Genomic DNA, 1,153,433 nt, shown 5'->3' with positions numbered 1-1,153,433 from the left:
ATCACAAGTCTATGAATATATATAGAGTACATGGGTTTATCATATAAAGTATAGAAATATCCAAAAGGGACCAAGATCTGTCAAGTGCAATGGAAAACCAAAATATCTGTCCCCAGGCTGGGAAACTCATCCAACAATACTGATTCTTGCCTGGATGTTTCACTTCTGGCTTTCCAGTAGCCCATGTTCTCTAATGAATCATAGAATCACAGAATTGCTTAGGCTGGAAAAGACCTTCAAGATCATTGCGTCCAACCTTGTCCTAAACCTATTACCCCATTTCCGGTGACCCACCATGAAACCATGTCCCCCAGCACCACATACAGGAAAATTTTACATACATACAGAAAATTTTAAAGACATTCAGGGATGGAGACTCAACCATCTCCCTGGGGAGCCTATTTCAGTGGTAACAACTGTTCCTATAAAGAAGTTTCTCCTGATATCCAACCTTTATCGCCCCTGATGCAACTTGAGGCCATTTCCCCTGGTCCCATCATCTGTTACCAGAGAGAAGAGACCAACCCCTCACTCACCATAACCTACTTTCAGGTATTTGTTAAGGTCTCCCCCTTCAGCCTCTGCTTCCCCAGACTATGCAGCCCCCACATCCTCAGTTGCTCCTCATAAAGGATGTTTCCAAACCCTTCTCTAACTTTTGTTGCCCTTCTTTGGACTTGCTCCAACACCTCTGTGTCCCTTTTGTATTGAGGCGCCCAAAACTGAACACAGTACTTGAGGTGGGGCCTCACCAGTGCCGAGTACAGGGTCAGGATCACTTCCCTGGTCCTGCTGGTGACACAGTTTCTAATAAAAACCAGGATGCCATTGGCCTTCTTGGCCACCTGGGCACATTGCTGGCTCATATTCAGCAGACTGTCAATCAATACACCAAGGTCCTTTTCTGCCAGGCAGCTTTCCAGCCACTCTCCTCCAAGCCTGTTGTGTTGTCTGGGGTTGTTGTGACCAAAATGCAGGACCCAACACTTGGCTTTATTGAATTTCATACAGTTGGTCTCAGCCCAATGATCCAGTCTGTCCAGGTCCCTCTGTAAAGCCTTTCTACCATCCAGCAGATCAACACTCCCTCCCAACTTGGTGTCATCTGCAAATTAAGTGAGGATGCATTCAATCCCCTCATCAAGATCATTAATAAAGATGTTAAACATGTGAGTCTTTTAGTTTTGGGGAGGTATTAGGTTTTTAGTACAGCTATTTGACACAATTTCTGAAGTTTGTTTTCCATCAGCATTATTATCCTGTTTCATTTTTTGATTATAAAAATCTTGGCTCTCTTGATATTGTATAGCTCTAACCCAAGCAGGAGACTAACAGTATTATAGATTGTGTCCCTCAGATATTTATTTTGGCAAATGACTTTTAAACCTTTCTCAAAACAAGGGGAATTTTATCATAAATGACGTAAATTTCCAGTCTTAGCCACAGATGATAAATGCAATAAAAACAGCAGAAAAAAAATATTGAAACCATAAAGCAATAGTGCTGGTAAACAATAAACAATATTAAATTAGTTCTACTCTAGGAGAATAGAGAGCGAATTAAGATAAAGTGAAAGAATCTAACTGCTAAAAGACTAAAACCATAAAAATCAAAGTTAATGTAGTTTGTCTTGCAGCTATAGAGTAGCCCAGTAGTCACTGAAAAAGGTCATTAATTTTCATGCAATTAAATATAATTAATAAGACTCCCCAGGAGTGTGTGTTCCTGAGAGATAATGTCAGCCCTTGGGTGTGACCTACCCTGTGATGTTATCTCAGCATGGCTCAAATTCCATACTCCTTCTGAGCTAATAGAATTAAGTTTTCCTTCTAAAGACTACTATGGTAACTTTGGGGTTTGACTTTTATTGCCCTGGTCTGCAACATTAATTACACAATCAGTACAAATATGAAAAAACAACATGTACAACAAACAGTTCAAAAAATAAATTGGCAGCAGAGGGAGAAGACTTAACAGTCAAAACATGAAGAGCTTGTAAGGCACTACCAGTGACCCAAAGAATCACCTGAAAACAAAACAAAGAAAAAGGAGACTTAGTAAGGTAGTTAGCAAAACTATATGTTACAGTTAACTGTGATAACTATATCAGAACTACACAAAGACTGGAGCAAGTATCATCTGAAATAATTGTTGTCCTGGCTATACAGGAGTGCCTAATTATACCTTAATACAATGCAAATCCTCTCTGAGAATTTGGGGCTTACAGACAGCATGCTGCTGAGCATGCCCTTCAGAGCCCTCTGTAGTTAAACATAATTTAAGTTCTACCTAACAGGCTCAAAGGAAATGGTGAAGTGGACGGAGATTGTAAAGGATGAGCTGGGTGCTGGTTTGTGTACTAAGGGTGAAGGAAAGGGGAGAATGAGGCTAGGAATTGCTAAAATGACAAAGGAAGGTCCTCTGGGCAAGCTGGTGAAGGATGCAAGGTATCGTGGAAATTATTGCTGTTTCACTGGCAAGTTTCAAAGTGCTGATGGAGTATCTGGAGCAACAATCACATCATTTTCATGGTTGGAAAAGACCTCTAAGAACACTGTGTCCAACCATCAACATTCTGCCCCACCCACACACACAGTAACACAAAATAAATAAAATAAAACATATATATCTATATCACCATGACCACTAAAGCATGTCCTGAAGTGCCTTGCCTACACAGTTTTTAAATACCTCCAGGGATGGTGACTCCACCACCTCCCTGGGCAACTCTTTCCAGTGCCTGACGACTCCCTCGGTAAAGAAATTCTTCCTACTGTGTAGTCTAACAAATCCAAACTGATCATTTGAGAAGTTCAGTAACTTTTGTGGTCATCTGAATCTGAGGTGACCTCACTAAATAGAAATTAAAAAGGTTGGGCCACAGACCCAACATTAGGGGCCTTTTTGTACAGTTGTGCCACTTGGTGTTAATGTAGCGAAACAATGTTATGTGGACCACCAGTCAAGCATTTGATGATGAACAGATGAGGGATTACATCTGATGACAAGGAAAATGCTTAATGATTATCTAAATTTTGTATCTTCCCAGCAGTAATAAAACCAGTTCAAAGTAAATTAATTATAATGGCAAATTGCTTTCTCCAAATACATGTTCCAATTTTTTTCAACATTTAGAATGTAAAAGAATCTTCTCTTCCTGTGCACTTAAATCCAGAAAGCATTCAGATTCCAGAATTATATTTCAGACATCTGTAGCACTTGTGAATCTTGTTCACTGTGATCAATTTGGTTGTAATGACATTCTCCTTCAGAGTTTATATGGTTATGTTTTATATTCTATGTGTTTTATTATGTATGGCCGATCCAAATTATTTCCTCTCTGCTTGTGAATCATTCCATTCCAGAAGACTACAAAGTAAACCTCTTTGAAGGATATGGAACAGGTTCAAAGAAGTTACATAGTTAGCTGGGAAGGAGATCCAGTTAATTTTGAGGAGATTCAATGTAACTGTGTTTATTATAGTGGTAGTGATATGAATAATTTTACAGTCTTAGGCATCGGAATGTCTTATCACTGCAAAGTTAATAGGTAAAATCATTATTTCTTTTTTAAAAATTCAAAATTTCTTAACTGTGTCGTGGGATTAAATTCAACTTGTAACTAACAGAATTTTTGTTTTCCTCTCATTGTCAAGAAATCATTGGAAAGAATTAAGTCCCAGTATCTATAGACATCATACACATATAAAGATATTATTTTGGTCAGGAATGAGGTGACAAGATGTCCTAGTTTTTCTAGCAGAGATGCAGTGTCCCTGTTTCTTTCTTTCTTTCTATATGGGTCACCTTAGCCCAGGTTTCAAATTCCTATCAAAGATCACAGAAATGGCAACTCAACCACCTTATCCTTCAAAGCTGCAAGAAAAGAAATGTACCTTGTAAATACAGGTTTGGGTTTTCAAATCTTTATAACAGCTTTTGGCTTCATACAAACTAAGTCTATTGAAAAAAAAAAAACAGCAATTAAAAAAAAAAAAAAAAAAAAAAAAAAAAAAAGAAAAAGAAAAAAAAAAAGACAAAAACCAAAACCAAAACAACACATAACACAAAGGAAGATTTAAGAAAGCAAATTAAATTAGATGTCTGCTGCAGCCTCCACTGCATATGTCCGCTCAGGCCGTCTGCCAAGAGTATTTTAATGTAATAGTCATTCATCCATAGACCCATAACTGGTAGATGCAATTACATAATGCTTCTAATGACTCTGTTTGTTGCTTATCTAATCCCTGAAGCTTGCAGTAGAGAAAAGAAGGTATTCCCTCTTGACAGCTGATGTTGAACAAGGGGAAGAATGTTCCAGAACTTCATTAAAACCCCAGATAAACAAAGGTGAGGAAGATTTCTGACAGCACTGGACTCAAATAGGGGATCATATTAATGGGGAGAGAAAAGACCAAAAGGGTCAGGTCTTGTTTGTGTTTCTGATATTTTAAAACTTTGCTTCTTTGTTAAAAGTTAGGCTTGTAGTTAAACAAATGTTCTCTCTTTTGCCAAGATAAAGCAACTGCAAATGGCATGCTTACAAAAAACCATCTGATTGGAAGCCAGTAGATTTCTAACAAACTTTAGCTTATGGGCCACCTTCCCATTCACCTCATATTCTGAGGGACCTTCAAGACCACCTAATTCCAACTCCTCAGCATGGACAGGAACACCTCCCACCAGCCCAGGCTGCTTGAAGCCCCATCCAACCTGGCCTTGAACATTCCAGGGAGAGGGAAGCCACAGTTTCCTTGGGCAACCTGTGCCAGTGTGTCACCACCCTCACAGGAAATAATTTATTCCTAATATCTAAGATAACCTATATGGTAGCAGCTTAAAACTTTCACCTCATCAGATTGCTACATACCCATGTAAAAAGTCCCCCTCCAGCTTTCTTAGATTTATATATTACAGCCCTTATCCAAAGATCACAGTGTATCCATAGGTCAAGCAACCCTTCTAGCAGCAGAAGCTAAATGTCCTATTTCAATTATTAACACAGTTTTAGGAACTCTATGCCTCTTTTTGACTTTTCTAGAGCTAAATACAGTTTGACTGTAGAGCCATTAATTTGACAATAGCACACTTTGATACCACAACTATAGGCAGACTGAGGCAAAGAGTCAAAGAAAAAAAATCAGTATCTGATTCACTTCTTTGCTTGTGTCTGCTCAACAGAGTTCATTCATCTTCTATAAAACAATATTACTATTTCATGGAGAAGCAGCACGCTGATAAAAAAGAGATCTTGGAAAGGTAAGATTAATGTGCATCTTACATTTGAGAGATAAACACACAATGAGGAATCAAACACAAGGCTGTCTGCCTGAATCTTGACTGCCCACCAGCTGCCAGGGATGAAAAGACCAACTTCCACCGCTGAAGAAGAAGAGGTAGGATCCCACATCCTCTCCCCACTCCCCAAATGGCCAGGAATCTCCTTCTGGCTGAATGGCTACAAAATGCTCTGGAGCTGAGTGAACAGGGAAGACAGGGTAAAATTTTCTTTGTTTTTAAGGAGACTGCCATTGTTTCCCTGCAGGGACATGTACAAAAGGAATGAGTGATGCTTAGTTCATTCCAAGAGGAGTTGTATATTCCAAAGAAAATGGCAGTACAGGCCTTTTCCTCTGCCAGGGAACTTGTTTGGTTTTTGAGGTTTTCAGAATTTCGGGTTTTAGGCCGACCCAAGAGGTACATTGGTTCTCAAAACCAAACCATGTTTCGCAAAGTAACACTTCTGACTGAATCTCTCGTAACAAATAACACACCGGGGTGACTCCTGTAGCATAAATGAGTTTATCGAAGCTTTGTCTTGGACCAAGCACTTACTTGTGCTAACACTTATTTAAAATACAAACCAGACCTTTTATTTAAGCTGTTTTTTAGGATGGCGCTATATTTTCTGGAAGAAAAGAGTGCCAGGTTCTTGTTCTACCTCCAGAAAACTATTTAAAGTCTCTTTCTCAGTGACAACAGCCCCTGGTACTCTCAATATGCTTCCACAGCTGGGTAATCACCAAGATGAAACCACTGTCTGGTGAGTGAACCGTGGCTGTCTCAGGGTTTACCTGTCCTTCTCCATCTGTTTCTATTCACCAGCTGTGCTCCAGCCCCTCAAGGCAGGGGCAGAAGAGATTGATGCACATGAAGGACCTCTTCAGTGTGCTATTTGTTGTGTTGGGGTTCTCTAGAAGACAGAGAAGAAGACGTGCATTCTTCAGCTATCCCCCATCAAGGTCCCTGTCCATGGGAAGAATGGAAATGATCCTTGGATCCAGAGGAAGGAAGAGGTAGAAGCCCATACCCTGGGTCCTTCATTTCCTCCCACAATACTCTACTAGAAGACAAAGAGGTCTGACAATGATGGTTCCCTCTTCTGGGCTCCTGTCAAACTCTGCAGAACTGTATTTCACAGTCTTTGGCACAGACAAACATCAGGCCTATCCTTTATTGCAACAGCTACCAAATGGGTTTGAATGCACTTTTCCCTCAGCATGCCTTCCTCTCAGCCTCAAACATGGAGCTGCTGCAAAGTACATTACATTCGAGATTGCTATATATGGTGAGAAAGGGTGGAATTTGTCACAGATAATCATATTCATTTTGCAAAAATAAGTTTATCATACTTGGCATAGCAATAAGAAAGCTTGGCTAGCTGGCCAGTCAGCCCTAAGAAAAAGAGAGCAGCATCTGTTTAAGTCTCTGAAGTAACACAATCCATGCATGGCATTAGGTTATGTTGCATCATTTAACACAACATAAACCTCACTCACCTTTTCCTCCCTTCTCCTACTGCTTTTCTCTAGTTTGTTCTCAGTCTAAATGGCTGCAAAAATGCTTAAGTGTCTTTGCTGCTTTAAAATTCCTGGGTATTTTCTTTCTAACTTTTTCATCTTGTGATATTTTTATTATGCTGCCTTTCTGGGAACCACTGAACCCACATCCAAGAAGTGTTATCTCTCCCTTCTGCATTTCATTGTGAGACATTTTGTGGGTTTTTTTGCTTTTTTGTTTTGTTTGTTTGGTTTTTACTGAAAAAACCCTGAAGTGCTACACAAAACTAAATTGTATTGTTATGCCTTAAACATTCTTATACAGAAACACAAATCATATTTAATCAAATTTAATGAAAGATTGCCATCAGGTGTCTATATGTCTCACTTGCCTGTTTAGTTGAGTTATGACAAACAATGGTACCCAGAAACTTAATGTAGGTAATAATTCAACGTTTTTTTATTCTGCAGACCTATTTGTGCCAGCTCTATTGAACTAATTTACAGTAATGGGACTGAGAACACCCTAATTCAAATACAAAATGGAAAGAAATATTTCTTCATTTTTCTTGTTCCAGAATGATTGTTTCATTTAGAAATATTAATAAGATGATAACTGAGTCTCTTCATTATAATGTAATGCTCAGTTGCATAGGGAGCTATTCTTTATTCAGAGGGTTGCACTCTAGTGTATCATGAGGAGAGGAGATGTATTAGCCTGTATTCAGAGTTTGTATAAAAAACATGAAGCTGCAGGATAATAGAATCACATTTTTTATACTAGTGCTGCTATTTGAAAACAGAAGGGCAAGTATCTGCTAGAAAAGCCACATCTGCATGTGCCCATGTGCCTGCCTGTCTGGCTACACAGTTGGAATGTGTCAGCCAAGCATTTCCTAACACAGCCCAGAAAGGGCATTAAAAATTGGGCTTGTCTGTGCTGTTCTATGGCTGTCACTTGACTCTGACACCCCCAATATTTTTTTTACTTCACTTAATATAAGAAACCCTGCTGCTTAACTCTTATCAGTAATACAGTATGCATGCTGAACAAAAGCAGAGCGAAAACAGTGAAAGGAGATGAACCAAAAAAGGATCAACCACAAGATTCCTGGAGTTAAGCCCATTCACATCTTGTGTTTCCAGAGCACTGGGTAGGTCTGCTCTGAGGAATGCTGCATCCAAGATATTGCAGAGTACAGAAGGAACAGTAGCTGCATATGAGAAGCAGCCACTTACTGCTCTTCCAGAGGTAATTAGCTCTTCTCTTCAAATGAGCTAATTAGCCAGAGCACAGCCCTGCAATGACACAACCATACCAGTCCTGGAGCTGACTCATTAGCTGGCTTGATATCCTCTTCATTCAGTAATGTGGATCCTCACACATCTCTGTAGAAAAGTGTGTTAGGTGATAGCTTCTGCACTAATTAGTATCTGAACTTTTTATACAATGTGGAACAATTTCAAGAGGTAAAAAAAAAAAATAAATGTCCCAGAGTTTAGCAGTTAGAGTTCATCTAGAAAGAGGAAGGAATGCGGGTCAAATTCTTGCTTTCAGAAATAGGTACAGGTAATACTCCCTTACAAGTTTGTTTTTCCACAGTTATCAAGAATGCTCTCAAAAGGTATCTTTTACTGAACCTAAAATAGAGTGGTGGAAAGTGGGTTTTTTTGTTCTTTAACATTCTGGTTCTTTCACTAAACCGAAATTCAATTACCAGCAGAGCCCTAATAGCAAATACAGATTATTGACTGCACTTGAGGCCAACCACAATGAACTACTGCCTGAGGGTTAAAGCCATTCTTAGGATTAGGTAATATTGCCTGAAGCCAATTGAAAGGAGCACTTTAATACCTTTGGGCAGTAGTTTACTGCAATTTCCCTCAGACCCAGTGAGTGATTAATTAACCTTTTAGAAACTTATGAGTTAATGGAAAGTTTGTGCTGGGAAGCTCCACAGATTGAAACACGAACTGAGATCAGCAGCAGCAGCAACAGTAGAGCAGACACAGGATCTGGGCAGACAAACCACTGTTTACAATGGTTGTTCTGCTGTTGCTTCAGCCTGCGGGCAGTACCATGCCCTATTTATACTTGAATGAGCTTATATGAAGTTATCTGAGCTACTAAGAAAGGGCTCTGCATTTATAAAATAACCACTCTTTATCTTGTAACTGATAACTATCTAAAACTGACTCAGTTCAAATTCCACGTGGGTAAAAAAGGGTTAGGAAATTGCCACAGATTGACAATAAGGAGCCCAAATCCATATGATGAAATGATGATCCATATTTCTACTCATCTCAAACCTTGTGAATGTTTAGATGGGGATTTCAGCTCTGTCCAAGATAAAGAAGAGCATTTGTGAGTTTTATTCAGTTATTGGCATACCTGGATTTGTCTGGGTAAATAAGGTCTCAGGGTAAGACCAAACCCCAAGCATGTATTGCAAAAGTAAATGAACTACTTAATAAAAGCATCTTTAAAAGATTATCAGCTCAACAAGTGCCAAGAACAAGTAAAATAACACAATCCTACAAGATGCCTTCTGCCTGTCAGAGACATGCTTATTGAAGATTTCAGGATCCTTGAGTTCTGAAACTGCTACAAGTTAAGAGACTGTATTAAATGCAGGTCACTTCCAAATCCCTAAAGCCAGCACTGCAGCAAGACATTTAAATGATGACACAATGAGTTACAGTCTGCCAGCCTGGCATGGATTCAAAGTGGCAGCAGCTGAGGTGTGCTTTTAAAATAGGGATTTTAAAAATTGGATTAAAAATCAATTAAAATCCCATTAGAAACATAATTGTAGTGATACAAATCATAAAATAGTATCTTTTACAATAAACTATAAAACTGAGGAAGCTTACATAATTAATACTAACTATTGCACATATAGACCCACACCTTTCAACAGTGTTCAACCTACATGTCAAAATAATGCCTTTGAAAAGTAGAATGCAATTTCAATAGGAGGTCAACATGGACAGTGTAGGATTCAGAGGGTGTTTCTTTAGATAGATTTGATTTCCTTCTTCTCATATATTGCTTTTAGAGATTAAATGCCAGAAAATCTAGATTGTAAAACAACGAGAAATGTGACGTGATGGTGGGTGTCAACCCACTAAAGCAGCTAGTGGACATCTATCAGATTTTTTGTCCTGGGAAGAGAAAATAATCTGCCAATTTTCTGATGATATAGTCTGTGCTTGACTTAGGCAATAAAATTTTGTCCCTTTATGTGGAGAACGAATATGCTTTAATTGCTTTTTGATGGTAAAATCATAGAATTATAGGATAGCTAAGGTTGGAAAGGACCTTAAAGATCACCTATTTTCAAAACCCCTGGAGGAGTTGGGGCACCTCCCACCAGACCAGGTTGCTCAAGGCACCATCCAACCTGGCCTTGAACACTTCCAGGGAGGAAGCAGCCACAAGTTCCCTGGGCAACCTGTGCCAGTGTTTCACCACCTAGGAAAGAATTTCTTCCTAATATCTAACTTAAATCTCCCCCCTTCCAGTTTTAAACCATTTCCCCTTGTCCTCTCACTATAGACCCATGCTAAAAGCCCTACCCCAGCTTTCCTGTAGGCACCTTTCAGGTATTAGAAAATAGGGACACAGCTAAAAAAAATGGCAGTATCACATGACAAATACAAAGACTAAATTTTTAGTTTATTTTGTCATAAATTCCAATTGTCTTGAGCTGTCAGCCTTGCTTGACAGCTTCTAGTGAAGCCACTCCCATATTTCCAAGTGCTAGCATCCAATTCTTACTCAAGGCGAGTCTGGGTAATAATCTATTTATTCTTATGGGCTTGTAATGCTTTCTGCTGCTGTTTGTATTATGGTGAGTAAAGTGACGATCCAACCATTTTCTAAAGAGGTAAAATGAGAAAGACACCTTTAAAAACAGCTCTTCAGGTTTATAGTAAACTTAGCTTTTCAGTTTCCTTCTCACTAATTGCTTTATACAGCATTTTTAAACAATATCGCATTAGTAAAAGCTGCCAGTCATAATAAATTATCAAGTCTTCCTTTGTGTTATTTTGCAATGATGCTTTAAATATATATTACTGTAAAGATTAAGTGTATAATTTAATTGTCCTTGTATCAGATGAAAAAACCATGATTCCCCACAGCAGCCTATTGACTCTTTCAACCTTGCCTCTTGAAACCTTACTGAATGCAGAAGCTGATACTGCAGGTTTTATATTTATAATGATTAATTAATTCTGCACTAAGCAATGTTCCTGACTGCAAGAACAAAATCCACTTTAGAAAACATAAATGACAGCTTGCCTAAAATAATTAACACCAGTGCTGATAGAATTGGGATGTTCTCCCTCTGCTTTACACTAGCATATTTGAGAGAATTTAATTACTAATATTTCTGAGTAGCAGAAGAATTGCATTGAAAGAGCACTTGATGTGGCAGGTTTGAAAACTCATATAAAACATGTTACAGAAATATAATGTCTATGGAACAAACCCTGGTTAAAAATGAAGATATAATTAAACCACAGTTAAGCATACAAGAATATTTGTTGGTGGTGTTATTTTTAGAGGAAAACAGACCACGTTCAAAATAACCTTCATGAAAATAGCATCCCATCCCTCTGCCCATCAAACAGCCAGGATTTGTCTGTGCAACTCTGAACTCTTGCACCTCTGTGTAGGACCAGTCCAATGGGGTCTGTCCTGGTAACAGGAAGGTCTCACCAGTGAATGAATTCCGGGGGTTTCATAGCCTGGAACAAACCTTCCTTCATCCCTAGCTACAGCTGGAACTCTCTGCTGGCTGTTCATTAAGGATGGATTTTGGCTCTCAGTATGCTGAATAATATAAACCTACATGTTGATTTACACGAGGCCTTAAAACAGGACAGCTATTCCCTGGAAGAGGATAGTGGGTATTTTCTGTAGGCAGGATAGCTTTATCTGCCAATTCTTGCATTGTGTAACTGCTTACAGAATTTATTAACTTCCAATTGAAAGTTTAGGTGACTGGTTCCTGTGATATAAACAAATGTGGCAGGAGCACAGAAGAGTCTGCTGAATTTTCCTTTGATTTGCCAGGAAGATTACATAAAATTATGGTAAAAAATGCAGACTCTTAGACAGAGAAAACAACATAGCCTTACTGTCTCTCTGCCTCTAAAAATCTGAAGACTTCTGTGAATAAAATTATATGATAGAACCATCATGGCTTTCTCCCTGTTAATCCCTATCACCCTGCAGCCTCCTTATTTTAAATAATAATAGTTTAAAAATCTAAGTATTGGCAATGAAATGCCTGTGGGTCAATCTGTGCCCTGTATGTCAGCAAAACAAAAATACATCTCCACACTACCTGCAACAGGCACTTGTTGTTCCCTGGGTTGTGGTTCAGGAGCACCACGATCAGTTGGATGTGGAAGATTACAAACATGTAAATACTTACAGCACACCCAGATCTTTTTTGTTAGGTTTCTTTCTTTCACATTACCTGAAGGACCTGAGAGCTGAGTAGGTCAGATACTGTAGTGTGTCCATCCCATCACTGGCAGATTTTCAGCACAAATGCCATCCTTTCTTCTTTTATTGGTCAGGGCTTTCACAGCAAATCTCAGCATTATCAAGGGCAGCATTATCTGGAAGGGAGAAAGTCCATAAAAAGAGAGTGAAGAGCCATCTGGTCTATTTTCCAACATGTTCCATCTTCTCTAGTGGTTTATAGGTATATGTTTTGCTTACACATAGCTTTGCTTAAAGGTATAATTTTGCATTGTCTGTAAACCTGGTCCTCTCACTTGTGAGGGGGAAAAGAGAGAACCAAAAGGCTTGATTTACAGAAAGAAATGGAGACAGATGTAAATTGTCTTCCTAAGGCAGAGCATTCTCTGCACCCCAGGTGGGATTCCTCCTAATAAGTAGCAAGGATTGGAAAGGGCATGAGAAAACAATCTGTAACCTCTCTTTAGGTATTCCTGCTTAGTAGCAATTATTACTTAATAATGCGTAGCATTTATATTTCCTTGTAAATGTTAAAAGTGCTGTAAAAGCATTAACTGGTTAATTCTCAGGACACCCTTGAGAGGTGGGCACTTGAGTATTATCTTCATTCCATACTTCTTTCTATAATAAGGGAACAATTAAAATTAAATTGATCAGCTAACTTTATAGAGACCCTAATTCCTACAAATAGGAAATAATAGGCCTAAATGAGTATACTTCTGGGTGTTTAAAAGCAGTATTCATCAGCTGGATTACAGCTGATTTTTCAATGTAATTAACTTTGTATCCAAAAATCAACTTTATTGGTTCACTTCTAGTATATTAAGCACAATAGGAGGGATGCCCCATTTTCTCTGGCAATAATCAGGTTCTCTTCAGCCTTGTAATTGATTTAAGCAGGAACCATATTATTGTCTAGTAAAACAGAGCATACCTCCCATTATGCCTTAAGTAGCAGTCAGTTTGGGAAGAAAATAGTTACAATGATATATGAAGTTGAGACAGATGCCAACTAAATAGATATCTGAGTAAGCTAGAAAGAAAGAATCAAATAGTTTGAGGAATCAATAAAGGTACTACTTCAACCAACCATTTTGCAACTCATCAACTCATCTTTCATTATTATTGTTCATATCCTGAGTGCCCCGATACTATTACACTCTGCACAGACACATGGCAAGCCCAAGAGGCCTCAGAATGTAATTTCTCAGCTTTCACTTCTTTTCCACATTTCTTTTTTTCAGTCCTCTCCCCTGTAGCATTCCAGGTCCCTGCATTTTGATGTCTCCACTCTATTACACCTGATCACTGCCAGAGGATCCGAGGACTGAGAAGGACTGATCCAAATGCACCCTGTGTTTCAGAGGGTCAGGCATGGTGTTCTTGGGCAAACCCAGCTCAATCAGCATAACTTACATTTATTTGGGGTTTTTATTCAAATTTTCAGTGCAGCATGATGGTGGAAAAATGCTGTAGTTCAGGTGGGAAGTCAGGATAAGGAAAGCAGTATTTTTTCTGCCAGGTGAAGGGATGTCTGAAGGAAGCTAGGTAATGGAGTTTGGGCATAGAAAGAAGAAAGAGGGAAATATGTCTCTCCTTGGCAGAGAAGTAAGAATCTGAGAAGTGTTTTTCTTTTCTTGTGTGAAGTTTGTGATAACTGGATCCATAGGACTGAGTGACTCCTACAAGGCCTGCCAGGACTATTCCAGGATAGCATGGACAGTGGAAAATAGGATTCTGACAAACAATATTTTAGCCACAATGTGAAGATGCCTGTTTGTGCTTTTGGATTCCGATCTGCTCAGATTTGAATAGGAGAATGAGAGCAGGTAAGTGGCCTGGCAAAGCAGCTCTGAGGAGGAACCATGACACTGGTTAGCAAAAAACATCTGCATACTCTGGGGCTTGAATTTATCACATCTTCACAGAATGGAAGTCATGAGTCTGTGGTTTGCGTGTCAAGGTTTCTGTAGCTGGGAGGGGTGGGCTACAGGAGTGGCTCACAGAAGCCACAGAAGCTGTGTAACCTTCTCCTGTGTCTGATAGAGCCAGCCCTAGCTGGCTCCAAGATGGACCCATCACTGACCAAGACTGGGCCCACCAGTGACAGTGGCAGCACTTCTGGGATAACATAGTTAAGAAGGGGAAAAGAGCAGGAGAGAGGAGTGGGAATATGTAAGAGCAGCAATGCTGCAAACAGCGATGCCAGTGAAGAAGGGAGGGTGGGAGGAGTGGCCCAGGTGCTGGAGCAGAGTCTGTGGTGATGACCATGGGGAGGTGACCACATGGAAAACCTTTGGACCTGTGAAGAGAAGCCCATGCTGAGCAGGTTTCCTGGTAGGATTTGTCACCCTCCATGCTGGAGCAGTCTGTTCCTGAAGGTCTGTATTCCATGGAAAGAACTCACGTTGGAGCAGTTTGCGAAGAACTGTATCCCACGGGAAGGAATCACATTGGAGAAAGTTGTGAAAGGATGTCGCCTGTGGGAGGGACCCCATGCTGGAGCAGGGGAAGGGTGTAAAGAGTCCTCCTGGAGTGTCAGTTGTCCCACTCCAGACTGTGTTGGAGAAACAGGGAAAGGCTCAGAGGGCAGGCACTGCTCTTGGCTGGGAAGCAGCAGCTTCTCTCATCAAGCTGAGGGGTGTGAATCCCTCAGTCCTGATTTGGATACAGCAGGAGACTCCTGGAACCAGAGCCCATGGCTCAGCCCCAGCCACAAGCAAGGTGCAGACATCCTTAACTGCAGCATCCAGTGAGGGGGAGGCAGGAAACTGGTCCCCTTTCTGTAGATTTGGCAATGCTGTAGTTACCCTTATTTTGATCTGTTCCTAAATGGCTTTTATGCTCTTCTTTCTTTGGCTCTCAGAAAACCCTAATTGAAAGGAAAAAAAAATCTGTTCATTCTCAAAACAGACTTAAAAGACACTATTGGTGGGAACGAGATGTTAATGGTGACAGGGCAGCTATTTTATTTTGCCAGGTCTTAAGAGTATGACATGTAATGGGGGGGAGGAAGGAGGTTTCCTGTTATTTTCTTGTAACTAGATGTGTTGCACTTGGCCTTTGTAGCTGCCATCAGTATTTGGCAGAGTTGCATATCTAGGAGGACATTTGAAATATTTACAGACTTCCCCTTCACTCCTTCCAGGCCATCATTTTAGCAGCAAATAATCAAAGGGAGGAATTATAAGGCAATTGAATAATAACAGTGCAGTTCAACGCAGATCCGCAGTTTGTGTAATTCAGTCACATCCAACTACCTTAATTTTCTTAACTCAATCCCTGGTGTTGTCTTTTCTCCTTTCAGTCATTCAGCCTTCCCACTTCTCTCACTTGCATGTTCAAACAGGGGTATCTGGTTCATTCCATTTGTCAAAAAGCTCTATTTAGGATAATTTGGCCCAAGAAGTTCAGATCAGACAGATGCAGATAGCAGGAGGATTGCAAGCCTCAAGCTAAAAGACTATTCTTGAAAGAACATAAGACATTATTATGGTTACTACAGCTCAAATTTCCTTGTTCCTTGACATTATTAAGCATAACAAATGCTGCCCAGAAGGTTCATTGAATGGGGTGGAACATCAAGAACATATCTTACTTTTGCACTGCAATTTATGAATAATCTCTGTAAAAGAGAAGGCAAATATCTTTCACATTTCAATTCAGAAGAAGGAAGTCGTTTCCTCCCCTTAGTCTGAGATGCTTCTTAAGACTTTGATTAAGATTCTAAGTCATTCTAAGTTTTAAATCATTGTCATACTGATTGTATGAAATCGTTGCATGGATTCTGCTCTTGGAAGGTTTGGAGACATGTTATTACCCTAATAAAGATGGATGTAAATAAAAATAAAACAAATATAAATAATCCCTCTTTTCTTTTTTTTCCAGTACTAGAAAGTTGCATTTCCTACATTTCTTCCTCCAGTTCTGCATTACCTTCATTTTTCTGTTTCTGTATAAGCTAAATTATACTTAGTGAAAAATGTTAATTCAAGGATAGAGAAACTATTATTCACAAGTACCAGTGAACAGATACTTGGTTAACATCATGCAGGTTGAATCCCTTGCACCAAACTGTGCACATCTCCTGGTCTCACCTGTGAAGTTTCTAGTCCTGTAGGGATTGTTATGAGAAGTGTAAGAACTGTGCTGTTTATTCATTTTACCTGTAGAAATGGTCAAGACAATAAATCAGAGCAGAAATGCAGTCAGAGATGTCAATGAGACATCTACTTGCCAGAAGACTGACAGTTTTCCCTGTCAAGGGGATTTGGGTAAGTTAAACATCATTACCCATATCTCCCAAAGCCTTTAGGTGTAGAAAACCAGAAAGCTTTCCTGTACTTTGTTTCCCACATTATTTTCTGGATCTCACTTTCATTTAAAATACCAAAATTATTTAGGAGCTCTTTCCTTAGTGTTCAGAAGTCAATGTTACATCTCACCATGCTTGTAGTTTACCATATTTTAAAAGACTTAAGCTAATAATTTCAGGTATTCAGATGCTCTTTTAGTCTGAAGACCTGAGGATGCCAGATCAGGTGAGAACACCTACTGAATACCACTGATTGATTTCTTTTTTTTCCTGCCATGCTTAGAATTTTCCTTTGTAAGGAAGTTATCTGAATTTTTTTACTTTTTTTTAATCTGTTTTTTTCAGCTTTAGTGCATGACAAAAAGAATACTACTTTGTCAGCAAGTCACAATAAATCAAAACACCTTTTCCCCACATATTTCATCTTTGCTATTTTCAGTTGTGACCTCACCAATGACTGCCCTCCTACCCAAGAAGGAAGCAATCACCTAGATTTATAGACAAAGTTGTTGGACTAGCAACCCAAAGAGGTGGACATCCAAATAGCACAAACAAATCTGCAAGGGTCTGTCCTGGAAGCAAAGGAAGAGAACTGTAAATTATGTTTAGCTATGGCAAGTAAAAACCAAAGACAAAAAAGTTGTGAGTTGGAAGAAAGAAACTGAGACTTTCATTGGGTACAAAGGGATGGGAAGTCACAGGTTTCTGGTCAAGAAAACTGCTTGTGGTTCCTGCCCATTCTGTTGTCAGATGGAATGTGTTTTGTTTTGGGTTTTGTTTTGTTTTTTGTTTTGTTTTTTGTTGTTGTTGGGTTTTTTTGTTTTGTTTTTTTTTTTTGGAGAGTAAGAGGGCTAATTAAACCAGATTATGTTAAGAATAACATAATCAGTTCAGCACTGATTTTCTAGCCCACTAAAAACAAACCAGAAAACTACAAAACCACAAGACCCTGGAAACTGGTAGAGGAGAGCAAAAATATTAGAAAGATTGGTTTTATTGTGAACATTAATACTGTCTGCCATCTTTTCACTGATGTATACAGCACCTACCAAACCTCAAACTCGGTTTTACTTAAAGCCTCCATAGAGATGACATATAGTACAATTAAATGGAATACAGAACACAATTCAGTAAAGGGAGGCTGGTTTTTGTTTGCCATTGGTATAAATTGATTTTAATACAAACACCTGAAGTTTTGCAAGAGTTAGGAGAATACGTGGATTTGTACCAGGGGATACCCCTCCTCTCCTTTCCTCTGACTCTCATTCAGAATTAATGGTGAAGGTGGTTAAATGCAGAGGAGCTCATTAATCTGTCTGTGTCTGGAGCATTTTACACAGATCCCATGCAAATCAATGCCTGCAAGGTAGTTTGCATTGTGCTTATGTCAGCAGCACTGTACAGGCACAAAATCTACTGTTCTTCTTTAGATGCCCCATGTTTGAACTAATATTTATTTAATTTTGTTTAACAGTGTCAGTAGGCAGTCTGAAATTGTTTGCCTTTTTCTGAAAGAGGTGAGTGAATTGGAATTATAAAAAAAAAAAAAGCACTGTTGAAGACATTTTTTCCTTTGCAATTTTCTCAGTCTGACTGGAGTTTCAAGTCTGAAAAACATGCATGCTGAAAATAAATACTGCACTTTTCCTCTGTTTCTCTGTGTCTACTGGAAACACATGGGCAGGACACAAAGTCTTATAGTCACCCTTAATGTGATTAAATGTTTTCTACCCTTCCAGTTTACAAGGCAGAAAACAATCAGTGCATTTTCTGTGGTATCAGATAAATGCTGTACCTCTTTATTAGCAATGTATATCAGTGTTGAGGCTAATTCAGACATAAATAAAAGCTATGAATGCTCTTACACTGTCAGCATAAAGCAGAGCAGAGATGCAAAGATTAATAAACAAAGGAAATCAAAAAGTTTCTGCAGAGTGCCACAAAGAGATACACTGAGAACAGCTGGTCTTTCTCTGAGGCATTAAGCTCAAAGCATTACAAACATGTCAAAAAATGAAAGACTTTTATACAGGAGTAAGTACTGTTCAGTGATAAAAATAGCTTTCTTTATTCTTGGTTAAAGGAAGAAAAGTACCCAAAGGGTTGTAGAGGGCCTTATCAGCAGAGAACAATAAAAAACTGATGGAGAGAAGTAATCTCTCTCATCTCAGAGGGACTACTATAGTTGTTACATTACACTTGTTTCAATTTATCTATATGCAAGGCTCTATAGTATCTTTCAGGTAATTTAGCATCTTAGCAATCTTTATACCTTTTGGGAAAGCGATTCAGTTTGGAGATTCCTAGTGGGTGTAAAGGAAGGCAGTAGCTTTTATTTCAGAAGAGCCTGCACACTGTAAACATTTGAGTGATGTGATGCAGTTGTGAGGCTTTTAAAAAAATTCGACAGCAGCCCTTGCACAAACCTAATTTTGATTAAAAAATAATATTAAAACCATAGGGTGTTGAATTTCGTATTTGGGGAAGGGAAGGACTGAGAATATTTCTCTGTTCTGGAATATTTCTCTGTTCACTCTGTTCACTGTTCATGGCTCCTGTCACCACAGGGAGCCCACTTTGCACCAGTCCCATCACCTTTCCAACCTGTAGTGCAGGCTGCACCAGTCACATTAAATCGCATATGAATTCATTTCTCACGTGGCTTCCATCACTTCCAATGTTCAATCCAGAAGAAGTCTTATCACGGCATGGTGTGATGCTTTGGATTGCTTATCTAACTCCATAGTTCAGCTGAAGGAAAGAATCCCAGCTCTTTATACCTCTCTATAAGAATCTCTCAAGATTAACTTTTCTATGTTTGCTTTTATCTCAAAGTTTACAGAAAACCCATCCATCAGGTGCGAGATCAGTGATGGTAAAAATAACATATCTATGTAGGCACTTTAGGACACCTTTGCCTTATATACTTCAAAATGAAAAGAATGTGGCATTTACAAATGTAATCTCTCCCAGAAGACAAATCTCACTGGGGAACAAATCTAAACTCTAGACTAACTCTTCTATAATGATAATTAAGACAAATAATCAGAATGATTATGAGATGGGGAGTTAGTTTGAGTATGAATTTTCTGTCAGGTTAAGGTTTTTAGGGAAAGAGGGAAGTACCTAAGGAGGTAATACAAATGCTTTAATTGCATAGTGTAGTATTTTGCCTGAGGTTCAGCCCCATGGTCAGATATACGACTGATTGGTAAAATTTAAATACCAAATACTACTATAGCTGCTTAGAAAAATATCCTGAATCAAGAGAAGAGAAGCATTCTGGGAGTCACTGGAAGAGCCAAAGCTATCAGTCATAAAAAGGCAGGCAAACTATGGCCCTTCCCTGGCAATAATAAAAGCACTTACCTTGGTTTCAACTACATGGACTTCTCTTTGCTTCAGACCCATGCATACTCTCAGGACAAGTTAAATTCATATGTAATGTATCACTGGTTTTCAGTTTCATTGTGATGAACCCACAGGGTGGATTACATAGTCCACCCAATGTTTCACAGAACAGCTAAATCACACCATGCCCTCTATGTGGTCCAGGGGATATTGATTACATGCTTCAGAGTTCGAAGAAGAAAAAAGAATGTATTCTGAGTTTTCTCATCTACATATTTTCCTTTCATCTTCCCTTTTTCAGGCAGTAATTAGTTTGCAGAAGTCAACAAGACTTATTTATTTTTCTTGCTTGAAATACCACACTTGCATTTTTATAAGAGATCTCCATCTGGGAGCATATTCTTTACATAGAAACTTAACAAAAAGTCTTTAGGAACTCTGGTTCCTTACTCTTTTGTTATCTTGAAGGACAGACATCATCTAATGCCTGTTTATTTGCAACTTGTACACACACACAGTTATGTGAAAGAAGACCACAGAGACATTCCAATATAACAGGACAAGCTAGAGGAAGAAATACTTAACACCAATCCAGAGATTCACTGGCAAAAAGCTGGAAATGAAAATTATTACAATGAGTATTAAATTATTATAAAACTGTCACACTTCTAATATTTCATATCACTTCTGACCATAAGCTCTACAGCTATAAAAGCAATATCTTGTAATTTTCAGTGTGCACACACGATGGTTTGTATCCTTCAGGTGTTATCATGTTAAAATGCCTTTAATTATATCCCAGGTAGCTGCTCAGAACACAACTTTAGAAGCTCTTCAAGGTCAAAACCTTCTGTCTTGCTGATTCTCAGATCATCAGTCTATGATTTTTGTTTCCTTGACATAATATCTCTGTTATTCCTGGAAATCACTATTCTGCTGTGTAGACCACACCAACATATGATTACAGCTGTCCCTAAAGGTTCAGATGCTGTTTGCTGATGGCTCTTCCTCCTTTATTAATCTTAAAGGGTCAGAAAGATTGCAAAATAATATATGTACTTACTTCATATTTCCTAAAGGTCATAATATTGCTAAGTTACTTTTTTTGTTTGTTTGTTTTTTATTTTTTTTGTTTTTTGTTTTTTTTTCCCCCAGGAGGCTGGGGATAGGAATATCAAACATATGATAAACAGAAGAAGCATCATACACACTTCTGTTTCTGATGACATATTGTAATGAAAATGAGAAAGAAATGACTGGTTGCCAATCACAACCATAACTAGGCACCTTTAAAACCCCAGCCTGTGTGCACTTAGTGTGGAATTTAAATGATTGGTAGCTATGTAGCAAACAGTAATAGACTCGACTCCCAAACCATTAATTTAAACTCGGACTCAAAAACTCAAAGAATCTTCTTCATGGATCACTGCCCTTGTTAACAAGTATCAAATAGGATAAACTGTATATTATAGCACTGTCCACTAGCTCTGCTATATTTAAATCTTTCAGTGTTTCTAGTACTATAACACTAATTTCTAAGGAAATGATAACACAGACCAATGTAAAAAAAAAAAAAAAAAAGGAAAAACTGATATAAATTTTGCCTTTCAGTATATAGACTCTTCATAAAATATTCTGGACAGTGTATGTGCTAGGAACATTAAAGAAGCAAAATTCCAGCAAGCTAAAGCAATTCCAAACTTCCCTAATCTTTATGATGTCTCATGCAGAGTTCTTCTCAAATACACACAAACACAAGAGGACCATTGTGAATAAATTACTGCAAATATGTTTCAGTTCATTAAATTAATCCATAAAACAATGAACTTCTTCAAAAGTGCAACCTAGCATAGACTGTAAGATAAACAAATATATTAACACTATTAAATATAAACACTATTAAATATAAAATTAAGGTCTATTTTCAAAATCAATCTGAAGATATGTCTATATTTCATTCAGATAACTGTGAGTCAGAAAAGTCCTTTTGAAATGAATAAAAAATAGAGTAACAATGAAATGTAATGCAGTTTTAAGAAAAAATTACTTAAACTTCCATTTAAGATAACATCTAAGTTTAGAAAATTTCCCAGTTCAAACAAAAATTCCAGTAATTATATCTTGCTCAAATAAATGAACAGTCATGTCTTATTAAGTCCATATCATAGTCTTTATATCATTATTCAAAAAGAAAATAAGTGCTTTATTCTTCAGGATAGTTTTGCTTACCAGGATTTCAAACAGTCCAGCAAAACTTGGTTAGAAATTGGGAGGAGATAATAATATATTTTTGCAAGTTTTAGTAAATGGAATTTAGAGCATCCTTTTTTTGGTAATGGAGTTACACACTTAATTTTCTGACCATTTTTCTAAAAAGTGAGTGTACCATAAAATACAATGTCAATTCAAGTGTTACCTTCAGCAGACAGATCTTGTCCAAAAAGAAAAATATAAACAGTTTGCAAGATGCAACATCAAGAAGAAAGCATAATGGGGGACACTGGACAGTGCAATAAATCAATACTGAATTGGTATATATGGATGGATACAAAAAACATGACTTGCAAACCACTCTCTCCCTGACTTGACTATGACTTACCTTGACTATATCTTATATTTTCATAGGTATTCCTTTGAAATCTTCATGGTCATTGTGAATCACTGGTCCCCCTTCTATTAATCAATTCTAGACATAAATCAACAAAATGAATGAGGAAGACTTTTTAAAAACTCTGATCACATGCATTTTGTTCCTTTGCAGCTCTGGGGTGCCAAGTTGAAAGGGACAGAGTTTTACATAGAAATTGTGCCGTTGATTACATGGAATTAAGTAGTCTATTTTTATGAGAATTCATCCTCCTCTTTCTGACCTGCAGTAATATTAACTAATTAGATTTTAAATGTCCTTTGTGCCATATATTTCAGTGTGATATGGTGCCCTTTAAAACCAATATTATTTATAGCACTAAAAGCACAAGGATTCCTGACCCAGAACTACATCATTAGAGGAGCCTGAAAGAAGCTAATCCATCGTGGTATAGGATATTAACCCTGTTTGTTTGTCTAGAAAATGCATAATCAGCCCTTCAAACTTTTTTTTTTTGTGCTACCTGTAATTAATAATAATTAAGGCTGAGGCTCTCAAATATGAAATGGTTGAGAAAATCTGCAGTGTTTGGTTTCCTATTTGTCAACTTTTATTTGAAAACAGCAGGTTAAATCCTGATCTGAACAAAATTTAGCCTCAAACCATCACACATATTGTTTTTTATCTATGTAATTGCCAAAGACTGCTTTGGTCAAAACTCCTGAACACTTTTTATTGCTAATTTTGGCAATAAACCTGTTAATTAGTTAATTCTAATGCATTAGTGAATCAAGTAAAAAAGGATCCATCTGTTTATAAAAGATTTCTTCTGGGCATCATAGTTACAAACCACAGTGGTGGGTACCATACCACCTATTTATTGACACAGTCTCACTCCTTTTGGAGCTAAAATGTGACTTTGAAGGAGCTTTGCAATACGTCATGCACAGTTAATACCATCACAGGTTTAATATCAGCAGGCAGGCCTGGGAGAGCAGCAAAGAGCTTGTAACCTCTCTCTCCTCTGTGTCACTGATGTGGAATCTGGCACCAACCAACTCCAACCAGAGATGTGGCCATATGAAAGGCATTCAGTTCTTAGGACAAATTAACAGTATCTCCAGCTGGAGAAGAATTTTAAGAACATCTACCACTGCCTTAAGGATGATATCGATGGGCAGACTCAGAAGCCAAAAGAAGTACCAGGTTTGAGGGAATTTTACCATCGACTTGAATGGGAGCAGGATCATAGATTTTTCCAGGTGAATGCATAAGCAGTCTGGGAAGCTTACACTGCTGCTACTTATCTTTTCCATGGCCAATTAAATAGGCTTCTTTTCTCAGAGCTGTCAATGTGGCAGCTTTCATGAGCACTAAATTCATCCTTTAAGGAGAAAACATGTTAAAAAAAAATGTAATGTCTTTTCTGATTTAAAGATACTGTAAAAAAAGACCTCTTTGCAATACATAAACCAAATCTCTTTTATATTCATGTGTATTACAGAGTATTTTTCATACCAAAATATTACTTTTCTTTTATCAGAGCAAAGTAAAGATGATACAATATTCTTGTCTGAGATTAAAAAATATATAAGAATGGAATACTGATAACACACAATATAAAGCAAAGGAGGATTGGATGATGTACTATGGGATCTGATAAGAATTATATGGCTTCTAGCAGGGGAGTAAAACAACATGAAAAGATAGAGACTGATGGCAATGGGGAATGCATCTATAAAGGGCATCACAGGGGTAAACAAGGAATAAATTTGGATAACAGCAGACAGGCATTTAAGGAATAATGCTAATTGAATTATGCAGTGTAGCCCAGGCAGGGCAGACTGTTTCTGAATGCTGAAGGAAAGCTGGGACATCTTGACCTGCACTAGGAGCCTTCATTCCCCCTGTCTTTCCCCAAGAGTTAAAAATTTGCATAAAATACATAAATGACATTTGGATCCTGGAACAAGATCCTTGGCTTACCTTACACAAGAGCCATGGAAAGAGGGAAATCTGAAAGAGGGGAGCTCATTCAGGAAGGGAGGCTACTGGGAGCCTCAAGAAGGTAGTCAGAGAGCTCGAAGCTTGCCTCCACCTGTAGCAGATCCTACAGCAGGAATTAGACCTCTGCCTGGTGTCTGAAGGACATATTTCCCCCTGCTGAGAAGAAGGCTTTAGTGGTATATTTCTGCAGACCACTGTCCTGGATTGGGCCAGGATAAAGGTGGTTTTCTTGTCTTGTACTTTCAGCTGAGTCTCTTGTAAGTAGCTGCACTTGCTGGAATTAACAGCAAATTTCTCAGTCAGTGTCTGCTTCTGGGACTGATAAACTTGATGTTATAGCTACAGCCAGAGACTGGTGTGCAGAACCAAGGACATTGCTCTGAGGAACATTTTGCCCTCTGAAGGAGAAAAGGAGCAAAGATGTCCCACCTGCAGCCCTCCTTTGGGGAGGAACATACAATATATATGCCAAAATTGACCAGAGTATTCCATCCCATACACCTCATACTCAGTATAAATTTGAGGGATCATGAGAGTCAAACCCCTTCCTGCTTCCCCTTCTTTGCCTTACCCTGTTTGCTTAAGCATCCTGGGAGGATTCTGTCTGTTCCTCTGCCAAGGATGGTTGAGGGAGTTCAGGGCGTGGACACATCTCCTGGAAGCGTAAGTGGCATGATGAAACTGAGAGGCTCACTTTGAAAATCCTAACTCTGAGGATGAATAGTCAGGATTATGTTTCACTGGTTTTGTAGGAAGGGGGTACAATATGCTGCTTATCGCAACTACCTGGAAAAAAACCAAAAACAAACCTGATCTCACCCAAAACACAAACAAAAAAATGCCACTACATGACAGACATTGCAGACTGGAAGACCAAACCACAGTGGCATCCATTCAGAAGAAGAGATTTCAGGTGATTTTGGAAGTCACATTAGGCATCTCAACTTTGAAGAACAGTGAGTAATATTTCTCAAAGTATGGCTATTTTTGCAGGCTTGAAATGCAAATGTTTTACTAGCTAACAAATCACTTTACTTCTTTTTTCCTTTTTTTCCCCCCACTGCTGTATTAATATATATTTATCTATTATATAATACAATTGCATAATATATAAAAATATTATATAAAACATGAACTATATAACGTAGGATATACAAAATAATTGATTAACATATTATTGTGTTGGTCACTGAGAATCATAATATTTAATATAAATATAATTCAGAACATTGAGTATATATTTTAATTATATTTTTAAACAAGATAGCAATATCTTAGAACAGGTTAGGAATGCTGCATCCTTCATAGGACTAATTTAACACCGTTCATAAATGGTGACATCGTGAAAAAGAATGAAATTCCAGGAAAAAATCCACCAATGAGAGCTTTAGCTTACTGAGAACAATATCTGCTATAATAGAACTGAACAAATCAGTTCTATAAAATTGTAAAGTACAGGTACAAGGTCCTCATGCATCAGCTAGAATTTAAGTGAGGTCTTGTACAGACCCTGCAAACAGGAGTGAATTTCATCCTCAACAGTTTGAAAAACCACCTTTCTTCTGATTGCATCAGGAGATTAATTTTCTCCATGCTCCAACAAAACTGAAACTGGTTCAGCCATCAACACAGTATCTGAATGCCACAGTTAATATTATATTCACAAATAATGTGGTTTCAGGCTAAATAAAAGATTTTTTACTGTTCCGCTGGTTTGTTCACTTAGTTTAAAAATCGGTTTTGTAAATATTGACATGTAAAGTGTATCAAGTGATGTAAGTAGGAGTTATAATGAAATAAGACCTTGACAATAATATTGTTGAGGCACAGGAAGATAGAATAGTACAGAAGAAAATGAAGAAAAATGTCAGGAAGATTACTGAAACCAAGAAAGCAGAGCTTTTAGGTGAAAAGGCTAAGGAATAGTGAGGGAGACTGAATGACAATGACAAATACAGCATGTTTGGGGATTTTTGGGTAGGAACTGGAAGAAAAACATCTTGTACAAGATATTTAGGCTCAACTTGTACAAAGATATTTAGGCCTATAGAAAAAGTGCATCAGATTACTGAAAAGAAAAAAAAAAAAAAAAAAAGAGAAAAATAAGAGCATAGAAGAAGTGCTAGAGCACTGAGTTTGAACAGGGCTTTTGAAGAGTATTGCGTACTATATCCTTAGCAAGCCTGCTCCTCCTGGGGTGCCATGTCCCATTCTTTTCTTGAAGTAAGGTCCCACAAAGGTCCTGTGTGCTCCAGCCTTCCTGCAGGAGGGTTGATCTCTCTCATTATGCATATTGCATCCTCCTAATTATCCATCTTTTTGTATTAATGATGAAAAAATACAATCTTCTATTTTCTCTAATCAAGTTAATTATGAAGGCATTTTATGTGCCTATTTTTGAAAATGAAATTTCATTAAAAGTTCACTGTATCAGATCTATTAATTCTATTACATTACTACATGAAACATTTCATCAGGAAAAAAAAAAGACTGGAATCAAAACCAAGCCTACACTTTGATAATACAGATAAAAAAAATCCAATGCATTCACTTTTTCAATCTCATTTTAAACACTGGCAAACTTTCCTCATGTGAAGTTTTTAAATCAATAGAGAATGACTTATCACATTCTCCTACAAAACATATTTTTGTCTACTTTGCTAGGGGGTGTTTTGGCCCCTGAAAGCCCTATGAAATGCCAATGCATCTCACTAAGCCATTTTTTTCTTCTTTTTGTAATTAGGAAAACTAGATAAATAAATTTGATACCAATTACCTTTGGTGTGAAAACAGGTTGGACTAAAAGACCTTTCAATAATGGGAATGGCAAGTGCACTTTGGATCTGTCATGCTCAGTGACAATTGCTACAAGACAATTGATACATGGTGACGTTTCTTTGTCATGCTGACAGTAGGGACTTTAGTGCCAACGATTTCTGCCATCATCTGAAAGTGATAGAGGCCTATGAATGGTCACAGCAAGATAAAGATCCCTTGATATCCCATAGAGGAATTGCATGTTTTGCTGCTCTACCAACATGTTCCATGGCCGTGACTTCGGGGCACACACAGCTGAATGGTTTTGCTGAGTTTGGAGTCTTCTGCCTCTGGTGAAGCTGCTGCTGAGCATCACTGCTTTATTAAGGGGCAGAATCACAGGGGGTGCCAGACAGCAGGAGAAATACTGGGCTGAATGGGACTGAGGGATTCTTATTTACTGTCTTTAGAAAAGAAAGTCATACACATTTTATCCGTGTAGCAGAATATATAGACTGTGTCGGGAGAAGGAAAATTTCACTTGTAAAACACACACAGTAGAATGATTTGTAGCACATACCAATTGACTCAAATTGCTTATTTTGTTTTCTGTAAACCGCAAATTTATGTCATATAATTTCATCTTTCCTTGGCAGCAGTTTGTCATTCCAGAAGGAAGCACAGTCTCTGAAATTATTTATTGGAAAAACTTCTTCAGCCTTATTTTTTGTGCTGGAGTGACTGCAATACAGTTTAAAGGTTTGGAGAGAATAAAAGACTTCTTTTGACCAAAATTCATCCTGCCTACCATTAATTTTCAAACTTTTAATCACTTGGGGGGGCTGCAGGCCCCATTTATTCTCCTAGGGCAATATAGCTTGCCCAAAGTTTAATCTCAAAGCTCTTCTCTCTAGTAGGCATCTCTGTGCTGTGGACAGGCAGATTGGCATTACCAGAAGTTTGTTCAGTAGCATCTCATTCACCATGCCTCCTCTATTTGAAGTGGGAGATGAGGAGAGAGCAGTGGATCTTAGGCACACACAAGTGTCTAATGTTACACATGTCTCTTAGTCACTTTTCTTAAAAATCTATGGGCCAGATGGGATCCACCCAAGGGTACTGAGGGAGCTGGTTCACCAAGCCACTTTCCATCTTTGATGAGCAGTCCTGGCTAACTGGGGAGGTCCCAGTTGACTGTAGGTTAGCAAATGTGATGCCCATTTACAAAAAGGAATCTCTGGGCAACTACAGGCCCATCAACCTGACCTCAGTGCCAGTGAAGGTTCTGAAGCAGATCATCTTGAACACCATCATGCAGCACATGGAGGCCAACAAAGTGATCAGACCCTATTAGCATGGGTTCAGTCTGATAATGCTTGACAAACCTGATCTCCTTCTATGACAAGGTGCCCCACTAAGTGAGGGAAAAGTTGTGGATGTTGTCTGCCTTGACTTCAGTATAACCTTTGACACAGTTTCCCACAGCACACTCCTGGAGAAACTGGATGCACGTGGCATGGACACTGGGTAAAAAACTGGATGGATGGCAAGGCCCAAAGAGTTGTGGTGAATGGAGTTAAATCCAGTAGGTGGCTGATCACAAGTGGTGTTTTCCCAGGGATAAGTACTGGGGCCAGTTCTCTTTAATGATGATCTGTATAAGGGAAATTAAGTCCACTCTTAGTAAGTTTGCGGATTACCCTAAAATGAGTGGTAGTGTTCATCTGCCTAAGGATAAGAAGGTTCTATAGAGGGGTTTGTATAGGCTGGATCAACGGGCCAATGCCAACTCTATGAAGTTCAAGAAGGCTCAGTGCCAAGTCATGCGTGCACTTGAGTCAGCACAACCCCATACAACACTACAGGCTTGGGGAAGAATGGCTGGAAAGCCACCCAGCTGAAAAAGACGTAGGGATTTTGGCTGAAAATCAGCTGGAAATGGGCCAGCAGTGTGCCCAGGTGGCCAAGAAGCCCAACAGCATCCTGGCTTGTATCCTGAAGTGTGGCCAGCAGGAAAAAGATGAAAAGGTCTAGAGCTATACCTGGCATTTGTTAGTGTGACTTGGATTAGGCTCAAAGGCCTGTCCTCTCCCCAAGCTGACCTTTGGAAGAAATCAATCCATTTTGGCACCTGCCCTCCCACCTTTCCAAAGTACATAGCAATAAGGAAAAATATGGGCAAGAGACTAGCAGCATGCCAAAAAGAAAAGCAGGCCTGGCTAGTAGGTGGATATTTTCAGCAGCATTGTACAAATAAATGAAAAAGTAAAAAATAGCAATATTCAGGGGAAAGGAAACCCAGCACAGGCAACCATTAAATTGTTCCTTTGCCCTGCCAGATCCACTGGGGATGCTGCATTGATGACCGCAGTCATGCTCACAATACTGGCAAAAAAGCATGTATGTCTTATAGACACTCCTGCCTGTAAAAGATTCATACAGATATTTCCATCTGCTTGCTGTTAAAAGATCAGTTCAGCAAATAATTCAGCAAGTGAAAAAAAAAAACAGCCCTGTGTCCCAAATAATATAGATCCAGGCTAGTGGATAGGGCACTAGACTAGAACCAAATTTAAGCCTGTATGTATCTGAGTGTGTTGGTTTGTCTGAGATTTCACTATCCATGTGTACGTTACCCTCACAGCCAGCCCATAGGTTGTATATATTTGATTTTGTGGAAGGCAACATCAAAATAATTTTAAGGCTCTTATTTGGCAATAAGCTCTTCTCTAAAGCTGATGGTGACCAAGAAGTATCTCCAAAATGATGAAGAAATACAGGGGGACACCCGAGCTAGGTGCAATGTGCAGTAAGCGTATGGTTACACAGCCTCAACTAAAGGCATGATTAAAGACAGCACTCTATGCCCTTCCTGAAGTTAATCAGTTGCTTTGGTCACATTTTGTTCCAGAAGGCTGTGAAAACTGCTCTTAAAAGGCAGCCTTTGGATGGGCAAAGACCTCTCACTCTGCTCCTGGGCACATAGACTCTTTCAGCTCTATTCTCTCTTCCAAGCTTTACTTTTTTCAGATGGAAACCAAGGCTGAAGCAAGGGCTGTGCTGAGTTCTGGATTGCTTAAATTCAAGGATTCAAGGACCTGTCTCACTTGAAACATACAGGCACAGGAACACTGCCCCATATAAGACAAGGTTCAAGTCCCTGATTCTCTGGCTGAAGGTCACGCTCCATCTTTTTGCTTTCTTCATTACTGCATTCTCCTTTAAACTACTTAGACACAGAATAAAGCCCAGAAAGACTCCCAGGGAAAATCAACAGCCTTACCACAGTGCCACTGAGATGATCTGGAATGTTCCATCATGTCCGTGGGACCAGTGAAACATGATAGAGGATCTGTGGAAGCCTTTCTAGAGTGACAGCTGGTGGGCTGGTGGGATACCCCATAGCATTTAAAATACCCCTGAGCATCTCTATTCATACATCTGAATTGTCCCTTCTAGTTGGAGGGACAGAATCCAAACTTATGCAACAAATGATAGTTATGTTGCTTGACTGATAACTATTCACGTCATCCAAATAATGCCACGGTATGAGATACTCAAAATTTAATTTTTTCAGTTCTTAGGACTTCACACACAATTTGGTGAGGGATAGCTTAAGAATTCCAGTAGAATTTTTAGTTTGGCCCTTTCAACTCAAGCTACAATGAGTTGCTGCATATGATCCAATTTCTATTTTATTTTTTTACTAGGAAAATTTTACTATTTTTTTTCACTCTTTTAAAAAAGCTTTCAGTATTATTTACACCGATGAAACCAGAATTAAGTGTCTGCTATCTTAAAGGCTGATAATAGTAAAAAAATTACTAACTGCAATTTCAATAGAGTTGCCTTGCCTGCTTGAGAAGTGGCCTCTTCAACTACTAGAGGGAATCCAACCATTTCACTTATTTCATAATACCAGTAATGAAAGAATTGCTCTTCCATTATAACACCACTTTGTGTTTAAAGCACAAAGCAGATCCTCTGTTTCATTATTGCTTAATTCCAGAACAAATGTTATCTCTTCCTTCAGAGAATTATAAACTGTGTCTTTATTTACTTGCAGGGCACAATTTTCACACATTTGACAGACCCATTGCTCATGTTCTTCATTGTCATGGTATTAGTGAAAATGTAGCATAAGCTTTAAATTTGCAATGCTGTCCAATCAATAAGAAGATCACAACCATCCGAATAATGCTATGAATGTGACATTATCTATTCAACTGTTCTATTGCTTGGGACTTGTGAATACTGTCACACTGAAAATGAACACCATTTGTGCTGACAGCATTTTGCCTCTGTTCAACACTTTTAATGAATATATTTCAAAATGAGGCACCAGATTAAATAAATTTCATGTCATATCAAAACAGAGTTATTAACATTATTTGTAGCAGCAAAGTTCCAAGTAAATTACACTGAACTTACATATGGCAATGCATTTAGCAAGAATGGGTTTTTCAAATAGCATAAATCTTGGTGGATGTTCAACTTGCCACAGCAGTGATATGTAAGACCTTATTCTCCATATTTTCATGACAAGAACAAAAGTGCACCTTAGCATAGTTTTCTAATGCATCAAATTAGTGTCCAAACCAAAATGTACGACTAACACAAAATTTTACTGAAGCAGCTCTGTAAAATTCAGCAAAAGATTCGTTGCAGAAAACACCAGTACTGCCAGCCAGGTGCCACACAGCAGGATAATGTAGCAAACTTCTTGTGTGAAAAAGTTTAAAAATGGATTCGTATTTTGCTGAGTATGATGTCTTGGTGTGTGAAGGCTTTCAGTGTTTTCAGATAAGTGCAGCTTTGTCTTGCAATAAAGACAGTCCTAACAGGGTTAAATGAAATGTATGGACAATAAAGTAAAGATTGACATTAGGAAGGATTATAGGAGAATGGTCTCTCAAAACTTATAATTTTCAGAGTGTTTTAGTTAATCTATTGTATTGTAAAAAATGAAATTTCAAGAAAGATGTCATTCTCAGAGCTGTGCTCTTGCTGTTTCTATATGTGCAAGCAAATCAATTCCACATTCCCTTATAGTAATAAGAACTGTAAATATTATAAAAATACACTTACAAGAAAACTGGAAATATATAGAGAGTTCCCATCACAGATTGCATTTATTTCTCACGTAGTGGTAAAAAACCATGTTTTCAGTCCTCTCTGACACTAGTTTAATATAGCAAAGGCATGTTAAAACCTGCGCCATGAAAGACCTGAAGCTGGGTTCCTAGAATGAGCTCATAGCTCCTAAGATAATTCAGCAGACATATTCCTCCTATCTGACTCTCTGTATGTAAAGCACAACCTGTGAGATGGTCAATCTTCATAACAGCATTCTTTTAGTTGTTTCATACTTCCAGAGAGGAGGGGGTAAGATGCTGCTCCTTAGTTTGCTGTCACTCCTTCCTGGAAAAGGACCCCATATAGCTGTGTTGGCATGGCTGTACTAAGTGGGGCAGCTACCAAAGAGAAAAACACCTCTTACTTAATGGCCAAAAATGAAATCAGCTGTCTGCAAAAATTAAGGCTGTACACATATCACATTTTCAGTGAACAGAAAGCTAAATCACATCCTTAACTGCTGGACCATCTCTCCCTAACACAGCAATGCTTTTAGAAAGCCCTTTAGAAATTAATCTCTAAGGTCTGGGCCTGAGGAAGTATTTTTATGTTCTTTATTTAATGAAGTGAATGCAGAAAATGTTTAGCGTTATAACTAATATCCTTTTCTCTCAATTTGTCCACTTGTAAAACAATAAATTGGTACTTAAGGATTAAGTGAAAGCCGTAGAGAAATAACTTGATCACACGTATAAGTAGGTTAGATATTTTCTCATTGTATAAACAGAAAAGAAAGACATAGATGTTGAGTGGACTCTCCTCATTGACACAGTAAGTAAGGAACCAACTTATCAAGCCCTCAACGTGTCCACTCTGAGAAAAAATATTCAAAACTAAGTAACGTGCATTTTGGAATGTCTTCAGGACCGGTGGTGTCTCCAACTCTAAGACTTCAGGTACAATGTACCAATTATCCAGCATTTGGAAATGTCCATTTGCATATTTGTAAGAACTCCTCAACATCAGATTGCTCTAAGCTGATTTAAAAGACAGGTTAGGAAGGAAAATTTTGTGTACACATAGAAAAGTTTTAAATGAAAGGCAAGCTGTTTAATATTTCTTCTTTAAAGCCAAAAATCATGCCACACGCAATATTACAAAACACAGTAAGGTAAAAATGCCATAGGTATAAGTATTATTTTAAAAAAGAAATTAATTCTCCAAGAAGACTTAGTACCATACCCCAGAAACTCACAGCCCTGTAGAGAAGAAATATTAAAATATCTGAGGCTACTTTTGCTTTTCACAGTTCAACAGTATGTGTTTATACCAGGCACAAAATTCATTGTCTTAGGACTTATTAAAAATGGCCAAGTACAATGGTTTCGTTGAACTTCAAGATTTTTAATTCAAATATTAAAAATAAAGAACTGATTTTAATTCTCTCTCTTGTTAATGCTTTTCTCTGAGGTTTATTGTACTTCAGGTTCTGTATTATAAGCCACGAAGGACAATTATAATACTCTAGTATGGTGATCACTACTGAAGTATGATACTCCAGGTAAAGTATATAACTAGTAATTAGGCACCTTTTAATTCTATTTAATTTTGATTTATCATCTTGTTTCTTCAGAAATTCAAATATAGTTCTATTTGACATGTGTATTGCAGTCAGGAATTCAACAGTATCTTAGAAGAGATTGGTATGATAAGCCCTTGTTGGTCACTAACATAGATTTTTTTTTAAAGTATGAACTGTGAGCGAACTCTTTGCCCACTTATACATATATAAATATTAATAACTGAAACTTTTGACCTTTGACAAACTCTGATCACTACTACTTGAGCTATCTTGAATCACTCATTTGCGATATTCTCATTAGATAGTCAAATTAGCTCTAAAATATACCTTTCTAATTGCCACTAAAAAATCCTGGTCCTCTGATGAGTTGACATACTGTTTTGACACATGCAGCTAAAATTTTTTTATTTGAAAAATTTTAGGATTAAAACATTCTTTTCCAAAATGAAAATGCTCAGATTATTTTTTAAATTAAATGTGTGTGTGGGTTGTTGTTGTTTGTTTGTTTTCCCTAACAGTGAAAAATGTAAGATTTCATTTTTATTTATCTTATCTCATTTTAAAATTTAATATTCTGTTATGTCAAGCACCTTTTTTTTTTTTTTTTTGTCCCTCACGTTTTTTCTATTATCTAGTTAGAAGATGTAAAGCAGTAAGAAGCCAGGAAAACAGTTGGCTCACATGACAAATTATTGTAGAAATTGCTAGTATATTATTACTTATAATATGCCAGGAATATTTTTCTGTGAGTGTATGAGATGAAGAGTGAGTTAGTAAGGGCATGTGAATCAAATGGTGAGGAGAGAGAGATTATGAAAGTAAGGACAACATTGTCAGCTAGCCCTGGTCTGTGCAGCCAAGGTAGTATCTGTATTCTTTGCTTCTCTAGTGGTCTCCCATGTGTTATTTTGAATAAATATACCAAAAGGGACTTTGAAAGACCGGAAGTACCATCCAGCCTTCAAGTGTGCTCCTAGGCTGCTATCTAAGCTAGAGACATGAACTTTCTGAGCACTACAATTTCTGATCATCATCTTTTTCATTGACAGCTGTACTTTGTTGTGTATTCTGGTGTGCTCCACTTCTCTGGTTCCTGCTCTGTGCTCAAAGCCAATGAGAATCTAAAGTCTGATGTTCTTCCAGCAAACTTATCTGAGAGCCTTAGTGCAAGGGACCAAGGTCAGAGAACCAAGTTGTGCTGCTTTTCAAAGCAGAAGATGAAGGTATGCCTGTTATATCCAGTTTGAAGATTATAATCCTCTATTCATGATAATAACGGGGCTGGAATAAAATAAAATAAAAAATTTCTTAGCCACATTAGTTCCAGAATCCTATTCAACAAGGTATGTGCATGAGGAGTCAAGTAAATGATGGGAACAAGGCACTGAGGACAGAGCACTGAGAGCTATCTGCTCAGTTACTGACAAAAGCAAATGGGGAACTGCAGGCTTCAGTCCACTTGTGATCTGGACTGAAGGTTCCAGTTCAGCAAAGCACTTAACAACTCATCCCAGAGTCATTAAGGAAGCAGATCTTCACCAAGTAGACACAGAAGTCTAACCCTGTATTCTGCCCAACATCATACTATGTTGTACAGACATTGTACTTAGGGATATGGTTCAGTTAAGGGTTTGTCAGTGTTCTGTTAACAGTTGGACTCAATGATCTTGAAGGTAACCATGGTAATCCTGGTATTAACCACAGGGAACTTAAACCAGTGTTTGAGGGATACAGACAAAAGTGATACACTTTGAAAAGACACCTTTCTTCATCCCAAATCCAGCTGGGACTCAGGAGCTACAGAACTAAATAAGGCTAAATATTTAGGCTTAATGGATCATTCATGTTTCACTGCAGAACAGCACAGCTTCTGTGACCTAGTTAGAATAAAAAACTTTTGTCTTTCCCTCCATTGCCTCTCCTTAGTGTTCTGGTTGTTAATGCATATATCTGTGAGCTGGGTGATGTATTTAAATCCTTTCAAGCTGAGGATGGACACAAATTCAGGTGTTCTACTTCTCAGATTTCTGCTCCACCAGGGGTCTATTAAATAATGAAGAAAACACTGAGAGTGGTTATTTCTTTGGTACAAAGACTACAGCTGAGATTATCAGCCTCAGGATCATTATTAGCTTGCTGCAGGAAGATCTCTGCTGTGCTTACTGGCTTTTCTCTGTCCCATCTGGAGGTCTCTATATCTACCTCAGGTAGGGCCTTGACCAGGGGGATGAAGGAGCACAAGTCCTGTCTCAGAGCCAGACTTTGAGTCCCTGCAAAGAGCTGCTCTTTGTTGAATGGGAGTCTACAGAGGAAAACTCATGACAGCATTAGGAGAAATTTCAGGTCTTGCCACTTAAATCACAAATTGAGGATTAACTAATCACTTTAAAGTTAAACAACTTCTAAAATTACTTTCTATAAACAGATGCACTATTAAAGCTGTTTTGTTTTTAGAGTGATTTTGGAGATGTTAATTTGTGTGATCAATTAGTAGAGAGCATGAGAAATACATGTGGCTCTGTGCAAACATTTTTAATTTTTATTTAAACAGAACAAAAATGAAACCATACCCTCTTTAGTACTCAGATGACCTTCCAGGTTTCCATGTACAGTATCTATGGATTTTTTAAGTATAATTAACAACTTCCATTTCAGTATTTAAGAGCTTCAAGTTCTGTTTCTTTGGACAGTCAAAAGCTAATCAATCTTGTTCTCAAATGCTAATTACAGGCAATTAAAAATAACATTAATTGAAATACTGCAGGGGCTGTTAGGCTTTTTTTTTTTAACCTCATGGCAACACTAATTTACAGTACTAATTAGTGAATTGCCCTTTGTATTATAAATCTTTAGAAGGGCAGAACTGGCCTTTAAAGCCCAACAGAGAGATACAGATGGTCATTGTACTTTCAGTAAGCTTTCATGCTAACTATCAGGATATTCACTTCACCACGTAGACCCTACATGATGGATTATATTGTTTACAATGAAGAATATTAATTTCTGCAAAGAAAAATGCATTGCCCATTTGTCCTGTTGTAAACATGCAAATATCCTTTATAGGATAGATGGGATCCAGCCCAGTTGTCCTTATTAGAAGAAAGAGTATAACTACCTCATATCAGACACAGGAGGGAAAGGTAAATGCACAATATGTTATAAAACTGAACAAGATAAAAATATATAACATAATGTTTTTAAACAACCCCAACTAAATTATTTTTTTTGCTGTGCAATAGAAAAATAAAAAACCCAAAAAGTAAAATTCAGACCCATCATAGAATTCTTAAATCAACATAACTATTTACCATAACCATTTTTTCCACAAGATCCAGTTTAACATATTGGCCATTTTTAGTCTTTAAACAAAGACTACTTAGTTTCTTTGACAGAAAGTTACCAAAGGCTCAAGATGACTTTCATTTAAAGGCAAGGTTGGGATCTTTAGTGAACACACCATAATCTACACAAACAATAACCCCAATTCTCCTTCATAATACCTTTCTAGTATCATTCTCCTTCATATCTCTCTAGTATCATTATAGCATGTAAACATCAAAGTACACTGAGCTCCCTCTAGTCATGAAGGCTGATTTTTCATGCAATATTACTGCTGTGGCCTTTGGAAAGCTGAGAAGGACTTTTAGCTTTTCAATGACAGGGGAGTGGAAGTCCATCCCACAGCATTTTCGAGGGAAGTCATCAAATGTGCAAGCAGAATACCTGTTAGCATCCTGGGCAGTGACAGTGGGAGGGCAAGAAAAGTTACTGTCTGAAACAGTAAGGTAAGAGGTGAAGGTAGCTGGGTACAGTGAGGTTTCATTCATGTAGTAAATGTAGTCAGGTCCTGATGGTTTGTGTTTGATATTCAGGGGTTGCTGCAGAAAGATCTGACTTTCCAGAAGTTCAAATACACCTCTCACAATAGAAAACCATGTTGGGGCTTAATTTGCGACAGAAATAGTTGATTTGGCTTCCTGCCAGTTATGCCACCCCTCACAAGCACAAAATCTACATGTGGGGGAGACAAGCATTTAAAACCACGTAGAGCTCTGGAAGTGAAATCACAACAAAAACATGCAGCCTATTCAGAAAGATTCTGAAAGTAAATTTTTAGGCTGTTACTTGGATTTCACTGCTTAAGCAGTAGGAAGATGGAATTGTAAAGACAGATAAGGTAACAATTATATTACATTACATTTATATTACATTATACCAATCACAGTAATAAGCATTGGTGCAGGTAATTTTTTATTTAATTGTTTCTAACCTGTTTCTGTAGAAAAGTATTTCTGAGGATACCCTCCTGCCCAGCTTTGTTCAAGATAAACTTGTCTGTAAATAACACTGTGAAAAACTAATGCTGGCTGGAAGTTTGTCATCTGTTTTTTTAGCTGAAGCTGAATGAATTGGAGCTTCTCTGAGGTGCAGGATGGTAGCGGTCTTCAGGGGTTCATATAGCTGCACATTAGTGATTCTGGTATATTCCACATCACCAGGAACTGTGCTTCCCTCACACACTCAGCCTCCTGTACACAGAGGCAATAAGGACCATAAAGGGCAATAGGGACCATAAGTATCAGCATAGGCTAGGTGTCCACTGTAGATCTCCTAATGCTGAAATCATGAGGAAAGCCAAACTTAAAACAATAGCACAGAATTCCACAGAAAAAGTTGTAGTGTTGATGACATTCTTGGAAGTGATGTTCCTTAAAAAGGGGGGTGGGGCTGTGGTAGAGCAAAGAATAGGAGAGAAATATAGGGGAGAAAAGAGAAGATTTTACAATGAGATGACAAAACCAGTTTTGTAGTCTAACCTTGATCCCAGCACCACTCTAAAGTAATTGCTGCTGCTGAACCTCAAGATGTAGATGGTAAAATCAACTTTGCCATCAGCTCCTCAAAGGTCAGGAAGCAAACAATATGACAGAGGCCAGCCAAATATTGAAATAGTGTTGCTGCTCATAGCTCATTTGATTCTTATATCCTATGAAACTGAACTGCACTGACATGTGCCAGCTACTGGAAAAGAAAGAGCAATTGTAAGATTAACCATCAGTGTGATCTGGATGTAAAGCTCTTATTTTTCATCTAGCTCCCATCTGTAAAATGCAGGATACTCAGAACTCTGAGTCTTAGAAAAAGCACTTTACAGATGGAGCATGGAAGATTATTCTCAAAGACCAAAATATTACTGTTTTTTCATTTTCCTTTCCCTCCAAATGCCAAAAGGAGAAAAATAAAGTCTTGATTCAAGGACAGCACCCTGATGTAACACTGGAACAGGTAAACTACACAAGTAAACAAATCCAACAGCCTTTCTTGCTTATACATTAAGTCTTCTGGTCTTTTGAGAACAGCTGAAGATCGCAAACATTATGTAAAAGGGTAAACCAGCTTGGTTTTAATCAAAGCACCAGGGCTATGTGATTTTTTTTTTTCTAGGAAGTTAAAGTCTTCTCACATTGATTTTGTTATTGTAAACTCTTTGTCTTAAAAAGAAAAAAAGGCTCAACTTTTCACTCCACGTTGTCAGAAGGCAGCAGCTGCTTAGGGCAATGAACCTCTTACTGTAAGAGGGTGCTAAAGGGTCACTAACAGAAATTTTAAATCTATTAATATATTTTACAGGGGTTTTCCACATTGCTCCTTCTGCCTTCTCCATCTTAGATTGTGCCTTTCTAAACTGGGCTTAATTTCGGCTGGCCCTAAGCCATGCTGGTGGTATATTAAATTAAATGCTCCTAGGATGCTCATCTGAGAGAGAATTCCCTTGTTTCTTCCCTATTCTTCAAAGAAAGGGGGAAGCCAGGGCAGTGACTTGGTGCTGGTGTCATGAGTCCCCAGGTCAGTACCACACTGGCGTTTCACAGAGGTATGGTTTCGTTCCACTTTTCTCCTGCAGTTTGTCAGAGTTTTCTGAGGAAGGCAAAGCATATTGTTTTCCAAGTCCTCAGATGGATCACACAAAACACACTATAAATTGGAGAGCTTTGAAAGAAATGGCTGGAATTAAAATACAATGCAACACTGAATGTGGAGTGTATATCAGTTTGGTTTTATATTTAAATTTTAAATTAGTCAATGCTCAAAAATACAACATTTGCTATTTATAACACATTTGTTTTTAAATGTAATCCACAGGATTAGACTTTGTCTACTGTTCATAAAGAATCCTTGGCTGGAAGGTTGGCAGACCTGAACATAACTTTGGTTTACTCATGGAGGTTGTTTAACTCCCCTTCTCTACACCTACACAAGCTCACAAGCTCTGGTGTAGGGAGGGTTGGAGGACATTAAACTGGGTAGAGATTAAATTTCTCTCCTTTTCTTTCACCTTTGTATATTACAACCAATTTATATACTATCCCTCTACTTCCATCCTGTAAACTATGTGAGTACAAGACAGTGTCTCCTCCTCCTCCCAGCTACATTTTTCCAAGGCGGGATGGAATTGGAAGGCTAATTTGGGCAATGGTTTAGAGTGGTGAAATTCAAGTTCAGCAAAGCACATCATTTCAGATTTTTTAAATTTAATCTTTTGCAGCTTCCTCTCAACACAACTTTTGTGGAATCCCCACCTGAAGTGCAGAGTGTATTTTAAAGGCAAGGGTGCACACGAATTCCTGGTTTCATCCTGCAGCACAGTGGGCAAGCAGCATGCATGATCAAACCTCCATACAACCTCCTGAAGCTGTAGTTTAAGTAATACACATATGGCATGCAGAAAAATCACTATACCCACACCACTGCTTGATTTTTCTATGCCTACGTATGTTTTGGTGTAGATTTTACATAATTAAGGCTGTGTAGAAAGAGCTTCCAGCAACCTTCCATACCTTTGTTCTTTCATTAATGTATTGCACTCCTCCGTACTATATGTCAGAGGCTTGGCCAGATCTGTGCTGTCTGTTTACATAAAGATGAGGGGAGATGAGACAAGGCTAACAAATATGATTAAATAACAGTCGTCTGGCTCACTGTTTAGCAACTGCTTGGAAAAAGTGTTGAGGGAAATTGCGCGAAATTTTACAATCACCACATAGCTTGCATAATCAAAATCAGGCAAAAACTAAGTGAAAACAACCTGGATTCCTTTGACTGGTTTAATAAAGAAGATAAAACAAGCCTCGTATGGTTCTCTCTTCCATATTCGTAGAAACATAATCATGCGTGTAACCAATTATCTATCTGCCTAATTGTTTAACAGAATGTGACACAAAAAATCAATCTCTCAAGAACAATGGATAGTCTTCTACCATAAGGGAAACAGAAAAAAAAATTAGTCCTTAAAAACACCACTAGGTCCATGGCTGCTACATTTACACTGCTACAGTGGTTGAAAGGTGGCTCTGTTTTTGTGACAGGAAAATACTGATAGGTAAGACTCATGAAAAGCCTGCTCTATTATGTGAGTTGCCTCGTCCTATGTTTTTGTTAGAAAAAAAGCTGCTGAGGAAGCTACAGAACATGCCTGTCTGCATCGAGTAGACTAAATAGGGAAAGTAGTCCCATCACATGACTTGTCTGTTTGATTTATGATGTGCCTAAATCTTCAGGGAAAAAAAAAAATTGTGAATCAAACCTCTGTCCAAAACAGTGTTGCATGGAAAGATAACTGAGACTGACAGGGATGTCTGTTGGTCCAAGGAAGCTGGAACAGACGTGAGAAGCACTACTCCTGTCTTGGTTCTACAGCTTTTGACTTAAAAATTATTGAAAGGGAAGGACAAAAGCAAATCTAATTCAGAGATGAGACACAAAAATAATATCCACAGTGAACTTTAGATACACTGCTACCTTGGTAATAGGATGGCCTCCAAATACAGGGAATTTCATGCTGATACTTTGATTAGAAAAACACATTAGGAGCTCATTATTTCTAAGCCCTAAGCAGGATTTTCTAACACTGTTGGTTAAATTGTGCACCAGCTCTTGTCTGCATAAGATAGTCAAGACTTTTAAAAATTTGTCTTTAGGAAGACAGTCACCATTACAAAATCCTATAAAAAATGTTTTTATTTTAGTTTCAAAGCCTGAGTATTTCTTATTCCAAAAGGTGAATAGTACATCACTGTAGAGAGGTCTTCCCTGCTTCTGTCATGCTTGACAAGGTTTTGCTTATATGGGATATCTTTTTATACCAAACACATCTAACCAAAAATGAAGAAAAATATTCCACTACTGGATAGCAACTATCTTGATTTAACTGGCTGCTGTGGTAGCTGGATACTACAATGGCAGGCACTTTATAAATAGGACTGGATCTCCCTGCCCCTATCACACTATTTATCACTGTGCTTGGAAGATCTTCTAATTACTCTGCCAATGTAGGTGGTCGAAGTAGCTGAAGGAGTCACTTTAGGTATACTGCCAAGTATCTAATTTGTCTTGTCATCCTTCACATTAAGTGCCTATTTCTTGTAGGGTCATTTCTGTGTGCTCATTCTTCTTGATAGCTTGGTTACCTTTGACACCATAGGCCACTTATTGCTCCACAAGAAACTCCCACCCTTAGGTTTATGTGACACCAACTTATTGTTTCTTCATCTGCCTGACAGCTTTAGGGAGAGTGCTGATGGATCCTCTATTTCTCTGCTGTCTCTGCTGGCACTTCTCAAGGTTCTGTCATCTTTCCCTTTTCCCTCATCCCAGGCACTGCCTTGGTGTCTTTGCCAGCTGTCCTGGACCCACATATTTTCCAGCATTAATGACTCTTAAATCTGTTTCTCTGCCTGTCCAGCCTTGCTTCTGTGGTCTCTTGTGCAGGACTCCCTGAGGCTTCCTTAGAGGCTGCATGAATGAGGTTGTGTGCTAAAGTCTTGTGAGACTAAATCTGAAAAATGTTTACATCTTTTAAGAGTTAATTTGTTCAGAATATAGTCTATTTTAAAACCATTATGGTAAACACATTTGACACAATGAATACTTGTAACTCCATCAAAAAAATTTTAGCTTATAGAATGGTGGCAAACTGTGTGAGAGCATTGTACATATCTTCATGAATATTAGTTTTTCTACTGCAATGTGCTGTATTGTAATTTCTAATGTTTTTCATCTGGAACCTACAGCTCTAGCAACCAGTAGCTTGGGAGTGTCCTCCAGCCTGAAGTTTCAGCACCTCTTATCTAGTCCCCTAATACTTGTGAGACAGCAGAGGTGAATTTTGAACCCCAGTTCAAATATCGTATACAAATATTCTCACAGACCGCATCCAACTGCTTTTCCAGCCTCTGCAATGGCAGATACAGGGAGACATTTTAATTTGGAAATGACAAGAGTTATAGATCTCTTACACAATTATGTACCTGTATGGGAATGGAAAGAGTTGATTCAATCACTTACCTGACAGACAGCAAGGGCATTCAGGCACAGAGCAGGGAGTTTTGTAATTTTTGATGCTGAGTAAATCTTAGGTCATTTTAAGCACACTGAGTCAGATTTGAATCATCATCTCAGTAGTTCACTCGGCCATCAGCTGGCCTGCTTTGCAGGTATGAAATACTGGAAGTCTACTGGTGACTGCTCAGAGATTTTAAACAGCAGCACTGCTGAGTATTTCCCACTTTCCTCTAGTTTTCTGTTCATATTACAACCTGCTCTGCAAAGTTGAACACCAAAGACCAGTCAAGAAGGGTAATGAGAAACAGTGAAAAATTCCTGAGAACAGCATTCTCAAAGCATTGTGGTGAGAGTGACAACTTTATAGCATCTGATGTCTGCAGGACAAGCAGATTTCTAAGTTTCAAAGCAAACATCATCACTAAACCACTTGGCATATTAAAAAGGGAAAGAACAGGGAGAAACAGTCCTGGATGTAATGTAATAAATCCATTTATTACAACTCTGCAGCTTTTATCCTCTTGGAGACTTAACCAGAAAGTGCTCTAGATATGGCCATGGGTGGCCAGGGCCATGAATATTCAGAACAGATGAGCAGGAGCCCTTTTTCCAGATAGGGATAAAGAGACTCACCTCAAGCTCTGACTGTGCAGGAAGATGTAGTAGAACTTACTAGTGTGGAAAAAAAATGCAAAATAAACCCTTGAAATGCTTGTCAATGAGTACCAGCATGGAAGTTTAATGTATAGAGTAGGGTGCTGAACTAGGAGTGAATGGTTATTCCTCACCAATAGGGCTGGCAAAACTGGATTCTTTCACCCAAATTTGTGACAACTAGAAACCGACAGACAGTGCCCCAAACTTAAAATGACAATGTCAAATCTTGGTTTTCTTACTGATTTTACACAAGTCATTGCACACCAACATTTGTGCTTCTCTAATTTTCTAGCGAGTACAGTTATTGGCTTGCTGGTGTCAAGGTGTTTTTCCTATGGGATTGCCAGGAATGCTCTTGTTCATCATCAAGCCAGCTCATTCTTTCTGAATAAAAGGAAGGTTTGTACATTTGCACCATGCAATCAATACTTATTCAAAAAATAAGATTCCTCATAAACCACAAAGTGAAAACTATGAAATACACTTCTCTTATAACATCTGGAACAGGCATATTATGGTATACAGAATCTGTCTCACTACCAAAAAGCATTCAATCATGCAAATGAAATGTACAGCTAAATTATATGTATACATAGATTTTAAATAGGTGTTTAATAACCAAGATAATAAAAAAGAACATGAATTTGATACCATGTATATTACTATGCCTCGCACCCGGACAGAGTTAGCAAATTTGACAGAAACACAAAGGGGAAAAAATTGACCTGAACAATGGAATAAGATTAGACTGAGGCTTAGAGTTTAAAAAACCTAAAAAAGTACGAGAGAAAGACCAAAAAAGGAAATAAAAATTGCAGTAACACAAATGACAATCTGGGTTGCTAACACAGAAGCATGACATAGAGACATCCATGCAGCATATCAATTGTCACACTTCACAAAATATTTGACTTATGTTTCTCTGTACGGGAATATGCAGAAAGAAACAGGAAATACTGTCAAAAAACACCAAAAGAAGATTTCAAAACCTGTACATCCCCTGATAGTCAAAAGATTTCCATTCCTTTTTGTGAATGAAGAAAGGACTCAGGACCTCCTACTAAATGGAGTGAATATTCCTGTATGATTACATTTTGGTCACACTGTAGTTAACAGAAAATCTCCCACTGACTCTCGAATCCTTAATCTCACCTACAATGTGACAATTCATGCCTAACAATACCACTCACACAAATAATCAATACACACTCAGATAAATTAGCAAATTTTGTCTCAGCTATACTGATACCATCCTGATGGAGATTTCAAGGTTGTATTGGTGTAACTGGGCAGATTTATTGTATCTCAACACACCTAACACCCACCACACTAACCACACTTTAATCAGAGAAGTCTCAACTGACATAAAGGCTGGGTTTAAGTTCTGATTTTCAATTTCTTATTGTAAAAGAAACAATTTGAATTTCAGTGTGATTTTTCACCATCACCAATCAAGTGTATGTTTTGGGTTTTTTTTCCTCAAGGTGGGAGCAGGAAGAGGAGGAGCAGCATTAGCAGTCCAACAACATACATTGGCTTCCCCAAAATAGATGGAGACAAGAAGAAAAACATTTTTGGTAAAGAAGCAGATTTGTGTTTAAAGCCTCTAAGGAATTATTAAATCCCTAATGAATGTTTTTAATTAACATTCACAGTGTCCTTTTAAGTGAAATCATTTAGGAGTTGCAGTGGAAACCTGTTAAACAAATTGCTAGTTGAGAAAAAAATCCAGCTCTGCCCGTTAATAGCTCTCCTGTTCCAAATGGCTCCATGCAATACATTTGGCATATCCGGGAACCAATAGTGAAAGATCAAACCAGTATTTTGGTATTTTTAAAGAGGATACATGGGCTAAATTTACACTCAGATGGTGCAAACTGGTGGCTGCAGTGAAGATATGCCAAGCTACATGTCGCCCTGCCACGTGGACTAGTAAAGAGAATAGATACTTCAAATAGATATTTTTCTTTAGTAGATCAATATTCTATTGTTTTACAGATTCAGGAACACTCAGTGGTTTTGCTGGTAAAAAAAAAATAAAAAATCAATAGACAGACACAGTCTCATTTTTGCAGCTGGGACCAGCCCAGGGGAACAGGCTGCAGGATCAGGGTCTCTCCTTCAGCTCATCCCCAGCCAGTCCTCCCCTCATCCCAAACCTCCCACAACTTGGCAGAATCTGCAGGTCCAGCAAAGTGTTCTGCACCACAATGTGAACTGCTTCTCACCCCTGGAAAGAAAAAGAGGTCACCTCCAGAGCAGGGCTGTGGTTATTAGTAGAGGGCTAAAAAAAGGGTTTGGTTTTACAATGTACAGCTTGCTTTTTTATTTATTTTTTTTTATTATTATTTTTTATTTTTTTAATCTTTTTTCCTCCCCAGGATCTTTTGCATAACTATAGCAACCACACAGCATATTCATACTTCCAGCTCCCCATGACAAAGAGGGATATCTCCTGTGTTAGCACGTGGTTTGCTTTTGTTGCAGACAGAACTGATGCTGTCCTGCAGTATATTTTGTATGTAATTTATAAACATTGCTTATAAATTAATAAAACTAAGGTTCTGGAAAACCTTTTTGTTTAAGACATTTTTCATATCACATTAATCTTCTCTATTACAATTTTGAAACAGGTGCAGAGGCTTTGCTTATTTAAAAGCAATAGATTAAGACTGAGAGAATTAAAATGGACTTTCCATGACTAAAACTGACTATGGGAAGGATGTAGCAGAACACTGCCACCTCCAGTTACAGATCATGCACGGAATATATGGTGAATATTATTCAGACACTTACTCAGAATAAATAAAAAAAAGCACAAACTCTGGCAACAGACTTAGACTGACTGCCAGTAAAGAGGCACATGCACATTTGAGTGTTTGATCGCTGCTGACTTTTAAAAAAATAATAACAAAAATGAATGCCATGGAAATTAATAAACCATCACTGTCTATATACTACTAACAGCATGTTGCCATGTTGGCAAAATCCTTATGACTAGGGACTGCTCAGTTAAGGACTCTTATTTCTCACTTCAATACTTTACCCACTTAGCTTACAGTAGGCATAAGGAAAGAGAATCTATTTTTCCATTTTCCATACATCCTTGCTGTCTAGTTGTCTAGGATGAACTACTTCTTGAATATTTATAAAATTCTGGACCACTGCCAATGACATGGGAAAATGCAGAGGGAAAGAACATCCAGGCTGCATCCTGAGGGGCTGTGAGCTACCAACTACAGCAAAGGCCTCTTTCAACCTCATGAAGTTCAGCAAGGCCAAGTCTTGCACAAGGGTTGGGACAATCCTAAGCAGAAATGCAGGATGGGTGGAGAATGGATGTGGAACGTCCCTGAGGAAAAGGACTTGGGGGTGCTGGTTGATGAGAAGCTCAACATGAGTCAGAAATGTGAATCTGAAGCCCAGAAACCAACCACATCCTATGGGCAGCAGATCAAGGGAGGTGATTCTGCCCCTCTACTGCACTCTGATGAGACCTGCACGTGGAGTAGTGTCCAGTTCTGGAGTCCCCAGCATGAGAGGACATGGAGATGATGGAACAAGTCCAGAGGGCTGGAGCAGCTCTTGTATGAAGACAGCCTGAGAGAGTGGAGAAGGTTCTGGGGCAGCTTTCCAGTACCTGAAGAAGCTACAGGAAAGGTGGTGAGGGACTTTTCACATGGGTGTGTAGTGATAGGATGAGAGGCTTTATAGTGGAAAAGAGCCAATTTTGGCTAGACATGAGGAAGAAATTATTTTCTGTGAGAGTGGTGAGAAACTGGAACGGGTTGTCCAGAGAAATTCGACAACTTCCCCTCCCTGGAAGTGTTCAAGGCCAGGTAGGATGGGGCTTCAAACAACCTGTTCTGGTGGGAGGTGTCCCTGCACATGCAGGGGGTTAGGAACTTGATGTACTTTAAGATCGCTTCCAACCCAAACCATTCTATGATTCTATGGTTTGTTTGAAGAGACTGTGAGAAACAGAATAAAGTTGAAAGAAAAACACGAGTAGTCAGGTAATTTAAAAAATTAATTTTGAGGTAAAATCAAGAGAAAAGATAAATATGCATGGCCTGGCTAACTATGTCCATGGTTGGAGAAGGGGAAAAATGGTTACTGCCAGCTGTATGAATAAACACAAAAGAAAGACAGACATTATTTAGCCCAGAACTTGGAAACTAACAATAATGGGAAGAAAAGGAAGCATTTTGGGAGTAAATGTCATATATTAGGGCAATTGCTCTCCAAATCTGAGTCTAACAATAATATTAACATTCTACTTTTAAAACAATTTGTGGAATATAATTAACCTTTTAAAAATCTTTATCTTTAAAGACGAACCCATTACCATTTCATACCTATATATGATTACATCACTTAAAAACCTATCAGTGCCTGCACAAATGATAATGATCTTCAGAAAGGAGAGCAAGTGAGAACAACCAATGAGTATTAGTACAGAATGTGTTTGCCTGTTGTCTGGACCAATTTTGGGTGGTTTTCTTGTTGAAAACAAGAATACTGTAAATGCTATTAGGGTGTGAAACAGGCAGAATTCTTTCAGCCAAAAAAAAGCAATGCAAAAAGGTGTGGGGAAAGTGTAAACATGAAATTTAAAATATCATAAAAGAAATAAGTTGACTTTTCTTTACAAAATGAAGTATAGATTTTCAAATTGCCCTGACTTAAAACAGTATAATTGAAAATAATATGAATATTGAAGGTATATATATATATGGACCACTCCACTCCTTTTTGTTTGTTTTGTCTTGTATTAGAATTCTCTAGGTCAATAAAATAATTATTTATGCAGATCTACTTCCATAAAACCTCTGTCTAATACTCCAAGTGTACACCTCAGACCAGATGCTTTTCCTGGTATATAGACATTCACTGCATTCAGAATTTTAAATTTACAGAATTAAAAACTGAGAGATCATGAGACCATCTCATTTGGCCCTCGGTGAATCACTGGCTCTTATATTTCCCCAGTTTCCCTGGAATGTATCTGAAACTTCTGTTTGGCTAAGGCTTATCTTCCAAACTACACTCAGCACTGATGTGCAGGTAACTGATGTAGAATACAGTCCTGATCGTTTGTGCCAAAATTTAATCACTTCCACTGTTAAAAACGTGTCTGATTTCTTACTTGGATTCTCCTGGCGATCAGCCATCACCTCTTTTTATGCTTTTCTCTACCAGATTAAAGAGCCCTTTAGTACCTAGTATATTTTCCCCATGAAGGTACCTGTACACTGTAATCAAATCACCTCTCAATCTTCTTTTTGATAAACTAGACAGACTGAACTCTTTTAGCATCCCACAGTAAGGCATTTTCTCCACCCCTCAAATAATTTTCAAAGCTCCTTCCTGAACTCTCACCTGTTTTTCACTATCCTTTTAAAAAAGGTGGACACTAGCACTGATGAAACATTCCAGTAGCTGTCTAACCAGTTCCTTACGCTCTTCACTGTATTTATTCATCCTCTGAAGGAAAGCAGAGCTAGTCAGAAGGCACCATCTGGTGAGGAAGCCTGACTGGTAGGGGGCAGATTTAAATACTTAAAGAGTAGCAGAGGGGAGGGTGGAATGGGCAAAAGACATTTAAAGACTGACTTGCTAGACTATGATCACTTTTAGTTTCCCCAGGAGGTGAGTGAATTCTTCTCATTTGGGCTCCTATTGCCTGTGTTTAGGAAGGTGAATAGCAGCAGACTACAAAATATGAAAAATGAAAATTTCATTTGGATTACACATGGATGAGGAGAATCAGCATCTGCCTGCTGGAAAACACAGGACTAACGAGGGTAAGGCAAGCTGGGAGTAAAAAAAAGAAATGCCATGACTGTCATATAGGAGAAGAAATTCACAGCAGTCAAAAGAATATTAAAGGAGAGGGAATTTCATGACCCTAATTGATGTCATAACCTATATTTAAAAAAAAAACAAACATTGAATAATTGAAGTCTCAGGGTTCAGGTCCAGTTTTCAGCCCAATGCCCACCCTGCAGAGCCAGCACCTGAGGCAAGAGACTGATGATTTTGCCCCACTCTGGCTCCGCAAATTGTATTTTTTACTGAAAGATCCTTTTCAGAAGCTTAGAAAGATGTTGAGGGAAGGGCAGGATGCAGAACTTGGAAATTGTTTACTTATGCACCCAGATGATCATAAATGCTGGGGTAGCTCATGAGAAAAAGACTGCCAGACAAGCATAAAGCTGGTTGCTGAGATCAGAGGCAACAGTCTGAGTTCCAGATATAAGAGGCATGCAAGTCCAAGAGAGCTTTCAAATGACTGTTTCAGAAGCTGCAGAAGCCAAAAGCACTCTCTTCCCCCCCCTTCTGCACGGACTAAAGCATTTATCTCTGGCTCTGCATTCAGTCATGCTTATTCATTCCTTTATGATCTTTAGATTGGATTTCTACAATGCACAGTGACTGAGGAATAAACTTGAAAAGTGCATGGCAGCCTCAGTGCCTGCAGCAGGAGGCTACTGACTGCTGGGAAGGTGGGAGCCCAGGCAGAAAAGATCCTGCAGGAGCTCCTCACTGGAGGTGCTGACCCTGTATTCACAATAGCACAAGCATTGTTTGGTTTTGTGTTTGGTTTTTTATTTTCTTTCTTTTTTCTTTTTTCTTTTTTTTTGTAAATCACCCAAGTAACCAACAAGAATTCATTACCAAGGACAGGCAGTTTTTGAAAACCTGTAATTTTGAACACTTTTTGCAAACTTTACGCTTCATGTAATTTCATACACTTCCAAGAAAGGAGAGTAAAAAATACTGCAGTTGGGTTTTGACCATTTGACTTGTTTTTTAGAAACATCCAAGTACCTATGGCACGTCTGGCCTACAGTTAATCATTTCTGAAAAATCAGAGCTTTTCTTTTGTGCTTAAACCCTTTACTAAAGCTCACATAGCTCCTGCTCATATCTATGTAAAAGGTATCATTCCACCCCAACATTGCTTGAATTCCAATAAATCAGACAATACAAAGAACACTAACAGCAAAATCTACACATTAGATGAGAAGACTGTTTCTAGGAATTCAAAAGTTTGCTATGCTTAACCTATTGGTGTCACCAAGGGAATACAAACCAAAGACTAACATGGAGGTATCTCAAGGGCTTCTTAGTAACTGAAACACAGATAGTTTATGGTGTGGTACGCAGGAGAAGGAACCTTCCCAGACATCCTTCCCTTGTTTTGCAAGCAGGCATTGCACTGGATTTTCTTCTTTCTTTTAAATGGTGACCAACCCCTCAAGCTCAATGGTAACAAATACTTGTCATGCGAGACCAATTCACCCCAGATTTTGTCTCATATATAAGATGGTAAAAAAAGCACTATATTATGATGCTTCCAAGTGACTTACACTCAGTAAATGTGCCAGGAAGCACAAACTGAGACTAGAACACATAGTGGCTATAAATATTAGGAAGGTCTCTATTTTCACATTACTTTTCCAAAATAAAATAAAATAGTGACACGAATGGAAGGTTCCTTCTCTCAGAATAATAAGGAAAATTAAATGTAAGCGCAAATTCTTTTCAAGCATTTATGATCAGGATAAAATTAATTCTTTTGAGAAGTGCATTTCTTACAGTTACCTCGTTCTGAAGGTAAATTGTTAGGGAGGTCTAGAAAATTTCATGTAGCTGGTCTTTTGTTATTCTAGCATGAAGAAGTAAAAGACATGGGGTTTTTTTCCAATTTATATATTCTAAATTGTGTTGTATTATAATAGATGCAACATTCTTACAGACAAATAATGTCCTGTATTTATTTTACTATTTAATGGTTTGCTTTTTCATTTCCCAGAATTATAATCACCCACCTTTTTCCTGGGCAAATTATTCCACTGTACAACAGAATTATTAACTCCTCAAAAATCTTCTGTCCAAACATCAGATTTGCCTCACTAAGGATAAGTGTCTTTAATATATTTGAAATAGTGACATTTTGTATTTAATTTCCAGCTACTAAATGAGTTTAGTAGGTGAATTTCCCATTAGTGTTTCTGGTAGATATATATTGTGCATTCATGTAAATCTTCATGTGCTCTGATACGAATGTTTATTTCAGAATGTGTTTGTTAGCAGCAGGAATGTGACATTGCACACACAGAATCAGAACAGGAGAACAGAAAAATCCAGGTACTATTCTTAATATTGCCTATTTGCTTTTTGACCTTAGTAACATCACACTGAACTTCTGCTCCCTCAATTTCCCTGGTTTAAAATTGAGATCAAGATCCTTCACTCCCTGTGTAATGAAGCTAAGTATTTCTTTTTATAAAAATTGGAGATCCTTTAGCAAAATTGATTCAATGCAAATAAACTAAAGCAATTCTATGGTTGAGAATCTGAACAGAGAGCTATCAAAAAATGCAAAGGCAAACTCCCACAGCAATTATAAAGTAGGTCATATTGAAAGTATGGGTTAAGGCACTGAAGGAACATATACTTGCTCAGTGAAAATTGCAGTAGCTTTAAACACCCAGGCATATGTGAGCTCTAATTCAATGTACTGCTATAGCCTGAAAGTTGTATTTTCATTAATAAAACTTTATAACAGATAATGCATTGTTTGCATTTTATCCAGTCACTTCTGATACCTCACTCTCTTGATCAATATGGTTTCTTTCCTTTTATCTTGACATTGAAGCAGCACATACGTAGAGCTGCAATGACATTGCTTCATTTGACATTGCAATATTCCCCGTACAGCTGCATTTACATCATTTTCAGCCCTTCAGAATGACAATAACTCCCATGAAATCAAATGATGAGCTATTATTATCACAGAAACATCATGAAAAATAACTAGTTTGAAAGCTGGATAGCAATATATAAGCTATTCAAGCACTTCGAAACACAGTTGTTGTTTTTAATACAGTAGACCCTAACTTAAGGTTTTACTTCTCATTCATTCTTCTGTTTTCACTGCTAAACATGAGTCTCAGAAAAGATCCATTCTTCAGTAACTGTCAGATGAATATAAGGACAATCATATCACAAGTCCAACTACTTAAATGGTCAACAGTAGATATTTAGACAGGAGAAATGGAGCACGAATACTTCCCATGGAAAATACTCAGAAATCATCATTTAGGAACATTTTGAGACAAAAGATGTACCAGCACTACTACACTTAATAGCTTTCTCACTAATCCTTTCAGAACTTTTCTACCAATTTTCATAATGTTTTGGAAATGAGTTCTGCCCTATAAAGAAATGTTTCCTGTTGTATATTAAAATGCAAAACCTCGTTTTCTGTGTGGGTACCTAAAAAGAGATGCTTATTCTAATAAATTGGACTTAGGTCTCAACTCCAGGGAAGTCTATAGGGAAAAGCTTAGCCAAATGGTATGATGTACTAACTTAGTAGTGATCCCATACATAATGCTAGGAAAGGCAATTAGAATGCACATAATGGGACTGAGTTATTTAAAACTGAATTACCTTGAAAAAGGAGAGATCTAAATGAAAAAATATCTCGAAGAAAAAACACTAGCACAGTATTTTTTTACGATGTGCCTTTGTGGATTCAGTACATTTTCTCCTGAAAGGTAACTCCAAATGAAGCATGTGGCTTAGAACTGACATCAAACCCAACGATGTTCTGTGCAATCCACATCTGACGAATTTAAACTCTCGATTTTCATAAAAGTCTGTTTATCCACCACAAAGGCCCAAATCCTTCCTTTTTATTGTTAAGTTTCTTTCCAGTGGAGTTGCCATTATCTTTCATCTTGTACAGTAAAAAAAAGCAGAATCAAAAATTCTGTAGGTACTTCTGATGTGGGGATTATGTTTTATATGTAGAAATCATTTCCTAAGGGAAGTCTTTAATTTGCAGGTAAGTAATAGTTGCCTCTAACTTTCTGGCCATGTAGTTGTAGAGATTAGAGACTGGTTAGTTGTTGAGATCCCCAATCTCTGCCTGCACAACTGAGGCAAGAAACAGCAAAGCTGAAGACTTCTGAATTTTTCTTCAGCTATTCAGGAGTAATTCTATATCTAAGCAAAGCAAATCCTCTGCCTACAACAAAAGTAATACCCCACAGGGTATTCTATCTGGGACATAATTATGAGCTATCCAGCAGCAATACAACATCCACACTGTCTAAATATTTAGGTTCCCCTCTTTGAGGTAACCAGCAGTCACCAAACCTCCTACCTAGGATCTCTTCTCTACAAAGCAGGAGCTATTCCCCTGCTGCAGTCACTGATGCTTTTGAAAAGCCAGCAGTTCCTGGAGGCTGGGGTACAGTTATATTTGAATCAAAGCATATCTGAGGTACCGTGTGAGGCTCTGAAACAGTGGTTACATCCACATTTCCTACAGCTGGAACAAACTGCTGTACAACTCAGTCTAAGCTGCACTCTTTCTAACACTGCACACAAAGCTCCTGTGTCTTCTGCAGCCCTTTCCCCAGGGACCATCTGGTTGCCCCATAGATGTCTATCAGCTATTGCATAATCTTGCTTTTAATTTAGTCTTTTCAATCAAAATCAGGATGCTGGCAGGGAAGAAATCCACTCACATATTGTTGTTGCAGAGACAGGATCCTCTTCTGGTGGTGTACTGACCAGGCTCCTATTACCCTATTCCCAGGAGAATTTTTCCAACACCATCACACAGCTGTGTTTTCTTCACTGAAGATACTTTTGAAGACATGCTACAGAGCATTTTGGAGAAAGAAAAGAATCCTTTATAATTTTGCATTGGAAAACTGCTGGTTAAGAGTTGGGGAAAAAAAGACAAAGGGTCACTCTTGCAGATTAAAACATTCAGATTAAAGGATTAATGTGGAAAAAAATAGGTATAAACTTTCAGTAATAAGAAAATAGTGTTACAGGGTACTGATTTCTATTGTCTAGAGTTGGTCTCAGACTAAACAATTATGTGTGGCTCTTCTTGTCACAATGTGAAATATAAAACTGGCATTTAACTGGAATTCTGTGGAATCACGCTTAAGTATTCTGGACCTTTAAAAACTATATTAAAAATATGATAAATACATTGTTGTATTCTAGATACATCTTCATTATTTTAGAGGTTTGTTATTCCTTTTTTTTTCCTTTGGGTGTTGTTTTGTTTTTTTTTTAAAGCTTTGAGTCTTTCATAATATTCACAACAATTTTAGCTTGACTTTAACCTTCTGCAGTGACGACTGCAAAGCTTCTCAACTTTTGCTCTATAATGCAGTCAATGTATTTATAGTTCTTGAAAATGTCACATGGCAACATTATGCCAGGGACAGCACATCTCAGAGACTACTTAAGATGTCTGCATTGTTGTATTCTATTTGTAGAGGCAGTTTTTGTCAGCAGCAATGAAGAAACAGAGCTGCTGCTGCAGCTCTTTCAATAACATTCAGGCTTATAGTTGACCCAAGGGGCTCACATTATGACATCCATCTTTAATTTAGCAATAAATCATATTTTCATGGACTACAGTATTGCATTATAACCTCACTGCTTTATGTGCATGGGAATGCAGCAGGAGCTGGCGAGTATGGATCCACAACCCAGGCTAAATGTTTAGTTCATGAGAGCAAGGTCAAAGTGTAGATTGATGACAATGATAATATAAAAGGTTTTATAACAACTCTTAGAAGTCTGAAAGGGAAAAAAAAAAAAAAAGGACAAAAAACTATCCAGAAGGGACTGCATTTAATTTAAAATGCATTTTTAAAAAATTCTCTTAACTGCACCCACCTTGCTTACTGTTTTAGTTCTGCTCTGCACTTCCCATTGCAGTCAGCAATCTCTGTATCTCATTTTCACTTCTGTTTCATTCAAGCATATTTAGGGAGAAAATTAACACCATCTGAATCTTAAGCTTGACCCATTCTTTTCTCCTTGCAATAATTTCTCCTATTTCACCTGCATTTTTTACTGTCAGCTTTCTAGCTGACTCCAAATTAAATGTTCATATGTTTTCTATTTACTCCCAAATCTAGCCCTGCTTCTTCACATTTATTCTTGTTCATCTCCCTTTTATTTGCCTCTGTCCATTTCACAACACATCATCCTCAACTTCTTTACTTACCATTGCTTCTGCTCAACCCTTTTTCCCATGTCTACTTCTTTCAGTCCTCTGCTGAAATTCATTTAATTAATTCTTTCTTCCCTTCTTCAGCATTATTAATAATCCTCTACCAACCAGATTACAGAATAACTTTTTTGCTCTTCTCCATTAGCTGCCTCCGGCAACAGTTTACCCACTATTTTCACTGCTCTTCTCTATAATCTCTATGAAACCTATTACCTCTTTTAGAAGGTTCCACTTTTCAAAACTAAGTACTTTCAATTACCTTTTTATTGGCAGCCTTGATCTTTAGTCTAGATGTCATCCTTAACATACATTACATAAAATTAAGGAAGAGCAAATGTAGCAAGAAGCATTTCACTACTCTGATCCATGTTCTCTTTATACTTTTCATCCAGCATTCTGTTCATCACCTCTTTATGCACTGTATCTAAATTAGATTTTCAGTTACTTGGGGTAAGAAGACATAATTTTCATTTATCTGTAAAGGACCATGCATGCTTATGGTTCTGTAGAGCTGCTAAGTATCTACATCCACATATATTAAAATATTGGTGCTTTTATCTATTCATACAGTGCAGAGGCAACATGGCAGCAGTTTTATCCATCTAAATACTATTTTCCATCTATAATTTTCAGAATTTGATATATTTATTGCAACTGCATATTATTCACTTTATTTCCTAGTTCATACTTATGTTGCTCTTTCTGGTTTTCTTAACCAAGACTGCCCATTTTTCTCTGACAGAAACAAAATCTTTTTACTAAAAATAAAGCATGGAGCTGACATATAGTGGTTTTATTAGCCATCCATACCATGTGATCATGGTCTTAATGGGTGAGGGCTGCTGTACCAACTCAAAACTTCTCCTGCCTTCCAAAATCTTGAGATTTAAATAGTCTTGGTAATAGTAAAAATTTGGGGAATTCTGGACACCAACATTCTTGCTATCTGGCTTCAGAGGCATTGAAGTGTCTGATTTTCAGGCTACTGGTGCATACAACTTTCCAAAACACAAGGTTCTGAAAAGGGAAGATCCTAATAATTTTGAAAAATTTGGGAGAGGGAATTATCATAATTAGTGCAAGCACGTGTTCCAAAAGCTAGGAGGGGTTTTAATAAAAATGAGAAGACATTTAAGATAAAATGAGAATACTATCAATTCCGTTTTAACATATTAAATATTTCTTCTAACAAGTGTAGAAGCAAGCTGTAGATATGCTGTCCTTTGTAGTCAAACATATTTATTTCTTAGTTAGACAAAAAACTAAGTAGGCATTTCCAAATCCCACAGCAAAATCCACACAGGCCCCTGTCATGACCCAAGGCTCACTGCATGAATAAGCCTGTACTAATAATTTCAAAAGTTAGCTAAAAGATAAAGAATTATTGTAGGCATTGAATGCAGAGCAATTAACTGTTCTGCTTCACACAAAACTTAATAAATGGTTAAGCATGGAATAAACTGTTTTGGAGGATATCTGAGCTGAAAACTTGAAATATGTTGCTCATTTGTGGGTCAGCACATAGGGAGTGGCCTTAACAAACTGTTTGAGTAGAAGGAGATAGTTATATGAGGGTAATGCTACTGGCATTTCTTCATAAAGTGCCTTACAAGTGATGGATTTAATATTTGTATTATCTTTGCATACATGCTTTGCATCATGCTTTTTACTGGATTAATGATAGAAATCGATCCAATATAACGTCAAACAGCATATATAAGTGATTACAGTCAGACCACACACACACATTGAAAAGCTTGTTGAACTGAACAAAAGGCAAAGATTTATTTTACCCAACTTTTGATGCCTCTCTTATAAGTACCTACCTCAGAGCCTCGCAGCAAGTCCCCTTAATTCCCTTCCTAGGCATGGAGAGAACTGTGTCAATGTATGCACTCCAGTGTGATTCATCACACCTCCTCTAAATGTTTACTTCAGGATAAGCCATTGTACATTGTAAAACAACTAGATTTGGTAAATGAATCCCATTTCATTAAAGACTGAAAATCGACTGTTTGTTCATTTCTTTGCATCTTCAGAGAAAGTCAATTCCAGATATTCTGTCTACAGCTTCATAAGCAAACAAAACAGGGCCAATGGCCTGACTCAAATACCATCCCTCAACTGTCTGTGGACCTTAATTTTCACTCCTTAACAAAACTGCTGTCCTGTGCCAGCTATTACTCTCCAGACGTGGCTCGGGGCAAGATATGGCACAGCCCAAGAAGTGCTGCCCAAAGGCAGATAGATGATGGTCTGCCTGCCTCAGATAGAAGTAGGTCCTACCAGCTGGTTTCAATCCCAGAAAATGGTCCTTTGCACCTTCTGATTGAAAAAGAGCAGCTCATTGGCATGGCTGGCCACTCTTCATTGTAATTTAACTGGAAAGGAAGTAGATAGAAATGTAGCTTTTAAATGAACATTGTAATGAAAGTAGGGATAAAATAAAGAATACAATCATAGCAAAAGTAAAGAAGCACAAAGATAAAATGGCTACAAAAAACTATTAAACTATGATATGACATTCATTACTGTGATCTCTTTGGACAAATATAACAGGGAGAGTAGCTATTATGTAAAGGAACTGGTATTTTAAAATGCAGTTCACTTGATACATAAAAATAAGATCTGCTCTCTGTAAAATACCTCAGTGAATACTACCAAGAGAAAAAAGGTAGGGAACAGATTTCCAGAAGACTGAAAATTGGACCAACATTGTTTCTATGAAAACTGATGGTCAAAGATCTGAAAAAAAAGAACTTTCCTATTACTGGACCCTTGGGGCCATCCTGACATTGCAGCAGAAGCTGAGTTTTAATGCCTTAATGAACCTCTACAGAAATGAATTATTACATAGACCTCATTGTGTATGGGAGGTGGTGTTCTGTAAGAATATTGTAAGATGTAATGGTGAAGGTTTCAGGTGCACTCAACTCCACATCCTTTGATGAGCACTTCTGAAGATCAATGTGGTTGCTTTGCTCAATGAAGAACCATGGGCCTACAAAACTAAGTTTAGAAATTATCTATGGAGCACCTTCTCATCTCTGTAGGGGGAGCTGGATTAAAACTACTTGCTTTCCTTTCAGCTAAGCATATTTCTTTCTATCACATTGCTTTACTCCAATTTACATGCATTTTAACTTAAAGAATCATTGGTCACTGCTGAATGCAAATAAGCATGAAGTAAAATTATATTAAGTTTGCACAATTGATCTTTCATAATTTTAAATGGTACCTTTTAAAATTTCCTGTAAAATCAACCTGAAATACTCCCCTCGTTGACTGTCATCAAGCAGAGCAGGGTCACTTTGGGAAAACCCATTCTCAGTGATGTAAATTACAGAGTTATTATACGTATCCTAGAACAAGAGAGCAGAAGTTTTATTCAGAACAGATGTAAGAAAGGCCATAAAATCAGATGCATTACCCTCTATCTTTTCTAAGCTACAAACTAAAACTAGTTTTCTTCAAATTGCACTGACCCTATTAACTTAATTTTCCATGAGCTGACCTTTTATGACTAACAATGGAAAAGCAAAACTGTGCAAATACCCATGAAGACAGTGAAATGACTTATTTTAATGAGAAGACTAAAATATCTTTCCTGCATTAGCATCTGCTTATTGTCACTGCTCCTTAACCCCTTGGTACTGGCACTCACCACACATCCCATTGCCAGCAGTAGATGCATGCCAGGAAAACCTTACTGCTGGCATCAGAAAGATAATTTCTGGAGTTCAAAAGATGATATAACACTGGTGTGTCATTTCAAACTGTAAAATAACTATCAAGTATAGAGGCAATAGGAAAATACTAAGGATTCCACTCTTTATAGCCACCGTGCAAAAATTAAACTAAGAATCCCAAGGTGACTTTATTTGTATCATGTACAATATTTTATGCCATCCAGATGGGCTCCTTTAAAAATAAAAATAAAAATTAAAAAATCACAGTATTATTCATTGTATTCTCAGATCTGCTCATTTACCAGCTTACAGTGGTAAAATGTTCCTGTGGGTTTTAGGTCTTCCCTTGATTTAACATAAAACCCAATGCAAACCCCATGGTGCTACAGCCAGGCATAAGCTCCCGGTTGCAGCAGGCCAAGAAGGATCCACTATTTGCTCAGCTTCACAGTTCACTGAACCACTTAACCTCTGCTCTGCATTTTCTTGGTCTTAAGTTAAACAGTTCAAGTCAAAGAAGTCAGAAATACCCACAATCATCATTATTTCCTCTTTACTTTATTCCAGAAGTCTTATCAGTAACCCTGCTTTGCACTGCAGAAATCCAGGACTCCAAGATGAATGATATTCACCATCAGCACTCTCCTGACAAGCCCATCTTAAGGCAAAGTAGAGGAACTCTTTAGTTGCATTTTGATCCACAGATTTTGCAGAGGTTATACCAATCTGAGTTCAGAGCTATAGACACAAATCCACCCAGTTTTCTTCCAATATCACAACTGTGTCAGGCTCGGTATTAGCTTTTATCACATCATCAGCTGCCTTCTGAGCTCTGATACCAATGCTGGGGATACAAGCTTTTCACCACCTATAGAAACAATATAGGGATTGTTAACAATGAAAACTCAGTCTCCAAATATTCTGAAGCAATATTTTGCATCAGTCTAGAAGGTCTCAATGATCTTTTCAGATCTCCAGCCACCTTCATCTTCTAACAAGTGAGGTAAGCCAAAATGACAGTTCCCAGGTTAGTAATGATTTTGCTGTAATAATTGACTCCTGAAAATACTAAAAGAAAGAAAAAACCAGAAAAATTAATAAATTTATTACCTTAAACCCACTGCACATTTTTTCCATTAAGGGATGCAAATATTCCCCCCCTCAACTTCATGCTGAGTACATTTGTAAAGACCTCAGAGTTGGGAAAAATGTTCAGCACACAAAATCTTCCAACCAGGCACATAGAATGATGTGAGGAGGCAGATTTTCAAAATTGATCAGTGGACAGCAACTCCCCAGGAGAAACACAATTCTGATGGGTGCTGGTCACATGAAAACATAATCCTTTCATTTGAATGCCTGAATGGCAGCCTGGCTGCACGTACAAGATGAAAGTGTGTTGGAAAAATCCTGACACTTGAGAGCCTGACAGGTAGATTTGTTCTAATGAAAGCATTTGTCACCTTGAGAACTGTGTCTTTTAAAGTGTGCAGTGCTACACTCAGCAAGGTAACTAAGCTGATCTTTTATGATTTGAACTTGGTTAGCTGGGTGAGCTGTTTTCTTGAGACTTTTCCATTCTCCATCCCTGGCTGTGCCAGCAGCAGGACAAAAATTCTTTCAGTGCCTTCAGTGTTTTGCAGCAGTGTGAATTCAATGGTTCCCTCACCAGTTAGGGTGTCTTCCCAGACCTATATAACATTTAAGGCGTTTCACTGGGCTTTAATAGATTTTAGATGGAGTTTAGGGGACTGGTCTCTTTAGCCACCAACCTGAAAGGCCTGGCAATAGTTTATCCAAGAAACCAACTCTCTTCCTTTTGCTCTGCCATTGCTGCAGACAGCTCAGTCCTCTCCGTGCAAGAGGGAATTAGTTCACCTCTCTGAAAGCTCATGACTTCCAACCTTTCTTGTCCCCCCTTGATAAGACAGAGATCAACTTTAATTTCCTGGATGTGTTAGCCAGTACTGGGGATGAATTTCCAGAGGCTTAAAAGGAATTCACCTTCTGTTCAGATTTAGCAGTGGCTGACATGAATACATTTCCTAAAGGAGTACTTTTATGCTGCTGAGAGGTCACTGGAAGTTTAAATATGGGGATACCTTAAGCTCTTATATAGCCATTTATAATTTTGCTTACATCCAAACATAACCACATTGCTTTTAAGCCTTCTAAAAACAGTAGATATTGAAAAACACATCATAAAGTCTGGTTTCAGTTAGCCTGCTCTTTTACTTGAGCTGTCTGGTTTAGTGAGTTAATTGGAAAAGGCCAACAGGGGTCTTGAATTAGTACTTGTTAAGCTAAGAGGCTCCAGCCAGGAACAGGTCTCTATCATGCTGATGGAATGTAGAAAGCAGTCAGCATTTGCTTCAGACACTTGGGCTAAATATACCAAAGAGTTTAAGAACCTTAGAAACTGAAAATTCATAAAAATTTTGTGGGTCTTAGACTATGACATATCTTAATGAATGCTTGTGAAAGATCTATCTGAAGGCCTTGTTGTAATGTAACCCAGAAGTGAGAGAGGTCTAAAGTTGAGAACACAGCAGAAAGGAGGAGGAAGCCTAAATGGTGGTCAAGGAAATACATGCTTAGGAGGTTGTGTATGGGTTCGATTACTCTCTTAGCAGTTTCTGAATCAGAGATTTTATTTAAGCAAAAGAAGGAAACTTATTCCTTAGTAAATATTTCTTCTGTACTGTATTATAACTTCCCTGGTATTTTCAGGTTCAGCATGCTGTGTATTGATATTTAAAAATGCCAACGCTAAGCCCTGTACCACCTTCTTCTTAAAAGGACAGTATTAGACTTCAAATTATCCTAACTTCAAATGACTGATTGTAAGGATTTCTCTTGAATGGCTTTTTTAAGGCAACATTTACTGCAGCAATCAATTATGAACCCAAGATTTAGATAGTGCCTTCTCATAAACAAGCAGGTGCATACACATCCTTTAGCACAGCAAGACTCAATAAGTTTGTTTACAAAGTAATTCACAATAAATCTCACAGATAGTTTGCTTTTCCTTCCAAATTCAACACCAGAAAAATACATTAAATTCTGAGGACATACTGTACATATGAATTTTAAATTTTTAAAATAAAATCCTTGCAATTTGCAAGAGCTATTAGATGTAAATACCGTTTGTTACTGTTGCTTTTGGGCAGGGACCTATTTGAACTCAGTGGGGTTGGCTGTGTGTTAACTGTTTGGTGGTGAGACTGCAAGGTTTGCTACATAAGCTTAAGTTGGGAAAAAAGAAATCCTTTGCTGGTACAGGATCCTCTTCTGCCATATTGAGAGTAATACTTGCCTAGAATACAATAGCATTTCCCATTCTTATTTTCAGATGATAAATTACTTAGTACAATTCCTAACATTTAAGTGCAACTACCTATCATTCATTTTTTACATCTCAATTAAACACTCATGTTGGAAAAGATTTATACTTTGTGTTAGTGAATTGCAAGAAATAGAACTGCATCCCTGAAAAATGTAGATGTCAAGTCAGATTTTCACATTGTCTAATATATTCCAGAATAGCCTCATACAGCTTCTATGGGTGTATCTGAGGGCCAGCTAGAAGTCCAAATACAGACTAAAACATGCCCCTGACAGAATGACTTTGTAAGGGTTTTGTAGAGACAGCCCAAAGATTTTGGGATTACAGACATTAAAGAGTATTTGCCACTGGAAACCGAAGGATTATTTTCTTCCCCTTTCTGGCATTTTTCTCCCCATCCTGATGCCCTGATGCCTCTCCCAGATTCAACAACCCCATGCCTAACCCTTTCGTCTCCCTCCACACGGACACTGTTTAGCAGCTAACTTGTTCTGCTCAGGGAACCTTCCAGGGTAAAAATAACTGTATAAAAATACTTGATAAACTTGATGTAAGTTTCAGCCTTAAACCTGAAAGGTCTTAAGAACAACACACCCACGGCATCACTGCTTTAAAAGACCCTCCCTGAGTCAGAAACTGAATGGTTTTAAAGGTTTTCAAATGTCCTATGTCTTAGGTGTGAAATTTCTAGTGAATCGGTTGGTGTGAATGATTTTATTTGAAAGGACATTGCTTTAAGCTTTCTAATTCTTCCCATGCTCTTTGTAAAAATGTTTATACAGAAGATGATGGCCTTTCCATGCTATGCAGTTACAATTGCTTCAACAGATCACTGCACAAGAGAAGTGAACTCCTGCCTAATGAAAGCTGGCCTACTTGGAGTTCCTCCAATGCCCTTTCACTAAATGTAAAGTTCATAATATTAATCAGGCAACTGCTTATACTGGGGATCAAGTGAACATTTTCTGAAATTACAGCTGGGTTTTGTCAAAATGTTAGCTCTCCCTACCAAGTGCATTCAGAATGTCTGCTTGCTCTCTCTCACAAACCCCTTTCAGGAGGCAGCTCTGGGGGTGCTGTACATGACCTGTAGCCCCGTGCAGAAGGAATACCAACACAGGAAAGAAACCACAAGCACTCAGCCAAATTTAAATTCAAGACACCACAAAATAGTGTTCTGAGGTAAGGGGAGGCTGTGCCAGTGAAAGTGGGCCACATATTGTACATTTTGGTGGCAAAGGAAAGGCTTCCATTCAAGCCTCTCCAGGATGCTGGCACAGCTTTTACAGTCATGCTCTGCAGGAGAAAATGGGTGGTTGGTCTGTTTACAGCTGATTCACCAGCCCTCCCCTTCTGAATTCTTGAAACAAAGGCTCCTCCACTCTCTGGTGCAATCCATAATCTGCAGGATGCAGAGGACAGGCTGCTTACTACTGAACAGACAAACTCTACATGACCAAAATTCTGTAGAAAAATATTGCTTCTGTTCTTATCCCATTGGTAGAGATCAGGATAACCTGAAGAATATTTTCTAAGAAATCCTTTCCCTTTGTAGCCTTCCATCTTTGCAATCTTCAACCCACTGGAAGCACAGAATTTCCAAGGCAAACACTGCCCCAGAAGTACAAAGATTGATATCTTCTTCATTGAATTGAGATTCAGAAGGGTAGGAGTCAGAATTGAGATTCAGAAGTTCATCCAAATCTACTTTGCTTTTTCCTCCTCAGAACATTATACTTCCAATACATAAGAGACTTCAGACAAGTACTTTGATTCTCCCATCCTTCCTGGTTTAGCTTCAGTTGCTTTTCTTCACAATTCTCTTTATTTCTTTTTTCTTTCATTCCACACATTCTGCAGGCAAAGCTGCCATTTCCTATCTTTTCCTAGCAAGTCACCTTCATTTTTCCCCCAGTCCATACCAATGTAGTTAAAATAAATCAGAAGTATAACAAATTTTATATCTGATTTCCAACAATCTGACCAGCTTGTTTATGGTCTGTATCCCTTTTCACTTTTGCACTGCCTGCTAAGATTGTGAAAACTCTTCTCAGAGCAGGGACTGTCTTTTCTTTGTTGGAGAACTAAGCACACTTCCCAGCTGAATGACAGAAATGTTTATTAATTTGCTAAAAAAAATCTGGCTAAACTAAACTATGTCCCTTATAGTGTAAAATAGTGGATGTGAAGTTTGGCATTTTAGAGTATACTGATAAACGATCTAAATGCATTTGCCAAGTAAGATATTTTGTCTGTTGTAAGCCATCCAAAAATATCCTCATGCCTAGGATCCCTGTAAGTACAAACATTCTGATGAAGCAAAATGATCTAGAGTTACAATTTAAAAAAATGGAGTAAGCAAAAAGATAGAGAGGAAACATAATACTCATCCTATCCCAAAAGATTGTGCTATCCAAGGGGATCTGGAATATTAATTAGTAAGTTGTTGCAAACCTATAAAAATCACCCTATAATTACTCTGAAAAAAAGTTGCAATTTCAAAGCTACACTGCAGAATAGCATACTGGATTAATTATGCCAGACTGCAGCAATAACCTTGAATTAAAGCTGCAACCTTCTATTTTTAAGAAACAATTGCCTTTCTGGTTGATGAAACCTGTCGTCCCATCAGGTAACAGACGTGACCAGGAAAGAGAAAAGCGATAATGAGTCAATCCAAGCTGTTTGATACATTTCAAATCTTCCTCCCACAGAGTGGAGCTGCCACAAGCTACATCACCAGTCTGGTTCTTGAAAACTCGATCTCCTCCCTGATGGGTGAATGTGTCCCAGACATTAGGGTCCTTTCCATCTGCATTCCAGCCTTCTGCTTGAAAAACAAAACTTGGTCGTTAGACTTTTGACATCAAAAGACATATGTTGAATGCAAATATTTATCACAAAGTCGGCACAAACCCCTCAAAATCATATGAGCAAAAAGAGAAGTGTTCCTCCCTCTTCCCCCCCCTTGTATCATTTAAAGTAACTGGAAACTTTCCAGCATTAGTATATATTTGCATTAGGTTTTGTATTTATTCATATTTTTGCATGCAGCTAATTATTTGAAATTCCTGTTTTAACAAGCATTCAAAGTTCTGACACTTTTCATACTTCCTTAGCCAAAAATCAGATGTTTGTGACTCCTGAGATATTGCAGGTTTCCACATAGGGGATTTTCTAATGCAACTTCCATCCATAAATATAAAAGATCAGTCCATATCAAAGAAAGCCTTTAGGGTATGAGAAATACATTCAATAAATAGGCACTTATGGCTTTCTGGATGTCCTTTGAAAATCCTGACAGTCTGCTAAAAAGAAAGGAATGCCATTATGAGCCATGGCCCTAGGCATATACAAGCTGAATTAATAACACAGCTCTGCAAAACTTCTGCTTTTTACTTAGCAGAACATTAACAGAAATGAATTCTGAATGCTCAAAATCCCTGCACCATTCTCTTTTGCTTTCACAGTTTTGGAAAATGTCTTTGCAATCCAAAATTAAGATAGACAGATTACCTCTAAAATATTCAAAATGTAACTGTTTTGGGGTTTTTTGTTTGTTTTTTTTTAAATTAGAAGTACTAACATTAGACAGTATTTAAACCAAATAAATGCCCCTTTCTTCATGACAGGCTTCTTTGTCTTCCTAGGAAAATTCCTGAGTCAAACATATAATTTTTAATATGAAGAACTTTGTAAACTTACACCCCTGCAAAGTGTGATTTTATCATAAAATTTCAAATAACCCCAAAATGGTCAACCTCATTTACCAGCAAGATGTTTCAAAGCCCCAGTGAACACACTGTTTCAGGGCTACTCTTCAAAAACTAGAATGACATTGTGTGTTGAAATCATGTATAAATTAAAGATCAGTTGGGTTGTAAGATTAATAACTACATAATAGCTACATATCAATCCTCAATAAAAGTGTTTTAATAATCAATTAGTATCATAGAAATTAGAGATGGAGGACAACTATTAGGAGGTCATTGAGTCCATCCCCTGCCAACTCAAGATTGCTCCCTTAAGTATTTTCAGTACTTAATACACATCTGTCTTATTAAATCTAAGTTTAATGCAAGGTTAAGCATATTGAAGACACTTAATTTAAAGCATTACTAAAATTTGTAATATCACTTCTATAACCTAGGTTTTCAAAGATCATTGTCACATTTCATGTTCTTTACAGAATTTTATTGCAGCACATGAACACCGAGACATCTACATTTGGTTGGTCAGTAAATTAAACTCTTATAAGGTACAACCTTCAAAGTAGGTCGAATTTTAGATCCAGAGAGTTGGAGTTCCTCTTCATCTCAGCCTTTATCACAGCCTTTGTTCTCTGTCTGTATACTCTTCAGAAAACTGCAGTACTAAAAGTTTTCTACATCCTGCTCCTGATTTCAAGTCTGTCTGCTGAAATAAACAGTAATTTTAGAGGTGTGCAGGAAATAACAAATAACAGTCATTCTTTGGTGGTACCTGGAATTTCGAAGCCCTTAAGAGCAGGCTACCTGCACCATATTGATATGGCACAGATCCATTTCACTATGGGGGGAGCAAAGGGAAGGCAAAAGCTGCCACAATAGGCAACTAACGCACCTTCATTTCACAAGCAGCAGCTGGAGCAGATGCCAAACAGTTTCTTTTTTGTCTGCCTTCTTCCAGCAAAGGCAGTGGGGGGCGAAGAGGGAAAGCATTTGATTTTCAGCAGAGGATGCCAGTACTGCTCCAGTGGTCATTAGCCACTACACTGGGGCTACCAGCCCCATTTTCAAGCATCCTTCATGCTATTCAGAGAGCCTCTGTGCAGTGCAGAGTATCTGAGCTGGGTAAATAGAGTGTAGGAAGCAATCTAGCCAAGGGAACAGAAAGCTACACACACACACACACTGATGTATCCTGCTGAGCCACAATTAGCCTGCATAGAGCTCTTCTCTGCTTCAATGAACCGAGCTTGCACCTCTAAGCTTGCTCAGAAGCTTCCACCCTATGCAGCAGTTTCCAGTCTACAACCTGAGTTTTAACCAGCTTCAGGGCCAGGAAAGAAAAGTGAGGAGCACCTGTCTGCACATTTCAAAACCGTAGGTAACACTTAGCTACCAAATCTTCACATGAGGTCGCCAAGGGATTAATGTAAAATATCGTGAGACATGATGGGTGCTCCCCATTCTCTGCAGTTACTGCCAAGGAGTAAGACAGAATGTTTTTCCTTTCAGGTAAAACCAGTGAAGCAGGAATATCATGGATCAGGGCATTTAAGTTTTCATATACTTCTCCAAGAGAAGCTTTGCTTCTAATTAGGTTGTGTTTTCACCTTTCAGAGTGAAGTTTTCTTGGCCTGGTCTCTACCCAAAAGGTGAAATTTTGTTTGAATTAATGCAGTTCAGCTATTTGGAATGTGAAAAAAGTGAAGAAAACCACTGTTGCCATTAAAAGAATTTTTTTTTCAATTTTCACTCTCTCCAAAAAAAAATAATAATAAAAAAAAAAATCAAGCAGAGAGTTGAAATTTAGCATAGAAATGGCCTTCAGTAAGAAGAAGTGCTTTTGAGTGTTCTGGTGCAAATTGATTTTGATTTGACTGAGTCATGAACCTTTGAAATCTGCACTTTGAGCATGCAGAGTACAATTGGTCTGATTTTTTAGCACTTTGAAATATACAGAGTGGAGAAGGTTGTGCTGTGCATAAATGCATAGCTGACAGAGGGAAAAAAAAAACGTAGCCTGTCAGCCCTTGCCTTATCCACTGTGTAACTTGTGGTATGTGCAGAAACTGAGTCTGGACTCTACAAGAATCACTGCTTCAACCATGATGCCTGTATGTTGGAAGCTGCACAGCTTCCAAAGCTTCCAGGATGAGGAATTCCCTGTTGAGTTTCTTCTGTGGGAAAAAGGTCATTTCAGTAGTGTCCAGACCACATTATAGATTTTTTTTTTAATATTTCTCCCACTCAGAAGCCTTAGGAAAGCTCATTAAAAACGCATTAAGAGAACATTAAAGTTGCAGATCTAGCCACTAAAAAGGCAGGAAATTATAATGTCCTTCTATATGCACACACAGTTCACATTTTAAAAATTAGTTAGTAGAGCTACGTGCATTGCAGGACTGGAGTTAGAATCTGGCCCAGAATATTGATTCCTTGGGAACACTGAGCTGTTTGGTCTATTAAGTGAAGCTAACTGAGCTCTTTAAAAGGTACCAAGCACGGGCAAGTACACTTGCTTTTTGCAATAACCAAGAACTAAAGGCTACATCCTCAAAGACAATTTTAGATCTACAACTCCCATTTAGGTCCTGAAATCAATGGGAGCTAAGTGTCTGTTTGCTGCAGGGCTTAATAGGAGAAAATCAGATCTATATGTATTTTAAAAGTCTCTAAACACACAATTATGAAGTGATAAAGTTTGGGAGGGTTATGGATGTGGATGTCCCTCTAACTTATGGGTTTACATTCCCTAATCTACCAAGTATTTTCATATCTTACTAGGCAAATCATTTTAGCTGCACCTCCATTCAGTTGGGAACACAATGCATGCCCCTGGGGAAGGCCCTCCCCCAATTGTTGACTTCTCAGTTCACCATTTTTTCATACACTTTGGAGATAAACTCCTGAATGAGGACTCCCTGTGAATAGCAATGTCTAATGTAGTTATCCCATCTAGTTTCGGAATAGCCAATAGTCATCTACTTACATTAGTTCTAGAGAGAGGAAATACTCAAGAACTAGGTGGAAAATGACTTCTCTCTGCTTTCCTCCCCTAACAATTCTCAATAGTTAGTGAAACTCACTTTTTACACTTCCCACTCCAGGCCAGAACTGTTTAAACAGAAGTGCTACCCAGATTTGCATCAGATGTAGTCTCTACATAAAAAGGCAAAGATCAAACACTCTCCTTCCTGGATCCAGACTTTTCATCCACTTAAAAGTTCCTTAACACTTCGGTAGCTGAAAATTTGACACCTTCAATTTGATATCCCTCAGTAGCTGCACCCCAAGCAAGTCCAACTGGAAAAGCAATAGCCTCTGACACCAGCTGCAGAGGACAGGCAAATACACCACATTATGCATTGCTATGGAGATGGGGGCTTTGTTTGCAGGCAACCATTTCTGCCTCTATCACTCACGCCTTAAAAGTTGATTCCAAACTGAAGACAAAAATAAACCCTGTGCAGAGTCACAGTCTGAAGGGCAATCCATGCACTCTGCACATTGCAGGATTAAAGCAGAGAGAGAGAGGTTCAGTCAGATAACAGTGAAAGTGGAAAAGGCAGGAGTGGAAAAGCCCAGGCTGGTCATGCTAAAAGCGTAAAACTTCTGTATAAAAGTGTAAAACCTTCTATAAAGCATTAGTGCACATAGCAGGACTCTGCTCCCCTTTACGTCTCCCCAGCCAACAGCCAAAGGACTTTGTGGTCCCTCTGTTCAACATAAAACCTTGAGCCAGCAGGCAAAAAGACATTTCTGCTCCTCTCAGTAAGCTTAGAAAACAAGACTCTTCTTTTCTAGAAGGAAAATTTATACCAAATTATACCAATTTGTACCAAAACAACCGGCCTGCAGTAGGTGAGAAAGGAATATTTAGCCATTGCATATTTAGCAGTTGGAAACCAAGGAGTACAAGAGGAATATTTGTATGGGAGTACAGACAGACATCTTTCTCCTTTTTTAAAATCTTATAGATGCTCTTTTTTTTTTCCTACAGCAGCAATGACAACCTTATGGCATGTTTGCCAGAATCAGCATCTGCAGAATATCCCTCAGGTCTCTTCCTCTCCCTTCTGTCAGTGTAGTTCCTGCTCTCCTGTCATGAGCAGGGAGCAACAGCAGGAGGAGGACAGACAGGATACGACTAACAAGTGGGGTGGGCTGAAAGTAGTTTACTGTCCCTTCCCAGAAGACTGAGACACCTGGCACACTAGATGGCACTACTGCCATTTTTAATTATTTTTTTTTTCCTTACAGAATTTTTTCCCCATTTCTTATAATACTATATTCACATTGTTTTTGTCAAGGTCAGCATCTCCACTTACTGGACTGCTTGGCAATAATGCATGATCACCACTATTTTTACTTTTTGCTTACTTTTCTTGCACCTTTTTAATTTTGAAACCTCTCTGGGCGAGGACCTATTCCTGCAAAACATTATACACCTAAGTGATATTTTCATTGATAATGAAGACAAAAAATACACAGAAAAGCCACTAATATGGTTAATATACTGTTATACATGACACATATAATAATGCAGTATTTATGACACATTGTTTTGTTACAAACCCCCACAATGGAAGAGATGATTCATTAGGGGGGAAAAAAAATCCTTTGTAGAGATGCAGAGAAGGTGATTTAATTCCACAGTGCCCATTTCAGAACAAGACAGTGCAGATGCAATGCTAAATAAATCAGGCTTTCACAGCAGGTATGCTTTCCCTCAAGTGGCTTTCAAAGGAAGGTAACAGCCCCTTGAATACTAAGGGGCAAATGAGGCTCAACATCCCAACTTGTCCCCAAAACAACTGCAAGGTGTCTAGGCAAACATACATATCTGTTGCCTCTTTTATACATGACCAAAAATGGATTCAATGAACTACTTAATGTTCTCTGGTTGAAGAAGCTTCCTCAGGCTCTCATTTGTTAGAAGGTAAGCACTGGGCAGTTAACAGTAAAACTCATCAGGGACACATTAAAATCATGATTAAGAAGTATTAATGAACCAGAGTAATAATTTGTATTTTTTACATCATTAAATATTATCCATAGGTACCCTTGAAAATGTGACAATAAATCGTTTCCCAGAAAATCATACAATTCACTTTCACAAGAGATGTAATAAATATGTAACTCAATAACAGGGGGAGAGCAACAGACAGGAGGCAGTAGCAATAAAAACCCAATAAAAATTTTTATAAAAATGCTTAACCATAAAAACAAGGCTAATATGTGTCACTGCTGATTCCCTGGAAGGAATCAACAGAGAAAGAGATGGGTTTGAGAAGAGATTGAGTGGGAGGAAAATACTCCATAAGCAGTCTGGGGAAGAGTGAACAAAATTGGCCTCAGAGGTTAAGACAGATCCACAGTAATGAGATAGCAGGCTATGTCAGACAAGTAGGCAGATACTGGAAGATGCAAAGCCTCAAAGTTCAGAGAAGCTGCATTTATAGCAGCTAATCTCAAATTCTTCTGGCAACCCAATTTCTAGATTTGTGATCTCACTTCTGGTTGTATTTCTGGACTCATGAACCCATTCCTTTTGGCAGTATCAGGACTTCCAATTTTATTTCCATTAGACCCACTGCATGTCACAGCTCTGAAAATTTTCAACACATTTAACAAATAACCTGATCCCCACCTGAATTTCAGTACTGCACATTGTTTGTTGAGTACAAACTGTAAGAGATCTCAGTTCTGCCTAGAGGCAATTTTTTTCTAGACTAGATTTAGGGTCTTTTCATCTGGAGTGAGGCAGACTATACATAATAACTAAATAAGCTCACACTGAGTATTCCTAGGAAAAATTGAGAAGTTCTTGGGTATCCAAATGTATCTGGGTAAAAAAATTTTTGGCAAGTGAATAAAGACAATTTGGCAAGTGAATAAAGACCAAGAACAGTTGGCTCTAAGGCTAAGGGTTGGCAAGCTAAATTTATAAAACGTTAAGTATTATATTAAGGTGCAGGATGGACAGACTTTGGTTTTGGGCCCAGAAGTCATATGGGATTGTTATCAGAGGAATTGTATCTTGTCAAAACAACTGAATCAATGTTTCATATTGACATATTGTAAATATTTTTATTGTTATTTCCTATGGAATTTAGAAATTAAACTTTGAAGGGCTTGTGAAAATTAAAACATCTGTCCTGAAATATTGCACTTTGTAGGAGAAGAAGGATATAGCTGCTCTGGAAGCAGGACTGTACATCTCTGTAACTGCCAGAGATAGGAGTTTGCATATTCTCTGACTTGCCTTTGAAATTGCTACTCATAAATTTAGCTTCCCTCCCTGGCAACATAATAGAACAGCTATTGAGAAAACAAATTTGTTAAAACACTTTGAAGTCTGCCAGGCAAACTTGATTTTTTAATAGTAATACAAAATTAATGAATAGAGAGCAGAAACTACACTGTCACATGTCTGAACTTTAGCAGTATACTGTTTTCTTTAGGATATTTTAGCACTGAGCTTAAGGTGTTCTCAAGTTATGAAGAGAGTTTCTGCCTTACACTGTGGCTGCAGTAGAGGACTCATAACTTTGATCTTCTAAATTGAGCCTTAATTAGAAGCCTCTGCTGGATTGTTGATTAGCCTTTCTTCTTCCATCTTCAATGTGTCAAAATTCTGTTCCCAAACTTAAATCAAATTGGAAATTAACTATCATGTTGACTGAAATGAAGGGTGATGACAAACAATGAAGGGCAATGATAAACAATAACTTTGAAGGGAGGCATTTAGTGCAGTACACAAAGATTAGTATTACTTCTGATCTCATTTAATAGCTTCAATAATGAGCTAGAAGAGGGAGTAAATGGTACATTAATGAAATCTGCAGATCTATTAAACTAGGAGGAGCTGAGCACACAGCTGAAAATGGAGAAATAATATAAGGGGTCATGGGAAGATTAGAAACACAGGAAGAATATTGCCACAAATTTCAGTTTAGACCACAGAGGAATAGTATCTGAGTGGAAAAATAAACAGACAGTAACAGGTACAAATCTGGATAGCTGTAATGCTGGAAGAGATTTAAAATTAAGAACATCATGAAAACTAAGCAAGAATCTGTAACTGAGCAGCAGAGAAAAGCAGTGAAATTTGGGCAAAACTATTAAAGAATAAGCAAAGAAGTAATGACTCATCTTAGAGCATCTCTACAATCATCAGCTCTTTTCTGCATTTGGTTTGGGCACTGGAAAAACAGACTATCAGTCAGATGTTTAGATATTTTTTCAGCTACAGATTTTTTTTTCAGGAACAAAACTTGAACGCAAGCCATCCATTTAACAGAGTGTTGTCCTTCCTGAAGTGAATATGAGTCATTGGCTAAAAGTCCATAGAAGAGCATGAGACTGAAGAAATAAAATATTCTCCTACTGCTTCTGGTAATTGCATCATGCAGTTTGAATTTTTTGATATTGCTGAGAAAACTGCCAATGTAATGCCAGCTGCTATGAACTTTCCAATACCAGATATATGTGCACAATATCCTGGAGAGCTAAAGCCACTTGTGAACAAGCTAATTCCAGTTAAGGAGCACACACAAATTAATCTTGCTGGTAATAACTCCACAAAAGCTACAGTGGAGAGTCAAACTACTGTTACAGCAGTCCCTGGACCAGAGATAGTTGCAGCAGTTCTGCACAGAGCAGCATTAGGATGTATAGTACCTATGTAAAGTGATATTCCATATTGGTCATCACTCTTCAAAAGTCCTTGGTAGCTTTTGGCTGTTGTAGGCATTGTCCTTTACTGCTGAGTGCCTCCATGCAATAATTTTAAGTGGGCTTGGCCGCTCAGAAGTTTGTCACTGTCACCACATTGTGACCCAGCACTGAGTGTGCAGAGAGCAGGGCGCTGATCCACAGCTTTACATTCCCTCACTTCAGTAGAAAGCCTGGCAAAAGCCCTCTCATGTAAAACCATGCTCTGTTCATTTATATCTTGGCACAGCCTGCTGTTCCACCATTCTGGATTTTTCACCTTTTAAGTGAACAAGCTTAAAAGCAATGAGCTGTCAGGCAAAAATTCAAGACAAAAAAGAGTGTGTGTGTGTGTAGATATATATATATATATATATATGAAAACCAACACCAAATATCAGAATCATACCTATATCTCTAGGCCCTTGTGGATGCAACTTATCTGCTGAGACAGTGCCTCTTCACAGATGTTTCAGGGAGAGCTGGCTACATCTCCAGAAACTTAGAGTGTCAAGACATTTGTAGAAACTACCTACTGGCAAACTTGCTCGATATCATTTTGCCAGGAAAATATCTATTGTACCTAATCATACTGGCTGCAACTGGTCTGAATGACACACCTGAATTATTTTAAACTAAACTTTGGAGTATTTCCAAAATAGAAGGTGAAGAACACGTGTGAAAGCAGTATATTTCCCCATTTATATCATGAATCTTAAGGCTATTTCACAATACAGCTCTATTTTCAAAATCAGGTACATATATAATCTTCACTGCCCATATAAAATTCTACTTTAAAATCAGAATGCCCAGCACCTTAACTAAGGGCTATCCCACTCTGCAACATCATTTAGGTGTCCATATGAATGAGAACCTAATGGTGAAATTTGACTCTTTTGAATATGTGGGCCCAGTATCTTGATGCTTCTGAAAATTCCCTCTTCACAGAATCACATAATTCACAGAATTATCATGGTTAGAAAAGACCTCTAAGAGCACCATGTCCAACTGTCAATATTTACCCTTAGAAACCTGTCGTACCACTTGGGTTTTATTCCTGAGAGATTATATATGTGATGTCTATATTACTGCCCCTGTGAAGTGGGTGTTGACTTCTCCCAAGTAAGTAACAATACGATTAGAGGAAATGGCCTCAAGTTTCTCCAGGAGCAAGTTTAGACTAGATCCTAGGAAGAATTTTTCTACTGAAGACGTAGTCAGGCACTGGAAGGGGTATGGATAGCATACTGGAAGCAGTATGTATAAAAAAAACCACAAAAAAGTTAAAAATCAAAACTATCACATGAACCTGTTTTTAAAACTGAATGAACAGAGAAGCACCTTTTTCTTTTAGGTTTTATTTTTATTTCTATGCAGGTTTTCTACCAAAATACTAATAACCTTGAAAATTCTTAACACTTTCTGCTGGTTCTTTCCCCTATGAAGTTATTATTAAACACGTACATAGGATAAACTAGGAAAGGATTCTGCTCAGGACAATTTTATACTGAGGATATATTGACTAAACCAAATTATTCCATCATTTATGATATGCATTAAGTTCTTTAAAGTTTCATATTTTGTTTTCAGAATCAGCTAGAAATAGTGTGACTTGTTTTTACAGCAGTGAAACTGGATCTTTCATTTTCTTTTCTTACAGAAGTGCTGTTTCTAATGTCACTGACTATGACTAATGACATTGACTATGACTTTAGCAAATATGCTTGAAAAGCTTCTTCCACCAGTCAAGATTAAGAAATCCCATTATATTAGTGCATTTACATAAAATTCACTTCCCTATATCAGCAGTATGGAACTATCTACTATTAAGCAGCAGCACACTATGAGAGACAGTAGCTGATATTACTTTTCAAAAGATTTGTGCCATGCTATTATGCCGTAAATATTTTTCCCTTTTGCAAGAAATACTATCAATTGTACTCTCCATTTTTATCCTGCAAAATATTAGTGAACACTACTGCTTGCACCTGGAAAGGCAGATAAGTAGTACAGCAGTACTTTAATTTGACAAAGTAATCCAAATAGCTATTTGGAATCTGGTAAGTACAGGTTATTTTTCAAATAGCTTGTGCTTTATATATATGTTTTTTTGGTCTTCCAACAGTATTACAGATGTGCAGTGATGTCTCAGGACTATGTTATTCTAGGAATAGTACAAACCATGTACCTGACCCTGAAGCTAAACTAATAGGATCAAAAGGAAAAAAAAATCAATACAACTGTTTAACATAGCCCTCTCTTGCTTGATTTAAACATATAAATAAATAAAAAAAGATTAAAGGATACAGTAGGCATAATGGTGCACCACTGACCTTTTTATCATCACAGAGGTTACCTACTTAACAAAGAAGTCACAGGGATGAATACAGGATATCTAATTCAATTTCAGCTCTTTAGATCTTTACTCGTGTTTTAGCTTGGCACAGAGAAAACGGGAACAGTTGCACGGTGCAGATGAAAGCACACACATTTTCCCCTTCTAATGAAATGAAGAATTTTATAAGCACCACAACAACAAAAAAAAAGTGGAGTTCATGGGTAAGCAAGTCTATTTTTGTATCCAACTCCTCTGTATCCCTCTGAATACACCTAACCATGGTTGTACTGAAGCTTTTGGCTGTTGAGCAATGAGAATCCAGTGGGCGGCAGCAGCTACAGATGTGAGGATGTGAAGGCTCCATCAACACAAATACTGAGCTCTCAGAAATGCTTCTGGGTCCTTACATTCTCAGGGAGGCCTGTAGAAAAATAGTGGGTTTTTTGTAATTAAAACACTACATCATTATCTGTGATACAAACTAGGATGGGGGACACAAGGCAACTTCTTTTTTTCTAGCCTTTGGAAAGCAGATTTAGTAAATTACCATCAGTTTAGCAGAATGCACATAGCAGCTCCTTAAATATATTTAAAAACTGTCTGCTGGTGGTGCTGCTACCCACATAATGTTCCTCTCAATCTGAGCCAAGGTAAGAAGTTGTAGCAACAGAAAGTCATTACCTTTTATGTGGACTACTACTACAGCTTGTCATTGGTTTCAGTTATTTGCTTCTTTGCCAAAGATTGAGTAACTTTATGTTGAGTTCCAAGTTCCACAGTGGTGTGTGCTCTACTGATGATAAATTATTTTTATACTCTGCTTCTGGCCTGCATTCCTGATCTTAGCGCCTGCTTTTTTGTGTTTTTTAAGTTCTGTTTGGCCTCTAGCAGAGAACCTGCCCAGTCTCTGCAAGAATGGCACAGTTTAGGTAATGCAAAGAAGCTGAAAGGTGCAGAAATGTTCTCAAAGTAAACTCAATCTTTAGCAGATTACACAACTGAAGTCTAACAAGTCCCCCACTGAGCTCATGTGAAGTATATTTCTTCTATATTTCTAGGTCCAAATCTTAACTTGTGGCAAGATGCATGTGGCATTGGTGTCCCAATTTTAATTCACTCTTTTGGCATCCGAAAGTATGTCACAGTTTACCAGTTAGGGCAAACCAAAACCCAGAAGACAGAATTATTCTCTATTATCCCCCCACCCTCTCTTTACCCTCACAAAGAGAGGATTAAAAAGGGCATAAAGGACAAGAGGCTTAAAGCTGGAAAATTTTAAAAAATAGTATTTTTTTATGGATTTACTAGAACAGGTGAGAGCCAGTAACATATGGGATAAGGAGCAAGACCACAAATGTATACAAGTATATATATATATATACAAGTATATATATACACACACACATATATATGTACAAGCCGATCTCGATGCTGGCAGGAATAGGTGCCAGAGGGCCCCATGAGGTAGGGCCGACTCAGGAGAGAACTCCCCGGCTCTTCCCAGCACCGATGGATGCGGATTCTGACCGCAGGAGCTGAGCAGCAGGAGAAGGAGCGCAGAGGAACCGCAGCGCAGCACGGAGCGGGCGAAAAAAAAAAAACAAAACCAGAGGAGGGGGCAGCAGCCTGCATTACTTTGATAGGGTATGGGCAGGGAAGGGGAAGGAAGAAACCCCTCTCTCAGAGGCTGAAAGCCCTCTAGTTCCTTGTACTCAAACACTATGACAAGATGCGAAAAGTATCTTTTTTTTTTTCCTGAAAAAAAAACAAAAAAATCTTTTCTATCTGATGTTTCTGTCTGACATGTCAGACACTTGATGCACCAATATCAAATTGAGCCTGGAAAGACAGAGGCAGGCAGATTCATGGCCCAAAACAATGAGGAACAGATGCAATAGTTTAGGTGTTAGCTTAAGTATTAGCAAAAGAGTCTTATTTTTTACTTCGCCCCAGCCAGGTTAGAATATGAATTTCTCACTTACCAGAAGAGTATCCTAAGCAGCACATACTGGTTGTCCTGTACTGAACTTAAAAATTCCACTCTCCTTTTTGGCATCCTGGATATCTTACTGGTAAAAATTGTATCACAACATTGCCAGCTGACAAAATATCATGGTTCTAATGGGTCTGTCATTTTTTAACACTGAAAAAAAGATATAACAAGGATTCATAATAATAGTAATACCTGCTTTTTAAATACCACTTTTCCATATCCATATGTTGTCTTCAATGTATTAGTGTGGAATTCCTCAAAGTGCACTGGAAAAACACAAATTTCATCAGATATCTGGCAATTAGATTACAAAAAGGCTCCCATTTTGGACTCTATCTGGACACAGCCTCTATGAAAAAAATCGACTCAAGACTTCCATTAAAATCATTGGAATTGGTTCAGGTCTCAGCTTTCACCAAAATAAATCATTTAACCAAGATGACTAACAGGACAAGAAAATACAAGACATGAATGGTACCCAATTTTTTTCCCTGTAACAAAATGTCTTTTTTCATGTAACTACAGCAGTTCAAAATCTGTTTCTTTAGTCTTCTTTCAACATGACTGAGCTTCCACTGCAGCAATGGGATGTTAAATGGGTATTGCAAAGGGTATTGGGATTTTTTTTTCTTTCACCCTTTCTCTCCCAATCAAGATAAGCCAACTCCTCATTCCCATATGCTATATAGAAAATTTCTAAGAGTTTTCTAAAGGCTGCAGGTTCTGTATTTTTCTTACAGCACAAGAGTCTTGGATTGATGCCTAGAACACACCCAAGATGTGTATCTCTCAGCATGCTCTGTCATGTGCTGTTGGTTATAAAGGTTGCAATTGTTACACAGCTAGAGTAGATCCTTAAAAATACCTTTGCCATTCAAGGAGAAGGTTTAAAAAAAACCCAAAACCTTTGTTCTCCCAGGAAAGTTCGATGAGAATGTCAGCATGATAAAGCAAGCTGGAAAAAATTCTTAAAATCTTGTGATCAGTCTAACTTTTGTGACTTGCAGTATCTGGTTATTTGCATGGAAAACCTTACAGTCATTAATTTGTCTAGGTGTTGGCTTATTCTCTCCCCTATTAAATTAAAAGGTGATACTAATTTTTATAAGTTTTGTTTTTTGTTTTTTGTTTTTTTTCTTGAGTGTGCTGAGTTTTCAAATAGGGAGGGTCCACAGCTGGAACGATGGAAAGACAACACAGTAAGTAGGAAATAACACTGTCGAAAGACAAAAAATCCTTAAAAAAAGCAACGGATACCAATTGTTTCCTGCCACAGTACAACAAGCATTCCAGTGCAAGAATGTGCCAGTGCTGTTATGCACAGATCTTCTGTCACTGTCCCTGAAAAGACTATACAGCAGAACAGAGTCCCTAGAGAAAAGAGAAATGATTTCTCAAAAGCCATACAAAAGATCAATATCAGGATTAACATTAAGATCTTTCATCAGGCAAATGTCCTTTCAAGGGACATTACCTATCTTCTCCTTCTCACATCTGCTGCAGAATTATCTGGCACTAAGCACATTTCTGAAGAGTTAGGTAAGCACACAGGTAGAAGTTTTGCTTTCCAATATACAATTAGAAAAACTGAAAGCTAGAAAGTTTTTTGTTAACTTTGTCTTTTATATTTATATACACACCAAAAGTGAAGTTCTCGTGCTACTCTGTTCTAGAAAGCTTGACTGTAAAAAGCTCAACAGAATACATTCCTTCGTACATTCCTTCAAAACCTGACATTAACAGAGCTTTATAACTCCAATGTTAAAATGTCAGAAAGAAGACCTGAAACTCAAAATCATGTATCCCAGCTTTGCCCTTCATAACATTTTGCATGCAGTAACCTGTGTGCACTGCTGAGTGGGTGCTGAAACATATCTTTTCATCCATAACTTTGCTATGGCAAGTTTCCTGTACTAAATTTACTTAATATTTTAAAAGTTTAAAAGTTGAATTATTTCCTATTTAAGTCAATACTACAAAATCTCAGCTTCTGTGGAGAAAGAAAACTTAAAGGCTTGTGTTCAGTATACAACCTGTTCAAACACGAACGTTGTAATGACATTAGAGATTGCCTTTTTATTATTTAAATTTCTTCTTTGAATCTGTAAGGGAAATTGGGGGTTTCATAAAAGACATAATTATAACTGCTTTTGAAGTGAGTTGTGATCACAATCTTCTAAGAGGGTGGATAAGTATTTGACTGTAGGACTAAAATTTTAACAGACGTGGCAAATCTATGTGCAAACAATAGCTTTTATATTGGACAGCATCAGAAAACTGCTATGCCTTTCCATTGTGGTTTATCTCTGGCGTTGCCCACCTAGCACTTTAAAATTTATCCTCTTAACGACCATTAAAATTTGAATACAACCCCCTTTCAAAGTCTTATCTGTGTATATATATATTGTAGTTATTCATCACTGTGATAAATGAAGGAAAGTTTATTTGAAAGCTGGAAATAGCAAAAGACTTTTGGTTATTTGAGCCTAATTCAAGCAAACCATTATCCCACTCACAGCATCACCTGCAGCCTCCCAGGAGTTCACTCGTGAGTTCACTTCTTCAGGCAATGTCTCTTTATAATGCGTTGACCATTGTGGAGTCTCTCCTAGGTGCTAGTTTCCTTCTCCATCAGCTTGTGAGCTGAATTTCTGCTTGTACTTATTCTGAGACGGGAACCTCATCAAGAGGAGAGGAAATAATTAAAATGTCAGAACATCAGCAATCATCTAATTCTATTTGTTTCTTAAAGTTTCCACACATGGCCCATATAATTTAAAAAGAAACACAGCCTGGATTATCTGTAGAAACACCAAATAGGAATAGACTGGTAATAAAGCACTGGAAAGAACGTGTCTATACTAGAGTGTTCTCTGAGTTAATTTCAGTCTTCAGTTATGAGTGTTGTTTAAAGCTCTGTAAAATCCACTGCCCTTCATGTAAGAAAAAGCAACTGTTACAAGACTGAAGATCACAAAGCTGGATAAAATATTGGGGGGTTTTATGGGATTTTTTTTTCTAAAACTTACTACATGACCTAGGATAAAATTGACTTTTGGTCAGTGATCATATCTGACAACTTTCAGCTATGAAGGTGACAGTTTGACAAGGTCATAAATAACTGAAAATGACAGAAGGAAAACATCAAGAAAACCCAGATTGTCACCATGGTCTCCATCTGGAATGTCATTGCTAGTACTTGTACATTGCAGTACAGACAGCAGACCAAGGTGATCTATGGAACAACAACCTATCATTAATAAGGAGGAAAAATATCATAAAGACTGGAGGTAAGATCATGGATCATCCAGAAGACCACCTACTGAAGAAAAAGACAAAGAGGAAAAGAAAGTCTGTTTTAGCCAGCTTCAGTTTCCTGCTGGACTGACCCTTGAACCACTAAGTCATCAGTTTCCAACTATCCAGTTTTACTGGCCAATTACTCAGCAGAACATGACATGATCAATGATCTAAAAAATTTCAGCTGGTGGTATTGATCAAAGATATAAACAAAACACAACTGTCAGCTGCTCTGAGTTTACTGCTGATGAAGTGATGTTTAAAACAATTAATGAATTAATGCTTGAACACAGAAGAAAAAAGCCTAACTGATATAAAAGAGTAAACATGTTCAGTGATCAATTAATAAATAATTTGCCTTATAATTGATTTTTTAAGTTGTTTGGGAAAACAGAGGTGTGAACTATAATTGACAGTTACCTAGGATAGCTAATTTTTTTTTATTTATCTTAACTATTTCAAAAGTGAAGGAAAGAGGGTCAGTGAGGCTGCCAAATTCTGAATTATTTGTGCTAAAAATAAATATCAGAAAATGATGATTATTAAAAACAGTGGAAGCTGATTATTTTTGTGAAAGAAAAAGGCAGATGAGCAAATGCTATGTAACACCAAGGCAGGGGTGGGGCACACAAAGGAATTACAGTAAACTAATGAGCTTCCAGGTGTTGGCTGATCTTGAGTAACTAATAATATTTGCACTCTTAGCCTCAAGCAAATCTGAAGCAAATCATGCCAGGTAAATCTTCAGGGAGAGCACCCTCTGTTAGCAGGATCAGTCCTAATCAAGAGCCAAGTTTGCAATGATGCAGCACTTCACAGAGAACAAGACATCTTATTCCTCTTTGTCCTTATCTGAGAATAAGAACAATTTCAGCTGTTAAGTGCAGCAATGTAAGTTCCCTCTGACAGCAACAGAGTGATCCCAGGTTCAGCCTTTTCAGAGGAATTATCTATAAAACAGTGGTGCTTTCAAAAAGAGGCTTGGAGTCAAATTCCATATTGTTCTAACTGGAAAATGTCCTTTATGCCTTGTTTAGCCAGGTAATATGGGAGGCAATCTAGCTGTTAGAAAATAAGGACCTGAGTTAAAGAAAAAAGGAAGAGGAGAGAATTAAGCATGAAAAGAACACTATTTAAAGAAAGGGTGAACACTGAGAGATTAATTTACTGTTAGTTCCATTTTATCTCTTGTAAGTACATTTTTTTAATTCTTTAAATCAAAGTTCTTCTGCTCTGTGTGTGTTGCCATTATTTCCCTGGAATTTAAAATGTCTGTTTTGTTCAGCGAGTGCATGTTAGAAATCTTGGGCTATTAAAAGATGGTGCCAATGTTAACTATTATAGAGAGGATTAAATCTTAACTAAGTAGTATTAAAACATGACTCTATAAACCTTTAGATTACTGGTACTTCAAGATTTTTTCAAAGAAAAGAAGGCCAATATGAAGGATTAATAGTTAAGGTTATGCAAAATCCACTTAATCAGCATGGCTAATTTTAGCTTTAACTAAAGCTGCTGGCAACTACATGCATTTTGCTTTGGGGCTTTACTTTTGAGGAGAGTGATGAATACATTTTTGAGGTAAATTTATCTTAACCGAGAGTCTACCTAATGCTCTTTAATTGCTGAAAAAGTGATTTTAGTAGCATTTGCATTTAGGAGAAGAAGGAGGTCTTCAGCTGTGCATCTTTAAGACCCTAAAATAAGCATTTTATTTTAGCATTTATATAATATACTGCTCAGCTATAAGACTGGTGAGTTTTAGAAACAATAAAGTCATCAACATAGGCATTGTTTATAAAGAAAGAATTGTTCTCCTGACACTACACATCCTGTTCAGAAAAGAGCCCAGCAAAACTGGAGCATACTCTGAAGATGTGTGTACAATGAAGGTACAAATGCTGAGCAGGAGGGTCCTTCCCTGACAAATATTACCTGATCAAGGCAGATGTAGAGTGTCAGCTGAAGCACCCAAGGCACTTGAAGCCAGAAATATAAAGTTGCTGCTGGATACTTTCAGCTTTTTTACCCAGCTCCAAAATCATGAAGGGTTAGATCATTGCATAGGAGGTGGATTAGATATGGTTATGGTTTTAGTTAAAACAACATTATATAAATACTAAGCCTCCTGTCCAGTGAGAGTCGGGTGGAATCTGAATGCATCTCAGATTGGTGGGGCAAGGTGTGGAGAAAGTGAGGGGTGGGCATTGGGTAAACTCAGCTTTCTGGAGACTGTGAAAATATTGTGGGAGGAACTCCCTTTATATTACAAAAATTAAGGGCCGTGGTTGCCATTTCATTGTGAATTGCAAAGGGATTTTTATAGTGGGAAAACTGGGGAAGCCTGGCAAAATGAGATCCCTGATATGCAGTGATGTTATTGCAGTTGCAGACCTGGGTGAAATTCAGATGAATATACCTACATTAGCACACTGCTGGTATTTATACAAGAAAGGTACTGCTGTGTTAAAATATTTATCTAGATCCTAGCACACTAATACTAGACCATTTAAGTTTTCATAAACTGAATTCAGGAACTTTCAGTACTAATTTTTACCTGTGTCATGAATAAATTAATTATAATTCATGCAGCTTCACCTCCCTATGCCTGCTGTTGTGGCCTGAGAAGGTCATCCCAACTTCCCCTTTCTCTTAGAATTTTCACTGTTTTACTTTCTTAGTGGAGTCTATTCATGAGCTAGGATGGTAAGGGGTGACCTAATGGACTGGATCCAGTGCATCCTCCTATCTGAGTATTCAGTGATCACCACAAGATGCTTCAGAAGATGGCATACAAACCCCCTGTGAGCAAAAGAACTTTCTCTCAGTCTATACTAATAGTTGAAGAAGGCTTAGGCTCTGTGGAACAAAGCTGAAAATTGCATGGAATTAAGTGTGTTCACTCGATGCAAAATGAGGCAAAGCCAGTAGCTGAACAAGAAGCCACTTCCAGGAAACAGGGAATCTCAGCAGCAATTCAGGAGTGATGCTCTTCCTTCTGTCAGTAGAGTTATGCTGCAATGAAGGTTGTGATTAGCTCTATGCGTGTACAGGAGTTAGAGTTCCAAGTAACTTGTTTAAGTGCTGTCAGCAGTGCTCCTGTTCTGGCAGCTGTGCTTAGCAACCTACTAAAGATTCACATAAAAACTTGGGTGTCATCCCTGCACTTCTTTATTTCTTATGGCTAAATGTATTCCAGTAACACTGTTCTGCCTGTTGAAAATCTCCCTGTTCTGTCACCAAGTCATACTCAGATATTGTCTGTGATTCTTGCTTTAGACCATTTGGTAGATTTAGATTTAGACCACTGTCTGGGACTCTTTACTAAACCTCAGAAGAAGCTGCATCTCTTATATAAAAATTCCTGGTAGAGCTTTTTGGGATGCATATCTCTGAAAATAAATTATTCTCATTGTTCAATTTTAAATCTCTGAAGTTTTGGCATTTCTGTTTCTCATCGTAGACTGACACTTGGAGAACAGTAATTATGAACACCAAGCATCTGAGCCTAAAATTTCATATGCTTCTCTAGTTCAAATTTCTTCATTTTCAGGGTATCACACAACCCTCATCAGCTTATGCAGTTGCTTTTTTTTCTTTTCTTTTCTTTTACCAGGAGGCATTCAGAAAGGACAGGATTTTTAAATCTTGTTTTCTATTCTTATGTCCATGTGCCCAAATGCATTTCTATGGCATAGATCTGTAAAACACTTTAAAACTCTCAGAGAAAAATTTGTTGGTGTGTGTTTGTACCCACATGCTTATACTTCTACTTCTCAATTAAAAAAGGAAAACAGTATCCCTTTACATCTTCTAGGAAACATTCCTTAAAATTGATTTTGAACTATCAGCTCTGACCAGACCTCTGTAAAACAGATCGTGTAGGGCATTTTGGGGGAAAAATGATGAATAATAATAAATAAATCTGTTTAGGTATGCTATAACAAATGGGTTTCTTTCTAGAGTAGAAAGTTAAGTATTTAAATACATTATCATTTACAAGGAAGAACAGTAAGCCTCAAAGCCTATGTAACTGTCTGTGTCCTTCACTGTGTTTCTGGCTTCAAAACACCATTCCTTCTGCTGGTGGTCTCAGGTGAGGCCAATCAATCAGCTGATAAGGGGGCAGCACCCAGCACTGCCCAGAGGGATATAAAGGGCTGTGAGGAGCACCAGTGACCCAGAGTGCATCGAACAGGAGCAGGCAAACAGGAACATGGGATGTCAGATAGCAAGGCAGTTTGTGCAGGCAGGGCAAGCAGGAGGGGCACAGCCACCTCCCAGCTCTCTTGAAGGAGCAATGGTCTCCAAAAAAGCAAAACCTGGTGCTGTTAAGACGCAGGGTGTGTCCACACAGATGGAACCCCTGAAGAGGGACAGCAAGAGGGATGTAGCTGTCCCTCTGTCTTGCTGTGCCCTTTCTAACCCAAAAGAAGCCCAGGAGACGGTGAAGAAAGGGTGTGACTCCACCAGTCGATTTCCCTTTCACTGTCCCTAATACTTCTAAGTCTTTCTACCTCCTCCTTGAGCTCTGCCACCAGGCACAGCAAGTCATTCACCTGCTCGCATCGCACACAGGCCCCACTCACACCATCCGCTGGTGCTAACACGAGGCTCAGACACTCTACACAGCCAGAGGTCCCTTCCAACCCAACAATTCTATGACTGTCTCAAACAGGCTGCCAGTTAGCTGGAATGTAAAAACTGGGACATTAGATGGGGTGAACTCTTCTCAATAACATTTGTAAGAAGTGCCTGGCATATCGCTTCCTTACAAAGAGGCATTAGTGCATGGAGGCTTCCTAGCTGGAAGAGTATTAAAAAAATTGTACTAGCTTCTGAGCTGGAAGCTGAAATTTTTTACTGTCCTTACTGCCTGGTGAGATTAGTTTGATGTATTTCATACCTTCTGTTTTGACACTGCAGCATCAGCTGCAGCCATGTGGGTCTCCAGTAAGAGCGGCTCTTGCTAACTGTCTGGTCTGCTCATTGTAAACAACTTTTCACCTTTGTAATTTGCCTGTATTCTTTATTTTGTTCTCAGCAAACAGTAATTGCAATCTAATATATATTTGTATTTCCAGGCTATTAAACGTTTTCATTTTTTTTATGAAGTTAACATTGCTTATCTATAAACTGAGTTATAGAGGGAAAAATCTAAATCCATTAATTTTTATTATATGTTTTGAACTCTAAAATTTATCTTAAGATAACACTGTGATTGTGCTAGTATGCACATTTGAAATAATATTCATTAAGGAGAAGAACAGAGTTACCTTATTGTTTTCATCTTTACATGTGATACTTCCACTGAAAAAACTCAATGCAGTATTTTTCTACTATTTTAAATGCAAGCTCCCATTTTTTTAACCCAAATCTATCTAATGTTACCTTATTCTTGCCCTTGTTAAAATTAATCATTCAAGTCATGCAGTACTTTGCTGAAATTAGAAGGCACACTGTTTAAGAGTGCAAAGCCATTCCTGGTAAAGTCAGAAGCAATTTTACATTTCAACTTTAATGCAATTTGGACTATGTTAAATGTACAGAAATGACTGTGGCAGAAGTTTTACTGACTAGGTTTTTATTTACCTCCTATACGATATTGGTGCAGTTTATTGTACTTTAAACCTTCCTGCAGTCTGTATGGGCAGACAAAATCAGCTGTTTTAACAATGGTATCTGCTTTTTATTGTGTAAAACACTGTTAATTCCGCCTACTTCTTTACTGCAACTGGTACCTCCTTTCAACACCTTTTTTAATATAATATCTAAAATAGTTTTATTTTGTTTTATAGTCAGATTTGCTTAGCTTCCTCTGTTCAGGTGGGTGCTGCCCATCTTATTTGGGAAAGTTGGCTTGTACGAATCTGCAAATCTAACCTGATAATCCACCTTTGAGACACTAAAAATATTCCATTTCCTTCATAGATATTAAAAACAACTTGACAACTATGAGGCAGCTGATGGTTTTGTCACAATTGCTGTCTATAAGGTTTACAAAAACCTGGTTTACAAAAACCTCTCTGATATTTTGGTCTCTCACTTCTCCCATCAGCTGTTGTCTCTTGTCGTTTCAGCTTTTAGGACAAGAACAAGGATTTGTTCTGTAGATGTCAAAACACATGGGTGGCCATAACTGCCAATAGCACATCTATTTGCTGTGGTAAAACACATGAATAATTATAAGAATCTTTATTAGCTTTTATAAAGGAAATAGAACAAAAGTTTCCAGAGGCATGTGATGCCACTAGACATCTTTTCTTGCTCAGTCACAACAAAAAGCCATAAACATTTCATGAATTGTGTGATTTTTAGATGAATGGACAGAAATATTGGTCAACAGAAGCAACGTCAATAAATAAATTTGAGATAAACCTGCAGTAATCAAAGCTCTATTTATATATGCTTTGGAGTATTAAGTATGTCTAAATAAAGAAACTCAGCTGTGCAGCAGAAAAATGATGCTGATGTAAGCTATTCTGGTGCTGGCATAGAACCAAAATGGTTGTCATTTTTGCTGGTCTGCTCAGTTTCTTTATTTAGGTATTTCTTACGCTAGATGCTGTTTTATGGGATTTTTATTTTTTTTTTAAAGAAAACCTTATCACCTCTAATTGAGATATGTAGCATGTTTGATCATCTAAAGTGTCTGATCATCTGATCATCTGATCTTCTCCCAGCTTGCAGCTCAACTGCTCATAAAGTTCAGCAGTGTTTGAATTACTGACCTGTGTATTCATTTTAATCCTGGTTTATTCTAACCCAACTTTATTTAGCTTGTTTCTGAGAATGCCACGTGCAAACTGTATCAGTGTACTACTAGTATTAAGACATTCTCAGTGAACCACTTTACACATTCCTTATTTCATCAAAGAAACCCATTAGTTTGGTTTTACTTGGTTTGGGCTTTTTACAAACGTGTTCCTGATTTACCACTGCATTTTCTTCAAGCTGTTTATACACTGATTGCTCTTTACTAATTGTTCTAGTTATTTCTCTGGTATTGAAGTTAAATTTAGTCTCTTATGATTCTTCTTGATCTTTCCTCAACCCCAGGTGAAGATTACTCTTCTTTTAAACTGTAATATAACTGTAACATCCTCTTGGTTTCCAAGGGTTTCCAAATGGAGGCTCATATTAAACTAAGGAGTAAAGAGTAACACTTGATGAATAAAATCTGGTTCAATCAACAAGTTCTTTTAGTGGACAAAGGAGAAAATTCTGCTTAAACTGGAGTAGAGAAATGGCCTTCATCTTTGACTCACAGCACCATTCCTTCTCTTGCTGCCTGTGCTACTTTTTTTCCATTGAGCATTTCTTCAGGGTGAGAGTGACAGTAAAGTAAAACATTTCTAAGGTTGTTTGCTTAGTATTTTTGTTTCATGAATCAGCTGAGTTTGAAGATCACTGCTCCAGCCAAACTAGAGCTAGGGCTAAAACAGTGTGATGAGTACAGTTGTGTCTTAGTACACTAAGAAATAGATAGCAAGATTGAGAAAGGATGTAATCTCTGCCTTTATATGAGAAAAAATGGAGTCCTATCAAGACAAAGGAAATGGGCACTGTTTGAAAAGTGCAGAGAAACATAAAATATCTAGTTCTTAAGTAACTAAGAATTAATCCACAAAGGCATTGCTTAAATCTCATAAACCTTAAGGAAGTACTGGACAGTATTAACAGGTCTGCATTGGAGCAGAAAAAAATACAGCTGAAAATGAAGTATTTCCTATTTCAAAGTCCTGTGTCTTGTAAAAATAACTCATTTGATTTTGTCTTTGCTGTGGCCATGGACAATATCATACAACATCTATAAGGATACTATTAAGCTTTTTGTTTTCAGTGCTCAATTAGCTTGTGGCTGAGACTTCAAGGAGAGTCTGGTAAGCATCTCTCTTACTCAGAGATGTTCAGTTTAATATGTCTTGTAAAGCTGAATGAATTCCAGAGAACAGAAGCAGCTTTACTGTTGTGCCACTATTCCACGATTCAAAGCATAATAACCTGTGTGAATTTTGAATCTGAAAAAGTATAGTGAAAGTCAATAAAGGATTGAATTGATCAGCAGAGAAAAAAAAAATCTCTACACCTCAAATATATTTCAGATCATTCTTTCTTGACACAAAGTTGAACAGCGAAGGTAACTTCATAGATAGGATTTCTCTGAGTGCTGTAACACCGTACAAAATGGCACTCTGGTTACAAAGAGATCAGTGCTACATGTTAATAATACATGTTCTTCAGGTAAAGAGTACATAGTAGTAATAAGTAGTACATTTAATAATATAGTAGTAATAAATAGTATATAGTAATAAATAGTACATAGTAATAAGCAGTAATAAATATAATACTATAGAAATATAGTACATTATAGTATATTACAATAGTACTACTACTTTAAATAGTACATTTAAAGATTCCTTACACTGAGATGTTTCTACAGTGTGTTGTGAGAGAATCATTTCTGGTACTATCCAAACTTTTAATTTAAATTCTGGAGTTAAACAATGCCACATGGCAGTGAAGGATGATAAGGGATAATAATACTGATCCCTTAGGACTGTAGCATAGGAACTCCCATGGAATTTGGATGAGAACTTGTACATAACAAGCTTGTAAGGCCCAGAGCAACCTGATCTAACACAGAAGCTGGCACTGCTCAGAGCTGGAGGTGAACCAGATGAAGTAAAGAGATCCTTTCCAATCTAAAATACACTGATTCTAATTTGAAAATTGCAGGTTTCAGTGGGAATGATTTGGGGAAGAAGAGCCAGAACACAGTTCTGCTGTGCTTGTGGTTCGGATATTATATGTTATTATAGCATCAATGTAATAGGTCTATCTAGGTAGAAAAGCAAAAGTTTGATTTCAGAAACATGGAATTTTCATGCAAAACTAACATGTAAGACGTGGAGCAGTCTGCTATACTGCAGGAACAAAGAAGTTGTGTGACATTGATGAGTCTAATATTGGAATATTGCACACAGTTCTGTCAACTGTGGCTTGTAAGGGTGTTGAAAAAGTGGAAAGAGTGAAGTAAAGATCCTCAGGAGTGCTGAGAAGAGTTCTGTATGAGAGATAGTTTGGGTGATGAGGGGTGATATGATTAGGGTGTATTGATACAATCATGAGAATTAGATATAGGATGCTAAATAATGCCTTTATACTACCTTTTAAGAATAGCATAACTGAAAACAGAAAAGTTCAAACTGGTGAGTTTAGCTTTAAAACTGAAGGTGAAGAGTCACTGGGAAGAGATTACAAAATGAAGCAGTGAATTTTCTAGCTCTGGATGTTCTCAGAATTTCTTAGAAATTCTCAGCTTGAATCAGATTCAATTTACTGAGGTCAATGCAGGCTTTTGATGGCTTCTTACAGTGTATGTTAGACTGTACAATTCACCAGTTTCTTCTGGAATCAATTTGTAGGAGTCTTGTTCCTTTCTTCAATGAAAGATATCAGTTCTCAGATCCAAACACTCTGATGCCAGTTATTGCTCACTGTTTTGCATTCTTCATCAAACAATGGAATCCAAAGTCTAAATCCAGCATTATTGCAGCTTCTCATATTTGTTATGCAGAGCACTGCAAGGGATACAGACACTTTTAATAATTTCTGTGCTGATACTGATTAATTTAATGAAGAAAAGTATTTCAAAGATTTTCCAGTTTTACATCCTTGCCTGAAAGTTGGTCATGTTCTAAACTCAAAATATGCAAATCCCACAGCCAAATTTTGACTCACAGATTTTAATGAACTGATGAATGACAGTTCTTTCAGTCAATAGGGGTTACTTTTCCTTAACAAACATTTTATTATCTCCAGGTAGGGCTAATTACCCTGGAAGAAAATGGGAGAGAATCTTTAATACTGCTATTAGCCAGGAAGCTTGGCAGAACATGATTCGCAGGTATGCAGAGCACCTAGAAACTAAACTCTAAATGAAACAAATTTACTCTGTCTTTAACACTAATTTTAATGGAAAAATATGAAACAAAGATCAGATCTGCTGGGAAAATAGTTAACCTTTTAAATTAATGTTCCCTTAGCCACAATTAATTTCAATTTAATTGGACAGTTAATGTATGTTATTTGAATACTGATTATTACACATTCACCAAAGATTAAAAGTTAGGAAAGAGATTCATAACTGTGAAATTGATATGGACCTATTGCATAGCCATAATACTCTGCAAATATGGTTTAGTATGTAGTTGCTATTTGTTTAATATATAATAACTGTTTAATGAAGTCTAAATTAAATACTTAAATCTCAATTAAAAATATGGCAGGGTAGTACAAGGCACAATGTGGAATATCTTTTCCATGCTGTGTATATGAAGATAAAATCATGTTGTTTTGGAAACAACAAAAACAACAAAAAGAAGTCTAGTCTGTTGGGTCTGCTTTAACAAAAAGTTTTCCCTGGATAGTTTCACTGCTGAAACTCCCATGAAAGTACCTTGATGTCAGGATGATTAAGTACCCAAAAAGCAGGATGCAGAAATTTAGCTGATGTTGACATCAAAATGCATAGTGTTCCTTATTTCCTTTCACTTTGAGAAGTAAACCTATAATGATACATTAATTGCTATTTATTATTATGTTTCCTATTGCTTCATTTTTTTTATGGTTTGTGGTTGCTTACCAGAACTAAAAGTTATCTTATGGATAAAATATACTGGGAGAAAAATCTGGTATGAGTCTCACTGCAGATTTTTTGGACCGTGTTTTTATTGAGTAATCAAGGGTGCCACGAAGATCATTTCTCTAATGAGAGAAGTGTTAGCTCTGCAGCCAGACCTGCATGCTATAACCTACTGCTGTGGCTCCACCTGCTGAAAGGTATGGGTTCGAATTCAGGAGTACCACAGTCAGGCACATTGCTTCTCCTATCCATTTACTGCTTTTTTGTTCTTTTTTGCATCTTTGCATAGTACTGACTGTGCCACGTGTCTTTATGCCACATAGGGTGTAGGTACATCTTGGTTACTTGACAGCAAGGACCCCAGCCTCTGTCTCAAGGGCAGCGTGTTATTTGTTGTCATCAACACATCTTTAATTCCTGCTGTGGGCTGCAGGTACAGCTCTGAGCCCAGATGTGCTTCTTATCTTCTGCCTCTTCTGCTTTTTTGACTATCATCCAGGCCTGACTCAGTCCTGTAGGATATCGTCTGTGGTAAAGTGTAGTGGCAGTGAGGGACCCAGGTCTCGTTTGCCTCTGGCCAGTGTAGCCTTTTCCATTTTCTTTAATGGTCACATTAACCTTTTCCCTTCAGCTTTTCCTTCTGAGTTTTCTTCCAGAGTTTGAGGTACTGATCAGGGAAGAGAAAGAGAATCTTGTGCTTCAGGCGCCATTACACAGCCAAGAATATTGGGACTTTTCTAGAGTTAATGTTCTGTAAAATCTAAGGTGATAGAAGATTTGGAAGTGAAGGTAATTCTTCAAAGTATTCGCGTTAAGGAAGTTTAACTTCTGAACCATTTGAATTGCTTAAGCATCAGATAGCTTTTCTTTCATATATGTTGTTCACACAAGAGCGCAGGTCCCCATCTATCCAGCCAGACATAATCATTTCCATCTGGGAATGCCATCACCTTCTTTTCAGCACTGATGTCTTACTGATGAAGGAGTTCACCTTTTTTTTCCCCTACTAATTTTTCCCCACAACTGTGTGTGTTTTGATTATAACATCTATTAAAGTATTTAACAAAATATAACAAGGAGTAGAGGGAAAATGACTTTATTTTCATTTCTATTACTAGGTGATCGCTCAGAAGCCTGTAAACTGGTTAATGCTGAGTAACTGATGACAATTTTTTCAAAAGAACAGTTACATATTTTAGCAAAAATTTTAATGAAAGCCAGTATGAATACTGTATTTCTCTTCTGCTTCCATGCAAATGCCTATTTATATTGATTTATTTTTATTCTATTGAAAATTCACATCAGATATGTAGGTAGCCGAGAAGTTTCAAAATTATATGAAAGAATTATCTGGAGGCCAGACATGGAAAAGTGGATATACAATTGCCTGTCAAAAAGAAATCTTGCACAACATATTATATGTATCTTCTAGCTGTATACATTTCTTTCTAGAATTTAGCAATAGGACTATATTTCAAAGTCTGTGTTCCATGTACAACTGCAGACTAGAAGAGCAGAAGAGGAGTGAGATCCCTGTATGAATCTGCTGAATCCACAGGTTATTGTGTTTTTTTCCCTCAAGGCAAAGAAAATAATGAAAATCAAGTATGGAAAACTTCTAGGCCTGATTTTTTTTTCTGTAGAATCATATCTGGTGATATTTCAGTTTATAATACACAAAATTTCAGTGTCTAATTCAGTGTCTAATAATTTGGGATTTGTTGATAACCAAATCCAGAGACTTCTAAATAAATAGCTTTGAGAACATTCTCCTTTAAGCATTTTCAAAACATTGTCCAGAAGAAGTATACAAACTAAGCCAAATAATGTCTGGAATTCTTGAAATGTTTGTTTAGAGGAGCAACCAGGTAAAAGGAAATAGTGTTTCTATTCAGACTCCCAACTAAAAAGCTGTATTTTCCCCAGCTACACTGCTGACATTGAAGATATCTGCCCCTTGACTGCAGATGGGGGTTTGCAGAGAACATCCTTGTGTCTCAGGATGAATGAAGGACTTCCAGCATCAGCCAGGCACCTGGGAATATCTATGTTACTTGTTAGTCACAAGCAACAGCACAGCTTGGGGTAGGTAACAGTGAACTCTCTGACAGAGGCAGAGATCCAATACTGCAACCAGGAGCTGCATGAGAAGGAGCTGCAGTAGAAAGGTGACTCCCAGGCTGCTTGGGTGTAGTGGCTACCACTGGCAAGCCAGCATGTGCCAGTAGTTATCATCACCTCATGTTGTACTTGGAATAGCAAATAACCACAGTATTGCAGACTTAGCTGAGGGCAACCAAATGCTTCCTCTTCCTCAACAATTGCTTCAGCAAATGAAACATAACTGATGGTGTCCCAATCCATTAAGGGACGAGAGAAAATGGGGAAGGTAGAAGACTCCATTGCAGTGAGAAAAAAAGGACAAGAAGTCAGTAGCAGCGTGGGAATCCCTTGAGAGGAGAAACAGAGAGCAATCCTTTCAGTGAAGGTGATGATAGCTCAGAAAAACCTGCAGGGTTGTGAAACCTGAACTGATAAAAGCAAAGGACAAGAAAGAAAGAAGAAAAAAAAAAAAAGCAAGCAGAATGAAAGACGGGGGAAAAAATTACTTTAAAAACCTCCTGTTTATCTGAAATGCTACAAAAGCTTTGCTTACACATAAAAACTGATAAGAATGTTGTTGTCTTCCTCTCTTTCCCACACTCTTCTTAGTATCTTGGACACAGAAAGTGGCACTAGTGTACTTTTATGAAGAGAAACAACAGAAAAAGACAAAGTATACTTGTTAGCAATCTGGAAGCAAAACGCATTCAAATAAAGTTCAAGTTGCATGCCTCAGCTGAAGTAAAGCATTACCAGCACCAGCAAGATTACCAGCCCTGATGGAAAATGAGAAGACTGTGGGAAAGAACATTTGGCCTTTTTCAATTCAAAGAAGCAAGAACTGCAGAAAAGAGGTAATATTTTAGAGGAGCTGCTACCCCAGCTATAGCCAGGGAGTTTGCTTCCTTTTTTCTGCACCTGAATCAGATGCTATAATAGGAGATACTGCCTCCCTCCACAAACCTTGTCTTTCTTGAAGTTCTATACCATGGCAAACTTTGCTGCCGAGGTGGGAGGTTCTACTCCCTTTGCTAATGCCCTCACCTTCCTCTAGTTCTGGCACTCTTTTAAGTCTTCTCTGAGTTGATTTCAACTCAATAACCTGGCAGAAAACTGAACTCCAAAAACTTTTATCGTAGGGATTGATTCAGTTTACTGAGCACTCAGATGACTGCCACAGTTGGAGGTAAAGCATGAGCATCTAACCTAAAAGTAGAGGGGTTGTTGGAAAGGTAGAAGGGACAGGACTTTCTCTTTTTTCCAAGCAAATGTAACTTTATATCCTTAGACCACTACAACTACCATAAAAGCAGTGATCTAAAGAACTTGACAAAGGTGTATAGCAAAAAAACCACACGAAATTTGTTCAGTGACTCCTGTGGGACATACGTTTTGGATTAAGAGCTTTCCTGAGTCAATGTAAGAAAACACATTTTCAAATCTGTGGCACACAATGGAAGTTGCTGTAATTTGCATGAAAGAGGAAAGATGAGGGTAAAAGCACAAACCTTCAACCAAAGCCTTCTGCCTGAATGCTTCATGCTTTTTGAAAAAATGTGAGGAACAATACACCCTGGAATTAGATTCACTGCAGAAGAAGGCAAACTAAGAGAATATATAACAGAGAACAACACTTCAAGGTTTCAGTAGTGGAAGATTAAGCTGAAGCATCATTTAACATTGTAGAAGCTTTGCAACTGGGATCCATAGCTAGAGATCTTAGTAGGGGTGGTCCCAGTAGAATGGAAAGAACAGAGCAGATGGCTCAGAAACATCAGGGGTAAATAAGAAACTGGAATCTATCAGCTAGAAGGAAAGGAGTTGGACACAATATCAAAAGTAGCAGCAAGAAATCTGTCTCCCCATGATTATGGGAAAATTGGGAGTGAAGACAGTCTATCATCAGAGTCACCAGAAGCAGCACTTCACTAATTTCATCATCATCTTTAGAATATGTGACCATGTGGATCACCTCACTGATGCAACTGGAGACCAATGGGAAAAAACATTCATTACCACAAACACAAGACAAGGGAGAAGAGCAAGTAGCCTCAGGCAAACATGGCAGTGTTCCCTTGAGTAGCACGTAAGTGCAATCTTGATCAACCATGAAGAAACTGGTGAAGCCGAGCCAAAATTCTGGCAGTATTGATGTTTAAACTGGCTTTACTGCCAGAGGAGGCAGCTGTATGTATTGTCTCCATGTGATCCTTAACCCAAAGCAAACTTTTTATGCAGTTCTGCAGTGAACTGGATCATGTTATTGACATAATAGAAGGTTATGGGAAGAAAGTAGCAAGTGGGAAGAACTTTTTAATCCAGCACTACTTATGAGAGGAGAAGTATCTTGGTCTGTGGTTTTCTACAGTCAATACAGGTTTAAAACTCCCAGTGCCAGATCAAGAATAAAGGAGCTCTATGGTACGAAGGGCTTATCCAATAAAAATTCACTGTGTAGTTTGAACTGGTTTAAAATGAAGTCCAAAACAGAATTACGTACATTGGTTACATTAATGCTAATTAGATGTTTCCTCTTTCACTTGGTGCAACAGCAGCTGAGAGCACAAAGAGATTGTCAGCTTTGTATTTTGTGTCCTGACCTAATTTAGATTAAGTGTAATAGTGGCCTCAATCTCACCCAGATCAGGTTGGTCCTGCTGAGTGACTCAGTGGCTTGCAGACCTAGTATTAAAGTTCAAGGGCTTGTGTCCTCTTTGCATTGTTGTCAACAGTTTCAGTACATGGAACAGGTTCCAGCTTCATTTGTATGAGGACATACAACCAAAGACAGAAAACATGTTGGTGGATAAAAGGGTATCTACAACATGCCCAGGAAATTGTGATATTGTTACTGTAACCTTTTTGCCCCAACCCACAACTCCTATTGTTTGCATCTGTCTTTTGTGAGGTTACATTTAAAAATGGGTTCCAACCTGAGTGCCCAACACTATTCAAAACCAACTTAGGTTAAAGTCTTTGCAAGTCTCATTTTCGCAATGCCTAAAACTGCACTTCTGTGTAATGATAAGGATTTTGCATGGTGTTATTTGTCTCTGTTCTTCTGTAAGGATGGGACATCATGAGTTCTTGGTTAGGGACCAGAAATTCCTATGAGCTCTGCAAAGTCTCTCAAAATTTTTGAAGGAGGTGCTGTTCGTTCTTGCAATTTGCTTGCAAGTTAAGTAACAGTTACTTTATTATTCTCACACCTACTGGAGGCATAGAACACATTGAGAATTTCAGCTGTCATTGGCACAACAGCATTTGTGCCTGGCAGTCCTGGCTGCAGAGAATGTGAGAACGTGGCCTAACTGCACCCTGAAAAGCAGCCCCAAGTGTGCAATGAAAAGACACATTGTTTGAGAGAGTCCAGCACAGAGCCACAGAGATGAGTAAGGGAGTGGAGCATCTCCCTTATGAGGGAAGGCTGAGGGAGCTGGGTCTCTTCAGCTTGGAGGAGACTGTGGGGTGACCTCATGAATGTTTACAAATATGTAAAGAGTGAGTGTCAGGAGGATGGAGCCAGGCTCTTTTAGTGATGACCAGTGATAGGACAAGGGCTAATGGATGCAGGTTGGAGCACAGGAGGTTCTGTGTAAACATAAGAAAAAGCTTTTTCACTGTGAGGTTGACAGAACATTGGAACAGGCTGCCCAGTGAAGTTGTGGACCCTCTTTTGGAGACTTTTAAAACCCATCTGTCTATGTTTCTCTGTGACTTGCACTAGGAGGTCCTGCTCTGTCAGGGGGGTTGGACTCAATGATCTCATGAGGTCCCTTCCATCCCCTAACACTGTGATTTGTGTGATTGTAGGTAGGTGCTTTGGTTTGAGATTAATGAAATTGAAATAACTTTCACCATCCTTTGGCTTTTTGGCTCTCAACCAGAATAACAGGATTACCACATTTTATAGGGATGATTCGAAAGCAAAGACTACTGAAGACGCTGCAAAGAGTACTGAAACCCATTCAGCACCTGGGCAGGGGATTTATCTTTTCTCCGTGAAGACTGAAAGGCAACAATCTACTCTTTGCAAGACCAAGAATTTAGAGCTGGGGCAAGAGGCGAGGCACGGAAGCAGAAAAGAGAGAAACCAAACTGCTCCACCCTGATCCTGCGAGAGGGACAGAGCCCACGGGGCCTCAAAGGGACCCTCGGCTCCACAGAATGCTGAGGGGTCCCGGGGGTGGGTGGGGCAACAACTCGGGCTAAGATCGTCCGCGGGAGGAAGGCCTCGACAGCTCTCGGTGAGCAGCGGGACTACGGGCAGACCGAGCGCTTGCCGACGGCGGCAGGAACGGGCTGGAGGCTCCCGACTCGGAGGGATTTTTTTCCCCCCCCCTTCCCCTCCGCGGCCCCCTCACACTGCACCGCGCAGACGCCTTGGCGGCTGCCGCCACCCCGGCGCTTGCGCGGTGGAGCCGAGGCCCCGGGGGCTCTCTGGCTGCCGCCGGGCTCCGGCGGAAGGCGGCGCTGGTGCCGCTGCGCCCTGCCCGCCCGGCCCCGACACAAAGGCGAGGGCGGCTGTGGCGACCGCTGCTCCCGCCCGCCTGCAACTCGCCGCCTCCGCGGCACCACATGGCGGCAGCGCCGCGGGCGCGCCTGGCGCCGCCCCCGCGGAGCTAGGCCAGGGGGAACGGCGGGCTACCCCCGCTCGCTCCTCACCCGCCCTCCCGACCCGCTCTATCGGCGCCGCTTGAGGGAAGAGCGGAGCGGGGCCCTGCGCAGCCCCGCCATGCTGTCCCGGAGCCGCCGCGCTTTTTGCCGCCCACCGCGCCGCCGCCGCTGCCGTCGCCTCTCGGGGCTCCTGCCCGCGCTCCTGCTCCTGCCGGCGCTGGTGGGCGGCGGCGCCGCGCTGCCCCCGGGCTGCAAGTACGACGGTCGCCCCAAGAGCGCCGGCAAAGCGGCGGCCGGCGGCCCGGTGGAGGTGAAGGTAGTTTGCAGCAACCTGGAGCTCGCTCAGGTTCTGCCTCCTGAGGCGCTGCCGAACCGGACGGTCACCCTGTGAGTACCGTCCTCGGGTGTGTGTGGAGGGGGGGGGTGTCTCAGCGACGTGTAGGCGGGAAGCGGGGTGCGGAGCTCCCGGCCCAAGGTAAAATGGGGTCAGGCAGCGTGGGGGTCGCGTCTGACCCTCTCTGCTAAAAGGGGAAAGCCCCGGGAGCGGATTTTTGTTTCGCTGTGGTTTTCAAGTTTACTCTTACTTTCCCGAGATGGTGATTTTAAGGGGAGGGGGCATAAAGCGTCCCGTTACTCGCTGGCCGAGCTGTGGTAGTGTAGAGCAGCATCCCCCCCACCCCCTTTTGCTCTTTCTTCCCTCTTGGGACTCCTCTCCATCACAGTTCAGGCTGTTTAGAATGCTAAGGTGTTCCTTTATTAAAAGTAATTCTACAATTGTGTTTATTAAAGAAAAAAAAAAAGAAAACCCCAATAACTTCCAGAAATTGATTTATTATTTTAGTCTCAGGAGAAACTCGGCTTTGGAGTCCCCTGCTTTGAGGTAGTTTTTAAAACCGAGCGCTCATAGAGAGCGTGAGCCAAGTGCGGTAGATGGGGTGGGCCTGAAGTTTCGAGGTAGCGAACAGCAACTTGTTTGTTGCAGCTGCTACTAAAACCAGCTGAAGGGAATTATTTTGTTTCTTCTTTGGGGGGGAAAAAGGTCAGTTTGCTTCCACGTAGCAGGAGGCGTTCTCTTTTTATGTGGAGGGCAATCCTAGCGCATCCATTTGAATAACAAGTTTCAAACAGGCTGTGCAACTTATTCCGAAGTAAGAAATACGTTGCTCTTTACTTAGACCTGAGTGTGCACATGTAAAAAAAATAATTTGCAAGTTGTTTTTCTTCCTGAGACGTTAATTGGTTACTCTACCAAAGGAGTTCATAGAATTATAGATATTCTAGGTTGGAAGGGACCTTTGGAGATCATTGGGTCTGATCTCCCAGCCATTGGCAGGGACATTAGCAGTCCTGGATTTCATTAGTGAATGGCCCTAAAAAGTGGAACCCTGTCCCCTTCTTTAGAGCACTTACAGATGTGGGAAGACTCAAGTGCAACCAAGTAGTAAGCAAGAAAAAAAAATTCAATGAAAAGAAAATTGTATTATGGGATCTCGTTTAATATACTTCTTTGCGTACCTGGAAATCACAGTTTTGAAAGATCCACCAATAATTCAAGTGCAATAAGCACAGAATGTGTTTAGTTCTCAGAGCAGCAGTCTGGCTGCTGCTTTTGTGAGCTTTGACAGCACTGAAATGCCATGGAGGGAATTTCTTCATGAAGTCTTAGTGAAGTGTGGATCCAGTCAGCATGGATCTGGACCTGTGAGAAAAGGAAAAGCCAAAAAAGGGGAGGTCATTAAGGCTAAAGTGTTTGTTCTTACTTGGCAGTCTGTAAGGGCTTAGAGAGTTTTTCTAAATGACCTGTGAGAAGTGACCAGATATATTCATATGTGAAATTTCTGAAGTATAAATATAGCAAAATATAGAAAGTGATGACTCTGATTAACAAATTAATTTTAGTCTTTGTAATCTTCTGTTCAACAGTTAAAAATATTGTAGGAACCCTTAAAATTATGACAGAAGTAGATGTTAGTATGGTGGATAAGCTGAAGTTGATTGTGGGATACTTTTGGTTCAGAAAACTCGGATTCCCAGCCCTGATTTCTTTGAAAGACAAACAGATACTAAACACAGCAGCTTTGCTATGCATGGATGTTTATTATTGCAGTGGCAGAAGAGTTAGGAAGAATGGTTCATCTCTCATCTTGATGTCCATACCCTGTTATCTAGGCCATATACACTAAATCAGTTGCTTTCAGTTTTAACTGACAGGTCTCTGAAGTTCATGCTAACTCCAGAAACATTTATTTTTCCCTTTTAAATTTTTACTTGATGTAGCAAGAAACAATGTGATTTTTTTTTTTTTTTTTAGTTGTTATTTGTACATAGTACAAATAGTATGATAACTGTTAGTATGAACACATTGAAATTTACCTAAGTATGAGGCAAAGATTGTGAAACCAACATTCCTGCTTTTTCTAAGAGAGTGAACGGAACAACTGATGTGGTTTGGAATCTTTTTGACTTTGTTGACTCTTGAGGAATGACTTCCCATATATCTGAGAGACTTTTTTTTTTTTTTTACTGCGTTCATGTTAACCTGGTTAGAAAGTTTGGGTGATTTATGGGGTGTTTTGCCAGGTGCCATTTCATAAACATGTTGATTAGTAGTGACTGGAGTAATCATTATCTTTTGCCAAAAATTACTTTTTTTTTTTTTTTTTTTTCTCCAAGCTGATACTTAAAATTGCAGCCCTTGGTGGATAGTGCAAGCTTGTCCGATTAGAGTCAGACTGCCCTGAGTTATCTTGAATCTTGATTCTTGTGGGATTCTTCTATTAAGATAAGTGCTAGTTCTATTATAGCTTTTTGGATTAGTGGATCACTGCAGAGATAAGTAGCTGAAAATAGCTGTGTAGATCAGCTGCATTTTGATTCAGTCAATTTCCTTTTGTGTTGACTTATTTCGCACAAAGCAATTTTAAATATGAGAACTTGTATAATTTTATATGTTTTGGGTTTTTTTGAATGACCTAGGGATGACCCAAGTGAAGTCATTATATCATTTTTGGAAATCTTAATTCCATTCTTATACTGTTCCAGCTCTTAGATTTTCACTTTTTAGCATTTACAGGTTTTATTTTCCTCAGTGAAATATTTTTGAGGATAAAAATCTCTAAAAAGTGTGGAAATAAGAGAAGCAGTGGAAATTAGGATGAATGAGTAGAAGCTGAGGATGCTGGCCAGGTTCTCTCATTCTTACATGCCATTGTAGTTACTGCTTTACAATGATATTGATAAGTTGAGCAAGGTCATTAATTTCTGAAATGCCTTGACATTTGGTTTCCACAGAATGTTTTATTGTTGTAGTAATGTAAGTCAGGAATCTTTAAGCTAGAATCTTTAGTTACAATTTAAAAAAAATCTTAATTTTATTTAAATTTCAAATCCTACAGATTAAGATTGTTTAATGATTGAGGAAGGGAAGCAACACTGGAAGAAGAGTATTAAAGTACAGAGAGATGTCTGTGGGAGGATAAGTAATGTTTAGGATTTTTGGCAGTGCTGTAAGTTGAAATTTCTTCAGAATCCAAAGAGAAGTAGTTGGTCCTTTCTTGAGCAGTTAGGTCAAATTCCAAGGTGAATTCAAGTTTAGTTCTAGCTAAGGGAGGGACTGTTTCTTAGCCTTGTATAAAGAAAACCGATTGGGATGCAAATGAAGGGTGTATCTACCTGAACACCCTAGATGGCTTTGACCTTTGTAGTTTAACCAGCTGGATGAGATGCTTTTGGTGTGAAGATAATATAACTGGGTGACTGTAACTGGATGCTTTGTCTGACATGCTCTGTATTTCAGTAGATACTGAGGCTGTTGTCATGATTCACATTTAAGTAAGGAATGTTCTATACTCTTGTAATGGAAGTCTAAGATAAGACATCCATTGCTGTTTGATACAAGTCCAAATGATGATGATATGACTTGTTGGATACTAGCCCATACTTCATAGAATCATAGAATGGTTTGGGTTGGAAGGGACCTTAAAGATCATCAAGTTCCAACACTGATGCATGGGCAGGGACACCTCCCACAAGACCAAGTTGCTCAAGGCCCCATCCAACCTGTCCTTGAACACTTCCAGGGAGGGAGCAGCCACAACTTCTTGGGAAGCCTGTTGCAGTGTCTCACCACCCTTACAGGAAAGAATTTCTTAATGTCTAACCTATGTCTTTGCTCTTCAAGTTTTTAACCATTTCCCCTTCCTCTCACTACACACCTGTGTAAAAAGCCCTCCCCCAGCTTTCTTGTAGCCCCCTTCAGATATTGGAAGGTTGCTATAAGGTCACCTTGGAGCTTCATTTTCTCCAGGCTAAACAACCCCAACTTCTTTAGCCTGTCTTCATTCATCCTCTGATCATTTTAGTGGCTCTCTGGACACATTCCAGGATCTCTGTCCTTATGTTGGGGACTCCAGAACTGGACACAGTACACAAAATACTTCGTTCTTTGGAAGAGAATGTGTAATCTCACTGAAGACAAGCTTGTTAAGTTGTAATCCTTGTTATTTGTCAGGAATTTTATTTACCTGTTACCCATGGATTATTCTGTAGGAATAGGAACCTAAATTAACAGAGTAAAAGCATGTACATTCAGTGAAGAGTAGTGTTTCTGAAACTTACTGGCTTGCAAACAACTTTGCTTACCCACATGTCCTGATGGGAGCATGTTAGTATCAGTGTTTGTGCTTACAAGTGCTGGAGTTCACAAGCCAAAGCATTAGCCTGGATTTATGTTCAGAACTGTTCCAAGATATGCTTAGCTAGATTGCTGCTGAGAAACTTCTGAAATTGTCTCAGTTTTTGTCCAGCTCATAAATGTAATTTTAATCATATAATTGTACATACATTAAGGCATACCTATTTGGCCTCCTAGATATCTGCACAGCCTTTTAATTTGTGGCACAAATTCCTAATTTCCAGAAATTTCAAAACAAAAGGCCACTCCTATTGCAAGGAGTCAACTGTATCACCATGCTTGATTACACTTTCTTACTTAGTTGGGCCTTGCTGTGTTTTTGAAAAAATGTGTTCTCTACCAATAAAAACGTTGGCAAACAGGAAGTGTAGGCATAGGAAATGTCTTCTGTGGAAGTTTGCCTTGTCTTTTGAAGTAATTTCTATTATTAAGTTGAAGGTACTCTTGGCAGTAAGTGCTCAATACTAATCATTTGGGCAGCGATAACATTTTTTGAAGCCACAGAGCTAACAACTCTCATTAAAACTTATCTTAAAATTTTCTTTGGTCAGTGGGTACAGAGACTGCAAAATACATTTTACTCATGAGCATGTAACCTTACAAAGACTGTACTTGAGAACTGTTGTATCCCTAATCTAGTAATTTGCAAGTATTTACATGATGTCTTTTTACCAGTAGCATCCAACTCGTAAAAATCATTAGTGATGTTTTATTTTCTCTTAGGCTTGTGTTCTAGTAGACTCCTTCAGTATACATCTGTCAGATTTTATGTATGCTTTTTACCTTGTTGAGAAGATTTATAATCAGATTAATGCTTTGCTGTATGCCTTATTCCAACACCAATTCATTCTTGTGGGATTATTGTTATAGGTTATTAGATACCCACATTATTCTTTTTATGATTTATATGTGTATACTTGAGTATTGCAAGACATTTCTGAGGTCACAATTTTAATAGCTTTTTCTTCTCAGTTGCAGTATGTTGTTCTACCTTTATAATGACTGAGCTACAGAAGACATGTTATGTTGTTAATGTGTTCACTGGGGTACCCAGCCAAGTTTGAGTAGTGTTCTCTTGCCTCTCTTGGTGCTGAGTAGTGGCTTTAACATCCAAGGTGGGTTGTAATTGGTAACAATCTTTAACCAGTAATGATTGCATCAGTGCATGCTGATTTTTTAAAAAAAGATTATTCTTCTATACAAAGATTTAAAAATTATTTTAGGTGCCTTTCACAATGAAGTTATTGTCTTGTGATTAAATATGTGAAGTAATTAGATATACAGTTTCTATTCCATTAATTAGTGTAAGGAGTGTGTGACTCCTCATTCCATGATGACACAGGGCATGGCAGCGCTGCAGTACAGGACTGTCCTATAGGTGTCCAAGCTGCCCCAGAGGAAAGTGCACTTCAGAGGTGCTTGGTCCCAAAGTAGCATATTTGGTCTCTTTGTGAGTGTGTAATTCAAGTGATTCAGCTGGAGGTCTACAAAAATGATCTGAGTGGAACACCTCTCGTATGAGGACAGGCTGAGGGAGTTGGGGTTGTTCAGCCTGGAAAAGAGAGGGCTCCAGGAACACCTTACAGCAATGTTTCAGTAAGAAAGATAAGGACAAACATTTTGGCAAGGCTTGTAGTTACAGGACAAAGGATAATGGTTTTAAATTGACTGGAGGTAGATTTAGACTAGATATAAAGAAAGAAATTTTTTTATAGTGAGGGTAGTGAAACACTGGAATGGTGGATTGCCCAGAGGGGTGATAGATGTCCAGTCCCTGGAAATATTCAAGGCCAGGTTGCTCTTAAAATTTTCTTTGGTCAGTGGGTGCACGGACTGCAAAATATATTTTACTCATGAGCATGTGACCTTACAAAGATGGTATTTGAGAACTGTTGTATCCCTAATTTAGTAATTTGCAAGTATTTACATGATGACCTGCAAAGGTCCTTTCCAACCCAGATTATTCCATAATTCTATGAACTGAGAAGAATTCTTGGAAATGCAATAGCTTCCAACAAAATCAGTAAAGGCAGGATTAGTAACTGGATGGATGCCAGTAGGAGAAGATGGTTCATTAAAGAAAATGGTGGTGTTATAACAGTCTAGAGAACTCTTCTAGTATCGTCCCTGTGATGAACTATTTCCATCTGAGGAGATGAATATAAAGGCTTTTTTTCTGTCAAATACAAGAGCCTGGTATTATTAGTTAACCCATGCTGATGTAGAACAGGTTATACCTTGAAATTTAGGATCAGGCAAAGTTTGCAAGTTATGCTCAGATGTGTAAAAGCATCCTATAAGACATCCCAACAACTTATCCTAATATCTCAGTGTTGTTTTAGGGTAACACCCTCTGGTGTCAACAGGAATTTAAGCCAAGTGTCACAATTGTGTTTTGATGAGTTTCCATGGTTTGCAGCTGAGCTGACCTTAATACTCTGTGCTGGAGAAGGAAGCTTCCCTTCCACCCTGCTTCTGAGGATGATGAGGAGCAGTGGCAGGGGAAAGATGTCCCCGTTTGAGTGGGAAAAGTTTTATCCACATTCTGCTGCCTCTAAAACTGGAGCCTGAACCAGAGCTCCCATGTTTGTACCTCACCTCACAGTTTCTGAGCTGAGTGTGTTTTATTTTCCCCTCCCTTGCTGCTGTACGAGCATTTGTCTGGCTCCATGCCTAGTCAGTTCAGGGAGTTAAGCTATCCAAAAACTCTTGACTTCTGTAGGATTAGGATATAAATGTTTGTAAAAATGTCTCTTGGTGTGGCAGCAATTGTCAGGAAGCCCTTGCTAACGTGTCTAGACAATGAACTTTCTAGAGAGTGCATGTACCTGATAGGAAATGTAAGTACATGTGAGACAGGGTGTTACAGCATGTGCTATAATTAATTCTGCTGTGGTTGGACACATTGAATGCATTGGCAGTAACAAGTTAGGAGTCTGGATAGGAGGCTGTGTGTGTGGTATTTCCTGGTGGAGTGTGTGTGTGTGTAGTTTGGAGGGGCCGGGTAAACTGGCACCAACTTCAGTCAGTTAATAGTATGCAGAAAATAGTAAAAACTGTAAATCTGGTGGATACCAACTGAGCAACTTTTCTAACTCTCCTGCCTCCTGAGTTTTTCTCTCTTAAGGTAATGCAGATGCTACAGATAAGAAGGGAGGATGGGTGGAGAGAGAGCTTGGAGGAAATTTCCCAGAATGTAATGGTTAACTTTAGAAATGACTGTTCAGCCACTGGAAGAAACCAGATATTGCTGTGTCCCCTTAGTTTTCTCTTAGGTAGGCTTTCCAGCCTGGGATAAGTACTAGGCAGAGATGATTGGTTGTAATTTCACAGTGTCTTTTGGTAGTAGTCTCGTTTGCAGCAACATTGCTACTCATTCTTCCGTTCTTTTTTGCCTTTCAGTTCTTTCCTTTTTCTAAGATTATTTAGTACTTTTGCATAAAGAATTCACTGAGGTACTTCAGTGGTTGCCACTGTGTCACTAGAAATAAAGAATTTTTAGCAATAAATAAAGTATGTGGCCATGTGCTGACTATCAGTTAAAAATATCTTTAATTGCAGTGTACAAAGTGAGTGTAATTTCTTGAATGATGCAGGGATTGTCTAGGGGGGGAAAAAAAGTCTTATCATTGTATCATAAAATTAGCACATTCCCAGTTAAAAATGGAGTTATATTAGTAGACACAGTTTTAATTCTGTAATTTAAATTACTTCTGAAGGTTTTAGTTTACAGTCTTAATATTGTTTATTATGCATAATAATGAAATAGCACAGGAAATCTTTTATCTGTTGCGAACTATTTTGTAAGTGTTTCATTTCTAAGCTTCCTCAGTTCTAATGTTCTTGTTGAATAAGAAAATACTGTCTCTTTTTGTTTGGGGCTGTGGAAAGTTTTACCATATTCTGTATACACCTTGTGGAATGTTTTCATTTCAAGATTACTTTTAAGCAAGTACCGTTCATGTTCTGCTGAGTACATTACTGCTTTCCCTTTGACACCACTAATTCACTGGAAGGCAAAATACTAACTTGAAAAATAGTGGTTTTGTATCCTTAAATCACAGCTTCTACAAGATAAACTTCAAAAAATGTATTTCTTTTTGCCTGTTCATAGCTTTCAGTATAAAATATTTTTCTTGGTTGTACAGATGGTTGTTTTAGCCCAATTTTTGCTGGTGGCTGCTTTCCCAGTCCTTTGAGTATACAGCCATCATCATGAAATGATCTGATTTATTTTGTATTTCCTGGCTCTCTATTTGAGTCTCTTGAAATGTGTTCTGGAAGCTACTTCAGCTTTCAGCTAAAAGTTGTTATTCCTACAGGCTTCTTGGAGGCCATTTTGATCATTTTGTATAGTGTGAATGTAGTTTAATAGTCTCCTATGAGAGAATTAATTTATGAAGTTTGGAGATAGGTTCTAAATTCCTGTCTAGTTGACTGCTCTTTTTTTTTATAGCTGACAAACCAAAATTGTTTCGTTTAACATTATTTTTTTCCCCATTTTTTTCACCTATTCTAATGGTGAAAACAAACCAAGCCTTGAATTATTTTTTTTTCTATGCTATATCAAAAAAGAAAAGGATGGTTGTATAACCTTTAGTCTCTGTTGCTAAAAGGACAGATGTTGGGTCTGACTGTGTAGTTACATTCTACATGCTAGCATTTGGGTATCTATTTCAAAGGTCTCTCCAGGAAGCCACAGCCTGAGTTGAATTTTTTTGCAGAGTTTTGCCACTTTCTGGAGCAAAATGGAAACAGCTTTCAGATCTAAGCTGTATACAGAAGAGGAACATTTCAGCAGCCTCCTTGGAATAGGTGAAAAGCTGAGGTTTTTCTTGGTGTTTTTTTTTTTGTTTGTTTGTTTGTTTTTGGATTTTTTTTGTTTTTGTTATTTTGAGGAGGCTGGGGGTGATATTTTATTTCTTGATGTGCATTGTTCCAGATTACCTTTTTGTCTGTATGACCATTCTGCTCAGTCAGAGGAGAGGGAAATGTGTTGCTTTAAGATGGTGTGAGATGTCATCTGCAATGCTTTCTAGAACCTACTTGTCAGCTGCCTTTTCTTCCAGGTTTTTCATGGTAATTCCTGTGTCTGTATGTTTGCATTTTTTCACATTTTATTTCCTGAATGCAAGATGCATTTGTTCCAAGCAGATATTTTTGATCATTTTAAAGAAAAAATATAATACAAAATCTAAGATTAAGTTTCTAAGATATACAGAGCAACAGTGACATTTGGCTGTGGAAACCAGTCCCTTCTAGTTGGACTAGATGACCTTTAGAGGTTCTTTCCAACTCAAATTATTCAGTGACTCTAGGAAATCTACACGTACATCACTTAGGTTGCAAAGTCACTTATTAAAGAAGAGTTGAAAAAGATGGGGATGAGAACTCTCTGCTATTTCCATTTGAACTTCTTAAGGATGGAAAAGTTAGTGTATTTTCAGGATTACTTGCCTCTTAGGAAAAATTGTGGTCTTAAGCTAGTAACTTAGAATTATTATTGATCAAAAATAATTTTCTGAGTCTAAGTGGTACATAATAGTCCATAATTTCACTCCACATTAATGCAGAGAAATTGTGAAAATGACTGTAAAACATCTACTTTGAGGTGAATGCTTTATCTTCTTTTGGCTTCTTATGCCATATCCCTTAATACTTCAGATAATGTATAGACTAAATATATTAATCGTAAGTTTTAAACTGCATTTTTTTAAAAATTACACTTACAACATTTTTCTGTGATGAAATGTCTTGGGTTATATGGAGTGTTGTAAAATCTATCATTTATTGTACTAAACCTTTATAGTTGAGAAACTAACACCCTCTGCAGAGAAAATACTAAATCAGGCTGACTATAATTTGTACATCACACTCCAGAGAGAAATTTACCTAGTGCACAGATAGTCAAAGGCTTCTACTTTAGGCCTATTATTTTATAGGCAGTGTCAGAAAACTAATTTTTTAATTTTTTTTTTAACAGAATTGTGGTGTTTGGTTTGATTTTTTTTTTCAGTTAGTTTAAATTTAGTTGAGTCAGTTATAGCTACTTCTGAAGTCATTTCTGCTCTACTTTGAATAGCTTCTTTTTCTGGAGAGAGTAAAGGTAAAATCAGCAGATCTTAAGATGAAGTTAGTTATAACTCAAACTGGTTTTGTGCTACCAAAGATTGTAGTTCGCTTGCATTTGGGTATTGATTTGGATGTTTTTGAACTTTTTTTTTTTTTAACATTTTTTCCTTATTGTTTTTTCTGGAATTCTGAAATTGGTCTGGTTTTGTCTTGCTGCTTCTGTCAAATGATCAGTTTGCATTAACTATTTATGAGGGTTTTTTAAGGAGCTCCTTTATTAATTTCTTTATATACTATTAGTTTGATTCCCACATGCATTTCTGAAACCAGAAAGGATGTTGAAATAAAGGAGAATAATTTTGATTAGATCTGGTTTGCAGGAGGAATCGTGTACCTCCCATCCCTACAAATAATACTATTTATGTTGAAAGCTTTTTCTCTTTGAGTAGAAGTGAAAGTTTTAGGTTGTGCAATTTTAATGCTTCAGTCCCATTTTACTAGTTTTGCAGGCATTCCAAATTTTAGATTATTATTACTCCTATTACTGTTGTATTTATCAAGCTTGCAGTAGTGCCAATGTGTGTTCCGGTTTTCTGTTTCATCTTGGGCCTTCCATGGTGCAAAGATTCCTTGAAATAGACTGACAATATTTCATTTGACCAACTTAATTTGGTCAAATATTCATTTGATACTTAAATGTATTTTTGTCAAGAGCAGGTTTTCTTAGCTGACACATCAGTGAATGTTACAGACATTATAGGAACATACAACAGCAAAATCCCAGTATATTTCTAAGTATTTATTTCTCATCCTTTCCACCATTCCTTTGATAAGTCCTCATCTGGTACTAGCTGCTGTGTAGTGTACTCTGATTGTACTTTTCCAGTTGACACCTAAACCTCTTGAAAGACTGGAAGACAGTAAATGTATAATTTAATGTTAGCTGCTGGTGGAGCAATGGCTGCAGAAATACATGGGATGACTAAGGGAAAGAGAAGGAATGGGATCTTCTCTTAGCATCAGAACTATAATTTTAGTTGAATGATTTAATCTAACTCCAAGAATGTTTAAACTTTCCATCTGTCACACTGGAAATGAAAAGATTTTTCAAAGAATTTGTTTAGCTGTCTTGATACTATGTATGTGAGATTGAGAGAGAAGGATTGACTTGAAGCCAAAGCTTTCAGACAAAAAACTGCCTGCCCTGTGCTTCTTGTAACCACAGAGGCTTGAGGCAATCTTGGAGAAACCTGGAGAAGAAAATTATTTATCATAATATATGGTTGTGTCAAAATGATGTTTTCATAGACTGGTATTTCTATATTTTTAAAATCTTGTTCATGATCTCATCCTCATCATTAGATAATAAATTTTATGCATATGTGGGAAGAGGGGGGTGTGTATTTGGTTCATGGCTGTTGTAAAGGATATCAGGAAGGTGTAGTAGAATGGAAAGAAATCTCCTTAGTGGCATTTTAAGTAAGGAAGCTGTTATCCAGCCTGAGGATGTAACTGGTGTAAGTGGATGTGTTGGGTCTGCACTTGACAGAGGACGTGTCAGAAGTTGCAGTAACTGTAGCAAAAGCTGTGGAACAAACTGACAGAGTGAAAAAACTTCCAAGAGAAGGTGGTATGCACTGGAGAGATTTGGGAAGAACTCAGGGTTGAAAAAGTCAAATGATGAATATCTGAAGTCTTGCTTAGAATGAACTTGATTTTTGGGGAGTGAAGGCATGGCAAATGCTGATTTCTATAAGTTCATTGGGACTTTCGGGGAACTTGATGGTTCTAAGCCTGATGCTTGTGTTGAATAAATCAGTAGAGTTTATAATAAATAGATACCTGGATAAAGAGACAGAGCTGTATACTCTGTCAAATTTACATCTCTTCCCCATAAATCTTTGGAGCTCTTCAGAACGAGCAAAACATTTACTGGATCATGGATGATCCACTTGATACACTGAGATATAAGTGCCTCATGGTCCCTCACCAAAAGCATGTGATGAAAATTGTATGTCAGATGGAAATTGAAACTTTTCCTATGAGGAGTTAACTTGCTGAAACATAAGAAATGGATGTGGAAATAAATGGTTAGCTTTCTCAGTAGAGTGGAGTCTTGGAGGCTTGCAATGCACAGCGTATTTCTTAATGACTTGTAAAACTGGGAGTAAGGGATTGACAGATTTTGGTGAGCTGCATAATGTAATAAGGTTGAGACTAAAGTGAAGAAATTTGGAAGAAGTTTATGAAACTAATAATTGGGCAATAAAATGGCAGAAGTAGAATATTATAGAAAAATGATAATTTTATTGGAAGCAATGACAGTTGTATCTTTGTATATTAGATAATGGGCACGGAGCTGGCCAGAAATCTTCAAGTTGTAATACAAGTGGTAAATGCAGATTGGATGTTATGAAATTGCTAGGAAAGCAGCAGGAAACAAAACAAAGCATAATAATCCCGTTATCTAAATTTGTGACTTTTCTGTGTGTTTACTGCTATTTCAGTTTTGTCCCAGAATTTTTTGAGTGAAAGCTGGAGAATATTCAGAAATGATTAAGGCAGTACAAAACTGCTTTTTAGTGTGGAAAGTATTTATGTAAAATATGAATCTTCCATCTGGCAGGAGACCATCTAGGTTTCTTCACGTTGTAAAGAGAGGGTAGGTAGGGATTGGTTACTGCTTGTTTCAGCATAAGAAGTGGGGAGCATGAGGCTTGCAGGAGCTGTGTTCAGAACAAATGCGATGAGGTGTTTTTATTGAATGGAGCTTTGTACTCTGAACCCTTTCATAAGGAGTGTTGTGGATGTATAGGAGTCCTAAGTAAGAGATCATCCAGTTATAGAAGGGATTTCCTAACTTGAGGATAATTTGCATCTGCAGATAGCTGGGACAGGAGAGCAGGGTATTGGGCTAGATGAGCTTGATCCAGTTATTCATATGGAAGAGGGACCTTGCAGTTGTGTGGTCCTTTTAAGAGAGGAGAAGATACAAGTACAGGAGTGCTTGCTGAGCTGATTTGTAGATGTTTTCTAAAGATTGCATTGAGAGGAAGAATGAATGTGAGAAGGATGGCTGGGAAAGGGAGCACTAAGTGGGAGATCTGAGTGTTTGTTTGTGAGTGGCTGTGGGTGGCAACTGAAGAAAAGGGAAACTGATGATATGCTGCCTGGTTTTGAAAACAATGTTGAATGTGTAGATTGCTTGCTTAATACTTCGTTTCCTATTACACCAATTCTGATGCTTTGTTATGATAATCCCAGATGGGTGTACTTTCTTTCATATGTTAATTATGTAAACTTGCTTGATACTTAGGGCACATAACATAGAACATCCTCTTTCTTCTTCATGATATTTAAGCAGTGCTGCTATATGCATCTCAGTGAGACAGACATTGCAGTTGGACATAAAAGCTATTAAGCAAAAATATTTACATGAGAAGTGTGAGCTGCAGCAAATTATTTTGTTACCAATCTTGTAATATATTGTTCTTGTCTGGTTTTGTTTTACAGGATTTTGAGTAACAATAAAATAACAGTGCTGAAGAATGGTTCCTTCTCTGGATTACACCTTCTTGAGAGATTGTAAGCAATTCTTAAAAAACTATTTCCACCTTTAAAATTAAGTGATACACGGTTTATGATGCGTTAATGGTTCTGAGAACAAAATGTCTTATTTGAGATGTGTTGTTTATTTTTATGTTGGTTTTATTTTGTGATTGAAGTGTTAACAAAGTCAAATGCTCTTTTCATTAGTATGAGTGTCAAGACACAACATAAGGGGATAAGATCACCTGCAGGTGTGATTGGGGCAGTTTCAGTGGAAATTTTCACTGGGCATAAGTGTTTGCTTAAGTGTTGTTACTCTCATAATATGAGAATTTAGGTTGTAAAGAAAATCTTTAATTTCTTGTTGAAGTGTCACACCCTTTGTGAAACACTTGTAAAGCATGTTTGCAGAGGAAGCAGATGTGTTTGAGCCTCTAAAAGAGGCTACATTCATTTTAAGTTTGTTGACACTTATGTTAATGGTTTTACTTCTTACTTTACAACTTCATTATATACTGAATGGATTGGGGGCAGGAAATGGGAGTGAGTCTGAGTAACTGGGAGTAACTTCTTGGACACCTTGTGCTTCCTGTTTTCACTTTTGCTTTCAGATGATATCATGCCTATGGGATAAGAAAAAGCTTTGTAGGTTTTGTTACAGTCAGCTTTTTTTTCCAGGTCAGGATTGGCAGGTTGATCTACCTGGGAGCAAGCAGAAACTTCAGAGATAAGGGTTTTTCTAGGCCATTTGACTGGGAAAGTAGCCAGTTTCATAATAATCTCACAACATTCAGGAAGAGTTCCAAATGACTTTTGGCTTCAGGGGATTAAAAGTATTTTATTCTCTCTCTAAAATCTGAAGGTTGCAATCCTGGTCACCTGGCCTAAATAAATTCAAACATTCCCACACGCCAGAAGAAAGATTTGTCGTCTTCACTGGCAGATGAACTTTACTGTAGAGATAAACCATTGTGCCAAGGAAGCAAGGTTATCAGCAGTGATAGCATTCTAGATCTTCACACGTTATTTAGGCATCCTTGCTTACGTAATAAAGGCATCTGCTGACAGTTGTTATTTGTTGGAACTTCTTACAATTTTCAGACAGGAAATACTTGAAACTCCAATTTTGAGCTGGTGATTTACGTTTGCTCTGTGACTTCAAATCTCAGTTTTCTTTGAAATTATAAGAACCCAGTTTTCTTCCATTTAACTGCTGTAAGGATTTTTATGTTATTTTAATATCTTATTTCATGAAAAGGAAAAGAAAGCAGTAAGGCAGACATCATTGCTATTTATTGAACTGTAAATGATGACAATGTATCTTTAGAATATACTGATATATCTTTCAAAAGGGAAAATATGCAGTGTATTAAGCTAACAATATTTATTTTCCCCATCCTCACCCCCTTCTCAGGTAATTTCCAAAAGATGAGTGGAAAAGATAAGAGGGATGTGTGCTTATAGTCTGTGTTGGAAAATCTGTGTTGTGAAATTCAATGCTTTGGAGTATTCTGAATTGTTGAAAAAAAAGAAATTACTTAAAGAAAAAAGATATTCTGGTCTGGGTTCCAGCTTTTGTTTAGCTCATGGCAGTGTTGTTATCTCATTATCTTTCACTGAACTTTTTTGCATTACATTTGCAAGAAATTTTGAATATTTTAGTTCTTCAGTACATGTTACAGGTGGTGTGATGGGGTAAGAAGAACAGCAAAATAAAGTGTTTTAAGTTGCGTTTGATCTCTTTAGAGGCCAGGGGATATCAAGAGCTTATGTAAGAACTTTTCAAAAAGTCAATAAGTGATTGCAACTTCTAAATTACCATCTGTAACTTATCCAAGTCTCATAACCAGCTTTTGTCCCCTTCCATGGTTCCTTATGAGCCTTGGTTTGCTTAAAAAACCATCACTTTTAATAGAAATTACTGCTTTTCTTTTCAAGTGCAGAATGTTCACATATTACCAAGCAAGGAACCATTTTTCTTTTAGTAATAAGTGCCCATGAAGTTTCAGATAATAGTATAGTGAAAATCCTGAGTGAATAAGGAGGCAGAAATAATTGTAGCATTCAAGCAGAGATAAAGTTTGTTCCAAACTGTAGATGCTGGCAGATCTTTCTGTGACCTTTCAAATAAAGCTGTATCTGCAGAATATGTATATAAAACACCTATACCACTTGTACATTAGTAAAGCAGTTTAATGACTTAGTTACATTACATTTCTCTGTACAATCTACTATTCTGGTAATTTAGGTTTAAAAATCTGAGCTCTGTTTCTTCACCAGTTTTATTTGGAATTCTCAGCCAGGGCTCTGGGACTTTGCTTTTGTGCTGGTGACATTGGTGGAGATTTTCAATGTTGCTTCTGTCATTTATTTTTAGGAACTTGTTTTCCTTCTTTTTTAGATGTTGAGCACTACTGAGGTATTGAAACTGGGTAGGCTGAAGAAGACTGCACTGTGCTAAACAGTATTGTACTGTGCAGTGAGCAGATGTTACACCCTGAGCAGCTGTAATCTCTTCTGATGCTGTGGCAAAGTATCTTTGACTCCATACCCTTTCATGTGATAGGAACTGGTAGAATATACAAAGGGATACACATGCTGTTTATATTCCTTTCTTTTTTTCTCTTTTTCTCCACAGGGACCTTAAGAACAACCTGATTAGTACGATAGATCCAGGAGCTTTTCTGGGGCTTTCATCTTTGAAAAGACTGTAAGTAATGTATCTATCTAGGCAGTTTAAATGAAAAAAAAAACAACCCTGGAAGTGGAGTAAGTCTTAGGTTCTGGAAATTTAGACAGTGAAGCTATTACATACATTAAAAGTTGAACATATGCTGTCTAAACTTATACCCACACACATGTGTATGTATGCAACAAAGTCTGCTTTCAGTCTTCCGACTGAAGAACATCTGCTGCTTGTGGCTTGGCAGTCTCACTTCTTCATACTGACAGTCTCCTGTGTTCTTCCTCCTTTTTTTGTATTTTGTTGACTTGAAATGTCACTGGGTAAACATTCGGTTTTGATGCCATCAAGTCTTGCTTTATTAAATGTTAAACTCCATGTTTTGTTGTGTTTCATTTTGTGGGTTTTTTTTCCAAAGGTCATAGTGGAACAGAGAGTCCCTTGCTACTAATACTATGCTGAAGTTACAAAGTTACAGAGCTGCTAATGCCGCTTTATTGAAGGCTGTGCCAAGATCCCTCTTAGCACATTTTTGGGGGATCTATACCTGGTCTGTAAAAGCTCTGTCCCAGATTTATTTTTTGTTATGTTTTGGTTTGGGTTTTGGTTTGGTTTTTTGTTGTTTTCTTTTTTTCTTTTTTTAAAACAACAGATTTTCAGAATATCTGGGGCAGCGTTTAGGTCAGGAATTTCTCTGCATTCTCCCCCAGTCTTTGGTCAGCATACAGCTTTCCTTCTTCAATTTTTTAAATATATCTATTAATTTGTCACTGATTAGATGATCCAGCTCATTTAAAAGGAAATTGTGTTGGTACTTACACTTTTGAAAATGTTAAAAATAAACCCAAAGGACCAATTCTGGACCATTAATACTTGCAAGCTTAATTTTAACTCCTTCTAGAATTTGTGGCAATTTCATTTGAGAACTACATTGTCAAATATGTAGTATTTAAATAATGTAAATACAGAATTATTAATGTAAATACAGAAATGGTTATTTTAATGTACAATAAATGCCCTAGCACAGGTCTATCTGGCACGTCAAAAATTTAAGTGATGTAATGCATGTGTTGAATACATGGTACAAATGAAAATTCATAGTAATGTAAGCCAAGCCTGTTCTAAGGGTATTTACTGGTAAGTTCAGGCTCATTTGATTGTACATGGGCAAACCATTTTTACTTGAGAAATGGAATAAGGATTCTGTGTGCATGTGTGTGCACTTACATAGTTTTACCTTTTGGGTTTTGCTGAAGAAGACTAAATGTATGTCTGATGCAATCTGGAATTTTAGTTGTAATACTCTGTTTGCAAACTGTATGTCATTTGGAAATAAAACGGTTTATCCTAATTTTTGCTTTCTTCCAATTTACAGAGACTTAACCAATAACAGAATAGGCTGCTTGAATGCAGATATATTCAAAGGACTTGTAAATCTTATTAGATTGTAAGTATAACTTGTTGAATTTAGCTTTTTAAGTTTTAGTCTTATGAAAGTTGATGTTCTTTGCTTCGGTGGGAGTAGATTAAGTGTACACTTGACAGGCATGCAGTGTATCAAGACTGCAAGATAGTATTGTCTTGAGATTTTTCTTATTTAAATTGTCAGTTGCTTGAGCATGAGTTTAAGTCATGATGCTTTTATTTCTTAGGAATCTTTCTGGAAATCTGTTTTCTACTCTTACACAGGGAACATTTGATCATCTTAGTTCACTAAAGTCTCTGTAAGTATTTCTTGCTTCTAATCTTAATTTGCATAATAATTTGTGTTCTTACAAAAAAAATTATATGCTTGCATGTGCTACATTTTTGTACTACATTTGTTTTTACTCTTAAACCTCATAACAGTAGTTTCTTTATCTAGGCAAGCTCATATGAAATGTATGTACAGATATTTGGGTGCTCAAATGAGTTCCTTCAAACAATGCTTGGTATTTGTTACGTAGTTCTGAGAGAGCAAAAACTCCACCAGTATCTGAGCTTCTGTAAGTTTTACTTTGTATCCATCATTTATTACTTTATAATAAATAAAAAGCATTGTACATCTTTTTAAACAAAGGGAACAAATAGGTTTAAGGAAGATCTTGGTCCTTGAAGAACAGTAGAGTTTTGTTACACAGAACAGCAGTTCTCAACCTCATGTTATTTTTCTCTCCTTTAATTTCAGTAGGGTTGTAATCTTCTATATTGAAGTAAGTTAATGAAAAAAAAGTGTCAGTGCTGATAATTAGCTTGCATTTTTCCCTGGTATCTCTGACAGTTGGCTCACTCTACTGGGACATTTGAGAAAGCTCTGACTTCTGGCTTTGACATTGAGTTAATTTCTTGCTTATAAAAGCAAATACTTCTTTGCCTCATCCAGTTTCTTTTAATTGTTCATAAGTTGTTGTTCCTGGTATTTTAATTGTGTGCATAAAGGTTTCTGTCCAAGAACATCACAAGTCAGACAAAAGAACCTGGTTTTAACCATCACTATTAAAAATGTGTGTCTGGAGGAATTCCTGTGAACAAACACCAAGTGGCATTTAACAGGAATGTTGATTTATTGTTTGAAGTGCCTGTGATGTTTTGTTACCCTCTAGAGGTTTGCAAAACGAAGAATAAATTATGCTTTCACTAGAGGCAAAAAACCAGTGTAGACATAGCAATATGTTTTGATAGATTTTGATACATATTCTGTTATCTTTTCATTTAGCTGATGACAATAGAGACCAATGGGGGGATTTGATGTGTCTTTTTAGTAGCAGGTATTACATTATACAGAGAAGGCTTTATGCATCAATGAAAAGCATTATGATGTTCATATTAAGCAGTATAAAACTATCATTAAAATTGAGTGAATAGTGGTTCTGAAAAGAGAGATAGGTGGGAGGCTATTTTATTTCTGTTGATTTTACTGTTAAAGCATATGATTGCTAAAGTGAAGCAGTGAAACATGTTCTTCAGTTATGGTGATGCATAATAAAAAATCCTTGTTATTGCTCACTTAAATAACAGAAACTCCCTCCCTGAAAGAAATTACTAGAAATCAGGATTCCTTTTCTTGGGGAGTGTGTACTTCTGCTCTCAGACCATGACTTACAGAGCATTAGAGGATCTTCCAGTATTTACTGATTGTCAGCTCTGCTGTGTTGTGAGGTTTGGCTGCTTGCTGTCTGGGACAATGAGAGGCATTGCACAGCTGTTGATGTCAAGCTTTCAGACCTTGTAGGGTTTGCACTTTTATCACTGTGAGGACCTGTTTTGTGTTGCAGAGAATTTCAGACTGATTATCTTCTCTGTGATTGCAACATCCTGTGGATGCATCAGTGGATAAAAGAAAGAAACATAACTGTACGTGAAACTAAGTGTGCCTATCCCAAGTCACTCCAGTCACAGATGGTGACTGGTGTTAAGCAGGAGCTTCTGACCTGTGGTAAGCACTCACAGCAGCTGATAATTCATTTTCTAATGCATTCCATATTATGTTAATCCTAGTGAACAGACTTTTTCTGCTTTGTTTTGTTTCCCTGAAGTTTAGTGCTTCTGTGAGAGTGTTAATAGATTCCTTTTCAAATGTTGATGCTCCCTCATTTTTCAATGTTGTTTGCTTTTGGAAATAAATCATTGGTTATGGAGGCTACTCTGTAGAAACTAAGGATGAGTAAAACTCTCTGGAGATAAACTCCTTTATCCTCCTAATCCATATTTTTCAGAGATATTTACCCAAACTTCACAATGGGAATCAAACTGGTAATTCTTTGCCCTGGTCTAGCTCTCTGACTTCAGATATGCAAATTACTCCAAACCCAAATTTCTGAAGTTAAAAGGTCTATTTTATGACTTATTTTCCTGCTTAGTAATTGTGTTGTTGACTGGCTTTCTCCCTGTGATGAAATCATGACCACTTTGCTTAACTATTTTAATATATCGTAGTGATACTGTTTGTCAAAATATTGAAACATGTATTTGTGATTTTTCTAAATATTAAGAAACTATGCAGAAAAATATATTTATGCATTTTATTTCTTCAAGTTTGTATTGGTCACTCTTTTGAATATGGACCAGCAAAATATTTTTAAAACATAATACATTAAAGGAATACACATTTTGAAAAAAAAATAGTTTGTATTTTTCAGTATCCAATGGATCAAATACGGTTTTTGTGTAAATCTTGCAAGATGCACCTTGTTGTTTATGGAGGTTATATATGGATAGCTGATACTTGGCTTAGGGTATTTTTCAAAATACCCTAAAATAATGTATAAAACAGAATGTAAATATGAAAATAACTGAAAATAATGTATAAAACAGATTCTCAATATTAATGGTGCTTTTATGTCTTGATTTCTAGAACCACCACTTGAATTACCATCTTTCTATATGACACCATCTCACCGTCAGGTTGTCTTTGAAGGAGATAGTCTACCCTTCCAATGTATGGCTTCATATATTGATCAAGACATGCAAGTCTTGTGGTATCAGGATGGAAAGATAGTGGAAACTGATGAGTCCCAGGGTATTTTTGTTGAAAAAAACATGATTCACAACTGCTCACTGATCGCCAGGTGAATATATAAAGAGAAAATGTGTTTCCTACTCCCACAGCCCTCTTTATCCTCACTGAGTGGATGGATGTAGACAGAAATATCCCAAATAGGGAAGTAGCCTGTGAAATCTCTTAAAGTACCAGGGTTTGGTCACTGTTGCTAACTATCAAGTTTGAGGAGAAAGATCTAGGGATTTGATTAGTTATGTCCCAGCTGCTTAAAACAGGGTTAGCTAGAGCAGGTTGCCTGGGACTGTGGCAGTTGGGTTTCAGTCATCTCCAAGGATTACCCAATGTGGTGCATGTAAAATGTTTGTGGTAGGATACATTTGTTCTCTTGGAACATTAAAATTATGAAAACAAGGCATTTAAGTGAACAACTAATGGGTTCTTCATTCTTCCTTTTGAGTACACCACAGTTGGTAATGTTGAAATTCTCCAGCAGAGATCTATAATTTATTCTGCCTGCAGCAGATTTTTAACTCATTCAGCATGTGCAGTGGTTATATATCCTGTAATTACTTGTATTAGTAAATTAGGGCTTCTAACTGTATCACAAATTATGCATTTTGGATGTTATTTTAGTTTGGTTTTTCTGAAATAACTAAAAATTTGATGCTGAAGAGCAGTGATATCACTTGGGGAATTTGGACGTCTCATCTTTTCTTTCTGAAGTGTAGGAACTTTTCCCCAAGGCTGTTCTTTTTCCTTCATACTTTGGCAAAATCAAAAGCTAGAAGAATAGTAAATATTTATCTTAATTACAGTACATTGATCATAGATAGCTCTGGTTTGGTAAGATCACTCACAGTTGTATGTGATTTGTTGTTTCTTCCATTGTCTTTCCATACTTTATTCATGTATTGGTACTAGCTTACATTTTTGTTTTGATTTTTGAAGACCCTTGGGTTTTATTTGTTTGGTTTTTTTTTTATCTTCCCAGTGCACTGACAATCTCAAACATCCAGGCTGGCTCCACAGGAAATTGGGGTTGCCATGTACAAACCAGACGTGGGAATAATACAAGGACAGTTGACATCGTGGTGTTGGAAAGTTCCGCTCAGTACTGCCCTCCAGAGAGGGTTGTAAACAATAAAGGGGATTTCAGGTTGGTAATGTTTTTTTGGGGGGGTTATTTTTTAAATTTTTTTAGGTAAAAAGAAGTCTGCTTAATTTTTATTTTAACTAAGGTATTATGCTTTAAAGGCATGTATGTGGGTGTCCATTTGTAAATGGTGTATAATAGATTTTTAACTCTTCTAAATTAATTAACATATGTTAAAAGAAGTACACAGAACTATATGACAAAAATATTAAACTTTAAGCCTGTTAACTCACATCTTTGGAAGAGGTGAAAGGTAAAATATGATATTTGAAATATATAAATGAAATTATTGCAGTAAAAGTTTTTATATAATCTTAACTTACAAGTTCAGAGTTGGGCCACTTACTGACAAGGAGGGTTTCCACTAGGTTATCACTGTTTTTAAAACCCTCCTGCTCCTGTATGACAAAATGACTATAGAAGAATCATGTCATATCGGATTTTTTCCCTGTATTAGAGTAAATAATATGAATGATGCTTCCTTTTAATGGTTGTTGGGCCTGTAATGGTAGATCTGTTCCATTGTGTTGGGTGTTACAGAGTATTTTATTTTTTGTTCTTACCTCTTCACCTATTTTCCCTTTTCTGATCTTTCTGCTGCTGGTCACTCTAACAACACGTTACTCCTGGAGGTGCCAGCTGTAACAGATAGCTTCTCTATAGATTCTCTATATGTAAGGTAATTCCCTTTATAACTACTCTGTTTTACCTCCCTGCAGTAGCTTCTACTGAGAATTAGTGTATTTCATAGCATGTGTTCCCAGTACGGGTTGTAGGGTTTCTTAATGTAATAACTTGCTTTTACCCTCGTTTATTTTGACTTTTCTTATGCTGCTTGGATATGTCTTCTGCTTGATCTTTCATTTACATTTATAAACTTTTCTTTGCCTGTGTACATTAGAGGTCTTTGAAGTTGTCTTCTATGCATCTAATCCAAGACCAGTAATCTTTTCTTTTAAGAACTGAAAAGTAAGTTAAAGCATGTTGCTGGGACATATTTTCTGGGGCAGAGAAGGCAAGCTTTCATGTGCAGAAGGCCGCCTTCAGTAGTAGGAAAAATTCAGGTAAAGCTCTGCCTGAGAGCATTTGTTTTGAGTTTGTCTTTATCAGCTGGACAATTTGAGATCAGGATAGCTTGTGTCTTGATTATCCCAGAATCACAGAATGTTTAGGTTGGAAGAGACCTCCAAGATCATCCAGTCCAACCTTTGACTAACACCATAGTCAAATAATAAACCATGTCCTTGAGGACCAGGTCCAAATGCCTTTTAAATGCCTCCAGGGATGGTTACTCCACCACTGTTCTGATCCATTCCAATGCCTGACAACCCTCTCAGTGAAAAAACATTTCCTAAAATCCAGCTTAAACCTCCCCTGGCACAGCTTCCATCCATTTCCTCTGCTCCTATCACAGTTACTAAGGAGAAGAGGATGTTTCCCTCCTCACTCCAACCTCCCTTGAGGTAGTTGAAGAGAGCTATATATAGGGTCTCCTCTCAGCCTCCTCCAGACCAAACCATCTCAGCTGCCTCTCATAGGACTTGTGCTCCAGGCCCTTTATGAGCTTTGTTGCCTTTCTCTGGACGCTCTCCAGCACATCTGTCCCTCTTATAGTGAGGTACCCAGAACTGAACACAGTATTCAAGATGTGGCCTCACCAGAGCTGAGTACAGAGGGATGATCACCTCCCTTTTCCTGCTGGCCACTGAGTTCCTAATACAAGCCAGGATGCCATTGGCCTTCTTGGCCACCTGCACACACTGCTGGCTCATATTAAGTCGACTGTCAACCAATACCCCCAGGTCCCTTCCCAACTCACAGCTCTCCAACCACACTTCCCCAGGTCTGTAGCTCCCCATGGGGATGTTATGACCCAGGTGCAAGACCTGGCATATGGCCTTCTTAAACCTCACACAATTAACCTTGGCCCATTGGTCCAACCTAAGTCCTGCTGTAAGGCTTCCCTACCCTTCAGCAGATTGACACAGCCACCTACTTTGGTGCCATCTGCAAATTTATTGAGGGTGCACTCAATCCCCTCATCCAAATCATAATAAAGATATTAGAAGAGGCTCCAGAACTGAACCCTGGGGAACACCACTTGTGACCAGTTGCCAGCCAGATTTAGTTCCATTCATGACTACTCTTTCAGCCCGACCATCCAGCCGATTTTTTTATCCAATGCAGGGTATAATTATCCAAGCCAAGTGCCATAAGTTTCTGAAGAAGAATGCTTTGAGAGTGTCAAAAGCTTTACTGAAGTACAGATAGACAATGTCCACAGCTCACCCCTCACTCATCCCGAGTCATCTTGTTCTAGAAGATCAGGTTAGTCAGCCAGGACCTGCCTTTCATACAACCATGAAGACTGGAACTATATGAGGAACTATTAGTAAGGGAAATAGTGTTAAGGTCACTTGCTGCACAGAGGCAATTCGGAAGTACTGAAGAGCTTTAATACTGTAAGGAATTTTTAATGTAAGAACCTTTGTGTATAGCTACTTTTAATACTATGATGGTTTCAGCTTCAGGGATGAAGTCACATTAGAAAATGAGAACATAAGATGAAGGAAGGTGAAGGAAGTCAAACATGCATGGTGTATCCATCAAAGAACACATCTAAATCACTTAGGCATTTTTTTATGATTCTAGTGTGAATTGTTCTTCTTTGATTTGCCATTAGAGGTGAAAACAGATGGTAAAGGCTTATTTCAAAGTGTTTTCCATTAAATTAACCTGTGCTGTTCAGTGTAATAGGATTTACCCCCCCCTGGAATTCAGTAAAAGAAATAAGATTTCAGGAAATGTTTGGCTTATCAAAAAGTTCATGATGTCAAGGTTTACTATAACAGACTTGTAGTTTAGGTAGAGTAATAATGAAGAGTAATATTTCACCTTTGAGACCATATGGAAATAAGGTTTTGACTAGTGAGAAAATGGTTCTGAGCAGATGGCTGTAAATGATCCTAGGTGAATTTGATTTTAATAGCTTTTTTAGTTGGAACTGGTTAGTCATTTTAGCTTGGAAGCTTTTTCAAAACTAGCATCTAGATTTTTATCCCTTCACAGAGGGGAGAGCAAAATGTAGCAAAAGAGGACTTTTGTCTTCAGTATTTTTTGGCTCAGTAATAATAGTTTAACATGACTTTAATGATTAGGCAGAAGCAGTTTTCCTCGTGGAATCTATAAAGATTTAAATTTCTTTTAATTCTTACTCAGATAATACCCCTCAATATTCTTGAATTGGAAAGTACGTTTGCATGATAAGATGTAACCTAATGTGTCTGCTTCAGTAAATCCTTCAACTGTTGTGTTAGAATAATTTTATGCTGGTAGTTGACAAAATTCTTTCCAAATATAATAATTATCCTTTTGAAAACAGTTAATCATTGGGTGTAATTAATCAAAACTGTAATTCTCATGCTGAATTTAGAGAATTTCTGAGATGTAACAAGAAAAAGAATGTTTGAATACCTGTAAGCTATTGAAATTATGATATAAAGAAATAATTGTAACTGAAAGTTATTGTTTTAAAGAAATTAATACTTTCAAACTATAATAAATATGCATGAAGGGAAGGATTCTTTTGTAATCTCATAGTCTGGCTTTTTTTCCCCAAATGAAATTACAGTACTTAAATGTAAATGAACCATCTTTTCCCCCACAGCTGTCTACTCTCATGTATATGTGATAAATTTTGAGCACCTAATTATAAACAGTGATGAAATAAGAGTGTTAATGGAGTCCAAATTTGCAATTCTTTTGGCAGCTGGGTAAACTTACAGATATTCAAGCTTAGGCTCACACAGAAATTCAGAATTCAGACAGACTTCTGTAGCCTTTATTTGCATGAGGAGAATTTTCATATCTCTTTTTGACCCCTGTCATGGCCTCTCTGGCTTCACTGAAAGTGGAGAGCTCATCAGCTCAGCTCCTACAGGTATAGGGAGGAAGGAGCTACTGGTCCAGGTTAACATGAACTTACAGAAAATTAGGGATTAAGGGAGGTGTTGTTACATCTGGAATCGGTTCCCCCTCTCTCATTTATCACTTGCCTGTAAAGTACCCACACAAGGGGGATAATGAATGGGGGAAAAAGGTAAGGATTTTCTGGGGAACAGTGTCCCTTCCCAGACATTGCATTAGTGGTGCTTCATGGCAGAAAGCTGGGAGAAAAATGGCCCACCTTTTACATCCTGTTTAGTAGAAAGCTTTCTAAAACATTAGATGATTAATAAGTTTAGGTATCCACAGAAATATTTTACTAATTAAATTTGTTAGAAAGATAGCATAGACTCCATGACTGTCCTGCATTGCTAGTAAGTATTCTTTTGAGAATCATGATAAAAGATGATAAAATGCTGTACAGGAAGATTAATGAAATGTAAATGCAGTAGGAATAAGGGGACAGCAACAAAAATGAAAGAAATGGCTAAAAAGTAGGTGAAGTAGAGAGAAGAACAGGAAGAGAAGGCAAATAATCTTGTGATAATGTAATAACTTTTGAAGTAGACACTGAATGTGTTTTTTTGGTTTTTTGTTTTTTTTTTTTTCATTTGATGGCTATAGAAATTCCAGAAGATATATATATATAGAACTAGGAAGTTAAAAATATAGTAATTAAATCTCTTCTAAAAATCTTGTTTTTCATTTGAGTTGTAGTGTTTCACTCTGTCTTTTTCTAAGTCTTTACCAGTAAGCATAGAAGGGCACATGCCATTTTTTCTGTGAAAATATTTGTTTTGGAGGTTGTGTTGTACAACATCAGAACTGCAGAGATTAAATTATCATAAAGCCATGTGGCACTCAGTCTGTAAAATGATACATTCAGTCAAAACTGAGCCAGCCACACTTTAACTTAAAATGCTTTGGAAAGAATACAGATTTTAGAAAACTGTCTGTAAAGACTGACACAGAAATCCCTTTCAAAGTGACATCTTTCATGTAAAAACTGTATACAGAAATTTCAATATTGATAAAATTGTTTTGGAAATTATGTTTTGGCAGTCCAGTGTCAGTGTTTCTGGAAACCTGACTGCATTCTGGAAGCTGAGGTTTGGGTGTATTATGCAAGGTATTTGTGAGCCTGCATGTCTTGTAACAGCTGTGCCAGCTGATTTATTGGTTGTCCTCATCTGCTTGTTTTGGCTTTATTCTCTGAAGGCTCATTATGTATCCTTAAGAAGTAGAAATATACAAGTAGCTCATTGTTGTACTTGGTTTTCCTCAGTTTGTGTTGTTCAGACTTCATTTTAATTTGTCCACATAGAAATTTTGGAGCCTTCATAAGAATTTACATGTCTTGTATCCCCTGATCCCCTTCCTCCCTTCCCAGCAGATCCATAACTTGCTCTGTCTATGATCAGAGTTGACCAGACATGATCCAAAGTGATAATTTTGTTAGCTTGTTAGGGTACATGTTGTGTTGCATAAAGGTCACACCTGGGATTGCAGCAAGTCACAAAGGTGGATGTGATTTATTTTTTTTTTTATTTTTTTTTCCTAAGGAAGATCTTTACTCTTTCAGGACAGTAAGCAAAATTCTACTTTCTTAACATAAGTTTTCCCATCAATTTCATTTGCTATTATGTTTGATTGCAAACTTGTTCAATGTTGTACTTCTACTATTGCTTAGGTTCTGTCCATGTAGTCTTCTGTTCTTAGCTGCAATTTAGTAGAGATACTAATGCAGGCATTTGAAAGCTACATTGATGCATGTGAACAGGACAAATAGAAAGCTTTCAGGCATTGCTACTATGTGTTTAATGACTGCTTTTATGGGGTTAATACAGACTTTTTGATGAGGTGGGCCAACTTTCAGTATAAAAATTGTGAACTATTTTTAGCAACTTTATAAGTACCTTTTCTCTCTACCTGCAACCTCATGAAAGAATTTCAAAAAGCGTTCTAGCCTTAGAACTCATTTTGTTAATAGCACACAAATATGAACAGCTTGAAAATACTGAATGTGAGCCAAGGTGGTCCTTTAAGTAGTTTAGAGATGCTTAGTTTTGAGTGTCTCTTTATTTCATGTTGTAGTGCTTAATCCTTTTATTTACTTGCCATGTAAATTTGTCTGCTCTTTTTAACTTTTTTTTTTTTTTTTAAATTTTTATTTTATTTCATGCTTTTGACTCCCCAGGTGGCCTAGAACATTGGCAGGCATCACAGCATACCTGCTGTGTACACGTTATTCTGCTGGCAGTGGGATATATCCTGGCAACTCACAGGATGAGAGAAGAGCCTGGCGCAGATGTGACAGGGGAGGGTACTGGGCAGAAGAGGACTACTCCAGGTGCCAGTATGCAAATGATGTGACTCGAGTTCTGTATATGTTCAATCAGGTAATTTGTGCATTTCTGTAAAATCAAATTTCTTCAGTGAAAACAAACTCAAAGGTCTCTCAGTTTAAGATAAGTTTACCGGTTTAAGCTGGTAATACTTGTGGTCTAGACAGATTATGATAAACACATGCCTCTGAGATCAACACTGGAACCCAATGTTTATGTTAAGAGTTTGATTTAATATGTATTTCTAGTGCCCCCACATTGACAGGGCAAGAAGAACTTGGTGTACTTGTGTAAAGAATAAGAAAATGGTACTTGTCATGACTGTTTTTGTCATCTGAATGCTCTTTCCTGTCCACTTGCTATGAAGAAACAAGGCTGGTTAAAGTAATGGAGAACAGCTATTATTAGAATAATAGAGAACAACCAAACTCTGCCTCTGATGTAAAATTCCAACAAAGTCAGCGTGGCCAATGAGAGTTAACTAAGGAAAGTAGCAAGTATTAACTCAGCTTCCTAATCTGGTAGTACATGCCAGGATACAAGAGAGTATTCAAGATTGTAAATGTAGCTATGAAACCAAGTGTTTCAGCTCCAAACTGCTTTTGAGGTTTATCTCTTGTTAATGCACACTTGCACAAGCACTGCTTTGCAGGGATATACCTAGACTTGTAAACATAGGTGCCATATTTTAAAATACTCCATAAACTTTAGAACTTGTGATTTAAGATTGTTGTTTTTCAATGGGTGCTGTCAGATCACTGGCATCGATGCAACAGGAGAAACTATGAAGATATGAGGTGGGAGGGTTTGGTGGATTGTTTTGGGGTGTTTTTTTTTTGTTTTTTGGGGTTTTTTTCATTAAATAAAGCTATGCCACTTGAGCTGATAATGTTGGTAGCACCACTTATGTTTAACTGGTGCCATGGTGCTTCGCTGACCTCAGAGTGGGATAGCTGCATGTCACGTGTGTTCGCAATGTTCCAGTGTGTGAGCTTTCTCTTGAGGGAAAACTTCACTGTGTGTCAGCACCACCACAGGCTCTAGCTCCAGGCAGTCAGGATCTAAGCTGATACTTGCTCTTTGGATATCTTGGATTTAAATGAATGGAGTCTTGATGTCCAGTTCTTGGGCTAAATCTCGTTTAAAGTCAAAGCATTGAGCTGCATGTTGCAGTTAAACTGCACATAGTGCACATGAGTTGTTGCTGAATTGTGCCCTCTGTGTTCAGTTACTAATGCAGATACTGCTTTTTTTCTTCCTGATCTGGTTCCCTGAGGACCAATGGGTATGCATAAGAGAGATGGTGAGGGAGATAAAGGGAAAAGACTGCTTGTTTTGGCCCAAGATAAACTTGGGGGTTCATATAACTATTTGTGCTTTACTGCTTTACATTCCTATCACTAGGTCTGTGTGACATGGCTTGGGCATATGAAACATGTTTGAGGGCTGAAATTAAGGGGGGGGATGTTGCTAAATGACAGGTGGGAGATGATTCTGGGGCTCCCTTTGTGGGAGAGGTTGGTTGGGCATGATTCATTGGTTATTGAGGGTTTTGCTGTTGGTTTGCTTTTTCATGTCCTGATAATTCACATTTCTTGCAAGGCCTTGTTGCATTTCAGCACTGCTTCTGCCTATGTACTGTAACCTGAGAGTCCCAGGTGCTCCAGAACCTAGATTACTTCAGCCTGTTAGAACTGCTCTTGGTTAGCCAGCATTTATCATTTTGTAAAGAATGTTGCAAGCAGTGTTAAGTCTGAAATGTGAAGGTTAAATTGCTAGTTTCAGAAAAGTGGAAGTATAATTTCCATGTGTCAAGTAGGTAAGTTGCTATTACTTGCTAAGAACACACACACACACACACACACAGGTATGCTACACAAACATACTGTTTCAGATTACTACAGGGAGTAGTGGCAAATTTTGGTTTTTGGAGATGTTTTTATGTGTTAGAGCCTTCCTTTCCTGGAAGGCCTGGATTTTTTAGCAGTTTTCTGCACAGAAATGTATTATCTCTTTTGAGACTAATAGTAGATAATAAGCATCTTTAGAGCCTTTGAACACAAAGGTAGTTGAGCTGTTTTGAATGTCAGAGCTCTGCCAAGCAATTTAAATCGGATGTCTTAAGTTTAAAAGGGAGTCAAACCTTTGTAACAGTTATACAAGAACATTTATGTACTTGTGTTGTTTTAGGTGAAAAGAAATTAATGTTTAAGGAATGTTCAAAGATATTTTACAGAATATCTGAATTTGAAAGCTGACTTTGATCAGCATGTTCTATGCTTTAAATGCATGACTTTTAGTGCTTTGGAAAAAAATAATCTTCCATTAATGGCATTCAAATCTATGCACAAGTTCTAAGACCAACAGGGACAAATACATAGTTGTGCTTATGTGGCATATTGCAAATTCAGAAGGGCAGACTTGATATGTGTACACCAAAAAGCAGAGCAGGAGGATATCTCTAGTTTGGATTACCATGGATAAACAGCTTCTGAACAGCAGCTGATAACATTTGCACAGCTTTCCATGGAATGACGTGTTGATGTTGTGTACTACTTAGTGAAGAATTTTCCAGCATGGTGCTTATTGCAGGAATGAAAACACAACCTTTGTCATTGAGAGTGGTTTTTTGTGTGTGTCCCACTCCAAATGCTTTCTGTAATTACAGAATCAAGAGTGAGTTCTACAGCAGTGGTGTGTTGGAATTTCCTTGGGTTTCTTTTTCTATAGAATGCAGTATTTTAGGAGCTTTGGATTGTCATGCCTAGACTGGTGCACTGCTTTGTCTTTTTTAGTTTGGGGGTTGTTTTTTTTTTTCTTCTTGACCTTTCTCCTTTCTAGAACAACAGGACAAGACTCAGTTTCTGGATGTAGGTGTATAAATGCTGTTTTTTTCATCTTTTAGTACCATGATTACCTAAAAAGTACCACAAACACTTGAAACACTGATCACCTGGATTGCTGTCCTCTATGGGAAAATGCTTATTAATTGCTGAAGTGTTATCTCTGTACTTCATTTTTACTTCTTCAAAATGCTTATGTTTGTTCTCCACCTAGATGCCGCTCAACCTTACTAATGCAGTGGCAACAGCAAGACAGCTCTTGGCTTACACTGTTGAAGCAGCAAATTTTTCAGATAAGATGGATGTTATTTTTGTGGCTGAAATGATAGAGAAATTTGGAAGATTTGCTGAAAAATATAAAGAGGTAACTGGATAATTTGCCATCACTTTAGAGATAATCCAACGTGTTTGCCCTTAAGTATTCTGAGCAGTGAAACCTTCTCAGCATTAGATGCAGGCACTGAGTTAGTGGATTATCAGATTCTCTTCCATGTTTTTGTTTGTTTAGTAGGTCCCTGAAGTTGCTGACCCATGGTCACAGCCTTTGCATTCGCGCTGAGATGATCCAGCATTCACTGGACCTGTAATGTGAGTAACACCTCTGGTCAGCACTGGAGCAGGGAGATAGGTACAGTAAGTCTGTTTTTATTTAATATGGAGTGGGTCACACAGGTTTTCATTGATATGTTCTTCTCTCTAAAAATACAAATAATGAAAGCCTCAGAGATCCTCTCAATAATGAATAAAACAAGACTTACCTTCTCCCCTCTCACCATGGCAGGCTGTCTTTATTCAGTATTGAGCTGTATCTCTAAGGTTTTCACTATTCTTCTATCTTGCAGGATACAAGATAAGACATTAAAACAAAATCTTAGAGAACGCTCATTTTTGGGGAGAAAAATATGCAAGTGGTTGAATAGTCCCACCAGTGGGTAGGAACTCTCTGTTTCACTGCTGAACAGAGGTTATATTGATCTCACTGTACAGTGCATGTTGGGAAATTGGAGACCACAATGCCTCAATTTTAAACTTGCACAAAAAAAAGCCAAATTTCCCTGTCCACCCTCAGCAAACCATAAATACTGGTTATAAATTCTTTGCAGAACTCCTTGGAGAGTTTTCAGGCTAAATCTTCATTTTTTTCAATAATAACTTGGGTTTTTGTTTTGTTTTGGTTTGGTTTTTTTGGTGTATTTTGGAATTACACAAACACTTCATTAAATAGCAGGATTTGTATGCTGTCGAAAACAGGATTGTGTTTTAGGTTGCTGCTTGATTTGTTGCATTTCTAAGGATATACTTTTTCCAGCTGTGAGTTATTGTTTGTAGAGTGACACAACCTGGCATTACTTTGCCACATTTGAAGGTAATAAGATATATTAAAAAAAATAACAATGTTAAATTTATAGATAGTTTTGGTCTTAGATGATGTATTTTTTTTTGAGTTAACTGGTATGGCTTGAAGTCAGCCTTTTATTTGTTGATGTATTCAAGGAAAATGACTGAAATTTCATTTAATTTCTAGGAGCTATTGGTAAGAGAGCTATTTCTTACTAGGATATTACTCTACAGACTTTCTTGACACTATATTCACTTTCCCCATTATCAGTTCCATAGGTAGCGTTAAAATTGCAATTCTGAAAGGAAAGTACTATAAATTATAAAGAGGTTCATTTAGTAGCTTTTTCATGTCAGAAGAAGAATCTAACTTCAGAAAGTTCTTAGCAGGTTGTCTTATTAGAATGCAGCTGGAAAAACTTAAAAACTTGTACTTACTTTGATAGCCAGGAGAAAGAATAACGTGTAATATTTTTAAAAAGTATGAAACAGCTTGAGTCCTGTGACTTCAGGATCTAAGTACTGATAATTCATTGTAAAACCTCTATTTGCTACTGTGTTAAACATATTACCAATTTTCAATTAGTAGTAAGTCATAAGCATCTTCTATTAATTTAACTTTTATTTCTTCTAGAGCCTGCAAAAGCTGCTTGAGGCTCTGTTAGCTGTTCAGAGTATTTACTAATTGTAGCTTCTGTCCCTAAAGAGACAGTTCTTAAAACAGCAAATATTTTTGTATTCCCATTCTTGCCTTGCCTTTATTTTTTTTAATAAGAACAAATTGCTGTGTTCTTCCCTCATTATTAATATTCTGAAAAGAAACTGGGAAGTCTGGATGGTGAAGATGTCTTCTCCACCCTGTTTCTCTTTATGCAGAAAATTCCAATCCCTGATTGCAGTCACCTTTGCTTTTGTTCCAGTATTTGTCACTATTTTTTAAATGTTGTGAAAATCTGGTAGAGGTCAATTTCAGCAGAGTTGTGACATAAATAAATGAATTCCTCTTATAACTTATATTTGTCTGTCATACAGAAGCAGGGTAAGGAGTGTGAACATACACTTAAAAAAGGTTTAATTGGTCATGTGAAAGCAGTACCTGTGTGTATTTGCTTCTCTCATGTATAACCTGCAACCTAAACCAACTCATGCAAAACTCAAGGCAAGCAAGGAAAGAATTAAAGACAAGTCAGGCATGGCAAAAGGAAGAGAAGGGTTGCATGCTAAATTTTGCCTGTTACTCTTATTATCTTCCCAAATAATTTGCTTCCCAAAGCAAATTATATTATTGTTGACATATTATTTTAGTTTTATTTATATTATGCTTAAAGTTGATTTTAAATAGTCCTTTTAAAAATAATTAGTAGAATGTGGAAAATCACACTCCCTGCTTTTAGTGAAATACCTGTGTTTCTCATGGTTTTGTTTTCAAAGTACCGTGGAAACAGACAAATTGCATTGGCATAACAGTTGTGTTGGATGGAGGTAAATGTTTCAAATCAAAGTATTTCAGTATCTTAGAGTCACAGAGGTGACTGAAACAGGAGCAACCAATTTCCTTTTGCTTTTTGTACTGACAAGTCACTTTGTATTTTCTGCTAACAATCCCACTTGATGAATTCTTTCAAAGATGTAAAATAATCTTACTTCTCTTCCCTGCCAGCTTGGTGACGTGATGGTGGACATAGCAAGTAACATTATGTTAGCTGATGAGCGTGTTCTGTGGATGGCCCAGAGAGAAGCCAAGGCTTGCACTAGAATTGTCCAGTGTCTGCAGAAAATTGCTATGTATCGCCTTGCAAATGGAGCTCAAGTTTATTCTACTGTAAGTACAAATTATTTAATTAGAAGGCATTTTGCTGGCTCTTGAGCGTCAATAGATTTTTATTTTTAATAGATGTTGGAATTACCTGGAAATGCCTCCTGTTTCTGTCAGAAGAGAAATACTCCAAAGGATTTATTCCTGTCAGATTAACAGAAACAGTTTTCTGGGTGTTTTTCTTCTATTATGGCAGAAAATACTTTAAAGTTTATTCTTTCTGTGATGGTACAGTTTTATTGTTTGACTTTTGTTGTCACAGTATTCTCCAAATATTGCTCTTGAGGCTTATGTGATAAAGGCTGCTGCCTTCACTGGGATGACATGCACCGTATTTCAGAAAGTGGCTACATCAGACCGTTCAGGACTCAGTGATTATGGGAGAAGAGATCCAGATGGAAATCTAGATAAACAATTAAGTTTTAAGTGCAACGTTTCAAATACTCTGTCAAGTCTGGCTTTAAAGGTTGGATACTCATTCTTTCCCTACTGACTTTGTAATAATGGCTTGCATATGAACTATTTGAATTTCTTAATGGATGTAATTTTAATAAGTAGGTGTGGTTTTCTTCATTAAAACATCTAAAGTTGGAAAGGTGCTTCCAGACATCGCATAAGTATGGAAATTGAAATGCTTTCTATTTCATAATAATACTTGGCTTTATTTTACTATATTGTCACTTTCATTATGTGTGAGTGTCTGCAGCTTAGAAAGCTTTCAACAATATGGTACATCATGTTAAATCAGGTATTACTGGCTCTTTAAATATCTGAAATATTCTGCTCAGGGTGATGCTGTAATTAAGTATGAAGTAGAAAATGAACTTGGAAGTTTCATTTTATTTGTCTGTGTGTCTACATACCCAGACTCATGTGCATGTGGGTGTCCATAGAGTGGAAGCACATCCTCATGTTCTGTAAAAGTATTTTTTCAGTTACAGTCCCCAACATACCAGATTGCTTTTAGCACTTAATGTGCTAAGGTGTGTGTGTGTGTGTATATTGAAATTATATTTATGCTGTTCTGTGGAATTGATTGCATACTTCCCTTTAATTTGTATGAAGTTATTTAAAGTTATTTAATTTGTATGAAGTTAACAAAAGTCTGTTGGTGTACAGTGTTTCATTTTGAATAGTACCGATGCACAATTACAGAATTTCTTTGTCTGCTTGTCTTGGTTGCTGCTTTTAGTTGCCAGAAGTCTAATCTGGAACACTCTTGAAATAGTTTACGGATAATCAGCTTTACTATGACTCTCTATGACAAGATAACTGAAAAATCTTTACAGTCTTTTTAGTTTTAAAAAAGTGTTAATTTAATGACCTAATTCAGCTAATCTATTGTGTCTTACTTAGGAATATTGTCAAATAGGTTTGTTACAACACATAATTTGCTAAATGTGTTCATCTCTGGTAGCATTCAGCTGGAGGTGCTGCTAATTTAATCTCAGTATAGAATTTAATTTCCTCTTCTAAAATCTTGATTTTTAGAACACCATTGTAGAGGCTTCTATCCAGTTGCCCGCTTCCCTTTTCACCCAAAAGCAAAAAAGAGAAGTCAGACCATCAGATGAATCTGTCTACAAGCTTCAGCTCATTGCATTCCGTAATGGGAAGCTTTTTCCAGCAACAGGAAACTCAACAAATCTGGCTGATGATGGCAAACGCCGAACAGTTGTAACGCCGGTGATCCTTACCAAGATAGGTTTGTTTTTTATCATTACTTTATGACTTTTAAGAAACAATTTCGCCTCCTGTTTCAACCAGGGTCCACCTAATAAAATTTTTAGCATCCTAATGTGCTGCACGTTGAGAAACTGACGTGGAGGTGCATTTTTGTTTTGTAACAGATGGCTTGAACCTCCCCAGTCACCACGTCCCGATAAACGTGACGCTGCGGCGCATTGCGCACGGAGCTGACGCCGTCGCAGCTCAGTGGGACTTTGAGCTCCTGAATGGACAAGGGGGGTGGAAATCTGATGGCTGCCGTATTCTTCTGTCTGATGAAAACATCACTACCATTCAGTGCTACTCCCTCAGCAACTATGCAGTTTTAATGGTATGGCACTTAGAGTTTTGCGTCTCCTTTCTGGAGCTTAGAAATGCTAAAAGCATAATCCCGTTGCGTTGGGTTTTTTTGACTTGCATTAAAGAAAATGAGCATTCCATTTTGCATAAAACTCAACGTGAGAAATAAAACTTCATTTCTTACTTATGTTGACATAAATGTTGGTGCAAGCTGTGGTTAAAGTGGAAATCTGTCAAGGTGGAATTAATAACTGAACATAGGAGGCACAAAAGAATTTCCAGATGAAAAGTACTATATTATAGAAAGTCATTTTAATGAACTACTTAAACTACTGGGCTTTTATGACTTTTAGTATAATAATGACAGTTTAAAATAAAGGTAAGTCTTCTCTTAGAATTAAATTTGTTGCTTTGTCTGTTGACAGGAGTTTTCCTAGGTATTATTTTTCTGGCTGTGATCCGTAACCAAAGACAGCTATTTCACTGCAGATTAGCTGTTCATTCACTAGTGTCTAGGTCTGTTACCAGCAGACATTGTGATTGAAAAGGGAAAAAAAAAATCACTTAGTTTTAGTATCCCAAATAGTTTTGAAATATTGCTTAAAAATAGTATCTGAACTCTAGTCTTAGCATATAGGCATCAATAATATGGCTACCCAGTTCTAAAATATAGTGATAGTTGAAGAAGGGAATGAGAAACTTTCTTTTAGTGCACTTCTGTTATGAAGCAAGATTTCTTCTTTGTCTGTTCCCAGGGCTCTTCATTTCAGAATTTGGCCAGGGACTCTTCCCTTTTTACAGATGGTGACTGTTTCCCTGTTCATCAGTCATCACCACTTGCTAAATGATAAAATCTGATAAGTAAAAATGGTAGGTTGGTAGGAAGCTGAGTGATATAATAAGAGCTCTAGGAAATATTGCTAACTGAAGTGTAAACTTGTTATGGGTTTTATTGTAGTTAATGTGCTCTGTGTGCAATTAAATCCATATTTTTATGTAATTGTACAAGGAAGAAAGAGGTTTCCTTTGTGAAGATCAGTGCACGAGAAGTTGATGCTTTTGCTTTACAACTCATTTTTTAAAAAATCTCCCTCTTAGAATTAAATAATAGAATACTTAAATGCTAAATGTAAATAAAATTAGGATTTATGTTCCAAGCTTTTTAAAAGAGGTCAGAGAGAGTAACTTTTCACTTTACCTGTGAGGGAACAGTTTTAAATTCTTGAAACTGTTATAATCCTGTAGCTGCCTTGATATTTTTAAATATATAATCCTTTGCTAAAACACACTTGTGCTTTAATATGGAATTAAACTTCATTTGTTTGTGTAGTATGCATGTAAAGAGAGATTGGGCTTTAAATTGGTCACATTTCTGCCATCTGGAGGAAGAAAAATAAAGAGCATATTCAGTCTGCTGTAGTGACTATTTCCAAATTGATACATGAAAAGATAATATAAATATTGTGAATTATATAATAAGCTGTTGATATTCAGATACCAAAAGAGTTAGAGGAAGAGGCAGCTTTCTGCCTGTTCTGCCAGTGGCTCTCATTTTGTGCTTGCTCAAAACTGGTATTCCTTAAATATATTTGGCTACTTCTGAAAATGTAAGGCTGTAGGGACTGGAGAGGGGATAGGTGGAGGAGGACACATGAATGCTCCTCTGATAGGTGTTCCTGGCACACAGTTAATAAAAAATAAAGCTCTGGATAGTGAAATAGCTGCTGAAAATAGGTTTTCATAATGCCTATCCATACATTAATTAAAAAAGTTAAAATGGCCTATTTCATTTGTATACTCCCATAGTGTTGTGAAAGTCTGGGTTCTGGTCCCAGGCTCACAGGAAGGTTTTTTTGGGTTTTAGAAGTCTGGCCTTTCATTCAGCTGTTAACATCAAAACCATGAGGAGTAGTGGTATGAAAGACCTGAATCCAGGATTTCATCATCTTGGTGGGGTGGTGAATGATTTAACCAGAGTTATCTCACTTTTAGTCTACTTTACTTTAGTACCTGAGTGTAGAAGAAAGCAGGTTGTAATGTATAGACCCATTTTTAATTTTTTTTGCATGTTTCAGAGCATAATGTGTATAGTTCTCTTGATAACTGAGTGCCTGGTTTTCTAATCTAGTGATTTAGGAAAGTACAGTTGTAAATTTTGTATTTATTTGGAGGTAATTTTAACCACTGTTTAATAACTGAAGGGAGAATGAGGAGGCTCGGCTGAAATCACATCATTACAGACCTGCAGCAGAAGAAAAAGCTACTGATGGTAGTTAAGAAGAGAGTTCTGCTGGTTGACTACAAATGCACTGAGCTTTCTTTTAATGTCATCTCTACCGCTATTTTACTGTCATTCTTTACAATAAAATTATTGTGTAGCATCAGGTTAGCTCAGAAATAACACTGTTAGCTCTCCTGTCTCCTTCTAGTGGGTTGGATTAAAAATGTCAGTGCAGTTGGTAAGAATGATGTTGACTTAGCTAGGCTAGCCTTGCTGAGCTTTCTCAGATCTTGGAAATTTGTAGCTCTTGCTTTTGAAGTTCACAAGAATTACATGCATAATAACTTCTCACCTGTCACCAATCTGGAAGCAGTAACTGCAATTTTTCTACAGTTCCTTTCTTGGATACTCACTGGCTGCATGTGACAATGCATTTGCTCATGCTTGTAGCAGCAATAGGTTCCAGCTGGATATCAACCAGGCCATGGGCAGTGTTGAAATCAGATGACACTGGCTGCCCGAGGCAATAATATCTCATGATCTGTCCCAAAGTACTTTCTCCAGGTGCCAAAGAAAACCAAATGCATAAAAATCAAACTGACAATCTGATTAACTTAGTTTGAAATGAGGTTGGTGAGTTAGTTAGGAATAACAAGTTTATATTCTGATGGAAGAACAATGGAAGGAGTGGGGAAGAGACTGCTGACTCTTAATTCTAAGCCTCGATTCAAGAATTTGTCTTGTCAAGAAGTCTCTTGCCCATGACATCAGATTATTTATCTTAACCTTAAAAACAGATTGTGTAGCACTGACTTTTCTCACAACAAACTGATGCTTCCTCCTAATATTCTGCTGTTCTTTGCAAATGCCAAATTTATTCTCCTTTTCCCCAGCACACTTTGGAACTTGCATGTTTTAGTGAGCTAGCTCTAGAGGTTTGAGTGACTCACTGAGAATTATAGGTGAGAGAAGCTTCTATATCCTGTCCATTCTGTAAAATTACGTTTAAGATTTTTTTGATAAGATGAACTAATGTTAATTTTGTTTTTTGTTGCCAGGACTTGACAGGAGCTGAATTATACATGCAGCCAGCTGATCTTTTGCATCCAGTAATTTATGCCACTGCTATGGTTCTGTTAATGTGCCTGTTGGTGATCATAGTCAGTTACATATACCATCACAGGTATGGATAAAAATTACTAGATTAAAAAAATTAGTTTCATGGTACTTAGCACTGCTTTTTGAATGGAACAAATTACAGTAATCTGCATTTATTGCTGCTTTTTTTTTCCTGTAAAATTTGTTGATGCAAACTAACAGTTAAGCAAGTAGCTGTTTCATCTGTTTTTGAGTATGTATCTCTTTAATTATTCACTTTTGCTTCATGATGAAAGAAGAGACCACTCAAGAATGATAGAATTTGACAAACTATTCAGTCTTTCATATTTTTGTTGATGTGAAAGCTTAAAGCCTAAAATTTTTGAATCAGGCCCCAAATAGTTGTATAAAGCTAGTTAATAAGAGGGTGTTTTAATTTCTTATAATGAAGACCAGAGATTATATTTGATTACAAAGTATGTAGTAATCAAACAATCATTAACAGTAATTATATCTCATTTATTGCAAGTGAGTCTTGCTAGTTTCTGAAAGACAATAATGCAGCTGTGTCTCATATTGTCTAATTTGTTTCTTTTAACAGTGTCATCAGGATCAGTGTAAAAAGCTGGCATATGCTAGTTAACCTGAGCTTTCACATTTTCCTGACATGTGTTATGTTTATTGGAGGTATAACTCAGACCAGGAATGCCAGCATTTGCCAAGCAGTAAGTAAAGCAAGCACTTGAAGGAATTAATGACCAGTTTCATACTCCTATGTATGTATATACACCCTTTGCCTCCTCCAGAACAGTGGTACTGTCCAGGCATTTTCATCAGGGTGTAAGATTTAGCCAAAAAGTCAGCCTTGTTTTGGTTTTTTTTTCCTTAAAGATTTCTCTTGTATCCAGCCATGAAGATAAAACTTCAAAACTGCAAAAGTATTTCAGAAGTGCAACAGAAAACTTTTTTTTGTTTTCTCAAAATGCTCTTAAATAATTTTTACCTTAGTTTTAGTTTGGGACTTACTTGCAATTAAACTGTTCTGTAGGCCTCTTTGTGACCTTTACAGACCATAAGAAAAGTGACTTTCACAGGTATTAAAATACGTGTTTCCATTGTGTTCAATATAACCTAAAGGGACAGACAGGTTTTTCAAGTGTAAGACCCATGCTTTTGCTAAAGAAACACCACACGCTTTAATGAGAATTCTTGTCTAATGATTTGGTGTTCTAAGATTTGGCCATCACCTCTTATTGAGTTGCAGTGTTTCAGTGTACCAGCAGTTGCTGCTTTGGAATGGTACCAGTGAATTTTTTTTATTGTTTTCTTTCTTCTGTCCAGTGAATCATAAGTTTCTAATCTCTTACCATAATACTCCACATTGCTTTTTGTTTGAACTTACAGTAATTATTAGGCTTGTGGTTCAAAGTGTTGCAATAAAATATGCCCTTGATCTTTCTTCTAAAAATACAAACAAAATGCTAGTCTGTGTGCACACACGTGCTCATGTATATATGAGAGGAGGAAATAGTTTAACAAACTGATCTTTGTTCTTTTCTCACTTTCTTGGAGACAGTAATCCTTCATGAGATATTCTCTGATCCAGATGGGTTGTTTAAAAGTTGTTCTTACTGATTGAAGGGTGCAAAAAACCCCCACCTGCAGTCATCTTAAGAGAAACTGATGTGTCACCTCTTCCATGCATGGGTTGTCAATTGAAGGGATAGATGAAACCTACTTCTTTCAGTCACTATCTCAATGTAGACTTGAGTAAGGAAATAGAGGGCAGCCAGACTGTGACTTTTCTCAAAAAAAACTGAATTCCCTGAATAATGCAGATGCAAAAGAATCTGCCAGACAACCATTTTCTTAACAGTAGGCTGTGAGGCTGACTGTGCATTAATATTTAGGCTGGTTAAATATCTAAAGAATGACACTTTATTTTTCTTTTGTATCACATTAAGATCAGTTTGTTAGCTGTCTGTATTCTGCCACCTGCTACGTAGTTACCACAATATCATTGGCTTCCTGTTAACTTATTTATTTCAATTTTAATAGTATCTGTAGAACGAGACATGTTAAAGTGAAGTGTTCCATAAAATGGATTCCTAAAGTGTATAATTAATATATAATCTTAAAAATGTTGGCCAGCAAAGTTCTTCCTTCCTACATTGTTTTCCTTCCATTAGAGTCAGCTGCAGCTTATGTAGCCTTCACAGACTCAACTGATACAAAGATAGGTCTGCATAGTACTTTTCTTTTTTTTTTAAACCACATTGACTTGGCGTTTAGAACAGTCATAGTAAAATGTGTTTTCTTCAACTGAGCTTTTAAAAATTTAGTCTTTATTTAAGTTGCATGTTAAATGATTTTTGGTAACTTGAACCACTGAACATTCCCTTCTTACCATTTTTTTTTCCAGGTTGGGATAATTCTCCATTATTCCACTCTTGCGACAGTCCTGTGGCTTGGAGTGACATCTCGTAATATTTACAAGCAGGTAACCAAAAAAGCAAAAAGATCTCAAGATCCTGATGAGCCACCTCCTCCACCCAGACCAATGCTGAGGTGAGCCAATTTGTTTCTGCAACTCATAACTTTTCAGGTTGTTATGCTTATATTATCACCAGAAAATGTAAGAGGTCACTATTGTGTTTGGGTTTTCTTGTTTGAATCATAGAATCATAGAATTGGCTGGGTTGGAAGGGACCTCAGAGATCATCGAGTCCAACCCTTTTACCACTGTTGCGGTTGCTAGACCATGGCACTGAGTGCCACATCCAGTCTTTTTTTAAATATCTCCAGGGACAGAGAATCCACTACTTCCCTGGGCAGCCCATTCCAGTGCCGGATCACTCTCTCCGTAAAGAAATTCTTTCTAATATCTAACCTAAATTTCCCCTGGCACAACTTAAGACCATGCCCTCTTGTCTTGTTGAAAGTCGTCTGGCAAAAGAGACCAATGTCCAGCTGGTTACAACCTCCTTTCAGGTAGTTGTAGACAGCGATGAGGTCTCCCCTGAAGGTCTCCCCTGGTTGGTTTTTGGTTTTGTTTTTGCAAGTGCCTTTCATTGAAAATTCTCCTTCCAGGTCTGTAAAGTCCCTTCCAGATTTTTCTGTTCCTCAGCATTATGTTAAGGAGGATAAGGTGAAGGACAATTACTGAGGATATTACTGTTGCAGTGCTGTGTTCCTGATTTGTAAATTATGAAATTGGTAGTGTTACTGCATCACTACTGAAGCTTTGGTTTAAAGTTCAGTTAGAAACACTTCCTCCTCAGTTATCATAAAAGAAAGTGGAGAACTGTGTTGTCACACAATTCAGAAACGCTGCAATTTAAGTGAATGAAGTTCAATATGTTTTCCAAAGATTGCTTACAAATATTTTCAAGACAAAAATGTATCAGTGATTATCAAATGAACATACTGTTTCTATGGAGTATTTCTCTTGGAATTTTTATTTCCGAAATCACTGAACTGGTAAAACATACCCTTGACATTACATACAGATAGCTCACAGAGCCTCTGGATAGTAATTAAAAACTGCTAAGCTGAAATCCTCCACGAGGTGGCAGAAGTTGATTAACTTTGATTAGTTAGAGGCTACTGCTCGAAAAATTGATTACAGAGATTGCAGAAAATGGGACATGCTTTTCTGAATATTGTCAACTGAAATTTGCAGTACTATGTACAAGCACATAGAAATCTCTAATTTCTTGATGAGAAGGTTGTTATTTTATACTGCTTAAATGCTGCCCTTCTTTCCTTTACCTTTTTCTTTTTCAAAAAGTAAATCTGTTATATTCACTGTAATGTGAAACTGTAACATTCCATTCCCGTTGCCAACTGCCATCTTCCAGGACGGTCCTGAGTAGTCTTCTTTAACATCTGTTGTGATTAAATTTCTTTTTTTCCAACCCTTATTTGCCATGGAGCTTTTGCTTTGGAAAAGGTTACAGTAAAATTAACAGCCACACAGGCTCAGCTCTGCAGCAAACATCTACATGTACTATTTCAGATCTTTTTCAGATCTTCTCAGTGTCAAACTTCTTTCAGCTTCAGGGGCTTCCTCAGCAGATAGCTGTGTGATGTTTATGCATGGAACAGCTATGGAAAAATTTCCTTTTTATTAATTCAGGTGCCTTTTAAACTTGTATTAAAAAAGAAACCACCTATAGTGGCATGGGGCAAAGTTTTGTGGTAGTTTCTTGATTGTTTGGGACAAGTCACCTACCGTTATCATGACCCCAGTTTTTTGAATGTAGAGAGACAAAAGAACTCATTCTCTGCTTCCCCACTGTTTATATTCCTTCTCTGTGTGCCCTTTTAAAATTACAAAGGGTCTTGTGGAACAGAGACGAAAAAAAAAAGAAAAAAACCCAACAAACCCACAATAAATATATGTAGGTACACATATTTCTCCTTATTTGTAAGGAGAAAATTCTGCCATATGTAAATTATTCTCCTTTGGGTTTTGGGGTTTAAATAGCTTTATACCTGTCAAGCCTCCTTCCCCTGTAGCACAGATAAGTTTTATTCTTTATTTTGGGAAATTCATTGCATGCAAGACAGTTTTGTTGATTGTCTTGTTAACAATCTTGTCCTGTTGATTATGATGACATTCATTCAGTGTGTTAATGGGACTTTGTCACAGGTCATGAAAAAGGTGGAAAAAGACTTTGAAGTGGGCCTGATGTTTTTCAGAAAACTGCTGGTAGACATTAGAGGAGCTCACAGTAGCCATGTTGTGTGCAACACTCTGCACACAATATGGAATTTCTAAACTGTGAAAACCTTTATTCCAAATATATCACATTGCTATGCCAGGCAAGAGGGTGTAAAAATAGCTGAGATCTTCAGCTGCCAGTCACAAAAAGGCAAAGGAGTTTGTCATGCAGAAATTATATTTTGCTTTGCAGACTCCAACCAGCACACAAGGAAACAGTGTCATTTTTTCTTCACATAAAAGAACTGTGCAAAGAGCCTTGCTGAAGATCTTAATAATGGGATACTTCATGTAAAGCATGAGATAAAATAAAATTACAAATATTTTTAGTATTATAATACAAATACCGGGTTGGATGTTCTACTTAGAAACACATTTCACTATTTACACTTTTTTCTGTTACCATCCTAACCCTCTTGTGTACTTGTGGCATTAGATGTATTTTCTCTTTTTGATCCAACTTAGGAAAAGGTGTCAGCTTGTAAAGTATCCTCTCCTACGATGTTAATATTGCTGTATTTCCTCTACCATGCCTTGTGTTACTCTGTTACTATTCTGTTCATACAGCTCCTTGCTGCATGACAGTTTTGGGTTTTAATTTGGGCTCTTATGCTGAAGCCTTAGACATAGCAATACACAAGTGGGCTTTATATTTCAAGGCCAGCTGTAACCCTGTTCCTTTAATACAGCAAACACAACCACAGCTGCAAACATTTCAGATTGCTTCAGTCCCCTACCAGTAACAATTTGCCTTGTGTAGAACCAGCTTTGCCTATCTGGCCATGCTGAAGCAGTGGTGTACTTTGCAAGCAGTTATTTAGTAATTTGTAGTGAAAGATAAGTACAGTAAAATGTCCCCCACAGATCTGTGTTATCTGGCCAGGTGCTGATTGCTGCATCAAGATACAGAATAAACCAATGGCAGAACTTGATCTTTGTAGGATTCAGCATGGAGAAATATATTTTTTTGTACATAGACTTCCAAGAAAGACTTAGTTTATTTTAGTCTGTTTTGTGTCTCAGGTGAGACAGCAGCATGGAAAAGTCCAGCACCACTAGGATAGGTGTTTCTTGTTGATTAAATAAATCACCCAGCTGTATGTCACAGTAGTAGTTTTCACTATGTATCCTGATCTGCATTTGGACAGGATTAGCATAAAGTGCAGGACAAAGTGCCATTACTTAGGGTGATCAACTTGCCACTAATTAATTCAATAAGAATTTATGGCAATTGGAATGAAAAGTTAGATACTCCAAAAACATATACCCTTGTCCTTATGAGGATGTACAGTTTTCATTAACACCACAGCAGGCAAGCAGGAGCCTATGTAATATTGAGATTATGGAGTCCATTAAAAACAAATAAAACAACACCAATACCACCCCCAAGCCTCCCTACACAACCCTCCCCCCCCCCACAAAAAATTAACAAGAGTTCTTACAGCTGATCTTGAGAATATAGTGTCTGTAACATTAGGCAAGTTTATCTCCAGAACAAGGGTCATACTGCTTCCTGTTTTCCTTCCAAGTTTCTGTATTCTCTTCCAGAAGTTTGCAACTTTTGACTGCTAACTTTTGCTTTCCTGTAACTGCAGATACATTTATTCAGTGCCTTCAAGGGGGTGAGCAGATGAGAGAGAGGAGATTCACAGCAAAAGGAAAAAAAATATAGTGAGGAAGACATAAAAAAAAGTAATTGATGTTGTCAAAGCACAAAACTGATTCACCCTCTTTGTGTTCTTAAACAACTTGCATATTTCCAGAATCCTGGAAAGCTCTTGTTTCCTTCACGATGACTGAATAAAATCCTTTGCCAATAAGCAGCCACTGATATACTACCTTTTCTTTTTAGGTTCTACCTTATTGGTGGAGGGATCCCTGTCATAGTTTGTGGAATAACAGCAGCAGCAAACATCCGAAATTATGGCAGCAGACCCAATGCTCCTTAGTAAGTATCACATAAGTGATATAAGTACCATAAGATTTCATGAGTTTGCTTTTTGAAGTACTCACTGCAATTAATTCTGAGTCTTCCAGAAAATGTTACTCAACCAAGATGATTTCAAAATACCATTATGAACTGATGAAGCATGTGACTAGGAGTAATTTTTATTCTTTTGTTTGTTTCTTTTCCAGTTGCTGGATGACTTGGGAACCTAGCTTAGGAGCATTTTATGGTCCAGCTAGCTTTATAATCTTCATAAACTGTATGTATTTTCTCAGCATATTCATACAACTAAAACGTCACCCTGAACGTAAATATGAACTGAAGGAACCCATTGAGGAGCAGCAGCGCTTGGCCACCAATGAACACGGGGAACTGGCCCATCAAGATTCCTTGTCAGTATCACTGGTTTCCACATCTGCCTTGGAGAACGAGCACAGTTTCCAAGCACAGCTGCTGGGAGTGGGCCTTACTTTGCTTTTGTATGTCGCTCTGTGGATCTTTGGAGCTCTGTCAGTTTCCCTCTATTATCCCGTGGACCTGATCTTCAGCTGTTTTTTCGGGGCAACGTGTTTATGTCTCAGTGCCTTTCTTATGGTGCACCACTGCGTTAACAGGGAAGATGTCAGGCATGCTTGGATAACAACTTGCTGCCCTGGGAGGAGTACCTATTCAGTGCAAGTCAATGTGCAGCCCTCCAGTTCCAGTGGGACCAACGGAGAGGCCCCTAAGTGCACCAACAGCAGCGCAGAATCTTCTTGCACAAATAAAAGTGCATCGAGCCTAAAAAATTCTTCTCAAGGTTGTAAGCTCACAAACTTACAAGCTGCAGCAGCTCAGTGCCACCCTACTTCTCTACCATTGAATGCAGGTCCTCAACTTGATAACAGTCTCACTGAACACTCGGTGGATAATGATATCAAAATGCACGTGGCTCCCTTAGAGGTCCAGTTCCGGACGAATGGACACCCCAGTCGGCACCATAAGAACAGAAGCAAGGGGCATCGTGCTAGCAGGCTGGCAGTGCTGAGGGAATATGCATATGATGTTCCCACAAGTGTGGAAGGAAGTGTGCAGAATGGTTTGCCTAAAAGTAGGCCAAGCAACAGTGAGGGGCACTCGAGGAGCCGCAGAGCTTATCTGGCGTACAGAGAACGACAGTATAACCAGTCCCAACAGGACAGCAGTGATGCTTGCAGCACACTTCCAAAAAGTAGTGGGAATACAGATAAAACAATAGCTACCAACAACAAAAAAGATATTCTGAGGAAGCCAATAGCAGTTGAACTGGAAAACCAACAGAAATCTTATGGCTTAAATTTAGCCATTCAGAACGGACCCCTTAAAAGCAGTGGGCAGGATGGACCCTTGCTGACTGCAGACAGTACTGGTAATATTAGAACTGGGCTATGGAAACATGAAACTACAGTGTAGCATTGTAATTCATTGCAGGATGAATCCCTGCACACTGTGATTACACATTCCTTAAAGCTATTAACACTTTTAAAGACTGTTTACAAACTCCAGGTACTTGATGCAGGGAGGGAACAAAGATAATCTGCCAGGCAAAAGGTTGCATGCATTATTATCTTTGCTGTTCTTACAAAGATGAACTCTTGGTATTTTGTAAAATCTTTTTCGAAGCATCAATCTTGAGAGATGCAGAACATAGCTTTGTACATTTTTTTATTTTTTACCTGTAAATCCTACAGATGTGTCCACAATACATTTCAAATTTGTATTTAAATGTATAATAAATAGTATTTTCCCCAGCAGCCCAATGTTGCCCTTCCTTGTTTTTAAAGGTTATTGCACAGTGTATGCTCTGTTTTACTACCTTGGCCTCTGAAAATTTCAGTTACTGTGAAGAATTTCAGTCACTAAAGAAAGTTACTAAAGAAAATCTTTTGCTTCTGTAGAACAATGCAAATAGCTTAATTAATTGCATAAAGCCTAGAATATGTTTGACAAGAAGCAGCTACACTTTAAAGAGATTTTAGTATGCAAGCAACTTTTTTTCTCCAAAATCATTGTCTTGTACTTGCTGTTTGATTTAGTTATATTTTTAGGGAGCATATCTTAATGAACCTACATAAAGTTTTAGCTGGCTTGGTAATGTTTTTGGATAATGCTCTGTATTTTGCCTTAATCCCTGACTGGGTATTTTTGTTTATTTTGTTTTGATCCTTTGTAGTTGAGAAGTTACCAGTGTTCACAGACAATAGTTGCTAAAGTGCAAAGGTCATCAGTCCATAAACTGAAAACTCACCCAGTTGTAGTGGTGTGGAAGAATAATAGTGCTGGTGTTATGATAGAGGGTAATGGAATAACCTGATAAGAGTATGATCAATACACAGATTCAGGGTCTTCAGGTTTAGTGTCACTGTACAAACTGGCTCTTCAGAGAGCATTTTGTGTTGCAAGTTCACTTTTACCTACCTATGTGTGACAAATTGTAGAATAATCCTTTCCAAAACTCTCTACAACATCTCTGTCTAAAAAAAGGTTTAATTGGCAGAAATATAGTAATTACCTTACCAGTTTTAAAATGCATGTTAATTCCTGCAGTAGAAATAGCTAAAACATCCAATCTTTTACAATAATGTAGATAGCAAAAAATAAAATACGTAGTGAAACTAATTTAAATTTAATTGCAGTTTAATTGCATTTAATTGCAGAAAAACTGGTTCCTAGATCAAAATATTTTATAGAAAACAAAATATTACAGAATATATTATTTGTCACATTTGGGTATAGTTTCCTATTCTTAATTGCTGACACCTCTGTGAAACCAAGATTATATTTTGTCATCCTGCGTCTGTGACAAATTTGAGGTTGTAGCTGCAGACTGATGCTTGGGTCTTTACCCTTTCCAGTGCTGATACCAGTAAAACCAGGTGTGTTAAACAGCAAAAAATGCTTCTGTGTAATCTACTACTGATACAACTCACCTTTTAAACAAGAAATGTATTTAGATTGTATATACTTGGCTGCCACTTGGTTACCTAATGGAGATGCCACCCTTGGGTGTTTTAGTTAAGTGTATCTGTTTGAATCCAGACACAGGTCTAACATTCTCAGTGCTCAAATGTTGTGTTAAATAATCTGTATTATTTAGTGAGAACTCATTCAGATATGATAATTGTTTGCCAAGTTTACACAGGTTTACACCATCCCCTAATAATTGGTTTGATACAAACCACTCCAGGAGGACATTATTGTTAGGATTTGGGTTGTTTTTTCTTGTGACTAGTTGTCATTTAAGAATTGTTAAAGCAAAATTTTGATAAGGGTGTGACTCAGTTTTGATTGCTGTTCTACTTTACTGGATTCAAGAAAGGTCACTTTTAGCTTGTAAATGACCTTAAATCTACCGAGAACAGGGGCTCAAAGAACGACAGGAATTAATAGGCATTGTAAAAAAGAATAACTGAAGCTACATGTCCAAACATATTTAAAATATTTGCATTTTGAGCTATTTGACATGATGTTTAACCAGCTTTGACAACTCACTGCTTTGTAGTTGCAAAAAACCTGTTAGTGGGTGGTTATGCAGTGAGGGACATTCATCTTAGTGGGGAGAAATACATTTTGGACCTACAAGTCAGAATTGGTGACTTGATCCTAATCCATTCCAGATGCTGCTTTTTTGTCTCTTGATTTCAATGATGGACTGAATGAAAACTGCATTGCAGACAGTCCATGTAATGGTCCATGCTAAGAGCAGCACTGATCTGTGAGCTGAGCTTGTGTTACACAACTAGCAGCAATATAATCATTGGGGTTCCTTACATAATTTGAAGCCCCAGGATAACTCATTCAAGGATAACTGCATGTGGAGTAAATAGTGTCAGCTATTTAAGCAGTATGATTTCCTCTTTCTAGTTTACCTTACCTTTTTATTTAGTGTTCTGGAATTCAAGAAATAAATACTGCTCATGTTTTGATCATTAGTTTTGTAATGAACTCAAGTTATCTCGTATATAAAGGAAAGCTTGGGTAATCTCAGGGGAATTTCCTAATTCTTTCAAATATTTCAGATAAAGATGATGGGAAAAGTTTTGATCCAATGCTTACAAAAACCAAAATAACAAAACCCTAGACAAGAAAACCAAAGAGATTTCTGATGCAAACCCCAAAAGGAAGAAGAGCAAAATTTTAATACTGCTTAATAGGAAAAATATGTTCACTGTAGCAAAACTAAAGCTGTTCCATTGCACTGAGGTGCCCTTAAAATGCCCAGTGTCTAGACATGGTGATAATGCTGGAGTGTAATTGCTGAGATTTGATGGTGCTAATTTAGCCCCTACAAGCCTATTTTTGAAGCTTTTGTCTGAAAACAGGCAGGCAGACCCAGGAGCATCATGAAAAGAATTACTTGGAGTGAGGTTATGTGCTAGAAATACCACAGCAATTAATGGCCAAAGCTATCTGAGGGGTGATCTGTGTTCCCAAAACATCTTGTTTTAGAGCAGTGTAATTACCACAGTCCTAGGGCTGGGGTGAAGTTATTTCCTCCCTGCTGTCAAACAGCTTATAGTTGACTTTAAATGGCACCTGTTTGGGTTTTTTTTCCCCTTCCACCCCATGAAGTTAGTAGGTAACAGCTGTTAAAGCAGCAAGTTGGTAGCTCAGCTTGTCCAACACATATATCAAGGATCTTTTCTCTCCTAACAGGGTCTGATTTTCTTGTTACCCAAAATATTTCTTTCTCCTGAAAATGAGTACTGTAAGAAGCAAAATCCCCAAAAGCCCACCCCATGCCCACTGCACACCCTCCACCTCTCTCTTCCCCAGGAACACTGACTTCTGCTTCAGGGTCACTATTTAATCAGGAAGCATTTTTTTAGAGTTTTATTCAACATTATTGAAATGAAAGTGGAGTTGATTAATTTCTGGAAGGCCACAGCATTTATTTTGTGAGACAAACTGCTCACCTTTCAATAAAGATGATGAGCCCTCTGGCAGCATAGTATTATTAGTCTGGATCAGAAATTTGAAAGATTGCCTGGAGGTGATTCTAAGAGCTTCAGTATTATTCCTATTAATTTCCCTCGGGTTTCTGCTTTTCAACAAGTGTCACCTTAGCCATGTCTTCACAGGAGAATACTAAATTATCATTCTTAATGCACAGGAGAACACTTAATAAAATGCCCAACCCTTTTATTTCTGTAAGCATGTGACAGTTTCTAAATCTATGCCTACTTCCCACTGTAACTTTGAAAAGGCTGTATAATAGAGCTCTACTGAAGGAAAAAAGACACATACAATCCTCCTTGTGGAAATTAGCATTTCTTTTCAAACTGTGCCTGCTGAAAAGGTCCTGGTTACAGTTAGAGTGTATTTTTACATTAAGACAAGTTTTTCAATTATAGAATAGGTGTCCAGAGTACAGAGCTGTAGTGACTGCCTCTTAAAACTCCCTCCATGTCCCGTGTGTTCTACCATTTCCATTGCATCCTCTATAGAGAAAAACTCCAAAGCCAAGGAGCTGCTGGTACCATGTGCCTTGTGATAACGAGGCCCTGAATCCTTCTTTCCGTGGATGTAGAATTTCCATGAATTGATGCTCTCATGCTAACCAGGATCAAATCTGCCTTGGCAGTCAGAGATATCTGCTCACTCTAAGTTATTGCTCAGCCACAGTACCATATTATATAAGAATTCAGCAGGAAGAAAATGCATGCTCCTTTCCAAACCCTGCCCTGCACAATTGACCCCCCTTGTAGCAGCTGCCAGCAACAAGCCTGAGTTTCACTCTGAAGCAGCCCTCCTCTGAAGAGCCATCTCTATAGCTGCTCACTTGGCAGCTCCCAGCCCCCAGACAAGTTAGATAGTCTGCATTTGAAATTATTTGACCTGTGAGCAATAAACAGGGAAAGAGAAACTGCATTTTTTTCTATGTCAATTAAACGACTTGCAGAAAGTGGAAATCTGATACCAAGAACAAAATAGTTGATCTGTTTTTTTATCCTAGGAGCTGAAGATACAGAGGACTGTATCCCATCTGTTTCAACTCCCCTGTTTTCATTCAGCAGTGCAACCTGCAGTGGCTGTGTGCAAAGAGAGCTGCCCATAGCCTGCTGAGAAAGAATGCAGCAACACTTGACTTTTTTCACAAATTTCTGTGGGCCTAGTATGACAGCAGCTGGTCTCTGACCTAGGAGGGCAACTGAAAAATACAGGATGTCAGAAGTGTTTAGAGTACTTTGGAAGAGAAAAAAATTCAACTAAGAGTAGTGGGGAAATGTTAAGTACTTTATGTATGGCCTTTGTTTTAAGAAAGCCTGCTATTAAAACCAGCCTTTAATCATGCAAATATTCCCTTCTTCACTTCAAGGACAAAATTGAAGTTTGTGTGTTTAACATTACAAGTTTCCTTTGGATTTACATAAGGGGTAAGCTTTTCAGCAGCATTGCAAACAAATCTGCTTGATTGGGGAGACAAAAATTCCCCTAGACCTGTGCCCCTCTACTTAAGGCAAAAGTGAGCAGGAAGCAAAGGAATTTAAAAGGGTAGATTAAATGAGAATGGAGAATGAGAATTTTTAATGAAAAAATAAAATGTGAAACCAAAGGCAGTTGACAGGCAGGCGTTAGATTTAGGCCAGGCTAGCAGAGCTGTAGCCCTAAGGGCTGGGCAGTGCCAATAGGCCTGGAGCTTGCCATGGCTTCTGCCTCCCAACATTCCCTACAAAGAGGCTCTGGCTGCAGAAACAACTTCCAGGGGTTGGGAAGGAGCCCAGGAAGACTTGAGAAGGAGGAAGAGAGGAGAGAAAAATATTGAAGCAGAGGTATAAATATGTTGTAATGCTGCTTGTGACGTGCCACATGTAGAAGGGTTTGGGCAAAATAAAGGAATAGGGCCTCATCACAAGTATTTGTCATCATAAATATGTGAAAGCGATGCCCTTAATAATAGTTAATGACCTCAAGTACAAATGTGAGTAACAGCAGATGGGTCAGGTAGCAATGCAAGCCTAGGTAGGAGTCCAAATGAAGGGACAGGGCTACCCAAGTAGTGGTCCTGACACCCCTATCAACTTGTGGTCCCCTAAACAAAGAATTCTTTGCTGAGGAGGCTGTGTCCATGAGAGAATATCTCAAACACTCACTTTTCCCCACAGAGTGAGGGTGACTGAAATACAGGCAAGTTTGGAAAGGAACTTTGAGAGATAATGAAGGAAGCATCATACCAGGAGGTATGAAGACAGCAAAACCTGCAGCAACTGTGGAAAAGGTGAAGCCAACAAGGTGAGATTGCAACCATCCACCCTGTTGAGGACAAAAGAGGCTTTGCCCCTGCACACCTGCCAAGAGAATGTATGCTGATTCACAGAGCAAGCAAGAATAAGTGACCCAATAGCAGATGGTAATTAAGAGAGAAGGTCCCAGCACTGGGAATATATTGGGAATTCTATAATCAAAAAATGCCCTTATGATCCCTCAGTGGGAACATGTATGTATAAATAATGCAAGGCACATTGCACTGCTTACCATCATTCCTTATGTTTTCAGTCTGTTATCCCAAATCCAATTAATACACTCTGGGAAATTAATAGAAGTTTGTGTATGGGCTGAGACTTGTCTCCCTGTTGGCCTCTCCATTGGGGAATTATAAAGCTAAGTCACTTGTCTCCCTCTTCTAAGCAGGATGTGACATCCTGTCACAATAGGCACTTTCAGTCATGGGGACAGTGTTGCCATGGATTTCAATAGGGAGCAAACTTCCAAAGTTGCTTCCAGTGACGTTAAAATGGAACAAGTTACCAAAGGAGAGCACAACTGAGATCACCTCCAGAAATGAAAGTCTACCTCACAGTGCTGGAAGAGAAAACAAACAGCACAGATGGTAAGGAACAGAAAACTGGCAGGCAACATTTATTCATAAATAAATACTTTTATTATTTTTACTCTTTCTAATGTGCATTAGAAACGTATAATTGTTTTCTGGTCCTCACCTTATTATTAGCTCTTCAAAATCCTGCACTCCCCACTTCTGAATGGCTATTCCGAACCTGATGCAACAGAGAGGAAAAAAAACCACTGCAAACAAGCCAATATCTCACACACAACATCAAAATCTTAGATACATACATAAATGTCTTATAGAAATCCTATTAGAACAACAGTATACGCCTATTCCCAAACCAGTAATTGCATTATTTTTAAAGTAATCTAATACATTACCCTGATGCCTTCATTGATTTATGGAGTGAGCAATAAACTCCAAATACTTAAAAGGTCTAGTTATGAAGCCCAGGCACAGAAAACAACCTTGCTGGCCCAGCCCTGGGAATTCAATCATTGCATTAATGAACCTGATTTATGGTAAGTGACATCTGGCTCTTGCATGTGCATCTTATGTGTTAAGAAGTGAGCCAGAGAATTAGATAATGAAGGTGATTCACAATCAATAAAAAACCAGCATTCCCTAAACATGTATGAAAAGACTGAACATCTGGTCTTAGTATTAAAGCTGAAGTTTGGTTCAGTGTTAATACCAGCAAAATGCAGAATTACCCCTCACATACTTTTATTATCAGATAGTAAAAAAAAACCCCAAAGCAAAACACAGTGTGCATAACTTGTATTTTTGGTGTAATGATCCTGTATTGAGGAACTACTCTTAACATTCACTGTATGCAATGAAAGAGCAGCAGTAACATCCACTCAGCAATACAGTTTGATCTCATGGCTAAAGAAATTTGTAAGCTGCAATAGAAAACAAAGCAATCCTGAAGCATTGATGTGGCAATTTACTGTAAGCTGTAAATTGCTTTCAGAGCTGAAAGGCACTCTTCTTTTTTTGTTATTTACTATAAAATGACACTTACTGATTCTAAAATAGTTTCAAAGCTAGAGACGGGAATGTGGTCATTTCAGGGCAGCCCAGGACTCAGGAAAGAGTATAGCTCTGAAATATTCACTTTCCAGTCTCAGAAGAGAATATGTGGATGCAAGAGTAAGATCATTACTGTGATATCCATGACATTAAAAATTTGATATTTTCATGATCATTTTTATATAAATATATCATTCATTAAGACTCTCTCTAAAATAGCAGTGAAATGTTTATCAAGGTACTAAGAAACACCAGGAAATTAGAACTCTTCATAGACAATACCAGGAAGGCAGTGGAATTTAATCTACATGCATACATTTTGCATGAGCTAGAAGAGGCAATTTTAAATTCTGTGTAGCAATCTCCTGGGCTACCTGTAACTAAGAAAATGTTTGCTGCTTTTGTTGTTTGCCAAAATGAAGGCTTTATATAGGCAAAGAACAAAGAACAGAAATTTGGGTCCTGTCTAACAAAGGGTTATGTTTGTTGATGTCAGAATTGAACCCTAATTCTCTAGGTAAATCTGCTCATTCTTAATTTTTTGCTAATTTCCAGGATTTGATACGAATCCAAACAAGAGCTGTATGTTTGCATGTGTGTGGGGGGGTGTGAAAATAAAAAGTACCATCTTCACCCTCTTCCAAATATCCCCTGGTAGTTAATTAGAGAAGATTCAATTTCCAGTGGATATTTTCAGAAGATCCCAGGTGATTTGGGAACTGGTAAATTACTTTCACAGACATCACAGAGATCTCTGCTTCTGCCTCAAAATGCACACTGTAAAATCCCATCTCTCATTCTTGTGTTTCAATGTTTTTAAAAAATTTGTTATGGTTGTATTTGCTGCTGCCTTTTTCCTTTTTTTTTTTTTTTTTTTTTTTTAATAAAATACAATATGCTACATTGGCAAATGCCCATTTTTTCCCCAGAAGGTGGCTCTGAAGGCTATATTGCAAGATGCAGATTTTTCCATGCTGCAGTGTAAAATCCTTTCATGTGTGATACATGGCAAGCATCTGAGGCAAAGGGGGTTGCAGCCAATTTGCAAATATTTCCTGAAGTGCAGTTCTTTGCCACAGTGGCCTTGCTGCAGAAACCAAAGTCAGTGAATCTTGGCATAACTTGTGGGTAACCTCTGTGGCAAGAGAAGTTCTGCTTACCCCAGAATCTCTCACTCAGGCTTCCCATCACTATAACATGGTATAAAGATGAGTTCTATCTCCCAAGTCAGAGCTAATCCTTCCAAATGCTGTACAGCCTCAGATTCATCTTGATGAGAGAAAGGATAAATTGCCTCCCAAATTAGATTCTTTGTTAAATTAAAATCTTTTTATACCTCCTACCCGTAAACAATTAACAAAATGCAAATGCTATTACTTGCCTAAGCAAAAGCAGCAGTAAGAAGAAGAGAAACTTAATTTACCTTGGCAAAACTGAATTTTCTGTCACCTCCAACCACTACCCAGGAAGACAAAATCTCCTGCTGTGATTGTCTTGAATTGACTTGCTCTGAGAAAAGAGCTGGCACTGAGTGAGCTGAACCACAATAGTAGATCAGAGAACACATGAATTAAAATAAACCAGCAACAGTTAAGTAACTCAGATTTTTTTGGTTTCTTAATGGGGCTGGCATTTTTAATTTTAATTTTCCTAAGAACAACAGTGGCAATTCTAGTATTTATTACCATTACCAAAACTCTTTAGAAAGAAACTGCAGTGGATTCATTCATTAAAACTGCTGCAGTTTTACTTTGTGTTGTGGAAGTCAGGGTGGGAATGCTTTGCATTGCAAATGTATAAAATGTCATGATATTCCTTGAATATGAATTTGTACCTCACTGCACTGTAATAATAGAGAAAATAATGAGCATCTTCCATCTAGGCTAATGATTAGACTATCCTCCAAGTAAATTGATACCATGGTCCTTTTGCTTGAGGAAGGACATATAACTCCTCACAGACAAGTTCACCAAAAAGTTGCAGCTCTAAACCCCTCTCTGTTTTCTTAAATGTGGCAAGGGGCTATTAGTTTCAGGAGAGGTTCAGCAGACTGACACAGACCCAGATGCACCTTCAGAGACTTCCCCTGTGTTACAGTGGTACCTTTTCCTGGCACTGTGCCCCTTTGGGTATGATATGGTCCCATCAGAGAGTAGTGACTGAAGCCCTCTCATCAGACTGAGGCTGGGACCTGCTTGCTGGAATAGCCTAAGTACTCCTGTGCTCTGCTGAAATTCAGCAATACTTTTGTATAGTTAATATCACCACCTCATCAAAATCATGTTTTCTCTCCCAAAATTCAGTCTTATTAGCAGCAGAAGGATAATCCATCTTTTTCTCTGTTGTTGATGATCTCACCTGATCTCAGCACCAGGCAGACCTGGTTCACTGGTGGTCTCTGCAGGAAGAACCTCACAAAGTTTGGCACTTTTTCCATGAGTTTCTTGACTGGTTCCCTACGGATCTTTCTCCTTCTGGCAGTACTTAGCACTCTCTGCTAGATAGCAACTTGTAATGATTCGGACTCATTTCCAATGCAGTCTCTGGAACACCAACCAAAAGTCTCTTTAGGAAGAACTGCATATTGCTTACTAATTAACATAGCAAGATTGAGTTTGGTTTGTGGTTTGTTCTGCTGGAAGACACCTCCACAACTCCTTCAAAACAGTGTAAGTCTTATGATGTATCACATTACTAAATGCTCAAAACTAACACTTATTGATACTTTAAGCAGAATATTTTGGTGTTGATCTCATACCTAAATGCAATTTTAACTGATTTGCTATTAAAAAAACCTTAGCTTTTGGTTATATAATCTCCTAATGTAATTACTGAGATATGAAAAAGTCTGGAAGACAGATGTAAAGATGCAGGATCACAATGCTCTCCTGGACAGGGCAATCAAAATGGCAATGCTGAAGAGTTTTATTGTCCAAATGAAAGCATACTTTCATGATAGTGACAAACTGTAACTTTGATAAGATACAAAAGAGAAAGGGAGATAATAAATTCCCAGTAAATATTTAAAATGGGTACTGCCAACCAGAACAGAAGACAGCTGCTTCAAGGAGCAGCATTTGAAAGATGCAGACACAAGGAGTTAAACTTACGGGATACATCCACACCACAAAATGGGATATAGTGGTCAGACTTTGGGTGTAGTTCCAACCACAGCAGTTACACCCCCGAGGTGTGTGCTGGGCAGTACTGTTCAGAGATGCTATCTGGGGCTGCAACACAGCAGGGCTACATCAGCACAATGCTGGGCTTGAGTCCTACCCCTGAGCAAGACCAAAGACTGCCAACACAGCACTGCTTGTTTCACCACAATTCCCAGGGTCCTACCCTGCAGCAATATCACATTACACACCTCACCCTTTTAACTCAAGGACCTGAGTTAGGCTGGCACTTTGCAAGACTGTAACAGAAGAGCGAGCTAATGCCTATTTAAATCAATTTGACGATCTCTAGGTGACTTTCCAAGCTGTCTCAAATTAATAGAACACTTCAAAGTGCTCCATGACAAAAGATCAGCTGTAGTATCCTCAGAGAGGTTACTGGGTCACAGCAGGCACAAAAAGTGTATTTACACCAACCAGACCTTGGGTGTGGATGTGGCAAAATGTTGCTGTCTTCCATCTTTCCTGCTGAAAGTGCCTGGGAAGCCCACAGATGAGCTGGAATTTGTTTAACTAAACATGATGCTAGCAGTAAGCATTTAACATCAGGGGAAGTATTCTCCTTTTCTGGAAGTGTGGATGTAGTTTCAGGAAGATAACCTGTAGATATTCTATAAGCTTTCTTATCAGGGAAATTGCATGTAAGCAATCAAATTCAATTTTTCACTTGAAAGGGGTAAAGAAATTCTGTTTTCATCCTTTCTGCCTTCTAGACTCCCCTTATAATTTTCTGTATCATAAACTTCCCTTCTTTTTAGAAAAGAAAAAAAAAAAAAAAGATCCATTTGGGGCACATTACTTTCAGATAAGTATCTACCATCACCTAGTTCAGTTTGTATGAAACATTATTGACTTAGCCCATTAATTTCAGGCTTTCACACACAAGTGCTTGCGAGACAAGTTTGTCTTCTACTCAGACAAGTTTGTATTCAAAACACCCACACATTTCTACCAGACAATAATTCCCTGAGGTCGCACTAATTAGCTCCTCTTTGCAGTTTGCACCATTATATGAGCCAGTTGAGCAATTCTTCCTTTTGCATCATATAGACAAGTAGGTCAGTGCATTAAATTTAATGACAGTAATTTTTGCTTGCCTGTTTTTTACCTACACATTTACATAAGCAGATAAATGAATGATCACAAATGTAACTTACTGACTTTCAAAAGTTTTGGGGTCTATTTTTATTCTCTTTACACAAGAGGCAAAATGAACTGTGCTGTTGTTTGTGGGAGGGGGAGAGAAAACATTAATTCATGGGATTCAAGTCCGTAAGAGAAAAAAAAGAGATTTTTTATTTCTTTTGTTCTGGCTTGTAAATCTAGTTGTTATATTCCATGATCAGCAAGGCAGATGATCCACAGACTATTGTCTATCAGAAACATTTAATGATAAATTTAAAAAATTGAGGGGAAAAAAAAAAAAGACCAGATTCAAAATGACTTTGAAACGTCCCACATGGCTGTATTAAGTCTACGGAATTTTAGAAATACACAGTGAAGTGCTTTGAGAGAATGGTGCTGCAGTTCTGTAGGAGCAGATTTATGGCAAAGAATGGCAGATGACACTTTAAAGCATTTCCAGAAGAAATTGCACCTGTTAACAAGAGAGAGTTGGGCAAGATACAGCAAGAACTGGAGCAGAAGCTCCTGAAAATATGATAGTTATATATTTGAATAATATATATATATTATAGTTATATATTTCAAGAGTTCAGTGCAAGCTTGGTGAAAATGCTTGTGAGCCTTTCAGGTAAGTCTGACCTCAAGTCAGAATGAAATTTGGGTCGATACCTGTTGTGGTTCAGGGCCGGTACCGACCCGGCCTCTGCTCATTCACCCCTCACCTCCACTATGGGACACAGGGAAGAAAATCCACACAAAGGCTTCTTAATCCAGACCAGAACAGGGAGGATTTCATTCCCCAATTACAGTAACAGGCAAAACAGGCTCAATTTGGGTAGAAAAAAAGTCAATCTATCAGAACATGAGAAAGAGATACAACGGGATCTTCATACCTTCCCCACCATCTTTCCAGGCCCGGATCCTTCCCTCCCGCTTCCCCCTCAGGGCACAGGGGACGGGCAGGGGAGGTTCAGGGTCAGTTCCCCACACGGTGTTTCTGCCGCTCCTTCCTCCTCAGGGGAGGACTCCTCACATTCTTCCCCTGCTCCAGTGTTGGGTCCCTCTCATGGGAGAATCCTTCAGGAACCCCTGGGACATGAGTCCCTCCCAGGAGGTGCAGTCCCTCAAGAACTGCTCCATCCTGGGCTGCACACAGAGTCACGGCTGCTGCGGGAACCATTGCCTCATCTGGCACTGGCTCCTCCATGGCTGCAGATCCACATCTGCCCCACCATGGTGGGGTCCTTCAGAGACTGCTACACCGAGCTCATCCATGGTCTCCAGGGGCACAGCTGCCACCAGGGCTGCAGCGGAATCCCTGTGTGGACACCTCCTGTCCCTCCTTCCTCACCGGCCTTGCTGTCTCTGCTCCAGAATTGCTTGCACTTCCTCTTCCTCCTCCTCTGCTCTGCAGGTCTGTTTTTGCAATTTTCTTTTCCCATTCTTGAATATGTTACTCCCAGAGGCACATCCATCGTCCCATTCCTGCTTGGCCTTGGCCACAGGTGGGGCCAGAACTGAACCAGGGGAGCTTCCAGAAGCTTCTCACAGGAGCCCCCACCTGTGGGCTTCCCCCACCACTACCAAAAAGTTGACTTTATATTATTCTCTACAATGCTTTCAATTGCATTTTCATACATACAGAGAACTAAAATATTCTGTTCCTCTATTCAGTGCATTTTTTAGTCTGTCTTTCCCTAACCTCCATTTTGGAATGTAGAGTTCTAGAAATTTAAACTTCCGGGATACATTTTTAAACAAAAAAGATGTTTCAGTATTGAACTCTCTTTCTCCTAATATAGGCTCTAGATAGATAGGCATCTCAGTCAAGTGCTGTTGTACTCACTTCAAAAGCATTTCTCCTTTAGTCAATTTTGTTGAATTCAGAAACTTTTCACGACGATGAACCACTGAGTAATGGTTATGTCTGCAGTCTCCAGCTGTTAATTTAAAAAAAAAATGCAGAAAATATAATGTCAAAAATACAGAAAAAAATCTGGAATGAGTGCTTGTTCTGTTCATTACTTTCACAAGACTCCCACACAATAAATCCTTGGTTTTTGTGAAGAAGTCATCTTTAGTATATGTCAGTCAGTAGCCCTTAAGCACTGCCTCATAATCAGTAGCTGGGGAGATTGAAAGATAATGCCACCTATTACAGTCCAACAACTTTCTAACAGCCTGACTTATAGTGGGATTCCATAAGGGGATCCAGAGGAACCAGAGAGGACAGCCCAGCCTCACGAGCCACAATTACAGCCAAGGAACAGTGACAGCATTCATCTCACCAGACATGAAACCCTCAGGAGGTATGAAGGCAGCCTTCCAGTGCCAGTCCCTGCAGGGCCATCAGTACAGAGGAAGGCCAATGTAAAATCCATTTAAAAAAAACAAACAACAAACCTGAAGCTGATCCCAAGGAAAGGCAGAGAGAAACAACAGCACTCTTGCACTTTGAATCTGCATGGTGAGTAAGCTGGTGACACTCGGTTGCCAACACCTGGGGGACTTGACTTTTAAGTGTTCTAAATGTTTATGTTAATCTGTTTGTAATATTTTCAAATAGGATAATTTAGTCTTTCTGAATCTTGTTTACTACTAAGATAAAATTGAAGGGATTCTTAAAATAAAAAAATTAGGAAGTTTATGGGAACAAAGGCATGAGAAGGTAAAGGTCCTATAAACCTTGGGAAATCTGAATGACCATTTTACTAAATTGACTTTTACTCAAAAACATAATTTGTTTTCATATGTGTAGAGATTTAGAGGATCAGAAGACCAACACAGGATGAAAAAAAATTGGACTAAGTGCTGTGGAATACAAAAGGCAGAACTTACGTTACTAATGGAGTAGTGGACAGGACTATTTTTCTGCTGAAAAAACCTATTTAGATTTCTTTTTTAACCTGCCAACAGACATTGATTAATCCTCTTGATGACTTGCATAAAGGTATTTAACTTAGTCTCTGAAAAACAGGGCAGAGTCTCAATGAACCTCTTGATAAATAGCTATCAAAAGGAAGTTAAGTGGCAAAGATTGCTGTCCTGGGCCCTGCTCTAATAAAAAATTAGGCTGAGTATTCATTGATGGAATCAATTTCCTTTTCTCTGAGGCTATGAGAGTGTGTGAGTCACTATTAATAATTCCTAAAGTTAATTCTGTTCAGAACATCTTTGATTCTGCAGAGAGTAAACTTGGTAGTCATATACAAGAGGATGAGTCCCAAAGGCCCTATACCTCTGACACAGGGAAAAAGAATCCAAGTTAAAAAGTTAAAATATTTCTAAATCAAACTGTCTGGAGTTATGCACTGGGAAGGAAAAAACAAAACCCAGAAACCTGTAAAAAACTATATATATATAAAATATATGAGCTGTATGGAGTATGATAAAAGTGGATTTTAATTATTTGTAAGCCTCAAACGTCAGCAACTTCTCAACTTATTAAGGAGTCAGGAGGTTAGCAGGTGGCTGGTCTGTTCTCTTCAGTCCATCAGTCCCCTTCCCCCTCTATAGTCCATGGTCTGCCCCTATAATGTCTGAGGGGCTTGGTACACATAAGGACTTGTTCCTTCTGCTTGTCTGATCCTCTTCTTTTCAGATGCTGCTTCAATAAAACATTGCACTACTTGAAAGTTCCTTAAGTGCCTTGCTGTTGTAGCAGGCCATAGCTAACACCCATTAAGATCCAAATAGTAGGGTTTTTATGCTGGGGTATCAAGTTGTATGTGCTCTCAGACTATGCATAATATTTACAGAGCAGGTACAGGTCACACAGGACAAACAGTACCTGTGGTCAGCTGTGAGATAGAGGCTGTGTGACAGAAAAGTGTAAGGAAACAGTGCTACATTCAGCCCCTACTCCTGGGCTGAGGAATTCAAATCCACCCAACTTGGCAGGAGAAACCTCCCACACTCAGAAAAAGAAGAGTTTTCCCTCTCCCTCTGGCCTCTCCTTGTTCCTGAAAAAGGAACCTGAGATAAACTAAGCACAAGGGAGTAGAAGAGCAAATACACAAGAAGGTGCCAGATGCTAGCAAGCATTTGCAATAGCAATGCTGGGCAGAAGAGGAGTCATCCAGGGGTTGCTGCTATCATTGCTTCCAGGACCTCCTTACAGTTCAGGTGCATACACAGCACCAGCTGGGGTGCTCAACCCTGCTCCATGAGCATGTTCTGAGCAGTAAGAGGAGGGGCTCAGAGCTTTATCTTGTACATTCTAACACACCCCATCAGTATAGAAATCCACAGTGACTTAAGAGAGGTGGAAAATGTCCCTCAGTCAAAACCTAGCATTTCCAGCACTTTTCAATGAGAAGGACAAGAGTCTGCTGCCTCAAGGCAGACCTGGAATTAATCTGTGCCTCCCAACCACATGAAGCACTTGAGAAAATTATTAATGAAATAATAAAAGAAGAGAACACTAAGGACAGAGATCTCTTCCAGATCACCTGTATCTAGCACGAGTGCCAAGGAAAAAAAAAAAAAGCGTTTCAGGTATTGCTGTGTTTATGTTTCGTGTTTTGAAAGCTCTAGAAGCTGATTGTTTTGGATCTTCTATCAAGGTGCCTTTCACTTCCTCTGGAAGTCTTTACAAGGGCCAGATGCTCAGATTCAAGTCCTGTAGTGTTATTTGTAGGCATGAACATTACCAGCTCTGGCTGTAGAAACTGCAATGTAGAGGAGGAACTGGGCTGGGTAGCAGGTCTGTATCTACCAAATGCAATACCCTTTATTAGAAAGGGGAAAGAATCATAGAATCATAGAATTGGCCGGGTTGGAAGGGACCTCAGAGATCATCAAGTCCAACCCTTGATTCACTACTGCTGCAGTTACCAGACCATGGCACTGAGTGCCACATCCAGTCTCTTTTTAAATATCTCCAGGGACGGAGAATCCACTACTTCCCTGGGCAGCCCATTCCAATGTCTGATCACCCTCTCCATAAAGAAATTCTTCCTAATATCTAACCTAAACTTCCCCTGGCACAACTTGAGACCGTGCCCTCTTGTCTTGCTGAGAGTTGCCTGGGAAAAGAGACCAACCCCCACCTGGCTACAACCTCCTTTCAGGTAGTTGTAGAGAGTGACAAGGTCTCCCCTGAGCCTCCTCTTCTCCAGGCTGAACACCCCCAGCTCCCTCAGCCTCTCTTCATAGGATCTGTGCTCTAGTCCCTTCACCAGCCTGGTTGCCCTCCTTTGGACCTGCTCCAGGACCTCAATCTCTTTCCTAAACTGAGGGGCCCAGAACTGGACACAGTACTTGAGGTATGGCCTCACCAGAGCTGAGTACAGGGACAGAATCACTTCCTTGGACCTGCTGGCCGTGCTGCTTCTGATACAGGCCAGGATGCCATTGGCCTTCTTGGCTACCTGGGCAAGAGCTGAAGTGTTTTTTTCTTTTATGTTTTTACAAAGTAAGTGGGGGAAAGTGTGTACATGAGCAAGGAGTGTGAAGAAGGGGAAATAGTTTAAGAAATATGTTTGAGCTGGGATATGTCTGAGACACAAGTGGGAGTGAGACTGGCACAGATACCAGCAACAGCAGTTTCTTCTCCCTAATTCAGCTCAGAACACCACTGCTTCTTCCTATCACAGAGCAGAAAGGCAGTTTCAAGAACTCCACTCAAGAGCAGATTTAATATTAAAAAGCAAAATACAAATCCTTAATTTATTGTAAGAAAATTGACAGTAAAAGCAGACCTAGAGAATATTGGCTTACAAACAATGAATCGAGGAAAAGACATCGCAGAGGCATTATCCTGGTGCATGGCCCATTCTTATAGAATTGTTAATGTTGGATTTTCATTAGACAAACACAGTTCACTCCTAGATAACTGGAGCAGTTTACTGACTGGGTTATATATCTTCTAGTTTGTAAGAGAAAAATCTGTCAGAGTTTTATTTTTAGTTGATTTTTACCTTGCCAGAAATCCCCAGATTGCTAACAGGCAAGGTTTGTCCTAGCATGTAAGTTGGATGTAAGCAAAAAAAGTCATCAGATTTATGTAGCTTTCAAAATACCTGCTGTATAATGAACACATTTAAAATGAAACCCATGATTGCCTCAGAAACAGAAATTATTATATGCCCTGATTGTTCCAAGCATTCCAAAGTACACAAGACAATCACATGTAATTGGTATAAACTGAGCATCGTTAACTGCCTGGAGCCTAAATTTAGAAAATGGAAAAGAACAAAGACCTATGAAATGTTAATGTTGTCTTGAATAGAATGCTGAATTTATATTGTATGTTTCAGTTTTAATTCTCAAGCATATAAAATCTTTCTTTTCTGGCTGGCACATACTGTTATCCCAGATCCAGACAGACACAAAATGACCAAAGATTTGCTTTTGAAATTTGGTGGTCTATTCATGCAAGATGAATGGTACCCAGTATTTGTGTGTGTGGTGCTTAAATTTAGGTGTTACTGTTAATATGGTAAGGATGGAGCATAGATGCAATTCATAAATTCAGAATCACTTGTACTGAAGAAAAACTCATTTTCTTGTCAGACAGCAATGGGTCTTCATCTTTATTTCAAACTGTCACTTTTCTGCTGTTATATTGTTATACTGGTATATTTCCCTACAAGAGGAATGAGCCATTGTTATTAATAATGTGGCCTAATGAGCAATATTAGAAAACTTTTATTCAGTAATTGTTGCTCCGGCTATAATTCTACCCATTGTTTCATCTAAGGATTAAAAGGAGTATTTTCCCTGTTATTCTTAATTAACGTTTCTCCAGATGAGTGTATAAAACACAAATCTGACTTAACACAAATCTGGTGGTCAGACGTAGAATTCTGAGGACAGGGGAAAAGGACATAGGATATATGGACGCAGGTCCTAAAGATGTTTCATCTGGTGTAACAAAGTGTTGACTGCTTTAGGGTCACAGAATCACAGAATTTTCATAGTTTGAAAAGACCTCTAAATTCACTGTGTCCAACTGTCACCATCCCCCACCCAATAAAATGCATATATCAGCATCTGGATCACCCACCAGAGCATGTCCTGAACTGCCTCGTTTACATGGTTTTTAATTAATTTCAGGGATGGTGACTCTACCACCTCCCTGAGCTGCCTGTTCCAATGCCTAGTGACTCTTTCAGTAAAGAAATTCTTCCTCAGATTTAAAGTAAACCTCCCTTGGTGAAACTTGAGGCCATTTCCTCTGCTCCTGTCGTTTACTTGGTAGGAGAGAGGAGCACCCACCTCCCTACAATTACTTTCAGGTGGTTGTAGAGAGAAGTAAGGTCTTATCTCAGCCTCCTCCAAACTAATCATTCCCAGCTTTATTGATTTGAGTTTTTCTAAAACTTATCCTCATATAATTTGTTCACTTCATGCCTGGTATGCATGACATGAAGTCAACTCAGATCTGTATTCTGTGAGAGAAGCACTTAAGGTATGATGATGCTTATATGTTTTGATTACAGTAAGTTTTTTTTTTTAATATGTATAGAGTTTGGTTTAAGATGAAGCCTGTTAACACCATCAAAAGTCATTTCTGCCTCACAATATAGTTTTGCTCTATATTAGTAGGCCTTTTACTTTTGCAAAGATGACAGACCTTCCTTTTTGGCCCCCAAGAGCTACCAGATGGGTCTTCACCAGGTTCTTTCCAGCAACCAGATTAGTCTGATAGGGATCTAATATTTCTTTGTTTCATTTTATTTACTTACAAATAATGCACATCATATCTTCATTCCTAGACCAACACCAGATTCTTCCTGTGAAGCTTTCTGATCAGATAAAAAGCTCAGAAGTCACCTGTACTCTGCAGACCATGGAGAACACTTCTTCATGGAGATATTGCAGTCAGTGCTTTATCCATCCCTGCTTTTTCAATTGCCTCCCACAATATCTGTCACTACCATAGAGTTCCACGTGTGAAGATCATTGTTCTTAAAAAATATTCCTTTACCCTTCAGTTTAGTCCTCATTAAGGTCTCTACACAGCTTAGGTTGGGATCACAGTTGCTTATTTTAGCTGTTGTGAAATAGAAGAATTTTTCCCCCTTCAGAAGCTAATTTGCTCAGCATATGCAGTGCACATGAGGAAAAATTTTATTAATAGAGACTGTCATCTGGGAAAAGTAATTGATTTGAGCCAGTAGGAGGAAAGACATAAGGTTCAGAGGGCAGAGACACAACTTAAGCTGGTTATGACACTATCTGGTTCCTATTAATTTCCCAGCTTGCTATTTCCAGAAGAGGACAGGGTAGATAAGAGGATATATGGTGTTAAAATTATTCAAGTAACTTTTGCAATAGGATTTGTCAGCCTTCTTATAAGGGCAGCAATTCTCTTTTGCATTAAGTAGCAGAAACAAAAGACAAAAAAAAAAAAAAGTCAATTTCATTGATACTGGCATTTGCTTTAACCCCAGTAATTTAATGTTAATAATTATTTTCACTTAAGAAGGCCTGAATGCATCATTAGAAACTGATGAAAACCTGATATTTTTCCAAAATTTTTGGATAAGGAAGAGTTACACAAGAGCTACATGGAATTATTACTAATGAATATTCAAAAGAACAGTTTTATACTACATATATAATACAGACATTTAATGAAACAAAGCAAAAGATATAATGTCCTAAAAGAAAGATGCACAAGACAGAAGGTGAGGATTGTTATTTGATTCTGGCAACACCGAGAGTTCTGCATTAGTGGATAATAAGTATCACTTGTGAAACTGTCTGCAATATCAGTAATTAAAGTTAAAAGAAGTTAAAAGAAGCATCTGATACTGGCTTCCCATGGTGAAGCCAGGAGCAAAACCCTGGAGGTGTCTAACTGCACTTTTATCAAGTTTCCTGCTCAGAACTTGAAAGCCTGAAATGTGGAAAGTGAAAAGAAGGGGAAAGAGACAAACACTTTCTGTCTAAAGCTGATTCTTTATTGAAGAATGTAAGTCCTGTAAGTCACAACTGCCAAGGCTGAGGATCATGCAGACATTTCCCAAACTCTTACAGACAAGTTTCTATCAAAAACATCTGAACCAGAGATATGCTTACATTTCAGCTTTCATACATCAGAAGTTACCACAAATTTTTTAATTTGCTTTTGAGAAAAGCCAGTTATTGTGACTTTGAAAAAGGCTCAATGATAAGGAGTTCACACAACAATTATCTGTTCTCGTGTGAGTTTCATTACCTCAATAGTCATCCCTTCTTGACATTTAAGTTTGCCCAGAATGCTCTGTACCTCAGAAACATAATTATTTTATTTGGATGTCCTTACCCATGTTTTTTATATGTGTTAATTTAGGATATGAATAGTCAGAAGGAACTACAAGTTGAGTGTGATAATACACAGGCAGAATACCATATACCTTACCAAACTTTCTGGAACAAACCACAGTAGGAATGGTAAAGCCAGTTCCTGGTAGTACAGAAGTAGCAGGCAGCTCAGAATTTCCTGAGTTAATGTAGGTATCTCTAGTGCCATGGGATGTTTTCAGACTCAGACAGGAGCCTCATTTACCAGATTTCCTTATGACCATTTTTGTCACCCCTCAGAAAAGAGATGGCATCAAGAGCAAGAAGCAGCATTGCATCCTTGGTTTTAGGTAACATAATTCACTTAACTTCCGTTGCACTTACCTGGATCATTGAAAATATGAATTTTTCTTATTTACTTTTTCAATGAAAAAACAGAGAAATAGGTGTTCAGCCCCTAAATTATTCTGGGGAAATCTACAGCTAACTGGGGAATGTTGAACTAGGCCTGTTGTTGAAATAGGCATAGTCAAATAAATGAGGCAGAGCTGAGAGAAATTCTGAATGGCACCGTGTTCTTCACAGAAAAATGTTTAATACATTTCTAAACAAAAAAGAAAAAGCCAAAAATGTAAGTATCCATCTGGTATTTATCTGTAATTGTGCAGAACCCCTTGCCAGAGGAGTAAGTTATCTTCTGCTTGATCAAAATGCATGTAACACCCCAGCAAAGTTTACATCCCACCTTATCCCATCCCATACTCCATTAGACAACTATGGTAACATAGTACATAAAGATAAATAGGCAAAAACAATTTTTGGATAGAAGAGTCAGAGCACACAACTCTCCCAAAGAGAGTTCATAGAATCGTAGAATGGTTTGGGTTGGAAGGGACCTTAAAGAGGGTCAACTTCCAACCCCCCTGCATGGGCAGGGACACCTCCCACCAGACCAGATTGCTCAAGGCCCCATCCGGCCTGGCCTTGAACACTTCCATGGAATGGGCAGCCACAACTTCCTTGGGCATCCTGGTCCAGTGTCTCACCACCCTCACAGGAAAGAATTTCTTCTTAATGTCTAACCTAAATCTCTGCTCTTCAAGTTTTAAACCATTTCCCTTTGTCCTCTCACTGCACACCTGTGTAAAAATCCCTCCCCCAGCTTTCTTGTAGCCCCTTCAGGTATTGGAAGGTTACTATAAGGTCACCTTGGAGCTTCCTTTTCTCCAGGCTGAACAACCCCAACTTCTTTAACCTGTCTTCACAGGGGAGGTGCTCCAGCCCTCTGATCATTTCAGTGTCTCTCCTCTGGACACATTACAGGAGCTCTGTGTCCTTCTTATGCTGGAGACTCCAGAACTGGACACTGAACTGGACTCCAGAACTGGGGTTGAAGGGTTCTCAGTAACAACCAGATCTACCAAAGCAGCTTCCCATCCCTGCCTGCAAAAAATCACATCTTCCAGCACATGAAGTCAGTTGATTGTATCAAATAGGCTGACTGACTGCACTTTGAAGTCTGGGTTTTCATGAGCATTCAGGATGGTTGCTTGATAGCCTCGTTTCTCCCAGTTCACTCTAGAAATCTCTTGTGCTGTGGGACCTTCCTTTTCTCTCCAGAACTCCATCTGCCCTTTCACGTGGGTCTTTGATTTGCCATCAGTTATCACATGCAAGGAGGCTGTACATGCTGCTCTTCACTGAAAGGACTCAGCAGAGGAGAATGTAGCCACCACTGGAGACATTTCAAGGTGTGCTGGTGCTTCTTCTAACCTTCTTCCAGCCAGAATTTTTTCACCCAAATTCTGTTTTGCAGCTGAAGAACCCAAAGTAACCTTGACTGTTCAGTCAACCAGCACATCCCATGCTATTGGCAAACACCTGCTTAGAGTCCCACAGTAATCTCTGTGGCTTTCATTCCTTGATGAATCGATTGAAAATGCGGGTGCAGGTCTCATAAGCTGCTATTCTCTCCTCTTGAACAGTGAACATTTCACTGCACACGAAAAAAACCTGCAGCAGTGAGCAGAACTAGAGTGGGTGGTGTGGGGAGGCATTTCTCACTGTTTCCAAAGCTAATCAAGCTTTTCTAAAGCTCTGAGTGATGCATCTGAGCAGCTTGCTATGTGAGGTGAGTCTCTGGAGTCCAGAGGGAGAGAAACATCTCTCACTGAATCAAGGTATCCAAACCTACAGCCTCATTGTGGAAGTTCACATCTAAGAGTCTTCATCATTCCAGACACGTTACAGAGCCTGTCCCTTAGCACACAACCATTCGTTTATTGTCCTTCAAGCCTAATTCAAGATTTTCATCACTGTATGAAAGTTTGGATTGAGACTTACTGGCCTAAAAAATAAATGCATGGGTGCACAAAGCAATGAAAAAAACCCCAGATTTCAGGATATATTATGTCTCATCTTCAGCACATTTTGCAGAAGTCTGGTTACCTTCTTGTTTTCAAGGATACCAAACCAAAACAGCTACATAAGATGGATAAAAATACAGAAAAAAAAAGAAGATGAAACAGTGTAAGAAAAGAGTTATTGATAGATTAATTAATTCATGTACTTTGAGATTCATAAGCTGGTATGAGGTTTCAAACGTAGCCTTAACTGAAACTGCAATTTAGAACTCATTCAGACATCACAAGGGGGGTAGAACATTGCCTCATATCTGATTTGAAAAATTTTAAGTACCTGAGATCCACTTTGGCAATGAGGTCTAAAAATGCATCTATAGTACATCCTGTACTGTACAGTTACACCCTGTAATTACATGCAAACATTTTAATAATGGAGCCAGAGTACATTTTCAGAGCATTTGTCTCTCTTTCTCTCTGTTTGTCTAATTCGGTTCTCTCCAGGGGTTTTTATATTTAGGGCTTCTCTTCACTCCTATAACAGATCTATAATTTTTTTGTTTGCTCAACAAATATGCAAAGAAATATACCAAGAATTAAGTTGTACATTACCTTTGGTGTGTATTTCTCACTTTCTCATATTTGTCTCTGCATATTTTTCTTTCTCTCTTCTCATATTCAATAATACATTCATTGTCAGAGCTTGCAATAATGATAGAAGGCATACGAAAAGCTTTTTTGACCTTTATTATTAAAAACCCTCCAATGACAGAGAGATTTTGATTAAGTGAAAAACATCATAAAGCTATCAGCTATACATCCAAGGGCATAAAGTTCTCTGCCTTAACAGAAAAATGCCTGCAGATAAGACTCAGACTCAGGAGGCCTTTGCTCAATTTGCAGTTCTAGCACAGTGGTCCTGTTTGATCACTGTATGATGCACCAGGGAGAATTCTCAGAAGTAATTAGCCTTTCCAGTGTCCAGGGTCATGCAGCAGTGTCAAGTTTAGAACTGAGTTTTCATGCTCAATCCACAGCCTAAGATGTCTATGGAAAGGATATTAATGAATAGGGAGTAGTAAAGCACAGAAAGGACATGGGCACTTGCTAGGTCTGACAGTAGGATGTTTTCTCTGTTACCTAAAATGTAGCTGAGCTGCAAAATAAAGCAGAAGATGATGATCATAGAATCATAGAATCATAGAATCATAGAATAGGCTGGGTTGGAAGGGACCTCAGAGATCATCGAGTCCAACCCTTGATCAACTACCGCCACAGTCACTAGACTATGGCACTGAGTGCCATATCAAGTCGCTTTTTAAATGTCTCCAGGGACGAAGAGTCCACCACCTCCCCAGGCAGCCCGTTCCAATGTCTGATCACCCTTTCCGTGAAAAAATTCTTTCTAATATCCAATCTGGACTTCCCCTGGCACAATTTAAGACCATGCCCTCTTGTCTTACTGAGAGTTGCCTGGGAAAAGAGACCAACCCCCGCCTGACTCCATCCTCCTTTCAGGGAGCTGGAGAGAGCAATGAGGTCTCCCCTGAGCCTCCTCTTCTCCAGGCTGAACAGCCCCAGCTCCCTCAGCCTCTCCTCATAGGATCTGTGTTCGAGTCCCTTCACCAGCTTGGTTGCCCCCCTTTGGACCTGTTTGAGGACCTCAATATCCTTCTTGAACTGAGGGGCCCAGAACTGAACACAGTACTCAAGGTGTGGCCTTACCAGGGCTGAGTATAGGGGCAGAATCACCTCCTTGGACCTGCTGGTGACGCTGTTTCTGATACATGCCAGGATGCCATTGGCCTTCTTGGCCACCTGATCAAGCTATCTGGTTAGCTGTGTGATGTTGGAGGCATTTACCTTAAATATGCCCACTCATGACACATTGGTACCTGCAGTTCAAATGACTTTTGAGTTTGAGAAATGAGTAACATGGAAAAATAAGCATGGTTTTCCTCAGGGCTGCTTCAAAACGTTGCAAAGTTAATAAAATGTTTCTATAGACCTCAGGTAACATTTGATCAGAAGCATCACTGTCAAGAGCATCAAGTGCTTTCCTACTTGTTGAAGTAGTACTTCCCAAAGGCTGTTGAGAAAAGTAGAGGGGTTCATATCTGGATACATTCAGCAACTGTAAAAATACCACATGGATCATACTCATTTAATTACAATGAGTGACAAGCAACCGTTGTTTGGACTTAGATGGACAAACAATTGGTGAAGTTGCACTAGTAATGATTTGCATTGTTGCTTGCTCTGATGATCAGTATAATCTTATTCTTGCCCTTTGTTTATAGGATCCAACAAGAAAATTCTGTTAAAAAAATTTAAGGGACAGGGATCCTGGACTTGGAAGTCTTCTTGAGATTGTGGTGAGCTTCAGTGAACTGGCAGGACCAGAAGCAGCAGTAGCATGCCCAAGCTTTTCAGCCCACATTAGAACTTTCCTTAGCACTAAGAAAAATCAACAAACCAGGCTTTTCTGACAAACAAACATGAGTCTCCCTCTCACTATTTAGTATTTGGGGAATTTTGTGGATTATATGACCCTTTGGATATATTCATTCACACATTACCCAAAGAACCACCTGAATTCTAGATAAATGCGTATTTCATGCACTTGTAAGTTGAAATGAAAATGTCACTAATTCCCATACCAGCTGCTACCTTCTTTAACTGCTCAGCTACTTTTTTTTTTTTATAGTAGAAAGAAAATATTTTACCATGCTGCTCATTTAATATGCAAGACTTAGTTATTTTTAAATATTCTGTGTCAAACTGCTTTTCTTTAGAAGTTGTCCTAGCTGCAAGTATTCATTTTAAAGTGACAAATACTTCTGTTCTATATAATTTCCCTTACATTCCTTAGCATTCAATTTAATTCTGAACAGAACATTGTCAAGTTGTACTTTTGTACTCAGCAAGCCTCTACCCTTTGGGGAGTCAATTTTTTTTTCTTTGACATTTTAAGCAACTATTTTTCTTATTCAAGCCATTATAGTCAAAAAAGTGCAAGTTGAGGGCAAGTTCTCTCTTAATAATCAACTTTGCTGAAACACTTTTCAGATCTATTTTTCAAGGTATCCTTGGGGATAGATATTCATAAGGTCAGTTTGCCTTGCAGCAAGTGCTGGCTGATAAGGAGGAAGGGAGGGGAAGAAAAAACAAAATCACAGCATGATTGCCATGTACCAGGCTGACTCTGCAGATAGGAAGTTACAGAACAGCTTACCTCCACCCGGGGGCTGGAAATCATAGAGCAAGAAGTCATCTGGTCAAAAAAATAACTGAACCTATTCCAAATGCTGAATGTTTATTCATTCACAGCATTGATTACTGAAGTACTGAGCTACACTTCAACTATTAAATACGTAGGGATGTAACAGGCAGGGGCAGACTTCTAAAGTCTCCCATGTTGTTGAATAAGTTGAATAAAAGAAGTATTCAAAAATATTTATTCAAATAAAATGGGTAACTTTAACGATGAAAAGCCATTAATTTTAAATATAGATTTTTATTATCTTTTAATATTTATCATAAAAGTGAAGTTAAATAATTTCCTCCCACGCTCCAAACCCATTCAGTACCATTCAGTAAATTTCCAAAAGAAGGGATCAGTCTTGATATTTTGCTGCTACATGGCAAGGGTTCTTCCAAATACTGGAGTCATTGCAGGTGGTTAAGTCAAAAGTCAAGAGGTATTTGCCAAGGATTATTTCAACCTTTAAAAGTTCAGGGCTTTTTAAAAAACATTGAATTACCTTCACAATTAGAACAACTAAGTGACTGTAAAACATATTTTGTCGTTAATGTAATTGCTTTAAGCCATATTTCTAGGACACTCTGTATTTGATAGAAAGAAGGAAGAAATCATGTCAATTTGTTTTATGTAAGGGGTGAACTTGAACTCAGCCAATTACATGAAAGCCTTGATCTGTTTGTACCAGAGAAGAGAATCACAAGTTTTTATCTGGAATTAATTAGCAGAGGACTATGATAAACAGTTGAAATTAATCTTTATCCTGGTAAATAGTGTAGCCATTACTTACTGGTATTATAGAATCATAGCATTGGCTGGGTTGGAAGGGACCTCAGAGATCATCGAGTCCAACCCTTGAGCCACCGTTGCGGTTGCTAGACCATGGCACTGAGTGCCACATCCAGTCTCTTTTTAAATATCTCCAGGGATGGAGAATCCACTACTTCCCTGGGCAGCCCATTCCAATGCCAGACTGTGCTCCAGGTTTTACAGACACATAGTGGGACATTGTTCACTTCAAATGACTTCAAATGGGGGTGTTTTTCATTGTGTAGGGCAGTACCCCATCCAGCAGTAGTTTACCTCAGCACCTCATGGCATATGATGAGTTCCAGACAGATTGCACACAAAATGTGTCTCGTGATTTTCATCATCCTATTCCAACCACCCACAAGCCCTTTGGTGCCTGCTTTTCTCTCTCTCAAGTTCACCACAGCAGTGAAGTAGCACAACTGAGGCTTCACAGCCCACAGAAAATCTATCTAGCTCTTACACACAGCCTTCTTAAAGTCTTTTTCAAAAGTAGGTCAAGTCCTGTAATACGAAAATATATTTTTTTCTTCATTCCTTTCCAGGTGGTTTTCAGCCCCCTCAGCTGCTCCCTTTTTTGGCCTCTGTCTCTCTGAGTTCATCTCCCACATCAGCTAACCAGAAGCAGGGTTTAAAAACATTCACATATCAATACACCCACCTGGCAGAGCAAGACAAATTCCAGCTAGCACTTTATTTTGGGGTATCTCTTTAATTTTCATCTAGAACAGCTAATTCTACTTCATGCCTATTAATTGCAAAACACACCTCTCAAGTATTTCCTGCAGTTAAATGAGTTGGAATCCAGGAAGAGCATCTTTATAGATTTAGAGCTTATTTCATCCCTGCCAATTCCTGACTTACAATTTTTTACATTTCTGCTTTTTCTGTCAAGAATTTTCTGTCACGCTGTACAAGTCTGCTTTCAAAATGAACCTTTTAAATGAAGGGCAAGTTAGCTACCCTTCTTCTCTTCTCTTCTCTTCTCTTCTCTTCTCTTCTCTTCTCTTCTCTTCTCTTCTCTTCTCTTCTCTTCTCTTCTCTTCTCTTCTCTTCTCTTCTCTTCTCTTCTCTTCTCTTCTCTTCTCTTCTCTTCTCTTCTCTTCTCTTCTCTTCTCTTCTCTTCTTCTCTTCTCTTCTCTTTCTCTTCTCTTCTCCTCTTCTCTTCTCTTCTCTTCTCTTCTCTTCTCTTCTCTTCTCTTCTCTTCTCTTCTCTTCTCTTCTCTTCTCTTCTCTTCTCTTCTCTTCTCTTCTCTTCTCTTCTCTTCTCTTCTCTTCTCCTCTCTTCTCCTCTCTTCTCCTCTCTTCTCCTCTCTTCTCTCTTCTCTCTTCTCTCTTCTCTCTTCCTTAAGTGCTTATTTTGTTACCTAACCCTTGGAATTTTAAAAAATCTGCTTAAGTATCAATACATTTTAATTTATTCTTCTATCAGAATATTCCTTGCTGATAGAAATAGGAAATTCCATGCTATCCAGCTATTATGAGTAATACTCCAATAATCTGTTATAAGATCTCTACTGAAGGAAGCAGATCAGATGCAAAACATCAGTTGATAGTAAAAGGACATCTAGCCAGGGATAGCTGAAGAGCATTGATCCCTAACTATGGGGCATATTATGGAAAAAATTCCAGGCTGTGGTTCTTGTACTCACACCAGGAAAGAACACAGATATATATCTTACAACTAATCTTGGGACAGGACCTTCATGGACATTTTTTTTCCCCAGTTTATGTTTTAAAAAGATTTGCTTTGGAAAGGTATTATTCCCAGTAATACAGATGCTCATGTGAACTGAAAGTGTCAAGGATATTGGCCTTCCTACTTGAAAAAAAAAAAGTAAAATTTCCAAATTTAATGTAAGCTGCTTAAAACCAGATTTAATTTTGAGCTCATCCTCTTCTAAGGCACCTCACACTTGCAGAATTTTGGACAAACTGAAAACAGGACAACTTCTTTATACATAAAATGGCTGAGTTAGCTTGAATACCCTGTGTCCTGTTGATGAGGACACCAGAAATCCTGGAATGCAGCAGTACCAACAGTGCAACCCAAAAAGAAAACACGTGAGTAATTATAAAGAAAACTGGCCTTGAGCTTCTACTAAAGCATTAATTAGGTGAAGTATAATGTGATTATAGAATAAAGTAACAGACTCCCCTTTGCAGTTCTTATGTGGAAATTGATAATTAATTTGAGTACCTCTGGTTCATGTTGCTAAGGTCATGTTTCCCCAAGCAACAGTGTCAACATTTGAAAAGTCTGTGCCTTGTGTAGGTAGATGGAAACCACCTCATTCTCCTAATTATTTTGATGGGTGCTAGAGGCAACTCAGCTTTCTTCATGGTGTTCTGTCAGGATTTCTGTAGCAACATTTTTACTTTTTTTTTTTCCTAAACAGAGCACAAGCAGAGGAAAATCTTGCTTATATCTGAGAGTTGTGTATTCTAGGAAAAGATCATCTTTTTAAAGAAGAGTTCCTTTAATAAGATGAAATGTCACTATCCTGGAACTAAATGTGACACCAAGTTTTTAAGATCTTGCAAGATTTATATGTGACCTCTCAAAGAACCAAAGAGTTCAAAAAAATAACTTCCCACAGAGGCAAAACTTTTGGTGTTCTTAGAAATAAAATCATTAGAGCCATTTTTAACTCTGCTTTTATTGCAGGAAAAATGTTTTGTCCCACAGCTTCATTAAAAGAGTCTATCTACTACCAAGTGTAGTACACACAATAATAACTGTAGATTCTGTGCAGTGCTTATAATCACTCCCTTTGAAACACCATATTAAGCAAAGCTGACCTAACTTTAAGATCTTATCAATAGGCTTTTCATACCTACTATGCCCAAGCATCTTCTCTCTATGTCTGTTTTTTTTTTTTCCTTTTCAAAAAAGGCTTAAGTGCTGTACAGCACATTTTTAACCTTTCTGAAGGTCTGCTGGTGCTCTTGCAATAAGCACACAGATTATTTATTCATGTTATAAGAGTATCTTTCTGAGACTGAGAGATCAGTTTGCTACCTGATGATGGATAAAGCCAACAGAACATATCAAAGTTTTTTCATTCTGTGCAGAGGAGATGTACTGTTAAACCTCTACAAATTGCAGTGGAGTTTCTTTATATCTTTCTGTGACTCCTGATATATGCACTGGTGGTCACAACCTCAGCTGATCTAAATCAAAATGTTTCTGTTAGTTCCATGCTTGATCAGTCAAGTGAGCACAGTTTGCTCCATTTGAAGAACTGGTCCTTTTTTAAAAATTTTTCTATTCACACTCATAATATTAAATTTTATTTTAACTAATAGGAGGCAAATAAAAAAATATTTTATACACTGTGCTATTAGTATGTGGACAGAACACTGAGACTGGCCAGCTTTATGTGCTCCCCACCTACAGTCTGTCAGCTGCATTTGTTCCAAAATGTATTGCACAGCCACCATGTGTCAGTCAGAAACTCTGTGGCCAAAGAGAAATGTATGTATTTAGAAACACTGACAAACACAATTGCTCATGAAAATGCTAACGAAGGATATTGGACATGTTGATAAACATTATAAACCAATGTTCATTGGCTTTAACTTGATTGCTTTTTTTTTTTTTTTAATAAGTGAGGGATTCATTGATGGTTCAGCATCTGAACAAGCTTCTACCTTAGTCAATTCACAGCTTTACTCACAGCTTTAATGCTCACAATATTAAAAGCAGAGGTTTGTTTCCTCCAGATCTCTGAATTTAAAAAATATCACTATTTTAATTCAATAAAGAAATGTTCAGTAAAAACCTGTATCTTATTCAGAGTATGGACTCCATCTCACTATTTAGATTACTCTATAACTAACTGGATTATCGTATTACTCAAAGGTGACAAAAATATTAGTGATTCTGGCTTTCATGATACATTTTAAAATAACATTTTATTAATAATATAGAATGAAGAGTACACTATAAATTATATATCATATAATTATATAGTATCAATATAATTTATATACTATACTTATCCTATATAACTACACATTATTTTATGATATTAATACATAATTGCTGATGATATTTAACCTATGATCTTCAATATTCTTTGTGTTACATTTATTATTTTTCATACTCCCTACAGCTGTGATAATGCTTCAGAGCTATTCAGAAACATTTGTAATGAAGCTGTATTTTTGGTAGCACAGCCTTTTCCAGATACGGAAAAGCTGACAACAAATGGTGATAAATTAACAGATTTTAAATTCCCTTTAAATCTGCTTTATTAACACACATATTTATTGTGCTAGCTCTTCAGAGTGCAGAGGCCTCATCCTTCATGTCCAGCAGCATGACTGTACTCCTTTGCAGTGCAAAACACACCAAGATCAGATTTCTTATCAATAAACCAGAGGCACTCTATTATCTGGCAAATGAATGACAGACCTAAAAAATTCTAAGTATAATTTCTTCTACTCAAAAAAGGCATTTAATCTATGTTTCCTGTTTTTCTGTCAATAAATGGGACACTTATTTCATAGAAACAGATACAAAGCTTAAACAATGACTTAAAGTATTCTGCTGGTATTGGTCCTTACTTTAATCAGTAAAGCTTCACCAGTTTTTCCAAACCATGAAATTTAGACTTGTTACTTGAGTCCTAAACTGGTAAGGAAAAATACATTTAAGCTATCCATCTATAACCATGATTTTTATGTTAGATCTTTTTTTAATTTTAGGGAAAGTAGTCTGAGATTTTTTGAAAATAACTTGTTAGAGAATAAGATAATTCTGCATATGCACTAGTATTAACCTCTGCACTGTCAATAACATGGATGGAGGAAGATTAGTTCTTACATTTAATGATCTTTTTATTTCATTGAAGATTTCTTTTTTCTGCTTCTGTACCTCATTAGTCATGATCAAAGTATATTCCTCTTAATAGTGCCTTAATGTGAGGCTTTGATCACATTTTCTGACTAATTTTAAGGTCTGCTAAGTGAATTACAACAGATCCTGGTGTATTTGAAGTTTTTGGAAAAATTTTCCTGAGGTCATTTTACTCAGACAAATTTTAAGTATTTAATTGAGGTTCCCAGGAGCTCAGTTGTTCTGGACTTCTATATTTGACAGAGTAAGACACCTTCAGTGAGAAGTGAAACAGGTGACCCCAGAAGCTCATTGGGCCCTTCTATAGGCCAAATCTTTTTCAGGTGCTTTCAATTGACTAGAAAAGGAAACACTGTCTAAACTTAAGAAACCTATTTAAGATCCTAGAACTGGGAGAACTTTGGTCTGTGTTTTATGAACTTGCCCATGATCCTATCACTGTCTCACTCATGAAAAGCTGTCTTAATGATTCTCTGTTATTGATATTGACAAACAATAAAACATGTGAATCCACAGCCTACAAGAGAGTATCTCTGTGGCTCTAGAATAACCGTCTTAAGCACAAGTAATTTTTTTGTATGCTTGCACTTCCATACACAGCATATCTTACCCATTTCAACTATCTGTATGTTTGTGTTCTTAGAGGCCACCTTAAAGACGTCTTCAAACTTGCTGGCAGAAATCTTTTATCTGAGTGGATGCACTCCAAAATTCATCAAAGATGTATCCAAAGCAAAGTTCCTCCATATAAATAGTCCCACCATCAAGTTGTTTCTGTTTCAATTGGAACAGATAAATCAAGGCCACATGACTGAGTACCACATGTTCAGAAATCAGTAACTTCTTCAGATAATGGAATAAAAAAATGTTGGTTAGTAATCAGGAACCCCCACAAGAAGAATTGTGTCAAACCCCTCATTAGCTAGATGTTGGCTTATATCCTCCCTTTGTGAAAACTCAATGAAAGATAATTCCTAGGAAATTTTATATCATTCTTCACTATTCTGGAGCCATATTTCAAGAGATGTCATTCCTCTGTTCCTTCCTATGTCATTCCTCTCATTGCTATCAATGGTCATGATAGTGGGTATCAGGTGTACTTAGATGCAGTAGTTATTCATTTACAAACTAGGAAATGGAAGACTCTTCCTATTGCATCAGCTTAATTTCTGTGCTACAAAATGTTGAGCAACCAGTCCAAGTGAAATCCTGTGACACTTCTCCAGTCCATTCCATGCACTTCAGCAGAAGCAACACAATCCTTCAGGACAAGCAGTGCATCAGAAGCAGGGAATGTATCATTTCAATCACATTTGAAACACATGTTTTGTGTTCCCAGGCACCAGCTTCTTGGATATTCCCTGCTTATCTCATTTTAGAGGCCTCTGAGGTCGAATCTGTCTAGAATTAGGATTCTGAGCCTTGTTGAGAAGCTGTAGGGCCACACACATTCAGGAGAGGTAAGTAGCTGTCAGCCCTGTGTATCTTCTGACTCAATGAGATCCCTCAAAACAGAATTGAAGATACATCAGGCTGTAAAAGCTTGATCCACACAGTGAGCACTTCTACATAACTATGGACAGTCCTTAAAAAAGTAATGTGTCACAAAAAGAAAAAAAACAGCTCAAATATAGAAGGCTTAAACACAGAAGTTTGGCAGTGACTTTCTGGGGTTCTTCTTTACTGGTGTTTAAACAAGATTTTCCTCTACGTCTTGGAACATGCACCCTAACCTGCAGCTTGGTACTTTGCAGTCAGACTTCATTCTCAAGTCAGGACAGTACTTCTTTCCTAATCAGTGAACACAAATCTGTTCATTTGTGCAGCTGCCCGACACTCACAATTAGCACTTTTGTTTCCCGTCAGTTGTTTAGTCACAACTAATAATTGTGGAAGGCACTGAAAATATTTTTTAAAAATCACTGAGTTTTCAGAAATGTATCTTGACAATTTTATTTTGCTTTATAATTTATTGTGGCCATTTTCCTACCCCTGGCAGTGAATTCCAACGCTCATTACCACAGAAATCCCAGCTGCCCCTTATCCAAAGATTTGTTTTGGTTGCAAAAACCTTTAAGATCATCAGCTGATATATGCTTCATGAAAAGAAACCATTAAGTCTTTAACACTTTTCAAAGGCAAAGGGCAGCATTTTCTAGAGTGTTAGGACGTGGTCTAATTGTGAGTAGAAATAAAAGTCTGTTTGGGTGAAGTCTGCAATCCAAACACTGAGGCTTGCTCCTGAATATAAGTTAGTTAAGTCTAACTCTTAAGTAAAGATCCATCTTGGGTCCAACTGTGTTTTGTTAGCTATTTAGAGTCAAAATTAAATCAGTTTCAAAGTGCCTTAGATTTTTTTAGTTAGTGGGATTTTAATAGGTATCAGAAATAACTGTGGGAAGGGATGACACGGCTTAAAGCACAGGAGGCAAAATAGCCATTTTAGGTATTATTTCACTGCTTTATTTAATTGTATTGAATGAAAGGAAGATTGAATGCTCAAGAAAGCAATTTTAGTAAATCAATTCCCTTTCTGCTGCCCTAGCCAGGATGTACAAGCAGATGTGTTCCCCTTTCTTGGCACACCATCTCTGGCAGGCTGTGCAACCGTACTCTGGGAAGGCAGGAATCAGAGCAAGGGCAAAATGTCAGCAGAAGTTGAAGAAGTTTTACAGCAGAGAAACAGGAGGACTGCTGCAACTGCTTATGACATGCTAGGTGCAGCTGGCTGGAACAGAGTTCAGATTGGGCTATAGAGAAGCTGTGAGCTGCAGGAACCCTGTGGATGGAGGAATTGAGAACTGTTTCCAACATGCTGCAGCTGGATCCTGGCAGATTCACTTTTTATAAAAGGAAGTTGAGATAAGGTAGAGAAAAGCCTCAGAATTTGTGGGACACAGGGCTTGAAGCTAGCCCAGGCTTTCAAAGAATAATAAAATAATGCTTTGGGCAGTGAGTTAGATCAAAAAATGAAATCACTGTCCTATAAGCTTTTATACTTAGATTTGCTGCAGTTCTAATTTTAGGAAGTCCTGCAGCATGAACCGGTGTTTGTGTTTAAGTGCCAGCATGTCAGTGTTTGGGGAGAATGTGTGTGTGGGCCACAAAGAAGACAAAAGAGATGGCAATCCTGACAAACATATCCTTGAAAAAAGCAGACAGGCTCCACTTCCAAACTTTCTCTACCATGTATCGAACTTCTTGCAAAGAACACACAAACAGGGATTTTACTCCAAATTGTCATGAAGCACATGCACCTACCCATTCTACCTTGTATTCAAGTAATCTAGCAGCAACCAGCAGCAATTCAGCTCTTTCCTACTCTACTGAATACCTCAAATATTTTGGGCTCTGCCATGGATAAGCTGTTGTCTGGTTCAGGTTCTTCTGCCAGATTTATGTCTTCTCCAGGATGAACAACCTCATGTTGGAGAGGCTGCTTGGGTAAAATTGTAACTGTATATCAATTAAGCTCTTGAAAATGAGCCTAGAATATAATTTGAATTATACTGATTCTTCAGTAATAACTTTTCTGACTTGGTTTTATTTTGGTTTCGCTTATGCTTATGTCTAACAGAAAGAATAGAATAATTTTCAGTTATCATTACACAAAATTGCTAAATTTTTGCATAGTTTTGATTTAATTGTGCATTGTATCTCCATGTATTTAGAAATAAAAGGAAGTATCAGCTTGATGACCTAGCTCAGGTCCATTTCTATTTGTTAAAATCTTCAGCTGCATAGACAGCAAAAGTGGCATAATGTTTTTTGACAATAATACTCTAAAGAGTAGAGATGTAACAGAACAGGGAATTTATCTCATGCATAAACAAGTCTGAAATTCAGTGAGATAGTACATCAGATCAGCAGGAGAAATGACTGGTTTTCATTAAGAAACTGAAACTGAGGTGCAGTAGTCTGAAAAGTTGGCTAATGAGATGACATAAACACCTGACAAAATTCAGTGGGCTCAGGTGTGCTTTGTATTGAACTTGCTGTTCTTAATAAAGGAAATAGGAACATTTATAAATATATTCCAAGTTTCACCAGCTTACCAAAAGGTAAACAAATAAAAATAGCTCATTGATTTACAGACACGTCAGGGTTTTTGAAAAGTGAAATCTGAGTAGCAAGGTGATAGAACAGACTGTGGTAGCTGCCACATTAAGCATTTCTTTTTCCCCAGTGAGTTTAATTACCTTGTTAAAGAGGCTGTTGGCATATTTTGCAAGAAGGGCTCTTTGAATCCCTCTTGCTTCAGGTGAATTTTTGCAAAAGCTGGAACCTTGGATATAAGAAAATCACTGTCAAGGAGCTAGAACCTCAGTATACACATATCATCAGACAGCAGAATTATTTAATTTAGTGGTGTGTGGTTGATTTATACCAACTAGACCATCATCCATCTTCTTGAAGAATATTTTATACTGGTCAAAAACATTAGGAGGTAAACATATTACACTGACACTTCTGTGATGCCTCAAAGTATACAGTAATTTTCCTCTGTAATTTTTCCTTCTGTAGCGGGGACTACCTGAAGAAAATGCAAATGTTTAGACATGAAATTTAATTATCAATTTAATTTTCTATGAGTTTTCTGAGACCTGAACCTGCACTGAACTGTATATACAGTCTAGCCATCCCACCAGGAACAGCTATGCTTAAGTCTCCAGTCTTAGATCTTCTAAACCCCAGACACCAGATTTTACATAGTCACCATTTTCAATTGGTACATCATTGGGTTCACACATACACATATTTTTTATCTTTTAAATACTGTCCTGTCTGTTACTAACACAGCATTTCAACTGTTGTTTGAGAATTGCTCTAGAGACACAACCAAATATTAGTGTGTAATACACACCCACTGTGGTATGGCAGTGCAGCTAAAGTCTCTTGACTTATTTTTCTATTAAATTAGTTCCCATAGCACCTAGCTGACTGACAGATTTTGCTGCAGTATGGAAATCCAACCAAATATAGTGCCTACAACAAACTCTGTCAGGATTGCCTTGCATTCCTTACCTTTTATCTTACAGAACATATATATATGTATGTATGTATACATATATTTAATATACATTCAAAGTATGCCTAACTCTAGAGATGTTACTACTCCCCAGTCCTTCAGTGCTGACTCTTATCATCCCACTAAAAGGGTAGGGAGAAAATCTGGGAATACAGATGCTCAAATTTCTTTTTTTTTCTGTGGTCACACAAGTCCAAGTTTCAGAATAACGCCATAATAAACACTCTGAATACTTATGCAGAATGAAATATTGGACAATAAAGATAGGAGAAAGTGTTCTCATATACATCTGGAAGCAGGTGATACTGGTTTCAGTGACTGCTCTAGTGTTTATCTTCATTCCCAGTTTTTCCTCCTGGTTAGCTTAGGTGGCATTTGATGCAGCCAAATGTCCATTGTGTTTATTGCATCCCAAACTTGCCCTGTGTTTGAGAGAGAGCTTAATAAAATTCATGGACCTAAGTACAGTCAAATTCCTTATACAATACAGAGTAGTTGTAAGTACTACTGGAGGGATTAGGGAGAGGAAAGGATTAGACACTGTTCTGAGCAGAAAGTTTCCAAAAAACAGCAATTTAAGCATCTTAATCAAACAAAAATGTTTAAGGTATGCTGGCATTTTAAACATCACTACTGTTGGAAGAGCGTGCATTTGATTTCATCTTTTTCTATCTTAAGATATCCAGCTCATTGTTTTCACTCTGTCAGACAAAGAAAAACTTTCTTTGCCTTAGTCACAAATCAAATTAATTTGAACTTACTGAAAGACTTTTACTTTCAAAAAGACAAAATGAAGAGAAACTCTGGACAGATGCAAGAAGGTCTGTAAGTTAGGTTATTGTAGAACAACTTATAGTGCAATCAGGATGCTGAAAAGGAGCTCTACTAATTTAATTTCATAAGTAGTTTCAAGCATTCATCCTTCATTGCAGTCAGAAGAATACTGCCTGGCCATTGATCAATTAACATAAAAAATTAAAGGAAGCAATGCTGTATTTTAATAAAACAGTAACCAGGGAGTATTTGTAGTCTTCTTCCAGCTATATTTAAATATATACTAAGTAAATTGTTTTTTAATTATGTACCTCAATTAATTATTCTAGAAAATTGTGACATCACTGCAGCTCGCATTTTAAAAATATGAAATAAAACAACCATAAATTCATATTAAAATTACTATATATCTGCTAAGGAAGTAGTTCTATAAACCTCTTATATACTAAAAGATTGTTACAGCATCAGCAAATGTGAGGGCCACCTCTGAACTGTTTGCAATTTTTACTGACTTGTATTATGACAGACTCCCAAAGGTAGCTGGTGGCCACAGTGTGTCAGATGCCACAAATGGGGAGACTTTGCCTTACATTAATCCCAAAGTCCTAAAAGCCCCCACTGACCTGCCCTCTAATCCTCAAAATGTCCTTTATTTAATATTTCGAGGGTTAGGGCTGCTTGCTTCAAATTACATAAATTGTTTCTCATCCAGAAACCAGAACTTGAGGATCTATTCTTCAAGGTGAAAACCACTGCAGTTTAATGGTATGAGAAGGTTCTCAACTGTGCTTAATGAATCTTTTGTTTTCCTGCCTTTGGCACAGTTTCAGTTTGAAAAGCACAGAGAAACCCTGAGGTTTGGGAGCCTGGGTGTTCTTCTGGGACACCTGAGACATGGTTTTCAGTCTCCTCAGGCAGAAGGTGGAAACATGAGCTTCCTACTTCCTTTGTGCTTCCTGTATTAGTTTACTGTACAAACAGACATTCAAAAAGTAACTCATTCTTTGCTTTTCCATAGAAAGTGGGCCAGCACACTGCAGGCTGCAGCATCTGGATCTTGACAGGACATATTTCTCTGCAACATTGATTTTACCATGCAGGAGATGGGATTTTAGAGAGATTTTGGCTAATTCTAAGCAATCATCTCGCTAAATAAATTACATTTGTTGGATTTTTTTTTTATTTTGCATGCTGAACACAAGTCCCATTTTCTATTGCTGTGTCTCTCACCCTTGAGGGTATCCTATGGGCAGGTATGGGTGGCCCTCTGTAGTCTTCTTGGTTTTGTTAGAAGTTGAATCCCTCATATTTATGATATATATACCCTATATATTTATGATGCAATATCTTAAGAACTAAAATAATATTTTTATTTAGTTACATTGTTTTTAGAGGAACCACTACTTGATGAAATATTTGTAAAACACCGGGTATCATAAATTAAGGCTCTTTAGCTCACACAAATAACACATTTATCTGTCATTAAAACTAGTGTTATGTTTCTCAAGAATTCTCATGAAATTTAGGACCAAGCCAATGCAGGATAAATTTAATTTCAGCATTCTTTTATGTTTAGAGAGTGTTATGGATATGAAAACAGCAAAACCTGTTTCTAAAATTGAACATACTAAATATAATCATAAAATGGTGTGCACAACCTTTGCTTCACTGCGACTCTGGGATTGGATAAATTTTAATACAACTGCATTTATGGCTTTCACCCTTTTCCCATCCCTTTCTGTCTCTGATCTTTATTTAGGCCCCCGTCAGACACTCCATGTACACAAGAGGATTTTGCCACTGGGATCCCTGTGCTTGACATTTAACTAAATGCGTAACAACTGCACCGGGAAAACTTAATTCTGTTTTCTCTAAAATGCCAAGGAAAAACCCCCCATACTCTGGCACTGTCCTGGTTTGAGAGGAACAGGATTAACATTGCCCACAGCCACCCTGTCCCAGGGGGTCTGTCCGAGGCAGTGGCCATGTTGGGGGCTGTGCCCCTGGGGAGGAGAGGGTGGGTCAGGTCCAATGGACCAATCACAGCGCTCCTGCCCAGGGCATTGGCTATAAAATGGCTCCTCAGGGAGCTCTCTGTGGGTCTCTTTGGTTGGGCTTGGTGCCTCTTTGTCACCTTCTGCTGCTTCCCTGTTTTCTTGCTGGAGAAGAATGTGGTCATTGAGGCAGGACCAGCTTGGCTGCTCCAGGGCTTTTGTGGACTTTGGATTCACCACCATCCCTCCTCTCTGCCCTGTCTCCTGCCGAGTCCATTTTGGGGCCTTTCTGGTGAGGAACCAATTCCCAACTGAGGTATGTGGGTTCCATGTTTCTATATCTGAAGGTGAGGCTTGACAAGGCCATGAGCAACCTGATCTAGTGGGGATGTCCTTGCTTACTGCAGGGCGTGATGACCTTTAGAGGTCCCTTTCAACCCAAATTATTCCATGATAGTTCTATATACATATTTGTATGTTCAACATCATTGTTATTACCCTTTCATTAAAACTATTGTACTTTTTTTCAAGCCTTAAAGTCCCTCTCCATTATTGCTCTTTTAATCTTCCTCTGGGAGGGTAGAGAGCATCTGTTACCTGACTATGGGTTAAAATAGTGACAACAGTCTTGGGGTAAGGAGCCTGGAAACTCTGAACTCTTCCTTTGTCTTGGTTGTTGAGATGCAATGAGTTATTTCAGAAAAATCCGTGCCAGAAAGTTGATGGGGTTTTGGTAAACTTATACTGCTTTCACAAGGCTTTTTTAGTCTTTGAAACAACAGCCTCTGGTAGAAACATCAATCTTATGTGTGTGCTTCTGTTTGTAATCTTGTAAATTCACAACCAAACCCTACATTAATTTTCATTTTCTAACTGTTTGGAAACATACATAATTTATATTAAAAATGGCAGCTATAATTTAATATTTGTGTATGCCAAATATATTTTCTGGATGTTTTAGAAACTTATTTCTTAATGACTTCTTTCCACATAATTTAAAACCCAATTATTTTGTTTTTCAGTAGTGTCAAAATGAACTGGCACACTGGTAAATACTGGTTCCTAACTTCCAAATCAGGTCTATCCTGACATCAGTGGAAGATTTGAAAACAAAGCTAGACAAAAAGCTTGAAAAAAACCCTAAGCTTCAAAGCTTGGCTCTATGTCAAATGTATTAAAAACAGAGCAAAGTATAGTAAAATGTATTTTGTAACTATCTTGGTTGTAAAATGGGAAACCCGAATTAAAAATCAAAGAATGATTTTGTTCAACAAGCCCTAAAAATGTAGGGTCTTTTAAGGATTGTCATGGTCTGTCCCATAAAAACATCATTTCAACTGCTTTGCCAAGTTTACATCAAATTCATTCAGATTATCATCAAAATAATTCAAGCCTTGTGCACAGACTCAGCAGAAGGAGGTGTAATCACATACATTTTCTAACTGACTCACAGGCTTTAGAGTTGGAGATATTAACATTTTTTCAGTTCTGGTTCTGAGTTCAAATGTCCTGAATGCAGATACCAATGGCAATTTTTTAAAATTTAACTATAAATGCTCAAGAGGAGGATCACATTTATAGCCATTACATCAGCAGGGAGATACTCTCATCATAAAAAATAAAAACAGCCTTTTTTTTAAATATATGTATTCCAAACTATCCTTTAGCTTCACCTTGCATGTCTTCATGGCCAAATTTTTAGGGTCATAAATCCATTTTACTACTATCTCTATTCTACCCTAGCTATATTTCTGAATATTACCCTCAGGACAGCTTTGAACAATCTGGTTCCTGCATAACAAAAAGGAAACCCAAGCCCCAAGTGTGTGACAGAAAAATACTTTCTTCACTTGGAATACCTTTGAATAAAACAGGGAAGTGCTATGAACCCTGTTATGCAGAAGTCACTAAAAAATTTATAAAACTTTCTTCTGAGTCTAAGAAGCTATATGAATTTGGAAAGGAAGCAAGAAAAGAAGAAATCTGGCTTTAAATACCATAGTTGCCTTTCTTGCATTGAAATGCATTTGTATTCATGATTTACTGCTGCACTTCACAACTGGACAGGATTTGGCTTGTTAAGGCACCTAGGGGAGTAAGTGGAAAGTAGGAAGACGTAGTAAGAGACAAAAGCCATGCACATGCTTTTGTTATTCAGTGATAGTTCACTGCTATAGTATGTTAGGTAGACAGTCTGCTGGGATTTGAGATTCAAGTTATGCATTCAGTGGGCAGCTTCTGCTGGGATTTTGAAAAATGCTGCATGTCAAATCTATTACAGATATCGCAGGTGAATGATCTCTATCTTGAAAGGTTTAAAATGCTCGAAAATGCAGCAATTTATGGCACACATAAGGATGGACTACCAAGTAAAATTTTTGCTTAACAAAACTGGCACAGCCTTCCTAGCTTAAGATGAACAGCCTGTTTAATTTAACGTGCCTAATAATTTTATATAATAGAATTCTGGAATTGCCACTGTAAATGCTGCTCTTTCTGTGTACTAATGGACTTTGAGACACCACCAGACTTGTATTTAAAAGAATAAAGGTTTGGAGGTTTAGTGTTCATAAAGACAGCAGTAGAAGGGAATAAAATGTTCAACATTATTTTTAAATGTTAGTAAAATTCAGTCCTTAAAGGCTTTGTTTATTAACTTAATAAGATCTTGTATTACTATGAGATATTAATGTTTATGGCCTTACATAAATAAAACATACCAAACAATCAGAACATCACATATATGTAAGGATCCTTTCCCACTCCCTACCTCTAATGTAAAATGTAATAACAGCTGAAGAGCACATCACATTTTATAAGAGATGAACGTTAACTTTTTGAACTATACTGAAAACTTCTTGTATGGAATCTCATTCCTAATAACAGAATTCTGTCGCAGGTCCCACCTAACACCTATCTTTTCAGATCTCAGCTGCCCATCATCTCAGTAGCAGAGATTGGTGAAAATGTATTACCCAACGCTTTGATTCTTTTTTCTGGGTCCTAGGAAAGTACTTGTTGACATTTATAATCTTGATATTTGGCAATAGAGAGGGCCCTGGAAGGGGGGCATGGTACATGGTAGGCTGAGGTGACTATCATGGTCACAAAGTATTTGCCAATCATAACAGCAAACCCCATGCTAAAGAAACAGGCTGCAACTGAAAAAAATGTATAACTTAACTCTCTGAGGACAAGAAGGATCTGTCCTTAAGAAGAGCTGAGCTGATCTGTCCTTTAAGAAGAGCTGAGCTCTGGGTGCTCTGAACTTCCCAGAAATTCCCAGTGTTAAAAGTTTTGGGTCAGACTTCAAACAGCATCACTTTGATCCAGCAGCAGTCTAACAGCTATCCTGGGAGGCTGTAAAAACTTCAGCCTTGTTCAAGACTAGGCTAGACAAAGGGTCCAACTTCTGGTGGAAATTTGGGCTAGAAGTTTCTTCCAGGCAACATCTCTAGGGTTCTTCAAGATGATTGTATCTTTATGCATATTTCATATGCTTAAAACCTCTGTCACCACTGAATTCAATGTCAAGTCTTTCAAGAGCAAGATTTCATTCTGAGAAAAAATCATCTACTACTGCTAATAAGGGCTTCTTGAGTATCTAAAATACATATACTTGTTTTTATATTTGCTTGTCCTGGCTGTGAGTAGAAGTCATAATGGACAAATGGTTTATGCTGATGAAACAAAAATAAATACCTAACAAAATAAAAAGAAAAATATTTGTAATAATTTAATTTGATAATTTAATTTTCATTCCATTTGAGTTCATTGCCTGCTTAATCTTCCCCAGATCTAATGTTGATAGTGGGCAAATTAAATTCTAATAAATCTGCATAAAACCACTGTAGCCAACTGAAGTACAAAATCTGCAGAAATAGGTTTCAGATCAGCTCTGATTTTCTAAATTGCAATGTATCTTCCTTCATTAGTAGAGGGTTATTATTATCTTGGTAGCTGATAAAGTGTTTTAATTGATTTTTAGCATTTTCTCTTAGCATTCATTTCTGGCAGATTCACTCCTGGTTTTTTCGTTACACAAATTGATGTGGAATTAAACCATGCCCTGAGGAGAAAAAGGATGAATCAATAATATTGATATCTTATGCAGAACTTGAAGCTAGGGATTTTAATGGAATTAAAAATATGTTTTCTAAGGTTAGTGTAGAAAATGTGGACAGTATGAATATTAACATCAAAAAGCTGTAAAGGTTGCTGTGAACAGGGTGCATGCTTACAGGATATTTTAATAATTTTTTTCCTAAGCAGATATTTACCTTACTTTATAAGGTAAATGTACACATGCTTTTGCTGAATTACTGCAATGTGGACACAAATTCAGATTTCAAGGCCAGACAGAAGCTTCCTGTATCACACAGCCATCAAAGAATTTAATACTACTGCAACAAATCCAATAGATTACTGCAAAACTGTGGCTGTCTCTCAGAGGAGTATCCTTCTCAGCCTTATTTCCTCTTTAATATTATGGAACAAGGATGCATATTCCAGGTGTGAACATGCAATAGTTTCATACTTACATACAGGTCTGAGCAACAAGAGGGTAGCACACTCTGGAAGAAACTGCTAGGAAGTGAAGTCTCAAGAGGAAGGCATTTGACAGACTTCATATTCTTTGTGTTCATGACCACAAAACAGGATGTTTTTTATCGATCCTTACTGGTGCTCACATGGCTCTGGAAACTTCTGATAAGTGTCTTTAGTGGAGGATGGGGAACATATGGTCTGATTGGTGCTAAGGGGGCACACAACTTTCAGCTTTTATGACCTATGGCCACTTTCTTATTGTCTACTAGTGAAATGAAGAAAATTATAAATTATGTGTGGCACACCAAGGCTATTTGAAAGGCCTATTTGAGTAAGGATAGCCAAGAGTGAAGAACATTCCTTCATCATCTATCCTGCACAACCATGTAGCATGAGTCACATTTTTCACTCCCTTTTGTAACCTTACAGACAGTGCCCTCTGTTTCCTGCAGCAGAATTATAAATCAGCTTTTAGTAGAAAATATCTGAGTATGGAACTGGATTGCCAAGCTGAAGAGAACAATCATATCATTTGATGCAAGAAAAAATTTAAAAGAAATCAGTTTAGTGCTGTATAGTAAGGCTTTCATAGTGTGATTTAGCAGAGTAATTCAACTTTATGAAGCTGACCCTGACACAAAGATCAGCTACGTCTGCTCTGTTTTCAACAGCTTTATAAGCTGTGTTGCACTGTCAGGGGTTGATGTTGGTCAAGTACCCACCCACCTGCTCATGGGCTCCCTCTCCTTTGGCATGGGGGAGAAGCAGGAGAACTCCCAGATTGAGATAGGGACAATTTAATATGAGAAGCAAAAGCTTCATGCTCAAGCTAAGCAAAGTAAGGAATTTATTCACTATTTCACATGCATAGGCACATGACCAGCCTCTCCCTGGCCAGCAGGGCCTCAGCATGCATAATGATTACTTAGGAAGACAAATGTTATAACCACAAATGCTCCCCCTTCCTCTTCCTTTCCCTGAGTTTTTATGACAGAGCACACAGTCTGGAACACACCTGTGTTCAGTTCAGGTCAGCTGTCCCATCCATGTCCACCTCCAGATCCTTGCCCAACCCCATCTCGCTGGGAGCCAGGGTAGAATGTGAAAAAGAGAAAACCTCCAGGCTGTGCAAAACACTGGTATGTTACCACCACTCTTTTAGCTAAAAAATCCATAACACAGCATCATGTTGCTGCTATGAAGAAAATGAATGCCATCCCAGATGCAGTACACCTTTGTATATGAAAAGGAGTGTATATGAAAAAAGTGATATTTAATATCTTTAACTTTATCAATTATTTGGACAAGGGGATTGAATGTACTCTCAGTAAGTTTGTAGATGACACCAAGTTGGATTGTTGATCTGCCTGAGGGTAGGAAAACTCTATAGAGGGATCTGGACAGGGTGGATTGATGAGCCAGGGCCAGTTCCATGAGGTTCAGTAAGTCCAAACACCAGAGTGGTGTTTGGGTCTCAACCCAACCATTTGGGTCTCAACAGCCCCAGGCAATGCCACACACTTGGGAAGAGTGGCTGGAAAGTTGCCCAGCAGAAAAGGCCCTGGATTTATTGGTTGATAGCTGACTGAAAATGAGCCAGTAGCGTGCCCAGGTGGGTGTCCAACAGCATCCTGGCTTGTATCAGAAATAGTGTGGCCAGCAGGAGTGGGGAAGTAATTGTGCCCCTGTGCTCAGCACTGGTGAGACCACACATTGAATACTGTGTTCAGGTTTGGGCACCTTGCTACAGGAAAGACATTGAGTTGCTGGAGCAAGTTCAGAGAAGGGAAACTGAGTTGGTGAAGGGTGTGGAGCATAAGTCTTATGAGAAGCAGCTGAGGAACTGAAGTTGTTTAGTCTGAAGAGTAGGATGCTGAGGGGAGACCTCACTCTCTACAACTACCTGAAAAGAGGTTGTAATGAGAGGAGTGATCTCTTCTCCCAAGTAACAAGTGATAGAACAAGAGGAAATGGCCTCAAGTTGTGTCAGTGAGATTCAGATTGGGTATTAGGAAAAATTTCTTCTCTGAAAGTGTTGTCAGGCACTGGAACAAACTACTCAGGGAGGTTGTAGAGTCACCATCCCTGGAGGTAGGGATCATACTTTGGGAAATGGTTTTGTGGTGGACTTGGCAGTGCTGGGTTAAGCATTGGATTTGATGATCTTAATGATCTTGATAATCTTTGGTTGGTCTTTTCCAACCAAACCAATTTGATTCTCTGATTCCTCTCAGCAAATCTTCACAATAGACTAAACATAAAGAGGCTTTCAGATAGGAAAGACTGTGTCAGGCTGAGAAGGCTCTTAGTGTAGATCTGTCAGCATCATGGCATCTTGCCAGTTGCCAGCCAAACTTCAGACCTTTGAAATCATTACAATTCTGTCCTATTTTCCTGTACTTTGATAGTGCTTTTAAAATAGTTGAGAACTGTTTTAAAAACATATGCAGTTCTACTACTGTTGCCATGCTTTGATGTCTGATCCTTACCCTCACTTCAGCCTGAATTCAATGGCAAATTCAATAGCTGTTGAGTTTAATGATTTCACTGTTTCACTATATTTACAACTTGATATGCTCCATCTGTTTTGTTCCTGTCAAGCCAGTCATGTTATAGGTCTGATAAATATTTATAAAAAAAGTTAATAAGCTGAATTCATTTGGTCATAGATTATGGAATAGTGATATTCAATGCTGCTTTTGTACATGGATATTGTGACACTGAATTTGTGTATTAAATGTCCATAAGATCACAAGAAGAAGGGAAAGGAATTAGCTTTGCACATCTACTTGCTGTCAAATGCAATTTTCTTCCATAATTTTGTTCATCTTCAAATGACTTATGATATTTGCCTATTTAAAGGCAAATCTATGTTTCAGCAGATTGGATAATTTCAGCACCTTCTTACTTACCCTTCAGTTTACAAATGGGTAGATCATACCCCTGTGTTCCTCTGCCAACTTTTTTCCTGACCTCAGCTTTAGCTCCTTCCTTCACATTTTTATCCCCCAAACAGTTTTGTAGACAACACCTCCGACAAGAGCCTTCATCCTGCTCATCCTTCCTCTTTGAAGCTGACCAGAGTGGCAGTTTCCAGTGATCACTTAAACATCTGAACCTTGCATTTTCGTTGTAGTATAACTCTTTTGACACAGTCTCTTGTCATGAGAGTTCATTATCCATGGTAAAATTTTGCACCAATATGCATATTCTTCAGCTCAGTATCGCTGGTTTCCAAATTCTAGTGCCAAATCTGCTTGCTCTAGAGAAATATTTGATTTCTTTTTAACCTTATTTAAACATTGAGCAAACTTGCACACAGCTCCTTTTTGCTTTCTTTATAGTTTCACCAATATTTTTTTTTCTTCTCTTATCCACCGACAAATTCTTATTTTTCTAATACTTACATGTTAAAATGAAGCAGTGTGATAGAATTAATTTTTTTTGACATTTTATCAATTATTGTAGGACAACATTACTGAATTAAAAGCTTGTACAGTAAATAGTCTTCTTGCACTTATTAGGTATGATTGCAGTAGGCAAATTAAAAACAAAAATAAAAAAGATGAGATCTATTTTTTTATTCCATATTTCTGATTTTTTTTATGCCATCTTAACTCAAATTATTCGCTTCTGCCCTGCACTGCAATAAGTAATTTTAACATGGCAGCGTGATGGGACCCAGTTATCTATGATCAAAAATGCAGAAAAAAAAAAAAAAAAGATGCTATATTTCCACAAACTGGCCTTTCTTAAGCTATGCCTATTCTAGAGCAAGGGAACTTCTGTAAGTTCTCTAATACAGTAAAATAGAGGAAAAATAATTTTTCAAGAGTGAAATATCATTCAATAAGCAGAGTAAAATGTTAGTGAGCTTGTGAGAATGCTGGTATGTCTTTCAGCCATTAAATATTATGCAAAGGAAACTTAAAGTCCCTCAGTATCTGAGAGACTCAATTACTGTGGCTCCAGGTATTAAGAAGCACAGTCAATGACAGCTCTCTACCATAGACATGTTCTAAGTGCCTCCTGACATATATTTGTCATTTTAGTAATTCAGAAAATTAAGATTTCATGACTCTGAGGAACAACCACTGAGCATGAAGCCAGACCTCCTCTCTCTCTCTCTCTCTCTCTCTCTCTTTTTTTTTTTTAAATCTCCCTTTATTTCCTGTTCATTCTGGGTTTAAAATCAATCAAACAAAACCTTTGAAACTGTAAATATTTCCATATATATTTTCTCCTTATGTTAAAACTGGACCTGATAAACTTGAATAGATTTACTACATCAGTAATACTCGGGATTGCTTGTTACTGTTTGGTTTTTTTTTTAGGTGTATTACATAAAGTTTCATTTTTTCCTACATGTTTGGTAGTTCTGGAAGGTAACATAATGATAATGAATCATACTGTGTTGCTTTTTTATGGGCTTTCAAGAAGCAGTCACTATATCAGAGAGTGGCTTGTATGTATTTTTCTGATGTCCAAAGAACTAAATCTTGCACATTAGTTCTCTGTCTATCCCTTCTAGAGTCAGAGCATGGTCTAGGTTGAAAGTTACCTTAAAGATCCAGTTTCAACTCCTCTGCATGAGCAGAAACATCTCCCACTTGAGCAGGTTGTACTTCTAAGGAAGTGACATCTACAACTTCTTTGGGAAACCTGTTCCAGTGTCTCGCCACCCTGACAGTGAAGAATTTCTTCCTAATGTCTAGCCTAAATCTCTTTCAGTTTAAAGCTATTACCTCTTGTCCTATCACTCCCTGCCCTTGTAAAAAGCTCCTCCCCAGCTTTCCTTTAGGCGCCCTTCAGGTACTGGAATTTGCTATAAGGTCTCACCAGAGCCTTCTCCAGACTGAACAAGCCAAACTCTCTCTCCTTCACAGGAGAGCTGCTCCAACCCTCTGATTATCTTCCTGGCCTTCCTCTGGTGTCACTCCAACGGCTCCATGTTCTTCCTGTATAAGGGGCCCCAGAACTGGATACAATATTCCAGCTGGGGTGTCAGGAGAGCAGAGTAGAGGGGGAGAATCACCTCCCTCTACCTGCTGGCTACATTTCATTTGATGCAGCCAGGATCTGGTTGGCTTTCTGGGCTGCAAATGCACATTTCTGGTTCATGTTGCATTTCTCATCAGCCAGCACCCCCAAGTCCTTTTCTTCAGGGTTTTTTCCCAATCCATTCTCCACCCAGCCTGGTAACTGTTCTTGAGATTGCCCCAGCCCAGGTGCAGGACTTTGCTCTTAGCCTTATTGAACTTCAAGAGGTTGGTTTGCTTGGCTCCACCTCTCAGGGCTGTCAAGGCCCCTTTGGATGGCATCCCACTGCTTGGTGTCATCAGCAAACTTGCTGAGCTGTTCCCCTTTGTCACTGACAAAGATGTTTAGCAGCACTGTTCCCTGAACTGAATAAAAACTAATGAAAACTTGCAGGCAAAGTGTAGATGTTAGCTGCAGAAAATGTTTTAAGTTAAAATTATTTTTATTGAATAAAATTTTGTTTTCTGACACACTGTAGTCAGTATTATCATAGCACAAGAAAAGAGTGCTTCCAAAAATATATTTTTTCAACTGAAGGGATGAACAGAGTTGATGAACGAGAGACTTGATACCTCTTTGCAAATGTATGAGGGCAGGAAGTAGTAATTGGACCAATTTAACTTCAGGTCTTCAGTTAGCTCATTTGACTTAAATTGATCCAAAAAGAAATGCTTCTGCCTGCTCCCGTTCATTTTTAAAGCATTTGTATCTTATCAAAGTTCTTTGAGAGTCTATATTCTGACATCCACACATTAGGTACTTTTCTATTTGGTTTTGAACAAAGGAAAAATAATTACAGGAATTGCATTAGTTCTTTCATAGGGTCCTGGTACCTTGAGGAGGATGGACAGATCTGCTGAAATATCTCACCTATGAGTATGAGTAGCTCAAGTCATTATTTAACACAGAATATTTCAAAATGTTACACACCTTTATTAATGCCAGAAATAAAACCAATTTTTTGTGACCTATACCTGTATATAATGATATATGTAGCCAGGTTCAGTAAAAATAGCCACTAACCTTTTTTCCTGATTCAAAACTAGTTAGCATACACCACATCATCCCATTTTACTGCACCATTGTAAAGAGTGACCTAGTTCTGTCTTCCTTCCCAGTATTTCCTTTTTGTTATGAGATTAGAACTTATGAGGTTTTGTACTTATATAAATTACATTTTGCTCACTTTGTGCTCTGTGATTGTCAGTATGAAGTTTTCTGTAATGTTTGAAAAAATTGGTAATTACATTTATTAAAAATCCTTATCCTGTTTAAACTGTTCAGAATTACACTGAGGATAGACTGTTCCTTATTTTTATTTTTTTTTTTTTACACCTGCAAAAATTGACTTCTTTAATTTTTGGCTCTTCTAGTATTTCCATTGCCTGTATATCACCTGCTAAACATGGAGTGAATGGAAATTTTCCAACAACTGACCTTGTACAAAATAACACTAAGCCACTGGCCTTTACTTGAGTATATGAGGTATGATCTCATGCAATGCAAACTGGTCGTAAAATATTCAGAGAAAGTCACTGCAAAACTATTATTGTGTAGACATATAAATTCTTCTTGCTTCTTATACAGATGAACGTTTAGATGGAAGCTGAATTTATGGGCCATATCAAAATGGATGTAAAAAGTAGGAAAAACTTTTGTTGTACAAAACATATGGGACAGTAACACTTGTTTCATCTTAGCTCAGTAAGAATTTCCTGAAATGTCTTACAGTTTTGGAGGAAGTCTGGCATTACCTGTAGTATGACATTCACAAAAATTGAGTTGGGTGGCTGTACAACAGGTTTTAAGGCCACTCCTTCCATCCCATACATATGTTTTGAGGATTTTTTTATGAATTATGAAGCAATCTTGTAGGAAATATCCCAATTTAGATTAGAGTTTGGTGTTTGAGATTAAGGGGGAAAAAATTGTTTCAAATCCAATTACACCTACTGAAAATCAAGAGAGAATGAAGCAAGCATTAGCACTGACTGGATATTCTTTTAGATCAAGCCCTACATGAGAGCCTTTGTGTATTTTCCATGTGCCTTAGCATAGTTTCCAGGAGGATCTGCTCCATGATCTTGCCAAGCAAAGAGGTGAGGCTGACTGTCCTGGGTCTTCCTTTATTTCTCTTTCTGAAAATGGGTTCTGTTTCCCCTTTTCCACTCACTGAGAACTTCACCAGTCTGCAAGGACTTTTCAAATAGGATGAATAGTGGTTTATCAGCTTCGTTTGCCAGTTCACTCAGGAGCCTTGGACTCATCAGGTCCCATATCAGGCTTCAGCATATTTTGATTCTTTAGATGGTTTCAGACCTGATCATCTACACTGGTCAGTATTTCATTCTCCCTGACTTTGGATTCTGTGAGTTTATGCACCCAGCAAAGGTAAACTGAGGTTGTAAAGCAGCTTGTTGTCTGCTTCAGTGCTTTATGAGCAAAACTCTGGCAAATGTTATTTTAGCAATGCACAAATTATTTGCTTATCATTAATAGATTTTAATGCCATTTAAAATAGTAACTCAATTTTAAAATGCTGCAATAGGTAGAAAGAAAGTGAAAAGTTGTTTCCTACCACCTATATGCAAATTATTTTCATTCAATTTTACAAACTAATTTGGAAAATTTCCTAAATTGATTCATAGAAATTTATTATCTGAAGGATAATATTGTATACAGCAATTTAGTTTGGAATGGTTGATAACCATTTTAGGAATGATGGAAATAAATACTCTGAAATTAATTGATTTTCTCTGTTACTGTTACTTAGAAATATTGAATTTATGGTTTCCTTCAGAATCTGATGGTTGCTAAGGAAACTACTTGTGTTATACCTGTGGGTATGGCATAGCCCTTAATGATGACAAGAAAATAGGTTAATGTGTTTGTAACTACCTTCTTTCTGTTCAGAAAGAATCATATATTTTAATCAGCTCGTGATCCCCATCCATTTTAATTTCTGTATTTTAACACAACAAAAATTTATATTGCATAGACCTTTCCAGTAAGATTTATGCATAGTTTGTGTTTCCAGGTACATGAAGGTAACCTCACAGTAAGAGTTCAATGTACAATTAAATGAAGGCACAGTTGAGGTTTGGGTGAGAAACCATGTCGGGACATCCATCTGGTGGTGGTTTTAAATATGATCAAATACTGTCATTTTCCTCTTTTCTCTGCCCTGTCTAAGCAGAAGTGTAGAACAATATTTGGTGGAGGCACTGAAGGAATTAAAACTAACGTTCCAAACACTCACATCCATCAAAGACTGTGACATTTCACATAAAGTCACCTCTAAAGACACAGTCAAATAATAGTTTGGATGAGCTGTTTGCTTTATGGAGGGAGCCCAGCTTTGGGAATCTATTCACTAATCTGAATGGCCTTTGGATTAGACACTTGAGCAAATGACAATTTGCCTTGAAGATGGCTGAATTTAGATAGGTTATGATAGGTTATATAGGTTACATTCATATAGGCTTAGGCAGGTTATATAAGAGAGAAGGGGAGATGACTCAGTAGTCTGCAAATGACTTCCAAGTATGAATTGAATAAAGGTAAGATCAAAAATATCACAGTCAAGAATTTTGAAGTTTTGTATTGAGGATGTGAGTGATGTTTAGGAGCTCCCTGCTGCCTGATATTCCCATGGTAAGCATCATGAACCTCTTCCCTTGATCTGGTGTTTAGGTAACTGTGTTCAGACCCTGCCAGCCCTGAGCATCTGTGCCACACCCTTTGGGGTTCCTTCACCCTGCCCAGGATCACATTTCTGCCCTCTTCCTGGGGCCTTCAGCCCCTGCCCCAGTGAAGATGCAGCAGGGTTAGTCCTTTCCACAGCCAGGACCCAGCCATGGGCTCTGCTGAGCTGGGACAACCTCTAGGTTCCCATCACCAGGGAGATGCCCAATGCCCAGGGCTGTATCTGACTTGTGTTCCCCTCACCAGGTCTGATCCTGAATCCCACACTTGGCCCTGTTGTCCCCATGGGGCTTGAGTGATGATCTGGGCTCTTGGTTGGATCCAGCCACAGAGTCAGTGCGTCACAGCCAGGATGCTTCACTCCATCTGCACTCTTCCACTTGAAAACCCTTAAGCTGGGAGCAAAAAGCAAGATTTCCCTTGATGACACAATAAGAGCCCAAATCTAACCTCAGGCACAGCTGTGGACAGGATAGATCCCGGATGCTGCAGTCCCTGAGCAGAGAATGAGGAAGTCTGAGGATGCTGTTCTCAGCAGACATCTTGCTCTGCTTCTCCATGAGGAGGCTGTTTATCTCCACTATAAACTGTTTATCTAAAATTTTATCTACAGGTCATGTACAAAGAGTGCTGAAAAGAAAGTTTGCTGTTGTAAGGCAGCTCAGTGGCAGCAGGACAGCCTTGAGGCCTAAAAGTACAGCTTGAGAAGCCTGAGCACACAGCTGTGGTACCAGGGCTGGTTTTCCTAATCTGACTTAAACACTAGCACCCAAGCCTCTGATAGGGAAGAGATCACAGAGTTTATGGATAAAAACTGAAAACTGCGGAACAGATCAGTGAAAGACATGGATAGGAGGCTGCAGCATCTCTGAGCTCAGCCAACACCCTGTGCTTAAGTAAAAGGCAGAATATCGATCTTTTCCCATTTCAATATCCTCTGATCCCATTTCATTATTAGTCCATCACCCACAGCTGCTCTTGGTTTCCTGGCTGCACTTTTCCTGTTCTCACTTATTCCCCTTGATTAATGGGCTTACCCAAAAAAGCAGGTTTTGAGAGCCACCCCGGTTGTTAAACAATCATTAGCCAAGCAGTAGGTTTCACAAGACTGCTTTCCAAACCTCTACAACATGGTGGGTGCTTTGCTGAAGTATAACCAAGAGTTTCAGAAAGGGTCTGCAAAGCCCCAAGAGGGTTCAGAGTTTAAAGAAGGGTTATTACCAATTATTGTGAACATCTTCTTTTGAGATTTCAGAGCTGAAGGCAGCTTTTTCCTTTTAAAAAATAAGGTTGTGGCTGGAATATGGTTACAGAGATTTGCTTCTGCAGAACTAATGCAGCTTCTAAAGTGAATTTAATTAATTCAGATGGGCTGGAAGATATAATTTGGGAGATGCTACCTGCAGCTGTGACTCACTTCCCATTAATTTTCTAGTAGTCCTGGGTTTCCTACCCATCTGGAAGCTATTACTTAGGTTTATAGTTGGAGTTAAAGTCCTTGGTACTGGGAACGTTGATTCTGATAGGAGTGTAAGGAGGCCAGGCTTATGAAAAGGGAATTGTTAGAGGGTAATAAAAACCCTCTTAGTTTCAAGGTATTCAGAGAATTTTTCCTATGGATCAGTCCAAGGATAGCTTAAGTGTTTTGTTTACAGAGAATGAGGTCCACATAGAAATTCTATTATAAAACTGTCAAGAGGTTAATGGTAGATCAAAGCTGGTATATAATTCTTTTCCCAGGACTTCTGTATATAGAGAACCTTGCCTGTTCAGAAAGCTGGAATTCAGATTGGGGCAAATTTCAAGGATTTGCTCCATTTAAAACTTCAAGACAGAAAGTTAGACTAATAGAATCTGCTCAGATAAATTCAGTGAAAACTCAAAACTGTTTCTCGGAGACTTCCTCTGAATTTTCATCGTCCTTGCATACCTGAAATATTAGGTGTAGAGTTAGGGTAAGGGGTGGATTCCAGGCCAATATATCAAATTGAGTTCATACTTCAAGAAACAACAAACAAAAACCTGTTGCAAACCAATGTAAGAACACTTTCTTCAGTTTTTAGACAGCCATTATTATCTTGCCTATATGGAAAGATATGAAAGCCCATATGGAAGAAGAAATTAATCACTGAGTAGGGTCTAAAGAGTCTATTTACAGGCTGCTGAATATCAGTTCATTCTCTATAAGCAGACAAGAAACTTATTGCTCGGTGGCAGTGATTTTTCCCTCCACTACTGGTACAGTGCTGCTTGCCTGGGTGTAATGCTATTGCTATGTTTAGGATTTGGATTACAGCTGCAGGAAGATGATCTCACTGAAAGTCTCACCTCAGCTGACTCTCCAGGGTGAATGAGGGAGCACACACATGTGCACATGCACACACATAGACACACACACACACATAGGCTGTGACTGTGGAGTATCTATCACAAACCCAGGAAAATGTCTCTGCCAGGTTAAACCCCCAGTCTGCCTCATCTACCTTCCTGTGCCATCTAAGAAGGAGAATTAGAACAGGGTAAGCTAATAGTGACTTTTCCCAGAATACTCTTTCAGCTCCAGAAATTTGTGATTCAGAGGTTTCCTGTGCCAGAAGCATTGCCTTTGGTTTCAAATGTGCCATGCAATATAAATGCTCTTATCTTCACTTAACTAGAAGCCAAGATTCAGCTACAGCACTGGGGAATACTCAGGGAATACTTCCTCACTGGAAGTAAAGCTGGATATTGGGCTAAGTCAGTCTTAAAGAAAATGGGAAGTTAAAGGTGCTTTCCAAAGCAGAATTATAATGCTTCAAATGACTTGAATGTTATGATCCATTGCTGTTGATAATCAGCTTATGAAACAGGAATGAAATACCCTGATACAACTGTTCCTGGAAAAACACATAGCCTTGTAGTAGAAACAATGTTTGGCAGGTAGCTCCATAGTATGTCCTGGAGCAATAGAAGTCACCTTGAGAGCAGATGGAATACAATCAAAGATTAATGGCAAATTTATGATCCTTTTAAGAACAGGAGCCAAATAAAGTTGGATTGAATTTAGAGGCTATATGGGATCAGAATATGTAAAAGTAGACATTATTGGTAAAATCAATTTAGCTACACGAGTAAGAGTGGTGAGGACTCTGAAATGCTGCAGGATGGGTCCTGGGCCAGTTTTTCTAATCTCTCTGAGCAATTGAAAGAGGAGGAGGAGGGGAACTGAAACAGCACAGCAACAGCTGTAGGCTTTATAAGTTTGAAGAAGAAGCTTTTCTATCTATGAGCTTTGGGAATTCCAGACAGGAAAGAGAATAGCAGTTGAACATTCTGTCACAGCAGAATAAGTTTTCATTCCCTGTGTAGCACTAAGTGCATATTTAGCAGCTTATATGAGAGGCACTGTAGAAGTCTAGGTTCTTCTAATAACACAGTGCTTGAAACAAAAAACCATATTCATTTGTTTTTTCAAGTTTTATTGAAAAATGTAAAATAAATTTGTCTATAAAATATTGATGTCTGAGGTGTGATGGTTTTCCATAAATATCTATTATTGAATGCTTATTATAGATTGCACTAGCAATAAAGATACATATACCTTCAACTATTCTAACCAAAATTATGCCCATTTCTTTATGCTATTGAGTTCCTTTATCTTCTAGCTAACATGAGATGTTTCAGACATGAATTATTTTTAACATTACCCTGTTTTAGACAGTGGGTATTCTGTAAATAATATCAACTGGAGAGAAGAAAGTGAAACAGGAAATTAAGCATCAGTGCAGTGCTTCATCAATTTTACCTATGCTTGAGAAATAAAAAATGAAATTAATCCAGCAAATAAATTTTAGTATTGTAGCTGCAGCAAGTAAGCTGAACTGAACAAATGCATTCCTTTTTTCTTTGTAAATAAATCTTGTAGTAGTATAAAATTGAATAAGGGTTTTTTTCAGTCAAATTGTGCAGTAGAATTAGAGCAGCTAAATGGTCTCCAAAGAAGCTTTTGCTCATATTTATCACCCGAGACTCACTCAGATAACAATATTTCTGCTCACTTCTTGAAATTCGTCTCTTCTTGAAAGTGCTGAAATGCACTAGAGCACATATTGTAAAACAAAATGGATCTGTGTATAATTTAAAGTTTTCTTAAAGGTTGCAGATATAATTAAGTTAAAAATATTCTGCATGAACTATCCAAAGATAGCAAAATTATGATGGCCAACAAAGCATAAATTAGAAGTCTTTTAAAACTTCTCTTGAAATTAATGTGGGTACTGAAAGTGATAAGGTAGGTTTCTAACATGGGACTAAGATGGAAAAAAGTATATTCTGCCTGATGAAGAGCACATATATAAGTGAATAAGTAGCTGTAACTTATCCCAAATTAGCTATACCATGGTAAAAGCACTGTAATTTTTTCTAGTTATTCTTTAAACATGAAGATGCATTCTTTTTGCCTAAATATATTTTTTTTTTTCTTGGTCAGAAGTGCAGTAAAGAAGAACAAGTTGAAAAATGGGATTAACTACAGAGCTCTCAAATCTCATTCATTGGTTTTGAGTGCTGCTCTTCTGACTTTGTCACAAATCACGGTTTAGCAGCTTGGTGTTAGCAGCAGAGGTGTCTTCTGCTCTGCTGGGGAAAGCTGCCAGGCATTGCTGGGCTGGAAGTCATGGCAGCCTGGTGCAACAGGAAACAAAAATCTTGCTGTAGCACTTACTCCTGTGACTGACAGGACACAGCATTATTCTGTGTGTGGAAAAGATGTTTCTAACACACATCTTTACCTTGTTAAAGTTATATTGACATTATTGTCTCCATCCATTTTTATGTGATTTCTCTCATTTAATAGCAATGCAGTCCTTTCAATAACTAAAGAAACAGAGAATTAATCAAACTTGCTTGAAAATGGGAGCTTTACTCTCATCTAACATTTGTCTCTGGGAACAGGATAAGGAACAAGGTAGTTAAGCTAAAACTCAGGGAGGAAATTAATAGCATCAAGAAAAACATCATAGGAGGAGCAAGTGCATTTTCATACAGTATTTTAACTGTCAGTCTGAGTTTTGTTTTGTGTGATTAATGCTTTTGTTTCTATTCATGGCAATACTGTCGAGAAACTGCAGCTGTGAATGAGACACTACCCTTTCACTGAACTGAGTTACTTTAGTTTTAGTTACTTTACTCTCAGTTATTTTATTAGGAGGCAACACTCTACAAACTAGACTCCTAATTCTACAAGTGAACATTTTGCTCTCAGTGAGAATCCTGTTGAAACCAAAGCAACAGAACTTAATACAGAAGTGCTGTCTTTGCAAAAAGAGCATCAGGATCAGAGCTGAAGTGATGGCAAGCTGAAACTAGCTGTAATGAGCTGGAAAGAAGGAACATGAAAGAAGTGAGAAGAAAATATGCTACATTAAGCTAATGATATACATACTGAGATGCATTTAAGCATTGTCTTTTTTATTTGAAAACTGTAGGCACAAGAAGGAACATCCCCAACTGTTCCAGGGGAAGATATGCACCAGCACGTAGCTGTGGCTCTGTTTTGCTATAGATTCAATGGGTTCACTACCTCTGAAATCATGCATCTTCCTGTATCTTATAAATATGTCAATATAAATGATTGATATAGCCATAGAAAGTGCCTATCTAATAAATGGTTTAGGATTCTGCAAATGAAGCTAGACTAAAGATTTATAAATAGGCCCCAAGGTAAATTCGAGCCTTGGATCTCTACATTGCTTGTGAAGACAGATCCAGCCAAACAAGAGAAGTACCTGCAATCTTTTCATTGGGATTTGTGTCTACACAGATATCTTTCAGATGCTTGAAACATCTAAGCAGTGTTAACCCTTTGTTTTAAAATGCTGTAGGAGAAGGTGACCTTTTCAATAACTGCATAGCAAGCAGAGCATGCACTCAGGAAGCAGGACTGAGTTCAGTTTTCTCTTTGCCTGAGAGGACTTAAAACCATGTGTTTCCTGTGAGTGTTCTGATCATCAGCCCAGCTCACCAACAGCTTAGAGGTATTCACAAAAATTGTAAGAGCTTTAATCCATGGTCAAGCTTTCAAACAATTAATGTAATGGGAAACTCTCCACTCGGGTCACTGAAGGCAAGGCACACTACAGCTAGAAGCCAAGAGGAGTGGAGTTCAAAGCATGGCTGTCTCTAAACAGCTGCTACAAAAGGAGAGGCCAGGATTTCACTCAGTGCTCTCAGAATTGCTTATATATTTAATGTGTTGAAATATTTTTAATTTATTATTAGAATTATTACACAAGTGTAGAGTCAACTACCATCTCCTGGAAAACAAGGTTAGCATCTACTCCTATTTCAGTCCAAGTATTTCAAGCCACCCGTTTTTACCTTGCCATTCACCTTACTGTTCTACTTAGCAATAAGTAGAACCCTGGTTTATTGGATAAGAGCAGAATAAACAAAGAAAAAAGCAAATCTTTTTGCTGCACACAATAGAACCCTATCCAAAACTGAAGCTACTGAGTTATCAAAGAAAAAATCTGTTTGCAGTATTTTCACTAAATAGTTATTGTAATCTACTTCAAATATTGTCTGTTACTTAATGATCTAATGCATGGTTTTCTAGACACTGATAATAATTTCAGTTTTCAGAACGCAACTCATTGTTCAACATAATGAACAATTATCTAAGGTAAAGGACATTAAATGAGTACCAAAGCATTATTTTATCTAAAAAAAAAATTTCAAAAAAAAAAACTTCCCAAGTGCATGGATTATGGAAGAAGGAAATGAAAAATGGGTACCAAAATTACTGTGGTTCTAACTGTAATTAGATTCTGCCAGATACTCTTTCAACATGTTAAGTGAAGATATTACTCAAGAAAAGTGTCCAAAAATGTCATTTATGACTTTCTACCATAAGGATTCTAATTCCCTAGAATAAGAAAGTGGGCTGCATGTGCAGTTACACTTTAATCCATTACTCCTGCTTTTACAAAGCTATTAGGTGAAAGATCTTGCACTTACTACATTGGTACAGTAATCTCCTTTAATGATGTTTCCAGAGTTGCTCTTTTCTTGTAGATTTTTATTCTGTTTTTAAGTAATACAGGGGAAAAAAGTGTTTTGAGTGAATGGTAATAATATCTGTCAGTGAAAATGTTTCTGTAGTTTGAAAGCAGACAATGCTCATCTTGAATTTTCACATATCAGCAGATCTGTTGCTTTAGCACAAACAAGTATGTTTTGACAGGAAAGATATGTAACCTATTCACATTGACAAAAACTTCTAGCTTCAGTCTGTGGATTCTGGAATTTGGCAAAACTGGTAGATCTCATTGGTGTTGCCACTTCTATCTACAGTACATTGTCATATTAGTGGCTGTGTCACGAGGGATGCCTTCCCAGGTAAATAAGTTAAGAAATTTGACATAAATGCATTTGTTATGATAAACAAAGGCTTAGCTGCACTTTGCCATACTTTAGGAAGTACTATGACTTCAAGAGGTAGCACTTGCAAGCTAATCATACGAAAAAAAAAAAAAAAAAGGAAATTTATTTTTTCCTCCGTCCTGTGTACTGTTTTTCTTCAGTGTTAAGGATAGCTGGAGGCTTTCCCTCTTTGCTTATCATTCTTCAGGAATAACATGATATTTGAAAGAACTAAACTTTGAATTTTCTCTAGGAAGTTAGCACAGTTTCTTACCTTGATGGACAGGATGTAATTATTAGAAATTCTTTTACATGTTCTTTTTCTCCACAATCTTGCCATTAACGCACAACTGGTAAACTATTACAGAATTATGAATATTCAAGAACTTTTATTTTAATAAGTGCATTAATTAAAAAAACAGCTTTATAAATAGTATGAATAAGTAAAAAAGTTATCTTTCATTACAGGTGCTGCTAAGAATTTGTCAAAGAAGTGTTTCAATATAAACAGAACGTCACTGGCCCAATTGCTAAAGGTACAGTTCTGAAGTAGACTTTAGTGTCATAATCTCCAAAAGAGTTATTTAGAACACCTTCAAAATGTGATAAGAAATATAGCTGGAGCTGAATAAGGAGACATACTTGCAGTTAAATTCTGTGGCAACACTAAAGTTATTTATGGAGAAAATAATAACTCTGGGTACTTTGGTAACTTCATTGTTTTCATTAATGGTATCCAGCTTCAGCAAAAATAATGCATTTTCAGTGATTCAGACTATTGTCTTAGTTATAGACCAGGCTGTGTAGATACAAGTCTAAATGAATATTGAATGTTTTCAACTAACATTGTGTATCTCAGTCAACATTATGTAGTGTAATGGAACTGTGTGAAGATGGGCCAGAAACTTGGCAGGTAATAACAAATTGTTCCCTTTTGTGTGAGTAGTGTACTGCTCCATCCAAGACTTCAGAATTGCTTTCTGCCTCTTGCAGGGATGAAAACTGAGCCCCACTGGTCTGGGAGGTGTTCATCTTTGCAGGGTGATTGAAATACTTTGGTAGCAGCTGCTGCAAGCTGGGATTTCATGTCACTAAACCCAGGGATTGTTTGGGTTCTTTCCTGCAGATTTCTTTTAGTATCTTAGGACTCTTAAGTTTTCATTCTTTTGCATTTAATATTTGTACTGAATTTAATATTTTTAGCTTTATTTAGTTTCTACTGAATCAATTAACTTGTCTCTCCTAATATTTTTCATTTACTCAAATGAAATTTTTGCATATTAAAAGAACAGTCTTGGCTGTTCTGTATTTGTATTTCCTGTCAGTGATGCTTTGTCAGCTACTTTAATTCAGAAATTTCTTACATATTGTTTTCTAAGTTCTTTCTATGGCATAGATCTTCTTGCCACTATATTTGATTCTCAATCTGTAGGTCATCCTCTCATCTCATCCACTAATCTGAATTTAGAAAGGGCTGAAACTTATAACCTGTTTGACACTTAGTTGACTGCTTCTCCACAAACAAATATTAATTCAAAACAATTGGAATAACACAGGGATCACTCCAAGAAAAGGTATAAAATGAAAAGGTATAAAATGAACCAAGGCTTTGACTTATAATTGGAGGTGTAGGGTTCAATTTTCCATAAACAAGATATAGGCTGGGATCTGTGACTTACAAGGCAATAGAACCTTTGAAAACTAATAAAAATAAGTAACAACTGTTTGTTCTCTATTCTGGTACAGAAAGGTCACAAGTACCTATTCACATGTGTTTTATTCATTGGCTGATTATCCCTTCCGTATATAGACTGAAATATTTAAAAAATTTGGAGTTGAAGGACAGCCATATTTTGGGTTGGTGTTAAACTGGAGGATAAGGGAGAAGCCTTTGACTAATCAGGTACCAAAGCCTAATATTAGGGAATGTTCCCAGGTTCTGTTTAGTGTTTTGGAGCACTCTGGCATCAGTTTGAAGTGGGTGTGCCTGGCAGACATTTCTGTAGACTGTCTTAAAAGCTAAAGTAAATGAAATTGTCTTTTTGCTCTCAATATCTACAGCTTTTCATTAACTATTCAATCTGGTCAATTATTCTTTTGATTAAAAGAAAACAGTATCAAAACTGCTTCTTCTCTGAACAATAATTCCCCTGCCTAATGGCACAACAGCTTTAAGCATTTGGATTTATTTCATTATTCTCCTTTTTTAATTTGTACTAGATTTTTTTAACCATTATCAGTGACTTCATGTTATATTTATCAATATCTAACAATTGATTCCTTCAAATAACTTACACTGCTAATATTGCTAAAAAATTGAGAAATAATATTCTGTATAGCTATGGATTATGCTGTAGATTCATAGAATCATGGAATGGGTTGGGTTGGGAGGGACATCAAAGATCATGTAGTTGCCACCCCCCTGCATGGGCAGGGACACCTCCCACCAGCCCAGGTTGCTCAAAGCCCCAATCAGCCTGGCCTTGAACACTTCCAGGGAGGGGACAGCCATAACTTTTCTGGACAATCTGTTCCACTATCTCAGCACCCTCACACTGAAGAATTTCTTCCTAATATCTAATCTCCATCCACCTCTTTCCAATTTAAAACTGTTCCCCCTCATCCTGTCACTCCATGGCCTTGTAATAAGTGCTTCAGCTTTTTTGTAGCCCCTTCAGGAACTGAAAGGCTGCAGTGAGTTCTGCCTGGAGCCTTCTTTTCTCCAGGCTGAACAATCCCAGCTCTCTTAGCCTGTCCTCAAAGGAGAGATGCTCCAATCCTCTGATCCATCTTGCTCTCCTCTGAGCTCCCTCCAACACCTCCTTATGTTGGGGACTCCAGAACTGGACACAGAACTCACAAGAGTGGAGCAGAAAGGGAGATATAATTCTAATTAAAACACACTAACGCATAACATCCTAGACTATTATACTAAGAGAATATTCAGTTTGATTTAATTTCACTCCATTCTAAATACTAGTGTACAGCTTAAAGGACTATTTATTTCATTTAAAAGAACAAACTAAGTTCTTAAACAGTGGCATAATGGCAGATTATCTATTTCATGAGCAGAGCTGCAAAGGAAACTGGTATATCTGCACCTGCATTTAAAATTTACCTACATCTTGGCAGATAGTCACACCTGAGAATTCTTGTGATCTTCTAGATACTTGATTCATGAAGAAGGAACTTGGTTATTGCTGCTTTGTGCATGTACAGAAGTCTCTGCTTTTATTCTGATTTTCCCTCACAGAACAATATTCCATTTGTGAGAGAGTTACCAGTCTGTGCTGTTTATCTTTGATCTCCCCCTTGTATACTGATATACAGTAGCACAGTCAATCCAAGCGCAATAAATCACAATTTCCACTCCTCACCACTGTTAAAAAGTTTTTTGCAGGTGGAATTTTTAATTCACACCTTAGACTCCATCTGGAAAATTATTTTTCTTCCCCTGCATAATTTGAGATATAACAAGAATTTAGTATTCCTTTTCTCTACACACAGAATTAATGAATACATAGATGATTTAAACATTATCTTCTTGTTAGTTCAAAAAGCATTCCAACTTTTATTAACTTATGAAAATGCCTTAAAATCTTCTGTATAAGCAGCTGGATCATGGTTTCCACCCAAGATCTGTTTTCCGTCTGACAAGCTGTTTTCATTAATTTTCTTTTTGTTTGGCCTGAGCCAGAGAAATAGAATTAAAAATAATGGCTTCATTTTGGTTTAATTTTTTTCTCAATACTGAGTTAAAACTTACAGACTTTAGGCAAGCCCATTCATCTACTTGAACCAGAAGGACTTCTGCTTCTGTATAAAACAAATAATTGGTTCTTATTGCATGATTTGAATAAGAAACCAGTTTTAAAAGAAATATATTGTCAAGCAGTATGGCTGGCTTTGTCTTGCTTTTGTCACATTATCCTCTGTGCTGCACTTCAGAAACCTAACAACTTGTCTTATGTACCTCTCCATATATTAAAGAATATCCAACAGGAAAGTTCCAGCAAGAACGAATAAATCTTTTTCTGCCTACACTCTTCTTAGCTTTGTTTTACAGATAAGGAAACACAAGAGGTAAGATTTGCCAGGGTTCAGTATGGAAATTGGGAAATGAGTCCAGATTAACACTGTAGATCCTTTAGTAAGTTAGAGGACTTAATTAATAAGGTATGCAAAAAACAAGTAAGGTATCTGTTTGCTTCTGATAGATTAATAAAAGATATTTTGATAGTGAGTAATCCAGGTAGAAATTAATGTTCAGAGGGGAGAAAAAGCAATGATTTTTGTAATTTGGGCATTACTGTTCCAGAGATGTAATTTCCTAATGCATTCAGACCTGAAAATTACTTGTCACTCCAATACTTATTACTGATCTGACAGAAATGGAAATTTTGCTGTGTCCTCTGTTACATGTTACTGTATATGTGACTTCATAGGTTGTGATACTTTTACACCTATTCCAGAATTCAATTTCTTCAAAATTACTTGATAATGCACAGGTATAATGATGCTCTCCCTTTGAATCAGCATGTAACAAACAGGTACAGCAACACGTTGCCTGTCACTGAAGCTGAGCTGAGATTAATATCTAAGCTTCAGTTGCTTATTACTATGTAAATTGCCTAAACCAGCATTTGAACACTGAGACCAAAGGGATTTTTTAGCTACCTTTTCAGAGACACATCTGAACGCATATCTCTTTTTTAAAAAAAAAACCCAAACAGATGTAGTCAGTCTTGGGGTACTTAATATGAAGATAACAAGTTTCACTGTCTTCTGTTCTATGACAACAATAATAACTCTATTAGTTGCATTAGCTGATAGAGAATTTATATATCCCCATAGCAAGAAACTGCTTAAAAGGAAATTTCTCCTTTTATATTGAGCTTAGGGCTTATTTTCCTGTTATTTTCTGACTCTCAGAAGGTAATCAGATATGATGGAAGCGAGGATTTCTCTTGCTGGATCGTGGATGCATGTCCATGAACTTATTTTATGCTATATTTTTCCATTGCACAGAGGCATATCTGAAAGGTACAACTGCTGAATCTGCTCTTAGCATCAAATATGTTTTCAAAGAGTTCAGACTACCTTCTGAACTGACTAGAAAATGTAGCATGGAACTCTGGCAGAGTAATTGATGGACACTATTAGGTCTTCCCCTTAGGAGGCTACATCAAAACTTCCTCCTCAAGCAGTATTTTGACACCTGTGCTTTTATGTTTGAAGATCTTGCTAAACAACAAGTAACAAATTTTATTCTATTTCTTAAGATCTGTTGTCTGTCTCATACATTTTTGAAATAGCAGAAGTCTTTTGGAGATGGAATTACTTTGAGCTAGAGTTCCTTCAGGAATCCAGATACCTGATGTGGGGCAGGGTGCTCCAGAAGGTTGTTTTTGTAGTTACTTGTTTGTCATCAATTCTGTTCAAGAAATATGTTATCACTATATTTCTTTTTGATTAGTGAAATGCAGTCACCATCTGCCACCTAGCATCCAATTGAATTATGAAATATTTGGCTAAAGCTAGGCATTGGAAGAAGGCTGATTAATGTGTGAGTGTCATCAGCTGGTTCAATGCAGCTGAAGGTTTATGAGAAATGTCCTGAGCAAGAAAATGTATTTATTGTCTGCTTCTCAGGTAGAAAGCTTAGAATTTATACTAACTACTTTTGTTTGATGTTCAGGGCATGGTATTAGCAAGCTCAAATTTCAGCTTTTGCATTTTTTTCATTGTGATTTTCATTTTTTCCCTGTGATTTTCAGCTGTGGCTATTTTAATAATGTACTATGGTAAATGGTGCTCCATGTTGTCATGTAATCATGACATGAAAGTCTACTGACAACAGGTCTCCCTGAATGTGAATTAAAAAAATCAAAAAAACCCCAAAACAATCCCAGGCTTCCAGCATATACTATCATTTTCTATTGTCACTGGCAAACCTATCAGTCAGCGATCATAAAAAGCCTAATAATGCCAAGGGTTTTAATTCCATGTGAAGATTGTACGGAGTTAATCATAAGAATTTTAGAATAGCTGTAATACACAACAAAGATTGTGGGATAAAGCATCAGGAGCTCATGATAATGCCAATTTTAAAAATATTGCTTCCATCACACCATATCACATCTGTGAAGTCCATATCACCTCCCTAATATTCATTGTAGAAAGTAACTGGTTTGAATTATAGATCATAACAGAAAATAACTACTGAAATTGTGTTTCTTCTGTGAGGTGTTTAAGTTAATTATATGGCATGAGCCAAGGTAGAAGCAATTTTTTCTAGTAATTTTACTTCTCAGTTAAGTCTTTTCTAAGTAGCTGGACTTGCTGAAGTTAAGGGCAGGTTTCTCAGTCAGTGTCTGCTTTGAGATCTGATAATGCTCAGTGTTTGGTTACTGCTAGAGAATGGTCTGCACACCCAAGGCCATTGCTTGGTTCTGCAAAACATCTCATGCTTTAGAAACAAAAGGCAGTGAAGGTGTCACACTTGTGACCCTCCTTTGGTGGGGAGCAGACCAGACAGTTGACCCAAATTAACCAAATGAAGTATTCTATCCCATATGCTTGGGATAAATTTGAGGTCTCATAAGGGTCAAGTTTTATAAATCCATGGATAGCATTCTGGGAGGAATCCATTTGTTTTTCTGCCTTTGATGCCAATCTGTGTTGTCCTGAATCTGTGTTCCTGCATCCACCTCTTCTTTGCTACTTACCCCAGGAGCCCAGTCTGGGACTGCTCCTGGTCCTGCCCTGCCTTGGTGGGGGATGTCAGTTTACTCAGGGGAAAAAATGATATTGCTATTGTATATATTCATATATATATATATATATATCATTATTTTCCTTTTCATCATTACTGTTTCATTAAAGCTATTTAATTTAGTTTCCAACACATAAGTCTATATCCATTACTCTCTCCCTACAGTGAGCATTACTTTACAGAGGAGCACATTGGGTCAGGAATGGCGTATTTGAGAATTTACCTTTTAATTCTTAAGATTCTAATACTCTCATAAAAGATGTAAAACCAAAATGCATATTTAATCTTTGAAAGCTAGAAATCATAATTTGAATAAGAACTTAATACAATAGGGTAAGAAAAGTGATAGTAACCTGTAATATATATATATGTGTATATATATGTGTGTATATATATATATATATTGGAGGAGTAAAGTGTTTAAAATTGGAAGACTAAGAAGCACAGCTTTGTAAGAGCAATAAGTTATACTTATTTACTGTATATTCCTGTCATGAAAATAGCTTCAATTTTGAAACACATAGATGCACAATCTTAAATCTAATTGCACTGTGTTGATATTTTTTTTTCATTATGGAAACAAAAATAAGTATCTACTACAATTGAACTGATGATCTGCAGCAGTTGGAATTCTACAATAAAGGAACAAAGTAATTAAGAGAGATAATTCTGGCTTTTAGCCTAGTTTAGTGGATCAGATTGGGAGGATGGAAAAGCTTGTGACAGCAGTTAAGAGACCAAAACCTGCTTTATAGATTTAATAACAAATAAAAATATGATCAGCTACACTACTTCATACTCTGCTTCAGTCACTAATTAATCAAGTTATATGCCCATATGGGAGGCTGTTGAAAAAAAATAAACACGCAGGTTCTGTTTCAGTGTGCAGATAACAGAGTTTATAACTGCATTTCCAGCTCCTGATGAAAGAAGATTACATTGTTCTATTTCTGTGGGAGCTGTGGCACACATAAATGTAATTTGGCTGAAAAATCAAGATGACATTGGGTCAGGCAACTGGTTTGCTAGCACAGTAGAGATATTCCTGCATCTTTCTTTGAGGGTATGTACTTGGCCTCAGCTGACTTAGGACATTGACTGTAAGGTTGACCTTAACAGTTTCTTGAATGTTAAGCTAAAAGTGTTCCTTTTGTCTCATGCTCAGAGACTGTTATTTCTTTCTGATATAGACTTTTAATGGCCATATGATGAACTCAGCATAAACCAACTTCTAAAATCCCTTCAGAATCTAAGCTTGTTAGTTTGGTTGCCTGCTTCTTCACACAGCTGGTTTTTTCCAGTAGGCATATAAAGCACCTTGGGTTTTTTCCTGTGAAGGACACTATTTTTCCAAGGTTCCAGTAAAATTTGATGCAATACTGTCACTACTAACCATGAAAGTCCTAACCTGACCTTTGCAAATCTCTTCAACACTCTTCTCTGATCACTGAAGACACCTTAACTTATTTTGGCTCTGAGTGATAAGAAGGAAGAGACTGGTAGGTTTGTTTTATTGTGGAAGGAAAGACCATGTGATTAAATTTTGTCCTTACAGTCTGTACTGAAAGCTGAAATACTTGAGAATCCATCCAACCAATGTAAAAAGACAGGCATAGAGAGGACATTTGTACTCTTTATATTCAAACAATTCTATTTGAATGTCACTGTATCTATAAACTTTTTGCTTGTTTGCTGAGTTGTCAAATGTCTATCAAAAGAATTTAAAAAACTGGAAAATTTTAACCAACAAATTGCTTTCCACTAATCTTAGCATGCTTATTTGAAATGAAGTTTGGATTCTTATGAATAGACAATATAGCATTTTGGCTCAAGAAAGGGTAAGACTTAGATGTGGTAAGACAATATATAGAAAACTTGAAGTAAGAATTAAAATTAGTTGATGCAGAAAATTTGAAATGGAATTGAAGCAATAGAGTTGGTCTTCAAGGGCTTCAGAGAAGAGATTTCCATGACAACAGAATACTTAGGTATGCAAATTAAGAAACAAAGCATCTTAAAAAATAATCAGGAGATACACCTATCACACAGAATAAAACCTGACCAATTTAGGAGCACCAGTTCTGTCAGAGGAATGGAGATGAGGCGATGAGAAAATAGGGCCATTGCTACTCTTATACTCTTAAAACCATAAGGAGAGGTATGGACAGTTGATATCTCAAGACCTCTAGTAGTGCTGTCCTTGTGGCAGGATCAAAAGCTTTGGACTGTCTTCAGGTCATCTGTATAGCAGCTAAAAAAACCTCTTTATTGATGGAGATTCCACTAACCCCATCATAAAAATGTTCTGATATGTGCCTACCTTAGAAATTAGAAGTTTCCCCCTAAATTTTAACAACTACTTTGCTGCAGCAAAAAAGTCCCTTTCTCCTGTGACACTCTTGACATTGGCCATGGAGAGCAATTGATTACTGCCTTCCTTGTAGCAACCATTTAGATCTGAAAGATTTATCATGTCCTGTAAGCTTTCAGTATACTATATAAAGGGATTAGTATTTATTGTACAGACTCTTGTTATTATAGCAATATTGTATTACTGTGTTAAGTAATTGCAGCTCTTTTTCTATGACCCAGGCTGTAATTTGCTATTATTGTTCAAGAGCTTTGTTTGTTAAGGAATACATATAGGTGATTTATGATCATAGAGCTCTCTGTTATCATAGATATCACATAATTTACCCACTTATCAAGCTCTGCCTTAGAACATTTATTTTGCCTTTCCTCAGATGTGTTTTGGAAGGGCATTCTACCACTTGAAGTCTTTAATGTTTAGCAACTTTTGTTTAATATACAACCTAAAACTATAGATTATATGTTGTACCATTTATTGTGCTGCCAGCACTGACTTTTAGCTGAAATAGAGGTGGTGGTGGTGGTTTTTTTTCCCCCTCTGTTTTTTACCTGTCTGATGTATTTATAGAGCAACAATATCCCCTCTTGGACTTTTTCATATGAGGATGAACAAGCTCTTTTAGTCTTCCCATATATTTTGGTCTCCTTCAAAAATTAGTATTGTTGTCATCAAAAGCAAAATTTTGGTCTCATGTCTGTACTTAGATACACTAGTGTAAAATGAGATTACTGTCTCCATATTTCCATTAATGAATCCTTCATGCCATGAATCTAGTAATCTTATTCTCTGCAGGAAATATCAGATGAACCAAAATGCTCTATAACATTCAAAAATTTGTTAACTTCTTATTCTTAATGTTTGATATGCCTTTTGAGTTAGCTAGGACTCCTCAGACTTTTGTTCTTAAACCTTATCATTTGGCAGCTCTGTGGCTGTGGATTTAAAAATGGAAAATATGAGACACTGCATTCAGTTATATTCTGTTGTTGGCTGTTCAGAGCACTCCTGCTCTCTGATCTCCCCTAGCTGAACATAAAAGCCATTATCCTTTCTGCTGTTTTTCAGTTTTTCATGAGAAATGTGCAAGGTAAAAGGAAAGGGAAAAGGAAATGCAGGGAAGGGAGGTGGAGAAGCAGGGTGGGAGAAGGGTTTACTGAAGCAGAGTGCAGAATTACCTGATGAGAATGCAGGACAAAAAGCAATGGGAAGCCAACATACAGCTGGATGTAAAACTGTCAGAAAAAGTGTTGAGAAATCATGCTGCCATAAAGTGGCTCAGTCTGGGCACTGCCCTATACCAGGGTTAGCTCTGGAGCTTTTGTGGCTGTTATTTGTTTAGCTGTTTTTTTGTTCTTTTCTGAGCATAGCATAGATCACTTTGAGGAGGTATTTCATATAAGATCTTAAAGCCTATGCTCTATTATATACAAAAATAAACTATAGATTTTTCCCCTCAAGAACACAGGTTAGTTACTGTGTAATTAGCTAATATTTTTCTTCAAACTACACCCCTGTCTAGTGCACTGTTTCACAGCTGTGTGTCCTCTAAAGTTGGCTACATTTCAGCAGTTGGTGAATTTGTTCCCAATATACCTTTATTTTTAAAATGTTTTGAGATCTGCCAGGCCAAGAATGAGGTGCTTAAAAACTAAAGTGCTGCTATTTACATAAACTTCATGTAAATATGAAACTATATATTGACTCAGGTTTCCTAATGAAATTACTTGACAGTCAAATAATGACAACAAACAATCCCACAGCAATTTAGATTATGTGATACAGATTATGCCAAGAAACTGCTAAGCAGCACATCAAAGTAGTGTTGAATATTACATGTATTTTTTTTAAACATAACCTTGCATTAGCTTGCAATGGCTTTCTTCTAAAATATCTGCAGTTGGCTTTTATAGACCATAAATCAAACTTAAAACAAGACAAACCCAGAAGACTGTCAGATCAAAACTCAAATGTCTAAATAGCCAACCAACAACCAAGCCACTCCAGTTACCTGCAGCATGCTGAAGTGAAGCCAACAGACACAACAGCAGAAAAAAAAAATGCTGGATTTTAGGATCTGAAGAAACCAAGTTTTTATTTCCCACTGATGTGAAGGGTGAACCCCTACTTCCCTGAATTTTGCTTTAAAAGCCCTGGCAAAGAAGTCAGTCCAAATCTTGGCTGATTTACATCTAGACACAGTATTTAAATTAGAAGGTTAATAATTGTTTTCATTTCTTGGTTATCACAGATAAATTCTGACTTGTTACTCATTTATGGTAAGTCAAATTACTTCTGATCCCTGGAGAACTTATTACCAAATTTTTAATTTAAAAAACAAATTGAGTTTCTGGTAAAGTAGGCTCTCTCCCCCTCTTCTTTCACTTTTTTGTAACAACTTATATCAATACTAATGGCAATTTTTTGTCAGGTTCCAGCACTGGCTTTTATTGTTTCTCACAATTTATTTCTGTGCAAGGATTAGGATACACATACACAATATCCTTTTGAAGAAATGTCCTGGTTAAGGTTTAATAGGCACAAAGATAAGAATATTCAAGATTATTCTTTCTGAAAGTGGACATGTAGCTTGTTAGCAGCCTGTAACATCTTCCCTCAGCTGCAGTTTCAGTTTATATTCTGAATATAAATAAATATAAATATTTATAAATAAATATTAAAAAGTCCCATATCCACCCTGTGGTGAGTTGGCTCTACCTGGCAGCCAAGCACCCCACAGGTTTGCTAATCCCCAGGGAGATGGGGGAAAATATGAGGGTGGAAACTTTGAGATCAGAACAAAACAGGGAAGTTGTTGGTTACTCTCATGGGCAAACCAGACTTGTAGAGTTTAACACAATTTATTGACAATCAACACAAATACTTAATTACTGACTTGGGTATTGGGAAATAAAGAAGAAAACCATTTGCACACTTAAGGAAAACACTCTTCCTCCCCCTTTTCTAGGCTCAAATTCACTCCAGCTGCTTCTTTCCCCTCCTTTTTCACACGGCAAATTACTTGCAGTGAGATGATGGGCAGTGCTGGAGGCTGGGATTAGTGCAGAGTGTTTCCTTTCTAGTCCTCCTTGTTTCTCAGTCTTTTTCTTTTCCATGGACTTACCTATGGGCCACAATCCCTTGGGAGTGTATGTCCTCCAGCATTAGTACTCCATGGGCCTCAGTACCTTTGTGTCACTGACACCCAGTGCACACCCTAAAACAGGGTGCCAGAGGACTCTCAGAGGTATAGGAGATTTCTTGTTCGAGTACTTTTGCTGCAGACACTAAATACCTGAGTAAGGCCAAATTACAGGTAATCTTTTGTGATTTAGAGTACAAATAAAATGTTTTGGTAGGATATGTTCTTACACAGTATGGCTTTAAAATAAATACACCCAGAGAACAATAATATTCTTAGAAACTGTTATTCAGGCTACAATACATTTCTTTCTCATGCCTGAATAAAAAATAGTGAAATGGGATTTTATTACTTTTTGGAGGAGGAAAAGTATTTGTCCTAGAAGTAACAGACTGATTTAGCTGTTTGTTTTTGGTTTTTTTCCCCTTGTGCAAAACACTGTAAGTGACATCCAGTACAAGCTTAATGACAAATTCTTCTGGGGATCAAGAAAATTTGCACCTGGAGGGCTATTCTCCAGCAGAGGAAGCATGGCAAAAATAAATGGCTTCTCTGGAGGCCCAGAAAGTAACATAGACATACTGAATCATTTGGGCTTATATTTGTTCTATTCAACTGCTTAATTATAAATTATTCAGTTCCTTAGTGCAAATACAATTCTGGGAGCTGAACTACTGTGTTAGCTCTTTCAGTTGTCCCAAGACCAGTGGGGGAGCAGAAAAGGCTGAAAAGACTGGATCTTTGGGTATTGCTCTACACTTTCTGAGTCTGAGCATTTCTCATCCACACAAATAGGAGGTAGGATAAAAGCAGGTCCTCTCTGATAAGATGTTACATCTAGAAACCATGATAAATATTTTTTATTCACCAAAGATGATTTGATTTTCTCTTTTGGATAAAAATGCCTCCTTGATCATTAGCCTAGCTTAACAATTTTATGCTTAATTTTATATATTACACATTTTAAGCAGCTGTGGAAATCTGAGCTTGATTTGGACACACTGAACCATAATTATGTTAAATCTTTGCAATTAGTTTACGTTGGAGGATAACAGAAATACGCTGATTCAGATTCTAATTAAAGAAATCAGGTGGAAACTACATCAACTATTTCAAGAAGTAGAAATTAAAATTTCATCACAAGTGACTGGAAGAAATCTTCAGCCATACATGAACCTTTTAAATATATGCTCAAACTGTAATTAATTAGTACTTAGCTTCAAAATATGTGTTTGAAATAAATGAGGAAGAAAGGAAGGAGTTATCTATTTTGAAAAGTAGAAACTAAAGCGAAACTCTATATTCATAGAAATACAATTATATGTTGAAATGTAATTATATAGAAGGGATGAAATCACAGTTGATGTCAAAATTTGCTGCAAGTTATATAGAGCAGATGCATGGGCTTGACATGCTAATTGTAGGAAACTGAATCAGGTTTGGTAAACAATAAAGAATTTGCCCTTCATAGCAAATTTGGAAAAAACCAACATACTGATGAATATTTTGCCTTACATAGAGTGTCAGAATTCCAAAATATTAGACATATTTAATATTTATTGTCAATTATTGCCTGTAATTGTTATAATCTAGAGTTCATAAAATTAAACTAGATGCTCAGTGGTTGAGAGTTTGCACAGTTCTATGACTGCTGTAGTTGTCAGGAAGTAAGAATTTTTCTATACATCTGTGTTAACAGGAATTTTCCAGTGATTTTTAAAAAGGCTTTAATTTTATGTACAGAACCATTAATTGGTAATTAAATGGTAAATAGTATTTAGACAGAAGAAAACTTAGAAACTTATCTAAATAAACTTAGATCTCACTGGCAGTGGTGGTGAAAAAGGAAAATAGGCATCTACAAGGCAAAAGAAAACTAAGAGGTCTAAACCTCTAAAACAGAGGTCTTTTAGTCTAAACAGTCTAAAAGTTCAAAGAGGAGTCTGGAAAAACTATGGCTTTACACAAGACAGGTATTTAAATCCTGAGAGAACAAAAAGGAAAGAGTATGCAGAGAGAGTTGGCCAAATTATTTGAAGCAAGGCCCATCAAGAAGAACAGGAGATGAAGAGTAGGTGGATGGAAACAAAGCAAGGAAGCAGAAAGATAGAGAAGGTGAGCTTGAGAGAAATACACAGATTTATGGAGAGAGACCAGTTTGTTTGGATCACTTTCTTTTTATTTTGCCTCACACACAACTGACCATAGAATTGGCACATGCTACCTTATCTGCTCAGACTTGGTAGACACTTCTGGAGCTTATGTTCCACACATATAATGTGTGCAATTCTTTCTAAGACACAAAATGAGTGTCTGGCTTAACTGGCAAGTGCAAAGGTATTTTTTATGTATTCCCATTCTTGCCTTACTTCACTCTGTTATGACCAGCTGCTCACATAGGTTTAGTGTTGTCATAACTCCCAGTGTTATGATACAAAGCATGTACCTTGAGTCCTGTGTCCAGTTCTGAGCCCCTCAGTTCAGGAAGGAGATTGAGGTGCTGGAGCAGGTCCAGAGAAGAGCAAGGAGGCTGTGAAGGGATCCAGCACAAGTCCTGTGAGGAAGGGCTGAAGGACCTGGGAGTGTTCAGTCTGGAGGAGGCTCAGGGGAGATCTCATCACTCTCTACAACTCCCTGAAAGGAGGTTGGAGCCAGGGGGGGTCAGTCTCTTCTCCATCAGTAAGACAAGAGCTTATGGACTTAAGCTCTGCCAGGGGAGGTTTAGGTTGGATATTAGGAAAAAATTCTTTACAGAGAGGGTGATCAGACATTGGAATGGGCTGCCCAGGGAGGTGATGGGCTCTCCGTCCCTGGAAGTTTTAAAAAAGTGACTGGATGTGGCACTCAGTGCCATGGTCTGGGAATGATGGTGGTAGTGGATGAGGGGTTGGACTTTATGATCCCAGAGGTCCTTTCCAACCCAGATGATTCTGTGATTCTGCATGATTCATGCAAAGGGAAGTGGCAGCCATAAATCAGAACTGCTTAACTCTGAAAACAATATATATATGACAATAAGAACCCCTGCAAAATATTGATAAATTAGTTATCTGTAAGGTTAGCTTCTTGGTAATAAGCAAGTTCAAATCCTGATAACAAATCCAAGCCCTGATTTCTCTTCTGACTATTTGAATCCCATCTGATGAGGAAGAGACATAATCTGTCTACCTGAGGATAGAAGGGAAAAATTTTGAGGAAAGGAAAAGAAAGGGGAAAGGAAAGGGGAAAAGAAAGAGGAAAGAGGGAAAGAAAGTAAGGAAGGCAAGGCAAGGCAATGTGGAATGAAGATACCAGGAGAATTTTAGAGGGTCAGGAAAAAACAACAAAAAAGCCCAAAAAACCAAAACAAACAACAACAAAAAAAACCAAAACAAAAAAACAAAAATACAGAAAAAACCCCCAAAAAACCCCAAAAAACACAAAAACCGAGAAAAAACCCAGAAAACCCAAAATAACAAAAAGAAAAAAACCAAAAAAACCCAACAACAACAAAAAAAGAGGAATTGTCATTTTTGTTTTATTTGTGTATACTAGAACATATTACAATTGTCATTGTAATAAATGGGAGTTCTTCACAAACAAAAAAAAAAAAAAAGGGGGGGGGGGAAATGTAGTGAAATGAGGCAACCAGGTGCCACTAATTGCCAGGTAGTGGGCATGAGCTTGTGTTAAGCCCACCTGTGCCTGATGAGGGAGGGCCCCCACTGCGCATGAGCAGGATTAGGGGGCCAGTAAAAGGTAAGGCTTGAAGCACAGGCTCAGCTCACTCCTGAGCATGCTAGCAGAGAGATTGGCTGCTCTTGGAGCAAAGACAAGGCAAGTCAAGGTGAGGCGAGGCAAGGGCAGAATGAAGATACCATGAGAATTTTAGAGGGTCAGGAAAAAACACCATAAAACCCAAAATGTCACGTAGATGCCCACGTACCTTCATATCGAGCTACTGAGGAACATCAAAACAGCCAACGAGCAGATGAGGCTGCTCAAGTGTTCCAAATAGATCTGGACTGGGACCATAGAGGTGAACTGTTTTTAGCCAAATGGGCCCACAATGCTTCAGGTCATCAAGGCAGGGATGGAACATATCGATGGGCTCATGACCGAGGGGTGGATTCATCTTTGGAAGCTATTGCGCAAGTTATCCACGATTGTGACATATGTGCTGCAATTAAGCAAGCTAAAAGGTTGAAACCTCTGTGGTATGAAGGGAGATAGTCAAAATATAGGTTTGGGGAGGCCTGGCAAGTCGACTACATCACACTGCCTCAAACCCGCCAGGGTAAGCGCTATGTGCTTGCAATGGTGAAGGCAAGTACAGGATGGCTGGAAGCATATCCTATGCCTCATGCCACAGCTCGGAACACCCTTCTGGGCCTAGAGAAACAAGTCTTGTGGAGACATGGTACACCAGAAAGAATTGAGTCAGATAATGGAACTCATTTCAAAAATAGTCTCATAAATAACTGGGCCAAAGAACATGGTATTGAGTGGATATACCATATCCCCTATCATGCACCAGCCTCAGGTAAAATTGAAAGGTACAATGGACTGTTAAAAACTACCTTAAAGGCAATGGGTGGTGGAACTTTCAAAAACTGGGACAAGCACTTGGCAAAAGCTACCTGGTAAGTTAAAACCAGGGGTTCCATTGATCGAGCTGGTCCTGCTCAGTTAGATCTTCTACACACAGTAGATGGGGACAAAGTGCCTGTGGTGCATGAAAAGAATCTGCTAGGGAAAACAGTTTGGGTTTATCCTGCCTCGGGCAAAGGCAAACCCATTCGTGGGGTTGCTTTCGCTCAAAGGCCTGGACACACTTGGTGGGTGATGATGAAAGATGGAGAAATACAACGTGTACCACAAGGGAATCTAACACTAGGTGAGAATTCCTAATTTTTGCTTGTCTAGCTTAATCAGTAATGCATACTTGCATCAAGTAATGCAATCAAATAATAAAGAAGATGGGACAGGTAAGCACAGGTACCAGATCAGACATTGGAATGGGCTGCCCAGGGAAGTAGTGGATTCTCTGTGTCTGGAGATATTTAAAAAGAGACTGGATGTGGCACTCAGTGCCATGGGCTGGGAACCGCAGCGGTGGTGGATCAAGGCTTGGACTTGATGATCTCAGAGGTCCCTTCCAACCCAGACGATTCTATGATTCTATGATAGGACAGAACCTCAGTGGTTGGAGTTACACGATGTTGCTCTAGAACTGTCCAAAGTGCCTGACCAAAACAATTTCGGTCTGGTATTATTTCTGTGCTCCTTAGGCTGCTCCTTAGAATTTCATATCCCAATTTCCCGTAAGTTGATCAAAAAAGGAAAGGGGGTTGATACACTGTGGGCTTGTTTTTTCAGAGCTGAGCTGATGGCCGTGTTGGTGCTATTGTTTGCGGCGCTGGCAGACGATTCTAAAAAAACCCCTTGGGCTTCGGGAGCGGTCCCAGCTCCCCAGCCTGTGCCTGAGTGGGACGGAGGTGGCGAGGAGGGCAGCTGAGATGGGAACTCAGCCACGCTCCGTGTCCTGCCGGCTCTTCGGGCAGGGTGCTAACAGGTGATGCCGAAACCACCTGTGTGCAGCAACAGAGCAGAGCGGGGACCACGGAGCTACCCACCCGGGCTCCTGCTCGGCTCTCTCCCCTCGCCATTCCCCGCTTGCCAGGCGGTCCGGGGCGCGGCCGCCGCCGCTTCACCTCACCCCGTGGAGTCAATCTGCCCCACGGGAGCGGCCCTCAGCGCGGCGGGGCAGGGAGCCGGGGCTCAGCACCCCTCGCCCGGCTAGGAAGGGTCCAGCGGTCGCCCCGGAGCCCCTCGGCCCGGTTCCCCCCCCCCCTCCCTGCGCCGCGGCGGGTGTGGGGGGAGGTGCCGCAGCCGCCGCCGAGGCGGGGCCCCGCTCCTTTCGCTCCGCCGTGCCGCGCCCGGCCCCGCACCCTTCGCTCCGCCGCGGCCCCGCTCCGGCTCCCGCCGCGGCGGTGCTGCCCCGCTCCGCTCCCCCGCCGCGGCTCCGGGCGCCTCCTGCCTCCCAGCATGAATGTGAGGAGGGTGGAGAGCATCTCGGCGCAGCTGGAGGAGGCCGGTTCCTCAGGCGGTAGGACCCCGGCGGCGTCAGGGCGCGGGGTTTTTCTTCTTTGGGGGTTCTCTCCCCACCTGTCAACAGCAAGTCTTTAAGTCTTTGCAACTTGGGGTGGTGGGGTGGGGATCGGGGGGTGCTGCCTGGTTGCATGTGGTAAACGCAACTGTGCTGTCTTGGAAAAAATATATGTGTGTGTGTGTTTGTATCTATGCGGGCAGTGAACAGACGCTTAATGCCTGGGATCTCGGGTTAAAAAATGTTAAAGGCTTTGCCGTAAGGTTACTGCTGGGATCTAACTGGTACTTTTGCCTTCGCTGAAATGACCCGGGGCTGGGTATGAACCTAACACAGGCGAACTATGCTCATCCTCTCCAGCTACCAACTCCCAGGAGGTAATTTTGATCAGTCCCACTTCAACCTTTCTGTTTGGTCTCCTGTGTACCTTCCTGATGCCTAAGTAACACCTATTTGATGGAGGCCAGCGTCTTCTGGTGAGCCAATGGCTATCTGGTGCCTTCTCTGTATTGCAAAATGCAGTTGCACATTCACCTGAGAGAGGTTAGAAAACAACTTGGATTTTTGGAAGGACACAAACATGTTTTGCTGTGACTGTTGGGGTGTTAGAGTTTTCTCCCAGCATGGATAAGAAACAGTGATTTAGAAATGAAGCTACTTGTGTGCAGTGTGTGGGTAACATGATGTTGCTGAGGAAGGTGCCCAGTTCAATGTATCTGGTTAAGCAGAGAGACATTTAATGAAAAACTTAGAAAAATAGCCAGCCAAAACTAGGGGAAACTTGTTTCCAGAGAAAAGATGTAAAACTATTCCATGTTTTGGGCTGTGTTGCTAGATTTCTTGCAAAGTACAGGAGCAGCCTTAGCATCAAGTTGCTTGTAAGTAGCGTCTCACTTTTGTCTTGATTTCTGTCTGGTCTTCTGCTAGAGGAGGCTCCTCTGTTGGATTGTAGTTGGCTTTTTCTCTTACCTTAACGTTCCAGCTTTTCTCTTGTGTTAAGGCTTGTTGTAGCTCTTCAGATAGGATACTAGAACATTTACTTTGGGGATAGGGAACTTTTGTAATTTGCAATTAGCTTTAGGCTATCAGCTCACTTGGTAATCCACCTTTGCCTTTCTTCAAAGCTTGTGGAAATGATGCATACTTAGTCATTATGCTTATCCAACAAGGGACTCAGCCACCAAAGTGATATTGGGATATTTCTCACTGCTTTTCAGACCCAACTCCTCCAAGTTATAATTAAGACTTTTCCCGCCACACACCAGCATCAGCCTCACATCTCTGTTTTCTCTGAAATCTCAAAGCCTGTTTTTCCATACCACACACCATCAGCAGAGACAAACACTGGGCAGGCTCTTAGCTACACCTGTGCAGCCACCACACAGGGCTGTTCAGCTGAACAAAACCAAGCTCATAATTCATACACAGTGGATTTGAACAGCTGCTACTGAGGAATAATCTGGTTAATGGATGGTTGTTGCAGGTCTTGAAACATAAGGGAAGTTTGCAGCTTAGTGTTTTAGCTTATAGGTATAGTTAGCAATAACAGGAAAGTGTCTGTATGGGAAGTGAGGAAGTAGGATCTGAATCCCTGTCCTACAAATAATATGAAATCCAAAGATGAAATTTTTACAGGAAATGTTTTTAGTTGAACTATATATTAGATGTGTATTCTGTTTTGAATCTCTTGATATGCATGCCTTGTAGTTTTTAGAGATTAATAAAAGCTTTAATTAATTTTAAGCTTGAAATGGTGAAAGGTAGTAAGATACACTTTTATACTCTTTTAGAATAAAAAGCAAAAGCTATCTGAAACATTAATTGCTGTAGGAAAAACATTTCTCAAAATAAGTTCTTTTGACAGAAGCACAAAATGGAAACATTACAAAGCTAAAAGAAAATACCTACTTTCTTTTGTGGAATGACACGTGAGATCCCCACTCAACTTGTATTTTGTGACTAGCTTGATGTGATGTGGAACTAACAAGTGTCTAGTTTCACTTTAGGCTTCCCCCCTACCTGGCAGAGCACACATACGTTCATCTTCCAAAAAGTTTGGCCTTTTTTAATCTAAAATTCCCTTTCCACCCTTCTTTTTCTCTAGCTGTCTTCCTCCAGGGTCCCTAACTTGCAACTCATTGTCAGCATCATCAGCAGTTCTGAATGTACCTGTCTGGTGGTTACTTGATGTGGAAGCCTTTGGTGGAATTTTTCTCATGATTTCTCCTAAAATACAAGCAATGCTTAAAAATGTTAGTTATTTTCTTTCATTTTATTTTTCAATTAACACATAAGCATCTGAATTATGAAAATTATTAATAACAAAGGAAACATTTTATACTTTTTAATGAGAAATAGCTCCTTTCAGCTGCTCTCCCCCTTACCTTCACTCTATTGTAACTTGCAAAGCATCTTTTACATTCAAGTTAATGCCAGCTGGATCATCATTAAGAGCTGCTGAAGAAATGGAATGCTTCCTCACTTAAATATTGAGCCACTGTAAGCATGAAATGTTTTATCCCTCTGCCCCATGAAACAGTGTTTATCAATGTTTTATCTGTGAGTAAACTGTATTTGTACTACTGGTTGCCAGACCCCATCTGGTACTAGTAAAGGCATGAAGGGTCTTGGAAAAAAGAACAGAGGGAGATGATCAGAAAAAGTTTGTGTGTGTAAGAACAAGCTTAACCACAAGGTGAAGATTTTCATTTACTAGACAGAGCAGTCACAAATTTTGCATGTCAGGAAAGAGGCTGTCATTTTTACATCCAATGCACAAGATGGACTATTAGGAAGTGTGTATCCAACTTTAAGTTTCTACAGAGTTTATTATTCTCTGCCATATCTCTGAGAGATCCTTGTGCAGTAGTGTTCACTTTTGCTTTTAATGAATTTCTTGCTCTTGTTGCTTGAGGCATTCCTAGAAGACAAAGGAAGCAGTGCTAGAAGGACAAGAAGCTACATATGGGAAAAGCTGAAAATAGCAATTTAAGAACAGGGGTGCTAAGAAAAATCATGAAAGTGAGATACAAAATATACTGGAAACCTGTTGGAGGGAAAAAGAAGAGGTTGGAGGAGGGAAATGAGAAAGCAGCTTCTTACACATCTTGAGATCCAATGGGTATTAAACCAAAAAGAGTGGCCTGTTGAGGGATACTGAAATCACATTTTCTGTTGGTGGTGTGTATTGAGCCAATTGCTTTATATCCCAGTTGTGATTCATCTGATATGATGAAGAGGAAGCAGTGACTCCCCAAGTTCTTTCCACCTGTACTTGTATCAGCATGAAAGCTTTGGTTTGGCTGGGAGCTCCATCCATAGGACATGCTGCTAGGAAAGAGTTAATGTCACTTTTTCTAGGAACAAGCTGTTGTCCCTCAACACTGTTTATGTCCTGTTAGATATGAGAGAGCTTTTTATTTTATCTTACCCATTATATCCCACAGATATGTTCTTGAGGAGCCACAGTCAGCTGGAAATGCTGCTTTCAAGTACCAGAGGTTCCTGTGGAAGCTGCAAATATACTGGGGAAGGATTAAGTTAAATGGACTTGTGGTGTATTACAGGGGGTATCTTTATAAGGAACAGGCAAATAGGGGCAAATATTTTAAGGTAAAATATACATCCTGCTTCTGAAGGATGGAGGTAATAACTGAAGTTTAGGGAGAACAGGCTGCAGCATAATCCTCAGTATAAAATTTCGTGTCTGCCTCCATCTCCAATTCCTGTATTTACTGAGCATATGAAGCAGTAATTATATGCAAAAGTCTCAGACTGATAGGAATACTGAAAATACCTTGGCTTTCTATCAATATAACTTTTATATCAATATAAATATGATTTTTGCACAAAATACAGCTTTCTTTTTCATCATTCTCTGCTTCAAAGTTACTGCCCATGCTCAGAGAATTAATACATAAATAAATGAGCATCTGAACAAGTTTCAGGTATATTTGGCTTAGAGAACTGACTTTTCATGTGTTTTTAGGTGTTATGAAGTACCTAGAGGCAGATAGGATATCTAGCAGTTAATGTAGCCAGAAGTAGCTAGGTGTGTCATGGAAAGCTTTTACAGTGTATCAGATAAGCACTTAGGACTCATGCTTTGGTTTGAAACTGAATATTTGATCCGAGCAGCATTCATCTGTAATCTATCCCATCTCAGCCACTCAGTTTGCCATTGTGATTTATTCAGAATCTTTGGCACTTGAAAAAGAAAGTATCTAAAAATACAACAACTCCTGATTGCTTCACTATTTCACAGATACGTGTGTTCTCTTCAGACTGTCCTGCTATCCTCCCCACAGTTCTGCTTGTTCTCTGGTTTTCAAGTACTGTAATAGACTGTATTTTATATCTTGCTTGCCAAATAAATCCTGGCCATTTATTGTCTCCTGTTATTAGAGGCCATTCCTCCCAGTAGAGACAAGAGAGAAAACATCAGCACAAGATTTTGGACTTGCCTAGGAGCCAAATTGGGGTTTTTTTCTGTAATTGTAGCCAATATAACCTGAATGATGTAGGGCTGTCTTATCTATTAGCACACACTTTAATTAACAGGCTTGGGCCTGTTCTGTGACGTAAGAATTATGGGTCTAAAACCCTTTCTTTGGAGCACGGTGGGGTTAAGGAGCTAGTTTGGACATTATGTCTCCATAATGTTTGATGTGAACATTAATGTGTGGCTGTGTCAAATGTCAGTGGACAAAAGGTTGAAAAATTTTGTTTTTTTGTTTTTTAGTTGTCCTTTCAGAATCCTGTTTTCTCTGGCAAGATCTTTGCTTACTATGGTTTGACAGCCAGACAGTCTATGGCCTGGGTTTCTCACTGGCTACACCAGGTGGAACAGGGAAGAGAAGTGTAAATGTATGGAATGTGTATTTTTTTGAGCCTATAGAACTACAGAGAACATGAAATCCAGTGATTTTGTGAAAGTATTTTTTTAATTGTATCATGGAAGTCTTGGAATCCTGTACATCACACTTGGTTGGGTTTTTTTCTTTTCATTTTGCATTCTTACACTCTACTGCAGAGATCATTACTGTATTCCTTCATGCATGCAGCAGCAAAGGAGGTTGGGCTCTGGCCTTGCTGCTATGCATTTGTGAGGTCTAAAGACAATTGCAAACCAGCAGAAGTTTAAAGTATGTGGTTGGCTTGACAGTATATTGAATCCATTCACCTCTAAGACTAAATCTAAACACAGGATAAAAGCTGTAGACCTGAACACACACTGTGTTTTGTTTCTGGCAGCCTAGCAGAGACTTGATATGGTATTAAAAGAAGCTTTCTGTTAGAGGTCTGAAAATAAATATAGTGGTGTTAGTTTATATTCTTTTCACTTATAAAACAAAGCTCTTTAGAGGTGCAGTTTAGTTGTGATCCCTTAGTTTATAAATTTTTTCTGGAGCAGCACAGTATGAAAGTCTGGTGCTTATGTGTCCACGGAAGAACCAAACTGTAGGTGGAAGTCCTGAGAAAAAGTAAATTTTAACTATAAACATCTTGCCCCGTGAAGAACAATGATTCCCATTTTTAAATGTTTGCATTTTATTTTAGGGAAAAATATCTTTATTTCTAGGCCTGATGTTTTAACCAAATAAAGCTTGAATCCAGAAGCTTCCCTGAGCAGAGTGCAATGTCTGGCACTATACACACATGGGGTCAGTTTGCCACAAAATGACTAAATGGTGACAGCATAGACATGGTTACACAAAATCAAAGGCTTTGAATGTCCTGAGACACAGATTACAGGGTGGTTGCTCTCTTTCCTGAAACCATTAAGAACAGGTTTGCAATTGTAGTGATAGGGAAGACCCCACAATTTTACTTTTATGCTGTCTTGTTATCACAGTTTTCAGTTACCTTTCCAACAGAGAGAATTTTTGTGAATATCAATACAGACATTAGGCTTTAGTATAAAAAGCCTTTTTCTCTTTGAATCAAAGTTTACTTTGGTTAATAATACAGAAAGAAACATTCAGGGTCTATTAGAATGGAAAAGAGTAGCCCTAAAATGTGCTGATAGGTTTGATTCTTGACAGTGAAGGTTTTTTTTATTCCTTGCTCAAAGTGGGAACCAGAACATCAATTCATCCCAATAACTCCTTTGGCTGTTGTCTTTATTTCTATAAACCCTTTGATACCTATGGCAATAATTGCAATGAATAAGGATTTTGGCCCTAATATATTTGTGAAAATCAGAAGGAAACTAAACCTGGAACTAAAACATAGATCAAGTCTATGTGATTCTGTGCAAAGGAAGGAAACTGTTGTGCTGGAAATACTTAGTAGTAATTAAAATTTTTATAGCTCTGGTATATCTTGGAATAAAGTCAAGTGATCCTTTTACTTTGTCACAGCACATCTAGGCACCCTTTCTCCAGTCTCTTTAGTATCAGCATAATACAATTACTGGGGGGCTTCCCTAATTTCTGCCACCTGCCTGGTGTAGCCAAAGGTCCACTTGCTCTCTGGGTATTGCAGTTGTGTCCTGTCTGCTGCCTTTTTTTTTTTTTTTTTTTTCTCCTGCTGTGTAAGGAAAGCCATAAAGCCATAGGAAATGCTGAAGCTGGTTGTGTTGGTACTTCTTGAGTCGAATCCCTTACATGTATTTTTGGTAAAAAAGTCTGCTTTCTGTACACTCTCACAGGAATTTTTCTGGTAATCTGTACCAATTGATTTCCAAGTCCTTGAACAGTTTTATTAAATAGAGGAGAGACAATATGATTCAGATTAAATCATTGAGTCACTGCAGACATGGAGTCTGCAATATTTACAAATATGTGTATGGAAAGGAATACTGTTGATTTTTATTTATTTATGTATTGTGTTGGTTGTGCTCTGTAATAGTCTTTAATTACTGAAGTTACTGTGTACCTTCTGTTCTTTGCTGGTGTTACTGCTATAGTTTTTTGCTTTGTGTTTTAATTTAAAGTAACCATTTCTAAACAAAGAAATTACATTGTATTCCACATCACAAGGGTAGGTCAGTCGGGTGTATTTTAATCAGTCAGTGGATAAATTAAAAAAATTAATGTAATTCCCACTTTTAAAATTAAACATAGTTATTTCATTTAGAATTTTTAATGGTTCTGCAGCTGATGTTCTAATAAGAACATACTGAAAGACAACATTTTGCCATACCAAATGTAAACATAATATGATGAAAAGAACTGTCCTAAATGGGGAATATCCTCAATGCATGCAGTGTTTAAATGGAGGAAAAATAAGGTGGTTTGTTTGTGGGGGTTTTGTTTGGGTTTTTTTTTTCTATTTATTTTAATTTTAACATACCCAATGGAATTTGAAATTAAGATCTTATTATTTTCTGAAAATCACACTCTGTGTAACATCTGTCAGATAGAAGCATTATGGCAACTAAACCAGGAGATCTGGAATTTTACAGTATGCAGAACTGTCTGTGTACATGCTAAATACCATAAATTAACATTATATGATACTTTCAAACTGAACCAGTACCACTATAATGTTATTTTCTCTGTGAATGTTATTGCACATATTTTCAAAGAATACCCTAGAAAGGACTGAATTTTGGGAGGGAGCAGAGTGCTTTACATTGTGCCAGACTCTGTTGTACCAACCACTGCCCCCTCCTTGTCCAGAGGCCTGGGGAAGCCCCTGCAAACACACAGCACCTCTGCTGAGGGACATCCTCTGAGCCTTCATGTGGAAGGTGGTGTTGGGACAATGACAAGTGGGATGTGGGATGGCAGCCCTGCCTGAGCAGTTAAGGAGAGGGAAAATACCAAGAAATGCCCTCTCATGCATGTGGCTTTGGTGTCTGAGCCAGTGGACTCTGGGATCTGCTGTTCTATTACCTTTATCTACAGATAGATGAATCTTCCTTATTTTAAAATAAGTAGGAGAAAAATCCTTAAGGAATGCTGGGTTTAAGCTTTACTTTACCAGGGTTCAAAACCCACTGCCTGCTCTTCAAAATGCAAAAGCAAGAATGCTTTGACCTGTTGGGAATTTAATCTAAAGCTATCTGAAAGGTGTCAGTAGATTTCTCACAACTTAAGCAGTGTTTTATCAACAGGCAGTTTAATCAACAGCACTTTAAACTGCTACTAGACTGACACTCTGCTAGGACATTTTCAATTAAAGAACTCAGAAGAGAACGGGTTGGGGTTTTTTTATGTGTGTTTGCTTTTACTTTTAAGAACCCAAAACATTATTAGTGTGTTTTCATCTATGCTGCATCACAAATCACAAGTGCAGAAATGCTGTCAGCTTAGAGACTAATTCCTCACTGAAAACAAACAGGAAAAGTTGATGGCATTATCAAACAGTTGATAGGTGGCAACTTGCAATGCTCATCATGTAAATTGTATATTGTTCATTTTGCAGGTCTAGTGTTCAATGTGTGTTCAATGGTAAATGTACAATTAACAAGATAAACCAGTTCTTATTGCAGTAACACAAAAATGATGATTTGTGTTCCAGGAAGAGGGAGTACTGATTCAGTGTTTGCAACTGAGAATCATCCTGTTGTACCTAAGAAATATACTTGGCCTTAAGTGTTTGAATAGCTGATTTCTGAAAACTTACAAGGAAGGATAGAAATAAAGCTTTTCTCCCTTCCTGCATAGACCATAATTTCATAAACCAAAGAGATAGGCTGTGCTTTAGAGAATACCCAGCTACCTTGGCAAAATGCCTTGTAATGCTGATGTAATCTCATAATGCTAATAATATAATGTAAAAGAATATGAGAAACAAAAAGACATTTCAAAAGAGAATGTGTTTCCCTGTTTGAAATACTGGGGACTATTTCTAATTCAAACCACCAAAGATGCAACTTTTTGAAGAGTCAGTTAATTATTTGCTTTCTGGGAAACAAAATTTCTTCATGGAAGGCTGAGATTTTTTGTTTAATATTGTGATTTCAGAAACTTGTATTTTAAGAAGAAAACCTGAACATACGGACTGAGGCTAAAATAAACAGGCACATAGTCAAGTTTGTAGGTTTATATTCATGTTTGAATGCCAGGCAGACAGTGACTAACCAAGCTGATTACATACAGCTGTATGTAATCCATACAGACTACTCAGGGCAGAAGGCTGATAGAAAATCCAGCTCAAAATTTCTATTACATCAGATCTAATTTGTAGTTTTCAGATAGAAGCAATAAAAAACCTAGAATCACAGAGAAGTAATTTGGAAGAGAAGTTGAGAAGCCTTATTATTTATCCCAATGGCCCAAGGCAGGGTCAAATACTCATATGGTAGTTCAGACAGCTCTTTGTCTAAGGTATTTAAAATCCATCAGTACTGGGTACTTCATAACACCACTAAGTAACCTGCTCCAAAATTGATCTTGCATTTAAAGCCAGTACACAGAATGGATGAAATACATAGCCAAGATTTTACAGTACTGACTAGGACATAACCATTATCTGGTATATCTTACAGACTTGTGTCATGTTTAAAATTTCAAGTACGAGCTGCTGCCTGTTTTGCAAGCAGCCTTCCATCTGTCTTCAGTCTGTGATTTAACACATTCTGCAGTATCAGACTTCCCAGATATACAGGTGATGCCTAAATAGTTTTTCTCCATTATTTTTCTACAAGATAGATTATTTCTCTGGAACTGTACTTCAGGTCATCACTTTATAAATTATAACTAGTGTTTGAATGATGCTTTTTATTTTCTAACTTCCAAAACTATTGGAAGCTGACTGACTACAGTGCTTGAAACTGGAAAAAATAGAAGTAAGGTACAGATTTCATCTTAGCTCCAGAAGTTTCTGCCTTGCACACAGGAGAGATTCCAGCTTCCCTTTGTTGATGGTAATTCTCATCCTACAAGATCTCTGTAGGAGTTATTGCTTCCATGGAGGTGGCATCTGCAGCTCCCAATTCTTTTTGGGTCTAAGGAACAATCACTGTAGAATAAGTTACATCCCCAGAGTACAGCAAATCTTTTGCTTTTGTATGAAGCAGCTCTTAAGAATTTGGGAAGGGGCAGGAATTACTGCCTTACAAGAAATAAAAACCATCAACCTTACCTTATTTCTATGGGAAGCATGAAGAAAGACTTGGGGACCCTCAAGGGCTTCCAGAACTTGTCTCTCATGCTCTGAAGAGATATTCCAAATAAATAAAGTAGGTAAGTACAGATTCAGCTTTCACAGCTTTCCATCTATTGGATTTGGCTCTCCAGAAGGGAATTCCAGACAAGCAAACTTCAGTGACCTTTTTGTGAACGGTGTCTTTTCTGAGGGAGTTTTAGCTCTCGAACCTTTGATATGTAGCATGAACATCCTAGTTCTTTCTTCCATAAATAAAAACTGAAGACAGTTACTTTAAACAATTTTTAACATAAAATGTCAGTGTCACAGGCTATAGTGAAGCTTTTGAAGTTTCAAACACTTCTTATTCAGCTTATTTTTATCAGTGCTGTACCATCTCACCCTTGAAATGATGTGCCTCAACTTTATATTAGTGTCTTTACCAAATGTTATTACAGTGATAAAATAGGTTGTGCTTATTCCTCTCTCATTTTTCAAGGCTGATGTACCTGGAAGGCTTTAATCAAGAGAGTTGTCTTATATTTTCATTTTTTTACCAGCTTAAGCCTTTCTAATGGTAGTTTTTGATGTACATACTCCAAAGGTATTGAACTTTTGTCCTGTGCCTGATTAAAACCACCATTAGAATGGCACTTGTCACAAACAACCATAGAGCATTTATTATAAATTTTTTCTAAATTCATTTGTATTGTTTAATAGTTGAAGCATATGGTTTTATAAACTTGTAGTTGCAGGAGAGTTCTGTGATAGTTTGTCTGCGCTGTTAATAAATTATACCAATTCAAATTCCAATTTGAATTCAGTTGTGAGAGGTGGTGAAGATATTTCAGTGACCCCAGGCAGAGGCTTTTATCAGGCAGTCATCTGGAGGCAGAGGGCTGGCACTTTGACTTTACACCATTCAACATTCCTGGTGTTGGCTGGAAAAATGCTACACTTGATTTTTATTTGTATATTTAATATCAACATCTTTTCTTTATACTTTGGCAACTTCGTGGTGTTCTGAGCAACAATTTTTTGACTTTTATCACAACTGATGTGTTTTATGCATTGTGTGTCTTTGCAGGGTTTTCCTTCAGACTTGCTCTAGTGTAGTTCAGCTGACTAAATGCCTGCTCATAGTTGGAGTGCATTAAGTGAGCTTCTGGAGCACATATTCCCACTTAGCTTCATCTGAAAGAATCCAATTTGTGCATTCCAAGTGCCTTCTGTGATGTGAACCAAAATATGGTACCTGGGGACTACCAGGTGACTTTTGAAAGCAAATTACTGCTCTGAGTGGAAATGCAGATATGTCCACATGTCAGACAGAGCACATGGGAGCTTCCCAGTTCTCCAGGGGCCCAGAAATCATGTGAGTTTTTTGAACTGATTTAATCTCTTTTGCAGAATTCAAATCTGATCAGTCCCAGCTCAGGGAATTTATGGAGCCGTGCTTAGGGACTGTCCTAATACTCCAGGAATATTTGTTAAAGGTTAGGCCTATGTATTTTAGGATTTAGTGGAATACAGTAAAATGTTCTGAGCAGATATTAAATTCACCAAAATTGTGTCTTATTAAATCCAATTCTCTGTCAGAGATTCTCCTAGCATCTAATGACAATCACTAGGCATCTGCATCGTTGAGCAGAAGCTGTTTCTCACTGTTTGATAGCTGCTATCACTTGCCTGGATGACAATTTGCAATTAATTCTCATTGTGTGTATTCAGGCTGCTGATTTAGTTTTGACTGTGGAATGACACATGCAAAACATGCTAGAGAACTCCCATTGGCTAAATGCCTTTTTGACTAGGAAAATGTATAGCTTTGTCAAAAACCAAACAGGTTTTAAAAGTAGAATACATCTCTGCTAGGATTTCAGTGCTGAACTTAGATGGGTTGCAGGCTGTGCTCCCATGTGCACCCTGGGTGTGCACACACCCAGGTAACTTGATGGAATTTTTGTGTTGCAATTACTTGTACATGTCCAAAGTCAGTGAAAACTCAGAGAGAAAATTATATCGACAGCACCGCAGAGAGGATAAATCTGTGTGAGGGTTGGCTAATTTCATAAGTTACATTAGTTTGTTATGGCACTAGAATTACAGTGTGCCAAAGCACAGCTCACTGAATATTTCAAGAATGTTTATAAGTACACTTAGGGGTTGATGAAAGCAATTGGCTTGGGTTTTCCTTACACACTATGATTATGAAGTCTAATATTCCCCCTTCTTGCTATAAAATAAAAATAGCCACAAAGCCAAATTAACTTAATTTCATCTTTGTCTTATTTTCAAGAGCAAAATCTGCACCTTGCCAATGTCTTTCTGTACTAAGGAATCAAATTTATGTTTGGAATTATTTTGCTTCTTTTAAAGATTGCTAATTTGCTTCTAAATCCAATTACTTCAGAGATGATGCAGCTAACAGAATTATTCTTAGCTCATGGTAGTACCATCTCAGCCTCCTATGAAAAACCTTTAAAAATCATAAATACATGAAGACTTCAATTCTTGTCTCCCATATTCAGTTAAGAAAAACTATGTTTGTTTCTCACAGAATGTATAAGCAGGAAGCTCTTCTGTGATGAAAGCTAAAAAGGAAAATTATTAGTGGTAATTTCTTGCATTCTTGAATCAAAAATGCTTGAAAGTGAATGAAAGTTTCTTCTTACTACTGGTGAGGCCACACCTTGAGACAGTACTGTGTCCAGTTCTGGGCTCCCCAGTAAATAGGAGAGACATGGACATATCAAAGAGTCCAGTGAGGGTCTACAAAGGTGATGGATGGACTGGAGCATCCCTCCTGTGATGAAAGTTTGAGGGAGCCGGGACTATTTGGCCTGGAGGAGAGAAGGATCAGAGGGCATCTCATCAATGTAGACCAATAACTGAAGGGAAAGTGCTTTGAAGATGGAACCAGGCTCTTTTCTGTGGTGCCCAGTGACAAGACAGGCACAAACTGAAATGCAAGTGGTACCCTCTGGACATCAGGAAACACATTTTTTAGTGTGAGGGTGACAAAGCACTGGAACAGATTACTCAGGGAGATTGTGCAATATCCTTGTTACTCCAAGGGTGGTCCTCACTGAAGAGAAGAGAAAACTGCAAGAATATTTTTAAGCAAATGGCAGGGAAGACTGTACTTATGTATTAAATTGAAAGAGTGGTTCTGCAATGTAAGATGCCCTGTGTAACTAATAGTTCATGGATTAGAAATGAATGGTTTAGGTGTTCAGTCTTTGGTAGTTCAGTTCTCATTGACACACAAAAAAGGAACAGTTTTCTTTAATATACTCAAGATGTAGGCATTCAAGCATTACATGTTATTTGCAATGATCTCTCTGAAGTTAATTTTGAAAATAAGCTTTTGTGTCAGTGGGATTTCCTTACCTGTTTGGACTCAGTTCTGTACACAGAACCCCTGTAGGATGGGGTCTTTCCTTTATGCCTTTCCTTTCAAGCTCTTGGTCTGCCTTTCAACTGTGCTGGTCTCTTTTTTTTGTGAAGAGCCTTCAATAGCTTAAGTAAGCATCAAAAGCTGGAAATCTGAGCCACAGTGGAGAAATGCTGGATCTGTATTCATACGTATGTGTAGAACACAAGAAGATGAAAATATTTATTTTCCCAGTTTACTGTGAATGGTACTTGCATGATTATGCTGTGCATCTAAAGTGTCTCTTAATGAACCGACTAGGTCAGGTAGAGTAAAATAAACATATCAGTCTATGCTGTGTTTTACAGATGTTTTTCAAACCAGAGTCTGGTGTGCATACGGAGCTGTCATCTTTCCCAGGGAATACATAAACCAGATTAGGAGTTCAGGGGACCTCTCACATTTTTCACTTTAAGTGATTTTGAAAGTTTCTTAGTGTGTCAGAGATCATGGCAGCAGCATCCAAATATCACATAATGACCCACTTAAGAAATGCAGTCAGAAATTACATAATATCATGTATTAACTTGCATAGAAAAGATGTCTCCGGTCAAGTTGAAGGATTTTGCAGGGATTTGCATAGCTGAGCTCAGGTCAATATTAGCTTACTTTTTAAAGGAAAATATTTCATTATTGTATAATAATATTAGCCAGAACCACTACCTTAGAATCATAGTATGCTTTCCTTTTTATCATAAGTTGAAAATACTGGAAATTTTCACCTAAATTGAAGTTCTGCCTCTGCTCAGGCTTTATTTAATGCTAGGAGGGATTATCATGGTTATGGTTTTGTTCTTTTTTTTTTGTGCTGATGAAAAGGGAACTTTTAGTTCTTAAATTTTCTTACTAAAATTATTGTGTTAATAAAAAACACTACAATGTTTGAGAGAAGAGCGAGAGCTGAAATGTTTGCACTTTTCAGAACCCTCTTGTCTTGTTAACACAACCAGTATTGCATAGAGGTTTGTACGTTCTCAAAGCATACTATTGGTTTAACCTTGTTCAAAATCATTTGCTACATGGCTTAAAATTAGGGAACCAAGTCCCAACCCATAAAAAACCCAGCCTTTTAAATATGCCCAGAGAATATAAATTTCAGATTTTGATAATCAGATTATATATTGTGTTGAAAGTACACATAAGGGAATTATCCATTAGGATTTACAAACTTCTGGGAGTTTAAAAAGTACTCTTTAGTACTCTGCTGTGGTCCTCTTAGAGGCACATTGGTTCTCTAACAATTTTGAAGGCAAGACAGATTGTAATAAACGGCTTCAGACCCATACTAAAGAATTCAGTGGGACATTTGTATTTATTATTTCTGTTAGAACTTTTCAATACTATACCATTTACTTTATTAGAGAGGAAATACACATTCAGTCACTTCAATTTACTTAACAGCAGTTTGATTATATAAATATGTCATATATTTTCAAAGTGCAAATAAGATTAAGAGCCTTAATTTCTAAGAAAAGAAAATTAGGATTTCCACATAATAAAACATGGCTACAGCTGGGCCTCAAACCACCTAATATTATAAGAATTAAAACCACGAAGAGGAGATTCAGGAAATATTGCAACTATGCTAAGGTTTTTGGTATATACCACCTACTGTTATGAGATCTGCTAATTAGGTAGTACTTATTTTCGTTAAAAAGATAAACTAAATTGACCACTATAAGTATCCATTCATTTTGTGTAGACAGGAAATATTTTCACATTGCTTCAATCTTCTCCCTGATTTCTTATTTTGATCATGAGAACTGTATAACTGAATTGGGAGTGTTCATGCCCTTTCACAGTAGTAAAGGGAATTGGCATTTATTGGCCAGAAAAGAGAATCAGAAAAAGAGCTTCTCCCCAAGCTGACAAGCCTCAGCTTGTTGGAATATGCTGTATTTTCAATAGAGACCTCTGTGGTGCTGCTTGCTCAGGTGCCAAGAAGCTTATGGTGAGAGATGGAGGAGCTGCTGTTAGGCTTTTGCAAGAATGGAATTACAGAAACCCAGGCTGGGTATAATTATTTGTATCTGGAAAACCCCACCGACTGACACGTCTCAAAGTGGAGAAATAGACTTTTGGAACTCCTTTGCTATTAACACTTTTATTCAAAGATGTAGTATCACCCACTGAAGAGATAAGTCAAACCTGACTGAATTGATGTTTGACAGTAATCAGGAATTAAAGGTATTTTCCATCAGGAAAAAGCCTGCACCCTTCTGTGGCTCTTCAAGCATGATCATCACTACTGAAATCTTTTCTCCAGACTGCATGAAAAAAAGAACATTTAGAAAAGCCTGGTTAGGTTAGTTTGTTCTCTTCTTCCAAATTAGTATAAAGTGCATTCAAGACCACGATTTCTGCATTCATTAAATGAGATGACTGTTAATACTAGCTGGAGGCAATCTGGGGATACATGGAACCTTAATTAAAGCTAGTGCTAAGTGTTGTGCATGGACATCACCTTTAGGAACTAAAACCACTTAAATGCAGCTATAAAGCTCTGAAGTACTGAAATGACAGTGGAATGAGAGAAACTGAACAGAGAGCTATTGATATGATTTATTATTTTTATGTTGTTTCTTCTGTCTTGCAATCAAGTTTAGCCTTTCAGGTTGGGACATAATTTTTATCAAAAGTTGATAGTGTATTTTTTCCTTTCTTTTTTAAAAATAGCTTTTTAATTAAAATTGAAGTATTTTGCTAATGAGACACTAATTACTCTAATGTGGATGGATACTATCCTGTGATTAATTTCCAGCTCAGCTAGGAAAGGATTCTGATAACTACTAATAGTGGAAACACTTATACTTTAAATTGCTTTTACTGAAGAGCCACTTCTTGTGATTTTATGTGATTATTTCATAATAGCTTTTCTATCTTTTGAGCTAGATAAGTAAAAAAATGTTAAAATGAGCGTTATAAATACTTGCTTAAAGTGTATTTGGTATTTTAATCTTTTGAAACAAGGGATAATTTTTATGTCCTTTTCTTTTTTTTTTTCTTTTCCTTCTGTATACTTAATATATCCTCCTTTAAAGACACATTGCATCAGGCCTTACCAGATCTGGATGTAAAAGGGAAAAGAGGAAAAAAAATTGAATGCTGGAGAAGGCAAGAAGGCAGAGAGCCTGTCTTGCTTCCCTTTCTCCTCCACCAGTCTTTTATGATATGCACTTTCTTACATGGTTACAATGACCAGATATTGTTGTGACTTATTTTTAAAATGTTGATCCAGCAGTTTATTTGGGCTGTGCATATTTCTTTCTATAGCCTAGCACATTTTGGGGTACCAGATAGGCAATAAAAACTGTAGTGCATCATGTTAGATGGAATAAACCCAAGAGACATTCCTTTTGTAGAAAAATTATCATTCAACCTGGAACAAAACCAAACAACTATTGATGGTAGGTCCTTCCTTTCCGAATTCTTTGTTCATAGACCTCTTGTGGATTCCTGTAAGAGTTCTGCACCCTTGAAGACTTGTAACAGTAGACTTACTAAAGCTGGATACAGTTCAGGAATCTTTAATGGGTTAACTAGGTAAGACTGACTCACTTTCAATGACATTACGGACTATAATTTCCCTTAATGATTAATTCTATTTTTACTGATATTTTTCTTTCTATTTTTAATGTCAATAGTTAAACAGCAAAAAGAATAGAAAAAAAGTCTGTAGGTGTTAGTTAGGGTGAGTAGTATTCCAAATCTTTTGCTTCTCTCTGTGGAAATCTTCAAGTATAATGACTGCTTTTTGCTGACATCAAATCTCAGGGGTTCTGCAGAGAGTAGCAGTTGTTCTAAAATAAAATTGTATTGCTCAAAAAGTGCACTACTACAGGGTCCTAAATTCTCCTGCGAGTTTTCCCTCTGTAAAAAAAAAGAGTAAATTCTGAGATTATCAACTATTCTGTAAGATGAATTTCAAATAAAGATCATCTTGATAAGAGCAACAAAACAGATTTTATGTTTTGTTTTATAGTTGAGATATTCAGCAATACCTCATACAAGTACATAGGGTTTTGGCAAATGTTTCAGACAATGGTTGCTTCTTTGCCATGAATATTAAGGGTTTGCAGACTGGGTAAAGACTTAGTATAAGGAAGGAATAAATTACCATTTTTTAGTGGTCAGGTCATAGCTCCATGACAAGTTTACTTTACTCTAGGCCCATATGGTTATATTTAAGGGAATGAAAAAATCTACTTACTTTGTCATTTTGCTTCTTAAGAAACACATATGGTCATTTGAAAACCATTAATCATAACATATTGGTTTATCTGTATTGGGTCCAGTGTTATTTTTATAGTCATGGCAAGTGCTTTGACTTTTTTTGAAGATAGAAAATTACCAGGGATGTCAGCCTCTGTTTCTACAGGTACTGTAATTGCTTGGCTTGATTCTTTTGATGATTCAGAAGAAGAATATTAAATATGTGCTTTACAGCAAGAAATGACTATACTGAAATTTCACAGAAGTAAGAAAAGACCATAATTGACATCTTTTTGTGATTAAACTACAATATGCTGGTTTAGCTCAAATATTAATGTGATGCTTTCCCTCTGTTTTGGATGCTTTTTGAACACAGTTCACGGGGAAACACCACAGCTTAAGAAAACTACGAATGTGTTAACAGCCATGACAATGTAAAGTATTTTGAAGTGATGCTAAATATACTAAGAAATTCACTGTTCACAGCAGAATGCTTCTGCACTTTTTTTTTTTTTCTTTTCAGTAAGCAGACACTTTTAAAGTTTATACAAAATTAGGGCTAAGTGCCTGTGGGGAGAAGTGAAAAGCTGCAGCCCAGGGGACCAGGAGCTTAAGTGAGTATCCAGCCATACCTGCAGCCTTTTAATTCCATCTGCTGTGGCCCCTTAAGGGCCCTGGTGATGTACATGGCAATGCTTTTTCACAGGATTGTGCTGCTTATCACATACCTCTCTTATTTCCAAGCCTCACAGCCAGGTTGGGAAGGAAACTGTTGTAAAGCATTTGGGATGCAGCTCGGCTCCTCCTTAGATGACCAAGAAAATGTTGCAGCTCTCAGTTTCAGCTCATTGAGTGCACTGATAAAGATCCTAATCTTCCAAATTTTTAAAAAGGTCATTACATTTTTATCATTAGTGCCTGCCTAGCCTGGTTCCCATCAGATGGATGCCCCAGGGAAACAAAAATACTGAATTCACAAGAAGTTTCTTTTACATTTTTCAAGCCATGCGATAGCTGGGTAGAGCTGGGTAGAGCTGGATGTCTTGCAAAGACTGAAATAACCTCTCCATTGGATTTTTAAGTAATTTCTTTGTATTAAGTGGCTTTTGCACAGTATTCAGCACTTCTGGGACATGCCCATTGTTTAGAAATGTGTGATAACCCTGGTGCAGTCTTTTAGTAATTATTTTTTGAGAGCACCAGCATTTACTGACTTATCTTCCTTTCAATAGACTAAAATGCCTTCATGAGCCCTCATTGGAATCTATTAATGGAGATTTGAGTGGATTTTAAGGCCTTAGAAATTTATTGAATACTTTGGCATATTTTAATCCTGCTTGTTTTTTAAAATAATAAGGTGAATTTTGGGGGGAAGTTCAGAACTGTTTAAAATAGTAACATTCACATTCAGTTTTCCCATATAAAAGATCTGGTGTTGCATATTTTGTGGCTGTTAAATTTAGAATAACTGACATTAGAAAATGCAGTGGTGCTTTTGTTCATTTTTTTCCAACTCTATTTGCTTCATTAACCTAGAAATTAAATTTGACATACAAAAATTTTGCTAATTTTACTATCAAAATATTAAAATACTTCAAAGTCTTTAAAATAATCTGGAGAATCAAAGGCTAATAAATTAGTACATAGTTACTGTACAAGTGTTACTCTTTATTCATTCTAAGAAGTGTTGAGGGCAGTAAATTAGATTTGAAACCTTTAGTATATTCTTTTAAATGTAACAAGTACTTCTACCCAGTTTATTTTTATAGATAGTTAACATAATAAAAGTAGGCACAGCAAATATGAAAATATTGTATATCTTTCCAATATAATTGGATTATTTTCCTAATGTTATTGAAAAAATACTGTTGAATACATAGATATTAGAATCCCTATCTGGGATCATTTCCTGTGCAAGTAAAATCAAACCATGATGATTTTCTCATTCTGCAATGTATGTGGAGTAAAATATCCCTATTCTTTTATATGTAAAAAATCTGAAAAGGTAGTCAAGATGAAGAAGAACAAAAGCTACTAATTTTCTTAGAAAAATGGAAGAGGTGTCCAGCATTGTGGTATGCAAAAAGAAAGGAAAAAAATCTTTTAAATTGAAAGTGAAGACCCTTGGTTCCTAGAGCTCCTTTAGAGACAAAGATCTGATTCTCACAACTATTTGGACAGCAGGAGAACTACTGCAGGCTTGTGATAAAAAATAGGAGAGCCACTTCAGATCACAAATGAAGAGACTTGTGTCTCACTGAATTTGCTGCTTGGTTCTTACATTTTCTTCTGCCATCTGGCTATATTGATGAACTGGATTGTTTTAAAGCATTAGATTTCTATGTACCTACTACCTTTTTATTTTGAGGCCAACACTGTGGTAATTTGAGTGCAAATTAAGTGAGAGAATTCAGTAGCTGTCCAGTTAGCAGTATATGAATAGATTTTCATAATGTGCACTTCTGGACCTTAGAAAAATTATTTTTCTTTGAACTTTTCTTTCTTCTTTTATAAATATTCTAATGCTCTGCAGCATTCAACTCACCTCTCTCCCTTTATCAGTTACTTAAGAGGGGAGAAGTTTTTATCTGCCAACATCAAGTGGCTGGCACAAATTTAGTTGAGTACTAATTATGATTCAGAAATCTTCAGTCCTCAGATCTGATTATACACGAAGCCAAAAAGTGTCCTGCTTGCTTCCCATCTTTGCAGATTTGCTTGGTACCTTAAGACTGCAGTTCCTCAAACATGCAAGTGCATAAAATGGATCCATTTTCAAATATTAACAACTGTTGAAAAGGCATGAAGAGAATGTTCAGTCTTCATTTCATTTTTCCTAAGGCTGCAATTAGAAAAGTGTTTCTGTTAGACTGTCTTCTGGGCAGATAAGTATTTGCTAAATCCTAGAATCAAGGGAGCTTTCTACACACAGGTATTTTATTGAATCAAAGCCATGATAACTGATGGCTGGTGAAGGAGTGGAAGGATTTCCCATGAAGTCTCAGAGGAGAGGAACAGCTAGAGGATCCAGAGGACAGAGAGGATTTTACTAGTGTAAAATAAATAAAATTTACATCTCAAAAGTTGCTGACATCATCAAGGTATAAGCAGTTGCTTAAAAATGGTTGTTTCTGTCCACCCACTAAAATGATGATTGAGTTAAATAAATATTAAGAATTAGAGTCTTAACAGTAGTATAACACATGAATTCAATACTGTCCAAAAGCATTTGTTCTGGAAGTTATGTGTTACTGATATAATCATTAATCTGCACATTGTCAGAACTGATAACATGAAAAGATTGATATATTTTTTCATTAATTGAAGTAATATTTCTTTAATATTTTGCTCTAAGTCCAAAACATGATTACATTTTTTCCTTAATGTATTTTGATTTAAAATTTTGTACTTCAACTTTTTATGTGACCTTATGAGTGCAACAGAATAAACGGTTGGTTTTTTCCTATGCATTAACTTTGTGTTTGACAAGATTATAGCACAGATTGTGCATAAATATCAGTTTATTATGGCTTGCATATCATATCTGGAGTTTACAACTTCAGTAGTAGTAATCATGTATTTGTAAGTGGCTCAGATGTTAAAGCTACCTTGTAGTATAATGAGCTCAGTCCCATATAAATCTTCCAATGTAATTACTTTAATCTAAATTTTTGCCATTTCATTTTCCACTTCCAAGTTCTAGTAATCAACTATATCTGCTGCTGCAACTGATGAACTGTAAAGCTTATCTGCAGATGTTGCATTTCTAGTTATAACTTTCTTAAATCCTGAGTACATTAGAATGTAACTTTATAGGTATTTATGAAAAGAAGAAATGCTCACCCTTCAGCATGGAGATGGAGAGACCTTTTCTTATCAATGAAAAGAAAACTTTGCAATGTGATTAAGACAAAGTTGAGGCTTGTCTAGAAAAATCAAGTCCCTGTGATTTAGAATACTTGAGTTTCACAGTAGAAACAAGTCTAGGTTGATTTGAATGATGCTTTTTAGATGTGCAGAAAATGTTTAATTCTGCATGGTATCATTGAGGTCATGTAGGCTCTCAGATGCTTTAGGCCCATAGGAGACCAGCTGTTTAGCAGAAAACTAATTATGCTCTTCTTAAATGTTTCCAAATATAACATCCAAAACTCTAAGGAAATTTTTTATTTGTTACTGATAACATGCTAAAAAGATCATTTAGATACCTCCAGACTACTTCTGTAGACTCCCTTCCAACCATGTAGGCAGCCTAGAGCTGAAGTTGTTCATTTGCCTTACTGAATACTCAGGTACATCAGGAAACAAATCATCTTTGCAAGCAAGGCAGGAGTGACAATAATAAAAGTTAATCAGGAGTCAGAAATGTTTGTGTTGCTTTCCTTGCACACCAGTGACTGGTGGCTCCTCTCCTTTTCCCTCTAAGGTTGCACAGTTCTTTCTTTCAGTGTTATAAGAAAAAGCCCAACAAACCAGTGAATGATATTCTGCTGGCAATTATTTTTCTACTTATGAGCTACCTAGGCTGGAGATACTTTAATTCGTGGTCAATTACGTTCTGCAAATTGTCTAAAAGTTTGGATAAATATTACTTGCCCCCAGTTATTGCACCAGCATTTCTCTTTATTCAGTCTCTCATTCAAGTGCCCCAGTCTGTTCCATGAGCTAGCTTCAAAATCCATTTTCTGTTTTTATAAGAAATGTCAGAGTGACAAAGCTACAGCTTTGGAATTGACACTTTTTGCCAAAAGGCCTCTGTTGGCTGTGATAAAATTGGAAAGTAGATTATTACTGTTTCCTCATATTTTGTGGATTTTATTCAGTTGCTTCTTTCACACTTTTTTTTCCCAGTATAAATCTGCTCATCATTTGTAGTATATGTGCAAACCCTGTATTTATTATTTTCTTTTCAAAGGGTCTCAATTCCTTTTGCAATGGTAATGATTTGTCTTTCTGTATGGTGTGGATGTCACTCAGGCTCTTCCGAGTGGTGAGGGGCTAATTAACTTGCAGTAAATAGGATCAAATTTTGAGGACTTGCTTATGAAAATCAATAGGTGCATAGGTGATTGTGTAACCTCTATTTTTGCAGCCTCATTTGCCCTGCTTCTTCCATCATTACTTTTTTCAGATGAGAATATAATTTTGCAGTTATCCCAGAAGCAGGGCTTCAGAGTGTACTATGCAATTCCCAAGACTCAGAAAAACAATATTATTCTTAAAACAAACCCCAGCTAAGTCTCATTTTTAGTACATTTCATAATGTTAATTTCTTGTGAATGTTTACATAATGTTAAATCATGAACTGCTCCAGTGTTTCTTTGGAGAGTTTTGTTTCCTCACTCCCCCAGTTCTGTTGATTATTATAAAATGCACGTTTGGCACATAGGTTTTTTTCTAACTTATGTACTGAAAATCTCCCTATCAAAAAAACCCCTCACAGACATGTAATTCACTCCATTGTCTAGACTTAAAACCGAGGAAAGTAATGATTCTCTCAATTCTGAAATTTGGTTATTTATATATATGTTTTTTTCCTTGCAAGAACTGTTAAAGAAATCTCTTGTACAAATATTCTCACCAGCTATCTCATCTAAGAGATTGTTCCTCCTTTATCCATATTTACAGTTTTCATTTCTGACACTTCAGATGTATGTATATGATACATAATCACTCAGTATTGTGACACAAGAGTGAATCTATTGTCTATTTACAGAACTGCACAGATGAGCATTGTTTCAGCTGACGTCAGAAGCATTTCTCATAGTTCAAGTTTATTTTCTCTCCAAGTATTTAATATCTGATTGATGAAAAATCACATTAGTGGCTTAACTGAAATACTGTTTCATGTGCTCTCAAAGGACTTTCTTCCAAAGCTTGAATCAAATTACTGGAGATGGTTTAAAGAACATATGAGCTGAGGGATGAAACTAAAATCAATACTGACTAAAATTTATTATCTGATTGTTGAAGTTCCTGACTCCTGAGTATAATTTTAAGACTATGATGCTATTAAACCTGGGACAAAGCAGTGCTAGATTACTCGCTCAATTCTGACAAAAAAAAAATGCATAAAGAAGCAGATATTAATGAGAGAAGGCACTGGTCTGGAACTCAAGCTGTCTAGGTCAAATTCCTGGCTCTGCTGCATGCAGCCTCAGGCAAATCATTTGATCTCGCTGAGCTTCCATTCCCCATCTGTCAAATGGAGACAATGGATGCATCTTCCTGCCTGGCCTTCATCTTGTCTATCTGTATTGTGATTCAGAGGAAAAAAAACATTTCTTGAAACGTGGTTGTATAGTACATAATATACAGAAGCCATTAGGTACTTCTACAATATAGTAAGTGATGACAGCCTTTAGGCAGGAGCATTTTTAATGCGTGTTCTGTGAAATGAATTTCCAGTCCACTTCAGACCAGTCCTGAAATAACGTAGAACTTTCTCCTTGTCTTTTTGGCAGATTATATATTTTCATGTTTGGTTACCATCCTCTGTTTGCCATAAAGAATTAGCACTGTCAGTGCTTCCCACCCTGAGGTGTTGGAGTTACCCCATTCTGCTTTGCCCTCTCCCCTGGCAAACACCCTTCTAACAGGGCATTGTAAGTAAGTAGCTTCCATCAACTAGTGATAGATAATGGCTTTTTAATGGCTCTTTTGCATTTCATGATCCCACAGTGCCTGTGAGTGCTATGGCTTGATAGAAATTGAATGAACATAGCAAAAAAGCATTCACACATCCTAACTTTAGGCACTTAAGTAAAAAATGTAGTCAGAAGAGGGCAGTTCAAGACAGAAGACACATTCTGCATCACTCTGATGGGACATTTCTCTGCAGGACTTTAAACTGAATTGGAATTTGCCCACTCAATTTAACCAGGGAAGTTGGGTGTCAGAGTCAGATGGCTTCTCTGCTCTTTACTCCCCTCTAACACAGCAATTTTGGAATTTTTTGTCTTATTCAGTTGGGAGTTTCTTTCCAACATAAAATCCTTAATTTGCTACCACTGTGAAAACCAGCAAATTATGGATTCCTGCAGCTGAATTCGGGCACATAGAGTACATTATAGGAAATGCCATGGTACATAACTACCCTAAGTTAACAGAACCCCAGAGGATCCTTAGCTGTGATAACATGGTACAGAATTAGGTCTGGGAGTAGAATCTGGATGCCTCTTATGAGAAGGATGACCTTCTCATCCTTCTGTAGAGTGTTACTTTCTCAAAATATGCACTGAACTTGCAGTATTTTTTTTTCTTAGAGGAACAGCAATAAGAGAAGAAAAGTTTGGGAAGCTGAGGGACAACTGTTGTATTATTTACAAGGGCTGGTATTGTTTACTCTTATGAATTTTTTAATATGGGGAAATTAAATCAGGAATTTGATAATGCCATATCCTGAATATTTAGCTCTCATTCTTGGCATTTATTTTGCATCACAAATTGAATTTTCAATTCAAAAAAAAAAAAAAAAGGTATGATGGGAAGAATCCTAATTGCAACAGCATTTCTTCTCCTTTCCCATTCCTTTCCAGCTTCCTCCCTCCTGTCCCTATTTCAAACTCCCTCATTACAGAATCACAGTTGGAACGTTCATGTCTGTTTCAAGAATATTTTGTGTTGTCATTTAATATATGTTGATTGTACTGCAGTATGTGGCAGAATCAAGATAGTGCCTGGGTATCAATGTGGGACATGTTCTGGTGATGCCTCTCCTGCCCATACCCAGGGAGTACAGCTGAGGTGCTCCATAGCAGGAGCATAGGTGATACCTCACGTGGGATTTTTCTTTGCTTGCTGATATTCCTCCAGTCTGACAATAATTCTAAGCTAGTCAATTAATTTAGTTTCTTAGTTTCATAGCATCTGTGTTATGGTCTGATTACAGTGCTTAACCAGCTCTGTTTAGCTCGCCAAACTCTGGTGCTAGAATTTGCTCAGTTATCACTGTGAAAGATAAAATGGAATTGTTTTGCTTGACCATTATGCCTCGTGTGACAGAAATGGGCTACACCAAACTGTAAAAGTCACAATATTTCAGCTGGTGGACCACAGTTACTAAGAACTAGGAAATGTCATAACAATTAAAAACTAATAAAAAGTCAGAATGAAAAAGGAAGAAAATCAGCACATGAGAAGCAAGTAATGGGGGGAAAAAAAAAGAAAAAAAAAAAAAGGTTATAAATACCTCTTTCTCGTTAACTGGACCTGACTCTACAATCTGAAATGCTGGGTTTTGGAGAGTAAGTTTTTTATAGATCTATATATATTAAATATCAGCATATGGTATACAATCTCATTTGATACAGTTTACATAGAAATCACAATCATTTTTCTTTTATTAGAACAAGAAATACTTATATATATGAAAGGAATATTAATTTATTCTTAACTTTCTTTCCTGTTTTTTAGTCTTTAGAGCTAACACATCCAGTTACAAGATGAAGACAATGACAAAGCTGAAATCTTTTGAGGTTAGCAGCCAAGTCTGCCTCTGTCAGGCACACATCCACACATCCATTTACACAGCACTGGAAGGTCAAAAATCTGATTATCTGCAGTTTATGACTGCCTTGCTAACCAATAGCTTCAAGTACTGAACTGTAGGTGCTGGAAAACCATCTGATCTATGAAATGGTTTATTAATCTGAACCACTTGATACTGCCCAAAGCTATGAAAATAGGGATATGCTAAAGAACATCGTTGTAATTATTCCATTAGGAATCTCTTCAATTATTCAGATGTTTTCATCAGTCGGGCATTTAATATAGTGCTAAGTGATGATCCTCTGATTAAATACAGATTTCTGTGGAGCTTTGACAGTCTTCTTTGCTGAAGGACAACATAAGCAAATGAAGGCAAATGACTTACTCTTGAAAAAATGATTAATCTTTAATTAATTTGCTAGAATTTAGGTGGTGTTAGAGGCATTATTATAACCTCTTGAATTTAGCAGAAAGTTTGATAGAATTGTTACAGAACTATGTTCCAGATTTTCAAATTTATATTCCAGCTTTTAATGACAATGAAATTAACCTTGCAAACAACCTGTGAAGTGAGGGGAGAACAACATAGTCCTCTTTCCTTCCATCTGCAAGAGAATAGCATGGGGTTTTTTTATATTCAGAGATGATCACAGTAGTCTTCTAAGCTGACCTTCTTCAGACAGAGGTCTTTTTTTTTTTAAAAAGAGACTTGATGATAAGGTATCATTTCAAATGATATGACCATTCAAATATGACCATTCTTTTTAATTAAAAAAAAAAATACAATAAAGGGATCAAGAGATCACCAGTAATATTCAATTACTCCAAATTTTCACCTTATTTTCCAGATTTATCTAGCTTCAGTTTTCACCACTGGCATCACACTTGGTCCATGTGCTGCAACATCAATAACTTTCTACACTTGGGTATCTTTTTCATTTATGAGTATCTTCACAGAGAGATGTAGTTGTCCCCTAATTTTCTTTACTTCATATTCATCCTTTGAAGTTACTCCTCTATTTTATCATCTGTTTAGAAGTGTGGACTCCAAACCAAAATGCTGTTCTGATAAAGTCCTAAGGCTTTTTGTTTGTTTTTATTTTTTGTTCACTTGAACAAAGATAGAGTCTCTATCTTATGTTCCTAGAAGCGTTGTTTGACACTTGGCTGAACTGAAAAAAAATATTACTAAATTTATCCTTTAAAACTAAAATGTCCTCCTGATGACTTATTCCATCCATCTTTGCAGTTGTTCATATGAGGAGTTAACAGTATCCTTTAAATCACTGATAAAATCAAATTTGAGTTGGACCAAGAGCCAATCCCTTTTCCATTTATAGATAAATTCTCATTAATGAGTGACCCCTACCTTTCATGTCTAATAGGGTCTTGTCAATGCACTAATAAACTTATTGAGTGGAGACATAGCTGAAAGGCAGACATGAAAGCTGGTGGAGATTATCACTCTGATGACAACCTGTGCAGCTAAGACCTCTTCACATCACCTGAAGAGAAGGGACATCATAATATCCACATCTAAGACAGGTAACAGTTGGATTCATAACATATTTTTTTTGCTGTTTGGCTGTCAAAATGTTCAGTTACTTAACCAAAAGTTTATTATAATTCATCAAGGATGAACAGTCTCCAGATACGGTGTCTTCCTTAGCACCATAAAAGTACATAATATTTTACTTTATTTTCTCTCCTTTATTAGCATAGTCTATCTCCAGTCTAACTCTTTGAGAGTGGTTCTTTGTGTGTGTATATGCCTAAAGAGGAAAATGAGATTATTATTATTATTCATTAACAATAAGAAATAACTGAGTTTTCTCTCATTTAAGTAATTATGGATAAAGCTGAGACTTTTGATTGTCTTTCAAATACATTTTACAAATGTTGTAAATTCTGCTGGGCTACAAAAGTGTGAGACAACTAAATTATAGCTTCTCTGTTCCTTTCCTTCAGTGCTATTGTGCAGTACCAGCAAACTATGGAGATTTCAAAGAGCTTACTAGTTCACTGGGAAGTGACAACTTTGATTTTCCAAAAGGTAGCAGTGGAATAGTTATAATAAGGTGTGGAGTGTTTTCTGTCATTGTGCAGTGTTTGGATAAGGTTTGCTCATGGTGGATTCTGCTTCTGTATTTGCTGAGTACCCTGTAGTCCCTTTGAGAATTTCACAGAAACACTAAATACTCTGCCACTGCTGCCTGGACAGACATTGAACATATGTTGACAGCACATAATCAAGCAGAAAACCACACCTTGAATCCACACTTTATTTTTCAAATAGTGCTGACCTGGTAAACTACTTTTAAAAAGTCTCTTTTTTTTTTTTTTTCTTTTTTTTTTTTTTTCTTTTTTTTTTTTTTTCACCACCCCCCCAAAGTAATACTATAATCAGCTTTTGCTCAACATCATCTCATGCAAATATATCACTAGACTACGGCCCATGCTAATAAAGTTCTTTAGGTAATGAGAAGTCATGTTCTAATATTTTAAGATTATCTTGAGGTAGTAAAGGCTCTCAGGTGTTCCAGTTATGGGAATTCTAGAAAGTGTTGGCAATGGTAGTTTATGCTGTAAAATCTGGTTACACCATGCTATAGGGGGAATTCTAGGGGAACAGAAGTATCAAAACACAGTCTTATGCAAGTGTATAAGTGCACTTATATAAGTGCATAAATGTACTCTTACATAAGGGTATAAAACAGGTTTTTTATACTTTAGTTTAAAGATAATTATTTGTATGTGTGTTTGAATTTGAGATAGAGATTAATAAATGGATGAGACTGCCCTAACTCCTAGGGCAGGCTTTTGTCCACACTTTTAGTACTGCATAATGATCATTACACTATTATAGAAAATCAGTGGCTAGAACATGACTATTAAAGAGGTTTTCTTTAGTTGCTGATATTCTGTGTGCTAATTACTGTAGGGAGCTGTCTCTTTTATTGGTAAAGCTGTAGTTGTTAATTGTTTGGAAACGTATTTTCTGTGCTTTCAGTTACTTTTCTCTGAGAAACTGCAGCCACAAAAGACACCACAGCTATCAATTTGGCTAACTAAATGCCCTATTAGTCTCTCCAATTAGGGCAAGAATTTAGAAGAAGGGAAAAAATGTTGTCACTGGATGTAGCTGTTCCAGTGAAAGACCTACAGGTATTGCTCTTGTACAGGGCTTGTGCTTTCTCCATTCCTTGACAAAACAAATTTCTGTTCCCATTGCAGCCAGGCACGTTCACAACAAACACTAAAGCTTTGTAAAGTAAGCATTTTAAACTCTATGGCTGGCACAGGTGATTAGCTGGGGGGCATTCAGCCTCCTAGATGCTGATACAGCAGAACCTAAATTGCAAGTATTGATCAGCTTGGCCTCTGGATATTTATAAACCGCTTGAACCCTTAATATCTGGGGCACATTCAACTGCTTTTGACTGCTGTGCATACTGTCTGATCTCGTGAAGACTAAACACAACTGGACAACCCTAGAAACGGGGAAAGCTGCTATGTAAGAATACTACACGTCTCTGAATAGACCATTTTAACTCAATTTCTGTTGACATATCTAATAGCTCTGATGAACTTGCATGAGCCAAAAAACTCATGTCAATTATCAGCTGAATTTTCTAAATATGGAATTAAATGCAATTAAATACCATATGTAAAATGAAGTCACTCCAAAGCTGCACCAAAAGGGTCCTCCTATTACCTTTTTAAATAATAAATGGATTTTTTTGCTTGCCAGCTTTGCTTCTGCCTCCTGAGTTCTTCCAAGCTTACCACACTTGGAATAATTTTTGGTCTCACTTCTGGACTGTTAAGGAACAAATCATACATGCAAAAAACCTAAAATAGATTCAAATGATGATTTTTCAGTGTATGATAATAACTGGAGCCTCATCTTGCAAAACACATCCTTCTCTTTTCCACAGCAAGAGCTAGAAGTGCATATCACAGAATCAAGTCTTGATGTGACTGCAGTATAGTGCAATTGATTATATTCTGAATTTATAATCTCTCAAACACTGTTCAGTCTTCAAGGCTGTTCTAAGCTAGGAAAACATAAATTTTCTGAGTAAGATTTTATGACAGCATTTGAAAGCCTGTATTAAAATTCCAAAATATCTACTACTTTTATTTCATCTGCTTTGTACCTTTGTTCACTTTGTGTGTTTATCCAACTAAAGACACAGCTTTACTGTCTTTCTGAAAATGTCTTTCCATTGTCCTTGAAATGTTTATCATCATTTTGCTGAATAAAAGGCAATAGACATGAGGTTTAATGACACAATAACTTTCAACAAGATTTTATTTAGTGCAACATTATATGGCAGCCTAAAAATGTGAGTTTATATCCAGACTGCATAGTTTTCTCGGAAATCTGGAAGATCATTTAAGAGTTCAGCTGCTTCTTCATCAGGGGTCCAAGTGAAAAATGTGTTCATACAGATTTGTATGAACTGTTTCCAAGCAATGTGTATATCCCTGGTAAATGAGTCTTCGATGTCTTTTTGAGGAAATATATGAGTTATGTTCTACTGAAATATGAAATAATAAAAATTCTCATCTACTGGTTCATAATCAATTTTATTTGAAACTGAAATTAAATATGAGACCTGGTTTTTCTCCTTTCCCAAGCTATCATGCAGGAGCTTTCCTCTCTCTCCTCGAGCTCTTTCTTCAGCACCCATATTATGGACAAAAGACTGGTCAAATGAGTTTTAGAAGCTTCTGATTTCAGTTATTCAATTACTTTCTCAGCTGCACCCCCTTTTAATTTCTTTTTTGTTTGCTACTCTTTTTTGACCATTTAAAGGACTGTATTTGTTGACGTGACATTATAGCATCTGAAATAATTCCAAGTTCTTCAGTGAGAGAAAGGAAGCAGTGATGATTGCTTTGAAGCAGTTAGGAACTAATTTTGTAGATAGTCTACTATATTATTTTCTTATTTTAAGCTATTTATGTCTGAAAATGTCTGAAAATACCTTGAATGAAGGAGACCATACCTTAGGAAAAACTATTTCATTTATTAGTAAGAAAATGTTTATAAAAAACAAGCAGGGAGGAAAAGGAGTCCTGCAAATATTTGGTCCTCTTTTGGTTAGCTTCATTTGTTAGTGCTGCCCCATCTGCAGCATCTCTGCTCAGCAGATTCTGCTGGATAAGAGCTGGAGGTTTCAGCCCTTTCTTGTGTCCAGTAGATGCAACCACAACGTGTTCTGCATGGCTGTCAAAAGCTGTCTGAAAGGTGCAACATCCACTAGATGGGAAAGGAGCCTTCAGTTGTGCTGAACACCTAGTTTATTTCTGTTGTATTTTATTTTTCTGTGAAAGCTGTGCAAGCTGCTTTGATTTGCATTTGATTGTTTGTTTACTTAAATGTTACTAAAAAAGTCACTCAATTATGAGGTTTACTAAGTGTGTTCTTAATTCTATGGCATCAAAAGAAATTAATTAAATGGAGATGAACTGAACACCTTTTCTCTGACCAACACTGAGTGATCTGTAAGTATGATGAAAAAAATGCTTTACATGTCCTGGATAAACATATTCTGATGCTTTTTGGAAACTCCACACCAAAAAGTAAGGATAGACAATTTGTTGCATGGTTCTTTCACTTACAAATTATGTGTAGATTATAAGGACTCCCAGTGAAAGAAAATTCCACACAGCTCCTAGGAATATTTAGCAAACACTGGGATACTTAGGAGCCTGAGCAAAACCATAATTTTTCAAAGTAGTGGTGGCCATCTAAGTGGAACTCTGATAGTTATGAGTTCACTGGAAGAGTTTTTTGCCATTTATGTCAATGCTTTTGAGCCCAATAGGTGATGGGCCCATGAGAGAAGTCAAACTCAGTAGCAGGGAGGAATTGTATCTTGTCCATAAAATGAACTCAAGACCAGTATAAAAAATGAATACCTGTTACTGCTTTGAAGCAAAATGCATGATACATGCACTTCCATTATGCAGAACATTGTTAACAACTTCCTGATTACTATGAAGTACAGAATGCTGTTAATAGTGTTACTGATTAGTGAGGTTACTTATAAAAACCTGTAAAAATAATAGATTGAACCAGGAGCTGGATTTTTGTCTTTAGAACTTCATAGAAACAAAGAATATTTTGAGTTGGAAGGAACCTTTAAATGCCATCCATCCAATCTTCATCTAGATCAGTTTTTTTAGAGCCCTGTCCAACCTGGCTTTGAATGTTTCCAGGGATGGGGCATCTACCAGATTTCTGGGCAATGTTTTACACCAGCATCATTGTAAAATATTTCTTCCTTATATCTAGTCTATATCTATTTTAATTTAAAACCATTACCCCTTGCCCTATTGCTACAGGCCCTACTAAAATTCTGTCCTCATCTTTCTTGTAAGCTTTATAACCCTCTTTAAATATTGAAAGGAATTTCTTTGCTGGTCCATGTGTTTACAGAAGTTAATCAAATATTCTACTGATATGCTTATATTAATTTACTCTTTAATCATCCTCCCCAATGTCATACATTCTGTCAATTCTAAAGTAGCAACTTTATCTGCCAGTATTTCTAGCACACTATACGCAAAGCCATCCCACTGTTTGTATACAAAGCTTCATTTTCATGTGTTTGAGTTTTCAGATTTTTTTAAATAGGTCTGTTTCTTCTAAAAGGCATGATGATATACAAATGCACAAAACAGTATCCGTTTGTGCAGAAACATGTAAGAGTTTGGTGTAATTAACCCATGAATACAAAGATAAAAGTTCTTTGTTTAGGAAGTCATCTATCTAATACTACTGAATACTTAAAAAAAAAATAAATTGAGGATCATTGATGTAGTGTCTTTCACAGCAATGGCACATGACTGTTCAGGTTTCCTAATGTAAAGTTAGTTATTTTGGGAATAACTGAAAAGTTCTAAGGGGTTGCATATCCTTCTTTCCTCTTCTCATTAATTCAGTTGTCTTATGTGATTTCGGAAAGCAAAAAGTTGCTCTGTACCTGTACATCCTGTAAGAATTAAACCCTGGCGTATTGACAAGAAGGCTTCTTGGGAGCCATAAAACTGTATTTTTTTCACCAGTAAATAGACTATATTTCTCTTTACTGAGAAATAATTATTATCAATGAACATCTAGAAACTGCTGTCAATTTAATCAGTCAGGTTAGAATATATATACACAGACAAAAGACCAAGAAGGACTGTTTTAATTAACATTAGCAATGGATTAACATTAAAATCCTTTCTTCCCCTATCAGAGTCACTGTCATACCTCTTATTACTATAATCTGACAGGAGGTAAACCATTTCTCTCAATTTAGTTCAACTACTGAATCATCCATGGAGAGCTCATCCCAATATATCTATAGCCCCAAGAGGGCTCATTACGTTATGAAATTCCTCTGGCATAGCGAAAGAGCTCTTTGAAATTCCCACCCACAAATTCTTGCTCTTGCTTATGTTGCTCATTGTTCTTGCTGCAATCAAATCATTGTTGATGGTGTCAGAATGTGTTCCTGTCACCTGCACTGCCCACAGGACTGTGACATAACCTCAGTGAGCACTGATGTTCTCCTTCTAATCCAGGCAGCCTGGATACAGTGTGAAATGACTTATTAACCTGCACGGGCTCACCAAAGGGTCCAGAGTTAAATAAACCAAAAGAATTCAGGGCAGTGAAGCCCCACTGTTCCTATTTCTTTTCTTCTTCTTTTACAATATGGAGATTCACCATTCATGAAGACCCCAGGCCTTTAGACATTTCATATGTCAAGGAAGATGACCTTTTGAGGTCATTTGAAAAAAACCCAGAAACAGCAGTTCTCCCTATATTCATGGAATATTTTCAAATCCTTCCACAGACTTTTCAGAGTGATTGGCACTGCTCAACTTTTCACTGTGTTCAAGTTAAATTAAGATTTGCCCTTTTATTTTCTCTTGGCAAAAGCAGAACCTAAAATTTTAATCAATATTAAAACATGCATAAAGTTTTTGATTCCTACTATTTATCCAGTTGACATTTTTTGCCTATAAATAGGAAAAAAAACGTCTTCCTAAGAAGTTAATGCAGCAGCAAGACCTTAGAGAGCACTATAAAATAGGGATAAGTAAATAGCTGATATATTTTTGCTTTCAATCTTTTCCTGTTTCATCTTTCATTTCACGGAAAGAAAATGAAATTTTCCTTTCCACTCACAAATCCTTTCCTTCGTCTGCCAAAACTAGGTATCATAAAATACTATTAAAAATTGCTTCTGCTGAGAAAAACAAAACCTCTGCTTTTTCTCCGAAGCATCTCATTGTAATATTCTTTGGTATGGCAGCAGTCATGCACACATTCATCCAGGATTGGATTCTGTAACCTTGTTCCATTTTCCACTGTTCCTTTCTTAATGTGCAGTTGTTATCTCTAGTGGCCTGAAGTTTTTATCAGACATGGTTTAACCTAGCTTCATCTTTGATATTAAACAACTTCTTTCTTTAAGACCCTTACAAAACAACATAGTCCTCAGTAAACGTTCTTGAAGCAGTTGTACTACAGTAATCAACTCATCAGTTCTGTAGATTCCCCTCAGAAAACATGTGGATGCCAAGTCAATTTTGACTGTTTCATCTGAGTATTCCTGAGCCATTTCTCACTCTACAAAGAAGCCTCTGGTCTTTCCAGAAGGTCATTTCATTATCAAGTGAAGAATTACTTAGTTGTCAATAAATCCATCCAAAGTTAATTTCTGTACTCTGTATATTCAGATCAAGCAGTAGTAAGAGACAACTTGTATATATGCTATTACTGCAGCCATGCAGTTATACAAATACAAGTACACCCAATTAAAGACATTCTCTTCTAGCGTCAGTAAATACTCCTTAAGATGTCTATAGCTATATGACTTCTCGTAGCACTTATGTGATTCATAAGCTTGTGGCTCTCTGGAGTTTTTAATCGACATTTAGATCACTTATAAAAGCAGCTTTTTAACCATGAATAGGAAATTTACAACTTTTATACAGAAACCAAGCTTTGGTTTTGCCTGTAAGTGATTATAGATGAAATTTGATAACATGAAACAGCAAAACCCTCCTTTCTTTAGGCAGTTCCCATCTCCATGCACTGTTACTGCCACAGTAAAAAGTTTGTCTTCCCTGACTTGGAGGTCAGGATTGGTGCAGGTTCCCAGTTACATCTGCTGTAATAGGTAAGTGAGGGCTCAAACCAAAGGCTTTGCAGGGCTTTTGCAGATTGTTTATCCATGTTTGTCTTGTTGATACTCCCATTAGTACATCGTTACGTTTATTTACATATCTGTTTCACTGCTCACTCTGGAATGGAAGATCTCCCCATCCCCAGATCCTGAGGTTGCTCAGGCTTGAGATGTTCCAGGTACCAGTCCCATGTGGGTGCTCCCTGAACAAGGTGCATTAATTTCAGAAAGTGGCTGCTCATTTGAACACACTGAAGTGTTCAGCCTTCCACTGATCACTCAGAATTAATGGACTCCCAGAGTGTTCTTTGGCTCCCTTTTTCATTTTGCCTAAATTATTCAGTGCGTTTAAGTAAAGGAAGGATCCTGTGCAGGCTGGATTGAAATTCTTTTCCACATGGTATTTTTCTCATGTCACTTGCAACATGGCCAGTTCTTCATATAGTGCATGTAATGATTTTTTTGCAGTCCTTGGGTTTATATATGTGTGATTCAGTAGCAAGCAATTTCCTTTCCTCAGTCAGAACACGTGATTTGCAGAGGACAAGGAGGTAAATCAAGTGTGGTGCTTCAGAATAGTGATGATAAATCCTTTTACAAGTTAAGTATTACAGATGTATGAGGTACAGTATCATTTGCCAGGATAAAAATCAGTGGTTCCTTTAACTTTAATATTCTACAGCTTAAGTTCATTTTAAATGTATTACAATATTGTAGCATCATGGCTACCACAACACAAGGAATTTCTGATCCATGTTCCATTCATTTATTCCAGAATAAAATTTCTAGGGAGTTGATTAAGGTTTGAAGTAGGGAAACAGATAAAATTTAACCTGAACCCATTGACATCTTCTGAATCATTTTTGGAAGAAACACTTCCTTCTATAGTTAAATTTAAAATGTAGTTCTTCACATTGTGACAAGTAAGACACCATTGGCATCTGCACAAAAGCAAATCCTAAAGGTTTAAGCAAGAGTTCTACCTCCCCATATCCTCATGAGTAGTGTCATTCAAATTGTGCTTTCATGTATCCCATCTCTAGCATACCTTCTTTGTATTCTTGTCCTCCTGAAGACTTGAGTCAAATGCTAATAAAGGGAACATCCAGCACCAGCCTCTCACTGTGTGTGCACAGCTGCTCCATGTCTAGGCTAATGTACTCCTGTGGACTACCCTATCATGATAGAATTTTCCCAGATGCTTTTCTCAGCTCCTGGGTCTGCTTCTCCATTCACAGCACCTTTGGATTATGGAATTCCCAAGATGAGGCAGCTCTGAACTGGCACTCTGAGAATTATGACACAATATGTCCTGAGAACTAGCTTTGAATTGGAGGATCAGGGGTTTTGTTGCTGACCTTTACATGGGCAGGCAGCTTCTCTGAAGGTTTATATCAAGAAATCTTGAACTTAAATCATTTTGACAACACTTTCAAGTTTTAGCAATTTGGACCCATACTACAGTATTCCAGTGCTGCTGGGCACAGTATTTGTTTTTTCTGCACTGGGCAAGAGCAATATGGATGTGCCAGCCCAGAGAAGATTGGTGATTTTCTATGGATGCCCAGCACAGACTCTGATCAGAAGCAAAACTCCAGTTTTTTGAGGAATGAACTCTGATTTCTAGAGTACATTAGTTTAATTTGAAGTTGGAATGTAGAAACAGTTGAGAGTACTATAATTTTAAAATGCCTTCTTATTTCTATGCAACAATTAACATTCATGCTTTGCTTTTGCAACTCAAAGATCCAGGAGTCATCTGGAAATCCTGACTGAATCTCTTGTGGTGAAAATGTATTTTTTGTCATGGTAAAACACAAATGTAGAATTAATATTTATTCTCTCAAGTTTATTATTAACTCTGAAAGTTACGATAAAGGAGGTGGAAGAAGTTTCTCTGCTGGCATTTCAGCAACTCTGTTACCAGGTTGGAATTCAGCTCACTTTGGTAGTGATGAGTCTACAGGCATGACTGGAATATTGTGTCATGCTGTGGGACTCAAAGGACTTGACACTATGCAAATTCAAACCTAGCTCAGTTCTAAATAGCGATGGGCCTGAAATGTATTCCTAGATATGAATCTGAATGGATGTGCTCACTTTTACTGTCTGAAACATTATTTGTTAGGTCCCATGCTTCACTGCTGGTATGACCAGAATTCCCCTCTGATTGATAAATTGTTTCCAGAGGTGGAATTAGTGTGCTTTAAAAAACTTCATCCTAGGCTGTGCTGAGAGATTTTAATTGGCATTAAAATTAATTCAGTCAAAGAGAAACGGGGCTGATTTAAAAAACCTTGCTGTTCTAGTGTCTTTTAAAAAAAGGAAATTTCAGGATATGGAAACTTACTCCTTGATTCTTTTGCATTATCTTTAGAAACTTCTACTGCAAATGCATGCATTGAGGTAATCTGTTCCATCGTGGTTTCTTTCTGCAGGAAGGAATACATTTACAGTTGCAAAGTTGGCTTTGTTCCCCAAACTCTGGTGTGTACTCTGACCGATGCCAATTTATTTTTTTTTCCTTTGACTCTTTCCTGCTTTCTTTATTTAGAACTTCCATTGTGTTTAGTGTTGTTAAATGTGGGTGAGAGCACGGTGTGAGGGAAAAGCAGGGGAGTGAAACTGGGGCCACTTTGGCATCCTGGTCCTGGCTGAGAGCAGGGATTGTTTGGAATTAGAGCCTCTCCCCTGGTGCTGTCTGTGGCTCGTTGTCAAGGGGCTGCTGCAGCTTGCTGCTTGGTTCTGTCCTCAGCAGCACTCATGTCCTCGGCATCTCTCTCTTGAAAAGCAAACAGGAAAACTATTTAGGACTACTGCATAACCTTGGAAGAGCAGAAAAGTCCTGGAGCAGTGGGTAGGTGCCTTTTCTTGGGTTTGTGGCCCCTGAGCAGGTGCTAGTTGGTGCTGATTGTTGCTAATGGCCCCTGGCCCCTTCATAGTGGCAATCTATCAAGAAAAATGTCATACAGAAATTTATTGGTCTGCCTGTATGAATCAGAAGGTAGTGCAGAGAAATGGTCCCCTAAGTGTACAACTGGCTTTAAGTGGCTCAGCTGCTTTTCTGCATTTGAGTGACAGTGGCATTAAGGCAGCACAGAAACCCAACTATTCATCTTTTCTGGGTAGAGCAGCTGTCTTTCAATAACAGCTAGAGGAATGCAGCTCTTCTCTATGACACTGATGTAAGGCAAACTAAGATAGCAAGGATAATAGGTTCATGCATAGAGGATTACATTATTTCCTTTACCTAAACAACTGACTAAGGTAAGAGGTAAATATTTCTTTAGCATCTAAATATCTTATGTAATTTAAATCATTTAAGTGAAATCAAAGGTTTTAAAAATTCTAAATAAAATCTTTTTCCCTTATCATTTCTTACCAATACATTAATGTTTCAGATAAATAATTCAAACCAAAAGACTATGAATACTTATAATTCAATTTAAACAAATTAATACTAAGAATGAATGAGCTAAGAATAATGATTAATGAGATCCTAAGGCTTCTCCCTTTATCCCGAGTCTATCTTCTCCCTTCTCTCCCCATCTTCTTTAATCTTAGTCTGCAGATTTAAGTGTTGTATATATCCTTCAGGATAATTAAAGGATAAGTTTTTGTTTAGGATGGAAGTATTAGCCCCTGAGAAGGAAACACATGGAGACAATGAAGATTTGCAACAGTATCATCAGAAGTCTGCAAACTGCAAGAAATTTCTTCGGAACTGCTGCTTGATAAAGCGATTTTTTGCCTGGAAAAGTTTGAGCTCTAAAGGTACCTTTTCTATTGAAATTTTTAGTGTAGGAGCAATTGTTGTCTTTTCATGATTCTGAATTTTTGATACAATAGCATTACTGAATTTAGCATCAGTCAAGTTACAGGTACAGAAAGTCTTTACTGTCTTGACTATTGCAGAGTTTAAAAATGGTACAGCTTTGATTGAAAGTGCTTTATCATGATGTGATATAAATGATTGTACTGCATGAGCATTCATTTTGCAGCACATTAAAATACATTGTCTGCAGAAAAGATCTGCAGAAAAAAACAGTCTTTCAATCAGAAGATAAATTAATAAATGCAAATTCCCAGTAATTAAATTTATGAATTTATCAGGACCCAACCCAAAAACCTGTTTTGATGAGTAAAACTTCCTTTGATCATTGTCAGAGTATATTTACATGGAAATTACATGATCAATTCCTTTGTCTTTGAGAAAATGGAAAAAGGTAGCAACCTGTCACTTTTATGCATAATGATGCTGTGTACTGAAGAAATCCCTCTTTTTAAACTGGAAGTTGGCTCTGAAATATCTCACCCATTGAAAGTGTAACTCTTTTATGAATAATAAATTAAACAGCAACCATCCTGAGGTGATGGTTAATCTGTTTCATATTGTTTTCTTCAGGAACATACATACAGTGAAAGATTTTATTCAGCACTGATTTGTTTTTTCACCATCATACTTGTACTTTGCAACATTATCTAAAAGCAAAACAAAAAACACTGCCCCAAACAACAATTCTGTGTTTTGGCAGTATTTTTTATCCCCTTGCACACATTTTGTGACAATGAAAAACCAGATCCTTGGTGTATTGAATTTGTGTCAAGCGGAATGAAAAAAATGGATTACGTTGTTTTGTTGTGAAAAGCTAAGTCACTCTATCCTGAGTGATCCCTTATTTTATTTACACATTTCCTTTAAAGGTTATGCTCCAGTAGCTTAGTTTCAGCATTTAGAAAAAATGATCTGGTTAAATACAACATACTTCTGGCTTTGAACTGCCCTTATCCCTGTGTTATCCAAGTAAACACGTGTTTGATCTAAACTTAATCATTTAGCTATTCTTGGCCACTCACTTTTAAAGCTTTAGGCTAGAATTTCCAACAAATGGATGCTTTAATCACTACTCATATTATGGTTTCCTAAATACATATTTGGTTTCTGATTACTATATCAGTTTGTAGCTATAATTGTCTGCAAATTTGTTTGGCTTTTTTTACAGTTAGTAGAGCTAATGTAGCAAAAATGAATTTGCTTTAACCCTTTTAATACACTCATCTTTTGTTCATGGGAATTTTGGAATTTTTAAAGTTGAATTATTTATCAGCAATCACAGTATGCCTAAGGAATCAGCTCTCTGAAAATGGGTTGTGAATCTTAGAAAGTTGCACTGAAGTTAATAGGCCAGTTGTTCAGTAGCTTTAAACTGGCTAATGATTTGCACCTCTAAAAAAAGGGTCTTAAAACAGTGGGTAAGTAATGATAGAACTGAGGATTTATTTTGGCTTAGTGAAGTGAATTATCAGATAGATGAATCACTGCAAAATCGGGCTCACTCAGGTTATTTTGGGTTACTCCAGCAGAGACAAAATCAGAATCTGACACAGTTAACTCAAAATGAAACTATTTTTTTTTCTTTATCTAGTACCAAATGATAGAAAGCATATTCCTATAAGGATACCTCTATGAGAACCTTCAAATATTTATCAGGATCGAGAATCTTGATGCCCTGAGGTGCTTTCTCCAACACTATTCTGTTGTCCAAGGTGATCCTGTGGGCCAAATAGGTTTTCTTGGACATTAGTACAAGAGCCCACTGATATCATACTACATGTTGTATATGGCATATCCCAGTGTTCATGATCCCCAAATAAGGAAGATTTCATGGCATATAAATAAGTGGGGCATTTCTGAAACCCCCTAGATGGGCCATGGAGATGCTGCTGATCCATCCTATGGAATGAGTTCAATCAACCAGAGCACCTGACTACCAAGATACTTGGTCGATACCTACTGCTTTCCATTTACAGGATGAAGCTGGGCTTCCAAATGATATTTTGGTGGCTCATTCCCTCTTAGGCGTTCCTTAATGTAGATCAGATTCCCCACTGGTTTTCTTGAGCTACCTTAGACTAGTAAAGTGGCAAAAAAATAGTCATTAGGTAATTGAGTTCTATACTTCAAAAAAACAACTGAAATATTTTTGTTCATATTTTAAAAATATAATGAAAACTGCAAATACTGAATTATTTTGTAATTCACTACCATCAAAACATTCGTAAGTGGAAATACTGTAACTAATATAGGATCTTTTTAAACAGAGGTACTTTTCTCCCCCTTTTTCATATTTTAGTTTATTTGTGTGGCCTTGCAACTGAGTTTGTCAACATATTGTTTTAACTTTAGAATTAATTATACTTTCAGTGAAAATTTCCATTTATGAATTTGAAGCAGGTAAATAAATATTTGATTTACAGAAATATTCAGATGATTAAATTTTATTTTCAGAATTATTAACTTCACTCTTATTATAAAATCTTAGAATGTCCTGGCATCAAGGATGTCTTCCTGACATCCTGCTCTTCCTGATTAATTGTCTCTCACAGGAATAAGAAGAATTTTATAACATACTGGAAAGATAATTACAGTCAACCCCTCTCTGTTCACTAGTTAAACAGCATAATTTAATGCAGCAGTGATGACTCCAAAGGAACAGGGAGAAAACAAAAAAAAGGCTTATTCTGTTCCAAGGAAAAGCAAATGAAATCACATAGGTTTTGATGGGAAACAATTACACCCTGAAGATACTATTTTAGTCAAAGTTCAAGACTCAGCAATTTGACCAGTTCCTTCACAGGGCAGCTTCAGGGAGCAGGTATCTCATAACCAAGAACTGAGGAACAGGTTCTGACCACTGCCAGTGAGCTCCATGCTGCAGTCAACTCTTGGCCCAGGTTTGAAGCACGTGTTGAAAAACTGGAAGGTTTCAGTTTCAAAAACGAGCAGCACTGAAGTATCTCCTCACTAAATTGGCAACCTACTTAGTTAACCTGGGTAGTTGTGAGTCTTTCCTGTTTATCCCATGCCATAAATAGGTGTTCAACTGCAAAGTTTATGAATGAAAGGAGAGACACCAAGAGGACCACAGCGTGTCTCTCACACAGATAGGTTGGCAGGTATTGTACTGCTGACTCTGCATTGCATGCTGTTAAAAATATAGATTATCAACTGTTTATAATTTTTTATATTGTTTGCATTTCCTCAAACCACAGATTTCTGAGTTATGAATAATACAGGAATAATTCCAAGCTGTCGATCAGTGTGTTTATTTTTCCCTGTCAAATAGTATTTGACAAAATATTTAAGAGAAAAAAAAACTCAAGTTATTTGAGAGCTATTTAAGCTCTCCCTAGGGTACTTCACATACTCTCAGCTCTTGGATAACAAAAAAATCCTGCTGGAGACTGTCATTAAAGCTTTTGAAAATATGGACTTCTTTTGAACAGGATAACAGTCCGTCCCCTGTGGTCCTTCTGCCCATTCTTCTCCTATGCAAATATGTTGAGCAGTGTTTGGAAATCCAGTCACGTCTCAGATCACAAAAGAATTTTTCCTCCCAGATCTTCAAAATTAACAAGAATCTTTATTAATGTTGAACAGGGATTCTTTGGACTGAAACATTCTTCCAGTGTGTCTCAGCATTAATTCTTGTGCCCCTGCTTATACCTCTTTTCTGATGAGCAGTGAATCAATGGGCAAAGACAGGCTGAAAGCTACACACTGATGAACACAGAATTACATACAGGGATTAAAGTATGTCTTTTTCAATATCAAAGCCTTCAACTGCCTTAATTAGGAGCTATTATGACTACTAATTAAAGACAAATGTTGTTTCCTAAATTTATTACTGATGGAAAAACATCTTTTTATTTCCTTGGACATGGAGTGATAGCTACAGAAATCTGCCTGGTCACCCTTCCCTGCAGGAAGAATATGAAATAAACAGTGTAAATAAAATGGGAGAAAACAGCAATAAATAATATATATCCAGTGTCAAGAATAGCATTTCCTTCTGAGTTCATTCCCTTTTCCCAGTAGCTGCTTCTCACAGTTCTCTCTTAAAGGACTTCTGATACACTGTTCTGATCTTAACTTGGCCAGTAATTTGCATTGGCTGTCAGATGTGTCACTTTTTACTACCTGTTATGTCAAAATACATCCTGTAGTTTTCCTAGGATTTTCTTTCCCCACTTTTCTCCCAGATGCTTTGAACAATGTTGGGTTTCTGTTGAATTTACAAATTTACATCTTGAGAGGATTTCATAGAACTTCATATTGCCACCAGAAAAAAAATTTGACCTATGTGCCTGTAGAATTGAAGTTCATATAACTTTGATATTTTTCGTCTGAAAGTCTCTAAGAGAAGGAAAAAGAGGCAGAGAAAGAGCTGGAGAATGGGAAGGAGAGGTGGGAAAAAGAGAATGACCAAGAACCACATTCCTTACCAGACCTTCTGCTTTCCATTCTAGATGGTGAATGTGCAAGTGGTTAGAACATACCATAAGAAATCTTTCCTGAATGCTCAATAAGCAGATTTTATTGCCTGTTTCTACAGCTGTTAACCACTGAAGAGATTAACATGCTCTGAAGACAAATATAGAAATCCATTTAAAAATGTAACCTTTTGTGAATTTAAGCAACACAGAAATCTTTACTTTTTAAACACTACAAGTAGAAAAATTTAATTAGGATTTCAAAATAAGGAAAGTTTAACCCATTTTGTCTAATTCAAATATTAATTAAAATGTTTGACAATTTGATGATGATGCTCTAGATGTTAATAAGCTGTTAATAAGATGTTAAATAAGCTAGCTACTAATTCTAGGATGATTGTGATGATTCTAAATCTAGGGAAAGTTACAGGCATTGTGTGTCCTTTAATAGCTTTAATAACTCGTTTTGCTTTAGATAATTCTTCAGCTACAAAGAATGATGCATTGGGGTTGTTTTTTATTCAGCTCAAATAAGTTGAGGTTTTGTGCTCCCTTATACCTTCTGGCTCACTGTGCAAGTGTTCCATTTTATGTAACCAAAATTTTACTTTCTGAACAAATATTGCATAGCTTGCATATACATATCTTTTCAAGTCACTGAATTGGATGGAAAACATATGTAATTTTATTTTAAATTTGTAGCATGGAGTAATCTAATCTCTGTAAGACCAATACTCTCTTCAGAGTATCAGAAATAGTTACTGGCACAAGTTGACAGGAAAGTGTTTCAGGTTGGAATGTTTGTTATCTTTTGGGTCATTAAAAGGGAAATTGGAAAAATATTCATTCTCCCAACTTAGAACCATTCCACAGTGATTATTCCTGAGTGATGAATGTTTTGAAAAGGGGTTTTTCTGGGTATTTGTGAACAGACTTGCCAAACTGGGCTATGTGTGTAGCTAACGAAAATGTGGGATAGGTATAAAATTAAGTAGCATAATTTCAGGTTTATGAAAGTTTAACAATTAGAGTCCTAAATTATCCTAGAAAAAAATGCCAAACATATTTCCTCTGGAATTTTTAATGCCTTTTAATACTTCCTAAAGTTTTAAAATTAATAGAGGCCAAAGTCATGACAAAAGCCTTGCTGCTTTCTACATACATAGATGAAGGTTTTTAAACATTTCCAAATTTAAAAATCAAATTACACAAATCTTGCAATAACCACAGGTTTGCAATTTGGGGAGAATTGATACATGCCTCTTCAGAACTTTTCAATCATTTATTAGTGCCTATAAAAGTCAGTATTACCAATAATGGAGTTTTTTAAGATGCTTAATACAAAAATAGCTAGTTGCAAAATGCAGGTTATGAAGTCGGTTCTCCTTCAAGTGAATGTACTTGTAAGGAGAAAGATATTTCATGGGAATTAGATTTCCTTGGGGTTTGACATTCAAAAGATTATGTATGCTCCACAGTTAACCCATGAAAAACATCCCTCAGAAAAGTGTGAGTGCAGCACTTCATGGAGTGTCTGCTTTATCCTTCCCTTCCTGTACAGATATTACACAGCAAGGTCTGTTTCTTCTTTTCTCTTGGAAGTTTGTTTCCTTCATGTCAGAATGGATTTTTATGCTTTCCTGTAATTGACACCTTTGTAATCCCAACATTGTATTTGCTTGGAGGGACATGAGACTTGAAGATGAAAGCATTAATTCAGCAGATTGCTCCAAATTCTACATTTACAGAGCAGCAATGAACTCCCAGATTTGGGGGGTTTTTGCCCTTTGCTTCTCTTTTTCTTTTCATGCTGACCTGTGTTAGCACCAATCAGTTTGCATAAGCTTCCTAAGAGACAGTGCACATTTTTAAACTAGCCCTAAGTAAGAGCTTCAAACAGACTCTTTTTATTAACTATTTAGGTTTGAATTTATCATAGTGAATGTGTGTTTTATTTTCACATTAAAACCACGAGGAATTATTGAGCTGACTGAAGCCTTTCCAGGGCTGTCACTCTGGACACTGCATTTGAAGTTTTATTTTACATTGAGATCATTAATCCTACTTACCAATGATCACCTTATTCTTAAGTCATTTTACATTGTAAGAAAAAAAAGTCCTGGCATCTTCTTATATATCATATGCTATATAATATAGCTGATTAATTGCACTTTAAGCAGTTAGTTAAACCAGAATTATAATTATTTCTCCAGTTCTTCTTGGTTTTGGAGTAGAATTTGAGTTGCTGCATATATTTAAATATGATCCATTGCAATACAATACAGAAACTGTATACCCTGAACATGTAAGCAAACTAAACTTCTAATCTCTCAATTTGAAAATCTGATGTCTAATTTTGTTTCTTTGTATTTTTCTTCATTGTTATAGAGAGGTCAGTGTCCCATTAAAAAAAAATTGGTTGTTGATCTATTGAAAATTCATTACTTAAAATCAAGTTCTAATAGTCGAAGTTTTGATGTATAATAAATCGAGAGGACTACCACTTCTGGGAAACTAAAATATATCCATTATGAAATCAATATATACTTCTTTTTAGTCTCTCTACTCACAGTATCTTTGATTTCTACTGTGTCTGCCAACTGCTGCTTTTTTTTTTTTTTTTTCCCAAGACATTCTATCAATCAAAAAGTAATAGGCCCAAGAAGTGAATTACATTAAGTGGAAGGACTTTTATATTCATGGCATACTTAGAAAATAGAATCAATCTTTAAATATCTTGCCACTTTCCATCTGGGCATTATTCCAGCAATTTAAATGACTAAATATATTGATAGTATTTCAGATTAAATGGTAGCTCTGAATGTCTTTTTATAAAGGGTACGGCTCATAAACAACTGAATTTGTTGTGGTGCTTAACAATATCTGTATATTGTTTTACTGAAGTGCACTGAATATTAGGGCCGTATAACACAACTTGTTTGTGAGCATCTGTCCCTGGAAAAAATCCTGCAACTAGAAGGAGCACTTCTACTGCCTGTCAGAACCAGCTTATTTAAGTATGCAAAGCCAGTTTTTTTCCCTTTTTTTTTTTGTTTATTTTTAATCTTGGCATGATGAAGCATTATGACTGATTAACTTTTCACAGCATATCAAATTAAAAGGGAAACCAACATCTTAGAAACCTTCAAAGTGGAAAGTTAAGGCAGAAGACTGGAAGGAAAAAAAGTAAGAACAATGTGGTAGAAAACCAAAATTATATATTGTTCTGTTTGCTTTGTTATTTTGTTTCGTGGGGTTTTTTTGTTTGTTTGTTTGGGTTTTTTTTCATTTAATTTATTGCTGCTGTCATCTTTCGCTTGTTTCCATTTGGAGTCTGCAGTGCAGCCCTGACAGTTCTTCTGGCAGGCAGCAAACAGTTCTGGCAGGACAGATCCATCCAAAAAGGGTAAGTGGGAGGACTTGGTGCTCTTCATTGCCACAATAATTCCATCCTGCTGGGACCTCCCTACTGTTCCTTCCCAATAGTATTAACTTCTTGGCAAGGAGATGTGTTCTCAGCTGTTCTTTAATTTTCTTATTCATTCTTTCTGTGAGCAACAGACTAGGAAAAAGCCCACGAGGAGCTGGAGTTCTTCACTGCGCCATCAAAATGTTTCATGGGCACACTGACTGTGTTACTCATATGTGGCAACACTGCAACTGCATTGTGCAGATCACCTCAACCAAATGCCAACAAACCCATACTGTGTAGCAAAGCAGAAGGCATCCTTGATTTCACATATGGCATAGAAAATGGTGCTGAAACTATTGAGTTACCTAAGTACATTTTATACTGTTTTCTGTAGCCCTCTGCCTTTAAGGCTAACCTGATTTCTTTGTTATACAGGCTGGGAGAAGGAGAATTGTAATAGAAAAACTAACTTAAAAATTTTAAAACCTGTAATACTAAAAGTCCTTTCCCAATACATCATTTAATTCATGATATATTTGGCCTTGTGAGTGCAAATGTGAAATACGTGAGTGAGTTCCTGTCATCATTCCCAAAAGCAGAGAAAACCTATTTCTGACTATACAAGAACCCAAGATCCAGGGCAAGAAGAATGGGAAGCTGGTTTCATTACCTGTTCCTGGGCTAAGCAGTTGTTTAGGTTAATGTTGTCTTGAATTTAACAGCAAGAGTGAAGAACACATTTAAACCTCTGTTGATTCACATCATCAAATTCCTCTGAATATAACTAGCATCACTTCATCTAACTTTCTTGTTATACTTCATGTATATAAATATTTAAAGCCATAAAAATACCTAGGGCTGGCTTGAGTGTAGCATCTCTCAGTAGAGCTGTTATCTTTGCACATGTCTGTATTTATCTTTGCTGGTTGAGAAGTAAAATTTTTTAAGTTATGATCATTCAGTTGTCTAAAGGTATCTTCCCAAGCTCTGATAGTTTATCTGCTTTAACCAAGTCACTTCATTGCACTTCTGATGCAATGGAGATCAAAAATGACCAGTGAGAAATATCAAATGTAAATAGAGGAGGGGAAACTTCACATTATGTCCCTACAAGAACTTTGAATTGGTCTACGTGTTTCTGAATCTCAGTAGTCTCTGCTGTGAGAAAGTGTCTCTAAACCTAGAAATGATTCCATCTGCCTTTAGTATTCAATTATACAGGGGTACAGTCATGTACTGCTGCTATCAGTTTCTTTGCTGTTGATTTTGCCTGAAACAGAAAAAAAAAACCAGCTAACTTATTAGTAAATAGAGCACAGAACTCTCCAGGGATGAGAAAAATTCTAGAAATTCTTGTAAGGGACACAACAGTGCAATTCCTTAGTTGTTTCCTGAACAATTTAGAAAGTAATGAACAAAACAGTGTACAGATAAGAGGTCCATATGGTAATTTATACTGGAGAACTGGATTCTGGATTTCTTCTGCCACGGAGTTCCTCAGTGATGTTAGAGGAGCCAAAGGCAAACTTTAGGGAGTAACTTCATGTTTTCTGAGTGAATCACTGGGTGTTGATTTGTAGAATATTGAGCATTTGCAGCATTGCTAACTTGGCTTGGAACATCTATGAAAGGCTGTGTAGTCAGCATTGTGAAAATGAGCTTCCAGGACTTTCCTACCAAGTGCACAAATTAGTCAATACCTTTGATCTTGTGCTCACCGTGCCTCTGTTTTGCATAAAGCAGGTGAAATAATACCCTCTCATCTCACAGGGATGTTGTGAATATAAATGTAGTCATGTTTGTGAAGCACTCAGACACTGTAGTGAAAAACATCATAGAAAATCACATTTTCAGCTCAGACTATAAGTAATATTTGGTAAAGAAATTATGTGAACACAAGATGTTGAAAGTACAAAGTTTTGAATTTGGTACATGAGTAATATCCCGTAATTAAATTAACTTATCAAAGGATACTCCTGTTGAAAACTAAAGCACATGCTTGTGTGCATCATAATGCAGATGTAGGAAAGGGCTGAAGTAATGCTGTTAGTATTTATGATCACAGCACAGTTCTGATGTATGCTTCTTATGTAGAGACAGCAGAAGCATACAGAGACTGGAGACACCAAAATTTCCAAGATTGATAGCATAAAACTCAGATCTTGGCTTGCATTTCTGTTTAGAAGTAGAGGTAATGGGATTGATCAAAGGATCAGGCCCTAAGGTACAAAGTCTGGAAGGGGTGAGGAATCTAGCAGGATGAAGACCTTTCAGTTAATTGTGTAGTGTTAGATCTGGGCTTTCTGAAGTGAGTAAGAATCTTGCCATAAGCTTCATTGTAGCAGAGATTTAATTCATTTTGCTTTACAAGAGTAACTCTATGTTGAGTAAAATAGGCCAATGTAGGAAAAGAAAATATCACTTTTGGCTTAATAAAGTTTTATTTTCATATATGCCTTTTTTTTTTTTTTTTTTTTTTTTTTTTTAGAACGGGAACATGTAGGGGAAAGAGCTCCCTATTTGATTTTCATTAGAAATAGTGTCCCGTGTTGAATGAGGTCCCAATGCCTAGCTCACTCAATTGACATCCCCCTTTAACTCTTTATTAAAGAAATGGAATTTTTTTAAAATTTAAAATGAGAAAAAAAATAACAATTTATTTTTATAATTCAGTGAAGCTAAAATTGATTCTATACTAAAAACTAATCAGTCTACTATAATTGAAAAGATATTTTTGAACCAATGTACCAGCTGGTATCACAGATGGTACAGATGGCATAAGGCTCTTTAATGGGATAAAGATAATGTGTTGGCACAAATAGAGTCGAGTATATGAACATGTGATTTTTCTTTCCCATTTTAAACTGTCTAATCAGTATAGTTTTAATTGATACACAATTGATACATTTACATTCCACAAATCTGGGTGAATACTAAGATCAGTTCTCTGCAGTCATTATACATTAGTATCTATTAGTATAACCTTACTTTGTTCTGGAAAATCTCATATGCTGTAATAGCCAACAAGTCATTAAACCTTGCAGTTTAACAAAAAGAATTGCAAGGCAAGTTCAGTATTATTTAAATGGTCTACCTGACCTTCTAAGGGGGTTAATAGAGAAATTTATGCAGAGTGCTGAATCCCTCAGAAAGGTTTTATTCTCATAAGTTTTGGTACTGGTGAAGATATAGCAAAAAATATGAGAGCAATATTGGTAAGGAACAATCTCGATGATAAGGGATCAGGGAATCTTTGTCATTATTTTCTCTGAAAGTCCACAGTTTGGCTGCATATTTATTGACAGTAGTACAGGGGCCTCACTGGATAGATTGTTTTTTACTGGATTTATTTTATTACATACAATATCCTATAAAGTAGAGTTAAGTTCAAAAGAACTTGTACCCTAGCCACAACTTTATCTTGCCACTTCTCTGTTTTGTGTGAATTGCACAAGGCAGAAAATCTGCCTACAGAAAAGCTACAGATCAGGTCTCTACAGCAGTGCTTTCAGTCACAAAGCTGGCAAGACATTGTTAGATTGTTTTTTCCTGGTGCCTGAAATAAACCTATCTGCCAATCACTAAAGTTGCCAGCGGGCACTTTGCTGAGTATCTAGTTAATTGCATCCAGATTCTGTATTCTCAGTGTTCAAAAGTGGTCTTTTCATCAGAAAGAAAACATCTAAAAGTATCTAACCTCTTGTTTGACACACCTAGACTGCAAAGCACATTTAATAGAATATTATACCCAAAGACTCATTGCTGCACTATTTACAGCCATTTCCAGATGGCTTTAGGCGTTAGGATTTCTTTAGTGATTGAAACCTTGATTTTAAATGAATTTCACACAGATCCTGAGCTTGGTGATTGCTAGGATATATTGGAACAAAGCTAGCAAAATAGTGTTTGGTTGGGATAACAAGTTGCTGCATTCAGTTACCAATCCCAAAGGACAACTGAATAGCTTAATGCCCCAGGAGAAAACTTGTGAAGGAAGACAACACCCCAGGACAGGGCAAATTCTGCTTCTTTTCTGATCAGGAGCTGCAATATTCCTCTGACTGGAGGCATATCCAAAACAACCTCTTCTCACAAGTACCTCTTTCTCAAAAGTTGCAATGGAAAAGTGGAATTTTCTCCCTTTTTTTTTGTTGTTTGTTTTGTGTTTTTTTTTCCCCTAGGAGTGAGGTATTTTATTTTCTTTGCGTGTGACTCTCCTCCCACTTGCAGCTTTATTCCTTAAGGCTGTGGGATTCATATAGTCCTCCTATGAGTCTCAAGGACGTAGGACTGATTGTTGCCCATCTTAATAGCATTGGGTTTTCACCATTGGATATAAATGTATATAAGGACAGTATCTAAACTTTATACTGAATCCTGACTTAGAGATCTCAGAGTTTATGCAGTGCAGTAAACTGTTGAACAGAGGATATTATACTTACTTGGGAATGTTAAACCAGTTTTTTATCAGTTTTTTGTCTACATGTTTGCAGAATCCAGCTAGTGAGCTAATAAGTAAAAAATGTCTTAGGAGAAATCAGTGAATATGTCCCACAGAAGGCAGTGGAAGATGTCTACTGTACAAAAGGTGTCCAGATTTCTTGTATGATTAGGAAATGTAAATCATGCTTCTCAAAATTTTAGGATATCAAATCTTTATTGTTAGTACTGTTTCAGTCACATGTTGATAGTCTATCTGTTCCAGTTCCCTTCATTTTCTGATAAATACCTTTTTCCATATTCAAACATACTATGAAATGAAATATGATTAAATTATCAACCTGGACTAGTTGGTTATCCCTGCCCATGGCAGGCTAGTGGGAACTAAATGATCTTTAAGGACCCTTCCAACCCAAACCATTCTATGATTTGATGATTAAATACTAAGTTGCAAAAACTGCTGTAATTGCTCTGTGTATAGGGTGAGGGATAAATCCCTACTTTCATTTGTATTTCAGAAATGTTCTCTTGGAAACAGCCTGTTTGCAGGTAACCTTCAAAACATGTATTGTGAAACAAAGCCTGGTTTTCCTACCATGTCTTTTTCCACAGTTAAATCTGAGGACTTTGGCCCTGGCAGGGCTTCAGGGGAGTTATCCATTACACCACCATTCTCTAGTGGGTTCCAATGGGTCCCCCCCCACAGGACACATTGCTGTAAGAGCATCAGTGTTTCTAATTTTTTTTTTTTTTTGGAAACAAAATTTTGCTGACTCTACTGTTCTTTATAGGGACTGAAGTGCTTTGATATAGGACAAAACTATACTGGCACTTGTTTCAGAAAGAAACTTTTGTTGAAGTTTGAAGTTCTTGCCTTCTGTGAATTAAAATCCTATTCGTGTGGGGTTTTTTTGGAATTACTAAAAGTAGGGTTTTGTTTAATGTATTAGGAAATAAAACAACACTGTTATTTTCAAAACCAGGGAAGCAGGCATATGGGATAAAAGTAGACACAACATGCAATTATTTTGCCTCTTGTCTTTTCTCTTTCACTGGAATGCTGAGGATTGAAAGTAGGTAAAATGCCTCCATTTCATTCACAGGGAAAGATTAACCTGAACCTTTTATTACACTTCTTATCTTTTCCTGCATTTTTTTTTTAGTCTGTTTTCTTTGTTTGCTCAGAAACTACATGTTATGATCTCCTCTCTGAGAAGAGTTCAGAAGAGCTTTCCTTTGGTTACATAAAGACCATTGATCCATTTTTGAACAGACCTTTGAAGTGCCATCTGGTTTATATTCCAGTCTTGTAAATAACAACATCAACTTCAGCATTGTCAACAACAATAATAACTGTAACTATAGCAACAAGAATAATAATAAATAAAAATCATGGTCATCATTAGCTTAGTAAATATCTCAGAATAAATTACTATAAACTTTCTTGTTTTGTAAAGCTGCTGTTATATGTTTTCAACTTGTATATGAACCTCCTTCACTATAATGAGAGTTGCTACAATTTCTAGTGGTTTTTTTTTTTTCAAGTAAAAAAAGAATTGCAATGAAGATAATGCCTGAGTTCAGGAGGTCCTTTAGTTATAATTATTCCATCTGAGATGGTCACGACTAAAGGAGAAAATGTCCCCTTACGTGGGTAAATTATGAGAAATTTCCCCAGATAATATTTCAGGATCATTATCATGTACTATTTTAGTAAATGAAGTGGTAAAAGCATGTAATTAAGTTTTATTTGAATTAATTACCTAAATTAAAAGTAGCAGATAATTCTATTTTGGAAAGGTTCAGCAATTCCACTTCAGTACTTTTCTATTGTCTTATATAAATATGCTTTCCAGAGGGAGGACTGATCTACAATGCAGTAGTTAGTTTTAAACTATGAAAATATTTTGAAAAAGAACAATTAAAGTTCTGAAACTGTATTAGGTATTTTTTTTTTAATTGAAAAGGATATATTCTGATGTATGTATGGTAAAATATTCAGTGAATGTGTTACCCTGAAACGTGAAATCTAAGGAGAGAATTTCTTTTTTACTCCATCAGTTTAGCAGCAACACTTAAAAAAAATTTTCATTTTTCTTTTAGGAATGTGGGTCACACCACAGAGATATGTGTATTTATTTTAGCTATTTATCTGCTTGATCATCACTATGCAGATGAAGCAGAAATCCAGCTGTTTTCCTGGACAGTGATGTATTATACAGAGACATCACAGCTGAGCTAACTCTGCAGTTGGAAATAATATGCAAGTGCTGGTGCAGGACCTTCTCTGGGCTAATTAGCCAACTAAGCAATGCTAACTATAGCAGGCATTCTGCCACATCACTGGAGCTGTGCTACTTCTGAGCCACAGCTCCTGCCTCTCCAGGATGCTATTTGGGGGAACCATGAACTCCTCACCTCTTACTCAGAGCCAGCTGCATGCATCCAGCTCCTCCCTGGAGCAGGGAGGGAAGAAGGCTGCTTCAAACAGCAGAAAAAAATTAAAAGAGAGATAAATGGCATTGCATTTCTTTCACCTTGGGAACTGGGGCTCCTGGAGGTATCAAGAGTCTCAGGCTCATTGCTGCTGAAATCTGCCTCAGGGGCAGACCTGCCAGGCTGCTGCTTGCTCAGGGAGTATGAGCAAACCATTCCCTCCTTTGGCATCTTTAAAACTGGGCAACTGCTTACAGTCTTGGAAGGAAGATGTCACAAATCTGTCAAAAAAATCTCCTTCTTTTTTCATATAATTAACATTACTGAGACATTCGTAGCGACTTAGATTAGGTTAGATATTAGAAAGAATTTCTTTACGGAAAGAGTGATACGTCATTGGAATGGGCTGCCCACTGAAGTGGTGGATTCTCCGTCCCTGGAGATATTTCAAAAGAGACTGGATGTGGCACTCAGTGCCATGGTCTAGCAACCGCAACGGTGGTTCAAGGGTTGGACTCGATGATCTCTGAGGTCCCTTCCAACCCAGCCAATTCTATGATTCTATGATTCTATGACTTAGCTCCAGTAGAGATCTGCAATAAGGGGGCTATTTGTGTTGATGGATCTTCCAGAACTACTGGAAAAGCACAGTTTGAGATTGAGAGAACTTCTTAATGCACCCCAAAGTGGTTTGGGTGGGTTTTTTTATTTGTGAACTGCTAGGAAAGTGGATGTGCTGTACAAAATATGAGTTACAAGGAAATCAACTTGGATTTATTTCTTCACAGTGAGAAAACTTGACTGATGTCAACACAGAGCTGCAAAATCTTTTGGCTGAACCAAATAATAATTCTTTTGGTGAAAACAGTTCTGGATAAAATTTGTTTTATAGCTGTATGAGTCAATTTTTCAACTAGAGAAAAATGTTCTTAGAGTTGTTTTGGAGCAGTTGCAATGAGTAGGTGGTGGGAGTATCAAAACTGCAGCTATTCAGGGTAAGCCATGCTCAGAAGGTATCATTAAAAGTATTTCTCCTTTGTACTGAAGTCTATCATGGTGTTAATGCCTCCCTTAACAAATTAGGTACATATTGCTTTTTTTACATGCATTTTTTTACTGAGTTGTAGTTCATTTATCATCTTAAGAAAAGCTCTGGCATAATTTCCAGCTGGTCAAAGATTTTGGGAAGAACTTAATGAATGCAAATTATGATTAATAACTTCTTTACTCTGCTTTTCTTTTTGCAAGAGCACCATCACAACACATATATTCAAAGCACCATGAAATCAGCAGATAATAGTATGTGCCATTAGAGAGAAAGTTATTCACTTTGGGAAAAAATCCTTCCAATTAAATACGGAATAAGAACAATTCTGATAATGCATTTTGGGCCTCTCAAGTCATGACAAGAGGTCCTGCTGTCTCAAAGGTTCTCCCTGTCATTTGGGTCAGGCTCCCTGTCTATCCTGGGTAATGTCAGTAAGTGGTGTCATCTGTGGCTCCAATGTCATCAGTTCCCACAAAAAAAAAATGTGTTTATCTCTTACCAACAGTTTTGGGTTGATAAATGGAGGTCTTTCTGGAAATCTTCACATTCTAGTTCTGAGCATCCAGTTACCTGTTTTTTAAAGGGGAGCCTTTTCAGCTCTGAAACTGCAGAAACTGGCTTCTCTGAAATATCTCCCTTCAGGAATAACAACCTCTCACTGTTTGAAACTGAGTCGTTGTCCATTTTCTGGATGAGGAACCCACACACAGACTATTTAGGAGGCACTCTTGATTAACCACTCTTTGTTATCAGTAATAAATATCACCTTCTGCTGTTCATGAAGTGACTGATTTATGAATCCACCAGGTTGTTCCTTTTCAGGGCACTTCATGGGCTAACATAATCTTACTCAGAGACATCAGGTTCATTAACATCCTATATATCTTGGCATCATATAAATGAGGATCTTTGGCTAAAGAGCTTCAGGAAAGGATGAAGACAAAAGCAAACGTGGCTACAAATGAAAAGTGTATTCTTTAGGGCAAAAGGAGACCCATTCCTGGTGTGAAAAGGAAAGGTCTAAATATACCATAAAATTCTAAGTTTTTCATATGAAAGAGAAGAAACAGAGGAACTTATATTTTTCTGCTTCTGAAAGCATCAAGTATGCAGAACAAGCTACAGAGGGTGGGGAAGTGCTCAGATTATACTTATTTAATACAGCCATTTTTTTTCTTTTCTTTTCCAGTTGAGGGAAATGGAAAGAAACGTACAATGGAGAGAGAGGACTGCTCTTACTTGGTTTCTTCTTTTGTGCCATTCTGCAGTCTCATTGGCATGAAAACTCTTGGGCTTCTATGATTGACGTTGGTCATAATAAAGTGAAACTTCTGTTATTTAATCTTTTTAGTCAGGACTGTCTCGAGTGGTTTAAACTTGGTTTGTTTCACAACTAAAAGTTAAAGTAGATATTAAAATATTCAAGTATACCTTTTATTTCATAGCCTTGTCTTTTTTACATGAATTACTGTGGAAAAATGACCTGAGGAAAACATCTATTTGAGAACTTTTCTGCTTCAGAACTGAAATTATGTAATACCTACAAAAATGCTATTTTTAGATTGATACAATTGGACAGCTCAAGCAATGTTCAAAGGCTTAGTATTCTTCTGTTTATTGACAATAGATACCAAACATTCTGTTCCTCAGAATCAGAAGCTTTATTTTAATTCCTTTTATCTAGCTGGAGAAAGGTTAAAGGAAAAGATTAAGGTATTACCATTCGTAAGAATTATGAGATTCTCTAAAGCAATTCCAAAGAAGCTTTATTTTTGGCTCAGCTGCATGATAGCACAAACCAACTTTTGTTCTGCTTTCAGCTGAGCTATATATACCATGTAGTCCACTGGGGACAGTGCCTGAGGTTATTGTTATTATTTTTGCCCTTTCTCTTTTTTTTTTTTTTTTTTTTGGAAATGGCATTTGAGAATATTATTCAAACATTTATTTTATTTTGTGCTTGGAATGTTATAAAATGCCCTCTTTGCCTCCTTGTTGCCACTAAGTGACAGCACTGTGAGTTTAATTCAGTGGAAGAAAATCCCTATCAGACCAATCCAGCAAAGCAGGTGATATTTCTTATAGCCTGAAGGAATGAGCCTCAGTCCCTGCTTCTCTTTCAGAAATGAAATGAGGAAGCATGACAGGTGGTAACAAAAAAGATAGCAACAGAAACTTTCTCCTTGAAACAGGATCCTGTAAAAATGCAGCAGAAACGTGGCCAGTGAAAAGGGTTAGTTATGTGAAAAGCTGGCCTGGGAATCCTGACACAACTGAGTAAGTCTCCTAATTATAGAATCATAGAAAGGCTAGATCATCTATTCCCAACCCCCTGCATGGGCAGGGACACCTCCCACTAGAGCAGGTTGCCATCCAACCTGGCCTTGAACACTTCCAAGAAGGGGCCAACCTCAACTTCCCTGGGAAACGTGGTCTAGTGTCTCACTTCCCTCACAGGGAAGGATTTCTTTGTAATGACTAATCTAAATCTTGTCCTGTTGCTAAATGCCCTCAGAGATACCAGAGACTGAACCAGGTACTGAGTGATGCAGATGTGTGTGGTGAATATTTCTAATTACTCCTCCTGTAGAGAGTTTAACTTTGCCAGCAGTGAGAATTGTTCCATTAACTTCAACAGTTTTTAGATCAATACAAGGCCAAGAAGAAATTCTATGAAGTGAAAAGAAACAGATTAAACAGTGGAAAAGGACTTGGTGAAGTTTTTTTAATACGAGCCTGACTTGTTGAATTTTCTTATGTTGTTTTGTTTTGGTTTTATACAAGCTCTAATTAATCCATGGAATTTCTTGTAGGACATTTGGGCCAAGGTCTTGAGCTGTTGCTAGCTTAGGTCCTTGTCTGTTCCATTTTGGAAACCAGGAGGAAAATCTGAGAGGCTCTACATGTTGTTGCACACCAGTACTGTAGGATTCATACACCACAGATTGTGTCACGGGTGAGGCACCAGTTTAGACCTTAGACTAACGTAGAGCAGGCAGTAAAGTGTTAAGAACTGTCACATGATTTTATGTTACTTGAGAAAGAACAGGCTTTTAGGACATGTAGTTATTTAATCAAGGATTTGCATTTTTTTTCCTCTTTTTAATGAGTGTATCTTCTCTTACATGCTCTTTAAGGTTAGTGTCTAATGCAGACTAGAGAACAGTGTGGGATCTTTTGCAGTCTAGGGAGAAAACCTATCCCTTTTGGAGAATGGTCTGTGCATTTCACTGCTTTGTGACTCTGATTTCCTATTGATTTTTTGTGTTGGATTCCTTGCTGTTTAAGTAGAAGTTTCTCTGCTTCAGTTTGAAACCTATTTAAGTCATGCTGTTAGCTAATATATCTGTTATATCCTTCTTCCCAATATTGTTGACATAAATTATACTTAGCCAGTTAATTCCAAACTGTTTATGTGCACTGAGCTATATATAAACTCCAGGCCTGCAACTGGGTGTGAGTTAAAGAGATCCAACTTTTCTTGAGGTGTTACCTTTCTAGGTAACTTAAATGCAGACATTCAGGTGAAGACTGCTGATACATGAAAGAGATATAAGGACTCACTTAGTCCTTTTTCCTTTTTTTCCCTAGTACATATTTTCTGTAATTTGTTTTGCCTTTACCCTTTCAAATTCTCCCCAGTAGTAAAGTTCTGTAAGAAATTCTACCAAATAGCCTTAGCACTACTCTTTCACTGTCATAAGGCCCTGAGTGTCCTCCCTGGTGCACTAAAGTATGGAGATGCTGAAGGTAAAAAAACTGATTTATATTTTTTAGGGGTTTTTTTGTATTTCTCATTTTCTTTCAATAGATACAGTGTTATATTTAGGAATGTAATTAAACCCAACTGGTTTCAGCTGTTCAGATCGAAGCTTGGTAAGAACCAATTTAACTTGTTTCTACTTATACAAAATGCATAATCATATTTCAGAGGCATCATCTGTTTGGGGTGTAAACATTATGAAAAAAGAAAAAACATGCCTTTTTTAAGCATATTTCCTGCATTTGATAATTTTAGTAGCTGAACTGCATCCAGATGCAGCTCCTAATGCAGTTTAAAAATACCTAAAATTGAGCTAGTATGTTGCTGCCTCATACAGGTGCAGATCCTTAAGGGAAAGAGCCATTTTAGGGGCTATAAGGAGCAGACTGGAACATGGGGCTGCAGCCTCACCACACAGAGGGTGCTGCAGGAACTGTGTACAAACATCACTGGCAATGGATCAGGCAGCAACGTTGACAGCAAAAGCAGCTTCACACAAATGCAATTGTTTTTAATGGATTTTAACACCTAAGAGATGATTTTTAAATTCTAAAAACTGGATAGAAAAACTCTGCAGGTGTTTGCAGGCAGAGTTAGTGCATCCCAGCCCCATACAAGCCAGGGAGATTTTTTACAGCTGGATCCAGGGTGGCTGCCGGGGCCCAGGTGTGCCCAATGTGCTGCTGGGGACAAGATTTGCAAGGGAAGTGATTTCACCTGAACTTTGCTCAGCTACTTCTGGGTAGTGAGACTCAGGATTAAGTTTTGTGGCTGAATGATCAGAGACGAAAGCTGTGACTTGAAGGTTTATTCTGATAAAAAGGAGAGTGATGTGGGTATTCTTTAAAAGCAATGTATTTCAATAGCCCTAAGACTCTCGAGGAGGGTTTGTTACAAAAAGAGAAGGGGTAGTCTCACCTTTGAAGGTTTTAATAGACTTGTGGAAGTAGCCTTCCAAATAGTGCTGTGGAAAGAGGATTTAAAGATAGAGCTGTCATGAATTTTTAGAAGCATCAGCTACAGCAAGACTACAGAGTACACGAGAGCTGTGAGACTCAGCTGGAAACACAGTAAAAAGCTCTTTTGAGTGAATGATGGAGGAAGTTTTTCAAGGCATCTGTGAGTGTTTTTATGGAGAGCCGAGTGAAAAGGAAAGGATGCATCTGAAGCAGGTAATTCTTTGCTATGTCAACTGATACAATTCAAGAGGTTAATCATTTGTGGGTTTAGTGTACAGAGAGCACGTTTAAATATTTATGTATATATATATATTTTTTTTTTTTATTAAATTGCATTGTCCGGTTGTAGTTTACACTTATTTTAACAGACGAGAAGCTGATCTCTTTTGAGCTATCACCACCTAGTGGTAAAACAGAAATTATGAAAATAAGGAAAACTTGGAGGCTCAAGTATTTTTTGCTTGCTGCTGTGCTTTTGTAGGGTTCTGTGAAAAAGGTAGGACCAATAGAACTGATGATCTTTGTTAGAAGCAAAATTATTAAATGAGGTAGTAATTCACAACTAGATTCATCTTTTAATGAAGATCTTCTTTTTTTTCTGTTGTGTGATTTTAAGGAATATCTACTAATTTAATTGTTCTCTTTCAAATATTGCTTCTAGATGTGATTTGCTAGTCCACAGTCTTTCTGTTCTTACTTGTGTGTGGTTGACTGCAAACTGAGCTGTGATTTTTAAGAGTGTGAAATTTCTTGTATTATGTAAGGGTTTAAACAGAGTTATCCATGCTTGAGTGTTCTGACTTGTTTGAATATATAATTATTTTGCCTGTTACATACCTGTTTCATATACTGTTTTTAACAAAGTTTTCTCTTTTTTAAAAAATAAAAATCACTTGAAGTAATAGGGACAGTAAGGAATGTACTAGCTTATCAGTGGGTGTAGGCTTGTGTGGAATCAGTGGTTTTGAATCTGTATGTTTTGCCTGTATATTGAAGTTTCCAATTCTATGTCTTCTTGAGCAATCAGGGTTGATTTTCCCCCTCTTCAGTATTCAGCTGAGGTGGAGACTGTGGCTTATACTTGCATTAAGGCAACTATTCGTGCTTGGCTTTTCTCTATCCATCTGTGTGAGTAGTTACCCTTTTTAATATTGTATAAAATTTTCATTTTCATTACTCCTTGTTTGACATAACTGTAGGGAAAAAATGGAGATCTATCTAGAAGAACTGAAGCTGTTTAGCCTAGAGAAGCTGAGCCATGGGGGAGAGAGAATGTGATGCTGCCCTTGAATGCCTTGTAAGGGTAGCAAGGACAAAGTGGAAAAAGCTATTGAGCTGAAGAGTAAAGTTATCTAAGAATAAGTAAGAATAATTGATTTATCAATAAATCTAGGTTTCTGACCCTTAAAGATAAAAAAATGTTTGAATTATTTGCTTCAGAGCTGAAGCTTGGTAGATCTGTGAAAGAAATAGGACATGATTTTCTGTAGTAGTAGGAAGGTTCTAGAGTCAGTGATGCTGAGTACACATCTCTAAACATCTGTCTTGAAATATGGACAGGATGTGGTGGATTTTTTAAAATATTTGAACGTATGCTCATCCATTATTTTCTGTGCCTCTCATACAGAGACACGTATTAGACACAGGAGGTGGACTTGATGGTCCTGATGGGTCCCTTCCAGTTTGGCATATTCTATACATCACTGATAGCTGTCATGTCTTTGTTTTGATCTGTGTCTACATTGCCTGGGATAAATTAAGGTGTTTCAGAGCCATGTCACTGGGCCACCAACCATTGTATCTGCATGGCTTTACACTGTGCCATATTGAGGTACCTGAGCTCTCAGTAAGACTTTCAAGGTGCTGAGCCAATGCCTAAAAAGCCCAGCAGGATAACCAGCAGTTCCACTTCACAGCTCACGAGTGGTCTTCTTCACTACTCCTTTAGTGAACTGATCCAACCAAATGTGCAACACTGATTGAAAATGTTTCTGTGCTTAAGTCCACCCTGTTTGTCTTCACTGTCCCTCTAGTGGTGTATATTGTGTCTTGGATATTGTGCCTTTTCTGTGGTGCCTGCCAAACCACGAACAACTTATTTTTTCACTTCTCTAATTTGTGGCTGTTTCTGAAAAGAGACTTATGCTTTCTCATACTTCTCATTTGCTTTCTCATCCCAGGAGGGAATGTGTTCATATGATTCATATCTGTTATCTCTCTCAGTTTGGCTTTTTTTTCTATTTGCTATGTAAATATGAAATTGACTAATCAGAAATATGGGGAAGAAGTGTTTTGGGTTTTTTTTTGCCTAGGTGCAAAGACTGAGGACATAAAAATTATGTACTGTACCTCAGAGTGAATAGCAGTTTTATTTTTTGAACTAGAAAAAACTACCTTTTTGGCAAATGTAAACATAAAAATTGTATTTCTCATAGAAGGAACTTTCTTTTTTAAAAAACAAATGGTTCTGTGTTTTAGAAAGTTGTTTAACAACCTTGTTAGAGTTAATAGTTTTTGGCTATGGCATTAAGGCAGGTTTCCTTTGGCATCTTTTCTGACTTTTAGCTCTGAATTTTAGTCATCACTTGTGTGAATAAATCTCTGGCTCCTGGGTTGGACACTTCTTAAGATTTTCTATATAAACCACCTGGGGTTTCTTCTCTAACAAAAAATCTTGTTTGTTTTAATGAGAGAGGCAAATGCTAAAACTTCAATTATTAGTATTTTTCAGGTGATGGTTTTGTCAAATCTAGAAGTGCTTTGGAAAAGTAAAAAAAAAGAATATGAGAGGATGGCCTTTTGTTTCTGTTTAGCATCTAATGAGATTTTTCAACAAAAGTCAAGTTGTATGCTTCTAGCTTAGGCAAAATATGTGGTCTAGCTTTCTCTCTGTCATTCTCAATTTCTTTTTTTTCCTAGTGCTGATTACTAGTGCCTCACCACAAAAATTGTAGTGTTTAACTGATACATTGTTCTTTAATGTCTTAGTGAATTGAATTAATTATAATACACTCAAGATGAGTGTCTGATCTAAGAGTTGTAGCTGCTATCACGTTACAAAGCGGGAATCTGCAGAATTAAAATAATTTTTCTCAGAATTTATTCTGCTGGATTTGTTTCTCACCATGGTTGGTGCTTTTCATGCTCCAGCTACATACCTGACCTTGTATTCTCCCTCTGACTGAACTGGACCAATTGTGCTGACAGTCCAAGTCAGCAAGTAGCAGATGAAGTTAGGACAAACTGGTGTCTGCTTGAGGCATCAGTGGTGGCCTGACATTATATATACAAAAGGCAGGAACAAGGGACTTGGATTTTCCTATTTCTGGAAGAGTTTTCACTGTTATTTGCATCCAGCTACTACTATAATGCTGGATTACAGTTTGGGCAACCTGATCCTACAGGTTGATTTTACTCTTAGCTTTCCTGCCTCAACATTGTCGTGTGCTCTCTGCACATCTGAATTCCACTGTTCTGCTTTGTTCATCTTAGATGCTTTGTTTTGTTTTGTTTTCTATTTTTCCATATGCCTTTAACTGAAGTAACAGAAGAAAATTATTAATTACTAGCATCAGTATTTCACCATGTTTGCCACAACTTCATAGTCTCCTAGTCTCTCTTGCTCTCTCCTGTGATTCTTCTCAAGGCTTTGTGTTTGTAAATCTACCCCAATGACTTCCAACAGAGAGCAAAGTAGGGTGATTTTTCTGTTATCTCCTGGATTCGGTTTGCATGATGGCACTGATAAAAAAAGTACCTGATGGAGTGATAGAAGGATCTGTGAAGTAGAAGCTCACACTGAAATGAATTAATTTGTCCTTCACAAATGTAATATAAATGGTAAACTGTAGGATTTTTAGCAGGCCACAAGTGGTAAGAACCAATACAACTGTAAATTGGACTGGCAGTACCCCATGTTGTTGGTCTAAGCTGTATCAGCTTGCATGCCATCAAACAGGTGACAGTCTGACATCAAACAGGTGACAGAGGGATCTGACCTCTGAATGTTACAGGTTCTGTGGGAGAGAGAGCTTAGCAGTTCTATGTCTGCTTCACTGGAAGTATTCAGTGAAAGGGCTGGTTTAGAGGATGCTACTGAATAAGTGAAACAACATTCCATTATTTAAGTGGTAATTCTCAAATATTTCCTTAATGAATAAATTTCCATGCAGGAATATCCTTTCTCAAAACATTTTTGACCAAGCACATGCTCTGGAAACAGGGCACAAATTTAGGTCAGTATACAATGATTGAAAAGCCCTTTAGGTGACACCTCCTGGCACTGGGTACCATCTGGTAAATTCTGCTTCAAATAGAAGTTGATATAATTTCATCTGATATCTTGATTGAAAATGTGTAAGGGTAATTGTCTGGCCTACTGCTCTCATTTTGATGGTGATTAAATGAGTTCTCACAACAAACACTGGCTATGTGGTGTGTCTACCCAAGGCTGTGTGAGAGGTGAAATCCAAGCTGCTGGAATCTTTGAGGCTGCCTGGAAAACATCTTTTTCTCTCCAATGCTTTTTGTTTCCCCTGTTGCTGAGCTGCTATGATGGAGAGTAAAATCCAACAATTGGTTTGTAACAAAACAAACTTCCAAAGGACTGCAGGCTTTTACTGGCTGAGATGTGATAGCAGAAAGCTGGTGGAGTTAACCTTTGTTGGTTTGATAGGTTTTTCAGTGCAACAGTGCACACGAAGCAGGGTGATTACCTTCTTTTCCAAGAAAAATGAGAAATAAAAATATTGTATAGAGGAAATTGAATCGATAACCATCAAGCTTCTTACTTTACATATCAAAAATTTCTATGTATAGAGTACTTAAAATTTAGGATGGTCTTAATCAGTATTTCTTAAGGAGTTGCCAGCAGGTTCTGCATTTTGTAGAGGAGATATCAGAGCTATTCTCTATAGAAATTCAAGAATCTGTCCACTCCAAGATCAGTGCTGGTCTGTATTGTGCTCGGCCCCAGTCAATCAACTGTGAAAAGTAGATTTATTTGAATGAGAGAGAAGGAATGACTCTCCCAGCCACCTGATGACTTTACAACTAGAGTTTTGCTAGTCTGGAAGAAATGTGGAATTGAATTATTTGTCAAAAAGGAGGCAGAGAAGCGATGCTTTAAACCTACTTTCCATACACCTGTTTGTTTGCTTACCTGTTCTAGAAGAGCTCCTCGATTCTCCCAGAGATCTGTAATTCTTCCTCTGCATGCCTGGATCAAAGCAAAATATCATTAAAAGATTAAGGACAAGCTGGTAAAAAAAGAGCAAAAATTGACAGAATCACATGGCTGCTTTTTAATTTCAAGCATGAAGTTGCCAAACTGCTTGGTTTGGTGCATAAATTCTGGCTTTAGCTGACACCACTACCAGAGGGATGAGGGAGGTGCAAAATGGTCTTTAGCAACATTCAGAACTTACAGACTAATGATGTATAAAACAAAAAAGTGGAAGTGATTAGACTAATAGAAATGTGTTGCAAAGGGGAAGAATAAATGTTACTTTTCTAGAGAAAAATTGCACACTAGGGCATAAATTAGGTTAGACTTTAGGGTAGGCTCTTGGGTAACATTTATATAATTGATTAAATATGATAAGGATTTGAAAGAATTTTAGGTAAGTTTTTTCACCCAATACATTAATGGGATAATAGAAAAGGTGCTCCTCTGAATTAGTAAGAGACTAAATATAAGAACTAAAGCAATAAGAGTTAATGGAATGGGATTTATGCTTTTTCCACGTTAATAAATCTGGGAGAGAAGGTGAGTGGTAAAATTACAAATTCATGGAAGTTTCCCAAGTTAATCAGCATATTTAAATCTAAAACTCAGCAGAGGTGCTGGCAGAAGATTACAAATTTTAATGACTAGGCAGTTAATTTTTTTTTTAATATTAATAAATGTAGATTATAGAAACAGAGACCATGTATTTAGAATTATACTTCTGGAAGCATGCATGGCCTTGTGAACCTTGTTGGAATAAAAGTGTATAACAAAATATCCCTGTCTGCTGGTTTCAGAAAGGAGATGGTAAACCAGAAAGGGTAAGAGAAAGGGCACGTTGACATTGTCCACTTCTGCTATCCACTTCATTTAAAGCTTTAAAAACATTACAAAAGCTGGAATAAGAAGAATGAATTCAATGTTATTTAAAAGTCTTTTGATAAAGCTTCTGTTTACCCCTAAGCTACAGATTACTTCTCCCTGTGTAGCCTTTCATTACCAGTTATCCTGTTTACTTGCCCTGATTTTTCTCTTTTGAAATCTTTGATCAAGTAGATCAGTTGTGTCACTCTCAATATTTTTGTCACAGATGTGCTTGTGCTCTCTCTTGCACATGACCTCTTATTTGTTCTCTGTTTACTTATTAATTCTGAAAAGGGGTCCCAGCTGGAGATCTCAAGCCATACACTTGAATAACTTGGAGTTTCTCGCTTCTCTCTGTGTTATGTGTTTAGGTGTGTCTGGAGATTTGCTCTGAGCTGAAGATCACAGCTCCAAAATGCCATTAGAGCATCAAGACCTCCACAGGTTTAGCTGCAGACTTTAATGTTCTGATCTTACAGCTGTCTGCACAGATGGACTCATCAAGTCCCCAAAAACCTGACACATAAGTGGCTGGCAACTCTGAGGCCTCAAATTTTGTTTTTGCTGACATGGGCTTAAATTAGCACTTTCTGCTGTACTGGCAGCAATATGCAGGAATTACCATTTACTCTGTCAGCTCTTGAAACTCACTGCTCTCAGGTTTCTCAGTTTTGAGTTTTGCATCTGTTGGGAAACGGCGAGGAAAACTCGTGCAACCAATATGGTTGATAAACAAGCTTCTACTTTATTGCACAGTAACGTTTTCTTATATAGTATTTCTGTGACTGCATCCTCCAGCTCTATCTTGCCCTGAATCACCTGAGGGAGAAAGCAGATGCAGTGACTGACTTTGGCTACCCTACAAGAGTTTTATTTCCCATAATTTTCTGGAGCAATGGAATAAATATGGGTGCAACTGTAGCTTGCTAGAAAGTGCATGAATTTGAATATCTGGCTTTAAGCTTTTTTCCTGATGCAGCCAAGCCACTGGCCCATGGCAGGCAGGTGGCAGAGGATACTATTCCAGGCAAGGGGACCCAGCCCCCTCTCCTCCCAGCATCCTCTTTGTTGTGCAACTTCTTTGGTTTTCCATGAAAACAAAATAAAATGCAAATATTGCAGTCTTTTTATCATAAGACTTCAGTGGTTTAAGCTAGAAGATCAGCAGAAGGCCCTTGTGTTTTCAAATGATAATCAGGGGATGAGACCTTGTGATTTTTTTTTTTAATTTTTTTTTTTTAATGCGATGCCCAACTTTTCAGGCTTCGCTGCAGCTGAAAAATAGAATATGAAATGCAATATGAAAAATGAAGCCTTTATTGGCACTCTCAAAATAAGCAGGCCAGTTTATAACAGTTACTCATTGTCACGGTTTAACACTGGCCCGGCAATTAAACCGAGTAACAGACACTCTCTATTAATCTCTCTCTCCTCCCTGATAAAGAAAGGAGAGAGAATAAGGGAGAGAGACTTTTGGGTTGAAACTAAACCACACAACTTTAATGAAACAGTAATGATAAATAGGAAAAATTACTAAATATATACAAATATACAGGAAAATGGATACCACGTTCCTCCTCCTTCTCCCCCCAGTAACTCTCACGTCACCACCGAGGCTGCAGGGCAGCCCTGGGAAAGTCCAGGCTGGAACCCTGGAGTCGGCAGCAGTCGGGAACTGGAGGCAGGAACACACAGATATGGGCTGGGATGGATCAGGACCACAGGCAGACGAACGGATGAAATTCTTCCAGGATGCCAGGTGAAGGAAGGGAAGCAGGAAAGGCAGGAAGGGCAGGCAGCTGGAAGCAGGAAATCTGGCTTGGCCCCTGTGATGCCTCAAATTTATCCTGAGTGTGACGTATATGGGATGGAATACACTGTTTGGTCAATTCTGGCATCTGTCTTGTCTGTTCCTCCCCAAAGGAGAGCTGCAGGTGGGATCTCTTTCTTCCTTCTGGAGGGTAAAAGTTTTCCTCAGAGCTGAGCAGTGTCCTTGGCTCTGCACACCAGTCTCTAGTAGTAACTATAAACATCAAGTGTTATCAGGCCTAGAAGCACACACTGTCTGAGAAACTTGCTGTTAATTTCAGCAAGTGCAGCTACTTACAAGAGACTTAGCTAACAGCAAAAGTACAAGACAGAACATCACCTTTATCCTGGCCCAATCCAGGACACTCATATAGACATTTTATTGCATAAACCTGGAAATTAATTTTAGTTCCTTGATTATAAAGGCTGCTGAGAGAAGACGCATTTTGTTATAGATGCACATATACGAGCTAGCTTTTTGCTGACCTTGAGCAAACCCTGAGCTGACACATGATTTTTGTTCCATTACAAGTTAGATTACCCCCACCCCCAAATTTAGGCTGTACATAAAATGAGCAATGAATACTGGCTCACCTGTGGGTAGTACTAAATGAGATCACTGCAACTCACTGATTTTTTTTTTTTTTTTTTTTCAGAGCTGAACATTTTCATGAGAATATATGAAGGGATGAGACATTAAAAAGGAAAATAGCTACTGTAAAGAGTAGTTTCTCATAGTATAGTCCTTTGCTCGTTATATTTTGCTGTGACTGCAGGAGGGCACACTTAACTGCATGCTGTTTCCAGAGAGAGACAATAATGCTCACATCCTTCCATGCCTAGGTCATTTAATTATGGACAGGCTGTTCTGCAGCAATGCCAGGAGAAAAATTAAAGTAAATGATTCCCATGTTACTTGTGGAGTAGAAAGAGGAAGCCATCCTAATTGCATACATGGTTAATTCAGAAGTATTTTTCAGGTACATCATGTGGAAACCTCGAAGTTTCTCTGGTATAGGCTTATCTAAACATACATAATCCATATAATTATATAATGTGAAATCATTCAAATTGTAGCAAAACAGACTAGTAGACATAATCTGTGTTAATGCCATTAAAAATGTGTGATTAACATGAAAAATACTCATTTACAAAGTTGTGGATTTCAGTCCTTTGAAATACTAGATCTGTCCTGGCAGCTCCTGGCTTTCCTTTCCTTCTTTCCAGTGAGGATATAATTAATATTTTAATTATAATTAATAATTTAATAAAAGTAGACTGTCCTTCATTTCATAATATTTCTCCTGGGTGTAGCCACTAGGGATAAAATTCCTTGTTCCTTTAACAACAAAGTGTGTGTAAGTTTTCTATCTTCCCTTGCCATGATTCAGTGTAGGATAAGTCTATCACCTGCCTTCTATTACGATGGAGAAACTGAGGCAGGAGTCAAACCTATGGAAATAATATTAATTGTTTATGAAGTGCTTTGCTCTGTTTAAAAGATCCAGGAAAGCAGCGAAGATCACCTCCACTTTAATTGCTTATCTGACTTTAGTATAATTGGAGCATGGGAAATGGCATTCAATGTATTGAATCTGCTGGTGTCAAAAAGCTCTATAAAAACCATGCAGTTTTGTGTATCAGGAAAATATAACAAAATTTTAATGGGAATAGAGATGATAAAATTAGGCTACCTAGATTACCTGCTCATTTAACATGAAATTGAATGATGCTTGGAAAAGTACCCCGAAATAAAATTGGTGTAAATCCCTCTCTTTACCCCTTCCCTGAGAAATGCAGCACAGGAGAGAAGCTGTGTGATTTTATTGATTTCCCTGAGTTTTCATAGGGTTTAGAATTAAAACCACTCAGAATGCTCATTATCTGTTAAATGTTTTCCAACTGCTGCCTGCCATAACACTGAAAATAGGAAGCAGGTGCTTGAAGAACAGGAGGGGCAGAAAAAAAGAAGTGCTCTGCATTGCCTAAACTTGTACTCTGGTCCTGCTGGCAGTTGTGTAGAATTTTAATTTAATTCTCTATAAACTTGCTTGGTTGAGTCAGTCCCAACTTCTGTTAGCTGATTTGAATTAGGTAAAGCAAAATAAAATTTTATCAGCATAAGATTACTGTTTTAAAATTAACCACTGAATTCTGGTAACTCTAGGATTGTCAGTATTGTTTTAAATTGCTAAAACTCCTCTCAGTTAAAACCAAACTATGAATTCTAAAGGATTAAAGTATATAGAAACTTTTAAATCTTTCTTGTAGATGGTATTTGCAATTCTGGAATATACCCAGTAAACAGCTGCTCAAAACTGCTATCTAGGGAGTTTGCTCTGCTTGCTCTCTCCCATTATATCTTAAAATTCATTATTCACTCTTTGCTGTTTCTCTTTTACCTTTCTGCCACTGTTTTGTGAAGAATGAAAAGCAGAAAGATGGGCAGACAGGTGCAAAGGACAGAAAAGAACAAAACTGAGAAGAGTCAGGCTAGAGCTTTGTGTACTTGCCAGTCTTTGCATAAAAATGGTTTTGATAATTTAAAAACATACTGCCAATATCCTTTTCCTGGTTTATAATTTGTTCAAATATCAGATTCTTCTGTTTTCTGGTAGATTTATGCACATTCACATTAAATGCAGGCTGTGCATCCATACTCCATATTTCTTATCTGACTCTGTGCTAGCAGCTGCTTAGACGTGTGCTAGAACAAACATATAGGAAACTGTTGTGCAATGTTCTACACTCCATTCCCTCCTGCTTATGCATTCAGGGACCAGCTTTAGGTTTTTTTAGATGTCACATTGCAGTGCAAATGTGTTCTACTGGGTATAATGATGCATTTTAAGTTCTTACATCAGAAAATTACCCTGGTAGAGGTTATGCAGTGCAGTTTCATGTGTCAACACAGCATCATGTGATGCTTGGGCATCGTTCCTCAATGTCAAATGCTAGAGTGGTGAAAAAATACAATTATTATTCAGGTGCCAGAATAACACTGTCCTTCCCACTCTGCCAACTTCTGCAACATATACAGCAGCTGTTGCTGTGGATAACTGTCTGGGGTATGACTTGTGTTGGTTTATGTGGTCAGGGCAGGGAAGGTGTTGAGGAAAAGGAAGAAAAGTGATGGCACAGAGGGGTCTGTGTCTCTTCTCTAAGCTGTGGCATCACTGTTGCAGCTCCCCAAGCCAAGGACCCTCCCCAGGCTCTGAGACCTCTTTGTTCAGAGTTCTCTCTAGAGGGAAAAGAGCCAAAACTCAGAGATTGATTTCAACAGCATTTCTGTTTCCACCACACACAATCCTCCAAGCAAAAGTGCTATTGCCCATTTAATGTGTTCAGTTAAATAAATGTCATTCAATTAAGTGGTGTTTTGTTTGCTGTTTGAACTCAATTGCCAGCTTTTTCTGACCAGGTCTGGAAGCTGAGCACTTCTAAAGGCCTTGGCTACTCTCCCAGATATGGTTCAGAAATGCTGATACAGTTTAGTGAATTTTTAAGTTGCCATGGTGGCAGACTGGCACAGTGTACTTGGAATTGCTTCATTCATAATTGGTAATTAGAGTCCTTTGAAACTGTGCCATAATAAATATTAAAAAAAAAAAGTCATTATGTCATTCTATACCAGTATTTTAATACTTTCTATCCTTAAAATAGTCATTCCCATATCAAAAAGCTTACCGGTTTTGTTGGAATTGTTCCTTTAAATTTATAAAAAAAAATGTAATGACATAAAAAACAGTCCATGGTGACAAATTATGCTTCATTTATTTTGGAAATAATTAACAGTAACTCACCAATACACTTCCTAACACAGAAATTATCATGACTGATATATGAAAATCTATGGCACTGTTTCAACAAACTGCATTTTTCTTGGGTAGTATCTTATTTAGTTTTGGTTTTGAAACCCTTGCAGGTTGAAAGTATACATCTAAAAATCTGGCAACCCACCAGTTTAGTTTAATAATCCAACCATGAAATAACAAAACATTGTCTCACAACATTAGCTCCAATTTTAATTTTCAGTCTGAAATGCTGACTGTAGAGTTTAAAGTCTTACTAAAACTTAAACAAAAAAATTTTTAAAATCTTGTCTGTGTTTGGAGTAACATTGAAATGCTTTATGTTTCTTTTCAATTAAAAAAAAAAAGTGTTAGTAATAGGGAAATGTAATTGTATCTGTATGATAAACCTGTATCCTGCAAGCCAGACCAATCTGATTTACAGCAGTGATTTACAGCAGTTTCTCCAGCTTTGTCCTGTAGGGGACACTGTATATAGCAGCATAAACATGTTTAATGTCCATCTGTTGTTTTTGAATTTAAGGGCCTGTTCCTAATGGCATAGCTTGTAAATCTGTAGGACCCCAATTCCTAACTCTGTGCCAAACAACATTAAATTCATTTATGGTGGTGCAGTTGCGTGCTCTGTTTTATGGCTCCGTGCTCAGCAGAAGGGTTGTCCTTCCTTTCAACTCTGCAGATGCCTTTTTCCTCTCTCACTGGTAAGAGATGTAGCAGAGTGATCCCAGTTCATTTGGATGCTGCAGCTCACTTGATTCTTGCCCATCCTCAAATATGTAGTAGCAAAGAACAAGCCTGTTCAGTATATGAATCGCCATTTTCTGCATACAAAACTTGTAAAAAGCCATTTTTCTTTTTTTTTAGGATGCTTTGGTATCCTTGAGGTCAGGTTGCCTGGGAAATCATGTCTGAAAGCAACTATAGGACTTTGTAGTACAGATCACAGTGCTGGAGATTGTGCATAACCATCAGTTTGGATTGTTGAGCTTGTAGAAGACAAGGCTTTGGTGAGACCTTGTTGCAGCCTTTCAGTACTTAAGGGGGACTTAGAAGAAAAATGGAGTCAAAATTTTTGGCAGGGCCTGTTGTGAATGGAAAAGGGGTGATGGTTTTGAACTAAAAGAGGGTAGATTTAGACTAAATTTTTTTTTATGTCAGCGTTGAAACACTGGAACAGGTTTCCCAGTGAGGTCATAAAAAGCCCCATCCAAAGTCAGGTTGGATGGGGATCTGAGCAACCTGATCCAGTTGAAGATGTCCTTGTTCCCTGCAGGGGGGTTGGACTCAATGCCTCTAAATGGAGTGTGTGTGTGTGTGTGTGTGTGTGTGTGTGGATGATCTGAGCAAACTGATAAAATCTGCAGCAGCTTCTTTGAGAGGTGGGGAAACCATGTATCTGCTCTGGGGAAATTACTCAGGGAAGTCCTTGTATTTCTTCTTCTGAGCTGGCTCCTGGGGTGTGATGTTCATGTCCTAAGTGTGTGACTGTCAGTGGGACATAACAGGGTGTAGACTCATTTCCCAAAGGAAAGGGTAAAAGCCAGGTTATTTGTAAGGCTTAAAATTAGACTTTACAAAACCCTTGGCAAGATACTGAGAAATTGTTGCATTTGCAGAGAGATGAAAGGATGCTAGCTTGTGCTTCCTGGTGTTCCCTGCAGAAGCATCCTGCAAAGATGGATTTATAGGTGTCCAAAGCAGCCACGAGGCAACAATGGCTCCTGTCATTTTGTGTCTGCTGACTGAGATGTTTGGGTCCTGCAAAGGAATTCACCTTCACTGTGCCATGGGATATTTGCTCATCTCTGGAGACAGCCCTGTGGAAGCCAGAATCTTCCACCCTGGCAGCTTTGAGTTGCTGGGGGGTGGATGGTTCAATGGGAATCTTAGTGAACCTTGGCATCCCATGAGTCCTGGGAGGTGCTGAGGTGCTCAGGGAAAACCTGCATTCTGCTGGGAAACACAACCCTGGAAAGAGAGATAAGTTGGAGGGTGAGCTTCTCAGAAGCTGGTGAAACAAGCAGGTAGCTATGCAGGTTTCCATCCACAAGATGGCTGTGTTTAAATGACTTGGAATTTTGTGGAATAAAGTTTTGCAGTTTAAAAAAAAAAAAAGTGTTGCTAATAATCTGCTGGAGCTATGCTATTCCTCTGGGACCTGAACAACCACAGAAAATAAATTTAAGATGCAAAAAAGTTTCCACTTAATGAGTATTTTGGATAATCAGAAGGATTTTGCCTTGAATTCTCTTATAAAATTGTCTATAGAAAGTTTATTTCTTTTAAAGAGAGGGTAAAAACAATTTATTTTACAAGCATTATCTGGAATATTAAACCTCTTCAGAAGTATTCAGTGTTGCCAATGAGGTAATCCCCCACAATTTGGACAGGCAAGTGAGATGGGTTTCCAAAATCTGATTTGCAAGCGTGCAAGGCTTTGGAGACCTGAAATGAAGAGGATTAGGGTTTGTTTACTGTTTTTGCTTATTACTCTCATTTAAGAGACAGATTATGGGTAGGATAATGGGTAACTAAATGGCATTTGTGATATCTGTCACCATTAATTACCAGTGGCTTTTTAGCTTTCCATATTTGCTCTCTGAAATATAGTTGTCTACTTGCATATGAATTGAGTTTAGAATAATTCTATACACAGGTAATTTCAGAGGTTTCCTCAATCAGTGACTTCTTTAAAGAAAGTTTGACAGGAAATAATGGCATCAATTACTTTGTGAAAATGTATTTTTATATTTTTGGAGTGTTTTGGCAGTATTGTTAGGGTTGATTGAAATTTTCCATCTTCTATGTAATTTCAGTAACATTTGGTGAAATCAGAAGAGTCTTACGGCAAAAGTAGTGAATCTTTAATACTTCTGAAGTAAAAAATTAGATCTCCTGCACTGTCTGAAATAAGGCTGACATTTTAGAACGCAAGTTGGCTTTTCTGTCTTGTTTTCTTCCCATTACTTTAATAGCTAAAACCATCAACTGGGTTCCAAGAATATATTTAACTGAGTAATATAACCTAATTTTCTCATTGAGCATGCACTGGAATAAAAAAGCAAATAAATAGAGCTCTTGGGTATCTTTGAGATCATTTCAGTTCCCTGTGTCAGCCTCTCTCTTTTATAAGATGATGAGCAAAGATGGTGAACCTGGGTGAGTAAAGGTCAGTATTTCATAGGTTTTAAATAAAATTTGTTGTTCTTAGGATATTATTATCTCATTGGTCTGGCTTGTTTGTGCAATATATTGCTGCTGCTTCCTTGGTTTAACAGGAAAACATCTCACTATTGCAGATCTGGTATCTTGGCAGACTGTTTCTCAGTCTGTATCAGGCTGGTGCTGCTATCTGGGTTTGTCCTGCTGGCTTGTAGTTTCAGATGCTTATACACAGAACTAATGGCCCCCATTTTCTTCTGTTTTGATATATAGCTTAGTTCTGCTCAGATTTTTGGTAGGTTTCGTTTACTTTTCTGTCAACTACATGAGAAGTTTCTGTTTTAAAGTTGGCAGGCCACATGCATTAGTCTGGCTGCTGTTCCCAATTTGGTTATTTTTGTGCTATGCTCTATGGATTTATCCATGAATATTTCATCTGGATCTCAGCTTCCAGAAAATTCTTCAGATTTTTCAGGTGTACCTTGCTAGAATTTAAGGCATCACTCTCATCCAGCATTGCTTTCTTTAGGATGCTTCCCAAGGATGTTTGTACCATTTTCTCCATGCAGGCAGACGGATGCTCCTGTCTTAACCTCTGCAGAGGCACAACCCTGACAATATCTGCTTTAATCATTGACCATCATATTGCAAGATCTTCCCCAGAGCAGTTTGTGTGCTGGTGTCATGTGAAACTACAGGGATACTATTAAACTACTACGGTGTTGACAAAAGCTGCTTTCTAGTAGGAAGCTGGTTAGCAGAAAGCTGCCACTGCTTCCCATACCCTGGAGCAATAGATTTGTTCCCTTCTCAGCCACCATTGTTTGTGTGGTCCAGAAGGGATGCTTAGGGCACCATCAACTGCAGGATGGGAGATTTGATGCTGATATACTGAATTTATCTAGAACCACAGTAGAATCCATACGGGATTCCTTTATATGTAGTCATCCATGGGATTTGGGTAAATTTAAGGCATGTTGTAACTGAAGAGAGATGGAAAAAAAAAGAACAATGTGTTTAAAGTATTGAATAGAATAAATTCACATGTAAACCAATGTTATTTTGCCTTTAGAAAACTGTTAGTTTTCTAGTTTAACTGCAGGAGATATAAGGAATTTGCTAATGGAAAAAATTCTTGCATGCATTAGGTTGTCAAAAGCAGAGATTTCTGTGAGTGTAGGCACACCAGTTTACAAAAAGTGATGCTCACTGATCTTTGTTTGCAATTTAAAATTGGAAAAGAAGTTAAATTTATAGCTTTCAACAAAGAGACTAAATTCGTCACATTTCAAAATGGAGAAGGATCTTATTTTCATCTGAAGAGACTTATTTCCATATTTTAAAGTGGTTTAAATAGGTTATGACTATCTGCTCTTCTTCATATTCCTGGTGCATAAGATTACTAAGTGCCTGTAAAATGGAAAAGTAGGGGTCCTGGAGGGACCTAAGATATGTTACAGGATATTTAATACTTACAACATCCTCGTGAAGATTGAATTTATAACTATGTGACAGGCAGATAAATTTCAGTAGGAGGTGCTCTTTGGTTTACCTAGTAGGGAAGAACTGTGTCCAGTTCTGGGCCACTCAGTTTAGGAAGGATATCGAGGTCCTGGAGCAGGTCCAAAGAAGGGCAACCAGGCTGGTGAAGGGACTCGAGCACAGACCCTATGAGGAGAGGCTGAGGGAGCTGGGGCTGTTCAGCCTAAAGAAGAGGCGGCTCAGGGGAGACCTCATCGCTCTCTACAACTCCCTGAAAGGAGGTTGGAGCCAGGGGGGGGTTGGTCTCTTTTCCCAGACGACTTTCAACAAGACAAGAGGGCATGTTCTTAAGTTGTGCCAGGGGAAGTTTAGGTTAGATATTAGAAAGAATTTCTTTACAGAGAGGGTGATCAGACATTGGAATGGGCTGCTCAGTGAAGTAGTGGATTCTCCGTCCCTGGAGATATTTCAAAAGAGACTGGATGTGGCACTCAGTGCCATGGTCTAGCAACCGCAATGGTGGTTCAAGGGTTGGACTTGATGATCTCTGAGGTCCCCTCCAACCCAGCCAATTCTATGATTCTATGAAGTGGTTGTGAAGATGTTAAACATTTTTTTCCATCAGCATGTTTGTTGTGTAAAGTGACACAGCTACCTTGTCACTTCCCTGCCAAAATTTGTACAAGGCAGCAGTGAGGCTTGTTTGGCCCTAATTTTGCAATCATTGTAGAAACACCCAACTCTTCAGTCTCTCATCCCCTGGGCTTTCTCTGGCTGAATCAATTCACCCTTTGAGCCCAAGTGTGCAGACAGGTCCTGTCAAACAAAAACCTCTGTGCCCTTCAGCTTAGGAAATGTCCCTCCAGGCACTGTGCTGTAGAAGTCCAAGCAAGCTTTTGAACATATGCATTTCAATAATGGAAAAAAACCTTGAGCAGGAAGTCTTGCTCAGGTTTCCTGCTAATCTTGGCTGAAACTTTCACCTTTAGGTATAAATATGATGAAGCCTGTTTAGTCTTTCATATTTTAGTATTAAATGCCTATTTCTGAAAGCAGTCATATCTTTGTCTGATGTTTTGTCAGTATCTTTTTGACAATACAGTATTTTCCCTTACAAAATCTCTTATTTCTAAATAAGAATGCTAGGAATAACACAGGCAAATACAGAATCTTAGTTCACTAAATTTACTGTTCAGAATCTATTATTAAGTGTAGTTCTTTTGAAGACTGATTATCACTTTGCTACAGTTTCTCCTGATTCCTGAGAATCACTGATAATCTCTTATTTGTGTTGAGAGAAATGCCAGGAAAAAAAAATCCATGAACAAACATCCTACACGAATCAACAGCTTTGTTAAAATTATTTTGACTTAATGCTTTTTCTCCCACACTTGCTCCTGAAAAGAAATGATATACCCAGGATCCCTTGAATTTACATAAAATCAGTTAAAATTTTATGCTTTAACATTCTTTACTTTCAGTGCTTTTATAATACAAGCTTTTGCAAGAGAAAAACTGTTCATTATGCTTATTTTACTGGGAAAGTGATTTCAAGACTTGAAAACTAAACTTGACTATCTTTAGCTTATTTCACCAATAAACTGTCCTCCTTTTGAATATACTCAGTTCTTCAGATTTAGGACTTAGGTTGGGGTTTTTTTCTGTTCATTTAAGAATATGCTTGAATGTGAACATATGAGAACCCTCAATGGAAATAAAGGTCACAGGAAACTGATCTCTTAATTATTGTTTGCATTAACAAAACAGAAAATTAGGAGGAAGCTGCTTGGGCAATTAGCTGATGAAGTTCTCTGTTACTACTTCATCAGCATCCCAAAGCCATCACATAGTTTAGGCTGGAAAGGATGCTTGGTGGGCACCTCCCCACTCAAAAACTGCCCACTCAAGGCATTTTCTTGCCCTTATCTGCTCCCTCTCTGGTGAGAGATGATTGCTGAGCTCAGCCTGCCCAGGGGGGATCCTTGAGGTGCCATAAAAGTATTGAGGGGATTTTGTGTTCTCATAGCTTTTTCTTTTAAAAAGAGATAGTAAAGATGAATGGGATAGAAGAAAAAGGAAATCCTATGCTGCCCTGGATTTCAATGTATTTATTTATTTATTTATTGTTGCCTTTTAGTCCTATCAAGGCATCTCCATATAGAACATATTGAACACTTGTAGGTTTTTGGTTGGTTTTTTTTTCCTCATCTGTTGGCAAGAAATTAGGTGAAGTGCTCTTGAGAACTCAAAGATGAATTTAAATTGTTTCTTTGTATGGGCAGTGCATGAATTTGCTGTGGCCAGATATGCAATGCCTCAATAACCAGACACAGTTATTAAAAAAATGGTTATGAGTGGTTTTGTGAGTGTATATAGAGACAGAAAGCAGTGGGTACAAATATACATAAACAGTGAAAAAATTATTTGTCAATGTATTAGAGAACACCTAATATATAGTATTAATGCAACATGCACTATTCACCCTTAACTTTTTTTTTTTTTTTTTTTCAGTATTTACCTTGGGAAGCACTCTGACAGATACTATAAGATGTATAAAAACTTATCTGTGTCTTTTGTCAGCTACTGTTGTTCTCAGTGTGCATTTAATGGAATTATTTTTTCCAAGGTTAGTGAAGGCTTGCCATTAAAAGTTCAATCCAACTGACAAATTGCAGACAATTTGGGGTACTAGATCACTAGGTTTTGTTATCTAAACTGTTTGCATGTCAGATTTCCTTTGTGGCAGTGAATAATTTGGATAAATGACCCTTCAGTTGGTAATTGAATTTCCTTAACAACAGTTGGACGATTGTACATAAAAAGTAATAAAAGCCTTTAGCAGTGCCCTTTCCTGGAGCTTGTCACAGTCTCTACCCCTGATAGTGGGTGACACTGATTACTCAAGTCATATTTCCTTAAAAGCTGTGCCTTTGCTGAGGTTGTGTCTAAAATTATACTTTTTCTTTGAAGTGAATTGTACAGTGGTGAAATGAAACTGAACTTTTTTTAAGAGAAAATTTTACAGACAACTTATTTTCCTCAAAACATATTCCCAGAAACTAAGGCTCCTGGTATAAATATAGTTTCCTAATAATTATCTACTGAAACTCAGCTACTTTAATTGTCAGTAGTTTAACTTTATTGACATGAGGGAAGTTAATTCTGGATCATTTTTGTAAGAATTGCACAACTGCTGCAGCTATTCCCATGTTGTCTGAAGATCATATGGGACCAAAATCACTTCTGGCAGTAGTGGAATTTTTGCTGACCTAAAATATTGAGATTTGGCATTTAAAATGGAAGTTTTCTGTAGCATAGAAACATGCACATGGCGAGTAAATAGTAATCTATAGCTAATTCATTTCTCTACTTTGCCTGGTTCTCTGACTGGTATAGCTAGAAGTATTAAAAACCATCTTTAAAATATTCCAGTCATACCCATGTCTTGCAGAAGAATATGAAAAATGTTTAGAGAAGATATCACTCAAAGAAATGATGCACACGAATTACTAGAAGTTTAAAACTTTTAACTTACCGAAACATTTTTAAAGCTACTTTTCACATTAACACCTTCTCTTTGCATGTTTGACACAACAACAATACCCTGAGGTCTCATTGTTTGCTTTTATTTCACATCCATCTTATAATGAATCATATAATCTTATATATGTATATATGATTATATCTTTTATATAATTTTATATATATGCAAATATATATCATAGAATCATAGAATTGGCTGGGTTGGAAGGGACCTCAGAGATCATCGAGTCCAACCCTTGAACCACCGTTGCGGTTGCTAGACCATGGCACTGAGTGCCACATCCAGTCTCTTTTGAAATATCTCCAGGGACAGAGAATCCACTACTTCCCTGGGCAGCCCATTCCAATGCCGGATCACTCTCTCCGTAAAGAAATTCTTTCTAATATCTAACCTAAACCTCCCCTGGCACAACTTAAGACCGTGCCCTCTTGTCTTGTTGAAAGTCGTCTGGGAAAAGAGACCAACCCCCCCCTGGCTCCAACCTCCTTTCAGGTAGTTGTAGAGAGTGATGAGGTCTCCCCTGAGCCGCCTCTTCTTTAGGCTGAACAGCCCCAGCTCCCTCAGCCTCTCCTCACAGGGTCTGTGCTCGAGTCCCTTCACCAGCCTGGTTGCCCTCCTTTGGACCTGCTCCAGGACTTCGATATCCTTCCTAAACTGAGGGGCCCAGAACTGGACACAGGACTCGAGGTGTGGCCTCACCAGGGCTGAGTACAATTGTTTAAAAATTGGATTCTATCAGTAGTTCCCTCTTTCTAGTTTACATGTGTGTTTCTGTGTCTTTAAAGTGTTTTCTACCTTGGCTTTATCTCACTTTCTGTAAAATGTGATGCTGAATTTGGGAATACTGGCTGCTTGGTTGTCTGGGGTAGCAAAGGTCTTATGCTTTTACAACACCATCCACATGACCTCATTTTATCACATAAAATATCTATTTTCACTCAGTCTTATTTGCTCATTTGCTTTCTCAGTCAAATTTGTGTTGAGTCCCCAAGAATGTAAGTTCTTCCAACTGGGTAATTCCCTGTTTCTATGTCTGAAAAACACATAAAGCACTAGAATACCTTCAGAAATTGTAATTAATTAGTAAGAGTAATAGATGTTTGCTCAAATCTGCAAAATTTGTTCAGCTCTTTCCATCTACAACCTGAAATGTACTGTTCAATGTCCCTTGGTGATAAACAGGGTTAAATTCTCATTGTAGTTGGCACTGATGAGATTTTCAACATTGTTTTGACTTAATTGGAGAAAAAAACAAACCTAGAAAAAACAAAGCACAATAAAATAAACAGATCTTAATTTCCTCATGCATCTTTGTCTTCATTGTCTGAGTTCTTTTTTTCTTCATTTACGTGAGATTTATTAGGAGACATTATACTTGCAAAGTACTTTGTAGCTCTCAGAAATTCAAAAAGAAAATAATTGTGCTAGATAAGATAAATCAATCATTCCTGTTGCATCAAAGTACCCAGAACACTTAGAGATTTATGACTGCAGAGCTCACAAAATGCTGTTTATCAAAATAAAAACACATTTTATAAAAACTGAAGAAATACTAAGATTTGAATTTAAGAAATTGCTGAAATTCTCCAACACAAAATAAAGACAATAGACCACCTTTCTTTGGGGGCGTTGTAATTTTGATATTGTTGATAAATAAAGGCTATCATTATTAAGAAGACTTGTGATATTTAATGCTAGATTAATTAGATGATGCCCAAGTCTAGGTTGATTTTAAAATAGTGTTGCATTCTGAACTGCAGTAAAGATGGCTATAAATAATTATTCACAAGAGTTCTTTTGAAAAAAGCTTTTATAATATGCGATTTTTAAAAAATTTATTTGATTTAATAAGGTAATTCTGTACTTGGGGAGCAACTGATTGTAGAAGCCTTGGAATGTGTGCTGTTGTAGCAATTTCCCTAGAAATGTCATTGCTGGAAACAGTCTTCTTAGAGTTGGCATTAAAATGTCAGTGCACCAACTGTTCAGAAAGCTGCCGAGTTTCATGATACAAATATTTCCATCTTCCAAGTCAATTAAGCCAAATATGCTCTTTTCATCCCCATTGGCTTCTAAGCTTCACCAGGAATAGTTAGATAAATGTGACTCCTATTTTAGCAATTGATGTATTTATCTTGTTACTCTCTAGGATAATTTTTGTCAAAGCTTTTGAAATGAGTGCTTTGTATTCAACTCTTAAACCCTGATATAGATATCTACAAGTGCACACAAGCATTTGCTTTTTTTGTTTTTGTTTTCCAAAAAAGGCTGAATATTTGAAATGGTTTTCAGAGGCATGGGCACAGTCACACAGATGGAGTTTATATGAGCCTGATTTTTCTGCCCAAACTTCTAATGAGTACAATCTTGCACAGAAAGTTCTTTGAGAAATTATTCTTCTCTGGGAAAAAAGCAAGTACAGTGTGCTACTGCTAACAATGGCAAGAATGGGCTCTGGTTTTTATGGAAAAGTAATTTCCCTCTTTTCTTGAAATCATAACCTATCCCTTTAGTACTAAATATTCACTTGCCTGGGACCAGCAGGTGTGACAAACACCTCCAGTGCTACTCTATCAATACAGGTGGGATTGCAATAAACGTGTGAGAAGAATAAGAGTGAACAAAGTAGAAATTCTGAACACTCCTATCAGATGATCCATCTGGGTTTTGAGGCTTGAGATTCTCCATGCTACTGTGCAATCCCCTCTAAATCAAAATTTTACCTGCTACATTGACAGGTAAGGAACCTTTACAGAATTTAATGTTTTAAAGGGCAGTTTTACCCTGGAGGTGGATGCAAGTGACCCATGTGAATGGCAGCATTTAGAAATCCTCTCAATCAGTGAAATTGCAGATCTTTGCTTTACAAAACCATTAGTCACAGGTTTATGTTGGACAGCACTGAATTCCATCAGAACAAACCCAAGCTTTTTGACCTTTAACTTTTTTTATTTTCCTCCCTAAAAACTCTATAGATCACTTAGTTGATTTGTGAATTAATTTCCTCCCATTTAAACTGTAGGAATATCTTGAACTTTTTGTGGGTTCTCTAGGTGTATTTTGGTGTCAAACTCTGAAACATTGAACACATACGAGAATTTCATTCATGTACTGACATCTTTTAAGCATGTTTGAGTGTTTCTTTTTGGTCTTGCTAGGAGTTAACCTCTGAATAGTTGCAAATGCAAATCTTGACTCTCTTGGTTTTGCTTGACTTCTTGTTCCAGTGTTTTTCTTTGAAGCAGACCTCATAAATATTCTTTAATAGGTGAAAATGTCTTTGAAGAGCAAATGCATTCCTAAAGTGTCTTAAATGTCAAAGGAAGGCTGGAGGGAAAAATTCAGAGATAATTTCGTATTTCTACCAGAAAATTCTATAGAGGGAAAGAAGCTTGCAAAGAGCACTGATAATGCAGACCTCACATCAACATGAGTATCAAGATCTTTTAAGATCTGATGTACATTCAGGTTGGTGGAATTTTATATCTGATTTAAGTTACTCAGAATCTCCTTAAAGTAATGAGTTTCTGTATGGCTTATGAAGGGACTAAAACTCCATTTCCATGGAGCTTTCCTTTCCAGCCTTGGCTGGAAAGTCTCTGATCCCAAACTTGGTTTTATATGAACATGTTTTCTGATCGTTCTCTGTCCCAATGAAGTTTACAGACATACCCTTCTACATCCTCCATCCATATGTTTAAATGATCTACACAATGTAGATATAGGAATGTGCAAGGAGAGTAAAGTTGTTAATTGAGCTCATGTTCTTATGTATATAATATTCTAGCTACTCCACAAATAGTGTGTATTCTTTAGTGTTTTATACAAATTAAAGCAGATTATCAAATTAACAATGTATTTTTGATCAGTACCAAAAAAGGTGCAAGTATCAAAGAGTAATAGACTGGATCAGGATGCTTGTAATCTGTGAATAAAATGTACTAGAAGGGCTTTGGCTATTGCTTGGGGAGCAGTGGTGAAATGGTCAGAGGTCAGGACACAAAAAGCAATGAGGTTCAACATGCTGGAGAGGTCAGAGAAGCTGAGGAAGGTCTGCAGTGCTAAAAGATGGGTGAAGTACTGGATTAAACTGGTGATAAGTGGATCTGGGTGACTGGACAGATTGCCAGATGTCTCTTATTTTAAGTTTTTTGTGTGGCTGTCTTATTACAGAGGCAGAAAGGAATATACAACTTGGAATGATAAATAGTAATGCAATATGTAGCTTGGTTTTTATATTATAATATGGTACTTTGTCAAGTGAAAGTCAAGAGTCTGTTGATACTGATTTTTTTTTTTCTTAGAGTGACAAAAAAAATATATATATATTTGATAAGTTATCAGTATCAAGGGTTTTAACATCCCATGGTAGCTCTGGGAAACAGTAGCATCAAAGACAGGTAGCAAGTCCCTGAGGCTTTACCAAATGGGAATTTCCTTTCTGCTGTTAAATATTTCACTTGAATTTGGAGTTAACTGCATAGTTCAATACTCATGATGTCTTTGAAACCTAATATAATTTTTTAGCTTTATATATTTCCTCTGAGATATTGGGGATATTTGCACAGTTTTTAAGACTTGATGGGCTTTTCAAATTGCAAGAATCACAACAAAAATTTGTCTTGACAATGAGTTTTTGGAAAGCAACTTTTTGTGTGTCTCTGAGATTCAGCAAAAAGTTCTTTTTTTCATGAACAGTGCATCAGATGTAGTTTTGATTTATTTACTTTTTATTTGAAGCATTATTCTTATGTATACTTTCTGTTGCTTTACACAAGTTCCTTAAATTTCTTGGAAAAATATTTTCACCTAATTATTTGTTTGCTTATATTCTGGTTTTCGGTAGCATTTTTGTTACAACTTCCATCATCTACTTTAAAAGAATTTTCACTACCAAAAGGCCTGTGTCATTTAAAATGGATAACATTGCTGATACTCTTCAAACCCAAGGGAGGTGACAGGAGGAATTTTTGCTCTTGCTTTAAGCTAACAAAGGAGGATTGTTAAAATTTGATCACCTTCTCGTTATTTAAAGTGCTGCTGGAAAAAGAAAAAGCAATTGCTCTTGGCCAACCACATTTTTTACTTTAAATATCAGATGGTAATAACTGTGGAAAAGTAAAGGAGCAGATAAGGATGCTTTCTTTTTATCTGCTCTTTTGAAAAGTAAACAAAGCCTGGACATATGAACAGAAGTAAACTGGCTCTATGTCTCAAGGAGTGCGAATGGTTTTGAAAGTCCATGTTCAAGAAGAGAAACTTAAGGACAGGAGGTTCAGGATGAGGTAGAGGAAGGGTCTAGCCCAATAATTTACCTTAAAGAACTAAGGTGTGATATAGAAACTGTGTTTCCCTCATTCAGATACCTAGCTATTTCAGACATAGAAATGTCTTGAATGAATTAAAGGTTAATACTGGTTTACTTTAAGTCTTTGTCTGTGATCAAGTATGTGTTTTCTGACCAGTGTGCACTGCAAATTCAGAGCCGATGCATTTCTGGGAAATTGTTTTCGAACTGCTGAGAAACTTCAGGAACTGGCACTGCCCCAGAACATTGCAAGTGATTGGGCCATAAGGATTCCTTTGTATAAGAAGCCACTGGAAGAGAAACAAAGTGCTAACACCTCCTCTTGCTTTGGGCAAGAAAGGGAGCCTGCCTTATATTTATACCTAATCATTATATTTACAGAGCCTTGAGTGCATTTTTAGCTTATTTAAAATACTGATAGCGTAAACATAATATTAAAAAGTTTTTCCAATTGCAATGATATTAACACTTCATGGTCATCTGAGATCTCTTAGCACAACAGATTCATGACAAGAGCTTCAGGAGGAACTTTGCTTGTGTTATCATCCTTCCCTAGATAGCATTGTAATCTTCCTGAAGCTGTAGGATGTTTTGAAATAAGATGTCCTCCTAATGATACTCTTTTATTTTTATAAATAATTTTCAAGGCATAGAGACACACAAACCAGTCTCGTGTGTTTTGGTGTTCCCTTCCTGTCCCACCCCCCTGCCTTGGTTTGCTTCTCAAAAGATGGAATGTTCCTGGAGAAGCCATAGCAATATTTTATTTAGAAACACTTGTATTTAAAAGATGAGGAAATTAATGGGTGTTTCAGATAAATGTTTTGCTTTCAGAGAAAGCCAACTGGTTAAAATGTCTGTTACCTATTTCTCTGCTCTTTTTTCTGTTTCACTGAGTGGGAATCAAAAGGGGTAAACTGTTAAAGTGTGACCAGCCTGAATTATCTTTGAAGGCACCATATGAGGGCATCTGATTAATGATAATATAGAATCATGTAGGATGAAATGTGATCACTGAATCAAAAGCAACTTGAAGTTAAGGGGAAGGGAATTAACTCATTTAATCAAGAGATGAGAATGAAAACTATATGACATACCATAAATTCTTTATTGACCAACCTTGGTAAGGGCAGCTTTGCAATTAGGATGCTGACAGGAAACTGACAAGTTACTTGTGTATTGGAAATTGCAGAATTTTTTTCCTCCCCGGTTCATAAGATAACTGTAATAGGATTTATTTTTTTTTTTAACTGAAGAGCTTATCTCTTCCATTTTTAACACAGTCTCTTCAGTAGGGGTAGATTTCCTGTTCTGATGGGGAAAAGTTTGAAATCATAAATTATGTAATATAAAGCATGACTTCTACTTGGTGGCTGAATTTCTATATCCAGGCACACAGAGCAGTAGATATGAAGAAATTTCTGCAGGGCTTAAACAGAACTGATATTCATATTCACCCTATACTATATAAGATCCTAAAAATTTATCATCAGTCTTGTAGCATTTAAGAGTTATTTTCTTCTAGTAGTATTTCCTCTCCTCACAATGAGAGAAACAAATAGTGGTTTTCCCCTGCATCTTTATGTTCCTGAGTATCAGTGCTGGTTAAATAATACCTCTGTGTGTGTGTGTGTATGTGTGTTATATGAAAATTATTGATATTTGTACTGATGCATGGAGCAGGGATGGCATTACCAGCCTTGCAGTTAACTTTCTCTTTTAGGATTCAGAGTTGGAAACTTATTTACAGCCAACTAATAAAATTTTCCTTTGCTTGCCAAGACCATACACAGGTTCTTATCGTTATCACTGACTTGCAACTTTATAATAGCCGAGTTCATAATAAAATCTACTTCACTTCCTCAGGCTAGAGAGTTGGAAAATTATATGGATTTATGCATAAGACCTTTATTTGAGCACATCTTTTAGACTCTGTTGTCATTAAGAGACTGCATTGATTTTGTACTCGATTATTACATTTTCCTGATGTCTCAAGCCTACGGGTCCCAAGTATTTGCCCTGCCATTGAGTGGTCCCAGCTGGGAACCAAAAATTCTTTCTGTCACTAATGCCTGTAGTGAGATTGAATTCCCTGGCTGCTCCATTCCCCTGCCTTTAATCTCTTGGCCTTATTGATCTTCAGGAAGTTTCCTTGGGTCCACCTCTCAAGCCTGTCAAGGTTGCTCTGAATGGCCTCCTTTCATAGTTTGGTGCCATAAGCAAACTTGCTGAGGGTGCACTCAGTCCCACTGTCTGTGTCACTGACAAAGATGTTAAACAGCACTGAGGAACCTCAGGGTAATGCCACTTGTCACTGGTTTGGACATCAAGCCATTGACCTCAAGTCTTTGAGTGTGACCATTCAGCCAGTTCCTTATCCATCAAGTGGTCCATCCATCGAGTTTATGTCTTCTCAATTTAGAGACAAGGGTGTCACGTGGGACTGCCAAATTCTTTGATCAAACCCAAGTAGATGACATCCAGTGCTCTTCCCTTATCCACCAAACCTGCAATCCTGGTCATACAAGGTCATCAAATTTGTCAGGCACAACTTGCCCTTAGTAGAGCCAGGTTGGTTGTCAACAGTCAACTCCTTATTTTCTCTGTGCCTTACCAAGTTCTTCAGGAGGATCTGCTTCGTGATCTTGCCAGGCAGAGCTGAGGTTGACTGACCTGTAGATCCCTGTGTCTTCCTTTTTCCCCTCTTTTTAAGAAATCGAAGTTAAGTTTCCCCTTTTCTGATCTGGATTGCTGTGATTTCTCAAATAAGTTGAACAGTGGCTTGATGAGGGTGTTATTCTAAACCTGCAAGTAGTTTGGCCTGTAGTTCTTAGAGAAGTGATCATATGTATGGTTGCAAAAGAATGCATGGTAGGAAGACAAATTATGGTACTGTAAGGCCACCAAAATCTGCCAGCTTCATATAGGATGGAACTTCAGGCCTGCCATGCAAACTCAGGTGTTTCCAGTAGAGGTCCAGCAGTACTAAATGGGTATGCTACTCTCTGATTTATCTTCTTGAGCACTGGTTTCTATGTGAAGTGCACACTGGGTAGCTTCTTCAGGCTTTGTTGCAGTAAACTAAGATGATTTCCACTTGCCTGGAGATGAGAAAGTAATTTCTGAATGTGTTTTTAAATGCCTGCAATGAGCAGAAATTTTGTTATTTAGCTTAGAGTGGTAGAGTTTTGAGCATAGATAAATGCTTCTTATTATCTGTGAGCCAAGGTTCAGCTCAGGCTTATCAGACCAAAGATATGATCAGATCAATTCTAAGTCTATTTAAAATTATTTTCCTATTTGTCAGAATTAAATTTTGCATACTTTGGTGGAGCTCATCACCTGTGCTATGTGGGAGGAATATCTATGGGCTAGTATTACAGTTACAACAGTTCTGTAAAATCTGGAGTAGATAAGCAGCCCTAAAGGGCTTTACTGAAGGGATCCCACAGGAATGCTGACAGCCTCTATTCTCTCTTGAGATCTATGGGATCTTCCCAGGAGGGAAAAGACAGCTACTACAGGCCTAGTAATGGGGTTACTTAAACTTGCTCTCAACACTGGTACTTCATATGAAATATTTAACAGAATGAAATTTTGGATGAGGGACAGATGTGTCAAAATCACTTCAACTGAGATGCAGGCTTTGAAGAACTACAAGGGCTGGGGCATGTGTCTTCTCTTCTTCCTTCTTGATGCAGCATATTTACCCAAGTGCATCATAATTCGTGACAGTTTAAGGATGTGAATGCTTGGGGATTTGCATGTTTAAATCTTAATTTTCAGCTTAATCATGGCATCAGGCAACATAGGCAGTCCTACAGTATGCACAATTGTTTGGGGCTAGCAAAAAGTGTTAGGGGAAAGAAAAACTCCAAAAACTGTAGGGAAGCCCCTGACAGATGAAGTGTCAAGTTTTGAGCACTTATGGGAAATCCCAGGGACAAAAAGGTTCCCACAGATGACAATACATTATTCAAGCTATGAAATATTTTTAAAAATATGTATAATTTATAGAAATATATACATATGCATTGTTACCTATTTCTGTAGCAAAAGCATATGTCTTATTAATAGCTTTGCTTACTGGCTCAAGCTGTACATATGTGTTTATCATGCTCACAGAATTCTTATAGCTCATTTGGTGCAATTCAGTCCCCTTAAGAACTCTGCCCTCCTCATATGTATAAATAAACTATGTTTGCACACCATTTCTTATATACATTTTTCTTCTTTAACTGGCTAATGTAGCTGTTGGGGTCAAAATGCAAGTTTTCCAATATCCTCAATGCATATGAACATGACATGCTTTAGTTATTTCAAATATTGAAAGCTCTACAGAACCTATAGACAATTAAGGCTGTGATTTTTATAGCAGGGAAGCTGATTCCTTCAGATTTATTTTAAGTTCAGCTTTCCCTTCCATTAAATACAGATGGAAATGTGTGCAGAATATAGTACAACTAAATTGAGTTGTAGTAAGTCCAGTATTCTTTACACAGGGGACAGAGAGTTGGAAATGAATAAATTATTTTGTCTTTGAGGCAAATTGCAATTTTTAAATGAAAGGGGGCATGTCAAACTTAAGATAGAGTCAAAATCACACACACAAAAATAATAGCACATACGTGTTGACAGTGGTGTTCCTTAATCTTTATTTATTTGAAAGTACTCAGGTTTTTAAAGTTGGAAGACACGGTCATCTCTACAAAACAAGACCTGTAAATAAGGAAGAAAATACTTTTATGTTCTGCAGGAAGATTATTGATAACTCTGCCCATGCAGGTTTTACAGTTAGTTTTTGCATACAGACATCCAGTTTATATTGAACAGAAGTTAGATAGTACTCCACCTTCTGCAGTGGGAATTTTACAGCCCACGCAACATGAAAAGTGCATTATGCCATTTTATGTTTCAGCAGGAGAGTCCCACTCTTGTTTCTTCTCCAGCACAAACCAAAGGCTGGCTGAGGAAGGTCAGGCTGTAAAGTGGCTCCTGTTTGACACTGCAACATTCTGGAGTGATGAATATTTAATTAAGCAAGTGAGGGCCATGTGGGAGGCTGAGGCAGCTGTAGCTCCAAGTTGCCTGTCTGCAGTATCATCTTAGTGTTATGTGAAAATGAATCCTTAGGGTAAGATTCAAGGAGACTGAGTAGGTAAAAAAGGCATTCTGACAGAGCAGCTAGGTAGAAATCAGACAAATATTTTAAGTGGTTTTGTTACACTGGTCCAAAGTTTATGTTCTGGTGGGCGAAAGCACAGTGTGGTATTAAGGTCCATATTAAGCTCCATAATTGTAATAGAAAATTAAGTTTGAATCTGTAGTCTGGAACTATAAAGCAATGAAAATGATGTATTTATGCAGGTATTAGCTACTACAATAGAACACATAAATTTGTTGATGTGCAAACAACCTGAGGTAGCAGCCAATTCTCTGTAGTTCTATTTTAAGCACAGCAACAGAACTGCTTGGATTTTGAGGATATCAGTCTTAGCAAGCTTTCAGAAGCTAAAAACTAGACAGAAGCAGGAAGGCTGTACTAATTTTCAGTGGCATAGGACAGGATAAATTTTTCCTATTGTGTTCCACACGTGCATGCAGTATGGATAAGTAACAGTTGGGCTACTAGAAAGTTTTTAATCAGGCTATAAAGGGTTTAAAAAAAAATAAATTCTGTCTTCACAACCCAGGGATCTTGGCAATCCTCTCACTATCTTTCCTGGCCTCTGTGGGAGTTAGGATTTCCACACAAGACAGCAAAAGATCAGGTCCACATCCCACATGGACATTTATTTTTATGTGGTGTGGGTGAAGCAGAAATAGTTTTGTTTCTTGTCACTGTTAACATTCAGGACAGACAGAAATGAGCAATAACCATATTAAACTGAGTATATTTCACTAGCATGTGACTACTTGGAAGTTAAGAAAGAAACACACGTGTATCTCTGCTTTCCCAGCTCACATTCCAGCCTATAATCATCTCTGGTTTGTATTAATATGCAAAGCTAAATTTGGGCAAATCAGGAGAATTCACATGGTGAATAATTTGGAATTAGTTTTGTAGTTTCCAGTAACTTCTGTGATGAAATTATCTAATCCTACTACATCCACTTTAGAATAATATTGGCCAACTTCAGACTCCATGGTATACAATACTGTAGAGTTAAGAAATGAAAATTCAGAGAAGATCTATTAAAATAAATACACTGGGGACTGTGATTTAGGAGGACTCATGATAGACAAGGAGCAACTGAAAGGAGATCTGATGATGGTCACCTACTTCTGGCAGCTGTTTATTATACTCATCATAAGTATATGATACCTTGTGTTCACCTATCTGTTTGTTTCTACCCATGTGCTATTTCTTGTTGTGTGCTTAGGTTGTACTTGGGATATCTGTCCTTCAAAATAAGGAGGTTTAAAATCCTCTGATAAAAATAGCTGGTTATAGAATTCAACATTTGCATTAAGAAAAAAACCCTCACTAGTCTCTGTGGTCAGCAGTGGGGAAATGGTACCTGGGTTTTCCTACTCCTGGTTAGCAGTCCCCCTTTTTAATGAGACTGAAGCATCTCTTTGAATTGGTTTTGTTGTTTATAGGATTTGAATTTGCTCTTAGTCAATAGCACAGGCTAGTTCAGGAGGAGGCTTCGCTCTTGGAAGTGAGAAGAATATTTAAATAATGTGTGTAAATGAAAGATGTATTCAAGGCAAAGTCTCCAACAAGCCAATCGACCTGTGTAGTGAAATGCAGCAACCAGGTGCCACTAATTACCAGGTAGTGGGCATGAGCTTGTGTTAAGCCCACCTGTGTCTGATTAGGGCGGGCCCCAACTGCGCATGAGCAGGATTAGGGGGCCAATAAAAGGTGAGGCCTGAGACACAAGCTCAGTTCACTCCTGAGCAAGCCAGCAGAGAGGTCAGTTGAATCCAGAGCAGTATCACCGAGCCAGGCTAACCAGTCCTGAGGGCAACCAACTCAGGGCACTGTCTGTGCACTTCTGCTGGAACATCTGTTGGACCTTGGAGCGCCGTGCCCTAAGAGAGGTTTGTCTTGCAACAGACTTGTGTTCACTATGTCATTTCATCTTATGGTGTTGATTTTTTGTTACCAAACTGGCTAATGTATATCTGGCATACAGTCCATTCTTAATGCAGGGCATGAGTCTTATTAAATATTTTTAGTGGCTTTTTTTTTTCCTCCTTAAACCATCATTTTGGTTTTTGAGTCTTTGCCAGTGTTACTTAATATGACAGAAACAAAATTTTATTTCTTAAGTATTTTAAGAGATCGTTTTGGTTAATTTTGTTATTAAATCTAATCTGTACTCAGTAACTTCTCCTCTAACAGAAACTCTAATGCTACCTAATTCAGCATTATTTATTTTATGACAGGCCAATCACAATGTTCTGTTTTGAGATAGGCAGTGTCTATGGGATTAAGGTTTTTTTGAAGGAAGATTAGGCTAGATTGCTTTACCCATGCAATCTAAACCACAGGGTGCTTTGTTTGGCTTTTTGTTTGGTTTTTTGTGTTTTGTTTTTTTCCTGATTTTAAAATGTTTTCATAGTGCTGTTAATTAATTTCTGGTTGGGTTGTTTTTTGTTTGGTGTTGGGTTTCGTTTGTTTTGAGGGTTTTTTTATTATTTGTGGTTTGGGGTTTTTCTGTCTTGTCAATTACCACCACATGTGCCTGGAGTGTAGACCTGTGATGCTGAGACCCTAATTGAGGTTCTACAGATGTGTATGGCATTGCATCTATGGATTGAGTAGAATTTAGTTTCTTAAATTCGTAATTTTGTGCTTTTTCTTGCTGGCATTACAAAACTTTTGTTACATTTTTCTTGTAGATTTCTTGAGAAATAATCAAAGGCACAAAATATTTTATTATTGTAAATTAATTTGTCTTAACAGCTCATTAGTAAACTAAGTACATTTTGGAAAACTTTTCCGTTTTGCATTTAAATTGGATGGCTCTTGTGGGCACAGAAATCAAATAGGTTTTCTTCCCAGTCATTTCATGCTTTTCAAGTACTTTTATGGACTCTCTCTTATGTAGCCATTACTGGTGTTACTATCTTGAAAAGTACAAGGTTTAGAGAAAAGAGTTAGAATGGATGCAATTTAGTTTTAGGAAGAGGGTGGGGGGAAAACAACAAATCATGGTGTCAGTGATACATGCTTTAGAGAAACAGGATTTAAACTCTTTATTTTCAAGTAACACTGCTAGTAAAAATTGTATAATGCAATTAAAAATGGTACAGGATAAGGTCAAGAACTGTAGCTGAGAGCCATGTGCTTTGGCCTCTTATGTCCTCTTCTAAAGAGAGACCAACTTCTGGTTTCAGTCTCTCTACCAGCTATTTAAGGCCTTTTCAGAAACCAAAGGCATGTAGAAGTTTGTAGGGCAGATTCTGATCTCCAGTGCCTCAGAATTTGTTGAGGTTGGTTTTGGTCAAAGTTTTCTTGGCAGATTTTTTGTCTTTTCAGAGGAGAGCTTAAGCTGAGTGGTAGCATAGAGTGGTATAAACATGACATACTAAAATTTGCCAGGCTAAACACTTCGGGCTAAACTGGGGATTTCTGGGAGTAACATTGTTTGGGTTCTTCCATCACCTCTGTAGCCTCCCAGGAAGGGTAAGACAGCATCATGCCTATGCATTAGGTAGCAGACACAGAAACTGTGTCATCCAACTGCAGCTTTGACAATGCTTTGATGTTTTGTGTCTGTAATGTATTTATCTCTGCTCAGTGCATATTATAAGGAATAGCTTGAAGATGTGCCTTTGTGTTTGTTGTAATTTTTTTTAAAGGCATTCGCCAAAATGCTTTATGGTCAATACAGGTCATGAAAATTAGATCAGACACTGATTTTCTTCTGTTAAGTTTTTCCTTAATGGATTCTTTGTCTTCTTGTAACTGTATTAGGCATTACATACTGCATCAGCATCTAATGCAATAGAGCTGTCGTCTGCCTTTATGTAGTGCAGGGAAGTGCTCCAAGGGAAATGAAAAAATATTTTTGGGATTCTTTGGTCATGGATAAAAACTTCACCACATCATTTTTATTAATAAGAAACACTTTTTTCACAGAAGATGGAGAAGAATGAATTTATAAGGGAGTAGAAAGGAATGCATGTAGCTTCCTAAAGAGACTTTCCTGGAGAGGTCCTAACTACAAAATGTTCACTGTGCAGGAGCCACCTTCCCACCTGTCCCAGGTTAGTGAGCTGGAAAGCAAGGGAGGCTCCTGGCAGAGAATGAGCACTAGATATTAGGGATTTGTTTTGTTTTGTTTTTAAACCGAGAGAGCAGTTGGCATTGGAATGGGTTGCCCAGGGAGGTGGTGGAATCAGCATCACTGGAAGTAATTTAAAAACAGTGCAGGACATGCTCTAGTGGACATGTTGATACAAATATTGATAAATATATTTTATTAGGTGGGGGAGATTGTTGATGGTTGATAGCTGTGATCTTAGAGGTCTTTTCCATCTCTGACAATTCTGTGTCTCTATGGGGTCCTGTTACTTTGCTCCCTCTGTACAGCTGTGCAGTGGCCTGGAGTTTCCATAACCTGCCACAGGTCCTGTGCTGACATCCCCTCCAGCTCACCTCTTGATTTCATTCCCGCAGGTGAGGCACTGCCGGAGCATCCTCTGCTCTGACCTTGAGCAGCGCCATGGCAGTGCCTGCCACTGGGGTTGCTTTCTGACGAGTCAGGTTTTGGGGGTTTTTTTTGCTGCTGGATGAGATTTTTTTTTCCCTTCCTCTCAGCAAAATGGAAATCGAGAAAGCGCTGCGATCCCTCCCAACCTCCCGCCTTGCAGCTTCACCGGACCGCAGATCCGAGGTGGGTAGAGGGAGGCGGTGATCGTTGGGGACTTGCGGGGGGGAATGCGTGTGTGTGTTGTGTGTGCCTGTGCGGGGTGGGCAGGCGGCTCAGCCCCGCCCCTCCCGCCGCGCTGCGCGGCCGCGGAGCCGTGCGCGGGCATCTCCTGCCGGCGGGTCCAGCCGCCGCGGGGTCGTCGGAACCGGTACCGTGTCCGCGGCCGCATCCCGAACCTCCGGCTGCCTGCGGGGGGGTTCCTGTGGCGGGCGGCAGAGGTAAATCGGCGGGAGGTTTGCCTGGCTGTGAGGAGGGGAGGAGTTGTGAGGCTGTGAAGTGCCCCAGAAGTTTGCTGGCAGGAACTGTGTGCTCTTGATTTGGCAAAAGTCTTCTGGCTCTTCTCAGAGGAATACCTTATTGCTTAAGATGAGTGGCTGTAGGAAGCGGTGTAAGCGTGAAATATTGAAATTTGCCCAGTACCTTCTCAGGCTAATCACAGGTTCTCTTCACACAGGTAATGACTGTTTTTCTTTCGAGCCGTGCAGCATGAATTAACGAGAAAATTGCCGTGGGTTAATCTAGCGATGCCATTGTTCTAGGGTAGGAGTCCTTTCGTCCTGTGAATAAGGGAAAAAAAGAATTCTGTGAACTGTGTTGTGGCTGAGCATGATACAACCAGGATGTACAGTCTTAGGTTACAGTGTTTAGACCGTGTGATGTGTTCTCTAAGCAGTTACACACCTGAATCCCAATCAGAATGGGAGTGTGGGAGCTTTCACCTCTGTACGTGAACGGTAATGCAGAGCATCCACCCGGCGGTCAGAAGGGATGAGTCTCATGCTCTTTATTTTCACTGATTCCTGAGCTCATTTACAGACTACATTATTCTTCTCAGAGGCTTTTGTTTTTATTTTGGGTTTTTTTGCTTATCTTAGGATCAATCCTGATGTGTCAAGATGATGTTACAGTAATAGCATTTGTGCTTTTTGCCCTTAAGGAATGTGAAAAACAAATGGTTTTCAACTTTATTTAGGGTTTTTGGTTGGTTTTTTGCTTGTTTGTTTTCCTGTAACCTTGGACAAATTGTCCAGTACCAGATAAGATTTCCAAGCTATCTTGAACAAATGGTATAGGTTTCTTCTTACCACTTTGGTAAATAGACTGTTCTCACAATTCGGTGTTTTTAATGGCTATTCTTAACAGCTTACAAATATGAAAGCTTCTGTGATGTCATACTGTGTTTATAAAATATAGTTTTGCTTCTTCCTAGACTTCCTATCTTTCTTTCCCTTGAAAAAATCAAGCAGATGTGAAAGTCCAGCATCAGCAGATAAGAGCCAATTATACTAACATGATTAGTCAGAATTAAAGAATTAAATTTATTTCGTTCCAACTATTCTGAAAGCTTCTGCTTATTTATTTACTTTCAGCTTAGGCATTAATGGAAAAATTTGGAGACAAAGTTGACTCTTCAGTAATATTTTAAAGTATTGACACATGTAGTTTATCAGTCAGGGCTATAACACTGTAAAGAATATGGCAAAAATATTGGCAACAAGTACTTTACAAGGTGCTGGGAACTTGTGGAAGTCTGATACAGTTTTTAACTAACCTGGAGTGTCTGGTAGCATACAATTTGCCTGACTTTTTTTTCAGTGCTGTTCCTAATCTGTCATGAGTTGTATCAATTCAGATTTCTCAGAAAATGCTGGCTTCTTGCTCCTGTGGCTTGCTGTGTGAGTTAAATAATGTACAAGAAAGCTATGTTAGAAATGAACACCAATACTGTTTCAGAAAGTCATCCAAGCTTTTCCTTTCCTATCTTGCAAATAATGTACACTGAGTTATTTTTCAGTCTCACTTCTGTGCCACAAGCCCTCTAAGCTCACAAATGGAAACCATTTTCCAGAATTCAGGATATTGGTTCTTGTTACTACTAAAAGAAGTTCTTTAATTTAGTTCATTATAATTTACAATCACATTTTCAATGTGGAATTATTGGAAAGTTAAGTAGAAAGGTATGAAACATGTTAACTGAAAGGAAGCAAGCAAGGAAAAACCTCACTCTTAAGATCTGAGACACTTCCTAAAAAATTTCAGTTCATGTCTACTGCAGGCAACAGTATCTTATCACTAATATTAGGTTAATAGACTTTGTCCTGTTCAAATGATGTAGCAAATAAAATCAATATGATGTGATAATAAATGAACCACTAAGAGAGGTAGAGCTTCACTGTTCAATTTTTGCTTAGCCTGGTCTGCTCATTAACCTCAACTGTTGCAATACCAGTTACTGTTCCTCTTGCAAAATCTAATGCATAATTCATTATGTTAATAATGAGTTGATAATGAATGAAGATGAATGAAAGTGTTAGAAAGTTATACTTTAGTTTGTATATTAAAGATACTGCTGTCTCTATCTTGAGCATTCAAAGATATAGAATAGATATCAGAAACAAAAATTGTGCTTTTTTTGGCTTTTTTCAAACAGGCAATGTATTTACTCAAGTGAAAAGTTACTTTTAAAATATAGGTATTTACTCAGGAACACACTGGATAAAACCAGTTAACTTCCTTGCTGATACGATTTGTCCCCTGGTTTCTTTTTCAGATGTTCTTTAGATGATTATCAAAAGTTGGAGCTGCACATTATTGAAAGCATGTGCACTGAATCTGATCCATTCCTCCTTTCTGTATGGGTGGGCTTGTAGAATATGTACTTTATCTCCATCACTACAGCTGGGTACAAGCTCTGCTGCAGTTGGTGGGATTACACTGATCAGGAAACAAGACAGTGAGCTCAGGGGATGACTGTTCACTGGCTGTAGGCCCAGCTAAGAACTCAGACTCCTGGTTTTGCTGCTTATGTTTCATAACCATTTACAACACTACAGAAGTGTTCTGTGGTGAATTTTAAGATTTAAAATAAAACTTCTCATATAACTGTCTGTGATAGTACATAAATTTGGACCTGTGCTTGCCGTTCACCTTGGCTGCAGCCAATATTAATGAAGCTGCCCCCTTGCTTGAAGGCAAATGCTGTGTAATTCTTTACAATGGTTTAGGTGGCAATCTCTGCCTGAACACATCCATCTCTTCCAGTTTTATTGTTGTGGGTTTTTTTACAGCAAGTTACTTTGGCAGAGCAAAGTAGTGACAAGAAAGTCTTCTTAACAAAGCTTTTTATTTTCCATAATTTCTGCTATATATTAAGCTGATGTGGTTCGACAACTGAAACAGGCTCCCTCAAATACTTCATGACAATTTCTCAAATGTCCTGCCCAGTCCTACTCTGTTGCCTGCTGCCTTTTGAGGCATGTTGGAACTTTCTGTTCTTTGAAACATTGTCATAAAGAACTTAGAACTTAAGGTGAGGAGAGCATTTCAGTTTTCAGATGCAACATGAATTTGTATACTATAAATAATGAGATCAATAATGGAGAGATCAATAAACATTGTAAATTATTTTGAAAACAATTTCAGAGCAATGGCAGGAAGTTTTCCTTGGCTGTCACAACTGAGTATAGGGGACTGAAGAGATAACAGAAACAAAATAGTCATTGGCTTCAGTGGTGAATTTCCCCAAGTGTGCCCTTTTCAGACATGTTCATATTAAATGCCAGTCATAAAGGGGGGATAGGTTTTCCAGGACAGATTCAAATTTCCAGTTAGTATTTGTGTTTACAGATAAAGAAGGAAGATGATAACTCTGGCTGTGGCAATGGTACTCTCTCAAAAACTGAAGTAATCTAATTCATCTATGTTTATGCAAATAAACCTACAGATTGACTTTTTATTTTTTAAAAAAATCTATAGATTGATGCCACTGAAAAATAGCACTGATGACAGGCTTGATATTTTTCTCAGTTAAAAATAATAATTAAAAAATCTATGTGAATGTGAGATTTAGATGGCACTTTCTTTGAGAAACCAGTGTACTGGAAGGTAATCTTTAATCTACTGTTTTGCCTGTTCGTGCATAGAAATATTTTCTAAAGCTACTGCCATGAAGACACCATCTGAGCACAAACCCTTTTTCCTTAAAGGTCTGAGGACACAAGCAGAGGCATCCAGGAGCACAGTGCTCCTGTGACTGTTGCAGATCACCTCCCCAGCCTTACCTGAAGTCCAAGTCCATTTGAGACAGCAGTTTATTCTGAATGCTCCCCAAAGCTGCTCTCCTTATTGGTGCAGAGATTTATTAGATATCCCTCTCCTGAACTTTGGAACAGGCTGTGTGTTGGTTAGGCTGTCTGCCAGGGAAGGGGATAATCTGTGTTGCTGACTGCTTAGCCTGGAAAGGACTGAGATGTCTCTTTCATGTGCAAGGAAAAAGTCCACACTTCCAAAATCTGGTAGTATGGACAAAAGCCCTCTCAATTTCTCGATGCATCGTCCAGCAAGCCACGTAACCATCACAGGACAAGGGATCCTCACTCTTTTCTGAGGATTAGGAATTCCTTGATTCCACCCTTAAATTGCTCAAAGAGATCTGTAACTGTCCTGAGAGCAAGCATCATCATCAAACCACTTCTTGTTGTTCATCCTCAGCAGAAAACATGTAAAAATAGGTCACAGCCATGCAGAGATCCCAAATGGCTGGTGTTGGCTCTCTGTCACAGCTGAATTGAACCAAGGTGAAAGAGGTTCCTCATTTCATGACCCTGTTCAGATAGAGTGGGAAATGCTGAGACTGAATGTCTCCTTCCTTCTTCACTTTCCTGCCCCATTCTACAACAACAACAAAAGAATTAAATTCATGAGATGTCTTTCTAGATTTCAGGGTGTGTGCTGTGGATTTCATGGTTGTTATAATAAAAGCTTAAGCTCAGTTCTTCAGATTTAGGTGTGCATGTTGTGGATGCATTGATGGAATAATGCTTAAAAATCAGGGTAATACACTGGGATTTTTACTCTTGGAGTGATGCTTTCCTCTATAAGTTAGTGGGAGATGTGATCTGCCTTTTTTGGCTATGAATATAAAACCCTCAGCCTCACCAGGGTTCTCCCATAATCAACTTTTTAAGGTATGGAAAGTTTAAAAATGAATACTTCAAAACCTAGAGATAAATTTAAATATTTAAGAAGAATGTAATAGACTAGTTAGTGCTAGAAGGTAAATATTTCAGGATAACTTTTTCCTTTACAGTTGAGAGGCTATAGGAAAGGGAAGATTGAGACTAATTAGCTCTTAAATGTAGAAAATTACTTATACTGCATTTTTCCTCTTTTTCTTCTCACACTTAAAATGCAAAGTATAAAAACACTGAGTTTAATCTGTGCAAAATCATCTTACATATTGCAAATGAAATTATTTCAGCAATTAATTAGATAATTTTCCTAATCTTAGGAAGAATTACTAGAGATGAAAAAGTGTTGTACTTTTCATACCAAAGAAATAGTTTCTCCTTTAATAGAACTGATTCTGAATTTTATTTAGTGTACCATTATCTAATCACTTCTGCTTACCTTTATGAATGAGTGATGCTGAAGATCTGCACAGTTTAAAAAAGTAGAGGGAAAAACTGTCACTCTGTCTCCCAGATGGTCTTTTCAGACCTTGATGTCTGAATAACAATGAGGGAAATATTCCTGAATTATTAACATGAATTTTACTACAATTTTTCTAGTAGTATTTGTTTTTTCTGTGTTGTTTTGGTTGCTGAATATGGTGAGTCAAAAGCTATTCAGTGAAGCCCAAAGATGTGGAATTACTGTTAGCTGATTATTAAATATGGATATACTTAAGACATTTTGTGTTTGGTTTCCTAAGCAGAAAGAATATGCTTAAGAATTTGTAAAATAAATCTGTAGAAGTGTTGTTTTTTTCTTTCTTTCTTTCTTTTTTCCTTCCCTATGTAGAATATTCCCATAAAAGCATTTTAAACTGCAGAGCAACCCACATACATGCTGCCAATTCTCATACCTGGTGCTTAATTAAGTAAGTTCAGAGGAACTGAGAGATTTTGGCAGACAAACAGCAGAGTATAAAACATCAGAGAGCTGCAGCAGTGACAGTCCCCAGGCATCTGCCTGTCAGTGCCATAAGTTGGTGCCAAGGACCTCAGAGCTGCTCATTTGTCAAAACCTGCCCTGGGCCAGGTCCTGGCCAGGCACAGGTGGGTCCAGTGCTGCTGCCTCTGCTTTGCTGCGTTGTGCTGGGCTGGAGGCTGCCTGGGCAGGTCAGAGGCTGATTATGGGGTTAATTGAACATCTTTTGGGCCAGGGATACATTTTGGCACTTGGATGAGCACAGGAATGTAAAAGCTCCAGTTCTCTGGTTGCAGTTTGTGTCTTCAGGGAGTGGAGCTTTGGGTTTGCTCAGATGCTGAGTGTGATATGATGTGGAAAAACAGATCCACACGGCCCTTTAGCATCCATCTCCAAACGTATTTCCTGCAGAGATTTTAGGAGTTGCTCTAAAGAAAGACTTCTAATTTCACTCATGCTTCATGGCACAGTTTTTATTGAAAGCGATACAAGGAACTTAAAAGAGTTATCAAAATGGAACTTCCTTATGTCTCCCTCTCAGATGGGATTTCTTGACAGAAAATTTTTCATCATCAGGGCTTTGGCCTCAAAATTTCAGGTAAACTATGCAAGACTGATAACTGAATAAAAAACAAGCTTGCAAAACAGAAATGGGAATGGGAGAAGCACTTGGTTAATGGATTTTATAATAGGATAAAGGTTTACTAGAAAATGGAAAAAAATGCAGATAAAACTAAGTTATTAAAATTCTGGTTCAGTTATGATTTAATCTTTAATTGTATTGATGTAACCTCCTGAAAGACCCACGATGATTTTTCATCTACATAAATTTATTATCTCAACATGTAGCCAAGTAAATGAATGAGAAACTATGCTCACTTGTTAAGACTACCTCTGAGTCACAGGAATATTTTTGTGTTTTCTGAAAGTAAAGATTAAAGGAAATTATGTAAGAACTGCAACTATTCATGAGAGCATGAAAGGGAATAAATAATTCTCAGCTCCTCTCATAAAAGAAACAGAAATGCAAAATCTACCTTGCTGTACTGTATCCAATTGTACAAAGTAAAGTGGGAATTAGCAATCACCTTCACATAAGCAAAATTTTCTGTAAAGGAAGTTGTGCAGTTGTATCTCAACTAAACTGTTGAGCATGCACTGAAGTATTTTGATTGAAACCAGGCCAACAAATGGTGGTAGATGTCTTTTAGCTATGAACCCACAGTAAGACAGTACAATTAATTAATAAAAATTAAGTTTTTTTAATCTTTTCAATAATGTGTGCCTGTTTTAAAAAGAACTCTTTGCCTTCTGAGGTACTAGCAGTGGATTCCTAAAACAAACATCAAAGACTTGATGGTCCCCAAGTCCTTTGCAATGAATTTGATGGTTCCCTAACCTTTTCCATGGATGTCCATGCATCAAATCAAAGACACTCCAGAAGTCAGCTTAGAAAAGCAAGCCTTCTGCTAGTACTCTTTAATTTGCATCTCTCAAGCAAAGGAGATGAAAAATCAAGTGCTGAGAAAAGAGTATAAAGCATTAGAAGATTAACTGTTGTGGTGTGGGTGTTATATCTGTCATTGCCAGGGGTTAGATTTATGTAAGGGTCATTTATAATATGATAGGTTTGAGTTTGTTTGCTGTTTAAAAAAAAGAAAAAAAACCTTTGTCAGGAGTGTGCAGTAGAATGCCAGTTTATAACAGTGAGTAATTAAGGTAATTCAACCACTATGCAATTCAACCCCTGTCTTTCTGCCATCACTGCAGTGCACTTTTAGACCTGGACCTCTGGTTCCCTTTCTTTTCCCAACCTTGTAACAAAGGGAAGTGCAGATGAAGTGGTCCACGACCCCACTGCTGAGCATCCTGCTTCTTGCTGGAGCACCAAGAGCTGCAGCCCTGTGCCTCACTCTTTGCCTTTCCAACCCTTTCTAAACTTCTCAACCCTTCCAGACTTCAGCCCTTTACTAACTTCTGGCTGTGCTGAGCTCCTTCCTCAGCAGCAGACAGTTCTCTGTTCAGGAGGTGATCTGAGTGCTGCGACTGCAAAGCTGTCTCTGCTCTAGGGTGAATGATTAAGTGGAAAAAGGTCTCACAAGCAGGCATTTTAATGATGTTCTTGCTTTGCTGTCACAACGGAGCAGTCACCAGGCTCTTCCCTGCAGGGACACGTTGCTGTGAGTTTAGGGCACACTGGGGCACATCTTGTAGAAAGAATGACTTCAACACTCAGGATATGCTACCAGCTAAATACCCCTGGCTTTGTTCTCTCAGTGCATTTATAAATTCTTGTTTCAAAGCAGCAGTGGACAGAAAGGCAGCACTGGAATATTCGGTGAGGTTTTTTCCCTGGCACTTCTGGGTGAAAGAGAGAAAAAGCTTTTGAGTTGTCCTATTTAAGAAGAGGAATCTTTCTCACCCAAGACTATTATTTGAACCTCCCTGAAAGTGCTTCTGTGTTTCTTCCCACATAAGCAATTTTTAAATGGTGATGTTCTGATGTATGTCCACTGAAATGAATTTTTCTTTCTGAAATCTTTTCTTGTAGCATAAAAAGATTTTAAGAAATAGTAGAGTGGACTATTGAGAGAAATGACTTTACAGCACACTATTCTGCATAAATACATAAAATAATGTGCTGCTTAATTATCCTACAGTGTGTAATGAAGTGAATCAGTGAATAAACTTTAATGAATTCTTAGAACCATTTTCATGACGACATTTTAAAATTTTCCTCATCCCCTTAGTGTAACCATAGAATTTCTACCATCTTCTTCAGCTCTCTACTTTGATTTCATCAGATGAAATTCTGAAATATAGAACCAAACTGGAGTAAAAGGACTTTGCTCAAAATCAAGCATCCAACAATGATGCTCATCTTCAGCCAGAGACAGTAGACGTTAGGTGGCTGTTGGACAAATTTATAGATAGAGGAAAAACAATGATAGGAGAGCTTTATTCAAGGCTGCTTTGCTGCTAGGATGTTAGTGGGGACTCTGGAATAACTGTTTTGAATGCAGGTTAATAATGTTCCATGACCTTCTGCTGAAAATAATGAAATACTTCTATTGTAAAATAAAATGAGAGAAACAATAAATTAAAAGAAAGCAATAATCCAAAGTAATCCTAAACAACATGAGACAGCAAGCAGATTAAAAGGATATTTTCCCTTTTTTTTGCAAATAGAATCTAAACCAAAATTATTTATATTGATGTAATGAAAAAGCTAAAATGTCAACATTAGGCAAAGTAGCTTTTTTTTTTCTTTTTGTGTTGCTGAAAACATCTTTTGATACTGAATCAGTATGGTTCATCTACCTAATAATTTTTTTTTTTCTTTCTTCCTTTTAAAAGAATTCCAGAATTAAGGCCTGCATCTGTTTTTACCTAATGAGGTAATTTGAACATCAGGTATTTTTCATATGCAGAGGTACAGTGTTGTCTCCGTATATGTAGTCACACAAGTTTTGATGTATGAAGGTGAAATCTTTGAAATGTAATTTGAACATCAGGTATTTTTCACATACAGAGGTACAGTGTTGTCTCCATATATGTAATCACACATTTTTTATGTATGAGGGTGAATCTTTGAAATGTCCCATTTAGGGAAAGTAGCCTCATTAATTTCAAATAAACCAATCAAGATTTCATTTGAAGTTCTGAACTTTATGCTTTCTCAGTTTCCTGATTAGCACTTTGATCAGTGCAATCTTGGTATTAGTCTACCTCAGAGGGAAATCACTTCTGTGGATGGGTGTTGTGAATGCAGAAATGTTCCAAAGTTGAATGCTGAGTAGGTTTCATTCTGGTAGTTGGCTGAGACACCTGAATGTCAGATAACAAAAGACTGAGAGAAAAATACTTTAAAAAAACTAGCCAAATAGAAAACTTCCCAAAATTACATTTATTATTTTTAAGACCTCTTGGCAAATATATTACTAGAATTTTGCCCAAGTCATCTTGTAATGGTGGTAGGATTTTTGTTGCATTGCATGTTTGTGTACCTGGCCTTTGAAAATGCCTATTTTTGTTATCCTAAAGAAATAGGACCCCTCCTACAGGCTTTCTGTTTAGAAATTGACTGGACTATATAAAATAATCTGAGACAAAGGACTAAGATGTGTTAAACTTAGCAGCAGTTAGCTGAAAAGAAATTGTGGGAAATTGCCATAATTTAGTGCACTTACACTACATTCTGCTTCAAGCTGGACCAGATTATAGTATTTCTTTTGTTTACCCTAAAAAATCAGTCCTAGGTATGTACCCCTTACACACTGCAACTGCAGGCTTACTGAGGACTTCCAGTGATTTTGTAGCTCACTCAGATTTTAATTAATATAATAAAAAAATGTATTATAATAAACTGCTACTAACCACTCACAAATTATACATTTTCCCCACTTCAGAAGAGTCTAGATAGACTGCCTTTGCTTCCCCCAATTTGCAAACCTCTCTCTTCCTTGAAGCAGTATCTGCAAAATTCAGTGCTGTGCAAAATGTTTCCACTTCAGACTTTATAATCCTGCATATGGCAAACTGTCTGAACATCACAGAAGATTGAAGCAGTAGTAAAAACTTCTGTGAGTAGAAGGGTATCTTGAAGTAGGGGATCTAAAGGCAATACCCTAATCCTTAAACATATTCTTCTGAATATGTTTAAATATTTTGTTCAAGAAACATGTATTTTTAACACATTGATTCCATCATGCAACTTCTTTCAAAAATGTTTTTTTCCAAATTCTTCCAAAAGAGGCATCCTTGGAGTCTTAATATTCCATGTGCCATGTTAATTGGAAAAGGACAGTTTCCATGCTGTACACCACTTCTTTTGAAAAGATTGCATTTTTATTTTCTCATTCCAAATCTGAAGGTTAATTAGAATGAAAGAGATTTCAGCTTTTCTTACAAATGACCCATGGAAAGGCATCCCATAGCCACTTCTAATGATCACCCTTTGGAAGTCCTACGTTCTGTAATGTTCTTAGAGTCTAATCTGCTGGCATAATTTATAAAGATAATAGTAACACTTCAGCCCTATGTAGGACAAAGCACTTGGCATTATGCTTAAAAATACTCTTAAGGGAACTCTTAGAAAGTTACCAAATCATGCATGCAAGATGTTAGGAAATGGTAGCATTAAGACTATCTCAGCTTTAGGTATAGCACAGTGCTTAACTGTGTATGTGCTTGTTCTGGAACCATTGCACAGAATAACTTGGATTATAGAAGCAATAATGAGTGGAGTGCATTTAAGGGAAAAAATTTGGATGCAGGCTGTAATAAATACCACCTTAGAGTACAGAAGAGTATTTTTTGGTTGTCGAGTTCTTGTTTATTTCATAGGGAATTTCTATCATGGACAGATTTTGTGCAACAATTCTTAAAGACAATAAAATGGCAGATAAATTCAGTGTAGATTACTGTGAAGTAGTGCATGTTGGGCAAAGTGATCTTTATGTCCAGATGGATAGGTGGTGAGCTTATTACCAGTCAGGAATGAAAGCCTGGTGTTAATAAATCTGTGAAACTTCTTACTAAGTGGTGTTGTAAGTGCAAAAAGTTCTATGTTAGTTCAGAGGGACAAGCACTTGGAAAATAAATCTCTTGGGAGTCACTAACTAGATTAACTGTGGTATATGTAAAAAGTCCCCTGAGCTGAAAATAGTATGTGTCTAGGAAAGTGGTAGGGGAAAACATGCAATATACTTGTTCTGGTTTCTCTCCTCTGGATATACACTGGTAGCTGCTGCTGAAGACAACATATATTGTGTTATATTGGGCTGTTCCTTAGTCTGAACCAATACAATTATTCTTAAGTTTTAATGTGAGAAGAACTTCTCTTCAGTTAAGGCAATACCACTTCTTCAAAGGATGGTAGAGCATCACAGTTTAACAGTTGTAACCTCTGCATCTTCTGAAAGTGTTCTACACTAAAATCTCCACTTGAGTCTCTTCCTCCAATCACCAGACATTTAGAGTAGGCGGTTTGCATGGAGTTATAAACCAAGCATGAAGTAATCTGAAACATTTTATTCAGTGTCTTAGAGTCTAGTTAGAAGCATCATTGCAAGGGTTTTTTTAATACCTTGGGTTTGTTAGGCTTCACATATGGAATAGCCTTAGAACAAGTTCTAGAACCTAAAATATAGGTTTTTTCACTAGATAATAATGCTCTTGTTCTGTTGTCTTAGTGTTGCCTATGAATGAAAATATGAATGGTTATACTTAAAGGCCCAGTGCAAATCTGCAAGACTAACCTGAAATCTGCTGCATGTTTTGTGGCAGGTAGGATTAGGTGGGTTAGCAACCATGAGTCTGGAATCCAGCACTAAAATCTATTAGAAAATACATATGAAATTACTGCAAATGTCAGTCTCATTATTATATACATTCAGTCATCCAAGCCAAAATATCATGTTTGCTTCCAGGCAGACACCAGTGATGAGCTGCTCTTGAATTGCTGTACTGCAGCCCAACACAACTTCTCTAAACTTCTTCCATTATCAGGTCAGGAAAGGAATAGCAAGATAAGAGAAATCTTAAGAATTTTCTTCATTTGCAAATTTAATTCAAATTCAGTAAAACTGCTACATTTCAGAAGACTGAGAACTTAAGTGACCTTATTCTAATTTAGCATAATTCATTTCTCAAGGAAGTTAAACCAAACAAAGTCTATTTTAATTCTGAATGAGAGGGTCTCAACAGAGACTGAATTAATTTTAACTCTTCTACCTTGCTGATTAATTAATATTTAACTTCCTTGAGCACCCTGTGTGCACAGCTCCTCAGGAGTCCTGAGAAGGTGTCAGGGCCTTTTAGAGAGAACAAGATGATTGTTAATTTTTTCAATCAGCTAATAACTCTTAAAAATGCAACCAAAGGCAATCAGGTGCAAATTGATGCCAAAGAGAAAGGAATACAAGACAAAACTTGATGAAAAACCTACCTGAAGTACAAGTTGCACATGCCCAGGAGAGTGAGGGGAAGAAGATGGAAGGGAAAGAATGCGAGTGACACTAGGCTAGAAAAATATATCTATTCACAGACACTGATACAGAGATATTTCTGTGTACCAGACTCATCCGTGGTACAAAGCCATTGGCAAAGCTGTACAAACAAAGAGCTTGGAGCAAGAGAAATAGGGGACAGCTTGGTGTCATGTCTGCAATCTTTCAGCTTTGAAATGCTGGGAGTTAGGGCAAAATGATCAATCTCATGATTTTACTAAAAAAGCGCTGTAGAAATACTTATTCCTTCCAACCGGGACTGGTTTTAAGTTCACAGAGTTAGAGCAGTAACTAAAATGCATCCTGGGGGAGACTGAGATACTGATAGTGGCCAAGCAGTCACTCTCCTGTATAGTCTGCCTGGTTTGGGAAATTCCATCCCATTTCAGGCTTTCCCCCTCACCATACGGAGGGGAATCTGAGAGCTGCCACTTCCCCAGTCTCCATGCTCGGGACTCTCTGAAACTTTAATACTGAGTGACAGATGTGAATGGCAACAATTCCTGCCCCTGTGAGGAGTTACCTTGAAGCTCCTCAGATAACCTCATTAGGCTTTTGGGAGAAACTAATTGAATTGTATGTATTGCTTACAGGAAGTTCTGGACTGATGTATTAAATTACTTACCTGTTGTCTGTACAGTATCATACTGAGCCAGTAATTGAAATGTCATCAGTTTTAGTGTAGGAATAAGGGCAGTGCTTTCAAGATTAGTCTGCTGAAATGTCTTTATCAATCAAGTCATAGAATAGAGAAAAAAAAATGTTAATTTTCATCAAGGAGACTACTGCCCTCCAAAAAAAGTGATCAAATTCTCCTACCTGTTAATCTTGATAGTGGAAATAAGCAATTGCTATGTGCCCCCTTTTTTATTACTATTTAAAATATTTATCTTCTATCCTACAAGTTGAAATCCATCAGTGAAGAGTTAGGGAAAATACAATGTATAAATAGGAAATAGAATAGATTTTCAGTGCTTTTATGTTGACTGTTTACCTCAATATAAGAAGGATATTTATTTCAATATATATATTTAAAAATATGATTTTAGTCACACTGCTGTTGATCTAAGTGAGAAGATTTAAATTTGAGGGAATTTAGATTTTTAGATTTTTTTGTTTAAATTTTGTTTCTATTACAGCTTATCCAGAAGATAAATACTGTCTCATTGTGTATGAATAGAAATAAATCTGTTCAAGACATTTTGTACAACAGTATTCTTTCCAAGAAATGTGATGTTTTAGTTAATATTCTATGCTACTATTTTTTTTACATTTAGTTAATCTGCCTCCAATCCCAGATATGGAGTCCCAAAGTACTCTTGCAAAGTGTTACAACACAGCTACTTAAAAATATCACCAAGGTGTAGACCTGGAGATGAGGAATTCCACACTGTAACTACCTTTATACCGACCTGGAGGTGCATTGCTCTCCTTTAATGTCTGACAGGGCAAAGGACAAGAAAATGAAATGGCTGTACCCCAGTGAATTACAAACATGAAATACAAGTAACCGAAAGGAAGTTGTAGTGAGTTGGGGATTGGTGCCTTATACCAATTAACAAGCAATAGAACAAGAGGAAATGGTCTCAAGTTGTGCCAGGGGAGGTTTAGATTGGATTTTAGGACACATTTCTTCACTGAAAGGGTTGTTAGGCACTGGAACAGGCTGCCCAGGGAAGCAGTTGAGTCACTGTCTCTGGAAGTATTGGGAAAAGGTGTAGATGTGGTGCTCTGGGACAAGGCTTAGTGGTGGACTTGGCAATGTGCTGGGTTAGTGGTCGGACTTGATGATCTGTACGGTCTTTTTTCCAAAAAAAAAAGGATTCTATATTCATAACTTCTGCCACAATGTCTGACCAGTTATTTCTTCTCCATTTCCTGATTTCATCCTTTTAATTTTTTTTTTCTTATGTATCTGTAAATCCTGCTTAATAGGCCCTATTTTTGTTTTGCTGTTGCCTTGTCAAGTTGTACCTAAGAGAGAGCAGAGTTGAAACTAAGATGTTGAAGACTGGCTGTCTCCTTAAAGTATAAAATCCAAATCAAAAGGTCATACACATACTGAATGGGACTGATGTTGCAAGACTTGTCGCATAAGATCAATGTTCTCCTTACATCCAGTCTGTTGTGTGCTACTCATTTGCTTAGATGGATTTAACATTGTTCTTTTCTTTTGCCTTTCACTGAAACAGTGGTGAGACACTGGAACAGGTGGTCTGGGGAAGCTGTGGATGTCCCCTCCCTGGAAGTGTTCAAGGCCAGGTTGGATGGGAGGGTGGGAGGTGTCCCTGCCCATGCAGGGGGGTTGGAACTGGATGATTTTTAAGGTCCCTTCCAACCCAAAGACATTTTGATTAAAACACGTTATCAAGGCAGAACACATATAAGTCACTGGGAATTTCTTCTAAACTTGAGAAAAATATGAATCTCTTGGTCTGGTGCTTTGGGAGACATGATAATGTGAAGATTATTTCACTGATGTTGCTGTCAGTCATAAATATCTGTCATTCCAAACCAAGGCTTGGTTGACTAGCTAGAAGGAAAAACTATGATCTCAGATTTTTGTTTCACCACCACCTCCCTGACAAGGACAAGTTCTTTCAGCCTGTGGGTAAGTACACTGGTGCCTTCGTTCTGCTGAAGTCCAAGAAAATGTTGCTAAAACTCATGCCTGTGCTTTGATCCTTTGCAGTCCTGCAGCAGAAGGCACTCTGGTAGAATTAAGTAGCTTGGTATCTATCTTATGATGTAGGATTAAAGATTTAGCATCCCAGCACTGGATTCCTGAAAAGTCCAATCAAGAAAAATACGTCAAAGGCATCCAAATGCAGAAGTGCAGTAGCACATGACTCAATACAAAGCAAAGTTACCAGGACAACTGTCTAAGAAATGGGTGCTAAGCTACTTTCAGTGTAATTCTGTAGCTGTCACAGCCTTTCCTCATCCCAGCCAGAGGCTGGAGGTACCTTTTCTCAGAAGGTCACCTTCTACATAGACTCTTCTTTTTACTATGCAGTTTGTTAACCTCTTCCCTCAGGCAGTGCACAGCATCCTGTCTCTGAGTGGCACAAAAACCCCTATACTGAGGCTACTAAAAATTCATGATATGTAATTTCTTGTAGATTTTTTCTTTTTTTCTTCTCATTGCCTTCCCAGGCTGTGAGCAGTAGCTGTTGGAAATTGTGTGCTTAAATTACATGGCAAACTATGATAAATTTCCTTGCATAGAATTGTACCAACTGCTAAACTACACTACTCATTTTCATTTCAGTCTGTTATAAAAATGCAATCAAACATCCTGAATCACAGATGGATGATTATAAAATTCAATTTGTTTCATTATGTCCTATGGGGAAAAAAGGAATTACGTGTCCTAAAAGTGAGCTTTTTAAACTTATGTGTAGATCATCATTTTTAGAGGATAATTTTTACTGGAGTTTGTAATAATATTCTTTTAAAATTGTATATTGAATAATTTCATTATATTACATCCTAATTTGAAAAGTAAATTGCAAGGAAATAAGGTGTGGAGAGTTCTGCCCCTCCCTTAAGGCTTTAACTAGTCAGCTGTAAAAGTGATGGTAAACTACAGGATGTTTTGTTTTCTTTTCTTTTAATTTAACTGTGCTGCTGACAAGTGTATCTACCTCTCACACTAATGCCTGGGAAGGCTTTTTACTCAATTTTAGATGTCCTTCTTGTTACAGCAAGTGTTGTACTACAGACTGGGATTCCAGAAGGCAAAGGTGCTTTAGCACTGTAGTTACAGGGAAAAAGATGTTGAGATCTGCATTTTGATATTTCTTTTTCTATAGATAACCAGTACAAAACTTCAATGGGAAAAATTATATAGTAGATAAGGTATCTTTCTATAGTAGAAAGATAATAATGTTTTACTCCAAAAATACCTTTCCTTAGACTGCTAAGTTTCTGCATTGTTTGTTTGGTTGGTTGGTTTGTTGTTTTTTTTTTGATGTTCAAATAGAAATTGATTCAGTCCTTCACCCTCCTGTCCTTTGCTTCTGAGTGCTTTAGCTTCAGTATCTCTCTTCCATATTCGAGAGCTCTGTTAACCTGAAAAGCTCTTTACATTTCTTATCATTTTGTCCTCTTGCCCCTGCAATGCAAGCACTTACTTGACTGAGTAAAAGGTTTGCTTTGCTGTGTACCAGAGCAAAGGCTATTTAAGGCTATTTTGTTTCTCTTTACAGTTTGTTATTAGTCATAAGTTATTCATGTATTCCTTAACTACTGCCTGCAAAACCATGAGTTTAATCTCCTGACTCTTCACTGCTTTTAACTTTCCTCTTGCTTCTAGGACTTGTAGACCTTTGGCCATGTAAAATAAATGTCTTGTTTAAGGTATAGGCTGATGTACCAAGCAGTATTTATTGTTCAGAAGTATGGGGTGCAATGACAATCATGCCATGACCCTCTCCCTCTTGTTAGAGCCTTGCACAATCATCCTTCTAAACATTTTAGTTTGGACATGTAATGTCCATGTAATTTGGACATAGCTATGTTGGAAAATGGTGTGTATGAAGCATTAGCTAGGTCAAATTATGTTGTTTTATTGTAGAGGGCTGCTAAATTTGCTAATTTTTGTTACTTTTTTGTATATTGCTATTGAAGTTTGGCTTGCAGGCTTTTGACTTAATGGTAAATATGCATTTTTGTTTCAGGACCCATTTTCTCTATTTTCATTTTCAGTAAGAAAAATTTCACTCTGGTTGTAAGCTAAGGGACACTTTCCCTTCACAAAAATTTATTTGGGGTCTTCTACTGATCCTATCATCCTAAATCAGTCATCCAGAATTTGTTTAACTCAGATTTATAAAATTTACTCTGTGCACTTAGAAGAGGCAGAAATGGACAAGTTGGTTATTTATACTCGTTTAATTTTTATACTGTATGGTTTTCTTTTATAAAATTGTATTCCTCTCTCACACTGAGCTAACTTTAAATTATAGGACCCACGTAGTTTTGGACTCAGCTGTTGTGAGTGTGTTGCTTTGTTACCCCTCTGTTTGTCAGGGAAAAAAAGTTTCTAAACACTCTGGAGCTCTCTTCCCTGTCTCTACAGAAATTCCACTTTTTTCTTCCCGTTATGGTTTTGTTTGCTTCATAAATTTTATTCTTGTAACTAAATGCAATTTGAAATTGCTCAAGCCAAGCAGCCTTACAGTAGCCACCTGCATTCTGCCTTTTGAATTATCTGCAGTGGGTAATTGGAATTTTTGTAGAAAGTGCTTCCAGGTGGTTATGTCAAATTTCTCCAAGATTGGTTGCCCCCTTCCTTTTTTCTGTCCCTTAATTTACAAGCCATCCTCATTTACCTTTCAGAAAAGCCTGGTGTAAACAACTGATCTTTTTGTGAAGGCTTTGGAAGTCAGCAAGCTTGGGCTCTTTGCCAGTTTTTAATTGAGGCCAATTACTCCTCTGAGCTTTGGGTAAAGGAACTTGCTTCTCTGCTGATAAAAAGCAAGACAGAGAGAATGCATTAGGGCTTCTAGCAGCTTTCGAAGCAGAAAGGTCATTAAAAGTTCTTTGGCAGTGGCCATCCTGTCATGCAAAGCGTGGAAGGAAACCTACATGAAAGGCATGAAAGCAGAAGAGAATAAAAAGAGTATACTGAATAGGAAACAACTCTGAAGGGTACAGAATGGAATTCAGAATCTCATTCCTATGGCCACCTGAAACAGGAGTTTCTTTTTGCATCATATTCCTGATGGATAATTTCAGAGAAATGTTTTTGTTCTAGAAAACAAAGTGCACTTCTGGCTTCAGAGATTGAGGGTTTCTACTGACTCCTAGGAATAAAGAAACCTATTAACAGCATCTCAGGGGAGGTGTCAGGTTGTCTTCTGAATGTGATAAAACATAAGAGAGTTATTCTTGCCTGTGTCAATAAATTTTCTGTAGCTTTGTTCAGTGACAAGAAAATTCTGGCTCTGCTGTCTTGAGGCCTTCTAGTCTCCTTGCTGTGGAGAGATCCCCACTATTAATCCATTGGTTTTATCAGGAAAAGATAGTTTTCTTACAAAACTAACTACCCCTATGCAGAATCACATAATATCAAGACAAAGGTTATCATATAAATTGAATATGGGACTACTGATACAGTAGTTTAAAAGTCATGTAAGACTGGGGGATTTAAAGGAAAAAAATAAAACTGGGAACAAAATATTTCCAAGTAATTTTCAGTAATAAGAAATCCATAGAAAAAGTTTCAAAGTTCCTGTGGCCTGCTAATGGTAATTACAGTTTAATAATGTTATTATTCAATTAATAGTCTCAGTAACATATTATTACTCGTATATTAATTTTTGCATGGAATTTTCTCTTGAGAGCTGTAATCCAAAAGAATAAACAATCCAAATGTGAAGTCTAGAATAACTATGAAATTGCTGTTTGCTTGTTGTTTAAACAGAATTTCATGGATAAAAGAAATCCCTGGAAAAATCCAGAATAATTTGATTTTTTTTTTACATGTTTCACAATCTCTGCTTAATTAGAACTTTAAGTAGTTCTAATAATGCTAATGTTAATCTAAATTTATATGTTTTAGACAACAGGCACCTTGATTTGTAAAGGTGTCTTCTATACTCCCTGCAAGTCCATAGAGGGTATAGTGGTTAATGAGGGCACCCTTTGAGGCAATCAGTTAATTGGGTAGATGTGCTAATTTCTATATGGTGAACTGTACATCTGTTCCCAGAATGCTAGTAATCTGTCATTGTAAGGATAGCCTAAATTAGCATATCCTTCCACTTGAAGGTTACTGTTGCTTTTTTAGACTTTAGGTTCACTTATATACTTTTTGTCTCCTAGATCTTTGATTCTATTATGTCATTTGCACCTACACTATTCTCCTGCTTAGCCTTCTGAACTAAATTATACATGAATCACCAATGCTGCAAGGGATCTTCATTGTGTCTAGAAGTGTTGACATTGGTTCTATTTGTACAATACAGTTAAAAAATTACTCAAATTTTGACCATGGCAGCTCTAAACCCCATATTTGATACCGCTGTGCTCTGTCTGAGCCATCAAAATACAGCTGTGTAGAAACAAGCACAGGAGAAAGATTAGAGAAAGATACTACTCAGTTCAAGTGCACCTTACTGTTTAGCTAGTACATTAAAAATGCAGCTCTGGGCTATTTTATTTCTTAGAGCTGTGACTATCATTCCTCCCAATTTCCTCAGGAATGCTAAACTACTTGGTAAGGGTTACTATGGTGTCATTATTTAAGAAGTTCAAAGTAGAAAGTAGTTATGAATATTTTTGAAAGTAAGCTTACCTGCTTATTCCCATCATTTTCTTTTTTCCATAAAATCTTTCTAGTGACATTTCCTGATTTCTCACTAGAGATCTAGTGAAAGAGCAAGCTTTGCAGAAAAATGTCTGGAAGCCAGAAGGTAACAATTTCTTACATATTTTAAAGGAAAAAAAGAAAAAAAGACTTTGCTAAATAGACTTTGAGTATCCTAGACAATCGTTTCCAGTTTGAGCATATGTTACAAAATGCATCTCACATTATTTCCATCACAACCTGCAAATACAAGACTAATACAAATAAGTTATAATCGGGCACAAGGTAAAACTTGCAAGTCTGACAAAGGTGATGAAGGGGACATCATAATAAAATAAATGTGAAGGCAGTCCTGAAGCTTAAGGCTTGTAAGAAAATGGTAGTGCTATAGTAATACTATGTTAGTAATCATACATTAGTTAAGTGAAACAATAGGAATCGTATGCCAAGGAGAGCAGATGGCTCTTCAGTGTTGACCTGAAAAATATCAGGGAACTGTGAAAGAAGAATATATGGCTTGTATTGGAGAGATAGAAAAGGACAAGAGATTTTCAGAAGCATGGGAAAGAATGAGGCTAATAAAGTGTGAGAAGAAAGCATAAGCAAGTCAATGATTGAATATTATCTCTGGAAGGATCTCTAAATAGAATGGGCTTGTTGCATTACTTTTTTTAAACAAGGTAGAAGTTGTTCCAGTTATGAATGAACAGATGTCCTATGAATTTTCATTAGACTTCACTGAAGGAAGATCCAGGAGAACAAGGAAAACAGAAAATTTTGTTCCTACCCTGAAGTTATATAGGCAGATCTTATCTGAATAGAAGTCGAGAATTAAGTGAGAAAGTACATGGGAAAACTTTGAGTGCTTATTTTGCAGGCTGGGATGGAATACTAAGTAGGACTTTGGACTGAAGGATGGCCAACCTTGAGTGCTTCACTTTTTGTGAAAGACTGTTGGTTAGCTGCGGCCTATGACTTAGAGTGAGCCCCATCACTTTGTGTCCTGATCTTTGAAGATGGAAAAACCCATGCAAGAACAGATTCTCTGCTGTGTTGTTTTGTTACTGCTACTTCCACTGCTGTGTTTTCAGGTTTCTGTCTGGGTTCTGGCTGCTCAGTGGATGTCATATATTCTGTTAATTAACAAGCAGAATAATTTGCCTTCATTGCTCTTGAGTTAAATATAATCTTGCGTTTTCATGAAATTTCATAAGCTAAGATTTTTCTGTCTGCATCCTCTCCATATTAAATATTGCGTTTTAAAAATAGCTGTTACCATTTAAACTTTCCTATGAATATAAGCTTCCTAATGCCTCCTAGTTGAGGTAGGTAAACAGTTAGTGCCATGACTGTGTGAACAGGAAAAACTTCAGCAAATACTAGCAGAAATTACAAGCAATGGCCAGGTTTCCTGAGGCTAAAAGATTATTTTACCTCCATGTTGAAATTCCATGTCAGTTTTAAAGTAAAGCTTGGTTTTCATGTCAAGAATTGCACAAAATCTTCCTTTTCTCCAGCATCCATAATCTTTGGGTGTGCTCCACATTCTGTTGCTTATTTTTTCCCCTTTAGCAGAGGGAACAGTTATGATGGATGGGAATCCACAGAGTAACCCACCCGAGGGGATCTTAGGGCGTGGGTGCTTGGCTCTGGTTGCCAGCCAGGAGTCTGGGTGAGTTCTGCTGGAAGCTGTAGATAAGAGCAGGTTCAGAGAGGCTCTGCCTCCTCAGAGATGCTTGCTGCTACTGGTTGATCTCCTCAGTGCTGAGTTCAGTTGGATTAAAAAATTCTGCTCCTCAAGTGCTGGGGGAAGAAGTTTCTTCTAGGGGAAGATTGCCTTGACGTGCAGTTTTCTGTCCCCTAATCCCTATCCATGGCTGCTTTGATGAGGGGCAGGGAGAAGATGGTTCACTCTTTCTAATGTTATATAAATACAGTCTTTAATTTTCAGGCTCATCTGATTTTCTCTTAATTAATCTTTAATGGAAAATTAAGTTTAGTTCTGAGATCCCTACGTTCTTCTCTGGAAGCCTTTATTTTAATATATATACCATAAAGCATAGTGAATGAATGGTGCAGTAATATGGGCTAATGCTGTTTTCACTCATTTAAATTTTCCTTTAAGGACTCATTTGTAATATGCAAAATAGGGCAGGGGGACCATATATCATGAAGATTAAACCTGTCAGAGCAGCTCAAAGATATCCTTTTAGGAAAAAAAAATAACACTATTAATGTAATAGATATGCAAAGCCCTGTAAAATGGTTTTACAGAAATTGCTGCAATTCAGTCAGACCAAGTTCATCTGTATTTAGACTATTTCTGCAGAGCTATAGGTTTTTTGTAGGATATTTTTATAATGAAGTGTGATGATTGTTTTTTATTTTCATTCTTTTATCTTCCCCTCTAAGGATTTTTTACTATTTTCACTATATTTACTATTTTCAGCTGGTGAACCAGATCAATAAGAGAGTAGCTGCTCAATTTTCTGTTCTCTCCGACTTTGTTTCGCCCTCTGTTAGTATATGACACAGTACAGCAAGTAATTCCCTTCACTTGTTTATCCTTAAACCAGTGAAATTAAATAAAAGTCAGTAAATATCAGACAGTATGCACGTTTAGGTTTTCTTTTGGAGGGAATTACTTGAAATGTTGTTCTCCTCTTGAATTTAACTGTTTCAAAGTCATGCGCATTAGGCATAGCAGTGCAATAGAGGCAGAATATTCTGACCTGTAAAGCTTTCCTCTTCTTTGCATGCATGGCTGCTGCAAGCCTCAAGGAAAGAAGCAGCAGCTTTGCACTTCATGTGATGGTTCTGTAGGCAGCAACTTCACTTTTCTCTGCTTAAGAAGGAAGAGCAATCAACTTGCAGCCTGTGGATGGCAGATTCCCAGTTTGTGTGGCTGGAGTGATGTGGTTCTGGCAGGTTTGGCAGGTGTTTCATACTGATAACACAAGACCAAAATACACATAGGCAGGAGTATGCACACACACACACACACACTGGCACAAACCTCAGAATATACATTAGCATTTTGTACTCATAAAAGGCAAGCTATTATATTTTTTAATTTTTCTTAGAAAAATTAGAAAGTCAAATAGAAAAAATAGAAAAAGTCAAAAGAATTTCAGCAACTTTTTCCTGAGTTGTGTTGGAAAAGTATTGAAAAATATTATCATGTGCTTTCAATTTTCCATTTTTTTTTTTCTTGAATTGTCTTTAACTGCTAACTGACCACAATATTATTTTTAATAAAATATTCCAGCACATCTCAGAAAAGCAAGAATAATTTCAATTAACTCAAGAAGCATAAAGATAGAATTTTTTTTTTCTTGTTTGAGTTTTTTACTTAAAAAAAAAAAAAAAAAGACTGCAGCCCTTTGTCCATTCGAGACTTTTCCCAGGTAGCATGAGGAGCTATGCCTCTCATTTTCTTCACTAGGAAGTTAGGTCTAATCAATAAGGTAAAAAGAAACCTGGGGATCAACTCAGGCAATATTTTGGGCTTTCTGATATTCTGTAGACAAGTCTTGGAGAATTCATTTCTTGATGCTTTTCTGGTGACATTACTTTGTTTCTTCGAGCAGAAAACTGCTCACAAATGTACAAGCCACTTTTTTTTCCACCCGTGATTTTTAAATTATAAAATTCTGCCTCTAGTATCATTTCTGAATCTCAGTCATGGTGCACTAGGGCATCTGTGTGTGTGTCTATAGCTGTAGAGACAGAAGATTTTATAAATTGAACATTTTACATCTGTATAACTTGCTGGTAAGATAATCAAGCTCAGATGCTATCACAGAAAATATCCTGTGAAATGGCCTCTTGAATTATTTTCTCCCATTTACCAGCTGCTTTGGCAGCAGTACCAATTTCTCCTCGTTAGAACACCCAGAAAGCTCTGTTGAGAGGGATGGAAACAATGTGCAATACCCAATTTAGGATGAGAATCTCTTCATAGGAGTTTAAATGACATCTGCTAGATGAATGCTGCAGAAGACTAAAACTGCAGAACCCCCTTGAGCCAGTTTTGATTGAGAAATGTAGATTATTTTTGCATGAATGGACTTACTTTTTCAAACTACAGAGATATTTTTTGTTTATGGAAGTTGCAAGTGTCACTGAGGATTATCCAAGCCTAGCAAGTCTAAGATAATACCATTATTGATGAAATTTTTTCATCCCCTGATAATTTCAGTTACTTCTCAGAGCACTTAACTTTTCACAGACTTTGGAATACATTCTTCTGAGAAATACTAAAAGCTACATGTGCATGAATGAGAGGGAACTGAGCTGTTTTCATGGGATCATTGGATGGCTAGGGTTGTAAAAGACCTTCAAGATCATTGAGTCCCAATCACCCTGCATGGGCAGGGACACCTCCCACCAGCCCAGGCTGCTCAAGGCCCCATCCAGCCTGGCCTTGAACACTTCCAGGGTGAGACAGCCCCAACTTCCTTGGGCAACCTGGTCCTGTTTCATTGTGGCCAAGTTTTCACCTCTAATAAGAGAGTTGATTTCCACCAATTGGTCACTTGACATCTGTCTTTTCATTATGGGCATAGTAGTTCCCTCAAGATTTCAAAACTGTGCCATCCTTATTCTCTCCACTCATCCCGTGAGACTTATGCAGGAGCAAAATTTACACCTGCTATATAGGAGTCTGGAGATCATAGAATAATAGAGGGATTTGGGTTGGAAGGGACCTTAAAGATCATCTAGGTTGGCTCCCTTACCATGGGCAGGGACACCTCCCTCCAGACCAGGTTGTTCAAAGCTCCATCCAACCTGACCCTGGACACTTCCAGGGAGGGGACAGCCACAGCCTCCCTGAGCAACCTGTTCCAGTGTCTCACCACCCTCACACTAAAGAATTTCTTCCTAACATCTAACCTAAATCTACCCTCTTAAAGTTTAAAAAATCACTCCATGGCCTTGTAAAAAGCCCCTTCAGCTACTGGAAGACCATTTGAAGGTCTCCCCAGAGCCTTCTCCAGGCTGAACAACCCCATCTCTCTCCTCTCTGCTCTCCACTTGACTTTCAGCTTTACTCTTAGTATTTATTTCTTCCTTACTTAGCTCATTTGTTTACAGTCTTCTCTTGGAAGACATTTTTCTTCCTTGTCTGTCTAGTGATAACTGTGAGCTAAAGAAATAAATGTCCTTTTTGCTGCAGTTAGTTATTTCAGGCATGATACCTCCTGCATTTGCTGTGTCATGTCAAGGACTTGTAGGACTCAGGACAACCTGTCAGAGGGGACAGAGAAAGGAGACTTAAATTCCCCTGGTTTCTCCTGTTCTTAGAATCTCCTAAGGATCCTTAGAATACCTTTCTATCTTCATATGTAGCAGCTGGAGCACACACTTCCCAGAGTGAGAAGTATATGTTATGGGTGATTTAACAGAGCTGATTTTTCAGTAATGAAAAAATCTGAGAGTTAGAGAAGAAGTAGATGGAGAGCTTTGGGAGGGTAAAGAAGCTAGGTGTGAGAAAAACAGGGATTAAGTAACAGCAGCTGGAGCAAACAGCACCAGATGCTGAAAGTGGTAAGGACAAAAATATGCAAGAGAAAAAAGTTAGAAATAAAAGTAGAGAAAACACACACTGTAGAAAACTGGATTGAGTCTGATTTTTCAGATAAATTTAAAAATCTCAAACATGCACAGTTTTTGGTGCTGTCTGACTGCTTTTAGAAATTCAGACTTTTAAAGGCTTGGCCTTTTGTACTTTTGTATTTTAATAAGTAGTGCAGCTGAACAGATTAATTTTTTTTTCACTCACCTGGGCTCACAATGTGAAATTTTCATTGGTTTTGACTGTTATGTAAATGCTTATCATAGCAAAAGTTTCTAGACAACTACAGCAGCCTCCTCTATCTAGTAATTCAGGGTGTGCTTTCTGCACCCCCACTAATAACTTTCTGCATATGCTGGAGTTGAGAGTTGAAAGAATTTTTGAAGTTAAAAGCAATGTAGAAATCAGGAAAAAAATTGAAATAACTTTTATCTTCAAACCCCTGTTGCAAATATGGCCTCTTCCTTTCAAGAGGATAATAATGTCTCCTTGGGTTTTCAAGCTAATCATGAGACCTATGTGTGGGTTATATAAGCTTTCTTGAGAGACCTAGTAATCCATGGGAGACAACTGCCTGGTGAGATTAATCCATTTTTATTTTTTTTTAAAGCATAAAAATATGAGCCTTTTCCTTTTAAGCCTTAGAGTTAGATGTAGGGCGCATTGACAAAGCACTTGTATTATTTTTTTTCTCCTGCAAAGTTGAAAAAGACATTTGCAATTATGGTAATGTGCTCTCAATGGGCTTTTTTGGGGGGGTTGAGAGCTGAAATACTAGATTACATACACTTACACCTGCTTGATGAGAGATAAAAATAATTTCTCCTACTGATAAACTGTTTCATCATACAGCAGTGTCTGCTGCTGCACATTTTCAAGCTATTAGAGGTCCAGAAATCCATGAATCTCACTTCAGGGTCAGTTTCATCACTGACATGCACATTATGAATGTAGGTAGACAGAAAACAGCATTTCTACATCCTCCACAGACAAATGCCTCTCATTCATTTTTCCCTTCATGGGCAAGTCTTAATCACACTGAAAATTTTGTTAGCAAAATCATCTGCAACCAAGATTTAGGAACGATTCATCTGTCAGTGTGTATTCTTCTTTCAGTTTTGTGTAATTTTTCTAGGGTCTAATTTTGAATGCATCTGGTTCAGCCCTTTCACTATGGTAAATTAAGCTTTTCTTAATGACATAGCTGGCAGAGTATATGCTGCCATTCAAACGTTTCAAAGAAACGTTACTTTCTGCCTATAGGAATCATGCAGAAGGTGTCATATTTTATATCCAGTGAAACAAATATTTTTCAGTGCCTCATATGTCTAAGAAAGGACAGTGAATATCCTTGAAGGATATGTTTTCAAAACACTGACTGCTTAGAGATTGATACCTTCAGTGATCTTCAATCCTGTGAGTGCTTGCAGAATAAATCTACAGATCGTCCAAGTAATTTTGGTTTAGGTGTCAGTACATTTGGTCAAATGGCATCTTTAAATAAGGTCATCAATTGTTTGATGGTTTGCAGATACCAAAACAGAAAGTAGGGATATTTCCTCATTAGTATCTTGAAGAACAGTATCTTATGTTAGATAATTCTTATTATTTGTTTTTATTCAGTTGGGATTTCTACTAGTGGAGGAACTTACACAGCTACTGAGTGTTTGAGTGCTTTGAATCTTTTTGATTTGTGGGCACACTGAATTATTTGTCCTTCTGGGTTTAGCTCTTAGCACAATACAATCACAATAATCTTTGTTATGGAGGAAAAATCCAGGCTTTCATCTGTAACTTTCCAAGTATATTTGAACTTACTGTAATTATACACCCTTGGGCCACCTAAGACTTAGTATGTGAAATCCTGTTTTGACAGTACAAGGGATTCCATTCTCTGCATTTAATCTGACAGCTGTATTTTAGTATCTTCTTATCACTGTTTGGTTGATATATGTAGCAACTCTCAGTAAAAGCAGAAGAGCTTAAATGAACTGATTGCAGAAAAAACAGAAACTAGTGAGCAGTATCTTCAGCATGATCCTTAACCTAGAGGACAGTTTTGAGGACATATTTACATTTGGAACTTTAAAATGAAATTGGTAATAAGTTTACAAGGTCAGTGAAACTAAATTGAAACTACAATATCAGCTTGCCACAAGGAATTTTTATGATAATATCTAAATGGGAAAGCAAATCTTGCTGTGTTCTGAAATTATTTCATTGCTGTTGTGGCAGGTGAAGGGTGCAGGTTTGGGGAGTATGGTCAGTGGAATAATCTGAATTTCCTAAAGGAAATCCTGAATTTTCCAGTATTTCTCCAGAAGTAAGGGAAAGTGTTTTAGTTGCTTGGACTCCCCATTCACAATGATGCCACCTTAATACTGTATGCTGGCTTCCCAGGGGCAGAACTTTGGTTCCATCTGGGTGTGTTTCACAGGGGTTAGGAGGTTTTATTTGCAGTATTGGTGGTTAAAATTCTGGCATCATATGAAGTGTGAGTAGGGAGTTAGGATCTTCCATATGTTATAGGTGTTGGATTTTAGCTGTCCCTAGAGAATTATTTCTCCCCCACCCCATAAGACTCCTTTTTGTGCAACCCCCTCACAACACACCTCATCCCTTCTTTGGTTTATTTGGTTTGTTTTGGTTTTGTGGGGCGTTTTTTGTTGGTTTTTTTCCAAAATCCAGATTGATATATCAGTTTGAAAGTATTGTGAAATCTTTTTCCATGGGAGAGTCATAATTTACTTAAAGGAAAAAAGAGCAAAGCATATTGAAGTCACTCAACTTTTGCTAGCTAATCCTGTGCTAGCAAGAAATTGCTCAAAAAATTGAGAATTACAAAAACTGATGTAGTATTGCAATCAGCCCTGATCTGGGCAGCTTTTTGGAGGATGTTTGACATTCCAGAATGTATTTTCTCATGCCACAGCAGTCTTTCTCAGCTTTTCCAAGCCAGATGCTATTGTAACAGCAAATCACCCCAAATATAGATGGAAGTGGATGGTTCCCCCAGGGCATGCTTGTTCTATCAAAACAGATGGCAGTAAACTGGAGGATAATGTCCTTCAGGGATATCAAACATCATGCATTCAGGGAAGGACCATCCACTGAGGACCAAAAGCCTGCATCCTGAATATGATCCTGCTTTGGTTTGTATTTACCCACCAGCCAGCTCTTAGTTTTCACATGTTTCAGTTTTCATTATATTTATTTTCCAATCTGCCATACATTCTGTGATTCATACTGACATTGTCAACTTAAAATATCACTTCAGACAAGGTGGATTAGATAATAAGTTACCAAAGAGAAGGAATACAATTTAAGCAAGGTCTGAAATTTAAATCAATGGTAAAGAGAAGAATCCTACCTGTAAAACCAGGCTTTGGATACTGACCTTGCATGTACCTTTCTACAGAGAGAAAAGTGTGTGTGTGAATGTTAGAGAGCAGCTGGATAGACACAATCAGTCCTCCCTCATTTTTTTTTCTCCCCTAGGAGCTTTACCACTTTTATTGAAGTTCAGGTATAGAAAGGAAATACTAAAACCTCTATAATTTATTTTTACTTAGTCTAATGCTGGATACACTCTGCTTTTTTCCTGGTTCTATTTTCTTGCAGATCTTTCAGATTTGCACAGCACCACTGCCAGTTTTGCTTTGTGAAAATGTAAAAGACCTTTAGATGTAAAAATCACCTAAAAAAATCTTTTTTCCCTCAGAAAATATTTTGGTTTATTTCTTAGACTCCCATCCTCATGTATCCTTTAAAGAGTTTTAAAGGGTGCATGCAAAGAAGCAGAAGGAAATTGCCAAACTGAAGCAAATTTTATGCTGAAAGCTGTCTCCAAGTAGTCTTTGAAATTACTTATGCTCTCCTACTTTGTGTTCTCTTCACTACACAGTGACCTGCAGCATTTTCCTATTTTTAGAAAGAGCCGAAGCGTGGTTTTAAAATAACAGTTTTGTTATTTGCACTTTGAAAAATATTAAACCAAACCAAGATTTGCAAGACACCAGCTAGTGCTGGATCTCATCTACAATGCAAAAAAGGAACTGGTGTTAGCAACTGCAGTATGACCATGTTCTTACACCATTTTTTGACAAGTTATTTATAGCTTTGGCATGCCTCTAGTTTTTTGCATGCAAGATAACATATTATGCAACTCCACTGAATGCCATGAAATTAGGTCAGTCCCAAAAATGTAGGAAAGTTTAGCAGTTTGGCATTGTTGTTACCCTGTGATTAGCTGAACAGCATTTCAGTCTGTAAAAGGGACTGAGAGAGGCTGAATAATTGCACTTATGTGAATGCAATAGAATGGATTAAGATCTCCATGTTACAAGGAGACTTCAGAGATGCTTCGAATTATCTAGTATTGCAGGATACCATTTAAATGACTTTATCGACTGAGACTGAAGATTAGTAACAAAGATATATTAATTTACCTGGGGAAAAAATCAGTATACACAATGCAGGTACAAATCCACACCAGTCTGTGATCTGCTACAGATCTGAGGCATTGACTTTGAAAACTGGAAAGAATAATGTCATCATTTCAGTAACATGCATTAAGAAGGTGGATCAGTCATGGCAGACCTGTAAAATTCTTTATTGCTTGATTGACAAGGTGTTAAAGGGATGGAGGGTGTTGATTTTTTTTTTCTCTCTTCATTAGTAATTGGACTGATATCACCAAATAACATTAGGATGGTCCATTAGATACCTAATATCACAACAGTCTTATGTTCCTGTTAAACTGGACTGGTTTTGAGCTGGTGATGATTGATGTACTATGTCATATAAGTCATACAGAAAGAAAAGGATTGTTCAAGGAAAAGGTATGGTTTCAGTCAGGGGAGGTCATGTCTAACTCAGCTTTTGTAATGCTTTGAAGAAATTACTGGCAGGACAAAGAGAAACTCAGTGGGTGGCAGTTGTTTTGATTTTTCAAAAGAATCTGAGAAACTTTCACATTTGGATTACAAACTGAAATAAAGAACTTGAAATACCAAAAAGGATGATATTAAGTTTAATATCAGAAAACCATCTTTTTTATGCTGAAATGAATGTGCCAGGCTTATGACTAAGTTACCATAAGGATGATATGCATGACCTGTTGCTTCACTAAATTACTCATTTGGAATCTGGCATTAGTAGAATGCCAATAAAAGTGTCACTTTGCTGCTTCTGTTGAATCTATACTCAGTGAATTGAAGGTGTTAAGTGTCTGTCCCCACTGGGCCCACTGCTTTTAGTGGTGAGTCTCTTGTGTCTGTTTGACATACTAAATCATCCATCTTCCACATCTCCTTGCTCACAGTATCCTAGCTAAAGGTTGCTTGCTCCCCTAGGTTTATAAATATGAATACAAACGGGTGTGTGCAGTGTAGTTCCATCATTATATTCAGCAGAGAGTGCTGTGCACAGCCTCAGGCACTCTGTTGGACTTTTAACTTGTTAAGGACAAGTCAGTAATGTTCTTGAAACTTTTTTGGTTACAGGGCAGTTATATTTCAGAAGGTTTTTGTAGCATCTTTCATAGCTTTGTGATGCTATCACTGAAACAATTGTGAAGTGGCTCCTACCAGTGAAACATTTCTGCTGGGTGAAGGAAATTCACCTGCCAGAGACCAGGGTTCAGTGCATGGGTTTAGCCCAGGGGAATGATGAGAAATTGTGAGACAGTGGAATAAAAAGACTGCTTCCAAGTATAAGGCTTTATTATTTATTTATTTTTATTATATTTTATTATTTCTGTTACTGTATTAATATATGGAAGATCACCCAGGAATGTCGCAGACACCAGGACTTCATTATCTGTGCTGGTATTGTGCTCCCTGGGAAGCTTCTGGTGTGCAGTAAATTGTTCTCTTCTCAGAAATTCCTGGACATGATTCAGGAGCTAAAGCTTTTTGGAGATCATTCCCAAATGGCAGTTTACACATCTGTGCTTTGATGGAGGATAAGAGCATTTGCTAACAGAGCTGTGGGTTGCTCCATGGTAGCATAGCAGTCCTCAGGGACATTCCCAGGCACTGGTCTCAGTTTTTAGAATAAATGTAGTTCAGAGTGACCCAAATCCATACTTGGAAGTGAATTAACACAGTGTATTAGTAAATGAAAGGTGTCGTATTGTGCTCATGTCTGTGCTACCTTTGTTATCTGCCTGCTGATGGTGCATTGGGTAATGAGAATAACATCTGTCACCTGTTGTTTGTTCTTCCATCCTCTCCAGTGTGCAGTGAAGTGTGATAAATATTGAGAAAAACCTACTGAAACAAATCTATATGTACACCAGAAAAAGCCTACTTTTTTTTTTTTTTTTTTTTTGGCCAGCAGAGTTAAAATTATTGTAAAGTTCACAGTACAAAACTAAGCTTTATGCAGTTAGAACTTTTCCACCACAGCTCTACTAGTACTGCACATGGCTTTTTGCTTATCATAGTTGTATTTGCAAATTTTAAAATGTATATGAAACACCAGAAAGGAAAGACCTTTTTTTCCCTGTTTGGGTCTTTTATGAAGGAAATCAGTCTTAGATGTTTATTCTGTAACCCAAAATCTCTAATGCTATGGATTAGAGGTGACCATTTTGAACAAAGCCAGTAGTAAATGAGGCAGGATAAATCAATGAGTGCATGTAATGTTTTATGAACTCCTATTCACTAACCACTAAATATACTTCTTTAATACTTTAATGGCAAATTTCATTTTTTATTACAATCAAAGAGACTTTCTTCACCTCACTCTGCAAACCAGTCATCACTGCTAATTATGTGTTGGTTGAATGAGACAGCTTAAGCTATATTTAGCCTCATTCTTAATTTCCAATTCAGTATGTCAAGGAAAAATATCCTAATGGCTTAGAATAATGCAAAAGTAGCAAACCTGCAGGATTTTTTCTGTCTTTCACATTCTATTCCTGTAAATGCTTGCTTGGTATTGCAGTTGGTAAGTAGGTTATTTAACAGTACTCACAGCAGAATGATCTAAGAAAAAGTTTCATTGCAACTAAATATCTTTTAACAAGCAGTGTTGGATTTCTCTTCATGGTTTTGGTGTTTGTATGTATAATCTTACCTGGGAAACCTTACCATGTGACAAAAACTCCCCAAAGTAACATGGTGCTCCTGCCCTGTGGGCTTTCTGCCTGGCCAGCCACTCACGTGGAACTCCCTCTGATGGCATTTCAGTCCCTGCACAGCATCTTCTGGGAGTGAATTATTTGTAAAGATGGCACAGAACCCCACTAACAGACACAAGCAGCATTTGTTAAACCCGCAGTGAGCTTTTGCAGCTGACAGGAAAGTAGGGACAGCACAGTTACAGTGAGTACAGCAGAACAAGGATGCTTCGATTGCCCGGTGGTTGCAGTAAACAAGGAATCTCTTACCCCTGCTCGTATCACTTGCTACTTCTTTCAAAACACGGTGTATTTCTATTTCAACAGTGAATTTTCATTTCTCTGTTCAGGGAGCACTGTAGTTCTTTCAGCTGCTTTCCTGTTCCAGTTGTTTACATTATTTTTACCCTGACACCCCCCTGTCTGCTCCACAGGGACAGGCAGCCTGGCTTGTCTTAAGGAGAAGACTGTTTCACTTTCTGAGTCATCTTATCTCACTTGAAGTTGTTTCCTGGGCTTCCTTCCCTAGACTTTACCTAGGGAAATGCAAGATCCACAACTATCATTTCAGAGAAGATGCACGGATTTATCTAATTCTGTGGATGCTTTCTAGTCAAAGTGTACCATGTTTATTGCTTTTTAGTGCCAATATGAGCATTTATAGATGTCTACAATCACTCTGACTAAGAAGTACAATTCAGAGTAAATGCACATGTAGGAGAAAAGGATTTTCCTGTTGTAGGCTAACATCTAGGCAAAGTGTTGAAAGTGTGTATCAAGGCCTAAGGATCATTCCTTGGGTGACTACAGTGTTCTGGAGCCACCCGAGAAGAGAAAATGAATACTCCATTAGGGTACCCCATGAATACACCATTAGATGCTGTGCATATGCTTCTGTACAATGCTCTCTCTTGTGGTAGCTGTTGAGGTCTCTCCACCTAAGTCTGTCAAACCTTCTTCATTAGCCAAAGGATGCTCTCAGTTCAGGAAATCTTTGATGTTCTGACCTACTCTTTGACAGGTGATATCTCTGTTCCCAGGTGCCCAGAGAAGATGTAGGAAGATATGGGTGCTTTCATACCTAAAAACCAGAATGTTGCCCAAATGGCTCCATAGGGAAGTAGAGATTGTGGACAGATAGCACATAATCATATGTTCTGAAAATCTGAGGGAACTGTGTTTGTTGAGGGAGTAGATTCTGATGTGAAGTTTCTCCATAAATTGTTTCCATTTCATTTAGAGGATTCAGTTTTCACATAGAATCCCAGCTTAAAAAAAAAAATCTTTATAAAACTAGATTAATTCCATAGTTTTAGGTTACGTGTCTGCAATCATGCTGAGTGTAATATACTAGCTAAAAAATAAATTGAAAATGTATTGTAGACATAGTACATAAATTCAGCTTGAGAGAATGTCAGCTTTGGTTATTAAACTAATGGCATTGTTCAGTGAATTGAGTCGTTCCCTAAGATGACTGACACTCTTTTAAAAAGGGGTTTATCGTCTTCACTTCATTTAAAATATGAAAACAGAAACATGGATATGTTGCATTTCCCTTATCTGTTCATTCTGTGTTGATCTCACTAGTAAAATGAGAGTCTAGTGTGGAATAAGCAAGGCAATGTTCACTGACAAGCTTGTACTGAAATAGTGAGGGTCTGCTGCCTGTGGACATCAAACTGCTGTGTAAGGATTTAAGGATAAGCATGGGCTGTCCAGAAACAACCTTTACTCTGGAGTTGTCAGGGTACCATATCCTGTTTCAATTGGTCATGATAAATAATGGATGATCCAGTCATGGCCCATTGAATACTGAGGGAGGGACTAAGGGTCTCCATATAAAATTGCTGTTCCATCTTAAGTGTCTAAATACCCCCACTTTCAATTGGTGACCTGCAGACACAAACTGGGAATCAGGAGAGTTTGAGAAATTTTACAAACTTAAGGAAATAATACTGAAATATTTTTGTTTTGAATATACTAAGAAAAGTCATTGTGTTGCCAGCCTGGCAGGAATGAATGCACCCAAAGATCAGATGTTTCTTGGGAAGAAATGAGGACCTTGTACCTGCAGCTGGGGACCAGTTCCACACTAAGAGTGCTCTGGTGCAGACCCCTTCTTTTGTAACCCTAAATCTCTTCTGTCTGAATCTGAATCTGTCACACTGAAGTTGTTTTGTTTCCAGTAGGAAATGGTGCTTAGAGTTCAAGGAGAACAAGTTTTTTATTTGGTTTATTTCTCACCTGTGGTCAGCTAAAGCAGTCTGGAGGTTTACATGGGGAAATTTAGGCTGTTAAAATAAAAGTCATTTTGACAACACGCTTTAAAGTGTCTGCTGCAAACCTTATTAGAGGTTTATTTTGTGATTTTACTCTTTGTATTCTGTTATGAAAAAGATGAGACTGCAAAAGGATGAATTTTCTCACCCTACCTGTTTTCTGAAAGCTTTTGCCAAACAGTTTTAGGAAGTGTGATGTGAATACACAAAGATGTTTTCGCAGTTGTCACGTTGTACAGGAACTGAGTAGCTTGGACTCCAAATAGACATTTAAGCCATAAAATAAATTTGACTTTCTCAACATCTTGTGACACAGCTGTAGGATAGTTTTTTCTTTTGCTCTCATTATAGAGACTTTACAAGAGAAACAAGAAGTAGAGCAATGAGGTGGTGCTTCAAAAAGCTGAGTAGTCTGTATTCCACAATTGCTTGCTTCACAGCCTATTACTTCAACAGACTTATGTTTAAAAAAACTTTTAATGATAAAGTTTATGCCATTGGAAAATTGCTTTTCATTATCTGCTTTGCTTTCCTGATACACATATTTATCTCTTATCCATTATTGGCTTTAATGAATTGGATTTTCTCACACAGAATGCACTTATCTATTCATTAAAACTCATATGAGCATTTTTTAGACCCGCTGAGTCTTTAATTTGATTTCCTTTTAGAAAATTGTTCCTTATTTTAAGGAGCTGTCTGTTTAGTCAGGAAACGTGACAATAACTTTTTTTGGTTTAAATTCTAGCTTCTGCTGCTTTCTGAAAAGTTTATCTAGCAAGTCATGAATATGGTAATTTCTCTTTCTGAGCAGGCTTTTTTTTATGCTATTTTTGTTCCACAATAGTTAGATGTATGGTTCTAAGTCAGTAGGCACTGCGTGAATGTAAAAAGGAGAAATGACTTTCTTATGAAAAAAACTTAGCTGTAAAATGAAAATCATTAAATGATAATAATACAATAATCATGTTTCTAAGTTTTGCACTGTTAATCCAAGCACTTCATTCTAGTGTGAAACAGTATAATGAATAATTTTTAAACAGAGTTAATCTACTAATAGTGGATAGCTGTCACTTACTTTTTGTGGATCAATGATTTTCAGGGAAAGAAGAGTTGTTAGAGAAAAGTGCTCAGTAGAAAAGGAGGACATGCAGTGAGTGGGGCGAAGGTCAGAACAGGATTTTAGATATACTGATTTGTACTCCCTGCAGTTTTGAGATATTCTTGCTTTTTACAGCAGGAAAAAGAAAAATCTGTGTAGCCAGAAGGAGAATATACTAAGGATTTCCAGTACAAAAATGATGTGGCATTGGGGATAAGAATAAAAAAATATTTTAAAAGATAATGGTGATAAAATAATGAAACAAAAACATAACAAGAGCTGTATTGTCAGATTAAGTATTCAATAAAATTCATACTCTGACCAGGAAAGTGTAGGGAGAAATGGAGTGCAAATTTAAATTTAATGTGATCCTCCAAATATTTTCTTGCAATATTATTTCATCATTTTGTCATTCTTAATTGTGAGAATAGCTTGGTCGTGCTATCTCTCCAAACCTGACAGTTGGGTGATGAGTTAGAAGAATCTGATCTATTTTTTTTTTTAACGTTAACAGCCATGAAAGGTTGAGTCAGGTTCCCATTGCAGAAGGAAAGTCCCCAAAAAAGGATTCAACTGTGATCAGGTAGAGATTGTGCATAGTAGAGGTGAATACTGTAACCCCAAGAAAGACCAGGCTACAGTACAAAGATTTTGCCTCGGGTAAAGATTAAATTAAGATTTGTATTTAGCAAACTATTTCAGTGGGATTTTATAAGCAATGTACAATTATGAAGTCAGAATATTGTGACAGGGATTGTTGTACTGCTTTTAAGGTTCTTCTAACAAATCCAGGTAACACTTGGGAATGCTTTTTGAGCCTAAGCTTTCTGAGGAGCTGTTGGCACAGTCAGGCCACAACATCACCAAGAAGTGTTAAGCAAAGACATTCTGCACTAGCAGTAGATAAGGAAATAAGGTTTATAATCTCACCACAACTTATTATTCAATACTATGCAATGCATAAACTCTTTTTACAATCAAGCAACAGCAACCCAATTGTAAACTATACAAGGTATTTTCAGTATCTGAAGAAGGGAAACTAAATTAACCACAATCTCTCAGCCTCTAATTTACTCAGTTTGTAAAAAAGTGTATCTTAGGGGGTGTTTGTTGTTGTTGTTGTTGTTTTTGGTTTTTTTTTATTTACATTAGTTACCTGAAAATGAAGTGACCTACTTCTCTGGCAGGCTGTGTCAAAGTTATTTGTTGGGCTTCACAGTCTACACCGTAACTTATAGAAAATGCCTTGAGACATTGTGAGGTCCTCTTCTCATCTGTTTCCATTTTCATGTTAACAGAGGTTAGCAATATTGTGCAAATACTGAGAACTCATTGTAATGCACGATGCATTATATGTTACATAGGTACTTAAAATTTAACTATAGTAAATGTGTGTAGTCTTGCATGGTACTGACATAGTGAAGGTTGTAAAATTTGATGAATATCTGTAACTTCACCCTACACTAGGGTATGGTTGATTCCAAACTTTCCTGTCAAGTATAATTAGTTTGTAGGGTAATATAGATTTATAGAGCTGTTTATCTGCAAAGAGAATTATTATACCATTTGAACAGTTCATGAGGGTTTACAGACATAAATAAGATTCCAGTTTGGCTTATAAATGGCAATAGAGAACACAAATATCTCTTCTAAGTCAGACTGAAGTTAATTTAGCTCTATGTCTTAGCTTTGTCAGAGATTAACGTGCTTAGAGAAGGTAAAAAATAGGAAATGAATATACTGAGATGTCCTAGGAGTGTTCTCTGACTCCAGCTACTGACAATTTACATGGAAGGCACCTGTTTTCTGTTGCTTATTTCTTTCTTCATTAAGGGAAATGTCATAATGCTATTCAAGGAGATCATCCTACACACTGAGAGCCATGGCTTAAAAAAAAACAGCTGTACAAAATCATCCCAGAGAGAATCTTATCTGTCACTTTAACACACATGGAAATTTTGATTTACCAATGACACAATATGTCCAGTATTATTTTGTCTATATGAAAGAGCTTATCGTTAGCAACTCCAGACATTTTTCATGAAAAACCCCATGAGACAAATTGCTTTGTAAACAAAGGAGAGAGCACTGAAAGTTATAGGATCATTGTTAAAAAGTGGAAAAAAAAAAATCAAAAAAGATTGTTCACCATATATAAGCAACAGAAAGCCTTACAGAGGGTTTACAGAACTAGTAGGTATGTAAGACAGCACACAGATTAAAATTCACAGTTCTGCTTTCATGTGGAGTACAAGGGAAGTGCTTAGGGTATTTCCCCATGCCAGGACACCATTACTATAGTCTGTGTATTAAAAGATATGTTTCAAATTACAGGGTGAGAAGGAGAACAAAATCAATCATATGAATCATAGCAATTTCTGAAGTGGGCAGAGAGTTAGGTCTGCAGGTACATGGATAAGTGGAGTTTACAGAGATGTTCTAAGTGAAAATCATGCCTCAGAAATGACTTGATTTTTCTGAAATAAATATGAAAAAAAATATATATATACACACAGAGAGAATATCCTGACCTGCATCAAAAGAAGCATGGCCAGCAGGTGAAGGGAGGTCATTCCCCTTCTTTTTTCCACTTTTGTGAGACCCCACCTGGAGTCCTGTGTTCATTTCTGGGGCCCCTCAACACAAGAAGCTCCACATGGAACTGTTGGAGCAATTCCAGAGGGCTGGAGCACCTCTGCTATGAGGACAGGCTGAGAGAGTTGAGTTTGTTCATCTTGGAGAAGAGAAGGCTCTGGGGAGACCTTAAGAGCAGCCTTCCAATACCTGAAGGGGCTACAGGAAAGCTGGGGAGGGGCTTTTTACAAGGCCATAGAGTGATAGGACAAGGGGCAATGGCTTGAAACTGGAAAAAGGTAGATTTAGGTTAGATACTGGGGAGATATTCTATAGCATAAGGGAGGTGAGACACTGGCACAGGTTGTCCAGGGAAGCTCTGGCTGTTCCCTCTTGGAAGTGTGCAAGGCCACGTTGGATGGGGCTTTGAGTAACCAGGTCTGGTGGGAAGTGTCCCTGCCATGGTGGGGGGGTTGGAACTGGATTGTCTTTGAGGTGCCTTCCAACCCAAACTGTTCTGTGATTCTATAATAGTACCTACAGGGCAGTCTTCTTGGGACTTACGTTAATGCTTCTTGTGAAGTGAGAAACTGTTTGATTTTATTTTCTTTTTTTTACATTACACACAGTCTTCAAATACCTGACATGGCAACTCTTGGAAAATGTGCTGGGATTAACTAAATGGGAGAGACTATCAAAGCAAATTGCTGCTCATAGCATGACTAGCAGGAGAAATGGTTGGAGGAGGGAGAGGTGCAATGTACAGCTAACAGGCAGGTTGACTCACACAAAGTTAATCTAATGGAGCAAAGGATCTTTAAAGCACTCTACTACCCAGTATGACATAAGTTGATGAAAGTATTCTGCAAGAGTAGAAAACAGATCAAATAGCTACTGAGTCTCCTTAGGAAAAGGCTGTGAAATACTATAGCTTTAGGATATCTCCCTTACCTTGTTTGCCTACCTTTTCAGGTATTTCTCTTTGCCCTTATTAAAAAAATAAAGATTTTTTTTTTTTTTTTAATCCTTAGATCCATATTGCAAATGTTGAAAAATAGGTTATATTATCAGGAAAAAATAAAGTTGTTTCCAAGATTTATATGTAAGGTTTATAACTCTATTTTCTTGCAGAGGCCTCCTTAAGTCTAAATCTCCTCCTTGTTAACACTATCAGGATCCCAGCAAAAGGGGATGGCAGAGGAGGCAGAAGTTCCTCTCAGGGTTGTGCAAAAGGCCAAAGCTGAAGAATTGCAGAAGAATGTTGAATGAACAGATGATAAAATGTCAGTACCAATAAATGTAAAGTCATCTACGTGTTAAAACCAGTCCTCCCACTACATCCACGGTGGTGTGCTGTGTTCTTGGGTTTATTGCTCAAGAATGAGATCTGTGAATTATAATGGGTTGTGCTCTGAAAATGTCACCTCAGTGCTGAGTGCTGCTATCAAAAAAAGCAAATATGACATTAGGAATTATTAGGAAAGGGAAAGAGAACAAAAGCAAATAGCATTATATCACTGTATGAATCTGTTGCCTTTATCTTGAATCCTGTATGCTGTTCTGGTGTCTCAAAAGGGACAAAACAAAGCTAGGAAGGATACTGAGAAAGGCAAACATAGGTGATCAAAGATATGGAAGTAGTTTAGTACAAGGACATGTCTCAGTAGATCAGGGTGCTGCAGCCTTTCAAAAAATGATTAATGAGGGGGAAGACAGGAGATGAGATATAGGAGGTTATAAAAGTGAGTGCCATGAAGGGACAGAAAGAGGTTCATTGTTTCTTGTAATTAAAGATGAGAAGTGAATCCTGTGGCACATTCAAAATGTATGAGGATGTACCTATCACAGGGCACATATTCATCTTGCCAAGTTCTTAACTAACTGGTCCCGATTTCAGCCAAAACATATAGAAGGATCCAAATTGCAGATTTATATATGCATGGAAGAGAAATTCACCAAAACACTTATGCAAGAAATTTGCCTCCTGTCCAGAAAGCTCCAGCTGAAAACTCCAAGGATATCTTGAAGGAAATACCACTTCCTGTTTGCTCTTACTTTACAGTCTTCTCCACACATCCACAAGATCCTAATTTGAGTGTGTATTTGACCAGCCTCAGTTTAAAAAGTCCTAACATTATGGAATTAGCCTGTGCTGGCTTAAAGTCAGGTGAATGAAGGATGAACGCCCTCCTTTGAAACTTTGGATGTAAACCTGATTTTAAGTCCTGCAGTCCATGGTAGGAAGTGAACACAAAGAATTTAATTAATTTTCTGGCTTCTATAAAATACCACTGTACTGAATGCTCCACTTGAAACTATTTTAGAGAACAGGCAGAGCTGACTGTTATCACTGATCATCTCTTTGGTTTTGTATTTTCAGACTATAACTTTTCTAGAATTTTCCCTGTTTTATTTACAAGGAATGCAAATAGCTTGTGTTAATGGTTTGGGCCATATTAAAAGTTCTTACATAGATCAAGGAATATGAGGAGGAATGATTTGATAACATTTAGAAATTTTTTTCACCTTGGCTTATTTCTCTACCAAAATTCATGCATTTTACAGTCAAAAGAGTTTAAAATATAGATAGAAGAATAGACAGAACCTTTGAGACAGCCTAAAAATAGGGACTGGTTTGTTTTGGTTTAGTCATGCACTGTGAACTTTAATACTTCAGCCATATACATGTAAAGGTTACTGTGAATTCAGTCCTTGGCAACTGAACTCATTGGCTCTCAGCAGAATTCGTGTGTGAGAAACTCACCAAGTGGAAATTCTCTTGTTTGAAGCCTTTGCACTGACCCAAGATTTTGCTAGGTGCTTTCTGCACTGTTCTGTCCGAGGGTTGTTTGAGGCATTACAAGAGAGAGACTATTTTTATTTTGTGTTATTTTTACTTTTCTGAACATGAAAAAGAGGAAAAAATAGAATCAGCAGTTTACCTGAGATGGCTTCTCCAATACTAGAGGAACACATGGAACAATAAGGTGATTGAAACTCACACTGATGGTTTAACCAGATGAAATACATTTGTGGAGTTGATAGGTATTTGTGATGTTGGTCCTTTAGCTATAATTACCCTCATGGGAACTTACAGTAGGACAGAAATTGATTTCCCACCTTGTAGCCTGCCAGTAAATATGGGATGGGGAACAAGGTAATCTGTAGAGCCTTTGCAGTCAGGTTTAATAAGATGGGAGGAGGACTCAGCTTTTTCTGTTTCAGGTTCTTTGTACTGTATGAGAGCTGCTTCTCTACTCTATGAAAGAAGACAAGTGCTACAGATACCTGTATCCAGCTTTAGGGTTTTGCAGTACAACAGGGAGGTTGATAAACTGGAACAAGTCCAGCTGAGACCAACCAGATGTTTCAGGAGCTGGATTATACTGAGGAGCAGCTGAGAACTCGCCTTTTTTCAGCCTGAACAAGGAAAAGCTAAAGAGGAACTTGCACTACCTTAGGCTGGTTGTAAATACAATGGAGCCTGACCCAAGCTGTAGAAAGGGAAATTCTGTGTAATCATAAGAAAAGCTTCTCTGAAGGTGATCAAATCTGGAGCAGGTTGCTCAGAGAGACCAAAAATCTCCATCATGGGACATTTTAAGAACTTGGCTGGAGGAGCACCTGGCCTAACTTTGAAGCTGGATGCATCTTGGAGTTTGGTCCTGTTGGCAGTGGGAGGCTGGACCTGATTCCATTCAACCTTTACAGTGTGTGAGTGCATGAGCCTGTGTAATGTAGCCCTATGTGGTGTGCACAGAACAGGCAACTGTCGTATTATTCATGGACTTGAAATCAGTTTACAAAACTTTTATTATTATTGGGTAAACTGCATTATTCTGAAAGTTCTGCCTCTTTGACAATTACAGTTATTCTACTGGGTCAGTTCAAAAAGTGGCTTCCTATATAGTACTAGTACATTGTGGTCATACTCTCTTTAGAAGATTATTGACCCTGTCTACCTGTCTAGACACATAAATGCCATAAATACATGTTTTACTTGTGTATTTTGTGAACTGCCATACCTTCAGTGCTTCATAAAACACTGTACCCTGTCATTTTGGGTTTTTTTCCCCTGGTTTGAAAAACAAACATGGCTTTGGGTATTTTTTTGAGTTTTGTGGTTTGTTTTTTCTTTATGCTTTTTAGGATTACAGTTTGCAAGGAGACTGATCTGTTCTGAAAATTATGTGGGCACTCACAAAGCATTTGTCTAATAGCTTGTTGCAGGATCTTACCAGGAATCAAAGTGCTTTGTCTGTCATTCCATCCTTCCTTTTCTCCTTAGGAAACAAATGCTGTGTTTGCCCTACTGCAGTCCCTGGGACCTCCTCTGTTCTCCAGAAGCTCATAAAGATAATTGTTAATGATTCAGAAATCAGTCACCTTAGAGAAATCTATTTTTTCTAAGGTGAGTTTAATAAGGCCCAGGCAATTTGAACACATCTGTCTTATCTAAATATTCTCTAATGTATTCTTTGCATACCTTGATAATGCAGTCCAATTTTGTTCTGAAAAAAAAAAAGTACAAGATCTCTATTACATTACTTTTTGAAAAAGTTCCTTTTTCACAAAAAATAACACATTTCCCCCTGGCCCCTCCAAAAAAAGGAAAAGTTGTATTCCTTCTCACTTTCTGACTCAGCTTAGTATATCTGTTCTTTGCCTTTCTTTCTTTGCACCCGTTCCCCATGAATTCCAAAAAACCGACTTATCTTTGTCTCTACATGAGACAGTATTTATAGGTGTTCTTGAAACTGTGTTTTTGCAGTTTTATTCCATTGAGGGAGCTTGCTAAACTGGCTTGTTCCACACCAATATCCCAATCCTGTGATTGCCTCACAAAGCTCTACCATGCTGCTTATGCTGTCACTTGTGGATTAACCTCTTGGCATTTTTACTTTCTTCCTGCTGCAGCCGTGGCTTACATAGGTCCCTCTTACATTCACCAGGTTGTCATGCCACTCCTTCTGCATGCCTGAGGAGCTCAGTTATGGTGTTCAAGGCATCTGACCAATTAATTTAAATATTTTCAGTAAGTTGCAACCATCAGGACAGCTCTGTACTAGTCTCTGGTAAACTGATATGAGCATCTCAGCTAAGTTAGAGTTTTTGTTCTGCTGTTCCTGTTGGTAACAGTGCCACCTTAGCTGTTCCTTGGCCATGCCCTGTGAGGTTGAGGTTGCTTTTTCTTTTGAGGACAATATAATATTTATGTGTATTTAGCTCTAACCCAAGAGCTCTGGCTCTCTCCTGATCACAGCCTCTAGTTGTGCCTTTGGGTTTTCCTTTCATGATGAAAAACTCATTTTTGTAGGTCTTTGTACCTTCTCACCCATCAAAAACTTGCAGTTCCGGGCAAATTTGCCAAGTCTGAAAAATGAGTGCATCCTAAATGGTAATCTGAGGAAATCCTCTCCCAAGGGGAACATCAAATGCACACAAACATGTTGTTCATCCAAAGGAAGCTGCCACAATTCTTCATGCATCAAGCACAGTTCTTCAGCTGTCCTGTCAACACGGCTTCCCCTTCTTGGGGGAAGAAATTTCTCACTTCTTATTTGCTTGTTTAAATCTGTTAGGTCTTTACATGACCAGATGGTCAATTAACAACTTGATTTGTTACTTTTTTATTGTTCTTCCTTTCGTCTTCTCTTCTATGTCTTGCAGAACTAACCCTAGCTCTCAAATATTTTTGTTATATTTTAGGGTGGTGGCAATGTTTCTAGGACTGTCAACTGTGAAATGATTGGGTGCCTTTACCTTAGCTTCCTATTTATACTATTTACAGACTCCTTCCAAAGCTATAAGGCACCAACAAATGCTTCCTCAGCTGTATCACCCTTTCCTAATTCATACATGCTTTGGGTAAGGCCAAAGATTAAATGTTAAAAATACCATGAACCCTTGTCTTGCACATACTGAGAAAAATGTGCCAGATACTCAATGAAGATAAAACCTGGACAGCGAGTTCTACGTTTCAAACACTGAGATTTCTTGATTTTATTTTTCTTTCTATGTACTTGTATTTTTCCCCTTATTTTTACTTTCTCCTTTTTTTGTTTTTTTCTCAGTGATACTATTACTGATTTTTATACTACTCTGACCTGTGTCCTTTCTTTCAACTTAAAATTGGCAAGGGCCCATATATTTCAGGGCTCCTGATCCACTCCTCATCCACTATAAGATTGTCTTTGCCCCTTGAAGCACCCATATTGGATAAATACAACTTTGGGCTCTGTTAGGATTAGTAAATGAACAAAAAATGAATTATCCACATTAGTTAAGGACTCTACCCAGCAAGTGAAAAGTGGACAGGAGCATCTGCAATACTGCACAGAGGGGCAGAAGAATCAGGAGCTCTTCTCCATCTCATAGCAGGAAAATTACTCTGAAGAAACTGGAGAAGTGAGAGCAGAGCCCTCTGCCAGGGAATCTCTTCTGCATTTTGGGCTTAGGTTGTGCTACAACATCACAGAAATACTTACAGGTTTCAGTCACAGAAACATATGACACAGAACTGTCTTAATTCAATGCCAATTTTTATTTCAAAACAGAGAAAATAGACTAAGGACAAATCCAAATTCCACACCAAAATGTTTTGAGCAGTGTAGGGCCATACTTGCAGGTCCATTTGCAGTGTAGAAACTGCGTTTACAATACTTGCACTAAAATGAATTCATGTTATTTTGGGAAGAACTGTAATTGTCTTAAACTGTAAAAACTGCCAGAGAATTCCTCTCTGGTATTAACTGTCAAAATGTTTTTTAAAGGTGTTGAAACTGTAATTAAGGTTGTTGGGTTTTTTTACTGTCTGCTTTCTTGTTATATGAGTTGAGAGCTAATTTACAGTCATTAATGTAGATTAGTTTTTGAATTCATAAATCCAGAGAAAGCAAGGTTTTAGCTAGCTCAGATTTTAGAGATGACTTAATGGTTGCAGCATACTAAAAACCCAGGAGAAAAAAATTAGAGCATTCACAAATATTAATTTATAGTTTTTGCTGGATTTTATCCTTCTTCTTGATAGAGAAAGCAATTCATTTTTAATCAAGCTGCCAAAGAACTTCAGGTTTTTGGTAGTGCAGCTGAGTCATGTGATTTATCAGGCTGTCAGATCTGTGAACCTTAGCTTCATTCAAAAGATGTTTAATAATTCAAAAAGAAAGTTTCCTGTACCTTTGCAGCAAAAGATGAAGTCAGTGCTTAATCCCTGATATTAAAGTATTCAGTATGTGAAAGACTGATTTTAAAATATCCAACATTTAAATACTAAAACTGATTTCTTCTATCACTCATAACATGGAATTATTTCTACCTATGTGCTCTGTTTTATGAATGTTGAAAAGTCTTATAGTTTTGCTCTTAATACACAGAGAATTAGAATTAAAACCTGAAACTTTGGGATTGTACATTTATTGTACATTTATATATATCTATAGTCTGCCGTAAGTCCAGTATGTATAGTAGATTTTTTGTTTGTTTGTTTGTTCCATGTTGAAAAAAGTATTAAACTGATTCCAAATGGTAGGATTTTAGGCAATTTTATATATGTATAAGATAACCTTGCCAGCATATTAAGCAGCACATTTCAGCCTTAGATGCTTTTTTGACAACAGAAATTGATAGCTCTTAGCACCTTCCTGTATTCTGCTGTCAGTTCTGCAGACTTCTTTTCCCATAACAAAAGCAGCCACGGAGCACAGTTTGTGAGCCCCTGATAGTTTGAGGCAGGCTCAGCAGCCTGGTTGTGTTGGGTTTGTGTGGCAAGGTTTTGGTAGCAGGGGTGGCTTTTGTGAGAAGCTGCTGGAAGCTTCCCCCATGCCTGACAGAACCAGTACCAGCCAGCTGTGAGATGGACCTGCTGCTGGGCAGCCTATCAGCAATGGTGGAAGAATCTCTGGGATAACCTAGTTAAGAAGGAGAGAAAAAAGTACAAACAAAACCCCAGAACTTGCAGAAGAGTAGCCAGAGAGGGGAATGAGACTATGTGAGAGCAACAACTCTATAAACAGGTGCCAGAGCAGAGGTTCCTCTTCTGCCCATGGTGGAGACCATGTGAAGATGGGTGTTACCCAGGAGATCCACCTGCATCCCATGGAGGACCCCATGCTGGAGCAGGTGGATGCCCAAAAGAGGCTGTGAGCCTTTGGAGAACCCATGCTGGAGCAGGGTCCTGGCAGGATCCTGTGGATCCCTGGAGAGGAGAGTTGTCAGTGGAGCAGATTCTTTGGCAGGACTTTTGACTCCCCTGGGGACCCACACCAGAGCAGCCTGTTCCTGAAGGGTTACACCCTAGGGAAAGGACCCACACTGTGGCACTTAATTGAAGAACTGTATCCCATGGGAAGGACTCATCTTGGAGAAATTTGTAGGGGACTCTTCCATGGGAGGAACCTCACACTGAAGGAGAAGAAGACTGTGAGGAGTCCTCCCCTTGAAGAGCAAGGAGTGGCAGAAACAACATGGGATGAACTGACCATAGCTCCCCTTCCCCATCTCCCTGTTTTAAGATCCTGCCCTTATCTCTACCCATGAGCCTTTCACTTTGGTGGGCACCTGGTGTCCAGCCAGGATCAAGCCACCATGCTGCTATAAATAAATCACTTTATTTGACAGTGGTATATCAGCAGTAAACAGCTGGAAAGCACTGGAATGCTCTGCACTCCTTGCTTCAGATGAAGGAAGCACGAGTGGGTCTGCACCTACAGGACCCATGTCAAATGGTCTTCTGCTCTGAGTGTCAGAAGAGTTTAAGAACAAAGAAAATATGGATTAGCTATAAATTTCTGCATAGAAAAGATGATTTTCCAAGAGTGAAATTTTAAGGGCAATGGTTAGTTATAGGTATTTTTACAAGTACAGCATAGCATTCCTAAAAGAATGCAGGTAGCTGGGAGCTAGACCCTATTACACTGGAATAAAAAGAGAGCAGACGAATCTGCCACTTCTGGTGAAATGTTGGAGCTACAAAAGCTTTAAAAATGTACATCCTCTTTGGTATTTCTTTGTGCAGACTAAAAGCAGCATGCCTGTTGACTTGAAAGGTGGCAGATGGGTCATCTGTCTGTGTCAGGTTAGGTCAGCACTGGAGAAGACAGTGACAAGAGACAGGGCTGGGTGAGTCACCCCAAAGACCTGCAGCTCCCTCCCAGCTGCTCTTTTTCCTAAGGGGACCTTTCTTGATGTGGCTGAAAGCAAATCTGCTGGGGGATGGAAACAGAGGCACTGTCAGCAAGAGGCAGGTGGGCTGCAGAGGAGCTGGGGATGTGCCTGTGGGTGCTTTTGGATGTCACAGCCTGCCTTGGGATGAATACTTGTTTTTTGTAATAGAACCCTGACAGTCTGTAACTACCCTGTAACCTAACATGGGGAAATTGTAGCATCTGCCCTGCCTGGTTCATCCTGGCCACATGGTGCTTTCCTGCCAAAGGGGGAGAAGCACTTGCCTCAGCTGGAGGCAACGCCAGCTGCCAGTTGTCTTCTGCCAACACTGGATGTTTTCCCAAAAATCAGAAGTAGCACACTACTGAATTTATATTTTAGTTGCTTTTTGGAGGTACTAATGCTTGGCCTACTCATTATTTACGGTAATTTTTCCTCTTCCAAATTTGCATAATCCATGCAAATACTTGGCTTCCATGTACGTAGTTGTTCTGTTAATTAAAGATGAGCTTATACGTTAATTTTTTAAAATGTTCATTGTTCACTTGTGGTTACAGAAACAAAGACAGGGCTCATTAAATTTTACTAAGAGGTAAGATACTATAAAATGTGTAAACATAGTAATTTTTCATTTGTGTGTTCTTACAACCTTGTTAAATATGAAGTAATTTAAACATCCATAAGAAAGTGGAAAGTTTTTAACCATGTAAGGGAAAGATGCTGCCATAAATAAACTGATACATTTGAAGATCATGCTCCTATTCTTCAAACAGTAGGATCTCTTATAACTGCAGGGCTACCTGGGGATTTTGGTGTTCAAGAGTAATGGCATTAATTTTGCTAGAGAAATCTAAGTACATTTTTCATCCTGCATTTCTAAATAGACCTCCTAATTTTGAATTACTTTTTTCTGGATATTATTTAGTTGGATAATATTTCAGTGCATAACATTGGAGAAAAATACATTAAAATGATCTGTTTTCATGTCAAGCAATGTCTAGATGTGGATTGCCAGACCTATTTTTTTAAAGTTGCAGGTAGCAGAAGCATCCAGAGCAGGGAGCTGGAGCTAAAAATGTTGAATCTTACAAATTCCTCCACTAGTTCAGTGTTGACATTTTCTTGATTTTCTCCCTAACTCCATATTTCTTTAAAAGATGCTTCTTCAAAACAACTGACTTGCTATGACTATTGGCTGGGAAAGTTAGCCTCCAGAAATACATTTCTTTCTGCACATCTGTTTAGATGCTGGTATTTTTGCTGCAGTAGACTTAGTAGACACAGATTTCCCCAAAACTCCCAAACCTGATTCTAATACTTGTGTGTGTATTTTTAAATTGTTTGTTGAAGATTTGGAAGTGAAGGCAATCTGTAAAGTACTAAGGAAAGCACTGGGGTGTTATTTCCCAGTGTGGCAAGGAAAGACTTAACCAGAGGATGTGGTTGGTTATGATGGGCAGGTTCACTGCTGCTCATTTGAAGCATCATAGGTATTACTTGGTAAAAAACAGTGCAGGAATGTTTTATGGATATTTATCCTGATAGCTGCATTACAGTGTAAAATTGCTGGTTCACCAATAGCAGCATCATGGAGCTCCATGAGGGTAAATAGCTCACTTTCCAGATGTGCTTGTGATGCCCGCTGTTTATTTGCTGTGGTTTATTTGAATGTTAGCTTCAGATTGCCTTGCTGGACACGGACACGAGAAACAGTAGCAAGAAGAAATGCTGTCCCATGGTTTTAAGCCAAAGTCCAATTTTGACTCGAGTCTATTCCAACTTCTCATTAAGTTCAAGCAGTTTCCATTGCAATCATTATGCAGGGTGACTACTTGATAATCAGCCAAGTTACTGAGCTAGTTAACCCAGCTAAATGGTGGCCTCAGGTTTTGGTTTGGTTTGGTTGGTTGGGGTTTTTTTCTGGTGAATATCTTTTGCAGTGGGATAGGCTTCTTCATAGAGAACTTTGGCAATACAGTCATAAATTTTCTCATATAGATTTCCTTTTGCATACTCCTATGAGCACTTGTGTAATCGCCTGGATTTCATAAAAAATTAAAGTCTCCTTTAATTCAGTGAAATGAAGCAGTATTTAATAATATTCAGGAAATAAGCAGGCAATCCAACTTCTGTTTCTAAAATATATGTAATGATCTCACAGGTATTTGAGTGTTTGCATGCACAGAGGTTTGACAGAACAAGTTTAAGAGTGTGATTCTATACATCTATAATGTATGCAGCATTACAACTCCTCAGTAAGCAGTAGGAGCTATCAGTGGTACCCTTGTAAAATATTGGCTCTGTGTTCTTCCTCACTCCTCTTAAATTCAGAGTTTTAATAGAGCAGAGCATTTAACCTACATAAACCTAGAAAGTGTCAGCTAAAAACCTCTTTTTCTGATTATGCCAAATGGCTGTGAACTCCTGACATTTAATAATGGGCCTTTGAGCACAGGTAATACCTTGCTCTAAAAGCAATAGGTCATGTCATAGCTGCAGACAGCTATGCTCTGTTCCTTTAGCAGCTTATATTAAACATTTCTGAAATTAATTTGAAATGTTTTATAAAATGTTGAAGCCAAGAGCTGATTATGGATGACCTTGTAGCAGTAATTTCATAGTAAATGAACTTAGTCATTCATAGCAAAGCATGGATAAATCTGATTTATTGTGGAAAAACAACTGTTATACCATTATCAAAGATAAAGGAAGGTGGCAAGACAGGAAATTAGTATTAATTTCCCAGAATATGATAACTATAGAATAATTTCTAAAATATTTATGCTGTGGGTTGTTTCTGTGTACAGGCATCGCTGAGATTAAAAGTTGAAGAGAATTGCTGTTTTTTTAATTAAAAAAAAAAATCTTCCCCACCTTTCCAAGACTGTTTTGAGCATAGCCAAATTCCAATTTCCTCCCATAGTTTTAAATATTAGAGTGCAATAGCTCCTTCTTTTTGAAACACAGCATTAGACTCTTTCCCAGAAGTAATTTAGCACTGTACATTTAGCTCTTGAATCAGCAAGTTCCAGATGAGGAATGAGCCTCTCTGTCACACATCACGTAGATTTTGGCTTATCTGAATTTCTATAAATCTAAACTTAGCATACTAAAATTTAGATTCACACTTAGGGTGACCAACAGATGCATATAAAAGTACACACATGTGGTCACATTGAGCACATTTTAATCTACTTATTTTATTATCAATTTTCACTGTAGACATAGGTGTAGCCATCTGCCTAAATAATCCATATTCTAGATGTCACATATGATAATTTACATCTAAAATAGTACTTTTAATTAACTGATTAAATGCAGATACTATTATGGTTTAATTTCTTTTCACTTGACGTTATTTTCTAAAATGAAATAATTTTTCTGTTGTATATTGCAGAAAATATGCCAACCATACTGCTTAGCTGTGCTTAGGTGGTTTAGCCATAATTATATCTTTGGTTATTTTAATCACTATACAACATCTTCTCCTTGGTGGATTTCTTTGAAACATACAAAAATAAATGTTTCTCCTAAAAAAAAATAAATCTATCTTTTCCAAAATAGTAACATTTTACTTTTAAGCCTTTAAGAAACTGAGATTAGTATGTCAAAGAAAGAATGTCATCCTGTGACTTCAAGCATGAAAGAAGAAACAGTGTTGTGAGAAGGTAAAAAGCCAACTTAAACATGTTGTATTCAAACCTTTACATCTTTAACCAGATCAGAAGAAAAGTAGTGCCTAGGGGCAGTGAGTGGAAGGAATGAAAAGTGATCAGTTCCCTAATAGTTTTCAAATGAGATGGAAAATAGGGCTGGAACACTGCTGCAGTCAGGGGGGATTTAGCCATAGGTCAGAGAAATGTGATCATGACTTGCTTTTTAAAATAGTGATTCTGAATCTGGAGGATTCAGGGGGACCTTAAAGGTTTTTGTCTCCTATAATGCTCAAAGAATTACATTTCATGATTATTTCATTTGCCTTCTCTCTTCCTTATTTGTACACACACACACATGCAGGCACTGGGAAGTAAAAAATCAACCTAATTTGCTTTTTAATGCTCTGTGCCACTTGTATCTCTGATTCATTTGCTGAGCTGCAGGATGCTTTCTGGCTGCCTGCGTGTTCCCAAGTTCCTCCCATCAGGCATTACAGAACACAACCCTCTTGCATGTTTTTGGATCTGTAGCATGGTTATATAACAGCAAACCATCATTCAACATTTTTGTGTGAACTGATAAGGCTCCAATTATGGAAAAATTGAACATTAAAAATAGCTGTGGGAAGTTAAGAAGGACCCTTCATTGATTTGGAATTCTAGAGCAGAGGATTAGGCTTCCAAACAGGATCCAGTTCACTGGGGTCAAGGAGTTCAGGGACTCTGTCTAGTCAGAATTTTCAACTGACTTAGTAAAAAGTTCTTACTATGAGTCAGTACTTCTTCTTAAAAGGCTTTGCTGCCACACTGTGGAAAAAGATATTTATTCCTTTTAAATGTCTGATATAAATAACACACAAACTCAGTTCCTACCTCACCCCAGCATCAACCCTACCCCTCAAATAGATAGTTAAAGAACTGTAAACTAAAAATATAGTGTTGGGAAAGCTAAGTCTGGTGTCAGTTTCATCTTTGGCTTTAGTTGTATACCCCAAGGAAGAAAAATAATAGCAATAATATGGAGAATGTTATTTTAATAGAGGTCTGATAGAAATCAATTGGCAGATTCCTCCTATTTATAAATTATAAGTTCAAAAAAGCAATTACATAGAAGAGATACCTAAAGGCAGTGTCTTCACAGATATTAAGGAGAGACTGGTTTAAAAAAAGAAACCAACAGGACCAAATGGAGTTTTCAGATGTAACTCTTGAATTCATATTTCCATTTTTTTCAATCTAAGCTGATTTCTGCTTTCAGTGAGCCCAGACACTGCTCTTAGTATAAGAAATGTAAGGTGTGTCCAAAAGGCAGAAATTCACTGTTGTTTTTGTTGGCTTTTTTTTAACTTTTTCTGTTGTTTTAATGCATTTAGTTTTTTCTTTTTTGTTAGCTCTCAAAGCATTAGTTCCATGACCACAGCTCTAGCCTGCTGCATTGCACAGGACAAGAGTGCTCGTTTTATACTTATTTAGAAAAAGCCATTCAGGTTTTCTAAAGTATTGTATAAAAATACCATTTCTTGGTGCTAACAGTGTAAGGGAAAAGAACATAGTGTAGATTTTCTTACACCCTTTCAGACAGACCAACGGGCAAAGCACTGCAAGATTCCACTTGTACTGCTCACATAGGATTTTCCTAGCAGAGAGCAATTCCCTGCACCATTTCTGCTGCCAGGAGGGTGCCCAGTTGAGCACATTCTGCTTCCCATCATGAGCAAGAACCACTCAGAGGTGAAGCAATTGCTGGTGCTAAGTGGGAGCTGCCTGCAGGCTCCCTGGCTGGGCAGTGGCCTCCCCTTAGCACCCCCACACCTGGGAGCTGGGATGTGAGCACTAAATCTTACCAGGCTGGCTTAAGGTGGCTCCCCTATTCCTAATCTAATAGTAATATTTGATTCATGAGATGTTAATGAAGCAAAGGTGTGTGGCAGGACTCACAGGCAGAGCAGCTCTTGCTATGAATAACTCCTGGCTTTTAAATTTAAGAATAAGGATTGTTCTCAATGCGTTTCTCTGGTTACCCTTATCACATCTTTCATTTCATGCATTGTTACATCTTTGTGTTCTACAGACACTATTATTTGTCCTTCTCTTGGTTTCCTGTATAGTTATTTTCTAAACTGAACTCTAAGCTAAAGCAGAAAGGAGAAGTTCACTCCAGGCTGTGTGATGTTCTTCAGTGTGTGGCACAAAAGTGGAAATAAATAAAATGCATCTTTCAGGCTTCAAGCAAGGGCTGGCTCTGTTTGTTATAGGCTGAGTCACAGTAACCAGGTGACACGGAAGCTGAAGACACAGTTGAGGTATATTAATTCATAACACTTTCAAGACAGTGGCATCTACACTGCTCTAAGAGTTCTTAATAAAGGAATTAAAGGCATGAAAACACGGGGGAAAAAACACTGAACTATGGTGTGGGTTTGGATTATGGAAAAAATGAAATCAGTTTCTAGGTTCCCAAACCTGATTAAGTCTACATACATTGCAAACACTTCAGTATAGAAACAAGTAACTATGCAACTGGGATTGCCTGAAGTTAAATAATAATGCAATGTATTTCTAAAAATTAGAAATATTAGAACCAGATTTAACTACTTAAATAACAAAATTTCAGAGTTAATGAAATCTGTGCTTGTAAAAATATTCATCTTACCTAATTTTTCCTTTTTTTTTTTTCTTTTTAATAGAATTTCCCCAGACTCCTTGGTTTCATTGTCTAAAAATGGAATACATTAAAATACTGGTTTATAGAAATGATCTTTAAAAAAATTGTTACACTAAAAAACTTGTCACTGTCACTAAACAAAATCTACATACTCAATTTAGTATTGTGTTAAGTGGTAATGTTAAGGATGGAGGAAAAATTTCATATGAAGGCTTTTCAAATGGAGATTTTGGAAGAGAAAATAAAGACAAAACCTAAGGAAAATATTAGGAATGGCAATTTGCATATCTCAATATGCATGTTCATTAAAATATCAAACAGAAAGGAAAAAAAGTGTTAATTTAGCTACCAAAGGGATTCAACTCTGTCTGTAGTTAAGAGATAAAATAACATTAATCTTGCTTTATCGTGAGCACGTGGGAGGCAGTAGAATGCAGTAAGTGTACTTTCAACATGCTTTACTCAAGGTTAGATGTTTTTTGGAAAGAAGTTTGTAATAGAAGGTATTTGTCAATTAGTTATCTGGTGTTTTGATGAAATTTTCTGTTTCTCTATCTCATCACCAGTTCCTATGATAATCATAGTTGTAAAGTATAGAAAAACAGATTGTCCTGCCTGCAAAGACATAGGTAATATTAGTTTTGGAAACAAGACGAATTTTATATGGAAAAAAGACACCTAGAAATCTAGTGGGATTTTCTGGGAAAACAATCTTCTTCCATGTATTCAAATAATCCTTCCAATACCATGGAAGGGAAAGAAAAATAAATTAAATATTAGTCAACATTACTGCAGTGAATCATGAAAATAAATGGATATGGTTGGAGAAATTGTAACCTTTTAGTTAGAAGATATATTTATTTTGGTTTTTAATTGCTTTTGTAACTCATTTCAGAAATACATACTTACTGTCATGTGGGGGTATAAGGTGATTTCCAAACCCTGAAAATGTATTTTAGTCAATCAGTCTGGAATTCATCTCCAGTATGAGAACAATGCCAATTTTCTTCTTCATTAGACTTCTCCAATGTACACTTTCTGTAATAAAAAATGTTGAATCTCTTCAAAACTTTGGAAAGGAGTGGTAGCAGTCCTGAATCTATATATTTTTCTCTCTACCAAATGACAGACTAGTTAAGGCTGAACTTCAGAAAGTTCTCATGATTTAGAACCAGAATCATCAAACCTTTAAGGTTGGAAGGGACTTTTGCAGTTCACCTTCTTCTGCTGAAATCAGAGTTAACGAAGACAAAAGAAGTTGTGGAGGACCTTGTCCAGTCAAGTTTTGGAAGTCCCTATAAATGGATTTTCAGGGTCTCTGGGAATGCTAGTCCAGTGCTCAACCACTCCTATGGTGAGTTTTAATTTTAAACCATTTATCTAAGGAATTTCCCACCCTTCTTCAGAATTCTCCTTGCACTAGCTTGTTCTTTACCTCTTATCCTGTAACTTTGTATATCCATGAAAAATTTGGCTCTGTGTTCTCTGTGAGCACCTTTAGGCAGTGGAAGGCTGCTCTTGAATCACTACCAAGGGGGACCCTTTATATTCTTTCCTTGAGGATGAAAAATCCCAGATTTCTTAGCAGCTCCTCAATGTCATGTAATCCAGCCCCTTGACATTCTCACTGGCTTTGGGTGGCCTTGTTGAGTTTGCCTATGTCTGTCCTGTGCTGCAAAGCCCCAGACAGGACACAGCCCTTCAGGTGAGGTTCCTCAGGTGCCAAAAATAGGGGAAAAACTGCTTCCCAGATGTTTACTCCTTCCGTGATGCAGCTGAGAATAGAGGAGGCTTTCACTGCCGTGAGACCACAGCACAGATTTATGGTTGGCTTAGTGTACAGCGAGGCCCTGAGTCCTTTCCTGAAAAGCTGCTTTCTGAAATGAGCTGACTCTTGGCCAGTGTTAGTGCTTGGGATGTCCACACACTCTGTAAGCTTTTCCTCTTGGCTGGTAGGATGCTATTGGAGACTGTCTGAAAAACCTTGCCAAGATCATGGTAAATGAGGTCAACTAAGTCTGTCATTTCATGGTTCAAGGTAATCGAGGAGTGGTTGGTAAGTCTTGGAAAATCTCTGCTAGATGATCCTAGTGAACTCATGTGATACTTGGACAGGACTAAAGGACCTTCCCCAGCTGAAGGGGAAAAGATAAAAAGAAGATAAAATTATCTTAAGCTTTCACATACACCTTCATGTGACTTTTTGGTGAAGTCTCAGTTTTTAAGTAAGAAAATGTTCTCCCTAAATAGTGAAAAACTGTGGTGTTTTGTAAATAAACTGTTGTCTGCTGCTGTAAGAATAATCATCCTGGGACTGAGATAGCCATTGTTTCTGTGGTTGTAAAATGATGTTCTGCTGCTCTCTTTTAGCAAGAGGTATTCCCTGGGTTCCTATCCCTTTCCTGGCTTATGCACTTGTTCAGTTTGCTGCACGTAATTTATTTCACTAGAGTTTGATCTTAGCTTCAGGGCCTTCTCAGGTGCTTTGGGATATGAGATAGTATCCTTTCAGTGAAGACAATACCAAGGGATTGTGTAGAAACACCTCCCTGTAGATTTTCCTGCAGTGCTTTAAACACTCCAGTAATCTAAATCACCATCTACTCTTGCTTTCAGTGTTAACTCTTAAATTTTCAAAAATACATGGCCAACATGTGTTGGTTTTTTCCTGATTCAACTTCTGATAATTTGCAATTTCAGATGACAATGCATATCAAGAAAACTTCCCCTAAGTTACAGATGTCTTGTCTGAACATTAAGTTTTTATTTGGAAGTGCATTGGAAACGTGTACTATGCACATAGTGTCCATGCTAGCATCTAAAATCAAATATTTCAATGTTTTTCTAGTTGTGGAAGAAGTGTGAAATTTGCTTAGCCTCTTAGCATCAATCCCACTCAAAGGCCCCATTAGCACTTCATACAATAAACTCTAATTAACATTGGACAAATAAGAACTAAAAGAAGCACAGCAACGCTTTGCCCTTCAGTCCAAACACATGGTTGTAATTTGTCTGAAAATTATTTCAAGAACAGGATTAGTTTACATTTCTTAAAGCCCTCAGTGCTTAGAGCAGCCCAGGTCATCACAGTACTCACCACAAGGTGCCCGGGAGTCATTTTATGTCACATATTCCAGCTTTACATTTTGCTTGGTTCTGACCAGGTTTTTTTATGTTCTTTGATCAATCTCCTCTCGCCCAAATGAACTGTCAAATACATCAACTGTGTCTTTCTCAGGCTGTGCTTGACTGCCTGCAGACTGACTTTCCAGGCATTTCCAGCAGCTGAGATGGAGAATATTGGAGACGTTTGATTTTTGTCTTTCCTGAAGAGGCTTCTGTTTACTTCTAATATGAAGAAATCCTGTAGGCCCACACTCTGTGCATTCATTCTCACCTTCCATAACTGTGTTGCCTTTTTTGGCTCAAATACTATCTCACAACTCTAGTATTTTTTTTAAGAAGAGTGAAAGCACAGATGATAACTAGGGAGAATTTAACACAAACAAGATGCATGGGCAGAAGAGCCTGACTGAAAATATTTGCATCTCAAGTACATCTGGACTGACTTTGAGAGCAAGAAAGATATTAATCACCATCTCTATTAATCATGATGTCTGTTAATCAACATAATCAATACTTTGCTCAATTTTTTATTCCACGTTCTTGAAAACAAGCTGTACAAATTGCTGTTAAAGAGCTGATTAAACCAGATTGTCTATAAGACGGATGAATAAATGCATGCTATACCAAAAATGCTCACTCCTATTCCCTGTACAAAATCTTAACCTTGGTGCACTTTCTGGGCAGAAGTCAGAGGCTGTGAAAAAGATGAGTGGATGAATATTCAATAATGGATAAAAATTTTTCTGAAATCTAAAATAAACAGAATTTCATCCTAAAATTGTATCAGAAAAAGAAAAAGACATTAGTTTGTTTACTTTCCCACTCATAAAAAAATTGTGATAAATATCTTATTTGAATGGTTTATAAAACATACATTCCCTCCCACTGCTTTTCTATCAGTATTACAAACTCATCTTTCCTTGAGTTTATATACTTTGGTACTGGGTGGCTTGATAAGAAAATATTTTCGGGTGGGTTGAGTGGATATTAACAGTTGGAAATGTAGAAAAAATAGACTTGTCACAACAACAAATCATATCCAGAATAATCCATTTTGTGTTCCTTGGCTCTATTTTAATTGGGAAAGATAAAGCTAAGTTAGTTGGGCGTTTGTTTCCCCTAACCAACCTCCAACTGGAAAGCTCCAGCATTCTTCTGAGAAAAATGTTGGAAGATTTCCAACCAGCTGGTTTATTCAAACATTCTACAGTGAATCTCAACATATTTCTGTGTGCTCTCCTGTGGGCTTTAGCAAAGTTATTCAGGCAGATGCTGTGATATAGTAGTGTATCTTGACTTGCTGTTTTGCATAATATCATCATTTCCTATTTCAGGATGAATCTAGAACACTCATTGATTTAAATCAACTGTAAGGTAAATTTGACTTGCTATAGGATTGCTCAGGAATGGATGCTGGGTAGTAAATACCTCTACTGCACACCATAGCTGACTTTCTCAGGTCCTTGTCAGGTTTTTTTGGAGTAGGAAAGCTTCTGTTGCTGAATGAAGCATAAATTAAATTAGTGAAAAAAAGCGCAAGCTGTCAAGCAACAAAATCTCATCAGAATTAAATTTTGGCATAATATGCTTAATGATCTCTTCAGGAAAAAGAAGTTGGTTTTCCTACATTCCTCAACATAGAGTTTTGGGGTTTTTTTCTCCTTTCCTTTTTTTTTTTTTTTTGTTTTTCCTTTAGCTGTAGTGTTGTTTTTACTCTGTCATGAATGCAGATTTTTTTTTTTTTTTGCTTTGCAGTAATTATCAGAGTGTGTCAGTGGTTGCTGATGCAGTTATTACTTCCTTCTGCACAAATTTCCCTAAAGAATTCTCTAGATTGGGAAAACAGCTGTTTCTCCATGCCTCTGTTTGCATTTCATATAATTGCAATGCAGGGCCAGCCTCACACCAGAGTTTTCTTAGCAGAAGGAAGAATTATACAAAGTCTGGTTGTACATCAGCTCTGTGGAGCAAGCATGTTGAGCAGATACTCTGTCTATAAATCAAGATCTTTAAAATCCCTGGGAGCAAGATAAAGGTGCAACCAAAGTCATGAAGTGTAATTACTATCTTTTTTTAAATAGCTGATTTTTCTGTGGTGTTCTGAAGCAGTTAGGCATTGCCAAGCATTTCTCTCTGGTCTATGACTTGAGGGTGAAAATATTTTTCTGCATAGTAGTTGTAACCATGATGTGCATTATACAACAATACTATTAAAGCTTAAAGCAGAAGGGCTTTGACCTTGCCTTGCACTAATGTATTTGAAAATTGTTTCCTGAGGAGGAAATTTTCTTACATTTTTCCTTAATTCGTTTGTTGTGATTCTCACACTCCTGTGAAAAAAGCACACTAAGGAGAGGGAGCTGCAGCAAATTCAGCTGGTTGGAGGTAAACTATTTTTTCCTGGTACAATGATGAGATTTGTGGCTTTTATATCTGTTGGCTTCTTTTATTAAATATATGCTGAATTTTTACTCTTTCTAGTGAGTTTCATTTTTAGAAACCATGAAGTTTGGTTTGTTTTCCTGGGAGTTATGAGTGCTCAGTTCCACTGAGGCTCTAGGCAAAGGAACTGGACACTTGATAATTTTCTTTTTGAGAAGCACCAAGTGACAAGGATTTGATGATCATATCTGGGTAGAATATCAGAAAAATTCAGAAAAAATTCTGAGTATATGTTAGAAAATACTACTTTTTAAAAAATTGTTTTCCTGGAAACTTTTAACAACAAGAAACTGAGTCTACATTTATCCATCCAGCACTGCATCCCAATCTAGTCCTGTTTACCTGATGTCTCGCTCTACCCAGGCCACAATATAAACAACTTTTTGTGTCTTAAAAACACTTGAACTCTAAATATTTAAAGAGGTGGGCATGTAAATAGTGTAATGGTCCAACAGCAGTGAGAAGACCAATTTATACAAAGTATCTTAAGCTCTCCCACTAAAATATCTCTGATTTCTGACTATGCATATCAAGATAGAAAATATGGAAAACCAAGCATATTAATAATTACACTGTAAAAAGATGAAATCTCTTGAGGAGGCAGGTGGTAACAAGTCTTTCAAAGCCCTAGAACATTTCCCATTTTTAGGGGACCTCTAATGCAGCAAATCAATATTGTAAACCAGAGATGTAGGAGAGGTGAAAGCAGGTATTACAGTAATGACTTTTTCCTGTTTATAAAACTGGGGAGATGTAGTGGAGGTATGGATCTGTTTCCATTTTGTATGTGGATTCCTATAATATTGCCTGCAAGTTTTTCATATTATTTTAATATATATATGTATACTTATGTGATTCTAGATAAAGTTAGACTTCGAAACTGTGACATGAGTGAGCCATATTAAGCATTATGTTAAATGGTATTATTGTTCTGATTTTATTGTGGGCTTTTTTGAGAATAGGAAAAAACCCTAAATATCTACAGAGGAAACAGAAATGCCAGCTACTTAGAACTAAAGAGCAAAATACTTCACTCTCTGAAGTCAATTATTCACACACACACAAAAAAAAAAAAAAAAGTTTTATCAGTCAGGCTCCAGAATAGTGAAAGCTGACTTCACGGATGATCTTTGGATTTTGCTTGTGCTATGATTATGGGTTTTGACTTGGCCATTTCTGAAGTCATAACTCATTGGAAATAACAGCAAAACTGACTTCAGCAAGGACACTGTAGCAGAATATTACAGACAGAGTCATGGCTGTCAGGGCTCTGGTTACAGGCACTCAGATGTCCTTGTCACATTCTATTCTTGATGACCAGCAGTTTGGGTTGGACTATTCATCACACCAGCAGCACTAAATGTTACAGTGGTATCACAAAAAGATTATAAAACTTTCATTAATGTAACACATGGTAAAGAAAGGAAGAAAGGAAAACCTTAAAATGAAGTCATTCAAATGTTTTCCAGGCCAGACACTGAAATGTCTCCAAGTGTATCTCAGATATAGATGCCAATGCATGTGTGCATATATGTATGCAGCCAAAGAGGGGGTGATTCAGGAAGAAAGATTTTAGTGTGAGGAGAATATGCAGGATGTTTGTTATTGTTGTGATTTATAAGAGCTCAGTAGCTACCATAGAATTAGAAAATAATTACTGTGTATATCAGGAAAGATTGTTGTGCTTTTGGACTTTCCCCCGAGATGCAGCTGTCCCACAGACCTTATTTTTTTTTTTAAAGAATAAATAATCAAGAAAACTTAGTTTTCAGAAGACATGCGACCACAGCTGCAGTAATTTCATGTTCAGTAGTGTCCTTGCTGTTGAAGGGGGTGCTCAGATGCCTGTAGTGCCTTCTAGTCAAGCTGAGAGCAGGTATCATCTCCCTGCTGCTCTCAAAATCTTTTATCAAAATAGAAAAACTTTAAAGATTTCTGACCTTTTCAGTACTGTTAGTCCTGTATTGTTTCTTCTAACAGTTTTCACGTGTACAATATTTGCTACCATGCAACTGAGTGGATCAAAAACTATTAAAGTGTTTGGAGATGAAAAGGTTGGGATGTGATAAATGAGGTTACAGTAGCATGAGTTTGTGGAAAATTTAGGTTAAATGAAAGACAAACTGTCAGACTGTTCTTTTTTCTTCTCTAAGAAACAGTGATGCCATTTAGACCTTGATGCTTCAGAAATAATCACTAATGAATTGTAAACAGAAAGCTGTCACAGTGACATAAATCATGTCAAAATGGATGGGAATATAAGTTAAGTTTCTTAATAATAATTAGACACAGACAGCTTTGGCTTGAATAATTGAAGTACAGGAGAGCATGTTCACTAAACAGTGGAATGAGCACTGAAGGAATGAATCCAAAAATAGCTGACATTCAGTTCTCTGTAAATGCCACATCTTGTAAATGTGTGGCTTAAAGTAAAAGAAAGGAGGAAAAGGGGAAGAAAATAGCGTTTCCCTGATGTATAATGTATAACAATACAAACTTTTTATTAAAAAATAAGCTTTGCATGTGACTACAGCATTAAGTATAACTTGCTAAGGATTTTGATGTTGAGCTACTGACAGGTGTGGTTCTGTGACAGCAATAGCAGCCCTCCTGTGTTATTCAGCAGTACCAGGATGCTCTTGATCAGATTTGGGTTGATGGTTTTATTGGGTCAGGTTAGCCAGAGAGACAACCTAGAGTTAGGCTGGTGCTGTTTTCTCAGTCCCCTTTGTGCTACGTGAGGGGACCAAGAGCATCAGTGGTGATAAAATGCTAGGGCACATGATCCAACCTTACAGCTGCTCCTGTAAATGCAACCTGCCAGCATTTGGTACTTTAAAAAAATATAATAAAAATGGATTATCATGAAGGACATTCTTCACAATTGGCAAGAGCTGGGGAATATTATACCATATTTTGCATCAGTCTTACATTCAGTAAGCCTCTGAATTGCAGGCAGTACATTCTTACTCAAGTGGATGACAACCATTGAAGCATCTAGGAGGAAAGAAAGTAGTTCACTGAGGAAAAAGATAAGGGGAAGGAGAACAAAAAAAAGAGAGATTGCAGGATTAAAGGATAATGATGCTTCTGCTCAACACTCATTATCTTTGAAATAACTCCTTATGCTTCAGACCTGTTCAAAATTTTCCCTGTATTCCTCCAACTTAAAGGCTCTCGTACAGTGTTCCCAGCCTTATAATCAAAGCTTTCTGCTCTATTCCAAAAAAGACCTTTGTGCCAGGTCTTCAATCTGTTACTTGCACACATATGAATTCATATTGCTTATTACTTATTCATTTTATTACTTGCAGCCCTGTGAGGATGTTCCATTTGGAATAAATGGTGCAGATCTGACCCTCATCAGAGAGACTGCCCCACTGCTTATTATTGTTATTATTTTTATTACTGTGATGCCTGATTCACAATGGATTTAAATACAGTTCTTATATAGCTTTATCAATAGTAGGAAGAATAAAAACAAGCTGCTCATTTTTTATCCTGTATCCAAGTGTCCATCAAGGAGAGTGCCTGATTACAGTTAGGAAATTTTGAAAGGATGTCACGATGGCACAACTTTCATCAGAACCTCTATCTTGTCAGGTGTCTGCCAAAATAGAGTGTACACCCCAAATGTTATTTTTAATGTCATCACAATCTAAAATCCTTCTTTATTTCCTCACAGCTATTAAAAATCTGTGGTGTTTGATTAGTTTATAACTATCATTAAAATTTTAATCAATCAGCAGATTAAATACATTTTTATCTCCATAGTTCTGTCATGCTTTTTGGGTTAATGAATATCTCAGATTAGTCAAAGTATCCCAGAGCCATTATAGCCTCCATTTTTCACTCTCATTTAAATTGTTTCTATCACTGTCCAGAACTGCTGGCTTTTTGAAAAAAAAATAATAAAGTTGCCATGCTTAAGCAAAGATGTAGTAAATTGCCCTACATAAGTGTAGAACTGCAGAAAGGCGAAACTTGAAAAATAGCAATTACCATTCATATCTGACTCTTAGGCTTTCAATAAAAAAGTAGTGGTTAGTTTTGGACTAAAAGGAAGTTTCATAGCTATAACAAAAAAGTAGAATTTTAATATTTTGAAATCTTCAAACAGTGACCAGTATTAATTTCCTGCACTAATATGATAGATACGTTTAAGTAGGAAAAGAGTTTATAAAACCATCAGAATGAAAGGTGACCAGGCTGTCTGTGAAGGACTCTGTGCTCAGTAAACTCAGGGAGCAGTGACATCCAGAGTTTAAAATATCTTTTGGGATCAGCTTTGAACTGCTAAGCTGTGAGCTCTGGTGGGTAAGGGAACACTTTCTAATTAGTACATTGCCTTAATGAGAGAAAGCCTCTGCCTTAAACCTCTGACTGGGTGTCCAGGAGCAAATGAGATGTTCCTCATTCCTGCAGTTCCATAAAATGAGCCACAGTGGGACAGTGCAGATACTTGGCCAAGGCACCCGAAGGACTGCTGCACTTCCAGCATGGAAAATCCACAGAAAGGGGGATGCAAGACACAGGAACTGAAACCTGGAGAGTAGATGGAAAATGCAGGAGTTAACAACCATCAGAATGTTGTATTCTGGAAGTATTCAGGCTCTCTCCAAAAATACTTACCTACTGTTGACAGGTGTCTTAGAAAGGATTTGAAGTATTCAGGTCACCTTTGGATGAGGTCTTGATGAGTGTTTTATGTCTCTGAACCTTTCTGGAGATTAGAAATAGGAAAACCACAGCCTGAGGTGAAATGTAGGTAAATATACCCAGTGGAAAAGAAGGATTCACTTTCTTCTTCATTCATCCAGACTGTGACATGCCTAAGCTGAGCTAATGGAAAAGCAAATTCCTCAACAAAAACAAATGAAAAGAATGAGAAGCATATCTTCTCTTTTCAAAGCTGTTAAAATAGCCTCACGCAGACATTCTGACAGCTTCTCAAGCATTGTACTCACACCACTGAGTCAGGTGAGATTAAAATTAAATAACAGATGAGAAGGAGAAGCAGCCTGGCATGGTCGTTCATCATGCCAGGAGTGCAGCATCTGAAGAAATAACAGGCCTGGAGTGGGCCAGCAAGTAAGACTATCTGCTGGCACTCAGCTGTGCTGCTCACTGTCATTTTTTACTTTTGGTAATGAGTTTCTTTGGTGATTCATTGGCAGGTGATCCATGGAGGGAAATGTGAAAGAATAGTGTACAGGACCCTGGAATCAGGCAGTATCCTCCAGTGACAAGCACTGCTTCAGAACTCTAATAATTGGGTAGGAAACTGGCAGACATACAAACCTTTCCCAGCTCTGAAAGCAGTGAGACATGCCAATTTTTAAGGAACAAGATTTCTTAGGAGCTTTCAAGCCATATGGAGCACCAATATGTTTACCGTCATCCACCCGTCAGTTTAAAGAGAAACAGTAAATTTATAAGGCACAATAATTCAGCAGAGTCTGTGTGGAAATGGAAAGGGAGATGTTCTGGCATACTTAGCACAGCCACAAGGGGAAATTTTAACAGGCCTCATGCTTTAAATTGAAAAAAAAAACAAACCTAAAATAAGGGGTAGATAATTTTGAAGGTTTTAGTTCTCATGTTCCAATGATACCTTGTGGAATGGTTCTCATCAGCTTTGGTCAAGCTTCTAAGTGAAAGCCAGTTAACTTTGTTTCCTATGGAAGTGTGGGGTATTACTGTGTGTTTAATTAGATGCACACATGCGTTGCCTGGGGCCTGTCTTGAACTTGAAAACGTTTGAAAAACAATGTGATTGCATTCAAATTTGGTGGATTGTAGATTCCACCAAGGTGTAAATGTTTCCACCTGCTTTATGAATATTCATGAGGGGGTGTGAAGAGGCTTGTTAGTAGTCATTCAAAGGGAAAGCCACCAGAAAGAGGATCTATAAATTATTAGCTGGGAGCATCCAGACAGCTGCAAGTTGCAACTCCATCAAGAGTCTGATATCTGTTAATATTTTGCTACATAAAGCTGTATTTATCTTGGTTAGTACACATTTAAGTTCCTTTAACACTGTGGGGTTCATTGAGACAGACCTGTTTGTTCGTAAGAAGAAACCCAGGGAATCTTGGCATTTATACTTAAATTGCACATCCTGTGTGTGGGATACACCACATGGCTGTGTTTGCCTACACCAGACCATGTGTTCTGTTACACTTCTCAGCTTTTAAAGGATGGTGTGAATTACTGAGCACTAGAGTTTGATAACAGAGACTACATGCAGCCAACACTCAGCATGGCTTAAACACTAAAAAATCATGCCTGTGCTTGTGGTCACTTATTTAGTAAAGTTATCATAGAATCGTAGAATTGGCTGGGTTGGAAGGGACCTCAGAGATCATCAAGTCCAACCCTTGAACCACTGTTGTGGTTGCTAGACCATGGCACTGAGTGCCACATCCAGTCTCTTTTGAAATATCTCCAGGGACGGAGAATCCACTACTTCCCTGGGCAGCCCATTCCAGTGTCTGATCACCCTCTCGGTAAAGAAATTCTTTCTAATATCTAACCTAAACTTCCCCTGGCACAACTTAGGACCATGCCCTCTTGTCTTGTTGAAAGTCGTCTGGGAAAAGAGACCAATGCCCACCTTATTAAAGGCTTTGGAATCTCATTAATATACAGACTTTGAAAGGCCAAAGATAAAATGTCTGCAGATAAAATGGCTACACTGCAGTGAAGTCTGGTTACACTTGTTAATGTTTGGATATTCAAAGGCAAAATGAGGAGCAGAGGCTATTCCATAGAGCAGAGGGGGAGCAGAGCTTGTGCCTCTCCATGGGGAGGATTGTGAAGCAGGCTCAGGTGCTTTGGGAAACAAAGCACTCCCAGTCTGGGCTGTCCCCTCACTTTTCCAGAACAGCAGTTTATATTTTAAGCTTGATCAGTTCACAGCCTGGTTTACTGCATCTCTCAAGCAGTTGTTGCATAAATGAGAGAGCTGTAGTGATGGGCAGACACAATTGAGTGGGCCAGAGATGGGGGGTTGGCACTCAGATGACATCTGTGGGCACACAATCTCATCATCGTGTTACATTGTCTTCACGAATATGGAGAAAAAAAAGGGGCATTTATATCTAATATTTAGGGTGCCTGTGTGGAGAACAAAGCAAAGCAATGTGGCCAAATGCCAGTCATAAATATATCAGGACCTTGGTAACTGGCAGCATGGACACAGCTATGGATGCTTCAGTGCTGCTGATCTGTTCACACATCTGCACAGAAGTAGCATGCAAGCATTTGCTTTGTAGACCTCTTATTCAAGGCTACAAACTATGTAATTAACAAAATCTATTGAATGCCAATGCATCCCTGAGAATTGGCACTTTGTCCCCATGGTGAGCTCTCACACTCCCACTACTGTCATTAATTTATGGATTTAGGCATATATGTATGTGACACATCAACTGCAGTCCATTGCACTGCTTGGCAAATGACAGAACAGGATATGGGTAAGACTATTCTGGTAAAAAAATCATATAAAGAGGAATGGGTATTTTAAGAGTCCTTTGATGATAATGAAAGTTATTACTCAGAGAAGGTGTTTCAGAGTGAGATTTGCAGAAATTAAAACTCTAGGTGGTACAGCAGTCTGATTTAATTTATAGTCTTTTCATCACAGTGAACATTAAATTTCCAATTCAGCAGCAGTAATATAATATGCTGTGATGTTGGCTAATGATTTCTCAGTTATTCCATATTCACCAAAGCTTTTCTCTTTACATCTGCTCTATAGATAAATTTGCATTTTAATTAAAAGTCTTTAAATGAGTGATATTAAAGTCTGGAAGGGGGAACATAATTTTCGCATTCTCTCTAATGTGATTTTAAAACACTGGTTTTAATTGATTGTAAAGCATTAAAGATATAATTAATTTTTATTATTTTCCAATTCATTTAATAGCTGCTCTATTTTAATTAAGAACCTTAAACTTCAATTTATTTACTTTAAATGAATACCATATAAACTACATTGTTATAGCATAGCTACTATACGTTCTGAAATGTAGAACTTCCTGAATCTTTCTAACTAAGCATCAAAAGTTGCACTGAGTTTAATAAAAATTAGTAACTGATACATTAAATACTTGTCCCTTCAAAAGCTTTTGTTCCATAGCTTTCTGGAGTTTTTGACTGAACAGCAAAAGCATAAAGTCATAACATTGATTATAGAATAGCAGAGGAAGATAGTCAATTACCATTTATATTTAAATATGTAACTGACCTATATTTTCAAGGTTTCTGGATGGCTCTAAAGGAGTGCTTTTGAGGTTGCCACTTTCAGTTTCCCTCATTTAGGAAAGCTCTAATGAGGATGTCTAAAATTTAGAAAGAACTCCAGGAAGATGGCCTCATCACGCTCACTCTCCTACTGTTTTCACCTAAAAAGCTTTAATTCCATACATCTTTTCTGTGAAGGACTTTTTCTTTTTTCCTGTCAGTGTGGCACTGATCCCTTCTGTTCCAGTGGAAAATTCTGTCTACAAAGATAGGGGATAAAAATCACTCTCCGAGTAATTGTTCAAATAATGAAAGAAGGCAGTAGCACTTAAGTCAACTCACCTATGAAATTCTTCATTTGCCTTCCCCCTAGGAAACAGCCTTTCCTCCCCAGCTGATGCTTCTTACCTTTGTGTTTCTTATTTTGATCCAGATTTAAGTCTGTTTGCCCCATGCTAAGAGACTCACTGGCATGTGTCAACAAGGCCTACCTTTTCCCACCTCTTTGGCTGTATAAATTCTTCTCTTTGTTTCTCTAGCTTTCTAGTATGTCACTGTTTAACTTTTAAAAGACATTCTACTATGCAAAGTGGATTTCTTTTGCCTGATACACAATACTTAGTTGACTGAAAGTCATTCAGGCAACGCATTTAATTCATAAGTATTTCATGGTGTGATTACCTTGCACCCTTTTCTACCTGTGCCAACAAATTGAAAGTAATTACCAATAAAAATGCACTACTAACAAGAAGTTTATAGGTTTTTTTGAAACTGAATTTTGAAGTCTTCTCAGGCTGAGTGTGACCACATGGATCAGCCTTTTAGATGCAGAATTATTAAATTAATAAACCCCTTTCATCAAGAATGCCTACTATTCTGAAAGAGGTGATGGTCTGGGCAATATTTGTTCTTAATTTAGTCTTCCCTAGCTTCATTAAGCATTCCTGTACTACTTTTTGTATCCTAAGTTTAATCTATTTGCCTAATAAAACCAGATTCCAGATGCAAAAATACACTTCTGAGTTCTGAAATTTATTTTTTTGTGTGTGCTGGGAATTCCTTACACTAAGATATAATTTCTGTAAAACAGGGGATGACAGATTCACTTCATATTGTAATACATTTGTATTACAGTTTGGGGGAAACATGAATCAGATCTGCCATTGTGTTGTGTGTCCTACAAACATATCCTGGAGCAATTCAAGAAGTGGGTTTCATGCTGGTGCATCAACTGCTGCTTCCTCAGACTAAAATTCCAAAGGATGTATTAGAAGCTTGGGTTGCTCCATGATCTTTACTGTGTTACTCTGCTACTCAGTGCTTTGGGTTTTTTTTTTTTTTTGTTTGTTTGTTTGTTTGTTTGTTTGTTTGTGTTTTGTGTGGTGGTTTTTGTTGTTGTTGTTGTTGTTGTTGTTGTTGTTGTTGTTGTTGTTGTTGTTGTTGTTTCCCTGCCTGCAGGGAAATGGATGGGTTGAAAGCATTACTTAAAACTGAAGAGTTCCATCTCCTCTGCTTCCCTTCCTGGGAATTTCCTCAAGGGTAATTTCCTCAGCAGTCAGGGTGCCAGAGATAAGGCCCTTGGACAACTGGATTGCAATCACTGTTCCTGTTTTAGGTGATATTTGGATTTGTACAAATCTACCTTGATATCTCCTTCTGCTTGCTTGCATGGTGATGTAAATGGGTGGTTTGAGATGTCTGAGCAGTGACAACTTTTGCTGTAAATAAAGATTGCCTTTAGAAGAGGTCAGAGTTATAAAGGGTTTTACAGAGAGCAGGCAATTGGTTGTAAGAGCAGATAGTATTCAACTGGAAGAGGTCTGAGGAAAAGGAAAATATGAATTTTTCTTACTCTTCCCTCTCCCACTGATCTTTGGATTGTCATCCAATGTGAATATTTGAAAGCTAGCAAGAGAAGGTTCTGGAAAAAGTTTTCTGTTCTGTAAAAGTTTAGTTTAGGGCTTCAGGTTATGACAAATTAATAATTTCGATTTAATATAGAAAACAATGGATATTAATCAACTGACATTTGTCCCATTTTAGGATAAAACCAGCTTTTTCACTTTTTCCCAGTATTTACACTGTTGGTTTCATCTGCACTATTATCAAGCACAGGTTTTCATGGCATTACAGAATAACAAATCAGTGGATCCAGAATGTTTGTGTCTTTCCTGAAAAATATTTTAAATGTTTTTTGAATCTGTTTTACTGCAGGAAAGCTTATTAAGAAATATGTGAAATGAATGAAGAAAGATGTCAAAAATTAACACACGATCTTGGTATAGATGAAAATAACATATATTTATATACAAAAATAACAAAATAGGCCCATTAAAAAATCTTTTTTTTTTCTGTACTAAGTTCCTCATTTTCTACCCATATTGTACTTTATAATAGTCAATATTAGAAAGATTATAGTACTGTTAAATAACACAATACTGATTTACAATATTATTTGAAAAACTAAGAATCTTCTGGTTCATCATTTTACAAATAAAGGCAGAAAATATTTATGCTATCAGAAGTAGCTAGAGTCAAAGCAGAAATTATTTTTAACACCTTTTTTCTGAACCTAATAAACTTTTTTCATTCATTTCTGCTGTTCTAGCAAAGTACTTAAGAGGGCAGCAAAGAAGCTCCTAGAAATAAAAATGCTTTTATTAGGAAAGAAATATAAACTAATAACCATTTCTAGTGGCAAGATTGAAATTATAAAGTGACTGAGAAATAATGATTGTGAAGCTGATAGATGGAACATTCCTGAAAATGTGTTTTTCTATAGCCAGAGCCATCCTCCTGCTCCATATTTATCTTACCACTGCCAGGATTATTGGAAGAAGTCAAATAATAATACTGTGTGCCTTACACTCATGATGAACCAAAAATAATATGGTTTGCAGCATTACTGAAGACTTGTTGAATAAAATATTGCAAATAGAGACCAAACCACCCCAAGACCTAAATCCTAGGAAGTCTGATGGGCTCTCTTGGATACCATGCCTTAAATTGGGATCCAACTCAATAGGCAGGTGAGGGATGCTCTGCTGGAGACCCATCCTTATCCTGGAAGTTGGGGTCCCTGGGTAAAGGAGTGATGAGCTCCAGCCCCAGCTCTTCCTGTGTTGCTGCTCAATCTATTCTGTCTCCTTTTCTTGTTCTTCCATCCTGTTTTTGAAAAGGCAAGTGAAAAGTCAAAGTGCTTCTCTCTAGGTATGGGTGGAGGAGGCGTTCCCTCCACCCCTCCAAACCACAGCTGAGGCCACGGGGTTCCTGCAGTTTCAGGTGGGGTTTAAGTGACCATTCACTCAGGCAGTCACATTGCTTTTTGGAAACATGAACATCTTGTATCTAAACTGGGATTCTGATACTTTGAGTTCAGCTTAACAATATTCCCTGAGTCATGGAAGTGTTTGTGGCTAAGCAGGATTTGAATACAAATCTCTCTCGAGACTTAAACACTTATTAGGCCATATTATAATAATACTTTTTATGTATTTTTCTCTGTGGAAATTATACATAGGAAAGATTTTTCTGGTACTTATGCCATGCCCAGAATGGAAATGAATTAAACTTTATGGTTACCAAGACTGACATGTAAGTATGATTTAAAACAAGAGAAAATCCTCAGACCTGAGTTTGAACTGTGGAGTGCTCCCTCTGCTTCTCAGCTCCTTCTGTGCCAGCATTAAGATGTTTCAGCATCTAAGAGTAGCTTAAAAATTCTTCCTGTACCTTTTTTAAACCGTTCAATGTATTAAATTCTCCAAGCAGATTCAAATTGTTATCATTGAATAGGCTGAGAGACACCTGTGGCAAATCAGGACACTTTAAGGCACTTTAAGGATTTGGGGTTTTTTTTGTTGTTGTTGTGGTTGGTTGATTTTGTTTTTTTTTAATATTTACAACTTCAGTGTTTGGTGACAATTCATCTCCACTTTCCCTCCTGGTGCTGTTGGTAGACCATGAATTATCTGATGCTGGATTTCTGGAACAGCTGTGCAGTAAAATGGACCTTAATTTGAACTGCAGCCTCTGGAAACATTTGTTCATATTAAATATCAGTAAAGATGGGAAAAAAAATATTCTTGAGGTAAAAACATTGACCCAAAAAAAACAGGGGAAAGGAAAGGGACCTTTGTTTACCAACTTCTGTTCTTCAACCATAAATACAGGTTTTTCTTGCACAAAGTAAAAAAGCTTGAGAATTCTAAAATTTGAACTCAAAGGGGGAGAACAAAAGATGCTTCATGTTGAGAAACAAGGAATATGCTTTTCTGGAATAAGTTTTTCATCTCATAAAAAAAAGCATATAATGTAAATGAGATATGGAATATAAGAAGTTTCACATATCTATTAAATAAGGACATCCTAGTAAAAATTTGCCTCTGGTTATATTGACTGAAAAATCCTCTTTGTTCATTGTTGGTTGAGATTTGATTTCTTTTTACTTTGGTTTGTTATTTATTTTTAAAATAATAGAAAAACCTCAAAGTTATCTATAGCTTCAAAATCATTGCCGAGCTGTTTCTCTGGGGCAGCCCATGGCAAGATGCTGAAGGACCATGGAGACATCAGTGATGAGTTTGAAACAGCAGAAGCTGAGCTGCTAGAGATGAGATGCTCTTACCTAAACTTATGGGAGAATAGTGTTCATACTAATGAGACCTAAAAACTTGTTGAAGATGATGTTTGAGGTATGAGGACCACTTTAGAATCATTGGAGCTCTTACTGCTGGGATCCTGAGTCCTGGCCACTGCTCTGGAGTGTCCTGTCTGACCTGACTGTAATTCCTGCCTGGGGTACAGGTTGCTGAGGGTGTTGGTTTGGAGGGATATTATTTTTTATCTCAGTGTTGGATCTAGTGACAAAAGCAGTTTGATAAACAGAATTATGGCACATAATATTTAGTGTTCTAGATGACCTTTAGGTAGGTGGTATCTGTCATTTAATGCTCTAATATCTGAATAGTAAATATCTTTCATAATATTGTTTACCTTACAAAGTCAGAAGACTATAATACATGTGCTATAAAATGTTGTTTTTCTAGTGCTTATACTGCTGGGTTTGTTCTAAATGTTACTTAAAAAACTCAGCTTGCTGGATTAGATTTTTTTCTAAAGCTGCATTCAGTCAGTTTTATGGTGGCCGAGGTTAAATTTATTTTTTTTTTAATGAAACCATAGTCTTGCCCACATAACCAGTCTTATTCCAAGTCTTATTTCATTATGATTTCAAGGGTATAGGTATCCTACAGTTGTGAAATTAGTGAAGTGTTAGTCAAATAAATAAAAAGGCTATTGTTCAGATAGCAGGTGTGTTAATAAAAGGTAATTATGTTGACTGAAAATAAGTAAAAGCTCCATCCAACAGAAGTGTATGTTTTTTCTGTCACTCTCAGTAACAAATGCCTTTTAATACAGTGGAAAATTACTAGGCAGTCTGAAATAACTAAGCAATTACTGAAGGCTTTGTTTAAAATTTCTCAAGAGAATGTCACAAAGAAAGTCATTACCATTATTTCAGCAATAAATATAGTACAGTGGTTTCACATGAAAAATTAGCTCACATTTAACTATCAATTAGCAGCTTTTGATACTATGAAATTGTCCCAGCATTAATGTATTGATTCAAATATCTGTCTAAATATACATTCAGGAGAAAAAGGGAAAAAACTCATGTTTTAAACTACTGCATATTGAACTTGATTCTTGTTTGGAACCCATTGGGCTCCTTATTTATATCATCTGAAAATCTGGATTATGGGCAGGTGTTTTTTCTCCTATTTGTGAGCTACCATAAATATTGCCATTCAAAGCAATAGTTTAGGAATGCAAAAGGAAGGTTTTAAAAAGGGGCAAGGGAGTCTTTCTTTTGGCTTTTTGTACAAAATGCATTTTGTACTGAATGCCATCAGGCACTGGGGTGCTCAGCACTGAGGTGCTGTACACCTTGGTACAGAACACACAGCTTCACATTCAAGCAGCTAACTCTCAGGTCCCCTTCTGTTCTACCAGTCTGGGGATCCATCCAGTTGTAGGGCATGACAGAAAGGATTAAAAGCTCTTGCAGAGAGCACAGGCTCCAAACTTACCAAAGGGTTTCAACCACACAAAAAAAAATTGTCTCTCAAATAGAGGACAAGAATGGTTTCTGGGCCACTCAGCACACCTTCTGATATAAGGAGCTAACAGGCTCGGTGGTGGTGGGCACTGGAAACCACTGTGCAGGATAAAGTAAAAGGTTTTTCCTTTATTTTGGGTGGCAGATATCCTCAGCAAGCAACTTGCAGGAGAAACACTGCCAAAACTCCCAGCTAAATAATGAACACCTATTGTTCCTTTGATTAAATCCTCCCCGATGCTCACTAAGGTAGGAATTGCACCTTGTTATAATACTGCCTCTCCAAATAATGCATATCACACCTAAACTTTAAGGAGATGATTCCCACTTTCAGCTACCACCCGTGTATCCAATTTGCTGGAACACCCTGCTGTGATTCAATGCACACTCCTGTAGGGTCCCCACCTATCAGTAGCTGCCTTGGCTGTTATAAGCAGTAGCTAGGAAAGCCTGTGGAGCTAGTGGCAAAATAACAAACTTAAAATCAGAGAGTAGAGATGTATTTGTGACACACTGTCAGCAGCAACTCACAACATGCTCCCTATCAGAATTCTCCTTGCCCTGTGATTTTTGTCTCAGGTGAACAATTTCAGAATCGAAAATCAAAGCAATTCTAACTTGTCAAGAGCAAATACCCTAAATCACCACAGCTTTATTGTGAGAGGGGAATGTCCTCTTGGTGCCTATGCCAGCAAGTTAACTAACAGTAAGGTATCGAGCCATAAAAGCACTGCTGTGCAGGTCTAAATGTACATGGGATAGTTATCAGGGAAAAAAGCAGTTTAAATGGCTTTTGAAGTTTTGGGGTTTTGTGTGTGTGGTTCAGTAGAGAAAAACAAGTCAGAGATTTAGACCCAGACATCTAACAATAGTGTCACAATTCACACTAATAAAAACTTCTCATTTCTGACAAAAGTGAGGCTTTGGGTATCTTCACATTAAGGAAGATCCCAACAGAAGAGCAAGGGAAGGATGAGACTGCAGGTCTGTTGTACTATTTAAATATTTCTCATCATCAGCTTCTATAATCATTTCTGTCCATGCATATAAACATCCTTCTTCTGTCTGAGGAAAAAAAAGCCAGGTTTTCCATTTATCTAATCAGTTTTATAACACTAATACCACAAAATAGCATATATATATACTGTCATATTTCTTTACATCTCTTTTTGGTTTAATTGTATGAGTGCCATGGCTCTCTCAGGTTGGATGCGAAAAAGAGGTTCCTGTCCAGAGGTGCAGTTTTTACATCTGGAAACAGATGTACTATACATTCCTCTGGCTTTTCACACTCCTGTTCAGTCATCTGGCATATGCATTAATAATAAAACCTTTACAAACTCATGAAAACATCTACTGCATGGGAAGTGGCTGTCTCCCCCAAAGATTTCTGTCTAAAGGGCTTGGGGTCCTCTTGTGTATGTCCTCCTGGGTTCTTGCCAACAAGGATTACAGTTACTAACAAGAACAAAAGATCTTTCTGTGCTTTGCTGGAATGGTAATGGAAATGTCATTTAAACCATTACTATGTTTTTGCACATGAAGGACCTGTGAACTCCTATTGGTATTAAACACGTGTTTTAAATAAAACATCCTGCAAGTCATGTACATCAAGATCTTTTGATCCTCTTTATTACTCTTGGTATCAGCTTCTTTTAGCTTGGGAAGGTCTTGTTTAGCACCTCTTTCTTTGATTCTTCATTGAAAAAAAATTCTTGGAATTTAGAAAAAAAATCTTTTATAAGAATTTTATTTACAGACTGTCATAGATTAAACAGGTCCATTTGCCTGATCCTATTCTCTATATCCTATGTTTTTTTCAAACTCACATACATCTTACTTCCCCCTTTTCAGTGTTTCAGTGATTGGTTAACCATGTAGGAGACAAAAATAGATAAAGTAATTGCCACTTGTTCCTTTGTCTTATTCTGCCATGATGTGCTATAAGTGTATTTAATCTGGACAGAAGCAAAGGGGTAAAATGTAATTTCATAGCTATCAGCCAAATATAGGAAGCCTGTGAGAAAGACTGCAGTTCAGGCTCAAATCTACTGAAGATGGGGAAAAAAATCAGTATGGCTAAGACTGAAAGTCCTGAGAGTCTTCAGGAACTTTAAGAAAATCTTCAGATTTCCAGTCAAAAATTATTCATGGGCAGTTTAATAATTGATGCTTCCTTTAATAACTTGTCCATCTTCCTTGTATTTTTCTTTTTTTTTATTTTATTTTTATCTTTTTATTGAAGTCTTCCCAGGATTAGTATCTTTACCTATCATTTTGCTATAACAAGCAAGGCAGCCAAGCCAACCTTTCCTGACCTCTCACAAAGAGGAAGTTTGGAATGCCTGTCTCTTCTTTGAAGAGAACAGGATTTTAAGGAGTGAAGTCCTTTTCTTTTCACCTGTTCTGACCCAGTTCAAGCTTTTTTTCTTGGATTTGGGTGGCCAGAAATGAGTACTGATTTTTATATGATCACCTTGTAGCTTCTTGTGCCATGGTGTTTATATTTCTTCTTGTTTGTGAGTTACTGTCCTTGTATATTCTGTAATCACTCATTTCTCATATTTCTTCTTTCATTATTTTTTGCATAAGTGTTCCTTCTATAGGTTTCCTCTAATGGGAAGTACACTGCTGTAAATCTTGAATTCTTCATCTTCAGAAATATGATTGGAAACAAGTTTAGAGTGTTCTGAGAATCTGATGATTACTAAAAACTTTAAAAGGCCTCATAGTTCCATCAATTTTACTGACCTAAAATAAGTACTATGCAAATAAAATTAAAAAAAAAAAAAGAAAAAGAGGTTTTTCCCAAAGGAAATATACAATTCAAACCCTTTTCTTACTGCAGTACTCATGGGCCTCACCATCATTTTACTCTGCATATTTTTATTTTAGTAATTCATTTAAAATGCTGACTTGTGTGTTATTTTTGTGGATATGCTTAATCTTGCATATATGATGAACAACATAGGTTGGGAATGGCTCTGAAGACTTTTATTCTTTTATGGCTGTCAAGCTTAAGATTCACCATGTAAACAAAAAATATCTGAATGCATCTCACCTTATTGCTAAGTCATTAATAAACATTGTAATCTTCAGTCAAAACTTAAATGCTAAGTACTTACAAGATAATCAGGACTAATTCATCCACAAAAAAAGTTAATAAAATGTAGAGCAGCTTCTGACATTAATTTATTTGAACAAGTCAGAAAACAAAAATGAGTTATCAGGTTTGCAGGAACACAACAGTGTGTTAACTATCTCAGGTGGTGCTTGAAAATTTTTACCCTTCAGTGGAAAGTTGCTCTTGCAGAATAGGATTTAAAGGACTACTGCTCTTTAAGTCTATGAAATACAGCAAAATGGGCAAGAAGTTAATTTCTACTCTTACATGTAAATTGTAAGATTGCTGTGTCATTATTTCCCCTGTTCCAGTTTTTCTCTGGTTCCTGATAGTTGTTTACAGAGTCTGGATTTCCTGGTTTAAAACAGTCCCTGCTGTTGTGGAAGCCAAATAAAACAGCTTTTTATTGAGATGAGTACTTCAAAGAAAAGAATATCATGGCTGAAATTCTGAGAAATAATGAAAGAAAAAGAACAGCTATTTATGTTATATGGAAAAAAAAATAGCTGTAATACAAACTGCAGGGAAAAGAGAGTGAAAGTAGTGTTATAAGTCTTTGGTTAGCAACAGCCTTTTTTCCTTTTTTTTCTGTATACTGTTGCTCATTTTAATGTATTAAAAATAAAAATCTCTAAGAGAAACCCAAAACAAAGCACCAAATCAGTATTGAGGGGGGAAAAAGTGCATATCAACCTTCTTATGACACAATTGGCCACACAAGAGTTTGTCAATTCATGTTTATTACAGTAATAAACTTCAAGTTCTCTGAGTTTCCTGGACTTCTGGTGTGGCCTGGGAGCAACAGCAGCAAAGATTACCATTAACTGAAGAGCAAAAAAATGAATTAGAGCCAGAAATGTTTGAAGGCTGGAGAAGAAAACTTAATTTGAAGCAGGGATGGATTCATTATCACAGCTTTTCTCAAAACAGTTCTCCATGCTACTCCCAAACCAACAGGCACAGACTCTTATTTAAACTTGCTTCAGTGTTGAGAAGGAGAGCTAAGGCTTTGCCACCTTCTGAACTTCAGTCCCTGCATACAAAGAAGAATTTCATGGTTACGTTTTTGAAAAGGAAGGGTATATTGAAGTCAAGCACAGTCTATACTGGGTTTGTATCTATAGGAGCTGGAAGAGAACAGAGTATTAGCCTTTCTTTACCCCTCACAGTACAAGGGGCAGAGATGCTCTGCCCTTCCCTCAATTCAGACCATAAGGAGAGCAGCAGGAGGTGCAGCCCTGCCCCAGTACCAATCTGTCAGAGTCACTGGGACCTGCATCCATGGAGAACAGGGACGGGGGGGAAGCATGGCACTCAATTCCTAATTCCCTTCAACTCTTTGACCCAAGGATAAGATTCCTGTGAACTGGAAGAGTGGGGAAAAGATCAGCTTTTCACTCAAATCTCTGCATTTCCAAATGGGTGGTGCTAACCAGGGAGCAGGAGCAGGTTGGGCCGTTGGGGGCTCTCGGGCTGAAGTGCAGAGTGAACAGAAATCCTTGAAAGGGAGGGAGGTGGTTTCTTTGTGACTGTGCTCGTCCTCCCTGTGATATTTCAGCTGATCCAAAGATAACTCTATTTTGTGTCTATCAGCTAGCCAAAAATTCCTTTGATTGAAAGGCAGGCTGGTTGTTGCTTTCTCTAAGTGTACTCACTGAGAGCTGATATTGCTCAGAACCACAGCAAATGTGCTGCATGCCACTGCCAGTCACTGCTGGCAGGTATATGATGGAGCTGGCATATACATTGCCTTTTTTCCTAGCCAGAGTTAGTACAAGGAAACTGTAGTGATGTATTGACTTAAGCTCCTGTCTCCAGTTCTTTGCTCAACAGCTTAACATCTGTGTAATGTTTTTAGAAGCAAGAAAACATTTCTGGGCCTTCCAGACAGGGTTTTTTTTCTTATTCTCATCTTGTATTATTATGCCCCTTTTTATTATTATTACTTTATTATTATTATTTTATTTTATTTATTTATTAAAGTTTTATTTTCCTGTCTATGTACAGGTAAACTAAGAACTGGAATGGTAGCCAGTTTTTTCTGTACTTTCCAGGGAGAAGTTGCAGTACATGTCACTTCATTAAATCAAGGCTATAAGCTTGTGGTGTCATTCTGGGAGCATTTTTCACTGAGCACCCACAAAACACAGCTCTTTTTCTCTGGCCTCTAAAAAAGATAAATTATTCTGTGTTGCCTTCCAAGGACTTCTCACTGAATCTGGGGCTAGGAGGCTCATAAAATGGAGCAACTGAATTTGAAACATGAATCTGTCACATTTGACTTGAAATCAAGATAAGTTGTTTTGGGTTCTTTTCTATAGGGAAACAGTATGAACTTTGTACCACTTGGTAAAATATTTAATTTCTTATTCCATATCTGATTATTGGTACATCTCAGTGTTTAATCTACTTTAAAAATTCTCATTTAAAAAGAAAGAAATATCTCTAACCACAGAATATGGTACATTCAAGAGCTAGGTTTCTGCTGTTACTAATATTTACCTACCTACCTACATATGCAGCACAGGTTAAATTTGATAGGTTATGTTTTGAAGAGATAGGAAGAAATCAGGGTAGCCTTAAGTTTCAGTATTTATATTGTCCAAGATAAAATAACCTTTGCCCTTGAAGTTTCCTGTCTTATTGTCACATTGCTGGCACATGTTTTCAGCAATATTCTAACTGGAATTTATCTTCAGTCTCTTTTTGACTTCCGTGTAACTATAAGAGAAGAAACAGATTGTGATTATTGCAGTACCACTTAGCTGCAAAAAATTATAGTCATGATCTCTCCTCAGTGTGTGAAAAGAGAAGTTACAAGGGCAGACAGATCAAAGTCTTGTCAAAAAACAGTCTAAAAACCCTGAGAAATAGTTGTCCTCACCTTCTATCATGAGTAGGAAACAACTGCAATTAGTGTAGGCACTTTTGTTTGGTTTTACTGGATGCAGACCTGGACTGAAGCCTCAGTGGTTCCCAGTGTTTAGACACATTCCCAGGATAAGGGTATGAATATACAAAGATGACAGGGTACTTACAAAGGTATCCTGACTGTGCACTGAAAAACTAAGAGATCCAGAAAGAAGAGACATGTTTGAATGCTTATCTCATATCTCTCCCTTTTTTTCCCCACATTTCTGTATAGGAAATATAACGTTAAAACTCATATTTTACTGGGAGCTGAATTATTCCTTTAAATACTTCAAAGAACCATGCTTAAAGGGGCTAAATTATTATAGTTTGTTCCTAAGAACAGTAGCTGTCACCATTCCTTGATGGACTGCCCTTCCTTTTGAGCACTGGAAAGGTTGTGACACTGCTGTTCACTAAATTTGAGGCTAATTTATGTGTAAGTCCATCACCTCTCAGGTCTCATCCCCCATAGAAAATCTAATAATAATTTCTCAATCCCCACTAACCCTGCCAAGGGGCTCATATCATGTACAAGAATGCATAACTTTAGTTTTGACAAGTCCTTGGAAAGTGGGTTTGCTCTTTTTCAGAGGCTCATCTAAAGAAAAATTATCAAAATTCTTAAATGGTACCTGTACCTCTCTGCTAGTTTTCTGGACTTAATAACAGCACATGTCCCAGAGCATGCAACTCAAAATAATTGCAAGACATTAATTAATGCTGGGCAGTGCCAAATGTACTTAAATGACTCTGTAACTTCTTTGTGAGTAGTTTTGCAGCTTTTGGCTCATTAAAAAAAAAATCTCACAAGTACGCAGTCAGAGAAGATTTTGTTGTCATGTAAAAAGCAAAGAGCTTTTCTGGCAAGAAATCTGAAAAATGGGCTTTTCTAATGATCTGCCATTCTGTTCTAATAAAATGGTCTGCATAATAATTAACTACTTTTAGGAAATGGTGACTAATAATTCAGTTGGAGAGAGATCCCTCATCTTGCAATTTATTGCAACAGATTGTATTCATTTTCATATAAATATACATTTCAGCTACAGACTTAATTTAAAAATCTGAGTTTATGTAAGGAATGAACAGTAAACAAAAGTCCTTTGCTGTGACTGATTGCATTTGTTATATTATTGCTTCAGGTGTAATCAGGATTATTTGTCTTTTTGACATTCCCACAATGATACCAGATACTGTATGCAAATATACCTGTCTTGGTTTATAGGTGTCATTAGTCCTGTGTTTCTTTCAGTCTCTTAATTAGTGACCATTGTTTAAAGTCATCTGTCTTTGCTCACATTTATGCAAATGTTCCAAATTATTTACGACAGCATCGATAGGGTCATGTTTATCCTTTTTTCTTTTTTTTCTTCAAGAAAATATTATTCTAAAAGCCTCATTTTAGTTCCTATGTTCACAAGGACCAGAAACTTATTCTATTAATACATCTAGCTGTTTTGAGGAGCAAAGAATTACTGCCTGTGAATTTAAATTATACATATGTGCTATATCAATAATACATAAATGAATGCCTCCATCCATTGTACATCAGTGCTTTCACAGAAAACTATGGGGTGGTATAAGCAGTGCTGATAGAATGGTTTGCATGCAGCTAAGTGGCTTTGTTATGAGGTTTTGTTTCTTTGTGTTGTTTTTTTTTTTAAATACCAAATACTTTCATTTGCATTGAATGAAAAAGGAATTTCAGATAAAACAGGAGGAAAAAAATATAAACGTATAAACCATGTGTTTTCTAAGGACTGACTGAAATTTTCCCTTCACTTGTGCCTGTGTTCACTGGTGATCCAGGAGGGACTAGAGAGTGGTCAGAAGTCCCTTCCCCTCTCTTCCTGGCTAAGGAGGTACCTGAATGGTGGGCAGGAGGGAGGAGATCTGAGCAGATCCTGATGACAATTCCCTGGGAAGAGCAGGACAGCTCTGGGTTTTCCTCCTCCCTCCTTTCTTTCACTTGATTCTCTTTATAGGGAAGCAGAGCTAATGAAAATTTTGTGAAGGAAGATGTTGTGTGGTCAAAGCATCCTGTCTGTGTAATTCAACATGCTCCAACAAGGAGTTACAGGGGTATTATTTTTCTGCCTCCTGCCATGGCATTTCCCAGATGTCCCTTTTATGCCTACCTGGGTCTTGTGGTTTCCCCAGTAGATACAAAGCTCTGGTGGGTAAACTTTGTATTTATAAGTACAGTGAAAGCACTTCTGTCCCTGTTGATCTTACTAATGAACAGGATGCTTATTTGGCTCTGCCTGGATGTCAGCTTAATTCTAAGGACCTGAGTGGCTTTGCAAGACTGAAAAAAATTAAAACTTTTAAATGAGCTTTCATACTTAATTTCTGCTGGTGCCAAAAGAGTATGTGGATTGGCTGAGAGAAAAGTAATTTGACATAATTCTACTCATACATGAACTAACAGAACATTGCAATAGAATACAATTGTAATTAGCCTTGTAGCAAAGCTGACTCTATAAAATCTTTGGCTGGTTTTTGAAAGATATTCTCTGATTTTTTTTAAGAGGAATTGTGGAGGTTTTCATTTGTTTTTCAACACTTAATGAGACATTTATGAATTATTTTTGTTGCTAGATACATGCAACATCTCTTGATTCAGATAGCTGCAAGTGAACCATTCTTCTGAAATGTCTTTAGGACGTTTAATTCCAGTGCTTCCCAGTAGCACAGAAACAAAAACAAATGTTTTCTTAATGGGGCCTGTTCCCATTTGAGAAAGGTTTCCTTTGTAGAAACACAGGAGAGTGACATTAATGAAGCAACACTTCAGAGTGACACTGGTGAAACACACAGACAAAATCTGTGCTGCAGTTCCATTTATCCTTTTGTAAAAAATAATCTGTAATTTAAGAAGTGTATAATGCCTCAATTAGCAATGTTTTTTTATTGCTTTCAGACAAGGAATATATTAAAAGGAAAATATTAAACTTTTTTTTTTGTTTCTGAAGCAAGCATAATACATTAAAATAGGAATTTACCTGCTTGTATGAAAAAGTTCTCTGCTGTCACAGAAACAGGCAGATTAGTAAATGAAATAGGATAATTTAAATAATTACTGTTCTGATTTTTCAGAATACATTCTGTCTGCAAGGCAACCATCTGTAAACTACAGTTTGCTGTCCTAGGTGTAATAAGAAATACATTGCTATACATTTTAAAAAAATGTTTGAACACCAAGAGTAAATTGACTTTATGTAGAAAAAAACCTTTACATTAAGAGTGAAATTTCAGTAGTCTGCAGACTGATTACAGTTTTAAGAATCTACAGTCTCTTCTCCAAACACCTTTCAGTCCATATTTATATATGTATACATATATATGTGTGTATGTGTATAATTTATATATTTGTATATTATAACTATAATTATATAGTTAATGGGAATAAACACTGGTTCAAATTATTTGCTGATCTGTAAACTCAGATTACAGTAGCCTGTAAAATATTGAGTTAATTTTCTGTGCTTAGAAATAATGGAGCTGTGTGTCTTCAGGGTATATTATAAAATAACAGAGAAACTGAGTGTGTTTATAGAAGTCGGTTTGTAAGTCTTGGAGATATATGTTAAGTTGAGCAAGTGATGCTGGAGCAAGACAAACTGAATGCAAGAGCATTCAGAATACAGAGAAAACTGATAAAGACCAAACAAAAAGAGAGAAACAGAATTATGAAGAATGGTGACATAAAGGTGACCGTTGCAGGGGGAAGTTTTGTGTTGAGTTTCTGTGCAGTGGTATGGTGTGACTGAAGCTGGTGTCGATCTGACCACGCAAGGGCTTTTTTTTCCAGTTTCTCCTTCCACAGTGTCTGTCTCCCATCTTTTACCTTTTTTGATTGTTGTGCAGACACTGCATTGAATTGCTGGTACAGCATGAGCCATTTCTGTTCTTTCTTTGACTTTATTTATTGGGTATCCTGTATGAACAGAGCTGTCTCCCAGAGAAATTCATGAGTCAAGATTCTGTGTTAGCAGTGGTCATATATCACTATTTTAACATGTTTGGGGTGCTTTCCTATTTAAAGCACAAAACAGGAGCTGCTCTGGGATAGATGCAGCAATACCAAGGTGTCTAGAGAGTAACTCTGCAGAGGTACCAGCATTTTGGAACAGTTCCCTTAATAGCTACAAGCATATTTGGCACAGATAGTATTTGGCTCTAGTTAGGAACAGGTTGCTCCTAAGCAAAGGGCAGTTTGACTGAAACCTTTACTCTGCTTTTACTCAGGGTCAGTACCTTTGTCACATTCTCCTCCTAACTCCAGCTTGCATTTCGGATGGAAACAGCCCTTTCCATGACCAGTCTTAGCCCTTTCTGAACATGTATCATTTATCATTTTGTTTGAAGGAGCTGAGAATGCTCTAAAAATAGATTTGTGAAATGATGGACAGTTCATGATTTGTTGGCATGGAATCAAGATGTGACAGAAGGGACCCAGCGAGCCAATTGCATCCACACTGCTGAGGTTACCATGGAAGCTTTAACTCTTTACACTCTTTTCATGTCTACTTGCTCACATAACTTCTGCAGTACACTTTAATTGTTATGGATGAAATGTATTTCATAGTGGAAAATCTGCCTGCCCACATTAAGTGAAGCTGTCAGACACGATTTAGGTAGCTGTGCACAATCCATAAATTCTCACAGGAGAATGGAGATACCTCTGCCATAGTCTGGGAGGCAAAAAAGCAGGAGATGTGTAAAGTTAAAATGTAAATAAATACAAAATTTGTGTAAATGTAAATCTGTTTATATAGTAACATTTTAAGGAAAAGGGTCTCCAATGAGGAAGGAAAAAGCAAGGAAAAAGTAAAATGGGGAAAATAAGGAAAAGTGGAATATCTTATATCTCTTCATCTGGTTTCTTTGTGGTCTACAAGTATTCCATTTTTTACCCAACTTTAATTCAATCTAAGCGCATTGTATCTTTATAACTCTGAATTATTTTTCCTTTTCAGTTATTTAAAAGTGTTTTTCTCCCTCAGCTAAAAACAGTATTTAATTTAAATTGCTCCTTGTTAAATGCAGGTGTACCTCAGCTTCTTCCACAAACCCTTCCTCTATTTCTTCCACACACAAGCATTGTATTCTACCTTTTCATCTTCACAGAGGCAAAAACAACTTTTAAGGCTCCCTTAAAATGTTGCACTTGCCCACTTGTTGATACCCAGAGTGGATGTAATGATAGGAACTGTTTTCTTTTTAACTTCCTATTTTCTTAATCAAGTAACAGAGGTCTGGCAAAGGCTGTAGTTTGCCTGCCCTCTTTCCATTTCTCAGATTCCATTAGCCTCAGGTAATGAGAAATTTTGCATTATCAGCATGTAGGTAAATGGCAGTATTTAGTGTGTCTCATTTCTGGGACAAATTGTCCTCCTTTTCTCAGTACTTAAACCCCAAGGGAATATTCCTTTTCTCTTTATTACTATTGACTGCAACCCAACTAAGAGAGATCAGACTTTCAGTCAGGTTCCCTTTGACCTCTCTAATAGCACACAGATAAATCCATCCCATTCTCTTCCCCTGCCTCTGAATTTTCTTCTGCCATATTTCAGCACCTTCCTCTCTCACGCACAAACACTAAGTATTAAAAAAGATGCTTGGGATGGGAAAAGCAAATTTACTTAATTTTTTACTAGCACCAGTCTCAGAAAGATCTGCTCCACTTTGACTGAAACCCACAAAATAAATGTCTTCTGACTGAATGGTTTACATTCATAGTGGTTTTTAACTGCTCCTCATGGCATATAATGCCATCATTTTAACTGCAGTGTGACAGCCAGATCCAGCTAGAATGGTCTTGTCTTTCTCTGCATTTAATGCATCGTCACAAGATCTATTTATTCCATGACTTCAGGGATATGTCTTTGCCTGAATACAGTTTCACAAATCTAGGACTTGTTTGCAGCTCCCAGACTTTACAGCCACGGATAATCTCAAAGTTTTAGCATGGATGGAAAAGTAGGGATACAGTGATTTGTTGGAATCTCCTGAACATTAGATGGCTTTTTTAAGGATGTAGCTCCAGTCAAGCTGATGTGGCCACCCGAAATTCTCATATAATTTTTTAGCAGGTAACCTTCTCTAGGACTGTGTGATGGTGCTGTGGGCAGTTCTGTGCAGAAGTCCACAGGCTTCTTCTTGCCATGGAAAATGCTGCACCTTGGCAGATCAACAGCAGTCCTGGCCTGGCAGGCAGGACATGTCCCAGCTTGCTGGTCTCACTATATGTGTAGTAATTGGTCAGTTTTAGGGGATGGCAAAATCTAGAGGGTTTGTTATCAGTTTTGTACATTTTATGGCTTCATATTATGCATTTGCCAGAAGGTGTTCCATTTGCAATCCAAATCAAAACTCATCACAGCTACAGGCTGTGCACGTGAATTTAAAAATTTATTAGCCTGTGATTTTTAAGTGCTTCCAGGCTTTCCTTTCTCACAGTCAAGATGAGTAGAGACCTGTGAACTAAGAGACTTGAATTCTGTCATTACTACAAAGTCAGAAATTCTGCTGGATTTCATTCTTGTAATATAAAAATCTAAAGTTTGTCAACACAAAAAAGTGTTTACTTTAGCCCAACCAATGCAGTGCAAAATGAGGAGGGATGGTTAATAAATAATTAGACAGTGGATTCAGCTCCTTCGTTCTGGGATGTCTTCCGCTTGATCCTTACAAGTATTGGAACAAGATTTTATATCACTTTGGGATGAGGTTGGTACTAAGGCAGTGCTAAACTGAGTTATTCCATTCCTGATTATTTTTAACTTCGGGTTTAGCAGAAGCCTCTGTGTCAAGTAGCATCCTGTACAATTTCATCCAGAACATTTTTCACACATTTGATTTTACAGACTTTGTGAGCTTCAAGAATTAATTAAGCCATTACAGTTGAGATTCCTTGTGAGGAAACTCTTGAAGATGACAAATTTTAAAGAGTTTTGGAGAGTCTCTTATCTTAACCTCATAGTCAACTGTTATCCTATAGAATAAAAGCCTGCTTCTGCCTTTTGCAAATCACATTTTTTTCACAGCAAGAGCTGTACTCTGCGTTCTCTTTTTCAGTCTTTCTCATCACAGTAACACACACAGAGCAATTACAGAAATTGCAGCAACAAAATGAGAGAGGTGTTGGAGACACTTCAACCTTTATTATAGCAGATAGTCTGAATAAAGAGGGATGGACAACAGGATATGCAGGTTGTACTTTTGGCTCTATAACTGTGTTATAAAAAGCAGTTAATTATCTCCTTTCTAAAGGTGAACAACAGATATTCTTGCAAACCACTATTGAGAAACACTTTGAGATTATGGGGAAGGTGCCAAGTCCTGTGTACTACTGGTCACAATATGGGAAGAGCAAATATGTGCAGAAATGAAATAGTTTCCAGAACACACAAAGAATATGTTGGTGAAGTTGAATTCACACCAGACATTGAAATTTCCTTTGCATAGAATCCAGCTCATAGAGAAAGATATTTACTGAGTTAGGTGCTACTTGTCCTCTCAAGGTAAAATACCAGATCTCATTATCTTCTTCAATAAACCACATTAACAATGAGGTCTATTGGTTTTCACAGTGTTATTATTGCTGTTATCCTGATCACAGGAAGTGAGCTTAACTGTGTTCACAGGATTTTGATAAGGATGCAATAGGACATACAAATGAATCCTTTTCTTAAATTTAAAATAAAGGAGAAAAAGAAAAGAAACGAAATTGAAAAGCTGTGACTCATTACTTTTAAAAACTGAGGTGCATGCCTATTCATGTACCTTCTATTTTTAAAAACATAACAGCACTCTAAGGCACTCCATCAGCCCATGTTGCAGCAAGCAGAAATATAAAGCTGAATTTTGTTTGTGAACATCCTTTATATGGCATTATCTGCTATGTTAAAAAATCCCAGCCTAAATAAGGAACTGGTTTCAATCAAAACTGTCTTTTTGGGATGGTAGTGAGAAGAATGGGGCGGGTTGCTTTTTCTTAAAAAGAACTGAATCATACTTACATAAGGTAAACTTTTTATTTGACTACAGTTATCAGGAATACAAGGTGCCTGTTTTCAGAGTGACTAAAGGCCTGTGTTTCTTGCTTATCTGTTTCTGCAGAAAAAGGAGTTATGGCAAGCAGGTTTTCCATTGCTGTTTGTGCTGCGCCGTGGAGATGCTAACAGCTGGGAATAGTCCTCTTCCACCCCTCATCACACAAGCTGGGCCCAGGTTTCCAAATTATGAGAGACATTACCTGCCAATACAAGCAGAGAATTCTGACAGGCAGCATTTTCTTTGTATTTTAGGCAAGCGTGAATGCTTATATTGGTCACAACCCTTGCGGACACCCACGAGCCACATCTAGGGCAGGCAGCAGAGCTGCCCATAGGAGGAGATGAGGCCTCTTCCTTCAGAACATGGTCCTGCCACTACTTTCAAAGTAAATAACCACTCTCTCTCTATTCAGAGAGAGCATCTTTTTTTGGTGGTACCAGATACCTGGTGTGGTGACAGGCCAGTCTTGTGATGCCAGTTTGCATATAGCTCTGATCTCCTTGGTGTTTGTGACAGTGTCTTGGCAGGGTGAGAAGGCTTGAAGCCACAGATGTCCATTAGTAAGACATAAATTTGTAGTGAAATGAGGCAACCAGGTGCCACTAATTACCAGGTAGTGGGCATGAGCTTGTGTTAAGCCCACCTGTGCCTGATAAGGGAGGGCCCCAACTGCGCATGAGCAGGACTGGGGGGCCACTAAAAGGCCTCATTTCACTACATAAATTAATAACTTAGTAAGCAGAACATTATAACCAGCAGTTTCCTGTGTAAGCTAATAAGTAGCTGCACAGGAATTTGTAGTAGTTGTGACAACTTATCAGTCCTCTATCTTCAGGCTGCAGCAATGCAAGACTGTCCCACAGAGGAAAGTTCCTTGTGACCACCTGCTCTCCAAAAGCCCCACCAACACCCTGCAAGGCCAGAACACACCTGGAGAGAAATAGTATAGGATACCACCTTCTCTCTTTTCTCTTTCATTTTCAGTCAGTGAAGTCAAACATAAATCAGCAAGTTAAAATTGGAAGCATCAGCTTCAAAAAGAGAGACTTCTCAATCTGCTGTTCTCAGCAGGCCTTGGTCACCTTCTTTCTCATGCTAGCATCTTCATATTAAATACTAAATACAAGCATGCAGCATGCCCTTTAGTAGTCCAGTGCTAAATAAATGTCATATAGCATTTCAAACTGGGAAAATTTTGCACCCGTTTTGTACTTTTGGAAAGGGCTGTATATAAGGAACCAATAGCAAATTAAGCCCAGGACCTTTGGGATCACTGGTTTATGTAGGTCTTGCTGCTCACAGATTCTATTACAGATTGTATAGTGGTTTTCTTATTTGTGTGTTTTTAACCAAGCTCTTTTTATTGGGAGAAGAAGAAGAGACATTATCTCACATATTATTCTCCTGATGTCTGTGAAATTATAGAATCATAGAATGGTTCAAGTTAGAAGGGACCTTTAAAGGCCACCGAGTTCCAACCCCTCTGCAGTGAGCAGGAACATCTTCAACTGGATCAGGTTGCTCAGAGCCCTGTCCAACCTGAACTGGAATGTTTCCAGGGCTGGGGCATCTACAACATCCATGGGCAACCTTTGCAGTGTTTCAACACCCTTATTGTAAAAAATTTCTTCCTTATCCTTTCTAGTCTAAGTCTACCCCCTTTCAGTTTAAAATCATTACCCCTTGTCCTGTTGCAACAGGTGCTGCCAAAAAGTTTGTCCCCATCTTTCCTATGGGCCCCTTTTAAGTAGTGAAAGCATTGAACTCTCAGCTCTTTGTACTTAAAGTGGGATTGGGTCTACACAACAGCAGAGGTAAAAGTGAGTCCAGATGATTCTTAGCACAATTTCTTTGGACATCTCTCTTCTCTAACAAGACATGATCCAACCTCAGCCAAAACTTTTTTTTTTTCTGAACACAGATGCACTGGAAATCCATCTGTCTTTTTGGATGCTGTCCTGCTTTCCAGCATCTCTTTCAGTTCTGCTTGTGGATGACCTATACTTTATTTCTACTTGATTTTCATTTAATTTATCCTGAACCCAGTAGTAAAGCTCTCTAGGGTTCACTAAATTACACAGAATGGAAATCCAGACACAGAATCTGCTAACATGCAATGAGACAGTTGTTCAGGGTTTCTCTCTGTCAAGTCAACACATTCAAGAACAGAATAATTTGTATGTTGACTATTTGGTTGCAGCTTCTTCAGCACAAAACAGATTCTCTGTTGGGATACAGAAGTCCTCCTAAAGAGTTCATGAGGTCAGAAATATATATTTCAAAATTCCCTGAAATGGGTCCTGGCTTAAAACTTGTGGATTAAGTGGTCTCTCCAACCAAAACCACACACTGGCTTTTCTTGAATAATACATACAAGGTATGTAATTGGTTAAGCAATTCAGCAACCCTATGGCTACCCCTAACTCCATTTGTCTTTCAAGTAATGTAGTGCCTAAAATGCAAAATGATTGTGCATTCTTTGTATTTGCAAAGGATTTCTAGCAGGATTTTCTTTTCCAGTACAGTGGACAAACAGACTTTGAGTCTCCATGTGCTGTTTTTTTTTCAGGGAACATGATCTTAGTACAGATCCATATGAGTCAAGGATACATTCTGACCTCCATTAAACACTCTATACCTCAGATAATTTTGCTGGCTGAGGCTGATGTGAAGTTGAGAAGCCAAATGAGCTGATGGAAACAGTGGTATTTAATGGTTTCCAAACAAATTAGAAAACATGTCCTCACCTGACTTTTTGTTTCAGTCATGTTCCACTTCAATAGGAAGCTTAGATGCTTTGCATCATTTTATTGGTATTTATAATTTAGATTATGATATATCTGGGATGATTTTCTGAATGTATTGAACAACACAGTCAATGCTTAGGGAACCTTTTAACTGACATGAGGGAAAATAGAAGAGTAGAATGTAAAAACAAGGTAGTCAGCAGTCAGTTTTAATAAGAGTTATGTTTTCCACATCTGTGGAATAATTTAGAATTTATTCTGAATGATTCTGAAATTTCTACATTTCTATACTAAGAAAAATGTGTTTTCCAAACCAATTTTTTTCCTGTTTTGAAAAACTCTTTTAAAAATAGGCAGAACATTTTAGATATTCAGTTTTCTGATTTAAAAAAATACTCCAGAGCATTGCAAGTAGGATGCATATGAAAGGCCATATGAAAATTGATTCACTGTTTCAAAGAATTGTAGTAGCTTCGGTTTAAATTTTTTAGACCACATCTGCTTCTGTGAGGGAGATTTACAAAGATGTATGAAGACCATAAATGGGTTCAAAGAGTAGCAAAAAGATGGGGGAAATACAATGCTGGGGTCAAGGGTCAGTTTTTCTAGAGAGTGATAAAGTATTAGAGTACTTAAAGTACATATTTCTAACTCTTACTGTGTTCTTTTAAATGCCTGTCAGGAAAGTGCAGTGCAAGAGTCTGGACTAAGTGGATTCCTAAGAGCTCCTCAAATTCTACAGCTTTGTAATTCTGAGTCTGCAGACTTCTTTGAAGAATATTTTTAGTTGATGTTTCTCTCAGCACCAACTTTACAAGCTGTATTTTCAGTCTGTTTTCCCCAAGGAGTATTTCCAGTTTGTTATTGCTGTCTTGCATGGGCTGTCTTGCATTTTCTAAGAATTTATTCAACTTCTGTGAATCCACTTTTGAAACTTGAAGTGTGAGGTCTCTATGTATTTCACTGGCAGCAGAGCAAGGTGCATCTTTGAAGGTTATTAAAGTGTTACTTTGGTTTCAGATAATTATTATATTAATTTTTTAACTTGACACTTCTGCTACTTTTGTAACAATATGAAGTAGTGATTAGGGAATAAGACAGATTTCAAAGCTTCATGCACAGAACAAGTTTCACCAATTTAAGTCATTAGAATGAAGAATGGCTCCCTGCAAACTGCAATTTTTCAAAATGTCTCAGAATTTATTCTGAATCATTGCAAATTGTCTTTATATGAAAGGAAAAAACCACCAGTCTGGTAACCTTTCCTGTATAAAGAAATTCTTTGATTACAAGGAGTATCTGAAAAGCTCTAATTAACCTAGTTAATTAAGCACACTATTTTTTTTTACAGCTCCTATTATTTTTACAGGGGCTGGCAATTAGTTTAAATCTATTAATAAGCCAAAAAGCTGCATCCTGGTTTGTTTGGATTTTTTTCTACCATTTTATTCTGTGTTTCTCCATTCTTACTTAAATAACATGTTGTAAGACCACCTAGCAGGGGTAGAATGTAAATAGAACTGTAAAAAAAAAACACAACAGGTGATGGAAATTCAATTCTTCCTGTAGTCAAACCCAGCATGTGTGGTTTTCTTGTAAGCAGGGAGAAACTCCCTATATAGAAAAGACAGAACTGTCAAGAAGTTCATGGTGGAAAGCCACGGCATAGATGTTTGGTGTGGTGTACATCATTGGTAATGCATTGAAGATGGAACCCCCAGCCATGGTTGAACATAGACAAGAGAATAGAATCCTAATATTGAATGGGTAGAACACTGGATACAGTTCATACTAATATGCTGGTCACTGAGGAGGGAAGGTATGTTTCTGTATTTTGATAAAATCAAAGAAGCTGTGTCTTACTGTAGCAGTTTTTCTGATCCATCCATTGCTGGATACTGTAGGAAAGCTTACACTGATATTTCACTTTGACAGTGTGATACTGGGTAGGTATTGGTGGTTAATGTGTCATGGCCATAAAGCACTGATCTGAGGTTGCTGTCACTTTATACACAATTAAAGTGTCAAAATACAGGCATCTGTGGCTCAACTGCAAGGTAGTATTTACTGCAATAACAGTTCAGAACAAGACTTGGAAAAAGCAGAGGCAAACTTTCTCCTTGTGAATTGTTGTTCATATTTCAAGTGATTTCAAGCTGGGGACAAAGAAGAACAATGAGAATTTTGTCCAAAAGAAGAAGCTACAGAGCAAAACATGTTGTTAGTGATTGGCAATGTCAGCAGGAAATAGTGGCAAGATACAACAGAGACAGAGAAAATGAAAAAAAAATTATACTGACCTGAAAAGCACTACAAGCAATGAGATGAAAATACTGCTTCCAAAATAAAGTCACACAGAATTCTGTCAGCATAGAAATAGTAAAGCCCAGAGGCCATGGCAGGCAGATGGCAAAACAGGCATCTACGAGTCATGGGTTTAGGTCTGTAGGGTTTCTAGAGGTATAACCATGGGAACAATCCTGGCTTTATTGCTGGGAGGTGGAAGACATGGAATGGGATACTGTGCAGGTTTGAATGGATGTGCACCCCAGCTCCACTCTGCAAGATCCTTTCAGGGAGGAAGCAGTGGAGCCTGCATTGGGGAAAAGGTGGATACTGAGACTCAGAAGAAAATTTATCTTGCTATCTTCATCTGGGTTGTATTCCTCATGTACAGCAAGACTGGAAAATGTTGGTGGACTCTGCTCCAGCTCTGCTGCATTACATTGCTCTGGAAAAGCTGTCTATTGGCAACCACCTCTGCTCCTCTGGCCCTCTCTGCCAGAGATCATTGCTTGCTATGTAGACCTCAGGTTTTTCTTTTCTGATGCAAAACACTGCAAATGTGTCAGAAGGATATTCCTCAGGTGGGATAAAAACAAAATGGCTGAAGTTATTAAGAATGAATTCTGCATTTGAAGCACATTGTTAATGCCAGAGAATAATGCAAGATATTTTTAAGTGCTTCCATATAAAGGGAAACATTCTTTTTTGTTTGTTTATTTCACTCTGCAGCTTACCACCTGACAGCCAGTGGAAATGAATCCTTTCTCTGCCATGTAAAGGGACAGACAGCTGGGTGACAGTTTCCCAGGGCCATCATGCCCCACATGCAGCCTCTGATGCCTGTCCTTACAGTGCTCAACCTTGCTACTTGAACAGACCCTTTTATGTTTTTGACATGTGAGGAGAAAACATGGGCTCCCTCACTCTATGGTATCTGTAATGCTAGCAGTGCTAATAACGGTAGCAAAAAGTCTCATGGAAAAAAAAAATCTCATCTTGCTTTGTTTCATGAGACCTCATCCTTTAAAGCTGGCAGGACTGGGCCATTCAGAACCCTGAAGTGACCATGCCTATGGGTGCCTGCTCTCTTTTAATGCTCTCTCCCTTTAAATTACCATAGCTCTGGTGTATTGTTTTCATTCTTTGTCCTGTTTTTTTTTCCTGAGGAACAGGCACATCTACTCATTACCTCTACTTTGTCATGTCCATGGCACAAACCAGAACTCTGGTTACCTACAGGACTAGTTTATGCACAATGAAGTAGAGGATTTGCACAGATCCCAGTGTCATTTTCATGGTGGAAGAGACTATGAGGATTGGCCATCAACAGAAAAACTAATGAGGTGTTCAGAGAAAGCAGTTTGAAATGCAAAATAAATAAATACCTAATTATAGTGATCAGATATCCCACTTGGTTTTTGTTTGTTTTCACAAGTGAGGTGCATTAAATGTCATATTTCATCTTGATCTACCTTTCTGAACTCCCTGAAATATTCAGAGCTCTCTTCATCATCTGTTGCCACTGAATATAAAAGAAAATCAAATATTAGCTGGTCTTTCGTAGAAATTCTCGTAAGATATGAGAATTAAAGAGCAACACTTTTGACTCATTGAAAGATGAAATATGTAAATAACTTTCAGTTAGTTGTTTGTTCTTTGTGTCTCCACTGGGTCTGTCTTTTCTCCTGAAATTTCCATGCCATTTTGGAAGGTTACCAGCTCAAAAAGAAACACATTCAACTCTCCAAGAGGAGAAGGTGTAAGTCAGGACCTAATATTTCCAGTGCAGCAAATCTGAATTTAAATAAAAGCAGCTTTCAAAAAGCAGACGGTGATGAGAACCAATAGAATTACCAATTTATTTAAAAAGAAGCCGTATTTTCAGTATGCAGGTGACCACTTTATAAAGAAAAGTAGTCACTGAATATCAAGGAGTGTGATAATAGAGGAAGGAAGTGGTGACATGGGCATTTATTTGCAGACAGGAGAGGGAGAGAGAGTTTAGATAACAAGAACCTTCTGTCTAATAATTTAAGAGTAGCTCTGCAGATTTTAGAAATGTTGAAAGTCTCTAAGCCTTGGTGCTCAATGCACCAATGCACAGAAATCTTCTGCTCATTTAAAAAGGTCTTTCTGGACGGCTGCACTAATGTTTGTTTCTGTACAGTTGTTCACAGAAAAGGGACATCTATTCTTGTCAGCTTATTTAAAATGCCCATTACCTATCAATGAGATAAACAATTACTATTGAATATATGCTTGAAGTAAGATATTTTAGCACCATGAGAAAAAATGGTAGATTTCCTCTTGATTCTTCAGGCACTTTGCAATGAGTTTCTGTAATATGATGGTTTAGCATCAGCCTCCTACTGAAAATAAATTCCTAGCAAGACTAAGACTCTGATATTTGAACCAACAAGCTTTGCTTAGGCACGTGGATTTGCTTGTATCAGGTTCATACATGGTGGAAGTCAGCAGGAAAGAAATTAGGACATGCTCTTTAGTTGTTAGGAAGAAACTTGTTGGGCTACTTCATGGTATTCCAAGTAGGATAACTGGGCAGAGCTGAGAACTGAGTATATCTGTTAGCTTGCTTCATTTCCTTTATCCATCTTGGGTAGCTTTGTATAATCCATCTGAGAAAACAAAACAAAACAAAACAAATACAACAAAACCCCATAACAAACAATGTCACTGTTTTGTTCTATTGTTTGTCTTAATAGAAACTTCTGGGCAAAGCAGCAGCTCACCCTTTGGACTAGGAACACATCCTAACACTAGTGCTTAAACCACACTGTTCAGTAGAGAGTAAATTCATATTTCCCTGGCTTTTTGATTCTGGTTTTGTTTGGGTTTTTTTTAAACTGAACTGCTGTCTTGCTTGAATCTCTCAGGCTGTTTTCCATAGGCATATGAGATAGGCTTGCCTGTGACTTTTTATTGTTGATTGGCATTATAGTCTCTTGTTGTCTACAGTAAGCTACTAATGAACCAACAAGGGATTAGGAGAAAAAATCTGGCGAACATCCACATGCTGCATCAGCTGAACTGAGGAACTCTTCTGTCAGTCTCTTATTTTAAGGCTGTAGATAAATTTTCTGATTATATTTATGATAAAGTTTACTTAATAAAAAGTTCACAGCCAAAGTTTGCAGGAAGCTTGAGAGATTTCCATTAATATGCAGCAAAAAAGGTAGCAGAATGTGTTTCTAATTTCTAATGATTTTTCTACTTATTCATCATGTGTTTTCTCCTTTTTCTATCTGGATTGAAATTTGACCACGTTGTGTCATAGGATTCTCACCCTCTGTCCATAGCTGTGGGTTCAAAAATGTCACCATCCTCATGCTGTGTGTCATCCAGACTTTGTAGCACAGGGAGAACAGATCTATGTAATGTTTCAGAGTATTAAGGGACTGTATTAAGAGGCAGCAACATTTCTTATGAATAAACCCTAACTTGCATATAAGTGGGGCCAGCTTGAGTGGGTTAACAGCTCAATGTTTTAATTTAAAAGTCAGGAGTGACTGAGTAGGGTGATAATACGGTCTGACTGGCCTTCAAGGTGATGGCAGATATATTGTACATGATGAAGTGGATCCCTCTGAAATGTAAAGGAAAGGCTGAGTTAGTTGGGAGGTAAGCCAGGGGGATGATCTTGGCTGCAGCATCCTGAGTGGGTAGAGACACTTCACAGACCAAAGCCATCAAAGTCTAAATGAAAAGTTGAGTTGTCTGACAGGGAAAAAAACCACTGAATTTTAGAGCTGTTAGACTGAAGGCAAAAGGTTTGAAAGTACAAAGGGATAATTAAGGCAAGATAATCAGGTTATCTGCAGGGCTGCAGGACTGACACAGCTAGGAAAATTCAGTGAGCTTGAGTAGTCATGAGCTTGGGTTCACACACTTACACCGTAGCAGAACAACACAGTCTCTGGAACAATATTGAATGTAATGGAGATGTGGGTTGTACTGACACAGGCCTGATGCAGCACAGTGAAATAAGCTGCTGGAGTCTTGCTACCACCTGTGGCATCCCAGAGCAGGGTGAGGTATTGAACATGAAGTATTTGAGGCCATGTGTCACCCAGAGAAAATTAAATCAAGTATTGTAAAGCACCATCCCTTGACTCACTGATTTTTTCAACATTTGAAATGAAGCCTAACTTCATTAGCTCATTGCTGAAGATGCACAGGAGCTTTACACATGACAGTTAATAGCTCTCTTGTAATTCTCTGTCACAGGACTTTCTCTGTAGTTTGGAAAATGATCAATATATTCCCTCAAGTGCAAGCCCTTGAAAAATCATCAAGTTTCTTAGGAGAAAAATCCTTCCTAGTAAATAGATGGCACAAACAGATCATGAGAACAGTTGAGCTTCATCTGTGGAATTACAGCAGCCCAGTATTTTTCAGCTTCATTTTCCACAGAGCTTTAAAATATAGATGTATGACATTTTTAAGACATGGAACCTTTCTGAAGACCTTTTTTTCCTTTAATGAGGTTAAAGGTCCTTCAGTAAAGAAAGAGTTAACAGAATGGTGGTTTTCCATATGATGACAAAATTTCTGTCTTCTCATGACATATCAGTCATGGTCACTCGTATGATTACACTTGCACCATTTTCCAGGAATGTGCCCTCCTAGATCCAGCGAGCCATATTTTCTCTGTATGGAACAGGATGAACTTGAGATAGAAGTTCATTTTCAGGGCTCCAGAATACTCACGCAGTATTCAGAAGACAGTTTAGAATATATGACATATTGATAGTTTTTTGTGCTGCTTCTGACATTTACAGGAACCCAATACTTTTTTAGACTGTTGTTATGATGTTCTACAAATCTTGAGGTATACTATTCAGCTGGGACTACATCTCAGTTGGCTGGTGAGGATGTTTTATGTCAGAGTTTTTGAAAAGCCTTCTTATTAATATTGTTGTGCGTAATATTTTCTATATTAATCAGTTCTGTAAAGTTACATCTTACCATCTGAGTATATCCTAAGTGAGAACAGCCAGAACTTCTGCTTCAGGACTGCATCCTGCTCCCCTTCCAGTTTTGCTCAGTGATTTGATGATCTAGAAAATTTGGTAAGGTTTTGTTTTGGGGTTCTTTTATTTTTTTTGTTTGTTTTATTGTTTTGTTTGTTTGTTTTTAAATTACATTTATGTTGAAGTTTCTTTCTCTTAATGTTCTATGCCAATAATAAATTTAAGACAAAAATAGAGACTAAAATGTATATTAACAATTAGCTGCTGAGATAATAAAATATTTGCACATACAAGAAATCAAGATTTTCTGGCCCATTTTCTCCTTTAGAAAGGGTTTTTTACTACTATTAAGATTAAAAAATATAAATGTATTTTATATAAATACACAAAATAAATATTTTAGTTATTTTATTGGATGTTGGGATATTTACTCAAAGCTGTTCTTAGTAAAATAGGAGAAAAATATTATTTATCTCTGTAGTAAGTTACAGGGGCATCACTTCTAAAGCAGTGATTAGATTGCCTTAGCTTTACAGCATGATTTTTAGCCTTATATGCATGCTTAAAAATATTATTTAGGTTATTCTCAGTCAAAATCAAGAAATTGTTGTTTCTATTACAGGTTCTGTTCTCAGACTTTATACATGACAAGAGGCTCCCACTGATGCAATTGCATTTTCAGCTTCCCCAGGGTCTGTTAGTGCAGCAGTGCATGCCTGCATCCTCGTTTGCTGCATGCAAAGTCATCAAGGTTGGCTCAGGTCACAAACCTGAAGTTTTTAAACAAATCCAACTGCTTTTGACATAGGCAGTCCAGGCTCTCATAAACTGTTTCTGTAGGAGGTGAGGAAAATCAGAGGATAGTAACCATCCCCATGGAAGCCATGGTGAAAACGTGAGAGCTTAATGAATCCAGATGAATGTGAGCCCATAAGAAAATGAAGCATAAGGAAGAAATATAACCATTGCTGAGTCTCCATCTGTAGACTTACTCATAACTTTTCAACCTGAATTGATTTGGTCTTTTTAACATTAAGATTTCATGATATATAGCATTAAGCAATAGCAGTATGATTAATGGTATTAAGGATCTTAGTGACAGTAATGTAAATATAGTCATTCTATTGAGAGACCTGTCAGAGGATGACAAGTGACAGTTTAGATATGTCCCTTGCTTAAAACAACCAGTGACATCAGTTTAATATATTTACTCTCATGATAAAAGCCAAGAACCTGCAGCATGCTTTTATGAAAAGAGACAGCATCTACAGTACTTTCTAGGGTGAAACCTTTTATCTGCAATTATACTTAGGAAAAACACAGCTATGTGCTGTTGTGTACAGAACACCTGTATGACATTGTAATTTTTCTTTCTTTCTTTCCATTGCCGTTTCCTGCATTCCTACTTGTAGACCTTTTCTGAGTTTAATTCCACAATATATTAAGGCATGAGTAGTAAGATGAGACAGAAAATAGCATTTCAGTATTTGCAAGTATGCTAGCTACATTCTTCATGTCATATTTTGATAGAACTGCATGGGTAAATGAAGACCACTTTCTTTCTTTTTTTTTTAATGTAAGGCAAAGAAGAAACCAACAGACCAGTTCTCTGGAGGTACTTGGTACTTGAAGAAGTATGTGGTACTGGTGGAAAGGTCTTGGGGAGATATAGTTATGATATGCAGTTTGTAACCTTGCCTGTCAATAGCTTCAACTCCATTTTTAAGGAGGTAGGAATGTGAAGATCAGACAGAGCTTTGTGCTGTTTTGCATTCCTGTAAGAGAAATATTTTTTAAAAAGTTTTATAAAGTTTTGCTAAAAAGCAATGACCTAAAGAGGGAAGGTATGTTTAACTGCATGTTATCTTAGCTGTATGTACATCAAAAAAAAAGATTAAAAAAAGGAAATTCTTGTGGCTGTTTCACAGAGCTTGAGCAACCTGAGTTCAGTCACAGCTTTCTTGCAATTCCATAGCCTTCCCTGGAGATTATTATTATTGAGCTTTGTCACCCAAAACTAATTTCTTCTTTTCTTCTGTATTTTTCTGCTGTGCCTTGGAAGAGGTGTCAGAATTAGCCATAGCTCCAGTACAATTACACCACTGGGAAAGCCTGTTTATTTTGCTTGTAGCTGAGGAGGCAGATCCCAGGCAGTGGATCTCCATCTGCATATTTGAATGCTCACCACAAGTGGTGGGGTTTGTGGGGCAGTGGCAGCTCCCTTCTTTGCAGAACTCACAAGCTCTGCTTTTCAGTTTTCTGCTCTTGACTCTGAGGACGTATGGCCATTGCAAAAATAGTAAATATAGGGTCTTCTAAATCAGTGGTTTCATTTTAAAATAAACTTGGCCTTTTCAGTAGGCCAATATTTATAGCTTTCATTAAAAGCTATTAATGAAGATGACTGTCAGTTGTGGTGGCAATGTTGCATGTACCTAAACACAACTTGTATCAACCTTTTGGGTAAATATGCATGGATTGCAGATTTTAGGTTGCTGCTGATAGTAAATTAGCCCATTTTAGTCCCACATTGAAGGAGTATCCTTAAAGCCATTGACAAGATGGCCTTGAGGGAAAGATATTTAGCCTTGTTTGGAACAAAGGTCAATTGAGAGAAAGAATGTAAGGAGGCAGCCTGCAGGAAATAAAGGCAAAGATACCCAAGGAAAAGCAGAAGTGAAACGAATACAGTATTTAGAATGGAATGTTAAACCTTAGGTTTACTGATAGGAAAAGTCCAAGCAGCTTCAGGGAGTCCAGTCTCAAGAAAAAACCCACAGAATAGTCACATGTGAGCATTACATTGTGTGATTTATCTATCCACTGTCGAAAAGAAAAGGTACCTATATTGTATCTGTTAGTCCCTTTACTCCCACTTCATTCCACTGTTTTCAGTAATGATAACACTCATCATAATGCAACTATACCTGAGGGACTTAGATGTTGCTGCCACTTCCCACATGACACAAGGATTTATTTTTTTTTCAATATTATCCAAGAAAGGAAAGACAACCCAGCCCTTGGCAGTAATTCATTCCAACCACGTGGGGGGCAGTACTCTACCAGACAGGATTAGATCTGTTCCAATTGTTCCCTTGCTCATTTTCTGCTGCGATAGAGGTGCAGTTTTTCTAATGTAAATTCCTTCTTAGATGAATTATTAAGGGATTTAAAGAGCAAATCCTTAGCCATGAACAGAGTTGTGTCAGTGACAGTGTCAGTGCTGAAGGCTGCTGGATAGGCCAGTGGCTGCCACTGGTGTGAGTACCAGTTCAGCCCTGTGGTTAGTATTTATGTATTTCAGTGTTTTCCGTGAAAAATATTTTGTTTAGCAAATATCGGTGAAGTGAGAAACTGTCAAAAACAATGAGCTTGTTTTTTCCTTCTCCGTCTGCTTTTCTTTTCCCAATTTTTGCTTTCCAAAGAAGCTCGTGTACTTAATAAGCCTCAGAGAATTTAAGACAGCATGTTTATTGGGTTTTTTTGAATTGCAAAGAAAAAAAAAAAGACTCTCAACACACTGCTATGTATAGGATCGATGTATTCCTTGCCACATGCAAAAGTCTCTTCTCTCACAGCACTGAAGCAGCTTTTTTTTTTTTACCCAGAGAAAGTAACTGAGAGTTAAGTCACACCCCGGCCAAATCCTGATCTCTGGCCCAACTCGGCCAGGTCAGGGGGTGCCCCTCGCTCCGGCTGGCTGTGAATACACCTGCAATCCCACGGCAGCGATTTCACACCAGAATCCTCCCCCTACCACTCTCCCAGCCCCTTCCCTTCCTCTCCCTGACTGCCAAGGCCTCCGCTGGCCCCCGCCGCCCGAGCCGTGTCCCGGCCCCCGCGTTGCCCGGGCAACCGCCTCCCCGCACAGTCGCTGCTTGCCCACCACCCGGCCCGGCCCGGCTCCGATCCCGGTTCTGGTCCCGTCCGCCGCTCCGGTTGTCTCCCAGATGTGCATCCGGCACTCCCTGCGCGGCGTTTTCCCCGGTGCCATCTCCCCGCTGACCTCCCGGGACGTCCCAGGCCCTTCACCCCCCCGCCTGGCCCTGAGGGACCCGGAGAGGCTCCCGGCGGGCCGGGGGTGATGCGCCTGCCCCCGCCGGCCTCCGCCCGGGCAGCCGGGATGGATTCCCTGCCGCTCCCCTCCCGCTCGCCCCCTTCCCTCGCAGGAGCCTTCTGCACCTAGTTTGATGGCTTTGCAAAGACAGCCAGGCAGAGGAGCACTTTTCACAGTGGCGGTGGTCAGACCATGACCTAACTCATCATGAACTTGGAAGGACTTGAGATGATAGCAGTTTTGATCGTGATTGTGCTTTTTGTTAAAGTGTTGGAACAGTTTGGGCTGATTGAAAAAGGTTTAGAAGGTAAGGGAGTGTTTGTTTTCTTTTTCAGTGGCTTGTCTTTTGGGTTTGTTTTGTTTTTTTTTTCGTTTTACTCTCTTGCGGCAATGCGAGGGGCACCTGTAACACGGATGTGAGACACAACCTGTGTCTCCTGGAGGGCGACAGGCACATCTGGTTGGGTGGTGTGGATGTTAAAGTTGTGGTGATTTGCTTTCACAGGGAAAAATACACAGAATACATCCTGAATGCTGCAAGTCTAGACTTGGATGGTAAACAGAGATAAATGCCTTAAAAGCTGAATGTTTTATTCCTACTTTTAAACCTGCAAATTTAAAGTGATGGGGGGCCAAGCAGATTTCAGGATGTTAACATACAAAATGCGGTTATATTGCCTAAAATATTGTCTCGTAATCTATCAAAATTGTTTTGTAATCTGTTCACGTCAACATGGTCTGTACTGGGATTGTTACAATACCAAGATATAGTTTTTACGGTATTTAAAAACCTGTTGAATATTTAATTTGCTGTTTGCTTTTTAAAATGTGCTTGGGGAAGAAAAACTACAATACTGAGGTTCAAAATAAACAACTGTAGCATTCACTTAGGGCAGTCAAGTGCAAGTTCTGTTGCCTGATGCTTTGTTTATCTTAGATCACCTTTCTCTTTAGCAACACTGTTTTGTGTATAGAGCAGTAAAAATGAAAAATAAGAAGCTTATTTTGTTTTAAATGTGATTTTTGTTTGTAAAAGCTAGTGGAATGTTGGTTATTTGTGCCTTATTTCTAAAAGCATTGTTATTCTTACCATAGGAGGAGTTAGTCTTAAAACCCCACTGATTTCATCGTGGTTGATAGTGTAATGATATTCATTGCATCCCAGGGCTTTATTAGCTTTCAGACTGAAATGGTATGATTTTCAAATACTGGAGAAATATTGTATTCCTAAAGCTTCCTGGCAACTAGCACTTGAGTTCAGTGTATATACTTACGCCTGTGAAAAGGGGAACTTTGTTGACTGAGAGATTGTGGTTTTGTGTGTTAACAAGTGAGAATGTAAGAGAAATTTGCTCCTATGGAAAGGTCTAAAGTAATCCTCTCTATGTAACCCTTTCAAGAAATAGAGTCTTGAAGTGATTTTAAATAAGGAAGTTCACTCAACTGTTTCTCTGCCTGGGCTCTGTCTTCTGTGGGCTTGCTATTGATTACAGGATCTGAAAACCCTGCAGGGACTCACAAAAATGTGGTTTTGTAAGGAATTTAGGTTTCAATTAGAGTGTGTTATATTGAGTTAAAATGATAACAGAGAGATTCCCTGCAAATGTATCACTTTCTGCTTTTCTTTTGTTTTGAGTTCAACTCTAAATAGATATGTCAATCGACTTGAGAAGTGTTATGAAATGAGTTATCTCCAGGATTAGAGGCAGAAGAGATCAATAAAAAAAAAAACAACAAAACAAAGCAAAAGTGTTATTTACTTTTTAGTTTGGTTGTCACATCTGGTCAAGTTCCCTGGCAAAATTCAGCTCTTGATTGTTGTCTGTGCTTGTTTTTATGGCTGTGGAAGCTGCTAATAGAAAGATAACTAGAAATACAGGGAAGCTGCCTGCAAGTGGTTGTAAGATTTCAGTAAGAAGTAAGTTTCTCCTGCAGCTGCCTGTTTTGCCTGCCTCACTGTCCAAAAAAAAAAAAAAAAAAAAAAAAAAAGCCCCAAAGCCCCCCCCCCAAAAAAAAAAAAAGCCCCAAAGTTTTTTCTTACCTAGTGCAGGACAGGTTTCCAGCCTGTCAGCTAGATGGAACCACAGGAAGACAAATATGACCCATTGCTCTGTTGTGTTCCACTGCTGTGAACGAGATAACAGGCATGGTACATGGGGGTCAAGTAACATATGAACAATGATGTATGAAAATGGGGCTCAGCTACATGCACAGACTTCTGAATTTGTTTTCTTGGAGTTGAGAAACAGGGAAGGTTTATTCCTCATTTCTTGAACTTGAGACTTAAAGACCTGAGTTGATTACAGAAGAAAAAAAGAATATTTAGGCACTTTTGCTAGGGAGTTAAAAACAGTGTTGTGATTTCAAGGATCAAGGCTATTCATTTCCACCCATGAATGAAAAAAAAAATGTATGCATTATATAATTGTGCAAATATTGGAGATGTTTTTAATTAGAATGGTAAGAAAAAATGAGTTTTACAAGCATATTTTGAGTATCCATATACTTTTCCAGAAATCAGTGAGGAATCTGGTCACAGTGTTCTGAAATCAGTGAGGAATCTGGTCACAATGTTCTGAAATCAGTGAGGAATCTGGTCACAGTGTTCTGAAAATGCTGTTTGTTTTAAGGACATTTGCAGTCATCTGGTTTTGGATATGATATATCCCCTCTTTTCTTTTTCCCCTCAAGGGTTAGTATATCTCAGTGAAAGCTTTATTGATGTTTCATCCAAATGAACAGTTTATGGCTTATAAAGCACATCCTACCTCTGTCAGTACCATAGATTCAGTAATAATCTGTTAACAGGCTGCACCCAATGCTAAATCTGAACTCTCTAAATCAAACTGCAGCTTTGGTAGTCTGGGTTTCAGAAGTAGCCCCTATCATGGTAACAAAAGCTTGAAGTCAACTTATCTTCCTTCCTACACTGGTTTATAATTTTCCTGAACTTTGTGAGCCACTTCTATATTAATTTAGAAGAATCAGTGGCAATTTTTGTAAATCAGTAGCAAAATCTTTTCCTCTTTTCAGTGTCATAGGAACTATCATCTGCTTTCTTCAGACTATTCAGTACAAATTATGTATATACCAACAGTATGCAATTATGAAAATAATAACATATTTCCAGAATAAAAATTGTATGTGCTTGCTTGTGCTTCTTTTCTGAGGTGCTGCACTAACTTAGATAACAGTTCCCTTTCCCTGGTTTTGTCCAGTTGCCTGGAACTGCTGAGTGAATTTGTTGTTGTAGGAGAAGTATTTTCAAATAGATGTTTTTAATATTGTATGACAGCTCTTAAGGCGATAAGTAGCAGAGCAGATTTATGGACTTTTTGTGGCTTGTGGGCTGTAGAGACTTATCTCTATGTTAAATATTATTTTATGATGTATTGCACTCACACAGGTAGCAGTATGCTTTCTGTGGTTTTGCCTTGCTGCCTTTAAGTGCTGAGTGGTCTTACTGTTGTTATAAAAATATTTGCAAAGAGATGTCTTTAATATTGTATGACAGCTCCTAAAGTGATAAGTAGCAGAACAGATTTATTCACTCTCATGGGTTGAGGATAGCACAGATTTTGTCTCTAGGTTAAATATTTAACTCTGCACAGATTAGGCTATGTCCTTCTTCATAAACTTTAATCATTTTCTAAAGCAGTATTTATTATGTTTAGGAAGAGTGTATTGATATTTAATAAGGAAAGTTAGTTCACACCTAGATAAAAATTTAAAATTAACCATAGGTCTTGTATAGCAGGTTTTTCCAAAAGTCATTCACAATTAAAATGAGGTATAATAACTGAGCATGTCAAACAGACAGTATGTTAGCATCCTAAGATTATGCCATGTTCAAGATATCAGTTCATATGATTTCAATATACTTTTAGTATTTTTCTGAAAATATTGTGAACTCCATATAAAAGGATTATATTAATTTTATAAAGATGAAAGAAGTTTTGTACATAGGTATTTTTCTTCTGTGTCAGTTATTATGAGAAAATTGCTAGAGGCAGAATGGTTGAAGCATCATGAGATCAGCCCTTTCCCAAATTAAAATGCTTTTGTACTAATGTTTCTTGGGGGACTTGGATTGATTTTCAAAAGCTACATAATTAAATAAGAAAGTAAACAGCAAAATAAACTCCTCATCCACGTACACACTGAAACCTACACCACTAGGGATAAGGTAAAGCATATAAATGATCAAAAATAAGAATACTCACTTTTGTTAGGAAATGCTCTCAGAGAAATTAGTACATGTAACAGGGAAAAAATTGGCATGGGAATAGTTATATACACACTGTGAAATGTTCCATGTTTTATTGGTGTCTGTTTTATGTCCTTGCTTAGGAGCCCTAAGAGTAGCAAGAGCAGAGCTTTACAGCTAAAACTGTAATAATTGAATGAAATTACTGAAACATTTGATTCCTCTAAAATGTCAAAGTAATTTCTAATCCCGTTGTAATGATCCCATTGACAACTTCTCGTTGAACAGAGCAAAACCTTGGACACAGAGGGAGTTGCTTGTGATATTCACAACCATTTTGACTAGGACTGGAGGTAACTGGAAAAAAGTCTAGAGTTACTTGTGGTTTCTCTGAAGTTAGCATCCACTGAAGCTGTTTTGTCACCCAGGCTGTCATCTGCTGGGAATGGCAACATTTCCACAGTGATGTCCCTCTTGGCTGTGTTGTAGAAATAGGGGTATATTAATTTCAGAGGATTCATACTGACTAGTACTTTGCTTGAGAAATGGCCTGTAATAAACACAGAGGCTTTTCTGCCATTTTTCTTTTCCTTGATGTCGAAGAGAGTTATGCACAGAATTATGAAGTATAAAAGCAATCATGGACCAATATAGGAAATGATTAGCCAGAGCTGACACCGTGCAAAAGAAAAAGAGATGATAGAAATTTTAGAATTAGCAATTTCAGACATTCCTTAGAAGTAATTTGTTCAATTAAGTCTTCATCTATAACAAGATAAATTGAATTAAAACATCTGTTGAAACAACAACTCAGATGCAGATGAGTGAGCAGTTGATGGAAATCTTTATGTAGTTTTTCTTGATTAAATATTTCTGCTCAAACAGCACCAGGAAGGCATTTGTAGGCAGCAGTATGTATTGTAGTTGATTTGAAGTTATACTCACAGGAGCATCTGCCCAGTGTCCATACTACATGATTGATCAGAAGGACACTACAAGGCAGAATGAATAAGAGGAAAGCTCTTCCCCTTCTGTTTTTTTTTTTTTCATGATGTAAGTCTCAAGTTATGGATAAAGTTTTAAAACCAAACAACAACCAAAAAAAAAAACCCCAAACCCAACCAAACAAAAAAGACCAACCCAAAACCCACAACCAACCAACCCAAAAAAGCCAAAACCAAAACAACCCAAAAGGAAGAAAATAAGCTTGCTAACCAAGGAAATTTGTGCTCAGTGCTTTCAGTCCTTAGTTGCCAGCTTTAAGCAGTCTGACATTTCCAAATCATCCTCTTAAGGCTGGGCCTTTGTTACTGAAAAGTGTCCCCGGGTCAGTCTCCGCTTCTTTTCTCAAGACTCATTTTCACTCCCACCACTAAAATGCTTGTCTAATGCTTTACATCCACAGAGATAGAAAGCAGGTAAGTACTGTAACTGCAAATGGAGATGTCAAAGAAGTAGATGGATAATGAGCACAACACTCTTGAGTTACCAGTACAATACCTTTTCCAAACTATTTTTGACAAAGGAGCAAAAATATTAGACCCAGCTAAGCAGAGAGTTCATCAGAGGACTCTCAGGTTTCTTCTGTGGGTGGATGAGGACACGGGACTCATTCCTGTTGCAGTTTGGTTATTAGTTTTCTCATACAGAATAGGACTTTGTATAACAGGAAATTGTGTCCTTTACTATTAAGTAGAAGACTACTAGAAGCTTATTGCTCAGTTTTGCTTTTTTGTAATTTCAGGTGATAACCTAGAGAATTTTATGACAGTAATCTAGGTGTGAGAAAGATGTTCTGGTCTGGTTTATCTCCCAGGAAGAGACAAATTCTGATATTTACTTCCTCTCCTTCCTACTGGCTACTCAGTTTAGAATTTTTATTTTCAAAGTGTGTGTTTAATTTATTCTCTTTGACAGCATGAAGGCATCATTTTCTTATTCAAAGAGCCACCACAAGTTAACAAAAATTGTACCCTATGTGGTGTTTTCCTATCACTGTAAATGCCTTTACTTTTATACATTCTCCAGAAGGCTGAATTATCTTTTAATGAAAAATCTATAAATGCCTTCTTCTTACATTTATGAACTCTTTTCTTTCACTATTACACTAACTTAGCTGTCAGTAAATGTGGGTGGTACAAATTAAAATATGCACAATTCGTTTTTGCATAATTTTGGTTTTGAGAGCATTTATTACTTTTCATTACTTAAGGCTAAATTACTTTAAAAAAATAGATCTATGTCTTTTTTATCATCAGAACCCAATAGAAGTTAAATCGTTGTTTTGTATTTTTAAAAGCAAGATATTTGGAGCTAATTAGTTTTGTGGTCTACTGAGTAAGAGAGTAAACATTTTCTAAGAACACAATTTTGTCAGTGATTAGGGGGAAAATGGCATCCAGAACTTTTTAGGCAGAAGTAAGTAATCTGAGTAGTAAAATAAGATGCACCCATTGTGTTTAAGCATATAATAGTGCTAATAACACTTTCTGCACTTCTATTTCTGATAGAATACAAAATACTTTACAACAGTATGGAATTATCTCCTGATATATGCAAATATACAGGGGCTCCAGGCAACTCAGTGTAGTTCAAGAGGTCACTGACTGCAGGGGCTTTGGAGTATCATGGAATCATAGAATTGGCTGGGTTGGAAGGGACCTCAGAGATCAAGTCCAACCCTTGAACCACCGTTGCGGTTGCTAGACCATGGCACTGAGTGCCACATCCAGTCTCTTTTTAAATATCTCCAGGGACGGAGGATCCACCACTTCAGTGGGCAGCCCATTCCAATGCCGGATCACTCTCTCCGTAAAGAAATTCTTTCTAATATCCAACCTAAACTTCCCCTGGCACAACTTAAGACCATGCCCTCTTGTCTTGTTGAAAGTCGTTTGGCAAAAGAGACCAACCCCCACCTGGCTACACCCTCCTTTCAGGTAGTAGATGACCTTTAAAGGTCCCCTCTAGCCCAAACCGTGATTCTATATCAGGAAAATTAAGCCAGAGATTAGGAAATATCACCAGTTGATACATGAAATAAAAAGTTGTCAGATCATGTGGTTTAAATTTCTGCATACCACAAGGCAACAAATGTCATTCTTTGGCTTTCATGATGAACCCCTTCATGTGTTTTAACTAAACCATGAAATCTGTTTGCTGAAAGGAGCACAAGTGATTTTTTAATTAATTTTTTTTTCTTTTTCCAGTTTGGGGTCTATCCATTTGCTTTGGTGATAAAATATGAGAGTCATGGGCTTTAGGTGTGATGACTCTAAAGCCTTTACATGTTCTGAGGATGGCAAGGGAAGAAGGAGCAATCAATTGATAAAAAATCACTTTTTTAAAAAACCTGTCATATTCTAGTTTTTTTTCCCCTTATGTTCACCTGATGATTCATTGGTTTGTTTCTCTTCATCATTCCCAGTTTGCCCTCCTTTTTAAACAGGCAGTGTATGTGTTCTGGTTATTAGCTCAGTATCAGTCACTGGGTTTAGGTCTCAAAATGTGGAAGGTCATGTACAGGTCCGTGGTGACATCCTTGGTAATGTGAACCCAAACATAAACACTGCAAGTTTATTCCTAGAGCTTTAGGGCTTTCAATAATCGGTTTTTGCCTTATATAAGGCTTCTATACATCATTATTCATTCAGATTGTTACTTCTCTATTTTCCATGTGTTGAATCTTACTCTCCCATTTGTAACTTATGTAGCCACTATACCAAGGAAGGAAAATGAGCTTAAAATGAAAGCTTTTCTCCTTGTTGCAGGATTACATTTTGGCCATCTAGTGCATCTTCCTAGAGAATTCCTTGTTTTATTGCAGTTTTCTGTCTGATTTTCCTGTCAGTCATCTTCACTCAAAGTATTCCTCAGGTTCAAAAAGTCAAGGATATGTGTTTATACATATATATATATATGTATATATATATATTTATATATATGTAGATACAGACACTTTGAATTCAGGCTGCATTCATTTTGCTCACATACAATGCAAGGAGATGTTCAGCTTTGGTCCTTACAGACTTATCTTAATTTACAGTCAAGTTTTGACCTCGTCTGTCTAGTTTAAGGATATTTAACATCCAACTTGTATAATGTTTAGCTCAATGTCTCATTTATTGGAGAATAGTAACTACAAATGGTAGGAACTTTATTTTATGTGGTTTGAAGCTGGTGTCTCCCTGATATCACAGAATACATAAATCATTGTATTCTGTTCCCTTCCCCTATAACCCTTCCTAGGTTTTGGTGGGCACTTGCAGTGTTGGGGTTTTGAGCTTTGCATGATGATTGACTCAAACACTTGTAGTTGCTGTGGCTGTTCTCTCATTATCTAATGCACTCTGTGTTAAGACCATGATCCAACTCAAGTAGACCCATGTGGAAAACACATAAAGCATTTTATTTCTAATTGTTTTCTTCTCATGTTCTTCTGTGGAGTAAGATATGTTAAATTTTCCCAGGTTTTTTTTTTCATTTACCAGATCGAATCAATTGGATTTGCTAAATCATTTTAGTGCCAGGCATTCTTATTTCAATGGTAAATTATTGAGCAGCATCATTGAAAGTGTACAGGACAGCCTTATTATTTTGTATTCTATTTTGTAGCTTCTCATTGCTTTGTGGCCCCATTCTGAATTCTCTACCTAATTTCCTCATATATGTTGATAAATTATTGTATATCTGTTTAAGATTATAAAGAAGGTTGTGTGTTTTAGCTGGTTTTTTTTTAAACTGGAAGAGTTCTCCCTTTAGTTATCTGACCTATTTCTCTGGTAGCTATTGATGAATTGTTCAGCACTTGGTGGAAAATTCAGTCCATCCAGACTTACTGCTGCCTAAATCTAATGAGGCAGATGATTTAATCTGACACAGTATCTCAGTTTTTTATTTCTTCATTTTCCCTAGTGGTATATCTAAGAGTAATTTCTGATTGTGGTTGTACAAACTTTATTTCTGATAGCCATTACTGTTATTTACAGATAACCTACAGAAAAGTTAATATATATGCTTCTCCAGGCAATTGTTTTTTTCTTATTATTTTTTAATCAATAGTTCCAAAACTATTCTTCTTCTGAAAGGTAAAGCTTGGATCATCCAAAGAGCAGTTATATTCTCACTGTTGATAACATCAGTTAATGAAAGAAAGAGATTAAATCAAGTGCAGACCCATTTCTTAATCAGGTATTTCTTTCCCAGGAATCATATCAAAGTTATTGATGTGTTGTGTACTTTTGCATAGATGCAGTATAAGATTAAATTTATTAGTAACAGCAAATTATAATAGTGAGGACTCCAGCAAAATAAACCTGTATATATGAGACCAAAAAAAAAAAGAGAATACATTACTGGACAAGTGAATTGCTTAGGACATTAAAGGAGATATCTTTGCTGCCTAATAATGCATAACACTCATCAAATGTTCCAGGTTTATCAGTCTTGTACTCCAGAGTCTCCCCCTGTCTCAGGAAGGTTTTACTGTATCAGACATGACTCATCTTCTCTTGGCCTTTTCTTCAAGTAAATCTTACTTGGTTTCACCTTTTATGACAAACCACTTCCAAATTTATGGAACCACATGCCCAGCTGAGCATTTCTAATGCAGCAAACAATCCATCTACAAGTAGATCTATGGTAGCAGCAGCTCACATTTGATAAGCTTTTTTTTTCTTTTTTTCTAACTGCCTCTACCAAGTGGTGGGGTGGCTGTGGGTTACCAGGAAAGACAATTGCTTCTGGTAGGAAAAAAGTCATCTAAAATCATCTAAAGCCACCTCTTTTCTGTGTCTCAGGAGCTTTCAGGAACTCCAGGAACAAGTCACAGGCTGCATGAGTTACTCTGATGGTGGCATCCCATGTTTATCACTTGCACTTTAAAAGCAGGCAGAGATTTATCATGTAATGCATGGACGGGGAACCTGATATTTCTGGAAAACCCAAATTTGTGCAGATAGTGTGTATTGCTCATGCTTCAAGTTCTCTTGGAGGATAAGACCATATTATGCCATAATAGGAGAGTGTAGTCTGCCCACTTGGAAGTCATCTATCATCTGAGTAAAGTCCTTGACTGTTTTTTCATTAGAAAGAACTTTTTTTGACACAAAGTCAAATTTTATTGAGCCTCAGGATATACTTGTTAAATACTAAAAATAAATCTACATGCCATCTGAGTTGCCTCCTGTGAAGCCTGAAAATTTGCAAGACAGCAGAAGTACCTGTACTCAGAAAAATGTTTGGCACTAAACATCTAACAAGGTCCCAGAGAGAGGAGATGCATTGGAGCTTTGCTTTGCTCCATTAGCAATTTCCAGGTGCTGATAAAAGGAATTTTACATAGTCTGAGTTTTCTGAATTTTTAATGTATTTGAACAAAAATTACTTTATTATGCTTATTATGTTAATTTTAGAAAACATTGATGTTGATTTTTTAAATTTGAGTTTAAGATATCTAAGACTTGTTTTTCAGATAATGTCTTGCTCTTACACAAGTGTGGCAATGGAAATGCCATGCTTGAGAACCATTTGGAATTTGAAGCCAAGTTAGAGCTCTTTCCCCCTTCTTCGTTCCTGCAAAGCTCGGAGTTCTGGCAAATTTTACGGTTGGATAAGAAGGATGAATGAATCAGGTTACCAGAACATGAGTAATTGTTTTCATAAGCAAAGAAGTGGAAGTGAAGACAGAATATGATGCTGAAATTGTCATGTAGCAACTTGATATATATATATATATATATAGCATATAATAAAATGTAGTTCATTAGCCCACAATCAAAACTGCACTAATAAAGATGTCATTAAGCCAGGAATGACTGCTCAGTCAGCTCAGATGCTGACCCTTTCAGTGAGAAGACAGCACCTTTCAATTATCAGTCTGAAAATCGTAATATTATGCTAACAGTCATACTTCAAAAGTTATTTATGTTTCCCTTTGATTCCTTACCATTCTCTTACAGGCCTGTATTAAGAACCAATCACTTTCCTAATGCTAGAATTCTTTGACTGAGCCAATAATGAATAAACCTAAACCAGTCCTATTTAAAAAGTAACCTCACTTTAAAAACCCAAATTAAAGGCTCATCAGGACATCCACTGACAAGCTGGCCCTGCATTTAATTATTTTCAGTTCTAGAAAGGTGTATTGGCTTTGGTCATACCTTTGCCTTGTCTTTGCTAGATTTAAAATACTATGTAGCATCAGCTATCTTTAATCTTCATAGAATGGCTTCTAATCTGTGTTTAGGAACTTCTTCAGCTTTTTCTCTTGAAAACTAAGTAAGTAAAACTTGTACCATTTGCCTTCCATATTCAAAATAAACTTTGTGGTTCTTTTCTGAACCTTTTTCAGTTTTTAATAAACTTCTAAGAGGACTGATATTCCAAATGGGCACAAGAATCAAAACTGGCCTCAGACAGGTAACAGGTATCCCAGCCCTACCCATACTCAATACTTTACCACTAATGCACCTGAGCATTATGTCACTCATCTCACTTCCTTGTAAAATAGAGATATTCCCACTTGTTATTCTACATAATGCTGAAGACAAGTGTGAATTCCTATCTTTTTTATTAGAAAATTGTTGTTAGTTTTATTTTTTCCTTTAAAAAACTATATTAAAAATCTGACTTTCTGTTTTTGAAGCCTGATGCGGATTTGTAGAAATTTACCACCTCCTGTGGTTTTGTTTATCTTAAAGTAACCAACCATGAAAAGTAAAATAACATGTTGAATTAGGAGTGCTGCTTCTGAACAATTCCACTTGTTACTGGGTTATCAAACTAGGTTTTAGGAAAAAATAGCTGCAGTTATTTATTAATATAGGTGAGTACAGAGATGTATTTTTTCCTCTTTGAAAGATTCCAATTTTCCCCATTTTTATCCTTTTTGTTTTACTTAAGATTTATAACTCTGGGAATTTCCCTTCTGATTACAAATCTGCAGTATCACTACTGTTTTATAGAGAGATATTTTTGCAGTTAGGAAAAATGAGAAAGTGTAACTTTTCATGCACAGATTTTTATTTTTCTGAAGTTCTGTAGTGAATATTTTTTGTAGTAACAAATTCAATATTGGCATATCTTCTATATTCACTAACATTTTTAGGTATCACTGTGTGATGTGGATATATAGAATCAGGATAGAACTTCAGTTCTGAGTACCATCTGAGTACCACCTTGTGCTGTCAGATTACTGCTTGGATTAAAGCAGATTTCTATTTTTTTTTCTTTGGGGGGTAAGGGGCCGAGCTTTTTCTGTTATTATTAAATAACTGTAATTAAACGATCTTTTTTTTTTTAAGAATAACATTAAAAGTTTTCCATTGTTTAAAATATTATGGTCTGAGCAACTAAGTACATGGTTATTTGGATATCAGTGAAGCTCATTAGTCTTGACCTCATCCTCTTTCTTGGAAGTGAGCTGTAATTGGCAAGTAATTCAAGACCTCATGCACTGCTCTTCCCAGACAGATAGAAGGTAAAAAACATCCCCACTCATCCATCAGATAGCTTGTCAGGGAAAGGTGTTTTCTCAGATAATCAGTGGAAGGAATGATTACTTCTTTCTCAGTCAACCGCAGCTTCAGCCTGACCTGGTTTGGACTCAGATATTTTTCAGCAGCAAACAGAGCTGTGCTTGGCTGTCCTGGAGAATGGAAATTCAACAGATGGTCACTCAATCAGGTTTGTAACTGTGTTTTGTACTGCCACAATCTGAGAGATAAATCACTGTTACTGAGTCCTTGTGTATGTGGAAGCTCTTTATCTTTTCTTGTCCTGTGACGTCTTACTTTAAGGGGAAGTGTGTGCAATAGTGCCACAGAGAAAAAGCATATGCTTTGGTATTCCTTCATGCCATGATCCATTCAGAGTTAAATGCCCCCAAATCACAAGGTTCTCCAACATCTATAGAGATACTGGGACTTGCCTGTCTCAAGAGAAGCTGAGGGCATTCTACTGTAATTGAAAAAATCCTTCATAAAGATTGTACCATCAGACATCACATTAACATTGTTAATGTAAAGGTCCATTGAGTCCTACCTTCCACTCTTGTTCACTTCACTCAGCACTCAGGAATCAAGCCTCTTACTGCTTTGGGGTTTTTTTCCACACTGTAATGCTTCTAAAGCCACTCTAAGTTCACTTGTAATTTTAATTTGAATTTTAGAATGAAAATTCATTTGCAGTTGCAAAGATCCTTAGTCTATGTCTTCCTTCCAACTTTACTTCTACTGTTCTCAGACAAATGAATGCAATCACTAAGTGCTAGCCTGGCTTTGCTTCTAGAAATCTGCTTTGCCTTTCAGTGAAGATTCTGTAGTCTTTGTTCACTGAAGATTCTATAGTCTTGGTTCACAGTCTGCTCTACCACAACTCATGATTCTTATGTCTCATCCCGTATACTGGATAACTTTCAGTGTTTAAGCATCTTCTACACAACAGACATAAATGAAAGTGCATATCCAGTTAAACCATTTTTTTTCTTTTCTTCTGGTCCATAGTTTTGCTTGCAATCCTTACCATAATAAGAATGGCTATTTTAAATTATGTATTTTAAAAGATTTTCACAGAGAGCAGGAGATTGTGTTGGAATCTGCTATGACAGTGATAGGAAAGCCCCACACGGTGTGATTCTTACGAACTTCAGGCAGCCTCAGAGCTTCCTGAGCTCTCTTAGAAACCACCTGAACTTCCAGTCATGCCTTTGCACAGTGTAATTGCAGATGTTTCTGGTTGCAGAGTATCTCTTGGCAAGGCACTGCACAATCTGTCCTTAAGGGATTCATGCCCTACACCCTCTTAGCTAGCTCCAGCCTGGTGCATGTGGTGGAGCAATGAGAGCAATAACCCCCTAGGGAACTTGTGTCCTGACAGTCACTTCAAGGAGAAAGGAAGGCTATTTAGCAGTAAATGGAAGGTATAAGTAAGCAAATAAAAAGTTATTTCTAAACCTCTGAAGATATAATGAAGTTCAGGTAGAAATCTTCCAACGTGTAAGAAGTAAATGGATTTAGGGACCACAGACTGCAGGATCACTGTCCAGTTTTAATCCATCAGCCTATTCATGTGATAGATAATATGGATAATGACTTCCAGAGTATGTTTGGAAATTATTTTATCAAAATAGTTACACTTGGGATAGTTGCTATGTATACTTATTGCTTAGAGTAACTAAGTAATTTTGATCTGAGATATGCCTTTGCAAAATCCAGTCTCATCTGAACCTCTTCTCTTGCTTATCCACTGCAATTTGCAGTTGTTTTGTTTTTTTGATTTTTTTCCTGTGATTTCCTTTGAGATCCTAGCTCTGTGCTTGCTGTAGTATAAGTCTTGGTGGTTTGTACCTTGCATCACATCTGCACTGACTGCCCAGTTTAAACAACACTTCCATAAACTGATTTACCAGTTTTCATATCTTGCTACTGACCCAGTCCAATTCACAATGACTACAGCCTTTTGTAATACCAGACACTGTTTAAACACAAATAATTCTCAGGATTTTATTTGTTTTATTCTGTGATGACCTGAGATCATTTTCTCTCCTGTACTTTCCAGCCATAGTCACATGAATATGATCACTGGACACCTTAGAGGGGTAATGACCTTTGTTGTTGATTCACATTATCTATAAGATTTAATTTGGGCAATAATTTAATATAATTGCTTCATGAGATGAATTTAGCCCACACTTCATCATCTGTGTATATACACAAACCGGTGATGGAGTTCTTGGGCAGAACTGGTTTCCTTTCCACAGACTTTTATATGAATCAATTGGTAAAAACACCTTTCCAGCTACCTCAAGCAAGTATTAAGAAGGAGAGACTTCAAACTTGGTTATGCTTTCAATGAACAAAACAATTCTCCAGGCTTGTCTTAAATGTTGGTGTTACATTTGCTACCTTCCTTTTGTCTGACATCAGAAACATGCTATAGACAGTGTAGAATTTGTATTTGTATTAGAGTTCCCATTATATCCACACCTAAAGGAATATAATCCTGCTTGCTACAACTTGCTACTGTTCATTGTTATAGTGCCTTTTGCTCTCTGATGCTTCTCTGCTTATGCAGTTTGTCAGACTCATCCTTTTCTTAAGCACAAACTTTAGTAAAGGAAAAGGATATTTCTTAATCTCTTCTGTTCTGAATTATGGTAACTACCTGTAATCATGTTCTCTTAAAGATCCCCTCTGTGGACTGTTTTTTTTCCACTTACACAAAGCAGCAGCAGAGGTAATACCAAGAAAGCAAGGATGCTGATGGCAAACCATAAGTGCAGACTGAACACACTGAGGAGTCAATCCATGCCATGAGGTTTCTGCTTTGAATTTCTCACAAATGCCCCTCTCCATCCAGCAACAACGCTGCAGTATCTCCTTCAGTTCATCTGCATGTGTCTAGAATATTTTACTCCCATCTCTGGTTTACATCTTCTACAGGTATGTGTAGTGCTATTTATTCCCAATACTAATTATTGGGTTAATGGATTTTTGTTGAAGCAGCTCAGAACTGTTCTCCAAAAATTTGAGAGGATAACTGCCCCCTCTCTTCTGGTGTAGAAATGTGGGCACTCCTGATATTGGCATTTTGGGGTTCTTAGTAGATCACCTGGGCTAGTGGGACTAAACCAGCTGTAGTAGTCAATTATTTCTGATAGGAAATATTGTCTTTCTGACAGGTTATGGTAGATTTGTCCCCTGAGGAATTTGCATCTGCAAATTCTGACATTATGATTTCCCAACAAATTGTTACCCACCTAGACAGGATCTGGTGCTCTTGCACATAACAAGCAGAAACACCCTTTGGAAATATTCCCTTTTGATGTTTCTCATTCCAGGCATTAGGTAGGTAGGTAGTTTTCAAAGTGGCTCAAAGGGCTTTGCATTAAGAAAATGAATAGAGCACAACTGGAGATCCTAGGAAGAATGTATGTGGAACAGGGTGGGCTTAGGATCCACAGATACCCAGAAGACCTTATTTACTACCATCCACAGGAAACCAGGACTTCCCCTTGAATTTCATACCCTCTAAGCAGACTTTTTGACAAAGAAAAATATCTCCGCTGACCTGTTGCTGGCAGTTCTATTGCAGGAAGAAGGAGTATATATTGAAAACATGAAAAGACTACCAAAATTAAGCAGAAATGAGCTGTAACTTGGAATTACTAGTTTGACTCCAAAATAGTGTTCTAATTAATATCACAAGTCTTGTAATTGTTATATAAACTTCATGAATGTTTCATGGATTTTATAGTAAACTTTCATCTTTTGCAATAAAAACTTGTAACACTGTGTGCAGAAGTAGTTTATTTCCAGTATATCAATATAGAAGTAACTGCACAGTATCTGCAAGAAAAAATTTTACTGATATGCTTTGGAAGCAATGTATAATCCATGATAAAGGGATTGTTCCACAAAGGAATCTCTTTCACATTAGAGACTAATATGTAATTATCCATTACAGAAATTGCAATGCAATTGCTGGTCTGCACATTTCAATCCAACTCTGTTACCCAACAATAACATTTGGGTTTTAATTGATAATTTTCTTCTGGCTGCTTTTGGCACAACCATTATATTTCTTGTTCTCATCATCCCGGGAGCTCTTTTCTACCCTAAAGTGCATACGATTTTATAGCAGTTTAGTGTAACCATTAATTAGCTTTTATCTCTTCAATACAGCTTTGTAAAGATTCAGCAAACTTGCACACCAAGCCAAGTTGTAATCTGTCTCTTATTTTTATGGTCATTATCACTATGGAAAGGCATCTCTGTAGCACGTTTATTCAGTCGCATGTGTCATGCACTTTGGACCCTTCCAAAAGTGATTGCTAAAGTGCTGCACAATTTATGTTGTGTCCTAAATAATCCATTAATTGCTAGTTTCAGATTAAATTTGTATTTTGTCTTTATAATAAGAAATTTTAGAAGCATGGTGGTTTTCTTATTTCCTATGTATTTCGGTTCTGGGTTTCAGGAAGAGTCACTGTGTTCTCAATAGCACCATTCTGAAACTGAGCACTCCTTAAAGTTCTTGCCAACCTGGCATTACTTGGGATGCTTTGAGGGGCTAGGGTGGAGAGAGAAAAAGAAGAAACTGAGAGGCAGAGCAGTCATTTCATTATCTTGAATTTTCTTTGACTTAATACCTATTTTCTAAAATAAAAAGCAAAGTTTGTCAAAATCCTTTCATAAATTTAGTCTTTTATTCAGCACATCCTGCGATTATTTTCCCACTGGGCTTTAATAGTGACTCCAATTTTAAAACAAAATGCAGTATATACAGTTTGAGACCTAATCTGAAAGGATAAGAGCATGGGATTTAACATGACAAGATGATATACCAGAGTGGCAAAATAATTCTTAAGAAATGTAATACTTTGTTTAGCAGGTGTGTTTGTGCCTGTGTTAGAATAGAAGAATATTATGAAATTTCATAAAACAGTTCCACAGTTGGAACATATACATGTTAATTCTTTACATATTTGGATACTTTTCTCAGCACAGCAAAATTTCTGGATGTTATAGATAGTATTTTCTTTCCTTGTTCATCTCATACATTCATTAGTGAATTATAGAAGAATATATATTTCAGTGAAAAAAAAACTTTCTGTGAGCAACCCTACAAAATTCCTTCAGAAGAAGCTTTTTTTTTTATAAAGCTTTTTTATATTCACTTTAAGAATCATTACTTGAATAATGATTTGAATCACTTCACTATCACTTGAGTAATCTTCCAGATATTATAGATCTGTAGGTAGGAACATTTTACTGGCTGTAAAGCTCTTCAACCAACTGAGATATTCATAGGTGACTGACTTCTAATATGTTTAAAATGTGTTTTTACTACTGTATTGTCTGTATTTGCTAGATGTCATAAATTTCATTAAAGGAAAGAGTAAAGCATGATTGCAATTTGTACAACTTTCACATCGTATGATTTATTATCAGAGGACTTATGCAGGTTATGTTTTTGAAACTACAGTCTGAAGTAGGAAGTACTGTGTCTAATCTAGAAAAATGCAAAGTCCCAGGCACTGCTGATACAATGATAAATGTATCAAAGAAAACTTGTATCATTATTGCCATTATGCTGGTCTCTATGGGTCTTTTATGTTAGATATTTAAAGCCCCATGCATTCCAGAACAAAAAAAAAAAAAAATCAGAAAGTGCATTTTAAAGTTTAGCTCAATGTCTCTTTTGTTGGAACAAAAAGCTGAAGGAACTTGTTACTGAAATACAGAAAGAAATAAAAGGCACTTCTCTCATTTAAAGGAATTTCATGGTTTGGAAAGGGATGTCAAAACTCAGAAAGAGGTCGAAGGAGGAAAGGAAAAGGTGTCAGCAGGAGTAGCATGTTTGATGTACCCTTTTCAATCCAAAAGTTAAAAATTTCAAGAAAGAAGTGAGCAGGAGGTAATAAAGCTTTACTGACAGGATATCTGCTTGTGATTCTTAATTAGTTTAGCAGGGAGCTATCTAGGAATGTGTACACAGATGGCCCCAAAACCCACAATCCTTATCAAACTGTTTTCAAGAATATTTCCAGAATGCCAAATATTGCCTCAGAAGGTGAGATGGTTTATTATGTTTTCTTGTGTTTTTTCTAATATAGATTAGTATTTGGAGAAAAGAGAGCCACCTGGCCAAAGCTTTAATACTCAATTTTATTATTAATAAATTTATTAATAACACCCAGTCATCCAAACATAGGATCTGCAGTAAAATGTAGTAAGAGAATGCATAGTTTTTTTCTGTTGTCTTTTCTGATTTTTTTCTCTTAAGATTTAATTAAGGAAGTGAAGGTTTTAGCTTGGTGGTGGGGTCAGTTTTATGTAGTGTTGGTGTAATAAAACACAAAGGAATAAATGGTTTAGAATTCAGTTTATTAAAAAATGTACATTTATCTTTTTTCCCTCCCTACTGAAAAGCACATGAAGCCACACATGCATGAGGCAAAGAGAGAGAATTTCTTGAAAGATTTGGAATAGAACCAGTAAGCTTTTGTCTCTCTTGAAGATTAGCAATAGATTAGGCACATTCTACATAATTTATTTAGGTTTATTTTGGTGTGGTTTTTTCTGTGACATCCCAATTTCTGATGCACAGTTTTCCATTAAAGGTTTCTTCTCATTTGAATGTTGAACTCACTTTACAGAGACAATATCAAATGCATATATCCATTATTTATAAACCACAGCATTTTGGTTGGTAGAATCTAATGGCAGGAGTGAACATTCAGCTCTGCACATCCAGCTTTGGATGTGAATTTTAATCAAGCATTTGTGCCAAATGTTGATTATCTGTTAATCAGCTCAAATAAACCCGAACCTGAGTATCACATGGCACATGAAAAGAGATATTTTTAGATTCAAAGACAGTCAGAGTTAAGGTGGAATTCAAATTCCTGATATGAGCTGCTAGAGCTGAACTGGAAAAATACTTTTACCTGCACAGGACTGAATCTTTACTATTTATAGACAGCATCATTTTGCAGTCAGTAACAAACAGCTAGGTTGTAAATTTTCTGGGTTTTACCTTTACTCATGAGAGGTTCCATGAAGTCCTTAGTATGAAATGGGGGAAAATGCAGCCAAAATATAATACTATAATGGACAAACTGATTACTCTGTAAATCTGTCACAATCTGGATGGATGACTAGGATTTCCTTTTCTTCCTTTGTAAACTGAATCTGGATCTCACCCAATTTCCCTCAAAACTAAGAGGCTGATATATTTTTATTTCACTTTGTGATAACTGTGAAAGTGATAATTATCACTGTGTTGTATGGTGGGCTTCACTACTGAAATTCAAATAATGTGTAACTGGAAAAGCCATATTTTGTACCAACATACTTGAAATGCAGTCTAAACTTATCTAGGTTGATCAGAATATTGAGAGCTGTGCAAGAAAAAATAGTCTCCAGATTAGACTGAAATAATATTTCCTGCTGCTCTTAAACATCAACAAGTAAATGAAAAAATTGACAATATAGTGGAGAAAGCTTTTAAACTTGATTTTCAGAAACCAGACTCTTAACTCACTAGTAGCCCTCGTCTCATCTTCCCTTTAAAGTCAGACTGTATAATTGACCATGAAACTTTTCCTCATGATCTGTTTTCTCTAAAAGAGCTGTGGAGTTACTGAATCTCTTATAAATGGCAGAGTACTTTTGGCAGAATAATGATTTTGCTTTAGAGGGATGCTGCCTATCTCTTTTACTTGTGCTTGTGTTTGGGCTACATAAAGAATTTATATTAGCTTCTGAGTGAAAGGAAAGGAGAAAGCACAACAAAACAAATAAAAAATCCTGAGCCAGGGAGAGCTCAAGCACCCGTCCAGGTAATTTTGCCAAATTGGCAGGACATAAACAATCTGTCATCTGTCAAGCTATTGCATTGGGTGACCAGCTATTCACTGTTAACCATCTGTTTAAATCTTTTCCACATCCTGTGATTATACTAATTTCACAGATAATTTTAACTATGTTAACAAAATGTTACTGACCTACTGTGCTTTAGAATAAATGAATAGATGAATCCATATGTATAGCCTAGAAAGTTTTTACAACTTTGTCCTTAACCCATAGCATATTTGGCAGTGGCTAATTAGGCAGATCTACCAGCTGGAGAGTGTCTACAGAAATCCATGGAACTGAAATCATAGGAGTCTCTGCTGCTGTGTACCTAAGAACTTCTGCTGCATCTGGGCCAATCTCTAAAGGAATATAAAGGCTATATCTGCATCACTGTGAACAATTTATTTCTGTGCACAGGATGTTACAAGGCATTCAAACTTCATCTGAACCAAACTTTCTCAAAGCTCCAAAAGATTTTCCTCTCTTGGGTCTTTATATATTAAGAGTATTGTGGGTGTGCAGAGATTAGATCTGCTTTCAAAAATGTGGTTAGACCTCTCAGCCTAATTTTAAGCTCACATAGGTAAATTTTGAAGTGATTTTAATTCTGGTGACTATATTAATAAATATTAAGGCATTCCCTGCTGATGATGTTACACATGGACTGAGGGCAGTGGTCAGCTGTGCAGAACGTGTTTCCAAGGGCAACAGCTGAAGAAGCTCAAATGAGTAAAAGAAGAAAACAAGCAACATATAAAATCCTTCATGAACATCTGGCTGCTACCCTAAAACAGATATTTGAAGTGTGTTTATTGACAATCAGGAAGAAGAGCAAATATGCAGATTATTCATGACTTGCACTTCACCTTTTACTTTGATTACAACATACAATGGCTTTGGCTTGGAGTATAGCATGCTATCAACCTTTTTTTTTTTTCAACAAAAAAAAAGCACTCATGGCAGCTATGTTCATCCAGTGTATCCCTTATAGCATGCAGGAACTAAAGCCAAAGAGTCAAATACCAAAGAGATATTACAGAAATCCATGTGACTTTAAAAGATTTAACTTAATTCCAGGTAATCTGGAGATCCTGTTACTAAAGTAGATTAAGAGTTCATGGAATTGAAACAAAACCATAAAACCTTACAGATCATTTTGAGGTCACTGTAGTTTTTCAATGTTGAATAAACCAAGAAATTAATGTCAAGATTATAAAATGTTAATTCCATCAGATTTGAGGGAAGAAGTTAAAATGTCAGGACCCATAAATCTTAGATTTCAGTGGTTTACTGCTTCGTTGTAGGCGTATGGGCCATATTAATATTATTAATTAATTCATAACTTTTTTCTGTCTGATCATGCCAACCAGAAGCCAGTTATGAGTAAAACATGACAACCTCCATATTTCATTTTGAAGACAGAAGTTGCAGTATTGATAAACTTTAGGAATATGGTCCAACTCTCCCCTCCTGCATTCTCATGTTTTCAGTTGTGAAGTGCACAAATATTCCATTTAATACAGTTTGTGAGAAAGAGATAATACTATTAAAATTCCATAGCATTTTTCTTGGTTATGACGAAAAATTGTGGTTTTGTTTTAATTCCTTGGGTTCCATATAGCATAAGAGTGAATTTAAGATGAGGATTAAGCAAAAACTGTAAGACTTCTAAAAATGTTTGAGTTAAGAATATAATTTCCTTCCTTGACACGTGCCTGGTCCTTATTCATTTTTTGAATGCTCTGGATTTCTCGGGCTCTGGAGTTTCCTCACCAGGGGCTTTCCTTCTCTAAGTAACTCAAGACACCCTGGTCACTGAAGTGGAAAAGCAGATGCACTCCTAGGAGACTCCTCCCTCTTTCAGAGCTGGTGCAAAGTCACACATCTGACAAGTCTGTGACTTACTTCTTCTGAGAAGTCAGTCAGATGGAAGAAAATCACATGGAGGGGCATCAGTTGGCTTTAGACTACTCAGGAAGATGCACTCTTGGTGAGACAGGTTGGCTGTAGCTGGGTTTTGTCCTGTTGTTGAAATGCCATGCCAGGTGTCATCCTCTCACCTGTGTGTTCTGAAACAAGAAATCATACATTGAGACTGAGTATCTACTGCTTCATCTGAACCATTTCCACAGCTTGCTTTCCCTGAAGGCATTCCCATCGTGGGAATCCATCCCTGAATGTGTCTGCATTCTGGGACACAGAACAATGTGATTTGGTTTTTTTGTTTCTCCCCACATTCTTAAAACTTTACCTGTGACATCTCTATGGATAACTGCTTTTCCTTGATTTCCTCTAAGGAAATTATCAGCTGTAGTCTTTTTAAAAGAGGTTTACTTGACTTACTCTTTTTCAGATAGCAAACTTTTCTGCTTTGTGCTCCTAAAGTCATCTTTCTGTTTTGTAGCATCTGCTCATATTGCAGCTCCTTTCTTTTCAATAATGAGTTTATATCAAGGATATTCCTCCATTTATTCTGACAAAGACCTCTGCTTTGTCTTATTTTTTGTTTCCTACAGTTTAGTTACAAGTTAACATTCATGTCTCCTTCTTTATACTGTTAAATAATTAGATTCTGGTGGAGTCTCGATAAAATGTCTTCATTCATTTACTAACAAATAAAAAACAGGCACATACTCTTACAATCTTTTGAGCAACAGTGTATGGAGACACCAGTGAGTACCTGAGTGCTCTGAGACCCTGCCACGTTTTTTTCCCATGCTATTCACAGTATTCAAATGTAGCACCACAATCTCTAACCCTAACAGCATCTACTGGATGCAAAGTCTGTATGGGATTTTATGGTATTCTGACACTTTCATTTTTCAGTTCAAATGCCTATAAGATATTCATGAGCATTGATGAATTCTCTTTTCAGACATCTCTGTGATTGTTCTTTAAATCCAAAAAGGGAAGTGTTAGTTTAATAGTAACTCCATTACTGATTGGCTTGTGACTTGTTTGTGTAACATAAGTATAGTAGGCAGGAAATTAGATTTCAATAGTCTTGCTAAAATTATTCATAATTCTATATGGGATTTCTTACGGATGAGAAGGTCAGAGATTTTTAATTGTATAAAATCTGTTAGTCTGTCTCATTCTCCTTTCAAGTTTCTGTTGTACTTAGGTGCAATTCTTTGACCTAACAGATCTGGTCTTAATTTTGTAAACAGCATCCTTGATTTATTCAGATTTCTCTTCAGATGCTCCCCATTCATTTCATTTAATTCATTAACTCCCCATTCATACCAAATAGTTCTTTAACTTCTATCATGGTTTTCATGCTTTTCATTATTACATTGACTGATAAGTTCAAAGTATGTTTTTCTCCTCTTGGTAGTCATATGACCTGATATGCTACCTCTTAGAAAAGTAGAAAAATGTTAGCTAAGTAAAAGTGCAATGTCTGTGGGGGTTTCTCTGAGCTCTTCCAGAAAGAACGTGAGGAGCATGTTCTGTATCAGCCACATCTTTATAAAGCAGTGAAAGTACCATGAGTGCTCTGCCAAGCTGACACAAGCCCATGCAGAGAATATATGTATGACTTAAGTATCCGACCTGGTCAGAGCCACTTTGCTTGCTCCAGTCTTTCTGAAACATAGGAATAGTATTTAAATATGTACATAGATAAAAATATGGCCAGAGCAAAAATACAGTATCCTGAGAAACTCAAATATTTGCAGCTCTAGTAAAAGACACCGATGCAAAAAGCCAACAAAAGAACAAGTTCAAGATAATTTATGTTTTGGTTGAACATGAAAAAAGAGACATCTTCCACCTAGAAGCTCTAAAAGTATATTTATGCTCCTAAGATGGTTTTATTACCCAGTTGCTAAGCCTGTCCTTTTGTCTTTAGTCAAAGCAAAAGGTCTTTGGCTTGGCTACTGGGTTTTTACACTGAAGTACAGTCCAGGCCCTTGTGCCTCTTTTATGCCACTAATGTTTAGTTAAATTTACTATGTGTCCCAGATGAAATAAGTCCCTAGTGAGGAATGCCAAGCTGGCCTGATTTGTTTGATGGAATGTTAAAGCAAGTGACTTGGAGACCTTTTGTGAAGTAAAGGAATTGCAGTGGTACTGGAGCCCTTGAAGATCATTACATGCCCAATCCCTTTACAGTGCTGCACTTTCTCTTGGTCCTTAAGATATCAGGGCCCACTTCAGCTGCCAACTGTACTATCCAAAGGCTTTAATTAGATATGCTCTACATTTACCAGATGTTATTTTCCTTTTCACATTAAAAATGAGTGCTGTGCAACAGCTACAGCTTGCTCTTTCAGATTTTTTTTTAATGTATTTGCTGTTGTTTTCATCACCTCTTTGGCCAGACCTTGGCTTCACCCCTGCCAGACCTTGGCTTCTCTTATTTATTTATTTATATATGTATGCTCTGAGGGAAGGCAGTGTGAATAATAAAAATGTACTGAATGTTACCACATTTTTTTAATATTGCAATAGCTGACCATATGTGCGATGCTTGAGGTGGAAAACTTCCTGACCTACAGCTTTAGAGTTGGAAAATTCATCTCCCAGATGAATTAAAAGCTTCATAAACTGAAAATTTGCATAATAGTTTTTACACAGCAGGCACAACTGCCATTCAACTGAAACCATGTATCATAGAAAAAACTCCTGAATTTGTGGATAACCTTTTGTCCTAGAAAAAAGGGGCTGTAGCTAGGCTGGCATTTCATAAAATCAGAAAATCACAAAACAAGTTTTTTTGGTTGGAAGCAGCCTCTACCTCTCAACTTGTCCAGACTGTTTCTCAAAACTGGGCCAACTTCTGAACCTGGGCTGGTCAGGGCCTTGTTCAGTTGAGGTTGGAGCATCTCCAAATCACTCTGGACATCTTGTTTCACTGTCTGACCAGCCTCATAGTGGACAAAGTTTTCCTTATCTGTGGTCAGAATTTCCCTTGTTTCATCTTTTTTTTTCTGTCTCTCATCTTTTCTCTGCATGCCTCCAAGAGGAGTCCACCTTCATTTTCCTGCCAGCCACCCACTGGGAAATGTAGGGCACCACTCACACTCTTATGGTAACATAAAAAGCAGCTGTTGGAAACTGAGAAGCTGAAAAAGCAGAAATCAGATTTGGAAAAGAAGAGGCACAAACTCTATGGCATCAAGCACTATTCCTGGGAAGTAAAAGCAGCTTTAAAGTAGGGAGTGAAAAAGGAGTTAATGTCAAGGTGATTTTTGTGTATTATGAGCATAACAAAACAGACTTTACACTGTGTTTTAACTCATGTAACTTATGACATTATTTTAGAAAGTCAATTAATGATTAAAAAAAATCAAGCAACCTGTTTAGGGCACTGATTCGTACAGATACTGAGGAACAGGATGAGTTCTTAGCCTTAGGTATACCAGGAATAGTTTATGAGCAAAATCAGTAAAGGAAATATGAAATAGGACTCATAATAACTGGAAGAGGCTGAACAGTAATAAAACAGCTTAGGATGATTTCAGGCCCATGTACTATGATCAGTCACAATACTGACCTGGGATTTCTTTCACCTTCATGTTTACCAGCTGACAATTCATTGCTTGGAATTTGGACTGTAATTTGGCCTTGGGTGGCAATTCTTTAACAATTCAGAGTGCAGATCTTGCAACCTCCTCAAGGTTGTGTTCAAGTGAAACTTTCCTCCTCATTTACTAGATTCTATTTCAACAGCTATGTATATAGAGTTGTTTTGGCTTCCCATTTATGCAATTTTTTTCTGTAGTGTCCTTTCATCATTGTGTAATTGTGGCTTTTCTGGCACTAAGGTGTATGTTGTCAGTTCCCAGCATCGTTTTCACATTTATTTCAGTTCTCTTCCTAAATGCTTAGGACCATTTTTGCTCTCAGTTCTGTGAGTCTGACATTTCAACACAAAAAAACAAACGTTCCTGTCTTTTCTTCTGTGTTGCTTCCATTTCACACATGAGAAATCATGATAGCTTGTATGGGACTTGGAACGCCCCCTGTACTTGTGTGTCTTATGGAAAACTCATTCAGAGCATTCAAAGTTTTGGTCTTCAAAGGGGTCAGTAACTGCAAAGGAGGTGATGCCTCTCTACCTTTTTTTGGCTGGCATCTAAACTCATCCATAGGACAGCAAGTTTTCAGTCAGATGGATCATTTAACAAGGTTCCAGCATTCCACTGAAGGTTAGAAATTGATAAGAGTGTTCTCAGCTTACTTTATGTATATGAGATGCTCTTTACAACACTTTTTAAGTAGGAATGGAATTCTTAATTTTGGTCTCAACACAGAAAGCACAGAGAAAAAAGCACTTTGAATCAGATTCTCTAAGTGACAGCAATACTTAGAAAAACAATAAATTTTCATTTAGTTTAATGGAGGAAGAATCAATACTTAAGTAAGTTTCTACTATGAAGATTTATGCATTCTGACAAGACTGAAAATCCAGCATATTTTTGATTTTACACACACTGAGGCATTTTCACTTAGATCTTCACTACAGAGGGAGGGGACTTCCTACATATACCAGAATTTTGCAAATGGCTTTGTTAAATCTGTCTTGAAAGGGTAGACCTGCCCTATGTGACCATGTAGCTTTTGCAACTTTGGCCCTAAATGTCATGTTTTCAAATACTCGTATTTGTGGGAACACTTTCATGTCAAAAAGTCCTTAGTTGTTCCACCATAGCTTTGCACTGATTTGTGCCACCTGAGCATGAAGATTTTGGTTTCAAAAGAAATTGCTTTAGCAAGTAGTACTTTTTGACAAAATTGCTCTCACTTGCAGGGCCTTCTTTCTGGAGATATTATAATTCATGCAAAACCTAAAGCTGGAAGAGGTATTGTCACAGAAATTGCTTGGATAGTTCTCTGGTAATGATGTTTAAGTCCTCTAGCATTTGATCCCCACTCAGCCTTTGGCATCTATTGTCTTCCTGCTTTTGAATAGTTTTAGTCTGTGCCAACCACTGGCCTCAGGGATGTTGTTGCTAAAAGCTGGCATTTTCAGCATCAGTTTCTTTTCTAAAGGCTCAGCAGGACTAAGTAGAAGTCACAAATTGGTGGGGTCCCTCAAAGTTCAATCTGCAGCATTAAGGATCTCTTAAATCTTCCAGGCTCAAGAAAAATAATTGGAGAAATGAAAAAGACATCCTGAACAGAGGTAATTTTGATTGTTAAAAAAATGCTTACATCTTTGTGTTCAACTAGATATACTTCCCTAATCACAGTTTATTATCCAACCATTTAAAAAATACTCTAATCCCTCTGTTAAAGATAGTTTCCAATGTGTCTGTACCCTGTAGGAAAACAATTACAGGACAGATTTTTCAAGAGTGACTGCTCTGTGTGTTTACAAAGCTAGTGCATAAAATCACAGCACCACATATTTACTAAGCTGCATATCATGCATTTGAATACCCAGTTATCCTGAATATCTTGAACAACAGAGCCATGAAATGCTCACACAGATGACACATGAGAAAAGACCACTTCAAAAAATGTGGTTATCTTTTGAAATAATGTGCCACTTACAAATTTCATAGACAAATGCTATTTTGGCCCCAGTCTCTATGCCAAAAATCCTCTAATAATAAATTTGTTATCTCACAGCCTGTGAATTTGAGAGCATCTCTCTGCCTTTCTCAGTTCTACCTGTCTTTCACTTGCTTCTTGCTGCTGCCTATTTTTACAGCACTGGAACACTGTTCCTTATGCACTGCTCTTCAAGCTGTTGTCTATTAATTACTCCATCCAGACATAAAGCAAATATTCAACAGCACACTTAGACCTGCAGTAATATGCTTTGGATCAATGAAGACTTGGTTGAAATGAGTGAATTCAAAGCTCAGGTTGCATTGTTGCTTACTGAGTTGCTTTTATGATTCTTTACACTGGCTGCATCTTTTACCTATACTATAATGTGAGGGGAAACTATGCAAAACCCAACATTTCAGAAAAATATCTTGTTCTACCAGTCAAAGAACAAGCAGTTATTACACATAGAGCTTTCCTTCTGTTTGTGACACGTCCTCTATCAAAACCAACCCGAATCTAAACTGAGAAAAAAGCTATTTAAGCATTTCCTTCCCTCCTGGATTCAGGACATGCTACTTGGAATTTAAAGGCTTTTCACAGTGTTGAAGGTGGCCAATAAAGTTGGTTTTAACTTCGATGCACAGAGCAGTTTTGTGCTGGGATATCTGTGATGGTAGCAGGAAAACTGTGCAGTGGTAATTAGCTTAGCTTGAAAGGAGAATAACCAATGAATGATTATACCTGTCAAAATGTGATCATCTACAAGAACTGTGATGGCTTCTGTGACTTCCTTAGTAGCCTTTGTCCAGCTGTATGTAAATATTACTTAGAGAAAATGCCATTCAAATTACATTGCTGACAAAGTCATTAGAAACTTCATGTTATATTGTTTTGGAATTTCAGAGCAATCTTTCTCAGCTTATGATTCCAGCTGAAGCACAGGAAAAAAAATTAAAAAAAAAAAAATTAAAAAAAAAAAAAGGACCTTTAAAACTAATACCAAGTTTAGTAAATGGAGTTATAAAAGAATTGGATTATACCAAGAAGTTTAACAAACGGAGTTATGAAAGAATTGGGTTGCACCAGTATATCATTTTAGAATAATGATCCATGACAGTGACAACAATAGCAATTTTTAAAGGGAAGTATAAGCATAAAAGTTTTCTCTGCCATCCTTTAGCAGACATCTGTTTACAGAATTTGAAAATTTGAATATATGTGCATCTGAACCTGCAAAATGCGAGGATTTACTTAATAATTACTTGAATACAGGTCTGGCTCTAGTTGAAATTTCAGTACCAAGAAGCATGTAACAGAACAAGTTCTAATATCCATAGAGAATAAAGGGGGTGGTGGGGAAGAAGACTTAATATTTATTTCAGGTCTAGAGGCCTTTAGGAAAAATTGAAAGCAGGCTGAGGAGAAATACAAATAAGTGAAATATTACTGTAAAGAGGAAAAAGAGAAGATTGTCTATGCCACCAGGGTAGGATGGAATAGAAAATGTGGCAGATTTGAGTCAGGCATTAGGAGCAACTTCTTAGAAAAAGGAGAAAGTCCTAGAAAAACACAAGAGGAGGGGATGTCAAGAGGGCACTTTGTCCATCCTATCTGCCAGAAGGGGACAACTGATCTCACCTCTTTCCTGCATAAGATTTGGGTAAAGATGCAACCATCCCAGTGACTCACTATGGTTGGCTGTAGAGAGACATTGTCAACCAGGTGCCTTGAGTTGCCAAAGAGTGGGTGTGAGTCCACCTGTGCCTGATTAGGACAGGCCCCTATTGGGCATGAGCAAGACCAGGGGGCCAATAAAGGTGGGACACACACCCACAGAAGGTACCTCAGCTCACTCTGGTGCGAGGCATGGAGAGGCCAGCAGCTCGTCGAGCCTCTGGAGCAAGAAAGGCTCTTCCAGCTACACTTCTACCCTGGAAGTGCTGTGTGGTGGCTGGAGTCCTGGAAGAGACCAGCAGCTCGTCGAGCTTCAGGAGCAAGAATGGCTCCTCCCGCTACAGTTGGCTTTAGACAGATTTCTCCAATAGGAACACCAAGGATTAACACCTTCAGTTTTAATGGAAGCATTTCCTTTCCTTTGGATTAAAAAGTGCTCCTGGTTTATAATGGTAAACTTTTCAGCATACCCAACCCTTTGTCCCTTCAACCTGTTTTCCATGTTAAATAACCCCAGAATTTTAAGGTTTTTCTACTAGGTCAAGCTTCATGGTTCTTAAAACTTCTGGTCTTAAAGCTTCTTGCTGTCTTCCAATCTTTCTCCAAGTTGTCTACAAATTTATTTAGGTTAATATTTCAGATAAAACCTTATTGAATCTTAATATAAAGATGAATTCATTTATGTGGCACAGAAAAAATCCACCCCACTGTTTAAAAGGGATTTTAAAGAAAAAAAGACAAATATTTTGCAGGAATTGCCAAAATGTAATTTCATTTTTCTTCCTTTTTTAAAGCTCTCTAACCCATCAAATTATCTTTCAGCTATATTTTCTATGATTTTCTGAACATATTTTTTACCTTCATTAACCACGATTCCACAGGGTATCACAGTGAGTGTAGCATTTTTTGTCTACAGTCTGTAATTAGGAAGTATATTAAAAATTAATTTTCATGTTAATAGTATGTGTGGGAACATTAAATAAAAGATGAATGGAGTCAAAATAAGTTACAAATTTGCTACCTTGATCTTTTAAGCTAATTGCCTTCTCTGAGAACTGCTTTAGAAAGGAGAATCAAATGGTGTGCTTTTTTGGACAAAATTAATCTCACTTGCAGGGTATTCTTGTGTTTGATTCAGCTGTTTCTTCTGAAGCACAAGTCACCTGTGGCAATAAATTGGAATCTTTTAAATATCAAGAACTGTCTTTCTGATATTCACTCACTTCTATGCTTGAAGTCAAACACCAAGTCCATAATTACTGACCTGCCATTTCTTTAATGACATCAGGTAAGAAAAATACAATATTTAAGCAGGAAACAAGTTCACTCAGACCATTAGACTGCCTGAACTGTGTTTTATACTGATACTAAATGGTTCAGTCATCCCAAGCACCTAATTGTAACCACCTTCATGTTTATAGGAACCACTTTTACCACCATGTATTTGTCCATTATCCCTGCAGAAGCTGAATAGAGAGGGTCAAGTGAAAAGTAAATAAAAACTTTCCCAATTCAGAATTTTCAAATATAAAAAAGAGGATTGTTCCTTCATGTTCCTTTGAATTAGAAAGCTAGGCAGAATTGATTGGAAGTCACAGTTACACAAGCTCCTAAAATTAAGATGAAGAAAAATTAACCCATCAATGTTCTACTCCCTTATGAGCACACTGCATTGTAAATTCCTCTTCATATTAAGCTTTTCCACTTGTTTTGAAATGTTCCGTGGAGAACAGTTTTGCTTCTGAGTAATAAATGACAAAGAAAACAACCCACACAGGGATGACTTCCATTAGCAATCTTGAAGATTGAGTGACTGCAGATTTTTGTACATTCATAAACCATAATTCTCTCATCTGCCAATATTTAACTTATTTCTGTCTAGGGAGGGATTCTGGTGACAAAACTGTCTTTCCAAATACTTATATTTTTCATCAAGAGATCTTACAGGAAGAATTTCAAGTGAAGCTGAATTCGTTAGAAAAACCAGCCACTATGGTTTTAATTGGCACTTTGTTAAAAAGTGTTATGTTTTTAGATTTCTCCATGTGGATCTGCCCACTGTTGCCAAACATAGTAACGATAAAGTCTCTTTGAATGATAAAAATTGTTTGTGTAGTTAAATAACAAATTCATTCTTAATAAAGATTATAAGGGAAATTATTTGGTTTATTGCTCCTGGAGGTAACATTTATTTTTTATTGTACTAGCATGATACGTGCAGTTCCAGATTACACCCTGTTTCTGGGGAATGTCCTTCTGATATTTGACCCTACTGCTGAAAAGCTTAATAATAGATATGTTAGGTATTCATACAGGTAATAATAATGAGGTATCATCTTGTAATAGTTTTGAGAAATCGTTCATAACAAGAAAACAGTGTGCATTTCATCACTGATTAGAAGATAGGGGTGCAATTCAGTTAAAGCTTGAAGCACCTGATTAAATTTGTTTTAAGTGCTGTATTGCTATACAACCAGAGTTAAAACAAATACTCTTGGGGAAGAGTTCCTCATTTTTTACACCTTTTAGACTTCAAAACTTGGCAAACCTGATATGTAACTATGCCTGTTGCCTGGAAAATAGCTTTTTCCTTTTTGTTAGGCTATCTCAGGCACTGATTTATTGACCAAGGTTAAGGTAGCTTTAGCTCTTCCCTTAGCACCAGCTGGGGCCTGGATCCCATAATGTCTGCATGCACAGCTTCATCCTATCTCATCCAAGCTGCAACAACAGCCAAACCTTGCCAGGAGAATCATAACTTTTTAGAAGTAATTTACACCAGATGGCTCCTTAATTCTTTGGGTTTTTTGTTTGTTTCTTTTCTCTGTGATGCTTTTGCTTTAATGTCACACAATCAAAGAGGCTAAAATCAAGGAAGCAAACTGAGATACACATAGTAGTAGTAAGAATAAATTTTAAAAAACCCCTTATTATTATCTGTGATAATCTATTAAAGACTTTGAGACAGATAAATTGAAAGTGTTTCATTTTCTTCTCCGAATCTTAAAATGCCCATTATGAAAAATGTCAGTAATAAATAAATGAATTAGTAAATTCAATGGCAATTTTTTATATGCATCTGTTTGTGTATTGGAATATATGCAAATAATTTGAGCTGCTGTAGTTACCACAGTTATAATCCTTCTCTACATGATTTTAAAGTCAGATATTTTGGTAACTTTTCAGGTAATACAGCTATTGCAATTTTTTTCATTAGCTGCAGCTTCTGACACTGGATCCAGTACTCCTTTTGCTGGAGAAATTTTTGGCACATCAAGGTAACACACTGACTGCCATGGAAAGCTCTTACGTTTCCATAAGGTTTTACTTTCTTGGTCATTTTCTGTTAAAGGGCTAATAATTTGCTGTTCTCCTCTAGGAAACAGATATTCACATTCAGTCTTCAGGGCTTCTCTCATCATTAGTTTATCACCAGCAGAATGAAGAACCACTGGTTTTGGTATGGGCCACTGTCTAAGGTTTTGTTCTTAATGGAGGGGATAATGTGCAATTTGCCTTCTTGCCTAAGTAATTCATTAAGAGCCACTGTTTCCAAATGGTTTTTCTTAGCTGCAGTGGAAGAAGTCTGTGTTTATTAGGATATTATGCAAAGAGCCCTGCTGCTTTGTCTTCAGTGATAAACTAGAGAAAAGCTCCCACTCTGAGCTCCAGGTGTTACCTAGTTAATTTTTTGGAAAATCCTGCTAGGGCTGAAAGATGGGAGATGTCTGAGAAAACTTAAATCTTCACTATAGTAAGGGTAGTGTTGTAGAGCAAATTTTCAGCATGTAATTTCTTCACTCTTGATAAGACCTGTTATAAAAAATTTTTTGTAATGTTATGAGGTATTAGAGCACTTCCAGACTTTTTAACCCAGGCCCACAGTAGCTGCACAGTTCTGTTTGTTATCTTACAGATAAGAAGCCAGAAAGAAGTGCAGATATGAATAAAATGGCATTTATTTTTTTTCTTTGCAGTGGCAGTGTATAAGATAAGGTAAGCTTTCCCCTGAGGGAATTTATCTTGAATGACTTGATGCTTTTTATCTGCCACCTGAGTATAAAGCTCACATTATGTAGCATGAACTTTCCTACATTTTTTTCCTTAGGTTTCTTTAAGCAGAACTCTTGACATTTACCTTTCTGAATTGTCAGGTTTCTAAATTAGTCAAGGTAGCAAGTCCTGCCAGGAATAGCTGTATACAGGAAAACATTTCAGCACTTTCAGGTTTTATCTAGGCTATCTTGATGTGCTCAACAGTAAGGTCAAGTGATATGAAGTGGTTCATCTTCATATATTTAAGGTTATAAGAGGCAATTTGGATCCATACCTATTATACTTACAGGACTGCCATGTATACAATCCACTTGGTTACATTTTCCACCTTACCTGCTTTCCTCAAGGGGAATTGCCTTCCTGCCCAGGGGTCACAGGCACCAGTGGGATCAGTGGAAGGGATCAGTGTACCTGTAGGCAGCAGATCTGTCTACACAGAGCCCTTGGCTGCTGGCAGTGGATGCCCTCATGACCAGTGAAGAGTTTACATTTGAAAAGCTGAACCCAAGTTTGCAGACTCTCCCCATGGTTTTTGCCCTGCAAAACCTGTGCAAAACCTCAGGTGAGCCGTGCATCTCAAGTGGGAGCATAGGAATGCCAGCCCTACCCCCTTTACACAGTGGGTTGAGTACCTTGGGATGGTGCTTGGCTCCCAGCAAGGCCTGAGGACAGCCCATCCTCAGTCACTGTCACTTTCCCCTTGAGAAATGTCCTAAGAATGAAGGAGCAGGCAGGATCTTGAAGGTGTCAAGCATCCCTGCTGGACCCTTAGCTCCTCATGGTTTCTCCCAAGCTCCCCCAAAGTTTTAAGGTTTTGTAATGTTTGTAAGAACTGAATTTCTACTGTGAAGTTTGTGTTTTTATCCCAAAGACACCCTTGAGCACACAGTATAAATAACAGCAGCATGAAAGCAACCTTTCTCTATTTTTTTTTCCATTTCCTTTACTTACATTTCTCTAGTCTTAGCATACTCTCATTCTCTCCACACAGAAATTTGAAATGGTTCCCTTCTCTCAATATTTTGGAGCTAATCAGTCATGACAAAAGTCATTACAGAAAATGATAACGGGAAAGCACTCATTTGAATTTTTTCATTATGTCTCCTGGGGTATTCATCTAAAACCACAAAGCCCAACCCAGACCACAATGCTTCTCCTGTTTCATGCTGAGCTCAGACGTGAGTGACACAAAATGGTTTATCAGCTTGAAGTGAAAGGTAGAATTGTAAATGTCACAAGGAGTAGAGCTTGATAGGATGAATATTGTCTCATGTTAGCTGGATGTTGAGTTAGCTTTCTGTTTAGGTATATGATGATCCTTGCTAACCTATCACTGGTTGCTTTCAGCAATGAGGTTATAGAGAAGGATAGCATCTTTGGACACCAGTTAGAAAGTCTTGATTTCTACACTGTCCACTGGTGAACACGTAAAAAATACATTTTTAGTCAGCTAGTATATGTATGTAGTATACCAAAGCCTACCCACTTCTGCTACATCTAGATTGATGCCTGCCCTTGTGCTGTTCCTTTGGATGAGCACATGGTTGATAGAGGAATCATTAGTCAAAAAAAGCTGTGGAGAGGAGATGCAATTTTTTGACCATGGAGATGCAGAGCTGAGGCAGACTTGCCACTGCTGGGTTGGGGAATCCAGAAGGGAGAGACATTCAGAAAGAACACAAGAGAAGACAGATTCTCTGAGTTTTATGTAGTAATCTAAATTCAGAATTTCTTTTCAGAATTTCTCCTAGGGTGAAGCTGAGGTCTACATCTAAATCCAAACTTTATTCAGACAGTGGGAGAGGTGAAGGAAGTGACTGTGGTTCCAATCACAGTATCTGAGTCAACCACCACAAAACCCCCAATAAGGTGTTTCCTGAGCTGTGCTCAGAGAAGGGAGGTAAAGGGTTTGAATGACAACTAAGCTTTACCTGTTGGGTTGGTTTTAGAATTATCTTCTTCAGAATTATCTTCTTTTTTTCAGCTGGTATGTAAAAGGGGTTTGGCTGCCTTATGTAAACCAAGAGAAAATTATCTGAAATTTAATGGATTCAGTTGAAAAAGCATTCCTGAGATAGGAAAAGACATGGGACAGTTCTTTGTGGTTTTGAGAAAGGCAATGAATGATCCAATGTTTTTTCATATTAAGAACTGAAGTCCTAGATCTCCTCTCTAAGAAATCAAGTTGGCCTCAAAGTGTAGGCACTTTCGGGGCTTAGATTTTGAAATCTCGCAGCTGCCATCAATGCATGTTGGTGTCTGGGTTTTTGATTACATTTTAATATTAGTAAGTAAGAAATAAATATTTTGAAATCAATGTGTTGGGAATATATTCTTTAGCTGGCAATTTCTTATTATATTATTTCTTATTATATGCTCAAAGCCATTTCAATTTTTGTAATCCCAATGACTAAATGTGTCCATAAACAAGTGCTGAGATATTTCAATTAGAAAAACATGAGCTTCCAATCAAAACAAATAAATTATTCATGTATCTGTACTTTGCTAAATAAGTTGTTTGATTAACTGAGCAAACTGAGCTGTATTTCTTGCTAAGTACAGATATTATATTATATTATTTGATATGATTTGTGGAAAGAGTCTTTTTTATATACTGATTGGGTGTGATTTCCATCTCATAGTTGAGCAAATTTTAAAATTAACTTAGTCTGCCATGAAATACTTCTTTATGAAAGGAGAAAATTACTTTCTCACTATGGTAATTTGATGTTTATTTTGGAGACACTTCTGAAACCTCAGTTCATACTGAGCAATAGTTACCCAGTTTTACCACTGAATTAAGGAATACGTGGCTCAGAGCACCATAAGTGAGACTTCAGTGCCTATCAGAATTCAAATACAAATTTACCATTTCAGAAAGATCTTAAATATGCTTAAAACTGGAAATGGTGGGAAACTTGGATTTGTTTGCTTATGACAAAATTCCTTGCCTTGGGAGCTGAGGCAAAGAAAGCAAGTCTTGACAAGATAATGATCAGACTTTTGCTCATGTGTTAGGTACACCTGCTGGGTGATGCATTTTGTTAAGATGGTAGAAACTTCAAGATTAACAAATAAAAGCAGGTTGGGGAAGAAAGATGTTCACACATAAACCATCCTTCTGACTCAGGGTGCTTTTGACAGGTAATTCATACTTATGAAGGTTTGGATGCTAACAATAGAAATGTTATAAATGAGATCTATTAAAGTTTGTACCAGTTGCCATAGTACTAATACCCAGATTCAAAAAGAGCCTTTAAAGTAATGTTTGAATCTCTGAATGGAACTAAATTTGCTCTTGCTACTCAATGGCTGTATCTAAAATTACTTTTTTGCAGATAGTCCATACAATTTTAATTGTTGTTGATCTAATCTGAACACAATTCCTTAATATTTTAGAATCTGTTGGTGTTTCAAGCTTGGAAAATCTTCATTCCTTGAAGTGAGATCATGGCACAGCAGAAACCATGTTGCTTAATATTTTAACTACTTGTGTGTTTTCTTTATTCTCTTTACCTTTGACTCTCGCACCATGAACCCTCTGCCCTACTGCATTCATCACCCTTCTTGCTTCACTTTCCATTGAGTGCAAATGCCTTTTTTTTTTTTCTTGACAGTCAGGCTTCTCTACTGCTGTGTTATGCAACTCACGTTTTCCCTCTCATTCTGATTTTACTCCTATTTCTTGATGGATGGCTTATCCATCAAGAATGAATCTTGACACTTGCCCTCTTTTTTTTACATTCCTGCACAACTGTGGCTTACAACTTTAAATTCTGTATTTGTGGCCTTGTACAGTTCTGAGTTTAGAACTGGGCCATTAGAGGAAAAAAAAAAGAAAATTTCACTTCGTGAACTGCTTAAAAAAAAAAAAAAAGCAACACTCTGAAATACAAGTCAAGTATACCATAAATTCTGTTAGCAAAACCCACATAGAATCTGAAAACAAAATCAGCAACAGTTTTTTTAATAATATAAAAATTAAGTAAAAGATCTTTGGTGCCAGTGTAATTTCAGGCAACAGCCTCTTATTGAAAACCAAGTTCTGCATTGTTATAATACACACGAATTCTGTCACCCCAAACAATGAATGCTGTGACCCAGAGTTACAAATCCTTGCCTTTGAACTGTGAAATGGTTTCAGTTCTAACACTGCACTTTGTCATCATGTCTGGTGAACCATTTCATTTTCATTGTTGTTAATTTCTTACAGATTTTAGGATCTGCTTTGTTTGTGATTTCAAAAATTGAGTATTAAACCAAAGGTTACTTTAGATGTTCACATCTATGAACTGGAATGCCATGGTCTGTGGCAGTGGAGTTTTGTTTGTGTAGTTCCAGTATTTGTCACTAATTTTGATGGCCTCAGGAATTCAGTCTTACCAATGAAAACAAGTGATTGTGATGAGTGAAATGGTGATGTAAATGTCACAAAATATATAACTGTGCAATATATACTGTGCTTCCTACAAGTTTTTCTGGATTTCCTCTGTAAGGTTTTAAATAAAGGAATAATCCCTTTGACCAGCAGAGAGCAGCAATGATGTACTTTATAAGGATCTAACTGTGAGTCTGCACTAGCAAAATCCTATTTGAGTACTAAACTGGCATGAAGGGTGGATAATATTGTGTGCAAGTATCATAAACATGTATTTATGAGAAAAATTGTTTTAAAATTAAGTCAGTGTCAAAGTACGTCCTCTTGTGATTGCATTAATTTATAGAACCTTTTAATTTAAAATACATTCAGTTTAATTTCTTACTTGTTTGCATGGAAATTACAAAGATTTTTTACTTTACCTGATCTATTTTTAAGTTACTTTATTCTCAGTTGACAGTTGTTTTCATGTCCATCTGATCTAATGTCTTGTGGAGTCTTTTTTTGTTGGACATTGTATCTAAATTCTTACACTTAAATATCAACAGCAGATTTTTCCGTTGATATATGAAGTCAGGATTTCACTATTCTTGTGATATAGATATTAATAGTTAATTTTGAAGAGATTAATCAAATAGTGTTGAAAAATATTCTAGCTGTTCTTTCTCTTTTTCTCTGCTCTCTGCTCATGATGATGCTTGTGCAGTTTTACAGGTGCTTCATAGAAAGGCTGAGAACCTCAGTTTTTCCTCTTCTAGAGTATCCTAACAACACCTTTACAGATCTGTACTCCCTCTTCTGGCTCTGTGGCTCTGGAATGCTTGATTGTGTAGTGATACTCTAGAATAGATGACAGGGACTCTGTTCTCAAGCTTTTTAGCTATTCCTGAGAATTAATAAATAAATAGAGGAATATAGAAGTCCAATTTTTAATCCCACTTCATAGTGGGACTACTGTACAAAGTAGGAAAGAAGAAGCATTAGCAATGACACTGTGCTGCTGCTTTTGGAAAGAAAGTGGGGTTTCTGCTGGTAGACCCACTGCTGTCTATATGTTGTATATATATTTGCATTTTAAGTTTTAATCAGGACCATAGTTAAGGAGCAGTCTTACTTTCAGAACAATAGTACTTTCAGAGGATGTAAAACTAGAATATATGTTCCAACCACTAATTGCTATTCATTTCTAGGACATACTGCTTATAGTTCAGATTAAAAACGCTGTGAAACATCTGAATAGATGTGTAAATCAGATGTACACTTCCTAGGCACCAAGTATTCTGCCATTCACATCCACTCTTACTGAACTGTTCTGAGGGCCTCCTGCCTGAGGGTGTTCTGACTTCATGATCATGAAGTTCAGAGCAGCTTGGGTGGCAGCTGGAATTTCACAGAATCACACAGAATCACAGAATGTTAGAGGTTGGAAGGGACCTTGAAAGATCATTGAGTCCAAACCCTCTGACAGAGCAGAGGTCACACAGGAAAGCATCCAGATGGGTTTGGAATGTCCCCAGAGAAGGAGACTCCAGAACCTCACTGGGCAGCCCGTTCCAGTGCTCTGTCACCCTCAGAGGGAAAATAGCTTTTCCTTATGTATACACAGAACCTCTTTACCTGCTTACACTGGATCACTTCTGTGTTACTGCCTGAATACTGGTGTGAAGGAAAATCTGAGGTCCAAACTGGACGAGCTGTTTGAATTTAGGTCACACTCAGCTTGGGCAATGCTGGAAAGCAAGTGTTAGGAATTTCTCATATTCTAAATCCAACACAAATGGCACTATCACCCTCCTTTTTTCAGTATTAACATAACTTAGGGCAACCAGGCTGGTGAAGGGACTCGAGCACAGGCTCTATGAGGAGAGGCTGAGAGAGCTGGGGCTGTTCAGCCTGAAGAAGAGGAGGCTCAGGGGAGACCTCATTGCTGCCTACAACTACCTGAAAGGAGGCTGTAGCGAGGTGGGAACTGGACTCTTTTCACAGACGACCTTCAACAAGACAAGAGGACACAGTCTTAAGTTGTGCCAGGGGAGGTTTAGGTTAGATATTAGAAAGAATTTCTTCACGGAGAGGGTGATTAGGCTATGGAATGGACTGCCCAGTGAGGTGGTAGATTCTCCGTCCCTGGAGACATTTAAAAAAAGACTGGATGTGGCACTCAGTGCCATGGTCTAGCAACTGCTCCGGTGGGTCAAGGGTTGGACTAGATGATCTCTGAGGTCCCTTCCAACCCGGCTAATTCTATGATTCTATGATTCTATGAACTTTTATTTAGCTCCCTTTGCTTCAGTGTTTCTATTGCAAACCAGGAGCAACCATGTCACCAAGATTTTATAATTATGTAAATTTGGTCATAGTTTATGAAGGATTGGAGTCCTATCATGATGACCTCTGCAAAAAAAACACTAATGAGGAAACTATTACTGTCTTCCTTCAGAACAGGTCTTGAATGGTGAACAACAAATTAGTTATGAGACCACAGACTGGATAAACAAGAAGAAAGAATTTTAAATAGCTCTTCATTATATGAGTACCATCCTTTTTGTAATGTAATGAAAAAAGGTCTCGAAGGAAAGTAATGAAAACATGTAATTAAGATTATATCAGCATTCATCTGGTCAAAGCAGGCAGCTTTGAGTTCTATGGGAAACTTGGTCCTGGTGTTTCATCCTATGTATGCAGGATACTGCAAGCAGAGTAATGTTCTTGTAACAACTTCCTTTACTGCAAATTAGGAACGGAACAGGTTTAATTTGGATTAAATTATAATTCTCACCCTTTAATTATTTAATTTGATTTAATTAATTGGGAGATTTATTTTTAAAAATTACAAGAACCATTCCATGAATTAGTTGGCCATTTATCTCTGTAATTTTATTAAATATAAAGATATTACAAACTGTCATATCCGTAATTATTGTCACAGAACTTTTTATACTGGACCAATATCAGATTCTTACTTTCCTAGGCATAATGCTCTGATAAAATGAGATACAGTCCCTGACAGCAAGACATAACTACCTTTACAAGTAGCAAGGACACACGGTAAGAAAGGAGACATTTAAAATGGAGGCTAAACAAAAAATGGGGTGGATTTCCTTTTATTTAAGTAATTGTATTTCTGTATACAGTTTTGTGCAGATAGACTTATCTATGTAGAACCTGAAGAATAAAAAATTGAACAAGGAGGTGAAAAATAAATGTCAAATAAGGGAGGAGAGTATGGTGGGCCTCTAGACAGAGAATGAGAGAATGGGCATAGACAGCCCTAAACACAAAGAGAATTAACAGGGGAGAGGTTAAACTTTAACATATTTTGCAAACTTAACTTTCTATGTGGCTCTGGCAGTATTTTCTTGGTCCTTCAACCTTTGATTAACATTTGATTTCAAATCCATTGATACAGAGTATGAAAGTAAATCTCACTTAAAAGGAAAGATTAAATTAAACCGGCCAGGTTTGCAGCAGTCAGCCACTACTGCAAGATTCTGCATATAAATATTTTTATGCACACACCCAGTGTGGTAGATAAAGCCATGAGTGAGTGGATGACTAAACATTAATGGATATATTTTCAGCTTATTTCTCCATTTTCTTCCTTCTCAGGCATTGTTTAAACACATAGATCTGTTGCCTGTTTCATTTGCCAGGATATCTGAGCACTGAGATTGCTCATACCTGTGCTTTGGACAGATTCTGCCCTTCCTACCCTGTACATCCCCCACCTGATAACTGTCTTGTGGAGATCTCTCTGGTGTCTACTTCACCCACTTTGAAAATCCTCTCTTACCTTCCAAACAGAACAATCTTTTCCCCTATTTTTGTCACTTATTATTTGGACCAAATGAGTCTGTTGAAGGGATGGAAGGCAGAGAGGAACCAGTGTGGCAGAGATTGCTGCAGCACTTTATGTGGTGTTTTACTCAGTAGAGATGAAATAAGAAATCATAAAGGGTATAGTGAACCTTCTCCACATCCAGTGTCAAGGTCCTGACTGCCCTGGACACCCCTGTCTTTTGCTTGTTTGTTTGCTTTTTTACCCAGCTGGACACTTTTGAGGAGTGGAAATATCAAGTTACAATAAGAAGCTGTGTGCTTGCTCTCTGCTTGCAGACAATCCAAAGCTGTTGAAACATCTCACAGAATTCTTTAGCAAGATTTTCATAGTTCTGGTTTGTTTTCTTTTTTCTTTCTTTTTTTTTCTCTTTTTCTGTCTGTGCCCTGAGAGGTCCTTGCGTTCTGAATAGTCATCTGAGCTTAGTTAGGTTATGAAGACTGCCCTGAAAGTCAGAAATTCTCTTATTTGGGTCAAGGATCAATACGGTATTTTGGAGGTAGATTGTTTTGTTAAAGGCACTGTTAATTTGCTTGTCTCTGGTTTATTTAAATTGACATAATATCACCACCTCCATTGTCCACACAAGAACAGCAGGTTTCTCTAATACCAGTCAACATCTTTTTGAAAGATATTAAGAGAAAGAGAACTGTGAGGATAACGATAATAAATACTAAGAATCTATTTGCTGAAACAAATTACTTATTGTAATTCATATCTATATTACCTTTTATTGTATGCAATTATGCTAGGTATAATAAAAAGTGAATTATATGCTTCTTATTAATTATGTATGTAATAAATTATAGCTATAATATTGTAAGTAAACTGTTGGCATTTTTTACTCTCCATGAGAGTACTCTCCACAAAAAATACCGTTTTTTCCAGTTTATATTTCACATATGTCTGATGAACATTATTTTAAAGAATACTAGAGTTATCATCCTCTTGAATGGCTTATAACTTATTCTTTCTAATGCTCATAGGTTTTCTTAATCTGCCTTCTCAAACTAACTTTGACTTCTGTTTTTATTAAATTCTTTAGTTCCTCCTTATAGCTCTTCATAATAGAAAAGAATAAGCAAACCACTGTGATTTACTTTAATCTTCAACCTATTAAATCTTGCACTTGAAGGTCAAATTTAAGCAGAGGCAAATCTATGCTTCTTTAATAAACTTTAATTCTACAAATAAAATGTGATTGAAACTAAATTGTAATAGGATTTCATTTTAGAATTTCTTTTTTCTTCATCTGGTAAATATTGGTTGAAGGGAGGATAATGAGAATCTGAAGTTACTTGTTCCTCTGGGTACAGGCATCGTTTTCATGTGGCTTTGTTAGAATGTTATGAGAAGATACAGGGTAAAAATAGCAAAACTATGAGCTTAGAGCAGAAAAAGTCAGTGAAAGGTAACAGAAATTATTAATATGGGGAAGCTTTCAGTGTAAAGGAAGATGAGAAGAAAACTATTGTTTGCTCTAATTAAATTTCAAAAGTGAAAATTTGCCAGCTTTAACTTTTTGAATCAAGAACTTATTCCTGTCTAGGAAAAATGAATGGGATTTTTAAGTTTGTCACAGTTTAATGCCGGGTCAGTAATTAACCGAATGACAGATGCTCTCTATTAATCCCCCTCCCCTCCCTGACAGAGAAAGGAGAGAGAATAAGGGAGAGAGTCTTATGGGTCAGAAACTAAACTGCACAGCTTTAATGAAACAGTAATGATATAAAAGGAAAAAATTATTAAATATATACAAATGCACAGAAAAACAATATTATGTTCCTGCCCCCTTTCCCTCAATATGCTCACATCACCACCAAGGCTGCAGGGAAAGTCCAGGCTGGATTCCTGGAGTCAGCAGCAATCAGGAGCTGGAGGAAGGAGCACACAGATTGAGGCTGGTATGGATCAGAACCACAGGCAGATGAAAGGATGGAATCCTCCCAGAGTGCTAAAACAAACAGGAACAGGTAAAGAAGCCAAGAGTGAAGGGTAAAGCTGAATAAGGGAATTGGCACTCGTGATCCCTCAAATTTATACTGAGTATGATGTGTATGGGTTGGAATACTCTGTTTGGTCAATTTCTGGTCATTTATCTTGTCTGCTCTTTACTCCCTTTCTCTTTCCAGAGCATAAGATATTCCTCCATGTCCTTGGTTCAGCAGACCATTTTCTATCTGTAACTATAAACATTGAGCATTATCAGTCCTAGAAGCAGACACTGACCAAGAAACTTGCTGTTAATATCAGCAAGTGCAGCTACTTATGAGAGACTTAGTTGGAAGTAAAATTACAAGACAGAAAATTCACTCTATCCTGGCCCAAAGCAAGACAAAGTTTAAAAAAAAATGTTGGATGTAGTTATGTGGCCTAGATGATACGTTAAAACAAAACACAGAATTATAAGTGCTGGAAAAGACAAACCCATGAAAGCAGTAATGCTTTTTAAAGTAATTCATGTCTTACAGGTAGGGGAAGAAAGAATAAGGAAAAATTCAGCAGTAGCTTTGAAAAGCTTTAAACAATTTCTAATATAGTTATCTAGGAATATATTTTCCAAGAGGTAGTAAGCTGAAATCAAGTTTGCTAAGTTAAGAAAAAAACATTTTTGGCCCAACAATTTCTAAAATTTGAAGACATCAGTTTCTATTAGTCTTATCTAATGACTCTTCTTTTATGAGTTGATATTTTGTAGGTAAAAAGGACAGTGTTCTTCTGAAAAAAAATTTTACTTTCTGCTGTGTGAAGCAGAGAAGATGAAGAGCCAACAGGTGTATTAGTGACCAGTCCTAATTGATTCCTAATTGATTGATTTTTTTTCTGAGCTGCACCTGGGCTGTAGCTTACAGAGTTTTGGCCTAGTGGCTGCAGGGCTCAGGCTCTTTCTGCTGGGGAAAGGTTGGCTTCAGCAAGGCAGTATGGTGTACAGAATCAGAAAAATGGTTCAAATGGACAAGGAAAGAATCCTTCAGTATTAGAGGTGAGTGAAACTGTGGGATTTGTCAGTCTATAGCTGATTAGGTGGCTGATCCAGTGGCTGGTTGAGCAGCATGGGCTGTATCCAGTTATCTGGAAATAGGTTTGAATTTTCACTGAGAGGAAAGCATGAAATTCTGGATCTCTAAAATCCTGTTTTATCTTAGGTGAGAGTGGCATGGACTAAATCTCCCATGGGAAACACAAGAAGAGATGTCTGTGTTATCTTCTAAATGAGAAGCTCATGTGCATGTGGTTCAGTTATTTAGGCTACAGCCACCAGCAGAGGATCCCTTTAGTTCCTTGAATCCCGAGGGAAAGGAGGACTGGAAATTATTTTCTCTTTAGTGTTTCATGTTGGACTGGTCAGGCAAACCTCAGCTCAGCTTTGTGACCCCATCTGGATGTTCAGTGTGGTTCTCTGGCTCTGTGAGAGGTGGCTTGGTGCTTGCATTCAAAGGTGACTAGGTGGACACAAAGGCACCTGAATTTACCTCAGAGAGCTTTAAAAACCACCTCCCTGGTCTCAAGGTGCAGCAGTTGCTGACTGCAAGAGTAATGTGGTTTTGGGCATTCAGGCTTTCAAAAAAATGTTCTTAATTTAAGGGAAACAAGTTGGGTTGTTGTGGCAGAGAAACTGGTGGAAAGGAAGCAAAGCTGGCTATGAAGCAAGGCTCTGCAGTGTGCTGATGATGGAGCTGCAGGAGGGAGGAGGAATAATTTATGGTGCTTTAGCTGTCTATGTGTGAACTAGAAATGCTCCAAGAATTTTCATCTTTATCTGATTTTTGCTGGGAAGTTATTTTGCTGTTGTTCTAGGGGTGAAAACTTAGGTCTCTTTAATGACATATACAAAGTTGGATGTGTTGCTTCAATGTGTTACGGTGTCAGAAAAACTGTTTACATGCTCAGGCTGCTCTAATTAAATTTAAATCAGCTTAAAAAGGGTTTAATTAGAGTAAGCCTGCTGCAGGCATTTTAATATCTCTTTAAATTGGCTGTATTGCTTTGCTTATTACATAAATTTATACTTAAGCTATAAACAGATTATGTCTCTATAAGTTGTCATTTTCAGCTGAGATGTTATCTGGAACTGTGTATCTTCTTGTTACATTGTTAATTGCCAAGTAAAAAAAAAGATTTTTTTCAGAAGTGTTTTAAATACATTTAATGTCATTGTAAGTTCCATAAGGTTTACATGTGACTGGTCAGCTGGGAGAAGTCACTGTATAATAGATTTTAATGATTTCTCATGATATAGTTTATTTTAAAGAAATTTCAGTTCTGTATATGAAACCTGATTTTGTGTAATTGAACGTGTTCTTGGAGATCTTCTTTGTGTCTAATGAAGAGTTAAAACTTGTTTTGCCAGAAGTGTTATCAGATCAAAGGGCTAAAAAAAAAAAAAAAAAAAAAAGTATATTTTTACCCTTTTCTTGTAAAAAAAGATGAGTAAAGTTAACTGTCAAGAGCATACCAAAGAGCTGGCAGTGGTTGTGAGATGGAAACCTTCTGGCAGAGAGCAGCATCTCAGAATTTCTTATTTTGGTTCTTTAATCATATATGAAGAAGTTTTTGGGAGTGAAGAAGTATGGTTTGTGAGGGACAAATAAAAGACATGTAGCTCAGATTTAAAGAAAAGAAAAAAAAAACCCCAAACAATTAAACTATTTAAAATTACAGCATCAGGGAGGTTTCTCTTTATTCCATAGGGGATTTCAGAATCCCATAAGAAGTCCTTGCCTAGTAGGTACATGTAGCTCTCTGGAAACCTCCAGAGATGTGGCACATTCATAGCAAAAAGAACCAACTACACTCTATGTCGCGATCCGACCTATTATTTTAATATTTTGTTTGAGGAAAACCAGCCACTGCTTCAGAGACGCGCAGAATTACAAAAAATAATAATAATACTTAGTGATTTAAACAAATTATAGGGATTTATTTCAGGGAACAAGAGAACAGGTAAAGAGAGGGGATCGGGTTACCAAGTCCAGGAGGGAGCTCTGGAGTTAGCTGCTGCGTCCAGGCCGATGGCTTGCTGGTTGCGGATAGATGATCTGGTGGCTTGTCCGTCGCTTGCTTGCTCGCCGATTGCTTGCCTCTGCTTGGTTCTTTTTTGTTGGGTTTTTATAATGAAAACGGGGAGAGGAAGGAGGGGGTCTTCGTTTGCATAACTTGAAGAAATTCACGGGTTTCCCGGAACAGACTTTTCCTTATCTATTTGTTAATTTCCCCATTGTTTTAGGTAGGCGCCGGGGAGGTGGTCTGACCAGTTTTAGGTCTCAATAGGTGCTAACGAGGCATTCTTACAGGATTGGTGACAGGAAAGAATTTGCTCAAGAAACATTTGAAATTTTGAAAAGGTTCACATCAGTCTATTTTGGAATATGCTTACTTACATAGGATCTGGGTACTCAGTGTGTGGAGCATTAATTTGTATTAATTTGTTGTCTATTTTGAGCCAGTTGGACTACTCATTCACATAATAAAAGCCTAGAGAGTGCTTATATTTTTCTTTGACTGGAAAGTCACTTTAATATTAGATCTGCTTCATTTTTAAAGAATTCTTTGACATTGCAGATACACAGAGAATAATGTATTGAAACCCAAACAATTAGTCCTGTCCTTGAATGGATGATCAGTAGTCTCGCATTCAACTTCAAATGGCATCAGATTCATTATAGTTACAGGCCATTCTTCTTGCTCGTTTAACTGTGCCTTTTCACATTCTTGTGGGTTTTTTGTTGTTTTTCTGGAACTATGTATTAAGATTTTGGACCAACTTGGGAAAACATTAAAACTATTTTGAAACCAGTAAGCTATCAGAAATTCAAAGTTTTCATTTAACACATCAGTGAAGGGTGTTCTGTGTCTCTAATCCTTGCTCACTTTATCAAGTCTTCTCTCATTCTCCTTCACAATTAATAATTTCTCTGTTAATTGTACAGAAAGTGAATAAAAATTCTTTAATGCTCAGGTAAGGATTATGCAACATCTCATCTTAATGTTAGTTTTAGAGGTATGTGGTGCCTTTAGGAAAAAAAGTCAAGCAGCAGTCCTGCTACATCAAGCCTAGAACACTACAGATACTGTCAGAATTTGGATGGGCAGGTACCCATTGGTAGACTCATATGAGGGCAATGGTTCACTTTCTTCTGGGCTCCCTGTCTTCCCCAGGCTCAGCTGGTATTGGAGCTACAGCTGTGACTTTCTTCTGAATAAATCCACTTAATCTTCCTGGAAAGCCACAGAGGGATAAAAAGAATCTTGCTCTTTAGATTTGACTTTTCTTTTTTTTTGTTAAATACACACATATCCATCATTCCTTAAAATTTAATGTCTGCAGAGGCAATGTAGTGTTTTAAATTTTGAGAATGTGGAAATAAGAGTAAAACTAAGCAGTTGTCAATGCTGCAGAGATCTTAAAACTTCTTAATTTTTATTTTACCTTTTAATGAAAAATTCCAGACTGGCTTGGGGTGGAATAAATGGAGTCTTACAAAGGTTTTATTGAGTCCTATAGAAATAATGCAAAACTGATAACAGGATGGAAACTTGTGTTTAGCTTGGGAGTCTATTACCTTCATTATATCTTTTTTGTCCAATATTTAACCTTGCTCTCTTTCATTGCATACATTCATCATTCCCAAGTGCAAAACCTATGGCTATGATGGAAGAACTCAGTTATTTTGTGACTCCTTATTCTCTCCAGTGTGAGAAATATGTGGAGAAAGCAGGCTTCTACTTCCAGCTGCCATTAAAACTATTTTAAGCTAGAATTCATAGCTCAAACTTGCTCTCAGCATGAACACAGAATATATATATATACACACACACATATATATATCATTATGGACAAAGATATGTAAAATTACAGTTCTGTGGGTTTTTCATCAGTCAAGTTTAACTTGAGGTCTACTTTGCCACTGGAATTGAAAAGCAGAGAATTGTCATCCCCTGTGAGGAGCAGCACGGTGAAGAATAAACAAACATGGTCATGGCTCATTGATTTTCTTTTGAGGAGAGCAAAGGCATAATGTATATTTGAGAATATAATGTATTGCAATATATTTCTCTCATATGTTCATTTCCCACATGGAACCATAGGAATATAAACTCCCTTTTACTATCTAGCTAGGAATCCAATTTCTTTAAAGTAGAGAACAATATGTTTATATTTTTCTCTCCTTTTTGTAATGTATGTTTTTCTGTTTGAAACAACTGGGATTCCTTCCTCCTTCTCCCTCCCTCATTCTTCAATATTTTAGTACCTCTCAGGTGTAACAATGCTTTGGCCTTAGAACATCAGCAGTGTGTGGCTGGAGTCAGTGTGCCAATAATCCCAGGTAACAGCAATAAATCTAACAGGCTAATAAGGTAATGGTTAGTTTTAATTTATCATTCTCAGTATTTGCTTACAATAAAGGGAAGAATATGTGTCAATATATATCACAGAGTAAAGCATGCTTTTATTTATGGGATTTATTGTGCTTGTTTTCTGGGGATTATTTAGCAATTTGTAGTCAGTGTCCTGATTTATGTCATGGTATGTGCCAAAGCTCCTCTCTCTGTCACAGACTTATGTAAGGCCTCAGGTTTGAACTCAAGAAGCTCTGGAGAACTCACCCTCTCTACCAAATCTACTGCTCAAACTTGATGTGTCCTCTAGACACTTCAGTGGAGCCTTTTTACACATGTGGTAAAGAGATGTCTGATTTTTTTTAATAATCATCTTTTTCTTATTTTAGCAGAGCTGAGAATCTGTTATTTATACTACAGTGCATTATATAAAATGCTTACAATGAATTCTGTCTACTTGAATCAATGCCAGACTAAAGCATCACAATAATCTCCTTTTTTGGTTTGTGTTGGAAGGAGCTGGGATAGGGGGGCCTGTGGAAATGGCTCAGTCTGTCAGCTCACCCTTTACCAGTCTCTCCTTTCCCCTGTGTTTATGGCTGTATAATCCCATTACTTTTTCTGTTCCTTGTCTGTTCATGTGCTATACCAAGTCAGTTCAGTACCCTCAGCATAGAACATGATTTTTTTTTTTTTTCCCTTCATTCCATGACCCCATTTCTGTTCATGTGGTTAAATAAGTTTACTGTGCAATCTGGCAAGCATCAGAGCTAGTAACAGAGAGCAAGTAGGGTCACTTGGTGAGAAGTGGGGGAGGAATGGCATTTTTTGCAGCACTGTGCCACTTAATCAACTCTTTTGCAATGAAGAGACTCTAATTAGTGTCCTGAATTTAGATGTCAAATTTGTCATGACAGCTAAGCTAGGCAGTCTTAATGGTATCCTATAGGTCATTGGTGTGTTCATTTGTTCCATCTTATTTTTGACTTGGTACAGCTATTCCTGAATATAAGAAGAGAGGCTTTTGTATTTTGAAAATTGTTTAACCCTTCAGAACACTTTTTTTAAATATTAAAAATAGAATACTAAGGGAAAGGATCAGATTGGAAAGATGAAGTCATAAACCAAGTGGAAGCTGGCTGTTTCTCCAGAGTTCTGCTCTGTAAGAATTTTGGAGCTAGTAAAAAGGTTGCTTAAAAATACAATTTAGCAGGAAGCAGAAGGAAATTGTTATGAAGTTTAGGATAAGATTATAAGTATTGCCTAACTACAAGTGCGGTCACTTGTTTTCCACAAGTGGATCCAAGGTTTCTTGGGTTAGAAAGAAGTTTCTTTTCTGCTTCTTGAAATCATACTTGCAAGTATCTCTGAAATTGCTTTTGAATTATTCTACACTATCAACATGAACAAAAAAGTTATTTATTGCAGGGGTTTTTAAAAAATGGCTCGGTGCTTTCTTATTTTTTTTAAAAATTGCATGAATCCTATTATGTGGTGCATAATGTGGTGTTCTGAAAGTGCTTACCATTATCAAGAGTTCCCACAGGGTGATAAATGAGATGCCACCTTATTTCAGTAGATTTAGCAAAGGTAATAAATTTTTAGAGAGATAAAATTTCAAGGAAAATAACCTAGCAAATAAAGCTGAAAGAATATAACCTCTCTAAATTGTCTGTCAGCAGTTTAGATTTACCTAGATTATGCAATTTATTTCTTCTAGTGCTACTTTTTATTAAGCTATTTGAAAGGAACCTGTAATGTGAAAGTAGCTGCACTGGTTTTTAATGTGCATTATTTCTATACTCAAAAGTAGGATAAATTGATAAAACTTCTGTCAGTAATTCTCAAATTTCCAATTGAATACAAATGTTATTCTCAGTTATGTTATTCTCACTTATTTCATGGGGCAACCCATCACAAGGTAAATAAAGAAAAATTCACAGTACTTAGAATCATAGAATCATAGAATTAGCCGGGTTGGAAGGGACCTCAGAGATCATCTAGTCCAACCCTTGACCCACCGGAGCAGTTGCTAGACCATGGCACTGAGTGCCACATCCAGGCTTTTTTTAAATGTCTCCAGGGACGGAGAATCTACCACCTCACCGGGCAGTCCATTCCATAGCCTAATCACCCTCTCCGTGAAGAAATTCTTTCTAATATCTAACCTAAACCTCCCCTGGCACAACTTAAGACTGTGTCCTCTTGTCTTGTTGAAGGTCGTCTGTGAAAAGAGTCCAGTTCCCGCCTCGCTACAGCCTCCTTTCAGGTAGTTGTAGGCAGCAATACTTCCCTCTGAGTTTTCCCTTAATATTTACCATCTTGTTGTGGACACAAAATGAATGGAAATAGGTCATCTTTCAGGTCCTTCACCCCTGGTTTTAGTTTTGCTCTGCTTGAATTTAGGACTGCAGGGTATATTATAGGGTTAAATGTAAAAATTCCTCTCACTTTGAATCCAGTCTTTGCAAGTGGCCTTGGAAACGTGTAAAAAATCTTTCAAAGAACATAAAAATCATAATACTGGCACTTCCCCACTATTCCTGTCCCAAGTGATTTATTTCTTGGAGATTTCTAAAGTCAGCAGGTATCAGCTCTCTGCATGTAGTATGTCTGGAGGGGTTTTTATTCTTTTGTTGTCTTGTCACTTTTTAGTCCATATGACTGTGTCTTGGCAAGGAGTTCCCCAACCTAACAAGAAGTACAACTTTCTCTTTGCTAAAAAGTTGAAAACACAAAAAGCTTCATAACTACAGTGTCATGTGAAGCACAATATCATACTGAAAACATGAGTAGCTTATATCCTAAATGTGTGTAGAAACATTTTAAATACAAATTGTACCTATTTTAGTTGACAAAGCTCTGTGTGAAATTTGGCACTGTGGTTTGTTTGGTCATTTTTCCATTAACATTAATATTTAGAAAACCTAAATATTACAGCCAGTGGATTTGTAGCTTCCAATCCAACCTGTTTTCCAGTAGGAAGGATGTAAATATGGAACATATTTAGAAGTCCTGCTTTTCAAACTTTTGATAGTAAGTAGTTTTAAAAAAACCTTCCCTCTGAAACCACTGAGAGTGCAAGTCCACTGCCAATTTCTGTTGAAAACTCTACTACAAATGGTTCTTGGCTCTGACAAGTAATGTAATCACCATCATGAAATCAAAGTTTTAGGCATATATTACTCCTTTGAAGGACGTTTGAACAATCTGTTAACAACACTGAAAACTAAACATGCTCCCTAGGGGGTACCAACTGCCAAAGATATTATTCCTTTTGAACTGTGCTTAGAAGCCTTTGTTCTGACAGTTCTTTATTTTTTTTTTAACAAACAAACAAGATTTTAAGGAAAAGCCAACAGTTTCAAATCATGCTTTTTGAGTCTCCGGGACTTCTTGATAGCTTAGATGTTTTTTAGATCAGAATGAAGTTAATCTTTTTTGTCTTCTGAAAAATGTTTAGAATGTGGGTTGTTTTTTGGTTTTGTTTTGCTTTGAAGTCCTCAGCATCACAGACTGTACAAGCACACAGTAACTAAAGTTACTATATATTCTGCAGCTTTTCTTGGAAAATGGAGTAAAATAGTCTAGGAATTTATTTCCTATGAATTCCTTATTTTATCAAATACTCTAGCTCCTGCTGTGAAGATTGTCTGCAAAATATCTTCTGAGCTTCTCTTTAAGAAGGAAAGCTCCTCTTTTGTGTCATGACTGCATAACATTTGGGTGACTGAGTAGCAAGTCTGCTGTGACCTTTACTGTATTATTCTGCTTTTGCAATCCTGTCACTCTTTCCTTTTGTTTTCTGCAAGTTTTTCAACCTGCCTACATTTCTCACCATAATTGAACTTCATGGGGTTATGTGAGGCAAAGTTAGAGGTAGGTGAGTTTGACCTACCCAGCTGTGCTGCCCAAAGTCATTACTGGGGAATCTGTTATGCTGAAAAAATGGTGTTTGTGCTGTTTCACTTGGGAAGTGAACTGTGACTGGGTTTGCTTGCTCTAGCAGAACTGCAGCTCTGCAGTCACTCCTCTGGGGCTGGATTAGCAGCACTTTGTCCGTGCTGTGCACCGTACACCTGTACAAGCAAAACCATTTTGCTAGGTCTAGTATAACATCTAAATTGTAAGCTTTTTGGACCAGAAATCATGGCCACCTCTGTCCTTCATCTTCGTGCCTAAACATATACTGCTTTCCCCTCCATAGCCCATATAAACCTTTGAGTTACCTACTACTGCTGCTAATCATAGAATGCCAGGTTAGAGGCAATCTCAAGGATCATCTGGTCTAACCTTTCTAGGTAGGAACATGGTTCATAAAACCAAGGTAGGGACAGCACCCTGTTTAAAAGATCAAGGAGTCTTCATACCATTTGTAAGACCAAAGAATCCTTACTGCAAAAGACTGAGAACATGAAACTCAGAAAACAGAATTTTGCAACAGTCTAATTACTGAAATACTGTTTTTACTAGCTATGGACAGTAGAAGTCAAGACCCCAGTGAAAATGGGATCCAGAAAAACACATATTATATTGTAAGAACTGTAGATGATAGCCTGTGGCTTGGTATAAAACCAAGGCAGCTCTCAGTAGCCACTGCCTGAGTTTATTGCAACGTTCACGAAGCTACTGAGAAGAACTAACTAGTGCTGATACCTGGTTAACTCCTGTCATTACTTCAGAAATCCTGTAATTTGTGTGTGCCAGGGCAGAGGTTCATCAAGGGTATCCCCTATGTCATTTAGGGATTGGGATTTTTTTATATGGGTGAGAGTGCTTTCCGTGTTACATCCAACTATGGAAACACGGGCACAGAATTTATGCAGCACCTTGAGTTCCTCTCTGAAACCTCATAACTGACATCTGAAATTTCTCAATTGCCATCAAGATTAAAAAAGGACTACTGAAATCTGACATATTAGACTGCAAGAGCAGTTTATTTGTCACCGCAGGCAAGGTCTTGTATGAGCTTAGTGTTACAGTGTGCAAGGGGAGGCAAGCAGAGAATACTCCTGAGCAGAATTTTGAGGAGAAAGTGCGGAAGTGGAAAACCTGGTTTTGGTGCTTTAAGACCAGCTACACTGATTTCACTGCTTGTTCTGGCAAAGCTCTTTCCAGCAAATGCACCAGAAGGGCTATCTGGGTCCTGTAGCACTTAGGTCAGGATTACTGTTCTGGCTAGAGAAACATCTGGGATTTTAGATTAAAGGAAAATGATGTTTCAATCTTGTGATACTGAATTAGCGTTATGCAATTCATTCTTATGTTGACCCCAAGATTGCCTGACAGTGTCTTAATGAGGATATACAGTGTGTTAATTTAGGATATACAATAATAATTTGTTAATACATTGATTTATCAAGTAATTCTTCTGTTGTGACATTTTATTATAAAATAACCAAAATGTAGTAATAGTTTTTATAGTGGTTTTGTTTAATGTTGATATTGCACACTCATTAATTTTCAGAAAATCCATTAAGACAAAACTGATTTATTAATGCTGACTGCAAAATAGCTCAGTATCTTAAAAAATGTAGAACGATAAATTCAAGAAACTTCTAACTGAGTCCAGAGGCTTTGTGCCTCAATATTTTAATGAGGAAGAAACACCAAACCTCTCACTTTAACATCTTTTCACTTATAAATCGGATGTTTTAACTGAACTGACATTAAGGATACAGTAACATCAGATATGTTTCCAGTTGTAAGTTCTATAGTGTTCTGTGTGAAACTCTTGGAATTGAAAACTAAGTCTTCCCAACTATTTAAGCAATCAATCCTCACGGAGTATTTCTATGATCCTATGATTGTCATTGGATTGATCTGAAATATTAAGAACTTAAGGCTGTGATTTTAGTTGAATTCTCTCTTTTCTGTCCCCGTGTAACTGTTTTATTGACTCATTTGAAGTATTCAAGAGATTAGCAGAGCATGATTTTTTACGTCACAGAAATATCCTGATTTGACCTTATTCAGAGATTATGATGTCTTCTACCTCTACCCAGCACAGTCTATAGAGTTTCCTTTGGAAGTCTTGCATGCTTTATCTGCAGGTTCATTGACTCTACTACATTAGCAACTTCTCAAGGTAACAGATTTCTCTCTCTTAATTTTTGTAAGCTTTTGTTTGTTTGGTTGGTTTGTTTTTTAGGTAAAAGGTAAACACCCTGATATTTCTGAAAATGTTTGGATATGGACCCATAGCAATTTCTGCTTTGTCTTGACTTTCTCATACTGTAGTTTCTATCACGTTTTATTATTTTCTCCCTGGTGATTAGCTTGATTAACTAATGAAAACATATGCATGAGCATGTTATGAGTCACTGTCAAACTCATGCAATATTGATGGTCTTATGAGCTTTTTGGTATTATACAATCAGAATAAGCCCTTAGGATGTCTTTACAATTATTTATTTAAAAGCTGTCTGAGTAATGGTTTATATTAATAATGACACAAAGAATAAAATCAATTTGTTTATCACAAGCCATTGTTCCTAATGTTGCAGTTGTTAAGATTGATGTGTTTGTTTATTGGAACTTGCTCCTGAGTGGGAAGCATCACCCTCCAACATGTTTGGCTTTGTCCTTTGTCATCCATCCCCATGTATTATGCTAGGAATCTGTACTACGGGATGTCATAAACTGTGTTATGAATGGTGACAAAACTTGTGCAACAGGACAATATGGTACCTTCAGATACAGTTCAAGCTGGAAGCTAAAAAGTGTAGAGGAAAAACTAGTGTTTATGTGACATACTATGTTTCAACCTTTATTAATGAAATACTTTTCCCATTCTTCTGTTCTCTATGTAAATGTATAGTTTTCATTAAAAATAGCTTGGACTCTCCTAGTCTATGCTTCCCAATTTTGACAAACCTATATGTTAATGGCTTGGAAAAAAAAAAAAATAAGCAATGCATACTTCTAGTGAAACGCCTAAAGGTTCCCTTACCTTACAAAAATCAGAAGAATTATAAGATTGTTATCTGTACAGACATGGGCTAATTAATAGCACAAAAAAAAATCAAGTTTCCTTTTTCTTGAACTGCTACATCTCATTTTTTTTATAAGCTATCTTAATTATTAATCAGAGTTGAATTACTTCTTTCCTTTATCACAAGGACATACTGATATAGCCATTCTTCCTCTCTGTTTATTATTTGGTTTTTGGAACCTGAGACAAACCATTCATATCTTCCTCAAGTGCTAGGTCTCACATAATTCCACTTTAGTAATGAGAAAAAGTTTCCATTTGCCCTTCACAACTCAGTGAGCTGTAAACAGGGAGGTAATTGAGTCACCCACATCCTAGTCTGCAGCTGATATGAGTGATGTATTTTATTAGCATTCAATTAAATTGCAAATTTTATGCTAAACTATGAAATTGCTGGCAAAAGTTGAATAACTGGATTAAATTAGACCCTTGTTTAAAAGCGATAAAAAGATTGGGTAATCTGGAGAAAATATATTCTCCAGTTCTCTTGAAGAAATTAACTTATGTTCTGCTGTTTTTTAAAAAAAAAATAAATCCCTCAGACAAAGTACTGAAATTTGAGTCTGTTGTAACATTAATTTCACACCTTCCTAGTTTAGGCTAATGACTTTTGATTGTAACAATGACAATTAAATTGATCTCATTCATTCTCTAGTAGTAAAGAGGTAATCTACCCTTTCAACAATCACAAATGACTAAGTGCAATAATATAAATTCAATTTAAGATTCAGGGAGGACTGTAGTAACTTCAGCTCTTAAAAAAGGGTTATTCCACTTCAGATTGGGAAACACTGAATTATTTGACTTGTTCCCATCTGCTTATTTGTATGTGTGCCTTAAGAAGTTTACCTATGCAAAAGCCATTTCTTGACTTTGCCTAGAACTGAATGGTCCCAGTTAAAATTTATATTGGTAGTTGTAAGATTCTGGCTACTGCAGAGAAGGCCACAGCCAGCTGGAAAGACAAAGAGTTTTCTGATGGGAAATGGGAAGGAGGAGGGCTTCAATGTCACATTTTTCATTTGGAGGATGTACCAAAAAATGTGGAAAAATACAAACTTCTGGTTGCAAAATAAGGAAGAGTTAAAGACTGAGGCTAATTTCTTTTCTATCCAGAATTCTTTTTCTTTTCTATGTTTAGAAACAAAATCAAAATGAACAAACAACAAAAAAGCATCCATGTGTATATGGAGTAGGGAGGAAGGGAGCAATTTCTGCCCGTGCCTTCATTCAAGCTCTTCTGAGCTGAAAGCCTGGCATCAGTCAGTTTCTCTAGGTTGTGTTTACACAATATTGTCAAACATTTGAATTTGTTACAATTTTTAAATCAGAATGAGACCTCAGTAAATATAATTTTAAATGGAAATATCTTTGGGGTTTTATGATTTTACTGAAGCTCTTTTTTTAAGGAGAAAAAAAAGAATAGTAAAGGCATGCTTTGATACAGCTTGATTCATCATCTGTTAAAGACAAAGGAGAGATACTTATCAGTATAATAGACTCTGGTCTGGGTTTGGAGTGATGTGGCAGTTAAGACTCCAAACCCATTAATTCTGATTTGATTAATGGCTTTTCTCTTTAAATGGATTTTTATTTGTTAATTAATAACTAGACTTAAATCGGCTACCTTCAAAAACCATTGTTGAAAAGCCATTGAAGGGTAATAATTATTAAGCTGTGTTCTTATAATAAAGAAGGCAGTAGCAAACAAAAATTTACTTTTTGCTCTCAAAATAAATGTCTATAAAATTGTATTTTTCCTGCTTCTGTGAACAGATGTTACAGCAGCTATGGTTAAGTACAGCCTTTAGGTAATACTTAGTTTAGTCCAGTAGTTTGAAAATATCTGTAAGCTCCTGCAAATATTGCTTGCTTTACACTGCTATGATCTTAGCTTGCATTTTAAGTGGTGCTGCAGCACTAAAAAACCTCATCTCGCTATAAAAGAATTTTTCAAAAATGGCCATAATAATACATCCCTTTGTATACCTGATTTTGTGGTAGTGGTATGTTCACACCTTCTAAGATGACTCAAACCAGAACCTATCATGAAGTGGCCAACAAGCCTTTTGCAACAAAATCTGCATCTCATTTCAAAGCCTGGTATTTTCTGAAAAGTTAGCTAACTTTTCAAGGGACTATTGTGGTTTGTGAGTTATTAAACTTATTTAGTGCAACTCAAGTCTGGTGCTAAAAAGGCCCTTATGTAGGGAACTCTGAGGCAGGGGTGAGGCAGGGAACTCTGAAAATGACAAAATCCATTTTAATTACTGTGTGATAAAATTGAAAGTATTAACTGAGTTACAACCAACAATTCCTATGCTTATAACAGTTTCTTACTGTTAAACTTACTTGCTATTGCTAGATCAGTTTTCTCAAAACCCAGTAACAAGATGTGAGGAAAATAGAAGAGTGGAGGGAGACTTGGAAAATGCATTAGCTGGAGATTCAGAGTATCCATGCAGTTTTGATTCCATGTGAATAAAAGAGAGAGGTTTGCTTAAAGGACATGCAAGACCATGGGGAGCAAATCCTGCTCCACTATAGAGAAAGGGTTGTCTAGGTTGTCTAGGGTTAATTTGATAGGATGAGACATGTGGAAAGCTTTGAATCTTTTTGGAGTAGGAATAAAATGATTTCTTCTTTGTTTCTCTATCTTGCAGTATCTCCTCTGAAGACTCTACTTTTTAGCTTTTTGTTTTATAAGGACATTGTTACTTCAGTAAGCTGTTTTCTGTGGGGGATCTGTTGTTTGATCTACTGCAAGAGGAACAGTTACAGAACAACAGCCAGAAATTGCAACTGTTCTTCGAATTACTCTTTTCAAAATATGTGCTGTTCATCCTTTGTAGGTTCAAAAAATAGGAAACTCGAAAAAGTTTTGTTTAAATACTTCATCTAAGATAAATGCTTACCTTCAGGCTCATAATATATAGGAAAGTGGTACCCTAGATTATCTTTAAAGATTACCACAAATGCTGTGTTGAAATTTTCATTACTATAATTTATATATTTCCCTCTGTGGAAAATTGTTCTTTTTCTAACACTGTCATCATTCTTCACGTGCCTTTATTGACTCTAACAAGCCTCTTAAGACCATATAATCAGACACAGTCAATAGGCTCTGCTTGCAGCTTTGCTATTATGCATTGGCAGAATGCTAATTTATTTGGCTTAACTTCTTGTCTTAATGCCACATATAGGCTGTGTGTTTCTCTTGCCTGAAAAACAAAACTTCCATTCGACCGGAGGGTAAATTGAGAACCTGGTGCACCTGTATAGAAGATGTTAGAGCAGAAGTGGTTTCTCCTTTGCAAAGCTCATTAAATTGCAGTCGTATGCAGGAGATGAAAGTGCTGACAGTTGGTGATTTCTACCAAAAAATATTTTAAAGGGCAGATGTGCCCAGTTTCATGCCTCATAGCAAAAGTCTTTCTGCTAAGACCAAGTAGGGTGTCACAAGAATTCAGATGGACTGGATTGCATTTCTTTCCCTGAACTGCTCTTTGAATAGGACAGCTGTGTGCTGTGCCTTATACCTGAGCTGCTTGGAAAAAAATGCTTCCTCTTTTCACTAGTAAGTGACAGAAACTGACGTGTATAAAACTACAAATACTAAACAAATGTAATTATCCTGTGCTTTGGTTAACCAGCAGTCTTAAAACACTAATACACTTTAAATGTGATTTGTTGCTTGCTCTGCTGTTTTACTGCTGTCACATAAAGCATACAAGGAATGAAGCCTTCAATTGAAATATCTTAAAAAAAAAAAAAAAAGAAAAATAAATTATGTTCTCAATACAATTCTAGACCTCAGGGGGATATTGCTACAGAAAAATAAGGTCTTTTAACAGTGGCTTTTTTGTGACTTGTCCTGTGTTTTTTGCCAGTAACTGAGTTTTTTTCTATCAATGAATTATTTTATGTTCCAGTTTTGATGTTCCTCCAAAGCATAGTTCAATAAGATCTGCTGAGAATTACTGAAGCTCCATCTGTTCTCACCATGAATAGGAAATCCTACAGATGATAGTGAGCAGATGTACCCTGCCTATTACAGCCATGCTCAAAAACACTGAAATATTGGATTGAAAAGGCAAAAACATTTTAGTTCTACACACACTTCTCCTAAATTTTCCTGATGCTATGTGTGTGTCTGGCAGTCGGGCATCTCAAAATTACTTGAATTTTTTGGGCAGTCTCAAAACTGTGAGGTTTTTTTTTAAGTTAGTATTGCTCATAGTTGAAGACAGAAGTGATTTTCACATCCTGTCCAGATGACCTATGGACACAGTGTTCAGTTTTGGGCTTTTCAAAACAAGGGCATTGAATTGTCGGAGCAAGCCCAGAGAAAGGCAACAAAGTTGGTGAAGAGTCTAGAAAACAAGTCCTATAAGGAGAGGCTGAGGAAATTGGGTTTGCTCAATCTCAACAAAAGGAGGCTAAGGGGAGACTTTATTGCTCTCTACAACTACCTGTAAAGAGATTGTAGTGAGATGGGTCCTGGTCTCTTATTCCAAGGTTGCTACCACTTGAATGAGGGGAAACTGCCTCAGGTTGTGCCAGGGGAGGTTTAGACTGGATATTAGGAAATATTTCTTCACTGAAAGAGTTGTCAGGCACTGGAACAGGCTGCCCAGGGAGGTAGTTGAATCACTATCTCTAGATGTATTTAAAAGGCATGAGGATGTGGTGCTTAGGGCCATGATTTAATGGGACTTGGCAGTGTTAGGTTTACAGTTAGACCTGATTATCTTGAAGGTCTTTTCCAATCTAAATGTTTCTATGATTTTGTTATATTTTAGAAACCTAGTGCCTACAAATTTACTCCCGCACTTTCTTTTTCTCTGGCCTAATAAATTTTAAAGGGGGTTGTATATCTTGGATTTTTCTTTTTCTGTGCAGAAAGAGAGATGATCACCAAGCAGGCAACCTAAGAATTTATATTTTTCAGTGAGGTCAAAGCTCTAAAAAGCTCCTTGTTTTTCTTTGACTAGAGGAGGGGTTTGAATGCAGGTCTCTGCCTCTTAGCTGAACATCTGAACTTGCAGCAACAGAGACTGAAAAGAGAAAGGCTTAGCTCCGATTTCGACACCACAACAGCACAATCTCTGTGAGAAGGGAATATTTTGTAAAAGTTGAAAAGAAATGAATGCTGATGCGTGAGGCATGGCTGCTCCTTTCCCTGCCTTCAAGGAGGAACTTGCATCCAAACTTGCATCTTGACAATCTCTACATGTTGCTTCAGCTTCTCTTACACTCCAGGGCCATGCAAGTCCTATGCTTGCTTCCCTCAGGGGCTGAGATGCTGCAGAAGCAGATCTTAAAGCAAGTGGCTGGGGTGGAGGATGCTGCAGGATTGCTGTTCCTGTTGACTTTCTTAGACCGATGGATGTTACTCCTGTCCCGTTGGATCTGGGGCTGTAGGTGTTGGGTGTTTTAATCTGTTTCATACAGGGATCAGAGCCTATGAAATGTTGTTTCAGTTTATGACAATCTGATCATCAGGTTAGAGGTTGAGATATGAGCTCAAAGTGGCAGGAGGGTAACAAACAAACTCAGAGAGCCAGGAAGATGGGGACCCTCTCTTTTTGTGGGAAGCTGAAAGCAGGGGACTCAGCACTCTGAGACAGAAAGCAGGAATCTGATATCAAGAGGCAGAAAAAAAATTGTATCTAAGGTAAAGGTTAAAGTTAGGTTAAGCTGTCTGTGATTCGGCTTATACTGGAAATTAATGAAGCTCCGTGGAAATTTTCCAAGAGGGGCAGGAAGAGGAGAAAAAAGTCCTGAAGTTACAAGGATTTTCATAAGTTTATGAGGATTGTTGTGTGGTGATAATGACAAATACTTACTCTTAGTGCTGTATTTCTGTGAAAGTTGAAGGGAATCTTTCTGTATCTGGCTTCAAAGCTTTAACAATGTAAAAGACACATTCAGCTCCCCGAGCAATGCTTCCTGATGGAGAGCCCAGATTTCTTGTTCTGATGATATCTTAATTTTCTGAGGAGCATCACTCCTTTCTTAGAAGAAATGCTTTGCTCGGTACTTTGACATTTTCCATTTAATTTTATACCTCCCATTTAGGCATGCCCTTCTCTTTTCTCTGGCTTTCCAAAGTGAAGAGGATATACAGTAATACTAAATGATTTTATTTCAGATAAAATTGGTCTTTAGCAATGTACATCTGTGATAGTTAATGGAATAAAAAAGAAAATGGAATAATAAAAGCCTTCTGGCTCACATAACAATTATATCTTTTTTTCATTTAATTGTTGATTTGGAAAAAAATTTAATCTGACAGTGATGAAAAGAGAATTGCACCATGGAACTTGACTTTTCACCAAGACATCCCTGGACTTGCTCTTAGTCTTCGTGAATGAAAACCAATGCAGAAATGGATGCTACCAATGTGAAAAGCTAATAATACAAGTAGAAAATATATAGAAAATCTATAATACATATACAAGTATGATGGAGGCTCTTGGTGGACATTTTTGTATTGATTCATGAGTTACATCTGCTCACTGGTAAATGCAATAATTACAAACTGGAGAAGAAAATTGTTGGTTTCATTGATCATCAAATCACAAAAAAAGAGCTTACATGTCTATGCAGAAAACAGTCCCATGTTTGTTGTTAATGATACACAGTGATTAAGAATTCATGTAGACCTAAAACTAAACGTTTGTATTTCTGAGATAACATCATTTGTAGAAGTGGAAACTTACTCTTAGGTGATGCCAAATTATTTAATAATTGAACTACTGGAGCAAATATTTGCAATTCTTTTTTTCATCATCCTCACAAAAGAAGTGATTTCCCAGCTCTCTCCTAGGATATAATTACTTATTCCCTAGTGTAAGAGTAGGAAAACTGAGCATGTATGAATTGCACTGCCTTAGATTAAAAGTGACTATTTCTAAAGGAAGTCAGAGTTAAAATTTTAATTATTCTCTGGAGATAGATATTGTAGCATTTTTCAGTTCAATTGGGAAAGAACAAATTTTTATCAGAAATTGAATTGTAAATAACTTTCAAATATGACTGGTAATAACTATCAACTAATCATCCGATACATGTAGTAAAATTAAGTATTTTTGCACCACTAGTGGCTATCTTATTTCTGATATGACAGCTTCTCTTGGGTAATAATTTGTTCTCCCTCCCCCCCCCCCCCCCTTGTGGAAAATAATATATGTAATTTATTTTGGTGTTGGTTTCACTAAGCACTATTATCTTTACTGCGTATGTCTTAGTTCTTCCAATGCAGATCAGGGAGAGTTTACAAAGATTAATTAAATTGGCTGAGGAGTTCTCTTCCTCCATCGTCTCAGTAGGCTTCAACTCTGTCATGTCTGATGTTTTCACTGGGTCATTAATCACTGTTTTAAACTCTTCCAGGGAGCCTGGTGACTTGACTTAAAAACTAAATAATTTTTTTTCTCTCAGCAAGGTGTGCATCAGAGGAGGAATTGCACCCATTCTAGTTTCTGTTTGTGGGCCTCAATAACCTTTTCCTTCCTCATTTGCTATTTAAAAAAAAAATAATGTTTTTTTCTCAAATGAAATGCTTCACTTTGTGAATTGTCAAAGGCTTTTCTTTTTCCCAGCATCTTTGCTGGTTTTTGGTTTTATATTTTTTTCCAGGAGGCACAGTTGGCTGTATGATTTTAGCTGCCCCTTAGTGTATTACGTGTGATTTGGAGGTACATATCCCGTCATTAACTGAATTAGTGTACATAGAGAGAGCTGCAGAAAGGAATGAAGCAAAAGAAATTTGAGTAACCTCAGAGCAGAAAGATTGAAAAGCACATTTAAAGTCACTTTATCAAGTGAAAAGCTTCTTGCAAAGTTTTTGTCTTTCTAAAATATATCAGGGCTGCTCTGCTTTAACCTGGGGGTGATTCTGTCACCTCCTGAAATCAACATGCTATGCTCAATTTTGACTTAAACACAGAGAATTAACATTATTTTTTTCCATAGGCCATTAAAAGTATAAATAGCTGTCATCTGCTTCACAAGGTAGCTCAAGCTACCATTGTAGAATTCCATTGGGAATGTGGGCCCTTGAATCCCAGATGAACAGGTTCAAAAGATCTCTTAAATGTAACATTTCCTCTCAGCCAGAGAACTGCCTGCTTCCCAACAAGCAAAATTATTCAGGATTATTCTGAAGACACTAATCTGGATGAAAGTGGATTTTGTGGGGTTTTATTTTTTCCTGCTACATTTAAAACTATGTGGAAACAGGAACATTGTAGCAGGGCTGATTTCTTGTCTGAAGAAAGCATCAAATTGTCATTTATAGATGAGTTTGAAGGCATTCACAGAAGAGTTAATATAATTTGCAAAAAACTGCAAATGTGCTTCTGGGATATGAAATCTAAAGCAACCCAATTTCTGTGCAGACCATTACTGTTATCAGTTTTTAGTCCAGTAATTGTCCTTTGCTATCAGTGAGATGGTAGCATTATTAATTTCTATTGTAAGCATTTTTAAACAGTGGGTATTCAAGGACTCTCTTCAAATTCTATTTTTGTGTGGATGCTCCTGGAACTATGTCAAAGGAGTTTTTTGTGCCAAATCAGCATTGTTTTATTGAGTTAGATAGCAGTCCTTTGAAAATTATTTATAGAATGCAATTAGTTTATTCTCCTAAGCTTCTCAAGGGATTTTTTGCTCGGTGTTGTATAACATCAGGGCTATGGCTTTTCTTATAAAAACAGTATATCACCACTAATACTCTTAAGTTTTTTCTAGGCTGTAATAAACTTATTTAGCATTGTTTTGGCACACAAAATCCATGACAATCAACATTCTCTTGTTTACCTGCTAGTGGATGAGTTTTTGTGTGTTTTTAGGACCTTGTCATGTTAAATGTACGGTACTTCTAGGTATTATATCTGCTTTATAATAAATTTATAGTATTCTTTATGAACCAAATCAAAGTTCTGAAAATCTGTAACATGCATTTTTCAGAATTTTTTTAATAACACTTTTTTTTTTTTTTTACCCACAAAGGTTTACAAAAAAACAAATCCTGATGAGCATTGAGGTATAATAGAGCAGAGCTGTGATTGTGGAGTGTAATGCATGATAGAATATTTGCATTTCATGAGATTACTAAAATAATTTTAAATTAATATTACCTCACAGTGTGCATTATTTATTTTTTGAAAGAAAAAGGAAACAGTAATAATAAATACTTTATTAAGATATATTAAGAATGAGTCAAAGCCCAAATGAGATGTAAAAGGTAAATTGAAAATAAACTGTTTTGATATATTAATTTTAAAAAGTCTTTTGCCAGTTCCTAGCTGCCTGCATCCTGGGCAGAATAAATACTACATCAATTCTGGTTTGCATTAAATGCATTTGTACAAAAAGTTGTGTTAGGTTGGCTGCAGGACTACAGGTGAAGAACTGGGGCTGTTCTGCTTGTGACATTGTCTCAGGTGACACTTGCAATACCTTATCTGGCCCTGGATGGGTGGAATATACCACTTATGCTGCACTTGTAAATGAACACAGACAAGTGAGGGAGATTTTATGACCCATTAGATGTGCTGCACTGGATGGTAGCTAATTAAAGCTGATTAACATAAACTGGCTGGTTTCAGAGTAGTTAATATTATATATCTGCACATTAGATTGCTCAGTGACTTGAGTCATACTCCTCTGGGCTTGATCTATATAAGGTTTAAAAGTTCACAAACACATGACATTATACAGTACAATATTAGTGCATTTGTTAATGTAGTGAATAAATGAAATCTTAGCAAATTTGGTTGAATTGTACTCTCCAGATCATTTAGTATATACCGAAGAGAGAGGCAATAAAAATTTCCTTCCACATAGTCTGAGTTGTCACAAGATCATTGTAACCAGCTTTAATTGTACAAAATCTTTGAAAGTTACAGACCTTTGGGTCAGTTCTTTCTTGCTGCTGAATAGAGAAAACCCCCTTCTCTCTTACCTCAAAAGCACAATTTAATAAATAAATGTTTTTTAAAAAAATTAATCTCATAGTATGTTGTGTTAGGTGGATACCTAGGAAGAAGAACAAAAGGTATTAATCATTCACTGGTTCCCATTTTGAAAACTTTGCCACCAGAGAGGATTTCACTGTGATAACCAAAAGAACAATGTGAGTATTTTCATTTACTGAAAGAAGGAAGTTTTGAATAGTCAGCCAAATACTGCTTGCTTGCTTCTGATGAGCTGCATCCTGCAAATCCTTCATTATTCTGGAGAACAAATAAGACACTTGGAATGGGAGAAAAAAAAATAAATTCTCATTAGGGCCTAAGAATGGAAAGCAGATCTGGGCTCTGCTTATGACTCTTTCCATTGTTTGATTTTGTGATCTAAATGTTCCTGAGGTCTCTGCCTCACAACGACTGAGACTTTAACATATCTTCTCTTATTTCTACTTACTGGTGGTAAAACTCAGTCCTTAATTTAATCTACAATCTAAAAACACTGTTCAAGCCTGCTAAGAAATATTTTGTGAATGCCTCATAAAATCTGATTATTGAAACTAAAGATGATTTTCACAAAGCCAATATTTGTTTAACCTGCTCTTCAAGATGATGGGAAATTCATCATTTCTTAGGTACAGAACTACTGGAATGTAGTCCTGTTCCTCAGAGGTCACACTGTTATTGTGGGTGTGGTCAGACATCATTTTTCATGCTTTATCACTATATAAAGTTATGCCAGGACGAATGTATTGTTTATCCTTTCCAGCAGGAATTTGTTAAACCCAGCAAATTTACCTGATCTTTGAAATTAGAACAAAATTCTAAACTACACCAGCAAGTCTTTTTGTTCATTAATTGAGAGGCTTTTAAAAAAAAACCTCTAAGCAACACATTTACTATTTTTTCATCATTTTCAGCTAGACTATTTGATTACTATGATACCTAGTAAAAGGAAAATTCTATTTATTTCTTCCAAAGATCTGTATCTGCAGAATACTGTCTTGCTATGACCTCTGCATCATTACTGTTCAAGAGATTCATCAAAAAATCTGGTGTGAAACAGTTCATGCAGAACTTTTTCAGTATGAATGTTATTCATGGATGCTGTATCTATAACATTTGAAAAAAATGTGTGCAAACTTGGTAGAACAAAACCTGGGGTAATTTAGCAGAACCAGACAGCTAGGATTGAAGATATCACTTCTCTATCATTGCCTTAATTTCCAAAAATTTCAGGATAACATTTTGGATGTGTGCATTTTAGTATGGGAAAACAAGGTGTGCCCTTTTTCTGACAGTCTAATAATAGTTAAAATTAACATTTTAAAAGTATAAATTAATTAAAACATTAAAGTATTTATATTTTGTTTTCCTTCTAACACTTGAGGATACTAATAAAAAAGCTTTGTTATAGGAGGCTGTGTAAACATTTCTAGAAGTACTTTGGATATCTGATTGAAGTCCACCTTTTTTTTCCCACTGTGTCTTCCTCAGGCCCTATGCAGATAAATGTGAAAGACTCTTGAGAATAGTGACTTCTGAGACTGTAAGTTAGATCAGTTGGAGAAATCTAATCACAATAATTCAAACTTCTTTCATATTGTGATTATACTGGAGCTCAGAAAGTTACCTTTTTCTGTAAAGCAGCATATCATAAATACACAGATCCTCAAGCTAAGGTCAAAGGATAAATACCTTACTTGAAGATCACCAGAAATCATGGAGCACAAAGCTGGAGAACATTAAGATGAGTTTGGACAATGTCTTCAATAATGAGCTTTAACTTAGCATTAGCCCTAAACTGCTCACGCAGTTGAATTGGGTAACTGTTGTAGATGCCTCCCAACTAAAAAAAAATCCATTCCATTCTCTATATTTTTCATAACAAAAAGCTGTAAGGAAATTATCAAATTCTATGCTATTTTTTTTTAATTTCTAGTGTCAGCATAAAGTTTGATTACGTTGATGTTGCCGATATGCTCTTGCCTCTACCACTGGATTCATTTCAGTAATTTTTATTTCCATGTTTTTGTTAAATGATTGTTGAAGACAAAGGTGAATTCAGTATAGCTAAACATTGCATGTCTTAAATTTTACAGCAATATCCTTATCAATAGACACATCCTTTATGAAGAGAAATGTACTCCTGGGACCTTACGGATTATTAGAATGGCTCATAATAGTTACCCACATTTTAAGTCTTTTGCTTGTGTCTGGATAGTTCTTACACAGTGCATGGCTTCTTCTGCCAGGAAGTTCTCACAATTGATTGTTTCCAATTATTTTGTTAACATGTTAGAGATAATTGTATCCTCGCTGCCTTCTTTTATTATGGTAAATCTCCGATGTGGAGTTTTGAGGATAACTTTATTTTTTTAGTACCTGGCTTGTCCTTGAGGTTCACTGACGAGACAGCTTAGGGTTTTGACATGGATTTGTGAGTTTCTGGGTAAGCCATAAAGATCAAGAGTTATTTGTTATCATTAACATCTTGTCATGCTAAAGGTTAGCTGTTTCTTTCACGTCACTTATAAGACCCTATTGCTTGGAGGCAACCACTAAAGCTGTCTGCTTTCATTTTTTGCACAATATTTAGTCAGCTGAGACAGCAACTAGCACATAATTTGCAATTTCTTTAAAAATATTTTCCCCTCTTGATTAGCCTTCTATACTATGCTCTTCCTTTAAGTCAATATTTTATATAGGAAATAAAACTCAATGTGCTGATCCTTTCAGGTTTATCTGCAACTTTCCATTCCACTGACCACTGGTTTGCCAAAGTTGGATCCAACCAAATAATCTTTTTTGGATATTATTTTTTTTCTCCATGGAGCTTTGAGCAGTTCCCAGTCTACCAGCCCATGTGCCAAAGCACTCTGCAAGCTGTGGTGCTCTGCCCGCAGCCCTCTCTGACAGCAAGATTTCTTTTCCAACCATCTGTCAGCAGAATGCAGGCATGAAATTAAATGCATTTTATCTAAGGTAACATTGAGAGAGTGCTACTAGATTGCAAGATTGTTTGAAAACAAACAAACAAACAAAAAACCCCACAACTTCATCTTTTTGGTTAAGTAAGAATTACTGTTTCAAATATTACACCTGGATCAGAACTCCTGTGCAGTATTAACCAGAGATGCACAATCAGAAAACATGGTAATTGAATTGATTGCTCAACCAAATCATAGCCCAGAACTGAGATACAAAGGCACAGTTTTCTCTTGTTCCAGTGAGGAAAAAAACCCAGTTTCTACTTCTTTACAAAGCTAACAGTCCTCACTACCAATTCTGTCTGTGTTTCATAAATGTTTTATTTCTTGCTTCTAAGGTATCAATAAATCTCTTATAGTCAGATAATTTATGTTTATAACTGTTTTTACAAAGTATGTAAATTTTGCAGAAGAAACCAGGAAGAAACTATGCTTCTCTAACAAGAAAATCCATATTTAAGATGCATATCGCAGCATGAACAGCAAAGCTGCAGGATGAATCGAAAGTTTAGTTAGGAAATAGGACTTTTAATCATAATATTACCATTTGTATTCTTTAAATAGACTATTAACAAGTGATCCACACTATAATAACTTATGTACTTCTGCCCTGTCATTAAAAACATTAATACCATGTTGGAGGTTATTAATTTACATGATACTATGACTATCACTTTCTTCAGGTTTGTCCACATCTGGAGACATGAACTGAATAACAAATTCATAGTTAAATTAATTAGATAAGGAATTTCCATTAATGATCAAAAGCTAATTTCCCCAGCCCATGTAAGAATGCAGTAACATTTTTTGGTTTTTTTTTCAAGGTATGTGTTGAGGGTCATAATCTTTAACTGCTCCTGTTGAAAACGGTCGTTTAATTGAAACAATAGCAAAGTTATCATTGATCTCTCTGCAGCCAATAATTAATCCACTTTGATTTTTTTGAGGTATTTAGAAAAATGGAATAAGGAAACAAATGTTCTCAGAGTCAGATTGTTCACACTTTTTGCACTTTAAGTCAAAGTAACTTTTTGTTCTTTTCTATCTCGTCTCATTTAATGAAATTTTTATCATCCTGAAGTTATCTTTGTGCCCTCTTCAGTTGTGAGGAAATTGAGCAGATGAGTCATGAGGCTTTAAATGAGGTGTTCATGATGAGAACACTGGAAAAACCTTTGAGCAAAAAGCCATGTTTGAAAACTTTGATTGCTCTAAAGTACAGAGTGTCAAACATGCAATATCTGATTCCAAAAGAGCTCCAGTAACAGTGATCCTTCTCTGCCTGTCATCCAACTTCACACAACAGGAATGAGGAACACAGGCAGGATGTGCTTGAGATGGGAATGGAAAAGATTTATGCATATATACATGTCAGCTTACTGTGAGATACCAATAAATTCTCTTGTAGCAGAGGAATTTAATGATAAAATGCAGATAAAGATCTGCAAAATATTTTCAGATGTAATTTCTTAATCCCTGTGATTTTTGTCTTGATAAAATACATTACCTGTTTTCAGGGATCTTTCATTCATTGGTAATTGTTTCTAATACAGAAGTTTTCACGGGGAACTATAGAACTTGTACATTTTATAAAATATATTCACCTTAAACTGCTTTTTGTACCACATAAGGCAGGGAGAGGTACTGATACGTGCATTACTTATAATCATCAACATGATGCAGCCACAGAAAATCCTGGAATTGTGTACATAAGAAGATGCTGCTGCTAAAACTGCTGGGGTTACAGTACTCTAAGTTATGTGAATTAACATAACTACAATTTTAATAGTGGTAAGAGTATAGAGAGATAAAAACAAATGTTTGAAACTTCTAAGTTTCCAGTCAGTTCAGTGTTTGTATGGTGGGTGGTCAGGGCAGGAGTTTTCTTCAGACACTGTGATCAAGTTTCTGTTCTGCATTTGTGCTGTTAAATGCCTCATGAAATGTAAGGGAGTTTGGCAATGTGTTTGCTGGAACCCATCAAAGGGGTAGAAAAATAAGCCCCCAGGTCATTACAGCAAGTAGTCTTTCCCACTATATTGATTGTGCTGGATCCTGTGTTTAAATAACTGTATTAGTGAAAAGAAATAATAGCCTAATAAAACATGCCAGGATGCACACTAAATGTACTTGGAGATTGAATCTTAATGAGTTAAAATTCAAGCTGATTAGACAATTCTCTCTTGAATGTGCTTTTGTATTTATCAGCAGCTGTGCCCAGACCTCTGCAAAAACACTGCTGCAAGTCAGGGGCCTTTCATTACTGTGAAGTTTAATTCAACTTTATTTGAATCAGAGTAAAAGCCAGAGGCCATATCAATATTGACAAGTAATGCATCCAGAAATAATGTGGTAAATATAAGTGTTTTTTCCCTAAAGGAAGGGCCAGTGAGAAATTAGTGTCCCATCAGAAAGGCAACCGATTTCAGGGGTGAAATTGCCTCTATCCAGACAGTCCTTGTTTTCTGCTGCTCCTGGTGAAGGAGAAAAACAATTCCTGTTTCCAGTGGACCAGAGAATGACCTGGGAAATTGAAAAATCTCAAGAACAGCTTGAAAAATCTCAAGCAACATGGTCTCTCAAATAGCTGTGTATTTGAGGGGGGTGGCAGCAGGTGAGGAGTGGCTGTGGGCAGAAAGGAGAAAGGGGAATGGAGGTCTGTGGGGGGCAGATGGATATCAAGGAAACCACGAAGTTTCTGTCTGTGACTCCTTTCTGGGCCAGAGAGTATACAGAGAAAACAGTTTCATTCTACCTGTGTTTTCCACCTTCCTCTCCATTTATTTACTGAAATACAGTAGACCTATCAATATGCAAGTAGAAGGGAGTTTTCTCAGCTCTCTAATATGTACAAAGATTTGTCTGAATAAATGTCTGATCTAGGATTTCCTTGGAGGAGTCCATTCATTTGGGATTCAAAATATTAACTCTGTTATAAAAGTGGTCTGTAACAGAAGAAAAGAGGTAGTGCTTTATTTGTTTTTAAATTTTCTTTATTTTTTTTTTTCATTCTTCAATTGCAAAACAGCCTAGCAGGAAAAGCCAGGCTTGTGGGAGCAGAAATATTGAGCAAGCATAGCCTGACTCTGTAGCCTAGCAAAAAGACTACTTGCCAGTGGTGTGAAGTCCTACAGTTCTACCTTTTTTCAGTCCCTGCTACATTTTTAAATTCAGATCACTTAGAGGAACTGGACAAGGATAATCTGAAACACAGGAAAGAGAACTCAAAATTTAGGCAGTCTGTGGGAAGTCTGTATTTAGTTGTAACTATTATAAATATGAGATAACAAAGTGATAGTTTGATTAGAGGTTCATGTTGTTCAGTTGTAGAATTCTTATTGTGTTGATATTTTTAAGAGTCTTAAATATTTACTATATTCTGAAAGACATCTTTAAGTAATTGTATAGAACAATTTAATTAACTAACAAGAGCTTCTGCTCTTCCTCTTGCACCATATGCAACACTGAACAAGAATTTAGCATAGGTTTCTACATGCATAGGGATGGAGATCTCTAAGCTGTAGGTATTACTTGAAGTGCATAGGTATTTGCACATGCATCATTTCCACTCTGCTACAGCTGAGTAGGGCCAAGACAAAAAAGCACAGAAAGAATGTAGCATTAGAAACTAGTTTTAAACCAGCCTTTATCTATCCATACTTTATGTGCTTTATCTTGGAATGCTCATAACAACATACATTCCAAAAAGGAAAGGAGTTATCCTGTGTGCAAAGAGGCTGTGTCATTTTTATTCTTTACCACATTCATAGCCATTACAATCTGTTGTTGCAGGAATACTATTCAACTACTCTTTTTTTCAGTATTGATGTGAAATTGTCATTGCTAATATATCTAGATGGAATAGTATCTGTGGGTTTTGGATTTTTTAATTTTTTTGTTAGTTTTACATTTTCTGCATTTTCTCCATGTCCTCAGTCATCTCTTATTGACTGCCTTGTTTACTTTTTCCCATGTATTGGAACTACAATTGCAAATCTGAAGGTAGTGTTATCCTAATTTGTAGGTAATGCTTGAAGCAGCATAACCCCAAAGGCTCCTTTGGATGTAACCTCATTATGCTATTCTTTATGCATGAATAAAAAAGGCAAAAAAATAGCAGTTCTTTTTCCTATCAGTTGTCTTAGTGATTATTAGAAGAAAGACAATCCTCAGCAATAGTATTCAGCACGACAGCTTGGTACATATAAAAGTGGCTTTCCTTATGAGGAGTACTTATCTAGCAGAATATATAGAATGGAAATGACATAATATTATGACACAACTGCACTAAGCTAACTTAATAAAGACTAACATACACAGAAGAAGCTGCAAAGCCACAATTCAGTTTGGTTTTTTTTTACTTGGCTTTATTAATTTGAAATAAACTAGACTAGGATAAAACTTCTTAGAATTTTGTAACTTCATTAAAGATGTTCCAGCTTCCAGGCAAAGAGCAAAACTTACTTTCTATTATTTTGCATAGGAAAGTTTCCATTTATGGTAAGGTTTTCAGGCTCTGGACTGTTGTCTTCCCTCTATAAAGCCATGGCCATGAACCAAAACAGTGACAGAAAAACAGGTGACTGGGAAACTAACAGGGGTTTGTCTGTCTTTTTTTGGAAGGGCAGACTTTATCACTCTTAAAACTACCTGAAAGGTTAGTTGGAGTAAGGCTGGAGTAAGGTGGGTGTTGGTCTCTTCTCTCAAGTAACAAGTCATAGAACAAGAGGAAATGGCCTCAAGTTGCACCAGGGGAAGTTTAGATTTGATATTATGAAAAAAATGAATCACTGAAAGGGTTGTCAGGGCCTGGAACAGGCTGTCCAGGGAAGTGGTTGAGTCACTGTCCCTGGAGGTACAGAAAAGATGTTGTAGATGTGGTGATTCAGGACGTGGTTTAGTGATGGCCTTGGCAGTGTGCTAGGTTAGCAATTGGACTTGATGATTGTAAAGGTTTTTTCTTGCCTCTGTATCTGTACTGCTAGTAAGTATTTTTGACTTGTCTCTTATTTTCACATACATAAACCTGGAGTTTAATTAGACTGATTAAGTCTAATTAAGGGACCTCAAGATTTGGCAGCTAAATGGTTCTCTGAGCAGAAACTTAGTAACTCTGGTAATTTAATTTTGGACTTTTAATTTGAGATTGTAATCAATTGTTCATCCCTGCAGCTCCTGGCAAAGGGACAGTGACTATTGAGAGGGAGTGATATACTTCAGTGATACTCAATAATTCCAGAAGGGTGAGCACCATCAACCTTTAAAAAAAGTAAAGGCAGGTTTCAAAGAATTATCAAGTTGCATGGTCTGTCTTGGTTCTAGCTAATCTTCAAGTGAACAGCTAAACTATGTAAATTTGGTTTTCTCCTTCACTTCTGTTCTTTTGTTTTGCTTTCCTTCACTCTTGTTTTTGTCAATTATAACTGGTTTGTCTTTGCTGAGCAACAGAAGTGAATCATAAAGTTAACTGAAGCACAAGTTTACTGTCAGCAGTGGTATCTGGGGAATCTGATGTGCCCACAAACGTAGAGAATTGGAAACCAAAGTGTGTTTATATCTCTTAGCAAGAACAGAGATTGGGGGGGAATCACAATCAGCTAACAGTGCAACAAAGATCCCTATCCCAGTAAATTTCAAAGCAGATTAGTATTTGATATTCATTATAAATTGTTTTGTAACTTCAGGGGAAAAAATAAAGACATTTAACAGATGTAGATAGTCACTCTTTTACAGAGTGCTGGAGGCAGAGGTAGAATGATTAGAGCTGTGTGAAAAAGGCTGCTCTTAGTTCTTAGGGAAAATGAAAACAACAGATAAAGATGGAAGATGGATGAAAGTGGCGTTAAGATTTCATAGACCTGAGTTCCTGAGATATTTCATCTCAATAACAATATAAATCTTCTTTGGTATTTATTCTGCATTAGGCTAGCATTCCAAAAATGAAAAATGTATTAACTTCTGTTGGAGTCTGTAGAAATGTATTGCTGGGGACACACAGAAAGTATTTTGTGTTCATCTTCCGAGCATAGTTGGTTTATATGGCTTAGATCTTTCTTCTCAAACATTCATGGCATATTTACCTGCATATTAAGGGTTATTGTGAAATAGAAAATCTTTTCCTTGACTCTTCCATTAAATTTATCAGTAGTCCACGTGCAAACTTTGATGATGTAAAAGGTGGTGGGTTTTTTACTTACAGGTATGACTGCAATGTAGTTCTGTAAGGGAGCAAGAGCTTCAGTTTCCAGGCAGCTCCTGAGAGAAAGGGGAGATTTCTTGCAACTCTTTACCAGCTGCTCTCAAGGGAACAGAACAAGCAGCTGAACTCCTGAGGTGGAGAAGGCACTCTGACAAGTGCATCCTTAAATCAGAAGTGTAACATCTATTCCACAAGTTCTTAAGTGTCCACCTTAAAAAATGCTTTTTTTCAACCTTTCCTAACTTTTTTGACTTCTGGATGCATCTGGATGCATTTTTTCAATACATGTTCTTCCCGAGTCTCTAAATCAGGCTTTTGGTTCCAAGGATCTGGCAATCTACATCTTTAGTATGTACTTCCACTAGTGAAAGAAAGTATTGCATGTAAATATTCTAGAAAGGTTTGGGAGAAATACAGGAGTAGAGAAAGAAATCTAAAGTTTCTACACGTTACCTAGATCATCCCTGTCTAAAGGGAGTAAAAATTTACAATTCATTAATAGTTTGGGGTTTTATTGTGTCTTGAATTGTAGAAAGTTAGGTTAGAAGGGACCTTAAGATAATCTGGTCCAACCCTTCTAATACTATAGTTTATATGAGATGTCTCAGCACCCTTTTGATCTGACAATTAAAATTTTCCAGAGTGGGGGAATCCACCATTGGGACCACCTGGGAGACCATTCCAATGTCTTACTGTCCTCAAGGTGAAAAATTTACCTCTTGTATCCAATAGGAATCTCCTGAGGAGTAACTTGTGCCCATTGCCCTCATTTTGTCCATGTGACTCTTTGTAAATAGGGAGTCTCCATCTTCTCCATATCCCCCCTATAAATACTAGGACATTGTAATAAGGTCTCGCCCTTGAGTCTAAGACTTAGCAGCCTGTTAACATGTTTCTTTTTGTTTGTCTAAAGCAAACCAAATATTTACCAAATTGCATTCATCACCCTCAAGATGATGTTTTCAACCTAAACTTCTTAATTCTGGTACTGGAGTCGTGTAATTTAAGGCTATTACTAATTTTGCCCAAGAATAAAAGACTAGTTTAACTTAGTAGGTCTTAAAAATTAAAAAAATCCTGTGTCTTCTACAGAAATCCTCAACTATACCAATAAATATATATCTTAGGGGTCTATATACATTGATGGATTTTGGTGTGTCTGAGTTTTGTGAATTGTATTTCATAATATTTATGTATAGTAGAAGCGTCTGTTTAAAGAGTTACTTTTCTATATGTTAAAATAGGAAGAATAAACAACAAAAAACTTCCAAATATAAAAGAATAAATTCCTAAGACAAAGTAAAAAAAAAACCCCAAAGGAACACAACAACCTAAACAAAAAAACCAACCCCAAAACCCACCACACAAACTTGTAAAGCTTTCCTTAGAATTAATTTTCTCTCACTGCTGTTTTTGTGTCCTTTGGTACATCAGGTTATGACTCTGGCTGAAAAAATGATTTCCAGCATTTATTTTACTGCCGGGTGTTTGATAGCTCAGGGCACAAAATGAAAATGATAAAGTGAAAGCTAAACTCTCCCTCAAATTGGGAGTCACTTTTGAACTCAGAAGAATACAGTGTACCAAATCACCTGGGTCATTGCCCACTGAGTGCTCCACAGAGCAATGTCCCTGGGACCAAAGAGAGCTTTGATCTTTTTGTTCTTTGCCAAACAGCTCTTTATGTGGTGCAAAATGCTGCAGATAGCCCTAAACCATTTGACAATTATCACCTGCAGTGTGTGGTAGTGCCTGCTTTTTCTTCTTTTGCTTCTGGAAAGCTGTAGTGTTCAGGTCATTGAACGAATCATTAAGAGCATGGATAATTGATGACAGGACAAGGGGAAATGGCTTCGAGATTTAGGTTAGATATCAGGAGAAACTTTTTTACAGAAAGGGTTGTTAAGCACTGGAGCAGGCTCCTCCAGGGAGCTGGTTAAATCTCCATCCCTGAATGTGTTTAAAAATCGTCTGGATATGGTGCTTTAGTGGTGGGTCTCAGAAACAGGGTAATAGGGCTAGGACAAGGCTGGACTCGGTGATCTTGAAGGTCTTTTCCAGCCTGAGCAATTCTATGATTCTATGAGGCTGCAGCTGGGGTCTGGTATCTGGATGGGGTACTCTAAGGGTGACCCCAACATTTTTCCTTTTCCCACAAGTGGGCTAAAATTGCCCATCTTGTCAAATACCCTCTGAGAACTTCCACTCATCCTTACTGCTTGTCAGCACAGGGCATACTCTGCAAAATGCTGGTTAAACCCCTGGAAAGCTTGGAAATGCAGAAGTGAGCTGAACTCCATTCCTCCACACCTGGGGTATCTTCATTTTGTTGTCACTGGAGATTGACAATTGCAGAGACTGAGAGGTTGCTGGGGACTATTCTTTTACTTCGATATCTTGCTCTTTTTTTTTTTTTTTTTTTTTTTTTTTGAAACTTGCTGATATATGTTTCCAAAAATATTAAAACCACCTTAGTTTTGTGTCAGCCCACCCATTATTCCTTCATAGACACTCTGTGTAAGTAGTACCTTAGATAAAAGACAACACGAATTATTTCTTTTTTAATGAATTAAATTTGTAAGAAAAATCTTGATAGTTACATGGTTTTTCAACTCAGTGATCCAGAGAGAATGTCTTTCCAAATAATCTAGAATGGACTGGGGTTGGAGATGGGAGAAACTGTTCTATTTGCTCAAATTCTTAGCTATTTTTACACTATTTTTCTGCCCCCACACTAAAAGACATTGTTATGGTTTTTAACAAATTAATACCACTGAGAAACTTCTTTGGGGATCAGAAATTCCTTCAGTTCAACAAGTTCAGGAAGCATTGCCTAACCTTTACTGCAGTTGCATTCCCTTTTCCCCAAAATAATTAAAAGTGAAAGAAAACAACCTTCTGGCAGTGAAGCAGTGAGACAGCCACTGTGGTTTGTTATCTGGTGGCTGAGAGCAGGTATCATATGTGGCTGCTTTGGTATGCTAGACAGTGTCATTAATTAGGAAGGAAAAAGGTACCAGGTTTGAATTCACCTAGAGAACTTACCAGCTGGCTGAACACCATGTAATATAAGCTTAATTTCTTCATAAGGCCAGGATTCAAATCAGAAAAAATAATGAATACCTTGCAGAGGTAGTAGTTGTATAAACATGTCCTATATGTTTATGTTAAGAAGTGTAAATCAGGATCAGACTGAACTGGGTTTTTTTGTGACTGCCTATGAGCATCCAAGCTGGATATCAGTAAGGAATGGTGTTGCTCCTTGGCTACTGCTTTTCTTTGTTTATAGCTGGTGTGACAGCAAGTTCTGACTTTGTCTGGAAATTTTTTTATGCTGGTTATGTCAGTTCAAACCCACCCAGGATTTTTTTTTCCTTGCTTGCATGCTCTTTCACCATTAGAATCTGGTTTTTGTCCTTCTGAGCTTGCACAGGATTGCTGGGCTTGGAACTACAGCCATGAGATCAGGACTCCAAGTGAAGTGAGCACTGTCTGCAAACCATCTTGAAGATTTCATTTTCTGTTTTTTGTTTAAGTCAAAAAATTTTTTTGTCTGGCTTAATGATCTGTGAAAGCTCACACTGTATCAGACAAACACCATAGCAAGTGCAGAGAGGATGGCATGCTAAAGACAGAGCAGTAACCTGTCAGACCTGTTCAGACAGCCTTGGAACAGAGTAATTATTCTCCAGTGTATCACAGATTTCCTTCAGTGAAAGAATGTGTTACTGTCACTATTAGCAAAGAAAGATCTCTAAGAATAAGTTTGAAAATAAACATTAGCAGTGCAAGCATCAGTTGCTTTGAGGGAATGGGCTGAAGTCGTGGCACACTCTTGGGGTACCTGAAAATTAAGGGCATACAGAAGCATCTGATTTTGGAGGGAAAGGGTAAATGAAATGTATTTGCTTTTGGGTAAAAACCACAAAATGTTATTAAATGTTTGACATTAATTTTATGAGAAGAGGATGTTAATGAAATGCTAAGGCTCTGGATGGCTGTCTCACCATACAATCATGCCCATAACTAATTGAGTTCTACTTAAAAACTAGTTACTGATTTTTTTCCATATAGCAGTTTTGCCTAATTAGAGTGAATTCAAAAAAGAGCAACATGATTGGAACGCTGGGAAAATTGCTTCTTAGAAGATTAGAGGAATTGATATTCATTGCCTGGTGCACAGAAGATTATTGGGGTGAAATAATTCCTGGAGTATTAATGGCAGCAAAAATATTCTTGATCTTAAAAATAACTGAAAATAGCTTAGAAATCCAACCAGTTCCAAATCCTGTTGGTTTAACAGGAGAAAGACATGCAGGCATCCAAAGCTACTAAAGAAGAAAAGGTTTGATCCCTGCAGTAGCCTAACAAAAGCAGAAGTTTTGTCTGAAGTTTTGCTGAGGGTTCCAGAAACTTCTGTATTTTGTTGCTTTCCTCATTTCAGCCCCAACAAGAACTTCATGATGCTGCAGTTAGTAGGACATTAAAATGCTTTCCCAGTGAAGAGCTGTAACCTTCCATTTACTTACCTAAGTGACAACAAAGCGTTGTTAAGCTCATTGCTCTCTTCATGGTTTGGTTTTTTACTGCTGCTGCTTCCCAGAGTGCTGGAACAGCAAAACCAATAGAGCAGAAAATTTTTCATTGTGTTGCATTGAAACAGAGAAAGCCCCTGACAGGATCCTTAAATATCACTGTGGGTTCTTACTTTGAGATACTGCTACAAGCCAAGAAAAAAACTGCATGAGGAGATGTGAAATTTCAAGTTAGGCTATTTCTTCCAGTCTCTGCAGCAGAAGGTTTTTTTTTTCTCTTTTGTGAAAGAATGAGAGTCTAGCTCCTAAAATCTTTCAGTTTTCTGAGTTATGAGTACTCTGCCTAACCTATGCTTTTGATGGGGGAACTTGAAGACTTTAGGAGCATCTTGGATTCCTAATAGACTGAAACCTCTGAATGAGAAAAGAAAAGAAAAAAGTACCATACATAAGCATTTATGTCTGTAGCCTTGTTCATTTTCCTTTGTTTTTACTGCAGCTTCTCAGCAATAAATCCCTTTACTGTGGGTGAATTTTAGGCCCTACACTGGACATTTCAGTGTCCAGAAGCAAGAATAGATCTGTCCCTAAAGGGTTTATTTTCACATGTAATTGAAATTATATTTAACCCCAAAATTATAGCTTGTAAATATTATTCAAATTGTATCATATGTAAAACTCGATGACCTGTAAAAGGTTCTGCTTAAGAATCAAAGTTCTAAAATCTTATTGGAAGGAATGTAAATCACAGAATCAGACAAGTGTTGAGATGGGGAGGATATCAGAAGTCATCTGGTGTCACACCCCTGCTCCAGCAGGGACACCTAGAGCTGGTTGCCCGGCCCTTTGCCATGATGGCTTTTGAATATCTCCAAGGAGGCAAATTCCACAGCCTCTCCAGGCAACCTGTTCTAGTGCTTGGTTACCCACCCTGTGAAAAAAGTGTTTCCTGCTGGTCAGAAGGAACCTCCAGTGTTCCAGTTTGTTCCCATTGCCTCTTGTTGCTGGGCAGCACTGAATTGAGCCTGGCTCTGTCTTCTTTGCATTTCACCTTCAGCTATTGATCTACATTGATGAGTATTCTATTCCCCAGGCTGAACATCCCCAGCTCTTTAGCCTTTTCTTACAGGAGAGATGCTCCAGGTCCTTAGATGTCTGTATGGCTCATTGCTGGACTCTGTCTAGTATTTCCATGTCTCCCTTGAACCAGGAACTGGGAACACTGGTCATCTGATGAGGTATCTTTTTTTGTCAGTGAAAGATTAAAAAAATAAACAATGTCACGCTTCAGAAGCTGTTAATAAATCAATGTTATATAAACAAATACTAGGGACTAATGCTGAATATGGCATAATTCTGAACAGTAACCACATGTTGCAGGCCTAAGCAAATCTGTGCATATGTTACACACAGTCCAAGTCTTACAAGAGACAAGATGGTGATTACAGAGGGGTTTGAGTTATGTTTCTTGAAAGTACTGCAGCAGTGTAATATGTGTTATTTTATTGTAGCTCATCTTTATGGGACAGATACACTCATCTTTTAGCAAGTGCATCAAAGGTAGAAATATGCCAGCTACTTCAGATTTCATTTATGATACTTCCCTGTTGCTATGGAAAAACATACTTCCTCACCTTTCTAAATACCAGGGAGAGAAATAGAACATTTATTGCACATGGATTATTTTACATCACAGAAGGAGGGGAGCATCACAAGAAAAGAGCTGCAGAGTAGTGATGTTCTCAAGATGATGTTTTAAAATATTTTTTTTTATTAGCTAACCATCTGTGGAACCATAGCAAGACAGACAAACCAGTTTTGAAACAGAGGTGTTGCACAGGGTAAGTTGAGGCTTTTCACTTGCTAGGTGGCTGGTTTGGAGCTTGGATGGGGCAAATTCTTGTTGCTTACAAGATTAGCTTTTGATACTAGCACACATGGTTCCTTTATTTTCTCATTCATCACAGCAGAAAAAATACCTGTCCTTTCCTTTAGAAACTCACCTGAAGTAATCTAACCACACAGTTAGGTAAAAACATGAAAACACAGCTTTTGAGATGTATGGGCAAGAGTAAGTGAATATATTCATAATTTGGATAACAGAAAATGACTGAATATGTAACAGTGAATGCTGCTGATCTCTGCCACCCTTTCCACTAGCCTGATCTATAGGCCTCCCAGTAGTTCTTTTTTTGCATTAGCAAAATTGTTAATAATGGTGTCCCCTTGCTTGTGTGTAGTCATAAAAATAGCAGTGAAAGAAAAAAAATCAGCAGGTCAGACACAGCTATCACCATGTTCTTTCCAAATGTGAAAAAACTCAAGAGGAGGATTGTGCACAGGAAAGAAAAGAAGAAAAAAAAAATTAATGTTAGTCAGGGGAAGGTAGGTCAAAGATTTGCTCAGATGCTACTTCAGAAGAAGGGGTGGGAATTAAGAATGTATGAGTGAGGCAAGCTTGAGCTTTCTTAAAAATATTCTGCACTCCTGCTCGGGTAATTCAATGGCAAGAGAAGCAACAATCAGTTAATTTTAAAGCCAATATACAGCAAGCTCTCTGGGGATAAATTTACTTAGTGATGTTTCCCTGCTGGTTAAGCTAACCTGGCTGAGCTTTCTGGTACCAGAACTGGATCAGGGATAATAAAGTCATTGGGTTTGACTGCCCCCTGGTAATTCTGCACTGCTGCTCCTGCCCTGTGCCCGTGTAGGTGTCCGGTGCTGCTGACAAACCTGCTTGTAGCAATTTCTGCTGCTGTGAAATCCTGTGTTTTCATTTAAAAAGGAGTACGGGGCCGTAGGCTGAAGGCAAAGTCACGTAATTTAGAGATAATTTTATTTGTCAAGCAAGCCAGTGGGCTTTGCAGGAAAACAAAGCAGAATTTGATTACTTACTGTTACTGAATGTAATTTAACCTTGTTTGGGAGAGGGATAGCCTCTCTGTGATGCTTTGCTAAAGCTTGATAAATTAAAATGCTACTGTTAGTCCCATGGCCATACTGTTTAATTTACAGTCCTCTTGCAGACCAGCTATTTTAAGCATAATTGTATAATATGCTGTATCAATCAATTTTATAGAAAAATGAAGCCATCTGTACCTGATATGTCATGAGGGGAGCTGGTAATGGTTGACTTGTGGACTTCTTTTCAGTGCTTGTTTTCAGATCAGTAATGGCAGCAGTCCTTTGATTTAGATGAAAGCAAGAACAAAAGCTTCTCAGGAGCAAGCAAGAATCAGAAGGTGAAAACGAAGAGGAAAAAAGTAATAAAATCTCATACCATAGCCTAGAAGCAGACTACTATAATAAGGAAATTGGTTTTATGCAGCTATAGCTGCAATATTATTTTATTGCAATTTACTTCTAAGTATGAAACCAAACCTTCAAAAGCTTGGATACCATATTTTCTTGGTTACAAACCAGTGAATCTTATCTTGCCTGTACAGGTGTTAAATTTCTTCTTTCTCAGCCTATATTCACGTACAGTCATTAAAGACCTTGGGCACTTAGTGTAAATATTGAAGGTGATATATGAAGGCTGACAAATTTAATCTTGGGTAATTACACTCTGCCTACCTCCTCTGACCAGCAAAATTGTCCCTGCAGTTTTGGTTGGATAAGTAATCTTCTAGTGCAATATTGTGCTCTTCAGTAGCTTCAGCACTGAGAAGACCAAAGTGATTCCACACATTAAACTCATTTTTGGATGCATTTTATGAAAAATTCACATTGTTCTGTAATTACTTGTAGCAACCTACACAGGAGGGTGTTACATTCAAGAAATAAGAATTATTTTACCTTGAGAAAAGTTCTTGAAAGGATGTGCATAAATTATTTGCTTTTCCTGGCTCTCAGAATGCTTCCTAGTGGACATAGTTTTCCTCTGCAGATCTAAGACAGAAACTTGTCTGTGTAGAAAACTGTAGATTTGTTGCCTGTTGACAGACTTTTTGCTGGCTAAATAATAGGAGAATTAAGTTCATTAATAATTCTTCTAACAAGCTCAGATGTGGCATGAACAAGAAGCTGAAGATTACAAGTTCATCTGACCTGCATGCAGGTGCCCTTTCTGTGTTTGTCTCATTCTCTTCTGTCCGACTGATGTTTCCCTCTGGAAAAAAAAAAAAAAAAAAGAGAGTATGAAAAGAAGAGAAACTAATTAATACTTCCAAATTTTGTTTCTATTTCTAACTCATCAGCAGTTTCCCTTTTCAGCTACATAGGGTAAAATATCAAATAGAGTCTAATGAACTATTACTACTAGCCAATTAAAACTTCCCCTCTCCCCATAAATTAATTACAATACTGGGATGATTTCACTACTTAGGAAAGCAGTATAATTCAAGTAAATTAATGGAAAATAATACAGCCTTGCCTTGAAAGCTGTTCAGTTGTGATCAGCACCATTCTGCACTAGACAACAGCAAATTCAGAAATTCTGCAAATAAGCAAAATGAAAATCCTTCTCAGTATGAAGACTTTCCTGTTTAAAAAAAGCCCTGGAAGACTGATGCTGTTTACAAGCAGATGTTAAAACTAAAACATAATGGGAAGACATAAAACACTTCAGTGTATTTGGGATCAGATTGGCATTCATTGTACAACAGTCAGAAGAAACTGATAAGAGGAAGAGTTTGTAAATTACAATGAAAAAGTCTTTTGAGCATTAAAATTAAAATAAAAATAAAATCTTAGGTAAAATAAAAATTCTTGATGAAAATTAAAACAACTAAAATAAAACTACGTGCTTTGTTTAACTGTGTTAATTACAGTGACAACTCATAGTTAAATAATAGGAATTTGGGGGCATTAAACTAGTTTACTAATGTATATAAAAGATGTATGATAATACCAATTACTTTTGAGAGAACTGTGTAACCATATAAAATTATATTGTGATTATATAACCTAATACACTAAATACTGAATTAGTATTTAACTATTTTGGGGATTTGAAGCAATCTGTATGTTTCACAGCATTTGCTAGTGATGTGTTAAATTAGGTGGGATATTATTTGGTTTGAAATGGCAGATCTTCTCTGCTTTAGTCAGCTTTGAAGTTATTAAAATTCAATTTCTCATATCTAAACTTTATAAATAGTATTTCTGAGTACTTTTTTCTCCTTTCAAGAAGCAGTGGAAAATTGTAGATAATCGACAAGCATACAGCAATCAGGTCTAAAGTTTACTTAGCATGTCATACACAGTCCTACTTAATGTGTCCTTTTCATATGAGCTGCACTCCATCTATAGATCATTCTATTGACAATGGTTAGAATTGCCTGTAACCAGCTGGGGTTGTTTGTAGAAAAATGTGTGGAATAGAGAACAGAATTGTGCTCATTCTGTCCAGTTCAGAACTCCCTTCAGATCTGTGCTCCCAGTGCTCAGATGTGTCTCCTACAGCACTTTAACACTGGTGTCTCATGTCTATTTTTTTTAGGAGATAAAAACTTGCACTTCTCTTTATGCCTACACAACCAACCCCCAGGGGGAAGTCATTGATAGGAGCAGGTCCATGGCCATGGTCTCCTTCACTTCATCCTTTGAGAGACATTGCCCTGCCGTCATAAAGCATTTACTGCCCTTACTCTCTGGAGGGGCAAATCAGCCCCCTTTGATTTGCTAATTCAGGATTGTCCTGTATTGGAGTTTAGTATTAACATAGTTGTGCTTTATTATAACTAATGGTAAGCCCACAGGGTGATAGAGCCTGAATTTCCATCCAACATTAAAGGTTCCGTGTCCAATCTTTGTGGAGAGGAGCTGACAGCAAGTGGAAGATGCAGTCTATAGCTGGGATAGCTTCCTAACAATTATGGTACCCTTTTTTTTCCCTCATGCAACTCATTGAATAATCACAAGACATTTTATAAAAACTATATTGCTAAAGCACCACCAGAATTCATTGCAGTGTCAAAAATGAAAGCAGGAATTAGAGAAAGGCAATGAGCCAGAGAAACAATTGAATATTAAAAGTTGATCTCTTCTTTCAGTGCTTCATGTAAAGGATGGTGTTTTCTTTTTTGTCCTGGAGGTGGCATTGTGGAAAAATTCTTTTTCTTGAACAGCTTTTAAAATTTTCTTGTTGTGTCAATACAGACATTCTATAAGCATGTGTCACGTAAATATTTATTTTTAAATAATTGCACAAAATATATTAAGGAGAGAGAGAAATTACACCTGACTATGAATTTGGAAAGGGATCAGAATAGAAGAAGCTACCCTATATATGAGTGAATTCTATTTACCTCTTTGTTCAAGATTGATTTCATTTTCAAAAGCTTTGAGGCATGGAATTTTTTTGATAGAACCACTTCCAGAAAAATACATCTCCTGAACTGACACTGTTTGAATCTGTTGCATGGTGTATTAGAGGAAACATTTCATACATCACTTCCTTTCTCTTTCCATACAGTTTCTTATCCTTACTGCTTTACTGCTTTACTTTTGGAGATTCCCAAAGAATGTGTGTGGTTCTCCTGTCTTAGAGAACTATCATGAGAAACAATAGGAAAAGTCTTTTTTTTTTTTAAGGAGTTAAATTTTGAAGTCAGTGATCAGTTACATTAATATGACTGGGTGTTCTCAGGTTAATTTTTTTCTCTTTAGAAATTCTTCACCATCCAGTACTTTCCTATAGGAAACCTGGGGAGGGACTTCTTATGAGTACCTGTAGTCATCAGCCAAAGGGAGAATGGTTTCAAACCATTGAAAGAGGGTAGGTTTAGATTAGATATTAAGAAGAATTTTTTTACTATGAAGGTGGTGACACACTGGAACAGGTTTCCCACTTTCACAGTTATGATATGATTGTTTGCATTGGATTAAGATTATTGTTTCTGTAATGCCTGTGAAAAATATTGGTCAAAGTTCTCATCCTGAAATCACATAAAGCCTTGAAACATTGTGAACATTTGTCCATGCTTTTCCATTTGAGAAAAAAGAAGAAAAAAAATGGAAAAAAAATATTATAAATCAATAGGAATAAGTTCAGTTAAAATAGAAGTGAGAGATGAGAGAGAGCTGAGATTAGTAAACCAGAGCTGTAAAAGGAGATGGAATAACTAGGAACTGAAAAGAGGAAACAAAATGTTAATTTTCTTTCAAAAGGAATAGAACTTGTAAATAAATTCAATAATTATTTTGCAATGTGAGGCAAAGCAAATGATATACTTGGAAGGTGCAAATGTGGGATGGTGTAGTTAGTTTGATTTATTTTTATTGCGCTTTCCTCTCAGACATTGCTTTAGATATACAGGTTAATAGTGAAAGGAACTTGCATGCAGACTGAGACTGTATATAAATAATACAGAACTCATTACATTCTAGTATTAAATACCAAGGCAAGCAAAATCAAAGGATGCTGTTGCTTATATATTGCCAAAATATAACCTAAAAGCACACACATGATTTTTCAAACAAAAATTGGCAGAATAGAGTCCTGCTTTGAAGAAAAACAAAAAAGCTGACAGTAAGCTGGTGATTACATTTTTCTTTCTCTACCTGGTCGTTGATAAGCAATAGATTGTTAATTTTACAATTTTATGTTATTATGATTTAAAATCATAGAGGCTCTCTGAACAAAACCTAAAGTTTTTGAGCCTCTCAGAATTTAATAAAAATTGTTTCTTGTGGAAAGAGTTAAGCAACCTAAGATGAGTGGTTAATATCAGACATCATGTATGAGGTTGTTTTTAGTGTTAGGCTAAATATGTTTTTTTAGTAATAAGAGTGTTGAAACTTATTTTTTCTGAGACTTCACTTGAATTTAGTGCTTTGCAAGCCAGTGGACAGGATTTAGTTAAATTATTAGGATGGTCTCAAGAACAAGCATTTAGGCCTAACTTTGTATTTATGCATTTGCTGCATAAATGGTCTGAGCCTGTTAATCTGAGTATCCTCTTCGTAATCACCCTAATAAACACAGTACAATTAGTTTTATACAGAATATGCAATAAATCAGCTGGGATCATAAGCCTGTTTTCTTTTCCCCTGATATGTAGCTTGGGGAAGATCTTTCTAGGATCTATGGAAAAGTCCTAATTCCCATTCATTATATATCAGAATTTGGGGTTCAGCACTTCTAGGTTCACATCCTTAGACAGAAAAGCATTGTTTGGTTTCTAAATCACAAAATAATACATTCTTCCTGGCTCCAGAATGGGAGTTTGGACAGTGCATGCCTGTTTGACAGCACTGTATTTTGCTAGCTGGAGGCTCTGATCATATTTCTTTAATTTCTATTCTCATTTCCACTGAAGATTCTAATTAGATCCTGAGGATGCTTAAGAAGAGGAAAGGGAAAGCTTTCCTCAGAACGTGATATTTTCCAATGCAGAGGGCAGTAGTTTGCTGATGTGCAGCCTTCAGCACGTGTGAAAACAGATGCCTGTCTTTTAGCAAACTGGGGCTTGTCAAACTCCACAAGAAATGTGCTGAGAGAAGCTGGGGAAGGGCTGCACATGCTGGGGCTGGGAGCGCTGGAGTGCAGAGAGCTGGGAGCAGCCTGCTCCCTAGTGCAAGTTTCCAGGGAGCTTTTCTTCTTGGCACTGACACAGCCAAGTCTCCAGCTCCAACAGAGATGTTCTTCCAGCAGCTCTGAAGTCAGGCTGCTCACTGGATACCATGTCATACCCAGGGGTTCGTGGTCCACCTCAGCCTTCCGAGAGGACTCGCTGCTGATGAAATCAAGTGCTTAGAGAAGCATGAGATGCTGGGGTTTATTTAATATTTTGTCTCAGCTGGAGGGGCTGGTGAATCACCACAGCTCGGTACAGCATTGCTTTGCACCACTACAACTTTCTTCAAAGCAAACTCTTGTTAAAATCCTCTCGTTTCCCTCTGATTGTGAACTGGTGTGAAGACTGGAATGATTTGCCTGTTGGAAGGATGTTGACTCTTGAGTGGGAGTCAGAGGGACTGCAAACAGTGGGTATTGTTGTGATTATATTTGCATCTCTGAAGCTGCTTCATTTGCTGGGACTGATTGATTTTTCAGAAGGTAAAGTGGTCACTCACAGTTCGTGCTGTTCGTAGGTGTGGTGTCTGATCTGGTAAAACAGTGTCAGGTAGAAAAGCTATGAAATGAAGAGGCTTGAAAAGTGAAAAAGCTTAGTTTGTTTCTGCTGCTTTTATTTTGCTATTGTAAAACAGAAGTAGGTGCTAGCATCAGATTTTTATTTTGCAATGAATTGCCAGCTGTCTGAGTGGATGTTTTTTAGAAAGAATGAAAGCAGTGAATATAACACCTGTCTTGTTGCCTTTGAAAGCTGCTCACTGATACAAAACTTTGCAGATTAAGTGGATCTTAGTTTAGTTCATGCTTTATAACATGCTTTGCTCTTCTGAGTTTAGTTCATGCTTTGTAACATGCTTTGCTCTTCTGATTTAGGATTCAGTCAGAATTTTGTTCTATATCAGCATCTGTATTTTAAAAACCTGTTTCACAGATAAAGGCAAAGCACTGTTACTACAGGATAAGCTTTAGGATCAAGTGTATTCAACACCTTTCAAAAAAGACATAGATGCCAACATCAGCTGTGGATATTTTAAATATATATAATGAATATATGTTTTTAAACTGCTGTGTGCTTCATTAGGTTCCTCTTTGGTCTCTACTGTATTTGTCATATAATTTCATCTGCTCTCAGAGGGCTTCATATTAATCTTATCAGTAGTTTTCTTTCTATGCAAAGTGAGGGGGTTTTGCATTTTGTATAAATAGGTTAATGCAGTTTAGTTATTAATGAGGTTTTTGCTGTCCACTTTTCAGCTTATGAACAAAATGTCGTGTGTGGGCTGCTGTAGTAAACAAAAGCTATTCACTCACTGAAGCCCTTGCTCAAAAAATACTTGCTTTTGTCAGTATATTTGTACATGTGAACCCAAAGCAATCCTTTTTCCTAGGTAGCTGCTTTCTGTCAGAATCACACAGCCAAGGAGAGCAATACAGTTTTCTGAAACATTAAGTTTTCATCATGGAATAGGATCTTTGATAGATGTAGATTCACATCATCACCTCATAAAATTCTTCAGCGTGCTAATAAAATGTGAAATCTATAACACAGCACTTTTATAGTTACTGAACTCTTGAAATTAATCATCCTTAAAACAGTGTGTGGTGAGAAGGTATGAGATTCACTCTAATATTGTGTAATGCGTTGGTTATGGAATTGTAGAATTGCTTTTTGAATTCTAAACAAATGAGTAATTTTTATCTCATAACAGTGCCCACATTTGGAGTGTTTTATACTTTGGATGTGTAGTTTTTTTAACATCTGAAAAATCCTCATAGTAGATATGTCTTATCTTCAACTTTACAACACATGGTAATAGATAGGGGGAAAAAAGGATTAAAAATGCAACATTAGTTGTTTTTTTTAAGAGATGCACAGTTACTTCTTTCTCTTGATTTCTCACAGTGATATTGCCATTAGGTCTTCGGGAAAAATTCAGCTATATGAAATCACCTTTAAAAATATCCCCGTAGTAGAAATTCTGCCTATTTTAATATAAAAAGTTCAAGACAATATATCAGTTGTTGTATAACTTTGTTTCAATATGCCCATTAGTTTCATGGCATTTCCTCACATGATAATGTAATAATTTCACTCAAAAGTATCTAGCAAGGTAAAACTGACCTCTAGGTAAAAAGATTAAACATTTTAAAGCACTGTGGATACATTTATAACATCTGTACTGTGAATGGATCCAGTGACTCAGGGGATTTCCAGTTGCCTGGGGGCTGATTTGTGCTATTTAACTCTTCCATGTTTGGGCACTGTCATCATCATTAAACAGGAATTCTGCCCCAGATGATTAAGGAATAGTTTGTATTACAGAGTATTCAGAACTAATGGTGTGTTTTCCTACAGGATGCAAGGACAAATTTTCCTTTTCTATAGGAGGACCATGCTCGAATGGCCAGTGTTGATCCTGAAACCAAAAATGAGCAGTGCGTCCTCCCCATCTGCCCCATGGAGGAAGGACATGAGCCATATGCTGAAATAAATCTGTTATTAGGCTTTCTCATGTCTTAACATCCTTGTTCTAATATTCCCAATATATTGACTTACTTTGAAAAGATCACTAAAAGACAGGACAGCAAGCTTTTCCTGAAATTTCTCAATAAAGGACAGAGAATGACAGCTGAATGACAGATTCTCAGTTATTAACTTGTGACAATTTCACTGATTTTAGTGGGGTTGTGATGTGCACTACAGCTGGTTTTGCCAGCAGAGCAAATTGTCTAAGCCCAAACCAAGAGTGAGCAGCAGAAATGGGAGCAGAACTAAAGTGATCTACAAAAGCATCAGGGACTGAGTAATCAGGAGTGTTTCCATCCTTTCAGTTCACTCTTCCTCTGTCCACAGAAGTATAGGGGTAGCTTCAGCTTCCTAACTCCTTAATCTGAAAATGCAACAGCTGGGTTATTGAGGTTTTTTTATAGTCATTTATAATGAGATATAAAATACTCTAACATCATGTATTCCAGGCACTTTCAATATTTTTCTTTAAAAAAGAAGAGAGTTAAAGCAATACTTCACTTGCAGAAAGATTTCTTCTGTAACACAGATACTGGCAGTCTCTCACCCAGTACAGCTTCTTCACCATACAGTCAACTCTCCTGCAAAAAAGGGATTTTCAGTTCAATGCACAAAAAGATGAGTGTTCACACTTAGTTGTGCTGTGTTGTACAACCACCCTCCTTTACTTTAGATACCAAAGGAGTTACAGTGCAGAAGGGCCTGAGTTGCCCTCTGTCCTCTGTGGTAAAGTGGAAGAATCCAGGCAAGCTACTTAGTTTTATTGCAGTGCTCAGCATTTGCCTAGAAAAATGTTGTCTGGGCCCCTGATTTGATCCTCTGTCCGAGACTGGGGACTGTGGTCTTCAACTTCATCCATCCTCTCCTAAGTAGGAAAGAGAAATCAGAATGAGGAGAAACCTGGCTTCAGTGGAGCCAGTGAGCTATTTCTGTTATAAAGACAGAACTGAATCAATACCACTCTTACTAGAAAAGAATGAAACTCTACTTTCCCACTCCTTCCATTACTTTGGAAGTGGTTTGATGTTGATCAATACCTTCCCTCCGGTTTCCTTGCCTGAAACTTTTGCTGCTGAGCAGCTTCCTTCCAAAGTTTTTGTTTTGTTTTTCAGCTGTAAGAAGAGGAGAGGAGGGTGATCAGAACTGAAGCAAATGATCAGAGCAGTAAAGTAGCAGCACTGGGCTTATTGAGAATTCATCCCCCAGAAACTTGGAGGGGAGAGATGTCAAGGTGAGGGATTTGCTTTGCATTTGTGTGTCCAGAATATCTGTCAAGTGGTAGCTGTATGGAGAGATTATGCAAATCTGTCTGAGCCACTTTGTAAACATCAGGGGACTGCATAAATCAAAGTCTTTAAAAGGACAAACTTTGGGCCTCCTCCTTCCTCGTGCATTGATTATTTCTTGAAGAATGGCACCTCATACAGAGATGTTTTTCTATTGCTTGTGAATATAATCAACCAATGTTTTAACCTATTTTAGACTCTGCTATTTCTCCCCCTTTCCTTCCACTATTCTCTAACAGTTTCCAGAGCTTGTTATTATCTTTCAAATGTTTATTCAGACATAAATTTTGTGTCTGGCTTATTCGTGTCCCACAAATTCAGTCATTTGGCTAGTAGGACCCACAGGTCCCTACATGTTTTTCAATTCAAAAGACCATAAAATCTAGGGAAAAATATTTGATCCTTAGTTTATCTTTCTGTGACACAAAGCAAAGAGCTGTTCACTTACTGTTATCAATAAACATATTTAGCTGCAATATCAAATTTAGCTGCTTTCATCATTGAAAGTGAATTGAAGAATTTGTTCTTGTGTCTAGAATTTGTAAATTGGGGAAGGGAGATATTCTCTTTAGATAGAGGTAGGCTTGGTCTTAGAGCTCCGTGCAGGTACAGAAATACTATTTTTTTCTTTCCAATTTAATCTAATTTGAATTGACAGAAGCCATCTCTAGTCCAGAAGCTATGTTTGTGTGTTGAGTTGATTTGTTCTGTCACACTAACATGCTAAATGTGGCTTCTTTCATAGCCTGGATGCTAAAAGCACAGAGAGGATAAAGCTAGGTCTGTCTGCAATCATTTATGTTAAATGTTACTCTTACAGCATATCAAAACCAGTGAGGTTTAAAATATTGTCTCAAGTGCAGTATGAAAATGAATGATATGGGGAAAGACATATTGCTGTGAAATTCTCTACTGCTTCTGATAAAAAGGACTCTCAAAAGAAAAGGTGTTTTCTCCTTGTCTAAGGCTGAAAAGAATTAACCAAATTTGTATGTCCTACCCATGCACTGGTGGCTGTGCTGCAAGTCCAGCTTCTCCCTCCTGTATCTCTCAGCCAAAAGGGATGTGAATGTAGCAAAATTCCACAATAAACAAAAAGGCAAGGAGTATGCCACCCAGCAGCACAGGTCCCCTTGCCTTTTCTCAGCAGCTGCTTGGAACACCTGAGTAGGATCTGCTGACAGTGAGGGGTTCAGGTTTGGATGGTGAAATGTCAGCTTCCTACATTGGCTTTTTTCTTCTCCAGAGACACTTGTAGCACCAAGGGAACTGAGAGATGTTTAAGAGGTGAAAAAATACTGGTATAAATACTGGTATGATTTCTGTAAGGACAATTTGTGTGATGTCTCTTCACATGAGACTTCATGGAAGGATCAGGCATTCTGAGCTTTCTGGACTACTTAGGAAAAACTCAATATGCATTCAGCTAATGTACTAAAATTTTATTCTCTGGCTTGGGATCATACAGTAAGGTTGCATTCTAACCTGAGGAGGGTTTCTTTCGGCCACATGGTTCTGTGAGAGCCCAGTCACTCCATCATTGGATCTTCTACCTTAAGCTTCCCAATCCTGAATTTATTTATTTTTTTAAAGAAAACATTCTTAGTGGTTGTTATTATAGCCTTAAGGATTGACTGTTTGCAAGCAGGTAGGGCAGCTTCTCTGTGTATGCATCTTTGCAAAGCCATGGTTAGTTTTCAGGATTGTTTGAATTTGAATATTCATCTTAAACAGATTGCTCACCCCAAGCTGTCTGTGTTTTTACAGCTTTTGCACCCATACTAGATGCGATGCTCCTTTTCCAGGTTTGTTTTAGTGTCTGGAAGCAACTAGGGTAAAATACATTTGACTCAACACACACAGAAGAAGAACAGAGTATTAGGGTTTTTTTCAGAATGTATTACATTTAACAACTGTTCCCAACACTCTATCTGATTACTACAGAATGCTAAAATAGATTGATTTTTTTATCAATGAGGGAAATCAGAAGATGAAGGAAAGATCACAGAGAAAGCACTTGCTGTTCAATCATAACAGCCATTGCTGGCCAAAATTATGTATCTTTTGGACGGCAGGGGTTATTTTATCCCTGTATACAGAGGAAAATACCCCAAATAAAAGTAGGTAACAGATGTTTGATACCTGTAGCAAAGTCTACACCTAATCAGCCTGCATTCTAGAGAATGGATACCAGGAGCTTCCTATAGAATGATCACACATTTCACTCTGCACTGTGACACTGCTTCAGATTGATTTTAAAATGTAGCTCCACATAAAATAATCTATTTTAAGATGACAGAGATTCAGTATGACAAAATATGCTCCTGAAAAAATTATACTTGGTCAGCTGGGTATAGGTGAGGAGAGAAAAGCATTGCCTCATCACTAATGTACTTTAGGGATGAGAGCTAAGGCAGCTTTACTCTTAAAATGTGATGATATTTGCAGAGACAATAATAATCATTGCTTAAAGTGATGTTATAGAACAAGATGATTTGTGTCCGATGATAGAATCACTGAAAGAGAAAACCCATCCATAAAAGTGCACTGATGCAGGAATAATGTAGTCACCTTTGGCCTCTTGACTTCTTAAATTATTTGTTCCTTGTTTGACAAAGTTTTTGACTAAAGTTCTTTGACCTTTAATAGTAATGAGACATGGGAGATACACAGTGAATTTTGAAAGGATTTATATATTCAGATTATGTGAAGACTTCTATGAAATGTCAAGATTTACAAAGCAGTTGAATCTGTTCCATGTAATGTGACAATAATAACAATTTAAAGCTGTTATGTCATAGTTCCATTGTCCAGGATGCATTTTAGTTCATAATAGAAAGTGTTACAGAATTACCTTTTTGAGAAACTGGAAAAGCAGCAATAAAGCTGGTTTTTCAGTCTCATCTGGACATTTCATGCTGTATAAGGGTTTCATGTTACTAGAGTGGTATAAAGAAGCAGAAATCACACTGTAGCGGGAGGATCCATTCTTGGTCCTGAAGCTCGACGAGCTGCTGGTCTCTTCCAGGACTCCAGCCACCACACAGCACTTCCAGGGTAGAAGTGTAGCGGGAAGAGCCTTTCTTGCTCCAGAGGCTCGACAAGCTGCTGGCCTCTCCATGCCTCGCACCAGAGTGAACTGAGCTACCTTCTGTGGGTGTGTGTCCCACCTTTATTGGCCCCCTGGTAATAGGGGGCCTGCCCTAACCAGGCACAGGTGGACTCACACCCACTCTTTGGCAACTCGAGGCACCTGGTTTATCTTGTTTCTCTACATCACACTGTTCCATTTATAGAAATGTAATTCACCCTTCCAGAGTCTGTATTAGTAGAACTTTTAGAAATACTCTGACAAGAAATTGCTTATGTGTATGTATGTGTGTACATTTTGTTGAAGAGAGAGAATGAATCTAAAATTAGGACTTTCTACACCAAATTTTAACACTGATAACTTTTAATGGCTATGCTAGGTCAAGGGGACAACTGTATAATGGAAGGTTGGGCACAGGAGCAAATGGATTATCTTTAATGTTAAAAAAAAAGAAAAAAGGAAAATTGTCAATATTGAATAATCCATTATGAGTAAAACACTGTATTTTTGGCTAATCTGTTCTTTGATACTAAATTTACAGGAATCTTGTGCATACTGATTATTTTATAATTACTTATAAGTAGAGGAATGGATTCTATACATACATTTGACTTATTTTTGGATATGTATGTAGATGAACAGCCCTTGAATATTTCTAATTGACATCTACCCATAGTTTGTGTAAAACTAATTTTCAGCCTCCCACTAATCACTAAAGATAGAATTAGCTATGCCATATAAAACAATTCTTATAAAAAAACAGGGCCTTGCAGAGTTAGAAGGAGGGATATTGACTGAAGTTTGTTATCAAAATTATGTGCAACAGTTCAGTAGCTGTTTCATGCTCCCTCCCAAAGGTAATTTGTTTCTTGAAGATAAAACTGCTGAATTTGGAGTGGGAGAGTGAAATTAGAGGAATTAGAGGTGAAATGATGGTTGAGAAGTAAGGGGAAAGTAAGTCTGGTCTGCTCAGTGATATATCATCAAGCAAATAAGTAGAGAGATAAGGAGAGCATCAAAAATTCAAACAGAATAATTGGGAAAGAAGATAAAAAGGGTCATGAGTTTCTGTGAATTCGGATTTTGTGTGCCCTGTGTCAGTCATATTACATTTGAACGTGTACTCTTGTGTAAGAAGGGGAAATGTAACATTCCATGCTCAAAAAAAGAGGATTATATTCCACAGTAATCTACTGTGGGGCATTTTACTAAGCTGCAGATCTTCAAATATCCCCAGTGACAGAAGCACTGGTGTCAGCCCAGCTGTATCTGAGAAATGCCACCATAATATTTAACCTGTGTACTAGCAGTTCAATTTTTATCCTTCGTGTCCTGTAAATTCTTTAGATGGAATTCTAGTTTCATCATAATGAAATCTGAGCTAAACCAAACTGGGCAGGTCAGCACCTGTGTTCTAAAGTTATATTTATGAAGTAATAATCAGAATTCCACCCTCTGAGATGGCAGCAGAAGATTCCACTTGATCTGGAATATCACTCCCTGCAAAAGGGAGAGCATCAGAGCAGTGACACTTTTTGCAGTGAAATAATTACTGCAAGTTATTCTTTGCAAGAATATGTGTTATTGCTATCCTTAGACTATTGGTTAGACTGCATTCAGCCTCAGCCTCTATTTTGAGGTGTTAATAAGGGGTTTCATTATTTGGGTACAAATTATAAGCAAATTCAATTACATTAAAAAATCAGAATTAAATAGCAAGATAGATGGGTTGGCATTTGGGAACCCCCATTATGATTCCTTTCTTTGTGGCCTTAAGAAATCTTCCAAAAAATGCTGGAAAATGTACTAGTTAATTCACTGACTGTTGTGAAGGTAAAGAGATTAAAAGTTGCTTCAAATCTGGGGCAGTGAGGCCATATGAGTATTGAGACACACTGATGGATTTCTTTTAATCTCACTGTCAAAATGAGGAGCCCAGAATTGACACTTGATCATGGTGAGCAATAGAATTCGAAATATCATCCACCCGTTGAGACTTTTTAAACTAAAAAAGAAGTCTTGTATCCAACCAGAGGTGTTGGTATCAGTGAATACCCAAGACTTTAATTTTTGTTATGAATAGCATCTATTTTCTTGTTGAGAAACCAGGTAGTCTCATCTCAGATTCTAATAAAAAGCAATTGTAAAAATGAATAACAGTAAGATTTTTACTGTATCATAGTATCTTCTGTTGTACTCAGAATGTCAGATACTTCAGCTACAAACGCTTGATATTTCATTTTTTTTTAAGACCTTGGTGTTCATTATTAGCAGTATAATTTATCTGAACTTATAGAGATATATATAAGCCATAGGGAGGAATACAATGGTTTATGACATATATAACACATAGGATGTATGCAATGAAATATAAATGGAAAATAAATTTATATTTCAATTTATAGTGTACTGAAGCAGGTAGATGGATTTGCAGTATTTCACAGACTGCAAATTAAAAAAAAAATCTTTGCTGATTCACATTAACTTTGAAATATCTCAAAATACAGTCCCAATTTCTCAGTCTCTGACTTGCATGAATAGTCCTTTTATATAACATATTTGTAATAAGAATGCACTTTTAAGTAGCATGGCATTCATTGCATGATGCTACTTTGTTTATTAAGGTGTGGAGATTTTCTACAGGATTTTCTTTTCCCAGGCATAGGAAATAAAATTCATTTTCATTTAACCCTGTCAAATAAATGACAAATAGTAACTTGAAGGAACATATTTTATAGTCCCATCTTTCAGATAGATTCTTCCTTCTTATATATCACTAATGATGCACTGCAAGTAAAGTTTTTTGTTTTATTTCAATAATAAACTGTATGATTTACACTGCTAAAACTAACAAACAGAAATGTTTCCATCTCTTTCTCCCTCTGGGCAATTTTTTCATTCTCATTACTGGAGTCACTAAATGGAGCCCAATCAATTAACTCACGATAATCGTTTGGAGATTGGATTCAGCCCCTGATCCCCAGGTATATCAGAAAACTGTAACTGTTCCACTTGCTTTGCTCAGATGAACAACTCTAATGTGCTGTACTATATAAAATTCAGAATTACTTCTTCAAAGGTTATACGTCCATCACTCTTAACAGAATATTGTGCACAAAACAGCACAGTCCAAACCTAGCAATCAACACAAAAGTACAGGCTGTTTTTATAGAACTAGGGACCCTCAAAGTAATAAAAATAAATGAATGCTTCGTTTTGTGCCCACATATAACCATGAATTTGTACTTCTCCAAATGGAGATGAAATAGCTGAAAATAGTGTTATTAAAAGCTTTCATTCAGATCCCTTTTATCTGTGCCAGGTTAAATGTGTGTCTCATGGATGAACACTTGAATAGAAATGTCTGCAGAGTCCTAATAAAGTAAAATCCTTAGTGGCAAATTCTTAATTTTATGAATTATATTAAACTGTAATTTTATATTATTTGGATAACCAGAGACAGAAGTTGCATCCCTTTTCTTGGTGGTTATTTAAAAAAAAAAAAGAAAAAGTTTCTGCTGAAAATCTTTAAATTTCAGGGTTGTTTCTACTTGTACTGCTTTGGAAGCAGCCAGGGCACGGGCTGGTGTCTCCAGGAGCAGTAATCTCATTTCTAGGTCTTTACAGCAGAACAAGGGGCCAGCAGGTCAGTAATTCTGGCAGTTCACCTTTTCCTCACTCTGCATGGCATCCTAATTGGGGACATCTGATGGGAGATGAATAGAGAGCAGGACAGGATGGGTCTTTAGAGGCATCTTCTGCAGAGCTGAGGAGGCAACAGCAGAGGAGACAACATCAGGTAAAGGAAAATGGAGATTTTCTGTGTGCTATGTAGGTCACAGCCAGACCTAGAGGCATTGAAGTGTGCTAGAGGGAGCACATTTTGAATGCAGGTTTTAAGGAGGGCTTAGAAGTTCCATGAGTTAATTCATAGAGAGTTAAACACCTAAGGAACTGCAAGGAAAGAATCACAGCAGGGTTTATTCAGGACCTGATCATGTCAGCAGGTATATGTAGATATGACAGAAGAACAATTAAAACAAGCTTTAGAGGTTCAGAGCAAGCAAACTATAGTTCTTTTTCAGTTTTGCCCTTTTATTCAATGTATGTACATACCTGTGTGCATGGATATATGGCCATGCGGACAAAAAAAAAAGAAGGAACTGGGGTGGGGTGTGGTGTGAACAAGTTAAAAAAAAAAATCAGGATTTTTCATTGTCATTTTCCCATACTTTTCCAGAAAAGTATAGTTATTCTTATTCAATATATTGGATGATAAGTGAACATCTGCAAAACAACTGCTTTCACACAAAGGAGTCTCTTGTTGGCAGGGCAGGAATATAAAGAAAGGTGCTCAGTTTTTTCAAAAGTGTTGAACTATGAGGACTGTGGCACAGTTCAGAAGAAACATTTCTGCAAATCAGGCCACCTCAATTCAAATTCCTAGATATTGATCTTTGTGACCCAGTTTAGATACCTACTTTTGAAAATGCAGGTTGAGCGCTGGTGGTTCTTCAGGTGCTATTAATCCTCAGCAGAAGATCTGTTCCTTTTTTGACATGTTTTAGGACTTCTGAGCTTTATGATCAATATCTTCAGCAACTTGAATCCAGGCAGGTCTAAAGCATGCCTTGTTATTTAATTTATCCAGGTTGGGTGGTTTGGTGTGGGGTGCAGTGAACTTGGATGGCCTGTAAGCTGCCTGAAAACTACACTGAACTACTTCACATTGAGAAATCACTCCTTATAGACTTGTTTTTTGAAAAAAGTCCCTGATTCTTATTTCAGTAAAGACTACTCTTACACTGCAGGCAGTAAAAAGCATTATTTAACACCAAGTGATTTACAGTTTACAACTGTACTACATGGTTGCACATTTCTGAGAAAAAACAAGTTAATAATAGTATTATCCTGTAACCCTATTATAATTCAAATAAATGAATTCATAAATAAGAGCATTGCTGTTGCTGTGCAGTGCAGCTGAGAATGGTTAAGAGGTCTACTCCTAAAAATGAATGAATTTTTTTTAAAAAAGTTGTCTATGTATAATTTAAAAGTTCTTTTATTCATATTTCCCATTGTCTTCCTTGAGGTTGTCATATTCTTGCAAAATATTTCTCTGAATTGAAGCTTCAGTTCCTAAAAAAATTATATATTGGATTCTTGCTGTAACTCTTTCTGGCTTATTATGAAAAGGAGAAAAGAAGAACAAGTTAATAAGTTAGAACTGAGGTTTTGTTTATTTTCCTTTAGCAGTTATGGAGCAAAACTGAAAATGCAAACCTCCCAGAATTAAACCTTAGAAATTTGTGGAGGTGGTAGGAATGTGAATTGACAGAGCATGGTCAAGTTTCACTTGATTTAATGTTTCCTGATTATCTAATTTAATGCTTGTTTAAATATTTGATAAATATTTTACTTTTAAATAATTTTGTTCATTCCCAAATACTACAAGAATAGAAGGGGAAAAAGGCAGGAAATGCAAGGACTTAATTTCAGATGTCTAGATTCCTATCCCAAGTGTATTCCTTTAGCAGGAAATTTATCCATCCTACCAGTTAACTCTTTTCCAGATGATACAATGGCACTTTGAAAAGCAGACAGGGTACCAAGTTCTCTGTAAGCTGGATTTCAGAAAAGCTTGTTAGTGGGGTGCCTCTTCTGAAATTTTCACTCATATCTGGTTGCCTAAATATAATAGTAGGATGGAAACCTCTTTGAACATAATTATGCTAAGCTTAAACAGATATTAAGCTACAGAGAACTTTTTCTAAGACTTCAGAGTAAGTAATAAGTTGGATTTCTGTAGTGTCTGAGCTTCACATTCTTCTGATCTGAATTTTACTCTGATTTTTCAATACAGCTGTACATGTGTATCACTCCTCTTGGAATTTATTTTTTTTTTCCAATTAATAAGCTTCCCATTTCTGAAACATTGCTTTATGATGACACCAGAGAGCAAGCTGAGTGAGTTATATGTATAAAAATTTCATTACAATTAAAATTAATTCTTGACTGGTATGCTTTGGGGAAATCACTAATCTTTCTTGAATTACCATACCTTTAATTGTGTAAATGTCCATCTGTCAGATGAAATGAATCAAGTAATGTCATTTTTTTTTTTTTACAAATTAAGGGGACTGTATTCCATGAGCAACAAAGAATGAAAATGTACTGCATATCTACTTTCCATATTACCATGTTTATATTCTTGCAACAGATGTTGGGATTTTCTAAGAAACTGTTTATTTCTGCAAATAATTTTTTGTTTTATTTGCAAATTTCTTCTAGCCTTCAAAATGTTAGTATGGGGGCAGCTTCAGCTTGTTTTGTGGAAGATGAACTGACTTATTACCTATAGTCCATTTAATGTCTGTCAGTTCTTCATATGTTTGACACCATTGAAGCATTTGTCATTCAACAGCAGGATAGAAGATATAAAGGATCTTTGAAAGTGCATTTTAAAATTAGAATTGAAAGCTTTGATATATTTTTCTTCAATCACCATAGCTGTTATCCTACAATTCTCAAAAATGCTGTTTAGCAACTGCAAATGAGAGGGGGATAGGAACAGCCTTTGAGTAACTTAGTGACCTTATTTCTCATCCTCTATGTAAAACACATTAAAGGCCAAGTTGTCATATTAAAGTGAGAGCTAAATTAATGGCCAAAAATGCATTTCTTTATTCCATGGTAGTAGATAGTGGTTTAATTCAATCAATAATTAGGAGCAGTATTTTTTTCCCACATGCTTTCATTTGTTTCCTTATTCTCCTATAAGCTGGAGGACCTAAAAAATGAATAGTAAAAATTAATGCAAAGCTTTGTGATTTTCAAGTCTTCCATGAAGTGACAGATTCATGAGAAAGGGTGGAGTGATTGTACATCAAAATTGTTAGTACTGTAAGATAAGTTACTGGATTGGGAAGGTTTGGAGGTGTGCTATGCAATGGAAGTTTACTGGGCTTAAAGGAGGAAAGCAGGACTCAGGGAGTGCATGTTTATTAAAGACATCACTTGACAGTCTCATAGTTGATGACCATACTTCAACAATCTATTTAAATTGTAGAAGCTAAGTCAAAACAATCCTTCCATTGCTTACAGAACCCTTTAATGGTGATTTATTTTCTTGTTGTACATGGTAATAAGGAATAACAAAAGGTTTCTGGAGCATGAATAATCTCAGGATTGTAAACAGTAGCCACCAAGGCAATATTTGTCCACAAATTCCTGAAACACCACTGGGGACTCTAATTAAGAAATATCACATAAAAAGGAGAAAAGAAACTATGGCTAATTATTACTCTCCAGAATGAAGCTGAATTTAATTAACTGAATAAAGGTCATTGTCAAAGCAAACTGAAAAAGTACAACTTCTGTCAATATTTATTGAATAAAACTTTTTTCTCTCAGCATTGGGTACTGCAGAGTGCTGCTGCTTTATCTTCCTATAGCTATTCACTGGCTAGATCTACAAGGCATCTTTGTACCCATTTAATGCTATTTCTTACCAACTTTTAACCTTTAGTCTAATAGTGGCTCCACTCCATATGACAAATAGCAACCAGGTCACCAGTTCATGAGCTGGAGGTGCAACAGAGCCTGTGATATGTTGCTCTGGAAACAGAAAATATCTTTACTCCCCTTTTTTTATTTTTATCTAAGATACATGCAACCCTTTTAACATTTCAGCACCAAAGCAAATTTCAGAGAGGGGAGACTGCTAGGAGTAATATTTTCAGTATAACCAAAATGAACTTTCTATTATTACTCCTTCTGCACCAGTATTTTAAAATAGGTTAATACACACTGTGGCATCTTACCTGTCATATTCAAATGGAGGCAATGAACCAAGCATATGTTGGTTATTTTTTCAGACAGCTATTTCATGTAAAAACTATTTTTAACAAGTAAATACTGTTGTGATAGTTCCCATTATGTATTTGTAATGTATAGCTACTTGGGGACTGTCCTGCATTTTCTGCAAATTTCCATTTCTCCATGAAGAGCCCTTGATTATAATTTTCATTGCTAAATCCTCAGGAGTTTAGAATATGGGAGAAGTGCAGAATGAACCCCTCATATTTTTATCAGCAAAATAATAATCCTCAGATCATATGAATATAAATTACTGCTTCTCAAGGAGTATAAAGGTCAGCTTCTACCTGTCTGCTTTTAACTGAGTGGCATTGTCTGCTTGCTACTGTTATTTTAATAAGCCCTATTAATAATGAAGAACTTCTATGTGAGGAGAAAAAAAAATAAATGTCAAAGAATTTGTAGTCTCCTTTTCAGATGATGCACAAGTTTATCCATTCACAAAATTGCACTCTGAAAATGAGAAGTTTATTGATGTAAAATATTTGCCTTTTTGGATTTGGTTTTTATTTTTAATTTTATTTTCTTTTTTACCAGCACATGTATAGTAATTGAAAGACTTCCTTGGTCAGGGCAAACTGCTCTCTGTCACAATGGCCAACTATGATATTGTCTGTGAAGGAACCAACCTTCCTGGGCAATCCATTTGTAGTGAATGTAGTGCAGCCAGTTCCCCTTGACAGGGACAGATCAGACAGCATCCTGACCCTGCAATACCTTAGTGAATGTTTGTAGAGAGTAACCTGAGCAAAAAGCCTTTACTTCTTTTTGGAAGAGTTGCTGGCAGACTGTCAGAGCTGGGCCACCTGGGGACAGCCCAGCTCTGCCCAACCCCTTCTGCCACAATGAAGAAATGACATGCAGGGTAGGAATGGTCTGGACAACTGTTTTAGATGTGTCCTGGAAACAGTCTGACAAATAATTGAATCTCAGTCTCTGATTCTCTGTGGAAGACATGACTCATTTCTCCATCAGATTTTGTTACAAATTTGAAGTATTTCAACTGACTTGTCTCCCATTCTCCAGTTATCTATCTTAATTTTCCATTCACCTGTCAGTTGTCTCCAATAAAGCAAACAGACTTGGAACTTTTACAATTCCTTCTCCATCATCCTCCTAGAATGCAGCTTGGTTAACATAAATTAATAACATTAATTTCACCCCTGCCTCCATATTTTTAAAAGTCCTGCCTAAAGCTGGACACAGAGTGTCAAGTGTCACTGAATGTAGTATTGCAAGGCACTGTAAACCAGTTGTTATTTCAGAGCATTGCAGAGCTAGACATCAATGTCATCTGAAAGATGTGTAAAAAAAAATTGCCGGGAATATCTGCTGAAGACTAAACAGGAATCAATTTGTTTGATCTCTCAGTCTCTTTTACAGATTTCAGAAGAGTAAATTTTTATTGTAATGATTTCTCTACAGTGGTTCCCAGAAAATACACATTTGTCATCCTTGATTAATGTTTTATATAAATTAATTGGTTGTTACAGGTAGCAAAAATCTATTGCATTAAACTTAATAGATAAGAAAGGTAAAATGTAGCACTTCTCTTCAGTGGCATCAATAATTTCTGAAGATGTTTGCTTATAGTTTCTGCATGACACGATGCATTTTCTATCACACTGTCTGGAAAAGGTTCAAAAAATGTTCATATTCTAACTATTGATTTGTATTCCCTGGATTTGCTGAATATAACTCTTCATCTGCCTGTTCAGTCTGTATTCCTTCAAATGCTAAGCAAAATTTACTCTGTAGTTATATTTACTGCCCTGCTCCTAAACGCCCAACAATCTTTATGGTTTTGTTCTACCAGAGTAAGCAATGAAATAAACCAATGGTATTTACTTAGTACAGCAAGACCTCCACAGAAAATGCTTGTCCTTGGAATGGTGGAATTCTTCCAGAAAAAAAAAGGAAACAAATAACCAAATGATCACTGGGGATACTAGGCTTTTTTCTGACATTCTCAGTTTTATGGGTCAAAACCCGTGAAAGGCCATGAAACTCACTTTCTTCAAGGAAAAATGCATGGTCTTGTCTTCATGCATGCTGTGGGGATCTTCCCACAATATCTATAAAATGAAGTAAAGAGCAAGCCAGATACTGAATCACATTAAATTACTTTTTAATGATATATTTATTTCTTAGTGCTTCTAAGATGCTCAAAACAGGGTAATTCTTTAGTTTTGAGACACATTTTAAATGTTAAGTGTTTCTTTTACTGTGGCTGAGAAAATGAAGAAGAAAAAAAACAAAACAAAATGTTAACTTTTCCTGTGAAGGTAGGTGTTCTATATGGAGTTTAGGTCTCCCAGGAAATCAGTGTTCTGTCAGATAGTCTGTTCTTCTGAGTTGCCTCTGTTGTGGATTTATAGGAGCCTGAAAACACAGATAAGAATGGGTAGAAATTAGGTTTAGCTCTCTGACAGCTTTTCACTATTCGAATAAAATATGAAATATTGGATTGCTTTTACATTTCTACATAGGATTTTCTAATATGAAGAATAAGAAACCTAGCTCAGAAAAGTTAAGATCTAATTTAAAACTGATTTGCTATTTATTATTTACTTTTGACAGTGTCCTTATACTAGACTGGGAACTGCAATAGTCCATGTAATTCAGTACAAAGCACTCAGGAATCTGTTCCTCTCACTCAGGGTCAGCTAAACTTTGGGATTTGCCTGCAGGCAAAGGTCCAAACCTGATTTACTGAAAGCTGTTTATCAAGCTTTAGAGTATGAGACCGTAATAAATTCTTGTATATAGAGCTCTTACAGTAAACAAGTGGATGTTTTCTGCTTTCTAGATCTTTAATGGTAGTAAATTTGAAATTTGCTGTTCATGAGTTTGCTCCTTACAGTGCACAACTGATTCCGTAGTGATGTACAAATATATTTCTATACATTACAGAAATCAGTCTAACTAAGAGTTATCACCATGACTGGGGTTTGTGTTAACCTCAGCTTTGTGAGCTTGGTCAGTTCTGTAAATCTCTTATGGCTGCAGTCACTGGTGTTAAAGATGGAGGAAGTGTTCTAGAGTGATGTTGAAAGATATTCTGGTTTATTTCCCACTTTTGTTCTTCCAGTCTACCTTACAAATAAAACCCAACCAAAACAAAAAATAAATCCATTGATTGATGTGAAAGACTGTAAATTGGACTGACATTTTCAGCTGAAACCACAGCATAGCAAAAAAGAGCATACATGCAATTTTCTGATCAGTGTTTATAAAAGTATTGTGCTTGAAATTTTATTTCCATATAAGACTACAGCATTGCCTATTCTGCCAGTCTTCAGAACTGGTAACAGTGGCTTTCCCAAGGCACAAATATTGGTTATACCATGCTTTAAATATTTTTTAAATGTTAAACCCTTTTTTTAGGGGCTTGAAACTCTTTAGCTGACCTTTATCTTTCTTTATAAGTAATCTCTTCAGAATTTGGTGCTGCAGGGTGCTAACCAAGTTTCTTCTCTCCAGGGAAACAGTTACAGGAATGCATAAATTAAAAAGAAATTATTTGCAAATTATAAGGCTGTGCACTTACAGTTAGTTGTATGAGCTGCCCTTAAACTTAGACAAAACTTAAAGTTAGAATAGCATCTGAGTACTTAAAGCTCATCAGAGTTAAATTTGTGCTTAGCCACTAACCTAATATATGGTGGTGGCCTTGGTTTATCTTGATACTCTCAGTGATAAAGACAACAGGGATGAAGTGAATAGCAGTGAAAATCAACAATTCGATCAGGCAAAGCACATGGTGCCACTGTTATACCCCCTAAAATTAGGGAAGGATGCAAGACACATGGTATATAAAAGATTCATGTTTAACATGGGTCTGGTGTTCCACCTGATATATCCAGAGATGTGCATTAATCATTGGTATAAAATCAACCTTTCCTAAGAATTACCACAGAGGGATCCATGGGCACTGCAGTTGTTCCACGGACACACAAAAGCCTTTGCTCTGCACACCATACATTCCATTGCCCACTTGAATGCCATAAATAAATCCTGCAGACCTCTGAGCACTTGCCTGAGCTAGAGATGAGGTAGTGGCTGGATTGCTGTGGAAATTTATGAGCCTCCAGCAAACCATGTTAAAAATCTACTATATTGATACACAGAGTCAGAGCCTCTCTGCCACAGTAGGAATAAAATTGCAGTGGTGTTACTGTGCTTCAGTATTGCACTGTTGCTGCTGCAGAAATGATACCTAACTCATTGGTGATTCCTCCTGTTAGAGAATGTAACAATATACAGGCCTTGTAGAGCTGTGTTCTGTGGGGCTAGGGAGAAGAGAAAGAAATGCTTCCAAAATAGGTCCTGGGTATTTTATGAGCCACTCAGACAGCCTAAGAAGTGCTTAGAAAGAAGTAACTCCTGTGGAAAAGGTGTGATATTACTAGATGCTTCTGAAGAACTACTGGGTCATGAGCTCTGAAGATTTTCTTTTACTGTACAGTTTTCTGCTTCTAAGCTTTCCTTTACATTGCAACCAATTGTTATTTGTAGAAGGTTCATAGAAATCCCTCACCACAAAAATTATTTGCAGCATTTCCCTGTGCTAAGAAGCTTAACATCAATGATCATAGTTTTATAAACACAGGGATTCATAAAAATATATGCAAACAGATGTATCCCAGTTTAACAGAGTCTTACTGAAAATAATAGATAGTTTTCATTCTAGTCTATCAAAAATATCACTGGTATTTGTGGTATTGTCACAACCACAGAACTTTGTGCCCATGTCACGCCAGTCCATGCCAAAGGGATCCTCTTTCTAGGCAAGGCTTTACTCCTTTTCATGTTCTTATCAGACCAAAAATCCTTTTTTCTTAAGCCTAAATTAAACACTGTCCCATCTGGTGGGACTGGGAAAGATCATGGGTACACCATTTCTTCCTTCTCAGCAGCTGAGAACAAGGGTGGATATCCAATGCCAATAATCTCACAATTGGCAGAACCTTAACCAGCTCTGGTATCTTTGGCAACAGATGCTTCAAGGATATGAATCTGCCTCTTCCCCTTCTTTTTTCTTTTTCTTTTCTTTTTTCTTTTTCTTTTTCTTTCTTTCTTTTTCTTTTTTTTTCTTTTTCTTTTTTCTTTTTTCTTTTTTCTTTTTCTTTTTTCTTTTTCTTTTTTCTTTTTTTTTCCTTTTTCTTTTTTCTTTTTTCTTTTTCTTTTTCTTTTTCTTTTTTCTTTTTCTTTTTCTTTTTTCTTTTTTCTTTTTCTTTTTTCTCTCTTCTCTCTTCTCTTTTCTCTTTTCTTTTTTCCTTTCCTTTTTTCTTTTTTTTTCCCTTTCTTTTTCTCTTTCCTTTCTCTTTCCTTTCTCTTCCTTTCTCTTTCCTTCCTCTTTCCTTCCTCTTTCCTTCCTCTTTCCTTCCTCTTTCCTTCCTCTTTCCTTCCTCTTTCCTTCCTCTTTCCTTCCTCTTTCCTTCCTCTTTCCTTTTCCTCTTTTTCTTCCCTTTAACTTCTCCATATAATCACATCAGAATTGCTATAGGAATCTTGATGGCTTAGCTTTCCAACAGTTCTTCCTTTAAGCATGAAATTTGTAAATTTCTTTTAACTTTTTAACTTCTTTTGTTTTACTCATCTTATGAACTATTTTATATAATCTTAATTTTACAGACCATAGGAAACCCCCCTTCATTTCATTCTTAAAATAGAATAATCAGAATTAACTTGGAATTTTATGAGGCAGAAGTATATGAAAGAAACATTATTTTAAGGATGACTTGTAGAGAAAAGGAAAAAAAAAAAACAAAGAAAAAGACTCCCCTACAAGAAAAACATTGAGGTGCTGGAGTGAGTGCAGAGAAGAGCAATGAAGCTGGTGAAGAACTGGAGAACAAATTTTACAAATAACAGCTGTGGGACTGATTAGCCTAGAGAAAAGGAGGCTGAGGGAAGACCTGATTGCTCTCTACAACTACCTGAAAAGAGGTTGTATTGAAGTGGGAGTTGGTCTCTTTTCCCTATTAACAAACAAGCAACAGGATAAGAGGAAATTGTCTCATTTTGCAGCTGGGGAGGTTTAGATTGAATATTAGAAGTAACTTCTTCATTAAAGAGTTACCTAACTCTGGAACAGGGAGGTAGCTGAATCATCATCTCTGAAGGTGTGTAAAAGGTGGTGAGATGTGGTGCTTAGGAACATGGTTTGACACTGAACTCAGTAAAGTTAATGGTTGGACTTGGTGACCTTAAAGGTCTTTAATAACCAGAAATATTCTGTGAACAATTTTCTCTTCCTCTGAACCTCTATGGGTTAAAATTAGTGATAAAATTATTGGTAAAGCTTTGTATGTTTCTCCATTTCTGACAGACTGTTTTCTTCCTTCTTCTACCAAAACCTCTCACTTTCAGTTTCCACCTAAAAATATTCACTCAAGGCTCTTCCTTCAGATCATCTCTTTTAGGATTGAAGATGCTTGATGTCCTTTTGACACCCCTCAATCCAGTGGAGACTGTGTTCCCTGTAACTGATGGTTTCTTTGATCTGTGGTAGTCATGGGGGAGAGTCTTATAGGTTCACAGCCTTCTCAGGTATTGCTGCATTATTTAGGATGTATCTGTGGCTACCAAGAAACATTCAGTGGCTGCATTCTCAAATTTCTGAACCCTTGCTTTAAATTATCACAATCATTTCATTTTGTCTGTGAGCAATTCCATTTTTCTTGTATCTGGAGCTAACAGGAATTTTCATTTCCAATTTCCCTCCTTAATCTTATGCCAACATTGTTATCTTCTGTCAGATCAGCAATATTCTATATTTTTGCTGGCCTTGGATGATGGGTTTTTGTTTGTTGGTTTGTTTTTGTTTGGGAATTTCTTCTAACATGTCACTAAAAAACCATAGGACTCACATAAATTCTAATACCCTGTTAAGTTCCTGAGGATATACACCAGGTTCTAGGATATGGTGGAAACAAACAAGAGGCAGATTTCTACTGCTGGTTCTATACCCTCCTCCCTAGAAGAAAATTGCAAACACTCTCTTTTGACTTCTTTACTAATGGCAATTTTGTCTGCCATTTGGGACTTGATAATACATCTGTGAAGTTAGCTGCATTCCTTAGTAAAAAGTAGTTATAGAGCTTTTCTTTGCTTCTATCTTTTATTTTCCTTTCATTCTGAGATCCTCACTGGCTTTATAGTATTTCTATCAACTGGCAGATGCCTACTGACTTGATCTTTACTATGTATTCATCCTCTGCAATCCTTGCTTTAAAAAGAAAGGCTGTACAGACTAATGGAGTGTGATTATTCTTATGTATATATGTATTATAAGACACAAGAAGTTGTGATTCACCATAATCACATTCAAATTCCATGAGAATGTAAGGAATTTAAACTTTATTTCCCAGTGTTTGAGATACCAGTTCCTATTGGCCAAGGAGTCAGTAAGGAATGTTTTGTATTAATGTCACATCTGGTATATCTATTACGTTTAGCTCTACAAAAGCAGGAGATTTTCCTTTGTCTTTTTCTCAATGTTCCATGGCTTATGTTCTGATGCCATAGAAGAGAAGATTCCTTGCAGTTTGCACTGTGCTCCATTTGCATCTGACTGGGAAAGAGTAGAGTTACTCTCAGAGTATGGTTGACTGGGAGAGAAGCTTTTCAGTCAGTGCCTGGAGCACACTGAATCTCTGAAACATCAAAGGAGATGATACAATAAAAACTGGCAGAAAATCTATGTCAGGCTGGAATAGGGAGGAATGATGACATGAATAGAAGTTGGGAAGTAGAGCTGTGTCATTAAGTAATATCTTTAGGCGTGCTGTATGAAGCTGAGGATATGGAAATTGGAGTAGTGTGGAACTTGGTTACTTTGTTCTTTGTTAAAGGCTCATATGCTTGTTTTACTGAAAATATGAATTGGTTGTCTCTTTTTTTTTTACAGTGTAAGAATTTTAACAGAAAGCTGCCTCTAATGAGGACAGATAGGGGTACATCTGTCTTTGGTAGAGAGGCACATTTTGTATAACCACACAGTCAAGAAGGAGGGTGGGATGCTGAACAACATTAAAAAAGTGAGAACTGAACTGTAACTCTTGAGGACTTATTTTACTAAAGAGTTATTCATTACTAACAAGCCCACTAAACTAAGTGTGTACTTTAATTGCAGAAAAATAAACTCAATGTTGATAAACCATGATGTGGGATGTGTGTAAGGGACACAGTCTTTATTATATTTTCAACAGGTTTATGTCACATGGCTTTTCCTAGCAGGTATTTGAGGTATTTTCCCTGGCTAAAAGGAAAAATAGTTTAGCTTAACAAATTGCCAATTAGTACAGGAAACCTACAGCTTCAAAATCTGATTATTTCTAAAGAAAAGCCAAAGAGTTTTTCTTAAACTTCCAGGTGAGCTAACAAGCAAAAAGCTAAAGGCTGACCACAGTATAGGTATTTTTGACAGGAATGTAGCTGCAGTGTGCATACAATTGTCAAAAACAGCCTGTGAAAAGTATGAAAGTTTGGTCACAGAAAAGCTCAAAACCTTTGTTGTTTGCAATTTACTTTTTCTGGTGTTTCCTTGTATCTCTGCATACATACAAAGACATTTAAATGATGTCACTTCATGTGAGTATTTTTGACCCATAAAGCTCTTATACATACACTCAGTAGATTATTTTGCAAACCATATTCCTAAACCAAACCCTAATCCAATCCTGCAATTTGATGAAGTTCCCTGGAAAACACTAAAGAAACTGTAGGTACTGAAGGTGTTAAGTAGACAATAAACCCCAAGAGACCAAGACTGATGTAAGACCTCAGTCCTTCACATTCTCAGAGAGGTTTCATTCCCAGACATCCAGTGAAGCTTAGCCCAGTTTCTGTCCCAAACCTCTGCAGTTCACCAGTGTTCATAATAAAGATTAACATTAAGGTACTTGTTCTAGGTCACAATAATTACTGTGGTGATTTAGGGAATCACATGGGATTTGATGCTTATGTATAATTTCTGAATTCACTTTGAGAATATGAACTCTGGTATCTGTGTCAAGCTTAAAACTCCATTTTCACTCAGTTTTCTACCTCTTTTTTTGGAAAAAGAGCTAATAAAGGACAGCCAAGCTTTGATTATCCTTATGTACATGAAAGTCTTTTCAAGCAATTTTGAGTGGTGCCACAGGTGATCTTTGATCTCCTGAAAAAGGTGTTGGACACCATGTGATGAACATGCATAGAAGTTTTAAGAGACAGTTTTTGACTCTGTGTTTTGGAAAGAGGTAGATGAGAAGATTTTGTTTGTTTAGGATGCAAATTAACATCTTAAAGGCAAGGAACTACAACTACACTACTTGAACAACTGTGATCTAAATAGAAAGGAAAAATTAATAGTTAAAGAAAGAGAAATAATTTCTCACCTGGTTTTGTTTTGCATTGTGGTTGGGGTTTTCTTGTTTCTTTGTTTTTTCTTTGTTTCTGCTTTTAACATTTTTTTAATGTATTTAATGCAATACTCAATATCAGGATTAAGTATATTGGAGGTTTTTGTAAGTTGCATATGTTATATGCCGTAGTTGTTATTTGATCCAGAGGAGGTAAATTGTAAATCAGTGTCAGTCAAAGTGGTGCTCTGCAAAAGGATGGTTTTTAAATAACCAAAGCCTTTGGGAGATTCTGCATTAATCATAAGGCCTAGGAAGCCAGACTGTGGGGATCTTACCTCTCACAATAGGGTGAAGAACGTTTTATCCTGAGACAGAATATGGAGACTGAAAAGCAGATTTACAGTTTAGCATAAGCAGATTTTTTTAAAACTCCCAAACTGTCATCTTTTAGTAAGTGGGTCTAAAACAGCAGCCTAAGGAGTGTTCAGCAAGGGAAATTTACAAAAGCTCTGAGGATTTCCAGGTATAAAAAGCAGAAAAAACAAATATAAACACAAAATAGTCTTTTAAATCATCTTGTATTGTGAAAACATATATTTACAACTTGAGGAGTTTCTAAAGGAATTCATTGTTCATAATGTGATCTCCTGGGAGGTTTGGAGAAAGCGAGTGCCTTCAAGCTACCTGAAAAAAATTCTCAACTAGTTACCATGAAATTTAGTGTTGCTAGAGGCTTTTATTCTGTGGTAAGCATAGTCCTGATAGAACTTGAACTAAAAACTGATTGGAGGAATTTTGGAAAATTTCAGGAGGAATTATTGTTGTTTCCTTTCCAGAGAAAAAGCTTTAGGATTATGATATGGAAGTTATGGTACTCATCTTTGCCTATTTTCATATAGAAACTGTGATTCTAGACTGAATGTCCTGGATTTCCTGAGGAATTCTTCCTTGTGCTTTCTCTAAGAATTAAAAAGAGATTTTTAAAAGCTCTGCTGCAGTGCTACAGCATGTTTATATGTTGAAGGTGTTGTTCAGCTGTAGCTTGCAGACCTAATGCATTCTGCATACTTATCTATGGGCTATGCCTTGGCTATTCTGGCTCAGTGTGTGAAATTTCCTGGTTCCTTTGCAATCAGGGAGATAAATGCATACTTGTCTCTTTCTTACAAGTAAAATGGAATGTTGTAAGGGCAGATAACTTAAAATAGCATCACTCTTGTCTTATTTCAGGCTATCTGATTTTTAGTCAACATTTCAGTTAATTTATCTGATCTTCCAGATACCTCTGAACAGCACTGAGTCCCCATTTAAACTGCTGATTCACTGTAGTCACACAATTATTAGCATTTTAGTCTTCAACAGGAGTCTGTTAGTGCAGCTCATAGCCAAAGAGAACCATTTTGGTGAATATCAGCTATTTTGTTACAGCAAATAAATGATGTGCATTAGAAAATTATTAGCAGTATCCAACATCCAAATTAGCAGTTAGTAATCTCTTTGCCAGAAGATGGGGGTAAAATATGGTGGATAATTTTATGGATGGCAATAAAGACAGGGATATTGCTTACCAATTTCTATCAGTTTAGCAAAGCAGGCTTAACATGACCAAAGTTAATTTATTGTCAATTAAAATAGAGGTGGATTCTGAGAAACAAAACCTAACTTTACTCCTCCATTCCTGACACCTCCAGTTCCTCTTCTATGCTGAGCAGCACAGGGGGATGCAGTCAGTCCATAATATTTTGTCTGTATTGCTCCTTCCTCCTCACATTGCTCCTTCCCATCCCCAGTTTGGGTCTTTCCCAAGAACCTGTCAGGTGTCTGCCCCAGTATGGTCTCTCTATGGGCAGCAGTTTTCTGCAGGAAATATCCTCCTGCTATGTCACTGAGTCCTCTGCTCTGTTGGGGTGGCCTTGCAGCCCCTTGGCCACTACCAGAACTTTGCCACTCACACCCCTTACAAGTAGAAAGAAGAACCTAGTTGTATAATTTGTCACTGCATCCTATAGACTCAAAGGTAACATTTCTTTTTTGCCATTTAATCAAGCATTCACCTTGAAGCTACATATGTTCTTGACCCCAACAGCCAAAAGTCAGTTCTTATTGAAGAACTCCAGGTTCATGGTAGCTGAAAAACTTACATTTGTTTCCAGCTCAAGAATATATGCAGTCATTTCATACTCATTCATGCCAATGTTGTTCTTTGGGTTCAATAGCATGATTTCCAGTTCTCAAGTCTGTATTTTTCTTATACTGGTAGGCAAGAGCCAGCCCTTTTCTTGGCACTGCATTCACCAGGCTAAACAAGCTCCAGGTCATCCTGGGAATTTTTGTGTCCAATTTCAGTTCATCCTTCACAAACATGACTGAGCAGAACTTAGCATGGTTTCACTGGCTGTGTCTCCCTAATGCCAGACCCAGTGTTACCTGGCAGTAATGGGGAATACTTGATCTGAAGCATTTTAGAGATCTTTTGTCATGGCTTCTTTGGACTGGTGGTTGATAGACATTTTATGATCAAATAATAGACACAGATCTTAATTATTCTTTTTTTTCATTTCAAAACAAGGAGATCCTTTGTCAGTTCACCTTTTCTGCTATTAGGAAATTTAACCCACTCATGCTTATTGTGCCAAAATCTTTTATTAAAACCTTCTTATTTTGGTATATATCTGTGGTGCAAGGGTACAAGTAATGTGAATATCTGTGAAAGGCAGCAATTGGACAATTAAAAGAGGTACGGCAAAAGTTTGGGATGGGGAAATAAGAAAAGAAAAAAAAGAGAAAAAAAGCTCCCTGGTAGCCAGGGCTATCTGTTAAACTGTGATAATCTCTGGGTAAGAAGGAAGTAGCACAAACTTGGAACACTTGAGGCAGATAGGTGTTGGATGAGTGTAATATTTGTAAGTCTACTATAAAGAATAAATTTTTAATGACTATATGTCTTCATACATCTAACAAAAGAAATTAAACAAAGACCCAACATATTCCCTTCTTCACATACTGAGTTGGTCTGTTCTTGAATGACCTTTATGGGCTCCAGTAAGAGTGTTCTGTGTATCTTTACTTCGTGAACAGCACAACAAAGAAAGAGAAGGCAGCTTCCACCTGCAGATCACAGAAACATTTGTAGCTTGTTGGTATTGTGATAAATTTTTCTGTAAACTAAGAAGATAACCATGGGCTGGCAGTCACATATACTGCTCCCATCTTTTGTTATTCCTCCATTTTTTGGCCTCCTTTTTTTTTTTTTTTTTTTTTTTTAGTTTCCATAGAAACAGCCATTAATAAGCTGCTGCAGGTGTTTTTATGCCAGAAATCCTTTGGTCTGTTAGTTGACCAAGTCCAAGCACCTGTAGCTTTTTCATTAACACTTAAGTAATTTCTATTTTGTAGCCTGTTGTAAAAACAACATAAAACTGATTTGATTTCTGAAGCAAATACACGGGCAACTACCCAAATTTCAATGTACCTTACTATGCCTGAGCAATGTGCCTATCACCTATTTACAGTTTTTGAGAATTCATGGGCTGGATGTAGAATGAAACTCCTAAGATTCACCAGTTTCTTCCACTGAGTTCAATTTTCCTTTAAATTTGAGATTTATCATTTCTGTTTTTTAGTTCTCCAAAATGCAAAGTGAGGATGGCAGCAATTTATGTAACTTCTGCCTGAAAATAGCCCAAGCCCTGTGCACTTTCAGCTTCCCTTGTTGATAAGTACAGTAATTCGCTTTGCGTGCAGAAAAGCCAGGGGCTTAGGGAGGAATGGCTTTAGTGCTTTTCAATCCTGAATCCCCCATCTTATTTGAGTGTCCATTTTTTAAAATTCACCAAGAATGATTTTAGATAGTGAAGTCTGAATGCCCACTGTACAGCTCCCATGGAGGCTGTTTTGCAATATTTTGTTTTGTTTCAGTATATTTACTGCCCAAATGATTTATGATTTCTTTGCTCACCAGAACTACATTGTGGGTGAATTTTTTTTTTCTCAAGAAATACTGTTCCTTCTAAAGAGAGGTGTAATTATCTCAGAGCTCTGAAAAGCTTGAAGTTGCAGAGATGTGTTGATTCACAAAATTTATCACTTAGGTCTCTGCACACAGACACTGACTAGGAAAAGCATATTAACAGAAACAGTGATTATCCAACCACAAAAACGTTCATCATGGTACATGACTTCTGACAGTGTTAGCTCAGATACCATTCTTCTGTTAACTCTCAGCTTGCTGTTCTAGGGAATAATCTCTCCTGCAGCATAAGGTGAAGAATCAGCCCACTGGAATATGAATAAACATGTGCCATTCACACCGGTTTTATAATTCACTTGTAGCTTTGTCTTTCATAGTAAATGGTCATTAATGCCTTTTAAAAGACCATTGGGTGCCATTTCATAATGTGCTCCATCTGATCTACTCGTGACGTAGCTGTAGCAAAGGGAAACTCCCACCAACATGTCTAGCCACATGTATCTGGCTTGTCATACATTTTTTTTCCTCATGTTGAAGGGATTGTGTGAGCTCATGGTGAGTTCAGCTCACTTATCATCTACACACAAACTCAGCAAAATAAACAATCTCAGTCATTGTAGTCAAATGAATACAAAAGTCAGTCCTAAAGAAGCAGTGGAGAGAGCAGAAGAGATGCTTCAAAGAGTATATAATTTGAAACATCCTGAATTTTCTTGGGAATGAGAAAATGCCTTCAACAATTGTGTCTTCTGGTTCTCAGCAAAAGTACAAGCATCCCAATGGTATTTTTCTAACTCTAAGAGAAGGGTTTGCAAATGTTTAAAATGTTGGCTCTCCTTTTTTTAGTATTTTATTTTATTACAATATTTTGTCTCTCTGCTGTCAGAAGAATGAAGCTCAGACTGTATTGCAAGGTAGAGAACTCCCAACCTCAGCCCATGCAGCAAAGGAGCAGAAATAAACAAATATTCCCAACACAGCAATCACATTGGAATTGTAAGGAGTCCCCAGGATCAATAAACTCTTGGCAAGGTCTGCTGAGCAATGAGGTTGAGTAGTGTGGGCAGGACAGAGATGTGACAGGCTGCTGGGTGATGCTGGGCAGGATTCTCCTGGGGGTGCCTTCATCACAGCCTTGGTACCATCACACAAACCCTCCAGTTCTGCTGGGGCTACCCTGGCAGCAAAACCAGAGCTCTACAGCCCCTCTCCCCAGTGGTTAACACTGTGTTTTGGGATACAACAGGGAGGAAGTGGATCCCCTTCCTCTTTACCCTGGTAAATAAGAATTTCTTTGAATTTATATTTTTTTCCCCTTTCTTTTTCTCATGGACGTGTTCTCTTACCCTAATCAGGGAGTTGTTCTTTCCTCCTAAATCACTGCAATTTGAGACAGATTGCATTAGAGCACAAATCCCACTGCTTTTAATGGAATGTGCTGCTTGAGTTTATTGTTCTCCCTATGTTTGCTTTTTTGTGTTGATTTGTAATTTACTGGATAAACTATTCTCCTCAAAAAATTAAATGCATAAAACAAATATGTTGTCCAAAAAGTAAGAGAAATAAATTAATTTTCTTTGTTAGAGATTTTTTTAGGATTTTTGATAGTTTAAGAAAATTTTCTAAAATTAAGAATTTTTTCCCATTATATTTTTACTCATCTGCATCACTTTTAAAAGTTACTGTAACTCTGTAACTCTGTCAATGGTACACAGCTTCGTTCATGGACACCATGCATCAAAAATTTTCAAGGTCTTCAAATCGAAAGGGAATTCAAAGTACTTATTTCTACAAATAAGAAATTCCTGAGCTTCCACAGGATACCAATTAGGACTCCTGGAAACCCATCTTTAGGAAGATATTACATACAAGTTGTTGGGTTTCTGTTCATCAGACTATTTTGTGTGTAAAAGAATCAGTCGAGAGACATGGACACTCTTGAGGAGGGTCTAGAAAATAACAACAAAATGGCAAGAATCTCCTCTAAAGTTAGCTCTTTGTTAAACCATTCATCTTGTTTTATAATTCACATAACATCTTATAGTTCCATTGAATTCTAGAACAAATGTAATTTACTTTTAATAGGCACCAGTGTAAGTCTATCTATCACACAAGAAGGAGTTGTCTGGCTCTTCCTAGAGTTAAAAAAAAGGTTTTTGAATACAACTGTAGTGGTTGAAAGCACACAGCACACCTAATGGGGATCCCCCACATTTGTCTTATAAAATAAAAGGATCAGAATAAAATCTACTTGAGATGTATAATACTTTTCACTTTGATGTTTTTTACATTAATTTTTAGGTAAAAGAAAAAATGTGGTATAGGAAAGATTGTGGCTTATCTGGCGATTGTGATTTCAGTTCTATGTAAGAAGTATAATAATAAACTAAATATAAAGAAGGGATTTATGTATTATCTCTGCTCTAAAAGTGCATAAGGAACAGACATGAAAATACCAAGTTTTTCGTGATAGGATAAGCTTTGGTAAGATTTTCCTTCCTAAAGCCATGTTCATATTCTTAAATATAGAATCATAGAATCATAGAATTGGCTGGATTGGAAGGGACCTCAGAGATCATCAAGTCCAACCCTTGAACCACCATTGCGGTTGCTAGACCATGGCACTGAGTGCCACATCCAGTCTCTTTTTAAATATCTCCAGGGACGGAGAATCCACCACTTCCCTGGGCAGCCCATTCCAATGGCTGATCACCCTCTCCATAAAGAAATTCTTTCTAATATCTAACCTAAACTTCCCCTGGCACAACTTAAGACCGTGCCCTCTTGTCTTGTTGAAAGTCGTCTGGCAAAAGAGCCCAACCCCCACCTGGATCCAACCTCCTTTCAGGGAGTTGTAGAGAGTGATGAGGTCTCCCCTGAGCCGCCTCTTCTTTAGGCTGAACAGCCCCATCTCCCTCAGCCTCTCCTCATAGGGTCTGTGCTTGAGTCCCTTCACCAGACTGGTTGCCCTCCTTTGGACCTGCTCCAGGACCTCGATATCCTTCCTGAACTGGGGGGCCCAGAACTGGACACCATAGTACAGTTTCCTCTGTGATGGTGAGCTCTGCACCACTGTACTCCATCTCTCCATCTGAAACCACCAGTGCTTCAGATGTTTTAAGAATCAGTGCCACTCACAGCTGACATGAATACTTTTAAAGCTGAGCTGCACAGGAGATTAAGAGATTTCAGTTTTTGTCAGGCCCCCATGAATGTTATAAGAAACATGGAATTCTGCCCTCAGAGCCTGGTTTTCTTCCTGTCCTATGCTTGAGAATCTACATAAACTATTTCCTTTTGAACACCTCAAACATATTTTCATCTACCAGTTACTAATGTTAATGATTGCTGTCCAAGTACAAAGAATATCAAGCATCTTATGCCAATGATTTAATGGGAGGTAAAGTGCTTATATTCCAGAGAAGTTGGAAATTCTTGCACAAATACCCTGCCAGCAGCTTTGTTATTAACCAGCTTCAAGTAGATCTTTGCTCAGACCTCAAGCCTGTAAGATAATTAGTTTGAGAAAAAGTCTCTTATCTGTATTAGAAAAAAAATATCCCTGGGTGCTGAAAAACTTTCCCTGGCACCAGCACGGTAGTTGTACAGCTTTCAAAGCCCCTTGCTGAAATCTTCAGTTAATAATTCTTTACTAATACAATTTGCATTTTGTACCTCATTGATCTTAAAAAGCATTTTGTAACTTTTAGAGTAATAATGTTTTCAAAGAGCTGCAAAAAAGCCTCCCCCCAAAAAACCCCACAAAGCCAGAATTGCATGTTGTCTTCTCTCTGATAGCAGTGTACTGCTCTGCCAACTTGTAAACAAGTAACAGTGGTACCAAAAAAATGCTTGAATACCTTTTTGATGCAGTTAACTTCTTCGTTAACTTGGCTCATCTTTCAGAACTAAGCAGAACTGGCTGGGTCTGCATGTGTTTTGTACTGAAACTTTTTGTGTATCTCAGTTTTACTTCTGTGCTTCCAGCCATTCATGGCATGGATCTTGATATCAAAATACCTGTGTTTGAGTTGCAAGAGATGTATAGAAAGAAATGTAGAAAATAATTTCTCTGTCTATTACACACACAGAATTGCTGGTGTCTTCTTCCCACTGTACAGCACCAAAAATCTATAACAGGGATATTTTAGGATTGGATTGACAGCTGCTTTCATTCAGCTTTCAGTGCTGTTAAATTAGTAATAATGCAGTCTGGTGGCAGCAGTAGGGCTATAGTCCAGGAACACTACAAATTAGATCAAGAAGGTCTGTCATTAAAGTCAGAGAAGAACTGAAAAGAGAAAGCTTGTTGTGTGTTGCTGGGACTGCCCTAACACATATTGCTTGACTGTTTTGATTTGAGTCCAGGCATCTGTTCTTGGGAAAGATCACAGTTGTCTTATCAGTCCAAGCTGTTACAAGCAATATTAGTGAGGAGCCAGCACAAAAGAGTTGAGATGGATGATAACACAGGCCCCATTCACAGGAAATTAGATTTTCTGAGATGAAGAGAAACATTACAAAACTCAAACACCAGTAAATAACTTCTTTCTCCATCCTTTACACTGGAGGAGGCAGCACTAATGTTCCTACAAGCCAGAAGGAAACATTGTTCTAATAATTGAAACTATGCACTTGATCTTGCATACAAATCTCTTGTTTTGCTAGACTCAAGGCAATTCTGATTGCTAAGTGGTTATTCACAGAGGCAGAGAAATACATATTGAAGAAAACAGTGCACAGACTTCTAAATACATCTATCAAGTTGCATCTATTTTGTCTTTGTTTGGGTCAGTGGTAATCTTTAATTTTTTTTTTCTGCTGCTGACTAAAAAGACAAACCAAATGAGAAAGAAATCAATCCAGAAAGTCTTTAATTTCAAAGGCAGCTGTTAGTGACAGGATCTTTAAGGAAGTGTTAGTCAGATGAGGTGTCTGGTGTAAGTGAAGGTTGACGTGATCCACTAGCTTGTAAAATTGGAAATCTTAGTAAACATTTCTCAAGAATGCTTTATCAAGTGCAGAAAGCAATAAACATAAACATAAATTTAAAACATAAATTTAAAGATGATACTACTTACTAACTTACCAAATACCAAATAGTCAGAACACCCCCACACCCCCTCATGCATTATCCTGGAGGGGGAGAAGATGGAAGGAGGAACTTGTGTAGGTGTTTTACTGGGAGCTGACTCACAGCATTATACTGGTCTCTTCAGAACCTTCAAGACCATGATGATCGGTAAGATTTATTACTTTGTTTTTGTCAACAGTTCTGCTAACATATCACAGACTCCAGTAGATGCACAGTCCCTGTCTCATACTGAAAAATCCAAAGTCACATTTGACCCATCTGAAGATCCTTGAAAAGCTGTACTTAGAGAAAGAGACTTGTAATTTATGAGGAGTCAGTTACTCTTTTTAGAGCATTATAATATTTCATAGAAACATTAAAAAACCCCAAAACTGGTAAGGTTTTTGGGTGGTCATTTAGTCTTTGCTCTAGGGCTTGAGCCATTTCTGACAAATGCCTTGAAACAACTGAAATGATGATGAGCTCACAACACACCTAGGAAATCTGACTGATTATATTAGGATGGTTTTTAGAAAACTAAATTTTCCTGAAACTTAAGTTTATTACTTACTGTCTTTTACCCAATAAACATTAGATGATTCTTTTCCTTTTTGTAACAGAACTGCACAATGAAGACCATGATATTAGTTCCCTTACTTACCTTCCTTTGGTCTAAATTCCTTGCTTTTCCAATTTGTTTCTGTTGAAGTCCTTTTTAGTCCTGATACTCATTTGCACTCACTTCTATGGGTCTGTGTGCTTGAAAGCTGGTTGCCTGACACTGACATAAACCCATACCTGAAGCTTTACTAATTTTGCCAAGGATCTCTCTGGGCTTGTCTTGACTGACTTGTATTCTTAAGGTTTTAAAATTATTTTTCTCATCCAGATCTCTTTGAATTCTAGTCCCATCTCCATTGTGCTTCCAGTTCTTTCCAAAAAACTAGTAGAATAGTTATTTCTATTCTATTCTATTATACTATCTGTGCAGTTTTTTCAGGTAGCTTAACTGGAATAGATATAAGTTTTAGGCAGAAAAGCCTTCTAATCATAAAAGATCAGCCATTTATGTCATGTAGGCATTTATATGGTTTTTTTCCTGCTTTTGATATCATTAATAAGTCCAGCTCAGAGTAGTTACAACATTAATGACTTGATGTGAATATTTGAGCTTTTGTGGTTTTAATCCATCAACAATTTTCATCTGAAATACTAAAACAAAATGCTTGCCTTGTTATTTATATAGTAGAAATATTTACATAGTAGAAATGCTTTATCTTATGTTATATTAAATGACTTGTGAAAGAGTCTTTCTTGTTAGCATGTTTTAAAAGCTGAGGTAAAATTTCTACTATGAGAATGTTGTTTTAAGCATCTTGGGATTTTTTGCTCTTAAGATCAAGTGTGCTCTTATACAGGTCCAGCTCTGTAATACAATTACATTTTAGTAACAAAACCCAAACCAGCACTGCCCTAGTAACTTCATTGTAACTACAGTGGTTTATATCTGCCTTGTGTCTGCCTCTCACATTTTTTATGAAACTTCTAATTGCTATGAATAATGCCCATTTGTGTCATACCATAGCATGCAAGAGTCATCCCCAAGAGATGTGATCTGTTAGATCAGTGAAGATACATCAGTCTAATATCTGTGTGTAATAGGATGGGAGTCACTCAAAGTCAAGGTTGCTTCCACGTGCTCTAACATATTGTTTCTGTCTACAGAATTAAATATTAGCAATGGCTTCAAATCAACCTGTATTGCATCCTTGAAAATGGTACAATTTTATTTGTCATCAGGATTGTAAAATTATGATTACCAAGGAGTCATTGTTCCTCGGTATTACAAATTTTAATCAAATGTTCCCTGGGGCACATTTTCATTTCAGACCATCAGTGTGGTTCTTACTGAAATACAGAAAACAACAGAATGGAAAACACCCAATAGCATTCTAAGAGGCAAACATTTTTATAGAGGGTTCAAAGTCAATTAGAATCTCATTTTGACATTTTAACAAAATAATTTAGGCTAAATTTATATTCTCTTTCTTTGAAAAGAAACCATGTTTTAGGTAGTCACCGAAGAGCTTCCAAGAGTACTGGGGCTTTCAAATCTAAGCAGGCCAGTGTTTCTGATGCATGCATCTAACAGTTTTTGTTCCCTTGCTTTTGGCTGTAACACCTGGTAAGGTGGGGAAAAAAAAAAAAGGTAAAACTTTTTCTTGCTGTGTTTCTTTTTCCACAGTAGGTGTTGCTGAACAAAACACAGCTGCAGGCAGTTTTGAATATTAGACTTCAGCTTTCATAAGGAAGAGCTAAGAGTGGAAATTTCTTTACCACTGCAACACAGTGTATACTCCAAGTAACCAGTGATAAAATAGGAGGAGGATGGCCTTACAGGTATCTCAACAAATCTGCCCCTACTATGCTGGTTTTATTTCTTTCATTATAACTGATAGAATATTTTAAAATTGTGTTAATTGGGATTTTTAACATTTAAAATACAGTAAAGAACATTTGAATAAGACCTTCATCTCTAGTAGTGGATTTCAGTGTCTTTCTGTAGAAATATGAACAGATGATAAAGAGTAAGTCTCAACTGACCAGAGAATAAATTTCTTAGAGAATAAATTCTTAGAGAATAAAACTAACTGACTGAAGTTTTTCAGAATATTTTTCCTGATGAATTTTCTTGCTTAAGGACAAAAGGAAGGGGAGATCTCATCATCAACCCATAACTTACTCCTGCAAGCCAATGTGCATTCTTCCCCCAGTCCAGGAAAACTTACTTGCTTCAAGACTTTACTGTCTCAATGCCCAGAATAGTCACCACCCCAGTAAATTAGCAGTCCTTAAAATCTTACTCTGCTCAGACTTCATTATGTGATTTTCTCATTATAAATAAATCATGCTCTTATCATTTAGCAGATAGCTGTGAGAATGTCACTGTGCTTGCAATTTAACATTGTAAACATCTGGCATTACCACTCTTTGTATCAGGAAATGCAGCAGGGATTTACACAAGATATTTCTGTCATGTATAGGACTGAATCTATAAAATTCCAGGATTTTTTATTTCTTGAAGGAGAAAGTATGATCACATTCTCAGCATTTTTGGTATCTTTTTCCCTAAGTTTCCCATGACACATCTAGCTAACAATTCAACATGTATTTTAATATATAAAGCCACATCTTCTTTTACTTTGTAAATATCTTAATATTTCTATTTCTATTTAATCAGAAGAAATGTACCAAATTATGAGCATCCTCAAAATATCTAATTTAGAACAGAATAGGGATAGGAGCTGTGGGTGGTGCTTCCAGGCTTTGATTCCCTCATGTGTGGTTGTTTGGTAAAGCCAAAACTTTGCTGTTCCAGCTTTACAGACTCCACACTAAGTGAGATTTCCACAAATTCTAACAATATTTCAGAGGAGTATTTTAAGAAACTTGGGCTTCTACTGTTGCAAATCTCAAAGGTGTCACCCAAGTGGTGTTAACCTTTTTCTAGCTAAGCTTGGACAGAATTTTCTCTCACATATTATTGTTTTGAAAGAATTATTGTCATTGGTTTGAAACATGGTTCTTTCAGTTGCTCTTTAAGAATGGAGAGGAGCCTTTTAAAACACATTTTACATTGAAGACAATTTAAGCTAATCAATTGTTAGAATTTAATTTATTCAGCTGTAATGAGCTCTGCAGTATCTGAGGCACACAGATAGGTTTTGCAAATCTGAAACAGCTTACAGTCAAGGAGGTATTAACTAGTAATTTGAGTGGAGAAAATCACGTTTCTTTTCTTGTTCTAATGAATTCACTTAGTGGATATTATATAATAAAGAGAGCATAAGAGGGATTTTGATGGAAGTGGTATAACATCTTGTTTAATAAGCATCATTTTCTGAGGGGGTGAGATAACAAATGCCAAATGAGATATACTAATCCCACAAAATTGTTTGAGGAATGTTTAACCACAACAATAAGTAAAGTTTGGATAAGGTCTGTGGTGACTAATTCCACAGGTAAACGTTCCTATTAATATTTTGTGGAATATAACAAAAAAAACCACACATAGAAAAATAAGAGACCAACTTAGAAATACCAGAGGAACAAAGATTTTACTGGAAAATGTGTTTTATTTGATATGTCTTCCCTGCAACCATGATTAAAAGAAAATTCTTCTGGGCAGGGTGGTTTCAAAGGTGGCTTGACTCAGAACTGAAGAGTAATGGCTTTCCTGTAGATAAATGTAAACTGTTTATTTTGGTGCAAGTTTTCTATCTGCTAATGTTACATATTTATTTTAATATGATCAGATTGTTATCCTGCCTGACAAAAGAAACTATGACAATGCTGACACCAGTAGGACCCTAAAAGCTTAATCACTTCCAGTTACAGCTTTGCCAGCAGGAAAGATTATGATCCACGGCTTTCTCACAGCCATTTGTCACTGGGGAGATTATTGTCCTCCCAGATCTATTAGGGCAGTCTCAAAAATAAACCATATTAGTGTAAACAGTTTCAATAGCATTTTCCTAGCATGTCTAAGGATATATATGTGTTGAATAATGTGATTTTATCTCTGAATTAACTGCCATAATGGTTGTGACACTGGCTGCTCAAGGAAAGAAGGAATGAAAAATGTTAGATGTTAATTTAGGGCATATGGCACCTTGAAAAATAATCAAGTTTGATTTCAAGACCTCATTAAACTGTACAGTAATAAAGTGCTGTAGTAAATTGGTTATTGATTCTGAAGCAGTGGCCGATGGGTGATCAGACAGCTTTCTTAATGATCTTTATCCTCTTCCCTGCTTCTTTTTTATTTATTTTTAAATGTAGCTGGAAAATATGTGAAGTTGTCCAACACTACTGTTACAGATGGAAAAACAGTTTTTACTTACAAGGGTTAAAGGTTGTAAATAGCTTCTAAAAATCAGTAGTTATAACAAGAGTGTCTCTTTGGAAAAAAAATTACTTTTTAAATCACTCAAGCAAAAGTAATACGAAATACACACAGATTTTTTTATTATTAATTAGGTAGTACTAATATAGCTATCTTTGAATGTTTATTCAAAACAGTTACAACAAGATGTTTTATCAGGTATCTTTTTTCAGTCAGTCCAAGCTCTTGAGTACTGTGCCTTTGTTTCTCAGTACAGTCCAAGCTCTTGAGGCCACATCTTGAGTACTGTGCAGAGTTTTGGGCACTGCTGTAGAAGGAGGACATCGAGGTGGTGGAGAGGGCTAAGTGCAACCAAGCTGCTTAGGGGTCTGGAGAACAGTCCTGAGAGGCTGAGGGAATTGGGGCTGTTCAGCTTATTGTAGAGGAAGCTGAGGGGAGACCTCATTCCTCTCTACAACAACCTCAAAGGAGGGGGCAGTGAGACAGACGCTGCCTCTTCTCTCTTGTGACCAGTGATAGGACATGAGGAAATGGGTTAAAGCTCCAGCAGGGAAGGTTCAGGTTAGATATTAGGAAAAACTTCTTCAAAGAAAGAATGGTGAATTATTGGAAGAGGCTGATGAGGGAGGTGGTGGGGGCATCATCCCTGGAGGTGTTCAAAAGCCAGGTAGATGAAGAGCTGCAGTGGATGGTTTAGTGGTGAGGGGCTGTAGGGTGGTGGATGGTCGGACTCAATGATCTTGGAGGTCTTTTCCAACCTTGATGATTCTATGATTCATATTAAAAGAAAGTATCTCCAAGGAGATTTTTACAGCTAGCCCACTTCCTGAACCCCAGTAATTTCCTGAAGCTCTGGGATTCTGATTTCCTTCACAGATAATGTATCTCTATCATTGCCTAGTGGATGCAGCCACTCAGATGGGTTTGACTGTCCAGAGAGCCAATTGCCCCACTTGTATTTACCCTAATCCTAAGTGATCTGGAAGGAAAATGAAAGAAAAATGAAAGCCAGTGAGTGCTACACTATTTTTCTGAGCTGGCTTTGCTGACACAGGTCAGCAAACCAGGCTTTGCAGGGAGGTTTCTGTCCCACTCACAGGATCAGGCTTTCAGGCAGCGATTCCTGGTGTAACACCCTCTGTTCAGAGCAGCAGCAGCAATTTAAAAATCCCTCTTACATATGCAAAGTCCTGCTTGTTTTTCTGAAAATAATAATTTAACTCTTTCAGTATGTTTACTTTGTAGATTGTATTAATATTTTTATTGTTTTGTCTTTTTTTTTCTCCTCCTTTCTGAGTATACCAGAACCAATGGAGAGATTTTATTTCTTAATAAGAGATTATAAATGGAAGTCACAAAAAAAATCATTAGAAACTCATATCAAAAATTGTATCTGAAAAGACTACTGTTTTTTTTTTTAACAAATATAATTTCTGCCAGTGTCCTAGTTCTATAGGTCACCTGCAGCATTTTATTCACTATCTCCTAGTAGACCTTTAAAAACTGATGAATTATGCATTCTTTAGAAAATATCAGCTGGTGTTTATATGCCCATTTTAATACTTTTTTTTTTTTTTTTTCATTTCAAAAGAAATACATTGGAAGGTTCTTTTCTTTAAAAGTAAATAAAGCCAGCCAGATAGAGAAGCTGTTCTGTTGCAGGCTGTTACATAAAGATATGGGAACTTTTGCAAAAATGCCAAAGTTGGGAAGTTACTGCCTGAATCAGGAGCATTCTTCCCTGTCACTGGCAAGGGATTCTGATTAATTCTGGATTTCTCTTTTAAATTTTTACTCTGTGAGTATAATTAGATTAATTTGATGTGCATGGGTGTTTTAGAAGGTATTAAAATTGAACCTGTCCCTTGCTAGTTCTTTCAGTATATAGTATGTCACTGAGTTGCTACTATTACTCTCTAAATTCCTATTAGGTAAAGTGAGAATTATTGGCCAGCCTGTAACTATTGGTAGTCCCCTGGATTAAAAGTTCTGGTATATATAATTTTGTCAATAAGTGTTCAATACTACAAATGAAAAGCACTTTCTATGCAAATAATATTCCACCCTATTATCTTATTTCTTGAATTCTGCTTCCCAATCTTTACCAATCACCACTAACTCTAGTGTTTCTCTTCCAAAGCTGTCTCTGAATCTTTTTACAAGGCAGCTACCCCATCCATACTACACTTCTTCTGCTCTGGTTTGCCAAACCATTGCTTTCTCTTTTAACTCATTTCTCAAAAGCACACCTCATCCATTTTACTTCATTTTTATAGAAAAGTAATATCTATTATTTTATCATTTTCTATATTGGCTCACAAAGTGGATAAGCTTGAGAACCTTTCTATTACTGATTTGGATAGCTAAGTATTTGCTTATATGTTTTTATAGTTACAGAACTTGCACACAAGAACTGGCATTCACACATTCTGTCTTCTGCAGAAATGGTGATTAATCATAATTTGGTGACTGTGTCAGCACAAAATGCCAAAGCAAATGGCTGATAGTCATGCATTCTTCTGCTTGAATGTGTATTTTTTTTAACTGAATTAAGGATCTGTTCCATTGAGTTACTATCACACGGTGCTCTATGTAAAACAAGACCTACAATGAATTATTTATTATATCCCAATGTTTCTTGGAGTTCAGTTCCACAGGCAAAAAGGACTGCAAATTGAACCTCCCACTGTTATTCATATCTTGCTTCCACAGTTTTAAACAACAATCAAGTTGTTTTCTCCATCTAACCATTCATCATCTAGCAGTGTTCTTAGAAATAAATTATTTTGTATGTTGTGGATGAACAGCTAAGGGGCTTAATAAGAAATGGAATACGAATTCTCCTGCTTGGATTTACTTTAGACCAGAAAAAATAAAGTGCTGTATTCAAACATAAAGTGAAAATCATATGTCAAGAGCCATATAAATATATTTTTTCTTTTAATGAAATTACTACAGATTTGCATATTTACTTATTGGTTTGTTTCTTAATTAGAAAATATTTTACTTTAAAATGTGAAAATAAAAAAAATACATCGTCATCCTGGATTTTTATTATGACCTAAGTATTTTACTGAGAATTTATATAACTACATATACTCATTAGTGTATGAACATGGCTATGTCTCTATCTGTTCACCTGATTTTAAACCGAGCAATGAAAACCATTGAATTTTGCAGATTCATTTAAGGCTCCTGCCTCTGGCAGATGACATTAGACAGCTGTGCTGTTTGGGTTTGTACATGTAAGTGTAAGAATCCATAATGAGTTTTGTTGTTTCTCTGCTTTATTGTTTCTGCCTTATTTACATTATCTGGGAGTTATTGCTGTGTCTCTCAGACTGTAAAGAATTAACTATGGCTTCTACTCTGAAGGGGCATTTTGTGAGCACAATGTGGAATTACCACTTTTTTCAAAATGTGGTTTCTTTCTGTTCCACTGGGAAACAAAGAACTTAAAGAAATCTTGAGGAACTCAAAAGGAATTTCAGTTCATCCTCAGCAACTGTTTCCAGCTGTGCCTAAAATGGTTGAGATGCTTGTGTGAATGGGGCTATCAGAGGGAAGAGACCAGCGTAAGGATAGTTGTTAAACTATAATAATAAAAAAGTCCAAGGTATTTTATTTAATTGCAGTCATCAGTGGAAGTGGTCTGGAACAGAAAACTAAAAAAAAACCAACCCAAACTTATCAGAACCTGCCTGCCAAACCCAATAGGATAGTTTGTTGCTATATGTCAAAAGTGTGGTTTGTCAGGATCTCTGTGGAATCTCTCATAGAATCATAGAATCATAGAATCATAGAATTGGCTGGGTTGGAAGGGACCTCAGAGATCATCGAGTCCAACCCTTGAACCACCGTTGCGGTTGCTAGACCATGGCACTGAGTGCCACATCCAGTCTTTTTTTAAATATCTCCAGGGACGGAGAATCTCAGAACTGAGGAGATTTGCCCTGGCAAGAAATCCCAAATCAATAACCTGTGTTTTAATGGGACTTTGCAAATACGTTTTTTAATTATTAATAGGGCCTTTGGGACAGGGAGTTTCTGTACTGGGTGGTTACTTCTTGTTGCTTCCTTTATGCTAGGATTACAACACATCCTATCTACTCTCTCTCTCCAGCATTTATTCACTCGTAAATTGATGTTCTTTGGTTGCTCCTTTTCACACAAGCTGGTAGGTGTTACCACACATGACTGTTTACTCTGATTTAGCTAAAAATTTTTAACACTAAATGGAAAAAACATTTAGCAATAAGGATTGAAAGAGACACGGATTTTACATACAGCAAATAAGTTACAACTGATTTATACCAGGATCTCTCAAGTTAATAAGTCAGGTGTATTCCTTCTGACTGATACCAAGTGAGCAAGAGCCAAAATGAGATATAGAATCTTCTTCAACAAATTATGACTTGTTTGGAAACAGCTGGCTCAAAGCAAAAGGATTGGGACCAGGAGAACTGCAGTCCCAGAATGTTCTTCCTTTCTTTCATTCTCAATGTTAAGAGTTTGCTCCAAGTAGCTCATGACAGAGCACTGCAAAAACTCTTTGGCTGAAGTTAAAATCAAGCATTGCTTCCATTTCAGTAGCTGCCAGTAGTCTTTTGTTCTTTCTAGTAACCATTTTGAAATTTAAAAAAAAATGTTATTTATGAACATTTGTAGGAGGGATCAGTCAGTCTCAATTCACTGCAGTGTGTACAGAAATTAATGTCTTTGTCTGCCCACATATATTTGATGTAAGCGACCAGAAGATAGATGAGGAGCCACTGATAAAAGCAGAAATTAAAGACAAAATACAAAGTAATGCATATTGTAAATGCCTTTATTCATGCCACTCACAGCATCTCTGTGTTCCTATGTGAAAATTCAATTAGTTGTAGCTCAGTGCACAAACAGAAGAGATTATAGGGATGGCTAAGGAAGAACAGAGTCAATTTCTCATTTCCAAGTGCATGCCATGGTATGAGTAGAAAAAGTGAAAGTCTTAGCTTGGAATTTAGAGGAGTGGGTGATGAAAAGCTGAGGTAAAAAGACACCAAACTTATACACAGGGAATGAGAGTAAATGAATTATACATATTTAAAACATGGAGAGTTTCCACAAGGCAAGAAAGGAATACTGCTGCTGAAGGAAGGACAGGGGGAAGGAAGTTTGGGAGAGATGTTTATCCAGGCACAGAGCAACAATCAGTAAGTTTATGTTGGGGTGATACATTTATATCAATGCAAGAAAGTTATCTTGCTAGAAGATTTTTAACAGAATGCAGGAAAAACTTCCTAAAATTAGGAATGTGATAAATAAACAAGGGGGACTGTAATATGAAGGTTATAGGGAAAAATAGATACTGCAAGAAAGAGAAGAAACTGAGCACCAGCAACTGACAAGCCCTGAAACTGGAGAAAGGTCCATGTTTTAATAGTTACAAAACCAGGAGGATGTAATCAAACATCCCCACTTCTTGCAGCTGTTTATTTCTTTTATCTTGTAGCCTGAATAGCCACAGGGAAGACTTGTAATGAGCATCAGCAATGCTGCAGTCGGTTTTGGTGTGTGCCTGGGTGGCCAAGTGTTGGCTCATAGAAAAAATGGTCTTCAAAAAGCCATCTAAAAATCAAGATTTAGAATCTTTTTCAGTAAGTGACCTTTCCATGTTTCAGTGTTATTCCTTCTGGAAAGGCTGTTCTGAAGCAGTTTGATGCTGTGATGGGAATCAGTTCTCAGGGACACTCAGCTCAGGGAGTTAGGATCTGCCATTAAATCACAAATTTATTTTAATTAAGAGGAAGAAATTTTGCATTTTTTTTACTTTTTAAATTATTGAAACATTTTTTCAAAATTATGCAAATGCATCCTATTATTTTCATATTTGCAAACATGTGATTCCAGAATTTTAATAAGCCTTTAAAACTGTACATTAAATTTTTAACAGTGATGTTCTTATATTGACGACTACTAAGGAGACTTTTTTCCTTCAAAGTTGCTAATGTTATTATAACTTTTAGAACACTATTGAAAAAGTGACAGTTTTTATACAGTAGAGAATCATTAATTCTTAAACCTCTCTCAGATTTGAGTCTCAGACTGCAAATGGAGTCAAGAAGAAACAGAAGAATGAGTAGAAGTTCTACATTTTGGCACACGGTTGTGTTTCTCTAACAAATTACACACTGGTCCTTAAGGAGGATGGGATTTTCAACAACATATTTGTTACTTCTGGCCAGCCTAATCCCAAATCCATCACACCCAGCCTCTTCCTATGCACATACTTGGTGTTTTTAATAATTTTAGTGCTTGATGAGAATGCCATCTGTTGCATGCTTAGAAGTGTTTTGTGAGCTGGAACTGTACATACAGTTGCAAAATCCACAAGAGAAGCTGCATCATTCTTAAGGAAAGTAAAACACTTTTGAAATAAGTCACTGCTGTTACTACTTTGTTGGTAGGAATACTGCACAGGGTGTAATGACATTAACTAATTTATAATAACTGAACTCTGTACCAAAGAAATGTAAATGTAAACATCATGTTATACTTGGGTTTAAGTTTAGTTGACCAACAGGAAGAACTGATACTCTTTTCTTCCCTTTCTTCCTTATAGTATTTTTAATGAACAAATTTTTAATGAATGGTTCTATTTTGGGTTTCTTAAAATCTCTTTACAAAAGAGAAAAGCGAATTCTTTGTTGAATACTTTGTTGTGCCCCTTCTCTATCTTGATGAAAACTGTTATTTTTGTGGAAGCAGCAGACAAATGACCAATATAAGGCAGAGCAATTTAACTTGACTGAAAACTATCAGTGTTTAAGAGAGGCTTGATGCCTTCTGTTCAATGTCACCGTCACCCCAAACCAAAATGAGCTTTACACAAGCCACCAAAATTTGCAGAAAACTCCTAGTTAACCAAGTATGGAATATAAAACTTAAGCTCCAGACAAATCCTACTAAACTCTGTGGAAAATTTCCTTTTGACTTTGACAGCAGGCTTGGAAGTGACCTACTCCTGCATGATCTAGGTCAGAGCTGGCTCACCTGGGTCTGGTGCAGTGGAATTGGAAAGTGTGCACTGGTTTCATTTCAGCATTTTGTGACAGTTCTCTAAGCTTTCAGTGAGAGATCTTTCCTGAGAACTAAATTCATCTAAAGCATTTTAAAAACACATTACAGTGAGAGCCTGCAGCACTGCAGGTTAATTATTTCCACTCAGAATCACTGGATAAGAGTGGGAACACTGTGAAGTTATAATTCAAAAATTATTCATTTTAAGTATCTTTCTGGTCTTTAACTCTCCTAATGAGCATGAAAAGACTTTTCTTTACAAAGTACAAACATACTGGTTGAGGGTTATACACAGATACTGATCCCCCAGCATCCAGTACCAGACACATGGACTGTGACCTGTGGTCCCTCTTCAGCTGTCAGCACTGAGCCCCTAAAGTGAGGGGCCTTCCAGAACATGAAATAAAGCACTCTTAATCTATATAAAGATTTTCACTGGGCCAGAGTTCATATTTATTACTAATTCATTTGACAGAAGCTGCCATTCTGCTAAAGCTGTATTTGAACCAATGCCCAGTGAAAAATAAAAAAATAGTTCTTTTATCTCTTTTCTACTTACACATTGGGGTTTAAGTCTGCCTGAAAATTACATACAAAAGATGTTAGTTGGTAAGTTCTGTATTTCAGCATTTTTATCTCAATTCTAAAATCTCTTTGAGCAATACTAAGTTAGGAATTTCATTAAGAATAGCATACAACTATTTTCTTGCTCAAGGCAGTAAAAGAGCCTGATATAACTATTGTACTGGTGGATTTTTTTTTTTAATTATTTCTCCTAATCATCTACTACACTCTTCTTCAAATATTGTTTTCATTTGAACTGGTTTCTCCTCTAACTTAAAAACCTTTTCCTCTTAATCTCTCTCCTTCCTAGATCCACAAAGGATAGCTAAATTTCTTGTTGCTGTTTGGTGTGATCATCTGTATTCATTAGCTAAAAACTTCTGTGCTCCTCATATAAACAATAAAAATGGAAAAAATGAAGGAAGCTGCATAGTTCATAGTTGCAACCAAACATTGGTCATTGTCTCATATGCTCACGTGGTCCATTTTATTGAGATTTTTTCCAAAGGAAGCAAGTGATCTGGTGTAAATATATTTCCTGTCATAATTTAACCACACATGCTTTGGGAGTGTGTGTGGAAGCATTTGAAGTGATACTGAGTGAACAAAGTGATATTAAAAAACTAGTACAATTCTAAGCTTTGAAATGAAAAAACTCTGCAATTTTTAGTGTTCACACTCCTTGAGAAGTTTAAAACATTTTAAGATAGTGTTTGCAGTAAACATTTGCATAGAAATTGTTCATAGCATAGGCAGTTTTTTACAGTTGAAAAGCTGTACGTATATCATGGGAAGGCATGGTCTGAGTCATAAAGTTGTATGCAAGAAATGTAATGAAGACTGTAAGGACAGTTTCTCTGCTTTATATTTTTTATACTTGACACTTCTACTCTATTTCTTTTCTTCTGGGATTCTAGCTCGTTTCTCTCTTCTTTTATTCCTTTCCCTTTGACCATCCCACAAATGCCAAACTGTAGTTACTGGTTTGGGCAAGATCACTTATTCTCTGTTCTTAATTTTCAATCCAGGTTGTGGAAATAGTCTCCAGACTTCCTGAGTGACCTCTAATTTATTGGTAGAGAATTGTGGCTACCATTGGGAGGCTGATTTAAATCAATATGTGCAAGGGAATTTAAAGTGAAGGAGAGCAATATGACTCTTGAATTCATGTTCAAGGTAGTCCCTGAAATGCTGCCATCCATTTCTTCAGCTCAATAACTTCCTGGCTTTTCCTCGTAAAAGATCTGATGTGGTTTCTAGGGTTTCAGTTGTCCTTGAAGATGATAGAGACCTATATTTTGCAATGAAAAACAGTAAGTTGGGAGCAGTAAAGGAAGAATCACTAAAATTATATATGCACAGATAAATGAGATTGGCAAGAATGTTTTTCTGGCTTGGCAAAAAATGGTTGTGATCTGTTGAGTAGCCTAGTGACAGCCCACAGAGCTCCTTGGCAGGTGTTTCCAGAGAACTGAGATTTATAAATATTTATGTTGTACGTAATTTTGTTTCATTCCCAGCCTCACTACACAGAAGGATTTGGCTCTCTTCCACTAGTCCTAAACTATGAATACGAAATCTGCACTTCATTTTACCTCCTTTGCCTCCCCATCTGTGCTGAACCATTAAGAGTTTGCTGGGACTGCCAGCCCTTAAATCCCTGGGAGAAATTAGATCATACGGCTGAAACCGAGCTTAAACCATTATGCCAAGAAAACACTTCATATATTTCTTTTTTTAACTTTCAGATTCTTTGTCACTTACTACCAAAATTTTAGATTTAGGAAAATGACCTGTGCAGATTTGCTTTCAGGTCTTATACAAACCCTTTTCCAGAAAGATCACATTTAGAACTAATGCAGTATAGGCATTTTCCCCATTCTCCTGGGAAGACATAAAGTCCTGTAGCTGAACAAAATCCAGCACTACTGAGATTGTACAGCCAAAGCATTGGATGTGACCAGTGGATTGGTCACATCCTCCTGAGGAAAGGTAGAGTAAGATTTAAGCAGTTGAAGACCACCTGATGTTCTTGCCAAATAAAGGAGGGAGACTGAGAGATTAAAAAAAAGAAGTAAAAAAAAAAAAAAAAAAAACAACCCCCAAACAACAAACATGGAGGGATAAAGAACAGGGAAAAAGGTAGTTTTCTACATGAATTTTCTCTTTCACTGAGTGAGGGAAGAATCTGTAGGGATAATTGTTTCTAGTTTTTTAAATTTCTGATTAAATAGAATGATTACCTGTCCCAAAAGCACTTTTAAGTACTCTAGATGACTGTGCCTTCTATGTTGACATTTGTCACCCAAATTCCATTACAAAAAGGCAGAGATGAGGCAGGGGGCAAGGCTTTGAACACTTCTTTGAACAGAGGAATTTATGTGATGCTGGCAGGAAAAGTGGCATAGACTTTTAGGGCAAGGGCAGCCACAGCATTGTACATCTTGTGTGTTAGTGGAAATGTAAGATAGACCATCTGGTTTATGGGCTAAAAAGTGGTGTGCCTACCCATGGTTTCATGCTGACTGCAAAGTATTTGCAAAGAAAACAGTCACCCTTCGAAAGAGAGAGATTTTGCCTCTGAAAATTCCTGCAAAAATCTCTTGCCATGATAGTTCTTCCTGGGGTAGTCTCACTTCTTTCTGTGACAATAGGGCAATATGTCATATGTGCTGTCTCTCTGAATCAGGAAAATACTTCTAAAAAAAAGTAAATATTTAAAATATGTGATATTTGAGGTACAGATTAGGAATATATGGTCATTTACAAATCATTTATAATTTATAGGTAATAATTTTTTATTTGTTCCTTATTTTTTACTTTTTAAACTTTTTTTTTAATGGGGAAAAATTGTGATTCTTTGTGTATTTTTTTGTAAGCAGCAGTGTGAGATCCATGTCAGCGAGTCAACATTGTGACAGTGCAGTGACCAAATCACACACATACTGATCTGGATGCTTTTCATGTGGTTATTAAAAGCAGCAATTCAGAAAACAGTGGCATGGGACTGTCCACATTAAACTTTTCTTAATAAAATTGTAGTGTTGCACTTCTCCAGTTTAATTGTCTGTAAACCAGACGTTTAAGTCATTGCTGCATTTATCAGTTGCAACTCCAGATGTAAAACATACTAAATAGCAGTCACTCCTAAAGGGTGTCTGGTGTGCTCAATATCTATATGCAGCACATATATCAGTGCAGCAGTATCCAGACAGGAGCATCCCAGAGCAGTGCTCCAGTTACAGAGTGGTTTCTGAACCATGAGCACCTCTTGGGATGATCGCCCACAGCTGCAGGTGATGTCGGACAGAGATGAGTTCTAGGACACTCCCACAGTGAATTCTGGGGGAAAGTGTGTCTCACAGATTAATTTCCATTGCAGAGGAACAAATTATCAGGCCCAACAGCAAGCAGCACCAGATAACTAACCTGAATTTGAAGAACCTTCACACTTAGCCCAGAGGAGCTGTTGGGCTGATTGGGTTAGGGATAAGAGCTATGAAATCTCAAGTCAACCACTTATTAAGAAAATAATCAGAAAGTGCTTGGAGAATTCAGATGCTTCTGACTATCTCTTTATAGGCTATGAATTACTATTAATCTATTGTATAATCTTATAAAAGGAACACCAGTCCATCATTATCAATGTGCTGCTGCTTCATGGCTCTTTATTTTTTCATGAACATCCATTTTGAAGACTTGTGATACAGGAATAGTTTACTATATAGTAAATAATTTTTAATCCAGATTAGATTAATTAGCTTCTTAACAGCCATAGCTTTTTCCTCAGTCTGTCTCAAACTGAGAAAATAGCTACAGAATTCACAGAAATTATTACAATTCTTCCTAATTCATCCTTTTAATGTGTCCGTCTGTGTTAAACACTGGCTCAGCATAGGCTCAGTGTGCAACATGTTTTTGCTGTATTGTGTAGTCCTTTGCTCATAAAAAATTACATTGAAAGCTGTAGTACTGATGAGGAGGGCATGAGAGCAGACTGCAAGAGCTGCAGAAGAAACTGGGAGTGTAAAGCTGCTGTGTTGCTTACTCTTATGGTGAGAGAATAAATCAATTCTTGCACCTCTGCCCTGACTGTAGTGTCAGCACTTTAAATCAGATGTGAATGCAAAAATTATATTTTCCTCCTACTTTGTTCATCTATTACTTTCTCTTATACATTTCATTTTAGTTTTGACCTTGATCATGCCATGCAAAGCCCATAGAATTTGCACTGAATTTCATAGCTTTTATGTGAGCATAAAAGGAGCAGTAAGGTGTTTGCTTACTTTCAGGGCTTTGAGCTTCCAACCCTTTGGAACTCATACATCCCTTTAGGTCGTGCCAAGCACTGAATACCTCCTCAGTAATTCCATAGCTTGTGGGCCTATGTAATTATGTAATACATGGACAGTAAACCTTTGCAAACCTAAACTCAGATTAACAAGCCAGTAGTACCTTTTTCTTAGATGATGTCTATCCTAGAAGAATTCCTAATAAAGAAAATAATGTTTAAGATAAACAAATGTGCTTTGTGTTCAGGTATCTACAGTACAGGTGTAATGAGATGTTGCAGACACTGCCAGATGAGGACACTTAAGGATCTGTTCAAAGGTTCAGTTTTTGTGCTCTAACTAAAAATATGAAGTTTGAGATACCTATCAGCTCACAGCTTGTCTTTTATTTTATGCATTTACAGTGTTTCTGAGTTTAGCTGCTGGTTAAGTGTTACATGTAATAAGTGTATTCATTCTTATTATTTGTAATTAAAATATTTTGACATTTGCAGCAATGATCATTTAGCTTCCTCTGACCTTGTGCTGAAACTGGCTTGTTTCATCCATTCACCAGACCTGCAGTTCTCACAGAAGCAGAATTTGTCTGGTAATAGTTGACTGACTTTTTTTAAAGGCAGTGTTTGGTCTTTCCTCATTTCCCCCATTTCTTTAATTTCATTTCCTTCAACGTTTTACTCATACACAAACAGAGAAATATTTTCTCTTCCATTTAAAAAATTTATTGCCCTTAAAACCTTTTCACCTTCTCCTTCTGCTCCCAAATACAAGTACACACTTTCTTCAGATTGCCTACAAACTCCACGTGGTGTTCCACCTGCTTTGGTGAGTCTGTCACTTACTCCAGAATTCAGCACAAGTGCAGCAGAGGGGATAACCCAGGATTATCCTGGAGTTGCATAACTGTTTTATGGATGTTAAATCTGCCATTTGCAGAAAATATCCCTCCAGGATATTGCTGGCATCACTCATTCTCTATAAAATGGTTAATTAGACCTCACAGCTGCTCTGCCAGTTACTCTGACAGTTTCCTTCACGGTAAATAAGGGTGATGCTGTTCACCTGTTTCAGGGCACATGAGCACTACCTATTCAGCCATATCAGTATTTAAAGATGAAAATATAAAAAATATTTATGGATGTATGCAGAATTCCAAATATTAAAGGAAAGGGAGACTGGCTAAACATCATGGTTGATAATTTAATTTTCAGAAAAGGCAAAAGTACCAGGTTGTTTATCACAATTACTGTATGAATTATAAGGAAAATCCCAGCTATGGAACTAGAAGACTGCCAGAAAGGACAACAAAAAATATATCTGAGGCTTTATTTGGGTTTGGTTTTGTTTTCTATATATATAACTTCAAAATCAAATAGAGTCAAGTCTTTAAAATGTCCTAGTGTTAAAATGTTTACAATACTCTGGTGTTTTAAATTCATAGTCATATTTCTGATAAATGTTTTAAAGGCAGTTATAAAAACTTAGGTGTGTTATGATGGCTTTACAATAGACACATACGTACAAAAGAAAATCCCCTTTATTGGAAAGATGACAAAGCAATTTTGTTGTCCTGTTCAGATATTCTAGTTATCCTTTGCAGTTCAGGATGGCTTCCATCTCTTTGGCCTTTTCCCATCAGGATTCTGCTGCAGCATGTACAGAAATTGTTCTCAAGCCTATGTTAACAGTCCTGATAATATATTTTTTAGGTTTCCTCTACGCTCAGAACAGTACCAAACGCAGCATTAAAGAGCGACTTATGAAGCTCTTGCCCTGCTCGGCTGCCAAAACGACATCTCCTGTTACTCAAAGCAAGTTTTATTTTTTTTTTCATTTGAATTTTATTTATTTATTTATTTATTTATCTATTAGGCTTGCATGAATCCAAAGTTATACTTTCCCTAATGGCTCATTTGAGAAACAAGATCTCTGCTGAAATTATTGTATGTTCTTTTGAGGTTTGAAAAATCAAGTGATGAACAGATTTTGTGATTTGTGGGCTGGGAAGAGATTTGTCTGTGCGGAGCAGGATGGCAAAGTAACAGTGCCAGTGGCTGCCCCATTGGGAGCTGCTGGGTTGGCACTTGTACTCTGTAAGATAGATGAGAAACCATTCAGTAGTTAAATTAAATACCTGCTCTCAATGTACTTGAAAAGTGATAGCTTTGTGTCTGTGTGTGTTTGCTGTCCAATACATGAGGTAGTATCTGCAATGCTTTTTTGGGAGGAAAGTGTTGGACCTTCAGGTTTTGACTATACATCATGAAACAGTTCAGGGAACAGGACCTAAAGTTTGTGTCTGAGAGAAAAACAGTAATGAAATTGGAAAAAAAAAAAGGTATGTGAATGTGGAGATAAAGGAAAGGCACAGTGTCACCACCTTTAGTGTCTTGAAAACCTATGAGGGAAGCTAATGTGAAAGAGGAAGAGGGAGAGATCCATATGTAGATGCATACATACATATGTATGTAGACCTAGATTAATTATAGTAATAAGAGATTAATTATAGTAATAATGCTAATGTCTTCCTATATAAGTTGGCTGCTATAACTGTTAAAATATCCCCATGGACCCAATTCAGTCTATATTAATTTGGATAATTCTAGGCAATAAGCTGAGCATCTAAAATTAAAGCTTCATGGTCCCTGTCCTTCCTGTTTACTCTTTTAATAAAGCATATCTATCAATATGAGCTAAAAAATTCCTCCAAGAGCAGTTCCTTGTGTCCATTGAATGTGGGACAACCCAAGGCAACTTGACCATGAACACAGGCCCCAATTAAGTGTGTAGAATTCAGTGCTGCAGATATAGGATTTATTTTTCCTATCCCACTACTTTCATATGCTTCTCTATAGAGGAGTCTGGGGTACTTGCTTTCCCTTCTAAGTACTTGAGATCTCAAAGATGAGAAGGAGAAATGATGTGGATGCACAGTGACTTTTTTCATGGTGGCTGGAAAACAGGATAGTTTAAAAAGTTCAATTACTGTTGTGCCACCTGATAGTAATTCATTATGTAGAAGCTACTTTCAGCTGCAGAACCTGAGTAATATCAGAAAAAGAATCATAGAAGCACAGAATGGTTTGGGTTGGAAGAGTTCTTTAAACTCACCCAGTCCAAGCCCCTTGCTCTGGGCTGGGCCATGTTTCACTACACTGGGCTGCTCACAGCCTCATCCAGTCTGACCTTCAACACTTCCCATAAAGGAGCAGACAGGGGAAACGGAATAGAATGTTTGATCTATTTGTTTGAAGAGCATCACATCTATTTTTGTCTGCACAGGTAACACAATGATATTTTGAGTCATTCTCCATGACCCTGACCTTGAAAATTTTTGTTTTCTTGCTGGAAGGGTTTTATAAACCAGAAGATATGTTTAAAATTTGCACTAAATATTTAGTATGTGATAACCAAGTAGTAAAATCAGATGTATTCAGAATTTTTCTGTGTATTCTTGTTAATAATGAAGTGCTATGTTTCGTAAGAATATTATATTAAAATATTATATAAAATAAGAATATCATTGCAGACACGTTTTTTATCCTATTTCTCCATAAAGTGCTATTTGATTCCTGCTAGCTTTAAAGAAGCAATATTGAAGTAGAAGTGAATCCAGCCCTACCTGCAATAACAACCAGATAATGTGACTTCCTTAGAAATTTTAAGGGGAAGGTTTTTAAAACAAGTAATTTGTTGAAATATACATAGCATGAATTTAACTCTTGTACCTCACTTCTATCAATTCATGCAGACAAAGGTTACCTGAAGAGAGAAAATTTCAGCACACTGATTGAACAAGATGTCAAAGAATGCTTTTTCTTGTATATTTTAGACTTACTAAGGCTAAACTTTACTCTGTCCTTCCTTAGCCTAAATTCATGTGCTAGAGATAGAACCAGGCTTAAGAATGGTTTCAGAAAAGAACGTGTGCATGCATGAAGTTATTAAATAGATAGGGGAGCTATAATTTGGGGCTTATGCCCAAATTGCAAATATTTGTGCACAATTTTTACAGATATTAAATGAGCCCTGACCTAGGACCTGCTGCATCAGCTGCCAGTATTTGAAGAGTTTGTCTGCTTTTTGTATTGCTTTTGCCAGTTTGTTCTTTAATGAAAGGTTCAAAGAATAGCTCCTGTGACATATATATTAAAAACTGTCTTTACAGTTTAGCTAGAAGAAAGCTATTCATTAACAAAATGCACAATAACATTTTGTTTAATATAGTAATGAGTGAACATGAACTTGCTCCTACTTTTCAGTTGACAGGTTTGCATTTATGAGGGAAAAAAACCCAACTTCTCAACTTTCTTAGGCTGAAGAAACTAGAGAAGTCTAGATAACTGGAATAACTTTTTTTTTTTTTTTTTTTTTTTCCATTAATGCCAAATCATTGCTAGGTAAATTATATGTTTAGAAAGAGATGTATTTAACATATTTTCACTGCATATTTTCAAGTTCTAGCCTGATAGCTGTTGAAGAAAAAAAATAAAACCCTGCAAGTGGCTCATGAAAACTACATAATTTAAGCAGCATAGTTGGCACCTTATAAAGACTTGTTTTTTGATCATTTATATCTAGAAGCTACTGCAGAAACAGAGTGTGAAAAGTGTTACACTGAACCTTTCCATTAAGGGAAAGACATCCTCACCTCACTGCAGTCTTCTGCATTCTCATTGTCATTCTTTAAAACAAAACACCAATTTTATTCCTGAATATATGCCATACATTGCATTCAGTACCAGCCTTTATCTCTAGCCTCACATTTTTTATGTGTAGTCATTTAGGTTCTAGAAAAACTTCTAGATGGCTCTCTTGGTAGCCAAATGTTTTACAAATGGATACTTACAGACCTCATTTCTAATTAAGTCCCCTTCTGTTTAAACAGCAGCCCATTTCATCCCCATATAACTCTTGGAATGTAAAACACAAGTGACTTCTTAACAGTATTTATCCTCAAGTTGATTTTTTTGCCAATTTACTATAAACACCTTGTGTAGACTTGCATGTAAAAAAATTGTCTGTATGGCATTGTTATAGAAACCTTAGTGACTTTATAAAGAATATAAAGATTAATCTGTGAAAAAATGATTTAAAGGCTTTAGAAACTGAGGCAAAGAGGAAACAAACGAACCCACAAACCAAACCCTGGATGTTCTTATGCAGAATTAAAATGGGATTTTTAACTTTGTAATACCCTCATAGATTGGGAAGACTTGACTCTGATACTACTTTATTTCTATTTCATCTCTATAGGCAAAATACTCAAGGCTTTCTCTTTGTACCTCAGCACGTCTTTTTTAAAAGAAAAGAGCTGAAATTTTCTTATAATCTTGAAAGTTCAAATAATGGCCCTTGAAAACTATTACCAAAGATCATCAGGTCAATGTAAAGAGGTGGGGTTTATTAGCATTTAGATTGGAAGTTTTCACAAAGCTGGTAGCAGTCTATGAGTCATAGGATGTAATTTATATAAAAAAGTGAAAAAGAAACATTATATTTTGTCCATCAACCAATACACACTGGACATTCTGAGGTAATACTATGGTTGGCACTGAGATCACCTTCCTGAGTGCTAACTGCAACATCTCTGACAAGAGAAAAAACAAAGCCCTACAATTCTGTGAGGATTTAGTCCAACAGTTTATATATTATGTTTATATCTATTTAAAGGTTGCTCATTTTTTATTTAGCTGAATGATATTTTCTGATGCTAGAAACTATTACTTCATTCTAACATAACAAAAGCACATGAAGATAAAAGAATAACACTTTTTTTAGTGGAGTTATCCTAATGTTGTGCTTTTATGAAACTAGAACTAAATAAAGCTATTTAAGAAAGCAATTCCACACTCTGATGAAATTAACTATATACTTTCAGCACTGTGGAAATTACTATTAGGTGTGTTTGCTTATATTATATTTCTATGGTTGCTACAACTCTGAAACCAGAATAGGGCAATGATTTCATTAAATTAGTCTGGGAGACAAACTATGTTTAAAGCTGGGAGTACTTAAAAATGGATGCATACATTCTTACATTTGATCAGGTATGATGCTATATCTAGTTTCTTGATCTATTTTATTGAACATTCACATTTAAAACTCTACCTGGAGGAAATGCATTGTTATCTCTCATTTTTTCAGGGCTGCACTCAGCTGTAATCCCTGGATGTGTATATCCACATTCTTATTCATGTAATGATGAGGTCACTAAAATCATCAAGTACACCACCTAGGCTGCACCCTGTGAATAATGATCTTGCTCTGAAGGGTTTTTTTTATACCACATTCATAGTAAGGTCTGCTGCTGAATGTGCAGCATCAACCTCACACACTTTCCAAAGTACAATTTCATGATAAAAAGCGAACACTGGAAATCCCAGGTTGATATGGTGAACTCAAATCCATTACCTAGCCAAGGGAAAATTTCCATTATTCTGGAGTCACTAAGGTTTTACAAAATTGTTTTTTCTGGTCAGAGGGTCATAGAAACAGAAAAAAACCCTACAGAATGTTGCATGCCCTTGCAGAATGTTGGCTTTCAGGTTTATTGTTACTTGTGTGATGTTAACATCCAGACTGCTGGTTCATCATTGCTGTTCCCTGCAGCCTAAGAAGCAGATAGACATCTGATGAGCTGAAAATTAACATGTCATTTGCCTTTAAAGCTGCTTTCCACATCCTTGTATTTCTTGTTGAGCCTTCCTTTTCTGTCTCCTGTATTCTGCAGACACTGTAGAAGATGAAATGGAAATGGCCACAGTACGACATAGACCTGAAGCTCTTGAGCTGCTGGAAGCACAGAGTAAATTCACAAAGAAGGAACTTCAGATCTTATATAGAGGTTTCAAGAATGTAAGTCCTTCCTTTTTGAATCCATTTACAAGCTAGGCCACTGCAATATAAGCATGGCTAACAGTGAGGCTCCTGAGATTGCATAGCCACATACTGAGTGGCTGGTCAGGTGAGGAAACAAAACTCTGCAAAAACTGGGCTATTTAATGACCAAAGATGCAGAAGAATTAGAAGGTAAAGAGAATAATTATACCTAAGTATAGTAGGATTTCGTTAAAGACAGATTGAAAAGTCTGTTGTGTTTTTTGTCTGAAGATGCAAGAATGGCATCCTAGAATTTGGTCAGTGAGAGGATGATTTTGGTTTTTGTGTTCACAGTAGATATCAAAAGATTAACTGGCTGAAATTACACTAGAGGAGTTTTTAGTCAGTTGAAGAGCAGTAGATGACTTCTTCAGTCCTTCCTAGTTCTACAAGTCTACAAAGTTTATAGATTCCTTTACCAGTAGTCATTAGTTGAGATTTTTTTGGTGATATATGCTCTCTACTGGCAGGCCCAGTATTTTCAGGTGTCAGGGATACCCCAGTACAGTCCTAGGGTGCAGTCTGCCTCCTTTTCCAATGTCTTGTGCTGGGATTGCTGCTGGCATCTGAGGAATCCATGGTTAGTACAGCAGAGTAATAAGAAACAAAATTATTTTAGAAAGTACTATTAAAATCTGGGTCTATATCAAATATAAGAGCTGCCCTGGAGTTTATTGATACTATACATATTTTAAAAGCTTCTTCCTTAGAAAAAGTAGCCTTCTTCTCTCTGTTTTGCTCTACTGTATTTCATGTGATTTTTTTAGAATGATACTACATGCAATTAACATGGGATAGAAAATATTTCATATTAAAACCAAAGAATAATTGCAAGTGCTTGTAAATCATCAGTGTGTAATATTAATCTACATATTCAGTTGTGAGCACTACAACTGTACAGGTGTCTCCTGCTGAGCTGAAGTTAAATTTAATTGGGTTATAACATTTGATTTAGCTTGTCTTTCACCCTTACAAAAAGGTCTCCTTCTTGCTCTTTACTACTGAAATGATATTGTGTATGGAAGTATAATAGTCATAAAAGCTCAATGCTCAGCTATAAAATCAAAGAGAATATTTTCAGTAGCTTGTACAAGAAACATACATCTTGCAGAATGCTTAGATATCATGTATATCTATTGAAAACCATGCAAAAGGAAGTTTTAAAACTACATTTTCTTATAAAAACTTACATAGCAAGGAAAAGACACTTAATGTGTCCTGTCTATATATCATCCTCAGTTCCAGAAGGTAATGCTGGCATGTTGGTGATTAACAGTGATTGCTCTTAAAAGCTTTTCATTTCCTCAGGGTATCAGAGAACATTCCCCTGCTAATGACAGTATTCCCTGGGCACTACAAAACATCCCTAATTATCTAAGACAAAAAGAGACAGAGTATAGTGGATAAAATCAGCCTTCTGTCTGTTTCTCTAAGAATAATTATTTTTAGAGTCTCAGAAACGAAGGACCTTAATAATTCTCTACATGTAATTAGGAATGGAAAAAGGGAATAGGTTATAAGGGAGTATTTTAATTGATCACCAATTTGCCATTTTTCGAAAAGAGGAATTCCAGCTCTTCATATGCTTTTGGGTTCTAACATATAAGTTCTACTTACATCAAAGGAGTGTAAATGCTAATACATCTTTATTCAGGTGTTTCATTTCCTTATCTGTCCATGATAATTCAAGACATGTGTGTATAAATAACTTTGACTATTGAGAGGTAATGAGCATGAACTTCAGGATTTTTTGTGTTTAATATAATTGAAAAATTATCAATTACTCAAAAAAATTCTGTAAAGCATGCCTAAGGCTGATAACTCTTATAAAAGTAAATCAGTTTGAAGCAGCAGTCTTTACCCCAAGCATCAGATTTCAGAGATGAAGGATTTCAAAACTGTCAGTTGAGTTGGGGCTTGTTTTGTTTCTCATATTTATCCATTTCTACTGCAAAATGATCTATGAGCAGCTTGCCTTTGGGGATTAGTTTATCTTTCCCATCACCTCTCTAGCTTTTACCAAGTACAGTTTGAGTGGCTTTGGTGGGAACTGAAAGAGGATGGCATTTAAGTGCCTCCCATGGTCTGTGCCTCCCATGGTCTGTGCTTGTACTGGGAGCCACTCATCTGGAAAGCAGATTTGCAGAAAAGAACCTGAGGGCTCCTGATACCTCAGTATCCTGTTCTCAAGGGTTGCCAGATAAGGGAAAGAGCCTAAGAGCAAAAGAAATTGAGAGTGATAACTCCTCTACCATACTGTGGTATCACCTGGTACTCTGCTAATGAAATACTTTCAGTGCTGGGAGTTACAACTGCATCTTTTTATTTTCGTATTTGTAACCCATTTTTTTTACATAAACTGAAATAATTACTTACTGAACCTATCAGGGTATTTTGTCATTCACAGCACCCTGTGGGAAATTAGCTCCACACTTTAATCATGCATTCTGTGAAAAAGAATTCATTTCTATGTAAAACCTGCTGCCTTTTAATTTAATGGTATCTATAGTATTTCTGCTATGAGAAAAATGAGTAACCATTAACATTACTTCTTCAAGGTATTTGCTGATTTACACAGCATTTCTGATGCATTTCCTACTTAGTCCCTTTTCCTAGCTGGAAAGTTTTTGTCTGTACTGATCTCACTCCAGCCTGCTGATTTCCCTGAATCCATCCTCCCTCATTAGAGGATGTCCTGAGATAGGGATGACCAGAATTGCTCACAGCTTGCATCCAGTTATTTATTTTTACTTTAAATTACTTTGGCATAGTTCTGACTAACTTCAGATGAGAAAGCACCGAATACTCCTGTGTGTCTGTAGTGCTGGTAATTACAAAGTTTGCTTTATTATTTGGGTTTTACTTATACGACAACAAAAAAGTAAATAGTTCCAAGATATTTTCATCAATTTGATTTGTGTGGACACAGGCAGAAGGAGCACAGTGTCTAAGCAGCTCTGGGGATAGGCACACACCTAAAAGATTTCATAAGTCTCAGATCATGCTGTAGTGTAGCTCATGCTCTAGGAAACCTGGAGTAAAACTGCAGGGAAGGCCCAAAGATTAATGTCCTGACAATGTCTGGGTTTAGTGGTAGTTAAGGTCAATATTTAAAGTACAAGGGAAAATACATTAAAGAAAAGACGAGGATGTGGGTTAAACACCTTCAGATCGCCTCACAGTGGTCATAAGGAAAAGCACAGAGAATTTATGCCTGTATTTGGTAATTTAGCCATTTTAAAGCTTCTGTATCCTTAAAAGATGGGCTTACTGGAAGTCCTAGGCCCTCCCCAGCTTTAAAAGGGGAGCATTCTGGTTTTACAATGTTTCTGCACTCTTGTTGATGAATTGTTGCTCAGTTGCCATTACCGTGGGACCTCTCCATTTTGTATTTCTCTTCCTGTCACCCCATTTCTTGTAAACTGAAACTGTGATTACTGCCGTCATTAACCTTTCAAACCAGTGGCTCTGTGGCAGGCCTGGTACAAGTGGTACTTCATAATAAATTGCACAGACTATCAAGCATGCACTCAACATGTGGTCTGGCTTTCTCTTTTGTCAATTGATAGGTGTCTCACAGCTTCAGAAATGTTCCTGGCCTATGGTACATTTCTGTTGTAGAAATACTTAGATAATGCTTTTGCTGTATAAAGGATGCTCCTGTGCTAAACTTAAATTATTAACTTAATTTATAATTATAAATTTATATATATATAATAAATTATAATAAACTTAAATTAAATAAACATTAAATTATTATTCTCATTAAAAAATCAGTTGAACTTTGTATTAAGAAGCTACTAGACTTTCCTGGAAAAACGAAAGGATTTTTCATGAACGTTGATCCTACCTAGCTGTGTGTATCAGAGCAAATATAAACTGAAGTCATGCATGCATAAAAATGTCCCTGGATACATACTCTAACTTTAAATAGGCAGCTCTGGACTTGTTGAATTTATTGGGAAAACAAAATTTCTGATAACCTTTCTTCCCTCTTGCTGTTAGAAAATGAGGCAAACAATGACAGTAAGGTAATAACTCTGATAATATTGCAGTTCATAGATAGGTTCCCCCATCACACTACCTATCCATGTAAAAATATATTTGTGCCTACTCAAAATATGCTAATTTATTCAAAGATTTTTCCATTTCAATTATGGTTTGATGGAAGCATTGTATTGCTGTATGTTGTACTGATGAGTCTCACAGAAAGTTTAATGAAAGCTCATTTTATAGGTTATAAAGATCATTTAATGATTGTCTAGAACATTAAATGTTGGTGTGGTAAAATGCAGCTATTATTGTCTTTTTGTTTGTTCTTCTTTTAGTCTCTTACAGAAAAAATAGAAGAGGAGAAAGTGCTTCTTTTATCTAATTAACTATATTTCCAAATTTCTAGCAAATAAAAACATACTGTTCATGTCATGTGGGTTTAACCATCTAAGGTTTATCTACAAACCCAACTGTAAGAATAGTCATGGGATATTTTTTATATATTGGACTGGATGATTTCCAGAGCCCTTTTGCAGTGAACAGTTCCATCACTTTGTAGTCTGTAATCTGAACTGCTGAGGTTCAGAATAGATAAGTAATTAAATATACAGGATTAGCTAATTTGAAACTAATTGCTGATTCTGTATTGTGCTCAACAGCCTGATCCCTTCCGTTTCTCAAGACACAGTGTCAGTTTTCACATCCTTAGCTGTAACAAGTCTCTAGAAATAAATAGAATATTCATAAAGACCATAGAAATTCCGGTTGATGTTTGATATGTCTGTGTCTAGGTAATGTTGGCACTTTGACATTAAACAAGAATTTGGTGTGGCTGAGACACAGAACTAATGTCAGCATTAGCATTAGCTGATGGGGAAGTCAAATTCGAAGTTTTGATGCTAATCTTCAAATGCCAGTTGTAGACCTCGTGTGATAATTGCTCATAATACATTGTAAAAGCTCTCTCAAATTATCTATACTTGACTCTGTGGTATGCTGTAGAAAAGTTTAGCACTGCCTCATTACAGACAGTTTATTCAGAGACAGAGCTTTCAATCTGCAATTAAGGCAGCTTTCACACAGGCAAGGAAGCCACTTAGTCTGGCTAATATAAAACACCAGATACAAATATTTAACCGAATTTACATCCCTCCCAGACACCTTCATGCTTTCTGGAAACCATCCTTTTCTATGTAGAGAGAGTTTCTGAAGGCATATGTAATGCACATATGTAATGCTCAAACTTCCATTTTTCCAAACAGGGTTATTGTTTACCAGTTGTGCTTCAGACCAATTGTTTTCTCAAAGTTAGATGACTGAAGAAAAAAAAAATATAAAAAAAATATATAATTCTTGCCATGCCAGAATTTTGTTATGTTTCTAAAGCCTTGGGATTCATTTCCTAGGAGCTTAGAGGGAACTTTTCCGTATTTCAGGCAGGGCTATGTGAAAACCTTTCAACAAACTGAGCCACAAGTAATGCTCACATTCATTATATCCTCCCTTCAGGAGTTAGTCAATAAGGCTTAAAACCTCTCAAATTCAGGAGTAAAAATAATGTGGAGGTAAGTTTGACAGAGCTAGTGTGTAGTTGTCAGTTGTCACAGACCTTAACGTGTTCAGTGGATATACTCCTTTCTATTAGTCTCAGTTTCTAGCAAGAAATCTTCTTTTTGAAAGTTATTAATGAACTCAGTCCCTGAACTTGTATTCATCTCATGGCTTACTGCTCTTCATGGAGATACTTCAAGTATTTCCAAGGGAAAAGCTGTCATCTAGAATACCAAGGACTATCTTCACAGGAGTGATTGCTTACTTCTGTATTATCTCTGAAAAATGTAGATACCAACTCACTAATTAAACAGCACTTAAAAAGAGTATCAAAGAGTAAAAAAGTAAAAAGAGTGTGATTTTAAGTATCAAATATCAGTGATAGTGCAAACACCTCTAAGTTTGCCTTTATTCCAAAAAAGTCAATATTGTATTTTGGTGGAAATCTATTGCGCTGTGCACTTGTGTGTCTCTCCTTTTTGAAACTGGCATCACCTTTTTTGTGCCCTGGGTGTGCACCCAGCAGGGTGGTGCCAAGGTGTGCCAGCCCTCACACCTCCCTGCCACTCAGGGCACCATTTGTAGCTTCTGCCAGCCAGGTGCTCTGTGTAACTCATGTACTGGTTTTCTACCACAGAGCTTTCCTTTGCATATGTGATTTCCAAGGAACATGCATTTTTATCTACTTGAATATGAGCAGCAAAATATCTTCTTTGGCTACAGCTCCTTGCAGTTATTTTTGCTGCATCTGGTCTAAGCATTACAAAGGTTGGTACTCGAGTTATGTGGAATGGTTGCATTATGGTTTCTGATTAATCAGTAACCTTAGTTAAGTAAAATTTGGTGCAATGCACCACTGATCATGTTGTTAGTTAAAAATTCAGTGAGTAGACATCTCTTATTCTGCTTCCTCCCATCTGCCTCCTTTTCTTAGTGAGGGGAGATGGATATTACAGAGACTGCTATAAACATGGCACATTACAGCACACAGCTTAGCATAAAATGGTTTAGTAAGCCAATTCATCAGCTGAGAAAACAGAATCCTCCACTTGGATTTTTTCCTAGAAAAGGAAGTTTTCTTACTTTCAACGAATTTTTATACAAAACAGTGCAGTTCCATATTAAAACCCATAATGAGTTGTCTCTCTGTTACACTGCAATTCAGGATCACAAAGTGAAGTCACAAGTTTTCAAAGAGGCATCATAAGCCTGCAAGATGAGAGGAAGAAGAACAAATATATCTTCTGATGATACTTAATGGATGGTGCAGTTTGACCATTTGGGTCTTGATTACTTTAAATCTTTATAGGCAAAATCTCACTTGTTCTGGACTTGGGAATCTGTTCTGAATCCCAGGACATTCAAACTACTTTTAGATCTTTAGAATATTTTTCTTGTTTAAATTCCTGATACATTTAAAGAAAATCAGCAATGTGTAGGTTGTGTCATAAAGCAGTGAATATATAAAAAATCCTCCCATTAATTTGAACAAAATTAGTTTCTTATTAGAACTGTCTCTAGATTTCCATCTGTGCTAAAAATTAACATCGGCAAATCTACAAATAAAATAGCAAACCACAAGTGACGAAGCATCCAGGTCAAGTATTTCAGTGTCATGGAAGTTTTTGATCAGTCTTGGGCCAGTTTGCATTTACCTTTGAGTGAAGGTCTAAAACCCAGTGTCTAACAGAGCCCAGTGCTTTATTTCAGCTGAACATTTCTGTAGTTCCTCTTCGCTCCAATTGCGTGAATGAATCTTTTACTGGTTTTCAAGTAAGGGATTTTGTTCAACTCAATCAATTCCATTATGAAATGTACTTAGAGGACCTTAGATACAGTGAGTATAGCAGAAAAAATAAGTCAATAACTCAGAAGACAGCACGATTCAAAAAACACAGCATGAAACTAGAAGTCTAAAGACTCCAGCCCTGTGGATCTCTGGCTGGCTTATTAGCTGCCACACACCTTGAAAAGCCATAATATCACACTAAAAAGCCTTCTGGGTTGCAAGAGAGCATTATAACAGTGCTTCACTGCCTGCACAGGCTCCACATTGATAACTGCCTAATTTAATGTCTCTAGTCTGACAGCCAAAACCTTTTAGAGTGTCCCTGGCTATCTGAGGGATTGCTTCTCAGCCTTTGATCAAACGCACCTTGGGAACAAAGTGGGGAGCACCAGTAGGGGAGTTGCTGGCTGTGGGAAACTGAACTTTCCCAGGAGCTGGAGATAGCAAAGTTAAACCTTACAGGAGAGAAAAACGAACACTGAATTCCTCAGTGTGAAGAGGGAAATGTGTGTTCTGTGGCAGTATGTTTGAATGAGACCATTTACCCCTCCATCACCAAGCTCTGTAACCATCGAGTAGAAATAACTAACCTCATGCCTGAAAAAAAACCCTCTGATATGGGACAGTATTTCTAACAATTATTTACTTCTTCCATTTCTGCATCTCTAACATTGTGCCCAGCTTCACTGTGGCATCACAAAACGAAGCATCAAGAGCAATTTTTACAAGTCAGCCTTCAGGAACTGGATATATTTGTCTCTGGCACCACATCTACCAGTAGTTATAGGTATCAGAGCAACAGGCACACAATTGTGCTTGTGATTAGAAATGTCAGCACTAAGTACTTGATCTAGGTGCCCAGGAAGCAGCAGGAAATTCAGTCCAATAATTATCTGTCATGTCCTGCTGGACAGCCCAGTTCATCTCACATTCTTTTTTCCACCATTCTCCTAAGTTTTCGGGGAATAAAGTCTTTGTCAGTGTTTGTCCATGTACTGAACAATGAGTCCCCAGTAAAAATCAGAGTACAATGGGTAATTCATTACTACTGAAGTTTTAAAGCAGGAAATATTTGCTACCTCCTTCTAGAGCAAGACGAAAGAGTAATGCAACATAAGCCAAAAGAGCTTTAATATGAAAGCAGATGCAAAATAAGGTTCAACTTGACACCAGAGAGTAGTGGAAAGTTTATCATTTCTTAACTGCCCCTATAGATTCATTGATTCTAGAGACTTATAACATTTAGGGCCTGATTTTATAATGTCATTCTACCAGGGTAAAAATTCTGCCTCTCTAAATTAAGCTGCAAATCTTCATGAACATGCCCAAATGTCATGAGGGTTTTTTTACCCTCTTCATGTCTTTTTTCACTATAAGAATGGCCTCCAGGTAGAAATATGGCAATTACAGGTTCATTCATCTGTTTTGTGCTTCATCATATTAGGTGTCTGTCACTGAAGAACTGTACATTCTTGCAGTCTGACAGACAACTGTAATTTAGTGGCTCCAAACTTTTCTAGTCAGTCCCAGAGAAAGATTGTCCAATGAAGCACTACCAAAATATAGCCTAATGACTATGGTATTTTATCAGTAGATAAACCTGTTCCTGTTGCTCTGTGCTAGAAAAGTCTGATCCTTTTTCTGGTTTCTTCAGAATAACTTTTTTTCCTCCTACACTGACAAGCCCATCACAGAGCACGCATCCTCATGAAGGTAATCTCTCTATTCTGTTGGGAGCAGGCCAGGCCTCTTCAGAGCTCTTAGCTGTTCAACAGAGTTTGCTCTGCAAACAAGATGCCTTTCTCAGGCCCTTGACTTCTGAAATCAGAGTTCCTAGGAGCAGCAGCTTTGAGGAAATCCCATGGCACTGTAGAAATTTTTCTTCTCCCTTTCCCAGTGAAGACCTAATGAGGATCCTCGGAGTGAAATGCCTCCTATTTCTATTAACTCTCTTAGCCATGAGCAGTACATGAGCAGGCTAGAGACTTATGCACAGGGATCTTTTTTTTTTCCTATGTTTAAGTAGTATAATCCTCCAGATTTGAGGCTCATCTCATCCCTCAGGCTTGATCAAATAATCACACTGTATCTGACTTCCAAAAAACCCACTGCATTTCCAGTAGTGTCGATCACCAATAAATCAAGTCACGCAGCATCTTCTTTGCTGAACAGTGCCCTCCTGTTTGGTGTCAGCTTTTAAGTTCAGATCTTTAGTCGTGTTGCTTGCTGTTGTTTTACTGCCTGTGCTAATAATAGGAAGCTAAAAATTACCCTCGTTAGTGGGCATTGCTGAACAAAGAATGGTGCTGATTAAAAGGGCTCCTGGCACCTCTCCCACTGCCTGGTGGAAGCAGCCAAAGTGTTGATTGTTATTTACTGTGTGAAGCGACACATGCTGGGGCTGAGCCAGTTCCTTTATCTCTGCTTGTTTTCCTCTGCATCTGCCACAGCAAGTAGGGGGTGGGGAGAAGGTTTTGTTTATTTGAGTATCATCCAGTGGAAGGCTTAAAATCTCCTACCTCTTTGCTGGGCTGGTGGAAAGCATTACTGTTCTAGAGGTGGCTAAATAGAAGAAAGGTTTGTGTTTAACCTGACAAGATGAGGCTTGATCAGAATTTTTACAAGCATTTCACCTATGGATGTCAGTGGAGACTGTTGCTATCAAATCCACTGCCTTCCATGATGTTCCCATCCATGTACACCCTTGCCACTGAGATATAAATGGAGTCTATAGCTTTGGTGACAGAAATGATGATGCAACAGCCCAAGTTTTTACCCCTTTGAGCCTTTAGCTTTGAAGTAATTCTACTGTACTTTATTTCAGAGAGGAAAGATCCAAAGGAATGATGTCCCTTTAGACCTTATAATTAGTGTGCTCCATTTATGGACAGTCTCTGTGTTCTAGGTTCTCCAAAAGTGCCTTATGCTTTCCACTTGCAACCGTTGGTAAATTCACAGGAAAGCTTTAAAGCAGACAAAGAAGGCTGAGATAACCAGTCCATTTCATAAACCCCAGCTCCCTTTTGTTTACTCCGTGTTCCTTTCATCCCATAAAGTTCTACAAAGAATACAGAAGGTATTTTTTCACCTCCATTTCTAGAATATACTCACAAGTCTGCTCAAGTATACAAGACTACAGTATGTTATTTTATATTCTGATCTATAAGGCTCAGTTCTGCAATAATTGAAAGCAGTAGCTGTTTTAGGAAGAAATTTTGGTGGTCTTGAAGTCATCGTATAAGTCTGGTCTGAGATATACCTTTGGTTAATATATTTCATCATTAATTACTATTTGATTACAGCATCTTTCTCTATGATTCTACAGAAGTTATATTTAAAGACTTAAACCAAGAACTGCTTCAGTGAAGAAAAGGTGCTGTGAAAGCTTTTTTTTTTTATAGCCCACCCCTGAGAAAACTAAGATGAGAAACCAAACCAACCAACCAAAACCACCCAGGAGTTCATTAAGTTTCAAGAGGTGGGAGGTTAAACTAAGAGTTGTCCCTTTCATGATAGCACAAAAAGTAGAAGTGATAATTGAAATTAAAAACAACAGTAGTTTTCAGTGTAATTGCATTGAATACAGGTTATTCATTAGTGAAAATGAGTGAAAATCCATCAAGCTAGAAATAGGTCGTTATAAATGTACCAATTCATAAATGTAACATATATTCTCACACATAGAGGGAATAATTTCCCACAGATGAAAAGAATATTAATTCTGGCCTTAAATTTTTCAGAAGAGTAATTTCAATCAGTGAAATAAATAGCAATTGAAACCTTCATACCACCTTGTATTTTGAGCTTTTAAAATTGCTACTCTCTGTGTATCTTCCTGTGTTTTACACATACTAAAGAACTGGGACTCTCAACTCTTCTACAAAGTATGGGAGGCTTTACTGATGTACCCAGTTTTACCCCAGGAAGTTTTTTAAGAACAAAAATCTTATTGAATTCTTTCAGCTATAAATGTTTTAAGTACATTTTTTCTTATACTTTGTATGTGTTCTACTTGAAATAGACACATCATAATTGTGGAGAAAGACTTATGCAATTATCTTTGATTTACTCCATTTCTGCTTTCTGTATTACACCCAGATCCACATTAGCTTCAAAGTTCTTTGTTTATCTGTAGAGTATTAATAATTTATTAAATAAAATAAATACAGTAATTTTAAAATGTGAGAAAATTTAGCAAGTATTTAAATTATTTATGGGAATATGAAAATGGATTAAAGTAAAAAATTCATGTTTCTGAACATGAATTGTGGAATTATCTTCTCTGTCTGAGAAAAGTAACTGATACTCTATTAATGAGTGTCAAGAAGAAGGCAGCAGTTCTATTTGTTGGCTTTGGTAGCTGGAAACCAGGAGACAAACCTTTATGAAAGGTCATAAAACAGGAGAGGGCTCCCCTGTCTAGCAGAAGGAAAGAAATTATGCTTTCTTATTTTTACTGAGTGTGTTTTATGCCTTTAATCTGAGATGTTATGACATGGATTTCCCCATCAGTCTCACTTTTACAATGTCATCTGCAGTGCTCACTTGCAGAGCCAACACTTTCCCTTTGAGCCTCTTTGGTTGTCACCACTGATGAGCAGCCATCCAACGTGCACATGTTTATAATTATCTTTTACCCATCTTTTCCACTACATCCTGCATCTGATCATCTTCCTATCTCTGCTCATTTCTTGATAATTAACTCCAGCTCCTTCAACATCAACTCAGAATAAAGGCAGATAAGGTCTGGGATTGTTCTACGGTATCATAGACCTGGCCAGACCCCAAAATGATAGGTGTAAAGATAGAATAAAACCAGTTCTTATCCTTTGTGAGGCACCATCCTACCAATCATCTCCTCAGTCCTTTGAAAAATTGGCTTTTATAGCAGGCAAACAGCAAAACTCAAGAAAAACAGAAGTGGGGAAATATTCCCTGCCTTCTCAAAAGAGCCAAACTTGGGATCTCTTCTGTAGTCATTGCAATTATCTCATACATGCACTGATTGCTTCAAAACTACCTCAGAGCTCCCATTTGATGTGTTGTGGTGTTCAATGATAAATCCATACAAAGGAAATTAAATATTTCTGACAATTAGTGTCAAAAAAGAGGCATAAAAAGGCAGAAGCTCAAATACTGACGATGCAAGAGTCCTGAAGAAACCAGTTCAAAGAAGCTGTTCAGAGAACTGACTGTCTATAATAGAAAGACTTGGGTATTTTTCTTTTAATCCATAGAAGAAACAACCCATGAAATGTTACCACCACCTAATGGGCAATACTTTGCTTATAGATCAATTTCTGTGAATTCATTCCCCTCTTGGGGGATATAACTATAGCAGGAAAACAACTTCTCTCCTCTTCCTTCATCTTCTGTTATTGCTACTTCTGGATGTATTCAGAGCAAAAGAAAGAAAAAGGACCATAAATATGTTTGTCTAATTTAAAAAAAAAATCAGTATTAATGAAAAAGGAAGAAGATCTTTTGAACTATGTAACTATTCCCAGGTTAATTTTTCCAGTCTTTAATTTCTAGTGCTTTGTTCAGCTGCACATCAAATATTTCAAGAGAGAGGGTTTCTCTGAACTACTTTTTTGAGGCTGCTTCATGGGCTAGTGCAGCTCATCTCTTTTGAGCATATCTTTTGAGATATTTTCCAGACTGCATTTGCTTTTCCTTTAATGACATCAAAACCTTTTCTCCCCTAGAAACCCAATTTTATTTGCATCATCTACTTTGAAGTCCTTCTAAAATAATTTCACTTTTATTAGCTGCTGCAGGGTTTTTTCCTGTTCTTGGTGTTTCTCCTATGTTGGCCAATAACATGATTTGAACTACAGCAATGCCACCAGGCCCTTTCCACCAAGATCTTTTCTGATACATGTTTTGCTTTTTTCCTGAAAAAAATCATTGTCAAAAGTGAATACTGATTCTAAGAGTACTTTCAGGACATGAAATTAATCATACCAGCACTTACTTCAAAATAAACAGGAAACTAAGTATATTTCTGATACTAAGTCAAGATAGATTTATGTTTACTACAGAGAATGGAGTTACAGAATTTCAAATTTGTTTGTTTAAATTAGAATAAACTACAAACTTATTAACTGGTTGGTCAAAGCTTGAGGTTAGCCCTATTGGTATCCAGTAAATATACCTTTAATAGTAAAGGCATGAAGCAAAATCAATACAAAACTGATGAATTAATGTATTATACAGTGAGTTATAGAAATGCATTTAACGTAAGAATAATAAATAATTACTTAGGGGCCTTACAACCCATAGTCTGACCCTAGCTACTGCAGTCACAGCCCCATACCCACCCATGTACACACACAGAAGGAAGAGCCCTCACCCACAGAAGAGTTGGTGTTTGGTAAGATGTTAAGAGAAACCCCTCTGGCACCAGCTAGCCATTTACCAAGCCTTTTTATCCCCTTAGGCTGCCTCTATTTTCCCACGCTTACTTATCCCCAAACCACCTAAATCTCTCCCTTTCCCCACCTTTGGTTCCCAGTTAAATATCCCATAGTAAGCCATCTGCAATACCCAAATGCTTTGCTGCTGTGTCCCCTACCCTGAGGCAGCAATTCCCTTCTGTCCAAGCATTGTCTCATGATGGGTTTTACTCGCAGACACTGGGGCTGAGGTTTTCCTGGGACTGAGGCTTTCCAGGGACATCCTCAGGACAGACCAGGACATCTTAATTCAGGGTCCCACTTGCTTTTCTGCCCCTGGGTTTGTGGTGCTGAACCTTTGGCTCTTGACTCCTGGGATGTCCTGGAAACAGCTGAGGCACAGCATTAATTGGGTTCTCCCTTTTCTCTGTGCTCCTTTTTGGGTGTGAAAATACTCTTTTACCATGTAACCTAACAAAATTCAGGAGCAGAATGCTTATAAAATAGGAACAATTGCATTGCATATAGATCAAATACAAACAAATTTAGTCTATAAGTGTATTAGCTTGAGGTTTTGTTTTTCACTCTGCTTGAAGTACACTCAGTGCTCTGCAGACATGACTAAATAATTTTATACTGTGTCAGCTGGATAGCAGCTAATTTTCAAAGCCATAAGGCATAGCAGAAGTGAAAAAAGCCAATCCCTGCATTGGTCCTAAAGGAATAAGGTGCAGCAGCCATTGAATTCTCTTCCTGCATCTGCAGATGAAGAGATTTTTAGACAAATTTAATGCATATACATATCTTAACTAGAATTTTGCATGTGCAAGTTCACATCAGGACATGATCCATTCCCATTAACTGTTTGCAGTGAAATAAGACACCTTGTCAAAATAAAACTTATTTTCATCCATTATACACATACTTGTGTCCTCTTTGAATAGTTTTCTTTAGAGCTCAGATAAGTGAATTTTGGACATTGCTTCTGCTTGCCAAATTAAGATCACCCCTCTCTCATGGCCTGTCAAGCACTGCTGTTGCTGAGAGCTCTCTGGATTTTCCTCTTTGCCATAAGAATTGACCATATCAATTAAACATGATGCTTTCACTTATGCTCCCTCATGCTGGCAACCAGAATCAGGCTCCAGCTTTTTTCTGCAGCTTTAGCTTTGTGCAGTATAAATTTATCACCCTATCCATCCAATTATCCCATCTAAACTTGAGATACATGTATTTTTAATGACCCACCACCTTAATCATAAAAGCATTTAGAATCATCTTATTTCAACAGTCACAAGCAAGTTTAATGTGAAACTGCTTGTTTGAGAGAAAATCTTCCATTTTTCTCTAATCCTCCCACCATCACCCTTCTGCTTTTGTAAGAACTTACCCTCCATTTGCCTGAACACCAGTGATGGGAAGTAAAAACATAAATTAGCAAAACAGAGCCTCTTGAGGGCCAGAGAACTAAATTCAAGTTTTGAAAGAAGCAGTTGGTAAGATTATTTTTTTTTAATTTTTAATTAATTTATTTTTAAATCTAGCTTTCATATCTGCATAACAAATACCTGGTTGGTTCAGCTTCTGCAGTACAACCCTGATCAAGGCTGTGCTGGCAAAAGTCTTCAGGGTGGGTGTTGTGTTGATGTCAATGTGTCATGGTACAAAGAATCGCTTTCAGTGTGAGATCTGACTGCTTTTCTCCTTCCTCCCAGGCACAGTGAAGCCATGTTAGATGTTCCACCAAAGTCCCTACCTTTTCCATGTTCAGAGGGACCTTAGTTTCTTGTGTGTGCTACTTTCGACACACATTTTATTTTGGAGGAGGCTCGAGACAGGAGTAGTCTGTGAACTGAGTATCACAGGGCTTGTTCTTGATAAATTATATAGTGCTCAAATACTTTAGGAAATGAATTTTCAGGTAATCTGAATTCTCTTGTGGTTACATTTTCTGTAAGTCTTGGAAAAATTCTGTGCATTTTGGGTATAAATTTACAGATACAGTACTTTAGCATAGCCATGCTAAAAAAGTGTTTCTACCTGAAAAAGCATTGACTAATGATTTGCTGATAATTTTCCTGAGTAATTGTACTTTATAGACACTGAATCCCTGCATGGAAGGCCAGTATAGACTAAATACACACCAGTGTGCTCTCATTAAACACAAAATGCATTTTTTTTTCTGAATAAAAAGATATGTTTAGTGCAAAAGCACTAATTGTATTTCTTAAGGGGAGAAATTAGTTTGGTCTTGCAACCCATATTAATTGTTTAGTTATCCTCTGGCTCAGTTTTCTGCACAGATGAAAGATAGAAGAAAGGCTATGTTTCAATTACATGCCTCAGAAACAACAACAGATACTGCAAATTAAATTCAACTTTTCATATGAGAAGCTTGGAGAACAGGTAGTGCATAAAATTAGAAGTTAGTTTCGTAAACCTTAAACGCTTTAAAGACTGAAAAAAGCTGAAAGCTTCAGAATCTATTGTCTCAAGTCTCTAACCCACACCCTTCTGTCCTGAAACACCATTTGGCTTGGTTGGTTTATCTTATTTCCATGAGAATTCTTTGTTGGCTCAAACTCAGCTTGACATCTGCTGTGACCTCTCCTTTGCAGCAGAGCTGCCATTCAATCCATCACTGGTACTCAGGCAAGGAACAGTTTCTGCCCAGACACAGAACATCCCAATTCTTGTTGAGCTTCATGAGCTGTCTGTTGGCCTGGAGTTCATGATTAATTTGGCCTAGACTGAGTTATTAAATCCAGGCCATTTGTTAAATTCTCTTTTGGTTTCAAAGTCTTATCATACTCGAATGACAAATTAGGACCTGGACTGGGCTATGAAAAGCCACTGTGGGTTGAAGTTGTGGGATTTTGGGTAGAATTAGCTTTGAAATATATGCATCCTATTTCAATATTGTGTGTGTGTTCTTCCATAAAGTTTTTTGTTTATGGAAAATTCACATTCAGTCACAATAGACATACATGCAAAAAGAGAAAGCATCGTCAGAGATAAATAAGTCAATGGACATGAAGATATATACAAAATGAAGCAGAGCAAACACTGACAGCAGACTGAATGAAGAACATGTAGTGCAAAAGCCCATAATTAAAATATATTTTTAATTGCCAAAGGTCTTAATAAATTTCAAGCCTTCATTCTTTCTTATGTTTCTTTCCGAGTTTGCCTCTTGTCTAAAAAGGGTGTTGATTAGGTAGTAAAGAAGAATCTGCCTATAGCAGGATTCTTAGAAATACTACAAAAAAAAAAAAGGCAGCTTAGACAGCATGAAGCTTGTAAATAATTTACAAGTTTTGGAGTGGTTCATAAGACTATGTGCTAGAGGTGTAATTTCCCAGCAGTAAAACTGCAGGCAAGAGAGACCATCAAAAGGCAGAATCATATTTATTATTCTCTGTCTCTTCTTTCTGTCAGTTTATCTTATCTTCTCTTTAAAGGAAAGAACACTGGACTCAGGAAAAGAACTCAAGATCAACTTTTCCTCTTTTCTGTTCTCCAGAAAGAAAATGTAATATATTATTAATGCAATTTTAAAAGAACATCAAACAGAATATTCTGTAACAAAATAAATCACATACAGCTGGAGGACAAAAAAATATAGGAAATGGTTTAAATAAGCTTCACATTTTTCTTTCAAACTATTTAATTATTTTCCTTTCTTTTTTAAGGGTTTAATGAAAGGTTACAAAGAATTTTTATAATTATAGTTGGTACAATGGAAGAAGTCAGCAATAACTTGACATAAAGCCATGGAGCATACTTAATAATTACAATGTTGAATCTCTTTCACTGTGCTACAGAAACCTCCTGATAAACCCAATAAAGCCAGATTTATGAGTCAAGAGAAGAGCAGTCTTGGAAGTAAATTATGTTGGCTGTGTATATTTTTAGGTTAAAATTATTTAAGAACAGTAATGTTCACAATCTTGTATACTCTCAGAGGGAAGATCCAAGCTAAAGAAAAATAGATTTCAGCTGAATATTTCGGATGAGATTAATTAGCATTTAAATGAACGTCCTTAAGGTACCATGACTACAGATCTCCCAGGATGGCAAAGGGAAGGTGTTCCTGGCAGTGCTGTGATAAACAGCGGAGGAAAAGGCAGAGGGTCAGCATAAACTCATCCCTAGCTCTACTAATATGTAATCCTGTGAAAGTAGTTTGCCTTTTTAAGCAATGTTTCTTTTGAGAAGGATGGTGAAAGTGGGGTTCATTAAATGACAGGAAAAAATATATTACCTTTAAATAAGGTACCTAGATCATGTATTTGTCTAAAAACAGGATACTAACTTTTTTGAGCTAACAGCTAATAAATAAGGAAAAATTTTCCAGAATACTCTTTATTGATTTTAATTTAATAATACTTTTAATTTTAATACTTTAAAATTATTTTAATTAATTTAAATGTAGTCAGGAAATGGGAGTCTTATTCTTCACAACTTCAGACTTACAGACTGACAGAGCTGGAGTTGCTTTTGTAAAAAAGAGGAGAGCACTCTTTGCAAAACAAGCATATTTTGAATCTTTCTCTCACCCAAGGAAAAGGCAGAAAAATGGCTTTACATGTTAATAAGCCATAGAGAGACAAACATGAATGCACATTTCATCATTCATTACTTATTACCCTTCTCAGAACAAGAAAAATAAAATGCAAAATGTGAGTTGTATAAATTCAAATATATAGGCTTTCTTTTTCTCAAAATGTGCCTACCTTTTTGTCTGAAAAGTTACATTCAGACACAAGAAGCTACAGCTTCTTTTTCTATATTCTAAAATATTGCATTGTCTTTTGCCCCTCCCAACCCCCTCAGGGAGCAAGTTGTGTTCACATTCCTGCAGCAGGTCTGGGAACAATTCAGAACATGTGTCAGTGTGTCCTTGGAAGAGGAACTTGTGAAATATCTTCATTATATTTTCTACCTTGAATAAATATGTTGTTATATCAATGTGTATCTGCACTGATTTTTTTTAGTATTGTATTTTCTTCACTGTAAAGAAAAGTAAAAATAATTCCCTTTTGCATGCAGTTAATACAGTGCCAAAAGGCTTCATCTAAAAAGATAAGCAGTGTAGTAAAGCTGCTGGGGAGCACAGAGACATGAGACAATCTGACTGCAGCTTTTTTGGGAAGCTGGCAAAGCAGAGGGAGATATTTTGGAATCCTCTTACATTCAAATACATGACATGCAGGGAGATGCCACCTCAATTAACAGATTGCTCCTTACCTGATGAAGGGTAGAGATGTGCTAGATGGATTTCACTATTTCCCCCCCATTCCCCAAAGGCAGGAAAAAGGCAGGGAAAAGGCAGGGTGGCCCAGCAGTCAGTATGTATCTGGTGTTACAGAGCCCTGTGCTCTAATTCTGCCTCCATCAGTGACAGCCTCTGTGACCCGGAACAAATAATTTCCTACTTCTGTCTCTAACCACTCTTTGTGTCTGTTCTGATCAAACAGAATTGTTTCTTACTGTGTGTTTGCTCATACTGAGTTATGGTGGAGAGTTGATTTTGGATGAGGATAAGTAATATAGATCAAAATAACCCTAGGACTGCAGATCTGATGGTTTTTTCATGTGGTGCCATCATGTCTCAGTTATCAGGATTGTATTATTTGTTTCTTAGCAGAAGCTGTGAGAACTATAAATAAGTCAATGTTGACTAATTGATCTAGCAGAAATATCATTTGCTTTCTCAGGAAAAGCTGGTATTACACTGGTGGAAGCTGTTACACCGCTCTTGTATCTTCATTTAAAGATGTTTCCTGTCCCTGGTTTAGGACAAGGAGCACAGAGGTTTGAGCCACCAGTCCAAATACAACAGCAATGGACAAAAATAAATGTATGAACTTTAATGCTTTATTTGTCTTTTCTCAAGATTATTTCAAGAGATACTTTCTTTTTAAAAAGCTTACCAGGCTCTTTTCACTCTCTGTGTTAAAGAAGGAATTAAGGCAAAAACATAAGAAATAAATTGCATTGCCTAAAGTAATCTGCACAGTCTGGCAAATTCAGGACTAGAAGTCAGTTGTAGGGTCTTTGATTTCTGTGCGTGACTTAGTAGACAATACAGTATTCCTTCTGCTTTTCCTACCTCTTTCCATAAGTAATTTTTTGCAAAGTCACTGCTTTAATCCTTTTTCTCTTCTCCTCCACTTCCTTTCATTCTGTCTGTGATCTCCCTGCTCTGACAATTTCTGCTCATTCTTTCTTACATATTTCAGCTCATGAACAAGATGTGGAGAGACAGAGAGATCTGCAAGATTTGAATAAGGCCTTTTGTGGCAGGGTCTTTTGAGTTCATTGAGCATAAGTCTTCAGGTAGAATACCACTGCATGTTAGATCATTAATACTTGACTGGAAATGCAGTTTACATTCCCACTTGGTCAAGAGCTGCAGGAGCAACCACCCATGGCCCACACTGGCACCAATGGCTCCAGTACTTCAAAAGAAGAGTTGCTGTTCACCTCTCTCAATCTGCTGTCAAGACTGAAGTTCAGACACATGGGCACAGAAGAAATTTTTGTCCCCTGGGAACTCTTTCGGAAGACATTTCAAAGCAATACATATTTAACATTGGTTGAAAATGCAAAATCAGAAATGTTAAACTCATGATCACATACATGCTCTCTGTGGTCTCATGAACACATGATCTGACTCATCCAGATTGAATGCTATTGATTTCCTGTCTTTTGTTTTTTTTCAGGAATGCCCCAGTGGTGTTGTCAATGAAGAAACTTTCAAAGAGATTTACTCTCAGTTCTTTCCCCAGGGAGGTGAGTACTTGGCAGCTGTAATTAGTACTGGAGTGGACAGACTTATGTCAGATTGCAAGTCTGCCAACAGGGGCTGTTGTTCACAATAACAAGATTGTTGTCTCAAGCACTGTCTGAGCTCATGGGGTCCTTAGCTTGGTGTCTGCACACATTTTAAAGTATATATTTCTGAATGAAATGTAATGATACATACAAGAAATCTGTATCCTGTTATACAGTTACTGCCTGTGTATGGGTATCTCTAAAAAACAGTATTCTCTGAATAGATTATTTTCTTTCAAACTTCCTTCACAGTCTTCACATTCTCTTTTATTTCACAAAACCTTTCACAGTAGGAACAAAAAATGTGGGCTACAGGTACCCTCTAATATCAGTGGCAGACCTCCCTTGACTTTTATGGGATTTCTCTACTTAAATGAGGACTTTTTTTTGCTACCCTTACTCTATTAATTGATTTTGAGGGGTTTCATTATTTTCATTATCTTTCAGTGCAATGAAGGTAGCACAAAAATGTATAGCAATTTTTCCCCCTAAACCTTGGATTTCGTTTTAGTTTTAATTGTTTTCTGCCTCTTGCTTTTACCATTCAGTCCCCCCTCTTCATATTCTTCTACAGCTCTTCAATCCTGGCTCTTCATCTTCTCCCACAGCTCTTGAGATTTACATGTTTCCCTGGGACCCATGGCTCTTTTCACTTGTATTTTTTTAAAAAACACATTTAATTGGTAGGAACAAAACATCTCACAATTGGTTTTATTTTGAATAAGGACCTAGAAGGTAAAGAGCAGCATTCAGTATGGATTACCAGCACTGAAATCCTTAATAAGGAGACAGACTCAATAGGGAAGAACAAAAGGCTAAACAAGTTGACCTGCCTACTGATTAGCTCTGTATCTAAGCTTTCAAACCAGGCTAACAATTACAGTTCCAGGTATTATGTTTGTAGTTACCCTGGCTGGTGAAAATAATTCTCAGTGTGTGATTTAGTACACCTTTACTACACTTAAAATTGTAATATTTTTTTGAAAGCCGTTTCCTATCCTTACACACAAAGTTGTTTATGGGCAAAGAGAAAGCTCACCTTTTGTTCAAGTAAAGCTAAAACCTACTGCTAAAATGAATGTAATATTTGAAGTGTTATTGTTATTACTCCAGATCTGGTAATTACAGAAAGGAAATAATATTAATGTAGTTATAATTGTTATATACCTAATTCTTAGTTTCTATCTCTTTTCATGATGCTAATTCTCACCTTTCCTATGGTCCTCTGGACCTTTAGGGCAGCAGCATCATTTGGGAGAGAGGATGGGGACTGCAGTGGACTGTCAGCACCTGGAGTCCTTCCCTGGAAGGAATAGGATGTTCATGTTGGTGCTGTCTTCCTTGTTCTAAGATTCCCCTGGGGTCATTCTGACATGTTTGCTAATATGCTTTTATGTCTTTCTTTTTCTTCACTAGTTTGGAGCTCCACGTAACATCCACATCTATTGTAGGTGGTACATTTTACATGTGTTACATACTATTCCTTTTCTCTCTTTGCTATAACTGTAGCTCAAAAGTAAAATCAATCAATCTTAGAAACAGCTTGAGAGACTGCTGTCACAGCTAAACTAGGGGACACAAAGGTGTCCAGCTGGAGAGACCTCCTTCCTGGGAAAACTCTTTCTCCTTAGAGAACTTGCAACTTCTTAGTAGCAATGGCAATACCATGCTAAAGAGGGACATGGGTACACTGTTCACTGCAACTTCAACAATGCCATTACTCTATCTGCAACAAGGGAGCTACAATTTTCTGCAAAAAAATATTTTTTTCCCTCTTACTTTTAACTTTATTAAAATACAGTAAAAATTAGATTTTTACCAGGGAAGATAAGTATCGAATCCATATAAAATACTTATCAATAAGAGATGTTGTGTACTGGTAAGAGTGTTTCTGGCTTTCTCAACAAAGCGTCTTTAGAGAACTCAGGGAAAAGCACTGAGAAGTGCATCAGAAACTATCCCCTTCCTCCTCCCATCATCCACGGCCTCCAGGCATCAGCATGCAGGCTTAGCAGGACATAAAGGTAGCACAAACAAATGTGAAAGGCTTATGTAGTTTTCCTCAATATTTCAGGAAAAACATTCAGTGGAAACAGCAGAAGAGCTGAATCGCCTTGGAAGAGTAACAGTTCACAGCTTTTCATTTCTGTGGCCCCACTGAGAACAGAACTGTTTTATATAGGTTTTGTGCTATCTTTCTGCTTGTCTTTGTTGACTTTTACCATTTCATGAGAGGTATGGGAGCTGAAGTCTATATTCTTTGTTCCTCACATTAGGCAAGGTATCTTCAAAGCTCAATTAATTTTCTGTATTTGTGTATGCTAAGAACAGAGTGAACTCACCATAGTTTAGTCTCTTGTTAAGCAGCTGCTCTGGACACTTGAATCTTTGAATGCATTGCCAAAATATTATGTGCAGCTGAGGCTTTTCAGCTGCAGTTGTGCTTAAAACACCATTTTTAATCTATGTCTGAATATTAAAGAAGGGGAAAAAACAGTTTGAAAGTTGTCTTCAAAACAAAACCATGTGTTGTACATGTGGATCTGTGTTCCAATTGTCTGTGTAATGCAAAACCAGATTCAACATGATGTATCAGAATAACAATTCCTGTCTGAGCAAACAGAATGATGTGTAAGATTTTAAGCTTCAAGGTGACCAAGCAACCACCAAAAAGTAATTTTCTAATGTCATCCAGCAAGTGACTTCATCAAGCAAGTTTCCAAACAAGGTACAGGTGGGGTAGGAAGAGGATAAGGGTGCTGCAAGAGTATCAGAGGAGGTGACACTGGATTGCAGTGTAAGGGATGTATATAAAAGGCAGAAGTAGCTTTGTAAAAAGTTTTCCATGCCAGAAAGACATTCCAGTAAATTTCTTTTAGAAAACCAGTGCCATGCAGGTGGGTGGACCACCTGAACTGGTGATTTGGAATGGATAGCCTGAAATATAATAGGATTTGTTCTTCAGCTGAGCAGGTTGTGGATAAGAACCCACATACTGAATAATTATTGCACATCTCCTCACTCATGAACAGAAGAGATTATGCTCATGGTTTAATAAGGCATATTCCTGGGTGTATAATGAGTGCCATTTTTTGCCTCTAATGTTTAAAATGTTGTAACACTGTATTTCTAGTAACTCCTAATTTAATATCTATTCCTGTCTCAGCCTGTCAAAATATCAATTTAGCCTACTAGTTATGATATCAGATCCCTGAAAAGAAAACATATTTTATTTAAAAAGTTAAGTTTCTGTCTGAGATGATTAACATCCAGGATTTAGGGGGACAGGGGCAGGAGGGGAATCATATTAATCACATTAAGTAGCTCTAATTAAAAAAACAGCCTACCTCATCCTGTCTTGGTTTTGAAGGGAAAATTTCAGATCAAATTTGCCTGAACAACCAACCCTGAAAGAGACCTGTGGTTTGTTTTTTATTTTTCTCAGAAGGGTTTACTAGAAAAGATTCTTCGACTAGAGATTTATTTTTTAATATAACATCATACAAAAAGAGTAGTATATTGTACCATGTATTATGGGAAACAAACAATAAAAAAACTTTCTTTTAACCTTTATGTTGTCTGCAAATTTACAGAAAAATAACTAGGAATATTTCACAAGTTTTAAAGAAATTAATACCAAGAGAATGGGAGGCTACTTAAAATACAGTTTGCAGTAGCCATACTTCTAGAATATGTTTTTCCCTTAGGAAATATATAATATTCTATAATATGTTTTTCCCTTGCACAGTATATTCCACTGCACAACAGAAGTCTCAGTAGATTATAGAAAATATGACTGCTAAAATTCCAAATATAAATGGGAATAAAAATGTTATGATTTAAAGTGCTAATTTATCTGCTAGGCCATGCTTAAGCAATTACACTAATGACTGGGTATGTGGATGAATGAATGTGTCTCAGTAGCATTTTTTTTTAATTCTCTGAAAATTCATTAACATGAACAGGCTTAAAAAGTTGCAGAGTTTTTTTCTTGTTACAATTATGTCATATCATATGAAACTAACACAATGAAGTAACAGTGAAGACTTTATTTACTAATATCAGATCTGAATCTGTAAAGTTCAAAGTTTTGAGTTTTGGTATATTTGGTTCCTTAGAGCCAAGGTGGCGTTTCAGGTGAGTAACCCAAGGCTATCAGTTTAATTGAAAACAGTATTTTGAATTAATATTTTGAATATATTAATATTTTGGGCAACGAAAAATAGGAGTTTTCAGGATTCATATGAAAAGTAGAATACTTTGGTACCAAGAAATCATAAAAAAACATCTCAGCACCAATCAGGTTTTTCCATGATAAGGGAGTGGTTTGTCCTTCAAGGGGGAAACAGATTTCATAACATTTCTCATTTCACTAAAAGTTTGTGGGGCTAGTGTTAATTAAGCTAAAATTAATGTAAATATATGAAGTAGAAAGAGCAAAGCAATGATTATTAAAAGTAAACAGTACTTCAGCCCATGTGAATTTGCATGGTTAGAGAGAGGGAAAAGACATTGAAGAGAGCTGACATCTTGTAACCCAAACAGCTTCCACCCCCACCAACAGGCCAGTGTCTGGAGCAGCTTCCCAATATATTTGTCCTGATTTTGACCCTCAGAATGTGTTCAGTGGAAATGGATTTTTAACATAATTTTGAGGCTGTTAGCTATATATAGGTGCTGGTTTGCCTTTCCAAAATGAGTCAATACCCAATGGTATATAGTGCACAAATAATTAGTGAAAGAATCTTTCAGTCTTATTGACCACTTCATGTGGTCACAGACAGTTTTTCAAGGTTTTTAAGTACTTAGCACTCAGAGGATGTTGATGGGAATTAAGCCGCAAACCAACTTCCAGCAACTGCTGCTCTGGGCAGAAGCTTTCTGACAAGCTCAGCTCCAACCTGGGTAACACTTCTGTCTTAAGAGTAAAAACAATACCCCAGATGCACAGATGGTAGTGTATGTTTCCTTCATTTAAAGTGAACAAATCAACATATTTTTCTTCTTTAGCATTACTGTCATTTACCTGTAGTGTTCCCATTAACAGAGGTCGTTTCAGAGTTCAGTAACCTGACTTTGCTATCCATTCAGGTATCAGTGATTAACAGAAATGGGAGTGAAAATGAATAAAGATATTCTAGGTTATTTAGATTTATTTAGATTTTTTTTATTATTATCTAGATTTTCTGTTCCTAACAGTGTAGCTATGCATATATTTGTACTTATAATTTATCCCTCCTTGCCTGCCAAAGAAGTTTAAACAGAATTGAAAATTTAGTCTTGCTATCAAATTTAGGTATCAAAATATATCTTGATATCAAACTTTTTAAATGGATTAAATTAAATTCAATAAAATGGGCTCACTATAGAGAATTTTTCCTGTTTTCACTTGCAGATTCCACGAATTATGCACATTTTCTGTTTAACGCATTTGACACTGATCACAATGGATCTGTAAGTTTTGAGGTAAGTGATACTGTTACTTCCTTCTCCAGAATTGAGTGTTTTGTCATGCCTTGTAAGTAAGTCCAGTTTGGTGACTTAACATTAGGAAAAATTAAGCTTATGTGACTCAAGTTTCAGGGTTTTCCAGCGTATTAATGAAAGTCATTGTTATTATTTTACAATTGCATACCCCAAAATGGCAACTCAGACTGGGATGCTATGTAATATTTTATAAATCTGTTCCTTTAAAAGGTAAATCAACTTCTTCACAAGTAACATGAAATAATCCTTGTCTTCCTCCCCACCTCTGCAGGGTGAGAAGGACCCTGAACCACAACTAATGTTATGGGGATGACTGAGCCAAAATATAACTGCTCACAGACTCTATTAGTTTCCAGGAGAAGTGTCTACAAAAAAGGCTTTAAACCAAATATATTTAAAAGCACAAGTGTTTGAAATTCACTTTTCCTCCATTTAACTGCCCAACCTGTTTCCAAAATTCTTTCTTTTCCTGCTAAGGCTGCTATCATCAATATAATAACATGGTAAAAAGAGCAATTGACTACAAAAGTTTAGATGGAAACAGAGCATCCAAATACTGTGAAGGAGCCATTATTTTAAGCTCTAGAATTAAGAAAAAACATGTTTTTATTATTTACTTGAGTGAAGGATGTTGTGAGATCTGACAGAAATGTTTTGAAAGAATTTTCTTGATATAATACGGCAGGAGAAGCCTTGCAGGGATGTGCACTGCAATCAGAAATCTGTATCTCAGCTGGGATTATTACCAGATCATTCATGGGGGATTATTTGCATTTATTTAAAAAAAAACAAACCATGAAACTCATCCAGCTTTTGTTAGGCAGCTGAAATCAATGGGCTCTGTGTGAAACTAGAAGCAAGAACGGGGGTTTTATTCATATCTTCTGTACACAAGCTATTTCCACAAGGAATCCTTCTGATCAAATGAGCAATAGAAGCAATGAGAGAAAACATTCTTCCTATCAGTTTTTGAGAATTCTTTCTGTAGTTATCATTATGAATAATCAGAATAAAAGAAGCTTTTGTACCTTTCCTGGACTATTTGTTGACATTTGTCTCAGACAGAAAGCCTTAAGAAATGCAGTAGATATGAGGCTCTTTTTAAGGGATTTGAATATCTCAAAGAGCAGGTCTGTATAGAAAAGGCTTTGGAATAAAATAATTCAGCAAAATAAAAGAAGCAGTGGGGTATTTTTATTGCTAAAACAGACATTTCCAGCTTACTTTTGTTCAATATCAACGCAGACAGAGTGTTCTAGGTTGATAGTATTTGCACTATGAATCCAGCATAACTCTATGTTCTGTACCATGTAGCAGTATTACCCTTACAAACTTTATAATAGCAATTCTAAAAGCAATCCCTCATGTAAAAAATGTTTAGGTTTTCTTTTCAGATCATGTGAAAGTAGCTCCAAAATGTGCACGCGGATATTCTGAAATGGGAAAAATACAATCATAACTTTTTTCCTGCTCCTTTTTATTTGAGGTGGAACTTGTGCTATATTCTTTCTACAGCAATCCATACTCTAGCTTTCTAATTTCTAATAACAAACAAAAGAAAAACAACAGCACAAAAGGGAGAGAAAAAGTGATTTAAAAGTTCAGAGATTAAGTAGTCATTCATCCCAGTTTACTTTCTATACCAACGTATAAGAGTAAATATAATGTAATAATAAATTAATATATTTATATATTGTATAATATATTAATATGATTAATGTATAATTAATATATTAATATAACATAATATAACAATAGAATATAATACCCTATATTAAAAGTACTCTTTGGATTTTCTATATAAAAAGGATATGAAAATGTGAAAGAGTACTAAAGGAATGCAAGTAAGAATGACATTTTTTGTGTTGTCCTCTCTTTTCTAATGAAATAGTGGTAGCTGGGGTTGAGGGGAAGAAGAAAGGGATCCCTTGTTTTAGCTTTTTACTCTTTTTTCCTCAAATTTCCAGCCATCAGCAATTAAGTGTTAGACTTAAGAACAACTTCCAGGCACAGCTCCATTGGATGAGACTCCTTCCTCTTAGTGAACTGGAGTTCTGTTTTCCATCAGACACAGGCAGATGTGAGAGCAAGGTTTCCACTTGCTGCCTGAATATTGTAACTTAACCAACACAGAGATCTGGGCCTCAAGGCTATTTATGCAGTCAGGGAAATTGAGGCTAATTAACTTCAGACAGATAGACAAAGGTAAAGCACATTGCCCCCACAGGCAAATATCCAAATTACAAGTTGTAGAGGCCATTAGGGTTGTTCTAAGTGTGATCTTGATAGGAGGAAAGTCACTCAGGAATCCAGCTCTCAGTGCATTAAAGTCCAAAGCTGTGCCCAAATGCAACGGAGACACTGAAAGATTTTTATAGTTTTTAAACAAACCAAGCTTGTATTTCTTTCCACAAAAATGATTAATTCTTAGCAAAGTTGTTGGTGATTTTCTGATTGCTTTATTCCTCAGTTGCCACTTGAGAATTTTGCATTAATTAATAAATTAACAAGCATGTTTACTCAGTTCCACAGGAAAGTCCAGATCTTAAGATCAAACATAGTTTTGGTATTTCATTAGTAATAACAATGATAAACATTGTCTCCAAGGCAGAAATATGAGGGTAGAAGCTTAATGATGTATTCAAGTGGGATTCTTTGTGTTCAACACAAAAAGCCTTGCTCCTCACTTCATGTAGAAAACGAATTATTTTTTCTCAGGTCAGGTTTTTCTATGGTGATCTCATAAGCATTTTAGTATTAGCTGTTGTAGAGTAGCTACTATATTTTTCCTCTGAACATCAGCTCCTCCTCAGTCATCTTTGTTTTATGCATGCCACAGTTCAACCACTTCTGTAACCAACATTCATCACAGTTTCACCATTGATTCCTTTACAAAATCCTAAGGGCTAAATCCAAAAAAGAATTTAGGTGCCTGCCTATGAACTTCTTCTGGCCTTGAGAAAGACATAAAGGAACACATGACCAGGTGGAATAATTTTAAGCTTTCCTGTGGATTTAAGACCGCACATTATTAAGCTTTTTAATTAATTTGTTAATGAACTGGTTCTCCCCAAAGATTTCCTGTGGGATAAAGCAATCAGAATGTGATCAGCAACTTTGCAAAGAGACAATTAATAACTGCTTAGGAAAAAAAAACCCAAACAAACCCAGTAAACACAAGTGAACCCCAGTTCACAACCAGAGGCTCTATTCAGCTTTAATGTAGAACCAAAATGCAGCCAGATTGTGGTACTGAGCACACAGAGGCTGCAGTCCAGGGACAGGGATGCCCCAGTTTGCAGCCCTTCAGCTGCCATTCCTTTACTTGCAGAATCAAAGGTAGGCACTTGAGAGTTTGTCAATTAACAGAGGTCTTCACAGGTATTAGCACATCCAGCAGGAAGCTGGCAAGTTAGAAATAGGGAGATGCAGAAAGGGATATTGGCAAGTACCAAAGCACAGACTTCTGTGCTTCTAACTTTGCTTTCACGGACTGAGGAGAGACCTGACCCAGGGCTGTACCTCAGTCCAGACCTCCTCCAGAGCTTTAGATTCCTTTTTGACTCTAAAGCAGATACATTTCTCCTCATTAGGTCCTCAGGTAGGCAGGACTGTCCTCCTCAGTGTTGGCATCCTCAGGGGATATGTGTCCAAGCAGTACTGTGAATCTTACTGCAAAAATAAATAGGCTCTAAAAGTAGAATTCCCCTCTCCCCAGAAATCAGATTTCTAAACCAGGAAGCATACCACATCTGTGTACTCTAATACTGCAATTGGGACTTGGGTTCATGCTTTGTGCTCAATGGTGTTCCTGATTCCTGGTTCCCTAAGCTGCTGGCAAGAAGCATGTAGCCAGGCACTCTGAGCTTAGCTGCTCCCTCAGCACTGTTACTGCGTGCCAGCATTCTGCACTGAAGCACTATCTTACCAGCTAGCACAGCTATCCTGCTCCTGACATCACCTTCCACCATGCAGAGCATTTTTCTCTTTGAGGATGTAGCCCAAAATACCTTGTGGATTTAGCCTAAGTCCACTGAAACTGTTTTTTTATTTTTTATATTACTTTCTTGCTGTATTCTTCAATTGCATGTAAGTCAGTATGCAGGAAAGATGTCTGGTCCTTATTCAGCTCATCCCATCTTCCTCTTCTGACCAGTCCTTTCTGTTGCTCTTGACATTGACTCTTGCACAACACTCAGACAAAGGCAATGCACCTGAACTGAACTATGTAGAGCTCCCAGACATGATGACATAATATGGAGATGACCTCCAAAGATCAGTGCATACATTTAGAGGGTTTTTGAGTTGTATTGTCTTTTATAAGTACACTCAGTCCCATGCAAAACAGCAGAAAGTCAAGTTTTTCTATGCTTGGATTTTAAAACTGATGATAGAGGGGCAGTCTTGCAAATGGAGATAGATATAAATGATGCCAGGAAGCCAGATAACGTGAGTGGTGCATCACAGAAAGGAAGAAAGATCAACAGAAAAGGAAAAAGAGAGATGGTTTAACTAGAATAAATGCAAAAGTGTAGCTGATGCCAACTTAAAAACAAATTCAGAATTCTTAAATATAGTTCTCTATATTTAAGAAAATAAAACTACTGGGGATCTTTGCAAAGGACTTCAGGAAAAGCTACATTAAGAGTGTAAAACAGTTCAGAAAAGATTTGAAGACCTGGTACTGAATTAAGACGGTTAATTGCTAATGCTGTAATGTGATCAAATCTATTCTGAATTTCTGGAACATTTTAATACTTAATAGTACATCGTTAAGGAGCTGTTTAGAGATTTAACCCTGTGACCCTCAATTAGTCATTGGGATGTTGACAAGATAAGTTGAGCAAAACTCTTTAAAGATTCATATATCCATTTACCCCAAAGGGCACATACACAAATACAACAGAAACTTACAACATACTAAGAAAACCCAGAGCATGCCACTTGAATTGTTAAAAGGGCTGCAGCTGTCAAAAGAGCCATCTGTGCCTCCTAGACCATCTGAGGCCCTGATATCTGTATCTGTTTCACTGGATACTTAGACTGAGTGGTACATCAGACTTTCATATTTATGTCTAACCTCAGTGCAGGCTTTTCTGTTGTTCTTGAAATGCATAAATGTAGCTGCTGCTAGTAAGATTTTTTTTCACCTTTTATTGTCTCTAATATTACTCTAAGCCTTCTTCTATGTCTTTGCCAATGATGTAGAAATGCATATTTAAATATAATCCATACTCTCCTCAATGTAGTATGGAGACAGTTTCACAGATTTATGGGTTTACCAGCTTATCAGATAGAAAAAAGGTGAAGCAGATGGTTAAGAAAAAAGAAGGCATTGTTTAAAAAAAGTGAGCCTTCTAAGAAATACAGATGACAGGTGATGACACATCTCAGTTGGTATTTTCTTCCATTTGGAAGATCCTTGCTAAATGTAAGTGAGGTTTGTGCTGTCAAAAGAGTATTAACTATGAACCAAAAAACTGTGACTAAATACACTTATAAATAATCTCAAAGTCTGTTGATTTCTTTCTGTGGTATAGCCCTACAGCAATAGAGCATTGGTGGGTCACAAAAGCATTAAGATGGTCCATTGAAGCATAATAAATATTATTCCCTATCATATTTACAATAAAAGTTTTAAGTACTGAGGTGTACTGTACCATACACAAAGTTTTAAATGTTGACTGCAGCAGATTGACCTAAGAGGTCTGGGGACTACATGGTCCTCTTCTGACCAGGTATAGATTTAACATGTAATGTTCCCTAGCAGGCAGTTCTCACTAAATTGATCTCTTGTGCTTAGATCAATGTAACTCCCGATTATGCTTTTTTTTTTTTTTTTTCCCCATTAAAAAATGGAGATTGCTTTTCCCTGGTATTAAGTTCAACAGGAACTGTTTACATGAGGCATTTCAGAGGTGAGATCCTCTAAGAGAAAGTTATGACATATTTTATAGAAAATTACTCAATTTACTTACTAACTTACTAACACATCTTTCCAGACTTTCATTCTCCTAATGAATGCATTATTCTGGATTTCTGAAGGTTTGTAAACAACGACTCAGTTCCAAACTGATCAAGACTTTTTATATATTTAGGATTTTGTTATGGGTCTCTCAATTTTACTTCGAGGGACAGTACAAGAGAAACTGAACTGGGCTTTCAATTTGTATGATATAAATAAGGATGGATATATAACTAAAGAGGTAAGATGGACTTTTTACACTAATCACTGAAACTAAAGGTTGTATTTGTAAGTTCTGCTTTAAAAGAGGAATAGCTTAATTGCCAAACTAGACATGGTAAAAAATAAACATCTATTATGAAACTAGACATGCTAAAAATGAAGTAATTTTCTCATTTTAAAGACATACAAAATTGCAAAGGGAAAATCGTCACAGAGATGGTAAAAGGTAGAATTCCTCAGGTACAGAAATGTTTGCCTCAACTTCTGTCTATGTATTTGTACATTTTAGTCCACTTAGTCACCAGAATAAAGTAATTTGGTAATCTATTTGAGAATAAAGATTTAAGTACATGGGCCATAATTGTTATTCATTTTATGAACCTACTTAAAATTTTTACTTGAAACATCAGTTGTATAAAAAGGATTCCTGCATTTTTTATTCTGAAAGGATTCAAACACATACTTAAATTACAGGGGAACCAAATGAAAACTTTCATAAAAGTATGTTTTCTTTCAAAACTGAGTCTATAAGCCTAATATATATATTATATTACATTTATAATGTTACACTTTTAGAAAAACACGTAATAAAAAGGTGATCTGTAGAATAATTTCTCAGCATACTGTCAGGCTACTGCTTTTATAATTATTCTTAGTTTTCACAACCCACTCTATTAACAACATTCAAAGCCTTTGATTTAAAAAGAGGACTCTGTATATGTGCAGGTGTGTGTAGGTGTTTCTGTTTTCTCCAGGGAAGCATCAATAGTAAGAAGCTGATGTGCTTTGACCATTCACTTGCTGTTACAGTTGCTGTTACAGAACTTCTTTTCCTATTTAGATTTATTCATCAGACCTCAGGAGATTCTTCCTGCAATCCATGAACTTCCCTATACTCTAAATAATTAAAAATCAGAATCTATTTAACAACTTGAGCTATTAAGTCTTAACATGCTAGAATCTGTAGGAATGTAGCAGTTCCTTCTTGAAGCTGGTCAGTCATGAAATAACAGGCACCATCTAAAAATTTTATTCTAAAATGTAAATCCTAAAAATAATTTCTGTGTTCTGAGTTTAAGCAATGTCTACAATGCACCTTACATTACACAGATATATTTTTTATCTTCAGGAAATGCTAGATATCATGAAAGCAATATATGATATGATGGGAAAATGTACCTATCCTGTTCTCAAGGAGGATGCACCAAGACAACATGTGGAAACATTTTTCCAGGTGGGTTAAGTAACATAGGAGCCAAAAATACTGCTAACAGGTATGCAAAGGTTTTAATTATTGTAACAATTTTGCACATCCTACTGATTTTGAAATCCTTTTTCTTCCCTGTGGTTTCTCAGACCTATTCCTTTCATCTTGCTTTTCCAACAATAAACTCTGTAAGCTTAATCTACCATATCTCTTACTACATCTTTACAGCATTTCAGCCTGCTTGTGCCTAGGCTGACACATAACTGACATGAATTAAAAGGACTTGCTTTTTTAAATCCTTTACAGAGGATTTCAGGAGGATAAACATGCATTCTTATTCTTTCTGAACAGAAAATGGACAAAAACAAAGATGGAGTAGTTACCATAGATGAATTCATTGAGAGCTGCCAGAAAGTAAGTACCCAGTGATAAGTACTGAACACATAGCTGTTGGCTGATACTGTCATAGAGCTACAGATTTCTGGAGTGACAGTGATGGTAATCCTAAAACTAGAGACAGTATTTTCCCCTCACTGAGTATGTATGTCCACTATTGCACAACAGCAGTAAATAAATTTGTGACCTGAAGCTATAGAGGAGATGTATAGAAAGTGTCCTTGTGTTTTAATCAACTGTGTCCACATCCCTTTTTTCCTTAACAGTGGTTTGTTTGTACTTGGCAGCAAAAAGTTCCTTCACATTCAGCTAAATATTTCTTTCTATTTTCTGCCCATGCTGCAGAACACATTCCTGTTCTAACTGGGATATTGTCACAGCAATAATACTTATAATATTGCTTGGAAATTTATCCTCTGTAGGAACATTTCTCAAACAGCAAGTCATGATCTGCCAAAGGCCTTAAAAAAGGAGTATGCAGGGAGCTTGCTAAGTGCTGGATGGCAGGACTTAACAGCTGGCAAGTTTTCTGAAGGCAGGAGAGTGAGAACTGATTGTGATTATCAGTTCCAAGTGTTTACCCTACCCAGGTGGCTCGAAGTTTCCTTCAACTGCTGAAAGCAGCTCCTTGCCTTGAGAGCCAGAATGAGAGCAAACCTTTGCAGCAGAAATTACAGCCTGTTTTCACTCCTCTGCTCTTCAGAAACTGCCTTGCTCTCAGACCAGGAGATATTCTGAGGAGAGGTAAGCTGCAGTCTAGGAAATTTAAGTAACTGCTGTTGATTTGTCAGTTAAAAAATGCAGGAAAAATAAACATATAACAAAACATAATGATGACAAGTCTTTGGCTTGATGTTGTTATATACTGCGAAGTGTCCTAGTGATAAGATAGGCTTGATAACATGCAAATTGATGTGGCAAATAAACACATTATTTGCTACAGTGAGAAATGTAAGGAATTGTGGCAGTGTTCTACTGATACCTTGTCCATGCTGACTCTGCTTAATATGAAGCTGAAACAGACCAGCAATATAGGCTGTGTGTATTGATTCTTACCCACTATATCAAGAAAACAGCAGTAAGCAAGAGGTGAGGGAGAACAAGACTAGAAAGATGAATGCAATTAATGAGTGATTTTTAATCATTTGGAACAAGGAAAGCTGAACAGCAAACAGCAAAGATGCTCTAGAACTGGTCTCCATTTTTATATGGAGTTATTCCTTGGAGTTGCTCTCATAAATTTAGCTACTAAGTGATTTTCTGTTTGATTTTAAGCCACTGATTTTGGAGGATGGAATTCTTACTGTGGCTGTTCTGCACATCATTAGTAATGGGTACTGGGCAGTGTCTTATCTGTCAGCAGAGCTCTGCTGCACTGATCATGGTTCTAGCTTGTCAGTCTCATTCAATATGAATTTAAAGCATTTGCTCTGCTACAGCTGAATGATTATCAGAAGCAGAGATGAGATTTGTTTTCCAGCTGATGTCTGCAGAGTTCTGGAAGTTAAATGACAGATTAATCTGGATATGACAGTAATTATGGTGGTTGGCTGAGCCATTATGAAGAAAATTAGTACCATCAGCAAGGAATTGCCTTCTCTCCCTGTTCAGTGTGAATCAGTTTCTCACACCTGTTAGAAGATTTCTTATTTACCTTTCCTGAGTATTTGGAATACATGTGAGATTTAAGCTTTCTGGACTGCTCCATGACACAGCCACTGTTCTCACTGTGCCACTTACCTCACCTTCAGTTGCTTTAAACTTCACAGGTGTCAATGTTTTTTTTTATTCAAAATGTATCTTGCTGCCTAAAATGTTGCCTGTTTCCCTAAGATCTCTGTGCTATGAAGTGTGTAATTCATGTTTATATCAGGATTTGGTTTCAGATAGGAGATGTGGGGTTAGGATTCAATCCAAATCCTTCAAGAAACTTGATTTGGGAGTTACTGTGACTTCAGCCTTTTCTGGATTACCTTTTTTCACAAAGGACATTAGTGGCTGCTTCCTTTTAAACCACATCTGTAGGAAAACATTTTTTTAATATCCTAATAGGTATGAGAATGATCTAAAAAAGGTTCTGGTTCCTTTCTTTCCTCCACATGCAGTGAGCTACATCGCTCCAGGAGCAAGGTCTCATTGCCAAAACCAAAAGTAAATGATCATGTGATCCCTTGTGTAGTAAATCTGTGTTTTAGACCTGTCTTGCACTGGTTTTGTTTTCTATATGTTCTAGCCTTATGGAAAAACACTGCCCTTTATTCAGTATCTCTTTTCCAAACTGTAAAGTATTCTTTTATTCTTTTTTTTCCCCCAAGGAAAACCTTTTTATGCCTTTAATGACCTTTGGCTTGCTCTCTAGGCCACTCCTAGTTCTAATCTTACTTTTTGCTTGCTGAATTCAGGCTATTCAGGGCAGGAGCACAGCACAACTACTGCTCCCCAGGCTTTGACAGCAATGGTGGCTTCCTCATTTACAAATCTTGTTTTATAATTAAGGTTAGAGTGCATCTGCTCCAAACCTTCCCTGCCAGTTTGCTTAAAAAATGATTGTAGCTCAGACCTTGGAATGGGAAAGCCCATTGATGAATGCAGCAGCCAGAGCTGCATCTGTGAATGGGAAAATATGCTCAAGGCAAACAGAGGACATGCTTGCCAGCTCTAACTCAAGCTGTGAGACCAGAGTCAAAGTAGTGCCAGGAGACAAGCACTGCAAGAAACCCTCAGCCACACTCTAAAGCTCAGATGCCATCCAGTCGCAATCTTATAATGGACTAAAAGCCTGTTCTGCCAGAGAAAGGAGCCTTTTCTTTGAATGCTATCTCAGGTAAAAAATGCCAGCTTCTGAGAATGGCCATGCCTCTCTTTTGAGGTGGAAATCAGAACAGTGGTCTTTAGAAGCACTTTAGAAGCACATCCCTTTTCCTGGGGCAGTGTGATTGCTATGGGTTGCATGCTTGCCCTAAGAATAAGAGGGAGCACAGCAGAGCATATCTGCATACAGAGGCTCCACTTCAATTTCCTGGGATAGGTTCCAGAGCTACTGCTTTTGCTCCATCTTTTTTTGTACCATCAAGAGCCTCTGGTGTGTTTGTTCATTATAAATGAATTTTTAAAAAAATCACTCCCTTGTGCTAAGCACTGGTTTGGCACAACCATCAATGCAGCAGCAATACAGCAATGGCAACTCTTAATTCAATCCCAGTGCAAGGACTGGGCTGTCCTTCACAAAGTTATTAATCAGCTATTAATCAGCTTTGTACATGGTCTTCTCTGGACACTGGGAATAAAAGTCTATCTTTGCCCACAATTAAGTCAGAACAGAAAGGTGCTTCCCCTCATTCTCCCTCTGTCTTGAGAGGGAATGGATATGACAATTTCTCTGTTCTGACCTAAGTTCTCCCCAGTTGCACTATAGGTTTATGCTAACTATATTTATAATGGTGTATGATATTTGGGTTTCTGTTGTCTTTTTTGCAGGATGAGAATATAATGCGATCCATGCAGCTTTTTGAAAATGTGATTTAATGAAGACACTAGGATTACAACTAATGGACAAATACAAGCTATTCTGCAACATTATCTAAAAGATGGATTTCCCACTTTATGATAAATAAAATTACTCAGCTTTGCCCTGAGACATGTATTATGCAAATAATTTTTTATTACACATTTCCCCCAGAAAATCTTTGTAAAATATACAATTTAGCAATTCACCAGTGGCTACCTTAGTTAACAAGATTGTTCTGAAATGTCAGGTTTTTATTTCTAACCCAAACAAAATAAGACCTGACATTATGCAGCTTTATTATCATTCTAACCCCTAGATAAAATAGATACTATCACAAGGAAATTAAATAAATACTCTTAGTTTTGCTACTCATTTCTACTGGATTAAGTTCCAGTTGAGTGTATTTCATAAATCTTAGCTACTAATTTCTACAGAGGCATTACCATGTATTTTCTTTTCACAGTTATATGGTGTAGTCCTCATTTTTTGAATAATACTTTGAGTTAAAGTGCTGTAATCCATGTGCAATGCACATCTTGCTGCAATTGCCTTCCACCTTTGACTTTTCTCTTAAAGTAAAAAAAAAACAAACCAAACCCCAAACCTAACAAAACAGATTAACTTAAGAGGAAGAACTGTTAAAGAACAAAATAAGAATTTTTTTATGGGTAGATTTACTCCTTAATAAATATGAGTAAGCTTCTGTCAATCACACTTATGTAGTGTAAATTTGAATTTATCAAACCATGGATATTGGGAGTCTTACAGAGTGTATTCCTAATTCTTCTTGGATGTATCTGCAAAGTTCTTTGCTTAAAATTAAGGATCTTTGACATAAGGACTTACAGTTTCTTAATGAAAAATTCAAAGTGGATCCTAACATTGTTTTCATGAATATGTGACTTTCTGTCTTTCATGAAGAATAAGGCATGAACTTCTTCTGAAACTTCCATCCTCCTTTGGTGCTCAGAATGAATATCACTACGTAGTAACACCTACAAATACTGACTGCTAGACAGGCTAACATCTGTTTCAGCTTTCTGTAATGTCTTTAATTATGAGACAGAATCAGGAAAAAAAACCTGGAAACTTCAGCTATATAACATCATCTATATGTGACAACTGTATTACATTTTTTTTTTAGGATTGTTTCTTCATTAAGATAGGAGCTACCTTAATTCTGAACCTAGGAAGACTTTTTTTTTTTTTCTAAAAATGTATGTACCTAAAATATAATACTGCCCCTCAATATGTGTAATTTTTAAGATACATTGTCCACAGAGTTTATGCTAATACTTCAAAATAGGTGAAATGCTATCAAAGATAGGCCAATCTTCATTGTGACATCGCTGCAGAAAGGGGATTAATGAGGTGGAAAGAATGTTGCAAGCATTATTTTGCAAAAATAATTCAGGTATCTATTCTGGTGTAGAGGTGGGATGTTAGAGGCATGTTGAAGGCTGCTCTGCTATCACCAGTGTAGGGTAAGAGTAGTACAATACATGTACACCTGAAATCTGCTGTAGTGTGTTTGTGTAAACTAAATGTGCACATTTTGTAAAAAACTAAAAAATAAAGTAAACATGAAGAAAAAAGAGCATGATCATTTTTTGAGTTGTTAAACACATACTTGTATTACTTTAAACATTTTTGCCAACAAAATGAATTTTTTAAAAAAAATCACATGAATCTTGGCTAAGCACAGTCTGATCTCAGCAAAGACCTTAGAGTGCTGAAGTCAATTCAGTTTAGCCAAGTTGTGGTAATTTAAAAAAAAAAAAATAATCTGAAATTGCTTTCAGCTGCTACTTGTTTAATCCTCTAATGAGAGTTATTTTTTAATAAAACATCTTCCAACAGCCTTAAATTCTGGAATTGAATTTTCCTAAGAGGTAAAAATTCTATGGCAAATTTTGTTACTTCAGTCAGCTCTCCCTCAGAGAGTCACTCAGATCCCCCTAACAACATAAACCCTGAACAGTACTTATTAAAAAACACACTAGGAATTACTTTGCAATCAAGTTCAAAGATTTTCATGGACAAACATTGCACCCTAGAACAGCAGTTGACAGCCAGGTAAGATGGCTTCTGTGATCTAATTATTATATTAACTAATTTTTTTTTCATAGTTTCCACATTCAAAAGTTTATTAGCTCATCTGGAGCTAAATTCACAATCAAGTCTCAAGCATTCAGCTCATTCAGCACTTCTCCAGCTTCTCAAAACAATGTGCTGAGAATACAGTGAACAAGTTCAGCTTTGCACCATATGCTACCTGTTCAGTGCATTCAGCTTCATCCTTTAAAAGCTGACTCTCAATAATCTGGATCTCACAGTTCTACATCTAATGCAGGAAGTTCTGATGAATCCAAACTGCATCCATGAGTGCCTGTGCCAGAAATGAAGTTACAGAAGCAGGTATACATATGTAATTTAACACCAAGTTAATTACAGACAAATTATTTTGCATCACACAAATATACATATTAAGGAATGCAGATCAATTGAAGGAAATTGTGATTTACAACAAAATAAGCATCAATATTTACTCTGCTTCTGAAATAATAGCAGGTCAATGCCATTTTAAGCACAATGCATGGGCAAACAGCAGCAATACAGAGAGAATTGTTAAAGAGCCTTCCAAAATGACAGATTCACAAACTTTCAGGACTTTTCTCACTTTCCATCATACTGTAGAATTGTTATTATTTTAAGACAATATACCATACTCCAAAAAAGAAATCCTGACAGGCAGTTTCTTTCCAGACTTCCTCTATAGTATAAATCACTATAGGTTTCTTCCTTCAAGAGGAGCTACTACAATAGGTTGGGATTTTAGATTTGATGATAGCCACAGATGCCTGTTGGTAAAAAAATAAATGAAATTTAAACAACATGACTATCACTACCACTACATGCAAGGCTATTCATACAGTCCCTATGAATTGTATAATTCACAACTTTTACTTATGTATCTTTGGTATTATCAAAGAGTAGAAAAATCTAAAAGTATTTTCTGAGAAGTTTACTGTCAAAAGGATTGAAAATAATGGAATACAGTGATAACTAATGATGGAGAGTAAACATCCAAGAGATTTGTAAACTCATACCTAAAACTGGGCATAGCTACAGACATGAAATAATAATTTTTAAATCAGAGGCATGATATTCTGGAAGGGACATCCAATAAAACTAAAAATCATATACCGTATAAAACCTTTATAATAGGAATTTTATCAATTCATTAGCTGGATTATATAATATTGCTTGTAATAAAATTTAAGGAATTTATTTGCAGTCTTTTGCCTTACCTTATTGTGGTATTTTTAAAAGACACACACACACAAAGACCTACTTGCAAAACCAATGAGACTACAAGACTGAGCGACCTGAGAGGTTAATGATTCACTGATGTTACATTGTCTAGGCCTGAATTTTAAGACCATTGAGATGTGATTTTTCCTTTTCTTGTCCCACTCTATATAGAAATAAAAATTTTCCATGCTTATTTATTTGTTGTGATGTTTTTCAAGTCTGTAATAGAAACATTGCTACTGCCCTTAAATGAATATGAGTGGGGGGAAAAAAAAAAGTGTGTGTGGAGGTCTGCTGATTATGTGAGTGCTTACTGATTAAGGGTCTCAAGTTTTGAATTAGTAGACCTACATGTCCCTACCCTTTGGGTTATTCTTATACATTACCACTGACCAATTAATATAATGCATGCAAGTGTTCATAGAGTCAAGAAAACAATTATTTTCTCTTCTAGAATCAATATCCAAGCCAATACTTGCCATTTTTCTTCTCTCTTTCTTTCTGCACAATTTATAGTACAACAAAAAATGGCAACAGAATGTTCAGCAGATTCTTCTCTGCCATCTATTACTTAAGGCATTTTTTTTTTTTAATTATTTATAGCAATTGTAGCTCTAATCTCTGGTTTAACTAGAATGGAATTCTTAATCTGAAAGCCAGAGATGAAAGTTATTTTGCTAAAGTTGCCTACAGACGTGCAGATTACAGAACAATCATCTGGTCAACTCACCTTTCCACCATATTGCTCCAACTTTTGTAAAGCAACAGTAATTTTTTCTCTAAATTTCTTGTCCGTTAATCTCCTCGAAAGCTATTGGAAAAGTGGAATAAAAAACAATACAGTACAGTACTAAAAATGCAAAGAGACCAATATAATTCTATGTTATTACTTGTTTTTTCTATGTTATTACTTGATTTCATCTTATCTTTGGAAAACTAAAACTGAAAAGAAACATCATTTTGCAGCTTGTAACTAGTATAAAAATATGGAACTCAAGTCAATGCAAAAGTAATACGATTTTAACTAATGAAAAACTTCAAATAAGGGTTTTTTGGCTAGGAGTTTACATTTCATTGAATTTAACTTTTACTTTTCATTGAATTTAACTTTTTTTAATCCTAGCAAACAAATTTTAAAGAGGTATTGACCTTAAAAGGTCATTCTTAAAGTTCTGGCCACAGGAAAAGTTAATATATTTTTCACATGCACTGGAAGAGATTTATTATGGTAACAATATCTTTTAAAAGCTACTGAAATTTTTCTCTTCTGCCCTGGGTATCTAAAAGGTTCTTCTATTTTGCTGTAGAAGTATACTTTGGAAGCAAGCTGGATGAAACCATGAAAAGCCTGCTGAGGGAAGATGTCTACATACGGACTCAGTATAAAACTACTTTTCACAATCCAATTCTATGTTTATTTAATAAAAACTTCCTTTAGCAGAATTCCCATTTGAAAGAAGCAGGAATATTTGCTAATGTCAATTTATCAAAACTTTCACAGATTTTGTAAAAAATATTTACATTCAAAATGCAAAGCTCATTTTGCAATAAACATTAACTTCTCTTCTAAACATAGCATTTATTTCACCTCAAGTTTAAAGATGGATCTTTTTACTATTTTTTAAGTAGTGGGGACAAGATTTCCATTATTCTCCAGTTTATGTTACCAACAGTTTTTGGACCTTGCTAGAATTTGGTAAGTCACCATGTTATTAAAGAATGATGGGCTTACACAGAGGAATAGGTAAACTAAGGCTGTATGGAAAGTGCTGAATGGAAACTCCACTGCATCTGTGCAGATATTAAATGAAACACTGTAACAGAAGTACCACAAAAATGCAGATTATTTTTTACTACAGCATTCAAAACTTACATTTGTGAGTAGATGCTTAAGATGATCATTAAGAGATGGGCCAACAACTGCACTCAGTTGAACTAAAGCATCCAATCCCCTTCCAAATACTTCTTCATCTGAATGGGCCTTCAGAGGGGGAAAGGAGAAAATCCTATTAGTAATATTCTGAAAAATGCACAAGTTCTTCAAAACTGCAATCTCTCCATTATGATTGTGCATAGTATTTTTAAAAATTAAAATTACTCTGCAACTGCTAACTGTTACAGATTTAGGAATACAAGTACAACGTGACTCATTATTGGCATCTAGAGGTAATCTTTAAAAACAGGGGTATATTTTTTAGTACAAAATTAAAGTATCCACAAAATAACAGTGGAACTCTTTCATATCTTCTGAGACAAGAAAACTAGCAATCCACTATTAATGAAATTTAAAAAATGTCAGGAAAACTAGACCAATCAACTGACCACATACCCTCTACTACACCAAGGATTTTAATGCTTCAGAGCAAATTTGAAAGCACCCTTCAAGTGCAGGTGTGTTGAAAGTGCCAGACAACACTTTAGTTACAAATGTAATGAATCAAGGGTAATTTCTATGTTATTCATAACAGCAATTGTCTTTGTTGGAGAAACACAGAAGCCAATGGCTTTCTGGCTCAATTAACTGAGTCCCCTGCCAACTATAGCTTGGTCACCTGCCAGCAATTATCAGGCTCTTATCTACTTCTAGGGTGCTTTATCAGCTTTATTGCTCCCATTGGAGAGTTGTTCTATCCCTGAGTCCTCTAATGGTTTAGTTATCTCACTCTTCCTTTAGCAGTGAAATTGATTCATGACAATTTATTTTTGTTCTTGTACTAATACTGACCTTTATTTAAGCAGTTATTTTTCGGCCCTGATCGTTTGGGGTTTTTTAACTAGAATTCATCAACTGCTTGTGTAGTAAGTTTAACAAGACAAAACCAGCAGCTATGAAAATCATCAGATAAGTAACAGCAATTAGAAGAACAGAAAAGAAAAGTTCTTCCAATTTTGTCTTCCATACTAAACCAAAGGTACTGACAACACACAGTTCTGGTTTTATATTGCACCTCAGGTCTGAGATCACAAACTATTTTCAAGCTTTCAGCCACCTCTATAGAGCCAGAACTAAACCACAGCAAGATTAAAGGACAGCAAGAACAAGAAAAAGGCTCTGAAAGATATGAAAAAGATATAAAATAATTACCTTTCAGGACAATACTTTCCCTTTTTATTTTCTGAAGGAGTAAACAAGTCTAAAATATTTTTTAAATTAAGACTATGACCTCAAACATTATAACTGTATTCTTCCCTTTTCCTCATTAGCCTATTCTGTTTTACCTTTGTAGCATGATCTGAATTTTTAAATGTAACAGAAAAGTCTTTACTTTCACATCTCCATTTTACTTCACCTCAGTTTTTTGTTTGCATGTTATTATGTGGTCATTAAAAACCACCAACAATACATCTACTTAATTCTGCTTCCATTCAGATCTTTAGAAGAACAATTCCACAGAAATTGCCCATAGCTACTATCACACAGCTACATATACAATTGCTCATCTGAATTTGCAATTAAAGATATATTTATCTAATAAAACCACGACAGGGTTAAAATGAGAAAAATAAACTATTCCCACACCCCTGAACACCACAATAAAAGCCCATACAATAGACTTATCACATTAATACCTTCCTGAAGCACAAGAAATAAAGAAAAAAACCCCAAACAAACCAAACACCCATGAATATCTTTAAATGAAGAGCAAGACATACCAATGCAGCTTTTAGCACTGGCACTAGACGAGGCAACAAGGGAACTGCTTTTTCAGCAGCACCTTCGACCATCAGTAATTCTTTAAAACCCTCCTTTGAAACAAATGTATAGGGATGTTTTGTCTCTCTTAGGCCCTGTTGCAAAAACACAAAACATGTTTGCTTAGTAGTTAGCCTTTAATTAAATAAAAAACACATATTAGAAGTTCCACATAGCAGCAAAATAATGTTTACATTGTTACATCAGTTCAAAACATAAAATACACCAACTCCACCATGTGGAGCTATTGAGTACAACTCCTGCTCACAGAATTCTACCATTCATTTCTCTGTCAAAACATTAAATATTAAAACTGGCATTATAAAAACTGTCAAGTGGATCAATATTTGTACATTGATACCTTTAATCTAACTACCCAAGGTAATTTTTCAACATGACCATGAACAAGAATAGGCTATATAAGTGACTAATGCTCATAACCCAAGGGAAAAAAAAATACAGCAAGTGAACTGTGGAAGGAAAGACACCTCACACACACACACACACCTTCCTACAGCACCAAAAACTTGTAGATGATACAAATATGCACTTCTAGTGAAAACCTGACTGACAAATCTCAAAGACTTGAAGCCCTATGACTGAAGTCCTCCTTCTTTCCATATCAAGAGCTTGAAGTTACCTGAGGAACTGACAGCTTTATTTAATATTAAAAGAAACCAAACAAAAAAAAACCCCAAAACAAACAAACAAAAGCCAGCTCTACAGAATGCACATTGTTCCACTTACCACACTGGATTTAACACTTAGTTACATGCCTGAAATATATTTGGTGACAATTGTCACAGGTGGTGCTGAAAGCACAGAAGCCAGGACAAAATGCACAGTAATGCTCTTTCACTCATTTATGGGATCCTATTTCCTCTGTTTTAGTTCAGTTTACTGAGGAGAGCACTGTAACTTCATTAGGTAGCCTTTATATACAAAAAGAATTCAACCAACTTTGTTCACAAAAGAACCTGCATGGCCAGAAGAGGACTGAAGAATTTCATTTAATGGTTGGGAATGTGAAATGCAGTCTTGTATTTGACCAGTATCTCAAGGATTAAACAGCTCTACCTAGCTCTCCCAGAATACTCCATCTAAAGAACAAAAGGCAATGTATTTGGCCATATTCATTCATAGCAAATTTTCAGAAATATGTGGGTGTTTTTTCATATTTTTTAGTAGGTGAGGCAAAGTTAGTTTAGCTCCTTACAAAAAGCCCTTTGCAATTAGGGACCTCTGTATGCTTAACTTTGCATGAAAATTGAGTTTTACCTCTGCCAATGTTACAAGAAGAGGATCAAAAGGAACAGTTTCAGGAGGGCATTCCCATCGCAATCTGTGCTTCACTGAGCCATGCACTAACCTATATAAAGAATTGAGTTTTAACAAATTAACATATAATAATACATCATTTATTGCCAACATTTTTCACTTTGAATGTATCACAAATTGGTTTGCAATATTACTATTAAATGATGTCATATATATTGTTCTCCTTAGTGAAATGTATAATGGTTATCTAGCAGTGCAATTATTATAATTCCCAATTATAGCAGTTTTCAAAATTCAGTGACATAGAAATAAAAAACAAAAGTTACAAAAATGATACTGACACAGAAGATGCTCCCTTTGCAAAGTCACTCATATCAAGAAACATTTTTCTCAAATAAAAATAGTTAAGGAAAATCAGTTTAAACTGACAGAAAATAATATTGAAATTCCCCAATTACTTCTAAGATACAGACTATGCATTAATGATTATTTTATACGTGTATATGCAAGTATTAACAACTACTTAAATTTTTGTTAGGTAATGCTGCATCCACTGGCAAAACACCAAAATACTTATTTTCTAGGCAAATATGTAATAGGCAAAAGTAACTTAAAATACCACAAACTATTACTTACAAGTACTTTTACTTTCATTAACATCTGCTGCTGACCACTAGAGAATTGGAATATTGAAGAAAATGTTGCCATACCACTTTAGACAAAAAAAATACTGCAAGATGTGTACTTACTAAAATGGCATTAATTTTATGGTCTTTATTAGTAGGGAGAAATAAACACCATTACATGAAAAAAATCAACTTCTTTCATGAAAGAGCCTTAGCAAACCAAATGTGCAAAGACATAACTATTCTTTAAAGTTGCAGCATCAGTATTAACACAGCACACAAATCACAAAATCAGGTAATTTCAAAAATATGGAAAATTACTTTCTGCTGAGGAGCTAAGTATTAGAGTTAAGCAATAGAAATCTTTTCAGAAAGGAATGGTATAAAACAGCCTAACTACAAGATCAAACATGAATAGATGTATATCAATTTATTTAATTCTACCTGAACTTATTTAGTAAAAAAATAAACAAAACCAACCTGCATGGAATGCCACCTTTAGCATATGTTGCAGCAAATACAGAAGATGGTTGAGAATGAACACCAAACTGTGAGGACAAAAAGAAAAAAAAAATCATTATTTCTTAATGACAGTAAGATTTTATAATTATTTTGAACAAATTAAAACTGCAGTTTATCAAAAAAAGAACTTGGTCATACAATTCCAAAAATAATCAGGAAAAGAACTGCAGCTATGGGACAGAAAACATATAGTTGATAGATTTTCAGAAAATTGCTTTTCAGAATTGCCTAGCTAAGAAGTTGTAAAAATTAATAAGTAATGTAGAATCAGTGTTCTTCTGATGGAATACCCTGAATTTTTCTAGTATGTTTTTGTTCTATTATTCTATAAATCTTAACACCTAAGTGTTATTTTATGATTCTATTAAAGTTGTTTTTTATCATATACATGCTTCTTATGCATATTAACTATGATAGTCTTCATTAGCATGATCATTCAATGCTACTTCCCCAATTAAACACCTTATCACAAAGCATATAGCAGGAAACTCCAACTAATCCTAGTTTTTAACTTGTGTTTGAATTTACAGTAGCATTGTTATAATTGTGTGCATGATCTGATGACTTCCTGGTTTAATGAAATTGTACTAATTGCAAAAAGGTTTCAAGAAAAAAATTCACACACAAAACTATTCAATCCCTGTTTATGGCAAACTAGTACCTCACCAAAGTACTCCCACATTTAGTTTTCTAAAATGTCTGTGACATTATATAATGCCTGTGACATAATCATTTGGCTGGTATATCCCATTAATTCACTCCCTCAAATGTAGTTGTCCAAGCACAGGACTTCAATGAAACAAACAACTTTCATGAATCTTCTCCTGAGAGCTCAGCTTCTTTCCAAAGTATTACATACTCACAGTACTTGGGAGTTTCAAGTAATGCTCACCAGCAATTAATTTGCCAGTTTTTATGAGGTCTAGATGATCATCAAGATGCTGATTCTTAATTTGACTGAATAACATAATTTTTTCTAAAGGATCAGGTGTAAAAACGTATAAATATGACAATAAACCAACAACAACCCTTTTCAATTCTTAGCTCTAAATCTCATTTTAAGGCAAAAGGACACTGAAAATAAAAAATTTACCACTCAAACCACAGGTGTACCAAGACTACTTTTTTAAAAAAAGTATTATACATTACAAATGCCTTAGGCATTTGATCTTAGAAATTAGAGTATATATGATTAATTTTAAAAAGTTTGCTCCAACTTTACAGAACAGGGCCCAAAGAAGCATGTCCTGCATGTATTTCATAAAGTAAGGAAAGTTCTTCCAACAGAGATTATTTTAAACAAACAGAAAGCCCACCACCTATACATACTGGATCAATAGTTTTAGGATTCAGCTTGTCACTAGGCTTTGGCTGTGGTTTAATTGCAGGTTCTGGAGAACATGGCAAAGGAGATGTTTTGCTTTTCTGTATTGCAGCCTTTGGTTTTATTTGGACACCTGATGACATTCTTAGAACATTGCTTCCTAGAATAGAAAAAGATTAAAAACAGAAGAAGATTAAAACCATAAAATAGTTCTCATTTCTACACAAGAGAGTATCAGGGATTAGAATCCCCAGGTACAGACTGACATGAACAATCAATAAAGAAAATCTGAAGAAGTGTACCAGAAAATAAATGGTTATTCTTATATATTAAGCAGTACACAAAATAATTTTTACAGTTTTGTCACTCTATATTGCTTTAGAGAAAAAAAAGGCTGAGAGGAGATCTTATTAATACCTATAAATACCTAAGGGGTGGGTATCAAGAGGAAGAGGTCAACCTCTTTTCAGTGCTGCCCAGTAACAGCACAAGGAATAATGGGTTTAAGTGAAAACATTGGAAGTTCCACCTCAACATGAGGAGAAACTTCTTTCCTGTGAAGGTGACAGCACTGGAACAGGCTGCCCAGAGAGGCTGTGAAGTCTTTTCTGATGGATTTCTAAACCTGCCTGGATGTGTTCCTGTGTGACCTACACTGGGTGACCCTGCTTTGTCAGGGGGGTTGGACTGGATGATCTCCAGAGGTCCCTTCCAACCTCTAACATTCTGTGCTCCTATGATTCTACTAAAAAGTGATAAGGCTCCAGCACTTGTGTTTTACTAACTGTTGAGAAATAAAACATATAGTTATTACTAAGTTAACTAAAATACAAATTGAAAAATTGAAAGTTTAAATCAGTTCTTCTTGACTGATTTAATCAGAACTGATCAGATCAGAACAGTGCACCCACTGTACATCCTGGTTTCCCTTTTCTATATTAGAAAAACTAACACACCACAAACACACAACTAAAAGTCTCTTCAGAATACACAAAAATGTTAATGACACTTATGAGAACTCTCCTGCTTGTAAAACACAAATCATTAACACCCAAAACACTTTGAAGCCATAGATGAGGAGCGATAACATAAAATTTACTGACTTAAGTGCCAGATTATGATCACAAAACTCTAATCACATTAATCACTTTAACTATCAGAAAAATAAGAATCAGAATGGGTTTACATCATGAACACAGGTTTTTGCCATTAGCATTATATATCACAAAATAGTGCTATCAGTGTCCACCTTTGAAATCTACAATGGCTTCCAACGTTAACACTTGTCTTGCTAATAACATTTTTTTTTCTCAGAAAAGTATTCAGAATTCAGAAGCAACAGATACTAATTCAGATGTATGCAAATTCTCTCCCAAAAAGTAAGTAAGATACATGCTAAGGACTTCACTATGCTTTTAACTAATGGCAGTATGTAGATACATTTGAGCAGTCACTGGTGCATGACAACAGTCAGGAACAGCCAGGAACAGTCAAAGGCCTTTCACAACAATGTTAGCCCTCTGGGACAGAAGTATAAATGGCACTTAAGGATGGTGACAGCTGTTTTGTAAAAATGCAGCAAAGATAAGCTGGCTGTGTATTGCCAGAGCAGGAGGTGGCAGAGACGAAAAATCACTTGTCTGTAAGGATGCCTCTGTTTTCCAAAGAAGATGACAGATCTTGTGTAGTCTAGAGCTAGGAGAGTCACAAATGTAGAGATACAAGCCAGAAGTATAGTTATGAATCAAACAAGTGACATACCGGGCTCGATACAGACACGAAACAACTTACTGGCTGATGACAGAGATTGCAAGCAAAGGTCTGAGCCTTTCAAAGGAGGAAAAGTGCAGCAAAGTCAGGCTTCTGGAACTCACTTACGAAATGAGGAACGAAAGTCAGTAGGATCTTAAAGCCGAGACCGCTCCTTCACCCTGGTGAGCGCCAACTCACCCGGAGCGCAGCTCGGGCAGAGTAAGAACGAGGGGCACCAGGCACCGGGACAGACAAGAGCCTTAAAGAGCAAAGGTCTGTAAAGTTACTACAGACCGACACTGACCAACACCGTGGGACATCAACAGACCCAGCGAGACGACGAGGAGGGACACGCACGCCCCTCTTGGGTCCCCTCTCCCCTCCCATAGCCCCCACTCCCTGGCGGGAAGCCCGGCCCGAGGCAGACACGGGAGCACTGGGCCGGTGGGCAGCGGGGTTCCCTCTTCTTATGGGCCCCTGGGGAAGAGCGGCCGCTGCTGGGCTGCACCACTGCCCGGTAAACGCAAAGGGGCCCCGCCCGGCCCATCAGAACCGCCCGAGCCAACCGAACCCCCTCCACCTCTCCTCACCTGGCCGCCTGGCAGCTCCGCGCCCTGCGGCGCTTCCTGCCGGTTGCCAGGGAAACTACGGGCAGCCGAGAGCCCAATCTTCCTCGGCCCCGGCGGGAACGTGTCGAGGGGAGCATGCGCGGAGGGAGTGGTCCCGTCCCATGCGGTGGGAGCTGCGGTGTCGGTTCTGCTGGGTCGGCTTGGTTCTGGGCAGCGTCGGGATGCTGAGGCACCGGCTGCAGTTAAGCGGAGCGACAGCGAAAATGAGAATTAAAAGGCTGAGGTTTTCCCGTATCGAAAATTTTCAAGCGACGTTACCACTCCCTTCTATCCCCTTAATGGCTTTCCAGGAAAAAAGAAATTAAAATAAAAAAATAAAATAAAACAAAATAAAATAAAACAAAATAAAATAAAATAAAATATTTGGGAAACACTTTATTTTGCCTTTATTTCTATGTGACAGAAGATTGGCTGTCAGGGATGGGGCCACGTTGCCATTGTGATCATTTTTCATTCAAACAATTTTCAGAGTGCCTTCTCAGATGATACATAAATACAATATGATTCTCATATGATTCAGAAATACAATATTTATCCACACAGCATCACACCTGAACATTGTAAATGACCTTCTGGGTGAAAGGATTATTTTATTTTCTTTCCTCCTATGGACCCTGTTCTTCATCTAAGTGCTTTCTTGCTTTCTGTCAGCTCTGTGTCTATTCTTCCACGCACTCAACAATAAATCAGCATTTCCTTGGTTTGCTTATACTGTGTGGGATGTAATCTTTCCATCATTGCATTCTTTCTGATGTAATTTATAATGAGAAACTGAATGGGACTTCAGAAGTGGGTAAGAGAGGCTGGTCTGTCAGTTTTCCACAAAAATACCCCAGAAAAATGCACTGATGGTGTTGAAAAGTAGTGTTGACTGTTTGGAACCTACCATCAGTGTTAAATTTTATTAGTTTTATCCAACGTAAATAGTTTATAGCTCCCAATAACACAAAGTTGCAAGTGAGGACATTTGCAGAGTTGAAGTGGTTCAGAATAACTGAATGACTTTGAAATGCTTTCCTGCTAGAGACAGAAGGAAAAATAAATAGTGCTGGAGAAGAAAAGATTTTTGGTTTATTTCTAACTGTTTTAACTCAACCCAACAGGCATTACAGTACTTCCACAAAATTATTTTACTGTTCCATAGTCCTGTAGGCCGTAGGGGCACGGATGTCTTTTTATCCATAATTTTCACAATTTAAGGATAAGTTTATGGTATGGATAATTGCATGGATACAATTTATGGTAAACAGTCTCAGAAAAATCCAGTATTTGTAAAGCAGACTGTGCAAGACTTCGGAAGTCACACTACAAAGTGCAAGCTGGCAGGCTCAGCTCTGTAATGAGAAAACAGAACTGCTTTTTCTGAGCAAGGTTTATTTTTAGCTCAGTGTTTTAGTACCACTGTACAAATATAGCTGCTACGGCTGCTTTGTGAGTACAGAACAGACTACAGCTACATTCAAGTGTGGAAGAAAGTAGTAGTACAATTCCTCAGTCAGTAGGAGGGATGAACTGCTGCCTGGCAAAAAAGCAAAATCCCACTGATCCCACTGTGGAGTCAGCAGCTCCCACTGAGCTCCCAGAGGCACAGAAACGACTGGGATGTAAAAGGATGAGTAGGACTCCAGTCTCTGCTACAGAAGGGATTAAGTTCAATCAGTTCCCCCCCCCCCCCAAAAAAAAATGCAAAATAAATCATTGTTACAGTGCAGTGGTGTACGTGGTATAGCAGGGAGTCCTGCTTCACTTGGAACACTGAACTCATGGCCCACACTGCTTGCCCTGCTGTGGGATGTGATGGCTCTGAGAGATTCCCTCCAAACTGTGGGTGCCCAGTGGATGGGTGTCCCTCCATTTAATCTCTTGGGGCATTTCATCTCCTGAACTGGCACAAATCACTGCATCTGGCTCTCAGGGAGCTGCCTGCATGGAAGGCTCCTTCAGGCGTGAGGTCCTACCCTGGCATGCTGGATTGGTTTTGGTGCAGCACTGGGACATCCCTCTTAGCCCCGTGCCACCTGGGTGCTGGGAAGCTGCTGGTGGCCTTGGGTGAGATGGATCCTGGGGTCCTAGAAATGGGTTGGATTAAACTACAGCTCCAGGGATATCTTCTAATTTTCATGGTAAGAATCAGAAGAAGAAATATCCTAAGGGTCAAACACCCATTCAGACCCTTGAAATCTTAAAATGTTTTTTTATTATGCTTTCCATATGATTTTACAGCTCCTCTGATCCTTGAATACCTTCCTCATTGTTTTACCTGGACTTGGATTTTTTAAAATCCTGCCGAATATTGACATGGGGAAATAAGGGTCAAAATACTAGTACTAAGTTGTGTTTGTTTAAAATTAAGTATTTTCATACTGTGTCCCACTATATTTGACAGCTGTAATAGGAACTAGTCTATGATATTTTTAAAACATATTTGAGGGATGGACAATTTAGAAGGAAAAATTCTGTAATACTTACACTGTGTATAAATCAACAAATCATGACAAATTTTAGCATTTTTCTCCATCATGATGGTACCACTTCCTAGTGCTAAATATGATGCCATGAGCTACTATTATTACTGCTTACATGTATAGCATTGACTCCAGTTAGGAGTTTCTTCATGATATATTTTCTTTTACTTATTTGATTTAATGACCATTACCTTTCTAAATTCTTGGAAGTAAGTAAAAGGCAAAAAGGTTAATAATTTGCAAGGATTTTTTTATCCTGAAATGTGGTCACTTACATGTATGTGAGTGGGTTCAGGTGAACTTAAAGAAATAAGAAAATGAAAACGAGCTCTGGTCTGATTACTTACATTTTCATAATAACAATACTCAACTAATTTAAACAGAACTAATGATTAATTAACTATCCATCACTCCTGATAAAACCAGTATGCATTTTGATTCTTTTTTCATTAGTCACAGTTAAATAGTTCATTACTGCAAGAGAGGAGAATTCACCAAAGGAAAATAGGTTCTGAGGCTTATGAAATGAAAATATCACATAAGCCAGTCAGGTGTTAGATCTTCTTCTGTGAGAATATTTATACCTCTGCTTAACCAGTTCCTTTGAATGGGTGAGGTTTGTCATTAGCCATCTCCAATTTGGAAATGGTGGGGAGAACTTTGCTTCGTAGTACAGACCTTCAAATGTGGAAGGAAAGGAGTTGGTATTTTTATGATCATTTCAGTACTTACATTGTCAACATTTCCCTCTCCATTTGTAGCAGCCTTTCTGTTAGACATTCGGTGTTTTATAATGATTTGTTTCCTATATTTTCCTAAAAACAAAAAAGGGACTGCCAACAGCCTTAAAAAGTGTTTTGCATTACATCTTACTATATTCTGTAATATTCACCTAAAATACACAAATGGATATATTTTCATTTAAGATAATTTCAGAAACTCCTAAGCCAAATGCAGTTTTAGCCCCAGTTGGGAGCTGACAACTCTTACAATCCAGTAAGAACAGTAAAAGAACAAAACCTGTTTCCTTAACTCAACGTATTTGGTCATTCTTTTTATTGCTCCAATAAAAAGTTAGAAATTATCACTGGTCCCAAAAGGTGCACATTTAAAAGTGAAGACTCTAGGAGTGTTTTTCCTTAGAGAGTCTTTATATACCATGCCCTAGACCTTTTTTTCCTGATTTAACCAGTCTACATGCTTTATAAATAGCACTCTGTAAAAGCAAAGTTTTTTACAAGGGCTGGCAATAAGTGTGAGCTACAGAACAGACTGTAGACACCTAATTGTAGTTTTTAGGTTCTTCTGCAAAGATTTAGGCATTCCAGGCACTTTCACTGACAAGTGCTGATCAGATAATTAGTTCAGTGCCTGTCAGAAGTTGATGGGCCTGTGAATATTCCCTTATGTCCTCAGTAAAAATTGGTGTTAAACAGTGCCATTTCAGTTGAACAATTCCAGATAACAGTCCACAGACACTACTGGATTGTTTTGTTATTTTTTTTTTCCTATAGTACACCAGAAATTACTAGACTGCATATTACCTAGTGCTAAATTGCTGTAAGGACTTTGGATTAGCAGATCAAAGCCCTATGTAAAACTCAGAGGCAAACTCCCAAGAAGCAGACTGACCCACAGCAGAATTTTCAGGTTTTGTTGCTGCAGAACAACAAAAATGTGTATAGGTTTGACACTTAAATTTATGAACTGAATGAGACTCTTAATGGATATCATGGGGGACACAGTTCCCTACCATTAGCCTGTAGATGTGGTGCTTTGGGTATCATTCTTGAACTGAGGTGCAGGGCTGAGCAAATTCAAGTAGTTGCATGGACAACTGGCACTAAATTCCACACTAAGCTTTTTGATTACTCTTAAGAATACACTGCTAATCTGAAATAATTAGGAAATTCAGGTTGTTCTTGAGTAACTGAGTGACCCAGGGGAACTTAGGCCCAAATAGACAGAGAGATGCTAACTCATCATTGCTCTGGTTTTCATTAGGATTAGGATTAACATGAGATATGTGAGGATTTTTTTTTTCTGATTCTTCTAAATTTTCATATTCCCATCAATAATGGCTGTTTGGATTTGTTCTTTATTCTGATGATGCCAATGGCTTAGGAAGGACAGTCCATTCCATTGCCATCTCTAAGATGATGCCACAGTCACAGATACTTCTGCAAAAGTACCCTGCTTATTTATTGTGACAGATCCATTCCCACCAGTACAGTAAAAAAACTAAGAGTTAGGAACCTGTATTTCTTTGAGTCACTGGACCTAAATGTGAAGTTTATGGTGCTTGATTTCCTGTCTCCCTGCAGGGCACTGGGATTCCAGTAACCCAGCCCCAGGTTTTTTTAGGGGTTCTTGCCACTGACTCTTCATAGTTAAACACTCATGAGCAAGATTCACAGAAAATACCAAAGCTGACTGAGCAGGCAGTGCCCTGCTCATGAAAAATGTTAAGGACAAAGCTGTGATTTCATAGGCAAGTAGGTGTCAAACCCCTGGGGGAGAAAAAGAGGGAATTGGACATATATTTATTAATTCTTTTCTGGAATTCACAATGCTCAAAGGGTTCAAAACTTTTTTTTTTTTTTTTTTTTTAAATACTGATAGAAGGCTTACCAGGTTACAGAAAACTCAGATTCAAAATCTGCTTTTTACTGATTTGGAGCATAGACTTGAACCCTGGCCTCTCAAACCTGATGAATACATGTTGATATATCCAAATATCCTGAAAGATGAAGTAGTACTCTATGGCACACAAAATAGTAAGAGAACAGTAAGAGACAGTAAGAGAATAGTAAGAAACAACACATTCTCTATATAAAGCAGAATTTACCTTTAAAAAAAATGGACAGGATATTCAAAGTTTTGAGCGCATTGAGCACTGTTCACTGCTCTTATATATTACTGGTGGTTTTATATAATATTGGGGGTGTCACACTATGCACATAAAAAAAGAGAAGAGAAGGGTGGACTTTCTTTTGCCCCTACAGAGAATGCCCTTGTCCTCTTCCTGATGATTTTTGTGAATTTGAAGTTGCTTTTAGGCACACAAAAGAAGTTTTCAGGGCATAATCTTTAAATGTTGGCCAGACATGAACGGGCTATAACAACACTCACCAAATGATTTCTCTATTATTATTTGGAAAAAACCCTCTCACTAATAGATTTCTAAAGCAGGAAAAAAAAAATAAATTCTGCTGAAGGAAGTAATGAAGCAAAAGCTGAAAACTTGCAGCTGATGGTTAGGGTGCTATTCTGAGAACTGACTGACTGACATGTTCCCTAGCAGGGTTGCATAGACAGAAAAAAAAGTTGAGGCTCTTGCTGCATTTTGTTTTTTTCCCACTTGGTGGCAATAATTCCCTGTCTTTCCCTCCTACTTCCTCGCATTCTCCGAGGAAGCTGACGCTCTGCATTCTGCAGCATCTCTCGATTTGGGAAAAGAAACGAGGGAAATCAAAGTTTTCTGTTCTTTCAGATATCAAAGGTAGCACAATAGGAAAAAAATTTAAGTGGAGATGGAAGTTATTCATCAGTTGTCAGAGAAACTGTGTTCTTTGTTGGGAAATCTTACCAATTTTATCTCACTGCAGGGCACAAATCAGTGGTGGTATATAAAACACTGAATAAAAACCAAGTTTACTGGGCTTTATAGCCCTGCACAGGATGAGGTAAATAATACTAAATACAGAAAGTCTTCCACGAATTCACAAGGCATCATATGAGAGTATTTCTACCTTAGTTTGTTGGTTGGTTGGTTGTTTCTTTTAACAAGCACATAAATAAGTCCATCTAGTCAGGACATCTTGGGCTGCAGAGGACATGCTGGGGCAGAAGTTTGTTGCTAACCAAACGTGACCCTGAAAAAGCTGTAGCTGGGAACAATGTTCTCTTTCATAGCATTAACAGAACTTTCAGCTTTTACCTGAATCCACAAGGTTCCCTTTGCTGGATCAGACACTGGGGAGAGCTGCAATGAGAGCACTGGGCTGTGTTCTGAGTCCAGGGATGGCAGGAAAACGTTCTGCCTGTGGAGATTTGAAAGGTCCAGACTTAAGGTCCACAGGACTTAGTTCAATTTGGTGGCTGAGCACTAGTAACCATCTAGGACTGCTGGTTGTAGGGATCGTGATGAGGATGGGAAATGTGGTAACAGTCATGGTGGCAGTAATAGTTTTCATCTTTTCTCTTTTCAGAACCTGTTGCAGCAACAGCCCACAGCTGCCTGCCCACACAGGAGCAGCAAGTGAGGGAGTAAGACTGCCCTGCTGTCACTTGCTCTACTAGATTTTGGAGAAGGATAAACTAAATCCTCTTTGTAAAACAAACAACAAAACAGGGGAAAAAAAATAAAATAAAGTCTTCCCAGGAAAGTGGGGGGTAGTGGTGGGGTAGGAGAAGGGATAGTACACTGGGCTTCCAAGTGAAAGTAGAGAGAAGGATCCATGAATGGAAGAGAGAAGGAAAAAAATTAAAATTAGGCTATCAGAGGGGAACTTCAGGCAGAGCACAGCAAAGTCTTCTAGTTCATGACTTTTAGAACTCCTCTCCTGATGGGTTCTAGTTCCTGTAATTCTGATGTCATTTTGGTTTTCCACAGTTCTGCTTTCTGATATGAGACCTGAAAAGACAAACTAGAAGATGGGAAAGATTTGAATGAGGAACTATGTAATGAAGCAGAGAGAAAGGTGGGAGGGAGAGAAGTTTTTGCTGTTTTCCTCATCATAGTACACTGCTGTAGTCCTTATTTGAAGTAGTAGAATAAAAGTATTTGTGTTTTCTTCCTTCCCCCCTCCCTGGAAGTGTTCAAGGCCAGGCTGGATGGTTCTTTGAGAACCATCTTTTGAGAAACCAAGTGTTCCTGCCCATGGCTTGGAGGGCTGTATTTAGATGATCTTTAATGTACCTTCCAACCCCAGCCACTCTATGATCCTGTGATTTTTGAGAAAGGGTGGACAGGGTGAGGGTAGGGAGTGAGTGAGTCCCTGCCGTGCCCAGCTGCAGACCACGCTGCTGGTGCTGGATGCCAGCGTGGGTCCTATAGGTCTGGGTTGTCTGGTGACTCTCCTGGGCTCATGTCCCAGTGGGAATGCTGCAGTGTGTGGGACTAATCTCAAGTGTAGGCTGAAAAGAGAAGTGTTGCTGTCAGAAAGGCTGGGGATGGAAGAAGCTAGAAAGTTGGTATTCACTGTGGAATAAAAATGAGTAGTGATACCATGTGGGATGCTGAAGAGGATGAAAGGCTGCCAGGTGCAGGTATTTACCATGAGGCAAGGTGCAAACAAGGAGCCAGAATAACATTTGCTATCAGCTTCATATTGATAAAGGTAATTCAGTTCACAAGAGAGCTTTGTGTTTTAAAAACTACTATGAATTTACTGTCTTGCAAAAATTAATTTTAGCAGTATTGCACATTCTAACTGAAAGAATTTTGTTAAACTGAACACTGGGTCAGATCAAAGATTAATACATCACAGTGTCCTGTGTGGAGTGTCCCAGCTGAGACAGCCAAAGAAAGTGCTTAGGGAAGACTTTGTGAACCAGGGCAACTGAGTTTAACCATTCCCCTGAGAATTCTCACAGCTTTCAGCCATTTGCCATTCTGGAACATCCTGAGCCAGGGATGACTGCTGCATATTCAGTAACCTTCAATGGATTTCTCTCCTGTGGATTTCTCCTGTGGAACCCCAGGGGACTATTAGTATTCACAGTAGCCTGTGGCAAGGAGTCTCATAGCTCACCTTCACCTTTTTATGTTGGTTGTGAATTAGGGACCTGCTAGCTTTATTTCTTATTAAATAGTTCTTCTGTTCAGACTTTTTCAAGGTTGCTGCAAGAGTAGGAGAAGCATATGTCATCCCACAGGTGTTTTATTTTTTTTTGACTCAATAGTGAAAAATGTGGTGTCACTTCTAAGAATCTCAATACCATATCTCTATTCCTGAAGTCCCAAGCTTAGATTTTAACTTCTCTCAACATTCTGTAAAGTTACTATTTGCTTAAATTCTGACAGTTTTTCTAATCCATAATGTAAATTAGTTCAATTTTCAGCAGGCCAGAGTGTGCTCTTTAACTGTCAGATGGCTCACATGATATATATATATAAATTTTACTGTACACAAAAGACCCTAAGGTGATTTTTTCTATATCCTCCCTCCTTTGCCATTTCTTTTGCTTATTTCCTTCTTTTGCTACTCTGTAAATCGATGCACCTCTCACATTCTTGTATTAGCTACTGTTTGGGAAATTTCTGTACAAAAAAAATGAAAATTACATCGTTTTCATTACAAGCCCAACCTACCAAGCACTGTGTCCCACTGAAAATAATACTGGTAAAACATATTATTGAGAGCAATGCAGACTCAGTGCTGCAATATTATTACATTCTGTGCATTCATCCATTTTATATAGCATATACACAATGAATGCTGTTCTAAAATGATCCCATAAGTTATATATAATTTCTTGCAGACTGGTGCAGTGTTCTAAAGATGAATTCAGCAGATAATTAATAGTGTTGTTATTCATGTGGAAAGTGAAGCAATCAGTGGGGCATGAACAGTAGCAGCTACACTGGTGTCCTCACACAATCACAGAAGGACTGGATCTGTTAGCATAGAAGTTGCCTGCACTCCCCAAGTAGTGAAGAAAAGCAGTGAGCTGTGGGGGCAGGTTGGGTCACCAGTTGGTTTTGATTTGATTTGTTTGTTTGTTTTGTTTTATTGTTTGTTTTTGTTTGATGTTTTGGGGGTTTTTTTTTCTTTTTTTTTTCTCTGATTAGCTGCATTCTTGTTTGAATAAGTATTCTGGTGCTTTGTGATTTTGCCTTAATACTGGTGATCTGTCAAGGACAAGGAGTGCTGCATGAGTAGTTTTTCCATCATTTTCATTATTTCTTTGATGCTAAATAAATAACAATACTATTTACACTATCACTCTCCACCAGAGTGCAAGTTTGCACTTGATTGGTTTTATGATATGGCTTTGGATTGTGACAGTAGTAGTTAGGAATTCATTTAATAGTTTGTTCTTAAATTGAAGAAGCAATGACCATTTAAACCTGCTCTTTGTTTTTTGTTGGCTGACTGGTCTTTTACTTAGAACAACATTTCTTCTCTCTGCTATCAATATTATATTTATTTCTTAGAACTCGCAGACACTGGACCTTGTCAAAAGCAAAACCAAAAAGCTTAGCCTCCTGGTTTGACAAGCTCAGGTATTTTATTGGTGAGATGAATGTCTAGCTGAAGCTGATCGTCAGACCCCAAAATATCCAGGTATTCTACTTGTACATGTGCTTTTAAAAATCTGCTTGTATTATTATTTCCTTCAGTTTTACGGGTACAGATACAGTTTTCTGGAGTCCTGTACTCTGTGTAATTTCTAGACCCCTAAACAGAGCAAACCCTGGGAGCTGTGCCAGAGAGCCTGAGCTCATTTATCTGGAGCATGTGACATGAGGCATAGAGCAGGTACCAATGTAGTTCTGCTTCCAGAGCCACCATGGGTCCAGAAGCACGTTGCTCAGAGCAGGGATTGTGGTGTTCATAAGGCCTATGGACTCATGCCAGCAAATGCACTGCACCCCTGGACCTGAAATGATGAGGAAAAGGATGGCAAGAAAATTGCATGGTGCCACACAGTTAGCATGAAGCCAGGAGAATTCATTGCCTCCCATCAAGGTCTGACTGGGTTTAGTGACTCCAGCTCAGCACCACCTTTCCCCAGGGCCTGGTGTGGTGGCAGCAGGTGAGAAATCATCTCTCCAGTCTGGAAGCTTAGAAATTATTTTAATAAGATAAATTTCTTATTTTTGCAAGACCCTGAGATATTTCAGACTTAAAAACACGTATCTAGTGATGAGGGTTTTCCCAGATTAGTGGTAGCTGAGATGGTAATGTCTGCACAGCATAACCTAGTTTCTTTCAGAGAGCTTTGTGCTAATCTCTACAGTGGTATTTCCACATTTATGTGACTGCCCTAGAGCACTTCACCCCACCTCCCCGGTGTGCTTAGTTTTTGAAGTTTATGAGACTCTGAATGATGCTCTATTTCAGTAGATGTTTGGCTGATACATAAGCAAACAAGTGATATTAGAAGACACCATAATCACTATCTAAATTGTGAGATGTTCACCAAGCTGCAGAAACCAAAGTTCCAGCTGCACATGCATTTTAACTGCATAGGTGGCTACAGGTCCATTATGGAAAGCAGAAGCACCACAAAAAGCAGAGGTGATAATCCAAGCCTAAGTGACAATAACAACACATTGGAAACACATCAGATTTGGAAAAATAAAAAGAGGAAATACCAGTTCCATTGGGACTCTTTGAAGTGCTGTTGAGCACGGAAGCAAAACCATTCTGAGAATGGAATTCAGATTTAGAATTGTGAAAAGACTGGAAGTATGACTATAAAATTCTACACGAGAACAAAAGTGTTCATGACTTGAACAAAACAAAAAGAGCAGTTCAGATTATAAAAGACAAGGTTCAAGACAGTACTAACCACAGACGTTAGGATATATCTCTCAACTACAAAGTAATTTACAGTCATAAGACTGAACTTGATCAGGCTGAAAAATGGCATATGACAATTTGTACTGAAGTAATTGTTTCTGCACAGTAGAATACAATAAAACTGATTCTGCCAGGCCCAGTTTCAGTGCTTTTATGTGCCCTCAAGGCACCATTTATATTCCAATAAAGGGAATTTGCACATTGAAAATTATTATCTCCTTAAATCACAACAATCCCCTGACTTTTGTACTTGTGAAACTGTAAAATGTTTAATTCAAAGCTCCTCCCCAGAAAGTCCTAATGATATTTTCCCCACACCCATCCCAAAGATGTGCAGCTGAATTGGGATTGTGTTTTTAGAACCTTTGTGAAGGAAAGGGCTTTGAGGCAATGAAAGATCTTTTATCAAACAAACAAACAAAAAAAGAGCCTTTAACAAATTACTCTTTAGCTCCATTCCAAATGGAGCTTAATAGTGGTCCCTTCCAAATCAGTCAACTTCTCCATCAGTTTACAAAGAAATTTCCAATAGGGCAAATCCCAGATTCTGCCAGAACTCCATTTGTTTGTTTATTTTTTCTTAATGTGACTTGCCAAGGGTTTGTATTTGAGTTGTTGCCATGAATAAAACTATTCCTCATTCAACAATGGGCTCTCCGGGAATGGTGTGGGAAAGCTAATCCCATTATACAGCTCAGAAATTCCCACTCAGAGGTGACCCAGGGAAGGCAGCTTATCAGGCACTAAGCAGAGCTGTCAGCTGAAGGGGGGAATTCTTCTTTTTGGAGCAGTGCAGGCCAGCAGGAGCAGTAGTAAGGGTTTGTTTGTTTGTTTTAAGTAAATAGAACAACAGGGAACTTTTACATCCTTGACCTGAAAGTCATGTTCTTTTAAATAGAAGACATTAATGGTAGAACCTACTATGGTGTTGTTAGCACATTGGTCAGATGTGTTAATTAATTTATAATCAACAAATGAAGAAGTCTTCCCCAGTTGCTTGTGGTGTGATCTCTATTTGCAATAGAGAATATTCCAGTAATTTGCTTGCTGCCTCTTTCAGAATGATTTTCCTTCAAGGAAGGTTGTTTGCAGATTTGACAGTGCCTTTGTATTTTTGCTCTAAGTGTCTCTGGACACATGGCCAAAGCCTCCTGATGGTATTAGAGGGGAGAGAAACACCTAGAGGAAGAGTTCTCTTCTCTGCTGAGGTGGAAACAGTGGCAGGACTGCCTGAGGAAGGGCCTTACTTCACTGTAATGAGTTGAGAATTTATTGCTGAGAGGCAAAAGCATCTGTATAAGCCTTAGAAAATACATGGAACAATACTTTGGTTTTGATGAAAAGAGGATTAATGCAGAACTGGAAAATGAGATTTTTTTTTTTTTTTCTTGTAATATGACTCAGTGTTTGACTTGTGAAACCATTGATGCATGAAGGGGAGGCTGCAGCTGACTTGTAAACACCCGGAATACTGCTTTCCAGAAACCCAAGGACTGAAGACAGATATTGTTAGAATCAAGTGCCAGACTGCATCAAACTTCAGTCTTATTAGTGCTGGTGCCTTAACTGATTGTCCTAATTGATCAAGCGAAGTTTTATCTGGTCCTGGGTACAAAATACCACACTGGATCAGGACACAGAAAAATGTGGATTGAGGTCATAGTGCAGCTTGCAGAAATCTTCCTGTGTGTAGTTCCTGCCTTCCTTTTCCTTATATTCCCAGTCCTGCTCTTTTACCTCTGTGTGAGCATAAAGCTCACATTCAGATGACCTAAACCAAACTGTGCTCATGAGAGTCTTGACTAACCTAGTGATGACAGCCCTAACCAGAAAGTATTGGTGTTTTAAAGTGTCATTTTGACAATGGCCTTATTGAATCCTTTAAGAGTCAATGCATTAGTATTTTTTTTTCTTTCCTTTATTGCAAGCAGCTATATTACTTTAGAGCAGCTTTCATTTCCTAATATACTTCTCAAGGTAATGCAGTTGTGTAAGCTACTAGGTGTCATCAGCTCCCAGTGCCACTGAAGGGAGCTCAGTGATTCCACAGGCCAAGGAATTTACAAGGAACTGTCCTTTAGCTATAGTTTAGCCTTTGTTTGCTCTCCTAGATTTTTAACAGCATGACATCCCGGGACTGAGTTCCTGTGTGCCTGTTTGTTGTTTTTTTTTCCTCTTCAGGGCAAGCATAGGCAACAGGCAATTTGATGTAGTCAATATTTAGACTGTATAGCATAAAAGCTGACAAAATGCAGCTTGTCTTAGAGCATTGGGGTGTGCCACTTCTTGCTAAAGGAAATAAGGATGCTGAACTAGATAAATATGATCTATGTTTTAGTTTTGCAATTTTTTTTTAATTGCCTGTTACTTCATTGCCCAAGGTCAATCTTGTCAGACATTGGACCAGCAGTTCTCTAGAGTAACATAAAACCATTAAGTTGCTCTTTGATCTTGCACCTTCTTTAGAACCTTTTAATCAATTAACCATGAAGCTACTCAGCTTGTCTTATTTCCTGCACATAAAACTGCTTTGGTCGAGCTGACACATTACTACATTATAGATCAAAGATTAAAGGAAACTTCACAACCAACCAGGATAATTATGTGGAATTTTTCGGAATCTCTTATACACATTTTCATGCCTCAGATGAAGGAAAACAGCATTTTTATCTAGATTGAATTAGAGGATTCATGTGTCTTTTAAAGGATAGCTATAAATAGGTTCGTGCATGACTGACCTTACACAAGGTGTGGATAGATTTCATAGCAAGGTTGCTGAGCCTCAACTGTCCATCTGTCCTTTGAGAGTACCCACTATTGATTATAGTAAGAAACATGACCTGTAGGGACATACACACTGATCTCTTGTTTAGGATGCCTTTAAATAAGAAAGAGAATTTAGATATTAAATGCATTGTAATGTTATACAGATTGAAATCCTTTTAGTCCAGGTATTAAATTTTGGTAGTGGAAAAAGTTGTGTTTTCAGGCTTGCAGAGCCACACTTCTGGGATTTTACTTGTGTGCAAAAAAATGCTTTTTTATCAAGAATCAATTATGTTCTTAAAAAGCTGTGATTGTGTTGATACTATTACTATTTAGATACATAAAAATAAAGGTGTCTCAAAATAAATGCTCCATTCCATCTGGCCAAATACTGGAATATACAGGTAGCTTCAATCAGCTTCTTTGAGCTTCTCCCTTAAGTGGCACAGAGTGTCATCCACTTCAGTCCAACTCAGCAAAGCATCTGCTCCCTCAGATTTTGCTTAAGGCAAATTTTGCACAGCTGTTTCTTATGGGATTGGTTTTTTTCTCCTGTTTGTTGATGCTGAAACCAAGATGGCCTGGCCCAGATGCGAGTATCACCTGGTGCATGTGCACTGGTAGCAGGTAGAAATACCAAGAACCAGCATAGTTTCTGAAGAAAAATCTGGCTTATGGATTTCTTTAAACCAGCAAAGAAACATTTTTGAAAGAATCCACTTTGTGAAATGATGGTGTAAGATGTTGTTCACAGGTATCCTCTTATTCTCTGAAGACATATCTTGTATCTAGACTCTCTAGACCCTCTATACTTAAAAGCAGATGGGAAATAGAAGCCCTTAGAGCTGCTATAACTCACATTATTTTCATGCTAAGTTTAAGCCACACTCTCTTTGCAAATCTGTATTGATTTTCCTGAATGTTACACTTCCTTTAGCTAAATAGCTCCCTGCTGATGTTTGTCATCTTCCTTTTAAGCTGAATTAAAAGAGAATGAGCAAGTTTGTGGATGGCATGAATAAAGCACTCTTTGATAGATATACCACTTGTCGTCAGAACAAAGAGTACATTCAGCTCTTGGTGCTAAGGAAGAAAAATTTTCCCCAGTCTCCCTCTGTACACATTCCTTCTTTAAGTCTAAAAGGAGATTTCCCAGAAAAGGTTATTTATAAAACTTACTTCTACTTTTACCACTGCATTATGTTTTTTGTGGTGGATCTAAGATGCAGGGGGCTCTTTCCCTGTGGCATTTGGAAAGACACAAAAATCCAGAATTATTCAGTAGGAGGTTATGCTCAATTTTGAGCCTAAAGCAGGCCAAACTTCAGGTTCTGTTGTTTGTTTTCTATCTACTTCAGGCTGTAAATCAGCCCAGATTTATCAAACTGCTTGCAAATCTAATCCAAGCTGGACAAAGCTACAGACCAGACCAAGATGTAGGTTAATAGTACTGCCTGAAACCAGGAAAGATTTTAGGTCTGAAAGGAAAAACTATCTGGTTTCATTACATGTGGCTTCAAGTTTCATTACAAAAGGTTTTACATGGCTTTGATCCCCTAATTTGGCTAAAAAAGACGACAACAAAAGTGACCTCCATTTGCACAAAGTTTTTTCAGTGCATGTGACTAAAATAGAGAAAGCTGTAACCTGGTGAACTACTGTGAGTTCCACATAGACATTAGGCATCCAAACACATGGAGTGCAAAGTCAAGATAGATTAGGGCAAACTTCCTCACTGCCAGCTACCTTGAATCCTTAATCATACCTGCTGCTGTTCAGAGCTGCTCAGGGGAATCAAAAGGTGAAACTAAATTTATAGCCTGGAAAAAAAAAAAAAAAAAGAAAAAAAGAAAAAAAAAAAAAGAAAAAAAAATGTACTTTCTGTCCTTATTTTTGTGTGTGAGTATATATATAGACAAACTAAAGAATAGATTTTACAAGAAGAGTCTGTTTTCCATAATGCTTTCTTAAGGAGCCACAATTAAGCAAGTCTTTAAAAGTGACTACTAAAGAAATTACTTCACTAGAAGCAGTTTTTTACTACAATAGTATACACTTACTTTTTGTTGCTGTTGTCAAAGACCTCCTGTCTTTCATTTTTGACTCCTGTTGCTGAAGAGGAATTGCCAATTCTCTTTGCTCGTCTGGAGAGCAGGAATGTCCCACAAGTGCTCAGCAGTGGTTACATGGGGAAGAAGGGCACAAAGGTTTTCCTGAAGTAACACAAATGACAGCTCCTACAGCCAACAGGCAGGAGGATGGACCTGGGTTCCACACCCAGGTTTTGGGCACTGAAACCATTAAGTCCTTTTTTTTAGCAGATAGAAGTTGTAGGGGCTCCAGGCCAGCTAAATTGGGATTACAGCTGCTTTGAATCACTGAAACAGCATGAGGCAGCTTGAGCCTACAGTGAATCTGGCCCTAAATGTCTTAAATATGTAGTATTTCCTTCTCTCTGGTCTCATACTGTTGTTTTTCTGCATTTTACAAGCCTATTCATTACCATGTGAAATTCAAATGGACTGTGGTCACTTCAGCTCAAAGAAGTTATTCCCCAAAAGATTCTTCCATGCCAGCAGGAAGTCACAGTAGGATGACTTCTGTGGCTGGTCACTACTTTCTGAACTCTAAGTGTCCTTTCCACAAGATTTTGAAAATATATGGCTGCATCTGTTACCCATGAGCAATTGCAGCAGTTGTTATCCTTGTGTGCTCAGTGCCCAGCTATAATTTGATATAATAGCCAGAGCTGGTTCCTTTTTATCATTCTTCCCAGGCATTCATACCTTTCCTATTTGGTGGTTTGTTCTCTTAGTTAAAAACCAAACCAAAACACAAAAACAAACTTAGGCCCTTTTTTTTGTTTGTCTTGTTTTTTTTTATATATGCATATATTTTTTTAAAATTTGTTTTGTTTTGTTTCTTGCTTTTGAGTGTGATTGCTGAGCAGATTTTCAGCTAGGTCTGGGTCTCTTTATCCTATTCAATTAACCTGAAGTTACATCCACTTTTCAGAATGGGAATGGAGAAGCCTCATTCTCCATCTCACACACAGAGTGGGGCTTTTGGTATTTCAACATTTTGCCAGGCACCATTCCTGCTCATCAGTACAAGCACTTTGCTTGTAAATAATACCTGTGGGGTTTTTTGATGCTTAAATGCTAAATAATTGCAGAATGTTGATGCTTAAATGCTGAATAATTGCAGAATGTTCTATCACCAGGTGTTTTGCCCCCAGCAGATGACTCCAGTTATCTTAGGGAAGGAATGGGCAGGAAAGTGAGCACTGTGACTTCTTGCAAAGGGCAAGAAGAGTTTCATGGGGGAGGGTGGGGGGAATGGCAGGGCTGGAGCTGGGGTGTGGAAGCAGGGAGTGAGGAGCAAGTAGTGCCTGGAGTTGGAGAGATGGGGTGGATGCCAAAGGCTGGTTCAAGGCAGTGGATGATGAGCACTGCTTTGATCAAACAGGAGTCAGCAAACCTTTTGCTGCTCATTTCAAAGGTGCTATGCAAAGTTTCTCCTTAGTTTATTATTGCCTTTATTTAAGGTACCAGTGAATCTTTTTTCTGCAGTGCACTCTTGGCACTGCCACGTGGTCTCACTGTGGATGTGCCCAAATCTTCTTCACCACAAAAGGTGAGAACTAGATAACCTTTTGTCTTCTCTAGCCCTGGACTCCCTGCCTTAATTATTTCTAGGGCTGTTCTTGTAGGCTGCTTAATAGCATTGTTACTTTGTTCCCTAATCAAATAACAGTTTGTTCAGTAAAATAGAAGGACACAACTAATCATCAATTCCTTCTGATTTTTTTTCTGAGAGTAGAAAATTTATTTTTTGGTAGATCTATGTGTTTTCTGTGGTTGGTTTTATTTACTTCTGACACTGACTCATGTGCTTATATACATTCTGGAGAATTAGAGTAATCATAGGACTACTTAAATGTGGGTGAACTGATAAAGAGGGAGATCCAAAAAGAAAAAAAAAAAAGAGTGAGAACAGGCAAACTTCAAACTCTTTAAATTTCCTTTTTCAAAACAGCAAGCAACTTCTAAAGCACAGGTCAGCTGGTACTGCTCTTACTGCTGTTACCATAGCAGGGACACAGAAATGTGATTAAATAAATAAAGCTAATCAGAAGCAAAAAAACAAGTTTGCAGTAAAAAGAGTTCAAGTTAACCTGTCCTCAGAGGATTTTGACAGAAAACATACTTCTAGAGATGTGCTGTGAGAGATTTTAGGCACAGCTGCAGGAAAAAAAAGGTATCCTTTCCTTCTCTCTAGAAGGATTAAATCTGTTCTGGATATTAACCAAAGTGGACAAATAGGCCATCGTGTAGAAACAACAGACTGAAGCCCAGAATGTGAAAATCTATGAGAAAGAAGAAAAATGTCCCAGAAAAAGGCTACTAGATCTTTTTAAGGAACTTTAAAGGCAGAGTAAGCAACCCGGGCACATTAGTTCTATCATTATTTGTCTCTTGTGATATGAAAAATATCCTAAATGGAATTAAAAAAACCACCAAATGTTCTAGCAGAAAAAGCCAGATAACAGTTCTTCTGATATGAGCCTATATATCCATAAAATATGTAGCTTTATAAAAATCTATGGCTGTCAGACTGTTCCACATAAGGTAATGTAACATTTTCTGAATCATAAAGGGCATGAAAATACCTGATGTCTGTAGCTGCACGTGTAACCTGTCTCTTCTTCTTTAAAGCAAGTCTTCTGATCCCTCTACAAATGTTATGAAATACCTAAAATAAGGAACAAACCCCAAGTCCTAATCTCCTGTATGTAGTATAGGGCAGTGATTGAAAGCACTGAAGGCTCAGTGTTTAGAACTAAAGGAGTTTACCTCTGAATTGGAATGAAATAAAAGGCTGGAGCTGCAGAGACCAGAAAGCATTACTAAGATCAACATTTTGAAACGAAGCTGTGGATCTGGGAGGCAGTTTGGAAGTCTGTTCCCAGGGCTGAGCAGAATTCCTGCAGCATGGGTGTCATGCTGTAGAGCTGGAGCACATTTGCTGGGGCTGTGGATAGCCAGAAGCCTTGCTGTTCAGTGAGATGACTGGTTTTTCTCAGCCTGACAAATGACATGCAGCACTGACAGAATACTTCTCCTTTGCTGGCCATCACCCCTACGGACACTGGCCAGAACAGCAGCAGCAGGAACATACCCTCCAACTCTGATTTAATCACATGGAACCCAGGAGACTAGTGAATAGAGCTGTTAACTCTCTGTTTGGTTTGCTTTTCCCATCTGTGTTTTATTAAACCGAGGGCAAGATTTATTCGGCTTTTTTTTTCTTTTAACATCAGGAGCTGTTGGTGTCCAAGATGATGGTTGATGTTAAGGTATACATACCCAGTTTAACCTGGCTGGGGGCCAAAGAGGCCTATGATTTCCAGCCTAGACAATTTATTTGCAAAAGGACACAAAATCCCTCTGCTCTCAGACGTTTCTGAAAGGATGAGCATGACGACTTCTCTCTCCCAGGAATACAATCCATAAAGCACACAGTAAAACAGTGGGCTCTCCAGGATGAGCCAGACTCTCCAGGCATGCAGGCAAACACTTCAGTTTTACTTTCCTCCTGACAGCCCCTACATAGTCACAAGTACCAACCATTTTCTGATTTCCACTCCAGGAATCTTAAATAGATTTGAGATACCGACTCAGTGTATAAATATTTCTGCTAAAAGCCAAGAATCCTGAATGGCTCAGCTGGGGAATTGCACTTTATGGAAACTGAAATTATGTGCCAGGCTCTCTGCTGTCAGGTGGGAGAGCTGAAGTGCAGGCACTTGCATACCTAATGAGCCACCACCAGAATAATGCTTGGTTCAAAAAGAGGAGAAAAGGAGCCAAAAGATGGGATTCTGAATTGCTTTGAAAAGATAAACTTTTCCTCAAACAACAGGGTTAACTCCAGACGGGAAGATCAAGTGTGCAGTTCTCAGAACTGCAAAGAGCTTTCTTTGAAATACCGAAGTTTAAAGCAGTAACAGAGAAAGCTCCCAAAATAGAGCTATAATGCAAACAGCCTCCCGTATTCTTGACTCTCTTCCAAAACTTCTGGGCATTTTCTTCTGAACAGCAAGCTCCTTTCCCAAACATACTGCTCTACCCCTCATCTCTTAATCATCACTCATCTCATTAAAACACGGTGACATCCAACTTATTGCCTTGCTCCCATCCCTGCAAGTGTAATGTGGGTCATCAGGTCTCCAAGATTTGTTGTCACCTACAAAACCTCAGCATTCTTTACAGGAAAATACCCTCATAACATCATTTGAACATCATCCTGGTTGTGGCACTTACACAGAACATAATCATAGTACGAGTCTTACAATACTAAGGCTCATGGTATCCCAGTATGCCAATAAAATTATTCCAAATAAAATACAAACCTGTTATTATACTAATAAACTGTATCACACAGTTTTTTCAAAGCCCACCATTGGTTTGCTTAAAACAGTATTTCTGTAATTGACATAGGCACTTTCCTCAGAAATGGGCTGCAGAATCTGGTTCCATGTCTGTCAGTTCCTGTTCTGAATTGACTTTCAGTGTTAACAAAAAAGCCATAACTTTTGTAACTGTTTAATTCAAGAAGAATGGTCTTTTTTTTTTTCATGCTCTTTCACATTTTTATCATCTGTGAGATGACAGTAGGAGTTGTGCATGAGCCAGTACAAATGAAGCAGTATTCATGTGCTTTCTCTTTTATAGGTTTTAAGAATACTGGCAGAAAATGATGGAATCCACAAGTTTCAGTTTTTTTGGTTTCTAATAAAAGAAGAATTTAAATTGCATGCAGTGCTAACTCAAAGTGAACTTGGTCACTGCACTGAGTCATAGCCTTCAGACCCAATGCTGTTTATGCATTTTATTCAATATATTAAAAGCAGACTGTGTGACAGTGGTTCCTATAGCAGGCAGCAGACTCTAGGAAAGAAACCTAATCCCTGGGCACAATATTAAAAGGTCATAACTTATGGTTTTGAATGAAAACCTGGAGTGTTCTGCACTGAGCTAAATTCTGCACAGTGTTAGCTATGCCTAAAGCTCCAGTTCCCTCAGACCATTTCCCTTTCAGGGAATAAAGGTACAAGGCAGCCTATTATAGCACTATTCCAAGAAACTTGATTTAGGCATGAGAAATGTGTCCTATCCCACTGAGAAAATTCTCTCTCATCCTGCACAGTGGCACACTGGTGGATGCTTAAGGACCTTCAGTGGTGAGAATACAGGGATGCTCAGGGTTCTAAAGTCAGCTGAGACTCTGTGGTGTAGGTACCTTATATTCCTACAGAGGAGTAGATGCCGAAGTTGTTTTTGTTTTTTTTTTTTTTAATTCTTCAGTTTTCATTGGACTCTGGTTAGAGACCACAAAAAAAATCCCTGTTTTAATGGCCTCAGCATCACCAGTAGCTGCTAGTATTGCTTGAATACCAGTGAAAAGTTCCTCTTTCTCAGCCTGGAAGAGGACAAAAGACAGCTCAACCCCAGAGACTTGGTGCAGGGATTTTGATCATACATAGAAAAGCAGTACTATTTATCCAAGAATGCTATTTAACTTCTGTTATTCAAAATTATTATTATGTTATTATTTTTCCTCAAAGCTACCCCTAAATAGGTTAGCAGTTGGACTTGATGCTCTTAAAGGTCTTTTCCAACCAAAAAAATTCTAATTCTATTTACAGAAGATTATACAGAAGTTACAGAAGCTACAAAGGCAGCCTTAGGAAAAATGCTGTTATTTAGACAAATTCTCAAGTAGAATAAGCAAGTTAAATACAAAAGTACCTGTAAAAATTATATTGCAGAAGAGATACCTGGTTAAGTATCATCCCACCCAATTGCTTAATTTAAAATACTTAGTCTAAGATGAATCCCTCTGAAGAATCAAATTATTTGCTAAAACAACTCTCAAATTGCCAAATTTATTAGGAAAGATTCAATTTGCCTTTTCATGCAGTGTATGTTATTTCTAGGTTTTTTGTTAATTTTGGTATGAGTTCAGCTGTGTTTATAGTGAACCAACATTTTCAGATGTCACTGCCTGTAGGTGTAATTATCCCAGGTTATTTCCTTCATCAGATTTAGAGCAATGAATACACTAGACCTAGGGTTGAGTTTTATTCTGGTTTTTTTTTTTTCTTTTTAACCAAATGTTCTTTGCAACTACAGATGTTTAAATAAAGGCTGTTAGACAATTTAAGCTTCTCAGAAGAATACAAATAAAAGCTGTTAATGAAGTAAATATTTGTTTAATTTACAAACATCAGTAGCATTACTGATATCAGTCCAAATAAGACAAAGCACACTGCATTACACATGTACATCTAACTTTTTTTTGTAAAAAAAATAATAAAATAAAATTGAAAAACATCTGCATTTTTACAGGGTACCCTGGGTTTTACTGAAAGAAGAACACAACCCACTATTGATTACCAATTCTACATTATAATTTAGCAGCAACATGTTAACATAGGGAACATCAGGGCAGTAAAGTAGTTTTATTATCTGGGGAAAGTCACAGTTCTTGATAGCACAGCCTTTTCTTCTTTTCTTTTTTTTTAATATAAAAAAAGGTAAAGAGCTCCATGGGAATATTAATTTATAAAGTTCTACCTTCTAATGTCATTTTCTACACGCCATCTTATTTTCTGTAAGTACTGAATATAGGAAAAAATTAACTTCTCTACAAATGCCACCTAGTGTAAAGACATTTTCTGTCATACATTACAGGTTCTTGGAAGGTGTCCTGAGTATCTGCTGTACGTGAAAACTGCAGATTGTCATCACTTTCAGATTCAGTGACACCAAGTGGTCAGATTCTATGGAAAAGAAGAAGGGAGGGGGGAGGGAAGGAGAAAACAAACTGAAAACATTTACCCCAAGACGACAAGCTACGTTAGTTCTATTGCAAAAAATCCTGATTTTTAAGTCCTTTTTAAAAAAAAATTAAAAAAAAATTTACAAAAATACTGGGACAAATATAAATTAATATATATTAAAGCATTGAAAAACAGTAAAAGGGATGGCCTAGAAGGGTTAAGTACAATGTACTTTGATACAATAAATATTTCTCAATGAAACCGAATACTGTATAGAGTTGTTTAGAACTCATAGAAACAGAAATCCATATTATTACTAATTTACCCATCAATAATCTATTTTTATCATCCCCCAAAACATTTATATTACAAAAAAATTAATACTGGAAAAGGGCAGATAAACACTTTTCTTTTGCTAACATGCTGACATAAAAGTATACATCATCAGGAGATTTCAGGATTATAGTATATTCTCATATCTCCCATTTCCCATCCATTAAATGGGACCCCATCTTCTCAAGATGCTTAATAATTCTAAAAGATAAAATGTATTCCATACAATTGTTATTCCTGTATAATCTGACTCTTTTCACTCATAATGCTTCCTCCTCCATAGGTAAGTGATTGCTATGGTCTGTCAAGACAATAAAATATACTGATACAAAAGACAAAAAACAAGCCTCCTGTTCTGCTCAATATTTCATCTCTGAGCTGTTAAGTTGAAATCACATGTGTATAATGTCAGTGTATCTTCAGCATGTTATAAAGTAGAATCCGTGTTAAAAGCAGTTTAAGTTTCCCATCTCTGCTGCAATGTTACCAGGTCTTTTATTTTTCTTCAAAGCTCCTCTTGGCTATGAGAAAGTCTCAGTTCAAGCACTTTGAATCTCTCTCTCTTTTTTTTTTTTTTTTTTTTTTTTTTTTTTTTTTTTCAAATGAAGAAAAAGTCTTTATTCTCATAATAAAAATAAGTCTGTTCTGTATTTTACAATATATTTCAAATATTTCCACTATGAAGCATTAATTAGTCCGACACGGTCAATAAGTATACAACATTTGCAAAAGACAAGTGTGACAGGGACACTTAGGAGGGACAATTTGTACAGCCACACTTCACCACTTTCTCAACCTCGTCCACAAACGACGACCCATCAGTGCACTCAAAAGAATATTTCCTTCTCTTGCTCCTTAGTGGTCCACAGCACTGCCCGGTTGAGCATCCTCCTTTACATTCTAATCTTGATACCTTCTTGGTCGTCTGGCACGCAGCATACCCTTGCTGCTTTTGGTAGTAATCTCGGACTCGTTCCCCTCGACAAGAGATTTCTGTAGAAAACAAGATGTAAAAGTAACAGATGCCCTTTGGGACAAAGAATGGCTGAGGTTGCTAAGGAAGATGCTGCCTTTCTAGTTGCAGTTGGGGTCGGTGTTTTAAAGTTTGACTCAGAGGGTAATAATGAAAACTAAAGGTTCTACCAAACATAATTTGATTAATGCTGAGTTTTATTTCCTATACCTCCTATGTTCAGTAAAGTTGAGATCATGTATATGTAAACCATAAATACAAAGCCATTACAATGACAAGAAAATTGGAAGCTTAAATCTTTTCCCCTTTTATAAAAATACACATCTTCTGTTCCTACATTGCTTGCAGCTGGTTTGACTTACCATAGGGAAATGTTTCAGAGAGCATGCAATTTAATTTATTAGACCTGGAGTTTAATATTATTCAAACTGTTATTTAATACAAGTTACATTCCAATAACTTCATAAATTACTGAGGTATAAAAACAGCTAAAAATGAGACATCTGTTAAAGGTTCTACAACCATATTCTTCGTTTCTACTCACATCTAAGTACAATGCAAAATATATGCCATCTGGGATAAAAGAAAGGGAGGGAGAGGGAGAGCTTTGATAGACAAAGGAAAAAGAAAAAGGGAGGGGGAAAAGTCATCCTGTTTTTATCCATCTCACCTGCATAATTCGCTGTGATAAATCAGTTGAAGCTGAGAGGTCAAAAGTAGAGTTTGTGATAAAACTAGGAGCAGAATCATTGGATTTGGCTTCTCAGTTGCAGAAGGCAGAGAAACAATAAATACAGAAAGATACAGCAGGTAAAAGGTAATAGTTAAATATAGCAAAAATGTGTTCCTGAATAAAGGCAAAAAAGAGAAATGTTTTCACAGCAAAACACTGGATGAAAAAATCCCCAAGATGAAAACAAATTCATGGGAAAAGTTTGATTTTTCTTTCACCAAGATAAATTCTTATGGTAAAAAAAAAAAGCAACAAATGTGTGTGTTGTGGGGAAAAAAAAAAGCTGGCAATGCTTTTGGCTGTTCATGTTTGAATAAAACCCTCTATTTTCTAAGACCAAAATAACACCATAATTAACATCATGGATTTTTTTTTTTTTTTACCTTTATCACAGCTGTCCCCCGTGTATCCGCTGCTGCACTCGCAATATGGTTTCCCAAGTCCTGAAAGCCTGCATTTGCCATGTTTACACCTGATGGATTGGCAGGGGTTAAACAGCATTTCCTCTTCATCACAGAGGACTCCCCCATGTCCCTGCAGGCATTTACAACTGTATGAAAACGCATTGATCGGCAAGCAGGTACCATGCACACATCTACAGGGGAAACAAGCCCAAGAGAATAAAAATAAATTATTCATCAAAGTTCAGGCTAAGCAACATTAACTACAAATACTTTGGACTGTACTTAGGAGGAATTGCTTTTGTTTCTAATGGACTTTTGCAGTGAGATGCAGTGAAGGGGTTTCTAATTGGTTTGCACAAAACCAGCTGCAGTACAGAACTCTTATCGCTCCAGAAAACAGCCACTGTAGATGTGTTATGGAAGACTTTTACAGGCCACAGGTTTTAAACCCAACATTTCCCATGTACTTAAATTTTTAGCATGCTTTTGAGAAGAACACAGCAAAATCAAGCCCAAATGTACTCCACTAGAATTAAGTAGAGAAAAAGGATACTCACCTGAAATTCCGATGCTTGTATCATTTAAAAAAAAAACAACAAAACACAAACAAACCCACATTGTCACTCCTGAAGTATGGGTCTCCCAGCACAAAGACAGGCCAGACACTTCCTTCCTGAAACTTTTCTGACCCAACCAATGGCAGTTCCAAAGCTGAACAGATGCTCTGAACACACTGATCTGCATGGCCAGTTATCAGCAGTGTGGTCATAGAATGCCTGAGGCAGATTTGCACTGAACACCAACACCCTTCACCCTCTCCTCCTGCAGAAACACTAAATGATGCTGCATGTTCTCAGCTCTCATTCAGGTGATGAAACCAGCTGTGCTGTCTGTTGTCCTTTGGCAAACATTTATGGAAGGCTCAAAGCTTGCTGTTAAGACTGAAAAGGCTGTGAGTAAAAGCTGCATCTGCTGATGTTCTGATGTACAGTATGGGAATACAGAGCTGGTCTTAGAGAGCTAGTGTTTCCTCTAAGGAGGATGTTTAATTACCTGGTTAAGTAAGCTTAGTATTAGGCCAATTCATCTTATGAAAAAATCACCATTGACTTGGAATAAAATCACTTCCCTTTGTTCATTTGGTCAATAATTTTCTTCCTAGAAATAATGTTATTTTCTGTTCTTAACTGTTGTCTTGATGGACAAGTTTTCTATCTATGTTCTGTTTCCTAGGGAGACAACAGTGAAGATTCCTCCTGCAGGGAGCAATGCAATCCTTGATGTTCAAGGTCACAGTAACCTTCCCTGATGTTTTTCCCCTCTGTTTGTATGATCCCTGAGCAGCCAACCTCCTTAGAAGGCTGGTGCAGCCAACTAACTACATGAAAATATTTAGATTAAAATAAAATAACTCCCTTAAATCTAAAATAAAAGTCATAGTATCAATTTGAGTATTTGATATAAATTAATATAAAATTGCATTTCATAGGAAAAGAAGAGTTCTTTAAAGAAAAAAAATCTCATTCTGAAGTTTTTTAGACAACATAGTCTGTACTAATGGAAACTTTTTGCTTTGAATTGTACTTCATCAGTAGAATAAGATATTTGGTAAAATTTAGAAGAATGCAAACACTTTTTAACTAAGAAACTTGCATGAACTATTTAAAACTGTTTCAGTTCATGAACATTAACAAGTTCCACTCAGCGGAACCTACATTTCATGAATGAAACCTCCATTATAATTCTCCAACTGTACCCTCAATTCTGTGCAAGTGCTTTAGCATGGTGTAACTGGGAGGAAAAAGTATGGGAAGTCAGTCTCATCATAGGATACTCAGATGGAAGGTACAACACAGCCTCCATTTGCATATCCAGTTTGGGATTAAGACTTGCAAATATAAAACCCAATAACATAAGCATCTCCAATTTATTATGCAAGAGTCCATACTTCTGAAGCAGCTATGGTCCCTAAAAAATTCCAGATTCTTCCTGAGGTTGAAGTTTGATTTCCAAGACTGTTAGATTAAGCAACTCAACATGAAGCCCTAGCCAGCATCACAAGGCAGATAGCTTTGGTTTAGTTTTCCTTGTGTTTAGCATTTGATCTGTTCACCATTTACAAAACAATCACTTTCAGGACATCTTATCTATGAAGTTACTCAGGTGATACTGACATCATATCATGTTCTATCCAGGCTCTTTTAGATACCAGAGAAATCTGTGTCAAGATCTTTGGCGAAGTTCTGCTTGTCTTAGAAGATGACTAAATCTTAGCTAATGCCAGCTCTCATGATTTTGCTTCCACCTGTTCTTTGAATTTCATCTTCAGACTGTACTGAAAAGAACATCATGCTAAGTGCAAACTCTCAGGCACAGTTTCATCTTCTCTAATTTTAGGTACCTGTGTCAGGCACAGAAATTAAATGTATAATTGCCATAAGCTCCTCACAAAGTCATGGAGAGAAACAAGCTTATCCAGAGGATGATTAGACCACTTGAGAGCAAACTTACTCCTTAGAAATGTGCTTTATTCCTTTACTGAATATAGAACAAACTTTGGTCACTATTTTCCTAAACCAAGCTGAGCCTTAAGCCTTCTCATGGTGTGCAGAGATCTCTAAAAGATTCCCAACACTTTTGGAACAGAGATGACAGTGACAAGTCTGTTCCTTAGACAAAGCGGAATATTACATTGGATTACATGGACAGAATGCCCCTCCTGACTATTAGAGATGAGCCAAGAAACACTTCATTCACTAAAAGAGTTGTTGTCAATGGAGTTAAATCTAGTTGGCAACTGGTCCCAACTGGTGTTCCCCAGGCCTGGTGTTGGGTCCAGCTCCCTTTAATATATTTATCAATGATCTGGGCAAGGGGATGGAGTTCATGCTCAGTATGTTTGCAGAACACACTAATCTGGGTGTGAGTGTTGATCTGCTTGAGAGTAGAAAAGCTCTACAGAGTCATCTGGAAAGACTGGATGGATGGGCCAGGGCCAATTGTATGGGATTCAGCAACACCAAATGTTGGGTCCTGCACTTGGGTCTCAATGACCCCATGTAATGCTGCAAACTTGGGGAACAGTGGCCAGAAAAGGACCTGGGGCTATTGATCAACAGCTGGCTAAATATGAGCCAGCAGTGTGCCCAGGTGGCCAAGGCAGCCAACAGCATCCTGGCTTGTATCAGAAATAGTGTGGCCAGCAGGGCTAGGAAGCCCCCGGACTCAGCATTGGTGAGGCCACAGCTTGAATACTGTGTTCAGGTTTGGGCCTCTCTCAACAAGAAGGACATCAACATTCTGGAGAATGTCCAAAGCAGGGCAACAAAGCTGGTGAAGGGTCTTTTGAGAAGCTGGGGTTGTTCAGTCTGAAGAAAAGAAGGATGAGGGGAGACCTTGCCACTCTCTACAGCTACCTGAAAGGAGACTGTAGTAAGGTGGGGGTTGGTCTCTTCTCCCAAAAAGCAAGTGATAGAATAAGAGGAAATGGCCTCAAGTTGTGCTAGGGGAGTTTTAGATTGGATATTGAGGAAGAGTTTCTTCAGTGAAAGTCAAGAAGTGGAAGATAGACTCCAGGAAAGTGGTTGAGTCACCATCCCTGGGGGTATTGAAAAGATGAGTAGATGTGGTGCTTAGGGACATGGTTTAGTAATGAACTTGGCAGTGTTCTGGGTTAAAGATCTTTTCCAACCAAAATGATTCTGAGTTCAAATCTTAATGCTACTGAGAGAGTTCATAACCAATGCTAGCAGTTCTAACTGCTGTATAAAGCTGTAAGGGGTAAGACTCTCACATACTTTGTGAAAAGCTCACTTAAGCATAATTTTAAATGGGAGATGAAAATCATCTTATTAGAAACTGTTAGATAACTTGCCACTGGTCCTCAAAAGTCATAACATAACTAAAAATATAATTAATTAAACTAATATAACTAAAAATAACAACTCAGAAGTTATATAGGCCAGAACACTGAAAAAGCAGCAGCTAAAAGAACCAAGCAAGCTTACTTTTCCTAAAAAAAAAAAAGCCAAAAAAAAAAATCTCCCAATAAACAAAACCCACAACATAAAATTTGCCATATTCTAGTAAGGACAGTGGTAATAGGAAACAGAGTGACGTCTTGTTGCATATGACCTACAAATCCTGAAGGACTTTGAATTTTGGAAGTTTCTGATCTTCTTGTGCTGGGAGACCATGAGCCAAAAATGGAATCTGTCTCTATATTAGATTTAAGAGATGAATATGCATAGATAACAGTACTCTCATGTACATGTATCTGTGTATATTTCTCTCTTTCTCTACATGTATATATATACACCCTCTCTATAAACATACATAAAAAGCACAACCTAAAGTATTCTAGTCAAACTAGAGCACACAATGAATTTCTTAATAGCTTACCATAAAGGTAGAAATCTATTTTCTTGCTAAAACCTGGGGTACTGTGAAAAACCAAAAATTTCAGGTATATAAATTGTATCAAGTAAAAGTATTAGAAAATAATAATTGTATTTCCTCATTCTATACAATTATAAATAAGCAAATAGATTTTCTTTTCCATTTGCAAGTTTTAAATGATTTTTGTACCAAGTGTACTGACAGACTGACACTTGTGTCAATGTAACTCCTTACAGAGCAGCCCACACAGAAGTACATAAGAATACATCCCAGGCTTTTAGGCAGAAATTCAGTGTGCTGAGTGTATCTCCTCCCCTAAACCAGGGACTTTTCATCATTAAGGTTAGGGAAGGAATACACAAAAACCTGGACGCTCTTTTCACTTTTACATGCCCAGGATATTTTGTTTCTTGCTGAAAAGGCTGTGAACTTTTATGAAAAAATATACACATCAGGAGACTCATATGCAAACTATACAAAGGTTGTGTCTTGAGGAAGGACATACTTATTTCCAAGACATGGGTCGTTAGTTTGCTGATCGCAGAGGGGTCCGGTCCATCCTCCTTCACACTCACAGGAAAAGCCAGACTGGCTGGTAGCATGGCACGTCCCATGCACACAAGCTTTCTTATGGCAAGGCTCACAACCTGGCAGAATTCCCACTTGCAGGGGCACGTTTCTGAAGTCCTGGAGTTCGCTGTTGATATACAGATTACGGATGCAACCATGGAAGCTGGTGCCGTTCTGCCCTGGAGACTGGCGCAGAGCTGCTATGTTGTTTTTCACAGGCATGCCTAGGAAATTAATAAGAGCAAATAATCAATTTAATCTCTGGTATGATTTGCTCTATTGTTTTCTCTATTTTTTAAGCATTTTAAAAGAAATATTTCTTCCTACTTAATTATTCTTAAATATTCAGCCTACAACCATCAGCTCTGATTTAGCGTTTGGAAGTTGTCCTGGTTGTCAAGTATCCATGTAAACCAGTGCCAGACCCATAAGTTTCTAGGTCTGACTAAAGAGATGCATATAGAACTCCATACAGGAAGCTCATAACTGTGAAAAGGCTCAGATACATTCCTGTTTTTGACACAGTGCAATTAAATCCAGGACAGTACATTGTTTCCAAAATGGCACAACAAAAGTTGTTAAAATTTAGCAGTTGAGTTTTCTGTAAGCTGCTAAGATACTCAAACTCAGAAAAATATAGTAGGGTGAGCTCATCAATTTGAACCTCATTTCAAATGTGAAATTTTGCTAGTGAAAATTCTTGGAAACAAGAGCTCAACAGGAGGAGGTTCCATTACTTAGAAAATAGTTTTGTTCAAAAACTATTCAAAATAGATTAGTAAGAAAGCCACTCATAGTTGGCCATTACAGTTTTAAACAAAGATAGGTAAAAATAACAATAATTTAATATCAAAACACAACTGTGTAAATACTCTAGATAATGCAAATGCCCCTGATGCTGAACATTTTCAGAATAATTCTCTGTTGTACTCAATAATTCTTACTGGTGTAATTAGAACAGGTGTTATATGTGATGCAGTTATCCTGTTGTGATCAGTTAATTACTGAAAACTGATTCAGAAGAAATAATACTTTTAAATACTTTTTTCTTGTAAAAATGAAGTTTCTTCTACTCTTGTCCCCTGCTTTTTCTGTCTTTTTATTTTATCTTATTTTATTTTTTAATTATTGCAAAATATTGGCCTATTTTACTTACTTCTTAAGATGTTACATTCAAATAATTACCACTCAAATGCCTAAATAGCTCCTAAGACTAATAAACAGAGGAAAACAAAGTGCACTAAGCTTTAGGAAAGAATCTGTTTACTTCAAAATAAATGTGCTTATTAGCTGAACAGGTTTATTCATAGACAAAATGAACAATTTTCCTTCTGGTACTTAGTAAGATAACAACCACAGAAAGAGGTCATGTTCTGCATAGTTGCTCTTAACCATGTATGACAGTAATTCAAATGGTTTTATATAATTAGTCTGAACAGTCAGTAGTAATGCAGAAGTTCTATGCAATGTAATGAAGTAGACCTGCCTTTCATTTAGACTTTATTGCAATTTCATTTGTGCTAAGCTTCAGTGCTTATAGAAATGGACAATATTGCATCCAGACTGCTGAGAGCCTAATCATCTCTGATGATCAGCTAGGTAATACAGGCTTGGGACCATTATATTAAAGGACTAAGATTGCAAACAGTAATTATTTTCCATTTCCTCAAAACTATTTCCTGTGTACTCAAAATCCAGGGCATCTTCACCTTGATGCAAACATCACTCAGCAAATGTGTAGGTATATGGCTTGACATATCCAACAACAGATCAGATCCACTGAATTTACCCATTTTAAAAATAAAAGCTACATAAAACTAAGTTCACCAATGCAATACTGAACCAGATGTTATATTGTTAAGTGTTGAGAAATAAAAAATGATTTCTGGGAACCATATAAGCATGTATCACACCAGATAATATGAGGTATATCATGTGATTTAGAGATTTTTTTTCTCTATAATCTCTAATATGGAATACATTTGGGAGCACAATGCAAATGTATACACAAGCTTTTAGCCTATACACCTTTTCTTTCTTCTAGTAAGTTACAAAGTGTTAGAAGGCCAAAGTAGCTGAAACAGCTTGCTATTCTTTAGCAATATTTCCTAGATAATTTTTAGAGAAAGGTTCCTTATCAGTTAAAAAAGAACTGCCATAAAAACAATGCAGACAAGTATTTCAGCTCTGTCTTTCAAAAGGTAAGAAAGTAGTTGCTGTACCCCTTCAAGATTTTGGTCACTGAGCCTGACTACAGGTAAATTACCAAATCACAAATGGTAAGACTCTTAGTGACAGTCATAAAGTAACACTGCCAAAACCACTGTCTCATTCAGAAGCTGCTAGAACAAAGCAGGCACAAATGACAAGCAGCTGCTGCCCTACCTGTCTCAGAAATAGGGACTTTCATGAACCAAGGTGCCACTTTCAACTAGTAAAACATCCTCTAATTTCTGAGAGAAGAATGCAGAGTACCAATGAAGTCGGTGACCCCTTTGAAGAGTTTCTGAGGAAAAACAGATTGTCCCTTAAGACTGCTTACAAAAAGCCATTGGCTTTCAATGATTTACTGAAATCTGTTATAGAAAGACTGAAAAATATCCAGTGTATTCTGACTTCACAAGAAAGCCATACAGTTGGAAGAAGGTAAAAAAATAGTATAAAGAGATTAATCTGCTATCTGTAAAAATAAATTATTCCTTCTGAATCAACCCAAATATTGTGACCCAACAATAACACAAAGTGGGGGAAGGCAAGGAGGAAAAGAGAGACACAGAACGAGAGAGAAAACCCTACAAAGGCTTGCTGTCAAGTCTGAATTTCATCTTGCCAGCTGAGATGATGCTTACCAGATATGCCATTTTAACAGGAAGGTGGTAAGAAAGTGTAAGCTACATGATGGTATAGGTGTCAAACTAAGACTTTGGCAAGGATAAAAATATTGCATAAAATCCTAGTGAGAATCTGAGTTCTTAACTCATGGAAATGTGTGATTGAATCCTCTAAAAATTCTAGATAGAGTTGGATATGAAAAAACTGAATGAATATGAAAAGCCCAGGTAACATAAAAGAGTTAATGTTAACTGTCTCAAGATTTTTAAAGGTTGTAAATAGATAAAGCATACAGAACACACAAGTTTAAGAGCTGAATATCAACCTCCCCCATTTTTTTTCCTTAATTTTAGAATAATTTGCTTGCAATACTTTTCATTGTTTTTTTGACAAATACTTTCTGTGACAGTAGAGTTATCTGCTTGGAGCCTGGATGTGAAGAATAGAAATAGAAGAAACATGGGGCTTCTCTAAACAAGATGCATTAGGATGAAAAAGACTACTCGCTGGAATCAAGCCAATGATAACTTCCAAAATAACAGTAACTTCCAAAATGTATTTGTTCTGATACTTCAAAATGATGATGAATATTAATGTGATCTCTGTGCAGAGACACAGACCTGCAAGGTGAAGAAGCAAGGAGGAGAACCATTTGTCACAAATCCACAAGTGCCCAGAAGAGACAGGGGGATCATTCTGCACTAAGAAGCAGTAAAATTTGCCTAAGAAAATCATTAAATAACAAACTGATGCTCACAGTACAAGTAAGCAAGTGCTCAGTGTCTTATTAAAGTCTAGGACCATCTCCCCCTTCCAAAAGGAGTGGCACAGGATATCATAGAAACATGAAAAAATGCAATGTGCTTTCACAAGGCAGTCCTACTTTGAAGATTCATGATATGATGCAATTTTAGAGACAGCTCATACATTTGATAATTTCATTTTTTTTACTCTGCTGGTATAGGGGGTGCTGGCTACTACTGAATTCTAGCATGTACTTCTTCCCATGGAAGGAGGCAATGACAAAATCTGAAAAGATCTGTCAAAAAAGGTGAAGTGTTTTAAGGGAAGGTTGGGGATTTTCAAAGACAAAAGTCAACTTACCCCTTAACACTTGTAACTGAGGCAGTTCTTATACCAGTTTCATAGGAGAAAGGAACTATTACTGATCTGACTTAAAGCAGCTTCTTGTTTTTCTTTCCCATTAGAGATAAATCTAAGCAGCTACCCTAAGCTTTTCTGCATATTTAGGAAGAAGATAAATAGCATGTTTGCTAGAGAAAATAGGTATCTCTCGAATGTACTATTAGTGGCAGAATTTTTTGCAAATTGGCAAGATACTCAAATCTAAAAGCTTATCTTCAGTTCTTCAGAATTAGACAAAATGAAAAAACAAGAATTCTGTTCACTGAAAGAACATGAGAAGGAAACTCATAACATGTCTCATGTAAGAGCGTAAGGTGAGATGATTAGCAGAATATAAGCAGTATTTAAAACCTATGCTAAATCTCTGGTCACTAGAAACTTAGACTTGCTGCCAAGGAGATTAAGAAAGTACAGTGTGGTGACTGAAGTTTCTGACTACTTTACCTAGGTTTTGACAGCCAATCAGAAATTTAACAAAAACTGATGGTTAAAACAATGGGCTTGCAGCCTTGGTTCTATAAATTGAGGCACATGATCAAAATTATTTCAGTTTATTTCCACAATCATCTGCTACCAGTTTTACTGAAACAAACAATTATATCCCAAAAATCCCCTAAGCCCTGCCAAATGCTGCGAGGCAACTGTCCAGTAGGTTCCCTTGTCATGGGGAACCATGTTGTAAGTCCTACCCACGCCGGGCACTAAGAGCTCCAGAAATTACACTTCATGGCTATGTGCCTTGCTGTCATTTCCTGCAGATACGTGTACAGTGAAATGGAAATGTAGAACACAGTTGAAACAGAATGCTAATGTTCTGCACTTGTAAATTAGCTTTACTGCCTCTTCAGGTAACTGAACAATGTTAAACACACTTCTTCAGTATAATAAAAAGTTAAATAACAGTTGAAAATTACAGTATTTTAAAGCAGACATCAACTACCCATGCTGATAAAAAGAAACAGGTGCAGTTTGAGGACACACTGTTAAAATTGAAACTACTGAGAATAACTGCTGAAGCTTCATCTTAAGCTGCTATCTCAATGACTGAGTCTCTCATCCTGTGTTTATTAATGCATGTTAGTAGACTAAATTATCTGTGATAGTGTTAATATGAAGCAGTAAGATCCTCTTACCTCCTACATATAGCGGAGAATCAAAATTCAGAGTGGACTGCTTGGACAAATTGGTTATTATCTTGGGGCTTCCTCCATCAATAGATAAAGACAGGACCTGATCCATAGCTAGCAGCTCCACAATGTGGAAATTGCCATCATTAATAGTTTCCACACTGCAAAATAAACATGAATATTATTTTTAAACAGTTGATGGTCTGGTTACAACAGTTTTTGATCTTCTTCCCCTTTAATAGTTAATATAGTGTCAGAACAGAACTTCTCCAGGAGTGCAGTCTCCAGAAAAACAGGTTTTAAGCAAGGGCATGCATGTATGCTTAAAAGCCAATACAATATAATAGTCCATCAATAACACTCTATTAATAATTTCTATTGTAAATTAATAGCTGTTTTTCACTGAAAGTTGTTTCTCTCCTCAGTGAGTAGTAAGATGTGTAAATCTAGATGATACTGCAACTATCAGTTGAAATACATTTACTAGGCAGGAAGCCAAACATAAAAAAGGCAACATTGATCAGAGTGCTGGAACACCTCTTCTTAAAGAAAGCTGAGAGTTGGGGTTTTCAGCCTGGAGAAGAAAAGGCTCTGGGGGGACCTTACTGCAGCCTTTCAGTACTTAAAGGGGGACTGTAAGAAAGATGGAGAGAAACTTTTGAACAGGTCATGCAGTGACAGGACAAGAAGTAACCATTTTAAACTAAAAGAGGGTAGATTTAGATCAGCCAGAATCTATAAAGTAAAAGAAGGTTATCTAAAGAAATTCTTTAATATGAGGGTGCTGCAATACTGGTACAGGTTGCCAGAGAAGTTGTGGATGCCCCATCATTGGACATGTTTGGGGCCAGGTTGGATGGGGCTTTATACAGCCTTTATATAATCTATAGACAACCTTTATACAATCTAGTGAAAGATCTCCCTGCCCACAGCAAGGTGGGTGGAACTAGGTGACTGTTAAAGATCCCTTCCAACCTAAACCATTATATATGATTCTAATGTTTCTGCAATATGAGCATGTGTATCCTATATCCTGAGTTGATTCCAGTGATATATAAACCTATTATTTCATGAGATACAGAACTACATCTAACCCTAGACCTGCCAGAGAAAATCCCACCATTGGTGCAGACAGCTCCACTGAGCACAGCAGTTCTTTGTCATCTTCATTAAGGCACAGTTATTTCTGTGTGTTCAGCTTCTGGTTAGTACAGTGTATATTGTATTATTTTATTTTTCTGGTATGGTATTATTCTTACCATTTCTTACTGCTTACTAACAATGTATGAATGAACTAGTAGGAGAATGCCCAAAGTACCTCAAGCAGGAAAAGCTTGTTTCAAGCTCTGTGCTTATGCTTGGTAAGGAAAAGCTTACACATGTTAGGAAGCACAAGAAATGACTGCCTATGCTGATCAGTCTCAATACACAGCAAATCTTTAAGAGCAGGTAACTACTCTGCCCCTGAACACAGTATAAGTACCTCAGAGAAGGAAGAATATTATTACTCAATGCTGGGACTGCTGTACTTATATTATTTCTAGCCCATTTTCCACTGAAGAATTAAGAGCTGAATGTATGGCTGCATGGAAGTTATGACAAGGAGCTGTAGCCCAGAGAGCAGACATTATAATCATTCCCTTGAGAACCTTTATTTGCTTCAAGGCACTATCAAATAAGTGATCTAAAGTGTTTGAAAAAAGTTATTTAAATAAACCAATAGTACAATACCCTAAGATGGACTGAACATTCATGCAACCAATTAGCTCTTCTCATTAGGAGAGCAGCATAGCTGAAAGGGATTAGATTCCTAAATCTCAAGGCAAAAATCAAGCAAATTACCTTGTACCAATCTTAGTGATGTTTTAATTAACCTAACTGCTTTTGTCCTGCAACAGATCAAAAGCACTCACATGGTCATTTATAGCTGTGACACATTAAAGAGCTTCTTAGCTATTTATTATTTATTAGTTACTACTCTTAGCTACATGGACAGGCTCAGCTCAATAGGGAGAAGATCTGCATGGTGACATGCAGTCTTCACTTAAACTTAGCTCTATGTGGAAGTCCAAATGCAGACACTGTCAGAATAAACACTTCCAGAATAAGCAGGAGAGGGACTGCAAGGGTTCATGAGGGGAAGGAAAAGGGTCTTTATTCCTAAGGAGCAAGGTCTATTCAATGTATTGAGAAATTTGTCTGCTGTGGTCAAGCCCTGAGAGAAGTGCCAGGATTATTTTATTGAACACATTGCAATTGATCAGTCAAAGAATTTGTGCTAAGAAGTCAAAACACATATGACTACATCACTTAAGTGAACAAGAAACCCTAATATAATGTTCTTGTTCCAAGGAAATTTATGTTATTTTACAGTTATTAACCATTCACACAGTAGTATTTAAAAGGATGAGAGCAACACAGAACATGCATTTTTACAGCAAGAGGTCAGTCCAGGCATGTATAAAACATCACGTGTAAAGGGAATGTGTCTCTGTTAAGAGTGATTATTAAAAGCTTCTAGTTTAAACTGTTTTATTGGTAAAAATTTACTGCAGAAAGAGGAGTCATCCTAGGTAAGGGCGGTTTAAATTAAAGGGGAAATAAACACAAGGCATATCAGTGCAGTATTTCCTGCCAATGCACTTACATTAATTCTAGCCCATTTCCCATTGGAGTAATGAGAACTGAATGCACAGATCCTAATGAAAAGCTGTAAGAAAAACTGATTTAAAGCTTCTGGAACTCTGAAAGAATAATAATTTGGGAAGAAATATTCCCGTATTTCCAATAAACATATGATGAAAAGCAGTTTACAGAATGAAAAAGGTTTTTTTATCCTGTGTGCATGTAAAAAACATTTAACATTTAAAAAATGGATGTCCAGGCAGAACAAAACCCAAGTCGATCAACTTTTCCCAAATAACCTCCTCCAATGGATTAGTTTACTATACTGGGCTTAGCACTGCCATCATCTCATTACTCAGACTGACTGATGAGTGCTTTTGGGATGATGGCTCTTTCTGCAATCAGTTCCCATTGATAAAGCAGTTCTCAATCACTCTATACAGCTCAACTGCTGTTATTCTTGCCTAAATATTTGTCAGGATTAAATCACCATTTTGTATCTTTGTTTTCTTGCTACTGCAAGCACCTCTGTAGGCTTGACAGCTCCTATTTTACTCCTTTTCAAGGAACTGTTTCTTCAATGCCATTCCTATTATAAAACTTTTATTTGAATGTCTCTATTGGTTGCTTTGTTTTCTTTTTTCATTTTGGCCTCTTTTAAGCATCTCCTCATTGTTCAATGTAGGACAACATCTTACTCTTTTTCCTATACTATTGATAAATCTTCACTTCCTTAATGAAATCTGTAAATCTCTATATAAACTTCTCAGTTTTTTTAGTTCCTCTCTGTCCTCCTCACCGTAAATAACTTCCCATCTTTACCAATAGTTCTTAAACTTGATTGCTCTTAAATATTACAAGTAAAAGGCTCTTTTGGCTTCTTCATATCTCTCATTTAAAAATACACTCATTTTCTTTAATAATTCATCACCTTTTTGTATTGGGTCTGGCTGGGATGGAGCTCACCTTATTCATAATAGCTGATATGGTGCTTGGTTTTAGATTTGTGACCAAAACCAATGTTGATAAATGTTTTAGCTATTGATGAATAATTCTGGCACAGTGTCAAGGCCACCTCTGTTTCCCACTCTGCCCTTCAGTGCATACAGGAGGGATGAGCCTGCTGTTAGGAGAGGACTTCTCCTCTGTCCCACTAGAGGTGGAAAGGGGGGTGAATGAACATCTGTGTGGCTCTTAGGCACCTACTGGGGCCTAAGACACTGTTTCACAATATTATTTCAGCAATTTATAATTCTGGTAAAATGCACTTGTTTCTTCTTAATTTTCCATAGTGAATGGTGCCTGAAACTGATTTTCTAAACAGACCAAATTATTTTCCCAACCTGAAGGGAACAAACTCCTATCTTTCATACTTCTATTAACCTCTCAGTGCAGGCTATATCATTTAGTAGTGTGCTGGCACCATGTCTATTTATCATCCTGCTGAAAATCCACTGAGGCAAGGTGTTAAGATCTTGAAAACATGAAGTCTGCAGAATCTGGAGGGCTAGATCCCGAAATTCTTTGTCCAAGCTGGCTGTATGTCAACACCCAGATGATTAGCACCTTGCCCCAGCTGTACTTATGGGCTGCAGTACTCCTTGCTGGATCTGGGCCTGCCAACTTACTCAAAGAGAAGGTATTGCCTTAGTTAGATCAAGGTTACATTGACAGAACTGGGGGGTTTTCATTCAGAAGAAGCAAAAATCATGCCTACAGAGAAAGAAGAAGAATACTGGGCAAGAAACAGAATACAGCAAGAATCAGAGAAATGGATGGTAAGGAAAACAGGACTGGAAATTGAGTCAAGGAGGATACTGAGAAGGACAAAATAGAAAACAGTAGAAGTGAATCAGTAGGTTAATGTAGGTAATGTAGACAGCATGCAATGACTGGGTGATAAGAAGTTAAAGTGCTGAAAAAGAGCAGGAAACGTCACAAAGATGCTAGGGAAGTAAACCAGTAAGAACCGGAAACAAAACAACGCTGGAAAAAGAAGTCAGAAATAGAGGAGTAGGTTGGCAAGGATGTATAACGGGTAAAAGATAAAATAGGTAAAAAAAAGGATAAAATAGGTAAAAGAGTATAACAGGTAAAAGATCCTAAACTACAACATACTTCTTGCACCTGAAATAGAAATTATATCTAATTTGTAAAGTGATCACTACATGTACAAACTTATAGAAGTGTGGGAATGTATACATGGCTTTCAACACACCCCCTTCCCTCAGGGGAAAAGTTGATGTCAGTACTATTACACGATTTTTCAAGTATCACTGAGAAACTCACCATCAATCTCCTTTGAAACAAAAGGGAGGGTGCTTTTACTAATCCTAAGACTACTACAAATAGCAACAATAAATAAAAAACCATCAGCAAGTGTGTATCTGCTTCACTAAAAAAACATGTCACCCTTTAACACTTCACTACATTTCCCATCCTTTTCACTACTCCTGCCTTCTCCATCTGTCCCATGATTCAAGCCAGCTGATAACTATTGTATGGGAGATGCTTCTAATTTTTCTGTAACACTAACCTAGTTGGGAATGTTCATTAATTTATTACTCTATTATCCCTTCTACATCAATAATTTATTCTAGCTGTGAATTGTTTTCCAATCTTTATCTAGAAATCTAAAATGGACAAGTGTGAATTACCACCATATATTGTATCCCACTAATACTGAAGTGTTAAATTGCTGAGAAGGAAATATGTTTTGAATGGCAAGAAGTATTCTCAATAGCTTAGACAAATGGGAATGAAAATAACTCAAAATTACGTATGACCCTGATTCCTATTGCTACCTATTCTCAGGCAGATGTACCTGTCAAGATAAAAATTAACAAAAATAATTAAACTCCTGACAAAACAATCTAAACTTTTTATCCCAGACATAAGAGATAAATCTCATTTTGAACTGTAGTTATTGAGAAAAGTAAATCTTTCATGCAAGTTTAAATTCGTGTTAAGCCTTTAATCTCCTATAAAGTTAAATCCTATTTTTAATATATTGAAACATATACAATTAAAATATATACTATTTCCATATGCTCAACTATTTCATAAAATTGTAAAAAAACCTTATGAAATACATACTGCATCAGAAAATAAAACCAACCTCAAGATCCTTATTGTAAAAGGATATGTTTTTACTGAAGTATTTTATATTGCATTTTATAGGGATGATTTTTTTTTTCTGGGGAATGCTTTTAGTAAACTAATAAAACCACAGTTCCCTTTGAGTTGGTTACTTAACAAAGTTTTAGCATTATTTTCTGGCTGTATAAACTTAGACTTTTGATTTTATATTGCCATTTGAGCACAATAATTTCTAGAAATAAGTTCTTTTCAATGAAATATCCCTAAGAGCATGCAGAACACTATCAGCTGCTATAAACTCTAAAAGTAAATATACAATAGAGATTTTTTTAAAACAAAAAAGGTGTAAATACAGCAAAAAGAAGGTTCAAAAAAACCTTACTTAACACTTCCCCTTTACTTCTGAATGTATCTGTAGCAACAATAGGGTAATCACACCCAAGAAGTGATGCCTGTTGTCTTTTTGCTTACTTTTGCCACGTCTGTCTGCAAATTCTTGGGAAGTTGCATAAAGTCTCCCCGGAAATTTAGGTGGTCAGTTTTTCAGAGAACCACAGTAATTTGACTTCAAAAAAACCCCCTGAAAAATTATGCTCCAGAAGCAGATGTGGATTCTGTGCTTTAATGACTTTGGGAGCAAAATAAAATTCTTTTTGAAAGGTAGTGCCTTTTTTATAATCAGGATTTTAGTTTTCTCTTGTCCCACGTTATATGACTTTCTAACACAGAAGAGAAACTTCCATTTAATTTCTCCTTATGCAACATAGTTCTGCACTTTACCCTCCACACTAGGAATTATTTTGGCAATAAAATCATGTAAAGAACTCCAGTTCCACATGTAAGATTTACACAACTGCATAAATATTCTGCTGCAAGCTAACTCTTACTCAGTTTTAATGGATCAAATAATATATTCTCTTTCTGACATTAGAGCTATTTTCCGAGCCAAATCTTGTCTTCTGCCAATAGGCTTTAAATGTCTGACAATACTTTCATACTTCTTTTAACCATCTATTATTTAATATAAGGAATTAATACATGTTCTGCTTCAGTTAAAAATTTGTTTTCATCTGGATTCACCTGTAAATAGCAGAGGCTGGGTAAGATCCTGTGTCATAACTGACCCTCACTCTACCCCGGTACAGCTCTACCGCTATATGATCTTTATCTCCTTTGTAGAGCAGGATCCCACTGTCTTCATCTGTGGCAATCTAGTTAAAAGAAAGAAACACTTAGAAAGAACCTAAAATAAATATTTAAAAATAAAGGCTGTATTAATGGAATTGCTGGATTTACTGCTATTTACTCTATTACTTCTCTATAAATTTTTTTCTTGAAGGAGAACCAAACAAAAGTATTTATTTTCCTAGCAATAAGCCCATCCACCTCTATATGAATATAGTTATTCCAGTGACTCTAGTTCTAGATTTTAGCTAAAATTGTGAAAAGCTCTTTAAGTGAGCCAATAACAACTTTGGCCAATTTTTGATACCATGAAGAAGTCATTTACACTCTTTTCCAGATCAGAATCTGCCACACAAGTAACCTTACCTGTAGAGTGATATTGGTTTGGGGACGTATCTTAGCTGAAGGGATTTGTAGATAGGATTCTTTGTTGACAAAGTTTATACTGATCAGCTTTTCACATTTCTCACCCTGGTAGCCTGATAAACACTGACAGATTGGTTCACTCTCTTTTATGATACACTGGGCTCCATTTTGGCATTCATAATTATCACAGGGGCTGGTGCGAGGCAGGACCATTGGTGGTGAAAACTCACAAAACAAGCCACTAAATAGAAACAGCAAAAATTAATATTACCAAATAAATCCAACTTTGACATGAGACATACACATTTTTATTGTCTTTAGATTTTCCTCACCTGTATCCTTCTGGGCAAATACATGTATAGCCATTAACTGCATCAGTACACTGAGCTCCGTTTTTACATTTGTTGTCCTGGCAGTCATCAAAGTCAATATCACAATGTTCACCTACATATCCAGGTGTGCAATCACACCTGTGAAACAGGAAAGCAAGTGGGATAACGAACTGTTAGTGAAAAAACAGCAGATTGTGCTTATGACAAAGTTAAGGAACGACTAAATTATTTAGAACTCAAAAAGAAAAACGCATTACTGTGACTCTATAGCTTAATAGTGTTATTATATGGGGAATCTACATATATGTAATGAACGCAGGTTTGATAGTTACACATGCTTAGTCCTCTGCCATTATACTGAAGAATTGTGGTTTAAATCTAGTGAGGCCTCATGAATCATTTTGACAGCTGTGCTTGGAATTTATGAGTAATCCACAATGTTACACGATGTTGGAAGTGGCTGCAAACACTAAAAATAATCAATATGCTTGGTTGCTGAAACTGAGACAAATAATCCAGCGCTTGCATTATACTGATGGATATTTTGTCAACTGAACAGCTATGAATGGACCAATGCTTCATTTACACATTTTAGAGATAATGCATAAACTTTCCCTTCTTGAAGTTCCACCTCTAAATAATTTCATGTTTAGGGAACTAACAGGAGTCTCAAAACACGTATTCTCTGTTATCCCTGAGCTCCCACTGAACTAGAAACAGCTTATCCTCAAGACAGAATGTAATTTTTTGTTTTGTGTTTTTTTTTCCCCCCTATGCAACTGTCATTGTTAATGCTGGTGGCATTTCTTCAGGGAATTCTCATGCATTAGCCTGAGTGAATGCCCAGAAATGTGAGAAAAATGAATGGAAAAAATTACAGATTCATGCATCCACAGGACTTTATTTTTTTTTAAATTAAGACATATGTGATTGATTAGATCTTGTGATTCCTTCCCTGGTGTTGTTTGCTTTAGTATCTAGAATTTGGTCTCAAGCTCCAAGAGTGATTTTAAATAGCTTTATAACTTCAAATTAAGTACTTCAATCAAATGTCTCAATTGTTATTCAACATACACAAATAAGAAAACTGAAAAATAAATATAGAGTAAGCTACTAAAAAGCTGACTGAGATACCTGCTTGAAGTTACTGCATGTGCTATTTTCTGATTTAAAATCTCAGAAAGCAAGATGGAAGATTAATGATCTATGCAGTAAAATACAAGTTCCAAACTAGATTTACTCTAGTGGCATTAAGAAAATAAATGTAACACATAAGAATTTAAATCCAACAAATTTTCCATTTTACAGTTGAAAGCTATCAATGTAATTTCATGTTCATTGGATTATTCGGTATATTTGACTTGTTTTTGCCATATTTTAAATAAAATGTCATTTCATGAGTAGTAGGAATGATAATAAATCATCATCATAGAACAGGTGCTTACAACAAAAACTGAAAGCTGCAAGGTTTCTATATTTATTAACCCAAAGCCCAGTAAAAACACTTTTCAGCAGCACATGCTAATTAGTTATGATAAAGATACAGTGTAATTAAAGATTAGTTTTCCTTCTATACTTTGTACCTTCCAGTGTGGCTTCCTAATAATCTCTTTCACAATCACTTCTCAGAAAGCAGTATAATTATTCCACTTCAGTTAAATGCAATTATTTTCCTATGGTCTGAGCTACTAAAAGGGCTTTGAATAGACTGCCACATGGACTAACTGGTCTGTTCTGCTTCCCTATTTAAAATCTGACAGGAATTATAACTGTTAAGGATCAGTGAAATTCAGTAAAGCATATTGGAGATAATAATGTAGCTCTACATGAAAATAATGGCTTATTCTGCTGTAATGCTTGATCATAACTAGAATTAGTATTTTGAGACCTTGATTCCCCTAAAACAAAAAGGAAAAGAATTTAAATAGGATCAAAAAAAAAAAAAAAGAAAAAGAAAAAAATTGGGCTGTGACAATGTTTTAGACCTACTTGTATCCTTTGGGTGTCAAGATACACTTTGAGTCATGCTGGCAAGGATTCAGGTTTTGAGCACAGAAATCTAGTTTCTCCTCACAGAGCTCACCTGAAATATAATGTATGCTGTCAAGTCAGTGAAAATACCATAGTGTCCTGCAAATACTGTTTCTATTTTAAAAGTACCTGGTAGAACTTTGTAATGCATGCCTCATATTAATACAATAATATCATCATCATCATCATCATATATAACATCATAATAAATACTACTAAATAAATCTTAATAAATAACACAATAAGTATTAATCTTTGTGATGACTCCTTTATTTAAAAAATAAGTTCAATGTCAATTATCTATGCATGGATTTAAATAATTGTGAAAAATTATTTTTGTCATTATAGTATATACAGTGCTGTATCACAAAACACTAACAATTGAAATTCTTCTCACTGAGGCAAACAAGACATTAATATGCTTTTATCTTTTTATTTCTGAGCTCATTAAACATGGAAATATCCAGATTTGCACTACAAGTAATCTATTACCTGAAAAAAAAAACCATGTTAATATCACTGCATGTCAATACAATCCAATTATTCCAAAATAAAACCTTGCTTTCTACATTTTCTTAAACACAACTCTCCACTTTTTGCATGTTAAAGCAACATAATTACCTACAATCTGTTCTGTGAAAAGAAAAAAAAAAGAAAAATATCTATGTGAAATGTCTATCCTTCCCTGCTGCTCGAAGCCTAATAGCGGATCTCATTTCCAACCCGGGCTGTATAATCACAAAACATTTTTATTAAAACATTATTTCATTTGCAACTTTATGACAAGTAACCACCTACAGGTGTGTAAACAGATGACCACTGTCTTGTTCCCTGACTAAATAATCAGAAGATACCATGAACAGCCCTCCTTCAAAGTTTATCACTGGTTTATAACATAGATATACTTATTCCAGCATCAATCTGAAGAATATATGTATGATAACAGGTATAAAACTTGTGCATTTAGGGATTCACAGGTCTATCAGGCCCTAAAACTATGGAAGGAGTAGGGCTGCCCCTTGTCATTTGTCAAGGAATAGAAGATGAGCATGGATAAGGTAAAAGTATACACTACAGCGAGGAAGAAAAGAGCAGAAGACAGCAGTGGGGAGCAGGTACTTCTACTCTTCAGGTTTAGCTTTCCTTTTGGCACAATATTTGGTGTTCCTCAGTTTTAGTTACGTGAGATTAAAATAGCAGATAATGGGTTCATCTCTGAACGCTGTACTGAGGGTAAGAAGAACACCAACATGAATATGGTATGGGAAAGTACAGACCCTTTGGCACCATTTGGGTAGAATCAGGAACAGGCAGGTTGGAAAAAGGTAGAAAGGATAATAAAACTGGAATGGAGAATACTGAATGAAGGTATCTTCCAGAATACACATACGTGTGTGTTTGTGTTGCTACTACTGTCATTAAGCTTCTGACATTCTACATGCTCCTTGCCAAGTTCCTAAAACCACACAGAATCTGCCTTCTTGCTTCCATGGACTTTTCTGAAATTACAGAAGTACATATCAGAATAAACTGTAGCAGCCAGTAGATGGTTGTAGGTCTATCTGTCTTTAAAAATAAGCTCAACAGATCCTCTGGAGAATTTTGTCCTTTCCCCAGCAAGTGTGCTTACATACTAGAGTTTAAAACTGGATGTCAGACATTATTTCCAGGACTTATCTCTTAGGGTCTGTAGACTTATTTCAAATAATGGGTAAATAAAAGGAAACAGAGTTCAGAAACAATCTACATTAAAGCATGGATAGAGAAAAGGGCAAAACTGAACCAGAGCCAAATATGGTTTTACTGGATTAAAACCACATCTGAATCATGTATGCTATATGTGATAAGACACGAGCCCTCATATCTTCAAAAATATGATGATAAGCCAAAACTTCTGTAACCATCCTAAAGATCCAGACTGGTTCTACAAAAAGATTTGGGAAAAAAAAATAAAATAATAATAATAATAAAAAAATATAGCACATTATCAACTTGCAAGAAGTGCATTTTTCCTGTAAAACCAAATAAAGCTTTGAATCAACACAGGAAAATGGACTTCATAGGCTACTTAGAAGTCCTCAGAAAAGCTGTCAGTAACCAGGTGACTTTGTCAATATATGAAAGAAACTGCCTGAAGATCAAATGCAGGCCACTGAAGATGACTTGTACAATAATGCTATCCTCAAAGCCTCCTGAGACTCTCAATGGATTTATTAATCTGGAAATACACAACTGTTATGAGGAGGTCAGAGCACAAAGAATCCTCAAATACCAGAGATTCTTTGCATCTCACCATATATCAAACAAAACCCAGATCCCTTCCTCTTTTCAAAGGGTTTTATTCAAACAAATACATACGTAAGAGGAAGGAATTCTTTACATAGCATTTAATCAATTAGAAGAACTTGTTCTAATAGGTGAAATCTGATTAAAGTCCAGCAATATTTAAGCATGGGATATAAATATGAGAGCAGAAAAATCAGATTTTCAGGAGCAAGGAGTGGAAGAAGCAAGAATAACGGATTTTTTTTGTGGATTTATTTTTGTTTTTTAAACCTAGTTTATACACATTCCTATGACTTAGAAATGTATATATGCATCTAAAAATATGTGTATATATGCATACACACACACACAGAAACATCTTATTATGGCATATATTCTATATTAAATTATACGCAGACCTGCAAAGTATATTGCACCCTAGCTACAAATAATAAAAATATGGACATTAAATACTTACAAGACTTGGGCAAAAATAGCTCTAAGCATTCCTGAGATTACTAATTTAACTATATTATAGACTTTCTGATAGTTAGGCTCCTTGGTTTTAATGGAAGGAGAGTTCCCTCAGTTGGGAAGCGTAATACAATGTTTTAAACCTCACACTTCTTCTAAATAATGAAAAAGGATTGTGAAACAAATGTCTCAGTTCAAGGATGTCTGATACCAATGTGTGCATACATTCTTTTATTCATCTAATAATACTGTAACTGAGGTTTCTGTAATTAAGTTATTGAAAGATGAAAACACTTCTCTCTGTAGGAAATGATGCAACAGCCTAGTTTATTTAAAAATAAGCAGTGCAAAAAGTGTCAAAAATTCTATGAGAAGTTTCCAAAGTTTAATTAGAACCAGCAATAATTCTTTTCAGAAGACATCTTGTTTAATTAATCTAGGGAGTCTGGATACTGGTACTGAGTAGCACTGCAACCAGTGGAACTTTGTGTGGACAGCAGAGTCCAAATGAACCCAACCCCTAAAGGTGAAGACTAGAATTTTTACTGAGATTATGCAGCTACCTGTACAGAATGATGCAACAACTTTATTAAATAAAGATGAATTTTCAAGTCAAATTCTAGATGATATTTATTTGCTGGGCTGTTCATACCTTTCACCATTACTCTCCATTTATTTATTCACCCTGCTCGTTGATTTCAGTAGAAGATGGAGCTTATTTAGTTCAACATTTCTAGTTGTTTTACATATGCTGTTTGGCAACTACAAAGAAATACTAACTTTAAGGCAGGTAATCTTTAGGAAAATTAAGAAAATAAAGGGATGGATTACAGACCAGAATCAGTAATATCAATGATCAAACAAGTAGCAGGAGGCTCAGTTTGCCAAGGATATCATGTATCTTCCTCTTTTATGAAAATGCAGTAAAATTACTTCACTACTCAAGATTTTAATATACAATAGTAATCTGAATTATATTAAGCTGGGTGAAACAAAAATTTACAGGGAGTGATGAAAAGCAAGAATAGCAAAGGTTTAATGCTTTAATGCTTACGTGTAGTTCTTACAAGAATTAGGATTATGACCTTGACTTAATGAAGTAATTTAATTTTTTTTATCAAGTTTTATATGACATGATATATATTTAGTTACTTGAATACTTAAAGTTTAGGCAAGTACTTATTTGATTACCAAGGGAACAGAAAGCAGAAACTCAACTCACTTATTGTTGAAGCAAGGCAGCCATGTAGTATTTTGAAACACATATTAAAAAAATCTGTATCTGTGTCTAGGGCTTTCCTAAAATGAGACAATAACTTAAAATTATCCTTTTTTTTTTTTTTCCTACTACTGTCACAATTCAAAATATGTCTGGCATGACTGAAATGAGTGACCCTCCAAGCCACGAACAGACTATTTATAACTTGCATTTTCTGCTGCATGATATGTCTGCTGAACTTTGATTTTGAACTTACTTCAAATGCCCTGGGTTTTAGTATTTCTTTTTGTGAGAAATTTGTTCTTGATATAATAATTTTAATATTTTGTAGTTCACACTAGTGTTATAGATTTACAGTGAGTACTGTTCCATTTAGGATTCATTGCCTTTCTAACCTGAATTAGATTTAAAGACACTTAAATTACCAGAAAGACGATTTATACACAGGTAACAGATGCTTCAACTTGAGTTGTCTACTTGAGTTTCTTCATAGTAGCACCTTCCCTTTACATTCCATTTGAAAAACCATTTTTCATGTACATGGAAATTAAGTTTTGCTTCTAATTTCCCAAAGTAGATCTTAAATTCTGTAATTTACACTCCTGGAAATCAGTGCCAAAGCAAAATTTTACCCATGAATCAAAGATGTCAAACCACTTATTGTCATCTGGTTGATACTTCTTGGCTTGCTTAGGTTGGTTTTTGTTTGTTTTTCTGATTAAAACCAAGAATAGCAAAGAACTTCACTTTTATATTTGTATATACTGAGCTTACACTTTTTCAAGTTTTTCGAGGGACAAGTACAAAGTCAGCCTGCTTCAGAGAGGGACAGTAACAGAACGATGTAGAAACAAAACCTCAGAAGTGACAAAGTGAAGCAAAACCAGTTTCTGTCCAGACAACTAATCATAAAATGCAAATACAGCAACATATCTAAAAGGAATACAGCTCTAAGCATGGAACACAGCTATGGATGGAACAATTTTCTGGAAGTTTCTTGTTTTCTCCATAAGTTACAAAGAGATTTCAGTCTCTAAGTTGTAATAATTGTTCATCAGCTCTCTCAATATATCAAGGCTGAGGGGAGACCTTATCACTCTCTACAATAACTTGGCAGGAGGTTGTTACAAGGTGGGTGTTGGTCTCTTTTCCCACATTGTAAGTGACAGAACAAAGGGAAATGCCCCCAAGATGTTCCAGGAGAAGCTTAGATTGGATATTATGAAAAATTTCTTCTCTAAAAGAATTGTCTTAGATTGGAATAGGCTGCCCAGGGAAGTGGTGGAGTCAGCATCTCCGAAGGTATTTAAAAGTGGTGCTTAGGGATATGGTTTAGTAATGGAATTGCCAGTGTGTTAACTTAATGTTTGGACTTGATCTTAAAAGCCTTTTCCATCCAAAACAATTCCATAATTGCAGTCTTGCCCAACATGCACTTGCATAGAAATGAAAATGTTTTCATTTTTTTGCTTTCAAAACTAAATACGTAAATTCATCAATATGTCATTATGATTACGTTAGCTCTCAAACTGTATAGATGATCAGACTGAATAGAAGATGGTCCATCTCTGTTTGTGAGATAGGTGCTAGGCAGAAACTTAAAGAAAAATTTAAAAACCAGGAATAACCAAGTTAGTATCATAAAATCCTCCACTATTACCTTTCTTGTATCATAGCCTCAGCTTAATGTGATCATTTCAGATTCTATATATATTTACACCAAACCCCCCCCTCCCAAAATGAACAAGAAGATTATCATTTTATACTCCAGCACATTTTCTAGCACCACAGTCTAAAAAAAGCAATTAAAGCAAAACAGTTCTATAAAACAGTGAACACATTAGGATGGAACCAAGATATGTCTTTAAGGGGACAAGAACAAAGATTTCAGAAGGTCACCACGTAAATCTTTTAATTATTCCAGTCAGTGGCTGCACAATTTTAATACATCTGAAAAAAGACAATGAAGTAGTATTAAAGTATTCCTGCACAGCAATCTGAACCTGCAATGACATTCTTTTGACATGTATTCACAGCAAGAGCCCCATTCCTAAATTTGAGGATTTGCAGCGAGCTTTCTAAATTATACCTATGTACGTCTCATTTGATCATTTGTAAGAACTGAAATCCATGCACCTTTAAGGAAAGTGAGAAACCAAAGTAAGTGAAAATAGGCTTAAAAGACAACTGACCTTTTTCCACCTCATTCAGATTAGCAGCTTGCAGTGACAAAGACAGAAGAGACAAGAGACTTTTTACATTGTAATACAACAGCAGAGCACATTAAGCTAAGGCACAACTACAGCAGCAGAGAGGTTGATATAGCAAAATGAAGCAAGCTTCAGAGTTTCACCTACAGCAGAGCAAAACAAACAGAAAAGGTAAGAAGTAGATGCCACTGGTGGCATAGGAAAGGTTTTACTTCTGGATCAATTAGATCTGTGATCTAATGGCTGATGGTAACGAGCAAGAGAAATGGTCATCTGCAATCTATAGAATGTACATAAAATGACCTGAAGTTTACTAGACTGAGGTTAAAATAAAGGAGATGATAATGTTGAGAGAATAGCAAGGTTAAAGAGTGCAGGACATAGTGAGGTATTTTAAGTGTTTTATTTCTCAAGTTTCCATGGGACACTCTGAATGTCCATTTGCTTACTGCTGTTTCAGATTTAGTCTGTGATCTTAAGAAAGCTCATAGTGTAGTGCAAATACCATTCTTTATCTTTCCACCTGTAACTGGAGGGAATTGTACAACTGAACTGCGACAGAAAAACCTGGATTCCTGATTCCTAAACAACAAAACAATGAGCTTTTTTAATTGTTTGGTTTTAAACAAACACTGTGCACTCGAGAAGTGGAAATACTCAAGAGATTGTTAGAGAAGTCAAAAAGTAACTGGTTTTGCACTGCAACATTTTTTACAGTATTTTTCATAGCTTTTGTAGGTATTTTCAGGGTTAATTTGAGATGGTAACAACACACAAACATTAAAATAAAGAATTACTTTCATTTCATACCAGCAGGTTTCTGTTGGCTTCTTTCATATACAGTACTATTGAAACATAAAGCATATTTGTAGATAACCATTCACCCATAAAAATATTCTGGGCTGATGCACTTCCACATTCAGCACCTTTATGCTCTGACATCTTGAACACAGACAATTTGAACTATTTCCAACTGAATTAAAGGAGAACAGGACAAGCCTACAGTGGGATTTTCCTGGTATATATACTGTCCCAGTCTCCATCTTCTCAGATAGGGTTTAGTATTTTAGAATTTAAAGATCTCTTTACCTACTGAAAATATCACCTGTTTCTCTAAATGTTCACCTACTTTTGCCCACCTAGTGCATTAATTTGGTTAGTGAAAAATAAGTTTCATAAAAAACCTCATTAGCAACATACACATCTGATTGCAACCTGTTTGAACAGATACCAAACCCCAAATGTTTACATAGTTAGCTCCTTGTGAAAGTCACTGTATCCATACTGGACATGGATTCTTATCTTTCAAATCAGGCTATAGGCCAGAGAAAAAAAATTCCTATAAATAATTTGGTACCTCATACACACTTGAGACAACTGTGAGATTACTTTATATTCTGAACACTACCATTTCTAGATCCTGATGTGTCCAGACTACTATCAGTCTAATTCTTAACACTGCAGGTGATTAAATTACTATGCAAAATCAAGGATGACAGATGTGAAGAACCCAAGCTTCATGTTTTATAATTTCTCTTTACAACTCATCTCAAAAATGACTTCAGATGTCACACATGGTGTCTTATCTCTAGAAGCTGTGTAAGATAGAAAGTATATTGTAGAAGTCTGCACTGTATCCCGTGGAATGAAAAACTCGAACTTTTGCTACAATTTTTTTTGCCCAACTTTTCTTTAAAATGCATTGAGACTCTGTTGTTCTGTGTGAAAAAAATACATTTGGCAATGTGTTGAAAAAAATTTGATGAGATAGAATAAATTCTCAATATTTTTTAAAAATGAGAACAGCTGAACTTACTGATTACAAGTAAATTGATTTGATTTACTGAGAGCTGGTGAGAAAGTTCTCACCTACTCAACCTACTGAGTTCAGTAGTAATTATGAGTAGGCATTGCATCTGTAAAAGCAACACTTTTTCTGAAAGAATAAGTTAGCAAAAAAACCCCCACTTTCCATGTAAACTTATAGTATTTTTCTTTTAGAATTATTCATAATTATGAACCAAATTAAAACAATACAATTTCTGGTATTTTGTCTGAAGAAGCTCAACTGCAACACCAACATCAAAAATGTAACCAATGTTTTTGTGTTCCTTTTTGCTCTAACCATATGGATGTATAGAGAAATGCTACAGCTGCTGTTTCAATTGTAAATGTAAAATGTCCATTTCAATAGCAATACCACAGAAATGCAACAGGCACACTTATCCAAGCTATAGGCTAGCACGTAACAAGCCTTTGCATCCACTCCATGGAGATTTAACACAAGAGTCCTTTCCATGGCATTCTGTGGATACAGCAAGCTGCTGACTCAAGCAGTTAAATGCATCTATAGGAATGCCAAAAATGAAGAAATGAATGACACAGGTAGAAACACCTGCAAAGCTGCAGAGGAGGAATGCACGTGCAAATGACTTGTCTGCTATCTAACAGAGACATGAAACCTCTTAGCATGAAGCCACTGAACAGGAATACTGGACTGATGTGACTTTGCTTTGCTTTCTTCCAGCCTAGACAGTAGCATATCTGATCACATTTTTAAAGGAGATAGCAACTGATCCCAGGGGAGCTGAATCTTGGCTCACATATAGCTGAAATATAGTTATAGGAGAAACAGTAAACATCAGTCTCTACTTATTGATGCTGTTACCTATTATTTGTTTCTAAGGCATTAATTGTTATTAAGGTATCACTATTTGGCAAAACATTATTTTGTCTAAATAGAAGATTATGTCTATTCTTCCAAATGTGGACCATCTACTTATTATTAAATACCTTATTCTGGCTACATATACTTTTAACCTCCATTGCCCTAGGTATTGTAGCTTATGCTATATGAGGAAATTTCTACCAAACACATACCCAGCATCAGCACTGGCTGAATACTAATGTCAGATTATGAAGCTGTATTTCTTGTACCTGTGTTCTATTATCTTCACTTGCTGTGGGTTTTCATGATTTAAATATTGACTTTAAATCTGAATACCCTAAACCACTTGAGCAATTCAATAGGTTGTAGGACTAATGATGGAATTAAACCTTGGATTAAAGTGTGTTTGCTATGTTTACAATAACTTAAATTAATTCAGGAGTTCACCTCTCCTTGCAGTTCTCCAGAGCTCAACTGTAGTGCTCCCTGAGGTTAGTGAAAAATTCACTAGAGACAATAGCACTGATTACAGTAAAGATACAGGATAACATCTACAAACTGAAATATATTACTGTTTTGCTAGGAATTCTTAAATTACCTGTTCTTTCTCTTATACTCCTACCTGTATATTCAGGTGGACAAAGGCAAGTGTAGTTATTAATTCCATCCACACAAGTAGAATTATTCTCACAGTCGTTGTCCTCACAGTCATCAACATTTACTTCACAGTTTTCACCTTCAAATCCATCTGCACAAATGCACCTGTAATACAGAAAACAAAGCTAACCACGTAGGCATTTCAGCCAGGGAGACAATAAGTTCTGTATTTAACAGGTACAATAATTCATAATCACTATGCCATAAAGAAACATGGCTGATAAAATGTGAAACACCATATAATAAATGTTTATTTCTCACATTTTAAATTACAGAGTAAAGGCTCCTATATTTATGTTGTAGTCTTCAGATTAAGGAGCTTTTTAAATTGAATCACTGAACATTTCCTTTGAAAAGTGTGCTACTTTTGTAATATTTGATTACGGTTCTTATGGAAAGTGATCCATTTGTTTTGTTGTTTACTTTTTTGTTAAAGTCAAACACATGAAAAGACTGTGGAATCAGGGATTAGTATGTAACAGCAGTATTCCACTATCATTCAACTAAATGTCAAATGTTCCACGCATAATACATGCATTCACATCTAAAACCCAAGCCTGTATAAACTCTTCTAAGTATTTTTTTTGCTTTTACATATGTTTATACAACACCTCCCCCAGCAAAATAGTAAATGTAAAAGATAAGATGAATACACACGACTACCCACTGTAATTTTTACAGCTTTGATTATAAGATTGCTTTAATTTTCAAAATACATGGTGTTTAAACAAATAAACGAAAAAGGTCAAATTCTAAGACATGACTGTCACTCTAAATTATAGAAGCATAATATTAAGATGTATATGCTTAATTTTTAATAGAAAGATATTTAATCCTTGGGTAGAATTTGGACTGAAAATAAGAATAATGTCATAATGAATTGCAGGGTGGTGATTTGTATCTTTTTGAGCTACCATTTCTAACAAGCTTGAGGTGGAGATTATTAAACAACTAATAATTCCACATAAGAATGCTAAAGAACTTTATTTCATAATTCATGAAGTACATCTGGAGTAATTGTACTGTGTGATTAAATAACTCAAGATTAAAAATGCTCACAGCATGTTTATCTGCTGGCATAGTGAGTTCCAAATGAATCATTAATTTTCGGTTTCACTGGGATTTACATTTTATCATTTACATGCTGTCTATTGAAGTAATACACACAACAGATGAATTGTGAGATTTTTTTCAGCAGGGATCCAGCTAGCTATTAATTAGCATAATGGCGTCAATACTATGTTGTCTTGACCTGATATGCCTCAACTAATCCCAATCATTTGTTATTGTTTTGAACAGTTTCAAAGCTTTAGAAGCTTTCCAAGGATGGCAACATGTTCTGAAAAATTCAGCAGCACAGAAAATCTGCCTTCTTGATCTGCTTACCAGCAAACCCAGAGAAGCCAAAGATTAACACCAAAATTATTTTTGTCCATAAGACTCAATAGTTTTCTACCTTGTTATTACAATTTAAAATAACCTACCAGAAACCATCTTTTTCTCCTTCTTTCAAATGACAAGTTCCACCATGGTGGCATGGGTTACTAATGCAGGCATGAATGGGAATATCACAGTCTTGACCCTACGCAGGATACAACAAATGCAATTTAACAAGAAAATAGAATCACTAGTGGAAGCAAGCCAATGAACAAATTTTATTAAGGAGAAGTTTGCATCACAGGAAGCATCTTCCTCTTCATTCAATACCTACCTTAAAACCATACGGGCAAGTACATCTGTAGAAGTCAACTGGATCGTTGTTGCAGGTCCCATCATTTTTACATGGATTTGATAAACAGGGGTTACACTTAGCAAGAATATTAACATCCACAGGCCCTTAAAAATACAAATTCAACAGTCAGAAACAAGTTTTAACTTACATTTGAGAGGCTGTATCTGCCACGTTGCTTTTAGATTTAAAATTAAATTATGTCTTAGACTTTATGGTGTTTCTTTAGGACTGAAAACTGGACTGTCCTTAATTCTTTTGACATGACCAAACAAATTTAGGGTTGGATTTCTGGTTTAATAATCACTTGTTTTTTAAAATCCCACCAAAGTGATTCCCATGTCCCTATTCTCTGAAAGCTGCACAGTTCTGACCCATGAAAATTACTTTCCCTTTTAATTAACAAAATGAAGAATACAATTTCAGCTGTTGTCACTTTCAGCAGTGTCAAATAGGTAAAAACTGCCTATGAGAAAAAAGGCTCATAGTTTGCAATCTCACCCTTTATGGTGTTACTGAGAACTATTTTTAATGTATTTTTGTTTTATTTTTTTTATCTGCGGGAACAGACAGAGAGCAAAAATAAAGCTATGAACCTGATGGCTTCCTAAGTTTTACTCCAAATGAGCCAAAATTTTCCAAGCTAATGGCACTTTCACTGAGACTTATTTTATTCTTTTTTTTAACTTTCTTCACTTATTTTTCTTCGCAAATTAATCTCAGATAAGTGATTGTAAAGGAACTAGCATGGAAGGAAGCCAGATGCTTATAAGGATTCAGTAGGGGGTGTTAGACATTGGAGGTTGACAATTATTTTAAAGATGCAGTTACTGGTACCCTTCTGTGTCAGAGCCTGCAAACAAATCCAAACAGATGAACACTGTAATTTCTGCCAAAGCCATAATCTCTTTGAATCACTGACTATTCTTGTCTTCATTACCTTATTTGAAAGAGAAATCTATACCTGATTCAAGTTTCTGTCCAACCAGCAAAGAGCAGAGGTAGAAGAGTTAAAACTAATGACACAGAAAAAAAAAAAGTCCTGCCTGTCTTCTCTAGACTACTGCAGATTATTGCTACACTACATAAAGAAGCACACACTAAAATAAAAAATACAGTATAACACTCTACTGAAGCTGGAAAGTCCATTCTTCCTGGCCTCAGCTCTCTTGTCTGAACATCATATCCTCTTTTCTACTACTTATGCAATAAAATGCTCGTCATTTGGCATGAATTAAAATACATTCAGTAACTAAGGTTATTTTCCTAAATGGATTAGTAATCTAAATTTCATTTTCAAAACAGACCCAGAAAGTGGGAACCTAAGTCTCAACAAGATAGTAAACAACACAGTATCTGATTTTGTGTTGTGTTTACTTCCAACTATTCTATATGTAGTATCCCATAAAAATTAACATTTCAATATATTATTCTTCAGTTGCAACATCAAAAAATGGAAACATCTCAGAGGTTTACTAGAAAGTCAATTCTGGAACTTATTTTCATTTGCAGTGTACCGTTCCTTATGTTAAAATTCTTGTATATGAACAAGAATTTAACTCATAAGCTATTGTTTGGTTTCTACCATCGTAGACATATAGTTGAATTTCACATTGTAGATTTATTCTTGAACAAGCCCTAACTGGAAAAATGCTCTAAAAATAAAAGAAAAAACAAGCAGTATTCTTTTGCAAACAGTAAAAACTAATTGTGTTTTATTGACAAACATACACACACATAAGTAGCTATTGATGTGACAGATAAAAACTGTCATCTAAAACATGAAATGAACCCTCTCCCTGTCAGCTTCTAGAAAAATCTTTGCCAAGAAAAACTTCAAGCTGTGCCCTTTTATGATTCAGGAACTTCTATCCTCTCCTGCATATGGCCACAAAATCAGTATCTACACTATGTCTCTTATGCTAAAGCTGCCAATGAACTCACCAATTTTAGTACAATGCAGTGGACACAAACATTTCAGATAGATAAGTATTTGACCTCAAACAAAGGCTTTAAAAATAACAAAACCATCCATACAGTATGTTAAATAACATATCATGAAAAATCAGTGGTAAACTCATCATAGGGGAAAACAAAGGGTAACCATGCGTGTCTTAGGAAAGAAATCTGCATGGGGTACACAATAGGAAGGTCAGAAGGTCCATTCTTAATCAGATCACCCATTCCAGAGCTACTTACAACCTTACCTGGTATCAGAAAACCACAAGGCCCTGGAATCTCTAGAAGCAGGGCATGGATGGTAAAGGTGTAAAAGTAAAAGATTGAGAGTCTGTTAGAGGCCTCATAAAAAAAAAACAACAAAAAACAACCCAACAAAACCAGCAAACCAAAAAACACCTATAACCCTAGAAAAACAAACTGAAAGAAGAAAATACTAGGGGAAGATTCCTGGAGTAAAGAATTCATAAAGTCAGAGTAAGGTACAGTGATTATATGGAGCTCTACCACTGGGATAAGACTTCATTTTAAAATGCTCATTTTCACAGGGAACTATTAATTATGTTGGTCAAATTCAAGCATCCATTTCACTTTCAATTGAATCCAGAGACACAGGTAGGAGGGAATTGCACACTATACTTCTGTAAATACACATATACGAAAGCAGATCATTGACAGGTATATCTGAAACAGTCCCCTCACTTACAGCCTAAAATTTTGTTTCTAATAGGAATATAATAGCATCTTCCTAATTTCTACTTACTGGTTCATTGTTAAGCAAAAGATAAAATTACTTATCTTTGAGAAACAGACACATAAGGTCTTACAGAGCCATCATGTCACTGAAAAGCTGCTGATTTGCAATCTGTGATTATGAGCATCTTCACAGAACAGTGTCAGGAAAATTGTTTTCTTTCCATGGTACCCATAATACCAGGTCTCCACTCTTGGAAGTGAAAACAAATATAGGTCTTACCCTGCATTACAATATTAAGGACATTTTCTGATGGGTAAGAGGGAGCAAGATACTTTCTGGATAACAGAAACATAACACTGAGTGTAGGCAGGGGTGTCACAATTTTTAAATCTGACAGAGCTGGAAAATAACCAAACCAGTCCTTCATGTCCCTTTAAATATTCTTTCACTTACATCCCTACAACAGTGTGCAGTAAGAGTGTATCTGTAATAATGTCTAGCAGATGCTTGAAGAGAAAATGATCAGATTGACCAACAAATGCCCTATCTAAAATCAGACTAAAGGACTTTGAAATAGGTAATTTGTTGTATGCAATGAACACTGGCATGACCTCAGAGATGTATTGTTGAAACCTGCAAGTAGGATTTGGAGGGAGAGACAATTCATTGGTGTTTCACATAACAAAATTGGTTCCAATGAGTTTAGTTTAGAAAAAAAAAAATTTGACAGAAAGCTTAAGACTTTAAAAGATTAAATAGGATGAACATGCAATAAAGAACAACTTTGGATGAAACAAACTCTGACAAAATCCTAAATTTTTTTTAAGGAAGAAACTATGAAAGAAACACCTTTGCAGATGCACTAACAAATGAATAAATCAAAATAGCTGGAAGATTGCCTAAACTGCGAGAATCAGCTACTTCTACAAGATTTTAGATCATATTTACCTGATGCCTCAGAAATAACTGAAAGTTTAGTAATGGACTTACAAGTATAAACACATATAACTTTTTTGGATATTCTTTTTTAGTTGGGGATTTCTATGTTTTTAAATTAGGACCTTGAAAAATGATGCTACATTAGAAGTTTTTTGTGTTTTCAGATTATTTAAGGAAGGAGAAATGGATGGAATAGAGGAAGGTGAAACAAAACGTGAAACAAACCAAGTTTTCTCTCACATAAGAGTAAAAAAGGTACTTTTCTAACCAGAAAATGTTAAGGTTCAGAAAAAGAACCTAGGAATTAACAGGCAATTATGTAAGTTGTGATATAAATGCCAGCACGATTGTTACCAGCATGGAGATAAATCCTCTTAGTTCAAATCTTGACAACCCTCCCCATATAACATTTTAGAATTAGACTTCTCTAGAGGTAATCACATCCATTTATCTGCATTTATTTTTTTAAAAATTTTTTTAAATGCTTTCTTCTGAAATATCAGAGAAAGCATCCTGGAGCTATTGATGCAATTAGATATATTGATGCACCACTGAGATAGTAGTGACTGGAAGTATGACGGAGTTATTCAGTTTTTACTGTAAGCAGCCTGAAGGAAAATGATATTCTTTTGCTAAGGGAAGTAATGTTTAAATTGTAGATGATGACTGAGAAACCTATGTACATCAATGCACTGCAATTCTGAAGATTTTTTTTTTCTTCATCTACTGTTTAGAAAGAAGTAGGCATTAAAGTCTCTGAAATAAATACAGTTCATGAATGGCAGCAGTGGCTACGTCTCTCAGTAGGAGGAGAAATGATGACAACACTGAGTGAAAATGCTACAATATATTTAATAATATATGCAATTAGAGCACACAGGACTCATTTCACAGCTCAGGTATTTGTAAATATTCAAAACTGGCATTTCAAAGAGAAAAAAAACCACAATAGTACCTTGGCAAGTAAATTTTTTAGAAGGAGTAGTGAGAAGAAGTTTATCTGCCATTTCTCCAGGACCAGCACAACGTGCAATACCAGGTTCTTTGTATTCTGATTTTACCCAATCAGACAGCCACTGCATGTTGCAATCACAATAAAGAGGATTTGCTCCAATAGCCCTATGGAAAAAGAAGACAAAGAAAAGGGAAACAATGCTTTAAACGAATGTTTTAAATGGATTTGGGTTCTAAATAAAGCAGTGATGGTTTCAGCAGTAAACTTGCTCCAGAAACCTAGTTATTGTTAGATGTATACATGTGAACTTTGGAAAACTAATCCTAACCAGCTCTGTTTCACCATTAGTACATGGTGGCCAAGATCAGCTGCATCAGCAGAATGAAATTGATACTGGGAAATTAAGTTAGAAAGAATAAAGTATTTTTTCCAAAGCAGCCAAGGCAACACCCCAGAGTTCTACCCTGATATTTTTCCTTCTCAGTTTATGACTCCCAGACTGGTAGAAACCATCTGTTTCTAAACTTCCAACTTTGATTTAATTATTTCCTCTTTGGAGCTCTCCCAGTGAACTCAGTTTATGTGCAGAATTCTGTAAGAGTTCTCTGCTGCAGAAGTAAATAAAGCTACATTATCCTAGCTTTGTGGTAATTAGATAACAATTGCCCTATCATGAAAACCAGCAAATTTCCTTAAATAAATCTGTTTTTTTTAATTTAAAAAAACCCAATTAATTTAGAGATTTTCAGAATTAATTTGAATTAATTTCTGCAAAGGGTTTTTAGGTGTCTATTTCCTCTGCAAGAAGCTATAATACTCTTAAAACTCTGAGAACAATGATAAATCTGTGGGTAATTGGGAGCATAGAAGCATTGTGCTACTCTATAATGAGGGACTCATTCCTTTTCAGAAATACAATAATCATAGAACTTAATAAAACCATTCACACGTGCACACTGCCAAATGAAAGCATTAGATATTCCAGATATCCTTACAGATATTTCAGTACTTTTTTTCAGATTGTAACACGACTTTGGATGTGTGGGTCTTCTAGAAATACACAAAAAGTCTTTGGCAAGCCAGGGCATTAGAATCTACCACTGCTGAGATGCTCATTTCTGCCACACTGAGCAAGAAGCCCTCTTTCTTACTACAATGATCTTATAGGTGAACTCAAAGAATTATATGTATTTGCTCAGTCAGGCTTAAGTCAAAGCAGTAACAAAATCAGGACTAATGATAGAGAACTTCACATGCAAGGAGAAACAGAATTTGTCCTGTCCAGATTTGCAGGAATTAATGTCAGCCTGAACTGAACTAACACAATTGCTCTGCTAGAATCAGGATGTTAGCACAGAATGGCAGCCATTAAGAAAAAAATAATAGCAATAAAAATCAAATCTATGTTTACTGATAGTTCATGTAGACAAACTAGTTCTATGGTAGCATTTGAATGAATCATCAATAACTTAAAGCTTTATCAGTATAACCAAATTTCTGAGAAATGGCCAATAAAATACAAATGTCCAATACTGAACTAGAAGCAGATAATTAAGTTTTTAACAATGGCAGCTGTTCAGAAACATAAAAACCATATATATCTAAAGGCACTAGTCAGCTTCTCCTCAGATTTAATAACTGTCCATAAACACTTCAAGGTTTAGAGATAGTAACTTGTTCTAATCTAGGTCCCCATTGAAAATTATAAACAGGAAAACTATTGCTTCAAATGATGTTCTGAAATCAGATGCCATTAAATGTCAGATGTATTAAATGTCAATTTAACATACACTTGCACAGAACTACAGAATGATTTAGGGCACTCTGGAGGTCACTGAGTCTCATCTCCTGCACAAAGCAGGGCTCAGACAGGAATGAAGATTCTTCTGCTTCTTTGGGCAGCATTTTCCAAAGCTGAGCCACCCTCCCTGTGAGGAACTTTTCATTATGTTCAATCAAACTTCCTTTGCTGCAGCTTGTAACTGTTGACTCTTAATTCTTCACTCTCAGGAAAATCTGTCTCCATCCTTGCTGTAATCCCCTTAGCAGCTTAAAGACTCTTAGGCCCCTCTTTGGCATCCCCTTCTCCAGACTAAATAAACCTGGTTAATTTAGCTCACAGGATCCAGCCACCTCCCTGCTCACTTGCCCCTACCCTGGATTTGCTCTGGTTCATACACATCTGCTTTGTGCTGGAGAAAGTGAAAACATATTCCAAGTATGGCCTTAGGAGGTCCAAGCAGATGGCAGTGACCACCATCCTCAATCATCTGGCTGCTTGCTTTCTAATTCACCCTAAAGCATCTTTAGCCTTCATTGCCATAAGGGCACATGGCAGACATCTTCAATTTGCTGCCCACCAGGAGGCCCAGGATTTTTCCTGCAAGCTCTCTGGCCAGTGCCCAACCAGTCCTGATGCATGAGCTTGTTCCAAAGGAGGCCTCTGCATTTTGCCTTTGTTTATGAAATTTCCTAAACAAAACACAAGCAATTGTGTTACCATCTGAATACTCACAGGTGTGATAACGCTGAAAGATCATTAAAAGCTCCTTCAGGAACAACAGAAATATCATTGCCATGTAAAGACCTTAAAAAGAAATAAACAAAATAATATGCACGTGTAAAAATCAGCAATTTAACTGCAAATTTTATCTTCAGTAAACACTTTTTCACATATATTTCGTTCTTTCAGTTCCTTAGTGTTATCAGCTGGCTGGTTTTTTTTTTAAAGCTCTAACCAGCAGCCTACTCGTAATTTGATTTTTTTTCATCCTCAAATTTCACAAACAATATTAATAATATTTTTCTTTTTAAATGGCAAGAATAAAGGTCAGTAAGAGTAGCCACAAAGCCGGAAAGTAATGATTGGATGTAGGGATAGCAGTTTTTATCTCTTTTTCATCAATCTACTGGAATTCTTTTAATTATTTTCATATGCTCTTTATAATCTTCCATACATTCATGTAAAATAATTTTGTTGCCATAATTTGACAGCAAAGTTAATGAACTGAAGACCATATAGAGCATCAATAGCAGTACTACTCTTATCTTTCCTGTAGCAAACCTGCACAAAAATATCTCTCTTCTGGAAACTCAGTGTTACATCTATATATAACACACAGAGAATTATGGTTCTTGAAACTATCCATATGTATATACAATAATGGATGTTATGTGAGCACATTTTAATAATGCCAGGCTTGAGACCTTTAATCCAAGTAAAGTATTAAATGGTCATAAAGTACCCAAATGGAGGCAGAAATTACATGTTCTGCTGGGGTCTTTTTGGAAACAATTTTTGCAGTTTTGTGGTTGCTTTTCTTCTTAATGACAAACTGAAGCTGTAAACTAGACTGATTGTGCCTTATTTTTCCTTTTTGTGCCCTTTTAACCATGTTTTTCATAGTTGTAAAATAGAAAGTTTTCTTAGAACCAAGAAGGAATTTTATTGATTTTCACTAGTAAACCATTATGTAATAGTTTTGGAAATACTCCCATATTAAATGAAACAGTAAAGAAAGAAAGAAATATATTGCTGGAATGAAAGTATTCAAAATTCAACTGCAACCCCCCCATCACATATACTGAGGAATTTATGCATATGGAATTTTTTTCAAGATTTTAATGCTTGTAACAAGGAAGAACATAACACAGAAAAGAAATACAGCTGAGATTAAAAAGCAGAAAAGAAAAAAGTTTATATATAATGTTGCTTAGAGTCATATAACTTCTTGTACAGCATTTTGAGAGTGTACTTTCTCAGAAGGAAGCCACCTAAGATTTTCAAGGCTATGTAATTATCACTCCTCAAATACTTGCTACGTTTTAGAACGTAGTAACTTCCTGCAGATTTCTTGTACAAAAATAAAATTTCTGGAAAACAACAGCAGTTCAAAAGTAATACTTACAACAACCTAAGTGACTTCAACCCATCAAAAGTCTGTGCAGGGATACACCTCAGGCGGTTGTAACTAAGAATTCTGAAAATATAAAAAATCCTGTCAGCAAGTGTATCATCCATTCAGTAAACAATGCAGAGCATGAGCAAAACCAGCTTTTGCACACATAGCTAGTTAGGAAACAAGTTATTTTACAGCCTTCACAACAAGCAAGCTTTAATATCAACAAATGTCCTTTCCAAGACAAAAAAAAAAAATCCACTGTAATGCTTCCAAACAGTCACTGTTACATGTTTAAACTTACAAGGTGAGCAGCTGAGTCATGTTGCTGAAGCTCTGATTAGAAAGAGTGCTGATTCTGTTGTTACTTAAATCTCTATAAAAAATAAATTCAGAAATTCAGACCTTAAAATGACTGCCCCAGTCCTGAAACACTGTAACTTAAACTGACAGACACATTGGTTTTATTAGTAGAAGTAGCATCACTGATGGCATCAATATTTAAAGCAGCAGATATTTTTATTTTCACATGCCATATACAAGCCCAGCAAGTGTTTAGAGCCTGACCAACAAAAAGCATTTTCATTTCAACACAGATGAAAAAGCAGTGCAATGAGCTCTTATACAACAGCAATATCCATCATGCCACTGAGTTAATAATGCAATCCTACAGGAACCCAAGTACAGAAATTAGTGATGTTTTAAAAAGGAAATTATTCTAGCCATGTCCCTAATGACACCTGAGTAAATACCATCTAATATTTTACTTAACATTCGTATGCTGAAGACATCAAAGTCCAGAGCTATTATTATAAAGGATGCTATCTAGGATTTACAGAGAAAGCCTTAATATCTTTCTTGTTGTTCAATATTCTAATGAATAAAATCTTAAGCATAAGCATGATGGAAGCTGTAGTGTTACACTGGTAGCTTCAAAGAAGCTCTGAAGAACCTACAGTAAATGTGAATGTTGCCTGTTCTTTATTCTCATATTGTACTTGATTTTCATTTTATGTTGACTATTTCATTATCGTTATGGTGTTTTGTGGTGAAGTGTATAATTTGTTTGAGGGGACCTTGATATTTTAACTTAAGAGTACTGTTGAGCAGCTATGCAATATACATATTTCTCCTCTTGAAATATCATGAAAGCACGTAAGAAAATCGACAAGTATAAAGGAGCAATCTACTCAAAAAAGAAGGAAAAATTTTGAAAAACATTTTTCCTTTAATCTGTAACTCAGAAGACTTGGATGTAATTCCTTGTTTGGCCACAGAAGAACAATGCATAGTGTTCTGCTTTTCCCAACACAGCTGAGAAACATTTTCAACTTTCCAACAGCAGTATGAGGATACAATAAAGTGCCCACAGGTCTGATTATTTAAATAGAGACTGTTTTTACTCATCTTATTTGCATTTTATTTACTGTTTATCTAGAATTTATTGCATTACATTTGTCTGCTATATTGTTTTTGTGCAGTTTCTCATTAAGAGGTAGTTCTATGATTTCCAGATGTATTGATTAAAAATAGACCATGAGGACCAAATCTCTGCAATGGAAGCCTTGTCACTCAGGCTCTAATCTAATGTGTAGGCACATCTGGTACTTCACTGTCACTATAACTGCACATAGTTCAATCTATATGTTTGTTTCTTGCACTGGGGTTCTAAAGTTTGGATTTTCAGTGTGCAGCAAGTTAGGTCTTGTATAAAGAATTTCCCTAAACGTGTCACAAAAATTTCTGCTTTCAGGTTCTACTCTGTGTACACTTGAGAACATTGCAAAGGTTTTTTCCTGGTGTTATTGGCAAAAAACCCAAAACATTTTGGAAACATGCTTTTTTCTAAATTTGTGACCGTGACCACTTTTGTCTAGCGTGAGGATAAATAAAGGAAATCAAGTTCTTATTTTTGAATGCCAAACCATTTCCAATTTTTGCAGCAAAGCTCTAAACCCAGTCAAAAAAGAAATTTAAGGGATTTTGTTACTGTCCTCCACTTTTTATGCTGATTATAATGAAACCACAAACTGCTTTCAGAATGTTACACAGTTGAACCTCAGCTGGTATAAATTTTTATAGTCCTAACAAAGGCCATGGAATTACAGCCATTTACATTAACAGTCTTCCTGTTTCTCTCACTCTACTCTTGCAAAGTACAGAAATCATATTAAAATCATTCATGAACTAAACGTAATAAATTTTAGAGCAGCTAATGATTTGCCCTAAATCTCAGAGTGAGTCAGGAATAGAGCTGGGATTAAGGTTTTCTAGAAAAGACCTCTTCAAGACTCATTGGACCCTATACTGTGGCAGAAACAGAAGTGGTTACATTTAATCCTACGTGAAGCATACCATGGAGTGAAGCATAAACCAAAATGTTTCTTTTGTAAATGAAATAATTCTAGTGCCTTTTCGGAGCTGCGTAACAAAATGCTGTACTACTCTACCCCATTTTGTAAGATATTACATGTATTTTGATGGGAACTATAATTTTTCCTTATTTATGTTGTGATGTAGTCAGCAGAACGAGAGAATGCTGTTTATAAAATATAAGTAAATATATTATGTGTAGAATCTGATAAGTAGTATAAAATATTCTATGTTTTGGGTTTTTTTTCTCATATAACTAAACACAGATTCAATGAAGCTTTGTTTTGTTTTGTCTCATTTCAGCAGAGAACGTTGTTGTAAAACTACTTACATGAGTGTTAAATGCTTGTAGTTGGAAAGCTCTTTTGGGACAAGGGTAAACTGATTGCCATCCAAATAACTATAACAGAAAAAAGAACAACAAATACAGAGCATTATTTATTATTTTATTTATTTTTCATTAAAACAAAAGCCACTAATCTTAGATTGTAACAGTAAAGTTAATAACAAATGAATACTCATATTTCTGTTTTTCAAGAAACCTTGCCTATACATTCTGGTTTTTAGAGACACAATTGAGGACCTGAAGCCTAAGACTGAAGTGCTGTTGAATCAAATATTATGAATATTAAGAAGTAATAGTACTATCAACCAACTCCTTAATTATACATTTGAAGACTGAGGTCTTCATCGGTCTCCATTCCACAAACACTTACAGATGAAAAGCAAATCTGATTTCTGCAAGTCATGTTGTGTGGATTTTGAGCTGTGATAAATAGAAAAAGAGCCTGACATTGCAGAGGTAGTCCTTTACAGCAGAAAAAGCAAGGGCTGGTTCCATCTCTATCAGCAGATTCATTGGTCATGCCTGCAGTTCAGGTCACCTTCCCTAATTTCTCCCTGTACATCTCATGATATATCAGGCATGACATACTATGAGCCTGCTCCTATGGAGCATGTTAGGGACCAAGGACAGTAATTGACTACCCTCCACCAGAAATTTCATTTTTTCCTCTTTGGGTTTCCAGCAAAATTATATTGCCTGTGGTCGTTCCATGGTCATAATTCTCAATAACAGACTTGCTCATGCTCAGAGTTAGCAGGCACAGAGCCACCAAGCTGTACCAGCACCTGAGTCACAGGCAAAGGAAGGTAACGAGCCTTGCCTAAAAAACTTCCAGTGTGCAGCCACTCATTAAAAACTGCAAGTGAAGGGTTTTTTTTTTCTTGTAACTAGGGCAAGTAGTTTAGAGGTGATAAGAAGTGCAATGGAGCAAAAATTGGTGGGAAGATGAAAGGTCTTCAGTTCCTCCACTGAGGCAAATGCCTTGCTGATGGTGGTATCATGGTAGTAATACTTGTGCCTTCTGGAACTCAAATAGAAACTACAACCTTATGGTTCCTATACAAATAAGGCATTTTAGCCATCCAAATGTTTAAAATGCAATTTAGTTAATAGCAGCCTTCTTAGATTAATTTTGAGCTTAATGGTTTTAAGTATGCAGCATCATCCTTGGAACCTGTTGTCTCGAGTAAATGGATGGGCTGGAATACAGCTAAACTGAGTGAAATAACTATCAACATCTAATAAAAAAAGCTTTTTATTTGTTATTTTGTTTGGGCTTGTTTTGTTTTTTTCCCCCTTGAACCTTGCCTTCCTTAGGGCTGCTTGCCAAATCTAAAATACTTACCTCAACAGTTTTATGCTTACACTGTGTTAATGGCATTATATAAATGGTGATGAACAGTGCACAGGCTAAAACACTTAATTACTCAAAAGTAAACCAACATTTAAACTTTTTGAAAGAATAAGTATTCTGAGAGAATTCTTTAATCAACAGATAAATAAAGATATATTCATTTAGAAGTAATCTGAGAATTCTTTAATCAACAGATAAATTAAGATATATTCATTTAGCTCTATTAGAACTGAAGTACTACAAGTATCCACTTGGCTGATAAAAATTCCTCCTTGTTCAAATGAAGGGACTATTAAGATATTTTACAAAACATGAAGAGTACATCTTGAAAGAGTTATGAATGCTAATGAGCAAGAAGAATCAATCAGTATGCAACTACTAGCAGGATCCACCTCCATTATCTGTTTGAAAAATATGCTAAATTGCATGCTTAGACACTAATTAAACCATACAAAATTGTACACAAATGAGTTTTCAGTCACAGTCAGGGTTCCACTTACAATTCCAAAAGTATCTCTCCTTAGCTGCTAAATTTTACATTGCATTGAAGCCCTTACACTGTTGAATTGTATTTATTAGCCCAGACTATATTCAATTAAGTAATTTTCTATTGAAGAAAAAGAAACAATACCAAAATCCAATGAAACAAAAGTCATAGGTCCATATATCTGTGTGCTAATTTGAGTTCTTAATAAGTTCTCTTTATTAGTGACTAAAGCCTTTTGGATGCTATTAAGCACTAAATTATTGGTGGTCATTTCAGTATCTTCTATATGATACCAAGTAGTAAAGCAGTAACACTGATGTAGTGACTTAAGATACACACTAACAAAACTTTTTGAAAAAGCACTGTATTAATCATTCATTATGAAGTATTATTAATTTAATATTAAGTGCTATTTGTAACAAAAATTCAACCTTTTCTCTTGTTAATATTTTTTCACCTATTTCTTTCAGAGTTGTGACCTATCTGATCAAGATGCAAACCAGATGATTAACTCAACATTTAGGTTTCTATTTGTTACATCATAATGCATAAAAAGTGACTCATCCAGACTTATGAGTAGTTATTGTCTTCAAACAATACATCAGATAGCAAACTCTTTTTAAAATAAATTTCACCATACATCTACATATTGAAATAATATTTTCATAAAATGCAATCTCTAAGTTTTTCTCCTATAAAAAAGTATCAAGAGCTTAATATATTAATTATGCTACATTGCATAAATCTGCCTATATGGAAAGTTAGACTTTCTATTAAAATCAGAGTGTCTATCACTCACCCATGTAAATTATGAAAATATGCAAACACATTAATACAATGTTTTCTTTTGGCTTTTTCATGCAATTAAATTTCTTAATTCCTTCCTAAATGGTGACCACAGAATAATGAGATTCACTGTTGCCCATAATTTAACCAACTGTAATATAACATCTACGTTCAATAATACGATTCTTCAGTGTTGGGTATATAAATTCAGAGAGTGATGACCATTTCATATACATATATACTCAAAGCTTTTCAGTATCAGATAGCTCTTCAGAGTGTTTTGGGTTTTACAGAGAACTGCTAACCCAAATTTCTTAAGATACTGTGCAAGTCTTTCTATCCATGATGTGGCATACTTAAACTTTTCCCTGATCTCCTGAATCAGATTCTTTACTTATTCTCCCCTCATTCTTGAACACGACAATATGAAACTAACACTGATTTTGATTAAAGGGAAGAGAGAGTGCTACTTACAGTTCAGTTACATCTTTTGGGATGCCTTTAGGTAAAGCTTTTAGGCCTTTGTTGCTGCAGCGAACAACTGTATCTAGACAGGTGCATTCTGCTGGACAGCGGGACAGTGGAGAGCAGCTATTGTCATCATTTCCTAGTTAACAAAAACAGATGCTAAGCTTCTTTTACACAAATGTCACTTCAATATTAGCAATAATATCCTGCCTAGAATTCCTATAAGCAAACATGATATTTCCACATTATGATGTCTCTAGGTAAGAAAAACTATAGGTCATCTCTGGAAACTATCGCTCCAAGAATTCACATTTCAAGTCACATTTGAGTTAAAGTTAGTTAAACACATTTTAGTTAAAGCTGTTGTACTTAAAAAAAAAATAAATTATAGATAGCAACCCAAAATATCTGTGGAATTTCTAAACTATTAATTGTAAATGGTATCTCTTTAAATAAAAGCTACAGCCTTGAAAATCGACACGTAACCATGCAATAAATCAAAGCAAATATGATTTATTTACATTTCAAGTCATACTTTAGCTAAAGTTACTTAAAGCCACTTTAGTTAAAGCTGTTGTACTAAAAAAAATAAAATTATAGATAGCAACCCAAAATATCTGTGGAATTTCTAAATTAATAAACTATTACTTGTAAATGGTATCTCTTTAAATAAAAGCTACAGCCTTGAAAATTGCCGAGTAACAATGCAATAAATCAAAGCATGTGTGAGAGAGATGCAAGATAACAGCCAGCTTTTTAAGTGCTGAGAGGAATTTTGACATTGAGGAACTCACAAACCAAGGACAATGACATGTTATTTGATTGAGTAGCCTGAAAGAGTGCTTGATGCAAGCAGCAATATTTGAAAATATTCTCATCCAAACAACAACTTTTTATCAATTTATTTAATTTTCATATTATCTCTAAATTATGCTTTGAACCTTTTGAATACACATATTCAATAGCTGTGTGCTTGATGGTCATCCAAAAATGGGAGAAGGATTTTTAAACAGATGTAGAGCCTGAGCATGAAGCAACAGTGAAGTTAATTAAAGCACAACGCTTTATATTCTATGGGAATCATGCAGCTATACATAAGGAAACTGCAATTACAAGAAGTACAAATACTAATCCTTACTTACCATCATCACACGTAAAATCCTGAATTGCCACATCCTGGATGGGAATCTCTTTGAGGAAGTAGGGCTTTTGGCAGCGAGGGTTCCCTGTCACGATGCGTTTCTTCCTTAGCCAGTCTCCAAGCCACGCGAGATGGCAATTGCAGTTGAAGGGATTGGCCAAGAGGTTTCTGAGAACCATAGGAAAGTTCACTTCGAATAAAACCCTTTTTTGTTCCTAAGTACTTTATTTCTATTTTCAAAAAGCTAAGCTTAAATACTGGTCTTCAAACAATGGTATGCATAAACCATAGGTGAAAGCTGGAACTGAGGCTCTGGTGAATCTTGATATAACTCGTTTAGAAATAATGCAAAACTGTCAGAGACCTGACTTGTTGTCAAGCCACTCTGTACTGATAATGCAATAATTTCATATAGAAATGAAAGGTGATTACTTTACATTATTAGCTTTAACCTGACAACAGCAATTCCATTAATTTGTCATCTCAAGATTTCCATCTTTTATTTGCTCCAGAGAATAAGTTTCCTATCTGAACTGACAGCTAAGTTGATTACATGCCAGTTATAAAAATGAATTTACTTCTTGAAGTCTCAGTACTTTTGGCATGTCCTTACTTCAGCAGAAACCTATTGACAATTCCATTATTTATAAACATGCCATCCTTAATATGCACAAATTATTCACTTGGTGCACAGTGTCACTTTTTATGTAAAAAGAGTATTAAGTAATTTCCTGAATGATGCTACTTACAAAAAACATTTCTTCAGTACACTGAGTGGCAGCTTTGCTCACCATCTTCCCCTCCCTTAAATTACATCACATCTAAATTAAAAAAAGGATGCTCCTTTTCATAGAAAATGAGACTGAAGCTTCATTATAAAACATATCTCAATTAAGATCCTCAGTAGGCCAAGGAAATTTAAGATAATAATTGCATAGAGAGACAGCAAGCATGGTGATTCACCCTGGCTCAGGTCAGTGGGCTACTGCAAGGGGGATAAGCAAGCCATTTTTCTTGCCTTCTCAGGCACTTCTGGAGACCATTCTAATGCTGCACCAAATGGCACCATGGAAACATGCACCTTGGTGCATCCAAGATGGTGCAGAAAATAAATTTTCTCAAAAATCCCTATTAACTCTTTTCCCGCTTAACTTTACCTCACACTTTGAAATTAAACCATCAACAGAAACCTTGGAGGTTTAAACTTAGCTGAGGTACAAGAAGAGCTTGACTTACAGTGTGGAGAGGGAGTGCAGGGTGTCAAAGGATCCTGGAGCTACGGTGGTGATCTGGTTGTCATACAGTGAGAGGAGTCGGACTGAGCTCAGCCCCGTGAAGCTGTCGTTCCCCACACAGCTCACACGGTTGCTCCTCAGCATCCTGGGAAAAGGAAGGATTGGCATTCCTTAGCTGGGAGGGAGCAAAGGTCAGAGTTGAAGGGGTGGCCTGAGGAAGGGTACAGAGGGGTGACTGCAAAGGGGTCACTGCTGGTGGAGGGACCAATGTGTGGTGGCCCCGGTGCTGCCCATCACCTCACTGAAGGGACTGAATGTAGCACATGTGGAGGGGACTGCAACACAGAAAGGTGTCACAGGGGTGTCCCCTTTAACCACCTGGGCTTTGTTGTGATTTTTTTTTTTCTTTTAATGCAAGAATCAGTAATGATGAGTTTTACCGACAGTAAAAATAAATTGATGGCAATTCCCCAAATTAGAGATACACAGCAGCCCTCTCTTCATGTTCGCAACCTACTGACTGCAGAACTGTTGTTTACATGGAAAAGAAGGTTGTACTGGTTGACCTTCTCTTGAGGTCCCTCTGAATAAATTTCCTTTGGATAAATTCTAGAAACCACATCTACTATGTTCTCAAATGTTTCCATTAAATGAAATCAGGCTACTTTGACTCATCCTCAGCATTACTCTTATATTTAGTGAAATTTCCAGAATACCAACACCTATTCTAGAATCTTTCCTATTTCCATAAAACATGTGAGCTTTGAAGTTTGCTGTTTTCCTACCTGTCCATTAATAAACGAGTATTTTTTCCTGTGTTCTTGCCTAAGAATAGCTGCTTTCAACAATTTTAGAATACAAAGAACACAAAGTTAGAAATGATAGGCCTGATTTATTAAAAACACCTAATGTCTATGGAGAGCTGGAGCCCTAAAGACCATTTAATCTTGGCTATGCTCTAATGGTCTGGATAGGCTCTACGAAGAAAGCCAAGAAGCTGCGGACTGCATAAATATCTTTTTTTGAGTAGAAAAAGCTAAACTGCCTCTTCATGGAAAGAATTAAATGAGTTCAAGCTATAGTGCTTTTACTCCTCCCTTCACTTTTGAAATGACATTAAAATTACTTAGGAGAGAGTCATTTCCCACATTTCAATATCCACCAGAATAATTTTTTCCTCTAGCTAAATTCCAAGTAATGGTTGAGCTGAATTGAATCAGACTCCATTACGTAAAATGTGTAATTCCCGTGCAAAATTCTGTTACTGTGAAGCAGATGATTACTCCCATTTCCATTTCTGCAGTTGGATGTTTACCCATTCTCAGCTGCTTCATCATTTTAAAGGAATTGTAGTTTCTGTAGTCAAGTAATCATACAAGGAATTTCAGCTACATTATATTCTTAATTAATGAATTCACATAACGCACGATAACTTTTTGTAAAACAGGAACACAAACTAAGATTTGCTTGAATAATCCACAGATCATCCTCCAAAAAAAAAAGGTTTTTAGGACAGAATATTTCCTTAAAAAACACCTGACAGAAAGAAAGAATAAAACCACCCAAATAATTACACTTACAGTGTTTTGAGACTTTCTAGTCCTTTGAACATTTTGTGTCGAACACTTTCCAAGCGGTTGCTAGTGAGCAGTAATTCATTCACACCAGAGGCTCCATCAAATGCTCCTTCTTCAATATCAGTAATCTTGTTATTGCTCAGGTTTCTATTACACAGAAACAGTAAAACATTTGGGTTTGGTTTTTTTTAATACTCTGTGAAATGCTTCAGACCACATAGATTTCAAGGTATTGGTTCTATTGTGCAAAAGCAACAAATGTACTGTTTGACTTCAAACCATTAAAAGCAAAATTCAGTGCCCTGCTACCTAAAGAAATAAATGTGTTTTAAGCAATTCTTGGAAGGTGCTTTTAAATAATGGCAATTACCCAGTCCATGCTGCTGCCATACAAGAAAATGTTTTCATTATTTTGAATCTTGTCAGTGACTGTATATTTTTTCGTGTCTCCATGTCCTTGTAGCATTATTAGATGAATTAATAACAACATGATAGTGTGTGAGTACCAGCACAAATAACCACTTTGATTTCTTTATTTCATCTCAGTAGACACAAATATAAGAAAACACTACAAATAGCACCATATGGAAATGAAATGTGTGAATATAAACAGTAAATGAAATGTTAATCATGTATGACATTAGCTAAAAAGGAGTGTTTATAAGCAAGAAAGTTCATTTATCTGCAATTTGCAGGAAAAGCAGATGAAAATATGGGAAAGTGACCTATAGTACTGCCAAAAGATTCAGTGTTTGTAGTTAAAATATGGAAATTACAACACAAAGTGATATTATCTATTCACCATCTACAAAAGCATCCATCCTCAACAATATACATTTTCTTAAAGGTTTTTCATGCTATTCCTGACTCCTTTTGGTTTTTTTGTTACATTTACCTACAAGCATTACAGAAGTTGATAATTACATGCTGAAAATGTTCTAATAGTGATGCTTAAAAAGTTCTCAGAAATGCTCTGGGACAATATATAATACAGTGAAGCTAATCAAGAAGTACACTATTTTCATAACAAAAATTAATACACTTGACAAAATGAACTAGTGCCATTATCTAAGACATAAAAAAAATAAATTGTGGATTAATCTTGAGTTGCAACATACACCTGGCCTCTAATGAAGGATATAATCATCACTTTCATTTAGTTTCACAGTTCAGTTTCCTCTAAGGTGCAACACAAGACTGGAAGCAAGACACCCATTTCAGCTGGCTTATCCATGTCAAGCCCTTAAGTTTCCTAAAATCTTATTTGTTCCTTGTGTAACAGGGATACCACTTCAACCACTTCACAGGGATATTTTAAGGATTACATTTTGCGTAGCTAATCAATGATGCAGCGCACAAATGTGCTTTAATACTGATGAACCATCAAATCAATTAAACATTTAGGCCCCAATTTTTCAATGTCATCTGTGCAGAGAGACTGTTGCATCTATCTGAAGCTCCAGAAGAAATATGACCTCCACAAAAACACAGAATTCACTCGTACTGGTGTCTCTATAACATCACTACCTCACTGCTTTCCAGTCATGCTTAACCAGGCACTGTATTATTTAAGTTGAAGAATCTGTAACAATTGGTAACTGTATTAGGAAGTTACAGAGTAGTCTTATTAAAAATGTTATCTTTTCATTAACATTCTCTCAATTTTGTTCCTCCTCAATTATTCACATTTAAAAGCTCCTGGGAGTTCTGGCAGACAGCTATACTGAGACTGATTAATAGTCTTTTTTTCTTTTTTTTTTCTTTTTGTCTTGGAAATCTCCTCAGCTAAAAAGCAGCAAACTAGCTTTACATGACACAAAACATTTACTTAGTTTACAAATTAATTTACAAATGTTTACTCAATGTTTACTAAGCTACCTTCATAGACTGCAGAATACATAAACTGCTGACAGTAAATTCCCCCCTTTTCCTGTTTTTCCTAAATAATGAAGAACACTCTGTGTGTGTGCATGTGTGTATGCACACAACATCAAGTATTTATTTTAAAGGCACTCTGTAGCTGTAAAAAGTGATAATCTGACATACTACAGGCTTTTTTTAAGTATCTCAGCCCAATCCAAAGTGGCAAGAAGTATTTTTTTTTTTAATCTACTAACTGAAAAAAGTAGTAAGTATTTAAGTAATTGTGATCATCACAGCAAGGTTCTGAATAAAGCTATTAGTTAAAGAGATATTATGGCTTCTCTTAAGATTTCAGTCACTATTAATGCAGACAACTTTTACAAATGATAGCAACGAGATACAAGTAGAACTGGCAATTCAAAAAGCAGTGCATCATTTTAATTGAAATGATCTTTTTTCTACTTGCATGTTTCTTCACTCACTGTTCATGTTTGGATTCAACCCTGAAAAGACTGAGGGCAGGGTCACGAAGTTTACCTAAATGATCTACCCTCCAATATGTTTTTTTTTATATAAGCAAAAGAAAAGCTTTTCAGAGATGTATTTTTAATCATCTCTGCAACTGGTAAGATTATAAACTCCTCTTAGGACATGAACTCTGAACATGGACTTACACTGACCAGTTATCAAACTCCTTTTTTCTCAGTCATTTAATTTTGATATTTCTCTCATCTAATGACAGAACGAACACAGAATCAAAGGCATGTCTTGGATGTGCTGAAAGGCAAACTTGCCTGGTTAGGGAGTAGTACAGGAAGCTACAAAAGATTATTGGAACCTTTTTTGAGCAGCTTATCCTGTGAGCTCCCTGCTGTGGCTGCACACCAGACCAGCTGGCTGGACACTGCGGTGAAGGTGTCAGAGCTGCACACCGTGAGTTGTCACTGGCAGTGCCTAATCCCACAGAGAAAAGCTGCCAACTCTGATCTCCCTCAATGATTAATTTAAACCCATTCCTGAGTTTTGATTAGAATATACTGAAGCTAAAAATGGCAGAGAAGCAAAGAGCTAACATGCTTTCTGAAGAGACAAGGTCACTGAAGTTGCACTTACATTTTACGCAGCTGAGGAAGTTTCTTAAAGATTCCTGTAGCTTCCAGGACTGAAAATTCATTGTTATTTAATCGTCTACAAGAAATGAAAACAATTTCAGAAAAGAATACTCAGGGATTGTTACAGAGTGTTCTACACAAAGTAAGCTTTTCAGACTGGTTTGACTGAGTAATTGGTATTCAGCTGGTATCTGAGGAACAATTCCATATACATTGACATTTCTAATTTTGGTAATTCCTGTGAATGAATATTCTCATTAGTTAAACTTTGGCATATATAAGACACGGAGAATGAAAACCAAATGACAAAATATCATACAACTACAACTACTGAGAAATGTAAGAAGATTTTTCTTTTAGGAGAAGAAAAAAATGTAACTGAGGAAGGATTCCATGGCAACTTAAAAATAACAATCTTTAAGAAGTACATATAAACCACTGCAGATTAGTTTGCTGTTCTTTCAAGGCTATCAGGTGATGTCTGCCAGACATCTGGAGGTGCTCACAGAACACGATTTACAAGAATTAAATAATTACTTTATGCTCGATGCTTCTTTTGAATAGGGACTGAAACACAATGCCCAGGTCTGCCCAAGAATTTAAAAAACACTTCTCTGACCATGGTTCATTTTCTGACCACTACATCTAGTACACATATATTGCAAAAGGAAGGATTAAATGCTGTTTTGTAACACTACAAGAAAGTATACAATGAGCAACAAATACCAGCTGGATACTGATCCTGCCTGCCCAGGTATCAAGACTGGTTCAGCCCAGGCTACCTTTAGCAGCTGCTAGGTTAGGAGAGCATCTATATTTCAAAAAAAAATTCTGCACTGACCCGTTATTCCCTATTTCCTCTCTTGAAAAGAAAAAGGAAACAATGAGTCTTAGAGTCTTTATATGTTTTAATGGAGTCATCTTGTTAGGGAAGGGAGTATAACTTTTAACTAGAGACCTTAAATAGGAAGGAAAACAGATGACTGACAAGATCACCGTGAAATGAAATTCAGGAGAATTCTAAACCCAGAATGCTTCTCAGAATTACCTTATTGCAAGACAAGATTAAAAAACTCCTAGAAAATAAAAGAAAGCTTCTCATTCATCCTTTCTTCCTGCTTATTCTCAGTGATAGCCAGAAGGGAAATTAAGGTTGTAAATCTCAAGGTATGGCTGTACAATAATATCAGCATGGAAAGAATCTGAGAGAAGACAGAAGGAGGTTTTTGGATGTACACAGAATGGTTGTACACCACACTGAAATACAAGGGGCATGAAATTCATAAGATAATACAACTTCTGAAAACCATCTCAGTGACTTCATGTGATTTTTAGTGGGATCTTATCAAATGAATCTTTCCACGGTACCTGTTAACAAAGTTGCATCATCATCATTGTAAACAGCTTTTTTTTTTTTTTTGACCTGGCCATCAATAACAGAAGCACCAAGCATTTTATGAGCACTGACATTTTTAAATACTTTCCAGATGGTTTATCATCTAGTAGAATAACTTGATTGTTAGACTTAAGATTCTAATAGTACTTCCTTGCTCTCCTTCACTGCCAAAACTTCCAGTCCCAATGAAAAATTCAAACAAGTTGATCTGTTCCACTTCCCAACAACCTTTTAAATATTAAAAATAGTTTGTCTCTTTCTCAGGTCTCCTTCACACATATGCATTCAGTTCTTTCAGTTTTGCCTACAAAGTCTTCTTTTCTAGATGATTCTTGTTCTCCACAATTATTTATTTCAAGTGATCTTGAAATATGAAGCCACTGACACAGTATTCCAGCTGGTATTTTATTACCGTTGTATGTATGTATGTAAAACAATTATTTCATATACCTTACATACTATATTCCTGTACATACGTAATAAGGAATGACCATATAGATCACATGGCACTTCTACAGCTGGAGTTTGCTGGCTCTGGACCTTGAATCATTAATATAAATGTGCAAGACTTTTTCATTCTATTATCATGGTAAGTGTTAGCAGGCATGGAGGAATGAAAATTATTACAGATGACTGGAAAATTAACAGATGTGGTGGTATCTTTCATGTGGATCTTAATATAATTATTTTCTGAGCCCAGTGCTTTTTACTGGTAAAGCCAATAATGAATTACCTGTTACTTATCACTCACTGGATCATGAAAAGGAACTCAAAAGTATTTGGACCTGGTTTATTCAAAGAACAGCATTGAAATGTCATTCACAAAATGACAAAGTAAACAAAAAATCACTACAAAAAATTAAACATATAAGACTGAAGTTGTTTTTATTTAGAGTTTCTCCTGGGGACTCTAACTTGAACAATTTATCAAACGTTTGCTAAATTTTCCAATATTTTAGAATGTTATCTGAAAAATATTTTATTCCTGGGATGCATTAACAGGCTCGTATTTAATCTCAAATATTTCTATGACAGTTTAAACAGATCTTTTGCTGTTTTTCTGGCAGACTGTGAGTACACAACAAAACAGAAACAGCTCAGCACTTGGTGTACCTATAATTTTTTTCAACTTTTACAATTAAGTATCTGGATGAACCGAGTTATTATATTCAGATTTTTTTTTTAAACACTGAAATGATGTTTTTTTTAAAATGTGATATTATTACTCCTGCAATCAACACAGCCAATACTCTTTTCCCTACTTTGGAGCTTTGTGTGTGTGTCCAAGCTAAGTTTCACCTTTGAGCCACAGCCTGCAGAGAATAATCTATCCTTCTTTGTCACTGTCACAGAAGCACCACTGTCATTTGACTGTAACAGGTTTCTTTATCTCAAATTTGGTGGATAAAAGGAAAGAAAGGCCAAGGTCTGCTCTGCTAGTATATGCTGGTAAATGGTGTGAACAGGAAATTACAGGGTGGCTCTAGAACTAGACTGGGAAATCTGAAGAGGAGCAACAAAGGCACAGCATCAAAGATTAGGAGCAACCAGAGGAAACAAGAAAAAAACCTGTAACTTTTGCATTAGTGAGACAAATACTAAAAGAGTGTATTTCTCTAAAGTAACTGGATTTGTAGAGGCAGCAAAAAAAATGCAGAAGTGATTACTTCATCCACTCTAGAATACTTAAAGGCTGTTGAGCTTTTTATTACATCAAAGGACTTAAGAACAATCTGTACAGCCTATCAAGAAGAACATTGAATAGTAGTGACTTTGTTACAGTTTAAGACCATCTTGCCTGATAAAGTGCTGGATAGAAAAGAGCTCTATAATGGCAAAAGATACAAAAGAAGTAATGACTTCTTTTATAGAAAAGAGGTAGACTCCATCCTGAAGTAAAATTTCCCTTTTTAAAAGGTTTTAACAAAAGTGAAAGGAGATAATTAACTTTTGTATCACACAGGAAAATCGTGGATTTCTAATCCACTGATAGATTCAAACAAGACTGAATGTTTTCTGAAATTTAACATGAATTATGTTGAATGTAATTTTTTTGTTGACTGAAATTTGAGAGTTCAGGATACGAAGCAGATGAGGCCTGATAATTTAATTGCTTCTTCTGAACTGAGTATGTCTGAATCATAATTATAGAAGGAAAACACTGGAAAAATTATCTCCCACATGTAAATAAGTGCATATGAAAATCAACAATTAAAATACTAAATTAAGATTCTTATTTCTTCAGATCAGAGAGAATTCAACATTTATCCTGTTAGAACCAAGATAATGTATACTTGTCACTTTAACAACTCCATTTCTCATCTCTTGGTTCAGTAACTGATTTTTTACAACCTTTAACTTACAATCTTCTCCTACACTTTATTGTGCTACCCACTCCAGCAGATTTTATTCTTCAAGTGGCTTTATCTCAAAATATCATAGCATAATAGTATATATATATATTTGATTAGTATTTTCTGTCTTGTTGTGGGCTTTCCTCCACACTTAAATCATCCTTCTTTTTCCCTCCTTTTTGGTTCTTCACCCTCCATATTATATCCCTAGCAAACCCTATCTGAAAAAATATAAAATATCTATTCTTCCACCAAAATCTATCTCCCATTACCATGTATCAATTTATTCTTCTTCAGGACTACTTTATGAACAGTAAATGGTGTGAACAGGTCTAAAACCTGAGCTTTGCTCTTCCTACATATGACACCTTGTCTGTTGAATTTGCCATCACTCTGGGCTCAACTAGGATTACCACTCAGATTTATACTTAGAACATCACAAGTTTCAACTCCTTCTACCAGCTAAGAAACAGCCAAAAATCTCCACCTCTATACAACATTTCTTTCACTTTCAAATTCCTTTTCCTTTCCAGTTATTCCAAATCCATAACCATGGTCTCATTATTTGATACCTTTACTGCTGCACTGATGCTTTGATGCCAGCACCAAACTGATTATCTTTCAATAATAAGATAAAGGGGTGCTCGTGTCACCCCTGTGGGTCCCAACTTGATTATAGAACTCCTGTTCCTGCATCTCTGTCCCCTCTTTACTTCATCTATACATAGTCCCTCTCTCTTACCCCTCAACATTCTGCCTCACTCTTTACACTAAATCTCCTAGCAAAACCAGCTATTTCCTCCTTTGCTCTGCCAATAACATCCACTTTCACCTCCCCCCTTTCTGCTGATCCTTCAAGCACCTCTGCATTCCCTTTCATACTGTGCTTTGTGCAAGGGAAAACCTTGCAAAGCTGTTTAAATTTTATCTTTCAATCCCTCCTTGAAGACACTTCAGTTGTAATGCCTACAAATCATTCCCATATGGCACTTATTAAGCAAGTAATAATCTGTGACTTCTTTTCTGCTCATGTCTGTTCATTACATTATTATCTCATCTTCTTAACTCAACCCTGTCTTGTTTGTCTTCTTTATCTTCCCCTGGTCTCCTGCCTGACACACAGAACGTGTGCTTTGCATAAGAAGAATAAGCTCTGTTTTTTTAAACACCAAGGTATCACTTTTTAAAACAGTCCCCTGGTTACTGGATGTCCTACTTGCTCTTGTAGTTAAAACAAAAAGCAAAATTAACCCCACTACATTTCAAACAAACCCAAGCAGGCAGCTTATTTACTAGAGAACTAGAATCATTCCTTATTTATTTATCATAAGTTTTTAAGAGTATATGATACTGAAATGATGCATGAATAATTTTTTACTAAGATCTAGTTGTTTGAAGTGAACCACACTGGTTACATATAGTTTTGTTTGAAAAATGTAGCTAGCTTTTTGAAACCACATTTTTGAAAAACGTAGTTAGCTTTTCCATATGCAAGTAACACTTCATTATTGGTTAAACTTACAACTCTGCTGTGTACTGAGGGATGTGATCAGGGATTTTGTTGAGCTTCTGATTGGAGCAGTCCACTGTGGTCCCTTCACAGCGACATTTCTCAGGGCAAGCCAAATCTGCAAAGCAGTCTCCACTTAATTTGGATCTGTAATCTTCAGTGCCTGTGGAAGAGTCAAGTCAAAATACAGATACTGAGTCAATAAAGTATAAGATTTGCTTCTTGTGAGAGGTTGAAAAGATGTCTGCAATGCAGATAACGGGTGGGCAACTTGGGAAATGTATGGTAAACTTTGTGATACTGAACAGACACAAGGGCTTCAAGAGAGGGTTAAATATAGGGGCTTAAGATATGCTGGAAAAAGAAACTGTGACCAACTTAACATAACAGGATAACATTAACTTGAGCTTTTCACAGCTGTACTTTCTGCTGATTGTGTTGTCAGCCAATCTAGCCTTGTTTGTAGCTAATCACACAAATGCCACTGATTCTTTTGGAATTTATTTTCTTTTCTTTCTCTGTAACAAGACTAAATAGATCCTGAACACCACCTTTACTCTTTCTCTTGTTACAAATTTGTATTGTTGACTGGACTTCATTAACCTCCGTGAATTATTTTTTTGAGAGTCCCGATACTCCGTATCATCTCAAACATGGAAGATTGAAAGCCCTGTTTTCAGCTTTAATTTAAAAAATGTGTGATCCTGACTTAAGCCTCAGCAGCTTGCCATGCTGTAGAAAGCTGCGTGACGTTCCATGGTGCTTGACAGAACCATGTTTTACTCATACCTCACAACCACATGGTTAGATCAAGCACAACAGAAAATCTCGCTACATTATCAGAACTGCATCCATTAGGCCAAGGATAAGAGCAAGGGAAAAGAGGAAGGAGTAGGCATAAGTTACCAAAGCATTTGAAAATTAATACTTGCTTACATGACATGGCATTCATATTACTGAATGTCCAGTGCCACGGTAACAGTATTACTGTCACAAATTAAATAAAAATAGGGGAAAAAAAATGAAACACATTGACAGTTTCCTCCACCATTTCCCACAGTCAGTTAAAGAAAATGTCCTAAACATATCAGGAAAAAACATCCAGTAAGGAACCAAGGGTGGGTGACAAAGAAAACAAGGAGAAGCTGAAAGGACCTGTGGGTTCTTCTTGGACAAAGGTGAAAAGACTGAGACTAGTAGAAGGTGCATCAGGGCTGGGAGGTACATTGTGATTAAGCTCAGACACTGAACTTTACTTACAGCCAAAATGGTGAACTCCTGCAAAAGTAAAGATAGCCAAGAAGGAAAGAAAGACAGAGTAATCCCAATTAAGACAAAAACATGAACTAAGCTCTCATGTTCTCTACTCAACTTTAGTTTGATTCGAAGATGTTGCTAAGAGATAATGTCTTCAGCAGAGAGAAAGAATAATTAATTTTAAGTGGCATTAAAAAAAACAAAGAAAAGATCAGTGTTAATTGCAGATTTCATATGGGATGATAATGCTTTCCATGAATAAGTCTTCACTATTTTGAATGTATTATTTAGAAGCTGCTCCTTTGAGCATATATACATGTTATGCCACTTAAAACCTTAATAAACTGAAGAAACACAGGAGAAACAGATTCCTCAGAGGAGGAAAAAAACCTCACAGTTGTCACATACTATGTTACCTGTTTGTAAATGTCTAAGAAACACAAATGATAAAACTATATGGAATATTCCTATGAGCTAGAAGATATAAAATATTTTTTCATATTATTGATTTAATTCTTGGAAAACTTTTAGTCTTCCAAATTACTACAATGAAATGCTACTTAAACATCCTAGAGAAATCTTCCAATGACATATTTAAAACGTAGATAAAAAATATTTATGTCTTTGAAGAAATGCTAACTTTTTTTACAGTATTTACTGAAATGTAAAGCAGTGCTTTTATCACTTTTTGATACTCAATAAACAAGGCTACAAATACATTTTTTTCCTCCTGCTTCCAAATTAAACCAGTGTTAGCGATTCAAAGTAAGCAACTAAAATATTCAGGGACAAATTCTTCAACAACTAAAAGAATTTCATGCAGCACCTCCCTGATAAACTAACAGAAAACTGTATTTCAGGAAGCAAGCCTGTAGCAATTTTTGATTAATTTTTTCTTCTTTCATTTTTAAGAATAGCATTTTTTAAAGGGTACGTAAACAAAGCTAAACCCTGTGTGTGGCCATGTTATTAGCAGGCTGTGAAGACACTTGCTGGCAAGGAAACACTTCTAACTCAGAGCAAAAGTTGTGCTGGCAAGGTTGAGTAGAAGTCAGTCTGTGGCAGGAATACAGCTGTTCTACTCATTAAGAAATTGAGTGGTACTACAGGTTTGAGAAATTGAATCCCCCTCTATTTTATGCTGCTTTAAAACTCATTTTCGCGGCTGCCAATGCTGACAAATTGCTGCCTTATTTTGTATTTCATTTTGTCTTTTCTTCATATTCAAAGCAATGCATTAGTATGAGAGCATGAGGAACTTCACATGATTGCTGCAAATTTAAGTGATGCGTCATATAGCATAGAAGAAGAGCTGTTAAACATAGCAGCTTAAAAGACAAAGACTAAGACAAATCAATAAATCAGTACTTCAAACACTGCAGAATGACAATATACCTGTAGTACTTGAAAGAACAAGTGCACTGGTATCATAATCAATTATTGTAGATATTTTTCTAAATATTAAACTACGGTGGAAAACCCTACTTGCAAATCACATACTGTAATTCATTAATAAATTCATTATTCCATCGCTTAGTTTGCCAATAATTTATAATCTGTTAGGAACATAATGCAAGTGAATCATTGCTTTTTTTTCCTAGTAAGAAATCAGTGCACACACCTGACAAGCAAGGTAAAATAAAGAAAGAAACAAGTTTCAAAGAGCTAGGGCCAGCATCAGTAAATATTTTGTGAAAACATCATAGACTTATTGTAGCTCAAAGCAGTGTGTAAACTGCCATTTCATCCCAACTCTAATGTCATGTTTTCTATAATGGAAACCATTTCTGATTCATTATATCCATATGACCACCGAATGCCTTTAACAAAAAATATCAACTTTCTTTTCCAAGCATTCCACTGTGATTTCATAAACACAAGGAGGGGGAGCAAGCAAGAACTGCTGCCAGTGTAGAGTATGAAAGCAAAGCAAGAAAATATTCATTTGGTAAAATGTTTTTTGGGGTTTTTTTTGAGTTGTACTAGCTCTTTGATGGTAGTATGGTATCCTGTGTTTAAAAGTAGCTCAGGAGCTACATTTTAAAAACAGTTAGTGGCAGAAAGGCAAGGTTAAAGATAAGTAAAGGTGTCAACTGAAACATGAACTAGCAGGTGCAACCTTCAAAATCATTTAAGTAGAGGTATCATTTTGGTAGGTGGTGCACAAATTTGTGAGACAGAAAGAAACAGTAAATGGAGCTGCATGCTAAGCTCTTACATTCAGAAAACAGAACTATTAGTCATATACAAAGGAAAACTGTGTCTAGCTACAGGTATTGACTAATGTTAATACACATGCAGCAGTTGCCTAAAAGCTATGACAAATTTTGCTTTCTGGGGGAAAGAGAGGGAGTATCTGCAGTTAGTCAATCTTACTGCAGAGCCAAACCTACCTGGAATGAAATACTGTTCTTTAGCTATATAAGAGAAAAAAAAAAAAAATAGAAGATGCACCTGAATGTCAGCAAGCAAAGAATGAGTTTTATTAGATTAAGTATGGACTACAGTTAACTACAGATCATTAAGTGAAAAAATGTGTATTCACAAGAGCTGATAAACAACAAAGTGTGAATTGTCATAAACGTATCCGGAACATGGATTACTAACAGTTCTCATCTGGTATTTGCACTTGAGACTGAATACACTGTAGAATGTGAAATGCACCTGGAACAGCTGGATACCATATGACAAAAGTTAGGATTTAGAGAAATGTAAGTAGGAAATGGAATAAGATTAGAAAAAGAAAACAATAAATTTCAGTATGATGTAAGCTCCCTGTATAAAATGTACATGTCATGTTTCCACATTTAGCTAGAAAGTTTTAGATCTTTCACATACTCCAGAGCCTCGTGGAAATTTTAAAAAATGATTTATGTTGGTGATACGTGTAGTGAATAGCATTTCATTTTGAAGTATTATATATTGCATTTCTTTTCTTAGATTTAATGCTACCCAGAACATTTCCAATGTTTTAACTATAGCAATGTTCCGTGATCCAATAGTCTGTGACTTCCACGGTTCCCCCCCCCGTCCCGTCAGTCAAAGAACTCAAAAAGATTCTGCTACGTTTAATAATTCCGCAGAGAGTCGGCTGCCTTCGTTAGAACTTCTACAAGCCCTGTGTTTCTCCAGTGAAAGAAAAATAGCAGCTGAAGTGAGAAAATTACCTGAGCAGCGGAATTTCTTGCTTTTGATCTGGCCGATCCTTTTGTTTGCCAGCCGGCGGGGGCTGGTGCAACGGGCACCACTGGTCTCTATGGGGTTTGTATGAAGATAATCCGCCAGCCACTTCAGATGGCAGTCACAGATAAATGGGTTCTGAGCCAAATGCCTTTCATGAAGAAAAAAAATTATCATTTCACACATTATTTCCCTTTAGTCTCAGTGGTTCCTGGTATTTTTAGGACACTGGGAAATATACAGTCCTGGTGAAGGCCACCGTAAATAGGAGCATACATACAGGGTCTGAATCGCACGCAGGGGGGAGAAGGTGCCTTTTGCTATGGTCTGAAGTTTGTTGTCGTACAAAGAAAGGAGATTCAAGTTGTGCAGGTCTTGAAAAGCATCAACTCGCAGGCAATTGATCTTGTTAGCATTCAGTAATCTGTTTAATGGAAGGCAATTATAAAATTGAAAGAACTTGCTCAGTGTCACTGCAGATTCAGTGGTTTTAGTTCTTTTTGTGCATTTGTGACCAGAACAAGACATATAAAAGCAAATATTAATTGACGGTGACATAAGGGATTTCAGTGAATGGAAATATCTTACTCAGCTTCCCTGAAATTATTCCTAAATATTTGCACTTTGGAGTTGAAATGTGTGGGTTTCTTAAGCTACATCACATTTTATTTTGTGCTGGTGGAAGGTGTGCGTGTGTGGTATTTGTCTGTGCAAAGAAAAAAGCTTAAAAATCAAGTATCTGCAAGGAAAACGAGTTTCTTTTGCCAAATAAATAAACAAACAAAAAAGGAACTGAACACTGTGTTCATTAGCTGGAAGAGATGTGCAGTGGCACTTTTAATTATATGTTACTAATCAGCATGCTGCCGCATTAACAGAGTTGTAGTAAAAACTGGTGGCATGGAATATATCCAAATCTGTCTTGGATCCTTTTTCCTTTCTATCTTCAAAGGGAACCTATTCTTCCCTGTACCTCCCAGACTTCTAAAGTTAAAACAAACAGGCCAATTTAAAGCAACTCCTTCACGCTTTTGAAGAGGAGAAAAAAAAAAAAAAGTCATTCAACTGGATGCATTTTTATAACTAATTATTTTGGATTTTTTCCCATATGCAGCCAGAAATGGAATGGAGTAGTGGATCTGAAAACCAATGCTCTGATAAAGTTTCACCACACAAGTTGAAGTTTACTGAAACTGAAACATATTGTCTGTGCTAAGTGCGGCAATCTAGGGTTTTGGGTTTTTAATACAAAACGAACAGCTCAGAGATGATTCTTCCTTTTTTTTTTTCTAAAAAAATATAAATAATTTTGGAAATATCTTTTTAACTAAAATCTCTTCAAAGAAAAACAGGAATGCATAACACATTCTATATATACTACCACTTTCACAGTTTATTACCAAAATAAACCAAAACATAAACCTCTAGGTGGTGCCAGAACTTGCATTTTCTTTGTATTTACTCACTGTTTTGCCATCTTCAATGAGTTGCTAATCATGCACATTTTGCCAGTCACTACACTATGACACCAAGTACTTCTGATCAAGTAGTAAGAAGTTTTACATTATTTAAGAAGAGGATTTAAATCAACAAGCCAGTTATTCTGTGACATTTTATTCCCCAAACACCATGTTGCTCTATGGCTTATTTCATATATTTACACAGCACAACTTGTGCATAGCCTCTTCTGCTAAATATTGACAAGAAGTGTGTCCTGGTTTGGACAGAGAATAAACATATTTCACCATGACATTTGTCTTTATTGCCAGTATTAAAGCTAAATAGAAATGGTTTAAGAAATGACCCATGGAAATTGCCGTAGTGTTAGACAAAATAACAGCTGAAGTTCACAGAGTCAAAGAATTGTACAGAGAAGAGTGTCAGAAAACATTAAAAGACACCAGTGAAACTGCACTACCTATCTTCTCTATGTAAAAAATACAAATATTCCTTCTGTGGTTTCCACACAACTTTATACATTCTGTTTGCTGCTTACAGGGCAAGACAAGATAGTTCCTTATGTGTTTTATCCTTGTAAATTCCACACTAAAGATTTATTCTCTTTTAATCATTTTAGGCTGAGACATTAGGTGAGATATGATCAAGTTTGTGAATGAATGGCAAGCTGGTCTAAAACAGTCTTGACTCCTTTGGCTTTAACATAATTTGTTTTTATTACACTCTGACATTGCATATGGGATTTCCTGCCAGTTCTTCTCCAGGCACATCTCTCTCATCAAGCTTACCCTTCTGAGTTATCCCAAAATAGAATAAATAGTCAAAAATACTCACAGCAATTGCAGAGAAAAGAGTCCTTCAAACAGGCCTTTTGGAAGTTCTGTAATTTTATTGCCATAGAGAACACTGTACCAAGGGATAAGAAAGCAAAAATAGGTGCCATTATGAAGGGTAAAATCTATGTGATTTTGACTTTAAAAATAAATTTCCATTTTCCTGAAGGGAATTCAAGAGGAACAATTTGATGCTTGAAAAATTCTTTCTGTCCTGAGAGGTGGCAGGATCACACATTTCCCATGAAGTGTGTTGCTCAGAGAGAATCAGCACCTCACTTTTTACAGCCTTACCAAATGACCTTGGTAAGTAAATTTGTTATTTCTAAGAGCAACTAACTGGGTAATAAAAGAAATGTTTGATTTTGTTCAACTCTTTGCCAGGAACCCCAAATATTTTTAGTGTCCTGCTGTGATACAATATTCACTTATCACTCTAACATACTGAAGTTGGTTTTACAGCTTTTAGAATTGAAGGAACTTATAAGAAAATTCTGCAGAAAACAAACAAAAAAATTCAAGTAAGAATATGAGAAATTTGCTTCTGGTTTTACATGTGAAACAGGTACGTACAGTGAATTGAGTGAACGTAAGCCCTGGAAAGCATCTGGAGCTGCTTCAGAGATCTGGTTATTACTCAGGTCACTGAAATAAATGAAATTTGATTCAATTAATTGAAGCTATTTTCAAAATAGGAAATGTAAAAATAAGACGTAATTAGAATTAGGCATGGAAGGGAGAGAGAAGTTGAAGTATTTGTGTGAAACACTGCCAAAGAATTTTGCCACTAAAATTGCCAGCACACTGAATCAAAAAGCATGGTTTAAAATAGATCTTTCAAATACTCAGCTAAAAAAAAGACAAAAAGATTTAGTTTTCCTAATTCCTTAAGCACATTTTATAAAGAATGCTCTGTTTGCTATACATCTTCAAATGTCTTTTGAAATAACACTGGCTTATCCCCATTATTTAAATTTTTTTAATTCACTACAGTATCATATTGCTACTATGAAGAACCACATTAAATAATTTCAATACTTGGTAAAACCAATTATTATTAATGCAATGATTCTGCTGTACGGTCAAACTTTCTTACATGCTCACACAATGACTGCAGTTCTCCTATATGACCTTGACTTGTTTTTTATTTTTAGATATAAATACATACATAACTGTATATTTGTTTATATGTAGATATGAAAATAAATAAAATAAAAAATCTAAATTATTTGGTACATACATTCTTCGAAGCTTTTTATATGGTGAGAAAGCTCCAGGAGGTATGACCTTGATTGAATTTTGTTCTAACCGTCTGCAAAAGAACAGCAACAACATAAAAATACAAACCCCATTCCAAATGGCAATCTAAACCCATAACAAACTAGAAAAGATAGACTTTATGAAAGAAGGCATCTTTTGCTTTTTTTTTTGCATAATTTTAATCTTACAAAATAAGGTAATTTAATTCCCATTTTCATTCAAAATAGATAATTTTTTTGGTGTGTAAAATGAAATTTTTCATATAGAATGTAATACCGTAAATTAACCCCCAATTTTGACTTTGTATTTCAAGAGAACTTATTTTCAGAGGACACAGGATTTTTGCAAAATTTAAGCCAGAAATGTCATTACAAATTTTTGAGTTTGTGTTAATTGATTCACAATGCATTAATCACATACAGTGATTTTTATAGTAAGCTTGATTTAGAAATGCCTGAAGACTTCTGATAGTTAATCATTCAAATATGGAGACTACAAGAAAGGAGAGAAGAATGTTCCTGTAGAACAAATAACCTATTTTGCAACCTGCAGTGAGGCTAATGCCATATTTTAAAACATGCACATGAGTTCTTTAGATACAGTATGTAACGTATTTTCTTTAAGATATGTAATAATACATATAGGTAATACCTTGTAATAATACAAGGACTGCACAGCCACACTTTTAACTTCTTTAGACAAGTATTTTTATCTAAAATTGTAGTGTACGTTATTAGCCACATTTGCTTTGTATGTGCAGACACTGTGACTGAAGCATGCCCTACAGCAAAGTGTGAATCTGCTGATGGAAACACTTTTCCAATAATTTTTTGAACTTCCAGACCTCTGTTGATGGGAAGTCTATGCTGATACAGACCTAGTGTCCACTTGGCAATGAGTCAAAACAGATTCAGCAATAAGCACATTTAAAATCCAAGCTACTTCTTCATACACCACAGTATCATGTGGCTATGGCAGTGCAAAAATTTCATAAGGAGTCAAATTATTTCTAGTAAAATGTACGACCAGAAAAGGCAATATCATTAAAATGGTCATACCATGCTTATCTAATAAGCTTTCTGTTTCCCTGTCATGCACAGGTACCAACTCTTACTGTGACCTAAGTACATAAAGACAATGTCAAAACTCTTATTTCAGAGAAGGAAGCAAAATTCTGTAGAATTTACTGGACTGTTTGAAATCACTCAGATGCTGACTCACTAACTTTAAGGTTAAAAAGCCCTTTTAAATCTGGACATAGGTATATTAGCCTTTTCTTTTTTTCCTTTCATGCCTGTCCTGTTACCTCTCTTCTGTTTCGCTTTTGCTCTGTGTGTGCAGCGTAACTAATGGGCTCACATATTCACTGAGTAAGCTTTTCCAAGATACTACTCTTACAATTATTTTTTGCAAAGCACCTCCAGAGATCACAGTATAGCTGAAATAAAGACAGATTTTTACTGCTTTTGGGAGGTTTTCTTCAGATGGAGACATTTATATATTTAACACTCAGAATTTCTGAAGTCTGACCATGCTTTGTCTTCGCACAATTTGTTCTTCAATGGCTTAGAAAGTAGACAAGGAAAAAAGCCTGAAAGGAGTCTTCCTGATGTACAGAAAAATCTTTCATCAGAGTTGTTTAAGACGACGTTCATTGTAAAAATAAAATAATACTTTAACTAAGAAAATGTTGCTGTCGTGCAAGAGTGTTCAGGTATCTTTTGAACAGGGCAGGGAATCCCTCTTTCTGTAAACAAGATTCTCTTTTCAGACATTTTCTTTGCCTTGGCTGAGCCTCTTGAACCCATGAAATACAGTCTGAATCAGATCAGGAGTACAGTCTAGGCTATAAAGGATCAAGGTGACTCTCCTCCAGTAAACCTGAGTAGATACAGAAGGTAAACATGTGGATAATTAAAAATTGTTTAGGGTCAACACCAAGCTAGACCAAGACCAAGAATTTTTCCATTCTTGCACTACATTTTTAGTTTAATTGCCCCAGAAATAAAAGATTATCCATGCTTATCATCCAGCTAGTTTTCAACTCAGCTGGCTAGGTCAAAGAGAGGTAAAACTTTTAGATAATAAATTTCTAAAAATTTCCTTATTTTGGCAAGGGGAAGGAGTTGAGAAACCAATTACTGCAGCCGTGAAGGGAAGGGCAGCCATCCATCCATTCCTGTTACACACTCTGTTTGGCAGCAACCAACTGCCTAACCACCAGGGACAGCCTGAGCAGTCATTTATCAGGTGTGCAGCTCTGAAAAGCAGCCAAAGGATCAGAGGAACACACAGGGAATGCTTTAAGGACTGGAAAAGGAAGAGGGTAGGGAAAAGGATAGGGAAGGCTTAGGCCATTTTACAGAGGAGGACTTGGATTGCTGGAAGGAGACACTATGGAAAAATATCTCTGTGTGCATGACAGAAGATGCAGTGGAAATGCTCCTTTCACAAGCCCCATTCATAAATATCACTTACCAGCCCATGATGTAGAGATTTATAACCTAGTGCTGGAGGGCCTCCAGACTACATTCACCTATTTTTAAATATATAATGCTCTTACCTAGCCAGGATATGGCATACAAGCTAAGAAAGACCCAAGCCAGGATATGGCATACAACCTGAGAAAGGCCAGGTCTAGTGCTCAATTAAAACACAAAGTATTTTCCAGTTTATCTTTTAATTGAAAATATATATTAGCTCTATCAACTGAAGTACTTTTCGGGATACATCTTTTCATTTTTCATGAGAAGATAGAACAGTAGATATAATTTACTACTGTCCAATTTGTCTCTAAATTATGAGGTCTAAAGCCTGGACTACACCACAGTATATTTATGCAAGCTAATTTTCTAACAGTTCTTATAGAAATATCAATTCACTGGTAGATATGTAAAATGAACTCTATATCAACTATACCTAACATTTCCTTTTAGTGAGAAATTTATAGTCTAATAGACAGATTGTGCAGTTCTGGGATAAATTTACAAGCTCCTCTGGATAAAGGATTTGTTATAGTAGGATCATCCAAGTATGTCTTTTGTTAACTCATGCCAAAGTGTAAGCTCTAAAACACATCACATTTTAGAAAATGAGATTAGCATAACAAAAGAAAATATGATTATATAAATAAAGAAGAAAAATCTTTTTATACCTCACTTTGTCTGTAAAGAAAGTAAATCAAATTCACATTTCAAGCTTTGTTATCCTCTGATCTTCTGCTTTATCTTCCTAGAATCAGCTGAATTTCACAGTTTACAAATTTGCATCCACTATTCCAGAGAAAATCTAATTAGATATATTCCAGGGTCAGAATCCACAGATAGACTAGTATCTAAAGGAAATTTGCATGCTACTGATAAAACCCTTAGTAATTAAGAAAATCCTTTATATTAATTTTTCATATTAAATGAAACATTATTAATTCTGGAATAGGATGCTGTGGTTATCTGTTCCTGAAAAAAAACAGCTATTAAGTGCTCACCAGTGACATGGCCAGAAGTACCATTATATTCTAGAACAAAAAGCCAATATTAGTATTTTTCCATGGAGCTTGCATTAACATTTGCACACAACATCTCCTTCCTAACTCATCCCAGACGTTTTTTATAAATGATCATCTGAGTATCATAAACAGTGCCTTGGTGGTTTCTTTTTCAAAAGCCAGTCAATTTTAGTAGCATATTTAGTAAGATAAGATAATGGAAGAAGACAGTTAAGCATATGCTTCATCAAAGCTTGCACTGTCTCATGTGTACCCTTCTCATCACCACACAAACATTAATTAATGCTCTTATTATTAGGTCTCCTGCTCCTTTTAGTGTTTCACTTCAAAGAAGTCCCCATCAATACATGAGTGTTTTAACACTGCCAAGCTGATTGGAACCCTTTTTGAAGACAATTCCCTAATCTCTCCTATCTAGGAAATGTACTGTGAACACTTGTTTTTCCAGATCTTTTCCCTCCTGCTTATCACTGCAGACACCGGAATACACAGCCACCTACTATTCTGAGAACTGCTCCTGCACTTCTGGCTTCCAACCTAATCAACTCAAATCAAAGTAAGTTCCCAGCCAGTAGATGGATTCTTCCCACCCAGTCCCCAGAGAGCCCTGTGACACCTAAATCAGTTGACACTTTCCAGGAGGATGCTGTTCTCTGCCATAAGCCTGGAGCACAGCATCCCTGATCACCACTTCCACACTTACAGAGACAGACAAAATGCTTATTTAGACTGACACTTTTAAACCAGCTTATTTTCCCACTATAAAAATTCATTTCTAGGGAAGATTTCTGCACCAGGAAAGAAGGCAGAGTGGGAATGAAGAATACCCTGTTCTCTACAGAATCTTTTTCATGTTAAATCGTGCAGATGGGGTACAATATACTAAGCCCACTCAGTAGGAAAAAGTAAAAGAAACTGCACAGAAATGTGCTGCACCTAAATGCATATTAAGGGGTCAGAGATTTATCTAAAAAGAAGTATTTTGGAACATTAAAAGAAAATAAAACAGCTCCCTTAAGAAAACATGAGTTTGAATATGGAGCAGCAAATTAAACAATTATAATTGTTAATTAATTATAATTAAACAATCAGAACATAACATCTTCATTAAATAAATTTCATCAATATAATCGTGGCTTTAGCAGTTAATTAATCCGCAATTTTCATTCTAGCATCTACTCATTTAGAGAAAGTCTGCAACAAGCTTGTCAAGAAACCCCAGAATTTTTACTACAGAGAAGGTGTAGGCTCTGCAATGAGTCTGATGTATTGCACAGATGCTGATTATACATGGTAATAAAATTGACAGCTCTTCTTTGCATTTTCCCCATCTGCTTTTAAAGCAAATGGCAAAAACAGCTGTCAGAAAATAGAAAATAGATTTCAGTGATGGGATTCATTGCAGCTCCTGAATCTGAAGAAATGCAATATACAGCCAAAACATCTCTCACCAGATGCAACATCTGCCAGGTTTTTAGGGGTTTTTTGTTTGTTTTTAAAATAAGGAAACAGTAATAGTCTCCCTTTGCTACAGGAATCTTTGAGGCTATTAAACAAAGTACCTTTTTTTCTTTCTCAGCAACTGCACCTCCAGAGTGCTTATATCCACTAAATGTCACTTCTAACTTTAGCAGCAAATGAAATCTGTTGAAATCTGTGATATCATCCATGTCTAACAAAACAAAAGATGTATTCTGAACGACCATATTATGTGAACTTTAGAATTTCAGGTTCTAATTCTGTGTATTAATAAATATGGTTGACAGTTTCCTAAATATTTGCATATAAAGAATCACTGTCAGTGCTGCCCTAAAGCTTGCCAAACATCCAGTCTAATTGTTCTATCAAGTCTTTCCTCAGAGTATTTCCTCAGGGTATTGATTGTAAATGACAGATGACTCCTTAGTCTGCATTACATCAGAAAAGTAACACGAATTGCCATTCTAAAGCTATTAAACAAATCACTGCATTTACTCAAAAGCAAGTCCCAAACCTGCATTTGATTCATTTTTTACAGAATCATTTATCATCACAGAAAGAGCCTCCTCATGCTCTCAACCCTACAGCACCACTGATGATGACAGGCTTTACATTCCTTAATTATTACAGATTCGGGTTGTAAGCAAAATGCACCACTTCTTAAAAGAATTATTTGCTCAGTACTTTGGCATTTGTCAAGTTTGCAGCTCCACTGCAATTAGCCTGAGTCACCTAGAGTCAAGTCAGAGCCCCTCTAATTAGCCTATTTTTGATGAGAGTTGTTATACTACAAAAACTACAAAAACTACTGCTCAGCACTGCTACATTAAGTTCACAAAAATGAGATGTAATCCTGCTATAGGCTTAGCTCACCATAAGCAGTGGCTTGTCAACCTGAGTCCTTTGAGCAGGAACACCAGCTTGAGAATCTCACCACTATGCAAGAGCAACAACCTGGTAGGAGTCCTTACAACCTGTTAATACATGGACTTACATAATATATTTGCCACAAAAATACAAATGATATTTTTTTAACTGAAAACGCACTTCACAAGTGGTTGCTGGTTACTGGACAATGTATTTTGCATGACAAAAATTAAGAAGAAAGCCCTTCATTGATGATGAAACACAAAATAGCAATAAATCAGTATCCATAGTTTCTCTTGCAGTTACTTCACACATTATTGCTGAGGAAAAGTTATCAGTAGTGAAGAGCCATATGGGAAAATAAAATCTACAAGTGACAGCACCTTTGAGTGTGGCACAGCTGTCAGACATCTATGAGGGTTTTCTGGAAGAGCTGGATGGGCCTTCTCTCCAGCTTGCCTTCGTGCAGTATGAAATACTCATTTATTCCATGCTTCAGTTAGTGTCTTTTACTTGGCAGAGCACAGAGAGGTTCTTCAAGATGCCTTTTATACTTCAATACCCACCAGAAACTTGCTGAAAACCTCTGAGGTGAAGCAGTGTTCATTCTGGCCAGTACCTTCCAGTACACTTCCAGTGTGTCTGGAAACCAGCACTGGTTGCAGATGATTATTTTCCTGTTGTTATGTTCTGTGCTACATCCTCTTGACTGTCAAAATAACCCTCTGTCCTCTGAATCTAATTAGTTTTTAAGTTAGGACACAAGGGTATGGAGAAAGTCAAATATGTGAGCCATGGCAGCAGAGAACACATGCTCACCAAAAATTACTCTGTCTGACAGCTAAAATAAGGAAGTTCGTGGTGGTTGGGTTTTTTGTTGGTTTTTTTTTTTTTCTTTTTCCCAAAGCATAAAGACACATGGTTTACCAGTCATTTTCAGATTAGGAAGATATTTAAGTAAGAGCATGACAAACAATTTCCCTTGTGTGCATTAAGCAGACAGGATTAGATATCAAATTATCAAAAACACCTATTTTTGAACCAGTCAAGTGGAATGCATTTTTAGCTTTGCCTGAGAAAGATAGTAATCCCAAAGATAAGTTAGCTGTAATTCAATGAAATCAGTACTGGCAAATTAAATATATTAAGGTAAGCAAGTTAATACTTCAGGTAATTATGCTAATATTTTAATAGATTCCTTTATCCAATTTTATTTCACATTTATCCAGGTCACTGTCTCATGGATAACTCATTATTCACATGTAATTATTTTGTGTTTATATTTGTATATCATATGAAAGATGCTAAGATTTTAGCAAGTGTCTACATTTGTGATAAAGACATTTTGTTTTTATTGCAATGGGCAGAATTATTGGTTCTGCTAAGAAACAGCAACCTTCCCATTATCAAAAAAAAAAAAAAAATATAGAGAAAACAGGATTGGTGCCACAAATGGTCTAAACTGAGTGTCATGACAGTGAGTGGCAAATCATAAAACCTTTCTAGAAAAATTACAAGGCAGTATTAGATTTATTTTCATGCAAAGATTTTTTTAAAGTGAATGAACATGTTTGTATTTAAAGATTAAATATTATAGACTAAACTAATTTAAAATTAGGTGGTCCAGTAAGTGGAAATGTTCAGTCACAGTGTATAGTGATACTAGAAATTTGGTTTAATATCAGCTATTTTGCATCAGATATTTTCTTTTTGTTTGGAATATCTTTTGGTCCTCCTCTGTATGTAAAGACATACTTCTGTGCATTGCTTTGAGCAAACTTCTAGGGAAAAGATAAGTGTATAACTAATACACTGTAATTAATAATTATACATCTAAACCCCATGTACTGATATTTGATAAAAACTTCTGGACATAAAAATGCAGTAACTTTTAAGCAAAACAGAAGCAAAAGCTCTATATGTCACTGAAAAGCAGAATGTCTCCCTAACTCACTGATAAAAAAAAAATTAGTATCAAGCCCAATGCATTAGTCAGGATTGGTCTTAAAAATTATTGGTCTTAAAAACTTCTGGGATATGAGAAGATTTGAAGAAAAGTACTCATGAAGTATCACTGAAAAGAAGTGTATGTGAAAATACTAATTTTAAAAGCAGGGGAGCTCTATGAAATAGCTCAAAAGTTTGGACTGTTGGATTAGGAGCTGAGGAAATATTAGTCAGATCACATGAATTTGTCAAAGGGCCATTTATCGAACAGCAGCATCTCCACAAGGTACCCAGTTTTGAATCTTTTAAAGTGCTTTACTTCAATCCAGGGATTTTTGAAAATTCAAAAACTGACACAAAAACTGATACAAATGTATGGGCATTCAGAAGCAACTGAATGCTAGAATAATTATTATATTTTTAACTCGATGTCATCTTTTCACTGGGCATCTGCATACACTGCCAGTTTTGCATGCATTTGGTATGTCAGGAATTAAGAAAAGATTTTGGTAAATCAAAAAGTTTCAAAAAGAGCTGTAAGAATAATCAAATGGCTATGAAACATTTAATAGTGAAACCAAAGAGATCTATCTGCTTAGGGCAGCAAGTTACAACATATTTTTTGGAAAAAAGACAGGTAAAGGGCATTCTTTCAACTGACTGAAATCTTAACAATACACACTGAAACAACACCAGTGTCTATATATACATACATATACATAGAAAGACATTTGGAAAAACCTTTCCAGATCTTCACTGGATATTTAAGACTTCTGGCTGACAGCTTGACTATTTAAGAGGTAAATTGTATTTATGAGATAACATCCTGTACAAGTCCTAAAAAGATCTATGTTTTGATTTAAACTAGAAAGCAAATTAAAATAAAAAAAAAAATGTAGACATCACTGGAAAACCATCATCAATTGAACACTGTAACTTACTGCATGCTCCCCTCAGCACTCAGACCCATTCCTTTCAAGCTGTGAATATGCAGGCTTTGCTCTCATTTCTGTCAGGCTAGTGGAGATAGCCAAATCACACTTTGAGCTGCTAAAAATAGTGAAAGCTCCTTATCTCTGACATTTCAGAGTTTTCCTTCTATGTGAATCTTTGAACTGTCTTCAATAAATGTGCCTAAACCTTTCCCAAGTGACTTTTCTCTGCAAGGGGTCCTCCTTAAAAGCATCTTTGCATCTCAATGTAAGAGTCTCCCTGTTCAACAGATAATTATTTAAGGATGTACTTTGGACTGTTAGCTAAGAATAAGCTTTTAAAGACAACAGAAATGGTGAATTATGTTTTCCAAGCTAGGCCTGGCATAGCTAGATATATATTGTCCCTAATTCTCAAATAAAATCCTGCATTTATGCAAAGGACTTCCCCAGTGCCTGCAGTGTGATCAGGTCACTCAGCACTCTTTCTTGGTTAAGTCCATCTGTCAAGTTCAGTTCTGTCATATCTCATTTCCTTTGCTTTCTTTTCCTTCTTTCTTTTTGCCTTTTCTCTATATTCACTTTCTTTCCTCTCCCCCCTCCCCCTTTCTTCTTTAATATAATTTGAGTGTTACTATGAGAAGCAATCTCAGGAGCTTTTAATTCTGCTTAGTATCACATGGCTCACAAAGAGGAAGGTGAGTGTTTGGCGTAATACACAATCATTAATCAACAGACTTATAAAAACAAAGTATAATGGAGCATGAGAAGGACAAAGATGAAAATATGACAAAAAATAGTAGAAATGAGGAAGGCAAGATGACAGAAATCTGACAGGCCAAGTTAGGAAACTCATGGGAAACGTAAATAAAATTATCACGAAACAACTGTACAGCTTCTACTTTTGGCATTCAAACATTTGAAAGCTCCATTCATAAGAAAGCCTGACTTTATCTTGAAGGCCATGTTAATTACAAAGTCACTGATTTTTCAGTGATTATGCAGGCGACCAGTTAAAATTCCTGAACTCTGTATGTTCTTTTCATTCCATATATTACGCGTTTTAGGGTCTTTTCTGCCCCTTACAAAGCCTAAAATTATTTACCCAACTCTAGCTTAGTTAACAGTGGCAACCCTTCAGTCCCCCTCCTCTCCAGCAAGCCTTCCTCCACCACTGTAATGAATGTTACAAAAAAACCCCAACAAAACACCCAGTCTAAAAAGGAACAAATTGAATTAAGTCCTTCCTTTGATTACTTGGTTATAATATAAACAAAAAATGGAAAAAACCCCAATCCATTTAATTCCATGCTTGCTTGCTTAAATAAATCGTGTATACAAAGCTGTGGTCAACAGAGCCCATAATTCCCTCCTGCCCCATCCTTAGAAACACTTATTGCAGTTGTATTTATTTTCTTTTATTCAGCACGGAAAGAGGTTTTAGAGCCACTTTCACTGGTAGTTCAAGCCACAGAAGAGATGAGAAAATCAGAAAAATGTGAAAGTAGCATTTTCACAAGACAGTCTACCTCATTAATGGCTTTTTGGCTGCTTCTTTTGAAATAAGAGCCTGTCACAGAATTTTGAGAGAAGGTACCACACAATTAATAGAACTGTTGTTGAGTTGCTATTTGTAAGGTTTCTGATAGTCTGTTTGAACATGTGCCAAAAAGTCTCTATTCAGAGTGAACCAGTTATTTCTGCCCATCATTCAAAGAATTCTCATGCAGAAGGTGAATTCTAAAAAGCAACCAAGTGAAAAGAGATTAACAGTCCTGAAAAAAACTAAAATGTGGAAGGAATGTCTGCACAGAGGCTGATAAATGCTATCTCCATTAGAAAGGCTATACTTTATAAAAACAATTAAAGTAATAGTTCCAAACCTTAAGTATGACCTTTAATATGTGAGCTGTATTATACCTACATGGATAAGCTCAGGAGACAAACATGCCAAAAAGATTTCTCTAAAAGGGGAGTGGTTTAAACAGCAAATCTAAATTACCTCTATGACATTTCTAATGAATGAGCATTGCATTAAGTCAATGGAAAAAAGCTAAAGTAAGGCAACATAAAGTTTAAGACTGTTTTAAGTCTGAAGACTATCAATATGTGACATATGGGCAATGTATTTTGCCTCACAATGATTACAATACAGACATTAAAACAACAGGGCTATGGGAAATATTTTTAAGCTCCCAAAAATATTAAGTGAAGGTCACTCATGATACGAAACCTTTCCAGCTGGCCCAGAGGCAAAGGTCTATCTCCTCACCTTACTCATTTTGTGCTTCCTGCAGAATCCATAGGAACACTAAAGCCAGGGGAGTCTAGGTGCTTAACCAATTATTTGGTTTTTCAATACATACGTGGAATCTGAAATTTCTTTCTCAAATAATATCCCATTTATTGGACAGACCCTGAAAAGAAAAGCTTAGGTATTCTTATTTAGCCTGTGCATGAGTTTATTTAGATAATAAAGAGAATTAATTTTGCAGGAAAGGTGTAATTGTACCAAGTCAATGAAGATTAAGAATTACATTTATGGAGATGCTGAATACTCAGTTATTCTCTGAGCTTTATCACTACAGAAGGGAAAAAGAGGAACACAACAGTCTTTATTCTCCTTCCATCTTCACAGGCAGCTATGGGGAGATAAGCAGTGCTGTTACTGAAGGCATCTTCCCAAGGGGCACTTGGCAGACAAGGCATTCCCTGCTAATTGACTTCACACCATGGGAATTGCTACTTTTAGTCAACTGACTTCTGTACCAATGGAGAAGTCAGACAGCTTGGTATGACAAAACCTTCTCAGCAACACCTTGAATCCAGCTGCACTGGAAGGAAACAGTATTTCAACAACTGGCTCTGCCTCCTTTGCTCCCACCACCACAGAATTCCTGCACATTCCTAAACCATATAGCTGCCAAGGCAGACTCATTTTCCTCAATATGAGGCTATGACACCAAGCTCGGAGACAAGGAGGCTGCAGTGCAGTGCAAGCACAGTCTCCTTGCCAGCTCTCCAGAGTCAGCAGCCATCAGCAGAGAAGACAGTTCCTGCTGTCTTAAAATGTCATCCTGAAACAGTTGTCCCACAGAACTACCAAGGCAATGCAAGGTCATGACATCAGTATTAGTCTCTAAACAAAATGCCTCTTCTTTTTCTATTCCCCAATGAGCTCTCTCAGAGCTGAAATATGTAAATTTTTATCCAATTTAATCTGCCAATTTTTGATAGTTAAGAAATTAATTATTCAATTTAAAGTTTTTTTTTTGTTTGGTTTGGTTTGGGTTTTTATAGCACATATATTACATTAATTAATTAATTACATGTACTACAAGGATACAGAACAGCATTATTAACACCTAGATTCTATGCAGCATCATCCCAGATGGACTGGGAATGTTTGTGTTGCCAAAAAGGAAGAAATTAGTGCTTCATAAGGTACATAGGAGTGAAGAGGGTCAGGCTTCCCATTTTGAGAAAGGATGAGAACAAGGCAAAACAGAGTGTATGTTGAAGGTAAACTTCACAAGAACCTCATTGAAAAAAATAACTGTATTATGGTCTTTCAAAAACTAAATTCAGATGATATTTTAATCAAGAGTAACCTGCTATACATACAAGAACAAAGAAACAAGAGAAAGAAATGGGTGATGATACATGGAATCTCACAAAAATAAGCCGTCCAATTTTAACCAGTTCTGTAAAGTAGAGATGGCAATGAAGTTATATATCAGCCTCATGGAAACATGTTATTTCCATGAGACAACAACGCACAGACAAAAGATAGGAAAGATGTAAGCACCAGGGGTTTTTGCAAACCATGAAGCTGGCTGAAGTATGGAACATGACAGGCTGGTAGTATTCAGCTCTGGTTTCTGCAAATACAGCCACAAACAGGTGGGGCAGAGAAACTTGCCCAGAGGGAAAGAATTTGAAAGAATTACAGATTTTTCTAATGAAGTGTATAGAGAAAATAAGATTACAAAGTTGAGTCGAAAATGAAAAGAAAACCTTGACAAATGAGGAACACTACTGAAAATACATCTACCACATGTAAAATAGATGTGTAAATGCCAATTTTCTTGTGGTGTGCACAAGAATCTGGTGACAGTAGTATTATCATAATGAGTTAATAAATAATATTTGGCTGTTGAAAGACTGTACATCCTTCAGAAAGCAACAGGGAACCAGCACATTTCTTTTTCCCTCTCTCCCTGAGAACTGGGGAGCTTCTGCCAAAGCATGTGCTCAAAATGGTGATTAAGATAATAATGCCATGTGTGTGGGAACTGTATAATGGGGATGGAAATATAGTGCTCACTATACCCTTCTGCCTTGCATTCAGCAGCTCTTCAGCATTCTCAGTGTTACCGTGACAGCATGCTCTCATCTCTTCAAATATTTACTGTCAGCTACCATTTTGGCAAACTGACAACATTGTCACATAAGGAACAAGTGAAAAAACAGATTATTTTATGGAATACAATCATTCTTTCTAATCCAATCTCAGTGGGTTGCTATAAGCAACAGTTGCAAAGTACTTCTTTAAAAATAAAGCTTTAAAAAAGTTTTTATTGTATGATAACAAAATTGGAATGTCACAATCTTTCCACATGTTGAAATTTGTTAAAAGCAGAGAGGACAGAGCTCTGACATACAGCAGCTTTAAAAAGCAACATCCAACCAGATTAAATGTTCAGGAATGTCTGTGGATAGAATTATAGGATTACATCAATGAACTTCTGGTTCCTGACAAAACTGTAAGAGATAAGAAAAAAAAGCCCTCCTGGATAGTTCAGTGGAAAACATGGTGCAATGTGTACTGGATGTTAAAGAAAGCAAGTGAGTATTAGGCTGCAAAAGGCAAGGGAAATAAAATGAAAATTCCACTAATGTAATGTGATGGTTCACTATCATCAGGACTACTGTTTGAACTCTTGTCATTGCAGATAAAACAAAAATCAGAAGAATTCAGAGAAAAGAGAGATCAATTAAGACATGGAAGGTTTTGGCCTCCCAAAATACTGAGTTAGTAGTCATTTAGTAAGTCCCACATCCTCTCATCTCTTGGGAGCAAAGACCCCTAAAATAAAGATTCAGGAACACTCTTCCAATCTCTCCTACTGAATTTCTCCATTAAGCATAGATGTTAACACCATGTATCCCCACTAAACTACGTAGGTCTAGAATTATGATGCACAAATCAGTCTTCAAGTGTCTGTAATCCCATTTCAGTTGTTAGCTCCTGTGGTTAGCAGCAGAAATATAGTGGAGAATGTTTGAGACATATTCCCTACATTTTTCTTGCAGTATTTTTCTTCCTCTATGTGCACAGACGCACATAAGCAAGTAAAAACCTTAGTATACAACTCACTAAATAATGAAAAAAGTCTATGCAGCCTTTCCAGGCACTCCAATGATTTTTTTTAAGTAGTCTCTTTATTTTTAAGCAGATTTTTTTGTGAGGGGTGAAAGGTAGTTTTTATATTATATAGCCAAGTAACTGAATTGGCTCAGTTAAGGTCAGCCAGGTCAGTATTTTTAACAGCAGCAATAGTGTACTCACAGCAGGATTATTATTCACATCCTAAGGAGAAATAACAGGACTTACAATTCGGTGAAGTTAAAAAACAAAAAAAAATTCACTGAAAAAAAGTCAGATTACGTACATTTCAGTAATGGTTTCTGGCAGGTTGGTTGGGATCTCAGTCAGGCCTTTCCCCCGACAGTCCACAATGTTGTTACTACAGGTGCATGCATTAGGGCAATGCAAGACACTGCAGGATGGAGCCATGAAGGACTGGTGACCTGCAAAGGAAAAGAGTTTCTCCTCAAACTGCACGATGCTGTCACACAGGAGTCCCCTCTACCTCAACAGTAAAACATCACTTAAAGCATCATTTAAAGCCCAACTTCTAAGATAAACACTGCGGCCTATCAATATTTTTGAACTGCAGTAATTTCAGCACTCTGTGAATAGGAATACGTTGATATGTTACTGAGGTGAGAAGCAAATCCTCAACTATTTTGCAGTCATTTCATTATTTTTCAGTTTCTTTAGCAAATCACGTCTTAAATCATCTTGTTTGAGAAGTCTAAGTGTGATTCATTTTTAAGGCATATTTTATTTATCCTGTGCTTTAAGAACTGGTTACTGATTTATTTAGTTTTCAGAATTTCGTGTAGTGTTAAAAATGCAATTGCAATGAACAAATTCAGATACAAAAAGGTGCTTATTACGTTCTCTTCTGCAAATACTTATTTGAATACAGTTCTTCAGTTCTACAACCAATTTTGGAGATACGATGATATAATTTAGTCACAAAAATAAGCAGAAGCATTGACTTCCTCCTCTCACTCTCAGTTTTAGCTCAGTAGAATTCTACCTCCCAAAATCTTTCATTTTTACCAACTCAGGTGGCTAATTTACATTACTTTCTCTCCCAAGCTCTTTTAATGTATGTTAATATAGTTTATATTATTAATAATTACATGTAAACATCATCATTTGGTAGTTAGGTATGCTTTAGAGAGTAAACAACTTACTATATTTTCCTGCAAATAGAGTGCACATTTTTAATATATTAATGGACTCACTCTCTTGTCAATTTAGTATCACAGAATTGCTGTTTTTTAGTGATAGAGAAAGGCACAAAGCATATGAAAAAGGCATGAAGTCCTCTTTTTCTGTCTTTTTTATTAATCTAAAAAAAATAGAGACTGTTTTGAATTTCTGAGGGGAAAAAAACTTCTTCACTTTTAATCCCCAACTTAATCTCTCTCTCACTATATTTAATGTCCTATATTAACATAGGAAGGTTACGTTGATAATTAAATTGCAACCAGGGACGTTCCTATTTACAGCTTCAAATAACAAGCACTCAAGTTATAAAAAAACTGAAAAGATCTTTTGAGACAGTAGTTTACTATGTAATAATTTGGATACACATTTATGTATTTTTTTAAAAAGTACAAATAGCTGCCAACACTAGTAACAAATACTACTCTTTTTATACTAACAGGTAGGAAATATTTCACCTACCTTTATTAGAAAAAAAATACAGTGATCCAGGGAGAAAACATGGTTATTCCCCTTCCTCAAAATCAGCATTTATAAATGACCAAGTTATAAAACTGTTCTTGATGCTTGGGCACTGCAGTCATACCATTTACAAATAGGATACATGAAATGATTTTGTGTAGGAGTCCTTTTAAGTGTACATAAAAGCAAAATTAATGGTAACAATACTGTTAGCATTTGCCATGTAAAGATAGTGGTGCCTTACACTTCAGTGTCAGAGCCCATTTAATAAGGACAAAATAAAGTGCTCTCCATAAAACTTTCTTAAAAGCACAGGTCTGTGAAAATTTTGGAATATTTGGTAATAGGCTTCTGGGGGTCTGTAGAAAATCTAGAAGTATAGACAACACCACAGAATCACTTGAAAAGACAGCTGTAGTCCAGCTTTTTTTTCATGTTGCTGAGAAAACTTGAAAAAATAGAGAAAGTTTACAGAAAATTTTCAATCTGAATCTAAATATATTTAAGTAAGAAAGATACACTTGCCTTCTTCATCATCTAGGAGATATGAATAAAGGAAAAAAAAAATTGAATAGAGAAAATGTGATTAGTAATGAACTGTTAGTCATTTCATTATTTCATATCAGAAAATAACCTGAGGCACTAAAGCATACCAATAACATTCAGAACATTACTTAGGGCTTCGGAATATTATTTAACTGCAGAAAATAACAACAAGAAAAACCAACAATCTGTGAAGTTAAAGAAGAATAATTTCTTATTACTAAAGGCCTTCTGTTCCCAGCCAGTGCACCTTTTATTTCATTTTCTGCATCTCTCCACCATAATTATGTTTTTAGTTGACTACATAATCCGTGTGAATGCAGCATTTGTAAGGACAGAAGCATCCCCCTCCCCACAAGATATAAGAGCGGAAAAAAAAATATTAACGAGTTTATTTTTTAATAAGCATTAATGCTTGGGTTATGCAGAAGCCAGCAGAAAGGCACCATCATTGCAGCACTAGCAATCACTCTTGAGCTGCCAGTAGGTGTGTTTTATGAAAGGATCAGGTGAGAAAATCTCTTTCCCTTACCACTGCAGACAAACTCCCGTTTTTGGACCTCGGCGACATTGTGTCCCCGGAGGTGGGAGGGTCCCATGCACTGGGTGTAGAGCCCGACCCGCGGGCGCTGCCGCAGCCAGTCCGACAGCCAGGCCAGGTGGCAGTCACAGTAGAGGTTGTTGGAGTGGAGACGACTGCATGGAAAGAAAGATGTCAATAATTTCAAGGTAGGAAAAAGAAAACGTAGAGCAACTGTTTTTTTTCTGAGCCCCTCCTTCGGCAAGCAACCATGCTGGATTATTAATATAAACTGTTCATGAGATGTTAATTTTTCACATCTTGCATTGAAAGTTAGATGCTATAAATGCAGCTACACAAGCAGCAAAATTACATTTTATTTATGGTCTAATTAATTGGAAACTTAAAAAGATTTCCTAATAAAGTAATCTATCTGTAGTTTCTTTTGTCTTCTCTAAAAGAAGTAAATATACAAAAGTTTGAAAGCTGCTGTGGGACTTTTTAGTCCATTTCTGTAAAAATAGTGAATAAGAAAAAAAATGTCTCAAGTAAATTGCCTTATAATGATAATACGCTGTCAAAAAAGAAAGAAAAAAAAAAGAGTTAATAAAAGATTTGGTTTCCAATTAGATGTATCTGTAAGTCTGGCCATTATTAGTCTCTATAGAAACAGTCTGCAAAACCCCTTTAACAGGTCATATTAATTTTCTGCTGAACAAGACAGAGTAATAACTCAATATAAAACATCTTCTTTCACATTCCTTTTCTGATTTCCTCTTTTTGTTTCATCAGAGAAAGGGGGATTAGCTGCTTTTGGCTTCTAGGGACCTATGTTCTAAGCAGTGCTTGAAATTAAAAGACCAAATGGCAGCAAGTGATGGAATTAAGTAAGTAGCCTCTCTGTTGGCAGGGTATGACACAAGACCATGGCTCCTTGCCAAGTGGCAAAAAGCACTTTGCCATTGATAAAATATAAGACAAATGTATTCACTAAATTAGGTAAATTACTTTTCTCTAGCTCTTTCTTTTCTCTGGCTCCTACATTCTTTCAAACTTCAGAAGGATGTCCACAGTTATAAATCAAATCCTTTCTTAGAATCATCCATAATAGAGTAATGTAATTTTCATCCTTTTTAGCTGATGTGCTCAAGTCTAACTAAATAACTGCAAAGGAAGTGCAAGAAAATCAGAATTTAGATGAGGTCTAATTAAGCCATGAAAAAAAAAAACCCCACTTGTAAAGCAACATGAAATGTGTAACCAACATAAACCGTAGTTTCAACTAAAAGATTTTTTTTTTTCCTCTCCTTAAGAGACTAGGAATAAAGGCAATGTATTTTCCTGTACTAATTCTTGGGTGGGTGCTTTGCAAATACAGCTCACAACACAGCACACACATCCAGTACAATCTGTGGCCAGCTGTAGGCAAGAACACCATTGCGAATCAGAACAAATGCTGCTGAAATCAATATAGTTATACAGGCACACATTTTGAGTGCAAATGGGATGTTACAGCTGTAACCTGGGACTCTAGTGTATCCATTTTTTTTTGTTTCTAAACTTCATTTATTGAAGATGAAATGTCCCACCAAAAAAGTGTAAATGTTGCTAATTTGATTCACTGTAAGTTGTGGTTCAGAATATAAACTGTATTTGGAGGTTTGAAAGAGGCCCAGAGATTCATGTTTTCAATCTGCAGACCTGAAAGAATGAAATGGAATTCTATTCTCAGAATTTAACTGAGGCCACCAAAACCTCATGGTCAGCATGATGGAAGTGCTCGTTATTTGTCCAATCAAGAAGAGGTACAATTGTTAGGAAAGCAACAGAACTCCTCACCTTCCTGAAGTTCATGTAGCAGTTACTAGTGGTACGTTAACTCAAGTGAATAACCCTAATGATTTCAAAACAGTTGTGCAACCCAGTGAGTGTAAAAGAAAACAGACAGGCTCTTTGTAAAACTAGAGTTACAGTAAGAGCTATCCTTGAACTCTGATAGAAACACCCTATTCATTTTTGGGTCCCACTTAACTGGAAAACCTGTCTGAAATGGAGCCTCAGGACAAAACCTTGACACTGGTTTTGCCACCCAACACAATATACATTTATTCTTACTTCAGTATAAGCATACAGAAGAAACAACCTCAAACCATTTCACTTGCATACACCCTCTTTTCATTGGTTTAGAATCCTGAAGTGTTCATCTGTGAAAGTCATAACCTCTAAAATTGGGGACCTTATTGTAAATGCTGACACAACTTTAATTATAATAGCACTACCGGATGATGCTGTAATTTTATGTTACAAAGAATGTTGGAGAGCCAGTTTAGTTTAATTAGGTCTGCTAGCAGTACAGTAATAAAAGCATAAAGATTTCCCATTTATCACATCTGACAGCCAATCAAAGATTCTTCGATGTTTCTAAATGAAATGTGACCCATTCAATAGCTCAAAGTAAAACAAATTTTTGACTTTCAAAAAACATCAATTTCTTTCTCTATACAGCTGTAACATATAAAAAAGAACTCTCCTGCTACCCCCTATTTTTCTAATAGAAGTTGAAGCTTTTCTGTGACTGAATACAGAACCATGGAAAACTCAACAGGGAAAAGGCCATGAAACCACTTTCATAGTTATTCAGCCCACATCCTAAAAAAGCTGATGGGAAAGGAGGTGATTGCTTTTACATCTCCCTGAGCCCCAGGCATCAGTTTTGGGGTCACTTGTTAGTTTTACTTTTCAGAATTTGCTGCCATACATGCACCCACAGACTTCCCATTGATCAGCCACATGATAACTCAATATTTTTTGTAGCTTATGCTGCCTTTGGCTATATTTTATTTATAGACCACTATTAAAACTGCAAAGAGGAAAAGGTTATCTGCAGGAGTTAAAAAAAAACCAAACCAGCCAGTTTCAGTGGGACTACTTACAATGTCCTGAGTTTGGGCATGTGATTGAAACTTGCCACAGACAGTCGAGTAATGTTGTTATTGTTGAGAGTGCTGTGAAGTGAAGAAACAGCATATTAGCATCATAAGAGTTTTTTCACATTTACTACCCTTTTAAAAATGCACAGCTCTTGAGATCAGTGTATTGTATGCAGGGATGGGTATCAGGGAAAAAAAAACCCATGCTGTTAGATATACCTTTTCTCCATATTCAGTCCCTGGTAAAATATGGTTTGACAATTCCATTAAAAATCCAAGGTAATTTGAGGTCCCAGTAACCCAAGATCCACTCAAATGGAGCTTCTGTTGAGAGCATCTATGTCATTCAAGCCAAGGTTGTCATCCTGACATCAAAAAGACTGTTCTTGGAGAAGACTCCTTGAATGTAGGACTCTGATTTCTCTTTCTAGCTTCTCAAAGTCTGTGTTTTTGCCAGAGCATACAAGATCTGCCTGCTTTTTCAGAAATTTTTCCAGAAAGGAAAAATTTAACTCTGGGCTGCCATTAGGTTTTAAATGGAACAGGGTTGCTATAGATTGATCCAGAGCTGTGTGAGCAATATAAGCTTCTTATACACTATGTGAGGACTTTGCTATTGTAATATTTTGTAATTAGTTTACTATGCAAACTAATAATTTTAATTTTAGAGAGGGTGCTCGGAACCTGAGTTAGAAACTAAGAACAAATCTTATCCATTTGTGGCCTACCATAGACCCATCATACTTTTTAACGTAGTTCCTAAAGACAGTGAAACTTTATGAACAATCCTGCAGTTAAATATTGTCTTTAGGCTGCAAATAAAATACAAACAAGCTTGACTCCAGGACAAGAAAACATGAGATAGGATTTAGTTTACACTTAGAGATTACTCATTTGAGTGGAATGGAGAATGTGCTCTGGGATTTGAAACACATAACTGCAGCACTAATGAATAATAATTCCCATTCACCAACCCTTCTTTCCTTTTGAAGCAAAAAATGTTTTACTTTTTTTTTTTGTTTTCCCCTCCCCAAGTGTATTTCTGCTAATTTTGAACAAATTTAAAAATATTTTTTTGAACCTGAAACACGGGAAGGTAAATTCACAGCATCCCAAACAGGATCAGACTTTAACCAAGCAATTAATTATGGGTGCACTGTGCTGCATTTTACCTTTGTGTGCTCAGTCATTCCACATCCTAAATGTTTTCTCTACTGTGCAAAAGGGATCTTCCCTGTGTGCCCTTAGGGCTACATAACAAAGGGGAGAAAAATCAAAAGAAGGAGAAGAAGCAAGAATCATGCCCTTTTTCAAAATGAACAAAAATGAAACAAGAAAAAATGGCCTACTGGGTATATTTGCAAAAAGTGCCTCAATGAATAAATGACAGCAAATCTGGGCAAGATTTTCTTACAATGCCTACATGGTAAATGGCAGCTGTCATAGTGCTTCCTGCATGACTTCTTACAAGGCTTTGAAATCGCATCTTTTCAGTGAAGAGAATGGAAATCAGTGTGGATCTCCATCGCTGTTAGCTGTTTATAGAAGGTGTACCTACAGATTTTTTAATTTTCCATTTCAGATGTCTGATGTTTGCCTTTTTATTTTGGATGCAGGAGATAGTAATTTGTTTTTGCAAGGCTACATAAGAGTAGCAGAAGTAGAAGGAAGAGATACATAAGGAATTAAATAATTTTCATAACTACTTTGATGTGACAATAAAAATTATTTCATTCTAGAGATATATTTTTTTAAAAAGTTGGCTCAATATTTTTACCTCAGCATTACATATTACTGCAAAGAGTGTGGTGATTGGAAGACATCTTTTCCAATTTCTTAGATTGTTTTATATTATAGCACTGTATCTTTTCCTATAGTCACTATTTACCCAGTACAGCAGATTTTCCCTTTAAACATACAAAAAATTGCCCAGATTTCAGGTTGATTTTGTATCTTTAATGCTAACACAGTCTCTAGGATCATGCAAATATTTAAATAATATATGACACGCTACTTTCGTAAACATTTCAAGCTGTCATTGAAGAGGATTACACCCTGGATAAATTTAAGGATTATTTAAGACCTTTATCATATACTTGTAGTTTGACGTAATATAAACATTCTTTGCTTAGATACATTAATTAGCTCCACATGAAAACAAAATATGTGGTCTTAAAAGTTATTCATTGCAAACCCAGTATGGTCTGATCAACATTTCTTTCATTCTTTAAACTATGTTGGAAAGGAAACTGAATTAGATACATACCTTGCAGTACTGTTTGAAATATCTATCCCAATTTTTAAAAAAACTTAATCTCTACATCATTGCTTATCACAGAATTCAGATAGTGAACACTAGTTTTATATTTGAACAATGCTAATATTCTACATATATTAATTCACAAAATCTTAACTACCTACTTTTTCAGCAGAGTGCTACGCTAAAGTGGGTTGGCTTTTTTTCTCTTTTCCATTCATTGAAATTGATGTGAAAATTTTTCCACTGACTTCATCCAGCAAGGATGACTTTTTTAGAACACTAAATATTGCAAGCATTGAAAAATGCAGAAGATACTTAATTTTTGTAAAAAAGTAAGAAAGATTACCATTAAAAAGGTTTGTATTACAAGACCATAATAAAGATATTAAGCCATCACTGGAAAAGTTATTCTGTCATATATATGAGTTCCAAAGACAAAAATCTTACAGAACACCAGGTTTACTGACAGACAACCAACAATTCATCAATGTCACAATTAGATGCAATATTGAACCCACAGTACATTATACTTGGCTTTATACCAGAAAGTTAACAATAGGCTTGTTATTCTATAATTTCAACTTTGAAAAAATCAAATTTAGCTGTCAGATTCACTCACTCACAGGAAACACCAACTATTGCTTTCTAATAAAAAACTTTACCAACAGCACCTCACATATGCTTTAGTTTCTTTGGACATATAGACACTATCTATTGCAAATGAAGCTTCTTTAGAATATTAAAATATCAGAAAACCTCAAAACCCAACAAAAAAAACCTTGTGCTGCTCCCCCCCCTCAAGGTGCTGTGATTTTCCAAGTGTGATTCAAACTACCACGAAGTAACTCACTTGAACATAGTCTTTCACTTTTCTCAATGCAGAGAAGTCAGAAAAAATGTGACTTTTTGACTGACAGAGAAAATATTTCAGGAATGTGTCCTGTGCCTCAGATCCCTTGGGAACTGCAGCGCTTTGCTCATTACAGTAACTATTTACAGGTCAGAGGTCACTGATGATAATTTTGTTACCTTTAACCTCCCTGATGGCCACTTTGAGACAGTGAGAAAAAGTATTCAAAAGCGTATTGCAATACTAACCTTCAGTGGAGGAAAAAAGATCTTTTCCTACACACACACATTTACACACGCACAATTCAAAATGTTAAAGCGAAAAGCAGTTAATGTGGAGATGGTAAAATATCACAGCATGCAATAGTAGTGTTTGATAACAAAGTGCCTCGCTGAAAACAGCCAGATTGACAAATATAGAGAGTACATTGTTCCTTAAACAGAGTCTGAAAGACCAAATTGATGTCAGAGGACATAACAAAGGCAATACTGAAAATGTTCAGCACTTCAGCCGTGATGGATAATTTACAAATTAATTGCTTTCATTAATATTGCCCTTCCCCATTTTAAAAAGGGAATATATTCTTCTCAGTATCTGCCATCTGCTTTTTTCACTTTTTTTTTTTTTTTTTAATTGTTTTTAATGGCTGTCTTACTGAGTAAAGGAGTATCTCTGCCTCTCCACATCTTTTTTACCATTTTCTAGCACGTCGCAGTGGATTATTTTAAGACATCTTTTCACTAGACCATCCTGACACCAGGCTGCAGCTCGTAGATAAGCTTTTACATTAGTACTCCCCAGACACTGAGCTCTGGCTACAAGTAAAAGATACAGGAATACTTACAGCACTTCCAGGTCGCGCAGAGCCCTGAACGCCCCATCTTCAATACAGCTGATCTGGTTGTAATCCAGCTGCCTGTTAAACAGATTAGGAAGGAATTTGTAAGGGAGACGAGCGCTGGCAGCCTTGGGTGTAAAAAAAAAAAAAAAAAAAAGCTGGGGAAGGGCTGGCAGAGCGAGGCCAGGCTAACCAAAACCCTCCTGCACACAGGCTGCTAGGCTGGAGCCCCTCACACCGCACGCCGGCCTGGATGCTGCCACAGAAATCCCTTTTTTGTTCTGAACTGTCTGCGCCAAGCAGCAGCGCTGGGGAAAGCTCCAGTAAATAATAACTGCGCCTTATATTAAATGCCAAAGGAATGCAATTTCATTACATCAAGAAAAGCTATCCATTAAAAGCTCTCAGCGTCATCTTGCTGAAACAATTTCATTAAGGTAAAGGACGGTAAATCACTTAATGTCACACGCATCCCCTCGGTGACCTAACAGAATCCATTTATCAGAGCAGCCCAGCTGCATGTTAATTCCCCCCGCTGTGGCAGGGACCGGTGAGAAACACCACTTCCAGGGGTCTCTCTGCACGCCTGGACCAGGTGGGAGGTGCAGGGTGGTTGTGGGGGGGATTTAGAATAATCACCTCCTAAAATATTTCTGTCTGTAGAAACAATAGCGCCCGAGGTATTTGCATCCTTGGTTACTTATCTCCTTTAATTTTGCTCCAAATGAAACTGGGATTTCAGCTGTAACCTTCAGTGTGTGGTTTTCTACGTACTTTGTGCTGTCTGCAATTACATGCAGATAGGATGTTGTAACAGAGCACTCAAACTCTGGACATAAAACTCAGCAATCCACGCCATGCATTATTCATCTTGAAGTATTAAGTTACGGAAAAAAAAAATTAAATTCATTTCTCTGAAAAATACTATTAACTTTTCAATTCAAAACATCGCTACAGCACATACTGCCCAATTAGAAAAGTCTCTGGAAATTAAGAACCACACAAATGCAAAACCCAGTTTCTCTGCTGATAAAAGCTTCTCCTAGAAATACTGCCTCAAGTTTTACGCATTTCAGGCCATGACTTGCAAAGCAAAGACGATGTAACCTCACTTTAAACAACCAGAACATCTCCAAGCCAATAACTTGGCAGTGTCAGATAATATATATGAGTAAATGTGTGTGAACAATAATAAGAAAATGAACAAAATGCAAATGAACTCTGCCCTTCCGTCTTCAATTATATGTCAGCTAGCAGAGCTAATGAGGCTTTCACTAAAGCATTTTCTGTGATTCTTCTGAATCTGTAACATTTTCCTTTATTAATAAATCATCACACCCACTGTTGAATGTTATGTACAAACTTCTATAAAGTTCTTCTAGTTTCATCCACATTTTTCATCTGAATTACTACTACACAGGAATAAAATACTATTGCAACTGTAAGAGTGTTTCTGCGTACTGAAAGCTAAATGCAAACTATAATTTCCTGAATATGATCTTTAATCATCTTGGTGCAATGTTACAGCACCAGTGCTGCAGTGTTGGAATATTTAAGTATACTTTCTCAGGCTCTTTCAATTTTTCCTAATGAATTTCATTTAACAATTAAGTTAATAGCCTTTTTATTTTAAAGAGGTAAAATATATACACAGTACAATTCTCTAACCTCTTGAACAATTTATCAAAGCTATTTAAATTAGTACAATGGCATGAAATGTTACCCTTGACACAATACAAAAGAGGAATTGTCTCCAGACAAATTGGAAAAATCTTTTAATGCCATCAAATTTGCCTAATGCAGTCTGCAGGTTAATCTGTAAAAGGGTGAGCTGCATGTTTGCCCATATCTTATTATCCTTAGCTGTCAATGCATAAATCAGTGCTGACACAGCTTCTTCTAAATCATCCACATTATACACAAAGGAAAATCTTTTAGCAGGAGAGAAAGCACTTGAGCAAATCTTGTCCTGCACAAACTGAAAGGCAGATTTCTTCCACTAGACTGGCAGCAGTTCTTCCTTATGCACCCAAAACTTTTGGACTTCTTCATCTAGTGAGTCACCATAACCACTACCTTAATGAAGGGTGAGTTGTTTTCACTTAAATCTTCTTACCTGCAAGGTTACTTTGCACTGAACTAATTAGCTGCTTTTGGTTTGGAGGAAGGAAATTTTGTGGACGGAAGAGAAGAAATATTCCCTAGTTTTATAAAAAATTGTCTTTGAGAGATACTGTCTTCTTTATGTTGTAGATGATCTTCCGTCAGTTATAACCATGATATAAAATGATCAGACACACACCATGAAGAACATGATATATATTTTTTAAGCCATGAAAGGTACACGACTTTGAAGACTGAGTGCATGCCTTGAATAACAATTTATGGTATTTGTGTTAAGGAAAAATATCCACTGCATATATAACCCGACCAGAAAGTTAGACACTATTTCACAACCACAATATCATTAACTGTGATATCCTTCTAATGGTGTCCTTCTAATGGATGTATGGAAGCAGTCTGAATTCTTTTGGATAAGACCTGTTACTGATAGCAAGTTATGCGAGTGTTATGATCTAAGTCTTATGCACAAATACTAGAGAAAAAAAGGACATATTAATCTAATTTTAAGTTATGCTTCTAATTTTTTATAGCATTATGACTTTCAAAAATCATGCATAAAAATCTAAATACTACAATGAAATTTTTCTCACTGATGTTATTAAGCATACCAATAATCCTTACTCCATTTTTAAAAGCTTTTTCCCCCTGTGAGTTTCTTTCTTAATTTACAGCTATTAAAACACCCCGAGAAAAAACTTGATCAGACATGGACCAGCAGTTCTGGGCCATCCGCATCCTTCCCTCTCCCCAGACTCTCCCTCAGCTTCTCCACTCTCTCTCCATGACCACGTTGGGTCTTTTCTCTGTGGGATCTCTCCATCCCTTTGGAAGGTCACTATTCCCTTTTGCCACTCTTCCCACAAAGCAGTGGATAACCTTTGGCAGTGTCATTCCTGTGAAGCTCACAAAACACTGAGCTACAGCCATTACGTCAAGATCTTTCCATTGTAACAGAGAATTCATTAAGTTTTTCACCTGCATCTGCCACATTACCTGGGTAGTTCATATACCTACTCATCTACTGCTATTTAAAATGTTAACTTTTTTCTGAGTTCAGCTACAAGTACTAGTAAGAACTATATAAAAAGCATTGAACTTTTAAGAACATGTGCTTTAAAATGTTTTTTAGTTAGTGTTTTTGCTGATACATTTTACACTGTAGAAACATTCTGCTAACTTACATTTTCTTCCCGTTTAGCATATGTTGTCTACCAGATAATGATAAATAAACATCTAAAAATAAATCACTTTATCCTACAAGAAGAGCAGTTAATGACTAACAGAATACGTTGCATACATTTGAAAACTGCTACTCTCACACTGAAAAAATCCACTGTTATCTGAGAGAGAAAACCTCCTTTATTCATTTTTTAGGGGCTATGCTAAATGTTGGGAAGCATCATTCAATCTGTTTGCTTTACATGCTCTTCATGGCTTGAGGACTCTCCGTGGTCCCATGCAAGGGAGACACCATGGAGCTTTTCCTTCTCCTTTGTTCAGGAATTATTATACTCATCCCTATGTATCACATTGGTAAAAATTCTTTAAGTCAATAGAAAAAGACAGAAACCTTTCTAGACCCCTATAACAGCTTCCTCCATGGTGAAACTTATGGAATTTTTTTCTAGTTTTAGCACATTGTATACTGGATTTCATATAATTAACATTTTTCCTTGGTAGAATAACAGAGCACACACTATCACTCCAAGTTTTTTTTTGCAATATTCCCTGTTCTTAATGTTTCCTTGTATTTCTTACAATAGAACTGGGTGATGTTTCCTATTTCTCAATTCCCTTCTCAGTTTCAAGAGGAATGAAAAATTGCAGAGGCCTTATTTGAGAAAGATGCAAACATAATGCAAAAAATTGCTATATTTTAACCAAAATTAAAACTGCTTTTTTCCCATGACTATTACTATTATTGCAATCAGCCTTACATTTGGAATTCAAGTGCTTTTTCCTACTTAATGTTTATTTTGCTCATTTATTTAATTCTGTTTTTTGTTTATTTTTTTTCTGTAAAATATTCTGAATGGACTATTTTTTTTTCCTAAAATACACAATATACCAAATGATTAATCTTCTTCTTTTATCCCAAAATTAAAATGCAAGATTTTTAAGACTTCCAAGTAAAGCACAACTGCTGAATAAATCAGAAGGAAAGCAAGAACAGATCTATGTTTTGCTACATCTCCTCACAATTTTCTAGCACCTTATTTGGCTAAACCCAAAAGCAAAATGAAGGAGCAAAATGAAAAAAAAAAAACCAAAATACCTCTCAATAAATCTCCTCACACGTGACTTTAACACTAAACAGAAGCATAAACTACTGTTACTTATAATTCAGATCTTGGAAGAGAATTTCTATTATTCTGAGAACTTGACACAGGCAAATAAAATGTAAGGATAAAACTTAACCCAAATCTTCCTACAACTGAATTTATCACTTCAGTTCAAATTAATCTATCTCAATTTGCTTGATACTATCACAGGAAAATCAATGGGAAACTATTTAAACCACAGCAACATTTCATTCTTTTCCTAATAAAAACAGTGGCCACATTTTTACTAAATTCAGAAAACATGTAAAATTTCTTCTAAGTATTGGCAGTTATTATAGCACGTAAAAACACACCCTGGTTCAGCTACCTAGGTTTTATTTCACTAACACTTCACATCACTCAAATAAATTTAAGACTTTTAAGGAAGCTCTTGATTCACATTCAGAGATTTCTGAAACTCATCTTCAAAGCCAAGTGCTCTCCTTGATTTAGAAAGATAATTGATCTTAATATTTAATAAATTAATTTGTGGACAAAAAAAGAAACTGTTTTCATCAAACTGAATTTTAAGAAAGTAGTCAGAAATTAAAACAATTTTCAAAACATTATTGAAATGGTACTTAATTAAACAGTGATAAAGAATATCTTAATTCCCAATGACCACAGGATCACTGACCTGTTTGGCTACAAGAGTTTTAGGAAGTACTAGAAAACTGTATCTATTCTTTTTATCTTTCCTGAAAAGGTATTTTTGATTTTAATAAAAATCTTAAGTATACACCAAATATTTTTCAATAACATCCTGTGAAAACCTTTCTTGATATACAGCTGAAATGCAAGTGGCTGAACAGACTAGTAGTTGAATTAAGATTCTCAGTAAGAAGAAGAATGAGAAATATGCCAATTCTGAATTATTAAAGTGTATCTTAGACAAACAATGCATTTGGATTGGTACTTGGACTGATAAGCAGACACAGACACTTTCAGTTGCAGGAGAATTTTTGCATGATCTAAGCAATCAGCAAATAGAGCATCTTCAGCAGGACTCTGTTGTGTTTCACTGGTAATAAAACTGAATATCAGAAAAAAATCCTATCATTGCTGATGAATTTTAATGTGAAATTCTGTTATGCTTTTAGTGGCATTATTTTCACACTAGGTGTAGAAGAGGCACCAGAGCAACACCAAGTAGTATTAACCAAGGTTTTGGACACAGGTTAGTATAATAGGAAGGACTTTGAGTAGGTACTGGTGTCTGTATCCCTCTTCACTAATTCTCCATTTTCCCAGCCAGTTTCATCTGTGAAGCTACAACAATGATTCATGACCTTTATCCTTGGGGTGACAGATACAGAGTTCCCCACTTGCTGGGAAAAAAAATGAAACCATGTGGAAACAAAGGCACCAAACAAGAGAGTGGTCCAAAGTAAGGCCAAACTGTGACTACTAAAACAGGGCACTTTCAGGAGATATGATGGAAATACTCCATGAAGCTGGTGTACTCATTTCCATCCCCTGCCAAAATAATGGTTACATAGAGAAAAAAATGAGAAAAAAATTATATCAAACAGAAATATTCTAATTTTAACAAAAGCATCAGACTAAGGGCCAAAATGTACTTTACACAAAAAAATGAGCATGGTTGTATTGTTCTTTCAGTCCTGTTTAACACTTGGTCACTTTTTAAGCCCACTTATTTTTCCTCCTAGTAACCAGATTCAAGAAACAGGCCATTTAAATCTATTATCTAGGCAGCTAAAGCATTTTCTTGCCATCTTAACTGCAAATAAAATTCCAGAGGTCAGGGAGATTTTAAGCATCTTTCACATCCAGCATAAATGCCATATCAAGAGGGAGAGTTATGAAACCACCATTAATATGTTTATTAAAAGAATGTGTTTTATTTACAATTGATACAATTATGTCAATTTATTTTTAGAAAATAGTGGGTGTCACCATGGTCTCTGAAGAAGCTAACGTATTTATTTATTTATTTATTTCTCACTGAAAAAGTGGCAAGTTCGGAGTAACTTTCAGAATTGTCTTCCCAGAATTTGCACCACAATTTCTGTCAAAAATCAGCAGCTATGTATCAACACTCAGCAGCTATACTGTAAATGGATTATTCTTCAAGTCATTGCCCTTGAACAGGAAAATCAAGACTTTGAGTCAGAGCAGCTAGGTTTTTTTCCTATATTTGATCTGTCAAAATAATGGATCCTGGGCTTCTAGTCTGGTGAACATGTACAAAATAACCTTCCCTCATTTTTTTGTCACTTTTTCTGATGAGCTTGTTTCGGTACCAACAACTGGATGGTACTTCTGAGGTTAAACTAGGATGCTCTATTGGGCATTTCTGAGATGACATCCAAGTAATGCATTTGTTTTCAATCTCCAGAGGAGAAGACAGACATGGCCTCACTGGCTTGAACCTGCCCAGGGCCACCTAGATGGGAAGGCTGGAGGATGGCAAATCTGGGGACAGGATGCAAGAGCTGTGTTTGTTCAGCCTTAAGAGGATATGGCAAAGAGTGGGGGTCTTATTACTACCTACAACTGCTTAACAGAAGGGTATAAACAGAGCCAGAATTTTCTCATTTATAAGACAAGAGGTAAGAAACAAGTTGAAAAACGGGAAATTTCAATTAGATATACAGTAGATGAGTGAGGGTGAGGGTTTGTTTGGTTTTTATTATGGGAGTGTGGCAGAGTGCCTGAGTTGTTGAGTCTTATAATGTCTTGCCCATTTTGTTTCTTCTATCATCCACAGAACATATCCTGTGAATTTTATTAAGATGTCCAGAAGGCAAATATCGTGGCCACATTTTATGGAAACTATACAGCATCCCCTGAAAAGCATCTAGAGGACCCATCAAGTAACTTAATATCAGGAAATCAAAGTAATACAGCAGCATCATTAACCTTACAGGAAGCGATTTCCTTCGGATAACTTAAATTAACATCTGATTCCCATTGTTCTGTGAAGTACAGAAGAAAACACAATAAGATAGTTTCCAAAATATTCCAACTCCTGCTTAAGCTGGCAAAGTATTTAGGGAGAATAAGATAATGGTGAGTTTCCATTCAGAAGACATATGTAATAAAGTCAAGTTCTGTGTGAGATTTCTTAACTGCCTTTGAAACAGTTTACCAAGGCTACTGTAAGGGATGGTTATCAATAAATGCATTTTAAAAAACAGTGTCTGCAGTTCATATTGAAATTGATGCAATTGATCTCATCACACAAAATAAATCTATAATTCACAACATGTTCTAATATGGTTTCTTTATGTACTTTCAACTACCTCTTCTAAAAGTTTGGTTAACATCTTTAACACATTTGCCCAGCTACTGGGGAGATACAGAAGAAAAGCTGAAATTAGAAGAAATACTGAAATATACTCATGACAGTAATACTCAGTAAGTAGGTTCCTGGACCTTAGGTTAACTACTCAATACACACTAAATTCATTGAATCATATGACCATGTAGGTTGGAAAAGACCTTTATGACGATCAAGTCCAACAATGACACTAACACTGCCAAGTCCACCACTGAACCATGTCTCTAAACCCATGGGTACACAGCTTTTAAATATTTCCAGGGATGGTGACTTGACCACTTCCCTGGGAAGCCTGCTTCAGTGCTTAACAACCCTTTCAGTAAAGAATTTTTTCTTATTATCCAATCTAAACCTCCCCTGGCATGACTTGAAGCTGCTTCCTCTCATCCTGTCACTTGTGGGAGACAGGTGGGAGAAGAGGCTGACTCCCACCTTGCTACAACCTCCTTTCCTTTCAGGGTTGTTCATGTCACAGTTTCCTTTGTTTACAAAGTGATGCTTTCTACATCTAGCACTTATCAACTGTCTCCTTAATTTTCCTGAACAATGAAATAAAATTATTAAAATTCTCATCATCATCCTTTTCAAACTGTAATGACCAAGGCTAGATGGAAGCTTAGGGTTCAGATCTTCTTGCCTAAGCTTTTGGAAACAACAACACTCTGATCTAGTTACTTAAATGTTGTGCTAGAATCCACACAACTCAGCTCAACTCACTCATCATTCTGATATTCACTCCTCTACCTCACATAATAGAAGGTGCTATTTCTCATGGGCACCCAGGCAGCATTTACAAGATGGGAAAATTAATTTCTCAGTAATCTCAATGGTAGTGGGATCACAAAGATTGCAGAAAAGGGTTTTGGTGGGGGCTTCCCCCTATTTTTTCTTCCCTGTAGAGACAGCTGTAGTATTTATGAGATCACAATAAAGTGCCACAGATACAATTTGGACTTTGTAGCAATGCCATAGCCTTTAGGGATGGGTTTTTTGTTTGTTTTATTTTGTTTTTTTAATTGTCTTCCAAAAGAGAAAAGCTTTAAAGAGCAGATCTACTGGTTTATGAAGGTTTTAGACATATTTCATGATCCTTACCTTGAAAATACACACCAAGATGTAAATATTATTTTAGCTAAAGATTAGCAACCTAATTCTGAATGGAGCCATCTCACAATATGTAACCATAATTATTACATTTTAAAGTACTGCCCTGACACTAGAAAATTCTCAGTGATGCTGTTATTGTTACAACCAAAGTTTCTTTGTGTAGCTCCCTCAATTTTCAAATATAGAAGATAATGCAGAAAAAGGCAGATTTCTCCTTGTAGCCAAGCTTCTTTTAGACCATGAATCATGATGGGACCAGTTCTGAAGAGAAACTCACAAAACAACAATTAAACAAAGTAACAAAGCTACTCTGAGAAGCACATGCATTTTTTTTTTGTCATAATAGATGTGAGCATAACAATTTTTCCATTAAGAGGTAGCAGGATTTCACTGCAGGGAACAGCTGTATCATGAACATGGTAAAATAAAAACTAGCCTCACATTTCTAAATACCATATCAAGTTGGCCAAACTCGTGGGCATTCTGCTAAAGCATTAAAAAAGTGTCCTCATAACTCCTTTGTGTGCAGTGCTGTGGCGACAGAATGAAGCAGAGTCCATCAGACAAGAAGACAGAAAGACAGAGGGCTTCCTGTCCCATGCCCTGCACTGGGGAGATGCCATCAACAAATTTCATTCCATCTTTTTTTTTTTAAACTGGCAAAATCATTTAATAAAAGGCATTTCAATAGATACTACATGAAAACCTTACAATGGTTTAATACTTTCCTGTTTTTATCAATGCTACATGAGACAGGAATTACATTTTTTTCCCTGCTGCATCACATTGGCAGCTCCTTAGCCTTTCTGGAACCCACTAGAGTTCTCTGTCTTTGTTGGCTGTTTATAAGAGATGAGTTCTCAGCTTACAGCAGGGGTTACAGTTTTTGGGTGCATGACCTTTTATTTCCTACTCTGGAAGTTCATCACAGGTCGATCAGCTCTTTTAGTCCACTGAACTGATCTACCACTCTAAACAGAAAGTCAAAAAGTCACTGCTTTCCTTTGCCTTTGAAACACATATTTCCACAGTGAGGAGCTGTACAAATTCAGAATGTGCCCATGAACCTCAGGGTCACTATCTCCAATGCAGAGCAAAGGTATCTTTTAGAAAAAGCTTATCTTACAACAGAAGAAACCTGCATAAGAAAAGTAGTCACACAAGTACAAAAATATATGCCAGCAAAACTAAATAATACCATGATTTTTCTTTCTTCCTTTTATATAAGCAAACAAAAAGCAAGCTCTTAGACCCAAGGCAAAAAGGTTTTTTTCCACGTGGAACAATGAAATGTTTTAAATAGCCTGACATTCAAAGGTTATACTCAGGTTACCATGAGGCAAACAGTTATAACGTCTTCTTGTATTCAACTCTGTTTGAATGTTTTAGATTTCATCTAGGGTAATTTTAACATGCTCAAGATACATTGAAGTATTTTGCCAAAATAAATGTTAAGTCTTGTCCTTCAGCAGCCACAATAGATCTTAGGAAAAAAAGAGGTATTATAGGATGAAAGGACAGTTTATTGACAAAGCGTTAGCATATGCAAGAAGGAGGACAATACTTACAGATTTTTTATGTCTACTGCTCCTCGGAATGCCTTCCTTGGTATTGCTTGAATCTGATTTTCACTAAGATCACTAGGAAAAAAAATAAATTAAAATTAATATCTCCTATATATTTTTCTTTCTGTGTATAACAAAAGAACATATAAGATAATAAATTCAGCAATTACAGTTCAGTTAATGTTTCCAACAAAGCTTATTTTATTACTTCAACTGATTTGTAATTGAAGGAAAAGAAGAAGCAATCTTGGTCAAATTAGTTTACCTGCATTGCACTAAGTAGCTTCCATACAAAAGGACAATACATATGCCAAGCAAAACTAGAACCATTACATAATTTATTGGTGTAGGCCAGACTGATTTCATTTTTAACTTGATTTATTTCACTTTTTAACCCATTCCAAACCCATGCCATCAAATGTCTGAATGTATGTTCAGCTTTATGCAAGGAAGACTGAGAAACCAGCCAAAAGAACAAGTAGAGAGCTCTTGAGAAACAACCATCAAGCTGTGAAATGTCTCAGATCAATATATTTCTGATTTTGTTTCAGAGTGGGAAGAACCTTATATTTTAAAAGGTGTTGAAATCATCCTGCAGCAGGTATATAATGCTCCTTCCCCAGATCCCTGCATGACCAGCTACACAAGGCTGAAACCAGTATCTTTCCCAAAATACAAATTCTATTTAAAATCTTATTGAGGAGTATTTATTGCTCTGAGTATAAATAAACAGCTCTCTTGATTTTTTGAAATTTAGAAATATTTTTGGCCATTACAGTTTGATATTTGAAGCAAAAACAAGAGAACTGAAGACAGTAGCAGAGAAAGGAAAACAAAAAAAAAAAAACAAAACAAAACCAAACAAAAAACCAACCAAACTAGAATTCAGGGCTTTTTATGCTGTCTGCCATTAACAAGTAACGCAGTGCAATAGGTGATCAAAATATTAAATTTCTTCCTTCTGTATCTAAACCATGTGCTGCTTGTAGGTTTCACTTCAGACAATCATTTGCTACCCTAGGCCAAGTGTACCTACCATGTACACTGTTCACAAAGAGTCTGAGACCCTTCAAAAGGACCTGTCTACCTTGATATCTTAAAATTATGAAATCAGGCCTTCTTTTGGAGGCCTTCAGAGATGCATCTCTCTATAGACAATAGGGGAACACAAGGAATTAAATAAAGAAGCTTGTTTCAGCATCTGAATAAAATTTAGAAACAAATCAGATGCATACAGACTGCTTCTACTACAACTCTCAGCACCTTTGCAGAGCAGTTTTGTTGTGGCTAACTGGATTTTATCTCCCTCCCCCCCCCCCAAAAAAAATAAAATAATCAGGATCTTTGCTACAGAAGCACATCAAATACAATTCAGTTCTTAACTGGAGAAGTTTTGCAATATCTTGCTTTAGAGAGACATCTTTTAGATGACCTTTTCAGAGAAAACTGTTAGGAGAAACAATGCAAAATGGTGCATAGAAATAAGAGATTTAGCTCAGATGAAATGAATGAGCAAGAATCATTTAGTTGATTAGACATAAACAGTCTTGCTTTTGATGTATTCTTTCTCCGAAACATAACCTAGCACAAGCTTACATTTCCAGTTAAGAGTAACCACTCCTGAAGATCTCTTTAAGATTTATGAACTAAAAAAACAACAACCTCAAAACAATGTAGTGACTTTATAAAACCCCAAACTGCCCAACTTTAACAGAAAGTATACATACATATCTCATTTTCTATATAAATATTATTTTATATCTCTGTATTCTTTTGAAAATGCTGCTAAGTACATTGACAGCAACTTTGTTTTATCTAATTCACTGTTAATTTATGGAAAATAGGATTTTATTAACTAAGTCTTTCATAGCGGGTGCATCTAACTGTACTGCAATTCCTTGCTGAGTATATTTAGAAAGAAACCAAATTTTATTATTATTAACTGCGTGTGAAAAACGAGAATCTGTGAGCTGTGATTTAATTTTCAAGCCACCTAAGTAATCTTGAAATGGGATATGACTGCGCTGCTCTGACAATAAATTCAGTGGCAATGAATGAAAAAGCAGCCTTCAGCATTTGTTATGGTAACATGATTTAACAGCCTACTTCCTTCCAAAAAAATTCCATGGTAAGTATAAACAGCAAATATCTATATTTATCCTTCTGTTTTAATGACTAATGCATTTTGCCTATATAAAAAATGTGTGCAGAGAATCAAAGTTAGAAATACTGATATGTATCCTGAATGATGATTTTGTAACACTGTTATATATACATATATATATAAACCACTGCCATACTCATAAATATATACTGCAGGAGGTAATGGATAATGATGCATTACAGTTTTTATGACAGTAAAGAAAGTACCATAATTCACCAGTTTATGTAATTAAAAAAAGTGCAAGATAAACAAGAACGAGACAATATGCATCTTATTTTTAAAATCCAAATAAAATTATCAACAGCCAAGATTTGCCTTTCCTTGACTAAATGCAAAACTTAGCACAAATGTAAGGACTTGAAGGTAAAAGTTATTGAGCCAGGATGCTCAATAAACAATTCACTGGGGCTGTATGTGTGCACATGTACAACTCTGTGTGTGTGTGCATGTGCAACGGAGCAGACAAACTCATCACCTCCAGGATTTACCACTTGGTCCCCACACAGTCAGCTCCATTTCCACATAGCACAGCCTGCTGTGGAAGCACAGAGCTTCCTGATAATTTCAGCACATTTGAAATGCAAACTACTTGACTGCAAAGGTTCCCAACCTTGCTGTACAAGGCTCTGCCTAAAGCATCCCTCTAAATGTGGAGAGCCAAGTAAGGCTGGCAAGTGGTGCTTTCCCAGGAGAAATTGTTTTGCAATGTGTCTACTGGTCCTCGAAACTTTCTTGGAACTGTTTATGTAAATACAAAAATTGTAAGTAATTCATTCACTTCTTCACTGCAAAATTCTAACTCTCATTAAAAATCAGATTTTTTCAGCACACAATTTATGCCTACTTTTCGCAGGAAAGTTTTTAGTAATTATTTATTGATTGCTTCAAGTTTTCATCCGCTCAGTCTAAAGAGGTTTCCTTATAAAACCTTGAGAGGCTTAAACAAACATTCAGCTTTTTCTTCTTGCTTGAATTACACCTACATCTTACACTCCAGACCTAGGGCTCAGTACAAGTTGCTGTGTGGTCTTTTTTTATGATGTTTTAACTCATTCCACTGTAATTCTTAGATTGCTCACAAAAAAAAAGAAAAAAAAAAAAAAAGAAAAAAAAAAAAGAAAAAAAAAAAAGAAAAAAAAAAGAAAAAAAAAAGAAAAAAAAAAAAAAAAGAAAAGTAGCACAGAGTACACTGTGACTTTCTAGGGGAAAAAAATCTATTTTATAAGTAAACCCAGACAATTTTGCAAACCCTTACATATTGATTTGAATTTGTACCTTGTATTCTGCAGTGAAGAAAGGTGCAAAACTCCTTTTCAGCCTGATGGTTGTTGTTTTGCTTCACTAGTAACTCTGTGAACTTTACCTCTCTTTCAAAAAGAGGCAGCATTTGAATACAGAGTGTAATTTATTATAGCAGTTGGTACCTCTAAAGTGAAAGAGGCTCTAAGTGCTTCAATAAAGTTTAAGCCACTCAGCAGCAGAGCATCCCACTTTTATACAAACAAATATGTATTTTTGATAGAAAAAGCATGAACTCATCTTCACTTTTGACACCACCAATCTGACTGAGACTCTTACATTGGAAGAAATTATTCTCCATTATTATTACAGCAAGACCTTACATAAAAATCCAGCATACTCTCAAACAGTAGAACTGATTAAAAAATGTTTTGTATACAGCTAGAGTGAAAAAGCCAAGGTTGTTCTACAGAGTTCTTACAAGGTTGTTCTTTTTTTTTTATATTTTATTTTTTTCTTTTATCTTTTTTTTTTTTGTTTTTTAATAAAGTGCAATGGTTGAGTGAGATCTTTTGCTTAATTCATCTTTATGCAAGCTCTAGTTATTCTACAGGGTACTTTTAATTAAATTGTTCCTGACTCTATTATCCCATTTTTACAGAGGTATGTTCTAAAGTCTGAAGTGGGGTACCTGGAACACTGCCCCTTCAAGAAAACTCTCCAGTGCAATTTTGTGGGCTTCTCTCATTGCAATCCCCCTGCAAGGACACAGCACCTTCCACCCCCTGGCCTCATATATAACCAAACAAGCACTCATGGCCAGAACTGCCATATATATGAGTTCAGTCTCTAAGTGTGAGATCTCCTCAAGCCAAAAGGCAGCATAGTAATATTGGGGTTAATATTAATATTGGGGATTTTCACACAAGAAGCCATCTGAGCAAGTGATGCTGGCAGCAGCTGGCTCTTCAGAGAAAGCACCTGTGTTGCTCTATATGCAACTGTACCATCCTTCTTCTACTGGTTTGTAACAGGTATTTTTTAGCTGAGTATATGTCAAACGTTTTTCTGAGTCCTAATATTGTGGCTGTGACCCCATGTTCTTAAAAACAAAACAAGAATATCAAATCTGTATATCAAACCAAGCTAAAGATACACAGGAGAAGACACAAAGATTTCTCAGGTTTTGCCCAACTGCAGTGATTCAATGAAAAATATTCATGCTGCTTTTCCCCTCTGGAAGGTTAGGGCAGACACTAATAGTTGCACCTAAATAAATATTTTTTCCCTTTAAATTAATGTAGACTATCCAAGTATTCAAAAATAAAAACTGATAAATACCACAGCCTGATCAAGGAATGATCACAGCATGATCAAGGAAATCCTGGAATTATTGTGCTCACATAAAATATAATTTTTTTTAAACAAATTGAGTCAAGGCAGTTTACATGCCATGTATACTGATAATCACATATGCTTAAGCTTTTAAATCGACTTCCAATTATTAAGAATTTGATCTGGTATTTTCAATGACACTACATTAGAACTACTAATTTGAAAGTATTTGAAAGTAATCTTTGAAAGACTGCAGATTTCTGTGTTTAACAAACTGATGAATCAGGAAAAAAAACAAAATAAATGAAGTAATACTTCTTAACCCCCTCCACGCCCCCAGTCAGCTTCATGTTATTTATTCACTTGATTTTTTTCCCTTCAGAATACATTAGTAACCATAATGTATTAAGTTTTGTGGAAACAATAGAAAGACCTTGCCAAAACCCAAATCCTTTCTAAGTACTGGGCTGAAATGTTACATTTCTATTTATCATATTTATGGTTAGTAGATAGGAGTATATCAGGAAAAAACCAGCAAACCCAAACCAACAAACTTAGACTCCTGCTAACATTTAAAATTCATACCAATGTAATATAATAACCTTCCCATAGAAACCCTCAAAAACTTATATATGCTGTCTTTTTATCTGAGGATAAAGTCCTCAAGATAACCTGATATTAATAAGCCTAACAGAGTGCTTCAGCTCTTAAAAAATGCAGACAGTACTGCATTGCAGCTATTTTATTACTCACCATATATGGTTCCCAGTTGAATATCCCATTTACCCTTAAAAGGAGTGTTAAATTTTTAATTATATAAATTGAAACACTGCATATAATATCCATGTGATACAGTGCTCAGGCTGTTGTACAGTTTTCTTGTGTGGCTAAGCCCATTGTTTGTTCTGAAACAATAAATCTTTTGAAGATGGCAAACCTGCTTGTAAATTTAATTACTTATAATTTTATTTTCCTCTATGGTTTAACCTCCCTCTGTGTCTGACCAGCAATATCATAAATCTATACAGCCATTCTCTACTTTGTAAAGTACTGAGTACCAGGAATAAATAATAAGTCACGATTTTTAAAGGAAAAGGCAGAAATACTGAGTCAAACTAAGTATTGAATACTTATCAGTTTATTTATGGCATTTCATAAACACAACTAAGAAGGTGGCTATTCCATGATCAGCATCCTTAGTAATCACTTAAATATATTTTATACAAATAAAGTAAGCCTTGCTTTATACTTCTTTCTTACTGGAAGACAGGGGTTTTAACGTTGGGTACTTACATAGCAAACTACCACAGGGAATGAGACTAGAGGGTATTCAATTAAATAAACTGAATTATTTAACTGTAAATCAAATACATGAATTTGGATGTGTGGATTCTCACTTGGAATACAAAGGGGGTGAAAAAATTATTTGCATGTCAGAATAGGATAGGGTAGTTCAGTTGTAAGGGACCTGCAATGATCATCAAGTCCAATCAGCTTCTGTGAAACAACAGCTTCTTTTTATGAACACAAGTATCAGTTAGATATTTATCCCAAAATAATACAAATAATCAAACAGGTGTTTCCTTTTCAGCAGTTTTCATTATGATTTGCTTTTCCCTCATGCTATTCAGTGTTCCAAAACCTACCTGTATCTGAGTACGCCTAAAAAAATACAGAAAGTCAGGGAGCAGGGAACAGACACCTTAGTTGACCAAGGAGGTCCTGGTAGAGTGAGCCTGTGAAACATGCTCTGGTCCAGGCTACCAATAGGTTAAGACACCTGAGGTCTTACATGGCCCAAGACACTTCTGCAGTCACAGTCACCTTTAATGAGCTGTTCCATCCAAAATCTCAGAACCTATTTCAGAGCAAAACCCAGGTTGCAAGAGATATTATTTATGTCACTGATTTTGATGTAAACAAAATACCCCACTACACTGGGAGGTACTGAAGGCATCAGCAGTAAAACATGAGCTCTTGGAAGAAGAGAACATGCTGCGTTGTGGCAGCCTAAGAGAACTGAACCATGGTTCCAAGTTTCAGCTGCATCTCAAGAGAAGGATAGAAAGGGATTATTTCATATTATCATTAGCACTAGCAGCTGCTTCTGTTTGCAAAAGCTGCTGGAGCAGTGGGCTTTCCAATGCAAAGAGGACAGAATGTAATAGCAAATAGTTGTTCTGTGTTTTGCTGGATCTCTGATTTGGATTTTACTGGTGAAGTGCAAGCCAGTTTTCCACTTAGTAAATTTGGATAATAATTATGTATTTCTACCATGTATTAGATGGAAAACTTCTGATCCCATTTCTTTTACTGATCATGAATCTTTATTTCTCATCACACAACCATACTCTTAAATTGCACAGTTCCAATATGTCTAAGAATTTAATTTAAGACCTTTTCTAAAAGCTATAGAGGCATGCTTTGGCAACCAGTACTTTTATTCTATCAGGGAAAGTATGTAAGCAAGAAAATTATTTTCAGAACTATGTAAAGAGAATCAAACCAAAGCCCTGAAGAACCCAGATAGTAATGACCTATTACATTACAGAGCAAATGCAGGGAGAGTCTCCTGAAAAGACAGTTCCTCTAAAACTCAAGAGAACTGGACTTATTGATACATATTTGAAATTCCATCATGGCAGAAATATATCACATTTTGTCATGAGCTTACTGAAGAGACATGAATGATTTATCTACAACAGAACAGGTTTTTATCCCATGTTCAGCAAATATATTAATAAATACAAATAAGTAAGCACCTTTCCCATCAGTGAAATGAGGCTTCTCCAGTTAATTGTTACAATAGTGACATATGTTTGGCTTTATAGAGTTACCATACAAGTTACATCAACCATGTAACAAGTAATGCATCACTTATTTATGAAGATAATCTTATACCCAAATGGCTTCTCTTCTCATTTTACCAAGCAGTAGCAATCAATTAAGACAGACAGAAGAGGAAAATGTTTAAATAAATATATGCTTAACAATTCAGTCTAAACTCTAGTTCTGAGAACAAAACAAAACAACCCTAAACAAATCCAGTAGCTCTACTATTATTCTTTCACTATGAAATAAACACTTTAGCTTCCTATTAATTTCAGTGATTTTTTTTCTATTCTTTAGTAGAACAACCAGTGCAGCTATTACTCTTCATAATTAAGACACAAATGGAACCTAATACTATCAGCAGTGGCAAGCATGTCTCTAGGCACATATTTATCTCCGTCTGAAGATCAAAAAACCTGAATTATAAATTCTAGCACTAGCCCTATAAATAGTTTTTGGTAATTGCTGCAAAATGAAAATAGCACAGAGTACAGGTACCAGGCCTGTCTTACTTTTAATAGGATCACATTTTGGCTTTGGAGCAAGCCAAAACCTCCAATCTCAGTCTTGGCATGAAAGTTAATCTCTGGGCAGCAAAATTGATTTTACTGTACAATGTCTCCAAAAGTGCACTTAAATCAATTTGTATACTCTGGTACCACTTGAAAATACCTCCTTAAGGAGATTCACCATTTACTCTTTATTGTACTAGAGTGACCTAGTGTGGCAAATGATAATTTTATAATAAATTAGGAGTGCTAGGACCCCACATGTATTCTACTGGAGTCTTAGAAATTATTTTTTAAAAAGAAAACGGCCTTCATTAGTCTGTTCCACTAAATTAATATGACAAAAAGAGAAAAAAAGAGAAAGAAGAAAAGAAAGAAAAAAGAAAAGAGAAAAATAATTACATGTTGTAGCTCCTGAAGAGGGAAGGACCACCCACAATTTTAAAGAGCAAGAATTGCCATACTACTTCAAACTTGGCTTCAGTGTAATCTTTTTGAAAGAAAAAAGACCCTTGAAAGAAAAGACTTGAAGCTCTTAAGAACACACCAGCCCCCCCAGGACTAACTCACCAATTCATTATCCCTCATAAAGTCTCAAATTGGTTAAGTTGAAGGAAAGTACATTTACTGACTGCTGTTTGTTAAGCATTTCTAATGGCAGGACCAGTCCCTTAGCAGTGCCTGAGACAGCAGCACAGCTGGGAAGTGTGAGGATACCACTGATCTACAACCCTAGCTGGACTTTGCAGGGTGAGAGATAGCTTTTAGCCCTATTGATGTATGTCTTGCATTTAATGTTTCAAAAATGATAATTTAGTCCTTCCAATAACTTGTAGAATATATGGTTTTAGCTCATGCATTCCCCCGCCCTCCCCTTTTTATTTGATCAGGCTGAACTGAAGGAAAAATAGAAAATAACTTTCACCTTTATGTGTTACTACTTCATACAAAAGACCATTTCTGTGTAAGAGGAGTGATGATTCTGCTATTTTAACTACACCAGTCTCTGACAGGTGATTTGGTGATTAATTTTTAATCAAGTATTACACTTGATAAGAATTGAAAAAGCACCACAAGTTAAGGAATTAGAAAGGATAAAGCAAGATGCTGCCAGGTAACTCTCCCTTCTTCTGGTATGTTACACACTCAGCATATGCATGGCTGAAACATCCATTTGGCTTGATTTGGGGATCTGCTGACATTAAGAATAGATGAGATGGCATACTTAACTTTCCAAAAGACCTCTTCAACAGCATCTGAAAAATCTAGCACTACTTTTCCCTTATTTTTTAGCAGTAATTTGCATCTGTCAACGTCTTTAATATTTAATATTGTTTCACCTGATTTGGAATGGAAACCCTAAGCACTTTTAGGAACTGATTGAAACGTTGTCTGGTATGCTGTCTTATTTCATTACCCAGTCTATAACCCTGCATATTCTCTCCCAAAATACCACTCAGTGTACCATGCCAATGTTTCCCTTTGTTCAGAGCAGAGCAGGTTCCTCATCCAGCCCCATTGTGCATAGTTGCTATTCCAGGCCAGTCAAGTAATAAGGACATCCCCAGACCCAGACATTTTTCATTAAGTATAGGAACAAACTGCTAGTCTGAAAATAAGCTGAGTACTCCAAGTGTTTCCAAACAATAAAACTAACCTTGAACAGTTTGTCAAGGGACAGCCAAAATTTGGAGAGCAAACTAGAGATGATCCTGCAGATCATTAATGTTGAATGGCACAATGCTCACTCTTCCTTCATTGAGTCCAATGATGCAATTTGGGGATTGTCTCTTGAGATGGGCTGATGGCTTAACAAGTCAGATTTATTGTGCAGTTTTACCTTAATACAATATGTGTGTAGTCTCATAATTTGTGTGAAGCACTGATGCTTCAGGCATTGAGACTGTTGCCTGTCAGTGCCAAAAAGTGTGCTCAGAAGAGAAAAAAGTAACCAAAGCAAATTATAAAAGGATTACTATGGATGATTAAAAAAACCTGACACCAGCTAAGCTACCGTCATAATTAGTGCTTATCAAGATGACCCATATTATATCATAGCTTTCCTGGGCTTCACCCATCTGCTTATAACCATCTGTCATTTCATGTACTGTCGTATTTTTCACAGAAACACTTTGTGTTGTTTTGGGCTTTTTCACTTTGTGTTGTACAGTGCCTTCCACCATTGAGCTTCTGGCCCAAATAATTAAGAATTTAGGCTGTTGTATGAGTAAACTAATAACGTAAAGGATGACAGAAATGTGTTTTCTTATCATCCTCCAGTTCTGTCATAATGAAACACAGAATAGTAAGAAAAAGCATGATTATTTAGGCTAAGTAACCAGATAGCTGGTTTTGGACTGGATTTTTTTATTTGCACTCTCTTATGTATTGGATATGTGCTTGTTAACAAAAAACAATGAAAATTTTGTTGGTGAAAACAGAAAAGAAATTGTCGGGAAGCCTCAGGGCAATCACTGATATGAATAATCAAGTATTCAGTGCTTCAGGAGTGCCTCCAAGAAAACTAGAGAGGGACCTTTTACAAGCTCATGTAGTGATAGGACAAGGGGGAATGGTTTCAAACTTTAAGATGGTAGATTCAGGTTAGACATTAGGAAGAAATTCTTTAGTGTGAGGGTGGTGAGACACTGGCACAGGTTGCCCAGAGAAGTTGTGGCTGCCCCTCCCTGGAAGTGTTCAAGGGCAGGATGGATGGGGCTTGAGCAATCTGGGCTGGTGGGAGGTGTCCCTGCCCATAGCAGGTGGTTGGTACAAGATGATCTTCAAGGTCCCTCCCAACTCAAACCACTCTATAATCCTAAAACATTGCACAGGATTAAATTAATTTCATACTCTAGAGCTGAGCATCTCAGAAGTCTGAAGTCTCCCAGCTTTCCAGTGTCTTTTCTCAGGGCTCCAGGTCTTTCTTTCTTCTTGAGCCTGCTTTCTTCTTCTGTGGCTGTTCCAGCCACTTCATCCAAACTGCTTTCACCCCAATAATTTTCCTCTCACTACTATGCAAAGAATCAGAATTACAAGAGGTGGCTTCCTGTTGCAAACAAAAGTCTGTGAATCAAGAGCAGTGCACCATAGCAGAACACAGGGCCTTTTAGAATTGAAAACCCTTGTAAAAGTGGTAAAAATGTACATAAGCATGGAAAAAGAAATGGGTAATTCCACAATGAACTGATCACAACTGACTTTTTCACCCACAGCAAATCTAATGAGAACAACTCTGTAAAAAAACATGGATTAGAATGCTCTCAACTCAAGGAACATGCAAAATCCCATTGCATGCTACAGCCCTGGCTGCACACTATTGCCACAGTGCATAATTACATTTAAACATTCTAGGAAAACTCACCTATAAAATAATCCATGCAAAGCTGTATTTAATTATTATGTAAAGAAAAGGTTAAATTTTATGGTTACTACTGCCATATTTATCCCCTTTTTTAACCTCAAAGTTACAAAAAAGTTCAGCTCCTTGCACGAGTAATCATTTTCATTGAGACATTTTTTAAGCTTTAAGTCCACAAAGCTCAGAATTTCTGTTCCAGGACTGCACTTTTCCACTGACTCCATCAAAGAGCTGCTGCTCTGAATTGCACTTCAAACCTCAACTCCTCTCCCTCCTTCAGACTTTTTTTTCCTCTATCTGTAGCTTTTCAAGTCTTTTTTTTCCAAATTCCTTCCATGCAAAATTCTTTCCCTTCAACCATTTTCCAGACATTTTCCAATAAGTAGCTGATGAAGCTTCTGCTAAATGAATACCCAGAAAAATGTACTGAGAAACCCTAATAATTGGGACAAAAAGTGATCATGTGTGTGGTACTTTTGGGTCCAGGCAAACCATGCAGGGATTCAGGACAGTTAATGGCAATGGGAATAAAGACCTTTTAAATGTACTCTAAAAAAACCCCAGTAAACAATGCATAAAATTCCATATTATTTGGGGACTAATTCTGAAATATACCATGAAATATTTAAAGACTTGAATTTTCTGCATTGATATGATTTAAGAAATAAGCCTAAGTTTAAGAACACATGACACTTCATTGCTATAAATAATAACCACTAAAGGGAACAACAGTATCTTTGCACTACAGAGCCAGGCGTCCTGCTAAAACAGTGTAAATCCACTTCTAAATCAAAGGAATTCAGTACAAGTTTTGTCTGCTCAAAAATCCTGGGACATGTATCTTACAATGACAAGAGCATGTATCTGCACTCACTCTCTTGGCTGAGTAAGAACAGATCTCTGAGAACAAGACCAGCTCAGAGGTGACTGAATTTAAAAGATATTTACATGGATAGCTGAGAAGGTGTGAGGATTTGCTTCTACACAGGCTCCTCTGCACTCACTGTCTTTTGCCATATGGCTGATTTTTCTCTCATGCTTATTCTTCCCTTGCAGTTCATATTACAGGATTCTGTTTTACAGACCTGCAGCTTCCAACATCTGTAGCAAAGGTCCTAGAAGCTGATTTAGAGGCTGAAATACAAGCATATCCAAACCTGCTTCTACACAAAGCTATATATCTTTGTTGGAAGACTGACACATGGTCCCCATATGCACTGGTGATAACACAAGTCTGCCAGGCACAGATGTACTTATAGCTCCAGAGAGATGCAATCTAATGATGGATAGGAATAACCCAATCATATGAACATTTGTATTTGTAAACCCTACCTAGTGCTACAGACAATATGTCTGCATTTCACTGCCACATTTCTTCAAGGATATCAAGATGTTCCTAAGGTATGACAAGCATATGATGAAACTTAATGGTATGTAAGATCGAGAGACTGCTTTCTGAAGTACAACTTAATAGTTGGAAGTTTTAAAAATTAATTGATCTTCTGGCAAAGCCAAAGAAAATTAAATTAAACTGGATACTGTAACTTTTTCATTAGAAGGCTCTGGCAAAACAAAGTTAATAGATGGAAAGCTTTCTGCAATTAAAACTGACAGGTGCATTGCTTTCTCCAAGATTTTAAATCACATCTGTCAAAAGGCCTACTAAAATGCATTTTTTAAGCCTCTTCCAATCTACTCAACTTTTTTGAATAAAAATACTGTAGAATTATTGAAGATATATTGTTTAAGAAAGTCCTGGCTTTACGGCAGTCAAGAGCTAAAATTTCTATAGAGTTATATATATAGCATATTTGGAACAATGTATTAAATCACAAAGTAGCTCTGCATCCCATTCACATTCACTTCATTTGCCAGCATGATTTCCTGCTGTAGTTCTTAACCAGTGCTCAAGAAACACACAACTTGATCTCCCTAGTTTTAAACCAAGCTGTTTATAGTAAATTCAGGTCAGTTACAGCTTAGTTTCTGTGTTACAAATTCTACTTATTTAAGGTGATTCTGAAGCAAGACGGCCACAGTAAGATTTCTATATACACTTCTTACCAGTATTTACAAATACCATATTTACACCTATTTGGAATCAACTTTTTCAATACAGAAAGTGTCTGTCTTGAAACCAGACAGAAATGTTCGAATTTATGTTCTGCTGTGCCTCTTCAAGAATGAAAAGCAGCTTTCAATGAACATATGTTCCAATAGTGAGAGCAAAACCACTTCTTGCACATCTGCCCCTCTACCCTCAGACATGCCTGAGCCAGTTCTGTACCTCACTCCTCATAGGAGCAGGGAGTACATAAACAATACTACTATTTTTGACCTTAAAAGTAACCCCCCCCCCCCCAACAAGAACAAAAAAACAAAACAAACCACCCTCCCCCTCCAAAAAAAAACCAAAAAAACAACCCCAAACCAAAATAAAACAACTCACACACAAAATAAAAACCTATAATGATAATTTCTGGATTTTTTGGTTTAGTTTTGTTGGGTTTTTTTTTCTAACTAATCAACGAGTCTAATCTTGATAGGTAAAGAATGAAGTATATGTAAGAGAATTCTCTTCCTCTTTCCCACCAATTCTGAACACAAACTAAAACTACTTTTTAAAGCTTACAGTCATCAACTTAAATGAAAATGTTTTATACCCTTGTAAGATGGACTCTGACAACACGAAGTGCACAGACTATGGTACAGCTCCTCCTGAGATATAGGACAGAAAATTTCACTAACTCAGGTAAACATAGCTCTTATTAAACATAAAAATAATCTTATTCCAAATCAGAAAAACCTGAAGCATGTACAACTTAAAGTATGTGCTTAAATTCCATTGGATTATTTGTAACTTCTCACGTGCTTCCCGTTAAACATGTGGTCAATGTTTTTCTGAATCACAAACTACTTACTGAAAAACATCAGTGAACACATTTTATAATTAAAGGTTTCCCTAATTTCAGGATATCTGAACAAAGCCAAAATCCTCCTTAGACAGCAAGAGAATAAGTGAGAAAATAATTTGGGTTTTTTTCCATAATCACGCAATAAATTTTCATCTCAACCCATAATAAAATATCATATAGGACATCATGATACCAGAAATAATATCTAAGGCAACTGGACCAGGTATGAGTCCTTAACAAAATCATCTCTTATGCTGAGCAAGACTCAGGGTTTTGGAGCAGCTTTTTTGGTTTTCTGTTTGCGTGTGATTTGAGAAGTTCTCAGTCACCTGCTGCAAAATAATGTGGATTTTCATTTTGAAATTGGAAAGTCCTCACACATTTCTCCCTAGCACTCCTTATGACAATGCTTAAAAGATTTTTCCTCAGTCTCAGAGACATCTATTTCCCCCAGCTCAGGGCTCAGTAGAGGAAAGCTTTGGTACAGAAGTAACTCAGGAGGACTGACTCTGCAAGCCAACACTATTCTTCAAAATTTTGTTTCATTCCGCAGGGATGCAGACCTAAAACTGGAACCATGCCACCAAGGACAATATGGTAGGTGGTATGACTTCTGGGAAGAATCAAAAATAGAGAAAATACACAAGGGGAGAGCTACAGTAAATGCAGCTAAGGATTCATCCCTATTTTACAATACAGTTTGACTGTGAAGCAGATGAGCAAATAATTAAAAATGTAATCAAAAAAACAAAAGAACCAAGGAGACAAGAAGATATGTCTATGAGTATATGCTTCAGAGATAAAAATATTCAAATATATTCCCTTAGTATCAATTTAACTAGACTACGGGTGAGACTGAAAGGTCTGCAATCTGTGAAAAACAAAAAATCCAAGTCAGTATTGAGTAGGGATACAGAACATCTAATTAAGCCCTGGATCTGCAGAATAAACCTTTTTTTTCGCAGTTTCTTGTTCCTTATATCTCCTTTTGCCCTCTGTTATCCATCTTCCCATTCACATTTATAAATAATGAAAATAAGCCAATTTTTCCTCTTTATTATGTATTCATAAATATCTGAAGAGAAAATATGTTCATAAGTGTCTTGATGAGCTGCACTAATTGAGCAGCTAACCCAAATGTAAAGAATTGCATAGAAATACAAACTTATATTGGCTAACTCTATCCTAACTAGAAATTAAAATCCTGGTAATCCCAAGGAAAATGATTTACCAGATTCATAGCCAGTGTTCAGAACAGCATGGTCATGCAAAATAAACATCATACTTCTGTGAGTTATCTTGATTTTATTCAGGTGTTAAATCTATGCTTAAAAATACATTCTCTTATGAGCTTCAAGATGCATATTTTATTCTCTGAAGTTGTTTTTTAACTTTTTACTTAATCTAGATGAAACTTCCTTATAGATACATATTACTTATCGTACTGATTAACCCCTCTTTTTCTTGTCTTATGTATACTTCTGCACACCTACACCTGTTTCTGGCTGTGAGGTTTCCTTCTATTTTGTTTGGGTTTTTTTAATTAGGGACCCTTTTCACTTTTACTGGGAAATTACCTTCCTTGTATGTCAGTCTTAATATGGTACAGTGCCTAACCTGAAGAACAACATATCTCTCACAGGGTCTTCTTTTCACAGTATTTCCCATATTCATGGTCCCCTTTTCCATACATACAACAAGAAGCAACACAAAAAGATTCCTAACTGAGGCAGAGATGACAGCTTGCAGTTCAACAGTGAATAGCCAAAAAAATCATTTAAATGACAAAGAAGAACAGCCAGATATTAAAAAAATTGAAGCAGGGTAAGAATCTGAGGTAAATGCACTTGCAGATGAAAAATCACAACAGATAGGATTACAGTGTAAGTATTTCATATTGCTACCAGGCATGTAAACATCTAATACTGGACATCTCTGTCTTCTTTACATTTATGAGCAGATAAAGACTGCAGTAATAAATCTCTATGCTGAAACAAAAGTGAGCCTAATTTTAAGATTAGGAATCTAATCTCCATCATAAATAAATCTAGGCATTCCAGTAAGGGAGAGGCCAACCTGCTGTAGGCACTGTACCATTCTGTATTGTATATAATGCATATTCCTACACTGCAGCTGAACTTAGAAGTTTAAAACTTAGAAGCTGACACCAAAAAAGCAACTGAATTAAAGGAGACTTTCATTAAAAGAAAATGGAAAATCTCAGCAAAGATCTCTGACTGAAAATTGAATTTTGGTAATCCAACTCCCTGGTTTTTTTTGCTTTGCCTTCCTAACTATTTCCCCCATGGATTAACCTCTTCTCACCTCGGGTTGCATCCACACTGCAAGATGGAGCTGCTGGACAGTTCATTAGAACAGTTCCTGCTGTTTCTTCCACTGAAGAGGAGGCACCTCCAAGTTACCATACACAAGCACACCGAGGCCCACATATCTCCTAACAACTTTTGACAGCTCTGATCAGGCTGGTGGTTCATACAAGTTTCATGGGGAGGAAAACATTTTTAAAAAGGCAGGAACTTTGCACTAGCTCATGCATTTCCTTTGGAAAACAAGTTCCATCACTCAGTGGTTTATGCACTATACTGGTATCACCAAGGGGGAACAGTGGGTATGTAGTACATCTTAAACCAAGAAAGGATAAGCTTAAATGGAGCCTCTTTAACCTACTGCTAGAAGATCTGTTTACATATTAAAGCAATTTTCCTGATTCCATGCTTCAGTTTCCTGCCTTTTTCTGAGCAGACAATCCAGGACAAGTTGTACAAGCTTTGCTTTTCAGGCCTCAGTTTTGTAAAGCACTCGAGGCTGCGCGCTTCCATTTCCCAGGGTTGCTCCGTGTGACATGGTGGCAAAAAAGGTGAAACTTCATTTAAGCACTTGAAACGGCCTCCTCGGTGTCCAGCAATGCTCCCTGCTGCTCAGCTCAGTCTCTTTCCTTGACATCTCTGGTGGCCAAGCCAGAAAGTCAACAGCCTGCAGTAATGACTGAATACTCCAGGACCCTTTCATAATGGTAGAGCCGATTGAGGCCCTGTTTGAAAGGCCTTACCTCATTTCCCACACATTTTCTGACTCATTTTGTCTGCCTTTTCTCAGAGGGGTTTTGCCTGTTATATTGTGGGCTAAGCAGTAAACTAATTATCTTGTTCAAATCCCTTTGCAACGCCTCTAATCCTATTAGTTATAAGAATGTGTGAATACTGATTGCGTAACTTTAAAAGGGGGGAAACAGAAAAAGAAAGACAGAGAGGAAAAAGCCAAAAGGCAGGATTCAGGAGTATCTGCTTGCAACTTCAGCCTTTCGAGACTTGTCAGGACGCTCAAAACTTCCATCCATCACAAGATGAGACACTAAATGGGACAATTTGTAAGGTCCGTAGTAGTTCCATATTCCCTCTCCCTGTCACATCTGTCCCAGAGCCACTGTTATTATACGAGGCAGCTCTGAGCCCTTTGCTCACAGCAGAACTTTCCTGACCCTTGACTCTGGTTAGCAGTTCCATTTTCTCTCTTCCCCTTTCATAATGAACATTTTAATGAAGGGGATGACAATATTACAATGTGTCAAAGAAGCCATATGAAGTACAGGAAATGAATGAGTGTTGGTGTGGGGATCTATAGGCCCTACGAGTCCTATTTCTTTTCTTCAAAGAAGCCTCACAAGTCTTATTAAAGAGCCCTCTCGCCCTCTCCCTCAGCTGAAGATACCGGAGTGGTTGCCTCCTGCTGTCCACTACTGAGTGAACTTTAATCACTTTTCCTATTTTGTTCACACTGGGGAAGGAGCCAGGCTTCAGTGAAAAGCCTGCAGTCACAGTCAATGTTAAAGAGCATGAAATTTATCTGACTTCCATAAAAGATGAGCTCTGCCCTTCCATTCCTGCTTTTGCAAAGCTGGCTGCTCCGGGGACAGCCCATTCACTCCTCCAAAAACAAATATTTGCTTTTAGTGTGGATGGATGCTGCTGCCTAGGAGCGCCTTCCCCCTTGCTTTTTTAAGCTGTACACTTCGTGGTTTCCACCTACAAAGGAGACTTGTGGGCTTGGGAAAGAAATTTAACTTTATCATTTAGACATGCTGTTTTGCAAATGAAGGTTTTAAAAATGCAAACAGTTCCTGTTTTACATGAGTAATAAGCTCTGGCTAATTGGTTACCATAGAAGCAAATTCACCAGAATTCTCAGAGAAGAGAGAAAAATTTACCTTTTTTTTTTTTTTTTCCTCCTCCTTCACTGCAGAAATGTCTATGTCAGTGAAATTCTTAGGATAAAATACACAGTTTAATTTCTCACACATACTACTTATTCATTCAAGACACCATTTATCAGATGATGATTAAAATGAAGTGTGTTATTACATAGCATTCCATTATTTGGTTTAAAAACCTTAATATTTGGAATTGGCTCAACCGTCTTTGGGAATCCTATTTCCATTCTTTGTACAAAGCTTGCTTCCTTTATAATGGCAAATCAATGACACATTTGTGTACAAGGATAAGTCTTACAACATATGTATCTTTTCTAAGGATCAGTGCTTTATAGATGAACATTTTCAAAACAACTGACTGCATGACTTTAGAAATATGTATTTTGCAAGTGGTACCACTTCTGTGTCATTTGATTACTTACGTATTTCAAATACAGTAAAGAAATTGAATGAAAAGAAACAAAGAACAACTCCGGAAGCAGTTTATAAAGTATTTTACGTATATAAAAAACTGAGAAGCAGTAACAAAATTGCATCAATGGGCTTGAGAACAAAAACATTGTGTTCAAAAAGGAATGAAAAGTGGTGCTGATTCACTGCCCATCCGCTCTGCATGCCGTAACTCCATCTAATACCCAATTGATACTGACAACTGCAATGACAAGGGCTAAATTGGAGCCATAAGTGGGAGTAATGATAGACTGGCGCTTCAGTATGTCAGCAATTTCCAGATTAAAATTAATAACACACACAAATGCTCTTCTGTAAAGAAGAGAAGGAAGAAAAGCGCTTATTTATTAGTAACCCTTCCCAAAAATGTGCCAGAGAGGCTGAGATCAGCACCCAGTGCCCAGCAAAGGTTAGGTGTCCATCACCAGCAACGAGATGAGCAGGGGAAAGCTGTTCCTGCTGTACTTTTAGTTGTGACCACCTAGGGGCACTCAGCGTCCTAGAAATGCATCTCAAAACTCAAGATTTTGATCCAGCACCATTCTGGTGTAGAGGACAGAACATATTCTCTGTCAAATACATTCTACTTCAACAACAATGATGAGTATTGTTTATTGATACTTTATTACTGGCAGATAACCAACCAGACAGCCTCATTCCTTCTAAATGCTTCTACAGAGCTTTTTTTCTGATAAAGGCTTTAATATACCATGAAGGTTTTCAACCTATAGGCAAAAATACACAGACCGTATCTTTCAAGAAAGTGATTTCATATTTTAAGTCTGGATGTCTTCCAAACTGCAAAGCAACTACAAAATGCACAGAAAGTTGTCTGGAGGGAATTCTCTTTAATTATAACTCACTACAGCTTTGAAAAGGACATGGCAAAATTGGAAATTAATATAAAACTGAGAAAGCAGCACAAGATCAAGAGAATTGCCATTTTGCTTCTTCACATGCATTCTTCCCTTTCTAGTTCACAGTTCGGACATACAAAATGTAAACACAAAGAGAACTGTATTCCTATATTCCGGGATTCTCTTAATTCTTACAAAAAAAAAATACTTGGCATAATTAGCATTCCAAATTTTTCTCAAAAAACCCCACCTTATTCATTGAAGTAACCAGCAAAATAAACTTTCAGATTGAAGAAAACGGCTTGTCCAGGCTAAACTTCAGCAGCCTACTAGCCAATCCTATCTGATACTTTATGGTCAAATTTTATAGTATGAAAATTCTGAGTTTCTGCCACATTTTTTTTCTGTTCAAACAGGGTTCACTTAACAAGCAGAATGCAGACCTGCTGCTTTCCCTTGTGGCCAACTTCACTTGTTCAAAGTCTTTGAGAATCCTGGAACACGGCATTAGCTATTTAAGGAACTTTGGCCTGCAGCTGTTATTAACTAGCTTTGGACGTATGGACCTCCGTTGACAAGCACCTCATGTAGAGAGGTTAAAAAATTGCTACCATATGCTTTCAGCTTTATTAATCATAGAATCATAGAATCATAGAATCATAGAATCCTAGGGGTTGGAAGGGACCTCGAAAGATCATCTAGTCCAACCCCCCCTGCCAGAGCAGGGCCACCTAGAGTACATCGCGCAGGAACGTGTCCAAGCGGGTTTTGAATGTCTCCAGTGAAGGAGACTCCACAACCTCCCTGGGCAGCCTGTTCCAGGGCTCTGTCACCCTTACAGTAAAAAAATTTTTCCGGATATTCAACTTGAACCTCCTATGCTCCAATTTACACCCATTACCCCTTGTCCTATCACTGGTAATCACTGAGAAAAGCCTAACTCCATCTCCCTGACACTCGCTCCTTACATATTTGAAAACATTGATGAGGTCACCCCTCAGTCTCCTTTTCTCCAAACTAAAGAGACCCAGCTCCCTCAGCCTTTCCTCATAACCTACAATGTAAATGCTAAAAAAAAAAAAAAATAGCCTTTCATTCCTTTAAAAACACAAATCAATTTACACATAAACCAACACTTCTTTCTACCTTTTACTGTCCAACATTTATGAAATATATACTTCATTTTTACAGTGGTACTGTAGTGTTCCAAAGGCAGGAGCTGATTTCAATGAAAGGAACAACTAGTTATAGGTATAAAGATCTCAATAGGCTTTATTTACTGGTCACAAATTAAAAACCACCACACTCTTAAAACCAGCATTCAATAACAATAAAAATCTGTCATGAGAACCTTTCTATTGCACTGAAAAGCATTCTTTCCTTAATGAAAGCTAAAGCTAATGCTGCTTCATACACCTTCACTTTGGCCTTATATTGTTAGTTTTCATTTACATGATCCTGTTGAGATATGAAGGAGAATCTGTATGCCCAATTCCTTGTCACCATTTCTGAGAAAGATCAGCTGGTTTACTGTAATGTACAAGCCCAGCCTCATGATGAGATTAATACTTTCCAGAAAAATCTTCCTTACTCACTCAACAAAGTATCTGTACCATACATACCTTGAAATGGCTATTCAATATTTTTGACCATCTTGAAAGGATGAAAACTAGTTATTTCCTCAATGTTTTTCTCTCTTCTATAGATTCCCATTTGATTCTCTAAAAAAACCTTAAGAGTGTATACTGAAGATCTCGGTAAGTCTCAGCACACATCAGAGCTGAGATCACAGATTTTACAGCTACTGTACAGATTGCCTTAGTTACTGGAGAAATAGCTCTGAGCAACAACAGAAGATCAGTTTTTACAATTAAATTACCAGTGGGATAGAAATTATTATCTCGACTGGTAGATGAAAAAAATTATCACCATATAATCATTCACTTTATGCAAGACAGTTTCCCCATTCAGAAATATCTTTATGAATCCAAGCTACTGTTCTAGTAGATGACGAGGGAAAGTCCAAAAGACTTAAATTTCTCTTCTATCACAGTGAGTTTTACCTGCACATATTTAAATCCAGGGCAGTTGCCCCAAAATCCCAGGATATTCCATGTGTTAGAAACATATTTCTCACATAACAGAATTTGCATTAGGAATACTATCAGAGCCACCAAGATTTAATCGTAAATGCACAGAAACACAGCAAAATAGAACATTTCTAGAAGAAATGCAGTCAAAAGAATAATTTGCTACCTTAAGTACCTGCAGAACCAAGTTGCCTAAATACTGTACATATCTAATATTTTATAAAATAATACAAAATAATGAAATAAAAATTCATCCAGTAACACACGTGAATGCAGTACAATAATTTCTTTTTAAAACAGGGTAAGAAAGGGATCAGTACCAAGCCTAGAAGTGGGAATCATCTCACCTGTCTTTTCCCAGCTGAAAATCAGAACTTTAGTTTTAAGTTAGGTGTCTGCAGAAAAGTGAAGGCAACCCTAGAAGAAAGTTTGCTTTGTCTCTATCTCTGCATTTGAGAACACGAGAAGTTTCGAAAGTGAGCTTAGATTCAGCACTTCAGCTTTAGGAAGGTCAGGCTAGAAATCCACACAGACTAATCCTGGCGCACTGCCTAGCCCAGGTCAGGGAAGGAGCCTGTGTGGGTCATGTACTGAATGGATGGCTCTCAAACACCAGGAAAGCTCCCTAAGTGCTAGATGACCTTCTGTAACAATGCTGGTTTATCCAGGATTTTTCTGAGCAGCAGAAACAAGCCAGCATACTACCCTCCTCTAACCAAACTATGGATGTCTCCTGAACTTCATTTCCTGCGTTAAAAGCCCCACAACTGATTGGTGCTAGAGGCCTTATCAATTACCATGAAGCCTTCCTCTAAGCCATTTATTTGAGAATGTTTAAACAACAACCAGCTCTATATATCTTATATATGTTAAATACAAGCAACATGGTTCCCAAGAGGCAGCTGGACTTGGCATCCTGTAGCATTTATATTATTTATGACTCAGACCTGTTATTTAGCCACCTATACAGCCAATTTTTTCATTTACATTATTAGCTGGATCAGCAGTTAGCACTTGAACTTGCAAATCTCCTTATCACTTCAGGCTCAAAAACATTCTTTTTCTACAAATTAATTCTCCCCATATAGCAATAGGACAAGGAATTGCTAAGACTTCAAAAATACAACGCAATTCAGTATTCACATAAACTTGCATTTGAAGCTGGCCAAAAGGACTTCTGAATAAAGAGAACCTGATATCTATTATTTATCTATTATATATCTATATTGCAGTATTTGTCAACTTACTGAAACATTTCCTACTGATGTAATTGTGCTAAAATAAAGGGGGGATGTGCATCTGGTTGTTTTTGTGTGCTTGTGCAGCTGTGGGACATTTTCTAATCTGGCTTTTGGGCACCTTCCTAGACAGTCCACATCTTCCAAGATTACACAGCCTGACCACACAGGCACCCCTGAAGGAAGAGATCCCCAATCTCTACTAACTATTTTTACTAACTAACTACAGATGCAATATTCCCCAGCTCACAGCTGGGAGCCTGGGCCCAGGGATGCCCTGGGGATGCTCCACCAGAGCCCTCCCAGTCTCCTGCTCCCCCAGCCCAGGTAACCTGCTGGGAGTGGGGCAGCCCTGGGAGCCTCTGGTCTCCTCCAGGAAAGGCCAACCCAAAAGTCTGAATTTTTTAGCAAAATGAGCAGGGTTGACCTTCCAAGAGTAATATACAAACCTCTAGCTTATGTTTTCTCTCTTAGAAAAATAAGCTAGAATCTTTTAAAATACAAGATACAATAATACCCATTAGCACAGAAGTCCTGAAGTTAATTTTCATTTATTGGAGCTTTCACAATACCCACTAGACAGTAGCCTATTTCTAACACACTTATTTACCCCTTATTTTGGTCCCATGTAACATCAGCCTACTTGAAAGTTAAAAACACGTAATAATAATTAAAAAAAAGGCATTTTTAAAATATTAAAAATACTTAAAATATTCAAATATTTGTAGAAAACTCTAATTAAAAATAAGAGATACTTTTTGAACCTTTCAATGAAACTCGTGTCATTTTCTAAAAACAGCATCAGCCAACTAAAGCAATCAATTAAAATTTATCTACTCTCCCATACCAATGTATTTGGGATACGTTATCAGATATTCTGACTGGCATTCCTTCTCATATACTATGAGAACTGAGCCAGTAGTACATGAGATAAATTATCTCTCTTAAACAGATTTTCTTAAACACTTCTTTGGTATTAAAATTATGCTGCTTTTGGAACAGGGAGCTTTAACAAAAACTAAAAAAAAATGCTTTCTCTACTACTGTCTTTGTATATTTCTCTATGTGACACTGCTGAGTGACTCATAATTATTCTAGACTAAAAACTTGTCAGTATTTACAGCAAGCCCTTAAAAATTTCTTCTTGTGCATACCCCAGGGACTTTAATTAAGCTTGGTTAAAATATGTCACAACCCTTTACTTAAAATTCAAAGCATTTTGCCACCAGTCATTAGAGTGGGGAAGCCACAGAAGAGCAAAACAAGATCTTGACTGCTTTCATAAGATTTTTATATTTATCCTAAAAGCAGGCTTAAACTTTATAATGGAAGTTTCAATTATAAAACTATTTGAGGTCTTAAACATACTCATAGGCATGAAGAGCATTTAAAAATACTTTGTACATAACATATAAGATGTAATAAGCAAATAGCCAGCTTCTTTAGAACAGACTTTCTTTTTGCAATGTAAAATATGACATTTTCTATATATATCATAGCAAAATGTACAGCTGAACAGTAGCAGAACTAAATAGAGAAGAAACTTCTGATTTAGGAGGAATGTTTCCTTTATCTAAAGTTAATAAAGACACAGCTCCACTTTCATCACTGAAAGCCAGAGTAATTTGAAGTTCAGTTAGTGTACATTTATTTGATTTAAGCAGTTCATTCCCATTACCTTAAAATACAGTATTCTTTATAAAAAAGCAACTTTGCTGTATTTTTTAAAGTTATTTTGGCTGTATCCACTAACTCTCATAATCTGGTTGAGGGGCCCTGTTCACTAGTTCCTGGAAAGCATCAGCATCTTGATTAAGGTGAACTAAAAAAGAATGAATAAAATGTTCTCAGACCAAAAAGATTGTCAACATACAACAACAAGTTTAAACTTCCAACTTTTCCTTCCTTTTCGAAGAACCACACCATCTCTGATGAACCCAAGAAAAATGCTTTTGTTTCTTAATTCATGCATGATTTCTCAGCACAGATTTGCCAATAGGAGCGATTCTTGAATGAGAGGAGAAAATTTAAAGCACAAGAATACTGGATTTCTGCTCTGTGCTGTTTCCTGGCTTTAGATTTAAATTGGGGCAACTATTACAGCAGGCACCACCATTACCAGGGGATGGTAATTCCACCTCACACAGGTAACCACCATGCAGGCTCTGCCTGTTTATCCAAACGTCAACAGCATCGCAGAGTGTCGTGTAACTAAGGGAAGACTGAAAATCCACACTATTTAAAAATCATGCCTTCATGGTCACTTGCACAAGTATTATGTTTTATGCCACAGTTATTACAAAACAATCGTGCAAATATACTTTATGGGTAACCAACAGCTTTTTAGAGTAACTGCAGCCCAATTTCCTGTTCCAACAAGCATTAGGAAGCTATTTCACAGAGAGGTGATGAGTAAATATCATTAAGAAAATTTATGAGGGTTTTTTCAATAATTATTGTTTTCCTATATATAATTCTTTTGTTACTTATTACATGTTAGCAATCAACTTTTCAGGGATCCTGGCATGAAAGCTCTTTGGAGACTTCAGCAGTACTGCAAGGCATAATTATCCCTCGTATCTGCACAATGTTAAACTAATTGCCCTCACATTTCAAATGCAGTATCAGACACCATGTGATGGTTTAAACTGAGCTCTGCCTTGTGACCAGAGCTCTATCCCAAGAGGTTGGCAACAGTGTGCATACGTCCTTCTCCTTGAAACTCAGTTTCCTGAGTTCTATGAGAAAATCACAGCTCCATTCCAAAGCATATTGATTTACTATTTATGAGGAAAAAAAAAAAAAAAAGCAACACCCAGAGTCATGCTAACACCTTCAATAATAGCCAGGGATATTCTGCTTCATAATAAAACAAGTTGAATTTTAACACATGTCCAAAAGTAATTTCTAGAGAAAACCAAAATTTTTAGGAAACTATGCCAAGGGGAATCCAGATCACTTCATATCAATTTTTGATTGACTGAACTTCTTCCCTCCACTTCATAAAAACTCAATTAGAGACAGAAAATACAAAGTTAAGACCATAAAATATATATTTCAAACGATTCTGTGATTGTCCACAAGGCCAAGCAATTAATACAGAAGAAAACTATTTAATCGTGTTTTCAAATTTTTTAGTGATTCAGCAACTTGTATAAAGGCTCAAACAAGGGAGATCCTATCCCTCTCAAAGTCTATAAAAAGGCCTAAGGAAAAACATTGGAAGAAAAAGCAGAAGACTCAAGAGAACTATCTTTTTGGCATATACGGTTAATGAAAGTCTGTGCCTAGGATGAACAATTTAGAAGCAGATTTTTCCCCCAGCCTTTGAGCCTACTAGTTTTAGTGGTGAAAGTCTCTTCTACCTGAGAATCATCATGAATGGAAACTCTATGAAAGGCCAAGCACAACATAACTCTAGAAAGCACTGAGTACCTAAATCAGAATCACATGGAATCTCAATGTTGAACAGAAACCAAGCTGTTCTTAAGACTGGCACCCAGAAAAGCAAAGAGATTAGACAAGTACTGACCATCTCTGAGAGTCTAAGACATTGAACAAAGTATGATCATGTGTCAACATCTGACCAGAGTTAAACTGCCCACACACAGAATTGACAGGGACCCCTCACACATCTTACTTGCATCAAGTATAAAACAGAGACCTGGCTGAAGGTGAGCTTTTAAAGAGATGCTGATACATTACTAGTAACCTGCAAGAGTTACTCAAGACATCAAGACATCAGATGACTCCTGATGTACCTTTGGGAAACAGTCTGACTCCAATATTTTCATGAAGATGTAACCAGGCTCATTCATCACGCACAAGCAGCAGGGCTCCACTGACATTTTCTCCAGGAGCCCAAAGACTGCTGGAAAGAGGCAATTCTATACCTCCAGGATTATACCTTCAGGAAATGCCTGATTGAAAGTAAATTCAAATTTCCTTTATTTAAAGGAACCTAAAAGGATAGCATGGTAAACAAATTCACAAATAAAACATGTCCCAGGGAAAGAGGCTTAGACTTATCCTGGAAGGACTGTGGTGGGGCTTCTGTGGACCACAAAATATAGAGAAAAAGGAATTTTTGAGCAGGACTGTGGTTTTAAGCTCCCAAGGAACTTTTCAGGCAAGAGATGGAAAACACTTGGACCAAGTAACAGCTCTTTGGAGGATGCTTACAAGCCCTTAGCACTCTCTTCAAAAGGCTGAATGTCTTGTAAGTGAAGAAAGTCTCACAAAATTCAAATTGTTCCCTTTAATAAGTCACAATTTCAGATTTCACGATGCTGTTGAGCTTTCCCATCTCCCTTCCCTAAGAGTGAATGAGGAAGACAGGAAATATAGGGAAAAGCCTGTGTCCCCTTGCAAAACTTTCCATGGAAATGACTTAACTTTAGTTGTCAGAGTGGTTCTCCAAGCTGTCAGAATGGCTCCTCACATATCAAAGTGGAATGAATGCAGGTAGCAAGGAAATCAGTAACAAATTCCTACTGAGTCAAACTATAAATTTCCATCCTAAATTACACCAACATTCTTGGTATTATTTTCCCTGTTACAAAGAGCTGTCTCTAAAAATAGCTGTAAGGCTTTTAAAGTCCTTTCCAGGCCATTATTAACAGTCTTCACAGTTATTCTGCAAAAATAATATTCCACATGGATTTACTTTACTATTTAAAAGCAAAATTCATTAATTCAGGAAGAGAATACTCATCAGATCCAACCTTGGCTTAAATAAAATTAAAAAATTTCTGCTGGTACAAAATGGAAATGAGGGTTAATTTCCCCATGGAAAATGCTTAACATACTTAAGATAGTTAATGGAAACAGAACTGCACTGATGTTTTTTACATTATGAATAGATATCCATATGTTATTACTTCACACTTACATCGTGCCCCTTATCTGATAATCCTCATATGTGTTTAAAACATTAATGACTCTATCCTCAGAGAAGCTCTACTATGTTGGAAATATTTTCCTGTTGATTTTACTTCCCTCATGTGAGCTCTCTTGGCACACTCTACTGTATTTTATCTGTCTGAACAATGCCCTTCAATACCATGCCCATCATTACCAAATTTACAATAATTAATAAGTCACCCTGGAAAACTGAAAATGCACAGTGTATGCAACCAGAAATTAAATATATGGCATAGTTATTATAAAATCCTATCATATTCCTAGTTCTATCCACCTCCATGCTTTTGTAACCCCAAACCAGAGCTGTTTCTATTGTATTATACATTGCACAAAAACTACTGTGCTAAAGAATGCAGCCACTATTTCAGAGCTGATTTTGAAGCAAAAAGAGGAGGCAAGAGAAGGAAGAAAAACAATGTGATTATAAAGCTTCAGGCTAGTGGTATTTATAATTAAAGCTCGTAAGACACTGACAAAGTCTCTTCTGCCCCTCTTGCAAAGATCATTTAGGTGTGAAAACCACTTAACTTGGCCCAAAAGGCTGGCTAACAAAGGGGACCTTGAAGATGGTAATAAAAGTCACTCTTTTTGCAGAAAAAAACAGGCTTTGGGGTTGCATAAATTTATTAATTATATATGGCTTATTTATATGTGCATTACATAGACTAGAAAAGGGTTTTAAATATTAAAAACATGACAGATTCCCAGCATATAAATAAGGCTTTTCTATAAATTATTAGTATATTTAAGGTTTACATTACTCCTCTTAGAATATCTACATAGGTAGAAGACACTGGAAAATATAAAATTGGTGAACAAAAAATTATTCTTAAAAATCTCTGGACTATCAGAAGTTAAAATACCAACTGAAACAAGATTCCTGCTCCTCTTAAACTGACTTTGCCCACTGGTGAACTCACAAAAGAGCTGTCCCTTCTTTACCACCAGTGGCTTACAGGTTTGAGATGTAAACAAATAACCAAAATCACTTTCAAGATGCTATCTGTAGATCCTTTTTTTCTAGCTCAATCCAGAATTCCCATCTCTCTAGACAACCCTAGTAAAATGCATCATGTATTAGTTATGAAAACAGACTTCCAAGCAGCTGTAAAGACCTCAGCCCTTCAGTTATCTGAGAAAAAAGGTCACAGTCAGATTTATTGGATTTTGTATTTGAAGCTGTTTTTTATAATACATTCTCATCTTCATCTCTACCAATGTATGCCAAAATAAGATCAACAGCTATCTTACCATCTTCCAAAAATGTCAATCTCTGTGAGGTTATCCTACATCTGGCTTTCAATGCACTTCTTGGAAACTGGACACAAATGATTTCAGGCAGTGCTTGGAAGGCTTTGTAACATAAGCCTTCATCTTTCACTTCCAGAATCAGAGCCTTCATCATCTGAATCCGGATGCCAAAAACCAGAAGGCTGAGAATCCTTGGATTAGAATAGGTTCACATTACCACAGTTACCATGAGTATTGCTATGCCTTCAAAGAACAGGAAATAGTATTATGCCAAGTATTCAAAGCAAGCATTTCATTGCCAATCCCTGGAAGCTACAGCTTATTTCTCTGGCTCAGCAAACTTATATCACTTATACACATATGTGAATTAACAGGAGTAATGCTCATTATTTTATTTAGGTGTGCAGGTGGGCATATGAGCATTCATTGGAAGTAAGAAATACTATATACACCTTACTAAAGATCAGGTAAACAGCTTCCAAAGAGAAAATTGTTAACACTTTCTAATGCCAGGACTGTGTATTGTCTCTGTGCTTCCATACCAATTACTGCATGGAGTGAAAGAAACCTGCACTTTTGGTTTCAAAATTTTTTCTCATTTTCTACTCTGCAGTCTCAATATCTAAATTCCATTAGTACATATTTAGTCAGATTTTAATCATATGTCATTCCTTTTGATATAAACTTCATCAGTTTCCAAGATACCAGCTAAGGCATCGCGCTTCTCAAACCGTGGTCATTCAACAACATTCCAAAGACCCTTCCCTGTTGAGGCACTGAATGCATAATTAGTGTGAGCTAATGTAGAGAAAAACACTGCTCTAAGCTCAGAGAAGAAACTTGTATTTTCATAAAACCACCAAAGAGGTATCAGGACACAAGGAAGTGACTTCAAAGGGAAAACGAAACAAAAAAAAAACCCCAGAACAATCCAAACCTAACAACGACAACAAAAAACCCAAGGACCTACCTAGAAACTCAAAATGATTAAGAAAAATGATTCTGCACTGTAAACTGTAAAATACAGTTTTAAAGTTCAGCACATTTTATATAATAGCCTATACAGACAATAATTCAGACTGTGAATCACTGTGCTGTTTTTCCAAAAAGTAGCACACAGGCTTTCTAAGTTAATGTGGCAGGAGAAAGACTGAAGTGGTGGACTTGCTGACTACTGAAACAGACCCATGACCAACTACATCAATTAATCATATACAATACTTTGCAATAGTTCTAGATGCATCAATATGTTTGTATGCAGCATACAGCAAATGGATATGCTTGCAGTAGCTCTGAGAACTCCAAAACCTCGTGAGAAAACACTCAAAAATTTAAATTCTTATTATTTTGCTTTCTGTTTCAGATGTGCCCAGAAAAAAAAAAAGCACTTATAAATAATTTAATCAAATGAGCATTTTACAGTCCTTGCTGTACAGTCTTAAACCATGAGTCCATTTGTTCCAATTTTCTTCAAGCTTGTTCTTGGCTTCAGGTGTTACATTAATCAATAATTTATGTAATCCATAAAACTGCTTACCTATAAACACAGGTGCACAACGGGGGCTTAGTAAAGCCTCTGCAACTGCCTGAGAATTGAATTTGGTAGAAATAGAGGAAGGCTGTCTGTAAAATCAGTTTCTGTGGAGGAAGGGTGGAAGAAACCTCTCAAAAAGATAAAGCAAAGACTCTGAAGTCAGAATTTGTTTGTATACAGAAACTACTTTGACAGGATTTGTAATCTACAGAAAGTCATTTAATATGCAGAAGTTTGTACTTTAAGCAATTGAGATGTTTAAATATTTAAGTCTCCAATAGTGTGAGGGGAAATGGACAAGCATTCTCATATAGTTTGTCAGTGTTACACTGGATTTACCAACCAAAGCAATGACAAATTCACAATCTGTACATTCTGAAGATACTTAAAATTATCTCTTTAAAAATGAACAACACAGGCAAGGATGTGACCATATGGTTTCCAGGCAATCATCTACAGAGAGGAGTTGAAAAAATACTAATGACCTAAGTGTCTTGTGAGACAGACACAGAAAATAGTTCTGACATAACATATATATATATTTTGCCCTCGGATTTGTTATTTTAAATTAATTTCAGCAAAGTCCTCACCTGGCAGAGAAAGAAGTTAGATGACTTCGCACATATTCTTTGCTGCTGATTTCTGTTATTTTAACTTATAGAAACATAGAATTATTTGGTCAGAAAGGGATTTTCTTAGGTCCTTAGTCCAACTCCCTGTTCAAAGCAGATCTAATCAAATCACATTGCTCAGGACCACAGCTGGGTCTGGAACACCTCCAGGGAAAAAGCTCCCACAACCAGCCTGGGTGCCTGCTCCAGTGTTCTACCACCCTTTATGGTGAATTTCTGCCCCCTAATATACAATCAGAATTGCATGTATTAAACTTCTCTCCTGCCTCTGGTTGTGTTGCTGGGCACCTCTGAAAAGAGCATGGATTCATCTTCTCCCTATCCTCTGATCAGGCTGTCACAAATAGCAATAAAGTCTCCCTTCTCTAGGCTTAACAGTTCCCTCTGCCTCGTGTTGCTTCAGCTCCCAATCATTGTGGTGTGATTTTTTTCCTAACAAGAAGCCCAAAAGTGGACATGGGTTTTCATTTATTTGAGAACACGTTTGAAAAGGCTGCTGACTGAAATGCAGCCTTAAAATGTACCCTAAAATAATGGCAGCATTAGTATCCTATAAAATTTCTGAAAACCTGCATCATCAGATGGCATTTTTGTAATTATTTTAAAGATACCAAATTAATTGAAAGAAAAAACCCAAACCAACTTCATTTCAATTTTTAAATCAACTGTTATGTATGGACATAAAGAATATCATCCCAAGCTATGCCAGTAGAATTTAAATAAACCCCAACTATACATCTTTTAGGCCCCAGATAAGTAAGACATTAACATGACCATTACACAAGATATTCTTAATTCCAAATAGAATCTCCATGGAGATCACTTCAAAGGCCAATTTCCTACATCCATAAAATAAAGTTTAAAATATATTCCGCATGGGTCTTTTGTATGTGGCACTGTTACCACGAACAACCAAATTCCATTAGAGATCTAGGAGCAATTGCTTTCCATCTTTTTAAGAGTGAAAACATATTCTCTTTCAATACATTTTTTTTTCTTTTGATTTCACAGTACTAGCACTGGTAGACTGTACAGCATTTCCCTTGATGCAACTTGCTACTTTGTCTATAAACAAATATTGCAGAATCATTCTGAATTTTTCACCATTTTTTTCTTTGCTATATCCAGTTTCATGACTGATATGAACTTACTTTAAAGTGCATAGGGGAAGCAATGCATCTGAGCTGCCTCTCCCTTGGAAGTCAGCTTATATATTAACAGAAAATAGATTAAACTTAATTACAAATTACTTCTTACCTATTACAAATTATTGTCATCTCATGAAAAGAGGAAGAAAGTCATGCTCAGATCTCCCTGTTTGTATATTTTGGGATATTTTATTAAATTGGTTCCTCTGTTAATCATCACAGGTCACCTTAAATGTAAGTAACTTCTCAGAACTGCATCTACTCATGAAACAAGGTGGAAAAACTTAAAACCTAGGGAAGTTTCAAGGCCTTTCAGTACATTTCCACTTTTCCCCCTGAAGAAAATCAAGGCTGATTTCTTGACATTACTTTATATGAACCTATATCAACAACTTCCATCAAGAATTGTCAAATTTCACAGATTTTCAGATGGTGACTGTAATCAGATTAAAATATTTCCTGTTTGCAGTAGCACCAGTTCACTAAGTGCAGGAGAGAGGAACCAGGCATTCCCAATGAGTCTGGTAAACAGACTGGTGAAGAGGCCAGATCTGCTTTCCTGCTTCCAGGCCTGTCTGAAAATTAACAGATTTTACATGTGATACTTCCATTCATGTGCAGTTCAGTTTGGTAAATAGGAAAATCTTAGTTTCTCCTCCTGTTGAATTAATTGTTTTAACACTAACACCCAGACACTCCTGTGGGGATTAAGATTTCTTCATGAAAGCAGGGTTTCATTTAACTCCAGAATCTCAAATAGTTTAAAAGGATTCTGTTCTTTTGCAGGAAAAAAAAAAAAAAAAAAAGAAAAGAAAAAAAAAGAAAAGAAAAAAAATGTGGAAAATTAACTTTAACTTGTATTTGGATTTTGTTATCTGGTTTACTTCTTAACAGATGGTTACACTGAAGAGTTTTTGCTGTCAATCACTTACTAAATGTGGGACACCTGCAGCTTTCTCTGAAGTCAAAATAAACAGCAAGTGCTCAGTGCTCTGAAACATCAGGTAAAGTTTTTCTCCTTACTGTTTGAGAGCTTTAAAAATGTAAGCTGGATGATAGATACACGACTTGATTTATAGCACCTTCTACCTCATCTCCCTTTTTTTTTAGCAGTAATATTAGTTTCTTCCTACCCTCCACCCCCTCATACTATGTCCTTTCCCAGAACTACAGAAAATGGTTAACTACCTTACCATCTTAAGCTGTACAGCAAGTAAATATTAGTGCAGTGCTACATTTAAATACATGCTAATTTTGACAGTCAGCAAGTGTCAAATGAAACCTTTCAGTTAAATGTTCAAATTTTCTAAATATATTCAGTGTCCTAGTCCTGAAGTACTTAATTGTATGCAGCCAACAGGACTTAAGAGAACCAAGATTTCATCCTCTGATTTATGGCAGCTACACTGGATTAATCTTAGCAGCTAATTTTAGGTACCTATATATAACTTTGCAAGAAAAATATATGCTTTAGTATTTATCACATTTTTTTAAATTAAATTTTTCAAACTCTTTTTTCAAAAAGAAACAGAATGAGGAAGAAACATTCTCTTGCTTCCTCATTCTGCTGTTGGTTTTGTTTCAGTCATTGAAACAATTTTCAGCCATACTTGTATGAATATATTTGCACAGGTGTAACAGGATGTGACTTGACAAATCCTTAGAACAGGAGAGGATGACAGAAGAACATTTACAACATCTCTTCTGAATCTGAATCTTACATTTTTGGAAACTGGTCTAAAAAAGAAAAAAATGTAAGCATGAAATAATTTCCTCTCCGCCCCCTCCTTTTAATTTCAGAAGTAATGGAGTGGGCAGCCTTTCCAGTCAACTGAGTTCTTCTCATCAAATCATGTTGACCACCTTTTCCCTTTCTTTTCCCAGGGTAATGTTACTATCTTGTGGAATTATACTTACTGATGTGCTTCGGTCTAATAAATCTTAAAATTCAAGTACTTTACCAAGGTCATTTTCAGTCTTTCCAGTGACTACTGTTCAGTGCCCATTTAAAAATTTGCAAAATTGTTATTTCCTGAAATATAATAAGCTCATGATGTTAGCATTCTCCCAGCCAGTTCCTTGGAATGCCAGTTTTTGGCTACTACATCCACATTTTCCTATTCTCACATTCTCAAGTTCTAGTAGTGTGCAGAACTGAAAACTAACTTCAAGTTTCTGTAGATCATCTCACCAGCTTTATGCTTAAATCAACTTGTCGGTGGGCAACACTACTGCACTTCTTGACTTGCAGAATACAGACTCTGAGTATTGTTTCAATTATAAAGCTATTAATTTTGACACAGGTGGGCTATTCTTGGGCTTGAAATTCGTGGTAATTTCATTCCATGTCATCTCAAGGCCTTCTCACTCAAGACATAACTGCTTGCTCAACATTTTCTTTCATGTTCCCTCAAGTGCTTGCAGCTCTTATTCTATCCCTTAGCATTTCAAGGGCCAACTTTTTCACTCTACTAATACAACCACCTGCAATATCTTACTGATACTTTCCTTTACCCTCTATGTATGAAAGTAGAGCTTAAACTGCTGCTCTACCTACCGGAGCCAAAACCCACATGAACTTTCCAGAATCTTCCTCCTGCTCCTGATTCCAGCTGCAGGTTAAATTAATTTCTTCACTACTAATACATCTTTCAGGAAAGGAATGAGCAGTAAGTAATCCTTTGAAAATGTGCATGAATAATAGGAATGTTATTTTCACCAATTTTCAGCTGAACTGCTAAAAAGCACTACTTGTATTCTTCCTTGCAAGCACAATTATCTGTATGGTTATACTCTTATGAAATCACAGAGCTATCATTTAGGGGATGCATCTAAATACTGAAAAAAAAAAATGCTTGGGTTTTTTTTTTCCATTTTTTTTTCATACAATATGAACATGTTCATTTTTTCCCTTAAGTGAATCAGCCTTTTTATTTACAAGGAAACACAATGTTCTATTTCCATGAAAAGATTGTTACTTGGGTAAAATATCAAACAGAACAGATCTGTGAAAGCATTGTAAATAATTTCTTTAAGAATAACCTTGGATATGTTTATCTTGGATATAGTCAAAAGCTTATATAGACACTAAATTAACATAGTCTGAAAAGTTACCCAAATTAAAATTTCTTTCAGTTCCTGTGGGAAGCAAGAAAATAAGCAATGTTATTTCTGGTTTATAGCTAAAGAAACACAGACAGAAGTTAGGTGATTTGCCCATAGCACTGCTGTGAATCAAAGTCAGTGCCAGGACCAAAATTTATGAGTTCCTTTCTCCTAGCAAGAATTCTAGGACACATATTGCTCTTTAAAATATGTACTTTTGAATATTTATTACTACAAAGATATGCAGTGTGCACCTGGAATTGGATTAGTACAAATGAGTTAATGGTTTATAGTCCTTTGCTGTTAGTGACTTGGTATATACATAGAAATAGGAGTTTGGCTACTGAATTACAGCTTTACATTATGCATTTCAGGCTGAATGAGTATTCTGCTAATCACATTCCTTAAAGCTCCTCTTTCCTGGTTGAATGTAGTCCAGCTGCAATCACTGGCATTTGAATATTGTTGCACTGGGTGGTCTTGATTCCTAATGTTGCTATACATATAACCTGCATTTCAAATGTAACCTTGAGGTAGTTCACCTCTGCTGAGATCTACACTCCTGTTTATAAATAACGTTGTTGCTTTTTCACTTGTATCCATTAGTATCCGGAGACCTCAACTGAAAGGATGGAAGCACAAATGCACAGCAAGAAAGGGATTCAGGTAGATGAGAGAAAAAAAACCAAGTAAAGAGGAAGCAAAATTGAAAGAAAATTGAAGAGGTTCATGCTCGAAGACTCAAAGATGATCAGGAATTCAACCCCACTTTTTATTACTGCTTCCCCTGCTTCACAGGCAGCTTTGCCCCTCAGGTGGCATGCATGCTTTTTTCCCTGGAGGTCCAGGTACCAAATCTTCCTTTCAGCCTAGGATGACTCTCACCATAGGGTAACATGCAAAAGTTCCAGACTCAGTGGTCTCTGTCAAAGCTGCACCAAAGGTTTAACATCTGTATGACAAGAATTAGGAAGTAAGACCAGAACAAACAAACAACAAAAAAAAAAAAAAAAAAAGCAAATCCAGGTAAAGTTGCAAAGTAGCTAACAAAGCTCTCTTGGTATGGATTACTATGTGTAAGATTAAACATACTCCATTCTGCTTGTTATACTTCCCTTGAACACATCCTTTAAATAAATTCATCTCAAACATCCCTTTATTTTACACAGCAATCAGCACGTAGGGGTGTCTGAAAATGTCATTTGGACTTTAAATTAAATCTTGTTAGAATTCTTATCTGAGTGACTTACCCAATCAATCTGAACCATCAACTACCAGTGAACTAGTGAGCACACCATCTAGAAGTACAGAACAACCTTTTGAAAGTACAGAAAGCCCAAGCCAGAACAATCTCTGGCCCCTACACTTCAGTATGAATGATGTATGTCTCTGCAGGAACTCTATTTTGCTACAGGGAATACTGCACAGGACATGTAATATATTCCTGCAGATAACTAAGGATCTTCTCAGTACTGAATAGCTGTGAGGCAGACGGGAAACAGGAGTTGTTGAAGGGAGGCTGAAGGAGGAGATGGCAAAGGAATGTGTTCAAGTTCAAGGCAAAATATGCAAGAAAGTCACAACAAAAGAAGGCTCAAACAAAAGAAAACACATGCTGAGTCACAAATTTCTTTTCTACAATTTGAAAACATTTGAGCAGTTTTGCCTCTCCATGCTATTTAGCATAAACTCAGGAATATTCCCTGCTGAAGCACCACACCTTCTAACCCATTGCAAAGGCTAATGTCAGCAGTAATATTTATTTTTATTCACAAAAACACAATTTAAACCAACAGCTGCTGCTAATTTAGCAAAACACAGATTTCAGCTCCTTTTGACTTTGTATTTCTCTCCTCCACTTCTAAACCCATTCTTTTTCAACCCAGCCAGAAATCAAAAGAAAACAATTTAGTGTAAATAAACAAAAGTGCAAGAATCTAAGAAGCTGTTTCCTCATCACCTTCACACCAGTAAAGTCATTTAGATTCCTTCGTTTTATTTGCTTATGAAAGGCTAGCCAAGATGGCTGTATGTAAAGCATCTCAGCATTAAAACAATATAATGAAATATATTTGGGGTTTGGTACAGGAGATCTGACTCAATGGCTCATACAAGTGAGTAAAAATTACAATCTGAAGGTTCACAGATGTCCACTCAATTTCATAGTAAATTAACATTAAAGAAACACCTTTAAAAAACACAAATTACAAAGATTTCCCACTCTGGGCAATATAAACTGATATAAACTAATCAGAAAGTTGCTAATCTTCTCTGGTCGGCAGGGCAGAAGGGAAGGCTTGAGGAAACAAAACCAAACCAGACTGAGGTGGAAGGGAAGGAAAATCTGAACTGGGAAGTAACTTGTAGTTTCTAAGGAAAGAACAGTTATTTGGGAATTCCCCTTGGCTTGAAAGATTCTCTTATGTCCTCTCAAATAGAGGAAGAAGCAATTACTGGAACTCTGCTAGCTCTGCACACAGATAACTCACTTCAGAATTAAACAACTATAGCATTATAATGTGATTTTATATTAATGCTTTCTATGCAAATATTTTAAAATTTCCTGAGGCAGAAAGCCATAAAAAACAGAGCTTGGTAATGACAAGCTAAATTGTACAGATGGTTACGAAGTATCTTGGAAGTCCTCTCAGACACACTATCATTCAAAATTATTTTTTTTTAATTACATCATAGCTTTCTTTTAGCATGACTGTAATCCTCTTTTACAGATGAGTTGGCAAGGAATGCAAAATTACATTAAAAAGACTACATAAGAAAGGAAGTTCCAATTTTAATATGTTTTATAGAAGCATTATAGACAATACTCTCCCACTTCTCTGTTTTTAAACCAACAGCAAACCAATCCTCAACAACACTGTTATAAAACTAGAGGTACAAAAGTAAACATCTGAAACAAAAAAGGAATTGGCAACTATTGCTGACACTGACCTTACAGGAACACAAATACCTGTCAGAGAAAGCACTGCAAGTATCTCATGAACATGAAAAATTAATTAATTTCATAGTGCTTCTTGAATACAGTTCTTCACCTCATTATGAGGTGCTTAAAATGCAATTACTTCATATTTTATGTTATTTTTTTCTGTTATAAGATAAAGAAGATCTTTTACCTTTTATAAAGATAAAAAACTATTTGGCAAACTCTTAAATTACTCACCTTCCTAAGTGAAAAACAGAAAATCTGATATAAATGCATTCTCAGTCTAGGGCAGATCTATTTAATAAGCTCCTAGACATATTTGCTCAACTTTACTAAAATTAAAATCTTAAAATACATCCAATGAGGGGACTTGCTCAGTTCTGAAGCTGCATGAGAAGGGGATGATAACTAGGGACCAATTTATAACTGTGAAAAGCCATGTTAATATTTACAAAATGGAAGTGAATTTCCTCTTACAAGAGATCCTGTTTCAAGAAGAATGAATTTATCAGTCCAGTTTTTCCACATGCATAATATTTGCAACACCTACTCCTCAGATGGAAGCTAAAGAAATGTTGTATTTTACATAATTTCCATTCAAACCTAAAGAAAATTATGGGAAAATTTTTCAAAGGGAAGAACATGACCAGTAGTCCACAAAAAATCCTGTGTAACTCCAAAATGGAAGAACTCTTTCTTCATGGCCCAAGATGACGTTCTACACATGGATTTCTCCTTCAAACAATGTTTGTATGTTGTAGTTGTGGTTATGCATGTAGTATGTTTATGCATACCATGAATTGGAATGGAAATCTATTTAGCCAAATGGTCAAAATAAAGAGGAACCATGGTAACTAACAAAAAACTCTTCACTAAATTGTTGGAGGGTCTTCTGATAGGCATTGAAACTCATCAGCACAAACACTTTTTTTCACCTGTACATAAAGTGAACTTGAAAAGAATTGGGAAAGAGTAATAGTGCAATGACAAGAGTTTAAACAGATTTATTTTCAGCATATTTTAACAGAATATAGCTCAGGAAAAGGGGTCAGGAAAAAGTAAGAGACGTGCAAATGTGTGTCCTGCTAATAAAAAAGCACCAGGCAGCTTCTTTAATAATAAGATCACAGCACTGTCTTACAATGTCAGAGCAGAGAAAAATGTTAAGGGCCGTATCTTTTCACAGATAAGTCCAAACTGCTCTGAGCAATTCATGTTAATTAACGTTACTAATTAAAAGTCTAGACAAGCCAGACCTCTCCCCTTGGCATGTTTTTGCCAAACAGTTAATACCTGAAGCCTTCAGCCTTGGTGATGGTCTGGTAACACTTGAAAAGTTCTCCTGAATGCAGCACTTAGAGCTTGTTGAAGCTTTGTGTTAACTTTGCACCTGCACGGGGCCCCCAGGCTTTGGGAGGCCATGTGGATCAAGTGCTCCTCTAACTGGGGTTAGTCATCTGTATCAGAATCACAGCAGACTCCCTCATAACAAAGTCTCTTTTTTGTTGTTAATTAAGACAGTACCAAAAAAATAAAGTTACTTATTCAGTCATGAGGGCTGAATGCTCCCAGTAGGTAGTCTTTTCACAATTCAATCTCCCTGATGGGACCCGAAGAGGAAATGAAACAACAAATTGTACTCCTGATGATCTAAGCAGAAGCTGCGATTCCACGGGGAGCCCTGCTAGGTCAATTAGTTCATCATGCTAACAGAATAGCAATCCAGAAACCAGTGTCCCACCAACAAAGGTTTGAAAAAGTGAAGTTCAATGCCCAGTTGTAAGACAGTCTCCAGTAGATATTATTGTTTGCTTCAGCAAAAGCACATTTACTGGATATAAAAAATAGGGCAGCAGTACTGAAAAGCCAGGGGGATATTCCTGTACTGTTAGATTCATTTATGTGAATGCAGGAGAAGCAGCCCACCTTTTTAAGGTCTCTAATGAACTCTCCTTATACAAAAGAAGTTCATCTCATCAAAATGTTTCCTTCTCACACTAGTTATTCAAGAGGTAAGTACCTTTAAGCGAGTGTTTTTCTGAAATGTCAAAGTGCAGTGCTGCACCTGTTGGGTTTTCTTTCTAAAGCACTGCAATATTCTGAAACCTTAGTATTACTTCATGTTCTGTGCTTATTAGATAGGATTGTTTTACAAATATAAGGCAAAAAATAATTAGCATGTGGGTTCTGAAAATGCCATTAATACTGAAATGTAATAGACTGCATTTAAATTTCATTTTTAATGTAGAACTTAGAATATATGCACCAGTGCTTTTTTTCCTTTCTGTTTTGGATAAGAATTTGATACCTCAGTGCTAATTTTATAAATGGCTTTGATGCCAGAAGAATAAGACTCAAAAGACTGTCTATTAGACTGCTTAAACTCCACTTCCACCTGTACTCCTGTGAATGCCACCCAAATATTCTCCGACTTTGTACTTTTAGACTACAGATTCTGAATTAAAGAACTCTTTTTTATAAATCTTGCAGTGGGATGCTTAGATTAACAATTTTTCTGAGTCTGGGAACCTAAAGAACTCTAAATCCCAGGCAGCTGTACTCTTTCCATCTGCATATATTGATGCAAAATCTTGTTTTACTCATAAAGGTAAAACATAGGAAAGAAAATGTTGCAGGTGGTTGTCAATCCTGTTATGTTTATAAAGAACTATTGCATTCCCTCCCGCAAAGCTATTTTCAATATCCAAGGTTTAGCAAAATATATTAAAATAAAAATAAATAAATATTTATACTTATTTTTCCTATGCACTGGTTACAGTTGTAAACAAGGAACTTGTGTAAAGTGAATTATGCATTTCTAGTTTACTTTATTGCTATCAGCTACTTCAATACTAGACCTTGGTGCTTTATTTACAGAACTCCCCACTGACAAAAGAGCGCTGCATAATGAGTACACAAATGCATTTCAAGAGCACATCTTGAAAGCTGTTTTTGTAAAACGCCTTCTGGCTGCAATATTTGAATGTACTGTATGCTGACTGTCAGTAGGGACAACAACACAGATGTGCTTTGTTTGGCTCCTAATGGATTCAATCCCAAAGAGCATTAAAAAAGAAAGAGAAGGGGAAGAAAATTTAAGCTTTACCTTTTTATGCAGCTCTGGTCATGCACTCGCCTTCTCTCTGGTCGTGTAGGTTGAAATAGGATGGAACAATAATAGACTCTATTTATGAGAGAATGAGTTCTTTTGAAAGATGATTAAAGCTACATTTTCTATTAACAGAAAATAGTTGTTAAATTATTATATTAAATTTTATGGTCTTAAGAATAGATTTAATTTAATTTTAATTTAAAAGTATGCACTGAAACGTTTAAGTGAATACTATGTTGTCTCCCTAGAAATACCACTTTAATTGTTTATGAGTCCTGTAAAGGTTTTGAAATCTGTTTTATTTAATTAGCTTATTGCAATTTGAAAAGCCATTATTTACCTTCAGCATCTTGAAATAATGGGCAGTTCTTCAGAGTAAATACACGACTGTTTAAAAAAAGCTACAGAGGATGATGCATCCAAACTCAGCACTAGCAGTTAAGAGCATTAGTGGTAATATGGTTGCCAGTAAGACTGTCACATAAAAGCACATTGTCACATCCATAGCAGCAGGTTTGGACGGGACAGTCTCATTTGTCTCTGGAAATTTTAACCCCAACACAACCACAGCATCACCATAGAAATCTGATGAAATATATTGCTGCTTAAAATAAAAGTGAAACTAGACAAGAAGATAACCTGATGGGACCATCCGCTAACATTTATGCTCCATTAAAGCATGGTCTCTGTGAAGACTCTGTTCAGAGTAACTCTTACTTTTCAGAGGATATGATGCTGACTTCAGTCCCTTTGTAGGGTGCTCTGGCACAGGAGGATTCCTGGGACAGGACAAGTGAGATGATGAGTGCAAGTTCAACCTTCCACTTGTTGCTACACTACAGGTTTGGATCTTAAACTTTCATGCTGTAATAATTTCTTTTACATACCCAGGCACCATGCTCTGCCACTGACTGTATGAGACTTTTTCAATACAAGCCAGAAATCCTTCATGTGTACCTATATCTAATGCAAACATCATGTCCACAGCCCAAAAGTTTTTCAGATGCCATGAAAGAACTAGAAATAATACCACAGCATTAAACCAACAATTCTTATAAGATGATAGATGATAGTTCAGTTTACACACATGAATTTTGATATCTGATAATTTTTCATACGTTGCAGTAGAAACGGTGGAAAGTGGAGTCACAACCTGAGGTTGACACGTTCTTCCTAACAGAAACAGTTCTTCTCTTTGCCTTAAAAAAAAACAAAACCCAAAACTGGTTCAAAAAAACACAAGTTCTGTACTACTTCTCTTAAATTTTTGTAGAAGGAGGACAAGAGATTCCAGAAACTGTAAAAAAGCTGCTGTCCTTATTGTGCACTTATGCAAGTGTCCTTTCTAACTGATGATGCTTCCATATGACAGCTGTCAGGGCACTCATTATTGCCCTCTAGTCTTCACATTTGTGTGCCTATTAACAATTATTAGCTCACAGAACTTCAGCTGATTGCTTTATTTCTATCTACAATAGATTCCACACTCAAAAGCTTGGTCTGAGAAGCACTTAAACAATGGTTTGAAAGGACCTCTCATACATTTCATACCATCGTTCGACTGCATTTGGCATAATTTTAAATGACAGTTAAATGACACAATTGGATGGTTACTCTAAATAATGACAGTCATATGGTGTTGGCTCCTTAATTAGAAAATGCTTTAGGTCCTGGATTCTCTATTATTTAACAATGACCACAGTTCCACCTGCTTGGCTACTTCAGACTCAAGTCTAACATACAAAGATATTGTATGTAAGGAATGGAAACATGCTGACTGCTCCCCATCAATGGACTTCTCTAGAAAACAGTTCTTGTCAAAACATCCTGTCTGATGGCCTCATCACAGCAGTTGACAAAGATAACAGAATTAATTCAAGAGATTTCTGTAAACTGTGTGACACAGGCAGTGACATTACTTTGACTTGGAGCATAAGAGAAACTCTTCCGTAAATACACTATTTCTGGTTCCAGCATTTCTAAATAGTGTGTTGGAAAAATGGAAATAAAGACTAAATGAAATGAGATCTAGAAAGCAGGCTTTGTAACAGCAATACTTCAGATGCTCAAATTGCCTGCCCAACAGAAGGTAGGCAAATTTGATTTCAGAAGGTTAATTGAACACTGAGGATGTGGAAAGCTTCCAAGAAGATGCTTTATTTAGATTTCAAAGATAGGTAACAGGGTACATTTTTAATAGTAAACAATAAACCAAACTGGAAAAGCCTACTTGGGAAAAAGCAGCTTTTTATGAAGCCTTTATATGAACTAAGAGACTCTTTTTTATAAAATTTTCTTTTGAACAGCCCTTTTGAAAATACTCTGAGAACCACTTAGGTACTTAGGAACACTCTGCTAGCTGATTCTGAGATTTTATGCTTCCTGCCTAAAGCATCCATTTTAAAAATTGCCTTGTATGAACAACCAGAAGCAGATACTTAATGAAAAATGGAATCAGCTTCTTCAAGAAAATATAAACATTATGCCAAAATGTATTATTTGTCATGCTTATTGCATTTTGGAGCAACGAGGTTTTTGGGATTTCACTTGGTGGTGGCTCTTCTCCATTTTCTTGTCTGCTACATGCCCATATCACACAGTGTTCCTATTGTTCACACAAGTAATTTTATGCATCAAGAATATTGTGATGGTTCCTGGACAAGTCAGTACATTGTAAGAAAGAACAGAAACACTGACATAAATGACAGCTTGGAATACAGACATGATTTCATAATATAATATAGAAAACATCTGCCTTTGTTACTAGTTACAAGTTATCTGATTATCATACTAAAACCAATTTCAAAGGAACCAGAATTAGAAATATTATTTTTAAATTTTACTTTGGCATTTTCCATTTTGAGCTATAAATATCTCCACAATACGAGGCGCGTGGTAGAGTAGAAGCCAAATAGGTTTAAGCATAGATGTATAAAACAACACAAAACATCATCCAAACTTTCTGAAGCTGTCAACGAAGCAGAGTAACAATTGATGTCATTTCTATGATTTCAGTGAAAACCATCTGAGCTACTGGGTATGCCACAGGCAAATCCCACTGGATTCATGGAAAGTCTACTAGCAGTCAATGACTGAAGCATAGAGCCATGTGATTCCATCCCTTGCAACCCTCAGATAGCTTTACCATATGGAAATGCTAAAATCTCCCTTCTCTTTGTTTTTCATAGACATACTTATATTTTCCTTTTTTAATATATAATCAGAATCCTATTAAAAGGATGCAGACCATTACTACTTTCTAGAGGCACACACACTGCCTTACAGGAAAGGAGCCAGATAATTCATCCAAAACTTTTTAAAAGATATTTTTAAATATGCAGGCGAGGAAGGAGAGAAATCTAATAGTAGTGTTTGATTTAGATTTTACTTTAAAAGCAAAATGCTAAGCACTGAGTAGCATTGAAAACAGAAGTGTCAAAATACTTTTAGAATTCGGAAATGTTTGTGGGTGCAGAATGGATGAACAGAACACTACACTAGTTCTTTTCTTCTATACGTAAGTATCCCCTGCAGTGCCATAGCAACTTTTTGATGTATTTTTCAAAAGGTTTTTCAACTCGACCTACCAGGTGGTTTTAGGAACTCAAATTCATGTGCTGAAGCCATGTGCCAGCACTTATCAGAGAATGCGTGGCATGCATCCTAATATTCTTACTGGGCACTCAGTCTACTCTGTATTTGTGGACATATTCATGTGTATTTACATGGTCATGGTTCAAATCTGGTGATACTGCAACTGAAATAATGTAGCATTTTACTATATTTATGTACATATCAATGTCTTAAACTGAAACTTTTCTAGGAAAAGTAGGCTTTAAGTTTTTCTAATATTAATGTTTTTCCCACATGACATTTACAATTTGGTTTAACTCTAAACCAACCAGTTTGTGTAGCTAACCAAAGTAATTTTCTGAGACTTCCACGCCCCAAGTGGTTTGACTACATTGAATATTTACTTCAGGTATGTGATATATTGAGAAAAATGCCAGTAAACATGAGCATTTGTATACATAAATTACAGGAGAGTCTCTAACTCTGCCAGGCTTTTCTTTCTGTCAAGAAATGGAGAAAGGAGAGAGAAAAAAACTCTAAACTACTTTTCTTCCATGATGGGAACTAGCTGGAGGTTATCTCTGCTCTCTAGTTTTGGCCTGTTCTTAGGCAGAAAAAAAGGTTGATCTTTTTTTCTCTGTGCCTATAGCAATCTTCATATCAAATTATCTTGGTGTCCTTCCTTTAAAACAAATCCTACTACTCATTTGAATTAAGTGGTCAAGACACATAATCACAGAATGCAGTCCGAGAACCAAACCAGAACTCCGTGTGAGATGATCACACACACAGAATCACAGAATTTCTGGCTGGAAAAGGCCTTTCAGATCAAGTCCAACCATAACCTAAATCTACCAACCATTAATCTAACTCTACCAAGTTCAGGGCTTGAACCACGTTCTTAGGGAATGATTCCCTGAGACATAAGAAAGAACAGGGCTAACCTGTCCTTAGTGGGAATCCTCAAAAAGAAATTTCAACCAAATCTGAAACTGAAAATACTTATTAGAAAAATTTATTTTTACTCTAAAACAATTACAATATACATTAAACGCATGTCACTATTTACTGGGGCTTAAATGTATCCTTTAAATTACTACAAGAAGAACACCAAGAAGTCTAGTATTTTATTCTTGAGTTCCTGTAGTTACCTGAGCTTCCAATAAATGTATTTACAAACATTAAAACATTAAAGACACTGAACATTAAAGGAAATCTTGGTCTGTATGCTCTGTCACTGGATACTGATCAAGTTACAGAAAGTAATTATTACAACCTACTTGTAATAGGTTGCAGTATCTGGTTACAGCCAACAATCAAATCTCATACAATGAGCCTTTAACTCTCTGACTTCAATCTGAACAGAAATGGGGATGGGGGAGAACTCCATAATGCCACATCAAGGGCACTGCAGCTTGTAGTTTCTTGTTGCTTACTTTCAGATTCAAGAAAATGAAAAAGTGGGTACATTCTGTAATGCTGCAGCCTGGTACAGAGCATGGCATCTCCACAAACAGCAGCAAACAGACCAGGCAGCTTTCTGAAAAGTCTTTCTCCAGTAAACTCAACTCCTTGACTTTCTTAGAGAACAGCTCTCATGAAGCTTCACTGTAATACCTGTGTGTTAGCACTGGAAGCTTTAACTGTTGAAAACTACGGCTCAACATCTCGGATCAAAATTTACTGCAGCACCAATGTATTGCTATATTCCAACTCTGTCTTTGCAGTTTAATCAGTTGATATAAAAATCCTTATGTTTAATTTATTGAAGTAATTTAGTTCAGTGCCCAGCTCATCTAATGGTGGACAACTAGAAAATGATTCTTTACTTCCAAAGCTGTAAAAATCTGAAAGGCTAGAGGACAGCACTTACTAGCTCTAAAGGCTGACAGGACAGAGCATTCACAATCTAAACCACTGTAAAATACCTTTTTTAACTGTGTTTGGATTCATTTACATATTTCTAAAGTGAATATAAAAGTTTCTACTAATACGATTTTTAAAAGACATTTTTCAGCATCAGCAAAATTTTATCAAATGTACCACTCACATATATCTAATATTTAATGTCTCCAGAGTTAATGTATCATTTTTAGCAAAATGTGTTAAACTGCAAAGATTAAAATTCAGTATTCAATTTCAAACCAACATGTTTAAACTTCGACTACCAATTAGCTTCAGAAGAGAGAGGAAAAAAAAACCCCACACTAGAAAATAAAGGCTCCACCTATAACTCAATCCCATTCACCTGCCACCCGTGCCTTCTGCTGCTTCTGGCAAAAGCTAATATGAGTTCTGCCCCTTGTCAAAGGTCACTAATTGTCTTCCAGTGTTTTCTTCCACAGTTTGAGGATACTCTGTCATTTCAGACTAATGACAAAGACTTCATGAAAACCAGCTGAAGGCTGGAGTGCCTGCAGCCAGCCCTTTAGAGCTGCAAAGCCAGAAGGAAGTTTGGAGAAAATACGAAGTGTATAATGATTTCTGGATAGATAATAATTTCAGGTACATGAGGGTGTGTTCCAGAGCCAGGCTTGGTAATGAGATCCAAGAATACAACCACTTTTAAGCCTTTTCCCAGTGATCTTATCTGTGTACTATCATTGTGGCTTACAAAGCAGCATGGAAGAGGAAAATGGAAATATCTCATGAAACCATGACTAATACAATTCTTAAGAAAGAAAAATCTATCTATGGTTAGCAGAAAGTACTCAGAAGGCTTGTGGGGAAGTGTAGGCAGAAATACAAAATTGTAAGTTGTGTGCAAGATTGTTCAGACAATAAAAAGCACATTAGTTTACCAAAAAAAGGTCAAACTGGACTAAGTTAGAAACTAGAGTGGTTTATTTCAATTTATGATGCCACAGAAGCCATTTCATTTCTTAATGAATCAGCTTCCAATCCTGATAAGAACTTCCACAAGGAATTCTTTGATTGTAATATGATAGTGTTCTGTGTAACAGACTCGTGAAACCAACTTATAAAAATTAAAAAACAAACAAACCAAACTAAAAAACACCAATTAAAAAAAATACAGATGACAGTCCACATGTACATACTTCAAACATGTTCTAAAACTGGAGATTGACAAGCAGGTATCCCACTTTCATTTTTTTGTTAATACATCAGCTGAACACTTACAAATACATATCACTAATTAACACAAAATTCAGAGCCACTAAGAAGTGGCTCAGGATCATCTTCCAAATGTATAACACTCTAAAGTCTTCTTTAGGCAGTCTGAAGAATAAAAAGCAAGTTGTTGAAAACCAGATATTTATATGTTTCACCATTATGCCACTACAGACTATAGAAATATACATCCATACACAATAAAATTGGGAGTATGTAAAATAATACCAACAACATTCAAATTATCTCCGTTCACAGAGCACAAAATATCCTAAGATCCCTTTCAGCCTTATTTATGTAGCAGAATATAAAATAAATAAGTAAAGAAAGAAATAAAAGTCATGCCTATTTGAACTCTGCAATGGATAAATTTCACAACTACACAATTTTTTTTTCAAATGTTAGTCTTGAAACCCTATTCTTACGTAAAACATTGGGAATATATAGATAGATTTACAAGCATTTCTGTACAGCTGTGTATACAGATATCCACAATCACCATCTTCTCAGGTTTTACATCCGTAATGCAAAACTGCAGAAACAGACTCACAGACGCACAAAAATAGCTTATCTGCACAATTACAAAATTCTGATAAAGACAGTAATTGTTGCACTGGGATCTAATTATTTGCAGCTTTTGTTTAATCACAAACAGAGAGCAAAGTTTCATGCTATACTTAATCCAGTCTCACTGTGGATTGCTCCCTGTAGTGTCAACCCACATAGGTACTGCATCCCAATTCAAGTGCATCAGATCTAGCAAACATGTGGCCAGTCTGATCAAACTGCTGCTCCAGAGAAAAACTGATCCTGTTTTCTTTTGGATTTTCTGCAGATCCAGCTCAGTCTGTGCCTCCTTCTGCAGACCAGCAGCACAGCCAGAGGCCCAGGGAATGAGAGGAACAGCACCCTCAGAAGCAATGTGCCTTCATTTCACATCAATCACCATCAGAAACTGCATCACCAGCAAAACTCAGCCAAAGAGCAGACCAAATCCGGCCACAGGAATATTTGGTACCAAATCACATGAACACAGGATCAACTACAACAACGTGCTAATGCCCACTGTTCATAAGGTTATTCACCGAAATGCTACTCATAAAAACATGGATTAAACCAGCATCATCTTCTTGTGCTTCAGGACCAAACAGATTCACATCCTTTTCTTCCCAAAATAACTGAAAACCACATTATTCAGGTAACACTGGCAGACTTTAACTCTCCAGTGAGTGTCTAACTTGATCCAGCCTTTACCCTGCTTATGCCTTGCTGTCAGAACCTCTAAACAGGTTTGAGGGTTTTTTGCGTTACTACCTAGAGTGTATGTTGCAAACTGTTAATATCAATAAGGTAGAGCAAAATACCACATTATCTTCGATCCCTGAGTGTCTGATTTAAGCCAATATATATACTCATGGGAAAGGCTTTATGGAATAATCAATAAAGGAGTAACAGACAGCTCAGCATCTCCTCCAGAGGAGAAAACGGAGGACACAACAGCAATTTAAAAACCATGCCAAAAACAAGAAAGGAAAAACTAAAGTGGAAAAGGAAACCCCAGAACACATCCTCTCAACAGAGCTCCCAGTTGAGCAGAAGACAAATCCAGAGTCTGACCTTTGGTATCCAGCTGAGATGCAGTAACAGCCTCTCTCTAAGTGCTCCACACTCCCCATCAGGGACAGAACAAACATAGCTGTTCAAAACAATCTGAGATAGACCAAGGGAATAGGAACCAAGTATCCAGTGACTTGCAATATGATCAGCTACCAGCCCCTCCTGTTGAAGGAGTAACCAGCATGTCTTATTCCCAACCTAGGCAGGTCAGTCCCTGAGAGCAGAATGACTTTTTTCCCCTTAACAAACTGCACAGGAATTCTCAAAGCAAGCATCATGTTATTCTTAAAGGAGCTGCTCCCAGCTTTAGCCCCTGCTAACAGCAATGGCACTAGCAAAGGGTACACAAGAACACAATTGTATTACCACTCCCCTCCTTACCTCTCAGGAGGAGAAAGGTCACAAAAATACTCATGTAACGTGCATACCAAACAAATACACAAAATGACAGCAAAGCTTATCAAATCATTCTGATTGCAGAACTACACAAGGATGGTAATATTAATTAAAAACTTATAAATATAGAAAGGATCCTCCTGCAGTGAAATAACGAAGGTAGGAAACGTTAGGCTTGTTAACACAGACTGTAGCAACCTCATTCTGCTTTGCACTTCAGAGTTGAAAAAAGGAAAGCCATGATGAGCTGTCAGAACCCAACAACACACAGGAGTGCTGCATCAGAGGCCTCAGCTTTTTTCCAATTAAATTGTGACATTGCAACATTGATTGTAACAGACTCAGGGTGGGATCCCAGTAAGATTTTCCGTCAGCATCGACCCAAATCAGAACTCAGTTGCTTTGCTAGAAGCAAAAAGCTGCTGTTCACTAATCCCAGAAACCTTCCCCCCACAGTAATACATTTTTCAGGGACATTTGCTATATAAATATCCTGTTCAAGCTATACTGCTCTTCATAAACCTTTAAAAAGACTTTATACATACAATGTGAATCTTCCCCTAACTTTTTTTTTTTTTAATTGTGATGTCTACCATTTAGATAACATTCTGCAGGGTTTAAACATACATCACAGATATTCAAGGAGAACCCAGATCTAAAAAGAAACACAACAACAAGGCATTGCAGTCCATTTATACTTTCAGATAATTTCTCCAAAATCAATCTTTCAAAGCATGCAACACCTACACAAGACAGGTGAATCAGAAAAAACCCACAATACTCACTTCTCTCATTTGGGCCATACGTTTAAACAACCATTACTAATTTTTGCAGTTTCAAGATCTAAACTCCTGAGGAGGTACAAGGGAAATACCTAGTACTCAAATGTAATAATCACTCACATAAGGATTTAACAAACTGTATTTCAATGATTTGAGGTCCCAGTACAATGAGCAAACAAAATGAAATTATTAACGGAGTTTTTCACAGTTATTTGTTAATTAATCATTGTATTCAGAGATGAAAACTAGTGCCAGAGGATATTACCAGAATACTATATCTGATGCATATGCATCATTTTTTTTCATAGATTCCTTGTGACAGTGCTACTTTTTCAAATCCTGCTCATGTTTCATATCACTGCACACCAATGCACAACCACAATTGTGCTATTCTTTGTACATAGTAAAGGACATAGATAAAGTCTATACAGTAATCTTCTGGCATTTTTTAATATTACAAATTGTAGAAGGAAAAACCCCACTGTGATCACTGAACCATGTCATGATCCTTCCTAGGAAATCTCTGCAGAGATAAAGATAACACAAACTAACCTTTAGAAATCAGATGAGGGACACAGCTATCATAACAATGGTAGCTGAGTTCAAATGCTCAGTCTATAGGGAATTGGAATATGGCATACTCCACAAATAATTTTTATTTCCTTATTTGTTTAATCCAAGTGGAAATGGTCTTTTCAAGTCTCTACTCAAAAGCTGGCGCAACAAAAATGGAATATATGCCCAATGGCTTTACTAACCTTTTAATTTTCTAATTTGTTTGAAATGCAAACCAAAAGACAGTTCCAAGATATCCATCCAAGTTAGGGTATCATTGCCACGCTAACACACAACAGATTTTATTATAGCCAACAGCAACTTAGGAGCAATTTGTACTTAAGCCTTACTATGTCTGAGACAAGCAGCTCGCTGCAGAAACCTAGGATTCTGCCTCTCACATCCTTTCAGAGACCTGACAATTTATCTGTGTGTGTAGAAGCTCTGACTGCTTCTTTTAAGCAAAAAGTGCAATTGAAAAAGTAGTTAATGGATTCCAATTTCCAAAGACTGTTTTCTCCACAAGGCAGCATCCTTAAAATGCAAGATCCCCAGAAACAACATATAAAGTTGGCAATATGAGACATTTTTAAATGTAATGTCCAGGGGTGGAGTATTAAGCAACTACAAAAATGTGTTTGTAGTACACTTACAGTCCAAATTAGTATATTGGGAACATAAATTGCTGCATCTAAACTACTTGATTCTGAGCTCTGCTCTGTACGTGTGTGCAATGCACACAGTCAAAAAAGATGAGACATGAGAAATATGAAGCAAGTAGTGAAACAAATTACTTGGTATAAAATGCAAATAAAATTTATCTTCCTGTAAATACACAAAACCATCTAATAATTACAATCTGGTTTATGTTTATTTGTGTAACAATAAATTAGAAAAGCTTCACCTTGTCTTAACCATGATTATATTGACCATCTCTGATTTGAATTCAAAAGCTACAGAAAAAACTGTTTTTTTATCTTATCCATTAGTGGAAATTTATCTTACAACAGTTACAGATTTTTTATGTGTGTCCATCAGTATATTTATATGTTCCTACATATAAGCAGCTTGAGGGCTGTTTTTCCATAGCCCCAACAAATTCTTTTGCCAGCAGCTAGAACTCAGTGCTTAAAAACTAACATTGTTCAATTTAGAAGCATGCATTTGAATAAAGTTTTCAGTTTGCTCACTGAAACACTTCCCCTTCCTGATCTTCTCACAGTAAAGGATACAGACAGATCATAAGTAAAAGGTGAGCTCTGCCTCTTCTTACATGCCTGGGACTCCAGCTGATTGACTCATGAATGACTTTACCCAAAGGAATCCTCTTTAAAGAGCAAAAGTAAATCACCTTCTTGAAGTAAAAAGTGTATCTTAGAGGAGTGAAGTTAGTACAAGCTTTAAGAACCACCATCAAGGAGCATTTATCTGTTTATATAACAATGTGGATGCTTTCAGAAAACAAAGATTTCTAAAAAATATCTCAAAATCTATGCAGGTGAGGTCTTTTGCTTAAGCGTTTCTATTTTCCTTTAGTCTTCTTTCCTTGAATTATCATGCCATGAGTTTCAAAATGGAACAATACTGTAGAAAAAAAAATAGATAGTTTTGCCTTCTTTATTTTGTAAAATCTCCCTTGCATGCACAGACAGGCATTTTTGGGTATCTCACAATGCTCCACAGCACTCATGAATACATAAGCAATGTAGTTAAGATCTGAGTAGATGATCTGAGAAGAGCTAAAACAAAGCTTCAGCAGGAAAAAAAAAATAAATTGCATCTCATGTTACTGTGAAGCTGAAGAGGCCTCTTGGCTATTTGAGACATTCTGCACATTATTAAATTTGAGGATGTTTTGTCAATACAGTTTGCTGATAACATAAAAGCAGTAGATGCTTGATGAAAGGACTTGTATTATGTTTTAAGCAATTTCAACGATGATGCTCTCAGAAGTATTGCAAATAATGAAATTTGCACTGCTGCAAATGCACTTTTTTCTTTCCTCAGGTCAGGCAAGAATCTCACAACCTAGATGAAGACTTTTCTTCTTCCTATAGATTTGCTGGAGTTATGTCAATTTATACAATTGAATGATCTCAGGTTTTTTTCATTCCTCTTTTTTTTTTTTTCCTGTGGTGAAAGAGTTTTCAGATACAAAATTACTTCTAACCCCAAATTATATTTTTGGGGTGGAGTTTATCTCTTCTGCCAAACTTTTCATCACATTGTTATAACATTTTGTAAAGCTGCCAGGTCCACACAGAGATGAAGATCAGACAGCGCTCAGACAATTAAGTGTTCTTTGAAATACCATTAAATAAATTAACTTAAATTGACTTTGAGGTAACTATAGGATGGAGATACACAAATTATTAGCAGGAGAGTTTCAGGTATCAGGCCCTAATTCTCCTGTTCACTCTTAATAAGTTAATAATTAGCTTAAGTGCCTTTATTAAAATACCAAGTCTTCCATGTTGTTTCTGGGATACTGAAAGCCTCACTAAGTAAAAAGCCAAAAGGATCACTGTTCTTATCTCACTCATTTCCATCTACATCCTCTGGATTTACCTGCAACTGCATATTCCTAAGGAGAAATGGCTCTTGTAAACTGGATTTTAAGTCCAAACCCATTTATCCTATTAAAAATTATATTGTTTTGTGCAACTTCCTAGTGTTTCAGTATGTATCCAAAAGCAAGAAAGTGCCTCAGGAAAAATGCCAAAAAACTTGGTTGCAAGTAATCTGTACTTGCAGAGTAAAGTGCCTATTTTTAACAGCTGTCACTTACTACCATCCTCTGTTATCAAAGAAATGAAAACCAGCTTGTGATAATCACTGATTATGCTGAGTTTAATTAAAAAGAGTAAGTTGGGAATTGGTAGGCAGTAGAAGACATTCACCACTGTGTAATATTACCCATAACCTTTTAAAGCCCAGATTCTTACCCATTTGAGATCATCTGGTCCTGAATGGTGACCTGCAAACATTTTCTGTATCTATTGCCAAACTCCTGTGGGCATCTGTGAACCACACACATTACGTTTTGCCAGGGCAGAAAGATCACTTACAAAGGAGCTGGGATGTGAGGTGAGTAATCAGCTTCTCTCTGTTTTTCCCCAAACCAGTCTTCAAAAGCAAAAGCAGGCAAAAGCTCTTGCAGAGCAAGCTCCCAAGGAAGAGGCCCCTGGCCTTATTACAGTGTTAAGAGCAAAAGGATGAAACACGTGTCAAGCCTCTGTAACCTCTTTATCTACAGCATCAACCTTCTGGCCAATGATGACTCTAAGATGTAAGAAAAAGTCAGTCATCACTCCCAAACCTTCTTCCCTTCCCAGAGCTGCTGGCAAAGGGGTTACATCAATAAAAGGTATGAATCTTCTCACTAAGCAAATATTTTTTAAAATATAAATAAGAAATTAGCATACAATAGCCCTGAGATAGAACAGAAACAAACATTAGGGTTAAAGAAAACTGGAATTCTTTGGCACAACATATAGAGCACAGAACTATGAGCTGATTAAGGAAATTAATCACTTATGCAACGAAGTGGAACTTTAACTATGGAGCAATAAAAACACCTCATATAAAGGCCCAGGCATTCGGGATATCCACTAATTCAAAGGACTGTTAATCTTCAAACTTGGTAGTTAGTATGAACCTCCCCTCTTTAAATCCTAAGGGTTAGATATAGCTCATATGAACTGCTGAAATGAGAAAATGCAAGGCATGTATTAAATATCCCAAAGGCAGCAGGACTCAGTCCTCTAACAGGCACTCAGACTTGTTCTTTATACCTGAATGCTCCAGTGAGCTCTTTGTGCCTACTAAACTAGATGGTATTTTTACCATGAAATACACAATAATATATTATCCCTCTTTATTCTCATTCTAGGTGCACTCACACTTTTCTACACTGTACAAATTAATGTAGAAACCTTCTTTATACAAAATATTTTCTTCTTCTCTTCAGGAAGCAAAACAAGGATGTATTGGGAGCGTGGTCTTTCCATATATTCCAACATGAAAAATTTAAAATAAAAAATTTCAAGTTTATACGAGTACTAAAAAACCTGAAAAACTGCATCTCAGAGCAGAAAAAACAACCATGCAACAAACCTGCAAGTATTTCTAGAGGGAAATATGACATCTAAGTACAATAGTTGTGTTTAATTATGAAAACAAGAGAGCAGCAAAGGTTTCTCACTGAGCTTCCAATACATAACTTGGAATTCTACAGGAAAGTAATTATCCTTCCTTTAGACAGATTCCCTTTTCTCCCAATTGACTTAAAGGGTGCTTAAATTAAAAGCTCTAAATCAGATGTCTTTATTGCAGAGACCAACATTGTTCCTTAGGCTTCATGGGAGCTTTGCCTTTCCCATCCAGAATTAAATTCAGCTGAAAAGTACAAAACCACTCGATTATGGAACTTTCATTTTATTTCAATAGGATTTTGACATCTGTGGGTCTTAGTGCAGCCACACACCAAGACCAGTAACTTTATCAGCTCCCAGATATGTTCAGGGCCCTGCATGTATAAAAACAATGACAGTACTATTCAAACTAAAGAAAACTGTTAAAAAGGAAAAAAACCAAACCAAACATGTTTTAATCAGGTATTACCTACTGCTCATCTGGACTGAAAATAAGTTTTACATCAACTTTGATGGCTAAATGAAAGGATATATATAAACTGTGTTAATTGTGTGATTGGAGATTCTTGCTTATAACCTGCAGAACCAGAAATAATTAACTATAATAAATAATAGCAAATAATTAATTATTAATAATTAAATATTCAAGTTCTGATGCACTAATACTACTGAATTCTCAAACTAAGCTCGTGGATATGCATAACTCCAACTTTTTTAATCAGTAAAGAAAGTTAAGATTCCAATGCAAAAAATTCTCCCAGCTGTTTTAGCATGAGCCAAATCTGAGGAGACAGAGAATTTTAAAAAATACCACAAAACACTCTGAAGAGATGTTTGCTATTAACTCTTGAATGAAAAAATAAACTACAAATATTTAAATATAACAGCATAAAACCTTGGAATATTTCAAGAGTAGAGGGAGACAGTACTACAGAATTCTTTGCTAAAGTCAACTCCAGCTTACATGAGTATCAGTGTAACTGGTACTTCCCTAATTACCTTCACAGGACGTGTAACATACCCTGTCATACACAACTTTCAGTGCAAATAATTACTTATTGCCTAACAGCAGATAAAGATATCTTATTGCCTAAATACAGCATGGCACAGGCAACTGGATCTCACCCTCTATCTGTTCCCTCAGATAGTTCTACAAAACCTCTCTGTAAATTCTCCCCAGAGATGGATGGAAGGAAAATTTTGGGAAACTGATCTCAGCTTCTGAGATCTTTTCCTTCAACCACCTACTTGCCATTACTTATGGAAACAAAATTGTATTTATAAATGGAGTGAAATACATCTATTGGTTAAAGCTGGGATCTCAGCAGTTTAAGCTGCCAAAATGTCCTGTTATTTCATCTGGTGCAACAACTAATCAAAAGGGGGCTTGTAAGTAAGATGGAGAGACTTTTTACCAAGGCCTGTAGTGATAGGACAAGGAGTAAAGGTTTTGAGCTGAAAGAAGGTGGATTTAGATTAGCAGTAAGGAAAAAAACGTTATGATGAGGGTAGTGTGACACTGGAACAGTTGATCGGAGAAGCTGTGGATGCTTCATCACTGGAAGTGTTCAAAGTCAGGTTTTATGGGGCTTTGAGCAACCTGTTCTAGTGAAAGGTGTCCCAGTGCATGGCAGGGCAGATGGAAACAAGATGATCTTTAAAAGTCCCTTCCAACCCATTCTGTGATTCCACGGCATTACAGATATTACAATACTCCAGTGAGTAACAACTGTGGTAGAGAAAAGGAACAAAAACTGTAAAAAACCAAACAAACAAAACAAAAAGAAAACAACAAAAAACCTGTAAAGTTTTAATTTAAAGAGAATTTTCAAAAGCATTTTTTAAACTAAACTCAGGCTTCTTTAAAATAATATTTGACTGGCTTTGATGGGTAAATCAGATTTTCAGAGTAATTTTGAGAAAGTTGCACATTCTGCTACTGAAGCTCTTCAAAGTTGTTTCCCATGTGATATTATGGTTTTCTTCTTCTCTTTTTAAGCACAGTAATAGCAACACTTGGAAAATAGCATCATTCCCATCTATTAAAAAGATATTTGCAACAGAGTAGTCAAATCTGACTCACTGAGCTTCTTCCTTTAATTCAAAAATTATACCCAGGGTACAGAACTACCTTACAAAAAAAAACAAAACCAAAATTAGAGAAAGAGCAGTTGACTTGTTGTATATACAAGTAGTTGACTTGTTGTATATATTGTTCCTCACATAAATATTTCATGCATGACCCCACATTCTTTTTACTTCAAGAGAAAGGTTTGTGTTTCTGAATACCAAAATCTCTTTTCAACAAAGTTGATTTACATATCCTTACATTTCTCGATTAAGATATAATCCTATATTAATTCTTACACAGGACACTCCACAGGTTGTGGAGTCTCCTTCCCTGGATGCATTCAAAATCCACTTGGATGCATTCCTTTGGGACCTACACTAGGTGATCCTGCTCTGGCAAGAGGGTTGGATGCAATGATTAAGTTCTTTCTTAAGTGTTTTTTGTAGTAGAATGCCTTTTTTAAAGGAAACTTCAGGAGCTGAAGAAGCTGTTTCTTCACTGGGTTGGACAAAAGGCACCTAAAACCCATCCCACGAAGTGCCAAGGAAAGCCTTTTCCTGCGGCCACTCCCAGCTCAGGAGGCTTGAGCTGCAAACACAAACTGGCCTGCAATACACCAAGAAGTCTTTGAATGTTTGCCCAGCCAACAGGATTGGGAAACATCCAACTATTTCATCAAATAATTTGGGTTGGAAGAGGCCCTTAAAGATCATCTAGTTCCACCCCTTCTGCATGGTCAGGCACAGCTGCCATTGCAGCAGGTTGCTCAAAGCCCCATCCAACATCACCTTCCACACTCCCAGGGAGGGAACATCCACAGCTTCTCTGGGCAACCAGTGCCAGTGTCTCATCACCCTCACAGTGAAGAGTTTCTTCCTAATATCTAATCTAAATCTACTCTCTTCCAATTTAAAGTCCTCACCCCTTGTCCTATAACTCCATGCCCTTGTAAGAATATCTTCACGACTTTCCTGTAGTCCCTTCAGGTACTGGAAGGCCACAATAAGGTCTACCCAGAGCTTTGTCTTCTCCTGACTGAACAAACCCCAACTCTCAGCCTGTACTCATGGCAGAGGTGTTCCAACTCTCACATCATCTTCACAGCTCTCCTCTGGACTTGCTCCAAGAGCTCCACATGTTTCCTTGGCTGGGGGTCCCAGAACTGGACACAGTACTCCAGGAGAGGTCTCACAGAATGGAGTAGAGGGGAAGAATCCCTTCTCTTGACCTGCTGGCAAATCTTCTTATAATGAAGCCCAAGATAAGAGTTGGATTTCTGGGCTGCAACTACACACTGACAGCTCATGTTGAGCTTCACATCAACCAACACATCCAAGCCCTTTTTCTCAGCACTGTTCTCAATCCATTCACCACCTAGTCTGTACTTGTGCTTGGGACTGCCCCAAGCCAGCCCAAGAACCTTGAACTTGGCCTTGTTGAACTTCATGAGGTTGGCAGAGGCCCACTTCTTAAGGCTCTAAGGTCCCCTCTGGATAGCCTCCTGTTCCCTCCAGCATGTCAACCATACCACTCTAAAATATAACCCACTGTCTTCACCAATTCAAATAATTCCAGTGTGAGATTTTATATAAATTATTCTAAATCTCACCCACCCTGACAATACCCTGATTCTTCATTTCACTGCTTTGGCAAGCTAAAGAGGCTGAGCACTTCACATTACATCCTTGGCAATGTAAAAGCAAAAAGCATTCAGGTTCATAAACCAACATACTTTGATATAATTTTAAAACACCCAGATTTTTTTATATGCTACTGAACCCTTTTCTTCTTAAAACACAACTGGTTTCTAGCAAAGCAACCCTTTTGTAGGGTTTTACTTGCCACCTAGAAAGAAGAGTGGTTTGCTACTTCATTTATTTCATTTTTATTAACTCAAAATAGATTTCCCAAATAACTCTTATAGGAATACTTGCATGTTGTATTATAAACTTACAGAAACTATAATGGACATGGTGGAAAACAGGTGGCCCCAGTTTTACTCATCACTCTGGGACACAACTAGTACTCAGGAGAAAAACAAACTAAAATTAAGAAAAACAGATACAAATTCTTCCAAGTTTATTTTCTTTCCGAGTATAAAATCTAAAGCAATTATCATACATACAACCCCAATTCTTTCCTTGGTTTCTTCGTACAGATTGGCAGATTACATATATTTCCATATTTTTTAAACATATGGAATATGCCATACATTATGCAACTGCTTTACTTTATTAAAAAAATTACCACACATATTGGATTCTGTTTTATAGTATCATGATTGTTTAGTCTGTACAGCTAACAGTTCTCTAGTGTGTCTCTCTCACTTAATAAAGAACTTAATCCTAAAGATTTCCTTTTATTTTTAAGTGGAACATTTCATACTCATATGAGACATCAGAGCAATGACTACCCACAAAATTTCACTTCACTTTGGGTTCATAATATCCAACTTCTAGCTGTTTTACATTCACATGTATTTAAGGACATTTTTTCCCACAAATCCACACTGCTTGTATTAATCTCCATTGGAAAACTTCCTTACCATACCAAAGCTGATAATAAAAACAGAAGTATGAGACTAAAAAATTCAAATAGGCAAACTCCAAGAGGAAAATCCATGGCTCAGTTTATATTCACAGCAATTTGGAATCTATACGAATGCAGATTTTTTTTTTTTTCCCTTATGTCTTTTGATAGTTGAGAACCTTGCATCTCACTGTTGCAGGCAATGGGGGTTTAAAGAGCAGAAAGGGTTTCAGGGTGTGGTGCACATAAGGCTGCTTCCCAGCCTTAAAAGCACACAATGTCTTTTCATTTGGACAAAAAGACAAGGAGGCTAATTGAAAACTCTTATCATGGCCCTTTTGTGCTGTTTTATCTCAGTATAGTACAACATACAGCTTAATGCAGGAATCACTTCATAAAATTATGGTCTCTGAATATATTTATGCTTAATGACAATTCTTTGATCTAACCTTTTAATTTGGCACACAGTGAATCTACAACTCCAGTTGTGTTTTAAAAATAGAGCTTTAATGTAACTTCATTCATAACTATGCAGAGCACTTATTGCCTTCCTTTTCATTTTTCCTACACAAAGATTTCAAATTCATAATGAACAACCTACAGTTTCGAAGATTTAATTCAGAAATGTAATCCACACATTATTCTGTTTGAACTATTTTGCTGATAGTTGGATACTTTCATATATAACTTTTCCCTCTGTAATATTCATACAAATGCAGTTCTATCTTGCAAGGATATAGGATGTATCCATTCAGAATCCAAAGTAGTAATGCAGATCAAGCTCAACAGTAAATTCAACAGGAAGCAAAATCAGAGGTAGAATCTCCTTCCCTTGTCACCATTATACATTTCCAAAGATATACAGGAAGAAAAAAGAAGCACTAACTAAGGTTCTCTGTTTTCAGTGCTAAAATACCCCAGCTTTTCTTTCTTAAGTGACAAAAAAAAAAAAAAAAAAAAAGAGTAGATTTTTTTAAACAAGGTATAACCGATTTCACTTCCCTTTTCAAAAATACAGTGCATTTCTTTTGAGCAGATTTTTTCCTCTACATAGGGAAATTACTAAATGCTTTGATCAAAGTACTGCTCTATTTATTCTTGCCAGATTTTGCTTTTTTTAGTTTTTCTAGGAGATACCTTGGCATGCTCAGGTAATCCTACTGAAATTAATGGAATAAGACCTTGTGCAAAGCAGTGCAACAGGACATTTACTGGAACATTACACTGCTACTGACAGATCTCTTTGTGCTCAGGGCAATGACCTTGATGTTGTTCCAGCCTTTCCTGATGTTAAGGACTGGGAACTGCTCATACTCTACTTGTACTTCTTCAACTGCAGAGCATTACATACTTATTCCTGTTGGACATCATGAAGCACATACCATGTGAAAATTTCACAACTGTTAATAAAGTGTGATTGAAGCCTTCTTGCACATTGTTAAAACTTTCCTACTATGTCTTGATAGATGATCAGAAAAAAAAAGCTGGTTTGTATAAATATAAACAGTGCTGGTCAAAGGTTGCATTTGACAATAAAAGTAAATTCATCTTGGGACTATATGTCATTTAAGACCTAATGCCAGAGAACTAAAGAACCTTTATGACAGGAAATTCTTAAAGTAACTCAGGAACACACATATATATATGATCATATAATATGTTATACATAACTGTGAGAATTATAGAAGTAAGATGTTAAATAAAAGGCCTGAGGTGTATGAGATCATAGCTGAAAATCACCTAAGGCAACAATATCTTTAGTGTAAGGTCTAAGTTATGACTGAAAAAGACCACCTTAAAATACTGTTTTATGTTGTAAACAAGACTTCATTCCTATGCCACACAGCAGGGCAAAAGGAGATTTTCCTGCATTTTTACACAGATGTTTTGCTTTTATTATGTGTTTACATATGTGTACAAAGCCATAAAGAGAAGTAATGCTCAATATTCAAAGTGTGAGTCTGGGCATTGGAAACTGGACTTTCCATTTTGGGAAGTCATGAAGAATGACTTGACTCTCAACACAAAACAGGACTCCTCTCCCCCAGCACACCCATATTACCTCCTTCTTCTCATCCCTTCTTCATTAATATCCTTCCTCTTAAATACACTGTCATTCTTTTAGCCTGACTTCTTCCTTGGTATTTTTCTGCACTCACACACATAAATGTCCTTGTTATATTCTCTCCTGTACAATCCCTCTCTCAGCTGTACCCTGGTGCTCAGTGCACCATCCCGACTCTCTTGTAGATGCACAAGGAATGTTTTTCTCACCTGGGGCATCACAAAGCTCTAGGGCAAAGTCTTAGATACTGAATGTATTAGACTGAGCTGCTTAGAGTAATAAAGACAGATTGTGAACCCAATTAGTTCAAGAATGACAGCATGGGTTGGGTTGACTAAAGGTCTGGGGATCTTCTCCCATCCTTTCAGTTCTTGCTTGTCCCTAAGAGTGAATTCTCATGAACAAAGATACTTTATGTATGGCCACAGTGTATAAGGTCTTGGATTCACTCCAGAGAGAAGATGATGCCATTTTGATGGGGAATATTGCAACTGTTGACTTTATTCAAAAGTCCAAATACAGATAGTTTCCTGTACTGTATTTTGTTTAAAAGTTAGATTGTATGAAAGATCAGGAGTACAGCTTGATTCGTCTTGACTAACTTTTCTTTTGGAGAAAAAACCACAAGCAAATAACAAAGAAAAACCAAACCACTGTTTGGCTTTTTAGTTTTTTTAAGGTAGAAAAAGTTGCTGGACAAAACTGAAACTGTTTTATGTTTAGCTTTCCAAAGACTTTTAAAGAAAATGCTATTAAGGTAGGAAATAGTTGTGAAAACAAACTTCGTTTTATAAGAAGTGTATTTAATACAAGAATTATTCTTTGAGAAAAAACCAAAACCCACAACACTTTACTGCAAAGTAACCATCTGTACCACCTGAAGTATATACTGCAAGACAATTTTTTTAGTTTCTGATTTCCCATATCTCTCAATGCCCTCAAATTTAGAGGCATATTTAGCTCTGTTTTCAGATCAAGACTTCTTCAACAACTTCCCTGCTGAATCACACAACCCTCTGTATCAATTATTTCCCCTAGTTTCATGTCTGCTACAGCATTGCCTCCCTTGACTACTGTTAAGAGCCCACATACACCATCCTCACTGCTCACTGATTATCTTTTGAAGTTTCTTGCCCATTCCCTCTAAATTTGTTATTTTCAAAGCAAACAATGGTCCACCCTCTTCTTTACGTTTGCTACTTTCAAGGCAAGTGATGGTCCACCCCTTGTAACTTTGATAAACAAATCCTACAGTGCTGAGAGCCTTTTTTCTATACTATAGTCACTACAGTTCTCTGTGCAGACTCCAAAGCACTAACAGAAATACAGCAAAAGGAGCTTCCATGAGGTGCCTGCAGCTCATACTTCCAACTCCCAGTAAGCCCAGTCATCATCTGCATTTCATAGGAAGTTTTCTATTGTTTCCTCAAGAGTAAGCCCCTGGTTCCTAGTAAGCAAGTGGATTTTCCCCCATTTATCCCAGCTTGTTCACAATGGTTTTGGTCTCCTAGAAGCACTGGTTTACATTGTCTATATTAAAGTGCATTCAGCACCTGTGGGTCCATGCAACTGGAGTGACTGAATCCTGAGTTGGCTCTCACTGTTACCATTTTCCTGCATTCATGGTATTATCCAAAAGGAAAAAAAAAATATTAAGAGGCCTGTTTAGACACTTAAGTAAACACAGTCACATCCTATAAATGTACAAAACAAGCAGAGAGACAGGTGACCTTTTAGGACTAACAGTCACCACTTCAAAACAAAAAGGTCCCAAGTTTTATAAAGTTGTATAAGGTCTTTCCAGCTGAGCACAACATGCTCTAATCACAAAGTTATGTACTGCACTATACTGCAAGGTTATTATTTTCACAGTGCCTAAAAGAGCAGTTAAAGGACTTGAGCAAAATAAAATACTAAGCTGCTACTTGTTATAGACTAATGATGCTAAAATCTACACTCGAAGTTAGCAGAATCTAAAAAAAAAAAAAAAAAAAAAGAGAGAGAGAGAGAACAAATAAAAACACTGAATGGAATGTTATAAAATCCACACACATTTACAGACATTGCTGGATATCCTGGTAGCCTCAAGCTATGCTCCAGGCAATCTCCCAGGCAGCAGATAACAAAATCACTTTGGGATTCTTACTGAAACAACAGATGTTCTTTTAAGACAGACTTTTGATTTGAGAAGTTAAAATTATTTGATACTACAGATGTGAATCTCATTCTGTAGCAAGACTGAATCTCCTCTGCTTACAGAGCTCCATATATCTTATTAAATTACATCAATGAGGAACTGTAGGGCAAAGCTTCCAGCACACTAGCAGCAGGATAGATGGTGTTGCTGTATCTTTTTTATTCTAGATATTTAAAAAATCTTTTACGGTTTTGTTACAGTTGTCTTACATATGACTAGACTTCACATTTGACTATGTAAACCTATGGGGGTTAATCATAGACCCTAGATAGATCACTCCTTCTACCAAGGATGATAGAAGGAAACAAGCATATCCTAAGCCTAGTTTTATTTCACACAGCCCTTATAACCAGGCCAGGAAATCTCAGAATCACTTTGCTCTCCCTGCTTTCATATCCTGGAGAAATCTTATTTAGTCCAATTTGCTATCTTATCTTTACAATTGGACTGAATTTCTTTTGGGAAAAAAACCTAACTTCTCTGCTTCTGTGAACTAACAAAAACGTTTGGGTCCAGGTGAAAAGATTTAATATATGTAATTTATCCTTCAGTTCCAATCCATCAAGTGTTTTCACTCAACTTTTTATAATTTCAGAAATCAGCAGACAGCATCGTGCATTATTCCTAAAATATTAAGATTAGCAATGCATAACAAACACGTCTCTGCCAGTTGTATCAGCAAAGGTTTAGCCTTAGGAAGAAAGGAGAAGATTGGGTGTCAAGAAGAGGGGAAAGGCACAGTGCAAATAAATTCTACAGAAAACAAAATGTCCTGAGGTCTGAGCCAGCACAAAATTATTATTTATACCTGAAGAAGCCAAGTCAGCAGTGACATCCTGATACACAGGACAATGTATATTTATAATCTCATACTTAAATCACTTACTCAAAATAGTGTCAGCGAATTGAAAACCATCAGAATAGAAAACAGATTAAATTATCATGTAGGAATAGCAAACTTCTTTTCACAGATCTTTAGCTCATGCTACTTGGTGAACAGGGATAGCAATACTCAGTTCCCAGTGAGAAAATACAATACCAGCCAATGTTTCAACTAATAATGTTACAATAGTTTGTATTCTTCGTATTATGGGAATATCTACTCCCAAGAAGCCATGCAGTAAGATGGGCCATGGCATTTATTATAACATGCTTATAAAACTATTGAAAGATGTAGTATACTAGCTGATGAAAAACAACTATGGTTTTAACATAGCAAGGAGCAAGTGATTATTTAGATCACTTATATAGAAAGGTAGGTCTAATAAAATGTTATAAATAAGCATTGGATTTGATTTGTCCTGTTGACCAACTTGCTCAAGATAATGACAACTGATTCTGAAAGGTTGGATCAAGTACAATAGATTTCTGCAACATGAGGAAAGGAAACAATGCTAAAAGGAAGTGCGTATTAGGGAAAACCTAGGTAGACTGAGCACCAGGAACAGACTAGGTTGTTTTAGCATTAATTACACACCACGTACGTAAAAACATCTCAGCCCAACTTAAAGGTAGTGCTTTTCTCAATTGTATAATCTAAAGCAGCACCTACTAGAGTTAGGCTTTTTCCTTCTGGGTTTTTTTTTAAAATCATCAGCTAACTGCCTCTGTGGGCATCCAATGACATTATGTCCCAGCTGGTGCAATGTTTGTTTTTTAGCTAGGTAGTTGCTGACAGTACAATATGCAGCTACACTGCTGCATTTAAGAGGTCATTGGTTTAGCATCAGAAAGGTCACCAAAAGCAACCACATTGACTGTGATCCTCCCTCTGAATCCCGACGCACTCAACTGGTATGACTTGGGAGGTAAAGCAAAGTGACTGGAAGGTTTTACTCAGTAGAAGGTTTCCAAGCAACCTTGCACAGTTGAGCAGCCTCAAGCAATGGGAACAATGACAATCTCTGGCAAGTATCCATTAAAGGGAAGCCTGCAGCAACACCATTGTATTCCCACCACCGGCAGCTATAAATACAGGCTACGTTAAATAGGATCAGAAATAAAAGAAAAACAAACTGCAGAATAGGGTGAGCACAGGGCTGTGCAGACTGACTAATTTTTGACATTGTTTTAACTATGATTCTTGTACAACATAGTAGGAGGATGGAAAAGCATTTCTTAAAGCAAAAAAACCTCTTTATACTGTAGATTTTCTAATACATTGAGCTTTGGTCTAAGCACAGTCCTGACATGTAGCAAAGATAACCAGGTTTTGTGAAATTGCCAGTCAGTCTCACAACAAATTATTAGATTCAGCCCCTTAAAGCTATAATTCAGATCCTTGCTGGGATATTTTAAGGTAGGACAGTCTTGGTCTTTTTCACATTCTTATCTTATGCTTACAGAGGATTTCTCAGAATTTAAGAAAGCCAGCCCACGTATCTGAGTGAATTGGTGGGGGTTCTCAAAAGATGCGACTTGGATGCCAGGGAGCTTCTCAGGGATTTTAGGCTGCAAATTGCAAGAGAGGTAGAAGAATTAAGAGTATGATAAAATAAAGTTGAGGAGCTTTTTCCTTTATTTCTTACAGCCATGATTTTTTCAGCGAAACCACTAGAAAACATTTTCTTTTAAGCACTGCACTCAAATTACTTATGTGGAGCAACCTGATATGAAATCCTACCATTTTCTAGCATTAACATTTATGATCAATTTGCATAAGCCTTAAAGCATTTTTAAATGAGTCTTTTTTTTTTTTAAATTGAAATGTTTTAAAAGGAAATTCAGAATGTATATAAACAATTCAGAAGATTTCATTAAATAACTTAATCCAACCACACTCCCTTTGAACTCACAGTGTCCAGACAACTGGTTTGTTTCTTTTTCAACAAATATCCAACTATAACTAGGGAATTTTTGAGCTTTGCAGAAACACAGAATGTTGTAATACCAAAAAAAAGGAAATGTTGAGATATGTCTGGTACCATTGCTGGTTTCATATTTGTCACTAAACAGCGTAGTTTCCTTCCTACAACATCAAGAGAATTACATTTGCAAGAATAAATGGTCAAGTACATCTTTTGTTTTCAGCAAATGCTTTTGTGGTTCACCTTAACAGAGTGCTAAAATAGCATGGGGAAAAAAAAAAAAAAAGCAGTTGAGAGAGTTGAGGAAGGTTGAGTCTGTAAAACTAAAAATACCACAGGTTCTCATTTGAAAATAAAATACTGGACTTTCTGTCATGCTCTGATAGACTTAGAAAAAAAACAGAGGAACAACTTATTCAGTTGCTGTGCAGTAAAAATAATCTATAGATAAGTGAGGCCAATTTATGAGCTGCAGTTGAAGCACTGTTCTTGGATTAGCAGAGGTGTTGTGCAGTACTATTCACTCAGCCAAAGCAAATAAGTTAAGACATTGGTAATGCTGAATAATTACACCTGTTGCTTTAAAGTTCAATGTACTTTTAAATTTCAGGAGGGGAAAAAAAAAAGTAATTTTAACCCGATTTCTTATTTTAATCAAATCAAAATAAATAAAGCAAATACTTGTTTTAGTTGTCTAGAACTATAATGAGCAATTAAGAGCATAATGTTCTGTGAATTTCCCATGATGCTAACAAGTTCTCCTTGCATATCAAATGTAAACCACTGATTTATATTTTTGCATAATTTCAAATAAAGGTAGAATATCTCTCTCTCTCTTTCTATTATCCTATTACAGCAGATGGTGATGATGCATAATCAGATATGAGGCTCATTCAGATCAATATCTGTATTTTCTACCATCATTTAACCATTTAGATTGTTTGCAAACCGTCTTTAATATACAGAAAAGACATTTGCATCAAGCTGTGCTTGTTCAGGCATGCACAAAAAAAGCTTTACAAAACTCAGGTTACTGCACAGCAACTTGTCTAATTAATATACTGCAAAAGTGAACTTGCCTAAGTTTGTACATTTATTGAATTTTTAGTCTAAACTAAGGGGGTTTTGTAAAAACTTTAATGAGCCTAAATGATTATTACACATATGTATTTTTTCCCCTTTGAGCTCTTACCATCTAATCAGCCCAGAACCAGATTAGGACTGTCAGATTGTGTCAGGAGTTTGCAGTGAGTGCTCACTAGAGTGCCTTTAATCCTCCAAGGTTTACTCAAATGTCAAAACCATCTGGAGGAAAAGGAGACTCCTTGCTGGGTTCCAATGACCACAAGTTATTTGTAAGGAGGAAAAAAGACAATAGAAAGCAAACTCAATGCTAAGTATTTTCTCCCCAAACGCACCAAAATACACCTAAGGAATTAATTTTGGCATTATGGAAAAAAATGGGGGACAATTTCTCAAATTCAATCTAACTAGTAAAACTTTTTAGATGTGTAAGGCCATTTTGGTTTTAACATGCCCAGAAGAGCAGATAAAGCAGTACAATGAGAATACTTCAATGAAAACTTACCCTATGTGTTTGTAATTATTTTTACAATATATTAACATCTTATTTGGACTAGAGACTGATTATATTGTGTTTTCTACCATGTTTGGAAAAATAAATTCTTTACAAAGGACTAAAGTCTGGAGTAAGTCAGAGACATTTATCAAATCACTGTGACAAAATTACATAAATACATGTTAAGTAACAGTGAGCTCATACTGTCTTACATCACAATAATATAATGGTAGCTTTACCATGGCCTTTATTAAAAAGTGGAAACCTGGCAAAGACTAAAAATCTATGCCTTTAAAGCTTTGCTTGTAGCTTTTCTTCAGAGTAGTAAGGGTTTGTTTTGTTTTTCCTACACCCACTGCAAGCTCTTGCTGTCTATAAGTAAGAAATCTGGATTTAGTTTTTCCTTTCTTTTTTAGAAGATACATTCCTAACCTTCATTTCCAAGGAAAGCCACTTCCTTATGTGGCATGGACAAGGCATGCCAGCTGCATCCCATTCTTTAAATAACTACATCTGCAGCTGTACTTACTTTCTGTGCACTACTTGTAAGTCCTAACCTGGTTTTAGTGTTCATCTTCCATTTTAGAAATTAGAAATAGGTATTGTAGGTACTTTTGTTCCACTTTTGTCATACTTGTCAAAGTGTCTGGCATTCTTGTCATAACTTCCTACCTCTCTGCAGAGTATTTCATGGCTTAAAAGTTAAAGGAGTGTGAAAACACATAACAGAAGTGAGGAGCTTCCTATGGTTATCACCATGACTGGAGAACTTTCTTCCAGTTAACAACTCCCTGCCCAAATTTAGCCTTTTCAGGCTAATGAATGACTTTAAAAAAAAATTCCAAGGAACTTTTTCAGAAGTAAATTCTGCATGGCTCACAACATGTATGTCAACAGCATCTCTCACCATGCATTTGCTGTACACTTGCTTTCACAATTGCCCATTTAGATGCCACAATATTGTTTCAACACCAGAACTGATTGGGTAAAGATCAGGATTCATTAGCCAAGGTGTCACTAGAATACCTCTAATTGCAATGGAATGCACCTTGTTTCCTTTTTATGTATATTTAGTAAAATTTCAGCCAAGCTTAAAACCTATTTGCAATATATTCATTTAGTTATCAAAGCCTTTATCCTCTTAAATGGAATCCTTGATTCCCAATATTTACACTTACCAGTTTTTAAGTACTGCAGTGAAAGTTAGAGGAAAAACTATTCCCATTTCAGAAATAATGACAAGTCTTACCAATTCAATATCTGATTTTGCTTTACAAGCTGTAGGTACTACTTGAAATAAATTTTTGATAGTTCATGTTGAACAGCTTTATGTGCTGTATTGGGCAAAATGCACTCTTTCTTTCCTCAGAGATACATGACACATTTTTTTCCATTACAAAAGAAAACATGACATTTTCATTCTTGTCCACACTATACTACTTGATTTACTCAGAAGGAAGCACGACTCTCAGAACTGAATTTGAATTAATCATTAACACTTTTTTTGTTGCAAGAAATGTGAAAATGTCAGCTGAATTCAAATTATACAAAAAAACAGACCAATGTTTTCAAGGCTTTTCTTTGAACTGAAAATGACAATTCTATCCTCAGATCCTTCAAAACAAATAAAACAGTGGTTTGCTTTTGACTTTTAAATCCTATCTTGCAAAAAACAGTTTTATTTATATTCTTTCCCCAGGAAAGAAATGCAATCTTCACTCCCTAGCCTCATATCCACCTACCAAACATTAGGCAGCCAACCCAATCTGAGAAACATGATGTACTGGGTCATCAAAATTATTCCAAAATCTAAGACTCAACAAATACAAATGTATTTTCTGCTAACTCTCTAAAAAAGAGGCAAGTAGGAAAGAAAGACCCCAGGTACCAGTGTAGGCTGGGGACTGAGCTGCTGGAGAGCAGCACAGGTGAAAGGGACCTGAGATTGCTGGTGGACTGAAGGATGACCATGAGCCAACAATGTGCCTTTGTGGCCAAGAAGGCCAATGGCATCCTGGGGTGCATTAAAAGGGGTATGGCTGGTAGGTTGAGAGAGGTTCTCCTCCCACTCTACTCTGCCCTGGTCAGGTCACATCTGGAATTGTGTGTCCAGTTCTGGGCCCCTCAACTCCAGAAGGACAGGGAACTGCTGGAAGGAGCCCAGCGCAGAGCGAGCAAGATGATGAAGAGAGTGGAACATCTCCCTTATAATGAAAGATTGAGCTGGGTCTCTTCAGCTTGAAGGAGTCTGAGGGGTGACCTCATTAATGTTAATAAATATGTTAAGGGCAAGTACCAGGAGGACAGAGTCAAGCTTTTCTCAGGGGTGACTGATAATAGGAAAAGGGACAATGATTATAAACTGGAGCAGAGGTAGTTCCCTATAAATATAAGGAAGAATTTTTTTCACTGTGAAGGTGACAGAGCACTGGCACAGGCTGCCCAGGGAGGTTGTGGAGTCTCCTTCCCTGGAGACATTCAAAGCCCACCTGGACCCATTCCTGTGTGACCTGCTATAGTTGACCCTGCTTTGGCAGGGGGTGTGGAACTAGATGATCTTTTGAGGTCTCTTCCAACCCCTAACTTTCTATGATTCAATGAAAGAGGTTCAAGGCTTCTTGTTAAGCCACTGGAGATAAGGACATGAGGACACTTGAGAAAAAAAATACATTCCCTTCTGAATTTCTCCCAGAAAGAGTCCTTAGCTCTCCATGAAGTGTTACCCTGCACTGTCAATCAGCTCTACCTATTTAAACTGAATAATGGGTGAAGAGTAAAGGAAGTGCTTATGTAAGTTTTCATTTTTTCCACAAAATTTTAGTATAATCTAATTCACATTACTTATAGGAACATTATTTGTTTATCACAGCTTTCAAATGTGGGGAAGAAAAAACTTATGGTCTAGGAAAGAGAAAAAATTGCCATCTAACAAACAGCTCCAGATGATAGCTATCCATCAGCATTTAACTAGATCATCAGTGATTACTTCTGACTCACAACGGCACTCAAACACAAGAAGTGGTGCTTTATGTTATGATTTTGGAGCCTATGATAAATTTGTGAAATAAGGGATATTACATAAAGCTCTTCTAAATGCAATTTGGCTCACTGAATTCCCATCTCAGTGTGAAAAGCCTCTTTCGTAAACTAGAGTGTGTTCCATCTTTGTATAATTTTCTTCTATTTTCCAGTAAAATAGTCAGAACTTTCACAGAAGAGAAAAACACCTTTGAATGTAAATATCTTTCCCATAGCCTAAAATAAAGAAAAAAAGTGTAGAGAAAATGGTTTTAACTTCCTGAGAAGAAAGGAGCTTTGTGTCTTTAGGTACGTTAGGAAGTGAATCCTGATTCTTTAAATTGCTCCTACTGACTGTTAAATCTTTGGGTTTGTGCTTTTTCTTGATCTTAATCATTACTTTATTGCAACAACAACAAGAGTAAGTAATGGATTCACTGATGTTGCTGCCTTCTGGAATCACTTCGCAGGTGCTAAATTCCTTGTGCATTTTGATTTCAGGAAACAGAGACCAACGGCAGAGAGCAAACTGGCCAAAAGACACATTATTCTGGGTTAAAATTAAGACAGCCCAGATGGGTAAACACTATCAACACGAAAGACTACAACAGGTTCTCATAAATCATGCAACAGAAACTAAGTATAGGTTGGAAAAGGGAGAGGGAACAGAATAATGACACAGTTGGTTTTGATTAGGAAGGGGAAAAAAGCCTGAAAATTCTGGGTGTTGAAACACACAGGCACAATTTCAGAAATCTGTGTGACATCAGTTCCTACAAACCATAAGAGTTACCCAGAGTGTGTAAGATTCCACTAGGAACTTCAGGTCTGGTTTGAGAATATTAGAATACAAAAAGAGCCCAATTGTTGCAACAGAAGTCAACAAAACTATTTTATGGCAGAAAGAAGCAATATGCCTTCCCTAAATATAATTACTAACCATGTCAAGTGAATACAGTCAGTAGTGTTCCGCTAGATTAAACATTTAGCTGGATGAAAACAGCTCATTTTATCCACTTGCTATTCTACTGAAGTTAATTCCTGCCTAAATAAAGAATGACAAATACTGAGATCACTTCTAATTTTCCAAATTCATGCAAAATAGTATATTAAAATACAAATAAATCCAAACAAGTGAAGGCAATAATGAGCTAGACAGAAGTTCACAATGTTAAGTCTGACTGCAATTAATGAATTTTAACTGTGATATACTGATGTGGGCATGGGTGAGCTACAAGACTTCAAAGTGGGAAAAAGGATGTAAGATCATGAACCATAAAGAGACAAAATCCAGATTTTTAATGTGTTACTTTGAATATAAAATATAAATATAGCATAAGAATTACTTGAAAAGTAATTTTAAACCTTTATTTGTAGGGACACAATATGAAAGGTTGAGATGGACATGTCCTTACCCTTTATTTATAACTATATAAAAATGTATCTATACAAATTTATATTAATAATATTTACTCTCCTCATACCTGGCAAACTAAACTGATAGTATGTACCTATTTCATGTCTTACTTCTCTACAGGAGTTAACATCAAAGTAGGGCAGTTCCATGACCAGTTATGCTAGAACCTGAAATGTGAGTGCAAATGGCTGACAGAGAAAATATCACTGAGTTTCTTCAAATGTTCTATGAAACAAAGCACTGAAATTCATCAACTTAAATGCAATCAAAATACAGCAGTATTAAATAACAGAAGTGGGAAGATATTTTAACCAACTTTTGGAAAACAAATTCTAGAAAGTAGTCAAGAACATTCAAAATCAGTTGGGTAGCCACAGATGCTAAAATCAAGTGTTCTCATCCCAGGTACACCGCCAGATCACTACATGAAATTGTTCAGTATTTATGTTTTTTTAAATACAGTTTTATACTTTTAATTCTGTTTCAAAGGGATAGATCTGATGTACAAGGTGAAAATGTGTAGGAACCAAGAATCCCAGAAGGAATTACCCCATACAGTTCCCAAGGAGCTCATCTTGCAGAAGTAAATCTGCTGTCCTCTGAACTGGGCTGGCAGGCAGCTATGCCAGAAGCTGGTGAGTGTTTGAAAACACGAGCATGTGATCAATGCAAGAGAGTGTTGGCTCAGCCAAATGAACCAATGATTGTCCATTTTCCATGACATTTTTTCCAAGCAATAGGCTATCACAGTGGAAAACATGAGTAGCCACCAGCATTCAGACTGATTAAAAGCCTCACTTATTTCCTTGCCCCATGACCAACACTTGAAAGTCACCTTTGTGACCCATCATAGAATCATAAAGGTCTGAAAGGACCCCTAAGCTCATCAAGTCCAACCATCAAAAAAACATCCAAACCATCATATGAAGGCTCTAAGCCAATTTACCTCTAGACACTTTTGTTGCTAAAAAACCCTACACTGGTTTACTGAATAAGGCCGTGTTTGAATGTTTTGTAGTCAGAAGTTGTTCTCCACAACAACAAGGAACATTTGATGAAAAAAACCCTAATATAATTTAGACCGAATAAAGAGAAATATTAAACTCACCAGGAGAACTTCACCCTTCTTTCAAGCTAAGGGATTTAAGTAGGAGTGCAAATGAAGGTTGTTAAAATAAAACAAACAAGACCAGCTGGGTACAAAACTGACACAGTTTGGCTAAGAGTAAGAAGGCCATAGGGAAAGTTATAAACTCAACACCTGCTACTGGCAGTCTCCAAATCCCCTAAGTACTGCAGGAAGAAAGCACTAGTGAGGTCATTCTGACAAATTACTGTCAATTAAAAAGACAAAATATTTATAGTTTGATTTGCTGTCCCCTAAATAAGAGCAATGGTAAAGTAATACCGCTATTAGCACAGTTAATTTAAACAGGAGTGGTAAGTTTTTTGTCTGTCTCTGGATATTGACTTCAAGAGGTTACCTTAAAAATAATTCAGATCCTGAGATATGCTCACCACGCCTACATTCTAACCATTTTTGATCCTTCAAAAAAGGCCAACATTTAGATTCATTGAGAATGGCAAAGGCATCTTAATCACAGCATTGCTAATTGCAGCGATGAATAGAAAACCACTCAAAAGCCAATAACAAATTTCATTTAATCTAATAATTTAAAAGAGTAAATTTGAGGTCTGCCTTCTTTCCAGCATTTATTCTGCTCTTCTTTTAATGAAGACTGATTAAAAGAATTTTTTCTTCATGGAACTTCACAGCAAGAATATCAAACAAAAGCCTTGTCAAAGAGGTACACAGTTAGTATGTTTTCTCAAGAAAAAGAATAAGCGAGGAAAAAAATTACCTAACTACATAAATACCTAGACTCAATGGTATTGATGGGTCTGTTACAACTCAGCATATTCTATGATTTTATAATATTTTAGACAAGATTCTAAAATTATATACCAAACCTCATTTGAAACCATCAGGTTTTATCTCGGCAATATATTGAAAATTTTAAGAGTTCCCTTTCAAAAAGGAAATAAATGTACTCAAGAAATGCCTTCAGTTTCAGAATAAGTAAGTCACTAAATATTCAAAACAATTCACATTTGTACCAGATGAAGTACTTACTGCTCTAAGAACCAAAGAGTAGTTTTACACTGATTAGTTTTTCTCACGACCTGGTTGCTTGACTGCTTTTAAATTGAGGAGCATGTTGACATACCTGTCACAACCAAAATCTGTAAAAACAAATCTAAGGCAGTAATATAGTCGACCCATATCACTGAAATCATATTTCACCCAAGCAAATGGGAAGTTCCTTGGATTGTTGTAATAATAGCCAATGTGAACATTAGCCAAAATTGGTTATTAAAGGCTAACATGCATTAAGTGACAGACAGAAAAATATGGCTGTTTCAGTGAAACAACAAATTACAGTGATTCTGATCAGTCACACTTTATATTAGGGTTTTTTTAGTCTTGCACTGTTAAGACCACTGGTATAAACAGGTCTGTCTGGGAGTTTCTCAGATTCTGCAGACTTTTGTCCTGAACGTAAGTAAGAGCAGTGGGAGATTAGGTTAGATTAAATTATGTTCTGAATAAATTTACTAGGAGCTAGATCCAGGAAGATAATCAGGAAGAAGAGAAAATCAGAAAGCGTTTCCTCCCTGCACACAAGAAAAGAAGCATTAACACAGAGAGAGAAGAAAGAGTTGATAGCCAGTATGTATCACAAAAGAAAGGCGATGAAAAAAAGAGATCAGTGAATCAGAATAAAAAGATTAAAAAACTTGGGAGTTGCGGACTGAGAGCCATGTCTCTAACCTGTACAGCTGGGACAAAAATCCTGTGATCAGAAAGAAAAGTTAAGAAAAGTAAATTCATTAAAGATACTTAGCATTAACAATATCCGCATTCCACAAGCTCAGTCATTGAGATTTTATCAGTTGTGGGAACCTAAAATCAGGGGCCTGTAAAATTATGCAATTAGAATGCAATGATCTCAAACATGCTAAATATCTAGAAAATACCACTAAGCTGGGTGGGTTTGGTTGCTTGCTTTTACTTGTTTTTTTCCATCACCTATATCCTAACTAAATCCAGAACTTTATGACTGTTAGCACAATACATAGTCCTGAATACATTTTTGACAAATATCAGACCAACTCGATAAATAAATACCCCACAGGCCAATGGCTTTTCTTCAAGGTGCAATAAACACCACCTCCAACAGATGATGTTGTCACTATTGGTCCATAAAACATGGCAAAATGCAAAGCACAGAAGGACAGGCAAAAAAAAAAAAAAAAAAGGCCAACAAGACAACCACATGGCGGGGGGATTGGAACTCAATAGTCTTTAAAGTTCTTCCAACTCAACCCATTCTGTTATTCTATACAATGAGAAGAATAACTTGTGGATCAAGACCTTTCTTAAAAAATTAATTCCCACCTTAAAAGCAGCTTCTCCTTAAAGAACATATAGTCCTTCAACTCTCCAAAATGCACCTAAAAATATATAGCTTTACTGTTTCCATTAGCAATGTATTTTTTTTTTAAGACCCTCAAGTTCAAATGAATTGTTTTTAACCCGAAAATCTGACAACCCAGGAGAATGTCAGGGTAGTAAACTGTGAAGAACATGAGCACTTTTGACCAGCACGAATGAGCAGCATGACACCAAACAAATCAGCATGGGCTCTTGCTTCCAATATTATCTATGCATGCTCTTCAGATCAGGGACTGTCTCGCTGTATGGTTGCCAAGTGCTCAGAAGAGTGGATTTCTCTGAAAACCCACTGGCATCGTTGGCATAATAAAAAAAAAATTTAGTAATGACTTGGGCTTAAAAGAGGGGAAAAAATGGGTTGCATTCTTGCGATGCAAGGGAGAGTAATTCCCCCTATCTCCAGATAAATTGCATCTGACAAAGCAGTACTCATGCAAATACAAGTCACTGACACATAGTCTCTTCTGGTATGCCACTAAGACAGAAACATTTTTGGGTGGTATCCAAATCACCCAGCTATTACCAGTAAATGGGGGTGTCACAGTTGAATTTCTTTCTTTGGGAAGTCTGCTGCCTAGTGCAAAAAGTCACCAGCTTTTCAGTTGCACTCCTTTTTGAGGCAGAAGAGTCTAAAAGCAAAGATTATGTTATCTCACAATTCCTAGCTTAAACTCCTCTGCATTTCACATAAATATGTAACAACACCCTAGCAAACTATATTTTCAAACCTGTATTTTCAAAAGAGCATGCCTTCTGAAAAGGCATTATGAAAATTTTGTTATTTATCACTTTTCTCCTTACATATTCATGTTTACTGTCAAATGCAGACTATGGAACTGGATCTGAGGAGTAAAGCACTTTAAAAAGGTTGTCTCACAGGTCTACGCTTTCTACTAAACAGTCACAATGTAGCTTCGGTATTTTTTCAAATTTATAAATGAGAAAAATGTCCTAGATAAATAATGTTGGTTCTTCAGGTCCACAGATGCAATTACTGTAGTAAAAGAACTTTTACTCCTGGCAGATACAGGAACTTGTGCACACTTCAGACTCATTCTCTATTTTTCTGAAACATCATTGGTAAAAAGAGTTAAATTTCTGTTTAAAAACACTAGCAGGGAGTCAACTTCAGCAAGCCTTTGATGCTTGTGCCTGTCTCTTCACTGTATATCAGAGGCACATATGCCATCCATCTGATAAGGCTCTTCCTCATCTGTGTGCCCAGAAAAGCTTCTTGACACTTCTGACATGAAAATGATTAATTAACAGGAAATGTTAGGAGAAACTGTAGTAACATATTGCTATTCTGTCATTTACTAGCACTTATTTCTTCTTTCAGACAAATCATACCGTACATCATCTGACATTGAATTTATCATAGCACTGTATTTCTTAGTGAAAACTCAGCTGTCTTTTATGCATTCACCTCCCCAATAATAAGTGTGATAGAGTCATCCATTGCATGCTATGTTTCTGCTATGCTAGATCACTGCTTCATCAGCTGCATGATTCTTTGTCTAAAATTAACTGGTTTGCTTTTTTGGACAGAGATCAGAGAAGTGATCAAAAACTGTTACTGTTGGATGAAAAATGAATACCAAGCAATTTGGGACTCATCCAAAATTGTTCAATTTCCAATAAACAAGAAGTGTTGAGTAGGCACATGACATTACTGGAAACAATCATACTGATCCAGAAGATTATTAATGTTTTAAAGTATAAATCAGTGAGTTGCCATTTTCCTCCATAGAGTTTATGTCCCCTAAAGGATCTACTCATCATGCTAGCATACAAAGAGACCTTTTCAACTTACTAGAAGTCTGCTGTGAAACTTTTAATTCAGAAAATATGAACTGAAGTGATGCTCATCATTCCTAAGAGGTTTACAGGTATGAAAAGATCAATTTTATTGACATAATTACATTTAAAATGTTTCAATTTATTAAGATCACTAACACACAACACGTTAGCACGTGAAATGCTCAGAAAAGCCTTTTTTTTTAAGCTTTGACAATCTGTATTGGGTATTAAAAAAAAAAATCAAGTCCACAAAAAGAAACAAAGCTTTTCAGTGTATTTACACTTTTGCCAGGCTACAGTAAGGATGACAACAAGCAAGAGTTCTACATTATAATGCCTTGAAAAATCAGCAGTCTCTCTCATGTTGGTTCCGTGCCACTCATACCTACCCCAAGATAAAGAATGGCAAGTGAAACAAAACAGTAACTTCCCAAGTTGTGACACAACACGAAATTTCTTGCAGGTATTTATATTTTTTTTCTAGGTCTTTAAATAATGCAATCTTATCTGGCCTATTTGTTATTTAACTTCAAAAGAAGATGGTGGATATACTTTGCAGTATCAGTGGGGCACAGCAATATTTCCAACTAAGATAAATTCCTATCAGTGGCATACTGTGATGGGCAACTATTTTGAACTGTTAGTTCTGTATCCTTTCTATTGGAATATTGAGCTCTACAGCATGTGAAGAAAAAAATCCATACTCAGTTAATGAGTAGCACCACAGAAAACACAGGATTTAAATGAAATTACAACACATGTATTACAAAACTTGAAAACAAAGAAAAGTGACAACAGACAGGATCTCATGGCAGCCAAACAGACTGAATCAACAAGAGGAAGAGAAGGATTTAAAATGGAGAGAAGAAAGTAGTTTGAGAGCAAATTGAATGACAAAGTTCTAAAATTTCAGGCTGAAATATTCAGTCCATTGCTTATCCTGATGGTTCCTATTCCCTCAAATAGATTTAATATCATAACGTGGGTTCACAAAATTTTGTGCTTCCTCTGTTCTTCAAGGTGAGAGCACCCTTCTGCTGGTTGTTCCTAGTGCCTCATTATAGAAAAAAGAAAGGGCACTGCAGATCAGCAGCCACTTCTAACCAGCCTGGGGACCTCTGGATCACACAGGTAGGAACAGTTCACAATAAGTACACCAGGCTCCCAGCTGGACAAACGAGGCATGCTGAACCCATATATTATGTTGCAGAGAGCTTTGCAGATGTTTCTAATGCTATAATTTTTCTTCAGTGGTAGCTAAGAGGGCCTCTTTCTGAAGTTCTCTAAAAGCTTTCCTATTCTACATGTTTAGTATCTTTAAAATTCCTCCCTTCCTACATAATCTATTATCATGTAATTACAATTTGGAATATGAACTAATTACTGCAAAAGGATCCTGCTGTTTGACTCAAGTTATAACACAATAAACAAATAAACAAAAAAATGTAAATAAAGGATTTTAAAGGAACTCAAGAGCACCCCAGCGCATCTTACCCATTCCGGAGTATTCCCATGTCCCTAACTTCTCACCTAAGCTCAGCTCTACTGAGAGGGAGAAAACCTTCAGTAATCTTGAGTACACAGCCCTCACAAGCATCTTACCTCAACTATATTTGTTCTTATACTGAACTCATAATATCCTTCCTGTGCTGATCAAAGTACCAACCAGCCTTCCTACAAGCCATCATGTTTGAAAGCTGCTATATTACCACTGAATATTCTTTTCTAAACTAATTAAATTTATTACATTCACTGTTTTCACTAAATCTCCAACTTATTTTGTTCTCCAGTGGACCCCTCTTCTAATTTGTCAGCATCTTTCTGCATGAGAGATGCCCTGAAACTGGCTGTAGCAGTGACTGACATCCCCCAGTATCATCTTGACCAGAATAAATAACCTACTGTGTGTACTCTAGGTCTGAAATGCACATACAGTACATTACAGTCTTCAAATGTGGTTTATAGAAAAATACATTGCATTTCTGAGTAACATCCTGGCTGCATAATAAGCCAATATCCAGCAATGCACTAATACCCTGGATACTGTTGCTGCATAGGCTATTATCTCTTCTTTTAAATGGATTGGAAATTTCCCTTAAACATGGCATTTTTCATTTCTAATAGTATTTTCCCCCCATTTATAAACATTACTGATACTTTCAGTTTAATAAGATCATTTTGTGCATAAGTATTATCTCCTAAAGGTTTTTAGGCAGCAGAAGAAACAGAGGACTTTATCAAGCAGTACAGTAATGGTGCTCTGACTCCTGTCAAATCTTGCTTTTTTCTTAATGTGTGGAGACAGATTTCCCAAAGTTGAGCATTTAGTTTCTTATTTTATCCCTCCTTCACATGGACAAAATGCATAACACATGAACTGCTGCAGACAGATACCCACTCTGGCTTCTCCTAAAAAAGCCAGTGATTACCCCTTTCTTTCAAAACTTCCAAAATTATGCAACCCTAGATCACCACTTACAAGTAATCAGATTTTCTCAATGGGTAATTCTTTGTTTGTGTTGGATGGCATATCCTGTCCAAGCAGTAACTAGCAAATCATACAAGTATGAGTTCATGTAGTAGCTCATAAAGTTTTAAATATTTTTATCATTAGCTCTGGATGACTGCTCTTAGGAATTGCAATATAAAATGGAAGTTGGGGGGAAAAAAAGAAAAAAAAGCAGAAAAGCACCGTATTCATTTGTCGTCTTCCTTGCACACAAGGTTTCTGACAAACACATAAAAATTCAGAAATGATTCACAACCCATCACCCCTTGGCTATAACTTTCAGACACATCCCTATCATCTCCATCCTTCACCAAAGGTAGTAACAGCTTGTGAGACTTTATGGGACTAAAATCCATTCAGAGAGATGCTCCATAAATCTTTACCCTCACAGGGGTACAGGCTTGACACACAGCACAGAGCAGCAAGAGACAAAACACACACAACACCCACATATGGAGGACAGTAAAATCAGAAATGTTATCATACATATTCATACACCTCCACAAATTTCATATTTCAGTCCCTCTCATATTTGAGTTCTGGACCAGTGCCACCCAAATTTGAAGTTCTTCAGTACTTCCAACAACTGGCAAGGTTTCCATAACCTATGTCCTTTCAGGTTGCATTGCAAAACAAGCTTGGCACCTGTAGCTTAACTGGAGTTCAAATTACACTTACTTTCAAAAATAAGGCCTTTATGAAAATCAAAAAATGAACACTAGCAAAACGAGATTCAAACAATTCACAGCTGCCTGTCAACATTAATTACCATATTTAGCTAACAGCATAAAATTCAAACAATTAATCCAGTGATGCTTCCCTTGACTGTTTTATTTATCTCCTTAGCACTAGCAACTTTTAAAGAAATAAAATTATTTACGGAGACTTCCACTGTAAAGATTATTTAATTTTTCACAATCATCAAGAGGCTGAAGTTTCACTCAAGTATGAAAATACACACAGTCCTAAACACAGGACTGATTTTGTGGTGGGAAGTGGAATTCTTCATTAAATCCTAATTGATTTCTATTTTTTTTTAATTCCTTTGCCATGGGCATAAAAGCACCACACAGAGCCATCTAATGCAGCTGAACTCTGTTAAGTTTTTTTTATATCTTTTGAGCTTTTACAGCATAAGACAGAAGCTGTAAAATTATCCTGCTCAGGTATCAGTAAAATGAACCATATCTTGATGTGTTTGATGTTCCTCTATGCTGAAAGAGTTTCAAAAGCTGTTTACAGGTGACACAAGTTTATCAGTTTTTGTTTTCTGAGCCGTATTCTGAAGATGTTGCTTGAGATGCAGCTTGCTGCTGCTTCTTACTGCAGAATAATTTTCTTTTAGACTTCTGATATCTCCCAAATCTTCCTCAATGAAGTCAGAAGACATCATTTGGATGTGATAGCACACAGTAATTGCTAATTGTGTGCTTGGCTAATTAGTGCATGTTTCTTCTAAGATCCCTCAGCTATATTAATCCTAAAGAGCCTACCTCAGTAAATGGATATCTTTTAGTATCTTAATCTAAAATGTTTGCTGCATTTTTCAAAAGTTATTTTAATTTTTACTATATTAAAAACTAAGTGCTTGCCACTATAGACAAAACAAACATTTCAGAAAAAGAAAAAGATGGTTGCTGCAGTAATGTTTATTCCACAATTCAAAGAAAGCCTCAAGCCATTCCACTAGTAAAAGTCTGCAACTGGCACATGAAATTGGCTGTTCTTAGAGCTGAAATAGAACCCTACTTGCTTTGCTTAGCTATAAAGTTAATATATTTGTGTTTATGATCACAGAATTGAGGTTGAAGTTAGAAGGGACCTGAGGAGATTATCTACTCAATCCACCTCAAAATTATGTCAACCAGAGATAGTTTGGGACTAGGAACAGTCAGGTGTTGAATAACCCCAGATACAGAGACCCTTGTTCTAACCACCCTTACTGTAAAGCACATTTAGAAAGAATTTCTCTGTATTTTGATTTATGCCTTTTAAGAAGAAAAATGAAGTTTAAAAAAAAAATATTCATTATGCAATAGTGGAAGAGGGAACAACTTTTCAAAATACCCTGTTTCTTTAGTAACTAATTGTTTTAGTAACTAATTGTTTTAGTAACTAATTGTTTTAGTAACTAATTGTTTTAGTAACTAATTGTTTTAGTAACTAATTGTTTTAGTAACTAATTGTTTTAGTAACTAATTGTTTTAGTAACTAATTGTTTGTTTCAAGAATTTCTCAGCTCACCATTTCATTATTTCCTGAAGGAGAGTGACAGATTATTATTACGTACTACATTTTCACAAGATCTAAGTCCTAAACAATGCAATACATTTGAATTTATGAAGCAAAATGCTTTTGCAATGTTTCTCACTATAAAACAAAACCTTCCAAACATTTAAGCAGGCCTCAAAAAAACTCACAAGCATCCATTCAATACGCATAGGAAGAAAGAATCTCCTTTTAGCATGAACATTTTTCACTGGTCTGCAAAGTCACCACACTCCACTTTCTACAAACTCATTTGTAGACCAAATAAAAGACCAGAACTCATAAACCAACTCATTCCCACCCACTGTATTTCCCTTACAGCCTGTTGGGTTTTTTCCTAATTAAAGGCTAAACTGTAAGGCAACTTGAGTTTTCTGTAAGTAGTAAATAATCAACTCACCTAATACAACCATGGCCATGAGAGGATAAAAAATTTCTTAAGTCTCCCAGGCAGTAATCTTGAACTAGTGATACTCCTGCCTCGTGGAGTACAATTTTACCCACCTCCCTCTTTCTGCCTTCAGCTGTTCCATCACGTAGGCTGTGAAATAAAGCCTGAGTTAATTCAGCTGCAGACTCCTTAATTGTTTGATTATGCCCTGATGAGTGTCCTGTTTGATGCAGTCTGAAGAGCACAGGTGGGGGCAGGGAGAGCACTTAATTGCTACCATGTCTGGTCTATCTTCTCAAATGTCAAGTTTTTAACAGGTACTGTAAGATTGGGGAACTGAGTGGGCTGCTAACATCCTTGCTAAGTACATATGCTTATTCCTAAAAAAAACAAAACAAAACTTTGATAATGCTTTTTCTTAAAGTTTTAGAAGGTGAATGGTGTTTTGAGTTACTCTCTCATCTGTCAGAACATTGTGAAAATCTGTACTATGAGTTAATGTTTCTTAATGAATTGGTCTTCCCTCTTGCACTGGTTTAAACCTCTTGCTCTCTCCTCCCAAAACACAAAACCCATACTACTTAACTGAGATGCCGAACAAAGCATAGTGAGATAGTTCAGCTTTCTTTTGATTGGGAGAGTTTAGCTCACAAAACTGAGCTAATAATTCGGTAGTGAAGATGTGAGTGAAGTTACTCTCACTGTTAATAGTCCTTTAGTGATTCCTCATAAAACTTGGGTCTCAATAAACACTGAGTAGTTTCCCACAGTGCACTGAAAAAGAAGGGGTCTTCATTTTACTGCCTCACAAGAGATAACCAAAACACTCCACAGGGACACAGAAAGCACAGCTTAACTTTGACAGTCTTTGTGGTGGGACTGCTGATACCCAGATCAGAAATTATGATTGCTGTGACAAAACCCATACATCCATGTCCTTTTCATAATAAAAGATCACACATGCTGTAATCAAGGTAGGTAGATAGAGCAGTGAATAGGTAAGGAAGAAAAAAAAAAAGGAGAGAAGTAGCATTAAAAATAGTTTCATTTCATCAATAAAACTTTTTCATCTTCTAACATGTAACACAACTAATAGAAAAAAAATCCCTTAAGTATTTTCTTTATTTAGAATTATCTTTATTCAAAACCCAAACAGCTTGACAAGTAAAAAAAAATAATCCAATACTTCTTGCATATTGCCTTCCAGCAGATGTTTGTCACTAGCTTAGATTAAAAATAAAAAAAAACTAAAAAAAGCCCACCACAAAACAAAAAAACAACCTAAAGCATTCTGAAAAAAAGTACATTACTGACCTAGTTAAACAGCATTCAAAAGCAAGGGACAGAAGTCTTCAAGTAGCTTTTAATTGAATCAGATCTTTCAAGGAATTTTTCATATTTCCCCCCAAGAAATCCCCTGCGAAGTTGTACTTCAGCACCAACTCACAATCAACTATTTAATATTGAATACAGTACCAATCAAGTTCAAGATCAGTTCTGCAATTCATTGTGACCAGACTAAGGAATGTAAATGCTGGTAAGTGTCCTTCAAGCCTTGTGTTAAGCTTGAGCACCAAATTCCTTTGTAGTTCTGGGGTATTACCATTAGTATAGAAGGGTTAATAGCAAAGGCTGATGATTGCTTAAAAATTCACATTACCAAAGTGGATTACATTGCATCTACTGAGGGGATCAACAATGTAAGCCTACACTAAGCCATTATTGCAGAAACAAAGCTTGCATTTTAAGCCTTTGGAAACAAGCATAAAATGGACAAAAGAAAAAATTCTTCTGATGTAAGAACAAGGCAAACACTACATGCTTTTCATACAGACTCACAGTTTCAGAGCCATACAGAATCCATGAAAATGGACAAACAGCCTCCCCAAAAAGCTCATCATGAACTCCTGACTAGATCAGTAAACTTGGAGGAAAGGACAAAACAGATAACTGCAAGTGGTCAAATGGTATAAAGGAGGTTTTGTCTTCTCTTTTATTCCAGACAACACCAATTTAATTATCTTAGATTTAGGAATGAAGACTGCAAGAATCAAACATGCTTGTAAAAAGCTGGGGTTTTACATCAGTGAACTCCTTGATGTTCAAAGGCACTAAATGCTGCAAATTTCTGTTAAAAACCAGTGGATTCTGAGGTTTCATAACACATACCCATTTACTCATTTCTGGCCAGTCAGAACTGGTCACTAATTAAGGTTTGAAAATATTAACAGAATCCTCTGGAGTTTCTTCAACACTTCCTCTTTTGCCCCCTGAATCCATCACTAATTTCGTCTTCTTGTATAAAAATAAAAGCCACCAGCTGAAAAAAATCAATGAACAAACCTTAAGTTGAGCATGCTTTGTAATTTGGAATGCTATCACAGATTATTTGTAAGTTCCTCTTTAAAAACACAGGCCTATGGATCTTATCCATAAAGATGCTTGTAGCTGTCTCCTGTTGCAAATATAAGAGTTAAAATTTTCTGATGAAGTACTTGGCACAGAACAAAATTCTGAGGTTATGAAACTAAATCATAGAATCATAGAATTGGCTGGGTTGGAAGGGACCTCAGAGATCGAGTCCAACCCTTTTACCACCGTCGCGGTTGCTAGACCATGGCACTGAGTGCCACATCCAGTCTCTTTTTAAATATCTCCAGGGACGGAGAAGCCACTACTTCCCTGGGCAGCCCATTCCAATGGCTGATCACCCTCTCTGTAAAGAAATTCTTTCTAATATCTAACCTAAATTTCCCCTGGCACAACTTAAGACCCTGCCCTCTTGTCTTGTTGAAAGTCGTCTAGCAAAAGAGACCAATGTCCACCTGGTTCCAACCTCCTTTCAGGGAGTTGTAGACAGCGATGAGGTCTCCCCTGAGCCTCCTCTTCTCCAGGCTGAACAGCCCCAGCTCCCTCAGCCTCTCCTCATAGGGTCTGTGCTTGAGTCCCTTCACCAGCCTGGTTGCCCTCCTTTGGACCTGCTCCAGGACCCCGATATCCTTCCTGAACTGGGGGGCCCAGAACTGGACACAAATGTAATGGATGTAACTATATTAAAACCTATAGTATCTCATGAGTAAATCACTGCACTTGCTAACTAAATTACAGAAAGCATCCTAACCTTCTTCAGAAATCCTGTTTTTCAGTGCTGAAGATTTTTATACTATTAGCACAAAGCAATGCATTTTAAGTACCATGCTAAGCTTCTCCAAGACACAACTAGACAGGAAAGCATCACTCAACACTTCTACAATTTAGGTTTCTAAATATAACTTGCTTTTTGTTTAAATTCTGTCCTGAAAAACTGAAATTGGATCAGCTACTGAAAAATTGTGCAAGTCTAAGAATTAGCATTAATCATAGCTGAAGCAGACTACTGCAGACAGGTTCTGTTTTTCTGAAATGTTTTTAAACTGTTAACAGGAACAGGCTTTAAGACATTTGTCTTCTGTTCTTACTTTAAAAAGAGCATCATTATTTAAATGATGCTTTTTATGACTGCACAAGTAATGAAGTTCACACATGGAACAGTAATTTTCCTAGCATGAGAAAAATGAATTCAGTGAATTTTCTTCAGTTTTTAAGAGATTGGTTTTGCAATACTCAGACTAAGAACTCAGAACTCACAGCAGTTTTGCAAATTGGGCAATCAATTTAAACAGGCAGATGATCTTGATACCATCTTTCTTTCCCAAACTTTTAAAATCAGACTCTTCTTAGTATCTCCCATAATGTTTTGCATTTCAGATTTTGGATCCTCTGAAGGACTGATAGGAGAAGGTTAAGTCCTTCCATACTGTCTCTATACTCATATATTCTATTCTAGCAAAACAACAGTTTCAAGTTTTTAAAGGTTTTTTCTCCTCCTATCTCTGATAAGGTGGCAGTCTCTTCCATCCTCAACCAAAAGCAGCAAATCCAGAAACTTACCATTATTTCAAGACACATAACAAGATTTCTCCTTTTTCTGCCTGAGGTCGTCTTTTACCTTAAGGGAAGGGATGCACTTGCATTTTTAAGCCTACATTTCCCTCATCAAGGATATTCCTGTATTTTCTTAAAATTTCAGCTCTTCCCTAATTTTAAAAATCTCTCAGAACACTCCAAATAAGATATGCAGAAGGATCACACGCAATTAAATTCCTTTAAAATTTAATCCATGTATGACAAAAATTGTATGTATGGCTAACCTGTCATCTGCTGAGATTAATAATGACTGTGAGAATAAACAAGAAAATTGGGAAGTCAGAATATTAGCTCTTCAATTTGGATTCACCTGAATTGCTTAAATTTAATGGCTCAGAAGTCTTTTTGCCAATACTTTCATTATAAATTAAGCAATATGGAAGACAAATTAAAAAAACAAAACCAAACATGATATTCCCTAAAAAAGCAAAATGTTTTTGACTGAAAATATGGAAAAAAATAATTCTTGCTACACCTTCTAAAAACCAGACTGGAAGAGAACAAGCAGATTGCAGTAGCCAAAAGCATTTTTCTGTCATGTAATCAATTCTTTGTCCTGTGGATCAGTTTGACATCTCATATCCAGTACACACATAAATAGGCCAAGAGACGTCACTGGCACTGATCTAAGAGCCACTATTTTTCTGATTACAGACCCACTCTCCATTGTGGAGCCACACAGGAGTTTTTGCAGGCAACGTACTCAGCACATGAACAAGGAAACAAAATATAATGTCTCTATATTCCATGGTAAGTAGGAGCTGACAAGCAAAAATGCAGTACTGCTCTATAAGAAATACCTAAACATGGTTTTAAAGGACATTTTTTAGATACAATTATGCATCACAGGTAAGAGATCTACAGTCACTTTGTATTTTTTCAGAGTTAATGTAATAATAAACCACAATTCCCACAACAAAAATTTTTCACAGGCCATCTGGGAGGCTTAAAATCTGATACCCAGAGATCTTCATCTGTCCCCAGGCTTTTGCTGCCGTGTCCCTACGAACAGAATGAGCTGGGATTGATGGTAAGAGACCAAAATCCTCTGAAGAGGTACTGCTTGCCTCATTGGTACTCCCTTTATACTGGTCCTCTTCATATACCTAAGGAGTCTCTTTTTTCTTTAAAGCAACACATTGGCTTTCTCAAAATACCACGAGAGAGGGCCAAAACACATGAACTCATAGAAAGATTTCTAGGAAATGTTTGTAATTGTCTTTAGACTTCACTTCCCTGCCTCAATTCTATTGTATTCACTAATCTTTTAGCTTTTAACATGAAAAAGAAATAATTGAGTTTTCTAAATATAAAAGCAAGCATTAAAAAGGAAATTCTGCACTAAAGCAATTTTCACTCATCTTTAAAACACAATTAAGATGAATATTTTTTCCTCCAAGTGTTATTATCTTTAAAAATATTTTCAATACTTCTGTGAATAAATTTCTTTCTCAATCTTTTCCAATCAGAAATAAAACTGCAATGCATCCATAGTTCAAACCTCTCTTTTGCAACTCAATAATTAATGTCTTACATGAGCAAGAAGAAAGGCCAAAACTAAAATATTTTCAACAATAGCAAGAGAAAGCTCATATTAAACTTCTATTAATGTTAGCATTTAAGGAAATGAGACATTTTAGTATGCTGTTCTCTGAAGGAGATGATGGGAGAGTACTCTGAACTTACATACTAGAAAGGGATATAGGAAAAATGCTTCTGTTGGAAAATGCGTATGACAAAACTGCCTGGTTAGATATCTATCAAATACCTGATATTAATTCTTTGAAATAGAGACAGTTCTGTCCACTGAACAGGCAATGGTGTGAAAAGAAACCTACTGGGCTTTGTTTAATGATCAGTACAGTAACTCATTCTTGACAAGAGGAGAAAGAGCAACAAGCTCCTCCAGCAGCCTTGGCAGAGAGAAATACACAAAGTTTTACATGACAAAACTGCCTTTGAAATAGAGAAAAGAATTGTGAAGAGAGTAAACAATAGAGGCACAAATCAATCATGACACACTGCAGGACAGAAGAGCAAAAAATCCTTGTAACACTGATACATCCCTTGGCACAAGCCACCAAACCAGCTCAGTAAAGATACTGAATGGAAACAACTGCACGACTCTTCCTGGTACCCACCGAGCAACGTGACAGTAGAAAGAATAGGATGCAAATAACAGTAATATCCCAAAGTCTAAGGAGTTGGACCTATTGATGCCAACTGGCATCTGACCACGAGTTCAAATGGGAACATGCACCATCCTCTTGGATGAAGGGGAATCAGAAAGCCATCACCAATTCAACAAAGGATGTCTTCTCCATTCCAAGCTCAGAATTTTGTTAAATGAAGACCACAGCCCCACCCTGGCTGGTATGTCCTGGCCAAAAATCTTAAGGCAGCATACATAAACCTGAGGATTTCCTTACTGCCTCACCTCAAACTCAGCCTAGATATAAACAAGTTTAGAATTTTGGCTTATGGTGTACTTATGTACTGAAATAATGATTTACCTGCACCATATCAAATGATTCAATAAATGTAACTAATAAGAAATGAAAAAAAATAGAAGCAATGTTAGCACTTTAAGTCCTTGATGAGGAGCACAACCAAGTCTGTGGTCAATTTGAATTATTTTCTTTAAGTATGCACTTTAAAGCAAAGAAAAATCTGAAGGTGAAGGTACAAGGCCTTCTCAGTTCATAACGACTCTGACCTTTGTATCAAAGCTCAAGTAGCAGTCCAAAGTGCTTAATGAACAAAAGATTCAAACCATGCATTTCTATTTCTATCCTATGACGTTCCATCGCCAAGGAACAGAAAAGTAGGAGAAAAATTTCTGAATGGATTTCATCCTCCTCAATTCAGGTTTAATGAACTCTACAGTATTTCAGACTGAGTGATGTATTGAACAATATATATAAAATTCATGATCAAGGATACTTTGTAAGAGAGGAAGCAGGTTGCTTGAACAAGGCATAGAAATTGATTTTACTGAATTATTATAAAATTAAATGAAACACAGACAAAATTAGTGCAAATTCTAAACAGGGTATGTCATTCATGCATGATGACTTTCAATTAATAAGTAGTTTCTTTAAAATCTCTGTAGGCCCTCAGCAGTCTCATGAACAAAGCCCTGAGCAACATGCTCCAAATTCAGTGTTTGCTCTGCTTTGGCTAAAGGATTGCCTGATTTATCCTATAAATTCGGTGATTGCTTTATCATCTGGGGGTAGGATTTACCCAGCAGTTAAACCTAAACTCACTTGGTTTTGATTTTATATTCAGCTATTAGCCTTAAAAAATACTTAGAACTTTTTTTAAGGATTAGCAAAAGTATAAAGCAGAGATTATGCACATATTTAAAAAGAAAAAATGTACAGGGTTACAACAGAAATGACTGAATTCCAATTTACTTCACAATATCTTCATTCTAATTATGCTCTTCACTTTCTAAATCTGTATAATATCAAAATAAGACTGTATGTCTTCTTAGTCAGTGACAAAGTACTGATGTGGAACATTTTCCACTAAAATAATGCAAAGTATTACTCCTAAAATACAATTCTTGTCTAAATAACTAATGGCACTCAGAGCACACCATAGTGATGGTGAAGAAATAGTTACTCTGCTTGTTACTTTGCCTCCATAAAGCAAGTCTTCATTACAAACACTTTATAATGGCATTGCATAAGCCACAAATGAAATGTGGTTTAGCTTGATAAAAATGCAAACATTTAATTAAAATAGATAATGAGTTAATCACAAAACCAAGATTGCTTATCATGTAATGTAAAAAAGATAAAGTAAATCATTACTCTATAAATAAATGTGCATAAACTGGCATGTATTGTATTCTCATTGAATTCCATTTTAATGTTTATGCACCAGGACTGATTTGGTAACAATGGAAATTGTTCCATCTTTAACATTTCTTGCTTTAAGCTATTACACAAAGTAAAATGAATAGATTAACATTTTAAAGTTTCCTCTGCTAACACCAAAACTCCTCCAATACTAAACCATCCAAATTAGGCACCTACTGTGTAGTACAAAAGAATCTCAACTTCCAGTGGAGGCATCTGCCAAAAACAACTCAGTGCTTAAAAGACCAAACCACCTTCCCATTTTAGCATTTCTAGAGCACTCTTTAAATGGTTTCAATCAAAATGCTCACATTTCTGGATGAAAATGTCCAGGTTTTTTCTATATTTTTCTTTTTCTTCTCAGATGTTTTTGTTCCCTATTAGCTGATTAACCTCTGAATTTGGAAGCATGTTCTTATAGTTATAGCCTCCCCACTTCCAACTGGTGTGTCCTCTTGAATTTTATGCCATATTGACTTAATCTAAGTTGACTTATGGCAATATATCCAAGTAATTTGTACTGATAAAAAGTTTGGTCATGCTAACTGACTCTAATATGAAAAGGGCATATAAAAACAATTGTTCTTAAGAGATGCTGTGTTTCTTGAAATACAATGACCCCTGTGTGTGGATACACACACCTACAGGCATCCAATTGTGAAAGCAGTGCTTTGATTATAATAGGGATTTTAGTCACGCAATGAACACTGTGATTATCTTCTAAGTTCTCATCCTAGTAAGAAAAATTATCTGTCTCTCTGAAGTAATTATGCACTACAACTGAGTTAACATAATACCTGGCTGCTGGCCACACAGGCCAAGATAGATTCTTACCCCAAGGTTGCAGTAATTACCACTACTAGTAATTACTATGCACTGTCTGGTGATCATCAGTGCATCTGTGTGTGCACAGGGTGGTCAGGTCTGCACACAGGGCAAGGACCTGCACCCAGGCTGGGGCAAGCCCAGGTATCAATATAGGGTGGGAGATGAAGGGATTGAGAGTGGCCTTACACAGAATGACCTGAGGATACTGGTGGAGGAAAAGCTGGACGTGACCCAGCAGTCTGTGCTCCCAGCACAGAAGGTCAAGGGATGCGGATCTTCCCCTCTTGTGAGGTATCACCTGGAGTACTCTGTCCAGTTCTGGAGCCCTCAACACAAGAAGGGCATGGACCTGTCAGGAATAAGTCAAGAGGAGGGTCACAAAGATAAGAGGGCTGGAGCATCTCTCCTAGGAAGAGAGACAGAGTTAGAGTTATTCTGCCTGGGGAAAAGAAGTTTCCAGGGAGACCTTGAGCAGCCTTCCAATAGTTAGTAGATAGGGTCAGACTTCTTAACAGGCCCTGTTGCAATAGGACCCAGGTAATTGTTTTAAGATAGTAGATTCAGACTAGATATAGGGAACAATTTTTTTACAGTGAGAGTTGTTAAACACTGACAAAGGTTGCCCAGAGAGCTGGTAGATGCCCCAGCCTTGGAAAAATTCAAAGTCAAGTTGAAAAGGGTTCTGAGCAACCTGATCTAGTTAAATATGTGCTCACAGCAGGAGGGTTGGACTAGGTGACCTTCCAAGTCCCCTTCCAACCTGATTTTATGATTCTGCAGCAGCCAGTGTGGAAAGATTCAAGCCACACACATCCAGCAAGAGCCTGGTCCTGTATCTGTCAATGACAAACCGCACTTATGTTCCACGCATGCAAATTAGTTCAGCCTACAAACCATCAAAAGGGAAGTTCTACATTACAACTTCGTAAAAATGCCACCTGATAAACTACATTTGTCAGTTAGAAATACAGAGAAAGGCATCCTTTCAGTCTGGGGTATCTGGTGTCCAGACAGATCTTCAATATTTATGACTGTGTAGTCTGAACCACCATAAATAACTAATCAGAAGAATAATCTCTTGAAGAAAGATTGAAATAAAAGGCAACAGGAATCACAATGTTTATCTGGACAGTATTTACATATTCCCCCCTTCTTAAAGAAAAAATAAATTCAATACTGTTGTTGATTTAACACACAACACTACATGGCACAAGGATACATAACCATTTAAAAATGTCAGCACCAAAATGATAAAATATGTAGAGCTGTGCTCAGACACAATGCATTCCCATGTAAATATGGGAAAAAAGTAAAATTTAAGAATAAAAATGAAGAACAGAAAATTCCTTTTTTCATTGCCTCTGAGCAATGAAAATTCACATTAATCTTCATATATATTTGTCCTTATTGTGCTCTTGACAACACTACATCAGCCAGGATTTTTAATCAAACCAACACGAAGGCACAAGTTGAAAAAAAAAATTCAAATTAAATATGCAAAACCCATGCAAATTTCTGCAGAGAGAGGTATTGAATCTCTAGCATGTAGTAAAGCAGAAAGCTGGAAGTCAAGCCAGACATCTGACCAGCCCTCAGAAAAGTTCTTGACTTTACTGTTATTCATCTTGATTATCCTCAAATAGATCCAAGATCAAAGATCCACCTGGCAAAGAAATGGCAAGAATTTACTGAAATCTACAAATATTCATCTACTTGCCCAACTTCCTACTAACAACAGTCTTAAATAATCTGAGGGAGGAACACGTTTAGTTATACGAAAGTACTTATATTAAGACTAGAAGTTATGCAAGCTAGGATTTCTATAAATTCTCAGAGTCCATGTGGTTTTTTTCTTAATCTAAACCAAGACTTTAGAGCAGAGGCTCCAGTAGTTTTTTCATTGACAAATACAAGTGAAGTACAACTCAGACTCTGAGGACTAAATGCATCTCTTACAATATTTCCTTTGAAGGAGGCTTGTCATGTTATGCTGGAAAGTTAAAAATACCTGAAATAATTCTGATAGGATTTTTTAATATAATACAACCGATTTCAGTTCTCACTGGAAAAAAAGTGGTGTGGGTTTTTCTTTTTTTTTTTTTTTTTTTTTTTTTTTTTTTTCAAGGGGTGAATTTACAATGCAATTTCAAGGAGGACAAGTACATTATTCAAGCCAAATTACCACAACTTCCCAAGAAAACATTAAAAAAAAGTGATTACTTGGAAGCAGCAAAATGCTGAAAAGGCACTATCCTCAACTCTCCTTAGTAACTCAAATCACTTGACATGGGCAATTAATCTACATTTTAACATGACTGAAAGGGAGATGTCAGTAAGTTTGGTATTTACATCACATCTCTGCTGGCATAGGAATACCCAATTAGCAACAGAATGAACACCCACATTTATGTAAACCTAAAAAATTCCTATTAAAATACCACAATGTTCAGTTCAAGTCAATGCAACATCTCCAGAAATACCTACTGCAAAACACTACAAATAAATCCAGAAAGCTGAATAAATCACTGAACAACACATTAAATCTCAATTTTCAGGTGTGCTACCAACCACCATCTATTAGTAGTAAATGTTTTTTAGCAGAAACCAATCCAGAGAATCAATATTATGACAAGCTACCATTTGTTAAGTCCTCTAAAGAGATGTATCCATTTTCCTGGCATGAACCCCTGGGACTGCTTGTTAAACACAGCAGCTCTGGTGGTCTAAGCAAGCAACGTGTCAACTGGATTACTACTTAAATTGGTTCTTTGTTTTCTTTTTTTTTAACAAATGCTCCCAGTGACAAAAAAAGCAGACAAACTCAGTGTATCTGTGTGCAGTGTAATACAGTGAACTGAGTGCTGGAAGCTGATGTGCCAGAAGCTGCACTGTTAATAGCTGAGAAGCAGAGATACCCCAAAGTTTGTTTGAGAGCACAAAAGGAAATTCACACAGAACCTCTAGAAGTGCCAAAATCTTTCTCTGAGAACTTGTACATCACGAAACTACACAGATGGGAAGCTGAAAATCAGGACTACACGCAGTTCCTGAGCAAGCCCATTTGCCTACTTTACAAAAAATCAAACCAAGCCTCCAGGTGATTTATTACTGTTACCTACATCAGTGACGTGGATGCTGTGGAGTTCATGTTGCTTCTATGCTTGAGAATCCTGGGATGAAAGGCACTGCATAAGTCTTACGTAGTAATAGTGTAATTAATTGTTCAGTGCAAGAACTACCTTGGGCTTTGAAAAGCTATCTGTTGCTTTGAAACGTGTGAATATCAACCCAGCTCTGGATTAACTGGCTCTGCAGTTATCCCACACCACCATAAAAATTCCAGACGTGATACAGTACTTACATTCAGAAACATTATCCTTTGTCAAGAGAATGGTATTTCCAATTTTGAGAAGAAAAATTGGATAGATGCAACACTGAACAGGGCTGCTTGCATTAATAAAGAGAATTATTATGTATGAAGGTGGACACATATGGACCAGTTCTCCCACATAAGGAAAAGGAGCTGCTATTTAAACACAAAACTTAAAGGAGAAATATACTAAGAGATCAGCTGGTGCTGAGTGAGGATGGGAGCTGCTGCATACTTTTGAAGTCATTCCTGCTAAGACTGTGAAATGCACAAATCAAGATTCAGGACTAGTCCCTGTTTTTCTGATGTCATTTTTTAGGGATGCTGTTTAAAAAAAAAATCACTAAAAAGTTTTGAATGTGGGGAAGGGAGAGAAACTCTATGCCTTTTCTCTAAGTCCTCAGACATTGTAAAAAGCTTCAGACACTCAATTTCATACAAAATGTCAGATACTTCAAATTATTTCTAATATACGTTTAAAAAACCATTTTAATTCCTAAAAAATACTCTAGACACTTTTGCTAGTGGTTTTATTTCTAACACTGCATCACAGATATTACATCTTGGCTTGACTAGAACAAATTTCTCCTCATAAAATTCAAAATGGCCTTCCAAAACTAGCCTTCACAAAAAAAAAAAAAAAGAGAAAAAAAAGAAAAAAAAAGTCTCTTAATAAATCTAGCACCCAAAAGCTCCCTGTCAAAACACAGCATTTTAGTAGCATTATAAAAACAGAGTGAACTTACTGTAAATAAATTCTATGCTTTCTTTGAGAAATGTTCTTATTAAGTATGGGGAAAAAATACGTCTGTACAACAAATCTAGCTCTAAATCACTAGATTGAGACTTTTCTTTTTAAGTCTATTACTCCATCAGCTGACAAATGCATGAGAACATTTTTATATGTCATGAACTCTATATAGATACCAATGCCATTTCATCTCAAGAAACAAACACGAATACCCTGGGAATTTGGGTACCTTAATGCTATGATATAGTAATACGGCATCACCCTTTGAAGTTTCTAACCTGAAAAACTGTAAAAGCTCTTTTAATGTTAACAACCAAATAATGAAGATTCCTAGGTACTCAAGGACTCCGATTGCTCAGCTTTGAACAAGAATGTCAATTATTAAAAAAACAAAAGTTCTGGGTAGTTATATCCAGATGTCACTGACACCCTCATGTTGCAAGACAAACCTCTCTTAGGGCACGGTGCTCCAAGGTCCAACAGGTGTTCCAGCAGAAGTGCACAGACAGAGCCCTGAGTTGGTTGCCCTCAGGACTGGTTAGCCTGGCTCAGTGCTACTGCTCCAGATTTAACTGACCTCTCTCTGCTGGTTTGCTCAGGATTGAGCTGAGCTTGTGTCTCAGGCCTCACCTTTTATGGGCCCCCTAATCCTGCTCATGCGCAGTTGGGGCCCGCCCTAATCAGGCACAGGTGGGCTTAACACAAGCTCATGCCCACTACCTGGTAATTAGTGGCACCTGGTTGCCTCATTGCCTCATTTCACTACACCCTCAAATACACTACTCAACAGCAAACTACTGCTTTACACAACTAAAACCTCCATGAGAGGGGAATTTATGTACAAGACCACCTAAGTTCCAACACTCACACACTTGCACCCAGAATAATGCCTGACAAAATCCAGTAACTTCCTCCCTAAATTACCAGTTTTGTGCAAAATGTAGGTAGGCAAATGAAGATCGCTGTTTCAAGGAACAGATCAGGAGGCAGGCTGACTGCAGTCTTTGGAGAGGCCATGCAGTCCATTCTCACAGCACCATTTTCAAGAAGTTCTTTAAACTTCTGTTCTTCATCCCAGGAGGCTGCCTAACCAACAAACTGCTTCTAAGCTAAGTTTCAGTCCTCTTGTATAAAGTGCTTTACTCTGCAAGAGCACCCAAATACTTAGGAGAAAAGATGGAGAAAAGGAGAGGGGAGTTACCAATGGTATTGCAATGCCAGAAAGGATGAACATCCTGCTACAGCTGCATTTTTGCAGAGAAAGGGAACTTTTTCAAAACCAAGAATTAAGTGAATTCAGTTTTGAACCATCAAGTAGACTAGAAACACATCCTGACACATACAATGTGTCTCCAAGGTATGGGGACATCAAAACAAGGCTTCAGTGGAATCTCTCGATCATCTCTCCCATTAGGGTAAATTTTGTTTAGCTTTCTCTTGTTTCTTGGGCAAAAAAGAAATTAAAAAAAAAAAAAAAAAAGAAAAAGTTTGGCATGGCTACCCCAGCATCCAGACCAAGTACATAAAAGAAATGAAGGAGAGAGAATCTCCCAGTTGGTTCGGAGTAGGGAAATCTTAAGCCATGCTGCTGCCCTCAGCATGTCTTACTGTTTTTCTTAAATCACCCCCTGCCAGTTCCTAAAAAATGCAGAAACCTGGGCAACAACTCAAGGATTTTAAGAAAAAAAAAAGCATGTGGGTCAAAACTGCAAACTTAAATCACTCTGAGTTAGCACTTCAACCTCTTAGGCATCACATTATCTGTAATTTCTCATGTAATGACCTCCTGCCTTTTTTCATGCCAGAATTCAATCCCAGTCTTGAAAACACTGAGGAACATGGAGCCAGTCTTGCAGACTATACACTAAAACATTGTGTTCCATCCTTTGACTCAATTTGCTATAGATTCTTTTACTTGAAGAACTCAAAAACTCTGCATTTTGACTGCTATAGAGAGCCTCCAAGAAGGAAAGAAATATTTAGTCTGCCTGTCTTAAGAAAGCCTAAAGTTACTATAAGTAGAATATTACTTCTATATTGTGTCATGAAAACAATAACCTCTTTTTTAAAAAAATTATTTTAGACTAGAAACAGATAAGCCTAGATCAGTGTATTATGTTTCAATTCTGTTACATCACCTCTGGCCTATTTATTCTGTATCACAGATGATGACAAACTCTTAACTCCCCTGAGTTTCAGAAAAGCAGAATTAAAACCCCAGAAGCATACTGCAAACATGTTCCAGCAATAGCAAATCTATTTAACTAAAATAATCCCTCCCTTCACAACAATTCTCAAGAAATCCAAAACATAATATTGTTAAAACAAGATGACAGGAAGATTCTGTTCAGGTGTTACATAGACTAAATCCAAAATTGAGATTATAACCCCAAATAATTAAGAATTTAAAACAGGATGATTTCATTGAAGTACAGAAGATCTCACAATCACAATGCCAGAAAAACATCACAAGTTAGCTTATGTCACAATTGCTATAAATAAGATGTTTGTTGTCCACAAGACAGGTACAATGCACCTCTCTTTCAGCATCCTAGAAAAAGTTTAAAATCAAGGTTCAGACAAGGAAAACAATCAGAAAAAACTTGTAAAAGTGTTACAGAAAAGGAAAGGAAATTAAGAAATTTGTAAGACAACAGAAGAAATTGATGGGGGAACACTGAGTTCTCTGCTCTTCTGAAAATACCCCCACGTAGTAATCTATAAATAATCTGAAAGAGATAACCAGTGATAGGAAATATATCACAGTTCAAAACCACTTGGGGATTAACATTATCCATTTGTATGTCTCATTGTGATTTATACCGAAAAATGGAAATAGAATGGTCTAGACATAAATGAACAGAGTGGGTTGTGTTGTGGGGGCTTTACAAATCTACAGATCCCTGAGCTAACTGGTAACGGCCTGAAAACTACCTGAATATCTTCAGTGACACATATTGCATTATTCTGTAGTGAGATTTTTAAAATAAGAAGCCAGAAGATATGTAAACAACTTTTTTTTTCATGGTTCTAATGCCAATTTAAATGATCCATTTTATACAGTCATAATAAAATGTAAAAGGCATAGTAGAAAAGTAAAAACTCTAGTAGATATTTTAAAATAAGGAATAGCTGAGGAATTTCAGGAAAAATTCTAAGCTTTTCTTATATTAAAACATTTCTTTCCACTTTCACCCTCTTTTTCACTATAAAGTATTTCAGAAGGTTTGAATTTCTGCACTATTCAATAAAATGCATTCTTCTTTGTTAATGATGTTTTTTTCTGTTAAAAGCAAGAGCTTGATGAATGGGTTGAAAGGCCACATAGCTTCACTACTGCTGCTGGAACACTATCTTTAGGCTTTGTCAAAAGCTGTTCTATAGCTTTTCATTGTTATATTCAATGAAAGAAAGGTTTCGCCTACTAAAGCAATTACTACTTCAGGAGGGCAGTAATTCATGTATTCAACAACAGAATTCAAATATGACAGATCAGAGTACCTAATATAGTGACACTGTAACTTATATGCAGATCAAAAAAAAGTATAGTCCATCGAGGGGAAAAAAAGGCTGGTTAAGTCACTTCCTTCAACAGCTCAAGAAGAAAAATTGTGTTCTTCTCTTACATTATTAACAAGAGCAATAGGAATGAAGTCATAATACTGTAAATAATTTAGTTTTTTCTATAACCTAGTTTGTGGCTTAGCAAGATGAAACTAAAAAGTGGAAAGAAAACAGTTTATCAGCTGAAAGATTTCAGCTGTAAATTAACCAAGTTTGTATAAGAAAGTATTTTGTATGATTAAATATAATTTCATATTAAATGCAGTAATATCATCAACATTTATTAAAATACAGCTTGCTTATAACTACAGAAAATAATGTTGAAAAGAGCTCTCCTAATCTTGAGGAAGCATCACAGCCTCAGAATCAGCTTATAGCCAAACCACTCACTGCCAGACACTTACCAACCCACTCTTTCAAATAAACCACTGAAGTTACTTCCCAAGATCCCTGGTAGCTTTTTACTAATTCAGACATTAGAAAGTGTTTTCTAGTTTTCAACCTACAATTCACTCCAAATCAAACTGCTGAAGAGAAATGAAACAACCCAAACAATTCTGTATTTTCATGATTCTCCCCTCTAGGAGAAGCAAACACAACTATTGATGCAATTCTCCTCACAAACTACTTCTCCTAACCTTTGTAGTATTCATTTATAGGCATTTTTTGATTCATTTTTATACAGTCTTGAAAACAGTTCCCCAAAGTAGACACAGATGAGCACCAAAAAGAAAAGGGGAAATCACATAAAGTACAGCAGGACCTTTAGTAGGTCATAACCAGTGTACACTTTTTTTGCAACAGAACCAATTTACAGCTTATCCCTATAACCCCCAAACCACTCACAAGTTATATTTCTTATATTCTTATATTTCCTTATATCCTTATATTCCTTATATTCTGTGTACCATTTCTGCATTTCATTTTTCCTTCTCAACACCCCTCAACACTATATTTTGAGCTGACTTCAGACCCAACACATCACAGATATCACAAGCTCCAATTTCTACCAAGGTGTTTGCAGGATCCACTGCCTGCCCACATGGTCTCATCCTGGTATTTTCCAAAAGTAAGATAACTTAAGTAGTTAAAATATAAGAGTCTAGGACTGCAGTTTAAACAGCTCAATAACATTGTCATAAGGTTCATAGAATTGTTTAGGTTGGGAGAGAGCTTAAAGATTATGTAGCATCTCATTGGAGAGAAAAAATTAGCAGAAATACAGGTTCTCAGCAGCCTTACCCTCATCCTGACTGCAGTACCAAGCTTTAAGCAAAAAATGCACCCTTACATATATAACATTAGCAGAACTGAGGTACCAAACTCACTTGAACTAATTGAGTTCCACAATTTATTTTTAAAATGCCACCATCATTTAGATAGATGGTAGCAAAGTCAGCTTGATCAAAGTAATTTACTGTATGGGATAGCCCATTTGTCTCTGCTTCCATCTCCTTAAATCCATTTAAGGAGCTAGAAAGCTTTTACAACATGACCCTTCCAGCCTTACCCTTTTCATCTGGAAAATGGACTGCTCCCACCAAACAGGGCCAGATTTCACAAATCCATACAGAAGAGGGTTTAACCTAGTCAGCTAACTCAAAGTACAGACTGGCAGAAGTCAGATACCAGCGGATCAGGAGACATGGGTGAGGAAAGCTGGACATAGAACAAAGTCTGCAAAGAGATATTTTGCTTCCAGGAAACCCCCAGACTTCCAGAAAGGTGGCAGGCATATTAGGGTCTGGAATAGACAAAATGAGATGAGGAACCCTAAAAGCAGAAGCAAATCCAATGACTTTAACACCCCCTTTTATTTTCTCCTTATATCCAAGCTGCTCCTTCAGTGGCTGTTACAGTAATCTACTTTATTATCCACTTTATTATATTATTTATTATATCATTTATTATATATTATTTATTATTGAGAGGTCAGGATATTTTTCCCCAAAAAACTGAGACTCGCGTGTCCACTGGAAAAAAATACAGTTTTGAAGTCATGCTTTATTAAAGGTATTTTTACAGCACAAAGAATAAACCAACAGCAGATGAACACAAAAGTCATCAGAAGATTAAACACTCTTGTAATTACAGCTACCTTCCCACAAAACATCCAAAATAACGATTGCACAACAAACCCACTTTTGTTAGAAAACAGGCAGGCATTTACCTGAACACTGAAACAATAATAATAATTTTACATTAATGTCTGCAGTGAAAAGGACTGGTGATGAAGTACCAGCGAAGTTTTATTGTTTTAGAACAGAACACTGGCTACTACATGCTAGACTTTTCCACAGACTACAGAAATAGTTTGAAGGAGGAACACAGTCCTGAGGAACACTTTCAGCTTCCCAATTCTGGAACTAAAATATTATCCAATCTAAAAGAAATTTATGGGTAACAACATTTACCTGTACAAATCAGGTTATTAGAGGAAACATTAATTATGTCATTATACAGCACTACTTTGATTCTGTAATGAAAGATTCAAACAAGCAAGTTGGAATAAAAATTCTCTTACCATCTACTGCCAAAGAAAAAATATTCAAGATGCTGAGACTCTTGCCAAAGCATAAAAAAATAAAACCTGTAGCTAACTTCCACATGTAAGATAGTCAGTTTCCAATTTAGTAATTTCTAGATGCAGTTGTATTGGTTTCTTCTAATTTATATTGCTTGTGATATGTCCCTGACCCTTTTCTCAATTAATTTATTCAGTCAGCCTCTTCTTTCTTGGTGTTTACAACTTATATAATCTTATATCTGAGGAAATAGGAACAATAGGTAGATCAAAAACACTTGAAGGCAATGCCCAACATACCCATAAGGCAATATAAATGACAAAGCTCATTTTCAAAAACCATGACCTTCAGGAAGAGAACTGCTATTTCCACTCAGGTCTTTCTAGAAAGGTCTTTTCCAAAGGCTCTTCATGAGCTACTGAATTATTTGAAGGAGAAGTAATTGACAAAAGAGGAGTTTGCCTTTCTCTTTCCAGTTGCCAGCAGCAACAGAAGCATCCTTGCTTCTTCAGGAGTTGATGGGGTCTGAATGCTACTGGCCTTCTGCAACTTTTTCTTGGGTTTCCCACCATCCCCAGACATCTCCACTGTTGCTCAGCAATTTCCTAAGAGGCAGCAGAATAAGCCTAACCTAATTCTGTAGGTTTTGCTGCTGTACCTGGGGAAGGTGACAGACAGGTCCAGTGGAAGGCAGTAGCAGTAGCATATACTGTGTATAGAAACTTTTTATTTTATTCCCCAAATCCATTTCCCATTAACTCAGACATAACATTTGCACTATGTTGGGAGTTCCGTGCTGGCTCATTTAACACTAACAACCTCAAAACCCATACTTTTAGAGCAAAGGCCACTATCCAGGTCACTATCTAGTCATCCACAATCAGAATCTCTTAATTTAAATGGCAAGGTTATGGTGGGAGACTGACTTTTATGAAGAAGCAAAGTGAAAATACTCATCATATTTGAGACACACTTAAGGGTAAAAGCCTAAAGATACTGTTTTAAAGAAAAACATTATACCAAACAGCAGCAGCCTTAGAAAGCTCTTGACATTTTAGGCTTCTCTGCACTAAAAAAGGTGAAGTTTTTGCCCTGACTACAATACCTACTATAGTTACACATTGTTTAACACAATTGGCCATGGCCCATTCAGTTCAGGTTCAGCAGGAAAAGGAAGTTGGCAAACACAATGAAATCTCCAGGCAACATGGAAAAGAGAGCAGAGTCTAAAACCAGATATGGAGCCTGGTTCACAGCAAAAGATGCAGTTAGCAAGGTACCATCACCACCTCTCAATCTTGGACACAAACAACGTAGCAGATGTGCATCTATGTGATCCACATGTGACAGCAAAATTAAGCTGCAGTATTGCCCCAAGTTTACACAAGCTGCCTTTTTGCTCCCTAGAAGAAATACAATTGTGTTATAATCACAAAGCCTTCAATATATGACACTTGAGCAAAGCAAGATAACTTGCAATAATCATCTTCAGCAGCAAAGCACAGGATTTGTCTTGATGATCCTTTGCTCTTGGGACAAGGAATGAATGAATGAATTTTGTCTTCATGCTACAAAGTCAAGATCTTCAGGGAGAACCAATAAAGCTGTCTTTCCCGAAAGCTTTTTTGTTGCTTTGGTTTTGAATTTTATTTTTATGTGATTTGGGGGTTTTTGTTTGTTTTGTTTGAGGGGTTTTTTTTTGCCTTATTTTTTCCTGAGAAGTCAAACTGCCTGTATCTGTTAGGGACCCTTGAGAGGAGTAGTCTATATCAGATCAGGACAATAGGTGTTGCTCTTCAGCTGTTAAACTAACCAAGGTTTTCAGAATTTAATGATTTTTCACATGACATGGAAGTTATCAGAAATTAATATGGGATGTCTGAATGTCTGAACTTCCTCTTTCCATCCATTAATCCAGAGAAGTATCTCACCATTACTCTATATCATACTAATGCTTTATAAGAATGCATCATAATAGTGAAGCTTTCTCAAGGAAGGAATGACAACAGTAGTGTATTTATTTTCCTAATCAGTAATAATGTCAAGATACATTGGCACTGGAAGTTCAATAAAAATTGGATTGCAGCTACTTCCTGAGGCTTATGTGGTATCTGTAGCATTACACCACAGCATGGGATATCAGAACACAGTGGGACTGTTTACCCAGTCAATCACTTGTCAATCTAGCTGGCTTTCTACAAATACTCCTTGTATTTGGAGGCAGTTTCACAAAACTCAGTAATTAAAATTTTTAACACGATAGACACATTTAGCAAATCTAAATTAAAGCAACTAACATGCACGAGAAACAAAAGGGACTGTCATGGTTACCTTTCTGCAACTAGGAAAATTACACGTAAAACTCTCCCATAGTTATTTAAAATACATGTTCATTTTCAGATTTAATTTCCTTTTGTTTAAAAAAGTGTTTTAAATAAGCATGTGTGTATGTGCCTTGAAAGTCTGCAAGTAATTTTTACTTTTCTCTTCCACATCATGATTCCCATATAAAAAAAAACCAACAAAACTTTACCATAAAGGATTCCAAGATGCTTTGTGTAAAATAGAGAAAGCTAAACCAGATTTCCAAATGACCAGATTTTCCAATATGAATGCAGAAGAGAAAATCATGAAGAAAAAGCCATCTTCTCCAGAAAAGACAGAAATCTGGACATCACAGCTTCTGCTGGCTGAGATCACTGTGTAAGTCACTAACAAGGTCACCCCAAGGTTCAGGACAGACATGACAAGTGCTATGTAAAAGAAACTGAGAAGACAAAAAGCTGATGCAGTTGATAACTGAAGAATGGAAGCAGCATAACTAAACATGATATTCCCTGAGCTCTGACAAGTTATACAGAAAGAACAAGTGTCATCAGAAGTCATTGCAGATCTCATCCATTAAACAATCTTCTGTTTCTTCGCACATTTTTATTTTTAATTTCACTGATTAATGGCATTTAAAAAGTGGGTTTGACTAGCATAAAGCTCCTCCTGACTGCCCAGGCAACAATCTGGAACACAGTCAAATTATGGGTTTGATCACAATATGCAGTCAGAGTTAGTATCAATGAGGAAATGATACTTTTTTTGCCTTAAAATATTCCCTGTCCTATGATTCTGGGTTCAGGTTTGGCAAGCTTGCACTTCCTGAAGAAACAAAAACTCCTGCAACACTAACAGCTGCCCAAACAAAATATCAGCCCAGGAAAACAAGATAAATGGTTGCATCTTTCTCCAAATATAAATCCAGTGGCAACTTTGTAAGTCAGGACTGTCAGAATTTAGACATGCAATGTTGATTCTTAATCTCTGGACTGTTTTACAATTTTTTTAATATCATAAACAACATTCCTGGGAATTCGAATCTGCATTTTAAAGTGACCATCAAAGCAAGAACAGTAATTTGTCAAATTTCTTGGTTCTGGTTCATTATGCAAGCTGCACTGTTTGCTGGTATTATCTGCCACTTCCTTCTTAAGAGTCATCTTAAGCATTTGACACTGAAAAATGCGTGAAAAACAAACAACAACTCAGCTAATGAGAACAAAGGACCATGATAGAGTTGAGCTCCCTCAGCCAGGATCCCATCTGTGTACACTTTAACAGAAAAAAGGAAAACAGGAGAATTCTGAACTTCAAACAGTAACCATTTTACCACCAGATTGTCATTCATTTCAGAGAATTTCCAAATACCAGGACATCATATTGATCGATTTATCAGGACAATTAATCGTAGGCCATGAAGAAATCATCATGTCTAGAGCTGGCACTGATGGAAATGGAGAAGTGGGGAAGATTGATTTCCTCCTCATTATGAAAAATGCACGTCTTCCCTCTACAGACAAATCACTATTTTTCAAGATTCACATGCAATTTACAGTATTGTTTCCTACATTTTTCATATGCTTCCCTTGGCACCAGATTTCATTAAGATGCTGGCAGGGCCATCTGCAGCTCCAAAAACATCTCCTCTGTCAACAGCTTGATCTCAGATGAGTCACTCAGCTTGGGCTAGCGAGCAAGAAGAAAAGCCTCTTAAGCCTGTGTAAGGCAGTCAACTCAGGGAGATGCACTAAACATTCTGCAAGAAAACAGGCAGCCAAGAGGAAAGAGCAGAAAAATTGTCATCACCCCAATTTGAAATTCTAACCTTGAAATTTTGAATTTTAAATAACAAAATTCTGAACTCTTACAGAGCCTGGATTCCATTGCAAAATCCTCCATCATCATTTAAAACAAACAAATGATGCTTCATTCCACCCAAGTAAACCTGCTCTCCCTAATCTTTGGCAGAGGAACCTGGAGAACCTAATGGAAAATCATCTGCCAGCCACCAGTGCTGATACTCTCCACAGGTATTAGTACCATATGGTAGACATCCACTACAAGGCATGCACCTATTCAGCAGAGAACCTAAACAATACATTTAGAAAAACGTAATATTCCAAGTTTATACCGTAAGTGTTTATATCCAAAAGCAGCAGACAGGGTTGCAACAAAAATAGGAACAGCATAAAAGTTCATCTGTATTCTGGCAATATTATTCCCCACTCTACAAATCTGCTTGCTGAGTTTTCGGGCCAGCCTGGCTGAAAAACTATTGGAGGACACAAAAAACCACTCCAGAATTAAATACAGATATTAACTACAAATAATCAGGGTGGGATTACAGGTTGTGTTAATGCAGTGCCAGGAAGCTCATGGAAGGCTGGGAAGTAAGAGGCTCAGCACCCACAAGGGGGAGCCTGCTCTTGGGAATAAAAATGAATTTGAATTTCACTTGGAGTTATCAGCCAGCCCACCAATCTACAATTCAGGACACAAAACGTTCAGCAAGCCCCAGGCTTTAATCAGGGCTGATGTTTGCAGAAGAGAAGAGTAATAGGAGAGTGAGAGCAGGAAGGATGTTGGAAAAAATTAAGAACCCGAGATGTGACTTTTACAAAAAGAATACACATAATCTGTTTGAGTACACGTATTTATAAAAGGAAGAACCAGCCCAGGGAAACAGGAATGGAACACTCACACTCACAAGATACATTTTTCTATTTATCTTGGTTCCCATAGTATGCCTATTTTCACTTCTAATCATCTTGGAAATGACTAAATATTTGTTAGCATTTCCACTTTGGAACTATTTATCTTCATAACCATGGTAATGCATTCACATAAAGGTATCAGAGCTGCCAAATTCCTTTGTTACAGTTTGGATCACAGTGCAGGGGCTGGGGTGTTGGCACTTGCATCTCACTGGACCCATAACAGCAGACACTCATCATCCTCAAGTCATTATCACATTTTCCCTTCATGGCTGTGTTTATTTTAAGAAATTCCCAAGTGCCCAAACACTACCTAGGCTTATTGCAGAGTATCAATTCAATATAAAATTTCAGCACAAATAGGTATTTCCTTACTTTCCTTTTGCAGTTCATACCTTCTGAAGAAGTTTGTACAGATTCACATCTCCAAACCAACACCCAAGAACAAGAAAAGCATAAAACAGACCAAACCACATTTATCATACAATGCTTTAAGCCTCCCCAAAATCTTATTATGTTCCTTTTCAAAAATGTGTGTTAATTCACACCACATTTCTTTTTTTTAAAAGTCTCATATTTGGAAAATTTTATGTAGTGTAATCCTCTCTAAACTGTTCACAATCTCAAAAGCACTGCTGATAGAACTGCACCCAGCAGGATATTCTAATTAAGGATAAAGGAAAACAAAGCATCAATTAAAATGTGATTTCTGGTTACACAGTATTTTCCCCTGGTAAGAACTGAAACCAAATTCAGAACATCTTTTCAATCTTTTGGACCACCCAACTTAAACCAAAACTTTTTCCTAGGTTTTTGTTTTTAATTACTGGTCATAGCTTTCTGTGTACACTTGTTTTTTTTCCTCTTATTCACAGAAGACAGGCACAGGGTTTTCCATATCTTGATTTAGGAGGAAAGAGACTTATAGTAGATCCAGGCTAATTCATTAGCCATAACATAAAACAAAAAACACCAAAACAACAACAAGAAAACCTGTGAGCCCTATGGACACAACAATTATCTTCTGTCTGGGCATACCAAAACTACTTTCCCTTTTTTGTTTAAATACTTGCCAAGTTCACTATTACTGTGCAGAATGAGAGGTTATACCATTAAAGAGAGTTTTTTGCAACATTCACATTGAGCAGATTAATTGGAGTCATCTGGAGTTCAGAAGCCAAAATATAACACAATGGACAAACACAGTCATACAGCTATAATTAAAAAATGCAAGTAAAGTGAAGCAGAAGCACAGATTAATAACAGCAGACTTTCTTACAAAACAATCCCACCCACAGCTAGATCATTAAAAAAAACAAAACCCAAAAAACACCCCACCCCCCAAAAAAAAGAAAACCCAACACCACACTGAAAACTGCTACAGGAATCCAGTTTAAGTTCCATTTTAACAAAGTACATAGTCAAATACTTTTATACATCTAAGGAACTCTGAACCAGAACTATAGCATCACATTCTTATTCCCTGTATGCAAATATGGTGTTCCAAATGCATACTTCTAATACATAAAAAACAACATAATAGATACAGCTAATATTTTTCCTAATTTTTTTTTGGACAAACTCAAAACAATCTTTTCAAGACAGGCATCTCCAGTTTTATTGTATTCTCCCTTTGGCTAGTTCTCAAAGACTAGACTTGTGTTCTTGTTGGTTTTTTGGGTTCTTTTTTGTTGGGTTTTTTTGAGGGGGTGTTTATTTTTGTTCATTTTAGTATGTTAACATCTTAAACATCAATAATGAAGTCCCAGTGCTAATAAATTTGCATACTCACACATCACACACTCAGATGCTATAAGCATGACAGGAAGAGTTGTGAACACTCAAATTCCTAGTCCAGATTCCTATAACAATAGAGTGCTTATACTAACGATGCTTCAACAAATAAACTTTGAAGCCTTTTAACAGTAACATAACTACATGATTTTTTCCCCCCTAACAACAAATGTTCTCTTTTTTGTATTAATGTGTGCAACAACTCTTGTGTACCTTCATTTAAGTTTCCTTAAATATCTGAAATATATGCTTAAACACCTCAACCCCTTTCTGTAAGCACTGAAAGGCTCTCTAGGATGAACCCTACAGAGCAATCCATCATGGTGATCTGCAGCTCTTGTAAGACAAATAGTTCTCCCTGGATTGAAAGGCACCAGCTATCAGCAGATTCCTAATACAGTATTTGCCACTGTCAGGTAAATGTCAGCTTCTTCACATTTCAGAATTTTCTCCCTATTACCAACCCCCTGTCTAGGTTCTATCTAGGTTATAAGAAGTACCACTTGTCAGTAATGCTTGCTCCATCTGACTCCATTTTACCATCCTAGTCAAATACATTCCATAAAACACAATAGGGCAAGCTGTCATATCAAAAAACAGAATTAGGCAATTCTCCCCACTTGGCACCATTGCAGATAAAATCATTTTGAAGACAGCTTGTAACAGAGTGGTTAGGAGGCCAGCAGTGAATCAAATTAATGGGAGAAAAAGCTTTGATTTTCTGCTACTACAGTGAAAATCCAACAGCCACTGTTATTCCTAACTGCAAAATTTTGTGCATCTGAAATTCCAGACTGTAAAGCTCCATCCCTTTAACAATAACTCATAGATCTGGAAGCATTACTAGTATTTTAACTAGAGTACTGAATGTTTGTCAAATGATCATTCTTAGGTCACCCATCTCTTAGACTTGCAACTTGCTGCAGAAATCTTTTCTTGACCAATCAACCTCCTAATTCAATTAGATTTCTCCCAGTTTTGCTCTTTGTTCCCCACATGTATGTGGAGAAACAGCATTGTCCTTCTGCTACTCTACTCTCACATACCAAAGCTAACAGCACACACTCATTCTGAAGCCTTTCCTGTAACTCAAATCTTATTCATTACTTCATTTGGCTGAGGGAAAAACAAATAAGCAACACAATGGATTTTGCAATCTGATTACAAGAACTGACAAAAACTCAGTTTAGCCAAAATCCCAGTGAAATGTTTTTCATGTTGAAAAAAAAAAAAAAAAAAAAAAGAAAAAGAAAAAAATGCATTTGAAGTGAACATCTTACAACAGTGGCTAGAGACACAACCAACCTTGCCATTGGTCTTGAAAAACTACACAGGATGGTTAAAAATATTTTCTTTTCCATTTCCTGCAGTGTCTTTAACTCATATGCACAAAGTTGCACGACCTCATTGTTCCATGCTGCACTGCACTCTTACAGCTGTAACTGAGTCTCTTACAATAGTTTTATGCTCAGTGATCACAATCTTCATTTTCCCTTAAGCATTTTATATTTCCTACATTCTCCAGCCCATATCCACAGGACAAACAATTCTGGTATATTGTTTATTATTTAAATCCCTTATTATTTCCTCTAACAAAATTTACTGGTGTGCTGTTTACACAGTAATCAACAGGCTACAAAACAGCAGACCCAATAATAAATACTTCACCCCACTACCTTTTCTGAAGCTTTAGCAGTATGTGACAACTCACCGTATTACAGCAGCTCTCAAGATAACTTTTTTAATGCAATATTTGAAAGTAAAGGTGACAACACTGCATGTTGTAACATTCCTGCATCTTAATAAGGCATCCTAGCTGAACAAGTTAACTAACAGTAAGTAATCTTTATTTTAAATCCTAAAACACTTGTACAATTTTCTGATCATTTACTAGCCCAGGAAGTCTTATTATGTGGTTAAAGATTATTTTCTCTTCCACAAGATAAAGGCACTGTAACCAGCCATTACCTACTTGGGCAGTTAGACCCTCAAAAATGCGAATGTCTCACTATGTTCACAGGTCAAAAAAAAGGAAGAGCAACATTAAGACTGATTCTTTTTTCTAGATGAAATTTAGATTTGAGATCTGCCAAACCTACATACAAAACTAAAATTTAGCTGCAAGACAACATCCCTGAGCTCTGTGTCAGATGAAGAGTGTTGGCTTCTGCACCTCTGCAAAGGACTGCAAGGCATTAATACATGGATTCAGTAGGTTCTCAACATCATAGAAGTTCTGAACTAAAAATTAGATTCGTATTTCAGTGGTATTTTTACTTTGTTCTTGTGTTATAGGGGCATAAATGGTAGGGGGAATACTCTTGCCTTAAATTATAGCTGTGAAGTTACACAACAGTATTTGTTTTATTGAATTTACAGACACATGACTAAATTCAGGGGGGGAAGTCAGCCTCTTTTACAAAGAATGCACAAATCATCATAAAAGCAGAATGACAGAACCAATTCACCATGGACTAGATTTAACACTGTGTATAAAGTAATAAGGACCAGACAGGAATTTTTACAATCTCAAATTATCACTGCTTTCCTGCAACACACATGTGCCATTTTTTAATTTTGCATAAATACCTTTATTTCTGCTGAGCTTTTTAGAATTTTTTCTCCCACTTTAAGATGCACATTTACAATCTTTTCTCTCCACTCAGCCTTTCATATCTTTATACTCTGAATAGCAGCTACTAGGAATGCCCCTTCATTACACTGGCTGTTATTCTATCTCTGCAGTCTTTCCCTGTGGGCCTTAGCAAACTTTGAGATGCAACCTTTTCAGTTTTGAGGTCAATCTACTATCTAAATCCCTTCCAGGTATCCACAACTCCTACAAAAATACAGAAGAGAAAAAAAAAAAGTTGATGTTTCTTCTATCTCCCCCATATTAAAGTTGTAAAAACACTGAACAGCTGCCATCTAACCTTTCCTCATACAATGTACCTTATGAAGTACAAGCAGCCTTTCAATAAAACCATGTAGATTACATATTCACAGTAAAAATAAAAATGTCATTGAACTGTCTGGACAGAAAGGGCAATTGAAAAGAATGAGCCAAGATTTGGTCTCTTGTATTTATTACCCTGCAAATCCTCAAAGAGTACTTAAAAGATTTACCCCTCCTGTTTCAGCCACTTTTTTTCTTCTCCCTTAAGATTAAGGGCCATGGAAAGAAGCCTTCAGAGCATGGTCCTTAAAAGACCCTTGAGCCAGAGAGGGCCTGCACCTGGACTTGGCTGTAAAGATGAAAAGAGTTCAGCAAGTCCCAGCTTTATTCCCCACAAGGTGGGCCTGAACAGCCATTAGCAGAGCCCTTCAAGTGTCTGAGGGAAAGAATGAACTCCCCTCAGCATTCAGAAGCAGCCATTCCCAAATAAAATGCCAGCCCCAGTATCCTTACAACAGATACAAGGATCCTACAAGAAAGCTGGGGTAGGGCTTTTTACATGAGTGTGTAATGAGTGGACAAGGGGAAATGGTTTCAAATTTGAAGAGGGGAGACTTAAGTTAGCCATCAGGAAGAAATTCTTTAATTTGAGGGTGGTAAGTTAATGGACTGGGTTGCCGAGGGAAGTTGTGGCTGCCCCATCCGTGGAAGTGCCAGGATGGATGGGGCTTTGAGCAACCTGGGCTGGTGGGAGGTGTCCCTGCCCATGCAGGGGGTTTGCAAACAAATGATGATCTTTAAGGTCCCTTCTAACTCAAACCATGCTATGATTCTGTGATCAGGACAACAGTTTGAGTTGTTCATGGCTGTAGCTCTTCCTTCAAGCTCTCCTGAGAGCAGGTACTACACTTTGTATATTGGCACTTTCCCCTCCTGTCCTGAGAGTACCTTTAATTAGAAGGTAGTTAATCAATGTGATCTGCCCATCAGGACTCAGTCCCACAAAGCTCAGCTTGGGTTCAGCTGAAGTCTATCAGTCAGCAAGTCCAGCCTATGCCTTCCTGCACACACTGGTTGTCTTAACAAACCACCAGATCAGCAAACCTAAAACCTCCAGCAGGACTGCAAAAGGGAATAATCAGAGCATGACAAAGGGCAAGCCTTTTTTTCCTACCTAAGCATATCCTAGATTCTTGTCAATTCAAGAAATGGATATTGCAGAATTTTTTTTGATTAAAAATACTTAAAAGTGAACTCAGAATGGTGATTCACATCTGTAATTGTAAATGGTCAAATTTCAGAACAAGCAAACCCAAGAACCTCTGACAAGTCTCTATCTGAATATTAAGTTTCAACTTAATAAATATATTCAGAGAAGTAAAAATATGGAGATCCCCCTGGCAGATAGAACTGGCTCTGCAGCTGTAATATTTCATCAAGTCTTGGACAGTTTGTCATTTGTGAGGGGAAAAGGAATATATACTGCATCAGCAGATTCCTAAGTTTTCCAGCTTAGTTATTGACATGTGTAAAGGATATGATCATCAGGAAAAACAAGTAAAAAAAAAAGTCATAGGTCATCAATAATTGAGTTCAGTTATGCTGAGCTTATTATGAGTCTTATAATATGCTTAAAAGTTAGGGTTCTTATGTCCTAAGCAGAGACTGATAAAAAACACACCCAAAAAACCCCAAGCCAAAAGCCCAATATATAAATCTAGTTGTAATTTTAGTTTTTACTACAGCATGTTTATAAAAACACAGAGTTGAAGAGCAGCTGCTCTTTAACAAAGAGCATTTCATCTGGCTTTAGCTCTAGGATGCAAAGAACTATTCAAATGTGCTGTGTACAGCAACATTATTCCAAAAAGCATTTGTAGATCAACATTAAAACAAAAAGCATCATTAAGGACCATAAGCAAATTAAGGCTTTTAGATAGCCTTGACTTTCTTTGATACAATGGAACGTATGAAAGTAGATCTGTGCTGGCTAAAGTGGATATGCATTTTTGTAGTAATGCTGCTTCCCTTGCCAATTTCCTAATCCTTTTGAAGAATTCAGGCAGTGGCTACTACAACCACTGATATGTTGGCTCTTTCAAATCTTTGTCTTATAAAAACTACAGAAAACATAGAGGCAAATCTAGCAGAACAAAAAAACTTTAATTTTTTTAATAATGCAAAATTTTTATTGATAGGTTCTACATGTTTTAGTAACTTAAGGGGAGGGTTGGGGGGAAATATGCTCTTTATAAGAATTTATACTTGGGGATATTTTTAAAAGGAAAAATACATGTGTTGCTTGAATGATGTGTAAGTAACTTTAGAGAAACTTTAAAACAAATTCAATGCATTTTAAATGCTATATAAATCAACATTCAGGATGAAAGGTCAACAGGGGTTAAACTGTCTGTCCTTCTGGACTACATTCATAAATGTCTTTTCTAGCTGTACTTAAAGGCAACCGCAGCGTAACTCGGATATTAAAACCTCCAAGGAAACCAATGATAAAAGCTGCTAGGAATTTCACAAGGATTTTTTTTTTCCTTAGGTGTTAATTAAATGATCATTTAACACTGAAATGTAAACACAACATTTTCATCTACTGACAGCCCAGCTTATTATAAATCTAGGGTAATAAACGTCCTGGTGTTAATACTCTGAACAAGTTCCCACAACACACTCAGATGCCTTGTCGTGTCTAAGGTTAAGCATCTAGACACAAAACAAAGATTGTGCCTACTCGACTTCCAGTTCAATTTTCCCATCGCCCAGTGACCTAGGTAACACTTTGAGCAATAAAGAATAAATTTAATTTCTCCAGCATTTTGTGAGGATTAGGAACAATTGTTGGCCTGCAATGACTTTTTATCCTTGGATTCTTTCTCTTCCAGAGAATTCCCCCCGTTCTAAAAGAAAATTCTGATGGTTTAAGACACAGAACAAACAGAACTTTAAATTAGGCTTTTTTCAATCAATTGGAACTGTTGGAGGGGAAGCAATCAACCTTTCTTTGGACTTTTCTCAGCTATTCAGTTACTTCAGGCTTTAATCTTCCACTTGCAGACGAAACCTACTGTCATTGGGACAAGCCTCTATACTTTCACATTTTCCCTTGGCCTGATTTATTCCTCTTTTCTACTTTTTTTTTTTTTTAATCACGATGACACGGCTGCACTTAAATGTCTACTCTGTGCAAGCTGAGCCTTACAGATGTCCTCTTTATAACATTTCACACCATGTTTCTGCACCACATAATAATGGCATTTCCTTCGACATGCCTTTTTACTTTTCATTACTTCCTTCACTGAGATTCAGTTTCCTACTTAACTCCTGCCTAAAAGGTTTCCTGTATCACAATTTAGCAAAGCTTTCAAGGTTAACCCTACAGGAACAACCCAGTGACTGATTCAGACTGGACGTGAATATGGCTACAGGTGACCCCAAACCAGTTAATTTCGTTTTCATAATAAAAAGCAATTATCTGCTGTGATCCTTATCATGTCAACAAAAATATGGAGGATGATTGCTTATGCTTGAGGCCAAAGAGGTCAAGGTAACAAAGCCAGAATAATAGCTAAAGTAGATCTTTCAGTTTCTCTGACTACCCCCATGTTATTTTAACAGCACCATGGCTTGAGTAAGAAATGGTTTATGATTCATGCTTTTGAATTAAACATAGCTAAATATCAACAACTAATTTGTTATACCACAGATATTTAGATTGGCTCAGAGGAGTTGCTTTAAGCCTTGATGTTTAAAATAATTTTCAATTTAAGGTTAAAAGTGACTATAAACAGTTTTGGAGTATTTGCTCTAATGAAAAATCAATAGTTTAAAGTAAACCTACTGATGCCTGTTGCTGAAATTATTCAACTCTCTCCCTTGGTAATCCAGATTTAGTGATCTGCCCAGTAGCAGAATTAGCTTACAGCCCCAGACATGCATCCAATTTGTCATGTTATGTCATAGCAAAGGAAATACTGTTTGTAAAAGCAGACATGAATTTTTTTTTTATAATTAAATATAGGCAAATTTAACTGCAGCTTAGACTCCTCCTAATTTTCTCCAAATTAAACACAAACAGCTGTCAGGAGAACAGTTTCACAAGTCCAAAGTTTCCACTTTTAAAAATCTTACTATTACTTGCACTAACAAAATTTTACATGATTTATGTATGTTTGTTAAACCATTTTTTCCTTGCACAGCATAATGGCAGCTGCTGTGAAAATACAAAAGAAATCATAGCTCCTTAAAAGCCTACAGATTAAGGGATTCTAAAACAAAAGGTAGGATGAGTTAATGTAGTGAAATTTGAAGTCCAACAATTGCACACAATAATAATGCCTTTTTTTTTCCCTGACTACATTTCAAAAGTTCATTCCAGTTTCACCAGCACTTTTATCAGCTAAAAATCTAAGGCTCAATGTTTGCTGTTGCTAGGATATCACTACTGCAAGTCGTACACCAAAATGCATATATATAATTCTTGTTTCTGAGCTCAAAAAATAAATCACCTCATTAATTGTACAAGTCTGCAGCACTTCCAAACCCTCTAAAAAGTAACTCTAACTTGCTGTCTCTAACATTCATAAGTAGTGGTATTTTTGTTGTGCTCAGTCCATTGGAACAGAAGACAGTTTTCCCTTTTTAAACATTATAGCAGAGTATGAGATCTGAATGTAGAAGCAAGGTACAGTAGGACATGAGAAAAGACACTTGCAAGCCAAGCTGCATCAAGTGTTCAGTTTTCAAATTCACTTTTCTCTCTAGATTAAAAAAATGTGTACGTGACAGAAGCAACATTCTGCAGAAAGTCTTACAAAAGGTTCCCTCCTAGAACTTCCATTCAAGAAATGAATGCCAGAGATGACTTATTACTAACTTTTAATTACGTTGGTTTCTTACAGGTGACAAGCTTCAAACCTTTTAAATATCTTTCTTTAGACAGTCCTATCTTTATTTGTGGATTGTAATTACAGCAGAAATCAAATTCTTAGAACTGACAGAGGATTTGCAGCAGAGGACCAAAATCACTCTGAAAACATCCTACACTGAAGCAATAAGAGCTCATATTAATAACAATGCACCAACATAGCAAAGCTATAATAAAAGTGTTCCACACTGCAAGGAAGAGTAGTAATTACTTTTCCATAATTAATTAGGGATTTTCTTTTAGTTACTGGATTACAAAACCACAAAGCCAAAACTGTAAACTCATTTTCTACATATTTACTATAGCTCTTTGTTATAATAAAAATTCTTTCAAAATTATTATTGAGCTATAGTGACTGTTTGAAAGTGATGCTAACAAATAAATGCTGGCAATCAAGAACTAACTAGTTTTATAATTGGCATGTTCTTACCAATTGCTCTACTGTTTTTGTTTAGATACAACAGTTTAAAGGATGTATTTGAAATAAACCACTGTAATAGAAAAACACAAGTCATAACATCAGCAGGATACACACAGTGTGTGGAAGATTTACTTGTTTCTATTTACCTTTTAAAGTGTAAGAGTCAAATTGATCATACCAAAAAAAAAAATAAAGCAGGTTTCCTGGTGTGCAGGCTGCCAGAATAGACTCTAACAAATTGTAAAAACTGAAATGAATTACTAAAAAAACAACAGGATTTCTTGGGAAGGGTCTAGCAGCAATGTTGCATCACTATTTGTGTTCCTAAGAATCTGTACTTGCTGTACACACAGCAAACACGGTGGAGAACACCAATGTTACTGCAGCACATACAGCACTGGAAACCTGCCCCTGACACTTGCTCAGCTGCAGATCCACCTTCAAAATGAGAGCTTGACAGACTGCCTTTTGAAAAGGGGAAACTCATCCTTGCTCCTCACTGAATTTTTAACATCCACAGCCACCTGTTTGCAGTTGGAGTAAGATTTCAGAGGCTTTAGGATAATAAGCATTTCTCTAATGAGCAATTTCTCCAGAGTTGTTAAAACAGATTCAGACTGAAGATTAAGATCTCTGCAAAATTACTGCTATAGTCTCACTTGCCATGATTGCTGTTAAAAGGAGTATGACAAGACCATAAATTAAGCTTCAATTGCAGCTACCTTAACAATAAGGAAACCAGGCTTAAGAGGTATTTCAAAAGTTGCTGTTCCAGTATCTTACATACACCTTTTCTTTTTTTCATTCCTATTTGATGATTTTTTTTTCCTCTTGGCAAAAGCAAGAAGAAAACAACGCTCAGCAAAAGGCTGTCGATGCAAATGACAGAAATCACAGGTTCTCCTGCAGCAGCTCAAAAACCAGACCCAAGAGCCACTCCTGGAGAAACTTTTCTCCTTTTTGGGCTCCTGCAGCCTTCCCTGCACCAGGAGCAGGCAGTGGGCTGGGGGCAGCGGGCTGGATGAGTAATGATGTTGGTCCGACTGGACAACGGTAACCCTGGCAACTGCAACCTGCAATTCCTGCCTAACCATTGTGGGATTTATTATGGCAGGGGCCAAAGAGGCCAAGAGTAAAATGAAGTGGAGAACTATGGTGTCTGACACATCTAGTACCACACACTTTAATCATAGCTGGCAGAAATTAATTCAGGAGGAATTTCTGAAAGGGTCCCCTGTCCCCCCCCCCATGCAGTGTGTTTTGTTGTTGATGCTGCTGCTGTTCTGGCCTAAGGTGTTTGTGTTTTGTTTTGTTTTGTTTTTTGAAGGTGCTTTTTCTTATGATTAGTATTTCTCCTTTAATTTTTATAATTTAAGTGATAACTAAAACTTGTTAATTAATCAGAATTTTATGTTTATTTTTTCCCTTATGAGGAAGAACATGTTAGTCACAATTAGTATCTGAGTCCGCATCTTAGAAGGAAAACATATCTAATATCAGACCACATCCACCAGGAGGATGTTTTATTCAAAGTAAATATTGCCTAATTTATACAACAAATACTGGTCAGTAAGAAAATTTCACCTCATTCCAAGCACAAGAAATTTAAATCTGAAGGGACAAGCCTGGTGCATGGAATTCAGTAACCTTTACATGCCAATGACTAATAAAGGTATCTTTTAAAACTGAATTTCCAAACAGCTTTGGGTCCAGCACTTGATATCCTGAAGCAAACAGCAACCAATGAACTGTGATCTAACCAGCCAAAGCAAGCAGTCAAAATCTATTTGCCTCAGATAAGCACTCACCAGGCTGTAGTAGTTCTCCATACTAAGGTGCTATCATCAGTACTGGTGTGAGTGGACATACAGGTCACTGAAAACATTGCATCCCTTTCTCAAAGGAAAAACACTCGGGGAAAAAGGTCTTATATCAGCCCAAGGGATTTACAACAGCACCAATACTTTAACAGTATTAGATCAAAACATCTGTTTGTGTACATTTCCCTTTGAAAGATACCTGGCAAGGTAAGATTAATATACCCTACAGCATTACTTGTACTATTTTTAGCATTAACTACTTCCTACTGAAATGTTTATGGCAAAACACCTTGCAGATAACTCTTAATGGAAAAAATCAGCTCCTGCTTTGAATAAAATTCTACATTTTAACTAGTTCCAGGAGATTTCTTGGAAGGCTGTAGAGCCAAAAGTAACCTGAAAGATAATCTGTGTAATTACCTTTGAAAATCTAGTGTCTTTAAACACAGAAAATAATGCACTGTCTCTTTTAAATTCTCAACCTATACCTTTCCTTTACTTACACTTCCCATCTGTCAGCAAGTGCTTGTAATTTTATTACACTGTCCTGTAGTTTATGCAGAGTTGGTATTATTTTACAGAGTTCTGTTAATGGACTGGATAAATGGTAATGCTATTTAAACTAGTCTCCTGCTCCAGCAAACACAGCTGCAACTGTACTACTATTTCTAGGCAAACATCTTGACCTGAACACACAGTGCTCTCTCAACCCTCCCAAAGAGAAATTGGAGCAGACAGCAAAGGGAAAGCATAGGCGGCCGCTGGCGGCAACCAACTGTGCCTAATCATAATTCATATACAGTGTCCCCTCTTTCTTTTATATTGCATTTGGGCTACACAACAAGCATATGTGCTTCTTCACCTGGCATCTCATTTACAGCCAAGGGTCAAATGGTAATTATTATTCACAGAAGCTCAACAGCATGTTAAAAATCGGCAGTATACACACAGAGTGTGATTAGCTGCTAAATGAAAAAATGAATATTAAAATCGAAGGATTGATCACGTTAGAGAACTTTAGTTCTCCTTAGATATATGTTTGGATGTAAATATAAATAAGCATAAACAATGATACACTCAAAAATTGAAATTTTATACTTTACAAAGTGATCAAGCTACAGTCTGAAAACTCACCAAGAACCTTTTTAACTACCATCAATCCCTTCACTGGCCTGGTGCTTTTTAATGCTCACATTTAGTGTTAAGTGACTGTAGATTTTCAGTATTGCTCATATTTTCTTTTAAATATGAATACATTATAGCCAGACATTCACTTTCATGGTCTGATCAACAATAACCCTTAGGCAGGGGAAATTTAATACTGTGAAGCCAGTGATCTCTTACTTTCCACCATATCCACTATGAGCAGTTGTGTACTTTATGGCAAAGGACATTATAGTTTTAAGACTAGCATCTATCAAAAACACAATTCTGAACTGAATTTATTCAAGTAGGGGTTTGCCTGAAGTGTGCATCCATTTTTTGTCCAAGAATTATGCCTCATTTCTATTTTATGAGTTTAGATAACCATTGCACTATAGGTAGAATTATAAAATTATAAATCTTTCATTTTCCTTCCTGATGAAAGTAATATCTTCATCATAGCTGATGGAAATTACAAAAGACTCAATTGTTTATATATAAAACACCATACAAATGTATTAATATTATAGTAAAATACTTGTTTGCCAGAACAAAAGCCCTCAGGAGCTTTCTGGACTAATAATTTAACAACCCACTGCAACTATAGGGAAATTCTGGAAACAAAGATACATACATCCAAGGCAATGGAAAGAAACAAAAATACACAGACAAAATACTTGCACTCATAATAGTCATTTTCAGTGTAACATTTTATCTCACTAGGAATGGCACAGAACTATTATTTTACAAAATCAAAACAGAAATCAACCCCTAAAAACAAAAGCTTTGTTACACCATTTGTTCTCAAGAATATTTCCATATACTACTAGGGAACTAGTCAGAGGAACCTCACCTTTCTCCACCTCCAGTCTTTTTTTCCAAACCAAATAAAATCAGAAATGTCAAAAGCAGAAATCTCACCTGAAGTCTACAAAAATGTGCCAAATACATAACAAATTAAAACAGGGCTGAATTTGTATGATCTTTTCAAAGCCCACTTAAGCATTTCATGTATCGCTTCCATGCTACATATTGAAATTTAAAGGTGCCTTAACATTTATTTTGTTACAATAACTGACAATATAAATACAGAAACCAGCATCCAAACTTCATTCCACATTTTCTGTAGCAGAAGTAAGTGGATTCTTAAGAGCACTGAAGTATCAACACCAAATTTAAATATTGCAAAGTAAAACACTATCAAACTAAAAAATACAAATCAAAACCAAGTCACTGCCCAATTTGATATAGTATTTGTGAAAGGTAAAGCCTCTCATAGTTTTTCTTCCCAGAGTTTAAGTCACTACCTTTCTGATGGAACACAGGAGAGACTTCTCCACAGATCTACCATTTCCCAGTGCCACAACTTTTCTGGTCAAGTGTGTGAAGCCAGAAAAACAGAACACCACAAAACCAAAGTGCTGATACAGTGTTATATCTCTTAGTCAGAATCTCCATAGGCATTTTTTTAAATTTCTTTTAATACAGAAACCAAAATATAAGCAGGAGGAAAGCCAAAGTATTCTTCCAGCAAAACTTCATTATGGAAGTGAGAATGGATAAAAACATTTTGTCCCATACAACTATCAGTACCTAATATAGTTGGTTGGGTTTTTTTGCTTTTTTTTCAAAAAATCTTGCAAAGCAGTCCAAGAAAATGCTGATCATAAACAAAACATCAAGATTCATAGATGCACTTTAGCCCTGTTTGAGACTAAAAACAAAAAGCCTACTGCAAGACACAATGACATGAATTCCAAGTTTTACAGAAGAGCAGTCACTGGCTTGTGCCTACTTACAGCCTGTACAGCTTCGGCGTCCCCAGAAAGAGCAGCTCAGAAAGCAACTGAAGGTTATTTCTGTTTAGGCGCCTTTCAAAAGAAAAAGAAAAAGAAAAAGCTGTGTTAAGTTACAAGTGCTACAACAATGCAATGCAACCAATCTGAGCAGGCATCCCAAGGCTGTATCAAGCTAATCTCAAAGACCAAAAAGGCTCTGCAGTGCTGGTCCATTAGCGGAGACATGGTCCAGCCGTAAATTTACCATGGACTAATTACATTTTCTGGTTTCCCCAGCAGACCATATTACCTATTTTATGAATGATTTTGAATTTCAGTAGTGTGACTCAATCACAAAGTCAGGGCTCTATCCTGTATAAACAACTAGAAAGCAAAAAATTCAAGTCCCCACCAGCTCCGTGTTTCTCTTACTATAATGAAGATCAACATTCTGTGACCATGAAAAGGTTCAAGGGAATGGGAATCAATTGCATACACTTGGTTAAGTAATGAGATAATGTATCTAAAGATCCATACAACTCATTTAAATAAAAGCAGAAGAAGCAGTTACAGGAACCTTGATCAAATATAAGTCAAAAAGTCACAGCTTCATAGAATCGTATTTGGCATTAGAGGACATTTTCCTGCATGCATTTCTCTGTAGCTGCAATGGTACATCATGAGGAATTTAAATTTAAAAAGATAAGACACAATCAGTTGTACATAAGACAGTGCAAAAGAAAAAATGCAACTGGAATCTGAAATTACCCATTTGACTATAAAGTTTCTCACTGAACATGCTGATCATAGCCAAAATTTCTAATTTGAGGTGACAAGTTCAAAGCTCACAGTACCATAGCCATAGGCAACAGAGCAACCACTAGCAAAATCAAATATATTCCATCTTCATGTTTTTAAAGCATACAGTTCACATTATTATCTGTGTAAGTGACAGCCCTGGAGCACACAGTCATACCAGTAGAGAATTCAAGCTCAAAACAGGTTTTTGATTGTTTTCAAGCCATGCACCACACATGCCACCTGCCATTCAAGCAAACACACACACTGAAAAACCTGCTTTGTCCCACCAACCACATCAAAAGTCCCAGTTTGCAATGGGCAGTGCTTCTCACTGCAGTAATTCAAAGCATTACTGGACACCAGACAGCAAGATATTATCTGATATTTATTTCCTCCTTACAGTGGTTATGTTACAAATTTCAATACAAGGATATTCTACAAGGAAAAAAAAAAGGTATTGACAGCAATTTTGCAAAATTAAATTTTAAAATTTCATAAAGGTTTAAAATTTCTTTAGTTATTCTTAGGGCTATATTCAAACTAGGCTCTCAGGGCTCATTTTTCATAAACACTGTTCCGTCTAAAGGTCCTTCCAATTTGAAGGTTTTTTTCCCATAATTTCACATATAGATACACAGACACAACCAAAATCCAGTTTTACATTGCTCCACAATTTAGTTCACTTTGTTATTACTCCACTAAAGTTCAACAGGACTACTGATAAGTGCAAAATAATCCCAGAAATGTTATCTAGCCACAGGTTGTTCCTACATTTCAAACCACAAGCAAGCAGTCAGCTTTTTTGGTATCTAGATATACAAAATTATCCAGTTTTAATGTAATGTTCCTTTTTTTTAGTCAAGCACCAAAAAAACTAATTTCTTTAAGCAGAAGACATTTAAATTTGGAAGATAAGTGAATGGAGAGTGAAAGAAAGAGATCCTAAAAGGAATCTTATCCCTTACTTAGTGGGATAAGCGAAATAAGTGAAGAAAGTTTAGTAAGTTGTAAGAATTTTAAAAAATGCTTAATCCAGCAGCAACAAAAACTGATGCTTCAAGTCATCTTTTCAAACCAGAAGAAGGTAAGTTTCCAATAAAACAAAAGGCAGAGCAATAAAGAAGTTAATGAGTAGTGGAAGGCTTCTCATTTGAACATTGCTTAAAAAGAAAACATTACCCACATAAAAAAGGAATTCATATATTTTAGTGTTTGTGGATCTACTGAACTTTTGCAAGGCCATTATAAACTAGAGATTTTTACTGTTAGTAAATGTATGTGTAAGTATATACTAAGTCCACAAAACTGAAGCAGAAGAAATGTTGCAGTCAACTTCTGCGATCAGAAAAGAATAATGTGAAAATGGACCTCAACACTGAACATCAAATGGTTAAAAGAAAAATAAAATTGATTTAGCTCTTTGATAAATAGTTCAGACTTAAACCTCCAAGTCTTACAGATCAAAAAGTACATGGGCAAACAAGACTTTAGGAAGTTAGCCTCTAATCAGAAGCTGTTCAGGTCAAAAATTTGTTGGTATTTTTAAGGACTCAATTAGATACTAGACAGCAATGGCAAACTTTAACTGAAGAGGCAAAGAAATCACTCTGTATGCATTTTTGCACAAGTCCTATATCATAGAATCACAGAATCACAGAATGATAGAATTGGCTGGGTTGGAAGGGACCTCAGAGATCATCCAGTCCAACCCTTGAACCACCGTTGCGGTTGCTAGACCATGGCACTGAGTGCCACATCCAGTCTCTTTTGAAATATCTCCAGGGATGGAGAATCCACTACTTCCCTGGGCAGCCCATTCCAATGTCTGATCACCCTCTCCGTAAAGAAATTCTTTCTAATATCTAACCTAAACTTCCCCTGGCACAGCTTAAGACCATGCCCTCTTGTCTTGTTGGAAGTCATCTGGGAAAAGAGACCAACCCCCACCTGGCTCCAACCTCCTTTCAGGGAGTTGGAGAGAGTGATGAGGTCTCCCCTGAGCTGCCTCTTCTCCAGGCTGAACAGCCCCAGCTCTCTCAGCCTCCCCTCATAGGATCTGTGCTCGAGTCCCTTCACCAGCCTGGTTGCCCTCCTTTGGACCCGCTCCAGGACCTTCCTAAATCTCCTCCTAAAATCGCTCCCAATCTCCTTCCTAAATTGAGGGGCCCAGAACTGGACACAGTACTCGAGGTGTGGCACTTGGCTGTGTTGAACCTCATCCCATTGGAATCAGCCCAACTCTCCAGTTTGTCCAGGTCCCTCTGCAGAGCCCTCCTGCCTTCCAGCTGATCCACACTCCCCCCCAGCTTAGTGTCATCTGCAAACTTGCTGATGATGGACTCAATCCCCTCATCTAAATCATCAATGAAGATATTAAACAGAACTGGGCCCAACACTGATCCCTGGGGGACACCACTAGTGACCGGCCACCAACTGGATCAGCCCCGTTCAGCACCACCCTCTGGGCCCGGCCCTCCAGCCAGTTCCTGGCATAAAGTGCTCCTGTCCAAGCTGTGGGCTGACAGCTTTTCCAGGAGAATGCTGTGGGAGACGGTGTCAAACGCTTTGCTAAAGTCCAGGTAGACCACATCCACAGCCTTCCCCTCATCCACCAGACGGGTCACCTGATCATAAAAGGAGATCAGGTTGGTCAGGCATGACCTGCCCTTTCTAAACCCATGAAACACATAACAAACAAGGCATTATAGTACAATGATTTAATAAGTGATGATAAAGGTCTTCAGTCAGAAGAAGGGTGCTTTTCACTAAATACAGTAGCACTCTTAGGACATCACCTTAGAATGATACTTTACAGGTGAAACACTTGTGCTAGTAAGTAACTTTCTGCACAGGTAGTTAATACCTTAGATCAGGAGTTAGTTACTACCTGTAGTAGTTGATATGGCTCTCACAATTGAGGTACTGTTGCTACACTGATGCCTGTGCTGCTACAGAGTTTAAAAAACTGAGTCATAGGTGATAAATCAAGTTCACAAATCAACCTAACAATAAAGACCACAAACCTTATGACTCAACAATTTCTACAAAGTGAGCCTGACACCTACAATTAGTGTTTCAACCTACATTTTTACTTCATCGTTTTATAAAACTTTTACAAAATTAAAACATTTGCTCTTTGAGCACCTAAAGTTAACTGAGGGAATGCACAAATAAATTACTGATCTTTAATGAATTCTGTATCTTGCAGCTTCTACTTTGAACAGTTTCTTCCTACTCATTGGAGTTTTTTAGACCTCAACTTTCTCTTCTAAAAATCTGACTATTTCTTACTGCCTGTGCCTAAGAATATAAAACACTACTCATTTTCTTGAAGGAAACAATGCAAAATACATTATCATCCTCAAAAAAGCTTCAGCCACTCTTTACACATACAAAATTAAAACAGTTGCTCTCAAAGGAATAAATTTTCTGTTCTTATGTTTCCTACAAGGACATTTTACAAACTGGACCTCACTGAAATTAATTTTCCAAGACTATAATACCCAGTTCTGTTTAAAAAAATGCTATGAGTTCACATGGAAGTGAATGCTAAAAAGGATACAGGGCAAATACAGAATATTTAGACTACTATTGCAGTATATAACAGCTTCAGTCATCATGAAGAATTCTCAGTCTTTGCGACACACACACACACAGAGTCAAAAAAATACTCCTATGTGAAGATTTTTCACTAATATACAGCATTCTCCACTATTTCCCCCTTTTCAGGTGACCTCATGCTTAATTTTGTCTGAAATAGCAAGATCCAGAACACACACACCTAGTGGAACAAGAGTGAGACAGGCACAACCCCTTTCCTCCTTGGAGCTGAAACCTGAGGTAAGCACAGATGGATCACAGAATCCATGACTATGGATTGCAAAGAACTACAGCTAATGCAGCATAAAACCAACCAGAAAAACTCCACGATGTTCTCTTTCCATGTGTGTTGGCAGAGATTTCACCTCACCGAGACAGAGATAAGGGAAACTTGAAGTTCATCAACTGAACTGTCCTCCCAGAACTGTACAGTGTTTAATGTGAAGAAATGAAGAAACAGTGATGAGATTTCATACTGCCACCATTTAGTTTCCCAAAAAAAAAAAAAAAAAATTTCTCAAGCAAAGGCAAAGAGCTCAGGAGTACAGTGTTATAAGCAAGAGAAAATGTACTGGAGAATCTCTTCTAACTTAAATACTTTAGATAATAAAGACTCTTGGTAGTGGCCAGAAATAAGTGTATGAAGGTCCAACATTTTAGAAGTCTTTTGATTAAAAGGAAACTGAGGCACAGTTGCAATTAAAATATATATAGCTTTTTTCTTTTACTGAATACATTTTTAGGAAGAAATTGGGCAAACTAACAGGCTGGCACAGGTAAATTTCTGAACTCCAGGATGAATTCAAGCAAAGTCCACATACTGCCTGAAGTACTTTAAATAAAGCTCCCAGAGCTCAGTGTTCTAAAGACAATAAAGACTAGAAAAACACATTCAAACTGAAGTGATGAAAGTAGTAGACAGAAAAATCAGTTTAAGGACAAAGGAAAATCTTTGACAGATAGGTGAAAATGCTCTTTAAAGGAAGATGAATGCCAACAGACAGATAAAAAGTAGGTACAGACAAGCACTAGGTTGCACTGTGAAGCAGACAACAGGAAAGTAAGCAAAGAAATTGGCTTGAGTGATTAGCTCTAGAGAACAGGGTATCTAGAGGATGAGAGAGAGGTCCTTATGCTCCCCATGACATATAACCTAATCCACTGAAGTCTGGCCATGCCACTAATCCACTCCGAGATTTATCATGCCACAGTAACTGGGATCCAGTACCAACCATGCATGGGGAAGGAAGGGAAGAATAAAACTCTTCTTACTTACATTGTCTGAAATGTAATAATCTGCAATTACTCTTATTCATGAGCTTGTATTCCTGTATTTGTTTCCCAGACTTGTGACATGACTGTCTCTTGCTTCTTGTAATCAACTGCATACAGCCAGAGAAACCATATGAATCTGCACAACGTCTCTCGGCCACCAAGATGTTCCAGTCCTTGACTGTCCTCATGGTGTAGCAGTTTTGCTCTCATACCCAGTCATAGCCTCTCCTTTCAGTTTTTGCTTCTTGTCTCACCATAGCAATGAGCCTGGCTTAAATTTTTTTCAAACCACCTCCCAGGTACTGGATGGCTGCTATTTTGTTGCCCCACTTCCCCTCCCTCTCCCCCCTCCAAGTTGTCTTCCAGAAGATTTTAGTTCAAGTAGAGCCAATTTTAGCCATAGCCCCCCTAAAATAAGAAAAGCCCTCAAAGATAACTTGAGAGCTGATTGAACAGCTGTTCCAAGAAAATTATAAATCAGCTGTACTCTAATTAGAAACAGCCTATCCCATTGGGTGCAGAGAGAGTGAGCGCCTTCCAAAACTCCAAATACAAGGCACAGATGCATTTTATTCTACCATCACTGTTTCAGGAAGAAGGATAGAAAGCTTCCAACTCATGCAAAGTTACTGACAGCAGAAGTCATTATTTTTCATTCCTCCTTCGTAGTTAGTGAAAAGTAAATGCACTATCTGTGCAAAGTAACACACAGAACTGTTCAGCTTAGAAACTGCACTCTTCAGAACAGCACATCCTTAACTGTTTGTCAGCTGACATTATTATTGCACCATTATAAAACTACCACATAGTTCATCTCTTCACTGAAGCTTATTTGCAAAATATGCAAACTTTAAAAAGACAAGCCATTTTTTTCATTAAATTTCAATTTTAAACGAAATCATGTTTCTGTAAACAAGCCACTGAGTGTTCACACAACAGTACTTCTTATTCACAATAACAGAGTTTTTTGGGAACCAGGCTCCCAAAAAATTTCCAAGAGGTTAAAGAGATGTGCGTCTGCTGGGACTAAGATCAGTTCAGGCTTTATGAGCTCAGTCAATACAGAGTCAACCCAACAGAAAGCTAGGGTACTGCACCCAAATCACCTCCATGGACAGATTTAGCCATTAAGTCCTAAAAACCTGACCCTAGATACACAGGATCAGAATCCAGATACCAGAATAAGTGATGCCTACACTTCCCCATTAGACAGCTCTACACAGAGCTCAACTTAAGCTTATGTCTGCAAGGAAGGCAAGCCTTATTACTTTCCTACAAAACCACTGTGTTGCTCCATCTGCCAGAGGCAAAGAACATCTGTGCACCCATGTCCAAAGTCACAATATACTGAACTTCTACACAGTTGGCAACTGCTGTCTGTGAATAAGACTTGTGTGAACATGTCATCAAGCGAGAAGTCCCAAGAACTAAGAGCTAAGCAAAAGATTGTGCCAGTATTTCCATTAAGAATTCTCTGCAAAGACCTTCTCATCTCATCAGTCAAACTCCTCATAATCTCATTAAACCCAGCAGTATCAAGTTTACTGATCACATGAATAAAAATTGCAATTCAGTGCTGATCTTGCAGCACTTGGATGTCCAAGTCAAAATTTTTCTCAGGTCAAAAAAACACAATAAGGGCTCCATTTCCCAGGCTAAACAGTAGGTAGCCAAGGTAGCTTAGTATCAAATACCAATTAGATATTTATTTCAGTGAAATATTTTCTGAAATGAAGCAGGACATAGACACTACTGCAAACTCAGCTTCTTGCTTGTGTAGGAAGTGGTGAAAGTTTGCAAACTCTAGTATTACATTGTACTAATGCACACCACTTGAAGCCTAACATTTTCTGTCCTTCATTGTCTTCTCAGAGTTAATGTGAAATCCAAAATTACCACATTCCATCCCTGTCCTAAGCAATTCTTCGTATATTACACAGAAGACTATTTTTTTGCACAATCAGTTTTGTTTTGTTTTTAAGGTTTTCAAGTATAAGCAGAGCTTGGACAAAGTTTCTGTTTAGTTGGGGTTTGGCTTTTTCATATTTTTCCTAAGAAGAGAAAAACTAAAAGAAAAAAGAAGAAAAAGGAAGAAGAGAAACTTTATCTCAAAGCTTCTATGTTGCATCCTGTTTCCACAGAAATGATATGTCTATAACTAGTAATTATTCTTTCTATCTATAGCATTAAAAAGTGTGAAAAACAAAGCCAGGAAACTACCAGCTAGGTAGCCTCACTTTGATGCCTGGGAAGGTGATAGAGCAAAACAAGATATTTCTATACACAGTAAGAACAAGATGATGACTGGGAGTTGCCAGCATGGATTTACAACTGGGAAAACAATGCCTGACCAGCCTGATAGCCTCCTGCAGTGAATAAAAAACTTGGCATATGAGGGGAAAGTAACAAATTTTGTTCTAATTTGACTTCAGTAAAGCTTCTGAGACTCTCTCATAAGTTGTCCTCATAGACAAACTGAAAGCACCCAGCCATATACCCCAGAGGTCAGTCCTGGAGCCACTGTTTAGCATCTCCATCTGGAAGACAGGACCAAGAGCACTCTCAGCATGTTTGCAGATGATACAAAGCAGGAAGGAATGACCAGCACAACAAGTGCATCCACTGCTGCTCAGAGGGACCTGGACAGCCCAGACAATTGGTCAAAAAAAGTAACTTCATGAAGCTCACCAAAACTCAAATGCAAAATCCTGCACCTGGGAAGGGATAACCCCAAGCATGAGCACAGCCTGGAAAACAACCATTCAGAAACCAGCTTTCCAAAGAAAAGCCTGGAGTCCTGGTGAACAAGAAATTAAACTGGAGCCAGCAATGTGCTCTTGCAGTCAAGGCCAACAGCATGCTGGGCTGTATTGGGAAGGGTGCTGCCAGCAGGTCAAGGCAGATGATCCTTCCCTTCTACTCAGCACTAATGAGACATTCAGGGAGCTGTGCCCAAAGCCAGACTCAACATGAGAGACTTGTACATACTAGAGTAAGTCCTGGGAAGGGTCATGAAGACAGATTGAAGCACCTTTCACATCAGATGATGAGAGCTGGGACTGTTTAGCCTGGGGAAGAGAGGGCTGAGAGTGATCTCAACATATATAAACACATCATCTGTGTAAGCAAGCAATGCACTCCCTTCCCAAGTAAGGAAAACTAAGCCAGATGCAGTGAAAGGACGAGGCAACTGGCACAAATCAAAATACAGGAAATCACATTTAAATCTAAGAAAAATCTTCCACTGTGAGGGAGGTCACTGCCAGAACAGGTTGCCCAGCAAGGCTGTAGCTTCTCTGTCACTGGTGACATTCAAAACCCAACCAGAAACAGCCCTCAATCACCTATTCTGATTGACTTTATGCTGATCAGTGGCCCAGGACTAGACAAGCAACCAAGGCTCCTTCAAACCTCCACAGTCCTGTGAGGCTGAATCACTGGATTTTATTATGCAAGATATAACACAAAGAAGGAGACTGAAGCTATAAAATCTCCATAAAATAATTCAGAATCAAGTATCAGGTGAAGCAACAGTGATCCCTGACACCTGGGACTACTCCCAAGGAGGAAAGAGAAAAAAAAAAAAAAGGTAAAGGAAGAAGAGAGGAGAAGAAGGGAAGGTGACCTATTAGATGGAATTTAGCTAGAGTTTGGGCAAATCTTTAGAAGGGCAAGAAAGGCCTGCAGATAGTCTACACAGGCTTGCAACTGTCTTTCTGGCAGCAAGTTACCACAGTAAATCTTCACTCAAGTATTTTTCTGCAGCACCTGTACAGGCATCCTGCCAAACCAAAGTCAGAAAAGCTGGTGTGTCTTAAAAAAAAATTAAGGGAGGCTTTGCCACAATGTATTTGATTATCGGTCTAGACTATTATTACAGACAAGCCAGCACAATGCACTGGGTACTATGAAGGAAAATAAAACATTTCTGATGAAGTTTCAACCAGACTTTAGAGTAAATGAGGTAATTTAACAATATGAGTCACTGAAGTGGCAGCCTCGCAGCCAGATCCCTCACACATTTTGGCATTTAACTATAAAATTCCACACAGAACTGTGGCTTCTGCAGTTAAATAAGGAGCATCTCAGATGGTCTTTAAATTTGCTGTACTAAAATGTAAAGACAATTCTCACCTGTGGCCACCTAATACTGAATCTTTAAAAGAAAAAAAAATGAACTGGCTCTACAACAGATGAATGATTTTTACAGAGTAAAACTAAAATGTAGATCTTAAAATTTAATGAGTGCTCCATAGCATCCATTTATAACATCTACTGAATTAAAAAAAAGGCTACCTGAAAGAAAAAAAACACTGGCACACCAGTTCTGTAGAATCAAATTTGGTTTCAACATTTTGCAACAGTGCAAATTACCCATTTCAGAGGAAGCAAGAAAGAAGAGCATCCAGCAAACAGTGTCACAAAGGATGAGCACAAAACAGATGTGGGAAAAATAAACAGCCTTCCTGCCGTGGAATTTGTAAAAAGGACTGCAAAGAGCAAACAGGACTTCTCACTGCAATTTGACTTCTAGACCTATAAAAGGAGTCCCATGAGAAAAGAGTCGGATGAATAAAATATACTAAAAATAACAGCAAACATTTACAAGGCTTTTAACAGAACACTGGGTTTGAACTTAAAAGTTTTACCAAACATTTTGTAGTATTCTGCAATCAAAAATGCATCTATTAACTGGTTTTTATAATTCCATTCAAACACTGCATGTAATAATGTCTTTCAAATCAGCCTGCTCCTGAATTAACATATTTTTTAGACATGATATTTGTAGCTCCTTTGACAAAAGTCTGCTCGTAATTACTTGAGTATTTTTTAATTTTTTTTTTAAATATAAATACAGGTGCCCCAGCACAATTTGTGTAAGATGGTTTCACATTCCTTTGGTAAGTGATTAGCACCGCAGGCTTCGTGGTCTCCTCCTTGTTCCAAGATGAGGAATGTGCTATGCATTGCCCTTAAACTATGCAGGATTAGTTAGGAGATGGCTTTTTCACATCCGTGATTAACAAGGAATAACTGTTCACCCCCTTCAGGGCTGTTCAAAAACCCATTCTCTACCTGAACTCATTATTCTTCCGTTACCTATCACACACGTGTGAAGGTGTTAACCCTTCAAATGCTCATATATTCAGACTCAAGTCAGACAGATGACACAGTACCAATGCTCTAACAGGTTAAAAAACTTTAACAATAAATCAAAACCTCAAGCAGCCTTAAAAAAAAAAAATTAAAAATCCCACATGCATTAGCACCTCAGGTTGTAGACAGTCCAACCTAGACCTTCCTGGCTGCAGAAGTTAGAAACTCTTCAAGATGAACCACAACTCAGATATTATTAACTCAGTCTATTAATAAACTTGCTCACCAAAATGAAGACCAAAATTCAGTGAGAAAAATAATGGGGACAAACTTCTTGTTAAAGAGCTAAGAACTCTTTTAAGAGCTCAGTTCACTTGCCATACAAGATTTTACTCATTAAAACAAAACAACCCTGCTTTCATTAAGATTATGTAGGACTGAGCTCAAAAAGCTAAAACACTGTTCGTTTATTGGCTTTTCTTTTAGCTATGGTAATGGTACCAATGATTCCTGGACCAGTAGCAGTGACTTTACTGCTGACATAGCATTTTTCACCAGTGGTTCTAAAATTCCACCCTAGCCTTTAAACTTCAGGTATAAGCCTCTTTAAATTTGAAAAAAATAAAGTCAGGTTTTGCTTCTGTTAAAACTGAAAAAACTACATCATAAAAATAGACAACATTTGTCATTTTTTCCAAAGTCCCTAGCTCCTGAACTTTGATCATTTAGCTCCAGAAGTGAAATCTGGGGGTCTTAACACTTCTTTTCTGCAACTGAAGGGCTGTATTATAGAGCTTTAAAACCCAGCAAGAAAACATTCAGACCAAAACTAACTATTCTGGGTTTAATCCACTGACACAGCTCAAACTGAAAAAAAAAATCATAGAAACGCTGCTATCCATCCCACTTTTAAACCAAAGTAACTATTTTCCTGCTTGGGATTTCTATTTTATGGATAGAGCTAGTCAAAAATGGGAATGAAACTGAAAACTCATGCCACACAGTAAAAAGCTAGCACACAGGTTTACTTTTATCTCTGGAAAGCATGTTTTATACAATCAGTAAATCTACACCATCAGAAAGACCATACATGTAAGAGCCTTACCTACACTAGACAGGAGCAGTGCCAGTTTATCTGGTTTATCTTGAAACAGCTGTTAACATCCCCAAAACTCCAGTTTGCTATTTTAGAATTGTGTGGTAAAAATTCAGAAAAATGCATGAATTATAACACTTAATTTCTAAAATATCTCTTCCTCCATCATTCAGTAATACCTTGTAAGAAACATAAAAATACAACATAGATAGCAGTTTGAAAGTTATTTCAAGTACCAACTTGAAGTTCAGCCCCTACAGCATTCTTTTCTTGAACACAGTGTTTCAGCTCCCATCATTTAGCACATTGGGGCTGGTTTCTGAGTAGGTACAGGAGGGTAAATATTTAGCTCAGATGCTAACTCAGAAGTTGCAGTTGTTTTAGAACCTGAGAAAGTCACATTTTACCTCCACCCTAGTTTTTAGCAGGAATAGGTTTCAAAGAGTTGGGCTTTTTTTTCTAAGTCTACACAGTGAGCTCTTTAGATTTTTAAGTTTATAAATGGATATAAGAAATAAATTCTAATAATTCAAGTATCAAAGGTGTAGGGACTTGGCCTGGAAACTTTTAAGGCCACACAAGTGAACTTTCTCACAAGAGTAATCACTGGGATTACTCATGCAAACCAAGTTACTTATGTGGTAAGGGTCTGCAGAATCAGTTTAAATTAGCATTTTAGGGGCATACTGATGCCTCAATGGAGCATACAGAAATACAGGAAGAAAAATAGGGGTAGTTTTCAAATGATTAGTGTAAACTCTTCCTATTCCAACATCTTTGGATGCTTAGCAGAGTCTTAGAATGATCACAGCTGGCATCTGAACCTTTAGACATTGAAAACTCCTAAAGAGAAATTAAAGACAATGTTTCAATCAGCCAAAAAACACTTTTTCCTAAATAAAAAGGTAACTGCTCTACTACATAAACAAGTGAAGAGTATACTTAGCCCTCCAAGCCTGACTACATTGTATTTCTGGAGCACACAGAACTGTATGGAAATTTTAGACTTCAGTAGCTTATAATAGAACTGGTTCAACAGTCCATAGTAGCTGCCTCCAACCAAATTTTGTACTTTCTACCAGATGACAATAGCTTGTAAAAACACTGAAATACTTTGACCAGTAGCTGCAACATCACAGAAGATAGTCTTGAGGATAACAATTGACTACACTCTTAAAACATCAATTTTAAAGCTGTGTCTAATAATAGTGTTAATTTGCAGCAAGTAGAGATTTTCATTTTACCTTCATCTTTTCTCAGCACATTTTTCCAAACTATTATAAACATCAACACCCAAGAGCTTTATAATGCAAGAGGTGTTTAATTTCACATCCTCATAAGGAAAGATTTTGAAAGGTTTTGTCTCCTATAATAAGCAATGGTCTCTGGAAATCCTTTAATTTTAACTGAAAATTCTCTGTACCTTGACCCTCTGTGCCTTCCTGCCATGCAGCAGACCAAACCCACCAATAATAAATTACTGTGGTCTATTTAAGAGAGGTTCAGACAATGTCACAGTTCATCTCAATCCTCTCTTTCAGGAATCTGCCATTACCAAGTGGCAACATACACTTTAGAGGCCCTGGAGAAACACAATCTCATAATACAGGTTAGTAATTGATATAGACAGTCTTTGCAATGTTAAATACGGGACAGCAAAGATCATAATTAGAGTTTTTGACACTGCTTAAGGACATAAAGTATGAGCTGTCCTGATGACTAAAAAGTAGGCTTTGTATACTCAAGTTCAAAGAGGGTTGTTCCAACAGACCAAGCATCTACACAACAACAGACCATGTGGTTCAGCCAGCCAAGATACAGGCTGCAAAGTCATCCTCAAGGCAGACCTCCTCACTCAGACAGCGCTGTACCAAATTGGTCCAGATCAGAACTAGTAACCCCTTTAAGAGCTGAGCCTTCAGACAAAACTGGTGGAGATTATAACCAAGCAAACACTGCAGTGCATACACAGTGGAGTGAAGACTTCTTAGAGAAGCATCCAACTAAAAGGCTCACAGCAAAATCACTTTCAGCTTCAGCAGGGTCTCTCCAGCAACTGAAGTTTCCATAGCTAAAACCTAGCTGGATAAAGCTGCTAGTTTCCATATTGTTTCCCCCCCCAGTTCCCCAGTTCTTACGTAGTTCTTTATTGCTAACTGAACATTTTTACGTTAAAATTACAGCAGGGCTGTTGTAGTAACAATCACCTGTTACAGCAGTGTTTACTGTGGTTTTGGTTTCCATTGCACTTCTACAATTACACTACAGCGACACAAATTCCTGTTTTGGAACATACTATGTCTAAAAGTGGACAGACTGCTACAAATACATAGTGTGCCAGAACTTGGTTGTTACTGAAATAAACCATAGGAGAAACATTTCTATCCACTTGGGAGAGGTCAAAGCAGATTTAATCAAATCTTTGTTTTCTTCTGAGGAGAAGGCTTACAGTGTCTTCTCTCAGAGATAAATTTTGCAAAGTGCTTCAGGTCTTCAATTCCCAGTTCCCTTAGAAGGTGTTGAGGAAATTCAGTATTTTGCATAATCAGTTCTACAAATGAGTATACATTATGAGTAAATCAGTGATCAACCAAAGAATTCCTTGAAAATCAGGGTAGCTGGTTTAAAAAAGAAAGGCTTTTGTAAATCAAATTAAAGTTCAAAACAACAACAACAACAAAAAAATAAAAACCACCACTTAACCTAGAGGTGGATATTTTTTTCCCCAAAAGCAAATTACTGTGGAAGTCTATTCTTCACTTTAAAGAGTAGTGAAGCACAGTAAACACATTTTAAAATTCAGCCCGTATGTGCTAGGGCAAGATATTCCAACATAAGAAATACTGCATGTAAATAACTTCAGTTCACTGAAGTAGCAGTAAGGTTCACTTCTCCCATTGGCATGCTAACAGGACCACATCAGGTATTCCTTGACAGGAGCTTGGCACACTGTACTTAAAGTGGAAATGTGACATCCTACACTTAGACACTGGGAAAAAAAAAAAAAAGAAAACCCAAAAAAACTAAAAACCTTTCAAATGCTTGCTGCTTAATGTATAAAAGAAAATACTTGAAGGAAGTATCCACAACTTTCATGAGAAATCGTTTTGAATTTCAGAATTCCAAGGAGATGAATTGGCTGTCAGATAACAATGTGCCTTCATCAGATGGACTTGGCATTTGTAAACAAGAGGAATTTTGTCAGCTTTTCCTCACAAATATGAAATATTTGCTCTTAGCCAACAGCTGGGGCCGTTTAAAGACATCCTGCATATATATTCAAATTACAAGTCAACCACACACCTAACATTGACTGGATTCCAGCAAATTAAAGAAACTCAGACAAGAACTGCAGCAGATGCAAAATTATTCTGAAGATAAAACAATCTAACTTTGTAGGTCTAAATTAATAAAAATTTTCAAATGTCAGTTTGCCTGCTGAAGACCTAACAAAAATAACCCACAAAAGTAGCCTCAGTAATTAGAATCTCTTCAGAACTGCTATCTTACGTAACTGGAAAACTTTTCCAAAGATTTTACAGATTTACCAAGACAAACAAAAAAAGAAAAAGAACAACAACAAAAAACTAAATGAAAAAATGTGAACACTACAGACAAGCAGGTTTTAAGTAGTAAAGTTTTTTTTTAGTATAACAGTTCTACACTTCAGAAATCCTATGATCAAGTGCCTCGGAATTATAACAAGTTAAAATAATTTTTGAAATATTGTTAACAAACCACACAGCAGGATCTTGCTTCAAGATAATCAAGAAATAAAGTTGACTATATACTGTTTAGAACTTAGTGAATATTTGGGATCTTAGTGTCAAACCACATCCATAGTGAAAGCATGGATCTCTTAATGTTTATTAATGTTTCATGTATGTGTACTTACTTTTGCAATATGAACGACACTGCTGTTTAATTTTTTAGCTAGAACCTATAAACCAAATTTAGGAATGTGTATATATTATTCCAATATAGTCCTCAGCAGGAGAAGTTGTACTAAATTGCTATGCTTTGTACAAAGCTTAAAACACATTGTAAAAAAGTATTGCATAAAGTCGGGTTTAATAGGACTTTGAAAAAATCTGACTATGCATTTTCTAAGAGCAATCTCTCATTAAAATTTATTCAGAAAAGGCTGCACTATGTAACAACACTTTCCATTTTTAGGTGGAAAACTTACTTTGGATTATTTTTTAAAATGAGGTATCTCAAGTACATGATATTTGCACTATTACAGAAATTTCATAATTACATAGGTGGTTACTAACTCTCTTGAACAGCTTTGTCTATATCACCCAACCATAATGGTTTGTGGCTTTTTTGTTTTAAGCACACAGCATCTGGGGATACAAAGCACAACTATAATAAGACAAACTGAATGTTTAGGCAAATGCTGCTTTTCCATGGAGTAAAGTAGAAATGCCCTTATGAAGTTAAAGTTGCAGCAAATGAAAAACTAAACAAGACCTCAGAGGCATGCTTAAAGGAAAGGTGATTAATGAAAACACAAACTAAGATACCTGATAATTAAGACTCTGCTCAAGTTCTACAGAAACACACATTAATATAGTGGTGTTCATAGACCTTGATAACCTCAAACTAAAACTATATCCAACAATCAGCACCTTGCCTTGAAGGAGTCAGATGTCATAAGGAGAACAACACATTTTAAAAAATACTTTTTTAAAGAAATGTTGCAAAGAAAGCACATACTGAAAATGTATGCAGCTTACTGGAAAAAAAAGCAGATATTATAAAAAGCAAAACTAGTTTGAGAAATACTAATTTTTAATGTCCTGTAACCAAGTAGATGTTTGCACTTCTGCTTTAGACAAGATCCTATCATTTCCATAGTACATCATCTTTTTTTTTTTAAAGTTCAAATTCAGGTTTTGAAAGCTAACACTTCATGTTTTTCCTGAAGTCTTTAAAAAGGCTTTAGTCATATAAACAATGGAGTAAAATTCAATTGCTGCTTTCATAGTACATGACAAGACAACACTTTTTACCTAGCAGTTACTTCCAGTAAGACATCATATAAAACATCCAGTTTCCTCAAAGACTAACAAATATCTAACACTTCCCCTCAGAGAACAGCCATGGTTTAGGTGTATTCATGTTCAAACATCTCTTTGTGTATTCAAGGGAAAATAGTTTATAGTATTCAACCTATTTCCTACAAGACAATTGCAGTTTACACCTCAAAGCTGGGCTGCTCATGAAAACTCCCCCCAGTTCAAGTCCCATATAGACTGCTTAGGAAATTCCTTATTTCTCTCATAGACACAAGCACAGATGACTCAAGTTCAAACAATTAATAAAAATCAAGCTTGAGTACCTTAACACTTATTAAAAAAAAATCTCTCGCATGTATAGAATTAAAATACTTACAGCCTCTCCAGTTCTTTTAAATCCTGGAATGCTCCTCTCTCGATAGTACTAATCTTGTTCTCCATGAGTTGACTGAAATAAAGGAAAAGTTGTACACAGGTTTTAATAGCTCCGAGATAACCTGTGGCATTAACATTAATCATTTAAAGGCAACCACATATTCATTAAAATAGTACAACAGTTATTCTAGAGTGACATCCACCTTAACCTTCCAGACCCCCATCATCAACACGTTACATGGGCACATACACCCCAAAAGGGGGGGGTGGAGGAATAATTCTCAGTAAAAGAAATAGATATTATATTTGCTCATTTATTTTAAGAGCCTCAAGGCAAAAAGTTACACATAGGCTTACACACTGGGTGCACCAACACGCATACAACATTGTTCTTCAGCAAGTTACAGTACTCTGGTTGAACAGTGTGAAAGCAATACTAGTCTCACATGAGTAACAAAACAGAAATATTCAACTGTATTTTGGGTAAAAAACATCAGTGAAAGTTTGCGCAGAGACTGTAATTGGAACATTAGTTTTGTTTTGTAAATACAGTTAAAAATTGCTACAACAAATTCTGCTTGAGAAAAACAGAAAAGGATTTTATACCACTATTCACTCAAATTAAACAGCTTAATAAATAAATGAATTCTGAAGTATTTTAAACTTGCTATTAGCTAGATTTCCCTCCTCTCCCTCCCCCCCCCAAAAAAAAACAACACAAAAAATCAAAATCTTCATAACAGTTGAAACAAAAGTATTGACAAAAAAAAAAAAAAAACACAAACCAAGTCATTCCTTCTTTAAATTCACTGTTAAAGTGTTTCCTTTTTGCCTAGAAAAGGAAGAACCATCACCTGGGACATGGTTTTAAATTAAGTGAAGGAATAACTTTTTCTTAATGAACTTCCTTATACTTCAGGTTGAGAATGCCCATTTTCAGTGTTAACTAAAAACTTCCTAACCTTAAAATGAAGTCACTCCAACAGTCATTCAAATCAATTTTAGCACCTCTTATTTGTGAGCTACATGCCAAATTAAATCCTCAAATTATAACCTTAAGGAAATGTTTAAAAAAAATTTAAAGAAATCCTATCTAAAGCAATTGCTAACTTACTGTTATCAGTGTGTAACACATGGGAGAGGCTGTGAGCTCAGAAGTAGCAGCACAATAGTTAAAAAGTGATAACCCACCCAATTTATAAACCAAAAGATAACTAGTTCAGTGGTTTTTATAACAAACTCTAGTATCAGTCCAAAAAGGTGTCAGTGATATAAAAATAAAACTTACAGTACTCGAAGGTGTCTTAGACCAGCAAAGTCAGTCTTGGTGATTCTTGTGATGTTGTTTCCATTAAGATCCCTGAGAAGAATAATTTATAAGCAGCAAAATTAAAACATTCAAAAGTTACTTTTAAATTGTTATGTTTGTTTTCATGGACACAGCCTTCTCAGAAGTCAGGAGATGTAAGTGAACTCAATGAACCATTCCTACAACTAAAACTGTGGGAGTTCCTAAGTTCCAAGTGACTGAACGAGGGTTTATCTTTAAAGTACTAGTTTCAAACTTTGGAATAAGAGACCTTTACTAAGTCAGTTCTGCCTGCCACTACAAAGCTCACATTTATCTTTAATACAGCAGAAACAAAATCTGTATCAATGAACATGGTTATAATTGCATTTAGAAAACCACTAAAGCTACAATATATATATAATGCTACAGTATTTGACTGCTACAAAACCTAAGTGACTGAAATCAAGACTATTTTTGTCAGCAACTTTCAGCTTTCATAGTATTGCTACAAAGGCAGAATAGGGCTTAACTTCCTACAGCACACATTAGCTTTCAAATGAGCACAAGGTTGTTGGATATCTGAAGGGCAACACAATTTTAAGAAAACTAAACTCTTCATTTGCTGCACAGCAAACTATACCGACTGCAGAATGGAAACCACACACAGAAGCTATAGAAAACTGTACTTACACCCTAGCATTTCATACTGTTCATACTTCATCACTCCTTTCTCTCCTGGAGTTATATGCCTTTCATAAGATTCTGGGGTCAAGATTTAAACTTCTCTCAATTGCGATCACTCCCAGTAAAACCAGACTTGGCAATCCCTGAGGTAAACCACTAGCAAGAGGTACTACAAGGAAACGACCCTAGCAATTACAGCCCATTCCCAAGGTAGGAAAAAAAAATAAATTTCTTTGGTGTTTACACGACATGTGGCCAAAACAGAACTGAAAAAAAACCGCACAGGTCTCAGCAGCAATGTGTCCCTGATACTTTTCCTGAATGAAAACCATCGCTAGGGATATGTTGATACACCAACATTTAAACGACTTAGAGTACGAAATAACATGCTCCACAATTCCACTTACACCTTCCTCAAAGGCTGCCCGATACGACATATAACCAACCACAGCCTTGCTCTCTCGCAAGACTAGAAAATACCCTAGCCAGAGGGCACAGGAACGGTCTCCAAAAGCGGATGGAGGGAAGGGATCGCAGTTACCGCACAACTCCGTGCCTTCCCTGGGAGTGGGAAGGGGGCTAAACAACCCAGCCTGCCCTGGCCTCAAGCGACAGGCGTGCCTGCAAAAGGGCACAGCCCCGCCGGGCTCCAGTTTGACGCCCGCCCGCCTCCCAGAGCGGAGCCACCGCGGCAGCCCGTGGAGCTTCGCCGCTCACCCCGGGGCCTCCCTTACGCCCGCGGAGCGCGGCGGGGCGCCGCGGCCCGGCCCTTCCCAACGCCTGTGGGAAAAAGAAAGCCGAAATAGCCCAAGTTTGCCAGGAAATGGGCGCCGGCGGGGGGAGAGGCCACTCCGCCACAGCCTCGGGCTCCCCCCTCCCGGGCCGCGGTGCTGCCTCCTCCCGCTCCCCGCGGCGTCGGGAACCGCGCTCCCCTCTGCGGCTTGCTGGGGATGAAAGGCGGCCACCTCTCCCGTCTCGCAGCGCATCGCCGTGAAACGGGCACCGCCAAGAACGGAGAAGAACCCCCCGCCCCCTCCAAAGGGCGTCGGGACCTCAAACCGGGCCGGCTCCCGCGGCCACCGTTGCCCTGACGGGAGCCTGGTGCCGAGGGGCGCTCGCCGCCGCCCCAGCCGGGTTACTTACAGCCTCTCGGTGTTGCGGGGGATGTTCCTCGGGACGCCGCGCAGCGCCAGCCCATGACAGTCCACGGTGCTCCCCGAGCAGGAGCACTGCGCCGGGCACGGCTGCGTCGCCACCGCGCCCGCCATCGCCAGCAGCAGCCCCAGGGACAGGGTGAGCTTCCCCCAGTCGCTCATCATCACCGCCCGCTGCCGCCCGACCGGGGCCCGCTGGCCTCGGCCCCGGGGAGGCGAGGGGCGCGCCGCCCTCCTCCTCGCCGCGGGGAGCTCTCGGGCAACTTTCAGGGTGGGCAGAAAACGAAGTCCTCTCTATCCAAAGGCAAGAAAACAACCCCGGCAAAGTGGGGTAGGTGGCACCGATCCGCGCCTGAAGGCAACTTCGCTGGGAGGGGGGCCGGGCCCGGGCCCTCACTCGCTATAGCCCGTCGGGTGGCGGGGAGAGGCGGCTCTTGGGGTCTCGTCTTCACACGCTCCCTGTACAGGCGAAGCACACCCGAAGGGCTCAGGGCAAGGCAGAGTTGGGCTGGCTTCTAATCTTCTTGCTCGCCCCTTTCAAAGCCGCGGCTCCCCTCCGAGCCCCCGACTCGAGGCCGCGGAGCCCCGTCCGCCTGCCCGCCCGGCGCGCTTCCTCCGCGGCAGCTCGCGCAGCGCAGCAGCCGCTCCCACGCGCGTCCCCCGCCGCGGGCCGCTCACAGCCCCACGGGGGGCGGCGGCGGGGCTGACACCGCGCACACACCGCCCTGCCAGAGGCGCCTCAGCAAATCATACCCCTCTCGCAGGCATTCATCAAACTGTCTCACGGAAGGAGGAGGAGGGAGGGCAAGAGGGAGAGCGAAAAAAAAAAAAAAAAAAGTCAAACACACAGAAGATGATGTTGGGCTTGGCTTTCCACCCCCCCCCCGCGCCCCCTCCTGCTGTAAGCTCCCAAGCCAAGTTTAGCAGGAAAGGGCTGGTCCTAGAGCACGATAATAATAAGCAGCTCGAGAAGTGATTCGTTGCCCTGCTGGAAGGGAGTTCATCCACGACCTCCTTCTCCTCGGTGACAGATCACAGCTATAGATCCTCCTGTGATCCCGGGAGCACGGCGAGGCAGGCCAGATAGCGAGCGATGTGCGGCGAGAGCAGGAGGGGCGGGGGGGGGTGCGTTATTCTGCTCCCCCTGGTCTCCCGGTTACCGTGGCTTTGCTGCGGCAAAGGCACCTGATGGGAAAGGTAGGAACTGCTCAGTCCTTCCAGGTGGGGCCAGTCCAGCAGCTCCTGGGGTTGCCGCAGGAAAGGGAGCAACTTTCCTCCTCTCCCCGTTCCCGACGAGGCGCAAAGCCTCGGGAAGGGTTTGGGATTCCGATCCCGCCGGTGCACCTGAGCTGTCGGTGCTGGTGCCGAACAGCCCGGCTCTTGGTTCCCTGACGGCGGCGCTCCTCCGGCGGCTGAGGGAACCAGCAGAGAGGGGAGGTGGGGGGAGAAAAAGGGAAGCGACACGCCGGCTCCTTCCCTCGCACCCCGACTCTCTCCGCTTGAACAATAGGATGGCACCGCCGCACGCAGGCCGGCTCTCCTCCTCGCTGCAAGGTGCCTGCCGCCGCCCGCGGAAAGTGCTCCCCGAGCGCGGCCACCAGCCGAACCACCTGGCCCAGAGGTCCCCACCTCCCGCCGCAGCCTCTCCCCTCTGCCAGCGCGGCGCCCCTCGCCCCGCTCCCACGGAGCCGCCAGTGACCCACACGCCGCCCTATATAGGGGCGGTGGGGCCGCCCCTCCCCGGCCCCGCCCGCAGCGCCCCGCGCAGCGCTCACTGGCTGCGCCGCCGCCCGCCCCGGCCGGCCCGGCCCGGCCCCGGCTCCGGCCCGAGGGGCGATGAAAGCGCGGGGGTGGCAGGGGGGGACAGAGCGGCGACACCAACAATGAATGGAAGTTAGAGAAGGGGGAGTCAGGTCTCCCCTCCCCACCCTGAGGAGCGCGGCGGAGCTCCCCTCCTCCTCACCCCGCCGTGGCGGGCAGTGTGGAGTTGTTACGCGGAGTTTCTCAGGCAGCCTTGGCCTGCGGGGGTCGAGGGAGAAGAGGGAGAGGGGCCGGGGTCTGCAGGGGGGCTTGTGGTGTGTCTGTGTGTGTGTTCCGCCCGGGGAGGGAGAGAGTAAGGGAGGGAGGGGGCTGAAACGTCGCCCGCTGCACTTGAAAATATCTCGGTCGGCTCACCCAGTCTTGTTTTGTGTTTTGTGCAGCAGCCACCACGGAGGGAGGAAGAGGATTTTCTTGGCGTTTTCTTCTGTTGCAGTTTTAGCGTGAAGCACGCCAGGATCTCTCAAAAATATTTTTACGAATATAAAATAAAGTGGGCAAGTGGTATCCCATACGTTAGGATATGCCGAGCAGCAAGGTTAATGCTGCTGTGCGCTTTTAAGAAACACCTTCCATTTCAAAGGAGAAAAAAAAAAGCGTTTTCAATGCACCCGGTGTTTCTGATAAATTTTCCAGAAGTGTTGTTTATCGTCAAAGTATCTTCAGCGTTTTTAGGGAAATACTAAATGCATCAGGCTCTTCACTAAATTTTGTCTGGTGTTAGTTTTCCTTGCTAGCGAATTCAGTTCCATGCGATTATAACAGATCTTGAGACACCAGTAATAGGTGAAAGTGATTTGTCTTTCATAGCTGGCAGCCCCCAGCAGGGACAACTAAGCCTTCAGCAAGGTGTAGTTTGGAAATGCTCAAGGGAGTCAGTAGTTTCTTCCATATGGCTGGGTCCAGCTGAGTCTCTCCATCCCTGGGGTCTCCATGTCACAACCCACGGAAGAGGTTCACTGTCTGTATTTGCCTGTTAACAAGAGGACAAACTCTCTTCTCAGAAACACTACTGTAGATCCAAGGTGATCTGCTGAAGTGGAAGCCAGCTAAGTTACTGCTGACTTCTTTTACCGCAGGATGTAAGCCAAAAGGAAAAATGCAAAATAAAATATGTATGTACCTACCAAAACTATTTCATTTTTTGGTTACATTTGTTTAGACAACATCCATTAAATATAATCCTTGCACTGTTTTCAGATGCTCATAATGGCATCTCATCTTGGGTCTTACAGAGAGGCAGACACACTCCATATTTAGTTTGATGCAGGAAGGAGAATTCAGTCACTAGAAGGGGAATATATCAGTTTTTATGTACTTAATCTAAAATACTGCTTTCATGCCTCTACTAAATTCTTTCACCTAATAACCCCATGCAGGGAAAAAAACCAGAAAATACAAATGTTAGCTATTCAGTATTTTTCATTAGTTGTTTCAAGTTCCAGCAATGTGCTTGGAGCTGCAGAAGACACAAGAGTGTTAAATATTGGTAAATGACTCTATGCGGACCTCATTCAAAATCTAAACTGGTCCTAATTTAAAATACTTTGTTTTCCAAAAGAAATATACTAAGTACAAGCAAGATCAATTTTTATTCCTATTCGGGGGGTTCACTGATTTTTAGAATAAAAAGGCCCACCTTTGAAGCATACCTTTCATTCATTCAGAATGATTTTTCAGAGTGTCTTGCCTGCCAGCATGTTTAAACTCTCTTTGTGATTCAAACTTCTTAATGGCAGAGCTCCCCATGACAGAAGTTGTTTAAGGATGAGGCCTTCTCAGACACTATATGGTATCACTGCTGGAGTTTGAACCTTGCCCTGAAGTGTGCCTCGTGGCTTCCTCAGTTGCCTGCAAAATGGATTTCCAAGCCACTTCCAAAGTTGTAATGGAAATGATTCCCTCAGTGGAAGAAGCTGGGGAAAAATTGTAACAAAAATATATGTTAAGAGAAACAGTAGTTACAGATTAGCCATTTCAAAATACTTTTCTACTATTAAAATGTAAGATATTTTCGAAGTCTACAAGGAATAGCCACTGGCTGGAATCTATTGAAGGTTTATTATTCGCTTCTTTCTATAATTATTTTTAGCTATTCAAAATGTGTATGGAAGTCATTTTTACTTTAGTCTAGGTGACTACACTGTGCTGATGGAAAGGAAGGTTTGTTGTCCAAGGGGATCATTTATTCATATTTAACCAATATTTAAATGGAAGGTATGGGAGGGTATGGAAGAAAATCACTGGTGTGACCCTTGCCTTTTTGTACTACCAGGTCTATACCTTTTAAATACTTCAGTCAAAGTATCCTCTTTAAAGAGTACAGGTTTTCTTTAGACAATAAGCTGCTCAAGCCAGACAGGTTTATTATTTGGCTTTATCATGATACACACATTGGTTACAGCTGAAAATCAAAACTACTTGGGGAGTAAATGGTATTGTAACATGAATAAAAGTCAAAATTTAACCATAAAGTGAAAATTATTCAGTACTAAATATTTAAAATTAGAAGGAAATAAGTGAAGATAATTTTTTAAAAAATCAAACCATCGTCTTAACAGAAACCTAACCATGCAAAAATATATACCTTCCTATCCCATGGAAATACCTATGAATTCTGAGAAGTTGCCAAATTTAAAGGTTAACCACCCCTATTCCAATTTTTTCTTAATTTTTATTTCGTTTTTATAAAATTACTTAACTATTTTAAAATTATTTTTAACTTGTGGAAGTTTAAATCAGAACAGCTTTTGGATAGCAATCTCTTAAGCTTTTAAATATTTACTTAGCTTATTGCTTAGTAGGAAGGTAGCAGAAATTCTGTTACCATCCTTGTGCTAAAACAAGGATGGTAGCTACAAACACTCATTGGTGGAAGACATTTACTTGTGGTGATTTCAGAAAACACTGATAGCAGCTAAAGCAGTTTCTCTGTTCTCATTGTACAACGTGCCACCCTTTGGAAGGCGTGCTCAAAAGCATAAGATCAGAACAAGTAATGTATTTAGATCAAAATCAATAGTAATAGGTAGCATCTTCAGAACAGAATCCAGAACAACAAAATAGAAAAAAAACTGCTACCCAAAACTGTGGCTGGTAACAATGACCATTAGGGAGAGCAAAGCTGTATATACATCTGAGTGACCTTGGTGAACACCAGCTCCATGAGCATCACTAGAGCTTCACAAGGACAGTAGGCTCTGATACTGAACCAAATGACTCCTCAATTTGTAAATCACTAAAGATCAATAAGGTGATAGAAAAACAGCCAATACCAAGAATCAACAGTATAAACTAATCCAGTTTCCTTCTTTGACAAGGTTAACTAGCTTTGTGGTTAAGGGGAAAGCATGATAGATGGTGATATTAGCAGGTCATTTGCCACCATGAACATTAACATTCTTCTAAGCAATCTACTTAAATGTAGTTAAAATCTAATTGCTGGGACGTGGGCACTTGAATGAGTAAAAAAGCCCAAACCCTATATTCAGAGTATAGTGCATGGTCAGTCTGGGAGTGTATAGAAAGTAGACTATTGTAAAGAGCTGTTAAGATTATTATGTTAAGTAATTATGCCACTGAGTGATTCCATTAGTAATTGAAAATTATGTATAACTATTAACAGGTGATACTAGAGTGGAAAGAGATGGAAGGAGTTTGCAAGGCAGACCCACAATTCAAAGTTATTTTGATAAACTAGAGAAAACACATGAAATTAATAAATCTTGAGGAAAACATGAACATTGTGTTCAAAAAAGAAATGCAAATGGTTAAATACAAAATGCTGGGCAGCAGTACTCTGGAGAAGGATATGGAGATTAAAATATATCATCTTAAATTTATGACAAAGGAGATTCCATTACAAAAGGCAAACATCATTATGATATAAGGGAAGTAAGCATTCTTAAATGCTTACCAATTCCTAAAGCTTCATAAAAGCTTTTGTCAGGGAAGGATAAAGTGTTTAGTTTTGGACACCATTCCTAAAATAGGCTGTAAATAAAGCAGAGAGACCCCAGAGGACAAAACTAAGAAGAAAAGTTTTAACAAGCATGAAAGAAGTTTGAAAAAAGTGTATTTAACTGGTTTAAAAACAAACAAGCACACGGACCCCCCACCAAAATGGCAAGCCAGAAAAAAGGAGACACATAATAATACATCCCACAATTAAAATATGTTTGTAAGTGTCACAGTGGTCAGATAATGTTCCCAGCCAGTAAAGGATTTAATAGTCAGGAAGAAAGCTTTATGAATCAGAAAAACTGGTAGTAAAGAGGGTTGTGAAACTCAAAAGGTAATATTAGTCTTTGCTTTATCTCTGCCCAAGTGAAATATTTCCTGGAATTTTAAAAATAGATTAAACACATACTAGATGGGAATTATGAAGGTGTATGGCATACAGTGTCTGAGGGGGGGTATCATCTTATTGGCTTTTAAGATTCTTTTTAAGCTATGATTTTCCATGGACTGCTGAATAAATAGCCTTCTAGCAGTAGTAATCATTGTCAAAGAGGACATCTGGCTGTGTGTATCAGTTGCTTATTTATTATCACATATTTATAATTCAGGTTCATCTTGCAGTTAGAATTGGGCTAGGAAGTGGAGTTGTACAGCAAAAATATGATCACAAAACCCTAGCTTTTCCTTTTTAAGTAGATATGATGTATGAAAGGTAGGGGGAAAGTAGTAGATTTTCTAAAAAAACTGGCAACTAAGTCCTTCTTTATTTATCAAGCTAAATGGCTATTAAGTTAACTTGCTACTTACCTGTAACCAAGTGCAGATTTTGTGGCAGAAGCAATGCAGCAATGATGCTCATTCAGATCAGAGCAGTGCCATGAGCAGTGCAAAAGAAGTGATGAGGAGAACCTGAGCAGCAAGCTCATGTGATAAAAGAGTGATGAGGATATTAAAAATAGATAATGTAGGAAAGAAAGGGGGAGATGAAGAAAAATAGAGGTGTACATTGAGAACCAAAAGCATGAACTTGCAATAGAAGAATAAAAGAACCACCTAATGCATTGCAGAATTAAGTGTGAAGGAAAATACTTGTCTGTAAGAATCTATTACAGCACAGATAGAAAGGGTTAGGTGCAACCCACTGCGACCTGTGATTAAATATTATTTAAATGTTATTCTACTTTTAATCCTGCTGAACATTTACTATTTGTGACAGTCTACTGGATTAATCTCAACTTGTATTTTCTGATCTTTAACTATTTTGTAGTCCAGTTTTGCTGGATTAAAGCTTAAAGAAAAACTTGGAAATCAGAAGTGTATCCATACAACAATTTAGCTCCAAGATTTTATTTAGTTGCCAGCTATCTTCTCTAGTTATTAGCTACCCAAATTTTGAATAGGTCTGAATTGCCTCCAAATTAAATAAAAGATTAAAGCAAACTCTAGCAGGCAGGAAGGGGATATAGGACCATGGCTGTGTTTGTTCAACTTCTCCAAGGGAGCTAAGGATCAAACTTCTTGACTTCTGTGAAACAACACCCATAATAAACATTACAACTGGTAGTAAATATTTCAGAAATGTATCCTTAATCTGAAGCTGAGTGACCTGAGGTTTATCCAATATCAAAGAGACACTATCAAATTTTTAAGGTCACGAATTTCACACATAAAACCTTTAGGCTCCCATGGAGCAATCTAGAAGTCTCACAATGTTTTACCATAAGGTATGACTGGAAAATTATTTGAAAAATTTCCTGGGCTTTAGGGGACAAAACCAAAAGCCTTGAATCACTCCATTACCACTCTAATGGAATAGAATAGATTTATTTCAGCTTCTCAAATAAGTAGAACTTCAAGTATTCTGTGCACTTGTAAAGGAAGATTCTGATTAAAATTTCTCCTTTATGAAAAATATTTACAAAATCTCATGGCTAGGTCTAGAAAAACCTGGGGAGGGAGGAAATGGGAGTATCAGACCCAAGTGAACACAGTCATGTTGCACAACCCAGAATATGCACCCTACTTTATTTGGATTTTATTTGCCTCCCTTATGCTTAACTTTCATTTGGATACATGGGATTATTTCAAGATAGTGAGGCTAAATTTTGTTTATATTTCTTGGTAAAGTATGGAGCTATGTGAAAGGCAGTGTGGCACTACAAACATTGATAAATATGCCTGATCTGTATTAAGAAGATGGGTTTCCAAAGAATAAAAAATTGGGAAACTGAAACTTAAAGGAAGAATGCAAGAAGTCCCTCAGCAGAGAAAACCAACAGAAGATAAACTGGTCCAATATTGCAAAACTTTCCCCCAATTTCTTATGCAAAGGATAAATAAATAAATTGCATTATTTACCTGAAGCCCAGTCTTAAGTGGTTTTTAGTTTTATAGTATTTATTATGGTGTATCTTCACCTACCAATAAAAATCTCCTAATTTGTGCCAGCAAAGTCTTTAACCCTTAGCAGTGACCTCTTGGGTGCTATGAAATGTAGAAAATTTGAGAGCTGTTGTATGTTCAATACTCCTATGACACAGATTAATGAACACACTATATTACTTACCCTGCATAAGATGGCACAAGGGACCTCACACACCTCACCCAGTTTAAGAACTTTACCATTTCAACTAAAAGACCTCCCACTTTTGTAATTTATGAGGATTTTTTATTTGAGAATCCAAACTCCCAATGTAGTGTTAATTTTTATGAATTACTCTTTAGTGTAAAAGGGATTATTCAAATTATTGAGTCTGATATTTTGCATGAAGACAACATTTCTGCATGAAGGCTTATAATTTGTACTTTACTAATCCTAGCTTTGCAGGGTGGAATATTTAGCCTCTTTCCATCAAAAGTCACAGGAAAACTCAACCTTTAAACAACTTGGTTTGGCTCCATTCTGGCTATTTGTAAACAGAAACCTGATTTTCACAGCAAAGGCAGTCATGCTACTTTATACCCATTTGTTTCAGTGTTAATGTCTGGCCTTAAAGTTAATTTGTTTTCCCTCCCTGAGGATTGCTGCCCTGATATAGTTAGAAAGGGAGAACATATCCTTTCTCCTCACTTTCATTTTGTCAGGCTTCCTCTCTTGGAACTCAACCTGGGATGAAAAAACATTCCTTCTTGGGATTAGCTGTTACTAACTCTATCAATGCAACTTGCAGCTTGCTTTCACTGTCAGAGGTATAGAACCCTTGTTCCTGGCACAAGGGAATAAGATATGACTGATTTTTATTTTATTTTATTTTATTTTATTTTTAATGTTGTTATGATGACATTTCTATGTCTTTTCAGCTTCTCTTCAAATTTTTGTAGAAATGTTATCTGTCACAATGTGATTGGAAAAATATTCTGCGGGTTGTTGATATCATGGAGGACTTAGAAAACAACAAGATTTTAGATTTTATATAGTTTTCCTTTCCCTTTCTGGGAATAGCTGATGATACAGGATACTTTTCTGCATTTTTAAATTGAGACAGCAGGTTCTTTTAGAAAGAAAAACAAAAAGTGGAAAATATTGTGAGCAAGCATTGGCAGTTTTTGTCTCATTCCCCTTTGCCTGTCGATGAGGGAAAATGGAGTCAGTTCACTCTTAACTCTTCTTTTGGCCACACGAAGGAAAGCAAAGCTTCACTGCTTTCTGTCCTCTCTCTGAAAACCCTATTCTATAAAATAAAGAAATAAATATGATTTCAAATCTTCCAGTAGATATTTAAATTGTATTTAATTTATTTAAATTAAATAATTTTATCCACTCACCTCCCATAATATAACATGCACTGGACATTTCTGAGTTTGTTTGGGGTTTTAGAGAGAAAAAAGTTGAGTTTAGGGAGGGATTTAATTTTTTTTTTTGAGAAAGGAAATAGAGACTGCTTGTAAAATCCTGGAGTTGATAAGGATACTCTTGAGTGCTGAGACCTCTCAAACTTTTCTGGCAGTTTTCCTGGAAGAAAAAGTTGCTATAACTGCTTTTGTCTAAGCATACAGATACTTTCTAGCACATATTATTTGTATTATGTATGTGTTAATTTTGTTTCATTTTACTTTGCTTTTAATTATCACCACATAGGATGGGATAATGTCTTTCCATTGTATCTGATTACGATGGAAACTTTATTGGTCCTAGAGAGAACAGTGCTGAATCTTTGTTTTCCACTCATTGCTTAAAGATGAGTATGTGAGAGCAGAATTTTTTTTCCTGAAGGGAAGTGGTTTCTCTCAGTAGATAACTTATAAGGCATTTTCTAGAGATGTAATATTCAGCTACAAAAGCTGGTAGGTATTTTCAGCTGGATGAATTCTATTCATAAACAAATGTAGACTCATAAGCCACAAGATCTGAAGAACACTGGCTTAGTAAGAACATGAAACACATTTCTTCGAGTCATGTTGGTGACTCAATGTCAACCAAAAAAATATTTTTGCCTCTCACCCTCTCATTGTTTTTGTGGACCTGGCACTTTGCTCTGTTGTCTGAAAACACAACAGTCAACCAACAGGGAAGAGTTCATTGTGCAAGCAGTTCCACTAGGAAAGGGTCCTGGAAAGGAGAAGATTCTCTAAACAGAGCAAGAGGGTGATCTGCATCTTTAGGTCAAAGCAGGAAACCTTTAGGATGCTTGCTCTGTATCATTTGCATCTTGGCTTATTGAACAGCTTGTATTTGAGGCTTTACTTTTTTTTTTTTTTTTTCAACTGTTCCCTCTCCATTATACCTGCTGGATAGAAATGAAGACACTGAAAAAAAAAAGGCTATAGGGGAGAAGAAAGGCAGAAATATACACCCTCATTTTCCATTGGTCAGGGTAGAAATAATGATTTGTATTTCTGGACAGCAGAATTTTTCACCTCCAAAGTCTCCATTGCTAACATCATGTGTTAAGTGGAGTAAAAGTTTCAGTGTAGAACTTTAGAAAAACACAAAAAGAAAGACATTGAGTCTGTCCATATTGCATATTAATATTTTTACATAGCTGTAGCAAGAATGGTGAAGCTACTTCTAAGAAAACAGAGTAGTGTGAAGATGGAAAGAGATAAGGACTTTTTTTTTTCAGATGAACAGTTCTCTCAATGAAAAATTTGGTCAAAAAATGAAATGTGGGAAATCAAGACTAATTTATAAGCAATATTGACTGAACTAAGAAGTGATACTTTTAGTTGAGAAATTAATTTTGATATGCTCAAACCTAAATATTTTGATTCTTTACATTTGAAATTATGATTGGCTACCTCATTTTAGATTGGTCTTTTTTTTTCTTGATAAAAAGAATTAGTAAGCAAAATACTCAGTGACCCAAATTTTCATGTGAACTATTTTCCCCAGTTTTGGTATAGTCACTTAAAATTAATTAATCACATAAATCCAGTCTTCCTGAGGTATCTATGAGCAGAATCTCTGGATAATACCTGAGGTAAATATGTAAAGTCTTTACTGTGTTAATGGGTGGAGCTTTTTAGAATCACCTATGGTGAAAGTCAGAAATGGATAAATATCTTCAGCATTTCAAGATTACTACAGAGATTTGTGTAGAGATTCCTGCTACTGCTGGGAAGAACCAGAGATTCCTGAATGTCATGGGCAGCAGACTTCACTGTCGGACAATTCCTGAACTATCACCAAGTGATGGTTCTAGTGCTTTAGATTTGTTTGCTATTTTATGAGATATTCCTAGAAAAAAAATGGTATGAAACTAGACAATTAGGGAAACATAGGAATTTAGGATACAGGAAAAAAGAACCAGAATTATTTTGGAATCACAATTCACAGGAAAGAAAAAGCAGGTAAGGTTCAAAGAATCATTGGTAAAGGTAATTTGAAAAAATTCTTATGCACCTGAATTTAACAAGACTGTCCGACTGTTTCTGCATGTAACTTCTTAAGGATAAACTGCAGGTGTACCTAAAGAATACTTAATTTTTCCAGAGTGAGGAAAAAATAGTTTTGGCAATTTGGGATAAGAAAATTAAGATTACTTCATCGAATCATAGAATGGCTTAGGTTGGAAGGGACCTTAGAGATCATCTACTCCAACCTCTCCATCATGGGCAGGGACACCTCTCAACCTCTCAACTGGACAAGGTTGATTATTTCATCCATCTGAAATTGTAACTTTCTATTTTTTTTAGGTGAGCACCAAGGGTTTCAACAGACTTTGTTCAGTGTTTCAAAGATTAAATAAGAGTTTTTCTGTAGCTCAAAACACAGGAGTACTTTTGCTGAAATCTACAGAGACTCTACCATCTTTTTGATGAAAATATAGACAAATCTGATTCCTCTCCTGTAGGATTAGAGATCATGGAATAATTTCACCCATCATTTGAAATGCTCCAATATTTTGATAACATGGGCACCATCCACCAGAATTCAGTTATAGAAAGCAGTGTCTCATCTGAAATATATGATTTCCGCCAGCTAAGTGGGGCTGGTATTAAGGCAGAATATTAATTCAGTTCTGAGTAAGAGACTCCTCTTCTGGCTCTCCTGCTGACATCCACAGAATCATAAATATTCTGCATTTGCCTTTCTAACAAATATGAACATAAATCATGTAAAGCACAGAAGAGGAGTTTAACAACTTGGAAAGAAATACTTCAGGTTTCTCTTGATTAGTGTATAAAGATTGCCCAGAAAACAAGTACAGCTTAGCTGTAAAGTTTGTTTGCAAAGCTTCTTTACTGCACCAGAGAAATGTTTAGCTTCCTATTGACACAGTGATGAGGAATGAAAAGAACTTTGCACCTACATTTGAAGCAGGAAGAAAATGGTATGAAATACAAGACATTTTACACTGCCTATAATCAGCATATTAAACATTGCAAAGTATTTGTGCTCCTAATGCCAATTTTAACCATTTCTGTGAATGCTGGCTTCCCCCAAAACAGTCTTTTAATCATCTACAACACAAATAATTCCTTTGATCAGGACTTATCTTATTAGAAGAAGAGTGAGACAGACTTGAGAAATTATTCTCAAGCTGCCAAAATCCCCGACTATTACAAAACTCTGTTTTCCCAGCCCTCTCACTCTCATTTTGAAATCTCAGACTTACTAAATAATTTCCTCAAGCTAATAAATGCTGAATTTATATGTCAGTCTTCACCTTGATGCTCCTCTCAGTACAGTAACTGCTGCTCTGGCAGGGGCCTGCTGGGTTGTTGTGGTTTTTCTATCCTACTGTGGGTTTTATGTATTTAAGCATGCTGGTTTCTTGTATTATTGAAGTCTCTCATTGGGGCAATATTATTGTACAGGAGTGTTGATTTACAGGGAAGCCTTTCTGAACACACAAATACACTGTCAGTAGCCAGCAGAAGGCAGAACAAAATATTCAACACTTTGCAGTCAATTTGAATGCAAGACTCTGATATCCTATCTAGCTCAGAAAACCTCAGTGGGACCCATGAATTATAGATCACCAGTACAGAGGTTAACAGCTGGAAAAAAATACATACTTGCAATCAGTCAGTAGTATCTGAATCATCACATATATTATTTTTGTTTGAAGTACAGGCAAAATCTCCAGTGCCTCTGTTACTTCGGCCCTTTGCATATCTGTATTGTGATAATAAAAGCAAAGATATTCCCCACAGGGCTTCACTTCTTTCAGTACACAAAGTGGTTTTTAGTTGAGAAAAAGTATTTTGCTTTTTCTGTATTGTTTGTTGTGTGGTCAGTGGTATTTCCCATCCCTGTGTTGGTTTTCTGTGCACACTGATCAAATCCTACACTGCAAACAAAGTTATGAATTTTCATCCTGAGTTTTTACACGTTGTTTGTCACTCTGATACCCTTTATAAATATTTACAGCAATGATATGAGAAAGTTATTTAATCACCATTCTCTATGCACAAAGAAATTAAGGTCTGAAGTTTTCACTTAATCTTAGGTACCCAACTTGAGATGGCTATGATCCAAACTTTTAGTCATTATTACTAAACAACTTCTCCACATTATCTGTACTTGGTTGCAGTCCCACAGAAGACATCAGCCCCTCTTTCCATTTTGAAGTTCAGAATCTCAATGGACAACGATTGCAGCAATCAACTGCTGTCAGGAATAAAAAAATAAAAAAGAAGCAATTTTTCAGTGATTTATCATGTCTGATTTCCATCCAGATTCAGACAGAAGATACATATTCTTGGCTTGCCTCTGAGAAGGACTGCTCCCACTAAGACTGAAATTCAAGATGACTCTTCAAATCATGGATGAAAAAGTGTTTAAAAAGAGATTAGACTTTACCCATAAAAAAAAAAAAAAAAGGTGGACAAAATATAAAAGAAAAATTTCACCACTCAAAATCCTGAACCACTTCAAAGCTGCTCCTCAAAATGAAGTGTGAAATAGTTCCATACAGTTTCTGTGGGGTGGCTGGAGTCTGGAAAAGTTTCTAAGGCAGTATGAGGGAGACTTTGTAATGATGGATGGTCCCACCATTCCTGCCTGTGATATAAAAACTATAGTCTGTGTTCACTTCTCCTGAAACAGGCAGCTCTTTTCCTTTTCCAGAAACTTCAACATGCTGTTTTTAAACTTGTCATGGTACCCATCTAAGCCTCATTCCTATGGAGAAGTGACCTATTTCATCCTCTTCATCTGCTCCTTTGCTTGAACTGCAAATGCAGAGGGATGTGGACACAGCCGAGAGGGCAAAAGGGCATCCAATTGCTGCACAGAAACATGTAATTAGACTTAAGGTGAAAGATAATATACAGTGTCAAAAAGATAATTTCTTTTGCTTATAAATGTAAATTATTAATTTTCCTTGTAGCTTCAAAACCAACAGCATTGAGGCCTTTGTCGTCAGGATTGGTAAGCAAGGAGTGATATTGGAGGGAGAGAACAAAAACAGCAACTAAGTAACTGGAAGATGATTAGAAAGAGACTGAAGAGGTAAGTGGAAAGAGATGGGTAATTTTTTTTTTTTTTTAATCAGGCAGGAAAAAATCTAGGAACTAATTGCTCAGCTGAGGAACTGACTAGCATGATAGAAGAAGACAAGTGTTATGTGGCTGAAGGAGGAAGAGTGAATAAATTTCTCTCATCTATCAGCTCTCTTTTGGCCTGTTCTTGTTAGACTTCCTGCTGCCCATTTCTAGGAGACCAAAGTCAGCAGACCACATGAGCAAGCACTTATATTAATTTTTATTCTTCATTTAATAAAAACTAAACAACTTTAAATAAATTTTATGAAACATACTTCTATTATCCATACTGAAATGTAGTTCTTATCTACTTGGCTTAATGGGATTCTTCCTGGGTTGCAGCATAGAAAGATGTAAACTTAGTGTCAAGCCTTGGCCTCACTGAAGACAGTGGTAAAACTTAGTGTCTTTTGTAAGAATAGGATTCCACCAGAATACTCAACTTAATTTCTAGCTCTTTACATTCATGTGTATTTGAGACATTCCACTAATATAGAAATCTCCTATAAAACAATTCTGTAGTAGTATATTTCTTGGTCTTGATTTTAAATGGAAACTTTATAAAAAACTACACTGATTCCATAAAATCAAATTAAAAATCATGTGTACAAAGGAATGTTTAAGCATGGAAAAATGCTAAAATATTTTTAATAATTTCAAAACCTCATGAAGGCCACAGCATAATTTTCACCCAAAATATTGCTAAAACTGGAAGCCCACATGAACCCTGGAACACCCATGTGGAAACATGTTTTTAATTTACTAGTAAATATTTTTTCCTCGTACACAGAAGTCTTTTCTTTAAATAGGATGAGACAGCCCAAAACAGGGAGGAAGTCAAGCATTTTTGTTGTGTTATTAAAAATGAATTATAAATAGCTAAAATCAAAGTTATTTCTATGCTACATCTGAAAAGTTTAGAAAAATAAACATTTCAGAAAGTGAAGCTTATGAAGTGAGGCCTTAGAAATCTCTTAATGTAGAGGGTTTAGTTTTCCAAGTACCATTTATCTGATCATTGTACGTTTGGACACCTGAAGGTTTTAACCTGCTGCCTGTGGACCTTCAGATTCCATGATTACAGAGTCTCAGACAGCAAATTGTGAAGACTTCCCAGTGTTCTTTGTCATCAGGGATGTCACTGGGAGCAAAGCCTCAGAGCACAACAAAGGAGATGTCTCTAAAACTGCAGAAGTATGTTCAGAAGAAAAGTTATTTTAATTAGAAGTTACAGACTGTTCCTGATCTATGTTGCCCTGCTGCAGCTTTAACAAATGTTAGGAATGGCTTTCAGCACTCTGTGGTGGAGGAGGAAAAATCAGAAGTTCTAAAGACCAAAGTTATTGTCTAGAAATTAAATTCATCCTCAGAACAAGGCAAAGCTAGAGAGTAATAGTCTCTTCTCATCTTAGCTTCAAACACCTAAAATTGCAGCACCTATTTCACACCTCCATCCTTGTCATTACCCACTCTGCACTCAGGCCCAAGTCTTTCCTGTTCTGAAGGCTCCAGATCCAGATTTGGTTCTCCAGGTGGGGTCTCACCGGAGTACAGTAGAGCGGCAGAACCTCCTCCCTTCCCCTGCTGTCCATGCTTCTTTGGATGCAGCTCAGGATATGGTTGGGTTTCTGATTTGCAAGCTCGCACTGCCAGGTCATGCCCAGCTTTTCATCCACCAGTACCCTCAGGTTCTGCTCTGCAGGGCCACAATCAATCCATTCATCCCTCATCCTGCACAGATACCAGGAACTGCCCAGAGATCGCAGGACATTGCACTTGGCTTCTTTATAAGTTATGAAGGTCACACAGTCCCACTTGCTGAGCTTGTCTGGCTCCCTCTGGATGTCTCTAAGACATGTAATTTTATGCTGAATTAGCCTTTGAATGCTAAAACTTTTTATAACATCTTTAGTTTCATAATGCTCCACCATCACAAAAAAGACTAGAACTGTTTTTGAAAAGAAACCTGTATTTACCTCTTAACACCACTTTTCTTTATGATCACTCTACCTGCTCCTGACATTCTGAATCTCTTCATGGCAGAAATTACCAATATAATTTTAAAAACTGAAAGCTTCTCCGGAGCTTTTCAGAGGAGATCACATTTACTTTGCAGTTGCTTGTTAATTGCTTTAGTGCCTTAGGATGTACAACATATGTCCTGCAAAGAGACACCCATATGGTTGTACAGTGTATGTCCTGGCACTCTGTTGCCACAGACTAGGAAACAGACTTCTGTTTAAAATGCATGGCCCATTGCATGATTGAAGGTGTGACACAGAAAGGATTATAAGTGACAACATGGAAGCCCTACACCTGTCACAGAGCTGTGTTAGGAGGATACACACGTTGTTTTGCTGAGGAGAGAAGAGATGAGAAGGTTGCCTTCAGAGAAAAAACAAAAGACATTTCATAATTTTCTGCAGGGGAGATTTTCTTTCTCAGCTGTCTGCTTTGTTCCTGCCGGTGTGACTCAGCTACAGCTCAATTTTTATTCAAATGTTATAAAGTTAAAAAGTTAGTAAAGGAAAAAGTACAAGGGCATTAACTGGCCACATGGAACCAGATGTTTAAAAGTGATGAAATTTTTAAGGCAAAAGAGAGGTGCCTAAGGATTTAAAAGTATCTATATTTTTAGATGCCTAAACACTAAATGGTCTCACTTTTGGGATTTCCTTTTTTTTCTTTTTTTTTGGTAGTTTAGACATATCCAAATACTTGGAAAAATGCAGCGGTTGTTGAGGACAACAATTTTAGACTGAGGCAAACATAATTCAACAAGATAATACTGCTCTAACATTCACATCATATGCGAGGTTCATCCTCTTAGCTTTAGCTTTCTCAATGAAATACTTAGGTAAGGAATTAGCCTAGGGAAAAGATTAATCCCACAGAACTTTAGCTATTTAAAATGTAGCACTACTAGAGCCTGAGCTGGTCATCCAGGCTTTCACTGAACCACACCAGAGAGACTTGCAGCTCTAGAACAGGAAATATCCTACGTGCCTTAGAGAGCTCTGGGCAGAAGGAATCACCTCATGGAGATGCTCAGCTCTTTTCACTGCCTGACTAGATATTTAAATAAGGGGTTTCTCTCACCTAAATTTAGACAGCCAATTTACAAGTCTGGTGTTTCTAAATAGTTAATAACAAGTGAAAGACATCTCTTCAGAAGATATCATCCCACCTGAAACCTGAGTCACTCTTCAGTGGTGTCTTTCTCTCTTCATTGACTCCAGAGGAAGTGTAGGAGTACTCCTACACAGGTATCATCTCTTCCCTCAGGTATTTCATTTACATGCTTAGCTTATAGGAGATTAATTGAGGTTTATGTGGCATTTGACAGCATCCCAAGTACTTTGCTGGAGCATCTCTTCCTCCTCCAGGTTACAGTATCTTTCACATTGTGATTCTTTCAGACATTTTGCTCACAAAGAGAACAAGAGTATATGACAGAATTAATTTCTCCTGTTTAATTTGCCACACTGGTGTAAATTAAGGTAGCTTATAACTTTAACAAAGTAATCCTACTCCTTTCTATTTCAATTGAGGCAGGGTAGCTAAAAATCATGGTGTTACAATGTCTCAGGGTGCAACAGTGAAACAAGCCATTTCCAAATTCACATTAGTCCAGAAAATTAGATTATTTTTCTCCCTATGATAATAGTAGAGTTTGGTTTTTTTACTTTAAAATTCCATGCAGAATATTTGATTACTCAAAACTGTTTGTCAGTTTCCAGAATTTTAGGAATAACAGATCTGATAAAACTCAGTAAACTGTATTGGAACAACCAAGTCAAGTATTTAAGAGAGCAACGAGTTAAACCATCTACTATTTGTCTTCTTAAGGTCTTTTTTAGTCTTCCCACAGGAATGTTTACTAGAACAAGCTAACTCTTTGGCTTTATTAAGATGCTCCAATGCAAAATGCATTTCTTTCCTTTTAAATATGCTCATATATATTTATAGTTTATATAAATGTTTTAATAGTCACACACAGAGTAATGACATGATCACTATAATATGTCTGTAACAAATTTTTCCTCATTCAGACCTGCAATAGACAAAAGAGTATTTCTCTACTTTATTATTGTTTTTACACAATTCCTCTTCTTTTCATTCTCTCTGCTACATATAAAAGCATAATTTTTCCCCTCAAGAGGCCTTATTTGTTTGTAGGTCCAGTCATTTACTGATTTACCAAATAATTTTTGTAAAGGATTTTTGATCTTTTCTCCACTTCATCTAATTTGTCTTTTCCCAGATGATGTCATTAAAATAAATTATTTAACAGTATTCAGAGGAGCTAGTACCAAGAACACCCAGATCTTGCAAATGATCAGAGGAAGCTTTGCATACAAGCTGATTATTCCATCACTGCATTACTGAATTTTTGCACATCACTCCAAGCCATATGGTAAGACCTACTCCTAGACATAAGGTTTCTAGGAATCTCATCTAGCTCAGTAAGGATGCTAGAAGCACATGGAGTTCAATGTTTGTTGGTTCAACACTTAGCTGGTGCAATGCAAACTATCTTTATAGGTTTCCTGTTGGGCAATCTGTTGTCACCCAAAGTATCTTTATTGGGCAGTGGGATGAAATGGTTAGGAACCCCTTTTCCTACTCTTTATTCCAATGACCTCCTGAATAAGGAGCTGGAATAAAAGACTTAAAATGAATGTTCCATCCACATTCTTCTCCCTGAAAAACATTTTATTTATAAATATTTCCTCTGCAATACAACTTCATCATGTTTACCAAACCCAGTGCTGCTTTGATCCGGGTAATGATCTCATGATACCAGTTTCAAAACCTCGGAATTCAGCATTTGTGATTATTTCCGTTTTCATAGAAAAACAGATTTTCAGTTAATCTGCTCTGAAGCCCACTCTCCTGGCACTCCTGCAGACTGACATTTTTGGCAAGAGTCACTGCACAGAGCAAAGCAGGGTTTCACAATTGCTGGCTCCAAGAAAAGCCAGCAGTGATTAAAACAAACTTTACTCACTTAATATACATTTTTTCAAGATTTGATAAAGAACAGGAAATACAAATATGACATGGTTCATTCAAAGCAGTGATACGAGATTTATTTTAATTTATAATTCACATATATGCATTCAGAATGTCTAAATTTTACTTTGAAGGCCACTTGCAGTTGGCCAGTTTACTTGAGAAGAAATGATGTCTTATTTAGTTCAAGGCAGAGATCAAGTTTCAAAACTGGTCTCTGGTAGTTTTCAGGAGATAAATTCTGCATAAATGTGACTTCACTGCAAGAGAAACACAGCAAGATGAACCTCTCATCCTTTCTTCAGACAAATTTATTTTGACTGATTTAAAGCAAATAAATAATATAAATATATATATATGTATATGTAGCTCACAGTCATCAGTGACAAGTGACAAAATTCAGCACAGAAACTTGTCACCCATAGTATTTTCCATTCATTTTACTTCCCTTTTAGTTTTTACTTATGCATCTCAAGATAGCTGTGACTATATATCATTCCTATTTTTCTATACTTTATCTAGTATAGTGTTTACAGTGCCATTTAATGGATTACAATTTAGTACTTAAATTAAAACTTGCTGCTAGGTTTAATGAGCTGCTAGATCTGACTGAAAAGAGGTTTAAAACTATACATGGTGATTGTAGAAATTAAAATTAGTTTACAGGGCAAAATATTTTGTGGTTAATATAGGATATTAAAATTGTGTAAGTTTGCACCATTAGTCTGTGATTTGCTTCTACACATAAAGGATATAATTCTTGATTATGATTTTGAGCTCTACTATTCTGTAATTCTAATTTATTTTAGAGCACATTTTGTATGGAGAACTAGGGGGCAAGGGAAACAATCAGCTGCAACAACAAAATGTAAATAATAGAGACAGGTTTTTTATTAAAAGCCTACCTTTTTGAAATCATATTTATTGTATTTAAGATTGGCACGTGTATTTGAAGAAAAGCTGTTTGGAACGACTTATTTGAAAATCTAGAATTGTATTTTTGAGTTATTAACACCAATGGGCTAGTTTCATTTTTTTTGCAATTGTATCCATCCAGTTTTAAGGTTGGAGACAATGAATCTGTGATTCTGAACAAGTTTCAGTGTATAAACATGCCGAGATATGACTTTAATTAAGTAGACCAATATCAGCCAATGAAACTGCTTCTCCTCCTTTAAATTATGCAGGTGCTGAATCTCTGCACAGTCTCCTAGGAATGAGCAATGTTTTGGTTGTGAAATAAAGCTACATCCTTACTTTGTTTATACCTTGAAACTGAAACACCGCCTCAAGTCATTCCTAATAACCCACAGAATGCTTTGGCAAAAATATGCTAAAGTCTGCTAATATTTACTGTTTAGCTGCAATTGACACATTGTCTTTTAGTTTATGGTTTCACAACTTTTTCAAAGAGGATTTGATGTTCCATGTAATTCTTTTCATGTCAAGGGGATTCGTTTATTTTTTTCTGGAAAATAAAAGACAAATAAATTTTTAGGGAATTTATCTCAGATCATGGAAAAAGGATGAATGGCAAGTCATATTTTCCCCTTTTACTGCAAAGGATCAGTTTCACAAAGTCACAAAACAGCTGATGGTGAAAGAAATATCTGGATATTGCCTAATGCTTCTGCTCTAGCAGGGTCACCTGGAACAATTAGTCTGGGAATGGGTCCAGTCAGGTTTTGAATGCCTCCAAGAATAGAAACTACACAATCTCTCTGGGCAACCTGTTCCAGTGCTTGATCAACCTTACAGTGAAAAACTACTTTCTCTCATTTAAATAGAATTTATTGTGCTTCACTTTGTACCCATTGCCTCTCGTCCATTTGCTGGCCACCACTGAGAAGCATCTGTCTCCATATCTGCTTTCACCCCATGAGAGATTTATACACACTGATAAAATTCCCCATAGTTTGTCCTTTTCCAGGCTGTACAGACCCAGCCCACTCAGCCTTTCATGATATGGCAGATGCTCCAAGCCATTAATCATATCCATGTCTTTTCTCTGGAGCTGCTCCAATCTGCCCAGGATGCTGAGCCCAGCACTGGGCACAGCACTCCAGAGGTCGGCAGAAGAGAGGGATCATCCCCCTCACCCTCCTGGAAACTCTCTTCCTTGTGGAGCCCAGGTGGTTTTTTGCCTTCTTTGACACAAGGACAGATTGCTGGCCCATGATCAACTCCTTATTCTCCAGAACCTCCATATCCTTTTCTGGAAAGCTGCTGTTGGCCAATTGGTACCCAGCATGTACAGATGCAGAACTCCTGGGTTGCTTGTTCCCTATTGCGTTGCTGCTGCAGCAGATCCCAAGGTGGTGAAAAGAATCCCATGAGGACCAGGACCTGTGATTGTGAGGCTTTTTTAGTTGTCTTCAAGAAGTCCTCACCTATTTCTTCCTGATCAAGCAGTAGGTAGCAGACACCATTCACTCAAATGCTTACTAAGCCTGATCCATAAGCTCATGACCTTTCCTCAGTCAGAGCTCCATGGATCTCTGCTGCTTGCTAACATGAAGGGTGAATCCTCCTTCGTGCCATCCTGGCCTAACCCATTCTAAAGAACCTTTATCCAGCCATGGCAGCACACGAGCTATCCCTCCATGTTTCCATGATGCCAGTGTGATTATAGCCCTGCATCCAGACACAGATCTCAGATTCCTTCTATTCTTTGCCCATGTTGTGTGCATTAGTGTACAGGCACTTTGGATGGGCCCCACATGTATTGATTTCCTGGCAAGCACATTCCCCATCACCCTGTCCTGTCTGTATTTCCTTGTATGAAATTTGGAACTGACCACTTTTCAGTGCTGTTTTCTTGATGGTGAGGTGTCTCTTGTCCACACTTGTGCTGTTGGTTTGCCAGCCCTGCCCACCTGTTCCTTACTGGACTGGGCATCATCCGCTCTGTCTCTTCCTTCATTCCTAAGTAAAAGCTCTTCTCACTAGTTATTGGCAAAGATAGTCTCACCAGATGGATTCCTTGTACTCCTAGAAGTCCTTGGTCCTCAGTGATATGAAACCTCAGAGATATGAAAGCTAAATCTCTGCTGTTAACATGAGTTATACAACAACCAGTTATTGACTCCTAAGATCCATCCTTTCCTCCTCAAGCCCTTTACTACCTGGGGCCTTTCATCCTTGGTGCTCACCTGTGAAATCACACTTGCTGCCAGGACACTGACACTGCAGTTTCAGATCACAGAATCACAGGATAGTTTGGGTTGGAAGGGACCTCTAAAGGTCATCTACTTACAACCCCACTGCAATGCAACATCTTCAGATCTGCAGATGGAGCAGTAGACTCAGGGAAGTCAATCCAACAGCCAAGAAGAACTTTTCGATTAAACATAAAATTGCATACCTACATTTTAATCAAACCTTTCTGTTGTACACTCAAGAAGGGACTCGTGACCCCCAGATGTGAACATCCCTGCAAGAACCAATGCACTGTTCCATCAGATTTACTGAAACTACATTGTTTTTCTGTGTAGTGTAAATAGAAGGCAGCCATATACATTTTTCAAGAATTCTTATTTCAAAGCTTAACTCAAGCAGGGGAACATCAACTCTGTCTGATAATCTCACATCACACTGCATAGCAAGGCAAAGGTTTCTACTATTGAAGACATATAAAACATGAATCAGTAGTAATCCATTGCCATTTTTAGGGGTGATGAGTATTCATGGCAACAAGCAGAAGTGGAAGATCTTTGTGAAAAAAAACCTGGGGATTATCTTGTGATCACCAGACAGATAAAAAAATACAAAAGTAGAACATTTCATTGTGTTTCTTCAGTACAACTGCACACCTATGACATTCTAAAAAACAGCATAGTTTGGTCTGTATGCAGTTTCATGTGCTTTTATACAGTTTAAGTGCAAGGGGGCTTCTTTGGGAATTTGAAATTATTACCAAAGAAAAAATTTGCCACACAGTAACCAGGTGCCAGGTAAAAGGAAGTGAATTTGGTTTAGGCAAATACATGATGTGCCATCCAAAGAACATAATTATATTTCATAAAGGCAAAATTTCCCAAGTCAGATAGTAAAGGAGTGCGTGCTTCCACAAAGCTCTGAAGACTTGAAATAAAAAATTAATGCAGAATTAAAAATATAAAGTAGTTCAAAATAAAATTGATAGTAAGAAAAAAGTGTTTTCCTGAGGTCAAGGGACTAACTCACAAATCCCAATCCCACTGAAAAATATTTTATATTTCATTACACCTCAGAACCATTCTGTAGACTACGTATTCTTTTCCTCATCTTACAGAAAATTTATGGATAAATCACTGCACACAATGGGGAGACTTGCATATGTTCTAAGTAACATTACCCAAACCAAATGCAAACCCTGCTGCATGTGTAGAACCAGCATGGAAGCTGATAATCTGAAGGACCTTCACAGCTTTCTTATTGTATACAAATAACATGTATATAAATCTGATAAAGTGGAAGCCACCAAAATCTATTAAATGTCTAGACAAACTGTAAGTTGAAGTTGTATTTAAAAAGTTTGCATAAAACAATCAGGCATATGTACCAGAACATATATTGTGAGCTTGCAGCAAAGACCACTGATGGTTAACATGACCAATTATCCAGAAGCAGAGCTAGTAAACAGTAATTCCTATCTAAAAATTCCCAGAGTACTCCATAATCACTTACATAACATACAAGTCAAATAGGAATAGGCCACAGGACGCATTCAGGCACACACTGAAATGTTATTCTCCTTTGAAAAGGGATTTTAAAAAATCAGTTTATAATTCCCAGTTTGTGCATACATTACTTTAAGCACTTTTTAGGGCATCAGAGCTAATACTACTAGGAATAGTACAAGCTTAATGGTGTAATTGTTAAGCCCATTGAGCTACAAATGAGCAAACTAAAGGAGATCTTGTTTAAGTGTCAAAGCCTTCATAGGTTATAGTGATGGGTAAAAAAGAACCCAGTCTGACCTTTCTAACCTGAGGTAATTCCCCAGTTAGGGGGAATTTCTGTTTTTATTTAATTGAAATTTAAGTTATATTACAAAGAAGCAGCAAACTCCAATAAATACTCAACAGCACAATAGCATTTTTAAGTTCATTGTACACCTTTAAGAGACCATCAGGCCAGAATGGAAACACATTGTTCTTAAAGATAAAGTTTAAATTTAGACAATACAGAGCAACACTGAAATGCTTATTTGCTCTCAGCAGAGGACTGAGAATCCCTCTCTTCCTTTCAGGGGGTTCTGTAGTGTTATGGTGTATATAATCCAAACAATTCAACAGTCAAATTCCCTCTCTGCTTCCCAGGTGCTCTCTTTAAACATAAAAGACTTTACCAGCAGAATGGTTATCACCCATCACAATATCCAGAAAATTAAACCAGATTAAATCAGGCAAAGACTCAGAGAACTGAAATATAGCAACTGCTAAGAATCTTACCTATTGTCCACAGGTATTCATGCAAATGAGTATATCTAGACCTTCACAGGTATGTACACGCACAAATCAGCACAGACAGTTTATCTGCATTTCAGATTAACTGCTCCATATGTGTAGAATTTGCTTCAGCAGAACCAACTCCACTCCAAACTGTGCCATCTCCACTGTGGCTTATTAGCTGAAGTACATCCCTACACATAACCAGAGCCCCTTCAGACACCCTTCATTGGATGTTGAGTTTGGGATCCAGATCAAGCAGACTGAAGCACTGCCATTAATTCCATACACTGCTATCCCAGCTGAGTTCAATACCTGATTACAGAAAGAGGAATTCTCTTCTCCCCCATCTGTTTCTGGTACCAGCTCTGCAGCAGCCACCAACAGCTGAAAGGCAGGAAGGAACAGATGCCATTTCCTCACCATTAAAATTCATGATTAAAAACAAGCCAACCTAATGCATTGAAGTCTGGCTCTATGTCCAGTGAGTGCTTCCAAATTACTGGTTGAGTTCAAATAGGTAAAAACAATATGCTCTGAACCAGGCTTAATGTACAATTGACTACAAGTTTAAGGAGCCTTACAGCTCCAGTACTGAGCAAGAGCTAATGTGAGGAACGTGTACAACCAGGAACTGGGTGGGTTTTAAGTGAATTTGGAATATATCGAACATGTATGTTGCCTCACCTTCTTGTCTCACTGGTTGTATCAAAGCTAAAAGCAGATTATAAGTAGACCCAGTGACTGAAGTGATTTTCTTCTTTAAGGAAATGGGTGTATTTCTTGTGTTATAAGCTGTATCTAACATCTTTATCATTTAAATAAGAAAAAAAAAAAGAAAAGATTTTTTCAGGATATTGTGACAGTATCTGTCCTTCTCCTGGCTATACCTGTTTCACTGTTGAAAATCAGAGCTTTAAGCCACCTCTGTTGTCTGGATAAATATAACCAGCTGGAGTGCAACTGATATAATTTGATGATAAATCATAGCAGAACTGGGGTCCTGCTATAATTTTGATGATCCTATCATGCAAATACTGCTGGAGAATATCTTAGTTCATGTTTCTCCTTCCAAAACATTAAGTTTTCCTCCAAGAGAAATCATGAAAACTGAAAGTTTACTGAGCTACCTCACAGCTTATCTAGAAGAAGGAGAAGAAAATATGTTAGCAACATGTTTTTGACCCAGACCATCATATTTTACAAGATTACAGTAGAAAAATAGAGTCCTGAAGCCTGTGTAATTTGAGTTATGGTGGACTAATTTTCTCAATGTCTGATGAAAGTTTCTTTGATCTACTTTTTGACAGCACCACAGGTTTGGACCAGCTGCATTTCAGTGATGTTTCTGTGGGTGCTTCTCCCATTGCTCCTCTTCATTCAAGAACTTTGTGCCACTAACAATTCAGTCTATGTGTGCAGTGCCAACTTTGAAACTATGAAATGGAGGTATATTTGTACTCTGGTTCAATCACATCTTTATTAATTGAATTTAGAAAGGTCAAGAACATGTTAAAAAAACCCAAACCTTAAGAAAAAATAATGTGAAGTAATTATCCTCCCTCAGAAGAGATAAGCTCAGGGTTCTTCAGGTCTTTTTTCCTTAATCATGTTGTTGTTGAAGTTTGCCATGAAATGGAATGAATATAGTTGAAAGACTTCTGCCAATATTTAAAATATTAAGTTACTAGTTACTTTAAGATGCTCAAAGTTAGTTTGTGAAGCAAGCTGTGTAGAGGTTACATATGCTTCAATACTGCTAATTTTGAATAAGTATGTATCACATGAAAGTATTACAGGGATGCTGCCATTCTGTGGCTTTACTACATAAATTGAGCACTCAATAAACAGGAAATATGAACTACTTTTGCACATACTATGATGCAGGGTTTTACTATTTAACTGTTCATTTATTCAAATGTTTGAAAAAAAGCCTTATATCCTTGAAGGGAGATGAAGTATATAGATTGCACAGGTAATAAAAAGTGATAGGCTGTTCTCACCTTGGAAAATAAGAGCTCCAGGTGAGTGAGAAGAAACATGTACCAGCCTTTTCCCCTCGTGTTTCAGACTCTTTAATTTGAGTAAGTGGTGCAAAACTATAAATCAGAGAAGAAAAAGAGAGCTGACAGTTGCAGTTGGGAAACGTTTTTGGTTTTTTTTCAAGACACCAATTTTTCTTGGGCTCTCCATAGAGTTTGTATTTGACCCAAATGTCTAGAACACAACTTGCTTGCTACTGCCTCTGCCATATTAAGCCACTCACATGCACAGATCAGCATCCCTTAGTGGCACATCTAGCCTTACATATAACAAAATACTTGTTTGTTATGGATCCCGTCCAGCTCCGACTGAAATAAGTGGAAAGACTCATGTGGACTGCAGTTAGGGTTGGTTCAGATTCCTTTTGAACACTAAGATTTATGACATCCTTAACATTTCATTTCCTCAGTTTTAAGCACTTGGGTTTTGTAAATGACGTGCTGGATAAATCCACTGTTGTCACTTAGCAGACTTAACTGGTGTGTCAAAAGAAGTCCTTTACTTCCAGATAAACTGAGGAATGGTGGATTAGGGTCAGTTTCTCAGCTGGCATAAACTTGGATAAAACCATGATTTTCAACTTGCCTCCTGATATCTGATCTGTCAGCAAATGGAATTCAAGAAGAAAGTTTATATTTATTTGAAGAGGTTTGGGACACTTACCTGAGGATAGAGGCTGAGCAAGAGGATGTTAGGATACAGGTTTCTAGATAAAGCATCTAGGCATTCCCTTCAAGATTTTCCTCTCTAAAGCATGCAAATCACAGACATAAAAAATTTTGAGCAATTTTAAGAAGGTCCTGAAAAATCCTGATATTTATTGCAGATTTTATTTTTTATTGTTACTTTTTGGCTAATATCTGAATGGACTTTCTTATAAATTGTAACATTTAAATGTTAGGGCATTATTGAAGTATTTTCTTTGCTGTTATTCTCTTCATTCTAGAGAGATGTGTACCAATTACATTCACCAGAGAAACAGAATTATGCAATAACTTCCACTCAAAACAGTTTTTTAAGATACTGAAGAAATTCACATGTAAAATGTAGTTTTGCAAGTCAGGAAAGAAAACTTCCTGAAAAAAGTTTTCAGCACACTTCAACAACTTTTCAAGTTATAGATCATTAAACAGACATAAGGAACATTTGCTTTATTGCATCTTTTTTTAAAAATAAAAGCTGATTTTAAAAGAGAAATGGAATTTGCATGCTGATGTCTCACAGTCAGGACTAAGACACTTCGTTACAAAAATTTTTTGTTTAAAAAATGAAGACCTGGAACTGAGTAATCTAATATTGTTATTTCCTTCTTTCATTTTCCTTCAAAGGTATTTTTTCATCACTTGTCCCCATTTCCAATTGCACAACAGAAAAGAACTAAAGAAGCAGATGAGATCTATCACACAGTGTAACAAAGTTCCTGGCTTGGCTCAGTGGGAAAAAGTTTCATTGAAAGACTCAATCAGCACAGCAACGTTATTAAAAATGTATCTGTTATTAAAACACTTCCTTAGATTAACAGCTATTTGAATAATTCTAATATATCAACAAAGGTCAGGTAGCTATTTTTTCAAGTGTTGTGGCTGTAAGGTTTAGGTGTCATTAAATGAATGTGTTCTTAAAAAAATATTCAGGCTGTACTTTTTGCAACTACTTAGCATAAGCTATTGGCAAGGTTTGGTCAGCAGTGTATGCATGTTTCAGAACCTAGAATCAGCAGCTTTCCTTTTAAGATGATTATTTCTGTGCCTTATTCTCTTCTTCCTTTTTTTTAAGAGACAAGTTGATCAATACACAACCATGAATAACAATAACTGTAATGGATAATATGGAGGGCTTGAGCCTGCTTCTCCAGGACTTTGCAGAAATTTCTCCACTGATTTCAGCAGAGGTGGGGACAGATGCTGGGGTAACCACATATATTAATTTAATCTTTTATAAGGACACATGCAATACTCATTGATTTGAGTTGAAGCAGCTACCTACCTCTGTAGGGGGAGGAGCCATTCTCGCTCCTGAAGCTCGACGAGCTGCTGGTCTCTTCCAGGACTCCAGCCACCACACAGCGCTTCCAGGGTAGAAGTGTAGTGGGAAGAGCCTTTCTTGCTCCAGAGGCTCGACAAGCTGCTGGCCTCTCCATGCCTTGCACCAGAGTGAGCTTAGGTCTGTGGGTGTGTGTCCCACCTTTATTGGCCCCCTGGTCTTGCTCATGCCCAATAGGGGCCTGTCCTAATCAGGCACAGGTGGACTCACACCCACTCACTGGCAATTCAAGGCACCTGGTTTATCTGGTTTATCTACATACCTCTTCCCAAGCTGTAGGGCAGAATGTTATCAAAACATTTACATATGGCTTTTCACCCTCAGTTTTATTACCAGTATAGTCCAATAGAGCAAAGTGATGTTAGGCTTGGTATTATTACTCCTTTTTTAACTTGAAGTTGTGTCTTGAAGTTGTGTGGTGCATTCTGTAAACTATCTAATCAATTTTAAAGCTGCAGGGGATGCTCTAGACACTGGGGGGAAAATCTATTCAATTTTGGTGTAAACAGAAATGGAAAAGAGGACTGTATGCAGCTCTTGCACATGATTACCACAGCCATCTGTTTCAGTTGCCTGCATTACTGTCAGTTAATCAATTGTTAATTGTAAATGTCCAGTTGTTCAACAGCATTGTACCTGCTATTGCAATTCATTATTCCAAACACTTTAGAGATTTTCAGCCCCTGAATTATTTATTTCCAGTGAGAGCAAGAAGTCAAAACAAGGAATGGACATGGAGGTAAAAAGGGAAGGTTATGGGGATGTATGGGTGTGGGTGTGGGTATATATAAGAGGGTATTCCTAAGATATATGTGGATAAGTAAAGCACAATTGCATAGGTTTTTGTGGGATGTCTTGATGGAATAGGGATGTGAGGGAAAACATGGATAGAGGGAAACAAAGGGAAAGAAGATTTTAGCAAGAGAAGGCAAAAGAGCTGAGGGTTTGGTAGAAGGGAAATTGTGAAGTTTCACACAGGGAGAAAGCAGCAGAACGTTCAGGGAATGTGGTCACTACTGGCAAGATGGGCAATACAATTATCACACCCAGCACCTATGGAATAAATATTGCATAGGATTAGAGAATTAAATAACAGAACTGGTTTCTCAGTCTTTTTGGTGTATAGATGGCATAGCATACATGATATAACAAGATATTTCACAAGTATTGTAAGACCTGTAAGACCTTTGTGCTCCCAAAATATGTTCTTAATAAGTGTCATTATCTCAGCAATCCATTGAAATTAGATTCTGATCTATTACAAGAATTTTGACATTTTTACACTCAAAGACAGAAGAAATAAACAATAAAAGAAATAAAAAAAGGAATTGTATCTGTGCTTCACTAGATAAACACATTATATTTGAAAATAAAGCTTAGGAAAAAAAGATGCCACCTGTGATTTTTCTGGTATGATCCATTTGTGTATTTCAAGAGATTAAATTGTCTTAATCCTACCTCCTTTCCCTGAGGAAATTTTAACAGCATGGATAAAGCAAAGAAAATGGCAAGCCCTTGTTAAATTCATTAGAAAAATACTGGATGAATATTCAAAAAAAGTCCAGAAAGAAAGAGTTATGTCATTTATATATATATATATATATATATACTTAGAAAACCAACTGATTCAATTTTGTTTGTAAACAAAGAAAAACTATAAGAAATGTTAGTAAGAGAGCAATAAAACTGTTACACTTTAACAGTTTTCTCAGATATTCTTATTTTATTTGTCTCACTTTGAAGATACTCCATGAGCTACTCTTTTGATTCATTATTTCTTAGTACTTATTTCTATAGACAGGATGCTACACATGAGGCTCCATAGTACAAGGAATTAAGTAGTTGCATCATCTAGATAGTCACTTCAATGGCCAGCTTAAGGCTAAAACAAAAGATGGTAGAGTTTTGTTGAGATTAAAATCTTTGCTTTTTGATAAATAGAAATGGCTAAGCAAACTTTGCCCCTTGTACTTATTTGATTTTCTGGGGTTTTTCTGATCAGCTGTTTTGAAAACATGCTTTGAACAATTTAGTGGAAATGAATCAATTTTATCAAGCTTTAAAGAGACAGTTCAAGGCAACAAGGATCCTTTCCTATTATTCAAATGGACTAATAAAATTTGGGAAGACAAAAAAATACGACTGCATATTTCTTACCCTCTCTCTTACTTCTAAAATCTTTCACACAAATAAATTCAAATAAATCCCTCCAGTTGTTAATGATGAGCAACATACAGAAGAAAGAACTTTTGGCTACACTTTCACCCCAACAATAAACATATAATGCTATGCTGTTCATTACAGAAGTGACTTGACTTTGGCAGTATAATGTGTCAGAGAAACTTGTATCTATCTACAGATTGTTGTTCTGAGTATTTGATAAAAGAACTGAGCCAGTGGCCTGAAAAACAAACAACAAACAACAAAAACAAAAGCTACATGAGGTGTGAAGGAACAGGTGGAGATAATTTGCATTGCAGAACATTTTTCTTTTTCCTTTTAGGTTGAAGTCTAAACTAAAACAGCCTGGAAAACACGTTAGGTTATGTCAACTTTTAATAGTCTCTGAGGCACTATTTTATCATCTTGGGTCAAAGTAACAAAGCAAGCCAACCACAGTATCGTACAGACCCAGCCATTTCCCCTTTGCATATGTATATGCAGAGAGAAATTATATTTGGGCCATTCGGCCTGAATATATCAGTAACTACTCAATGAGAAGTAATCCATAAAAACAGTAGTTATGATGTATAAGAAATCATTAACATTCATTCCTCCATAATCTATTGCAACTGTGCTCTTATTAGTTCTTCATTTTGTTGCTATGTCAGTATTTTTTTTTCTTCTGTCTCTAGCTTATACCAATAATTTTATTGATATTCAGTATAAGATTTTAAGACCTGCATAGGTAATAAGTAGCTTAGATAATATCTACCAATATAGATCTGAATAGAGAGAATTAAAATTTGTCATATTCATCATAAAATTTAGGAGCTGTCCAGGCTAGCTGAGAGGAAGCATGAAATGGTGGCATTTTGTTGTTTTGTTTTTTAAAGATTAACCTGATGACACAAGGATTGGCTTCTAGATACAAAACGACACCAAAATAAAATAAACTTGGCCTAATGCTGTGCATTTAGTGCTTGAGAGTTATGTATTTATCTCTGGTCAATAAAGTAACAGAATCAACAGGGTAGACCTAGAGGACACCACTAGGGTCAGAACTGGGATGCTGCATTTTGCATGGGTTAGATGTGAAATGAACTTTGGGAAAAAAAGCATTTAATATCCATTTCCCTTCTACTTTGTAGAAGTAATTTAGGACCTGTTACTTCCTCATAAGAAATACTGAAAGTAATGCAACAAGACCAGTGAAACCCCAGGAATTTAAATACTAATATGGGTGGCTAAAGTGCTAAGGAAAAACTGAGGAGGTTTGAACAGAACAAATTAGGATGAAAGGAGACTTGAGAGTCCTTTCTTTACAAAAGAACAGTGAAGGAGCTGAAGTTTACCTAAGAGAAATTTGTGAGGTAGACTGATAGCAGTGTGAAAATATTTAATAGGGAAGATAATTTGCTTAGTGTTTCTATCAGATAAATGCATTTTAAAAAATCCTATGCCTAATAGTTTAAAATAGACAAGTTTAGATTAGAAAAAAACACATTTTTTATAGTACCGAATTTAATTAAGAATTGGAACAGCTTATGTATGTGAATGTCTCTGCCACACATTTTAAAAAACAGATTGAAGCTTTTCCTTCTAAAAAGAATACTGTTAAAACATCAATTAATTAAAAAAAATAATCTTCCAGCTCTTGTCAAGCAATCAAAGATGATGTCAGATTGGATGATAACTAAGTTTTTTCAGGCCTTGGAATCTGTGGCAAGATTTGAACCCTGTTTGCCTTTGTACAAACCCTTCTCTATTCCTCTCTTTTCAAATTAAAAATATTAGAAAAATTTAAATTTAGAATTGATTTTTTTGATTTCAATAGTCTGGAGGTTATATTTTCACATCATATTCATCATTGTTATTGTAAGGTGAAACAGTAGATGAATTCCCAGACCAAAACAAAAGAGAAGACATTATATTGGGCAAAAATAAAATGTGTGCAAAGAATGAGTCCAGAAGAGGGAATGAAAACAACAGAACAAATGGATAAAAGGAACATCTGTGATGACAAGGCCTATTCCTTATTTTCTCTGGCATGTTACCATGAAGTCTCTCCCCACAGCAGGTAATTTAATCCAAATATATTCATCTGCTAGTGCACATCTCCTCCAGTCATCTCCAACATTAGTCCTCATAAAGTTTTTTCCTAATAACTTCAATTACTTGGTTTGTACCTGTATGCTGATTCCTTAGGTGTAAAATATTCATCTGAACCTAAATATTTCACTGTAAATCTCTTGCCTGTCATGGAGCTCATCTCCTTTTTAGTGTCATCAGAGCTTTTGTGTTTTCTTACTATAGGAACAAACTAGTTTCTAATTTATTTATTGCTGAAGGGTTTTGTGGACTATTAGAAAACTTTATAGCAAAGAGTAACTTTAACCATGTATTTCCTAAATTTTCCAAGAATCCATTAATATATTATTGTTAGGTAACTATAAACCCTCTGCCACTTTCACCATGCTTTTAGGGCATGTGAAATCATTTTATTTCCCTTTTGTCATAGAAACCCTGTCCCTTCACTTTCCCATTACCGTTGCTACTAGACAGCTGAAAAATCTGCATATTTATGAAAAATGGATCAATGATTGGGATCAAAGCATCCCTGTATTGATCATAGGAAACTCTCGTCTATTAGTGTAATTAAATTAAATAATGTCATAAAAGTTAAAAATCAATGCTTATCAGAAGCAACTGAGCCTGCCTCAGGTATTGGCTTTTATATAGAAATACACCCTAAGGGCATGCTGTTATCAGCCACTATAGGATATTCCTCATGTGTAAATATGTGATGATATAGCACCTGAAAAGTAATGAAAATGCACCAAAAGATAATTGATATAACTAAGAGATAATTGGAAAAAAAAAAGTTACAAATGCATTTGCTATCATTCTGAGAGTCTTGGGACTGGTATGAGTTCAGTATGAGTTCAAGGGCTGAATATTCTAGGCAACATCAACAGAGCTACATCAGAAAATTCAATCTATTTTTCAATAAGGAAATACCAAGGTGTTTCAATTATTGAAATAAATTAATGTAAAAAATGCCTGGGAAAATTGTCTTCAGGGCAGAACTGGGGTAGTTGGGATTCCAAGGTGCTAGGAGAGTAAATAGAAAAAGGAAGTCAGAAAGTCCTTCTTTCCACTTCATGTTCCTAAAGTATGTAATTTGGCAGCAGTCTGTAGGTAGACAAATATCAGGTCTGTGGCTGAGCTAACAAACACTTCTATTCTTGAAGTCATTCAAATGCAATCATCAGGGCTATTTCTCATTTCTTTTCAAGAAACAAGATCCCCAAATCCCCATGTTTACTTACAGGTAGTCCTCTGTCAGCAAATTCTAAACTGTCAGGCCAGTGTACTGCACATTTGAACTGTTCTGATTTAATACTTCCTAGCTGTCTTGAGTAACAAAAGCTAAATTACTGCTTGATGGTTTACATCTGAAATACCTGGAAGTGCTCCATCTGATTTCAGGAGAATCTAGCCTGGAGTGCAAGGGAGCTGCTGTAAAATCACTCTTAGCACTTTTTTCCATCATTGCCTCATCAACATCCTCAATAGGGTGATGTACAATGGTATCATCCTACTGGGGCACCAGAAAAGAACCTGGGCTGTTTTCAGTTGGGGTGGGAAGAAACCTTGAATGCACCCAGTCCTTGGTGAGACCTTGGTGGCACAAGTGAATGACACAAACATTCCATTTCCCAGTGCTTCCTGTTTCATGTGCCTGGAGTCTGCCACCACTTTTCCCAGAGTCTCTCAGCACAGACTCCACATGTACACCATGTCACCAGTTTACCTCCATGCTCAAGGAACCTCTTCAGAAACTCTGTAGTAACTCTGTAATATACTAATTCTTGGCTTGACAATACCCCCAGGTAGGGACATCTTATCCCCACACCTCAGTGGAATGACCTGTGCTACATACTCAAGGGGCTACATCCCTGAGAGCAGCCATGTCCCAGTTTACCATTGGAATGCCAAGTGGTGAAACACCAGAAGGATGAGAAGAGCCACAGCACCTTCCCTCAGCCCCTACCTGACAGCATGCTGAGCAACTTGGGTCCCTGTTTCAAAATGACTGAGACAGGATGGAGGGTGAGAAAGGGAGAACTTAATGAAATACAACAAGGGCAAGTGTGGAGTCTTGCAGCTGGGAAAGAACAACCCCATGTACCAGTATAGGCTGAGAATTGAGCTGTTAGAGAGAAGCATAGAGGAAAGGGGTCCTCAGTTAACACTCAGGGCTTTATGGAAAAAAAAGGTTCTTGTAATGAATCACTATAGAGAAGATTAAAAAAAAAATAATCTCCAGTTATGAATAAAATACTTTTTTTACTATTACAATAAGAAAAGTCTTTGGAGAGAAAAAAGGAAATATTTAAATAAAAGCTTTAAAAATTATGAATAAAGGATGATAAATATAACCTGAAAATGAAAAAAAAACAAAAGGCAGAAAGAAAGAACAGGTTTAACAATAGTACTCTAATTTAAAACTGCATTTGTATAATTGTTAAGATTTTCACTCAGTTCCTCTGTCAGAAAACTACATTGGACACATCTGTACAAAACATATTTTCCGGTTTAACCGGTTTAGAATGACCACATTCATTTTCTAGTTCACTGCAAGGTTAAGTAATACAATAAGAGCTCTCCAAATGTGATAATTCAGCAGACTTGTATTTGTTAACTAGCTGTTACCAATTACATTCCATTGGCTTTTTTATATTCAATATGCCAACTGGAATGGCCATGCTTTGCTGCCCCAGATCAGAGCAGAATTTTCTTTTTTCTTAGAATGGCTTTTCTCCAAAAAGCCTAAAATGTATACAAACTAGAGGTAATACAAATATGTACAATGAACAGGAATATTAAAAAGAAAAAATAACATTTTTTTAATAACTGAAGGTAAGCAAATATAAAATGGTAGTGTATTTGCAATTAAGTCTGTTAGCTGGAATGTTTAATCACTGGTGGAATGTTTTAAGAAAGTCATAATTCCTCCCCTCAACAATTTTCTATTGGGATGGTGTGAATTCTTAAGTGAAGAGAGTGGACAATGCACCTAGAATCAAAGTTACAGTGGTATATACATAGGGAATGGGGAGAAAGGATATATGACATGAAATAGTATTTTATATATATGTATTAGTTTGCCACAGATAACAGAGTTGCTTTTATGTGTCTAATATCAGAAATTATATTCCATAACATGTGAGTTTTCGTTTCCCTAGGAGGTGTTTTTGGATGCAGCTGAAGAATCCAGTATTTTTAAAAGTAGCAAACCTCAAAATAAACCTCCGTAAAAAGAAGTGTAAATTTCTTTTCCGTAGGTTTCTGGTTTCATCTTTGATGTTTGTTTGAGTTTCAGGAGAGGCAGGAATATAGAAAAGTACTAAGTGTGTTAAGAGTGTTAAGAACAGCGAAAGTGAAGTGTTTTCAGTATTTTCAGGCTCAGGGTTTATCTGAATCAGCTAAAAGTACTGGAGACATTAAAACAACAGTAACAAGAACACTGACACTTATTTTTTAAAGGTACATCAGTAAAATCCTCAGTCTCAGTAAATGAGTACTCCTATGCACACTTTGAATTTTCTATGGGTTTCCTAATTCTGGTTATCACCTAGAAAAGAAGAGTCTTGAGGCATTTAGAGTTTAAAAATCCTTTTCATAATAGGGAATTAAGAAAGAAGGAGTTCTGGCCGAGCCTCCTGAGACTCCTCAGACCCAGCAGTGCCTGTGATGTTGTATTTTGTATCTTTGCAGCCTGGAAGACAATACTTGTAAGACCTTTGGTCTGGGTTCTGCTCTCATTTGTATTTGTGTAAAACAAGAGGGACCTCGAATTATCCCTACTTTACAGCATTTTCAAAGAGAGAAGAGATAAGGCTGCATATATCACTTAGCAGGGATCTTAAAAACAAAGAGATTATTTGGTGCTATGAAGATACTGTGATAACCATTATGCATACCATGCACAGGCTATTTTAAGTTGAGTAATTAGGGAAAAAGTGAATACTAAAGAAATTCTCTAGGCCCACCTAATCTGAAATGATATCAGGCTGTGCTTTATCAACTCACCACAGTCTGTTTGTGCATATTTCTTGCATGGTCCTAACTGCTTTGGAGACAAAACTAAGCCAGACTGGGCTCAGTATACTGGGAGGGTAACAGAGCTACACAATGTGCTTTTTTGGGTAAGCTGATTCAGATTCCTCTAATATAAGAATATATGTGTTTATATAAATATAAAAAGTGTTACATAAATATAACGAGTCTGTCAAAATACCTGTTTCATCCCTATATTATTTATTTCTTGTTACTGTTCCAGCTTTCAGGAGGTATCTGGGACATTTAGATTCTTACATATAATTTGTATTATCTGATAAAGTGCAAAATTTAAAAAGGTTATATAGTGCATTTTCTGCCCAACTTTCTCACATCTGAAATGGCAGTCTCATTCTTAAGAGCCTATAGATTTGACAAATCTGATCTTGGATCAACGTAAAGGACTCTGAAATGTAATATTTTAGGCATGGAACACATTCCTAATACTTTGCTAAGCTGCCAAAGGCATGGGTTTGTCTGGGTTTTATTTGGATTCTGCAAAGTCTCAAAGGAAGCAATTGGAGAAGATTCTGCTGGAGGACACCCACATTCAACAAATGTATGTTGCTCTGAGATAAGTTCTCTGTTTCCCTCTTCTTCTCTTTTCAAGCTCCTATGTAAATGAGGAATAGATTGTCAGTCAGGGCTGCCTCAGCCCAGCCACAGGTTCTATGACTGGCATTTATGTAAAATGTTGATAGAGAAATTCCTTAGTTATTTATCAACACTCAACAGTCCCTGCAGACATCACTCGGCAGCCATACCCCATCATGCAAGCATTCCCATTTCCTCTCAAATCATTCATCTGTATATTGGAGCTATTTAAACAAATAAACTTACCTAGATAGGAAAACACTTGCCACATCTATAAAGAACGGGGAAAAAAAAGAAGAAAAAAAAAAAAAAAAAAAAAAGAAAAAGAACCCTTCTTTTCGCTTCTCTTAATAAAAGACTTTCACTTGAATATATGAGAAACACCCTGAAATATGTAAAGATTCAAAGGCATAAGACCTCCCTCCCATATACATCCATAGGCTTGTACAGAGCTGGAAGTTAAAAGTTCAAAATGTCAACATTTATCCATCTGTGCACATACAGCTTTATCTGTGTGTAAGACCTAGACATTAGAAAACTGCCTAATGACTTGTGTTGCCTGGTGGCTTTCAAGAAAAATATCTTTTTTATTACTAGAACTATGGTTTTTAAGGCCAAAGTTCTATCTGTCCTGTATGGCTTTGGTAGAAAAAAGTATCTCATTATTCTTCCTGTGAAGCACTTAAACACCATGTTTTAACAGGAGCAGGATTTTTTTTCTGAAGAGTGAATAAGGATCACAGATTTTAGACTAATTTTAATGCTTGGAGTATTTAAGAGTGAGCAGCACTACATTGTATGTCCCACCTAGTTATTAAAATACAAACCAATATATTTTATGCAATGTTTTTGTTCATCTGATAGTTATATGCTGATGCCAAATGAAACAAAACCACCCCAAAACCAAAGTTCTCCTGATCAGTTACTTGCTAGCAAATTCTTCTACTTCTCCCAGTACTCCTCAAGAGCAGATTTTAATCTTCCTGCATGATAATTTCTTTCATTTATTTTTAATGGGATGATTCAACCCAGAATATATACAACATTCCTTTACCACCTGCTTTTAAGACTCAAAAAAATGCTGACCTCAGTCTGCATCAGACACACACATCCAGGGGCAGGATTTGTCCCAGACAGCTACACTGAGGGCCCCTTTCTGAGCTTTGCAATGGTTGAACAACACTGGGAAGTAGCTTCTCAAGAAGGGGGTCTGTGGAATTCCTTTTAAAAGCAAGTTTGAGGGAATGTCAGGTACCAGAGTCATTTATTGGCTGCATAAGACCTGCCCTCTGTCAGAGCAGCTCTTGCAGGCAGAACAGTAGCTGCTTGTCTGCTCCTTTAATGCAGTTAAAATGACAGCTCTGGGGCAATAGCTGTAATTTATCATTTCTGGTATCCTTAAGTCCCTATATGGCTACCAGCACTTCCCCAGCTATCTCATGTCTAGTAATCAGCCCTGCTATCTACTTTTTCATGGAAGTAAAGGAATGGAGCCCTTTCAGAATTTTTGTGAGCTGTTGACCCTATGGTGGACAAAGAAGTTTAGGTAGCTTGCCCAAAGAAACCAATTTACTCAAAAGTAGTTATCTTAAAAGAAATTCACTAAAATCTTGAACAAGGAGCAATAAAATATGAATGAAGTTTACATAATACAGGTACCACAATAATAATGAACTTAACATTGAGAAAAAAAGCCTTTAAAATAAAAACCAATATCTATAATATTACTCTTACATAAAATTCAGAATGTTATCCTACCAAGAAATGACAAGCTTCAAATTCCTGGGGACATCTGCAAGCAAAGGCTGCCAGTTCCAGAGAAACACAGTTTAAAGACAGACATTTTCTTTTATTTTTTTCCATTAATATGAAACCAGACCACTGCAAACATATGGGGTAGTTGTACCCATTTCATTACTTACTTTGTGGTTAAAACTGGATGCATTTGGTCTCAGTTAGTTCATTGTGATTGAAGAAGATCTGACATGGACAAAGGATTTAGCACTTCTATGTGGTTTTTCATATCAGTATTTCTCTTGCTGCTGTTTCACTGCTATATTCTTCTGTCTTGCCTTGGGATGAAAGTCTGATGTTATTCTTGGAAGATCTATACTTAGAAAGCCTATTAGGGGTCTACATCATTTTCACTGCCTTACGAATTAGGAGAGGTGCTGTAAATCATCACCCTAGACATCTGTTTTTATCCTTCTTCTCTCATCATAGTTCATCAGTTATGACACACCCAGCTTGGATGAAGTTGTCTGAATTAAACCAGAGAAGTCAGTCTGCTAATACAGAAGGAAAATATTTGGGACGCTTTGTCTCATGCAGCATGTTTTATTTAGGAAGCATATCAGATGATGTGGTTGCTCAGTCATTCTATGGGATATTTAACCTCAGCTGCATGAAGGAAAGACTCCCAGATTAGCAGGCACCTTGGGAGTGGGCAGTCCTTGAGTGAGCCCCTTGTTTCAGACCAATACTGCTGTTCCTTGCACTGTGGAAGTCAAAAGTGACAGGGTGGCAAAATGAACTTATTGTAATAGACAAAGAGATGTATTTTAGGGTAAAATGGGCAGAGATATATTGGAAATGAACTTCAGTAGTTGAGTGAACAACACATATACGTATAACCATGTGCAGTCCTTTTGCTGGCACCAAGCTAGAGCACTGATGCTTTGTGTAGTGGAAAAAAGCAGTCAGCTGCCTCTGATTACCAAGAAGTGGGTGTGAGCCAGTATCAAATCCACCTGTGCCCAGTTAGGGCAGGCCCCCTATTGAGCATGTGCAAGACCAGGGGGCCAATAAAAGGTGAGGCTCACACCCACCGAGCAGCTCACTCTTGGGCTAGTCACAAGAGAGGCTGGTAGCTCATTGAGCCATGGTCGGATCTTGCTAGTTCCACTATGTGAGTGATAGACTTAGAGCACAACTCTCAAGTCTATACTGCTACACCTACTCAGACCTTGAGGCATCGATCCCTGAAGAAAGTTTCGGCCTGCTACAGCTTTGTAATTTCTTATTAGTCTAAAAGGTGTTGGTGCAATGTGTCTGTGTAAATTAATTAACATAAAAAGCTTAGTGAGTCAGCTGTTTTAGTTTCATCATCAAAGAAACACTGAAGCAGAGAGACACAATGTACTTTATACAATGTAGATGACAAATATGAATAAGAACTGGCACGATTCACTTCTATGTGTTGTATTGAAAAAAATGAAGAGGAGGTGTCCTGAGAAATTAGAAAACAGAACAATTAATAATACTCTTGATTAATAATACTCTTGATTATTAAACTTCGTGATCTGCGAATGCAATGATTCTTTGTGTCTGGCTTGTAGCTTTAATTTTGTGCTTTCAGGACACAAATATTTACTACATCTGTTAGCAATCCAATATTTTGATAGGCTTCCATCATTACAGGCTTCTTTTCATTCACTTTTCACTTTGTTTCACAAAAATCTGCAGTATTGCAGATGAAACTCTCTTTGGCTCACCTAATGTTTTAATTCTACCACTGGCAGGTGCAGTGCAGAGCTACTTCCTTCTTATGGGATGTCACCTTTGAAATAAAGCTGTAAAATAGCAAGTCTGCAAATCTAGTGACTGTGCCTGGAAAATTGAGTTCCGGTCCAAGGAGAGGTATTGCTGCTATGCTGCATTTGGGAAAATGTGATTTAAAAGGTAAAATTCCCAACAGCAAGCTAATTCATGTGAATTCTAGTCTTAACACATAATTTAAGGCACCCAAGATAATGCCAATCTTACAACAGCATATTCAGACACAAATTCTCCAGGGAAACCTTTTTGACCATGTGTCTGGCTTCATAAGCCCCACTCTTCAGGTGACTAGAACTTAGTAATTCTGATTTTCTTCTACCTACAGGAATATATTTTAAACTGCAATGAAGTTATTTTCTTTGTCTACCTAAACTCTACACCCACACCCATTACAGATAAAATCAAGTATAATAATTATAACTGTATATACTCATACCACTGGAAAATATCTAATTCTCTCACATGTAGGAATTATGTGGTTCATTCAAATACCATCAGTTCATTAGAGAGCATGTGAATTTCACCCAGAGGGCAATAAAAGATATGTTGATAAATCCAATTATCATAATTTTGTTAGATCGACTGTCACAATGGGAAAAAACCTTACTAAATACACAAGACTTTAAAAGAGAGATATAAAGCCAGTCTGCTATAATGAGGCTATAAAATATGTATATGCATTTTAAGAACCATCCATCGTCCCCGTGCAGACATGCAGTATACTTGTTATTTCAGGAAGTTAGTGATGCATATGTATGTCAGGGAAGTGTGTCATCCCAGCTTCTCATCTCAGTCCACAAGAGACAAAACCAGTTCATCGCTAAATGAAGAAAATGACGTATTCACAGAAAACAGGTTGTTTTATTTTGTTTTGCTTTGTTTTGTTTTGTTTTTTATCTGGGTGGTACCGCAGAGCACAGCTGACATCTTCGAAGCTTCCAGCTCAGCACACTCACAGGTAGCAGGAATTCCCACAGAAATTTTACTCACAGATACCACTTTGAGTAATGTAGTGCACTCTTCAGGATGATACTGGATATCTGTTTTATGTGGAAGTTGAATACAGCTGCCTAAACCCCAGTCTTTCACTTTGGGGGATGGGATAAATTCAACTCTAAATTGGTCTTTTCTCATATTCAGTCAAACTGGGACTGATATCCACAAAATAACCAAAGAGTTTGGTTTGTATTTGTTGTACAGCTTCTTGTTTAGTTAGAGTCATTTATTTACTGACCCTTTATGAAGATTTGATGGCAAACTTTGGTGAGAAGGTGTGTGCAAAAACAATGGTCTTCTTTCTTCTTTCTACTTTCTCCTTCTTTCTTCTTTCTTCTTTCTTCTTTCTTCTTTCTTCTTTCTTCTTTCTTCTTCCTTCTTTCTTCTTTCCTCTTTCTTCTCTATTCTTCCTTCTTTCTTCTTTCTTCTCTCTTCTTCCTTCTTTCTTCTTCCTTTTTCCTTCTTTCTTCTTCCTTCTTCCTTCTTCTTTCTTCCTCTTCCTCTTCCTGTTTTTTGATTGTCCATCATGTACCTGAAGATTATTTGCTGAGATCTCACAAGGGATTATGGAAATAGTTTCTTCAAGGTCTCTGGCTACTGTATACTTCATTTATTGCCACTCTAAAGGGCAATAACGGGCACTGCTTTTACTTTCTATCCTGCCCCCATATCTTGGGAGAATATATTTTCATACCTGATCTATTTTCTGTAGAGGGATGGCATTTGACAGGTAAATATCATGTTTTAATTTGTGGTCCTGGAAAAAAAAATTATACTATGTTCAGAAGCATAACAAATTGAGTAGTATAGAAAAATAAGTTGACAAAAAAACTAAAGAAAAGTCAAATATGTAAATCTGGCAGAAATATAGTTCTGGAAATATAATTCCAAGATGAACCATTTAAATCCTCCAGTTTCCAAGCCTGTCCTTCTAATGGCCATACTGACTGATTTTAGTGATAAAGGAGCCAAATGAAACCATACTCCTTATTGAGCCAAAAAGGGACAATTTTTGATCAGGCTGCTCTCCTCTTCCTCTTAGAGCCAACCCCATTCCTGGGCTGGGGATCGCTGCCCCGATTGCATCAGGAGCTGCTTCTCCTGCTGGGTGCTGGGAGGGGGGATGCATGGGGTGCTCGGCGTGGCACTGCCGGTCCCTGCCGGCTGCTGCCTTCCGAGCTGCTGACCTGCAGCTGGGGAAGGACTGCCAAGCAAGGCCTGGGGAGAGGAACCTCTGCCCTGTGAGGCAGCTGAAGCCTGTGCCAGGTCAGGGCCTGCTGTTGTGGCAGCTCCAGCACTTTCCAAAAATCTCAGTGGTTTTAATGCCCTCGCAAAGCTCAGCCCTAAATAGAGAAGTTGCTGCCTCCCTACACGCCTGGCTTTCTGGCAGCTGCACCCCTCTGTATCCAACAGCCTTCAAAACAGCCATCACAAGCAATTTGGTTTGGCTTTTGTTAGGGGAAGCAAGTGATGGATTTAATTATCAGAAGACTTTTTGTACCGGCATTGGAATGGGCTGCCCAGGGAAGTAGTGGATTCTCCATCCCTGGAGATATTTCAAAAGAGACTGGATGTGGCACTCAGTGCCATGGTCTAGCAACCGCAATGGTGGTTCAAGGGTTGGACTCGATGATCTCTGAGGTCCCTTCCAACACAGCCAATTCTATGATTCTATGACATTTATCTATTAATAAGCCTGTCATGTTCATGTTCTCTGCAAATACTCTGTGACTCTGTTTAATAGGAAGGTGAAGAGTGAAGAGAAGGTGAAGAGAATAATTCACAGGTGAAGAGATTTTCTATACAGCTCAACTTCCTGCATTACTGTACTATAAGGACTTCTGCTGCATCTGCTCTAAAATATCTATTTCCTGAAGACAAATGCTTTCTGATTGTCTAGATCCCCATCAGCTTTAAACATCTTTCTTTTAAAAAATTACCAGTCTGCCACAGAGCCTTACACCTCCTTGGTGATCCATTAGGTACAGATATGGGCCAGTGGGAGCTTTTTGGACGTTATGACAGTATAATTTTAAAGTCTCATACTAGTTACCCATGCTGAGTTTGAAAATGAAATTTAATTCATTGAAACAGAGGAGATTCCACAAGCTTCCAGTCTGATAAAGTCTTTGAGTTTTCAATTTAAGCTGAGCTTCTTTAGGTCATTTCAAGTTTTATGTATCCTTTGTGCCCTGTACAATTTGGATTCATGTTAACTATTTTAATATTGGGATTTACAGGAAGTGCTGTGATTCTTGTCTTTTTTTTTTTTTTTTTTTTTTTTTTTTTTGCATTTTTAAAACCTTATAAAAGATTTTAGGATGTCATCTTTTAATAATGTAAATGGTATATATGGTTTCTGATACTGTTTTTGCCTTTCTGTTTAGCTTATTTTTGGCTCTTAAACTTTGTTTTTGAGAATAAACCCACCATGCATCAGGTATTCATGAATACAGTGACATTGTTTTAAGTTTTTAATTATATATCCCCACACACTCACTCTATTTCTATTATATATAAGTAGGTCAGTACATCAGTGCACCCAGCTTGCCTGCTCCTGTAAGCTACAGTCAGATTTCAAGCAGATATTCCCTCAACTGAGGAAAGTGAGAAAAGATGTCATAAAGTCTATCAGGACAGAATTATGAAAGAGTTAGATGTTTTATGAATGTTAGAAGTAAGGATAGTAAGGAAGAAAAAATCTTGAGTTATATATTTATTACATGAGCATTAAGTATGCCTTTTGTTTTCAAAGATTTTCTTAATTTAGATTGCATTGCTTGTTGTTATGTTTAAAAAAGCTATTGGCATCAATGATATAAATTGTAATGAAAATGGTAACTGGTCTATTAATATTTCTTTCCCTTTTCCAAAAGCATTGTGCTGAGGTTGAACAAACAAAATCTTTTTCCACGCAATTCAGTCTTGGTTTATGACATGCAGAATAATTATCAGCATTTTTAATAGAATCTACATATTGACAAGATTTGTTTATAAAATGAAACTCGTTCCTGATATCCCCTTACCTACTCTACACTTCAGGTAACAGTATGAGGGTTATAAAACAGAATGGTATTTAAAATCACACATAGATTTAAGTAGGAACTTCCTACAACTAGAAAGGATAAACTCTCTAGATCTCTGACAGAAAGTTGTTGAGGGACAAGACTGGAAGTATACACTGTATTTATTTTTTTTTCTAGAAAAATCTGAAAGACCACAGGGCAGGAAGAGTCCAATGCTGCTCCCTTTAACTGCTGTTGTAGTTTAGAGACAATGTTACAGCAAGTCCCAAGAAGCATGCTGTTTATTTGTCCCACTGAAAAAAGTTCACATTTTATTATAATTTTATAATTTTTATTATAATTTTCTGTGCACTTCAGAGAGGCAAAAACTTAAAAACAGAACTCTGAAGTACATTTAGGAGAATCAATAAATAACTAAGATAATGCTTAAACAGATTTGACTGATGTAGAGCTCAAAATTTTTTCCTCAAACTTCCAAGGGTGTATTCCCCCTATGTACTTACTGGTGTTGGCATGGGTGGTATATCTAGTCTATGCCAAGTAGGGTGGGCCACTGGTCCACAAAATAAGGAAATATGAAATCTTTTACAGATGAAGAGACACAGCTGATGGAGTGACTTTCTAGTCTGCAATTGAGACAATGGAAAAATGTTTGAGTAACAGAAGAATAGAAGAATCTTCTAGAAGATATGTAGTCCAACCTCTGACCCAGCACAGGTCTCACATTGGTCACGTTGCTTAGAAACTGAACAAGGCCAAGCCCAATCATACTTTGAATACCTGCAGAGTTTCCACAGCCTCTATAGATAACTGTTCCCAAAGTTTGAGTGTGCTCAGAGGGACAAAATATGTCCTTATATTTAAGCAGAATTCCCATCTTGCAACTTGTGACTGCTGCCTCTTGTGCTGTCACTGTGCATCTCTGAGGAGAGACTGGCTCTGACTTCCCTGCACCATCCCATCCGTCAGAAGGCTGAAGTTCTCCCAGCCTCTCCTTGTACAAGGTGTGCCATTGCCTGAACCATTTTGGGGGCCCTTAGCTGTGTGGAATGTGTGGAATGATCCCCCTGGTCCTGGGTAGCCCAGAATTGAACAGAGGATTCCAAGCATTCTCCCACAACTACTTAGTCAGTAGATAATTAGGTGAACGAAGCTGATATTTGGACTTGTCTTCTTTTCCCAATTTGTGCCTTTAAGTAGGATATGGATTTAAGGATGCCCCAAAATAAAAGTTATCCTGCTCCCTAATTTTTAAGGATAATAGAATCAGCCTTAATTGCTATCAGGTTTGCAGGAGTCTTTCCACTGGCTTGGGAATAAGATCTACAGATTAAACAGGCATTCACCACACATCCCCAGGCACAATCTGATATTAGGCTGTTACTAAATCAAACTGATGTTCTTTGTTTTTCCCAAACTCCAGAAGAAACATGGATGAAAAAAAACATCATCTTAATTTTTTTTCCAGAAAAACAAAGCTTTGCTACTTGCCTTAGGCTCTCAAAATAGCCCATATTATGTCCCTTCTATAGTCTGCAGAAACTGAAACAGAAGAAAGATTAAAAGTATCTCTAGGCATAAGCATTAATGAAGTACTGATATCTAGAAATATTTTACCAAAGGAATGATAGAAGGAAAACCACGACTAATGATTTTCAAAAGCTTTTAATAATAGCAAAAAGTTTGTTTTGGTTTTTAAAAATTTTTATATTTTTTTTTGTTAAATGCTATCAAAACAGGAAAACACAGAAGAGCTTTTAAATTCTACTTCAAGATAATGTTCCTTTCCACATTTGCATAATTTAATTAAAATTTTACCAACATTGATCAAAATCTATAGTTATGAAGCTCCATAACTACACAGGACCAAAAAAATTCCATCCTATTTTAAAGAGTGGTAAAGAGCAGTCAGTAGGAACACTCTATCAGAATAGAAGACCATGAAGTGCTCCTGACCTTCCTGACATGTTTAACAGCAATGCAATGGGAAAAGGAATGGAATTTGCCATCAAGTTGCAACATTTCAAAATCTTCTACAGTTTACCAGAAAGTGCCAGAATCAAGACATTTTTGGAAACAAATCAGCCTATCTACCAACCTGACAATAACAGTTAGGCAAAGTTTCCTTAAAATTTCCTTAAATAAAGATCCATCAGATTATTTCATGTTAAACAGCTGTCAACAGCTTAACCCTGCTGAAAATGATGTCCATAACACAGTAAAAGCCTGATTAGAAATAAAGAGAAATAAGTGCATTGATTTGCTGATAGCATGGTTCAATTTACACATTGAACAATCAGAGCTATCTATACACTCCAAAGAGGGGCGTCAGTCATTGAGATCAGCTGAGAATAGTCACACATCTGTGAGAAGACAGTCACTGCTCACTGTGTCACCATATACTGAGGGTCATAGTCATGAAATAAAAGGAAATGAATATAAACTGGTGTTCTGGGACTTTGATTGTGAGACACATCCTTGCAACATCACCTGTGCACAGAAGAGTAGAATTTGATGTAGACTACACACTACAGAAGTAGAACAGAATAGTTTTGGGTATAACAGTAAACAGAATGTTTTGGGTTGGAAGAGACTTTGAAGATGATCAAGTTCCAACCCCCCTGCATGGGCAGGGACACCTCCCACCAGCCCAGGTTGCTCAAAGCTCCATCCAACCAGGCCTTGAACACTTCCAGGGATGGGGCAGCCACAACCTCCGTGGGCAACCTGTGCCAGTATCTCACCACCCTGAAATTAAAGAATTTCTTCTTAATGTCAAACTTAAATTTCCCCTTTTCAAGGCTGAAACACCCATGTAAAAAGCCCTCCCCCAGCTTTCTTGTAGCCCCCTTCAGATATTGGAAGGTTGCTATAAGGTCAATTCAAAGCCTCCTTTTCTCCAGGTTGAACAGTCCCAACTTCTTTAACCTTTGTGGAAACAGGGAAAAGAAACAAAAGAATATAGTAGGACTGAAGCTCTTAAGAAGCTTTGCAAGAAGAGATGCATGTTTCTAAAGGTATCCAAATCAGTCAGGTCATTGGAAGAAAATGGGTCACAAAGCAGTGCAGCTTGCTTGGTTCTAGACCTAACAAAATCTAAACATTTGAAAAGCATTTTAAAACTTTAGACTTGAGTACAACTAAGATCTTTTTGTCTATTTTATACCTGAAAATCTGGTCCTTCTCTAGAGAGTCTCAGAAACTCTCTTAGATGAACCACTGTCTTTTTTCAAGACATGCAAGTAAGCATTTTTAATTAATGAGTACAATTTAATTAAAGTTTATTATCTTTGAAATTTGTAATTTGTTGTGGTTCTGGGCAGCCAAACTCTAGCACAACTCAAGTGCCAGTATGCTTGTGACATGGCCCTTTTTACATGGAATTCTTGTCTATATGAGTAATATTTTCTGGAAACTAACCATCCTAACACATGAGGCATCTGGAAAAGTGCCTTCTAGCTTTCAAAACTGCAATTCGTTTTGTGGTAGATACAGATTTTGACATCTGGTAATCCTTTTTCAGCTCTTGAGGATTTTAAAACCACATATCCTACTATTTTGGAAAATGCCTTATCACCAGTGTAGAGTTTATTTTTCCTGCAGAAAAATACTCAACTGTTTTTCTCAGTGTTAAAAAAAAAAAAAAAAAAAAAAAGGATGAATGAGCAATTTCTAGTCTATAAAATGGGAAAGCAGTAGGATCCAGAACTTGTTAGAGGTCTGTGTATGAATTTATATTAAGTAGTCACCGTGAAAACTGTAGAAACAACTCTTACCATATAAATCATAACCAAAATTGATCTTTCCTCATCCCATGGTACCCAGAGTTACCCTCACCAGTAGGCAAGGCTACTGCTTCTGACCAGGGAAGTGTGGCTTCTCATTTCTAACACAGCACAATTTTAACAAGTAATGTGAAGTTCCTCACAATAGTTCTCAGCCAAGTCCATACATACTGCCATGTTCAAGCCATCTCTGAGAAATACCTAGCTTTGTAAATACCCAGTTTCTGAGTGAAACTTTCCCAGTGCAAAGGGAGAACTTTGCACATCTAAGGAGCTTAAAACAAAATTAAAAATGACAAGAAACAAAAGACAATAAGCAAATAAGCAATGAGCCAATAAGCAAAAGAGTAATTCCTGGACTTCTAGAGAGAAATGACAATAAAAAAGGTGTACCACTTTTTTTTCTTAAGCTTACATTTTAATGTAAAAATAATTGAATCTAGAGTAAAAAAAAAAAGAAAAAAGAAAAAAAAATTTTGTTATTTTCTCATTCTCTGAATTGTATGCTAATAAATTAAACTGTTTTTACCAAGCTGAGTCTGTTTTGCTCATGATGATAATTACAAAGTAATCTCCCTATAATTATGTTGACCAACAAGCTTTTTGTCATTTTTGTCTTTCCAGCTGAGGAGGGGAGAGCAGCTTTGATGGTCACCTGGCATGTTTCTATTTCTGCTGACTACTTTTTCCCTCATTACACAGTTCTGCTTTAACAACACTTACCTGACATCAATTTTCTTCTGTCTCTGACTTTTTCATTCATGCTCATGGGGAAAAAAATGGAAACAATTTTTTATATGACGAGGTAAATCATCCATTTTCTTGTTTGTTTGTTTGTTTGTTTTTCTGTTTGTTTATCTACCAAGGAAACAATAATAGCAAAAGGCTCAATTTGTAGTTACACATCTATTCTTCCACCAGCACTTCTCTAGTAATTTTTGCAGGGTTCACATGTACAAAAACCCCTTTTCAAATGCAAATGAAAAGGATCTGTTATCTGCAATTAGGGTCTTGTGCAGCATCATGTTCTGTGAGAGATTATCAGAAAAGTAGCAGGGAAGGTCAAAAGATCTGACTCTCAAATTATCTTATTCAGTGCTTAGTGACACAGAAAACTAAGCCATCAGATCTTCCTGGGTTTGTGTCTCTGCTGCTTTATTCTTCAACAATGCATGCTGGCATCCCTCCAACACACTGAGGATGGGAGCTACAATACTTTAGACTCATCATGGATCTGGACAACAGCACTATCTTCTTCACTTCAGTATCACTTCAATAAGCAGAGATCACGTAGTTTTAAAAAAAAATAGTTAAACACTTCTCAGAAGAGAAATATGGAATCTGTAATGTGCTTACTTAGATGAATAAGGAGATGTTTTTATTTGGATGGAAATATTCAAAGGAAAGTTTATACAATCTATTTCAAAAGAGCCAACAAAATTATAGGCAGCACCTGGATAACCAATGATATCATAGATGGTTTTGGAGATATGCAGACTCTTTTCTGTGTCAGAAAGTCTCCAAGTCCAGGAAAGAACCCAGAAAATGTTTTTGGAGATTGTTCTGTTAGGAAGAAAAATATTTTCTCTTCTTTTTTAGGCAGGTTTTAGTTGGTTTTTTTATTCCACTCTCTTAATGTTCCTCTCCCCCCTCCCAACACACACAACCTCTACCCTCAAAGCAGAAGAGAAATACTCGTTTCCTCCTCAACCTCCACCAATTTTCCTGACATTGTAATTAAAGAGCTGACAGGGAAAATGCAGTTCTTGCTGTGAAATGGAATTGTTACACTAAAGAGAGTCCTAGACAGCTCAGTGATAAGATAATTTAGATGGCAAGGGAAGGCAGCTAATGTATATGTGGGTATAAATGACAAAGAGCGGAGATTTGAGCTTTTGAAAATGTGGTTCAGACACCTCCTCTTGAGACTGTGGGGAAGAAGGTGCAGAGCTGTACTTGAAGCTTTCCTGCCAGTCATAGGTAGAAGCTGAGAGCTATTGAACAGGAGCTGCATCTGAATGAGAAAGTAGGAGACAGAAGGAAATTGATGTCAGGTAAGTGTTGTTAAAGCAGAAGTGTGTAATGAGGGAACAAGTAATCAGGAGAAAGAAAAACATGGTGGTTTCCTACAGAAAAGGAGCCAAAGCATTTTGAAATATTGTTTCTTTTCAGATACAAGAAGGGATAATGAGAACACAGTAGCTGAACTGTAGGTATAAAGTGAACATTTTTTCTTCTTCTGTTTTTTTGTTTTTTTTTTTTTTTAAAAAAAGTGAAACCTGATAAATTACATAGAAATGACTCTTGGCTTGGTCTGAAAAGAGACCTGAAATATGAAGATATAAAGCCCATTAAAAAGGGTGATTCAGGAGGACTGTAGAATGTGGTGTAATATATATAAAAGGAGAATATTAGAAGAAAGGAATGACATTTGCAAATTTCCTTCCAACATAAACCATTTGGACTGAAGCGAAAGATAGAAATGCCAAGAGAATAATTACAGGAAACTTTTGAAGACTTGTAGGTCTGAATGACAACCTAAACCAGGAAGTGTAAGCACTACAATGCCCATAATAAAATAGCTGCATTACTCTGACATTTCAAAATACGAAACCCATGAAGTGTTCATGAAAGGGGGTAGTTTGAGAGTCACTGTAATATGTACTGCTCGAACAGCCAGAGAGACCCACAGCTTTATTTGTTTACTTCAAAGAAAGGAGCCATGTAGATAAGTTACTGGGTGTGAATAGTCAGTGGTGATGAAAAATTGGACTTCAGATCCCCTAAAAGGTGCCTGCAGAAAACTAAATGTTTGAAGTATTGGGAATTTGTAAAATGTTTAAAAGATTGTAATTTCAAAATGCACAGAGGTGAATGACTTGGTTAAAAAGGAAAGCTGACAAGTGTCAGCAGCACTTTAAATGAAGCCTAAAAAAATATATGAGAGCTTTTGCTTATCTTTTTTTTTTTTTCCTTCTAGTCAATATTTTAGTTTCACATCTTTGCATGACCACAATACCAGTTCACTACATGTAGAAGGTTTTAAAGAGTTATATTTTTTTATACTGTGGCCAAATTAAGGACTTGGGTGTCTTGTGAGAAAATTCATGAGAGATTTATGATCTATAATTTTGTAATACTGGCTGTGAACAAGGTTGAAAATCACTTCTGAGAATATTCTAGATCATGCCAAAACTATGTATAAAGATATTTCAAAAGTGGCTTCTATGAAAAATGTTTACAAGAATCACAGTTGAGTCATGACCTTCTTATCAAACGTAGCTAAATCTCGGTTTTGTATACAAATGACAGACCAGTAGGTGTGAATGAAAGTGAGCTGTAAATGTCAAGAACCATTCTCTGGTTCTATGATCTACTGAACATTCAGAGCTACTGGAGAACTGGAAGATAATTAATGAGCTTGGATGCACAGAATGTTCGTTTTATACCCACAGGCTAATGTGAATAAGTGAATTCCTACCAATTTTTTTTTTTAAACCGAAAAATGTTTGAAGACAGAATCATGGTTTGCTTCTTTTACTTGGTATCTATCATTTGATAATGGTTTCTGTGTAGAACTTATTGAAATAAATTCCAAAGTGCAATCAGTGCCTAACAGACCTGCTTTTTCATCCATCCTTCTTTCCTTTTTCTGCTTTTTGTAAACTCACCATTGTATTTCTTTTCACTTGACTATTGAAATTCTTTGTATTTGTTTAGAGTCTCTGTGTTATTCTTTTGTTAATGTAGTGCAATAATCCTGAAATATTCACTCATTATAGCTGATGGCATCAAATCAGATTACCTTACATAGCAACCGTTACCAAGAAAGTCAACATCTCAAGCTATATAAATTGTGTTAACATTGTTAAAGGCTTTTTGAAATTTTATTCTAAAGCCTCATCTAACATTTCTTCTTCAGTTTGAGTTGTTTTTTTTTCCCCATATAGCCATTTATGATCTCTTAGCAGTCAAAAGAAACACAATCTTGATAAGTGAAATTCTGAATAGTTTTCGTAGTCTGAAACAAGTCTGAACAGCAGTCAAAAGAGCAAAAACATGTTTCATTGCTAGGATGGTTTCCTTATTATCTCAGAGAATTGTAGGAGAAACTAATTTGTAAAGCTTTTATCATGTTTATAAATAAGATAGATAGATGTTTGGCATGGACAGTTATGCACCAATAAAATAAAGAAGACAGAAGAGAAAGGAGAACTTGAGTAATGAAAAAAATATTCCTTTATGCCTGTCTCTTTAAGGACTTCTGAAAGATGCTGGGCCAGCAGCAGCAGCAATGGAATCAGTCAGATGGGTGGCAGCTACAAAGATTTTTTACACCAGCCTATGGAGTCAGCTAATTGGCACCTAAAGGTACAGTTCTTAGGCTTTCACCAGTCTGATGCAAGCTCCTCCCTTAGATCCAGAAAGCTGTGATAAGGATTTTGAGACATTGTTCAGTCTATCTATAAATTCTTAATTTTTATTTCAATTCCAAGTCCAGGGCTCTTCCTGTGCCTGTCCAGATAATGTTCTGTATATGATTTTTAATTGGCTTTTCCCCCTTGTAGTGAAATGAGGCAACCAGGTGCCACTAATTACCAGGTAGTGGGCATGAGCCTGTATTAAGCCCACCTGTGCCTGATTAGGGCAGGGCCCCAACTGTGCATGAGCAGGATTAGGGGGCCAATAAAAGGTGAGGCTTGAAGCACAGGCTTGGCTCACTCCTGAGCAAACCAGCAGAGAGGTCAGTCAAATCCAGAGCAGTAGCACTGAGCCAGGCTAACCAATCCTGAGGGCGATCAACTCAGGGCACTGTCTGTGCACTTCTGCTGGGGACCCCTGTTGGAACACCTGTTGGACCTTGGAGTGCCGTGCCCTAAGAGAGGTTTGTCTTGCAACACCCCCTCATGCTGCTCATGCAGGCAAGTAAGCTTCATTATTATTTCCACCATCTGAATGATATTTCTGAGCAGACTTGATCAGTGTAGGACTTAGTGTCGTTAATTCATTCAAAAGAAAAGGTAGGGTAACAAATGCCTCTAAACCCTGGCTTGATTATAATTAGAAAGTACCCTTATTTAACACTGTATTATACTTAGTAACCTTGTGATGGTGATCTTGAGCTGCAGTCTTTAGAAACAGCCACCCCTCAACCATGCACCACTCATCTGTCAATCCTTGTAATTCCCTTAAACTGTTGGCACTTATACACAGCTTTGTGTAATTATTTTATTCCACAATAAGCGGAAATAATGTGTTTAAAAATTATTTTATGGTGATCTCCATTTTTTTTCCCCCCAGTGAATTAAGATCTCTTAGCAGAATGAAGTGAAATGTATTCTATCATAAATTTTATATCAAGTACAAAAGAAATGTGGAAAGAGACAGCTGGATTCACCAGATTTCCATATTATTCATCATCAAAAATATTGGTGGAGGCAGTGGCTACTTTTACCCACAGTGTCTAAAGTTACACAGCACTTATCTGCTGTGCTGAAGTACTGGGACCAAAACTGTCTTCACACTTGATTTAGAGCAAGGGCTTGAACTTGGCTCTTCCACATATCAAGAGAGGATGATAACTCTTGGCTTGTAGGATACTGTGGAATGAGTAAATATCCATGTCCTTTTGAAGAGTCTCTACTTCATGTAACTAAATATTAATTCAAGAAATGACTAAGAATGACATTACACAGCATAATTTTTAGAGTACTCAACTGGATGGAAAGACAGATGGTTTCCAGCCTCTTTCAGTTACTGGTGTTTGCTGTCCATTACTGGGGTTTTACTGTATTTCATATTTACAAAATCTCTAATGCCTGAAACCCCTTGACTCTTCAAAACTTTTATTTCACATTTCTAAAACAGCTGCTTTAATCTTCCTGTAATTTTTCTCCATATTTTGCTTTACAAAAAATGTGAAAATCATATTTGAATTTTTTTGATGGTTGCAGAGATTTGAAATCCAGCAATGGATGCCCCAAAGTGTTAGTTCTTTAGGTATTTTTTCTTGGCAAAGTTTATTGAAGAGTTGAAATACAAAGCAGACTGAAGATGTTTGTAATTGACAAACAAAAGTGTTTGTTATTGTTACTATTTTTGGTTTTCATTCTTGCACACTTTAACCTGTGACTAGCACAGGAAGTCTATGTGGATTCCTTTGTCAGGAGAAAAAAATTAAAGACATAGTTCTTAAGGCTCTTTAACACTTTAAAATTTAATCCAGTTTAATTAAATATAAATTAGATTCAGATCATAAGGTTTAAACTTGCCTATTTTAATTTAAAAGAAGACTGAAATATCTTGGAGTAGAAAAAAATTCCTTTCTTCTCCCTCTTTCAGATTATTAGGGATTTAATAAAATGTCTGCAGAATTCAAAAATGTTCTATTCCAGATTAATCAAGTAATCCTTCCTTCCCTGGGACTCCCTCACAGTTAACCCCAATTTCCTTGTTCATTGATGGTGCACTTGGATGGTCTGAACACCACTTCCACTTATTTTGAATTGCCAGATTATTTAAATTTATGTGGCTCTTAGGTATGCCAACCACTCTAAAGCTTTGCATTCTTTTGGCACATCTTTTGGCAGCTACAGTATTAAATATGGTAAACAGAGACAAAGATGATTAAGGACTAATCTGGCATTAGTGCAAAATATTTTAAAATGCTTGTTCTCTTAATAGTGGTTTAAAATCTCTACTATATATGAGATAATAGTTTCAATTTGAGTGATGTGCAAATATAAATCACTGTGCATGGTGATGAATTTATCTGATGGAAAATTTTTGCTGAAGAGTGGAAAAAGGTATGGGAGAAACTAAAGAGATTGAGCAACTTCTGTGGCTGCATTAGAGTTTAAATAAAATATCAGTTAATCAGTTTTGTTGCCTCTCAAAGTTTCCTTTGACAGTGGTAATTTTGGTAAATAATATTAACCAGTAGGAGAAGACAGGGGTGATCTTCCTTTGGTATTAAAAAATGATTCATTTTGAGTACTTTTTTTTTTCAGCTTTATCAGCTATAACTTCTAATTTCATCAAATTCTCTATTTTTAAAATGCTGTTAATAATATAATTATGTAGTAACAGAAACTTTTAACTCTTTCCTTGTTCCATGTCAACCCCCAGCAAGATTTGCAGAAACTCCTTGCAGAAGGATGCAGAATCACAAAATAAACACGAGCATTCTCTAACACTTAAATTCCATAAACACGGTTTCTGCAGACATCAAAACCACAGCCTCATTTCAAGTGCACTGAAGTCAGACACTCCACTTGACTCTAGAAATCTTTGATTCTCTTTATATTTCCTAAAGTCATTTTGGCAGTCTTCAGTGGTGTTCAAAAGGAGGTTCTTATCCTTTAACCAGGGATAATTGTAAATGGTCATGCTTTAGTCTCACTTTTCACTCCGTCTGGCATAAAGAAATAGAAGGAAAAATAGAAGTATTCAGTAACTTCTCTGACTAATAATCTTCAAAGTTAGATTTATGGTTCTGGGTTTGAGAGATTTGAATATATCTCTTTCTAAAAGGCTTGGCCTTGCTCTTCTGTCACCAATATTTCTGACTTTTCTGCTTGTCCTTCGAGAGTTTTTATGGTGTTATAGCTGAGGAATAACCTCAGCATTACCAAACCAATGAATTACCAACTTTTGCTAAACCACTCGAATTTTAGTCTTATCCTTTGGGTTCTTTTTGTCCCAGAGTCTGTTTCTTCAAAAACTTTTCCCATAGTTTCATGATAGACACTATAGCTTTGCATTTGTCAGTAGCCGTGCACTCTGCACTGTCACAGAGAGGATGATTCGAGATAGTTATATTAGCATAAAATTTCTACTATCTCTAAATATTTTAATCTTATTTTCTCCTCGAAGTAGGTGCTTTCACTTAGTGTTAAAACCACTTGAAGCATTACTTGGCTCAGAAAAATATTTCCTGAGAATTTATTTCATTGAGAAGGAAAAACAATTTTTTCACTTTTGCATCTTTCCCATTCAGCTATGCCACCTTCTACATGTTAACTCCATTACCCCAAATCTTCCCTACTATTGATTTAAAATTTTAAATAGCTCTCCTGAGAACAAAGAGAGGTAACTGAGCAATAGCAATGAAGATTAAGATTTTATCACAATGTGGTCACACATTAAAATATTATTTGTCATTCTGGGATTTTTAAGAATTAGTTTTATCATTAAAATCAATGTTATCTTTAATACTGATGGCAAGGGGAACAGAACTAAACAGAACAGAACCTCTTCAGAACTAAAAAAACAAAACCAAAAACAAACAAAAAACAACCCCAAAAAACCCAACCAAAACTGAGATTTTAGCTTACCTGGTCAACATAAAAATAAAATCCAAGATGATCCTAATTCCTATCGTGAATTTTTAAGGCAAGGACAGTTGACTATTTTTCCTCCTCAGTAAAGTTATGGGAATTCCATTTTCTTTCCACATAACATGGAGGTCTTAAACCAAAGGAAAACATTTTTAAAAGGTTGATTTTAATTTTAAATATTCATAGTTTTTATATGAATGGATGAGGTCACGATAATCTAATAAGATAACTTATTTGGCTGGTACAGTGATATATGCTGAAAAATTATTACTGAAAGCTGATATTCACTTAAGCAAGAACAGCACAGAAAGGGTCCTTGGAAAAATGACAAAAGATTTCCTGATTTTCATGATGCTTTGCAAATGTTTTGGCTGCAGCTGGACCCATTTGTTCAGATCTCTATGTGGGGGGGAACCCGCTTCACCTCCCCACTGCCTTTCTGACAGACACTTAGTAAATATTTTCCTCAAATGTGCTCACACTTTTTCTGCCAGCTGCCGTAAGTGTGCAAGAAGACAGAACCACTGACAGCAGGAGACACTGACACTATTACACTACTGACTGATTTTGTGCAAGTGTACAAGCCTTCAAGTCATCTTTGACTCCTGTTACATCAGGTTATTTGGCAGAATTAATGGTACAGAGGATCACAGTTTTGGATTTTTTGGTTAAAAAAACTTGTAAAGTCCCGAGCATCATGTTGGGCTGGACAACTGGATGTTTCACTTGGAAAATTAGGTGATCTTTTAAAATAGCTGTAGAAAAAATGCCAACTTAACTTTACTTAAGACTTTCTGAACTGTGATTTCTTATGGTTTTCTTTTTTGTCAAGGTGAAAACATTTGGACAGCTGACTTTTAATATACTCAAGTTATTTCTCAGGTAAATAGGATATGAATACTCAAATATTTTAAAAAATCAAGGTGTTAAAGATCCTTGAGCATCAAAGATAATTATTTTGGAAAGCTGAGGTGCAAAGATAGTATATACCAACAAATATAATACTTAAGAATAATGAAGCTCACAATTGTTTATATTTCCCATATTCTAGCAATAGTTTCACTATGAAAAATCTAGGCATTGATTTTGAATAAAAATCAGGTAAATTAGGGGTGTTATTTAGGGAAAAAATCCACAGCCATTTTAAGACAAAATAATGAATGCTCAATGTAGAACCTTCTTGTCCATGTGCCTTTAATACAGATGGAGAGAAGAGGAATGGAGAGAGAAAAGAGTAAAAGCAAAGAAAAGGGCTAAAGGAAACGGAAAGACCTCCAGCTGTTGAGCCACTTAAGGGCTTGGTGATCCAGTAAGTCAGTCTGATTACTTGAAGGACAGGTGAAGAAAGTGTAGATCCAGATCCCAGTATATTTAACCAGCTGCAAACCAGACTCAGTGGCAACAGGTAGGAAAAAAAACCAAAAGAAAACCAAACAAATAAAAAACAACTGGATAAGGGAAAGGAAGTAAACTGCATAAGGAAAAGGAAGCATTCTAATATTACACTTATTTTAAAAAAATTGTTTAAATACTGAGATGTGCAACAGTGAACACTAAGTAAATCAGCACTGCTTTAAAAAAAGTTACAAATTACATTAAAAGAATTGTTTTAACTTTCATGTTGTTAAAGAACCATCAACTATAAACAAACTTTAAGCTCTAGGGATAGAATAAAATATATATATAGTATACACTATAAAATATATATATAGTTATATATAAATAATATATCTGATGTTTTACTTTGGTGATTCCAGGCTTCATTTAATATTAATTTTTTATGTCTTCACAAGCTTATTAATACAACCTTAATATTTCTTAATATAAATGATACAACTAAAAAACACAGTTTTGTTCCATGGGTTTGTAAGTTACTCCTAAAATGTTTATTTCAGTTCTTTGAATACAGCTATAGCAAGTTCCATGAAATCTTTAATGTTCATTTCAGAACAATACAAACAATGTGAGTTTATTCCAAAGATAGTCATAGAATCTACCTATTTTTCAGTCACTTTGAATTTAAATGGTATAGATCTTTAGCTGTACATATAGGTTTGTTTGGAATATAGTTCCAAGAGAAGTGTTAGGTATTTCATGAGTAATATCACCCCAAAACGACATGGTCAAATGCTATATAACTGGGTTTTAAGTGGCTGAATGACATAAGTATATAGTTTCTACAGGGAAAAAGTTTGAAGAGATTTTGAAACACATTGCCTTTCTTTGAAAACCATTTTCTGAGATCCCTGAGAAACTATTACAAAGCTTTCTTTGCAACTTTAAAGATTCATGCTTTTTAACATTATAGGTAAGGTCAGGAACTGTTCCTCTCAGCATCTTTTCTTTCCCATTCTTCTTTCTGATGAGTTTCTCACAACAATGAAATTAATTCATCCTTACATGAGAATGTATTTACAGCCATTGTTTTGATAAGTTTCTCCATTTTCTTTATGGAGAAATGACCTGCTTGTCACAGCTTCAAATATTTTGGATTTTTTTCTTAATTCAACCTCATGTTTTCTTTGATGTGCAGCTGACAAATTAGAGCTTCGTAAATTTATACACTGTGAATTTGATTTTCTACTAGAGGGTGGGGAATGAGAATTAAAATGGTGCTCTGATGTGGTTTTGTTCACAAGATTCCTCAATAATTTTTATATTGAAGCCATGCTTTTTAAAGAAAGAAATTATTAAAGGTACTAATTTATTTATGAGAAATCATTTTCCCTGTAAAACAACTGGCATTTACCTACAGTTGCCATAAAGCAGCATCTAGACTGACACACATCTTCCCAGGGCTCACAAGAGGAAATGACAATATTGCCTCAGATTTTGGTTGTTAACTATCAGCAGTATGGACAGAGATAGATAAGCTGGTGCACTGCCACACTTTTATTATTTATCTCAGCTTCAGAGAGGTATATTATCAATAATGCAACTTTTAGTATCAAACCAGAATGAAATAATGCTCCTGTCCTTTCTTTTCCTCCATCCTGTTTTCTTTCTCAACTTTGCCAGAGGAATATACCCAGGATATCAGTACCTTAGCAGTTAATCAATTTCTAGACTAATGGTTTTCATGTCCTTTTGTTAGAGGTTCCCCCTCCTCTTCCTTGAGCAGCTGCTGTTTTCTCTGAACCATAGCAACCAGTCAAGCAAGCAGAATAAGGAGCTGCCTTCAGAAAATAACACCAGCTCTGCTCCATACATGATCTATGAAGAGTGATTCACAGAAACCATTCCCACCCTTCAATTCTAGGCTTATAAATATTATTTCTCAGAAATGAGGTGTATTATCAAGAAAGGAAGTGTTATCAAAACCCCTACCAGCACTTCCCCATGGTCAATAGGCAGATGGCAGCTGAGAAGTTCTTTCAGTGGTGCTCTCTGCATTTGGTACCCTAATACCATGAAGGTAATTATTTTTGTCCTTAGGAAGAGGCCAGCTTGCAATAGCACAGAGCTTTTGAAAGGGCCATGTGGGTGGAAAAGAGGACCCAGCAGGGATCCTCTTCTTATCCCCCAGTTGGTATTGCATCACTTTCACAGAAATAGGAGTGCTAGGAAGTGATTTTAATAGTTACTATACATGGCTTGGTACCAGAAGACATTTCCATAGCTTTTCCAGTCTGTTGAAGTTTCCCTGTCCTACCTGGAGAAGTCTTTACATTGGTTGCACACTTTCCATCAGAGGCAGGAGAAGAAGCACCTATGACTTTTCAAATTTTCCTGACTTGAGAAGGTGTGTTGATGTGTGAAATAAAGAATTTTTAAGAATTTTTTTGGAAGAAAAGGAGCTAAAGATAAATGTGCTGCTTTGCTAATATTCTTGCAGTCATATATCTTCCTTAAGCAAGAACACAAGGCTTTAAAAATCACAATAATAGTAAAGAACGTTATAAATTCAGGATCAAATACTAAGTAAAACAAGAATGACAATTTACACATGCCTACAGAATAGTTAAAATACAATTGTTTTGGGTTTTTTTGCTAGATATCATAGTTTATTTTTTTAATTTCCTAACATACTTAATGATACTGGAAAAAAAAAAAGTAGACACTTCCAGGATTTGGAATTAAATCAAGTAACTACCTCAACAGAACAAGAGTTGCTCCATCATGGATTTTTATTCTGCTAGTGATGTAAAGTTTATGAGAATAGTTATGTACTTAATACTGTTGACTGGGTGTAAAGGAATGTCACTGCTCTGCAGCAAGGCTTGTGTGCATTCTCATGTAACTTCCATTTGCAGATCAATTGGCAGAATAACAAAAAATGCCTGTCTGTTTTAAAGGGTTTCAAGGAATACCATTATTAAAAATTCAGAACACTGTCTGGTTTAATGTAGGAGACCAATTTATTTTTAAAGATTACAATAAAATAATCCTCACCTAAAATCCCATTATTATATCCTATGAACATCAGCTGAATATATCAAATTAGCAAAAATTCCCACTGGCCAATTAAGAGGGTGATTAATACTGGAGCTTTTTGCAGCACTCCATTGAGAGAGCATTAATAGTTCATCAGACTCAGATTAAAGGGTTAGAAAAATTCACAAGATGATTTTGGTATAGTCATACTTTCTGAGTTTTGTTTTCTCAGACTGAAGTCTTTGCATATTGAATAAAACAAATTTTACTTTCTTCAAATATTGTCTTCTAGATTTATTAATGTATTTTACCATTTTCAATGCAGCACAATAATAAATCTTGAAGTAGAATATTATTTTCATTCAGAAATTAAAAATAACCATATATATATAGGAAAGAAAAAAAAAAAAGAGGACTTCAAGGACAGCATTATGCTAATGAAAATAAAGTTCAGGCTCTTATGTATGATTTTCTTTTGCTGCCAAATCTCAATGAAGAGACCTTAACTGTTCTGGATAGCTTTGCACAGGCTGAGGTGTTCAGAGCACTGTGCAAGGAATAATTGATTGCAGCAATTAACAGTGATACATAGCTTTGCTCTTCCATCAGCTGTCTGTCTCCACCAGCTGAAGAAAGGCCAAGAAACCAGTCTCCCTGGGTTACTGCAGCTGAGAGAAATACACTCACTGCCCACAGTATTGTGTTAGGCAGTTTTCTACACCACTACAGACATGGTCTAAAAGGTGCAGGGGAACTACATGACCTTGTGAGACATTAATAATAAACAATGCATAGAAGTATTTTATCCACATATTTAGGTTTTTTTTGCTTTTACCTTAATTTTAAGAATAGGAAGCAATTGTGACTCTTCAGCTTTCCTCCAAGATTTTGTTTTTTCACTGATGTTTGTGTCTTCACTTTAATTAAACTCTGTGAGTTCCTATAGAGCCTGGAAGCTTACTAACATATTTGTTTAATAGTTAGTAGAAGCTACTAACTTACTTACAGCATGAAGAAATAGATGATCTAATAAGAGGATGTAGCACTTAGTGTAGATCTAAGTATTAATATGAAGGACAATGTTTCAAAGGACCTTAAAAAAGAATTAACTAACCCTTAGAATAGAGTTTAAACCATTGATACTGTACTGCCTTTACTCAGTAAATTACACATACCATCATGATGGCATAGTTTCAGGGTCCTCAATTAATTGTGCTGTTTTTATGATCTTTCACACCTTTCATTGTGAACCAGAACCTTGTGAAGGATGAAGTGGATGCTAATATTTATATAGCACTTAATGTAATCAGGCTAGGCAGAACAGTTATATAAACACATAATAAAAAAAAAAAAGAGAATTTCTGGAGGGGTCAGCATACATTGGTTCCTAGGCCTGAGTTTTTGTTAATCCTCTGGGCACAGGAAGTACCAGATACATTATGGCACGCTGAGTGTGGTCTGTCAATAAATTAATATTTAACAATCAAGAGAGATTAGGAACTGAATGTTAGCTTTAGAAAAACACTCTAAAATTCCAAACCAAACTGCTTCCCTGAAAACAATAGGCAAAGCCCAACAGAAACCAATTAACTTTGAGGGTTAAATAGACATTTGCAGAAGTACTGTACTTAAGGTTTGAAAAATACAGGTTTCGGGAGAGGAATGACCTAATTCAGAAACTTTTTAACATACAGTTTTAAAAAAAATTCAGCAACTGGATGGTGAAGGTGCAGAAGGGCTACTTGTGTCTCTCTAGATACTGAATGTAATTGGGTTTCTGACTGAGAGCCAAGTCTTGATTTTTTCTTTTTTTAGCTTAACAAGTATAGGTTAAAGATGTGTGTAGGTAAGAAAGTTGTTCTTTTCCTAAAATCATCTCTTTTAAAGAAGTGTACAGCTCTTTGGTGTTTCAAGAAAGTTTTTCATTACCTCTCCCAGCAGCACTGTAGATATACCTGTTTGTGATGAACATGCAGAAAAAGTCTTCTCTGCCTCACTCAAGAGGATTTAATGTTTGGGTTTTTTTCTGGCTTCCAGTATATTGTAAAAAAAGGGCTGCAGCTGGCAAGTACAAGGACAGACTGAGTAGTACAAGGCAAAGAGTACAGGCACAGCCACCTCAAATACAGTGCCTGAGGTGATCAAATATTTTTGCACTCATTCAGGTATCTTCTTATGTCCTCATCAGATCAAATGATACATTCATCATTATACAAGTGACTGTATCTTTTTCTGTTCAAGAAATTTATCTTCTAGCTGCAGTTTTGACCTTTTGTTTATGTATGTTTATAAAACCTAAGATGGAGTAAATGCAGAATCAATAATGACTTATTGAAAGTGAATGACTGCTGAATGTCTTACCTGCTGCTTTTCAAAACTTTTAGTATTTGTAGTTGTAAATTTCATTAGAACAAAGAAACTTTGTGTAGTGTATTATCTGGAGTAATAATTTGTGGAATGCCAGCCTCATGTAATTTTTGTCAGTGGTCTACCTAGAAATATAATAGTTCATATCAGAAGAAGTAGACCATTATAATAGCCTTTCAAGGTGAAATTCTGCTAGTTATTTTCTGCTTTTAAAGATGGGTTTTCTCACTTGATACTATCCTATGTAGCTGCAAGAAAAATGGCCTTTGTTTGTCTAGTAAAGCTGAGTGCATGAGCTCTTTTATTAGACACAATGCATTTTCCTAGAGAAGTAATGCTCCACATTTTGGTTTAAATGATTTCAAAACAGAAAGAGGGTAGATTTACTCTAGATATCAAGAATTAATTCTTCCACTATGAGGTAGTAAGATACCCAGAATAGCCTAGGAAGTTGTGGCTGTCCCTCTGCCTAATGGTGTTCAAGGCCAGGTTGGATGAGGCCTTGTGAAACCTGGGCTGGTGGGAGGTGTCCTCTGCCCATGCAGGGGGTTGGATCTTTAGTAATCTTGAAAGTCCCTTCTAAACATATTCAATGATTCTTTGGTTATTCTATATCCATAAATGTTGGTGTGTTTTACCATTCTTCCCTCCTGTCCCAATTCTGTCCTTTTGATTTTGATCCCTGACAGATCATCAAGGTTTTTTGAGGTGTTTCTCAGGTTTCATTGCCTGCTCATCTGTCCCTCAAGTCAAAACCCCACTTCTGCTGCTGCACAGGGCTTTCTCTTGCCCATTCCCTGGACATAGGAACATTAATGTTTGGCAGTCTTGTGCCAATAGTCCATCACTTTCAGCCTCCATTGTATCAGCTTAACATGCGTAAACCAGCTTTCTGATCATGACTGTTCTTAAAAGCATCTTACTGATGGAGAGCTCTCCTAATAGAAGCTGAGGAGAAAATCCAGGGACACCTCAGGATAAGCTGTCACTACCCTCAGTCCAGAGCTTTACACCCCTACCTAAAAGGCGAGTTCTCACAAACAAAAATTTGCTTGGAAAAACTGTAAAAGAATTTGTGAGAAAATTTCCCCAAGTTCTTTTTGTGATGGCTGTTGCACTGCTGAGGTATTTTTTTTTCTGGTATCCTGTATGGAAAATTTGAAGGGAAGCTGGAATATTGAAGAAGAGAAGTTTCTTGGAGTTAAAATTCCTCATCTCTATGTAGGAACTCTTACAGAGGAAGGAATTTGGAAACATGGCAAATTCTGCAATGTAGGTTTAGCTACAACTCTTTCCTACAAAGGTTCTGGGGCTTTCTATTACTCTGACTTTTCCCTTGTGTTCAGTCACATTTGCACTGGCTAAATATCTTCCTCTTGTGAAGACAAATTAAGAGGAGATTCAGAACAAAGGAGAGAGATGTGCCACCTGACAGCTGAATTTTCTATGCTGAAATCTATGAGTGAAGGCACTCTAACCCCATCCATTCTTTGTCTCTACTCTCAGGAAGAGGGTAACCATCTGGAAAAAGGAGGGGAAATATGTGTTTGCAATAGAATTTCAGTTTCTTAAAAAAGTATTAGACCTGCAGCGGGCTATTTTGAGATACATAGAAGAGTCTAAGCTGTAGTAAACATATTTATGTAAAATCTGTCTGTGAAATATTGCAGATATAAAAATCCCCAGAACAATAAATCTTGTTCTTCGTGAGGGAGATAGATTCTAAGGTTCACCAGCTATACAGATCAGATGAGTCTCACATGAACTGCTCTGGCCAGAGCTGCACTAGTAATAAACAGGATTTTTATTACATTTCTAAGTGGCTTCATGACATGTGTTTTAAATTACTGTAAGCTTCACAAACTGCAGCTCAGAAGTGTTGTACAATTTGAATAGTTCAAATTTGTTCCCTTTGCTCTATTTCAACACAGTGCCTCGGCTTCTTTTGCCAGAAGAAAATATGCCTTTTATTTCTTTTATTCACTGTCTGATCAGATTTGTTCAAGTTTTGCATGATAATGGCAAAAGGAATTTAAGTATTTTATATGCAGAGATAGAGCAAAATACTTCCTCACTTGTATTTTAAACTGATAGACCCTCTCATTTCAGGTAACAATATCTTATTCTAGGAGTATTTTTACTGATTTTTAAAATATGAGTTCAGGAATCTTGACATTGGACCCACCTCCTCCTGGCTGTTTCTGCCTAGACTAGATGCAGTGCTTGGTACAACCACACCACACTTGCCTCTGCAACGCCCCTATCCTATATGAGCTCTTAGCCCAAGAGAAACAACAGTAAGCTCAGTGATACTAATCCCAAGATACTTATTAATTTAGGCTTTAATTTATATTAAACTTTTTTAAACATCACTGAGTCAATTTTTCACAGATTGTGGATTATGCTTCAGAGCCTGGTGAACTGATGGATGTATTTAAATCAGTTTAGGTCAGAATGCTAACTCCATCTCTGTGTTTGGACATATTCACTCCATGGCAAAAATCAAGACTGAAAAAAAAATTACTATTCCTTGTGAATGAGAGCTTCCACCCTTCAATCAAGCCTCTCCAGGAAAAGACACACAAAAATAAAAAGAGTTGTGGGCAAACTAAGTGCAAAACTGAAGTAAGTGAGTTGTGGTGGCGTTTTTTTTTTACCACTACAGGCAAAGCTAGGGACATGTTCAAAGTTTCCACTCTCAATGCGAACAAATATGTCTGAGTTTTCTCAGCAGAGTTAGATCATCTAGTCCTCAGCTTATGTTTGCATTTTTATTCAGCAGGTGTGAACAATAAAAATAAAAGTTGAGAAATTATACATTTTTTGCATTTAAATTCAGATCACTACATGTTAGAGCAGCAATATTACAGGGTCCAATATTTTGCAGGTGGATATTCTACCAACAAAATGAGAGGAAACTTAAAATGTAGAACCAATACCCAGTCAGAGCCACTCCCTGTAACTGAAAAATCTTCAAAAAAAATTTTTGTTCTTCCATTAATTTGTGGCTGACATCTAACCTCATATACCCTTTCTATAAAGATTTTCTCAAAATAAAATCTGACCCTGGGGTAGGTGATACCATATTTCTGGCTAACCCAGACAGAGAGATGGCCAAAGGATGGACTTTACTGCTTTTTAACTTCTAAGAATTTTGAAAACAACTGGAGAGGAAATAACCTCTATAATTTTTATTCAGACCAATATAGCAGTAATTGAAGGTCAACAGTTTAGGTAAATTAGAATGAAAAAGCCTTAGCAAAATTTTTAGTGAAATAGTTCTATAGTAATACTTGTTTAAAAGAAAGAAATCTTGAGAAGTTACTAAAAAAATTCCTAAGGGGAGAATTAAATAGCTGTCTTCTGTAGCTGATCTGATATCCCTTTTTAACTTTTTTTTCTCAAAGTTAAAGCTTTTGTTTTATATGGCATCATAGTAGATCAATTAATTTAGTGTTATTTATATCTGAAATATCTGTAACGTTATTTTTCATTTCATTCTGGCAGCATGACAAAAATGATTTTGGCAGTTATTTTTAGGCTACCAGTAGAGAAATTTTCTAGGTGAGAGTATAAAATACTAACACATCATTTATCTTCTATTACATTAACTTCATTTTTCAAATGTTATCCTTGTGTAGTGGATTTCATTTATTTAAGGGAACTGTTAGAATTAGATCAATTTTATTTCCATGTTTGTGATGGTTTTTTTCTCAAGAACATGGTGGATTTCTTTGGGGTTTGATTTTTCTGGCGGGGTTGGGTTTTTTTGTTTGTTTTTTTAGCATTAAGTTTTTCTTTAACATTACCCTTTAACTTAGAAAACTGCCACAGTTTTTTCCTGGGAATCACAATAGCTTCAAGGATGCTTATGTGATAGTGTCCTTGGTAAAATTTATATTTTTTTCCACCAAACCATATTTCCCACATATTGGCCATTTGACAGGTGGTTTGGTTTCCACAGCAGTCTTCCTTGTAGCTGTGCTTTGGTCATGGCTCATATTGTTTCAGCTATTTATTTCCATTAAAGAGTTCAATATCTCTTTACGTTTATTCTAAGCAGCAGCTATTACACCTACCAGCTTCAAAGAGATTCAACCCAAACTATTAGCACAAGGGGCTTCATAACTACGAATTATGTTTCATTAGTCCTATCCATCACAACATGATTGTTGTCATCATGGGGAAGTTAAGACCCTCAACATATCAAGTTCTAAGGTCATGCAAATAGATCCTACTCTCAGAGATTGTCAAGTGTATCCAGCTGGAACACCCAAGGGTCAGGGAGAATACTACATCTATTATATGTTGTTAAGAAATATCTGCTGTTGTAGGGAGGAGCATATATTTAGGAAAACAGAATGTGTGTATTTGGAAATAAGAAGAAGTAAACTGCAAGGAAGTCCAAACATGCTGGATTATTACCCAGTGTAGAGGTGTTACCCTGCTGTAGGCCAAGCAGCTTGCTTGAGACATTGTGTTACTTGTGATGAAATTCAGTCTCATTTTCTAAGTAAAAATATTTATTTTCCCTTGTGATGATCAAAATCTTTTGTGTTATCCTGGGTGACAATTTTGTGAGCCTGAGGCAGATTAATCTAGTCATCCAGTCACCCGTATGGCACCACTTTAGTAAGAAAATTATAATTTAAGTGATACAATGATTCTCACAGCTTTTTATTGCTGATGTTTAGAAAAGATCAGAACACACACATAATGCTTAGAGTATTCTTGAAGTATTTCAGGCAGCAAATGTACACCACCAGATTAAATTTTCAAAGGCAGGTCATTAAATTGGTCTCTTGCATCCTTTTATATGTAATTTTAACTCACAGACAAGACCCCCAGATACACAAGAGGATTAAATGAGAATTGAACCAAGCCAGAACTGTGCCCTGTTTCCTGAAGAAGGGAAAGTTTCCTTTACAAGTTTCTGCCAGCTTCACACCTTCCAAACACAAAAAGAGAGCATTTCAAGCTGCCTACCACGGGCAAACATTATGATGTTTATGATTAATTGGTGCATCATAGTACTCATTAGACTTTAAAGACAGAAGGAGCCCATATTTGAAGGATACTTTTGGTCAATTTATTTGGACTGTGGTCTTTGAACATTTTTTGGATCTTGAACAGAACTGGTAATAGGTGCTTGTTTACAGACCTTACTATACCAGCAAAATAATTTAAAATCTGTATTACACAGAGTCAATTCTCCACAAATAGAGACTCTTTTATAATACCAGATATGCAGTAGTAACAAGGATTGTACAAATTGCTCTGAAATGCTCATGCCCAGTTCCTAAATACTCCAAATACTGACAATTCTTTCACAACACTCAGAATCAGCACCACATAGATATTAAAATAAGCAAATAAATAAATATATTTAATATCCCAAAACTGTTACTCCAAAATATACTGTTCAGTATGGTACTGTCTGAGTTTACTGATATAATAAATTTTTAGTTTTCTTCATCTGACTTGTTAGAAAAGTTTTATTTTATAAAGAGAATTTTGTGGACAGCCTCTCAGATGTCAATGGGGAGGTTTATGCCATTATAATGTATAGCAATTATAATGACTGCATTTTTTCCCTGATTTTCTTTGAGCAAGTACTCGGAGTTAAATTTAAAACTGGAGGTATCTTTTAAATTGTTTTCACACTTTAATGTGTATTATATCATCCCATCATGAGAACTTTGTCTGGAGCATGGAGCTTTTGCTCTACTAAGGAACATATTTTTAAAAGTAATAAATATTATTCTGCAGATCTCATTTTTGCACCTTTCTTATATAGTTTGAGTTCTTAGGGCCCATTAAGGTAGTTCAGTCTTGAAATAGTTAATGTTTTCTACACAAATAAATAAAGATTGTTCCTAGCTGAAACAAACCTCTATTTCTACAGCAGTCACTGATTATTCTAAATATAGCTAGTTCAGAGAAAAAAAATCAGTATTTACTTTTTCTTTACTCAGGATCAAAGACTGATAAATGAAGCTTTATGTACAAACATCAGTGCAGGATTTTCAGGTGTATTTTTCAGAGGGTCTATATCATTTCACAATAAAATAAAAGTTGTCCAAATCTGGTCATTCTGACATACCACGAGCTAAATTCATGAAAATCTGGGCATATAAATCTGAATGATCATCTGTTAAAGTTCTAGGAATAATTTAATTTATGAAATTTTACTGATAGAACAGTCTTTGATGTTTCCTATATTCTGATCTTTCGAATGTGAATATTGTAAGGTTTCATGTTATAGCTTGTTCCTGAAATGGAACAAAATTATTCTAAGATGCATGCCAGACTCTTCCCATAGGATGGTTGTGAGTAGGTTTTGAAGAAACACGATAATTATGCTGTATTTACTACAGTAACTGCTTATGATATTACTGGTAGGTGGGTGTGGGGAAATAGCTCCATGTGCTAAGCCTGTATTTTTTTCTATATACAGCTTTTTGCAGTTGCAAGACACCTCCCTGTAATAAAAGGATTTAAAATTATAACCTGTTGGTCAATATTAGTTATCTAAAGACTGTTATATATCACACTGCTGCCTCCTGTGAGAACACACATAGAATCAGCCTGGAGGAGAAAAGACAGCACAGAAAGAGCCGTGCTTTGTCTGTTCCCTCACAGGACACTTTCTGCTGGGCCTTTTGCAACCCCACTGACTGTCCCACATTGGCCTTTTCAGCCATCAGCAAGTGTGGGGAGAACCCTTCTGAAATCTTCATTCCTGAAGCCAATCCATGATGATGATGATGGTACTTCAATGAGTCTTTCATATTCCTTCTAATAAATGACCCTCAATTACATGGCCTTTTTTTTTAAGTCCCAGGATAAGTTAAATAACAAAATTAGGCCCATTCTCTTCTTAAAGGCTACACTGATATTGTTGGTGAATTAGATATACTATTTTATATATCTATGCTTCTTCCATTCATTAAACTGGTAACATGCTTTCCCATAAGAAGTCTTCAATCTGTGCATTTTTCTCCTAAATGTGAAGTTAAATTAAACTGAGTGTAAAAACCAGATGAACAGCTGTCTGTAATAATAGGTCTTTAAGTGTTTTATATGACACATCAACATTTTTTGGTATACAGATAAGGAAATGGGACATATGGCAATGGTGGAAAGCAACTATGACATTTTTTGAACATGTTAATAACACATACATGTGATCACAGTCACTTTAAAGCCTCCTTTATCTTCAAGTTGTTTTCTACAATTACATCCTAGCAATGTTGCATTTATTACTATGTGAAGTGTGACTACTATTGTACTACTATTGTACCTCTATTATAGGCAAGCTTTAATAATATAAATTACCCAGGGCTGAAGACTATTTTGCAATGACTATGTCTAGCTGTCAAAATCTTATTGCCACACATGAAAAATAATGGAATTATATTTTCAGGACCATGGCACTATGAAGCCTTTGTAGTGTGTTCATTAAATTTTCTGCATCAAATATTCATTTTTTATCAGTTCTTACTTAATTTTCTTGAAATGCTGTTCCTGAGAATAACCATGTTACATCTTCAATCTTTCCTTATATTTTAGATGTGTTACATCTTGACTAAAAAATATGGCAGGAAATATCATTTGTGTTTCAGGCTCACATGGATTTGTCAGTATTCTTACTGATTGTGATTTTTTCCTTGTGATTATCCCATGATGATTCCTCTGTGTGGCTGCCAGATAAAATCTTGATCACATTTCATAAAAGACAGGTGAAAAGGTGATGGACTGAGTTGCTGCACATGAAGTGTGACCATTCTTTACTCTGGGAAAACTAGGTTGATTGTAAGCAGAAACAATCTGTCCTTGATTGATATACACACTGAGTGAAGCATTATATTAGCTGATTAATTTAAAAATACAACTTACAGTGTCACATATTCTCTTGCTGATATCCCCTTTAAAAAGCCATTTTCTTTGTTGTGATCCCAAGAGTGAAAATAAACTATTCTTCATGAATTTATCAGGTATCTCTTTCAAAGAGGTAAACTTAGTATGAAATAAAATGTTATTTCAAATTGACAATCTGTCAATAATGATCAGTTAAAGCAGTGATAACTATTAATTACAATTGACTGCATACATCTTAGGTAGAGGTCCCTGCAAAGAGTTAAACTTCTAGTTAGTTTGTACACTGATTTAAAGAGCTGACAGTTTAAACAGACAAGACAGACAAGTGATATCCTTTTTATTTACAAAGATGTTTTTTTTAATATCCTGAGCCTCATGTAGATTAATGAATTGGTGCCTTTGTGTCAAGTAAGCTGCCCCATTTATTTTATATCAATCTGTGAACTGGGCCCATGTAGAAGTAATCTCATTTGATGGAGTTTCAAGAAGATCAGTTGGTTTGGTAAATATTACCAAAAGCTGTAAGAAACCCTTTTGCCAGCAAGCTATAAAATGTGTTTTATTTTGTAATGTGAACCTGTGACAGAGAAAAAATCTAGTTTTTCTGGGTATCAGTTCTCTTGCTACTGTACTGTTAGAGCTCTGCTTCAACAGGACACTCTAGGATGGAAAACTGCATATGAAACTAGGGAGGGAAAATGGCACTTTATTTTCATTCAGGATTATTTCTGCAAAATGTGAAGTGGGGAAAGAAAAATAATGTCTTCATGCCAGTCTATACGCTTTCTGGATTGTATTAAAACTAGTACAAGCATATAAAAACCTAACAAAATATCAGAAATAAAATTTGGTCTGAAGAAAAACACATATCAATCAAATATGATAAATAAAGTGTTTCCAAAATACAAACAAAGAGCATTGATAGTGCTCTGACATCTTTACTCTAGTGCCTTAAAATTTGGAAAATTTTTCAAAATTAACTTTCAGTGGATGTTTGCATATTGGAGAATGTAAAGGTGACACCAGATCACAGAATCACTGTAAAACAAACTAATTTAAAATCCTACAGTGAAATGCATTAGTGATTTTCATGAACTCTTTTGCAACTGCTTTGCATCCCTTAGGTGTCCAGAATAATAGGGGCAGGCAGTTATATTCCTTGGGTAGGAAAAGAAGATAAGAGCTCTTATTTTTTTTATTATCAAAAAAGGGTCATTGGAGAAATTGTTTTAAAAAGTGTAAACATCATTTATTTAAATATTTAATTTAAAATATTTTATTTAACTGAATTCTGAGCCATTTGTGATATAGTATGTTTGTACTTATTGTAACAAAGTAGGCAAACTGAGTTTATGGCTATCTATGAAAGTCCAGGTATAGAATTCATTCATAAAAAATCAGGGCCATGTGGTTTCCTAGAATTGGAAAATGATCTTGCTGCACCCTTTTTAAGGAAGGTAGAAAGAAAGTCCTCAAATAAGAATATAAAAATATCAGGTGTACAAAATATCCAATGAGTTTTACAAAAGGAAGTTGATTGTTCCTGAATAAGAATACGTGGCCTCAGCAAGTTTTCTTTTCCTGATAGACAAATATAGAAATTCTTAACTAATAAGAAAACCTGTAGTTAACTTGTTATTTTTAGTATGCCTGAAATACAAATGCAGGAGTTACTCTTAATATATCATCACAAACTGTATATACATAAAATGCTTTTGTACTCTTCCCCTGTCTATGTCTGGTATTTGTGACCCTAAGTCACACATTTCTGATGTTTTGAGAAAGGAAGAATAAGTTAAAAGTGCCATGCAGTATGAAAAGTCTTGTCTAGCTAAGATGTCACTATGTGTGCAGCTAGAGAAACAGAAAATGAAGCTTTTTTCCCAAATTATTCTTGTTATTGATGAAAATATATTTTCCTGATTCCGTGCCATCTGGATGGATTTTGCCTGTGCTCTCCTAAATTTTCACTCCAAATGACTTTATTTGTAATCTTAAATCATGCAGAGCAACAATTATTTATGCCATATAAATCTATATCTTTATAATTAATCAGTATGATAATTGACATTCAATTGTTCACGTGGCTTCCTTACATTGTAAGTGTCATAATCACGAAAGAGAAGTGGAAATCTATTCTGGGAAGGCAGCAAAGAAAAACAAATGCAGAAGTGTAGGGCTAGAATTTATAGACCTGTGTAATGTAACATTTGCATACTTAGTGAAAAGTTTTGATGTCTTTGCAGGGGAAACATCAGATTATGGACAACTGACTGGAAGACTTGATAATTTATAATTAGAGGTCTGAATAACAATAACTAATGAAATCACTTTGATAGGGAATGAAGACAGTGTCTTATGGGGGCTAAACCTTACATTCAGCTGCACAGATGGATGACTCAGCTAACCAAGAAAGCAGAACACTTTCAGGGGTGGCAGGAATTCTGTGAAACAACCTGTCCCAAGATACTGATGGACTGCAGAACTTTGTCATTTTTTACAGATGTACAGGAAAGAATGTTATCAGTAGTCTGAGGGGAAATCATGCTTAACTGATCTGACATCTTTCTATAATGTTGTGACTGGCTGAGTAGATGAGGGAAAGCAGTGAGAGCAACTTTGGAATGCTTCTGCTGTTGTTTCTATAACATCCTCATAGGTAAGCTTAGGAAGTGTGGGCTAGATAAGTGGACAGTGAATTGGATTGGGAACTGGCTGGATGCAGAGCTCAGAGGCTTGTGACCAGTGGCACAGAACCTAGTTAGAGGTTGGTAGTTAGTAGTCTTCTCTGGGGAATCAGGACTGGGTCCAGTCTTGCTGAACATATTAATCAGTGACCTGGATGAAGGGACAGAGTACACCCTCAGCAAGTTTGCTGATGATACCAAACTGGGCGGAGTGACTGATGCACCCAAAGGCTGTGCCCTCATTGTCACGGTTTAACACTGACCCGGCAATTAAACCGAATAACAGACGCTCTCTTTAATCTCTCTCTCCCTCGATGAAGAAAGGAGAGAGAATAAGGGAGAGAGACTTATGAGTTGGAAACTAAACTACACAACTTTAATGAAACAGTAATGGTAAATAGGGAAAAATTACTAAATATATACAAATATACAGGAAAATGGAAACCACGTTCCTCCCCCTTTCCCCCAATAACTCTCACGTCACCACCAAGGCTGTAGGGCAGCCCTGGGAAAGTCAGGCTGGACTCCTGGAGTCGGCAGCAGTCGGGAACTGGAGGCAGGAACACAACAGATATGGGCTGGCACGGATCAGGACCACAGGCAGACGAATGGACAGGATCCTTCCAGGATGCCAGGGAGGAAGGGAAGCAGGAAATCAGGAAAAAGATCTGGCTCGGCCTCTCGTGATGCCTCAAATTTTATACTGAGTGTGACATATATGGGATGGAATACTCTGTTTGGTTAATTCTGGCATCTATCTTGTCTGTTCCTCCCAAAGGAGGGCTCTGGTGGGACCTCTGTAATCCTCCTGGACGGTAAAATGCTTTCCTAAGAGCTGAGCAGTGTCTTGGCTCTGCATACCAGTCTCTAGCAGTAACTATAAACATCAAGTGTTATCAATCCTAAAAGCACACACTGTCTGAGAAACTTAGCTAAAAGCAAAGTACAAGACAGAAATCACCTTTATCCTGGCCCAAACCAGGACACCTCATCCAGAGTGACCTGATCAGGATGGAGAGCTGGGCAGGGAGTAACCTAATAGAATTCTACAAGTGTAAGGTTCTGTACCTAGGGAGGAATATCCCCATGGTTAGGGGTTCACCTAAAGCAGCTCTGCAGAGGAGAAACTGGGAGTCCTGGTGCCCAAGTTTACTATGAGCCAGCAAAATGCCCCCTGTGGCCAGAAAAGCCAATGACAACCTGGGCTGCATTAAGAAGAGTGTGGCCAACAGGTCAAGGGAAGTTATCCTGCCTTTCTACTCTGTCCTGCTGAGATCACATCTGGAATTCTGCCTCCAGTTCCGGGCAATCCGGTACAAGAAGGATAAGTATTTTCTGGGTAGAGTCCAGTGGAGGATTACAATTAGGGGACTGAAGCACCTCTCCTATGAGGAAAGTTAAGCCTGGAGAAGACTAAGAGAGGGTCTTATCAATGCTTATATATATATATATATATATATATGTATAGCAGGCATCAATAGGATGGGGCCAGATTCACTTCAGTGGTGCTCAGAGACAGGAGGAGGGGCATCAGGCACAAACTAGAACATGGGAAGTTCCATCTGAACATGAGGAAAAACTTCTTTTGAGGGTGACAGAGGTCTGGAACAGATATGTTGTGGAATCTCATCTGGAGATATCAAAACCTACCTAGATGTGATCTTGTGCAACCTGCTCTAGGTGAACCTGCTTCAGCAGAGGGTTGGACTAGGTGGTCTCCAGTGGTTCCTTCCAATGCCTACCATTCTGTGTTTCTTAACTGAATTCTAGGATTTAATTGTAGGCAAGTAATTAAAAACAGTATATCCATCTGATGGGAGAACACAGCTCTGTCAGGTGCTGCTCTTTCTCTTTGTGTGGTGTTTAAGATGGAGCAGCTCAAGTTCCATCTCAACATAAGGAGAAATTTTTTTACTGTGAGGGTGACGTAGCACTGGCAGAGGCTGCCCAGAGAAGTTGTGGAGTCTCCTCTGGAGACTTTCAAAACCAGTTTGGATGCATTCCTGTGTGTCCTGCCCTAGGTGATCCTGCTGTAGCAGGGGGATTGGACTAGAAGATCTCTAGAGGTCCTTTCCAACCCCTAACATTCTATGCTTCTATGATTCTCTAAGTCCATGGCAGTTTAAAGCATTGTGCAGGCAAAAATGGTAAAATCTATTTTAAATATATAAATTAAAAAATAGGTGTGAGTGAGACTGTTGACACTAAAGCAAGCATAAGAGAATTACTTCTGATTATATCAGAGAGCTGCAAGTGTCATGAAGCTTTTGCAGGAGAAATATTTTGCTTTTACCAGAAAGTTTACTGTGGAAAACATTGAATGACTCTGTAGCTGAATATCAGACATGGTTTCATAATTTATACAGTTCAAGAGCAAAATTATGAAAAATGAGGATATAGAAAAAATATACAACTCTCTGCAAAAGGTAACTACTGGCCCTTGAGATCAATATTGGAGATTTGTAGACTCATCAGTTTGCAAATTACAATGTAAGTGCCCCTGAGAATACTATAGTTGTCTAAACACTGGTGAGGCTGATAGATACATGAAGAGTTAGCCCTTATATATCTCCATCTTGTTAATAAAACAGTATTTGGAATCCAGTTATTTCAGCTTGGTTTCCTCACACTTTCACTAACATATGCAAAGCAAATACACATTGTGACAAGCATATTTTATGCACCATTTTTCACCCTCTGGGAATGTGTATGATTGGTGATAGATCATGTTTCTACACTCTGTCTACTAAAATCATAAGAAATTTTAATTAAAGAGACTATTTCCCAAGATTATATGTCATAAATCTTGTCTTTCTAATCATAGCCTCCATCTGCCCTAGGAAATTATTTTGGGTTCACAGATCAAAGATCATTGAAAATCACTGCCCAGTGGTATAAGGTATTCCTGAATCTATTGATGTTTACCTCAGGAAAGTTTAGTGATCAGATAATATTAAATACACTTTAATATGGTCCTTTGTAAAAAAAGAAAAATAATTAGAGATTTCCATTTTAATATAATGATTCTATGTCCAGCCACCATGTACAGATTATTGACTGTCTAAATAATTTGTCAATAACTTCTAGACAATGAACATATCCTATCACCACTTAACCTCAGAGCTTTTTTTTTTTACAGAACCCCCTTCTCTTCCAAAACACACAACCTGAGGAGAGGAACAAGCTCTTAGTTTTTGGCTTTGCATTTCCTTGTAGGCTTTTATTGCCTTCAAGCCAAGGCCTCATTCCCAAGCAGCTATTCACTGATTAATTGGAAGGAATAATTTGGCTACCTATATTGCTTTTGGGTGGCTGCATTTAAGGCACACTCAAGCTTCTTGTCTTTATGGACAGATCTAAGCTGTGAGCTACTGGCTTTGTGTTAGTTTCTTTGCTTTGAGAAACAGATAACTTGAGCTTGTCAGTAAGCAGCTTTGAGCAGCTATTTATGTTTGGTTTAAGTTGCACTATGTTGGTACAGACACAGGCATGATGGACAGACAGATTCCATTCTGTCAGTATCTTATTTTATATCTGCAACTTTTTGCTCCACTTTGTAGCTGATGAACTCTCTCAAATAAAAAGTCACAGTGTGAATGACCTCTCTTGCTTTCCTGCCCAGGGAACCAAAATATAACAGTTCTGGAGGACAGCAGCTTGCCTTCCCATGTGCAGTTTGATTTCATAATGGAGAACTCAGAAAAAAGTCTCACAGGAGGACCTGCACTTAGACAAGTATTCTGAACCAATGTTTGAGCAGGGATTTAAGATTGCAGTATGTGTATAGCAGGGAATTGCTATCTTATCTAAAATGTAGATAATAATATGTTCATGTCTTCACTTTCCTTGAGAACATGGTACCAGTAAATTCCAGGAACATCTGGTTTCCTGCAGGCTGCTTATCCTCAGCCATCTAAGCTATTGATTTCAATTAGAAGTGACAACAGTGCTCAGTGTAAGACACTCACTGCACTAAAGGAGTATTTCTTTAGGACTGTGCATAGAAATCCTGTGCACCAGACTGTCTCTGTTTTATCTATTGTCTTCAATAACATTATCACATGTGCTAGCAGATGGAGACTGTTTAGAGTGGATGAAATTAATTCATCATTTCTTTACTCATCAATTCAGTAGTTACTCTTTGGCACAATCTGCTGTTTCCTGAGATGGGATCAGAAGTTGATCAGGATGTTATCTGACACTACACCTTTGTGTCTCAGGACTGAGATAACTTCCAGGCATATAAATGCACATATAAGGAAACATTCCGGATGCTATTTCATTTTAGCCTGTCCATGATGAAAGGCTTGTATGTGGCATTCTGAATCCAGAGTCTGTTGAGAGTATTTGTTTTCCATTTCTGCTGTACGTTACTGAACTGGCCTCTGATTTTGCATTTGCATACAGAAGTGTCTTTTCAGACTTTTTGGCTGTTCAGAGATGCTAGAATTATCCTTCAGAAAAAAATCAGGGAATTATGGCTCCTGGGAACTGACCAGGAAAACAACTCTTGGTCTCGTAAGCATATGAAGCAAGAAGCACAAAGTAGAGTCTGTTTCTGTACCTCCAGCTCAAAGTCCTGATAATTAGTTTTGAAGCTGAACATAATTCTATGATCCCAGTCTCTCAGAGACTGGTTCTTTCTGTTGAGACACTATGACTGTCAGGATTAAAGGAATTCTTTTACTAAATTCCTATTGCTGAGCAGGAAATGAAGATATAAATGTAATCTAAATATTTGGCACATGCAAATTAGGACCTTAATCTTTTCTTTCCCTTCCAAATCATGTTTTTTCAAATTAACATACCACATTCTTTTTCTGCCATAAGAAATATACCATTTATATGCTAAAGAAATATAACTGTTATTGTCTGAGAAAATGATTTTTCTGAAACCCGATTCATAGCAGACATTCCCATAATGTTTTCTAATGTCTCATTTTCATAGGCTAGGTGAGTAAAACAAGTAAAACTAAAAAAAAAAATAAAATCTCTACATGTTTCTAATTTGGCAGTGTCTTCCAGCTTTTTGTTACAGATAAATTACTGTTGGAAAAGCTTCCGGTCTGTTCTGTTTTCTCTCAGTTTATTTAAGTTGAGTTCCTTGAATTATGTAAAAATACAAGTCAACGTGTCTTTCATGCTAGGTGTTTTGATTAGTATAAATGTATTTATGGGCCATAAACATCTTTAGTGGAGAGTATTATTCACACAGTAATACAAAAGAAAATAAAATATTTTATTCCTCAGCTTCATTCATTTTTCAGCTTTTGAGTGTGCACTGATTAAGATGGAGTACTTACAGTCCTGGAAGAAAATCCCTCTTTTCATCCTCTCAACTTTATAAAATTTTCCATATTGTTTTGGGTAAGAACTAAATCTAGGAAATCTCTTTAAACTTCTGCATCCTCTCTTCTCAAATAGATTATTTATGTGCCTAAAATTCAGGCTTCAGTTGTAACAATTTAAGGATAACAGATATGAAAATAGAAGGAGTTTAATTTCAAATTTGCTTCAACAGGAACTGGGGATTGCTCAGAGTAGGTGCACAGCCCTCTTATCAACATCAGCCCCACCAACCACTCTGCTACCAATGTCACCATCACAAGTGTGTATAACAATTAGGAATACAGTAAAGGAAGGTATGCAAGAACTAAGTACACCTTATAAAGCCAAGTAATCCTGGGAATTTTTTTCTGTTAGTCTTTTTCTTTATTTATGATTACTTATTTCAGATTTTGCAGTGAATTGGAAAAAAAATTGACCTAAAAGCCTTTACCTTCAAAACAAAATAATCAGTTTTTTGAGACAGCTGCTTTGTGTCTTATCTAATAAAATTAATATCCTATTAGTGATTTGCATCTCTGACCATATTGGCCATTAAAATTTATATAATGTTAATAGGAACTCTTCAGCCCTTTATGACACCTCTGAGATGTCCTGTCCCCTATCTTTTTTTGATATCCTCTTCAAAACAGAGAATCTAACACTGGTATCCACATAATCTGTTTATCTTTCTATTTGTCTCTTCGCTTCTATATTCAAATAAATAGACAAAAATCTACACATAATAGAAATATATACTGGGGGATTCTTCACTTTCAAACAACTGAAGGGCATTAGAAGTGGTCTAGTGCTTTGAGACTCCCTAATTCACACCATTGCCTGGAAATCACAGGCTTTAATGAGCACAGTGGAAGCACGCTGTTTGCAAAGATTTTCCTCTTTTCTTTTCCCCCTTTTATGAAGGGTTGGTTTGTTTTGGGTTTTTTGTTTGTTTGTTTTTTGTTTTGTTTTCGTTTTTTGTTTGTTTGGTTTTGTTTCGTTTTGAACTTAATTGACTATTTTCTAATCTGAAGAAAGCAAACTGTCTTCAGAGAATATTAAATCCATCTGAAACACATTCCCATGACCAAAACCACACCATATATTTACTGCTTATAGCTAAGCCACAGAATTCAACATGTGAGCTTTGTTATGAGTCTTGCTAGAAAGTCTTCATGTTAGGTTGATATTATGACTGAAAAATATTGTGAGGAGATTAAATTTAATGACAGTGAAGTGACAGCTCCGATTATCTTATGGAAATTTTCCCTTCAGAATACAGAAAAGATAAATTTACAATAAAAGCATAGTAATTACATATACTTTGAAAAACATTGTCTGAGCAACATTTTTCAAGAATGAGAGGTGAGGAAATCTAAGTGGCACTTGAAATATGATGATCCCTTTCTCATTCTTCCATTCTGTGGTCAATATTTTACATCTTCACAGCAACAAGAAAATGCTCACTTACCATAAATTTTTGTTTCAGAATCCATATATCCAGCTTATGCTCCTGCTGTCATATATATAAAAAAAGACCTATGACACGTTTGCTTTTGATTGTCACTTCAGTGTCCTTTTCACTAGAAAGCTAATCCAGGTTTACCAAGAAGCTCTAATTTTGGTTAGGCTGGGCTAACATTAGCATACCAGGAAATACCACGTGAGCTGTACTTGCATGGTTTTTCTTAGCTTTCAGAATTTACTACTATGGTTTCTATTATTTCCAGATGACAGAGCCTGGTGCTGAAAACTATGGGAAAATATGGTTAAATTAATGGGCTTCCTGCAAACTAAATCATTCCGAATAATTGAACATGGCTTCTGCATTATTGCATTGTTGTTTAGAAGCAAAATGGCAAAATATATATCTGGAATTTCCCTAAACAGATTATCTGATGAACTGATTCCTGCAGAGGTGGAGAAATGTCATATATTCCTCTGCTTGATGTATATGTCTTCTCCAGAAGATCTTTATATCTGTGACAAAGTCACGGGCAGTGAATTTATATTCCCACTGGTTATGTTACTGTTATCACAACAGATGTGTATAGAGATTTTATCTAGGCTGAATGTTGTTGTTCAGCTTTCTTCATTTAAGAGAGCTCAGATGTTCCTTTGTAGATTAAAGCTCAAAATCAGAATACCTTTGGAAAGAGAGGTTTATTTTCCTCACACAGGAAATTAAGACTGGCTGTTATTAATTTTCAGATATCGGAGAGATGCAAGAAAATGACATACTGGGGTTTGTTAATTATCAGACCTTAGAAGTGTACCCGTACTAAACAGTAGCCTATAACACATCCATAAAAAAAAAAATCCATAAAAGACATTTCTAACTATTTGAATGCTTTTTGAGGAATATTTCTGTCTTAATTGGGATAGATGAGTGGGTCTTTTCTGTTGGATTTGGCTTGGAAATCTGTTTTTTATAAGAAATGCAAACTTGTTCCTGCAATTTTTTGTCTTCTCATATTGCTGCAGATGCTAAATGCTACTGATTTTTTAATATGTTTAAACTGAGTTTGGAAGATTATAAAGAAGCCAAGGAAAAGCAGACAGAGCCTAGGGGAACGTTCTATCTGTCCCTGGACTGATTGATAAAGCTCTGCAATTGCTTCAATCCTGCTCTTGCTTTCATTACTATATTCTGTCTTCAATTTTTGAATGGACCCTTTTATCTATGTGACCTTACCTCACCAGGCTGCTGGATTTGGTGCTTGCAGGTACGTTGCAGAATCCCAAGTACAAAACCAAATTACAAATGAGTACTGCAGGCATCATCTGGTGAAACCTCTTGGCACTCGCTGTTGGGTGTCTCCTTATCAGCCCTCTCCTTGTGCATATGGTTTCCACAGAAGGAATGAAGTATACTGGGAGCTGGCAGGAAGGAACTCTTCTCAATACTACTGTGAGAGAGCAGAGCATATGGTGATCCTGTCAGGCAATTCTGCATCTCAGCTGGATTTTCACATAGGGAAGCAGTGTGTATTTACTTCTTAGCTGCTGAAGGTGGAGGCAGGAGCTGCTGGGTAGACATAGAATCATGAAGTTGTATGGAAGTAATCTCAAGACATAATTTAGCCCATTGATTTGTCCAAGGCAGAGCTAAGTAGGTCTGAATTTCATTAATTACATGCTTTTAATTTTAACATAGGACTCATTATAAGTGCTTTCAGAATGTGATACAACTAGGTGCATATCTTCATGGAGGTGATGCTTTACTCTTGAAGATTATACTAGTAGTTCTGAAAACTTGTTGCAGTCAAGCTATATATCAGTTGTTTGTCCTTCACCCATATAGTTTGCTATCTGTGGGAGAGAGAAAACTGATTTGGCTTTATCTCTGGTTGATAGAATGCCAGCTGTTACTCATCTTTGTGTTTCTTGGTTTATAAAAGCAATCTGAATAACTCCTCCAGTATTTTTCTAGAAGCTGATATTAAACTAGTTATTCTGTTATTTTCTGGCTTCTCCTTTTCCCATTTCCATTTCTTCCATCTCTGTGTTTGCCTCTCTCCCTGTTCCTTCTGATTTCTCAGAGATAACAACTAATGATACTCCAATTTAATCAGCCAGCTTTTTAATTACATTGCAGTGAAGACCAGCTGTTTCAACTGTTTTAAGAACACCTAACGTTTGGATATTGTTTGACCTGTTCTTTATGTATTAGAGAAGGAGGTCTTACCCTCTGTGACTTGTATTAATTATGACAGCCCTATGGCATTTTGAGTAATAACTTGCCTAAAAGCATTGAAGTCCTCACTTCTCCTTGGTCAGTCTTTAATAGCCCCCCCAATACAGTAACCAGTCAAGCAACTCTTTCCTCTTGTTGAAAGAATTCTTGCCACAATTTAGCTTTCTAGTTCAAGATTTTTTTGCTTGTGTTTGTCTTGGATTAGTGTTTTGGTATTAGAGAAGACACCAGGGTGGCTCCTTTGAGAAGCTGCAGGAAGCTCCTCTGGCTCCAGTTCTCTCCCCTCCTCTGGACAAGGCCTGGAAGCTGAATCCACCTCTGGCAGCAACATCTTCAAGAAAGGGAAAACAGAACTGCAAAAAAGACCTTCAGACCGGATCAGGGGCAGATGAGGTAAGAGTAATGCTAGAGCAGAGACACCAAGGTCAATGCAGGAGGGGAAGGAGGTACATGAGCAGAAATGTTTCTACAGCCATGGTAAGATGGCAGCTGTTCCCCTGCAGGCCACGGAGGATCTCAGTGGAGCAGTCCCTGAGGGACTGTGGTGGGGTTGATGGGGATTTGCAGCCTTGGAAGGTCACAAATGGGCAGACATGGATCTGCAGCCATGGAGGTTCACAAGGGGGTGGAAATGGACCTGCAGCCATGGAGGCCCCGGTGCCAGAGGAGGTGACTGTTCCCGCAGCAGCCGTGACTCTGTGTGCAGCCCAGGATGGAGCAGTTCCTGAGGGGAACTTCTCACAGGAGGGACTTCTCACGGGAGGGACTCATGTCCCAGGGGTTCCTGAAGGTCTCTCCCATAAGAGGGATCCCGTGTTGGATTGGGGGAAGGATGTGAGGAGTCCTCCCCTGAGGAGGAAGGAGCGGCAGAAACACCATGTGGGGAACTGACTCTGAACCCCCTCTGCCCATCCCCTGTGCCCTGAGGGGAGGTGGGAGTGAAGGGTTTGGGGAAGGTACAAAGATCTTGTCATGTTTCTCTTTCTGCTCTTCTGATAGTTTAATTTTTTTTTTCTCCCCAAGTTGAGCCTGTCTGTTTAGCCTGTGCCATAAAAGGGGAATGCAACCCTCCCTGTCTTTGTCTGGATTAAGGAGTGTTTGGGTGGATTTTCTCCTCCCTGTCCCACAGTGGGGGTGGGGTGTGAGTGAGCAGAGCCCTGGCTGGTACCAGCTGGGGCTCCTAAAATGTGACAGTGCTGAATCTTCTTACTCTCTCCCCACGCACTCATTCAACTTTCTATATTTGACCTTAGAAACCAGACACATTTTCCACTTTCTTTTTATGTTTGAAATTCACAAAAATACTATGGTTTCATCAAACCCATGTCTTATTGCACCTTTAATCTTTCTTCTGTAATCTGCACGCATGACCTTAATATTGTTTCTTTACGGAGCTGAGAGTTTAATTTCTTTTTCCTCTTCTAGGACTCTTTGCTTACCAGTTCTATGAATTTACTGAAACCTAAGTTTATAAACACTTTGGGTTTTGATTTGTTTTTGTTTTTTTATTATAGTTCCTAATTCTTTTCCTAAAGATTGTGAACTCCATCAGTCCATTTTCTCCCAAGATATTTTCCATTTAGGTGCTTTTAACCACTTCCTGCCTTTAGAGACACTCTGTGTCCATAGGTGTCTCTAATTCCTACGTATAGAAGTTGTTACTGATGTTTATCCCTGCCTTTATTACCTCCTTTTCAGAGACTTACAGGCTATTAATATTAACATTTATTTGTAAGCCTGGTGTTTTGAGTTACTTCTGTTGTTGCTCTCAAACCTCCTCATTTACTTTGCCTTCTGACTGGTGATATATAGGGGATGGGTTTCACTACAGCAATACTGTACTTTCACCTTTCTCATTGCCCATGACTTTATCTAGACTTAAGGGACAACATGCCATATATATTGCCATATCCCTACTCCTTCCTTTTCCCCTATTCATCTTTGAAGGACAAGTTCCTCCCTTTTATATAATGTTCTCAGCTATATTTCTTATATTACATTGTATTATTATACCAGCTCTCTACTGCATCTATATCCTCAGGCCACATTTCCTTCTGCTTTACCTGTGTCTGGTCTAAGGAATAACAGAAGCAGCAGAAGATGAAGGTTTCTGTACCCCCCTCATATTTCATTTATTCCACCATGCTGGTAACTGGCCCAGGCAAAAGGTGCAACATCTGAGCTTGCAGGAACACCATTTGCCTTTCACCAGGAGTCTCATACTTTATATGAGTAGTCTCTTTTAGTAGCTTTCTGCCACATATTTCCAGATACTCACTGGTTCTTAAGTGACTTAACCTGATCCTCAGCAAGTCTCATATTGCCTAATCTTAGACTCACATAATTCACTGAAGTGAATCAGGCTGTTGACATTGACACTGACCTTGCATGGTTCAGCATGTAACCTCATTATTGCTAATGTTATGGTCCTTCTTGAGATGAAGTAATGATAATAATCTTAAATAAAGAGGCATATAAGTTAGCTCATTATCTCTCAGTTTGGTCCTTCTATGTCAATGTCAGTGACATCAGATTAGGTATTTGCACCTGGTGGAATGAATCCACTGCTTATTCTTGCCTAGTATTATATGCAGTCCTTGTAGCATTTTTTTGCCTCCTTTTCTCTGATCTTATCCTGGTTTGTGTTGTTGGTGCTGTGTCAGCTTCCAGTCAGCTGCCTTCCTATCCGCCTCTAGTTTCATAGGCAATTAAACAAACAAACAAAGCAAAACAAAAAAAACAAGAAAAAAAAATTAGACAGAAAGTGTGGTCCTTGGTCAAATCAGCATGTTGTATTAGAATCCTCATCAAAACAATTCACAATTCTGTCTCTCGTGAAATAGTGTTTTAGTAAAGAAAAAAAATACAAGTGAATCAGGGACAGTACTGTCTCTGTCAAATGTATATAAGAAAGTGACATCATCTTCATGTGATGTGATCCTACCTGTTTGCACTGAAATCAAGAGGTCCTGTAAAAAATAAATTTGACATTATTGCACCCTTTTGTCCTCATTTAAAACTAAGCAGGAAATTTAAGTATTAGGCTGTATTGCAAGCGAATGGTTTCCAGTAAGATAGCCATAACCTTTTCCATCCCCTATGTGTTTGGTTTTTTTCCACACCATTCATTATAGATTTTCTAAGCACATGCTGCTTAGTAATGTCCTCTTCCCCCTTTTCCCAGTGCTTTAGAATGGGCATAATTACCTCAGCTAACACAGATACTTCATCAGGAATGATACAGAACTCCTCTCTGTCCCAGAGATGGATTTATTAGAAGTTTTAGTCTGGGCAGAGAAGACCTTTGCTACTCTCCCACTGTGACAAATCAAAGTTAAAGAGCTAAACAGTCCTATGTTCTGCTTTTTCTCTTTAAACTCTCCATTGGCAGGTTGTACCCAAACCTGAGACACTACGCGTACACTCAGAACTACACTACTAGAGAAGTGGTAACCCCACATCCTGAGGTGTTTGGAGGAACTGACTGAGTGCATAAAAATCTTAGCACATTGCAGTTTTTCATACTGAGACTGTAGATGTAGCTAATGGATGAAGAACAGACGGTCCTAAAGAAAGGTTTATCATGGAGAATATCTTTCAGCACCTTGAGTGTGTTATTATCAATGACACTTCACTTGTGTCTATGTGGCTGAGATTTTTTTAATAGATTTGTTTGCTGGAGTTGTGCCAGTCTGAATTCTTATCTTTAGAACATCTGCAATAGGACTTTGTACTGGAGGGCAGAGGGAGTGTGTAGTAGGGGTAATGGAGAAACAATGTATTCTATCTATTATAGTTTTGGGTCTGCTGAAGTATTATTTCAGTGTGTATTTTTACATTTTTTTTATTCTCCATGAATGTTAGATAATTGGATAGTTAGGGGAAGGAGAGGATGGCACTAGGACATACCCATATCCCACAAAAAACCTGGGAGTAACCGACCATCAGCATACTTGCACCTGGCCTTGATGAGGGGTTCCACACCAAAAAACTTTTATGGTTAGAGTTCTAAGAAAAATAGTTCTTAATTTTTAAAAATTGATTTATATAATTCATTATAAGAAATGTATTTAATAAAAAAGATTCTGCTTAGTTCCAAGGACAACTGTTACTATTCCAACTACTTATGATGTTAATTGCTGCAGGCTTTGTATGCTAAGAGAACAGTAGGACATTTGATAGTCTAAGCATGTATAGCTTCTTGAAATTCTGAATACTGTCAAACACTTCAACCACTAAAGTTATATATTAAAAGGTTTTATCTCTATTAAGTTCCACCAGGGATAATCATATCCATAATTAATATAACAATTGTGTAATTGAGATTGAGATGAAATTGTCATGCAATTTTTTTTTGATAGCAGAATTGTGCCCTCCCTTCCCTCTCTAAGTTTGAAATTCTGCCAGAATATTTAGTTTAATTCTATTATGAAATTGCTATTGGTCTGTCATTTGAAAAACAAACCAAAACCAAAACTGCAACAACTCCCTTACCTTTCACCTCCATTTTCCCTCCAAAACTGTAGCTTACCTTAGTAAACTTTCCACTATAGATTCAGCCCAGAAGTAAGACTGACATTTTTCATCTAGTCCAAACCCAGTTTCTTTGGCTTGCCATTTTTCACAAGTAAGAAAATGATAATACAGTGGAACAACGAACAGCAAGAGCCAATGACAAAAATCTTGCACTTGATAATATTTCACTCTGAAGGTGTTTGAGCAAAGGAAACTGAGACAAAAAAAAACAGCCCACAACAAAGCTTCACAGATTCCTCCAAGTAGTCCAAGAGACTACATCAAGCCCTGTGTAGGCAACATCTACACAGTGAAGAATTTCCACTGTGTCATTCCAGTTACACATTGCCTGAGAATTTATATTGTAAATAATAAGAGTACTTTGCTCTCATAGCTGAGGGTTATTTGGGACTCTATAGTGTTAAGTGAACCTTGAAAACCACAACATTAACAGTTTGGTAAGAGGCAGAGACTGCTTCCATCTGACCTGGTGTTAATAGGTGTTTACTGACAGTAGTGAGCTCCAGGGAAGATGCTTCTATAAAATAGACAGAAAATTTTATTTTCAGACAGTGTGATGTCAAATGGCCTGACAGGAGGTGTCAAAAGCAGGGTCATTTTGTCTCTCTTGTAACAAAAAACTGTTTCTACAAATTGTTGATTTAATTTTGTAGCAAAACTCAGACTAAGCACTTTGACAGCACAGTCACTAGAGATAGACCCACTACATGACAGGCTGGGAACACAGCCTCTGGCACTGGGGTACCAGTCCCAGAAAGAGTTGCTTATTTACCAGTAGCATCTTGAAGTCTAATGGTGGCAATGAAATCTGCTGATGTTAATTTTTTTTTCATTTTACTTTTTGCATTCAATGTGTGGCCTGCTGTGTGCTAATGGGGCATGGTGACTGAGGCATAAGCAATGTGAAACAAGAGAAGTATTCAAGAAAGTAATAATAATTAAAAAAAGGCAGGTAATTAAAGAAACATATCAGATACCTCTACACAAAACTGCTTTGGTCTGTAGTATTGATTCCAGGTGTACCAATCTATCACTCTTGACCTTCAGGATTGCTAGTGGGGTTTACACTATGATGGATGAACTGGTAAGTTTGGGGGGAAAATACTGAAGGTACTCTGGTCTTTTCAGCATAGAGCTGTGAAAGGAAATGTAGATGCATTGGATGTCTGGATATGAAATGCCAAGAGTCAGACTCTGTCTCCACTAGAAAGCACAAGTGCAGCCTTTAAGCCTCAACATTGTTTAGTCTACATGACCTCTACCAGCTTCAAAAAGGTAACATCACTGTAGCTTTCTTCTGTTAGCAAGGAGACTCAGGGGGCTTCAGCACCCATAATTATATTTTATTCTCTAAAAACCTAAAAAAATGCTAAAGCAGAATACAAAAACTTTTAAAGCAGTACGAAACTAAAACCTTCTGGTTCAAATATATAAAAGAAGAACAACTGTAAAAAGGCCTGTTCCCTTGAAAGAGAATCCCTTTTCTTCTAGCCTGGTTTTCAGACAGATACATGTGGCTTTCTGAAGGCATAAACCTTACACAAAGTGTGCTTGGGGTGTTCAAGAGCGTGTCCTTTTCCTGCACTGTGGCTTAGCAATGGCTTTATTGCAAGGAAGCCTACCCCCAAATGAACTCTGAACTGTGTCCTTTCATTCATCCTGCTTAGCAAATCTGCCACATTCTCAATTTCAGGATCTTCCAAATAAGCCCATTGATTTGTTCTTGGGTCAAAGCAATCTTCCTTCCTCACAGAATGGTTAACCCAAACCAGAGTGCAGCAGCCCAGGTCATATCATCAGTCAGCATTTCTTAGTGCTGCTCAGCACATCTGTCTTTTACAAAACATAGTAAGATATTGCTTGATAAAAAACCACATATAGAAAAAATAATTCTACTCTCTGAAATGACCACTAATTTTTCTTTTCTTTCATGCTGGTTTATAGTTGTTAGCTTTGCTTCAAGGTTTCCCATGAAACCCTATGTCCAGACAACCGGTCTAAATCACCTGTGAGAGGTATTTTCTGGGGATCTGCCCATGACAGAGGAGATGGGAAGCCCTGTGTTTGCACCACACTGCACCTATCTGGCACTCAGACTGTACCTACCACTATAGGTAACAGTGTGGGTGAAGTTGGCTCAGGTAACCCAGCATGACCCTAATCAATTCAGTGTGTGTAGGAATACCCTTATTCTTCTCACTTCCTTTTGCTTCTGTAGCCAGGCTGACAACAGAGACACTTTTCTTGTTGTGAAACTCACAGTTACTACCTGTGGAAGAAGAAATCTGATAAAAACTCCAAAATGTGATCCATCAACTATACAGAACTCATTGCCTTAGGATGACCATTTTTTGACCTCAGTTTCACAGCTCAACTCTTGTAAAATCAATTCAGAATTCAAGATCAGGGAATTTTCAGTTTGAACATCTACTGACTTCTTTTCTATCAATAAACATCTAGTGGAAAGGCCCATTAAATTATTTTCAGATAGAAGGAAATAACTCATTAGTTCAGCCCCAACAGAATAAATATTTAGTAGGTATCTACAATCTCATCAAGTCTATTTATACAAGGAACATATGGATGTATGTGTATTTATTATATATATTTCACAGCTGAATTTGTGACAGCAGTTAATATAATAAACATCACAGGTTTTAAGGTATTGAGAGAACATTTCTATCATTAAGTTGCTGAAGTATACACACATACTTCCTTAAATCTTTCATGACACAATATTCATCAAACATTCCACATTCAACTTTCTGACAGGTCTCAAACCTTCAATAATATTTATGATTTCTTAAGAAAGTCACATTTTTTTTGCACAGGCTGAATCAGATATTTTTTTTTCTAAAATTAAAACATGAAGTTAGATATTTGAATGAAAATAGGTAATATTGAGTGGAAAGCTCATAAATCTTTCTGCCTTGGCATTGCATATCCCTAATTTAGAAGTTATGAAAAATCATAAGAATACACAATCAATGCTTGTTTGTAATATTTTCCTTCCATATAAAAATTACTACCTATGTTTTGTTGTATTCACTGTGTATTCAGTGTAAAAGTATTCCTTTTATAAAAATTTCTTTAAACCCAAGTTTGTTTATGAAATACTAGACTCTGAAAATGTTTCTCTAGCATCCCCAGTATTGTCAAGCATAAGGAATCCAAAGATACTGCTGAGAAATCCTTACCTGATGGCCAAATAAATAGTTTTAATGGCTGGAAAAGACCTTGGGATCCTTTCCTCTGTAGGTAATGAAGACATTTCTAGGTATTTCCATACAAGCCTGACAAAATGTAATATACCTCTGAAACTTTTTTGGCAGTTGAAGTAAAAAGAAGAAAATTGTTTTCAGCAGTTTTCAGATCAAATGATGATACAGCTGTAATATTCATTCTTATATTATATATTCTAAGGAGCTTTTTATGCCTCATTATATTCCTAACACTATTTCATTGCTGCCATGAAGATAATCAAGCTGACAACATTTTATTCTCCATTCAATAGTCCCACAATGAATAGCTATCAGAAATATGTTTTATTACCATTATTTGACATTAGAATAACTTCTATATCTCTTTTGGTCATATCCTGTCTCTGATAATGTCTGGTGGGGGATACTTGGAGGAACAGTTTAAGAACAGGGTAAATACACTGGTTCAGTGGAAATATGCAGTGTTTCCAGGGTAGGTTTTTCAAACCTGTACCTAACAGAGCTGGTGAATGATCCCCTTTTTCCAAATAGATAGAACCTTGGTAGGCCACTGGATTTGAATCCTTTTCTTTTTCCTGGTATCCATAAAGTCAAGTGACAACGTATTTCATGTTAATTTTTAATTCACGCTTTTTGAATAACTCTTTCATTATAAAAATTCTGGTTTCATGGTATTTATGTAATAGAATTGAACACCAGCCAGGAAGGCTAGCAGCAAAGTCTTGTGGCTTTTTTTTTTTTTTTTAAATTGGTTGGAAACAGAAGTGCTGAGGTACTAACAGGCTGATTAGTTCTTACCTCTGCTGTCAGAGTGGTTCCAAACAATGTTTATCAATATGGTGATAGGCACTTTATATATATAAATATATATATATATTTATACACTGCCTTTTCTTTCTTCCTTTGCTTGTGGCAGGGCACATCTAGGCTGATGATGCTGAAAAAGTCAGGGAATGCACAGTGAAGCTGGACAGAGTGTTATGAATTGGCATGGGAGCTGCTGGTACATGAGCTCTGCCCTGAAATACAGAAGGATCTGGTAGCTGGGCAGCAAGGATCTGTAGCATCCCTGTGCTCCTAAAGGTCATGATCTTGTGAAGCACCTGCATAAAGAATAACAAAGAAATTTGTGCCATTAATTGTAAAGGATTCAGTAGCAAAGAAATTTGTGCTATTGTTTGGAAAGTGGAAGCTTTGGGATGGATTACCTTGATTCTGCAATAAAATAAGGCATACAGAGTTGAAGTTGAACGCCTTTGGGAAGGCCTTGCTTCTCAAAAGACTCCAGAAGATTCTCAGCTTGGGTATCAAAAAGGAACATTGCAGTTATGTTATGAGGTTATGCTAGGAAAGAAGCAGTATCTCAGGCATGGTTATATCATTGAATAATTTTGAGCTGAAGGAGCACTCTGCCTAAAAGATGGCCAGTGAGTCTGAATATTCTGACAAGGAATGAAACGATGTTAGATCCTAATTTGTTCCAGTCTTTAATCATCCATGGAGAGGGTGAAGTCATTCAAATAACAGTGTGATTGGAGGGAAAAAGTCTCCCAAAAACTAAAAATCAGCTTAGCATGAAGAGACTTATTTGGCATGGAAAATAATTATTTTTTTTTCCTTGCCTACTCTGCACTATGGTAACAATGAAAGGCTAAAACAAAATTTTTAGTCTCTTTCTGTAAGCTTTATTACAACTATATTCAATATTATATATTTTTAAAATAATTTCTCAAGGTCAATAACTTTCTCAAAATAAAATATAATTTTAAGAAAAAGAAAACAAAGCAGTCCTGCCCCATCCCTATGCTGAATATTTTACTCCAAAAGTACTTAATGAAAATAAATACAAGGCTTGGCAGTGTTCTGATTAAGTTAAGGGCAAAGTTTTTAATCTGTTTTGATAAATGATTAGATTATCATCAGGAATGATGACATGTCCATATGAAATTTTTTAAACTTTAAATTCTACAGAATACTTCTTGATTAGTGAAAAGACCATCAGCTGAATTAAATAGCAATGATTAGGAAGGAGTAGATTCATACTGCTTCAGGAGCCAACATTTTTTTGGTTCTAATGTTTCTTCAATGAGATCCCTCCCCTCCCCTCCCTCTTTCGTTGCCTTACCTCACCCCACCTGCCATGGGCATTGGCATTGCCATCAGAAATAAAACAGAATTATATCTATGTGAATACAGCTCATAACAGTTTAATCACTCACTGATGGAGTGTGGTGAGCTAGGATCCTAAAAATTTAACCCACAGGTACAGAGTTTTTCTTCGTGTAAATCTACCATTTATACAACTGAAGGGAAAAGAACACTATTTTCCAAACTCTAATTCTTTCAGAAAAGGCAACCTTAAAGTTTTCAAAATCTAGATCTAGATATATGAAGAAATAAGTTCCTTTGAGAGTGGTGAGGCACTGGCACAGAGAAGTTGTGGATGTCTCCTGCCTGGGAGTGTTCCAGGCCAGGCTGGATGGGCCTTTGAGCAACCTGGTCTGGTGGGAGGTGTCCCTGCCCATGCAGGGGTACAGGAACTGGATGATATTAAAGGCTCCTTCTGACCCAAACCATTCTATGATAATAAGAAACAACACAAACAAAATCATACCTTGAGTGTAGAAGTCCTAAAAAGGAAAGTGGAAATATCCTTCTTTGTGAGGGATGTGGTTCAGGAACTTCAGCAGGGAAAAGGTGCAACTGCCCTATATTCAAAGTTAAACTAATGTTTTCTTTCTTCCTCCTCTTGGTGAGAAAAAAAAAATCTACAAACTTGATAGCAGCCAGAATGAGAATGAGTTTGCATATTCTCAGCTGCTTCATATAACTGGCTGTATAGCACTATGAATACACACTCCTCACAAAAATGTGCCTGGAGTTAATATTTTTCTGACCATCTTGTTATTTACATTTTGCTCTAGTTTGTGACCTATGGTTAATGCTTATGAAATGTCAGTAAAATATCATTAATGTTCTGTTAAATGCATTTTTTCTCTAGTCATAAATTTTCATGTAATCTTAATGGCTGACCAAGTGCTAAAGTGGACGGAGGCCTGAGATACTCGCTGAATGGAATGGAAATTGCATAAAGAAAGCATTAATAAAATCAACTTTAACATTTATACTTGTTGCTCTTTTAAAATTATCCAGCATTTTAGATTGCTTTGGAATGCACAATCACTTTACTTCCTTTTTTGACTCCAGGTGCTTAGGATATATTTCTTTGTCTTTCTTGCAAGTAAATCCATAAATGTATTTTTTAATATTTTTCAAAAATTACTGTTTATTGGATTTTTCACATCTATCTTGGATACTCCCTGCAGTGGCATTAAATTAATATCTAAATCTCTCTAAATTAATCGATAACAAGAGTTTAACAAAAAATGAAAAACTGAACTAATGTACAAATTTAATAACATATTTTAATCAATACTAAGTTTTCTTATAGCAAACATAAGACCTTAGGGACTTTTTAGAGACAAAATTCAGTTCACTGTCTTTGAAGAATTATTATGGGAGTGGATAGTACTGAAGACAGTACACTGTCTTTGGACTGACAGATAACTCTGCTTTGATTTAGTCTTTAGACAGTATTATTTTCCAGAAAATACATATCAGTCCACCTCTCTGACAAGTTTAATATTAAAATATTTGGCTATTGTTTTACTTTAGCTCCTGGGAGAGAGGGGAAGAGGACTTCATGAATTTGAAATTAAACAGAATATGTGCTTGTGAAACTTACACTTTCAAAAGCAATGAGATATATAAATATTTGTTATGTTAATCTACAAAATTACTTTTATTATTTGACCCATATGGCTATGTGTATACCAGAGTATATAATTCAATCATATACCCCAGTATTACAAAAAATGCAGTCTTAGAACTAAACACATTTTTCTCTTGTGTCAAAGGTGAATCATTTCCTTATGTCTGAGAAATCAGGATATGAAGGAAGATTACTTTCACAGACAAACAAGAGACAGCTGCCCTTGATAATGTAAGATTTATTCTTAACATTCTTTTCAAAGGATCTATTTCTGTTGAAATTTTTGTAATGAAACAGGAATTTTCAAAAGTACAAGAGAAGAGACAAGGCAAGGTAAGGCAAGAAACTGTTCTTTTTGCTCTCACTTTTGGTGAACTGAAATTCACTCATCACAAAGTGAATTCAGCTAAATTTATTACAGAGTTTAGAAAGGTGAAATAAATTTTCTCAGCTTTGGGACAGAGCATCTTCCTGTTGAATAAGTGATAAGTGTATATGTATACAAAAGTCAAATTCTACATAAACTATATTGGAGTGTGATGGCTGATAATGAGTCTGCTGAAGTTTTGGTCAAGTGCACACAAGAAATCTGTCAGAGAGTTATTTATACAAATATATTTTCTTTCTCATGTGTAACATGTAGCAGAAATCTATATTTCCTAAGTCAAAAAATAAAATTGCATTTTATGTCTTGTGTTGTTAATGATATTTGAATAAGCTCTAGATGTACTGATGCCAGTCCAACATCATACTAGGATGAAAGTGATCTGGAATCAGAGCTGAATAGTTTATTTCTCCTATAAACCTTTGTATGAGAATAATGAATGATTAAGGAGCTACAAGACCCCTCTAATAGAAACTCTGGTAGGCAGTCATATGATACATGTGTATTAATGTATTTGCTATCCACATATGATTAGTCTCTTGTCACTTTATGTATAACTATAAAAATATGTTGCACACCAGTGTGCATAGTATAGTTCAGTCTGCATTGCATTTGTGAATACTCATATTAAACTTATGAAATTGTCTTCTGACTGTTTGATGATTTCTAGTGCTATCTGAGAACTGTACACTGCCTCCAACTGGGGGATATCTGTGTCTTATCCCCACGAGTTGCCACTGTGTTCTGTGGAGCTCCCAAATGCATAAGGTAACTCTAGTGGTATTCAGTTTGGTGATGTTCTAAGCATTAAATTTTTTCATTTATTCTAAGCACCTTTCATTTCATGACCAGAGTCAGAAGCAATTCATGACTTCTAATTCGTGACTTTACTTTGGAAGCATCATTTCACTTCCCTCAGTGGTTAAGCTTGCTAAAGGCTTTTATGTGTTGTTACTACATTGTCCTTGCAGTTATTGGTGGTTTCTTTCACTCCTTGATACTACAGTGGAACGAGAGGTGCTTTCTCACACTAACTTCACTGCAGGATGTGTCATATATTATGAAGGTTGTACATGTTCAAAAAATGATACAGAATTTTCTGGAAGAACCATTCTTTGGCATCCCTATTTAGTCTGCAATTCTCTGGAGTCTGGGAGAAAGCTCTGGTAACCTGTCCTGGTTTTTTCATGCTTTTTTCATGCTTCCCTACGCATCCCTTACCAGTCACCTACAGATACACATCAGGTTTGGTGTGCCAAAAAAAATGTTGCAACTGTTTTTTTAATATTTAGGGATTATACAGTTAAACAATCATCCCATTTGAAAAATGAAGAGCAGCAGTGAACGTACTTGGCCAAGTTCTCCAGGCTTAATGCCTGGAGGAAAGGATTACCTAATGTCAACCAGCCCATGGGCTGCCAGACATCATCAGTGTGTTCACCCTTATAAGCACCATCCATGTGTTCTCAGATGTGCTCCTGCCTCTAACTTTCAAGGTGTAATACTGAGTCATTTTTGCACGTCTGCTCTGCAGGCTGCAATGTAGCTTAAAGAGGCAAGAAATGGTTTAGCCAAAGCAGCAAAGATCTCAGTGTGGGCAGAGTATACTTCTCATGTGGGCTGGGCATCTGCTTTTGAAGTCCCTGTTGCCTCAGCAAGCTTGCTTTTGGTATCTCACCTAGCTAATTTGAAGATGGCTTGGCAGCATCCCTACATCACAGTCAGCAGCACAGATGTAATATGTGTGTCTACTTTTAGCCAAATCTTCTATCCAAACCCTAGAAGGACCAGTTTTCATTTCACTGGTTTGCATATCTTGAACACGTATTTACTTTAAGAAGGAAAAGAACTTTTTCACTGGGACTGTAGTTTTTAGCTGCAGTCATGGCTACACCTACTATTTGTTCCTGGTGAGCCACAAACCTGTGTTTTGTGATCTAAAGCAATAGACCATAAGCCTCTGTTTTCACAAAACACTCAAAGCTGATGAAGTTAGATTAATTTGAGTTGCAAGCTTTTCATGTTTTTCGTAATATCTCTTAGATGTTCCTGTGAAAGCAAGAAAAGTATTAGAAGAGAGAAGAAAATGACCACCCGCAGCTATTCTTCATCTTATGAAGTACTTGAAAGGAGTAACTCTGCTGTGGGGAAGTTGAAGTGACCCTGTTAACAGCAGGAGGGAGCTTGAGGGCAAAGTATCCAGTGGCTATTTTGACTACAGATTTCCCTGCATCCCCAGAATTACCCACCTCTCTTGAGCATATTATTTAAGAGAATAAATCCTTTATACAATAAGTATAATTGGTTTAAAATTCTATTACAATGAATTTTCAGCCAGAACGCCATGCTGTACCTCTATCTTTTAAAAAGTACATATTTCCTAAATTATTTTTCTCATCTCTGAACACATAACATGACTTCTGTGGTTGAGTAAGGGATTCTACTGCAGTGCATCCTGTACCGTTTATGAAATGAAAATATAAACCACATTTATAACTTAGAGTGTTTTCCAGTTTTTTACCACTGTAAGGATAAAGAAAAAGTAACTAAAAATAATTTCTTCCATTCTCATGTTTTATTCTTCTATCCAGTCTCATTTGTGAATCTTTCTCACAATGTTACTTTTATTGACAAAAATCATGTGAAAGATGTATCTAGAGAATTCAGCCTGTTCTAGCAACACTAGAAGTTTCTGAGTTGTGTGTGTGTTGTTGTGGTTTTTTTTTCATAAATAAATTTAGATGATAAATTATTCAGTGAGTGACATGATGAAAAGATAACTCAATACGGTAACTCTTTCCATACCTTATTCCTCCCTCAAATGATGGTAGAAAATAGCTGGTATGTTAAGTTATTGACTCCAATTCACTGACAGTACAAGAATCATAGGTTTGCTGCTGTTATCTCTTTGCTCTACAACCTAGATTGATATTGCTATGTAATGAGTACTCAGCTTGATGAATTTCCTATAAGATAATGAATATGATTGTCAGCAGTTTCTCCCTGATATATTCTAATTTATTGTCATTATTTCTAATTATGCACTCTTTGGTTATAGAATACCCCCCACACAACATTTAATCAAAGTTAATAATTTCCTTCACTCTGCAGTGATTACAAATGTGAAATATTTGCAGTTTGTTATCATGCTCTGCGTTAATATATTGCTGAACTTCCCTATGCTTATTAATTCTGTGCTGTAGATTGTCTCACTGCCTCCAGAAAGATCCTTACTCATTTTGAGTGAAGATGTCAGAATTTGGCCTTTTTAATCTTCCTTTCATTTTATTTTTGATATCAAATAAACAGTGTAGCAAATTGAGTTGGTACTATATATACTACAAATAACATTCTTGTCTGGGCTGAATGGTGACTGCAGAACCTTGTCATGTCTTTGAATATTTTGTTCTTTGACAGATTTAATGAACCAGTTTACCTGTAACTGGAAATTGCTTATGCTCTTTTTGTTCTGAATTACAGCCTGATCAATAAGCCCACAGTGAAGGGCATGTGATGGCTGCAGTTTATACAAAGCTCAGAAGAGTAACTTTGAGCTTTAGTGTACAACTTGGATGTAAGACTTGTATGACATTTCAAAGTTTCCTTCACAGTAGCAAAGAAGCTACATGGGTGCAGTGCATGACATTCTAGAGACATGGGAATAACAGGGAACAACACTGTCACCGTTGATCTCCTCTTCTGATAAACTCAGGCATAAAACATTCATTTTGTGTGACCAAAATTTCAACTTCTTAATCACAAATTAATTAGTTAATAAATGTCAGGAAATCATGTTTTAATATATATATAAATTATTAATTTTTGTAGATTCCATATAGTAAAATTTAGCTCATCAGTAGTATTGATCCTTCTCATTCTTGAAAAGTTTTCATCTGACTGATATGTGGAACTCAATGTCACTCTTATACAAAATGGAAAGTGTTTTTGGAAATGTGTTCTGTTCTAATGGTTTACTGCATTGTAATATCGAGCACTATGCCTTCCTCAAATCTCCATTTTATAGCTTTGAATAACTGAGACAGCAGGCAAAAAAAATATTTTGCTAACAGCATTCCACTGTTCAGCAAAATTCTGATAAAATGGCTTTAATTTAAAAAAGATAAAAAAATCTATTTTGATTAGTTAAAAAAGTTTGATTTTTTTCCCCAGACAGCTGAAATGATAGAGCATGGTTATGTTCTTGATTGCTGATGTCTGAATTTCTGAGCTGCATGAGCAATCTTCAACATCTTGTCATTATGGTCATTAGCAAAATGATATTTTTCCACACCAATTTTTAAAACTTCAATTTATTTTTAATAGGAGCCTTCAATAATTGTTCCATATGCAGCTATAGAGGTTGGATTTGAATTTAAATGGCCCTTGATAATAGCAGAGGCATGAGGTGAGAGTTTTATCAAGTACATTATAAGATGGAACTGTAAACACCCAGTCATTCAGTAGCAATGCATGGGGAAAAATGTCAGGTTATGATATAAAGAAATGACATAAAGAAATCAGATTAAATTTTTTCAGTATTCTAAAGTAGCCATCTGATTAAAAACACTGATGGTCAGAAGTGATGTCAAGTTTATTACTTTCATGGTGATTACTCAATTTTTATATTATTACAATTTCTACTAATTTTTTGTTCTAAAGGATAAGGAAAATCATGGTACTGCTGCTCTGATGGAGGTCTGGACAAAACAGCTCCATTTAGGAAGAAATTTTGCTCCACATGTTTTCCATTGGTGTGATGGCACTGATGATATGTCTGTTAAAACAAAATGTCCACCATGGGATTCAAGAAAGCAGCCAATTTTCAAAGGAATTAAATATTTCAACCTCTTTTTTTTCCCTAGATAGGAAATTACCATGGTACAGCAAACATCTGATGTAAATGTACAGAGACAGGTTACAGTGCACGTGGTCCATAATGGGAAAGCACACTACTTACATGTTACTGCCACATTATAGGATAAGTCATTCCCTTTTATGACTTAGTGTTGCAGCCCGTTATACTGTTCTTTATACAAACCCTTAAGTATAGAAATGTTTTTGCTTCATGAAGCCTAAAACTGTAAGAAATTTCCTCATGAGAGGCTTCAACCCTAAACCAAGTTTATAGCTCTATTTTTAATTTTTGTTTGCACTCTTTTGACTTTATTAAATAGAATGAAACTAGGATCTGAGTAGATACCTGTAGGAGACATCCTTTTTGGGATGCAACTCCTCAGTAGATGGTTATGTTAAAGGTAGGAATGGTTTATGTTACATACTGCCTATTCAATAGATTAATTTGAGTAAAGTACAGGACTTCTGAGAACTGAGGACACTTGCAGAGTGGTTTTCCCACTCTGCTGAAAGTTTCTTAAGGTCTCAGAAAGCAGTTACTGGTCTTGGAGAAGAGGCAGCTATAAAACTTGAAAGAAGAAAGGTGAAAGACACAAGTAACTCTCCTACCTGGAGTAGAGATTGTTCTTATGTCAAACAACAAAGAAACTCTTTGCTGTTGCCAATGTCCGTAAGAAAAAATATTCTGGTTGAAGGGTATCACAGTTATCCATCTATGATGGGCTGTTACAGTGGAAGACTTAATTGTAGAAAACCTTGTTTCTAGCTTATGTCTGTTAGCTGGGACAGAGGGCTGGCTCTGTGCTTGTTCCTTCCATAGATGGAATCCTCACAGGGTGGACATTCACAGCTTCCTCACAGGGCAGATTTTCAAGGATTTGTGTAACTGTCCCTGAAATAGCTATGGAATATCTTAGTTTCAGAGGGATGGTATTGCAGTCAGAATGTGCTGTTAGCCAGACATGGTGGTGTGAAGAACCTCCCCCTTGTTCTACCTCACATGTATGGTATTTATTTTTTTATTTATTCAGAACTCTCCTTGGTTACATTTTCTTTGGCATAAAGATCTCTTTGAACATCACCAGCAAACACTATCAAGTTGAGTAATGACCATTTTGACTGAAGTTAATAGGAACAGCAAGCACTTCAGAAATGAGGCCAGTGTCAGAAGTGATGTATGACTGTAGACATCTGGGAGAAAAAGGAGTATATACTTGTAATTTTTTTATAGGTATTTCCCCTACATTTTTAAAAAATGGATTTAAAGCCAAAAATTCCTACATGATTTAGGCTGCCAAAGTGGTTCCATGTACCTGGTGATACTTAACCTAATGATCCTCCATCTCCTTGGAATGTTCTTTGTTCATGGCCCTATTGCTTGAAATACTTTGCTTGTTATCTTTGCCCCTTATAGAACACATGAATGATTCTATATATCTTGGCAGCATCTTTACCTTAGTATGCCACATTTGACTGTAAAAGCCTTGCTCCCTTATTTACATCAGTGTATGAATGAGTGAGAAGCCTCATTATACTTCTTTATTCATGTGAATATTTGGATGTAATAAGGATTAATGCAGACTGAAGACTTCAGGAGGTCATGAAAAAAAAAAAAATTTGCTTTCTTTTTCTCCATGAGTTATGTGAAGTTTTAGTGCTAATTGTGGACAGTGCATAGTTACATTTAGCATGGATGATGAGAAAAATTTCCTCCAATCGAGGTTTACTTTCTTCACTCATGAAGAATTGTATATAACACTTTATATTGTCATTTTCATGGGTATTTTGGGTGAAAATATGGACATTGAACCCACAGGCAGAACACACACTCAGAAACCCATCACTCACCACTCAGTTCCAGGTTTTCTGTCTGTCATTTTAGTTACAATTTATTCATGTGGAGCTATAGGGAACATTCTGGTTATCTCACCAGGCAATGCTGATTCCTGAGCCCATGGGGCTTCAGCAGACTTTTTAAGTGAGGTGACTCAAAGAGTGGGGTGTGTGCTTAAATGGCCATGCAAAAAAAAAGCTGTTTCTTTTTTGAGCATCCTAAGGCACCACTAACCCTGTGACAGGAAGAAAAGCTTCTTACACCACATTTCTTCTTAAATATTCCAGACTGGGAATGTTCTGTGGGAAAATCTGACACCCATTTGTTGTTTTTTCTTAATCCAAAAAGAACATAGAAAGTGAATTGAATGGTTTTGCTTTTTCCCACACAAGCTACAACTGGATCAGAATATTTTTTGTATCCATACAAAAATTTCACAGCTCAGCCAAGCAGCAACCCAATGCTTCCGAAGGAAGAGATTCCTTCCCTTCACTTCCATGCACTTCACCCAACATAAAGCAATTTTGTGTCTAGGTTACAGGAAGAAATGAATCACAGGCACAATATCAAATCAAATCAAACATCATTTGGGACATGTGGATCTTGATTTGGACTTTATGTTTACATCTCTCCCAAGGGTTTTACTTGTCTCTAGGCTACTAGTCTTACTTCAGTTGGGGAATTATTTCTTTCTTAAACTGGTTATCCTCAGGCTTAGAAACAAACCTGAGTGGAGGCCAGGACACAGCTTTGCTGAATGATACCTTGCAAACAATTACTTTTTCTGTCTGAAGTTTTGTCTGACTGCAATGGATCTGTTTCTTTCTTGGTTTACTGTCTCACTGCTTTTCAATCTATTGCAGTTTGAGGCTGTTTTAGCAGTGAAGAGGAATTCAGAAAAAAAAAAGTCTATAAGCTCTGTGCTAAAATATTCTTCTCTGAAGCTACTTACAGGTATCTTCTTTGAAGAAAGTCTCCTTGGTTGTTTTTCAAATTAATACAAAATTAACCCATTAAAACAGAAAGGGTGTTGTGGATGAGGGATTTGGTATCCAGAAGATGTTAGTTTTGAATTATCCACGGGCAGTTTGATTCACTGAATAATTCACAAACGATGCTGTACAACATCACAAAAATCAGCAACTCCTTGTACTATTATTCTGGCAAGATTCTTACAGGTAAATTCCAGTGCTTGAGAAGACCATGTGAATATTTGTTCTTTCTCCCAGCCCAAAGGTTTATAAATTCATGTTTTTCCAAGTACATTTTTAGAAATGTATTTTAATTTGCACTATAGTACGTACCTAAAAATTACTTCAGCATCAATTTCTTCAAGTCTGTTGTTTTTATGTGAAACACAGGTACCTGCTCACCATTGATATTTGTTTACACAATGTGTCTAAAAGTATTTTATTGAACTTATTTTCTTGCAAATAAGGATACATACATCTTTTTACATTGATGAAGACCTGGTATCTTTTCATATAATCTTCAAATTACTCATGAGATTAAATCTAAAAAAATACAAGTTGATGTAAATCCATTTTGGTTTACATTGTCACTGGCTGAACCTGCATTTAGAAACACTGTTTTATTAGAGGGACCTTATCCAAGGAGACTAACTCAAATTTAGCAGAAGGATTCAACTCCTAAATTTCCTTTTTCCTTCCTTTTCCATGCATGCCTCAGAAAGATGAAAAATGTAATATCAGAGAAATATTCAAGTGATTAAAACAATATTTTTGATGTGTTTTTGAATTTTGCACGTGTTTATTTTTTTTATTTTCTTTAACAAAAAAAAAAAACCAACTGGGATTTAAAAACTGTTCCTCCTAATAGGAACATCTTATGCTTACTGCTTTGCTTTTGGGTAGAAAAAATGATGCATGACCAAGATTTCTGTACTTGAATAGGAGTAGTGTGACTTAAGGCAACCATAGAAATACCTTGGTATGTAATAGTGAACAAGATCCACAGTTACCTGGTCAGAAATGCCTATTTCAGCAGATACTGAAATAGTCTGTGGGAAATTTAACTTTAGGTGATTGAGTAGGAGCTGTTAGAAGCTTCAGCTGCTTTACTTCAAGAATATTTCCTAGCTATGAACATTGCATAGCTGAAACTCTGGTCCTTAATGACTTGGACTGTTCCTTGGTACTGCTCTGAAGGATAAAAGAAACCAAAAAGTCCCTGTTACTGAAATGTTTACTTAAACCTTCCTTGTTCCCTGAGGCTTAACGGGAATCATCCATCATCTTCTTGTTCTTTTGCTCCTTTTGGAGATGTTCCAAGTGTTAACTTCTATTTTAGGGTTGAGTGTCTCTGTATCTAGGCTGGTGAATCATGGTGCTTCCCACTGTTGCCCCTCTGTACTCTGTATAAATCTGGAATCTCAGGTAAGAGAGCGGGCCCATGTGAGGCACTTTTGAGGAAGGCTGAGTGGCATTTGGCTCAGTTATACACTCCAAGCTGTACTGTAAGTTAACTGGACATGGAAATCTGTCTATCTTTTGCAGAAACGAGATGAAAAGACTTGGGAAAGGTCTTGTAGGGTCCTTGCAGTTAAAAGCCTTTATGGAAGACAGCAGAGTAATGGGGTGAGTCTTGGATAATCCAAACCTTTAGAGTACCAAGTATTTTTTTCATAAAAGCACAAATTCTAATCTTTTCAACAAATAAGAAAGAAATGTAAAAAAACCTTATGAAAGTCCTCTGAAAGTTTTAGCCCTACTGCTGACCAAATGAAGTGGCAGTCTGGCCTTTTTGATTCTAAATATACTGCATTTCTCCTTTCCTTGCCTCTTCCTTCTGGCAAGAGATGAAGATCAAGCCCTCACAGGGAACCTTGCAGCAGCCATCTGAGGACTTCTGAAGGTTTTGTTCATTACCCAATTTGCTTATTTTGTGCACTATTCTCTACAGGTCTTTCACAAACTCATTGAACGGTATCACTCAGTGGAGTGTATTGGGTTATGAACTATAATGTCACATTGAGTTATGTCAGCTGTGACACAAAATGACCCTAAAAAAATATGATGGATAGTGATAAGCAGAAAAGGACATTTCAAAAACTTCTGTCAAAGTAAAGTTGTCGTATTGTTTCTCTTAAAGCTAACCTTGAAAAGACTAATTTTTAGAAAAACGAAATTTTAAAAGAGGACAGGGTTTTCCACTACAAAGCAAATTTTAACATCTAATCAGGTGCAAATCATTAGTGGAAAAGCAAGCATTGTGGAAAATATTACATCCACAAATAACAGAACTTCTAAGACTAGACATGTCCAGCTGTGCTGTCTTTTGGAGAAAACCAACTTCCCTTCAGTCTGATATGTAGGGTTTTTTTCACAAATCTGAGGAGATTATCCTAGATATATATCATATGCTCCCTCTAACTGAGATTGTTTTACACATATATATATATGCTTTTTCTTCATTTCCCTTCTTCAAATTGATGGTTCCCTAGTGGGCTTTTTAACACTTATGTGGTGTTTATCATCTTTACAAGATCTTTTAAATATGTGTGATTGTACTTAGCTTCATGAGGTGAGAGTGAACTGAATGGACAACAGATCTGTCAATGGTGTTTAAGGTTAGTTTTACAGGGCTCCATTTTTGATTATGCAGTGAAACTTCCTACATGTTAACATCTGATATAAATCCCATGACACGTGTTTCAGGGTCAGGCTGTTGGATGATATAAGTGCTGTATAAGGAAGCAATGGCTCTGTGAGAGGTATTGCTATTTGCTGTACAGTTGTTGCTCATAATGCCAAAGATTGAAAGCTGATTCATGGTGTCATAAGCATTTTAAACTCTATTTATTATTATGAAACTCACTTTTCTGCAGTTCCTGTAAAAGATTACGTACTTGAAATAGTAGTTAGAGTCATGACCTTTCAGCTCTAAACTTTTCTCCGTAAAGGTTTATAGCACTAGAGTGGTAAATGTGGTGCATTGGATGTGAGCCTCCTGTTTCATCCCAAGATGTGGAAAACTTGAAGTGAAAAAAAAAACAAAAACAGAGAATGAGGAGGGGAGTTCTGCAGAAGCTGTAAAAGGAAAACAAGGATCTGTCATGGAGAGTAATGTGGTTTGTGGAAAAATATACTATGTTACCAGAACATACCCTCTTAATCTTGTTTACTAAGGGAAGTTTGTAATCCACATGCAAGTCCATCAGCTTTATAGCTTGATTTTGTCTATTGTCAAGTCAGTTCCATTTCTTCTCTGGTTTGTCTCTATTTCAGACACACCTGTTTCTCTAGGAAATGAAATTATTATAGGAAGTTTTGATTGCCTTAATAAGGCATCTATGGCTTAAGGTGTTTATCACATGTTGGAAGTTTGAAGATTTTTCTGAATTTACTTAAACCATTATGTTGGTCTTTGCTAGCAGTAAGTGATGGAAGGTAAGTCAGAGATCAGTTCAGTGTGCAAAGCTTCTATTGCTTTATTTATAATAAAGAATAATAAGTTAACAACGAGTAACAGAAAAATGCTGCTTTCCCATTATCAAATTATCCATATTCTGTTCTGCAGCAGAAATGCTAAATTTGAGTTTCAGATCACACTTAAAAAAAATGAAAATCTTCAGTTCCCATAAGTTTCACATGGAGGTAGGGGTTCTGTTTTTAAACACCAGAAGTTTTAGTATGAAGGGAGAACCCTGCTTTAAAGCTTAAGAGTTGTCACTTTCCTAAAGCCAGTGATGTCCTCTAATGTTTTAGCATACAGTGTATATACTGTGGCTATGTTTTTCCTCCTGGAAGGGAGGTTAAGAATACCCAAATAACTTGATTGACACCTCCAGTGAAATAGGCATTCTAGTTGTGGGGTTAAAAACCATGAGTTTTGGAGAGCAAATGTATATTTTTGTGCTCTGAGTTTAAATATCCTCAAAGGAATTCTCACTATTTGAATCTGAAATAATTTGTCAAATTAGCACATGACTGACATTGCATGAAACACATTCTGACATTCTGCAATGTGGAGTACAACAGAGTCATTGAATTGAATTACTACTGCTAGGTGAGGCATGAAAAGGCTTGAACAACATTGCGTGAGTGTGAAGTTGCTAAACCAACGGTAGAACATGAAGGAATTGTTTCAACATTTTTTATGAGAGAAAGGGGATTTAATTGACATATTCCTCTCATTATAACTGAGTTTACAAAGTATTGCTTTCACATGTACATTTAAAAGATTCACAAACATGAAAAATACGAAGGCTGTTCTTAATCGACTGTTTATGTCTTAAAGTAAAAATACAACACTGGTTTAACTTATGGAGAAAAATAAATGAGGTGTCTTTTGTGTTAGTGGTTGTGCTAACAGATCTGGTGCTTGCACTAACAGATTCAGTACTCAAAACAACTGCATGGTTTGATCTCATTGTCATGGCCAATGTACAGAATGTTTTTATTTTCCTAGTGAGGATTACATGTGAGTGATGTCCTTCTATGTCTTTTTTATCTGGTCATGTAATGAAATTAAAAGTATTTCTTGCTTCCTGAAGAGAGAGAGTGATACTGATCACGACTGTTCTAATGAGAATTATCAATTAGTAATCAAGTCACTCTCCTTATACACTACAAGGTGACATGATAGAACATTGTACTTTAACAATTTTTGGCCAAAAGGAATAAAATATCTTAAAATATCCAGGCTTGATATGAAGCAAAAACCAAAAGAGTTAGTGATGGGCACTAATGCTTCCTGTGGTGGACAGAAAGAAATTCTGCCTCTTTTGGCCCCAGAGCCCCAGCAGATGCATGAAACCTTTCTTGCTTCTCTCATGTCTCATCTTAGATATTGTGTTTTAAATGACTAATAAATGGTGTCTTGCTTTCTAAAGGTATTTCTCAACTACCTGGCAGAGAGATAAAATATCTGGCAATTTCAAAGAAAAAAAAGGCAAAACAACACAATAAGAGCAGTGATACTGAATCCCATGGTGATTCTGACAACCTCCTGGATGTAATGGGACTGCATCTTTCCTCCTTGCAAAAGGATTACCTACAGGCTAGCATACTCTGTAGAGACCGAAATAGGTAGTTTGTTTTAAATTTTTCACTTACTTTAGATAATGATCCCTCTGTCAGATGACAAAGGACATGACTGTAGCTCTGTGAAGTGGTTTGAAATCATTTGGAACCATAGTATTAAGAAAGCTTCTAAGCATAGTTTTCCTTCAAAGGGGATGATGCCTGTGAGTATATGATGCAACAAAATCAGGTCCTAAAGGATGAGTTCCAAAGATTGCTACCTTAGCTAGCTTTTACTGGCCTAAATTAAGGAAACCTGATAAATTAAATACTCAAATTAAAAGTCACATACCTAATGTATTAAGAGTTAAAGCTAGATTAAACTTATGCACAGATTCCCGCAGCAACCACCATTCTATACACCCTAGTGTGAAAGTATTAAAATAACCACACTTTTTGGGTTCATCTCCTGATTTTCAAAATTTCTTAGAGAGCCCTTTCAAAGCTTAAACTTCAGGTGACCCAGTATCCATTTCAAGGTCAAACAAAGCAGTGTGACTGCCAAAAGAGCTCATGGCTTTTAGCTTCCGAAAAATCTGGCCTCAAGTATGTTTAAATCTGTTCCTCAGTGAACAGTGAACTCTCTTGAAACTGCACACCACTGAAACAGAGCCTTAGTCTTGCAGGTAACCAGCGTAGATATGCTCTGTAGGCAAGCATTGAGTAATGTTTGCAAAATCACTAATTTGTTTTAAATTTTATACAAACATCTCCCTTTGACTGAATGTCTTAGCTTTTAGACTGTAATGAGCAAAACCTGAAGAGACAGGTTGAAAACATTTTATTCCCCCTAATGAATAGTTACAGACCTGAGAAGCTGCATTAGAAGTCAAAATAGATATTGAAATGCAAACAAAACCTTGTGATGCCTCTGCACACATTGTTAGCAAATAAACATCCTGGAATTGTTCTTCAACTTTCCTTTTCAAAGAGAGTGTGTGATATTGGATGTCATCTTTTCCATTTTCAAATCAACTTTTTTTCTGTGTTTGTTAGAAAAGTACTAGATTACATCATTGCTGAATAAATGTTTAATTCAGGTGTCCTCCTTAGTGTTGTAATCTTTTTGGTCCATTTGGTGCTGAATGTTTCATGTACGTACTCCAGATCCTCACACAGGTCCCTAGTGAATATAAAAACAGCAACACATTGAAAATAGATGTATGCAGCTCACAAAAAAAAAAAAAATCCATATTTGACTGAATTGTGAAAGGCACTGTGCTGAAACTTTAATGTGTTTATCCTGTATCTTCCAAAATTAATTGTCCTACTTTAATGCTGTTTTCTTAAAATATACATTGGAGTTTTAGTGTTGGACATTGTCATCTAGGTAACTATCCAGTTTGCTACTCATTTTTATGTGGATTCTATTGCATGTTGTTATTTTTTGAGATTTTTTCATGACAGTCACTACTTGAAAGCCCCAACCAGATTAATTGTCCTTCTACTGCTACTGCTGTGAGGAAAACGGTTGCCTACATAGGGAACAAATATAATCTGAACCACAGACAAGTTTTTTGCCCAGTTTTTTGACTCACCAGCTGCTTGTCTTAGGGGAGAGTGTTGCAGTCACTTTTTTGGGGATGGACTCCATCACTCATACTTGCAAACTCTTGTGGGTGGTCATGCAACTCAGATTATATTTTATCTCTCTTTATAAACCAGGGTCAGCTAAGCCACCATAAGGAGCAATCATTCATTCCTGCTAAAAAACATTGGAAAATGACTATTTCCTTCTATATGGAGCAGTCAGAGTGTTTCTCACCCTGTTCCATTTCAGGTCTTTAATTATGACTCCCAAGAAGTATGGTGCAGCTCTTACAAAATCAAAGACTCAGATAGATAAACTTTCAGCTTGTTGGACTTGGGAGCAGTCGTACAAATCTATGTTGTTGGCATGATTTCTCTTGATTATATATTTTTTTAAGGTATGAAACTGGGCAAATTTCCTAGACAGTACAAACGAATTTACCTTACTAATTTACTCTCATCATTCAGGTAGCATTTGTCAGACTTAATACTGTAATACTGTAAATTGTTTCTTTGTTGACTTTTTCATCCTTACATTTTTCCCCCTTATTAAACAACTTAGTTAAAGTAAAAGTGCCTTAACAGTCAATATTGTTTGCCAGCCCCCCTCAGAAGGAAAATTGGAATACAGGAGCTGAGGTCAACAAAACAAGTGGGTTTGGTCCCACCAGTTCTTCCTCTTTAGCCAGAACTTACTCCAAAGCAGAATAAGAAGTTCTTTTTGTTCATTTTACCAACAGTGTCTTATAAGCCTTCAAGAACACCAACTATTTGTGCAAGCTATGAAAATTCTGGAGAATAAAAAAAAGAGGTGCTGTCTCATTCCCTTCTCCCAGATGGGAAGCAGAGTAAGACAAGGGCATGCTATGAAAGAGGGGAATTACAGAGTAGTTGGGCACGTTATTTGTAGAATGACTGATGCTATTGTTGAATCTACACTCAGGGAAAAAGATGCAGATAATGAATGAGCTCCACTGTGAATTGGGCATACAGACGATATTGAATGTGCACAGTACTTGAGGGGAAGGAGGACAGAGCTGAGATATAATGGGGTTGAGGAAAAATAAGAGTTCACATCAGTCTAAACTCTGAAGCAGGTCATGCGAAGAAATACTGGTAAAATTACACAGAACAGCTTTATAGATTGCTACCTAAATTTCCTGTGCAATCACCCAATCGATCAATATGGGATAACATCAGTGTTGAAAAATTGCTCTGCATTTTTTTTTACATCTATTTATACAGAGAAAAAAAAAAATCCTCAACATGTAAATTAAAACACTGATCGTGTTTTGGCACAGCCATAATCTGTAATGCAGAAAAGCAGCAAAAGCTGCCTGGGCTACAAATTATCTTGAGGTTTCAAAAACTGATCATTCCTCTTCCTCGTTTTCTCACCACAATAGAGAATATATTATTGAATAGTGCCTAGAGAATTGCACAACCAGTTCCCCCAAACTCCACTTTGCTCTTTGGAACTGTAACTCAGTTTGTGAAACACAATTTCACTATTATACCAATGCAAATATAGACACCATAAGATTGGTAACACCATGTTGACTTATTAATTATGGCCCACCAAGAAATGTATAAAAGCCATCATGGACATTCTCTAGTCCATGGGTAGACCTCTTTTCCAGAGTCTGTGGACCAGGTGACTTTATCTGCACTATAGGTCATTGAAAAGGCAAAAGACATTCTCTGGAGCATTGGACAAAGTAAATACTCCCTTTTGGCAACTTTCAGGTCAGGGCTAGTCAAATCACATATTTCATTCTGTATGAGATGGTTTGTTGTTTTGGGGTTTTTTAGTTTGTTTTTTTTTTTTTTTTTGCTTTTGTTTTTGTTTGTTTGTTTTGTTTTCTATTAATCCTTTTATTTTTGTTTTTTTCCTCTGCTGAATGATAATTAATTTTGTTTTACTTTTATAGGTATACACAGTCACTGCCTACACTCCCAGGGGAGTTAATCTGTCTAATCTAGCTTTTAAGAGTGGTATAAATAGGCAAACATAGGAACTGTATGCATGGGGAGGATATGAATAACACTAGGTTATGAACCAGGTATAGGCATCTTAGTCTAAATCTAACAGAATGATCCCTTAAAAGAATTAATAGGAAAACGTTTTGGGTTTTAGGCAAGGAAAGCTTTATTTTGCTCCTTATGTACTGTTGGACATGTAGGCAATGGAGTAAATGATTTCTGAGATTTCATTGCAGCAAAGTCTAAGCCAAAAATTGGGAGAAAAAAAATAGAATTATTGCTATTATATTCTGAGTTATTTTCAGAAAGACAAAAGAGGGGACACAGGGAATCACAGACCTGTAAATTGCCTTCTCATACTGAGCAAGCTGAGTGATTAGTACACTGGCAGCTGTCAGTCTGTAAGTGATTAGAAGAGATGTTCATCAGTTCCAGGCTCTCTGGATTTATGAAGAATAAATACAATACACAAATATCCCTCTCCTAGCCAGGTCTGTCTTCAAGAATAGAATGAACTTATCTTAAAAAAAAAGTAAATGCTTGGGAACAGAATAGATTATAAGTTCAAACAGATTTTGACAAGTACAATCTATGCTTGAAGGTGATGAAATGGTTATATATTATTTCAAATGAGTAGGGGATGTAAGAAACCTATGACCAGGTTGAACTACTTCAAAAGTTCATGTATGTCACATGCCCAGAAGGCAGTGATTTGTTGACAGGAAGCCAGAAGGGGTCAAATCATTTTACCTTGATTTAAATTTTAATAAGGTTAAATTTTCACTGCTTATTGGGGCAAGTTCCCACCATTTGCTATTGTCTAGTGGTTTGTTTTTTTTTTTTTCCTAGGGCTGCATCATTAATTATTTTAACATCTACTGATGTTACAAAAGCAAAAAAAAAAAAAAAAACAAAGAAAAAAAAAAGAAAAAAGAAAAAAAGAAAAACCAAGATAAAACCACACTCTTTTGATTCCCTCTTTCTCTGACTCTCTTGCCCTCCTCGTGCTCTGTAAGAGAACATGGACTTTCCAGGTTCCTCATTTATGAGAATATTTTCCTCTTCTCCCCACTATTGCCTGTGGGATAGCTAAAGGAATTATACTTCTAATCTGCTTCTCATTGTGCTCTCTGTGAAATCTGCTTTTTTATGTGTATCATGGAACATGGGAAACTTGCCGCAAATGACTTTTTACTCAGTCTGCTTTCAGTGCCAGCCATTTTCAGATTGATTTACTGTTCCCAGTTCTTGTGACTTGCTTATGACATTTATCTCTCTCTGTAAGTAGTTTGGAAATATGTTGCATCAGCATTTCACAACTGGAGTAGCCTAGTGGCATTGTTCTTACTGTGGTTGATCACTATTAACTATTACTGGTGTTGCTAGCATAAAGTAAGGAAAGAAGCATTTTTAATCAAAAGAAATATAACTACGTGGTTGGATACATTAAAAGAAATCAGTGGTGTACATGATTTATCATTTCTTTCCTGTTTAATTGCCTTCATAAAATCAGCCACTGCAGACTGGATTTATCACATATCATTTCTAATTTTTTTTTTGTGACTATTGGATCACTGAAGCTTAAAATTTATTTTTGCCAGTAAATGAAGTCACTAAAATTTTAATGGAAAGTGAAGAGGAAAGGTCTGTCAACATGAACAAATTCAATGGTTTTGAAATTTGACAATGTATGCACAGAAAATATTTATTTCTGATTTTCCAGGAGAACTTATTGCACAGTTCTGCCAAACTACGTGGTGGAATGAGGGGTAATGGGCAGTGCAGATATTGAAAACAGCACTGGAAACAGTTACGAGCAATGATTTTCTGAATCAGAGCCATTCTTAATATCAACTTTATCAGTGTAGGCCTGTGCACTTCAGAAGACTTCAGCAGGGTTTCATAATGCAGGGAGTGAGCCTGGGGGGACCTGTTCCAACCTAAAAAGCTTTGAGAATCCTGAGAAAGAGCTCAGTCATCAGTGCAGTTTCACTCAAAGGACAAACATCCTGTTAGAGCAAAACCAGTTCAACATTAAGTGTTTGTCATCATTTAAATGGAAAGCCAAGGTTTGTTTAGATGGTTTAGCACAAGCAGCAGAGGTTGCCAGGCTCACATAAACATTTACCTTTATTTAGTGATAAGCCCACAGCTGAGTAGCTTATGGGTATTTATACTCAGCTGTGGCAGTCTTGTAATTATTTAATAAGGCACACTGAAGATAAGGTTATCATGATATAAGTGCCTGTAATCCCTCTGGGGTGTAATTGCCTCATGATAACCTCATCCCTTGAAGTTGTCTCTATTGCTAATATGAAAAATGTTTGTTTTCAATGGGAACATATATTTTGCGACGGAACAGCATTAAACTGTCAGATCAAAATGTTAAACAGCAGTTGGAATGAGCAGAAGGGTTCAGATGTATTAACTCAGCCCTCATAGTTGGTTCAGCAGATGAACTGAAATGATCCAAAGCCATTTTGTAATGAGTCAGGTTTGAAGTCTGGAAATATCTGAAAAGAAATAGCTGTTTGCCCAGAAACGTGCTTTAGGTTTCTTTAGACTGTACTGGTGAAGTTTGAGATTCATGAGAATGAGGAAACGTGTTTCAAGAGACATAGATTTTTTGTCATGTAACATCTGTGCCTTTCCTCTGGAATTCAGCATTTTGACTTGTGGATCACCCAGCCGGTAACACAGCATTTTGTATTCCATTGTAAATCATGAGATAAGAAGTCATAAAATGCACATGCTTCACCAAGAGGTCTTTGAGGGCATCTGTTATACTTGTTACTACAAGGGATTTTCAAAACACTAAAGCACATTAACTCACTTGAAACCCACCACCTGAAAGCTACGTGAGTCTGTTGTGAAACTTCAAAAATAAACAAGTAGCACTTCCCCCAAAATCAGAGAAGTGTATGGGCAAAAACCCTCCTCAGAGGGGTAGAGAAATAGTTCCTGAAGGGCACAAGCACAAGCTGGGGCCTCTACCTCCCTCTTGCTCCAGGCATCAGCCAACATAAATCTGCACCTCTGTTCATTTGCTCACAGGTGAGTGCATGACAAGCCCATTTTCTGTTCCATTTTGCTTCAATAGGAAGTCTCAAGTCTTGCTTCCACAAGCTGCTAGGTACAATTTCATAACAAAGTCCATGTGAGGTCCAGCAGACAGACCCTGCAGCTCCAGAAGCTGGTGGAATTGCACGGGGAAACCTTTCCCATCCCATGAAGGGTATTGCAAATGGGAGGTCAGCACGGCAGGCTGAATGTTTAGGTTTCCACACTTTTTATAGGCTCTGGCTAGCTGTGTGCCTGAAGATGGAAAATATTTGGAAGTAAACCAAAAATTTCAAAACTAACCGTATATTTCCTTAGGATTTTTGGCATCGGTGGCTCTTTTGGCTGTGTCTGAGTGGAATAAGCTGTGTCTCTGAGTTAGTACATTATACAGTAACATATTACACCTCTCTATTTTTTGTGCCTGGGAATTTCACCTCATCCATCTTTCACAATGTTTAGCAGAGACTTTTAAAAATCCCTGAGCCAGCTTTACGCAATTAATTGGAGACAGGACCAAACCCTAGATCCTGGTTTCAAACCTAATTCCTTGTTTGGCTTAAATCTGGTGCTATGCTGGGTCTAAATGAAACACAGAATATAAACACTCAACATTTAAGAAATCCTGAATTTAAATCCTATTTGTTTGGCTGAGACTGTATCTCCTAAGAGTAGATTTAGGCCCACCTAATGCCTACTCCTGAAACAAATCTTAAACTCAGTAGTTGTAGAACTAGTAAGAAAGGATGGCATACTTTGAAAGATTTAAAAGTATATCTCAATTAAAGCTAAACCTCATTTAAATATTTTAAACATTTAAAGATATATATTTCATGTAAAGATTTCTTTCACCGTTATTTTTGCTTGGGATTTAGTTAGAAAATATTTGAGTGTCTCAGCCATGTATCTGAATTCCTTTGTGTTTCCTCTTTCTAGCTGCTGAGGAGCACAGACTACATCTATTTATTTGTTCCTTCCCTGGAAGAAGTAGTCAGCTTCTGTTTGCATAGATAGGTATGGCTTTGAAAAATACATGGGGGACAATTGTTTTCTTATTTTATAGCCTGTATATAGTTAAGATATTATTTACATATTTTATATGTATATAAATATTTAGATATTTATTATTTTTTTAATATCCATCTAGGGAGGGCTCATTGTAATTTTCTAATTTTTTTTTTTTCAGATTTCTGTTTTATTTTCGTGGTTCAAAGTCAAAACATTATCACCCCACACTAACTTGTAGCTTTTATTTTTCCATCTCAGTGTAGGATACATACAAAATTTTAGACAGGGTTCCAAAGGGTCTGAGACCTTTAATTAATCACTAATTAACTATTTCTCTGAGTGGGACAGGGATATTTGGGCAATTTCCCTGGAGTACTAGTGTTGCTTTGGAGCCCTCTCCTGGAAACTGTATTTATGAATTTCACCTTGGGAAGCAATTCCTGAGTTGCTCTTCATTTGGATCCTGCCTTTCAACTGGAAAGTTTACAGTGGTGTGAATAGTGGAATAAAAAACTTTTTTTTACTCCAGTTTGCTTATTTCCTTGTGTCTTTCTCATTAAATTGGGAACCCAGTGATAAAGACATGATTGTTAATGATGTTGACTACATTTTTTTTTTATTGATACTTGGCTCATTTCTTTCAAGTTTCCTGATCTGTCCATGGAGACTTCAGCTTCATCAGTTCTGGGAGATGCTTTAGCTTGGTCAGCTTAATCTCTAACTGTGATATGCTGAGGTCCAATACACTCAAGAAGACAGCTCAGTTTATTATCTGTTTCATCAAACATTCCCAATATTTGCTTTACTCTCTTGCACCCTGCTTATTTCAGTAACTGATCAGGTAATGTATTACTATTTCACCCTAGGCTTAAGATTCATTCTGTATACACAAGATTTATTACTGCTATCAGTTTACTCAGTGCCTAACTCTCTGTTCCCTGATAGCATATTTTCCCACGCAAGAAAACAACAGTGATTTTGAAAGATAGTCCTAGTGAAAATTTTTTTTTTTTTTTTTTTTTTTAAATCCCAAACAACATTGTGTGTAACCTTTCAGTGTTACCTAAAAAAATAGAGATTTATCTTTCTAAACCAAACCATGAAAACTAACAAAATTCGCTGATTACTTTTGTCTCAAATTTACAATTTTTGGGGTTTACAGAATGAGAAGATTCATAACTTCGTGTGGAGGGGATAGAATTAATCTTGTTCTCAGTCATTGCCATGCACAGAGTATTCAATGTGTTGTCTGCACCTCTCAGTTGTTGACTCCTGTTCATACTATGTCATTGCATCTCTTTCCAGCCTCATGGAAGTCAGGGGAGGGTCAACTATTTTGTCCATTTTCCTACTTTCTTTGGGTCAAAATTGAGCAGAAACACAGCTCTCATCAGGAAAATATGAACTGATTAGTGTTCCATCTGTGGCACGTCTTGACTGCCAATGCATTTTTTAATTATATTAAAATAATGTACTTTGTACTTTGATATGAGAAGTGAAATAGGAAGCTAATTTCTTATAATTGCTTTAAAATGTGCTTTGGAGGAAATATGGAGATATTAGTACTACCAGTAATACAATCTGAATGAGCTAAATGGGAGGTGTAATGAGAAGCTCAGGGCAGGAGACAGCAGGCAGAAAGGTTGAAAATATCATTGCAGGTTGTAGGGTGGCTGAGCTATCACTTCCCAAATTGTAGCTGAGCTTGTTCCTACTCCATCTGAACACCAAATGGAGGCCTCAGCAGTGAGTCTGAGTACTGATGTACCCATTGCTATTTCCCTGACTGATACAGAGGAATATCCTCTGTATTAGAGGTTCTATCATTAGATAGATCCACAACATAATTACATTCCTATCTAAAGTGATATTCACCTTTCCTTCTTTGCTCTACCTTCAGAAATGTTGTTTTCTCCCATCTTTACTATTTGAGCTCCACTGCAATGTCCAGTGAATAGCCCACCCTAAATTGTTTGAAATAGTCAGATTCACAACAAAAATTAGAGCTTAAGTAGGATGTTTTACCATCTGTCACAGCAAGAAAAAAAGGGAGAACTGCATTTTGATGGGTGGGATTAAGTCTTCCAGTCTCAGGACAAGCGATGTACATCTGAGAGCCTCAGGAGAGTGCCTTGGCTGCTGCTTCAGCACAATTGTTTCCAGAATTTTTAATTTTTTCAGATTTTATTTTTTTACTTGAATATACCTTCATGGAAAGTGAGAAAACCTGTGTATTTATTTTCATTCCTGTTCTCTTGCTATGGTCTTAACTCTAAATAAAGTATTGCAATTAGTCAGAATTATTCTAGCTGTTTAAAGAATACTAATCAAGGCACAGTTATCTTGCTGATACTAAGAACCCAAAAGAGACAGGTATAATTATAAAAAAAACACATGAATTAAAATTAGGGACAGACATTTGGAGAAGAAATGTGTCTGATTATATGTAGCAAATCTAAATTGCTAAGGAATTATAATTTATGAGATTCGTGCTGTTTGCATGTTTATATATGTGTGTGTGTGTGTGATTAAGTTCATTAAAATATCCTATGTTACAAGAACCCAAACAGTTTATAAGATGCAAGAGAATCTGTATGGGAGAAAATGGCTGTGCACATCCAAACCTTGTGAGACAAAGCATAAGCTATCCATAAAATGAAAAGCTGCAGGAAATTTTTTTTTGCTACTTTTTCTGTTCACAGAAATACTGTGAACAGTCATAAAGTGTTCGTTATTCGTTTAGTCATAAAAGTTCATTATTCTCTTTCTAGATCAATTTTTGACAGCTAATTCTGAATTTGTAGTTTTCTGAAAAATACATTTCATTGATTCCACTGAAAACCAGACATAAGAGAAAAGCAGGGCTATGAAATGGAATGTAAGAAATAGCTACATTAAAAAAATTTCTACAGTTAAAAGAATTTTAGCATTTATTATCTCTAGGACCACTTCATTTCTAACATCAATAAACAAAATGTATCTCCCAGAACCTTCTTTATTTTGATTCAAATGGCATTTTCATTAAAATCCCAAACCCAAATTTTCTGGCCTTTCAGAGTTCTTGACATTTTTTTATCTAGGTTTGTTTTCATCAGCCTCACACTTAAAAATCCCTGACTTTTCCAGGGGAGTTTTTCTAATTTTGTACAAAAATTGTACAGTTTCTGGCATGAAGAATAAAGACACTGGAATTGAAATTATTAATTGACACAAAACCAAGAAATGAATAGCAAGTATCTTTGAATGTCAAGAGGTAACCAGAACACACTATAACTGATTTTCTGATCATTTTCTAAAGCTAGATAATAAGCACTGCAGAACACAGACAGGTTTGTGGTGGTATTAGCCTTTGAATCCCCATAGTCCTTACTGGCCCATAGCCAATGTGAAGCCCCAATTAACCAAGGACAACATTCCATTCATGCTTGAAATTCATAAAACTTACAGTATGTTGAAACTCAAAAAAAGAGTGTGACTTACTTTTATTGCACCCTGACCTCTTGTTTTCTACCTTCTGTTGCTGTCACTGTGTGCCTGTATGGATAAGGGACCTAATTAAGATGCTTTGTCTGCAAACACTTCTGGCAGGTCTTTTTTTTATTTTTCCTAACATAAAATTTTCTGTAACTGTGGCTTTCTGTTTTAGGGAACACAACCCTACAGAAGTGTCTGATTATATGACATCATAATGCTGAAAAACTGTAAGGAGGATGCTTGACCATGAATGTTCCATTTTATTGTATGAATATGGAAAAACCATACTATTACAAGTCTCTGTTTTGTTATTGACACCAGTATCTATGTCATCACTGACATCAGCATTAAATGTGATCCTGGTACTTCCATAGGGATTGTATTGTGTTTCCTTAAATAAGGCTAAAATCTGAAGAATCAACAAAGGTCCTTAAAACAGACAAAACTAGGCCATTGGGCATTTTTAGCAGTGGAATCAAAAATATATTGTGAGAATAGAATCTGGGATGTTGTTTCTTCCTTGCTTTAGGGTTTTCCTCTAAGGATGTGTCTCAGACATCCATCATGCACTCCAGAAAAGCACGGGGATCCTGAGGGGCCCCCATCCTAGCTGCCAGCTCCTTGCAGATATTCTGGGGAACCCAGAGGGTAAAAATGGCATGAGATTCCTGCATTTAGGCAAATGAATCTGACACTTGATGAATCCAATTAATGTGATTTGATCTTGGGTCAACATTCCCCAAATAAAATTATCTGAGCAAATGCCAGAAAGGTGGCAACGTGAAGCAGGGAGCCAAAAGTACAAAAAAGAAAGAAACTCTCACATTGTCAACTCTTAGTAGTCAATGAATAGAAAGGCAGAATTATCAGTAAAGAATATTTTGCAGAATGATGGTGAAAGGGTACAATTAAAATCTAGTTTTCAAATGTTGGCCTCAACATTTGAGAATGCTGAGATTTTCAATTTATGCAGGAATTCTCTGTGGAATTAGCAAATTGATACCTTCTGAAAGAAAGCATTAGTCAAAGAAGTTCTTTCTCATCTATTACGTGTTACTGATGGAGCAGTTTAATTTGACAAAAGTATACAAAACAGAGGTAAAAGATTCTCAGAAAATAGCAAAAGATTCAAAACCATGGAAATAATATTTGATTTATGGTGTCCCTGGCAAAAATTAATTTTTAAAAAATTATATTGAGTAAAAAATAATTTTCATGATGGAAAAAATACAAACTTATTTCAAGCATTAAAAACTGAAATTTAATTCAGTTTTTAACCCTTTCAAAAATTAGCTATAGGAAATCTTACCAATGAAGATGCTACTTTAAAGTGAAATGACAAAATGGCATTTTTCTCACAAATGTTCTTTTTTAATCCTAGTTAATAGTTTTTCATGTAAAACTACTCCAAGTTCAGCTGACTCAAGGTAAATAAATGGTCTTTTTAAAAAATTGCATTAACTCAGATGCAACTGAGTTGGAATTTCTTTTTGAAATCCCCCAAATGGAGTACTATTTTATAAGGCAGAAGCCAGTAGCTACTTTTCAGCCAGTCATACAAAGTAAACATTTTTCCAACTTACTGCAATGTCATAGAAAACCAGATAAATATTTGTAAATAATTATTTCAACAGAAATTAATGAATTCACTGTTGCATATCTTTGCATACATTGCCTCACCAAATTAATTACATTTACTAATAATGTTTTTCTCTGGGGAAGCTTATATCAACCAGAGTGATTTAGGCTATGTTTAGGCAGTAACTGTTTCAGAGTTTTTAAAATATCATTCCATATTTTAAGATCTTTGTTAATAAAGGGAACTACAGCTGTGACAGGTTTTGAGAGGATAATGAAGAAGCTTAAATATCTCAAAACTGACAAAATATTCCATAGTCTATATTTATAATCTGAATGATGGCACCTGAAAACACAGGCAAGATTCTTGAAAAGAAAGAATCTGACAGAGAGATTTCAAGGTACTGTCAAGACACCTTTTGTCATAGTTTACTGTTTAAGAAGTGTTCTGCTAGGGCAAAGTAAATGGATTTCTAGCTGATTAAATAATCATGTATTTATGAAGAAATTGGTAAGAAAGCCTGAGCTGGTACTTCACTTTTCATTACTACATGGAATCAGATGCTTTTTAAATATGTGTATAGCTACAAATGTACCTCCACAAGCCCCTTCTGTGCCTAATGATTGAAAAAACATCAACCTTTTTAGGAGGGAAGCAACAGCACTTTTTTATTAGTAGGGTTATTAATAAATAATGAAAATAAACTGCCAATAATTCATGTACTCATGTGGTATGTCCATCTTCCTTATTCTACTCCTGTGCCTTGGGTGAACTATTAAAAAAGGCCAAGTGATAGGCACTTCTTCCTGCCCCTAAACTGACCATTTCTGAACATCATCTCATAAACAGGAAAACTAAATTATAGAGAGGGCAAGGGCTTGTTTTTCAGAAATGGTGAGTGGCCACATGAAATCCTTGGGTGCTCACCTTTCAGGAGCTCTAAGTAACCCGTGGTTTCCGAAGAAGTCAGTGCCCAGCCCAAGAATAGAAAACACTTTTCCTGTGTTCTAGGTCTCTGTTTCAACCACAAGTCCCTTCCTCGTGCTTATCTGCCAAACCACTACTGGAGTGATTTCTGGTTATAATGTCTGAAATTACAGAGCAATCCAGAACTGAATAATTTCGGTTTTGCTAAATGGTTTTTATATAGATTGTCAGATTGGCCAGACAATTCATGTCTTCTTTAGGAGGAACCTGCTTTTTACAGAGTTCCTGTGGATGCTACATTTATGGCTGATAATTGACCCAAAGGACACTTACTTTGAACAAAAATATATGTGAGATCAATCAGGTTTTATTGCAGCTATTTCACTTGTTTGTATCCTAAGCGGGTTACTTCAGGTTAAAAATTTGCCTAAAATATATTTCCTTCAACAATTGCAGAGATTCTGGCTAAGAAAATAAGGTTTACACAATAGCTTGCAATAAACATGGTTAGAATTCAAATAGAGACAAATGAGCTTAAAATATGTAAAGTGGTGTCAGATTTATTATAGTTTTAGTAACATTATTTTTAAAAATGTCGGGTTTGTACTCAATCCACTGTACATCTCTCAATGAATATGCCACCCACCTACTTTTGAGAATATTCATGACACTGCTGCTAGACTGTATAAAGTCACTGTCACTAAACTACACTGGGGAACTAAGAAGGTTGACATTCTCACATGCTGCTTTGCAAATCACATCATATTTGACATTGACTTCAGTTGATGCAATCATTTATACTGTTAAAGACAGTGTTTAACTCTTTTCTTGCTTGATAGGATGTTTACAGTTATCTTGCCTTGGTAGATTTTTAAAAATGTTTACCCAGCTGTAGATGATATCAAATGGGTGATTTGGGTTCCTTTACACAGACAGACTACCCAAAGGAGCTCAAGAAGGAGTAGAAAAAAGAAAGGAGAGACTTCTTTTTTTTGAAATTAGTCATGATACAGCCTCACATGATGACATTATAATACTCTGACAAATCTGATGCATTTTAGTATACATTCTAATAATTCATGGTCTAATGAGACCCTTTTCTTAGGAGCATTTTAACTAGACTTTCATCTAAGCAGACCTCAGTCTTTCTGTTGGTCAGGTCCTTACTGAGGTGGCCAGAGCTGCAGAGCAAGTCCCCCAGTGCAGAAGTAAAGGATCAGAGCAAGGAGTGGTAAGGAGAGGAAATGGGACTGAAGCCCCTCTACTAATGACCATGGTGCAAATCCTCAGTGATGTAAACAAAGTCTTTTTAGGGGACATCAACATTTCATTAAGCTGTTGCTCTCACCCTAAAGCTAAATCTTTTGTTTGTTTGTGTTGTTCATTTTTAATTAAGGTTCAACAAGAGTGTCAGTAGAGGCTTGGGATTTAGTTCTATCTTCAAATACACCTGTGTTTTGAAGAGGTTTTCTAATAGAGTTTAGGTCCAGCCTGAGTCACTACTGGGGAAATCCGTGGCTCACTTGAAATTTAGCTTTGAGTTTTCAGTTTGTGTTTTCCTACTTCACCACACTGGTAATTATTAAAACCCTTCCCCTCAAAAAAACCCCAAACTCAGCCCCTGGTCTGGAATGGAGCTACCTGAGATGCAGTGAATTATCTTTTACCATGTCACAGCTTTTGGGAACTAAAGTTGTCTTGAACAATCTTGTCACCTGTGTCTGAAATTTAACTCTAGAATTACCACTGAGATTTCTCTCATCTTTGAGACTCACAAGACATTTCTGAAAATATCACATAGGGAGTCAGGGCTTGCAGTCAACCTTGTGAAAATGAAAAAAAAAAGCTCTGAGTGAAACACGAGTACTAATGTCTTTTTATGCAATAAGAAGTGCTTAAAAATAATTGTATATCACTAAAGTTTTGTACAAAGGAAATAGAAGTAATATAGGTTAATACATAACAAAACAGAACTATTGGAAAGAATATGAAGATCCAAGCTCTTAGAAATCTGTGAGAGAAGCAGATATTTTTGAAGAACTGGAGAGACAGGAAGTAGGAAAAAAAGGAGGGTTGTGCAGTCTCGTCTAGAATAGAGCATAAGCTTGTAACTTAATTTTTGTGTATAAGAAATCTCACCACAAGTAATTTTCTTACATGTTACTTGCTGAAATACCACAGTCAGTTGCAAAAAAAGGAGATGATTTTCAATCAGTATTCTATTATTCCAGAGAACATCAGCTAGGACATAGCACAATATGGCTTTAATTTGTAGAGGATTTCAGAGATTGTTGTTTTCAAAAATGTTTTTTCTTTTGCACAGCCAAGAAAGGGATAATTTTTTATCTGAAAAGTAATAGGAAAAGTTGCTAATATAATTTACTTTTGGGGAATATCAGTCCAGAAAACATTTAATGGAAAAGAGGTAATTTTCTGCTGTGTTCACAGAAGTCTTGGGACCTTGTTGTGCTCTGTTAGTCAGATGCCCTAACCTGTTTTCCAGCCTGGTAGTGGTATTTTTCCCAATGAAGAGCAAGGAAACAAGGCTTTATTATAGAGATGCATCTAAAGACAATTTGAAAAGGATCCATGTTTCAGGAGGAAACTCTAGGACAGGGACATGATTCTTCCCACTGAACTCTTTAGGCACTTAACACAGGCAGCTGGACTTGGTTTCCAGTTATCCAAGGCTCCTTGAAAGAGATAGGCATCTCCAGAGGGCAATTCAATTGACTTAGGATCTCTCTCTGTAGTTCCACTGTTATTATAGTATTTTTAAACATTACGTGATATTTATGTCTGTTTATATAAATTATCTAAATTTTTCCCTGGAGAGTTGGTACCAAGCTCTCCTCCTTGTGAATTGGTCCAAAGACACAACCTGGAAAAGACAAAATGAGCATTGATGACTTTTCATAGTTTTCAGAGGAAATGAGCTATGATTATTATTTTTTTTTTTAAACTTCAACTATTAGCAAGACTGAAAGTTTTAAAATAAAATACAGGAATAAAGGGGATTTGTCCACAGTAAAACATAAGAATAATGAAAGAAATAAACAATCATGCTTTGTGGAAAATAGAACTTGGCACAAGCAACTGAAGATATCTTTGGCCTCCCAGTAATTTTATTTTCTTTCATGTTATAGTGAGGAGAAACTCTAGACAAAGAGACCTAAGTTTTCATTAATGATAATATTGCAATATTTTTCATTCCCTTTCTCACTTCTTTATCATCCAAATCTATGCTCTAGATCAAAAAAACTTTAAAAGTCTGAGGAAAATGGGTAATATTTTGTAAACCAGTGATTAAAAAATTAAAAAATCAGACTTTTTCCTTCTAAGTTAAAAGGTTTTTTTGGGCATTCTGTCCTTCCTGTTCCATTTGCTCCCCCCCTATATTTTTGACAATATTCTGGAAATAATTAGGAGACCTTGAAACCCTTGGGATGCCAGGTTAAAATTCCTGGGACATCATCTTCCCAGTAAGCAGTGTAAGTAAATTACAGTGCTCAGTAGGTGGTTTATGGTTAAAGATTCCCATAAAACTCCCTCTAGTTTCTTGCTTCAGAAACAGTCAGGCTTTTTGGTGTATTATTTAATTTCACCTTCCAAATTATAGAAGGAAAACTGAAATCATAACCAAATGACTGGTGTTTTGGTTGCTTGGGAGTTTATTTTTGTTTGAAAGGGAACATAAAGATCATCTATCTCAGGTGCTGTGTTACAAAGTGTTAGTGGACATGGATGCCTTGTGAGGACAGTGATTGCTGATGATATAAATATTGTTATTTTCAGGGCACCTAATACAACTGAAGATCTATTTTCCACACATAAGCAACACATCAAGAACCATATGGCCAAGCCTTTCTGGAATAAGTATCCCTAAAGTGTAAATTTCAATAATTTTTTTTACATTAATACTGCAGACAGTCCTGTCTGAGTAATGAGAGGTGTGAGAATAGATACTAAGCATGAGTTGTGTAAACATGATACTAAACACTGCTGTGTAAAGAGAAGGAAAAAGTAGCAAAGCTCCATGGAATTGCAACCAGTTCTTGGGCTGGTATTTTAGTTCTCCATGAGCATCTTCAGTTTGCTGTATCAGATGTTAGAGGGGCATCTGCAGTTTAAAGAGAAGTAGGAACTGAAAGGAGCTTCTTTCCTCATAATTGTTCCTAACCTAACATTTGTGGGTTGGAGTGTTTGCAGGTTATTTCAACGTGGCATTTGAGCATGATTTTGTGAGAAAATGAGTCTTGAGATACCACCGTGTCTGTGTGTTTTAAGCTGTTGACAGATTTAAACAAAATTTGACAGACAAAAGTTTCAGATGTATTAGGTTTCTCTAAGATTCACAAAAAGAAGGTCAGATGGAGGAAGGAGAGTCTTTGGGCATGATTTACTTGTCTGAGCATGGGCTGTACTAACATTTGTGCTATTTTAGTTTCCTGCCTAGCCTCCAGCTACCATAACAGAAGGGCCCTCTCTGACTCTATCAGATACAAGAATATCTCAGAAGGCATCAGGCACCTGTGTTTAGGTATGCTCTTGAAATTTCCAGCATAGCTTTCCAAACTGATGCAAAACCAGCATCGCAGCTCAGATATTATGAGACACCAGGGAATCTACAGAGAACTTACACAGAATTACACTACACAGGACACAGAATCTTCACTTCCTTAAAAGTGCTCCAATACTCAGAAAATCTCTAGATAGAATTTGCAGCTACATAGAAGAAAATGTAGGAAATTTTTGCCTCATGCTTCATTTGAAACTTTCCCAATGAGATTAATACATTTAAATATACTCTCTGCTTTACAAAAGGGGATTATCAAATATCATGAAATTTCCAAGTTCATAAATGTATGTTTTTTTCTAGAACAGGTCATTCCTATAAAAGAGTTTCAATTAATTTATTTTCAATTTATTGCATACAACTGGTCATAAAACTACTTTTTGCTTCTCAGTTTCCATACAGTATCTAACTAAATTTCTCCTGGGTGAGTTCTTTTGGTTTGTGTTTCAATTTGTGATTTATAGGCAGTATGCTGCTTTTATATTTTTGTCTGAGTTGAGACTACCTTGTTTAAGGACTTCTCCAGTTTCCTGATTCTCCCATGTGTAGTTCTCAGCAAGGACTCCCTGGGTGTATAAAACTTAACTGCTTGTTTTTCATGTTCTTCTAAACACATACGCACAGATACACAGATACATATATATGTGTGAGATATATATGTATGTATGTATATATATATGTATCTCACACACACACATACATAAATGTCAAGTGAAGATTGCTGGGGAAACCCTCAATGTGGATTTACTCCAGAGGAAGTCTATTTTTCTCTATAATACCCATTATGAAGACATTTCATAGACAAGATCCTCTTTTCTAAGTTGCACTAAGAACATCTAAGCTGAAACTTTCCAATATAAGACTTTGTAATAAGCATTAAAGAACTTTCCCTGTTTTTGCAGTGATGTTGTGGTTTTGATTAGGTTTCATGAAGAGATTTGTGTTCTTTATTTCTAAGTGAGCATTATTTTAAAAATGCTAATTGCATTATGTTGTTACTGCAAAAGTTCTCTGGAAATCCAGCAACAATTTGTGCCACACTACAGGGATCTGATACTGGTTTTACTCTGATGCCAGGGAATACTTTAAGGATCACCACCTTCAAGAGAAATGCAACACAATTTTGCTGAAATGCAAGCCTGGAGCAATCTCACATCACAGTCAATATGTGGAGTTTTCTCCAACCTGGATGATTAAATTTTCCTCAGTGGAGTATTTACTCTTCATATTCTCTATTGTGATTGATCCTATGTGGCAATAAGAGTGAAAACATTTCCTTTCTTCTGGGAAATTTATTGTGCTCTGTAGCAGAAACAAGGGTTTGGTCAGGACTGTCGTTGTAATGATTTTTCTTTCTGGAGGCTGCTTTGGTTCTGTGCACATGAAAGGAGACCTTTCCCTTGCATGTTTCAATGTTCATGCTTTTAGGGAACAGGGGAAAAATGGGATGTGTCCTACCTGGAGTAGAACAAAAGAACAGACAAAGATGGGAAGTAGAAGCAGACTGATGAAAATGTGGAAGATTTAAGACTAAAAATCACTCTACCAACTCTTTATTCCTTTGAATTTCCTCAGATATGCAAATCACACTGGCATCCACTACTTCAAGAGAGGGAGGCTTGCAATTCACATTGCTTTGGTTTCATGCATAGCAACAAAAAAGGCAGAGCAGAGGGGCAGTGTGTCATGTTTGCAAACCAGATGAAACTGGAGATTTAATTTTAGGCTTACCAGTCTTAAGAGTGTCCTGTTCAATATTTATAAGGCTAATGCAAGTTAGGACAAATTAAAGAGAAACAGATAGAGTGGAAATTTGTCCATCAAGCTGAGCTGGAAAAAGTCTTTTTATGTAACTCATATCTTTAGGGAGAGGAACAAGATCTTAATGCAGTCATATCCTGGAATTCTTGCATGGTGGTGATGTGACATGAAGCAGGAATTATGAACAGGACCTGTGAAAGCTGGTATCTTTCCAGTTCTCTGTACTTTAATCTTCTGTCTATTAACTGCTGCAAATGGTACCTTGGCATATATCACAGCTCCATATTAATTTCTCATTTTCTCGCTAGTAGAACTCCCAATAGATTCTATTACAATATTGCTATTTTATCTGACTGTGGCATATGACAAGGTGGATCATACCCTTCAGTTGCCTAAAAATCCTAAAATGATGAGCCAAAGAATATCAAGAATTGATTGCTAAAGTATCCATGAAGAGGAAGCAGATTGCTTGTTACACTGGATTACTTCTAGTTTAGTACAGAAACAAAAAAAAAAGGACCTCAAGGATTCATATTTGGTCATTTTTCTCTTCTGCTTTGTGCACAGTATGTCCTTTGTTGTTGGCAAATGATACACCATTACTGAAAAAAAAATAATTCCATGCTCTTGATCATAATGAAGCACATATTCACTGCCAATTGTACAGCTAAAATGCAAAACAATATGACTTTCTTGGATCACCTGATGCACTACATTTGTTCCTCAGTTATGTTTTTACAGATCAAGATAAAGCACAAAGTGAATTAAACTATCTGTACCTTGGCAATTTTCAGCAATAGAGCAATTGGATTGATTTTTTTCTCTAAATCATTGCATCGAATGAAACTTTCAGGTAATTTTGGTAGCAAATCAGCATTTCACTTAGGTGTTTTTCTAATGATCTCTTCCTTATTACAGATTAAAATTAGACAGGCATTTCTTGGATTCTTTCTAAGTGCATTGTGTTTATGAAAAGGAAGTTAGGAGACAGTTGTACAGTTACAAAAGGAAAAGATGCTAAGTGTGATAAGAACATTCACGTGCCCATTTTGAAGGTCTGCCATGGTGGGAACATGAAGAAAATGACAGGATTCAGATAATGTCTGATAATGTAGTATAATAAAATGGTTTGAATGAGGTTTAGTCTCATAATGGTGTTCGTGAGGATTTTAAGCAGTGATTATTCAGGCTGCTCAGTGAAGATGGATTTAGAATTGTTATCTAGAGCCTAAAGATGATGATTATGAATTTTGTTAGGAGATTTGAAAGGTGCTTGTAGGTGTACATATCTATGCTTGTGCTTGTGTGCACACACATATATTCACCTATATTGGCTAGCTAGCTACATAGTAGAGCAATTAAAGGACAAAATTTTGTAACCTATCTTCTCTTTCAATATACCAGGATCTTATTGATATAGCTTTTTTATGATGTATAATGTGGCTGATAGAGCTATCTATTATTAAACCCCATAATTTTGTGGGCCTCCTGAGTGATATAAGTAATATTTTCAGTATTTTATTATGAATACTGTCAGAGCTAAGCTAAACTGGAGAGCATGGAATATTCCATATTCTGCTCTGCACAGCTGTGATTGTTGGGGTATATTAGTCCTGTTGAGGACTTTTAGTTTTAAAAGCTGCATATCTTGGCTGTGGGTTTTATTGAGTGTAGTTTGGGGTGATATTTCAGATGGACAGATGAGGGAATAGCAAGGAAAAGTGAAGACATGAAAGAAATCAGTAGAACTATAGGATTCAAGAGAGACTGCAAGGGGTATAAGATTTATAAAAATAATGTAACAGAATTGATTCACTATCAATATTACTACCTTTTCCCTTAGAATTCCAGCATTAGCAGGAACATAGAAATTTCAGTCTGAAAGTTCCATTTTTAGGCACACTTACAGTCAGAAATTCACAGAAGGTATACCTTAAGAACACTTCTGACTTTGGTCCATCAATTGTATTTAAGTTATAAATTGAGCAACTATTTCAGTCTGAGGACTATACTATACAGATCTTCCAAAAATCATCTTCTGTGCTCTAATGTGACTTGTAAATTTTTTTTTCTTTATTCAACATAACTTCATAGAAACTTGGAGTCATTGAATGGTTTGGTTTGGAAGGGATCTTAAGGACCACCTAGTTCCAACCCCCCCCTGTCATTGGCAGGGACACCTTTCACTAGACCAGGTTACTCCACACCTCATCCAACCTGGCCTTGAACACTTCTAGGGAAGGGGCTTCACTTTTGGGTGGCAAACCCATATTTTTTTGCTATAGACTTTCATTGCCTCAGACAGCAGCAGTCGTTAGACACTACACAAAAACAGTAATAGTGATGATGGTGATAATAACAATAAAATCACAAAAGTATGTTTCAGGCTCTTGGTGGACAGAAAACCAGATTCACAAATACAAAACTAGAGCCTTTTGTTTAGATTCACTTGCCCTGTTTAGAAAGATGTTAAGCATTTATAACCCTGAAATTAATAAATTAATAATTAACATTTCAGTCAAAAGAAGAGAGCCAAGTAATTAATTCCACCAAGGTAAATGATTACATTTTGCTTTCAGTAGCCTCGAGGAAGCTGCCTAACCACAAGTCATTTCTGCTTTTTTTTTTTTTCCCTCCCTTTACATTTGAACATTTTATAATGAGCATTTATGTCTCCACCGCCAGCATACTAATACGCTTGCTATTGTTTTTTCCACGTTAGTAATTAAAGACACAGATGTGTTTTACAGACCAGTGAGGTCTTGCTTGACTGATGTGGCTTAGATTGGGTTTGGGCTGAGTGGGCAAAGCCTCCTGACATGCTGCAGCCACCCTCCTCCCCCCGCTCCCACTCGTTATCATTCAGCGAGCGGCAGCGCGCCTTGGGGAAGGCAGCAGGCGTGTCATTCCTGCTTGCCATGGTTAGGAGCACAACAGCTGTTTACCTCCTAATTCTTTGTACTGGTTCTTGCAGGTTTTTCAGGGCTGAAACTGAAAATTTGCTTTTGCACTCTGGGAGTGTGTTGGAATAGCGGGACAATCCAGGCTGGCACTCAGCACAGGAGGGTCCCCAAAGTCTGCGTCTGGAGTAAAGATGGGTTCAAACTCCACCTTGAAGTTTGAACCTGAAATTTCCCCTGTTGCTCAGGACAATCACCATCTTGTGGATAAGAACATGCAACAAAAAGAGAAATAAAAGCTGTGTTTTGTCTGTTGTTCCAATTACTATTTTCCCAGTTTCTTCCTGTATTCCTTTCTTAATGGTTTTCTTTTCCTTTCCTCCTCCTCCTCTTGCCCTGCAGGGTAGGTTTAGGGAGCATTACAAAAGTAAGACTTTTCAATAAGGTACAGGTGAATATAGTGAATTGTAAACTTTAACAGAAGTTTTGGATTTAGTCCAGGATATGGAATTTTTTTTGGTGGCTAAAAAGATTAAGAACAGAAAGGCAGTGAAGAAATTAACAGAAGTACAGAGCACCCTGAACTCAGAATAATGGAAAGTTCCTAGGATTTGTGCTAATATTTTTCTAACACCAGAAGGCCACGAGAAAGTGATCAAGTGGAAAGATTAGAAAAAGTCTGCAGATTTCCACTCTTCTTCTGGTTAGGAAAAGATTGGTGTGTTGTACTGCAGTTTCTTGCTTTCACTACCAAGCTATACTAGCAATCAAAAAATTCACACAGATCTTCTTTTTATTCCCGTGGTGAGCTTTCAATACTCTAATTACTTTACTTCGTTAAAGCAAGGACATACCTCCTGGCTCCTGTCCAAGGTATTAATATTGTGCTGGGAAAGAACAAAATGGAGACATGGAAACAAAAGCTCAAATGACGAGAGGCAAGCCACCACTTGGGAGCCATCAAGGGTGTTATTTCAGAGAAAATTGTGTTAACCAAAACCTGTTTCCTGAGTATTAAAGCAAGGAATATCCAAACCAGTATGTTTTCATCATTAATGCCTTTTTTTCCTTTGGACTTATTATAATGACACATATAAAAAATTATGTATTTTGGAAAGTGTATTTTCTTATACTGAAAGCCCTGGAAGACAAAAAGCGATTTATCTAAAGAAATAAAAGCATTAAAGTAACAACTGAAGTTCTCAGGTCTTTCCTAGAGAGACAAAGGGTTTTCTAAATAATTATTTTTACTTTTTACCTTCCCCATCTTTTTCACTTGTAGTGAAATGAGGCAATGAGGCATCCAGGTGCCACTAATTACCAGGTAGTGGTCATGAGCTTGTGTTAAGCCCACCTGTGCCTGATTAGGGCGGGCCCCAACTGCGCATGAGGAGGATTAGGGGGCCAATAAAAGGTGAGGCCTGAGACACCAGCTCACCTCACTCCTGAGCAAACCAGTAGAGAGGTCAGTTGAATCTGGAGCAACAGCACCATGGAGCCAGGCTAACCAGTCCTGAGGGCAACCAACTCAGGGCACTGTCTGTGCACTTCTGCTGGAACACCTGTTGGACCTTGGAGTGCCGTGCCCTAGGAGAGGTTCATCTTGCAACAAAGTGAGTCATGAGGAACCTGGGCAATGCTTTAGCTTAAAAAAAAAAAAAAAAAAAAAAAAAAAAAAAAAAAGGCCTCCCCACCTACCAAATCCATCCTCTGGAAATCAAGGCAAGGGAGAGCAGTCATGGTGTGAGTGCATCTCTTGAAACAAGTTGTTTTTATCAGCATAAATCAGAAGTGATGGCCCCAGAGTCAGATTAAAAATTATATTAGAGCACAGTCACTCTGTGCCTAATCTCACTCTGACCTAATCTCTTGCTCCTTGGGTAGCACAGAGGTGAAGATGGAACTCCGGGTGAAGCTCGAGTGGCGCAGCCAGTTGGTGCACAGTATTTATACAGCTGAACCTGAGCAATGCTGAGGCTGTGAGATCGAGCCTCACCCCTAAGTGAGCTCTAGTGGCAAAACCAGGTTAGTGCACAGCTGAGACAAAGCTCCAGTGGCGCAATCAGGTTAACGTGGTGCTCATAGAAGCAGTACAAAGCCAAGCAGTGCCGAGGTTGTGAGATCAGGAGTGAGCTGAGCTTGTGTCTCAGGCCTCACCTTTTATTGGCCCCCTAATCCTGCTCATCCTGGCCCTGCCCTAATCAGGCACAGGTGGGCTTAACACAAGCTCATGCCCACTACCTGGTAATTAGTGGCACCTGGTTGCCTCATTGCCTCATTTCACTACATTCACTTAACCTCTTGCTATGTGTTTTGTAATATTATGGGTTTTTTCTCATTTTTAGGTAATAAGGTGTGGGCCTGTGAAGGCATCTTTTCTAGTGAAGATGTCTAGTTGTTAATAAATATGTATATTATTAACTTTAGGCCTAGTGGACATGCACAATGTTTGCAGAGTCTATTGGGTATTAAGCAAAATATATTGAATTTAGGTCTATTGGATATTCTATGAAATATATCAAATTTACTCTCATACTGTTGCAGATTTGGACCTCATTGGTGATCTACCCAAGTAAGTAACTGTTGTTCCATTTACTTGTAAAAGCCTGCTGTTAAAAATTATCTTTGATTGACATGCTTTTTTTCCAGGAGCACTTTAAAATTTCCCCTTTTTGACTTAAATATAGATTTGCACTGCTTTGGGTTAAAACAGAGGTTTCTGTAGTACAAGTACATGCGTGCATATACTTTTTAGTATACCATGAATGTGAAATTGTTGTCATAGGAAAATTATAATTAACACAATATCAGCATGTTTACTGGTCCACATTACAATCAACAGGCTATTGAATATGGTTGATAAAAAATGGCACGTGACTCCTGTGCAATGTTTGATGGATATATAGTGTTTCACAGCTTTACAGCCTCTGATCAGTCCAGCTTCTGGGAAAAAAAAAATGTAAAAACAATAAGCCAGCAACAAAACAAACAAAAAACCCCAAAATCCACAACATTCAAGAGTTTCAAAATCAATAAAATTTGGGTTTAAGTTTGTGATGGATGCATCTTGACTCAACACAGAGAAAGAAAATGAGATGGAAAAGCTTGTGGGTCAGGAGAAAGAGAGGGAGATCACTTACCAATTATCATCATGGGCAAAACAGATTTGCCTTGAGAGAAATAACTGTAATTTATCACCAACTAAAATAGAGGTGAATGGTGAGAAACAAAGACAAAAGTTAAAAATCTTCCCCACCCCTTAACTTTTTTCCCATGCCCAACTTCACTCCTTCATTCCCATCTCCACTGCTTCCCACCAGCCCTGGGCTATGCAGGGGGACAGAGAGTGGGGGTCGTAGTTGGCCTATAGCAGCTCCTGTCTGCTGCTGCTCCCTCCCTACACCTATCCTCCACTCCAACATGGGTCATCCACACACATTCCTGTCAAGAGAAACTTCTCCTGCATGGGATCCTTACTAGAGAGAGCCTTCTGTAGACAATATCCGTGTGCCCTCATGTAGGGTTGCCCATGGACTGCTGAGTGGATGGGGATCTACTGCAGGCTGCTGCTCTCCACAGGCTGCAGAGGAATCTCCACTCTGGTAGATGAAGCACCTCCTCCTCTTGTTTCTTCACGGACCTTGGTGTTCCTTCTGTAATTCTTGCACCTTTTTGCCCTCATTCCTCACATTGCTGAGCGGTGCTTAGCCCTTTCTTATTTATATTTTCCCAGAGGTGCCACCCTCTTGGCTAAGAGCCTCAGATGTGTCCTGTGGTGGGTCTGTTGGAGTCAGCTGGAACCAGCTGCATCCAGCATAGGAAGCCCTAGGTGTTTTCAGAGGGAGGCCACCCCAGAAGCCTCTCTGTTGCCAATATCTTGCCACTTAAACCCTTTGGAATTTTCTCTAAGAAGTATAAGAAAGCTGAAGAGATTGGTGCTGTTAACTCAGTAGTTTACCTCTATTTATGTAGCTAGTGTAAGCCCAGTGTCCCAGAAGATGTCTTCACATTAGCCAAGATGTGAAATTAGAGGAATTCAACATTTGTGATCACCAATAAGCCCATATTATGTTAAGAATATTCCAGTTAAATTATTATATAGAATCATAGAATCATAGAATCCTAGGGGTTAGAAGGGACCTTGAAAGATCATCTAGTCCAACCCCCCCTGCCAGAGCAGGGCCACCTAGAGTACATCGTGCAGGAACGTGTCCAAGCGGGTTTTGAATGTCTCCAGTGAAGGAGACTCCACGACCCCCCTGGGCAGCCTGTTCCAGGGCTCTGTCACCCTTACAGGAAAAAAATTTTTTCGAATATTCAACTTGAACCTCCTGTGCTCCAATTTACACCCATTACCCCTTGTCCTATCACTGGTCACCACTGAGAAAAGCCTAACTCCATCTCCCTGACACTCACCCCTTACATATTTGAAAACATTGATGAGGTCACCCCTCAGTCTCCTTTTCTCCAAACTAAAGAGACCCAGCTCCCTCAGCCTTTCCTCATAAGGGAGATGTTCCACTCCCTTAATCATCTTAGTAGCTCTGCGCTGGACTCTTTCAAGCACTTCCCTGTCCTTCTTGAACTGAGGGGCCCAGAACTGGACACAATACTCCAGGTGCGGCCTCACCAATGCAGAATAGAGGGGGAGGAGAACCTCTCTTGACCTACTAACCACACCCTTTCTAATGCACCCCAGGATGCCATTGGCCTTCTTGGCCACAAGGGCACATTGCTGGCTCATGGTCATCCTCTTGTCTACCAGGACCCCCAGGTCTCTTTCACCTACACTGCTCTCCAGCAGGTCAGCCCCCAACCTATACTGGGACATTGTGTTGTTCTTCCCCAAATGCAAAACTCTACACTTCTCCTTGTTGAACTTCATCATGTTTCTCTCTGCCCAACTCTCCAGCCTGTCTAAGTCTCTCTGAATGGCAGCACGGCCTTCCGGTGTGTCAGCCACTCCTCCCAGCTTAGTGTCATCAGCAAACTTGCTGAGGGTACACTCTATACCCTCATCCAAGTCGTTGATGAAGATATTGAACAACACCGGTCCCAGTACCGACCCCTGAGGGACTCCACTAGTCACACACCTGCCCCATTGACTACAACTCTCTGACTCCTTCCTTTCAACCAGTTCCTGATCCACCTCACTACCTGATCACCAAACCCATACCTGGTCAACTTATCTACAAGGATGCTGTGAGAGACGGTGTCAAATGCTTTACTGAAATCAAGATAAACCACATCTACCGCTCTACCATCATCTATCCACCTAGTAATTTCCTCATAGAAGGCTATGAGGTTAGTCAAACATGATTTACCCTTGATAAAACCATATTACCAATTACACAGTGCTGACAATTTGGTGTCCAGCTCTAACTGGGATACTAGTTCTGTTCTGCATGGACTTTGTGCTCTGCTGGCTTTTATTACAAAGATGGCTCTTACTTATGCCAGACAGCAGGAAAGTTGGGGTTTTCATGTCAGGAGCTAGACCAGAAAGCAGATAATCTGTCTTTTAAAGCACAGATCTATAGCACTGCTCTCAGAGAATTTCAAATTATTGACAAGCCTAAGACTTGCACTTGAGGAGTCCTGAGAGCAGTGATGCATATGCTTACAAATTTAGTAATTACTGTACAGCTGTTTGAGTATTCCTGCTGGACAGTAGATGTCTGAGGCAGCTTTTCTTCAAGCCCCAACTATTTTCCATCCTATCTTTGTGTTTATACACAATGAGTCTCTGTGAAATGTTTTTAAAAAGTGCTTAATTCAGAACAGAATTTTTGTAGAGTTTTTTGTCCGTTTTGTTTTGCTTTTGGTTTGTTTGTTTTTTTGGGGGGCTTTCTGAGGCTGGTAACATTTAAAGGGGTATGCTTTTTATTTACGCTTTGTAATGGTGCAAAATGGAAAACTGTGGGAATAACAAAGACATCCAGAAAGGGCAAGTAAAGCTTTTTTCCATTTCTGCATAACATTACAGGAGATATTTACTTCTGTGAATGCCTCTCTGTCCATAATGATGCACAATTTCCCTTTCTTCTTACTTTTCAGAAGAGATTCTGATTTCAATGTTAAGTTCAAGACAAACATATTTCCTTATCTGCATGTATGTGTTGGCAAGAAGTGCTCAATAAAATTAAAAGCTTCTAAATCTGAGAGATTATTTACCTTTTATGTATTTAAATAGGTAACAATTCTGAGTGATTGCATCATTTTCCAAATGGTTTAGAGCATAAGTATAATCATCTGTTATTCTTAGACTTCCAAATTTACTTGTCCCTCAGGTAACACTGGGGAAAGAATTTCCTAAATGCATCTGTTCTCTGAAACATAACATAAAAACTGAACAAGACAATACCTTATAGTGGATATATACCTGTTCTTCAAATGCTTCTGTTCATATTTAGCCCAATAATCAGTGGTGTGAAACAAGGCTGCGTTCTCACACCCACTCTGTTCACAGTCTTCAGCACGATGCTCCAAAGGGCCCCTGCAGACTTCGATGAAGAAAATGACATTTACATCTGATATGGTACTGATGGGAGCCTATTCAGCCTAAGGTGACTGAAGGCCCACACCAAGACCCTAAATCACTATGTCCTAGAGTTGCTTTTTGCTAACGATGCCGCCCTAGTTGGTCACACAGAAGCAGCTCTGCAGCACATAACATCCTGCTTTCCAGAGGCTTAAGAACTTTTTGGGCTGGAAGTCAGCTTGAAGACTTGGTGCAGTCTTTACCAGTCTGCACCACAGGGAGATTTCCACCATCCCCACATTACCACAGGCAAATCAGAGCTTAAGTCAGTCCAGCAGTTCAGCAATCTGGGATGCATTATTTCCTCAGACGCCAAGATCGACAAAGAGATAGACAACAGATTAGCAAAGGCACACAGGGCATTTGGAAGACTTCATAAAAGAGTCTGGAGCAATAAACACCTGAAGAACAGAACAAAGATTAGTGTCTACAGAGCCATTGTCCTGTCTACTCTTTTATATGGGTCTGAATCACGGGCCATCTACTGCCACCACCTGTGACTCCTCGAACGCTTCCATCAGTGCTGCCTCTGTACAACCCTAAACATCCCCTGGACTGATGTGACCAATGTCACTGTCCTTGAACAGGTAGGGGTTACCAGTACTTAGGCTGTGCTACTGAGGACACAGCTGCACTGGGCAGGGCACATATCCAGGATGGAGGTTCACCCCCTCCCTAAGACTGTGCTCTGGGATGAACTTGCCACCAACAGGGGAGCCCCAAAGAGGAGATCCAAGGACTCTCTGAAACAATCCTTCAGCTTTGGCCATACTGACTGCCATCAGTCGTCCCCTCTGGCCTCCAGTTGGGAGACATGGAGACACCATCCATAACACTGCTGCCTCCTTTGAGAACACACATAGAATCAGTCTGGAGGAGAAAAGACAGCACAGAAAGAGCCGTGCCTTGGCTGTCCCCTCACAGGACACTTTCTGCTGGGCCTTTTGGAACCCTACTGACTGTCCCACATTAGCCTTTTCAGCCATCAGCAAGTGTGGGGAGAACCCTTCTGAAATCTTCATTTCTGAAGCCAAGCCATGATGATGATGATTTTGAAAATATACTGGGTTAGGTTAGGGTCTTAGATCATATGTAGTAAAAGGAGCTTCTGATCCTTGCTCTTGTCTCTTTAGTGCCCTGGAAGAAAAAATAAGTCAACAAGGTATTATGATGAGTAAAAGAATACAAGAATGAAAGAGTGAACCTTGATCTGTGAGCTTATTAGATATAGGCCAGAAACCATACAATATATCTAGTTTAGAAAGAGACATGGAACATCTGCTTGATTTAGAAACTCACCAGAGAGGCCAGGAAGCACATCTCAATATCCTATAACAAATTTTAAACTGCAGTGAAAGACCAAAGTCACAACTCTAATGTATCATTGAAAGAAATGGACATGAAGTTCATTAGTACCATAGATCCCCCAAAAGTTGAAGCATTTGTTAACAAATTTCCCAGACTGAGGAAGTAGATCTTGCTCTACAATCAAATGAAAAATACCATTTCCAGTATGTTCTGACTGTAAAGCCAGTGTCCCGATCTCTAAATCAAACCTTTTGACTTAGATTTGCTATATGAATAGTCACATTATACACTTATTTTCGTACCTCTTTTCACCCCTTTCATAACCATATCAAAATCCACCTTGAAATAATTTAGATTTCTTTTACCTAATTAGAACATTTCCAGAATATCATGCTTCACATGGTTAGAAACTGCCTTCACATTTGCCATCAAAATATATTTCTGACTAAGGTATAATTATTTTATCCTTTGCCAGATTGTTTTGTAACCTAAGTAGTTCATCTTTATTTTGATGTTTGTTCTCCAAAAGTCTGATTTTTTCTTAACTCCTTCACTTTAACAAGCAAAGCCATGGCAGCCTGTAAACTTGTCTTCACAAAACAGAGAAAATGAATGACACATCACTTTGTACTATTAAACTGCCTTTTATTTTGCACTAGTCAACACTGCCATTTAATTCCTTCTACACAATGATTCTGTCATTTTCTGTATTAGTAGAATTCCCCATGGATTACAAAATCTCTTCTTGACTGTGAGCCCTCCCAGCTCCTTGCCCTCCCCCAGTCTGCTTACTGGTTGAGACAAGGGGACAAGAGAGAAAGTCTTGATGCTGTGCATTCACTTTTCAGCAGTATAAGAATATTTGTGTTACCAGAACTATTTAAGCCACAAATGGAAAACACAGCATTATCCACAAGTTTCACAGAGTAAATTCTACTGCAAATACAGCCCTAAAAAGAGGGGAATTTGTTTCACCAGCCTTAGGAACTGAATACTTGAACTAATTGCATATTCTGAAGTTGACTGTAAACTGATTGTGGATTATATAAATGGATTTGTTCCTTATTCCTAAGAAAAATGTCTTTTGCCTGCTAAGTAACTCATTTTTGAGTACCTGGAATTCAAATACAAAGCTTATGGACAGTAGCAAGGGTTATAAGCTTTGTCATACAGTCACAGAGGAAGGGACTTAAAAATTAGAAAGAGAAATGCAAGTGAAATTTCATTAGAAAAAGCAACATAGCAAGTGATAAGCAGTACCTGGAACTATCAGAATAATTAAAATAGGTTTCCTATCTTCCTTTTTGAGGCAGAAATATATTGCAATTGTATTTATGCATCATATTTAAACATATTTGGATGTATTCCAAATTAAGGCAAAGAGAAAGCCATAATTTATATTCAACTGGTATATTTTGTTTTCTGTTTTCTACATGATATACAAGTGAGTACATTCTACTAAGAATGCTCTCACAGAAGTGAACCAATTCATACATAAATACTATGTCTGAACAAGTGCAGCCTCATTTGCAGACATTTTTGGAAAAACAAATTTGCAGAAAAGTAACTTGCAATTAGTCATTCAGAGAAATACTTACTAATAATTTTTCTGCTCTACATTTGATAAATTCCTGTTAAGTAAAAAAATATTTCAAGCTACTTATTACCAGCTCTTGCATGGCTTGTACTTCCTTTGTTTCATTTTGGTTCCTGGAAAAATGTTAATGCTTATCTTCAGTTGCCTGATTTTAAGGTGTAGGTAGGTCTAAAATGATCTAAAAATAGGGAAAGAGGAACTGCTGCTTATCTGTTATTTTATCTGATTATTTATTCTTCAGAAAGGGATATTCTCAGGTGAACAGCACTGACTACAGCTTACAGGAAAAGTTCTTTTAGTTTTGTCCTACTTTGCTTGTGAAATTTCCCAGCCTGGTAGGTTGCAGATACTGAATTCTGGACTTATTAGGCTTTATTTCCCTTCAGCTAAAACCTTAATCTTTTCCACTCATGTTGCACCATTAACTGATGAAATCTAGTGCAGGTTTGTGTTGCATTAAAACACATAAATTTTATTTATTTTCATCACAAGTTTTTATGACATACCTTTGGGAATCGTGAAGAGTTAATACATTATCTATTTAATTAAATTTCTGTCTCTAGGTTACTGAAGTTCTAGATTTCTCAAGGCAAGTATCACATTCTGTCTTCTTTTATAACTATTATTTCTGAACAGACAATATCCAAGGTTGTATTTGAAATATTAAATTGGAAGTGAATATGACAGTGGCAGATCAACAGAGTGTCTATTTGACAATAATGTTTCTGCAGTAGATTATCATGAATAATACATATTTGACTTATTTAGCATAGTCTGAAAAGTTATGCAAATCACATTAGTAAATTGCCTACAAATTTAATCGTTTTGACAGAGAAAGTAAACTGTGTTATTTGACAACACAGAAAGGTGATATACAGGTTTTCCACAGAAAATCTTTATGATTATTTTTAATGAAAAGATCTGGATTTTCCTTGCTAATAGCTATTGTTGATATAACATGTCTATGCAGTTGGAATCTCCATGCATTTACTTGTGTGTTAACAGAGTATTAGAAAATAAGTGAGTCAAACTATATGAATTTTCTGTCACCTGAAAAGCAGAATGGTAGCAGGTATTAGGAAATATGGACTTCCAACCTGGACATCTGTGGCTTGTTGACTCAGGCCAGCAGCAGCTATCTATCAGGACAGGGGATAGAACAGGAAGAGAAAAAACATGAATGAGGATAGAAATAGTTTAATAACTGAAAGACAAAGGGAAGACAAAAAAAAAAAAAAGAAAGTGATACAAATGTTGACTGATGCCTAGACAGTCTCCAAGCAGTGTCTACCTCCCCCATTCCTGCCCCCTTCCTCCTGCCCTTCAAATTTTATTGCTGAGCATGAAATTATATGGCATGGAATATTTTGGCCAATGTAGGTCAGCTCTCTAGGTTCTGTCCTTTCCCAACTTCTTGTCCATCCTTGGCCTCCTCGGCAAGTGGGAAGAGAGGAAAAAATGGAAAACCTTGTAGCTGTTCAAACACTGCTCATCAATATGCAGTTGTTGGTATATTGGTAAAAATTACCAATACCAATTTTACCAATTTATTTTAATAATAATTGCTAAAACAATAACCAATAATATTTCATTTACACTTTTAGTCACATACCCAATACACTGGACCCTACAGATTGCAAAGAAAAAAACTCCATCTGTGCTAGACACAGTAGAACATCTTTAAAGCCTGATTTATCTGTTTAGTCACTTTCTAAAGAAGCAGAAATAAAACCTTGTAAACACGCTGCATCTATGCCTCTTTAGATCTTCATCTCAGGTTGAAAAGAAAAGTCTCTCCTAAGGAAAATTAGGTCATCCATCCATACCTCCTTTTCACAGACCACATGGATATTGAGGTATCACGAGCCAGCGATGCATCGTCATGGCAAAAAAAGGAAAACTGGGCTGCAAAAGGAGTGAAGCTGTCAGCAGGCTGAGGCAGATGATCCTTCCCCTCTGCTCAACATTGCTGAGGAACGAGCTGTGCCCATTTCTGGGATCCCAAGTAGGAGAAAATTGAACTCTAAGGGTCACGAAGACAGTTAAGGAAGTGAAGCATCTGCCATATGAGGAGAGATGGAGGGAACTGAGACTGTTGAGCCTGGACCCTTCTCAGCAGTGTCCACTGATGAGGTAAGAAGCACAAATTAAAAATGTGTGAAATTCCATTTGAACACAAGGAAACATCCATTTGTTGTTAAGGCTGCCAAATGCTGGCATAACATCTACAGGGGAGATACAGAGTTTCCATCCATGAGGATATTCATAATCCATCTGGACTGAGTCCTGGACAGCCTGGTTTAGCTGACTCTGCTTGAGCCTGGGGATTAGAGTTGATGATCTCAAGAAGTAGCTGCCAATATAAATGATTCTCTGATTTGATGAATTCAGATATCAGCAGGTATTCCAATAGATTTTTTGCTCAGAATGTCAAGGCCTTATTTCAACAGAGAACACACAAAATATTTTTTTTCCATAAATTAATATTCAAATTTTCTGTTTATATTGCTGTTATTCCTGTTGTTCTCTAAAATCAAGCACTTTAAAATCATGTTTGAGTACCTTAGATTAAGGTGTTAGGATAGAAAAACAAAACTTAATTCAAAGAAAAAAAAAAAAGAAAGGAAAAAAAAGGAAAGAAAAAGAAAAAAGAAGTGTTTACTTTTTTTGTCAGGAGGAAAAAGTGGCCATGATAAATTGCAGAACATACAGAAATAACTCCTGCTACAATTCCTTTAATGCTATTGCATGCAGAAAAAAAGAACCATAGGCTAAAATCACCTTTATTCTTGCTTACTTAAAGACCAAGCTATTTTAAGTGGTGCTGGAACAAACATAACCAATTGTAGTGCCAAGTATTACAGCAGTGAGTTTGGCATATAGAGTTATTGCGTGTGATACATAATCTAACAAATTTCCAAACAAAGATTCTGGAAACAATTACAAGTAAGCAAGCAACCCTGAGCAAATACCATTGAAGTTTTAAATTGCATTTTGGTCACCCGCAACCATTTAAAAAAATGTTCCCCACAATTTTTATGCCTAGAGCAAAAAAAAAAAAAAAAAAAAAAAGAAAAAAAAAAGAGCGTTTTTGCTGTCTTACCAAGTGAGAGTTTAATGTTGTGAATCATTAGGAAGCATAAACATTAGTCTCAAAAATAATTGTTGGGTTTATAGTCACTTGAGGCTATAGTCTCAATCAGACCTCAGCTGTGGTGGGCTAAAAGAACATACAACGCTGTATAAATACAGTTTGTTGATATATCTCTGACAGAAGCATATGTTACACCATTAACTTCCAAAACAAACATGTGAAATTGTTAACAAAGTAGGAAAAACATTCTAACATTTAAAAAATGTATTTCAGGTTACTTTGAATATAATCTGATCAATATTCATAGATGCAGAATTCAAATTTTTACATCTATGCAACTTAAAAAATAATGAAATAATGAAGTATTGTTAAAAATAAATAATAATTGTGGCAGAACTCAATAATTTTTACCAAGGTTGGCATATTCCTGGGAGGTCTAAAATAATATATATTCCTATTTATTCAGCAGGCAGCTGTTCAAAATATAGGAAAGTTTATTAGTAAAGAAAATCATAAACCAAATTATTTCTTCATTGTTTTGAACATGCATATTTTATTTGCTTTTTTGAAAGAACTTGTCTATTTCTAGAGCCTTTATGCTCAGAAGAATATTTCATCACAGGATATGTCATGAGATCATGACATGAAGAGGACCAAAAATCTCAAAGTTGAATTTCAGAGTATAGGAAAGATCTTTGGTCCCCGCATAAATGGAATAACTAAGTTTTGTTAAGGTTTAGCATCTTCAGGAGTACAGTTGTAAAACAAGGCACCTTGCCTAATAATAATAATAATAATACAATCACTACAAATAAATATTAAAATAAATACAGCCCTTCAACCACAAAACCAACTCTGTAGAGATCAAAAGATAAAAATGTTAAAACCATAACCAGCAGAATGATTTTAAAATATAAATCCATTCCCATTCTGAACCACTGAATTCAGTGGGAGTAGGACAGGGCAGTCATCTACATTCTCTCATTTTCAACTAATGAAAAGCCCTCTCTCTTTTCTCTGAGGTGAGAAAAGACTGTCAGTGTGTGTCCTAGTGAATTCAGAATTAAGAATGACCTTAGGGTGTAGTTATAGCTGTTATGCACAAGGAAGTTCTCTCCTCTGCGTGGCTATTTTGGCTCTGGTAAATTGTGCTATTGATTTTGGTCTTAAGAATAAATTCATAGTTGATTTCCAACAGAAGAACTTTTTAAGTCTCTCTGTCAGTTCTCATTATGGAAGCAGAGAGGCTAATATCAACCAAATTATGCAATCATATTCCTCCCAAAATATTTAGTTACCTTATGAATAGAATTCATTTTTAATCTACAGTAGATTGAGCAGGAAATGTAGTGTTTTCCTTCTGAGATGCAGCAACAGATGAATGATTCTATTCTCTCGACATTACACTTCAGTAAATCTGTCTCACCTATATTAGTGCACCAAAATAGTGAACAGAAGATCATGAATATGGAAAGGAGCATAGAAACATCAAACCTGGTTCTTTCAAAGCTGGAGGCAATCTCATAGCAGCCACATTTAGTCAATTATATTATATTACTAGTTCATGGAGATTCACATGGTAAGTAATTCATGCTCTCTGTCTTACATATGACAGAACATTTCCTAATAGTCTAAAGCAAAGTCAAGTATATTAAAAGGTATAACTGCTAATAGGCACAGCTGTTCTGTCCAGTGTCCTATCAATATTTAATATTGTGCTGTGATTATAAACCAACTGCTAGCAACACCAAGTACAATACACCATAAACAGATGGCATTAATTTGTTCATTGTAAACTTCACCTTAATGTAGGAAAGAGTAGGCATAATATATTTTCCCTTAGGTTTCAGAAAGTGTCTGGTGGAGTGAACTAGGAGTCAGAGCTGGTAACCATTGCTAATGTAACAGATGTGTTTATATCTGAAATACTTCTTTAAAACTAAACTTCATTAATAACAAACATGACTGGGTCACAAAAGTGTAATATCACTCGCTGTAATGCCAATGAGCTTTTTCAAGTTCTCTGCTTTCATTTTCCCCTTTTATCTTGTTTACTTGTTCTCATTCCTGTAGAATAAAGCCAAAGATTTTGTTCCTGAATTTTAGCACTGAGAGGAGAAGAAATGCAGGGCATTGGGATGATCCCCCCTCCACCATTATCACCCTGCCAAACATATAACTTGATTGCTCTTTAGTTTAAAAATTTTATGTTCAATTTGCAGCTAAACTGATTTTTTTTCAAGAACTAGTGAAGAGAGTTTGGAGTAAAATGAGTCATGTCATTCCTGTTTCTCTCTTCATTTCTCTGGCATACATTTGGACCTTTTATCAAGCAACACTTTTTACATCTGAGACTATTTATGAATAGTTCATCTTAGTCATGTTGTAGTTTAACCCTGTTTAAGAAAAGGCTTCTCACAATTATAGCAGAAAGGCTTGCAACAAATATTTCCTGTCACTTCAGAAATCACATACCCATGGCAATAAGCTACCTTGTCAGGTCTCTGTTTTTGCAGTTTATATTGTTTTTAAGGTGAACTGTTTTGCACAGGATACATGCCTTGGGTGGAACAGAGAGCACATGGTAAATAAAAGTTTCCTAAAGCATGAATTCATTGATAAATCAGCTGAAAATTAGTCTAAGCACTACATTTTTCTACTTCCCTAACTCAGCAGTTCTAATGACCCCAGAATATCAAAATGAAACAAAAAAACCTACAGGAGACTAAAAAGCTGTCTGATATTTGATGCATGTATACCCAGTCCTGAACTCGACAGATTTTTCTAAGGTCTCCCACAGGCAACTTGGACACAAGTGGCTGAACATTTCTGCTCCTCATCATTTCAAAGGACCTAGAACTGGTGTGCCAGGGAGAAATGAGTGCTGGGCTGCTCAATAAGGGAGGATGAGCCAGGAGCCCAGAGTGACCTAGAAAAGGCAGTACCTTCTCTCTAAGGATCATCTGACCATGATGAATAGAGAAGAACACCAGTGACAAGGTGCCATAGAAGACACAGCAAGATGAGAAACCAGGTCCAGGAGCAGTAGAAGACAGGAATCAGATACTAACACTCCTCCAGCATCACTGGGGCAGGGACTGACATCACCAGTTATGAACTTAAATAGAGCCATGGGACAGGGGCAGGATGGGAAGAGGCCCAGATGAGGCTTAACAGGGGCAGTCAGACCTGTACCAGTCAGACAGAAAGTACCTTCACAGTATATACTATGGCTCCAATGGTTTAAATAGGATTAGATAACTACACTCAGGTGGTGTTGATTCTGTTTAAACCAATCCCCAATCAGCTGGGGCTGTAATTATGTTCTCTATACAATTACTTTTAAATTCAAACAATCATAAAATCATAGATTACCAGATTGGGAGGGTTCTCAAGGATAATTTTACACTTTGTACACCTTGTAAGTGCACACCAAATGAAAGATTTGGGAGAACAGGAGACTTGTTTACTGTTATGCAAAACTCTGCTGGCTTAGCTTGTCATCTCCTCATCCCAGGGACTAACAATCAATATGTCTTGTTGGTAGTTCAAGAGGTGGGAGAAAAATGAGTTTGCCTTAACCTTTATAAGATTGATGTGATCAGGATGTTTGGGAAGCATGTGGAGGATGACAGGCTGAATATCAATCATCTCTCGTGAAGAAGACACAAGAAGATGTCTTCTTCATCAGTTTAAAGAACTTGAACTCAGGACAGCTCTTTCCCTTTTCTGCTTTCAATGGGGGCATATTGCAATACACCTGACAAGTTTTTGGAGCTTCTAACTGGAAATTATAGCCTGTCAGATAACTTTGCCATGGTATGACATCCTTATTGCAAGATTAGAAAAAAAAAATCAACATGGAGATATAATTTTCAAGGATGCCCAGTTTTATGCTCTTCCACAATCGATAATCTTGAGCTTGAATTAAGCATTTCTATGTGAGCATTGCTGTGGTTTAGACCCAGCCAACAATAAAGAACCACATGTCATTTGTTCATTCCTCCACGCACTATGGGATGGGGAGGAGAAAATCCAACTAAAAGCTCAAGGGTTGAGATAATGACAGGGAGGTTGCAGTCAGCAGTTATGGTGGTAGGCAAACCAGATTTGACGTGGGGAAAAAAACCCAGTTTATTTTATCACCAATCAAATCAGTGCAGGACAGAGAGAAAAAAAAATCATATCTTAAATACCTTACCTACCCACTCCCTTCTTTCTGGACCCAAATAACTTTGCTCCTGATTTGTCTAACTCCTCCCCCACAGCAGCACAGGAGGATGGGGAATGGGGGTTACAGTCAGTTCAGACCCCTCCACAGCCTCCCCTGCTCCAATGTGGGGTGCCTCCCATGGGACAGTGTCCTTCATAAACTCCTCTGATCATCCCAAGGGGTGCAGTTCTTCAGGAACAGACTGACCCAGCACGGCCTCCCCACAGTCATTACCTTCTGTGAGTGCACACACCCCCTTACACAGGTTTCCCCAGAAACCACTAGCAAAGGATTCTCCCCTTCTGCAGGTCTACACCTGCCCCACCATGGTCCTTCATGGGCTACTCCAAATTGCTCCTCCAAGGGGTTCAGAGGAATATATTGCAGTCTCACAAGGGGCTGCAGGGGAACATCTACTCAGGCTCCCACTTCCTCTCCTTCCTCAGTGACCCTGGGGTCTCTGCTCTTTCATTGTTCTCATCTCCTCTTCCCTGCAGATCTTACAGTAGTTGTGTTTTCACAATTGCAGAGTTCATCCCCCTTTGCCAATGGGCTCAACCTTGGCTGGAGGTCTATCTGGCTTTGGAGACAGCGGAAATTTCAGCAGCTTCTCACAGGATCCACCTCAGTGCCCTCCCCCACTAGAAAAATCCTGCCCCGCTGTCCCAACACAAGCATGTAACACAATGTTTTGGTATCCAGGCTGGTTTGCCTCTTGTTTTCATTCTAACCCCTGAAGCTTATGGTGTGACTAAGCAGTGTCTCTTGTTAGTGCACTACTATAGCTGTATAGAACATATACAACTAAGTTATATCACCTCTTCCTGAAGGTCAGCATATCTGGGTCCTTGTTTTCCCCACATACTCTCAAAGGACTCTTCTGGGGATATTTGCAAAACATTTAACTGGGACTTTGAAAATGGATGAGGGTAAGTTTTCCATTATGTCTTGTGGGGTATTGAGCTGTCTTTGTTTGCAGGTGGTTGGTAAATTGAGTTTCTCTTTGAATAACTAAGTATATCTAGGTGGTTTTTATACCACTGTCTGTATGCTGAAGAGCCTCAGGTCTCATGTAGGTGTATTTTTAGCATTATTTATATGGAGAGAAATGTTTTATTATAAAAGTTACTAGGCTGGCCTAGGTATCTTAAGAGAGAGAAAGCTGTATACATGGAAAATACTCCAGGAAAATATCTGTGTATTTAGTAGTTATGGGTTTCTCAAAATGGGGTCAATCAATATTTGCTGAAATTTGGCAGTGGTGTTTGAGGTACATTTCCTCTTTAACTTGATTTGGTATAATGCATGTAATGTACTGTTAACCTACTTCTTTCCTAGCCTAACATCTTCAAATTTAATTCAAGATTTTGCTTATCATAGTAGTGGTGTGTGACTCAAGGTACGTTGCCACCTTTTTTCTAGAGGAAGTGGTGAGCAGCTGGACATCAAAAGCTGAAGATCAGCCTCCAACTCTAAAACAGCACAATATAGCTCTCTGCTGCTGCTACCCAAGAAAGTTAAATTAATTTGGACACCATGCTCTAAGGCAGTATTTTCTCAGGCATAGATCCACTCCTTGGTTTACTTGCACAAGTAAAAGCAAACTTATGGCAGTAAAAAACGCTAAAAGAAAAAAAGAAAAGAAAAGAAATAAAGGTTGTGAGTTTGCATGGTAAGATGAGAAAAAATTAAGGACAATTCTAACCTGTAATTTTACTGCCTGTATAGTCAAATTATATCTTTGAGGTTAACAAACCTTCTTTGCTTAAATGTTAGATAATAAGTCTTTTCATGAAAATTAAGAAACACAGGTTCAATTAGTCAGCTCAGTTACTTTACACAAATGCAAACTGGTGCCAGATGTCAATTGCTTTAGTTATTATTATTACGGATTTTCTAATACTATTTTACTCTTCCTATTTAATTATGTTCTCACATGTTTTCACTCTCTTTACTGGCAATTATTACCATGACATCTTGATCCTGGGCCTACAGAAAAAACATGTGAGTGTGGGTCTCCTCGTATGGGAGCAGAACCAGATCCCTTGTGGATCCCCTTGCAGAAACATCACACTGCAGCACAAGTAATGAGGACCTATCACACTTCTACTCGTTTTCCTCTCTGGCCTTTCATCTTGGGGCTGAAACACAGTGGTTCTTCATTTCATTCCACATAAATATTTGCAGCCCTGACTGACCTCAGTGGTGATGTATCAGGACAAACTAGTCGGTTTAAGTCAGTTAAAATCCAAGATTAGAGGCTACATTTCTAAGCCTTACTTAGGCTAACTATCCCTAAATTGAAGAAAAAATCTGTGGGCCTTAATATAGCTGGAAATTTCCCATTCTCTTGAAAAGTTAATGTGTCCACTCAGTTATGTGAGCTCTCCAGCATCCATGATTTATTTGAAAAACAACATGGTCACTGCAATTTTTACTCCTGCATGAAATATCTTTGTTCTGGGCTTGTCCTTGGATTGGAATCTATCTGCTGTGGCACATCCTGGGCATTTCCATCAACATACATTTTTGTCATTTTATTTTTTTGATTTGTGGTTTGTCATAACAAAGCTCTACAGAACAAAATATGATCCATTCCTCATTGTGTCTTACCATCCTTTTCTGTGGTCTCTCTGGGTTTACATTTATTTTCTTACCAACAGCAAAACCTGATATTTCTTCTGTTCTATAATGATGATATATCTGTAAGAAAGTGTTTTTCTGTCTTTTACTTGCAACCAGGTGTTCATGCTAATTACTCCTAAATGCAAAAATTTCATAGCTGAGTCATTAGATTCCTCTAGACTTTTTAATGTAATGGGCTGTCATCAAACAAATGATATGAGATAAAACAGTCACAAGGTTTATGACTGAATAATCTAAAAAATGTTCAAAATGATTTAATACTGTATATCAAATATCTGACATAGTGATAAGTGAGGTATGAGATCTATCAACAGAAAGAAAAGAGATTAATTCATGACCAGTCAAATTACTGAGTGTTATTTAATATCCTATTAATCAAAGCTATATCCTGGCACCTCAGTAAAATCTTACAACCTTCTCTTCACAGTCGATTAGTTTCCACAGGTCTTTATTGCATGTGGTTTAAACAGAATTTAACGTTGATATTTCTGTGGAGCAGATTACAGAGAAATTCACATCATTTACTTCTATCAGTCTTATTTACTACCATGAAAAGCTGCAGACTTAAAAGTCGTGACTAAAGAGTGTTTTGTCTGTGCTCTACAACTTAGGTGACTGCTGAAAGAATTGTTCCTTCCTTTCCCCTCCTACAGATGCTGTTGCACAACATATTTTCTGTTCCTATGCTCAATGAGTTTATTTGGATTTCGTATTTCTCACTCTCCCTCTCTTGTTTCATGTTGGACATCTTTTGTGTCATGTAAGTTTTTACCTGCTTATTAAAACATGCCAATATTTGTTAAATTTCATCCAAACCTTCATGGTTATTTTAGACAGTTGTGGCTCAGTCTTAGTTTTTCAACCTTAATAGCTCAAACCAACCAAACTGGATTCTCATCTCAAATAGCACCATCTTTTGATTTCATTCTGATTTTTGTCTAGCCTTGTTAAACCCCATGTTTTAGTAAATATTTCACCAACACTATAATTTTGTTAGTGTTAACCATATTTGTGCCATTACAGACAAATTCATACAAACAAATAATCAGTATCTGCTTGTCTTAATTCATTCTGTGGTCTTGTTTGTGACTGACCTCATTAGACTATGGCTTCCTCCACAGGTCTATGAGGTACACAGACTTTTACTTTTAACACGGGCCTACAGGTACATTATTACTTTTCACTTTCTTTCTTCTGTACCCCTCTTTATTTGTCTTCACCCATGATTGCTCAAAACTCCTTGGCTTGTCCTTTTTTCTATTTGGGTTTTGAAATCCTGACAATATGTACCATATCTGTATATATCCCAGTATATATCAGGCACTGAGAATAAATTCTTGGTTTCTGCATTTACACACACACACACACACCCTTTTTTTTTTTTTTTTTCTCATTGAAAAATAGTTTCTGGACACCATTCACTGCTATCAAGAACATGGTTCTTACATGTCTTGCACTGTGCAGCTCGTGGATTTCGTTTACTGCTCGTATTGACCTGTTTTTGAAAACTAGAATCTTCCCTTTTTATTTACTGGTGTGATGTAAGCACTTTTACCTAGGTTCTTCTGATCTAATGTTATTTCTGAAAGGCCACTTTATCAGTTCATAGCATTGACAGAGTATAATTCTTTAGGGAAAAGAACTTATCAGACAAGTATCAATGAAGCTGAACACTTATCTACTCTTTCTTTAGTGTTGCTATTGCTATTTAGATATCCTTTCAACACTGTTTGTAGACGTGCAACTATATTTACTTACGTTTTAATTCACTAAATTGCATAAATGTGATTCCTACTGATTAGATCTTCATAATCTAAACTCTAGGTGATATACTGGAAATATATAAGCTGAAAAATCTGCATCCACTTTACCCACTCTGAAATAAAACAAGGTCTAAATGAGTTACAGAAATCTGACAAGCTAACAAAACATGCAGTGAAGCAAGCATTACTGAAATGCTTGAGAGACTCTTTGACCAGCAAAAGAGAAAAAAAAGTGCAGTCATGTGCAAATAAGCAGAAGATAAGAAAGACAGATGCTGTGTTGACCTCCCACTCACTGGAATTAGGTTGCCAGTTTTGTTACTCCTCTGCAGCTGTTGGCAATGGTCAGGTAGGAAGTCAGTGCCCAACAGGCATCCCAGTAGGTACTGCCATAAATCAGATAACATCTTTATGGAATGAGGCCAAATATGATTTCAAAATGTAGGGAAAACCACCCTAGTCATACATGGAGGTGGTTTCAGTTTCAGTCATTCCACAAAAGGGAAAAGTATGTTGGGTATTTGGCAGAGAAACAAATAATATATGCTGGCAGCATTTCATGTTTCATGACAGAAAAGTCAAAAGCATGTTTTCTACCAGGTTCTGACAGTGGCTACTGAATAACAAGTTCTTTGGTAAGCAGTTCATGAGCAAGTATCCTGTCTCTCTTTTCACTTCCACCTTCTTGTCCTGTTCCATGCCCCAAGCCCCCTGCTCCCTGTGAGCAACAGGCAGAAGCACACAAAATTTGTATCAGGATAAGAAATCTAATGCAGAATTCAAGTAATGCTCTACACAGAAAGAGGAGCAACCTAGTGAGGGCCCCCAGGCACTGAACTCCACTCATCAGCATTTGTTCTTCATCAAAGTGCTGGAGGTGGAATATGTTAGTCCTGATGTCTAAGGTTGATCTGCATAGTAGTTTTCTCTCTGCATGTCAGAAGAACTGATGTGTAGTTCTCTCATTTTGTGTCTTGAGCTGTCAGATGGCTGTAATGTTTTGAGATGTGAAATGTTTGAGAGTTAAGGTTTTTGACTTTAGCAAAACCAGCCTCATTCTCCTGCCTCCCAGAGCCAGATGGTAGTCTTCATATCCTAAAAGTGAGCATCCCTACCAGTGCACAGAGAAAGAGTATTTTCAGGACATCCTCATTAATCTCACAGCTTTTGCTGTGGTTACTGTGACATTCAGACATTATTATTCTGTTAACTCCCTTTAAGCTCCACAAAACTGGAGTAGAGACTGGATGTGGCACTCAGTGCCATGGTCTAACAACCGCAGCGGTGGTTCAGGGGTTGGACTCGATGATCTCTGAGGTCCCTTCCAACCCAGCCAATTCTATGATTCTATGATTCTATGAAAAACCTAACTACACGCTAAGAAAGTATGGAGAAGGCAAGCAGCTTACTAACTGAGACTTGGAGCAACATGAATAACAAATAACAGGGAGAAAAGAGTGGTTTTTCAGCCTTCAGATCCTAGGAATCTGGGTGACCACTGAGACAAACTGGTAATCCTTGTTGGAGAGAAAAACATTATGTGGATAGAATCAGCTGAGCCATTGGGGGTGACTCATGATTGTTATCCTAAAATCATAGGCTGTAAATTTTACAGAAAAAGCAAAGCAGACAGAGGGCATAACAGGTGGCATTCTTTATGACAGACATTGCCTATTAAAAAGCCATTAACAGTTTGGATGGATGGGTCCTGGAATAGCTGTAGATAAGCATGCTCATGAACACTGTCCAGTAAAGGGGGACACCCACCACATTTTATTGTCTGTCCAGACTGTGCAGAAAGACAAAAACTGTACAGTGGAGGACTCACATTTAAAGAAATGTTCACATTTTCAGGCAGGCAGTAGTAATACTGCATTAAAATATTTAAGGAATCATACAGGATAATTTTTGAACACAAAAGGTATTGTACAGCTATTTGTATGGATCACAGTATTCTGAATTTCGTCATGAGACACAAGGACAGTGTTATAATCACGGGGCTAGAAACTGAAGGTTGGCTACTGATCATAAATTCTGTTCAGTGTAAGCAAATAAAAGAAAAATCAGCAGGAATACCAAAACCAGAGCACAACTGAAAAGAGGCAGTTTGTCACATCTGATGAAAATTAGGTATATGATTGATACAGAGGAACATCTCAATAGAAAAGCGTGAATAAGAGGAAGGAATTTATCAAAATACATTTTCTAGATGAAGGAAAATGTATAAAATCTGTAATAAAGAATGAAGAAACCTTTGGTTATACAAACAAAATCAGCTAAGAATGAGGCATGAAGTCTTGCCTGCAGATATAGGGGATATTAATCCTGAAAACTGTTAGGGTTACAGTAGGCTGTGAGGTCTTGGGATGCTTTCAACAATTAGTGATAATAGAAGCCTTGGAAGAAGGAATTAATAAAAATAATCACTAATCACTCTAGGACTTTATCACTAACATGTGCATGGTTCTTATACTGGAAAATAAAACAGGGACCCAGGTTCTTGAGGAAAATCTAGAAAAAATACTCATTGAATTATTGGCACTTTTGAAAAAAAAAATCAAAGTAAAACAATGGATTCTGTGCAGGCCTTCTTTTTTGACTTTAGGTCAAGGGAGAATGTGTTTCTGAAGGAGATGCTTTATGAAAATACACTTAAATTTTTGTTAAAGAGAAGTAGCACGGTTCAAAATAGGGTAACTGTATGAAAGGTAATAGATTATGACATAAACCAGGCCAGACAAGATGATTTCTTGATTCCTATTAGTGTTAATTTCTACAGACATATGGAAAAAAATGAGAGAAATATAATAACATTTCACTTTATTGCAACATTTCTTTGATACCAAGAAGCACAAGTTGCCAAAGGGGTGATAAGTCTGAACTGATGTCAGTGCTGCTGCAAAGCTTGATTCTTAAGGCTGACAGGAAAAAGAGGAATTTTAATTGCTGAAGTGCTTCCACAAAGTCTGCTTCTCTTTTTCTTTTTTTTTTTTTTTTCCTTTTTTTTTTTTTAATATGTGAAAGAAAATATTAAAAGAAAGTTATATCTACAGGGAAAAAAACATTAAATACTTGAGTACACTGGCCACTTGTTTCATTTTCCTCCCTGCTATATTTCTTTGACATCAGGGTAATATGTCTTTTTCTTAATAAATAAGACAGAAAGTGAAATTCTGCAGTGACTTGGAGCAGGAACAATGAAAACACTTCATGTCTTTGATTTGTTTTCTTTATAATCCCCTTTAACCCCATGAATATTAATAATAAACTTTTATTGCCTTTATATGTCTTCCCTATGGAATTCATCAGTCTATGACAGTAAAAGAGAAAGAAAATATTTATTTTAATTGGTTATTTAAGGTGTTGATTACTCAGTATTAACTTATTAATATACTGATTCTTAAATTTTTACTTAGAGTACTGTATGGAGACCTCTGAATAGCAGAGTTCTGTAGATGAATGGAGATTAAAATTACTGTTTAGTATTCTGAGGAAATGTTAATAATTCTCATATCAAAATAGGGAGTGAGGACTGCAGTAAAAGTGAGGTAACTCTATGGATGACAAAATGTCCCCTGCCTTGTGCAGTAGGAAGTTCCTAAGATACCAATGAAATATAGTCTAGAGAATGAGGATTTAAATAAGAAAACAGAAACGAGGAAAACCAGGAACAGTTAATTTTATATTTAGTGGGGTTTTTTTAATCCCATGTAGTTGTTGTCTATGTACTTGATTTTTTTTAAAGTTGAAGATGATTCAGAAAAGTCAATAGCTGTTAGACTGAGAAGACTAAGGCAGAGAAATGCAGCAAAGGGAGACTGATGGTTGATATTTAGCAGTTGCCAAGCAACAAACAACGTTTAGATTAATCTTAAGGAAAAGTCTTTAGGAAATATTTGAAGGAGAATACAAGAAAGTGTGATACTTTTCTATGTCTCCTCTGTGTGTGAGAGAAAATATGAATCTGTGTAATGGTAAAAGCTCTATTAGTTAATTAAATACTGGAAACGAAGATGAAAGGAAGACAGGGATCCTTTTTCTAAGAGGTTGTTCATTATGTGTGTAAAATAGATAAGACAGAACTTCATAATTGTAATAAATGGAATTAAGCTTTGAGGGGCTTTAAAGGAAAAGTCACATTTGGGGAGGGGATTTTCATGAATGAAAAAGCAAGGAAGAAACAAGCAACAAGGAATGATAAGAAATTGAAGGACTCAGGAATCAGGGAAGTAATTCAGAGATAAAAACATTAGAGTTTGAATGACAAGCAGATAGGAGAACTTGAGATTTTGTATCTTATAATTTTGGATCCTAAGATTTTTAGTTAGAGGAAACACTAGAGTTTAGAGAATGCTGTTGAAATAAGATGTGTCACTGAGAAAGATGATACCTGTTCTAAAACAAAAATTCCCAGAAAAATTTCTCTTTTTTTTTTTCTGTAAAAATATTTCAAGTAATAGGTGCATACATATGTATGTATATATACATGTAAACCACAGCAGTCTCTCTTTGCCCTCTTGGAGTGAAATCATCCTTAAACAAGCAAAGTTTCTGTTTAGCTTTGAGATAATCTTTCCTAAAATCCACCTCTTAACTTGGCATGTCCATTTTTAATGTGGTATTATGGATAATCTTTTCCAATTCCAGTCAGTTTCAGGCTATCTACAGTATTTTTCTGATCACAGAAATTATCACTTGAGTTTTCTAATCACATGCATTCTCATGTGTACTATGCATATAGTTCTTGTGCCCAGTACTCTACACTTAAAGGTCTTAAATACTGATAGATACTTAGATAAAAATAGATGTAAAGATATCCTTCAATTTCTTGTTCCAAACTATGGACTAACAATTAATTATCACCAAGCAATAGAGCCATATTTCTATGACTATTTCTGTATAACTTTATCAAGTATAGGTAGACATAGGTATTGTTTTAGGGTGAGATGAATTTTACCAAAAAATAGCTGTTCCTCTTCAAAGATCATAAAGGGATTTGAGGTTCCCAAGTTCAGATTAAATATTTATGCTATGGATATCTCTATTTTGGGTAAATTAAATATGTCTGTGACTGATTTAAATGAGATAAGAGAATCAGAGGTGCATAATTTGGATGATAATATTTCTATGAGGAAATATATTTTGGGGACGATAATAAAGCATCTTTTCCAAAGAGATGCTCCACTTAAAATGCAGAGTTTTTCAGCTCGTAATTGACTCTTCTCCTCAGAAAAAACTTTTTTTTTTTTTTCCCACCTGTTTTAATCAGACAGTTGGAAAGAGAGGTATCATAGCAGTTGGTGTAACCGTTGCAATATTTTTTTTCCACTGTTGAATAGATAAAACATATCTTAGAAGTTATAAATAAAAGAACAGATCTCTGACTGACCACCTCTAAAATACTTTACTGTTCTTCTTTTTATTCCACTTTCAATAATTATGATATTTCATATGAATACTTCAACTTCTATTCAGCATTGAAATTTCTGCAGGTGCTGAAATACATCTTACTTTCCTGTCAGCAATTAAGTCAAATAACTTTTATTAGCTTTTACTGTATAGTTTTAGTTGGCTAAAAACCACTCTTGTATTTACTTAGAAGGTAGATGGGCCTTTCAGGTAAATGAACGAAGGAAAATTTCTTTCCTTCCAGTTATTGCAAATGACATAGAAACCCTAAGATTTAGTCACCCTCTACTGTAAATATCTTTCAAGAGTTATTTAACCAATCAACTGTAAGCACCAGAGCAGGGAAAATTTGCTAGAATCAAACAATTTGAAATGAAGAGAGAAGCTATTTTCTATGTAGGTAAAATGGTCTAGGAAGAAGCCAGAAATTGAATGAAAACCAGTTTGACTAAAAAGAATTGTTCTGGTCTCTTCCAGCACAGCCAGAGGTACCAGTTTCAGGTACTCATTGGTCTTCATCTTTTCTTCCTCTTTTCTTAGCCTACTCCTCAAGACTGAAGTTGTGTGGAGAGGGTGATTTTCCTTGAAAAATTTCTAGCCTTCTTCATCACTGTCTTTCATCATCATCTCCTTGGGAGGGCTGCTTGGGGCCCACCAAAGGCAAAATCAAAGAAAACTCCTGTAGTTCTTTTTAGCTAGAAAGAAATTCTTGAACCTGGAGCCAGACATCTCTATAACAATGCTTTGGGTACTGATGAAGAGAGTTCTGGCATCTCTCTCTAAAGTCCCCTTGTTAATATCTTCAGGATGTGTGGACAACTGCCAAATGGAACTTTCACCTATAGTCATTATATTCAATGTGTGTGTTTTGTTCCTTCTGCTGGAGAAAATACTGGATGTTTGTACGCAGCACTTTTGGAGTAGCAACTATAGAGAGCCACATGTATAAATAAACAGTTTTATACTTTCTATGCACAGATAAGAAAAGGCTCCAGTTGAAAAACAACTTCTGGAACAGCCTTTCCTTTCTTCCATTACACTAATTTGTTTGATACACAAGGAGAAGACAGACGGGAATGGGAGTTACCCCTGTAAAATGTTTATATCTGTGGTCTGTCCATATATGTTTTTGTTATATTTGTAATGTATTTTGTTAGGCAAGTATGCAGGAACTCCATGAGAAAAAACTTTAATTCACGTGTCAGCTTTTCTCTGTGCACTCAATGAACTGCTACAAACATGCTGTTCTAAACTGATAGAAATCCACAAAACACATTTGTCTTCTTGCATAAAAAGACACTTTTGAAGAACTGTAAGTGAAAGTCCCTTAAAGGAAGAAAGAAGAAAAAAAAATCACAACTGAGATAAGAAATTTTCTTGGTATCAGTTGAAATACTCGGCACTCAAAGAATGGAGATTAAACATCTTTAGTAATCGTTGTTCCTAGAAATCCTTAAAAGAATTAAAAAATTTTGGACCTGCATTCATTTCATCTTGTATGTCATACAATTTTTGCAGGAGGTGTGACTAGCATATATTTTCATGAGAGGATACAGTAAAAGTCAGAGTAATTCTGAAAGGTTTTTTAGTTTTAGAAGTCATATAACCACCAGGAGAGCGAATTCCATGTGAAATGAGTGACCAAAACACCCATGATGAAATTGGAAAACAAAGTTTTTAATGTAAGTGCTTTAAGTGGAAAACAATTTGGGGGCTTAAAGTTACACATATGAGTCCTCAGCACTTACAGAACTGTGTATATGGAAAACAGTCTCTTTGGACTCACAGGCTGTGATATGTTTGGACCAAAAATATGAAAATGGGATGTCTGCTTAGAAACAATTAAAAAAATAGAAAACGAAAATAAGTTTGTATTTTTCTAACACTTTCCACAGCAATCATCTATCTTAGAAGAACTGTCAAGCCAGTGACTGAGAAAATATATATGTAAGAAATCACAATGGACAGTCAGTAGTCTTGGAATACTTTTCCTATAGAGAATGAAAAAGAAAGAGAGGAAGGACTATATTTCTAGAGCAGAATGTCTTTGACAGGGCCCAGATCCTGAGCCATGACTTCATGTTTCTTAATCTTGGCAGTAGAATAAAGTCCTTAGCAGAAGAACATTTTAAAGTCCAGCTACATGACACTTCTGAGTTCTTATCATAACTTCTCTTTTTATGTCTACACGATTTACAGTGTTTGAGAATTGAAGTAATTTAATACCATGGTGATCTTCCATCTAGCCTGTTTCCTTTCAGTGCCTGTATGTTTACTATAAGAAAACACCAACAAGGTGTCTGATTTCTCCATGGAAAAATGTTAACTATTTAAAACACAAAGATTTTATCCAACAGAATCATAATTCTTCCACTATCCCTACCCTTTGACAAAAAACCTCATTTGTTCTGGGGGAGTGTTTTAGTAGGAGACAGAGCCAGCTTGGCGTTGTTGCAAAGAATGCATTTAAAATAAAAAATAAAGCAATAGTAAGAACCACAGGTTTTATGTTTTAAATGGAAAGAGTTCTAGTTGGAAAAGAGCTGATTACATATTTCATACCATGACCTCACATTCAACCAGCCCTTCCTCACATGCACCCTAAAAACATCCCACTGTGGTTCCTGGCATAAATGAAAGTTTGGTTGAAAGTTGCAAACTAAGCATGTTTCCCAAGAGCTTGGACAGAGGAAAATGGAAATAGGATCTCAGAAACCTTTTACCCATCCTGGAGCTGTAGTCCACAGGCTAAAGTGAACCAATCTCAGTATCAGGGTATACAATTTTAATAATATAGTAAGCTCTTGTGGGACATTTCTAGAGTGCTTTATTGGTGATAAGAGAATGACTTCCTTTAGAAAAATACATATTGTACTTTTTTTTTTAAAACTAAAAGTAGCCAGAATATCACACTGAACATGAATACAAATGTTTTGTAAATGAGACATATTGAAGGTATACCTATGCATTCAAGGACAGTAGTTGTGCTCAGACTCAGTACTATAACTTGCTAAGGAATAAATTTGAGAGAGAGCATTATAGAAGTGTATAGACTGTGATTATTTCCCATATTTTAATTGCTAATATATTATGAGATTGCACTGTTATTTTTAAAGGAAAATAAGTCCTTATCTAGCATATCTAAAAGTCAATTGCCTTGAAATAATATTTCTCCTTTAAAGTTTTCCTTTTTCAGCAAGGTCTGTCTATCTCTTTTTGCTTAACCTTTCTTTATTAGTTTTGGATAAAAGTGTTTTTGGGATTTACATGGCTTCAGCATCAAGAAAGTGAAGTATATGCTTCTAGTTAGTGGAGAATAAAGCATTAAAGTGAAGAGGCAGCTGCTCTGGAGCAGCTGAAATGCTTGTGACCTTCATTCCAATGGTCTGTGAAAGGGACAGACAGGAATCCCAGAATGGTTACTGCACAGTGCAGAGCAACCACATGTGCCTTGGTTTAAAACTCTTATTCAGATGTTTCCCTGAAGAAACTTGCTTTCTCTGGACTCTTAATTTTGGATTTCTTTTAAAAAATTGTCTTACCTTAAGTTCAGCCATTGTCTGAGTGGAGCAGTGTCTCACTGTAAGACACTTAAGGTGCCTGGCATATATGTGACACAAAAGACATACTTGTAATCCAGTTACTTGTAGACATCTAATGTTTAGAGATTCTCATAGCTGAGCTCCTTCATGTGGTGACAGGGACAAAACCATGGAGTTCATAAAGCTCCCAGCATAGGCACAGGAGATCATATCTTGAGAGTTACATAAGCAAAGACTGTGAAAAACTTAAAATATTACAACATTTCCACAGATGATAAAATTGTGCTTTTATAAATTTTCCTAAAATGTGAAAAGGAAAAGGAAGGATATTTTTTTGGTGCAGGATAAAAACTCATTTCCCTTTTCTTATTTTGCATTTCTGTTTCTTTCCACACATTTAAATCAACACTATCATTTCTACAAAAAGAAAAATATGTTGTATAAAACTTATGACAAGGTTCACATGTAGCTTTCTATCTGAGGTTTATTTGGTTTTCTAACAAAAGTTGAGATAAGAATCACATTCCACTTCTTGCTCTTTGCACAATACACTATAAGATATGTGCTGATAAGAGCAAGGATCCTGTATTTTGACAGAAGACCTAGAAAGCATGATGAAATATTTTCGTATGACTTTTACAAAATGCCTGAGCATTTTTTTCTGCCAAACGTATCTTTCAGTCTGTTGCTTTCATTGGTCATTCCAGTGTTATTTATATTTATTTTAGAAGTTTTTATAATCTTGATATAACAGATATTTATGTACTTCACCAACCATCATGTTCTATTTCTTGAGAAATATTCATCACCTACCTACCTGGCCTTTTGGAAACATCTTGTGTGGGATCTGGTGGGTAACCAATTGTCACAGGGTCTCATTTCAGCTCATTTGTTTATAACAATTTTGATTCTATGGACTTTGGAAGGCTTGAAAGAAAGAAGGTAGGTGATAAAAAAATCCAGAACATTTTAAAATTAGACAGACATAAGAGCCAGATTACCAGATCCAAATGCTCTGGAAAAATTGAGACCTGATTTTTATCTCCATCATAAGAAGAAGTAAACACCCTCAGATTCAACTCTGGTGATACTCAGATGCAGTATGGGGTAGAAATTACACTTTGCTTTGTTTGTTTATCTTCCTCAACTTGAGTTACAGTGTGCTTCTTGGTAAATCAGAAGTCCAAAGTCCTTGAACAGGCAAAACTCATATTTTTCATCTGTAAACTTTGCCTGAAGACTGGATATAAATGACAGCATTGAAGTTATTTGCCAAAGACGTGAACACCAACATGGGGTGGGTCTTTTCCTTCTTATATCTGTCATTGCTTACAGGGGGCAAGTGATAATGGGCTTTTATTGAGCATCTTCCAAAAAGCCTGCACTTTGTAAACTGTTGTATAGTGCAGAACGTATAAGGGGTTGGTTCAAGTCAAGCTCCAGAACTCTAAATCCATCTTGGACTCTCTCACCTGAGGCATAGCAGACTCAGTTATAGATTTGGATAGGATTTCTTGCTGAAAAGAAACATGAAAAGCATAGCTGAGGCTACATATTGTTTCTTTGATATCCTTTCTCATATGCATGTGAGTAGCTGCCTGAACAATTGGTTTCTATGCACAGGGAGAGTCACATTTGGACATGGTAACCCCTGGATTTCATCTCAATCACAGTACGTTATTCACATATATTTTACATACATCTATACACAGATAGGGTTTTGCATGCACAAATAAACACAGACTTTAGACAAACAATACTTGCTCTTGTTCCTACAATTTTTGGCTTAATCAAAAACAAATAGCATGTGTACAAAATTCACATATTGTAGTGTTTTGCTGCTGATCATATCAGTGCTTATCTCCCTGAAGAGTAGGACAAACCCAGAAAAGTATTTGTTTCTATTTCTTCCCATTAGTTGTAGACACTCAACATTTAAGGCTAATACATTGCAGATGATGTCTGCTGTGATTCATGATGCTGTTTTGACCTGTGAATTTCTTATATAAAAAGTTATGAAGGGTGGATGGGTAAATTAATGTAGGAAAAATATATTTATGAATTAATAAAAATTAATCTAAATTATTATAATGAAAATCCTGAGCAACAATCAAAACCTTCTAGCTCACCATTTATCAGAGCAGTTCTGTAACTCTATTGAATCTTGAGAGTTTCAGCAAACTGTATTTTAGTGATTCATGTTACCTGTACACCCAATTCATGATACCATATACAATGAACATGAATTAGGGTTGAACATCGGGCTACTAATTTTGCTGCTTTGATTACACCTTTTTGAAGAAATTCAAACACAAATGAAACCTTCCTATTGGTTAGACACCAGCTTTCTCCACAGTATTTGCATGCTGTGTAATCCCACTGGTTTTACCTTCCCTTGGTAGTTTATAAATAGATTGTGTGACACAGGAAAGACATAAGATTCTGAGTGTAAATTATGTTTGATTAATTCATTGGGAATACTATGCTTTCATCCATAAGTATGTACAGAAATGAATGGAGAATGCACAGTTTCTTGATATAATTTACAAAAAAACCCAATTATTATTTGCTTTTTGAAGTGAGCATGTTAATGAAGCAGTTTCATTCTTCACTTATTATTCTTTTCTGCTTATTCTCTAGTGGTGTTGTGCCAATTTGACCACTTGGTACAGTGGCTAGAAACAGATAAATCCTCTTTAGAAAATCTGACTTTCTCCTTGTGCTGCTGGAATGACTCCTATATATGTTAACTTTTAGATTTTGAAAAAACAGATATTGCTCAATATTATTAAATTGATCTTTCCTACTTTATTATTCACGATACAAGAATTAATGGTGGGTTATATAACATTTATATGTTAAATTAAGTAAAAAAAATAAATCTAAAACTGTTCCCTTCACTATAATACTGTAGAGATACAAATAAAACAAAACATGTCCAATTGCAGATTAATGAACAATATTCCACTAATTATCTGCCAGCAGAGACATTGGAAGGGACTGCTTTTTCTATGAGGTATGAAGCCTCCAGGGAAACCTTTGCTACAGCCTCCTCTTTTTATGTAAATGTTGCACCTTGTCTGCTGCAAACAAGGAATCTTCCTAGGACTGGGTAAACAGCACATCTTACCCTGCTCTAATTCCTCTGTGTGAGAGTTAGACCTGTGGCATTTTACATTTGATGACAACTGAATAAGACACAATATCTCCATCCTTCTGACTGCACCAGTCTTACACATTACATCACAACTCCTGTTAAAGTCACAAATAATGCTGACATAATGAAATAACACAGCAGTGTCCTCATAAAATGTCTGTTGGACAGAATTCTTATTTTCTTTCATGTCAGCACCACTCTTCTCTAAGATTCATGAACATATGTGTTAAGACCAACTGTATTTGGTGTAATTTAAGTGAGATACATACTGGTTGAGCTTTTTGCTTAGAATCAAACTGAGAAGATAATCCATGGCTGAGAGACTATTTTCTTCCCAAGACATGCCAGTAGAAACTTTGAGGGTTTTCAACACAAAGATCAGCAAATCAATATGCTGTGTCCTACATCTGCAGAGTGTAGTGAAATGAGGCAACCAGGTGCCACTAATTACCAGGTAGTGGGCATGAGCTTGTGTTAAGCCCACCTGTGCCTGATTAGGGTGGGCCCCCACTGCACATGCGCAGGATTAGGGGGCCAATAAAAGGTGAGGCCTGAGAAACAAGCTCAGCTCAGTCCTGAGCAAGCCAGCAGAGAGGTCAGTTGCTCTTGGAGCAATAGCACCGATCCAGGCTAGTCAACTTTGAGGGCTATCGGCTTAGAGCAGTACTCGTGAGTCTCTGCTGGAACACCTGGTTGGACCTTGAAGTGCCCTTCCCTACAAGAGGTTCGTCTTGCTACAGCAGAGGTAACCATTGGTAGATTTTAGTATATTCTCTCACATTCTGTGTTTTTAGTTACAGCAAAAGCATACAGGGTTTTTTCAATATGCAACAACAAATACAAAATGGAAGATGCAATGGTCAATACTAAGAAAATAAACTTAACAAGGCCGAACAATGTGAATCCAAAAACATTTAAAATGAGAAACTAATGTTGCCAGTAAAATAAATATTGTGGGTTGCTTTCTTTTAAAGTACACATTCTTAATTATTTTTTTTTTAGAATGAGAATTTACATCAACATTTGATCCAGTAAATCCTAACCTTAATAAAAGCTGCATGTTGCAAAGAATTCCTACCAGAAAGCATTGAGCTGTGCTATCTGGAACACACACACAGAGGTCAGATTTGACTCAGAATGGAAAGAATTTGACTCCCAGAGGCAATGTTTTTAATTTGAACATGATTAAACTGTTCAAATTTTGTTCATAGGTCTGACCTAAAAATGTGTGTCTTAAGCAAGAAACGTCTGTATCAGTTAAAAGCTTAAAATGTCTCATGATTTCTAGAAGAGTTTTGGGAAGCTGAAACATTTCTATTTCCATGTGTACTGAACACATCAGGTCATGCAATGCTTCCCTGTGACCAGTTAGGCAAAACTCCAGCTGGTCTAACAGACGGAGCTCCTCTCAACACCCTATCCCTCAAAACTATCAAAAAGAGGAAATAAACCTCATTTTTAAAGTAATATCTCATAAAGAATGTGCTGTTATTATAACCTTAAAAGGATAATTTCTTTCCGTTTGGAGAGGAAAGGATGAAAAAAAATATAAATACTACTGCAACTGCACTTAACTATGAAAAACTATGCGTGGTTATATGTAGAAGAAAAAATGGGAAAAAAATAGCTATATATATCTATGTTCAGTGAGTATTAACTTGAAAATTGTGGGCATATTTTTCTGAAAGTTGCCATATTCCCACTGGACTGAAAAGGTGCACTCCTTATAGGCCCAGACTGGTTATTTCCACCATCTTCAGAAGGAAGAGAAGCCTTCAGTCAGCATCGAAGTGGGAGAAGATTAAGATCTCCCTCTGTGTTGGAAAGGCAAGGCAGTTGCTTCAATAGGGGCATCTAATGCCATCTGAGCTGTCAGGAGCTGACCTATGCTCTTGAATTTCTCAAAAATCACTGAAATGATCAGTGAGTTGGTCTCTGAGTGCTCTGAGAGAAACTCTTCCCTCTCAAATACACCATCATAAAGTGTACTCCTTAGCCCCGTGAGAATTAATAACCTGCTTCACTTAGAAATTTTGGGGAATTGAAACTTCATAAAATTATCATCAGAGCAAAGTAACAAGTTTTTCACAAGAAAGAAAACCCATCCCAAGCCACTTAAACACATTCGGTGCTTATGACTTGCTTTTTTACCATAAAAATCTCAACAAGCTTTGCTGGTATCCAAATTTGATTTTCTGAGTAGCATGGCAGAATGCTTCTCTTCCTGCTTCCAAACGTGGGAATGAAATACAGAATCTTTTTACTGAGCAGTTAACTTCAGATAACTCAAATTTTGTATGGAAAACACTATGCATCGGTAGGGCTAAAGATAGATTTCTAGTTCAAATACACATATCTGTTAATTATGGCTGCATTTTGAGTGATTTTCCTATGATAGTTTACATTTCAAAGCTGTTTACATTCTTTAGTTCTGAGTAAAAATGACAATTTCATATCATATTGCATTTTCGTTCTGACAAATACCTTTTTTAATGTATCAGAATAATAATTCTCATTTTTATTGTGTCTACTTGTGTTAGAGTATATTCTGAAATGCTACAGTAAGGGTTACCAAGGAAGAATAAAATACATATTTTTTTTTAATTCTTGACAGTGCCTGGATAATTGCTATGGTACTTGCACATTGATCCACTATAAATTAGCAATGAAAAATTGTAGGTGTTTTTTGTTCTGTTTTGGGGTTGTTTTGTTGAAGATAAGGCAAATTGGCATTAAATAACCAATTGGATACCATGGTTACTTCTAGCTATCCAGATTATTTTAATGAACAAAGATGTTGATTTTGCTTTAACCTGTTCTTACTCTGCTACCACTGTAGCTACACATTTTGGGGATTGGTGGGAGTTGGGGTTTTGGTGTAGCTTTTTTTCCTAGATTTAAATCTCATATTTAGATAATTTTCCTGGGTCATAGACCATGTCAGTACTACAGTGATAACAGAAAGATGTTTACCTGACAAGTAAACCCTTGAAAATATAATGGTTATAGAGTAAAACCATATTTAAAAGTAGTATTCAGAGGCTGTAAGATACGGTCAACAAACATATTTTGATTTTCAAAAAGCCTTTTGCAAAATTCTCTGGAATAAAAAGCTGTTCCGTATAATTCTGCTGGAATGAACTTGATGAATGAAGAGGAGAATCAGGTCCACAGACTAAGAATATGTTATTGATTTCCAGTATGGAAAAGAGGTAACAGTTGGAAATCTCATGCTCCTAAATTAACTGCAATATTTTTTGTTATACTGAGCAATCATCAGGGGAAGATGGTGAATATATAACAGGAAATATCTCAAAACTCTTTAAGTCTTCATAGAAACTGCATGGTTCTTGAGCATTTTGGCTATGGTTCAGTAAAGCTCTTAACACTTGCTTAATATTAAGCCCCTGAGTGATCTCATTGCAAAAATCCTGGATATGCAGCATTCTGTTGTCTGCTTGTTAGATCTTGTTAAAACTCAAAATTTTTTTCATTATAAAAGCTGCCTAGCTTTGTTGTTGTTGTTATTGTCATTAAATGTGATTAGCTGTGCTATTTATTCAGATGATTTTAATTTCTTTGAAATTCCCTCCTTAAAAATGTAACTGATCTAAACACTTCATCAAAAGTTCATAGCATCCAAAGTTAGAGGAATGAATTTATTCTTCCAAATCCCCTGTTTTGGGAAGGAAAGAATGCTGATAATGTTATCAGCAAGAAACTGTCTTCCACATTAAATGACTGTAGGAAAAGCATATGTAGAGTAAGCAACACCATAATTCATTGGGAAGACTTCGCAGCACTCTTGGTCTCTTATGGACTTAATTTGGGTCTCATTTGCAGCAGTCCAACCCCACTGACATCAGTGTAAGCAGCACCCCTGGCATTGCCAAGGAGATGTTTTTTTAACTGAAAACAGTAAAAAGAAAAGTATAAAGAAGAGGTTAACAGTAAATGAGATGTGCAATATTACCTTATTAATAATATTGCTTCCAAAGGACAACCCTCTTCATTTACAGTCAGGCCATGAATACACATTAAGTTTCAGACTCTGAAAAGGTCTCATCTTCTCAGATGTTGCTCTCTCCACCCAAAAACCATCACATGATGAAGAGTCCAGTCTCATGAGGAGTGGCTGAGGGACCCGGGGTCATTTAGTCTGGAAAAATGGATGTTGAGGGGAGACTTTATTATTCCCTACAACTACCTTAAGGGAGATTGTAGTGAGGTTGAGGTTGGTTTCTTCTCCCATATTACAAGTGAAAGGACAAGAGGCAGTGGCCTCATGTTGTTCCAGGGGAGCTTTTGATTGGATATTAGAAAAAATGTCTATACTGAAAGTGTTGTCAGGCACAGGAACAGGATGCCCAGGGAAGTGGTGGAGTCACCACTCCTGGAAGTGTTTAAAAAATGTGTAGATGTGACATTCTTAGGGACACAGTTCAGTTGTGGACCTAACAGTATGTTAGGTTAATAGCTGGACCTTAAAGGTCTTTTGCAACCAAAATGATAGCATGATTCTATGACTTGGTATATTATATATCCTGCCACATATACTGGTTTCGGCTCCATGCATTGACATGAGTTTCATTTGGAAATGTCTACAATAATTTTAATTTTCTACTTTCAGTGTATTTATCTCTTATATGTATATATTTATAGATTCATATATATGTAAATATATATATATTTATATATTTGTATATTTATCTTGGCATTCATGTGGAAATACCTGTCGCTTAATCTCCTACACAGCCTAAAGAAAGCCTTTTGCTATCAGAGGTCTGTATAAGACAGCCATAGATGGGCCTGAGGAGTTTGTAGGAGATTTTCCCCAAGCATTACTGAGCATGCTGCAAAGGTACAAGGATGCGTCCTGCCCTGTGTAACATCTGCTGAAGTTGCTGACATTTGCCCACTCATTGCCGTGGAGCTTTCACCAAATTTGGGCTGCAGCAAATGGTGTCATGCTCTGGGTTTCCAAACAAGGAGAAGTTTGCTTCTGTGTGTGTGTGTTTGCACTCATGAATGATTTAAAAGCATACAGCTCAGTATGGATCAGTGCTATGATAGAGTGCAAAATAAATGGGTGCTGGTTTTGGAAAACATGTAGGTCAGGTTCTCTGCATGTAGGAGAAAGAACTGTAAAAAAGTCCTTACTCTCCAGAAGAACTAGATAGGCTCCTTTGAAGTTTCATTTATTATTGTCCTGGGGTCTATTTTTTTTTTTAATTCTAGTTTGGAAGGAGTTAACTTGAAATTATGATTCAATGTTAAAAGATTTTACAAACAAGCTGAGGAAATTTATACATACTCATTTTCCAGTAAAATGGTTTTCAGAGCTCACACACCTTGGTGCTAAATGCCACAACTTTTCACACATTTCTTTACTGTGAAATGGGATCTGAGATAGCTATAATTTTCTACTGCCACAGATTCATTTCTTGCATGAAATCCTTTGAATACTACAGCTTTCTCATAACACTATGAGCTTTACATTTTGGTTGAGACCCATTATTTTCATCAGGTAGCCAGGTACATTGCCATATAGCACATATTGTGTGTCTACTGATAAGGACTTATGAATTACAGTCCTTTAGATCTCTCTCAGCCCTGGCCTTCTGCCTCAGCATAATGTTACAGGGTATGCTATGATCATTCTGCTACCTGCAGCCATTTACTTAACAAAACTCTTTTGTATTTGTGTGTGTTCTCTATTATGTGTGTTAATTGGTAGGCTTTCAGTCAATTATAAAGATCAGCTGTGAGGATATGTAGGTGATATCACCATATATTTAGGTAATTTCATAAAAGTATGAAATGAAATCTTACTTAGCACCAATTAAATAAAATGAGGAAAAATGACAGTAAGGGTTAAGCACAGAACTTCAGTGGCCTTCTTTACTGGCACCTAAGCACCTGAACCATGATTATAGTCCAATTATAACAGTATTTCTACAGTATAAATTCCTTAAAATGCAGGCTGGAGACATTCTTCTTCACATAACTACTTAGTGATGCTTTTTCTTTCAGAAGAGTAAATACTGTAAAACAGTCCTTTTAAAGACCTTCATATGTTCACATACATAAATCTGTTACAGTATTTCACAGCTGCCTTTTTGGTGTTTTAAACAGATACAGAATTCCCAGATGGAGAAAAAAACCCAAACAAGTGTGGAGAAAATCCAGTGAAGGTCACTACTTCTAATTACAATTTAAACATTGAAATAATGGCCCACTATTGAGCTAAAGAGGTAGATTCACAGTTTCACAGCTGCACTAAATGTACCTGTAATTTTTTCACTCTACACAAATGATATTAGAAATTTTTTAGCATTTCATTGTATTTGGCAAATAGGAATTTACATTTTGCCTACTTCTTGATGAAATATTTTTAAACACAACTGGAAAAAATTGTTAGTTCAACTTTCCTTTTCTGCTGCAAATGCTTCGTGCAGCTAGCAAGCACTTCAGCATTCTTTCCTTGGGCAATGGATGTAAAAATTCAGGATTTTCCCCCCTTTCTTATGACAGAATGATAAAGTCTTAAATACATTGAAAAGTCTAAAATTTAACAAGCACAAAGTTCAGGAATCTCCCTTTCAGCAGACAGCTGAAAATTGGAAAATAATGTTCTATTATTACCATTGTATCCCAGGTAACACATAATCTCACAAATACCTTTTAACTTTTTCTTGATGTAATGCATTTAAATTGTTGGTTAATGTTGGTGCTGTGAGAAGAATTTTATCAGACATTCCATCAACAATTCATCTTTTTTTGTAACTGTATGACACCTCAGAAAGACTGTATGACAGTAATCAGAATAGCATTAGAATTATCATGAGAGCGTATTTGATGTTTACCATTTATTCTTCTCCTTTCATTTCTTTTTACAAGAATGACATTAATTTTGTGTAATTTCCTGACCTCCAGACTGTCGTGAGAATCTTGAATCAAAACTATAAAGCTCAGATGATATTGTTAACAAGTAACCTGACAAAAACATTAAATTTATTCACAAATTCTTTTTTGCTGCTCTGGGGAAAACAGTTTATATAGGAGACAAAATCTCTGCTACTTTTCACTCACATTCTCTTTGTCTCCTAATTTTGTTTCAATGGTTATTCTTAATATTTCTATTAATTGTTGAGTGGAATTAGTGTTGCTTAGCAAGGTGAAAGGTGTCATAATAGTGATAATATTACTAATAATGGTACTAGTAACCAAAACTGTATTTTGACCCAGCTTTTTGAAGTCTCCTATATGTTATTTTCTATCAGTAGTACAGAAACAACCCATATGGTTGTAAATAGCAGGAAGCTGAAGTATATTTTAATGCTTCTTCCTGGTCACCTGAAACTTTCCTTAGCATTGTCAGCTAATGTGAGCAATATTTTCATGCAGAATGATGAACCTTCTAACTAAGACTTGATTTATAGATTGCAACCAGGTAAAAGTGATGAGGTTTACTAAAACCAGAAAAACAATCCTGATTTATAACCACTGAAGGTTTGTCTCAAAACAAAACCAAACATACACACATACCCAATATGGAAGAAATTTCAAAAATAAAAAATTGAGCTATTTAATATATAATGTTTAGTTTCATTCGTTTTTTAATTTCTCTGAAGTAGTCAGAGAAATTTTGTCTTGAATGAAAATTTGAGCACTGAGCAAGTTATACTGAAAACCAATCAGATACTAGATAAATGAGCATATTATTTTTCTTGAGCACAGTGAGTACAATTAATAACCAACTGATTAGAACGTAAGGTTTTCAAGTGTTTGGTTGAGGGTTTATATCTAACTTTTTAAGGGTTACATAGAATCATAGAATCATAGAATCATAGAATCATAGAATCATAGAATCATAGAATCATAGAATCATAGAATCATAGAATCAGCCGGGTTGGAAGGGACCTCAGAGATCATCTAGTCCAACCCTTGACCCACCGGAGCAGTTGCTAGACCATGGCACTGAGTGCCACATCCAGTCTTTTTTTAAATGTCTCCAGGGACGGAGAATCTACCACCTCTCCGGGCAGTCCATTCCATAGCCTAATCACCCTCTCCGTGAAGAAATTCTTTCTAATATCTAACCTAAACCTCCCCTGGCACAACTTAAGACTGTGTCCTCTTGTCTTGTTGAAGGTCGTCTGTGAAAAGGGCTGATTCATATTGTTATTGATTTCAATATTAATGTCATAAAAAAAAGTAAAAACCCAGTCTTTGCCATGGAAAACATAATACTTTAGAGATTATTTTCTCTGCTTACACTGTGAAGATAAAGCAACCTCACAGCCTGCCTCTGCTTTCCTGACTCAGAGCCAGATTTTCAATGGTATCTCACTGCCTGAAGTTTGAGACTGGCACTAAGATTCATTTTTCTCTTCTAGATATATTAATGTAGAAAAAAGAGCATGTAAGGAGCTACCTATCATGAAATTGTTTCCTTAAGAGGCTAAGGATATGCCAAATAAAAGAGATTCTATGTTAGTTACCTGACATCTGTACAAATCAAGGGTATTTGAATACAGTACTCTAGCTGAGCTGATTTTTCTACAAGCCCAGGACACTCTAATATCAACTGCCTCATATGATAATATAATCAGTGTATTATAAGGAATTCACAGGCTTTGAACAATGACATTTTCCTTTGAATTGGAAGGATAAGTTTGTGTTCTTTTTCTACTTGCGGCACAAGTACATTCAGGTTGCATCACAGGATGGGAAATCTGGTTTTTCTAATGGTCTCCAATAGGATTCCTGGTGATAACATCTGTAAGAGACATGGCAACCAACCTGCTGTACCCTTGAAAGAGTTTTAAATCTTTTTGTTTGCACTAAGTTCCTAGGCAGTGTTCACAATCCACATTACTGAAGTTTGGCTAATGTAAGCCTTCAGTGAAGAACATAAGCTCTTTATAAAGCTAAGGGTTCTAAGTGATATGTTTACATCCTTATTATGAACAGAAGATGTATTAAAATGCTGTATTAGAGAATGATAGAGACAATTAAGTACATACATACACGTAAGAATTAGGTGGGAGGCCAACAAGGCAGATATCATGATGTTATAGACCACGCAACCAGGAGAAATACTCCGTAATCAGCTGGGGGGAAGTTTCATGCTCACTAGCCCACTTTCTTGTGGAGAACTTCAACTTATGATGTGCCTGCTGGAAATACAGTACAGAGGAGAGAAAATAGTCCAGGAGGTTCCTGGAATGTGTAGAAGATAACTTCCTGACACAGCTGGTGAGTGAGCCAACTCTGGCATTCTACCTGCTGGACCTCTTGCTTGTAAACTGAGAAGGACTTGTGGGTGATGTGATGGTTGGAGGCCATCTTGAGCACAGTGATCACAAAATGATAGAGTTTCCTGTTCTTGGAGAATTAAGGAGCTGAGTCAGCAGAAGTGCCCCCTTGGACTACTGGCAGGCAGACTTTGGTCTGGTTTGGGGCCTGGCTGACAGAGTCCCTTGGGAGGCAGTCCTGAAGGCTGGATGGTCTTTAAGAAGGAAATCTGCAGGAACAAAATACAGGAACAAAAAAAGATGTGTGCCAAAATACAAACTATCAGGGAGGAAGACTGGCCTGGCTGAACAGCTGTTCCAACAGCTTTGCTTGGAAGTCAGGAAAAAAAAAGGAGAGTTTATGGCTTTTGGAAGAAGGGGCAGGTGATGCAGATGGACTACAAAGGTGTTGTTAGGCTATGCAGGGAGCAAATTAGAAGAATCACAGACCAACTAGAACTTAAACTTTCTACAGTCATAAAAGACAATAAAACAATAATACTGTGAATATATTAACAACAAAAGGAGGGCTAAGGGGAATCTCCATCACTTATTGGGTGTGGAGGGAGGCATAGTGGCAAAGGATCAGGAAAAGGCTGAGGCAGCCAGTTGTTCTCTGGGTACTGAGTCCCCTGAGCTCAAAGAAAGGACTGGGGAGCAGAATGAAGCCCCCAGAATCCAAGGGGAAATAGTGACTTGCTATGCCACTTAGACACATGCAAGTCCATGGGCCCAGATAGGATCCAGCCAAGCATAATGAGGGAGCTTGTGGAAATGCTCAGCATAGCACTTTCCATCAGCTTTCAGCAATCTTGATCAGCTGGGGAGTTTCACCTCATAGCATTAAATAACATAATTAATTCATTATCTATGTGACTTAAGTTGCCAGTGCCAGCAATTTCTCCAATATGTTTACACAATTTATTATTGAAAACAGTTTTAATTAACACTTATATATATGTCTATGCAGAATAAAAGGATACTTTCACCAAGTAAAGTGTTCTTAATGTGTTAAAATACTCTCATAAGATAAAAAAAAAATTATTGTCAGTGAAAACAGATGTTTGCCATGATGAGAATGATTACTAACTTGCTTTTCATATTTGCTTTGCTGGTACCAGAAAGAAATCAATAATTTGCAATACATTTTGAAACAAGTTTATCCATCATTTTTTTTTTTTTTTTTTAATTTGCTGTCTGGTACAATGGAATCACAAAGCATATCTTTGTAAATAAATATATTCCTCATAAAGACCTATCCTTAGCAGCTAAATGCCTTGATGCCTCTATACTACGAGCCTACAGTTCAAATAAATTGGATTTTAAGTCTGACAGATATAGAATCTTAAGAAAAAGAAACAAAATGTCACTCTAAGGCAAGCCTTTCAATAATCTCAGGGAGATTTACTGAGTATGGTTGAGATGTATCCCATGGAACTCTTGCATTTTAGCAGGAGCTCAGAAAACAGCAAATTAAAACCCAACAGGCCCTTGGTGTTTTCTTCAACTTTTAAATGAACAAAATTTGCAAGAGGGAGATAATCCAAGAAAACCATGAGGATAATGGTATGACAGGCAGCCTGCTCCTGACAGTCAATACAATGAAGAATGGGAAGACATGAAAACCTGCTGAATTTTGTGAGAGTATGCTAGCCCCTGGATTAAAAGCCAAATTATTTTACTCTCTCTAAGAACATTTATACCCTAGTCAAGGTGTTCTTTGCAGCCCACATAGACATGTTTAAACTTCAGCAGTAACACTAAATACTCACACTTGCTGACATACTCAGTTGATGTTGCTCTCCTTACTGCTATCGATACTCAAGCATTTTTAAAACTAACTCAGATTTGTCTTCAATGTTCAAATCTAGAAGCAGAGAGACAGCTAAAGAATGGAACATCTGTGAAAATTAAGAGAGGAGGCAGAAGTTTCTAGTCAATGTCAGGGTGTGTCTACGCTGCCATGATGGAGAGATACTGAAAAAAACAAAGGTTCTGGAATGAAAATAGTAACAGAGTCTACTTGGATGCTAGTAATGTAGCATTTGATTCATGTTTTTCATATAATCTTAACTGGATTTTTCTGTGGATGATAAATCAGGAAGAAATACTCTAGTGAGGAGAGTTTTAATATCTACAAGTCAACATCTGAGGAGAAAAAAAACCTCTTGGGAAAAGAAGAATCTGAATGTGAGAGAATTTGGGCCAAAAGAGAGCAGGGCCATGGCACCATAAAAAGACTCTGGCTTCTCTACAGTGAAAGGAGACTAAAAATGGTTTGCAAACAGGCTTTCTGAAGAAAAGGGATGAAAAATAGATGGGTGGGAAGGAGAAAAGGGAATATTATACATCTTTTCACCAACTACTATAGACTTTGTTTCTTTCTCTTACGGTTTCTTTGGTGATTAGGTCACTCTGGTTCACAGAGCAGTAACTTGATGATACTAATGATGTAGTGACAGCTTCCCCTGGAGTATTTGTCTGGCTCCCTCCAGCAAAAATTTCTACTGGAGGGCTGCCCTTTTGGTTTTTCAAACATTTTGGGCTTCTTTCAGTTTTATAGTTCTAAATGGTTTAAGTTTCTCAAAAGTTATTTAGTTGCATCCTAAAGACTGCTAGAGTATTGTTTCCAAAACATTATTCCTCTGGAGCTCTGGAAGTTCAGTCATACTATTAGTGACACTCAAGACTCATGAAGTCCTGATAATCAACTGGGAACCTGTTTCTAATACTCTCTGAACTGCTGATAAATCTTACTGGTACTCCAAGATCAGTACAATTCTAGGCAGAGAGAAAAACCAGATAATTTTCCAGACAATTTATATCATACATGTAGCAAATAATTTCATTTTGAACAATCAAGAAAGGAACTCTAAAGTAAGAATTTTGAGGATTTTATTTTTATAACTTTGAGGGAGTAAATGACTAAATTATTTATTTTAAGTATAGCAACTCATCTATTTTGTCCTCCAAGTCTTCATTATTTTCCAATGAAGTCACTATCCTCTTGCTGACCCTCTTCTTGAGAAAATTCTTCTGGCCAGAAAGTCCTAAAATATGTTAAGTGGCCTAAAAGTGTCTGAAGGATGTTCCAAACAATCACAAGTCAGAAGATTATTTAAAACTACTTTCTTCTTGTCCAAAAGCACTTGCCAAGATCAATTGGAGAAGAGATGATTCTGTCCTCTACACAGTAAAACCTTAGTCAGCCCAGTGCCATGGGCCAATACATATGTAAGACCATTCATTTATGCTTAGAAGCTTAAAGATATCAACTGCCAAATTCTGGGGATATTTTTAATCTATATTCCCTCCTCTGGATGAAGTGTCACAAAACTCTGTCAGGGAAATTAGTTTAGGAACTAAAAACTTAAAGTTTAATCCATCACTTTGGTCAGCATTCTCTTATCTAGATGTACCACTTCATTTATGTTTCCAAATAAGTTTAGGGGTGGGCCAACCATTTGCACTGTCAGGAATTTAAGTGCTGGCAACAGTGAATCCAGAAGGGGAAATCATACTTCAAGGCTGTCACAGAAGTGATCTTGAAGTAATCTTTTTCAAAGAAGGAAGACACCAAAAAGAAATTGCAAAGGATGTTTGAGGCTTCTGTTCCTTTATCTCTGAGTCTTTCTTAGGTTCCCTCAGCTCAGTAGGTCTACATCATTAATTCATTTGCCTTTGCCTGTAAGAATTTCCTCTCTTTCTGGACATTCTGCAGTACGTAAATGCTGCTTAAATACTTTCCTACTGTGACTCCTTTTGCTACTGATGTAAAAAGGTTGATAAGTTACTTCGCTAGGTTAGCCACTCTTTAAGATATTCTGTTGAATGACATTCTTTAACTTTGCTAAGGAAAATGCAAAAAGAAAATATTTCTCAGAAAACTAGGCTAATTTTTTTTTTTGGTGGTGGTTTTGCATCATTTTCAGATAGAGGTACAACTGATGTGGCAATTTGAGCATTGCTCTTATTTGCTCTTGCTTCCCTCAAAGTGTTCTCCAGAACACTGGAAGCCTAATGGGACTGTTAGCAAATGTTTTTTTATGAATGGATGAATTCTGCTATGGTCTAGCAATCCTTAAATGTTACATCTTCAGGGAATAAATCACCTCTGCTATTATTTTATAACCTGCAGTCAAGCTGAACTTAACAACATGGCCTGTAATTTCTATCACCCAGAGGGGAAAATAAAACCAAAACAAAACAAAAACCAGCATAGAGATCTTTCATAGAAAAGGTTTTAATGATATGAAGACATTGTATATTTTACCCTACTTTGTCTCTCATGGAGACACTACTGTAATAGTGTAACAGTGTCACTTTTATCGTGTCATAAACTAGAATATGGCACAAAGCTCTAAAATCCTTGTGTGAAATCATGGTGGAACAGCAGAGAACCAGGCTCAGTAGAGCTAGGGACACTGCTTTCCAGCAACAGGCCCCCACCACAGAAAAGCCCTACAAAAACCTGTCTATGAAAGAGCCAGATATTCAGCCATGACTGGAGTCAGAGTCTCTCTCATCATGACAAGGATGAGTGAAAAAACAGCTCTGGTGAACAGAGCTGGTGAACAGCTACAGCTCTCACCATGTGCTAGCCCTTTGACTTCTTAGTCATAGCTCCTTATTTCATTCGGAGTCTTTCCTCTGACATTACTGGCAAAGCCTCAACATGAAAGCTGCCAGGAGATCCAAATCTCCCAGCTATAAGCCACAGGGAGAGCCTGGGATGGATTTGCCAGGTAGAGTGCTCCAGCTGGCTGCTCCACACACATCCATGCTCCTGCTGCCATCAGAACATTTGGAACCCTATCCAGTGTGGCTCTGCTTGCTCTCCTAACCAGTTCCTAACCTTTGCCTCTTGCCACAGCCAAACCAGGCAGCTTCAAACAGCAGCAATGTTTCTGAGCTAGCAGTGCAAGTAAAACATTCTCGAGGAGAAGAATGAAGTGGAACACCAGAAAAACAGAACAGCAGAACAAAAACCCAAGAGGAAAAGTCTGTAAAGCTTACACAAGCTTCCCGTTTTGTCTCTTCAAGATGTTGTTCTCCTCTAATGTTTAGAACACATTCTTGGCTTTGTTTAGGGTTTCAGCAAGCTACAGGAGAACCATGATAAGTCATGAAGGCTGAAGCAGCTGCTCTTCAGCCTTTACTCTTTCACAGAAGAAAGGTGACACAACGGAACCTAGGTTGTACAAATAAGCCATAATTTTAGGAAGGACGTAGACAAATCTATGAACAACCCCACAGTACCTCCTTACTTGTTCTGTTTCCTCCCTGTTGCCATTGCATCCTTGATCACTGCTAGAGAGTAAATTCTGGAGGAGAAGAGTGCAGGAAACCTCTATTCCTTCCAAAAGAAGGGTGGACCAATACAAACATTTTACTCAAAGATTGTCAAAGTTACTCACATAGCTCTTATTTTCTCAGTGTTCTCAAATTTAACATTTTTTAATCTGATGACCTCAGGGGCTAAACACAGAGAACAGCAGCAATTACTATGCAGGCAGCAATTCTGGTATTGCAATTTCTTTGTCTAAAGAAGTTATTGTTTTTCCCAATTCTCTTTTTCTTTTTATGGATGTAAACAGGCCCCTTACAAGCTGGTGATCTCCTCCCTATCCTGTCACTGGTTTCCCTGTCCCAAGGCCTCATCATTAAGTTGTCATGTCAGAGAAAGAAGAAAAATAAAGATAAAGAGAAAAAGGAACAAAGGAGGTAGAGGTCACACCTTAGAGGCTTGCTCATTCCAAAAGAAAGGAAAAGTTTATGCCTCTGAAAAAAATTGAATAAATTCATTAAAACTTTTAGCAATGATGTGGTTGATCATAAAGAAAATTTATAGAGCTGAACTGAAATATTATCAGCAAGTATCAGGTCAGGATCACTCAGGAGCTTGAGACTGGAAAAGATTGAAAGAGGTCAAAGGCCAAGGACAGTATTCCTGGAGGAGTGTTTGCTGGAATGCTGGACATACACACTCCATAGTAATTTGAAAGTTAATCTGGGCAGCTGGAATCTGGGCAGTTTGAGGAGCTTGTGGATTTCTGAGATTTCTGTTGGTTAGTGTGAGAAGCTGAAGCTCTGCAGTGGGAATATGGATGCAAACTGTGCAAAGGAAATGGTCTCAGAAACAAAGTCATAGAGCAGGATAGATGTAACCATACTTATCTGCTAGTTTGTACAATGGATGATCCTACCTGCAATGTCTGACATTTTTAAATTACTGAAAGGTGTAACCATTTTAGGCAAGTTTATCTAGCAATGAGTTTTTGGTTCTTTTCCAAATATGAACAAATCTCAGACTCTGGCAGTCTGGCCATTATTAATTACAGGATCTTGTAAGGCAGCACAAGCACTGAAGGTAATGCTAGTCAGTGGTGTGCAATGCTATCAATAGAGATAATGTTGTTTAGCAGTTAAATGCAATTCAGTTCTGACAGGTAGTCAGTTATAATGTCAATTATGACTGTTTCAAAATGTCAAACATAAGTAAAGAAAACCCAAGCAGAACAGTTATCATTTGTGAAAACTGCATGGCATTTTTAAGGACTGCTATTGCCTTTTAAAATTTCAGCAACATTAAAATACAGAATGGTTCCTCTGTCAAAAATTGTGCTGGTTTTTTAATATTCTTGTTGCTTTTGAACTGTGGAGGTGTTTATCTGTTTAGCTGGAGCACATCATAAAAAGTATTTGTTCAGTCAGTTGCTAAAGACAGTGTTTTGGAAGCACAATATGAAAGTGAACTCACTAAAATCACCATCTGTATTTTCCTTTTACTTAAACAGAATAAAAAATACTTTCCAAGTTGCAATTAAAATAATTCATTCATTTTACATGTTAGTAATGGATCCCTCTTGCACTTGCTTTCAAGTTTCCTCCTCTGCAAGCCATTACATTACTCAGAACAGAACCTACTGAAAAGCAAAGTATTAATTCACTTTGCATGGAACTGCTGTTTTTGAAAGTGATGTGAAGGTAACCTGCTTCTCATTGGCAAGGCTTTTGACACAAAGCAGACAAACACAACACCATAAGGGATAATTCATCCAAAGGTATGAACTGAGCAGGCAGTAGCTGTTCTGTTCTTTGCAGAGCACTGCCAGTTCCTGCAGCCAGTCACAAAAGGGGGGGGGGGAAATGAGATTATTAATTTAATTTATTTAATTTTTTTTTACCAATGAAAAGGGTCCTTGGCTTATGGTAAGACATCAGCTGAGAGATGCAAAGGAGGTGTGATCAAATAGACTATTTTCTTCCCATTAGCATAACTGCTTCACTTCTAAGGAGCATGTAATGATCAAAGAACATTACAACAGAAGAAAGATGGTTCCTGATAAGATACAGAGCTTTTAGAAGTCTAAAAAGAAGGCAGGTGACTAAACTGGGACTTGCAGTGAAGCTCAGGATCTTAGTCAAGAGCCATGGCCTGAAAATTGTAGCTTTACACATCTTTCTTTTTACAGTTTTAACATTCTCAAGCACCCCAATGTTGTCAGTAGCAAGCAGCTCTGTGTTTACCTTAAACCCCGGGTTCTCTGGTTCTGATCCAAATCCCTCACCTAGCTGCTCCTTAAAGAACTTCATTGCAGTGAGTGAGCTGTTTAACTACTCTTTCCTGGTGTTAGTTTGAGCCTCCAGCTTTCATGTGCTGGTAGATTCAGCTTTCATAGGGATGTGGGAGTTCCAGGTCATGTCTCCTTTTGTTGTCTGTAAGGCTTAAAGACCTGTTCAACACTTCCCTAGGAAAAACTCATCAGGCAAGGATTCATTCTAAGCATGCAGTTCTCATGGTTTGGTTTTGTTGTTTTAGTTCAGTTCAGAAAGGAATACAAAATTTGTGGCTTGAGAGGGAAGGATGAGAATACTCTTATGTAGCCTTCAGCTTAGTATATGTGGCTAGAATGGAAGTAAGGGATTTTACTGACAGACTAATTATTATGGGCTTCCCTCAGTTCCAGGGTCTTTTTCCATCTCCTAGGTTACCTGCAAGGAGTCCTGCTGGTTCCTGTGCTGTTTCTCATGCCATTGCATAAGTTTTATCAGAATGGCAGACCTCCAGCCAAAAGTATTTCACACTCACATTTACCTCTAGATGTGACTATACCTTCAAGGACATAGCATAAATTGGTCTTAGTCCTTCAAGAGGAAAGGATAATTAATTGCAGTGAAAGTCAGCCAGATCAAACTGCTTTGGAAAGTAAGCATCCTAAGGATGGTAAGCTTATTTTAGTGTCATTGCAGCAGCACTCAGTATTGTACCAGTAAAAGAATACTAATTATTTTACACACATTTTTTTTTAAGCTGTGATGTGATGGAAGTTGTGTGAAGTTCAGAGGAACTAAGGATATTTCCATAACAAGTAGAGGGAGGAAAGCTAGATCAGGGACAGTTCAGGGAGCAGTGAATCTCTCTTACTCAGCCACATTGCCCTTCTGCAGTCAGTCTGAACCCACTTGGCTGACACCTTCATAGGGAATAGTATAGGTGTGTAGTGGAGCAGGTGACATTAGTGGATGTGGGGTTGGAGTACAGAAGGGTTTCCCTAGAACCCTGAGCACATCATCAAAATCCCACAGAGAAGTGGATTTAAGACACACCTGACTCTTCAGCACTTTTTTATTGCTTAACAGCAGGTTGCCTTTCTGCTTTCTTGCTGCTTCAGATCCTTTTTCTGAAGTGTTAACTCTCCACATGCACCATGGAGAGAACCTTACACTAGATTCTACTACTCCCTTAAGACCCAATTGTCCTTTCAGTATGTCCTTTACTTTATATGCTATAGCATTCTAAAGTAAAATAGTTTTGTGGTCTATAGGGGTTTCTTTATACAAGTTCCTATGAAGTAACTAAGAAAATGTTTAAGTGTGAATTCCACCTCTCTCAGTGATCTACACATATTGACAGCAGAACTTACTTCCATCACTGCAAAAGAGCCCTACTCCTAAATTATCCGTGAAGCCAGGAAGAGAAAATTGGCTGATTTACAGCTATTAGGAGAAAAAAAAGTAGGCAGTAAATAAGAAAAAAAAAAAAAAAAAAAAAAGAAAAAAGAAAAAAAAAAGATCTCTGCACAATTTCTTAAAAAGAGAAGACAATTCTCTTACAAAGGATGGGAAGTTTCTTCTTGAGTTTTCACTGATTTCCTCTTTGGCCACTTGTGGAAAGAAAGCAATAGGACAAAATTTAAGATTTGAGGGTCCCAATAGATTGTTTTACACATTGTTCTTTAGAAAACTGGAACTCATCACTGTAATAAGCTGATGCCTTTCTGTCATCAGTCAGATGAAACTGACATAAATTCCCATTTTTTTCAGTCTTTAAGATTTCCAAAGAAAATTCCATTAATGCTGGCTACCATGATATAGCTTTTTTTTTTTTTCTCTGCAACTGTTATTATTTTCATTGAACTATTGCAATACCTCTGGGCATCCAGCAAGAAGAGCACAAATGCATCCATACATGCTAACACTTCTTTTTTTTTTTAATAAAACAATCCTGAAAATGCATGTTTGGCATTTAAGGACGACTTGGTCTCAAGTACTGTGCTATGAACCTTATGTGGGGTGCAACCTATACAACCTTGCTTCATTGGTAGCTGAAATTTAACAGTGTGAGCTTTTTGTATTAATTACATGTGGTAAGCCACTGAAAAAGTCAATACATGTCATTATCCTAATGGTCTCCTCTGACCCAAAAACATTTGCTGCAGGTTAGCAATCATTGCATCAAGCTTAGATACTTTTGGGTGCAACCAGGCCAGAAGCTTTTCCTTTCTATATATGAGTCTTCAGATCAGTTTAGTCCTCTTGTGCAAATAAGATCATTGATATTATCTTGGCTTCTAGTGGACATTTACCCACACTGCAAAACTTGGCATTGTAACATATATATGAGTGGCAGCTCGATAAAGAGAAGCCCAGAGCAGGAACAGCAGGAGTGTTGGAAGGTCAGGATCTGCACTGGCTGAGCTGTGCTGAAGAGCTTGTACAGCACATTTGCATAATGTGCTGTGGAAATGACTCTGTTCTCACAAATATTTTGAAAAGAGAAAGGATCTGTGGATATTAATGGATTTACAAGAAATATTCACTAATCTCATGCTTTGAGATTTAGGTTGTTCATAAAACACTGGTTGAATAAAGGGATTTTACTCATTAAGCCCAAGGAACAGACTTTGAATAAAAAAAATCTAAAGACTTTTTGTTCCTACTGTGTAAAATCAAGATGAATGGGACGTATTTCCAACCAGAAATCATGTGAAGAATACTATTATAAAATCAAGACTTAATTACTTTATGAAAAGACAAACAGCATGGAAAAACTCAGAAGTAATGAAAAAGAGAGAGAAAAGGATAGTGAGAAAGCTTATAGCTTATAGCTTTTTTGCTATCACAGGCACTGCTTCTGGAAACTAAGGTATATTTTTAAATCTAGTATGGTGCCTTATTCAGCACACTCTGCAGGGATTACTCTAGGGAGAACTGATTGAGGGGATCATGAAGGACTGGGAAGAAACAGTCATTAAGTTGAAGAATCTGCTGCAATGAGATGCTATGAAGGGTATAATACATATTAACTCAGATATTTGAGAAAACATTGGTATAAAAGCATAGTGGGGATATTAAATGCTGTGGTCTGGATGTAAACTCCAGCTCAGGAAGTTTTTAGGTGGGTGATTACCTGAAGGACTAGCAACAGTCATGGGGAATGGTTTTGGTTCCTGTTCCTAATAAATCTTCCCTAATTATTTGCTCCTGACCATTATAATAGAAAGGATATGAGGCTGCATGGACCTTTGATGTTGAGCTAGTATGATAGTTCTTATGCTTTCTGTAGCTTTTTACCCCAAAACCAGGAAGCTTACTAGTTAAGCTAGTTTTCATTTCTTGTCTGTTTGTGAATGTGTCTGGAGGAATCTTGCAAGTCACGTGCACAGCAATGTATTTAAATATTCAAGCAATATACTCTGCTTATTTTGAGGTGGTAGTAAAATTATACTTCCCCCAATAAAAGCAGAATGATAGCAAGGGAAAGGGTTATTAACTCAAGGAATATTTTTAAGTTATTCTGATATATTTTGCCATTATGTATCTCTGGCTCTGGATTCTAACCCACAACAAGAAAAGCAGCTAAAGGTTTCTAAGCATACAATATATGATATAACCACCTAACCCTTAATAGGATGCATTGGTTCCAGATCAGTTTGTCCAAAGAAGGAAAAGCTCTTTGCCAGATGAAGAACAATCCCAGAGTTTTTCTTGAAGCAGAACTTGGAAATTATGGAATAACCAATATGTTGGTGGTGGGACAGAAGATGCAATATGGGGAAAATTCTGGGCATTGTTTCAGTCTTTGTGACAACTTGTAATTTAAACTTTCCTCTACAGTTATTTAATCTCTCCTGTGTGCTGCAGCAGACTCAGTCTTTTTTTCTCTGTAGTTACAGTTTCTCCATATGTATTTAAGCATGCCACTTGGAATTTCAACCCTGTGTTTAGCAAAAAAAGTGAGCTCTAATTCTAACTAGATTCTGTATAGATATTTACTTGTAAAAACATTTTAGACAATTCAATTTACAATTCTAGTCTTTATTTATCACAGAGCAACCACAGAAAAGAATTAATTATGAAGTATTATAAATATAAATATACAGAATATACGAGCATATATTATAATATTTTAATTTAATTTACTATAGATCATATATATTTTATCATAATATAAATATAAAATAACATGTAGGACATCAGAAAGAAGATCATCTGGAACTACACCAAAGACTCAATGTGAGAACCACTTCCTTAAAAGCAGATCTTAGGTTACTAGCAGTGAGCACTCTACATTTCCCCATTTACTAGGGATTGCAAGATTGTTTCTGTGCAGCTGACTTCCACAGAAAGCTTTTTTCCAAGGCTGGAATTTTTTACCTTCTTCTAAAGCCTTGAAAGTAGCTTGCCCAGATGATCCTAGCAGGCATCTCTCACCTAATCAATCCCCTAGCACTAGAGCAGCCATGGCAATTAATGGCACGTCGGTCTCCCCTGGTTTTGCCTGAGAAATACACTTTTCTAATCTCCCAAGGACTGAAAATAGTTTTAGCCTACCCAAAGTGTGATTGGGACCAGAGCAAAATAAGGGAGCTGTAGCAGCCTGTGAAACAAAGAAAGTCAGGTTTGTGACCTTCAATTCTTTGGCAAGGATGTTTTGGGGAAAAGTCAGAGCAAGCTTTTTGTTTGTTTATTCTCAGCAGAGATACTTTACACAAGAGAAAGCAAAAGCTGCTCTTTTGGGTAAGTGGAAAAGAAATAGAGCTGTGGGGCACCTGAAGTGTCAGGAGATGAAATCCTTCTGTTTATTGTGCAGATGGAGGAGCAGAGTTTTGACTACTTGACCTTTTGGATTCTGGATCTGAGAGTTTGATAAACGCTCATCACAAGCAGAAAGTGCCTCTGAGAGGACACAGTAAGACACAATATATTTATTTAATCATCATGGCTTATATTGGATCTCTGGGCTGGAACCCATAGCTTGAAGAAACGCCAAAAGGAGAGTAGTATATTTATTTAAAATATTTATAAATGCCAGGGGTTCGCTGCAGGCATGAGATTCTTCTGTGGGAGTGGAAAGGCAGATTGTAACATATATTCTAACCCTGTCACTCTGAAATATTGTAACCCCTTTTAGCTCTCTGGCTTTAGAATAGGGAAACAATACAGACAAGGCATCCTTTGAAGAAGGCAATGTGTCACGTTATGGAATGTCACAGGAAGGGTGCCAGTCAGACAAATTTCTGTAAGCTCTGACTACTGGTAATATAGAAAATACAGAAATTAAATGCAAAATCCTTTAATCTGAAGAATTTTGTTTGACTTGGATGTGCACCTATTTTTTAATCCTGACTTTTTCCCTTCGGTGCTGTAACTGTTTGAAGTAAAAAAGCTGCCTTCCCCAACAATACAGGTTCATTTTCAAATAAAAATGCACCTAATTTTCAACAAAAATATCCCCAATTAAGGGCAAAAATATATGGGCAACTGAACATCTGCCAGTTTACCTGATCCTATAGTAACAACATTAATAAAGAAAATATTGTGCAGATTTATTAATTACTTATACATAGAAGATCAAAAAAACAGACATGAAGTAGACTGTGTCTGGTACATTATACAAGGATTAGACTGTGCCTGGTAGTTCATTTTTCACATTCACAGATCCAATAAGTTACACAATCACTTGCTGATTCTTTACATACCTCATTCAACATCCTGTACATCATAGGCTCGTGTGCCTTCTTATGATTGGAATGAGTTTTGTGTTTTTAACTGCTTTTATTCCCCTCCCAGTTATCTGAAAATTATCCTATTCCACATGATGAGTATTCTGTATCTTGTATTAATATGAGGTTTTATGTTTTGTGCTTTAACATTGTTTTTGTAAGTACCTGTAGATAACCAGTTCAGTTAACACTGTGAAATGCTCTATCATGTGTAGTCATCTTTGGTGCTCACCAGTTTATTTGTATTCATGGTAGCAACTTTTTTTTAACTTTGTGGAGGCTGAACTGATGAAGCAAAAGATTTCATGTTACTTGTGGAATGCTTTTTGCATCTTTGAAGCAATGCTGCTATGCATTACTGGAAGAGTTGTCATTTCCAGTTGTAATTGATTTGCATGGCTGCCATGATGTAACATGGAAAACCACAACAGCAGGGAAATCTGGGAACAGGGAAGTCAGCAGTGTGCTTAAACTGGGATTGTTCATCTATCATATTTTAAAGTTTAAGTTGCACTTGTCAGCTGGGATCATGGACTGTCTGATCCATTAACTCCCTCAGCCCTTTCACTTTCTAGACGCTGATGTCATTGGTGAAGTACAGGGAATTTACTGGATATTTTTGCCCTTCAGGGTTATGAAGACTGCATAAAACTCTATCTTGGTTAAAGAGAAATATCCATATATTTCAAACAAAAGGGAAGTGATCTTGACTCACTGGCACTGCTGCTGCTGCTGTTACTAACATGTCAGTTACTGCACAGTTTCCAGCTTTGTACCCAAAATCTTCCTATTTCCCTCACAATTTTAAATGCCCAAACTGATCCAGCACTTTTCAGTACTGAGTCAGCCTGACTCAGTTTTTCCTAAATATGCAGTCTTAATCTCTTTTGCTCCCTGCTACATTAAATATCATCCTGGCATGTTAACAAGAGACAGCAATACCAATCCACTTAGGGTCAAACTGTCAGTATTTGGTTCCATTTGTGGGGACTGGATGACTAACAATAGCATTGGTAACAGCAAACTGTTCATGCAAGGCAGATTACAGACAATGTAATCTATTTATATACATTTTCTGTAGCTGTATGGTTTCTTACCAGGAAGATCAGAGCACTTCCCAGTCAGAACTCAGGCACTCCCAGTAATTTGGCAAAAGAACTTGGAGGAAAAATAGAAAGATGAGAAACATTCTGTTTCACTGATTTTATTTAACTATAAAAGTTGTCTGAAAGAACAATTAAAATAGGGCCATCCAAGCAGGACTGCAATGTTTATGACTTGTTTCTGCCTCTAACTAATGTTTTAGACAGATCCCATGTCCTGTGGTGATGGACGTATTTGAAATAAACACATAGATAGCAGCCTCAGCCAAGTACATCTTCATTGCCAAGTAGCATTGAGTTTTCATTCCTACCTAAACTCCTATGTTTGCCTATTTTTTGAGCTTCTGCACCACAGCTAAAATCTACTGATCAGACTTCATAGCTGAAAAGTTTGGTGAGAGTCCAGCCACCCCTCCCACTGACCAGAGAATCCACTGCTGCAATCAGCTCCCTGCACACAGAAATAAATATGTGATGGGGAAAGCAGGGGCTGCCATGGCCCTGGGTGTCCCTTTCATATGGATGTAGGAGATGTCCTGCAGCAGTCCTGCAGCAGGCTCTGAGCACCTGCAAAAGTTTTCCAGGTGTAGCACATTTACCAGGTTCAACAAATAAAAAAATTTGGACCCAAAACAAGTTCCAGAGTTGAGAACACCAAATAGAATTTCCTCTTCCTTTCTTCCTCCTGTGACAGGAATGCATGATCACACAAAAAGAAACAGGTGCTCCCACATAAGCAGATTTCAGAGTTAATGTGTCTGTGAAGTTTGCAGTCATCACTCTAAACTGCAACAAAAAAATAAATTTTACCCAGTGCAAAGCAGATACATTCGTTAAATAGCCTTGGTGGGAGATAAGGCCTGAAGCTTCCATATGAGCAAGAATTAATTGCATGTGGAACACATTACCAGTGAGCTATTTGGTGACCAAGACAAGGGGAGTTTGTAATTTAAAGAATGAGTTTAGGTCATCTCACCCAACACAAATGTTTTGATTTTTTTTCAGCTTTTGGCTTTTCAGCTTTGTCTTTTTCAGTTTCATGCTGAACTTCCAGAAGCACTTAGGGTCTTAACAGGAACCCCAAAGTTACCTAGGACTTGATGGTACAAAGTTCCATCTATAGAAGCCAAGAGACACTGTAAAATGTGTCACAACTCTCTGTAACCCCTTTGCAGGTTTTGGGTTTGTTTTTTTGTTTGATTTTTAAAAAATGATAATTCAGCATGAAAGTCAGAAAAAGATTTCCTAAAGACCCAGTGGAAATTATTGGCTCCTCTTTCCTTTCCTGTCTCCTCCCTCTTCCAAACAAATGGCCAACCCTTTTAATAACTCCCTTCCTGTGTGAGTTGTGTTTTGCTTCTGACTCATCTTTTTCTCCTTGCCTCATACATATCCTTTGTTGTTTTTCCTGATATGAGTTTTGATCCCACCCTGAGGACTGTGAAGTTGTATTCAGTCCTAAGGTAGTTATGAAGGATATGGATGATCTGAGTTATAGCAGACACTGTAACAAAATCCAGAAATTATTTCAAATGAAAGAAATAATAGAGACTCCCCCAAAAGGAGAAAAACAGGTTAAGAGCTGAGCAATGGCAAAGATTTTCCTTTGCCAAAATCTATAAACTTTCTGCCTAGTTTCATCATGAACTAACATGAACCTCTCTCTTTCCTTCTTCCTCCCACATTGCAGCTTCTGCAAATCAGTAACACACACACAGAAAAAAAAATCAGTTCAAATTATAATTTTCTCAATTCCTTCTCTTATGTCTATGTCTTATGTCTCCATGTCTATTTCCTTGCTGTTTGGTCTCTGGCAGATGCAGAGATGGCAACCAGGCAGAGAGCAGAACAGATTTTTAATTAAGATCTGGTACTCTTTGCCTCTGGCTTTGTTTGGAATCAGTATTTTTTAAAAGATGCCTGTCTTAAGAATAAATTAATTCAGGACACAAATGTTCATTGTTTCTTCCTAATGTGTTGTTGCTTGTTTAAGCTCAAGTTATCATTTGGAAAGCCACAATACAAGGTGTAGTGTGAGAGGGCAAAGAGACAGTCAAAATGCACTTACCATGCTTGCTCTCAGACAAATTGTTTAAAATATTAATTCCACATGTTTATCTTCATTTGCAATGATATGAAAAGGTCAGGAGAGATAAGAGTATTTTGAGCCACATGTACAGTATTTCAGTAAGAGCTTGGAGATGATTAAACAATTTAGAATGTTCTAGGCAAGAAAAACACAGTCTGTAATGGATCAAACGGATAATGGATATTCAGTTTAGTGGATAATGGGTATTCAGTTTGACTAAATTCTGCTGTGAATTCATCTTTCTTTTCTACAAATATTGGTGCAAGGATTACAATTATTTTTCAAGGCATTTGATAGCCAGGGTTATTCACTGAACTATTGAACTTTTAATTTAAAACTTCTTTGAAATTTTCTTTTCCAATTGCACACTGCTTAACTGAGGCTGGTTCTGTGCTGTTTCTTAGATAATTATAATGAACAAACTTTTCCAACATGCATATGAAAATGAGAAAAGTAAATGATGATGGAAAGTGACCACATGAAAATCACCATATTTCTGCTTAAAATTTATCAGTAGAACTATCCCTTTGGGAGAAGAAATTATAAGGAGAACGCAAATTAAGATTATGGGGACCATATAGACTCTGCTTCTAAGCACCAGTGGTTAACACTTTTATGTGGGTTAGTTAAATATTTGAAATATTCAAAATTCAGGACTCTACCTAGAGGAATCCCTATTTTGCCAGCCATGGTCTTCTGACTTGGAATAAACACTGAAAAAAACTTCATAAAGCTGCGGAATTACTGACATTCAAAAGTAGTTAGGCTTAAAAACTACTACAGAAATTGGCAAGAAAAAAATAACCTCATTCTTCTCTGACAAATTTTCAATGAACTTAGTGTGTCCAGTTTACTTTTTTTTTTTTTTTTAACTAGTGTTTTGAAACTGATTTGGTTTTTTTACTTGAATGAGGCAAGCAACTGAAATCACTTGATGTGTGAAAGAGTGTCTTTTCCTTTCTAAAATAATACCTGGTAGTGCAACTAGTTTTTAATATTAGATTTTATTTTCATTGCTTTACGCCTCACAAGTGTTAATAAAAAAACAGTCAGAAAAGTTTAGAGAGAATTATGTAGAATCTAATTAAATAATTAGGAATTATTATATCCAGGATGAAAATGACTGCTCAGGTGGTTCCCTACCTTTCAGGATGAATTGCCATGTGAAGTTACACTGAAGCAAGGGGCACAAAAGTATCTTTAAAATACTAATTTTTAGACTTGTGTCTCTAGCAGCTTCAGCTTCATCATTCAAGAGATTGTCTGGGGATTGAACTCAGGCACCCCAACTTACACATACATCTCTGTGGATAGGGTTTTCTAATGACCAGGAGCCTCTTAAAGCCTAAAACCTTCCATTTAAATGCTAATAGTTGGATAGACTTAGGCTGTGGGAATCTGACCTGTAGGGTTTGGATGATACTGCAAAAAGGATACAGGCTCATTGTTTGGAAATCTGTCATTAAAAAGAAACAGGTAATAATACAATGAAACAAGTGTTTAGTTGTGCTGGCAATATGTTGCTTGAGACTGAAGCCTGAGTTATTTTGACCTGATGCTGAAATTTTTGTACTGTATTAATGTTGGAGAAATTGTAGCTTCTTTCAAAGCCAGTGTTATCTGCCAATAATTTGCCAGCACTTGTCACCATTCTAGCATTTCCCTTCAAGCCCCCCTTCCCCCTGACCTTCCTTGATGCCAGTGTACCCCAGATGCATGCCTGGGTAACATCACCACCCTGCATCTGCATTTTTTGGGGTGGTTACAATCAGCTCTCTGGTGTGCAGCACTGCAAAGTTATCCCTCTCTGTGTAACCTCCAGATTCTGTTGCTGCAGGTCATTCAAGGTGGGATTACAGCTGAAGGCCGTTCAAAAGCTACATCTGGTGTGCTGTGCAGAGGCCAGGTTGCTTGGTGATGATAGCTATAGAGAGAATATTAAACTTCATTGGCTCCAGATTTGCTTTCAAGAGGTTGCTCTGGTCTATAAATAGCTTCTTGGTTTGAGTATGCAGCATTCAGGAACCTCCACTGTCCCTTTGCACTGATTTCACAATTAAGGACAGCTGCCTATGCTTGGGGACATATTCCCAGGCAGCTCTCCTTTAGCTCTCCTGTCACTCTTTACAACACATATATTTGAACACTTCCTTTTTATACACGTACAACCATACACTTTCTCTAAATGCTACCTCCCTATCTGATTTAGGAAAGCTTTATTTCTAGATCCCAAATTTTGCTAGTACATGTTCTAGTTGCTTGTGCTCATAGGGATGAATTAATATTTTTTTTTTCCTTATTTATTTATTTTATCCATTTAATATCTGTGACTGTTAAAATATGGCCTACTGGTGTTGTCATTAAAAAAGTGCTGAAGTATAAACTTCTTCGAGCTTATAAATAGGGAAACCCATGTCAGTGCTCTTAATCTCCATGAACTTTGCACTCTACTTAATCTTAAACATGGTGTTCTTAGTCTTCCCAACAAGGGTCAAAGGAAGCAGCAATAACATGCAGATGACTTGCTGTATGGATATTACTCTTGACAACATGTTTTTGCATCACTGGATCATACTGATAATTAAAAAAAAACTCCTCAGAACATGACTATGGTCAGGCAAACCATCAAGTTTCAAGTCGCATGTGGATATTGATTTCAAGTTTCAAACCAGTCCATGTTTTGAGACTAATTTAGGAACTATTACACTTGAAAAACAACAAATTGGGTAGAAGTACCCCTAAGTCCCAGTTTGCTTATTTAACTAGGCACTCATGCATTCCTGCCAAATCTGGTTTTCATGAAAGTCAATTTATTTGTTCATTATGTGACATTTGAAACCATTCAAGCAATTGTGAGATGGGATTAAAGTCTCTGCTGAAATGTTTCACTGATTGGAATGTTTTGGCCATTTTTGGAGGCAACATATGACAGGGTGATAGGGTGTGAAAATGCACTGAAATATTACAGCCACTTAATTGATAAAATTGTTATTTTCCTGTATTGGTACATTGTAAGGATTTTTTTTAGGAGGAATGGTCTTGACTTATTTAGAACCTGTGGATCTGGAAGACTGAAATTTAAGCCATTTTCAAAAGAAAATTATCTGATAACACTAGCTCTGTTCCCCTGCCAAACAAAATTCCATTAACCAGCTGAAATGGGACTTAATAACAATCACGTAAACCAATTAGTCTCAATTTATAACTCTATTAGGAGTGTTATTCATCACCACATGGCTTAGAGAACTGTGCTTCCTTCTGACATTAGGCAGATTAAATAACAACTATGGCCTGGGGTGCTAAACAAAAATGTAAATGCAGTTGCCTAAGAAAGATTTACATCACAGAAAACAGATAAATTTGAAATCTCATACTTCTTATGCATTCAAAGGAGGCATTTTAGACTTGGAAACCAAAATATATCTCTCTAACAGTATGGACATCAGGTGGACTAATAGTTTCACAGCGTAAGATCAGAGGGAAATCTAAATCATGGGAATGTTGTGTAAATCATAGGTTGTTTATTCAGCTACTGATATACTGATCCTAGCAACAGTAGTAAGGAGAAAACATTTGCATCATCAGTAGAAGAATGTTTTTTGTTGTGTGCATAGGGACTGCCACTACCACTGCCCCTGGGAACTGATTTTATTCTGGGGTGATCCTACATCTATCCTATCTAGCAGATTAAAAAATTGTGCTTCTGGACTCAGACCAAACTAAGTTGAGGACTTTGCTTGATCTGGCGACCAATTTTGTTCTGACCATATGACTGATGACTAGACACAGATTTACTGATAAGAGCTTGGCCAGTTTTTCCATTTAGTTCTTCATCTATAGCTAATAGCCAATACTCCATAGAGGAAAATGAGAGGAAGAGAGACTGAGAGCAGGATTCTTCCTGAGTGGTCAGTTACTGTCTTGAAGCACAACAGTTATTCACAGCTAATTTCTAAATGCTGATACTGAAAGTATTTTGGCTACAAAGCAGAAATTTGTACTCTATCCCAAAGCAAGTAATTGCTTTCCTTGCCTGTAAGGTCAAGCACTTCAGAATAATACCCCATTTCTTTAAAGAAAGGTACATGCACACCTCTCAGTTTTTACCTCAAAGTGAAAACAGGGCCTGATGACCTTTGAGTGCTGACAGGGCAAAGATGGATCAGAGGCTCAAGGGGCCAGAGCCCTGGGCTCAAAACTGATCTCAGTGTACATTTGGATGCTCAGACCCTCAAGCTCACATCCTAAAGACTTCCTTTTCAGCTTAGTGATCATTTCTCTGATGTTCTTCAGAATCTGCTTATATCTTTCTTTGAACTATGGGTACAAGAAATGCACATAGTGTCTTGATTGAGTTGTTAGTACTGCACTGAATCAATTCTTTTCCCCTGTTCCTGTACAATATTTTCTATAACTCAGAGCTTACTGGCACAGCTTTGCACTGAGCTCATGTTGTCATGTTTACTGCAATGAATGATAAATCCTTTTCTGACTCAGTGTTTTTCAGAGGAGGTTTTTTTTTTAAGATGCTGGAGACATAACCTGCATCTTTTCCTGTCAAATAATATGCCATGTTGTATCTGAACACATTAAATTTTGTTCTCTTGGTCCATGACTAGTTATCTGAGCAATGAAGAACATGATATGAGTAAACTGTTTTCATTGTCATCTACTGCTCCACATGATCTTTGATTATTTGCAAACTCTAACAATATTATGTAGATCAAGAAAACACAGCATTAGTCTGCAGTGTGCAGGGAGAGAGGGAGGGGAGGAAACCTCACAGATATTTAGTGATCATGTCTTAGACAACTCTCTAGTAACAATAAAACCTTCAGATCTCTCAGTTCGTTTTTTTTCCTGTGAGTTCCGTAGAATTTACTACAAAAGATTTGAATCTTTTGAATCTTATACACTATATCAGCTTCAAGGTTTAGAGAAGATGTAAAGACTGAAATTATTTACTTTCATTTTGGTAAGTTACTTGTATTCAGAAACATATAAAAAAATGTCAAAAGGTTTTCTGCTTCATACATTGAAGAGATTTTTTTTCACATAAAACACATCAGAGGTCTGTTTGGAAAATGTTTAAAATTTGGGGATTTTGTTTTAATCTGCCACTTTTTTCTTCTAAACAGGTCAGATTTGCATAAGTCAGAAAACACTGATAATAATATAGTAACAGAGTAGAAATTAGTTTTGAATACAGACTTTAGTGTAAGCTTAGAGGGCTCCTTCACAGTGATTCTGAATTTTAAATATGTTGTTTCCTGAGTTTTAAAGGCATTAATGCCTGTAGTGCATAATTTAATCACTGCAATCTACTCTACCCAAAACTTGTTGGCAGCAATTATGAGGTCAATGGAAAGTTTCTAAATAATTATGATCACAATGGGAAATCACACACATGATGTTCTGAAGCAATATATTAATGTGGGATAATTGAAGGCTGTGGATATTTTTACTGTTTTCCACTGTTAGTATATATTGTTAGCACGTACTGGCTTAGAATGCATACTTAAGGACATGGTTTAGTGGTAGACTTGGCAGTGCAAGATTAACTTGGGTTTAATAATCTTAAAGGCTGTTTCCAACCAAAACTATTCTCTGATTCTATGTCTGATAGATATTCAGGATATCCAATTTAATCCTTATTCCAAATAAATAATCTCAAATGAACTAGAGGGAAACTAAGAACAATAGTGAATACTGGCATTTTGAAAAAGTGACTATCAGCATTTTAACCCAAATTTTCTGGTGTTCATTGATATTTATTAGGGTGACATAGAAAACAAAAAAACTTAAAGCTTGTGCCTTTAAATTTCAGAGAAGTAGATTTTGTAATATTTGTACTTTTGTTGGTATCAAGCAGTAGAGGTTTCTTTGACTTATTCCCACAAGATGCCCAAAAATTCTTACAGTACTCTCCTTTGGTTACTTCTCAAATTGAAACATGAATGCATTTTTACTTGAAAATAGGTAAGATGTTGTGATAATGTGAAATATTACAGATGAGAAAGAAGGACCACCTCATCGGGAGTTATAATTTTAGTCAGTGCTATGTCAGAGCAGACTTATTTGTTTCAGATCATGACTGTCTAGAAGGAAATGAAAATGAAATGACAATATTTTTCAGTAAATGGTGTGTGATATGCAGGGAAGGACACAGAGAACTTTACAGTCACCATGACTGAAGAAAGAGAATAAGAGGGCAGGATCCTTGGATATTAAATTTTATTTTCCAATTAGTATTTGGGAACTATTCCAGATAATTTTCCTGAATAGTGTTGTTTACAAGCATGAAGTAGAATAAGGTGACGCTTGTTAATTTCGGCTTTTATTTCATTGTTGTGAAGATTTGCTGCCTATGGTAGTGGATGATTTCCTTATCTTGTTTTCTGTTCTTTTTTGTCGTTAGTGTATCTGTTCACTGAAAATCTAATCAAGGATTTTAAATAGATGGATAATTTCTTTGTTGAACGAACTTCTCCTTTAAATTTAATTGCCTCAAAAATGGAGAAGTCTGCAAATGAGTTTGACAAAAAAATAATTTTCTTACTGGTGTTTAGATTTCAGCAATATATTGATATCATCTATTTTTATCATCTATATTTGGTCATGCTTCACAATCAATGCTATAGTATTTCTTTCCCAAAATACCCAGCTCTTATTCCCTCCCTCTTTCTACATTACTTCCTTACAGACAGCGAAATGTGAGTTATGCTTCCCAGTTCACTATGCTATACAAATATGGTTTTCCCTGAATGGGTCTTCTTTCAAACCAGAAAAAATTATCTTGATTTAATTTACAGAGATCATCCATTTGTCTATAATCTCCAGCTATTTTCATACATAATACAGACAAGTCATTTGTCTAAAGTATCAGGATAGCTGGATCTATTCTATATGCCAGGTAAGTCTCACTTTGGCATGTATCCGATTTACTGCATGAGAACTGAGCATTCATCTGCAATGTCCTAAAACAGAAATACGGCACCTTTTCAAACATTTGTACATCCAGAAGCAGGAAAAAAGGCTTGAAATATATTTTCAAGAGAGAAAGTTGCTTTGGGAGAGTTTGAATTTTGAGCTAAGAAGTAGATTTAAGAGAAAAAAAAAGATTTCCAGTGATAATAATATCCTCTAAAGCCTTGATAATGGAAAATAAATGAAGATCTTGTTAATTTTTATTTTATATTCGTATTTTTATTTTATATTATAAGATAATATCACTTTATTATTAATATTGAGGTCTGATAACTTTTTCAGAAGAACCAGCCATGAACCTTTCAGGGAGATACCCTAAACAGGATCTGGTTTTGCTCAAGTTTCTCCAGGTTTCTCTTTCTAGTTCCCTATTTTAATTCAGCAGTCTTTTAGACTGATGTGGAGTCAGCTACACCTGGGACAAAGGTCCTACCAGCACTGTAACTGATATGACATAGCTGGGTTTGATATTAGAAGTGTGGGGAACTGATAGCAAATGTGAAAAACTGTGCTGGTACTGCTTAAATTCTTTGCATCCCCTCTGCTGATTTTCTTGTAGACACCTAAAATAGTGTTATTGGTAAAAGTCAGGTGTAAATGGAAAATACAAGTTCACAGTCCCACTTATCAAAAGTGTGTGAGAATTTGTTTCTCAGAATGGAGACACTGTAGAGGAGCAAAATGTAGGCTTTTACTGTCTTTCAAAGTCAAATTGTATCGAGGAATGACAGAGATCTCACAGCTTTATAAACATAGCAAATCTGTATAAAATGTGTATAAATCCATATAAATATTTATTTATAATATATTGTATTATATCTTATAAAAATACAGTTAGATGTAGCAATCTCATTGCTATAAAACAACCCAGACATATTTGAACACGTCAAATTTATTCTTTCCATTTGGGCTGTGCAGGAGTCTTAAAAATTATGGGCAAATGTCAGACACTGGAAGTACCCAAAATTGTTGTATTCTCAAATCTTAGGGCATACTTTGTTGGTTATTGTCAGCTCCATTATCCTCTCTTGCACTCACCTGTGAACAATCAGTCCTCTCTCAGACAAAATATATGTATCCCTCTACATACAGCAAGGATCCATGAATGAAACCCAGGAACTCCTTTATAGAAAACTAATTTTCATACCTCATATAATCTTATTTTTAAGAACAAAAGAAATACTAATAAGACATCATTACAGACTTTTATAGAATCATAGAGCATGGTTTGGGTTGGAAAGGACCTCAAAGATCACCTAGTTCCAAACGTTCAGCCATGGGCAGGGACACCTCCCTCTAGATCAGGTTACTCAAGGCCCCATCCAACCAGGACTTGAACAAATATGTGGTATAACTTTCTCAAATATATGGTACAACTGTGCACTTATAGAGGAGAATGCCTCAATGTATTTCTTGCCTTCTGGGGAACAAATATCCCAAATTACCTCCTCTGTTCCACTCTTCCTGACAGTTCCTGTTCAGTTCTCTTTTTAGACTATCATGAGTTGGTGCTGTAGTTGCAATTCTGTGTAAACATGTCACTCCTGAATGCAGCAATTAAGAATAATACAGGAATATGATTTGTATTACTATTTAAATATGAACTTTTCTTTTTATTTTTGACTGCTTTATAATCACACCTTAATTGGGACTTTTCCTGGACTTTGTCAAGAAAAGACTGTTCTGGTAAATCAGCAGTTGGTGTAATCAACAATAACTTGCACAAATAAACTGCAACTGCAACATTTTTTTCTCATGGTATTTAAAATATAGATATGAATGATAAACTTCAGGTGAAAACTGCAATATTCTGTTTGGACTTGATTCTAAAGTGAGTGGCATACATTAAGAGACTGTTTTTCTTTATATAATGCTTTGGAATAAGCCTAATGGCATCCATTAAGAGACTGTTCCCATTAATGCTGCTTTGGAGCAAGTCTTAAATTTTAAAAATATGATTCCTTCAGTTTTAATTTGACAATATTGAGATAAAAATCATAATTAACATATTATCAAACATTCTGCTTTTCTAAATCTCAGAAATTGATAGGCACATCCCAGGCATTCGTTACCTCTGCCATAAAGGTAAGTAATCGATTTGTTATTATTTTTCAAAGGAGAAGAAAATAAAGAGACTTTCTATGGGGTGAGAATTGTGAAATACTTTTTACAGATCAATCAGAGAATATAAAATAAAACAATGGATTTAAACCTGGTTGTATAGTTAACTCATTCCTGGACACAAACTGCAGTTTGTCATCACTGAACCTCTCACTCAGTAAGACACTGCAAAGCAGTGATGAATGGGGTGAAAACTACATATATATTACAGCTTGAGTTTTATATGATTATGCAGCAAGTTTTCCATGTCTCATTCCTGGACAGATTATGACAACATTTTTCTTTATAGTGTAGTTTCAATTCTTACTGAAATAGATTGTATCTTTGGGCTGGGGTTGCTTCATTTCCTTTCTGTATACTGATGGCAATGGGTGATGTAGACAAGATAACAGGAAACAGATGGTAAATCACAGAGATATCCACTGGGAGAGAGGGTGTATAAGCTACCTTGTCCCAGTTTCATGTTCTTCCATCCACTCTGCTCCTTTCATAGGTCTTGGGTCTTTTCTGGCCTTAAAAATTCCTTCTCAGCAGAAGGAAGGACTCATTTTTCCAACACCACTGGGAAGCTTTCTTTGCAGCTGCCTGATCCCAATCCTATAGTCAGCAGATCCAGCTTCAAAAGCTGCTGTTTTGTGAGTGACAGGTGTGCAGTTTGTACCTGCTTCCTAAGTATCTTTCTTCTTGACAATCTGAAATTGGTAGCACAGGCTCATGTGAAAACACTCCTAAAAAATACAGGGAATGAGCTTGAGGGTCTTGATGTGTAACGACAAGAAAACCATTTTCCTTGTGTCCTCAGCCCATAAAGGAATGGTAAGGAAAAAATGGGGGGAGGAAACAACAGGTTTGGTGACCAGTTTTGGAGTGACAGGAATGGATGTGAGTCCATCAGCCAGTGGAAATATTTAAGGAAGAAATCATGACCTGTACTGAACAGACTATTACTGCTTGTTCTCATTGCAGTTAAACTAATGATGTTCTTTCTTAAGCTCATGCCTTGAACTTTAGCTTTCATTCTGTGCATCTAGGACAACAAGACTTCTTTTAGAATGCATGTCTGACTTGACCCAAGGGCTGACTTTTAAATTTAGAAGGTCTAATTTTCAAAAATAGCTTGTTTGCAAAACAAGTGCTTGTTGAAATAGTTATGTTCAAACAATAAAGCAGAATGATGAACATAGGAATGTTTTCTGCTCTCAGACTCTGAGCCAGCAACATCTGAAGTGTGTGGACCATCCTCACTGGAAGCTATTTTTCTGGGCTCTTGGAATGTTGCTACCTAATTCCTGTGGGTGTAAATATAAATCATGCTGTAACAGCCACTGAGAAATTGAGCCAAGGCTGAAATACTACCTAAAGGTAGCAGCAATAAAACTACATCTGACTTAATCTAGTTTAGTCTGACAAATTCTAGGAAAATATTAGTAAGCACTTTTATAGGCACTGGTCTGAGGCATTACTATTTCTTGGCACTTACACTGATAGAAACAGAAAGGAATAATTTCATCCTAGGAATGACAAATAACCTGGTTATCTGTGGTGAAAATGAGTTTTCAGCAAAAAACTTAAAACAAACTCCAATATCCCATGCATGCCACAAAGTCTGTGAATCTGCTGAACATCCTCTTTGCTAAGTACACCTCAAACATGAAGGTCAGACAAGATGCCTCTGCAGTGTTCTGTAAGGGTTACTCAACTATTCAGTTATTCTGACTTGCTGTGCCTAGATTCCCTTGGTGGAGAAAACAAAACAAACAAAACAAAACAAAATACACACACGGAAAAACCCCAACCAACCAAAAAAACCCAAACAAAAAAACCCCTACGAAACCAAACCCAAACTCCCTAAAAACCCAAACTTCAAAGATGGTGTTAAGATGTGCTTTAACCTTTATTTAGATCACTTTTGGTTTGCTCAGTGAATTTTCCGCAATTTCTATACTCTTATAGGGTGCTTTGAAATATTTTATTTTATGTATTTTATTTTGCTTGGAAATTAGCACATTTAGTCCCAGGTCTCATCAAAACACTTGCCCATGACTTGTAAATGACAGTACTGAATGTATCCTTCATAAGAAAGTGGTCATACTTTGCTCTCCTGATTAGATTTGGATTTTTCTTTCTATTCTCCTGTATGTTCAGGGCATTATGGTGACCACTGATATAAAATCTTAAATCCTCAGTAGCTGAAAGATTCTGCATTTTGTAAGCAAGATACCTGCAGGCATGACACTCAGTCTCACTGACTGCCCTAATATTTCATTTTCTTTTTTAGGATACAGCTGTGTGGTTTGCAACAGGGGTGTTGCTGAAACTCAGGTACAAATATCTCTACCAACTTTCACCTGGTTTGATCAGTAGGGGTGAAAATACAGTTATCAAACGCTATATTTATCCTCCAGAGCTTTACAGACTGCATTCAACTTTGTTTTGTCTTAACCATAATGGTCATGCCAGTATTTCTAGGCATGAACTATTTCTAGCTCAAGAACCATGCAAGATATGCCATACTTTGGACTTCTATAAACATATTTGTAAATAAAATTATCATTAAATAAGTAATTAAAAATAAGGATTCTTGTGGTTTAGGTTTTTGCTTAAAAATTCAAACGTGTGATGTCCTTTGTTTACCTATCTACACCTGGCAAAATAATTCTATAGTCATTTAATTAATTTATGACTTGCTGAAGAGAAAACAGAAACTAAAGATGATAGTAAAGAAATCCACATCTGTTGGGACTTAATCAAAACAAATTTATTTTACAGACAGTTAATTATTCATTTCAAACAAACTTTGACAAAACTCAATATTTCTGTTTATAAGAAAAATCAAATTAGAGGATGACAAATGTCTACACCAGATTTTGATCTGGAAGGCCAACAAAGTAGTTTACCTAACTTACAAAATGACATGAACTTATGTCTAAATTCTTATTTGATAGCCTAGAATATATATTCTATAACTATTCTTATGCTATCCTAATTGGAAATGTAAGATCTTACATAATGTTGCAGCAACTTTCAGTCCAGTCTTTCTGGCTTTGGGCTGGTTCATAGTGACACGTTAACAATTTTCAGTTTTATAGCAAAGAAGTAAAAAAGAAAACAAAAATTGTGATGGTTTCACAGCATTATGGTGAAATAGAAATCCCTTACTGAAAATGAAGATGCAGAAAGCAAAAAGAAGAGAGGAGAAGAAAAAAGAAAATATGAAAAAGAATAAAGAAAAAAAGGGAAAGGGAAGGACAAAAGGAAGGGGAAGGACAAAGGGAAGGGGAAGGGGAAGGGGAAAAGGAAAATGCAAGTGAATAGAAAATCAAAAAACTAAGAAGCAAAAGCAAGAAATAAGGGAAGAGAAAACAAAAGAAAAATTAAAGGAAGCGAAAGAAAGAGCAAACTGAAAAAAAAGGTAGAATAGATAAATCTTTTGTATGGAAAGTAAAAAACTTGTAAATGGGCTTTTTAAATTATTTACCCAAAAGATTTTTTTGGTTTTTGGTTTTTTTAAACAAAACTATGCTTTACATTAAACTGTAAGACACATACCACTACTAATATATCCATATTAATACAACCAAGCACTGGGTCTTGGCCTGTCCTCAGTCACTTAAGTAGAACTAAATTTCCTCCTCTTTTGCTTAGGTAGAAAAAAGTCTTTATATCTATCAGGCAGGCAGTACCTGTGATCAGGATCCAGTATTGCTGCTTGGCTGCTGGCCAGGCTGGAGATTGCAATAGGAGGGGAAGCAGAACTGTGCTGCTCAAAGGAACACATGTTGCCTTTTCATGTGTTTTTTTAGGACTTTGCAGGAGCACTAAGTCAGATCCTCCTAAGGTCTGTTACTATTGGGATGTGTCTTCATACACCCAAACACAATTATGCATTTGTACAACCCTAAAGCTAAGCAATTACAGTTCAAAAATAAATTCTGTTATTGGAAAACCTGAGAAGCTTTTCATTTTGACTGTGTAAACTGTCTAAAATGTTTGCAGCAAGGCAGATCTATTATAAACTTGGCATTTGGACAAGGGTAATCCAAACACTCGTGAAGGTCTAGGCAAGCCTGGAAAGTATTTATCATTTTAAAATCAAAACTATATGGCCACATAATTTTGCATTGTTTTGACTCAAAACTAAGTGGGGCTTTCTAATTGTTATTGAATGTTATAAACCCACAAAACTCAAGGACATAAGCTGAATCTGAATGCCTTTGAAAAGAACTATTTCCATTAGTTGCAAAACGAACCCATGTTTAAAAGATTTTGGCACAGAAAGATCTATACCTTCTATTACATTAAATACAGCAAGGACAAAACCTGCTGAATCTCTTCCTTGAAGACCCACCTTTAACTGACTGCATGTCCTGCCATTTCTTCTTTGGAGAATCATAAATACTATTCTAGTCAAACAATCATCCAGACCTCTTACTGTGTTTCTACAGATACATCACAAACTATATTATAAATCTATACAGTGATCTATCCAAGGGCACTTTTGCCACTCTAAACCAGTTATAACTGTATTTATGATATAAAAACAGGAACTGACACCTTAGGTAACCATTTTCACTGTACATAACAGTATTTATAAGGCATAGCCCTCCAAAAGAAAAAAAGAGTTTTGTAATTCTGAATAATTTATCACAATAAAATTGGTCATTCTGCTTTCACAGATAAAGTACAATGGGAAATACAGTTCATTTGATCGTTTATATAAAAATATTTTGCTGTTTTTCTTCTCTTTGATATTTTCTTTTTAAGGGGGGGAAGATAGAAAGCAAAATAGAACCATATAACAGATCTTCACATCCACAGTTATTATTAATAACTCCCGTTTATTACTGTTTAGTTCAATATTATTCTTCATAAACCTTTCTTCACATAGCATTGTTTCCAAAATCCAATGTGCTTATGTAATGTTTCTGGTTCTTTCCTAGTTATTTTCTGGGGATAATAATTTTTCAAATTTCCCATTACTTTGTTACATTTATTTATTTATTTATTAGCACTGAACCAGTTTAAGACACTGAGCTGCCTGTCCACAAAAATTCTTTTTCTTTACTAATTTAAATGTAATCAAATTCAATTTAATTTAGTCTTATCAATGTCAGAGCAGCTTGGCTCTCCTTCCAGTGAACAGAGACAACATTAGGTTTATCCTCCTTAGTTCAGCTAATTACTTTAGCAGGAATTATCTGAATTTTTCATCATTCTTGCCTTAAATAGTGCACTTCTATGATGACTTTTGTTGCCTCAAAATGTCAGTTTCCTGCATACACAAAGCCAATTACCTACAATCTTGTCCCTGTTACTTCCCAATTGGTGGCCTTGTATCTTTTCACATTGAAAATTCATTATTTATAGTCATATTTATAGTCATGTAGCTTAAATTTTCTAATTCATGTTTATTGTTTATTCCACAAAGAAAGGGACATCAGAAATATTTGCTAGGAAGAGACTCTCAGGAGTGAATATGGCCAGATAAAAAAAGATAAGGAAAACTGTTATCTGGATTATTCATAGCCAATGAACAGTCAAGCTGCACAGCAGCTCTGACAACACCTGTCTGGTAGCCTGCGATATCCAGAGCCTTTCTGACATCCACAATTTAAAATAAGGCAGGAAGAGTTTAGAGTCCACCTATTCTAATAATCTCTGAAGCATCAAACCTATTTAAAAAAACAGCAGTAATTGTAGTGTTCCTATAACATCTCCTCATCTCTGAGAAAAACCTCACTCTAAATATTTGCAAAAAAAAAAAAAAAAAAAAATGCTCAAGGGTTTGTTAACAGCTCATCACCCTTTTGCTGAAGGCTTACATGAAAAAAAAAATTTTGTTTAACAGTATCCTCACATCCCTTGAGTGTGCTGTCCTATCACTGCCCTATTATCTCTCAGACGTCCTATGGAATATAATAATATTTTAAAAAGGTCTCTGGGTATTTTTTTTTTCTGAATTTTTAATTCATTTCCTTTAAGAGTATCGTATTCCACTTGCTGTAATATATTCAGTTCTTCCTGTGACTTTCCCAGTCTCACAACATTTTGGAGACTTTTTTTTTTTAAGATTTTTTCATTTCTTTTTACATTTAATCTTAACTATTACAAGCTTATGTTGTACCTCACAGATGAAGCACTGTGTTTCCTAGTTTTACATGTATAGGAACATTTTAGAATTTTGAAGCAGGTATTAACAGTTAACAACATTCTTCACAGACATAATCTGTTTTTTATTGAGTCTTTCTTTCTCCAAAGATGTAAGCTAAGTCATAACCATCCTTGTGATGTTTTAGCACCAGGTTACTTCAAAGTCTCAAACTGTTCCTTTGCTGCCTAGGTACAATGTATTACCTACTGCTTGACTGAACCCAAAGCTTCACCATGTAGACCAGAAACCTGGTGAATGAGAAGTTTTGTTCCTGAATCTCTATTTACAAGATATTGTCCAAATAACCAACCTTCATAATTTTCATACCAATCACAGAACAACAACAAAAAAAGTGAATGTTGTCAGGGGAAAATAAACAAGTTCAGAAAGGTGGCAGAGGAGGAAAACCAGAAACATTTGGTCACAGCTAAATAGAAGATCCTGTTACAGGGAGGAATGGCAGGTACTTGGAAAATCTTCCAAGAAAGAGGCTTCATGGTTCATATTGACTGCCTGGGGCTGGGCAAACAGGACCTCATAGCCCAGTCTGTCTTCCAAGAAAAGTCCTGAGAGCTTTCTTATCAGGGACTCAGGGCCCCATTGATAAATCAAGGTTTAAAATATTCTGTGAGATTCAGCTGATCCTCAATGAGGAATAAAAATCTGGCTTCCCAAACATGTGGATTTTCATTTATACTCATCTCTCTACTCTGCAGTTTTATTGTTCACTGATGGTGACTAGGGAATAATAATCCCATCTGGATATAATAAATGACTTGAACCTTCCTTCAAGTTCAAGATTTTGGGTTGTTTTTGTCAGTTTTCATGAACTACAAGTTTTTGGCAGGGAATGTGTCAGAAATACCACAAAAATATCTCTTCCCACAGCATTGCCAAGCTAGTTTTCAACCCAAATAAGTTTGGCTAACTTCAAATAAATTTTGCATGATTGCTGTAATTTGCAGAGGGGTATGATGGGTGAAGAATCACTACGTAACCATCCTCTGTCTTTTTAATAGCAGTTTGTTTCATGATTTAGTAAGATCCTAGAAAAGATGATCAGACAAGTAGAGCTGATGTGAGAGATGGGTATTATTTAATCATTCAACTTGACTTTGCAAAATTATATGGAGATAGATACCTTGGATTATGCAGTCTGGTAGGAATATAAAGGTAAAGCAGTAACTTTTCCATGCTGTAGCTGTTGTGCAGACATGCTGGAGTAAATAAATAAATAATAAGGATATTCATGTTGTATGAACTGCTTGTGGGCAATGGGGGGATAGAATGGTAAAATATTGTCTTGGCTTTTTCCATACATATTCCTCTTGTGACACCATGCTCAACAGCAAAAGCTATGTGCTTTTTCTTCCAGATTAAGATGACAGGAGGACTTTCATCATACTGCTTTCCTAAAATGATCTTGGGATGACAAGGTTTTTGTTGCTTGGGGCAATAGATTTTTGTGCAAAGAAAATTTCAGTTTATAGGTACAGAGACTAGGAGTTAATTGGTGGGATCTTGCACACACAGCATTCTGCTTGCAGCATCAAAGTCCTCCAGTGCAACTGTGACAGAAAGACCTGACCCTATCCTTGCAATCAGCTGCCATGGTTGATATTTCTTATTTACCAAACAATCACTTTTTCGAACCACACCCTGAGTCAGTTCATACGGACTTAGGGAATTCTGGTAAGAGGGAGGTTTATGTTTTGTTTTACTCCATGAGGTCATACAAGGGGAATACCCAAAGAACCAAGAAGGCTGCCAAGTGGGCACAAAGCAACAGGAACACATATGTGGAGCCCTGGGGTGAGGGCAGGGCAGGGATGAGCAGGGACAGACCTTCTCTCCACTGGGTGGTTCCTTGAGACAAATGACTCAGACCTATCAAGTGACCACTATGGAACCTTCAAATATGAAAATTCCAGCTGCACTACGTGGATCAAAAAGTCCCTTTTGTCTTGGCTTTGAACCATTCTGGATGTTCTTATAACAACAGCCTCAGTTACTGCTATTTCCACCTCCAGGTTAGACATGTTGACCATTGTACTAAGTGAATATGAAGTGATCCAATTCCCATCATATTTTCAGCCCAGGCACTCTCCTCCTTTACCAGCACTTGGAGTTTCCCAAATTGTAGACAGTGAAGAATCACAGGGTGCATTTACTGTACTTGCCAACTTCTCATTGGGATGCATCTTAGCCTGCATCTTATTTCACTCATGAGAAAATTGGAAAAGTAAACCAAAAATTAATTTACAGTCAAATGATAAAACAATTTAATAATTAATAAAAAAGGAAAAAAACCCCAAAATATAAGCAACCAAACAAACAAAATAAAACTTTTAAAGTGGTTCTGTGGTTCAGACAGGAGACAGGGAGTTGTTCTTGGCACTGTAGTGTTTTTTTCTGAGAACTGAGTTGGGAAACTTATATCTCAACTATGCATTTAAGTCACAACACATTGTAGAGGGCAGAGGAAAGCAATTTTTTCAGCTTTAGTCCTGGATTAAAGCAACCGCATATGTTGGGTTTATGAGGTCAAATCAATTTTTTTCTTTTTTTTCTCATAGCTCAGTGTCCCAGGAATGCCTGAAAACATCTTGTTTTTCATTTCATCTGTGAAAACATTTGGATTTTGCAAAAAACATGAAGTATTTACTTAAGACATATTGCTACTTTGAGAATTTTCTTTGGCCAAGATTATCAAAAAACGGCTAGTGAATTCAGGCATCAGCTTTTATAGGGCCTTTTTTCTTCTTTTCCAGAGCACATTTAAGTCCCTCTAAAGGATCTCAAGTAGGAAACCAAAGATCATTAGTCAGTTTTTAAGATTTGTTTTCACCACGTGTAATCAACTCTGAGGAATAAATATGCAAGCCAGTCAGCACCTCCTGGTCTGGAGAAAAAGAAAAAAGAAGGTAGTACACAGAGTCTCTTAAATGTTTTGGGGGGTTGGTTTTTCTGGTTTTTGTTTGGTTTTTTTTTTTGGTTCTTTGGTTGATCTCCCCACAAAATTCAATCCACTTATTCATTGCATCCTGAAAAACTCATTACTATTATTCTGACTGCTATTCACTATGTATTGAAGCAGCATCTAGAGACCTTATTCAGGAATCAGCATGGGATATAACAGGTGGCTACTAACAGATGGGGAAAATATAATGTAACTGCAAGAAATTAAGTTTGAGGTAACAAGCCTCAGTCACAGTACAGTGGATCAGCCTTTGCTATCTAGAAATACAGTAACTTGCTTTAGTCCTCTCCCTAAATTAACAAGTGGACTAGAGCTGTTTAGGAAAACATTCAAAACAAGCAATTTCTCAAAGCTAGAATGTTTTAAAGAAATTGGGAATTAATAGAAAGAAAGTCAAGGATGTGCCAGTGTGATTTCATGTTCTTCCTACACTGAGGATTTGCCCTACTTCTTTCTCCTTGTGTCTGTACAGAATCCATGAGCTAACCTGACTGCTTACACATCTGCATCATTTCTTGTAGCTTAACCAGTAACAGCATTTTGGCTGAGCTGTGGCAAGTGGTTTTTTGAACACTTTTTGCCCAGAGTGAAGGCAGGATGATAAAACCAGCTTTATCTATATATATATGTATTTTAACTAAAAGAATTTTCATTATTTCATAGTTCCTATCGGCTGACAGAGCAAACACACAAGTTACTGAGAATAATAAGTGCAGAGCAATTTGTTAAACAACAGAAACTATATAATTAATTATGAACCCTTAGTTCCAATGAGTTCAAAAAAGATTGGCTCAATATCCCATTATGCTTGCTCATTACTTTATTTTTAACTGATAAGCATCAGCTGTTAACTTGCTTATCTTATCCTACTCATAATATTCTCCTTTTTTTTCATCCTACTCTGAGCCTCTTCTACCTCAATCACTCCTTACAATGATCAATGTCTCTTCTTCTGTTCTTGAGTGCTTTTGATGATCTTCAGCATGTGCCTGTCAGCAGATCACCAGATTGACTCTAAGAGGAGAAAAATCTCACACAAATTGAAGAAAGAAATCAGGAAGGGGAAAAATGAAGTAGACCAGACAGTATATCTCATCAAGAAATCTGCTTCTGGAGGAAGGAAGACAAGTATTTCCAGGAGGACACAATGAAAGCAGATTATTTAAATTGTTTAAAAGTTTATTAACAGTGATAAATAATGTCAGCCAAGATAAAAGTCTATTTAAATAATTAACTTTCACTACAAGTAAACTTACAAGTCCAGTAAACACATAGCAATAAACAATGACCATTTTCCAAGGTATCCCGAAATTTGATTAATGCATTTTGAAATCCTGATGTGAGGCATTTTAGAAAAAGCCTGGAAATAATTTCAATATCCTTGGGTCAGATCTAGAGTTTGTATGGGAGTTTATGTAGTTGAAAATATCTAGACTCTCAAATACACAGAAAGATAGTTTAATTATTGTTTATTTTGTTTATAGATGCTCAGTTTACTTGTCATTTCCCCACGTCTAAACTACCTGGAAGTCTTTAATCATGCTATATATTGTTTGTTGGGTTTTTTTTCAATTAAAAAAGAAGTAGTGGTAGAGAGGTGGTATGTTCCATTATATTTACAACTGTATTTTGGACATCAGTCACAGCACCGAATGTCAAACTGTGGAAGATATTTTTGCAGCAGCATCTGGTTCTTCACAGATCTCCAGATGCTGCTATATTGGTGGGTTTGGAGTTGTTTCTGGGTCAGTTATTTTGAGACACGAATTGTCTGACTGTTTTGTCCTCTCAGAAACTGTTTTCTTTTGATTTAAGCTGCAATACTTGAGATTTAGACATAGAATTCCATATAGAATTGTTTTATACTATAAAAAGAACTTCGTAAGGTACACAAAGCAATGCAGTATACATAACTCAGGCAGAATTCTTTTTTTATGCATTTTATTTAGAGATATAGCCTGTTGTACTCCTGGAACATTTCACAAAACAGGGATCTATAACTATGAAACAGCAGCAACAAAGTGCTTAAGCAGCAATGAGACTTATAGAGGAATTAGTGTAAAAGCCATTGTGGTCATGCTGCTGGCAAAAATAATGCTATTCTTAGTAATGGGAAAATAGATGATGCTTTAAAATCCAAACCACGAAAAAAATGTCAAATAAGGTGTTTGGATCTGTGGATTTAGTCCTCAGCAAGGGGCTGTGGGCAGCTGCATTTCCTAAGAAAGAGTGCAGGGCAGGAGCCTTCAGGGCAAGGCTCATGGTCAAGGGCAATCCCATGGTAACGTAAAGTCTTTGGCACTTGTGGTGTCATGGTGATGCCAATACTAACATGACTTTTGGTGCACAGGATATCTAACACAGTGTTGTGCATATTTCTTTTTTCTAAATACATTGCAGAAAGACCACATTCTGCTTGCAATTTTAATTTCACAGCTCATCAGTAAGGCTATAGAATGTGCCACATATGCTGCAGAAAATCGTAGAATGAGAGTCTTTGAAAAGTGTAGGGATTGTTTGATGTATCTTTCTGCCTGAAAAGCCACATCCTTTCATTAGTGAGGCCAATAGAAGGATAAACATGCCTTCTGACATAAAAGATCTCCCAAATTTCCTCAAACTGTTGCTTTTGGGTTTGTTTTTCTTTTTTTTTTTTTTTTTTTTTTTTCTTATTAATGTTGGTATTTAAAATATCCAATGTCTTGGACCTTTTCAGAAGCTTAATCCAATCCTGGTTCACAAAGGGAGGCTTATCATCTGTTGTCTCACATTAAAAAATTATCTTCTTTTTGCTAACATGCTGATTTTTACGTTTGCTTTTGTTTTTTTTTAATTTTAAAGTATGGAATTCATTCATCCAAGTGACCATACTTATGTATGACTATCATCCAACCATCAGTGAATATAGCACCACAGTAAAAATTATGGGTAAAGGAAAAAAAGTTCTTTGGAGTGTTAAATGTTAGAAACAGTAACTGTTCAGCAAGGGTTAGAGCTCTGAAATATTAGGCTTCTCTCATTGCTTGTAGAAAAGTTTCTTTTGTGAAAGGTAATGAGGAACTGACCAAATGTTATCATATAAGCTCCTAGTTCTTTTAATATTCCAGCAGTTGATCACACTGATGCTTATAGCTATTTCAGATGACATCTCAAACCCTGGCACATAGGTGACTCCAACCCATGGTTAGTTCTTATATGTCTGTGTTCCTGCACACTTGCATGTAGATATCATTTGATTATTCTCTTATCTAGGAGGTTGCTGTTTACTTCAAGGTCATTTTTTTGCTGTGAAGCTTGCAGGTGAAAGGAGATGTGGTGGCTCATGACAATTAGTGCAAGAATATCCAAATTATGCTGCAACAGAGCAACCTGAATTTCAAAAATAGACCCATTTCTCTGTAACCTTTAACCACACAAAAGTGTAATTCAAACAGCAGTCTTGAATGTGCCAATCACATGCTACTTCCAGAGAAGGAAAGAGGTTTGAGGGGAGTGTAATGAGAAAGATATTTTCAGAATACCAGACAGAAATAGTACTGAAAAACAGCCTACTCGAGGTTTAATCAATAGCCATTAAGTTACTGGATAGACTCCTACAGGTTTCTAAATAGGTTCTGGATTAAGACATCAATGATAATCCAGTCGATGCAATTTATATTTTTAAGAGACATCATGATTAGAATCAGATTGGTTTTTTTCAAAGCAAAAGACAAAGTAAGTAGCTACTTTATTTCCTTCTATCTCCCACAGCCTGTTAACCAACACCATTTACATAGTACTGTCATCATGCAATGTACAGACAGGTTTATTTAAAATAATCTTTCATAAATTGATTGTTTCATGCCAAAGAGCAAAGCAGAAGCATGATGATGGATTAACATGAATATTTAATGATAATATTACTTGTGAGTGAAACTAGTACAGAAGCACAAAACAGTTCAGAGGAAAATATAAACTTAAAATATATGTAAGGAAAGTGCATAGAAAATGGTTTGAGTATTAACAGACAGTATTATGTATTATACATATATATGTATACATATGTATATACATATATATGTAATACAATACTGTATTAACAGACAGTAACAAAAGTGGAAAAAAACCATTGCTATTTAAATATATACCAGATGACCATGATCTTACAATGCAACAAATTTAAATGCAGCAAAAAATAATTCCTCATGTCTGAAACCAAGAGACTCTAGACATTGTAATTCTTTAGAAATAATTTGTAAAATTATTCATGGACACAACTATCATCTGCAAGAATGTTAAATTGATCAGAATATGTCTAAAGGAAGAATTTAAGAAAAAGAAAATCGGGATAAGATTATTATTTCTCAGATGAAAATCTACTTTGCTTGTTAACCCCAAGCCTGCAACGTTATTGTTTATTCTACAGAACTGCTACCATATTCTTTAAGCTAAGCAAGTATTTAAAGGATCTACAGGAACTGAGTAATAGATTTAGATTTAATGTCTTTGCTTAACTGAGGGCAGAAAAATTAATAGCAAAGATATGTCACAAGTAGAAGGAAGCCACAAAAATAATGGTAGTAATATAGGCTTTCTAAGAAGAAGAAAAAAAAAAAGTGTGAAAATGTACATTGTGAAAAGCTAGTAAATAAAATATGAGAAGGGATTTGTTCTGTACTTCTAAATTATGAAAATTGTCCTCATTAAAATTATTTTAGGAATAGGAGGTAGGTTTGTATTCTAAAGCAATACAAAGATATGCACAAGAAAAAAGTGAGGCCAGATTAATCCATACACATCTGATGCTTAAGGAAAACAAATTTGCAATAAAATTAAAAAATCCTGTTCTGTAATTTGCACAAAATATCCCTAGCAAATTCAATACAGCTTGCTAGTCGGGATGACCTAATAAAAGCTGATGGTGAAGTACATAAACATTTAAAACACATAAAACAAATTATTTTTGAAAGAGTTTTCATTTTTTTCTCCTGCTGCTTCCAACACCAGCCTAGCAAGCAGGACACTTCATCTTTCTTTGCCTCAATTTCCCCATCTGCACAGCTAATCCTGTGGTATTCATAACCCTGGAAAGTCCTTTACCATCAGCTGATGACAAGATGTTAGATAGCTGCTAGACTTTTCTTGGTACAGCTTCCCACTATGTGATACTCACTATGGAGAACATCTGTAGTCTTAATCAGAATGATAAATGCAATATTTTGAGTTGCTGAGGAGAAGGGGTGCTTCATACAATAGAATCACAGGCATTTGTATTCCAGGGACACCCACAACGTGCAAGCCACAGTTCTTACACACACACACGTACAGTCAGACAGGCCCTGAAGACTGTTTTTGGGAAGTGACAGCAGTGCTTTAATGACAAGTCAGTAATTTACAGCATCAGGGACAACAGCATGATACATGCTGTTAGGCATGCTGCATCCGAAGTATCCCACATCCACACAGAGACAAATCTGGAAAAGCCTTCTCATTTATGGGGGTCCTGAATCTTAAGGACTGTGCTTGATTGGTACTACTTGTAAATACATAATTGTAAAGACTAGTAAATGCTAATTACTAAAGCTGATTGATAAAAAGCCTAAACATAGCAACCCAACATTATATTTGAGACCATATAAGCAGATAATAAAAACCAATCAGACAAATCAAATCCACCTGGTAAATTAAATAAATGGTGAAGTGGGAGGAATGGCCTTAAAGTAACACAACCTTGTTTTTTCACGTTTTCTTGTTTTTAGATGGTCTGCATGATAGAAATCTGTTTTGCCAAAGGATGCACAAGCCCAGATTGTCAGCATCACCTCAGCTATTGTCAGATTGCAGACAGCATTTTGTGAACACTTCTAGTGATTTTTATAGGGGCCTGTAAAGGCTTCTTGTTAAAGTTTACTTTCTATTACTATTCTCTCTTTAAATCAAGGGCATGTTCTGCCTAAGGGGAAAACAAGCACTGCAAATATACTGGCTACCATCCTTTCCATTACTAATTAGAGATTTGATTCTCTTCCAAAAACACTGAGTAGAATGCAATTTCCAAACAGGGAAAGGTTTTTGTTGTTTTTTAAAAAAGAAATATTAATAGGATCTGAAGGGGGGGGGAAAAAAAGAAGAAAAGAACTAAAATTTCCTATAGATTAGTCAAGGAATCAGAATCACACAGAAGAATCAGTTTCTCATCAACAAATGCAGATTATCCTCTTAAAACTCATGGATATACGAGGCATTGAGGAAGACATGGGATTCTTAATGCTGGAAGCATTTGAGAAAAATCAGAATTTCTTGGGGTGATAAATGTGTTCAAAAGGTGTGAAACACCCTTATTTGATAATATATTTTTAAAAGAAACTGTGGAAGATGGAAGATAAACAGATATTCAGAAAAGGACTTATTTCTTTTTTCTTTTTTCTTTTTTTTTTTTTTTTTTTTTGGAAGAAAAGTGTCAGTATAGAGATTTGTAAACTCTTAAACCTAATTTCTATAATAACTCTTCTACCAGTAATTCCCATTTTTATTCTCCTGCATTTGCAAAATGTCAGGTTGCCTGTTAACTTTTTTTTTCTTTTTCAAATTGCAGTACAAACACCTTACTGTTACTTTTAATGTAACATTGCCTTTTCACTTTCACCTCTCTGTTCTGTACTCTACAGTTAGACTTTCCCTTTGATTTGAGACTTACATGGAATTTGGGTGACATACAGGTTAAAAACATTGCCAGTTTGAGGTTATTTTGGTTTTCAACCTAGCTGTATTCTGATGAAGAATATGATATATGTTTAGTCGTTTTTTAACTGGAAAAAAAAGAAAAATAAAGTTCTGGCTAGTGGGTTCATTCCATTTTTATTGAAACTTTCTGTGGGATAGGAAACTTTCTATTCTCCTATTTCCACTAAGTTTTAACAGTGAGTTATTGCACGGGAAACTTGCAGTGGTTTACCACTGACCCTGACGTAAATGGATTTTACTATTGATTTAACTGAAGTCAGCTTTAACCTTTATACTTAAACTATTACAATCTCTCAGTGGGTAGTTTATCCTCCTTTGTGCCTATTAAGGTGTGAATCAGTTAAATTTCTGTGAAGAGGAGTGAGTTTTAACTTCAGAAGTGTCCACTTAAACCTTAATCACGAATAAGCAAGTAGATGTCACATCAACTCTGCTGTAATAATGATCTCTTTTTCTCTGGGTTTGTAAGGGGAGAAGGGAAGAATGGAAGAGTCCTGATTATGGCTTGATACTAGCACCATAAAAAATAAATTATTAGTAAGCAACAACGTAATTTTTTCTGACAACTATTATATTACATATCCTGTGGTCCTTGAATATATAAGAAAAAGCAACTTATAGACTCACCAAAATGGCACTTGTAATATGGTTATCTCTACCAGTTACACATCTTTTCTGGAAAAGAGCTGATTCTGCCCTTCTTTTACACTCTGGTGAAACCCCACCTGGAATACTGCATCCAGCTCTGGAATGCTCAGCACAAGAATAGCACAGACCCATTGGAGCAGGTCTAGAGGAGGGACCAAAAATGATGAGAGAGATGAAACAACTCTCCTGTGAAGTCAGGCAGAGAGAGCAGGGGGTTGTTCATCCTGGAGAGGAGAAGGGCTTATTGTGGCCTTTCAGTACTTAAGGAAGGCTTAAAAGATAAGAACAGAACTTTTATCAGTACTTTTTGCAATAGAAAAGGGGGTAAGGTTTTAAACTAAAAGAGGGTAGATTCAGACTCGATATGAGGAAGAAATTTTTGTGATGAAGGTGGTGAAACAGTGGAACAGGTTGTCCAGAGAGTTGGTAGATACTTCATCCCCGGAACCATTCAAGGTCATGTTTGATGGGGTTCTGAGCAGCCAGGACTAGTTAAAGATGTCTTTGCTCATGCAATGTGGTTGGGCTATGTGACCTTTAAGGTCTTGTTCTATGAAAAGAAAAATTTGGTCTCTTCCTATTAGAAAAATAAGAACACATATAAAAAGTATATAGTATGATTTCCATTGATTATACAGAGAAAGCTAGAGTGGGAGAGAAAAAGCTTGTAAGATGCCATTCCTTTGGTTTTAAATACAAAATCCTATTCCTCTTTAGCTTTAATAAGGTGGGTTTTTTTGAAAGTAGTATCAAAGCAGTAACATTTTGCATAATTGAGGCAGAAATTATTAATGTGACTCTTCACTTGACTGTGCTCTGAAGTCTGCTATATAGGAATCCATCCACTGAGTTCTGTAGGTGTTATCCTAGATCAGGCCATAGTAAAGTGCTGATTTAACTTCTCAGCAGATTTTGGAGCACCATGTGGAAAACTAGATTCATGGATTATCAGGGCAAAAAACAATGCACTTTTGACATATGTAAGGATAGATGCCTACCAGCACACCAGTGGCAATTTCATGCTTCCACTACAAGCACAATTAAATGACCTTTTATGTGATGCTCACACTGAGTCCAGCATATACAGGACATATTTGGCTTTGTATATACCATCATTCACCTTGATCTGTATATAAGCTATTAATCAGTTAATTAGAATTCAAGGCTTAAGAAAAGGTGGAAGTTATTTCCAGCTGTGTATAGTTAGATGTTAAGTGCTGGGGTGAAAGTAATGCAAATATTTCAACACCTGGAAGACCATTTAAGGCTTCTTTTGCCAGAATATTGCTTTTACTGGTCAGCAAATACCATAAAAGAATCATGAAAGTAGAATCAACATTAATGTTAAAAAAATTTTTCAGTTCTGAAGAAGGGCTGGAGTAGAAGGTGTCTTTACCATCCCTCCTTCTGGTAAGACGAATCTCAGTCCAGAATTTCTCTCAGCTAGATTTTGGTTATAACCATAGACTCAATAGCTCTTCTCCTTTAATATCACCAGTGTCTATTTAAATTCTTACCTTGCCTACCATCTCTGTAATTAGGATATTTAGAATGTCTTCCAATATGGGATCAATTTGCAATTTACAGAAAAAAAATTAAACCCTCCATGGAAAGTGCTAGAAGACCAAAAGACTATAAATAACAATACTGGCTTGTAACCTGTGTTTTCAGTCAAGTTTCTGAAGGTGCCAGATTAAGCATCCCTTGTCTTGTTGCTGCTTTATCAAAGTCTCCTCATCTAGTCTGAGAATAATTTATGCTCTATGCAAATACCATGAGTGACTCCTCATAATTTTCCAAAGAATCTTGGCAGAAAAGCACTTTTTTTTTGCTGTCCAATAACTGTACTTCATCTTCAAATAGCATGTTTTACCACCTTAAAATAATGAAAAAAATATGTATGTGAAACACAAAAAAGACAAAAAGATAAAAGCAGCATTAATGCACTGGATATGTTTCTCCTTTCTTTCCTAGAGTTTTTGTAGACAGGAGAAGGCCAAGGTGGGCTGAGACTGCCAGTCCTTGCTGACCACTGAGGCATCCAGAAACAAGGCTACCTCAAGTCTGGTGGCTGTATTTTCAACATCAATTAACAAAACGTCAGTAAATCTTTCTGAATGTGACATGTATTGCAACTTCTAACTTGTGGGTGTCACTAGAAACTGTATTTGATAGTTTGCCTATGCAATTAGTTTTTTCCAGGAGAGGTATGATGCTCCTGTTTCAATTCCTATTAATCATGTTAGTAAGAATGCTTTAGACAAAAGGAAGAAAAAAAAAAAAAAAAAAGGAAAAAAAATTAACAGACACTTTGGAAGATGCTCTAAAAGAACATTGCAGCAAAAATGAAATACAAAATTTTAAATGCTGAAAGTCTGACCATCAAAGAGGAAATTTTTACTTAATTAAATGAAGTTGGAAAGCAAGGAAATATAAAATAATATGGCAGGCAGGCAGCATACATCTGCTGCCATAGTCATTGCACAGCCAAAGAGAAGTTCAGTTTATCAACTCTTTTCAACATTGTGTCTTTTTTTTTTTTTTTTTTAAGTCCTACAGGCTGTTTAAAAATGGAATTCTGACTTGTTTTCTTGGTGAAATGTTGAATGTAGACTGCCATGATGAAGCAGTATGGAGGTCTAAGATATCCTGTGCTTTAGAGGAGATGTGTAACTGAATGATATACAGAGGGCATGGTCAAAACAACAGGAAAAACAAAGTTGGTGCCAAGTTGTACATTGATATCACATCTTAATCACAAATATAAGGTCCAAGATCTGGAATTCTGACAAAGCAATTTGGAGTAATTCTGCACCCCCAGACTAGGGGAAGACAAGAATCCATTAGGCAATAGTTGTGCTTTTCTCATATAATTTTAGAAATAACATTGTTTGAAATGAGGAAAGTGAATAAACAACACACTGTCTTTTGTAGCCTGAAAAATTGCACAGTTTGCTAAACTGAGTTTATGATGCAAATTATACTTGAAAGCCTTTGTAATGAAGAACACTTGTCTATGTCATGTGTGTTTGATTTACTATTAAGCTATAGTCCCAAGTGGAAACTTGTGATTTAGGATTAGGCCATAGCTAGCAGATTTGGATACTAATTGAATAAATGAAGTTTCTCACGTTTACAGAGATAATTAAGTACCAAAGAAGAGAGAATACTTTCTGTCAATTTCTCCATTAACAATATCAAGATTAGTTCTTCTGTCTACACAGGACATGTTGCTGTCATCTTAGTGATAATAAGATGTGCAATAATTTAAAAAAACCACTAAGATGGTGAATACTGTTGGCATGGCTCATTGTGTGTAGTGAACAACTCCAATTTTCCTTTTCAAAGACAAGGTGCAGATTTTCTGTGTATTTTCTCACTAGTGATAGGAGCTTGATATGGACATCTAGAAATCTTAAAGTTCATATTGCCAACAAGGAAGGATAAAAACAAATCAATAAATGAGAAATATAATCAAAGTAGAGGAATATGGAAGCTTGCCCTCTTCATACACACACATTTTTTGAAATGAATTTTATGTCAAGTATCATTGTCTCAGACTGCTTGGAAAAGCTCTTCAGAGTATCTAGACCAAAGTTCTTATCTTATATATTTCTTGTATAAAGTTCTTATTTTTACATCTGTATAGTACCACTAGATATTGTGGTACATACATTCTTCCGACATTTATTTATTTATCTTTATTGGCTCTTGCCAATAAACATGATATTGAAAGAATGCTTTAAAAAAAAATCACTTCAAAGATCACTGTTCCATGAAGACTTAATGAGTGAAGTGTGTACTTGCTAATATTCTGTCCAGCCTGCTTCATATGGGACAGTTTTTTTCCTCACCATGCCTTAGAGAAACCTTTATATACACAACTGAAAATATACATTAAGTCAGGATCATTCACCTTCTTCAGACATCAACTGAATCTCTTCATTGAACTAAATTCAACATAAAAGACCCACTCTCACCTTGGAGCAGCCTGGTCTAGAGTAAGGTACCCCTGCCCATGCAGAGAGGTTGGAACTAGATGATCCTTTCTAACTAAACAAATCTATAATTCTGTGATTCTATGATACAACATCCTTTTAATCCTAATGAGATACATGTGTAAGAAGACTTCTCTCCAATAAGAAAACAGAAGGCAGAAGCCAACGAGAAAAAATGCCCAGCTATACAGTAAAATGGAGAATAGATCAAAGTGTTTGAAGTGACCTATTTATAGAAACCACTCTGAAGCTATAAAAATTCAAATTAAAAAAACATTTTTCTGCCTTTTTCTCTTTTTTTTTTCTTTTCTTCTTTTCTTCTCTTTTTTTCTTTTATTTTCTTTTTGTTTTTTTTTTTTTCATGGCAATGACCAAATGAGCCTAAATATCCTGGAGATGCTGGGAAGCAAGTACATTACCAGAAAGAAGTTCTTCCATACACTCTACAATAAGAACTGAAAAGTAGTTATAGAATGATCAAGCCAAGAATAATACAGTAGAAGAAAATGTCCTGACTGTAATGGCAGTTAAGTCTTAGAATATATTTCCCAGTTCTTTGTTTTGTGCTTCAGTCCATGATTTCAGGTCAGATATAGATTGTATTAGATAAAGAACCTGTTTTTTGTTAAATTTCTTGTGCTGAAACTTCAAAACTTTCTTCTCATTCCATCAAGGACTGTTACCTGTTATTAGATTTCTCACTGATCAGCACCCACAGGTGCCCATAGATGACTCAGGCGACTGAATCTAAAGAAACAGTTCATGTGCTAAACCAGTTTTCCATAGTATTAGTATTAGTATTAGTATTACTGTTTGCAATACTGAAGCTACTACTGCTACTACTGCTTGTATCAACACGCCCTTTATATGACCATTACTATAATCAGGCTTCTAATATTCAGTTTTTGCCAGCAGCTCTTTGAAATTTAATTAAAAATGGAAGCAGGAAAACAAAAGGTAGACAGACACCTGTTGGTCCAAGAGTTTATGAACAGGGAATCATAATCAGAATGCAAAATACATAAATAGATCCTCAAAACATCAACCTGGTGAGCTTAATGCATGCTTTCTGTTTCTCTCACAGGAATAACAAAGAAACAGCAGCAACCATGACAGTAATATGGCAATGGTTTCCTCATATACCCAACTCTAATTACAAAAAACCTCATTGTTAAATCTACTCAGGGATAAGATTTGGGGAATGACCCCTGTTTTCAAAACAGATTACAGTCCAAGTATAAGGAATTAGTAGACTTGGGTTACAGGATATTTACACAGAAAAATGTTGGTGCAATATGTAATTTTTAATAACAGTGAAATCAAGTAGAAGCAAACATTCAGCCATATTCATTTTGAAACATGAAAATTACACTGGAAGTACAGATATAACCTTTTTTTTAGCAGGGCATGATTAACTATATTAAAAGCAAAAATCTCACTTAACTCTACAAATTATAGCATATGAAAACACTAGGAAGCTCAGCTAACAGGGCCTTTGAAGTCATAAAGAGAGGAAAGTTATAAAAGTTCCATGGGAAAATGACAAACTATTTACTGTAAGGTATTGCTGAAACTTGCATTATTTTTACAGGCCAGAAGGCAACAGTAATTTTTTAAAGCTCTTGTAGCAGTAGCAGGACATGCTCCTGCTTTCATAGCCTCCTTTCTCAGGTGGTAGCCACATGTTTGGCTTCTGTGCAAAGGTATATTATTTCATGTCTTACCTCTCTGGCACACAGTTTGGTTGAGAATGTGGAGATTTCTTTTAGAATTAAAATGTTTAGCCATTCTGAAGAATAAATGTAAACCAGCACATCAGAGGCTAAAGTGTGGATTACAGAAAAGAAAGGAAAAAAGTGAAGAATTATTCTAGATATACATTCTAACCACTGCTCAGAAGCTTTATACCATAGCATAGAAGCAGCTATCAACATGCCTTGAGGGACTGCCCCCAAATTACTTTACTAGAAGGGAATTTTTAGTTGTAAAGATGCCTGTTAAAACACTCAGAAACTCATTGGAGTGATTTACAAGAACCAGTAGTGCCTAACCCCAAGCACTCAGAACCAGTCCTAGTACTGCAGAAGTCCATGAGCTGTCCTTTCCACCACTCGTAAGTATCAAAGCCAAAATAATCTACCCTCCACCCATGAAATATCTCTTCTAAGTTAATCTCATGGAAATCTTCCCTGAGGTCTAAAAATTTCAGTCAGCTTGTTTATTCATTTTGCTCTTTTGGGACCTCTCTGGGACCACAAACAAGAAAGGTCAGAAAAACACTGCAAGGCTGTTTTTATGGTATTTGCACTTGACCAGAAAGAATTATAGAAATCTCCCAGAGATGTTTACAACCAAGAGGTCTGCATCACAGAAGAATTCACCAGTTCCTTCACTAAAACAGTTCATTTTCCAACCTTATAAAGTTTCACGCTCATTAGAACTGAAATTATCTCAGTTTGTACCAAGATAAAAATAAAGGCACTAGTGTACGAATAAATGCCTAATGCTGTATGGAAATATGACAGAGTTTAAAAGTCCTTCTTTTTGTTCCAGAAGCACCTGGCTGAGCAACTTTGTTCTTCTGTAACATAAGCACATTTGTGTCTACTTTTCAAGCCTTGTATTTTCAAGTTTTCTTGTTTCTCCGGCCACAGAGTAACTCAAAGAAAACATTAAAGCCATGTAAACTGTGTTGCTCTTTTCTTCTTCATTCCCTATCTATGCTGCTGTTTAAATTAAATTATTTTTTATTATCCCATTCAGAGGGAAGGAGTCAGAAACGTGAGAGAAGACTAGCAATATGCACCATATCTATTAGGTTTGATACTTGTTCCTACACCAGCTTCCTCTCGTGGTTTCACCACTGACTGTGAGCCACACACACACAGAGGTCATTTGTGTCAACCTCCATGGGACAAATTTTATCTGGCATGGCAATGCAGGCTCCAAAGCAGCTGCTAGTTCATGTCATCAGCACATCTGGCTCTATATATCCTCATTTTTTTCCTTTTAGTAGAGTAGCTGCCTTGGTGTGTATGGAAGATGGAGCATGGGGTCATCTGCTTGTGCGGTATTAGCTATATCCTTCCTAGCCTTAATGTGAGGCTCACAAATATTTCCCCTATTTCTTTGGACCCAGAGACAGAACTTTTATAAGTCTAGGGATCCAGTTTTTAATCCAAAGCAAAATCCTGTCTACATGGCTGGCAATTAGTCTTTTACTATTGATTAAAGGAAGAATTCTTTCCTAGATGAGCAGTGTAGGGAGATGACACTGAGAAAATTATTTTGTGGCCACTGCAAGCTTAATATTTCTAGTAAGAAATATATAATTCATCCTTAAATTTTAATAAGCCAAAAGCTCTTTTGACACTATATATGACACTATATTTTGACACTATATTATATACTTTTGACACTGTACTATATTTGTCAATATAATAATCTGTAGAAGTCAAGGATTTGCCATCTTCTTGGAGGTTTTTTTCTGTCTTTCTTATTTGCTTTTTTTCTTCCATTGAATACTCCTCGGAACAGTCATTCTTTATAGAAGCAGTTGTAACACTTAAACAGATCCCCAGCCTCTTTTGTGTAGTCCAATTTTAGATCCCCATGAGGATTTATATCTGCATCCTTCCCATGTGCTTAAACAAATAATTTCTTATGCTCATCTTGTAGTATAGTTATTTTGATTCTCAAAAAGTACTTATGTGAGGATATGTATTCCTGACTAATTAAGTAGTTATGAAAGCAGAGCCATAGGCACTACTATAAGAAGTCTGAAAATAAAACTTTTCAATCAAAACTGTTCATCAGTGTTGTTTCCTTCAAAAACATAGAAAGTAAACAGGTAAACTTATCATTTATCACCTTGATCAATAAAACATCCTTCTCAATTATGGTGTTATCACTTCATCTCACCAAAGAATTTAAAATTGATTGAATTAATGCTGAAATATTTTGCTGAGTTATGGCGTAGATTGATAATCTGTAATTCACATGTATGCTGAATGTTAGCTCATTGAGGTGACCTTGATATTTGGATTTAGGAATTTCATAATTAAAGTTTACTTACAAGTTTACTTAAAAGTGTGAGTTAAGTATTCAAAAGAGTATTTAATTACACAGTCTATTATAAATTCACTTCTGAATGTGTCGTATTCACTAGAGATTCGTAGCCTCATAAACTGTAATATTTTTTTTAATTCTGATTTCCAATGCTATGTTATTTTTTTTGTAATAATAAATGTTGTCCCAAAAGGACTGTGAACATACTGATCAGAAAAATAATCTGCTCAAAGCCCCCATAACAACAAAAGACCTTCTGAATTCACACAAGAAAGTGAAGAGAATCTGTCTTTAATATCTGTCTACTGTCATTTTTTCACTCAACACAGTGACTTATTCAGCTTCATGAAGGAAGATTTTTCTGTTATCTACACAAAAATCGAACTTGCTATATGTATGAGTTTAGTGTCAGATAATATATTCATGAATTATGTAATTTAAGAGCATATTATTTTGAAATACAGTGCGATGTTGCTTCTGAATTTTCTTCCTTCTCCTTCAAACAAGGAATCTTGAATAACCTAAATATTGTTCTATATAATATTTTAAGTTACTCTCTCAGTCCTGTACCACCTGTGATCTTTTTGAGTAAATTTGGCTTAATTTATATTTCAGTTCTATATTACCCAACTAGACTCCCACCCCTTCCCTTGAACTTCCTGAGCTGGTTCAGCATGCTCAGAGCAAGCTTTTCCAACATTTTTCCTGCATGGAAAAGTATTTCATGCATATTTCTTCAAATTCTGTCTATAACACCACCTTGGGAATATTTGAAAACTTATTTATTTAAGATAAATTTATGCTTTTCATTATTACTTTTTTAATTTGCAAAGATTTGTACAGAAAACAAGCTTGTCAACTATGAATCTGCAGGAAGCTTTAGGCTAATGATGTTCTGTTTAGAGATATTCTATGGCTACTAAGGAAACAGAAGTTGCAACATATGAAAAAAAATAGCACTCAATTTTAGCAGATTGTAAAAAATGGTCAGATACACAACTTATAAAAGCAACTTGTGAGCAACAAATGAAATGTCTGTTGAGTTGGTAAAGAGATGGAGAGAAGATGTGCTTGTGTGTAGGAATCCAAATGTTAAATATCAAAGAAAAAGGTTCCTGTAGTGAGGAAGGATCTTTCTAATCCAACAGTCACACCTGACAAGCCAGATTCTTGCTTTTTGAACAAATTGTTTGAAGTTAAATAGATCCCTAGTGGAGAAATAGTGTGATCTTTTGGAGTTGAAGGTGTCCAGCACTCATTGACCACAAGCAAACTGGGGCATCCTGTTTTAGTGGCTGGCCAAAAGAAACAAACAGTGTAAATACCAAAACTCACCAAGATCTTAAAAATATTTCTTAAGCTCCATTTCAAGTGCCTAAATTCCTCTGCTAATAAGATTTAAATGGCATATCCATGAAGTTGCAGATTTCTCTCAGCTAATATTTCTTAGGTGCCTCACTCTCCTCCTATGTTGTGTATGGAGTAAGAATCTGACTCTCAGCTGTTCCTGCTTGGGGAAAATACAACTGAAGGCAAGGAGTTGATAAACAAATCCCAATATTGCTTTATTGTCTACCTAAGGATTTAAGGTTGCTTCTTTTATGTTCCCCCTGACTGAAGATTTGGCTAAAGGATTTTTGAGCCTATATCTTTCCCAATAATTGTCACAGCTGCAGACCACAAGTCATCACTGATTTGACTGTCTGCATTCCCTGAAGTTAATTCTCCAAATAATATAAAGTCACACTCATGGAATTACTTTTCTACCTATTTGAAAGCTACAGTTTTGCGTTTGGTTTTGACAAAAATGTTCCATTTTTTAGCTTAATAAACTGCATAAAGTAAACTCACACAAATTGACCTACAGGGCATTAATTAGGCAAAGATTATTTTAGTAAACATAAAAATCCCCTGGCTTAGTTTGGCCTAAGTAAAAGAGTTCAACATACACTCACCTAAACAGAGGTATGCAAGAGATGCATTCAGCATTACAGAGTTCTTCTTCCATTCCCTCTGCCTCTCTCCCTTAGTTGGTAGCAGTTGTAGGATATAGTAATGTTGTCTCCATGATACAACCTCTGACTCTCCCTTAAGGGAAGAAAAAACCACAAGCTGGAGTGAAAGATTTCTCTCTGAAAACCCATTTGAGGGGTCACCTGAGAGTAACAAACAGAACTCCACTGTGTTTTCTGACCTGAGTCATTTGCAAACTTATGAAAGAACCATGGAGATGTACAGCAGGATATAGCTGAGCCATAGCATTTCTGCCAGTGAACATACTGGGGTCTAGGGAGTTAAAATTCAAGGGCTGAATAGAAGTCAGTCAAAGCTCTGAGAGAGGGACCAGAAAGCAAAAGGCAGCTGGAGCTGGGCTGCCTTCCAAGGGCAAAGCTGTGGTGATTGATGATTAACAAGGAGACCCTATAGGATCCTCGTGTATGTTTGAGGATTTTGTTATAGGATATTAATTAACTCTTTATTATGTATGGTGTCTACATGTTTAAAAAAAGCCTGGGAAGCATTAAGCTATTATTCATCACACGCCCAGCAGCTTCCCAGGTTATTCCTGGGTGATGACTCCTCACCATTCTCCCAAACACCAGATGTACTCCTAAATGACAGTAACATTGACAAATGCCCTGCATAGAAGTTGTCAGCATTTCAGGGCTGGGTGTCAGGGATCCCTCCTGCAGTGTAATGTATTGATGCCTGGGAGCCAGCTACCTGCCCTCTCGTTAGCACAAGGGCACTCACCAGCACTGTCAACAGGAATGAACATGACAGGGGACTGCCTGGGGGATACATGGCATTGACAAGGTGCCCTTTCGTACCAGTTTGCAACCACTGGCTGATCCAATGAGTGTGGTAGAGGGGCAATCTCTGACTTCAGGCTTCCTATGGCTATTCTTTGTGCTCCTCTCTTGTAACATCACAGGTGTGATGTCTTAAGACATTATCCGGCACGTGCTGTACCATTGTCATACACATGTGGCCCTAAAAACATTAATCAAACTATCAGTGATGACTGGGCAGGCTCCTGCACAATAATGGTTTTGACTCATTTTTTAAGCTCATCACCTCCCTATAGCTTCGTTTGACAACAACAAATGTGTATTTCCAGCGAGTATTGTATCACAAGCAAAAACCACCTTTCTGACATATTGGATTTTCTTGCTAAATTCTGGAAAAGAAGAAAAAATTACAATAAGCAAAGGATTGCTTTTTGCAGTGCCACAGGACAGACTGCAGTTTTGGGGATGTTCAGGGAAGTCCCTTGTGTGCCATTGTATGCCCATAAGGTACCCCCCCTTCAGGGCTGAACTCTGGGTGAGGGTCCTTTTGGCCCACCTATTGCTGATAAAGATTTGAAGGACACCAAAAGGGAATAGTATGGATTAATACTGTAAATAATAATTACTGTACTGTTATCTGGTGTGGCAGATTTTCAATGGTATAACACTGTACTTCTCCAAGAAAATTGGTTCTGCTGACCAAGCACTGAGCTTTTGTTTGTTTTCTGAAAGAATTGGGTTTCTGCAATCAATATTTGATGAGAAAAGGCTCTAATCTTAGCAATGGGCTCTTCGATCTCACAACGTATTTACCAAGATACCACACACTGACTGTTTCAAACAGGATATCAGGATGATCCAATGGTGAGCCTGTTGCTTTAGAAAGCTGACTTCACACCACTGCTATGTGACCTTAGATAAGTCACCAGTCCTCCGAGTCCTGTTTCCTCATCACATAAAATGGGAATAAGTGTTTTTTTTTTCTGTCTCACAGGGTAATTGGGCAACTAAATACATGAGAAATGGTTGAGAGAGCTATAATAATAGGGGCCACATAAGTACATAATGCTTCAGTAGGGAAATAGAAATGTTAACAGTAAGAAGTACTGTACTAAAGTAATGATTGTTTGGAGTTAATGTACCTACTTCATGTCTTTTTCAGGAGAGAAAGAACTGCATAATGTTATAACAAAGTTCTGTTTTAAATTCCGTGTGCCCAAGGCTTAAACTGTGAAATTACTGTAGCCACATCTGCAGTGCATTTAACCTAAAAAAAAAGTCACTAAATATCTGCTGTTCTAAATAATGTTTTAAGAATTTACATGGATGTAAAAGACTTTGTGCAATGCCATTGATGTCCAGCTTTTAATGCCCACTTTTCATTTCCCAAACATTCATATACTGTTACATTTAGTTTATTTGAACTAGATTAGACAGGACTGAAAAATGCTTAAATGTGTGTATGTTAGTCGCAGCTTGTGGTTCTGTGCTTCTCTGTTTGCTTTACCTTTTTTTCACCTCTTCCCATCGTCTAAAATTTTAAATACTTTGCTGAAAAACAGGGCTTTGCCAGTTTTTATCAGGTGCAGATATGACCATTTTCTTAACTCAGTTCTCTATGTCTCCCTAAATCTTTTTAGGCACTCTTTTCAGAGTAACATGCTCAGTCCAGAGGCATTTCCCATTCTGTTTCCTGTTACACAAAGCTGTCACATAAGGAGAAGTCATTTAAAAGCAGCAGCCAGACAGGACATTAAAAGAACTCCATGAGTCTCAATGAACTGGTGTGTATTCACTGATTTCCTTTAGTGAGAAGAAGTCATCATCTATTCTCTCTCCCTGTTCATGTGCTATGTCCAAAATTACATTTAAGAAGCATTTTCCTCGGGCAGTAATGATATGCTCAAAAGAATGCAAATTTTGTGGACAGATAACCTTGCAGCACTTGAGTTATCTATAAATGTATATCCAGAGACAAATCCCTTACCAGGAACTTCTCATCCACAACTCTTTTTGTAATGTGTGATCTAATCCATCCATTGCATAGAAAGTAGCATTACCTGGAAGTTGCAACATCTAAATATCCTTAGGTCAAAACTTCTTGATATTTTGGTTTGGTGTTTTTTTTGTTATTTTTGGTTTTTAAATTATGGAAGACATCAAATTTGCAATGAAGAGACACTATTAGGAAAAGCAGGATGCTGACGTGTTTGTTCTTTATTCTAATATAGGTTATATTTATGCTGGCAGGTTTTTAAATAATTATCTTTTAATCCTTAAGGGGACTGAGACAAAAGGTTTTATTGAGAAGGAGAGTTCATAAGAGTGCTAATCTCATCACAAAAGGAACTTTGCTTTCAAAACTGGAATAAACCCCAAACACTGAATGGGAAAGATCTTTTCTCTATTTCTTTAAGAACCTGACTTCTCTTGCTAAAAGATGAAGACAATTTTAGAAGTAAGAATTTATTTTTTGCCGTGTTTTTAACTTTTCCACATTACAGAAAGTTGACTATGTGGAGCAGAGATTAGGAGATGAAGAAAACCATTTTCATGGCCAAAAACCTTATAAAAAAAAGTATGACAGGCTATAGCATTGCCTTCAGAGGAGTGGACAGTTTACTCTGCAATACTGAAAGAAGATGAGACAGGAAACAAATGAACCTGAGATTACAGTGCCTTCTCCCCCTCTGTGACAGGATGGACAGGATGACCTAATATGCCTTTTGCATCTCTAAATTAATTTACTCTGACATGAACTGTCCCCCTGAGGAAGGTGATTGTCTCCTTATAGCAATTTTACTTTCCAAATAGTTTCTCTGATACACCCTGGGAAGGTCTGAAAAGTGTCTGAAGAGCAGAGAGACCAGGACTGAAAATCCAAGGAACTTTTTTTTCCTGGGCAGGAGCCAGATTTGATTCCCAGTAATTTTTCAGCAATTCTGGCTCTTGAGGATTGTTTTCACCAAATGAACTTGTGCTGCTAACAGCTCTCTGTTCTGTACCATAGTCAGCATGTTGTCTAAACAAACTATTATCCCAAGCCCTTGCTCACAGAAGGCTGCTACCATGGAGCTGACAAGAGGCCAAATGGTAGGCTGGAGAACTGCCAAAGTTCTCCTTCCCAGGAAAGCCTGGAAAAACCTTTGACATTTTTTCACCAGCAGGATAGTAAGACATCCTTCAGGTATAATCTTGCCATCCAGTTGTAGGGTTTCTTAGGAGACAGAGTCTCTCATCTTGCAATCCATGTACTTCTGTCGCTCTTCAGCATTCAGCTTTTTCAGATGCATCACAGATTAATACTCCTTCCTCTGTCCTTTTGGGCAACAGGAACAAATTGCTTGCAAATCTGTTTAGGTTGAGAGAATTCTTATCAGTGCTTTCTTTCTCCTAAGAGAAATCACCTTTTTCTTCTGTCAGACATTTTTTATGAACTATGGGAAAGGATCTGGGAATTGAGAAAGTATCTGCCAAAGCTGTCAATGTTGAAACTGTAGATTTTAAATTTTATCAGGGTCTCTTCTTCTGTGTACTCAGTTGTTGAAATAACATTCATACTTCTCCTTGGTCGTTTAAGGGGTAGACTTTCTGTGAGTTTCATACTTTAAGGAGAAAAATTACCTATACTAGCCAGAAAACTGCACAGACCAGGACATAGAATTGTAAGCATCTGACAAGAATGCTTGTCCTAATGGCAAGAATGAGAAAAATCAGCTTCTTGGGTGAAAGTCTTGGCATTATTCAGTTTGATGAAAACTCTGACTGTATCTTTCTGAACTTTTCTGATGCTGAAGGGTCAAACAGGAAAAGAGAGGTCTGGAAAATTGATTTTCTGTCCCATTTAAAAAAAAATCTGGTTTAAAGAAAATGGTCCAAAGTTGAGTAAAATTTTTATACACAATATTTTGTAGGTGATTGTATTCAAATAACACAGCTGTTTGAGGTCAGTTTCCCTGTTTCATATAACCTTTAAGCTTCTTTACTTTTTATTATAAAAGAAAGTAGGTAGTCATATATATATTTGGAGAGGAAATTTGAAATCTGTTCCAAAACCCACTCTGGGATCCAATTCATAGAAAATATTAATTAGGGATCTTTTCCAACGTGACAGGATTTTCCCAGAGACCTTTGATCACTTTTGCTATGAAGTGGTTTGACAGACAACATTTTAGACTGTTGCATCTGCAATATCTGAGTGGCATTTGCCTTTTACATAGACTACAAAGCATTTGCTAAATTGCCACTTTATAAGTGGTCTGGTAGCCTTAGGGATGCTACCCTTCTCTTCCAAGACTTTATGCCCACTGTACATCAGATGAAGCTCATGAGACAGTCAAAATCTGCTTTCTCTCTTTTTTCCAGGAGGTCTGAATTGAGCCATTAATCTTACATTACTGCATATCTGAGAAAGTCAATACTTTGCAGCTGAGCCAGGTTGATGTTGGTATCTGTTGGTTCTTTCACTTCTTAGACTTACAGTTCATCTGTTATCTGCACAGCTTTTAATAGCATAGCAGATGATATAGAAAAGTATTTCCTCTCTCTCATATATTGAAAGAAAAAAAGTGTAGCGCTACCATTTTCAACAGCAATTTTTTGAGCCTTTTTTTTTTTTTTTTTAGATTATATTTTCAGATTATCAGTGTATGAAATTACACATCCAACTTTCAGTAAATCAGGACTGAAGAATTCCTGACTTGCACATTAGTTTGACTAGAGGTACTGAATAATAAATTAAGAAATTCTTTACTTCTGCTTTCAAGTCATCTTCTTCTTGTTTTCTCTCATCCCAGTGCACTTTATGACCCCTCTGTTATCTTTAACATCCTGTGAAAAAAAAACATGATCTTTGCTTGGTTTGGAAAATGTTTTTTATTTTGTATCTGTCCAGTACATCTGGGTTCTTTTTTTTTTTCATTTTTATTTTTCCTTTTTTCTTTTCCTATTGTTTTCAGATCTGTAAAAAAAAGATAGTGGTGTTGGATTTGCTCCATGACTCCCTTCTCTGATCCACTATTTGAACTATCATTTTTATCAGACAGTTTCTGTTAAATAAACCTACTGGGTCAGCTATCCCCAATTCTGATTTTTTTTGGACACAAACTTCGTTCTTCTATATTTCACAACAAAGAACTCTGGATAATATGAGAAGTTTACCTAACAGAACTGATTATCTCAGAGGTCTGCTTTCTTAAACACAGCTGCAGTTCCCAGTCCTGTCTGAAACATAGTTTGACAATGGCAAAGCAGACCATGAACTTATAGTAGCTGCTTACCACATGTGCAGAGATTCTGATCTCCACAGAGGAAGTTCTGTTGTTAACATGGAGAAAATTGTCATGTCCTCTGTGTGATTTTATACTCTATTGATACGACCAACATAGTCTGGTTTGCAAACTAATTATATCTTCGAAAAGATAAAATAACATATGGCTTCTATTTTTTTTCAAAAGTTTTCTTTTTATTGTCTGTATATTTCATAGCCCTTCCAAAGATCACATGTACTGCACGTAACACATTGCTCTTTCTACAACTGTTTTAGGAAATAATCTAATTTGAAGTAATCAGAAGATCTTGTATGCCTTCTGTATATGATCAGCCTCCTTTACTCATGGGCTGCTTATCTGTCCAATAACTAAATTAAGCTTTCTGTGCAGATTTACCTGAGCAGCCTCTGCCTGTACCAGCTGGATCCCATGAGGGCTCATTATCTCCCATACAGAACCAGATGACATGAATAGCCTCCTCCTAGGGCCAACCAATTTTGGAAGCAGTTCATTTATGTTTGAGTAGCTCTTCATTCAATCTAGTTAAATGACTCTATACCACATTGCCAGGAAAAAACAAAAACAACAAACAAAAACCCCAAAATAAACAACAAAAAAATGCCAACAAAACAAAACCCTGACAAAACAAATACAAAGAAACCCAACCAACCAAAAAAAAAAACAAAACCCACCCCAAAAAAACCCACAAATACAACAAACCAAATTAAAAGCAAACAAAACCCCCCAAAAATCTAAACAAGCAAACAAAGCCAAATAACCAAACAAAAAAGGCCACAAAAAAACCAAAACAAAACCCAATCAAACAGAAATTTAAGGAAACCCAGTCTGTGAAAATAATTGTTTCATAGGAGAAAAGTTTTGAAACATTATCAGGAGCTGCTTTTAGCATTGGATTTTGATCCACAAAGCCAGGACATTTCTCAAGACATGGAAAAAAAGCTCCTGACAAGCAATGTTTCTGCTGCTGTCTCTGATCTGGGTGTGATGATGTTTGCAGAGTGGCCTCATTTTTCAGCACTGGCTTGATGCAATCCTTCATTCTCTCCTTGGTGGGATCCATCCCCCCTGGATCATATTCCTAGAAAGAGCATGTACCTGCTTGGCATGGTTTCCTTCTGTTCACTCAAATTCTCTGCTTCCCATCAAATGTGCTCAGGCTTCTGTGGACTCAAATGGATCCTCAGCTGCTACTCACATTCCTTAAGCTGAAGTCTTCAACTCAGCCAATGGATTCTCTTCCTTAAGAAGGCAATGGCAAACTCTTGCTTTCTCTGCTATGACTGTAAGAGAAAACAAGACTTAAAGCTACTATGTTGGATAGATGAAGTCAGATTAAGTGAATAAAACTACCCAAATAACTTTTGCTTTGAGTAAAATTTTATTAATGTGTTAAATGCTTACTTTTCAATTAATTATCAAGTCCCAGACTTTAATAATGCTTTTATTTTGATCACCTGAGGTGAAAGCCATCTCAAGTAAGTTTGACGCTTCACTTCTTTTTCTAACTGATTCTCCAGAAGAATCAGAAGGTTACATGTAACAGCTAAAATATAAAAATCTTCTGATTTTGCTCTCATTTTGTTGTATTATCCTTAAAATCAGAGTCCCATTTCTGACAAAATTACAGCAAGGTCCCTTGTTGTCCACCTTATTTATTTTAGTAAATACAATACATAGCTTCAAACTGGATTATATTAGAATCATCAAAGAATTGGAGAATTTGATGCCTTAAGTGATGAAGTGTAAAATGCTTTCTCCCACTGGAGATTCATTATTGGACCATTAGAACTGTTTATGACAGCCAAACATTCGAAAAGTGCTAAAAAGAAACCACAATGTAGTCTGAATTTTTTAGTCCAGTTCTAGAATTCACTTCAGATCCTCTAAAAATCTCCTTCCTGCACTCTTTTTTTTTTTTTTAGGCTAATGTTATAATTTCCAAAAGAGTGGTATTTACAGAAAAAAAAATGTTTTTTTACTAAAAGAAATTAGTTGAAGGGGACTAGCAAGATATTATGGGCTTGAGTTACAGCCAGAGATAAGATTTCTCCATCCTATGGGAGCTAGCGCAGGATGCTGAAGGTGGGGTTAAGCAGGCAGGAGAAGAGGGCTCATGGTCCTGTACCACAGGAACTGAAAATCTGGAAGGAGAACAGAAGGAAGAGGAAACATGGAAAGAGAAAGTGGCAAGGAAACATTAAAATATAGGGAAGTAAGTTCTGTCATTTTTTGTGCTCATTTAATGATACTAGGGCTCTAGACAGAATCTGGTATCTTGAAATCAAAAAGATGGATAGAGCTGTTACCCTGAGGAGCTTAAAAATGTGGGGATAAAAAAGAAGATGGGTTGGAACACAATAGCCAAAATGCATGGGAATTGTAAAAGATGTGGCACTGAGTTCAGTAGCAGAGAGAAGCTGAGGTGCATCATATATCAAATTCACATGAATCTGGAGTTCAAAGTCTGACCATGCTCTGCAAAGCTCTTTCTCACCTCAGAACTGTAGAAAGAGCAAGAAGACAGGTGGAGCACAGACTGTAGAGATTTTCAAGGCAAAAAGTAGAAAACAATCTCCACTGCAATTTCTCTTTCAAACTGCAATAATTTTATTTTACAGTTAAGCTGGTGATGGGAAACGTGCCCTGCTTTATTGATGTAAAAGAAGACAACTGATTTACTTTTCCTTCCACATTTCATTTTCATTCCAAGCAAATGATCAGTCTCCTATCAAACCAAATCTAACTTAAGATGCGATCAGAAAGCATTATATGGTAAATTAAACTAATTTGCTTGTTTGTTTTATATTGTGCTCTCACTGCAGCTACGTTTTCGAACACAGTGCAGAGTAGCAGACCGACCTCCATCAATTTCCTGGTCATTTAATGGCTGCTGAAGACATTGTTCGTGGGTGTTTCCATTTTTCACAAAAATAAGGACAGTTTTCTCAATAACACTGTCACACCAAAACTATTCCTTTGATGAAAGCCCCACAACTTTCTGGCACACAGCATAATGAGGATATAGAGCCATCTGACAGGTGTTTTCACAGTGTATCTGCAAGCCTATGTAAATTTCTTAATCTTTTCGGATGCAATTGAGGATGTTCTTTTTATTCATACACTTACCTTGTCTTTTCCTGTAATCCGTTTCATTGTTGTTCTCAATAACAACTTATGGTACTAGTTACACAGGTAAATTATATTATAAAGTTCTCTTTTATCAGTTTTATGATTCCTGTCTTCCAGTTCCAGTAAATGCCCCCATTACTCTTCTGTAGAAAATGGTCTAGAAAGCATCTGATTGAATCCCTAATAATTCTCTGTAGTTAATACCTCATTATACTGAGCACTGCAAAGCTGGAACTACAGAATCACTACAGAATACTGTAGTGAAATGCAGGCATGTAATCTTCCAAGTTATCTAAATTTTATATTGCAACAGACATCTGGAAATAAAATGTCACTATTTTTCATATCTATCAAATAAAGTTGTTTTTTTTTTCCTTTCCTTTTTCTGTGTTTTCCAGCTGAAAGGATTAAGCACCTTGAAACTGAAGATTTTTGGAACCCATGGGAGTTACAGTTGAGTAAAGGGAAGTATAAATGTATAAAGTTCCTGCTACTTAATCCCTGTTCATTACATGTACTTAATTACCCTATAAATTAAGGAATTTGAGGGCTCATTCTTGAAATCTGTTAAACCATTGTGCATTGAAAATATGGAGACTGTAAACACACATAAAGACTACTAATAAAGAAATAGATGGCTCGATATGTACCCGTGGTGTAGGGAAAAAAAAAGCAAAAACCAAAAAAAAATCTAACCAACAAACAACTCAAAATATGTTAGCAAAAGCTAATGCATAATTTACGTAATTATTGATAATTAAGAGTCTGACATTTCAGCCAACACAACACTAAAGAATTTACAGGCTCTGATTTCTCACAGAACAATTTGAAGAAAATATGTTAATTGGCAGTGATTTGTCAGAAATCTCAAATAATAGATTTTCTTCAGTGTTTGTACAGGAATTCCCTGAGATGTTTCCCAGTGTTAGACAGACCATATAATGAAAAAGTTGGAATGAACGATGTTCAGTACACTTAAGGGATGTTAATTTTTATATTCTCCACAGCAGACAGTACTGGAGTGTTTTACAAGATGTTCTTGGTAATAATTTAGGGGATAAGTGAAGATAGTAGTTGGCAACAGCTTCTGAAGGTAGTAATTTTAAACTATGTGTACCTTTTTTTCAGATCATTAATTCACCTTTTTCAAAATCACTCATGTTGAGAGGGGTTTCAGTAGGTCAAGAACTTGGCCTTTGCTGAGCTGTTAGCATTGCATGACATTTAAAAGAAAATTCAGAATAATAATTTCATAATATTGCAAAGAAAGGGGAATATTTGAAACACAATATGTGCTAGGAAGATACCTAGGCAAACCCAGGATAAACATATCAACAGATATTAACAAACATAGATTTGCATGGATTTTCTGGTGAAAGACATAATAAATCAGTCGTTAGCAGGGTTTGTTTTTTTGTTCAACAGTTATGAATCACATCAAATACAACAAGTACAAATTTACATTTTGTAGAAAATAAGATGATTACCCTAAAAGAGACAGAGAAACACTGGTAAAACAGAGAAACACTTGCTGTGCTTAATTTGTAATTATGCTCCTGGAAATAAAACATTCTAAGAAGAGTCCTAAGGATTTAATTAGGGTTTGGTATTGACTGCCTGTGTTCAGATCCAAAAGACAACTGCATTTCATATCATGCACCTTCTCTATACTGTCTGAAGTTTTAGCAACTTTCTTTTTCCTGTTTAGATTCTGTTGAACATCTTTTCTTCATCTTAATAAACAAATAAATAAATAAAACCTTTACCTCCAGAAAAGAGCAAGCATGTCAGCAAGATGCCAGTGATATTTGTTGCTTATTTGGGAAAGGAAAGAAGCCAAGAACTCATCTTGCTGATGTACAAACCACTTTGAAATTGGTTATATAGGTCTTATATATGTGGTGGTGGCGTTGCACAGGAGGGAGAATACTGAAGTTGTTAAAAAAGGTTATTTCACATCTGGGTGAAAGGAAAAGCAAAGTCTTCTGTGCCTTGTTGAGAAAGCAGAGCTCCATCTCTGGTTCCATCTCCATCTCTCTCTTTTGTCCTCAGAGAAAGAGCATCTCAGAGTGACAGCCTGTTAGTAGGGGTTCCTGAACCATGTCCTCTTTGCATTTCTATCTCTGTGACAAAGCTCAGAAGTCAGGATTTAGTTAGTTGTTACAAAGATCAAAACTCTGAGAACAGATACCCTGCAGAGAGAGGATTTGAAAAATTATATTGCGTTAAATGATCTAATAACAGTGAAAGTATTATGTTAAAGAAACCAAACAGATCAATGTCCTTGCACCTACATGGCCTTTTCTGAGAACAAACCATGTATCATTTGAATGTCTTTCTCATTTGTCTTTCTGATTTGATTACAAATCAGCAGCGACCACAAACCCTGAATAGGAGGACAGAGGAAATGGATATGGAAAGATTCACAAGTCATGCAGTCCTGCCCAGGACAGATTTTCAGCAGAATACAGACCCTCTCTTTTTTCAAAGTTGTTTGTGTTTCCAGAGAAAACTCCAGGTGAGTTTAGGAATTCTAAACAATTTATGACTTCAAGAGAACGATTCTTACTGACTCTACACTGTACTCTACCAGCTCATAAGTAACATGTACAATATAGAAAGTGTAAATAATGCCTGTATAGAAAAGATGATTGTAAATTTGCCCTTTCTTTACAGTCATTTCTTTAAGAAAAACACTTTAATCCATATATTTTCATGTCCTAAGAAGTTATATGATGAGTAGGGTTTATATGTCAGCAAATGAAAACACTCTACAAAGGAATGTTTAAATTTCAGCATATGGAGCACTCCCTCTTAAAACTTTATTGTGTTCCCTTATGGATTTGGTATCAGCACACAAGGAGGGAAGCTCTTTCTGCATTTCTACTTTTTAGATGTGTCATAAAATAAACAGTTTTTTAACAAATGCATTAAATATGTTAGAATTGCTTTTTCACAGATAGGCTGCTATTTCCAGTCTCTAGTATAAATAAATAGCCTGGAACTAATAAAAATCCATTTTTAGATTTGCCTCTTGTTTAGGTTTCTAGATAAACATAGGAGTAAGAAAATCTGTAGGGAAAGCAAACATTCATATACAAACATGGCTTAGAATAATGTTACAATCTTTGCATGAGATTTGCAGCATATTCACATGACTCTATGCTGTGACCAAAAGCATAAACAAAACACTTTGCTTGTGATCAGAAAGTGTATTTTTCTTTCATCATTGGCCACTGTGGTAACATATGAGGAGGTCATGTGTCAGCACTGAGTTAAAAGATATGTAATGATCATTGCTATATCATATTTGGCAGCCTTACTGATGTGCACATGTGCTGAACCAATTTATACCACTCTGGATTCCTTCAGGAAGAGTTCTCAAGAACATTACCAGCCTTTTCCCAGTTGAATCCCATCGCCAAGGTAGGAGCTGGTACATCACAGAGCAGAGTGCTCCCAGATCCCCATTTTAGGCAATGGGAGTAGTGTTGGGGTGGGCAGTGTCACCCCACAGACAAAGTTTGGGGCAGTCATGTGGCAGTACAAATTGACAAGGAACGTGGGGACTGATCCTTGTGTGTTCTCAGCAACTTTTCAGAGAATCACAGAATGTTAGGGGTTGGAGTGGAACTCAAAAGGTGACTGAGTCCAGTCCCCAATCTTCATTGTTATATATCTGAATTTGGGAACACAGTCATATTTATTTCCATCAGTGATTTCTCACACAACAGGGAGTGGGGTGATTTATGCGCTTGAGGTTAAACATATATATAAGCACTGTATGAACAGTGGTCATAATTTTTATTCACATTATTTAAAATAACTTACAATTATTTTTTTCAGTTCTTAAACATCTCAGGATAACATGGCTGGCAAGGGGTGTTCCTACACTTGCTCCTGAAGATATGCAGGTACTGGCTTCATGGTTGGGACCTCAAATTCCTGGGGACACTTAATGTCTGTGTCAGAGCAGCATATAACTTCTTTTTAAAGAGAATAAACACATTTGCTAAAAACAGTATATCTAAACATGAGAGATACAATTTTCAGTTGGAAATGGATGCTGAGGGCCCATATTCAGTGAAGTGTTTATTTCCAAAGGCATTATCTGAATTCTGGAATAATTTTTACACCTCTCTTCAGAATAGGTATCTCCCCTATGCCACCTAAAAAGGCCATGGCATTCATTTCATTTCATGGAGAATGAGCAGCTTGTCACTTGGATGGGATAGAATTTATTCCCATACATAATTTTTTTCTTCCCAATTACAGAATATTTTAAGATGCCTGAGGGAGGATCTTTTATTCAATATGTTAAATGAGTTTTAAAAGGGCCAGGCATTTTTTTTCTATAATAAAAAAGAAATATTTACCATTAACTCATGGTTTCCAAATTTCTTTTTGCTGTTACAGAAGCCCTTTTTAATTTTATTTATTTTTTCTTTACAAATGTTCTGCTCTGAGATGTTTTGCAAGTTTTTGGAAATATTTCTTCAAATTTTAGAACAGACCAGACTCTGATGCCACAGAGACACACATGACAACAAATCCAATCTCTCTTTATTACCATCAGCAGCATAACCTTCAGTCACTTTCAGGTGTTTGATTTTATCTAAGAGCACATCATCCAGGTTTTAGCTTTGAATGGGTTTTGTGATTCTTCCATATTTTCAACAGAAATCTAGCAGGCACATCTGAGCCTGACACTTGAAAAATGAAACATCTAGACAAGTCATTATGCAGCTGAAGGAACTTGTCTGAAATATCATAGACCAGAAATCTGCTTTCAGATCTGTGAAAGAAGTTACAGCCATGACAGTTTAATGCAGTCATGATAACAATAAAAAAAGAAAAAAAGCCAAAACAATAACTGCTTGACAGTACATTCATCAAGTGACCTTCAGCTGGTGTTCTTGATGGTTCTAATAATCCAGAAGTTGGAAAACAGAAGGGGTACCTCATACCTTGAAAAGTGGCTGGATACAGTGCTGTAAGAAGCCTTCCCAAATAGATTCAGCTTCTATTTTCTACCAGTCACAAAGTAAATATTTTTTCTAGGAGGAATACACTGGATAGAGGCATTTTACAGCGGAAGATGGGAACTTGATAATGACTCCTCCTCACCCCTATGCTGCTAATACTGTGGTGTTCCACTTGCGTAGAGAGCTGAAGGATCCTAAAAGCTGCTCTCCACAATCCTTTTTCTGTAGGAACACAAGAAATGTGGAACAGACCACAGGAAAAGGAGCAGCCAATCTACAGCTGTAGGATGGGGTTTTAGTGAGCTGATAGGAAGTGGTTGGATGATTTGAAGGATTCAGAGTAAAACAGTCAAAGATCCTCCTTGGGAGGACTTCAATCAGTTGAAGAGTGTGATGGGAAATGAAAGGAATGTGGGAAAGGGGGTCAATGAGTCTCCCCATGTGAGTATCTTTTGTAGGGGAAAAGGAAAACGAAAGGCAGGAGAGGTTAAACTGACTGTTAAATAGAAGCACATTTCTTGCATATAAAGTTTTATTGAAAGGGTTGTGTTTATGGGCCTAGTGAGAAGGGCTGATTAAATGGCAGGTTAATAAAGGGACAGCATGTGGTTTCTGACCTAGGTGGAGCAAAGTTATAAGGTGGCCAAGTATGGGAAGAGGAAATCTTACATAGACACAGCTCATAATCAGTGCTCCTTTTTTAATATGAAGGGAGCTGTTGCAGAGAGAAAAAAGAAATGTGGCATGTTCTATTACTTTGTTACCAAGGCTAGTAAATTCATGACTAGGATCTATTGTCAGACTATTGAGTATCCCAGGTGACTGCAATTTTCTTGTCCTTAAGTTTCAAAACCTCCAGCCCAGCACTAAGAACACATTAGGATGGCACTGAAGACAAATGCAATTAATGTATGAAGAACTGAAAGCCTTGCAGGTAATTGTGTGTGTTAAAACTGATTCTTTTACAAAAGGTAAGTGAGCAAAAAATGAAGAAAGAAACCAGCGAAAAATACACAGTGATGCTTTGTGCATAAATCTGTACAATGATACTGTTAAATATCACAGTATAGCACAACTATAGATAACATGAAATGAATGTAGAATTTGGTCAAAACACAGTCACATATCCAAGTATCTAAGAGCTGACATTTTATTTATAGTTGACATTATTCTACACTTGCAGGAGTACTGAAGATCTCAACTAACCAAAGTGGTTACTTTATTGTATTAGCTCAGATTTGTGTCTTATTGAGTTTGAAACCCCCATCATCATACTGACTACTGAAAGCCAAAATAAACTTGAATTACCAAGAGCAGAGGTAAATCCGTTTGTTGTCTGTGAATGAAACAACACGTCAAACTGTCTAACTCTAATGCAACCATCTTTCCATGTTTGGCCAAAGCTTCTGCACATCTGTGAAGCCTTCTTTGGTGTCTGCCAGGCAAATTCCATCTACTTGCATCTATGGTACTTCTTCTTCTCTGTTGACCCAGCACTTCCTCAAATATAACTCTATTTGACCCATGGTCTTGGAAACACGGGTTTAGTATGGAAAATTGTCATTTCCAGTGCTGCATCAGCACTTTTGGCAAACAAAACTATTTTGGCAGAAATCTCTTCTTTTTAGGGAAATACAGACATGCTGCTCTAGAATACAACATAATGACAGTATGCCCTCAAGTGGCAAAATATAAACTCCACCCAGTAAAAATTGAAGTGGTTAATGTATAGACATCCCCTGTGCCTTGGGTTAGTTAGGATACTGGCACTCTAGGTAAACTTAAATTATGTTCTAGTTCTAAAATGGCATTGAATGAAAATGTGTTAAAATAACATAATACAACCTTTACAAGGCAAGAACTGAGGCAAGGAAAAGTTTCCAAATATGAAAGGTTGCTTAGCTCTTAGACTACATGGATTGATTAATTTCTTGCCCACAGTATTGACTCCTACTTCTTTCACAATATTAGCAAAATCTTCCTGGTATTCCTAGATAGGAACCATCAACAGACAGTGACACAGCATGAATTCTTATATATTTGCAATAAATCAAGAATGAGTCTTGTATTTCAAAACCATGCTGTACAAAGCCTTATGAAAATGAATTGCATTAATGTACTCATAAAGAATCACAGAAGATGTTTTATTGGTCCACTGTTCTTTGGCAATACAGCACACATTTACACAGATCATTTCCTGAATTCATAACAAGTTTACTTGTACGAAGGCACAAAACTGGTAACAAAACAAAAGAAAAATATTCAGCAGTTGGTATGAATTTTTTGTTTATTCAGAAGTTGGTATTAATTTTTCTTTATAAAATCTTCAAGGCATAACGAGAATTTTCATTCTTGTCCAACTTAAAGCAGCAACAGAATCTCTGACCACCTTAATTTCTTTTTTTACCAAGAAAACCAACACGGGTTTGTAACCAATGACATAACTACTTTCTTAATTCAGTTACTTTACCTTCTGTGGGGAAAAAAAAAAAACCAAACAACTAAAGGTTTTGTTAGTATGCAGGAATATGAGAGGTTGGAATATTTGTTAATAATTTGAATACTTCCATGATTACTCTGCTAAACTGAACAAAGCAGACCAGTTTGTTCACTATTGCTTTCCTTTTAAAACTGTGCTTTTTAACTGAACATCTGAAAAAAAAAATTTGAAAAATAAGTGATAAATGGCTCAGCTAAACCAAAGCCCTTCCACTTAAAATCGCTGTTATACACATCTAACGTTTCTCTTCATTAGGTCTGTAATCTTCTTAAAAAGCCCTATTTCCATGAAAGCCACAAGTATTTCCACATAAGATTTTTAAGTAGGTAATTCCACATACATTCATGAGGCTGATGTGACATCATCGACACTGCTCAAAGACAAAGGACTTGTCTTTATGAACACATCGTGCCTTTCACTGGTTTTTTGCTAGGCTGAGGCCTATAGTATTTCAAAAAGTATCCCACTGAACATTTTGTGTGTGAAGGCTAAGAGGTTTTAAGACAACGTATATAACCTTACTGGGGTCTTTGAAAAAAAAAAAAAAAAAGCAAAGGAAAAGTAGAAAAGCTGTGAAAAATCATTAATGTTACCACAGGTGTGGGAAATGATGCTGGAATAATTCCCTTTTTTGCTCAACACTTATTTCCCTGACTCCCCTCTCAGGCAGCTACGTGCCCACATAATGTGGTCCTTGCCCTCTTACTCTCCCCTTCTGACTGCCTGGGTCAGTCTGTACATAAAAGAACCCAAGTTCCACCTACAAAGCCGTCTCTCTCTCTTTATTTTCATGGCAGACACTTTTATATCAGAGTACTTTCATCACAGTGGCACCCATACCAGAGCCACAATACTGTAGTTAAGGGTCTGTTCTTTGGCATTTCTATTCTAAAGCACTATTGTATGAGGTTGCTCAGCAGCTAAAATTCCTTCCATGCTGAGACTTGGCATACAAGTGCTTAGCTCAAAAGCAATTTAATTTTTTTAAAATTTTGTTTTTAACTCTCAGATGTCCCTTTGGGAAATGTAAAGGTGAAAACCAATAAATGCTAATTGTCTTGGAGTGATTGCTGGCTTTGTGATGGCATCAGTGATTTTTACAGTGAAATATTGCATGCTGTTTGTTAGTATTGTAGATTATAGTTTTCAGAGAATATGCAAAATCCCTGAATTGCCCTCTATGAAATAAGCAAAACAAGATACAGTAGTAATTGTGTCTTCTGAATGGATGCTACATTTGCTGGAGTCTGAAGGTGCTCTCCTATAATAACAATTCTTAAATATTATAGTAGCTATTTTAGAAGCAGAGATTAAAAGAAGTAGATAAAAAATAGAATACCTTTAATATCAGAATAGCTTTAACCAGGAGATTTAGGAGATAAAATAGTTGCCACGTGGAATAAAACAGAATTCTTTTCTTCTTGTCCCCTTGATGAAACTGCCTCTCTAGCAAGGTTCACACTAAGGATTTCATGCCATCCTTTGAAGCCATTGTTAGGGGTTCCTCATGGTGGCAAGGTGCCAGGATGGTGGACTTTTGGTCTGTTCTCCTGTGGGTAAGAATGGAAAAGGGTGTCGAGCAGCTTAATGTGGATTAATGGTGCCACTTTAAGTTATATCACTGTTATTTCAGAAAAGGCAAGAAAACACTGAACCATGTCACATCAGCATGTTGATTTACAGTTCTTACACACCCACAGACATTATTAGTAAGGAAAAAAAATAGGTGAAATACACAATGAGGTTTGAGTTTAGGAGGTGTCTTTTTATCTTTTAAGAAGTGACCAAAATCTGGGAGTTTTGTTTCAAGAAATTACTATCAGACTACATAGATTTCCAGGGAGAGACATAGGTACCAACTGACAGTGATAACTTTTGGTTTAAATAGATTAAATTTGCAGCTTGAGTATTTTTGCCCACATTAGAGACAAGATGAAGCTGTAACATTTCAGCAAGAGATTCTCCTTGTGTACAAAGCATGACTGAGGGCAGAAATTACCCATGGAAGGAAGAAGTAGCATCAGAAACCATTTCATTTCTTTTGGACATCACAGTTTTCCTTGGAATCTGAGGCTAGGAAGCCAGATTGTTTTATTTATTCTCAACTGTTAAATTCCAAAGGTAAATGATGTACACATTTTCCAGAAGGTACCTAGCTAGATATCCAAGCTATCAAGACTGGCTTTTGATATGCTTCTTAACCTGGTTGCATTCTTGATTAATGATACACAAGTACCTGTGAACCTAAGTTCTTTTCACCTGCTATAAAGGTTTTCCAGTAAACCTTGTGGTCCAGTAAACTCAGCTGTCTTTAAAAATGTATTTATAATCTGAAACTATTTTTTAACATATTTTCCTCTTTGAGAATGATGTACGTATTTACTGTCACTTACAGCTTTTTTTATTCATCCACTGTACCTCTAAAGTACAAGAAAAGCATTAGGTTCTAAGTGTTGTGTATTCTGAAAATATTTGTATTTATATGAGATTTTAATTTCCAGATTTCTCAATATAAGCCCAAGGAATGTTTGGTTTATACCTTTAGAGACATCTGTTTCTCCTGCTGGGAAAACAAACTGACAAATTCAAATACTCTGTCCTGTTTGATGCTGCAGTTCCTATGTGGGCATTACAGGTAGCTGGAAAAACTGTGGGAATGCATAATGCTTGAGAATCTAAAAGTGGCTTTTTTCTCAGAATCAGTCTGTGATCACTAACACAGTGCTTCTTCAAAGCTTCTCCTTCTGGGAATATCTAGAATCAACAGCAACCCCAAAACTGAGAAGGCAAGATACAGGTAGTCCAAAAGAAAAACATCACATGAGAGATAAAGTCCAAAAAACATATATCTATATTTGTAAAAACATTCTCAGTTTCACTACCTTCTATTTTATGAGATAATCAGACAGAGAAATATAATTGGAATAGCAGCAGAGTTCCAATCAAAACCAGTTGTCTGTAGGAATAGTAAAGGAAACCTTTTTCTCAGCCGTGCTTTTTTCTGTGTGTAAATATCCTCCTTCTCAAGCTTATTCTAGTGTGATAATCAGCTCTCTTTTTCAACAAACTGTAAAAAATATCCGAAGCAATTAGACTGCATTACTGTCTAATTACAACAAATGGTAATTTTCCAATCAGAGCTACTGTATTTTCAGTAGCTATACAATCAAAAATTAGTAAGCACTTAAATTAGTGAGCTTCTTCTGCAATCACTGCAGAGGGCTTTAACCACAGTGCAGCAGTGTGAACACACTTCTGCAATTCACCCAATTAGGGAATCATTCTGTTCCTCGTTACCTAATTAAAGATTGCTTTTCTTCTTACATGTTTTTACACATGTTTATGTGAGTTTGGGTGTTTATGAATATATATAGCCCATAGAAGTGAAACAAGGAGTACTCATTTATGGAGTATTGTTTCTGAATTATGAAACTCGAAAGCCGTTCTTCACACCGTGGATTTTTACAATGTTCTTAATTGTGTAGCAAATGCAGGTGATAGATGTGTAAAGATTAAAACCAGATGTCTTAGTCTCTTGATCTATAAATTGTCAGCTAGTGGCATTCTTTTTTTTTTTTAACTGAGTCTGTTTAATCATTTCGTCTTTCAAAAGAATGTTCCATGTGTTGCCTTAATGATGGACGCTATTTCCTGCCTTACAAGCTGTGAAGATTGATGAGAAATTTTAACAAATTAAAAAAAAAGAGATAAGGAGCGTTTTTATTTAACATCCTAAGTGTTTGGAAAATAGTGAATAAATCTCTCACAGGATGACAGGATAGGGCCACTCTATAAACAGCTGAAAAAAAAAACAACCAGTAATGAGATTTTTTTAAAGAAGTCATTACACTGAACAAGTCATTAAGAATATTCAAATTCATATGAATATTTGTAAGCACAGAGAAGAATAACGATGCAAAGCTATATAAGATATTTTTTATAATGTGTGTTTTTAATCTCTGGTTATGTTTTATGTCAATAAAACACTGATTTCAATTTTGGTAAAATGTCAATATCTTTGTAAAAAAATCTGTAGATTACACCTAATTAGATACTGATTTATTTTTTTGTAAATAAATTAATGCTCTAAATGGAAAATTATTTATACTAGTTACTCATTATTTAACTTTCTGTTTTAAAAACCATACTTTTCTCTTAGAAAAAGAATGTGAAAGCTTGTCACTTCATGTTCTAGATATAGGAAACATGCGAAATATGAAAGGTTTTTGTCAGTTGACAACAGGGAGGAAATCTGGGAATATTAATTGATTGTAAGACATTGTGAGTCAGTAACAGGCTGTGTCTACATGAACAAGATGAATGATATCTCAAGAATTTTAAGGATGCATAATGAAATATCAGTGTTCTAGTACCAATTGCTCTTCTGGAATTTGTAGATGTGGTGGTGGATGCTACATAAATAAAAAAATCCAAACCTGAATTAATTCAGAAAAGAATCATTAATCAAGTGAAATAAAATTTACCTCATAAGAAGAGAATCAAAAAAATCAAACATGCATAGCCTTATAGATAGAAGACTGGGAGGAGGGAGGAAAGCCTGTTTTCAGTGGAAGTAAAAGTCCAGAATAAAAACTGTTATTTTAATTAGGAACTTAAAAGGTTTTGAAAAAAACCCTTCAGTATGTAGAAGGAAGAAACACAGTACGTTTATGTGGAACCATATTTTTATTGAAACCATGAATAGGGTATAGTTTATATAAAGGTTTCATGTATGGGATTCATACACAAAATACATACATTCATTCACCTGATGGGAAGGGATTAGTTTTAGTGACACTGAGGTAAACATACCAGTTGGGTGAGAAGCCATGTGGCAAATAATTTTCTGCTTCTGTTCCAAATGGTGTCCATGCCCAAGAAGCTGCTTCCAGTCCTTCAGTCTCTATAACTACTTTCTCAATTTCTGTTCAGAGAGCACAAAAATTGAGAGTTCAAAATTTTTCAGTGTATTTGGTGTGCAAACATGGACTGGAAAAAGGAAAGAAAATACCATCTTACTTTCTTGGTTGGCTTCTCCCATTGACTGCTTCTTCTCCATCCAAGTTCAGCCTGGCTCCTTCAGCATCACAGAACACTGAGGCTAACCTACTCACAGTGAGTATGTAGTGAAGTTGTTGTAGTACAGTGGCTGAAACTGATAGACCTTAACACAGGTAAATCCAACATTCAGTAAGCAAGAGAAGGTTTGGTTTGTGTTTGCATTCTGCACACACAGCAAATTGAGTTTCTCAGAGTCCACCATATCCACAACTCTCCACCATATCTACCTGCAGTGTTCTGTCCCCCAGCCTTGGTATGGAGAGAACATGTCAGTACTGTTTACCCCTAGCATGAGTGTATCCCTGACCCTTTCATTTCCAGCATACAAGTCACTGTAGAGATGGGAAAAATAAAGGAAAAAAGTCCTCTTCATGGATTTTGAAATCTAAGAAGTCCTGTTAATGTGTGAAATCTAGATGAGGGTCATTGGTTGAACTGCTCACAGATCACGTACAATTTTCAAGGGAATAACAGGGGTATAAGCATGCCTGAAACTCCAGAGGGAGGTAAAGGAATGGGCTGGTTACACCACATATCTGAAATCTCACTCCACACCTAAAAGTGAGCCCTCCTCTACAATGGTGGGTATAGGGTTGATAAAGGATGATAAAGGGTTTGCACTTCTCCAATTACCTGTATGGAATAAAAATGCACATTTGAAGTTTTGAGAGCTAGTTTTCATTTCAGACACACAATTCTCTTTGGCATTTGTAGCCAGGGCCCTCACCTGTTACAAGCTGCCTGACAGCAGCTGATAGCTGAGAAAAGTTGGGTCATCTTCCCAGTTATGCCACTCATCTAATGTTTGGCACTAAATATCAGGGGAAAGGACAACGTTACAAGTACATTTATGGGGATCCTCTAATTTTTCATGCATAGTAAATAATAAATAAATAAGGATACTTGGTTGCTTTCCCATATGTGATCACAGCTCATACAGGGAAGGTGTTTGCTGCCTGAGCCACATCCATGGGCAGCAGAACCAGAGGAGCCATGTGAAAAGTTTAGCCAAAAATGTTAGCTTTAACTTAAAGAGCTAATGTGTTCACGCAGAACAGAAAATCTACAGAGCAGGTTTAGGACTGAAATGAAATCAGATCACCTTGAGAAGTTACTTTGTGCACAGAGATCATAAAGTGGCCACTCAGTCTGTGTCCAAATATTTTTTTTTTTTGGTCTGATATATAAAAATTAAAGCAGTCTTATTTGCCTTCCAGACATGCTGGGTAATGCTGAAAAAATAGTCAACCTGTTTAGGTGCCTGAATAGGAATAGTAAAGTTTTCCCTTAGTTACCTCTCCTTTACACTTTTTGCCTAACTTAAAATGTCAGAAAACAATGGACATAAAGGACCTTTTCTGCTCTGAGAATTTTTGTACCTGCTGATTTAAAGATGTGGTTACCAGAAAGGAAAACATTAGGTATTTGGCAATTCAAATGAGGGACCAGAGCTGATATTCTCCATGTATTCTGTCAGATAGATGGACTTGCAAACTACTGAGCTGTGCAAAACCTGTGCTCTTCAAAGATGCCCCCCTTAAGGAAAACAATTGATTTTTTTTCCACCAGACAGCACAGTGAATGATGTTCAAACATGCCAATTATCCATAACTTACTCATTTTCCTACCTTATATCCCACCGGTTGCTTTTCATAAGGTGCAGATTTCAAAGTTCAGGAAAGAATTGAAAAATATTTTGATGCTCACTAACTTGTCTTACAGGAAGATTCATTCCTCTATAATCATTTAAAGCAAATCACACCATGGTGAGAATACCAGGTGTGATTAGACAAGTCATTGGAATAAACAAATGCAATTCTTGTATTGTTTGATACAAAGTGCAATTTCAATGCACTAAAATGTGTCTGGTACTAAAATTCTCTAAGTTTGTTACCATGCTCTGTAATTTAAAAATCCATTATGCTGCTTTTGAGTTGGGCACCAGAAATATTCCTTTTTTAAATTCTGTCTTTAAAGTCACAAGGGCTAAACAGTTGAATAGAAGATTCTTGATGTGTTTTCTTATGGCCTTGAGAGTGGTAGCAAGCTTCTGGAAAGTCTGTGACAAAGATTGTTTGTTAGTTTATCCAACTCTAATGCAAGGAGAAGCTTTTCTGTCTAGGTGAGATGGAGTATTCCAAAGCTGTTCAAGGCCCTCTGAAATAGCTTCAGCTGTCAGAAGCCAGGATTTCTGAATATCTCTATTAGGCCTCAAAAAGTTTGCTCTGGAGGAGCACGAGCCTGGGATATTTGGGTTACTCAGCAACCTGAGTAGCAACCCTGCTCAGCTACCACTGCTTCACACAGTCAGATTTAGTATGGTGCCCCCTCTCATTGTCCTTCCTACAGCACTTCTTAACCAGAAATAAAGCACCAGCTCAAATTTTCCTCAGTTAATAAAAATAAATGTTAATAAACGCTCCCGCAAACCCATAGTGCACGTTATTTCAGTATTAAAATAAATAGCAAATAACTATTGAGCAGGAAAGTTTTGATTTCCTTTTCCTTTAGATCACACATAATTTCTGAAGCATTTAAACAAGCAATATTTATGCCTCTAAGCTTCTTCCAACATCACCAGCATCAGTGCTATGGATCTCATTAGAAAATTATTGTAGGTCACCAGCATGGATTTCTAAATGTTGAGGAGGTGTGGTTTAAAACACACATCAGTTTGAAATGTAGTCACTGTAAAACAGTCAAGACAGTTGTAATTTCTTTGTAATTTTATTCATGTCTTATTGAGTTGCTCTGCTGCTATTGGGTGGTTTTGCAAACATGCACAGATTTTACTTTTTTTTCCTGCTCTTTGTGAAAATTCACGTATTATATTAGAAGACAGATTTTAAGAGAAAAGACTGAAGAAAGTCTTGGCAAAGCCAAGCAAAATAAGTAAAGTAAATAACAGACTTTAATTTCCTTTGCACAGCAATTCTGGGCTACAGTAATTACTTGGTTTTTGTCAGTAACTGTAGAGAAACAAGATAAACCAGGTGCCTTGAGTTGCCAAAGAGTGGGTGTGAGTCCACCTGTGCCTGATTAGGACAGGCCCCTATTGGGCATGAGCAAGACCAGGGGGCCAATAAAGGTGGGACACACACCCACAGAAGGCACCTCAGCTCACTCTGGTGTGAGGCATGGAGAGGCCAGCAGCTCGTTGAGCCTATGGAGCAAGAAAGGCTCTTCCCGCTACACTTCTACCCTGGAAGCGCTGTGTGGTGGCTGGAGTCCTGGAAGAGACCAGCAGCTCGTCGAGCTTCAGGAGCAAGAATGGCTCCTCCCGCTACAAGTAAGTGTTATAAAAGTTGTTCTATATACCCTTGTTTGAAGTAAAATTAACTACAATATTAATCAGTAGCATTTAAATTGTTTTCATGTTGTAGCTTTCAGAGTGATGCCACAGAGGAATTAGAACTTACTTAAATCAATCATCTTTCCTACTTGGGATCTGTGATTTTAAGATGCTGACACATAACAGGGGGGAAAGACACTCAATCTAAGCAGAGACTAACACACAGAAATGGAAGAACACATTACAAAATAGAGTTCAAAACTGAACCATGCCTTATGTAGCAGACTTTGTGCTTCACTTACTGTGAAATATTGCAGGTTTTTTTTTTTTTTAATTTACCTATGACAAAAATTCTAAAAATATCTTTATAATATATAATTTCAGTTATTCAGATATGGCCCAACAATGATTATGTCCAACTCTTTCAATGACCATTTATTGAGCAAAAAGTCTTTCCCTGTTCTCAAGGCTCCATGAGCTCCCAGGTGCTTTGAGGCACACAGCAGAGGGGCAAGGGGATCTCTGCATTTTGGACAGTGTGCATGTAAACAGTTGAAACTAAAGTTTAGTATTCAATCATCCCACTTGCTTGTATGTAGCAGAAAGATTTTTCAAAGGTCAATAAATAATAATTGTGATCTGACTTGAACATCCCTGGGGGGAAGCAAAAGGATAGACTGGTATGAGAGAGCAACTAAAGCCTCTGATTTTGCAGTGCTCAAAACTGATAAAAGTGATGTGGAAAGATTCACTTTAACAATTTTTGCTGTATTATCAAATGTAAGAACAACTTTTTTAGTTATCCATTTTTTTATTTTTTTTTTTCCAATGAGTACACCTTACCTGATTGTCAGAGTTTCCTAGCAATTCATATTGTCTTCAGGCAGTGGAACTACTGCTGTTAAGAACCTTGAGAGGCAGCAAAGATCACAGTAGCAAACTCTTAATCACCATCATTGAGAATTATCTAACAGGAAGACAGGTTCAGCTAACTTGGGTAAAAAGATGAGACTTGATTGTTTCTGATTTTCCACACAGAAAGCTAAGGAGAATTAGATGAAAACCATCAGCCTCTGGTTTTCACATTGTAGGTTTCAAATTCAATGGAAGTTCCCTGTAACAGCCATGGAAATACTTCTACTGAGAAAGGGTTATTTTGCATCAGCTTCTAGCAATACCAGAACTACAATCCAGGTGTAAGAGCACAAGCAGCAGTAGTAGTAAGACACTACTACAGCCACAGGAGCACAGAGTATTGTATGAGGACAGTGAATTAGGTTTTGTTAAATTCTATCATTCCACAATTGGACCCTGATAGTTCCTACATTTACTACCTAGCAGGCTGACCCAACTCTGTAGACACAGCTCACAGACAAAGAACAGACTGCAGCTGAGTGTGATTGTTAGAAACTTCATCACCCTAATATATTAAAAGGATTCTCTCAGCCTGCCTTATGTCCATTGTCAATTATCTTTAAGAAACTGGGGGACAGATCTTTTTAGAATGAGAACCTGAAGAATTAAAGACCAGTTTAGTTTTAATTCTGGAAAAAAATATTTATTCAGACAAATTATTTATGACTACTTACAAGACGGCAAGGAAATAAGTAAAAATCACCAAGAATAATTTATAATCATGTCATCTATTTTTATTTGATGCATTTAATAGCCTTATGTACAGTAACACATTGACTTCACTAAGATTTCTAACAAGACCCCTTATAGTTAATTGAAATTGCCATAAAATGAGCATGCAGCTGGATAAGAGCAAGTTCTAAAGTTCACTGTCAGCTTAGAAGGGTATTCTAAGAAGAACTTCACAAAGATCTAGATGGAACCTACTCAAGAATGTCACTGAAAGCTGTTTCCTAGAATGCTTGTCCTGCTTCCACAGCGTTCACCAGTGGGAGTGACTGCATTTGAGTGATCCAGTCTGATCCTAACGTTTGGGAAGTAATCTTTGGAAAGATGGATACTGTTCAGAGAGGACAAATACAAAGTTCAACAAGTAGAAATAATCTGCTATCTCTCATAGGAATGAAAGGGTCAAAATTGCAGTTATGTGGAAGAGAACATAGAGAAGGGAATATACAGTTTTTAGCAGATGAGAGAAAGAATATGAACCAGAGATGCAGAATTGCTAAGGAAAGGTAAATAATAGATCATTTATACATGCTGCTAACTGCAAGAAAATTAAGTGGCCCTTTCAAGCTATGTAGTCCTGTAGAGGCCAGTACTTGTCCTGTTTTGGACATAACAGTTCAAAAAATATTTTGAGTAGCAGAGGAAATTTAAAGGAGAGATCATAAATACAGGGATCAAAGATCACAGTGATGGCTTGGTTTGAATCTTTGAGTTGTCAGACAAGCTGCAAAGGGGAAGAAAACAAATCATTCTCGTGTCCTCTGTGGATGGAGTGCCACAATATCACAGAATCAAAGTTGAAAGGATCTTTAAAAATGTTCTTACAGGAAATATCATCCCTTCTAAATATATTCCTGTTAGACCTTGGGTCACTAGTCTGAGTGAAAAACTATTGTAAGAGAGGCTGCCTTGATATTTAGAAACCTCCTTCTCAAGGAAACACATCATAGGCACAATAAATTCTTCTATAGAATGATTGTGGCCTACAGCCTGCAATGTGAGAACTGTTACTGTTCCTTGTTTTTCATATCACTTTAATGTTGCATCTGACACTTGAATATTGGCAATCTAAAAGCATAGTAAAAGCAAGAAAATTTTCAAGAAGATTCCAATAAAATAAATGTTTCTATCCACTGTTTCTCTTAGAAAAATGCATATAAACTTCATTTCTACTCTATGACCACCCATTGCTTATTATTAAAAATGTAGCAATTGGAAATGAGTCTGAAATAGAAAAAAAAGAAAGGTGAAAATTACTTTATCTAAAGCCTTCAAAGAAAATATAGCCATTTAGATCAGTCTTGATAATTTTAAGGCCAGCTAAGCACAAATTGTTCTTTCAATTTTATCCTTACCACCAATGTATCCAGCCACATCCTACTGTTTGGGCTACATTGTACCAAAGTGTTGCTTTGTATGGCTTTATAAAAATCATGCCTGCTACATTATAGAAGAAAATGGAGAAATGTGAATTAAGTGGAAGTTTGCTGAGTAGAAAAAAAGTGATATATTTGCCCGATTTAAATTCTGAATCTTATAAAACAAAATGAATATTTTTTTTTTCTCCTGAAAAATAGCAAATGGCCTGTACTTGCTCTGTCTTTTGTGTTTTGCCCTTTCTAATTTTGTCTCCTTATAGAGAAGGAAATGGGAAAGATATCCTTATCTGAGTTTTACTAGAAGTATTTTAAAAAGAAACAAAACATTGTCTTGGTCTCTCACATTCTATAGGCAGGAAACCTTTACATCTTCAATCTCAGGTCACCATAATCAGTTTACATCAAATGTAGAAAATTGATACACCTCCTAAATAAAAAGTGATCTGGTCCACTGTACAATAATAAGCAATCTTTCACATTTTGAAAAGCCCTAATTTACTTTCAATTTTACTCTATTTTTAAAAAAATCTTAAATTTTGATAGAATTTACAGCCTTCTAGGATTATCCCTTTCCTCCTGGAATCCCCTGAGAGGGATAAATCCATCATTCTTGTCAGCTTCAATAATACGTTTTCAGTGAAAAAGCAACTTGATAAAATAAAAAAGAGTAACAGTAACAAGTCAGGGAACCTAAGAGAAAACATATATTGCAAAGTCTACTCAGTACTCTTTTGAAGCTTTGGAAGAAATTATCTTGAAACCAGATCTGCACTAAGCTTTTTCTTAAAGATCTGAACTGTAGAGAAAGATTTTTTAGGAGAAAATCTTTTGAAGTTTATTTATTTGAATCAGCTGTTTTATCTGGAAAACCTACATGAGCACTTTCAGAACAAAAATAGTGTATTTAATTTAGTGCATTTGAATTGTTGGAGGAGGTTTTCTGAAATTACTTTTTTTAAGCTCTCTGTAAGCTTTCCAAACTTATAGGACTCTCAAAAAATAATTCACATTCCTACAGTTTTAATTGAGCTCTATGTGCTGTTTTATGGAATAGGATAATTTTGAAAAGGTGTTTAAGTGTCCAACATGTCAAAGGCAGTTTGATAAAATTTTGTCTAATGTTAACAAGGAATAATTCACATATTATCCTAACTAGAGAGAGAAGCCAACTGATAACATTTTTGTCGTTGAGAAAATGGTTCTGTATCATATTCATGAATAAATGTCATTGGAACATTTCTTTACACCTATGCTATATCCAGAAATTTTTTACAGACTTGATAAAATCATATCCCTTGGTCAGAATATTCAGCCAGAAGGGAAATGTCTGATCATGTAGCCCACCCTCCTTTATGATACAGGCCCCTTGTCCTGCCTGAATTAATTACTGTTTTAACTAGTGGATGACTTCTAAAAGCAAAGCATTTTAAGAGCTGGAGAACTCACAGTACTCCTAGAAGTCACTTCCAGTTATTAAGAATTTTTACTAATTAAAATTCTTAACATTTTCCCAGCTTTATTTTTTCATGTAGCACCTTCTAGCATTTGACATTTGTTACATTATTTGGTGAAATCTTGAAACTGAAAAAATTTTTCAATCCCTTAAGATCCACTGCTATCAAATCTCTCCCTGAGCTTTTCTTTGATACTCAGAATTGAGTCTGACTATATTTTTAGTCATTTTGCTTTAGTGTAGTTGCATGTGCTTTAGAGAATTGGGCTTGCTCTAAAACAAGCACACCTGATGCTTGATCTACACTATAAATTATGTCTGTGATGGTGACACAGTGCTCTTCATTCTGGCTACACCAGTAAATGCCATTTGCCAGTCTAATGAGATTTGCCAGTGCTACTCTTCAGCTTTATAAACAGAAAGACTCTTCTGGAATTCTTTTTTTGGGAGAATTTTTTTCAAATGTATACTTTGTACTGGTTTTCTGTCCAGTTTTCTCACTGCTTTACTTCATTTACTTTTCTGTGTTCCTGGGATGTATTTTGCAAAACTATGCCTTGGTGTGATACTGCCATATATCTCACAGCTACATTAATGGTAAAATCCCATTTGACTTCCAGAAGCAGAGGGAAGGTATTTCTAAAATAATAATTCATAATTTCTAAGATATTTTAGCCTGTTTTCTTCATAAAGTACACTTATTAAAATCTTCCTTTAAAACATGGTGCCACCAAAGTATTGATATATTTCTGTCTGCAAAGTGTGCATTGAGTTAGTAGACAGCTCAGAAAGCACTAATGTCATATATCAATACGATTGAAGTAGTAGCTATTAAATTCTTAAAATCATGCTATGGTTTAAATCACTCTGATTTTAAGCTCTATCTTGCTAGGGGCAATTAAAGCATCAGATTTGCTTGAAACTTTTCAGAATTTATTTCTATTAGAGTTTGCAATTTTAGAGCAGGGTTTAAAATCGCTATTAATCAGAGCGGTTTTTCATAAGTTGTGTAAAATTATCCACAGTTCGTGGTTATGCCTTTAGATTTCCTCTTGCCTCTTCACTAACTAGCAGCAAACCTATTCACCCTATAGAACTGAGAGAAGACATTGTCCTTTAAATATTCTAATCTGCACATAGGTCAGAGAAACATGAGAGAGGGCTGGAGCACCTCTCCTCTGAAGACAGGCTGAGAGCATTGGGGTTGGTTGGCCTGGAGAGGAGAAGGCTCCAGGGAAACCTTATAGCATCCTTCCAGTGCCTGGAGGAGCCTTATAGGAAAGCTGGGGAGGGACATTTTACAAGGGCATGGAGTGATAGCACAAGGGACAATGGTTTTAAACTGGAAGAGGGTAGGTCTGTGTTAAATATTAGGAAGAAATTCTTGACTGTGCAGGTGATAAAACACTGAAACAGGTTGCCCAGAGAAGTTGTAGATGCCCCCTTCCTGGAAATGTTCCAATCCAAGTTGGATGGGGCTGGAAGCAATCTGGTCTAGTGGAAGCTTTTCCTGCCCATGAAAGTGGTTTTAGAATGAGATTAATTTTGAGGCCCCTTCCAACTCAAACCATTTTATAATTCTATTACTTCAGTTTCAGTTTCTCTGGAGGGTGTATTACCATACTAGGGAACAGGTAACAGCCTTTTGTTGCTGAGGAAGCAGGTCAAATAAGTCTAATACATTGTCCTCTGCTATGATTTACAGCTCTCGTGTGACTTTGCAGGGAATATATTCAGAGGATGTAATGATAATGAGGTACAAACTGTCATCTTGCTAATTGCCTTTCAAACAGCTGTAGGCTGTTATTAGGCTGCCCTTAGCTGCCTCTTAACTCGACTGAACAAGCTCAGCTCTCTCCTAGGCTCTTCAGACATCCTGTGCTTTAGGCTCCTGGTCATCTAGTAAGTACTCTGCTGCATGCACTTCAGTTTCACCCTTTAATATCTTTATTGAGCAGGGTGCCCCAAATGTAGATGTATCATTGTTTTATACACAATGAGAACACAGCTGTCTCATGTGCTACTTGGTGTCCATTATAATCTCAAGGTCCTCCTCAAAAGGAGACTTTGCAGCCAGGCTCTTGACTATTTATTTGTTTATAGGAATTTAGGATATTACATATCACTTCTGTGAACTGTAAATGAGATTCTTCTTCTCCTAGTCATATACAGCCCAGAAATATTTTAAAAAGAAATATAAGTACTAGAGAGCAAATAAATAAATAAATCCTGTGCCATTAATTTTTAAAAAAACTTTATTTCCTATACTGCTGTTAAAGTAGATGGTGGCTGTCTCTGACAGCAGATTGCTTTTTATGGAATTCTTCAGTCTTCAATCTTTCATTAAATAGAAAGATGGGCAGTGGAGCAAAGAGGGGAAATGAATGACTGCAGAGAGCTTCTAGGAAATCTAGGATGTAAGCTGGGATAGTTTCTCTTGATACAGGGTCTCCATACTGTGCAGGCATGGACATTTTACTGAAAATCTTGACTTTTTTACTCTAGCTGGTGATTTTTAAATGAGGTTCCAGATTTCATAGCTGGATATACTTAGTGCCTCTTGAGCTTGAAACCATGCACTGTACTTTTGAGTCAGTACAGTGCATTTCCAATGCTAGTTTGAACTACCCCAATCCAACAACCTGGTGATGATGGCTAGAAAAGGTGTGCTAGGAAGTCTGAGCTGTGCCTTTTGAATGACTGAAGCAGCTTCTAAGCAGCCCAAGTGTATGATGATATGAAGATCAGAGTCAGGATACAAGGAGTGTGTCTGCTGGTGTATTTCCTTAAGGGCTAATCTAATCTCCTAGGCATGTGAGGTAAGTAAGTCAGTAGAGCTCACTAGTATGCAACATACTTTTGCATATTGCATCAGTGGAACTCTGTGGAAGCATTTGCTGTCTATCAGTTATGACCTTGCTCTTCCCAAAGGCCTCCAAGGGATGTGGTAGGAGTCTTGAGACTATTGACTGTGTGAGGGTTTTGATATCCAGCTCAAAAGGTCAAAAAGTGTTTTTCCCAGATATACTTTCATGCTTTCATTTGTGTTTTTCAGGGGGAGGGAAAACCATGAGAACAGATATTCACAGGAAAGAGGATTTTGTGACACGGCAAGTGTCCATATCTTACTGAGGAATTTTGGGATAACTATCAAGTTTTCTTAGTGTTTCAAGGTCAATATGTTTTGTAGCAGAATGTTTTCTATTTGGTTTTAATTTTTAAGTCTCTTTGATGCCAATTATGCATGCTTCAATTATTTTGCATGAAAGAGGGTATCTTTCTGTTTCCTTTTGTATTTCAAGGGTTTCTGTTCTGAAGTGTTACTTCCTTTTATGTTACTGCAATTTACTTCAATACAGTATTTAACAGACTGTGCCCTTCAAGTGACTATTCCTGTTTCAGAATATTCCTTGCATTTTTAAACCAAAGTTTTGCAAAAGAAGTTTGACATTAGAACCTATAATAATTCTTAATACCAACTCTATTACTCTGTACTTGCTGATTCTCTTTAAGTTCTAGCACGTTAAAACATTGAATCAGGCAGTTCACCATTGAATTCACCATAGCCTCGCTTGAGAGCCAATATATCATAATTTATCATTATTCAGCTATCCCACATTTTCATGTAGCATTACCTAGAAACATTCATTCCAGAATTCTTTGTAGCCTATGGAATATGAAATAACTAAAACTCAGAAACATCCAGAGCAAAACGTGGTTACCATAGGGTGTGAATCTCCAGAGTGTCACTTCATTGGAGTCAGTGGTGTGATATCCTGAAGAATCAGGATGCAAAGGGTTAATGCAGAATCCAGCTTTATTTAATCTTCATTAGTGGTCTGGAGGTGGAAGCAAACAGCTCATTAACAGAATTTGCAGATGCTAATAAATTGAGAGAAGTTATGTACCCGAGGGAAGACTGAAAAATATTAAAAGGGCATCCAACAGGGTTTTAAAATGTGGACATAAAATAACAATTTAGCTCAGGAGAGATTATATTAATACAATTCAGAACATAATTAAAAGCACAAATAAGAATGCAAATTAATTCTATATCGTAAAGTAGAGAATAAAACTGCATCAGCAGAAAAATATATTTACTCCCAGGTATATGGGAAGGCAACCAGGAAACTTTGCTCAGAATTAGAGCCTGTCATCAATGACAGGCAAAACAACCAAAAAAGGTGGATAGAGGCATGAGGTAAGATGCTTCTCCTTTAGGGTTTTCACTGAGCTGGTGTTTTCTGTAACTCACAAAAAATGCTCAGTGGAGTCCAGCAGTGGATTTTCCACAGTTTTGGTTTTCTAAATATTCTCTTTCTTTGATCAGTCTACCAGGAGTGTGACTGGGCTTAACCTTGATTAAAATTTATATAATAATATACATTTTAGAATTTGCAGATGTGCAGAATGTGTATGCCTTTTGACCTCAGGATTAAGAATTCTTTTGGAATACAGAAATACAGGAATTGCTCTTAATAAGGACAAAGCAAGTATTCCATGCTGTGTCATGAAATGCTCACAAAAACATTTCAGGAAGCTTATTTGAACAGAAATATCAATGCAATTATGTTTTAAACTATATGTAATTGGATAAAATTATTAATTTAATTTCCCTTCTTGGACCTCAGGATCTGCAGACTTTTAGGTGTTCCCAAAAATCAGCAAAAAGCAATGACTAGAAGAAGATCATGGTGGTTTATGCATGATTTTTACTCCTATGTTAGGTTCTGTGTTTCCTCACTGTAGGGAATAATATCTCTGACACACAGACAACTAAAAATTGTAGTGCTTGCTTTGGCTAGCTGTACAGGCACAGTCATGAGCTCATCAGGACATAATGCCATTCAGATGTGAGCCTGAGGTTTGTTAAGCATTGCCAATGATTTTGAAAGTTAATCCCTATTTCTTTTTTATATTTATAAGGTTAAAAGTATAATTAAAAGCTTCAATTTGTTAAACTCATTGTCCAAACATAACACAGGTCTCTATACACCTAATGTTTTGCAGCAGTGTCTTCCTTCCCTCCAGGAATTTCCTAGCCAGGGCATTTTTATCCTTGTAACCCTTCCTCCTTGATTATTTGTTCAGCATTCATATCAAACCAGAAAATGTTCCCTTTCTCTTCCAAATAGAACTATTTTTCTTTCTCTTCTGCCTTTTATTAGAATGATGTTTACTGCAGTAGCCCTTCCTCTGCTTTTCCCTTCCTTCTCTAATTGCATTAAGAACTATTTGGAATGAGTCCCTCTGTCTCTAAAGAGTCTTTAAGATCAGATTAGTTGATCGTTTCATCATTTTTGCAGTCCCTTACTTGGAGGTAGCCTAGAGCTCCTCATTTTGAGCCTGACTTAATATGATGTACTCCTGTCACTGCCACTCAAGCATATGTATCACAGCTGTGAAGCTGCAAAACATGCAAGTTTTGGCAGTTATCAAGCTCTCTTTGCACTCGAGGATGATGAGATGAAAAAGAGCTGTAGCATCCTGAGACACGAATGCTCACATATGGGGGGAGAAGGAAAGAAAATAAAGATTTGACCTCAAGCACACATTTTTGTGTGTCTGGTTGCTTAACGATACACATCTGGGGAATCAGCATTGTTTGCCCTCTAAAAAAAAAAGAGTTCCATTTGTTGATGTTATTGTGGAATGACAGAGCATGATTTGATCAGCATTTGTACATGACAATCGAACTCAAGAAAAATGAGGAGTACTGAAAATATGTAGGCTTTGCAGACAGGCAGAGGAGGATGAGCAATGGAATGGAATTTCAGCTAATGTGTGTGGTATGTCTGGAATCTTTATCTGAGATATAGTATTAAAATTGAATTTCTCAGAAGAGATATAGGACTGTCAGAAAACCACAACTGGCCACATGAGAAAAAAAAAATAATCATTGCTTCTTTCATTCTGTAATTTATCTGCTTTACAAGTATAAATCAGTCATTGTGTTTTAAGACAAAATAGTTAATGTCACTTTCCCCATGCAATTCCACAGGTATCCACTGAAACCATCTTCTTGGATGTCAAATACTTGTAACTTGGAATTGCACTCTGATATATTTAAAGCCAGGTTAGCTGTCTTTCACCAGCTGGAGTCCTCTCATCCATCACACTAGATCAGGTCACCAAAGAAGTGTTGGTGGGCTTGCTTGGCCACCTTTCCTGCATGGCAGCTACAGAGTTCTGACAGTGATTAATCATGTTGCATTTACAGTTCTATATTAATTATTTTGCTTTTCAGACCAAAATATCTTTCAAAACTCTTAGGTAGGGCCCTAACAAGACACAAATTTCTGATTTAGTTTCTTTATATCAAGAATCCCAATATGGCAAGCAATAGTACTGCACACATCATAGTCAATGTGATACTCTAAATTGATAAAAAAATACGTATTTGTAGTTTAGTACTGGAGTTATAACTTTGCTGTAGCACTGAGAAATGGTATGACTCATTTTCTCCTATGATTATGACTGAAGATACTGATGAAGAACCTTCCAGCCAAATGAGATAACAATGTTTTGAAGATTCAAAAATAAATTAACAATTAGGAAATACCAGGATTTATATTTAATTTAAGGTTTCATATTTTTTCCTAAAATATATGCTTTTCTAAGCTTTCATAATCAATATCTTTTCCACTTGGTAAAAAAACTGGAAGCTAAATGCAAATTGGCTGAATTTTTCCTCTCCTTTGGCTGTAATTGAAGAAAATAAATCTTTTTTACATTTGTAAATAAGAATGTGGTCTGGGTTTGCTCAGGATCCTACAGGATTTTTAATTTTGTTTCTATCCCAAAGACTGAGTTCAACATAGTGCTCCTTAAAGCTATAGCCAGGGTGGTGCCTTTACCTTGTTTATGGACACAGTGCTCAGAACCATTCAGTTCTATCAAGTCCTACCCTACCTATTCTTCCCAAAATTCATGTTAAAGCTTTAATATGTTATTTCACATCAGATCTTAATGATCGTAATAGCTGTTCCCTACCAAGAAAAGACAATGATGGTTCTCATTTTCCCATCCTCAGCTAAAGGGTTCTCCCTTTTTCCTCACTGCTGCTCATCTGATCCATGGTGAGGAAACTGATGAGCAGAAATTATTCACTCAGGGGGTGAAGGGAGGGAGGGAATGGTGTTTCTTTACTGATATCTTCATTAGTTCACTGTGTGGAAAGAGAAGTTCCCTCACTGACAGAAGGTGAGTAGGTAGGCTTCATGGGAAGGACTTGCAGAAGGGAGGGCAGAAATCTGTTCTGACAGCAGAAAGCATGAAAATCACCTTTAGCAGCTGGTCCACAGCTTGATGGGTTAAATAGAAATGTTCCCATTGGATGAGAATCCCAGTGAATTCTGAATCACATCTTTAGTAATTATTATGGTTATTTAGTAATTATTATAGTTATTACTTATAACACTCATAGCTGCATGCTCCACACAGATGTGAAAATCCAGCTACATACAATATTAAACTTTTTTAGTTCTTTTTTTAGTTCAGCATTGTCCAGCCAAGTTGTCACTGAATCTGTTTTTTCTCTCATTTCTGCCTGTAAATTCATAAATATCTCTGCTGAAGATAATCCAATTATGGTGCTGAGGAAAACATCAGAGTAGTGTTTCTTGGTTGGATCCTACCCCCTTGGATCTAGCTGAAGCTGAGGTGATAGTTATTCAGCTCCTGCTTCCTCTCTTGTTTTGAATTTTCTAGACCAAATGAGTTCAGGAAAGCAATTATATATTAAAAACAGAAGAACCACAACAGAACAAATATAATCTGTATTTTTGCCTTCATAACCTCTGTGAAAAGCTACCTGTTCCTGGGAAACAAACTGATCAGAGAAGACAAAGACTCTACTAGGTTTAGATGTGGTTTACAATATTATACCTTTGGGTATGGTTTACACCATTATACCTTGCCTCTCATGCTGCATATCCTGGAACAGATGTGTGCCCACCTCTCATCAGCCTCTTCTCATAGGCTTGCTTTTTACCACCAATGCTTTGCTTTCACAGCTTGGATTAATGTTGAGCTGTGAAGTGAGTCAGGTAACAAAGCATATTTCATTCTACCTCTCTTGCTATGGGCCAGTAAATTCTGGTAGAACAGATAAGAGGTGAATATCAGGTTTTAGCATAATGCTGCTAAATCCAATGGAGAACATCTGTCAGAGCCTTAAGAAAAAGAGCAAGAAGACCAATTCTCAGCATAATTTGGAGGCAAACAGGGATTCTGAGGTGAAACCTTTGCCTCAGAACACTGAAAAAGGAAGCTGTTTCAGATACTTTGTCTTCTCATTTGGCTGCAGCTCACAAAGACTATTCTTTTAAACTTAAAACCAGAATTTATTGGAAGAAATCAGTACATTATCAATTTATCTACATAAAGGTCATTAACTTTTATCTTTTAGGTCAAAGGAAGGTACTGAAAAAATTCCCACAAAAGACACTATAAGACTGACAGGCACACTGACAAAGGATTTATTTTTTATTAAGTGCCATCAAATTATATGTGATTCAGTCTATTTTGATACATCATATACAAGCAAGAAGAAGAGGAGTTTTATAGTGATGCAATCATAATCTTATGCAGTGTCTATTGTCATGCACAATTCACATTCTTTTTGCAGTATGACTAATATGTGTGAAGAGTTGGAATGTTTTAACAAGTTCCTTTAGAAACTGAGATAAAAATAAAAGGTATGCAGCCAGATAAAAGTGAGAAATAGAAGATACCAAATTTTCCAATAAGTTGGCTTTGCTCTGACCTATCAGTGCCATCTGGTTTAGACACCAAATAATTTGGAAGAGAAAGAAGTATCTGAGTGATCTAAGAGTAAGTGATCTGGTGGAAAAGAAGTCTTAATACACTTGGTGTCTCTCCTGCTGACAGAGGAAATAGAATGAAGATGAAAACCAGGGTGTATGGCTGAAACAGCAGCACTTTGATCTTAGACTGTGCTTTTAAACAGCTCTACATCCTTCAGAGCCTGGTGTATGTTAAATCAGCTCTTATGTTTCTCCCTCTCCAGTTAGGAAGAATTGCTACTACAGAGGAGAACAGGGTTAAAAAGGCTCAATAGTGCGTTTCAAAACTTACTTCCAGAACACTCTTCAACCCAGCTGTGTTCATAACCAAATATCTGGCCCCATACATCTTTATGGTTCTGAATGAGTGATAGTTTCAACAATTACAGAGCTGCAAGTGCATGTTAAAGCCTCATTAAGCCCTATATATATATCTCTAAGGTATACCAGAGAACAATACTGAAAGTTTCTGGTAACTAAATTGATCTATTTTTACTTTTATGGGTAACAGTTTGTGGGATTTATACAAAATATATGTTGCTTTTTTGGGGTGTTTTTTTATTTTTCTAGAAAGTTTTTCATAGCGATTAGATATACCTGAAGCTGGAATGGGGTTTATCCCCCCCAA

At 37.0% G+C, this 1,153,433-nt stretch overlaps 5 protein-coding genes across 12 annotated transcripts; 2 read left to right on the top strand and 3 right to left on the bottom strand.

The window, feature by feature from the left end:
- The first annotated feature begins 99,595 nt into the window (after positions 1-99,595).
- ADGRA3 (adhesion G protein-coupled receptor A3) lies at positions 99,596-148,187 on the top strand. Its single transcript, XM_030450240.1, has 19 exons — positions 99,596-99,864; positions 113,756-113,827; positions 116,430-116,501; positions 117,850-117,921; positions 118,127-118,198; positions 119,729-119,889; positions 120,808-121,021; positions 121,946-122,110; positions 128,250-128,451; positions 131,455-131,604; positions 134,239-134,400; positions 134,657-134,860; positions 135,886-136,099; positions 136,245-136,453; positions 139,702-139,826; positions 140,343-140,466; positions 142,164-142,309; positions 146,320-146,415; positions 146,604-148,187. The coding sequence occupies exons 1-19, from the start codon at positions 99,596-99,598 to the stop codon at positions 147,844-147,846; spliced, it is 3,972 nt and encodes a 1,323-aa protein (XP_030306100.1). The 3' UTR covers positions 147,847-148,187.
- Positions 148,188-226,851: 78,664 nt separating this feature from the next.
- KCNIP4 (potassium voltage-gated channel interacting protein 4) lies at positions 226,852-607,228 on the top strand. Of its 5 annotated transcripts, XM_030450064.1 has the most exons (9): positions 424,485-424,584; positions 564,567-564,668; positions 569,591-569,715; positions 590,199-590,268; positions 595,706-595,776; positions 601,896-602,003; positions 603,114-603,218; positions 603,543-603,605; positions 607,065-607,228. In XM_030450064.1, exons 1-9 carry the CDS (start codon positions 424,485-424,487, stop codon positions 607,110-607,112), a joined length of 792 nt encoding a protein of 263 aa, XP_030305924.1. In that variant the 3' UTR covers positions 607,113-607,228. The 5 variants fall into 5 exon arrangements, with proteins under 5 accessions (XP_030305928.1, XP_030305927.1, XP_030305924.1 ...); XM_030450068.1 differs by lacking the exons at positions 424,485-424,584; positions 564,567-564,668 and adding an exon at positions 226,852-226,955 and having other exon boundaries at positions 607,065-607,137; XM_030450067.1 differs by lacking the exons at positions 424,485-424,584; positions 564,567-564,668 and adding an exon at positions 322,125-322,212 and having other exon boundaries at positions 607,065-607,112.
- On the bottom strand, positions 607,101-620,271 carry PACRGL (parkin coregulated like). Of its 4 annotated transcripts, XM_030450071.1 has the most exons (9): positions 620,197-620,233; positions 619,646-619,727; positions 617,860-618,014; positions 616,489-616,556; positions 615,383-615,473; positions 614,065-614,199; positions 612,284-612,391; positions 611,141-611,221; positions 607,275-609,956 (listed from the first exon to the last, which is right to left on the bottom strand). In XM_030450071.1, the coding sequence occupies exons 3-9, from the start codon at positions 617,995-617,997 to the stop codon at positions 609,900-609,902; spliced, it is 678 nt and encodes a 225-aa protein (XP_030305931.1). In that variant the 5' UTR covers positions 617,998-618,014; positions 619,646-619,727; positions 620,197-620,233; the 3' UTR covers positions 607,275-609,899. The 4 variants fall into 4 exon arrangements, with proteins under 4 accessions (XP_030305929.1, XP_030305932.1, XP_030305931.1 ...); XM_030450069.1 differs by lacking the exon at positions 619,646-619,727 and having other exon boundaries at positions 607,101-609,956; positions 620,197-620,271; XM_030450072.1 differs by lacking the exons at positions 615,383-615,473; positions 619,646-619,727 and adding an exon at positions 616,019-616,055 and having other exon boundaries at positions 607,272-609,956; positions 620,197-620,271.
- Positions 620,272-642,264: 21,993 nt separating this feature from the next.
- Positions 642,265-744,872, bottom strand: SLIT2 (slit guidance ligand 2). Its single transcript, XM_030450002.1, has 34 exons — positions 744,807-744,872; positions 734,389-734,460; positions 730,438-730,509; positions 727,517-727,680; positions 726,967-726,978; positions 725,069-725,207; positions 710,644-710,715; positions 709,977-710,048; positions 709,405-709,476; positions 707,393-707,536; positions 707,100-707,263; positions 706,326-706,349; positions 702,688-702,838; positions 697,417-697,491; positions 694,444-694,587; positions 692,865-693,008; positions 691,630-691,796; positions 690,494-690,626; positions 687,378-687,446; positions 684,978-685,049; positions 684,683-684,754; positions 683,290-683,361; positions 680,775-680,938; positions 676,207-676,331; positions 675,980-676,077; positions 674,461-674,600; positions 664,961-665,054; positions 662,972-663,109; positions 662,640-662,880; positions 662,169-662,299; positions 655,371-655,525; positions 650,195-650,483; positions 645,271-645,482; positions 642,265-644,174 (listed from the first exon to the last, which is right to left on the bottom strand). The coding sequence occupies exons 3-34, from the start codon at positions 730,455-730,457 to the stop codon at positions 643,933-643,935; spliced, it is 4,011 nt and encodes a 1,336-aa protein (XP_030305862.1). The 5' UTR covers positions 730,458-730,509; positions 734,389-734,460; positions 744,807-744,872; the 3' UTR covers positions 642,265-643,932.
- Positions 744,873-867,764: 122,892 nt separating this feature from the next.
- Positions 867,765-888,309, bottom strand: LOC115598264 (slit homolog 2 protein-like). Its single transcript, XM_030449939.1, has 4 exons — positions 888,134-888,309; positions 886,304-886,375; positions 885,017-885,088; positions 867,765-867,840 (listed from the first exon to the last, which is right to left on the bottom strand). Exons 1-4 carry the CDS (start codon positions 888,307-888,309, stop codon positions 867,765-867,767), a joined length of 396 nt encoding a protein of 131 aa, XP_030305799.1.
- Between the last annotated feature and the right edge of the window lie 265,124 nt (positions 888,310-1,153,433).

This window comes from Calypte anna, chromosome 4A, assembly GCF_003957555.1.
Source record: "Calypte anna isolate BGI_N300 chromosome 4A, bCalAnn1_v1.p, whole genome shotgun sequence".
Lineage (NCBI taxonomy): Eukaryota > Metazoa > Chordata > Aves > Apodiformes > Trochilidae > Calypte > Calypte anna.
This window is presented reverse-complemented; position numbering and strand designations above follow the sequence as displayed.

What these genes read in the sequence shown, in the direction of transcription:
- ADGRA3 (XM_030450240.1), top strand. Translation starts at nt 99,596, where the DNA reads ATGCTGTCCCGGAGCCGCCGCGCTTTTTGCCGCCCACCGCGCCGCCGC. An exon ending in AGTTACATATACCATCACAG is followed by an intron (nt 139,827 to 140,342) that starts GTATGGATAAAA and finishes TTCTTTTAACAG; the next exon opens with TGTCATCAGGATCAGTGTAA. An exon ending in CCACCCAGACCAATGCTGAG is followed by an intron (nt 142,310 to 146,319) that starts GTGAGCCAATTT and finishes TTTTCTTTTTAG; the next exon opens with GTTCTACCTTATTGGTGGAG.
- KCNIP4 (XM_030450064.1), top strand. Translation starts at nt 424,485, where the DNA reads ATGAACTTGGAAGGACTTGAGATGATAGCAGTTTTGATCGTGATTGTG. An exon ending in ATGGATCTGTAAGTTTTGAG is followed by an intron (nt 595,777 to 601,895) that starts GTAAGTGATACT and finishes TTATATATTTAG; the next exon opens with GATTTTGTTATGGGTCTCTC. An exon ending in ATGGATATATAACTAAAGAG is followed by an intron (nt 602,004 to 603,113) that starts GTAAGATGGACT and finishes TTTTATCTTCAG; the next exon opens with GAAATGCTAGATATCATGAA.
- PACRGL (XM_030450069.1), bottom strand. Translation starts at nt 617,997, where the DNA reads ATGTCATCAGGTGTCCAAATAAAACCAAAGGCTGCAATACAGAAAAGC. An exon ending in ATCCTAAAACTATTGATCCA is followed by an intron (nt 616,557 to 617,859) that starts GTATGTATAGGT and finishes TTGTCCTCACAG; the next exon opens with TTTGGTGTTCATTCTCAACC. An exon ending in TTAAGCATCTACTCACAAAT is followed by an intron (nt 611,222 to 612,283) that starts GTAAGTTTTGAA and finishes CTTTTCCAATAG; the next exon opens with CTTTCGAGGAGATTAACGGA.
- SLIT2 (XM_030450002.1), bottom strand. Translation starts at nt 730,457, where the DNA reads ATGCCCAAACTCAGGACATT. An exon ending in CTTCCTCAGCTGCGTAAAAT is followed by an intron (nt 694,588 to 697,416) that starts GTAAGTGCAACT and finishes TCTGTGTAATAG; the next exon opens with AAACCTGAGCAATAACAAGA. An exon ending in ATGACTCAGCTGCTCACCTT is followed by an intron (nt 684,755 to 684,977) that starts GTAAGTTTAAAC and finishes TTATATTTTCAG; the next exon opens with AATTCTTAGTTACAACCGCC.
- LOC115598264 (XM_030449939.1), bottom strand. Translation starts at nt 888,309, where the DNA reads ATGATGAGCGACTGGGGGAAGCTCACCCTGTCCCTGGGGCTGCTGCTG. An exon ending in CCCCGCAACACCGAGAGGCT is followed by an intron (nt 886,376 to 888,133) that starts GTAAGTAACCCG and finishes TATTCTTCTCAG; the next exon opens with GGATCTTAATGGAAACAACA. An exon ending in CTAAGACACCTTCGAGTACT is followed by an intron (nt 885,089 to 886,303) that starts GTAAGTTTTATT and finishes CCTTTATTTCAG; the next exon opens with TCAACTCATGGAGAACAAGA.